A 1,153,433-nucleotide genomic window follows, 5' to 3' on the forward strand; every position below is an offset into this window, starting at 1 on the left:
AGTATGATGGCCCCACATAGTATAGTATGATGGCCCCACATAGTATAGTATGATGGCCCCACATAGTATAGTATGATGGCTCCACATAGTTTAGTATGATGGCTCCACATAGTTTAGTATCATGGCCCAACATAGTATAGTATCATGGCCCCACATTGTATAGTATGATGGTCCCACATAGTATAGTATGATAGCCCCACATAGTATAGTATGATGGCCCCACATAGTATAGTATGATGATCCCACATAGTATAGTATGAAGGCCCCACATAGTATAGTATGCTGGCCCCACATAGCATAGTATGGTCCCACATAGTATATATAGTATGATGGCTCCACATAGTATAGTATGAAGGCCCCACATAGTATAGTATGATGGCCCCACATAGTATAGTATGATGGCCCCACATAGCGTAGTATGGTCCCACATAGTATAGTATGATGGCCCCACATAGTACAGTATGATGGCTCCACATAGTATAGCATGATGGCCCCACATAGTTTAGTATCATGGCCCCACATAGTATAGTATGATGGCTCCACATAGTATAGTATGATGGCTCCACATAGTATAGTATGATGGCCCCACATAGTATAGTATGATGGCCCCACATAGTATAGTATGATGGCCCCACATAGTACAGTATGATGGCCCACATTGTATAGTATGATGGCCCAAATTGTATAGTATGATGGCCCCACATTGTATAGTATGATGGCCCCACATAGTATAGTATGATGGCTCCACATAGTATAGTATGATGGCTCCACATAGTATAGTATGATGGCCCCACATAGTATAGTATGATGGCTCCACATAGTATAGTATGATGGCTCCACATAGTATAGTATGATGGCCCCACATAGTATAGTATGATGGCCCCACATAGTATAGTATATTATGGCCCCACATAGTTTAGTATGATGGCTCCACATAGTATAGTATGATGGCCCCACATAGTATAGTATGATGGCCCACAGAGTATAGTATGATGGCCCCACATAGTATAGTATGATGGTCCCACATAGTATAGTATGATGGTCCCACATAGTATAGTATGATGGTCCCACATAGTATAGTATGATGGTCCCACATAGTATAGTATCATGGCCCAACATAGTATAGTATGATGGCTCCACATAGTATAGTATGATGGCCCCACATAGTATAGTATGATGACCCCACATAGTATAGTATGATGGCCCACAGAGTATAGTATGATGGCCCCACATAGTATAATATGATGACCCCACATAGTATAGTATGATGGCCCCACATAGTATAGTATGATGGCTCCACATAGTTTAGTATCATGGCCCAACATAGTATAGTATGATGACCCCACATAGTATAGTATGATGGCCCCAAATAGTATAGTATGATGGCTCCACATAGTATAGTATGATGGCCCCACATAGTATAGTATGATGGCCCCAAATAGTATAGTATGATGGCTCCACATAGTACAGTATGATGGCCCCACATAGTATAGTATGATGGCCCCACATAGTATAGTATTATGGCCCCACATAGTTTAGTATGATGGCCCCACATAGTTTAGTATGATGGCCCCACATAGTATAGTATGATGGCCCCACATAGTATAGTATGATGGCCCCACATAGTATAGTATGATGGCCCCACATAGTATAGTATGATGATCCCACATAGTATAGTATGATGATCCCACATAGTATAGTATGATGGCCCCACATAGTATAGTATGATGACCCCACATAGTATAGTATGATGGTCCCACATAGTATAGTATGATGGCTCCACATAGTATAGTATGATGGCCCCCTGCATGAGCGTTCCCTGCCCCTGGTGGTGTCAAACCACAAGGGCAGGCAACCGGAAAATTAAAGAGGCCAGCAGCCGTAAAAACTGTCTGTCGGCCCCCCCAAGCAGTGCCACACCGCGGTCCACCGGGAAAGTGCCCGGAAGGGCAGATTAGCAATCCAGGCCTGGTTATCAACTTCCCTTGTAGTAGTGTAATCCAGCACCCGTACAGTAGCGACATCCATTGCCCACTGCCATAGTAGTGACATCTAGCACCCCGACGTAGTGACATCCAGTGCCTGCCTTTCCTTAATAATGACATCCACATCTTCTCTACAGTGTCCCTCCCCGTTATAGGCTGTACACTGATATCCAGGGCTCCCACCTTACCCTCGTGCGGTAATCTCGCTTAAAGTACTCCATCCTCATTACTGAATCCAACCTCAAGCTCAGCCATATTTATCTATTCATCTCTCCTAAGGGACTGGTCCTCTGGGATGGGTAACGGCATGCTAGGCGGGTCTTACAGCAGACGCACCTCTGCTTGAGAATACAAAGAGGATTTTTTATTTTGGACATGGGATACTTACAGTTGCCATCTGAAGCCTTGCGTTTTGTGACTATTTTCCTGACCCCGCACTAATGCCCCGAGCTGGAAGAGAGCCACACAACAGTGACCTGCCAGCCATGCTGGTTGGGGACTGCTGATCTACAGTAGCATCTGTGTAATGTATTTTTATTACATGTATTTGTTATTTTCACTTACTTTTCAGCATTTTTAATTAGTTTTGTTTTGTTTCTTTTTATGTTGTGAACAGGGGTGGATTAAGAGTAGCAAGGGCCCCGGGCAGTTTAGAAGGCGCGGGCCCCCCCCCCACACCTGATTTATCACGTGACATGTCACATGATCCCCTGTGATAGATCATGTGATAGTTCACGGGAAATTAATTTGGCACAATATTAATTGTGCTGCCCCATCTGAGAGCAGCACAATATAGGGGCAGATACCCTGATTCCAGCGATGTGTCACTGTTTCAGCTGCTTGTTGTCATTTTGAGAAAATCACCGTTTTATCTGCTGCAGATCTAGCAGCTCTCTGAATGCTGCGCTCTGTATAGCCCCGCCCACACCACTGATTGGCAGCTTTCTGCCCATGCTCAGTGTACACCGAAATCTACTGATCAGTGATGGGGGTGGGGTCCTACAGAACTTACTAGTCAGTTACCTTCTGACAAATCAATGATTTTATCAAAACAACACTAAGCAGCCCAGTAAGTGACACATTACTGGAATCAGTGCCTCTAACCCTACATTATGCTGCTCTCAGATTAAGTGGCAAAAACCTGATGACAGATTCCCTTTAAAGGAGCTGTAAAGACAAAAAAGTTTGTATTAAAAAAAATACAAGCCATTTGTGAAATTAACTTTTTTTCATTGTTAATTCACATTAGACTGTATCTTCAACACTTTTGTCAGCAGGTCTTATTACAGACTCTGAATAGGGCAGCTCTCTCCCTCTCCCTCAGCAGAAAGTCACAGCATGGTTAAAAAACGGGATCTTTTATGATTTTCTCATAATAAATAAAAAAGGACATGCAAGTCCTCCAAACTATTTTCCATTTCTCTATAGGGGAGGTCCTAAAACTTTCTTGTTCTTTAGTTGATCACATGTCAAAAAGGCAAAGCATTTACTATGAACTCGCCTAAAAAAATATACACTTGGAGAGTAATATCATCATCTGCATGTAAATATTCCTTGACTCTAAGGGCTCGCTCACACTGTCATATAACACGGCCGAATGCTATGTGATGTTTTATCGGATAGGACTCGGCCCTATGTTATACTATGGGACAGTGCAGATCTGCGATTATTGGCATGAGAAAATAATCTCATTCGATATTCGGACCATGTGCACCCATACAAGTCTACGGGTGCACGTAAAACATTGGACTGCACTCGGATGTCATCCAAGTGCAGTCCGATGAACACTCACAGAGACTATGGAGAAGATGGAGAAATTAAGTTCTCCATCTTCTCCATATCTGTGCTGCGAGAGAATCGGATCACACTCCGTTGAAGCTCTGACAGAGTTTGAGCCGAGTGTCATTAGCATAATTGGCCCTATTCTCTTGCATGAGAGAATACATGGCTTAGCGAGTGGACCCTAAAACTGAATAGTTGTGACGGACAGGCACCTCACAAGCGGGATCCATGTAGCTCTCAGATGTCATGTAGGTAGGGCTTCATTCCATGGGGTAGGGCTTAATTTCAAGGTATATAAAAAAAATGGACTTCAAATAAAAATTAAATGAACACAAAAAGCCCTAATTGAATTATTTTTTTTCGTATTTATGTTTGCAGCCCCTTTAAAAACCCTTTGAGGACCAAGGCACATATATGTCCCATAGTTTTAAACTGGAAAAAAATTTGATTGAATAAAATTTAAGGTCCTCGAAGGTTTAAGTAGGTCATAAATTCATATGAATACATGCTCATACAATTGCACATGCCAAAAGATGAAGAAGAACAGAATCAAAAATATGACATTAAGTGGAGCACTTACAGGTATTCAAGGTGAAAGAGACCAGCAAAGGCATCGTCTCGAATGACAGTAAATGAGTTAGAATTCAGCAAGCTGAAAATGAAGACAGCAGGTTAGAAGCGAACCAGACTTTATGGTGCTCAGAATTAGTCAAGCAGAATTTATTGACTGCTGTTGCAAAGCACTGAGACTCCCGCTGTGTATAGATGGTGCCGTGTGGCCTCCCGCTGTGTATAGATGGCGCTGTGTGGCCTCCCGGTGTGTATAGATGGCACCATATAGATGGCTACGTGCGGCCTCCTGCTGAGTATACGTGTATAGATGGCTACGTGCGGCCTCCTGCTGAGTATAGATGCCGCACGGCGCTCCCCCCAGAGACAGCAGGAGGCCGCACAGCACCATCTATACTCAGCGGGAGACCGCACGTAGCCATCTATACACAGCAGGAGGCCACACGGCGACATCTATACTCAGCAGGGGGGCGCACGTAGCCATCTATACTCAGAGGGGGGCGCACGTAGCCATCTATACACAGCGGGGGGCCGCACGGCGCCGTCTATACACAGCGGGGGGCCGCACGTAGCCATCTATACACAGCGGGGGGCTGCATGTAGCCATCTTTACACAGCGGGAAGCCGCACGGCGCCCCCCCCAGAGACATCAGGAGGCCGCACGGCGCCAACTATACTCAGCAGGAGGCCGCATGCAGTCATACACACACACAAACATATACAGACACGCATAAACACATTTGAAACACAAAAATACATACAAACAGACATCACACAATGACATCTGCCCACACACACACACACAAACAGTCAGACATCACACACACACACACTCCTGCCCACACACACACACACACCTGCCCACACACACCTGCCCACACACACATCTGTGTGTGTGTATGTATAGTGTGTGTCTGTGTGTATAATGTGTGTGTATGTATAGTGTGTGTGTATGTATAGTGTGTGTGTGTATAGTGTGTGTGTATGTATAGTGTGTATAATGTGTTTGTATGTATAGTGTGTGTGTATGTATAGTGTGTGTGTGTGTGTGTGCGTGTGTATAATTTGCGTGTGTGTATTTTTTTTTAAGTTAAAAACAAGTAAAATGCATGTGGCATCAATATCAAGACTCCAGATATAAGGGCCTATTCATACTGAATTTTGCAATGCATTCATCTCCTCTTTCCAGGCTTCTATCTAAATCCCTGAAAAATGGCATTCAGATGGGCCTTGACATAGCCATTGATTTGAACAAAGGCAAACCGAGGCTAAAGTCTGAATCTTTAGGCTCCATTTGCTCTGCTTTCAGATGTCTCATTTCAGACAGCACAATCCTGAATTTCAGGGATTCAGTTGTAAGCCTTGTGTAAAGACCTGAATGCAGCGCTGAATGTAGTGTGAATAGGTCCTTACATCCTACACCACCTCAGGGGATTGTTGTTATGGAGTATTGCCCCTGGGTGGCCGCAGTTATGACCACCACCAGGGCTTGTGGTCACCCACCCTAGCTTTGGTATTCTGGGAAGCTGGTATAATGAATATCTGAGAAGAGCCCTAGAGAAGCAAGAACATTGGACAACCAAGATGTGGTGGCCTCAAGTCAGGCATAGTGTTCAACAGGGCAAGACTTTCTAACCTGCCCACACACACACACACACACACACACACATATACACACACCTGCCCCCACACACACACACACCTGCCCACACACACACACACACCTGCCCACACACACACACACACACCTGCCCACACACACACCTGCCCACACACACACACACACACCTGCCCACACACACACACACACACACACATATACACACACACACCTGCCCCCACACACACACACATATACACACACACCTGCCCACACACACACACACACACACACACACCTGCCCACACACACACACACCTGCCCACACACACACACCTACCCACACACACACACACACCTGCCCCCCCCCACACACACACACCTGCCCACACACACACACACACCTGCCCACACACACACACCTGCCCACACACACACACACACCTGCCCACACACACACACACCTGCCCACACACACACACCCACACACCTGCCCACACACACACACCTGCCCACACACACACCTGCCCACACACACACACCTGCCCACACACACACCTGTCCATACACACACACACACCTGCCCACACACACACCTGCCCACACACCTGCCCACACACACACACCTGCCCCCCCCACACACACATATACACACACACACCTGCCCACACACACCAGCCCACACACACACACACGCACACACACACACCTGCCCACAAACACACACACCTGCCCACACACACACACACACACGCACATATACACACACACACACACCTGCCCACAAACACACACACACCTGCCCACACACACACACATATACACACACACACACACACACACACACATATACACACACAAACACACCTGCCCACACACACACCTGCCCACAAACACACACACACACCTGCCCACACACACACACACATATACACACACACACATATACACACAGACACCTGCCCACAAACACACACACACCTGCCCACACACACACCTGCCCACACACACACACACACATATACACACACACACACCTGCCCACACACACCTGCCCACACAGACACCTGCCCACAAACACACACACACCTGCCCACACACACATCTGCCCACACACACACACACTCACCATCCCCCGGCTCCATTCCTCCTGCCTGCTCTGTCTCTTTTCCGGTGCAGCACTGCAGGCTGGGGCGCACTGCGTGACGTCACAGCTAGGAGACACAGCCGCGCACAGGGCCGTGTCTCCTAACAGTGACGCGGCCGGGCCAGCACAGGGAAGTTAACTGCTGCAGTGCTGGCCCGGCCGATGAAGAAGTAGCGGCGGCCGCTGCTGGGGGAGCGGTCCGGGCCCCCCCCCCTCCCGCCACTGCTACCGCTATGTGCCGCGGCGGCACGCACATATAATGAGGGCAATCCGGCATTAGACACCCCGCCTGGAGCCGCGGGCCCCCTGCCGGCTAGGGGCCCCGGGCGGTCGACCGGATTGCCCTCATTATAATCCGCCTATGGTTGTGAGTAGCAAAATGGTCAGTAAGAATTTCACACCAAGCTGCTGTTAACAGATCTTATTATGGATTTATTTTACATCCACAAGCTCAGTTTAGCATCTGAACATTGGGATAGTCTGTTTAACATATGCATATCTAATGCTTTAGTTTGCTATTCATATGATAATGAGCAGAGCTGCAGGGGTTAATGAGTACAGTGGGAAATCATTATATACAGAGCGTACTAAATAGGAACACCTAGTAGAAACAGATCCATCAATAGCAGCTTCTTAATTTTTGTCAACAGCCACAGCAGGTTTGCTTAACACCGCATAGAAGAAAAGAACAAACAAATAAGATGAATCTAAATTATGTATAAATAGCAAAAATATAGTGAAGATGTGTTACAAGATCATAGTGAATAAATAAATGCCTTTCATTTGTTAAACTCCCATATTGCATATGTTATAGAACAAATGGAACCAAACACCTAAATCGTGATAAAAATGACTTTATTAGATAGTAGAGATCTAATGATTAATAATGTTATCAATCCAATGAGCAATTCAGCAAAAATTCAACTCAGGGCAGGTGCACACCACCAAATTTTCCATCTGAGCAGTTGCAGTAGGAGGAAAAGAAGAGGCATGTGATGTGTCATGTGTCATGTTATATACTTCAGACAGGGAGAAATATATATTCAGAGAGGGCAGTGTGGCACCCTGCTGTGCACAGGTACCACAGGACCCAGGGTGCATGGACGGACTTCTCCACAAGAGGCCCTCACTACATACAAATACCTCCACCCTTCCACCTCATACCACCAGAGGGAGCCCGTTAGAGATATATATATGGAGGGTGGAGGAGTTGTTAGTAGTCAGACTGAGAGAGAGTCTGAGAGCGTGCTGATGCTGAGAGCAGCGAGGACGCAGCGCGCCTGCTGCTGAGTTCTGAGGGCCCCTAGTGTAGCTGAAGGCAAGAGGAGAAAGGAGAGAGGAGTTGAGGGGGCAGAGGAGCATCATAGGCTCACCCCAGTATACAAACCGGACACCGGGTCTGCGCCTACAGGGTCCCTTTATACCCAGTAGGGATCACTGGCATTCCAGGAGGACTACAAGTCCCTGGACGACCTGAAGCTAGACCCATTACAGGACTAGGAACCACAAGGCCCCAGTGTCCAGGGAGAGTGGTTACCAGCAGAAGGTCCTACTACCGAGCGACAGGTGAAGGAACAGCACGACACATAAGCTAGGCCCAGTTGCAGGCTGGCCAGGAGCATACAGAGAGGCAGACACGGACCAGGAGGCCTTATTCCCGCTCACTGGGGAGAAGTCCTGAAGTGCACCCATCCTACTGAGTACCCTTGACCGTACCTGACATCCGCACCAGTAAAGGTATTGAAGCGAATCCCCTGTCTCTGTCAATTACTGCTGCTGCGCCATCCTGCCTGCACTACAAGTCCCAGCATCACCACCTATCACCAAACTCCACACTGCCCCGGGGGCCCGCTCCACCTGTGGGGAGCAGAAACACCTCAGCTGCCATCCCATCACCCCCCGGAGGTCTGCAGCAGCGCTGGTAAACCTTACCAGGTACCACAGGTGGCGTCACAAACTATTTAATTTATCTTTATTTTCTATCCAAGTTACAATCCCCCTTTTCGCTTGACCGCCCTGGGCCACGGACCGGGCCAGCCACTGTGACCTATCCCCCTCCAGCATCCATAGGCCCGGCTGCCGAGTACCCCATTGCCCTGGGGGCGTGTCAACTTCTGGCGTCACAAACAGGATTTTGTGCCCGTTGCAACAAACAGGATATCATGCCCGTTGCCACCGGGTACTGTGCGCCTTAAAAGACTATAACACTTACTGTGGTGAAGATTTCCCGCCATTCCCGAGGTTTCCCGCCATTATTCGACATTTTCCTGTCGCCGCGTGGGAAGAAGAGGGGCGTAACCGTGGGAATCGGAGAGGCGTAACCTCTGGAAGCGCGCGAAGCCCAGGCCCCGCCTCGCGCCTTGACGCCGAACCAGGAAGCGTCAGGTCCTAGAAGGAGACCGTTGTCAAGCGCACGCTCTGACGTCAGCCGCGAGGGAGACGCAAGGTCCTGGAAGGAGACCGTCGTCTGCGGAGCTGCGGCCTACCCGATCCAAGTAAAGAAGGTAGGCTACGGCAACCATGGCCGACGACCAGCAAGCCGCCAGAGCACCGGTTAACGCTCCTGATGCCCAACTTGCGCCCGGCGCTGCACAGGCCTGAGCGGCCGCACCACCAGCAGGGGTCGTGGCTCCGTTGATACCCATGGCCCTGCTGTATATCCCTGGAGCGAAATGGCTTCCCCAGTATGATGGCAAACCAGACACCCTGTCTGGGTTCAAGAGAAAAATATGCGGTGTACTGGACATGTATTCTATGACTGGTAAGCCGAGAGCCGCTGTTGTGCTGGGACAATTGACTGGTGCCGCAGAGCGGGAAGTTGAAACCTGGCCAGCCGCAGACCAGGAATCAGTATCCATTATCTTTAAGAGACTGCAAACTGTCTTTGAAAACCACACTGAGACATATCTCCGGATGAGGTTCTACCACTGTGTCCAGAAACCTGAGGACAGTATCCGTGACTACGCCTGGCGCTTACAGGAAGCCCTGTGGGTCCTGAAACAGGTTAGTCCAACTAGCATACAAGATGAGAATAAAATGCTGACGGAACAGTTCATCCGGGGGTTGAGGTCCCAGGAGGAGAGCAGAACTGTACGGTGGTGGGCTTTAGATCATCCAGACGCCACCTTTGACACCCTGAAGGACATGGCTATTAAGGGTCTACAGCCCCTGGAAACATCAGGGACTGCTATCCAGCGTTACCAGGGTGGGGCCACCCCAGTGGCCGCAGCACCCACTGCTCCTTCATTAACGGCTGAAACAAAAATGCAAACAGTGTCCCCTAGCGAGCTGGACAACCGGCACTCTGAAGTGCGTCAGCTGAGTAAAACCCTGGCCACTGTCCTGAGCACCCTGCAGCTACAGGCGGAGCCCGAGCTGTAAGGAAGGATCCTACTCGCACACAGTCCTGAGGATGTCCCCTGGATGATGAGAAGAAGGAGGATGACACCACCCCGTAGAAGGACGACACCACCCCGTGGGAGGACTAACGACCAAAGTCGCCCTCCAGGAGCCTTCATCTGCTACCGCTGCCACAAGGCAGGCCACACCGCGCGGAACTGTCCTTTAAACGGGCAAACCTGGGGCTGAGGGCCGACACCCAGGAGTAAATCAAACAGGCCCATCAAGCTGGTACCATCGGTTCGTCGGAGGAAGGCCTTTCCTGTCCATCGTGCTGGACGGCATACCTACACCTGCGTTACTAGACACCGGCTCACAGGTAACCATCATACCTGATGTCCTCTACAAAAGGTACTGGTCCATAGATGAACTCCACCCGCCAGCCCCGAATCTCTCTGTGTATGCCTCTAACGGCCTTCCTCTTAACCTAGTAGGGGTTAAGGACATGACAGTGAAGGTGGGGAGAGTGGAACTAAAGGACCAAGGACTAATTGTCATAGAATCTAACCCTGGTGATACAGACTTGTATATGATACTTGGTACAAATATTGTTGGTAACTGTTTGGGAGAAGTGTTGTTTTAACTCCAACAGATTGCTGACACTGCCAAACCAGGGCAGAGGAAGGTGCTCCAGAGAGAGATTTGAGCCCTCCTGTACCAGCAACAGGTAAAGCTAACAGGTGGTTAGATTGGTAATGTACGCGTGACAGACCCGATACCCATTGTGATTCCCCCAATGAGTGAGATGCTGATTTGGTGTAGGGCAGCAATAGGTCTCAAGAGACAGAACTACCAGGCGGTAGTAGAGCCCATTAGCTCAGAGCACAGACCTACACTCTTAACTGCTAGAGGGGTAGTTGATGTACGCAATGGGAGGGTACCCATACGTCTCCTAAATTGTGGGAAGGAGGAAGTCAAATTGCAAAGGTATGCCACTGTTGCTAGATTGTATACTGTGAATGATGATGCCATACACACAGTGGAATCCTTGACCCCACCAGATACAGTGGAGGACAATGACTCCGAAGCTCAGCTGGAGGATTGGTGTCAACAGCTCCATGTTGGGACTGACGCCACTCCTGTTCATCACAAACACGGTGTTTACAGAGTGGTTCAGGAATATGAACAAGTGTTTAGTAAACACCCACTTGATTTTGGAAGGGTTAAAGGGGTACAACACCACATACCCACCGGTAACTATCCACCCATTAAGGAGCGTTACCGACCCATACCATCAGCACATTATCAGAAAGCCAATGAAATGTTGCGTAACATGAAAAAGGCAGGGGTAGTAAGGGATAGCTGTAGCCCTTGGGCAGCTCCCCTGGTCCTGGTCAGGAAAAAGGACGGTAGCATGAGGATGTGTGTAGATTATAGACAGATTAATCACATAACACATAAAGATGCATACCCTTTGCCCCATATAGAGGAATCCCTGGCTGCACTAAAATCTGCCAATTACTTCTCTACACTGGATCTCACTAGCGGGTACTGCCAAGTCTCTGTTGCTGAGGAAGACCGGGAGAAGACGGCCTTCACCACCCCGATGGGAATGTGCGAGTTCAACAGTATGCCGTTTGGACTCTGCAATGCACCTGGAACGTTCCAGAGGCTGATGGAGTGTTGCTTGGGACATCGGAACTTCGAGACAGTGCTGCTGTACCTGGATGACGTTATCGTGTACTCGAGGACGTATGAGGACCATCTGAAGCACCTGGCGGAGGTATTTGAAGCATTGTCCCGGTATGGTATGAAACTAAAGCCTTCTAAATGCCACTTGATCAAGCAGAAGGTTCAGTACCTGGGGCACGTAGTCAGCTCGGAGGGAGTAGCACCAGACCCGGAGAAGGTCACAGCCATCCAGAAGTGGCCTGAACCGAGAAGCATCAAAGAAGTACGGCAATTCCTGGGACTGGTCGGGTACTACAGGAGGTTCATAAAGAACTATACCAAAAAGGTAGCACCTCTCCAAGACCTCCTGGTAGGACAGTCCAAAAGAGGAAAGAGTCTCCCATTCCAGTGGGGCAAAGAACAGGCCGAATCCTTTGCAGTAATGAAGAAAATCCTGACTGGTGAAGAAATCCTGGCTTACCCTGACTACAGTCAGCCTTTCCTGCTGTACACCAATGCCAGCAATGAGGGACTGGGAGCTGTGTTGTCCCAGAAGCAAAATGGAAGAGAGAAGGTAATTGTGTATGCCAGCAGGAAGCTACGCCCTACCGAGAGGAACCCGGAAAACTACAGCTCCTTCAAGCTGGAGTTCCTGGCCTTGGTCTGGGCTATCACTGAAAGGTTCAAGCATTACCTAGCCTCAACTAAGTTTACAGCTTTTACTGACAACAATCCCTTGACACACCTGGAGACAGCCAGGTTGGGAGCCATGGAACAGCGTTGGGTGGCCAGACTGTCAAATTATCAGTTCACCATCAAATATCGGGCAGATCACAGGAACACCAATGCTGATGCCCTGTCAAGGATGCCTCACCAGTCAGACACCGAGGATGAAGTGGATGATTTAGAGGAAGTTGAACTACCTGCTTTCCACCGAAGCGGAGTGGTCCATGAGCAACACGTCACCAGAAGACGTCAGGGAAGGACGCTGAATCCTCTACCCCACCACAGTTGGAAGGAGACCCAGGACAGTGACCCTGTTGTCAGCCTTATCAAAAGACTGATCACCCAGGAAGGTTCTCACCTGGAGAAGGATGCTCCTCCACAAGCCAAGCAACTGTGGAATGAAAGAAGCCGGCTGTTCATCTACAGAGAGAAGCTGTGCAGAAGATATGTCAACCCCAAGACCCATGAAATGGTGTGGCAGATTGTTGTACCCAGGACGGATATCAAGATGGTGTTGGAAGCCTACCACGATCAAGCAGGTCACTTTTGCTGGAAGAAGCTGGAAACCCTGCTGAAGGACCGGTTCTACTAGGTTGGAATGCGGAGCTCCATAGAGAGGTGGTGCCGGAATTGTGGGCCCTGTAGCCTCAGAAGAAAAGACTACGGCAGACAGAAAGCCCACTTGCAGTCCATCAAGACAACCCAGCCCCTGGAGATCGTCGCTCTGGATCACGTCAAGCTGTCACCCAGCAGGTCAGGCTATTCCTATGCACTGACCATGGTGGATCACTATTCCCGGTTCCTGGTGGCAGCCCCTGTCAAGGATCTGATAGCAGAAACTGCAGCAAGAACGTTCCAAGCCTACTTCTGCAGACCCCATGGATACCCAGACAAAGTGCTGATGGATCAAGGCCCTGCCTTTGAAGCCGAGCTGTTTAAAGAATTCTGCCACCTGTATGGGTGTAAAAAGATCCGGACCACGTCGTACCACCCTCAGACCAAGTGTTTGTGTCAGAAAATGAACAATGAACATCGTCATAGACCTGCTGAAAACCTTACCCTTGGAAGAAAGAAATCAGTGGCCAGACAAACTACCTGACCTGGTAGATCTGTACAATCACATACCCGTGAGTTCTACAAATTGTACCCCAGGGTATCTCATGAGAGCAAGTTCCGGAAAGTTGCCCATGGACCTGGAACTCGGAGTGGTAGAACCTGAAGCACATATGTCCACTGAAGACTGGGATACAAATCGGCAAGAGCAGTACAGGAGAGTACAGGCCTGTGTCGAAGACAGTCTGAACAGAGGAAGGGAAAGACAGGAAGAACAGTACAATAAACATGCACCAGCAGAACCCTTGGCACCTGGAGAGATAGTGCTAAAGCGGAAGAGAAGAAGTCACAAGCTCGATGACCAGTGGGAAAGAGAGCCCTACGCAGTGCTGAACTCCAGATTTGACAATAGTAAAACTTGCCTGATTAGCAAAGATGGAGGAAAAACAACTGCAACAGTCTCAAGAGACCATCTGAAAGTGTGCCCAAGTCTACTGATGACAACAGAGCAAGAAGTACCTCCTATAGCACCGGAAGAGCCCAAGGAAGAAGTGCTTCACACAGTTTTAGTAGATTTCCCTGCGGACTGGCCTCAACTTGATGGAGCAGTTATAGTACCGGTGATACACTTCTATCAACAACCTGAAGAACCTGTGAGCGCCCTAGAGGAACCTGCTCAGGAACAGGAAGAGTCTCCTGTAAGAGGAGGATCACCCGTTGAAGCAGAGCCTGCAGGCCCCGTGGACAGTGCACTTGCCAGTCCCATAGAGAGATTAAGGCAGTTCTATAATCTACCAGCACGTACACCTGCTAGATTAACAGAAAGGGTACACACAGACACTAGTGACACCCCAGTGATATGAAGGTCCAGCACACAAGGACAGATCCCTACCAGGCTTAGGGAATAAGCACAAAGTGCCTACACTATAAATAGTTACCCAGTGGGTATTGCTACTGTTATTGTTTATTATGTAAACTGACATTAATGTGTGCCTGTAGTTACCCGTCACAGTACAGAGACTTGTAGGCTGAGGACTGTGAGCAGCCAAAAACTTTATTTGTAAATAGTTGCACTTATCAAAGTGCCCTATAAATGACCACAGAACAAAAACCCGTTTGGCGTGGCCGAAGACGTGGTCCAGCACCTGGATCACTTATGCCCTGTAGCCACGCCCAGGGCCTACATTGAGGGTTTTCAGGCGGGTCCCTCATGTTCTTTCATCGGTGAAATGGACACCTGGTTACGGGACTTGCTGTAACTTTATTAATGTTATTATAATCATTATTATTGTTGTTAACCTGTTTTGCAAAAATGCTTCAGTCCAGGAGTACTGAATTGTACTAGGGGGGAATGTGGCACCCTGCTGCGCACAGGTACCACAGAACCCAGGGTGCATGGACGGACTTCTCCACAAGAGGCCCTCACTACATACAAACACCTCCACCCTTCCACCTCATACCATCAGAGGGAGCCCGTTAGGGATATATATGTGGAGGATGGAGCCAGGCAGTCAGGAGTTTGTTAGTAGTCAGACTGAGAGAGAGTCTGAGAGCGTGCTGACGCTGAGAGCAGCGAAGACGCAGCTCGTCTGCTGCTGAGTTCTGAGGGCCCCGAGTGTGGCCGAAGGCAAGAGGAGAAAGGAGAGAGGAGTTGAGGGGGCAGAGGAGCATCATAGGCTCACCCCAGTATACAAACCGGACACCGGGTCTGCGCCTACACGGTCCCTTTATACCCAGTAGGGATCACCAGCATTCCAAGAGGACTACAAGTCCCTGGACGACCTGAAGCTAGACCCATTACAGGACCAGGAACCACAAGGCCCCAGCGTCCAGGGAGAGTGGTTACCAGCAGAAGGTCCTACTACCGAGCGACAGGTGAAGGAACAGCATGACACATAAGCTAGGCCCAGTTGCAGGCTGGCCAGGAGCGTACAGAGAGGCAGACACGGACCAGGAGGCCTTATACCCGCTCACTGGGGAGAAGTCCTGAAGTGCACCCATCCTATTGAGTACCCTGGACCGTACCTGACATCCGCACCAGTAAAGGTATTGAAGCGAATCCCCTGTCTCTGTCAATTACTCCTGCTGCGCCATCCTGCCTGCACTACAAGTCCCAGCATCACCACCCATCACCAAACTCCCCACTGCCCCGGGGGCCCGCTCTACCTGTGGGGAGCAGAAATGACGCACCCCCAGGGCCGTGGGGTACTCGGCAGCCGGGCCTATGGATGCCGGTATGGAGGATATCACGGTGGCTGGCCCGGTCCGTGACCGGCGGTCAATAAAAAATGGAGATTATTTATAGGGGATTTGTGAAGTGTTCGTGAAGCCACCTGTGGAATGCGGCTAAAGAGATCCGCCGCTGCGGAGCAGTCCTCTGAAGCAGATGTTAGGGCAGCTTATGATGGAACGACTCCCCACAGGTGGAGCGGCCTCAGGGCAGCGTGGGGTAATAGATGGTGGTACAGGGGAGAGATGGCCAGGACGGTTCAGGAAGAAATGAAGGACACTCACACGGGGGTTCGCTTCGGTACCTTTACTGGTCTTGATGCAGGTATGGTCCAGGGTACTCTGTGCGCAGGGTGCACTTCTGGACTCTCCCCAGTGAGCGGGTATAGGGCCTCCTGATCCGTTGCTTCCACTTGCTAAGCTTCTGACCTGCCTGGAGCTAGGCCTGGCTTTATTACTGTCTCTCTTTCTCTTTTGCACCTGCTGACCTGGTGGTAGGGCTTTCTCCTGGAGATCACTCTCCCTGGACGCTGGGGCCTCCGTGACTCCTAGCCCTGTTACTGTAGTCAGCGTTGTTTAACCTGGGACTTGTAGTCCTCCAGGTGTCCGGTGGTCCCTACTGGGTGTGAAGGTCCCTGTAGGCGCGGACCCGGTGTCCGGCGTATACTTCGGGGTGAGCCTGGTATGCTCCTCTGCCCCCTCAACTCCTCTCTCCTTTCCTCCTTGCCATCGGCCACACTCAGGGCGCTCACTACGGCAGCAGCAGACGAGCTGCGTCTCCACTCCCAGACTAAACTCTAAACTAGACTAACTGAGCTGCCTGGCTCCACCCTCCATATATATATCCCTATCAGGGCTCCCTCTGCTGGTCTGAGGTGGTAGGGTGGAGGTGTGTGAATGTAATGAGGGCCTCTTGTGGAGAAGTCCATCCATGCACCCTACTGGGTTCTGTGGCACCTATGCGCAGCAGGGCGCCACAGAAACACCTCAGCTGCCATCCCATCACCCCCCGGAGGTCTGCAGCAGCACTGGTAAACCTTACCAGGTACCACAGGTGGCGTCACAAACTATTTACTTTATCTTTATTTTCTATCCAAGTTACAATCCCCCTTTTTGGTTGACCGCCCTGGGCCACGGACCGGGCTAGCCACTGTGACCTATCCCTCACCAGCATCCATAGGCCCAGCTGCCGAGGACCCCATTGCCCTGGGGGCGCGTCAGAAAAGCTAGGAGAATGGTCATGTAACTGCAAGCATGCTAAAGCTTCATACATATTAGACTGAATTTTGACCAGACCTGCTGATAGCAGCAGGATTGGCCAACAGTCCAATGTGTATGGTGGCCTCCTGACTCTCCCTCAACAGATGATGTTGGAAGAAAGAAGGATCTGGCACATTGGAATTCTAATTCTTTGTTTTTTGGGAGATAAATTATCTCCAAAGGAGTCAGGGACCTGCTCTCTCATTGAGACATAAGCTGAGTGATCCTGTATATTATGAGTCAGAAGAGATAGTTGTCAGCTGTCAGGCATTTATCTAATGTGCAAGACCAGAGAAATGAGCTGGAACACATGTTGGTTTAAGTGGCATGTGTAGGTGCATGTTCACACAATGGATATTTATCAGACAGAACCTTGGATACAAACAAATGAGCAAATACCCTGCAGTAAATAAATAAATAATAATACAAGTAAATAACATAGGGGACTCAGTTGACACTATTTTGATCAAAAGAGCATAAAAGCCATCCCACCGCGACAAGGTGTACCCAGTCAGGACGGTCCATAACTCTTGTAGTTCACATTGTCAGGAGACCTCAAAATAGATGGGAGCAGTGCAACCCCGGTCAGACTGTTTTAACATCTGCCCAAGTAAAGGTGTATAAACAAAATGTACACCTCAGTATGTAGAAAGTACATGAAACTAAAGCAAAACCGGAGAAATGAGCTGGCACACACGTTGGTATTTGTGATGGGCGAACATGCTTGCCACTACTCGGTACTCGCCCGAGCATCACTGTGCTTGACAAGCTTGACGATTATTTCCGGCTTGCTCGGGCGGGAGCATGGGTCCCCGCCCTGCATGTTTGGTGCTATTTAGAGAGCCAATGAACATGCAGGGATTGCTTGCCATGCACTGTAATGCTGTAGCCATGTTGGTTGTGACATCACAGTGATTGGCTGGCTGCACAGTGTCATCAGGTCTATTTAAGACCCGGTGACGCTAGGCTCGTCACAGTCTACACCAGAAACAGGCAGAGTAGGGAGAGATGATGCTGCACGAGGGAGAGATTTGCTTGTTTATTAGTTAGTGTAGGTATTCCACAACATATCTACACTGTGTGCAGAATTATAAAACAAGTTGTATTTTAGAGGGTTATTTTTATTATTGATCAACAACTATGTTCTCAATCAACCCAAAAGACTCATAAATATCCAAGCTTAATATTTTTGGAAGTTGGAGTGTTTTTTTTTTTTTAGATTTGGCTATCTTAGGAGGATATCTGTTTGTGCAGGTAACTATTACTGTGCAGAATTATTAGGCAACTTAATAAAAACCAAATATAATCCCATCTCACTTGTTTATTTTCACCAGGTAAACCAATATCAGTGCACAAAATTTAGAAATAAACATTTCTGACATGCAAAAACGAAAACCAAAAAAACTAGTGATGAATATAGCCACCTTTCTTTATGATGACACTCAACAGCCTTCCATCCATAGATTCTGTCAGTTGCTTGATCTGTTTTCGATCAACATTGCGTGCAGCAGCCACCACAGCCTCCCAGACACTGTTCCGAGAGGTGTACTGTTTTCCCTCCCTGTAGATCTCACATGTTATGATGGACCACAGGTTCTCTATGGGGTTCAGATCAGGTGAACAAGGGGGCCATGTCACTATTTTTTCTTCTTTTAGACCTTTACTGACCAGCCACGCTGTGGAGTAGTTGGATGCATGTGATGGAGCATTGTCCTGCATGAAAATCATGTTTTTCTTGAACGATACCGACTTCTTCCTGTACCACTGCTTGAAGAAGTTGTCTTCCAGAAACTGGCAGTAGGTCTGGGAGTTGAGCTTCACTCCATCCTCAACCCGAAAAGGTCCCACAAGTTCATCTTTGATGATACCAGCCCATACCAGTACCCCACCTCCACTTTACTGGCGTCTGAGTCGGAGTGGAGCTCTCTGCCCTTTACTGATTCAGCCTCTGGCCCATCCATCTGGCCCATCAAGACTCACTCTCATTTCATCAGTCCATAAAACTTTTGAAAAATCAGTCTTAAGATATTTCTTGGCCCATTCTTGACGTTTTATCTTATGTTTCTTGTTCAAAGGTGGTCGTTTTTCAGCCTTCCTTACCTTGGCCATGTCCCTGAGTATCGCACACCTTGTGCTTTTTGATACTCCAGTAACGTTGCAGCTCTGAAATATGGCAAAACTGGTGGCGAATGGCATCTTGGCAGCTTCATGCTTGATTTTCCTCAATTCATGGGCAGTTATTTTGTGCCTTTTTTGGCCAACACGCTTCTTGCGACCTTGTTGGCTATTTTCCATGAAACGCTTCAGAGCCTGTCAAATCTCTCTTCTCACCCATTTTGCCAAAGGAAAGGAAGTTACCTAATAATTAAGCACACCTTATATAGGGTGTTGATGTCATTAGTCAACACCCCTCCTCATAACAGAGATGCACATCACCAGATTTACTTAATTGGTAGTTGGCTCTCAAGCCTATGCAGCTTGGAGTAGGACAACATGTATAAAAAGTATCATGTGATCAAAATACTCATTTGCCTAATAATTCTGCACACGGTGTATATATCCATCTGGGCTAACAATCCTTCTGAGGACTAATCCAGCTGAATACATTCAGTGGTGATAGCAGTAGTTAGGCAGGCAGGGTTTGTGGCAGTGTATACAGCACAAGAGGGTTGATAGCATGTTCTGTCTTCTGCTGTTACAGATATTTGCCTGTCATAGCCCCAGATATCAGGGGCCAGGGCTAATTTTTTTTGGATCTTAATCCTCATTATTTTCTTAAAAAGCAATCCAGAGTACACCATTTTTCTGCTCCATTTGCTTGCTAGCACTGCACAATACAGACAGATCTTTTCCATATTACAGCGATAAAAATCCAGAAATTTGTAGTGAACATGGAAAATATTGGCCTCCATTTACAGGTTGTTCCAGTATGTCAGTGAAGCTATTAACACGTGGTCGCTGTGAATAATAGTAAACTACAAGCCCACTATTTAAAACCGTGGTTGTCCGTCAGACGTATCACATATAACTGCAGTCCAAATTCAGCCATTTCTGGCCTCCTTTTACAGTTTGTTGCAGTGTGTCAGTGAAGCTATTCACACGAGGTCACTGTGAAGAATAGTAAACTACAGGGCCACTATTTAAAACCGTGGATGTCCATCAGACGTATCACATATAACTGCGGTCCAAATCCAACCATTTCTGTCCTCCATTTACAATTTGTTGCATTGTGTCAGTGAAGCTATTCACATGAGTTCAATGTGAAGAATAGTAAACTACAGGGCTGCTACTTAAAACCGTGGGTGTCCCTCAGACATATCACATATAACTGCGGTCCAAATTCAGCCATTTCTGTCCTCTATTACAGTTTGTTGCAGTGTGTTAGTGCAGAGGTCCCCAACCTTTTTTGCACCAGGGACCGGCTTTAAGCAAGACCAGTTTTCCATGGCTCGGTGGGGGTGGGGGCGGGGCTTTGGTCATATGGGGGTGGGGTTATGGAGGGGTGGAGCTGTATGGGGAGGATGCTGGTGGGACCTCGGTGTACAGCGCTGCTAAGTAGCAGCATTGTACATTGAGCGTCAGTGTATACAGCGCTGCTGCTTAGCAGCGCTACACACTGAACACCGGTACCGGGAGCCGCGTCACTGAAGCCAGTCTGCTGCCCCAGCACGCCCCACAGAACATGTTCTGCCGGGGGCGTGTCAGTGAGGAGAGCCTGCCGCCCCACCCCGTCAGGAACACACCATGCTGTGCAGGAGGGCCGCGTCACTAAGACCCGCCCCGTGACGTACAACAGGTACCATGCTGTGCTGTGGAGGGCTGCGTCACTAAGACCCGCCCGACACCCCACCCCGTCCTGCATAATGTTCTCTGCCGGGAGCTGCGAGCTGTCACGGCTATGGCAGAAAACATTATAAATCCACACAGAGCGAGTTCTGACCAGGCGCAGGGCCGCGGAGCTAGCTGTCAGCGGCAGGGCCGGCTCCAGGTTTTTCTGGGCCCCGGGCGAAAGAGTCTCAGTGGGCCCCTTTAACACATACCAGGATTCATGATGCAGAGATACGGCGGAGAAATATATATATACAGTGCCTACAAGTAGTATTCAACCCCGTGCAGATTTAGCGGAATTAACTTGGCATTGTGACATTTGTACTGTAGATCAGCCTGGAAGTGGGAAATGCACTGCAGCAACTTTTTTTTTTGTTTTTGTTTTTTTATTTTTTTTAAAACGTTAAAAGTTAATTCAGAGTGTCATTTATTATTCAACCCCTCAAACCACAAGAATTCTGTTTGGTCCCCCTAAAGTATTAAGAAGTAGTTCAAGCACCAAGAATAATGAGCTTCACATGTGTGGATTAAAGATCTCTTTTGCCAGCCTTTTCTGACTATTTAAGACCCTCCCCAAACTTGTGAACAGCACTCAGACATGGTCAACATGGGAAAGACAAAGGAGCATTCCAAGGCCATCAGAGACAAGATCGTGGAGGGTCACAAGGCTGGCAAGGGGTACAAAACCCTTTCCAAGGAGTTGGGCCTACCTGTCTCCTCTGTTGGGAGCATCATCCGTAAGTGGAAGGCTTATGGAACTACTGTTAGCCTTCCACGGCCTGGACAGCCTTTGAAAGTGTCCTCCCGTGCCGAGGCCAGGCTTGTCCGAAGAGTCAAGGCTAACCCAAGGACAACAAGGAAGGAGTGGGGACATTGGTTTCAGTCAATACCATAAGTAACGTACTCCACCGCAATGGTCTCCGTTCCAGACGAGCCCGTAAGGTACCTTTACTTTCAAAGCGTCATGTCAAGGCTCGTCTACAGTTTGCTCATGATCACTTGGAGGACTCTGAGACAGACTGGTTCAAGGTTCTATGGCCTGATGAGACCAAGATCGAGATCTTTGGTGCCAACCACACACGTGACGTTTGGAGACTGGATGGCACTGCATACGACCCCAAGAATACCATCCCTACAGTCAAGTATGGTGGTGGCAGCATCATGCTGTGGGGCTGTTTCTCTGCCAAGGGGCCTGGCCATCTGGTTCGCATCCATGGGAAGATGGATAGCACAGCCTACCTGGAGATTTTGGCCAAGAACCTCCGCTCCTCCATCAAGGATCTTAAGATGGGTCGTAATTTCATCTTCCAACAAGACAACGACCCAAAGCACACAGCCAAGAAAACCAAGGCCTGGTTCAAGAGGGAAAAAGTCAAGGTGTTGGAGTGGCCTAGTCAGTCTCCTGACCTTAACCCAATTGAAAACTTGTGGAAGGAGCTCAAGAATAAAGTCCACATGAGACACCCAAAGAACCTAGATAACTTGGAGAAGATCTGCATGGAGGAGTGGGCCAAGATAACTCCACAGACCTGTGCCGGCCTGATCAGGTCTTATAAAAGACGATTATTAGCTGTAATTGCAAACAAGGGTTATTCCACAAAATATTAAACATAGGGGTTGAATAATAATTGACCCACACTTTTATGTTTAAAATTTAATAAAATTCAACTGAGCAACATAACTTTTTGGTTTGTAAGATTTATGCTTCTGTTCATAAAACCTACTCTCGTTTGCAGTTTGAAGGCTCTAACTTATTTGCATCTTATCAAGCCAGCTAAATCTGCAGGGGGTTGAATACTACTTGTAGGCACTGTATAGTACAATGCAAAGATTTCACTTCATGAGTGATATCTATTGTAAATTCTACAATAGCTCGGAAACCGGTGAATCGCTCCACACAGAATAGTGGCCCCCATATAAGGCTCCATACGGAATACTGGTCCCCATATAACGCCCATACGGAATAATGGCCCCCATATAACGCTTCATACGGAATACTGGCCCCCATATAAGGCCCCATACGGAATACTTGCCCCCATATAAGGCCCCATACGGAATACTGGTCCCCATATAACGCCCATACGGAATACTGGCCCCCATATAACGCTTCATACGGAATACTGGCCCCCATATAAGGCCCCATACGGAATACTGGCCCCCATATAACGCTCCATACAGGATACCGGTCCCCATATAATGCTGCATGCAGGCTGTTACCCCCCACATAATGCCCCATACAGGCTGTCCCCCCCTTATAATGCTCCATGCAGGCTGTTACCCCCCACATAATGCCCCATACAGGCTGTCCCCCCCTTATAATGCTCCATGCAGACTGTTACCCCCCAGATAATGCCCCATACAGGCCCCTCCCTTTTAATGCTCCATGCAGGCTGTTACCCCCACATAATGCCCCATACAGGCTGCTCCCCCCCTTATAATGCTCCATGCAGGCTGTTCCCCCCCACATAATGCCCCATACAGGCCCCCCCCTTTTAATGCTCCATGCAGGCTGTTACCCCCCACATAATGCCCCATACAGGCTGTCCCCCCCTTATAATGCTCCATGCAGGCTGTTACCCCCCACATAATGCCCCATACAGGCTGTCCCCCCCTTATAATGCTCCATGCAGGCTGTTACCCCCCACATAATGCCCCATACAGGCCCCTCCCTTTTAATGCTCCATGCAGGCTGTTACCCCCACATAATGCCCCATACAGGCTGCCCCCCCCCCCTTATAATGCTCCATGCAGGCTGTTCCCCCCCACATAATGCCCCATACAGGCCCCCCCTTTTAATGCTCCATGCAGGCTGTTACCCCCCACATAATGCCCCATACAGGCTGCCCCCCCTCTTTATAATGCCCCATGCAGGCTGTCACCCATTCTCTTTATAATGCCCCAAGCAGGATGCCCCCCCTCCCCTCTTTATAATGCCCCAAGCAGGATGCCCCCCCTCCCCTCTTTATAATGCCCCATGCCTCCATACATTAAAAAAAAAAAAAAATCAAATACTCACCTCCCTTCTCACCTGCTACCTGCTGCCCGCCGCTCGCTGCTCGGCCCCGAACTCCAGCGTTGTCGTTTCTTCCCGCTCAGCGCTCCCTGTGACGGCTCAGGGGAGGGCGCGGTGTAAAGACGTCACCGCGCCCTCTGACCTGAGACGTCACAGGGAGCGCAGAGCAGGAAGACAGCTGATCTGCGGAGGCACGGGGAGAGGTAAGTATCGGGCTGCCGGGGCTCTGAGCAAGCGGCGGAGAAGGGCGGGCGCTGACACCGCTCTCCTCCACCCATAGCCCAGCGGGGTGCGCGACCGCCAGTGGGCCCCTCTGCCTGCTCAGAGCCCCGGCATTTGCCCGGGTGCTGACGCCGGCCCTGGTCAGCGGCGCCGCGGACCGGCTGAAAAACCCCAACGGCCCGGTCCTGGTCCGCGGACCGGCGGTTGGGGACCTATGTGTTAGTGGAGCTATTAACACAAGTTCACTTTGAAGAATAGTAAACTACAGGGCTGCTATTTAAAACCGTGGGTGTCCGTCAGCCATATCACATATAACTGTGGTCCAAACTCAGCCATTTCTGGCCTCCATTTACAGTTTGTTACAGTGTGTCAGTGAAGCTATTCACACGAGGACGCTGTGAAGAATAGTAAACTACAGGGCTGCTATTTAAAACCGTGGGTGTCCGTGAGACGTATCACATATAACTGCATTACAAATCCAGACATTTGTAGTGAATGTGGAAAATATTGTCCTCCTTTTAGAGTTTATAGCAGTGTGTCTGTGTACACGATTTTAATGCTCCATTTGCTTATTCGCAGAATACAGCCTTTTGTTTTTTATTCACATTACTGTTTCGTGGAAGCAGAGAAACTTTTTTCAATGATCAGACATGATCCCATATGACTGCCGCAATAATCCAGCAATTTTTGTGAGTGTTTAAAATATTACACTCCATTTAATGTACTGCAGTTGTGGTTTTAAACCTATTCACAGTTGGTCTCTGACAAATAGCATATCTGTGAACAATGTTGTCAGAATATCAGCCACTTTTACGGACTGAAAAAAAACACTAAAAAAATACTAAAAACAAAAGTTATGGACTGTGGAAAACATTTATGCGACCAGAACAACACTCACCTGGAGCTGATGATACCTCCTAACAGCACCTTTCCCTATTGTAAATGCATCTAACAGTGTTATTGATAGGGCATAGAATAGATTTTAATTTTTTTGGCACACTTGCAGCACGCAGTATAAGACACTAATACCTGGCTGGATCGGTGTAATACGCTATCCATACTGCGATACCTCACCCGTAAACGAATTTCAGATAATCCAGTTAATATTTTAGAATATAGAATCTATTTGAATTGTCCTTCCCATTATTAAGGAGTGGGTGTCCTATACTGTTATTGCATATGAAAACAACAAAAGAGGGAAAAAGGGATATCTAACAGCCCTAATTAGAATACCAACTATAACACCTAATTATTATAAAAGGTATAAATTTTATTAATATATTTTAAAAGTTTTTAGTAACTTAATAATTTGTAGCACATAATATCTGGGCGCAGGTGATTGATAAAGACACAAAGTGTGACAGAACAGAACAAGTCAGCAACACGTTATGGGAACATAGTACTTATGTATATAACTATGTATAAACCCACTAATTTTATATACAATAGTCCCTCCCATCACACTCATAGGAACAAGGCAAAACATCTTTTAGTCCCATAGTATCATAACAATGAAGACCAAGTGTAACCAGTATAATTTAAATTTGAGAGCGAGGTGGGAAACTCTTCAGTGGTACTCAACACCAAATGGTAGAAGGTATATTATGTCTTATCCATGCCGATCTGTACACTGTATCCTAGCCCCCGGGTGTTATTACACATGCAGCAATTTCAAGGGCTGACAAAAATTAGGATGCATTCCAACACACATTTGAAGAGACGTAAAAAAAAAAATAAAACTAAAAACACAGTCGGATCTTTATTGTAAAAACCAGACTCGCCAATGTAACCTCAATATAATAATCACATTGTTCAGCTCCTGCACCTCCTTCTCCTGTTCGGCCTCCATCTCTGAAATGACTACATCAGTCACAAACTGGAAGCACTGCAGCACTGCTTTGGCCAAGCAGCGACAGGCTGTGCTGAAGTTAATATACTTAATGCTTAGGTGACAAACCGCACACCGCTGTAGAGTTGTTGAAAGCTGTAACAGAGCAGGCAGATCTGTGGCTTTCACCGCTGAACATACAGCCAGTCATGGTCGTGTGTGACAATGAGCGGAACCTGGTGGCAGAGAGATGTCAGCCGTAGTAGATACGGTTTCCCTCTATGCCAGTCCTTTCATCTGACCTATAGAATATGGCTGTGTGAAATAGAACTCTCTATGAGAAGCAGCCCTGGCCAATAAAAGTCTATGTGAAGGTTCCCAGACACTCTATGGCTGCTTTTTTTAACTGTGGATTGGACATGCTATGCATGCTACTTCTCAAACTGCATAGCAGATCAGGCCATTGCCCATCTCTGTAGTCATGAAATTCAAGGTGCAAAGAAAGATCTTTGTGTGTTGAAGCACCACGGAGAAGTGTGAGCTGATGTTGGATGGGCTGCCATTGCTTATGCAACAAGCTGTCCTTTCACCGAGCTAAAGAATATGGCTGTTGTGAAATACAAGAAGCAGTGTCAGACTGAAGAACATTGGGCCCACCAGAGGATTAGATTCTGAGGGCCCACCTTTCTCCCCCGCTCAAGAGCCCCATAGCAGCTGAAAGGTTTGCGCTATGAACTCCCCTGAAGAGGAAGCCAGGGCCCACCGGGGGATTCTCCGGTGGACCCGTCCAACCCTGCCAAGAAGCAGCCCTGGCTAAGAAAAGTCTGTGGGAAGGTTCCCGGACACTCAATGGGTAATTTTTTCCTGTGGACTGGATCCAGCAATCTATAAGATTGCAATCTATAAGATCCCTTCACTGGCTCCCCATAGCACAGAGACTCCAGTTCAAAACCCTAACCATGACATGCAAAGCCACCCACAACCTGTCTCCTCCATATATCTGTGACCTCTTCTCCAGGTACATACCTGCATGCCACCTTCGATCCTCACAAGATCTCTTTTTCTACTCCCCTTTTATCTCATCTTCCCACAATCGCATACAAGATTTCTCTCTTGCATCCCCCCTACTCTTGAACTCTGTAGTACCCCAACATATCGGACTCTTACCTACTGTTGAAACCTTTAAAAGGAAGCTGAAGACCCAACTCTTCCGACAAGCCTGCAACCTGCAGTAACCCTCACTCCACTATACCGCTGCACGACCAGTTGTACCCTCACCTACTGTATCCTCACCCATCCCTTATAGACTGTTTGTGTGCCCTCACGGGCAGGGTCCTCTCTCCTCTTGTACTAGTCGGTGACCTCTTTTCACATGTAAAGTGGCCTTGGAATAAATGGCGCTATAATAATAAATAATAATAATTTTACTACTTGTACTTTGGATCAATTGATGGCAGTTTCCTGATGGTTGTCCCTAAATTGTTGTGTTTTGGCAGCTTTTGATCCCGTTTGAAGGTGTTGTGTATGTGTTTGCTTTTGGCCCCCATTGAATCCAATGGTGCTCGGCAATGTTCGGTGAATATTGGACAATTACATTGGCGAATATTGCAAAAACGGCAATCGTAATTCGAAATGAATATTGAAATATTCGCTTATCTCTAATAAGAAACAATCTTAAAAAAATTATGTGGGCATGGCACGATAGTCATATGATTGTGGAGGATGCAGAGAAGGAGGAGGGTGACATAAAATAGAACAATTCCTTAAGCGTATACCCATGTCAGAGTGTGAAAGGGCGCATGGGAATATAGACCCCCAAAAAAGTAACCACTGGATTTGACTTTATGTTCGATGCTTTCATCTAGTGGTGTCGTTGAGAAGTCTGGCCCAATCCAGCCCTTGTTCATTTTGATAAGTCAGCCTGTCAGCCTTTTCAGTTGACAAGCAGATGCGCTTATCAGTTACATCAGTTATAATGCCCCCGGCGGAACAAAAGAACATCTCTGACAAAACACTAGCGGCCAGGACCTCCAAGGTGTAGAGAGACAGTTCATGCCATGTGTCCAGCTTGAATACCCAACAGTTGTAAGACACAGAGAGGAATCATGGAGGACACTGGTACGGTCGCCAAGGTAGTCCTTGAGCATCTTCCAAAATGTTTTCCTCCTTGTGAGAGTACCCCGCACATCAGGGCCTGTGCGCTGGGACGGTCAGAGAAAACTGTCCCAGACATTTGACAGTGTTCCCCTGCCCCTGCTGCATCGTATTTGTGTCTCCCTCGCCTGAACTCCTTGGTCGTCCAAGGAACTGTGACCTCTGCCGCCAGAGTTTTCAGATGGGAATTTTTTTTAATAATTCCGCAACAAGGGCCTTCTGGTACTGCAACATTTTACTAGACCTCTCCGCTGTGGGAAGGAGAGATAGAAAGTTCTCCTTGTAGAGTGGATCTAGAAGTGTGACAATCCAGTAGTGACTGTCACCCAAAATGTGTAAAACGCGAGAGTCACGGGAAAGGCAGTGTAACATTAAGTCAGCCATGTGTGCCAGACTGCTAATAGGCAAGACTTCCGTGTCCTCACCAAGAGGACAACTGACCATGCTCTCCTTCTCATCCTCCTCCTTCTCCTACTCCCTCTCCTCAGGCCATCCATGTTGAACAGAGGTATGACAGTTGTGTGGGTAGTACCGTCTATAACGCAGGAAACTAACTCCTGTTCCTTCTCCTCCTCCCCTTCCTCCTCCTCATTGTCACCCAATCTTCGTTGGGATGAGATGAGGCTGGGCTGTGTGGGATCACCCTGTATGGTTCTTGCTCTATCTCATCATGCTTCGCCTGCAATGCCTCCTCTTTAATTGTGAGCAGCGAGTGTTTCAGTTGGCAGAAGCGGGATGGTGACGCTAATTATGGCATCATCGCCGCTCACCATCTTGGTGGATTCTGCAAAGTTTTGGAGGACGGCACAGATGTCAGACATCCATGCCATTGCCCACTCATCAGCTCTTATGTACGGAGGCTGACCTGAATGCCGACGGGCGTGTTGAAGCTGGTACTCAACAACTGCTCTCTGCTGTTCAAAATCATTCTGCAACATTAATTTCCAATGCGTGGTCACATCGCACACCAGTGGGTGAGCTGGAAATTGCAAATGCTGCTGAAGCCCTGCCAGGGCGTTGGAAGCTGTAGCTGACTTTATGAAATTGGCACACACACAACGTACTTTCACAAGCCACTTTGGCAGATCTGGGTAGGTTTTGAGAAACCGCTGAACCACTAAGTTGAGCACATGGGCCAGACATGGTACATGTGCGAGCTTGCCAAGCTTCAGAGCCGCCACCAGGTTCTCTGTTACAGCTTTCAACAACTCTGCAATGGTGTGTGGTTTCTCGTGTAAGCATACAGTCCTGCTTATTGTTATTGGCACCCACAAAGTTTAAGTACATAATCTGGAATATCTTCTGAAAAAAATGAATCAAGTGATGGAGATGGAGATCGAGGCTGAAGAGGAAGAGGATGAGGAGGTGGTGCAGGAGCTTTAGAATGTGGGGGCAACCCTGATTGATCCAGGACCCACAATCCTCTGCATCGGGAGGACTTATTCCGTCCCAGGGTCCCACTGTGTTCCTGCTTCCACAATATTAACCCAGTGACATGCGTCAGCGAGATGTACCGTCCCTGGCCACATTCGCTTGTTCACGTGTTTGTGGTTAGGCGGTCCTTCACACTTAAGTGCACTGGAGAGGGCATGGGTAATGTTCTGGGACCAGTGCTTGTGGAAGGCGGAGAAATAGTTGCGGCTGGGGACCGAGTATGGACACCCGGCCGCCGCCGCCGCCATGAGGTTGTGGAAACTTCCACCTCCACGAGCCTAAAAGACAACATTTCAAGTGAAAGCAAACAGTCCAGAAATGTAGCAGTTTAGTTTTGCGGCCTGTGGGTGGGTGGCTGGCTGCATACTGGCACTTGCATTCCAAGTAACACAAAGCTAAGGAAATGGATAATCCATCATGAATAATTTGGTTGTTGTCTAGGAGAGCGACCACAATATTAACCCAGTGATGCGTCAGTGATATGTACCATCCCTGACCACATTCAGTTGTCCACGTGTTTGTGGTTAGGTGGTCCTTCCCACTTAAGTGCACTGGGGTGGGCACAGGTAATGTTCTGGGACCCGTGCTTGTGGAAGGCGAAGACGATACCGGGAGAAATAGTTGCGGCTGGGGACCGAGTATGGACGCCCGGCTACCACCGCCATGAGGTTGTGGAAAGATTCTGCCTCCACGAGCCTAAAAGGCAACATTTCAAGTGCAAGCAAGCAGTCCAGAAATGTGGCAGTTTAGTATTGCAGCCTGTGTGTGGGTGGGTGGCTGGCTGCATACTTGCACTTGCATTCCAACGACTGTAGTAGGGACAACTGAACGCTGCAAAGGGACAAGGACGTGGACAGTGATTGTTGCAAGTCTCCAATGACAGGTGCAGGGTGGGAGGCATCTTCACATGCGCCATGGACAGGGGATTGGTGTGCACGCACAACAGCGGAAGAGGCAGTGGTGTCACCCGCAGACACTGTTTCTGGACCTTGGCGTTCGGTTCAGCTAGCTGGGTGCTTTGCTGTCATGTGCCTGAGCAGCAGGCAGTGGTGGTCAGGCTGGTAGTATGATGGCCTGGCAGATGTTGCAAATGGCCTTTTTGGGGTTATCTAAACAACAGTCTTCAAAAAAGAACCAGACTCGAGAAGACATAACAATTGTCCTACCAACTTCCGTCGCGTTGGTGTTCTGGGGAGCCGTTGCCCGCCTTGAGTCTGTGGCCACCACACTGCTTGTTCATGTTGTGGTGCTACGCCTCCCTCTCCCTGTGTGCTGCTGCCCTCGTTCTGCATGTCACCTTGCCAGGTAGGTTCAGTGACTTCATCGTCCACCGCTTTGTCTTCCTCTTCGGCTCCCTGGTCCTCCTCCTGACTTTCTGTCCATTGTGTCTCATCATTATCCACCTCTTGCGACAGTAATTGGACTTTCCCACAGTCACCTTCAGGTGACCATGGCAGCTCAATTCACTACATGCCATCTTCTGTTGCCCTGCTTGAAGCTGGCAGTCCAAGAGGCCCAAATCTATCGATGGAAAAGTGAACAGCTCTTAGGGTAACCCTGGACTCTAATCTCTCCTTCAAACCACATATCCAAACGCTTTCCACTTCCGAGTGGACCGAGCGAGAGGCCAGAATCTATAAATGGAAAAATGAATAAAACAGCTCTTTAGAGTGTCCAAGTGTCTTGTCAGTTGTCTCAGGCCACTCGGAAAGGTGGGAGGAAGGAGGATGGTGAGGAGTATGCCGACTCCAAGTAAAAAAAATCTCCCGGATCCGCGCATTCCTCAACCACGAATCTACAAAAACACAAGTGAACGCCCTCATCATCTCCCGTCTTGATGACTGCAACCTCCTGTTCTGTGGCCTCCCTTCTAACACTCTCGCATTCCTCCAATCTATCCTAAACTCTGTTGCCCTACTAATCCATCTGTCCCCTCGCTATTCTCCTGCCTCTCCTGTCTGTCAATCCCTTCACTGGCTCCCCATTGCCCAGAGACTCCAGTTCAAAACCCCAAACTTGGCATGCAAAGCCATCCACAACCTGTCTCCTCCATACATCTGTGACCTAGTTTCCCGATACTTACCTGCACGCAACCTCTGATCCTCACAAGATCTCCTTCTCTACTCTACTCTCCTCTTATCTCCGCTTCCCACAATTGCATACAAGATTTCTCCAGTGCATCCCCCCTTCTCTAGAACTCTCTACCCCAACATTTCTGACTCTCGCCTACTGTTGAAACCTTCAAAAAGCACCTGTGTCTCACCTCTTCCGACAAGCATTCAACCTGCAGTAACCCTCGCTCCACCATACCGCTGCACGACCAGCTGTACCCTCACCTACTGTATCCTCACCTATCCCTTGTAGACTGTGAGCCCTGGCGGGCAGGGTCCTCTCCTCTTCTGTACCAGTCGCTGTCACATTTTTGTTCAAGATTATTGTAATTGTTTTTGCGAAGTATAACCCATTTTCACATGTAAAATGCCATGGAATAAATGGCGATAAAGTAATAATAATAATGTGGTCCAGACTCATGGCTACTGAGACTGGACCATGTGGAAGACAGGGTGGTGGTGGTGGCAAACTGACTGGAAGCATTATCTGCTATCCAACCAACAACCTTTTCACACTGCTCTGGCTTCAATAGTGGTGTTCCACGGCCCCCTAGAAATTTGGCCAGGAAGGTAGTTCGACATGATGTGGGTGTTTGTTGTGCTCCCTCAGCAGGCACAGTTCCATCTTGCCCATGGCCTCTGCGTGCACTATCACCATCACCATAATGTCTATTTATGTATTCATATATTTTTTATCACATAATTTACCTAAGTAACACAATGAATGGGATTTATCGATTATATCAATATTTAAAAAAAAAAAAGTCCTTTATTACTAGCAGCAGGTAATTTACTAATAATCCATTAGAAAGAATTGCTTTGTTGTATAAACACAACATTTTACATAATTACAAATTCAATATACTGGCTTTTATGACGGCTCGTTGGGTGTTTTCTTTCAGTCATAATTAAAGAAAGAAATAACTAATACTCTAAATAATAGTTAACACAACACATCTATAAAATGCATAGCTATTTCTAATTAATTCCTCAGTTCTTTATCGGATTTATTCATGTTCTAAATTCAATGAAAATTAAATGAGCATGCTCGTATTCACAGCTGTGGCGTGCATTGCCTGTGTCTGTTAGAGATTGCTGACTGGGTGAATTTGGGCACATGAATGCCGTCAGTCATTTCTTTGTTTACTACAAGCTCCATTAAAGCAAAACTTAATCCCAGTCCACTCCATTCCGGCATACATTCCTGAATTCTCATGGTTATTGTGTGGGTAAAGCACCATTATTGGATGTGTCTGCACTAAAGATGAGCAAATATAGTCCAGTGTAATTAAACTGTACATGAGTTTTACAAAAATCCACATTTGCCAAATGCAGATTCTTTGTAATCTCGCTTCCGCGCGGTTCCAGCAAGCTGACGGCAACTGGCCACAATTTTTCTAAATTGTACGAGTATAGGACCATCAAAAGGTTAAAAGTAAAAAAAGTCTCGACCTAGCATGAGAGGGGATTTCAGCGCGAGTGGCAGTGATCCGAAGATGGGGTGAGAACCCGACAGTTGACAGTGATGGATTGATGGGCTTGAGAAGTGTGTGTGTGTGTGTGGGGGGGGGTTAAGGATTTATTTTGTTTTTTACTTCTTATGTTTGTAATGCTTTGGGATCTTGGAGAAATCCCAGAGCATAATAAGGAACATTGAATTCAAAAAGAATAACTTCTATGCAATTTGAATTTCCCAGGAAAATTTGCGTGAACAGGTGCATTCAAATGTTGCCTGATTTGCTTATCTCTAGTCTGCACCATTAGCATCAGTCGGGGTAGAAAAGTTGGATGGTACTAGTGGTTAGGATTGGTGAAAACTCAGATCCTGGATGTTTATTCCTTAAAGCATTATGATCCACATAAAGGAAAAGTGACCATTTGTCATGTTCCCGTCAGCCTCAGCATTGTGAACAGTACTAAGGGTTTAATATACACTGCTCAAAAAAATAAAGGGAATACTTAAACAACAGAATATAACTCCAAGTAAATCAAACTTCTGTGAAATCAAACTGTCCACTTAGGAAGCAACACTGATTAACAATTAATTTCACATGCTGTTGTGCAAATGGAATAGACAATAGATGGAAATTATTGGCAATTATCAAGACACCCTCAATAAAGGAGTGGTTCTGCAGGTGGGGACCACAGACCACATCTCAGTACCAATGCTTTCTGGCTGATGTTTTGGTCACTTTTGAATGTTGGTTGTGCTTTCACACTCGTGGTAGCATGAGACGGACTCTACAACCCACAGAAGTTGCTCAGGTAGTGCAGCTCATCCAGGATGGCACATCAATGCGAGCTGTGGCAAGAAGGTTTGCTGTGTCTGTCAGCGTAGTGTCCAGAGGCTGGAGGCGCTACCAGGAGACAGGCCAGTACACAAGGAAACGTGGAGGGGGCCGTAGGAGGGCAACAACCCAGCAGCAGGACCGCTACCTCCGCCTTTGTGCAAGGAGGAACAGGAGGAGCACTGCCAGAGGCTTGCAAAATGACCTCCAGCAGGCCACAAATGTGCATGTGTCTGCACAAACGGTTAGAAACCGACTCCATGAGGGTGGTATGAGGGCCTGATGTCCACAGATGGGGGTTGTGCTCACAGCCCAACACCATGCAGGATGCTTGGCATTTGCCACAGAACACCAGGATTGGCAATGTCGCCACTGGCGCCCTGTGCTCTTCACAGATGAAAGCAGGTTCACACTGAGCACATGTGACAGGCGTGACAGAGTCTGGAGACGCCGTGGAGAGCAATCTGCTGCCTGCAACATCCTTCAGCATGACCGGTTTGGCAGTGGGTCAGTAATGGTGTGGGGTGGCATTTCTTTGGAGGACTGCACAGCCCTCCATGTGCTCGCCAGAGGTAGCCTGACCGCCATTAGGTTCCGAGATGAGATCCTCAGACCCCTTGTGAGACCATATGCTGATACGGTTGGCCCTCGGTTCCTCCTACTGCAGGACAATGCCAGACCTCATGTGGCTGGAGTGTGTCGGCAGTTCCTGCAAGATGAAGGCATTGAAGCTATGGACTGACCCGCCCGTTCCCCAGATCTGAATCCAATTGAGCACATCATGTCTCGCTCCATCCACCAACGTCACGTTGCAACACAGACTGTCTAGGAGTTGGCGGATGCTTTAGTCCAGGTCTGGGAGAAGATCCCACAGGAGACCATCCGCAACCTCATCAGGAGCATGCCCAGGCGTTGTAGGGAGGTTATACAGGCACGTGGAGGCCACACATAATACTGAGCCTCATTTTGACTTGTTTTAAGGACATTACATCAAAGTTTGATCAGCCTGTAGTGTGTTTTTCCACTTGAATTTTGGGGGTGACTCCAAATCCAGGCCTCCATTGGTTAATAAATTAGATTTCCATTGATGATTTTTGTGTGATTTTGTTGTCAGCACATTCAACTTTGTACAGAACAAAGTATTCAATGAGAATATTTCATTCATTCAGATCTAGGATGTGTTATTTGAGTGTTCCCTTTATTTTTTTGAGCAGTGTAGAAAACTTTAGGCCTTGTAATTGTTCCAAGGACCATTTATCATTAATGTTTTTTAGGGCTAAAACTGTGTGTACAGTTATTTGGCAATTTGCATTTTTGATGATTAATTTTATTATTGAACAATTCCAGTGCTGTCGGTCAATCCAAGAGCTTAATAAACCTGAAATCTGAATATTTAAGAAAGTAAAAGTGAGGTTACATCTTTCTTAGGAGAATATCTGTGCAGAAATATTTTGTAACTAAATTAAAAATGTAAATTTTCCATCTCAATTGTTTATTTTCATCTGTTACAGTGAGAATAATAACCAAACAAAAATACATTTCTGGCATTTTAAAAAATATATCAGTGACCAATAGAGTCACCACTCTTCTCAATAACAGTCATAAGCTCCATCCATGGAGTCTGTCAGTTTCCTATTCTGCTGACGATCAACTTTTTGGGCAACACCAACTACAGGCTCCCAGACACTGTTCAGAGAGAGGACTGTTCTCCTTCATCCTAAATCTTCCATTTAAGAAGGGCCCACAAGTTCTCAATAGGGTTTATGTCAGGTGAAGAAGGGGCTGTGTCATTATTCTTTCATCTTTAATGTCTTTATTGGCAGTCGAGCAGTGGAGACGTTGATCTATGTGATGGAGCATTGTAGAAAAATCATTGGAAACATGGAGACTTTTTCCAGTACCACTGCTTGAAGAAAGTATCTTCTAAAAACTAGCAGTAGGTTTGGGACTTGATTGTGAGTCCATCTTCAAGTCATAAAGGTCCAACTAGCTTATCTTTAATAATACAAGCTCATAGCAGTGCCCAACTCCACATTGCTGGCATCTGAGTCAAAGTGAAGATCTGTGCCCATTACTGATCTAGCAACAAGTCCATCCATCTGGTCCATCCAGAGTCACTCTCATCACATTAGTTCATAAAACATTTGAACGATCTGTCTTCAGATATTTCTTGACGTTTCCACTTCTGTTTCTTGCTCAGTGGTGGTCAGACTTACGCTCCTTATCTGGGCCGTGACTTTGAGCACTTTATACCTTGCACTTCAGGAAGACTGCAGTTCTGGAATATGGCAGCACTGGAGGATAATGTTTTTTTACCTCCCCAATTGCACACGCAAAGTTTCACAATATATAAAGGGAAAAGGGATATTACAGTGGGAGATGCTCCAGATGCATATCACACTGTTTGAGATGGGCTGATGGTAAATCCCAAATCAGGATGGGTAATGCATAGCTACCAACCATCCCAGTTTCCACAGGACCATCCCGTCACAGCTGTTTTTTCAGCTTCCATACTTACCTCTCTCCGATGTTCTCATTGCTCTGTAGCTGCTCATCCTCAGGGGTGGGTCCAATCACCTCTTCTTGCATAAATTGAATTATATATTCACCTCCTCTCACTCTTGTTACCAGTCTTACCCAGAACTCAAACTCACAATCACAGTGTCACAATGCTCACAGGCTGTGTGCTCTAAGCACTGAGCTACCACCCATAATGACCAACATAGGAGATTTTAGTTATCTTGACTCTACACTGCAATGAATCTAGTAGCAGAGTATACAGCTCCATATGAATACATTGTATATATAACAATGTATTTTTTTGGTGGCTGTATACTGAGGTGAAGAAAAATATTTATCTTGTTCCTATAAGGCTATGAGCCCACGATCAGGAATAGCCTGTGCTGCGTCCAAAATGCTGCGTTCTACATTACAAGTGTAGCACCCCGAGGGCTCGGCTGCTACAGGGGTATTGCACCTCAAACCAGAGGTGTGATATTCCACTCCCGGGTAAGGATGGAGTGTGGACTAGGGCTCGTTAGGCTGCATGCACCACACACACCCCATTTCCGAGGGACAGCTCAACGGTGCTCCCACAGAAGTGCAGGCACGACAGCTTCTGTCCCTGGCTGGAGTGGGGCGGGGGAAGGAAAACCCAGTGGTATAGGAGCAGATAGGGATGGGTCTCTGGGCATAGGTAGGAGCCCATTGGTTGCTAGTCACCTGGGCTCACACATAAGGGAGGTATATAAGGTGGGCACCATCTTAGATCAGTGTGCAGTCTGAGGAGAAGTGACAGGGAGCAGAGCTGCTGCATGGGCACTGCTTCACGGGCAGACCTTGTCTGGAGGCCGGGCCTGAGAGAGAGAGAGAGAAGAAGGAACAGAAAGGAAAGTAAGAAAGGAACAAAAACATCAAGAAAGGCCCAGAGACACGAGGACAGAGGGAACCCCAAAGGCCCAGGAGATTGCGGGTGAAGAGTTGGCAGAGCAGGGTACCCGGACCCAAATTGGTGGAGGCAACAGATTCCTCAGCCAAAGACCGGAGGTTGTGACCACATCTTGGTGCGACCCCTCACTACATCCACCAGGAAAGCAAACCACATAGGGTCAGGGAAACCGGAGATAGGTTTCGCCAAGAGAAGGCCCGAGGAAGCTGGACAAAGGTGGGTCACTGGTGAGGACGGCCAGAGAAGGGAAGAGAAGGGAGCCCTGTGCCACGCTCTGGAATTGCTTGGGAGTGGGAGTTGGTCGAGCCCCTTGCCTGGTGAACGCAGCACGGCTCAGGCGGTCCTACCTGCGCACGAGTGACCTGGTGAAGAACTGTGAGTAAAGCATTGGAAACTGCAATTACAAGTCTCTGTGTTTCATCGCCGCACCAGCACCATTAGTACTGGGACGCTCACACCATCACTCCCATAGTAACATAGTTTGTAAAGCCGAATAAAGACTTGCGTCCATCAAGTTCGACCTGTTAGTTCTGTAATTGCTAAAGTTGATCCAGAGGAGGGCAAAAACCCCAAATGATTTAGCCAATCTTCACCTGAGGAAAAATTCCCTCCCGACTCTGAAACCAGCAGTCAGAATAAATCCCTGTATCAACCCACTATTTTATTCTATTTTTAAGTATACGCTGAAATCTGCCTGGTATCTAGAAATGCATCCAGTCCCCGCTTGAACTGGTGTAGTGAATCCGACATTACCGTCTCCTCACTCAGTGAATTCCATATTCTCACTGCTCTTACCGTAAAGAACCCCTTCCTATGCTGGTGCTGAAACCTTTTCTCTTCCAGTCTTAGTGAATGCCCTCTTATTACCGTAATATCCCTCCTTTTGAACAAATCCCGGGCTAGATCTCTATACTGTCCCCTAACATATTTGTACACATTTATTATGTCCCCCCTCAACCTTCTCTTTTCCAGGCTTAATAGTCCTAGTTTTGCCAACCTCTCTGGGTATTGCAGTCCCTCCATTCCCTTTATTAATTTTGTTGCCCTCCTTTGTACCTTTTCAAGCTCATTTATATCCTTTCTATATATTGGGGCCCATAACTGAGCACAGTATTCCAAGTGTGGTCTGACCAGTGCTTTGTACAGTGGAAGAACAATGTTCTCATCCTTTGCAGCTATACCTCTTCTGATACATCCCATTACCCTGTTTGCTCTTACAGCAGCGGCCTGACTTTGGGCACTCCAATTTAGTTTGCTACCAATCAAGATGCCCAAGTCCTTCTCCATCTCTGAATTCCCCAATGATTTCCCATTCAGTGAGTACTGGTGACTTCCATTTTTCCTTCCCATATGTATGACCTTACATTTCTCCTCGTTAAACCTCATTTGCCATTTAATGCTCCACCTACCCAGCTTATCCAAATCCCTCTGTAGGTCTGCACTGTCCTCTTTTGTATTAATTGTTTTACATAACTTTGTGTCATCTGCAAATATTGATATTTTACTATTTATCCCTTTGACTATGTCGTTAATAAAGATATTAAATAACATTGGGCCTAGTACAGACCCCTGTGGTACCCCACTAGTGACGCTTACCCAATCTGAGAATATTCCATTTATAACCACCCTCTGCCTTCTATCCTTTAGCCAGTTAGCTACCCACTTGCAGACATTTTCCCCCAGCCCCATCATTCTCATTTTGTATACCAACCTATTATGTGGCACGCTATCGAACGCTTTTGAGAAGTCGAGATACACGACATCCACTGGTTCCCCCTGATCTACTCGAGAGCTAACCTCCTCGTAGAAGTCAATCAGGTTTGTTTGGCAGGAGCGATTCCTCATGAATCCATGTTGGTACGGGATTAAAAGATTATTAGCATCAAGATGCTCCGTAATTGCCTCTTTAATGAAGCTTTCAAAAATTTTGCCCACAACGGATGTCAGACTCACCGGCCGATAGTTTCCGGTGTCACTTTTCGCTCCCTTTTTGAATATTGGCACTACATTCGCCTGTCGCCAATCAAGTGGCACAGACCCAGTCTCAACAGAGTCCTTAAATATAACATATAACGGTCTGTCTATCACATTACTTAGTTCCCTTAGTACCCGTGGGTGTATGCCATCAGGTCCTAGTGATTTGTTTATTTTAATGTTACTGAGGCGTTTCTGTACCTCAACTTGGGTTAGATTAGTCATACTTAGTGGAGGATTAAGCTTGTCACTTCTCATTTCTCCTGTTAGTTCTATTTCCTTTGTGAAAGTTGTCGAAAAAAAAATTATTTAATAGATTAGCTTTATCCTCATCTTTCTCTATGATTTTGCCTTCCTCACTTTTTATCGGTCCAATATTATCCGATTTAATCCTTTTACTATTTATATACGTAAAGAACAGTTTGGGATTTGATCTACTTTCCCTAGCAATACGTCTCTCTGTTTCCTCCTTCGCTATTTTTATTTGTTTTTTACAGGTTCTCGTTTTTTCCTTGTAACACATTAGTGCCTCCTTACTGATTTCCTGTTTTAATCTCTTGAATGCCTCTTTTTTGCTATTTAACGCCCCTTTTACGTTCTTGTTCAACCATATTGGTTTCCTCTTATTTCTGGCCCTTTTATTCCCATACGGTATATATCTCTCGCACTGAGTATTCAGAATTCTTTTGAAGGTTTCCCATTTACTATTCGTATTCCTTTGATTAAGAACTTTGTCCCGGTCAATAAGTTGAAGGTTTTCTTTCAGCTGATCAAACTTCGCCCTCCTAAAGTTTAATGTTTTTGTTGTTCCCTTATTGATAACCCTACTGAAGGGCATTTTGAAGTCGATAATATTATGGTCGCTATTACCTAGGTGCCCCCCTATCTGTACCTCAGTTATTCTATCAGGCCTATTAGTCAATATTAAGTCCAACACGGCCTTCCCTCTCGTTGGTTCCTGCACTAGTTGGGAGAGATAATTATCCTTAATATTTGTCAAGAACCTTTTTCCTTTCTGAGATCTACAGGTTTCTGTTTCCCAGTCAATATCCGGGTAGTTGAAATCCCCCATTACAATCACTTCATTATGTTTTGCTACTTTGTCTATTTGTCCTAATAGCAGATTCTCATTCTCCTCTGTTATATTGGGTGGCTTATAGCAGACCCCCAGTAATATTTTATTATTATTTTTAGTTCCCTCTATCTCTACCCACATGGACTCGACCCCCTCTTCTCCCTCTCCTATATCTTCCTTTAGTCTGGGTTTTAGACATGACTTTACATATAAGCAGACTCCTCCACCTTTCCCCTGTTTCCGGTCCCTTCTAAATAAACTATAATCTAATAAAGTTACCGCCCAGTCGTAGCTATCGTCTAGCCAAGTCTCTGTTATACCTACAATGTCATACCTCTCCTCCGATATAAGCGCCTGCAGCTCATCCGCCTTATTGGTCAGGCTTCTTGCGTTGGTCAGCATGCAAGATAAAACTTTGGGGTTATTTAGCATCCTATTCTTCTCTAACGATCTAACTGTACTATCCCCACCCCCCTCTCCACCCTCATTATATTCACTTCTCCCCTTCCCCCTTGCTTGCCTCACATCCCACCTATTTCCTTGGTTCCCCCCCCCGTCTCTAGTTTAAAAACTCCTCCAACCTATTAGCCATCTTCTTCCCCAGCACCGCTGCACCCTCCCCATTGAGGTGCAGCCCGTCCCTACGGTAGAGCCTGTAGCCGACCGCGAAGTCGGCCCAGTTCTCCATGAACCCAAACCCTTCTGCCTTGCACCAACTCTTTAGCCACTTATTCACCTCCCTAACTTCCCGTTGGCGCTCCTGTGTGGCTCGCGGGATTGGTAGTATTTCTGAGAAAACTACCTTGGAGGTCCTTGCCCTAAGCTTCCTACCTAGGTCCCTGAAATCATTTTTAAGGACCCTCCATCTACCACTCACTTTGTCATTGGTGCCGATGTGGACCATGACCGCTGGGTCTTCGCCAGCCCAACCCAGTAACCTGTCAACCCGATCCGCGATGTGCCGGACTCGAGCGCCAGGGAGGCAGCACACCGTTCGGCGATCCCGGTCTTTGTGACAGATTGCCCTGTCTGTCCCCCTAATAATAGAGTCACCCACTACCAGAACCTGTCTTGCCTGCCCTACACTTCCCCCCTCCCCCTCATTACTGGAGCATACACTCCCCCGGCGGTCAGAGGATCTGTCGTGCTCCAATAATGCCGGTTCTGAACCAGCCTTCCTATACTTCTTCCCTCTATCCCTCCTAACTGTTATCCAGCTCCCTGCCTGTTCAGCCTGCACTTCCCTTCTATGCTCCACCCCCAGTATTGACCCATTGAGTGTCTGCTCGGTGAGCAGCAAACTCCGTTCCATGTTGTCGATGCTCCTCAGTACCGCTATCTGAGCACTTAGATCCAGAATTTGGGCTTCCAAGTGCACGATATGCTCACATCTCTCGCAGCAGTATGGATCCTCGAGCGGTTGCTCACGGAATGCATACATTGCGCAAGATGTACACTGCATGGCTCCGGCCAAAATGGACGTCATTCTAAATATGGGGATACAGTCAGTATATATATACAAGTACAAAACACAATTATTTATATATAGGTGTATGGACGGGGATCAATTAGGGATGTGCAAGTGTATCAATTAGATATCGGCGGGGGATCAGTAAAGTATGGACGGGGGATCAATTAAGTATCAAGTATGGACGGGGGAATCAGATAAGTAGGTCAGGTGGATTAATTAAGTAAAAAGTAAAGTAAAGAAAGATGAAATACAGTCAGCAATTCAGTCCTAAGTCCTCCCTTCCAAACTCCCTGAATCCAAAGTCACTGAAAAACAAGTCACACACTTACTTTCGTTCGCACTTACGCTCCGGACACACTCAGCTTGTTCACACTCGCAAACTAAGAGATTTAAAGAGTTTTTTTTTTTTTTCCTTTTCCAGCAATGTACCCTTCACCTCAATGCACTTCCAAAGGACTTGATGTCCAACCAGCTGCCCCTTATAAACCCTTAATTATGACCCCTTCCCCTTAATTAACCCCTTGTGAGTAAATCTACACCTCAGGATTTTAGTGCAATGTAGTTAACCCTTAAATACACAGGTAGTAAACTAAGAAACTAAAACTGTAGTGAGAAAATAGGTTTTAAAAAGCCCAATAAATCTAAACAGGTAGAAAAGCACTCAGCAGCTCAGAATGCAGCACTCACCACAATTCACACAGGTATTTTCTGCAGGATTCCCAAATACCTCTTCACTGAAAAACAAGTCACACACTTACTTTCGTTCGCACTTACGCTCCGGACACACGCAGCTCGTTCACACTCGCAAACTAAGAGATTTAAAGAGTTTTTTTTTTTTTTTTTTTTCCTTTTCCAGCAATGTACCCTTCACCTCAATGCACTTCCATCATCCACTCTAGCTGCCCTGAGGCAATACTTCTCCCGTGGGGAGTAATCCCATACTTGGCTGCGCATACAACATCAGCCTCAGCGGACTGCAGCGCAGCGGCGGTCCCCACTGACCGCAATCCACGGGTGGCTTAGTCGGACACTTGTTACAACATTAAGACTGCCACTGGTTTGACCACCCTGAGCCACGGACCGGGTCGCCGCCGCACAGAGACTAACACCCCCAGCATCCCACCAGAGGCCCGGTTCCGGGTTCCCCTGCACAACACAGGCCCAGGGGGCGAGTCAACTTTGGCGTAGTCGGCAGGATTTCGTGCCCGCAACCACCGGGTACTGCGTGCCTGAAAAAGACTTTTGTAATTACCTGTGGCGAAGTTTCCCGCCGTCCGGAGTCGTTTCCCACCATCGGACGCCATCTTGGACTGTTTCCCACCATCTTCATCCGTTTTTCTCGCCCTGGCAGAGCGGACGCCATTATGTGCGCACCAAAAGACAGCAGGAAGCCGCCTCCCATCGTGGGCCAGGTCCCAGAGTGGCTCCAAAGAAGGGGCCTGCCCCCAGCAACTATGAGTGCAGCAGTGGAAATGTCCATCAACGTGGGGGGGCTGCCCCTAAGTGTGATTGTCAGCAGATGCCCCCAAGACCACCCCCCATGGGGGCGGATAGGAAAGAAAACTGTGGGGCCGGGCGCGGCCTGGATCAGTCTGGACCTACTGCACCCGGAGATGGAGGGAGCAGCGAACCCCACCAGCACCCTGGCCCGCAGCCTGCTGCAAGCTGAGCCACCCTGCAGCCTGACAGAGTTGCTGGCCCAGCTGCCTAGAGACCCGGACTGCGCACGAGCTGCGCTAGAGGACCTAAACCAGAGGATGGTCCGGGCGCAGCGAGATGTGTTTGCCGGGTGGAAGGAGGAGTTGGCCCGGCAGCACGAAAACAGTCAGCGGAGGACCCCGCAAGGACCGAGCAGCGCGCCTGCCGCTGAGCGCGGTGAAGAAGGACCGGCGGTGGCAGACGATGCCGCGGAGGAAGCCACGGAGGCCGAGGCAGGTAACGGGGATGTCATTGCCCCAAGCCCTGAGATCACCAACCTGCCCCCACCCTCCGTTGCGGGACCCGAAGCCCCGGGGACTGTACCTGACACCACGCCTCCACCGCCGCCAGCTAGGCCTCAGGCTGCAAGCGTCGCTGACACGCCCCGCACTGTGCCCTCTGAACCCGGGCGCCGTAAAGCAGGAGACGTCACAGGCCGGGACGCAGGGACTAGTACACCCGGGCGCCGCTGCCCCACCAGCGCCCCCTACCGTGACTGTGCTATACCCGGGCGCGACCATCAGACGACCACCGGCCTGGTCGCAAGGCCGAGTGCCCCCGGGCGCTGCTCCCCAAAGGGGGTCCCGTGCCATACCACCCCTGGGCGCGGATCTCTTCGCCCAGCACACGGGCCCGGATGGGATGCCCCTGGTGTGGCCGGCCGAACTGACCAGCGGTCAGCCCTGGAGAGTTCCACCCCCGCGTGAGCCTCTAATACCGGCTCCGGAGCCCGCGGAAGTCACCCAGCCCGCACTACAGGAAGCCCAGCGCGAATGGGACCCCACCGGCGAAGATCTAATGGGGTTCCCCCAAGGAACACGGGCGGACGCAGCCCGTCGCCTGGATCCCTGCCGTCAGCAGCTGGCCACCTTTGAAAGGGAGCGGCGGCAGAGGCGCATCAGGGAGGAGCGACTCCAAGCCCGGAGCGCAGAGCAGAAGAGGAGGGCCCGTCAGGACTCCCAAGCCATCCGCGGTCCCCGAGCCACCGGGACCGTAGTAAAGTTCCAGCTGGAGCACGGCTGGGGCTTCATAAGAGACCCGGAGGCTGACACCGACGTCTTTGTCACTAGAAGGGATGTTGAAAGCCACTTGCCAGAGGGACATCACGGCCGTGACCTGTACCCCGGTGACGTGGTCACTTACACCCAGCACAAGGGCGCAAAGGGACTGTGCGCCCTCCATGTCCACCGTCTAACGGAGGAGGAACGGCGGTACCGCCCAGACATGGACTACCCTGAGGGCCCGGACGGGTCTGAAGATTAAGAGGAAGGAGCATCAGGAGGACACCGTTACTAATGAACGGTAAATGGAACTGTATATAGTTACCCGTAAGGGTATAGAAACTGTTGCTGAGTGGAGTGTGGTCCCCGTTGGGACTAATGTGGACTGTTACCTGTGTGCCCCTAATCCCTAACCAGGCTGAAGACTGTGAGCAGCCATTCCCCTATCCCCACTGACCGAGGACTGAGAGCGGCCAATCCCTTGTAAATAGTTGCGCTTCTTAAAGCGCCCCCTACTGGTTTTATAACAAGACTGTAACGTCTACCTCGGGACCGAGAGTCCCTCCAGCTTACAAGTTTACTGAAGTTTTTGCACTTAAAAAGAAGATCGAGCACCTGGTCACAAGTTGCACCGCGGCCAGGATTCAAGAATGTGTTTTGAGAATGTTTTCCTTGCGAGTGTTTTATAATGAAAAAGTTTTATATGCTGCTAGAGTAATAATGCAAATGTTTTATGTGATGTTTTATATGATAAAAGAGTACCAGTAACGTTAAAAGAGAAAAGTGCCTCCCATAAAGGGATGGGTTAATAGTTATTGTCTTATATGCGAATGCATTCTAAAATTTTTGTATGTTTAAATTGTTTTTATTCTTTTCCAGCCCGAGGACGTGCTGTGGTTTACCAGGGGGGAATGTAGCACCCCGAGGGCTCGGCTGCTACAGGGGTATTGCACCTCAAACCAGAGGTGTGATATTCCACTCCCGGGTAAGGATGGAGTGTGGACTAGGGCTCGTTAGGCTGCATGCACCACACACACCCCATTTCCGAGGGACAGCTCAACGGTGCTCCCACAGAAGTGCAGGCACGACAGCTTCTGTCCCTGGCTGGAGTGGGGCGGGGGAAGGAAAACCCAGTGGTGTAGGAGCAGATAGGGGTGGGTCTCGGGGCATAGGTAGGAGCCCATTGGTTACTAGTCACCTGGGCTCACACATAAGGGAGGTATATAAGGTGGGCACCATCTTAGATCAGTGTGCAGTCTGAGGAGAAGTGACAGGGAGCAGAGCTGCTGCATGGGCTCTGCTCCACGGGCAGACCTTGTCTGGAGGCCGGGCCTGAGAGAGAGAGAGAGAAGAACGAACAGAAAGGAAAGTAAGAAAGGAACAAGAACATCAAGAAAGGCCCAGAGACACGAGGACAGAGGGAACCCCAAAGGCCCAGGAGATTGCGGGTGAAGGGTTGGCAGAGCAGGGTACCGGGACCCAAATTGGTGGAGGCAACAGATTCCTCAGCCAAAGACCGGAGGTTGTGACCACATCTTGGTGCGACCCCTCACTACATCCACCAGGAAAGCAAACCACATAGGGTCAGGGAAACCGGAGATAGGTTTCGCCAAGAGAAGGTCCGAGGAAGCTGGACAAAGGTGGGTCACTGGTGATTACGGCCAGAGAAGGGAAGAGAAGGGAGCCCTGTGCCACGCTCTGGAATTGCCTGGGAGTTGGTCGAGTCCCTTGCCTGGTGAACGCAGCACTGCTCAGGCGGTCCTACCTGCGCACGAGTGACCTGGTGAAGAACTGTGAGTAAAGCATTGGAAACTGCAATTACAAGTCTCTGTGTTTCATCGACGCACCAGCACCATTAGTACTGGGACGCTCACACCATCACTCCCATCATCCACTCTAGCTGCCCTGAGGCAATACTTCTCCCGTGGGGAGTAATCCCATACTTGGCTGCGCATACAACATCAGCCTCAGCGGACTGCAGCGCAGCGGCGGTCCCCACTGACCGCAATCCACGGGTGGCGTAGTCGGACACTTGTTACAACATTAAGACTGCCACTGGTTTGACCACCCTGAGCCACGGACCGGGTCGCCGCCACACGGAGACTACCACCCCCAGCATCCCACCAGAGGCCCGGTTCCGGGTTCCCCTGCACAACACAGGCCCAGGGGGCGAGTCACAAGCACAGTGGATGGATTTATAGAAATCCCACGCCCACTGTGCTTCTATTTGATGCTGCGTAAACTCACCAGTGGCGTGGATTTACAAGCCGCAGCATGTCAGTTTCTGTTGCGGAGATGCTGGTCTCCACTATGAAATTTCCACACTAAAATGCCATTAGATGGTTCAGTGAACACATGCAGATTTACCTGCGTGATTATAACGCAGTGAGACTATACTGCGTCCAAATCGCTGCTGTTCCTGATCGTGGTAATGTAGCCTAAAAGTATTAAAAATAATAAACAATTAAAACATTTTTTTTCTAATGTCTCTACTCAGATCTTGAACTCACAACCTTCATATTACAGAGTGATGGAAGCTTTAGTGTGCTGAGCCACAAGCTTTAGCACTGCATTGAAGAGAATTTCATGTACTTGGTCTGTAGTGCAGAATATGACTAGGCTGATAGAAATACATTGCTGTGTAAAATATATGTATTTTTATTCTACAGGGAGAATCAGGGTAAGTGACCATGATATGCACCATCCTGCAGCCGCGACACTGCAGAATAGCCGGCGGCGGCTTCTGCTCTATATGCAAATGAGCAGTGCCATTTTTTTTTTTTTTCACCTGCAGACTTTCCTCATAGAGGTTAGGTCCCGGAGAAAGGAGAAAGTCCACATGCGGACCCGCAAGAGAAATTGACATGCTGAGATTTGGAAAGACGCGCATGTAATTTTCCGCAGATGATACACAGGTGCCCAGATACGCATAGTGGACATGGGATTTCCGGCTTATTTGATGCAATTTTGGGGAAGATATAAAGCAGGGTTTTGAACGCTTTTTAACAGTACAGAAAAGCTTTGATTCTTATTGTGGAGTTTGGTGCGGATTCTGCAGAAAACAAAAAACACAGTATTTCTGCAACGTGTGAACATGGCCTTAGAGACACAAAAAAGCCAGATGTTGTATAATAAAGCTACATAGAGATGAGAAAGTTCTGGCGGCTCCGACAGTGAATGAGGGAACAAAAAATAATCCACAGGTCCCAACTAGAGTTCAGCAGGATGCACAGATGACGTCACGTTGCCCTAGGTGATCAAAAGCCGCTGGGGAAGCCGGATGGTTAGAGATTCACAGCCTCCTGTCCAGCCGCCAGGTACTGTACCACTGACCTGGACCAGAGACCCGGGCATCCATCCGCTCTTCTCTAGTCCCAATTGTCCCGGATACAGAGGACAGTCCAGGATTTGGATCTACGCCCTGCATCTGCTGAATGCCCCTCATTACCAGTGCCCCTGTGACAAGGCCTCCTGCCAGGGGAGAAAGAAATGGTAAATGGATTGGGGTGTGGCCAGGAGCGTGGCCAAAATTTGATGTGACCCTCTTTCTGTTCTTCAAAAGTTGGATGGTATGGATGGTATGGGTAATGTGGAGAATGACGATCTGTACAGTAGCTGCCTGTTTAACTAGAGGATGAGGGTGGTTTGGCAACTAATTTCCAATCATGAAGAAGCAGTGTTAACTTGAAAAGAGCACTCTCTTTACTAATGATAACGAGGCAAGTAATTATATACAGACAGTAGGTAATTAGTGTTCAGGTTTATACTCACAGTTGAGGATTGACTCGTACATGTGGTCAGGCTGATCTCTGTGGGACACTTGTTTCATTAAATCAGTGTTTTCCTTCCTTAGGGCTGAGCTATGCTTTTGCTCTGAGACAGCTCTTCCTCCTAGAGGTGCAATAGAATTCTTCCTATCATGAAGGCTGTCAGCTCCCCTTCTTATATTGGTTCCTTCTAGACCCAGCAGAAAGGGGGAGAAAACTCCTTCTGCACTCTGACTTCCTCTTCTCACTCCTCTCATTTAATGACTGACCCCTTCTACCCCAATCATTTCTTACTGCCTCACAGCAGTTAGCGCCTCCCACTCTCATGTGACTCTTACAGCAGCAGTCATTCGCTGACTGCCCAGGGGAGTTTGTTCCAGCTTTTTCCAGAAGCTACTTTATATCAAGCAGAACTGGGTCACATGAACTAGCCTCTGTGGGGGGAGATTAACCCTGCCTGTCAGCAGGTCTCACAATATGTTACAACATACAGTTTACACAGAAATCACAGTATTTGCATGGGACACACTACACATCTGGTATCCCATGGAGATGGTCACTTTGTGGGATACCACACAAAAAACTATTGGAATCCCACCAATTTAGAAGTGGATAGCAGATAACTTCTTTACACCAGAACAGCCCTTTAATGTCCTATAATGGAACTAAAAATGTTAAAACAAAAATAAGAAAATAAATTTAAAAAATTCTAAACAGTAGATAACGTAACTTAATTTTCCCCTGCACTTATTTAAAAATAACTTCTATATAATTACACATAATCAATTTTAATATAAATAAAAATTACAAATAAACAAATAACACATCAAACTGTAACATGTATTCTTAAGTATGTAAAAAGTTATGGCAGACAAAATTTGGGATGTAAAAACACAAACAAAAAATCTTTATTACATTAGTTTTCTTCATTTTATTTCTACTAAAAATGTAACATATGGATGCATATTAACCTTCTGCCACACTATGGATTTAGTATTGGCCACTCTGGTGGTCAGCCCCAGCTCCAGAAACATTGACTGCTCTTTACAGATATCACAGGAAGCTGGTGAAGGGCTGCAGCGGTAAGGTGAATGAAACAGCGTTATTTCTGTCACCTGACTGCCGCAGCCAATCACAGACTTCAGTGATCCTGTGACATCCTAATGTATAGTCATTATTTCCAGAACCAGCAAGCACAACTGACGCAGCTTGCACTGGAACCAGGGGGGGGTGACAGAAGGTGAGTATGTATCCATTTGTTATCTTTTAACAGGTCATGCCTAAAAAAATATATATAATGAATCAGTCCTTAAATGGTTATTCCTGTAATTGAAAGTTATTCCCTGTCAACAGGATAGAAGATAACTTATCGATCACTGGGAGTCCGTTTGCTGGGACCTCCACAATCCCTACAATGGAACTCTGAAGAGCCATGTCTTGAATGGAGCAGAAGCTGGAATGCTCAGCCTGCACTCTATATACTTGTCTGTGGGTGTGCGAAAGACAGCCGATTACAACACTTGACTATTTACGACAGTCCAATAGACAATGAATGGAGTGGAGTCAAAGCATGCCTGTGGAGGTTTCATCAATTTAAGATACACTAGGTAACTGCTCTCCTCCAAATTAAAGATGTCCGAATGCATGCAAAGAAGCCAATCAACCAAATTTGCTTATCTGGTAGAAAAACTTCACTCAGAGACTGAACCACGCAAAATAGCATACTTTATTACGTAGACATGGGGTTATATAGTATTCTACTCCTAGGTGGGATTAGTAAAATTCATTGCTCTTTCTGATAACTTGGCACACTGCAATTTGCTCATCCATGTATCTCTTGGCCTCAGTAACACCTTGGGAATTCTGATGGGAGAGGTGAAGTCATCTCTCAGCGCCATCTTTGCCAACTCAACATGACTCTCTCTGTTATCAGCCTTGCACATGCATATGTCATTCCCAGGAAATCATTTAATTGTTCATGCCTACAATAAGAACAGAAGCTGTTAGTTATATATTCATTAACTATTAACATAATCCATGTGCATATACACATTTGCATACATACATACACATAGATTATTCCATCATCTCTATATTAATTCACACTGATTAGGTAATCTATTAAAAGAAACAAATTGATTTTCTATAATATATATATTTTACCTTGACAGACCCCCCTAAAATCAATAATTTGCTTTTAATATCCATATGCTAAAAATCAGAGGGGGAGAAGGAATTGACCCTATGTTAAGACTATTCTGGAACCCTACGATGTGGCGGGCGCCACGTCCCTTTTAAATCTAACTCAAACGGAGACCTACAGGAAAGGGCCACCCCTAACACAGAAATATGGATATTAACTTTACAAACCCATTTACTTCTGGTAATCTCTCTGGTACAACACCTTTGTTCTAAGGGAAACTGTTCATAGGCCTCTTCATTAGATTCTTTGGACAAGACGCTGACAGGTACTGCTGCATCTACTGTTTTGGCAATTAACCTCTTGACACAGGGAATCGCACAGATCAGCAATACACTAATTAGAATTATCACTAGTGATGAGCGAGCACTAAAATGCTCGGGTACTCGTTGCTGGGGTCGAGCAAATTGGAATACTCGGGTGCTCGACCCAAGCAACGAGCCCAATGTAAGTCTATGGGAAACTCAAGCATTTTTCAGGTGGCTCCCCCCGGCGGTCTGCAGAGGGCCTAAAAATTGCCCAAATCGATGGGAACAGTGCATGGCTTTTGCATTGCTTTCAACAAAAACAAATGCATTCACTGGGAAATGTCATTTTAACATTTTACAACCTTATCTGGCCATGTGGTTTATGACACATCATCAGACACATGCATACAGTGCTGAAAAGACATGGGAACAGCATGGGGAAGACCTCTGGAAGCATTTCTGACTCCCAGGTCACTGCCTAAAAGTGTGCCCATCATAAGTGATCCTTGGCGCATGCGAAGATGCCTCCCGCCATGCACCTGTCGTTGCAGACTTGCAACAATCACCGTCCACGTCCTTGTCCCAGTGCAGCGTTTAGTTGTCCCTACCCCACTCGTTGGAATGCAAGCGCAAGTATGTAGCCAGCCACCCACCCTCCCACAGGCTGCAATACTATACTGCCAAATTGTTGACAGCTGCTTCCACTTGAAATGTGGCCTTTTAGGCTCGTGGAGATGGAAGCTGTCCACAATCTAATGGCGGCAGCGACCGGGTATCCATACTCGGTCCCCAGCCGCCACTATTTTTCCCGGTATCGTCTCCGCCTTCCACAAACACGGGTCCCACAACATTACCCATGCCCTCCCCAGTGCACTTACTGGGAAGGAACGCCTAACCACAAACACGTGGACAGGTGAGTGAGGCCAGGGATGGTACGGAACCAGTCCACAGCTTTTTTTGCTGAGTTGTATTTCATCACAGCCATATTCTTCAGCTTGGTGAAAGGACTTGGGAAACCATATCTACCCAGCTGTCATTTCTCCCAGGAAGTCCTCTAAAGCTGCTTTCACTTGAAATGTGGCCTTTTAGGCTCGTGGAGGCGGAAGCTGTCCACAATCTTATGGCGGCGACCGGGTGTCCATACTTGGTCCCCAGCCGCCACTATTTTTCCCGGTATCGTCTCCACCTTCCACAAGCATGGGTCTCACAACATTACCCGTGCCCTCTCCAGTGCACTTACTGGGAAGGACCGCCTAACCACAAACACGTGTTAAGGTGAATATAGCCAGGGACGGTACGGAGCCAGTCCATAGCTTTTATTGCTGAGTTGTATTTAGCTGGGTGAAACGACTGGCATAGAGGGAAACCGTATCTACTCTGGGTGTAATTTCTCCCAGGAAGTCCTCTAATGCAGTTTGTTGCAGAAGCAATGGCAGCCCATCCAACATCAACTCGCACTTGTCGGTGGTTCTTTGACACACACACATCTTTCTTTGCGCATTTAATTTCATGACTACAGAGTTGGGCAATGGCCTGATCTGCAATGCGGTATGAGAAATAACATGCATAAGCATGTCCGATCCACATTAAAAAAGCAGCCATAGTGTCCGGGAACCTTCCCCCACACTTTTCTTAGCCAGGGCTGCTTCTCGGCAGGGATAGACAGACCCACCACAAAACCGGAGACTCCTCTGGTGGGCCCTGGCTTCTCCTTCAGGAGATAGAGTCCACCATCTGCTTAGTTTTCTGTTACTTGGAATGCAAGCGCAAGTATGCAGCCAGCCACCCACCCGCCCACTCACAGGCTGCAATACTAAACTGCCAGATTTCTGGGCAGCTGCTTGCACTTGAAATATGACCTTTTAGGCTTGTGGAGGCGGAAGCTGTCCACAATCTTATGGCGGCGGCGACCGGGTGTCCATACTCGGTCTCCAGCTGCAACTATTTTTCCCGGTATTGTCTCCGCCTTCTTACTGGGAAGGACTGCCTAACCACGAACACATGGACAGGTGAATGTGGCCAGGGACGGTACGGAGCCAGTCCACAGCTTTTTTTGCTGAGAGTTGTACTTAGCTCGGTGAAAGGACTGGCATAGACAGAAACCGTATCTACTCTGGGTGTAATTTCTCCCAGGAAGTCCTCTAATGCAGCTTGTTGCAGAAACAATGGCAGCCCTTCCAACATCAACTCGCACTTGTTGGTGGTGCTTTGACACACACACATATTTCTTTGCACATTTAATTTCATGACTACAGAGTTGGGCAATGGCCTGATCTGCAATGCGGTTTGAGAAATAACATGCATAAGCACGTCCGATCTGCATTAAAAAAACAGCCATAGAGTGTCCGGGAACGTTCCCCCATACTTTTCTTAGCCAGGACTGCTTCTCGGCATGGTTGGACGGTCCCACCAGAGAATCCTCTGGTGTGCCTTGGCTTCTACCTCAGTAGAGTTCATGATAGCGCTAACTTTGCAGCTGCTATGGGGCTCTTGAGTGGAGGAGAAAGGTGAGCCCTCAGAATCAAATCCTCTGGTGGGCACAATGTTTTTCAATCTGAAACAGCTTCTCAGTGGAAGTTGTATTTCACCATAGCCATATTCTTTAGCTCGGTGAAAGGACTGGCATAGAGGGAAACCGTATCTACTCCGGCTCTCATTTCTCTGTCACCAAGTTCCGCCCATTGTCACACATGACCATGCCTGGCTGTATGTTCAGCGGTGAGAGCCACAGATCCGGCTGCTGTGTTACAGCTTTCAACAACTCTGCAGCGCTGCGCGGTTTGTCGCCTAAGCATTAAGCATGTTATCTTCAGCATAGCCTGTTGCTGCTTGGCTAAGGCAGTGCTGCAGTGCTGTCAGCTTATGACTGATGTGGTCATTTCGGAGATGGAGGAGGAGGTGCAGGAGCTGAACAATTTGATTACATTGAGGTTAAATTGGTGATGCTGTTTTTTATACTAAAGAAAGGTCCTATTGTTTTGTTGTTTTTTTTACATTATTTTTTAAGACAAATGCATTCACCGGGAAATGTCATTTTAACATTTTACAACCTTATCTGGCAATGTGGTCTGTGACACATCATCAGATACATCCTGTTTTATTTATGATGGAGGGACTCTGAAAGTCATAAAGCCTATTTTTATAGGGCCATCAGACGGCCCTTACTATTCTTAAAGGCCAGCAGTCGGCCCTCGCTATTGTTAGAGAGCCATCAGCCGGCTATGCTTTGTTGTTCCCATTATTAACAAGTGGGTCTCCTATACTGTTATTGCGTATCCAGTGAATGCAAGGGCTGCCAAAAAATTGGACGCAACCCAATACCCCTTTGAAGAGATATAGAGCAGGGCAACAGTAACAAGTACGACATGTTCCCATTAGAAAGGAGAGGGCCTGCTATACAGTAATAGGGTATGCAGTGTGTCCAACGGCTGACCAATTTTAGGAAAAACCCCACTAAGAATTTAAATACACATAGAGCAGGGCCACAGTAACGACAAATTCCCATTAGAAAGGAGTTTTCTATACAGTTATAGGGTATGCAGTGAGTCCAACGGCTGACCAATTTTAGGAAAAACCGCACTAAGAATTTAAAGACACATATAGCAGGGCCACAGTAACGACAAATTCCCATTAGAAAGGAGAGTATGCTATACAGTTATAGGGTATGCAGTGAGTCCAACGGCTGACAAATTTTAGGAAAAACCCCACTAAAAATGTAAAGACACACAGAGCAGGGCCACAGTAACGACAAATTCCCATTAGAAAGGAGAGAGTCTGCTATACAGTTATAGGATATGCAGTGAGTCCAATGGCTTATCAATTTTAGGAAAAACCCCACTAAGAATTTAAAGACACATAGAGCTGGGCCACAGTAACGAGTACGACATGTTCCCATTAGAAAGGAAAGAGTCTGCTATACATTTATATGGTATGGAGTGAGTCCAACGACTGACCAATTTTAGGAAAAATCCCACTAAGAATTTAAAGACTCATAGAGCAGGGCCACAGTAACGACATATTCCCATTAGAAAGGAGTTTGCTATACAGTTATAGGGTATGCAGTGAGTCCAACGGCTGACCAATTTTAGGAAAAACCCCACTAAAAATTTAAAGGCACATAGAGCAGGGACACAGTACCGCCAAATTCCCATTAGAAAGGAGAGAGTCTGCTATACAGTTATAGCGTATGCAGTGAGTCCAACGGCTGACCAATTTTAGGAAAAACCCCACTAAAAATTTAAAGACACATAGAGCAGGGCCACAGTAACGACAAATTCTCATTAGAAAGGAGAGGGTCTCCCATAGTCTTGGCCTATGCAGTGAATGCAAGGGCTGCCAAAAATTGGGGGGCACTCCAATGCCCCTTGGAAGAGACTTAGAGGGTCTCATAAAAAAAGGTTCCCATTAGAAAGGAGCGGGTCTCCTATACTTGGAATGCCCATGCACTAAGTGTATGGGCTGACAAACATTTACCCCTGGGGGGTATACATGAACATACTGTATAATTTTTTTTTCTATGGGCATGATAAACACCCTTTAAAAAAATTCTGTGGGTGTTGCATCACGGACCACAGTCACTCTGGTGATATGGTGGTGGAGGATGAGGAGAAGGAGGAGGACAAGAGCAAATAGCCAAAATCAGGAAGCGCATACCCATGTGTGGGTGTTAAAAGGTACATGAGAATACACCTCCCAAGAAAAGACACTGGATTTGAGTTTATATTACGCTGCTATCATTCGGTGGTGTTCAGAAGTCTGGCCCAATCCAGCCCTTGTTCATTTTTATAAGAGTCAACTTGTCAGCATTTTCAGTTGACAGGCGGATGCGCTTATCAGTTATAATTCCACCAGCGGCACTAAAAACCCGCTCTGATAAAACGCTGGCGGCAGGGCAGCCCAGGACCTCCAAGGCGTAGAGAGCCAGTTCATTCCACGTATCCAGCTTGGATACCCAATAATTGAAAGGCACAGAGGAATCACGGAGGACATTGGTACGGTCGGCAAGGTACTCTCTCAGCATCTTCCAAAACTTTGCACTCCTTGTGAGAGTACCCCGCACTTCAGGGCCTGTGCGATACCAGTCTGTGAGCCAGAAGCCGCCCTTCTGGCCTTGCTGGACTTCAGTGTTCTTTGACTGTTTTGCTAGCCTTGTGCTTCGGTGCCTATCTCTGTCAGTTTGCTTGGTCCTCTTGGACCTCTAGTACTTTTTGTCAGTTTGTCTTTTGTGTTCTACAACAATTTCTGCTTAGGAGATGTCCCATTTTTGTCCCAGTCCTTAGTTCTTTTAGGGACCCCTCCCTTAATTCTATAGGTCTTTGTTCAGACTAGCCGAGGACGAAGGCGGGTCTGTTCACTAGGAACAGGCAGCCCGCTACATCGTAGGGATTCAGCTTATTCTTACTGTAGGGACAGCTTTCCCCTATCTTTCCTTAGTTCTTGTTGCAGATCATAACAATTGTCACACATGACCATGCCTGGCTGTAGGTTCAGCAGTGTGAGCCACAGATCTGCCCGCTCTTTTAGAGCTGTCCACAACTCTTCAGCATTGTGCGGTTTGTCACCTAAGCATATTAGTTTCAGCACAGCCTGTTGCCGTTTGGCCAAGGCAGTGCTGCAGTGCTTCCAGCTTGTGACTGATGTGGTCATTTCGGAGATGGAGGCTGGAGAGGAGGAGGAGGCTGAGGAGGATGAGGTGCAGGAGCTGTAGACTGTGGGGGCAACCCTGATTGACCTAGGGCCCGCAATCCTTGGCGTCGGCAGGACGTGTTCCGTCTCAAGGTCCGACTGGGTCCCGGCTTCCACTATGTTAACCCAGTGTGCTGTCAGTGAGATGTACCATCCCTGCCCACAAGCACTTGTCCACGTGTCCGTGGTTAGGTGGACTTTCCCGGTAACTTCGTTGTTGAGGGCATGGCTAATGTTTTGGGACACGTGCTTGTGTAATGCAGGGATGGCACACTGGCAGAAATAGTGGCGGCTGGGGACCGAGTATCGAGGGATCTCCGCCGCCATCAGGTTGTGGAATGCTTCCGTCTCCATGAGCCTAAAAGGCAACATTTCGAGCGCAAGCATTCATGAAATGTGGGAATTTAGTACTGTGGCCTGTGGGGCGTTGGCTGCGTATTTGCGCTTGCGTTCCAAGGACTGGGGTATGGACAACTGAACGGAGAAAACACAGTTTTCAATACCTGGCCTGTAGGTAACTATTTTGAACAGCAAACCAGTGTCAAAAACTTTGCTGACACGCTGAAAAAAATGTAATGGAGGCCAGAAATGGCAGTATTTTCTGAAAACGTATATGTGATCCATGTGACAGAGAAAACACGGTTTTAAATAGCTGGATTTTTAGTGCTGTAGTATGGAAAGGACCTGGCTGTATTCTGCAGTGCCAACAAGCAAATGGCGCAGAAAAATGGTGTTCTCTGGATTGCTTTTTAAGCAAATAATGAGGATTAAGATCCAAAAAAAATTATTCCTGGCACCTGAGACCTGGGCCTTTGTATAGAAATATCTAGCAACATCAGAAGGCAGAACTGAAATGGAGCCTCTTGTGCTATGTGCACTGCAGTCTGCTATATACCCTGCCTGCCTGCCTATATACACTGCCTGCCTGATATCTCTGCAAATGGATTAGTCCTCAGAAGGACTGTTTGTTGAGATGGATATGTGTCTCTAATATAGTCTGTACACATACACTAACTAGAATCTAGCGAATCTCTCCCTACCTCAGCAGAACCTCTCCCTACACTGTCTGATTCCGGAGTGACTGTGACGAGCATGGCGGCGCCAGGTCTGATATAGACCTGATGACGCTGTACGGCCAGCCAATCACTGTAATGCCACAACCAACATGGCTATGGCATTACAGTGGTTGGCAGGCAATCTCTGCATGTTCTTTGGCTCTCTAAAGAGCGCCAAACATGCAGAGAGGAGACCCGAGCTCCCGCCGAGCAACCCCGGAAATACTCAGCGAGCACCGAGCAGTAGCGAACATGCTCGCTCATCACTAATTATCACACTTAGTAAAATAATTCCCCCTTGGATTAACCAACTCTTCCAATCTCTCATCCAAGAAAAATATTTATCCCAGGGATCAGTCACACCTGAATTCCTTTCCTGTTCTTCACTTAAATCTGTCAATTTTTTGAGAGTCTTAGTAACTTTCCCCATGGGGCCCTTATTGTCTGGGATATAAGTGCAACAATGCTCACCTATCATTTTGCATACCCCTCCTTTTCCTGCAAATTAAATATCCAGAGCCATTCTGTTTTGTAAGGCCATGGTAGATGTGGGTGCTAGTTGGTCAGCTATCCCTTGTAAGGCATCTTTGGTGTAATTGACAAATCTTTGTTGGTTATAATATATGTAATTTATTGAATCTACTTTCTTGTTAACGGTTATTATGGGTATTATGGTCTCAAATCCCGCCTTCACTTGGTCCGGCCTTGAATTCGTCTGGCACCCCCCTAGGCACTCCGAGAACATCAATATATATATGTGGGTCAAAACTGCCTTTGCGGTTAACTTCTCTCTTGGTCCTGTATGTACCTTCAAACGCATCGTTTATTTTCTCTTTGTATTCCTGGGACTCAGATATAAGGTAAACAGACATTATTGCTTTAGTTAAGGCACATTCCCCAGTCCATTTGCCCTCTAGTCTAGTCCTAATCTTTATGTCACCACAAATCCAGTACACGTCACTCAGAGATTGTTTCTGGTCCTGGGCCTCTGTACTCTCTATAGTACTGTAATTCCCACAGTAACCTTGTGTAAAACTCCCTAAGAAATTCCCACTCCCCCGGGTATTTTGGAAACAAGAGTAATTTCCTGGGTAGATGATTATTCCCTGTCCGGAGCTTGACATTCCGGCGGTAATGAAATATTTCGTTCTCCAGGGGATGCAGACACTGGAATTTGAAGTCCTGTTCGTATTCATATCCAAGAGACATCTGGGAAAATTAGAGGGACTGTACCCAAATGTGGCCTGGCCTTTGAACATACATAACAATCACTAAATTTATGTTGGGTTGCTGTATACTTCATCCATTCTAACCACCAGTTATGATCTGAAAATCCCGTTTCTATGGTTAGGGTATCCTCATAAGTGGGATTGGCTATGGCTACCATACCTTCCATCCTGTGGTGCCGAGGGGCTAATGGGTTTATCTTTGGACCCACTTTATTAGGAATACTGGCCAATTTGAACTTTCCCATACCTTCCATCCTTCCTTCACTCCAGGATCCAAATATATCATTCCTCCATCTTGCTCTGTAGGGTTATCTATGGTGATAGTCAACCCATTACATGTACCTATAACCCTACACCCATGTTTTAATGGTCTTTTTAGTTTGAAACGGTTAAGCAAAGATTTCCTGTTATTATCCTTTTTGTCCTTAGCAGATTGTGGTTTGTATCCCCAGTCGTAGTCACCTGTGTTCCACCCAACAGCACCCCAGTAATCACATTTTTGTCCCCAGTAATTGTCAGTGACACAGATATATTGGTCAGCGTCAACCCACAAATAGTGTTGAGCCACCCCCGTAGTGTTCGAGTTTGTATGTATGTATTTATCCAAATGGTGAAATTGTGAATTGACTGCATTTCTAGCTTCCCAAATTTATCCTTTTTTTTTCCATTAGAAATTCATAAACCCTCAAGCAAATTGTAACAAGGCTGGTTTTATAGAAAAGTAAAGCAGATCCCCTCCTCTTGTAATTTCAAAAGCCATGTAGATGATGTAATACCACTATCTCATGCAGTAATAAAGTATCCTAAATAATACCCCATAATTAGGGATGAATGGACCCGTGAAAGTCCGGGTTCAAGTACCTGACCCAAGCTTTACTCCATCTGTCTTTCTCTTCTCTCTGGACTTCCCCCAGAACTCCAAATTTTGCAATGGACTTCCCCCGGAACGCCGAACCTTGCAATGTACTTCCCCCGGAACTCCAAATTTTGCAATGTACTTCCGCCGGAACTCCAAATCTTGCAATGTACTTCCGCAGGAACTCCAAATTTTGCAATGTACTTCCGCCGGAACTCCAAATTTTGCAATGTACTTCCCCCGGAACTCCAAATTTTGCAATGGACTTCCCCCAGAACTCCAAATTTTGCAATGTACTTCCGCAGGAACTCCAAATTTTGCAATGTACTTCCGCAGGAACTCCAAATTTTGCAATCTACTTCCGCCGGAACTCCGAACTCCGCAATGTACTTCCCCCGGAACTCCAAACTTTGCAATGGACTTCCTCCGGAACTCCAAACTCTGCAATGTATATTCAAATATATTTTTATTAAATTTTCAAGTAGAAAGAAAAAAAAAAAAAATAAATATATATAGATTTCATGCAAACAGTACATATATAGTGAAATTGAGGTACACAAGTAAACAAGGTGAATACCGTCGTAAACCTGAAATTATTCGGTTGGTGATATGATTCATAGCTTTAGATACGTAAGCTGTATGTTATAGGTGCATTTTATAGACGGGTAACTTGGTTGATTCGTTCATAACATAAGTTGCCGAGGTATACAAAGATAACTATTTACATATTTGAAAGTACACAGAAATGTTTCAGGAAAACAAGGGGGAAGGGAAAATCGGATGGTGATATTAAGACACGATATGCCCGCTATGACTATCCTGTAAGTTAGATACAATTAGATGAATGAGGATGATGAGTCGCGTTACATTGAGAATACTAATATAGTCTTAAACAACGCTAAGGTCTCTACGGTGAATGTTTTGGTATCATAATAGAGTTCCAATCCTCCCATTTTCTGAAGTATTTTTTTAAAAGATTGTTTCTAAGGGCGTATGTATATTCATACGTGTTGTAGCATGCAAATTTTTCTATAGTTTTTTCAACAGTTGGGGGAAGAGGGTCTTTCCAAAGGGCGGCAATATTGCTTTTTGCTGTAAGGAGTATATGAGTGATGATAGGTCTGTATCTGCATGGGAGTGTTTCAAGGCCCAAAAGGAGGAGCACCAGTTCTGGTGAAAGATGTATGTTTAAACCTGTGATATTGTTAATTAAGGATTCAATTCCAGACCAGTATGATTTGAGAGCTTTACAGCTCCAAAAGATGTGAGTCAGACTGCCAGTAGCATTACAATTCCTCCAGCAAAGGGGGGAGTTAGTGTTCTGAATTTTATGAAGTTTTAGCAGAGTAAAATACCAGCGTGTGTAGATCTCGTAGTGGGTTTCTACAAGGGATGAGCAGGGAATGTCAGTATAGATAGATTCAAAGACTTTGTGCAGAAGATCGGTCGTAATTTCTATACTTAATTCTTTTTTACATGCTTCTATATTTGTTGTATGTGGAAAGTGAGCATCTTGGTTGAAGTTCTGATATATGTGACCAGTTTTCCAGAAAAGGGGAGTTTGTGGGTATTTGACCATCTGAGCTAGATTTTGAGGGAGAAAAAAAGTTTAGGTTGTGAGTAGTGTTGAGCCACCCCCGTAGTGTTCGAGTTCGGTTCGGTTCGTCGAACACCCGTGTGTTCGCCGAACTGTTCGTCGAACTGTTCGTCGAACACCTTCGAACACCGTTAAAACCAATGGCAGGCAAACAAAAACACATAGAAACACATAGAAAACACCCCCTCTCCCAATACTGGTGCCTGTCCGCTGGTGGGTCGAGCGAGCCCCCCTGTGGTGGAGGCAGCTCTAAGCTTTTTAATTTAAATTGTCTCTCTAATTTGAATGAATACACTTTAAATCCATTTACAAGGATCTATTGGAGGGCAAGTCTCATGCCAGCAGCCGCGGTAATTCCAGCTCCAGTAGCGTCCACTAAAGCTGCTGCAGTTAAAAAGCTTTTATAAGGATCGAGCTCGGCTGTCCACCGCAAGGCATCCTACTGCCAGTCCCAGCCCCTATGCCTTGGGGTGCCTCCTGATGCTCTTCACTAAGTATCCCATGGTCCCGAAGCATTTCCTTTGAAAAAATTAAGTGTCTAAACTACAGGTGGTGTAGCTTGCTTAACAGCCGGGATAATCCGCTGACTAGCAGACACTGCTACTAGGCACAAAGTATTTCCTGGGCTAGATGCAGTTAAAAATTTGTAATTAGATACTCTCGTTGGATGCTGAGAAAGCATTCCATAGAGTCTCCTGGCACGCCATATATGATTCTCTTAAAAAGATTGGGGTAGGGGTCTAGGGGACCCTTTTATAGCCAAAATCACGGCCCTGTATCGCAATACGTCACCTAGGCTGAAGATAAATGGAACTGTAGCACCCTGAGGGCTCGGTTGCTACAGACGTATTGCACCTCACCCAGAGGTGTGATATCTCACTCTCAGGTAAGGATGGAGTGTGGATCAGGACCCGACACCTGCATGCATTACACCACATTGCCGTGGGGCAGGGCGACCAATATGCCCCTGAGATGGGCACGACAGTCCCTGTCCCTGGCTGGAGTGGGGGGAGGGAACACTGAGGAAGGGGAACCCTGTAGTGCAGGAGCAGGGAGGAAGCAGTTCCTGGGTGCATTGAGAAGGGAGTATAAAAGGTGGGCACCATCTTAGTTCAGTGCAGAGAAGTCTGAGCAGAAGTGGCAGGGAGCAGGGGCTCTGCATGAGCTCTGCTCCGGAGGCGGGCCTAGTAACAGAGGCCCAGGCCTGGAAGAGGGAGAAGGAAGGAAGAGGAGTGGAGAAGGCTCCAGGAACGAGGAATGAAGGGATCCCAGGGGTGCGGACGGGCGAGTCGCCACCGCACGCCCGAATCCACCTGCGTGGAGGGGTCAGGCCAAAGGGGGAGACCGGTCCCCGAACTAGTGGAGGCAGGAAACGACCCTCAGCTAGAAACCGGAGGCTCTGACATTTTATGTGGCGCAGCCCCTCGCTACACCCGCTAGGAAGGCACCACATAGGGTCAGGGAAACTGGCGCCAAGTTTACCAAGAGGAGGCCCGAGGCAGCCGGACAGAAGTGTTGGTAAGAAAGGCCAGACAAAGGACACACAAAGGGGGTCCAGTGAAGTGCTCCAAAGTTATCTGGGAGTTGTCTGAGCCCCTCACCTGGTGAGCACAGTACGACGTGGGCAGCCGTTACCTGCAGACGTGGTCTGGATAATAAGAACTGTGAGTAAAGGCCCTGGACTGCATCACTGACTCCGTGTCGTTACTGCTGCTGCCCTGCACCATCACCCCCATCCTCCGCATACACTGCCCTGAGGCTATACTCCTCCCGTGGAGAGTTATGCTACGCTCTGCTGCACCCACAACACCAGCCTCAGCGGTCTGCCCTGTAGCGGCGGTTCACTCTGACCGCAATCCACGGGTGGCCTAGTCGGACATTTAAACATCAAAACCACATAAATAGTTCCGCCACTGGTTTGACTGCCCTGAGCCACGGAACCGGGTCGCCGCCACGAAGACTACAACCACCAGCATCCACCAAAAAGGGTCCGGCTCCGGGTGTCCCAAGGCCCAGGGGGTGCGTCAGAACATTTTCATCACCTTTCACAATCACCAATGGGACAAGGCAGGGATGTCCTCTGTCCCCTCTCTTATACATCCTAGTGACGGAGCACCTGCTCTCATCAATTCGCCATAACCCCAATATTAGGTGGATTGAGGTGGGAGGCACCGAGTACAAGTGCTCTCTATTTGCTGATGATGTCCTAGTATATATCACTCAATCACATATATCCATCCCTGCTGTTATGGCTGAAATAGATCACTTTGTTACATGGTAAAATTTTAAAATCAATGCAGCGAAGTCTGAGGCCCTCGATGTCTCCCTCCCCAAATCCATATAGGATTCCATCCAGTCCAACTTTCCCTTTGCCTGGCCCTCACAGGGTATCAAATACTTAGGAATTCCTATTCATAGAGACCTCTCCCATCTATGTTATCTTAATTTTGGGCCCTTTATTGAACAATTCCATACAGACCACGGTTGGCAAGTTAGAACTGTAAGATTCACTACGTGAACCACTGGTGTTTTGTGGAAAAGCACATGTACACTGCGTTCCAAATTATTATGCAAAAAGTGTTTAGGAGTGATAAGGGAAGAATTTGTTTGTTTGTCAGTTAAACTCATTGATGGTGATGTGTGTCAGGGCTCTTTATATCACTGTAAGCAATTGCAGACACCTGTGCTAATTAGTTTGGCAGGTGTGTCCAATGAAAGGCAAGACTACTTAAGAAGGCTCTCTCACATTATTAAGCAGCCTACATTTTCTGCCAAAATGGGAAAGAAAAAGGATGTGTCGGCTGCTGAGAAGCAACAAATTGTGGAGTGTTTATGTCAAGGCATGACTACAATCAACATTGTGCGATGATCAGGATGAAGTGTCTTGGCAATCAAGAAGTATGTAGCTGATTCACAGTACACACGTGTGCGTGCTGATAAGGGCAAATTGAGGACTCTTTCCTACAGGCAATTACGTCAGGTTGAAAGAGCAGCGGCAAAAAAGCCTTGTCATAGCAGCAGACAAGTTTTTGAAGCTGCTTGTGCCTCCAACGTCCCCCGAACAACAAGATGCAGGGTCCTTCAGAGGTTTGCAGCTGTGCATACGCCATCCTGTCGACCTCCTCTATCCACTTCACACAAGCAGAAACGGCTCCAGTGGGCCAAACATTACATGAAGACTGATTTCAAAACTGTTTTGTTCACGGATGAGTGCCGTGCAGCGCTCGATGGTCCAGATGGATGGAGTGGAGGATGGCTGGTTGATGGACACCCCACGCAAACACGGCTACAGCGCCAACAAGGAGGAGGTGGAGTAATGTTTTGGGCTGGAATCATGGGGAGAGAGATTGTCGGCCCCTTTAGGATCCCTGAAGGCGCTAAAGATGAACTTCATAATGTATGTGGATTTTCTCAAACAGCACTTCCTGCCATGGTTCAAGAAGAAGAACCGTGTATTTCACAGCAAGATCATTTTTCTGCATGATAATGCACCATCTCATGCTGCACATAAAACATCTGCATCTCTGGCTGATATGGGCATAAAAGGGGACAAACTTATGGTGTGACCCCCATGCTCCCCTGACCTCTACCCCATTCAGAACCTTTGGAGCATCATTAAAAGGAGTGTCTATGATGGCGGGAGGCAGTTCACATCTAAGCAACAGCTCTGGGAGGGTATTCTGTCCTCATGCAAAACAATTGAAGCAGAAACCATCCAAAACCTGACAAATTCAATGGACGAGAGAGTTCAGAAGCTCCTTTCGAACAAGGGGTCCTATGTGAAAATGTAACATCACCTAGAATAAAGTTTTGAGTTGAAAACTGTTTGATTTCAGTTTCTAACAACCTGCTAATGCTTATAATTTCAAAAATGACCATTTTTTTGGTCTTTATTAAAATGAAAAGGTTGATCGAAAAGTTTGGGGGATCTAAGAGTGTGGCAACCCAGTAGTCATGATTACTTCGAATTCTGACAATATGAGGGTCATGCTGCAGGTAGTGCAGCAAGAAGGCACTTATGTGTCTTGCGCATCTCGGAGCCCCAAAATTATTTTCCGGGCTAGATGCAGCTAAAAATTATTTTTAATTTTAAATCTGGTGGAGCTTATTATAGATGGCCTAATAGGATCAGTGCTGCACACTGCTACAAAGCCCAAATTATTTTCCAGTCAAGATACAGATAAACATGATTAGTAATTTGAAAGCTTAAAACGGTTGGTAGGGTGATTTTAACCAATCATCAAGCTTTTACTCTCCCCAGGATGACACAGGGGTAGAAAAGTCGTTTCGGATCCATGATTTGTTCATCTTTATGAACGAGAGTCTGTCTACATTATCAGTGGAGAGCCGCGTGCGCTTATCTGTCAGCACACCACCAGCAGCGCTGAACACACGTTCAGACAGAACGCTGGCTGCGGGGCATGACAAGATCTCCAAGGCGTAAGTGGCTAGCTCCGGCCATTTATCCAGATTGGAAGCCCAAAAAGAGCAAGGGTCCAGTGACACAGTCGTGGCTTCAATGTTTACTTGGAGATACTCCTGTACCATCGTCTCTAGGCGTTGACTATGTGTCAGACTTCTTGTCTCCTGTGGCCTTGCAAAGGATGGGCTAAAAAAGTGGTGAAATGATTCCGCAAAATTGATGTTACCAGCAGATACTGTGGTTCTGTTACGGTTTGAGTGCTGAACACTTGACGGTCCCACGGTTGGCAAGTTGGAACTGTGAGATTCACTACGTGCACCACTGGTGTTTTGTGGAAAAGCACATGTAAGATTCTGCAACAGTCTCTGCTGATACTCCTGCATGCGTGCATCCCTTTCTATGGCAGGAATAATTTCGGCAAATTTACTTTTGTACCAGGGATCTAACAGTGTGGCAACCCAGTAGTCAGGATTATTTCTAATTCTCACAATTCGAGGGTCATGTTGCAGGTAGTGCAGCAAGAAGGCACTCGTGTGTTGCGCATCCAGGAGCACCAAGTCCCTGTTGTGTTGGTGGCAAGGTAACAATAATGCTTCCTTCCTCTGTCCTCTCCCCCCAACATCGCACAACAGAAATGTGATCAAGGTCTCCCTCATCTGATGAGTCTTCCATCAGTTCGTCCTCCACTTCTTCCTGGGCTCCTGCACCTTCCTCACTAGTTTGGCTGCTACCATGCGCCCTGGTAAAACCATCTCCCCCACCCTCACATGCCTGCCGCCTTGGTGCTGCCGACCGTCTGGACCTTGCAGATGTTAGCCCTTCCGCATACAACTCCTCCTCCTCTACTTCCTCCACCTCCTCTTGTGCCACCACCTGACTCCGAATTCTGTTTAACATGTGCTCCAGCATGTAAATCACCGGAATAGTCATGCTGATAATGGCATCATCAGCACTAAACATCTTCGTCGCCATTTCAAAACTGTGCAGAAGGGTGCATAGGTCCCTGATCTGAGACCACTCCTCCAGCGTGATTTGCCCCACCTCTGGATCTCGTTGGCCCAGGCTATACGTCAGAACGTATTGCACCAGGGCTTGTCGGTGCTGCCACAGTCGCTGCAACATGTGCAGAGTTGAATTCCACCGGGTAGGCACATCGCATTTTAGCCGGTGAAGTGGCAGGCCCAACGACTTCTGTAGAGATGTAAGTCGCTGAGCTGCGGGATGCGAACGGCGGAAGTGAGCACACAGCGACCGTGCCCTCTGCAGAAGGCCATCTAGTCTGGGATAGTGGGCTAAAAATTGCTGGACAACCAGGTTCAACACGTGAGCCATACAAGGCACGTGTGTGACATTGCCCCGGCGAAGGGCCGCACCCAGGTTTGCAGCATTGTCGCACACGGCCTTCCCTGGTTTCAGGTCCAGTGGAGACAGCCATTCATGAAATTGGTTCTCCAGAGCTGACCACAACTCCTCAGCTGTGTGACTCACATTTCCCAGACATTTCAAAGTAAAAACCGCCTGATGACGTTGAGCCCTACTGCCAGCATAGTAAGGAGGTGTGCAGGATTCCTTCTGCGCAGTTAGAAAGCTTGTGGCATGACGAGACAGGCTTTGGGTGCAGGTGGAAGACCGAGAGGAGGTTGAGGAGGCAGAAGCAGTGGAGGAACTTTGACATAAAGAGGATTGACGCACAACTCGTGGGGACGGCAAGACTTGGACAGCAGCCCCTTGTCCTGCTGTCACCATAGTTACCCAGTGCCCAGTCAGCGACATGTAACGCCCCTGTCCATGCCTACTCGTCCAAGTGTCTGTGGTGAAATGCACCCTGTCACACACAGAGTTTCTCAAAGAAGCGGTGATGTTGTGTGCGACATGCTGGTGGAGCGCAGGCACACCTTTCTTTGAGAAGTAGTGCCGACTGGGCACCTGGTACTGGGGCACTGCGACGGACATAAGGTCTCGAAAATCCTCTGTGTCCACCAGGCGGAAAGGCAGCATTTCTGTAGCCAAGAGCTTGCAGATGGTGAAATTCAACCTCTTAGCTTTCTCATGGCTAGGAGGAAATGGTCTTTTACTTGTCCACATCTAAGGGACCGAGGGCTGGCTATTGTGCTTAGACGGGGTTGATAAGGGTGTCCCCGGCAAACTGCCGGTCTGTGAGGAAGATGCAGGCGGACATGTTAGGTTGCCTTGATCCAAAGGTGGTGCTATCGATGTCGGACAGCGCTCAACACCAGCTGGTGTTACCACCTCCAAAGAAAATGATGACCTGCCAATCACGCTGGCTGTTGCGGGTAAAGAGGTGGCAGGTCTGCGCCCCAAAACAGGTGTGACTGCTGTCCCCCCAGTCACAGAGGATGAAGAGGCCGCGGATGCACAAGATATGGCAGACGGTGGTTGGCCCGGCCGGCTAGGCCGCATTGTAGCACACTGAGCTTCCCACTGCAACTTATGCTTCATGTCCATGTGCCGGTTCATGCATGAAGTACTCAAACTATGTATTTTTTGGCCTCTACTTAGCTTTTGCTGACAAATGTTACAGATAACACGAGTTGGGTCATCTTTATCGATCTGAAAAAATGCCCAGGCTATGCAAGGCTTAGCACCCATGCGACCTGAAGAGCCACCACGACTTGTGGTGAGAGGCAGAGTTGTGTTTGAGGATGCAGTTGTTGACGTGCTTCCAGTACTACGTCTCTGTCCAGGAAGGCGCAACCTGACCTCGTCGTCACTAGCATCTTCCTCCACCTCCTCTGCTGACCTCATCTCTTGGCTGACTGTGGGTTGACAGTAAGTGGGATCTCCAACCTCATCATCATCACCCTGTGTGTTATCACACCCGTCGTCCTCAGAGCCAACCTGTTCCTGCCCTGACAAAAAACTAAAGTTGTCGCTCCAATCAGGTATTTGAGTCTTATCATCGTCTTCCTCATTGTCTCCACCAACAGGAGTTACAGTTTGGGAATGAGGGTCTACATTATGGTCAGAACCTTCTGCGTCTGGTCCTGGATCCGACTCATAAAGATTCTGGTCATCAGTCCAGATCATTTCCTCGTCTGGATTCACAGAAGCGCTGGAGTCGACCTCTGATTCCCAGGCTATAGTATGAGTAAACAGCTCTGCAGACTCAACCATCTGTTCTACCTCATACTCAGACGGGCAGCTGGAGATTTGGGAGCTGTGAGGAAGCAAGTGCGATTTGGGTGACACCTTTGAGGACTGGAGTATTTGTGATGTTGAAGTTGATGTGGAGGAGAGCCCACTTAAAGGAGCATTTGATATCCGTTGAAGCACCTGCTGTTTTTGTGCCTCATCTGGAATTTGTAGCGATTGGCGTGGCCGTAAGAAAGGGATCTTATCACATTGTCCGCTAAAAGAAGTAGATATTTTAGTTTGGCTGGAAGATGGTCTTTCTTCTGCAGATGTTACTGTTGCTTTAACACCTACCCCACGGACACAACCTTTTTTCCCCTTCCCAACACGCCTATTCCCCTTTCCACCAGCAGCAGGCCTTTTTCCACTCATTTTGGTGGTTAACTAATTCACAACTCTGGAGTTGTTTGCACAAAAAAACAATGGATGGTAACCGAGCAGAGCTGAGTGGCCAAACTGTGGTATTAGGCCAAAACTATTGGCTGGGTTAGATGCAGAAAAAAATTATATTCAATTTTCAACCTGATGGAGGTCAGTATAGATGGACTAATACAACAAGTCCCACACACAGCTAGAAGCCCAATATTTTTTCAGAGGTAGATGCAGAAAAAAATATATTCAGTTTGCAACCTGATGGAGGTCAGTATAGATGGACTAATACAACAAGTCCCACACACAGCTAGAAGCCCAATATTTTTTCAGAGGTAGATGCAGAAAAAAATATATTCAGTTTGCAACCTGATGGAGGTCTGTATAGATGGATTAATAGAACAAGTCCCACACACAGCTAGAAGCCCAATATTTTTTCAGAGGTAGATGCAGAAAAAAATATATTCAGTTTGCAACCTGATGGAGGTCAGTATAGATGGACTAATACAACAAGTCCCACACACTGCTAGAAGCCCAATATTTTTTCAGAGGTAGATGCAGAAAAAAATTATATTCAGTTTGCAACCTGATGGAGGTCTGTATAGATGGATTAATAGAACAAGACCCACACACAGCTAGAAGCCCAATATTTTTTCAGAAGTAGATGCAGAAAAAAATATATTCAGTTTGCAACCTGATGGAGGTCAGTATAGATGGACTAATACAACAAGTCCCACACACAGCTAGAAGCCCAATATTTTTTCAGAGGTACTGTAGATGCAGATAAAAATAATTTTTAATTTGCAACCTGATGGAGGTCAGTATAGATGGACTAATAGAGAAAGTCCGACACACTGCTAGAAGGCCAAATATTTTTTCAGAGCTAGATGCAGAAAAAAATTAGATTCAGTTTGCAACCTGATGGAGGTCAGTATAGATGGACTAACAGAGAAAGTCCCCCACACTGCTAGAAGGCCAAATATTTTTTCAGAGCTAGATGCATACACAAAATTATTTTGAATTTGCAACCTGATGGAGGTCAGTATAGGTGGACTAATAGAACAAGTCCCACACACTGCTAGAAGGCCAAATATTTTTTCAGAGCTAGATGCAGAAAAAAATTATATTCAGTTTGCAACCTGATGGAGGTCTGTATAGATGGATTAATAGAACAAGACCCACACACAGCTAGAAGCCCAATATTTTTTCAGAGCTAGATGCAGAAAAAAATATATTCAGTTTGCAACCTGATGGAGGTCAGTATAGATGGACTAATACAACAAGTCCCACACACAGCTAGAAGCCCAATATTTTTTCAGAGGTAAATGCAGAAAAAAATATATTCAGTTTGCAACCTGATGGGGGTCTGTATAGATGGATTAATAGAACAAGTCCCACACACAGCTAGAAGCCCAATATTTTTTCAGAGGTAGATGCAGAAAAAAATATATTCAGTTTGCAACCTGATGGAGGTCAGTATAGATGGACTAATACAACTAGTCCCACACACAGCTTGAAGCCCAATATTTTTTCAGAGGTAGATGCAGAAAAAAATTATATTCAGTTTGCAACCTGATGGAGGTCTGTATAGATGGATTAATAGAACAAGACCCACACACAGCTAGAAGCCCAATATTTTTTCAGAGGTAGATGCAGAAAAAAATATATTCAGTTTGCAACCTGATGGAGGTCAGTATAGATGGACTAATACAACAAGTCCCACACACAGCTAGAAGCCCAAATATTTTTTCAGAGGTACTGTAGGTGCAGATAAAAATTATTTTTAATTTGCAACCTGATGGAGGTCAGTATAGATGGACTAATAGAGAAAGTCTGACACACTGCTAGAAGGCCAAATATTTTTTCAGAGCTAGATGCAGAAAAAAATTAGATTCAGTTTGCAACCTGATGGAGGTCAGTATAGATGGACTAACAGAGAAAGTCCCACACACTGCTAGAAGGCCAAATATTTTTTCAGAGCTAGATGCATACAAAAAATTATTTTGAATTTGCAACCTGATGGAGGTCAGTATAGGTGGACTAATAGAACAAGTCCCACACACTGCTAGAAGGCCAAATATTTTTTCAGAGCTAGATGCAGAAAAAAATTATATTCAGTTTGCAACCTGATGGAGGTCTGTATAGATGGATTAATAGAACAAGACCCACACACAGCTAGAAGCCCAATATTTTTTCAGAGGTATATGCCGAAAAAAATATATTCAGTTTGCAACCTGATGGAGGTCAGTATAGATGGACTAATACAACAAGTCCCACACACAGCTAGAAGCCCAATATTTTTTTCAGAGGTAGATGCAGAAAAAAATATATTCAGTTTGCAACCTGATGGAGGTCAGTATAGATGGACTAATACAACAAGTCCCACACACAGCTAGAAGCCCAAATATTTTTTCAGAGGTACTGTAGATGCAGATAAAAATTATTTTTAATTTGCAACCTGATGGAGGTCAGTATAGATGGACTAATAGAGAAAGTCCGACACACTACTAGAAGGCCAAATATTTTTTCAGAGCTAGATGCAGAAAAAAATTATATTCAGTTTGCAACCTGATGGAGGTCATTATAGATGGATTAATAGAACAAGACCCACACACAGCTAGAAGCCCAATATTTTTTCAGAGGTAGATGCAGAAAAAAATATATTCAGTTTGCAACCTGATGGAGGTCAGTATAGATGGACTAACAGAGAAAGTCCCACACACTACTAGAAGGCCAAATATTTTTTCAGAGCTAGATGCAGAAAAAAATTATATTCAGTTTGCAACCTGATGGAGGTCTGTATAGATGGATTAATAGAACAAGACCCACACACAGCTAGAAGCCCAATATTTTTTCAGAGGTAGATGCAGAAAAAAATATATTCAGTTTGCAACCTGATGGAGGTCAGTATAGATGGACTAATACAACAAGTCCCACACACAGCTAGAAGCCCAATATTTTTTCAGAGGTAGATGCAGAAAAAAATATATTCAGTTTGCAACCTGATGGAGGTCAGTATAGGTGGACTAATAGAACAAGTCCCACACACTGCTAGAAGGCCAAATATTTTTTCAGAGCTAGATGCAGAAAAAAATTAGATTCAGTTTGCAACCTGATGGAGGTCAGTATAGATGGACTAATAGAATGATGCTATGCCCAAAAGATTTTACTTCACTAGGTGCAGTAAAAAAATTGGTATTCTATACACAGGTGGTATATCTTGCAACACAGATAGGCTACTCCACTGACTAACACACTCTGCAATAGGCCAAAAAGGATTAGCTTTGCTAGATTCAGCCAAATGCTGTGACAAAAACTTGCACAGCACTGGCACAGACCTGCCTGGCAAAAACTGATAGGAACTGATGTAACCTAGTCCTGAAAAGGACTCCAATTACAATTAGTCTTTACTCCCACAACCTATCTATTTAAGAGCACAGACCTGCCTGATAAAAGTCGTAGGAAATGCTGTAACCTAGTCCTTAAAAGGACTGCAATCACAACTATTCCCTACTCCCAAGCTATCTGTAGATTTGTGCGAAAATTGGCTTGAAATTAACAAGGTATAGCGCACACAGCAACAGCGGTGCCGTCTAACACGCAGCTGCAGCAGTGAGAAAATGGTGGCGACGGGGATAATGGCTTGGTCTTATAGGGCAAGGACATGTGACATACACTGCCAATGACACATGCCCTTGCTTGTGTGAAAAAAAGCACTTCGCTCCGTGTGTGCGCTGCTGATAGGCTGACAGATTGCACCTCCCCACTGTAAATGCGGGAAAGAGAAAAAAAAATGGAGATCTTCATTGTTCCTGCAGAGATCCATCCCCTGCCCCTCCCCCCACCCCGCTGTACACTCAAACTGCGTATTAACATTAATTTTCATCATTACTGAGAAAAAATCCAGTTATGATTTTGGTGCACGAACAGTTATCGAACATAACCTCGAACAGCCGAATTTTTCTCAAATTGTTCGTGTTCGCCGAACGGCTCGAACACCGCCCAAAACAGCTCGAATTTGAGATTGGCGAACAGTTCGAGTAGAACAACGCTCATCTCTACCCACAAAGCTCTTAACCAGTCACTACTCAATCTCTCATACCCCCTACAAGATACTATCCCACAGTAATCAAATTGGAAAGTCCCCACATTCAAGGAAGTGTTGTACCAGAAAACTGGAGTATCATTCTCTTTAGTAATAATTGCTTGGAATGCATGTGATACCGTAACAAAGGTTTCCCCCATAGCTACCGTCATCAGAAAAAGGAACATCAGGGTTGTGGGTCTGAGACCGCCTTCTTGCAATGGGATACGTAGACCCATGATTTTCGGCCTTCGACCTTCACAGCCGTAGGTGATGTAAGCAACACTTGGTAGGGCCCTTCAAATCTGGCATCCAGTGTGCCTCGCATGTGATTCTTTATCCAGACAAAATCTCCAGGCTGGATGCTGTGAGTACCTGGTTCAAGATCTGAGTCTGGAATAGAAGAGTACACTATAGCATGTGTTAGTTTTAACTCTTTAGCAAGTCTGACAACAAAATTCACAAGCTTATCATTCCATGAACAAAGCTGCTATCGACCCATTCTAAGTGGCCCCCCAAACAAGATCTCATATGGTGTGAGCCCTGTGGGTTGTCTCGGGGTATTTCGGACTGAGTATAGGGCAATAGGCAGCATCTCCGGCCATGGAAGTGACAATTCTTTACGGGCTTTAAGAATAATGTTGTTCAAAGTGCCATTCATCCTTTCAACTTTGCCGCAACTTTGAGGATGATAAGGAGTATGCAGGCCCAAATCCACCCAAATCATCTCTCAGATTGATTTGGTAACTTCTGCAGTGAAGGCGGGTCTTTGATCACTTTCAATCACTTCTGGAATCCCGAATCTGCAGATAAGTTCTGCCAGAAGCCTTTTCACTGTAAGTAACTAACGGTCATGTTGGCTACTGGGTATGCTTCTGTCGAGCCGGAAAACATATCCACCATCACCAGAACATATTCATATCTTCCACTTTTCAGTAATTACATATGACCAATTTGGATTCTCTGGAAAGGATACTGTGACTTTGCTAGTTTCTTCTTTGGCACATGTTTTGTTCTTCCGGGATTACAAGTGTTACAAATCTCACAGCTCTTAGTATAATTTGTAGCAAGAACTGAGATCTCGGGTGCAATATAGAGTTTATTGATAGCTGAAATCATCTGATTCTTCCCTCTATGTACCTTTCCATGAGCCCACTGAACCACTGTAGGATACAGTGCTCTTGGCAGACATATTCTTCTTCCCACTCTCCAGATTCCGTCATTACAAAATGTTCCTCCCCGTCCGATCCATCCTTGTTTTTCTTCTTCTGTTACCGCATTCCGCCGGTCCACTAAAGTCCTGTGTGCTGGATTCTCTTAAAGTATTTGCTCCTCTTCATCTTCCTCCTCTTCTTCCAACCCCAAATTTCTCATTCTTGTTTCTGCCTCATCCCCTCGTTGTCTCTGACTTCTGGTGAGCACAGACACCTCCGTAGCCCCTGACACCTCTGCTTCCTTTGGAAATATTGGTTCCATAGCTGCTGATTTTGCTGTAATGTCAGCCAGATGATTCCCCTTGGCTTCCTCCGAATTCTGTTTCCCATGAACCTTAATTTTGATCACAGCCACTTGCCTAGGTAACTTCAGAGATTCTAGCAGACTTCTCACTGCCGCTGCATTCTGGATTGGAGCTCCACTGGCTTGCTTGTAGCCCCTCAGGGCCCATATCAGACCAAAGTCGAGGTCAATCCTGAATCCGTACCGCGAGTCCGTGTAGATATTGGCCACTCAACTCTCTGCGCACTTGCAGGCTTCGGTCAGAGCATACAGTTCGGCCTCTTGAGCTGACATATAAGATGGCAGTGGCCCAGTAGAAACAACCACACCACAACCACTGCATATCCGGTATGGCAAGTTCCATATTCATCTACGTATCTGGACCCGTCAGTATACAGTATCAGATCCGCTTCAGGCAGGGGCTGTTCAGAGACAGTAGGTAGGTGAGAGGTTTCTGCCTTCATGACCTCAAGGCAATCATGGTCACTCGAATCAGGGTATTCATGGTCTTCTGAGGTCCCCCCTAAGTCTTCAGAGCAGTCCCCCTTGACAGAGGAAGCAGAGTGGAGGGGTTCTAGACAGTACATCACTGAAGAGCTATATTTTCTGGTAAAAGGAGCTCATATTGGATTCTGACACGACGTTGCATAGATGGTTGTGCTGGGTTTGTGCAAGGATTGCTTTCAAATCATGAGGGGCAAGTATAGTTGTAGGATGGCCAAGTACAACATCTGCTGTTCTGTGGAGGAGTTATGTAGCTGCCAGCACTGATTTGAGACATGTTGGAGCTGTTTGAGCCACTGGATCCAATTTACTGGAATAATATCCGATGGGTCCCATGTGGCCTCCATGTTTTTTGTGCTAGAACTCTTGAGGCATGGCCACACGCTTCAGAGACAAATAGAAAGAATGGAAATTCATAGTTGGGAATCCCCAGTGCAGGGGCTGAAATGATGAGTTCTTTCAATTGGTCCATTGCATCCTCAGCTTCTTGGTCAAAATGCAGGTCCAGCTCAGAAGTGTGGACCCGATCATATAGAGGTTGCATGAAAACTGACATGTTAGGGATCCACTGCCTGCAGTATGAGACCATTCCCAGCAAAGCTTGGAGTTGTTTGACAGTTCTCGGGTACGGGATGTCACGGATGGCAGTTTTCCGCTCTTCAGTGAGATGCTTGGTACCTTGGGATATGCAATGACCCAAAAACACAACTTTGGTACAACACCATTGTAGATTTCGCAGAGTAACTTTGCATCCGTTGGTGGCCAGAAATCGGAGAAAAGAATAGCTGAACCTGTGGCAAGTTTGATCATCGGGACAACAATTGTATCAATGTGACTTCAGGGTTCTCACTCTTCCAGGGTTGGAGACAGGTAGTTAAGGCCAGTGTGAAGTGATGAGGGGAGTTCTGAGCTCCTTGAGGCATAACGGTCCAGGTGTACTGTATTCCTCTGTGTGTAAAAGCAAAAAGATTCTGACAATCTGGATGCAGAGGCACACTGAAGAAGGTGTTTGCCAAATCAATTACTGTAAAATGCGTTGCCTCAGTGGGAATTTCACTAAGTAATGTATGTGAATTTGGCACCACTGGCGTCTCCAGGATTGTAACTGCTTTCACAGCTCTCAGATCTTCCACCATCCTAAATTTATCCGGTTCTCCTCTTGCAGTATTCTTCTTCACTGGAAACAATGGAGTATTAGCAGTAGAGATGAGCGTTGTTCGACTCAAACTGTTCGCCAATCTCAAATTCGAGCTGTTTCGGGCGGTGTTCGAGCCGTTCGGCGAACACGAACGATTTGAAAAAAATTCGGCTGTTCGAGGTTATGTTCGATAACTGTTCATGCACCAAAATCATAACTGGATTTTTTCTCAGTAATGCTGAAAATTAATGTTAATACGCAGTTTGAGTGTACAGCGGGGCGGGGGGAGGGGCAGGGGATGGATCTCTGCAGGAATAATGAAGATCTCCATTTTTTTTTTCTCTTTCCCGCATTTACAGTGCGGAGGTGCAATCTGTCAGCCTATCAGCAAAGCACACACGGAGCGAACTGCTTTTTTTCACACAAGCAAGGGCATGTGTCATTGACAGTGTATGTCACATGTCCTTGCCCTATAAGACCCAGCCATTTTCCCCGTCGCCACCATTTTCTCACTGCTGCAGCTGCGTGTTAGACGGCACCGCTGTTGGTGTGTGCGCTATACCTTGTTAATTTCAAGCCAATTTTCGCACAAATCTACAGATAGCTTGGGAGTAGGGAATAGTTGTGATTGCAGTCCTTTTAAGGACTAGGTTACAGCATTTCCTACGACTTTTATCAGGCAGGTCTGTGCTCTTAAATAGATAGGTTGGGAGTAAAGACTAATTGTAATTGCAGTCCTTTTCAGGACTAAGTTACATCAGTTCCTATCAGTTTTTGCCAGGCAGGTCTGTGCCAGTGCTGTGCAAGTTTTTTTCACAGCATTTGGCTAAATCTAGCAAAGCTAATCCTTTTTGGCCTATTGCAGAGTGTGTTAGTCAGTGGAGTAGCCTATCTGTGTTGCAAGCTACACCACCTGTGTATAGAATACCAATTTTTTTACTGCACCTAGTGAAGTAAAACCTTTTGGGCATAGCATAATTCTATTAGTCCATCTATACTGACCTCCATCAGGTTGCAAATTGAATATAATTTTTTTCTGCATCTAGCTCTGAAAAAATATTTGGGCTTCTAGCAGTGTGTGGGACTTGGTCTATTAGTCCATCTATACTGACCTCCATCAGGTTGCAACTTGAATATAATTTTTTTCTGCATCTAGCTCTGAAAAAATATTTGGGCTTCTAGCAGTGTGTGGGACTTGGTCTATTAGTCCATCTATACTGACCTCCATCAGGTTGCAAATTGAATATAATTTTTTTCTGCATCTAGCTCTGAAAAAATATTTGGCCTTCTAGCAGTGTGTGGGACTTGGTCTATTAGTCCATCTATACTGACCTCCATCAGGTTGCAAATTAAAAATAATTTTTATCTGCATCTAGCTCTGAAAAAATATTTGGGCTTCTAGCAGTGTGTGGGACTTGTTCTATTAGTCCATCTATACTGACCTCCATCAGGTTGCAAATTGAATATAATTTTTTTCTGCATCTAGCTCTGAAAAAATATTTGAGCTTCTAGCAGTGTGTGGGACTTGGTCTATTAGTCCATCTATACTGACCTCCATCAGGTTGAAAATTAAAAATAATTTTTATCTGCATCTAGCTCTGAAAAAATATTTGGCCTTCTAGCAGTGTGTGGGACTTGTTCTATTAGTCCATCTATACTGACCTCCATCAGGTTGCAAATTGAATATAATTTTTTTCTGCATCTAGCTCTGAAAAAATATTTGGCCTTCTAGCAGTGTGTGGGACTTGTTCTATTAGTCCATCTATACTGACCTCCATCAGGTTGCAAATTAAAAATAATTTTTATCTGAATCTAGCTCTGAAAAAATATTTGGCCTTCTAGCAGTGTGTGGGATTTGTTCTATTAGTTCATCTATACTGACCTCCATCAGGTTGCAAATTAAAAATAATTTTTTGTCTGCATCTAGCTCTGAAAAAATATTTGCCCTTCTAGCAGTGTGAGGGACTTGTTCTATTAGTCCATCTATACTGACCTCCATCAGGTTGCAAATTAAAAATATTTTTTTGTCTGCATCTAGCTCTGAAAAAATATTTGCCCTTCTAGCAGTGTGTGGGACTTGTTCTATTAGTCCATCTATACTGACCTCCATCAGGTTGTAAATTAAAAATAATTTTTATATGCATCTAGCTCTGAAAAAATATTTGCCCTTCTAGCAGTGTGTGGGACTTGTTCTATTAGTCCATCTATACTGACCTCCATCAGGTTGCAAATTAAAAATAATTTTTATCTGCATCTAGCTCTGAAAAAATATTTGGCCTTCTAGCAGTGTGTGGGACTTGTTCTATTAGTCCATCTATACTGACCTCCATCAGGTTGCAAATTGAATATAATTTTTTTCTGCATCTAACCCAGATGATAGTTTTGGCCTAATACCACAGTTTGGCCACTCAGCTCTGCTTGGTTCCCATCCATTGTTTTTTTGTGCAAACAGCTCCAGAGTAGTGAATTAGTTAAACAACCAAAATGAGTGGAAAAAGGCCTGCTGCTGGTGGAAAGGGGAATAGGCGTGTTGGGAAGAGGAAAAAAGGTTGTGTCCCTGGGGTAGGTGTTAAAGCAACAGTAACATCTGCAGAAGAAAGACCATCTTCCAGCCAAACTAAAATGTCTACTTCTTTTAGCGGACAATGTGATAAGATCCCTTTCTTACGGCCACGCCAATCGCTACAAATTCCAGATGAGGCACAAAAACAGCAGGTGCTTCACCGGATATCAAGTGCTCCTTTAAGTGGGCTCTCCTCCACATCAACTTCAACATCACAAATACTCCAGTCCTCAGAGGTGTCACCCCAATCGCACTTGCTTCCTCACAGCTCCCAAATCTCCAGCTGCCCGTCTGAGTATGAGGTAGAACAGATGGTTGAGTCTGCAGAGCTGTTTACTCAACTATAGCCTGGGAATCAGAGGTCAGCTCCAGCGCTTCTGTGAATCCAGACGAGGAAATGATCTGCACTGATGCCCAGAATCTTTATGAGTCGGATCCAGGACCAGACACAGAAGGTTCTGAACATAATGTAGACCCTCATTCCCAAACTGTAACTCCTGTTGGTGGAGACAATGAGGAAGACGATGATGAGACTCAAATACCTGATTGGAGCGACAACGTTAGTTTTTTGTCAGGGCAGGAACATGTTGGCTCTGAGGACGACGGGTGTGATAACATACAGGGTGATGATGATGAGGTTGGAGATCCCACTTACTGTCAACCCACAGTCAGCCAAGAGATGAGGTCAGCAGAGGAGGTGGAGGAGGATGCTAGTGACGACGAGGTCAGGTTGCGCCTTCCTGGACAGAGACGTAGTACTGGAAGCACGTCAACAACTGCATCCTCAAACACAACTCTGCCTCTGACCACAAGTCGTGGTGGCTCTTCAGGTCGCATGGGTGCTAAGCCTTGCAAAGCCTGGGCATTTTTTCAGATCGATAAAGATGACCCAACTCATGTTATCTGTAACATTTGTCAACAAAAGCTAAGTAGAGGCCAAAAAATACATAGTTTGAGTACTTCATGCAAGAACCGGCACATGGACATGAAGCATAAGTTGCAGTGGGAAGCTCACTGTGCTTTAATGCGGCCTAGCCGGCCGGGCCAACCACCATCTGCCCCATCTTGTGCATCTGCGGCCTCTTCATCCTCTGTGACTGGGGGGACAGCAGTCACACCTGTTTTGGGACGCAGACCTGCCACCTCTTTACCCGCAACAGCCAGCGTGATTGGCAGGTCATCATTTTCTTTGGAGGTGGTAACACCAGCTGGTGTTGAGCGCTGTCCGACATCAATAGCACCACCTTTGGATCAAGGCAACCTAACATGTCCGCCTGCATCTTCCTCACAGACCGGCAGTTTGCCGGGGACACCCTTATCACCCCCGTCTAAGCACAACAGCCAGCCCTCGGTCCCTCAGATGTGGAGAAGTAAAATACCATTTCCTCCTAGCCATGAGAAAGCTAAAAGGTTGAATTTCACCATCTGCAAGCTCTTGGCTACAGAAATGCTGCCTTTCCGCCTGGTGGACACAGAGGATTTTCGAGACCTTATGTCCGTCGCAGTGCCCCAGTACCAGATGCCCAGACGGCACTACTTCTCAAAGTAAGGTGTGCCGGTGCTCCACCAGCATGTCGCACACAACATCACCGCTTCTTTGAGAAACTCTGTGTGTGACAGGGTGCATTTCACCACAGACACTTGGACGAGTAGGCATGGACAGGGGCGTTACATGTCGCTGACTGGGCACTGGGTAACTATGGTGACAGCAGGACAAGGGGCTGCTGTCCAAGTCTTGCCGTCCCCACGAGTTGTGCGTCAATCCTCTTTATGTCAAAGTTCCTCCACTGCTTCTGCCTCCTCAACCTCCTCTCGGTCCTCCACCTGCACCCAAAGCCTGTCTGGTCATGCCACAAGCTTTCTAACTGCGCAGAAGGGATCCTGCACACCTCCTTACTATGCTGGCAGTAGGGCTCAATGTCATCAGGCGGTTTTTACTTTGAAATGTCTGGGAAATGTGAGTCACACAGCTGATAAGTTGTGGTCAGCTCTGGAGAACCAATTTCATGAATGGTTGTCTCCACTGGACCTGAAACCAGGGAAGGCCGTGTGCAACAATGCTGCAAACCTGGGTGCGGCCCTTCGCCGGGGCAATGTCACACACGTGCCTTGTATGGCTCACGTGTTGAACCTGGTTGTCCAGCAATTTTTAGCCCACTATCCCGGACTAGATGGCCTTCTGCAGAGGGCACAGTCGCTGTGTGCTCACTTCCGCCGTTCGCATCCCGCAGCTCAGCGACTTACATCTCTACAGAAGTCGTTGGGCCTGCCACTTCACCGGCTAAAATGTGATGTGCCTACCCGGTGGAATTCAACTCTGCACATGTTGCAGCGACTGAGGCAGCACCAACAAGCCCTGGTGCAATACATTCTGACGTATAGCCTGGGCCAACGAGATCCAGAGTTGGGGCAAATCACGCTGGAGGAATGGTCTCAGATCAGGGACCTATGCACCCTTCTGCACAGTTTTGAAATGGCGACGAAGATGTTTAGTGCTGACGATGCCATTATCAGCATGACTATTCCGGTGATTTACATGCTGGAGCACATGTTAAACAGAATTCGGAGTCAGGTGGTGGCACAAGAGGAGGTGGAGGAAGTAGAGGAGGAGTGGTTGTATGCGGAAGGGCTAACATCTGCAAGGTCCAGACGGTCGGCAGCACCAAGGCGGCAGGCATGTGAGGGTGGGGGAGATGGTTTTACCAGGGCGCATGGTAGCAGCCAAACTAGTGAGGAAGGTGCAGGAGCGCAGGAAGAAGTGGAGGACGAACTGATGGAAGACTCATCAGATGAGGGAGACCTTGATCACATTTCTGTTGTGCGAAGTTGGGGGGAGAGGACAGAGGAAGGAAGCATGATTGTTACCTCGCCACCAACACAACAGGGACTTGGTGCTCCTGGATGCGCAAGACACATGAGTGCCTTCTTGCTGCACTACCTGCAACATGACCCTCGAATTGTGAGAATTAGAAATAATCCTGACTACTGGGTTGCCACACTGTTAGATCCCCGGTACAAAAGTAAATTTGCAGAAATTATTCCTGCCATAGAAAGGGATGCACGCATGCAGGAGTATCAGCAGAGACTGTTGCAGAATCTTACATGTGCTTTTCCACAAAACACCAGTGGTGCACGTAGTAAATCTCACAGTTCCAACTTGCCAACCGTGGGACCGTTGAGTGTTCAGCCCTCAAACCGTAACAGAAACACAGTATTTTCTGGTAACATCAATTTTGCGGAATCATTTCACCACTTTTTTAGCCCATCCTTTGCAAGGCCACAGGAGACAAGAAGTCTGACACATAGTCAACGCCTAGAGGCGATGGTACAGGAGTATCTCCAAGTAAACATTGAAGCCATGACTGTGTCACTGGACCCTTGCTCTTTTTGGGCTTCCAATCTGGATAAATGGCCGGAGCTAGCCACTTACGCCTTGGAGATCTTGTCATGCCCCGCAGCCAGCGTTCTGTCTGAACGTGTGTTCAGCGCTGCTGGTGGTGTGCTGACAGATAAGCGCACGCGGCTCTCCACTGATAATGTAGACAGACTCACGTTCATAAAGATGAACAAATCATGGATCCGAAATGACTTTTCTACCCCTGAGTCATCCTGGGGAGAGTAAAAGCTTGATGATTGGTTAAAATCACCTCACCAACCGTTTTGGAAAATAATTTGGGCTTTGTAGCAGTGTGCAGTACTGATTCTATTAGGCCATCTATACTAAGCTCCACCAGATTTAAAATTAATAATAATTTTTAGCTGCATCTAGCCTGGAAAATAATTTTGGGGCTCCGAGATGCGCAAGACACGTAAGTGCCTTCTTGCTGCACTACCTGCAACATGACCCTCAGATTGTCAGAATTCGAAGTAATCCTGACTACTGGGTTGCCACACTCTTAGATCCTCCACACTCTTCGATCAACCTTTTCATTTTAATAAAGACCAAAAAAATGGTCATTTTTGAAATTATAAGCATTAGCAGGTTATTGGAAACTGAAATCAAACAGTTTTCAACTCAAAACTTTATTCTAGGTGATGTTACATTTGCACATAGGACCCCTTGTACGAAAGGAGCTTCTGAACTCTCTCATCCTTTGAATTTGTTAGGTTTTGGATGGTTTCTGCTTCATTTGTTTTGCATGAGGACAGAATACCCTCCCAGAGCTGTTGCTTAGATGTGAACTGCCTCCCGCCATCATAGACACTCCTTTTGATGATGCTCCAGAGGTTCTGAATGGGGTAGAGGTCAGGGGAGCATGGGGGTCACACCATAAGTTTGTCCCCTTTTATGCCCATATCAGCCAGAGATGCAGATGTGTTATGTGCAGCATGAGACGGTGCATTATCATGCATGAAAATGATGTTGCTGTGGAATACACGGTTCTTCTTCTTGAACCATGGCAGGAAGTGCTGTTTGAGAAACTCCACATACATTATGGATTTCATCTTTACCCCTTCAGGGATCCTAAAGGGGCCGACAATCTCTCTCCCCATGATTCCATCCCAAAACATTACTCCACCTCCTCCTTGTTGGCGCTGTAGCCGTGTTTGCGTGGGGTGTCCATCAACCAGCCATCCTCCACTCCATCCATCTGGACCATCGAGCGTTGCACGGCACTCATCCGTGAACAAAACAGTTTTGAAGTCAGTCAGTGTTTGGCCCACTGGAGCCGTTTCTGCTTGTGTGCATTGGATAGAGGAGGTCGACAGGATGGCGTACGCACAGCTGCAAACCTCTGAAGGACCATGCATCTTGTTGTTCAGGGGACGTTGGAGGCACCAGCAGCTTCAAAAACTTGTCTGCTGCTATGACAAGGCTTTTTTGCCGCTGCTCTTTTAACCTGACGTAACTGCCTGTAGGAAAGAGTCCTCAATTTGCCCTTATCAGCACGCACACGTGTGTACTGTGAATCAGCTGCATACTTCTTAATTGCCAAGACACTTCATCCTGATCATCGCACAATGTTGATTGTAGTCATGCCTTGACCTAAACACTCCACAATTTGTTGCTTCTCAGCAGTCGACACATCCTTTTTCTTTCCCATTTTGGCAGAAAATGTAGGCTGCTTAATAATGTGGGACAGCCTTCTTAAGTAGTCTTGCCGTTCATTGGACACACCTGCCAAACTAATTAGCACAGGTGTCTGCAATTGCTTACAGTGATATAAAGAGCCCTGACACACATCACCATCAATGAGTTTGACTGACAAACAAACAAATTCTTCCCTTATCACTCCTAAACACTTTTTGCATAATAATTTGGAACACAGTGTACATGTGCTTTTCCACAAAACACCAGTGGTTCACGTTGTGAATCTTACAGTTCTAACTTGCCAACCGTGGTCTGTATGGAGTTGTTCAATAAAGGGCCCAAAATTAAGATAACATAGACGAGAGAGGTCTCTATGAATAGGAATTCCTAAGAATTTGATACCCTGTGAGGGCCAGGCAAAGGGAAAGTTGGACTGGATGGAATCCTGTATGGATTTGGGGAGGGAGACATCGAGGGCCTCAGACTTCGCTGTATTGATTTTAAAATTTGACCATGTAACAAAGTGATCTACTTCAGCCATAACAGCAGGGATGGATATATGTGATTGAGTGATATATACTAGGACATCATCAGCAAATAGAGAGCACTTGTACTCGGTGCCTCCCACCTCAATCCACCTAATATTGGGGTTATGGCGAATTGATGAGAGCAGGTGCTCCGTCACTAGGATGTATAAGGGAGGGGACAGAGGACATCCCTGTCTTGTCCCATTGGTGATTATGAAAGGTGATGAAAATGTTCTGACGCACCCCCTGGGCCTTGGGACATCCGGAGCCGGACCCTTTTTGGTGGATGCTGGTGGTTGTAGTCTCCGTGGCGGCGACCCGGTCCCGTGGCTCAGGGCGGTCAAACCAGTGGCGGAACTATTTATGTGGTTTTGATGTTTAAATGTCCGACTACGCCACCCGTGGATTGCGGTCAGAATGAACCGCCGCTGCAGGGCAGACCGCTGAGGCTGGTGTTGTGGATGCAGCAGAGCGTAGCATAACTCCCCACGGGAGGAGTATAGCCTCAGGGCAGTGTATGCGGAGGATGGGGGTGATGGTGCAGGGCAGCAGTAGTAATGACACGGAGTAAGTGATGCAGTCCAGGGCCTTTACTCACAGTTCTTATTATCCAGACCACTTCTGCAGGTAACGGCTGCCCACGTCGTACTGTGCTCACCAGGTGAGGGGCTCAGACAACTCCCAGATAACTTTGGAGCGCTTCACAGGACCCCCTTTGTGTGTCCTTTGTCTTTCCTTTCTTACCAACCCTTCTGTCTGCCTCGGGCCTCCTCTTGGTAAACTTGGCGCCAGTTTCCCTGACCCTATGTGCTGCCCTCCTAGCGGGTGTAGCGAGGGGCTGCGCCACATAAAATGTCACAGCCTCCGGTTTCTAGCTGAGGGTCGTTTCCCGCCTCCACTAGTTTCGGGGACTCGCCCGTCCACACCCCTGGGATCCCTTCGTTCCTCGTTCCTGGAGCCTTCTCCACTCCTCTTCCTTCCTTCTCCCTCTTCCAGGCCTGGGCCTCTGTTACTAGGCCCGCCTCCGGAGCAGAGCTCATGCAGAGCCCCTAGTCCCTGTCACTTCTGCTCAGACTTCTCTGCACTGAACTAAGATGGTGCCCACCTTTTATACTCCCTTCTCAATGCACCCAGGAACTGCTTCCTCCCTAATCCTGCACTACAGGGTTCCCCTTCCTCAGTGTTCCCTCCCCCCACTCCAGCCAGGGAAAAGGACTGTCGTGCCCATCTCAGGGGCATATTGGTCGCCCTGCCCCACGGCAATGTGGTGTAATGTATGCAGGTGTCGGGTCCTGATCCACACTCCATCCTTACCTGAGAGTGAGATATCACACCTCTGGGTGAGGTGCAATACCTCTGTAGCAACCGAGCCCTCGGGGTGCTACAGTTCCATTCATCTTCAGCCTAGGTGACGTATTGCGATACAGGGCCGTGATTTTGGCTATAAAAGGGTCCCCTAGACCCCTACCCCAAGCTTTATAAGAGAATAATATATGGCGTGCCAGGAGACTCTATGGAATGCTTTCTCAGCATCCAACGAGAGTATCTAATTACAAATTTTTAACTGCATTTAGCCCAGGAAATACTTTGTGCCTAGTAGCAGTGTCTGCTAGTCAGCAGATTATCCCGGCTGTTAAGCAAGCTACACCACCTGTAGTTTGGACACTTAATTTTTTCAAAGGAAATGCTTCGGGACCAAGGGATACTCAGTGAAGAGCATCAGGAGGCACCCCAAGGCATAGGGGCTGGGACTGGCGGTAGGACACCTTGCGGTGGACAGCCGAGCTTGATCCTTATAAAAGCTTTTTAACTGCAGCAGCTTTAGTGGACGCTACTGGAGCTGGAATTATGTGCCTGCTGGCATGAGACTTGCCCTTCAATAGATCCTTGTAAAAGGATTTAAAGTGTATTCATTCAAATTAGAGAGACAATTTAAATTAAAAAGCTTAGAGCTGCCTCCACCACAGGGGGGCTCGCTCGACCCACCAGCGGACAGGCACCAGTATTGGGAGAGGGGGGCTGGCCGTCAGGGTCCACCGCGGCTCTGGCACAAACCCGGCGACACGGAGGTGGCACGGGCAGGAACGGACTGGCCGTGTCGGCTTCTCACTTTTTGGATTTTAGAAGGGCATGACATGCCTATATCTGTGTCTCCCCCTCCTTTTACTCCTCCACCTCTTTTCTTTTCGCATGACTATATGTACTTGTCACTTTTCCATGTGTTAGTTATGTCTTCTGAGCAGTTTGTCAGCTTTTGGACACCTTTGAAGGTGTTTTCTATGTGTTTCTATGTGTTTTTGTTTGCCTGCCATTGGTTTTAACGGTATTCGAAGGTGTTCGACGAACAGTTCGACGAACAGTTCGGCGAACACAAAGGTGTTCGACGAACCGAACCGAACTCGAACACTACGGGGGTGGCTCAACACTAATTAGCAGGAGAAACACAGGGAATTAATGCTCCTTTCTTGAGTAATTCTTGGATCTGGGCATCTAATGATGCTTCTTGGGCTGCTTTCAGTGGGTACTGTGGGAGTCTGGGAATCCGTGCAACTTCTTTCAGGAAAACTTGGACTGGCGGGACAGGCAGCCGGCCTATATCATCAGGACCTTGAGACCAGAGTTCAGATGGTATGCAGTCAAGATAATGCTGTGATATGGCGGTTATTGCAAATTGGATGACACGCAATGGGAGGGCATGTACCTTTGTTTGTTCCTCTAATGATAATGGAGTAGAGACATCTAGATGCATTCCATTCTCATCATATTATATCTGAGCATTTAACTTCTGGAATAGATCTGCTCCCAACAAATTAAGCGGGCAGGTGTCTGAAGCGAGTTATCTAGCCAGCAGCTTCTGTTCTTTCCCAATAGGAAATGTTAGTCGGGATGAGTGTGGTTTTCCATCCACTCCCACACATGAAAGGAAATTATCAGATATAAGTGATTCATAGGGTAAATCTCTTGACCGTATTACTGATCTGGCTGCACCCGTGTCTACTAGAAAAGGTAAAGTTCTGTCCCCTACATCTATTTTGACAGTAGAAATCAGTCCAGATTTAGTGGTGACATTTTCAACTGAGGTCAAGGTGATCACGGGTTTGCCACTGTGCTATGCGGGGTAATTCTGGTCTTCCCCCCAAAAACCAGTGTGGTGGGTCCCTGTTATTTTGGTACATCTGTTGCGGTGGCTGGTCTCTGTAATTCTGCACAGATTCTCTTGGCATTGTCTCATACTCTCTCTGTGGTGGCTGCCGTGATGTCTGCCTATACTCTTAGCGAGAGTACAGTGGAATCCCTTGGTAGCGTGGAGAATCTCTTCTTTTAAATTGCGGGTTGTAGGAGAGTGGCATTGAGTCATAGAAAGGATTCCCTCTATTCTCTGGACATCCTCTTCTGAAATGACCTGGTTAGTTACAACGATGACAGATTGGTTCCTTAGTCTTAAACTCAGTCCTCTGTACATTTGTGGAGGACTCATCCATTGTGGGGGTGAGCGGTATAGTTGTTGTGGGTATCCTGGGGGATATGGCAACTGTTCTTGTTGATTATCTGCAGGTTGATAGACTGCTACATCAGCTGGAGCAGGAGCAGGAACAGGAGTCAGGGTAGGTGCTGGAGTAGACTCTGGAGCAGGCCTTGGTACAGTATTCAATTGTTTCTCTATACCTTTAGCAATGAGGAGTACCTTTCGCGGGGACATGTCAACATATTCTGGTCTGGAGTCTAAGCTTCGCTGAGATTTCCTCTATGAGTCCCCTAAAAAATGAAGTGACTAGCACATTCTGTTGGATCCTCTAACCTTCATCGAACCCTTGATCATTGAACAGAGTATGGATTCTGGTGTAAAATTTTTCGACATTCTCCCCTGATTCTTGAGTACAGTCCGATACACTGGTAGATGAGTCTGTGAGCCGCTCCTTGGCCCATTGCTGAAGTTGTTTACAAAATGCTCCTCCTGATTGGTAAGTCTCCTTGTCTGTCACTTGGCTGTCATTCAGAGCTACTTGAATTATTGGCCAGAAGGCATCTCCCGCTCTAATGCGGGAGTTTCATGAAGATCATTCCAAGTGGCTGAATAAGTTTGTTGAATTTGTCTGATTCTTCTGTAGAACGCCATAGGGTGTCTGTCTGGGTCAGGTAGTTGACTAATCACTTGATTAACTTGTGAGGGTGTGAATGCCACATATCTATTATGGTGATCTGGCACTGGAGATTCTGACTGAGAAGATGTTAAAGGAGATACCGGAAACACAGTAATAGGAGGTGGGCTTGTTTGTCCAGGAAATAGTTCATTTGGGTTATCTTCTGAGGTCATCTGGCAGCTGAGTGGGTCTGATCTAGCTGTGGCATTTTCCACAGCTCGGGTGAGAATTTGAGATTTATGATAGTCATTGCTGATTAGTCTTATCTCCTCCAAAGTAGTTAGTCCTCTATACTCCCGTATAGCTTAGACTATTGTTTGGGCACAGGCTTGCATAGGAAATCCATACATTCCAGAACTTATAGCAGGAAGAGCAATAGAAGTAAGGTTCCTTGTTCCAGCATAGTTCAGAATATTGTTGATTGTAGCTCTAAGTTGTGACACACAATGATCATGATGGTCTTCATCATACACTGGACCTACTGCATGAATGATAAGCCTGCATGGTAATCTCCCTGGTATGGTGGTTACCAGGTCTGTTGCCTCGACAGGTCCTGAAGAATGTACAATGCTTCAATGCTTTTACAGTCTTCCTGAATAGAATTACCTCCGGCTTGCACAACAGTCTTAGCCACTCCTCCCCTATGTTGTAATCTAGGGTTTGCTGCATTAACTATAGCATCCACCCGCTGTGTTACCAGATCCCCCAGCCCTGCTGTTAGTACCATTGATGAGTTCCAAATCCTTCTTTCTGTCCATTGTTTCCACACCTGTGGATATTCTTCATCTGAAAGGGTGGCACGGGAATCCTCCAGATCCGGAGAGAATTCTGATATTGATGAACGAAATGTCACATGAGTCGGTTTACCTTCTGGATTGCTTATTGGTGTGGACGCTGATGGTGGTGGTGCTGCCGCCTCTTCATCCCACGGCTGCTCCGGTTCAATAATATTTCTCCTTCGGTTAAGGGCCTGTCGGAACTCCGGACTATTAAATGGAGCCTCGGCACTAGGCAAATGAGGATAGAGAGGGACATAGTCTTTTGGGACATAGTACGCACCATCCGGAGTGACAACCGGACACACTGGTATAGCAGTAAATGTTGCGGTTGATGTTCCGGGTATAGTGTGTTTGCGGCCTGTATTCCGGGTGCGCCAAGATGGCCGCCACCGGAAGGAAGCACGCTACAGGAAGGGTGCTTGCCACTGGGAAGGGAGCACACCCACTGGCATCTGGTCAGAGGCCGGAGGTGATGCAATAGGTGTAGTAACATGGCCGCTGCAGGAAGGGTTGGAACCTTGGGTGGACATAGGTATAACGTATGAGGATAGGGCACTAGGAGTAGCTTGAGTAGTAGTGAGGGGTGGGCCTCCTGGACGGGGCGCGTGACATGCAACACAATAATCGGCTGACAATGGATTCTGCTGGCCACAATTAGAACACACCCAACAATTCATTGCGCTGCCATTATAGGGCGGTGGCGGAGGCATCTCTCTAACATAGAAATAACCAGTTATGTTCCCTTTGTTATCCCTATCCTTAATTTCCACAAACCTTCCTTTCGATAAACTCAGCGCAACCTTTTTCCACATGTATGCACTTTGCAACAACCCATTATCTTCCAGTTTTCCCCTGTTTTCACAAATTACTGCATTCAACATTTCGCACTGTATTCTACCCCCCGGGTACAACCCACACAATGACATTACTTTTTTGGTTTTCTCTACTGTAGAGATCTGAAGTTGTGGGTTGTAAGTAATAACCTAGGCAGGTTAACAATGCCTCAATATTTTATTGATCACAGCCATTGTAATAAAGCAATTCCATGTAAATGGCCAAAATACAGTTCTCTCAGTCCTCAAGTTCCCAATCTGGGTTCAGTAGTTCCTTTGGCTTTGTATAAGGCCATACTCACTGTCTCCCAACTTTTGGTTGGCCCACAGATTTCGTATCTCCAGCCAGTATAGTCTGTAGCCACAGTCCATGATCCTCTAGACGGCAGAAAAAATGATGAAAGCCCAGCTATCCAGTAGCAACAGTCCTTTTAAGAAAGTGTAAATCTAAACGACATAATCCATAATGGTAACATGCTTATCCATTTATCCTTCCATGGTCTCCATCCTCTTCCTTCAATCCTTCAACACAACTCCCAGACTAAAACATGTCTCTCCTCTACTTCGCTGGGGTCAGCCCCCTCCCAGCTCAGAAGTGCTGACACCCTTCCCCTTAAGCATTCACTGTTCGCTAAAACAATGAAGAATATTCTTGAAGCCTTCATCTGAGACTGCCTGTAAGATCCCCTGTTTTGACGCTCCACTGGGTCTCAATCTACACTCACCTAATGAGATTATTGGCTGTTGAAACATTGGACTCCTGAGATAAAGATGAGATTAGTGGAATGCTGGACATTTTACAAGTGAATCTTACATACTGACAAGTAAGCAGAACTATATAAAACATAACAAGTAAATCACTAATAACACACAATAATAATATTGACGAAAATGGTGGTCCATGCTTGAAAAGTATCATAGTCTTTAGTAAGTGGGAAGCTCCTCACATCTACATATTTCCTTCCTTCTCTTCTACCAATTATATCTTTGGGGCCCTGTCGCTCCTGATCGAGAGACCCCTGCGACACAAACAATGTCTTTAGTTTTTCCATGATTTTGGCTCCAGGCGTTCCGTCCCCTTAGACTTATGATCAGACCAGGCAGCTGATACACAAGTAGAATTGTAACAAGTCCCTACACTCCCTACCAAGCACTGAATTGATTCTTTTACGACTTAATGAAGCATTGAACACCCCGCGCACCCGCGTCCTAGTGACGTCTTAATATGCGGCTTAACGATGCCGTTGGCTCCCCACGTATTCCACGTCTTAATAGAGATGTGGTTGACCCCGCATGCCCTCCCCCTAATGGCGTCTTAATACACGACTTATCAGCAATGTCACTCCCCGTGTTCCTGCGTTATAAACAAAGAAATTTTCCTAAATTCTCAAGTGTATACTTGTATGCCCCTGCGTACAAAGATCGTTCTAATGGGACGGAACACCTCAGAAACCACAGAGCAGCAGTTAGCCAGGAGCGATTACACACCAGAGTTTTTGGAATCACACAGCGGGGACCCGCCCAGTCACATCGGGCTGTCCCTAAGGGCTAATCTAGACACCACAAAATCACCAGAGACCGCTCAAAATACGAATAAGCACTACGGATTCATTAAATCTGCAGACTTACCGTATTCAGTGATGAGTAGTGTTGAGCCACCCCCGTAGTGTTCGAGTTCGGTTCGGTTCGTCGAACACCCGTGTGTTCGCCGAACTGTTCGTCGAACTGTTCGTCGAACACCTTCGAACACCGTTAAAACCAATGGCAGGCAAACAAAAACACATAGAAACACATAGAAAACACCTTCAAAGGTGTCCAAAAGCTGACAAACTGCTCAGAAGACATAACTAACACATGGAAAAGTGACAAGTACATATAGTCATGCGAAAAGAAAAGAGGTGGAGGAGTAAATGGAGGGGGAGACACAGATATAGGCATGTCATGCCCTTCTAAAATCCAAAAAGTGAGAAGCCGACACGGCCAGTTCGTTCCTGCCCGTGCCACCTCCGTGTCGCCGGGTTTGTGCCAGAGCCGCGGTGGACCCTGACGGCCAGCCCCCCTCTCCCAATACTGGTGCCTGTCCGCTGGTGGGTCGAGCCCCCCCGCAGTGTGGGGGGGGGTAACATCTGTAGAAGAAAGACCATCTTCCAGCCAAGCTAAGATGTCGACTTCTTTTCGTGGACAATGTGATACGATCCCTTTCTTACGGACACGCCCATCGCTACAAATTCCAGATGAGGCACAAAAACAGCAGGTGCTTCAGCGGATATCAAGTGCTCCTTCAAGTGGGCTCTCCTCCACCTCAATTTCAACATCACAAATATTCCAGTCCTCAGAGGTGTCACCCCAATCGCACTTGCTTCCTCACAGCTCCCAAGTCTCCAGCTGCCCGTCTGAGTATGGGGTAAATCAGATGGTTGAGTCTGCAGAGCTGTTTACTCATACTATAGCCTGGGAAACGTAAGTCTGCTCCAGAGCTTCTGTTAATCCAGACGAGGAAATGATCTGCACTGATGCCCAGAATCTTTATAAGTCGGATCCAGGACCAGATGAAGAAGGTTCTGAGCATAATGTAGACCCTCGTTCCCAAACTGTCACTCCTGTTGGTGGAGACAATGATGAAGACGATGATGAGACTCAAATACCTGATTGGAGCGACAACTTGACTTTTCGGTCAGGGCAGGAAGAGGTTGGCTTTGAGGACTACGGGTGTGATAACACACAGGGTGATGATGACGAGGTTGGAGATCCCACTTACTGTCAACCCACAGTCAGCCAGTCGATGAGGTCAACGGAGGAGGTGGAGGAGGATGTGACTAGCCCAGGGGATGGGGATGACTCGGTACCCGGGCCTTTGCCTGGCCTTGGGGATGTCGTGGTGGTCGGCTCCCTGGCCCGTACCCTGGGGTCACTCTTTAAAAGAGTGGATAATTGTTAATTTTATAAGAGTTTGTGACGCCACCTGTGGTATCTGGTGAGAAGCACCAGCGCTGCAGCAGTCCACTGAGACCCGTGATAAGGCTGCTCGATGGTATAGCTCCCCACAGGTGGAGCTAGGTCTCAGGGCAGCGTATGCAGGGGGAATGCAGGACAGGCGAGACCCAGCTGGGTCAGAGCAAGAATGGGAACGGACACGGTAGTCACTTCAGTACCTTTTACTGGAGGAAATTCAGGCACATCCCGGAGCACTGTAGGGTGAAGGGTGAATATCAGGATCCTCCCCAATGAGCGGGTGTAGGGCCTCCTGTTTCTTGCCTCTGCGTAGTAAGTTTCTGACCTGCCTGGAGCTAGGCCTAACTTTGTCTCTGTCCTGCGCTGGCTGACCTTGTGGTAGGGCCTTCTCTTGGAGTTCACGCTCCCACTATGCGGGGCCTAAGCGTCTCCTGGCTCTGTTACGTATCAGCACCTTAGCCATCCTGGGACTTGTAGTTCTCCAGGGATTCCGGTTATGCCTTACTGAATCTAGTTAGCAGGAGCCTCGTGCTCCACTGCTGAACTATTAACTGAGTTCTCTAGAATAGACTGAGCTCCACTGCAGACTGACCTCTCTTAGGCTTCTCTACTGAAGGAACTCTTCAGAGGAACTGAACTGCCTAGCTCCACCTTCCCTATTTATATCCCTAACGGGCTCCCTCTGCTGGTCTGAGGTGGAAGGTGGAGATGTGTGAATGTTTATGGGGGCCTCTTGTGGAGGATTCCATCAATACACTCTTCTAGGATATGTGATACCAAGCACAGCGGGGCGTCACAGATGCTATTGACGACGAGGTTAGGTTGCGCCTTCCTGGACACAGATGGAGTACTGGAAGCACGTCAACAACTGCATCCTCAACCACAACTCTGCCTCTGACCACAAGTCGTAGTGGCTCTTCAGGTCGCATGGGCTCTAAGCCTTGCATAGCCTGGGCATTTATTCAGAATGATAAGGATGACCCAACTCGTGTTATCTGTAATATTTGTAACCAAAACATAAGTAGAGGCCAAAAAATCCATAGTTTGAGTACTTCATGCATGAACCGGCACATGGATATGAAGCATAAGTTGCAGTGGGAAGCTCACTGTGCTACAATGCGGCCTAGCAGGCTGGGCCAACCACCGTCTGCCCCATCTTGTGCATCCGCGGCCTCTTCATCCTCTGTGACTGGGGGGACAGCAGTCACACATGTTTTTGGACGCAGACCTGCCACCTCTTTACCTGCAACAGCCAGTGTGATTGGCAGGTCATCAGTTCATTGGGAAGTGGAAACACCTGCTGGTGTTGAGCGCTCTCTGACATCGAGAGCACCAGCTTTGGATCAAGGCAATCTAACATGTCCGCCTGCATCTTCCTCACAGACCGGCAGTTTGCCGGGGACATCCTACTCAACCCCGTCTAAGCACAACAGCCAGCCCTCGGTCCCTCAGTGTTATGTTCTGCTACCAGAGCTAAGGAAAGAGAGGAGATCTGTCCCTACGATAGAACTCAGCTTAATCCCTACGATGTAACAGGGAACCTGATTCTGCGATCAGACCTGCTAAAGTCCTAAGCTAGTCTGTACGGAGACCTATAGATGTGAGGAAGGAATCCCTACAAGTAATAAGGACTGGGAGGAATATGGGACACCTCCTAACAGAAATAGTAGCAGACAGACGAACAAACAAAATATATAGAACATAGAGGTCAGTAGACCAAGCAAACTAACAGAGCAAGACACAGAGAACAGGCTAGCTAGAAAGTAGATATACAATGAAGTCCAGCAAAGCCAGAAGGGCGGAGCAAGATTAAATAGGCCAACAAGGTCAAGTGACCAGCAAAGGAAAAAAAACTAAGAGCAAGGTTCTAACAGTACCCCCCCTTCTAAGAGGATCCTCCGGATCCCCTAGGACCAGGCTTATCAGGAAATCTCCTGTGAAACGCTCTGATAAGTCTGGACGCGGAAACATCATCCGACCTCACCCAAGAGTTATCCTCGGGACCGAAACCTTTCCAGGCCACAAGATACTGCAAACTACCTCTATACCGTCTAGAGTTAAGGATGCGAGAAATTTCATATTCCCCGTCCTCCACCACCGGAGGAACAGAGGCAGAGGCGTCACAATCCGATACAACAGATTTTTTCAACAGAGAGACATGAAATACCGGATTAATTCTCCAGGAGGTAGGAACCTCCAACCTAACAGCAGATTGGTTGACAACCTGAAGCACCTTAAAGGGCCCTACAAACTTGGGACCCAATTTCTTTGAAGGAATCCTCAACCGCAGATTCCTAGAGGACAACCAAACCATGTCACCAACAGCGAACAAAACCTCCTGTCGTTTCCTATCAAAGTAGTCTTTAGATTTTCTGTTGGCCTCCTGAAGATTACCACGCACATCCGTCCAAACTCTCTCCAAATCACCGGAAAAATTCTCCTCCTCAGGCACGGCAGATCCCAACTTGGAGAACGACCCAAATGACGGATGTCTCCCAGAACAACAAAAAAAAGGCGAACAACCAGCAGAAGAAGATGTATGATTGTTCAGAGCAAATTCAGCAAGTGGCAGAAACTCAGACCACCCCTCTTGATTGTCTGCCACAAAACAACGCAAGAACTGCTCAACATCCTGGTTTTTCCTTTCTGTCTGGCCATTAGATTCAGGATGATATCCGGACGAGAACGACAAATGAACTCCCAACCTATCACAAAAGGCACGCCAAAAACGAGCCACGAACTGAGGACCCCTATCAGAAACAATGTCAGTAGGAACGCCATGAAGTCTGACAATTTCCTTGACAAAGGCCTTAGCGAGAGTTTTAGCGCAGGGCAGTTTGACGAAAGGAACCAAGTGACACATCTTGCTAAAACGGTCCACGACCACCCAGATGACAGTAAAACCCTCAGAGGGGGGAAGGTCAGTTATAAAGTCCATAGCCAAATGTGTCCAAGGAGCACTGGGAACCTCCAAAGGACAAAGCAACCCCGCAGCAGGAGTATGTGAGGACTTAGATCTAGCACATATAGTACATTGACGCACCCACTTAATGACTTCCTTCTGCCATCCAGGCCACCAAAAACTGCGACCCACCAGTCTCTTGGTCTCAGAGATTCCGGGATGACCTGCCAACCGAGATTCGTGACACTCAACAAACAAATCTCTCCTAAAGGTCCCAGGCACAAACAACCTCCCATGAGGAGTGTTAGAAGGGGCATTCTCCTGTGCTTTAAGAATCTCATTTTCCAAAACGGAGTCCAAAGCAGCTATCACAACACCTTCTTGTAAAATGTTCTCCTCTTTCTCAGCACCGACTATGGGAGAAAAACTGCGAGACAAGGCATCCGCCTTAACATTCTTAGTACCAGGGATGTAAGTAACGGAGAAATTAAACCGCGAGAAAAACAGTGCCCACCTAGCCTGACGGGCATTCAGGCGCTTGGCAGCATCAAGATATATCAGATTTTTATGATCCGTAAGAACCTGAACGGGAAATTCCGCACCTTCCAAGAAGTGGCGCCAGTGTTCAAATGCGAGTTTAATAGCCAATAATTCCCGATTACCAATATCGTAATTCAGTTCAGTCTCCGAAAAATTTTTTGAAAAAAAAGCACAGGGATGTAATCCATCCCCGTTATCCTGAGACAATACTGCGCCAACCCCCACAGAGGAAGCATCAACCTCAACCAAAAACGGCCTAGTAACATCAGGCTGCATAAGGATGGGAGCAGAGGTGAACCTCTCCTTGAGATACACAAAAGCTTCAATGGCCTCAGAAGACCACTGAACCGCATCAGCACCTTTCCTGGTGAGATCAGTCAGAGGTTTGACAATACTAGAAAAATTTTTTATGAATTTTCTATAGTAATTGGCGAAACCCAAAAACCTCTGTATCGATTTCAAACCAATAGGCCTAGGCCATTCCTGCACAGCCTGAACCTTAACCGGATCCATCTCAAAACCTTTGCTGGAGATAATGTAGCCCAAAAAACTAATTCTCTGTACAGCGAACTCACATTTCTCCAGCTTAGCAAAAAGCGAATTGTCCATTAATAACTGTAATACCTCACGCACGCTCCGCCAATGAGACTCCAGATCCGGTGAATAAATCAAAATGTCATCCAAATACACAACCACATTTTTACCGATCAAAGGTCTAAGGATGTCATTAATCAGATTCTGAAAAAATGCAGGAGCATTAGTAAGACCAAAAGGCATAACCAGATTCTCAAAATGACCCACAGGAGTGTTAAAAGCAGTCTTCCATTCGTCACCCTCCTTCATGCGCAACAGATTGTATGCCCCCTTAAGGTCAATTTTAGAGAACCACTTGGCCCCCATTAACTGGTTAAACAGATCAGGAATCAATGGCAGTGGGTAAGGATTGCGTACAGTAATTTTGTTAATCTCACGAAAATCCAGACAAGGACGTAAACCGCCGTCCTTTTTTTTTACAAAAAAAAATCCAACCGCCACAGGAGACTTAGAGGGCCTAATGTGACCGGCGGCCAAACTTGTCTGTATGTATTCCTCCAAAGCCTTCCTCTCAGGAATAGTAAGGTTAAATAAACGACTTTTAGGAAGAGTCGCTCCAGGGACAAATTCAATAGAACAATCATAGTCTCTATGGGGAGGCAAAACCTGCGATTCCTTCTCAGAAAAAACTCTCCAAAAATCCTGAATAGGAACAGGCAATTCTCCCCTATCCAAAGCTGCAATACGCCCGTTACAACACTTGTCATAACATTTATGGCTCCAGGATTTAATTTCACTGGTAGACCAATCCAGTACAGGATTGTGAAATTTTAACCAGGGCAATCCCAATATTACTGGAGAAGGCAAGTTATTCAACACTACCAAATCCAATTTCTCATGGTGAACACCATTAATAGTGAGAGGAAATTCACAGACCTTGAGAGTAATATTCTTCAAAGGGGAACCATCCACAGAAACCACAGCAATGGGGGATGATAAAGGTTCAGGTTTTAAATTGAGTCTTTCCACGAATCCCCCATCAATAACATTCAGAGTAGACCCACAATCGACAAACACCCGAAATTCCATTAATTTTTCCTGAGCAATCGTGGAAGCAGCTAAAAATACACCCTTGGAATTTAAACAGGCAATACGGGCATGACTGACCATTTTTTTTTCTTTCTTCATACGAAGCTCACAGCCTTTAATCAAATGACCAGATTTTCCGCAATAGAAACACAAGCCTTCAAAAAATCGACGGTCTTTTTCTTGAGAGCGAGGTGCCACCGATCCAATCTCCATCGGTTCACCACTGTTAGTACACACATTCTCATAACCAGAAACTGACATAGCAGAGGATTTGCTCTCATTAACCCTTGCACGCAGTCTTCTATCCACCCGTATAGCTAATTGCATAGCCTGTTGCAAATCTTCAGGTGTAGGATAAGCAATTAGCAGGTCTTTAACCCTTTCACTGAGCCCAGCAAGAAATAGACTTTTCAGAGCAGAATCGTTCCACCCTGTTTGAGTAGACCAACGACGGAAATGAGTACAATATTTTTCCACATTACCTGATCCTTGTTTTAAACGTCTCAACTCAGTCTCAGCTGATGCGACACGGTCAGGATCATCATATAATAGTCCCAAAGCAGAAAAAAAACTATCCACTGATCTGAAGCATGTATCACTAGGTTGCAAAGAAAAGGCCCACTCCTGAGGCTCTTTGCGCAAAAGTGACATTATGAACCCTACGCGCTGGGATTCATCCCCAGAGGACTTAGGTCTCAAACGAAAATACAATAAGCAAGCATTTTTGAATGAAAAAAATTCTCGGTGTTCACCAAAAAATAAATCCGGCAAACATACCTTAGGCTCCAAGAAATGTGCTCCAGGACAGTTACTCACGTGCTGACGGAGCTCGGCCACCTCCAGAGAGAGTCCCTGCAGGCGATGAACCAAATCCTGAACCGACACCATGATGGAACAGAAAAATCTTTCCTTAGAGAATTTGCTGGCTGGACTTACTGTTATGTTCTGCTACCAGAGCTAAGGAAAGAGAGGAGATCTGTCCCTACGATAGAACTCAGCTTAATCCCTACGATGTAACAGGGAACCTGATCCTGCGATCAGACCTGCTAAAGTCCTAAGCTAGTCTGTACGGAGACCTATAGATGTGAGGAAGGAATCCCTACAAGTACTAAGGACTGGGAGGAATATGGGACACCTCCTAACAGAAATAGTAGCAGACAGACGAACAAACAAAATATATAGAACATAGAGGTCAGTAGACCAAGCAAACTAACAGAGCAAGACACAGAGCACAGGCTAGCTAGAAGTAGATATACAATGAAGTCCAGCAAAGCCAGAAGGGCGGAGCAAGATTAAATAGGCCAACAAGGTCAAGTGACCAGCAAAGGAAAAAAAACTAAGAGCAAGGTTCTAACACTCAGATGTGGAAAAGTAAAAGACCATTTCCTCCTAGCCATGAGAAAGCTAAGAGGTTGAATTTCACCATCTGCAAGCTCTTGGCTACAGAAATGCTGCCTTTCCGCCTGGAGGACACAGTGGATTTTCGAGACCTTATGTCCGTCTCAGTGCCCCAGTACCAGATGCTCAGTTGGCACTACTTCTCAATGAAAGGTGTGCCTGCGCTCCACCAGCATGTCGCACACAACATCACCGCTTCTTTGAGAAACTCTGTGTGTGACAGGGTGCATTTCACCACAGACACTTGGACGAGTAGGCATGGACAGGGGCGTTACATGTCGCTGACTGGGCACTGGGTAACTATGGTGACAGCAGGACAAGGGGCTGCTGTCCAAGTCTTACCGTCCCCACGAGTTGTGCGTCAATCCTCTTTATCTCGAAGTTCCTCCACTGCTTCTGCCTCCTCAACCTCCGCTCGGTCCTCCACCTGCACCCAAAGCCTGTCTGGTAATGCCACCTGCATTCTAACTGCGCAGAAGGAATCCTGCACACCTCCTTACTATGCTGGCAGCAGGGCTCAAGGCATCAGTGTTTACTTTGAAATGTCTGGGAAATGTGAGTCACACAGCTGAGGAGTTGTGGTCAGCTCTGGAGACCCAGTTTCATGAATGGTTGTCTCCACTGGACCTGCAACCAGGGAAGGCCGTGTGCGACAATGCTGCATCGCCGGGGCAATGTCACACACGTGCCTTGTATGGCTCACGTGTTGAACCTGGTTGTCCATAAATTGTTAGCCCACTATCCCGGACTAGATGGCCTTCTGCAGGGGCATGGTCGCTGTGTGCTCACTTCCGCCGTTCGCATCCCGCAGCTCAATGACTTACATCTCTACAGAAGTCGTTGGGCCTGCCAGTTCACCGGCTGAAATGCGATGTGCCGACACGGTGGAATTCAACTCTGACCATGTTGCAGCGACTGTGGCAGCACCGACAAGCCCTGGTGCAATACGTTCTGACATATAGCCTGGGCCAACGAGATCCAGAGGTGGGGCAAATCACGCTGCAGGAGTGGTCTCAGATCAGGGACCTATGAAGTTGACGAGCCCCCTGGGCCGTGGGGTACCCTGAGCCGGGCCGGTAGACGCTGGGGGTTGTAGTCACTGTGGCGGTGACCCGGTCCGTGATCCAGGGCGGTAAATCCAAGGGTAATTTGTACATATGGGTTTTATAATGTCCGACTACGCCACCTCTGGAGTGGGGCAAAAGGGGCCGCCGCTGCGGAACAGTCCTCTGAAGCTGGTGGTTTTGCAGCAATGGTATTATTACTCACCACAGGAAGAGTGTAGCTTGAGGGCATTGTGGGTGGATGATGGTGGTTGTAGTGCAGGGAGTCAGTAATGAACACAGAGTCCGTGTGATGCAGTCCCAAGATCTTTACTCACAGTTGTTGCAGTCCAGATTACAGGTACCAGAGCAATCTCACCCGTCGTGCTGTGCGTACTCAGTGAGGGGCTCAGTCCACCCCCAGATAGCTCCGGAGTACTTAGCAGGACCCCCTTCTGTGTGTCCTTTCTCTGGCCTTCTACCTGCACCTCACACCCAGAGACACTTCTATCCGGTATCCTCGGGCCTTGGCGGGCGACTTGTGTTCCGTCCCCTGGGTCCTATGTGGCTACCTTCTTAGTGAGACTGGTGTGGACTTTTACCTGCAGTACATGAAATGCTGCAGCCTCCGGTTTCTAGTTGAGCTTTGCTGTTTCTCCGCTAGTTGAGGGACCGGTTCCCCTTATCTGGTCTGACCCCTCTACCTCCTGGTAGCAGCAGGAGTACGGGTGGCCTTCTGCACGGCCCATAGCCCTAGGGTCCCTTCGGTTCCTGGAGCCTTCCTGCTCCCACTCCTCTCTTCTCTCCTTCAGTCCTGGGCCTCCCAGGCTAGGCCCGCCTCTGGAGCAGAGCTCATGCCGAGCCTCTGCTCCTGTCACTTTTCCTCCTCTGACTGGCTTGCTCTTTCTAAGATAGCTTCCTATTTATACTCTCCCTGTCATGTGCTTAGCTAAGCTGCTCCCCTAAGCACCCACTACATAGGACCCTTCCACCAGCTAGGGACCTGGGACTGTGCTCTCCCTTAGGAGCAATCTTGCCCTACCCCCACTGCGGGTATGTGTTGGATGCAGGTGTTAGGGTCCCGAGCCATATGCCTTCCTTACCTGAGGGTGAGATACCACACGTCTGGGTGAGATGCAGTAACTCTGTGGCGACTGAACCCTCAGGGGCGCCAAACACCCTTCTGCACAGTTTTGAAATGGCGACGAAGATGTTTAGTGCTGACGACGATGCCATTATCAGCATGACTATTCCGGTGATTTACATGCTGGAGCACACACTAAACAGAATTCAGAGTCAGGTGGTGGGACAAGAGGAGGTGGAGGAAGTAGAGGAGGAGTCGTATGCGGAAGGGATAACATCTCCAAGGTCCAGACGGTTGGCAGCACCAAGGCGGCAGGCATGGGAGGGTGGGGGAGAGGGATTAACCAGGGCGCATGGTAGCAGCCAAACTGTTGAGGAAGGTGCAGGAGCCAAGGAAGAAGTGGAGGACGAACTGGCGATGGGCATGGAAGACTCATCAGATGAGGGAGACCTTGATCACATTTCTGTTGTGCGAGGTTGAGGGGAGAGGGCAGAGGAAGGAAGCATGATTCTTACCTCGCTACCAACACAACAAGGACTTGGTCCTCCTGGATGCGCAAGACTCATGAGTGCCTTCTTGCTGCACTACCTGCAACATGACCCTCAGATTGTCAGAATTCGAAGTAATCCCGACTACTGGGTTGCCACACTCTTAGATCCCCGGTACAAAAGTAAATTTGCCGAAATAATTCCTGCCATAAAAAGGGATTGACGCATGCAGGAGTATCTGCAGACGCTGTTGCGGAATCTTACATGTGCTTTTCCACAAAACACCAGTGGTGCACGTAGTGAATCTCACAGTTCTAACTTGCCAACCGTGGGACTGTCGAGTCTTCATCACTCAAACCGTAACAGTAACACAGTATCTGCTGGTAACAGCAATTTTGTGGAATCGTTTCACCACTTTTTTAGACCATCCTTTGCAAGGCGACAGGAGACAAGAAGTCTGACACATAGTCAACGCCTAGAGAGGATGGTGCAGGAGTATCTCCAAGTGAACATCGAAGCCATGACTGTGTCACTGGACCCTTGCTCATTTTGGTATTCCAATCTGGAAAAATGGCCGGAGCTCGCCACTCACACCTTGGAGATCTTGTCATGCCCTGCAGCCAGTGTTCTCTCTGAACGTGTGTTCAGCGCTGCTGGTGGTGTGCTGACAGATGAGCGCACGCGTCTGTCCACTGAGAATGTAGACAGACTCACGTTCATAAAGATGAACAAATCATGGATTCGCAAGGACTTTTCTACCCCTGTGTTATCCTTGGGAGACTAAAACCTTGAGGATTTGGTAAAATCACCTCACCAACTGTTTTAAGCAACTGTGGGGCAATTGATGCCACTTAACCCTAGAACGCATGACCATAAAAATCTACACTTTCATATACCTGGGGCCTTTTAGGCTCGTGTGCAAATAACATGGAATAACTCAAACTCAAATGACAAACAACTATATACATGAAGAATACCTAGAGTTTCAAAATTCTAACTAAAGTAATCTTGCAGAAAATAGAAAACAATTAACAGGGCGGGCCTGCGAGGCCCCAGGTATGCGTTCTAGGGTTAAGTGGTGTCTGTGCCACAATTTTGGGAAAAAATGGAGACTCTTTTTGGAGTCCCCTTGCTGTGTCTTACGTGACGTTGGCATCGTCAATTCCAGGTGGGTTGGGTCGCTCCCCCCCCTTTTTAACTGTAAGAAACTAGATACACTATGGCTTGGGGTAACACAGATGGTTGAGTCTGAAGAGCTCAGAGGTCTGCTCCAAATCTTCAGTGTCTGCTAGTCAGCGTAGAATTTTTAACTGCATCTAGCCTAGGCAATACTTTGGGCGTAGTAGCCCAGCTGCGAAGCAAGCTGCACCGCCTGTGTATCTAATAAGAATTTTTAAATGCATCTAGCCTAGGCAGACTGTGGGGACCCCCAACCAAACCCAGACGCTCAGCCCCCCTACCGCCCCCCTTTCCTTGACAATACAATAATGTAACTCTTACAACTGGATGGGTGAGGATCGGTCACAGCTTTATTAACTCTTTATACTCATTCCATTAGAAAGGCATTTTATTTCTAAAATAATTCAGCTTGTTGCAGCATGCCCTGGGTCTCCACTCCGGCAAGTTGGCCAACAAGTGTAACTCTCCAACATGTCCTTTCTATTTCCAGGCCACGGAGGATCCTGCGTACTCGTATGCAGCACTCTGACCCCCACCCATCACTCTTAACGCTTGTTCCACTCCGTCCTGGAGTCCTGACAGGAATATGTCCAGTTCAATATTCATTAAGTGAACAACGTCGGGCCGTATGAGGCCTGCTTTATCTCCTTCCAGTTGTCGGTGTCGTACCACTACACCGCCTCTGTCTCTTCTAAATTTTGCCATCCGAATATTTATTACCCGCCTTGTCCGTTCGATGGCCGTGATGTCTCGCGCACCTTGCCATACCGCTATCGGCACAATCTCTGACCATACTATCGCTAGTTTTGTGAAAAATTCTCTGAAGCGCTCAGTGTCTAGTTTCATTATTGCCACTAGTTATGCACTGTTATGATGACCTAGGTTGTTTCCCCCGGCCTGTATAACTAAGATGACCGGACATCTTGCCTCTCTCCCTACCTTGATTACCTCCATTAGTACCTGTGGCCATAGCAGGCCTCTAATACCTCTCTAGTTGAAATATGTGTTATGAAACTCTAATTTCCTCCCGCCTGGGCAGACTTTCGCCCTTTTTTCTGCCCAATACATATACGAGTGGCCTATCACCCACACTGTTGGCTTAGCGTCACCTGTAAAAGAAACAAACCACGTTAGGATAACAAGTCCGGTCTTATGTATCTTGCCAAACACGTGGATCGCCATCTCCCTATCCTCTGAACTTCCGTTTCTGACAGTCCTGCTCTTGCTGCTTCCGTGGCCGCGCCTATGCGGAATGAGTGTGTCCCGTAATCTTTGGGGTGGTTCCCTGCCGATGTTATGCATTTATTAAATATAGCTTGGAACTGGTATCTTGATAATGGCATTCCATCAATGTGTGATAGGAAGAAATTACTTTGTGATCTGATGGTTAGATATGTTTTTACTATTGTTACCCAACTCAGTGTACCATTTGTGGGTTGTAGAAGTACCCAAGTGCCCCTGCCCGCTGGAACCGTTTTCGATTTGTGTATGCGTAGACGTATTGCATTATTGGCTATGACTACGTCCTGGTGTAATAAGCCTCCACTGGTGGTAATTTTGGATTGAGGGACTAATTCGCTTATGCATAGCGCCCCGAAGAAGGCGATCACAAATGCAGTAGACAGTAGTGTTGCTTCAAATTGTGAGTGTCATGTTAATGGTGTTAGGGATATGATGTGAGAAATCAGTTTTAGTGACACGGGACGGGACGTCTACACTCCTGACTTGGCTGACCACTTTTCCACCCTTTTATGGATTGTCTGATGATGAACCTTTGTCACATCTCCCCAATTCAGTAGTTGGAAGTGAAATGCTACTCCGGTCAGACACCGCTGCGCTGACGCCCCTGATATGCCCCTCATAATTAGCTGGTGGAGAAATTCTATGGTGACTTGTGATCTGGCTTGTTCACATTGGTCAACCCGTCTGCCTGCTACTAGTCGTGTCCACTCTTCCCATGCCTTACCGTATGCTTGCCACGTCGACGGGGCAACTGACGCTCTGATTAATGGCATCAACTATTCGCCACTAGATCCCATAGGGAAGGTGGGCAACTGTTGACCGATGGGTGGGCGTTGTGGAAGAGCTTTGTGAAAATCTGCCAATTGAATTGTTATAAAGCGTTAGCAGCAGCTTTAGACCCCTCAGCATAGTGGCTAGCGCGGACCCATACATTGTGTTTTAGGCACAGGAATGCTAGCCTGGGTAGTAGGCCTAGCACTGGGGGAGACGATGATGCCATCTTATTAATGCAGTGCGCTAGGCTGGTGTTTTTTGTTATGAAGCGTATATTTTTGTAAGCCAGGCGCGCGCCCCATATTTCTATTGCTACCACTATTGAGAAGAAAAATTATTTTCAGGGCTAGATGCAGCTAAAAATTATTATTAATTTAAAAGCTGGTGGAGCTTGGTATAGATGGACTAATACAATGAGTCCCACACACTGCTAGAAGGCCAAATATTTTTTTCAGAGCTAGATGCAGATAAAAATTATTTTTCATTTGCAACCTGATGGAGGTCAATATAGATGAACTAATAGACCAAGTCCCACACACAGCTAGAAGTCCAAATATTTTTTCAGAGCTAGATGCAGATAAAAATTATTTTTAATTTGCAACTTGATGGAGGTCAGTATAGATGGAGTAATAGAGAAAGTCCCACACACTGCTAGAAGGCCAAATATTTTTTCAGAGCTAGATGCAGACAAAAAATTATTTTGAATTTGCAACCTGATGGAGGTCAGTATAGATGGACTAATAGAACAAGTCCCACACACAGCTAGAAGCCCAAATATTTTTTCAGAGGTAGATGCAGAAAAAAATTATATTCAGTTTGCAACCTGATGGAGGTCTGTATAGATGGATTAATAGAACAAGTCCCACACACAGTTAGAAGCCCAATATTTTTTCAGAGGTAGATGCAGAAAAAAAATATATTCAGTTTGCAACCTGATGGAGGTCAGTATAGATGGAGTAATAGAGAAAGTCCCACACACTGCTTGAAGGCCAAATATTTTTTCAGAGGTAGATGCAGATAAAAATTATTTTTAATTTGCAACCTGATGGAGGTCAGTATAGATGGACTAATAGAGAAAGTCCCACACACTGCTAGAAGGCCAAATATTTTTTCAGAGCTAGATGCAGAAAAAAATTATATTCAGTTTGCAACCTGATGGAGGTCAGTATAGATGGACTAATAGACCAAGTCCCACACACAGCTAGAAGTCCAAATATTTTTTCAGAGCTACATGCAGATAAAAATTATTTTTAATTTGCAACCTGATGGAGGTCAGTATAGATGGAGTAATAGAGAAAGTCCCACACACTGCTAGAAGGCCAAATATTTTTTCAGAGCTAGATGCAGCTAAAAATTATTTTGAATTTGCTACCTGATGGAGGTCAGTATAGATGGACTAATAGAGAAAGTCCCACACACTGCTAGAAGGCCAAATATTTTTTCAGAGCTGGATGCAGATAAAAATTATTTTTAATTTGCAACCTGATGGAGGTCAGTATAGATGGACTAATAGAGAAAGTCCCACACACTGCTAGAAGGCCAAATATTTTTTCAGAGCTGGATGCAGATAAAAATTATTTTTAATTTGCAACCTGATGGAGGTCAGTATAGATGGACTAATAGAGAAAGTCCCACACACTGCTAGAAGGCCAAATATTTTTTCAGAGCTAGATGCAGAAAAAAATTATATTCAGTTTGCAACCTGATGGAGGTCAGTATAGATGGACTAATAGAGAAAGTCCCACACACTGCTAGAAGGCCAAATATTTTTTCAGAGCTGGATGCAGATAAAAATTATTTTTAATTTTCAACCTGATGGAGGTCAGTATAGATGGACTAATAGAGAAAGTCCCACACACTGCTAGAAGGCCAAATAATTTTTTCAGAGCTGGATGCAGATAAAAATTATTTTTAATTTGCAACCTGATGGAGGTCAGTATAGATGGACTAATAGAGAAAGTCCCACACACTGCTAGAAGGCCAAATATTTTTTCAGAGCTAGATGCAGAAAAAAATTATATTCAGTTTGCAACCTGATGGAGGTCAGTATAGATGGACTAATAGAACAAGTCCCACACACAGCTAGAAGCCCAAATATTTTTTCAGAGGTAGATGCAGATAAAAATTATTTTTAATTTGCAACCTGATGGAGGTCAGTATAGATGGACTAATAGAGAAAGTCCCACACACTGCTAGAAGGCCAAATATTTTTTCAGAGCTAGATGCAGACAAAAAATTATTTTCAGTTTGCAACCTGATGGAGGTCAGTATACATGGACTAATAGAACAAGTCCCACACACTGCTAGAAGCCCAAATATTTTTTCAGAGGTAGATGCAGAAAAAAATTATATTCAGTTTGCAACCTGATGGAGGTCTGTATAGATGGATTAATAGAACAAGTCCCACACACAGCTAGAAGCCCAATATTTTTTCAGAGGTAGATGCAGAAAAAAAATATATTCAGTTTGCAACCTGATGGAGGTCAGTATAGATGGACTAATAAAGTCCCACACACTGCTAGAAGGCCAAATATTTTTCCAGAGCTAGATGCAGACAAAAAATTATTTTTAATTTGCAACCTGATGGAGGTCAGTATAGATGGACTAATAGAGAAAGTCCCACACACTGCTAGAAGGCCAAATATTTTTTCAGAGCTGGATACAGATAAAAATTATTTTTAATTTGCAACCTGATGGAGGTCAGTATAGATGGACTAATAGAGAAAGTCCCACACACTGCTAGAAGGCCAAATATTTTTTCAGAGCTAGATGCAGCTAAAAATTATTTTTAATTTGCAACCTGATGGAGGTCAGTATAGATGGACTAATAGAGAAAGTCCCACACACTGCTAGAAGGCCAAATATTTTTTCAGAGCTGGATGCAGATAAAAATTATTTTTAATTTGCAACCTGATGGAGGTCAGTATAGATGGACTAATAGAGAAAGTCCCACACACTGCTAGAAGGCCAAATATTTTTTCAGAGCTGGATGCAGATAAAAATTATTTTTAATTTGCAACCTGATGGAGGTCAGTATAGATGGACTAATAGAGAAAGTCCCACACACTGCTAGAAGGCCAAATATTTTTTCAGAGCTAGATGCAGAAAAAAATTATATTCAGTTTGCAACCTGATGGAGGTCAGTATAGATGGACTAATAGAGAAAGTCCCACACACTGCTAGAAGGCCAAATATTTTTTCAGAGCTGGATGCAGATAAAAATTATTTTTAATTTGCAACCTGATGGAGGTCAGTATAGATGGACTAATAGAGAAAGTCCCACACACTGCTAGAAGGCCAAATATTTTTTTCAGAGCTGGATGCAGAAAAAATTTATTTTTAATTTGCAACCTGATAGAGGTCAGTATAGATGGACTAATAGAGAAAGTCCCACACACTGCTAGAAGGCCAAATATTTTTTCAGAGCTAGATGCAGAAAAAAATTATATTCAGTTTGCAACCTGATGGAGGTCAGTATAGATGGACTAATAGAACAAGTCCCACACACAGCTAGAAGCCCAAATATTTTTTCAGAGGTAGATGCAGATAAAAATTATTTTTAATTTGCAACCTGATGGAGGTCAGTATAGATGGACTAATAGAGAAAGTCCCACACACTGCTAGAAGGCCAAATATTTTTTCAGAGCTAGATGCAGACAAAAAATTATTTTCAGTTTGCAACCTGATGGAGGTCAGTATAGATGGACTAATAGAACAAGTCCCACACACTGCTAGAAGCCCAAATATTTTTTCAGAGGTAGATGCAGAAAAAAATTATATTCAGTTTGCAACCTGATGGAGGTCTGTATAGATGGATTAATAGAACAAGTCCCACACACAGCTAGAAGCCCAATATTTTTTCAGAGGTAGATGCAGAAAAAAAATATATTCAGTTTGCAACCTGATGGAGGTCAGTATAGATGGACTAATAGAGAAAGTCCCACACACTGCTAGAAGGCCAAATATTTTTTCAGAGCTACATGCAGACAAAAAATTATTTTTAATTTGCAACCTGATGGAGGTCAGTATAGATGGACTAATAGAGAAAGTCCCACACACAGCTAGAAGCCCAAATATTTTTTCAGAGGTAGATGCAGAAAAAAATTATATTCAGTTTGCAACCTGATGGAGGTCAGTATAGATGGACTAATAGACCAAGTCCCACACACAGCTAGAAATCCAAATATTTTTTCAGAGCTAGATGCAGATAAAAATTATTTTTAATTTGCAACCTGATGGAGGTCAGTATAGATGGAGTAATAGAGAAAGTCCCACACACTGCTAGAAGGCCAAATATTTTTTCAGAGCTAGATGCAGCTAAAAATTATTTTGAATTTGCTACCTGATGGAGGTCAGTATAGATGGACTAATAGAGAAAGTCCCACACACTGCTAGAAGGCCAAATATTTTTTCAGAGCTGGATGCAGATAAAAATTATTTTTAATTTGCAACCTGATGGAGGTCAGTATAGATGGACTAATAGAGAAAGTCCCACACACTGCTAGAAGGCCAAATATTTTTTCAGAGCTGGATGCAGATAAAAATTATTTTTAATTTGCAACCTGATGGAGGTCAGTATAGATGGAATAATAGAGAAAGTCCCACACACTGCTAGAAGGCCAAATATTTTTTCAGAACTAGATGCAGAAAAAAATTATATTCAGTTTGCAACCTGATGGAGGTCAGTATAGATGGACTAATAGAGAAAGTCCCACACACTGCTAGAAGGCCAAATATTTTTTCAGAGCTGGATGCAGATAAAAATTATTTTTAATTTGCAACCTGATGGAGGTCAGTATAGTTGGAATAATAGAGAAAGTCCCACACACTGCTAGAAGGCCAAATATTTTTTCAGAGCTGGATGCAGATAAAAATTATTTTTAATTTGCAACCTGATGGAGGTCAGTATAGATGGACTAATAGAACAAGTCCCACACACAGCTAGAAGCCCAAATATTTTTTCAGAGGTAGATGCAGAAAAAAATTATATTCAGTTTGCAACCTGATGGAGGTCTGTATAGATGGATTAATATAACAAGTCCCACACACAGCTAGAAGTCCAATTTTTTTTCAGAGGTAGATGCAGAAAAAAAATATATTCAGTTTGCAACCTGATGGAGGTCAGTATAGATGGACTAATAGAGAAAGTCCCACACACTGCTAGAAGGCCAAATATTTTTTCAGAGCTAGATGCAGACAAAAAATTATTTTTAATTTGCAACCTGATGGAGGTCAGTATAGATGGACTAATAGAGAAAGTCCCACACACAGCTAGAAGCCCAAATATTTTTTCAGAGGTAGATGCAGAAAAAAATTATATTCAGTTTGCAACCTGATGGAGGTCTGTATAGATGGATTAATAGAACAAGTCCCACACACTGCTAGAAGGCCAAATATTTTTTCAGAGCTAGATGCAGATAAAAATTATTTTTAATTTGCAACCTGATGGAGGTCAGTATAGAAGACTAATAGAACAAGTCCCACACACAGCTAGAAGCCCAAATATTTTTTCAGAGGTAGATGCAGAAAAAAAATATATTCAGTTTGCAACCTGATGGAGGTCTGTATAGATGGATTAATAGAACAAGTCCCACACACAGTTAGAAGCCCAAATATTTTTTCAGAGCTAGATGCAGACAAAAAATTATTTTGAATTTGCAACCTGATGGAGGTCAGTATAGATGGACTAATAGAGAAAGTCCCACACACTGCTAGAAGGCCAAATATTTTTTCAGAGCTGGATGCAGATAAAAATTATTTTTAATTTGCAACCTGATGGAGGTCAGTATAGATGGACTAATAGAGAAAGTCCCACACACTGCTAGAAGGCCAAATATTTTTTCAGAGCTAGATGCAGAAAAAAATTATATTCAGTTTGCAACCTGATGGAGGTCAGTATAGATGGACTAATAGACCAAGTCCCACACACAGCTAGAAGTCCAAATATTTTTCAGAGCTAGATGCAGATAAAAATTATTTTTAATTTGCAACCTGATGGAGGTCAGTATAGATGGAGTAATAGAGAAAGTCCCACACACTGCTAGAAGGCCAAATATTTTTTCAGAGCTAGATGCAGCTAAAAATTATTTTGAATTTGCTACCTGATGGAGATCAGTATAGATGGACTAATAGAGAAAGTCCCACACACTGCTAGAAGGCCAAATATTTTTTCAGAGCTGGATGCAGATAAAAATTATTTTTAATTTGCAACCTGATGGAGGTCAGTATAGATGGACTAATAGAGAAAGTCCCACACACTGCTAGAAGGCCAAATATTTTTTCAGAGCTAGATGCAGCTAAAAATTATTTTTAATTTGCAACCTGATGGAGGTCAGTATAGATGGACTAATAGAGAAAGTCCCACACACTGCTAGAAGGCCAAATATTTTTTCAGAGCTGGATGCAGATAAAAATTATTTTTAATTTGCAACCTGATGGAGGTCAGTATAGATGGAATAATAGAGAAAGTCCCACACACTGCTAGAAGGCCAAATATTTTTTCAGAGCTGGATGCAGATAAAAATTATTTTTAATTTGCAACCTGATGGAGGTCAGTATAGATGGACTAATAGAGAAAGTCCCACACACTGCTAGAAGGCCAAATATTTTTTCAGAGCTAGATGCAGAAAAAAATTATATTCAGTTTGCAACCTGATGGAGGTCAGTATAGATGGACTAATAGACCAAGTCCCACACACAGCTAGAAGTCCAAATATTTTTCAGAGCTAGATGCAGATAAAAATTATTTTTAATTTGCAACCTGATGGAGGTCAGTATAGATGGAGTAATAGAGAAAGTCCCACACACTGCTAGAAGGCCAAATATTTTTTCAGAGCTAGATGCAGCTAAAAATTATTTTGAATTTGCTACCTGATGGAGATCAGTATAGATGGACTAATAGAGAAAGTCCCACACACTGCTAGAAGGCCAAATATTTTTTCAGAGCTGGATGCAGATAAAAATTATTTTTAATTTGCAACCTGATGGAGGTCAGTATAGATGGACTAATAGAGAAAGTCCCACACACTGCTAGAAGGCCAAATATTTTTTCAGAGCTAGATGCAGCTAAAAATTATTTTTAATTTGCAACCTGATGGAGGTCAGTATAGATGGACTAATAGAGAAAGTCCCACACACTGCTAGAAGGCCAAATATTTTTTCAGAGCTGGATGCAGATAAAAATTATTTTTAATTTGCAACCTGATGGAGGTCAGTATAGATGGAATAATAGAGAAAGTCCCACACACTGCTAGAAGGCCAAATATTTTTTCAGAGCTGGATGCAGATAAAAATTATTTTTAATTTGCAACCTGATGGAGGTCAGTATAGATGGACTAATAGAGAAAGTCCCACACACTGCTAGAAGGCCAAATATTTTTTCAGAGCTAGATGCAGAAAAAAATTATATTCAGTTTGCAACCTGATGGAGGTCAGTATAGATGGACTAATAGAACAAGTCCCACACACAGCTAGAAGCCCAAATATTTTTTCAGAGGTAGATGCAGATAAAAATTATTTTTAATTTGCAACCTGATGGAGGTCAGTATAGATGGACTAATTGAGAAAGTCCCACATACTGCTAGAAGGCCAAATATTTTTTCAGAACTAGATGCAGACAAAAAATTATTTTCAGTTTGCAACCTGATGGAGGTCAGTATAGATGGACTAATAGAACAAGTCCCACACACTGCTAGAAGCCCAAATATTTTTTCAGAGGTAGATGCAGAAAAAAATTATATTCAGTTTGCAACCTGATGGAGGTCTGTATAGATGGATTAATATAACAAGTCCCACACACAGCTAGAAGCCCAATATTTTTTCAGAGGTAGATGCAGAAAAAAAATATATTCAGTTTGCAACCTGATGGAGGTCAGTATAGATGGACTAATAGAGAAAGTCCCACACACTGCTAGAAGGCCAAATATTTTTTCAGAGCTAGATGCAGACAAAAAATTATTTTTAATTTGCAACCTGATGGAGGTCAGTATAGATGGACTAATAGAGAAAGTCCCACACACAGCTAGAAGCCCAAATATTTTTTCAGAGGTAGATGCAGAAAAAAATTATATTCAGTTTGCAACCTGATGGAGGTCTGTATAGATGGATTAATAGAACAAGTCCCACACACTGCTAGAAGGCCAAATATTTTTTCAGAGCTAGATGCAGATAAAAATTATTTTTAATTTGCAACCTGATGGAGGTCAGTATAGATGGACTAATAGAACAAGTCCCACACACAGCTAGATGCCCAAATATTTTTTCAGAGGTAGATGCAGAAAAAAATTATATTCAGTTTGCAACCTGATGGAGGTCTGTATAGATGGATTATTAGAACAAGTCCCACCCACAGTTAGAAGCCCAATATTTTTTCAGAGGTAGATGCAGAAAAAAAATATATTCAGTTTGCAACCTGATGGAGGTCAGTATAGATGGAGTAATAGAGAAAGTCCCACACACTGCTAGAAGGCCAAATATTTTTTCAGAGCTAGATGCAGACAAAAAATTATTTTGAATTTGCAACCTGATGGAGGTCAGTATAGATGGACTAATAGAGAAAGTCCCACACACTGCTAGAAGGCCAAATATTTTTTCAGAGCTGGATGCAGATAAAAATTATTTTTAATTTGCAACCTGATGGAGGTCAGAATAGATGGACTAATAGAGAAAGTCCCACACACTGCTAGAAGGCCAAATATTTTTTCAGAGGTAGATGCAGATAAAAATTATTTTTAATTTGCAACCTGATGGAGGTCAGTATAGATGGACTAATAGAGAAAGTCCCACACACTGCTAGAAGGCCAAATATTTTTTCAGAGCTAGATGCAGAAATAAATTATATTCAGTTTGCAACCTGATGGAGGTCAGTATAGATGGAATAATAGACCAAGTCCCACACACAGCTAGAAGTCCAAATATTTTTTCAGAGCTAGATGCAGATAAAAATTATTTTTAATTTGCAACCTGATGGAGGTCAGTATATATGGAGTAATAGAGAAAGTCCCACACACTGCTAGAAGGCCAAATATTTTTTCAGAGCTAGATGCAGCTAAAAATTATTTTGAATTTGCTACCTGATGGAGGTCAGTATAGATGGACTAATAGAGAAAGTCCCACACACTGCTAGAAGGCCAAATATTTTTTCAGAGCTGCATGCAGATAAAAATTATTTTTAATTTGCAACCTGATGGAGGTCAGTATAAATGGACTAATAGAGAAAGTCCCAAACACTGCTAGAAGGCCAAATATTTTTTCAGAGCTAGATGCAGCTAAAAATTATTTTTAATTTGCAACCTGATGGAGGTCAGTATAGATGGACTAATAGAGAAAGTCCCACACACTGCTAGAAGGCCAAATATTTTTTCAGAGCTGGATGCAGATAAAAATTATTTTTAATTTGCAACCTGATGGAGGTCAGTATAGATGGAATAATAGAGAAAGTCCCACACACTGCTAGAAGGCCAAATATTTTTTCAGAGCTGGATGCAGATAAAAATTATTTTTAATTTGCAACCTGATGGAGGTCAGTATAGATGGACTAATAGAGAAAGTCCCACACACTGCTAGAAGGCCAAATATTTTTTCAGAGCTAGATGCAGAAAAAAATTATATTCAGTTTGCAACCTGATGGAGGTCAGTATAGATGGACTAATAGAGAAAGTCCCACACACTGCTAGAAGGCCAAATATTTTTTCAGAGCTGGATGCAGATAAAAATTATTTTTAATTTGCAACCTGATGGAGGTCAGTATAGATGGACTAATAGAGAAAGTCCCACACACTGCTAGAAGGCCAAATATTTTTTTCAGAGCTGGATGCAGATAAAATTATTTTTAATTTGCAACCTGATGGAGGTCAGTATAGATGGACTAATAGAGAAAGTCCCACACACTGCTAGAAGGCCAAATATTTTTTCAGAGCTAGATGCAGAAAAAAATTATATTCAGTTTGCAACCTGATGGAGGTCAGTATAGATGGACTAATAGAACAAGTCCCACACACAGCTAGAAGCCCAAATATTTTTTCAGAGGTAGATGCAGATAAAAATTATTTTTAATTTGCAACCTGATGGAGGTCAGTATAGATGGACTAATAGAGAAAGTCCCACACACTGCTAGAAGGCCAAATATTTTTTCAGAGCTAGATGCAGACAAAAAATTATATTCAGTTTGCAACCTGATGGAGGTCAGTATAGATGGACTAATAGACCAAGTCCCACACACAGCTAGAAGTCCAAATATTTTTCAGAGCTAGATGCAGATAAAAATTATTTTTAATTTGCAACCTGATGGAGGTCAGTATAGATGGAGTAATAGAGAAAGTCCCACACACTGCTAGAAGGCCAAATATTTTTTCAGAGCTAGATGCAGCTAAAAATTATTTTGAATTTGCTACCTGATGGAGATCAGTATAGATGGACTAATAGAGAAAGTCCCACACACTGCTAGAAGGCCAAATATTTTTTCAGAGCTGGATGCAGATAAAAATTATTTTTAATTTGCAACCTGATGGAGGTCAGTATAGATGGACTAATAGAGAAAGTCCCACACACTGCTAGAAGGCCAAATATTTTTTCAGAGCTAGATGCAGCTAAAAATTATTTTTAATTTGCAACCTGATGGAGGTCAGTATAGATGGACTAATAGAGAAAGTCCCACACACTGCTAGAAGGCCAAATATTTTTTCAGAGCTGGATGCAGATAAAAATTATTTTTAATTTGCAACCTGATGGAGGTCAGTATAGATGGAATAATAGAGAAAGTCCCACACACTGCTAGAAGGCCAAATATTTTTTCAGAGCTGGATGCAGATAAAAATTATTTTTAATTTGCAACCTGATGGAGGTCAGTATAGATGGACTAATAGAGAAAGTCCCACACACTGCTAGAAGGCCAAATATTTTTTCAGAGCTAGATGCAGAAAAAAATTATATTCAGTTTGCAACCTGATGGAGGTCAGTATAGATGGACTAATAGAACAAGTCCCACACACAGCTAGAAGCCCAAATATTTTTTCAGAGGTAGATGCAGATAAAAATTATTTTTAATTTGCAACCTGATGGAGGTCAGTATAGATGGACTAATTGAGAAAGTCCCACATACTGCTAGAAGGCCAAATATTTTTTCAGAGCTAGATGCAGACAAAAAATTATTTTCCGTTTGCAACCTGATGGAGGTCAGTATAGATGGACTAATAGAACAAGTCCCACACACTGCTAGAAGCCCAAATATTTTTTCAGAGGTAGATGCAGAAAAAAATTATATTCAGTTTGCAACCTGATGGAGGTCTGTATAGATGGATTAATATAACAAGTCCCACACACAGCTAGAAGCCCAATATTTTTTCAGAGGTAGATGCAGAAAAAAAATATATTCAGTTTGCAACCTGATGGAGGTCAGTATAGATGGACTAATAGAGAAAGTCCCACACACTGCTAGAAGGCCAAATATTTTTTCAGAGCTAGATGCAGACAAAAAATTATTTTTAATTTGCAACCTGATGGAGGTCAGTATAGATGGACTAATAGAGAAAGTCCCACACACAGCTAGAAGCCCAAATATTTTTTCAGAGGTAGATGCAGAAAAAAATTATATTCAGTTTGCAACCTGATGGAGGTCTGTATAGATGGATTAATAGAACAAGTCCCACACACTGCTAGAAGGCCAAATATTTTTTCAGAGCTAGATGCAGATAAAAATTATTTTTAATTTGCAACCTGATGGAGGTCAGTATAGATGGACTAATAGAACAAGTCCCACACACAGCTAGATGCCCAAATATTTTTTCAGAGGTAGATGCAGAAAAAAATTATATTCAGTTTGCAACCTGATGGAGGTCTGTATAGATGGATTATTAGAACAAGTCCCACCCACAGTTAGAAGCCCAATATTTTTTCAGAGGTAGATGCAGAAAAAAAATATATTCAGTTTGCAACCTGATGGAGGTCAGTATAGATGGAGTAATAGAGAAAGTCCCACACACTGCTAGAAGGCCAAATATTTTTTCAGAGCTAGATGCAGACAAAAAATTATGTTGAATTTGCAACCTGATGGAGGTCAGTATAGATGGACTAATAGAGAAAGTCCCACACACAGCTAGAAGTCCAAATATTTTTTCAGAGCTAGATGCAGATAAAAATTATTTTTAATTTGCAACCTGATGGAGGTCAGTATATATGGAGTAATAGAGAAAGTCCCACACACTGCTAGAAGGCCAAATATTTTTTCAGAGCTAGATGCAGCTAAAAATTATTTTGAATTTGCTACCTGATGGAGGTCAGTATAGATGGACTAATAGAGAAAGTCCCACACACTGCTAGAAGGCCAAATATTTTTTCAGAGCTGGATGCAGATAAAAATTATTTTTAATTTGCAACCTGATGGAGGTCAGTATAGATGGACTAATAGAGAAAGTCCCAAACACTGCTAGAAGGCCAAATATTTTTTCAGAGCTAGATGCAGCTAAAAATTATTTTTAATTTGCAACCTGATGGAGGTCAGTATAGATGGACTAATAGAGAAAGTCCCACACACTGCTAGAAGGCCAAATATTTTTTCAGAGCTGGATGCAGATAAAAATTATTTTTAATTTGCAACCTGATGGAGGTCAGTATAGATGGAATAATAGAGAAAGTCCCACACACTGCTAGAAGGCCAAATATTTTTTCAGAGCTGGATGCAGATAAAAATTATTTTTAATTTGCAACCTGATGGAGGTCAGTATAGATGGACTAATAGAGAAAGTCCCACACACTGCTAGAAGGCCAAATATTTTTTCAGAGCTAGATGCAGAAAAAAATTATATTCAGTTTGCAACCTGATGGAGGTCAGTATAGATGGACTAATAGAGAAAGTCCCACACACTGCTAGAAGGCCAAATATTTTTTCAGAGCTGGATGCAGATAAAAATTATTTTTAATTTGCAACCTGAAGGAGGTCAGTATAGATGGACTAATAGAGAAAGTCCCACACACTGCTAGAAGGCCAAATATTTTTTTCAGAGCTTGATGCAGATAAAATTATTTTTAATTTGCAACCTGATGGAGGTCAGTATAGATGGACTAATAGAGAAAGTCCCACACACTGCTAGAAGGCCAAATATTTTTTCAGAGCTAGATGCAGAAAAAAATTATATTCAGTTTGCAACCTGATGGAGGTCAGTATAGATGGACTAATAGAACAAGTCCCACACACAGCTAGAAGCCCAAATATTTTTTCAGAGGTAGATGCAGATAAAAATTATTTTTAATTTGCAACCTGATGGAGGTCAGTATAGATGGACTAATAGAGAAAGTCCCACACACTGCTAGAAGGCCAAATATTTTTTCAGAGCTAGATGCAGACAAAAAATTATTTTCAGTTTGCAACCTGATGGAGGTCAGTATAGATGGACTAATAGAACAAGTCCCACACACTGCTAGAAGCCAAAATATTTTTTCAGAGGTAGATGCAGAAAAAAATTATATTCAGTTTGCAACCTGATGGAGGTCTGTATAGATGGATTAATAGAACAAGTCCCACACACAGCTAGAAGCCCAATATTTTTTCAGAGGTAGATGCAGAAAAAAAAAATATATAGTTTGCAACCTGATGGAGGTCAGTATAGATGGACTAATAGAGAAAGTCCCACACACTGCTAGAAGACCAAATATTTTTTTCAGAGCTAGATGCAGACAAAAAATTATTTTTAATTTGCAACCTGATGGAGGTCAGTTTAGATGGACTAATAGAGAAAGTCCCACACACAGCTAGAAGCCCAAATATTTTTTCAGAGGTAGATGCAGAAAAAAATTATATTCAGTTTGCAACCTGATGGAGGTCAGTATAGATGGACTAATAGACCAAGTCCCACACACAGCTAGAAGTCCAAATATTTTTTCAGAGCTAGATGCAGATAAAAATTATTCTTAATTTGCAACCTGATGGAGGTCAGTATAGATGGAGTAATAGAGAAAGTCCCACACACTGCTAGAAGGCCAAATATTTTTTCAGAGCTAGATGCAGCTAAAAATTATTTTGAATTTGCAACCTGATGGAGGTCAGTATAGATGGACTAATAGAGAAAGTCCCACACACTGCTAGAAGGCCAAATATTTTTTCAGAGCTGGATGCAGATAAAAATTATTTTTAATTTGCAACCTGATGGAGGTCAGTATAGATGGCCTAATAGAGAAAGTCCCACACACTGCTAGAAGGCCAAATATTTTTTCAGAGCTAGATGCAGCTAAAAAATATTTTTAATTTGCAACCTGATGGAGGTCAGTATAGATGGACTAATAGAGAAAGTCCCACACACTGCTAAAAGGCCAAATATTTTTTCAGAGCTGGATGCAGATAAAAATTATTTTTAATTTGCAACCTGATGGAGGTCAGTATAGATGGACTAATAGAGAAAGTCCCACACACTGCTAGAAGGCCAAATATTTTTTCAGAGCTGGATGCAGATAAAAATTATTTTTAATTTGCAACCTGATGGAGGTCAGTATAGATGGAATAATAGAGAAAGTCCCACACACTGCTAGAAGGCCAAATATTTTTTCAGAGCTAGATGCAGAAAAAAATTATATTCAGTTTGCAACCTGATGGAGGTCAGTATAGATGGACTAATAGAGAAAGTCCCACACACTGCTAGAAGGCCAAATATTTTTTAGAGCTGGATGCAGATAAAAATAATTTTTAATTTGCAACCTGATGGAGGTCAGTATAGATGGACTAATAGAGAAAGTCCCACACACTGCTAGAAGGCCAAGTATTTTTTCAGAGCTGGATGCAGATAAAAATTATTTTTAATTTGCAACCTGATGGAGGTCAGTATAGATGGACTAATAGAGAAAGTCCCACACACTGCTAGAAGGCCAAATATTTTTTCAGAGCTAGATGCAGAAAAAAATTATATTCAGTTTGCAACCTGATGGAGGTCAGTATAGATGGACTAATAGAACAAGTCCCACACACAGCTAGAAGCCCAAATATTTTTTCAGAGGTAGATGCAGATAAAAATTATTTTTAATTTGCAACCTGATGGAGGTCAGTATAGATGGACTAATTGAGAAAGTCCCACACACTGCTAGAAGGCCAAATATTTTTTCAGAGCTAGATGCACACAAAAAATTATTTTCAGTTTGCAACCTGATGGAGGTCAGTATAGATGGACTAATAGAACAAGTCCCACACACTGCTAGAAGCCCAAATATTTTTTCAGAGGTAGATGCAGAAAAAAATTATATTCAGTTTGCAACCTGATGGAGGTCTGTATAGATGGATTAATAGAACAAGTCCCACACACAGCTAGAAGCCCAATATTTTTTCAGAGGTAGATGCAGAAAAAAAATATATTCAGTTTGCAACCTGATGGAGGTCAGTATAGATGGACTAATAGAGAAAGTCCCACACACTGCTAGAAGGCCAAATATTTTTTCAGAGCTAGATGCAGACAAAAAATTATTTTTAATTTGCAACCTGATGGAGGTCAGTATAGATGGACTAATAGAGAAAGTCCCACACACAGCTAGAAGCCCAAATATTTTTTCAGAGGTAGATGCAGAAAAAAATTATATTCAGTTTGCAACCTGATGGAGGTCTGTATAGATGGATTAATAGAACAAGTCCCACACACTGCTAGAAGGCCAAATATTTTTTCAGAGCTAGATGCAGATAAAAATTATTTTTAATTTGCAACCTGATGGAGGTCAGTATAGATGGACTAATAGAACAAGTGCCACACACAGCTAGAAGCCCAAATATTTTTTCAGAGGTAGATGCAGAAAAAAATTATATTCAGTTTGCAACCTGATGGAGGTCTGTATAGATGGATTAATAGAACAAGTCCCACACACAGTTAGAAGCCCAATATTTTTTCAGAGGTAGATGCAGAAAAAAAATATATTCAGTTTGCAACCTGATGGAGGTCAGTATAGATGGACTAATAGAGAAAGTCCCACACACTGCTAGAAGGCCAAATATTTTTTCAGAGCTAGATGCAGAAAAAAAATTATATTCAGTTTGCAACCTGATGGAGGTCAGTATAGATGGACTAATAGAACAAGTCCCACACACTGCTAGAAGCCCAAATATTTTTTCAGAGCTAGATGCAGATAAAAATTATATTCAATTTGCAACCTGATGGAGGTCAGTATAGATGGACTAATAGAATGATGCTATGCCCAAAAGATTTTACTTCACTAGGTGCAGTAAAAAAATTGGTATTCTATACACAGGTGGTATATCTTGCAACACAGATAGGCTACTCCACTGACTATCACACTCTGCAATAGGCCAAAAAGGATTAGCTTTGCTAGATTCAGCCAAATGCTGTGAAAAAAACTTGCACAGCAGTGGCACAGACCTGCCTGGCAAAAACTGATAGGAACTGATGTAACCTAGTCCTGAAAAGGACTGCAATTACAATTAGTCTTTACTCCCACAATCTATCTATTTAAGAGCACAGACCTGCCTGATAAAAGTCATAGGAAATGCTGTAACCTGGTCCTTAAAAGGACTGCAATCACAACTATTCCCTACTCCCAAGCTATCTGTAGATTTGTGCGAAAATTGGCTTGAAATTAACAAGGTATAGCGCACACAGCAACAGCGGTGCCGTCTAACACGCAGCTGCAGCAGTGAGAAAATGGTGGCGACGGGGATAATGGCTTGATCTTATAGGGTAAGGACATGTGACATACACTGCCAATGACACATGCCCTTGCTTGTGTGAAAAAAGCACTTCGCTCCGTGTGTGCGCTGCTGATAGGCTGACAGATTGCACCTCCCCACTGTAAATGCGGGAAAGAGAAAAAAAAATGGAGATCTTCATTATTCCTGCAGAGATCCATCCCCTGCCCCTCCCCCCACCCCGCTGTACACTCAATCTGCGTATTAACATTAATTTTCATCATTACTGAGAAAAAATCCAGTTATGATTTTGGTGCACGAACAGTTATCGAACATAACCTCGAACAGCCGAATTTTTCTCAAACCGTTCGTGTTCGCCGAACGGCTCGAACACCGCCCAAAACAGCTCGAATTTGAGATTGGCGAACAGTTCGAGTAGAACAACGCTCATCTCTAGTGATGAGAGTTGATCAGGCTCTCACTTTGAGCTGTCCCAGCTCGTCTGTAGGTGGTCCGGTGATGGGCACCCCAAGACCTAGAGTCCCCTCGAGTGTGATCTGATTCACGGCACCATTTGTGGAGGTTTCACCAATTTAAGATACACTAGGTAATTGTTCTCCTCCAAATTAAAGATGTCCGAGTGCATGCAAAGAAGCTAATCAACCAAGTTTGCTTATCTGGTAGAAAAATTTCGCTCAGAGACTGAACCATGCAAAATGGCATACTTTATTATGTAGACATGGGGTTATATAGTATTCTACTCTTAGGTGGGATTAGTAAAATTCATTGCTCTTTCTGATAACTTGGCACGCTGCAATTTGTTCATCCATGTATCTCTTGGCCTCAGTAACGCCTTAGGAATTCTGATGGGAGGGGTGAAGTCGTCTCTCAGCGCCATCTTTGCCAACTTGACATGAATCTCTCTGTTATCAGCCATGCACATGCATACGTCATTCCCAGGAAATCATTTAGTTGTTCATGCCTACAATAAGAACAGAAACTGTTAGTTATATATTCATTAACTATTAACATAATCCATGTGCATATACACATTTGCATACATACATAAACGTAGATTATTCCATCATCTCTATATTAATTCACATTGATTAGGTAATCTATTAAAAGAAACTAATTGATTTTCTATAATACACTGCTCAAAAAAATAAAGGGAACACTCAAATAACACATTCTAGATCTGAATGAATGAAATATTCTCATTGAATACTTTGTTCTGTACAAAGCTGAATGTGCTGACAACAAAATCACACAAAAATCATCAATGGAAATCAAATTTATTAACCAATGGAGGCCTGGATTTGGAGTCACCCCCAAAATTAAAGTGGAAAAACACACTACAGGCTGATCCAACTTTGACATAATGTCCTTAAAACAAGTCAAAATGAGTCTCAGTATTGTGTGTGACCTCCACGTGCCTGTATGACCTCCCTACAATGCCTGGGCATGCTCCTAATGAGGTTGCAGATGGTCCTGTGGGATCTCCCCCTAGACCTGGACTAAAGCATCCGCCAACTCCTGGACAGTTTGTGGTGCAATGTGACGTTGGTGGATGGAGCGAGACATGATGTCCCAGATATGCTCACTCGGATTCAGGTCTGGGGAACGGGCGGGCCAGTCCATAGTTTCAATGCCTTCATCTTGCAGGAACTGCTGACACACTGCAGCCACATGAGGTCTGGCATTGTCCTGCATTAGGAGGAACCCAGGGCCAACCGCACCAGCATATGGTCTCACAAGGGGTCTGAGAATCTCATCTCGGTACCTAATGGCAGTCAGGCTACCTCTGGCGAGCACATGGAGGGCTGTGCGGCCCTCCAAAGAAAGGCCACCCCACACCATTACTGACCCACTGCCAAATTGGTCATGCTGAAGGATGCTACAGCCAGCAGATCGATCTCCACGGTGTCTCCAGATTCACATATGCTCAGTGTGAACCTGCTTTTATCTGTGAAGAGCACGGGGCGCCAGTGGTGACTTTGCCAATCCTGGTGTTCTGTGGCAAATGCCAAGCGTCCTGCATGGTGTTGGGTTGTGAGTAGTGTTGAGCCACCCCCGTAGTGTTCGAGTTCGGTTCGGTTCGTCGAACACCCGTGTGTTCGCCGAACTGTTCGTCGAACTGTTCGTCGAACACCTTCGAACACCGTTAAAACCAATGGCAGGCAAACAAAAACACATAGAAACACATAGAAAACACCTTCAAAGGTGTCCAAAAGCTGACAAACTGCTCAGAAGACACAACTAACACATGGAAAAGTGACAAGTACATATAGTCATGCAAAAAGAAAAGAGGTGGAGGAGTAAAAGGAGGGGGAGACACAGATATAGGCATTAGTGTTGAGCCACCCCCGTAGTGTTCGAGTTCGGTTCGGTTCGTCGAACACCCGTGTGTTCGCCGAACTGTTCGTCGAACTGTTCGTCGAACACCTTCGAACACCGTTCGAAAAAATTATTTTTAATTTGCAACCTGATGGAGGTCAGTATAGATGGACTAATAGACCAAGTCCCACACACCGCTAGAAGCCCAAATATTTTTTCAGAGCTAGATGCAGAAATTTTTTTTATTCAATTTGCAACCTGATGGAGGTCAGTATAGATGGACTAATAGACCAAGTCCCACACACTGCTAGAAGCCCAAATATTTTTTCAGAGCTAGATGCAGAAAAAAATTATTTTTAATTTGCAACCTGATGGAGGTCAGTATAGATGGACTAATAGACCAAGTCCCACACACTGCTAGAAGCCCAAATATTTTTTCAGAGCTAGATGCAGAAAAAAATTATTTTTAATTTGCAACCTGATGGAGGTCAGTATAGATGGACTAATAGACCAAGTCCCAAACACCGCTAGAAGCCCAAATATTTTTTCAGAGCTAGATGCAGAATTTTTTTTTATTCAATTTGCAACCTGATGGAGGTCAGTATAGATGGACTAATAGACCAAGTCCCACACACTGCTAGAAGCCCAAATATTTTTTCAGAGCTAGATGCAGAAAAAAATTATTTTTAATTTGCAACCTGATGGAGGTCAGTATAGATGGACTAATAGACCAAGTCCCACACACTGCTAGAAGCCCAAATATTTTTTCAGAGCTAGATGCAGAAAAAAATTATTTTTAATTTGCAACCTGATGGAGGTCAGTATAGATGGACTAATAGAACAAGTCCCACACGCTGCTAGAAGCCCAAATATTTTTTCAGAGATAAATGAAGAAAAAAATTATTTTTAATTTGCAACCTGATGGAGGTCAGTATAGATGGACTAATAGACCAAGTCCCACACACTGCTAGAAGCCCAAATATTTTTTCAGAGCTAGATGCAGAAAAAAAATATTTTTAATTTGCAACCTGATGGAGGTCAGTATAGATGGACTAATAGACCAAGTCCCACACACCGCTAGAAGCCCAAATATTTTTTCAGAGCTAGATGCAGAAAAAAATTATATTCAATTTGCAACCTGCTGGAGGTCAGTATAGAAGGACTAATAGAACAAGTCCCACACACTGCTAGAAGCCCAAATATTTTTTCAGAGCTAAATGAAGAAAAAAATTATTTTTAATTTGCAACCTGATGGAGGTCAGTATAGATGGACTAATAGACCAAGTCCCACACACTGCTAGAAGCCCAAATATTTTTTCAGAGCTAGATGCAGAAAAAATTATATTCAGTTTGCAACCTGATGGAGGTCAGTATAGATGGACTAATAGAATGATGCTATGCCCAAAAGATTTTACTTCACTAGGTGCAGTAAAAAAATTGGTATTCTATACACAGGTGGTATATCTTGCAACACAGATAGGCTACTCCACTGACTAACACACTCTGCAATAGGCCAAAAAGGATTAGCTTTGCTAGATTCAGCCAAATGCTGTGAAAAAAACTTGCACAGCACTGGCACAGACCTGCCTGGCAAAAACTGATAGGAACTGATGTAACCTAGTCCTGAAAAGGACTCCAATTACAATTAGTCTTTACTCCCACAATCTATCTATTTAAGAGCACAGACCTGCCTGATAAAAGTCGTAGGAAATGCTGTAACCTAGTCCTTAAAAGGACTGCAATCACAACTATTCCCTACTCCCAAGCTATCTGTATATTTGTGCGAAAATTGGCTTGAAATTAACAAGGTATAGCGCACACAGCAACAGCGGTGCCGTCTAACATGCAGCTGCAGCAGTGAGAAAATGGTGGCGACGGGGAAAATGGCTTGGTCTTATAGGGCAAGGACATGTGACATACACTGCCAATCACACATGCCCTTGCTTGTGTGAAAAAAAGCACTTCGCTCCGTGTGTGCGCTGCTGATAGGCTGACAGATTGCACCTCCCCACTGCAAATGCGGGAAAGAGAAAAAAAAATGGAGATCTTCATTGTTCCTGCAGAGATCCATCCCCTGCCCCTCCCCCCGCCCCGCTGTACACTCAAACTGCGTATTAACATTAATTTTCATCATTACTGAGAAAAAATCCAGTTATGATTTTGGTGCACGAACAGTTATTGAACATAACCTCGAACAGCCGAATTTTTCTCAAATTGTTCGTGTTCGCCGACCGGCTCGAACACCGCCCAAAACAGCTCGAATTTGAGATTGGCGAACAGTTCGAGTAGAACAACGCTCATCTCTAGTTGTGAGCACAAACCCCATCTGTGGACGTCGGGCCCTCATACCACCCTCATGGAGTCAGTTTCTAACCGTTTGTGCAGACACATGCACATTTGTGGCCTGCTGGAGGTCATTTTGCAGGGCTCTGGCAGTGCTCCTCCTGTTCCTCCTTGCACAAAGGTGGAGGTAGCGGTCCTGCTGCTGGATTGTTGCCCTCCTACGGCCGCCTCCACGTCTCCTGGTGTACTAGCCTGTCTCCTGATAGCGCCTCCAGCCTCTGGACACTACGCTGACCAATACAGCAAACCTTCTTGCCTCAGCTCGCATTGATGTGCCATCCTGGATGAGCTGCACTACCTGACCAACTTCTGTGGGTTGTAGAGTCCGTCTCATGCTACCACGAGTGTAAAAAGCACAACCAACATTCAAAAGTGACCAAAACATCAGCCAGAAAGCATTGGTCCTGAGATGTGGTCTGTGGTCCCCACCTGCAGAACCACTCCTTTATTGAGTGTGTCTTGATAATTGCCAATAATTTCCATCTATTGTCTATTTCATTTGCACAACAGCATGTGAAATTGATTGCCAATCAGTGTTGCTTCCTAAGTGGACAGTTTGATTTCACAGAAGTTTGATTCACTTGGAGTTATATTCTGTTAAGTATTCCCTTTATTTTTTTGAGCAGTGTATATATTTTTTACCTTGACATGCCCACCTCCATTCTATTCAAGATGGAACTCAACTTAGCCCAGTTCTCAGAGTCCAGAGCTCTGTTATCAGAATTGCTGAAAGTCCCAGTGGATGGACCCCCAACTATCAGTAAGTTATCAATCATCCTATGGATAGGGGATACGTTTCAATTCTGGCAATACCCTTTTAAAGGATTTAAGATTCAAAATGACATATGTGGCTATAGTTTGACCAGGGTTCCTCAGTAACTAGCTGGGACTTTCCTTATTAATTCTGCTACTATTCACTAGCCAGTAAGTTTTACATTACTTTTTAATCTAATATTGATCAAATGTTTGGAATAAGTGAGAAAATACATCAGTTCAGAAATCTTGGCTACCTGAGAACGAAGAAATGTTCCTGAATTATTTTTACCTGTCAAAACGTTTGACCTCCTGGAGGTTTTTCACCGATTTTTTTTTTGCTTTTCATTTTGTATTGCTTGAGGGGACACTTTGATTCTTTGAAAATAAAATGTTGTTTGTTGTAATATAAGTAATAAACATTTTATGTTCCAAGAATGATCTTAACTCTCTGAGATACTGCTCTCTCCTCGGAGGTCTGAATTTTCCTTATCACTACTACCCATTTTCTTCTCATTACCTCCAACAGAGGCATTGCTATATTTATATGTGACGATTTATAAAGCAAAAGTTTTGTAATGTTCCAGCTTTTCTATAGCCTCTGAAGCACACACAATAGGCTAACATTAATTGTTTTCATCAGCTCACTTATCGGCTTTGCTGTGCAGACTGGACTTGATCAGCAGAGTCACCTCATTATCATTTAGTGACACCCAAACTGTACTGCTAAATAAGGTTAAATTCATCCAGGAAAGAGTTTGTATGCAGCTCTCCTGCCATTTCTTGATCTCTGCACCTTTCTGCATTTTCATACAGGAATAGTTGAATGCATTTTCCTGATATAAGTTTTTCATACCATTTGCTTCCTATTTTGTAGGTTAAATGATTAAATTCAGGTGTTACTCCCCTTGCCCAAGTCCAGCGTTGCCTCTCGAGCAGTGTGTTTCTTTCTGTTGACAGCAGCAGCGACAATTTTTTTACGTCAATGCAGTTGACCGTGGCAGCCAATGACTGAGTTCACTGGCTTCTGCCATATACCTTGACAAAGCAGCTGAGCCCAATGATTGGCTGCAGCGGTCATGTGAGTTCTAGTTGTGACATCTCCAAGCGGAAACTAATAAGGATGAAAAATGTATATTTGGAAAACTTTAATGTCAGTATCCCTGTTGGTCTGGGTCAGGGAATGGGTTAATGTAAGGATTCCTGGAAGTGTAAGACATTCAAATGACCAAATCTAAGATCTTCGGAGAACCATGCTCCAGAAATGTCCTGGTTGTAAATGAAGTCTGAGTATTGATTGTTTCTCCCTCCACTGTATGCTGTAAAAGTCTGAAAGCCTGGCTTTACAGCTCTCTATGATCGAACAGAGCAATTCTGGAGTGATCTTGCCAATAACCAAAGCTGGTTTTAGTCAAAGTGGGGACTTGGGAAAAAGTTAAAAGTGGGGCCTCAACTGGTAACATATTGCACCATCACATAGAAACATTTGCAGGAGCAGAGTTCAGACCTTTAAAAGAGTGTGATCGACTATGTTAAAGTCATCTAGTGCTTGTGTCTTTACACACGCTGACGAAGAATGATGGGGTTGGGACAACCACCAATAGATCATTCTGTCCCCATATATATCATGTTATCGGCAGCACATCTCCTTTTTATAGTGGGCGATGTGCTGCTGAGAACAATGGCTCTGATTCATAACGACTGGCGTTGGGCAGGCCAGTCTTAATGAACGAGACTGCTGGAGTAAGAAGCACCTAATTCATTAAAAGATGAACTTCACTTAATAAATTAGGAATCTTACAAGTATCGTGCACCTCTGACAGAGATTACATGCACATGCATATACACACACTGCACATACATACACATACAAAACCCAAGATAAAAACATAAAAAGCAAATACCCTACAGTAAAAAAAACAGCAATAGTGCATGAAAATAATATAATGTGCTTAGTTAACAGAATTTTGAACAAAAAAAAAAATGTAAAAGCCATCTAACCTCGTCATGGTGACCCTCTTCGGGATGGTCCTAACCTCAAATATTAAAACCTTACCATTTGTCAAGTGACCTACATGTGGACAAGGGCTGAGAAGGACAGAGCCCGCATAATGGAAACCCAGGCATGGGGAACTAAGTGAATGCAATGTCCAGTTCAAAGAAAAGGGAGGCCACACCTTTATTTGCACAGAATGTAAAAATACTGAAACGAAAAACCTGAAGAGATGAACTGAAATACAAGTTGGTGTGCATGCATCATGTAGATGCATGTTCACACTGGCCACTAAACAGACAAAACCAAAGATAAAAACATTATAAGCAAATACCCTGCAGTAAATAAATAAACTGCAATAGTGCATAGAAATAAAATAGGGTACTTGGTTAACATAATTTTGATCAAAAAAATCTAAAAGCCATCCCACAACATCATGGTGACCCTATTTGGGGCTGTCCTAACCTCAATTATTAAAACTTACCATTTGTCAAGTGACGTACACGTGGACAAGGGATGAAAAGGACAGAGCCCGGATAATGGAAACCCAGGCATAGGGAACTACATGGATGTAATGTCCAGCTAAAAAAAAAAGGCAGGCCACACCTTTATTTGCACAGAATGCAAAAACACTGACATACATACACAAGTAACACCCACACACTGCACATACACACACTTAACATACATATACATGCACACATACTGCACATACATACACATGCATACACACACTGCACATACATATACATGTATATATGCACACACACTGCACATACACATATATACACACACACACTGTACATACATACAGTACACATGTGCTAACCCCTGAGCCACAATGCTGCCTATAGTGATTGGTGAGACCCTCCAATGATCAGACATTTGTCACTATCACCTATCCTATTGGTGATAGTGGTAAACGTCTTTAATTCGAAAAGCACTTGAAAGATCCTGGAGCCATATACCCCATGTGACCGACCTGAGGTCCAACCTTGAGCTAAGAACCAATTAGGAGACTCTATTTGGAATCAGATCTGCAATATTCTAGAGGTTCTCTACCTTCATAAGTCAGTTTTTTACATGCCATAAATCCAATCTGGTCCTGTTATTACAAAATTATGAGACTTTGCAGGATATGCTTTTACTAGTGTTGAGCGAGCACTAAAATGCTCGGGTGCTCGAAGCTCGGGCCGAGCTCGCCGTGATACTCGGGTGCTCGACCCGAGCAACGAGCCCAATGTTAGTCTATGGGAGACTCGAGCATTTTTGCGGTGGCACCCCCGGCAGTCTTTTAAAAGCCTAACAAGTGCCCAAAACGATAGTGACAGTGCTCAAATGACATGGGGACAGCATGGGGATCGCCCCAGGAAGCATTTCTGACCCCCAGGTCACTGCTGTCAACAACGTGGTCAGGGGTATTAAGCCACTTTTACAGGCTCACAATAAAACGTTCAAAAACGAAAGTGAAACTTTTTTCCTGTGAAATATGTTAAGGAACATCCTTTCCAGGGTAAAGACTTGTGTATAAGTTAAAATAAATGACCAAAAACAAAAATACTCCTCCACACCTTCGGCTATGTTCACAAGTAGCATTTTTTATGCGTTTTTGCACTTTTGTATTGCTTTCAACTATGACAAATGCATTCACCGTGAAATGTCATTTTAACATTTTACAACCTTATCTGGCCATGTGCTGTGTGACACATGCATAAAGTGCTGAAAAGTCAAGGGAACAGCATGGGGAAGACCCCTGGAAGCATCTCTGACTCCCAGGTCACTGTCTAAACGTGTGCCCATCATAAGTAATCCTTACCGCATCAGAAGATGCAGACTTGCAACTATCCCCATGCAAGTTCTAGTCCCAGGACAGTGTTCAATTGTACCTCCCCCATTCCTTGCAATACAAGCTCAAGTATGCAGCCTGCCACCCACCCACCCCCAGGCTGCAATACCATACTGCTTGCTTGCTTGAACTTGAAATTTGGCCTTTTAGGCATGTGGAGGCGGAATCTGGCCACCACGTCATGGCTGTGTTGGCGGCCTGGAATCCATACTCAGTCCCCTGCCGCCCGGCGGCCGGGTGTCCTTACTCGGTCCCCAGCCGCCCCGCGGCCGGGTGTCCACACACGGTCCCCAGCCGCCTGGGGGCAGCCGGGTGTCCATAAACGGTCCCCAGTCGCCCCTATTTCTCCTTGGAACATCCCCCCACACACTTTTCTTAGCCCGGCCTGCTTTAGGCAGCATTGGATGAGCCCACCAGAGAACCAGACTCCTCCGGTGGGCCCTGACTTCTCCATCGGTGGAGTTGAGAGTGCCAAGGTGAGGAGCATGATGATGATGACAGAAGTTAGCATCTGCTATGTTTTCTTTTAATGCAAGTGTAAGTGTGCAGCCTGCCACCCACCCACCCCCAGACTGCAATTCCATACTGCTAGCATGGCTGTGTCGGCGGCCTGGTATCCATACTCAGTCCCCAGCCGCCTGGTGGCCGGGTGTCCCCGCTTGCTCCCCAGCCTCCAGGGGGTGGCCGGGTGTCCATACTCGGTCCCCAGCCACCCCTATTTGTCCCGGTAACCTTTCCCACACTTTTCTTAGCCTGGCCTGCTTTAGGGCAGCATTGGCCGAGCCCACCGGACTATCAGACTCCTCCGGTGGGCCCTGGCTTCTCCATCAGGGGAGTTGAGAGTGCCAAGGTGAGGAGCATGATGAGGATGATAGAAGTTAGCATCTACTTTGTTTTGTTGTAATGCAAGCGCATGTATGTAGTAGCGGCTAGGCCTGAGGTGGTCAGCGTTTTGGCGCATATCCTACCTCCTCCGAGGATTGCTGGATGCTTTCCTGCTACTATCCAAGTTCTATGACTCCCGTTAAAACAAAGCTTCAGGTGATAAATGATGGATGAGGTAGTGGCAAAGGAGAAAGAGCAGGAGGAACAGGGACCATTCACATCAATATCAGGCCAGTCAACCAGATATGTCTTGTAGGATATGTTTCTGTAACAAAAGGAGCGGTTCGGCTACACAGTTATAGGGCATACAGTGAGTGCAATGCCTACCAAAAATTTCGAGCCCCTTGGAAATAACATGGAGGTCAGAGGGCATTAACTAAACCTTTTTTTCCATTTATAGCAACTGGGTCTCCCGTGCACTGTTGGCCTAAGCAGTGAATGGAAGGCTTTCCAAAAATTATGAGGAACTGCAATGCCCCTTACAATAGCCATGTGTGGCACCCCAGGGGTCTGGTCACCACAGTAATAGAGATATTACGTCGGAGAGCAAGTGGGAGGTTTCCTGGTCAGGATCCCTTAAACATGCAACATCCTCCTGCCCCAATCCTGGGAGGGGAGAATTCTGCCCTTATAAACTGGATCTGGGACGGGGTTGAGTGAGTCAGAGAACAGTCAGTGTCAGAGTGAGAGCAAGGGAAAGTAACAGCAAGGAGCTCTGTAGGAGCTAGGAGCTAAAGACCAGGGGCTGGAAGCTGAGCAGAGCTCGCCCTGGCAGAAGACAATAGGAGCCGGACACAGGAGTCCGAAGCTGTGAGGACTTATATATCCAGCAGCAGAAACCAGCCGGCACGGGATTTCAGGTCCTCTGGCCATAGAAGCCCGGAGGCTCAGTCACAAGCAAGGGACCAGCACCGCCGTCGTGGAGCGGAGGCTAACAGAAGGCCCCAAGTCGCCAGCCATACGGGTGAGCACTACACGGTACACTCAGGGACGTGGGCTACTTCTACCCGCTTACAGCAAGGTAGCCAGGAAGAGTGCAGACAGACGGGGAGGCCTACAACTCCACCTGGCCAGGGGAACTCCTGCTTGCTCACAGACTGACCAGGCCTCTTATGCTAGCCAGTACTCCCGGGAGGGTCTACCTTATAATCATCAGTAAAGACCCTGAACTGCACTGCAAAGACTCTGAGTCATTCCTGCTGCGCTCGTGCACCATCACCCCCATCATCCACACTCACTGCCCTGAGGCTATACTCCTCCCGAGGGGAGTTATCCCATTCTATGCTGCGCACACAACACCAGCCTCAGCGGTCTGCCTCGCAGCGGTGGTACTCCCTGACCGCAATCCACGGGTGGCGCAGTCGGACAATTAACCTCAAAACCTAAGAAAGACTGCCACTGGTTTGACCAGCCTGAGCCACGGGACCGGGTCACCGCCACGGAGACTACAGACCCCAGAGACCCGGCACTGGGTATCCCACACACGTGTACACACGGCCCAGGGGGCGCGTCACATGCAGTACAGCATATTACAAACATAAGTCCCATTATTGGGGAGTGGGTGTCCCATAGTATTTGGTTATGCTTTCCAAGCAAAAGCTGCCAAAAATTAGGACGGAGCAACTTGCAATGCCCCTTACAAGAGCCATGCAGTACAGCATATTACAAACATAAGTCCCATTATTGGGGAGTGGGTGTCCCATAGTATTTGCTTATGCTTTCCCAGCAAAAGCTGCCAAAAATTAGGATGGAGCAACTTGCAATGCCCCTTACAAGAGCCATGCAGTACAGCATATTACAAACATAAGTCCCATTTTTGGGGAGTGGGTGTCCCATGGTATTTGCTTATGCTTTCCCAGCAAAAGCTGCCAAGAATTAGGACGGAGCAACTTGCAATGCCCCTTACAAGAGCAATGCAGTACAGCATATTACAAACATAAGTCCCATTATTGGGGAGTGGGTGTCCCATAGTATTTGCTTATGCTTTCCAAGCAAAAGCTGCCAAAAATTAGGACGGAGCAACTTGCAATGCCCCTTACAAGAGCCATGCAGTACAGCATATTACAAACATAAGTCCCATTATTGGGGAGTGGGTGTCCCATAGTATTTGCTTATGCTTTCCCAGCAAAAGCTGCCAAAAATAAGGACGGAGGAACTTGCAATGCTGGCACCCTGGTGGTATAGTGGTGGTGGAGGCTGAGGATAAGGAGAAGAAGATTAAACAGCCGAAACGAGGAAGCGTATACCCATGTGTGGGTGTGAAGCGGTGCATGTGAATACACCTCCCGAAATAAAACAGTGGATTTGACTTTATGTTACTCTGCTGTCATTTGGTGGTGATGAGAAGTCTGGCCCAATCCAGCCCTTGTTCATTTTGATAAGGGTCAGCTTGTCAGCATTGTTCGTTGACAGGCGAGTGCGCTTATAAGTTATAATTCCCCCAGCGGCACTAAAAACACGCTCCGATAACACGCTAGCGGCAGGGCAGGCCAGGACCTCCAAGGCGTACAGAGCGAGTTCATTCCAAGTGTCCAGCTTGGATACCCAATAATTAAAAGGCACAGAGGAATCACGGAGGACGCTGGTACGATCGGCAAGGTACTCCCTCTCCATCTTTTGAAACTTTCCACTCCTTGTGAGAGTACCCCGCGCCTCAGGGCCTGTAAGCTGGACGGGTGTAAGAAAACTGTCCCAGAACATTGACAGTGTTCCCCTGCCTCTGCTGGATTGGAGTTGCATCTCTCTCGCCTGTACGCCTTGGTTGGGCAACGAACTGTGACCTCTGCCGCTAGCGTGTTCAGATGGGAATTTTTTAAGAGTTCTGCAGCAAGGGCCTTCTGGTATTGCCCCATTTTTGTAGACCTCTCCACCTCAGGAATAAGAGAGTGAAAGTTCTCCTTGTAGCGGGGGTCTACAAGTGTCACCAACCAGTAATGACTGTCACCCAACATTTTGACAACGCGAGGGTCACGGTTAAGGCAGCGTAACATAAAGTCAGCCATGCGTGCCAGACTGGTAACGGGCAAGATTTCCGTGTCCTCACCAAGATGACGACTGACCATGCTCTCCTCCTCCTCCTCCTCTTCCTCCTCCCCCCTGTCCTCAGGCCACCCACGCAGAACCGACGGTATGACACTTGTACAGGTACTACCGTCTACAACGCATGATAGCAGCTCCTGTTCTTCCTCCTCCTCCTCCTCCTCCTCTCCCTCATTGTCCCCCAATGCACATTGGGATGAGATGAGGCTGGGCTGTGTGTAATCGCCCGCTACGGCTTCTTGATCCATCTCATCATACTCTGGCTGCAATGCCTCCTCTTTAATTCTCTGCAGAGAGCGTTGCAAAAGACAGACAAGTGGGATGCTGACACTAATGATGGCGTCATCGCCACTCACCATCTTGGTGGCCTCCTTAAAGTTTGTCAGGATGGTACATATGTCAGACATCCAGGTCCACTCCTGAGGTCTTATGTGTGGAGTCTGACCTGAATATCGACGGCCTTGTTGCAGCTGGTACTCCACAACTGCTCTCTTCTGCTCACAAATCCTTTGCAACATGTGGAGGGTAGAGATCCAACGTGTGGGGACATCACACACCAGTCGGTGTGCCGGAAGCTGCAAACGCTGCTGCAACACAGCGAGGGCGGCGGAAGCTGTAGCCGACTTGCGAAAATGAGCTGACAGGCGGCGTACTTTCACGAGCAGATCTGGCAACTCGGGGTACGATTTAAGAAACCGCTGAACAACGAGGTTAAGCACATGAGCCAGGCATGGTACGTGTGTGATCTCACCTCGCCTCAGAGCCGCCACCAGGTTACGGCCATTGTCACACACGACCATGCCGGGATGTAGGTTCAGCAGTCTCAGCCACAGATCTGCCTGCTCTTTCACAGCTGTCCACAACTCACAAGCAGTGTGAGGTTTATCACCTAAGCTTATGAGTTTCAGCACAGCATGTTGCCGCTTGGCGGAGGCAGTACTGCAATGCTTCCAGCTTGTAACTGATGTGGTGATATCTGAGATGGAGGGCCCGCAATCCTCTGTGTGGGGAGGATGTGTTCCGTCCCAAGGTCTAACTGGGTCCCGGCTTCCACTATGTTTACCCAGTGTGCCTTCAGAGAGATGTACCGTCCCTGGCCACAAGCACTTGTCCACGTGTCCGTTGTCAGGTGGACTCTCCCAGTAACTGCATTGTTGAGGGCACGGTAGATGCTTTGGGACACGTGCTTGTGTAGTGCGGGGATGGCACACCGGGCAAAATAGTGTCGGCTGGGGACCGAGTACCGAGGGACGGCCACCGCCATAAGATTGCGGAAGGATTCCGTCTCCACCAGCCTAAAAGGCAGCATTTCCAATGCAAGCAGTCGTGAAATCTGCGAATTTAGGACTGTGGCCTGTGGGGCGTTAGCTGCGAATTTCCGCTTTCGTTCAAAGGTCTGGGATATGGACAATTGAACGCTGCGGTGGGACGTGGACGTGGACGTTGATGCTGTTTCTTGAGAAACTGCCATAACAAGTGAAGACTGAGAGGAGGGGGCATCTTTACATGCAGTATGGACAGGGGATTGCCTTGCACACACAACAGGGGGTTCTATTGCACGCACAACAGTGGAAGAAGCAGTGGTGACACCCGCTGACACTGGTCGTGGACCTTGGGTTTCGCCCCACAAAGTCGGGTGCTTTGCTGCCATGTGCCTGATCATGCTGGTGGTGGTCAGGCTGGTAGTTTTGTCACCCCTGATGATGCTGGCATGGCAGGTGGAACATATGGCCTTTTTGGGGTTATCAGCAGAGTCTTTAAAAAAATTCCAGACTCTGGAAGACCTACCGCTTGTACTGGCAACGTCCCTCGTGTTGGTGTTACGGGGAACGGTTGCCTGCCTTCTGTCTGCGGCCACCACACTGCTTCTTCCTGCCTGTTGGGGTACTCTGCCTCCCTCCCCCTGTGTGCTGCTGGCCTCACTCTGCATGTCCTCCTTCCACGTTGGGTCAGTTACTAGATCATCCACCACCTCCCCCTCTTCCACTTGCGCACCACGATCCTCCTCCTCACTTCCTGGCAATTGTGTCTCGTCATCGTCCACCTCTTGTGACAGATTGCCAACGTCGACTTCCTGTGGCCGTGGCTGTTCAAATATTTGGGCATTGCAACATGGGATCTCCTCTTCCACCACTTCAAGCGTATCAGGTGAGGGGCCCAAATATGGAAATGGACCAGTGAACAGCTCTTCAGAGTGTCCAAGTGTGGGATCACTTGCTGTCTGACGACACTCGGCATGGTGGGAGGAAGGAGCATCAGGGTGAGGAGGAGTATGCGGTCGAGACTCATGGCTACTAAGAGTTGACCGTGTGGAAGACAGACCGGAGGTAGTGGTGCCCAGGTAACTGGAAGTATTATCTGCTATCCAATTAATAACCTGTTCACACTGATCAGTTCTCAATACTGGTGTTGTTCTGTGCTTCCCTAGTAATTCGGTCAAGAAGTGGGAGCAAGAAGATGTGGCTGTTGGTTGTGGCACATTTTCACCTTGGCCACGGCCCTGTCCTCTGCACGAACCATCACAAGAACATCCACTTCCACGTCCCTTGCCACGCGCCTTGCCCATTGTAAATGAAGTAAAATAGCTTACACTTGCACTATCAATGGAAAAAGGGTAATAAAGAGTAGATTAGAACCGTGGAAGAGGAAAACCACAGTTATTGTTTACTGGGGTATACCACACTTTTTAAATAGAGATATTTGCGGCTGAACAGTGAGCGACACACTCAAACTGCTTTTTTTTTAGATACCAAAGGCCCAAAACTGGATAGTACAGCGATTTGACCCGTGGAACTGCGAAACCACACTGGGATGTCGGGCCTACACAAGACTATTTTCAACAGATATATTTTTGTGTCACAACAGTCAGAAGACACTACTGTTTTTCTTTACGGAAAAAACTACCAAAAGCTGAATAATAGAGATTTTTTACCGTGGGATGGCAAAACCAAAGTTATTGTTTACTGGGGTATACCTCACTTTTTTAAATAGAGATATTTGCGGCTGAACAGTGAGCGACACACTCAAAGTGCTTTTTTTTTTAGATACAAAAGGCCCAAAACTGGATAGTACAGCGATTTGACCCGTGGAACTGCGAAACCACACTGGGATGTCGGGCCTACACAAGACTATTTTCAACAGATATATTTTTGTGTCACAACAGTCAGGAGACACAACTGTTTTTCTTTACGGAAAAAACTACCAAAAGCTGAATAATAGAGATTTTTTACCGTGGGATGGCAAAACCACAGTTATTGTTTACTGGGGAATACCACACTTTTTTAAATAGAGATATTTGCGGCTGAACAGTGAGCGACACACTCAAACTGCTTTTTTTTTTAGATACAAAAGGCCCAAAACTGGATAGTACAGCGATTTGACCCGTGGAACTGCGAAACCACACTGGGATGTCGGGCCTACACAAGACTATTTTCAACAGATATATTTTTGTGTCACAACAGTCAGGAGACACTACTGTTTTTCTTTACGGAAAAAACTACCGAAAGCTGAATAATAGAGATTTTTTACCGTGGGATGGCAAAACCACAGTTATTGTTTACTGGGGTATACCACTTTTTTAAATAGAGATATTTGCGGCTGAACAGTGAGCGACACACTCAAACTGCTTTTTTTTTAGATACCAAAGGCCCAAAACTGGATAGTACAGCAATTTGACCCGTGGAACTGCGATACCACACTGGGATGTCGGGCCTACACAAGACTATTTTCAACAGATATATTTTTGTGTCACAACAGTCAGGAGACACTACTGTTTTTCTTTACGGAAAAAACTACCAAAAGCTGAATAATAGAGATTTTTTACCGTGGGATGGCAAAACCACAGTTATTGTTTACTGGGGTATACCACACTTTTTTAAATAGAGATATTTGTGGCTGAACAGTGAGCGACACACTCAAACTGCTTTTTTTTTAGATACCAAAGGCCCAAAACTGGATAGTACAGCGATTTGACCCATGGAACTGCGAAACCACACTGGGATGTCGGGCCTACACAAGACTATTTTCAACAGATATATTTTTGTGTCACAACAGTCAGGAGACACTACTGTTTTTCTTTACGGAAAAAACTACCAAAAGCTGAATAATAGAGATTTTTTACCGTGGGATGGCAAAACCACAGTTATTGTTTACTGGGGTATACCACACTTTTTTAAATAGAGATATTTGCGGCTGAACATTGAGTAACACACTCAAACTGCTTTTTTTTAGATACCAAGGGCCCAAAACTGGATAGTACAGCGATTTGACCCGTGGAACTGCGAAACCACACATGGATGTCGGACCTACACAAGACTATTTTCAACAGATATATTTTTGTGTCACAACAGTCAGGAGACACTACTGTTTTTCTATACGGAAAAAACTACCAAAAGCTGAATAATAGAGATTTTTTACCGTGGGATGGCAAAACCACAGTTATTGTTTACTGGGGTATACCACACTTTTTTAAATAGAGATATTTGCGGCTGAACAGTGAGCGACACACTCAAACTGCTTTTTTTTAGATACAAAAGGCCCAAAACTGGATAGTACAGCGATTTGACCCGTGGAACTGCGAAACCACACTGGGATGTCGGGCCTACACAAGACTATTTTCAACAGATATATTTTTGTGTCACAACAGTCAGGAGACACTACTGTTTTTCTATATGGAAAAAACTACCAAAAGCTGAATAATAGAGATTTTTTACCGTGGGATGGCAAAACCACAGTTATTGTTTACTGGGGAATACCACACTTTTTTAAACAGAGATATTTGCGGCTGAACAGTGAGCAACACACTCAAACTGCTTTTTTTTTAGATACCAAAGGCCCAAAACTGGATAGTACAGCGATTTGACCCGTGGAACTGCGAAACCACACTGGGATGTCGGGCCTACACAAGACTATTTTCAACAGATATATTTTTGTGTCACAACAGTCAGGAGACACTACTGTTTTTCTTTACAGAAAAAACTACCAAAAGCTGAATAATAGAGATTTTTTACCGTGGGATGGCAAAACCACAGTTATTGTTTACTGGGGTATACCACACTTTTTTAAATAGAGATATTTGCGGCTGAACATTGAGCAACACACTCAAACTGCTTTTTTTTTAGATACCAAGGGCCCAAAACTGGATAGTACAGCGATTTGACCCGTGGAACTGCGAAACCACACATGGATGTCGGGCCTACACAAGACTATTTTCAACAGATATATTTTTGTGTCACAACAGTCAGGAGACACTACTGTTTTTCTATACGGAAAAAACTACCAAAAGCTGAATAATAGAGATTTTTTACCGTGGGATGGCAAAACCACAGTTATTGTTTACTGGGGTATACCACACTTTTTTAAATAGAGATATTTGCGGCTGAACAGTGAGCGACACACTCAAACTGCTTTTTTTTAGATACAAAAGGCCCAAAACTGGATAGTACAGCGATTTGACCCGTGGAACTGCGAAACCACACTGGGATGTCGGGCCTACACAAGACTATTTTCAACAGATATATTTTTGTGTCACAACAGTCAGGAGACACTACTGTTTTTCTATATGGAAAAAACTACCAAAAGCTGAATAATAGAGAATTTTTACCGTGGGATGGCAAAACCACAGTTATTGTTTACTGGGGTATACCACACTTTTTTAAATAGAGATATTTGCGACTGAACAGTGAGCGACACACTCAAACTGCTTTTTATTTAGATACCAAAGGCCCAAAACTGGATAGTACAGCAATTTGAACCGTGGAACTGCGAAACCACACTGGGATGTCGCGTCTACACAAGACTACTTTCAACAAATATATTTTTGTGTCACAACAGTCAGGAGACAGTACTGTTTTTCTTTACGGAAAAAACTACCAGAAGCTGAATAATAGAGATTTTTTACCGTGGGATGGCAAAACCACAGTTATTGTTTACTGGGTATACCACACTTTTTTAAATAGAGATATTTGCGGCTGAACAGTGAGCGACACACTCAAACTGCTTTTTTTTTAAGATACCAAAGGCCCAAAACTGGATAGTACAGCGATTTGACCCGTGGAACTGCGAAACCACACTGGGATGTCGGGCCTACACAAGACTATTTTCAACAGATATATTTTTGCATCACAACAGTCAGGAGACACTACTGTTTTTCTATACGGAAAAAAACTACCAAAAGCTGAATAATAGAGATTTTTTACCGTGGGATGGCAAAACCACAGTTATTGTTTACTGGGGTATACCTCACTTTTTTAAATAGAGATATTTGCGGCTGAACAGTGAGCGACACACTGAAACTGTTTTTTTTTTAGATAGAAAAGGCCCAAAACTGGATAGTACAGCGATTTGACCCGTGGAACTGCGAAACCACACTGGGATGTCGGGCCTACACAAGACTATTTTCAACAGATATATTTTTGTGTCAGGAGACGCTACTGTTTTTCTTTACGGAAAAAACTACCAAAAGCTGAACAATAGAGATTTTTTACCGTGTGATGGCAAAACCACAGTTATTGTTTACTGGGGAATACCAAACTTTTTTAAATAGAGATATTTGCGGCTGAACAGTGAGCAACACACTCAAACTGCTTTTTTTTTAGCCACCAAAGGCCCAAAACTGGATAGTACAGCGATTTGACCTGTGGAACTGCGAAACCACACTGGGAGGTTGGGCCTACACAAGACTATTTTCAACAGATATATTTTTGCGTCACAACAGTCAGGAGACACTACTGTTTTTCTTTACGGAAAAAACTACCAAAAGCTGAATAATAGAGATTTTTTACCGTGGGATGGCAAAACCACAGTTATTGTTTACTGGGGTATGCCACACTTTTTTAAATAGAGATATTTGCGGCTGAACAGTGAGCGACACACTCAAACTGCTTTTTTTTTAGATACCAAAGGCCCAAAACTGGATAGTACAGCGATTTGACCCGTGGAACTGCGAAACCACACTGGGATGTCAGGCCTACACAAGACTATTTTCAACAGATATATTTTTGTGTCACAACAGTCAGGAGACACTACTGTTTTTCTTTACGGAAAAAACTACCAAAAGCTGAATAATGGAGATTTTTTACCGCGGTCTTGCAAAACCGCAGTTATTGTTTAATGGGGTATACCACACTTTTTTAAATAGAGATATTTGTGGCTGAACAGTAAGCGACACACTCAAACTGCTTTTTTTTTAGATACCAAAGGCCCAAAACTGGATAGTACAGCGATTTGACCCGTGGAACTGCGAAACCACACTGGGATGTCGGGGCTACACAAGACTATTTTCAACAGATATATTTTTGTGTCAGGAGATGCTACTGTTTTTCTTTACAGAAAAAACTACCAAAAGCTGAATAATAGAGATTTTTTACCGTGGGATGGCAAAACCACAGTTATTGTTTACTGGGGTATACCACACTTTTTGAAATAGAGATATTTGCGGCTGAATAGTGAGCAACACACTCAAACTGCTTTTTTTTTAGACACCAAAGGCCCAAAACTGGATAGTACAGCGATTTGACCCGTGGAACTGCGAAACCACACTGGGATGTTGGGCCTACACAAGACTATTTTCAACAGATATATTTTTGCGTCACAACAGTCAGGAGACACTACTGTTTTTCTTTACGGAAAAAACTACCAAAAGCTGAATAATAGAGTTTTTTACCGTGGGATGGCAAAACCACAGTTATTGTTTACTGGGGTATGCCACACTTTTTTAAATAGAGATATTTGCGACTGAACAGTGAGCGACACACTCAAACTGCTTTTTTTTTAGATACCAAAGGCCCAAATCTGGATAGTACAGCGATTTGACCCATGGAACTGCGAAACCACACTGGGATGTCGGGCCTACACAAGACTAGTTTCAACAGATATATTTTTGTGTCACAACAGTGAGGACACAGTACTGTTTTTCTTTACGGAAAAAACTACCAAAAGCTGAATAATAGAGATTTTTTACCGTGGGATGGCAAAACCACAGTTATTGTTTACTGGGGTATACCACACTTTTTTAAATAGAGATATTTGCGGCTCAACAGTGAGCAACACACTCAAACTGCTTTTTTTTTAGATACAAAAGGCCCAAAACTGGATAGTACAGCGATTTGACCCGTGGAACTGCGAAACCACACTGGGATGTCGGGCCTACACAAGACTATTTTCAACAGATATATTTTTGTGTCACAACAGTCAGGAGACACTACTGTTTTTCTTTACGGAAAAATCTACCAAAAGCTGAACAATAGAGATTTTTTACCGTGGGATGGCAAAACCACAGTTATTGTTTACTGGGGTATGCCACACTTTTTTAAATAGAGATATTTGCGGCTGAACAGTGAGCGACACACTCAAACTGCTTTTTTTTTAGATACCAAAGGCCCAAAACTGGATAGTACAGCGATTTGACCCGTGGAACTACGAAACCACACTGGGATGTCGGGCCTACACAAGACTATTTTCAACAGATATATTTTTGTGTCACAACAGTCAGGAGACACTACTATTTTTCTATACAGAAAAAACTACCAAAAGCTGAATAATAGAGATTTTTTACCGTGGGATGGCAAAACCACAGTTATTGTTTACTGGGGTATACCACACTTTTTTAAATAGAGATATTTGCAGCTGAACAGTGAGCGACACACTCAAACTGCTTTTTTTTTAGATACCAAAGGCCCAAAACTGGATAGTACAGCGATTTGACCCGTGGAACTGCGAAACCACACTGGGATGTCGGGCCTACACAAGACTATTTTCAACAACAGATATATTTTTGTGTCAGGAGACACTACTGTTTTTCTTTACGGAAAAAACTACCAAAAGCTGAATAATAGAGATTTTTTACCGTGGGATGGCAAAACCACAGTTATTGCTTACTGGAGTATACCACACTTTTTTAAATAGAGATATTTGTGGCTGATCAGTGAGCAACACACTCAAACTGCTTTTTTTTTAGATACCAAAGGCCCAAAACTGGATAGTACAGCGATTTGACCCGTGGAACTGCGAAACCACACTGGGATGTCGGGCCTACACAAGACTATTTTCAACAGATATATTTTTGTGTCACAACAGTCAGGAGACACTACTGTTTTTCTTTACGGAAAAATCTACCAAAAGCTGAACAATAGAGATTTTTTACCGTGGGATGGCAAAACCACAGTTATTGTTTACTGGGGTATGCCACACTTTTTTAAATAGAGATATTTGCGGCTGAACAGTGAGCGACACACTCAAACTGCTTTTTTTTTAGATACCAAAGGCCCAAAACTGGATAGTACAGCGATTTGACCCGTGGAACTACGAAACCACACTGGGATGTCGGGCCTACACAAGACTATTTTCAACAGATATATTTTTGTGTCACAACAGTCAGGAGACACTACTATTTTTCTATACGGAAAAAACTACCAAAAGCTGAATAATAGAGATTTTTTACCGTGGGATGGCAAAACCACAGTTATTGTTTACTGGGGTATACCACACTTTTTTAAATAGAGATATTTGCAGCTGAACAGTGAGCGACACACTCAAACTGCTTTTTTTTTAGATACCAAAGGCCCAAAACTGGATAGTACAGCGATTTGACCCGTGGAACTGCGAAACCACACTGGGATGTCGGGCCTACACAAGACTATTTTCAACAGATATATTTTTGTGTCAGGAGACACTACTGTTTTTCTTTACGGAAAAAACTACCAAAAGCTGAATAATAGAGATTTTTTACCGTGGGATGGCAAAACCACAGTTATTGCTTACTGGAGTATACCACACTTTTTTAAATAGAGATATTTGCGGCTGAACAGTGAGCAACACACTCAAACTGCTTTTTTTTTAGATATCAAAGGCCCAAAACTGGATAGTACAGCGATTTGACCCGTGGAACTGCGAAACCACACTGGGATGTTGGGCCTACACAAGACTATTTTCAACAGATATATTTTTGTGTCAGGAGACACTACTCTTTTTCTTTACGGAAAAAACAACCAAAAGCTGAATAATAGAGATTTTTTACCGTGGGATGGCAAAACCACAGTTATTCTTTACTGGGGTATACCACACTTTTTTAAATAGAGATATTTGCGGCTGAACAGTGAGCGACACACTCAAACTGCTTTTTTTTTAGATACCAAAGGCCCAAAACTGGATAGTACAGCGATTTGACCCGTGGAGCTGCGAAACCACACTGGGATATCGGGCCTACACAAGACTATTTTCAACAGATATATTTTTGTGTCACAACAGTCAGGAGACAGTACTGTTTTTCTTTACGGAAAAAACTACCAAAAGCTGAATAATAGAGATTTTTTACCGTGGGATGGCAAAACCACAGTTATTGTTTGCTGGGGTATACCACACTTTTTTAAATAGAGATATTTGCGGCTGAACAGTGAGCGACACACTCAAACTGCTTTTTTTTTAGATACCAAAGGCCCAAAACTGGATAGAACAGCGATTTGACCCGTGGAACTGCGAAACCACACTGGGATGTCGGGCCTACACAAGACTATTTTCAACAGATATATTTTTGTGTCAGGAGACACTACTGTTTTTCTTTACGGAAAAAACTACCAAAAGCTGAATAATAGAGATTTTTTACCGTGGGATGGCAAAACCACAGTTATTGTTTACTGGGGTATACCACACTTTTTTAAATAGAGATATTTGCGGCTGAACAGTGAGCGACACACTCAAACTGCATTTTTTTTAGATACCAAAGGCCCAAAACTGGATAGTACAGCGATTTGACCCGTGGAACTGCGAAACCACACTGGGATGTCGGGCCTACACAAGACTATTTTCAACAGATATATTTTTGTGTCACAACAGTCAGGAGACACTACTGTTTTTCTTTACGGAAAAAACTACCAAAAGCTGAATAATAGAGATGTTTTACCGTGGGATGGCAAAACCACAGTTATTGTTTACTGGGGTATACCACACTTTTTTAAATAGAGATATTTGCAGCTGAACAGTGAGCTACACACTCAAACTGTTTTTTTTTTAGATACAAATGGCCGAAAGTGGATAATACAGAGGTTTGAAACGTGGAAGTGCAAAACAACATTTCTGTTTCTCTAGCCTACACCAGACTATTTTCAACAGTTATATTTGTGTCTGAAAAATCAGAGACACGCTTTTTTTTTGGGGGGGGGGTACACACCAAAAGGTTAATAAGACGGGTATTTGTACAGTGTGAAGGAGGAAAAAAAAAGGAGGATTTAGATGAAAAAAAAAGGATTTTTCCTGGCCCCCGACACCTGGTGCTAAGTCCAGCAATTTCAGCAACAGGAGCACACAGGACTGTAATGCAGCGTTTGCTGGTATAACCACTGTTTCTCCTATACAGCCTGATGGCCTGGTATCTGGGATGGATATTAGTCCTGAAAAGGACTGTTTGTTTTTTCTGGCAGCCTTTACAGACCCTACACTAACTATTTCGCAGTTTATATCTCTCCCTAAATCAGCAGCGCTGTCCCTACACTGTCTAATCCAGAGCGACTGTGTCCAAGATGGCGGCGCCCCGTTTTAAATACTGGAGGTGACGCTGTGCGGCCAGCCAATCACTGTAATGCCCACAACCAACATGGCTGCAGCATTACAGTGACTGGCTGGCAATCCCTGCATGTTCATTGGCTTTGTAAAGTTCGCTAAACATGCAGGGCGGAGACCCGAGCTCCCGCCCGAGTAACCCGGAAATGCTCGGTGCTCGCCGAACATCCTGAGTAGCGTGATGCTCGGGCGAGTACCTAGCAGTGTCGAGCATGTTCGCTCAACACTAGCTTTTACATATAAGGTATCTGGGTGATTTGGGAATTTATGTTTATCTTTTTCCTCCATGTGGATTTACCATAGGCACTGTAGGATGTAGTTATTTAGTTTGTTTTAGGACATGTTAGCTTCCCTAGGACAAATGTGTGAGATCCTTCTGAGACCACAAAATCCCGCTGGTATAATGAAAACAGAAACTCTTTAGGGCAGAAAGCAGTCGAACGAATCGTAGTCTATCAAACAGCAGTACTGCTCACAGAGGATTTAGGAAGCACTTTTGCCTGTTCTTCCATGCTCTCAATCTGAAGCCTGTGATATACCTTGGTGAGTTTTTCTGAATCCCATGTGTTCAATTTGAGAATGATAGTAGCCTTAGGATCTCTCTCTTTTTTCTTACTAGCTGCTTAGCAAAAACACAATGCTCTTGCCTATAAGAAGAAGCAAAGTCTAGAGAATAACACTATGGGTAGATCATGTTATTTCAATTTTCACTTGGTAATATTAAAAAAAAAGCACTTTTTCACATTTTTTTAAGATCTTAATTTTTCCAGCACAAAAAAGTTTGTGGCTATTATGTTTTCTTTGTGTTAAATAGTAGAACAGTCATCTTCACAATTAAAAGCTTGCCCTTTAATTTTAAGCAAATGGTCTAATGGGTACAGACAGTGGCTCTATAATTTAATCCAGGTATTTTATACTCTGAAACGCAGCAACATTACAAAGAAAACATATATTTAAAAGCAAGCTGGGGACCATGACACTCGGGTGACTAGTCCAAGACAGTTCTAGCGGTTTCTTCCCGCTCTGCTCTCCTTCAGTACAGGTCCCTCTCTATATATGTGTATAAGAAGATACAGACTGCAGACTTGTGGATCCTCACATTGTGTGCACTGTGCGCCGTGAGGATTCTCTGGTGCTACCGGGAGTGGGCAGTCATGTGATGACAAGTATGTGATTTGCATACTTCTGGCCACATTCCTACTAGACATGTCTTGCTCCATACACTTGCATTGAGTGAGACTGTGCACGTCTAGTCGGGACGTGACTGCATGTATGGAAACCACATACTTGAGGTCACACGGCCATCAGAGAATCCTAACAGTGCATGCAATGTAAGGGTTTATAAGTCTCCAGTCACATATAGAGACAACCAATTTAAATTTTGCAGCATTTCAGAGTAAAACATGCCACACCTGAAATGATGGCATCAGTGTTTAATGCACACTTCCCGGAACTATAGACACCATGCTGCAACTGTCAGATACCCCTTAAATATTAAAAAGTTTACATTTAGAGACCCCAATTCATCACTGTCATTTTTTGTAGTGTTTTTCTCTTTTCACCAAATTCATCAAAATGGGCAAGTAATGAAGATTTTAATTAATTTAAAAAGACTGAATTGTGCCTTTTTAAATTAATAAGTTGCACCATCACTCCAATAAGCTTTAAAATGTCAAACTTTAGTCTTCAACTGCACAAAAAACCCCATTAGGCTACGTTTCCTCAATGAGTTTCCACAATGAGTTTTTGGTGAGTATTTTACAAATTTTGAAAAAATGTAAGTAACCTATTTTACTTAATGGGGTGTAGAAATAGTGCAGAAAATCTGCAACATCAAAAACTCACCAAAGCTCATTGTGGGAACGTCAGCTTAGATTTTGTACTCTTGTATTGGAGAACAATTGCACAAAAATTTTGCAACAATTCGAAAAGTTGCAGATGGTAAATTTGGCTAAAACATCTGGATAAGGAAATAATAATTTGCAGCCATAAAAGTTATAAGCAGACGAAAACAAATAAAGTTTACTAAAAAGGTGCAAATAAAATTATGAATAAGTCGCTAATACAAAATTACATATTGGCCCCATTTTTACACCGGAAAAATGTACAAAAGCAATAATGAATCCGCTCCACAGAATTCTTCTATTTTTTTGTTTTAAGTTGCATTTTTACTAAAAGTCATCACTCTCTAGATGTGATTAAAGAAGATTTTACAATGGAAATTGCATACATTGTAAATAGATCTCTTATACCTGATGAGGATCTCTTACAACATAGCATGAAAATCCATACCATAATGTTAATAAAATCCTTTATGGAAATGAGCATTCAATGAGTACAACTAGAGAGTGAGAGAGAGCGAGTACAAGTGTAATCAGTCTCCTCCCAAACAGACTGACAGCTGCAGCTGGTATTGAGCAGTGTGAGATCTCAGCAGCAGGGAAGAAGGATACTGAGGAGCTGTCAATCAAGCTAGGTAGGCAGAGATTCAGCAGCAGCAGGAAGCAGGGACTGTGAGGTTCTGTCAATCAGGCTAGTTGTTACACACCTTTCCTGGGCCCTGCTTCCTTCACCATGGTCCACTGCCTTCTGTTGTGCTCCACGCTGGGTTTTGCAGTTTGTATAAGTCCATTATTGAAATGAGTATTTTATGAGTACAACTAGAGAGTGAGAGAGCTTGAGTCCAAGTGTAATCCGTCTCCTCCCAACCAGATTGACAGCTGCAGCTGGTATTGAGCAGTGTGAGATCTCAGCAGCAGGGAAGAAGGACACTGAGGAGCTGTCAATCAAGCTAGGTAGGCAGAGATTCAGCAGAAGCAGGAAGGAGGGACTGTGAGGATCTGTCAATCAGGCTTGGTGTTACACACCTTTCCCGGGCTCTGCTTCCTTCACCACGGTCCGCTGCCTTCTGTTGTGCTCCATGTTGGGTTTTGCAGGTTTCCCGGCATGGTTTAGTGATGCTACCTTACTAATCCTATTTAAGGACCATTAGGACATACACATCGGTGTTTTAGGATTGAGAATCTAGACCTCTATGTTTGGTGTGCTCAAGCTTCTGTGCATAGTGTGCTTTACTTGCATCCATCGTTGCTGGGTTCCACTTCTCCTGCTGATCCTAAGATTCCTGAAGGTGCCAAGTCCTCGCTTCTCACGTGATGCACGAATACCCGGGGACCATGTGCCCTCCCAGACCTGAGGCTTAGACGATCCACTGAAACAGGTTAGCCTAAAGACTAGGTGGATGGAGATGTGCAGAGACTAAATTTAAACTTAAAAATGATTATACAGCCATTCAGACATGGATTTTCACAATAATTACACCAGCCTCATCAGGTATAAGAGATCTATTTATGTATGGTGAAATATGCTTTATGCTGCAAAAAAAAAACAATGAAGATAAACCATATTTAAGTGTTTAAAGCATATTACAATTTACAAAATAGATATTTATGATAATACAGAGTGCGCACTTTTGTTGCCGCTATTGTAATATTCATTCTCATTCTTAGGACTTACACATCTCTCATTCTTTCCTAATTCTCTGGAAGTTGAGGGATCACAGTTAGTTCTCCACCTATCACCCCTGCGTTACTGCGCCTGAGGACGCTAATAAAAAAGGTCAGTTTTGTTGAGCTTCATTTACTGCCGCAATTGCTTTTCTTATAAAAACCTTTGAGACATTTCATTTAGGTTGGAATCATTACTGCACAATACAATAAAATATATAATTGTATGTTCCGTGCAATAAAAGTGTTGTATTACCTGTGCCTCCATTTATCACCATCAGCTTACAGCATTTCTTTAGAAGTTTATTGCCATGTGGGCTAAGGGGGTCATAAGATTCGGAATCCAGTTTCCATTTCATTCTCTGAAAATAAATTGATTGGCCAATGCCCATATATAAATGAGTTGTTTTGCAAGATTTATTATTGCTTACCTAAACTGGAGTGTGCATTGTATTGGCTTTTTTAAAGACAATTTTAGGGCTTATGCACATGGCAGAACCCTGTGCATGGAGCGTGAATGACAATGAAAGGAGGGCAATCTGCACCTTGTGCTACTATTAAGGCTCTGTTGGGAACAATTAAAAGTAATGCTTCAGAGGAGAACATCCAAAGTCAAGGCCAGAGGTGGTTTTCAAATGAATCCAACAAATTATAAAATAACATTGCATAGCTTTGCATAAAATATTTTATACTTGAAACGTATAGTAGAGGTCCCATGGACCTATGGATGCCCTAACATGTCTATCTGCTGAAAGTATCCATAGTAAAGCCATGGGCACAAGCCCCCAGGCTGCGGCATTCGACCCTTGACTCTACAGCTGTTGAAGATCTGCAACTGGGCATCATTTTAATAAAGAGCATGTAAATAATGCATTATTTTTAAGAAGCTTATTCTTTTATTATGCACCATTACAAGATGCTCCATTATTAACAATTTTCCATTATTTAACAATATAAAATGTATCTAGGAGGGCAAAGAACTTCCGTTTAAGAACCAAAGAAAGTGCACACTGTTATGACTAGTCAACACTTTGGGGGATGCTCATTGTGACATCACGATATATGCCACCACAGTATGGCACCACGGACATTAAAGGCCTTGCGGAAGCTGCAACCAAGAGTGAAGCAGGTCAAAGAAGATGCGCATAATGGGGGAGAGCAAATGAAAATAAGAGACACAGAAGGTGGGATGGTGGGCTGGCGGAATATATGAGTACTGAGGTTTTAATTTTTTTTAACCATTTGCTGGCCGTCTATTGTTCAGCACACTTGTGGCTAGTTGACTGTAATTTTCCTGAATTTGCATGAAACAAATTGCAAAAATCCATATTTTGGAAAATATTATTTTTTTGTAAAATTTGAGCAGAATTCAGTTCTGCTCAAATAGATTTGTTTATCATTAATCCGTTAATGTAATTAAAAAAAGGATAACGGCAACAGAATACCATACAAAGTATTAGTTCTGGAGAAGGGGTCTATGTGTCTTAGCCACTAAAAAGCTCAGCATAATATATGCTACATACATACCCGTATGTTCGCCGAACTGTTCGTTGAACTGTTCGTCGAACACCTTCGAACACCGTTAAAAGCAATGGCAGGCAAACAAAAACACATAGAAACACATAGAAAACACATAGAAAACACTTCAAAGGTGTCCAAAAGCTGACAAACTGCTCAGAAGACACAAATAACACATGGAAAAGTGACAAGTACATATAGTCATGCGAAAAGAAAAGAGGTGGAGGAGTAAAAGGAGGGGGAGACACAGATATAGGCATGTCATGCCCTTCTAAAACCAAAAAAGTGCGAAGCCGACACGGCCAGTCCGTTCCTGCCCGTGCGACCTCCGTGTCGCCGGGTTTGTGCCAGAGTCGCGGTGGACCCTGATGGCCAGCCCCCCTCTCCCAATACTGGTGCCTGTCCGCTGGTGGGTCGAGCGAGCCCCCCTGCGGTGGAGGCAGGTCTAATCTTTTTAATTTAAATTATCTCTCTAATTTGAATGAGTACACTTTAAATCCTTTTACAAGGATCTATTGAAGGGCAAGTCTCATGCCAGCAGCTGCGGTAGCAGGAAGAGGCGGAGCCTGCCATGTGCTGCTGTGTTTGGGGTGCGGAGAGAGCTCCTGGGAAGGGAGGTTTTGTTTTTCCATCTGGGACTTTTTGTCTGCCCCCTTCCCAGGAAAGCAGGCTTGCTCGTGGATTGGCCTCCGGGGCTGGGCCCCAGACTCCTGCCCCCCGGTCCAAGCCGGCGGGGGGCGGGAGGAATACCATCCCGGCCGGGATGACCAGGACCAGGTCCGGAAAAGGCAAGGGGTCCGGCATGAAGACCAGAGGGACCCCCGAGGCCACGGCCGCGGCGGCTCCTGCCCCCGAAGGTAGGCCGATACGAGCAGGGGTGCTGCAGCGGTGCCCCTTGATTGGGGCACCAAGGTGGCGAAGGAGTCCACGGTCAGCTATGGCTCCCGCATCCATGCGCACCTCTGCGAGTATGAGGACGCCTCTAGGAAGCTAAAATCCCTCTGGGGGGAGTTGAGGGTAGCTCAGGAGAGGTCCGAAAGGGCCTCTAGCAGCAAAAAGCCTTAGCTATCTGCCGCGGTCAGGAAGATCAAGGAAATTATTCAGGAGGTGGAGAGCCGGCGGTGTACCATCCTGGTCGGCAGCGGGCCATTCCGGGAAAAACTCGAGAATGATGACCGGTTCAGAGCCATGGCCGGTGGATCTCTGGAGGGGTCACGGGGCTCCAGCCAGGTGGCGGTGGTGGAGGAAGAGGACTGTGAGGAGGAGGTCGCACCCTACCCGCCATCTGGTGGCCTGGTAAGTGATCTCCAGGCATCGCATAGCGGGATAGCCCCTGAGCAGATGGCTCTCCCGTCTGATTCTGGCCCTTCAGAGGGCAGCGGGAGCGAAGGGGAGGATGAGGAGGGCGGTAGTAGCAGCAGTGAGGGGGGTTGCCTCGTCATTAAGCAGATCAGGCAGATTGAGTCCCCGGTACGTTTTAACCAGCTGACGTTCGGGGACGAGATCTGCGAGGACGAGGCAACCGGGAGGGGGACGAAGAGGAAGAAAGTAAAGAAAAAACAAAAAACATCTGTGGCACATAAGATTGTGTATGTCCCCCTCTCTGGGGCCCCCCGGTCCCGTTGTGCGGCACCCGCTACCCACCCCGGCTCGGGCTCTGTTATGGGTCCGCAGCAAGGGAGCAGGGAGAATGTAGGCCATGGCACGCAGAGCGCCGCCTCTGTTTGTAGTAATGAAGGTGGTGTGTCGGATGTGTCTGACATGGAGCATGGCACGGAGGGCGGCCCAGCAGCGGGCAAAACCTGTGGTGGTGCTCAGGCTGGGTCCCCTGTGAGGGAGGGGACTGGCCAGGCACCTGGTGTGCCTGCTGGCGTGCGGGGGGTGGCGAGCATAACTGCCGCTGCCACCCGCACTGCTGGCGGCACACCGGCAGTTGGGGCCGCATCTCCGACGGCGTGTGCTGGGAAGGTGTCTGGGCCCCCCACTCACGGATCCGTTAAAAATACTGGATCACCTTTGGGAACCCAGGCACCTGGTAAGGCATCTGGCAAGGCAAAAGGTGTGTGGCTGGTGACTCCGGCAGAGCAGGCTCATAAAAAGAAGGTGGTGGGGCCTGCTTCCCTGGCGGGGTCCGCGGCGAAGTCGGGGCCCCCGGCGCAGGGGCCCAGTAATGGGTCAGCACCGGGGGCTCCGTCGCCGGTAGACGCCGAGGGGGAGTGGCCTAGCCTGGGGCCGGCCGCTGGAGTTGCTGTGGCCAAGCTCTTTGTGGCCAAGGGAGTGATGGTGGGGGGTGCTGTGCCTCCAGGAATTGGTGCCGCTGGACTGGGGACCCCTGAGAGTAGACCCGGCTCCGGGTCAGCTTTGGTGGTCCCGTCGCGCCCGTTTTCGGGGGGCGTGGCTTCCCTGGAGTCCCCCGCCCATGTGGGAGTGGCCTCAGAGGGCCACACTGTGTGGCCAGGTGCAGAGGGCGTGGCTTTGCAGGCAGGGCCCGCCCATGTAGGAGTAGCTCCAGAGAGCTGTGCTGCCGGGCGCTGGGGACGTGGCTTACCGGGCCGGGTCAGCCCATGTGGGCGTGGCCACGGCTGGTGGGCGGGGCTTAGCACCGGCGGCTGGAGCCGTACGGACCGCAGCTGCGGTCAGCACCAATGTGGGGGCTGCTGCGGGTGCCTGCGTGTCGGGGTCCCCTGTGTCTGGGGGCTTACCTGGGGCAGGGGCTCCAGCAGTGCAGGTGTTCAGGAAAGCTGCAGCAGGGCTGGAAGTTGCAGGGGGAGGAGCTACGCCTGGCTCTCTTCCTGCCAGTAAAGCAGGAAGCTCCAGGAATACTGGGAGCAGTGGTGCTGCACTGCTTAAGGCATGCAGTGTGGTCCTTAAAGGGCCAGCAGCACACTGTGTACAGAACCCCCCGGCAGGGAAGACGCCACCTGCGGGTGGCAATACCAACAGCACTGGTAACGTGGAAGGTGGAAATAAAGCAATGCATAGTAAATGTGCCCAAAAAACAAAGCACATCGACCCCAGTGCGCATGGGAGTGGGAGCGGGGCGAGTGGGGTGATTGTGGATGCTAATGGGGATGGTGTGGGTATGGACGTGCTGGTGGCTGAGGATGCAAATGCAACTAATTGACAACTCTGGAGTTGTTTGCACAAAAAACAATGGATGGGAACCGAGCAGAGCTAAGTGGCCAAACTGTGGTATTAGCCCAAAAGTATTGGCTGGGTTAGATGCAGTAAAACAAGGTGGTGGAGGTTAGTATAGATGGACTAATAGAACAAGTCCCACACGCTGCTACAAGCCGAAATATTTTTTCAGAGCTAGATGCAGATAAAAATTATTTTGAATTTGCAACCTGGTGGAGGTTTGTAAAGATGGACTAATAGAACAAGTCCCACACACTGCTACAAGCCGAATTTTTTTTCAGAGCTAGATGCAGATAAAAATTATTTTGAATTTGCAACCTGGTGGAGCTTAGTATAGATGGACTAATAGAATGATGCTATGCCCAAAAGGTTTTACTTGGCTAGGTGCAGTAAAAAAATTGTATTCTATACACAGGTGGTGTAGCTTGCAACACAGATAGGCTACTCCACTGACTAACACACACTGCAAGAGGCCAAAAAGGATTTGCTTAGCTAGATTTAGCCAAATGCTGTGAAAAAAACTTGCACAGCACTGGCACAGACTTGCCTGGCAAAAAGTGATAGGAACTGATGTAACCTAGCCCTCAAAAGGACTGCAATCACAGTTAGTCTTTACTCCCAACCTATCTATTTAACAGCACAGACCTGCCTGATAAAAGTCGTAGGGAATGATGTAACCTAGTCCTCAAAAGGACTGCAATCACAACTATTCCCTACTCCCAAGCTATGTGTAGATTTGTGCGAAAATTGGCTTGAAATTAACACTCAAAGTATAGCGCACACAGCAACAGCAGTGCCGTCTAACATGCAGCTGCAGCAGTGAGAAAATGGTGGCTACGTGGAAAATGGCTGGGTCTTATAGGGCAAGGACATGTGACATACACTGCTAATGACACATGCCCTTGCTTGTGTGAAAAAAAGCACTTCGCTCCGTGTGTGCGCTGCTTATAGGCTGACAGATTGCACCTCCCCACTGTAAATGCGGGAAAGAGAATAAAAAATGGAGATCTTCATTATTTCTGCAGAGATCCATCCCCTGCCCCTCCTCCTGCCCCGCTGTACACTCAAACTGCGTATTAACATTAATTTTCAGCATTACTGAGAAAAAATCCAGTTATGATTTTGGTGCATGAACAGTTATCGAACATAACCTCGAACAGCCGAATTTTTTTCAAATTGTTCGTGTTCGCCGAACGGCTCAAACACCGCCCAAAACAGCTCGAATTTGAGATTGAAAAACAGTTCGAGTCGAACACCGCTCAGCTCTAGTACTAAGGCAGTAGGCAGGAATCATAGAGAATGCACAGGTCTTCAGAGTGTGAAAGGGTCCAGGCAGGTAGAGGTCAGGATGGACCGTAGATAAAAAGATGTGATTAAGTATCGAAGCTAGTTTGATGCCAAACGGAAAAGGAACAAGCACACCTTAGGAGATTTCAGTAACCAAGTAGATCTTATTACCCAGGCAAGTAGAGATGGAGGAAGGGTTTTTTGACTGAAATCTGAAACAGGAAACATGAACAGGCTCTTTAAGAAGTCAAGAGCTGGTACATGTGCAGTGTGGAGGGAGACCCAATACATTGGGCATGGGTCAGATCTCTGATGTCATCGTTCGTGGCTTTGCCTGGTGCCTGGCACACTGATGCATTTGATTGTGCGGGGGTGATGCCAGGAATACTGTTCCCGCATGGCTGGATGGTCAATGGCATACCTAGTGATGTTGATTGTAGGGAGGAAACAGAGGAGACAGCAATAGACTTGGTGTTGAACATAAGTAAACCTTACTTTCAAGGCAGCAAGTTGATAACAGCAAAATGATGGTACAAAGACTTGATGGTTTCATGTCTCAACATCAAAAAAACAAATTGCCTAAGACAGGTTCCAGTGACAGTAGTTAACAGCAGCAGAAACAGGGAAACTGGGAATAAATGGGAATGCAGTAGAGTTATGTTCCAGGACAGTCCATGGGAGCTGCTGGTTAACCTGGAAGACTAGATTAAATGCCTATTTTCCGGAAAATCTTCCATTCTATACAGGGTTGCTACACCCTGGTGGGACTCCAGATCCCACTACCTTCTATTCATCATTACATGAAGGTTGGTGATCAGCTTCATCACCTGCGTCTCGGTCGTCATTGGCTTCGCCACAGGGTCCTCCCTGAGCAATAGCACACTTGCATCTGTGGACCAGGGCGCTCATCCTATTAAAGGGTGAAACAGGCATATTATACTATATTTCCTTCAGATAGTACCGCTGTATCAGCCTACTGGAACAAGGAGAGAGCTGCTCTCCTACATCCTTGCTGTGGCTGCCTCACTGCTACTACTCTAACTAGCAACCATGGTTGTTGCATTTTATGAACTAAATTCCACCCACATAGATATTTCCTGTCTGGCAGCTAAGTGGTGGGGTGTTATAACTCTTTAGTGTAATTCACAAACGGAGAGAAGAATTACGGCACCACCTCTGCTCTATATGATTTAATTCACCTTCAGTGTGAAAAGCTCCCGGGTAAATTGTGGTGCATAACCGAGTAAATAATCGTAAAATTCAAGAACAGAATAAAGGTAGCACTCACCAATAAGTCCGAAGATATCCATATTTAACATGCACTGTTGGTAACAATAAAGGATATCTTCGGATTTATTGGTGAGTGCTACCTTTATTCTGTTCTTGAATTTTAACTCTTTAGTGTGTGCTGCACACTTCACATCATTAAAACAATGCATCAATTTAAGTATTTAATGTATTCCCCAACTTTTAGGCATTATTCATGCACAGGACACATAAAGTGGTGCTTGAAATTTTTCATAATGTTCCAAATTTTTCTTAAAATCGACCTAAAACATGATCAGTCCTAAAACTGGATGAAGAGAAACAAATAAAAACAAATGAGTGAACAAAATTAGACTATGCCATTTAGGTCAAATTTAATCAGAAGTATGGATAATTCTGAAGGGTTCACAAACTTTCCAGCACCACTGTAGCTTAATGCAACAGCACAGACAACTGGGAGAACAAAACCAGGACCACCACTGCGAATTGTTATACCTGCCTTAATGTGGTCATTTGTGGTTCAAGCTTATACATTTTAAAAGAATTCTCAAAAGTCAGTACTAGTGATGAGAGAGCATGCTCGCTACTGCTCGGTGCTCGCCCGAGCATCTCACTGCTCGAGATGCTCGGCGCTTGCAGAGTATTTCCGGGGTTGATCGGCGGGAGCTCGGGTTCCCTCCCTGCATGTTTGGCGGTCTTTAGAGCGCCAATCAACATGCAGAGTTTGCCTGACACTCACTGTAATGCCGTAGCCATGTTGGTTGTGGCATTACAGTGATTGGCTTGGCGCACAGCGTCATCAGGTCTATATCAGACCTGGCACCGCCATGCTCGTCACAGTCACTCCGGAATCAGACAGAGTAGGGAGAGGTGCTGCTGCGTCAGGGAGAGATTTGCTTGTGTATTAGGTAGTGTAGGGAGAAAAACCGTACATTACACATATCCATCTTAACAAACAGTCATTTTGAGGACTAACTAATCCATCTGCAGAGATATCAGGCAGGCAGGGTATATAGGCAGGCAGGCAGGGTATATAGCAGACTGCAGTGCATATAGAACAAGAGGCTCCATTCCAATTCTGCCTTCTGCTGCTGTTAGATATTTCTATACAAAGGCCCAGGTCTCAGGGGCCAGGAATACTTTTTTTTGGATCTTAATCATCATTATTTGCTTAAAAAGCAATCCAGAGAACACCATTTTTCTGCGCCATTTGCTTGTTGTCACTGCAGAATACAGTCAGGTCCTTTCCATATTACAGCGCTAGAAATCCAGCAATTCAAAACTGAGTTTTCTCCATCAAACAAATCACATATACGTTGTCAGAAAATACTGCCATTTCTGGCCTCCATTAAAAATGTCTTTCAGTGTGTCAGTGAAGCAATTCACAGCAGTTTGCTGTTCAAAATAGTAACCTACAGGCCAGGTATTTAAAACTCTGTTTTCTCCATCACACGGATCACATATAAGTTAGCTCCAAACTCAGTCATTTGTAGTGAGCGTGGAAGATACTGTCCTCCATTTAAAATGGGCAAGGCGCGTGGCATGGGACGGGGAACTCGATGTGATGGTAATGGTGCATGCAGAGGCCGAGGACAAGGCCGTGGGCAAGCTGAAATTGTGCCACAACAAACACCCACATCTTCTCGCCTGACCTTCCTGTCCCAATTCCTAGGGGAGCGCAGCACACCACTATTGAACCCAGAGCAGTGTCAAAAGGTTGCTGGTTGGATAGCGGATAATGCTTCCAGTCACTTAGCCACCACCAACACCACCACCACCCTGTCTTCCACAAGGTCAAGTCTCAGTAGCCGTGAGTGTGGATCGCATATTCTTCACCCTGATCCTCCTTCCTCCCACCATGCCGAGTACCCAGAGACAAATGATCCCACACTTGGACACTGTGAAGTGCTGTTCACTTTTCCATTTATAGATTCGGGCCTCTCGCCCGGTCCACTTGAAGCGGGGCAAGAGGAGATCGCGTGTAGCGATGCCCAAATATTTGAGCAGCCACGGTCACATGAAGGCAATGGTGGGAAAGTGTAACAAGAGGTGGATGATGATGAGACACAATTGCCACAAAGTCAGATGGAGGACCAGGGTGCGGAAGTGGAAGACAAGGTGGTGGATCATATATTAGCTGACCCAACATGGCAGGAGGACATGCAGAGCGAAGACAGCAGCACACAGGGGGAGGGAGGCACAGCACCCCAAAAGGCAGGAAGAATCAGTGTGATGGCCGCAGACAGAAGGCAGGCAACCGTTCCCTGTAACACCAACACAAAGGAAGTTGCCAGTACAACTGTTAGGTCTTCCCGAGTCTGGTTGTTTTTTAAAGACTCTGCCGATAACCCCAAAAAGGCCATTTGCACCAATTGCCAGGCCAGCATCAGCAGGAGTGGCAAAACAACTAGCCTGACCACCTCCAGCATGATCAGGAACATAGCAGCAAAGCACCCGACTTTGTGGGCCGAACCCCAGGGTCCAGGAACAGTGTCTGCAGGTGGCACCATTGCTTCTTCCGCTGTTGTAAATGCAAGCCAATCCCCTGTCCATGGTGCATGCGAAGATGCCTCCTGCACTGGACCTGTCATTGCATACTCTCAAGTAGCAGCATCAGGAAGCACGTCCATGTCCTTGTCCCAGCGCAGCGTTCAGTTGTCCATACCCCAGTCCTTGGAACGCAAGCGCAAATATGCAGCCAATGCCCCACAGGCCACACTACTAAATTCTCACATTTCACGACTGCTTGTGCTCGAAATGTTGCCCTTTAGGCTCGTGGAGACGGAAGCATTCCGCAATCTGATGGTGGTGGCCATCCCTCGGTACTCGGTCCCCAGCCACCACTATTTCTCCCGGTGTGCCGTCCCCGCATTACACAAGCACCTGTCCCAAAACATTAGCCGTGCCCTCAACAACGCAGTTACTGGGAAAGTCCACCTAACCGCGGACACGTGGACAAGTGCTTGTGGGCAGGGACGGTACATCTCGCTGACGGCAGACTGGGTTAACATAGTGGAAGCCGGGACCCATTCGGACCTTGGGACGGAACACGGCCTCCCGACGCCAAGGATTGCGGGCCCTAGGTCAATCAGGGTTGCCCCTGCTGTCTACAGCTCCTGCACTTCATCCTCCTCAGCCTCCCCCTCCTCTTCAGCCTCCATCTCCGAAATGACCACATCAGTCACAAGCTGGAAGCACTGCAGCACTGCCTCGGCCAAGCAGCAACAGGCTGTGCTGAAGCTAATATGCTTAGGTGACAAACCGCACAATGCTGAAGAGTTGTGGACAGCTCTGAAAGAGCAGGCAGATCTGTGGCTCACACCGCTGAACCTACAGCCAGGCATGGTCGTGTGCGACAATGGCCGGAACCTGGTGGCGACTCTGAGGCGGGGTGAGCTCACACACGTACCATGCCTGGCCCATGTGCTACCCGGACCTGCCGGATCTACTTGTTAAAGTACGCCGCCTGAGTGCCCATTTCAGAAAGTCAGCTACAGCTTCCGCCACCCTTGCCGTGTTTTAGAAGCGTTTGCAGCTTCCGGTTCACAGACTGGTGTGTGATGTCCCCACGCGTTGGAACTCTACACTGCAGATGTTGGGAAGGATTTGTGAGCAGAAGAGGGCAGTTGTTGAGTACCAGCATCAACAAGGCCGTCGGTATTCAGTTCAGACGCCACACATAAGACCTCAGAAGTGGACATTAATGTCAGACATATGTATCATCCTCCAAAACTTTGAGGACTCCACCAAGATGGTGAGCGGCGATGACGCCATAATTAGCATTCCCATCCCGCTTCTCTGTCTTCTGAAACGCTCTCTGCTAACAATCAATGAGAATGCATTGCAGGCGGAGCACGATGAGATGGAGCAAGGAACCATACAGGGTGATTATACACAGCCCAGCCTTATCTCATCCCAACGTGGATTGGGTGACAATGAGGAAGAGGAGGAGGAGGAAGGACAGGAGCTAGTTTCATGCGCTATAGACGGCACTACCTGCACAGCTGTCGCACCATCTGTTCAGCGTGGATGGCCAGAGGACAGAGAGGAGGAGGAGGAGGAGGAGGAGGAGAGCATAGTCAGTCATCCTCTTGATGAGGACACGGAAGTCTTGCCTGTTAGCAGTCTGGCACGCATGGCTGAGTTTATGTTACGCTGCCTTTTTGACCCTCACGTTGTCAAAATTTTGGGTGACAGTCATTACTGGTTGGTGACACTTCTAGACCCACGCTACAAGGAGAATTTTATATCTCTTATTCCTGAGGCGGACAGGTCTACAAAAATGGGGCAGTAGCAGAAGGCCCTTGTTGTGGAACTATTAAAAAAATTCCCATCAGAAAACACTGGTAGCAGAGGGCACACTTCGTTGGACAACCAAGGAGTACAGGCGAGAGAGACACAACTTCAATCTAGCAGAGGCAGGGGAACACTGTCAAAGTTCTGGGAGAGTTTTCTCAGACCCTCCCACCGCTCAAGCCGTGAGGCGCAGGGTACTCTCACAAGGAGTGCAAAGTTTGGGAAGATGCTGAGGGAGTACCTTGTCGACCGTACCAACATCCTCCGTGATTCCACTGTGCCTTATAATTATTGGGCATCCAAGCTGGACACGTGGCATGAACTGTCTTTCTACACCTTGGAGGTCCTGGCCGCTAGAGTTTTGTCAGAGATGGTTTTTAGTGCCGTCGGGGGCATTATAACTGATAAAACTGATAGGCTCATCCACCTGTCAACTGAAAATGCTGACAGGCTGACTCTTATAAAAATGAACAAGGGCTGGATTGGGCTAGACTTCTCAACACTACCGAATGATAGCAGCGTAACATAAACTCAAATCCAGTGTCTTTTCTTGGGAGGTCTATTCCCATGCACCTTTTCACACCCACACATGGGTATACGCTTCCTGATTTTGGCTATTTGCTCTTGTCCTCCTCCTTCTCCTCTTCCATCACCACCTTATCACCAGGATGACCATGGTCCGTGATGCAACACCCACATAATTTTTTTAAAGGGTGTTTATGATGCCCGTAAACATTTTTTTTTATACAGTATGTTCATGCATACCTCCCAGGGGTAAATGTTTGTCAGCCCATACACTTAGTGCATAGGCATTACAAGTATAGGAGGCCCACTCCTTTCTAATGGGAACATTGTTTTATGAGGCCCTCCTCCACGTCTCTTCTAAGGGGCATTGAAGTGCCTCCAAATTTTTGCCAGCCCTTGCATTCACTGCATAGGCCAACACTATAGGAGACGCTCTCCTTTCTAATGAGAATTTGTCGTTACTGTGGCCCTGCTCTATGTGTCTTTAAATTCTTAGTGGGGTTTTTCCTAAAATTCGTCAGCCGTTGGACTCACTGCATACCCTATAACTGTATAGCAGACTCTCTCCTTTCTAATGGAAATATGTCGGACCTTGTTACTTTGAACTGCTCTAGGTTTCTTTAAATTCTTAGTGGGGTTTTTCCTAAAATTGGTCAGCTGTTGGACTCACTGCATACCCTATAACTGTATAGCAGACTCTCTCCTTTCTAATGGGAACATGTCGTACTTGTTACTGTGGCCCTGCTCTGTGTGTCTTTAAATTCTTAGTGGGCTTTTTCCTTAAATTGGTCAGCCGTTGGACTCACTGCATACCCTATAACTGTATAGCAGACTCTCTCCTTTCTAAATGGATTTTGTCGTTACTGTTTCCCTGCTCTATGTGTCTTTAATTTCTTAGTGGGGTTTTTCCTAAATTTGGTCAGCCGTTGGACTCAATGCATACCCTATAACTGTATAGCAGACCCTCTCCTTTCTAATGGGAACATGTCGAATATTGTTACTGTCGCCCTGCTCTATGTGTCTTTAATTTCTTAGTGGGGTTTTTCCTAAATTTGGCCAGCCGTTGGACTCACTGCATACCCTATAACTGTATAGTAGACCCTCTCCTTTCTAATGGGAACATGTCGTACCTTATTACTGTGGCCCTGCTCTGTGTGTCTTTAAATTCTTAATGGGGTTTTTCCTAACATTGGTCAGCCGTTGGACTCACTGCATACCCTATAAGTGTATAGCAGACTCTCTCCTTTCTAAATGGAATTTGTCGTTACTGTGTGTTACGGATCCGGGTGGTGGAACCTCTGTGCTGCGGTGCAAGTGTGACGCCCAGCTGCGCTTGGTATCACAGATCCTAGAAGAATGCATTGATGGAATCCTCCACAAGAGGCCCCCATAAACATTCACACATCTCCACCTTCCACCTCAGACCAGCAGAGGAAGCCCATTAGGGATATAAATAGGGAAGGTGGAGCCAGGCAGTTCAGTTCCTGCACAGTGAGACACAGAAACAGGTCAGTCTGCAGTGGAGCTCAGTCTAGTTTAGAGAACTTAGGTAATAGTTCAGCAGTGGAGCACGAGGCTCCTGCCAGCTAGATTCAGGGAGCTCAGTTAGAGCTTAAGGTGTGCCGACGTCATAAGATCGGTGAAGCGCGGCAAGCTGCCGTTAGTGTGAGTAGCCTAGTGAGGGCCCGAGCGTGGCCGAAGGCGAGTGGAAAGTGAGTAGCAGTGGGGGACAGAGGAGCTTACCCAGCTCACCCCGAAACATATACCGGACACCGGGTCCGAGCTTACCGGGATCTCTACGACCCAGTAAGTCATAACCGGAATCCCTGGAGAACTACAGGTCCCAGGTTCACCAGAGAACTGATACGTAACAGACCCAGGAGACACATAGGCCCCGTAAGCTGGGAGCGTGGACTCCAAGAGAAGGCCCTACCACAACGTCAGCCGCTGCAGGACAGAAATAAAGTTAGGCCTAGCTCCAGGCAGGTCAGAAACTTACTACACAGAGGCAAGAAACAGGAGGCCCTACACCCGCTCATTGGGGAGGATCCTGATATGCACCCTTCACCCTACAGTGCTCCGGGATGTTCCTGAATTTCCATCAGTAAAAGGTACTGAAGTGACTACCGTGTCCGTCCCTGTTCTTGCTCTGACCCGGCTGGGTCTCCCCTGTCCTGCATCCCCCTCTCTGTACGCTGCCCTGAGGCCTAGCTCCACCTGTAGGGAGCTATACCATGGAGCTTCCATATCACCGGCCTCAGCGGACTGCGCAGCGCTGGTGATTCTCACCAGAAACCACAGGTGGCGTCACAAACTTTCATAAAATTAACAAATAAGCCCCTTTTTAAAGGGTATGGGCCCGGGAGCCGACCACCACAACATCCCCAAGTGCCAGGCAAAGGCCCGGGTACCGAGTCATCCCCATCCCCTGGGCTTGTCACAATGAGGGACCAGAGGGGCGTAACTAGGTATCAACTCGGACTGACCAAGGTCGCACGGCGGCTCAATCGACTCCGTGAACAAGGGAAGGACCGAGCAGAGGGACCAGGTGCTACTCTGGGCCAGTCCTTGTATGAGAGGCAGGTAACTCCCACGGGTAACTGGCAGGAGCCTCTGGGTAGGCTGGCTGGTAGGCACGGCAGGTAACTGGTAGGAGCCTCCAGGTAGGCTGGCTGGTAGGCACGGCAGGTAAGTGGTACGTTCTCCGAGAAGGCAGGCAAGCCTGGCCCATAGACAGACTGGCGGATTTGGATCGTAGGCAGACCTTCGGGCTGGAGAGTACACTTGGGTGGCGGAGACAGGTAGTCAGGCTGGCAGACTGGACTGGTAGTCAGGCTGGCGGACTGGACTGTTAGTGAGGCTGGCGGACCGGACTGGCAGTCAGACTGGCGGACTGGACTAGTAGTCAGGCTGGCGGACTGGACTGGTAGTCAGACTAGCAGTGGGACCTGAGGGCTGAAGCAGAGTTTAGAACACAAAGCTACAACCTTGCACGGGCACCTCCATTTTGGAGGAGGTGCCTTTTATATGAGAAGTCCTCCTGCCATTGGCCGGGCACTCCTTAGGATGGCGCGCGGCCCCTTTAAGAGGGAGGGCGCCAGCAGCAGCAGGAGAGCCGGAAGACACCGGGCCGGGAGTGCGGCAGTAAGGGGGACGGCGTCTCTGCCTGTCAGGGGGCAGAGACGCCGATGCTACACTGTGACCCTGCTCTATGTGTCTTTAAATTCTTAGTGGAGTTTTTCCCAAATTTTGGCAGCCCTTGCAGTCACAGCTTGGGCATTACCACTATAGGAGACCCTCTCCTTTATAATGGGAACATTTTTTTTACTGAGACCCTCGTCTGTGTCTCTTCAAAGGGCTATTGAGATGCGTCCAAATTCTTGGCAGCCCTTGTAGTCACTGGATACGCAATAACAGTATAGGAGACCCACTTGTTAATAATGGGAACAACAAAGCATAGCCGGCTGGTGGCTCTCTAACAATAGCGAGGGCCGACTGCTGGCCTTTTAAGAATAGTAAGGGCCGTCTGATGGCCCTATAAAAATAGACTTTATGACTTTCAGAGTCCCTCCATCATAAATAAAACAGGATGTGTCTGATGATGTGTCACACACCCCATTGCCAGATAAGGTTGTAAAATGTTAAAATGACATTTCCCGGTGAATGCATTTGTCTTAAAAAAAACCTTAAAAACAAAACAATAGGATCTTTCTTTAGTATGAAAAACAGCGTCACCAATTTATCCTCAATGTAATCACTTTGTTTAGCTCCTGCACCTTCTCCTCCATCTCCGAAATGACCACATCAGTCACAAGCTGACAGCACTGCAGCACTGCCTTGGCCAAGCGGCAACAGGCTGTGATGAAGATAACATGCTTAATGCTTAATTGACAAACCACCCAGCGCTGCAGAGTTGTTGAAAGCTGTAACACAGCAGCCTGATCTGTGTCTCTCGCTGCTGAACATACAGCCAGACAGAGTCGTGTGTGACAATGGGCGGAACCTGGTGACGGAGAAATGACAGCCGGAAGAAGATATGGTTGCCCTCTATGCAAGTCCTTTCACCAAGCTAAATACAACTCTCAGCAAAAAAAGCTGTGAACTGGCTCCGTACTGTCCCTGGCCACATTCACCTGTCCATGTGTTTGTGGCTAGGCGGTCCTTTCCATTAAGTGCACTGGGGAGGGCATGGGTAATGTTGTGGGACCCGTGCTTGTGGAAGGCGGAGACGATACCGGGAGAAATAGTGGCGGCTGGGGACCGAGTATGGACACCCGGACACCGCCGCCATAAGATTGTGGACAGCTTCCGCCGCCACGAGCCTAGAAGGCCACATTTCAAGTGCTAGCAGCTGCCCAGAAATCTGGCAGTTTAGTGTTGCGGCCTGTGGGTGGGTGGGTGACTGGCTGCATGCTTGCGCTTGCATTTCAAGTAACAGACAACTAAGCAGATGGTGGCCTCTATCATCATCATGGCCTCACCTCGGCACTATGAACTCTCTTGAAGGAGAATCCAGGGCCCACTGTAGGAGTCTCCGGTTCTCTGGTGGGCCCGTCCAACCCTGCCGAGACGCAGCCCTGGCTAAGAAAAGTGTGGGGGAAGGTTCCCGGACACTCTATGGCTGTTTTTTAATGTGGATCGGACATGCTTATGTTATTTCTTAAACCGCATTGCAGATCAGGCCATTGTCTAACTCTGTATTCATGAAATTAAATGCGCAAAGAAAGATGTTTGTGTGACAAAGCACCACCGACAAGTGCGTGTTGATGTTGAACGGGCTTCCATTGCTTCTGCAACAAGCTGCATTAGTGGACTTCCTGGGAGAAATGACACCCAGGGTAGATATGGTTTCCCTCTATGCCAGTCCTTTCACCGAGCTAAGTACAACTCTCAGCAAAAAAAGCTGTGGACTGGCTCCGTACTGTCCCTGGCCACATTCACCTGTCCACGTGTTTGTGGTTAGGTGGTACTTCCCAGTAAGTGCACTGGGGAGGGCACGGGTAATGTTGTGGGACCCATGCTTGTGGAAGACGGAGACGATATCGTGAGAAATAGTGGCGGCTGGGGACCGAGTATGGACACCCGGTCGCCGCCAGAATGAGGTTATGAAAAGCTTCCGCCTCCACAAGCCTAAAAGACCACATTTCATCAAAAACGCTACGTGTGAAAATAGCCCAAGGTGTGGAGGAGCATTTTTGTTTTTGGTTATTTATTTTGCCTTATATACAAGTCATTACCCTGAAAAGGATGTTCCTTAACATACAGTATTTCCCAGGAAAATCCACTTTGGTTTCGTTTTTGTATGTTTTATTGTGAGTCCGTAAAAGTGGCGTAATATCTCTGACAACATTGTTGACAGCAGTGATCTGGGAGTCAGAAATACTTCCAGGGGTCTTCCGCATGCTGTTCCCGTGTCATTTGAGCACTGTTCCCATCGATTTGGGCAATTTTTAGGCCCTCTGCAGACCACCTGTGGGAGACGCCTGAAAAATGCACTGGTTTCCCATAGACTTACATTGGGTTCGTTGCTCGGGTCGAGCACCCGAGTGTTCCAATTTGCTCGACCCGAGCAACGAGTACTCGAGCATTTTAGTGCTCGCTCATCACTAGTCATAACAAATACCTCAGTTCAAAGTTCTTCTTGGCCTCCTACTTTTTGTCCAGCTTTACATCAATAGGAAACAAAAAAAATCAGATGAGTTCATCCTGCCCGATCCTCATTTTCATCATCATTTTGAAATCTTTTCAAGGTCTTTCTTGCAATTTAATACATACACATTATAGATTTCTAAACTTGCACAATATATTGACAAAATCTTTGCCTCTTGAAATACCAACCTATTAAGATCTTAGTACCTAATTCAGATTTTTGGAATTATCCAAGCTAAACACATCCTTATTACATGGTCCCATTAAATCATTTAATTTCTAAACTTTTTCCCCCCATGGCGTTTATTTACTCAGTAATGTGCGAGCCAGGAAGTAATGTATCAGCATTACACCATAGAGAGATTACTCCGCACAGAAATACAGTCTAAAAATGTGGTATATCAGAAGAGCAGGCTCCGTGGTTGTTTAGCAATTTGCATATAAAATGCCAAATCCTTTCTGACTTAATTTACTGTGACTATATAAATGAAGAGATAAGTTCATTATCTACGATGAACAGAATGAAGCACTTAACCAATGAACCCCATAACCTAGTTTTGTACGTAGGTACATGCAGGTTTATCTCAGTCAAATATTTTATTTTAGGATTTAAAAATATAATTTATATTATTAGACGATAACGAGGTCATTATTTCTGATGGCAACATCGTAAAAGCAAGAGTGACATGGAGAAGTTACTGGGAAACGGCAAAATCATGTAATAACACGAAGGAGCCATGAATAAAGTTTAAGGAGAAGAATCTTCCTATAATAAGATGATTGCAGGTTGGGACCAGAGATCGACTGCAATCTGTAAAATAATCTGCCCGCAAATGCTCAATTCCTTGGCAATCGAGATGAGTGGATCTGACAAAATTTGAATTTGCCGAATTCCTTGGATTTTCCCAAGCTTGATTTTCAGCATAGTTATTTTCTGTGAATTGAATGTTCCTTATACTGTAATGTCTGAGCCTGAGGCCACAGGCTCAAAAGGCTGCCTCGGACAGGCTTGGCCTAAGCCACTCCATTTGGTAGACTCCAGAGAAATCCCAATACCCTTTAACCCCTGTACAGGGATTTGGTTTTACAAAAGGACCCATTGGAATGCTACCATGGAAGGGCTGCCATCCAGAGATAGGAATGGTTGCCAAGCAGGGTCAGAGCCGAGAGGTCACGTCAAGGACCAAATCAAGATCTGTAAGAATAGTCAGAAACAAGCTGGGGACATAAAAAGAATACGCTAAACAAACCAGGAGGAGAAGACGCACACCTAGCCAGGAAACACTAAGCTATATATGGCAGCTTCCAGCAGTAAGCTGGAACCTTTAGTAGGGTGTGGTGCTCTCAAATTAGCTGGAGCAGGGAGCTGATAACTTCAGCTGGAAGTACACACCCATACTGCCAGACTGGATGGCATTACAGGACCAAGCCACTCTAACCTTAGTGGCTGGACAGTGCCTGCCATCCAGAGCTTCTTGCATTTCTATCGCCAGCCGCTGTTAGAACTCTCCTGTTAGGTTTTTTTTAGTTTGCTGGTCACATGACCATTTTTGCCTATTTTATCCGGCTCCGCCCTCCTGGTCTTGCTGGACTTCATTGTATTTACTACTCTTGAGCTAGCTTGGTGCTCTGTTGCCGTTCTCTGTTAGTTTTGCTAGGTCTTCTGACCTCTATGCTTTTTGTTGTGTGTTTGTCTTTGACTGCTACTATTTCTGCTAGGAGGTGTCCAACTTATCCCAGTCCCTAGTTCTTGTAGGGATCCCTCCCTCACATCTATAGGTCTTCGTACAGACTCGCCGAGGGCTTTAGCGGGTCTGATCGCAGGATCAGGTTCCCCGTTACATCGTAGGGATCTAGTTTAGTTCTATTGTAGGGACAGTTCTCCTGTCTTTCCTTAGTCCCTGTAGCAGATCATAACAGTAAGTCCAGCCCTAAAAGAAAAAAAAAATTTTCTCTAAGGAAAGACCTCCAGTTTTCCATCATGGTCTCGGTTCAAGATTTGGCTCAACGCTTGCAGGGACTCTCTCTGGAGGTGGCCGAGCTCCAACAACACGTGAGTAGCTGTTCTGGAGCGCATTTTGTGGAACCAAAGGTACGTCTGCCTGATCTATTTTTTGGCGAACAACAAGATTTTTTTTCTTTTAAAAATGCTTGTTTATTGTATTTTCGTTTGAGACCCGGATCCTCTGGTGATGAATCACAGCGCATAGGGTTTATAATGTCACTTTTGCGCAAAGATCCTCAGGGATGGGCCTTCTCTCTCCAACCTAGTGATCCGTGCTTTAGATCAGTGGATAGTTTTTTTTCTGCTTTGGGTTTGTTGTATGATGATCCTGATCGTGTCTCATCTGCTGAGTCTGAATTGAGACGTTTGAGGCAGGGATCAGGTAATGTGGAAAAATATTGTTCTCACTTCCGTCGGTGGTCTGCCCAGGTGGGGTGGAACGATTCAGCTTTGAAAAGCTTGTTTCTTGCAGGGCTAGGTGAAAGGGTTAAGGATTTACTGATTGCTTTTCCCACACCTGGAAACTTGCAGGAGGCAATGCAATTAGCTATACGGGTGGACAGGAGACTGCGTGCAAGGGTTAATGAGAGCAAATCCTCTGCTATGTCAGCTCCGAGTCCTGAGAGGGTCTGTGCTGACAATGGAGAGCCGATGGAGATTGGGGCGATGACACCCCGCTCTCAGGAAAAAGACCGCAGGCTTTCTGAAGGCTTGTGCTTCTATTGCGGAAATTCTGGTCATTTTATTAAGAACTGTGTGCTTCGTATGAAGAAAGAAAAAAAAATGGTCAGTTATGCCCGTATTGTCTGTTTAAATTCTAAGGGAGTATTCCTATCTGCCACTACTGCTGCTCAGGATGAATTAATTGAATTTCGGGTATTTGTGGATTGTGGTTCTACTCTGAATGTGATTGATGGGCGATTCTTGGAAAAACTTAGATTAGAACCTAAAACTTTGTCATCCCCTATTGCTGTGGTTTCTGTTGATGGCTCTCCCTTGAAGAGTGTTACTCATAAGGTCTGTGAATTTCCCCTCACTATTAATGGTATTCACCAAGAAAATTTGGATTTGGTGGTATTGGATAATTTGCCTTCTCCAGTAATATTGGGGTTACCCTGGTTAAAATTGCACAATCCTGTACTGGATTGGTCTACCAATGAAATTAAGTCCTGGAGCCCTAAGTGTTATGACAAGTGTTGTAACGGACGTATTGCTGCTGTGGATAAAGGGGAATTGCCTGTACCTATTCAGGATTTTTGGAGAGTTTTTTCTGAGGAGGAGTCACAAATTTTGCCTCCCCATAGAGACTATGATTGTACCATTGAATTTGTCCCTGGAGCGACTCTTCCTAAAAGTCGTTTATTTAATCTTACTATTCCTGAGAGAAAGGCTTTGGAGGAATACATACAGACAAGCTTGGCCACCGGTCACATTAGGCCTTCCAAGTCTCCTGTGGCTGTTGGATTTTTTTTTGTAAAAAAAAAAGATGGCGGTTTACGTCCTTGTCTGGACTTTCGTGAGATTAATAAAATTACTGTACGCAATCCTTACCCACAGCCATTGATTCCTGATTTATTTAACCAGTTAGTGGGGGCCAAGTGGTTCTCTAAAATTGATCTCCGGGGGGCATACAATTTGTTGCGCATGAAGGAGGGTGATGAATGGAAGACTGCTTTTAACACTCCTGTGGGTCATTTTGAGAATCTGGTTATGCCTTTTGGTCTTACCAATGCTCCAGCATTTTTTCAGAATCTTATTAATGACATCCTTTGACCTTTAATCGGCAAAAATGTGGTTGTGTATTTGGATGACATTCTGATTTATTTGCCTGATCTGGAGTCTCATTGGCGGAGCGCACGTGAGGTATTACAGTTATTAATGGACAATTCGCTTTTTGCTAAGCTGGAGAAATGTGAGTTCGCTGTACAGAGAATTAGTTTTTTGGGCTACATTATCTCCAGTGAAGGTTTTGAGATGGACCCGGTTAAAGTTCAAGCTGTGCAGGAATGGCCTAGGCCTATTGGTTTGAAATCGATACAGAGGTTTTTGGGTTTCGCCAATTATTACAGAAAATTAATAAAAAATTTTTCTATTATTGTCAAACCGCTGATCGATCTCACCAGGAAAGGTGCTAATGCGGTTCAGTGGACTTCTGAGGCCATTGAAGCTTTTGTGTTTCTAAAGGAGAGGTTCACCTCTGCTCCCATCCTTATGCAGCCTGATGTGACTGAGCCGTTTTTGGTTGAGGTTGATGCTTCTTCGGTGGGGGTCGGTGCGGTGTTGTCTCAGGAAAACAAGGATGGAGTACATCCCTGTGCCTTTTTTTCAAAAAATTTTTCTGAGACTGAACTTAATTACGATATTGGTAAGCGAGAATTGCTGGCTATTAAACTCGCATTTGAACACTGGCGTCACCTCTTGGAAGGTGCTGAATTTCCCATTCAGGTTTTCACTGATCATAAAAATCTGATCTATCTTGATGCTGCCAAGCGCTTGAATGCCCGTCAGGCTAGGTGGGCACTTTTTTTCTCGCGGTTTAATTTTTCCGTTACTTACATCCCGTTTACCAAGAATGTTAAAGCGGATGCTTTGTCTCGCAGCTTTTCTCCCATGGTCGGTGCTGAGGAGGAAGAGGAGAGCATTTTACAAGAAGGTGTTGTGATTGCTGCTTTGGACTCCGTTTTGGAGGATGAGATTCTTAAAGCTCAGGAGAATGCCCCATCTAACACTCCCCATGGGAGGTTGTTTGTGCCTAGGACCTTTAGGAGAGATTTGTTTGTTGAGTGTCATGAGTCTCGGTTGGCAGGTCATCCAGGAATTTCTGAGACCAAGAGACTTGTGGGTCGCAGTTTTTGGTGGCCTGGATGGCAGAAGGAAGTCATTAAGTGGGTGCGCCAATGTACTGTGTGTGCTAGATCCAAGTCTTCGCATGCTCCTGCTGCGGGGTTGCTTTGCCCTCTGGAGGTTCCTAGTGCACCTTGGACACATCTGGCTATGGACTTTATTACTGACCTTCCCCCCTCTGAAGGTTTCACGGTCATCTGGGTGGTCGTGGACCGTTTTACCAAGATGTGTCACTTGGTTCCCTTCATCAAACTGCCTTGCGCTAAGACACTCGCTAAGGCCTTCGTCAAGGAAATTGTCAGACTACATGGTGTTCAACTGACATTGTTTCTGATAGGGGACCTCAGTTCGTGGCTCGTTTTTGGCGTGCCTTTTGTGACAGGTTGGGAGTTCATTTGTCGTTTTCATCTGGATATCATCCTGAGTCTAATGGCCAGACAGAAAGGAAGAACCAGGATGTTGAGCAGTTCTTGCGTTGTTTTGTGGCAGACAATCAAGAGGGGTGGTCTGAGTTTCTGTCACTTGCTGAATTTGCTCTTAACAACCATACATCCTCTTTTGCTGGGTGTTCGCCTTTTTTTTGTTGTTCTGGGAGACATCCGTCTTTTGGGTCATTCTCCAAATTGGTTTCGGCTGTGCCTGAGGAGGAGAGTTTTTCCGGTGATTTGGAGAGAGTTTGGACGGATGTGTGTGGTAATCTTCAGGAGGCTAACAAAAAATCTAAGAGGTACTTTGATAGGAAACGGCAAGAGGTTTTGTTTGCTGTTGGTGACCTGGTTTGGTTGTCCTCTAAGAATCTGCGATTGAGGATTCCTTCTAAAAAATTGGGTCCCAAGTTCGTAGGGCCCTTTAAGGTGCTTCAGATAGTTAACCAATCTGCTTTTAGGTTGGAGGTTCCTACGTCCTGGAAGATTAACCCGGTGTTTCATGTTTCTCTGTTGAAAAAAGCTGATGTGTCGGATGGTGACGCCTCTGCCACTGTTCCTCCGGTGGTGGAGGACGGGGAATATGAAATTTCCTGCATCCTAAATTCTAGACGGTATAGAGGGAGTTTGCAGTATCTCGTCGCTTGGAAGGGTTTCGGACCTGAGGATAACTCATGGGTGAGGGCGGATGATGTTTCTGCTTCCAGACTGGTCAGAGCGTTTCACAGGAGGTTTCCTGGTAAGCCTGGGCCTAGGGGATCCGGAGGATCCTCTTAGAAGAGGGGGTACTGTTAGAACTCTCCTGTTAGTTTTTTTTTAGTTTGCTGGTCACATGACCATTTTTGCCTATTTTATCCGGCTCCGCCCTCCTGGTCTTGCTGGACTTCATTGTATTTACTACTCTTGAGCTAGCTTGGTGCTCTGTTGCCGTTCTCTGTTAGTTTTGCTAGGTCTTCTGACCTCTATGCTTTTTGTTGTGTGTTTGTCTTTGACTGCTACTATTTCTGCTAGGAGGTGTCCAACTTATCCCAGTCCCTAGTTCTTGTAGGGATCCTTCCCTCACATCTATAGGTCTTCGTACAGACTAGCCGAGGACTTTAGCGGGTCTGATCGCAGGATCAGGTTCCCCGTTACATCGTAGGGATCTAGTTTAGTTCTATTGTAGGGACAGTTCTCCTGTCTTTCCTTAGTCCCTGTAGCAGATCATAACAGCCGCCACTCACAGAGTGAATACGGCGGCGCCTGGTGACCAAAGCAGAAGTCGCAGGAGCAGGATCTGATGGGGATGTGACATACACGTTCCAGAGCTAAATAAACAAAAGATGTAAAAAAACAAACAAAAAAAACCCCTTATACTCACTTCACCAATCACCTGACCAGCGCCTCCACTGCTCACTACCCGCTGCTCTCCATCTGGTCTTCTTCCCGGTGTTGCATTATCTGCGACGTCATGACCCGTAGTGATCTCTGAAACTTGTTTGCGGACAAAAGCCCATGAGCAATGAGGTGAGTAAAATTTTTTTCTTTTTTAAACTTTTGCCTGCTGTGTGGAATTCACTTCCACTCAATAAAAATTGCCCTTCTGTACTTGGCAACGCTAGAGGAAGGCAAAACAAGCAATCTGAATACTTTTGAGTACACTATAAGTTTATTCCATAGGCAAAATTGTAGTATGGTCATATTCATTCATATAGGCAGCACTGTTACCATCGGTTCATGAAGTATTAACATAAAAAGTATTAACTTAAAAACTTAAATTCTGCGCATCTGGAGACAGAGGTGGAAGGTCACAAACCAACCCATCATTATTAGTTTTGAGCGAGCATGCTCGACACTGCTCAGTACTTGCCCGAGCATCTCACTACTCGGGATGTTTGGCGAGCAGCGAGCATTTTCGGGTTACTCGGACGGGAGCTCGGGTCTCCGCCCTGCATGTTTAGCGCTCTTTACAGAGCCAATGAACAATGAACATGCAGGGATTGCCAGACAGTCACTGTAATGCCGCAGTCATGTTGGTTGTGGGCATTACAGTCATTGGCTGGCCGCACAGCGTCACCTCGAGTATTTAAAACCGGGCGCCGCCATCTTGGACACAGTCGCTCCGGATCAGACAGTGTAGGGAGAGTGGTGTTGAGCTAGGGAGAGATTTATACTGCGAAATAGGTAGTGTAGAGTCTCTAAAGCCTGCAAAATCAAACAAACAGTCCTTCTTAGGACTAATATCCATCCCAGAAATCAGGCAGGCAGGCAGGCTGTATAGGAGACGCAGTGGTTATACCAACAAACAATGCATTACAGTCCTGTGTGCTACCGCTGCTCAAATTGCTAGACTTAGCCCTAGGTCTCAGGTGCCAGGAAAAATCCTTTTTTTTCATCTAAATCCTCTTTTTTTTTTTTTTCTCAGTCAGACTGTACAAATACCCGTCTTATTAACCTTTTGGTATTCCCCCCCCCAAAAAAAAAAAATTGAGTGTGTCTGTGAGTGTTCAGACACAAATATATCTGTTTAAAAGAGTCTGGTTTCGGCCAGATAACTAGAACTGTGGTTTTGCAGTTCCACGGTTCAAATCTCTGTATTATCCACTTTTTTGCCATTTTTCCATAAAGAAAAACAGTTTGAGTGTCTCGCTGACTGTTCAGACACAAATATATCTATTCAAAAAAGTCTGGTATATGCCAGTAAATTAGAACTGTGGTTTTCCTCTTCCACGGTTCAAATCTGGGTGTAATCCACCTTTTTGCATAAAAAAAAACAGTTTGAGCGTCTCGCTGACTGTTCAGACACAAATATATCTGTTTAAAAGATTCTGGTGTAGGCCAGAGAACTAGAACTGTGGTTTTCCTCTTCCACGGTTCAAATCTGGGTGTAATCCACCTTTTTGCCTTTTTTACATAAAAAAACCCATTTCAGTGTCTTGCTGACTGTTCAGACACAAATATATCTGTTTAAAAGATTCTGGTGTAGGCCAGAGAACTGGAACTGTGGTTATCTTCTTCCACGGTTCAAATCTGAGTGTAATCCACCTTTTTGCATAAAAAAAAACGTTTCAGTGTCTCGCTGACTGTTCAGACACAAATATATCTGTTTAAAAGATTCTGGTGTAGGGCAGATTACTAGAACTGTGGTTTTCCTCTTCCACGGTTCAAATCTGGGTGTAATCCACCTTTTTGCATAAAAAAAAACGTTTCAGTGTCTCGCTGACTGTTCAGACACAAATATATCTGTTTAAAAGATTCTGGTGTAGGCCAGAGAACTAGAACTCTCGTTTTCCTCTTCCACGGTTCAAATCTGGGTGTAATCCACCTTTTTGCATAAAAAAAACAGTTTGAGTGTCTCGCTGACTGTTCAGACACAAATATATCTGTTTAAAAGATTCTGGTGTAGGCCAGAGAACTAAAACTGTGGTTTTCCTCTTCCACTGTTCAAATCTGGGTGTAATCCACCTTTTTGCCTTTTTTACATAATAAAAAAAAACGTTTCAGTGTCTCGCTGACTGTTCAGACGCAAATATATCTGTTTAAAAGATTCTGGTATAGGCCAGAGAACTAGAACTGTGGTTTTCCTCTTCCACGGTTCTAATCTCCTTTTTATTACCCATTTGCCATTGATAGTGTGAGTGTAAGCTATTTTACTTAATTTACAATGGGCAAGGTGCATGTCAAGGGACGTGGAACTGGACGTTCTGGTGATGGTGCGTGCAGAGGATGGGGCCGTGGCCAAGGTGAAAATGTGCCACAACCAACCGCCACATATTCTCGCTCCCAGTTCTTGACCGAATTACTAGGGAAGCACACAACACCACTATTGCGAACTGATCAGTGTGAACAGGTTATTAATTGGATAGCAGATAATACTTCCAGTTACCTGGGCACCACCACCTCTGGTCTGTCTTCCACATGGTCAAGTGTTAGTAGCCGTGAGTCTTGACCACATACTCCTCCTCACCCTGATGCTCCTTCCTCCCACCATGCCGAGTGTCGTCAGACAGCAACTGATCCCACAGTTGGACACTCTGAAGAGCTGTTCACTGGTCCATTTCCATATTTGTGCCCCTCGCCTGCTCCGCTTGAAGTGGTGGAAGAGGAGATCCCATGTAGCGATGGCCAAATATTTGAACAGCCACGGCCACAGGAAGTCGACGCTGGCAATTTGTCACAAGAGGTGGACGATGACGAGACACAATTGCCACAAAGTGAGGAGGAGGACCGTGGTGCGGAAGTGGAAGAGGAGGAGGTGGTGGATGATCTAGTAACTGACCCAACGTGGCAGGAGGACACGCAGAGCGAGGCCAGCAACACACAGGGGGAGGGAGGCAGAGTACCCCAACAGGCAGGAAGAAGCAGTGTGGTGGCCACAGACAGAAGGCGGGCAACCGTTCCCCGTAACACCAACACGAGAGATGTTGCCAGTACAACCGGTAGGTCTTTCAGAGTCTGGAATTTTTTTAAAGACTCTACTGATAACCCCAAAAAGGCCATTTGTACCACCTGCCAGGCCAGCATCAGCAGGGGTGACAAAACTACCAGCCTGACCACCTCCAGCATGATCAGGCACATGTAAGCAAAGCACCCGACTTTGTGGGGCAAACCCCAGGGTCCACGACCAGTGTCAGCGGGTGTCACCACTGCTTCTTCTGCTGTTGTGCGTGTCCTAAATTCGCACATTTCATAACTGCTTGCGTTGGAAATGTTGCCTTTTAGGCTGGTGGAGACGGAATCCTTCCGCAACCTTATGGCGGTGGCCGTCCCTTGGTACTCGGTCCCCAGCCAACACTATTTTGCTCGGTGTGCCATCCCTGCACTACACAAGCACGTGTCCCAAAACATCTGCCGTGCCCTCAACAACGCAGTTACTGGGAGAGACCACCTGACAATGGACACGTGGATAAGTGCTTGTGGCCAGGGACGATACATTTCCCTGACGGCACACTGGGTAAACATAGTGGAAGCCGGTACCCAGTCGGACCTTGGGACGGAACACATCCTCCCCACACCGAGGATTGCGGGCCCTATGTCAGTCAGAGTTGCCCCCACAGTGTACAGCTCCTGCGCATCATCCTCCTCATGTTCAGCCTCCATCTTAGATATCACCACATCAGTTACAAGCTGGAAGAACTGCAGTACTGCCTCAGCCACGTGGCAACCGGCTGTGCTGAAACTCATAAGCTTAGGTGATAAACCTCACACTGCTTGTGAGTTGTGGACAGCTGTGAAAGAGCAGGCAGATCTCTGGCTGAGACTGCTGAGCCTACATCCAGGCATGGTCGTGTGTGACAATGGCTGTAACCAGGTGGCGGCTCTGAGGCGAGGTGAGATCACACATGTACCATGCCTGGCTCATGTGCTTAACCTCGTGGTTCAGCGGTTTCATAAATCGTACCCCGAGTTGCCAGATCTGATCGTCAAAGTATGCCGCCTGTCAGCTCATTTTCGGAAGTTGGCTACAGCTTCCGCTGCCCTTGCTGTGTTGCAGCAGCGTTTGCAGCTTCCGGCACACCGACTGGTGTGTGATGTCCCCACACGTTGGAACTCTACCCTCCACATGTTGCAAAGGATTTGTGAGCAGAAGAGAGCAGTTGTGGAGTACCAGCTGCAACAAGGGCGTCGATATTCAGGTCAGACTCCACACATAAGCCCTCAGGAGTGAACCTGGATGTCTGACATATGTACCATCCTGACAAACTTTGAGGAGTCCACCAAGATGGTGAGTGGCGATGACGCCATCATTAGTGTCAGCATCCCACTTGTCTGTCTTTTGCAACGCTCTCTGCAGAGAATTAAAGAGGAGGCATTGCAGCCAGAGTATGATGAGATGGATCAAGAAGCCGTAGCGGGCGATTACACACAGCCCAGCCTCATCTCATCCCAAAGTGCATTGGGGGACAATGAGGGAGAGGAGGAGAAGGAGGAGGAGGAGGAAGAACAGGAGCTGGTATCATGCGCTGTAGACGGTAGGACCTGTACAACTGTCATACCGTCGCTTCAGCGTGGGTGGCCTGAGGACAGGGGGGAGGAGGAGGAGGAGGAGGAGGAGAGCATGGTCAGTCGTCATCTTGGTGAGGACACGGAAGTCTTGCCCGTTACCAGTCTGGCACGCATGGCTGACTTTATGTTACGCTGCCTTAACCGTGACCCTCGCGTTGTCAAAATGTTGGGTGACAGTCATTACTGGTTGGTGACACTTTTAGACCCCCGCTACAAGGAGAACTTTCACTCTCTTATTCTTTAGGTGGAGAGGTCTACAAAAATGGGGCAGTACCAAAAGGCCCTTGCTGCAGAACTGTTAAAAAAATTCCCATCTCAACACGCTAGCGTCAGAGGTCACAGTTCGTTGCCCAACCAAGGCTTACAGGCGAGAGAGACGCAACTCTAATCCAGCAGAGGCAGGGGAGCACTGTCAACGTTCTGGGACAGTTTTCTGAGACCCGCCCAGCTTACAGGCCCTGAGGCGCGGGGTACTCTCGCAAGGAGTAGAAAGTTTCAAAAGATGGTGAGGGAGTACCTTGCCGACCGTACCAGCGTCCTCCGTGATTCCTCTGTGCCTTTTAATTATTGGGTATCCAAGCTGGACACTTGGAATGAACTCGCTCTGTACGCCTTGGAGGTCCTGGCCTGCCCTGCCGCTAGCATGTTATCAGAGCGTGTTTTTAGTGCCGCTGGGGGAATTATAACTGATAAGCGCACTCGACTGTCAACTGACAATGCTGACAAGCTGACCCTTATCAAAATGAACAAGGGCTGGATTGGGCCAGACTTCTCATCACCACCAAATGACAGCAGAGTAACATAAAGTCAAATCCACTGTGTTATTTCGGGAGGTGTATTCACATGCACCGCTTCACACCCACACATGGGTATACGCTTCCTCGTTTCGGCTGTTTAATCTTCTTCTCCTTATCCTCAGCCTCCACCACCACTAAACCACCAGGGTGACCGTGGTCCGTGTTGCCAGCATTGCAAGTTCCTCCGTCCTAATTTTTGGCAGCTTTTGCTTGGAAGGCATAAGCAAAGACTATGGGAGACCGACTCCCAAATAATGGGAATAATGTTTTTAATATGCTGTACTGCATGGCTCTTGTAAGGGGCATTGCAAGTAGAGATGAGCGCTGTTCTACTGTTCGCCAATCTCAAATTCGAGCTGTTTTGGGCGGTGTTCGACCTGTTCGGAGAACACGAACAATTTGAGAAAAATTCGGCTGTTCGAGGTTATGTTCGATAACTGTTCGTGCACCAAAATCATAACTGGATTTTTTCTCAGTAATGATGAAAATTAATGTTAATACGCAGTTTGAGTGTACAGCGGGGTGGGGGGAGGGGCAGGGGATGGATCTCTGCAGGAACAATGAAGATCTCCATTTTTTTTTTCTCTTTCCCGCATTTACAGTGGGGAGGTGCAATCTGTCAGCCTATCAGCAGCGCACACACGGAGCGAAGTGCTTTTTTTCACACAAGCAAGGGCATGTGTCATTGGCAGTGTATGTCACATGTCCTTGCCCTATAAGACCAAGCCATTTTCCCCGTCGCCACCATTTTCTCACTGCTGCAGCTGCGTGTTAGACGGCACCGCTGTTGCTGTGTGCGCTATACCTTGTTAATTTCAAGCCAATTTTCGCACAAATCTACAGATAGCTTGGGAGTAGGGAATAGTTGTGATTGCAGTCCTTTTAAGGACTAGGTTACAGCATTTCCTATGACTTTTATCAGGCAGGTCTGTGCTCTTAAATAGATAGGTTGTGGGAGTAAAGACTAATTGTAATTGGAGTCCTTTTCAGGACTAGGTTACATCAGTTCCTATCAGTTTTTGCCAGGCAGGTCTGTGCCAGTGCTGTGCAAGTTTTTTTCACAGCATTTGGCTGAATCTAGCAAAGCTAATCCTTTTTTGGCCTATTGCAGAGTGTGTTAGTCAGTGGAGTAGCCTATCTGTGTTGCAAGATATACCACCTGTGTATAGAATACCAATTTTTTTACTGCACCTAGTGAAGTAAAATCTTTTGGGCATAGCATCATTCTATTAGTCCATCTATACTGACCTCCATCAGGTTGCAAATTGAATATAATTTTTTTCTGCATCTAGCTCTGAAAAAATATTGGGCTTCTAGCTGTGTGTGGGACTTGTTGTATTAGTCCATCTATACTGACCTCCATCAGGTTGCAAACTGAATATATTTTTTTCTGCATCTACCTCTGAAAAAATATTGGGCTTCTAGCTGTGTGTGGGACTTGTTCTATTAATCCATCTATACAGACCTCCATCAGGTTGCAAACTGAATATATTTTTTTCTGCATCTACCTCTGAAAAAATATTGGGCTTCTAGCTGTGTGTGGGACTTGTTGTATTAGTCCATCTATACTGACCTCCATCAGGTTGCAAATTAAAAATAATTTTTATCTGCATCTACAGTACCTCTGAAAAAATATTTGGGCTTCTAGATGTGTGTGGGACTTGTTCTATTAGTCCATCTATACTGACCTCCATCAGGTTGCAAATTGAATATAATTTTTATCTGCATCTAGCTCTGAAAAAATATTTGGCCTTCTAGCAGTGTGTGGGACTTTCTCTATTAGTCCATCTATACTGACCTCCATCAGGTTGCAAATTAAAAATAATTTTTATCTGCATCTACCTCTGAAAAAATATTTGGGCTTCTAGCTGTGTGTGGGACTTGTTCTATTAATCCATCTATACAGACCTCCATCAGGTTGCAAACTGAATATATTTTTTTCTGCATCTACCTCTGAAAAAATATTGGGCTTCTAGCTGTGTGTGGGACTTGTTGTATTAGTCCATCTATACTGACCTCCATCAGGTTGCAAACTGAATATATTTTTTTCTGCATCTACCTCTGAAAAAATATTGGGCTTCTAGCTGTGTGTGGGACTTGTTCTATTAATCCATCTATACAGACCTCCATCAGGTTGCAAACTGAATATATTTTTTTCTGCATCTACCTCTGAAAAAATATGTGGCCTTCTAGCAGTGTGTGGGACTTTCTCTATTAGTCCATCTATACTGACCTCCATCAGGTTGCAAATTCAAAATAATTTTTTGTCTGCATCTAGCTCTGAAAAAATATTGGGCTTCTAGCTGTGTGTGGGACTTGTTGTATTAGTCCATCTATACTGACCTCCATCAGGTTGCAAACTGAATATATTTTTCTGCATCTACCTCTGAAAAAATATTGGGCTTCTAGCTGTGTGTGGGACTTGTTCTATTAATCCATCTATACAGACCTCCATCAGGTTGCAAACTGAATATATTTTTTTCTGCATCTACCTCTGAAAAAATATTGGGCTTCTAGCTGTGTGTGGGACTTGTTCTATTAATCCATCTATACAGACCTCCATCAGGTTGCAAACTGAATATATTTTTTTCTGCATCTACCTCTGAAAAAATATTGGGCTTCTAGCTGTGTGTGGGACTTGTTCTATTAATCCATCTATACAGACCTCCATCAGGTTGCAAACTGAATATATTTTTTTCTGCATCTACCTCTGAAAAAATATTGGGCTTCTAGCTGTGTGTGGGACTTGTTCTATTAATCCATCTATACAGACCTCCATCAGGTTGCAAACTGAATATATTTTTTTCTGCATCTACCTCTGAAAAAATATTGGGCTTCTAGCTGTGTGTGGGACTTGTTGTATTAGTCCATCTATACTGACCTCCATCAGGTTACAAACTGAATATATTTTTTTCTGCATCTACCTCTGAAAAAATATTGGGCCTTCTAGCAGTGTGTGGGACTTTCTCTATTAGTCCATCTATACTGACCTCCATCAGGTTGCAAATTCAAAATATTTTTTTGTCTGCATCTAGCTCTGAAAAAATATTGGGCTTCTAGCTGTGTGTGGGACTTGTTGTATTAGTCCATCTATACTGACCTCCATCAGGTTGCAAATTAAAAATAATTTTTATCTGCATCTACAGTACCTCTGAAAAAATATTTGGGCTTCTAGCTGTGTGTGGGACTTGTTCTATTAGTCCATCTATACTGACCTCCATCAGGTTGCAAATTGAATATAATTTTTATCTGCATCTAGCTCTGAAAAAATATTTGGCCTTCTAGCAGTGTGTGGGACTTTCTCTATTAGTCCATCTATGCTGACCTCCATCAGGTTGCAAATTGAATATAATTTTTATCTGCATCTAGCTCTGAAAAAATATTTGGCCTTCTAGCAGTGTGTGGGACTTTCTCTATTAGTCCATCTATACTGACCTCCATCAGGTTGCAAATTAAAAATAATTTTTATCTGCATCTACCTCTGAAAAAATATTTGGGCTTCTAGCAGTGTGTGGGACTCATTGTATTAGGCCATCTATACCAAGCTCCACCAGCTTTGAAATTAATAATAATTTTTAGCTGCATCTAGCCCTGAAAATAATTTTTCCCAATAGTGGTAGCAATAGAAATATGGGGCGCGCGCCTGGCTAACAAAAATATACGCTTCATAACACAAAACACCAGCCTAGCGCACTGCATTAATAAGATGGCATCATCGTCTCTCCCAGTGCTAGGCCTACTACGCAGGCTAGTATTCCTGTGCCTAAAACACAATGTATGGGTCAGCGCTAGCCACTATGCTGAGGGGTATAAAGCTGCTGCTAACGCTTTATAACAATTCAATTGGCAGATTTTCACAGAGCTCTTCCACAACGCCCACCCATCGGGCAACAGTTGCCCACCCTCCCTATGGGATCTAGTGGCGAATAGTTGATGCCATTAATCAGAGCGTCAGTTGCCCTGTCAACGTGGCAAGCATACGGTAAGGCATGGGAAGAGTGGACACGACTAGTAGCAGGCAGACGGGTTGACCAATGTGAACAAGCCAGATCACAAGTCACCATAGAATTTCTCCACCAGCTAATGATGAGGGGCATATCAGGGGCGTCAGCGCAGCGGTGTCTGACCGGAGTAGCATTTCACTTCCAACTACTGAATTGGGGAGATGTGACAAAGATTCATCATCAGACAATCCATAAAAGGGTGGAAAAGGGGTCAGCCAAGTCAAGAATGTAGACGTCCCGTCCCGTGTCACTAAAACTGATTTCTCACATCTTATCCCTAACACCATTAACATGACACTCACAATTTGAAGCAACACTAATGTCTACTGCATCTGTGATCGCCTTCTTCGGGGCGCTATGTATAAGCGAATTAGTCCCTCAATCCAAAATTACCACCAGTGGACGCTTATTACACCAGGAAGTAGTCATAGCCAATAATGCAATACGTGTACGCATACACCAATCGAAAACGGTTCCAGCGGGCAGGGGTACTTGGGTACTTCTACAACCCACAAACGGTACACTGAGTCGGGTAACAATAGTAAAAACATATCTAACCATCAGATCACAAAGTAATTTCTTCGTATCACACATTGATGGAACGCCATTATCAAGATACCTGTTCCAAGCTATATTTAATAAATGCATAACATCGGCAGGGAACCACCCCATATATTACGGGACACACTCATTCCGCATAGGTGCGGCCACGGAAGCAGCAAGAGCAGGACTGTCAGAAACGGAAGTTTAGAGGATAGGGAGATGGCGATCTACGTGTTTGGCGAGATACATAAGACCGGACTTGTTATCCTAACGTGGTTTGTTTCTTTTGCAGGTGACGCTAAGCCAACAGTGTGAGTGATAGGCCACTCGTATATATATTGGGCACAAAAAAGGGTGAAAGTCCGCCCAGGCGGGAGGAAATTAGAGTTTCATAACACATATTTCAACTGGAGAGGTATTAGAGGCCTGCTATGGCCACAGGTACTAATGGAGGTAATCAAGGTAGGGAGAGAGGCAAGAGGTCCGGTCATCTTAGTTATACAGGCCGGGGGAAACAACCTAGGTCATCACAAGAGCGCAAAACTAATGGCAATAATGAAACTAGACACTGAGCGCTTCAGAGAATTTTTCACAAAATTAGCTATAGTATGGTCAGAGATTGTGCCGATAGTGGTATGGCAAGGTGCGCGAGACATCACGGCCATCGAATGGACAAGGCGGGTAATAAATATTCGGATGGCAAAATTTAGAAGAGACAGAGGCGGTGTAGTGATACGACACCGACAACTGGAAGGAGATAAAGCAGCCTCATACGGCCCGACGGTGTTCACTTAATAGATATTGGACTGGACATATTCCTGTCAGGACTCCAGGACGGAGTGGAACAAGCGTTAAGAGTGATGGGTGGGGGTCAGAGTCCTGCATACGAGTACGCTGGATCCTCCGTGGCCTGGAAATAGAAAGGACATGTTGGAGAGTTACACTTGTTGGCCAACTTGCCGGAGTGGGGACCCAGGGCATGCTGCAACAAGCTGAATTATTTTAGAAATAAAATGCCTTTCTAATGGAATGAGTATAAAGAGTTAATAAAGCTGTGACCGATCCTCACCCATCCAGTTGTAAGAGTTACATTATTGGGTTGTCCATGAAAGGGGGGCGGTAGGGGGGCTGAGCATTTGGGTTTGGTTGGGGGTCCCCACAGTCTGCCTAGGCTAGATTAATTTAAAAATTCTTATTAGATACACAGGCGGTGCAGCTTGCTTCGCAGCTGGGCTACTACGCCCAAAGTATTGCCTAGGCTAGATGCAGTTAAAAATTCTACGCTGACTAGCAGACACTGAAGATTTGGAGCAGACCTCTGAGTAAACAGCTCTTCAGACTCAACCATCTGTGTTACCCCAAGCCATAGTGTATGTAGTTTCTTACAGTTAAAAGGGGGGGGTGCGACCCAACCCACCTGGAATTGACGATGCCAACGTCACGTAAGACACAGCAAGGGGACTCCCAAAATTGTGGCACAGACACCACTTAACCCTAGAACGCATACATGTGGCCTTGCAGGCCCGCCCAGTTAATTGTTTTCTATTTTCTGCAAGATTGCTTTAGTTAGAATTTTGAAACTCTAGGTATTCTTCATGTATATAGTTGTTTGTCATTTGAGTTTGAGTTATTCCATGTTATTTGCACACGGGCCTAAAGGGCCCCAGGTATGTGAAAGTGTAGATTTTTATGGTCATGCGTTCTAGGGTTAAGTGGCATCAATTGCCCCACTGTTGCTTAAAACGGTTGGTGAGGTGATTTTACCAAATCCCCAAGCTTTTAGTCTCCCAAGGATGACACAGGGGTAGAAATGTCCTTGCGAATCCATGATTTGATCATCTTTATGAACGTGAGTCTGTCTACATTCTCAGTGGACAGCCGCGTGCGCTTATCTGTCAGCACACCACCAGCAGCGCTGAACACACGTTCAGAGAGAACGCTGGCTGCATGGCATGACAAGATCTCCAAGGCGTGAGTGGCGAGCTCCGGCGATTTTTCAAGATTGGAATACCAAAATGAGCAAGGGTCCAGTGACACAGTCATGGCTTCGATGTTCACTTGGAGATTCTCCTGTACCATCCTCTCTAGGCATTGACTATGTGTCAGACTTCTTGTCTCCTGTGGCCTTGCAAAGGATGGTCTAAAAAAGTGGTGAAACGATTCCACAAAATTGCTGTTACCAGCAGATACTGTGTTACTGTTACTGTTTGAGTGATGAAGACTCGACAGTCCCACCGTTGGCAAGTTAGAACTGTGAGATTCACTACGTGCACCACTGGTGTTTTGTGGAAAAGCACATGTAAGATTCTGCAACAGATACTCCTGCATTCGTCAATACCTTTTTATGGCAGGAATTATTTCGGCAAATATACTTTTGTACCGGGGATCTAAGAGTGTGGCAACCCAGTAGTCGGGATTACTTCGAATTCTGACAATCCGGAGGACATGTTGCAGGTAGTGCAGCAAGAAGGCACTCATGTGTCTTGCGCATCCAGAAGGACCAAGTCCTTGTTGTGTTGGTAGCGAGGTAAGAATCATGCTTCCTTCCTCTGCCCTCTCCCTCCAACCTCGCACAACAGAAATGTGATCAAGGTCTCCCTCATCTGATGAGTCTTCCATGCCCATTGCCAGTTCGTCCTCCACTTCTTCCTCGGCTCCTGCACCTTCCTCAACAGTTTGGCTGCTACCATGCGCCCTGGTTAATCCCTCTCCCCCACCCTCCCATGCCTGCCGCCTTGGTGCTGCCAACCGTCTGGACCTTGGAGATGTTATCCCTTCCGCATACGACTCCTCCTCTACTTCCTCCACCTCCTCTTGTCCCACCACCTGACTCCGAATTCTGTTTAACATGTGCTCCAGCATGTAAATCACCGTAATAGTCATGCTGATAATGGCATCGTCAGCACTAAACATCTTCGTCGCCATTTCAAGACTGTGCAGAAGGGTGCATAGGTCCCTGATCTGAGACCACTCCTCCAGCGTGATTTGCCCCACCTCTGGATCTCGTTGGCCCAGGCTATACGTCAGAACTTATTGCACCAGGGCTTGTCGGTGCTGCCACAGTCGCTGCAACATGTGCAGAGTTGAATTCCACCGTGTCGGCACATCGCATTTCAGCCGGTGAACTGGCAGGCCCAACGACTTCTGTAGAGATGTAAGTCGTTGAACTGCGGGATGCGAACGGCGGAAGTGAGCACACAGCGACCGTGCACTCTGCAGAAGGCCATCTAGTCCGGGATAGTGGGCTAAAAATTGCTGGACAACCAGGTTCAACACGTGAGCCATACAAGGCACGTGTGTGACATTGCCCCGGCGAAGTGCCGCACCCAGGTTTGCAGCATTGTCGCACATGGCCTTCCCTGGTTGCAGGTCCAGTGGAGACAACCTTTCATGAAACTGGGTCTCCAGAGCTGACCAAAACTCCTCAGCTGTGTGACTCACATTTCCCAGACATTTCAAAGTAAACACTGATGCGTTGAGCCCTGCTGCCAGCATAGTAAGGAGGTGTGCAGGATTCCTTCTGCGCAGTTAGAAAGCAGGTGGCATTACCAGACAGGCTTTGGGTGCAGGTGGAGGACCGAGAGGAGGTTGAGGAGGCAGAAGCAGTGGAGGAAGTTCGAGATAAAGAGGATTAACACACAACTCGTGGGGACGGTAAGACTTGGACAGCAGCCCCTTGTCCTGCTGTCACCATAGTTACCCAGTGCCCAGTCAGCGACATGTAACGCCCCTGTCCATGCCTTCTCGTCCAAGTGTCTGTGGTGAAGTGCACCCTGTCACACACAGAGTTTCTCAAAGAAGCGGTGATGTTGTGTGCGACATGCTAGTGGAGCGCAGGCACACCTTTCTTTGAGAAGTAGTGCCGACTGGGCATCTGGTACTGGGGCACTGTGACGGACATAAGGTCTTGAAAATCCTCTGTGTCCTCAAGGTGGAAAGGCAACATTTCTGTAGCCAACAGCTTGCAGATGGTGAAATTCAACCTCTTAGCTTTCTCATGGCTAGGAGGAAATGGTCTTTTACTTTTCCACATCTGAGGGACCGAGGGCTGGCTGTTGTGCTTAGACGGTGTTGAGTAGGGTGTCCCCGGCAACTGCCGGTCTGTGAGGAAGATGCAGGTGGACATGTTAGGTTGCCTTGATCCAAAGGTGGTGCTCTCGATGTCGGAGAGCGCTCAACACTAGCAGGTGTTTCCACTTCCCAATGAACTGACGACCTGCCAATCACACTGGCTGTTGCGGGTAAAGAGGTGGCAGGTCTGCGTCTAAAAACATGTGTGACTGCTGTCCCCCCAGTCACAGAGGATGAAGAGGCTGCGGATGCACAAGATGGGGCAGACGGTGGTTGGCCCAGCCGGCTAGGTCGCATTGTAGCACAGTGAGCTTTCCACTGCAACTTATGCTTCATATCCATGTGACGGTACATGCATGAAGTACTCAAACTATGTATTTTTTGGCCTCTACTTAGCTTTTGCTGACAAATATTACAGATAACACGAGTTGGGTCATCCTTATCGATCTGAATAAATGCCCAGGCTATGCAAGGCTTAGAGCCCATGTGACCTGAAGAGCCACTACGACTTGTGGTCAGAGGCAGAGTTGTGGTTGAGGATGCAGTTGTTGACGTGCTTCCAGTACTCCGTCTCTGTTCAGGAAGGCGCAACCTAACCTCGTCGTCAATAGCATCTGTGATGCCCCGCTGCGCTTGGTATCACAGATCCTACAAGAGTGCATTGATGGAATCCTCCACAAGAGGCCCCCATAAACATTCACATATCTCCACCTTCCACCTCAGACCAGCAGAGGGAGCCCGTTAGGGATATAAATAGGGAAGGTGGAGCTAGGCAGTTCAGTTCCTCTGAAGAGTTCCTGCAGTAGAGAAGCCTAAGAGAGGTCAGTCTGCAGTGGAGCTCAGTCTAGTCTAGAGAACGCAGTTAATAGTTCAGCAGTGGAGCACGAGACTCCTGCTTGCTAGATTCAGGGAGCCCAGATAGAGCTTAAGGTGTGCTGGTGCCGTAAGGTCAGTGAAGCGCGGCAAGCTGCCGTTAGTGTGTATAGCCTAGTGAGGGCCCGAGTAGGCCGAAGGCGAGTGGCGAGTTAGTACATAAGGGGCAGAGGAGCGTAACCAGCTCACCCCGAAGCATTTACCGGACACAGGATCCGAGCTTACCGGTATCTCTATGACCCAGTAAGGCATAACCGGAATCCCTGGAGAACTACAAGTCCCAGGATCGCTAAGGTGCTGATATGTAACAGAGCCAGGAGACACTTAGGCCCCGCATACTGGGAGCATGAACTCCAAGAGAAGGCCCTACCACAAGGTCAGCCAGCGCAGGACAGAGACAAAGTTAGGCCTAGCTCCAGGCAGGTCAGAAACTTACTACGCAGAGGCAAGAAACAGGAGGCCCTACACCCGCTCATTGGGGAGGATCCTGATATGCACCCTTCACCCTACAGTGCTCCGGGATGTGCCTGAATTTCCACCAGTAAAAGGTACTGAAGTGACTACCGTGTCCGTTCTCGTTCTTGCTCTGACCCAGCTGGGTCTCGCCTGTCCTGCATTCCCCCTGCATACCCTGCCCTGAGACCTAGCTCCACCTGTGGGGAGCTATACCATCGAGCTGCCTTATCACCGGCCTCAGTGGACTGCTGCAGCGCTGGTGCTTGTCACCAGATACCACAGGTGGCGTCATGAACTCTTATAAAATTAACAATTATCCACCCTTTTAAAGAGAGACCCCAGGGTACGGGCCAGGGAGCCGACCACCGCGACATCCCCAAGGCCAGGCAAATGCCCGGGTACCGAGTCATCCCCATCCCCAGGGCTAGTCACATCCTCCTCCACCTCCTCTGCTGACCTCATCGACTGTCTGACTGTGGGTTGACAGTAAGTGGGATCTCCAACCTCGTCATCATCACCCTGTGTGTTATCACACCCGTCGCCCTCAGAGCCAACCTCTTCCTGCCCTGACCGAAAAGTCAAGTTGTCGCTCCAATCAGGTATCTGAGTCTCATCATCGTCTTCATCATTGTCTCCACCAACAGGAGTTACAGTTTGGGAACAAGGGTCTACATTATGCTCAGAACCTTCTTCATCTGGTCCTGGATCCAACTTATAAAGATTCTGGGCATCGGATCAGATCATTTCCTCATCTGGATTAACAGAAGCTCTGGAGCAGACCTCCGTTTCCCAGGCTATAGTATGAGTAAACAGCTGGGCAGACTCAGCCATCTGTGTTACCCCATACTCAGACGGGCAGCTGGAGACTTGGGAGCTGTGAGGAAGCAAGTGCGATTGGGGTGACACCTCTGAGGACTGGAGTATTTGTGATGTTGAAATTGAGGTGATGGAGAGCCCACTTGAAGGAGCACTTGATATCCGTTGAAGCACCTGCTGTTTTTGTGCCTCATCTAGAATTTGTAGCGATGGGCGTGTCCGTAAGAATGGGATCGTATCACATTGTCCACGAAAAGAAGTCGACATCTTAGCTTGGCTGGAAGATGGTCTTTCTTCTGCAGATGTTACTCCCCCCCCCACCGTGGGGGGCCTCGACCCACCGGCGGACAGGCACCAGTATTGGGAGAGGGGGGCTGGCCGTCAGGGTCCACCGCAGCTCTGGCACAAACCCGGCGACACAGAGGTGGCACAGGCAGGAACGGACTGGCCGTGTCGGCTTCTCACTTTTTGGATTTTAGAAGGGCATGACATGCCTATATCTGTGTCTCCCCCTCCTTTTACTCCTCCACCTCTTTTCTTTTCGCATGACTATATGTACTTGTCACTTTTCCATGTGTTAGTTGTGTCTTCTGAGCAGATTGTCAGCTTTTGGACACCTTTGAAGGTGTTTTCTATGTGTTTCTATGTGTTTTTGTTTGCCTGCCATTGGTTTTAACGGTGTTCGAAGGTGTTCGATGAACAGTTCGACGAACAGTTCGGCGAACACACGGGTGTTCGACGAACCGAACCGAACTCGAACACTATGGGGGTGGCTCAACACTAATTGCAAGTTCCTCCATCCTAATTTTTGGCAGCTTTTGTTTGGAAGGCATATGCAAAGACTATGGGAGACCCACTCCCCAATAATGGGAATAATGTTTTTAATATGCTGTACTGCATGGCTCTTGTAAGGGGCATTGCAAGTTCCTCCATCCTAATTTTTGGCAGCTTTTGCTTGGAAGGCATAGGCAAAGACTATGGGAGACCCACTCCCCAATAATGGGAATAATGTTTTTAATATGCTGTACTGCATGGCTCTTGTAAGGGGCATTGCAAGTTCCTCCATCCTAATTTTTGGCAGCTTTTTCTTGGAAGGCATAGGCAAAGACTATGGGAGAGCCACTCCCCAATAATGGGAATAATGTTTTTAATATGTTGTACTGCATGGCTCTTGTAAGGGGCATTGCAAGTTCCTCCGTCCTAATTTTTGGCAGCTTTTGCTTGGAAGGCATAGGCAAAGACTATGGGAGATCCACTCCCCAATAATAGGAATAATGTTTCTAATATGCTGTACTGCATGGATCTTGTAAGGGACATTGCAAGTTCCTCCGTCCTAATTTTTGGCAGCTTTTGCTTGGAAGGCATAGGCAAAGACAATGGGAGACCCACTCCCCAATAATGGGAATGTTTTTAATATGCTGTACTGCATGGCTCTTGTAAGGGGCATTGCAAGTTCCTCCGTCCTAATTTTTGACAGCTTTTGCTTGGAAGGCATAGGCAAAGACTATGGGAGAGCCACTCCCCAATAATGGGAATAATGTTTTTAATATGCTGTACTGCATGGCTCTTGTAAGGGGCATTGCAAGTTCCTCCGTCCTAATTTTTGGCAGCTTTTGCTTGGAAGGCATAGGCAAAGACTATGGGAGACCCACTCCCCAATAATAGGAATAATGTTTCTAATATGCTGTACTGCATGGATCTTGTAAGGGACATTGCAAGTTCCTCCGTCCTAATTTTTGGCAGCTTTTGCTTGGAAGGCATAGGCAAAGACAATGGGAGACCCACTCCCCAATAATGGGAATAATGTTTTTAATATGCTGTACTGCATGGCTCTTGTAAGGGGCATTGCAAGTTCCTCCGTCCTAATTTTTGACAGCTTTTGCTTGGAAGGCATAGGCAAAGACTATGGGAGACCCACTCCCCAATAATGGGAATAATGTTTTTAATATGCTGTACTGCATGACTCTTGTAAGGGGCATTAAAATCGTCTTGTTAAGCTACTGTGACCTCCACGTCTCTTCCAAGGGTCATTGATATTGTCTTTTTATTCCACTGGGACCTCCACGTCTCTTCAAAGGGGCATTAAAACTGTCTTGTTAAGTTACTGTGACCTCCATGCCTCTTCCAAGGGGCATTAAAATCATCTTATTAAGCTACTGTGACCTCCACGTCTCTTCCAAGGGTCATTGATATTGTCTTTTTATTCCACTGGGACCTCCACCACTCTTCCAAGGGGCATTGATATTGTCTTTTTATTCCACTGCGACCTCCACCACTCTTCCAAGGGGCATTGATATTGTCTTTTTATTCCACTGGGACCTCCACCACTCTTCCAAGGGGCATTGATATTGTCTTTTTATTCCACTGGGACCTCCTCGTCTCTTCCAAGGGGCATTAAAACCATCTTGTTAAGCTGCTGTGACTTCCACGTCTCTTCCAAGGGGCATTAAAATTGTCTTGTTAAGCTACTGTGACTTCCACGTCTCTTCCAAGGGTCATTGATATTGTCTTTTTATTCCACTGGGACCTCCACCACTCTTCCAAGGGGCATTGATATTGTCTTTTTATTCCACTGGGACCTCCACCACTCTTCCAAGGGGCATTGATATTGTCTTTTTATTCCAATTCCACTGGGACCTCCATGTCTCTTTCAAGGGGCATTAAAAAAGTCTTGTTAAGCTACTGTCACCTCCACGTCTCTTCCATGGGGCATTAAAACCGTCTTGTTAAACCACTCTGAACTCCACATCTCTTCCAAGGGGCATTAAAACCGTCTTGTTAAGCTACTGTGACCTCCACGTCTCTTCCAAGGGGCATTAAAACAGTCTTGTTAAACCACTCTGAATTCCACAGCTCTTCCAAGGGGCATTGAAATGTTGTTTTTAATTACCTCTAACCTCCACAACTCTTCCAACGGGCATTGCATTTCCTCCTAATTTTAGTCAGCTTTTGCTTTTCAATGCATAGGCGAACACTAAGGGAGACCCACTCCCCAATAATGGGTAGAAGGTTTTTAGTACGCTGTAATCCACGTCTGTTTCAAGGGGCATTGCAGTTCCTCATAATTTTTGGAAAGCCTTCCATTCACTGCTTAGGCCAACAGTGTACAGGAGACCCAGTTGCTATAAATGGAAAAAACAGTTTAGTTAAGGCCCTCTGACCTCCATGTCACTTCCAAGGGGCATTGGATTGCCTCGAAATTTTTGGTAGGCATTACACTCACTGTATGCCCTATAACTGTGTAGCTGAACTGCTCCTTTTGGTACAGAAACATATCCTACAAGACATGTGTGGTTGACTGGCCTGATATTGATGTGAATGGTCCCTGTTCCTCCTGCTCTTTCACCTTTGCCACCACCTCATCCATCATTCATCACCTGAAGCTTTGTTTTAACGTGAGTCATAGAACTGGGATAGTAGCAGGAAAACATCCAGCAATCCTTGGAGGAGGTAAGATATGCGCCAAAACGCTGACCACCTCAGGCCTAGCCGCTACTACATACATGCGCTTGCATTCCAAGGGACAGAAAGCTAAGGAGATGGATGGCCTCATGATCATGAATAATTTACTCGTTGTGTAGGAGGCCAACCACTGCTGCTGTCTACCTTCTGAACTTTGTGTTGAAGCCTGATTGACCCAGGACCCGCAATCCTCTACGTCTGGAGGACGTGTTGCATCCCAGTGTCCAACTGTGTCCCGGCTTCCACAATATTAACCCAGTGTGAAGGCGTCAGTGAGATGGACCATCCCTGGCCACATTCACTTGTCCACGTGTTTGTGGTTAGGCTGTCCTTCCCACTAAATGCACTGGGGAGGGCACAGGTAATGTTTTGGTATGCGCGCTTGTGTATAATGCGCACCGGGACAAATAGGGGCGGCTGGGGACCGAGTATGGACACCCAGCCTCCCCCTGGCGGCTGGGGACCAAACGTGGACACCCGGCCGCCAGGCGGCAGGTGACTGAGTATTTATACCAGGCCGCCGACGCAGCTATAACGTGGTGGCCAGATTCCGCCTCCACATGCCTAAAAGGCCCAATTTCAAGTGCAAGCAAGCAAGCAGTATGGTATTGCAGCCTGGGGGTGGGTGGGTGGCAGGCTGCATACTTGCGCTTGCATTGCAAGGAATGGGGAGGTACAATTGAACACTGCCCTGGGACAAGGACTTGCACGGGGATAGTTGCAAGTCTGCATCTTCTGATGCGGCAAGGATCACTTCTGATGGGCACACTTTTAGGCAGTGACCTGGGTGTCAGAGATGCTTCCAGGGTTCTTCCCCATGCTGTTCCCATGTCTTTTCAGCACTGTATGCATGTGTCACACAGCACATGGCCAGATAAGGTTGTAAAATGTTAAAATGACATTTCCCGGTGAATGCATTTGTCACGGTCGAAAGCAATACAAAAGTGCAAAAACGCATAAAAAATGCTACTTGTGAACATAGCCCAAGGTGTGGAGGAGTATTTTTGTTTTTGGTTATTTATTTTACCTTATACACAAGTCTTTACCCTGGAAAGGATGTTCCTTAACATATTTCACAGGAAAGCAGTTTCAGTTTAGTTTTTGAACGTTTTATTGTGAGCCCGTAAATGTGGCTTAATAACTCTGACCACGTTGTTGAAAGCAGTGACCTGGGGGTCAGAAATGCTTCCTGGGGCAGTCCCCATGCTGTCCCCATGTCATTTGAGCACTGTCACTATCATTTTGGGCACTTTTTAGGCTTTCTACAGACTGCCGGGGGTGCCGCCGCAAAAATACTCGGGTCTCCCATTGACCAACATTGGGCTCGTTGCTCGGGTCGAGCACCCGAGTATCACGGTGAGCTCGGCCCGAGCTTCGAGCACCCGAGCATTTTAGTGCTCGCTCAACACTAATCATTATTTTTTGAGTCGTCAGGGTAATTTTTGGAAAATTTCAACTTTTGATTTTGCACTGGAAATACCATTGCGGAAAAATTGTGCAAGGGCCGGTTATGTATCTGGTTAGTGAACCTATGTGTAACCAAAAGAAAAGGTCCAGTTAGTAGTTTTCAATAGTTTGTCCTGCACAGTGATCATATGTATTACGTACAGTTATTACAAGGATATCTATCAGTTTGGTTGAAATGTATATTTTAGAAATACGACACACCACATTCCTCTACATCCACTGCTTTTTGTATCTCTGGGTCACTTCTCCTATAGGCAAAAGTAATTTTCATACTCTTTCTATGGATCTCTACACAGTCCAATGATCCCATTCTTTAATATACTATTACAAGTGGATTTTTTGTCTCTTTTCGTCCAAGAAGGACACATACCCTACTCTAAGCCTGACGAAGGGCACATTACCTGAAACGATGCTATACTTCCCTTTGCAGTGTAATAACTTTTTTTTGGAAACAAGAGTAGAAAAATAAAAAGCATTAAAAAAATTCCATTTTGTGCCTTTTTTTGGTGCGATATTCCTTTATACACTATTAATTATCTAACGAACTGGAGAAAAATTACTGGCGAGGGATGCATGGAGGCGCACAACACTCGTCAGATGCTCCTGACTCATTAAGAGGCGTGCACTTTTTAATGAATTGGGAGTGGGTGACTCCAATTCATCCTTGATTTTGATAAATTGAGGCTCAAATGATGATGCATTATAGACTTTCCACTGAAAAAAAAATGTGCGTGCTTTGTGGTTGCTTTTTGATCTTACTTATAAATCAGGAATCCTGAAATATAGAATTCCCTAATAAAAAGACCCCTATAATCTTCATTTATCTATTGTTAATAAGCAACTAAAAAAACCGGCAAAATATATATAATCCTAAAATAAAAATAATATGCCTAATAAGACCACGTTTGTAAAATATACATGAAGCGCATAATATGTACTAATATCCGTTTGTCACAATTTGTCCTTACTGTGGGTTAATTTCCCCATTATCGCTTCCTCTATAGATAAGATAAATTGGTCATTAGAAAATGGAATATTTTATTTCCTATGAATTTCTAATTGAAAACAACGTGCATCTGAAAAGACCGGCAAATTGAAAGTCTTGATACAGTGCGATATAAGGTACATACATAATTCGGGATGCAGTTAGCCACAAAGTACATGGAGAGCCGGAGCGCGGTTTAATCTATATCGCTAGAGAAACATTTCAGCTCTGAATTTCAATGAGAATGTTAAAAGGTACGTCTTCAGTGCATCGCATCTCCCATTAACAATAATTGTCTACATTCCCGCAAATGAATCCCTTCTCCCTTATGTCCCCATCAACCAAAATCGCTTACTTCTTCTGTTCTAAAGACACAACAAACAAGGCTACAAACTACCGACTATCTGGGAAAAGCGCGCCCTATTGCTACTAATTAGCCGTTGAAACCTTGTTAAACATTAAAATAATAATTGTGCCATGCAACGACGGTGAGGATTCCAGTACTAAATTATTCTATTCAGGTTATTTAAGCTTCATTTTTAAGAAAAAGGGAGCCGGGGGATAGAAATTGTTTTCCGAAATAATTTGGAATTCACGGCCATACAGCACACGGGAGCCGGAGACGATGATGGGAGCAAGAAAACTGCAGAAACGCCTGATAACTGTGTTAGACTATCAATGCCCTACAGTTACACTAGGCGTCTTATAGAAGGTTAATTATCTTTGTAATTACAGACATGACAAGTTCAACGGTAATTTGATACAGTTTTCGCATTGTTTAAGGCCCGGGGTAATGAATATGGCTGTGGTTGTCAGCAGTGGTTACAGAATTGAAATTGGTGGTAACATCCTATCAACACCAACGAAGGGAGACGAAGAACTGCACTTGAATTCGAGATTAGTTGTGAGTTTTTGAGGCAATGACAGATGCACCGGTTGGTTTTGAATGGGTACGGTAAATGGATTTTTGCATATGGCCTTATTATTCTCATGCGTGAACATGAGGAATAACAGATCCTGGCCATTATATGACTAGTAGACTGCATTATTCCGATGCAAATTCCATCTGTAATTTACAAACAGTGATAGATTTCCTAAAGGAAAAAAAAGTGGCGCTATCTAAGCGTAGTAAGATTTAACCAATTGAAAAGGTGAGTATCTATAGGAAACTGCTTACCTGATGCGGTTGTACAAACAGAGGCACAACTCCCGCTTGAAGTATGGAAGAAAATGCAAAAGACTGCCGCCGACCTGGTGAGGTGGGATTGGACCCTATGACAGGAGTATCCCACAACGTGGATGCCAGAATGAAGAACCAGTAAATGGCGCTGTCTATGCCATGAGTGAGATTAAGGTGCAGGAACTTCAACGTGTTTTGGCTGTTTGCAGCCTTCTTCAGGTGCATATACACCTGAAGAAGGCTGCAAACAGTCGAGACGTGTTGTGTATATAGTTTTTATTTGTTTTATAAAAATTTTACTTATCAACCTGAAGTTCCTGCACCTTGCTCTCGCTCGGTGGCAAAGACAGCGCCATTCCCTTGTTCTCCATTCTGGTATCTGTAATTTACAGTTTTCTTTGAGCTAATGTCTCCCATACAAAGCTCACAGACAAGAAAAGATCCTGATCTCCTGTCAACAACATTGTGTAGGACATTACAATGTTATTAAGCAGTGTTGCTATGAATTTCACACTGGGGTGAGATAAAACACTTACTAGAAAGTGGTATCACCATCTTTGTGTGCCTCTTTGTCTCTTGCTTCTCCTTCTTCCTTCCGTTCTCCATGGCAGTCTATGGACAACAACTGTAACCTGACTTTTTAGAGAGCGGTAAATGTGTCCTGGGAAGTGAATTGAGATTGAATGATCCAAGTAGGAAGCAACATAGACATTTTTCTTTTCTCTATGTTATAATTCCAGTGGGTGCAGACTAACTGCTGTAACGTCATCCAATTCAAAATACACAGAGAAGAAGACATCCTGCTCTCCTATCTCTCTGCTGCACAACAACAACTTATTACGCAGCGTTGCTTTGACTTTCACACTGGGGTGAGATAAAACACTTACTAGAAAGTAGTTTCACCATCTCTGTGTGCCTCTTTGTCTCTAGCTTCTCCTCTATCCCTCCCTACTTCCATGGACAGCAACTGTAACCTGACTTTTCAGTGAGCCGCAAATATGTCCTAGGCTGTGAATTCAGAGTGGATGACCAAGCTGTATCTATTATAATTCCTGTGGGTGCAGACTAGCTGCTATAATGTCTCACATTGAAAGTACACAGAGAAGAGGAAATCCTGTTCTCTGTTGCATAACTTCATTTTGTAGGACATTGCAGAGTTATTAGGCAATGTTGCTATGAATTTGATACTGGGGTGAGATAAAACACTTACTAGAAAATAGTAACACCATCTCGGTGTGCCTTTTTGTCTCTAATTTTTCCCTCCTTCTTCCCCTTCCTTTTTCCATAGACTTCTATGGACAACAGCTGTAATTTGACTTTTCAGTGAGCTGCAAATCTGTCCTGGGCTGTGAACTGAGAGTGAATGATCAAAGTAAGAAGCAAAAGAGGCATTTTTCTTTTCTACTAACATATGTTATAATTGCAATTATTTTACCATATTTTAGATTACAAGTTTACAGGCAAAATGTAAGAAAAACACAAGAAAAGCAAAGTTTGAAAGTGTTTTTTCATCTTTATCGGTCAGAAGGTCTTAGATCCATATTATGTATGGTTCTATCTGTTCTTGCTATGAAACTAATCGACGTGTCAGCGCTCGGGATCATTATGTCTGTAGACTCTGCAGAACATGATGAAGTCTGGTAATATCTAGGATCAATAGTCACATTACCAGCTTTGTTTTGTCAGTTTAGTCCAGAATATTAAGAATTCTTACTTACATGTCAGGAGATGATTATCTCACTGAGCATCAGACAAGAAAATAATACTATTAAGACGTTCTTGAAAATGTCTCCGGCGCTTCTATCATTTTTAGTGTTTTCTTAATTTGTGAGTGAATTTCTGCCGTGGCTGAATGTTCTTGACCTCTATGTCTTGTGAGGCCGAATGTCTTTGAATTATTCTGCATATTTTAGAAATAATCAAGAGCAGATCACCGAGGCTTCCAGCAGTGTTAGGCTCGAACCACCAGAGGAGATGATCCCAAGGGCCTAACATCAATCTGTATAGAACATGTGCACATCATGTTTTATAAAATGTATTGTGATCACTGCACATATAGGATACATGATTCATAAGAGCCAATAGATTATTTCTAAATTGTCCCATAAGAATTAAGGATTAGTGAATGGCGTCAAATCAGCTTTAGATGTGGTTTTCTTCTGTTGAAGTTAAGGGGTCCATCCATTCATTTGTCAAGCACTTGGCCAACTCAAGGACCTTCTGATACTCTACTGGACTAGTCCAACCCAGACCTCCAACCCAAGCTCACCATAGTCATAAGCAAAGTCCTCTACTTGGACAACCTCTTTCTCAATGACCCTTTTCTCAACGTCTACTGAGCAAAATAAAAAAAGATTACACTCACCTCCTCCCGCACAAGTGCCATTCCAGCTATATGGACACTTTGACTTGCGTGTTATCATAAAAAAATTGGTGTGGCTCTCCCTTTTCGAACTAGGCATTTCGTCTATATAGCTTTCCATTGGCAGGTGTCTGAACAGTCGGTTCCGGATCCTGCTCTGCCCCATCGATTTTGAGGTCTGCTGACACATAGAGAGGTTTAATACTAGAGATAGGACCGCTCAGACTGGGTACACCTTGTTGAGGTGGGAAGGTTTTTACTCTTTTTTGATCAAAATTGTGTTAACAAAGTCCCCTATGGCATTTACATGTACTATTACTATCTACTTACCTACTTACTGCAGTATAGTTGCTCATTTTTTTCATATTAGGATTTGTCTGTTAAGTGGCCACAGTATGAACATGCACTTACACCAACATATGGTCTGGCTCATTTCTTTGCCGTGGCTGACTGACTGCAACCTTTACTACTTTGTCAGAGCGCAGGTCCATTCTAACAAAATACTGATGAGCAACCCTGATTTATCAAGACTGGTATTTTGTAGGCCAGATACATATGTTTTCGTATACAAGTTTCACTAAAGCTATTAAAAGACACACATAGTTTCGCCCTAACAAGCTTCCTCAGAGGGCTGGGGCTATATATATATATATATATATATATATATATATATATATATATATATATATATATATATTTATAGCCCCAGCCACCCGAGGAAGCTTATAAGGGCGAAACTTGTTGGGGTGGCTATATGTGTGTCTTTTATTAGCTTTAGTGAAACTTGTATATGAAAACATATGTATTCGGTTGTCGCTACATAGACCCATGGACTTCAGCCATGGTTTAGATAGAATAGCATAGGCTTATTAGTGTCTTAAAGGCTGAATGGAGAAGGTTTTCAGTACTAGGAACCAGGTTAGACAATGGAATAATACAGGTTCACTTTAGTAATTTTAATTCTAGATAACTTTTTAACAAAATTAATAAAAGTCATGTTCTATTTACCTTCTGGGTAATTAAAGTCTTAAAAGTCTCTCACTAATCTGCTGCTTATCTCTTACTAGGCTGCTTGTGACTAGTTTCATAATTTCTGACACAGTTTTTACAATCTCTGATTGCTTTCGGTGGACAGGATTATTCTAGTTTACATTAAAGGAAATCTGTCAGCAGGTTTTTGCTATACCATCTGAGAACAGCACGACGTAAGGTCATAGACCCTGATTCCAGTGATGTATCACTTACTAGGCTGCTTGCTGTAGTTTTTTATAAAATCCCTGTTTTACCTGCTGCTGATGTACCAGTTCTCTGAATGCTGAGCTCTGTATAACCCCACCCACAACACTTTCTGTGTACATTGTGCATAGGCAGGAAGCAGCCAATTAATGGTGGGGGCGGGGTTATCCAAAGTTCAGGAATGTGGAGGACTACATGGCAGCAGGTTCACTAGTATTCTAGTGATAATCTCCTGCTAATTTTATCAAAACTGCAGCAAGCAGCCCAGTAAGTGACACATCACTGGAATCAGGGTCTCTGTCTCTACATTACGCTGCTCTTAGATTAGGTAGCAAAAATTACACAAACTGACCACGGGTCTGCTATGCTCAATATCTACATATGATGCTGCCAAGTTGGGGCCAGTCCATGCATCGCAATCCGAGTATGGACTGCAAAACATGAATGTGTGAAACATGTCTTACGTTAGGAAAAACTTGTGTGAATGTAAATATCAATTGCTGTTTACAAGTTTCTTGCATTGACATTTTAAAAATAAGAAATTTTCAAACTGGGACAGGAACTGCCACGCTTACAACACTATGAAATAAACTGGCAGGCGTACACCTGCAAATTATGCATTTTTCTAATTAAAAAGCAATACAAGAGGATTAGAGTTCTTGCAATCATGGGCCACTGCTTTTTCTAATTTTAAGGCACTGAAAAAAAAACAAACAAACAAAAGCACAAAACGGCGACAGACCAGAGACGAGATTGGCAACAAAATGGCTGGGAGTTTAAACAGGATTAATGTGCTACCAAATCAAAATCACTGGGAAAAAAATTAGTAAGAATCTGCGATTCAGACAAGGTGAAAATGTCAAGCAAAATCTAACAGGAAAAATATAATTGCCACCTGGCTAAACATTAAAAAAAATAAAAACTTGAATTCCAACTGTATGAACTGCGCAAAAGAAAATACATTTGTATATATGCAGTTGAATGGATTGTTCAGGATTAGAAAAACATAGCAGCTTTTTTTGCTGAAACAGCGCCACAACTGATCACAGGTTATGTGTGGTACTGAAGTTTAAAGGGAAATTGTCCTGTTGTACACACAATCCGATCTTTGGACAGTATGATATAGAGAAGGAGAAGCTGAGTAGAATGATACATTGGTTTGTTGGAAAAGATTCAGTGTATCTTGTAGTTTATTGAATTCCCTGGTGTTTGTATGCATAGGAGTCCAGTGAGCAGTCCTACTAGTGATAGACAGCAATCCGAGCATGCATAATCATGCAGGGAATACTGTCAATTATTGAGTAGGTCCACCCACTGGACTCAATCATTGAAACACTAGAGATTTCATTGAATAAAATTTTAATTTTACAGAAACCTTTCCCAATGAAATGTCTATCAATCTGCTCAGCTCCTCCTGCTCTATAACAGTCAGCTTGCAGGTCAGGTATCCTTTCAACATGACAGGTCCACTTTAACTGAACTGACAATACCGCAAACAACTTATAGTCAGTTGTGGTACTATTTTTTCAATGAACACATCAGGCATGTTTTTCTACTTTCAGATGTCCACTTAATCCCTTCACGACCTTTGATGTACCATATTTTTTGGATTATAAGACGCCCTTTTTTCCTCAAAAAATTTGGAAGGAAAAAGGGGGTGCATCTTATAATGCGGACTTATGATATTTTACCTGGGGCGCGGTTTCGGATCGGGGTCCCAGATACAGGAGGTTCGTGGCGGCTGCGGCGGTAGCAGGGCGATGCTGCAGCCCTGTCCTCAGAAGACGTGTCACTGATTCAAGGCGGTGGTGGTGGCGGCGGTAGTGGGGCAATGCTGCGGCCCCGTCCTCAGAAGAAGTGTCGCTGATTCAAGGCAGTGGTGATGGCGGCGGTAGCAGGGCGATGCTGCGGCCCCATCCTCAGAAGTCGGCGGTGAGCGGAGGCGAGATTCCCTATCCCATTCATAGCCCTGCGGTGCGCTTTGGCAAAATCGAGACCCCGCTACCGCAGTCACCACCACCACCACCACCTTGAATCAGCAACACATCTTCTGAGGATGGGGCCGCAGCATCGCCCGACTCCTGCCGCAGCCGCCTCCGCCGCCATTCTCCAGTATGTGTGACCCCCACTCCACCTCCGCTGCCCTCCAGGAAAAAAGGATTATAAGGCATGCCATTTTATTTAAAAAAATATATTTTTTCCTATTTTGCACCCCAAAATTTGGGGCGCGTCTTATAATCGGCAAAATACGGTATATTTACGTCAAAGGTCGTATCCCTGCCTTTGATGTGAACTCACACACCGAGCCCGCATCTTTGCCGGCTCATGACTGATTTAATATCAGCTGTCATGTGTAGGCAGAGATGCGGACTCAGCATCGAAGCCCACATTAAAGGTAGGGACACGACCTTGGCTATACCTATACGTCCAAGGTCATGAAGGGGGTAAAAGCAACCCTCTACCCTGGCACTAAAAAGTGATTATACATTTCTTATTGATAATTACCTTACCTGGTGCCCTCTGTTTGCTTCCTCACCGGAGACCGATTTTGCAGCCCTCTTTCAACCAAAATTTCCGTCCCAGAGGCAAAGAGAGCAACTAAGTCTGAACCACTCTACTGCAGTATAGCAAATGCAGGAGAAATATGGTCCAGACTTACCTGGATGCTGGAGGACCAGAATGTCAGTCTGAGAAAAAGAAGAGTTGCACACCTGTCCCAGGTATCCCAGACTCCCCTCCCTTCTCCTGAGTCTTCTGCCCTATGTTGTGCTCCACGTCGGGTTTTTCAGGTTGCCCAGCATGGATCAATTACATCATCTCCCTAGACCTATTTCAGGCCCATTGACACACACATCTACGTCTTAGGATTGAGACTCTTGTGTTCCTTGTTTGGTTTGCTCCATTATCTGTACTACTGTGTTTCAACTGGCATCCATCTCTGCTGCGTTCCACTCCATCTGTTCATCTGCTCCTGAGATTCCAGTTAGTCCTACTTCCAATGGTTGCATGTGTCCTCTGGAAGCTGCTCCAACGCCTGGGGTCCGTGTGACTTCCTGGACCAGAGGCTTAGTGGATCTTCCTCACCTGGTGAGGAGTCACAAAAAGCAGAGGGGAGGCAAATGGAGGGCACCAGGTATGGTGACTATACATAAGAAAGATATGGTCACTTTTCAGAGCAAGAGTGTGTGAGTGGGGTTCAATTATAGGTCTTGCTTCACAATTACAACTTATAAACTATCCTTAGGTAGGTGATGAAGTGCTTGATCACCCTCAATCATGGGAACAGGAGCCCTGTGCCCACCTTTTTGAAGGGCATGGTAGTTTCCCATGCTTGATGCCACTCTCCTCCATTAATTGTCCATGGGACTCAAGAAGATAGCAGAGCACTGTATTGTACTGAGCTATCTACATCAGTGCTGCAAACAATAAATGAAGCAGCAGCGCGCATGTGAGCCTGGCGCTCTATTCAGTCCGGTGCATACGTGATATAGGGGTTTTAAAGTTTAGCTTATTCTACAGTAAAATCCAATTATTCCGGAAACTAATGGCCTGGAAATCCCAATGATCCAACAAGAAGAAATATTATCCCATGTATATGAACAGCCTGATAGTACGAACATTGGTTGTTGCGCTACAGTTTTGGCAAGTACCAAAAATAAAGACTTTGGGATTTGTCGCAAAACAAAAAATCTATAGTAATTAGGTAAGGGAATATTAGTTTATATGTTTACAAATATTTCCAGTAAAATCCACGTTTCCTTTTGATTTCTCTTGGCTTTCTATTTCTTCCACTTCATATACTGTCGATTCAATGCACTTTGTTCCTGTGTCTTTCACCTCCGGTCACACAGATTAAAGAACATCAACAATATGATGCTCAGACAAACAACCGGTATGCACCAGGGGGGCTTTTTACATTGTCGGAGGTTTAACAGTCCTCCCTGACTGCCTTCAGTGTGTATGAAATGTATTTCTATGGAATTATTACTAGAGAATATTTTACATTTCTAATATTTTTAAACTCTGCGTCTCTGCATGGAAATGTATTTATCCAAATGGTGAAATAGTGAATTGACTGCATTTCTAGCTTCCCAAATTTATCCTTTTTTTTTCCATTAGAAATTCATAAACCCTCAAGCAAATTGTAACAAGGCTGGTTTTATAGAAAAGTAAAGCAGATCCCCTCCTCTTGTAATTTCAAAAGCCATGTAGATGATGTAATACCACTATCTCATGCAGTAATAAAGTATCCTAAATAATACCCCATAATTAGGGATGAATGGACCCGTGAAAGTTCGGGTTCAAGTACCTGACCCAAGCTTTACTCCATCTGTCTTTCTCTTCTCTCTGGACTTCCCCCAGAACTCCAAATTTTGCAATGGACTTCCCCCGGAACGCCGAACCTTGCAATGTACTTCCCCCGGAACTCCAAATTTTGCAATGTACTTCCGCCGGAACTCCAAATTTTGCAACGTACTTCCGCAGGAACTCCAAATTTTGCAATGTACTTCCGCCGGAACTCCAAATTTTGCAATGTACTTCCCCCGGAACTCCAAATTTTGCAATGGACTTCCCCCGGAACTCCAAATTTTGCAATCTACTTCCGCCGGAACTCCGAACTCCGCAATGTACTTCCCCCGGAACTCCAAACTTTGCAATGGACTTCCTCCGGAACTCCAAACTCTGCAATGTATATTCAAATATTTTTTTATTAAATTTTCAAGTAGAAAGAAAAAAAAAAAAAAAAAATATATATATATATATATAGATTTCATGCAAACAGTACATATATAGTGAAATTGAGGTACACAAGTAAACAAGGTGAATACCGTCGTAAACCTGAAATTATTCGGTTGGTGATATGATTCATAGCTTTAGATACGTAAGCTGTATCTTATAGGTGCATTTTATAGACGGGTAACTTGGTTGATTCGTTCATAACATAAGTTGCCGAGGTATACAAAGATAACTATTTACATATTTGAAAGTACACAGAAATGTTTCAGGAAAACAAGGGGGAAGGGAAAATCGGATGGTGATATTAAGACACGATATGCCCGCTATGACTATCCTGTAAGTTAGATACAATTAGATGAATGAGGATGATGAGTCGCGTTACATTGAGAAGACTAATATAGTCTTAAACAACGCTAAGGTCTCTACGGTGAATGTTTTGGTATCATAATAGAGTTCCAATCCTCCCATTTTCTGAAGTATTTTTTTAAAAGATTGTTTCTAAGGGCGTATGTATATTCATACGTGTTGTAGCATGCTAATTTTTCTATAGTTTTTTCAACAGTTGGGGGAAGAGGGTCTTTCCAAAGGGCGGCAATATTGCTTTTTGCTGTAAGGAGTATATGAGTGATGATAGGTCTGTATCTGCATGGGAGTGTTTCAAGGCCCAAAAGGAGGAGCACCAGTTCTGGTGAAAGATGTATGTTTAAACCTGTGATATTGTTAATTAAGGATTCAATTCCAGACCAGTATGATTTGAGAGCTTTACAGCTCCAAAAGATGTGAGTCAGACTGCCAGTAGCATTACAATTCCTCCAGCAAAGGGGGGAGTTAGTGTTCTGAATTTTATGAAGTTTTAGCAGAGTAAAATACCAGCGTGTGTAGATCTTGTAGTGGGTTTCTACAAGGGATGAGCAGGGAATGTCAGTATAGATAGATTCAAAGACTTTGTGCAGAAGATCGGTCGTAATTTCTATACTTAATTCTTTTTTACATGCTTCTATATTTGTTGTATGTGGAAAGTGAGCATCTTGGTTGAAGTTCTGATATATGTGACCAGTTTTCCAGAAAAGGGGAGTTTGTGGGTATTTGACCATCTGAGCTAGATTTTGAGGGAGAAAAAAAGTTTAGGTTGTGAGAGTTGAAGATCTTTTGAATCTTCTTCCATGTCTTTTCTTTTAGAATGTTGAGCTTGAATTTATCTCTAAGAGATTGAAAAGGTATGAGTTGTTTCTTGTCATCCATTATATCTGAGATAAATTTAATGCCTAACTTCTTCCATGAATCTAGTTTGATTCTTGAGGATAACAGTTCAAGAATATCTACAACTATCCAGGTTGGAGAAACAGTGGGGTAGCTTTTGTGAGATAGTTTTAGTAGTAATCTCCAAGAGAGAATTGCAGATTTAACTGTGATTTCTTCTGGAAGTCTCTTAGTTTTGTCGCATAAGTAGGAGAGGGTGATTAGGCTAAGTCTGCCACTGGGTTTCAAAGGTTCTTCTAGGGCTATCCAGGTCAGCTTTTCTTTTTCTGCCCACCAAATCTGGCTAAGTTTGACTAAGGTGGCGTGGTAGTAGTTAAGTTGGGCAAGGCGAGTCCACCTCTTTTTTTGTTCTTTTCTAGGTACCCTAGGTTTCTTTGTAGCCCAGGTAAAGGTGACCAGCTGTGTATGAAATTTTTGTAGCCACGTCTTCGGGATTAATAAAGGGATAGATCTAAAGATGTATAGGAGTTTTGGTAAAAGGCTCATTTTGCAGGCATTAATTTTGCCAAGCCAGGAGACTTCTAGTTTAGCTATATGCATAATGTCGATCTGTATGGTTTTGTAAATATCATTTAAATTTGTGTCTATGATTGATGTTAATGGTTTGGTGAGTTTTATTCCAAGATAGCTGATATTATTATTTTCCCAGGACAGTTCAAACTCCATTTTAAGAGTTTCCAAGATTTGTGGATCAAGGTTTAGGTGGAGGACTTGGGTTTTAGTCAAATTAATTTTGTAATATGAAATTTTGGAGAAACGTTTAATTGTGTCCAGTAGATTTCTAATTGAGTTAAGTGGGTTTGAAAGAGTTATAAGAATATCATCTGCAAACAATGAAATTTTGCATTGTCTCTGATGTATCTGGATACCACTTATTAGGGGATTTGCTCGAATTTTCTCAGCCAGAGGTTCTATATAGAGATCGAAAAGGGTGGGAGAAAGGGGACAATCTTGCCTCGTGCCATTGGTAAGTGCAATTCCATCTGACAGAACATTGTTGGTCAGAATTTTTGCTAAGAGGCAAGAATAGAGAGATGTGATAGCATTTAAGATCTTTCCCTCAAATCCAAATTTTTTTAGAGTTTGAAAGAGGAAGCCCCAGTGGAATCTGTCGAACGCTTTTTCTGCGTCGACAGCGACCACCAGGGCGGGAGTTTTAGTTTTTTCAATATAGGATAGCAGATTAATGGCACATCTAGTAGCATCAGACGTTCCCCTTCCAGGGATAAATCCCACTTGATCTTTTTGAAGAAGCCTAGATTTTTTGAAGTCTTGAGGTAATAGTTTTGGCGATGATTTTTAGGTCTGTATTTAGAAGTGAGATAGGGCGGTAGTTGCTGACATTCTCGGTGTCACCCTTGTTTTTGGATATCACCGTGATTATTGCCTCCTGCATTTCTGCTGGGAAGGCGTCTTGGCATGTAGTGGAGGAGTTGATAAGTTTAGTAAGGAAGGGAGCAAGAGAGTTTTTAAAGTTTAGGTAATATTCATTCTGTGAGGAACCAGGAAGATTCAGCTGAACAAATCTTCTAAAATCCATATTTTATTGGGTCATGCAAAAAATATTTTAAAAGTCCACCTTGGAGAAGAACAGCAAACGTGTTTCGAACTAAAAGTTCTTAATCATTGCAATATTCATTCTGTAGGCCATCTGGGCCGGGAAATTTGCATTTTGCTAATGAATTGATTGTCGCCAAAATTTCTGTTTCAGTAAAGGGGGAATTGAGAAAGTTCAAGTCTTCGTTTGAAAGAGAGGGGAGTTGGATAGAGTCTAGGAATTTGTCTATGTCAGACTTTGAGGGAGAGATTTCTGTTGGCTCTTTTTTCAGATTATAGAGCTTTCTATAGAAACTGGCAAAAACATTCGAGATGTCTTTCGGGTTTTTATGTATTGAGTTTTGCTTATCTTTGATTTTGAGGATTCTAGTTTTATGTCTATGAATCTTAATTTTGTTGGCAAAGAGTTTAGATGGTTTGTCCATGCAGTTGTGGAAATTGCTTTTGATAGTACGGATGTATTTGTCATATTCAGATGTTAGCGGATTCTTTAGTTGAACTCGCAGTTGAAGGATTTCTGTGTGAGTTTTACCATTAGGGGACATTTCTAGTTGGATCTCTAAGTTTTTGATTTTTTTAATAATGTTTTCAGAATTTTTAATGTTGTCGCGTTTTAGACTAGAGTTGAGTTGAATTAGGTGGCCTCTTATTACCGCTTTATGAGCGGCCCAGAGGGTTGAAATTGCGATGTTTTCTAAATCGTTCTCCTGAAAATAAAGATTTATAGAATTTTGTATTGCTTCTCTATATTGTGGGTGGTGGAATAGGTAAGAGTTTGCTCACCAGAGATTTTTTACAGAGTGGGTTGGGCCATGGGTGACTTCGAAAATGATCGGCAAGTGGTCAGACCACGACCTGGAAAGGATATTAACAGATTTAATGTTTTGAAGTGTACGGATATCAGTTAAGAGTAGGTCAATTCGGGCAAATGATTTATGGGTATCAGAGTAGTGGGTGTACTCAATTGAGGAAGAATTAATGCAGCGAAAGGCATCAAAAAGTTCCTCTCTATTTAACCAGGGATCGAGTGAAGTGTTTAAATTCCTATATTTGTTGGAAGAATCCAAGGAAGGGTTAGGTACTGCATTAAAGTCTCCGAATATGAGTAACTGTCCTTTTTGTGATTCATGTATAATTTTGATTAGTCTTTTTAGGAAAGTAATTTGTCCCTTGTTAGGGGCATACACGTCGACTAGGGTGTAGCATGTATCATTTATTTTACAGATGAGAATTAGAAAGCGGCCATCTTCATCTTTAATTAAGTTGATTTTTTCAAATTTAACAGTGTCTTTGACAATGATAGCTACCCCTGCCCTTTTCTTTTTATTAGAAGATAAAAAAATATTTGGGTAGTTTTTGTTCATGAATTGAGGTGGATTATCAATTGAAAACTTAGTTTCCTGTATGCCTGCAATGTCAATATTTAATTTTGTAAGTTCTTTCCATATTAGGAATCGTTTCTGGGGTGAATTTCGACCATTAACGTTGTAGGATAACAATTTGTTAGCCATAGTCTGAGTCAGGTGCTTGGGTAGCAATGTGAAATTTTTGGTAAGATAGAGTGCATAGGGGCATAGGGGTAACATTTTGAGATAGTAATTCTGTGACTTCCATTTTCAAGAGGGGTTAACGGTAAATGAACAGTGAATGAACAACCGGGTTCAGAGGCACCCATAAATTTTAAGGGACTCGTAGGTCACTAAAGAGCTGGTAGAGCGGAAGGGTCAAAGCAAATGTAAAACTTCCGAGGAGACTAAAGTTTTAGCCTTTGTGCCTAGGCTGGACCTTAGTTAGAGAGAAATGGGTTAAATGCTTAGGTGTGATATGAAGCTTCATGTATTGGATATATGGAGATCCTTAAGAGTTTTTAATCCCGCTGTTGTCTCGTCAATTGTAATCATCTTTTGTTTAAAGGAGAAGATGATATTAGTGGTTGGTCGTCCCCATCTGTACGGAATTTTTTTTTCTTGGAGGATATCAGTGATCGGTTTCAGTGCCTTGCATCTAGTCATAGTCTCTTTTGATATGTCTGTGAAGACTTTAATTTTCTCGAATGGAGAGGGCAATGTTTTATTGATCCTTAAGAACTTGGTGATCTGGTCCCTCGTCTGATAAAATGAAAATTTTACTATGACATCTCTAGGGATATCATTGGGTAGATAGGATGGCTTGGGTAGTCTATGTGCTCTTTCTAATGAATATTGGATATCTGATAAGGTGGGAATTGTTGTTTTAATCAGGTCTTTCATGAAGGACATGAGTTCGGGGTTTTTGACCTTTTCCGGAATTCCTCTAAATTTGAGGTTGCTGCGGCGGTCTCGATCCTCTCTATCCGCTAGTTTATCTTTCAGAAACTTTATTTCTTCTCTCATCTGGTCTTGTCCTTTTTTGAATTCTTTACTTTCCTTCTTCAGGTCAAGTACTGCTCTCTCATTGTTTTCTGTTCTGGAGACAACTGTTGCTAGTGAGTATCGCATGTCATCAAACTGTTCTGTGAGGTCTTCCTTTAGAGACTGCTTGAAAGCAGAGAAGAGTTTGTGAAAAAAGTCTCTATCCATAGGTTGACCCACGTTGAAGTTCAGTAAAGGACTGTCGATCTGGGCTTTTGAATTTAGAGTCATCTTCAGAGTCAGTATCGTCTGGAAGACTGTAATTTAGGTGAGGTTTAGTTTGTATTTCTCTTTCTTTAAATTTAGTGATGAGTTGTGTATTTTTGGATGCCATCAAGTCTTCAGGGGATGATCTTTGATTTTCTGGATGAATTTCAATTATTTCTGAGTTGCCTTCAGGTTTTAGGTTTTAGGTCAGTGGAAGTTTGAACCGAAGAGGTTGATTTGAGTTTTTGTTGATCTTTACCTGAATCGGTTGTTTGATCATTATTAGCTGGTTTATTATTAAGATTGGATTTTGTTTTTGGAGGCATTTTATTTGGTTTAGTGATAGTGTTAGGGAGATCTCTTTAATCGGGCTCGATATTTGGAGTTTCAGATCTTGGACCGGAAGCAGTGAGAAACAGTTGAATGATTTAGAAGGAGAACAAGAGTACGTTATGTCTAGTTATAGAAATATGTGTGTAATATTGAGTAGCTTATTACAAGGAGGTAGCGTTAGATGATGGCTAGGTTGTAATATGTAAGATTTTTTGTGTGGGAGGAGGGGAGGAAGGAGAGGTGAAGGTGGACAGTAGTAGGAAGGGTTTGTAATTGTCGTAGCTTATATATGTGAGGTTTTGGGTTTGCGCTGGGTGTCTTGGCTCTGTAGAGGTGGCAGAGCTCTCAGTAGCAGTAATAGGTACTTAACAGTACAGTTTACTTTACAATAATAGTTATTTCAGTAACAATGTAAAGAAGAGGAGCGGCACTTATACAAGTAGTAGTAGTAGTAGAAGTAGGATATACAATCAGCAGATAATACACATAAACATAAAAGTGCAAGTTAAACTTAGTAGCTGGATCAGCTATAAAACACTAGTGAAGCAGACCTGTAAGAGGCAAAGTTACCACCATTAATATAATAAAGGAAATGTTGGGGTGTCCGATGGTCTCTTCTGTCTGCGTAGCTTGGGCACGAAGGAGGCCCGTCAGCCTCACTTCCTAGTAGAGTCGATCTAATCTGGATGTGGGATCAGCTGCTTCATCCAACAGAAACTAAGCCTGTCTGCAGGATCCAGCACTTGTGGTCTTCAATGTTACCCGTGCTTTTGGCCAGCACTGAGGGAGTTAATTGCAGAGTCTGCTCGCTGGGAAACTATTTGAGCTCACCCTGCACTTAGTTAAAATTACTGTGCTCTCCTGCTTGTGTGCTGAAGTGCTACACTGATGATATATGTACAGAGAGCTGAGATCCGGTCTGTGTGGCTTGTATATGGTGCAGACTCCCAGGTCTATTTTCTATGGAAGTTGCTGAAGGAGCTGTTCCATAGAGACCTATGCTGACATCACCAGTGCAGACGTCAGCTAGCTGCAGGACTTATTTGTGGCTGTAGATCCCTCCGCCAGCACTTCTTGTTCAGTGTTTCTGGAGCCGGAAAAATAGTTCCTCAACAGCAGGGGAACAAGGAATATATGAGAAGGAGATGACAGAAATTCTCCTTAAGGTCAGCAATTTATTCTCCCATAAGGGGAAAATAAATAACAGATGGCACTGATCCTCGACTTCAATCTGATCTCCTGCTGTGCTTTGTCACAATGATTTATTGATGCAGGCACTAGTGTTACCAGTTGGAAACCAGAGAATGTACAGTGGGCTCACCTGGATAAGCTTAGGAGTTCCGTGCTTGTAAGAAGTTCTTTTCTGCCTCTCTTGTTAGGGGAAGAGAGGGAGACAGGGAGATGTTGCAGCCAGTAATGGCATCTGTGGGTCTTGTCCCGCAGCAGGCTTGAGCTTCAGAGGAGCTGTTTTGTTCTGAATATCTCTCCAAGATAGTTCAGAAGTGAATCAAAATGATCCCTGAGGTTTCCTAGATCGGTTAAGTAGCTTTGATAGGGTACTTTTGCCTTCAAAAAGGCAATTTCCCCAGTTGCTTGGTATATAGCACAGGAGCACACAAATCTTGTGTCTCTTACATAAGGCTGCAGGCCACGCCTCCCAAACTCTACAATGTACTTCCCCCGGAACTCCGAACTCTGCAATGTACTTCCCCCGGAACTCCAAACTTTGCAATGGACTTCCTCCGGAACTCCAAACTTTGCAATGTACTTCCCCTGGAACCCCAAACTTTGCAATGGACTTCCCCCAGAATTCTCAACTTTGCAATGTACTTCCCCTGGAACTCCAAACTTTGCAATGGACTTCCCCCAGAATTCTGAACTTTGAAATGGACTTCCAGGAGAAGTCTGCGTTCGGCGTTTAGCATCGGACACTAACTTTCCAGTACAAGCCCCGAACTTTTGAGTTTGGGTTTTATCAACTCTACCCATAATAATGACATACAGTATGCTGACCCAAAAATACTGTCTTCCAAAGTCCACACAATACTGTCGTGATACTATATCCACATATCATTCAGTCCACAGTCCATATAATACTGGGACATAGTTTAGTGCAGAAGACGTACTGTAGAGAACTCTATGGCTTCTCTCTGCTCTCTGTAGACTTGCACACTGCTTAGTATAAATAAGCATTGTGGGAGCTATCAGTGCAGGAATGTTTTTCTTTTGAAGCATCTAGGAAATGGGTTTTCAGCAATAGCCCAATTCACAGCTCCTAAAAAAAAGTCATAATGATCGATATGACATCAAGGAAGTTGGTGTTCTAGAGCAATAGTATTACCAAATTTTAACTATGTGTTTCAGAATGTGTGTTCTTATTCATTTTTGAAGAATAATGTTAATCATTCACAATACAAATGTGAAAATTCCTTAAAGGGAATGTCAATAAAATATTACTTATTGTTTAAATCAGTTTTTTTTTTGCATTGCATGTATTTGTTTTAAAAAAAGGGCAATTTTTTGTATTATATCATGATCATCGTTATTAAAAAAAAATCAAAAAATAGTAATCTTGCAATTTTCACACTGGATAATGGAGCAATTTTAAACTCCTACCTTCTATCTTTTCAGGAAGAGTTTGCAGCAATTTCCTTATCCTCAGAGGCAGAATTACAAAAACAGATAACACCTGTTTACACATCTGATAACACAGGATCCACCAATCACAATAGGCAATGTCACCTCTCACCTGCTCCCCCTCCCTTCACAATGAAGTTTGCCTACCCTTATTAGACACTTCAATACAAAAGATAGTGGTTGAGTCTGTTTATTGCTGCTAATATATGTGTAGATTTCTTAAAATAACACAAAGCTGGAGTCTAAAAAAGCCCCCGCGGCCAGTGTAAAAATTGCAATATTCCTATTTTTAATACAAAATTGTGATAAGGAAAAAAATTGCCAAAAATAAAAAAATTAACACAAAAACATGATTTAAACAATAATTCATTTTTTAATTTCACATTCCCTTTAACGCTGAACCAAATGATTCAGAATCCCAGAAATTCCTTGAAATTGCTGTATCGTGACACTTTTTATGATACAGAAACCTGATTGGTATTTATAGGAACTTTCTGATAGAAAAAAAATACTATTTCTTTAAACAAAACAAAGCAAGAAAGAAATCACCATCAAACCATTTTTTTGTTTAATTTTGACGGTATTCTGTCAGCTCAAATTGAGATTATATCCCCCCCTACTCTTGTAGGGAATATAGCCCCTATAAAAAATGCACCTTTAGTGTTCTAGTAGCTGCCTCCATTTTTTTTAAATTAAAGTGTAATCAAATATACTAATTAGGGTGATCGGTGCATCCTGGGTGTGGCCATCAGACTGTCCCACCCATTGGTTTTACATGCCCCACCTGCTTGATTCAGTTTTTAAAGAATCCTCGTTTTCTCTGCTGTAGATGTAGCAGGGGTCAGAGTTAAGCACTGTCTACCCTCCATAACCCTGATTGACGAATTCATGTGTACATTGTCAGCAAGCTGCCAATCAGTGGTGGACATGACGAGGAGTTAAACAGTTTAGCTGGACTGTCTGGCATGAAACACTTGTCCGGCAGTGATAATCTCCTGCGGATAAAACACTGATTGTACTGAAACTACAGCACAGAGTCTAATAAGTGATACATCACTGGAATCAGGCTCTCTGTCCTTACCTTATGCTGCTCTCAGATTAAATAACAAAACCCTGCCGACAGATTCCCTTTAAGTCTGAAGAATAAAAATGATTACTTAAAAATATATTTTTTAAATATTTGTTTATTGTTAGTTTTCCTTGTGGCTGCCAAGTTGTGTTGTCTGTATATGCTGTTCAGAAGGATGTGTTTACTTTGCTCTAACTGTAGAGAATATTAGTGCTAATAGATTAATAGAATCTCCAGAAAGAGATGATCAGGTGGACTTCATTCATGAGCTCTTTCTGTGTATAAAGTGTTCACATCTTGCCTTACCTAGCCTAAAATTGAGCTGTTACTCAATGCCTCTCATTCTAATTGTAATGAGATGACTCTGCTGAGCCTTCCCAGTCTACACAGCAAAGCTATTATACATGAAAAAACAAAAATTTTTTTTTTAATAAAATACATTGCATATATACAAAAATATATTTTTCTATACACTTCCCTATTCCACATTTCTGTATTGTCAATGCAACATCATTTTGATAAAATTTTAAAAGCAACTGTTATAAGCCAGGAGTTTACATAGACAATGACAGGAAATGGAAATGAGTTATGAAGACTTCAGAGAGCCCCCATCTCATTAGCGTGACAGATAGCAGCAGCCAAATTATATTAACCAGATGTTTACCTTGACTTAAGATAATGACACTATTAATGGTCCAGGCGATCTTGAATAGGAGATGCCCATTAGTAGTTTGGGAAACTGATGAGTAGTATTTGTGTGTGATTATCGCCACTTACAGACAGAGGAGTTTGAAATAAACCCATCTCTCACAGAAAATACATCACATTACTAAAACCTTCACAGTATGCAAGAGCATCAATTCTGAAAAATTAAAAAAAAATACATACTCACTAAAGGCTTGTGTCCTGTGCTCACGGCATCAGCTATCACAGACACATAACCAGTCGTAGTGCAAAGAAGTAGTTTCAGTCCAAATTCCAGAATATGGAGAAAACAATGTTTATCTGGACATGCATTGCAAATTGTCTTAGTTTTAGCAATTCATGCATCCATAGAGGATTTAATTTCATGACCATTCCATGAGAAAATAACATACTATTTTACATATATATATAAATATACAAATATATAATGTACATGTGGCACCCCAGGGGTCTGGTTTCCACAGTAATAGCAATATTATGTCTGAGAGCAGGTGGGAGGTCTCTTGGTCAGGAATCCTATGCATGCCACACCTCCTGCCCAGTCCTGGGAGGGGAAGAACTTCCCCTATATAAAATTAGGGCTGAGGCAGGGTTAGAGGGAGAAAGAGCAGAGAACACAGACAGAGACACAGTCTGGTCTGTAGTGGAGCAGCTTTAGGAACAAGAAAGATCAGGAGCTCTGGGGAAGTCGTGCTAAAAGGAATCAGGGGCTGGCAGCTGTAGAGCTCGCCCTGATTGAAGAGTTACCACCGGACCCGGAGTCCGAGGCTGTGGGGACTAATCCTTACCCAGCAGCAGAAACCGACCGGCAGGGGATTTCAGGTCCTCTGGCCAAGAAACCCGAAGGCACGGTCACACGCGTGGGACCAGCACCGCCGTCGTGGAGCGGAAGCCACTAGAAGGCCCCGAGTCACCGGCCATACGGGTGAGCACCACACGGTACACTCAGGGACGTGGGCTACTTTTACCCGCCTCTAGCAAGGTAGCCAGAAGAGTACAATTAGTTGGGGAGGCCTACAACTCCGCCTGGCCAGGGGAAATCCCATCTGCTCAAAGACTGACCAGGCCCCGATCGCTAGCCAGTACTCCGGGAGGGTCTATCTTTATCACCAGTGAAGACCCTGAACTACACCGCATCGTCTCTGAGTGGTTCCTGCTACCCCCATCATCCACGTCGGCTGCCCTGAGGCCATACCCCTCCCGTTGGGGGTTATACCATCCACGCTGCACAATCCTTCCACCGGCCTCAGCGGTCTGCCCTCAAAGCCTAAGAAAGACTGCAACTGGTTTGACCAGCCTGAGCAACGGGACAGGATCACGGCCACGGAGACTACAGACCCCAGAGACCCGGCACCGGGTATCCCACACACATGTACACAGGGCCCAGGGGGCGCGTCACATGCAGTACAGCATATTACAAGCATAAGTCCCATTATTGGGGAGTGGGTGTCCCATAGTGTTTGCTTATGCCTTGCAAGCAAAAGCTGCCAAAAATTAGGACGGAGCAACTTGCAATGCCCCTTACAAGAGCCATGCAGTACAGCATATTACAAACATAAGTCCCAATATTGGGGAGTGGGTCTCCCATAGTATTTGCTTATGCTTTCCAAGCAAAAGCTGCAAAAAATTAGGACGGAGCAACTTGCAATGCCCCTTACAAGAGCCATGCAGTACAGCATATTACAAACATAAGTCCCATTATTGGGGAGTGGGTGTCCCATAGTATTTGCTTATGCTTTCCAAGCAAAAGCTGCCAAAAATTAGGACGGAGCAACTTGCAATGCCCCTTACAAGAGCCATGCAGTACAGCATATTACAAACATAAGTCCCATTATTGGGGAGTGGGTGTCACATAGTATTTGCTTATGCTTTCCAAGCAAAAGCTGCCAAAAATTAGGACGGAGCAACTTGCAATGCCCCTTACAAGAGCCATGCAGTACAGCATATTACAAACATAAGTCTCATTATTGGGGAGTGGGTCTCCCATAGTATTTGCTTATGCCTTGCAAGCAAAAGCTGCCAAAAATTAGGATGGAGCAACTTGCAATGCCCCTTACAAGAGCCATGCAGTACAGCATATTACAAGCATAAGTCCCATTATTGGGGCGTGGGTCGCCCATAGTATTTGCTTATGCCTTGCAAGCAAAAGCTGCCAAAAATTAGGATGGAGCAACTTGCAATGCCCCTTACAAGAGCCATGCAGTACAGCATATTACAAACATAAGTCCCATTATTGGGGAGTGGGTCTCCCATAGTATTTGCTTATGCCTTGCAAGCAAAAGCTGCCCAAAATTAGGACGGAGCAACTTGCAATGCCCCTTACAAGAGCCATGCAGTACAGCATATTACAAACATAAGTCCCATTATTGGGGAGTGGGTGTCCCATAGTATTTGCTTATGCTTTTGAAGCAAAAGCTGCCAAAAATTAGGACGGAGGAACTTGCAATGCCCCTTACAAAAGCCATGCGGTACAGCATATTACAAACATAAGTCCCATTGTTGGGGAGTGGGTCTCCCATAGTATTTGCTTATGCTTTCCAAGCAAAAGCTGCCAAAAATTAGGACGGAGCAACTTGCAATGCCCCTTACAAGAGCCATGCAGTACAGCATATTACAAACATAAGTCCCATTATTGGGGAGTGGGTGTCCCATAGTGTTTGCTTATGCCTTGCAAGCAAAAGCTGCCAAAAATTAGGACGGAGCAACTTGCAATGCCCCTTACAAGAGCCATGCAGTACAGCATATTACAAACATAAGTCCCAATATCGGGGAGTGGGTCTCCCATAGTATTTGCTTATGCTTTCCAAGCAAAAGCTGCCAAAAATTAGGACGGAGCAACTTGCAATGCCCCTTACAAGAGCCAAGCAGTACAGCATATTACAAACATAAGTCCCATTATTGGGGAGTGGGTGTCCCATAGTATTTGCTTATGCTTTCCAAGCAAAAGCTGCCAAAAATTAGGACGGAGCAACTTGCAATGCCCCTTACAAAAGCCATGCAGTACAGCATATTACAAACATAAGTCCCATTATTGGGGAGTGGGTGTCACATAGTATTTGCTTATGCTTTCCAAGCAAAAGCTGCCAAAAATTAGGACGGAGCAACTTGCAATGCCCCTTACAAGAGCCATGCAGTACAGCATATTACAAACATAAGTCTCATTATTGGGGAGTGGGTCTCCCATAGTATTTGCTTATGCCTTGCAAGCAAAAGCTGCCAAAAATTAGGATGGAGCAACTTGCAATGCCCCTTACAAGAGCCATGCAGTACAGCATATTACAAGCATAAGTCCCATTATTGGGGCGTGGGTCGCCCATAGTATTTGCTTATGCCTTGCAAGCAAAAGCTGCCAAAAATTAGGATGGAGCAACTTGCAATGCCCCTTACAAGAGTCATGCAGTACAGCATATTACAAACATAAGTCCCATTATTGGGGAGTGGGTCTCCCATAGTATTTGCTTATGCCTTGCAAGCAAAAGCTGCCCAAAATTAGGACGGAGCAACTTGCAATGCCCCTTACAAGAGCTATGCAGTACAGCATATTACAAACATAAGTCCCATTATTGGGGAGTGGGTGTCCCATAGTATTTGCTTATGCTTTTGAAGCAAAAGCTGCCAAAAATTAGGAAGGAGGAACTTGCAATGCCCCTTACAAAAGCCATGCGGTACAGCATATTACAAACATAAGTCCCATTGTTGGGGAGTGGGTCTCCCATAGTATTTGCTTATGCTTTCCAAGCAAAAGCTGCCAAAAATTAGGACGGAGCAACTTGCAATGCCCCTTACAAGAGCCATGCAGTACAGCATATTACAAACATAAGTCCCATTATTGGGTAGTGGGTGTCCCATAGTATTTGCTTATGCCTTGCAAGCAAAAGCTGCCAAAAACTAGGATGGAGCAACTTGCAATGCCCCTTACAAGAGCCATGCAGTACAGCATATTACAAACATAAGTCCCATTATTGGGGAGTGGGTGTCCCATAGTATTTGCTTATGCCTTGCAAGCAAAAGCTGCCAAAAATAAGGACGGAGGAACTTGCAATGCTGGCACCCTGGTGGTATAGTGGTGGTGGAGGCTGAGGATAAGGAGAAGAAGATAAAACAGCCGAAATGAGGAAGCGTATACCCATGTGTGGGTGTGAAGCGGTGCATGTGAATACACCTCCCGAAATAACACAGTGGATTTGACTTTATGTTACTCTGCTGTCATTTGGTGGTGATGAGAAGTCTGGCCCAATCCAGCCTTTGTTCATTTTGATAAGGGTCAGCTTGTCAGCATTGTCAGTTGACAGGCGAGTGCTCTTATCAGTTATAATTCCCCCAGCGGCACTAAAAACACGCTCCGATAACACGCTAGCGGCAGGGCACGCCAGGACCTCCAAGGCGTACAGAGCGAGTTCATTCCAAGTGTCCAGCTTGGATACCCAATAATTAAAAGGCACAGAGGAATCACGGAGGACGTTGGTACGGTCGGCAAGGTACTCCCTCACCATCTTTTGAAACTTTCCACTCCTTGTGAGAGTACCCCGCGCCTCAGGGCCTGTAAGCTGGGCGGGTGTCAGAAAACTGTCCCAGAACATTGACAGTGTTCCCCTGCCTCTGCTGGATTGGAGTTGCATCTCTCTCGCCTGTACGCCTTGGTTGGGCAACGAACTGTGACCTCTGCCGCTAGCGTGTTCAGATGGGAATTTTTTTAAGAGTTCTGCAGCAAGGGTCTTCTGGTACTGCCCCATTTTTGCAGACCTTTCCACCACAGGAATAAGAGAGTGAAAGTTCTCCTTGTAGCGGGGGTCTACAAGTGTCACCAACCAGTAATGACTGTCACCCAACATTTTGACAACGCGAGGGTCACGGTTAAGGCAGCGTAACATAAAGTCAGCCATGCGTGCCAGACTGGTAATGCACACGATTTCCGTGTCCTCACCAAGATGACGACTGACCATGCTCTCCTCCTCCTCCTCCTCCCTGTCCTTAGGCCACCCAGCTGAACCGACGGTATGAAACTTGTTCAGGTACTACCGTCTACAACGCATGAGAGCAGCTCCTGTTCTTCCTCCTCCTCCTCCTCCTCTCCCTCATTGTCCCCCAATGCACGTTGGGATGAGATGAGGCTGGGCTGTGTGTAATCGCCCGCTACGGCTTCTTGATCCATCTCATCATACTCTGGCTGCAATGCCTCCTCTTTAATTCTCTGCAGAGAGCGTTGCAAAAGACAGACAAGTGGGATGCTGACACTAATGATGGCGTCATCTCCACTCACCATCTTGGTGGCCTCCTCAAAGTTTGTCAGGATGGTACATATGTCAGACATCCAGGTCCACTCCTGAGGTCTTATGTGTGGAGTCTGACCTGAATATCGACGGCCTTGTTGCAGCTGGTACTCCACAACTGCTCTCTTCTGCTCACAAATCCTTTTCAACATGTGGAGGGTAGAGTTCCAACGTGTGGGGACATCACACACCAGTCGGTGTGCCGGAAGCTGCAAACGCTGCTGCAACACAGCAAGGGCGGCGGAAGCTGTAGCCGACTTGCGAAAATGAGCTGACAGGCGGTGTACTTTCACGAGCAGATCTGGCAACTCGGGGTACGATTTAAGAAACCGCTGAACCACAAGGTAAGCACATGAGCCAGGCATGGTACGTGTGTGATCTCACCTCGCCTCAGAGCCGCCACCAGATTACGGCCATTGTCACACACGACCATGCCGGGATGTAGGTTCAGCGGTCTCAGCCACAGATCTGCCTGCTCTTTCACAGCTGTCCACAACTCACAAGCAGTGTGAGGTTTATCACCTAAGCTTATGAGTTTCAGCACAGCCTGTTGCCGCTTGGCGGAAGCAGTACTGCAATGCTTCCAGCTTATAACTGATGTGGTGATATCTGAGATGGAGGCTGAACATGAGGAGGAGGAGGAGGAGGAGGAGGATGCGCAGGAGCTGTACACTGTGGGGGCAACTCTGACTGACATAGGGCCCGCAATCCTCGGTGTGGGGAGGATGTGTTCCGTCCCAAGGTCCGACTGGGTCCCGACTTCCACTATGTTTACCCAGTGTGCCGTCAGAGAGATGTACCGTCCCTGGCCACAAGCACTTGTCCACGTGTCCGTTGTCAGGTGGACTCTCCCAGTAACTGCGTTGAGGGCACGGCAGATACTTTGGGACACGTGCTTGTGTAGTGCGGGGATGGCACACCAGTCAAAATAGTGTCGGCTGGGGACCGAGTACCGAAGGATGGCCACCGCCATAAGATTGCGGAAGGATTCCGTCTCCACCAGCCTAAAAGGCAGCATTTCCAACGCAAGCAGTCATGAAATGTGCGAATTTAGGACTGTGGCCTGTGGGGCGTTAGCTGCGAATTTCCGCTTTCGTTCAAAGGTCTGGGATATGGACAATTGAACGCTGCGGTGGGACGTGGACGTGGACGTTGATGCTGTTTCTTGAGAAACTGCCATAACAAGTGAAGACTGAGAGGAGGGGGCATCTTTACATGCACTATGGACAGGGGATTGCATTGCACACACAACAGGGGGTTCTATTGCACGCACAACAGTGGAAGAAGCAGTGGTGACACCCGCTGACACTGGTCGTGGACCCTGGGTTTCGCCCCACAAAGTCGGGTGCTTTGCTGCCATGTGCCTGATCATGCTGGTGGTGGTCAGGCTGGTAGTTTTGTCACCCCTGCTGATGCTGGCATGGCAGGTGGAACATATGGCCTTTTTGGGGTTATCAGCAGAGTCTTTAAAAAAATTCCAGACTCTGGAATACCTACCGCTTGTACTGGCAACGTCCCTCGTGTTGGTGTTACGGGGAACGGTTGCCTGCCTTCTGTCTGTGGCCACCACATTGCTTCTTCCTGCCTATTGGGGTACTCTGCCTCCCTCCCCCTGTGTGCTGCTGGCCTCATTCTGCATGTCCTCCTTCCACGTTGGGTCAGTTACTAGATCATCCACCACCTCCTCCTCTTCCACTTGTGCACCACGATCCTCCTCCTCACTTCCTGGCAATTGTGTCTCGTCATTGTCCACCTCTTGTGACAGATTGCCAACGTCGACTTCCTGTGGCCGTGGCTGTTCAAATATTTGGGCATCGCAACATGGGAACTCCTCTTCCACCACTTCAAGCGTATCAGGCGAGGGGCCCAAATATGGAAATGGACCAGTGAACAGCTCTTCAGAGTGTCCAAGTGTGGGATCACTTGCTGTCTGACGACACTCGGCATGGTGGGAGGAAGGAGCATCAGAGTGAGGAGGAGTATGCGGTCGAGACTCACGGCTACAAAGAGTTGACCATGTGGAAGACAGACCGGAGGTGGTGGTGCCCAGGTAACTGGAAGTATTATCTGCTATCCAATTAATAACCTGTTCACACTGATCAGTTCTCAATACTGGTGTTGTTCTGTGCTTCCCTAGTAATTCGGTCAAGAAGTGGGAGCGAGAAGATGTGGCGGTTGGTTGTGGCACATTTTCACCTTGGCCACGGCCCCATCCTCTGCACGAACCATCACCAGAACGTCCACTTCCACGTCCCTTGCCACGCGCCTTGCCCATTGTAAATGAAGTAAAATAGCTTACACTTACACTATCAATGGAAAAAGGGTAATAAAGAGTAGATTAGAACCGTGGAAGAGGAAAACCACAGTTAGTGTTTACTGGGGTATATCACACTTTTTTAAATAGAGATATTTGCGGCTGAACAGTGAGCGACACACTCAAACTGCTTTTTTTTTTAGATACCAAAGGCCCAAAACTGGATAGTACAGCGATTTGACCCGTGGAACTGCGAAACCACACTGGGATGTTGGGCCTACACAAGACTATTTTCAACAGATATATTTTTGTGTCACAACAGTCAGGAGACACTACTGTTTTTCTTTACGGAAAAAAATACCAAAAGCTGAATAATAGAGATTTTTTACCGTGGGATGGCAAAACCACAGTTATTGTTTACTGGGGTATACCATACTTTTTTAAATAGAGATATTTGCGGCTGAACAGTGAGCGACACACTCAAACTGCTTTTTTTTTTAGATACCAAAGGCCCAAAACTGGATAGTACAGCGATTTGACCCGTGGAACTGCGAAACCACACTGGGATGTCGGGCCTACACAAGACTATTTTCAACAGATATATTTTTGTGTCACAACAGTCAGAAAACACTACAGTTTTTCTTTACGGAAAAAACTACCAAAAGCTGAATAATAGAGATTTTTTACCGTGGGATGGCAAAACCACAGTTATTGTTTACTGGGGTATACCACACTTTTTTAAATAGAGATATTTGCGGCTGAACAGTGAGCGACACACTCAAACTGCTTTTTTTTTAGATACCAAAGGCCCAAAACTGGATAGTACAGCGATTTGACCCGTGGAACTGCGAAACCACACTGGGATGTCGGGCCTACACAAGAATATTTTCAACAGATATATTTTTGTGTCACAACAGTCAGGAGACACTACTGTTTTTCTTTACGGAAAAAACTACCAAAAGCTGAATAATAGAGATTTTTTACCGTGGGATGGCAAAACCACAGTTATTGTTTACTGGGGTATACCACACTTTTTTAAATAGAGATATTTGCGGCTGAACAGTGAGCGACACACTCAAACTGCTTTTTTTTTAGATACCAAAGGCCCAAAACTGGATAGTACAGCGATTTGACCCATGGAACTGCGAAACCACACTGGGATGTCGGGCCTACACAAGACTATTTTCAACAGATATATTTTTGTGTTACAACAGTCAGGAGACACTACTGTTTTTCTTTACGGAAAAAACTACCAAAAGCTGAATAATAGAGATTTTTTACCGTGTGATGGCAAAACCACAGTTATTGTTTACTGGGGTATACCACACTTTATAAAATAGAGATATTTGCGGCTGAACAGTGAGCGACACACTCAAACTGCTTTTTTTTAGATACCAAAGGCCCAAAACTGGATAGTACAGCGATTTGACCCGTGGAACTGCGAAACCACACTGGGATGTCGGGCCTACACAAGACTATTTTCAACAGATATATTTTTGTGTCACAACAGTCAGGAGACACTACTGTTTTTCTTTACGGAAAAAACTACCAAAAGCTGAATAATAGAGATTTTTTACCGTGGGATGGCAAAACCACAGTTATTGTTTACTGGGGTATACCACACTTTTTTAAATAGAGATATTTGCGGCTGAACAGTGAGCGACACACTCAAACGTTTTTTTTTTTTTAGATACAAATGGCCCAAAATGGATAATACAGAGGTTTGAACCGTGGAAGTGCAAAACAACACTTCTGTTTCTCTAGCCTACACCAGACTATTTTCAACAGTTATATTTGTGTCTGAAAAATCAGAGACACGCTTTTTTTTTGGGGTGGGGGGGACACACCAAAAGGTTAATAAGACGGGTATTTGTACAGTGTGAAGGAGGAAAAAAAAGGAGGATTTAGATGAAAAAAAAAGGATTTTTCCTGGCCCCCGACACCTGGTGCTAAGTCCAGCAATTTCAGCAACTGGAGCACACAGGACTGTAATGCAGCATTTGCTGGTATAACCACTGTGTCTCCTATACAGCCTGCCTGCCTGGTATCTGGGATGGATATTAATCCTGAAATGACTGTTTGTTCTGGCAGCCTTTACAGACCCTACACTAACTATTTCGCAGTTTATATCTCTGCCTAAATCAGCAGCGCTGTCCCTACACTGTCTAATCCGGAGCGATTGTGTCCAAGATGGCGGCGCCCGGTTTTAAATACTCGAGGTGACGCTGTGCGGCCAGCCAATCACTGTAATGCCCACAACCAACATGGCTGCAGCATTCCAGTGACTGGCTGGCAATCCCTGCTTGTTCATTGGCTCTGTAAAGAGTGCCAAACATGCAGGGCGGAGACCCGAGCTCCCGCCCGAGTAACCCGGAAATGCTCGGTGCTCGCCGAACATCCCGAGTAGCGTGATGCTCGGGCGAGTACCGAGCAGTGTCGAGCATGCTCGCTCAACACTATTGACAATCAATTTCACATGCTGTTGTGCAAATGGAATAGACAATAGATGGAAATTATTGGCAATTATCAAGACACCCTCAATAAAGGAGTGGCTCTGCAGGTGGGGACCACAGACCACATCTCAGTACCAATGCTTTCTGGCTGATGTGTTGGTCAGTTTTGAATGTTGGTTGTGCTTTCACACTCGTGGTAGCATGAGATGTACTCTACAACCCACAGAATTTGCTCAGGTAGTGCAGCTCATCCAGGATGGCACATCAATGCAAGATGGGGCAAGAAGGTTTGCTGTGTCTGACAGCATAGTGTCCAGAGGCTGAGGCGCTACCAGGAGACAGGCCAGTACACCAGGAGATGTGGAGGTGGCCGTAGGAGGGCAACAACCCAGCAGCAGGACCTCTACCTCCACCTTTGTGCAAGGAGGAACAGGAGGAGCACTGCCAGAGTCCTGCAAAATGACCTCCAGCTGGCCACAAATGTGCATGTGTCTGTACAAACGGTTAGAAACCGACTCCATGAGGGTGGTATGAGAGCCCGACGTCCACAGATGGGGGTTGTGCTCACAGCCCAACACCGTGCAGGACGCTTGGCATTTGCCACAGAACACCAGGATTGCCAAAGTCGCCGCTGACGCCCTGTGCTCTTCACAGATGAAGGTTCACCCTGAGCACATGTGACAGATGTGTCAGGGTCTGGATACGCCGTGTAGAGCGATCTGCTGCCTGCAACATCCTTCAGCATGACTGGTTTGGCAGTGGGTCGATAATGGTGTGGGGTGGCATTTTTTTGGAGGGCTGCAAAGCCCTCCATGTGCTCGCCAGAGTTGGCCTGCCTGCCATTTGCTACGGAGATGAAATCCTCAGACCCCTTGTGAGACCATATGCTGGTGCAGTTGGCCCTGGGTTCCTCCTAATGCAGGACAATGCCAGACCTCATGTGGCTGGAGTGTGTCAGCAGTTCCTGCAAGATGAAGGAAGGCATTGAAACTATGGACTGGCCCACCCGTTCTCCAGACCTGAATCCGACTGAGCACATCTGGGACATCATGTCTCACTCCATCCACCAACGTCACGTTGCACCACAGACTGTCCAGGAGTTGGCGGATGCTTTAGTCCAGGTCTGGGAGGAGATCCCACTGGAGACCATCCGCAACCTCATCAGGAGCATGCCCAGGCATTGTAAGGAGGTCATACAGGCACGTGGAGGCCACACACAATACTGAGCCTCATTTTAACTTGTTTTAAGGACATTACATCAAAGATGGATCAGCCTGTAGTGTGTTTTTTCCACTTTACTTTTGGGGGTGACTCCAAATCCAGGCCTCCATTTGTTAATAAATTTGATTTTCATTGATGACTTTTGTGTGATTTTGTTGTCAGCACATTCAACTTTGTACAGAACAAAGTATTCAATGAGAATATTTCATTCATTCAGGATGTGTTATTTGAGTGTGCCCTTTATTTTGTTGAGCAGTGTATATATATATATATACACTGTGTGCAGAATTATTAGGCAAGTTGTATTTTAGAGGATTATTTTTATTATTGATCAACAACTACAGCGGTGGCCAAAAGTATTGGCACCCCTGCAATTCTGCCAGATAATACTCAGTTTCTTCCTGAAAATGATTGCAATCACAAATTCTTTGGTATTATTATCTTCATTTAATTTGTCTTCAATGAAAAAACACAAAAAGAATTGTCCTAAAGCCAAATTGGAAATAATTCCACACCAAACCTAAAAAAGGGGGTGGACAAAAGTATTGGCACTGTTTGAAAAATCATGTGATGCTTCTCTAATTCGTGTAATTAACAGCACCTGTAACTTACCTGTGGCACCTAACAGGTGTTGGCAATAACTAAATCACAATTGCAGCCAGTTAACATGGATTAAAGTTGACTCAACCTCTGTCCTGTGTCCTTGTGTGTACCACATTGAGCATGGAGAAAAGAAAGAAGACCAAAGAACTGTCTGAGGACTTGAGAAACCAAATTGTGAGGAAGCATGAGCAATCTCAAGGCTACAAGTCCATCTCCAAAGACCTGAATGTTCCTGTGTCTTCCATGCGCAGTGTCATCAAGAAGTTTAAAGCTCATGGCACTGTGGCTAACCTCCCTAGATGTGGACGGAAAAGAAAAATTGACGAGAGATTTCAACGCAAGATTGTGCGGATGGTGGATAAAGAACCTCGACTAACATCCAAACAAGTTCAAGCTGCCCTGCAGTCCGAGGATACATCAGTGTCAACCCGTACTATCCGTTGGCGTCTGAATGAAAATGGACTGTATGGTAGGATACCCAGGAAGACCCCACTTCTTACCCCGAGACATAAAAAAGGGAGGCTGGAGTTTGCCAAAACTTACCTGAGAAAGCCTAAAACGTTTTGGAAGAATGTTCTCTGGTCAGATGAGACAAAAGTAGAGCTTTTTGGGAAAAAGCATCAACATAGAGTGTACAGGAAAAAAAAGAGGCATTCAAAGAAAAGAACATGGTCCCTACAGTCAAACATGGCGGAGGTTCCCTGATGTTTTGGGGTTGCTTTGCTGCCTCTGGCACTGGACTGCTTGACCGTGTGCATGGCATTATGAAGTCTGAAGACTACCAACAAATTTTGCAGCATAATGTAGGGCCCAGTGTGAGAAAGCTGGGTCTCCCTCAGAGGTCATGGGTCTTCCAGCAGGACAATGACCCAAAACACACTTCCAAAAGCACTATAAAATGGTTTGAGAGAAAGCACTGGAGACTTCTAAGGTGGCCAGCAATGAGTCCAGACCTGAATCCCATAGAACACCTGTGGAGAGATCTCAAAATGGCAGTTTAGAGAAGACACCCTTCAAATATCAGGGACCTGGAGCAGTTTGCCAAAGAAGAATGGTCTACAATTCCAGCAGAGCATTGTAAGAAACTCATTGATGGTTACCGGAAGCGGTTGTTCGCAGTTATTTTGGCTAAAGGTTGTGCAACCAAGTATTAGGCTGAGGGTGCCAATACTTTTGTCTGGCCCACTTTTGGAGTTTTGTGTGAAATGATCAATTATTTGATTTTTGCTTCATTCTCTTTTGTGTTTTTTCCTTGCAAGCAAATTAAATGAAGATAATAATACCAAAGAATTTGTGATTGCAATCATTTTCAGGAAGAAACTGAGTATTATCTGACAGAATAGCAGGGGTGCCAATACTTTTGGCCACCACTGTATGTTCTCAATCAACCGAAAAGACTCATAAATATCCAAGCTTAATATTTTTGGCAGTTGGAATGTTTTTTTTAGATTTGGCTATCTTAGGAGGATATCTGTTTGTGCAGGTAACTATTACTGTGCAGAATTATTAGGCAACTTAATAATAACCAACTATAATCCCATCTCACTTGTTTATTTTCACCAGGTAAACCAATATCAGTGCACAAAAATAAACATTTCTGACATGCAAAAACAAAAACCCAAAAAATTTGTGATCAATATAGCCACCTTTCTTTATGATGACACTCAACAGCCTTCCATCCATAGATTCATATATATATATATATATATATATATATATATATGTATATACACTGTATATGTATATATACATATATATATATATATTCTAAATATATTTTAATGGTTATGGATGGTTAGTATAAAAAAAAATATAATATTATTATTTTTTAGCTGTGCAATAGTGTTGAGCCACCCCCGTAATGTTCGAGTTCGGTTCGGTTCGTCGAACACCCGTATGTTCGCCGAACTGTTCGTCGAACTGTTCGTCGAACACCTTCGAACACCGTTAAAACCAATGGCAGGCAACCAAAAACACATAGAAACACATAGAAAACACCTTCAAAGGTGTCCAAAAGCTGACAAACTGCTCAGAATACACAACTAACACATGGAAAAGTGACAAGTACATATACTCATGCGAAAAGAAAAGAGGTGGAGGAGTAAAAGGAGGGGGAGACACAGATATGGACATGTCATGCCCTTCTAAAACCAAAAAAGTGCGAAGCCGACACGGCCAGTCTGTTCCTGCCCGTGCGACCTCCGTGTCGCCGGGTTTGTGCCAGAGCCACGGTGGACCCTGACGGCCAACCCCCCTCTCCCAATACTGGTGCCTGTCCGCTGGTGGGTCGAGCGAGCCCCCCTGCGGTGAAGGCAGGTCTAATCTTTTTAATTTAAATTGTCTCTCTAATTTGAATGAGTACACTTTAAATCCTTTTACAAGGATCTATTGGAGGGCAAGTCTCATGCCAGCAGCCGCGTAATTCCAGCTCCAGTAGCGTCCACTAAAGCTGCTGCAGTTAAAAAGCTTTTATAAGGATCGAGCTTGGCGGTCCACCGCAAGCCGTCCTACCGCCAGTCCCAGCCCCTGTGCCTTGGGGTGCCTCCCCGATGCTCTTCACTGAGTGTCCCGGGGGCCCGAACCATTTCCTTTGAAAAAATTAAGTGTCCAAGCTACAGGTGGTGTAGTTTGCTTAACAGCTGGGATAATCCGCTGACTAGCAGACACTGCTACTAGGCACAAAGTATTTCCTGGGCTAGATGCAGTTAAAAATTTGTAATTAGATACTCTTGTTGGATGCTGAGAAAGCATTCCATAGAGTCTCCTGGCACGCCATATATTATTCTCTTAAAAAGCTTGGGGTAGGGGTCTAGGGGACCCTTTAATAGGCAAAATCACGGCCCTGTATCACAATACGTCACCTAAGCTGAAGATGAATGAAACTGTAGCACCTCGAGGGCTCGGTTGCTACAGAGGTATTGCACCTCACCCAGAGGTGTGATATCTTACTCTCAGGTAAGGATGGAGTGTGGATCAGGACCCCGACACCTGCATGCATTACACCACATTGCCGTGGGGCAGGGCGACCAATATGCCCCTGAGATGGGCACGACAGTCCCTGTTCCTGGCTGGAGTGGAGGGAGGAAACACCTAGGAAGGGGAACCCTGTAGTGCAGGAGCAGGGAGGAAGCAGTTCCAGGGTGCATTGAGAAGGGAGTATAAATGGTGGGCACCATCTTAGTTCAGTGCAGAGAAGTCTGAGCAGAAGTGACAGGGAGCAGGGGCTCTGCATGAGCTCTGCTCCGGAGGCGGGCCTAGTAACAGAGGCCCAGGCCTGGAAGAGGGAGAAGGAAGAAAGAGGAGCGGAGAAGGCTCCAGGAACGAGGAACGAAGGGATCCCAGGGGTGCAGACGGGCGTGTCGCCACCGCACGCCCGAATCCACCTGCGTGGAGGGGTCAGGCCAAAGGGGGAGACCGGTCCCCGAAACTAGTGGAGGAGGAAACGACCCTCAGCTAGAAACCGGAGGCTGTGACATTTTATGTGGCGCTGCCCCTCTCTACACCCGCTAGGAAGGCACCACATAGGGTCAGGGAAACTGGCGCCAAGTTTACCAAGAGGAGACCTGAGGCAGCTGGACAGAAGCATTGGTAAGAAAGGCCAGACAATGGACACACAAAGGGGGTCCTGTGAAGCACTCCAAAGTTATCTGGGAGTTGTCTGAGCCCCTCACCAGGTGAGCACAGTACGACGTGGGCAGCAGTTACCTGCAGAAGTGGTCTGGATAATAAGAACTGTGAGTAAAGGCCCTGGACTGCATCACTGACTCCATGTCGTTACTGCTGCTTCCCTGCACCATCATCCCCATCCTCCGCATACACTGCCCTGAGGCTATACTCCTCCCGTGGGGAGTTATACTACGCTCTGCTGCACCCACAACACTAGCCTCAGCGGTCTTCCCTGCAGCGGCGGTTCACTCTGAGCGCAATCCACGGGTGGCGTAGTCGGACATTTAAACATCAAAACCACATAAATAGTTCCGCCACTGGTTTGACCGCCCTGAGCCATGGAAACGGGTCGCCGCCACGGAGACTACAACCACCAGCATCCACCAAAAAGGGTCCGGCTCCGAGTGTCCCAAGGCCCAGGGGGTGCGTCAGAGCATTTTCATCACCTTTCATAATCACCAATGGGACAATGCAGGGATGTCCTCTGTCCCCTCTCTTATACATCCTAGTGACGGAGCACCTGCTCTCATCAATTCGCCATAACCCCAATATTAGGTGGATTGAGGTGGGAGGCACCGAGTACAAGTGCTCTGCATTTGCTGATGATGTCCTAGTATATATCACTCAATCACATATATCCATCCCTGCTGTTATGGCTGAAATAGATCACTTTGTTACATGGTCAAATTTTAAAATCAATGCAGCGAAGTCTGAGGCCCTCGATGTCTCCCTCCCCAAATCCATACCGGATTCCATCCAGTCCAACTTTCCCTTTGCCTGGCCCTCACAGGGTATCAAATACTTAGGAATTCCTATTCATAATAAAGACCTCTCCCGTCTATGTTATCTTAATTTTGGGCCCTTTATTGAACAACTCCATACAGACCACGGTTGGCAAATTAGAACTGTAAGATTCACTACGTGAACCACTGGTGTTTTGTGGAAAAGCACATGTACACTGTGTTCCAAATTATTATGCAAAAAGTGTTTAGGAGTGATAAGGTAAGAATTTTTTGTTTGTCAGTTAAACTCATTGATGGTGATGTGTGTCAGGGCTCTTTATATCACTGTAAGCATTTGCAGACACCTGTGCTAATTAGTTTGGCAGGTGTGTCCAATGAAAGGCAAGACTACTTAAGAAGGCTGTCCCACATTATTAAGCAGCCTACATTTTCTGCCAAAATGGGAAAGAAAAAGGATGTGTCGGCTGCTGAGAAGCAACAAATTGTGGAGTGTTTAGGTCAAGGCATGACTACAATCAAAATTGCCAAGACACTTCATCCTGATCATCGCACAATCAAGAAGTATGTAGCTGATTCACAGTACACACGTGTGCGTGCTGATAAGGTAAAATTGAGGACTCTTTCCTACAGGCAATTACGTCAGGTTAAAAGAGCAGCGGCAAAAAAGCCTTGTCATAGCAGCAGACAAGTTATTGAAGCTGCTGGTGCTTCCAACGTCCCCCGAACAACAAGATGCAGAGTCCTTCATAGGTTTGCAGCTGTGCGTAAGCCATCCTGTCGACCTCCTCTATCCACTGCACACAAGGAGAAACTGCTCCAGTGGGCCAAACAATGCATGAAGACTGACTTCAAAACTGTTTTGTTCACCGATGAGTGCCGTGCAACGCTCGATGGTCCAGATGGATGGAGTGGAGGATGGCTGGTTGATGGACACCCCACGCAAACACGGCTACAGCACCAGCAAGGAGGAGGTGGAGTAATGTTTTGTGCTGGAATCATGGGGAGAGAGATTGTCGGCCCCTTTAGGATCCCTGAAGGGGTAAAGATGAACTCCATAATGTATGTGGAGTTTCTCAAACAGCACTTCCTGCCATGGTTCAAGAAGAAGAACCGTGTATTCCACAGCAAGATCATTTTCATGCATGATAATGCACCGTCTCATGCTGCACATAACACATCTGCATCTCTGGCTGATATGGGCATAAAAGCGGACAAACTTATGGTGTGACCCCCATGCTCCCCTGACCTCAACGCCATTCAGAACCTCTGGAGCATCATCAAAAGGAGTGTCTATGATGGCGGGAGGCAGTTCACATCTAAGCAACAGCTCTGGAAGGGTATTCTGTCCTCATGCAAAACAATTGAAGCAGAAACCATCCAAAACCTGACAAATTCAATGGACGAGACAGTTCAGAAGCTCCTTTCTAACAAGGGGTCCTATGTACAAATGTAACATCACCTAGAATAAAGTTTTGAGTTGAAAACTGTTTGATTTCAGTTTCTAATAACCTGCTAATGCTTATAATTTCAAAAATGACCATTTTTTTGTTCTTTATTAAAATGAAAAGGTTGATCGAAGAGTGTGGGTGATCTAAGAGTGTGGCAACCCAGTAGTCAGGATTACTTCGAATTCTGACAATCTGAGGGTCATGTTGCAGGTAGTGCAGCAAGAAGGCACTCATGTGTCTTGCGCATCTAGGAGACCCAAAATTATTTTCCGGGCTAGATGCAGCTAAAAATTATTATTAATTTGAAAGCTGGTGGAGCTTAGTATAGATGGCCTAATAGAATCAGTACTGCACACTGCTACAAAGCCCAAATTATTTTCCAGTCAAGATACAGATAAACATGATTAGTAATTTTAAATCTGGTGGAGCTTAGTATAGATGGCCTAATAGAATCAGTACTGCACACTGCTACAAAGCCCAAATTATTTTCCAGCCAATATACAGATAAACATGATTAGTAATTTTAAAGCTTAAAACGGTTGGTGAGGTGATTTTAACAAATCATCAAGCTTTTACTCTCCCCAGGATGACACAGGGGTAGAAAAGTCGTTTCGGATCCATGATTTGTTCATCTTCGTGAACGTGAGTCTGTCTACATTATCAGTGGAGAGCCATGTGCGCTTATCTGTCAGCACACCACCAGCAGCGCTGAACACACGTTCAGACAGAACGCTGGCTGCAGGGCATGACAAGATCTCCAAGGCGTAAGTGGCGAGCTCCGGCCATTTATCCAGATTGGAAGCCCAAAAAGAGCAAGGGTCCAGTGACACAGTCATGGCTTCAATGTTCACTTGGAGATACTCCTGTACCATCGTCTCTAGGCATTGACTATGTGTCAGACTTCTTGTCTCCTGTGGCCTTGCAAAGGATGGGCTAAAAAAGTGGTGAAATGATTCCGCAAAATTGATGTTACCAGCAGATACTGTGTTTCTGTTACGGTTTGAGTGCTGAACACTCGACGGTCCCACGGTTGGCAAGTTGGAACTGTGAGATTCACTACGTGCACCACTGGTGTTTCGTGGAAAAGCACATGTAAGATTCTACAACAGTCTCTGCTGATACTCCTGCATGCGTGCATCCCTTTCTATGGCAGGAATAATTTCTGCAAATTTACTTTTGTACCGGGGATCTAACAGTGTGGCAACCCAGTAGTCAGGATTATTTCTAATTCTCACAATTCGAGGGTCATGTTGCAGCTGGTGCAGCTAGAAGGCACTCATGTGTCTTGCGCATCCAGGAGCACCAAGTCCCTGTTGTGTTGGTGGCGAGGTAACAATCATGCTTCCTTCCTCTGTCCTCTCCCCCCAACCTCACACAACAGAAATGTGATCAAGGTCTCCCTCATCTGATGAGTCTTCCATCAGTTCGTCCTCCACTTCTTCCTGGGTTCCTGCACCTTCCTCACTAGTTTGATTGCTACCATGCACCCTGGTAAAACCATCTCCCCCACCCTCACATGCCTGCCGCCTTGGTGCTGCCGACCGTCTGGACCTTGCAGATGTTAGCCGTTCCGCATACAACTCCTCCTCCTCTACTTCCTCCACCTCCTCTTGTGCCACCACCTGATTCCGAATTCTGTTTAACATGTGCTCCAGCATGTAAATCACCGGAATAGTCATGCTGATAATGGCATCGTCAGCACTAAACATCTTCGTCGCCATTTCAAAACTGTGCAGAAGGGTGCATAGGTCCCTGATCTGAGACCACTCCTCCAGCGTGATTTGCCCCACCTCTGGATCTCGTTGGCCCAGGCTATACGTCAGAACTAGAGATGAGCGTTGTTCTACTCGAACTGTTCGCCAATCTCAAATTCGAGCTGTTTTGGGCGGTGTTCGAGCCGGTCGGCGAACACGAACAATTTGAGAAAAATTCGGCTGTTCGAGGTTATGTTCGATAACTGTTCGTGCACCAAAATCATAACTGGATTTTTTCTCAGTAATGATGAAAATTAATGTTAATACGCAGTTTGAGTGTACAGCGGGGCGGGGGGAGGGGCAGGGGATGGATCTCTGCAGGAACAATGAAGATCTCCATTTTTTTTTCTCTTTCCCGCATTTGCAGTGGGGAGGTGCAATCTGTCAGCCTATCAGCAGCGCACACACGGAGCGAAGTGCTTTTTTTCACACAAGCAAGGGCATGTGTGATTGACAGTGTATGTCACATGTCCTTGCCCTATAAGACCAAGCCATTTTCCCCGTCGCCACCATTTTCTCACTGCTGCAGCTGCGTGTTAGACGGCACCGCTGTTGCTGTGTGCGCTATACCTTGTTAATTTCAAGCCAATTTTCGCACAAATATACAGATAGCTTGGGAGTAGGGAATAGTTGTGATTGCAGTCCTTTTAAGGACTAGGTTACAGCATTTCCTACGACTTTTATCAAGCAGGTCTGTGCTCTTAAATAGATAGATTGTGGGAGTAAAGACTAATTGTAATTGGAGTCCTTTTCAGGACTAGGTTACATCAGTTCCTATCAGTTTTTGCCAGGCAGGTCTGTGCCAGTGCTGTGCAAGTTTTTTTCACAGCATTTGGCTGAATCTAGCAAAGCTAATCCTTTTTGGCCTATTGCAGAGTCTGTTAGTCAGTGGAGTAGCCTATCTGTGTTGCAAGATATACCACCTGTGTATAGAATACCAATTTTTTTACTGCACCTAGTGAAGTAAAATCTTTTGGGCATAGCATCATTCTATTAGTCCATCTATACTGACCTCCATCAGGTTGCAAACTGAATATAATTTTTTTCTGCATCTAGCTCTGAAAAAATATTTGGGCTTCTAGCAGTGTGTGGGACTTGGTCTATTAGTCCATCTATACTGACCTCCATCAGGTTGCAAATTAAAAATATTTTTTTTCTTCATTTAGCTCTGAAAAAATATTTGGGCTTCTAGCAGTGTGTGGGACTTGTTCTATTAGTCCTTCTATACTGACCTCCAGCAGGTTGCAAATTGAATATAATTTTTTTCTGCATCTAGCTCTGAAAAAATATTTGGGCTTCTAACGGTGTGTGGGACTTGGTCTATTAGTCCATCTATACTGACCTCCATCAGGTTGCAAATTAAAAATAATTTTTTTCTGCATCTAGCTCTGAAAAAATATTTGGGCTTCTAGCAGTGTGTGGGACTTGGTCTATTAGTCCATCTATACTGACCTCCATCAGGTTGCAAATTGAATAAAAAAAATTTCTGCATCTAGCTCTGAAAAAATATTTGGGCTTCTAGTGGTGTGTGGGACTTGGTCTATTAGTCCATCTATACTGACCTCCATCAGGTTGCAAATTAAAAATAATTTTTTTCTGCATCTAACCCAGCCAATAGTTTTGGCCTAATACCACAGTTTGGCCACTCAGCTCTGCTCGGTTACCATCCATTGTTTTTTTGTGCAAACAACTCCAGAGTTGTGAATTAGTTAACCACCAAAATGAGTGGAAAAAGGCCTGCTGCTGGTGGAAAGGGGAATAGGCGTGTTGGGAAGGGGAAAAAAGGTTGTGTCTGTGGGGTAGGTGCAGAAGAAAGACCATCTTCCAGCCAAACTAAAATGTCTACTTCTTTTAGCGGACAATGTGATAAGATCCCTTTCTTACGGCCACGCCAATCGCTACAAATTCCAGATGAGGCACAAAAACAGCAGGTGCTTCAACGGATATCAAGTGCTCTTTTAAGTGGGCTCTCCTCCACATCAACTTCAACATCACAAATACTCCAGTCCTCAAAGGTGTCACCCAAATCGCACTTGCTTCCTCACAGCTCCCAAATCTCCAGCTGCCCGTCTGAGTATGAGGTAGAACAGATGGTTGAGTCTGCAGAGCTGTTTACTCATACTATAGCCTGGGAATCAGAGGTCGACTCCAGCGCTTCTGTGAATCCAGACGAGGAAATGATCTGCACTGATGCCCAGAATCTTTATGAGTCGGATCCAGGACCAGACGCAGAAGGTTCTGACCATAATGTAGACCCTCATTCCCAAACTGTAACTCCTGTTGGTGGAGACAATGAGGAAGACGATGATAAGACTCAAATACCTGATTGGAGCGACAACTTTAGTTTTTTGTCAGGGCAGGAACAGGTTGGCTCTGAGGACGACGGGTGTGATAACGCACAGGGTGATGATGATGAGGTCGGAGATCCCACTTACTGTCAACCCACAGTCAGCCAAGAGATGAGGTCAGCAGAGGAGGTGGAGGAAGATGCTAGTGACGACGAGGTCAGGTTGCGCCTTCCTGGACAGAGACGTAGTACTGGAAGCACGTCAACAACTGCATCCTCAAACACAACTCTGCCTCTCACCACAAGTCGTGGTGGCTCTTCAGGTCGCATGGGTGCTAAGCCTTGCATAGCCTGGGCATTTTTTCAGATCGATAAAGATGACCCAACTCGTGTTATCTGTAACATTTGTCAGCAAAAGCTAAGTAGAGGCCAAAAAATACATAGTTTGAGTACTTCATGCATGAACCGGCACATGGACATGAAGCATAAGTTGCAGTGGGAAGCTCAGTGTGCTACAATGCGGCCTAGCCGGCCGGGCCAACCACCGTCTGCCATATCTTGTGCATCCGCGGCCTCTTCATCCTCTGTGACTGGGGGGACAGCAGTCACACCTGTTTTGGTGCGCAGACCTGCCACCTCTTTACCCGCAACAGCCAGCGTGATTGGCAGGTCATCATTTTCTTTGGAGGTGGTAACACCAGCTGGTCTTGAGCGCTGTCCGACATCGATAGCACCACCTTTGGATCAAGGCAACCTAACATGTCCGCCTGCATCTTCCTCACAGACCGGCAGTTTGCCGGGGACACCCTTATCAACCCCGTCTAAGCACAATAGCCAGCCCTCGGTCCCTCAGATGTGGACAAGTAAAAGACCATTTCCTCCTAGCCATGAGAAAGCTAAGAGGTTGAATTTCACCACCTGCAAGCTCTTGGCTACAGAAATGCTGCCTTTCCGCCTGGTGAACACAGAGGATTTTCGAGACCTTATGTCCGTCGCAGTGCCCCAGTACCAGATGCCCAGTCGGCACTACTTCTCAAAGAAAGGTGTGCCTGCGCTCCACCAGCATGTCGCACACAACATCACCGCTTCTTTGAGAAACTCTGTGTGTGACAGGGTGCATTTCACCACAGACACTTGGATGAGTAGGCATGGACAGGGGCGTTACATGTCGCTGACTGGGCACTGGGTAACTATGGTGACAGCAGGACAAGGGGCTGCTGTCCAAGTCTTGCCGTCCCCACGAGTTGTGCGTCAATCCTCTTTATGTCAAAGTTCCTCCACTGCTTCTGCCTCCTCAACCTCCTCTCGGTCTTCCACCTGCACCCAAAGCCTGTCTGGTCATGCCACAAGCTTTCTAACTGCGCAGAAGGGATCCTGCACACCTCCTTACTATGCTGGCAGTAGGGCTCAACGTCATCAGGCGGTTTTTACATTGAAATGTCTGGGAAATGTGAGTCACACAGCTGAGGAGTTGTGGTCAGCTCTGGAGAACCAATTTCATGAATGGTTGTCTCCACTGGACCTGAAACCAGGGAAGGCCGTGTGCGACAATGCTGCAAACCTGGGTGCGGCCCTTCGCCGGGGCAATGTCACACACGTGCCTTGTATGGCTCACGTGTTGAACCTGGTTGTCCAGAAATTTTTAGCCCACTATCCCAGACTAGATGGCCTTCTGCAGAGGGCACGGTCGCTGTGTGCTCACTTCCGCCGTTCGCATCCCGCAGCTCAGCGACTTACATCTCTACAGAAGTCGTTGGGCCTGCCACTTCACCGGCTAAAATGCGATGTGCCTACTCGGTGGAATTCAACTCTGCACATGTTGCAGCGACTGTGGCAGCACCGACAAGCCCTGGTGCAATACGTTCTGACGTATAGCCTGGGCCAACGAGATTCAGAGGTGGGGCAAATCACGCTGGAGGAGTGGTCTCAGATCAGGGACCTATGCACCCTTCTGCACAGTTTTGAAATGGCGACGAAGATGTTTAGTGCTGACGATGCCATTATCAGCATGACTATTCCGGTGATTTACATGCTGGAGCACATGTTAAACAGAATTCGGAGTCAGGTGGTGGCACAAGAGGAGGTGGAGGAAGTAGAGGAGGAGGAGTTGTATGCGGAAGGGCTAACATCTGCAAGGTCCAGACGGTCGGCAGCACCAAGGCGGCAGGCATGTGAGGGTGGGGGAGATGATTTTACCAGGGTGCATGGTAGCAGCCAAACTAGTGAGCAAGGTGCAGGAGCCCAGGAAGAAGTGGAGGACGAACTGATGGAAGACTCATCAGATGAGGGAGACCTTGATCACATTTCTGTTGTGCGAGGTTGGGGGGAGAGGACAGAGGAAGGAAGCATGATTGTTACCTCGCCACCAACACAACAGGGACTTGGTGCTCCTGGATGCGCAACACACATGAGTGCCTTCTTGCTGCACTACCTGCAACATGACCCTCGAATTGGGAGAATTAGAAATAATCCTGACTACTGGGTTGCCACACTGTTAGATCCCCGGTACAAAAGTAAATTTGCAGAAATTATTCCTGCCATAGAAAGGGATGCACGCATGCAGGAGTATCAGCAGAGACTGTTGCAGAATCTTACATGTGCTTTTCCACAAAATACCAGTGGTGCACGTAGTGAATCTCACAGTTCCAACTTGCCAACCATGGGACCGTCAAGTGTTCAGCACTCAAACCGTAACAGAACCACAGTATCTGCTGGTAACATCAATTTTGCGGAATCATTTCACCACTTTTTTAGCCCATCCTTTGCAAGGCCACAGGAGACAAGAAGTCTGACACATAGTCAACGCCTAGAGACGATGGTACAGGAGTATCTCCAAGTAAACATTGAAGCCACGACTGTGTCACTGGACCCTTGCTCTTTTTGGGCTTCCAATCTGGATAAATGGCCGGAGCTAGCCACTTACGCCTTGGAGATCTTGCATGCCCCGCAGCCAGCGTTCTGTCTGAACGTGTGTTCAGCGCTGCTGGTGGTGTGCTGACAGATAAGCGCACGCGGCTCTCCACTGATAATGTAGACAGACTCATGTTCATAAAGATGAACAAATCATGGATCCGAAACGACTTTTCTACCCCTGTGTCATCCTGGGGAGAGTAAAAGCTTGATGATTGGTTAAAATCACCCTACCAACCGTTTTAAGCTTTCAAATTACTAATCATGTTTATCTGTATCTTGACTGGAAAATAATTTGGGCTTTGTAGCAGTGTGCAGCACTGATCCTATTAGGCCATCTATAATAAGCTTCACCAGATTTAAAATTAAAAATAATTTTTAGCTGCATCTAGCCCGGAAAATAATTTTGGGGCTCCGAGATGCGCAAGACACATAAGTGCCTTCTTGCTGCACTACCTGCAGCATGACCCTCATATTGTCAGAATTCGAAGTAATCATGACTACTGGGTTGCCACACTCTTAGATCCCCCAAACTTTTCGATCAACCTTTTCATTTTAATAAAGACCAAAAAAATGGTCATTTTTGAAATTATAAGCATTAGCAGGTTGTTAGAAACTGAAATCAAACAGTTTTCAACTCAAAACTTTATTCTAGGTGATGTTACATTTTCACATAGGACCCCTTGTTCGAAAGGAGCTTCTGAACTCTCTCGTCCATTGAATTTGTCAGGTTTTGGATGGTTTCTGCTTCAATTGTTTTGCATGAGGACAGAATACCCTCCCAGAGCTGTTGCTTAGATGTGAACTGCCTCCCGCCATCATAGACACTCCTTTTAATGATGCTCCAAAGGTTCTGAATGGGGTAGAGGTCAGGGGAGCATGGGGGTCACACCATAAGTTTGTCCCCTTTTATGCCCATATCAGCCAGAGATGCAGATGTTTTATGTGCAGCATGAGATGGTGCATTATCATGCAGAAAAATGATCTTGCTGTGAAATACACGGTTCTTCTTCTTGAACCATGGCAGGAAGTGCTGTTTGAGAAAATCCACATACATTATGGAGTTCATCTTTAGCGCCTTCAGGGATCCTAAAGGGGCCGACAATCTCTCTCCCCATGATTCCAGCCCAAAACATTACTCCACCTCCTCCTTGTTGGCGCTGTAGCCGTGTTTGCGTGGGGTGTCCATCAACCAGCCATCCTCCACTCCATTCATCTGGACCATCGAGCGCTGCACGGCACTCATCCATGAACAAAACAGTTTTGAAATCAGTCTTCATGTAATGTTTGGCCCACTGGAGCCGTTTCTGCTTGTGTGAAGTGGATAGAGGAGGTCGACAGGATGGCGTATGCACAGCTGCAAACCTCTGAAGGACCCTGCATCTTGTTGTTCGGGGGACGTTGGAGGCACAAGCAGCTTCAAAAACTTGTCTGCTGCTATGACAAGGCTTTTTTGCCGCTGCTCTTTCAACCTGACGTAATTGCCTGTAGGAAAGAGTCCTCAATTTGCCCTTATCAGCACGCACACGTGTGTACTGTGAATCAGCTACATACTTCTTGATTGCCAAGACACTTCATCCTGATCATCGCACAATGTTGATTGTAGTCATGCCTTGACCTAAACACACTCCACAATTTGTTGCTTCTCAGCAGCCGACACATCCTTTTTCTTTCCCATTTTGGCAGAAAATGTAGGCTGCTTAATAATGTGAGAGAGCCTTCTTAAGTAGTCTTGCCTTTCATTGGACACACCTGCCAAACTAATTAGCACAGGTGTCTGCAATTGCTTACAGTGATATAAAGAGCCCTGACACACATCACCATCAATGAGTTTAACTGACAAACAAACAAATTCTTCCCTTATCACTCCTAAACACTTTTTGCATAATAATTTGGAACGCGGTGTACATGTGCTTTTCCACAAAACACCAGTGGTTCACGTAGTGAATCTTACAGTTCTAACTTGCCAACCGTGGTCTGTATGGAATTGTTCAATAAAGGGCCCAAAATTAAGATAACATAGATGGGAGAGGTCTCTATGAATAGGAATTCCTAAGTATTTGATACCCTGTGAGGGCCAGGCAAAGGGAAAGTTGGACTGGATGGAATCCTATATGGATTTAGGGAGAGAGACATCGAGGGCCTCAGACTTCGCTGCATTGATTTTAAAATTTTACCATGTAACAAAGTGATCTATTTCAGCCATAACAGCAGGGATGGATATATGTGATTGAGTGATATATACTAGGACATCATCAGCAAATAGAGAGCACTTGTACTCGGTGCCTCCCACCTCAATCCACCTAATATTGGGGTTATGGCGAATTGATGAGAGCAGGTGCTCCGTCACTAGGATGTATAAGAGAGGGGACAGAGGACATCCCTGCCTTGTCCCATTGGTGATTGTGAAAGGTGATGAAAATGTTCTGACGCACCCCCTGGGCCTTGGGACACCCGGAGCCGGACCCTTTTTGGTGGATGCTGGTGGTTGTAGTCTTCGTGGCGGCGATCCGGTTCCGTGGCTCAGGGCGGTCAAACCAGTGGCGGAACTATTTATGTGGTTTTGATGTTTAAATGTCCGACTACGCCACCCGTGGATTGCGGTCAGAGTGAACCGCCGCTACAGGGCAGACCGCTAAGGCTGGTGTTGTGGGTGCAGCAGAGCGTAGCATAACTCCCCACGGGAGGAGTATAGCCTCAGGCCAGTGTATGCGGAGGATGGGGGTGATGGTGCAGGGCAGCAGCAGTAACGACACGGAGTCAGTGATGCAGTTCAGGGCCTTTACTCACAGTTCTTATTATCCAGACCACGTCTGCAGGTAACGGCTGCCCACGTCGTACTGTGCTCACCAGGTGAGGGGCTCAGACAACTCCCAGATAACTTTGGAGCGCTTCACAGGACCCCCTTTGTGTGTCCTTTGTCTGGCCTTTCTTACCAACACTTCTGTCCGGCTGCCTCGGGCCTCCTCTTGGTAAACTTGGCGCCAGTTTCCCTGACCCTATGTGGTGCCTTCCTAGCGGGTGGAGCAAGGGGCTGCGCCACATAAAATGTCAGAGCCTCCGGTTTCTAGCTGAGGGTCGTTTCCTGCCTCCACTAGTTCGGGGACCGGTCTCCCCCTTTGGCCTGACCCCTCCACGCAGGTGGATTCGGGCGTGCGGTGGCGACTCGCCCGTCCGCACCCCTGGGATCCCTTCATTCCTCGTTCCTGGAGCCTTCTCCGCTCCTCTTCCTTCCTTCTCCCTCTTGCAGGCCTGGGCCTCTGTTACTAGGCCCGCCTCCGGAGCAGAGCTCATGCAGAGCCCCTGCTCCCTGCCACTTCTGCTCAGACTTCTCTGCACTGAACTAAGATGGTGCCCACCTTTTATACTCCCTTCTCAATGCACCCAGGAACTGCTTCCTCCCTGCTCCTGCACTGCAGGGTTCCCCTTCCTCAGTGTTCCCTCCCCCCACTCCAGCCAGGGACAGGGACTGTCGTGCCCATCTCAGGGGCATATTGGTCGCCCTGCCCCACGGCAATGTGGTGTAATGCATGCAGGTGTCGGGTCCTGATCCACACTCCATCCTTATCTGAGAGTGAGATATCACACCTTTGGGTGAGGTGCAATACGTCTGTAGCAACCGAGCCCTCGGTGCTACAGTTCCATTTATCTTCAGCCTAGGTGACGTATTGTGATACAGGGCCGTGATTTTGGCTATAAAAGGGTCCCCTAGACCCCTACCCCAAGCTTTTTAAGAGAATCATATATGGCGTGTAAAGGAGACTCTATGGAATGCTTTCTCAGCATCCAACGAGAGTATCTACTTACAAATTTTTAACTGCATCTAGCCTAGGAAATACTTTGTGCCTAGTAGCAGTGTCTGCTAGTCAGCGGATTATCCCGGCTGTTAAGCAAGCTACACCACCTGTAGTTTGGACACTTAATTTTTTCAAAGGAAATGCTTCGGGACCACGGGATACTCAGTGAAGAGCATCAGGAGGCACCCCAAGGCATAGGGGCTGGGACTGGCACTAGGATGCCTTTCGGTGGACAGCCGAGCTCGATCCTTATAAAAGCTTTTTAACTGCAGCAGCTTTAGTGGACGCTACTGGAGCTGGAATTACGCGGCTGCTGGCATGAGACTTGCCCTCCAATAGATCCTTGTAAATGGATTTAAAGTGTATTCATTCAAATTAGAGGGACAATTTAAATTAAAAAGCTTAGAGCTGCCTCCACCACAGGGGGGCTCTCTCGACCCACCAGCGGACAGGCACCAGTATTGGGAGAGGGGGGCTGGCCGTCAGGGTTCACCGCGGCTCTGGCACAAACCCGGCGACACGGAGGTGGCACGGGCAGGAGCGGACTGGCCGTCTCGGCTTCTCACTTTTTGGATTTTAGAAGGGCATGACATGCCTATATCTGTGTCTCCCCCTCCTTTTACTCCTCCACCTCTTTTCTTTTCGCATGACTATATGTACTTGTCACTTTTCCATGTGTTAGTTGTGTCTTCTGAGCAGTTTGTCAGCTTTTGGACACCTTTGAAGGTGTTTTCTATGTGTTTCTATGTGTTTTTGTTTGCCTGCCATTGGTTTTAACGGTGTTCGAAGGTGTTCGACGAACAGTTCGACGAACAGTTCGGCGAACACACGGGTGTTCGACGAACCGAACCGAACTCGAACACTACGGGGGTGGCTCAACACTAGTCAGAACGTATTGCACCAGGGCTTGTCGGTGCTGCCACAGTCGCTGCAACATGTGCAGAGTTGAATTCCACCGGGTAGGCACATCGCATTTTAGCCGGTGAAGTGGCAGGCCCAACGACTTCTGTAGAGATGTAAGTCGCTGAGCTGCGGGATGCGAACGGCGGAAGTGAGCACACAGCGACCGTGCCCTCTGCAGAAGGCCATCTAGTCCGGGATGGTGGGCTAAAAATTCCTTGACAACCAGGTTCAACACATGAGCCATACAAGGCACGTGTGAGACATTGCCCCGGCGAAGGGCCGCACCCAGGTTTGCAGCATTGTCGCACACGGCCTTCCCTGGTTTCAGGTCCAGTGGAGACAACCATTCATGAAACTGGTTCTCCAGAGCTGACCACAACTCCTCAGCTGTGTGACTCACATTTCCCAGACATTTCAAAGTAAAAACTGACTGGTGACGTTGAGCCCTGCTGCCAGCATAGTAAGGAGATGTGCAGGATCCCTTCTGCGCAGTTAGAAAGCTTGTGGCATGACCAGACAGGCTTTGGGTGCAGGTGGAGGACCGAGAGGAGGTTGAGGAGGCAGAAGCAGTGGAGGAACTTTGAGATAAAGAGGATTGACGCACAACTCGTGGGGACGGCAAGACTTGTACAGCAGCCCCTTGTCCTGCTGTCACCATAGTTACCCAGTGCCCAGTCAGAGACATGTAACGCCCCTGTCCATGCCTACTCGTCCAAGTGTCTGTGGTGAAATGCACCCTGTCACACACAGAGTTTCTGCAAGAAGCGGTGATGTTGTGTGCGACATGCTGGTGGATCGCAGGCACACCTTTCTTTGAGAAGTAGTGCCGACTGGGCATCTGGTACTGGGGCACTGCGACGAACATAAGGTCTCGAAAGTCCTCTGTGTCCACCAGGCGGAAAGGAAGCATTTCTGTAGCCAAGAGCTTGCAGATGGTGAAATTCAACCTCTTAGCTTTCTCATGGCTAGGAGGAAATGGTCTTGTACTTGTCCACATCTGAGGGACCGAGGGCTGGCTGTTGTGCTAAGACGGGGTTGAGAAGGGTGTCCCCGGCAAACTGCCTGTCTGTGAGGAAGATGTAGGTGGACATGTTAGGTTGCCTTGATCCAAAGGTGGTGCTATCGATGTTGGACAGCGCTCAACACCAGCTTGTGTAACCACCTCCAAAGAAAATGATGACCTGCCAATCACGCTGGCTGTTGCGGGTAAAGTGGTGGCTGGTCTGCGTCCCAAAACAGGTGTGAATGCTGTCCCCCCAGTCACAGAGGATGAAGAGGCCGCGGATGCACAAGATGTGGCAGACGGTGGTTGGCCCGCCCGACTAGGCCGCATTGTAGCACAGTGAGCTTCCCACGGCAACTTATGCTTCATGTCCATGTGCCGGTTCATACATGAAGTACTCAAACTATGTATTTTTTGGCCTCTACTTAGCTTTTGTTGACAAATGTTACAGATAACACGAGTTGGGTCATCTTTATCGATCTGAAAAATGCCCAGGCTATGCAAGGCTTAGCACCCATGCGACCTGAAGAGCCACCACGACTTGTGGTCAGAGGCAGAGTTGTGTTTGAGGATGCAGTTGTTGATGTGCTTCCAGTACTACGTCTCTGTCCAGGAAGGCGCAACCTGACCTCGTCGTCACTAGCATCCTCCTCCACCTCCTCTGCTGACCTCATCTCTTGGCTGACTGTCGGTTGACAGTAAGTGGGATCTCTAACCTCATCATCATCACCCTGTGTGTTATCACACCCGTCATCCTCAGAGCCAACCTGTTCCTGTCCTGACAAAAAACTAAAGTTGTTTCTCCAGTCAGGTATTTGAGTCTCATCATCGTCTTCCTCATTGTCTCCACCAACAGGAGTTACAGTTTGGGAACTTGGGTCTACATTATGGTCAGAACCTTCTGCGTCTGGTCCTGGATCCGACTCATAAAGATTCTGGGTATCAGTGCAGATCATTTCCTCGTCTGGATTCACAGAAGCTCTGGAGCCGACCTCTGATTCCCAGGCTATAGTATGAGTAAACAGCTCTGCAGACTCAACCATCTGTTCTACCCCATACTCAGATGGGCAGCTGGAGACTTGGGAGCTGTGAGGAAGCAAGTGCGATTGGGGTGACACCTCTGAGGACTGGAGTATTTGTGATGTTGAAGTTGAGGTGGAGGAGAGCCCACTTAAAGGAGCACTTGATATCCGTTGAAGCACCTGCTGTTTTTGTGCGTCATCTGGAATTTGTAGCGATTGGCATGGCCGTAAGAAAGGGATCTTATCACATTGTCCGCTAAAAGAGGTAGACATTTTAGTTTGGCTGGAAGATGGTCTTTCTTCTGCAGATGTTACTGTTGCTTTAACACCTACCCCACGTACACGACCTTTTTCCCCTTCCCAACACGCCTATTCCCCTTTCCACCGGCAGCAGGCCTTTTTCCACTCATTTTGGTGGTTAACTAATTCACAACTCTGGAGTTGTTTGCACAAAAAAACAATGGATGGGAACCGAGCAGAGCTGAGTGGCCAAACTGTGGTATTAGGCCAAAAGTATTGGCTGGGTTAGATGCAGATAAAACTTATATTGAATTTGCAACCTGATGGAGGTTAGTATAAATGGACTAATAGAACAAGTCCCACACACTGCTAGAAGCCGAAATATTTTTTCAGAGCTAGATGCAGAAAAAAATTAGATTGAATTTGCAACCTGATGAAGGTCAGTATAGATGGACTAATAGAACAAGTCCCACACACTGCTACAAGCTGAAATATTTTTTCAGAGCTAGATGCAGAAAAATATTATATTGAATTTGCAACCTGATGGAGGTCAGTATAGATGGACTAATAGAACAAGTTCCACACACTGGTACAAGCTGAAATATTTTTTCAGAGCTAGATGCAGAAAAAAATTAGATAGAATTTGCAACCTAATGGAGGTCAGTATAGATGGACTAATCGAACAAGTCCCACACACTGCTACAAGCTGAAATATTTTTTCAGAGCTAGACGCAGAAAAAAATTAGATTGAATTTGCAACCTGATGGAGGTTAGTATAGATGAACTAATAGAACAAGTCCCACACACTGCTAGAAGCCAAAATATTTTTCAGAGCTAGATGCAGAAAAAAATTATATTGAATTTGCAACCTGATGGAGGTCAGTATAGATGGACTAATAGAACAAGTCCCACACACTGCTACAAGCTGAAATATTTTTTCAGAGCTAGATGCAGAAAAATATTATATTGAATTTGCAACCTGATGGAGGTCAGTATAGATGGACTAATAGAACAAGTCCCATACACTGCTACAAGCTGAAATAATTTTTCAGAGCTAGATGCAGAAAAAAAATTAGATTGAATTTGCAACCTGATGGAGGTTAGTATAGATGGACTAATAGAACAAGTCCCACACACTGCTAGAAGCCGAAATATTTTTTCAGAGCTAGATGCAGAAAAAAATTATATTGAATTTGCAACCTGATGGAGGTCAGTATATATGGACTAATAGAACAAGTCCCACACACTGCTACAAGCTGAAATATTTTTTCAGAGCTAGATGCAGAAAAAAATTAGATTGAATTTGCAGCCTGATGGAGGTTAGTATAGATGGACTAATATATCAAGTCCCACACACTGCTAGAAGCCGAAATATTTTTTCAGAGCTAGATGCAGAAAAAAATTATATTGAATTTGCAACCTGATGGAGGTCAGTATAGATGGACTAATAGAACAAGTCCCACACACTGCTACAAGCTGAAATATTTTTTCAGAGCTAGATGCAGAAAAATATTAGATTGAATTTGCAACCTGATGGAGGTTAGCATAGATGGACTAATAGAACAAGTCCCACACACTGCTAGAAGCTGAAATATTTTTTCAGAGCTAGATGCAGAAAAAAATTATATTGCATTTGCAACCTGATGGAGGTCAGTATAGATGGACTAATAGAATGATGCTATGCCCAAAAGGTTTTACTTCACTAGGTGCAGTAAAAAAAATTGTATTCTATACACAGGTGGTGTAGCTTGCGACACAGATAGGCTACTCCACTGACTAACACACTCTGCAATAGGCCAAAAAGGATTTGCTTTGCTAGATTTAGCCAAATGCTGTGAAAAAAACTTGCACAGCACTGGCACAGACCTGCCTGGCAAAAAGTGATAGGAAATGATGTAACTTAGTCCTGAAAAGGACTGAAATTACAATTAGTCTTTACTCCCAACCTATCTATTTAAGAGCACAGACCTGCCTGATAAAAGTGATAGGAACTGATGTAACTTAGTCCTGAAAAGGACTGCAATTACAATTAGTCTTTACTCCCAACCTATCTATTTAAGAGCACAGACCAGCCTGATAAAAGTCGTATGAAATGATGTAACCTAGTCCTTAAAAGGACTGCAATCACAACTGTTCCCTACTCCCAAGCTATCTGTAGATTTGTGCGAAAATTGGCTTGAAATTAACACTGAAAGTATAGCGCACACAGCAACAGCGGTGCCGTCTAACACGCAGCTGCAGCAGTAAGAAAATGGTGGCGACGTGGAAAATGGCTGGGTCTTATAGGGCAAGGACATGTGACATACACTGCCAATGACACATGCCCTTGCTTGTGTGAAAAAAAGCACTTCGCTCCGTGTGTGCGCTGCTGATAGACTGACAGATTGCACCTCCCCACTGTAAATGCGGGAAAGAGGAAAAAAAATGGATATCTTCATTATTCCTGCAGAGATCCATCCCCTGCCCCTCCCCCCGCCCCGCTGTACACTCAAACTGCCTATTAACATTAATTTTCAGCATTACTGAGAAAAAATCCAGTTATGATTTTGGTGCACGAACAGTTATCGAACATAACCTCGAACAGCCGAATTTTTTTCAAATCGTTCGTGTTCGCCGAACGGCTCGAGCACCGCCCAAAACAGCTCGAATTTGAGATTGGCGAACAGTTCGAGTTGAACACCGCTCATCTCTACTGTGCAACAGAGCACACATCATGTATTAAAGGGGTTTTGGGGCTTTTTAAAACTAATAACAGTGGCAAGCCACCGGTATAAAAAATAAAATAAGCTATACTTACTAGTGATGAGCGTATCTGCCACATTTTGAATCAAGTTTTACATTTTTTTTACAAAAATCTTTATTCTTTAGAATGAGGAATGTTTGTACTTCTCTCTAAGAGAATTTAGCAAAATGGCACTATTTTGCAGAGCCACAGTGGGCCAGCAAAAGGTTAAAAATTTTTATAAACTAATACCTCTCTTGCTACCTCCACTGCTCGCTCTCCCTTGTAGGTAATTTGCACCTATTTTTACTGCCACTGAAGAGATAGCAGTGATGGGGTGAGGATTGTATTCAGAAATTCAATGTGATGAGGGGGAAGTATCTACAGTATCAGAGAGCGAAGAGAAAGCATGCTGCAGAGAAAGAGGAAAGTTCATGAAGAGGAAATCAGTGAATAAAACAAACTGTGCTGATATAGGAGATATACAGTGGGTACGGAAAGTATTCAGACCCCTTTAAATTTTTCACTCTTTGTTTCATTGCAGCCATTTCGTAAATTCTAAAAAGTTCTTTTTTTTTCTCATTAAAGTACACTCTACAACCCATATGGACTGAAAAAAACAGAAATGTAGAAATTTTTGTAAATTTATTAAAAAAGAAAAACTGAAATATCACATGGTCATAAGTATTCAGACCCTTTGCTCAGACACTCATATTTAAGTCACATGCTGTCCATCTCCTTGTGATCCTCCTTGAGATGATTCTACTCCTTCATTGGGGTCCAGCTGTGTTTAATTAAACTGACAGGACTTGATTTGGAAAGGCACACACCTGTCTATATAAGACCTCACAGCTCACAGTGCATGTCAGACCAAATGAAAATCATGAGCTCAAAGGAACTGCCCAAGGAGCTCAGAGACAGAATTGTTGCAAGGCACAGATCTGAGCAAGGTTACAAAAGAATTTCTGCAGTACTCAAGGTTCCTAAGAGCACAGTGGCCTCCATAATCCTTAAATGGAAGAAGTTTGGGACCACCAAAAGTCTTCCTAGACCTGGCTGTCCAGCCAAACTGAGCAATCGTGGGAGAGGAGCCTTGGTGAGAGAGGTAAAGAAGAACCCCAAGATTACTGTGGCTGAGCTCCAGAGATGCAGTAGGGAGATGGGAGAAAGTTCCACAAAGTCAACTATCACTGCAGCCCTCCACCAGTCGGGCCTTTATGGCATAGTGGCCCGACGGAAGCCTATCCTCAGTGCAAGACATATGAAAGCCCGCATTGCGTTTGCTCAAAAACACATGAAGGACTCCCATACTATGAGAAATAAGTTTCTCTGGTCTGATGAGACGAAGATAGAACTTTTTTGTGATAATTTTAACCGGTATCTTTGCAGAAAACCAGGCACTGCTCATCACCTGCCCAATACAATCCCAATTGTGAAACATGGTGGTGGCAGCATCATGCTATGGGGGTGTTTTTCAGCTGCAGGGAAGGACGACTGGTTGCAATTGAATGAAACATGAATGTGGCCAAGTACAGAGGTATCCTGGATGAAAACCTCTTCCAGAGTGCTATGAATCTCAGACTTGGCCGAAGGTTCACCTTTCAACAAGACGATGACCCTAACCACACAGCTAAAATAACAAAGAAAAAAAAGGAGCATGGACCGTGTGTAGCCCAGGGGATGGGGAGGACTCGGCCCTGGGCCTTGTTGTTGCCTGACCTTGGGGGATGTCATGGTAGTCGTCTCCTGGGGCCGTACCCTGGGCCTCTCTTTTAAAAGGGTGGATAACTATGTATAAGTTCGTGACGCCACCTGTGGTGTCTGGTGAGGATCACCAGCACTGCGGCAGCCCACTGAGGCCGGTGTTAAGGCAGCTTGCGTGGCATAGCTCCCCACAGGTGGAGCTAGGCCTCAGGGCAGCGTGGATGAAGGATGCAGGGACAGATGGGACCCACTTGGGTCAGAGCAAGAACAGGGACAGACACGATAGTCACTTCAGTACCTTTTACTGATGGTATTCAAGGCACAATCCGGAGCACAGTAGGGTGAAGGGTGCATATCAGGATCCTCCCTAGTGAGTGGGTATAGGGCCTCCTGTTTCTTGCCTTTGCGTGGTATGTTTCTGACCTGCCTGGAGCTAGACCTAACTTTGTCTCTGTCCTGCACCGGCTGACTTTGTGGTAGGGCCTTCTCTTGGAGTACGCGCTCCCAGCTCGCGGGGCCTCCGTGACTCCTGGCTCTGTTACGTCCGTAGACGCGGACCCGGTGTCCGGTATATATTTTATGGGGTGAGCTTGGACAGCTCCTCTGCCCCCAATGCTACTCACTCCTCTAGCCTTCGGCCTCGCTCGGGGTCCTTACTAGGCTACACACACTAGCGGCAGCTTGCCGCACTTCACCGCTCTTATGGCGTCGGCACACCTTAAGCTCTAACTGAGCTACAACTGAGTCTGGACTGGACTCCACTGCAGGCTGACCTCCCTCAGGCTTAACTACTGCAGGAACTCTCTCAACAGACTTGACTCTCTGTCTACTCCAGACTAGACTCTGTACTCTAGACTGAGCTCCACTGCAGACTGACCTGTTTCTGTGTCTCACTCTGCAGGAACAAGCTGCCTAGCTCCACCTTCCCAATTTGTATCCCTATCTGGGCGCCCTCTGGTGGTCTGAGGTGGAAGGTGAAGGTGTGTGTCTGTTGTGGGGGCCTCTTGTGGAGGAATCCGTTCATGCACCCCTCTCGGATCTGTGGCACTCTGCGCAACTGGACGCCACATTCCCCCCTAGCAAAGCTCAGCAATCCTGGGCTGAAGTACATTTTGAATAAACATGAACAATAACAATCTTCCATTTATGGGAGGCACATTCTTAAACATTGCATATAACATTAGAAATAACAAATATATACATATAAACCATAAGCAACCTCAGAATTTAAGTCTCTTTTGGTGAGATTCCCCGAAGGGATGTCCATTTCACAGGGCAGAATACTTGGTAGCTTGAGGGACCTGTCCCAAACCCTCAATGTAGGCCCTGGGGTGGCTGCAGGGCATGAAGATCCCGAGTTGGACCTCCATTAGAGCCACTCCAGACAGGTTTTGCTTCTGAGGTCACCTAAAGGGGCACTCCAGGGAGTGCAATTATTTACAAGGAATAGTTTTTGGGCTGCACATAGTCCTCAGCCTCAAAGTTCTGTATGGGTCAAGGGAAGTGTCCGTTTCACTTGAATTGTCCATTAATAAAGACAAAAATATAAGTTAAATGCATATACCAGAAAATACATAATATAATTCAATATAATACAATACAATGCTATATAATACCCCAGTGGCAACTATTTACACTTGTCAGAAGTTTAAATATTTCACTCAGTGTATCTGACAGGAGGTTGACCTTTGGTACTACGTATGGACCTGCGTGGTACTGGGATGCGTGAGGCACTAGTACTTGCACTACCTCCCATTCTGACAGTACTAGGTGTGGAGGGGCTGCTAGACTGTCTTGGCCTCTCTGTGGGACTGGCAAGTATTCCATTAGCTGGGCCTTCTTGCTCTGCTTCTTGCTCCAACCGGGGATCCTTCGTCCGGGAATTCTTCTTGAGCAGGCTCTTCTGGGACACCTACAGGTTCTTCTTGCTGTGGGTAGAAGGTGATTACAGGTATGATTACTGCTCCTCCTAGTTGAGGCCAATCTGCCGGGAAATCTCCCAAGTCAGTGTGTATTACTGCTTCTTTAGGCTCCTCCGGTACGGTGAGAGGCACTTCTCCTTGGGGCTTTAGCAGACCTGGACACAACTTCAGATGGTACCTGGATACTGTTATAGTCGTTCTTCCTCCGTCTGTACTAATTATGCAGGTTTTCTTATTATCAAATCTTGAGTTCAACACAGTGTAGGGTTCTCTCTCCCACTGGTCATCAAGTTTGTGGTTTCTTCTCTTCCTTTTTAACACTACTTCACCAGGTGTGAAGGGTTCTGCTGGCGCACTTTTGTTGTAGTGGGCCTCCTGCTTGTCTCTCACCCGAGTGAGACTGTCTTCGACACAGGCCTGTAGTCTTCTGTACTGCTCCTGTCTGGTTGTGTCCCGGTCCTCAGCGGTCACATCCGCTTCTGGTTCTACAGCACCAAGTTCCAGGTCCATGGGCAGCTTTCCTGGCCTTGCCCGCTTGAGATATGCCGGAGTGCAGTTGGTGGCACTTACTGGTATGTGATTGTACAGATCTACTAGGTCAGGTAGTAGGTCTGGCCACTGGTTTCTCTCCTCTAGTGGTATGGTCTTCAGCAGGTCGATGATGATATTATTCATCTTTTCACAGAGACCGTTGGTTTGTGGGTGGTACGGTGTAGTTCTTATCTTCTTACACCCGTACAAATGGCAGAACTCCTTCAACAACTCAGCATCAAAGGCCGGGCCTTGGTCCGTCAGTACCTTCTCAGGGTATCCGTGGGGTCTACAGAAATACGCTTGGAACGTCTTTGCTGCTGTCTAAGCTGTCAGGTCTTTGACGGGGGCGACCACCAGGAAATGGGAGTAGTGATCCACCATGGTCAGGGCATAGGAGTACCCTGACCTGCTAGACGACAGCTTGACATGGTCCAGGGGCATGATCTCCAGGGGTCGAGTCATCTTGATAGGTTGCAGGGGTGCTTTCTGGCTGCTGTAGTCTTTTCTTCTGAGGCTACAGGGTCCACAGTTTCGGCACCACCGCTCAATGGAGCTGCGCATTCCTACCCAGTAGAATCAACATTTCAACAGGGTCTCTAGCTTCTTCCAGCCAAAGTGCCCCGCCTGATCGTGGTAGGCATCCAACAACATTTGGATGTCTGTCTTGGGGACCACTATCTGCCATACCATCTCATGGGTCTTTGGATTGACGTACCTCCGGCACAGCTTCTCACGGTAGATAAACAGCCGGCTTCTCTCGTTCCACAGCTGCTTTGCTTGGAGAGACGCTTCCTTCTCCAGGGAGGAACCTTCTTCCATTATCAGCTCCTTGATACGGCTGACAACTGGGTCACTGTCCTGGGTCTCTTTCCAGCTGTTGTGAGGCAGGGGATTTAACGTCTTTCCACGCTGTCTCCTGGAGGCTCGTGGAACATCCCATTCCGGTGAAAGGCAGGTAGCTCAATCTCTTCCAGGTCATCCACTTCTTCTTCTGTGTCTGACTGGTGAGGCATCCTGGACAGGGCATCGGCGTTGGCGTTCTTGCGGCCCGCCCGGTACTTAATTGTGAATTGGTAGTTTGACAGCCGAGCCATCAATCGTTGCTCCAGGGCTCCTAACTTGGCTGTTTCAAGATGAGTTAAAGGGTTGTTATCAGTGAAGGCAGTGAACTTACTGGAGGCTAGATAGTGCTTGAACCTTTCAGTGATGGCCCAGACCAAGGCCAGGAACTCTAACTTGAAGCTGCTATAGTTCTCTGGGTTCCTCTCGGTCGGGCGGAGCTTCCTGCTTGCGTATGCGATCACTTTCTCTTGGCCATTCTGCTTCTGACTTAGGACAGCTCCCAGTCCTTCATTGCTGATATCTGTATACAGCAGGAACGGTTGGCTGCAGACAGGGTAGGCTAGGATCTCATCGCCTGTCAGGATCTCCTTCATCTCCTGAAATGACTCGGCTTGCTCCTTACCCCAGTGGAATGGGGGATTTCTGCCTTTGGGGGACTGTCCTACCAGGAGGTCTTGCAGAGGGGCTGCTTCCTTAGTGTAGTCTTTTACAAACCTCCGGTAGTATCCTACTAGTCCCAGGAACTAACGCACCTCCTTGAGGCTCTTCGGCTCCTGCCATTTCTGGATGGCAGAGACCTTCTCCGGGTCTGGTGCTACTCCCTCTGCACTGACAATGTGCCCCAGGTACTGTACCTTTCTCTTGAGCAGGTGGCACTTTGAGGGCTTCAACTTCATCCCATATCGGGACAGTGACTCAAATACCTCCGCCAGGTGCTTCAATTGGTCCTCATACGTTTTGGAGTACACTATCATGTTATCCAGATATAGTAACACAGTCTCGAAGTTGCGGTGTCCTAGGCAGCACTCCATCAATCTCTGGAACGTTCCGGGGGCATTGCAGAGTCCAAACGGTATACTATTGAACTCACAGAGTCCCATCGGGGTGGTGAAGGCGGTCTTCTCCCGATCCTCCTCAGCCACAGCTACCTGCCAGTACCCACTAGTGAGGTCAAGGGTGGAAAAGTAATTTGCAGACTTTAAGGCAGCCAGGGATTCCTCAATACGTGGTAAAGGGTATGCATCTTTATGTGTAATGCGATTTACTTGTCTGTAATCTACACACATTCTCATGCTTCCATCCTTCTTCCTGACTAGAACTAGGGGAGCTGCCCAGGGACTACAACTATCCCTTACTACCCCTGCCTTCTTGATGTCGTGCAACATCTCCTTGGCTTTCTGGTAGTGTGCTGGTGGTATAGGCCTGTAACATTCTTTGATGGGTGGATGGTCACCTGTGGGGATATGGTGTTGAACCCCCTTAATCCTCCCAAAGTCAAGTGGATGCTTACTGAATACCTGCGCGTATTCCTGAACCACCTGGTGTACACTGTAGCATCGGCGTCCCTGCCCTCTGCTAGGCAGGGATGCCGTCCATCTCACCTCCACGCTCCTCACGTGGGTCCCTCCAGCGCTCCTGTCTCTGTCGGTGCAGCGGCATCCCTGCCCCATGTCAGACAGGGACACCGTCTCTCTCGCCCCCCGGCTCCTGGCGCGGCTTCTCCCTGCGCTCCGTTCCCTGCTGTGGCCGGCGCGCGTTCCTCCTCCGGCAGAGTGCTTAGGGCGCGCGCGCGCGCACCCCTTCCTCTTAAAGGGACGGCGCGCGTCTTCCTAAAAAGTCCCCGGCCGATGGCCAGAGGACTTCCCACATTTAAGGCACCTCCTCCAAAATGGAGGTGCCCGAGCAACAGTTGTTGCACTGTGTCTTCACCTCTGCTTCAGCCCTCAGGTCCCTCTGCTAGCCTGACTAGTCCAGCCTGATTCCTGCCTGTCACCTGTCTGCTTCCTGGAAGCACCTGCCAGCTCCCACTGAGTTTATCTACCTGCTTATCCGGAAGCGCCCGCCAGCACCTGCCGCGGCTATCCACCTGCTTACCTGGAAGCATCTGCCAGCTCCCGCTGAGTTTATCTACCTGCTTATCCGGAAGCGCCCGCCAGCACCTGCTGCGGCTATCCACCTGCTTACCCGGAAGCACCTGCCAGTACCTGCCGTGTCTATCTGCCCGCTGGGTGGAAGGTACCTGCCGTCTACCCAGAGACTGTCCCCGTCACTTGCCGTGACCACCTTCCTGGCTACCCAGAGACTGTCCCCGTCACTTGCCGTGACCACCTGCCTGCTTACCCAGAGACTGTCCCCGTCACTTGCCGTGACCGCCTGCCTGCCTACCCCCATCACTTGCCGTGACCACCTGCCTGCTTACCCAGAGACTGTCCCCGTCACTTGCCGTGACCGCCTGCCTGCTTACCCAGAGACTGTCTCCGTCACTTGCCGTGACCACCTGCCTGTCTACCCAGAGACTGTCCCCGTCACTTGCGGTGACTACCTGCTTGCCTTCCCTGGGAGTCACCCGCTTCCTTACAAGGACTTCCCCTTCGTATTGCAGCTCAGAGGTTCCACCTCCCGGACCCGTTACATACACCCTGCTTCTGATGGGTAGGAGTGGTGTTTGTCCCAACATGGAGCTGTTGACACCAATCCTCCACCTGGTCTGGGGAGGTCAAGGACTCCGACGTGTAAATGGAGTTGTTATTTACAGCGTGTAACTTGGCAACAGTGGCATAGCGTGGTAATCTGACCTCATCTTCCCCACAGTTGAGAAGACGGACGGGCACCCTCCCATTGCGTACATCCACTACCCCTCTGGCAGTTAAGAGTGTAGGTCTGTGCTCGGAGTTAAGGGGTTCTACTACCGCCTGGTAGCTCTGTCCTTTAAGACCTGTTGCTGCTCTACAGCAGATAAGCATTTCACTCATTGGGGGAATCACAATGGGTATGGGGTCTGTTACCCGCACATTACCAATCTCACCACCGGATAGCTTTACTTGTTGCTGGTACATGAGGGCTTGGATCTCCTTCTGCAGCGCCCTCCTCTGCCCTGGTCTGGCGGTGTCAGCTATCTGTTGGAGCAAGAACACTAATTCTCCCAAACCGTTACCAACAACATTAGCGTCAAGTACCATATATAAATTGGTATCATCAGGATTAGTCTCTACTACAATTAGTCCCTGGTCCTTCAGTTCCACTCTCCCCACCTTCACTGCCACCTCCTTAACCCCGAGTAGGTTATGGGGGAGGCCATTTGAGGCATAGACGGAAAGATTTGGAGCTGGCAGGCGTAGATCATCCATGGACCAGAACCTTCTGTAGATGACATCAGGCATGATGGTTACCTGAGATCCTGTGTCTAGCAGAGTATGTGTCGGGATGCCGTCCAGCACAATGGACAGGAAAGGTCTTCCTCCCACGAACCTGCTGTACCAATCTGAGGGGCCTGGAGAATTTACTCATGGGTGTCGGCCCTCGGCCCCAGGGTTTTCTTGTTTAAAGGACAGCTCTGGATGGTGTGGCCGGATTTGTGGCAGCTGTGGCAGACAGGGTCCCTCGTTGGACGGCGTTGGTCGCTGATCCTCCCAGGGGGTGGCGTTGTCCTCTTCCTCCTTCTCATCGAGGGGACATCCTCAGGGCTGTCGGCTATCAGGATCCTTCCCTCCTCCTCGGGCTCCGTCCGCAGCTGCAGGGCACTCAGCACAGTGGTCAGTGTTTTTCTCAACTGACGCACCTCAGAGCGCAGGCTGTCCAGCTCACTAGGGGACGTTGCTTGCACCTTGGCTTCAGCAGCCACCAGGGAAAAGGTGGACGCTGCAGGCACTGGGGTGGCCCCACCCTGGTAACATTGGATAGCAGTTGTTTCCAGGGGCTGCAGTCCTTTTATAGCCATGTCCTTAAGGGTGTCAAAGGTGGCATCTGGATGAACCAGGGACCACCAACGCACAGTCCTGCTCTCCTCTTGGGACCTCAGTCCCCGGATAAACTGTTCTTTCAGCATTTTATTTTCATCATTGATGCTGGTTGGACTAACCTGTTTCAGAGCTCGCAGGGCCCCTTGTAGACGCCAGGCATAGTCCCGAACACTGTCCTCCGGCTGCTGAGAGCAGTTGTAGAACCTCATCCGGAGGTCTGTCTCAGTACGATTCTCAAAGACAGTCTGTAACTTTTTAAAGATTGTGGACACTGACTCCTGGTCTGCGGCCGACCAGGCTTCTACTTCTCGCTCCGCAGCACCGGTCAATTGTCCTAATACAACAGCGGCTCTTTGCTTGCCCGTCATAGAGTACATGTCCAGTATACCGCATATTTTCTGTTTAAATCCAGACAGGGTATCTGGTTTGCTGCTGTACTGGGGGAGCCACTTCGCTCCAGGGATGTACGGTAGGGCCATGGGTATGACAGGGGTTACAGCCCCTGCTGGTGGAGCGGCCGCTTCGGCATGCTCGGCGTCGAGCTCGGGTTGAACATCAGGGCCGTTAACCGGTATTCCGGCATTGTGCTGCTCTTCAGACATCTTGGCGCCCCCCTAGCGAACCGTGGCCTACCTTCTTTTCTTTTCTTCCGGTAGGCCGCAGCTGCGCAGGTGACGGTCTTCTTCAGGACCTTGCGTCGCTTGCGTCCTACGTCAGAGCGTTCAGCCACGCTCCTTCCAGGACCTGGCGCTTCCTGGTTCGACGTCGAGGCGTGGGGCGTGTCCGGGGCTTCGCGCGCTTTTGCAGGTATGCCTCTCAGTTTAAGGCAGCTTGCGTGGTATAGCTCCCCACAGGTGGAGCTAGGCCTCAGGGCAGCATGGATGAAGGATGCAGGGACAGATAGGACCCAGCCGGGTCAGAGCAAGCACAGGGACAGACACGATAGTCACTTCAGTACCTTTTACTGATGGTATTCAAGGCACAATCCGGAGCACTGTAGGGTGAAGGATGCATATCATGATCCTCCCCAGTGAGCGGGTATAGGGCCTCCTGTTTATTGCCTTTGCGTGGTAAGTTTCTGACCTACCTGGAGCTAGGCCTAACTTTGTCTCTGTCCTGCACCAGCTGACTTTGTGGTAGGGCCTTCTCGTGGAGTACGCGCTCCCAGCTCGCGGGGCCTCCGTGACTCCTGGCTCTGTTACGTATCAGCTCTTGGGTGATCCTGGGACCTGAAGTCTTCCAGGGGTCTCCTGTTGTCTCTACAGGGGGGTATACGGCCCTGTAGACGCGGACCCGGTGTCCGGTATATATTTTCTGGAGTGAGCTTGGACAGCTCCTCTGCCCCCAATGCTACTCACACCTCTAGCCTTCGGCCTCGCTCGGGCCCTTACTAGGCTACACACACTAGCGGCAGCTTGCCGCACTTCACCGCTCTTATGGCGTCGGCACACCTTAAGCTCTAACTGAGCTACAACTGAGTCTGGACTGGGCTCCACTGCAGGCTGACCTCCCTCAGGCTTAAATACTGCAGGAACTCTCTCAAAAGACTTGACTCTCTGTCTACTCCAGACTAAACTCTGTACTCTAGACTGAGCTCCACTGCAGACTGACCTGTTTCTGTGTATCACTCTGCAGGAACTGGCTGCCTAGCTCCACCGTCCCTATTTATATCCCTCTCCAGGCTCCCTCTGGTGGTCTGAGGTGGAAGGTGAAGGTGTCTGTGTGCTGTGGGGGCCTCTTGTGGAGGAATCCGTTCATGCACCCCTCTAGCATAGCTGGGCGCCACAACCGCACCTCCAAAAAATCATATTTTGATCTAATGCCTCTCGGCAAAAATATATATAACTGAACATGAGGTTCTTAGTTTAACATTCTGATCAGACTGTATGAGTTGGAGTCATGGGGACTAGGTCTTGCAGCATGGGTGCTGTGAGGCACCAGGCCGCCCGCCCTGCAGGTGCATTGTTGCTGCGGTGGTGGTTGGAGCACGGCTCCGCTCCCGTTCAGGCAGGAAATGTTAGGATCCACTAAGAGGTTTGGCGTGGCGTGGCAGTGGGCTTCATACAGTCTGATCAGAATGTGAAACTAAGAACCTCATGTTCAGTTTTATATATTTTTGCCGAGAAGCATTAGATCAACGTATGTTTTTGGAGGTGCGGTCCATTCTCTTTTTCAGCTTAAAATAACACAGGAGTGGATTCAGATCAACTCTGTGACCATTCTTGACTGGCCCAACCTCAGCCCTGACCTAAACCCAATTGAGCATCTCTGGAGAGACCTGAAAATGGCTGTCCACCAACGTTCACCATCCAACCTGACGGAACTGGAGAGAATCTGCAAGGAAGAATGGCAGAGGATCCCCAAATCCAGGTGTGAAAAACTTATTGCCTCATTCCCAAGAAGACTCATGGCTGTACTAGCTCAAAAGGGGGCTTCCACTCAATACTGAGCAAAGGGTCTGAATACTTATGACCATGTGATATTTCAGTTTTTCTTTTTTTTTAATAAATTTGCAAAAGTTTCTACATTTCTGTTTTTATTTCAGTTAAGATGGGGTGCAGAGTGTACTTTAATGAGAAAAAAATGAACTTTTTAGAATTTACCAAATGGCTGCAATGAAACAAAGAGTGAAAAATTTAAAGAGGCCTGAATACTTTCCGTACCCACTGTATGAGTGAAAAATGTATTATTGTGCAGTATGTGTCCAGTATATGTTATAGCAAGAGTCAATCTGCCATTAACAAGGACTAACAAAAATCTCACTGTAAATGAGATTGTCCTGCGTCCAGTAGTCATTTAATTTGACAACCCCTAGTCTTGTGCAGTTAGTGGTACATTGTCTTCTGTGATGTAGGCTCAGTGATCAGCCAAGGAGAAATGCTCTAGCTTTATCTTCTATGCTATGTGGTTTTCCCTAAAAATAAGCAGACACCATTAAGGTAAATCAACACAGAACCGCAGAAAACAAAAAAGGAAAGGTCAAATATTCTTTTTGCCCTATGTTTTATTCAAAGACCAGGGAGAATACAGCCGTTCTGCTGCCTGAGGCTAAAACTGAAACTGCAGCAAAGGTAAAAAAAAAAAAAAGAAGCAAAGCAACTAAATTAATCAAAATATATATATATATCAAAATAATGCAGCAGCACTCCATATGGCGAAGATACGTCTTAACAATGAAAATAATAGATCTAAAAACTGTTTTGCTCAGCAACAAGTACGTACAAAAAACGAGAGTTTTTAGCGCATAAATTAGCCAATTCATGTGTGCCCATCAACGACGGCAAGGTAACCTCCCCCTGATGGGTAACTACTCTGCCTTCCATGCCACTTTTGGGCTACAAGCCTACAACTAAATGGACAAACATGTCTTCTTCTGGGCTAAAAACACCTACATTTAAGGCTGCGTGCCCACTTTGCATTTTTCAAGCGTTTTTACTGTGGAATCTCCACAGTGTAAATGCTTGCAAAACACTTGGTAATCCGTGCCCCATGATCCCCAGTGAAAATCTGCATGTTCTGTGCCCATGCTGCGGAATTTTCCGCAGCGGATTTTCCTTGCGGAAAAATCTGCAGCATGTCCATTATTTGTGCATTTCTGCATGCGGAATTGAGGTCCCAAAGCATTTGAAAAACGCAAGTCAAATCTGCATGTAAAAACGCAAGAACAAGTGTAAAATCCGCAAGCGTTTTTACTGCCAAGAACATGCAGAAACGCTGCAGAAATTTTCTGCTTCAATTCTGCATCGTGGGCACATACCCTAAAGGGCAAACAGAGCTGTTTATACAACACCTGCTGGTTAATGGGAGTAGAGATGAGCGTTGTTCGAATCGAACTGTTCGCCAATCTCAAATTCGAGCTGTTTTGGGCGGTGTTTGAGAAATTTGACGAACCCGAACGATTTGAAAAAAATCCGGCTGTTCGAGGTTATGTTCGATAACTGTTCGTGCACCCAAATCGTAACTGGATTTTTTCACAGTAATGCTGATAATCAATGTTAATACACAGTTTGAGTGTACAGCGGGTCCGGGGGAGGGGCAGGGGATGGACCTCTGCATAAATAATGAAGATCTCCATTTTGTTTTCTCTTTCCCGCATTTACAGTGGGGAGGTGCAGTCTGTCAGCCTATCAGCAGCGCACACACGGAGCGAAGTGCTTTTTTTCACACAAGCAAGGGCATGTGTCATTGGCTGTGTATGTCACATGTCCTTGCCCTATAAGACCCAGCCATTTTCCCCATCACCACTATTTTCTCACTGCTGCAGCTGAGTGTTAGACGGCACTGCTGCAAATGTTAGCGCTATATTGTGTAACTGAATTGCAAGCGAATTTTCTTTTAAATAGACAGAAAGGTTTAGGGAGTAGGGACTAGTTTGTAATTGCAGCCCTTTTGAGGGCTAGGTTACAGCACTTCCTAGCACTTTTAGCAGGCAGGTCTGTGCTCTTAAATCTACAGATAGGTTGGGAGTAGTGACTAGTTGTAATTCCAGCCCTTTTGAGGGCTAAGTTACATCAGTTCCTATCACTTTTTGCCAGGCAGGTCTGTTTTAGTGCTGTGCAAGTGTTTTTCACAGCATTTGGCTAAATCTAGCTAAGCAAATCCTTTTTGGCCTCTTGCAGTGTGTGTTAGTCAGTGGAGTAGCTTATCTGTGTTGCAAGCTACACAACCTGTGTATGTAATACCAATTTTTTACTGCACCTAGCCAAGTAAAACGTTTGGGCCTGTAGCAGTGTGTGGTACTCATTGTATTAGGCCATCTATACCAAGCTCCACCAGCTTTGAAATTAATAATAATTTTTAGCTGCATCTTGCCTGTAAAATAATTTTGGGCATATTAGCAGTGTGTGGTACTTATTCTATTAAGCCATCTATACTAAGCTCCACCAGCTTTCAAATTACTAATAATTTTTAGCTGCATCTTGCCTGGAAAATAATTGTGGGCTTGTAGCAGTGTGTGGGACTTATTCTATTAGTCCATCTATACTAACCTCCACCAGCTTGCAAATTACAAATAATTTTTAGCTGCATCTTGTCTGGAAAATAATTTTGGGCATAGTAGCAGTGTGTGGTACTCATTCTATTATGCCATCTATACTAAGCTCCACCAGCTTGCAAATTACAAATAATTTTTAGCTGCATCTAGCTCGGAACATAATTTTGGGCTTGTAGCAGTGTGTGGGACTTATTCTTTTAGTCCATCTATACTAAGCTCCACCAGCTTGCAAATTACAAATAATTTTTAGCTGCATCTAGCTCGGAAAATAATTTTGGGCATAGTAGCAGTGTGTGGTACTCATTCTATTAGGCCATCTATACTAAGCTCCACCAGCTTTCAAATTACTAATAATTTTTAGCTGCATCTTGCCTGGAAAATAATTTTGGGCATAGTAGCAGTGTGTGGTACTCATTGTATTAGGCCATCTATACCAAGCTCCACCAGCTTTGAAATTAATAATAATTTTTAGCTGCATCTTGCCTGGAAAATAATTTTGGGCATATTAGCAGTGTGTGGTACTCATTGTATTAGGCCATCTATACTAAGCTCCACCAGCTTGCGGATATCAAGTGCTCCTTTAAGTGGGCTCTCCTCCACCTCAACTTCAACATCACAAATACTCCAGTCCTCAGAGGTGTCACCCCAATCGCACTTGCTTCCTCACAGCTCCCAAGTCTCCAGCTGCCCATCTGAGATGGTTGAGTCTGCAGAGCTGTTTACTCATACTATAGCCTGGGAATCAGAGGTCGGCTCCAGAGCTTCTGTGAATCTGGAAATGATCTGCACTGATGCCCAGAATCTTTATGAGTCTGATCCAGGACCAGACGCAAAAGGTTCTGACCATAATGTAGACCCTCATTCCCAAATTGTAACTCCTGTTGGTGGAGACAATGAGGAAGACGATGATGAGACTCAAATACCTGATTGGTGAGAACACACAGGGTGATGATGAAGAGGTTGCAGATCCCACTTACTGTCAACCGACAGTCAGCCAGTCGATGAGGTCAGCAGAGGAGGTGGAGGAGGATGCTAGTGACGACGAGGTCAGGTTGCGCCTTCCTGGACAGAGACGTAGTACTGGAAGCACGTCAACAACTGCATCCTCAAACACAACTCTGCCTCTGACCACAAGTCGTGGTGGCTCTTCAGGTCGCATGGGTGCTAAGCCTTGCATAGCCTGGGCATTTTTTTAGATCGATAAGGATGACCCAACTCGTGTTATCTGTAACATTTGTCAGCAAAAGCTAAGTAGAGGCCAAAAAATACATAGTTTGAGTACTTCATGCATGAACCGTCACATGGATATGAAGCATAAGTTGCAGTGGGAAGCTCACTGTGCTACAATGCGGCCTAGCGGGCCGGGCCAACCACCGTCTGCCCCATCTTGTGCATCCGCGGCCTCTTCATCCTCTGTGACTGGGGGGACAGCAGTCACACCTGTTTTGGGACGCAGACCTGCCACCTCTTTACCCGCAACAGCCAGCGTGATTGGCAGGTCATCATTTTATTTGGAGGTGGAAACACCAGCTGGTGTTGAGCGCTCTCCGACATCGAGAGCACCACCTTTGGATCAAGGCAACCTAACATGTCCTCCTGCATCTTCCTCACAGACCGGCAGTTTGCCGGGGACACCCTTCTCAACCCCGTCTAAGCACAAGAGCCAGCCCTCGGTCCCTCAGATGTGGACAAGTAAAAGACCATTTCCTCCTAGCCATGAGAAAGCTAAGAGGTTGAATTTCACCAGTACCAGATGCCCATTCGGCACTACTTCTCAAAGAAAGGTGTGCCTGCGCTCCACCAGCATGTCACACACAACATCACCGCTTCTTTGAGAAACTCTGTGTGTGGCAGGGTGCATTTCACCAAAGACACTTGGACGAGTAGGCATGGACAGGGGTGTTAAATGTCGCTGACTGGGCACTGGGTAACTATGGTGACAGCAGGACAAGGGGCTGCTGTCCAAGTCTTGCCGTCCCCACGAGTTGTGCGTCAATCCTCTTTATCTCGAAGTTCCTCTACTGCTTCTGCCTCCTCAACCTCCTCTTAGTCCTCCACCTGCACCCAATGCCTGTCTGGTCATGCCACACGCTTTATAACTGCGCAGAAGGGATCCTGCACACCTCTTTACTATGCTGGCAGCAGGGCTCAACGTCATCAGGCGGTTTTTACTTTGAAATGTCTGGGAAATGGGAGTCACACAGCTGAGGAGTTGTGGTCAGCTCTGGAAAACCAGTTTCATGAATGGTTGTCTCCACTGGACCTGAAACCAGGGAAGGCCGTGTGCGACAATGCTGCAAACCTCGGTGCGGCCCTTCGCCGGGGCAATGTCACACACGTGCCTTGTATGGCTCACGTGTTGAACCTGGTTGTCCAGCAATTTTTAGCCCACTATCCCGGACTAGATGGCCTTCTGCAGAGGGTACCCTCGCTGTGTGCTCACTTCCGCCGTTCGCATCCCGCAGCTCAGCGACTTGCATCGCTACAGAAGTCGTTGGGCCTGCCACTTCACCGGCTAAAATGCGATGTGCCTACCCGGTGGAATTCAACTCTGCACATGTTGCAGCGACTGTGGCAGCACCGACAAGCCCTGGTGCAATACGTTCTGATGTATAGCCTGGGCCAACGGGATACAGAGGTGGGGCAAATCACGCTGGAGGAGTGGTCTCAGATCAGGGACCTATGCACCCTTCTGCACAGTTTTGAAATGGCGACGAAGATGTTTAGTGCTGACGATGCCATTATCAGCATGACTATTCTGGTGATTTACATGCTGGAGCACATGTTAAACAGAATTCGAAGTCAGGTGGTGCGACAAGAAGAGGTGAAGGAAGTAGAGGAGGAGGAGTTGTATGCGGAAGGGCTAACATCTGCAAGGTCCAGATGGTCGGCAGCACCAAAGCGGCAGGCATGTGAGGGTGGGGGAGATGGATTTACCAGGGCGCATGGTAGCAATCAAACTAGTGAGAAAGGTGCAGGAGCCCAGGAAGAAGTGGAGGACGAACTGATGGAAGACTCATCAGATGAGGGAGACCTTGATCACATTTCTGTTGTGCGAGGTTGGGGGGAGAGGGCAGAGGAAGGAAGCATGATTGTTACCTCGCCACCAACACAACAGGGACTTGGTGCTCCTGGATGCGCAAGACACATGAGTGCCTTCTTGCTGCACTACCTGCAACATGACCGTCGAATTGTCAGAATTCAAACTAATCCTGACTACTGGGTTGCCACACTCTTAGATCCCCGGTACAAAAGTAAATTTGCCAAAATAATTCCTGCCAGAGAAAGGGATTCATGCATGCAGGAGTATCAGCAGAGACTGTTGCAGAATCTTGCATGTGCTTTTCCACAAAACACCAGTGGTGCACGTAGTGAATCTCACAGTTCTAACTTGCCAACCGTGGGACTGTCGAGTGTTCAGCACTCAAACCGTAACAGAAACACAGTATCTGCTGGTAACAGCAATTTTGCGGAATCATTTCACTGCTTTTTTAGCCCATCCTTTGCAAGGCCACAGGAGACAAGAAGTCTGACACATAGTCAACGCCTAGAGACGATGGTACAGGAGTATCTCCAAGTAAACATCGAAGCCATGACTGTGTCACTGGACCCTTGCTCTTTTTGGGCTTCCAATCTGGATAAATGGCCGGAGCTCGCCACTTACGCCTTGGAGATCTTGTCATGCCCCGCAGCCAGCGTTCTCTCTGAACGTGTGTTCAGCGCTGCTGGTGGTGTGCTGACAGATAAGCGCACGCGGCTGTCCACTGAGAATGTAGACAGACTCACATTCATAAAGATGAACAAATCATGGATCCGCAAGGACTTTTCTACCCCTGTGTCATCCTGGGGAGAGTAAAAGCTTGAGGATTTCGTAAAATCACCTCACCAACCGTTTTAAGCTTTCAAATTACTAATAATTTTTAGCTGCATCTTGTCTGGAAAATATTTTTGGGCCTGTAGCAGTGTGCGGTACTCATTCTATTATGCCATCTATTCTAAGCTCCACCAGCTTGCAAATTACTAATAATTTTTAGCTGCATCTTGTCTGGAAAATAATTTTGGGCCTGTGCAGTGTGCGGTACTCATTCTATTATGCCATCTATACTAAGCTCCACCAGCTTGCAAATTACTAATAATTTTTAGCTGCATCTTGTCTGGAAAATAATTTTGGGCCTGTGCAGTGTGCGGTACTCATTCTATTATGCCATCTATGCTAAGCTCCACCAGCTTGCAAATTACTAATAATTTTTAGCTGCATCTTGTCTGGAAAATAATTTTAGGTCTGTAGCAGTATGCCGTACTCATTCTATTATGCCATCTATACTAAGCTCCCCCAGCTTGCAAATTACTAATAATTTTTAGCTGCATCTTGTCTGGAAAATAATTTTGGGTCCTTAGCAGTGTGCGGTACTCATTCTATTATGCCATCTATACTAAGCTCCACCAGCTTGCAAATTACTAATAATTTTTAGCTGCATCTTGTCTGGAAAATAATTTTGGGCCTGTAGCAGTGTGCAGTAAACATTCTATTATACCATCTATACTAAGCTCCACCAGGTTGCAAATTACTAATAATTTTTAGCTGCATCTTGTCTGGAAAATAATTTTGGGCCTGTAGCAGTGTGCGGTACTCATTCTATTATGCCATCTATACTAAGCTCCACCAGCTTGCAAATTACTAATAATTTTTAGCTGCATCTTGTCTGGAAAATAATTTTGGGCATAGTAGCAGTGTGTGGTACTCATTCTAACCAACCGTTTTAAGCAACTCTGGGGCAATTGATGCCACTTAAGTGATGTCTGTGCCACAAATTTTTGGAAAAAATGGAGACTCTTTTTGGAGTTCCCTTGCTTTGTTTTACGTGACGTTGCCATCGTCAATTAGAGGTGGGTTGGGTCTCCCCCCCCCATTTTAACCGTAAGAAAATACATACACTATGGCTTAGGGTAACACAGATGGTTGAGTCTGAAGAGCTGTTTACTCAGAGGTCTGCTCCAAAGCTTCAGTGTCTGCTAGTCAGCGTAGTAACCCAGCTGCGAAGCAAGCTGCACCGGCTGTGAATCTAATAATGATTTTTAAATGCATCTAGCCTAGGCAGACTGTGGGGACCCCTAATCAAACCCAGACGCTCAGCCCCCCATCGCCCCCCTTTCATCGACAATACAATCATGTAACTCTTACAACTGGATGGGTGAGGATCAGTCACAGCTTTATTAACGGTTTATACTCATTCCATTAGAAATGCATTTTATTTCTAAAATAATTCAGCTTGTTGCAGCATGCCCTGTGTCTCCAGTCTCCACAACGGCAAGTTGGCCAACAAGTGTAACTCTCCAACATGTCCTTTCTATTTCCAGGCCCGGAGGATCCTGCTTACTCGTATGCAGGACTCCGACCCCCATCCATCACTCTTAACGCTTGTTCCACTCCATCCTGGAGTCCTGACAGTAATATGTCCAGTCCAATATCCATTAAGTGAACACCGTCGGGCCGTATGAGGCCTGCTTTATCTCCTTCCAGTTGTCGGTGTCGTATCACTACACAGCCTCTGTCTCTTATAAATTTTGCCATCCGAATATTTATTACCTGCCTTGTCCATTCGATGGCCGTGATGTCTGACGCACCTTGCCATACCGTTCTCGGCACAATCTCTGACCATACTATAGTTAGTTTTGTGAAAAATTTTCTGAAGCGCTCAGTGTCTAGTTTCATTATTGCCATTAGTTAAGCGCTCTTGTGATAAGCTATGTCGTTTCCCCCGGCCTGTATAACTAAGATGACCGGACCTCTTGCCTCTCTCCCTACCTTGATTACCTCCATTAGTACCTGTGGCCATTGCAGGCCTCTAATACCACTCCAGTTCAAATATGTGTTATGAAACTCCAATTTCCTCCCGCCTAGGAGGGACTTTCACCCTTCTTTCTGCACAATATATATATATATATATATATATATATATATATATATACGAGTTCTTAATCATTGCATAGCTAAAAAACAGCAAGGAAGTGGTATTTATATGTCATGTCCTGCTATGCACCTGTTCAAGGCTGAGTTAATCAGAAATTTAAACACACATACCATGTTAAAATCGTATAGCATAGAAACAATGCATATAAATGTAAATAATCAAAAAGAAAAGAAGAAAAAAGGAACATATATATAATAATAATAATCTATAAATGATCACTCATACTGATTAGTGTTGAGCGAGCACTAAAATGCTCGGGTGCTCGAAGCTCGGGCCGAGCTCGCCGTGATACTCGGGTGCTCGACCCGAGCAAGGAGCCCAATGTTAGTCTATGGGAGACCCGAGCATTTTTGCGGTGGCACCCCCGGCAGTCTTTTAAAAGCCTAACAAGTGCCCAAAACGATAGTGACAGTGCTCAAATCAGGTCACTGCTGTCAACAACGTGGTCAGAGGTATTAAGCCACTTTTACGGGCTCACAATAAAATGTTCAAAAACGAAAGTGAAACTTTTTTCCTGTGAAATATGTTAAGGAACATCCTTTCCAGGGAAAAGACTTGTGTATAAGTTAAAATAAATGACCAAAAACAAAAATACTCCTCCACACCTTCGGCTATGTTCACAAGTAGCATTTTTTATGCGTTTTTGCACTTTTGTATTGCTTTCAACTATGACAAATGCATTCACCGGGAAATGTCATTTTAACATTTTACAACCTTATCTGGCCATGTGCTGTGTGACACATGCATAAAGTGCTGAAAAGACATGGGAACAGCATGGGGAAGACCCCTGGAAGCATCTCTGACTCCCAGGTCACTGTCTAAAAGTGTGCCCATCATAAGTGATCCTTGCCGCATCAGAAGATACAGACTTGCAACTATCCCCATGCAAGTTCTAGTCCCAGGGCAGTGTTCAATTGTACCTCCCCCATTCCTTGCAATACAAGCGCAAGTATGCAGCCTGCCACCCACCCACCCCCAGGCTGCAATACCATACTGCTTGCTTGCTTGAACTTGAAATTGGGCCTTTTAGGCATGTGGAGGCGGAATCTGGCCACCACGTCATGGCTGTGTTGGCGGCCTGGAATCCATACTCAGTCCCCAGCCGCCCGGCGGCCGGGTGTCCATACTCGGTCCCCAGCTGCCCCGCGGCCGGGTGTCCATACACGGTCCCCAGCCGCCTGGGGGCAGCCGGGTGTCCATAAACGGTCCCCAGCCGCCCCTATTTCTCCTTGGAACATCCCCCCACACACTTTTCTTATCCCGGCCTGCTTTAGGCAGCATTGGACGAGCCCACCAGAGAACCAGACTCCTCCGATGGGCCCTGACTTCTCCATCGGTGGAGTTGAGAGTGCCAAGGTGAGGAGCATGATGATGATGACAGAAGTTAGCATCTGCTATGTTTTCTTTTAATGCAAGTGTAAGTGTGCAGCCTGCCACCCACCCACCCCCAGACTGCAATTCCATACTGCTAGCTTGCACTTGAAATGGGGCCTTTTAGTTTGGAGGAGGCCGAAGCTGGCCACTACCTCATGGCTGCTTCGGCAGCGAGGTATCCATACTCAGTCCCCAGCTGCCCCTATTTGTCCTGGTGTGCCTTATACATAAGATTAAGCGCGTATACCAAAACATTACCTGTGCCCTCCCCAGTGCATTTAGTGGGAAGGAGAGCCTATTCCGCTGTAGTGTGTGCATGCCAAACCCCTATTCATGGTACATGCGAAGATGCCTCCCACCTTGCACCTGTCGTTGCAGACTTGCAACTATCACCATTCAAGTCCTTGTCCCAGGGCAGTGTTCAATTGTACCTCTCCCATTCCTTGCAATGCAAGCGCAAGTATGCAGCCTGCCACCCACCCACCCCCAGGCTGCAATACCATACTGCTTGCTTGCACTTTAAATTGGGCCTTTTAGGCATGTGGAGGCAGAATCTGGCCACCACGCCATGGCTGTGTCGGCGGCCTGGTATCCATACTCAGTCCCCAGCCGCCTGGTGGCCGGGTGTCTTCGCTTGCTTCCCAGCCTCCAGGGGGTGGCCGGGTGTCCATACTCGGTCCCCAGCCACCCCTATTTGTCCCGGTAACCTTTCCCACACTTTTCTTAGCCTGGCCTGCTTTAGGGCAGCATTGGCCGAGCCCACCGGACTATCAGACTCCTCCGGTGGGCCCTGGCTTCTCCATCAGGGGAGTTTAGAGTGCCAAGGTGAGGAGCATGATGAGGATGATAGAAGTTAGCATCTGCTTTGTTTTGTTGTAATGCAAGCGCATGTATGTATTAGCGACTAGGCCTGAGGTGGTCAGCGTTTTGGCGCATATCCTACCTCCTCCGAGGATTGCTGGATGTTTTCCTGCTACTATCCAAGTTCTATGACTCCCGTTAAAACAAAGCTTCAGGTGATAAATGATGGATGAGGTAGTGGCAAAGGAGAAAGAGCAGGAGGAACAGGGACCATTCACATCAATATCAGGCCAGTCAACCAGATATGTCTTGTAGGATATGTTTCTGTAACAAAAGGAGCGGTTCGGCTACACAGTTATAGGGCATACAGTGAGTGCAATGCCTACCAAAAATGTCGAGGCACTCCAATGTCCCTTGGAAATGACATGGAGGTCAGAGGGGGTTAACTAAACCTTTTTTTCCATTTATACCAACTGGGTCTCCTGTGCACTGTTGGCCTAAGCAGTGAATGGAAGGCTTTCCAAAAATTATGAGGAACTGCAATGCCCCTTACTAGAGCCATGTGTGGCACCCCAGGGGTCTGGTCACCACAGTAATAGAGATATTACGTCGGAGAGCAAGTGGGAGGTTTCCTGGTCAGGATCCCTTAAACATGCAACATCCTCTTGCCCCAGTCCTGGGAGGGGAGAATTCTGCCCTTATAAACTGGATCTGGGGCGGGGTTGAGTGAGTCAGAGAACAGAGAACAGTCAGAGTCAGAGTGAGAGCAAGGGAAAGTAACAGCAAGGAGCTCTGTAGGAGCTAGGAGCTAAAGACCAGGGGCTGGAAGCTGAGCCGAGCTCGCCCTGGCAGAAGACAATAGGAACCGGACACAGGAGTCCGAGGCTGTGAGGACTTATATATCCAGCAGCAGAAACCAGCCGGCAGGGGATTTCAGGTCCTCTGGCCATAGAAGCCCGGAGGCTCAGTCACAAGCAAGGGACCAGCACCGCCGTCGTGGAGCGGAGGCTAACAGAAGGCCCCAAGTCACCAGCCATACGGGTGAGCACTACACGGTACACTCAGGGACGTGGGCTACTTCTACCCGCTTACAGCTAGGTAGCCAGGAAGAGTGCAGACAGACGGGGAGGCCTACAACTCCACCTGGCCAGGGGAACTCCTGCTTGCTCACAGACTGACCAGGCCTCTTATGCTAGCCAGTACTCCCGGGAAGGTCTACCTTATAATCATCAGTAAAGACCCTGAACTGCACTGCAAAGACTCTGAGTCGTTCCTGCGGCGCTCGTGCACCATCACCCCCATCATCCACACTCACTGCCCTGAGGCTATACTCCTCCCGTGGGGAGTTATCCCATTCTCTGCTGCGCACACAACACCAGCCTCAGCGGTCTGCCTCGCAGCGGTGGTACTCCCTGACCGCAATCCACGGGTGGCGCAGTCGGACAATTAACCTCAAAACCTAAGAAAGACTGCCACTGGTTTGACCAGCCTGAGCCACGGGACCGGGTCACCGCCATGGAGACTACAGACCCCAGAGACCCGGCACCGGGTATCCCACACACGTGTACACATGGCCCAGAGGGCGAGTCACATGCAGTACAGCATATTACAAACATAAGTCCCATTATTGGGGAGTGGGTGTCCCATAGTATTTGCTTATGCCTTGCAAGCAAAAGCTGCCAAAAATTAGGACGGAGCAACTTGCAATGCCCCTTACAAGAGCCATGCAGTACAGCATATTGCAAACATAAGTCCCATTATTGGGGAGTGAGTCTCCCATAGTATTTGCTTATGCTTTCCAAGCAAAAGCTGCCAAAAATTAGGACGGAGCAACTTGCAATGCCCCTTACAAGAGCCATGCAGTACAGCATATTACAAACATAAGTCCCATTATTGGGGAGTGGGTGTCCCATAGTATTTGCTTATGCTTTACAAGCAAAAGCTGCCAAAAATTAGGACGGAGCAACTTGCAATGCCCCTTACAAGAGCCATGCAGTACAGCATATTACAAACATAAGTCCCATTATTGGGGAGTGGGTGTCCCATAGTATTTGCTTATGCCTTGCAAGCAAAAGCTGCCAAAAATTAGGACGGAGCAACTTGCAATGCCCCTTACAAGAGCCATGCAGTACAGCATATTACAAACATAAGTCGCATTATTGGGGAGTGGGTCTCCCATAGTATTTGCTTATGCCTTGCAAGCAAAAGCTGCCAAAAATTAGGACGGAGCAACTTGCAATGCCCCTTACAAGAGCCATGCAGTACAGCATATTACAAACATAAGTCCCATTATTGGGGAGTGGGTGTCCCATAGTATTTGCTTATGCTTTACAAGCAAAAGCTGCCAAAAATTAGGACGGAGCAACTTGCAATGCCCCTTACAAGAGCCATGCAGTACAGCATATTACAAACATAAGTCCCATTATTGGGGAGTGGGTGTCCCATAGTATTTGCTTATGCCTTGCAAGCAAAAGCTGCCAAAAATTAGGACGGAGCAACTTGCAATGCCCCTTACAAGAGCCATGCAGTACAGCATATTACAAACATAAGTCCCATTATTGGGGAGTGGGTCTCCCATAGTATTTGCTTATGCCTTGCAAGCAAAAGCTGCCAAAAATTAGGACGGAGCAACTTGCAATGCCCTTTACAAGAGCCATGCAGTACAGCATATTACAAACAAAAGTCCCATTATTGGGGAGTGGGTCTCCCATAGTATTTGATTATGCTTTCCAAGCAAAAGCTGCCAAAAATTAGGACGGAGCAACTTGCAATGCCCCTTACAAGAGCCATGCAGTACAGCATATTACAAACATAAGTCCCATTATTGGGGAGTGGGTGTCCCATAGTATTTTCTTATGCCTTGCAAGCAAAAGCTGGCAAAAATTAGGACGGAGCAACTTGCAATGCCCCTTACAAGAGCCATGCAGTACAGCATATTACAAATATAAGTCCCATTATTGGGGAGTGGGTGTCCCATAGTATTTGCTTATGCCTTGCAAGCAAAAGCTGCCAAAAATAAGGACGGAGGAACTTGCAATGCTGGCACACTGGTGGTATAGTGGTGGTGGAGGCTGAGGATAAGGAGAAGAAGATAAAACAGCCGAAATGAGGAAGTGTATACCCATGTGTGGGTGTGAAGCGGTGCATGTGAATACACCTCCCGAAATAACACAGTGGATGTGACTTTATGTTACTCTGCTGTCATTTGGTGGTGATGAGAAGTCTGGCTCAATCCAGCCCTTGTTCATTTTGATAAGGGTCAGCTTGTCAGCATTGTCAGTTGACAGGCGAGTGCGCTTATCAGTTATAATTCCCCCAGCGGCACTAAAAACACGCTCCGATAACACGCTAGCGGCAGGGCAGGCCAGAACCTCCAAGGCGTACAGAGCGAGTTCATTCCAAGTGTCCAGCTTGGATACCCAATAATTAAAAGGCACAGAGGAATCACGTAGGATGCTGGTACGGTCGGCAAGGTACTCCCTCACCATCTTTTGAAACTTTCCACTCCTTGTGAGAGTACCCCGCGCCTCAGGGCCTGTAAGCTGGGCGGGTGTCAGAAAACTGTCCCAGAACGTTGACCGTGTTCCCCTGCCTCTGCTGGATTGGAGTTGCATCTCTCTCGCCTGTACGCCTTGGTTGGGCAACGAACTGTGACCTCTGCCGCTAGCGTGTTCAGATGGGAATTTTTTTAAGAGTTCTGCAGCAAGGGCCTTCTGGTACTGCCCCATTTTTGTAGACCTCTCCACCTCAGGAATAAGAGAGTGAAAGTTCTCCTTGTAGCGGGGGTCTACAAGTGTCACCAACCAGTAATGACTGTCACCCAACATTTTGACAACGCGAGGGTCACGGTTAAGGCAGAGTAACATAAAGTCAGCCATGCGTGCCAGACTGGTAACGGGCAAGATTTCCGTGTCCTCACCAAGATGATGACTGACCATGCTCTCCTCCTCCTCATCCTCTTCCTCCTCCCCCCTGTCCTCAGGCCACCCACGCTGAACCGACGGTATGACACTTGTACAGGTACTACCGTCTACAACGCATGATAGCAGCTCCTGTTCTTCCTCCTCCTCCTCCTCCTCCTCTCCCTCATTGTCCCCCAATGCACGTTGGGATGAGATGAGGCTGGGCTGTGTGTAATCGCCCGCTACGGCTTCTTGATCCATCTCATCATACTCTGGCTGCAATGCCTCCTCTTTAATTCTCTGCAGAGAGCGTTGCAAAAGACAGACAAGTGGGATGGTGACCCTAATGATGGCGTCATCGCCACTCACCATTTTGGTGGCCTTCTCAAAGTTTGTCAGGATGGTACATATGTCAGACATCCAGGTCCACTCCTGAGGTCTTATGTGTGGAGTCTGACCTGAATATCGACGGCCTTGTTGCAGCTGGTACTCCACAACGGCTCTCTTCTGCTCACAAATCCTTTGCAACATGTGGAGGGTAGAGTTCCAACGTGTGGGGACATCACACACCAGTTGGTGTGTCGGAAGCTGCAAACGCTGCTGCAACACAGCAAGGGCGGTGGAAGCTGTAGCCGACTTGCGAAAATGAGCTGACAGGCGGCGTACTTTCACGAGCAGATCTGGCAACTCAGGGTACGATTTAAGAAACCGCTGAACCACGAGGTTAAGCACATGAGCCAGGCATGGTACGTGTGTGATCTCACCTCGCCTCAGAGCCGCCACCTGGTTACGGCCATTGTCACACACGACCATGCCGGGGTGTAGGTTCAGCGGTCTCAGCCACAGATCTGCCTGCTCTTTCACAGCTGTCTACAACTCACAAGCAGTGTGAGGTTTATCACCTAAGCTTATGAGTTTCAGCACAGCCTGTTGCCGCTTGGTGGAGGCAGTACTGCAATGCTTCCAGCTTGTAACTGATGTTGTGATATCTGAGATGGAGGCTGAACATGAGGAGGAGGAGGAGGAGGATGCGCAGGAGCTGTACACTGTGGGGGCATCTCTGACTGACATAGGGCCCGCAATCCTCGGTGTGGGGAGGATGTGTTCCGTCCCAAGGTCCGACTGGGTCCCGGCTTCCACTATGTTTACCCAGTGTGCCGTCAGAGAGATGTACCGTCCCTGGCCACAAGCACTTGTCCACAAGTCTGTTGTCAGGTGGACTATCCCAGTAACTGCATTGTTGAGGGCACGGCAGATTCTTTGGGACACGTGCTTGTGTAGTGCGGGGATGGCACACCGGGCAAAATAGTGTCGGCTGGGGACCGAGTACCGAGGTACGACGACCGCCGTAAGATTGCGGAATGATTCCGTCTCCACCAGCCTAAAAGGCAGCATTTCCAACGCAAGCAGTCGTGAAATGTGTGAATTTAGGACTGTGGCCTGTGGGGCGTTAGCTGCGAATTTCCGCTTTCGGTCAAAGGTCTGGGATATGGACAATTGAACGCTGCGGTGGGACGTGGACGTGGACGTTGATGCTGTTTCTTGAGAAACTGCCATAACAAGTGAAGACTGAGAAGAGGGGGCATCTTTACATGCGGTATGGACAGGGGATTGCCTTGCACACACAACAGGGGGTTCTATTGCACGCACAACAGTGGAAGAAGCAGTGGTGACACCCGCTGACACTGGTCGTGGACCCTGGGTTTCGCCCCACAAAGTAGGGTGCTTTGCTGCCATGTGCCTGATCATGCTGGTGGTGGTCAGGCTGGTAGTTTTGTCACCCCTGCTGATGCTGGCATGGCAGGTGGAGCATATCGCCTTTTTGGGGTTATCAGCAGAGTCTTTAAAAAAATTCCAGACTCTGGAAGACCTACCGCTTGTACTGGCAACGTCCCTCGTGTTGGTGTTACGGGGAACGGTTGCCTGCCTTCTGTCTGTGACCACCACACTGCTTCTTCCTGCCTGTTGGGGTACTCTGCCTCCCTACCCCTGTGTGCTGCTGGCCTCACTCTGCATGTCCTCCTTCCACGTTGGGTCAGTTACTAGATCATCCACCACCTCCTCCTCTTCCACTTGCGCACCACGATCCTCCTCCTCACTTCCTGGCAATTGTGTCTCGTCATTGTCCACCTCTTGTGACAGATTGCCAACGTCGACTTCCTGTGGCCGTGGCTGTTCAAATATTTGGGCATCGCAACATGGGATCTCCTCTTCCACCACTTCAAGCGTATTAGGCGAAGGGCCCAAATATGGAAATGGACCAGTGAACAGCTCTTCAGAGTGTCCAAGTGTGGGATCACTTGCTGTCTGACGACACTTGGCATGGTGGGAGGAAGGAGCATCAGGGTGAGGAGGAGTATGCGGTCGAGACTCACGGCTACTAAGAGTTGACCGTGTGGAAGACAGACCGGAGGTGGTGGTGCCCAGGTAACTGGAAGTATTGTCTGCTATCCAATTAATAACCTGTTCACACTGATCAGTTCTCAATACTGGTGTTGTTCTGTGCTTCCCTAGTAATTCGGTCAAGTAGTGGGAGCGAGAAGATGTGGCTGTTGGTTGTGGCACATTTTCACCTTGGCCACGGCCCCGTCCTCTGCACGAACCATCACCAGAACGTCCACTTCCACGTCCCTTGCCACGCGCCTTGCCCATTGTAAATGAAGTAAAATAGCTTACACTTGCACTATCAATGGAAAAAGGGTAATAAAGAGTAGATTAGAACCGTGGAAGAGGAAAACCACAATTATTGTTTACTGGGGTATACCACACTTTTTTAAATAGAGATATTTGCGGCTGAACAGTGAGCGACACACTCAAACTGCTTTTTTTTTAGATACCAAAGGCCCAAAACTGGATAGTACAGCGATTTGACCCGTGGAACTGCGAAACCACATTGGGATGTCGGTCCTACACAAGACTATTTTCAACAGATATATTTTTGTGTCACAACAGTCAGGAGACACTACTGTTTTTCTTTACGGAAAAAAACTACCAAAAGCTGAATAATAGAGATTTTTTACCGTGGGATGGCAAAACCACAGTTATTGTTTACTGGGGTACACCACACTTTTTTAAATAGAGATATTTGCGGCTGAACAGTGAGCGACACACTCAAACTGCTTTTTTTTTAGATACCAAAGGCCCAAAACTGGATAGTACAGCGATTTGACCCGTGGAACTGTGAAACCACACTGGGATGTCGGGCCTACACAAGACTATTTTCAACAGATATATTTTTGTGCCACAACAGTCAGGAGACACTACTGTTTTTCTTTACGGAAAAAACTACCAAAAGCTGAATAATAGAGATTTTTTACCGTGGGATGGCAAAACCACAGTTATTGTTTACTGGGGTATAACACACTTTTTTAAATAGAGATATTTGCGGCTGAACAGTGAGCAACATACTCAAACTGCTTTTTTTTTAGACACCAAAGGCCCAAAACTGGATAGTACAGCGATTTGACCCGTGGAACTGCGAAACCACACTGGGATGTCGGGCCTACACAAGACTATTTTCAACAGATATATTTTTGTGTCACAACAGTCAGGAGACACTACTGTTTTTCTTTACGGAAAAAACTACCAAAAGCTGAATAGTAGAGATTTTTTACCGTGGGATGGCAAAACCACAGTTATTGTTTACTGGGGTATACCACATTTTTTTAAATAGAGATATTTGCGGCTGAACAGTGAGCGACACACTCAAACTGCTTTTTTTTTAGATACCAAAGGCCCAAAACTGGATAGTACAGCGATTTGACCCGTGGAACTGCGAAACCACACTGGGATGTCGGGCCTACACAAGACAATTTTCAACAGATATATTTTTGCGCCACAACAGTCAGGAGACACTACTGTTTTTCTTTACGGAAAAAACTACCAAAAGCTGAATAATAGAGATTTTTTACCGTGGGATGGCAAAACCACAGTTATTGTTTACTGGGGTATAACACACTTTTTTAAATAGAGATATTTGCGGCTGAACAGTGAGCGACACACTCAAACTACTTTTTTTTTAGATACCAAATGCCCAAAACTGGATAGTACAGCGATTTGACCCGTGGAACTGCGAAACCACACTGGGATGTCGGGCCTACACAAGACTATTTTCAACAGATATATTTTTGTGTCACAACAGTCAGGAGACACTACTGTTTTTCTTTACGGAAAAAACTACCAAAAGCTGAATAATAGAGATTTTTTACCGTGGGATGGCAAAACCACAGTTATTGTTTACTGGGGTATAACACACTTTTTTAAATAGAGATATTTGCGGCTGAACAGTGAGCGACACACTCAAACTGCTTTTTTTTTAGACACCAAAGGCCCAAAACTGGATAGTACAGCGATTTAACCCGTGGAACTGCGAAACCACACTGGGATGTCGGGCCTACACCAGACTATTTTCAACAGATATATTTTTGTGTCACAACAGTCAGGAGACACTACTGTTTTTCTTTATGGAAAAAGCTACCAAAAGCTGAATAATAGAGATTTTTTACCGTGGGATGGCAAAACCACAGTTATTGTTTACTGGGGTATTCCACACTTTTTTAAATAGAGATATTTGCGGCTGAACAGTGAGCAACACACTCAAACTGCTTTTTTTTTTAGATACCAAAGGCCCAAAACTGGATAGTACAGCGATTTGACCCGTGGAACTGCGAAACCACACTGGGATGTCGGGCCTACACAAGACTATTTTCAACAGATATATTTTTGTGTCACAACAGTCAGGAGACACTACTGTTTTTCTTTACGGAAAAAACTACCAAAAGCTGAATAATAGAGATTTTTTACCGTGGGATGGCAAAACCACAGTTATTGTTTACTGGGGTATACCACACTTTTTTAAATAGAGATATTTGCGGCTGAACAGTGAGCGACACACTCAAACTGCTTTTTTTTTAGATACCAAAGGCCCAAAACTGGATAGTACAGCGATTTGACCCGTGGAACTGCGAAGCCACACTGGGATGTCGGGCCTACACAAGACTATTTTCAACAGATATATTTTTGTGTCACAACAGTCAGGAGACACTACTGTTTTTCTTTACAGAAAAAAGTACCAAAAGCTGAATAATAGAGATTTTTTACCGTGGGATGGCAAAACCACAGTTATTGTTTACTGGGGTATACCACACTTTTTTAAATAGAGATATTTGCAGCTGAACAGTGAGCGACACACTCAATCTGTTTTTTTTTTTAGATACAAATGGCCCAAAATGGATAATACAGAGGTTTGAACATTGGAAGTGCAAAACAACACTTCTGTTTCTCTATCCTACACCAGACTATTTTCAACAGTTATATTTGTGTCTGAAAAATCAGAGACATGCTTTTTTTGGGGGGGGGGGGGGGGACACAAAAAAGGTTAATAAGACGGGTATTTGTACAGTGTGAAGTAGGAAAAAAAAAGGAGGATTTAGATGAAAAATAAAGGATTTTTCCTGGCCCCCGACACCTGATGCTAAGTCCAGCAATTTCAGCAACAGGAGCACACAGGACTGTAATGCAGCGTTTGCTGGTATAACCACTGTGTCTCCTATACAGCCTGCCTGCCTGGTATCTGGGATGGATATTAGTCCTGAAAAGGACTCTTTGCTTGTTCTGGCAGCCTTTACAGATCCTACACTAACTATTTCGCAGTTTATATCTCTCCCTAAATCAGCAGCGGTGTCCCTACACTGTCTAATCCGGAACGACTGTGTCCAAGAAGGCGGCGCCCTGTTTTAAATACTCGAGGTGACGCTGTGCGGCCAGCCAATCACTGTAATGCCCACAACCAACATGGCTACAGCATTACAGTGACTGGCTGGCAATCCCTGCATGTTCATTGGGTCTGTAAAGAGCGCCAAACATGCAGGGCGGAGACCCGAGCTCCCGCCCGAGTAACCCGGAAATGCTCGGTGCTCGCCGAACATCCCGAGTAGCGTCATGCTCGGGCGAGTACCGAGCAGTGTCGAGCATGCTCGCTCAACACTAATACTGATACATCAAATCATGTCTGATGTTTAAACCCGCTGGTACACATGTATTTAAAGTATAAATCCACCAAATTTCTTTATTAAGGAGCTTTCTCCTATAATCATCCACCAAATCTCCTCCAATCGCCACGGCCCACGGAGGGGCCACCACAGTCAATGAATCCTTCCTTACTTAGTATAGAGTCTACCAATACTTTGGGCGTATTAGCCCAGCTGCGAAGCAAGCTGCACCGCCTGTGTATCTAATGAGAATTTTTAACTGCATCTAGCCTAGGCAGACTGTGGGGACCCCCAACCAAACCCAGACGCTCTGCATCTAACTCAGCCAATCATTTGATAGTATTGCTAGTAGCAGAGTCGCATGGGCTCTAAACCTTGCATAGCCTGTGCATTTTTTCAGATTGCTAAGGATGACCGAACTCGTGTTATCTGTAACATTTGTCACCAAAAGCTAAGTAAAGGCCAAAAACTGCATAGTTTGTGTACTTCATGCATGAACCGTCACATGGATATGAAGCATAAGTTGCAGTGCGAAGCTCACTGTGCTACAATGCAGCCTAGCGGACCGGGACAACCACCATCTGCCCCACCTGTGTCATCCTGGGGAGACTAAAAGCTACTGCGTAGTCTTTTCCAAAAATTTGAGGGAATTACCACGGGAATGGTTTGGAAGAGGTATAAGAGTTTAGGTAGGACGTTCATTTTTAGTATACTTATTCTGCCGAACCAGGAAAAATCCTTCACCGTCCAAGAAGTAAGATCTTTATGGAGTTGTTCAATAAAGGGCCTAAAATTAAGATAAAATAGACGGGAGAGGTCTCTATGAATACGAATTCCTAAGTATTTGATACCCTGTGAGGGCCAGGCAAAGGGAAAGTTGGACTGGATGGAATCCTGTATGGATTTTTGGAGGGAGACATCGAGGGCCTCAGACTTCGCTGCATTGATTTTAAAATTTGACCATGTAACAAAGTGATCTATTTCAGCCATAACAGCAGGGATGGATATATGTGATTGAGTGATATATACTAGGACATCATCAGCAAATGCAGAGCACTTGTACTCGGTGCCTCCCACCTCAATCCACCTAATATTGGGTTTATCGCGAATTGATGAGAGCAGGTGCTCCATCACTAGGATGTATAAGAGAGGGGACAGAGGACATCCCTGCCTTGTCCCATTGGTGATTATGAAAGGTGATGAAAATGTTCCATTTATCTTCAGCCTAGCTGACGGATTGCGATACAGGGCCATGATTTTGGCTATAAAAGGGTCCCCTAGACCCCTACCCCAAGCTTTTTAAGAGAATAATATATAGCGTGCCAGGAGACTCTATGGAATGCTTTCTCAGGATCCAACGAGAGTATCTAATTACAAATTTTTAACTGTATCTAGCCCAGGCAATACTTTGGGCCTAGTAGCAGTGTCTGCTAGTCAGCGGAGTAGCCACCGCCTGTAGATCTAATTACAAATTTTTAACTGCATCTAGCCCAGGAAATACTTTGGACCTAGTAGCAGTGTCTGCTAGTCAGCGGATTATCCCAGCTGTTAAGCAAGCTACACCACCTGTAGTTTGGACACTTAATTTTTTCAAAGGAAATGCTTCGGGCTCCCGGGACACTCAGTGAAGAGCATCGGGGAGGCACCCCAAGGCACAAGGGCTGGGACTGGTGGTAGGACGCCTTGCGGTGGACCGCCAAGCTCGATCCTTATAAAAGCTTTTTAACTGCAGCAGCTTTAGTGGACGCTAAGGGAGCTGGAATTCCTGCGGCTGCTGGCATGAGACTTGCCCTCCAATAGATCCTTGTAAAAGGATTTAAAGTGTACTCATTCAAATTACAGAGACAATTTAAATTAAAAAACTTAGACCTGCCTCCACCGCAGGGGGCTCGCTCGACCCACCAGCGGACAGGCACCAGTATTGGGAGAGGGGGGCTGGCCGTCAGGGTCCACCGCAGCTCTGGCACAAACCCGGCGACACGGAGGTCGCACGGGCAGGAACGGACTGGCCGTGTCAGCTTCGCACTTTTTTGGTTTTAGAAGGGCATGACATGCCTATATCTGTGTCTCCCCCTCCTTTTACTCCTCCACCTCTTTTCTTTTCGCATGACTATATGTACTTGTCACTTTTCCATGTGTTAGTTGTGTCTTCTGAGCAGTTTGTCAGCTTTTGGACACCTTTGAAGGTGTTTTCTATGTGTTTCTATGTGTTTTTGTTTGCCTGCCATTGGTTTTAACGGTGTTCGACGGTGTTCGAACATACGGGTGTTCGACGAACCGAACCGAACTCGAACACTACGGGGGTGTCTCAACTCTAAATGGGAGGAGTGCAGAATCAGGCAAGAGGCAGTTACACCCCCTTATAGTAATATAAACCAGAGAAACCTGACCAGCACCTCCTAATGTGAACTGGTGCCAGCTGCTGTAACTATAAATTATATCAAAAGAATGCAGCAGCACTCCATATGGCCAAGATACATCTTAACAATGAAAATATTAGATCTAAACTGTTTTGCTTAGCAACAAGTACTTACAAAAAATGAAAGTTTTTAGCGCATAAATTGGCCAATTCATGTGTGCCCATCAACCATGGCAAGGTATCCTTCCCCTGATGGGTAACTACTCTGCCTTCCATGACACTTTTGGGCTACAAGCCTACAACTAAAGGGACAAACATGTCTTCTTCTGGATTAAAAACACCTACATTTAAAGGGCAAGCAGAGCTGTTTATACAACACCTGCTGGTTAATGAGAGGAATGCAGAATCAGGCAAGAGGCAGTTACACCCCCTTATAGTAATACAAACCATAGAAACCTGACCAGCACCTCCTAGTGTTTAGTTGTAGGCTTGTAGCCCAAAAGTGGCATGGAAGGCAGAGTAGTTACCCATCAGTGGAAGGATGATGGGCACACATGAATTGGCCAACCTTCCTTTTTTGTAAGTACTTGTTGCTAAGCAAAACAGTTTAGATCTAATATTTTCATTTTTAAGACGTATCTTGGCCATATGGAGTGCTGCTGCAATCTTTTGATATATTTTATAGTTACAGCAGCTGTCACCAGTAGTGTTGAGCATTCCGATACTGAAATATCGGGTATCGGCCGATATTCGCGGTATCGGAATTCCGATACTTAATTCCGATACTTTTGCAATATCGTATACCGGAATCGGAAGTTCCCATAATGCAATGAGCCATTTTCATTTTATTCAGCCAATGAGGATCCTAAGAAGTGTGGGCACATCCATTTTGAGCTCACTCTGCTGTGAATTCAGTTAGGGATAGGATGCTGTTGTTCTGAGGGACAGTTTTAGCTACCTATTTGCTCTATACTGCTTTACCCAAGCTACTTTATAAATCGCTATGCCTTGCAGTGCTAGTGCACAGTTCTCTGTGCTGTTCACCGCTGTCTGCAAGGTCTCTGTGTGTGAGTGGAGCTCACCCTGTAGTGTGTGCTTCAGCCACGTCTGGTTATAATGCACTCAGTGTGTGTCACTGCCTCATACATTGTCCTTTTTTGCCAATTCATAATTTTTCCTGATATCTCCTATTAGTGTGGTGGTTCCATCCGTATTCAGCTAAATTTGTTCCAAACACACTATATAGGAGTAGATAGAGAAATTTTTTTGGTCTTGCAGCGCTAGTGCACAGTGCTCTGCATCTGTACTGTTCACCGCTGTCTGCAAGGTCTGGTGTGTGAGTGCAGCTCACCCTGTAGTGTGTGCTTCAACCACGTCTGGTTGTAGTGCACTCAGTGTGTGTCACTGCCTCATACATTGTCCTTTTTTGCCAATTCATAATTTTTCCTGATATCTCCTATTAGTGTGGTGGTTCCATCCGTATTCAGCTAAATTGGTTCCAAACACACTATATAGGAGTAGATAGAGAAATTTTTTTGGTCTTGCAGCGCTAGTGCACAGTGCTCTGCATCTGTACTGTTCACCGCTGTCTGCAAGGTCTGGTGTGTGAGTGCAGCTCACCCTGTAGTGTGTGCTTCAACCACGTCTGGTTGTAGTGCACTCAGTGTGTGTCACTGCCTCATACATTGTCCTTTTTTGCCAATTCATAATTTTTCCTGATTTCTCCTTTTAGTGTGGTGGTTCCATCCGTATTCAGCTAAATTGGTTCCAAACACACTATATAGGAGTAGTTAGAGGAGCCTTTCTGCAGCATTGGGCCCTGCAGCCCCAGCCAGATTAGTATTAGCCTATTTTTTGCAGCCTCATCTATTGCATTGTAGGTTACCTTCCTACATTGTAATAGCTACAAAAAGTTTGTGATACTGTAACGGGTCTGGGAGGCGGAACCTCTGAGCTACTATACAAGGGGGCGGTCCTTGTAAGGGAGCGGGTGGCGACCAGGGTAGATGGGCAGGCAGTCACAGCAGGTGACTGGGACAGTCTCTGAATGAACGGACAGGAGGTCACGGCAAGTGACCGGGGCAGTCTCTGGATGAACGGGCAGGAGGTCACGGCAAGTGACCGGGGCAATCTCTGGATGAACGGGCAGGAGGTCACGGCAAGTGACCGGGGCAGTCTCTGAGTAAAGGATTGGTACGACCTGTGGCGGCAGATGATAGACGTGAGCTCCCAGGTGAGCAGGCGAGAGTCTCTGGATAATCGGGTGGTCACAGCACGTGACGGCAGAGCCTCCTGGTAGGCTAGCAGACAGGCAGCAGATGAGCGCTCCCAGGTGAGCGGGCAGGAGTCTCTGGACAGGCGGGTGGTCACAGCACGTGACGGCAGAGCCTCCTGGTAGACTAGCAGACAGGCAGCAGATGAGCGCTCCCAGGAGAGCGGGCAAGCTGGTCCTTAGACAGACTGACAGGAGTAGGAAGGCAGACCGTCGGACCTCAGGCAAGCAGGCAGGTAGAAGATGTGCGCTCCCAGGTGAGCGGGCAGGCTGGTCCTTAGACAGACTGACAGAAGTTGGAAGGCAGACCGTCGGACCTCAGGCTAGCAGGCAGGTAGCAGGATATCAGGCAGGAATTGGACAGCAGACTGGCAGGAATCTGGCAGGTATCTGGCAGGTAACTGGCAACGGGACCTGAAGGCTGAAGCAGAGTAGTGAACAGTGCTACAACATTGCTCGGGCACCTCCATTTTGGAGGAGGTGCCTTTTATATGGGAGGTCCTCCGGCAATTGGCCGGGGACTCCTTAGGACGGCGCGCGCGGTCCCTTTAAGAGAGGGGGAGCGCGCGCGCGCCCTAAGCACACTGCCGGGGAAGGAGCGCGTGCCGGAAGCAGCGGGGAGAGAAGCGCTGGAGGACGCCGCGCCAGGAGCGGGGAGGTGAGAGGGACGGCGTCTCTGCCTAGAACGGGGCAGAGACGCTGATGCTACAGTACCCCCCCCTTTAGGCCCCCTCTTTTTTTGGTCAGAAAGAAATTTCTCAAGGAGAAGCGGGGCGTTGATGTTCTCCCTGGGTTCCCAAGTTCTCTCCTCAGGACCAAACCCCTTCCAATCTACCAGAAAAAAGGTTTTTCCTCTTACCCTCTTGGAGGCCAGAATACTCTCTACCTCAAAGATGTCAACAGCGGAAACCGGAGCAGGAGGGGCACCTGGATTTTTGGAAAAAAAGTTAAAGACAACGGGTTTGAGGAGAGATACGTGGAAGGAGTTGGGGATCCGTAGGGTGGCCGGGAGTTTTAATTTGTAGGCCACAGGGTTAATTTGCCTGAGGACTTCGAAGGGACCGATGAATCGAGGACCCAACTTGTAGGAGGGTACTTTGAGCCGCACATGTTTGGATGAGAGCCAAACCTTGTCTCCCAGACGGAATTGGGGCGGATCCAGACGTCTGTTATCAGCATATCTCTTCATCCGCTCAGAGGAGAGAAGAAGAGCGGACCTGGTGCTCTCCCAAATAGTAGAAAATTCGCTGACAAGAGACTCCGCAGCAGGGTTGTCCACAGAAACGGAGACAGGAAGTGGAATCCGGGGATGTTGGCCACCAACTATAAAGAACGGGGATTTGGAAGAGGACTCGCTCTCATGGTTGTTATAAGAGAACTCGGCCCATGGTAGGAGATCCACCCAGTCCGAGTGGTGAGCATCAACAAAGTGCCGGAGGTAGCTGGACAAGATCTGATTGATCCGCTCCACTTGACCATTGGACTGAGGGTGGTAAGCGGAGGAGAAATCCAGGGTAATGTCCAGCAGCTTACATGTGGCTCTCCAGAAGCGAGAGGTGAACTGAACCCCACGATCCGACACGATGTGGAGGGGCAGACCATGGAGACGGAAGATGTGGCGGATAAAGTCTTTAGCCAGCTCGGGTGCAGACGGAAGACCAGGCAGGGGAATGAAGTGGGCCATCTTAGAAAAACGGTCAGCGACAACCCAAATGACAGTACAAGCGGCAGAAACTGGAAGGTCGGTGATAAAGTCCATAGCGATGTGTTGCCAAGGAGCAGCAGGTACGGGAAGGGGCAGGAGATGGCCGGCAGGTAGATGTCGGGGAACTTTGTTACGGGCACAGGATGAACAGGCCGCGACGAAGTCTACCACGTCCTTACGCAGGGTAGGCCACCAGTAATGCCGGGTAATAAGTTGGAAGGTCTTCTTTTGGCCAGCATGGCCAGCTAGTTTAGAGAATGTCCCCAGCGAAGAACCCTCTCCCGATCTGGCACAGCTACGAACGTCTTACCGGGTGGAAGACAAGTCAGATCCAAGGGGGCCACATTCATCACCTTGGAGGAGTCGATGATGTGCGTAGTTTCCTCCTCTTGATCGGAGGACAGGAAGGACCGGGACAAGGCATCAGCTTTGACGCTCTTGTCCGCCGGACGGAAATGAAGAATGAAGTCGAAGCGGGCAAAAAACAACGACCACCGGGCCTGGCGAGGATTGAGTCTCTGGGCATTTTGGAGATATGCCAGGTTTTTGTGATCCGTGTAGATAATTACCGGGTAGAGAGCCCCTTCAAGCAGATAGCGCCACTCTCCCAGTGCCAATTTGATGGCTAGCAATTCCCGGTCTCCAATGGAGTAGTTGCGCTCCGATGAGGAGAAGATTTTGGAGAAGAAGCCGCACGTTACCATTCTCCCGGTAGAAGACTTCTGGGTGAGCACCGCTCCGGCTCCGGAGGAGGAGGCATCAACCTCCAGGTAGAATTGTTTATTACAGTCCGGACGGTGCAGGACGGGAGCAGAGGCGAAGGCTTTCTTTAGGGAAAGGAAGGCTTCCTCGGCTTCAGGCAACCATGTCCTGGGGTTAGCCCCCTTACGGGTAAGTGCAGATATGGGAGCAGTCCGAGACGAGAAGTGTGGGATGAAAAGACGATAATAATTAGCGAAGCCCAGGAATCGCTGTATCGCCTTCAAACCTTCAGGACGAGGCCATTTTAGAACGGAAGAGAGCTTCTCGGGATCCATTTGCAGACCTGTTTGGGAGATGACATAGCCCAAGAACGGAAGGGAGGTCTGATCGAAGAGGCACTTCTCGCATTTGGCGTAAAGGTGGTTCTGCCGAAGCCTAAGCAGGACCCGACGAACATCCCTCCGGTGTGTGGGGAGATCCGGAGAGAAGACCAAGATATCGTCCAGGTATACCACTACGCAGGAGTACAGGAGGTCACGGAAGATGTCGTTGACTAGTTCCTGAAAGACCGCGGAAGCATTACAGAGACCAAAGGGCATCACAAGGTACTCGTAGTGACCGTCCCGGGTATTGAATGCCGTCTTCCACTCGTCTCCTTGACGGATACGGACCAGATTATACGCTCCTCGTAGATCCAGCTTGGAGAAGATCCTGGCGCCCTTGAGACGGTCAAACAATTCGGAGATGAGTGGCAGGGGATATTTGTTTTTTACCGTGATGAGATTGAGTCCTCTGTAGTCAATACAGGGACGTAGCGAGCCGTCTTCCTTTTTGACAAAGAAGAATCCGGCTCCAGGCGGGGAGGTAGATTTTCGGATAAATCCCCTAGCCAGATTCTCTTCAATGTACTCAGACATGGCTCGGGTCTCGGCTGCAGACAACGGGTAGATACGCCCACGGGGAGGAGTGGTGCCAGGGACCAGGTCGATCGGGCAATCGTATGGCCTATGGGGTGGCAACGTCTCAGCTTCCTTCTTACCGAAGACGTCCGCATAGGGCCAGTAGGGAGCCGGGAGACCAGGTAAGTTAGCTGGAGTAGGCTGAGGGCGAAGTGGACGGACCGGGACCAGGCAGGTCCTATGGCAGTCAGGACCCCATCGGAGTACTTCACCGGACCGCCAGTTCAATACGGGTTCATGTGTCTGGAGCCAAGGTAGACCTAGCAACAGGGAGTGAGAAAGTCCGGACAGCACATGGAATGAGATCACCTCAGAGTGCAGCATTCCCACCTGCAGAGTTATGGGTTCGGTGACGAGCAGGATGGTCTCCGAGAGAAGTCTTCCATCCACGGAGGCGACTGACAATGGTTCAGCCAGGGACTTGGTGGGAATATGGTATCTCTCTACCAGAGACTGGGAGATGAGGTTTCCAGCAGCTCCAGAATCCAGATGGGCGAGTTCAAAGAGACGGTTTTCTCCCCAAGCAATAGAGACCGGTAAGGTCAGAGACGGAGAGGGCTTACTTTTGTCTAGGATGACCTCTCCGAGTGGTCCTAGACACTGGCGTTTCCCGGCTTTTCCGGGCAGGAACGGATGAAGTGCTTCATACTGCCACAATAGAAACAGCTTCCCTCGGCTCGGCGAGATTCTTGGCGAGAACCGACCATCTTGGTCTGGTCGACCTGCATAGGCTCAGGAGAGACGGAGGGAGTGACGGGTTTCTGAAAAGTAGGAGCTAGACGTGGAAACCTCCTCTCACGGGTGACCTCTTTGGCACGCTCCTGGAACCGCAGGTCAATCCGGGTGGCAAGAGTTATTAGGTCATCGAGAGTGGTAGGAATGTCCCGACCGGTAAGTTCATCTTTAATACGGCCGGACAGACCCTCCCAGAAGACGGAAACCAGAGCGTCATTATCCCAGGCCAGCTCCGAGGCAAGGGTACGGAACCGTATGGCATATTGGCCCACGGTGAGACTTCCCTGACGGAGGCGTAGCAGAGATGATGCGGATGAGGTCTTCCGTCCGGGTTCGTCGAAGACTTTCCGGAAGGCCGTGAGAAACGCAGGCAAGTCGGACACCAGGGGGTCTCCTCTCTCCCATAGAGGATTTAGCCAGGCCAGGGCCTCTCCGGTAAGATGGGACATGATGAAGGCAATTTTGGCCCGGTCGGAGTTAAACTGGTGAGACAGGAGTTCAAAGTGCATGGTGCACTGATTTATGAAGCCCCGAGCCTGGGCGGAGTCGCCTCCGAAACGAGGAGGTGCAGAAAGCCGGGGTCCGGGGTAGGATACTATGTTATTAGTGGGCAGTGGAGCTGCCGGATTGCGAGTCATGGCACTGGCGGTGGTTGCAGGCAGAGCAGTCAGAGTGTCCAGGCGAGAATTGACATTCCGCAGGTGACCCAGGATGGACTCCTGTTGGGACCTCTGACGGGACAGTTCATGACACAGGTCCGAGAGCGAGGGAGCTTGGGTGCCACCGGGTTCCATGGCCCGAGCAAACTGTAACGGGTCTGGGAGGCGGAACCTCTGAGCTACTATACAAGGGGGCGGTCCTTGTAAGGGAGCGGGTGGCGACCAGGGTAGACGGGCAGGCAGTCACAGCAGGTGACTGGGACAGTCTCTGAATGAACGGACAGGAGGTCACGGCAAGTGACCGGGGCAGTCTCTGGATGAACGGGCAGAAGGTCACGGCAAGTGACCGGGGCAGTCTCTGGATGAACGGGCAGGAGGTCACGGCAAGTGACTGGGGCAGTCTCTGGGTAAAGGATTGGCACGACGAGAGTCTCTGGATAATCGGGTGGTCACAGCACGTGACGGCAGAGCCTCCTGGTAGGCTAGCAGACAGGCAGCAGATGAGCGCTCCCAGGTGAGCGGGCAGGAGTCTCTGGACAGGCGGGTGGTCACAGCACGTGACGGCAGAGCCTCCTGGTAGGCTAGCAGACAGGCAGCAGATGAGCGCTCCCAGGTGAGCGGGCAAGCTGGTCCTTAGACAGACTGACAGGAGTAGGAAGGCAGACCGTCGGACCTCAGGCAAGCAGGCAGGTAGAAGATGTGCGCTCCCAGGTGAGCGGGCAGGCTGGTCCTTAGACAGACTGACAGAAGTTGGAAGGCAGACCGTCGGACCTCAGGCTAGCAGGCAGGTAGCAGGATATCAGGCAGGAATTGGACAGCAGACTGGCAGGAATCTGGCAGGTATCTGGCAGGTAACTGGCAACGGGACCTGAGGGCTGAAGCAGAGTAGTGAACAGTGCTACAACATTGCTCGGGCACCTCCATTTTGGAGGAGGTGCCTTTTATATGGGAGGTCCTCCGGCAATTGGCCGTGGACTCCTTAGGACGGCGCGCGCGGTCCCTTTAAGAGAGGGGGAGCGCGCGCGCCCTAAGCACACTACCGGGGAAGGAGCGCGTGCCGGAAGCAGCGGGGAGAGAAGCGCTGGAGGACGCCGCGCCAGGAGCGGGGAGGTGAGAGGGACGGCGTCTCTGCCTAGAACGGGGCAGAGACGCCGATGCTACAGATACTATCGTTATTACATCTTTAGGCACATCCAGTGTCTTTTTGTGACAAAAAAAACCTAAATAAAGTTCACCAAACACTCCACTTTACAGTTGTGTAGGCCACATTAGCTCATATTAAAGTCTAGTCCACACTTTATAAAATTAGTGTTTCTTATACCTGTTAGCAGCTGTTCAGGAATAAGCACACTAAGCCCTTAGTACTTTTCTGCCTATCTTTATCAGTCTACCAAGATGAAGAAGGCAGGGAGTAAGGCATGTGGTCGTGGGCGTGGGCGTGGAGTTTCTGCAGGGAGAGGACGTGAGGATTCTGTGCCTGCAGGGAGAGGACGTGGGGATTCTGTGCCTGCTGCGGGCACCAGTGACTCAGCATCCCCCAGTTTTACCAGGGAACAGTCCTTTATGCGCAGCTTTGTAGGAGCTAGCCGTACCCCACTGCTGCGGGAGGACCAAATTGAAGCCGTTGTCGGATGGATGGCAGCTAACGCATTGCCTTCAATTAGTTCCAGATCCTCTCAGGTCCTGAGCACTGAAGAGCACCCATCTGTCTCTTCACCACCTGCCAAATTGCCCAGGCAGTCAGAGAGCCCTGGACAGGAGCCATCTCTACTTCTGTTCTCTGAATCTCTTGGCTTGGAAAGAGGGGGCCAGCCAAGCAGAATTCGAGAATTTGAAGAAGAGGTAGTATGCAGTGATGCGCAACCGTTTTGTCTCTCTGAATCTGAAGAGGCTGGTGGGCCAGTGCCTATGGTCAGCAGCACACCTCAGTACGCATCTGATGATGAGACTCAGGTGCCACTTTCTGGTGCGTACTGTGCTGTCGAGACTACCCAGGAGAAGCAGTTGTTTGAAGAGGGTGGTGTAGATGATGAGGTCCTTGACCCCTCATGGCGTGAGGGACAGGAAGGTGGTGGGAGCAGCTCTGAGGAAGAGATTCCCCGAACAGCCCAAAAAGGAGGGAGAGGGAGGGGGCAGACTTGGTTGCCTGTAGCCTCCACTTCGGCACCCATTAGGAGCATGGCTCTTCCAAAATCCAAAGCGGGCGCTCCCAAGACTTGCAGTGCCTGGACCTTTTTTGACACAGTTGCAGATGACATTTTCTTTGTCAAATGCAAGCTGTGTAATCAGAAGGTGAAAAGAGGGAAAAGTGTCAGCAACCTCAATACCACAAATATGTGGAAACATGTGCGGACCAAGCACGTGGTGGAGTTACAAAAACACACTGAAGACCTAGGCCAACCTACAGCGCCACCTACCACCTCTTCAGCTCGTATTGTAGCCTCTTCCTCCAGCTCACACACAGCTGGTTCGGCTTCCTCACAGGATCGCCATGGAAGAATCTCTGGCACTGTTGTACAGAGACACAGTGTAATTCCACCCACAGCACCACTTTCCCAGTCATCCTCACACTCCCAGGCCAGTCTACAGCCATCGTTAGCACAGGCATGGGAGAAAAGGCGCCCATACTCGGCAAACCACCCCCGAGCACAGGCTCTGAATGCTGGCATTGCTAAACTACTGGCCCTTGAAATGCTATCATTCAGGCTGGTGGAGACTGACACATTCCGTAACTTTATGGCATTGGCAGTCCCACAATACAACGTGCCCAGCCGATTTTATTTCAGCAGGCAAGGCATCCCTGCCCTGCAACATCATGTGGAGGGAAAAATTAAACATGCGCTACAAAACGCCGTCAGTAGCAAGGTCCACCTGACCACCGATGCGTGGACCAGTAAGCATGGACAGGGACGATACCTTTCCCTTACTGCCCATTGGGTAAATGTTGTGGAGCCGGGTACAGATCTTGAGAGTGGCGCTGTACGTGTTCTGCCAACTCCAAGGATTGCAGGAATCCAGTCTGTACACATTGACTCCTCCTCATACAACAGTTCCTCAGAATCAGCGCTGCAGGAGCCGTCACGGTCTACCTCCACATCGACCCGTGAACGGTTACCTGTTATGGTGACCAATATGAGCACAGCCGTGGCCAAACGTCAACAGGCCGTATTAAAATTAATTTCTTTGGGGAATCGAAGCCACACAGCGCAGGAGCTCTGGAATGCCATCAAGCAGCAGAGCGACGTGTGGTTTGTGCCAGCGAATCTCCAGCCAGGCATGGTAATGTGTGACAATGGCCGAAATCTGGTGGCAGCTCTGGGCCTAGGCAACCTCACTCACATCCCATGTCTGGCACATGTGCTCAACTTGGTCGTGCAGAGTTTTTTGAGGGATTATCCGGATCTTGATGCACTGCTTCACAAGGTCCGCATAGAGTGCGCTCACTTGCGGCGTTCCAGCAATGCAAGATCACGCATTGCAGCTCTGCAGCGCCGATTACGTCTTCCGGAACATCGCATCATATGTGACCTACCCACCAGGTGGAATTCAACGTTACATATGTTGGAGAGGTTGTGTGAGCAGCAGGCAGCAGTAATGGAGTACCAGCTGCAGCAGGCGCAAACAAGTCGCAGTGCGCGCCGTTCACACTTCACCACCACTGAGTGGGCCTCTATGAAGGACATTTGCCACGTTTTGCATGCCTTCGATTATTCCACGCGGATGGCGAGTGCAGATGATGCACTAGTCAGCATGACTATCCCCCTTATCTGCCTGCTTGAAAAAACACTGCAAGCACTAAGGGACGAGGTTTTGGAAGAGGTGGAGGATGAGGAGTCACAAATGCCATCTGCTTCTCTACAGTCTGAGCAACATGGTTCCTCACAAAGGCCTAGGCAGGGGACACTTTGTGAGGAGGATGAGGAGGAGTCAATGGATGAGGAAGACATCTGTCCAGAGGAGGGAGGTACACAATGCTCTAGTAGTCAGTATCTAGAGCGAGGGTGGGGTGATGCAGAGCAGGCAGAGATCACGCCTCAAGCAGGGGACAGCGTTTCTTGGCCAGTTGGCAGTCTGCAGCACATGGTTGATTTCATGCTGCAGTGCCTGAGAAACGACCGCCGCATCGCCCACATTCTCAACTCGGCTGATTATTGGGTGTCCACCCTCCTAGATCCTCGCTACCGGGACAACTTACAAAGCCTCATAACACCGTTGAATCGGGAGCGTAAAATGCGGGAGTACCAAGACGCACTGGTGCATTCCATCATGTTCTCCATTCCAACCGAGAGCAGTGCTGCTAGTGCTTTACAAAGCAGCTCAGTGCGTCGAGGCAGTGGAGGAAGCTCTGCACAAAGAGGGAGCAGAAGCAGCGCCTCAGCACAAGGCAAGACCAGTATGGCCGAAATGTGGCAAAGTTTTGTGTCCCCGCCGCCACAAATGTCTACACCATCACAGACGGCTCCAGTCAGCAGGAGGCAACGTTTGCGTCAGATGGTGACAGACTACATGTCTTGCCCTCTTAGTGTACTCCCAGACGGCTCTTCTCCCTTCAAGTTTTGGGTCTGTAAGCTAGATACATGGCCAGAGCTAAGTCAGTATGCATTGGAGGTGCTAGCTTGCCCTGCTGCTAGAGTATTATCGGAACGCGTCTTTAGTAGTGTTGAGCCACCCCCGTAGTGTTCGAGTTCGGTTCGGTTCGTCGAACACCCGTGTGTTCGCCGAACTGTTCGTCGAACTGTTCGCCGAACACCTTCGAACACCGTTAAAACCAATGGCAGGCAAACAAAAACACATAGAAACACATAGAAAACACCTTCAAAGGTGTCCAAAAGCTGACAAACTGCTCAGAAGACATAACTAACACATGGAAAAGTGACAAGTACATATAGTCATGCGAAAATAAAAGAGGTGGAGGAGTAAAAGGAGGGGGAGACACAGATATAGGCATGTCATGCCCTTCTAAAATCCAAAAAGTGAGAAGTCCGCTCCTGCCCGTGCCACCTCCGTGTCGCCGGGTTTGTGCCAGAGCCGCGGTGAACCCTGACGGCCAGCCCCCCTCTCCCAATACTGGTGCCTGTCCGCTGGTGGGTCGAGCGAGCCCCCCTGTGGTGGAGGCAGCTCTAAGCTTTTTAATTTAAATTGTCTCTCTAATTTGAATGAATACACTTTAAATCTATTTACAAGGATCTATTGGAGGGCAAGTCTCATGCCAGCAGCCGCGGTAATTCCAGCTCCAGTAGCGTCCACTAAAGCTGCTGCAGTTAAAAAGCTTTTATAAGGATCGAGCTCGGCTGTCCACCGCAAGGCATCCTACTGCCAGTCCCAGCCCTTATGCCTTGGGGTGCCTCCTGATGCTCTTCACTAAGTATCCCATGGTCCCGAAGCATTTCCTTTGAAAAAATTAAGTGTCTAAACTACAGGTGGTGTAGCTTGCTTAACAGCCGGAATAATCCGCTGACTAGCAGACACTGCTACTAGGCACAAAGTATTTCCTGGGCTAGATGCAGTTAAAAATTTGTAATTAGATACTCTCGTTGGATGCTGAGAAAGCATTCCATAGAGTCTCCTGGCACGCCATATATGATTCTCTTAAAAAGCTTGGGGTAGGGGTCTAGGGGACCCTTTTATAGCCAAAATCACGGCCCTGTATCACAATACGTCACCTAGGCTGAAGATAAATGGAACTGTAGCACCCTGAGGGCTCGGTTGCTACAGACATATTGCACCTCACCCAGAGGTGTGATATCTCACTCTCAGGTAAGGATGGAGTGTGGATCAGGACCCGACACCTGCATGCATTACACCACATTGCCGTGGGGCAGGGCGACCAATATGCCCCTGAGATGGGCACGACAGTCCCTGTCCCTGGCTGGAGTGGGGGGAGGGAACACTGAGGAAGGGGAACCCTGTAGTGCAGGAGCAGGGAGGAAGCAGTTCCTGGGTGCATTGAGAAGGGAGTATAAAAGGTGGGCACCATCTTAGTTCAGTGCAGAGAAGTCTGAGCAGAAGTGGCAGGGAGCAGGGGCTCTGCATGAGTTCTGCTCCGGAGGCGGGCCTAGTAACAGAGGCCCAGGCCTGGAAGAGGGAGAAGGAAGGAAGAGGAGCGGAGAAGGCTCCAGGAACGAGGAATGAAGGGATCCCAGGGGTGCGGACGGGCGAGTCGCCACCGCACGCCCGAATCCACCTGCGTGGAGGGGTCAGGCCAAAGGGGGAGACCGGTCCCCGAACTAGTGGAGGCAGGAAACGACCCTCAGCTAGAAACCGGAGGCTGTGACATTTTATGTGGCGCAGCCCCTCGCTACACCCGCTAGGAAGGCACCACATAGGGTCAGGGAAACTGGCGCCAAGTTTACCAAGAGGAGGCCCGAGGCAGCCGGACAGAAGTGTTGGTAAGAAAGGCCAGACAAAGGACACACAAAGGGGGTCCTGTGAAGTGCTCCAAAGTTATCTGGGAGTTGTCTGAGCCCCTCACCTGGTGAGCACAGTATGACGTGGGCAGCCGTTACCTGCAGACGTGGTCTGGATAATAAGAACTGTGAGTAAAGGCCCTGAACTGCATCACTGACTCCGTGTCGTTACTGCTGCTGCCCTGCACCATCACCCCCATCCTCCGCATACACTGCCCTGAGGCTATACTCCTCCCGTGGGGAGTTATGCTACGCTCTGCTGCACCCACAACACCAGCCTCAGCAGTCTGCCCTGTAGCGGCGGTTCACTCTGACCGCAATCCACGGGTGGCGTAGTCGGACATTTAAACATCAAAACCACATAAATAGTTCCGCCACTGGTTTGACCGCCCTGAGCCACGGAACCGGGTCGCCGCCACGAAGACTACAACCACCAGCATCCACCAAAAAGGGTCCGGCTCCGGGTGTCCCAAGGCCCAGGGGGTGCGTCAGAACATTTTCATCACCTTTCACAATCACCAATGGGACAAGGCAGTGATGTCCTCTGTCCCCTCTCTTATACATCCTAGTGACGGAGCACCTGCTCTCATCAATTCGCCATAACCCCAATATTAGGTGGATTGAGGTGGGAGGCACCGAGTACAAGTGCTCTCTATTTGCTGATGATGTCCTAGTATATATCACTCAATCACATATATCCATCCATGCTGTTATGGCTGAAATAGATCACTTTGTTACATGGTAAAATTTTAAAATCAATGCAGCGAAGTCTGAGGCCCTCAATGTCTCCCTCCCCAAATCCATATAGGATTCCATCCAGTCCAACTTTCCCTTTGCCTGGCCCTCACAGGGTATCAAATACTTAGGAATTCCTATTCATAGAGACCTCTCCCATCTATGTTATCTTAATTTTGGGCCCTTTATTGAACAACTCCATACAGACCACGGTTGGCAAGTTAGAACTGTAAGATTCACTACGTGAACCACTGGTGTTTTGTGGAAAAGCACATGTACACTGCGTTCCAAATTATTATGCAAAAAGTGTTTAGGAGTGATAAGGGAAGAATTTGTTTGTTTGTCAGTTAAACTCATTGATGGTGATGTGTGTCAGGGCTCTTTATATCACTGTAAGCAATTGCAGACACCTGTGCTAATTAGTTTGGCAGGTGTGTCCAATGAAAGGCAAGACTACTTAAGAAGGCTCTCTCACATTATTAAGCAGCCTACATTTTCTGCCAAAATGGGAAAGAAAAAGGATGTGTCGGCTGCTGAGAAGCAACAAATTGTGGAGTGTTTAGGTCAAGGCATGACTACAATCAACATTGTGCGATGATCAGGATGAAGTGTCTTGGCAATCAAGAAGTATGTAGCTGATTCACAGTACACACGTGTGTGTGCTGATAAGGGCAAATTGAGGACTCTTTCCTACAGGCAATTACGTCAGGTTGAAAGAGCAGCGGCAAAAAAGCCTTGTCATAGCAGCAGACAAGTTTTTGAAGCTGCTTGTGCCTCCAACGTCCCCCGAACAACAAGATGCAGGGTCCTTCAGAGGTTTGCAGCTGTGCATGTGCCATCCTGTCGACCTCCTCTATCCACTTCACACAAGCAGAAACGGCTCCAGTGGGCCAAACATTACATGAAGACTGATTTCAAAACTGTTTTGTTCACGGATGAGTGCCGTGCAGCGCTCGATGGTCCAGATGGATGGAGTGGAGGATGGCTGGTTGATGGACACCCCACGCAAACACGGCTACAGCGCCAACAAGGAGGAGGTGGAGTAATGTTTTGGGCTGGAATCATGGGGAGAGAGATTGTCGGCCCCTTTAGGATCCCTGAAGGCGCTAAAGATGAACTCCATAATGTATGTGGATTTTCTCAAACAGCACTTCCTGCCATGGTTCAAGAAGAAGAACCGTGTATTTCACAGCAAGATCATTTTTCTGCATGATAATGCACCATCTCATGCTGCACATAAAACATCTGCATCTCTGGCTGATATGGGCATAAAAGGGTACAAACTTATGGTGTGACCCCCATGCTCCCCTGACCTCAACCCCATTCAGAACCTTTGGAGCATCATTAAAAGGAGTGTCTATGATGGCGGGAGGCAGTTCACATCTAAGCAACAGCTCTGGGAGGGTATTCTGTCCTCATGCAAAACAATTGAAGCAGAAACCATCCAAAACCTGACAAATTCAATGGACAAGAGAGTTCAGAAGCTCCTTTCGAACAAGGGGTCCTATGTGAAAATGTAACATCACCTAGAATAAAGTTTTGAGTTGAAAACTGTTTGATTTCAGTTTCTAACAACCTGCTAATGCTTATAATTTCAAAAATGACCATTTTTTTGGTCTTTATTAAAATGAAAAGGTTGATCGAAAAGTTTGGGGGATCTAAGAGTGTGGCAACCCAGTAGTCATGATTACTTCGAACTCTGACAATATGAGGGTCATGCTGCAGGTAGTGCAGCAAGAAGGCACTTATGTGCCTTGCGCATCTCGGAGCCCCAAAATTATTTTCCGGGCTAGATGCAGCTAAAAATTATTTTTAATTTTAAATCTGGTGAAGCTTTAGTATAGATGGCCTAATAAGATCAGTGCTGCACACTGCTACAAAGCCCAAATTATTTTCCAGTCAAGATACAGATAAACATGATTAGTAATTTGAAAGCTTAAAACGGTTGGTAGGGTGATTTTAACCAATCATCAAGCTTTTACTCTCCCCAGGATGACACAGGGGTAGAAAAGTCGTTTCGGATCCATGATTTGTTCATCTTTATGAACGTGAGTCTGTCTACATTATCAGTGGAGAGCCGCGTGCGCTTATCTGTCAGCACACCACCAGCAGCGCTGAACACACGTTCAGACAGAACGCTGGCTGCGGGGCATGACAAGATCTCCAAGGCGTAAGTGGCTAGCTCCGGCCATTTATCCAGATTGGAAGCCCAAAAAGAGCAAGGGTCCAGTGACACAGTCGTGGCTTCAATGTTTACTTGGAGATACTCCTGTACCATCGTCTCTAGGCGTTGACTATGTGTCAGACTTCTTGTCTCCTGTGGCCTTGCAAAGGATGGGCTAAAAAAGTGGTGAAATGATTCCGCAAAATTGATGTTACCAGCAGATACTGTGGTTCTGTTACGGTTTGAGTGCTGAACACTTGACGGTCCCACGGTTGGCAAGTTGGAACTGTGAGATTCACTACGTGCACCACTGGTATTTTGTGGAAAAGCACATGTAAGATTCTGCAACAGTCTCTGCTGATACTCCTGCATGCGTGCATCCCTTTCTATGGCAGGAATAATTTCTGCAAATCCAGTAGTCAGGATTATTTCTAATTCTCACAATTCGAGGGTCATGTTGCAGGTAGTGCAGCAAGAAGGCACTCATGTGTGTTGCGCATCCAGGAGCACCAAGTCCCTGTTGTGTTGGTGGCGAGGTAACAATCATGCTTCCTTCCTCTGTCCTCTCCCCCCAACCTCGCACAACAGAAATGTGATCAAGGTCTCCCTCATCTGATGAGTCTTCCATCAGTTCGTCCTCCACTTCTTCCTGGGCTCCTGCACCTTCCTCACTAGTTTGGCTGCTACCATGCGCCCTGGTAAAACCATCTCCCCCACCCTCACATGCCTGCCGCCTTGGTGCTGCCGACCGTCTGGACCTTGCAGATGTTAGCCCTTCCGCATACAACTCCTCCTCCTCTACTTCCTCCACCTCCTCTTGTGCCACCACCTGACTCCGAATTCTGTTTAACATGTGCTCCAGCATGTAAATCACCGGAATAGTCATGCTGATAATGGCATCGTCAGCACTAAACATCTTCGTCGCCATTTCAAAACTGTGCAGAAGGGTGCATAGGTCCCTGATCTGAGACCACTCCTCCAGTGTGATTTGCCCCACCTCTGAATCTCGTTGGCCTAGGCTATACGTCAGAACGTATTGCACCAGGGCTTGTCGGTGCTGCCACAGTCGCTGCAACATGTGCAGAGTTGAATTCCACCAGGTAGGCACATCGCATTTTAGCCGGTGAAGTGGCAGGCCCAACGACTTCTGTAGAGATGTAAGTCGCTGAGCTGCGGGATGCGAACGGCGGAAGTGAGCACACAGCGACCGTGCCCTCTGCAGAAGGCCATCTAGTCTGGGATAGTGGGCTAAAAATTGCTGGACAACCAGGTTCAACACGTGAGCCATACAAGGCACGTGTGTGACATTGCCCCGGCGAAGGGCCGCACCCAGGTTTGCAGCATTGTCGCACACGGCCTTCCCTGGTTTCAGGTCCAGTGGAGACAACCATTCATGAAATTGGTTCTCCAGAGCTGACCACAACTCCTCAGCTGTGTGACTCACATTTCCCAGACATTTCAATGTAAAAACCGCCTGATGACGTTGAGCCCTACTGCCAGCATAGTAAGGAGGTGTGCAGGATCCCTTCTGCGCAGTTAGAAAGCTTGTGGCATGACCAGACAGGCTTTGGGTGCAGGTGGAAGACCGAGAGGAGGTTGAGGAGGCAGAAGCAGTGGAGGAACTTTGACATAAAGAGGATTGACGCACAACTCGTGGGGACGGCAAGACTTTGACAGCAGCCCCTTGTCCTGCTGTCACCATAGTTACCCAGTGCCCAGTCAGCGACATGTAACGCCCCTGTCCATGCCTACTCGTCCAAGTGTCTGTGGTTAAATGCACCCTGTCACACACAGAGTTTCTCAAAGAAGCGGTGATGTTATGTGCGACATGCTGGTGGAGCGCAGGCACACCTTTCTTTGAGAAGTAGTGCCGACTGGGCATCTGGTACTGGGGCACTGCGACGGACATAAGGTCTCGAAAATCCTCTGTGTCCACCAGGCGGAAAGGCAGCATTTCTGTAGCCAAGAGCTTGCAGATGGTGAAATTCAACCTCTTAGCTTTCTCATGGCTAGGAGGAAATGGTCTTTTACTTGTCCACATCTGAGGGACCGAGGGCTGGCTATTGTGCTTAGACGGGGTTGATAAGGGTGTCCCCGGCAAACTGCCGGTCTGTGAGGAAGATGCAGGCGGACATGTTAGGTTGCCTTGATCCAAAGGTGGTGCTATCGATGTCGGACAGCGCTCAACACCAGCTGGTGTTACCACCTCCAAAGAAAATGATGACCTGCCAATCACGCTGGCTGTTGCGGGTAAAGAGGTGGCAGGTCTGCGCCCCAAAACAGGTGTGACTGCTGTCCCCCCAGTCACAGAGGATGAAGAGGCCGCGGATGCACAAGATATGGCAGACGGTGGTTGGCCCGGCCGGCTAGGCCGCATTGTAGCACAGTGAGCTTCCCACTGCAACTTATGCTTCATGTCCATGTGCCGGTTCATGCATGAAGTACTCAAACTATGTATTTTTTGGCCTCTACTTAGCTTTTGCTGACAAATGTTACAGATAACACGAGTTGGGTCATCTTTATCGATCTGAAAAAATGCCCAGGCTATGCAAGGCTTAGCACACATGCGACCTGAAGAGCCACCACGACTTGTGGTGAGAGGCAGAGTTGTGTTTGAGGATGCAGTTGTTGACGTGCTTCCAGTACTACGTCTCTGTCCAGGAAGGCGCAACCTGACCTCGTCGTCACTAGCATCTTCCTCCACCTCCTCTGCTGACCTCATCTCTTGGCTGACTGTGGGTTGACAGTAAGTGGGATCTTCGACCTCATCATCATCACCCTGTGTGTTATCACACCCGTCGTCCTCAGAGCCAACCTGTTCCTGCTCTGACAAAAAACTAAAGTTGTCGCTCCAATCAGGTATTTGAGTCTTATCATCGTCTTCCTCATTGTCTCCACCAACAGGAGTTACAGTTTGGGAATGAGGGTCTACATTATGGTCAGAACCTTCTGCGTCTGGTCCTGGATCCGACTCATAAAGATTCTGGGCATCAGTGCAGATCATTTCCTCGTCTGGATTCACAGAAGCGCTGGAGTCGACCTCTGATTCCCAGGCTATAGTATGAGTAAACAGCTCTGCAGACTCAACCATCTGTTCTACCTCATACTCAGACGGGCAGCTGGAGATTTGGGAGCTGTGAGGAAGCAAGTGCGATTTGGGTGACACCTTTGAGGACTGGAGTATTTGTGATGTTGAAGTTGATGTGGAGGAGAGCCCACTTAAAGGAGCACTTGATATCCGTTGAAGCACCTGCTGTTTTTGTGCCTCATCTGGAATTTGTAGCGATTGGCGTGGCCGTAAGAAAGGGATCTTATCACATTGTCCGCTAAAAGAAGTAGACATTTTAGTTTGGCTGGAAGATGGTCTTTCTTCTGCAGATGTTACTGTTGCTTTAACACCTACCCCACGGACACAACCTTTTTTCCCCTTCCCAACACGCCTATTCCCCTTTCCACCAGCAGCAGGCCTTTTTCCACTCATTTTGGTGGTTAACTAATTCACAACTCTGGAGTTGTTTGCACAAAAAAACAATGGATGGTAACCGAGCAGAGCTGAGTGGCCAAACTGTGGTATTAGGCCAAAACTATTGGCTGGGTTAGATGCAGAAAAAAATTATTGTGAATTTGCAACCTGATGGAGGTCAGTATAGATGGATTAATAGAACAAGACCCACACACAGCTAGAAGCCCAATATTTTTTCAGAGGTAGATGCAGGAAAAAAATATATTCAGTTTGCAACCTGATGGAGGTCAGTATAGATGGACTAATACAACAAGTCCCACACACAGCTAGAAGCCCAAATATTTTTTCAGAGGTACTGTAGATGCAGATAAAAATTAGTTTTAATTTGCAACCTGATGGAGGTCAGTATAGATGGACTAATAGAGAAAGTCCGACACACTACTAGAAGGCCAAATATTTTTTCAGAGGTAGATGCAGAAAAAAATATATTCAGTTTGCAACCTGATGGAGGTCAGTATAGATGGACTAATAGAGAAAGTCCGACACACTACTAGAAGGCCAAATATTTTTTCAGAGCTAGATGCAGAAAAAAATTATATTCAGTTTGCAACCTGATGGAGGTCAGTATAGATGGATTAATAGAACAAGACCCACACACAGCTAGAAGCCCAATATTTTTTCAGAGGTAGATGCAGAAAAAAATATATTCAGTTTGCAACCTGATGGAGGTCAGTATAGATGGACTAATACAACAAGTCCCACACAGAGCTAGAAGCCCAATATTTTTTCAGAGGTAGATGCAGAAAAAAATATATTCAGTTTGCAACCTGATGGAGGTCAGTATAGATGGACTAATACAACAAGTCCCACACACAGCTAGAAGCCCAAATATTTTTTCAGAGGTACTGTAGATGCAGATAAAAATTAGTTTTAATTTGCAACCTGATGGAGGTCAGTATAGATGGACTAATAGAGAAAGTCCGACACACTACTAGAAGGCCAAATATTTTTTCAGAGCTAGATGCAGAAAAAAATTATATTCAGTTTGCAACCTGATGGAGGTCAGTATAGATGGATTAATAGAACAAGACCCACACACAGCTAGAAGCCCAATATTTTTTCAGAGGTAGATGCAGAAAAAAATATATTCAGTTTGCAACCTGATGGAGGTCAGTATAGATGGACTAATACAACAAGTCCCACACACAGCTAGAAGCCCAATATTTTTTCAGAGGTAGATGCAGAAAAAAATATATTCAGTTTGCAACCTGATGGAGGTCAGTATAGATGGACTAATACAACAAGTCCCACACACAGCTAGAAGCCCAAATATTTTTTCAGAGGTACTGTAGATGCAGATAAAAATTAGTTTTAATTTGCAACCTGATGGAGGTCAGTATAGATGGACTAATAGAGAAAGTCCGACACACTACTAGAAGGCCAAATATTTTTTCAGAGCTAGATGCAGAAAAAAATTATATTCAGTTTGCAACCTGATGGAGGTCAGTATAGATGGATTAATAGAACAAGACCCACACACAGCTAGAAGCCCAATATTTTTTCAGAGGTAGATGCAGAAAAAAATTTATTCAGTTTGCAACCTGATGGAGGTCAGTATAGATGGACTAACACAACAAGTCCCACACACAGCTAGAAGCCCAATATTTTTTCAGAGGTAGATGCAGAAAAAAATATATTCAGTTTGCAACCTGATGGAGGTCAGTATAGATGGACTAATACAACAAGTCCCACACACAGCTAGAAGCCCAAATATTTTTTCAGAGGTACTGTAGATGCAGATAAAAATTAGTTTTAATTTGCAACCTGATGGAGGTCAGTATAGATGGACTAATAGAGAAAGTCCGACACACTACTAGAAGGCCAAATATTTTTTCAGAGCTAGATGCAGAAAAAAATTATATTCAGTTTGCAACCTGATGGAGGTCAGTATAGATGGATTAATAGAACAAGACCCACACACAGCTAGAAGCCCAATATTTTTTCAGAGGTAGATGCAGAAAAAAATATATTCAGTTTGCAACCTGATGGAGGTCAGTATAGATGGACTAATACAACAAGTCCCACACACAGCTAGAAGCCCAATATTTTTTCAGAGGTAGATGCAGAAAAAAATATATTCAGTTTGCAACCTGATGGAGGTCAGTATAGATGGACTAATACAACAAGTCCCACACACAGCTAGAAGCCCAAATATTTTTTCAGAGGTACTGTAGATGCAGATAAAAATTAGTTTTAATTTGCAACCTGATGGAGGTCAGTATAGATGGACTAATAGAGGAAGTCCGACACACTACTAGAAGGCCAAATATTTTTTCAGAGCTAGATGCAGAAAAAAATTATATTCAGTTTGCAACCTGATGGAGGTCAGTATAGATGGACTAATAGAGAAAGTCCGACACACTACTAGAAGGCCAAATATTTTTTCAGAGCTAGATGCAGAAAAAAATTATATTCAGTTTGCAACCTGATGGAGGTCAGTATAGATGGATTAATAGAACAAGACCCACACACAGCTAGAAGCCCAATATTTTTTCAGAGGTAGATGCAGGAAAAAAATATATTCAGTTTGCAACCTGATGGAGGTCAGTATAGATGGACTAATACAACAAGTCCCACACACAGGTAGAAGCCCAAATATTTTTTTCAGAGGTACTGTAGATGCAGATAAAAATTAGTTTTAATTTACAACCTCATGGAGGTCAGTATAGATGGACTAATAGAATGATGCTATGCCCAAAAGATTTTACTTCACTAGGTGCAGTAAAAAAATTGGTATTCTATACACAGGTGGTATATCTTGCAACACAGATAGGCTACTCCACTGACTAACACACTCTGCAATAGGCCAAAAAGGATTAGCTTTGCTAGATTCAGCCAAATGCTGTGAAAAAAACTTGCACAGCACTGGCACAGACCTGCCTGGCAAAAACTGATAGGAACTGATGTAACCTAGTCCTGAAAAGGACTCCAATTACAATTAGTCTTTACTCCCACAACCTATCTATTTAAGAGCACAGACCTCCCTGATAAAAGTCGTAGGAAATGCTGTAACCTAGTCCTTAAAAGGACTGCAATCACAACTATTCCCTACTCCCAAGCTATCTGTATATTTGTGCGAAAATTGGCTTGAAATTAACAAGGTATAGCGCACACAGCAACAGCGGTGCCATCTAACACACAGCTGCAGCAGTGAGAAAATGGTGGCGACGGGGAAAATGGCTTGGTCTTATAGGGCAAGGACATGTGACATACACTGCCAATGACACATGCCCTTGCTTGTGTGAAAAAAAGCACTTCGCTCCGTGTGTGCGCTGCTGATAGGCTGACAGATTGCACCTCCCCACTGCAAATGCGGGAAAGAGAAAAAAAAATGGAGATCTTCATTGTTCCTGCAGAGATCCATCCCCTGCCCCTCTCTCCACCCCGCTGTACACTCAAACTGCGTATTAACATTAATTTTCATCATTACTGAGAAAAAATCCAGTTATGATTTTGGTGCACGAACAGTTATCGAACATAACCTCGAACAGCCGAATTTTTCTCAAATTGTTCGTGTACGCCGAACGGCTCGAACACCGCCCAAAACAGCTCGAATTTGAGATTGGCGAACAGTTCGAGTAGAACAACGCTCATCTCTAGTCTTTAGTGCCGCAGGTGGTGTACTAACAGACCGTCGCATGCGACTATCCTCCGATAACGTTGACCGGCTTACTTTTCTCAAAATGAACAAGGCCTGGATCTCTCATGAATTTGCCAGTCCTCTTCCAGAATAAATAATTGTTGGCAAAAGTATGCAGGTCTCCTGTTGTGTTCATGTTTCTACCACCTGAACTGTAATCCCTGAGCTCCAACACCGCCAGTTGGCGCTCGGAAGTGCCGTCTGCACAGTCAACACTTGCTGCCGTGTCATTGGGGTTCAGTAACGTCAGCTGTTCCCCTGCTGTGCGGACGGCAATTTCTCCTGCTCTGTCCACATTCTCACTACTACAGATTTTAAAGTTGCTCCAATTACACCTCTCGCTCCTCTGTTTTCAGTATTATCCCTGAGCTCCAACACCGCCAGTTGGCACTCGGAAGTGCCGTCTGCACAGTCAATACTCGCTGCCATGTCATTGGGGTTCAGTAACGTCAGCTGTTCCCTTGCTGTGCGGATGGCAATTTCTCCTGCTCTGTCCACATTCTCACTACTACAGATTTTAAAGTTGCTCCAATTACACCTCTGGCTCCTCTGTTTTCAGTATTATCCCTGAGCTCCAACACCGCCAGTTGGTGCTCGGAAGTGCCGTCTGCACAGTCAACACTTGCTGCCGTGTCATTGGGGTTCAGTAACGTCAGCTATTCCCCTGCTGTGCGGACGGCAATTTCTCCTGCTCTGTCCACATCCACTGTACTACTGATTTAAAACCTCCTCCAAATACACCTCTGGCTCCTCTGTTTTCAGTATTATCCCTGAGCTCCAACACCGCCAGTTGGCGCTCGGAAGTGCCGTCTGCACAGTCAGCACTTGCTGCCTTGTTATTGGGGTTCGGTAACGTCAGCTGTTCCCCTGCTGTGCGGACGGCAATTTCTCCTGCTCTGTCCACATTCTCACTACTACAGATTTTAAAGTTGCTCCAATTACACCTCTGGCTCCTCTGTTTTCAGTATTATCCCTGAGCTCCAACACCGCCAGTTGGCGCTCGGAAATGCCGTCTGCACAGTCAACACTTGCTGCCATGTCATTGGGGTTCAGTAACGTCAGCTGTTCCCCTGCTGTGCGGACGGCAATTTCTCCTGCTCTGTCCACATTCTCACTACTACAGATTTTAAAGTTGCTCCAATTACACCTCTGGCTCCTCTGTTTTCAGTATTATCCCTGAGCTCCAACACCGCCAGTTGGCGCTCGGAAGTGCCGTCTGCACAGTCAACACTTGCTGCCGTGTTATTGGGGTTCAGTAACGTCAGCTGTTCCCCTGCTGTGCGGACGGCAATTTCTCCTGCTCTGTCCACATTCTCACTACTACTGATTTTAAAGTTGCTCCAATTACACCTCTGGCTCCTCTGTTTTCAGTATTATCCCTGAGCTCCAACACCGCCAGTTGGCGCTCGGAAGTGCCGTCTGCACAGTCAACACTTGCTGCCGTGTCATTGGGGTTCAGTAACGTCAGCTGTTCCCCTGCTGTGCGGACGGCAATTTCTCCTGCTCTGTCCACATCCACTGTACTACTGATTTAAAACCTCCTCCAAATACACCTCTGGCTCCTCTGTTTTCAGTATTATCCCTGAGCTCCAACACCGCCAGTTGGCGCTCGGAAGTGCCGTCTGCACAGTCAACACTTGCTGCCATGTTATTGGGGTTCGGTAACGTCAGCTGTTCCCCTGCTGTGCGGACGGCAATTTCTCCTGCTCTGTCCACATTCTCGCTACTACAGATTTTAAATTTGCTCCAATTACACCTCTGGCTCCTCTGTTTTCAGTATTATCCCTGAGCTCCAACACCGCCAGTTGGCGCTCGGAAGTGCCGTCTGCACAGTCAACACTTGCTGCCGTGTTATTTGGGTTCAGTAACGTCAGCTGTTCCATTGCTGTGCGGATGGCAATTTCTCCTGCTCTGTCCACATTCTCACTACTACAGATTTTAAAGTTGCTCCAATTACACCTCTGGCTCCTCTGTTTTCAGTATTATCCCTGAGCTCCAACACCGCCAGTTGGCGCTCGGAAGTGCCGTCTGCACAGTCAACACTTGCTGCCATGTCATTGGGGTTCAGTAACGTCAGCTGTTCCCCTGCTGTGCGGACGGCAATTTCTCTTGCTCTGTCCACATTCTCACTACTACAGATTTTAAAGTTGCTCCAATTACACCTCTGGCTCCTCTGTTTTCAGTATTATCCCTGAGCTCCAACACCGCCAGTTGGTGCTCGGAAGTGCCGTCTGCACAGTCAACACTTGCTGCCGTGTCATTGGGGTTCAGTAACGTCAGCTATTCCCCTGCTGTGCGGACGGCAATTTCTCCTGCTCTGTCCACATCCACTGTACTACTGATTTAAAACCTCCTCCAAATACACCTCTGGCTCCTCTGTTTTCAGTATTATCCCTGAGCTCCAACACCGCCAGTTGGCGCTCGGAAGTGCCGTCTGCACAGTCAACACTTGCTGCCATGTTATTGGGGTTCGGTAACGTCAGCTGTTCCCCTGCTGTGCGGACGGCAATTTCTCCTGCTCTGTCCACATTCTCACTACTACAGATTTTAAAGTTGCTCCAATTACACCTCTGGCTCCTCTGTTTTCAATATTATCCCTGAGCTCCAACACCGCCAGTTAGCGCTCGGCAGTGCCGTCTGCACAGTCAACACTTGCTGCCATGTCATTGGGGTTCAGTAACGTCAGCTGTTCCCCTGCTGTGCGGACGGCAATTTCTCCTGCTCTGTCCACATTCTCACTACTACAGATTTTAAAGTTGCTCCAATTACACCTCTGGCTCCTCTGTTTTCAGTATTATCCCTGAGCTCCAACACCGCCAGTTGGCGCTCGGAAGTGCCGTCTGCACAGTCAACACTTGCTGCCGTGTTATTGGGGTTCAGTAACGTCAGCTGTTCCCCTGCTGTGCGGACGGCAATTTCTCTTGCTCTGTCCACATTCTCACTACTACAGATTTTAAAGTTGCTCCAATTACACCTCTGGCTCCTCTGTTTTCAGTATTATCCCTGAGCTCCAACACCGCCAGTTGGTGCTCGGAAGTGCCGTCTGCACAGTCAACACTTGCTGCCGTGTCATTGGGGTTCAGTAACGTCAGCTATTCCCCTGCTGTGCGGACGGCAATTTCTCCTGCTCTGTCCACATCCACTGTACTACTGATTTAAAACCTCCTCCAAATACACCTCTGGCTCCTCTGTTTTCAGTATTATCCCTGAGCTCCAACACCGCCAGTTGGCGCTCGGAAGTGCCGTCTGCACAGTCAACACTTGCTGCCATGTTATTGGGGTTCGGTAACGTCAGCTGTTCCCCTGCTGTGCGGACGGCAATTTCTCCTGCTCTGTCCACATTCTCACTACTACAGATTTTAAAGTTGCTCCAATTACACCTCTGGCTCCTCTGTTTTCAGTATTATCCCTGAGCTCCAACACCGCCAGTTAGCGCTCGGAAGTGCCGTCTGCACAGTCAACACTTGCTGCCATGTCATTGGGGTTCAGTAACGTCAGCTGTTCCCCTGCTGTGCGGATGGCAATTTCTCCTGCTCTGTCCACATTCTCACTACTACAGATTTTAAAGTTGCTCCAATTACACCTCTGGCTCCTCTGTTTTCAGTATTATCCCTGAGCTCCAACACCGCCAGTTGGCGCTCGGAAGTGCCGTCTGCACAGTCAACACTTGCTGCCGTGTTATTGGGGTTCAGTAACGTCAGCTGTTCCCCTGCTGTGCGGACGGCAATTTCTCCTGCTCTGTCCACATTCTCACTACTACTGATTTTAAAGTTGCTCCAATTACACCTCTGGCTCCTCTGTTTTCAGTATTATCCCTGAGCACCAACACCGCCAGTTGGCGCTCGGAAGTGCCGTCTGCACAGTCAACACTTGCTGCCGTGTCATTGGGGTTCAGTAACGTCAGCTGTTCCCCTGCTGTGCGGACGGCAATTTCTCCTGCTCTGTCCACATCCACTGTACTACTGATTTAAAACCTCCTCCAAATACACCTCTGGCTCCTCTGTTTTTAGTATTTACCCTGGGCTCCAATACCGCTAGTTGCTGCTCAGAAGTGCCGTCTGCACAGTCAACGCTTGCTCCAGTGTTATTGGGGTTCAGTAACGTCAGCTGTTCCCCTGCTGTGTGTCCGGCAAATTCTCCTGCTTTGTCCACATCCACTGTACTACTGATTTAAAACTTGCTCCAATTACACCTCTGGCTCCACTCTGTTTTTAGTATTCACCCTGGGTTCCAGCACCGCCAGCTGGTTCTCGGTAGTTCCATTTGCTCTTGTACCTTCTACTACCCATCCGGGTTCCAGTACCGTCAGCTGGTTCTCGGCAGTGCCTTTGGATTAGGTGCCTCCTTCTCGGTATCCAAGTTCCACCAACGTCTGCTGGTTCTTGGTAGTGCTTTCTGGCACAGGTACCTCCTGCTTAGTAACCGAGTTCCAGTACCGTCAGCTGGTCTTCGGCAGTTCCATTGGCTCTTGTACCTTCTGCTACCCATCCGGGTTCCAGTACCATCAGCTGGTCCTCGGTAGTTCAATTTGCTCTTGTACCTTCTACTACCAATCCGGGTTCCAGTACCGTCAGCTGGTTCTCGGCAGTGACTTTGGCACGAGTACTCCCTCCTGCCCAGCCTGGTTCCAGCACGCCAGCTGTTTCCGGGTAGTGTCAACGTCACTTTGCCTCCAATGCGTTGTCCTATCGTGTTGCGGTCGGGTTAGCCGACTCTATGGTGCCTGCAGTTTAGGTGACTCCTATGTGGGCTGCGGGATCAGGCAATGAAGGCTGGTTCCATAGTGCCAATAGGACAAGCACCCCCTGTAGGACTGTGGGTTTTGGTAACTGCGGCCGGCTCGCGGCCTTGAACTTTTTTTTACATGGGTACCTTCTGCTACCCATCCGGGTTCCAGTACCGTCAGCTGGTTCTCGGCAGTGCCTTTGGATTAGGTGCCTCCTTCTCGGTATCCAAGTTCCACCAACGTCTGCTGGTCCTTGGTAGTGCTTTCTGGCACAGGTACCTCCTGCTTAGTAACCGAGTTCCAGTACCGTCAGCTGGTCTTCGGCAGTTCCATTGGCTCTTGTACCTTCTACTACCCATCCGGGTTCGAGTACCGTCAGCTGGTTCTCGACAGTGTCTTTGGCACGGGTACTCCCTCCTGCCCAGCCTGGTTCCAGCACGCCAGCTGTTTCCGGGTAGTGTCAACGTCACTTTGCCTCCAATGCGTTGTCCTGTCGTGTTGCGGTCGGGTTAGCCGACTCTATGGTGCCTGCAGTTTAGGTGACTCCTATGTGGGCTGCTGGATCAGGCAATGAAGGCTGGTTCCATAGTGCCAATAGGACAAGCACCCCCTGTAGGACTGTGGGTTTTGGTAACTGCGGCCGGCTCGCGGCCTTGAACTTTCTTTTACATGGGTACCTTCTGCTACCCATCCGGGTTCCAGTACCGTCAGCTGGTTCTCGGCAGTGCCTTTGGATTAGGTGCCTCCATCTCGGTATCCAAGTTCCACCAACGTCTGCTGGTCCTTGGTAGTGCTTTCTGGCACAGGTACCTCCTGCTTAGTAACCGAGTTCCAGTACCGTCAGCTGGTCTTCGGCAGTTCCATTGGCTCTTGTACCTTCTGCTACCCATCCGGGTTCCAGTACCGTAAGCTGGTCCTCGGTAGTTCCATTTGCTCTTGTACCTTCTACTACCCATCCGGGTTCCAGTACCGTCAGCTGGTTCTCGGCAGTGACTTTGGCACGGGTACTCCCTCCTGCCCAGCCTGGTTCCAGCACGCCAGCTGTTTCCGGGTAGTGTCAACGTCACTTTGCCTCCAATGCGTTGTCCTGTCGTGTTGCGGTCGGGTTAGCCGACTCTATGGTGCCTGCAGTTTAGGTGACTCCTATGTGGGCTGCGGGATCAGGCAATGAAGGCTGGTTCCATAGTGCCAATAGGACAAGCACCCCCTGTAGGACTGTGGGTTTTGGTAACTGCGGCCGGCTCGCGGCCTTGAACTTTTTTTTACATGGGTACCTTCTGCTACCCATCCGGGTTCCAGTACCGTCAGCTGGTTCTCGGCAGTGCCTTTGGATTAGGTGCCTCCTTCTCGGTATCCAAGTTCCACCAACGTCTGCTGGTCCTTGGTAGTGCTTTCTGGCACAGGTACCTCCTGCTTAGTAACCGAGTTCCAGTACCGTCAGCTGGTCTTCGGCAGTTCCATTGGCTCTTGTACCTTCTGCTACCCATCCGGGTTCCAGTACCGTCAGCTGGTTCTCGGTAGTTCCTCAGCTTTCTTGTACCTTCTGCTACATTTCCAAGTTCAAGCTTTTTGAAATGGTTCTTGGTAATCACTCTGGATCTCCCTGACGAGGACCCTGAAGACGAGAACCCTGAAGACCAACCCTAAGAAGACGAGGACCCCGAAGACAACGACCCTGAAGACGAGGACCCTGAAGACCACCCTGAAGAAGACGAGGACCCTGAAGACCGCCCCAAAGAAGACGAGGACCCTGAAGACCACCCCGAAGAAGACGAGGACCCTGAAGACCACCCCGAAGAAGACGAGGACCCCGAAGACGAGGACCCAGAAGACCAACCCGAAGAAGACAAGGACCCCGAAGACGAGGACCCCCGAAGACGACGACCCTAAAGACCACCCCGAAGAAGACCAAGAAGATGACCCTGAAGAAGTTGACCAAGAGGACAAAGAAGAGAAGACAACCACCAAGATACAGAAGAACAAGAGACAGAAAACCAAGAAGCAGAAATACAAGAAGCTGCAGAACAAAAAGCGGAAGAACATTAAGCATAAGACTAAAAATCAGAGCAAAAGATAATATCTAAATTATAAGCAGAAGATGACTAAGCAGTGTATGGGGGTGAGTCCGTTCCTCCTTGTGGTGCCCCTGGAAAAGACCTGCTGCTGCCGGCCAAACTGAACGCGGACAAATCCTGTTGTAAATCTTTTGTGACGGGCAGAACGAAAGGTGTAATGTCCAACCTTTTATAGATAACAACTACAGGAATGCCTGTCACAAATAAGAATATGATGAAGAAGAAGAATATGAAGAAGATGAAGAAGTAGAATATGAAGAATTTAAAAAAAAAAGAATAATACGAAGAAGGTGAAGAAGAAGAAGATGAAGAAGGTGAAGAAGAAGAGGATGAAAAAGATGCTGAGGATGAAGAAGGAGAAAGTGTGGGAGAAGTAAAAAAGAAGGTGAAGAGCATGGAAGTAGTGAAACATAAATATCTGACAAAATATAAAAATACTTAACATAGTCAATATTTCCGTAACTCAGAACGTCTTAAAAAAAATATTAATTCCTGCTATTCCATTTGATTGGGCTAAACCTCTATGCCTTTATTGTCTCCCCCACCTCCCCCAATACATTCTACATTATTCTTAGTTGTTTTCCTTCATGTAGAATTAACCTACAAGGAAAGAAAGGGTTTATTTTCATTCCGATATTTCTGTCCCATTGACTTGCATTGGTTTCCGGTATCGGAATCGGCGATATCCGATACTTTTTCGGTATCGGTCCGATCCAATCCGATCCGATATTTCCCGATATCGGAAGGTATCGCTCAACACTAGTCACCAGTTCACACTAGGAGGTGCAGGTCAGGTTTCTCTGGTTTGTATATGCATGTACTGTATATATATATTATTTGTATATATGTATGTATATATCTATAATATAGCGGGAGATACGTGTCTCTGTCTGATACCTTTATAGACTGCGTATGGGTGACACGCAGTCTCGCTCCAGACAGAAGACCGCATCCAGCCGTTACAGGTAAGAGGAGTGTATGGCGCCGGAGATCGCGGTATGCGTAGACACTGAACGCACACCGCGATCTCCGGTGCCATACTTACATACTTACCTGACCAGGAGGAGCGTTGCCGCGGTGCCTCACTTCGTAGGAGACCGGGGCAGGAGTGAGGCGTCGGATCAGCGCATGTGCATAGCGCTATCCGGCGCCATTTTACTGAAGACACATTTGCAGTGTGTCTTCAGGAAAATGGTGCTGGACTGCGTGGTATGGGCACGCGGGTACTCCGGCACCACACTCCTCCCCTGACCTCCGGCAGAACAGGACACCACAGCGCTGGAGCACAGGGAATAAAGGTGTTCTTTTTTTTGCATGTGTGTACAGCGTGAAAGGGATGAGGCGTGCCATACATACCAGGATTGGGGGGTGAGGGGGCCACACATACCAGGATTGGGGGGTGAGGGGTCCACACATACCAGGATTGGGGGGTGAGGGGTCCACACATACCAGGATTGGGGGGATGAGGGGTACCAAGCATACCAGGATTGTGGGGTGAGGGGACCATGCATACCAAGATTGTGGGGTGAGGAGGTACCACACATACCAGGATTGGTGAGTGATGGGACCATGCATACCAGGATTGGGGGGTGAGGGGACCATGCATACTAGGATGAGGGGTACCACACATACCATTATTGGGGGATGAGGGGACCACGCATACCAGGATTAGGGGGGTGAGGGGACCACGCATACCAGGATTGCGGGGTGAGGGGTACCACACATACCAGGATTGGGGGGTGAGGGGACCATGCATACCAGGATTGGGGGGTGGGGGGACCATGCATACCAGGATTGGGGGGTGAGGGGTGCCATGCATACCAGAATAGGGATGAGGGTACCACGCATACCAGGATAAGGATGAGGGGTGCCATGCATACTAGGATGAGGGATTGGGTGCCATGCATACCAGGTTTCTGGGATGAGGAGGCCATACATACCAGAATTTGGATGAGAGGTGCCATGCATACCAGGATGAGGGGTACCCTACATAACAGAATAAGGATGAGGTGTACCATGCATACCAGGATGAAGAATGGGGTGCCATGCATACCAGGATGAGGGGTACCATACATACCAGGATAGGGATGAGGGGTACCATGTATACCAGGATTGGGGATGAGGGATGCCATGCATAACAGGATTGGGGATGAGGGGTGCCATGCATACCAAGATTGGGGATGAGGGGTGCCATGCAGACCAGGATTGGGGATGAGGGAGCCATGCATACCAGGATTGGGGATGAGGGAGCCGTGCATACCAGGATTGGGGATGAGGGAGCCATGCATACCAGGATTGGGGATGAGGGGTGCCATGCATACCGGGATTGGGGGTGACGGGTGTCGTGCATACCAGGATTGGGGGTGGGGTCCACACATACCAGGATTGGGGGGATGAGGGGTACCAAGCATACCAGGATTGTGGGGTGAGGGGACCATGCATACCAGGATTGTGGGGTGAGGGGGTACCACACATACCAGGATTGGGGAGTGAGGGGACCATGCATACCAGGATTGGGGGGTGAGGGGACCATGCATACTAGGATGAGGGGTACCACACATACCATTATTGGGGGATGAGGGGACCACGCATACCAGGATTAGGGGGTGAGGGGACCATGCATACCAGGATTGAGGGGTGGGGGGACCATGCATACCAGGATTGGGGGGTGAGGGGTGCCATGCATACCAGAATAGGGATGAGGGTACCATTCATACCAGGATAAGGATGAGGGGTGCCATGCATACTAGGATGAGGGATTGGGTGCCATGCATACCAGGTTTCTGGGATGAGGAGGCCATACATACCAGAATTGGGATGAGAGGTACCATGCATACCAGGATGAGGGGTACCATACATAACAGAATAAGGATGAGGTGTACCATGCATACCAGGATGAAGGATGGGGTGCCATGCATACCAGGATGAGGGGTACCATACATACCAGGATAGGGATGAGGGGTACCATGTATACCAGGATTGGGGATGAGGGATGCCATGCATAACAGGATTGGGGATGAGGGGTGCCATGCATACCAAGATTGGGGATGAGGGGTGCCATGCATACCATGATTGGGGATGAGGGAGCCATGCATACCAGGATTGGGGATGAGGGAGCCATGCATACCAGGATTGGGGATGAGGGAGCCATGCAAACCAGGATTGGGGATGAGGGGTGCCATGCATACCGGGATTGGGGGTGACGGGTGTCGTGCATACCAGGATTTGGGGTGGCGGGTCCCATGCATACCAGGATTGGGGGTGAGGGGTGCCATGCCTTCCAGGATTGGGGGTGAGGGGTGCCATGCATATTAGGATTGGGGGTGAGGGGTGCCATGCATACCAGGATTGGGGGTGAGGGATGCCATGCATTCCAGGATTGGGGGTGAAGGGTGCCGTGCATTACAGGATAGGAGATGAGGGGTGTCATGCATGCCAGGATAGGGATGAGGGGTGGCATGCATACCAGGATAGGGATGAGGGGTGCTATGCATACCAGGATAGGGATGAGGGGTGCCATGCATGCCAAGATAGGGATGAGGGGTGCCATGCATACCAGGATAGGATGATGGGGGCAGCACAAATACCAGGAGGGGGGCAGCACATACCAGCATGGGAGACCATATACCAATAAAAATGCTCGCCCCCGGGCATAGAACGGGTTCAATAGCTAGTATATATATACTGTATATATATATATATATATATATATATATATATATATATATATACACAACCCCTGGCAAAAATTATGGAATCACGGGGCTCGGAGGATGTTCATTCAGTTGTTTAATGTTGTTGAAAAAAAGCAGATCACAGACATGGCACAAACTACAGTCATTTCAAATGGCAACTTTAGGGCTTTAAAAAACACCAAAAGAAATCAAGATTAAAAATGTGGTACTCAGTAATGGTAATTTTTTTCAGACCAAGCAGAGGGAAAAAAATATGGAATCACTCAATTCTGAGGAAAAAATTATGGAATCACCCTGTAAATTTCATTTCCAAAACTAACACCTGTATCAAATTAGATCTGCTCGTTATTCTGCATCTAAAAAGGAGTGATCACACCTTGGACAGCTGTTGCACCAAGTGAACTGACATGAATCATGGCTCCAACACGAGATATGTCAATTGAAACAAAGGAGAGGATTATCAAACTCTTAAAAGATGGTAAATCATCACGCAATGTTGCAAAAGATGTTGGTTGTTCACAGTCAGCTGTGTCTAAAATCTGGACCAAATACAAACAACATGGGACGGTTGTTAAAGGCAAACATACTGGTAGACCAAGGAAGACATGAAAGCGTCAAGACCGGAAATTTAAAGCCATATGTCTCGAAAACAGGAAATGCACAACAACACAAATGAGGAACGAATGGGAGGAAACTGAAGTCAATATCTGTGACCGAACTGTAAGAAACCGCCTAAAGGAAATGGGATTTACATACAGAAAAGCTAAACATAAGCCATCATTAACACCTAAGCAGAAAAAAACAAGGTTACAATGGGCTAAGCAATCGTGGACTGTGGATGACTGGATGAAAGTGATATTCAGGGAAGAATCGCGAATCTGCATTGGGCAAGGTGATGTTGCTGGAATTTTTGTTTGGTGCAGCTCCAATGAGATTTATAACGATGACTGCATGAAGAGAACATGCAAATTTCCACAGTCATTGATGATATGGGGCTGCATGTCAGGTAAAGGCACTGGGGAGATGGCTGTCATTACATCTTCAATAAATGCCCAAGTTTACATTGATATTTTGGACAGTTTTCTTATCCCATCAATTGAAAGGATGTTTGGGGATGATGACATCATTTTTCAAGATGATAATGCATCCTGCCATAGAGCAAAAACTGTGAAAACATTCCTTGAAAGAAGACACATAAGGTCAATGTCATGGCTTGCAAATAGTCCGGATCTCAATCCAATTGAAAATCTTTGGTGGAAGCTGATCTGGCAACAGCAATCAGAGAAAGTTGGAGCCAGATTGATAAAGAGTACTGTTTGTCACTCATTAAGTCCATGCCTCAAAGACTGCAAGCTGTTATTAAAGCCAGAGGTGGTGCAACAAAATACTAGTGATGTATTGGAGTGTTCTTTTGTGTGTTTGTTTTTCATGATTCCATATTTTTTTCCTCAGAACTGAGTGATTCCATAATTTTTTCCCTCTGCTTGGTCTGAAAAAAATTACCCTTACTGAGCACCACATTTTTAATCTTGATTTCTTTTAGTGTTTCTTAAAGCCCTAAAGTTGCCATTTGAAATTACTTTAGTTTTGTGCCATGTCTGTGATCTGCTTTTTTTCAACAACATTAAACAACTGAATAAACATCCTCCGAGCCTGGTGATTCCATAATTTTTGCCAGGGGTTGTATATATATATATATATATATATATATATATATATATATTACATACATGTATACCGTTTATAGATGCGGCAATAACAAGGTAAGACAGATAAAAAGCAATAACATGCATAAAAAATGCAAACATAAACATACACACTGTAAGCTTACATAAACTTAATGGGGACATCTGGGACTTTAAAAAAAATGTGGCTAAACAATAATATGTGAAGGTGAGGAGACTTTTAAGCCGCAATGTTCCTCTGGGAAATATACAAATTGTCTCTTCAGATAGGAAGAAAACTAGTATTCTAGTGCTATCAATAGGAAGTAGCAATCCTAAAAGCCAATATCAACTCTCTAACGGGCCTTCTCACATGACTTCGGATAATAGCCAAAAGCAAAATCTCAGTTTGCACAGTGTTTCAGGGTACTGTCAGTGCAAATGTGAGAACTGGTTTGGCTAGGTGAGAGGCATCTGACTGGTATCCAAGGGGTAACGTTTCTCCTTTCTGAGAGTGACATGTTAAGCATGCCAAGGTGAGGAGACTTTTAAGCCACAATTCCCCCCTGGGAAATATGTAAATTGTCTCTTCAGAGAGAAAGAGAACACTCTCTGCAAGGGGAAACAATACGCCTTGGATCCCGGTCAGACGCCTCTCAACTAGCCAAACCATATCTCACACTTTGCACTGATGTACTTTGTACTACCCCGAAATACAGTGTCTGCAAATTGAGATTTTGGTTTTGGCCATTATCCTAAGTCATGTGACAAGTCTCGTTATAGAGTCGATATTGACTTTTAGGATTTCTACTTCCTATAGGTGGCACTAGAGTCCTACTTCTCTTTCTCTCTGAAGAGACAATTTAAAGATGTTGTCCACTACTATACATAATGCCCCTATTGATTTAAAGAGTGGAAAGTAGTGTTTTTTTAGCTACCTTGTGCTGTCATTCTTGCCTGTGAGCGGCGCTATCGCTGACTGTTCACTAGGCATCACGTGGCCAGGCTGCAGACATGGCTGACATTTGCTGATGTCACATCAAGTTCTGGCTGCAGCAAGGCGTGACCCAGTGACACGCACCCCCTGATTGTTGGGCTATGGGTGGCATTTCACCGCACTTTGCAGGCCAGCATCCACTTGCATTCATTGGGAAAGTGCGCTCTGGGTGCTGAGCTGTGATGTGCGGTGAAACAGCCCACAGCCTATCACTCAGGGGAAAGCAGGTCAGTTAGTCATGACTGGCCTGGGGGTCACATGATGCCTAGTGAGCTGTCAGCAATAGCGCCGCTCACAGGCAAGAATGACAACACAAGGTTTCTAACAGTGGCAACAACCTGCCTGTTGTATATGGCTCTGGTCATTGACCGCTTCTGCCAGAGATTCAGTTGCTTCTGGTCAACAGAGCAGAGGTTTCTCTTCCTGTTGACAGGGAGGGACTACTGGTATCATGCTGATTGACAGCTGACTTCCCCCAATTAGGCAGCTGGGAGCCGGCTGTCATTCAGCATGTCACCAGTAGTCCTGCCCTGTCAACAGGAAAAGAAACTGTTGTTCTGTTGACATGAGATCAGTGGAAGTCTGTGACTGCTCTGTGCTGGTGGAGAACGGTGCTGGGCACAACAGTCACGTTGGTAGCAACAGCCTTGCCTGTTAGGCACATTTTTTGTTTTTTACAAAGTCCCGGATATATCCTTTAAGAATTTATCCACATACATACACACTTACATTCTATAATTGTGTCTAGTTCAAAAGTTCAGGTCCACCTACTCTTACGTTCCAGCTAAAGTGAAATGTAGCTACAAAGTGCATCTCTTACTTTGGAGGTCCCGATGTAATGCTTTCTTTCCCCTGTGGGGCTGCTGCATGGTAATTCAACACATATTACTGGATTCACCCACACATTGCAGCTAAGTGCTGGTGGATGTACAGGGTGGCGGGATACACAGATTGGGGGACCTTTCGAGCAAAACTGATTCGTGGTGGCCCTATCTTCTTTGCAGTTTTACTGCTGTTTTTTCCTTTTGGGCTGTCAGGGGTTAATGTCAGTTTTCCTTGCCTAGCTTGATGTGTTGATTGTTCAGCTGATATGGGTGTGGCCTCTTGCTCCACCTTATAAATAGTCTCATGCCCCTTTCAGCTGATGTTGTTGTTCAGTTCATTCTGCCTAACTGGGTGTGAGGAGTAGGAGTCTGTCGTCTGGAGAAGTTGGAGGTTTTCCTTGTGATTACTGCTTGCTTTTTGAGTGTTTTCCCATCCTCTGTCCCATTTAGTTTACCTACCTTCTCTTTCCTGGTGTTTACCTTTGTGTCTTCGTGTGTATTTTTGGGGAGTTTGCTTTTCTGTTATCCCTGTGTGTGTTCCCCTGTTCTGTCGGTTCTGTTCCCTTCTTCCTGGGGGTGAGAGGGGGTCACTGACAGGGCTTCAGTAGGAGTCAGGGATACGCTGGAGGCTCGAACCTCAGCACCATTAGCCGTACCTTCGGGATAAGGGAAAGCCAGGGTTCCCCACCAGTTGCAGGGTCAGGTGTGGTCCCCTGTTCGTAGCCAAGTTCCTCGATCGCCGCATCCGACGTAACAAAAACTTTCTTGTACAAGGAGATTGTATTTTTTAGAGTATTTGTTTCCAGCATGCTATTCCTCCACTAATGGCAAAAATGATCTGAACTTCTAGGTATGGCATCAATACTAATTTCTGGCTGCATTTACAACCATTAATAACATTTTTATTAGTCTCAGGAGGGATTGTAGACTAATATGCCTGGATGAGACGTTTTGGCATTTATACATACTGTACATTTATTGCCTGACATGTCTTCTGTCCCCCAGTGGGACTCATTTAAATGATATCAAGTACCGTAAGTAATTTAGGAGGGAAGACCGGTGTAGAATAATCTATCCAGTCTTACTGTTGTTATATGCTCTGGATATTTTACAATTAAATGTATGTTATGCAATACAAAGATGCTAATATGATATATACTTTATTGTGGCTTCTCTAATCTGTAACTTATTTTATTTAGTCTAATAAAAAAATGTCATATATGGATGACTAAGAGTATAGGGACAAAATCTGCGAGCTTACAATGGGAGCTAACAACAAGCAATGTTATTACAGGATGCAAGCCCAAAGGGGTTGTTCAATAGTGAAATACAGTTTTCTTCTTGGATGGTTTTAAAATAATATGCATAGGCGTACTCCCCTTCGAGAACTCCCATGGATCCAGCGCAGACTACTTCAATGGTGGGCACTGCCTCCGGAAGCAGTGTCTGTTCTGCTCGAAAGTCACAGGACAAAAGCATCCTGTGATTGCTGGGGTTAGGTCATTAGCAAAGCACATCTGTGGATGTTTCTTTTATGACATGCTCATTTAGGCTGGGCTCACACAAGCGTATAAAAAATGGGTCCAATTTTCAACCAGAAATTTGGGACAATTTTTTAGCACTTGTCATCCATATACAATCCGTTTTTTTACTCAGCAGTAGTGATGGGCAAGCACTAAATTGCTCGGGTGCTCGATGCTCGGGTCGAGCACATTTGAATACTTGGGTGCTCGACCCAAGCAACGAGCCCAATGTAAGTCTATGGAAAACTCGAGCATTTTTCAGACGGCTCCCCCCGGTGGTCGGCAGAGGGCCTAAAAATTGCCCAAATCGATGGGAACAGTGCTCAAATGACATGGGAACAGCATGGGGAAGCCCCCTGGAAGCATTTCTGACTCCCAGGTCACTGCTGTCAACAATTTTGTCAGAGTATTATGCCACTTTTACGGTCTCACAATAAAACATAGAAAAACTAAACCAAAATGGATTTTCCTGGGAAATATGTTAAGGAACATCCTTTCCAGGGTAATGACTTGTGTATAAAGCAAAATAACCAAAAACAAAAATGCTCATCCACACCTTGGTCTATGTTCACACTTAGCATTTTTGATACGTTTTTGCACTTTTGCATTGCTTTCAACCATGACAAATGCATTCACCAGGAAATTTTAACATTTTACAACCTTATCTGGCCATGTGGTGTGTGAGATATCATCAGACACATCGTGTTTCATTTATGAAAGAGAAACTCTGAAAGTCACAAAGCCTACTTTTATAGGGCCATCAGGCGGCCTTTAATATTCTTAAAGGGCCAGCAGTCGGCCCTCACTATTCTTAGAGAGCCATCAGCTGGCTATGTTTTATTGTTCCCATTACTAAAGAGTGGGTCTCCTATACTGTTATTGCATATGGTGGTGGAGGATGAGGATGAGGAGAAGGAGGAGGACAAGAGCAAATAGCCAAAATCAGGAAGCGTATACCCATGTGTGGGTGTGAAAAGGTACATGGGAATACACCTCCCAAAAAAAGACACTGAATTTGAGTTTATGTTACGCTGCTATCATTCGGTGGTGTTGAGAAGTCTGGCCCAATCCAGCCCTTGTTCATTTTTATAAGAGGCAATCTGTCAGCATTTTCAGTTGACAGGCGGATGTGCTTATCAGTTATAATTCCACCAGCGGCACTAAAAACCCGCTCTAATAAAACACTAGCAGCAGGACAGGCTAGGACCTCCAAGGTGTAGAGAGCCAGTTCATTCCATGTATCCAGCTTGGATACCCAATAATTATAAGGCACAGAGGAATCATGGAGGACATTGATACAGTCGCCAAGGTACTCCCTCAGCATCTTCCCAAACTTTGCACTCCTTGTGAGAGTACCCCGCGAATAAGGGCCTGTGTGATGGGAGGGGCTGAGAAAATTCTCCCAGAACTTTGACAGTGTTCCTCTGCCTCTGCTGGATTGAAGTTGTGTCTCTCTCGCCTGTACTCATTGGTTGTCCAACAAACTGTGACCTCTGCCGACAGCGTTTTAAGATGGTAATTTTTTAAATAGTTCCGCAACAAGGGCCTTCTGGTACTGCCCCATTCTTGTAGACCTGTCCGCCTCAGGAATAAGAGATATAAAGTTCTCCTTGTAGCGTAGGTCTAGAAGTGTCACCAACCAGTAATGACTGTTACCCAAAATTTTGAGAATGCGAGAGTCATGGGAAAGGCAGCATAACATAAACTCAGCCATGCGTGCTAGATTGCTAACAGGCAAGACTTCCGTGTTCTCACCAAGAGGATGACTGACCATGCTCTCCTCCTCCTCCTCTTTGTACTCTGGCCATCCAGGCTGAACAGATGGTATGACAGTTGTGCAGGTAGTACCGTCTATAGTGCATGAAACTAGCTCCTGTTCTTCCTCCTCCTCTTCCTCAATGTCACCCAATCCACGTTGGGATGAGATGAGGCTTGGCTGTGTCTAATCACCCTGTATGGTTCCCTGCTCCATCTCATCGTGCTCCGCCTGCAATGCATCCTCTTTTAATGTGAGCAGAGAGCATTTCAGAAGACAGAAGCGGGATGGGGACGCTAATTATGGCATCATCGCTGCTCACCATCTTGGTGGATTCCTCAAAGTTTTGGAGGATGGTACATATGTCAGACATCCATGTACACTCCTGAGGTCTTATGTGTTGAGTCTGAACTGAAAACTGACAGCCTTGTTGATGCTGGTACTCAACAACTGCCCTCTTCTGCTCATCTGCAGTGTAGAGTTCCAAAGCATGGGGACATCACACACCAGTCTGTGAGCCGGAAGCTGCAAACGCTGCTGAAACACGGCAAGGGCGGCAGAAGCTGTAAGTGACTTTCTAAAATGGGCACACAGGCGGCGTACTTTAACAAAAAGATCCAGCAGCTCCGGGTAGGATTTGAGAAACCGCTGAACCATGAGGTTAAGCACATGGGCCAGACATGTGTGTGAGCTCGCCTCGTCTCAGAGCCACGACCAGGTTCCGGCCATTGTCACACACGACCATGCCTGGCTGTACGTTCAGTGATGTGAGCCACAGATCTGCCTGCTCTTTCAGAGCTGTCCAAAACTCTTCAGCATTGTGCGGTATGTCACCTAAGCATATTAGCTTCAGCACAGCCTGTTGCCGCTTGGCCGAGGCAGTGCTGCAGTGCTTCCAGCTTGTGACTGATGTGGTCATTTCGGAGTTGGAGGCTGAAGAGGAGGAGGTGGCTGAGGAGGATGAAGTGCAGGAGCTGTAGACTGTGGGGGCAACCCTGATTGAACTAGGGCCCGCAATCCTTGACGTCCGGAGGATGTGTTCTGTCCCAAGGTCTGACTGGGTCCCGGCTTCCACTATATTAACCCAGTGTGCCGTCAGTGAGATGTACCGTCCCTGACCACAAGCACTTGTCCACATGTCCGTGGTTAGGTGGACTTTACCGGTAACTGCGTTGCTGAGGGCACGGCTAATGTTTTGGGACACATGCTTGTGTAATGCGGGGACGGCACACCGGGAGAAATAGTGGCGGCTGGGGACCGAGTACCGAAGGACGGCGGCCGCCATCAGGTAGCAGAATTCTTCCGTCTCCACGAGCCTAAAAGGCAACATTTCGAGCGCAAGCAGTTGTGAAATGTTGGAATTTAGTAGTGTGGCCTGTGGGGCGTTGGCTGCATATTTGTGCTTGCGTTCCAAGAACTGGGGTATGGACAACTGAATGCTGCGCTGGGACAAGGATTGGACGTGCTTCCTGATGCTGCTATTTGAGAGTGTGCAATGACAGGTGCAGGGCAGGAGGCATCTTCGCATGCACCATGGACAGGGGATTGACTTGCATGCACAACAGCGGAAGAAGCAGTCGTGCCACCCGCAGACACTGTTCCTGGACCCTGGGGTTCGGCCCACAAAGTCAGGTGCTTTTCTGCCATGTGCCTGATCATGCTGGTGGTGGTCAGGCTGGTAGTTTTGCCACCCCTGCTGATGCTGGCCTGGCAGGTGGTGCATATGGCCTTTTTTGGGTGATCATCAGAGTCTTTAAAAAACAACGAGACTCGGGAAGACCTAACAGTTGTACGGGCAACTTCCTTCGTATTGGTGTTATGGGGAACAGTTGCCTGCCTTCTGTCTGTGGCCACCACACTGCTTCTTCCTGCCTGTTGGGGTGCTCTGCCCCCCCCCCCGTGTGCTGCTGTCCTCGTTCTGCATGTCCTCCTGCCAGGTTGGGTCAGTTACTATATCATCCACCACCTTGTCTTCCACTTCCGCACCCTGGTCCTCCTCCTGACTTTCTGACAGTTGTGTCTCATCATCATCCACTTCTTGTGACACTTTCCCAACTTCGCCTTCGTGTGACCGTGTTAAATATTTATTATGGATATTCATTTTATTCTTAATTCTGAGTTCTGTAGATTGCATCAACCATCGTTTCTAGCCATGCACTATTTGTGTGTATTTTTAGTTCACTACCATATGCAGAATGAACGGCCTATAAAAGCCCATGTTGGAGACAGAGGGGTCGCTCTTGACATTCCACAGGACACAGGACGAGGGTCTGTGTGTAAACCAGCTGCAGATGTAGGCCCAAGGAAACACGTTCTTTACCCGGACACATGTGCTGGATCCCAGGGAAAGATGGGTGAATCTCAACTATTAAGCTAATTATGGACAAATGGACAATTATTATAATTATTTAACCATTGTATGTACCTTCTACAATTATTCTTTTTAATGGACAATCCAAGAATAAATTGATACATTTTTTTATAAGAATATCTTGATATTAATACTTTGAGAAGTCCTCAATAGAGAAAAATAATACAGAGAGGAGTATTTATTTTACAGACCGTGGCTGCTCAAATATTTGGGCATTGCTACATGTGATCTCTTGCCCCGCTTCAAGTGAACCAGGCGAGAGGCCCGAATTTATAAATGGAAAAGTGAACAGCTCTTCGGAGTGTCCAAGTGAGGGATCAGTTGTCTCTGGGCACTCGGCATGGTGGGAAGAAGGAGGATCAGGGTGAGGAATATGCAGTCCAGACTCACGGCTACTGAGACTTGACCGTGTGGAAGACAGGGTGGTGGTGGCGGCAAAGTCACTGGAAGCATTATGCGCTATCCAACCAACAACCTTTTGACACTGCTCTGGGTTCAATAGTGGTGTGCTGCGGTCCCCTAGGAATTGGGATAGGAAGGTCGGGCGAGAAGATGTGGGTGTTTGTTGTGGCACAATTTCAGCTTGCCCCCGGCCTTGTCCTCGGCATGCACCATGAACATCATCATCACGTCCAGTTCCCCTTCCCTTGCCATGTGCCTTGCCCATTTTAAATGGAGGACAGTATCTTCTACGCTTACTACAAATGGCTGAATTTGGAGCGAAGTTATATGTAATCCGTGTGACGGACAAAGCACAGTTTTAAATGCTTGGCCTGTAGGTAACTATTTTGAACAGTAAACTGGTGTCAATGGCTTCACTGACACACTGAAACAAATTTTTAATAGAGGCCAGAAATGACAGCATTTTCTAAAAACGTATATGTGATCCGTGTGACGGACAAACCACAGCTTTGAATAGCTGGATTTTTAGCGCTGTAATATGGAACGGACCTGGCTGTATTCTGCAGTGCCAACAAGCAAATGGCACAGAAAAACTGTGTTCTTTGGATTGCTTTTTAAGCAAATAATGAGGATTAAGATCCAAAAACAAACTATTCCTGGCCCCTGAGACCTGGGCCTATTTCTAGAAATATCTAACAGCAGCAGCAGCAGACAAAACTGGAATGGAGTTCTTGTGCTATATGCTCTGCAGTCTGCTATACACTGCCTGCCTGCATACACTGCCTACCTGATATCTCTGCAGACCGATTAGTCCTCAGAAGGACTGTTTCTTGAGATGGATATGTGTCTCTAATATAGTTTGGTACACCTACACTAACTAGAAACAAGCGAATCTGACCCTAGCTCAGCAGCACCTCTCCCTACGCTGTCTGATTCCGGAGTGACTGATGAGTACGGCGGTGCCAGGTCTGATATAGACCTGATGACCCTGTGCGGCCAGTCAATCACTGTAATGCCACAACCAACATGGCTGTGGCATTACAGTGAGTGTCAGGCAATCCCTCCATGTTCATTGGCTCTGTAAAGAGCGCCAAACATGCAGGGAGGAGACCAGAGCTCCCGCCAAGCAACCCCGGAAATACTCGGCGAGCACCGAGCATCTTGAGTAGTGAGATACTCGGGCGAGCACCGAGCAGTAGCGAGCATGCTCGCTCATGACTACTCAGCAGTTATTAATCATTTAGAAAGACCATCTACAGTTTCCTATGCTACAGAGTTGTAATGTATCTGTAAAAAGCGGATGCCACTCTGATGGTTCATATGACAACCGACTTTTTTCTCAGTCCCATCCAATTTTGGAGTAAAATCTCAGCATGCCGAATACAGCTGAGAAAAAATAAGCAGATCTGCACTGCCTCATTGAATAACATTGTTCCTCGTGCGATTGCGTTTTTTTATCGAATTGCACTTGTCCGAGTTAAACGCTTGTGTGAACAAATTTTTAGTCACTTGACCACTGCAGCCACTCACAGTGCTGTAGCTTAGAAATGGAGCAGGTACCACTTCTGTAATTAGCAGGAATCAACAGAGTACCAGTCTGTGCTGGCTTCATGGCGTGCTGGAAGTTGAGAATGCCTCCATTTATTATTTGAAAACCATCCATGCTTGAAAAAAAAGATTTTACTCTTAGACAACCCCATTAATGTATCAACAGGAAGCAGTAAGAACTCCTAATGCTGGCGGCAGGCAGTCAGAATTTCTAAGCGATGGTTTGGATCTCTATGGAAGCTAAATTTCTTAAGCTACCTGTAGGTGGCACTGGAGAGAAAGTTGCCTACCTTCTGAAGGCAATCTAATTTGCATACCTTTAACCATGAATCTAACTGGAAATGCGAAGGTGCATGTCAATGCTTCTTCCAAGTGTATTGACACGGTCACAGTGCACTTCCAGCCTGATTTGCATAAGGCTTCTACAATAGATTTCTTATGATTGGAACATCGGATGTCTACAAAAAAAGTACAATTTTTATTTATTCTACTCCATTAATTCCACAGCGTTTTACAGTCATCATCATCATTGTCTCCATTGGGGCTCACAATCTAAATTCCTGATCAGTATGTCTTTCAAGAGCAGCATGAACTAGAGGAAATGCACACAAACTTGGAGAGAACATACAAACTCCTTGCAGATGTTGTCCTTGGTGGGATTTGAACCCAAGACCCCAGCCCTGCAAGGCTGCAGTGCTAATCACTGAGCCACAATAGAAATCCTGCAGAGAACTCAAGGGTTAACCGCCTGCTGATTGGATCTATTTTGGGCTAGTTGACAACTGAACCACACCCCACATTCAAAGGGGGTTCAGTGATATTTTGTCCTGATGCAACCCAGTTAGTGGCGAGGATGAAGTATATAGAAATAGGAAAGAACAGTTCACCAACCTAAATTCCATTGCCCCCACAGGGATCTTCTATTAACATGATGCATAGTCTTCAAGAAATGCAGCTTCATTGAGCCCATAGAAAAAAGTTCCAAACTTTATTCCAAGCAATTAACAATATTAAAAGATCAAGATTAGTTGTTTCCTCTCTGTTCTGGTAGAATGTTTGAATTGCTTAGAATAAAGTTTTGGACTTTTTATTAAGCAGTATATGCATTTCTTCAACAGTGGGTGGAGGCTACTGCTGCAGCCAGTTGTCTTACATCCAAGACAGCGAGGAGGAGGTAATAGTATGTGGCTATTCTCCATGGTTACATGGAGACTTTTTTATATACATCTTTTTTTTAATTGTAATTTAACATAAAATTAAGTAGGATCAAAGAAAGGAACTGTTATGCCTGTCAGAGGCCACAAGCTCAAAAAGGCTACCTCGGACAGACTTGGCGTAAGCCACTCCATCTGGTAGATTCCTGAAGAACACCAACCTTCACCCTTTAACCCGTGTACAGGGATCTGGATTTAAAGGGGTTGTCCACTACTAGGATGTTTGTCCTCATTAAAATGAAAACACCTATACTGAATTCCAGTGCAGGTGCCATTCTAGCGGTGTCGGCGCTCATGTTCTTGGGGCTGACGTGAGGTTGTTATTTCACATGAGCCATGTGCCCAATCAACACTTGCATCACAGACACTGTCTACGAATGTATAAGTGATCAAGAGGAAGTGAGCGGTGAGCCGCAGTTCTCACGTCCTGTTGCTTACTTATACATCCGAAGGCTGGGACCTTGATGCCAGCGCTAATTGGGCGCAGGGCTCACATGGCATAACACACTCACATGAGCCCAGGATATGTGAGTGCCAACGCCGCTTGGACACTATTGGCACGGGAGGGGAGTATAGGCGTTTTTTTTTAAATGGGCAAACATTTACAGTGAAAAGTCCTAGTATTGGACAACTCCTTTAACACAAGATCTACTGGATTGCTTCCATGGAAAAGCTGCTATGCAGATGAGCAAACCAGAGCAAGAAAATAGTTGGATAGAATCAGGAGGCCAGTGTAAGGAGAAAATTGTAAAGTAGGAGAATAGTCAAAAAGCGAGCTAAGGTAAAAAAATCAGGACTGTTCAATGGGTGAAAAACAATTCGCAAGTTACATAGGAGCTGGTCAGAATATAACTGGCAGTGGACAACAGGATTTCAGGAGCTTAAATAGTTTGCAGCCCAAACCACACAGCAGTTAATTCTATATCTCCCAGTACATATGGGACTGCAAATCCCAAAGGACTTAAAACTAGAACTGTTGCGGTGCCGCCTTGCGGCAAAAGCAGAGGCAGCAAGGGCAGGCACTGATACTGATGTCGCAGAACGAGATTAGATGAGGGAGTGTCGGGATTATTGTTTTTCTATTTTTCTTTTCATTAGATATGCAGGAGATTATGAGCAAATGCTGATATGTAAATGACATGCAGTCATAGAATAATCCAATAAGTGTTTCACTTAAAGAAAGAAGAAACAGAGCCATGTGCCATTGAAAGCAGGGCTGTTTCCTCTCCGTTCTGATGGAATGTTTGAATTTCTTGGAATAAATTTTTAGACTTTTTAGAAAGTTGTGGAATAGGTTGCATTTTTTGACCACTGGGAGGAGGCTTGTGCTGCAGCTAGTTGTCTCACAATCAGACAAAAGGCAGTGAGGAGAAGGGGATAGGCCATGGCGGATCTCCTGAGAAACGTGGAGATTTCTCATTTTTAATTTTAATGCGAGGCAAAATAGTTGGGTTAAAGAAAGGAAGGAGATTAGATAGGGGAGTGCCGGGATAGTTTTTTCTTTAGTTGTGGGGAGATTCCGAGCAAATGCCGATACAGAAATGACCTGTAATCAAAGGATAATCCAATAAGTGTTCCACTTTAAGAAAGAAGAAATGAAACGATATGCTATTTTCATGCAAATTGAAATGCTAATAAAGCAATCTACCAATACACAGAAAGCTTAGGTGCAAGCATTATTTTGCTGTGTAGAACAAATGTATTTGATAAGATTACCCCGTTCCAATCTATTGTAGCAACTGGGAATTATATTTCTTTAGTGAGCAGAAAAATTTTCAAAGCTCAAGAATTGTATTTTGAGTAGCTTATTAATTGTGATGGGACGTAAACCTCTACACTAGCATGCATTTTAATAATCAGCATCCAATGTGCTATTTACATTATATCCATGGCTCATTGCAAACTGTTGAAACTAAGGTCCATTAATCCACATTCTGCCTCTCCTTTCTCTAGTTATTTGCTTTGAAGACTATATGAATATATTGGCAGCGTTAACATATTCTTAAAGCTAATTTATGATGCGATCGCTTCCTGGGAACAATTGGAAGAAACCGTCTAATATAAAGGCATTTTCACTTAGAAAAAAATAAACTAATATTAACACCTTAAGACACGCAAATGTAAGCACGCCTCTCTCTATATAATTGATTAAATAGTATGATGGCAAATCTTGGATAATTGTTATTGGCTGCGTAGAGCGGCTTCCCTGCATAATAAGTGCAGTTACATACATATTTAGTTTACTAACAGAGTACAAATCCAGAGAGGTCATTATTTTTAGTGTTGTTGTTAGACATGACAAATCGTTCTTATTTGTATTTGTCCATATTTGTTACTTATGTAAAAATATTTAGGGTCTACTTATAAAATTGGATCATTGAAAAATTGAATATGTTTTGGAATGAGAACGTACCATGGTGTTCTCCAATATCTAAGAGTGCATAAAGTGAATGTCCTCCCTTAAAAGAGTTGTCCATTGTGAAGACACGGGGTCATCCGTGGGCGTAATACTACACAGACAACACAGGGTGAAGGTAAAACAGTGTGGCAATATTTTATTGAACCACCAAACGGACAATAAACACATAGAACAGTCCCAGCAAATACCCAAGATGGTACAACATTACACAGTCTGACCCTTCCGCTGTCCCACCTGGGAATAGAATATCTGCGACTTTGGGACTTCCAGGGCCAACTACCTCAACCAGTGGCCCCCCGCTTTTGGCGGGCCACCACGGAGAGGAGATAGCAGCAAGCTTAGGAGACTGACAGTTTATTGGGGTACAAGGTCAGAAGACCCGAGGGTCCCACCCTGGCTTCTCCGAGAGTTTCCATGGGGCCAGATGACTGGCTGGTCCCACATGGTAACCACAAACAACATATTCATGGGGTCAGGTGACTTCATCGTCCCAACCTGGTCTCCCCAAATGTATCCAAGAGTTCTCTGATGGTCACTGGAGCAGATCCGTATCCTTCCAGTCAGGGCCATGTGCCCTTAGGCCGGAATCATGTAGAATCCAAATCTGTGTCTCTCTAGATCGAGCCATGCTACCAAGCTGATGTTCTGATGAGTGTGTCCGATCTTTCATTCTCCTTGTAAAGTCTGCCTGCTACAAAGGCATATGTCCCTTAAAACTACTTACAATTGTCCTTTGATGTACACATTCACAGGTCAAGGATTAGGGAGGGTATTATTCCACAGGGCTCAGGTCTCCTTGCTTGTGCATTTAATCAATTTACATAGTTGGTATAGCAGGGGAGACTCTTTAAATCAACATCTAGCTGGCTTTAGTACAATATGCAATTAGCATAACTTGCTGTCCACTGCCTGTTGTTAAGTATAAACCAACTCTAGCAGCAGAGACAACAAGACAGGCTATTGGAAATGTGGCTAGGTCGGTCTTCATTGCTCTATAGGAAGTGGGGGCAGGTCTTTGTCTCTCTACAGGAAGTGGGTTGCAGTCTTTATCAATACAGGAAGTGGGATGTGAGTGTTCTACAGGAAGTGGTGGCCGGTCTTTGTTTCTCTACAGGAAGTGGGAAGCAAGTCTTTTTCTCTCCACAGGAAGTGGGGGTAGGTCTTTGTCAATCTACAGGAAGAGGGGGCAGGTCATTGTCTCTCTGTTCCTGCTCTCCTTTATGTTAAACTGCTTTAAAGAATAACACAAAAGCAAACTGTAAGTTTAGTGCAGGCAAGCCATTAACAATGGCAGAAGCAAAGAATGCTGGGAAGTAATGGAAAGAAAGCTACAACAGCACTGGTGTAGCATCGGCATCCCTGCCTCCTGCCAGGCAGGGACGCCGTTCCCCTCACCTCTCCGCTCCGTGCCCGGCGGCTTCCTCCCGCTCTGCTGGCAGCGCGCGCTGCTTCCTGGCCTCTGTGCTTAGGGCGCACGCGCGCTCCCCCTCTCTTAAGGGGGCCGCGTGCACCGTCTTAAGGAGTCCCCGGCCAATGGCCGGAGAACCTCACAATATATAAGGCACCTCCTCCAAAATGGAGGTGCCCGAGCAATGTTGTTGCAAAGCTTTTCAACTCTGCTTCAGCCCTCAGGTCCCGTTACCAGATACCTGCCAGTTACCTGCCAGACCTCTGCTTGATACCTACCTGATTCCTGTCTATCTGTTTGCATTCCTGCGGTCCGACAGTCTGCCTTCCAACACCTGTCAGTCTGTCTATGGATCTGCCCGCCCGCTCACCTGGGAGCGCTCACCTGCTACCTGCCTGCTAGCCTACCTGGAGGCTCTGCCGTCACTTGCCGTGACCACCTGCCTGTCCAGAGACTCTTGCCCGCTCACCTGGGAGCGCTCACCTGCTACCTGCCTGCTAGCCTACCTGGAGGCTCTGCCATCACTTGCCGTGACCACCTGCCTGTCCAGAGACTCTTGCCCGCTCACCTGGGAGCACTCACCTGCTACCTGCCTGCTAGCCTACCTGGAGGCTCTGCCATCACTTGCCGTGACCACCTGCCTGTCCAGAGACTCTTGCCCGCTCACCTGGGAGCGCTCACCTGCTACCTGCCTGCTAACCTATCTAGAGACTCTTTCCCTGCTGTCACTTGCCGTGACCACCTGCCTGTCTAGAGACTCTTTCTCTGCTGTCACTTGCCATGACCACCTGCCTGTCTAGAGACTCTTACCCTGCTGTCACTTGCCGTGACCATCCGCCTGTCAAGAGACTGTCCCCGTCACTTGCCGTGACCTCCTGCCCTTCTACCCAGAGACTGTCCCTGTCACTTGCCGTGACTACCTGCCCGCCTTCCCTGGGAGCCACCCGCTTCCTTACAAGGACTGCCCCTTTGTATAGTTGCTCAGAGGTTCCACCTCCCAGACCCGTTACAACTGGCAGCATGTTAATAAAAAGAAACTGCAAACTCACAAAGAATGAATAGCAAATGACAGAGAATGAAACTTGGCATAGTTTCTGAACATATTATACAGACATGTGCACAAGTTTGACATGCTTCAACAATTTTTCTTTAGAATTTGTTAACATGGGTGTCTTGGTTTGATTATATTAGATGCTCATTGGCCCTGACAGGCAGAATAGCATTCAATCCTTTATTAAAAAAATATGGAAATCTGATTATATCATTACCTCTTGGATCTAAAAGATCTTTATTAGAGCCTTTAAATGGGGTGTGTGAGACTATGATATTGATAGAAAAATATTAAGATTTGAGAGTCCTCAGTGGTTTATACCTTTTAATGGCTAACTGAAACATGGTAATAAATTGAAAAACTTTCTCGAGACTACTCAGGGCTCTTCATCAGGCATAGAAGAGACCAGAGTAGTCTAAAAGCTTGCAATTTATTACCATCTTTTGAGTTAGCCATTAACAGGTATCAACCACTGAGGACTCTCAAATCGTAATATTTTTCTATCTACTGTACTAACACGGTACAAAGATATATATTTTTCCTGTATGATATTAATAGTTATCCTTAGATTTGGCCATCAATATTCGATTAGTGTTTGTTCATTCAGGCCCCTTGCTGATCAGCAGAATTAAAGGTTACCTTAAGGAATACATCTTCTTCATTGTTCACAACTGCTTCTTTGTATAAATACATGGGGTTAATATTGCATGTTATGGCTCCCCAGGTGAGGTGGATCCTCTAAGCCTAAGGTCCCTGTAGGCATACGGATCCTGGGTGTCAATGCAGCAAGCAGGAAAGCACATGGTAGGGAGGACTGTAAAGGCTCACCAGAAATCTCAGGATCAGCAGAACAGATGAAATGGAACCCAACAGAGATGAATGCAAACATAAAACACAAACAGCACAGATGGTGGAGCACGCCTAACATAGGACTAAGAGTCTTAACCCCAAGACACAGATGTGTGTGTCAATGGGCCTTAAATAGGTCTAGAGAAATGATGTCATAGATGCCCACTGCGCAACCCACAAAACCCAACGTGGAGCACAACAGAGGGCAGCGGACACAGGAGAAGGAAGCGGAGACTGGGATACTCGGGATAGTTGTGTAACACTGCTGCTCCTAAGGAAACCTTATCCTGATTATTATGCTTATGAGCAGGGATCCATAGGTCAGATTTCCACCAATCAAAGATTTTAAAGATATGCCATCAAGAATAGTATATTAAAATATAAAGATATGTAAAATTAATAAACCAGAATATATATTTTTATACAAAAAAAAATCTTGCAATATTTTTTTCCATTTATTAAAAAAAAATAAAATCCTCTTTCATTGCCCAAAAGCCTCAGTCTTAAAATTACATTTGCTACAGGCTCAAATGCTATCGCAATGCAGTGAAAATCCCATCTGCAATAATGATGACAGAGCTCGTTCCATCACACATGAAACATAGAACAACAATTGTTTTTCCACCTAACGCCATTCACTTAATTAGCGTTGCGGTAAGACTATAAATTTTTGGAAGAGGGAATCCTTGATAGGGCACTACATACACCTATACATCCTGGCCTCCATTTACTCTACAGAAATAATTTAAAAACTTATACTAAGAATGGAATTAGGTATTGATTTTGCACTACATCCTGGCAAATTTATTTTTGTGACCGGCAATAATATTGATGTTACAAAGATGCTGTTTGAGGCAATTATTGCTCATACCCAACTACCGTTCTGATACTGATAAAGTTATTATTGTTGTATTGATAGAAAATACAGCACAATGGTTTGTGCCATAAATAACAGCAATAAAGCTGAAGGTCAGGCATATGTATTAGTTAACAAGTCATCTCCAAGTCTATTAGGCTCAGGGATAATATATCTATGAGGGAAAGATTATAAGGCCAGCCATACGCTGACAGCGGACAAAACAAACTACTATGGCAACTGACTACGGCACTGTTTTTCACGATTTATGTTTTTTTTTATATAATGTCTTTTTTTCCTGCGATTGGTAGTTTAAAGGAAAAGTAAAAATAAAAAGGGAAGAAAATTGAAAAGGTAAAATGATGTGTTTAATCTCATCCTGGCAGTAAAATGCAATTCTGCAAAAAAAATTTCAAAAATATTTTTTTCTACTTCTCCATCCAAAGTTAGCGAGATTATAACAGAAAAACAAATGGAGAGTTGGCTCTTTATACAAATTAAAGCCCTTATACACATTAGACTAATGTCGGCCAAACCCACCGATATCGAGGAGTTTGGCTGACGGTCTAATGTATATGGGGGCACTGGTTGACTGATAATCGAGGGAGATGGCGATTAGTGATGAGCAAGCGTGCTCGTTTGAAGGGTTAAAATTGTTCCTTTTTTTGCAAAGTACCTTAAGTGAGGCTGTTATATATATAATTACCTGAGGACAATATCCTATTCAGCCAGCACCTAATTTTTGAGCTGAGTGCGCATCTTCCCTCGACCTCGCTCATCACTAATGACGATCGCTCATGTCCGATTTTGGACTATTGATTGCATTGTTCTACCAGAGACAAGCCACCAGCCAATGTGTCAGTCAGCGGCTTTCTCATTGAGAACACAGAAGTGCTCGGTCCTGTATATGGGAGAGTCGGCTAAGACAACTGTTGGCCGAACGATTAGCTGAAGCATCATTGGGCTAACAGCCATCTAATGTGTATGGCCAGATTTTGGCTATGTTCACATTGTATTTTAGCCTGCTATCAGTGGCTCCATCTGGGCTTACACCTGAAGCCCTGGAAAATAGGATTCAGACTTTTGTTTTGATGGGACCATTGACTTTAATGATGCAAATAGAATCAGTTTGTGCTCTGTTAGACATAATTTTCATCAATATCTGCCTATTTCACTGGGGCACAAAAACACAGTTTAGCCAAAAATTATGTCCGAAAGACCACACAATGACTCCATCTGTATTACTGGCAAATTCAGCGAAAAATGTCCAAATCCCGTTTTCCAGGTCTTCAGATATAAACCCTGATGGAACCACTGCCAGTAGGCTAAAACGCAAAGTGAGCATAGCTTTAAAGGGAATTAACCCTCCTAGGCCGTCTACATGGGCATGTAGGTCATAGGAAGCTGAATAAAATGATACCTTAATATCTGTGATCTGGTGTTTTATTCCAGAGAAATCCACGTTTTTCTTAATATATAAATGAGCTGTTAAGATCTCTGGGCCGGACATAGATCTCCCTGAGAATCTGCCTCCAGGGATTATTTTAAATGAAAGGGTACGTTACCAGTATGAGACATGTAATGGTTACCAGTGTTAGCAGTGTGAAGTGAGATGGCCTATCTGCTCTCCTAATCTCACTGCAGAGCTGTGTGGTTATGTGGTTATACCTGACACATCTGCCGTTTCCTCTCAGTCTCCATATCACAGATGGTGAGTGTTTCAATATGGTTGCAATACAGCAGAGCTGTGAGAGCTGCAGCAATGTGTTTGCAATGAGACAAAGTTCAGTTTTGTGTTAGTTACATGTCTCACACTGTTAACTCCCCCTTCATGTAAAATAAGCTCTGGAGGCAGATTCTCAGGGAGATCTACAGTACAGACCAAAAGTTTGGACACACCTTCTCATTTAAAGATTTTTCTGTATTTTCATGACTATGAAAATTGTACATTCACACTGAAGGCATCAAAACTATGAATTAACACATGTGGAATTATATGCTTAACAAAAAAGTGTGAAACAACTGAAAATATGTCTTATATTCTAGGTTCTTCAAAGTAGCCACTTTTTGCTTTGATGACTGCTTTGCACCCTCTTGGCATTCTATTGATGAGCTTCAAGAGGTAGTCACCGGAAATGGTTTTCACTTCACAGGTGTGCCCTGTCAGGTTTAATAAGCGGGATTTCTTGCCTTATAAATGGGGTTGGGACCATCAGTTGTGTTGTGCAGAAGTCAGGTGGATACACAGCTGATAGTCCTACTGAATAGACTGTTAGAATTTGTATCATGGCAAGAAAAAAGCAGCTAAGTAAAGAAAAACGAGTGGCCATCATTACTTTAAGAAATGAAGGTCAGTCAATCCGAAAAATTGGGCAAACTTTGAATGTGTCCCCAAGTGCAGTTGCAAAAACCATCAAGCGCTACAAAGAAACTGGCTCACATGAGGACCGCCCCAGGAAAGGAAGACCAAGAGTCACCTCTGCTTCTGAGGATAAGTTTATCCAAGTCACCAGCCTCAGAAATCGCAGGTTAACAGCAGCTCAGATTAGAGACCAGGTCAATGCCACACAGAGTTTTAGCAGCAGACACATCTCTACAACAACTGTTAAGAGGAGACTTTGTGCAGCAGGCCTTCATGGTAAAATAGCTGCTAGGAAACCACTGCTGAGGACAGGCAACAAGCAGAAGAGACTTGTTTGGGCTAAAGAACAAAATTAATGGACATTAGACCAGTGGAAATCTGTGCTTTGGTCTGATGAGTCCAAATTTGAGATCTTTGGTTCCAACCACCGTATCTTTGTGCGACGCAGAAAAGGTGAATGGATGGACTCTACATGCCTGGTTCCCACCGTGAAACATGGAGGAGGAGGTGTGATGGTGTGGGGGTGCTTTGCTGGTGACACTGTTGGGGATTTATTCAAAATTGAAGTCATACTGAACCAGCATGGCTACCACAGCATCTTGCAGCGGCATGCTATTCCATCCGGATTGCGTTTAGTTGGACCATCATTTATTTTTCAACAGGACAATGACCCCAAACACACCTCCAGGCTGTGTAAGGGCTATTTGACCAAGAAGGAGAGTGATGGGGGGCTACGCCAGATGACCTGGCCTCCACAGTCACCAGACCTGAACACAATCGAGATGGTTTGGGGTGAGCTGGATCGCAGAGTGAAGGCAAAAGGGCCAACAAGTGCTAAGCATCTCTGGGAACTCCTTCAAGATTGTTGGAAGACCATTTCCAGTGACTACCTCTTGAAGCTCATCAAGAGAATGCCATGAGTGTGCAAAGCAGTCATCAAAGCAAAAGGTGGCTACTTTGAAGAACCTAGAATATAAGACATATTTTCAGTTGTTTCACACTTTTTTGTTAAGTATATAATTCCACATGTGTTAATTCATAGTTTTGATGCCTTCAGTGTGAATGTACAATTTTCATTGTCATGAAAATACAGAAAAATCTTTAAATGAGAAGGTGTGTCCAAACTTTTGGTCTGTACTGTATGTCTGGCCCATAGTGCGGAACAGCTCATTTACATATAGGAAAAACACAGATTTCTCTGGAATAAGACATTGGATCTCAGATATCAAGGTATCATTTTATTCAGTTTCTTATGACCTGTATGCCCATATAGATGGCTTAGGAGAGTAGATCCCACTGACAGATTCCCTTTAAGGTGGCTTTTTCTTGACAGACAATCTCTAGAAGGGTGAGTTCACACTAACGATATTTTCCTGCTTTTTCAGAGCAGAAACTCTCCGAAAACCACAAGTTTTGACTCCAGGGTCCCACTTTTGATGTATATAGTGCCAAGTACTGCTCATATAAGAGGGTAGTGGTCCACTCTTGCACAGGGGCCCACCGTAGGATTCTCCTGTTCTCCTGTGGGCCAGTCTAAACCTGCAGGTATGGTGTTGTTTTTTTTTTATTTGGTAAAAAATGAGTTATCTGCTGGGAACCACTCCAGTAAATGCTCCTTCTTTAGGGTATGTGCACACAACATCTTCTTTCCGGTAGCCGAGCCACTGAGCTTTTCTGTGCAAAGCCACTTAAGGAAACTGCTCGTTGTCTTTTGAATGAAGTGGCTTTGCTGGTGGGTTTGCCATAAATTTTTACAGTGGTTCAGCCATCGGTGTCTTTTCTATGTACTCTCCATCACAGCAGCCAGTGGCTTCTGCTAGGATGATTTAAATTGCTACTTCAGTTAACCACTTCAAGGTTTCCAAGCCTTGAAGTGGTTAAAAGAAGTAGCAGTTGACTGACCATGTGCACAGCAATGTTGTTATCACATTGACGTGCATTATGTTAATTTTTTGCGGTGCTTTTTCAGACATTGTGCATATACTCTTAGCGTGGTTTTAGGATAGTTTTTTTGCTGCCTGAAGTGGTTTTGAAGACTTTTTCAACCTTATTTGGATAGTTTTTATTCCTGCCATATTTTTTTTTCATCCATTTGATTTGCCAATGACTAGTTTGGAGTGTATTCCATCTTGAGACTTTTCAGAGGAGTGAAAGGCACATTCTTTTCTCCCACCACATGTTTTTCAAAATTTTAAGAAAGAAGAAAGACACTGAAAATACTGAAGGCTCTCGGCAGACCTAGAAAATAGCTTATAGGCTGTAGGGAACTTTAAGAGCTTTGTCTGGGCAGAATCAACCAAGGAAGTTTTCCATTTTGGCCTAGAGAGGGGGAATAAACTGACTAAAAAAAAATTGGGGCAAATTTATTAATACTGGTGTTTTATATGCCAATCCAAAAAAAGATTATCGTAGCAAAATTGTGCCAAATTTATTAAAAACCTTGTGCCTCTCAATAAATTTCTTTCATTTTTGAATGTCCTAATGTTAGCAAATTAAATATAAAACTCCCATGAGTAGGTACAGATTTGTGCCAAAATTTGTTTCAATTTCTTTATAAATGTTTTGACCATGTCCCCTCCTGGAACTCCATGCCCACTTTTTCAATATTTGACAAGTTTGGTGCAATAAACCAAAATTGAGTTTTTCTTCAAATTGCAACTTTTTATGGGGTGTTCAGTTTAATACAAAAACTGGCATAAACTGATTAATAAATGTAGGCCATTGTGTGTAAACCTACTCTTAAGGCAGTTTCTGATGAGCACACAAATGGACGCAGATTATGAATGATGTCCTAATCTGACCATGGATTTGAGGACCCAAACTGACTGATCTATGAAATTTTCAGTTCAGGTCTTCAGAATCACAGTCTGGCCACATTCACATGTTCAGTATTTGGTCAGTATTTTACATCAGTATTTGTCAGTCAAAACAAGGAGTGGAACAATCAGAGGAAAAGTATAAGGCTATGTGCTCACGATCAGGCTATAGCAGCGCTTTGGACTCAGAGCATTTTCGCTGCGTCCAAAGCGCTGCGTCCAATCATGCAGGTAAATCCACACCCTATACATTCTATTGTGGAAATTTCTGAAAATGTGGAAATTGGCATGATGCGGCTCCTAAAGCCGCACCGCCGGTGAGTTTTCACTGCATCAAATAGAAGCACAGTGGGCATGAGATTTCTATAAATCCCATCCACTGTGTTTCTACTTTACAATGCAGCCTTTTGGATGCAGTGCAGGTGAGCTGCGTCCAAACCGCTGCTAATACAGATTATGGGCACATACCCTAATAGAAACACGTCATCACCACTTCAGTATTTGGTCAGTATTTTACATCAGTATTTGTAAGCCAAAACTAGGAGTGGGTGAAAAATACAGAACGTGTGAACGTGGCCTCAGGCTGACACTTAGATCAGTAACAGGGGCATCTAAATGTGCATGTAATATGCTCGTCTTAGGCTGGAATAAAATATGCAATTTTTGTGCCAAAATAAAAAAATGATCTAAAATGAAGAAAAGTATAAATGAAAGATTTGATAATGATAGGTCTCCTCTCTTTTGTATCCGCTTCTGTGTTTGACTAAAAACTGCTGCAAAACTGCAAAAAGAATTTCAACCTAAAGAAGTAGTATGAGATTATAAATCATGTTCTGCTTACTTCTTTTCAAACCGTCACCATTATTATCCATGACATGAATATGGTATTTTAGCTCAGCCCTAAACAAATGACTGCAATATGATGCACAACCTATGAACACAAGAGGCACTATTTCGGCAAATAATGAGTCCATTTTGACTTTAAGGTTAAGACAAGGACTAACACATCATGTCAGACTCAAATTATATTGTTTTCTGGCACCAATTTGAAAGCTATTTTCTTCACATAGCCAACCATTTTGTATATATTTCAAGTGTACTTTAACACAGGAGATCACTTTTTTGTCGGTTGTTAATTAACTGGTTCATTACCTGTTACCATTAGTCTAATTTAGGTTGAAAAGAAATGTGTTAATTAGTCCCATCATTAGAATTCTATTTCACATGAGAACTTTTCCATTGAATTTGCTGTCATGGAAGAAAGAAAGATATTTTCACTCAATGGGTGTATTCACATTATAATGCAGAATGCCCACAGAGAACAATAAGATTTATCAAGATACAGATTCAGAAAATCAATCAACCCAACCACATAAAAATAATATCTCATCTGGTTAATAACTTTGACCAGTTAAGATAATCAGGTGGCTCAGGAAGTCAAGGACGTCTGCTTCACCAATTTAAAATTACTTCAGTTTAATTTTATTGGCATAGACTTAAAGAGGTATTCTCAAGTTTGAAAGTTATCTCCTTTTCATGGGATAGGGGATAAATTTGTGATCATTGGGGGTTTGATCTACATGGTCCCCAGAAATCCCGAGAATTAGGGCTCTTTCCTCAGCCAAATGGGTTCAAGGTTGATCATGCGCACTACCGCTCCTTTCATTCTTGATGGGACCACCGGAGATTGCCAAGCTCTGTGCTTGGCTAATCTTCAGCACTTCCATTAGAATGAATGGAGTGTCAGTGCGAATGATGGACCTCCGTTCCATTTAGTTGGGATCGCTGGAGACTACAGAGGTCAAACCCCCAGCAATCAGCAAGTTATCTCCTCTGGATAGGGCATAACTTTCAAGAATGAGTTTTTTCCTTCAAAAAGGTTGTCCAGGACTATTTTATTTTTATCACTATGGGTCTAAAAACCAATAGCCAGGTAGATGGTAACACAGTCAACTACCTGCCTATTCTATCCAGTGCCAGCTCAGAGTGGTCATCGACCGCTCCTGCAGTCAATTTTGCTGGTCTTTGTCTATAGAGCAGCTCTTCTTCTTCCAAGCTGCTCTGTCAAAAGGGACGTAACTGCTGACGTCATGCTGATTGACGGCCGGCTCAACACAGTAAGGCAATGAGTAGCCGTCTGTCAACCAGCATGACGTAGGCAGTCACGCCCCGTCAACAGAACAGAGCAACTACCTGACTGTTTATTCTTAGGCCTCTAGTAAAAAATAATAACTCCTTTAAGTCTACAGTTATTAGCTGTCAAATGAAAGGCAAGGAAATGTATGGAGTTGCATACCGAAATATGAAATTTCAATATCACATGAAATCTGTAAAGGAAATGAGTAATAAATGTATGAGCACTTTCAACTTAAAAATTGCATAGATCCATGGTTGGACTGGCCTACTCATATACCAGAAGACCCTCCAGTTGGCATAAACTGGCCATAAACAATGGACAGCAGCCTAGTTAATGTTATCTCTCCTGACTGCTGTTCGAGTGAGCATGAATGTATTCTAAATTAGGGATAAAGGCGTATGCAGCTGCCAGACATCTTTGATGTTAGCATAACTCTCCTGAGAACAAAAGGATTGGGCATACTGAAATCTAATTGAAATTTAATTTTTAATAAAAGTAGGTTTAAAAAAAAAATTCAAATTTAATTTATAATAAAAGTAGGTTTAATTAAAAATTATACTCACCTAGACATGGGCCTCAACAGTCTCACCATGGAACTTTGTATCAGTCCTTTCTCTAGTCCAACTCTGTCTTCTCTCATCTTTACCGCATCTGGTCCTAACAAGGTCTCGTAATGTCATGATGAAGGTAGCAAAGATGTCAAAAGACAGAGTCAGACTGAAGACCAGACTGGACTAGGCCTCAAATGACGTCATAATGTGCGTCATCCCTTGAGGTTTATTCAACATTGGAGGTGTCAAAGATGCTGGAAGACAGAGTTGGACTGAAGATCAGAGCAGAGCTGTACAGCCGGACAGGTGAAGACTGGGATGAGATGAGTAATTAAAAAAAAAAATGAGCCCCTTCGATGTTCTTTAGAATCCAACAAAATGTTGCCTGGCCGACTAACATTTTCTGGATTCACAACATTTTTTTTTTAAGTGAATTCAAATTGATTTGTTGATCTCAGTCTAACATCTGTAATCAAAGTTAACTGGAGTTACCCATTTTTATATATCGTACATTAAATGATTGCCTTTTGCAAAGTCCTAAAGTTTCAGAAGACAATCCCATTTAGAGATGAATTAGAAGCCAAAAACTTGTCAATAGAGTCCATTTTGTAATCAGTTGATTAACAAATAACCTGTTACATCTTAGTTTATGTTATTTTTTTTGTTATGCTCTTTCATAGCTTCAGAGCAACAGAAATAATGGCAAATACATGCCAGAACCCCTCTGACTAATATGGGCCCTCTCATTTTCATTGTCTGTTATTTTTCTGGACAAAATAATTTGCAAGGCATTCTTTGTGGAATCTATGACAGAGGCTGCTGTGGAGATGTGAACAAAATCTTTTCAAATAAGAGTGGATGTTTTTATGCTCTGTGGAGAATGGACCTCAAAATCATCACTGATTGACCCTGAACCAATATTTAAGATGAGTTAAAATTGGAATCATCTTTGTGACCCACCATCAAAAACATAACAAACATCTTATATGTTCCCAAAAAAAAAAGGTTCTTTCTATAGCTAATTTAAGAATAGAAAGTTTTCAAGAACTTTTCTTTAAAAAGTTTTGAATTGAATTTGGAATAATACTGTTAGTTTTATCTGTTTCGGACTTAATATTTTTTTCTTATTGTCTCTTTCATCTGACAAGAAACATGAAACTACTCTTTGAAAGTATTTATTTTCTCCTTTGGGAAGTCAAAGGTTTACGATAGATCTTCAACCATGCAAGATTCTGAGCGAGGACATTGATGCCTCTGTCATTCAGTCACCTCCTTATTAAGTTTTCGATGGTTTGGAGAGTCAAAACCTCAATTGTAAATTTAGAAGTAATTGATGCGGCTTTGGGTCTGTGTGTTTGTGTACAGTATAACCTTTTACCAATCTTCATTCTATTGAGTTCTTAACAATGCAATCTTCTATGGCACAGGCCATGTAGTTTAGTTTAGTTTAAAAATTAAAAAAATGTATATTTAACCACTTAATGTATTTGTTTTTGCATAAGGATGTACAATGTAGAATTTCTAATTTATTAATTTTGTAACCTTAATAAATATGTAATTAAATATTACGTAGTTCTCCAATTTGAACAATCAATTGTTTTAGAAATTTGAGTTTGTGTAACAATTTTTTTATGCCATTTGTATTATTAAAGGGACATTTTAGGAAAACGAATATACTGTACGAGGCTTGGAAGCTTGGAGGAGCGAGCATGACAAAAGGATTCTCTTGTTTGTGTGTTTTTTTCTCTGTTTTGTGTTTTTTTTTATGTTTTTAAGTCCATGCAGAAAATCTATGTATAAAATATAGAAAAAAGATACAATTAGAAACGATAAAAGCACTTAAATGAAAAAAATCTATGCAACTTTGGAATCTACGTAATCATATTGACCTGGAAAATCATGTTGACAGATCACTTTTACCACGCAATGAACACCTTAAAAGCAAAACCTAAAAAACAATGGTGGGATTGCATTTTTTTCACCATTGCATCCTACTTGGAATTTATTTCCTCCTTTTCATTACATAGTATGGTAAAATACTAGCAACACCCGATCGTGTAGATACGGAAGTCAGGATTCGGCTGTCAGAGACAGCCAGTATTACCATGAAGAAGGCAGAGATGGTTTATTACCATCTAAAACATAGTGCTAAAGAAGTGTTTTGTACACAGTAATAGGAAGCACTGACGATGCGTCATCCTCCATACACAGCAATCATGTGATCGCTGTATATAGAGAGGGAACAGGAACTGCTGGGTCACAGGACACCTCTGCTATACATCCAGGAGGCTGCATTTCCCTTGTAACTGGGGCTAATGTATTAACCCCAGTTACAAAGGAAATTAAAACAAAAATAAAAATATTTCAATATTTAAATGCCCCTCAAAGGTCCTTTATGACTTCATGGGGGACACAATGTGCCAAATAAATGAGAAATAAATAAATAAAAAATAACAGGTAAAATAAATAAATAAATATGGCACTATTGTTACAGAATGGGGAACATTTACTTTAAATGTATTTTAGTGGTCATAAAAAAAATGGAGAAAATAGATACTTATTTCCCTTATTTTTCCACCGATATCATCTTATATCAGCAAAAAATAGAGAGTATATGACAGTGACGTAAAAATGAAGCCCTGTGTATCATTAAAAAATTGCTTTAATATATCCGTGAGAAGAAAAAAATGATAGGTCTTTAAACCACCTGTTTGAAAAAAAAAATTGTGCATGGTCAGGAATGGGTTAGATTGCCCGGTATTGAACTGGTTAAAGCAGACAAACCCTAATAACACATTTTTTTTTACATTCATGCATAATAAAATATATCCCCAAAAGGCAAGCCGAAGACTTTCCCGTAGCCGTTGGATATTCATCTAAATTCAGTATTTCAATATGTGAAAGAGAGAGAGAAAGACATTTTCAATAAACCGTCGAGCAATTTGTCATGTAGCATATACACAAATGTAATTTCTTCGTGCAGGCAAGGGAAGTAATCCACTGTAATCTACTAACTCGCTGATTTTAATTCTTTTCTATGGTGCCATTGTACACCACTTTGATGAAAGATTAATCAAGGTGTAACCTATATTTGTTGACAGACGAGCACAAAAAATTTCTTTCAAAGAAAAAGCTTCCAGATTTACTAAGGTTCCGTGTGAGATGATATCATGCCTTAAGGCTAGGAAATTACTCTCTTGGTTTATAGATTCCTTTGATTTGACCAATATCATAGAGGAAGATTGATTTATAAATTTTCAGGAAGGAGGTCTGTTGGGGGACTTGTTGATGGAAACTTTGAAGGTAACGTATCAGGGGAAATATTCTGTTTTCAAATTAAATTAGTATAAAATGATAACACAACGTTTTGTATTTGGCAGCACATGGGAGCTGGTCCAAATTTACCTTTGGGCACAGTACGCAAAAAGAAGCCATGGTGTAAGATGGCTGCGGAAATGAAAACTCACACATTAACTTGGCAGCTTAAAGGGGTTGTAAGGATAGAAAGGAATATTTTAAAGTTCTTAGACTGGTATAAAAAAGCAGCGATACTCACAGTGACCAAGATGTACAAGTGAATAAATGAAGAATTTGTAGTCTGTAACAATGGAGACATCTATGGTTTAAATATCTAACCTAAAAAAAGTCTACCATTAAAATTATTTTTTTCCCCTCATTGAAGGTGTTACGGGTGCGGGTTGTGGAATCTCTGTGCTTTGATGCAAGGAGGGACCAGAGGGGCATGACTAAGTGCCTACTTGGACCGACCCAGGTCACACAGCGGCTTATTCGATTCCGTGAACCAAGGAGGGACCGGGCAGGTGAACCAGGTGCCACTCTGGTACCGACCTTGTGTGAGAACAGTTAACTCCCTCGGGTCAGATGACAGGAGCTGACCGGTACAGCGGATGAGCACGGCTGGTAGGCAGGCGGGCAATCCGGGTAAACGAGCAGGTGGGTATGGCAGATAGCCAGACAGGTACTCCGGGTAAACGAGTAGGCAGGTACGGCAGGAAACTGGCAGGTGCTCCGGGTAGGCAGGCAGTCGGGCACAGCGTGTAACTGGCAGGTGCTCCAGGTAGGCAGGCAGGCACAGCGTGTAACTGGCAGGTGCTCCGGGTAGGCTGGCTGGCGGGCACAGCTGATAGACAGACTGGCGGCAGGACTGTTAGACAGACTGGCGGGCAAGACTGTTAGACAGACTGGCGGGCAAGGAACCTGAGAGCTGAGGAGAGTGTTAGCACACAAACAACAACCTTGCACAGGCACTTCCATTTTGGAGGAGGTGCTTAATATAGGGGCAGTCCTCCCGCCATTGGCCGGGGACTCTTTAGGACGGCGCACGCGGCCCCTTTAAGAGGGAGGGTGCGCGCGTGCGAGTGTGCGCCTTGGCAGCAGGGGAACAGGAAGACGCCAGACCGGGACCGCGGCGGTGTGGGGAACGGCGTTTCTGCCCGGCAGGAGGCTGAGACGCCGATGCTACGAAGGATATTGTGTCTATTCCTAATATATCTATAGCAGATTTTAGATATTCATAAAAATAATTTATGAAACTTTACTATAGTAAAAGAACATGAAACGCCTACAAGAGTTTAAGGAGCTATATATTAAGGACCAATATACACCAATATATTCAAGAATACCTATATAGAAATGTGCAAGCCTCAAAATCAATAAAAATATATTCTTTATTACTAGAGATGAGCGTTGTTCGACTCGTACTGTTCGCCAATCTCAAATTCGAGCTGTTTTGGGCGGTGTTCGAGCCGTTCGGCGAACACGAACGATTTGAAAAAAATTCGGCTGTTCGAGGCTATGTTCGATAACTGTTCGTGCACTAAAATCATAACTGGATTTTTTCTCAGTAATGATGAAAATTAATGTTAATACGCAGTTTGAGTGTACAGCGGGGCGGGGGGAGGGGCAGGGGATTGATCTCTGCAGGAATAATGAAGATCTCCATTTTTTTTTTCTCTTTCCCGCATTTACAGTGGGGAGATGCAATCTGTCAGCCTATCAGCAGCGCACACACGGAGCGAAGTGCTTTTTTTCACACAAGCAAGGGCATGTGTCATTGACAGTGTATGTCACATGTCCTTGCCCTATAAGACCCAGCCATTTTCCCCGTCGCCAACATTTTCTCACTGCTGCAGCTGCGTGTTAGACGGCACCGCTGTTGCTGTGTGTGCTATACCTTGTTAATTTCAAGCCAATTTTCGCACAAATCTACAGATAGCTTGGGAGTAGGGAATAGTTGTGATTGCAGTCCTTTTAAGGACTTTTATCAGGCAGGTCTGTGCTCTTAAATAGATAGGTTGTGGGAGTAAAGACTAATTGTAATTGCAGTCCTTTTCAGGACTAAGTTACATCAGTTCCTATCAGTTTTTGCCAGGCAGGTCTGTGCCAGTGCTGTGCAAGTTTTTTTCACAGCATTTGGCTAAATCTAGCAAAGCTAATCCTTTTTGGCCTATTGCAGAGTGTGTTAGTCAGTGGAGTAGCCTATCTGTGTTGCAAGCTACACCACCTGTGTATAGAATACCAATTTTTTTACTGCACTTAGTGAAGTAAAACCTTTTGGGCATAGCATCAATCTATTAGTCCATCTATACTGACCTCCATAAGGTTACAAATTGAATATAATTTTTTTCTGCATCTAGCTCTGAAAAAATATTTGGCCTTCTAGCTGTGTGTGGGACTTGTTCTATTAGTCCATCTATACTGACCTCCATCAGGCTGCAAATTGAATATAATTTTTTTCTGCATCTAGCTCTGAAAAAATATTTGGCCTTCTAGCAGTGTGTGGGACTTGTTCTATTAGTCCATCTATACTGACCTCCATCAGGTTGCAAATTAAAAATTATTTTTATCTGCATCTAGCTCTGAAAAAATATTTGGCCTTCTAGCAGTGTGTGGGACTTGTTCTATTAGTCCATCTATACTGACCTCCATCAGGTTGCAAATTAAAAATAATTTTTATCTGCATCTAGCTCTGAAAAAATATTTGGCCTTCTAGCAGTGTGTGGGACTTGTTCTATTAGTCCATCTATACTGACCTCCATCAGGTTGCAAGCTGAATAAAAAAATTTTCTGCATCTACCTCTGAAAAAATATTTGGGCTTCTAGCTGTGTGTGGGACTTGTTCTATTAGTCCATCTATACTGACCTCCATCAGGTTGCAAATTAAAAATAATTTTTATCTGCATCTAGCTCTGAAAAAATATTTGGCCTTCTAGCAGTGTGTGGGACTTGTTCTATTAGTCCATCTATACTGACCTCCATCAAGTTGCAAACTGAATATAATTTTTTTCTGCATCTACCTCTGAAAAAATATTTAGGCTTCTAGCTGTGTGTGGGACTCATTGTATTAGGCTATCTATACCAAGCTCCACCAGCTTTTAAATTAATAATAATTTTTAGCTGCATCTAGCCCTGAAAATAATTTTTCTTCCCAATAGTGGTAGCAATAGAAATGTGGGGCGCGCTCCTGGCTTACAAAAATATACGCTTCATAACAAAAAACACCAGCATAGCGCACTGCATTAATAAGATGGCATCATCGTCTCTCCCAGTGCTAGGCCTACTACCCAGGCTAGCATTTCTGTGCCTAAAACACAATGTATGGGTCCGCGCTAGCCACTATGCTGAGGGGTCTAAAGCTGCTGCTAACGCTTTATAACAATTCAATTGGCAGATTTTCACTGAGCTCTTCCACAACGCCCACCCATCGGGCAACAGTTGCCCACCTTCCCTATGGGATCTAGTGGCGAATAGTTGATGCCATTAGTCAGAGCGTCAGTTGCCCCGTCGACGTGGCAAGCATACGGTAAGGCATGGGAAGAGTGGACACGACTAGTAGCAGGCAGACAGGTTGACCAATGTGAACAAGTCAGATCACAAGTCACCATAGAATTTCTCCACCAGCTAATGATGAGGGGCATATCAGGGGCGTCAGCGCAGCGGTGTCTGACCGGAGTAGCATTTCACTTCCAACTACTGAATTGGGGAGATGTGACAAAGATTCATCATCAGTAGTGTTGAGCATTCCGATACTGAAATATCGGGTATCGGCCGATATTCGCGGTATCGGAATTCCGATACTTAATTCCGATACTTTTACAATATCGAATACCGGAATCGGAAGTTCCCATAATGCCTGCGCTCTGCAGTGTCTCTGAACGATGACAAGCTGGATGGCAGCGCTCAGCTGAGATCCAGCCTGTCATCAGAATGCCATCCCAGCGTGGGAGAATTCTCCTGATCGTTTAAAAGCCGGCGGGCGGTAAAAAGCCGCCGGCTTTTAAACAATCACACAGCCCCATATTGCTTCCCCACAGCCTACCACCCCGATCCTCCGCTCCTCTCGCCACCTCCCATCCCGATCGTAAGTTAGGACCGGGCGGGGAGCGCAGCACCAAGGAGCGAGGAGCGAAGGACCCGGGCGGGGAAGCCGACAATGAAAAGACTTCACCGCCGGCTTTCCCGTTCTGTGCTGCGCTCTCCCGCCGGTTATTTCAAATGAACAGCTGAGGTATCAGGTGATGCTGATCAGCTGTTCATTTGAAGTCGCCGCGGTGCCCTCAGAGGGTTCACGTGAGTTCATGCTTGACTGCATTGCATGAACTCACATGAACTTTCCTACGGCCGCACAGGTCAGCCTCACCTCCCAGACGATCAGCCCGTCATGATTGGTGTGTGTGGGTGTCTGTGCGCGGTGTCTGCGAGTGTGTGCGGGGTGTCTGTGCGTGTGTCTGCGAGTGTGTGCGGTGTCTGTGCGATGTCTGCGGGTGTGTGCGTGCAGGCAGACATAGGCCGATGTGACACTACTACTCCCATCGGCCTATGTCTGTCCCCCGTCCACTCGTGCCAGCAGGATCAGCTCGATGGGAGCAGTAGTTCCCATCAGCCTGATCCTGCTATTTAAATTGCCCTACTGTGTCCCCAATAAATTTTAAATACATGTCATTGGTGGCCAGTGGTTACCTAAAATAAATTAGTTTATACATTACCTGTCCCCGCCGATCGCCACCTAAAATAAAGTAAAAAATAAAAAACTACACCTATACTCACCTAGACACCTAATTCCCCGAAGCCATCGATCTCCTGTAATAAAATATAAAATAATAAACCACAACCTTATCCTTACCCCTCCGTAGTAGTCCACGAGTGTCCCACGAAGATCTCCAGTTCAGAGCAGCCACATAGAATGTGACCGCTCTGAACCGCCGCCGCCGCTAGAATGACGGGGCCGTAAAGCAGCCCCGTCATTGCATAAGCGGGTTCGCCGGAGTTCAGGCAGCGCTGCTCCGGTTAGCTCCTTTACGGCCCTGCTGTATCGTGAGAAATTCCCACGGTACAGAAGTGCCGTAAAGGAGGTCTCCGGAGCTGCGCTGCCTGAATGCACTCCGGTGACCTCAGTCAGTGGCTCCCGGGACGTGTTCCCGGCAGTGTGAGCTTACAGCAACCATGCACAGCTGTCACCATCTCCAGATGTGACAGCTGTGCATGAGAGATCAGCGCAGGAACGTGGACAGGTAACTATTTTTTTTTAGTAAACTAAGAATTAAATAAAATTGTGTGTTTTATTTCAAATAAATTATTTTTTTCTGGGTGTAGTGTGTTTTTTCTTTTTAACACTTTGTAGGTTAGTAATGGGGGTGTCTTATAGACGCCCATCATTACTAACCTGGGCTTCATGGCAGCTGGCGCTGACATGAACCCCAACCATATTACCCCCTGCCACTGCACCAGGGCAGCGTGGAAGAGCGAGGCTAAGTGCCAGAGTTGGCGCATCCTATGGATGCGCCATTTCTGGGGCGGCTGACGGCTGGTGTTTCTAGCCTGGGAGGGGGCCAATATTCATAGCACCTTTCCTGGGCTATTAATATCAGCCCCCAGCTGTCCGCCTAGCCTTTGCTAGCTATTAAATAGGGGGTACCCCATGTCATTTTTTGGGGGGGGTCCCCCATTTTAATAGCTATTAAAGGCTAGGTATTCAGCTGGGGGCTGATATTAGTAGCCTGGGAAGCTCCGTCGGTATTACCCACTTCCCAGGCTTCAAACATCTGCCCCAGCCGTCTGCTTAACCTCCGCTAGAGCCTAAAATTATGGGGGATCCCACGCCAATTTTTTTTTAAATAAATCCTTTATTTTAACACTAAATGACATTTGAGGAGTTAATAAAGATGCAGTCCCTAAATTATTATTTATTTTTTAATTAATTTTTCCCAAAAATTTTGACGTGGGCTTTGCCATATTTTTGTATGCCAGCCAGGTACAGCATCCAGCTTCTATGAACGCGCCATTTTCCGGGGTGGCTGCGGACTGCAATTTGCACCGGGGGTGGGGGGGGGGCAGAAAGCTTGGGCCTCCCTGCGCTGCAGATTCCATCCCCCAGCTGCCTAGTTGTACCTGGCTGGACACACAAATAGGGAGAAGCCCCACGTATTTTTTTGAATGAGGTGAGGTCATGTCCAATGAACTCAGCTCACCTCATGCACGTCACTGACAGCGTGGGAAAATTCTCACGCTGAAGCGCTGAGTGCAGGAGAATTCTCCCACGCTGTCAGTGACGTGCATGAGGTGAGCTGAGTTCATTGGACATGAACTCGGCTCATCTGGATGCCGTCACAGAGAGACACTGAGGAGCGCAAGCATGCCTGCGCTTCTCAGTGTCTGCGGGATGACAGGCTGGATGGCAGCGTTCTGCTGCGGTCCAGCCTGTCATCTCGATGTAGCAGAGCTGAAGCTGTCCTGGGAACCATGGAAAGGTAAGGATGAGGTTGCTTTATTATTTTTCTTTTATTGCAGGAGTTCGTTGGCTTCAGCTGGAATGGGCGTGATGGTAAGTAGAGTTTAATTTAGAACAATAAAGAATTGCGTGTTTATTTCAATTAAAGGACTTTATTCTGGGTGTTTGTGTTTTTTTTTTAACTTTGACTATGGGGTTAGTAATGGGGGTGTCTTATAGACGCCTCTCCATTACTAACCTGGGCTTGATGTCAGCTGGCATTATAAGCTGACATCAACCCCAGCCCTATTACCCCACTGCCACCGCTACAGGGCAGTGGGAAGAGCGAGGCTAAGTGCCAGAATTGGCGCATCCTATGGATGCGCCATTTCTGGGGCGGCTGACGGCTGGTGTTTCTAGCCTGGGAGGGGGCCAATATTCATGGCACCCTTCCTGGGCTATTAATGTCAGCCCCCAGCTGTCTGCCTAGCCTTTGCTAGCTATTAAATTAGGGGGGACCCCACGTCATTTTTTTGAGGGGGTCCCCCATTTTAATAGCTAGTAAAGGCTAGGTATTCAGCTGGGGGCTCATATTAGTAGCCTGGGAAGCTCCGTGGGTATTACCCCCTTCCCAGGCTTCAAACATCTGCCCCAGCCGTCTGCTTAACCTCCGCTAGAGACTAAAATTAAGGGGAACCCCACGTCAATTTTTTTTTAAATAAATCCTTTATTTTAACACTAAATGACAAGTACAGTAAGCAACACTGTCACTGTACTTCATATATATGTGACTGACATGTTTCTATCTATCTAATCTATGTGTGAAGCTCTATTCTGTCTGTTATAAATGGTCGGGTACCGCTGCTGAATTGCCGGCCGGCTTTTTTAAAGAGACAGTGCATGAAAACACAATTATTTTTTTAAATAAATCCTTTACACTAAATGACAAGTACAGTAATCAACACTGTCACTGTACTTCATATATATGTGACTGACATGTTTCTATTTATCTAATCTATGTGTGAAGCTCTATTCTTTCTGTTCTAAATTGTCGGGTACGGGTGTATGCCGCTGATGAATTGCCGGCTTTTCATGTAATACATTCTACATTATTCTTAGTTGTTTTACTTCATGTAGAATTAACCTACAAGGAAAGAAAGGGTTTATTTTCATTCCGATATTTGTGTCCCATTGACTTGCATTGGTTTCCGGTATCGGAATCGGCGATATCCGATACTTTTTGGGTATCGGTCCGATCTAATCCGATACGATATTTCCTGATATCGGAAGGTATCGCTCAACACTAATCATCAGACAATCCATAAAAGGGTGGAAAAGGGGTCAGCCAAGTCAGGAGTGTAGACGTCCCGTCCCGTGTCACTAAAACTGATTTCTCACATCATATCCCTAACACCATTAACATGACACTCACAATTTGAAGCAACACTACTGTCTACTGCATTTGTGATCGCCTTCTTCGGGGCGCTATGCATAAGCGAATTAGTCCCTCAATCCAAAATTACCACCAGTGGAGGCTTATTACACTTGGACGTAGTCATAGCCAATAATGCAATACGTCTACGCATACACAAATCGAAAACGGTTCCAGCGGGCAGGGGCACTTGGGTACTTCTACAACCCACAAACGGTACACTGAGTCGGGTAACAATAGTAAAAACATATCTAACCATCAGATCACAAAGTAATTTCTTCCTATCACACATTGATGGAACGCCATTATCTAGATACCAGTTGCAAGCTATATTTAATAAATGCATAACATCGGCAGGGAACCACCCCAAAGATTACGGGACACACTCATTCCGCATAGGCGCGGCCACGGAAGCAGCAAGAGCAGGACTGTCAGAAACGGAAGTTCAGAGGATAGGGAGATGGCGATCCACGTGTTTGGCAAGATACATAAGACCGGACTTGTTATCCTAACGTGGTTTGTTTCTTTTACAGGTGACGCTAAGCCAACAGTGTGGGTGATAGGCCACTCGTATATATATTGGGCAGAAAAAAGGGCGAAAGTCCACCCAGGCGGGAGGAAATTAGAGTTTCCTAACACATATTTCAACTGGAGAGGTATTAGAGGCCTGCTATGGCCACAGGTACTAATGGAGGTAATCAAGGTAGGGAGAGAGGCAAGATGTCCGGTCATCTTAGTTATACAGGCCGGGGGAAACAACCTAGGTCATCACAAGAGCGCATAACTAATGGCAATAATGAAACTAGACACTGAGCGCTTCAGAGAATTTTTCACAAAACTAGCTATAGTATGGTCAGAGATTGTGCCGATAGCGGTATGGCAAGGTACGCGAGACATCACGGCCATCGAACGGACAAGGCGGGTAATAAATATTCGGATGGCAAAATTTAGAATAGACAGAGGCGGTGTAGTGGTACGACACCGACAACTGGAAGGAGATAAAGCAGGCCTCATACGGCCCGACAGTGTTCACTTAATGGATATTGGACTGGACATATTCCTGTCAGGACTCCAGGACAGAGTGTAACAAGCGTTAAGAGTGATGGGTGGGGGTCAGAGTCCTGCATACGAGTACGCAGGATACTCCGTGGCCTGGAAATAGAAAGGACATGTTGGAGAGTTACACTTGTTGGCCAAGTTGCCGGAGTGGAGACCCAGGGCATGCTGCAACAAGCTGAATTATTTTAGAAATAAAATGCCTTTCTAATGGAATGAGTATAAAGAGTTAATAAAGCTGTGACCGATCCTCACCCATCCAGTTGTAAGAGTTACATTATTGCATTGTCAAGGAAAGGGGGGCGGTAGGGGGGCTGAGCGTCTGGGTTTGGTTGGGGGTCCCCACAGTCTGCCTAGGCTAGATGCATTTAAAAATTCTTATTAGATACACAGGGGGTGCAGCATGCTTCGCAGCTGGGCTACTACGCCAAAGTATTGCCTAGGCTAGATGCAGTTAAAAATTCTACGCTGACTAGCAGACACTGAAGATTTGGAGCAGACCTCTGAGTAAACAGCTCTTCAGACTCAACCATCTGTGTTACCCCAAGCCATAGTGTATGTAGTTTCTTACAGTTAAAAGGTGGGGGGAGCGACCCAACCCACCTGGAATTGACGATGCCAACGTCACGTAAGACACAGCAAGGGGACTCCAAAAAGAGTCTCCATTTTTTCCCAAAATTGTGGCACAGACACCACTTAACCCTAGAACGCATACCTGGGGCCTCGCAGTCCCGCCCTGTTAATTGTTTTCCATTTTCTGAAAGATTACTTTAGTTAGAATTTTGAAACTCTAGGTATTCTTCATGTATATAGTTGTTTGTCATTTGAGTTTAAGTTATTCCATGTTATTTGCACACGGGCCTAAAAGGCCCCAGGTATATGAAAGTGTAGATTTTTATGGTCATGCGTTCTAGGGTTAAGTGGCATCAATTGCCCCACAGTTGCTTAAAACGGTTGGTGAGGTGATATTACCAAATCCTCAAGCTTTTAGTCTCCCAAGGATAACACAGGGTTAGAAAAGTCCTTGCGAATCCATGATTTGTTCATCATTAAGAACGTAAGTCTGTCTACATTCTCAGTGGACAGCCGCGTGCGCTTATCTGTCAGCACACCATCAGCAGCGCTGAACACACGTTCAGAGAGAACACTGGCTGCAGGGCATGACAAGATCTCCAAGGCGTGAGTGGCGAGCTCCGGCCATTTTTCCAGATTGGAATACCAAAGTGAGAAAGGGTCCAGTGACACAGTCATGGCTTCGATATTCACTTGGAGATACTCCTGCACCATCCTCTCTAGGCATTGACTATGTGTCAGACTTCTTGTCTCCTGTGGCCTTGCAAAGGATGGTCTAAAAAAGTGGTGAAACGATTCCACAAAATTGCTGTTACCAGCAGATACTGTGTTACTGTTACGGTTTGAGTGATGAAGACTCGACAGTCCCACGGTTGGCAAGTTAGAACTGTGAGATTCACTTCGTGCACCACTGGTGTTTTGTGGAAAAGCACATGTAAGATTCTGCAACAGCGTCTGCAGATACTCCTGCATGCGTCAATCCCTTTTTATGGCAGGAATTATTTCGGCAAATTTACTTTTGTACCGGGGATCTAAGAGTGTGGCAACCCAGTAGTCGGGATTACTTTGAAACTCTGCAATCTGAGGGTCATGTTGCAGGTAGTGCAGCAAGAAGGCACTCATGTGTCTTGCGCATCCAGGAGGACCAAGTCCTTGTTGTGTTGGTAGCGAGGTAAGAATCATGCTTCCTTCCTCTGCCCTCTCCCCCCAACCTCGCACAACAGAAATGTGATCAAGGTCTCCCTCATCTGATGAGTCTTCCATGCCCATCGCCAGTTCATCCTCCACTTCTTCCTCGGCTCCTGCACCTTCCTCAACAGTTTGGCTGCTACCATGCGCCCTGGTTAATCCCTCTCCCCCACCCTCCCATGCCTGCCGCCTTGGTGCTGCCAACCGTCTGGACCTTGGAGATGTTATCCCTTCCGCATACGACTCCTCCTCTACTTCCTCCACCTCCTCTTGTCCCACCACCTGACTCTGAATTCTGTTTAATGTGTGCTCCAGCATGTAAATCACCGGAATAGTCATGCTGATAATGGCATCGTCGTCAGCACTAAACATCTTCGTCGCCATTTAAAAACTGTGCAGAAGGGTGTGTGGCGCCCCAGAGGTGTGGTATCTCACCCTCAGGTAAGGAAGGCGTATGGCTCGGGACCCTAACACCTGCATCCAACACATACCCGCAGTGGGGGTAGGGCGAGATTGCTCCTAAGGGAGAGCACAGTCCCGGGTCCCTAGCTGGTGCGAGGGTCCTATGTAGTGGGAGCTTAGGGGAGCAGCTTAAGGGAGCACATGACAGGGAGAGTATAAATAGGAAGCCATCTTAGAAAGAGCAAGCCAGTCAGAGGAGGAAAAGTGACAGGAGCAGAGGCTCGGCATGAGCTCTGCTCCGGAGGCGGGCATAGCCTGGGAGGCCCAGGACTGAAGGAGAGAAGAGAGGAGTGGGAGCAGGAAGGCTCCAGGAACCGAAGGGACCCTAGGGCTACGGGCCGTGCAGAAGGCCACCCGTACTCCCGCTGCTACCAGGAGGTAGAGGGGTCAGGCCAGATAAGGGGAACCGGTCCCTCAACTAGAGGAGAAACAGCAAGGCTCAACTAGAAACCGGAGGCTGCAGCATTTCATGTACTGCAGGCAAAAGTCCACACCAGTCTAACTAAGAAGGTAGCCACATAGGACCCAGGGGACGGAACACAAGTCGCCCGCCAAGGCCCGAGGATACCGGATAGAAGTGTCACTGGGTGTGAGGTGCAGGGAGAAGGCCAGAGAATGGACACACAGAAGGGGGTCCTGCTAAGTACTCCGGAGCTATCTGGGGGTGGACTGAGCCCCTCACTGAGTACGCACAGCACGACGGGTGAGATTGCTCTGGTACCTGTAATCTGGACTGCAACAACTGTGAGTAAAGATCTTGGGACTGCATTACACGGACTCTGTGTTCATTACTGACTCCCTGCACTACAACCACCATCATCCACCCACACTGCCCTGAAGCTACACTCTTTCTGTGGTGAGTAATAATACCATTGCTGCAAAACCACCAGCTTCAGAGGACTGTTCCGCAGCGGCAGCCCCTTTGGCAGCACTCCACAGGTGGCGTAGTCGGACATTATAAAATCCATATATACAAATTACCTCCTTTGGGAGTGCATTGAGGTGAAGGGTACATTGCTGGAAAAGGAAGAAAAAAAAAACAAAAAACTCTTTAAATCTCTTAGTTTGCGAGTGTGAACGAGCTGCTTGTGTCCGGAGCGTAAGTGCGAACGAAAGTAAGTGTGTGACTTGTTTTTCAGTGAAGAGGTATTTGGGAATCCTGCAGAAAATACCTGTGTGAATTGCGGTGAGTGCTGCATTGTGACCTGCTGAGTGCTTTTCTACCTGTTTAGATTTATTGGGCTTTTTAAAACCTATTTTCTCACTACAGTTTTAGTTTCTTAGTTTACTACCTGTGTATTTAAGGGTTAACTACATTGCACTAAAATCCTGAGGTGTAGATTTACTCACAAGGGGTTAATTAAGGGGAAGGGGTCATAATTAAGGGTTATAAGGGGCAGCTGGATGGACATCAAGTCCTTTGGGAGTGCATTGAGGTGAAGGGTACATTGCTGGAAAAGGAAGAAAAAAAAAAAAAAACTCTTTAAATCTCTTAGTTTGCGAGTGTGAACGAGCTGCGTGTGTCCGGAGCGTAAGTGCGAACGAAAGTAAGTGTGTGACTTGTTTTTCAGTGAAGAGGTATTTGGGAATCCTGCAGAAAATACCTGTGTGAATTGCGGTGAGTGCTGCATTGTGACCTGCTGAGTGCTTTTCTACCTGTTTAGATTTATTGGGCTTTTTAAAACCTATTTTCTCACTACAGTTTTAGTTTCTTAGTTTACTACCTGTGTATTTAAGGGTTAACTACATTGCACTAAAATCCTGAGGTGTAGATTTACTCACAAGGGGTTAATTAAGGGGAAGGGGTCATAATTAAGGGTTATAAGGGGCAGCTGGTTGGACATCAAGTCCTTTGGAAGTGCATTGAGGTGAAGGGTACATTGCTGGAAAAGGAAGAAAAAAAACCAAAAAAACTCTTTAAATCTCTTAGTTTGCGAGTGTGAACGAGCTGCGTGTGTCCGGAGCGTAAGTGCGAACGAAAGTAAGTGTGTGACTTGTTTTTCAGTGACTTTGGATTCAGGGAGTTTGGAAGGGAGGACTTAGGACTGAATTGCTGACTGTATTTCATTCTTTCTTTACTTTACTTTTTACTTAATTAATCCACCTGACCTACTTATCTGATTCCCCCGTCCATACTTGATACTTAATTGATCCCCCGTCCATACTTTACTGATCCCCCGCCGATATCTAATTGATACACTTGCACATCCCTAATTGATCCCCGTCCATACACCTATATATAAATAATTGTGTTTTGTACTTGTGTATATATATACTGACTGTATCCCCATATTTAGAATGACGTCCATTTTGGCCGGAGCCGTGCAGTGTACATCTTGCGCAATGTATGCATTCCGTGAGCAACCGCTCGAGGATCCATACTGCTGCGAGAGATGTGAGCATATCGTGCACTTGGAAGCCCAAATTCTGGATCTAAGTGCTCAGATAGCGGTACTGAGGAGCATCGACAACATGGAACGGAGTTTGCTGCTCACCGAGCAGACACTCAATGGGTCAATACTGGGGGTGGAGCATAGAGGGGAAGTGCAGGCTGAACAGGCAGCGAGCTGGATAACAGTTAGGAGGGATAGAGGGAAGAAATATAGGAAGGCTGGTTCAGAACCGGCATTATTGGAGCACGACAGATCCTCTGACCGCCGGGGGAGTGTATGCTCCAGTAATGAGGGGGAGGGGAGAAGTGTAGGGCAGGCAAGACAGGTTCTGGTAGTGGGTGACTCTATTATTAGGGGGACAGACAGGGCAATCTGTCACAAAGACCGGGATCACCGAACGGTGTGCTGCCTCCCTGGCGCTAGAGTCCGGCACATCGCGGATCGGGTTGACAGGTTACTGGGTGGGGCTGGCGAAGACCCAGCAGTAATGGTCCACATCGGCACCAATGACAAAGTGAGTGGTAGATGGAGGGTCCTTAAAAATGATTTCAGGGACCTAGGTAGGAAGCTTAGGGCAAGGACCTCCAAGGTAGTTTTCTCAGAAATACTACCAATCCCGCGAGCCACACAGGAGCGCCAACGGGAAGTTAGGGAGGTGAATAAGTGGCTAAAGAGTTGGTGCAAGGCAGAAGGGTTTGGGTTCATGGAGAACTGGGCCGACTTCGCGGTCGGCTACAGGCTCTACCGTAGGGACGGGCTGCACCTCAATGGGGAGGGTGCAGCGGTGCTGGGGAAGAAGATGGCTAATAGGTTGGAGGAGTTTTTAAACTAGAGACGGGGGGGGGAACCAAGGAAATAGGTGGGATGTGAGGCAAGCAAGGGGGAAGGGGAGAAGTGAATATAATGAGGGTGGAGAGGGGGTTGGGGATAGTACAGTTAGATCATTAGAGAAGAATAGGATGCTAAATAACCCCAAAGTTTTATCTTGCATGCTGACCAACGCAAGAAGCCTGACCAATAAGGCGGATGAGCTGCAGGCGCTTATATCGGAGGAGAGGTATGACATCGTAGGTATAACAGAGACTTGGCTAGACGATAGCTATGACTGGGCGGTAAATTTATTAGATTATAGTTTATTTAGAAGGGATCGGAAACAGGGGAAAGGCGGAGGAGTCTGCTTATATGTAAAGTCATGTCTAAAACCCAGACTAAGGGAAGATATAGGAGAGGGAGAAGAGGGGGTCGAGTCCATGTGGGTAGAGATAGAGGGAACTAAAAATAATAATAAAATATTACTGGGGGTCTGCTATAAGCCACCCAATATAACAGAGGAGAATGAGAATCTGCTATTAGGACAAATAGACAAAGTAGCAAAACATAATGAAGTGATTGCAATGGGGGATTTCAACTACCCGGATATTGACTGGGAAACAGAAACCTGAAGATCTCAGAAAGGAAAAAGGTTCTTGACAAATATTAAGGATAATTATCTCTCCCAACTAGTGCAGGAACCAACGAGAGGGAAGGCAGTGTTGGACTTAATATTGACTAATAGGCCTGATAGAATAACTGAGGTACAGATAGGGGGGCACCTAGGTAATAGCGACCATAATATTATCGACTTCAAAATGCCCTTCAGTAGGGTTATCAATAAGGGAACAACAAAAACATTAAACTTTAGGAGGGCGAAGTTTGATCAGCTGAAAGAAAGCCTTCAACTTATTGACTGGGACAAAGTTCTTAATCAAAGGAATACGAATCGTAAATGGGAAACCTTCAAAAGAATTCTGAATACTCAGTGCGAGAGATATATACCGTATGGGAATAAAAGGGCCAGAAATAAGAGGAAACCAATATGGTTGAACAAGAACGTAAAAGGGGCGTTAAATAGCAAAAAAGAGGCATTCAAGAGATTAAAACAGGAAAACAGTAAGGAGGCACTAATGTGTTACAAGGAAAAAACGAGAACCTGTAAAAAACAAATAAAAATAGCGAAGGAGGAAACAGAGAGACGTATTGCTAGGGAAAGTAGATCAAATCCCAAACTGTTCTTTACGTATATAAATAGTAAAAGGATTAAATCGGATAATATTGGACCGATAAAAAGTGAGGAAGGCAAAATCATAGAGAAAGATGAGGATAAAGCTAATCTATTAAATAATTTTTTTTCGACAACTTTCACAAAGGAAATCGAACTAACAGGAGAAATGAGAAGTGACAAGCTTAATCCTCCACTAAGTATGACAAATCTAACCCAAGCTGGGGTACAGAAACGCCTCAGTAACATTAAAATAAACAAATCACCAGGACCTGATGGCATACACCCACGGGTACTAAGGGAACTAAGTAATGTGATAGACAGACCGTTATATCTTATATTTAAGGACTCTGTTGAGACTGGGTCTGTACCACTTGATTGGCAACAGGCGAATGTAGTGCCAATATTCAAAAAGGGAGCGAAAAGTGACGCCGGAAACTATCGGCCGGTGAGTCTGACGTCCGTTGTGGGCAAAATTTTTGAAAGCTTCATTAAAGAGGCAATTACGGAGCATCTTGATGCTAATAATCTTTTAATCCCGAACCAACATGGATTCATGAGGAATCGCTCCTGCCAAACAAACCTGATTGACTTCTACGAGGAGGTTAGCTCTCGAGTAGATCAGGGGGAACCAGTGGATGTCGTGTATCTCGACTTCTCAAAAGAGTTCGATAGCGTGCCACATAATAGGTTGGTATACAAAATGAGAATGATGGGGCTGGGGGAAAATGTCTGCAAGTGGGTAGCAAACTGGCTAAAGGATAGAAGGCAGAGGGTGGTTATAAATGGAATATACTCAGATTGGGTAAGCGTCACTAGTGGGGTACCACAGGGGTCTGTACTAGGCCCAATGTTATTTAATATCTTTATTAACGACATAGTCAATGGGATAAATAGTAAAATATCAATATTTGCAGATGACACAAAGTTATGTAAAACAATTAATACAAAAGAGGACAGTGCAGACCTACAGAGGGATTTGGATAAGCTGGGTAGGTGGAGTGACGCGCCCGAGGGCCTGTGTCGCGCTGCGGTGCGCACGCGGGAGCTTACCCGGAGCCGGATCCGTGGAGGGTTGTAATCTCGTGGCGGTGACCCGGTCCGTGCCCAGGGAGTCAAACTAGACGGCAGTCTATTAGTAGTAAATAGTTGATGACTACGCCACCCGTTGAGTGCAGCCAGGAAGCTGCTGCTGCAGGGCAGACCGCTGAGGCCGGTGGTAGGATTGTGCAGCGTGATAGTATAACCCCCAACGGGAGGGGTATGGCCTCAGGGCAGCCGACGTGGATGATGGGGGTAGCAGGAACCACTCAGAGACGGTACGGTGTAGTTCAGGGTCTTTACTGGTAACAACGACAGACCCTCCCGGAGTACTTGCTAGCAAACGGGGCCTGGTCAGTCTTTGAGCAGATGGGATCTCCCCTGGCCAGGCGTAGTTGTAGGCCTCCCAAACTGACTGTACTCTTCTGGCTACCTTGCTAGAAGCTGATGTAAGTAGCCCACGTCCCTGAGTGTACCGTGTGGTGCTCACCCGTATGGCCGGTGACTCGGGGCCTTCTAATGGCTTCCGCTCCACGATGGCGGTGCTGGTCCCACGCGTGTGACCGTGCCTTCGGGCTTCTGGGCCAGAGGACCTGAAATCCCCTGCCCGACGGATTCTGCTGCTGGGTAGGAGTTAGTCCCCACAGCCTCGGACTCCGGGTCCGGTAAAGAATCTTCTTAGTCAGGGCGAGCTCTGTAGCTGCCAGCCCCTGACTCCTTGTAACTCTGCTGTTTCCTATGCTGCTTCTCTTCTCCACTCTCCTTGTCTGACTCACCCTGCCTCAGCCCCGGGTTTATACAGGGGAAGTTCTTCCCCTCCCAAGACTGGGCAGGAGGTGTGGCATGCACAGGATCCCTGACCAAAGGACCTCCCACCTGCTCTCAGACATAATATCTCTATCACTGTGGCAACCAGACCCCTGGGGTGTCACATTCCCCCCTAGTGAAATTTAGTACTCCGGGACTAAACACATTTAGAAAAACATAACAAAGTATAACAATAACAATACTATAAGAAAAACACATAAGATGGTTACGGCGTGTCCGCAACCGGATGCAGTCTTTGAAGAAAAGCAAAGGTGTCCATTTCACCAACACAGGGAGACGTAACCAGGTAGGGGTCTGTCCTACCCCGAGTCCTTAACAGTCTCTAGTCCATCCTGGGTTACGCTCCAACTATATACAAGGATTCCCGGTAAATCCACCAAGGTTTCCTAAAAATAACTAGAAACACAAAATTATACACAAGCAACAAGACACAGAAAAACATAAATAAAACAATTTATACACTTTAAATTCTCCAGCGTGCGGGTAACTGGCCTCTAGTGGCCCGAGTGGACCTACGGAGCTGACTGTCTGGCCCTGAACTACAGGGTGTAGGAGCTGTCAAGGGTAAACTGGGCAGCTGTCTACCGGCTCTTTGTCTCACTAGGGGTACGGCAGGCTCACTATAAGCAGAGGGTTGATTCTCCTGTTCTGCTTGTGTGGAGTCTTCTGCCTCCTGGACCGGCTGTTCTTCCAGGGGCAACGTTTTTAGAAGATCCATTACCACCTGGTTCATTTTTTCACAAAGTCCATTAGTCTGCGGATGGTAGGGTGTCGTCCTTATCTTCCGGCAGCCATACAGATTGCAGAATTCCTGAAAGACCTCCGCTTCAAAGGCAGGTCCCTGGTCCGTCAGCACTTGGTCCGGGTACCCGTGTGGACGGCAGAAGTGCTGCTGGAAGGCTCTAGCTGCTGTTTGAGCCGTTAAGTCCTTGACGGGGACGACAACCAAGAACCGGGAGTAATGATCCACGATGGTTAACGCGTAGACGTAGCCACTTCTGCTTGGGGTCAGTTTTACATGATCCAAGGCTACCAGTTCCAACGGTTGCCGGGTGACGATGGACTGCAGGGGAGTCTTCTGGCTGGCTCGGTCCTTCCTTCTCAGGTTGCACGGGCCACAATCTCTGCACCACTTCTCGATGGTTCCCCTCATGCCTACCCAGTGGAACCGCTCGTGCAGCAGGAACTCCAGCTTTTTCCACCCAAAGTGTCCAGCTCCGTCGTGGTATGCCTCCATCACCATGGCTGCGTCTCTTCGTGGCACCACTACTTGCCAGAGTAATTCATGCGTCCGGGAGTTAACCATTCTGCGGCACAACTTCCCTTTGTAAAGGAACAGTCGACTCTTCTCTGCCCATAGTTGTTTGGCTTCCTCCGGAGCGTCTGGTTCAAGGCGAGCCTCCGGCCGAGTCAGCATCTCCTTCACCAGTCGGACGGCAGGGTCGCTGTCTTGCGTTTCCGCCCAGTTGTAGTGGGGTAAGGGGTTCAACGTAGCAGCCTGCTTACTCCTTACCCGGTGGGAATACTGAATAGTCCCATGACGGTGGAACGCAGGGAGTTCAACTTCTTCCAGTCCCTCCGGATCTTCTCCTCCGTCCGGCAGGTTGGGCATCCTGGACAGGGCGTCCGCGTTGGTATTGGAGCGTCCTGCCCGGTATTTAATTGTGAACTCGTAGTTGGACAGACGGGCCATCCACCTCTGCTCCAGGGCACCGAGTCTTGCCGTGTCCAGGTGTGTCAGCGGGTTGTTATCCGTGTACACGGTGAACCGGGAAGAAGCGAGGTAATGCTTAAAGCGCTCAGTGATTGCCCATACTACGGCCAGGAACTCTAACTTAAATGAGCTGTAATTCTCGGGGTTCCTTTCGGTGGGTCGCAGTTTTCGGCTGGCGTAGGCGATTACTCGTTCCTTCCCCTGCTGGATCTGGGACAGTACGGCTCCTAGCCCGATGTTACTGGCGTCGGTGTAGAGGATAAAGGGCTGGCTATAATCCGGGTACGCCAGGATTTCGTCCCCCGTGAGGGCCGTCTTCAGCTGGCGGAAGGACTCTTCTTCCAGCTCTTCCCATTTGAAGGGCGGCTTCTGGTTCTTGGCCTTCCGGGACTGGCCTATCAGGAGGTCCTGCATAGGTGCTGCCTTTTTGGTGAAACCGGGAATAAACCTTCGGTAGTAGCCTACCAACCCGAGGAACTGCCGCACTTCTTTTACGCTGGAGGGGCTTGGCCATCCCTTAATTGCGGTGATCTTATCGGGGTCGGGAGCCACTCCGTCAGCGCTCACCACGTGTCCCAGGTACTGCACCTTTGGTTTCAGGAGGTGACACTTGGAGGGTTTCACCTTTAGGCCGTAACTCGCCAGAGCCTCGAACACTTCCGCCAGGTGTTTCAGGTGGTCCTCATACGTCTTGGAATATACGATGACATCGTCCAGGTACAACAGGACCGTCTCGAAGTTTCTGTGGCCCAGACAACACTCCATTAGGCGTTGGAAGGTTCCTGGTGCGTTGCAGAGTCCGAACGGCATGCAGGTGAACTCGCTAAGTCCCATCGGGGTGGTGAATGCGGTCTTCTCCCGGTCTGCCTCTGCTACAGGAACCTGCCAGTACCCGCTAGTGAGATCCAAGGTAGAGAAGAAGTTAGCAGATCTTAAAGCAGCCAATGACTCCTCTATCCTTGGTAAGGGGTACGCATCCTTGTGTGTGATACGGTTGATTTTCCGGTAATCTACACACATCCTCATGGTGTTGTCTTTCTTTTTGACTAAAACTAATGGGGCTGCCCAGGGGCTACAACTATCCCGGATTACCCCAGCCTCCTTCATATCTCTAAGCATCCCCTTGGCGTGTTGGTAATGTGCAGGGGGTACGGGTCGATACCTCTCTTTTATGGGAGGATGATCTCCCGTGGGGATGCGATGTTCTACCCCCTTGACTCGCCCGAAGTCTAACGGGTGTTTACTAAACACTCTCTCATACTCTTGAACCACCCGATAGACTCCTTGTTTCTGATGTGAGGGAGTGGAGTCAGTACCCAAATGTAGTTGCTGACACCAGTCCTCCATGTCTTTCTTAGAGCCGTTACCTTCCTCCGGGTGAGATGGAGGCAAGGGTTCCACAGATTGTATAGAACTTTGATTAGTGGTATATAATTTGGCTAGCGTGGCATACCGGGGCAGGTACACTTCCCTCTCCCCGATATTTATTATGCGAATGGGCACCCTCCCATGGCGTACATTGACCACCCCCCGTGCTGTCAAAATGGTGGGCCTACTGTCTGAGTAAACTGGTTCTACCATTGCCTGGTAATCTCTACCTCTCAGACCAATAGCTGCCCGGCACCAAATCATCATTTCACTTTTTGGGGGCATGGCAATAGGAAAAGGGTCACACATTCTTACGCTACCAATCTCACCGCCGGAGAGTTCCACTTGTTGCCGTTGCATCAGTGCCCGGATCTCTTTCTGGAGCACCCGCTGCTCGCCGGAGCTGGCATTCTTGGCAACCTGCTGTAAAAGGAAAATCACCTCTGCAAGACAATTTTCAATTACATTAGTTCCTAGAGTTATTTTTGGGTGACTCTCATGTTTATCGATATCTACAATGATCAGTCCCTGTGCGGCCAGTTCGACTCTACCAATTTTGATGGTCACCTCTTTAAATCCGATCTGTGGCACGGGCTGACCATTGCTGGCGATGATACTCAAGTCGTCGTCGGGGTAGCGGGTAATATCCGAGTCATTCCAGTACTGCTTGAAGAGCACGTACGGGATGGTGGTGACCTGTGACCCGGTGTCCAGTAGGGCACTCATGGGAATGCCATCCAGTACCACAGGCAAGACTGGACGTCCTCCCACATATCTGTCGCGCCAGTTCGATGGGCCTGGTGATCTTTTTCCTGGGGGTTGGCCCTCTACCCCAGGTTGTGCCCGTTTAAAGAACAGTACCTTGCCATATGTCCGGGTTGATTGCAGCGGCGGCAGATGGGTCGTCCGTCCTCACTGTATCGGTCACTGGGTCTTCCTCTGGCCGGTGGGGTCCTCCTTGGTCGACGCCACGGGATGTCCTCTGGTCCGGATGCCAGCTGGATCTTCCCTGGGGTGGAAACCTGTAAAGACTGCACAGTTCGGGTTAGCGCAGCAACGCTCTTAGCTAGCTCTTGGACCTGATGGTGTAGGTCTGGAGCCGGGTCATTGTCCAAAGCCTGCGCATCAGCTCCCACAGGCCCTGCTGACAAGGGCGCCGCCTCCTGGTAGTAAGTGGTAGTGGGGCGTCTGTGGGTCACAACGCCACCTGGTGCCGGTTCTCGGAGCACCCGGATGGCTCTGTCCTTGAACTGTGCAAAGTCCAGATGGGGATCCTGTAAGGCCATTGCCCGCAACTGGGTTCGGTGGGCATTGCAATATAAACCCTCTATAAATTGTTCAGTCAACAGCCTGTCCTCGTTTCCCACCCCATCAGGGTCGGTCTGCTTTATGGCCCTCAGGGCCTCTTGTAGGTTTAGTGCATAGTCCCTTATACTCTCATGCGCTCGCTGCTTGCACCCGTAGAATCTAAGCTTAATCTCGGCTGAGGTGCGGGTATCAAAGGTGTCCTTCAGCCGGGTTAGTATCCCTGCGACAGTCTTCCTCCCAGGTGGCCAGGATTTTACTTCCCTTTTGGCTGCCCCGGTTAGTTGGGCCACCAGGATGCTCAATTTTTGCTCTTCTGTGAGGGGGTACACCTGGAAGAGGCTATCCAGCTTTTCTCTAAAGTCATGCAGGGTATGTGACTCCCCTGAGTACTGGGGTAGCCAAGCTGCTCCCGGGATATAGGGCATGGTGAAGGGCATAACTGCAGCAGCGGTAGCGCTGGCGGGGGTTGAGGCAGTGAAGCTCTCCTCCGTATCCGACATCTTCCTCCCCCCTAGTGGACCGTGGCCTACCTTGCGATGATCCTCTTCCGTAGGCCGCGGCTCCGCAGTGGATCGTCAGGGTTGAGGACCTTCCGTCGCGCTCCTGTGACGTCGGCGTCTGCTGGGCTCCTTCCAGGACCTTACGCAACGTCCGGACGTGAGGCGGGGCTTCAGTTCTCGCGCGCTTTCGGAGTCCACGCCCCTCTTCTTCCCGCGCGGCGTCCTCAAGATGGCGTCCAATGGCGGGAAAACTCCACGGATGGCGGGAAGAAGGTCGAAGATGGCGCCGGATGGCGGGAAAACTTCGCGGATGGCGGGAAGAAGGTAGAAGATGGCGCCGGATGGCGGGAAACCTTCACCACTGGTAAGTTTGAACAGTCTTTGCTTTTCAGGCACGCAGTACCCGGTGGTTGCGGGCACGAAATCCTGCCGACTACGCCAAAGTTGACGCGCCCGAGGGCCTGTGTCGCGCTGCGGTGCGCACGCGGGAGCTTACCCGGAGCCGGATCCGTGGAGGGTTGTAATCTCGTGGCGGTGACCCGGTCCGTGCCCAGGGAGTCAAACTAGACGGCAGTCTATTAGTAGTAAATAGTTGATGACTACGCCACCCGTTGAGTGCAGCCAGGAAGCTGCTGCTGCAGGGCAGACCGCTGAGGCCGGTGGTAGGATTGTGCAGCGTGATAGTATAACCCCCAACGGGAGGGGTATGGCCTCAGGGCAGCCGACGTGGATGATGGGGGTAGCAGGAACCACTCAGAGACGGTACGGTGTAGTTCAGGGTCTTTACTGGTAACAACGACAGACCCTCCCGGAGTACTTGCTAGCAAACGGGGCCTGGTCAGTCTTTGAGCAGATGGGATCTCCCCTGGCCAGGCGTAGTTGTAGGCCTCCCAAACTGACTGTACTCTTCTGGCTACCTTGCTAGAAGCTGATGTAAGTAGCCCACGTCCCTGAGTGTACCGTGTGGTGCTCACCCGTATGGCCGGTGACTCGGGGCCTTCTAATGGCTTCCGCTCCACGATGGCGGTGCTGGTCCCACGCGTGTGACCGTGCCTTCGGGCTTCTGGGCCAGAGGACCTGAAATCCCCTGCCCGACGGATTCTGCTGCTGGGTAGGAGTTAGTCCCCACAGCCTCGGACTCCGGGTCCGGTAAAGAATCTTCTTAGTCAGGGTGAGCTCTGTAGCTGCCAGCCCCTGACTCCTTGTAACTCTGCTGTTTCCTATATTGCTTCTCTTCTCCACTCTCCTTGTCTAACTCACCCTGCCTCAGCCCCGGGTTTATACAGGGGAAGTTCTTCCCCTCCCAAGACTGGGCAGGAGGTGTGGCATGCACAGGATCCCTGACCAAAGGACCTCCCACCTGCTCTCAGACATAATATCTCTATCACTGTGGCAACCAGACCCCTGGGGTGTCACAGGAGCATTAAATGGCAAATGAGGTTTAATGAGGAGAAATGTAAGGTCATACATATGGGAAGGAAAAATGGAAGTCACCAGTACTCACTGAATGGGAAATCATTGGGGAATTCAGAGATGGAGAAGGACTTGGACATCTTGATTGATAGCAAACTAAATTATAGTGCCCAAAGTCAGGCTGCTGCTGTAAGGGCAAACAGGGTAATGGGATGTATCAGAAGAGGTATAGCTGCAAAGGATGAGAACATTGTTCTTCCACTGTACAAAGCACTGGTCAGACCACACTTGGAATACTGTGCTCAGTTATGGGCCCCAATATATAGAAAGGATATAAATGAGCTTGAAAAGGTACAAAGGAGGGCAACAAAATTAATAAAGGGAATGGAGGGACTGCAATACCCAGAGAGGTTGGCAAAACTAGAACTATTCAGCTTGGAAAAGAGAAGGTTGAGGGGGGACATAATAAATGTGTACAAATATGTTGGGGGACAGTATAGAGATCTTGCCCGGGATTTGTTCAAAAGGAGGGATATTACGGTAACAAGAGGGCATTCACTAAGACTGGAAGAGAAAAGGTTTCAGTACCAGCATAGGAAGGGGTTCTTTACGGTAAGAGCAGTGAGAATATGGAATTCACTGAGTGAAGAGACGGTAATGTCGGATTCACTACACCAGTTCAAGCGGGGACTGGATGCATTTCTAGATACCAGGCAGATTTCAGCATATACTTAAAAATAAAATAAAATAGTAGGTTGATACAGGGATTTATTCTGACTGCTGGTTTCAGAGTCGGGAGGGAATTTTTCCTCAGGTGAAGATTGGCCAAATCATTTGGGGTTTTTGCCCTCCTCAGGATCAACTTTAGCAATTACAGAACTAACAGGTCGAACTTGATGGACGCAAGTCTTTATTCGGCTTTACAAACTATGTTACTATGTTATCGTTGGATTGACTGCCCTGGGTCACGGACCGGGTCACCGCCACAGTGACTACAACCCCCAGCGTCTACCGGCCCGGCTCAGGGTACCCCACGGCCCAGGGGGCGCGTCAACTTCATAGGTCCCTGATCTGAGACCACTCCTGCAGCGTGATTTGCCCCACCTCTGGATCTCGTTGGCCCAGGCTATACATCAGAACGTATTGCACCAGGGCTTGTCGGTGCTGCCACAGTCGCTGCAACATGTGCAGAGTTGAATTCCACCATGTCGGCACATCGCATTTCAGCCGGTGAACTGGCAGGCCCAACGACTTCTGTAGAGATGTAAGTCGTTGAGCTGCGGGATGCGAACGGCGGAAGTGAGCACACAGTGACCGTGCCCTCTGCAGAAGGCCATCTAGTCCGGGATAGTGGGCTAAAAATTTATGGACAACCAGGTTCAACACGTGAGCCATACAAGGCACGTGTGTGACATTGCCCCGGCGAAGGGCCGCACCCAGGTTTGCAGCATTGTCGCACACGGCCTTCCCTGGTTGCAGGTCCAGTGGAGACAACCATTCATGAAACTGGGTCTCCAGAGCTGACCACAAGTCCTCAGCTGTGTGACTCACATTTCCCAGACATTTCAAAGTAAACACTGATGCCGTTGAGCCCTGCTGCCAGCATAGTAAGGAGGTGTGCAGGATTCCTTCTGCGCAGATAGAAAGCAGGTGGCATTACCAGACAGGCTTTGGGTGCAGGTGGAGGACCGAGAGGAGGTTGAGGAGGCAGAAGCAGTGGAGGAACTTCGAGATAAAGAGGATTGACGCAAAACTCGTGGGGACGGTAAGACTTGGACAGCAGCCCCTTGTCCTGCTGTCACCATAGTTACCCAGTGCCCAGTCAGCGACATGTAACGCCCCTGTCCATGCCTACTCGTCCAAGTGTCAGAGGTGAAATGCACCTTGTCACACACATAGTTTCTCAAAGAAGCGGTGATGTTGTGTGCGACATGCTGGTGGAGCACAGGCACACCTTTCTTTGAGAAGTAGTGCTGACTGGGCATCTGGTACTGGGGCACTGCGACGGACATAAGGTCTCGAAAATCCACTGTGTCCTCCAGGCGGAAAGGCAGCATTTCTGTAGCCAACAGCTTGCAGATGGTGAAATTCAACCTCTTAGCTTTCTCATGGCTAGGAGGAAATGGTCTTTTACTTTTCCACATCTGAGGGACCGAGGGCTGGCTGTTGTGCTTTGACGGGGTTGAGTAGGGTGTCCCCGGCAAACTGCCGGTCTGTGAGGAAGATGCAGGCGGACATGTTAGGTTGCCTTGATCCAAAGGTGGTGCTCTCGATGTCAGAAAGCGCTCAACACCAGCAGGTGTTTCCACTTCCCAATGAACTGACGACCTGCCAATCACGCTGGCTGTTGCAGGTAAAGAGGTGGCAGGTCTGCGTCCAAAAACATGTGTGACTGCTGTCCCCCCAGTCACAGAGGATGAAGAGGCCGCGGATGCACAAGATGGGGCAGACGGTGGTTGGCCCAGCCTGCTAGGCCGCATTGTAGCACAGTGAGCTTCCCACTGCAACTTATGCTTCATATCCATGTGACGGTACATGCATGAAGTACTCAAACTATGGATTTTTTGGCCTCTACTTAGCTTTTGGTGACAAATATTACAGATAACACGAGTTGGGTCATCCTTATCGATCTGAATAAATGCCCAGGCTATGCAAGGCTTAGAGCCCATGCGACCTGAAGAGCCACTACGACTTGTGGTCAGAGGTAGAGTTGTGGTTGAGGATGCAGTTGTTGATGTGCTTCCAGTACTCCGTCTCTGTCCAGGAAGGTGCAACCTAACCTCGTCGTCAATAGCATCTGTGACGCCCCGCTGCGCTTGGTATCACAGATCCTAGAAGAGTGTATTGATGGAATCCTCCACAAGAGGCCCCCATAAACATTCACACATCTCCACCTTCCACCTCAGACCAGCAGAGGGAGCCCGTTAGGGATATAAATAGGGAAGGTGGAGCTAGGCAGTTCAGTTCCTCTGAAGAGTTCCTGCAGTAGAGAGGCCTAAGAGAGGTCAGTCTGCAGTGGAGCTCAGTCTAGTCTAGAGAACTCAGTTAATAGTTCAGCATTGGAGCACGAGGCTCCTGCTAGCTAGATTCAGGGAGCCCAGTTAGAGCTTAAGGTGTGCCGGCGCCATAAGATCGGTGAAGCGCGGCAAGCTGCCGTTAGTGTGTATAGCCTAGTGAGGGCCCGAGTAGGCTGAAGGCGAGTGGCGAGTTAGTACATAAGGGGCAGAGGAGCTTAACCAGCTCACCCCGAAGCATTTACCGGACACCGGATCCGAGCTTACCGGGATCTCTATGACCCAGTAAGGCATAACCGGAATCCCTGGAGAACAACAAGTCCCAGGATCGTTAAGGTGCTGATACGTAACAGAGCCAGGAGACGCTTAGGCCCCGCATACTGGGAGCGTGAACTCCAAGAGAAGGCCCTACCACAAGGTCAGCCAGCGCAGGACAGAGACAAAGTTAGGCCTAGCTCCAGGCAGGTCAGAAACTTACTATGCAGAGGCAAGAAACAGGAGGCCCTACACCCGCTCATTGGGGAGGATCCTGATATGCACCCTTCACCCTACAGTGCTCCGGGATGTGCCTGAATTTCCTCCAGTAAAAGGTACTGAAGTAACTACCGTGTCCATTCCCGTTCTTGCTCTGACCCAGCTGGGTCTCGCCTGTCCTTCATTCCCCCTGCATAAGCTGCCTTGAGACCTAGCTCCACCTGTGGGGAGCTATACCATCGAGCTGCCTTATCACGGGCCTCAGTGGATTGCTGCAGCGCTGGTGCTTCTCACCAGATACCACAGGTGGCGTCACGAACTCTTATAAAATTAACAATTATCCACCCTTTTAAAGAGTGACCCCAGGGTACGGGCCAGGGAGCCGACCACCGCGACATCCCCAAGGCCAGGCAAAGGCCCGGGTGACCTCATCGACTGGCTGACTGTGGGTTGACAGTAAGTGGGATCTCCAACCTTGTCATCATCACCCTGTGTGTTATCACACCCGTCGTCCTCAAAGCCAACCTCTTCCTGCCCTGACCGAAAAGTCAAGTTGTCGCTCCAATCAGGTATTTGAGTCTCATCATCGTCTTCATCATTGTCTCCACCAACAGGAGTTACAGTTTGGGAACGAGGGTCTACATTATGCTCAGAACCTTCTCCTGCTCAAGCGCTGAGCGCAGGAGAATTTTCCCACGCTGTCAGTGACGTGCATGAGGTGAGCCGAGTTCATTGGACATGACCTCGGCTCATCAGGATGCCGTCACAGCGAGACACTGAGGAGCGCAAGCATGCCTGCGCTTCTCAGTGTCTGTGGCGTGGCAAGCTGGATGGCAGCTTTCGGCTGCCATCCAGCCTGTCATGTCAATGTAGCAGAGCTGAAGCTGTCGTGGGAACCATGGAAAGGTAAGGATGAGGTTGCTTTATTATTTTACTTTTATTGCAGGAGATCGTTGGCTTCAGCTGGAATGGGCGTGACGGTAAGTATGGTTTAATTTAGAACATTAATTTAGAACATGAATTTCATGAAATAATTTAAAAAAAATTGCCGTGGGGCTTCGCCCTATTTTTGTGTCCTGCCAGGTACAGCAGGCAGGAACGGGCTGCCCCCAACCACCAGCTGCCTATTTGTACCTGGCCGGACACAACAATATAAGGAAGCCCTTTTTTAAAAAATTATTTCATGAATTTCATGAAATAATTAAAAAAAAAAATACGTGGGGCTTCGCCCTATTTTTGTGTCCAGCCAGGTACAACTAGGCAGCTGGGGGCTGGAATCCGCAGTGCAGGAAGGCCCAAGCTTTCTGGGGCCCCCCGCTGCAAATTGCAGTCCGCAGCCACCCCAGAAAATGGCGCATTCATAGAAGTGCCATCTTCTGGCGCTGTACCCAACTCATCCAGGGCCCTGGTGCGGTGGCTCACTGGGTAATAAAGGGGTTAGGGCCAGCTTGGCATCATCAGCTGGCCCTAAGCCTGAAATTCATGGGGTCACGCCAATATTAGACATGACCGCCATGAATTTCTAGTAAAGTATTTAAAAAAACACAACACCCAGAATAAAGTCCTTTAATTGAAATAAACACACAATTTTTTAATGTTCTAAATTAAACCATACTTACCATCACGCCCATTCCAGCTGAAGCCAACGATCTCCTGCAATAAAAGTAAAATAATAAAGCAACCTCATCCTTACCTTTCCATGGTTCCTACGACAGCTTCTGCTCTGCTACATTGACATGACAGGCTTGATGGCAGCCGAAAGCTGCCATCCAGCTTGCCACGCCACAGACACTGAGAAGCGCAGGCATGCTTACGCTCCTCAGTGTTTCGCTGTGACGGCATCCAGATGAGCCGAGGTCATGTTCAATGAACTAGGCTCACCTCATGCACGTCACTGACAGCGTGGGAAAATTCTCCTGCGCTCAGCGCTTGAGCAGGAGAATTCTCCCACACTGGGATGGCATTGAGATGACAGGCTGGATGGCAGCATGCCATCCTTCATAGACACTGCAGAGCGCAGGCAATTCTCCCACGCTGTCAGTGACGTGCATGAGGTGAGCGTGGGAAAATTCTCCTGCGCTCAGTTCTTCAGCAGGAGAATTCTCTCATTCTGACTGCAAGCGCAGGAGAATTTTCCCACGCTGTCAGTGATGTGCATGAGGTGAGCTCTATGTGTGATGCTCTATTCTTTCTGTTATAAATTGTCGGGTACAGATGCTGAATTGCCGGCCGGCTTTTTTAAAGAGACGGTGCATGAAAACACTATTATTTTTTTTAATAAATCCTTTAACACTAAATGACAAGTACAGTAAGCAACACTGTCACTGTACGTCTTATATATGTGACTGACATGTTTCTATCTATCTAATCTATGTGTGATGCTTTATTCTTTCTGTTCTAAATTGTCGGATACCGGTGTATGCCGCTGCTGAATTGCCGGCCGGCTTTTTTAAAGAGAGTGTCTTCTAAGCAGTTTGTCAGCTTTTGGACACCTTTGAAGGTGTTTTCTATGTGTTTCTATGTATTTTGTTTGCCTGCCATTGGTTTTAACGGTGTTCGACGGTGTTCGATGGTGTTCGACGAACAGTTCCACGAACATCCCGGTGTTCGACGAACCGAACCGAACCCGAACACTATGGGGGTGGCTCAACACTACTAATAAGTAGAGCTAATACACTTGATTTACAATTTGCAGAAAAAGGTATCTAATCATTCATAAAACAAGCTAGCCAAATTAATATTATATAGAAGCAAAAGTAAATTTGTGTACTAGAGTGAGGTTATTTATTTTTGCATGTAGCTGAACAGTGGGCCCCAAGAGTCAATGTTACTCGTGGGCCTTTACCAATCCAATCCAACGCTGCATGTAGTATACTTCACCTATCAAAGAAAATGCATTCGACATGCATTTCGCATCAATCTTTGTCAGGGGGTATAGTAAATGTGTTATGCTTGTTTAGCAACTCACTTGGGAAAATTAGAATATACTAAAAACTGCAACTGACCCTTCGGATTCCTGTACAGACTAGAAATCCTGACCCCGCCGTCCCAAGTGGTTCCTGCGTGAGCCGAGATAGAGTATGTACTGCTAGACAATATTCCACCTACTTCCTGGAAAGCAACAGAATGTCAGAACATTCAAATAAAACTGTTACCAGCACGAGGAAAAAATATAAAGCCGCACCCGCATGGTGATAGGGCAGATAAATATAAACACCTGTGTTATGCTAAACAGACTGCAGCCAGAATAACAGAACTAAAACACCAGGGGAAAAGGTGTGTCTGCAGTGGCTCAATGGACAGAGAAGCCAACAACCAAACAAGCGTTCGTACCCAGGAGCATGACAATATGAATAGTAAAAGAACATGGCCAAACAGTCCAGAAGGCCATTAGGGGTCATGTTGTTTTCTAGAATTATATGTTGATCCCACACAGCTCTTGTTACAATACCAACCCTATTCCAGTTGGTTTTGAGTTTCTGGACTGACCTCAACCCACCAGGAATGACAGGAAATACCTCCTCAGTCAATCAATGATCACATCCAAGACCTGCCTCAGGCAGTATTTGACTGAGTCATCATTTCAGGGATTTTGAGGCAGGTATGATCAGTATAAACCAGTGGAAAGTGGGAGAATTCCAGAATGGGAGCTTCACTAGGGGTTATTATTACTGACTTTACTCTTTTTTACACTAGTCTGAGATTCCTTTTAAAGGGAATCTGTCTCCAGTTTTTTTCTACCCAATTTGAGAGCAGCATGATGTAGGGGTAGGGATCCTGATCTTGATTCCAATGATATATCACTTCCTCGGCTGTTTGTTGTAGTTTTGATAAAATCCCTGTTTTATCTCCTGCAGATCTAGCAAACCTCAGAATGCTGAGCTGTGTATAACCTCGCCCACACCACTGATTGGCAGCTTTCTGTATACATTTTGCATAAGCATAAAGCAGCCAATCAGTGGTGGGGGTGTGGTTAGATTACATGGCACCAGATATACTAGTCCTCCAGTGATAATCTTCTGCTGATAAAACAGTGATTTTATAAAAACTACAGCAAGCAGCCCAGTAGGTGACACATCACTGGAATCAGGGACTATGTATCTATATTATGCTGGTCTCAGATCAGTTTGAAAAAAAACCTGTTGACAGATTCCATTTAAAAATATTTTTTAGCTCCTGAACATCCATGATTTTCATGATAATAAAAACATTGCTATTTTCTTTCAGAAGCCGCACCGCACTTATCAATTTTTTTTAGTATTAAAATACCACTATACAGAAAGGAATAAACTGTAATACCATACATAAGTGGGAGAAAAATATGGTACTGTTTTTGAAAATACAATCAGACTTTTTTTTGTTGGATGGAGTTTAAGGTACGAAACAATCGACTTTAGGGTTCTGTAATTCTGTTACATAAGTTGGTGTTTGTGTAACATCACTCTCGATTCCGTCACATTACGGTTGATTCTGAAAATCCTTATTCTGTGGCAAGGAAATTTAGAAATGGCTGAATCATTAGTGTGAAAGGGATAAGGGATATTTATCATAGAGCTACAAGACGTCATCTAAGAGGCTGAAGGAGAGAACCCACCCTAATCCAGGATTATCCGAATCTCCCACAGCCATTAATGAAGTCAGGTTTTGATTACTCTCTCCAAATGACAGCAACAATGGCCCTGAGCCAATTTTTTGTAAAAAAAAATGTTGAAGAGTGGCTAAGAAGCCCAAAGCCTCCTAAAGACTTGTGAAAGGAAACCAAAAGTCTGTGCCTGTAGGAAAATAGATAGATGATGATGATAGAAAGATAGAAAGATAGATAGATAGATAGATAGATAATAAATAGATGATGGATATATAATAGATAGATAGATAGATAGATAGATAGATAGATAGATTCATATCCTACATTTGCCCAGTCAGTCTAATGAAAACAATCCTCATGTATAAATGTAGAAATAAGAACAAGAGAAAATAACAACACAGATGATTATTATCACTAACATTGTGATAACAGGACTCGCTTTTCAGCCATCAGAGGCCAGTCAACATGACATGTTTGCATATAATATATTGTGTTCTATTCTTTAGGGAGCTTTCATACTACAGCTAAATTGCGATGCCAAAGAATGGTTTACATAGCCATTAATTGGCTGTAGAAATTACAGTCTGGTCCCTATGGGATCCTCGCTACAAATTAAAAAAGAATAAAAAAAAATGTAGCGAGGTAAACTGGCAACATTTTCAATTAAAATACGGAATCTAATCTATTTTAATAAAATAGTATCATTTATAAATACATATTTACTAAAAATATTGATCAGTTTTGAAAAATAATTCTCTGTGTCTTTTATCTTTCTTACGGGAGAAGTTATTTTCTGCACTATGAAGAGAGATGTGAATTGGAATAGTGTATGGAGATTTTCAGGACCTTGGACAGAGAATCCACAATATATCTATATATATAATCGTCTTATCCCGTTTGTCTGTCTTTCTGTCTGTCTGTCTTTCTGTCTGTCTGTCTGTCTCTCTGTCCAGGAAATCCCGCGTCGCTGATTGGTCCGGCCGCGGCCAATCAGCGACGTGGAATTTCAGAAAAAGATGGCGGCCGTTAGAGGCTCATCTGCAGAACGGAGGTCAGCGGCGATGCAGCAGGGAGATGACCGGTGCGAGGCGCTCATCTACCCCCTGCTGGCAGCACAAGTACCCCGACAGGCGGCGCTGCTCACCTCCATGCGGCTAACGTCGGGAGATCAGCGGCTTGGCCCGCTGATCTCCGGAGGGTAAGTGTGAACGGAGGACCGGGGAGCGACGCCGCCGGTCGGGATGCTTCTGCTGCGAGTAGTCGCTCATCTCCTGGCTTTTCGCAGCGGAAGTAGCTGCACAGGCAGCGACGCTCCCCACTCCTCACTAATACAACGCTGATTGGTCGCGGTCGACGCCCGCGACCAATCAGCGATATGGGCGGCAAATTTAAACGCCGCTCTGCTGATTGGTCGCGGTTGCTGGCCGCGACCAATCAGAATTTTTGGCGCCAAATTTAAACTACGCTCTGCTGATTGGTTGCGGTGGCCGGCCGCGACCAATCAGCGATTTTGGTGCCAAATTTAAACACTGCTCTGCTGATTGGTCGCAGCCGCCAGCCGCGTCCAATCAGTTAGATTGGCGCCAAATTTCAGCAACGCTCTGCTGATTGGTCGCGGCCGCCAGCCGACCGCGACCAATCAGCGAGATTGGCACCAAATTTAAACAACGCTCTGCTGATTGGTCGCGGCCGCCAGCCGACTGCGACCAATCAGCGAGATTGGCGCCAAATTTAAACAATGCTCTGCTGATTGGTCGCGGTCGCCAGCCGCGACCAATCAGTGAGATTGGCGCCAAATTGAAACAACGCTCTGCTGATTGGTCACGGCTGCCAGCCGACCGCGACCAATCAGCGAGATTGGCGCCAAATTTAAACAACGCTCTGCCGATTGGTCGCGGCCGCCGGCCGACCGCGACCAATCAGCGAGATTGGCACCAAATTTAAACAACGCTCTGCTGATTGATCGCGGCCGCCGGCCGCGACCAATCAGCATTATTGGCGCCAAATTTAAACACCGCTTTGCTGATTGGTCGCGGTCGCTGGCCGCGACCAATCAGCATTATTGGCGCCAAATTTAAAAAACGCTCTGCTGATTGGTCGCGGTCGCCGGCCGTGACCAATCACCATTATTGGCGCCAAATTTAAACACCGCTCTGCTGATTGTACGCGGTCGCCGGCCGCAACCAATCAGCATTATTGGCGCCAAATTTAAACACCGCTCTGCTGATTAGTCGCGGTCGCCGGCCGCGACCAATCAGCGATATTGCCGCCAAATTTAAACACCCCTCTGCTGATTGGTCGCGGTTGCCGGCCACGACCAATCAGCGATATTGGCGCCAAATTTAAACACCCCTCTGCTGATTGGTCGCGACCGCCAGCTGCGACCAATCAGCGATATTGGCGCCAAATTTAAACACTGCTCTGCTGATTGGTCGCGACCGCCAGCTGCGACAAATCAGTGACATTGGCGCCAAATTTAAACACCCCTCTGCTGATTGGTCGTGGTTGCCGCCCACGACCAATCTGCATTATTGGCGCCAAATTTAAACACCGCTCTGCTGATTGGTCGCGACCGCCAGCTGCGACCAATCAGCGACATTGGCGCCAAATTTAAACACCGCTATACTGATTGGTCGGGGTCGCCGGACGCAACCAATCAGCATTATTGGCGCCAAATTTAAACCCCGCTCTGCTGATTGGTCGCGACCGCTGGCTGCGACTAATCAGCGATATTGCTGCCAAATTTAAACACCCCTCTGCTGATGGGTCGCGGTTGCCGGCCGCGACCAATCAGTGATGTTGGCGCCAAATTTAAACACCCCTCTGCTGCTTGGGCGCGGTTGCCGGCCACGACCAATCAGCGATATTGGCGCCAAATTTAAACACCGTTTTGCTGATTGGTCGTGGTCGCGACTAATCAGCGATTCTATCGCCAAATTTAAACACGCTCTCCGGTCCTCACTAATACAGTTCTCTGATTGGTCGCGGCTGCCACCCGTGACCAATCACCCATATTGCCGCCAAATTTAAACACCGTTTTGCTGCTTGGTCGCGGTTGCCGGCAGCGACCAATCAGCGATTTTGGCGGCAAATTTAAACAGCACTCTGCTGATTGCACCGTGTCGGCCGCATACATATTCTAGAATACCCGATGCGTTAGAATCGGGCCACCATCTAGTTACTGTATAAAGGGTTATACCTCCATAAGTACAAAGGGCAAATGACGCGCCCCCTGGGCCGTGGGGTACTCGGTAGCCGGGCCGGTTGTTGCTAGGGGAGATGTCACAGTGGCGGTGACCCGGTCCGTGACCCAGGGTGGTCGATAAAAGGGGATTTTATAGGAAAGGGAATAAAGTTTTTGTATTTAAAGTTCGTAACGCCACCTGTGGTATGCGGCTAAAGGAAGCTGCCGCTGCGGAGCAGTCCTCTGGAGCTGATGTTAGTGCAGCAGAGTTGGTTTAGCTCTCTACAGGTAGAGCTTAGCTCCAGGGCATTGCAGGGATGTTATAGATGAAGTAGGTGTGTAGAGTTGTGCAGGGGATGATGGCGCAGTAATAATTTGCAGAGACAATGGGGTGCAGTCTTCAGGGTTTTACTCACGATTTTTAGACTCCAAGTCACCAGGGCCAGGGTAACTTCCCACGCCGTCCTGTGTTTACTCAGGGAGGAATTCAGCAAACTCCTAGGTACCTCCGGAGTACATAACGGGACCCCCTTCTGTGTGTTCCTTCTGGCCGTCTCCCTGCACCTCACACCCAGTGTCCCAAGCCAGTGACCGCGGACCTTGTCGGGCGACATTTTCGCTGTCCCCTGAGTCATCGATGGCCTCCTTTTTGGCGATAAGGTGTGGCTGTTGGCTGCAGCACCTGAAATGCTGCACCCTCCGGTTATCTAGTTGAGATTTGAAGAACTCTGCTAGTTTAGGGGCCGGTCCCCTCTCTGCAACCTGATCCTTCCACTCCTGGTGGGTTCGGGCGCACGGGTGGCATCCGCACTGCCCCTGCCCCTGGGATCCTTTCTGTTCTGGAGCCTTCCTTCCTGCTCCTCTCTTCAGTCTGTCCTGGGCCTCTCTCACTAGGTCCTCTTCCCTGAGCAGAGCTCCTGCAGAGCTCCTGCTCCTCCTCTGACTGAACACTCTGACTGGACTGACTGAACTCCTCACTTCTTCTCCACTGACTGACTACACACCCAAGATGGCTTCCCTTTTTATATCCTCCTTCTCAAGTGCTCCCCTGATCTGCATCCTCCACCCACACCCACTACATGGTTCCCCCTCTCTTGGCTCGCCCCACTCCAGCCAGGGTCAGGGCTCAGCAGCTCAGCAATGCATCTTGCCCCTCCTGCTGGTCTGGAGTGGTGTAGTGTTAGATGCAGGTGTTTGGGTCCCGGGCAGTACTCCATCCTTACCTGAGAGTGGGATACCACACCTCTGGGTGAGATGCAGTACCTCTGTGGTGACTGAACCCGCAGGGGTGCCACACAAATCATCTGAATATACCAGAAATGTCTGATCCTCCATACATATTGCCATCACTCAGCACTGCCAAATTGTCTATGGATCTTTTTATTGTCTTGCATAGATAGCTAGATGCAGAGGTGTATCTAGGCTTTCTGGCACCCTGGGCAAGAATTCAGTTTGGCGCCCCCCACAGCACATATGTGATTTACACACTTAGTCACGTGCCGACGAGCTGCTCTTCTTAATTCTCTCAATGTTCAGTGAAAAACAGAAAAGCAGTAAGAGAAACTCATTGTCACGTGACTGTAAGATTGAAAATCACACATGCGTGAAGTGGCCATGTCATGACTGCTGGAACCTGCAAGCAGAGCTGAATCCTAACAGTGAGGATATTACACACTGTTAGGATTGGCTACAGGACTTCATCTTATAATTAAAGGGCTCGCCCAGGTTTGGGATGAAAGTTTGCAGTCTTTATGACTGCAGGCTTCTGAATTCTCACAACGCATGCACAGCACACCTTTAGGATTCTCGCTTGCACAAGTATGTGATTCGTATACTTCTGGCCACATTCCGACTAGACGTGTCCAGCCTCGCACAACTCATTTTCATTGAGTGAGGCCACGCATGTCTAGTCAGCACATGACCGCATATATGCAAATCACCATAACGAGCAAATCCTGACAGCGTGCAGTGCGCACCGTGAGTATTCAGAAGTCTGCAGTCACATAGAATGACTCATCACACACTTGGACAATCTTTTTAATGCTCCCAACATAAATAAAAATATGAGAATTAGTCAGTATCACAAATAACATTTACATCCAGGTACCAATTACACTAAATCTCCCCCACCACTGTAAATACCCCCCACAAACACGCAATAAACATACCCCCCAAGCAGTAAATACACGCCCAGTCAGTAAATACACCCCCTGCAGTAAATTCACCCCCCGCAGTAATTATACCCCCCTGCAGTAAATACACCCCATGCAATGAATACACCCCCCTGCAGTAAATACACCCCCCTGCAGTAATTATATTCCCCTGCAGTAAATACACCCCCTGCAGTAAATACACCCCATGCAGTGTTTTCCCTCCACTGCAGTAAATACATTCCCCTGCAGTAATTATATCTCCCTGCAGTAATTAAACCCCTCTGCAGTAAATACACCCCCAGGCAGTAAATAACCCCCTGCAGTAAATACACCCCCATCTTTGGTTTCTGCAGCTCTGGAGCACAGAGCATTTACCACCATTCACGTCTCTGTCTGCTGCACCGGCGAGTTACGTCAGTAGCGTGATCACATGACCTGATCATGCTCCTGGTGTCGCTCTGACCCGGCAGTCAGAGCTTTAATTGTTATCGAGTCTGAAGAACGCGAGTACAATTGAACACTGGGAGGCGGCGCGCTGTCGCTTCTCTGAGCCGGCTGTCAGCTTGACAGCCGGCTCAGAGAACTGTCGACTCTAAGTCTGGGGGGTGGCAGAACGCAGCCGTCAGGGGAGACACCTCAGATGATCGCATTAGGTGGCCCGACTGGGAGCTGCGCCCAGGGCACATGCCCCAGCTAGATACACCTCTGGCTTGATGGATAGATAGATAGATAGATAGATAGATAGATAGATAGAGAGACAGACAGACAGACAGACAGACAGACAGACAGACAGACAGACAGATAGATAGATAGATAGATAGATAGATAGATAGATAGATAGATAGATGTGGGATAGATAGCTATGGGATAGATAGGTAGATAGATGTGGGATAGATAGATATGGGATATATAGATAGATAGATGTGGGATAGATAGATAGATAGAAGAGATAGATAGATAGCTATATGGATAGACAGATAGATATGGGATAGATAGATAGATATATGGATAGATAGATAAATAGATATGGGATAGATAGATATGGGATAGATAGATAGATAGATAGATAGATAGATAGATAGATAGATAGATAGATAGATAGATAGATAGATACATTTTTGTTGATCTATATGTATAATTTCAGGTCAAGTCTTTAAATAAAACACAAATAATTAAACATTCACAAATTAATGATTTTCCATGTAGTAACATCAATAAAAAGCTACTATAGGATGCCAATATTGGCAGATTTTTGGTCTTTGTCCTTTAAGACATGTCATTACATTGAAGAATCTTTCCTGATCAATACTTACCTTGACTAAGTGTCACATTGCATGATTTTTCTTGACTGCTACATCCTTTGTTGCTAACAATTGAAGCAAAGAGAAAATAAGCCAGTGTTAAACAAACTCGAAATGCAGCTATCACAGCTGCATTGGATCGCTGCAGGGACGAGCTACCCACTGGTTCTCTAAAAATATTGTAATATTTCTTCATACTGGTTTTAGATCACATTCAATTAACTATGATTTTAACTATTCTGGTCTAATTATTGGTGAAATTCTATAGAACTTTGAAAGAGTTGGGTTACAGTTAAATGGGTTGTCCGACTTTAGGCAACAAGTCTACTTGCGCACACTGCATTCTGTAAGGATTCTCCGCTGCTCGCCCTTGAAATGGGCTGCCATGTATGCGATTTGTATACTTACAGCCACATTCTCGACGTGTCTGGCCTTGCTCAATACATTTGCATTGAGCAAAGCCATGCATGTCTAATTGGCATGTGACCACATGAATGCAAATCACATACTTACGGTCACGGGTCTGCCACTCCAAATGCAGGCACCGGAGTATCCTGCCAGCATGCAGTGCACACGAGCATTCACAAGTCTGCAGTCACATAAAGTAACTGCAGATTTGTAGCTTTCTTGAATTAAATGAGCATTTATTGAATAAGAGTGTGGTCCACCATTACCCTCTATTTTATAAGTCAGCCCTTATCTGGAGAATTAGGCTCCTTCTTCTATTATATGAAAAACTCATTGATTTGAGCTAATGGGACCAAAGCTCTTAAAAAATGCTCCTGTGATATGGGTATGGACTGTCCATATAGGATATCTTCTATACCAATTCCCAGTGTAGCCTTGTGCAGCTGTGCCCACTGCCATTGCTGCAAAATGATGTTTCCATTGCTTCCAATAGTGGACTTGACATAAGTAAGAGAAGGGTGCACCACTAAAACCCTAATTCATAAGCCAACATGAGGAGCCATTGCAATATGCATCTCTTCTTCTAGAGCTCTTGGTTATCTCTGTCAGCCATAGAGTCTTTAAATGGAGTAGCAGTGCACATACTTGTCCACCACTTGGATCAAATGGGGGACTTTTAACCCCATTTCTCATAACTAGTGTGTGACCTCTAGCAAGCCTAAAGCTACTTACAATCTTGGTTTAACGCCTGTATCAGTTCTCAGTACTGCTCCACTTTCCCTTATCTGTACAATATAGCTATTTTGCATTTTTTCCTCTTTACAGTAGTGGAGATACCTAGAACTGTGAGCTTGATGTATATTAATACACATTTGCTTGCTATGATGTGACACTTGCCCAGGATATCACTTCAAATGATGTTCAGCCTGAAATATGTGTCATTACCAAGATAATTGCTTACAGATTCTTCGTAATGAACTGTTGAGGGTATATGGTGTTTCTCATGTAATAAAATCAAAACGTAATTTATTTTTAATAAGTGCAATTTCACTGAATCGACCAGGTTCTCGGCGCAGGTCTCAGATATTTATGATGATGTCAGGCAGACTTTACAATGTTCAATGAAGCGGAACACGGATGTTACAATGTAATATCCCAATGATCTACAGCTTTAATATCCTCTTTACACACATCTGTAATGGCGAAGATTACAGCGTCATTGTTGTCATTTATTAGACAAAACTGGGCATTTTCAGATTAAAAAAACGGCGAGCACTGTTTCTTTTCACAATATACTGAGATTCAAAGACACCTGAAAATACATATTCTGATAATCAGGTATTTGTGTTAAAGGGGTTGTCCAGCATTAGAAAAACAGGATTGCTTTTTTTGTTTCCTTCATGAAAACAGTGCCTCGCTTGTCCGCAGATTGCTTATAGAATTGCAGTGCAGTGCAGTTTACCTTAAATAGGTTGTCTGGTCCAAATCGATAGGTCTGCAGTCACTCGTTTGACTACAGACTTATGAATCCCCCCGGTGCACGCACTGTGCGCTGCGGGAATTCACCAGTTTCTGAGCTGGGACCAGAGGGTATGTACAGTGGTGGCCAAAAGTATTGGCACCCCTGCAATTCTGTCAGATAATACTCAGTTTCTTCCTGAAAATGATTGCAATCACAAATTCTTTGGTATTATTGTAGCACCCCGAGGACTCGGCTGCTACAGGGGTATTGTACCTCGAGCCAGAGGTGTGGTATTCCACTCCCGGGTAAGGATGGAATGTGGACCGGGGCTCAGTAAGCTGCATACACTACACTCACCCCATTTCCGGGGGACAGATCAACGGTACTCCCACCAGATAGATGTGCAGGTACGACAGCGTCTGTCCCTGGCTGGAGTGGGAGGGGGGGAGGAATATCTCAGTGGTGTAGGAGCAGACAGGGGAGGGACTCTGGGCATAGGTAGGAGCCCATTGGGTGCTGGTCACCTGGGCTCGGGTGTCAGAAGGGAGTATAAAAGGTGGGCACCATCTTAGATCAAGGTCTGTCTGTCTGTTCAGAGAGGAGCTCAGCCAGAGAGGGCTGACAGGGAGCTGTGGCTCAGTCCGGGCCCAGTTCCAGAACCAGGCCTGAAGTGGAGGCCTGAAGCAGAGAGAGAGAAGTAGGAGGAAGAAGGAACAGAAACACCAGGAAAGGCCCAGAGACGCAAGAAAAGAGGGAACCCTAAGATCCCACGGAATAACGAGTGAAGGGTTGGCAGAACAGGGTACCGGATCCCAAACTGGTGGAGGCCAATTATCCTTAGCCAGGAACCGGAGGTCGTGGTCAAGTCTTGGCGCGACCCCTCACCAAATCCACCAGGAAGGCATACCGTATAGGGTCAGAGAAACCGGGAAAGGTTTCGCCACCAAAAGGCCCGAGGGAGCCGGACAAAGGTGGGTCCCTAGTGGGGACGGCCAGTAGGAAGGAAGAGAGGGGAGCCCTGGACCACGCTCTGGAATTGCCTGGGAGTTGGCCGAGTCCCTGACCTGGTGGACGCAGCATGACTCGGGTGGTCCTTACTGTGCACAAGGGACCCGATAAAGAACTGTGAGTAAAGCTTTGGAAACTGCATTTCAAGCCTCCGTGTTTCATCGCCGCACCTACACCATCAGTACTGGGACACCCGCACCATCACTGCCATCTTCATCTCCACAATAGCTGCCCTGAGGCAATACTCCTCCCGTGGGGAGTCATCCCATTCTCAGCTGCACAAATAACATCAGCCTCAGCGGTCTGCAGTGCAGCGGCGGTCCCCACTGACCGCAATCCACGGGTGGCGTAGTCGAACTCTATAACATCTTACTTTATTCTAAATTCTGCCACTTGGTTTGACACCCTGGGCACGGACCGGGTCACCGCCACGAGGACTACTACCCCTATCAGATCCGGCTCCGGGTATTCCCCGCATGCGCAACGCTGCCCAACATGGCCCAGGGGGCGCGTCAACTTTGGCGTAGTCGGCAGGATTCCGTGCCCGCAACCACCGGGTACTGCGTGCCTGAAGAAAAGTTCACATGTACCGTAAGAAGAAGCCTCCCGCCAATTCCAGAGGATTCCCGCCATCGGGCGCCAGGTCGGGTCGTTTCCCGCCATTTACCCGCCATCTGCAGCCTTTGCCCGCCATCCGCGGAGTTTCCCGCCATCAGGAGACGATTCCCGCCATCTGAGACGGATTCCCGCCCTGGCAGAGCGGACGCCATTATGGGCGTGCCAGAGGGTGGCAAGAGACCACCTCCCATCGTGGGCATGGCCTCAGAATGGCGCCAAAAGCAGAGACCGCCCCCGCCAGTCGAGACTGCAACAATAGAGATGTCCATCAGCGTGGGGGGGCTGCCCCTGAAGCTGACAGTCGCCAAGTTGCCCCGGGGCCACTCCCCATGGGGGCGGATAGAGAACAAAACGGAGGGACTGGGGGCGGCCAAGATCAGTCTGGACAGACCGCACCCGGGGATGGAGGAAGAGTCAAGCAGTACCGACCCCGTGGTCCGGAGCCTGTTGCAGGCCGCCACCCCAGATGGCCTGGTGGAGATCCTGGCACAACTCCCCAGAGATCGGGAGCGCGCACAGGCTGCGCTGGAGGACTTGGCCCGGAAGATGGCCCGAGTACAGCAGGAAGCACTGGCCGAATGGAGAAGGGAGATGGCCCAGCAGGCTGGAACCCGCCAGCAGAGGACGCCACCCGCAACGTGGAGCATGTCTGCCCCTGAGGATGGTGCAGGAGGGACGAAGGCTGAAGACGACGCCGCGGAGGGGGCCGCAGGGATGAAAGCAGGTAATGGGGACGTCATCACCCCGAGCCCCGTAGCCGTAAGCCTGCCCCAGCTCCCCGTCGCAGAGCCCGAAGTCCTACTCACCGCGCCCGTTGCCGCACCGCCACTGCTTCCAACTAGGCCTCAAGCGGCAGGAGCCGCGGTCACGCCCTCTTCCGCGCCACGCCCCTTGACCCTGAGCGCGGCGAAACAGGAAGCGCCACCGGCCTGGACGCAAGGCCGAATACCCCCGGGCGCCGCGGTTCCCACCGCGCCCTCTGCCTCCACAGTGCCACCCCTGGGCGCAGATCTCTTCGCGCAGCATACTAGCCCGGACGGGCTGCCCTTCGTGTGGCCACCGGAGTACGTCAACCCCCGACTCCGGAAGGGACGGCCCCTGTGTGAGCCCCTGATCCCGGCTCCGGCACCCGCCAAAATCGTTCCGCTCCCGTTAGAGGACGCCCAATTTGAATGGGATCCGACCGGTGAGGACCTCATGGGGTTCACCAAGGAGACCCGGGCGGATGCTGCCCGGCGTGAGGAGTGCTGCCGTCAACAGCTGGAGGTCTTTGGGAGAGAACGGCGAGAGAGGCGGATCCGCGAGGAACAGCTGCAGGCCCGAAGCGAGGAACAGAAGCGCAGGGCCCGACAAAACCCCCGTACGGCCCACGGTCCCCGCGCCAACGGGACCGTAATAAAGTTCCAGCTAGGGAATGGCTGGGGCTTTATCCGGGATCACCGAACTCCCGGCGACGTCTTTGTTACCCGCAGGGATGTCGAGAGCCACCTTCCTGAAGGACACCGTGGACGTGATCTCTACCCGGGTGACGTGGTCACCTTCACCCGGCATGAGTGTGCCAAAGGACCGTACGCCCTTCACGTACACCGGATAACAGAGGAGGAGTTGCAGTATGAGGAAAGCCAAGAGGACCCGGACGGGTCTGAAGACTACCCTCAGGAGGGAGCACGGAGAGGACATAGCTATTGAAGGGAAGTAGCGTGAACAAAGAATTGTATATAGTTACCCGTCGGGGTACAAGAACTGTCGTGAAATTGTTGATTGTGTGAACTGTTACCTGTGTGCCCCTAATCCCCAACCAGGCTGAGGACTGTGAGCAGCCATTCCCCTATTCCCACTGGCCGAGGACTGAGAGCGGCCATCCTGTAAATAGTTGCGCTTCCTTAAGCGCCCCTTACTGGTTTTATAAGAACTGTTTTTCTACCTCGGAATTAGTGACTGTTGCACTTTACCTGGTCACAAGTTGCGCCGTGGCCAGAGAACAAGAATGTGTTTGTGAAGAACGTTTTATATGAGAATGTTTTACTTGAAAAAGTTTTATATTGAAAGTTTAAATGCTGCTAGTATAATAATGTAAAAGTTACCTGTGATGTTCTATAATGTGTCATATGCTAAAAGAGTTCCGGTAGTTTTGACCAGTAACGTTAAAGAGAAAAGGACCTCCCATCAGGGGATGATTGAAAAGTTGATATATCTTATATGCAAGTGTACACTTTAAAAATTTTGTATGTCTAAATTGTTTTACTCTTTTCCAGCCCGAGGACGTGCTGTGATTTACCAGGGGGGAATGTAGCACCCCGAGGACTCGGCTGCTACAGGGGTATTGCACCTCGAACCAGAGGTGTGGTATTCCACTCCCGGGTAAGGATGGAATGTGGACCGGGGCTCAGTAAGCTGCATACACTACACTCACCCCATTTCCGGGGGACAGATCAACGGTACTCCCACCAGATAGATGTGCAGGTACGACAGCGTCTGTCCCTGGCTGGAGTGGGAGGGGGGGGGGGAATATCTCAGTGGTGCAGGAGCAGACAGGGGAGGGACTCTGGGCATAGGTAGGAGCCCATTGGGTGCTGGTCACCTGGGCTCGGGTGTCAGAAGGGAGTATAAAAGGTGGGCACCATCTTAGATCAAGGTCTGTCTGTCTGTTCATAGAGGAGCTCAGCCAGAGAGGGCTGACAGGGAGCTGTGGCTCAGTCCGGGCCCAGTTCCAGAACCAGGCCTGAAGTGGAGGCCTGAAGCAGAGAGAGAGAAGTAGGAGGAAGAAGGAACAGAAACACCAGGAAAGGCCCAGAGACGCAAGAAAAGAGGGAACCCTAAGATCCCACGGAATAACGGGTGAAGGGTTGGCAGAACAGGGTACCGGATCCCAAACTGGTGGAGGCCAATTATCCTTAGCCAGGAACCGGAGGTCGTGGTCAAGTCTTGGCGCGACCCCTCACCAAATCCACCAGGAAGGCATACCGTATAGGGTCAGGGAAACCGGGAAAGGTTTCGCCACCAAAAGGCCCGAGGGAGCCGGACAAAGGTGGGTCCCTAGTGGGGACGGCCAGTAGGAAGGAAGAGAGGGGAGCCCTGGACCACGCTCTGGAATTGCCTGGGAGTTGGCCGAGTCCCTGACCTGGTGGACGCAGCATGACTCGGGTGGTCCTTACTGTGCACAAGGGACCCGATAAAGAACTGTGAGTAAAGCTTTGGAAACTGCATTTCAAGCCTCCGTGTTTCATCGCCGCACCTACACCATCAGTACTGGGACACCCGCACCATCACTGCCATCTTCATCTCCACAATAGCTGCCCTGAGGCAATACTCCTCCTGTGGGGAGTCATCCCATTCTCAGCTGCACAAATAACATCAGCCTCAGCGGTCTGCAGTGCAGCGGCGGTCCCCACTGACCGCAATCCACGGGTGGCATAGTCGAACTCTATAACATCTTACTTTATTCTAAATTCTGCCACTTGGTTTGACACCCTGGGCACGGACCGGGTCACCGCCACGAGGACTACTACCCCTATCAGATCTGGCTCCGGGTATTCCCCGCATGCGCAACGCTGCCCAACATGGCCCAGGGGGCGCGTCATTATTATCTTCATTTAATTTGTCTTCAATGAAAAAACACAAAAAGAATTGTCCTAAAGCCAAATTGGATATAATTCCACACCAAACCTAAAAAAGGGGGTGGACAAAAGTATTGGCACTGTTTGAAAAATCATGTGATACTTCTCTAATTCGTGTAATTAACAGCACCTGTAACTTACCTGTGGCACCTAACAGGTGTTGGCAATAACTAAATCACACTTGCAGCCAGTTAACATGGATTAAAGTTGACTCAACCTCTGTCCTGTGTCCTTGTGTGTACCACATTGAGCATGGAGAAAAGAAAGAAGACCAAAGAACTGTCTGAGGACTTGAGAAACCAAATTGTGAGGAAGCATGAGCAATCTCAAGGCTACAAGTCCATCTCCAAAGACTTGAATGTTCCTGTGTCTTCCGTGCGCAGTGTCATCAAGAAGTTTAAAGCCCATGGCACTGTGGCTAACCTCCCTAGATGTGGACGGAAAAGAAAAATTGACGAGAGATTACAACGCAAGATTGTGCGGATGGTGGATAAAGAACCTCGACTAACATCCAAACAAGTTCAAGCTGCCCTGCAGTCCGAGGGTACAACAGTGTCAACCCGTACTATCCGTCGGCGTCTGAATGAAAAGGGACTGTATGGTAGGATACCCAGGAAGACCCCACTTCTTACCCCTAGACATAAAAAAGCCTGGCTGGAGTTTGCCAAAACTTACCTGAGAAAGCCTAAAACGTTTTGGAAGAATTTTCTCTGGTCAGATGAGACAAAAGTAGAGCTTTTTGGCAAAAAGCATCAACATAGAGTGTACAGGAAAAAAAAAGAGGCATTCAAAGAAAAGAACACGGTCCCTACAGTCAAACATGGCGGAGGTTCCCTGATGTTTTGGGGTTGCTTTGCTGCCTCTGGCACTGGACTGCTTGACCGTGTGCATGGCATTATGAAGTCTGAAGACTACCAACAAATTTTGCAGCATAATGTAGGGCCCAGTGTGAGAAAGCTGGGTCTCCCTCAGAGGTCATGGGTCTTCCAGCAGGACAATGACCCAAAACACACTTCCAAAAGCACTATAAAATGGTTTGAGAGAAAGCACTGGAGGCTTCTAAGGTGGCCAGCAATGAGTCCAGACCTAAATCCCATAGAACACCTGTGGAGAGATCTCAAAATGGCAGTTTGGAGAAGGCACCCTTCAAATATCAGGGACCTGGAGCAGTTTGCCAAAGAAGAATGGTCTACAATTCCAGCAGAGGATTGTAAGAAACTCATTGATGGTTACCGGAAGCGGTTGTTCGCAGTTATTTTGGGTAAAGGTTGTGCAACCAAGTATTAGGCTGAGGGTGCCAATACTTTTGTCTGGCCCATTTTTGGAGTTTTGTGTGAAATTATCAATGATTTGATTTTTGCTTCATTCTCTTTTGTGTTTTTTCCTTGCAAGCAAATTAAATGAAGATAGTAATACCAAAGAATTTGTGATTGCAATCATTTTCAGGAAGAAACTGAGTATTATCTGACAGAATTGCAGGGGTGCCAATACTTTTGGCCACCACTGTATGTGTTATACATACTCCCGGCCAGAGCCTGTCTAGTGGGCGCGGCCTCGCTCCATACACGTATTTGGAGCGAGGCCGCACCCTCTAGTCAGCCACGGTCACTGGACGGCCGCATCACTAGTCGGGGCATGGCCTCGCTAGATTACAAGTGTATGGAGCAAGGCCGCGCCCACTGGACGGGTCTGGCGGGTAGTATGTATACCGAGCCCAGACAGGTCTGGGGGGATTCATAAGTCGGCAGCCACACAGATTGACTGCCGACTTATCGAACGGACAATCCCTTTAAAGGGTTTTCCAGGATTAGGGCTCAAGCCTGTAGTTACTCTATGTGACTGGAGACATGTTAATTCTCACAGCGTGCACAGTGCACACTGCCAGGATTTTCCAGTGTCGGCTCCTTGAGCAGGTGAGCGTGTGACCACAAGTATGCAATTTGCATACATGCGGTCATGTGCTGACTAGATCTGTGCAATACAAATGAATTGAGTGAGGCCAGTCACATATTGGAGAATCTTGACAGTGCGCTCTGCACGCACTGTGAGGATTCAAAGGTCTGCAGTCACATAGAGTAACTGCAGACTTGAACCCCAAGCCTGGACAACCCCTTTAAAGGGAATCTGTCCGTAGGATCAACCCTCCTAAAAAGTATATATGGACATGCAGGTCATATGAAGCTGAATAAAATGATACTTTGATATCTGTGAACCGATGTCTTGTTCCAGAGAAATCCGCGTTTTTCTTAATATGTAAATAAGCTGTTAAGATCTATGGGCCGGACATAGATCTACCTGAGAATTTGCCTCCAGAGATTATTTTACATGAAAGGAGGCGTTACCAGTATGAGAGATGTAGATCAGGAGAGTAGACTGTCAGTCATTACATGTCTCACACTGGTATCAACACCTTCCATTTAAAATAAGCTCCGGAAGCAGATTCTTGGGGAGATCTATGTCTGTCCCATAGATCTTCACAGCTCATTTACAGTACACATTAAGAAAAATGTAGATTTCTGTGGACTAAGAAATCGGATCCCAGAAATCAAGGGAGTGGAAACCAACATCCACCCAATGCACAAGGAGAAAAAGCATAAAACACAATATAAAAAGATACTCAAGGAAGATACAGATAAAAAATGTTATGGAAAATAAGAGGATTGAGACAGAATTTAAGACTCCAGGAAAATTGTCCGATACCACAATATCCCATCCAAAAGAAAAAGCAACAACAGGGATGCTAATGTTATCACCATCACCAACATCGAGTAGAACAAATGTAGCCGATTACTCAAAGAAGAATGAAAATCCTTTGACTTACATGACGACAAGGACACTATATGAGACCACAGTTATATTACAATTTTCGATACATGATGCTACAATCAAAGGAACTGTTCCTGAACTGGCAACAATTGATGATCTTATTATAGAGGATAATGTACATGTTGCAACCCAGGAGTCCGGTTGCCGCAGTGGCATTGCCTCCCTCCCAAGAGGTGATGCCATGCCTGGAAGCAAGCAAGGGTCCCCTAGTCAGGTATACTAGCATGCAACACTTTCCTGGCTCCAGACCAGCAAGGGGAGCTCCTCCCCTTAGCAACTGGGATCTGGAGGCGGGGTTAGTTAGAGTTAGTGAGAGGAGTTGAATACAGGACAGAGACGAGGAAAGACCTGGGGAGTGGAGCTGCACGGCAGCTCACCCCAGAGAGGAGCATAGAAGAACCGGACATCGGGGTCCGAGGTTGTGGGGCACTGAAGGCCCAGCAGCAGAAACTGGATGGCAGAAGACTGCAGGTCTCCTGGCCCCATCAGACGCCCGGAGGCTCAGCAGCACATAGGGCCCAGCACCGCCACGTGGGAGCGACACTCCAGGAAGGCCCGAGCTGCCTGCCATACGGGTGAGCACAAAGACGTTTTACTCAGGGACGAGGGCCACAGCACAGCTATAAGCAGCAGGGCCAAAGAGATTAGCGCAAAGGGACGGCATCCAACTTCACCTGGCGAGGTGGATTCCCAACTTGCTTCCAGGCCGCCCGGACCTCTACTACCAGTTAGTACCCGTGCCCCGGTCTGCCTAACCACCGCAAGTAAAGATAAGAGGAAACCGCCATTAAGCTGTGGACTGGTTATTATCTGCGCCATCCCCTGCACTACACTGCACAGCAACATCTATAACATCACCACTTCCTGCCTTGGAGCTAAGCTCTGCCTGTGGAGAGCTGAACCAACTCTGCTGCGTGACCATCAGCTCCAGAGGATCTGCACCACAGCAGCGGCCCCATATAGCTACATACCACAGGTGGCGTCACGAACATTATATATAGAAACTCCATTCCCTTTACTTTAAAACCCCTTTTATTGACCGCCCTGGGTAACGGACCGGGTCACTGCCACTGTGACATCCCCCAGCATCGACCGGCCCGGCTACTGAGTACCCTAGGCCCTTACGGCTGCTGCTACTGGCATCACGAACAAGATTTACGGACCCCGTTAACCGGTTCCTGTGTGCCACAAAGACTGTGTATAACTATATAAACTGCAGCCATTACTGTAGCACATGCGGAGTTAATGATATGTGGGGTGTCCCATCGTGGGCAGAGCCTCAGAAATGGCGTTAAAATAGGCCCCTCCCACTTGCATAGACTGTACCAGAGTTGCCTGTCACTCAGGCTGAAAGGTGCCAGCCTTCCCCTTTGCATCAGACTGAGGGGTGGAGATTGTCGCCTCCCCCTGCAGAGGGCTGTGTGATCCGATCCATACAGCTGCTGCAGCTTTGTCTGTGAGATCTCACCCATCTGACGATCCCAGCTGCTGCAGTTCTGTAAATACAGCACAAGTGTGAGAAGCTGTGCAGCAAGAGTGCAGCTGTACAGTGACCAGCAGCGCAGTCTCAGTGACCAGCTGTGCAAGGAGCGACAGCATAAGCATCCGGAGCGGTGAGTCCTACCCCGGCAAGGGTGAACTAGGAGAGAAAGATGCCCAACTTAGGCGAAGCTCCAACAGCGGAAGCTGCCGCAGCCCCCATAATGCCACTGTCTATGCCATACATCCCAGGAGTGGCCTGGTTACCACAATACTCAGGGGTGTCGCATACCCTTAGCGATTTCAAAGAGAGACTGCATGGCCTGTATGACATTTACCCCTTGGCCAAAGGGCAGAAGGTCAGCATTCTAATCGGTCAGCTAACTGGTGCCACGCAGAGAGAAGTCAAGTCCTGGCCGGACACTGATAAACGGACAGTCAAGCACATCTTAACAAAGCTACAAGACACTTTTGATACCCGCACAGCGGCAGAAATAAAAATGCGGTTCTGTGGCTACAAACAAAGGGTGCAGGACAGTGTGAGAGACTATGCCCTCAACCTACAGGAGGTGCTGCGAGCCATTAAGCAGATTGATCCTGACAGCGTGCAGGAAGAGGACAGGCTATTAACAGAGCAATTTATAGAAGGACTGCTGTCTACCATGCATACGACCCAATTGCGCATAATGTCCTTACAAAACCCTGACATGAAATTTGCTCAATTTAGAGACAGGGCAATCCATGTGCTACGAGAGACGACCCCTAGCGACACCGCGCCCACTAAACGCCCAGCAATACTCTACCACCAGAAGGCAGTGTCTTTGCCCCAGAAACCCATTGAGGCTGATGCCCTGACACTGAGTAACGAACCCTCTGCAGACTTACGCCTACAGGTACAAGAACTAACCAGAAGTATGGCTGTGTTGGCAAGAACAGTGCAGTCTCTGCAAGTGTCTTCCCCTACAGAGAAGATCCAGCTGGCCTCGAGTCCGGATGACCTGCCGCGGCGACGACAGAAGAGGATCCCATCCACCCGCACCAAAGGAAGAGCCACCGACTGCTACGACCTGACCGAGCGGCCCATCTGCCGACGCTGCGACAAGGTGGGTCACATCGCAAGGTGGTGTCCGTTAAGCGAACGACCCCTGGGGCAGAGGGCCAACCCCCAGGAGTAAAGCAACCTGATCCACACAACTAGAGGGACAAGTACATAGGGGGACGGCCGATCCTGCCCTTCGTGATTGACGGCATTCCATTGAACGCTCTCTTGGACACTGGTTCCCAAGTGACCACAATGCCTCATGTCCTTTACAAACGCTATTGGGTGGACACTGACCTTACCCATCGCCCTGATGATGACTGAACGGTCAGCCCTTGCCTCAGGTGGGGTATAAAGAGATGACCATTAAGGTGGGGAGAGTGGAACTTGAATCACAGGGTATGATAATTGTGGATATTGATAAATGTGAATGCCGTGCCATGATCACCCTAGGTACAACATTATTGAAAACTGTCTTGTGAGATAATTGTGTTGTTACAGCAGGTAGCTGAGACCGCCAACTCGGGACAACAGCGAGCTCTGCACAAAGAGATTAGAGCACTCATGCAAAGACAACAGGTAGAGTTGTCCGGTGGAGAGATTGGCAGCATAAGGGTGAGTGACCCATACCCCATTGTGCTACCACCCAAGAATGAAATGATGATATGGTGCAGGGCAGCTATGGGTATCAGAGGCCAAGACTACGAGGCCTTAGTAGAGCTCGTTTACTCTGACAACAGACCCACTATCCTGACAGCTCGAGAGGTGGTGGATGTCAGAAAGGGGAGTGTACTAGCGATGAGCGAGCACTAAAATGCTCGGGTACTCGTTGCTCGGGTCGAGCACATTGGAATACTTGGGTGCTCACCCGAGCAACGAGCCCAATATAAGTCTATGGGAAACTCGAGCATTTTTCAGGCGGCTCCCCCCGGCGGTCTGCAAGGGCCTAAAAATTGCCCAAATCGATGGGAACAGTGCTCAAATGACATGGGAACAGCATGGGGAAGACCCCTGGAAGCATCTCTGATTCCCAGATCACTGCTGTCAGAAACATGGTCAGAGTATTACGCCACTTTTACGGACTCACAATAAAACATACAAAAACAAAACCAAAATGGATTTTTCTGGGAAATATGTTAAGGAACATCCTTTCCAGGGTAATGACTTGTATATAAGGCAAAATAAATAACCAAAAACAAAAATACTCCTCCACAACTTGGGCTATGTTCACACATAGCGTTTTTGATGCGTTTTTGCACTTTTGAATTGCTTTCAACCAAGACAAATGCATTCACCTGAAATGTCATTTTAACATTTTACAACCTTATCTGGCCATGTAGTATGTGACACATCATCAGACACATGCAGACAGTCTTCAGAGGGCCTAAAAAGTGCCCAAATTGATGGGAACAGTGCTGAAAAGACATGGGAACATCATGGGGAAGACCTCTGGAAGCATCTCTGACTCCCAGGTCATTGCCTAAAAGTGTGCCCATCATAAGTGATCCTTGGCGCATGCGAAGATGCCTCCCGCTATGCACCTCTCGTTGCAGACTTGCAACAATCACCGTCCACGTCCCTACCCCTTTCCTTGGAATGCAAGCGCAAGTATGCACACAGCCACCCACCAACCCACAGGCTGCAATACTATACTGCCAAATTTTTGACAGCTGCTTGCACTTGAAATGTGGCCTTTTATGCTCGTGGAGGCGGAAGCTTTTCACAACCTCATGCCGGCGGCGGCCGGGTGTCCATACTTGGTCTCCAGTGCCACTATATTTCCCGGTACCGCCTCCACCTTCCACAAGCACGGGTCCCACAACATTACCAGTGCCCTCCCCAGTGCACTTACTGGGAGGGACCGCCTAACCACAAACACGTGGACAGGTGAATGTTGCCAGGGATGGCACGGAGCCAGTCCACAACTTTTTTTGCTAAGAGTTGTATTTAGCTCGGTGAAAGGACTGGCATAGAGGGAAACTGTATGTACTCTGCGTGTCATTTCTCCCAGGAAGTCCGGTAATTGAGTTTGTTGCAGAAGCAATGGCAGCTCGTCCAACATCAACTCGCACTTCTCGGTGGTGCTTTGACACACACACACATCTTTTTTTGCGCATTTAATTTCTTGAATACAGAGTTGGACAATGGCCTGATCTGTAATGCGTTTTGAGAAATAACATGCATAAGCATGACCGATCCACATTAAAAAAGCAGCCATAGAGTGTCCGGGAACCTTCCCCCACACTTTTCTTAGCCAGGGCTGCTTTTCGGCATGGTTGGACGGGCTCCCCAGAGAACCGGAGACTCCTCCAGTGGGCCCTGGCTTCTCCTTCAGGAGAGTTCATAGTGCCGAGGTGAGGCCATGATGATGATAGAGGCCACCATCTGCTTAATTTTCTCTTACTTGGAATGCAAGTGCAAGTATGCAACCAGCCATCCACCCACCCACAGGCCGCAACACTAAACTGCCAGATTTCTGGGCAGCTCTTTGCACTTGAAATATGGCCTTTTAAGCTCGTGGAGGCGGAAGCTTTTCACAACCTCATGCCGGCGGCGGCCGGGTGTTCATACTCGGTCCCCAGCCGCCACTATATTTCCCGGTATTGCCTCCGCCTTCCAAAAGCACGGGTCCCACAACATTACAAATGCCCTCCCCAGTGCACTTACTGGGAAGGACCGCCTAACCACAAACACATGGACAGGTTAATGTGGCCAGGGATGGTACGGAGCCAGTCCACAACTTTTTTTTGCTGAGAGTTGTATTTAGCTCGGTGAAAGGACTGGCATAGAGGGAAACCGTATCTACCCTGCGTGTCATTTTACCCAGGAAGTCCTCTAAAGCTGCTTGCACTTGAAATGTGGCCTGAACATTACTGCTGGTACTTTTCTGTGGGAATTTGCTTGCCTCCTACCAGCCTGGAATATTTCCAGCAAACTATGGTACGACGCCATGGCATTAGCACTGCCCCCAGTACCAGTAGCGAAGCCATCCCCAATTTCCTTCTCAGGAATTTTATTTGGTAGACTGAGTGGCTGCCCAAATACATTTTCTAACAAAGGAGCTGAAGATAGAGTGGCAGTAGGTGCAAGTTTCTCCAGCCTGTTAGATATTAGAGGGTGAACGGCAGCACATTGGATCAGTGGTTAGCACTGAAGCCTTGCAGCACTGGGATCCTGGGTTCAAATCCCAGCAAGGACAACATCTGCAAGGACTTTGTATGTTCTCCCCGTGTTTGCGTGTGTTTCCTCCTCAGTAAAAAAGCAGCCATAGAGTGTCCGGGAACCTTCCCACACACTTTTCTTAGCCAGGACTGCTTCTTGGCAGGGTTGGACGGTCCCACCAGAGAATCCTCTGGTGTGCCTTGGCTTCTACCTCAGGAGAGTTCATGATAGCGCTAACTTTGCAGCTGCTATGGGGCTCTTGAGCGGGGGAGAAAGGTTAGCCCTCAGAATCAAATCCTCTGGTGGGCACAATGTTTTTCAATCTGAAACAGCTTCTCAGTGGGAGTTGTATTTCACCACAGCCATATTCTTTAGCCCGGTGAAAGGACAGGCATAGAGGGAAACCGTATCTACCCCGGCTGTCATTTCTCCGTCACCAGGTTCCGCCCATTGTCACACACGACCATGCCTGGCTGTATATTCAGTGGTGAGAGCCACAGATCAGGCTGCTGTGTTACAGCTTTCAACAACTCTGCAGCGCTGGGCGGTTTGTCAATTAAGCATTAAGCATGTTATCTTCAGCACAGCCTGTTGCCGCTTGGCCAAGGCAGTGCTGCAGTGCTGTCAGCTTGTGACTGATGTGATCATTTCGGAGATGGAGGAGGAGATGCATGAGCTGAACAATGTGATTACATTGAGGTTAAATTGGTGATGCTGTTTTTTATACTAAAGAAAGATCATATTGTTTTGCTTTTTTTACGTTATTTTTTTAAGACAAATGCATTCACAGGGAAATGTCATTTTAACATTTTACAACCTTATCTGGCAATGTGGTGTGTGACACATCATCAGACACATCCTTTTTTATTTATGATGGAGGGACTCTGAAAGTCATAAAGCCTAATTTTACAGTGACATCAGACGGCCCTTACTATTCTTAAAAGGCCAGCAGTCGGCCCTAGATATTGTTAGAGAGCCATTAGCCGGCTATGCTTTGTTGTTCCCATTATTAACAAGTGGGTCTCCTATACTGTTATTGCATATCCAGTGACTGCAAGGGCTGCCAAAAATTTGGACGCAACCCAACACCCCTTTGAAGAGACATAGAAGAGGGTCTTAATAAAAAAAATGTTCCCATTATAAAGGTACGGGTCTCCTATAGTGCTAATGCCCATGCTGTGACTGCAAGGGCTGCCAAAATTTGGGAAAAACCCCACTAAGAATTTAAAGACACATAGAGCAGGGCCACAGTAACAAGGTACGACATGTTCCCATTAAAAAGGAGAGGGTCTGCTATACAGTTATAGGATATGCAGTGAGTCCAACGGCTGACCAATTTCAGGAAAAACCCCACTAAGAATTCAAAGACACACGGAGCAGGGCCACAGAAACAAGGTACGACATGTTCCCATTAGAAAGGAGAGGATCTGCTATACAGTTATGGGGTATGCAGTGAGTCCAACGGCTGACCAATTTTAGGAAAAACCCTACTAAGAATTTAAAGACACAAAGAGCAGGGCCACAGTAACAAGTACGACATGTTCCCATTAGAAAGGAGAGGGTCAGCTATACAGTTATAGGGTATGCAGTGAGTCCAACGGCTGACCAATTTTAGGAAAAACCCCACTAAGAATTTAAAGACACATAGAGCAGGCAAACAGTAACAAGGTACGACATGTTCCCATTAGAAAGGAGAGGGTCTGCTATACGGTTATAGGGTATGCAGTGAGTCGAACGGCTGACCAATTTTAGGAAAACCCCCACTAAGAATTTAAAGACACATAGAGCAGGGACACAGAAAAGACAAATTCCCATTAGAAAGGAGAGAGTCTCCCATAGTGTTGTCCTATGCAGTGAAAGCAAGGGCTGCCAAAAATTTGGAGGCACTTCAATGCCCCTTGGAAGAGACGTGGAGGAGCGCCTCATAAAAAAATGTTCCCATTAGAAAGGAGCGGGCCTCCTATACTTGTAATGCCCATGCACTAAGTGTATGGGCTGACAACCATTTACCCCTGGGGGGTATACATGAGCATACTGTATAAAAAAAAATTTCACGGGCGTCATAAACACCCTTTCAAAAAATTATGTGGGTGTTGCATCACGGACCACGGTCACCCTGGCGATATGGTGGTGGAGGATGAGGAGAAGGAGGAGGACAAGTGCAAATAGACAAAATCAGGACGCGTATACCCATGTGTGGGTGTGAAAAGGTGCATGGGAATACACCTCCCAAGAAAAGACATTGGATTTGAGTTTATGTTACGCTGCTATCATTCGGTGGTGTTGAGAAGTCTGGTCCAATCCAGCCCTTGTTCATTTTTATAAGAGTCAGCCTGTCAGCATTTTCAGTTGACAGGCGGATGCGCTTATCAGTTATAATTCCACCAGCGGCACTAAAAACCCGCTCTGATAAAACGCTGGCGGCAGGGCAGGCCAGGACCTCCAAGGCATAGAGAGCCAGTTCATTCCACGTATACAGCAAGGATACCCAATAATTATAAGGCACAGAGGAATCACGGAGGACGTTGGTACGGTCGGCAAGGTACTCCCTCAGCATGTTCCCAAACTTTGCACTCCTTGTGAGAGTACCCCGCACCTCAGGGCCTGTGCGATGGGAGGGTCTGAGAAAACTCTCCCAGAACTTTGACAGTGTTCTCCTGCCTCTGCTGGATTGAAGTTGTGTCTCTTTCGCCTCTACTCCTTGGTTGTCCAACGAAGTGTGCCCTCTGCCACCAGCGTTTTCAGATGGGAATTTTTTTAATAGTTCCGCATCAAGGGCCTTCTGGTACTGCCCCATTTTTGTAGACCGGTCCGCCTCAGGAATAAGAGATATAAAGTTCTCCTTGTAGCATGGGTCTAGATGTGTCACCAACCAGTAATGACTGTCACCCAAAATTTTGAGAACGCGAGGGTCATGGGAAAGGCAGCGTAACATAAATTCAGCCATGCGTGCCAGACTACTAACAGGCAAGACTTCCGTGTCCTCACCAAGAGGATGACTGACCATGCTCTCCTTCTCCTCCTCCTCCTCCTCTCTGTCTTCTGGCTATCCATGCTGCACAGACGGTATGACAGCTGTGCAGGTAGTACCATCTATAGTGCATGAAACTAGCTCCTGTCCTTCCTCCTCCTCCTCCTCTTCCTCATTGTCACCCAATCCACATTGGGATGAGATGAGGCTTGGCTGTGTGTAATCACCCTGTATGATTCCTTGCTCCATCTCATCGTGCTCCGCCTGCAATGCATCCTCTTTGATTGTGAGCAGAGAGCGTTTCAGAAGATAGAGAAGCTGGATGGTGACACTAATTATCGAGTGGTGGAGTCCTCAAAGTTTTGGAGGATGGTACATATGTCTGACATCCATGTCCACTTCTGAGGTCTTATTTTGTGGAGTCTGAATTGAATACCGACGGTCTTGTTGATGGTGGTACTCAACAACTGCCCTCTTCTGCTCACAAATCCTTCCCAACATCTGCAGTGTAGAGTTCCAATGCATGGGGACATCACACACCAGTCTGTGAGCCGGAATCTGCAAACGCTGCTGAAACACTACAAGGGCGGCGGAAGCAGTAGCTGACTTTCTAAAATGGGCACTCAGGCGGCGTACTTTAACAAGCAGATCCGGCAGCTCCGGGTAGGATTTGAGAAACCACTGAACCACAAGGTTAAGCACATGGGCCAGGCATGGTACGTGTGTGAGTTCGCCTCGCCTCAGAGCCGCTGCCAGGTTCCGGCCATTGTCACACACGACCATGCCTGGCTGTAGGTTCAGCAGTGTGAGCCACATATCTGCCTGCTCTTTCAGAGCTGTCCATAACTCTTCAGCATTGTGCGGTTTTTCATCTAAGCATATTAGCTTCAGCACAGCCTGTTGCCGCTTGACCGAGGCAGTGCTGCAGTGCTTCCAGCTTGTGACTGATGTGGTCATTTTGGAGATGGAGGCTGAAGAGGAGGAGGAGGCTGAGGAGGATGAGGTGCAGGAGCTGTAGACCATGGGGGCAACCCTGATTGACCTAGGGCCCGCAATCCTTGGCCTCGGGAGGACGTGTTCCGTCCCAAGGTCCGACTGGGTCCCGGCTTCCACTATGTTAACCCAGTGTGCTGTCAGCGAGATGTACCGTCCCTGCCCACAAGCACTTGTCCACGTGTCTGTGGTTAGGTGGACTTTCCCGGTAACTGTGTTGTAGAGAGCACGGCTAATGTTTTTGGACACGTGCTTGTGTAATGCGGGGACGGCACACCGGGAGAAATAGTGGCGGCTGGGGACCGAGTACCAAGGGACGGCCGCCGTCATCTGGTTGTGGAATGCTTCTGTCTCCACGAGCCTAAAAGGCAACATTTCGAGCGCAAGCAGTCGTGAAATGTGAGAATTTAGTAGTGTGGCCTGTGGGGCGTTGGCTGCATATTTGCACTTGCGTTCCAAGGACTGGGGTATGGACAACTGAACACTGCGCTGGGACAAGGACATGGATGTACTTCTTGATGCTGCTACTTTAGAGTGTGCAACGACAGGTGCAGGGCAGGAGGCATCTTCGCATGCACCATGGACAGGGGATTGGCTTGCATGCACAACAGCAGAAGAAGCAATGGTGCCACCCACAGACACAGTTCCTTGACCCTGGGGTTCGGCCCACAAAGTCAGGTGTTTTGCTGCCATGTGCCTGATCATGCTGGTGGTGGTCAGGCTGGTCGTTTTGCCACCTCTGCTGATGCTGGCCTGGCAGGTGGTGCAAATGGCCTTTTTGGGGTTATCGGCAGAGTCTTTAAAAAACAACCAGACTCGGGAAGACCTAACAGTTGTACTGGTAACTTCCTTCATGTTGGTATTACGGGGAACGGTTGCCTGCCTTCTGTCTGCGGCCACCACACAGCTTTTTCCTGCCTGTTGGGGTGCTCTGCCTCCCTCCCCCTGTGTGCTGCTGTTCTCGCTCTGCATGTCCTCCTGCCTGGTTGGGTCAGTTACTATATCATCCACCACCTCGTCTTCCACTTCCATACCCTCGTCCTCCTCCTGACTTTCTGGCAATTGTGTCTCATCATCGTCCACCTCTTGTGACACTTTCCCACAGTCGCCTTCGTGTGACCGTGGCTACTCAAATATTTAGGCATCGCTACACGCGATCTCCTCTTGCCCCGCTTCAAGTGGACCGGGCGAGAGGCCCGAATCTATAAATGGAAAAGTGAACAGCTCTTCAGAGTGTCGAAGTGTGGGATCAATTGTCTCTGGGTACTCGGCATGGTGGAAGGAAGGAGGATCAGGGTGAGGAATATGCGGTCCAGACCCATGGCTACTGAGACTTGACCATGTGGAAGACAGGGTGGTGGTGTTGGCTAAGTGACAGGAAGCATTATCCGCTATCCAACCAACAACCTTTTGACACTGCTCTGGGTTCAATAGTGGTGTGCTGTGGTCCCCTAAAAATTGGGACTGTAAGGTCAGGCGAGAAGATGTGGGTGTTTGTTGTGGCACAATTTCGGCTTGCTCACAGCCTTGTCCTCGGCCTCTGCATGCACCATTACCATCACGTCCAGTTCCCCGTCCCTTGCCACGTGCCTTGCCCATTTTAAATGGAGGACAGTATCTTCCACGCTCACTACAAATGACTGAGTTTGGAGCCAACTTATATGTGATCCGTGTGATAGAGAAAACACAGTTTTAAATACCTGGCCTGTAGGTAAGTAGTTTGAACAGCAAACTGGTGTGAATTGCTTCACTGACACACTGAAGGAAATTTTTAATGGAGGCCAGAAATGGCAGTATTTTCTGACAACGTATATGTGATATGTTTGACGGAGAAAACAGAGTTTTAAATTCCTGGCCTGTAGTTAAGTAGTTTGAACAGCAAACTGCGGTGAATTGCTTTAATGACACACTAAAGGAAATTTTTAATGGAGGCCAGAAATGGCAGTATTTTCTGACAACGTATATGTGATTCGTTTGACGGAGAAAACAGAGTTTTAAATACCTGGCCTGTAGGTAAGTAGTTTGAACAGCAAACTGCGGTGAATTGCTTCAATGACACACTAAAGGAAATTTTTAATGGAGGCCAGAAATGGCAGTATTTTCTGACAATGTATATGTGATCCGTTTGACGGAGAAAACACAGTTTTACATAGCTGGATTTCTAGCGCTCTAATATGGAAAGGACCTGGCTGTATTCTGCAGTACCAACAAGCAAATGGCGCAGAAAAAACGGTGTTCTCTGGATTGCTTTTTAAGCAAATAATGAGGATTAAGATCCAAAGAAAAGTATTCCTGGCCCCTGAGACCTGGGCCTTTGTATAGAAATATCTAACAGCAGCAGAAGGCAGAATTGGAATGGAGCCTCTTGTGCTATATGCACTGCAGTCTGCTATATACACCGCCTGCCTATACACCCTGCCTGCCTGATATCTCTGCAGATTGATTAGTCCTCAGAAGGACTGTTTGTTAAAATGGATATGTGTAATGTACGGTTTTTCTCCCTGCACTACCTAATACACGATCAAATCTCTCCCTGACACAGCAGCAGCTCTCCCTACACTGTCTGATCCGGAGTGACTGTGACGAGCATGGCGGCACCAGGTCTGATATAGACCTGATGATGCTGTGCGGCCAGCCAATCACTATAATGCCCACAACCAACATGGCTACGGCATTACAGTGCATGGCAGGCAATCCCTGCATGTTCATTGGCTCTCTAAAGAGCGCCAAACATGCAGGGAGGGGACCCGAGTTCCCGCCCGAGCAACCTGGAAATACTCGGCGAGCGCCGAACATCTCGAGCTGTGAGATGCTCAGGCAAGCACCGAGCAGTAGCGAGCATGCTCGCTCATCACTAGAGGGTACCCATACGAGTATTAAATTGTGGGGAAAAAGAGGCCAACGTACCCAGGTACGCTACCGTAGCCAAGCTCTTTACTGTTAGTAATAATGCAATCCAGGCAGTTGAACCCTTGGACCCGTCTGAAGCCACGGAGGACAACGGCTCCTCGGGACAGTTGGAGGACTGGTGTCAGAAACTGCACATTGGTACTGACCCCACCCCTTCACATCAGAAAGATGGGGTCTACCAGGTAGTACAGGAATACGAAAGGGTATTCAGTAAGAACCCCCTGGATTTTGGGCAAGTAAAAGGGATCCAACACCATATCCCTACGGGAGACCACCCCCCTATTAAAGAGAGATACCTTCCTGTCCCTCTGGCTCACTACCAGTGTGCCAAGAGCATGTTGCGAGAAATGAAAGAGGTCGGAGTAATAAGGGAGAGTTGTAGCCCCTGGGCAGCCCCCTTGGTTCTAGTCAAAAAGAAGGATGGTACCATGCGTATGTGCGTAGGCAGATCAATCTCATCACCCATAAAGACGCCTATCCCTTGCGGCGTATCGAGGAGTCGCTAGCTGCCCTAAAATCAACTAAATACTTCTCGACCCTAGAACTCACCAGTGGGTACTGGCAGGTTCCCGTTGCAGAGGCAGACAAGGGCAAGACCACATTCACTACACCAATGGGCTTATGGGAGTTCAACTGTATGCCATTCGGGCTGTGCAACGCCCCTGGAACGTTCCAGAGGTTAATGGAGTGTTGCCTAGGACACAAGAACTTTGAAACCGTCCTGCTGTACCTAGATGATGTAATTGTCTACTCAAAGACATATGAAGACCACCTGGAGCACCTGGCCGAGGTGTTTGAAGCCCTATCTGGTTTTGGCCTGAAGGTAAAGCCGTCCAAGTGCCTCCTGTTGAAGCCTAAGGTGCAGTACATAGGTCATGTGGTAAGCGCCAAAGGTATAGCACCAGACCCTGAAAAAGTCACTGTGATCAAGGACTGGCCAAGACCCTCCACTATCAAGGAAGTGCGGCAGTTCTTCGGGCTGGTAGGCTACTACAGGAGATTCATCAAGGGTTTCACCAAGATAGAGATACCCGCTTTCCATCATCACGGGGTGACCCAGTGCTCCCACTGTGTGAGGGACAAGCGCTCCGCCAACAGAGAGGCCACGTTCAACCCATTGCCCCACCATGGATGGGCAGAGAACCAGGATAGTCACCCGGCTGTCCACCTAGTCAAGGAGTTGCTGACAAAAGGTGACTTGCACCCTGATCCAGATGCCCCAGAGGAGACCCAACAGTTGTGGAAGGAGAAGGGCAAACTGTTCATCTACGAGGGAAAGCTGTGCCGAAGAAGTATCAACTCCCGAACACACAAACTGGTCTGGCAGGTGGTCGTCCCGAGGCGGGATGCGCCAATGGTCTTAGAAGCGTACCACGATGGCGCAGGACACTTCGGGTGGAAGAAGTTGGAAGTCCTGCTACGTGAGCATTTCTACTGGGTTGGCATGAGGAAAGCAATCGAGAGATGGTGTCGAGAATGTGGTCCATGCAACCTGAGACGGAAAGACAGCGATAGCCAGAGGGCTGCGCATAATCGCCAAACAACCACTTGAACTGGTAGCCTTGGACCACGTGAAGCTAGTCCCAAGCCGGTCAGGCTATGTCTACGCTCTCACCATAGTAGACCACTACTCCTGGTTCTTGGTAGTGGTGCCAGTGAAAGATCAGACGGCTCAGAGGGCAGCCAAAGCGTTTCAAAAACACTTTTGTCGCCCGCACAGTTACCCTGAATGAGTGCTTACCGACCAAGGTCCAGACTTTGAAGCGGAAGTGTTCCAAGAATTCTGTAACTTGTACGGCTGCAAGAAAATAAGGACGACACCGTATCATCCTCAGACCAACGGGTTGTGCGAGAAGATGAACCAGGTGGTAATAGACCTGTTGAAGACGTTGCCCCTTGAAGAAAGTTGCCTGTGGCCAGAGAAGTTACCAGATTTGGTGGACCTATATAACCACATCCCTGTGAACTTCACCAACTGTACACCTGCTTACCTGATGAGAGCAAGACCTGGTAAGCTACCCATTGACTTAGACATGGGAGTCTTAACACCAGAGACGACATCACCAGATGCGGATTGGGATACCGAGCGGCAGCAACAGTCCCGCAAGGTGCAAGAATGTGTTGAGAGAAGTTTGTCCCAGGCGAGACAGAAGCAGGAGAAAACTTACAATCAGCACGCACCTGCAGTTCCCTTATCACCTGGAGAACAGGTACTCAAGAGATGAGTCCATAAATTAGATGACCAGTGCGAGGTTGAGCCATACACCGTCCTACCCTCGAATTACGATAACACCAAAGTGTGCCTCATCAGTAAAGATGGAGGGGAAACTTCTGCGGCAGTCTCAAGAGACCACCTGAAGATATGCCCTGAACAGTTGAAACACAAAGAAGAAGACCAAGAGAGCCCTCAGCCCACAGAAAAAGTGGAGGAAACGGTCCAGACAGTCCTTGGAGCATTCCACGGTCTTGGACGCAGGTGAATAGAGCAATTGTGGTACCTTTCCTGACTAGTGTTGAGCGATACCTTCCGATATCGGGAAATATCGGATCGGATTGGATCGGACCGATACCCAAAAAATATCGGATATCGCTAATTCCGATACCGGAAACCAATGCAAGTCAATGGGACACAAATATCGGAATGAAAATAAACCCTTTCTTTCCTTGTAGGTTAATTCTACATGAAGGAAAACAACTAAGAATAATGTAGAATGTATTACATGAAAAGCCGGCAATTCAGCAGCGGCATACACCGGTACCCGACAATTTAGAACAGAAAGAATAGAGCATCACACATAGATTAGAAAGATAGAAACATGTCAGTCACATATATAAGAAGTACAGTGACAGTGTTGCTTACTGTACTTGTCATTTAGTGTTAAAGGATTTATTAAAAAAAATAATAGTGATTTCATGCACCTGTCTCTTTAAAAAAGCCGGCCGGCAATTCAGCATCGGTACCCGACAATTTATAACAGAAAGAATAGAGCATCACACATAGATTAGATAGATAGAAACATGTCAGTCACATATATAATAAGTACAGTGATAGTGTTGATTACTGTACTTGTCATTTAGTGTTAAAATAAAGGATTTATTAAAAAAAAAATTGGCGTGGGGTTCCCTGTAATTTTAGTCTCTAGCGGAGGTTAAGCAGACGGCTGGGGCAGATGTTTGAAGCCTGGGAAGGGGGTAATACCCACGGAGCTTACCAGGCTACTAATATCAGCCCCCAGCTGAATACCTAGCCTTTGCTAGCTATTAAAATGGGGAATCCCCCCCAAAAATGACGTGGGGTCCCCCCTATTTTAATAGCTAGCAAAGGCTAGGCAGACAGCTGAGGGCTGATATTAATAGCCCAGGAAGGGAGCCATGAATATTGGTCCCCTCCCAGGCTAGAAACACCAGCCGTCAGTCGCCCCAGAAATGGCGCATCCATAGGATGCGCCAATTCTTGCACTTAGCCTCGCTCTTCCCACTGCCCTGTAGCGGTGGCAGTGGGGTAATAGGGCTGGGGTTGATGTCAGCTTATAATGCCAGCTGACATCAAGCCCAGGTTAGTAATTGAGAGGCGTCTATAAGACATCCCCATTACTAACCCCATAGTCAAAGTTAACGGCTCTAGCTCTTCTACATTGATATGACAGGCTGGATCGCAGCCAAAAGCTGCCATCCTGCTTGCCATGCCGCAGACACTGAGAAGCGCAGGCAAGCTTGCGCTCCTCAGTGCCAGGGACAACTAGGCAGCTGGGGGCTGGAATCCGCAGTGCAGGAAGGCCCAAGCTTCCTGGCCCCCCCCCCCGCTGTAAATTGCAGTCCGCAGCCGCCCCAGAAAATGTTCATAGAAGCGCCATCTTCTGGTGCTGTATCCAACTCATCCAGGGCCCTGGTGCGGTGGCTCACTGGGTAATAAAGGGGTTAGGGCCAGCTTGGTATTATCAGCTGGCCCCAAGCCCGAAATTCATGGGGTCACGCCAATATTAGACATGACCGCCATGAATTTCTAGTAAAGTATTTAAAAAAAACACAACCCCCAGAATAAAGTCCTTTAATTGAAATAAACACACAATTTTTTAATGTTCTAAATTAAACCATACTTACCATCACGCCCATTCCAGCTGAAGCCAATGTCTTCTGCAATAAAAGTAAAATAATAAAGCAACCCCATCCTTACCTTTCCATAGTTCCCAGGACGGCTCCAGCTCTGCTACATTCACATGACAGGCTGGATCGCAGCCGAAAGCTGCCATCCAGCTTGCCATGCCGCAGACACTGAGAAGTGCAGGCATGCTTGCGCTCCTCAGTGTCATGTCCAATGAACTCAGCTCACCTCATGCACGTCACTGACAGCGTGGGAAAATTCTCCTGCGCTTGCCGTGAGCGCAGGAGAATTCTCTCACGCTCAACGCATGCGCAGGAGAATTCTCCCACGCTGTCAGTGACGTGCATGAGGTGAACTGAGTTCATTGGACATGATCTCGGCTCATCTGGATGCCGTCACAGCCAGACAATGAGGAGCTCAAGCATGCCTGCGCTTCCCAGTGTCTGCGGCATGGCAAGCTGGATGGCAGCTTTCGGCTGCGACCCAGCCTGTCATGTCAATGTAGAACAGCTAGAGCCATCCTGGGAACCATGGAAAGGTAAGGATGTTGTTGTTAGAACCCTCCTGTTAGTTTTTGCTATCTTGTGTTTTGCGGTCACGTGACCAGCTGCCTATATATTCCAGCTCTGCCCTTCTGGCTTTTCTGGACTTCAGTGTTGTTTAGACTGTCTCTGTAGCCAGGTGCTTCAGTGCCTATCTCTGTCAGTTCTTGGTCCTCTGGGACCTTTAGTACTTTTTGTCAGTTTGTCCTTTTTGCTCTGCAACAACTTCTGTTTAGGAGGTGTCCCATTTTTGTCCCAGTCCTTAGTTCATTTAGGGACCCCTCCCTTGATTCTATAGGTCTCCGTTCAGACTAGCCGAGGACGAAGGCGGGTCTGTTCACAAGGAACAGGCAGCCCGCTACATCGTAAGGATTCAGCTTAGTCTTACTGTAGGGACAGCTTTCCCCTATCTTTCCTTAGTTTATGTTGCAGATCATAACAGTAAGTCCAGCCCAAAAAAAAACTAAAAGGAAAGAAATTCGGGGATCAGTATGGTTTCCGTCCAGGATTTTGCTCAACGCTTGCAGGGATTGTATCTGGAGGTGGCCGAGCTTCAGCAACACGTGAGTAGCTGTTCTGGAGTGCATTTTGTGGAACCCAAGGTAGGACTGCCTGATGTTTTTTATGGTAAACAGCAAGATTTTTTTTCCTTTAAAAATGCTTGTTTGTTATATTTTCGTTTGAGACCAAGATCCTCTGGGAATGAATCACAGCGCATTGGTTTTATTATGTCACTGTTGCGCAATGAACCACAGAGGTGGGCCTTTTCTCTCCAACCTAATGATCCGTGTTTAAGTTCTGTTGAAGAATTTTTTTCTGCTATGGGGCTATTATATGACGATCCTGATCGAATCTCACCTGCTGAGTCAGAACTTAGACGTTTGAATCAGGGGTCAGATGATGTTGAAATTTATTTCACACACTTCAGAAGATGGGCCTCAGAAGTTAAATGGAATGATTCGGCACTGAAATGTTTATTTCTTGCTGGTTTGAGTGAAAGGGTTAAGGATTTTCTAATTGCATTCACTGCACCTGAGACTCTGCAGGAAGCTATGCAGTTAGCTGTTCGTGTGGACAGGAGACTGAGGTCCAGGGTCAATGATGTAAAAACTCCTGTAACTTCAGGTCCTAGTTCTCAGAAAATCTGCTCTGACAGCGGAGAACTAATGGAGGTTGGGGCGATGTCACTCCGCTCTCAGGAAAGAGATCGGAGATTCGCCAAAGGTTTGTGTCTTTATTGTGGTAAAGATGATCATTTGATTAAGTATTGTGAGCGTCGTTTAAGCAAAGAAAAAAAAAGGTCAGTTACGCCTGTATAGCTTGTGTACGCTCTGCAGGAGTGTTTCTTTCTGGGTGTACTACTCTGCAGGGAGATTTGATTAAATTCCAGGTATTTGTGGATTGTGGTTCAACACTTAATGTGATTGATAAAGGGTTTTTGGGAAAACTTAAATTGAAATCTAAACCTTTGTCATCACCTATTTCTGTGGTTGCAATTGATAACACTCCTTTGAAATGTATTACTCACAAGACTGCTGCATTTCCTATCACTATCAATGGTGTTCACTAGTGTTGAGCCACCCCCGTAGTGTTCGAGTTCGGTTCGGTTCGTCGAACACCCGTGTGTTCGCCGAACTGTTCGTCGAACTGTTCGTCGAACACCTTCGAACACCGTTAAAACCAATGGCAGGCAAACAAAAACACATAGAAACACATAGAAAACACCTTCAAAGGTGTCCAAAAGCTGACAAACTGCTCAGAAGACACAACTAACACATGGAAAAGTGACAAGTACATATAGTCATGCGAAAAGAAAAGAGGTGGAGGAGTAAAAGGAGGGGGAGACACAGATATAGGCATGTCATGCCCTTCTAAAATCCAAAAAGTGAGAAGCCAACACGTTCAGTCCGCTCCTGCCCGTGCCACCTCCGTGTCGCCGGGTTTGTGCCAGAGCCGCGGTGAACCCTGACGGCCAGCCCCCCTCTCCCAATACTGGTGCCTGTCCGCTGGTGGGTCGAGCGAGCCCCCCTGTGGTGGAGGCAGCTCTAAGCTTTTTAATTTAAATTGTCTCTCTAATTTGAATAAATACACTTTAAATCCATTTACAAGGATCTATTGGAGGGCAAGTCTCATGCCAGCAGCCGCGTAATTCCAGCTCCAGTAGCGTCCACTAAAGCTGCTGCAGTTAAAATCTTTTATAAGGATCGAGCTCGGCTGTCCACCGCAAGGCATCCTACTGCCAGTCCGAGCCCCTATGCCTTGGGGTGCCTCCTGATGCTCTTCACTGAGTATCCCGTGGTCCCGAAGCATTTCCTTTGAAAAAATGAAGTGTCCAAACTACAGGTGGTGTAGCTTGCTTAACAGCCAGGATAATCCGCTGACTAGCAGACACTGCTACTAGGCACAAAGTATTTCCTGGGCTAGATGCAGTTAAAAATTTGTAATTAGATATTCTCGTTGGATGCTGAGAAAGCATTCCATAGAGTCTCCTGGCACGCCATATATGATTCTCTTAAAAAGCTTGGGGTAGGGGTCTAGGGGACCCTTTTATAGCCAAAATCATGGCCCTGTATCGCAATACGTCACCTAGGCTGAAGATAAATGGAACTGTAGCACCCTGAGGGCTCGGTTGCTACAGAGGTATTGCACCTCACCCAGAGGTGTGATATCTCACTCTCAGGTAAGGATGTAGTGTGGATCAGGACCCGACACCTGCATGCATTACACCACATTGCCGTGGGGCAGGGCGACCAATATGCCCCTGAGATGGGCACCACAGTCCCTGTCCCTGGCTGGAGTGGGGGGAGGGAACACTGAGGAAGGGGAACCCTGTAGTGCAGGAGCAGGGAGGAAGCAGTTCCTGGGTGCATTGAGAAGGGAGTATAAAAGGTGGGCAGCATCTTAGTTCAGTGCAGAGAAGTCTGAGCAGAAGTGGCAGGGAGCAGGGGCTCTGCATGAGCTCTGCTCCGGAGGCGGGCCTAGTAACAGAGGCCCAGGCCTGGAAGAGGGAGAAGGAAGGAAGAGGAGCGGAGAAGGCTCCAGGAACGAGGAACGAAGGGATCTCAGGGGTGCGGACGGGCGAGTCGCCACCGCACGCCCGAATCCACCTGCGTGGAGGGGTCAGGCCAAAGGGGGAGACCGGTCCCCGAAACTAGTGGAGGCAGGAAACGACCCTCAGCTAGAAACAGGAGGCTGTGACATTTTATGTGGCGCAGCCCCTCGCTACACCCGCTAGGAAGGCACCACATAGGGTCAGGGAAACTGGCGCCAAGTTTACCAAGAGGAGGCCCGAGGCAGCCGGACAGAAGGGTTGGTAAGAAAGGCCAGACAAAGGACACACAAAGGGGGTCCTGTGAAGCACTCCAAAGTTATCTGGGAGTTGTCTGAGCCCCTCACCTGGTGAGCACAGTACGACGTGGGCAGCCGTTACCTGCAGACGTGGTCTGGATAATAAGAACTGTGAGTAAAGGCCCTGGACTGCATCACTGACTCCGTGTCATTACTGCTGCTGCCCTGCACCATCACCCCCATCCTCCGCATACACTGCCCTGAGGCTATACTCCTCCCGTAGGGAGTTATGCTACGCTCTGCTGCACCCACAACACCAGCCTCAGCGGTCTGCCCTGGAGCGGCGGTTCACTCTGACCGCAATCCACGGGTGGCGTAGTCGGACATTTAAACATCAAAACCACATAAATAGTTCCGCCACTGGTTTGACCACCCTGAGCCACGGAACCGGGTCGCCGCCACGGAGACTACAACCACCAGCATCCACCAAAAAGGGTCCGGCTCCGGGTGTCCCAAGGCCCAGGGGGCGCGTCAGAACATTTTCATCACCTTTCACAATCACCAATGGGACAAGGCAGGGATGTTCTCTGTCCCCTCTCTTATACATCCTAGTGACAGAGCACCTGCTCTCATCAATTCGCCATAACCCCAATATTAGGTGGATTGAGGTGGGAGGCACCGAGTACAAGTGCTCTCTATTTGCTGATGATGTCCTAGTATATATCACTCAATCACATATATCCATCCATGCTGTTATGGCTGAAATAGATCACTTTGTTACATGGTCAAATTTTAAAATCAATGCAGCGAAGTCTGAGGCCCTCGATGTCTCCCTCCCCAAATCCATATAGGATTCCATCCAGTCCAACTTTCCCTTTGCCTGGCCCTCACAGGGTATCAAATACTTAGGAATTCCTATTCATAGAGACCTCTCACATCTATGTTATCTTAATTTTGGGCCCTTTATTGAACAACTCCATACAGACCACGGTTGGCAAGTTAGAACTGTAAGATTCACAACGTGAACCACTGGTGTTTTGTGGAAAAGCACATGTACACTGTGTTCCAAATTATTATGCAAAAAGTGTTTAGGAGTGATAAGGGAAGAATTTGTTTGTTTGTCAGTTAAACTCATTGATGGTGATGTGTGTCAGGGCTCTTTATATCACTGTAAGCAATTGCAGACACCTGTGCTAATTAGTTTGGCAGGTGTGTCCAATGAAAGGCAAGACTACTTAAGAAGGCTGTCTCACATTATTAAGCAGCCTACATTTTCTGCCAAAATGGGAAAGAAAAAGGATGTGTCGGCTGCTGAGAAGCAACACATTGTGGAGTGTTTAGGTCACGGCATGACTACAATCAACATTGTGCGATGATCAGGATGAAGTGTCTTGGCAATCAAGAAGTATGTAGATGATTCACAGTACACATGTGTGCGTGCTGATAAGGGCAAATTGAGGACACTTTCCTACAGGCAATTACGTCAGGTTGAAAGAGCAGCGGCAAAAAAGCCTTGTCATAGCTGCAGACAAGTTTTTGAAGCTGCTTGTGCCTCCAACGTCCCCCGAACAACAAGATGCAGGGTTCTTCAGTGGTTTGCAGCTGTGCATACGCCATCCTGTCGACCTCCTCTATCCACTTCACACAAGCAGAAACGGCTCCAGTGGGCCAAACATTACATGAAGACTGATTTCAAAACTGTTTTGTTCACGGATGAGTGCCGTGCAGCGCTCGATGGTCCAGAAGGATGGAGTGGAGGATGGCTGGTTGATGGACACTCCACGCAAACACGGCTACAGCGCCAACAAGGAGGAGGTGGAGTAATGTTTTGGGTTGGAATCATGGGGAGAGAGATTGTCGGCCCCTTTAGGATCCCTGAAGGCGCTAAAGATGAACTCCATAATGTATGTGGATTTTCTCAAACAGCACTTTCTGCCATGGTTCAAGAAGAAGAACCGTGTATTTCACAGCAAGATCATTTTTCTGCATGATAATGCACCATCTCATGCTGCACATAAAACATCTGCACCTCTGGCTGATATGGGCATAAAAGGGGACAAACTTATGGTGTGACCCCCATGCTCCCCTGACCTCTACCCCATTCAGAACCTTTGGAGCATCATTAAAAGGAGTGTCTATGATGGCGGGAGGCAGTTCACATCTAAGCAACAGCTCTGGGAGGGTATTCTGTCCTCATGCAAAACAATTGAAGCAGAAACCATTCAAAACCTGACAAATTCAATGGACGAGAGAGTTCAGAAGCTCCTTTCGAACAAGGGGTCCTATGTGAAAATGTAACATCACCTAGAATAAAGTTTTGAGTTGAAAACTGTTTGATTTCAGTTTCTAACAACCTGCTAATGCTTATAATTTCAAAAATGACCATTTTTTTGGTCTTTATTAAAATGAAAAGGTTGATCGAAAAGTTTGGGGGATCTAAGAGTGTGGCAACCCAGTAGTCATGATTACTTCGAATTCTGACAATATGAGGGTCATGCTGCAGGTAGTGCAGCAAGAAGGCACTTATGTGTCTTGCGCATCTCGGAGCCCCAAAATTATTTTCCAGGCTAGATGCAGCTAAAAATTATTATTAATTTTAAATCTGGTGAAGCTTTAGTATAGATGGCCTAATAGGATCAGTGCTGCACACTGCTACAAAGCCCAAATTATTTTCCAGTCAAGATACAGATAAACATGATTAGTAATTTTAAATCTGGTGGAGCTTATTATAGATGGCCTAATAGAATCAGTGCTGCACACTGCTACAAAGCCCAAATTATTTTCCAGCCAAGATACAGATAAACATGATTAGTAATTTGAAAGCTTAAAACGGTTGGTAGGGTGATTTTAACCAATCATCAAGCTTTTACTCTCCCCAGGATGACACAGGGGTAGAAAAGTCGTTTCGGATCCATGATTTGTTCATCTTTATGAACGTGAGTCTGTCTACATTATCAGTGGAGAGCCGCGTGCGCTTATCTGTCAGCACACCACCAGCAGCGCAGAACACACGTTCAGACAGAACGCTGGCTGCGGGGCATGACAAGATCTCCAAGGCGTAAGTGGCTAGCTCCGGCCATTTATCCAGATTGGAAGCCCAAAAAGAGCAAGGGTCCAGTGACACAGTCGTGGCTTCAATGTTTACTTGGAGATACTCCTGTACCATCGTCTCTAGGCGTTGACTATGTGTCAGACTTCTTGTCTCCTGTGGCCTTGCAAAGGATGGGCTAAAAAAGTGGTGAAATGATTCCGCAAAATTGATGTTACCAGCAGATACTGTGGTTCTGTTACGGTTTGAGTGCTGAACAATTGACGGTCCCACGGTTGGCAAGTTGGAACTGTGAGATTCACTACGTGCACCACTGGTATTTTGTGGAAAAGCACATGTAAGATTCTGCAACAGTCTCTGCTGATACTCCTGCATGCGTGCATCCCTTTCTATGGCAGGAATAATTTCTGCAAATTTACTTTTGTACCGGGGATCTAACAGTGTGGCAACCCAGTAGTCAGGATTATTTCTAATTCTCACAATTCGAGGGTCATGTTGCAGGTAGTGCAGCAAGAAGGCACTCATGTGTGTTGCGCATCCAGGAGCACCAAGTCCCTGTTGTGTTGGTGGCGAGGTAACAATCATGCTTCCTTCCTCTGTCCTCTCCCCCCAACCTCGCACAACAGAAATGTGATCAAGGTCTCCCTCATCTGATGAGTCTTCCATCAGTTCGTCCTCCACTTCTTCCTGGGCTCCTGCACCTTCCTCACTAGTTTGGCTGCTACCATGCGCCCTGGTAAAACCATCTCCCCCACCCTCACATGCCTGCCGCCTTGGTGCTGCCGACCGTCTGGACCTTGCAGATGTTAGCCCTTCCGCATACAACTCCTCCTCCTCTACTTCCTCCACCTCCTCTTGTGCCACCACCTGACTCCGAATTCTGTTTAACATGTGCTCCAGCATGTAAATCACCGGAATAGTCATGCTGATAATGGCATCGTCAGCACTAAACATCTTCGTCGCCATTTCAAAACTGTGCAGAAGGGTGCATAGGTCCCTGATCTGAGACCACTCCTCCAGCGTGATTTGCCCCACCTCTGGATCTCGTTGGCCCAGGCTATACGTCAGAACGTATTGCACCAGGGCTTGTCGGTGCTGCCACAGTCGCTACAACATGTGCAGAGTTGAATTCCACCGGGTAGGCACATCGCATTTTAGCCGGTGAAGTGGCAGGCCCAACGACTTCTGTAGAGATGTAAGTCGCTGAGCTGCGGGATGCGAACGGCGAAAGTGAGCACACAGCGACCGTGCCCTCTGCAGAAGGCCATCTAGTCTGGGATAGTGGGCTAAAAATTGCTGGACAACCAGGTTCAACACGTGAGCCATACAAGGCACGTGTGTGACATTGCCCCGGCGAAGGGCCGCACCCAGGTTTGCAGCATTGTCGCACACGGCCTTCCCTGGTTTCACGTCCAGTGGAGACAACCATTCATGAAATTGGTTCTCCAGAGCTGACCACAACTCCTCAGCTGTGTGACTCACATTTCCCAGACATTTCAATGTAAAAACCGCCTGATGACGTTGAGCCCTACTGCCAGCATAGTAATGAGGTGTGCAGGATCCCTTCTGCGCAGTTAGAAAGCTTGTGGCATGACCAGACAGGCTTTGGGTGCAGGTGGAAGACCGAGAGGAGGTTGAGGAGGCAGAAGCAGTGGAGGAACTTTGACATAAAGAGGATTGACGCACAACTCGTGGGGACGGCAAGACTTGGACAGCAGCCCCTTGTCCTGCTGTCACCATAGTTACCCAGTGCCCAGTCAGTGACATGTAACGCCCCTGTCCATGCCTACTCGTCCAAGTGTCTGTGGTGAAATGCACCCTGTCACACACAGAGTTTCTCAAAGAAGCGGTGATGTTGTGTGCGACATGCTGGTGGAGCGCAGGCACACCTTTCTTTGAGAAGTAGTGCCGACTGGGCATCTGGTACTGGGGCACTGCGACGGACATAAGGTCTCGAAAATCCTCTGTGTCCACCAGGCGGAAAGGCAGCATTTCTGTAGCCAAGAACTTGCAGATGGTGAAATTCAACCTCTTAGCTTTCTCATGGCTAGGAGGAAATGGTCTTTTACTTGTCCACATCTGAGGGACCGAGGGCTGGCTATTGTGCTTAGACGGGGTTGATAAGGGTGTCCCCGGCAAACTGCCGGTCTGTGAGGAAGATGCAGGCGGACATGTTAGGTTGCCTTGATCCAAAGGTGGTGCTATCGATGTCGGACAGCGCTCAACACCAGCTGGTGTTACCACCTCCAAAGAAAATGATGACCTGCCAATCACGCTGGCTGTTGCGGGTAAAGAGGTGGCAGGTCTGCGCCCCAAAACAGGTGTGACTGCTGTCCCCCCAGTCACAGAGGATGAAGAGGCCGCGGATGCACAAGATATGGCAGACGGTGGTTGGCCCGGCCGGCTAGGCCGCATTGTAGCACACTGAGCTTCCCACTGCAACTTATGCTTCATGTCCATGTGCCGGTTCATGCATGAAGTACTCAAACTATGTATTTTTTGGCCTCTACTTAGCTTTTGCTGACAAATGTTACAGATAACACGAGTTGGGTCATCTTTATCAATCTGAAAAAATGCCCAGGCTATGCAAGGCTTAGCACCCATGCGACCTGAAGAGCCACCACGACTTGTGGTGAGAGGCAGAGTTGTGTTTGAGGATGCAGTTGTTGACGTGCTTCCAGTACTACGTCTCTGTCCAGGAAGGCGCAACCTGACCTCGTCGTCACTAGCATCTTCCTCCACCTCCTCTGCTGACCTCATCTCTTGGCTGACTGTGGGTTGACAGTAAGTGGGATCTCCAACCTCATCATCATCACCCTGTGCGTTATCACACCCGTCGTCCTCAGAGCCAACCTGTTCCTGCCCTGACAAAAAACTAAAGTTGTCGCTCCAATCAGGTATTTGAGTCTTATCATCGTCTTCCTCATTGTCTCCACCAACAAAAGTTACAGTTTGGGAATGAGGGTCTACATTATGGTCAGAACCTTCTGCGTCTGGTCCTGGATCCGACTCATAAAGATTCTGGGCATCAGTGCAGATCATTTCCTCGTCTGGATTCACAGAAGCGCTGGAGTCGACCTCTGATTCCCAGGCTATAGTATGAGTAAACAGCTCTGCAGACTCAACCATCTGTTCTACCTCATACTCAGACGGGCAGCTGGAGATTTGGGAGCTGTGAGGAAGCAAGTGCGATTGGGGTGACACCTTTGAGGACTGGAGTATTTGTGATGTTGAAGTTGATGTGGAGGAGAGCCCACTTAAAGGAGCACTTGATATCCGTTGAAGCACCTGCTGTTTTTGTGCCTTATCTGGAATTTGTAGCGATTGGCGTGGCCGTAAGAAAGGGATCTTATCACATTGTCCGCTAAAAGAAGTAGACATTTTAGTTAGGCCAAAACTATTGGCTGGGTTAGATGCAGAAAAAAATTATATTCAATTTGCAACCTGATGGAGGTCAGTATAGATGGACTAATAGAGAAAGTCCCACACACAGCTAGAAGGCCAAATATTTTTTCAGAGCTAGATGCAGAAAAAAATATATTCAGTTTGCAACCTGATGGAGGTCTGTATACATGGATTAATAGAACAAGTCCCACACACAGCTAGAAGCCCAATATTTTTTCAGAGGTAGATGCAGAAAAAAATATATTCAGTTTGCAACCTGATGGAGGTCAGTAGAGATGGACTAATACAACAAGTCCCACACACAGCTAGAAGCCCAATATTTTTTCAGAGGTAGATGCAGAAAAAAATATATTCAGTTTGCAACCTGATGGAGGTCTGTATAGATGGATTAATAGAACAAGTCCAACACACAGCTAGAAGCCCAATATTTTTTCAGAGGTAGATGCAGAAAAAAATATATTCAGTTTGCAACCTGATGGAGGTCTGTATAGATGGATTAATAGAACAAGTCCCACACACAGCTAGAAGCCCAATATTTTTTCAGAGGTAGATGCAGAAAAAAATATATTCAGCTTGCAACCTGATGGAGGTCTGTATAGATGGATTAATAGAACAAGTCCCACACACAGCTAGAAGCCCAATATTTTTTCAGAGGTAGATGAAGAAAAAAATATATGCAGTTTGCAACCTGATGGAGGTCAGTATAGATGGACTAATACAACAAGTCCCACACACAGCTAGAAGCCCAATATTTTTTCAGAGCTAGATGCAGAAAAAAATTATATTCAATTTGCAACCTGATGGAGGTCAGTATAGATGGACTAATAGAATGATGCTATGCCCAAAAGATTTTACTTCACTAGGTGCAGTAAAAAAATTGGTATTCTATACACAGGTGGTATATCTTGCAACACAGATAGGCTACTCCACTGACTAACACACTCTGCAATAGGCCAAAAAGGATTAGCTTTGCTAGATTCAGCCAAATGCTGTGAAAAAAACTTGCACAGCACTGGCACAGACCTGCCTGGCAAAAACTGATAGGAACTGATGTAACCTAGTCCTGAAAAGGACTCCAATTACAATTAGTCTTTACTCCCACAATCTATCTATTTAAGAGCACAGACCTGCCTGATAAAAGTCGTAGGAAATGCTGTAACCTAGTCCTTAAAAGGACTGCAATCACAACTATTCCCTACTCCCAAGCTATCTGTAGATTTGTGCGAAAATTGTCTTGAAATTAACAAGGTATAGCGCACACAGCAACAGCGGTGCCGTCTAACACGCAGCTGCAGCAGTGAGAAAATGGTGGCGACGGGGAAAATGGCTTGGTCTTATAGGGCAAGGACATGTGACATACACTGCCAATGACACATGCCCTTGCTTGTGTGAAAAAAAGCACTTCGCTCCGTGTGTGCGCTGCTGATAGGCTGACAGATTGCACCTCCCCACTGTAAATGCGGGAAAGAGGAAAAAAAATGGAGATCTTCATTGTTCCTGCAGAGATCCATCCCCTGCCCCTCCCCCCACCCCGCTGTACACTCAAACTGCGTATTAACATTAATTTTCATCATTACTGAGAAAAAATCCAGTTATGATTTTGGTGCACGAACAGTTATCGAACATAACCTCGAACAGCCGAATTTTTCTCAAATTGTTCGTGTTCGCCGAACGGCTCGAACACCGCCCAAAACAGCTCGAATTTGAGATTGGCGAACAGTTCGAGTAGAACAACGCTCATCTTTAGTGTTCACCAAGAAATTTTGGACTTAGTTGTTTTGGATAATTTACCCTCTCCAGTTGTTCTAGGATTGCCTTGGTTAAAACTGCACAATCCTTTGTTGGACTGGTTTACTAATGTGATTAAGTCTTGGAGTCCGAAGTGCTATGATAAATGTTGTAATGGTCGCATTGCGGCTGTGGAAAAAGGGGAATTACCAGTACCTATTCAAGATTTTTGGAGGGTTTTTTCGGAGGAGGAGTCGCAAGTTTTACCTCCTCATAGGGATTATGATTGCGCCATTGAGTTTGTTCCGGGTGCTACTCTTCCCAAAAGTCGCTTGTTTAATCTGATTATCCCTGAAAGAAAGGCCTTGGAGGAGTACATACAGACTAGCCTGGCTGCTGGTCACATTAGACCTTCTAAGTCGCCTTTGGCAGTCGGATTCTTCTTTGTTAAAAAAAAGGACGGCGGTTTATGTCCATGTCTGGATTTTGGTGAAATTAATAAGATTGCCGTACGCAATTCCTACCCATTGCCGTTAATTCCTGACATGTTTAACCAGTTATTGGGGGCCAAGTGGTTCTCCAAAATTGATCTCCAGGGGGCATACAATTTGTTACGTGTGAAGGAGGGTTATGAATGGAAAACTGCTTTCAACACTCCGGTAGGTCATTTTGATAATCTGGTGATGCCTTTCGGTCTTACTAATGCACCAGCATTTTTTCAGAACCTTATTAATGACATCCTGAGACCTTTGATTGGTAACAATGTGGTTGTGTATTTGGATGACATTTTGATTTATTCTCCAGATCTAGAGTCCCATTGGCAGAGTGTACGTGAAGTTTTGCAGTTATTGAGTGATAATTCACTCTTTGCTAAGCTGCAGAAATGTGAGTTCGCTGTGCAGAAAATTAGTTTTTTGGGCCTACATTGTCTCCAGCGAGGGCTTTGAGATGGACCCGGTGAAGGTTCAGGCTGTGCAGGAATGGCCTAGGCCTATTGGTTTGAAATCTATACAGAGGTTTTTGGGTTTTGTCAATTATTACAGGAAATTCATTACGAATTTTTCTGTAATTGTTAAACTGGTCCAGTGGACTACTGAAGCCATTGAAGCGTTTGAGTATCTCAAAGAGAGGTTCAGTTCTGCCCCTATCCTTATACAGTCTGATGAGACAAAACCTTTTTTGGTTAAGGTCGATGCTTCATCATTGGGGGTCGGAGCAGTTTTATCTCAAGAGAACAAGGGTGGAGTACATCCTTGTGCCTTCTTTTTGAAAAAAATTTCGGAAACCGAACTGAATTATGATGTTGGAAATCGGGAGTTGCTGGCTATTAAACTTGCGTTTGAACACTGGCGTCATTTTTTGGAAGGCGCTAGATTTCCTATTCAGGTTTTCACTGATCATAAGAATTTGATCTATCTGGATGCTGCCAAGCGCTTGAATGCCCGTCAAGCTAGGTGGGCACTTTTTTTTTCTCGGTTTCATTTTTCTGTTACCTATATCCCTGGTACTAAGAATGTTAAAGCCGATGCTTTATCTCGCAGCTTCTCTCCTACGGTCGGTGCCGAGGAGGAGAGGAGCATTTTGCAGAAAGGAGTTGTGGTGGCGGCATTGGACTCCGATTTGGAGAATGGGATTCTGAATGCTCAAGATGATGCTCCATCTAACACTCCCCATGGGAGGTTGTTCGTGCCTAGAGACTTTAGGAGAGATTTGTTTGTGGAGTGTCATGAGTCGCGGTTGGCAGGTTATCCAGGAGTTTCGGAGACTAAGAGACTTATCAGTCGCAGTTTTTGGTGGCCTGGATGGCAGAAGGAAGTCATCAAGTGGGTGCGTCAGTGTACTGTGTGTGCTAGGTCAAAGGCTTCACATACTCCTGCTGCGGGGTTGCTTTGCCCTCTGGAGGTTCCTAGTGCACCTTGGATGCATCTCACTATGGATTTTATTACTGATCTTCCTGTGTCTGAGGGTTTTACTGTCATCTGGGTGGTCATGGACCGTTTTAGTAAGATGTGTCATTTGGTTCCATTCATTAAGTTGCCCTGTGCCAAGACACTCACTAAGGCATTTGTTAAGGAGATTGTCAAGCTCCATGGCGTTCCCACGGATATTGTTTCTGATAGAGGACCTCAGTTTGTGGCTCGCTTTTGGCGTGCTTTTTGTGACAGGTTGGGAGTTCATTTGTCATTTTCGTCTGGGTATCATCCTGAGTCTAATGGACAGACTGAAAGAAAGTACCCGGATGTTGAACAGTTTTTGCGTTGTTTTGTGGCAGACAATCAAGAGGTGTGGTCTGAGTTTCTGCCTCTCGCAGAATTTGCTCTTAACAATCATACATCCTCCTCTGCTGGATGTTCTCCTTTTTTTTGTTGTACTGGGAGACATCCGTCTTTTGGTTCGTTCTCCAAATTGGGGTCGGCGGTGCCGGAGGAGGAGAATTTTTCCGGTGATTTGGAGAGAGTTTGGACTAATGTACATTGTAACCTGCAAGAGGCTAACAAGAAGTCCAAGAAGTACTTTGACAGGAAACGTAAAGAGATTTTGTTTACTGTGGGTGACATGGTTTGGTTGTCCTCGAAGAACCTGCGGTTGAAGATTCCCTCTAAAAAACTGGGTCCTAAGTTTGTGGGTCCATTTAAAGTGATTCAGGTTGTTAACCTGTCTGCTGTTAGGTTGGATGTCCCTACTTCCTGGAAGATTAATTACTTATAGAGGCAAGGAGGGAGCAATAGATCACGGTAATTTATATATCAGAAAAAGTTTATTTTATCAAAAGTTTTAAAATATGTTATGGTATAAATATTCTCATACATATGGATACAGGACATAAACTTTAGTACAAGAGGTTTATTAGAAGAGACCTATGAGCCAGACCACTATTTTGTTTCTACCCTAGATCTATAGTTCGGAATAGACAATATTTTTTAGTATAGAAAAGTTGTAAATTCCTTCCTTATAGTCTCTATATTAGGTCGAATAGAGATAATACTATTGATAATATAAAGGCAATGCCAAAGTATACAATAAGGAGAGATATATTACCTGTAGACATAGGGATGTGGTCTTGGATGGCTCACTTGTTACCTCGACGCGCGTTTCACGCTGCTGCAGTTTCGTCCTGGAAGATTAATCCTGTGTTTCATGTTTCCTTGTTGAAAAAGGCTGACGTTTCTAATAGGGACGCCACTGTCACAGTTCCTCCTGTGGTGGAAGACGGCGAATATGAAATTTCTCGTATTTTGAATTCAAGATGGCATAGAGGGAAATTACAGTATCTTGTCTCCTGGAAGGGTTTCGGTCCCGAAGACAACTCCTGGGTAAGGACGGATGATGTCTCTGCTCCTAGGCTTGTTAAAGCTTTCCACAGGAGGTTTCCTGATAGGCCTGGGCCTGGAGGATCCGGAGGATCCTAATAGAAGAGGGGGTACTGTTAGAGCCCTCCTGTTAGTTTTTGCTATCTTGTGTTTTGTGGTCACGTGACCAGCTGCCTATATATTCCAGCTCCGCCCTTCTGGCTTTGCTGGACTTCAGTGTTGTTTAGACTGTCTCTCTAGCCAGGTGCCTCGGTGTCTATCTCTGTCAGTTCTTGGTCCTCTGGGACCTTTAGTACTTTTTGTCAGTTTGTCCTTTTTGCTCTGCAACAACTTCTGTTTAGGAGGTGTCCCATTTTTGTCCCAGTCCTTAGTTAATTTAGGGACTCCTCCCTTGATTCTATAGGTCTCCGTTCAGACTAGCCGAGGACAAAGGCGGGTCTGTTCACAAGGAACAGGCAGCCCACTACATCGTAGGGATTCAGCTTAGTCTTACTGTAGGTACAGCTTTCCCCTATCTTTCCTTAGTTTATGTTGCAGATCATAACAGATGTTGGTTTATTATTTTACTTTTATTGCAGAAGACATTGGCTTCAGCTGGAATGGGCGTGATGGTAAGTATGGTTTAATTTAGAACAATAAAGAATTGTGCGTTTATTTCATTTAAAGGACTTTATTCTGGGTGCTGTGGTTTTTTTTTTAACTTTGACTATGGGGTTAGTAATGGGGGTGTCTTATAGACGCCTCTCCATTACTAACCTGGGCTTGATGTCAGCTGGCATTATAAGCTGACATCAACCCCAGCCCTATTACCCCACTGCCACCACTACAGGGCAGTGGGAAGAGCGAGGCCAGAATTGGCGCATCCTATGGATGCGCCATTTCTGGGGCGGCTGACGGCTGGTGTTTCTAGCCTGGGAGGGGGCCAATATTCATGGCACCCTTCCTGGGCTATTAATATCAGCCCTCAGCTGTCTGCCTAGCCTTTGCTAGCTATTAAAATAGGGGGGACCCCACGTCATTTTTTGGGGGGGATCCCCCATTTTAATAGCTAGTAAAGGCTAGGTATTCAGCTGGGGGCTGATATTAGTAGCCTGGGAAGCTCCGTGGGTATTACCCCCTTCCCAGGCTTCAAACATCTGCCCCAGCCGTCTGCTTAACCTCCGCTAGAGACTAAAATTACGGGGAACCCCACGCCAATTTTTTTTTTAATAAATCCTTTATTTTAACACTAAATGACAAGTACAGTAATCAACACTATCACTGTACTTATTATATATGTGACTGACATGTTTCTATCTATCTAATCTATGTGTGATGCTCTATTCTTTCTGTTATAAATTGTCGGGTACCGATGCTGAATTGCCGGCCGGCTTTTTTAAAGAGACAGGTGCATGAAAACACTATTATTTTTTTTAATAAATCCTTTAACACTAAATGACAAGTACAGTAAGCAACACTGTCACTGTACTTCTTATATATGTGACTGACATGTTTCTATCTATTTAATCTATGTGTGATGCTCTATTCTTTCTGTTCTAAATTGTCGGGTACCGGTGTATGCCGCTGCTGAATTGCCGGCTTTTCATGTAATACATTCTACATTATTCTTAGCCATCCAGCTTGTCATCCTTCAGAGACACTGCAGAGCGCAGGTGTGGCACCCCAGGGGTCTGGTTGCCACAGTAATAGAAATATTACGTCTGAGAGCAAGTGGGAGGTTTCTCTGGTCAGGAGCCCTAAGCATGCAACACCTCCCGCCCAGACCTAGGAGGGGAGGAATCTGCCCTTATAAACTGGGTCTGGGGCGGGATTAGTGCAGACAGAGTCTGGGAGTCAGAGCCTGGAGACAGTTCCAGACACAGGGAAAGTGTCAGCAAAGAGCTCTGTAGGAGCTAGGAGCAGAAGACCAGGGGCTGGAAGCTAAGCAGAGATATAGCTCGCCCTGGCAGAAGAATCTGATAACCGGACACCGGAGTCCGAGACTGTGGGGACTGATATCCACCCAGCAGCAGAAACCAGCCGGCAGGGGATTCCAGGTCCTCTGGCCATAGAAGCCCGGAGCCTCAGTCACAAGGAAGGGACCAGCACCGCCATCCAGGAGCGGTGGCTAACAGAAAGCCCCAAGTCACCAGCCATACGGGTGAGCACCACACGGTATACTCAGGGACGTGGGCTACTTCTACCCACTTACAGCAAGGTAGCCAGAAAGAGTGCAGATAGACGGGGAGGCCTAGAACTCCACCTGGCCAGGGGAACTCCTGTTTGCTTGCAGACTGACCAGGCCCCTTATGTTAGCCAGTACTCCCGGGAGGGTCTGCCTTAACATCACCAGTAAAGACCCTGAACTGCACTGCAAAGACTCTAAGTCGTTCCTGCTTCATCACCGCACCAGCACTACTAGTGCTGGGACGCCCACGCACCATCACTCCCATCATCCACATTCCCTGCCCTGAGGCCATACTCCTCCCGTGGGGAGTTATCCCATCTTTTGCTGCGCACACCACACCAGCCTCAGCGGACTGCCTCGCAGCGGCGGTACAGCCTGACCGCAATCCACGGGTGGCGTAGTAAGACAATTAACTTAAAACCCCTAAAAGATTGCCATCGGCCTGACCACCCTGAGCCACGGGACCGGGTCGTCGCTACGGAGACTACAATCCCCAGAGACCCGGCTCCGGGTAACCCACACACGTCCACACTAGGCCCAGGGGGTGAGTCACAGGCATTATTGGAACTTCCGATTCTGGTATTCGATATTCTAAAAGTATCGGAACTCAGTGTCGGAACTCCGATACCGCGAATATCGGTCGATACCCGATATTTCAGTATCGGAATGCTCAACACTAGTCCTGACATTTCTCCAAGCGGCCTCAACAGAAGCTGCAGAGGCTCCAGAACATCTAGAAGACCAGTCGGCCCCAGAGACAGATGCTTCATCAGCAGCAGATCAGGAGAATCTACCCTCTGCTAACAGTGAACCTGTCGTACCCAGGGTGAGTCAAAGAATTGGTAGGAAATTACCCAGCCTACCGGTGTTACCTCAGACTACCTGTAGTGTAGTTCACACTGAACCCACCACACCAGGGGTAGACAATAGGGACTAGGGTAGGTCAGTGACAACAAATGTACTACGTAGATCGACCCGTAGTACTAGAGGTCAGCTCCCTGCCCACTGGAGGAACTAAAGTGTAAGAGAATAAAAATGTAAAGTATATAGATGTTAAACTTATGGACAATTGGACCACATGAGTAGGTGTGGTCAGGACAATATTGAAAATAGTTGGTAAGTGGCCTTGAAAATAAACGGCAGGCGTGGCTGAAGACCAGGCCCAACGACAGCGTGCCCTGAAGCCACGTCCAGGGACGATACACAAAGTGGGTTGATGCGGTTCCCACCAGCCAAATTTCAGTTATCCGGATTGTGGCGTAAAGACTAAGCGCCGCAGTGACTGGTATAAATTTTTGGTTGGGTTTTTTGTCATTTTTGACTTTGTAAACTATTTGTAATATGAATTGTTATTGTTACTTGTTAATTCAAAAAGGTATCCTCAGTCTGGTAGTACTGAATTTAACTAGGGGGGAATGTGGCACCCCAGGAGTCCGGTTGCCACAGTGGCATTGCCTCCGTCACAAGGGGTGATGCCATGCCTGGAAGCAAGCAAGGGTCCCCTAGTCAGGTATACTAGCATGCAACACTTTCCTGGCTCCAGACCAGCAAGGGGAGCTCCTCCCCTTAGCAACTGGGATCTGGAGGCGGGGTTAGTTAGAGTTAGTGAGAGGAGTTGAATACAGGACGGCGGTGAGGAAAGACCTGGGGAGTGGAGCTGCACGGCAGTTCACCCCAGAGAGGAGCATAGAAGAACCGGACACCGGAGTCCGAGGTTGTGGGGCACTGAAGGCCCAGCAGCAGAAACCGGAGGGCAGAAGACTGCAGGTCTCCTGGCCCCATCAGACACCCGGAGGCTCAGCAGCACATAGGGCCCAGCACCGCCACATGGGAGCCACACTCCAGGAAGGCCTGAGCTGCCTGCCATACGGGTGAGCGCAAAGACGTTTTACTCAGGGACGAGGGCCACAGCACAGCTATAAGCAGCAGGGCCAAAGAGATTAGCGCAAAGGGAAGGCCTCCAACTTCACCTGGCGAGGTGGATTCCCAACTTGCTTCCAGGCCGCCCGGACCTCTACTACCAGTTAGTACCCGTGCCCCGATCTGCCTAACCACCGCAAGTAAAGATAAGAGGAAACCGCCATTAAGCTGTGGACTGGTTATTATCTGCGCCATCCCATGCACTACACTGCACAGCAACATCTATAACATCACCATTTCCTGCCGTGGAGCTAAGCTCTGCCTGTGGAGAGCTGAACCAACTCTGCTGCGTCATCATCAGCTCCAGAGCATCTGCACTGCAGCGACGGCTCCATATAGCCACATACCACAGGTATTATATATAGAAACTCTATTCCCTTTTCTTTAAAACCCCTTTTATTGACCGCCCTGGGTGACGGACCGGGTCACCGCCACTGTGACATCCCCCAACATCGACCGGCCCGGCTACCGAGTACCCTAGGCCCTCACGGCCGCTGCATACATGCAGGTCAGGAGGCCATACTTCATTTTTAAGCATCAGTTGATACTTGGACGATATCACAAAAAAAGGAAGAAAAAAAAAATACTTTCCCATAACTGTTCATTTTGCACCGAAGGGAATGAAAAGAAAAAAAAAACAGTACAGAGAAAAGCAGAGAGGCCAAAATGGAGAAAATGATCTACTAACCTAAGTAATACGAGTCCATCACTAACTTGAATTTTTAACCTCACTGCATATAAAAGAAATGTATTTGAACAAAGAATTAAAAATAAAAGGCTTATCCTCATTTACAGACATCACAGAGTGCTGGCAGTCATGCCCCATAGATATATTGCATGGACGACTATTCATCTGATCGGCCACCATTAGATAGTACATTTTCCCTGCAGTGGCTAGCTAACCTTTTGTATAGACATATGGTTAGGGAAGAACTAAGTTTCTTCATAAAGTCGTACTAGTATAATGCTGACATTGCATTGGCATTAATGATGATCAGAATATTGCAACATGAGACGAAACAGGATCAATGTAAAGGATGTGTCAACATGAGACATACTTTCTAAAGGGAAGCTGTAAGTCTGGCTTGAAGGGGTTACCCACAACTCCGACAACCCCTTCTGCAATACTATATTCCCCAGTGGAAAATAAAATTAACTGATACCGCCGCGGAAACGCTTAAAAAACGCTTGGTAGAAGGCCTGCCATGTTCCCCAATGATAATCTGCATGTACGGTGCACATGCTGCGGAAATTTCCGCTGCGGATTATCATTGCGGAAAAATACGCAGCACTACCATTTATTTTGTGGAATCGCGGCGATTTTGCCGCCATAGACTTGCATTGAGCCGCTTCAAATCCACAAATATGTAGAACTACTTGCGGATTTGAAGCAAATTTACTGCGATTTTGTAGCACAAAACCGCAGCAAATGGGAAGTAACCTCATGTGGGGGCGTTCCTGCCATCCCATGAGCATCCCATAAATCCAGGAAGACGAGAATCCCATACCATTCCCGTCTTCCTGAATCATGGCTGAGCACCTGGGGTGGTACAAGAGGATGGACCTGAATGTGCCTTTCATGATTACTGTGGCAAGTGTCTGTGTGTGTCTGTGTGGGGTCTGTGTAGAGTCTGTGTGGGGTCTGTGTGGGGTCTGTGTAGGGTCTGTGTGGTGTATGTGTGGTGTCTGTGTGGTGTCTGTGTGCAGGCAGACATAGGCCGATGTGACACTACTACTCCCATCAGCCTATGTCTGTCCCCCGTCCACTAGTGCCAGCAGGATCAGCTCGATGGGAGCAGTAGTTCTCATCAGCCTGATCCTGCTGTTAAAAGTGCCCCTAATGTGCCCCATAAATTGCCCCCATATGTTTATATTTTTTGCCCACATATGTTTATATTTTTGCCCCCATACATTTATTTTTTTTGCCCCCATATTATTTTTTATTTTTTGTCCACTTAATTTTTTATTCATTTATTGTCCACATTTTTTTCTGGTCCCCAATAAATGAAATAAATAAATTTAATTGGTGGCCAGTGGTTACCTTTAAGTAAAATAGTTTATACATTACCTGTCCCCGCCGATCGCCACCTAAAATAAAATAAAAAATAAAAAAATACACCTATACTTACCTAAACACCTAATTCCCTGAAGCCATCAATCTCCTGTAATAAAAAATAAAATAATAAACCACAACCGTATCCTTACCCTTCCGTAGTAGTCCATGAGTGTCCCACAAAGATCTCCAGTTTAGAGAGGCCACATAAAATGTGACCGCTCTAAACGAGCGCCGCCGATACAATGACGGGGCCATAAAGCGTCCCCGTCATTGCATCATGGAGTTCACCAGAGTTCAATGATCTCATTTACGGCCCCGCTGACCGTGAGAAATTCCCACGGTACAGCACGACCGTAAAGGAGGTCACTGGAGCAGAGCTGAATGAATGCACTCCTGTGACCTCAGGCAGGGGCTCACACTGCCGAGAGCGGACGTGTTCCCGGCAGTGTGAGCTTACAGAAGACATGCACAGCTGTCACATCTCCAGATGTGACAGCTGTGCATGGAAGATCAGCGCAGGAACGTGGACAGGTAATTAATTTTATTTCTTTTTTTGTAAATTAAGAATTTATTAAAATTGTGTGGTTTATTTCAATTAAATTATTTTTTTCGTGGTGTCTGTGTGTTTCTTTTTTTTATTATTTTTTTAAACTCTTTCTAGGTTTAGTAATGGGGGTGTCTTATAGACGCCCCTCATTACTAACCTGGGCTTCATGGCAGCTGGCACTACCATGAACCCCACCGCTATTACCCCCTGCCACCGCACGAGGGCAGCGTGGAAGAGCGAGGCTAAGCGCCAGATTTGGTGCACAAATATGATGCACCAAATCTCGGGCTGCTGAGGGCTGATATTATAGCCTGGGAGGGGGCCTATATCCATGGTCCCTTTCTAGGCTATTAATATCAGGTCGCAGCTGTCCGCCTAGCCTTTGCTGGCTACAATTTATAGGGGGGCCCCATGTCATTTTTTTTTAGGGGTCCCCCTGTAGAATGACCAGTAAAGGCTAAGCTAACTGCTGCTGCCTGGTATTAATAGCAAGGGAAGGGGCCATGATTATTGGCTACTTCCCAGACTATAACATCAGCCCTCAACCGTCTGCTTTCCCTCTGCTGGTTATTAAAAATACGCGGGAACCCACCTAATTTTTTTTTTTAATACATTGAAATGTAAGATTATTGTACAGCTTATGTAGGTTCATTCACTGAAAGCTCCTGCATACGCTGGAAAGGCAGTTTCTCATGTCCGCATATGTACGTTACTGCAGGTATGCGTGACCAAGCATACATTGAAATGGGTCTGTGTGTGTCACCAGTATGTGTGGAAAATGTCATCACCTCTCATACCAGAGATTCTGACGTGTGAAAGAGCCGTAATTGGATATTGGGGGGCGGGGGGTTGTTGTGGCGTGTTTGTGTGTGCCCATGTATACACACATGCGTACATATCTGCATAGCTTTTGCATGTGTATTTGTGTGTGTGAATATATATATACACTGTGTTCCAAATTATTATGCAAATAATATTTTCTCAGATTTTCCCAAATTACCTATATGAATTGCAGTCATTGTAATTTTCCAGTCAAATAACTATTAGAGTACAATTGAAAGGTTTTTGTACAAACTGCCTATGATAACAGTATATTTAAAAAAAAAATAAAAAACTCAAACTGCGCTCAAAATGCATGTTCCAAATTATTATGCACAGCAGAGTTTTCAACCTTTTCATTTTAATAAAGAACAAAAAATGGTCATTTTTGAAATTATAAGCATTAGCAGGTTATTACGAACTGAAATCAAACAGTTTTCAACTCAAAACTTTATTCTAGGTGATGTTACATTTGCACATAGGACCCCTTGTTCGAAAGGAGCTTCTGAACTCTCTCGTCCATTGAATTTGTCAGGTTTTGGATGGTTTCTACTTCAATTGTTTTGCATGAGGACAGAATACCCTCCCAGAACTGTTGCTTAGATGTGAACTGCCTCCCGCCATCATAGACACTCCTTTTGATGATGCTCCAGAGGTTCTCAATGGGGTTGAGGTCAGGGGAGCATGGGTGCCACACCATAGGTTTGTCCCCTTTTATGTCCATAGCAGCCAGAGATGCAGATGTGTTATGTGCAGCATGAGACAGGGCATTATCATGCATGAAATGATTCTCCTGCGCATGCGGTGAGCGCAGGAGAATTCTCCCACGCTGTCAGTGACGTGCATGAGGTGAGCTCATGTCCAATGAACTCAGCTCACTTCATACACGTCATTGACAGCGTGGAAGAATTCTCCTGCGCTCAGCGCTTGAGCAGGAGAATTCTCCCACGCTGGGATGGCAATGAGATGACAGGCTGGATCGCAGCTGAGCGCTGCCATCCAGCATGCCATTCTTCATAGACACTGCAGAGCGCAGGCATGCTTGCCTGCATCCAACACCTGCATCCAACACGTCCACTTCAGCAGGGCAGGGCAAGATTGCTCCTAAGGGAGAGCATAGTCCCTGGTCCCTGGCTGGATTGGAGGGGAACCAAGTGAGGGGGAACCATGTAGTGGGTGTGGGTGGAGGACTTAGATCAGGGGAGCACATGAAAGTAAGCTGTATAAAAAGGGGAGCCATCTTAGAAAGACAAGCCAGTCAGAGGAGGAAAGTGAGGGGAGCAGAGGCTCTGCAGGAGCTCTGCTCCGGAGGCGGGCCTAGTGAGAGGCCCAGGACTGAGAGAGGAGAGGGAGCAGGAGAAAGGCTCCAGGAACAGAAGGGATCCCAGGGGTACGGGAAGTGCTGGAGGCCACCCGTACGCCCGAATCGGCCAGGCGGTGGAGGGATCGAGCCGCAGAGGGGACCGGCCTCTTAACTAGTGGAGAACTACAAGGCTCAGCTAGGAACCGGAGGCTGCTGTACTTACAAGGTGCAGTGGCCACATCCGCAATTATATCGCCGAGAAGGTGGCCACAGAGGGTCCAGGGGACTGCAGGTCGCCCGACAAGACCCGAGGTTACCAGATTGGGACACTGATTGCGAGGCGCAGGGCAGGAGGGTGAGAGCCAGCGCAGGAAGACGACTGAGAAAGGCACACAGAAAGGGGTCCCGTTAAGTCCTCCTGAATTATCTGGGGGATTGCTGAACCCCTGCCTGGTGAACGCAGCACGACGTGGGAGGTTGTGGTCCGGACCCTGTAACCTGAGGAACTTATCAACTGTGAGTAAACTCGGAAGGCTGCACCCCACGGTCTCTGTGATTATTATCTGCGCCTTCACCCCAGCACTACAACGCCCAGCACAACCTATAACATCTACACTGCCCTGGAGCTAAGCTCTACCTGTGGAGAGCCACACCATCCCTACTGCACTCACATCAGCTCCAGAGGATCTGCTCCGTAGCGATGGCTCCCTTAGCCGCATACCACAGGTGGCGTCACGAACTTTATATATAAACTATAAATCCCCTAATAAATAAACCCCTGTTATTGACCGCCCTGGGTCACGGACCGGGTCACCGCCACTGTGACATCCCCCAGTATCTACCGGCCCGGCACCGGGTACCCCACGGCCCAGGGGGCGCGTCAGATGCTGGGTGTGACACGATGGTGGATAACCCCGCCCACAGCCCATCATTCACCGTTTTACGCGTAACAGGAGACCCCTGGCTGCAGCTGCAAATAGTCGTGATGTAAGCGGAAGCAAGAGCCGGCTGCAGCCGGGGGAATTACGTGCTGGCTGTGCGTGGTCAGCGATGTTGTCACAAGCAGTATTGACAACATGACGTAATTACAAAATTCATTAGGGGCCCCAGGGGGATACATTGGGGGTTTAATTTAAAGTAGTGCACAACCCATTTAAACACTGCTTTGCTGATTAGTCGCGCCCGGTCGGCCGCATACATATTCTAGAATACCCGATGCGTTAGAATCGGGCCACCATCTAGTATATATATATATATATTATTATACAAATAAATTAATATTTAAAACATTTGTGTCCATTTTACTTAAAGTAAAATTTAGAGTACTGTATATACTTAATTATAGTATATCTGTTTGGGTGGTGTCATAGAAAATTTTCATCTAAAAAAAATGGGCCCCTGATCTGCGCTGACCTGAGGTATTTTGATAAATACAAGACAAGATTATAATCACACATTTGTAATTACTATGGAAAAAAAAATTATGGACTTATTACAAAATACTATTCCAGCACTGAGTGCACATTTTTTTTTGTTGTTGTTGTTTGGTTGGACATTTGCTAGGTGTTTTTTGTCATTTGTTTGCTGGTGAGTTCACACATATGTAGTCAGTAGTCAATGGCTGTGTTTGCCTCCATTGTTTGCTCTTCAGGTCACACATATCAATTCTATTCAGTGACCTTATCACTATTACCTTGCTATGACCCAGCAAATCTTATGTACACAAAAACATTAGACACAGGGGAGCCCTCACCAGAGGTTGACTAACCAAGGTAAACCTGAAGGGAGGGGTGAGCTGTTGTGCCCATTCATGGGTGGTGGAACTACTGATGAGAGTTTGAAAAGACAAGGAGTGGATAATTGTCTGAAGGACAGATTTTTTATTTATTTATTTTTTTTTAATTTTAAATTTACCAATGTTGGAAGGAATACAACAAATTACATGGTTAATGTTCCTATGTGATTAGTAATATAAAACCGCTCTTTCACACGTCTATTTCTCCGTTACGAGTGGTGACAGTTTCCAGACATACCACAGACAACAGATGTAATGATTGTTATTATTTCATTCTTAATTTTACAGGTGGGGCCACACTACTAACCCCCTCATCATGGTCCCTGCTGGTGCTGATCAAAGCGCCGGCAGAGAACCATGATGAGGGCAGCGTTCAGCAATGACTACAGGGAATAGCGATAATTGTACTGCTGACTCCCAGAAGTCAGTCCATGTGATCCAGGTGCGGCACATGAAACGCACATGACAACAACACGTAAAACACACACGGGCACACGGGGCTAGGATATTTCCGGTACGTACGGTGCTGGGGATATCTGTATGTGTGAAACCAGCCATACAGTCAGTATTCCGTCAGTATTTTTCTTAAAGAGTGTGAGTCAAAACCAGGAGTGGATGATAAATGCAGAATTGGTGACGGGTTTCTATTTAATTTTTCGCATTGTTCCTCACGTGGTTTTGTATCCAAATCCACAGCAAATATACTGTCCAAATACTGAGAAAATACTTTCAGTGGGGACTTGGCAGCATATGTTGATTACGTTAAAAAAAAAAAAAAATATATATATATATATATACATATATGTATACATAAATATTAAAATATTCAACTTACCGCAAGGTGATGAGCAGCCTTTCCTCAGCAGAGATGGCCCTTCTCATTATGGTGTCAGTGTAGTACAGGTCAGGAGAAAGAAGACACAGCAGCCGATCAAAGCCAGCCATGGTAAGCCGACAAAACTGCTGGAATTTTTCGGGATATCTGTAAAAAAGTTCAAAATAAATATTAGTTTCACGGATTAAAATAGAATAAAATATAATTTTTTACAATAGGATAACAACAACTCATTTAAAAAATACTTTAGGTACACACACGACAATATCCTTTTTTCCCATATATCTTACCTCCTTAAATCCTGGTACAGCACATTGCAGTGCCCCTTGTCCACCCGCTCCTGCACGATAGGGTGCACCCACAGCTTTTTGGGTCTTCTCTTCCTCCTCCTAGACCGCTCCTATGGGAGAATAATTGGTTAGTACACACTACATACAATATGACAAATCATCTACTTACATTTATCTTACCTGCTCGCTGTAGTGATTCAGGAGATTTATCGCAGTCAGCAGCAAAAAAAACAAGTATGGTTGACTGAGACGCAGGGGCTGCAGTTCATGTGGCATCCTGAATACTACAAAAATGGTGAATAGGGGTTGGACTAGGAAATGACATCAGTATTGCCCTATTTTTTCTTTTTTTTCACCTAACTTTATTTGTGTTCAAAACCACTTCAAAAACGCATGTAAAAAAACGCATCAAAAATGTGTCAAAAACGCACCTAAAATCCGCATGCGTTTTTCTGGCAAGGAGATGCAGAAATGGTCAGGAAAATTTCTGCTTCATTTCTGCATCGTGGGCACTTAGCCTTACACTGAGAACTTGTGACCCTTACCCATGACTTCCGGTCACCCAGAAGTTGCTGTTAAGACAAGATGGCGGCGCAGGACCGGAGAGGCGCTGGGAACAGCTGAAGATGGTGGCTGGTAAGTATAATACTATGATCAGAAAACTTAGGTTAGTTGTACCACTCCAGTGCTGAAATAAAAGAAAAAATGCTGGAGGAGATGTTTAAGAAGTGGTTGTCTGAGTAGTGGACATCCCAGTTAAATGACGTTTTTAAAGAGTAAGTAAATCTTTATAATTTTTTTCCATATTTGAGTGCAATTATAATTCCAGTCTACGAAGTCTATGCTTTCCATTGAATCCATACTTCAGGTTGTATGTGTGCTCAGATAGGAACTATCTGCTCCTGTTGCCTGAACGTCATGGGAGGCTTTGTAAGCGATCATTGGAGTTTTAGAGCCTGGACCCCATTATTCTGCTTGATAATGGCATTCAAATATGAAAAAAAGCTTATAAAGATTTAATTACTCTTTAATGAAAGAATTGATATATATATTTTAATGTTTCCCCAGTTAGTGGGATTCTCGTCAATAAGCAATGATCCACTCTAATGGAGTCTTATGGACGAGCTGTAAACATAACATCAATAGCAATTATAAACTCTAAAGGGGATCTGTCAGGAGGATTTTACTGCTGAAACTAGTGGTATGTCTGTATGGGCCCTAGTACAATAATTAAAATGTGATCTGTCTTGCAGTAATCCAATGTGTCAACGCTGAGAAATGAAGCCACATCTAAGTTTATTTGGGCATGCTGAAGCACACAGAGAATATCGGCGCGTCCCCAATGCACTTCCAGGCAAATTTGCATGTGCCTTCACAGCTTGATTTATCACATCGGATTACAAGTCAGGTATCCTTTTACCAGTGGCTTAACTAGAGGCCGATATGCCCAGTGCAAAATTTGGACCTGGGCCCTGACCATGTTGGTCAGATGTATGGGCCCTTGCAGAATTCTAGAACCTTTAAAAACATGCATATTCACCCCCCCATGTAATAATGTCCCCCGCCCTGACCCCTTTCTGTAAGCATACTCTTCCCCATCCTATCACAATATCCCCCATCCTATACTTTTTCTTGGTATAATGTCCTTCATCCTGGGCCCTTCATGGTACAATGTTTCCCATCCTGGGCCACTTCCAGGTATAATGTCCCCCATCTAACGCCCCTTCCAGTAATAATGTCCATCTCCTGGCTCCTTACTGTAATAATGCCCCCCACAGCTTTGGCCCCATCCTATAACAATCGTGAGCCTCTTCCTAGTCTAGTTTCCCACATCCTGGGCCCAATCACACAATAACATCCCGCATACTGTACTTCTACAGCACATTCTAAAAATAAACAATTATTCTTCTATTCCCCTGCTCCCATGATGCGCACCATCCTCTTCTGTAGAGGGCGCAGAAGCTGGCAGCATTGGCAGCGCTTAACATCACCGCCACGTGGCGCCCATGGTATGCAAGCCGATGTCAGCTTCTGGCCGCTGGTGGCATGTATTGCGGTGCAGGGGACTGACGGGTCTCTGCACCACAATACATTTCAGCTGAATGTGCACCCGAGGACAAACATCCTGGTGAAATAGGTGCTGATGTCGGCAGACCCCCTCCAGCTCAGGCCTGGTCCCGGTTGCTGAGGGTGCGACCACGATCATTGCGCCCCTAATTTTTATTATTGTATAAGGAGGACTTATACAGCTATTACAGTAGCATCAGTAGTAAAATCATTCTGACAGGTTCACTTTAAAGAATATATTTCAAAAAGACAGCTCATTTCTAAAGAAAAGGCATAGGACCACCTTCCTTTACCCCCAGTGATTAGCTGTTATCAATGAAGGAAGCCACTTTTGGCTACTAATGTAGTATTATATGGTTTCCTACAAAAAAGTGTCTTAGGTCATTATACCTTATCCTGATCAACAGTCCTTTAAGACAGCAGTTAGACTCTTTTTCATGTGGTTGATATAACTCCATGTGTAGAACACACAGCCATAATGGATCAAGACATTGGAGACTCCCCGAGACCCTGATCCACCTCTCCACATGTTCCTCTATGTACCAGAATTTGGATTCAGGGGGGACTTCATTCTGGAAGATCTGATATCCTAAGTGTATAGGAAAGCGATGTGTAAACCAAACTCTACATTTCTCTATTGTTCTTATGAAAATATCACAAGGAAAATGAATGGTGCTTTCATGTCTCCTTTCATGTTTCATTGGGATTTAGCTCGTATTATACAGACCTCTTTGTCCTCACTTATCATATAATCCCTTTAATGGCAATTGAAGTGGATCCATTTAATTGGCATTCAGAAAAGAAAACGGTTCAAGCAAGAAAAAAACAAACAAACGAATATAATTGATGAAGCCACGAAACGCATAAGTGCAGCCTAAGTGTATTTTAATGCCCGGCCGTCATCAGGATAGGTCAAGCAATCGATAATTTTGGAAGTTTATGCAAGTAAAGCTTTCTCATTAGCTGAAGAGCATACGTCTGGATTTGCCTATGTCATGCTCGACATTTGGTAAGTTGGAAGTTTGCTTCGTGTTTTATAGACAAGCTCTTTAGATGCTATACTGATATTATTGTGTGTGACTGAAAAACTACAGAAAAACATAAGATACTTATTTTATATTTATCACAGAAGAGAAAATAGGAGAACATTCAGGCATCATAAAGTTGTATATTTTCATCTACTGTACAAGAATCTGCACCTTTTTGCCACTTTTCCAATACTCTCACCAAAATAAGAGGGCAAGACCGTCGACAAGTTCAAAAACGGTGAAAGTTCTGATTTGTTTCATAATAATTAGTAGAGATGAGCGAATAAATTTGAGTGGAAATTAAATTTACTCAATTTTTTTTAAAAAAAATCCTTATTTGCTAAGATGCACATTTTTTGCGTAATTCACGTCCGCGTGGATCAAGCAAAATGGCGGCCGCATCTTCGGTTTGACTCCGCTGAAGCTGAAATTCCCAGACCTCTCACAATAGTAGCCTGAGACTTTGAGCTTTGATGAGGACCCAGGAGTGTTCTGCACATGCGCAGAACCTTCACGCTTTTATCAAAGCCGGAAGCCCTGGCTCAGCATGAGGGCTGAGGATTTCAGCCTGAGCAGCAGTGATTTGAAGATACGGCAAGGACCGGATGGGTGATGGTGAGGAGTGGAAGGTTGGGAGATGTGAATGGTCAGGTGAGTATAAATATTTTTTTATTTTTTACATATGTTGTTTATCATGCTCTGTGGGTTATCAAGACTGCAGAACATAATATGGGACATTGAATTCAACAAGAATACCTGCTCCCCGAATCAAATTACCCTGGAAAAAACACGCAAACAGGCGAATTCGAATTTTGGCATCCAAGTAAAGTTCCAAATTTCTTCATCAGGACAAACCAAAGCATCTGATGCTCGCGTTTGTCCTGGTGAAGAAGTTTGGAACTTCGAAACATGTTGACTAATAAACCGCATTCCTGGATATCGTTCTCTTCTATTTACACTGGCAGCGTAGAATTAACCCTCATAATCCAAGTAGCTGTTTTTAATAGCAAGTGGGTCTGCAGCTGCCTTGAGCTTTTGAGTAGTTGTGGGTACACAACCACACCAGTTGAGTACCATTGCCTTTGGTCTCCCCTTTGTTATTCTAATAAAAGCCAATTTATGCTATATTGTTATTCCAGATTTTTCTTGATTACAAAAATTAATAAAGGATAGATTGAATCATACAAGTGGGCAATCGAAAACATGAAGGAAAGATACACACTATGATTTAAAGAAATTTGCAAACACAAAAATACCTCTGGAAATACCACATTCCATTAAACATAGCAATATACTCCTGCTTCCTAGAAAGAAAAAAAATGGAAACCTTCAAAATAATTACAAAAAACAGACCTCTAAAAGCAATGTAAAAGCCTATTACTCATCAACAAACCCTTTAAAGAATACACACATAAAAATCATATCTTGGAGGAGGAACCAACATCCACCTAATGCACAAGGATAAAAAGCAAAAACACAATATAAAAAGATACTCAAGGAAGATACAGATAAAAAATCTTATGGAAAATAAGAGGATTAAGACAGAATTTAAGAGTCCAGGAAAATTGTCCGACTCTACAATATCCCATTAAAAAGAAAAAGCAGCAATAGAGATACTAATGTTATCACCATCACCAACATTGAGTAGAACTAATGTAGCCGATTACTCAAAGAAGAATGAAAATATATTGACTTACATGACGACAAGGACACTATTTGAGACCACAGTTATATTACAATTTTTGATACATGATGCTACCATCAAAGGAACTGTTCCTGAACTGGCAACAATTGATGGTCTTATTGTAGAGGATAATGCACATGCAGGTCAGGAGGCCATAATTCTTTTTAAGCATCAGTTAATACTTGAGTGATATCACCAAGAAAGAAAGAAAAAAAATACTCTCCCATAACCGTTCATTTTGCACCGAAGGGAAGGAAAAGAAAAAAAAACGGTACAGAGAAAAGCAAAGAGGCCAAAATGGAGAAAACAGAAAAAGACCTACTAACCTAAGTAGTATGAGACCCTAAGGATCCATCACTAACTTGAATTTTTAACCTCACTACATATAAAAGAAACATACTTGAACAAAGAATTTAAATAAAAAGGCTCATCCTTGTGCCCAACTATATTCATATTAATAACTTGGAATTATTTCTAGATTTGCAAACTTGACCCACTCTGAAATACAAAACACTACTCAACAAATGGAGAAAGCAGCACCCTCGTCAATAAATATATACCACACAGACCTGAAGCCACAATCAAAATTGTATCCAATCGGGGACCAAAGCCACCTACTGAGCAATTTCTGTGATCTTGCGCCATATGAAGTCAAACATATACAAAAATCAAATAATGGCACCAGGAGGAAAACTCTCTCTAGAAGAGAAATTCAAGCTTTAAAATCTCTAAACGACAGTACAGATGTAGCTATCAGACCTGCAGATAAAGGAGGTGGCACTGCGATTCATAAGTATGAAACTTACATAAAGAAAGCGAACAGGTTGTTATCTGATAATGAGCTTTATAGAGCTACAAAAAAGACCCTTTCCTTGAAGTGGAAAAGTCTTTTGCTACACATTCCACAAACAGCAATTTGTCCTAATATATTGAAAAATTTTTGCAGGAACATGTCGTTAAAGTCCCTAGTTGCCTAACGGATTTAGCACAACTGACAAAGGATCTACAGAGTTTGGGTTGGGAGGAGGGTTCCCCTCTAATGACACTAGATGTATCAGCACTGTATACTGACATCAATCACCCACTAGGTCTGCGATGATGGTAGAATTAATGGCAAACATACGTAGAATGTTCCTATTAGAAGTTCTAAAATTCATATTGAAAGAAAAGGGCTACAAACCTAAGTACTACAATGAAAGAGACTAAAAATAAACCACTAACTAAAATGTGTAACCTCTCTATATATCAAGTACATTTTATATCTAATAACATCCCTTACCACCAGAACAATAGGGTTGTGATAACCAATAAAATCTTATCAAGTTTTGCATTCCCATTTATGGCTAAATTCAGGGAGTAGCACATATTCCAGAACCATCACTACCAACTAAAGATGAACAAATTTATTCGAGTGGAATTAAATTCTCCTCAAAACTGAAAAAAAGTTTGGATTCTCCAGTATACAAATTTTCCGAGATTCGCTCCGCATGAATTGAACAAAAATGATGGCCGTCTATGGCCAACATTTAGGTGAACCATAGAGGACCAGGCAAACAAAGAAATAAATAAGTAATACCTCACAGTGTCCAGTTCTCTGCGCCTCTTCTTGTCCTCTTCCCCTGCATTCTATTCAGCTGTTTTACTCCACGTGGTGACTTCTAGTGCAACTTTGACTCTGACGTCACTGAGCATTGTGCTATCACAGCACATGTTGTGGTGTCATGACATTACGGCATGTCACCCAGTGACGGCATAGCGTGCAGTGACATCAGAGGTCAGAAGCCATCGTCTGGAGTGAAGCAACCAAAGAGAATGCTTGCCCTCTCACAGGCTGTGGGGTGGACGAGTGATGAGAAGGGAGAGGAAACTATGGACATCTCCCTGAACTCATCTACTATGAAGAGGATACATACCTGTCTGGATTCAACAGGAACATCTGCAGGACTTTCACTAGAGTCTGAGTTTGAGTTAAGGGTGGAATTTCAGGGATTAGGAATATATTAAAATGTTTGTACTCTGTTGGAAAATGTTCAATAAAAAATTATCTGATTTAAAAAAATAGACTTCTCGTGACAGGGGGGCAAGGGAAAGAAAAGGGGCAAAGGACTGGATGGCAGGCTGCCAAGGTGGCGAATCAGGTGAGCACTGAGCATTATTTTTTTTTTATTTTACATCCTATATTTATTATGCTTTGGTGTCTCTTGACATCCCAAAGCTTAATAAAGAACATTAATTTTCATCAAATAACTTCACTGTAAATCAGTGGACATCAATAGTTATTTGGAATTTGATGGTGAATATTACAATTACATATAATGCTCCATATAGAATGGACCCCATATAATTCTCCATACAGAATGATGGACCCCATATAATGTTCCATACAGAATAATGGACCCCATATAATGCTCCATACAGTATAATGGTCCCATATACAGCTCCATACAGTATAATGGACCCCATATAATATGCCATACAGAATATTGGACCCTATATATTGCTCCATACAGAATAATGGGCCTCATATAATGCTACATACAGAATATTCGACCCCATATAATGTTGCATACAGAATAATGGACCCCATATAATGCTCCATACAGAATAATGGACCCCCATATATTTTTCCATACAGAATAGTGGACCCCATATAGTGCTCTGTACAGAATAATGGACCCCATATAATGCTCCATACAGTATAATGGACCCAATTTAAAGCTAAATAAAGAATAACTGGCCCCATATAATGCTCCATACAGAATAATGGGCCCCAAATAATGATCCATACAGAATGATGGACATCATATAATGCGCCATACAGAATAATGGACCCCATATAATGCTCCATACAGGATAATGGATACCATATGTTGCTCCATACAGAATGGGCTACATATATTGCTCAGTACAGTATGGGTCCCATATATATCTCCATACAGTATTGGCCCCATATATAGCTCCATACAGTGCGGGGCCCAAATATAGCTCTATTCAGTACAGACCCCATATATTGCTCCATTCAGTATGTGCCCCATATATTGCTCCATTCAATATGGGCCCCATATATTGCTCCATTCAGTATGGGCCACATATATAACTCCATTCAGTATGGACCCCATATATTGCTCCATTCAGTATGGGCCCCATATATAGCTCCATTCAGTATGGGCCCCATATATAGACACATACAGCATGGACCCCGTATATATAGCTCCATAGAGTATGGGCACCATATATATATATATATATGTGTATATATATATATATATATATATATATATATATATATATATATATATATATGAAAAAAACAAATACTCACCTCTCCTCACTGGCGGCAGGTCTGGACTCCTCAGTGTCTTCCCACACTCTGCATTGTCAGAGCAGAGGGCGCACTATAGTGACATAAGCAAGCCCTCTGCCCTGACACATCACAGAATCAAGAGATGCAGAAGACATCGGAGCTGCAGAGGATTGAGGAGAGGTAAGTATGGAAAGTGCTAGGGGCCCTGAGGAAGCGGGAGAGAGGGGGCCTCCCCTGCTTCCTTAGGGCCCCGACATTTGCCCGGTTGTGCCGGGTGCTGACACTGGCCCTGTGTCCTAAGACAAGCAGGAAGAAAGGGAGCTGTAGATGTAACCAAAAAAAAATTGTTTTCTGCAAAACGATCTGCTACAACTTCTCAGCCTGTAAGTCAAATAATAACGATGATGTGTTTAACATGGCACAACATTTGGATTGACAGTCAAGATTTGTGATCCATGTAATTTACTGCCAGTGCAGAAAACAATATGTGGAGAGGATGATACAACCGCTGATATAAAGATTCAACAAGCATAGATCAAACATTAAAAACTGATTTATAAATCATGGCCTTTCTCATCATTGTACCCTTGAACATAACAGAGACTTCAAGAACATTATTATTATTCCAATAGTTTGGATTTCTGAAATCATCCTCAATGGATTCAAGACCTTCAAAAAGAGGGAAAAGTTTTGAATTAATCACTTGGAGTCATTAGCATAGACAGTTTAAGAAATATCAGAACATTTGTAAATCTTAATAGGTGAAACCCACTGTAGCGCCAGCGTCTCTGCCTCCTGTCCTCAACCCCGGGCAGAGACGTCCTCTCACCACGCTGACGCTGCCGAGGGTGCACGCACTGCGCAGATCCCCGGCACTGTGCTTAGGGTGCGTGTGCACGCACTCTCCTCCTCTTAAAGGGACCGCGTGCGCTGTCCTTAAAGTGTTTCCAGTTAATGGCTGGAGGATATTAACTGTTTAAGGCACCTCCTCCAATATGGAGGTGCCTGTGCAACTCTGTTAGTTTGTTATTAACACCGTTCAGTTCTCAGGTTCCTAGTACATGTGCCCGCCTGCCTGTCTATCAGCCGTGCCCACCTGCCTATCAGCCATGCCCGCCTGCCTGTCTATCAGCCATGCCTGCCTGCCTGTCTATCAGCCGTGCCAGCCTGCCTGTCCATCAGCTGTACCTACCTGTGCCCACCTCCTGTCCTTGGGGGTCAGCTGCCATCCACCCGAGGTCAGTACCGTAGTAGCACCTGGTCCACTTCCCAGAGCTGTTAAGCCTCCATAGATGTAAGGTCGGATTTGGTGAGGCACCAAGTTACTCCCCTCTAGTCTCTCCTCGCACCACGCCACAGTGGTTCCACCACCTGTCCCGTTACACCCATTATGTAGTATTTTCTTTAGAAGCATTGTATGTTTGACTATTTGTCTGGCAATTCTTATTCATGTATCTATTTCTTTATTTGCCTTTTCTCTGTTTTTTCATCATGTCACTTTTTTTCCACTCATCTGTCTTTTTTACCTCTTTGTTACCATTCTATCCAGTTTAAAGGCCCCTATACACATTAGACTAATGTCGACCAAACCCACCAATATCGATGGGTTTGGCCAATAGTCTAACATGTATAGAGGCACCAATTGACTCATGGTCATGAGAAATGTCGATCGCTCATGTCTGATTTTGGATTGACGATTGCATTGTTCTCCCCAGGATAAGCCGCCAGCCGACATGTCAGTCGGTGGCATTTTTATAGAGAACACAAGGTGCTCAGCTGAGCGAGCGCTCCCTTGTATTACAGCAGGATTCTATCTGCCCATATAAATGTAGTCTACCAACTCAGGAGAGGAATCACATTAGGACATTAGCAAAAGAAGATTGCCTTGTTGTTGGCTGCTAGGCATGCATGGATTGGCTAAGTTATGTGCAAAGTATCTTCTTTTGTTCCTATTTTCTAGAGCAGTAATGCAATTCAAATTTCATATATTTCATGTTTACATGCTATAGCATTACAGAGTACAACTTTATTTGTTAGTTATGTATGGAGTTGGCTACTCTTTGTATGCACCATCAGATCAGTATTTTGTTTGAAAGAGACAATCTGTCTTTTGATATTTGTAAACATAGGCTCTCTGACTGAGCACTCCACCCATCAGCCTGTGGTGGTTTTAATTCAGCAGGATCCTACCTACATAAATTTATGTATAAATTTGTGTGAACATGCATTTACATTTTGCATGCACATCAACTTACGTTTCAGTTCAGACCTTCAGGTTTTTTCTTTGCAGTCAGTATGCTTTAGTGCATATAAAAGGGTGTGGCCGCCCTTTGTCTGGGCTGAGACGCTCATTCTGCCTCGGTTTTATGCTTACACTAGGGATCCAGTCTCTCTGCCCTTATCCATATGTACGTCACTTAATAAATGGTAAGGTTTTTAATATTAGAGTTAGGACTGTCCCAAAAGGGTTGCCGTGAAGTGGTGGGATGGCTTTTACATTATTTTGATCAAAATGATGTTAACTAAATACCCTTTATTATTTATTATTATTTTTACACTGTGCAATCTATACATTTACTTTCAGTTATTTGGGTATTTTTCTTGTCTTTGGTTTCTCCCAGTTTATTGGCCTTTTGTGAACATGCATTTACATTTTGCATGCACATCAACTTACGTTTCAGTTCAGACGTTCAGGTTTTTTCTTTGCAGTCAGAATGCTTTAGTGCATATAAAAGGGTGTGGCTGCCCTTTTATCTGGGCTGAGACGCTAATTCTGCCTCGGTTTTATGCTTACACTAGGGATCCAGTCTCTCTGCCCTTGTCCATATGTATGTCACTTGACAAATGGTAAGGTTTTCAATATTAGAGTTAGGACTGTCCCATAAGGGTTGCCGTGAAGTCGCGGGATGGCTTTTCATTATTTTGATCAAAATTATGTTAACTAAATACCCTTTATTATTTATTATTATTTTTGCACTGTGCGATCTATACATTTACTTTCAGTTATTTGGGTATTTTTCTTGTCTTTGGTTTCTACATAAATTTATGTAGGCTATTAGCCCAGGCGAGGAATCACATTATGATAGGTTCCCAGCAAGAGAAGATCACCTTGTCGATGGTGGCTGGGCATGCATGAATTGGCCAAATTATGTGCTAAGTATCTTTGTTTTTTTTCCTATTTTCTAGAGCAGTAATGCAATTCAAATTTTATACATTTCATGTTTACATGCCTTAGCACTACAGAGTGCAAATGTATTTGTTAGTTATGTATGGAGATGGCTACTCTTAGTATGCACCTGTTCAGACCAGTATGCTGTTTGCAAGTGACGGTCAGTCTTTTGATACCTATGTATGGGAAAGTCGGCTCAAATGGCTGTCAGCCAAACAATCGGCTGAAACATCGTTCAGACGACAGCCAAATAATGTGTATGACTGGCTTAAAGTTTTTTGACTCATCCTTCTCATACACACTATTCTACTCATGTTTCCTTCTATAGGAGGTTGAACCGTGGTAAATGATACCATTTTTTAAGTCCTACATTCCTGCATCATTTCATTGTTCAGTATTGAGTCCAGTCCTTGCATGTTGTTCATTGAGTATCAGCATCTACATACCCAGCTTTCCTAAATATTGAGATCACTCATCTTACCCACTTACCACACGTTGCACCAGTTTTAATGTTGTATGCTTATTAATTATGATGATGTGAATGTATTTTACAACAGTCATTAAAACTTTTTATAATAATAATAAAAATCTTTTTATTTATACAGCGCCAACATTTTTCGCAGCGCTTTACAATTCAGACAATTTACAGACATCATTGGCACTGGGACAGTGCCCCCATTGGGGCACAAAATCTACATTCCCTATCAGTATGTCTTTGGAGTGTGAGAGGAAACTGGAGAACCCGGAGGAAACCCACGCAAACACGGGGAGAACAAACAAACTCCTTGCAGATGTTGTCCTTGGTGGGATTTGAAACCAGGACCCCAGCACTGCAAGGCTGCAGTGCTAACTTTATTAGCGAAGTGTATATATATTTTTAATATTACACCTCCAACTATATAACGTCATCACTAGTTTACATATTTACATAGACATATTTAGCTGTTGTACATGATGTCATAATCCTGACAAAAGGGACAGTCTGAACCCGAAATGCGTTGATTTGAACATTTCAGTCCTCAGCATGCAAATCTTACAACCGAACCTTTTCTCACTAGTAGCTCCACAAAGTTTGTGATTCCTACTTTTTTGGATTAAACTTTGACCACCAGAATTCCTCCCTCCAGTAATAATACCCCCAAAGTGCTGTCTGCAGTAATATTGCCCTGAGATTGCCCCCTTCAGTAATAATGCCCTCAGAAAGCCCTTTTCAGTAAGAGTGCCACCTTAATACACTCTTATGTAATAATGCCCCCAGAGTGCTCCCTCTAGTAATAATGCCTCCTGAGAATCTCATCCAGTAATAATCCCCCCTCAAGTGCCACCTTCAGTAATCATGCTTCCTCAAGTGACACCTTCAGTAATAATGCTCTCTCAAGTGCCACCTTCAGTAATCATGCTCCCTCAAGAGCCGCCTTCAGCAATAATGCTCCGTCAAGTGACACCTTCACTAATTATGCTCCCTATAGTGCCACCTTCAGAAATAATGCTCCCTCAAGTGCCATCTTCAGTAATCATGCTCCCTCAAGCGCCATCTTCACTAAAAATGCTCCCTCAAGTGCCACCTTCAGTAATAATGCTCCCTCAAGTGCCACCTTCAGTAATAATGCTCCCTCAAGTGACACCTTCAGTAATACTGCTCCTTCAAGTGACATCTTCAGTAATCATGCTCCCTCAAGTGCCACCTTCAGTAATAATGCTCCCACAAGTGACACCTTCAATTATCACGCTCCCTCAAGTGCCACCTTCAGTAATAATGCTCCCTCAAGTGACACCTTCAGTAATCATGCCCCCTCAAGTGCCACCTTCAGTAATCATGCCCCTCAAGTGCCACCTTCAATAATAATGCTCCCTCAAGTGACACCTTCAGTAATCATGCTCCTTCCAATAATAATACCCCCAAAGTGCTGTCTGCAGTAATATTGCCCTGAGATTGCCCCCTTCAGTAATAATGCCCTCAGAAAGTCCTTTTCAGCAAGAGTATCCCCTTAATACACTCTTATGTAATAATGCCCCCAGAGTGCTCCCTCTAGTAATAATGCCTCCTGAGAACCCCATCCTGTAATAATTCCCCCTCATGTGCCACCTTCAGTAATAATGTTCCCTCAAGTGCCACCTTCAGTAATCATGCTCCCTCAAGTGACACCTTCAGTAATAATGCCCCCTCAAGTGACACCTTCAGTAATCATGCTCCCTCAAGTGCCACCTTCAGAAATAATGCTCCCTCAACTGACATCTTCAGTAATAATGCTCCCTAAAGTGCCACCTTCAGTAATAATGCTCCCTCAAGTGCCACCTTCAGTAATCATGCTCTCTCAAGTGACACCTTCAGTAATAATGCCCCCTTAAGTGCCACCTTCAGAAATAATGCTCCCTCAAGTGCCACCTTCAGTAATAATGCTCCCTCAAGTGACACCTTCAGTAATCATGCTCCCTCAAGTGCCACCTTCAGTAATAATGCTCCCTCAAGTGCCACCTTCAGTAGTTATGCTCCCTCAAGTGCCACCTTCAGTAATAATGCGCTCTCAAGTGCCACGTTCAGTAATCATGCTCCCTCAAGAGCCGACTTCAGTAATAATGCTCCCTCAAGTGACACCTTCAGTAATAATGCTCCCTCAAGTGACACCTTCAGTAATAATGCTCCCTCAAGTGCCACCTTCAGTAATAATGCTCCCTCAAGTGACACCTTCAGTAATACTGCTCCGTCAAGTGACATCTTCAGTAATCATGCTCCCTCAAGTGCCACCTTCAGTAATAATGCTCCCACAAGTGACACCTTCAATAATCACGCTCCCTCAAGTGCCACCTTCAGTAATAATGCTCCCTCAAGTGACACCTTCAGTAATCATGCCCCCTCAAGTGCCACCTTCAGTAATCATGCCCCTCAAGTGCCACCTTCAATAATAATGCTCCCTCAAGTGACACCTTCAGTAATCATGCTCCTTCCAGTAATAATACCCCCAAAGTGCTGTCTGCAGTAATATTGCCCTGAGATTGCCCCCTTCAGTAATAATGCCCTCAGAAAGTCCTTTTCAGCAAGAGTGTCCCCTTAATACACTCTTATGTAATAATGCCCCCAGAGTGCTCCCTCTAGTAATAATGCCTCCTGAGAACCCCATCCTGTAATAATTCCCCCTCATGTGCCACCTTCAGTAATAATGTTCCCTCAAGTGCCACCTTCAGTAATCATGCTCCCTCAAGTGACACCTTCAGTAATAATGCCCCCTCAAGTGACACCTTCAGTAATCATGCTCCCTCAAGTGCCACCTTCAAAAATAATGCTCCCTCAACTGACATCTTCAGTAATAATGCTCCCTAAAGTGCCACCTTCAGTAATAATGCTCCCTCAAGTGCCACCTTCAGTAATCATGCTCTCTCAAGTGACACCTTCAGTAATAATGCCCCCTTAAGTGCCACCTTCAGAAATAATGCTCCCTCAAGTGCCACCTTCAGTAATAATGCTCCCTCAAGTGACACCTTCAGTAATCATGCTCCCTCAAGTGCCACCTTCAGTAGTTATGCTCCCTCAAGTGCCACCTTCAGTAATAATGCGCTCTCAAAGTGCCACGTTCAGTAATCATGCTCCCTCAAGAGCCGACTTCAGTAATAATGCTCCCTCAAGTGACACCTTCAGTAATAATGCTCCCTCAAGTGACACCTTCAGTAATCACGCTCCCTCAAGTGCAACCTTCAGTAATAATGCTCCCTCAAGTGACCCCTTCAGTAATCATGCTCCCTCAAGTTCCAGCTTCAGTTATCATGCTCCTTCAAGTGCCACCTTCAGTAATAATGCTCCCTCAAGTGACACTTTCAGTAATAATGCCCCCTCAAGTGCCACCTTCAGTAATAATGCTCCCTCAAGTGCCACCTTCAGTAGTTATGCTCCCTCAAGTGCCACCTTCAGTAATAATGCGCTCTCAAGTGCCACGTTCAGTAATCATGCTCCCTCAAGAGCCGACTTCAGTAATAATGCTCCCTCAAGTGACACCTTCAGTAATCATGCTCCCTATAGTGCCACCTTCAGAAATAATGCTCCCTCAAGTGCCATCTTCAGTAATCATGCTCCCTCAAGTGCCACCTTCAGTAATAATGCTCCCTCAAGTGACACCTTCAGTAATAATGCTTCCTCAAGTGACACCTTCAGTAATCACGCTCCCTCATGTGCCACCTTCAGTAATAATGCTGCCTCAAGTGACACCTTCAGTAATCATGCCCCCTCAAGTGCCACCTTCAATAATAATGCTCCCTCAAGTGACACCTTCAGTAATCATGCTCCTTCCAGTAATAATACCCCCAAAGTGCTGTCTGCAGTAATATTGCCCTGAGATTGCCCCCTTCAATAATAATGCCCTCAGAAAGCCCTTTTCAGCAAGAGTGTCCCCTTAATACACTCTTATGTAATAATGCCCCCAGAGTGCTCCCTCTAGTAATAATGCCTCCTGAGAACCCCATCCAGTAATAATTCCCCCTCATGTGCCACCTTCAGTAATAATGTTCCCTCAAGTGCCACTTTCAGTAATAATGCTCCCTCAAGTGACACCTTCAGTAATCATGTTCCCTCAAGTGCCACCTTCAGTATTAAGCCTGCCTCAAGTGCCACCTTCAGTAATCATGCTCCCTCAAGTGCCATCTTCAGTAACAATGCTTCCTCAAGTGCCACCTTCAGTAATTATGTACCCTCTAGTGCCACCTTCAGTAATAATGCCCTCCCAAGTGCCACCTTCAGTAATCATGCTCCCTGAAGTGCCACCTTAAGTAATCATGCTCCCTCAAGTGCCACCTTCAGTAATCATGCTCTCTCAAGTGCCACCTTTAGTACTCATGCTCCCTCAAGTGCCACCTTCAGTATTAATGCCCTCTCAAGTGCCACCTTCAGTAATAATGATCCCTCAAGTGCCACCTTCAGTATTCATGCTCCCTCAAGCGCCACCTTCAGTAATCATGCTCCCTTAAGTGACACCTTCAGTATTCTTGCTCCCTCAAGTGCCACCTTCAGTAATCATACTCCCTCAAGTGCCACCTTCAGTAATACTGCTCCCTCAAGTGCCACCTTCAGTAATACTGCTCCCTCAAGTGCCACCTTCAGTAATAATGCCCCCTCAAATACCACCTTCAGTAATCATGCTCCCTGAAGTGCCACCATAAGTAATCATGCTCCCTCAAGTGCCACCTTCAGTAATCATGCTCTCTCAAGTGCCACCTTTAGTAATCATGCTCCCTCAAGTGCCACCTTCAGTATTAATGCCCTCTCAAGTGCCACCTTCAGTAATAATGCTCCTTCAAGTGCCACCTTCAGTATTAATGCTCCCTAAAGTGCCACCTTTAGTAATAATGTCCTCTCAAGTGCCACCTTCAGTAATAATGATCCCTCAAGTGCCACCTTCAGTATTCATGCTCCCTCAAGTGCCACCTTCAGTAATCATGCTCCCTTAAGTGACACCTTCAGTATTCTTGCTCCCTCAAGTGACACCTTCAGTAATAATGCTCCCTCAAGTGACACTTTAAGTAATAATGGCTCCCGAGTGCTGAAAAATTCTCAAAAACTAAAGGTTTCTCGCCAGAAATCCATAGCCACCGAGACCTCTTCTGCCCTTACACACAACAGCTAAGTGGTTCAATGCAGTAACGTCATTGCACCATCTGCTCCGGGACACTGATATCCCATAGACTTTCGACCTTCAGCAGCCTGCAGCCTCTATGAGAGGATGGTAGGGCAGGAAGACCTAAAGCATTATTAAGATTATGTTGGCAACGATACAGTTCAAAGTTTGCTTGCTGGAGATCCTTGGCTCCTGGCTACAAATTCGGAGCCCTGGATCTTTGGAATTAGCAAGGTCCCATGCTGCCAGCACTATGGGTACTGGAACTTCCTTTCTATTATTTCCTAAAATGCATTGCTCCTGCCATTGTTTTATGGCTTGCTTCCCATAAGGAAAGGCCAGAAAGAGGAGAATAGAAGAAGATAAAACCTGAACCCACTTCCTGTAGTGAGAAATTACACCTTCTTGTAATTCATCTTAGTCTCTGCCGCGAGAGGTGGATTACACTTGATGACAGGTAGCGAACAGAAATTTACACAAAAGGGAGACACTTAGTTGTTGCCACTTTAGAGAGATTTTTTGTTGAATAATTGATTATTTTTAAGTGAAGTGATTTGGATTTTGGTCATTTTATCACATTATCTATCACAGAGGATCCAGTTGTCTGAATGTACAGGGACCATTTAAAGAATTAGAAATTCTAATTAGTAGTAAAAAAAAAGTTTTTGCTCAATTCAACCAAAAGCTTTTTGAGGTTCTATCAGAAATTCCCTTTCAGCAAGTTTTTTTTTTAATTCTCCACTCTCTGTGTTCTGTAATCAGTCTGTAAATGTGGGGAAAGACATTTAAGGAAATGGATTTAATTGGTTAATCACAGACAAAGACAAATCCGAAACTGTTGACATCAATAAAAAGACAACAAGACAACTATATGCCTTTTTATGTGTTGTTTCATTAATTGTAAAGTCATCCATGTGTATAACAGAATGATTTGCATATAAATAGAAATTAAATTCTTAATTGAATATCTTTGCTCAAACCGCTCAACCAAAATGCAAATATATGCATGAAAAAGCACTTACATTTCTATGTAAATTGTTTGTAATGCGTCCATAGAATTTCTAGCCCTCTGCAATTGGCAAAATGAAAACTACCAGACATGACCTTACTTCAGGCTGGAATAAGCGACAATCTGTTCCATTTTATATAGTTTTCTTCCCTAGATATGTCGCATAACCTTACTCTGGGCAGGTTAAAAAAAAAAAAAAAGGAAAAGACAATATGTGCAATTACATAGTTTTCTTCCCTAGATATCATTTATCTTTGCTACTAGTGTACGTAGTTGTATTTGATCACATTACATGAAAAAAAAAATCAATCCAGAGTCAGTAAACGTTGCGCTTCATACGTGAAAGCCTCTGCTCAATGAATTGTTGTAGCAACTAAATAATAAAATACAGGGTAGAATTGGAAAATTACTTTGTTGTATGGAAGGACGGCAAACTCATCTTTAGTGGCCAGTGTCAGGCAGCTGCTGCAAAGGCAAATAAAATCATGGGATTCATTAAAAGAGGGCAGAGATGTTCATGACAAGAACATAGTTTTACCGCTATACAAGTCCTTAGTGCGGCTATGTTTAGATCCTATATACAATTTTGGGCTTCAGTATATGTACGAAAGAAATAGTTGAACTAGAAAGGTTGTAGAGAAGAGCGACCAAGGTTATTAAGGGAATGGGTGGACTGCAATACCAAGACAGGTTATTAAACTTGGGGTTATTCCGTTTGAGAACACAAAGTCATAGGGGTGATCTTCTTAGAATGTACAAATATATGAGGGGACAGTACAAAGACCTTTCTAGCGAAATTTTTACACTTAGGATTGCAACGATAACAAGGTGACATCCTCTACATCCAAAAGAAGGAAGGTGTATTCATCAGCACAGATGGAGATTCTTTACTGTATGAGCAGTGAAAACATGGCTTCTTTACAGTATGAGCGGGTAAGACTTTAAATCCTTTACTAAATGAGCAGTGAGAATGTGGATTCTTTACTGTTCGAACAGTGAGACTATGCAATTTATTACTGTATGAGCAGTGAGAAGTGAGACTATGAATTCTTTACTTTACAAACAGTGAGACTATGAATTCCTTACTTTATGAGCAGTGATAGTATGGATTCTTTACTGTGTTATCAGTGAGACTATAGATTCTTTACTGTACAAGCAGTGAGACTGTGGATTATTTACTGTCAGTGCAATGAAACTATGGATTCGTTACTGGATGAGCAGTAAGACTAAGGTATTTTTTAGTGTATGAGCAAAGAAACTATGGATTATTTACTGTAAAAGTAATGAAGCTATGGATTCTTCACTGTGCAAGCAATGGATTCTTTACTGTATGAACAGTGAGACTATAGATTATTTTCTGTATGACTAGTGAGACTATAGAATTTGTTTACTGTACAAGCAGTGAGACTATGGATTCTTTACTGTATAGGCAGTAAGGATATGGATTCTTTACTGTATGGGCAGTGAGGATATGGATTCTTTACTGTATGAGCAGTGAGACTGGATTCTTTACAGTATTTGCTGTGAGACTATGAATTCTTTACTGTGCAAGCAGTGAGACTATGGGTTATTTACTGTATGAGCAGTGAGACTATGGATTTGTTACTGTATGAGCAGTAAGACTAAGGAATTTTTTTTACTTTATGAGCAGAGAAACTATGGATTCTTTACTGTAAAAGCAGTGAGACTATGAATTCTTCACTGTTCGACCAGTGAGACTATGGATTCTTCACTTTATGAGCAGTGAGACTATTGATTCTTCACTTTATGAGCAGTGAGATTATGGAAATGTTTTAATGTACAAGAAGTGAGGCTATGGATTCTTTACTATACAAGCAGTGAGACTATGGATTCTTTAATGTATGAGCAGTGAGACTATGAGTTCTTTACTCTACAAGCAGTAAGACTATGGATTCTTCACTTTATGAGCAGTGAGACTATTGATTCTTCACTTTATGAGCAGTGAGACTATTGATTCTTCACTTTATGAGCAGTGAGACTATGGTTTCTTTACTGTGTGAGTAGTGAAACTATGGACATTTTTTTACTGTACAGGAAGTAAGGCTATGGATTCTTTACTATACGAGCAATGAGACTATGGGCTCTTTACTGTACAAGCAGTGACACTATGGATTCTTTAATGTATGAGAAGTGAGACTATGAGTTCTTTATTGCATGAGCAGTGAGACTAAGGGTTCTTTACTCTACAAGCAGTGAGATTATGGATTCTTTACTGTATGAACAGTGAGACTATAGATTATTTACTTTATGAGTAGTGAGACTGTGGAATTTTTTACTGTACAAGATGTGAGGCTATGGGTTCTTTAGTGTATGAGTAGCGAGACTATGGGTTCTTTAGTCTACAAGCGGTGAGACTGTGAATTCTCTAGCAGTGAGACCAAGGGGCACTCTGACATAACATGTTGTAATGGTTAATTAACAAAACAAGTTCAAGAAGAGCTTTGTTAAATATGATATTTCAAGTTATGGATACTAGATTTTGTGATGGGACCTCGGATTGCCATACGTGGAGTTGGGAAGGAAATTTTCCCCTAATTTGGGGTGATTAGCATTTGTCTCATTGAGTTTTTTCCCTTCCTCTGGATTGACATGATAAGTTATAGTTTGACCTTGATGGACATACTGTATGTTTCCTGTTCCCTCTTCACAATAACATAATGATAAGTTAAAGGTTTTGCCCATGACTTAGACATTGATGATTTCTTAGGAGAGTCCATTAATATCAGATCTGTGGAAATTTTCAGAATCTGCATCAGCCTGAAGCAACCAGTGTACAGAGCCAGACATCCACAGCTCCACCAACACAGACATGAAGAAACACTATGCAGATGTTGTCGTTGGTCAGGGAACCATCCTATTGACTGTACAATGTTGCTTCCGTAAAAATCAGCAACACCCCAAAGTTTTCTAGGGGAACTCTTCCTGTATATCAATTACAAACTACTCAACTTTGAAGCTTAGTTGTGTAACTTCATGAAACTCAAGACATATTCATGACTATGGATCAGGTCATCTGTTCTGCTGCCATCATTCCATAATTCCTCTGAACGCTCCTCACTTGTAGTCTTTGTAGTGACTTCAAGTTCTACATAATCAAAAGAGCCAAAAAGAAAATGTATCAGGAGGCGAATGCTCTAAAGCTGAGACAATCCTAGAATTTTCTGATGAGCATATTAACCAGTCGAACCACCAGACAGGTGACAATACTGTACGGTGAATATTCTGCCTAGTATCTGTGCGGTGAATGAGTTATTTTTAAGCTCGGTAAATTCGGCACATAACATGTGAGTCTATGTGACCTCTCCTGGGAGCAATTCATATCGCATCCACTTTCTTATTGCCAATCCTAGCAGACTGGTATGTTAATGATGAACACAATGTAGGCGTGAAGGCAGGTTAGTGACACCATGTGTTAACATTCATCAAACTCAGCTTTTCTCCCTGCAGATCAAATTGTGTGTTAAATAAGTAATGGTGGAAAAGTAACTTGTTAAATGTACTGAAAATAATTGAACCTCAATTTGATAGACGTAAAAATCAGACTTTTAGCGCATGACATTCACTTAGTGTAATGTATTAAACACTTGTGATACCTCTGAGAAATATCAGGGCCAATCATGCATTGGACGGTGCCATGTGTGGAACCTTCTCTTAGTGCTTTACAATAGGGTGATTAAGAAAATAATCAATATGGTTATAATAATCCATAATTTGTTGAACCTACAATAATAATTATGTACCCCAATATTTAATCCAAAAAATAAACGTATTAATTACAATATCCATAAAAAGTTCATTTTAGACTATTGAAAAATATGGCAGACCATTCAGATGAAAATCCATAATTTGCAACACCAGACAACAGGAGCAATGGCAGAGACTCAGCAGTGGACCCAGGGATGGTGAGTAAAGCATGGGGACTGGGATTTTCTGAAAGGAAACAACCCCCTTAAGTTTATCTACCAGTCCAGTTGTTGTTTTAAAGGGAGATACAGTGAAGGAAATAATTATTTGATCCCCTGCTGTTTCTGTAAGTTTGCCCACTGACAAAGACATGAACAGTCTATAATTTTAAGGATAGGTTAATTTTAATATTGAGAGATAGAATATCCCCAAAAAATCAAGAAAATCACATTGTATAAATTAGATAAATTTATTTGCATTTTACAGTGTGAAATAAGTATTTGATCCCCTACAAACCATTATGAGTTCTGGCTCCTACAGACCAGTTAGACGCTCCTAATCAGCTGGTTACCTGCATTAAAGACAGCTGTCTTACATAGTCACCTGTATAAAAGACTCCTGTCCACAGACTCAATTAATCAGTCAGACTCTAACCTCTACAACATGGGCAAGACCAAAGAGCTTTCTAAGGATGTCAGGGACAAGATCATAGACCTGCACAAAGCTGGAATGGACTACAAAACCATAAGTAAGATGCTGGGTGAGGAGGAGACAACTGTTGGTGCAATAGTAAGAAAATGGAAGAAATACAAAATGACTGTCAATTGACATCGATCTGGGGCACCATGCAAAACCTCACCTCTTGGGGTATCCTTGATCATGAGGAAGGTGAGAGATCAGTCTAAAACTACATGGGGGGGAACTTGTTAATGATCTCAAGGCAGCTAGGACCACAGTCACCAAGAAAACCATTGGTAACACATTACGCCTTAAAGGTTTAAAATCCTGCAGTGCCCGCAAGGTCCCCCTGCTCAAGAAGGCACATGTGCAGGCCCATCTGAAGTTTTCCAATGAACACCTGGATGATTCTGAGGGTTACTGGGAGAAGGTGCTGTGGTCAGATGAGACAAAAATTGAGCTCTTTGGCAATAACTCAACTCGCCGTGTTTGGAGGAAGAAGAAGGCGGAGTACAACCCTAAGAACATCGTCCCAACCGTGAAGCATGGTGGGGGAAACATTATACTTTGGGGGTGCTTTTCTGAAAAGGGGACATGACGACTGCACCGTACTGAAGGGAAGATGGATGGGGTCATGTATCGCAAGATTTTGGCCAACAACCTCCTTCCCTCAGTAAGAGCATTGAAGATGGGTCGTGGATGGGTCTTCCAGCAAGACAATGACCCAAAACATACAGCCAAGGCAACAAAGGGGAGGCTCAAAAAGAAGCACAGTATGGTCATGGATTGGCCTAGCCAGTCTCTAGACCAGTGTTTCCCAAACCCCATCCTCACGGCCTCCCACAGATCATGTTTTCAGGATCTCCTTAGTATTGCACAGGTGAGAGAATTACTGATGCCTTAATGATACTTCAATCACCTGTGTAATACTAAGGAGATCCTGAAAACATGACCTGTGGGGGGCCGTGAGGATGGGGTTTGGGAAACACTGCTCTAGACCTTAATCCCATAGAAAACTTACGGAGGGAGTTGAAGCTCTGAGTTGCCAAGCGACAGCCTCAAAATCTTAATGATTTAGAGATGATCAAGAAAGAGGAGTGGACCAAAATTCCTCCTAACATGTGCGCAACCCTCATCATCAACTACAAAAAACGTCTGACTGCTGTGCTTGCCAGCAAGTATTAAGTGTTGTTTGCCAGAGGAATCAAATACTTATTTCTCACTGAAAAATGCAAATAAATGTATCTAATTTATACAACGTGATTTTCTTGATTTTTTTGGGGATATTCTATCTCTCAATGTTAAAATGAACCTATCCTTAAAATTATAGACTGTTCATGTCTTTATCAGTGGGCAAACTTACAAAAACAGAAAGGGATCAAATACTTATTTCCTTCACTGTATCTGTTGATAAACTACTTTCAAAGGGTTTTTACCAAGTTTATAAATCATTTCCTATCTTTAAAGGGGTTGTCCGGTCTTAGGCTACAAGTCTGCAGTCTATGCATTAGGAGTGGGTGGTTATGTGACCGCACATGTGAGCGATTTGAATACTTCCGGGCACATTCCAACTAGACATGTCCAGCCTCACTCAATGCAAGTGCAAGTCTAGTCGGCACATGACTGCATGTATGCAAATCACATACTTGTGGTCACGTGCTCGCCACTCCCGGCCTCAGCACTGGAGAATCCTCAGAGCGCACAGTGCGTAGAAGAGAAGATTCACAAGTCTGCAGTCATATAGAGTGACAGCAGACTTGTAGCCTAAGGTCAGAGAACCCCTTTAATTTATTAATCGTTTGCGGTACAACCAGTTGGACCTTTAGCGATCTTTAGAATGAGGTTTTCCAGAATCCCTTCTGAATGAAGAGGAGGGCAAACATATGCACTTCTGCTCTAATCATTCTATAAGGGACTGTCAGAGATAGCCAAGCCCTATCCTTGGGATCAATTTGGATCCTAGATGTTGGACCATCAGCGATCAGTAATTTACCACGTATGAATAAAGCATAACTTATAAACTTGTTACAAACCCTTTATTTATGCAGCAGTGGTGTAGTACCAATGGAGGAAGGCCACAAAAGTGCAAAAGTGTATTTGGACAAATGATCTAAGAAGGTGTTCCCCAATTCCGGTCCTCAAGAGCCACCAACAAGTCATGTCTACAGGATTTCCTTAGTATTGCAAAGGTGATGCAATTCTTGCCTGTCCAGGTGATACAATTATCTCCTGTGCAATACTAAGGAAATCCTGAAAACATGACCTGTTGGTGGCTCTTGAGGACCAGAGTTGGGGAACACTGAAGTGGTACTCGCTTCAAGAAGCTGCTCTTGTCTCCCCATGAATCGGTTGTAGTATAGCTCTTCATCACATATTTTTTCCTCTGGTGCCTACCTCCACCTAAGAGGCTAGCTAGCCCAAGCTTATCATTTTATTTGGACCTCTGATACTACCTACCATCTCATTCATCAATCTTCCTTCTTTTGGTACTCCTTGTGATGCCTGCCTGATGTGTATGTGAGCAAACGGGGGTACTGCAGTGTCTGCAAATTCTTACAGAGACTGAGTGAGTGAGCATGAAGAAAACTTTTTATTTTGGGGAGGGGATGGCAATTGTAACTCATTATTTTCTATGTGAGCTACTATTTTGCAGCAATCAATGTTGTTTTGGAGGAGAGAAAAAAGTCATTAACAAAAGATCCATTAAAAGCACAATATTTGTATACAAAAACAATATAAAGAGCATAGTAAATGTATAAACTGTAGCTATAATAAAAGGAAAATTAGTCCCATCATTTACAGGAATAATATTTATAGAAATGTGTCGCCGTACTCCAGGTTTCTTTCATCTATTGATTATCTGTTGATTAAATGAATTTCAGTGCATTTATGCTAATGTGATGTGACAGTCGTGCTCTATTAAGTGCTCTTGCAAGCTTGAATGATATTTTTTTCATTACATGCTTGCTCCCCAAGGGAGACAGAAATGTGTTGAAAACCCTCAAAAAAAAAAAATCCCATACGCAATCACCGCAATTTGTTTTCGACTACGAGCGTTAAATAGGTTTTATTATGAGAGAAATGTGATATCGTCTCTGGAATTTGAAGATTTCAGAACTGACATTGCAATACTAATAAAAACAAACAAAATGAGTTAAACATCTTCCGTCCTTTCATTCCTGCAATTCGCCGGTTATTCTGCAGAGATTGTGTAAAGCGTGAATGTTGTAAATAGGTTTGTAGATTCTCTACAGACCTCGGAGGAAGAGGAAGCATACCCTTGAAAACTCGAAAGATGAAATTATTCTTACCGTTAAGAGCTTTATATATTAGCTCGTCTTCAACTGAAGAGCATCATTTATCTTTCATTTCCCTAAAGAGCAAGCATCTATAGGGCAGGCAAAGCTTACCTTTACTCCATTGCTTTTATAGGAGTTTTCTATGCTGTCAGTGTTTGAAAACTGTTCTTGTTTCCATTCGGAAACAGCAAACTCTGCACATAGCTTGTCTTGTTTTCAGCTGAAAAGTGGATACAATTGTATTCAGTCCAGACAATGCTCTGTGAGCCAAACATCTCCACTAGAGATGAGCGTTGTTCGACTCGAACTGTTCGCCAATCTCAAATTCGAGCTGTTTTGGGCGGTGTTCGAGCCGTTCGGCGAACACGAACGATTTGAGAAAAATTCGGCTGTTCGAGGTTATGTTCGATAACTGTTCGTGCACCAAAATCATAACTGGGTTTTTTCTCAGTAATGATGAAAATTAATGTTAATACGCAGTTTGAGTGTACAGCGGGGTGGGGGGAGGGGCAGGGGATGGATCTCTGCAGGAATAATGAAGATCTCCATTTTTTTTTCTCTTTCCCGCATTTGCAGTGGGGAGGTGCAATCTGTCAGCCTATGAGCAGCGCACACACGGAGCGAAGTGCTTTTTTTCACACAAGCAAGGGCATGTGTCATTGGCAGTGTATGTCACATGTCCTTGCCCTATAAGACCAAGCCATTTTCCCCCTCGCCACCATTTTCTCACTGCTGCAGCTGCGTGTTAGACGGCACCGCTGTTGCTGTGTGCGCTATACCTTGTTAATTTCAAGCCAATTTTCGCACAAATCTACAGATAGCTTGGGAGTAGGGAATAGTTGTGATTGCAGTCCTTTTAAGGACTAGGTTACAGCATTTCCTACGACTTTTATCAGGCAGGTCTGTGCTCTTAAATAGATAGATTGTGGGAGTAAAGACTAATTGTAATTGCAGTCCTTTTCAGGACTAGGTTACATCAGTTCCTATTAGTTTTTGCCAGGCAGGTCTGTGCCAGTGCTGTGCAAGTTTTTTTCACAGCATTTGGCTGAATCTAGCAAAGCTAATCCTTTTTGGCCTATTGCAGAGTGTGTTAGTCAGTGGAGTAGCCTATCTGTGTTGCAAGATATACCACCTGTGTATAGAATACCAATTTTTTTACTGCACCTAGTGAAGTAAAATCTTTTGGGCATAGCATCATTCTATTAGTCCATCTATACTGACCTCCATCAGGTTGCAAATTGAATATATTTTTTTTCTGCATCTAGCTCTGAAAAAATATTTGGGCTTCTAGCTGTGTGTGGGACTTGTTGTATTAGTCCATCTATACTGACCTCCATCACGCTGCAAATTCAAAATAATTTTTTGTCTGCATCTAGCTCTGAAAAAATATTTGGCCTTCTAGCAGTGTGTGGGACTTGTTCTATTAGTCCATCTATACTGACATCCATCACGCTGCAAATTCAAAATAATTTTTTGTCTGCATCTAGCTCTGAAAAAATATTTGGCCTTCTAGCAGTGTGTGGGACTTTCTCTATTAGTCCATCTATACTGACCTCCATCAGGTTGCAAATTAAAAATAATTTTTATCTGCATCTAGCTCTGAAAAAACATTTGGCCTTCTAGCAGTGTGTGGGACTTTCTCTATTAGTGCATCTATAATGACCTCCATCAGGTTGCAAATTCAAAATAATTTTTTGTCTGCATCTAGCTCTGAAAAAATATTTGGCCTTCTAGCAGTGTGTGGGACTTTCTCTATTAGTCCATCTATACTGACCTCCATCAGGCTGCAAATTAAAAATAATTTTTATCTGCATCTACCTCTGAAAAAATATTTGGCCTTCTAGCTGTGTGTGGGACTTGTTATATTAGTCCATCTATACTGACCTCCATCAGGTTGCAAACTGAATATAATTTTTTTCTGCATCTAGCTCTGAAAAAATATTTGGCCTTCTAGCAGTGTGTGGGACTTTCTCTTTTAGTCCATCTATACTGACCTCCATCAGGTTGCAAATTAAAAATAATTTATATCTGCATCTAGCTCTGAAAAAATATTTGGCCTTCTAGCAGTGTGTGGGACTTTCTCTATTAGTCCATCTATACTGACCTCCATCAGGTTGTAAATTAAAAATAATTTTTTGTCTGCATCTAGCTCTGAAAAAATATTTGGCCTTCTAGCAGTGTGTGGGACTTTCTCTATTAGTCCATCTATACCGACCTCCATCAGGTTGCAAATTAAAAATAATATTTTGTCTGCATCTAGCTCTGAAAAAATATTTGGCCTTCTAGCAGTGTGTGGGACTTTCTCTATTAGTCCATCTATACTGATCTCCATCAGGTTGCAAACTGAATATATTTTTTTTCTGCATCTACCTCTGAAAAAATATTGGGCTTCTAGCTGTGTGTGGGACTTGTTCTATTAATCCATCTATACAGACCTCCATCAAATTGCAAACTGAATATAATTTTTTTCTGCATCTCCCTCTGAAAAAATATTTGGGCTTCTAGCTGTGTGTGGGACTTGTTCTATTAGTCCATCTATACTGACCTCCATCAGGTTGCAAACTGAATATAATTTTTTTCTGCATCTAGCTCTGAAAAAATATTTGGCCTTCTAACAGTGTGTGGGACTTTCTCTATTAGTCCATCTATACTGACCTCCATCAGGTTGCAAATTAAAAATAATTTATATCTGCATCTAGCTCTGAAAAAATATTTGGCCTTCTAGCAGTGTGTGGGACTTTCTCTATTAGTCCATCTATACTGACCTCCATCAGGTTGCAAATTAAAAATATTTTTTTGTCTGCATCTAGCTCTGAAAAAATATTTGGCCTTCTAGCAGTGTGTGGGACTTTCTCTATTAGTCCATCTATACTGACCTCCATCAGGTTGCAAACTGAATATATTTTTTTTCTGCATCTACATCTGAAAAAATATTGGGCTTCTAGCTGTGTGTGGGACTTGTTCTATTAATCCATCTATACAGACCTCCATCAGGTTGCAAACTGAATATAATTTTTTTCTGCATCTACATCTGAAAAAATATTTGGGCTTCTAGCTGTGTGTGGGACTTGTTCTATTAGTCCATCTATACTGACCTCCATCAGGTTGCAAACTGAATATAATTTTTTTATGCATCTAGCTCTGAAAAAATATTTGGCCTTCTAGCAGTGTGTGGGACTTTCTCTATTAGTCCATCTATACTGACCACCATCAGGTTGCAAATTAAAAATAATTTATATCTGCATCTAGCTCTGAAAAAATATTTGGCCTTCTAGCAGTGTGTGGGACTTTCTTTATTAGTCCATCTATACTGACCTCCATCAGGTTGCAAATTAAAAATAATTTTTATCTGCATCTACCTCTGAAAAAATATTTGGGCTTCTAGATGTGTGTGGGACTTGTTCTATTAGTCCATCTATACTGGCCTCCATCAGGTTGCAAACTGAATATAATTTTTTTCTGCATCTAGCTCTGAAAAAATATTTGGCCTTCTAGCAGTGTGTGGGACTTTCTCTATTAGTCCATCTGTACTGACCTCCATCAGGTTGCAAATTAAAAATAATTTTTATCTGCATCTAGCTCTGAAAAAATATTTGGCCTTCTAGCAGTGTGTGGGACTTTCTCTATTAGTCCATCTATACTGACCTCCATCAGGTTGCAAATTAAAAATAATTTTTTGTTTGCATCTAGCTCTGAAAAAATATTTGGCCTTCTAGCAGTGTGTGGGACTTTCTCTATTAGTCCATCTATACTGACCTCCATCAGGTTGCAAATTCAAAATAATTTTTTGTCTGCATCTAGCTCTGAAAAAATATTTGGCCTTCTATCAGTGTGTGGGACTTTCTCTATTAGTCCATCTATACTGACCTCCATCAGGCTGCAAATTAAAAATAATTTTTATCTGCATCTACCTCTGAAAAAATATTTGGCCTTCTAGCTGTGTGTGGGACTTGTTATATTAGTCCATCTATACTGACCTCCATCAGGTTGCAAACTGAATATAATTTTTTTCTGCATCTAGCTCTGAAAAAATATTTGGTCTTCTAGCAGTGTGTGGGACTTTCTCTATTAGTCCATCTATACTGACCTCCATCAGGTTGTAAATTAAAAATAATTTTTTGTCTGCATCTAGCTCTGAAAAAATATTTGGCCTTCTAGCAGTGTGTGGGACTTTCTCTATTAGTCCATCTATACTGACCTCCATCAGGTTGCAAATTAAAAATAATTTTTTGTCTGCATCTAGCTCTGAAAAAATATTTGACCCTCTAGCAGTGTGTGGGACTTTCTCTATTAGTCCATCTATACTGACCTCCATCAGGTTGCAAACTGAATATATTTTTTTTCTGCATCTACCCCTGAAAAAATATTGGGCTTCTAGCTGTGTGTGGGACTTGTTCTATTAATCCATCTATACAGACCTCCATCAGGTTGCAAACTGAATATAATTTTTTTCTGCATCTACCTCTGAAAAAATATTTGGGCTTCTAGCTGTGTGTGGGACTTGTTCTATTAGTCCATCTATACTGACCTCCATCAGGTTGCAAACTGAATATAATTTTTTTCTGCATCTAGCTCTGAAAAAATATTTGGCCTTCTAACAGTGTGTGGGACTTTCTCTATTAGTCCATCTATACTGACCTCCATCAGGTTGCAAATTAAAAATAATTTATATCTGCATCTAGCTCTGAAAAAATATTTGGCCTTCTAGCAGTGTGTGGGACTTTCTCTATTAGTCCATCTATACTGACCTCCATCAGGTTGCAAATTAAAAATATTTTTTTGTCTGCATCTAGCTCTGAAAAAATATTTGGCCTTCTAGCAGTTTGTGGGACTTTCTCTATTAGTCCATCTATACTGACCTCCATCAGGTTGCAAACTGAATATATTTTTTTTCTGCATCTACCTCTGAAAAAATATTGGGCTTCTAGCTGTGTGTGGGACTTGTTCTATTAATCCATCTATACAGACCTCCATCAGGTTGCAAACTGAATATAATTTTTTTCTGCATCTACCTATGAAAAAATATTTGGGCTTCTAGCTGTGTGGGGGACTTGTTCTATTAGTCGTTCTATACAGACCACCATCAGGTTGCAAACTGAATATAATTTTTTTATGCATCTAGCTCTGAAAAAATATTTGGCCTTCTAGAAGTGTGTGGGACTTTCTCTATTAGTCCATCTATACTGACCACCATCAGGTTGCAAATTAAAAATAATTTATATCTGCATCTAGCTCTGAAAAAATATTTGGCCTTCTAGCAGTGTGTGGGACTTTCTCTACTAGTCCATCTATACTGACCTCCATCAGGTTGCAAATTAAAAATAATTTTTTGTCTGCATCTAGCTCTGAAAAAATATTTGGCCTTCTAGCAGTGTGTGGGACTTTCTCTATTAGTCCATCTATACTGACCTCCATCAGGTTGCAAACTGAATATATTTTTTTTCTGCATCTACCTCTGAAAAAATATTGGGCTTCTAGCTGTGTGTGGGACTTGTTCTATTAATCCATCTATACAGACCTCCATCAGTTTGCAAACTGAATATAATTTTTTTCTGCATCTACCTCTGAAAAAATATTTGGGCTTCTAGCTGTGTGTGGGACTTGTTCTATTAATCCATCTATACAGACCTCCATCAGGTTGCAAACTGAATATAATTTTTTTCTGCATCTACCTCTGAAAAAATATTTGGGCTTCTAGCTGTGTGTGGGACTTGTTCTATTAGTCCATCTATACTGACCTCCATCAGGTTGCAAACTGAATATAATTTTTTTCTGCATCTAGCTCTGAAAAAATATTTGGCCTTCCAGCAGTGTGTGGGACTTTCTCTATTAGTCCATCTATACTGACCTCCATCAGGTTGCAAATTGAAAATAATTTATATCTGCATCTAGCTCTGAAAAAATATTTGGCCTTCTAGCAGTGTGTCAGACTTTCTCTATTAGTCCATCTATACTGACCTCCATCAGGTTGCAAACTGAATATATTTTTTTTCTGCATCTACCTCTGAAAAAATAATGGGCTTCTAGCAGTGTGTGGGACTTTCTCTATTAGTCCATCTATACTGACCTCCATCAGGTTGCAAACTGAATATATTTTTTTTCTGCATCTACCTCTGAAAAAATATTGGGCTTCTAGCTGTGTGTGGGACTTGTTCTATTAATCCATCTATACAGACCTCCATCAGGTTGCAAACTGAATATAATTTTTTTCTGCATCTCCCTCTGAAAAAATATTTGGGCTTCTAGCTGTGTGTGGGACTTGTTCTATTAATCCATCTATACAGACCTCCATCAGGTTGCAAACTGAATATGATTTTTTTCTGCATCTACCTCTGAAAAAATATTTGGGCTTCTTGCTGTGTGTGGGACTTGTTCTATTAGTCCATCTATACTGACCTCCATCAGGTTGCAAACTGAATATAATTTTTTTCTGCGTCTAGCTCTGAAAAAATATCTTGGCCTTCTAGCAGTGTGTGGGACTTTCTCTATTAGTCCATCTATACTGACCTCCATCAGGTTGCAAATTAAAAATATTTTTTTGTCTGCATCTAGCTCTGAAAAAACATTTGGCCTTCTAGCAGTGTGTGGGACTTTCTCTATTAGTCCATCTATACTGACCTCCATCAGGTTGCAAACTGAATATATTTTTTTTCTGCATCTACCTCTGAAAAAATATTGGGCTTCTAGCTGTGTGTGGGACTTGTTCTATTAATCCATCTATACAGACCTCCATCAGGTTGCAAACTGAATATAATTTTTTTCTGCATCTACCTCTGAAAAAATATTTGGGCTTCTAGCTGTGTGTGGGACTTGTTCTATTAGTCCATCTATACTGACCTCCATCAGGTTGCAAACTGAATATAATTTTTTTCTGCATCTAGCTCTGAAAAAATATTTGGCCTTCTAACAGTGTGTGGGACTTTCTCTATTAGTCCATCTATACTGACCTCCATCAGGTTGCAAATTAAAAATAATTTATATCTGCATCTAGCTCTGAAAAAATATTTGGCCTTCTAGCAGTGTGTGGGACTTTCTCTATTAGTCCATCTATACTGACCTCCATCAGGTTGCAAATTAAAAATATTTTTTTGTCTGCATCTAGCTCTGAAAAAATATTTGGCCTTCTAGCAGTGTGTGGGACTTTCTCTATTAGTCCATCTATACTGACCTCCATCAGGTTGCAAACTGAATATATTTTTTTTCTGCATCTACCTCTGAAAAAATATTGGGCTTCTAGCTGTGTGTGGGACTTGTTCTATTAATCCATCTATACAGACCTCCATCAGGTTGCAAACTGAATATAATTTTTTTCTGCATCTACCTCTGAAAAAATATTTGGGCTTCTAGCTGTGTGGGGGACTTGTTCTATTAGTCGATCTATACAGACCACCATCAGGTTGCAAACTGAATATAATTTTCTTATGCATCTAGCTCTGAAAAAATATGTGGCCTTCTAGAAGTGTGTGGGACTTTCTCTATTAGTCCATCTATACTGACCACCATCAGGTTGCAAATTAAAAATAATTTATATCTGCATCTAGCTCTGAAAAAATATTTGGCCTTCTAGCAGTGTGTGGGACTTTCTCTATTAGTCCATCTATACTGACCTCCATCAGGTTGCAAATTAAAAATAATTTTTTGTCTGCATCTAGCTCTGAAAAAATATTTGGCCTTCTAGCAGTGTGTGGGACTTTCTCTATTAGTCCATCTATACAGACCTCCATCAGGTTGCAAACTGAATATAATTTTTTTCTGCATCTACCTCTGAAAAAATATTTGGGCTTCTAGCTGTGTGTGGGACTTGTTCTATTAGTCCATCTATACTGACCTCCATCAGGTTGCAAACTGAATATAATTTTTTTATGTATCTAGCTCTGAAAAAATATTTGGCCTTCTAGCAGTGTGTGGGACTTTCTCTATTAGTCCATCTATACTGACCACCATCAGGTTGCAAATTAAAAATAATTTATATCTGCATCTAGCTCTGAAAAAATATTTGGCCTTCTAGCAGTGTGTGGGACTTTCTCTATTAGTCCATCTATACTGACCTCCATCAGGTTGCAAATTAAAAATAATTTTTATCTGCATCTACCTCTGAAAAAATATTTGGGCTTCTAGCTGTGTGTGGGGCTTGTTCTATTAGTCCATCTATACTGACCTCCATCAGGTTGCAAACTGAATATAATTTTTTTCTGCATCTAGCTCTGAAAAAATATTTGGCCTTCTAGCAGTGTGTGGGACTTTCTCTATTAGTCCATCTGTACTGACCTCCATCAGGTTGCAAATTAAAAATAATTTTTATCTGCATCTAGCTCTGAAAAAATATTTGGCCTTCTAGCAGTGTGTGGGACTTTCTCTATTAGTCCATCTATACTGACCTCCATCAGGTTGCAAATTAAAAATAATTTTTTGTCTGCATCTAGCTCTGAAAAAATATTTGGCCTTCTAGCAGTGTGTGGGACTTTCTCTATTAGTCCATCTATACTGACCTCCATCAGGTTGCAAATTCAAAATAATTTTTTGTCTGCATCTAGCTCTGAAAAAATATTTGGCCTTCTAGCAGTGTGTGGGACTTTCTCTATTAGTCCATCTATACTGACCTCCATCAGGCTGCAAATTAAAAATAATTTTTATCTGCATCTACCTCTGAAAAAATATTTGGCCTTCTAGCTGTGTGTGGGACTTGTTATATTAGTCCATCTATACTGACCTCCATCAGGTTGCAAACTGAATATAATTTTTTTCTGCATCTAGCTCTGAAAAAATATTTGGCCTTCTAGCAGTGTGTGGGACTTTCTCTATTAGTCCATCTATACTGACCTCCATCAGGTTGCAAATTAAAAATAATTTATATCTGCATCTAGCTCTGAAAAAATATTTGGCCTTCTAGCAGTGTGTGGGACTTTCTCTATTAGTCCATCTATACTGACCTCCATCAGGTTGTAAATTAAAAATAATTTTTTGTCTGCATCTAGCTCTGAAAAAATATATGGCATTCTAGCAGTGTTTGGGACTTTCTCTATTAGTCCATCTATACTGACCTCCATCAGGTTGCAAATTAAAAATAATTTTTTGTGTGCATCTAGCTCTGAAAAAATATTTGGCCTTCTAGCAGTGTGTGGGACTTTCTCTATTAGTCCATCTATACTGACCTCCATCAGGTTGCAAACTGAATATATTTTTTTTCTGCATCTACCTCTGAAAAAATATTGGGCTTCTAGCTGTGTGTGGGACTTGTTCTATTAATCCATCTATACAGACCTCCATCAGGTTGCAAACTGAATATAATTTTTTTCTGCATCTACCTCTGAAAAAATATTTGGGCTTCTAGCTGTGTGTGGGACTTGTTCTATTAGTCCATCTATACTGACCTCCATCAGGTTGCAAACTGAATATAATTTTTTTCTGCATCTAGCTCTGAAAAAATATTTGGCCTTCTAGCAGTGTGTGGGACTTTCTCTATTAGTCCATCTATACTGACCTCCATCAGGTTGCAAATTAAAAATATTTTTTTGTCTGCATCTAGCTCTGAAAAAATATTTGGCCTTCTAGCAGTGTGTGGGACTTTCTCTATTAGTCCATCTATACTGACCTCCATCAGGTTGCAAACTGAATATATTTTTTTTCTACATCTACCTCTGAAAAAATATTGGGCTTCTAGCTGTGTGTGGGACTTGTTCTATTAATCCATCTATACAGACCTCCATCAGGTTGCAAACTGAATATAATTTTTTTCTGCATCTACCTCTGAAAAAATATTTGGGCTTCTAGCTGTGTGTGGGACTTGTTCTATTAGTCCATCTATACTGACCTCCATCAGGTTGCAAACTGAATATAATTTTTTTATGCATCTAGCTCTGAAAAAATATTTGGCCTTCTAGCAGTGTGTGGGACTTTCTCTATTAGTCCATCTATACTGACCACCATCAGGTTGCAAATTAAAAATAATTTATATCTGCATCTAGCTCTGAAAAAATATTTGGCCTTCTAGCAGTGTGTGGGACTTTCTCTATTAGTCCATCTATACTGACCTCCATCAGGTTGCAAATTAAAAATAATTTTTTGTCTGCATCTAGCTCTGAAAAAATATTTGGCCTTCTAGCAGTGTGTGGGACTTTCTCTATTAGTCCATCTATACTGACCTCCATCAGGTTGCAAACTGAATATATTTTTTTTCTGCATCTACCTCTGAAAAAATATTGGGCTTCTAGCTGTGTGTGGGACTTGTTCTATTAATCCATCTATACAGACCTCCATCAGGTTGCAAACTGAATATAATTTTTTTCTGCATCTACCTCTGAAAAAATATTTGGGCTTCTAGCTGTGTGTGGGACTTGTTCTATTAATCCATCTATACAGACCTCCATCAGGTTGCAAACTGAATATAATTTTTTTCTGCATCTACCTCTGAAAAAATATTTGGGCTTCTAGCTGTGTGTGGGACTTGTTCTATTAGTCCATCTATACTGACCTCCATCAGGTTGCAAACTGAATATAATTTTTTTCTGCATCTAGCTCTGAAAAAATATTTGGCCTTCTAGCAGTGTGTGGGACTTTCTCTATTAGTCCATCTATACTGACCTCCATCAGGTTGCAAATTGAAAATAATTTATATCTGCATCTAGCTCTGAAAAAATATTTGGCCTTCTAGCATTGTGTCAGACTTTCTCTATTAGTCCATCTATACTGACCTCCATCAGGTTGCAAACTGAATATATTTTTTTTCTGCATCTACCTCTGAAAAAATATTGGGCTTCTAGCATTGTGTGGGACTTTCTCTATTAGTCCATCTATACTGACCTCCATCAGGTTGCAAACTGAATATATTTTTTTTCTGCATCTACCTCTGAAAAAATATTGGGCTTCTAGCTGTGTGTGGGACTTGTTCTATTAATCCATCTATACAGACCTCCATCAGGTTGCAAACTGAATATAATTTTTTTCTGCATCTCCCTCTGAAAAAATATTTGGGCTTCTAGCTGTGTGTGGGACTTGTTCTATTAATCCATCTATACAGACCTCCATCAGGTTGCAAACTGAATATGATTTTTTTCTGCATCTACCTCTGAAAAAATATTTGGGCTTCTAGCTGTGTGTGGGACTTGTTCTATTAGTCCATCTATACTGACCTCCATCAGGTTGCAAACTGAATATAATTTTTTTCTGCGTCTAGCTCTGAAAAAATATTTGGCCTTCTAGCAGTGTGTGGGACTTTCTCTATTAGTCCATCTATACTGACCTCCATCAGGTTGCAAATTAAAAATAATTTTTTGTCTGCATCTAGCTCTGAAAAAATATTTGGCCTTCTAGCAGTGTGTGGGACTTTCTCTATTAGTCCATCTATACTGACCTCCATCAGGTTGCAAACTGAATATATTTTTTTTCTGCATCTACCTCTGAAAAAATATTGGGCTTCTAGCTGTGTGTGGGACTTGTTCTATTAATCCATCTATACAGACTTCCATCAGGTTGCAAACTGAATATAATTTTTTTCTGCATCTACCTCTGAAAAAATATTTGGGCTTCTAGCTGTGTGTGGGACTTGTTCTATTAGTCCATCTATACTGACCTCCATCAGGTTGCAAACTGAATATAATTTTTTTCTGCATCTAGCTCTGAAAAAATATTTGGCCTTCTAACAGTGTGAGGGACTTTCTCTATTAGTCCATCTATACTAACCTCCATCAGGTTGCAAATTAAAAATAATTTATATCTGCATCTAGCTCTGAAAAAATATTTGGCCTTCTAGCAGTGTGTGGGACTTTCTCTATTAGTCCATCTATACTGACCTCCATCAGGTTGCAAATTAAAAATATTTTTTTGTCTGCATCTAGCTCTGAAAAAATATTTGGCCTTCCAGCAGTGGTGGGACTTTCTCTATTAGTCCATCTATACTGACCTCCATCAGGTTGCAAACTGAATTTATTTTTTTCTGCATCTACCTCTGAAAAAATATTGGGCTTCTAGCTGTGTGTGGGACTTGTTCTATTAATCCATCTATACAGACCTCCATCAGGTTGCAAACTGAATATAATTTTTTTCTGCATCTACCTCTGAAAAAATATTTGGGCTTCTAGCTGTGTGTGGGACTTGTTCTATTAGTCCATCTATACTGACCTCCATCAGGTTGCAAACTGAATTTATTTTTTTTATGCATCTAGCTCTGAAAAAATATTTGGCCTCCTAGCAGTGTGTGGGACTTTCCCTATTAGTCCATCTATACTGACCACCATCAGGTTGCAAATTAAAAATAATTTATATCTGCATCTAGCTCTGAAAAAATATTTGGCCTTCTAGCAGTGTGTGGGACTTTCTCTATTAGTCCATCTATACTGACCTCCATCAGGTTGCAAATTAAAAATAATTTTTATCTGCATCTACCTCTGAAAAAAATATTTGGGCTTCTAGCTGTGTGTGGGACTTATTCTATTAGTCCATCTATACTGACCTCCATCAGGTTGCAAACTGAATATAATTTTTTTCTGCATCTAGCTCTGAAAAAATATTTGGCCTTCTAGCAGTGTGTGGGACTTTCTCTATTAGTCCATCTGTACTGACCTCCATCAGTTTGCAAATTAAAAATAATTTTTATCTGCATCTAGCTCTGAAAAAATATTTGGCCTTCTAGCAGTGTGTGGGACTTTCTCTATTAGTCCATCTATACTGACCTCCATCAGGTTGCAAATTAAAAATAATTTTTTGTCTGCATCTAGCTCTGAAAAAATATTTGGCCTTCTAGCAGTGTGTGGGACTTTCTCTATTAGTCCATCTATACTGACCTCCATCAGGTTGCAAATTAAAAATAATTTTTTGTCTGCATCTAGCTCTGAAAAAATATTTGGCCTTCTAGCAGTGTGTGGGACTTTCTCTATTAGTCCATCTATACTGACCTCCATCAGGCTGCAAATTAAAAATAATTTTTATCTGCATCTACCTCTGAAAAAATATTTGGCCTTCTAGCTGTGTGTGGGACTTGTTATATTAGTCCATCTATACTGACCTCCATCAGGTTGCAAACTGAATATAATTTTTTTCGGCATCTAGCTCTGAAAAAATATTTGGCCTTCTAGCAGTGTGTGGGACTTTCTCTATTAGTCCATCTATACTGACCTCCATCAGGTTGCAAATTGAAAATAATTTATATCTGCATCTACCTCTGAAAAAATATTGGGCTTCTAGCAGTGTGTGGAACTTTCTCTATTAGTCCATCTATACTGACCTCCATCAGGTTGCAAACTGAATATATTTTTTTTCTGCATCTACCTCTGAAAAAATATTGGGCTTATAGCTGTGTGTGGGACTTGTTCTATTAATCCATCTATACAGACCTCCATCAGGTTGCAAACTGAATATAATTTTTTTCTGCATCTCCCTCTGAAAAAATATTTGGGCTTCTAGCTGTGTGTGGGACTTGTTCTATTAATCCATCTATACAGACCTCCATCAGGTTGCAAACTGAATATGATTTTTTTCTGCATCTACCTCTGAAAAAATATTTGGGCTTCTAGCTGTGTGTGGGACTTGTTCTATTAGTCCATCTATACTGACCTCCATCAGGTTGCAAACTGAATATAATTTTTTTCTGCATCTAGCTCTGAAAAAATATTTGGCCTTCTAGCAGTGTGTGGGACTTTCTCTATTAGTCCATCTGTACTGACCTCCATCAGGTTGCAAATTAAAAATAATTTTTATCTGCATCTAGCTCTGAAAAAATATTTGGCCTTCTAGCAGTGTGTGGGACTTTCTCTATTAGTCCATCTATACTGACCTCCATCAGGTTGCAAATTAAAAATAATTTATATCTGCATCTAGCTCTGAAAAAATATTTGGCCTTCTAGCAGTGTGTGGGACTTTCTCTATTAGTCCATCTATACTGACCTCCATCAGGTTGTAAATTAAAAATAATTTTTTGTCTGCATCTAGCTCTGAAAAAATATTTGGCCTTCTAGCAGTGTGTCAGACTTTCTCTATTAGTCCATCTATACTGACCTCCATCAGGTTGCAAATTAAAAATAATTTTTTGTCTGCATCTAGCTCTGAAAAAATATTTGGCCTTCTACCAGTGTGTGGGACTTTCTCTATTACTCCATCTATACTGACCTCCATCAGGTTGCAAACTGAATATATTTTTTTTCTGCATCTACCTCTGAAAAAATATTGGGCTTCTAGCTGTGTGTGGGACTTGTTCTATAAATCCATCTATACAGACCTCCATCAGGTTGCAAACTGAATATAATTTTTTTCTGCATCTACCTCTGAAAAAATATTTGGGCTTCTAGCTGTGTGTGGGACTTGTTCTATTAATCCATCTATACAGACCTCCATCAGGTTGCAAACTGAATATAATTTTTTTCTGCATCTACCTCTGAAAAAATATTTGGGCTTCTAAGCTGTGTGTGGGACTTGTTCTATTAGTCCATCTATACTGACCTCCATCAGGTTGCAAACTGAATATAATTTTTTTCTGCATCTAGCTCTGAAAAAATATTTGGCCTTCTAGCAGTGTGTGGGACTTTCTCTATTAGTCCATCTATACTGACCTCCATCAGGTTGCAAACTGAATATATTTTTTTTCTGCATCTACCTCTGAAAAAATATTGGGCTTCTAGCTGTGTGTGGGACTTGTTCTATTAATCCATCTATACAGACCTCCATCAGGTTGCAAACTGAATATAATTTTTTTCTGCATCTACCTCTGAAAAAATATTTGGGCTTCAAGCTGTGTGTGGGACTTGTTCTATTAATCCATCTATACAGACCTCCATCAGGTTGCAAACTGAATATAATTTTTTTCTGCATCTACCTCTGAAAAAATATTTGGGCTTCTAGCTGTGTGTGGGACTTGTTCTATTAGTCCATCTATACTGACCTCCATCAGGTTGCAAACTGAATATAATTTTTTTCTGCATCTAGCTCTGAAAAAATATTTGGCCTTCTAGCAGTGTGTGGGACTTTCTCTATTAGTCCATCTATACTGACCTCCATCAGGTTGCAAATTGAAAATAATTTATATCTGCATCTAGCTCTGAAAAAATATTTGGCCTTCTAGCAATGTGTCAGACTTTCTCTATTAGTACATCTATACTGACCTCCATCAGGTTGCAAACTGAATATATTTTTTTTCTGCATCTACCTCTGAAAAAATATTGGGCTTCTAGCAGTGTGTGGGACTTTCTCTATTAGTCCATCTATACTGACCTCCATCAGGTTGCAAACTGAATATATTTTTTTTCTGCATCTACCTCTGAAAAAATATTGGGCTTCTAGCTGTGTGTGGGACTTGTTCTATTAATCCATCTATACAGACCTCCATCAGGTTGCAAACTGAATATAATTTTTTTCTGCATCTCCCTCTGAAAAAATATTTAAGCTTCTAGCTGTGTGTGGGACTTGTTCTATTAATCCATCTATACAGACCTCCATCAGGTTGCAAACTGAATATGATTTTTTTCTGCATCTACCACTGAAAAAATATTTGGGCTTCTAGCTGTGTGTGGGACTTGTTCTATTAGTCCGTCTATACTGACCTCCATCAGGTTGCAAACTGAATATAATTTTTTTCTGCATCTAGCTCTGAAAAAATATTTGGCCTTCTAGCAGTGTGTGGGACTTTCTCTATTAGTCCATCTGTACTGACCTCCATCAGGTTGCAAATTAAAAATAATTTTTATCTGCATCTAGCTCTGAAAAAATATTTGGCCTTCTAGCAGTTTGTGGGACTTTCTCTATTAGTCCATCTATACTGACCTCCATCAGGTTGCAAATTAAAAATAATTTATATCTGCATCTAGCTCTGAAAAAATATTTGGCCTTCTAGCAGTGTGTGGGACTTTCTCTATTAGTCCATCTATACTGACCTCCATCAGGTTGTAAATTAAAAATAATTTTTTGTCTGCATCTAGCTCTGAAAAAATATATGGCCTTCTAGCAGTGTTTGGGACTTTCTCTATTAGTCCATCTATACTGACCTCCATCAGGTTGCAAATTAAAAATAATTTTTTGTCTGCATCTAGCTCTGAAAAAATATTTGGCCTTCTAGCAGTGTGTGGGACTTTCTCTATTAGTCCATCTATACTGACCTCCATCAGGTTGCAAACTGAATATATTTTTTTTCTGCATCTACCTCTGAAAAAATATTGGGCTTCTAGCTGTGTGTGGGACTTGTTCTATTAATCCATCTATACAGACCTCCATCAGGTTGCAAACTGAATATAATTTTTTTCTGCATCTACCTCTGAAAAAATATTTGGGCTTCTAGCTGTGTGTGGGACTTGTTCTATTAGTCCATCTATACTGACCTCCATCAGGTTGCAAACTGAATATAATTTTTTTCTGCATCTAGCTCTGAAAAAATATTTGGCCTTCTAGCAGTGTGTGGGACTTTCTCTATTAGACCATCTATACTGACCTCCATCAGGTTGCAAATTAAAAATATTTTTTGTCTGCATCTAGCTCTGAAAAAATATTTGGACTCATAGCAGTGTGTGGGACTTTCTCTATTAGTCCATCTATACTGACCTCCATCAGGTTGCAAACTGAATATATTTTTTTTCTGCATCTACCTCTGAAAAAATATTGGGCTTCTAGCTGTGTGTGGGACTTGTTCTATTAATCCATCTATACAGACCTCCATCAGGTTGCAAACTGAATATAATTTTTTTCTGCATCTACCTCTGAAAAAATATTTGGGCTTCTAGCTGTGTGTGGGACTTGTTCTATTAGTCCATCTATACTGACCTCCATCAGGTTGCAAACTGAATATAATTTTTTTATGCATCTAGCTCTGAAAAAATATTTGGCCTTCTAGCAGTGTGTGGGACTTTCTCTGTTAGTCCATCTATACTGATCACCATCAGGTTGCAAATTAAAAATAATTTATATCTGCATCTAGCTCTGAAAAAATATTTGGCCTTCTAGCAGTGTGTGCGACTTTCTCTATTAGTCCATCTATACTGACCTCCATCAGGTTGCAAATTAAAAATAATTTTTTGTCTGCATCTAGCTCTGAAAAAATATTTGGCCTTCTAGCAGTGTGTGGGACTTTCTCTATTAGTCCATCTATACTGACCTCCATCAGGTTGCAAACTGAATATATATTTTTTCTGCATCCACCTCTGAAAAAATATTGGGCTTCTAGCTGTGTGTGGGACTTGTTCTATTAATCCATCTATACAGACCTCCATCAGGTTGCAAACTGAATATAATTTTTTTCTGCATCTACCTCTGAAAAAATTTTTGGGCTTCTAGCTGTGTGTGGGACTTGTTCTATTAATCCATCTATACAGACCTCCATCAGGTTGCAAACTGAATATAATTTTTTTCTGCATCTACCTCTGAAAAAATATTTGGGCTTCTAGCTGTGTGTGGGACTTGTTCTATTAGTCCATCTATACTGACCTCCATCAGGTTGCAAACTGAATATAATTTTTTTCTGCATCTAGCTCTGAAAAAATATTTGGCCTTCTAGCAGTGTGTGGGACTTTCTCTATTAGTCCATCTATACTGACCTCCATCAGGTTGCAAACTGAATATATTTTTTTTCTGCATCTACCTCTGAAAAAATATTGGGCTTCTAGCTGTGTGTGGGACTTGTTCTATTAATCCATCTATACAGACCTCCATCAGGTTGCAAACTGAATATAATTTTTTTCTGCATCTACCTCTGAAAAAATATTTGGGCTTCTAGCTGTGTGTGGGACTTGTTCTATTAATCCATCTATACAGACCTCCATCAGGTTGCAAACTGAATATAATTTTTTTCTGCATCTACCTCTGAAAAAATATTTGGGCTTCTAGCTGTGTGTGGGATTTGTTCTATTAGTCCATCTATACTGACCTCCATCAGGTTGCAAACTGAATATAATTTTTTTCTGCATCTAGCTCTGAAAAAATATTTGGCCTTCTAGCAGTGTGTGGGACTTTCTCTATTAGTCCATCTATACTGACCTCCATCAGGTTGCAAATTAAAAATAATTTATATCTGCATCTAGCTCTGAAAAAATATTTGGCCTTCTAGCAGTGTGTGGGACTTTCTCTATTAGTCCATCTATACTGACCTCCATCAGGTTGTAAATTAAAAATAATTTTTTGTCTGCATCTAGCTCTGAAAAAATATATGGCCTTCTAGCAGTGTTTGGGACTTTCTCTATTAGTCCATCTATACTGACCTCCATCAGGTTGCAAATTAAAAATAATTTTTTGTCTGCATCTAGCTCTGAAAAAATATTTGGCCTTCTAGCAGTGTGTGGGACTTTCTCTATTAGTCCATCTATACTGACCTCCATCAGGTTGCAAACTGAATATATTTTTTTTCTGCATCTACCTCTGAAAAAATATTGGGCTTCTAGCTGTGTGTGGGACTTGTTCTATTAATCCATCTATACAGACCTCCATCAGGTTGCAAACTGAATATAATTTTTTTCTGCATCTACCTCTGAAAAAATATTTGGGCTTCTAGCTGTGTGTGGGACTTGTTCTATTAATCCATCTATACAGACCTCCATCAGGTTGCAAACTGAATATAATTTTTTTCTGCATCTACCTCTGAAAAAATATTTGGGCTTCTAGCTGTGTGTGGGACTTTCTCTATTAGTCCATCTATACTGACCTCCATCAGGTTGCAAACTGAATATAATTTTTTTCTGCATCTAGCTCTGAAAAAATATTTGGCCTTCTAGCAGTGTGTGGGACTTTCTCTATTAGTCCATCTATACTGACCTCCATCAGGTTGCAAACTGAATATATTTTTTTTCTGCATCTACCTCTGAAAAAATATTGGGCTTCTAGCTGTGTGTGGGACTTGTTCTATTAATCCATCTATACAGACCTCCATCAGGTTGCAAACTGAATATAATTTTTTTCTGCATCTACCTCTGAAAAAATATTTGGGCTTCTAGCTGTGTGTGGGACTTGTTCTATTAATCCATCTATACAGACCTCCATCAGGTTGCAAACTGAATATAATTTTTTTCTGCATCTACCTCTGAAAAAATATTTGGGCTTCTAGCTGTGTGTGGGATTTGTTCTATTAGTCCATCTATACTGACCTCCATCAGGTTGCAAACTGAATATAATTTTTTTCTGCATCTAGCTCTGAAAAAATATTTGGCCTTCTAGCAGTGTGTGGGACTTTCTCTATTAGTCCATCTATACTGACCTCCATCAGGTTGCAAATTCAAAACAATTTTTTGTCTGCATCTAGCTCTGAAAAAATATTTGGCCTTCTAGCAGTGTGTGGGACTTTCTCTATTAGTCCATCTATACTGACCTCCATCAGGCTGCAAATTAAAAATAATTTTTATCTGCATCTACCTCTGAAAAATTATTTGGCCTTCTAGCTGTGTGTGGGACTTGTTATATTAGTCCATCTATACTGACCTCCATCAGGTTGCAAACTGAATATAATTTTTTTCTGCATCTAGCTCTGAAAAAATATTTGGCCTTCTAGCAGTGTGTGGGACTTTCTCTATTAGTCCATCTATACTGACCTCCATCAGGTTGCAAACTGAATATATTTTTTTTCTGCATCTACCTCTGAAAAAATATTGGGCTTCTAGCTGTGTGTGGACTTGTTCTATTAATCCATCTATACAGACCTCCATCAGGTTGCAAACTGAATATAATTTTTTTCTGCATCTACCTCTGAAAAAATATTTGGGCTTCTAGCTGTGTGTGGGACTTGTTCTATTAGTCCATCTATACTGACCTCCATCAGGTTGCAAACTGAATATAATTTTTTTCTGCATCTAGCTCTGAAAAAATGTTTGGCCTTCTAGCAGTGTGTGGGACTTTCTCTATTAGTCCATCTATACTGACCTCCATCAGGTTGCAAATTAAAAATATTTTTTTGTCTGCATCTAGCTCTGAAAAAATATATGGCCTTCTAGCAGTGTGTGGGACTTTCTCTATTAGTCCATCTATACTGACCTCCATCAGGTTGCAAACTGAATATATTTTTTTTCTGCATCTACCTCTGAAAAAATATTGGCCTTCTAGCTGTGTGTGGGACTTGTTCTATTAATCCATCTATACAGACCTCCATCAGGTTGCAAACTGAATATAATTTTTTTCTGCATCTACCTCTGAAAAAATATTTGGGCTTCTAGCTGTGTGTGGGACTTGTTCTATTAGTCCATCTATACAGACCTCCATCAGGTTGAAAACTGAATATAATTTTTTGTCTGCATCTAGCTCTGAAAAAATATTTGGCCTTCTAACAGTGTGTGGGACTTTCTCTATTAGTCCATCTATACTGACCACCATCAGGTTGCAAATTAAAAATAATTTATATCTGCATCTAGCTCTGAAAAAATATTTGGCCTTCTAGCAGTGTGTAGGACTTTCTCTATTAGTCCATCTATACTGACCTCCATCAGGTTGCAAATTAAAAATAATTTTTTGTCTGCATCTAGCTCTGAAAAAATATTTGGCCTTCTAGCAGTGTGTGGGACTTTCTCTATTAGTCCATCTATACTGACCTCCATCAGGTTGCAAACTGAATATATTTTTTTTCTGCATCTACCTCTGAAAAAATATTGGGCTTTTAGCTGTGTGTGGGACTTGTTCTATTAATCCATCTATACAGACCTCCATCAGGTTGCAAACTGAATATAATTTTTTTCTGCATCTACCTCTGAAAAAATATTTGGGCTTCTAGCTGTGTGTGGGACTTGTTCTATTAATCCATCTATACAGACCTCCATCAGGTTGCAAACTGAATATAATTTTTTTCTGCATCTACCTCTGAAAAAAAATTTGGGCTTCTAGCTGTGTGTGGGACTTGTTCTATTAGTCCATCTATACTGACCTCCATCAGGTTGCAAACTGAATATAATTTTTTTCTGCATCTAGCTCTGAAAAAATATTTGGCCTTCTAGCAGTGTGTGGGACTTTCTCTATTAGTCCATCTATACTGACCTCCATCAGGTTGCAAATTGAAAATAATTTATATCTGCATCTAGCTCTGAAAAAATATTTGGCCTTCTAGCAGTGTGTCAGACTTTCTCTATTAGTCCATCTATACTGACCTCCATCAGGTTGCAAACTGAATATATTTTTTTTCTGCATCTACCTCTGAAAAAATATTTGGCCTTCTAGCAGTGTGTGGGACTTTCTCTATTAGTCCATCTATACTGACCTCCATCAGGTTGCAAACTGAATATATTTTTTTTCTGCATCTACCTCTGAAAAAATATTGGGCTTCTAGCTGTGTGTGGGACTTGTTCTATTAATCCATCTATACAGACCTCCATCAGGTTGCAAACTGAATATAATTTTTTTCTGCATCTCCCTCTGAAAAAATATTTGGGCTTCTAGCTGTGTGTGGGACTTGTTCTATTAATCCATCTATACAGACCTCCATCAGGTTGCAAACTGAATATGATTTTTTTCTGCATCTACCTCTGAAAAAATATTTGGTGTTCTAGCTGTGTGTGGGACTTGTTCTATTAGTCCATCTATACTGACCTCCATCAGGTTGCAAACTGAATATAATTTTTTTCTGCGTCTAGCTCTGAAAAAATATTTGGCCTTCTAGCAGTGTGTGGGACTTTCTCTATTAGTCCATCTATACTGACCTCCATCAGGTTGCAAATTAAAAATAATTTATATCTGCATCTAGCTCTGAAAAAATATTTGGCCTTCTAGCAGTGTGTGGGACTTTCTCTATTAGTCCATCTATACTGACCTCCATCAGGTTGCAAATTAAAAATATTTTTTTGTCTGCATCTAGCTCTGAAAAAATATTTGGCCTTCTAGCAGTGTGTGGGACTTTCTCTATTAGTCCATCTATACTGACCTCCATCAGGTTGCAAACTGAATATATTTTTTTCTGCATCTACCTCTGAAAAAATATTGGGCTTCTAGCTGTGTGTGGGACTTGTTCTATTAATCCATCTATACAGACCTCCATCAGGTTGCAAACTGAATATAATTTTTTTCTGCATCTACCTCTGAAAAAATATTTGGGCTTCTAGCTGTGTGTGGTACTTGTTCTATTAGTCCATCTATACTGACCTCCATCAGGTTGCAAACTGAATATAATTTTTTTATGCATCTAGCTCTGAAAAAATATTTGGCCTTCTAGCAGTGTGTGGGACTTTCTCTATTAATCCATCTATACTGACCACCATCAGGTTGCAAATTAAAAATAATTTATATCTGCATCTAGCTCTGAAAAAATATTTGGCCTTCTAGCAGTGTGTGGGACTTTCTCTATTAGTCCATCTATACAGACCTCCATCAGGTTGCAAATTAAAAATAATTTTTATCTGCATCTACCTCTGAAAAAATATTTGGGCTTCTAGCTGTGTGTGGGACTTGTTCTATTAGTCCATCTATACTGACCTCCATCAGGTTGCAAACTGAATATAATTTTTTTCTGCATCTAGCTCTGAAAAAATATTTGGCCTTCTAGCAGTGTTTGGGACTTTCTCTATTAGTCCATCTGTACTGACCTCCATCAGGTTGCAAATTAAAAATAATTTTTATCTGCATCTAGCTCTGAAAAAATATTTGGCCTTCTAGCAGTGTGTGGGACTTTCTCTATTAGTCCATCTATACTGACCTCCATCAGGTTGCAAATTAAAAATAATTTTTTGTCTGCATCTAGCTCTGAAAAAATATTTGGCCTTCTAGCAGTGTGTGGGACTTTCTCTATTAGTCCATCTATACTGACCTCCATCAGGTTGCAAATTCAAAATAATTTTTTGTCTGCATCTAGCTCTGAAAAAATATTTGGCCTTCTAGCAGTCTGTGGGACTTTCTCTATTAGTCCATCTATACTGACCTCCATCAGGCTGCAAATTAAAAATAATTTTTATCTGCATCTACCTCTGAAAAAATATTTGGCCTTCTAGCTGTGTGTGGGACTTGTTATATTAGTCCATCTATACTGACCTCCATCAGGTTGCAAACTGAATATAATTTTTTTCTGCATCTAGCTCTGAAAAAATATTTGGCCTTCTAGCAGTGTGTGGGACTTTCTCTATTAGTCCATCTATACTGACCTCCATCAGGTTGCAAATTAAAAATAATTTATATCTGCATCTAGCTCTGAAAAAATATTTGGCCTTCTAGCAGTGTGTGGGACTTTCTCTATTAGTCCATCTATACTGACCTCCATCAGGTTGTAAATTAAAAATAATTTTTTGTCTGCATCTAGCTCTGAAAAAATATATGGCCTTCTAGCAGTGTTTGGGACTTTCTCTATTAGTCCATCTATACTGACCTCCATCAGGTTGCAAATTAAAAATATTTTTTTGTCTGCATCTAGCTCTGAAAAAATATTTGGCCTTCTAGCAGTGTGTGGGACTTTCTCTATTAGTCCATCTATACTGACCTCCATCAGGTTGCAAACTGAATATATTTTTTTTCTGCATCTACCTCTGAAAAAATATTGGGCTTCTAGCTGTGTGTGGGACTTGTTCTATTAATCCATCTATACAGACCTCCATCAGGTTGCAAACTGAATATAATTTTTTTCTGCATCTACCTCTGAAAAAATATTTGGGCTTCTAGCTTTGTGTGGGACTTGTTCTATTAGTCCATCTATACTGACCTCCATCAGGTTGCAAACTGAATATAATTTTTTTCTGCATCTAGCTCTGAAAAAATATTTGGCCTTCTAACAGTGTGTGGGACTTTCTCTATTAGTCCATCTATACTGACCTCCATCAGGTTGCAAATTAAAAACAATTTATATCTGCATCTAACGCTGAAAAAATATTTGGCCTTCTAGCAGTGTGTGGGATTTTCTCTATTAGTCCATCTATACTGACCTCCATCAGGTTGCAAATTAAAAATAATTTTTTGTCTGCATCTAGCTCTGAAAAAATATTTGGCCTTCTAGCAGTGTGTGGGACTTTCTCTATTAGTCCATCTATACTGACCTCCATCAGGTTGCAAACTGAATATATTTTTTTTCTGCATCTACCTCTGAAAAAATATTGGGCTTCTAGCTGTGTGTGGGACTTGTTCTATTAATCCATCTATACAGACCTCCATCAGGTTGCAAACTGAATATAATTTTTTTCTGCATCTACCTCTGAAAAAATATTTGGGCTTCTAGCTGTGTGTGGGACTTGTTCTATTAGTCCATCTATACTGACCTCCATCAGGTTGAAAACTGAATATATTTTTTTTCTGCATCTACCTCTGAAAAAATATTGGGCTTCTAGCAGTGTGTGGGACTTTCTCTATTAGTCCATCTATACTGACCTCCATCAGGTTGCAAACTGAATATATTTTTTTTCTGCATCTACCTCTGAAAAAATATTGGGCTTCTAGCTGTGTGTGGGACTTGTTCTATTAATCCATCTATACAGACCTCCATCAGGTTGCAAACTGAATATAATTTTTTTCTGCATCTCCCTCTGAAAAAATATTTGGGCTTCTAGCTGTGTGTGGGACTTGTTCTATTAATCCATCTATACAGACCTCCATCAGGTTGCAAACTGAATATGATTTTTTTCTGCATCTACCTCTGAAAAAATATTTGGGCTTCTAGCTGTGTGTGGGACTTGTTCTATTAGTCCATCTATACTGACCTCCATCAGGTTGCAAACTGAATATAATTTTTTTCTGCGTCTAGCTCTGAAAAAATATTTGGCCTTCTAGCAGTGTGTGGGACTTTCTCTATTAGTCCATCTATACTGACCTCCATCAGGTTGCAAATTAAAAATAATTTTTTGTCTGCATCTAGCTCTGAAAAAATATTTGGCCTTCTAGCAGTGTGTGGGACTTTCTCTATTAGTCCATCTATACTCACCTCCATCAGGTTGCAAATTAAAAATAATTTTTTGTCTGCATCTAGCTCTGAAAAAATATTTGGCCTTCTAGCAGTTTGTGGGACTTTCTCTATTAGTCCATCTATACTGACCTCCATCAGGTTGCAAACTGAATATATTTTTTTTCTGCATCTACCTCTGAAAAAATATTTGGGCTTCTAGCTGTGTGTAGGACTTGTTCTATTAGTCCATCTATACTGACCTCCATCAGGTTGCAAACTGAATACAATTTTTTTCTGCATCTACCTCTGAAAAAATATTTGGGCTTCTAGCTGTGTGTGGGACTTGTTCTATTAGTCCATCTATACTGACCTCCATCAGGTTGCAAATTGAATATAATTTTTTTCTGCATCTAGCCCAGCCAATAGTTTTGGCCTAATACCACAGTTTGGCCACTCAGCTCTGCTCGGTTCCCATCCATTGTTTTTTTGTGCAAACAACTCCAGAGTTGTGAATTAGTTAACCACCAAAATGAGTGGAATAAGGCCTGCTGCTGGTGGAAAGGGGAATAGGCGTGTTGGGAAGGGGAAAAAAGGTTGTGTCCGTGGGGTAGGTGTTAAAGCAACAGTAACATCTGCAGAAGAAAGACCATCTTCCAGCCAAACTAAAATGTCTACTTCTTTTAGCGGACAATGTGATAAGATCCCTTTCTTACGGCCACGCCAATCGCTACAAATTCCAGATGAGGCACAAAAACAGCAGGTGCTTCAACGGATATCAAGTGCTCCTTTAAGTGGGCTCTCCTCCACATCAACTTCAGCATCACAAATACTCCAGTCCTCAAAGGTGTCACCCCAATCGCACTTGCTTCCTCACAGCTCCCAAATCTCCAGCTGCCCGTCTGAGTATGAGGTAGAACAAATGGTTGAGTCTGCAGAGCTGTTTATGACTCGCCCCCTGGGCCGTGGGGCACCCGGATCCGGGCGATAGGAGAACGATGGGGGTAGTAGTGGCGACCCGGTCCGTGGCTCAGGGTGGTCAGACCAGTGGCAGTCCGTTATGTGCTATTGATTATGTCCGACTACGCCACCCGTGGATTGCGGTTATTAGAAACCGCCGCTGCAGGGCAGACCGCTGGGGCTGATGCTGTATGCAGCTGGGATGATGTGACTCCCCACGGGAAGAGTGCGGCCCCAGGGCAGTGTAGTGGATGGTGGGAGTAATGGTGGTGAGAGTCCCAGTACCGGCAGTGCTGGAGGCGCAAAGGAGCACACAGACAACAAGTTACAGTCCAGGGTCTTTACTCACAGTTCATGTGCTCCGGGTCACTTCGGCACCAGTAGTGACCGCCCGAGCCGTGCTGCGTCCACCAGGTGTGGGGCTCGGTCAACTCCCAGGCAGTTCAGAAGTATGGCTCAGGGCCCCCTTTTGTCCTTTCTCTGGCCTGCCTCACCAGTGACCCACTTTTGTCCAGCTGCCGCGGACCTGTGCGGTTAAACGTGGGCCCCGTCCTCCGCTGTCCTATATGGTGCCTTCCTAGCAGGTTTGATGAGGTGTCGCACCAATAAATGATCACGACGACCGGTCTTTGGCTGAAGGTAGTTTCTCCTCCACCAACTTGGGATCCGGTACCCTTAATCTGCCTGACCCTTCACCCTGGATTCTCGTGGGTTCTTAGGGTCCCTTCCACCTTCTTGTTCCTGAGCCCTTCTGTTTCTCTCTCTCTTCTCCTTCTTTCCTGTTCTGTCTTCTCCTCTTTCCCTTGGCCTCTTCTCCAGGCCCACTTCTCCTTCTCCTCTCAGGCTCCGGCCTCTTCTCTAGGCCTGCCTCTGGAGCAGCACTCAGCCTGAGCTGCTGCTCCCTGTCAGCTCTCCTCTCCTCACAGACTGAACACTGTTCTAAGATGGTGCCCACCTTTTATACCTCCCTCTGACCATGAGCCCAGGTGACCAGCAACCAATGAGCTCCTATCTACGCTCAGGAACCAACCCCTATCTGCCCCTACAGCACTGGGTGTTCCACCCCCCTCCCCACTCCAGGCAGGGACATAGTCGGTCGTGCCTGCACTTCTGTCTAGTGGGAGCACCGTTGAGCTGTCCCTCGGAAATGGGGTGTGTGTGCTGTATGCAGCTAACTGAGCCCTGGTCCATACTCCATCCTTACCTGGGAGTGGAATATCACACCTCTGGTCTGAGGTGCAATACCCCTGTAGCGGCCGAACCGTCGGGGTGCTACATTCCCCCCTGGTAAAGCACAGCACGTCCCCGGGCTGGAAAAGAGCAAAAACAGATAATTACAGGACATGCAAAACTTTTTCAATAACTTTTCACATCAGAAAACAGGCAATACGGTTCAATTCCCTTTATGGGAAACACTTTTCTTTTCTTGTCACACTATTATAAAACACATACTAATACTTCTGGAACTCTTTTGTCACTTATCATATAAAACGGTTTCAGGGTTATGCAAAACATTTTCTAGCAGCATATTAAACTTCTTCATATAAAACAATTTTTAAGCAAAACACATTCTTGTTTTCTTGGATCACGGTCGCGGTGCAACTTACGACCAGGTGTTCTTTCTTCTTAAAGGTGCAAAAACTGCAGCAAACTTGTAAACATGAGGGACTCTCTGTCCCGAGGTAGACGCTGCAGTCTTTTTATAAATCCAGTAGGGGGCGCTTTAGGAAGCGCAACTATTTACAAGGGGTGGCCGCTCTCAGTCCTCGGCCAGTTTTGGGGAAGGGGAAATGGCTGCTCACAGTCCTCAGCCTGTTGGGGGATGTAGGGGGTTAACTTGCACACAGTTCCATGACAGTAAACAGTTCTCTGTACCCTGACAGGTAACTATGTACACAGGTACGTGGCTACTTACTAGTAGCGGTGTCCTTCATATGCTCCTTCTTCCTCCTCATATGGTTCTTCAGACCCGTCCGGGTCCTCTTGGCTCTCCTCATAGCCGCAGTATTGTAGCTCCTCCTCGGTGAGCCGATGGACATGTAGGGCGTATGGTCCTTTTGCACCTACGTGTTGGGTGAAGGTGACCACGTCACCAGGGTATAGGTCAGTCCCAAGGTGTGGTGGCTTCAGGACCGGGGGCGCACGTGGTTGGGAGGCGCCTGGGGAGTTCAGGCTTTGCGACCGGGCCGGTGACGCTTCTCTCTTTACGGAACCCGGGGTCAAGGGGCGTGGCGCCGGGCGGGGCGCGGCCACGGCGCTCGCCGCTTGAGGCCTAGCTGGGAGCGGTGACGGCGCGGCAACAGGTGCGGTGAGTGGGGCTTCGGGTTCTGCGGCGGGAGGCTGGGGCAGGCTTGCGGCTGCTGGGCCTGGGGTGGTAACGTCCCCTGTACTTGCCTCGGTCCTCGTGGCTCCCTCCGTGATGCTGTCTTCGGCCTTCACTCCTCCTGCACCGTCCTCAGAGGCAGGCGCGCTGTCGGGTGCTGGCAGTGTCTCTAGCGGCTGGGACACGGCCGGCTGGTTCACCTCCTCCTTCCACCCGGCGATGACGTCCCGCTGTGCCCGGACCATTCTCCGGTCCAGCTCCTCCAGCGCAGTCCGCATGAACTCTGGGTCTTCTTTGGGGAGTTGCGCTAGCAGCTCCGTGAAGCTGCATGGGGATTCGGCCTGCAGCAGGCCATGCGCCAGGGCGCTGGAGCTGGTTCCTGTCTCTATCTTCGGGTGCGGCCTGGCCAGACTGATCCAGACCGCGCCCTGCCCCACAGTTTTCTTCTCTTCCCACCCCCATTGGGGGTGGTCCCGGGGCAACTTGGTGACAATCACTTTCAGGGGCAGCCGCCCCACCTTGATGGACATCTCCACAGCCGTGCTCATGGCTGTTGGGGGCGGGCTCCTTCTTTGGCGCCATTCTGGGACCCGGCCCACGATGGGAGGCGGCCTCCTGTGGTCTTTTGGCGCGCACATTATGGCGCTCGTTCTTCTAGGGCGGGCGCCATTTTTAGCACAGTCAATTTTCAATAAAACAGTCTCTTTCTCTTCAGGCGCGCAGTACCTGTTTTTAGCGGGCATGTAATCCTGCCGACTACGCCAAAGCTGACTCGCCCCCTGGGCCGTGGGGCACGCGGATCCGGGCGATAGGGGAACGATGGGGGTAGTAGTGGCGACCCGGTCCGTAGCTCAGGGTGGTCAGACCAGTGGCAGTCCGTTATGTGCTATTGATTATGTCCGACTACGCCACCCGTGGATTGCGGTTATTAGGAACCGCCGCTGCTGGGCAGACCGCTGGGGCTGATGATGTATGCAACTGGGATGATGTGACTCCCCACGGGAAGAGTGCGGCCCCAGGGCAGTGTAGTGGATGGTGGGAGTAATGGTGGTGAGAGTCCCAGTACCGGCAGTGCTGGAGGCGCAAAGGAGCACACAGACAACAAGTTACAGTCCAGGGTCTTTACTCACAGTTCATGTGCTCCGGGTCACTTCGGCACCAGTAGTGACCGCCCGAGAAGTGCTGCGTCCACCAGGTGTGGGGCTCGGTCAACTCCCAGGCAGTTCAGAAGTATGGCTCAGGACCCCCTTTTGTCCTTTCTCTGGCCTGCCTCACCAGTGACCCACTTTTGTCCAGCTGCCGCGGACCTGTGCGGTTAAACGTGGGCCCCGTCCTCCGCTGTCCTATATGGTGCCTTCCTAGCAGGTTTGATGAGGTGTCGCACCAATAAATGATCACGACGACCGGTCTTTGGCTGAGGGTAGTTTCTCCTCCACCAACTTGGGATCCGGTACCCTTAATCTGCCTGACCCTTCACCCTGGATTCTCGTGGGTTCTTAGGGTCCCTTCCACCTTCTTGTTCCTGAGCCCTTCTGTTTCTCTCTCTCTTCTCCTTCTTTCCTGTTCTGTCTTCTCCTCCTTCCCTTGGCCTCTTCTCCAGGCCCACTTCTCCTTCTCCTCTCAGGCTCCGGCCTCTTCTCTAGGCCTGCCTCTGGAGCAGCACTCAGCCTGAGCTGCTGCTCCCTGTCAGCTCTCCTCTCCTCACAGACTGAACACTGTTCTAAGATGGTGCCCACCTTTTATACCTCCCTCTGACCATGAGCCCAGGTGACCAGCAACCAATGAGCTCCTATCTACGCTCAGGAACCAACCCCTATCTGTCCCTACAGCACTGGGTGTTCCACCCCCCTCCCCACTCCAGGCAGGGACATAGTCGGTCGTGCCTGCACTTCTGTCTAGTGGGAGCACCGTTGAGCTGTCCCTCGGAAATGGGGTGTGTGTGCTGTATGCAGCTAACTGAGCCCTGGTCCATACACCATCCTTACCTGGGAGTGGAATATCACACCTCTGGTCTGAGGTGCAATACCCCTTTAGTGGCCGAACCCTCGGAGCGCTACATTTACTCATACTATAGCCTGGGAATCAGAGGTCGACTCCAGCGCTTCTGTGAATCCAGACGAGGAAATGATCTGCACTGATGCCCAGAATCTTTATGAGACGGATCCGGGACCAGACGCAGAAGGTTCTGACCATAATGTAGACCCTCATTCCCAAACTGTAACTCCTGTTGGTGGAGACAATGAGGAAGACAATGATGAGACTCAAATACCTGATTGGAGCGACAACTTTAGTTTTTTGTCAGGGCAGGAACAGGTTGGCTCTGAGGACGACGGGTGTGATAACGCACAGGGTGATGATGATAAGGTTGGAGATCCCACTTACTGTCAACTCACAGTCAGCCAAGAGATGAGGTCAGCAGAGGAGGTGGAGGAAGATGCTAGTGACGACGAGGTCAGGTTGCGCCTTCCTGGACAGAGACGTAGTACTGGAAGCACGTCAACAACTGCATCCTCAAACACAACTCTGCCTCTCACCACAAGTCGTGGTGGCTCTTCAGGTCGCATGGGTGCTAAGCCTTGCATAGCCTGGGCATTTTTTCAGATCGATAAAGATGACCCAACTCGTGTTATCTGTAACATTTGTCAGCAAAAGCTAAGTAGAGGCCAAAAAATACATAGTTTGAGTACTTCATGCATGAACCGGCACATGGACATGAAGCATAAGTTGCAGTGGGAAGTTCAGTGTGCTACAATGCGGCCTAGCCGGCCGGGCCAACCACCTTCTGCCATATCTTGTGCATCCGCGGCCTTTTCATCCTCTGTGACTGGGGGGGCAGCAGTCACACCTGTTTTGGGGCGCAGACCTGCCACCTCTTTACCCGCAACAGCCAGCTTGATTGGCAGGTCATCATTTTCTTTGGAGGTGGTAACACCAGCTGGTGTTGAGCGCTGTCCGACATTGATAGCACCACCTTTGGATCAAGGCAACCTAACATGTCCGCCTGCATCTTCCTCACAGACCGGCAGTTTGCCGGGGACACCCTTATCAACTCCGTCAAAGCACAATAGCCAGCCCTCGGTCCCTCAGATGTGGACAAGTAAAAGACCATTTCCTCCTAGCCATGAGAAAGCTAAGAGGTTGAATTTCACCATCTGCAAGCTCTTGGCTACAGAAATGCTGCCTTTCCGCCTGGTGGACACAGAGGATTTTCGAGACCTTATGTCCGTCGCAGTGCCCCAGTACCAGATGCCCAGTCGGCACTACTTCTCAAAGAAAGGTGTGCCTGCGCTCCACCAGCATGTCGCACACAACATCACCGCTTCTTTGAGAAACTCTGTGTGTGACAGGGTGCATTTCACCACAGACACTTGGACGAGTAGGCATGGACAGGGGCGTTACATGTCGCTGACTGGGCACTGGGTAACTATGGTGACAGCAGGACAAGGGGCTGCTGTCCAAGTCTTGCCGTCCCCACGAGTTGTGCGTCAATCCTCTTTATGTCAAAGTTCCTCCTCTGCTTCTGCCTCCTCAACCTCCTCTTGGTCCTCCACCTGCACCCAAAGCCTGTCTGGTCATGCCACAAGCTTTCTAACTGCGCAGAAGGGATCCTGCACACCTCCTTACTATGCTGGCAGTAGGGCTCAACGTCATCAGGCGGTTTTTACTTTGAAATGTCTGGGAAATGTGAGTCACACAGCTGAGGAGTTGTGGACAGCTCTGGAGAACCAATTTCATGAATGGTTGTCTCCACTGGACCTGAAACCAGGGAAGGCCGTGTGCGACAATGCTGCAAACCTGGGTGCGGCCCTTCGCCGGGGCAATGTCACACACGTGCCTTGTATGGCTCACGTGTTGAACCTGGTTGTCCAGCAATTTTTAGCCCACTATCCCAGACTAGATGGCCTTCTGCAGAGGGCACGGTCGCTGTGTGCTCATTTCCGCCGTTCGCATCCCGCAGCTCAGCGACTTACATCTCTACAGAAGTCGTTGGGCTTGCCACTTCACCGGCTAAAATGCGATGTGCCTACCCGGTGGAATTCAACTCTGCACATGTTGCAGAGACTGTGGCAGCACCGACAAGCCCTGGTGCAATACGTTCTGACGTATAGCCTGGGCCAACGAGATCCAGAGGTGGGGCAAATCACGCTGGAGGAGTGGTCTCAGATCAGGGACCTATGCACCCTTCTGCACAGTTTTGAAATGGCGACGAAGATGTTTAGTGCTGACAATGCCATTATCAGCATGACTATTCCGGTGATTTACATGCTGGAGCACATGTTAAACAGAATTCGGAGTCAGGTGGTGGCACAAGAGGAGGTGGAGGAAGTAGAGGAGGAGGAGTTGTATGCGGAAGGGCTAACATCTGCAAGGTCCAGACGGTCGGCAGCACCAAGGCGGCAGGCATGTGAGGGTGGGGGAGATGGTTTTACCAGGGCGCATGGTAGCAGCCAAACTAGTGAGGAAGGTGCAGGAGCCCAGGAAGAAGTGGAGGACGAACTGATGGAAGACTCATCAGATGAGGGAGACCTTGATCACATTTCTGTTGTGCGAGGTTGGGGGGAGAGGACAGAGGAAGAAAGCATGATTGTTACCTCGCCACCAACACAACAGGGACTTGGTGCTCCTGGATGCGCAACACACATGAGTGCCTTCTTGCTGCACTACCTGCAACATGACCCTCGAATTGTGAGAATTAGAAATAATCTTGACTACTGGGTTGCCACACTGTTAGATCCCCGGTACAAAAGTAAATTTGCAGAAATTATTCCTGTCATAGAAAGGGATGCACGCATGCAGGAGTATCAGCAGAGACTGTTGCAGAATCTTACATGTGCTTTTTCACAAAACACCAGTGGTGCACGTAGTGAATCTCACAGTTCCAACTTGCCAACCATGGGACCGTCAAGTGTTCAGCACTCAAACCGTAACAGAACCACAGTATCTGCAGGCAACATCAATTTTGCGGAATCATTTCACCACTTTTTTAGCCCATCCTTTGCAAGGACACAGGAGACAAGAAGTCTGACACATAGTCAACGCCTAGAGACGATGGTACAGGAGTATCTCCAAGTAAACATTGAAGCCATGACTGTGTCACTGGACCCTTGCTCTTTTTGGGCTTCCAATCTGGATAAATGGCTGGAGCTAGCCACTTACGCCTTGGAGATCTTGTCATGCCCCGCAGCCAGCGTTCTGTCTGAACGTGTGTTCAGCGCTGCTGGTGGTGTGCTGACAGATAAGCGCACACGGCTCTCCACCGATAATGTAGACAGACTCACGTTCATAAAGATGAACAAATCATGGATCCGAAACGACTTTTCTACCCCTGTGTCATCCTGGGGAGAGTAAAAGCTTGATGATTGGTTAAAATCACCCTACCAACCGTTTTAAGCTTTCAAATTACTAATCATGTTTATCTGTATCTTGGCTGGAAAATAATTTGGGCTTTGTAGCAGTGTGCAGCACTGATTCTATTAGGCCATCTATAATAAGCTCAACCAGATTTAAAATTACTAATCATGTTTATCTGTATCTTGACTGGAAAATAATTTGGGCTTTGTAGCAGTGTGCAGCACTGATCCTATTAGGCCATCTATACTAAGCTCCACCAGATTTAAAATTAATAATAAATTTTAGCTGCATCTAGCCAGGAAAATAATTTTGGGGCTCCGAGATGCGCAAGACACATAAGTGCCTTCTTGCTGCACTACCTGCAACATGACCCTCATATTGTCAGAATTCGAAGTAATCATGACTACTGGGTTGCCACACTCTTAGATCCCCCAAACTTTTCGATCAACCTTTTCATTTTAATAAAGACCAAAAGAATGGTCATTTTTGAAATTATAAGCATTAGCAGGTTATTAGAAACTGAAATCAAACAGTTTTCAACTCAAAACTTTATTCTAGGTGATGTTACATTTTCACATAGGACCCCTTGTTCGAAAGGAGCTTCTGAACTCTCTCGTCCATTGAATTTGTCAGGTTTTGGATGGTTTCTGCTTCAAATGTTTTGCATGAGGACAGAATACCCTCCCAGAGCTGTTGCTTAGATGTGAATGCCTCCCGCCATCATAGACACTCCTTTTGATGATGCTCCAGAGGTTCTGAATGGGGTAGAGGTCAGGGGAGCATGGGGGTCACACCATAAGTTTGTCCCCTTTTATGCCCATATCAGCCAGAGATGCAGATGTTTTATGTGCAGCATGAGATGGTGCATTATCATGCAAAAAAATGATCTTGCTGTGAAATACACGGTTCTTCTTCTTGAACCATGGCAGGAAGTGCTGTTTGAGAAAATCCACATACATTATGGAGTTCATCTTTAGTAGTGTTGAGCCACCCCCGTAGTGTTCGGGTTCGGTTCGGTTCGTCGAACACCGGGATGTTCGAGGAACTGTTCGTCGAACTGTTCGTCGAACACCTTAGAACACCGTCGAACACCGTTAAAACCAATGGCAGGCAAACAAAAACACATAGAAACACATAGAAAACACCTGCAAAGGTGTCCAAAAGCTGACAAACTGCTCAGAAGACACTCTCTTTAAAAAAGCCGGCCGGCAAATTCAGCAGCGGCATACACAGGTACCCGACAATTTAGACAAGAAGGAATAGAGCATCACACATAGATTAGATAGATAGAAACATGTCAGTCACACATATAAGAAGCACAGTGACAGTGTTGGTTACTGCACTTGTCATTTAGTGTAAAGGATTTATTAAAAAAAATATTAGTGTTTTCATGCACCGTCTCTTTAAAAAAGCCGGCCGGCAATTCAGCATCTGTACCCGACAATTTAGAACAGAAAGAATAGAGCTTCACACATAGATTAGATAGATAGAAACATGTCAGTCACATATATAATAAGTACAGTGATAGTGTTGCTTACTGTACTTGTCATTTAGTGTAAAGGATTTATTTAAAAAAATAATAGTGTTTTCATGCACTGTCTCTTTAAAAAAGCCGGCCGGCAATTCAGCAGCGGTACCCGACAATTTAGAACAGAAAGATAGAGCATCACACATAGATTAGATAGATAGAAACATGTCAGTCACATATATATGAAGTACAGTGATAGTGTTGGTTACTGTACTTGTCATTTAGTATTAAAATAAAGGATTTATTATTAAAAAAATTGGCGTGGGGTTCCCCTTAATTTTAGGCTCTAGCGGCGGTTAAGCAGACGGCTGGGGCAGATGTTTGAAGCCTGGGAAGGGGGTAATACCCACGGAGCTTCCCAGGCTACTAATATCAGCCTCCAGCTGAATACATAGCCTTTACTAGCTATTAAAATGGGGGACCCCCCCAAAAAAAATGACGTGGGGTCCCCCCTAATTTAATAGCTAGCAAAGGCTAGGCAGACAGCTGGGGGCTGATATTAATTGCCCAGGAAGGGAGCCATGAATATTGGCCCCCTCCCAGGCTAGAAACACCAGCCGTCAGCCGCCCCAGAAATGGCGCATTCATAGGATGCGCCAATTCTGGCACTTAGCCTCGCTCTTCCACGCTGCCCTGGTGCGGTGGCAGGGGGTAATAGGGTTGGGGTTGATGTCAGCTTATAATGCCAGCTGACATCAAGCCCAGGTTAGTAATGGAGAGGCGTCTATAAGACACCCCCATTACTAACCCCATAGTCAAAGTTAAAAAAAACACAAACACCCAGAATAAAGTCCTTTAATTGAAATAAAGACACAATCCTTTATTGTTCTAAATTAAACCATACTTACCATCACGCCCATTCCAGCTGAAGCCAACGATCTCCTGCAATAAAAGAAAAATAATAAAGCAACCTCATCCTTACCTTTCCATGGTTCCCACGACAGCTTCAGCTCTGCTACATCGAGATGACAGGCTGGACCGCAGCAGAACGCTGCCATCCAGCCTGTCATCCCGCAGACACTGAGAAGCGCAGGCTTGCTTGCGCTGCTCAGCGTCTCTCTGTGACGACATCCAGATGAGCCGAGTTCATGTCCAATGAACTCGGCTCACCTCATGCACGTCACTGACAGCGTGGGAAAATTCTCACGCTGAAGCGCTGATTGCAGGAGAATTTTCCCACGCTGTCAGTGACGTGCAGGAGGTGAGCTGAGTTCATTGGACATGAGCTCACCTCATGCACATCACTGACAGCGTGGGAGTATTCTCCTGCACTCAGCACTTCAGCGTGAGAATTTTCCCACGCTGTCAGTGACGTGCATGAGGTGAGCCGAGTTCATTGGACATGACCTCGGCTCATCTGGATGCCGTCACAGCGAGACAGTGAGGAGCGCAAGCATGCCTGCGCTTCTCAGTGTCTGCGGGATGACAGACTGGATGGCAGCGTTCTGCTGCGGTCCAGCCAGTCATCTCGATGTAGCAGAGCTGAAGCTGTCGTGGGAACCATGGAAAGGTAAGGATGAGGTTGTTTTATTATTTTTCTTTTATTGCAGGAGATCGTTGGCTTCAGCTGGAATGGGTGTGATGGTAAGTATGGTTTAATTTAGAACAATAAAGAATTGTGTCTTTATTTCAATTAAAGGACTTTATTCTGGGTGTTGTGTTTTTTTTAAATACTTTACTAGAAATTCATGGCGGTCATGTCTAATACTGGCGTGACCCCATGAATTTTGGGCTTGGGGCCAGCTGATAATACCAAGCTGGCCCTAACCCCTTTATTACCCAGTGAGCCACCGCACCAGGGCCCTGGATGAGTTGGGTACAGCGCCAGAAGATGGCGCTTCTATGAACGCGCCATTTTCCGGGGTGGCTGCGGACTGCAATTTGTAGCGGGGGGGGGGCCCAGAAAGCTTGGGCCTCCCTGCGCTGCAGATTCCAGCCCCCAGCTGCCTAGTTGTACCTGGCTGGACACAAAAATAGGGCGAAGCCCCACGTACTTTTTTTTTAATTATTTCATGAAATTCATGAAATAATTAAGAAAAAAAGGGCTTCCCTATATTGTTGTGTCCGGCCAGGTACAAATAGGCAGCTGGTGGATGGGGGCAGCCCGTTCCTGCCTGCTGTACCTGGCTGGACACAAATATAGTGCGAAGCCCCACTTCAATTTTTTTTAATTATTTCATGAAATTCATGAAATAATTAAGAAAAAAAGGGCTTCCCTATATTGTTGTGTCCGGCCAGGTACAAATAGGCAGCTGGTGGATGGGGGCAGCCCGTTCCTGCCTGCTGTACCTGGCTGGACACAAATATAGTGCGAAGCCCCACTTCAATTTTTTTAAATTATTTCAGGAAATTCATGAAATAATTTAAAAAAAATTGACGTGGGGCTTCGCACTATATTTGTGTCCAGCCAGGTACAGCAGGCAGGAACGGGCTGCCCCCAACCACCAGCTGCCTATTTGTACCTGGCCGGACACAACAATATAGGGAAGCCCTTTTTTTCTTAATTATTTCATGAAATAATTTAAAGAAAATTGACGTGGGGCTTCGCCCTGTTTTTGTGTCCAGCCAGGTACAACTAGGCAGCTGGGGGCTGGAATCCGCAGCGCAGGGAGGCCCAAGCTTTCTGGGCCACCCCCGCTGCAAATTGCAGTCCGCAGCCACCCCGGAAAATGGCGCGTTCATAGAAGCGCCATCTTCTGGCGCTGTACCCAACTCATCCAGGGCCCTGATGCGGTGGCTCACTGGGTAATAAAGGGGTTAGGGCCAGCTTGGCATTATCAGCTGGCCCTAAGCCCGAAATTCATGGGGTCACGCCAATATTAGACATGACCACCATGAATTTCTAGTAAAGTATTTAAAAAAAACACAACACCCAGAAAAAAGTCCTTTAATTGAAATAAACACACAATTCTTTATTGTTCTAAATTAAACCATACTTACCATCACGCCCATTCCAGCTGAAGCCAACGATCTCCTGAAATAAAAGAAAAATAATAAAGCAACATCATCCTTACCTTTCCATGGTTCCCATGACAGCTTCAGCTCTGCTACATCGAGATGACAGGCTGGACCGCAGCAGAACGCTGCCATCCTGCCTGTCATCCCGCAGACACTGAGAAGCGCAGGCTTGCTTGCGCTCCACAGTGTCTCTCTGTGAGGGCATCCAGATGAGCCGAGTTAATGTCCAATGAACTCGGCTCACCTCATGCACGTCACTGACAGCGTGGGAAAATTCTCCTGCACTCACCGCTTCAGCGTGGGAGAATTCTCACACTGAAGCGCTGAGTGCAGGAGAATTCTCCCACGCTGTCAGTGACGTGCAGGAGGTGAGCTGAGTTCATTGGACATGAGCTCACCTTATGCACGTCACTGACAGCGTGGGAAAATTCTCCTGCACTCAGCGCTTCAGCGGGAGAATTCTCACGCTGAAGTGCTGAGTGCAGGAGAATTTTCCCACGCTGTCAGTGACGTGCATGAGGTGAGCCGAGTTCATTGGACATGAACTCGGCTCATCTGGATGTCGTCACAGAGAGACGCTGAGCAGCGCAAGTAAGCCTGCGCTTCTCAGTGTCTGCGGGATGAGAGGCTGGATGGCAGCGTTCTGCTGCGGTCCAGCCTGTCATCTCGATGTAGCAGAGCTGAAGCTGTCGTGGGAACCATGGAAAGGTAAGGATGAGGTTGCTTTATTATTTTTCTTTTATTGCAGGAGATCGTTGGCTTCAGCTGGAATGGGCGTGACGGTAAGTATGGTTTAATTTAGAACAATAAAGGATTGTGTCTTTATTTCAATTAAAGGACTTTATTCTGGGTGTTTGTGTTTTTTTTAACTTTGACTATGGGGTTAGTAATGGGGGTGTCTTATAGACGCCTCTCCATTACTAACCTGGGCTTGATGTCAGCTGGCATTATAAGCTGACATCAACCCCAACCCTATTACCCCCTGCCACCGCACCAGGGCAGCGTGGAAGAGCGAGGCTAAGTGCCAGAATTGGCGCATCCTATGAATGCGCCATTTCTGGGGCGGCTGACGGCTGGTGTTTCTAGCCTGGGAGGGGGCCAATATTCATGGCTCCCTTCCTGGGCTATTAATATCAGCCCCCAGCTGTCTGCCTAGCCTTTGCTAGCTATTAAATTAGGGGGGACCCCACGTCATTTTTTTGGGGGGGTCCCCCATTTTAATAGCTAGTAAAGGCTATGTATTCAGCTGGGGGCTGATATTAGTAGCCTGGGAAGCTCCGTGGGTATTACCCCCTTCCCAGGCTTCAAACATCTGCCCCAGCCGTCTGCTTAACCTCCGCTAGAGCCTAAAATTAAGGGGAACCCCACGCCAATTTTTTTAATAATAAATCCTTTATTTTAATACTAAATGACAAGTACAGTAACCAACACTATCACTGTACTTCATATATATGTGACTGACATGTTTCTATCTATCTAATCTATGTGTGAAGCTCTATTCTGTCTGTTATAAATTGTCGGGTACCGCTGCTGAATTGCCGGCCGGCTTTTTTAAAGAGACGGTGCATGAAAACACTATTATTTTTTTTGATAAATCCTTTACGCTAAATGACAAGTACAGTAAGCAACACTGTCACTGTACTTCGTATATATGTGGCTGACATGTTTCTATCTATCTAATCTATGTTTGATGCTCTATTCTGTCTGTTATAAATTGTCGGGTACCTCTGCTGAATTGCCGGCCGGCTTTTTTAAAGAGACGGTGCATGAAAACACTATTATTTTTTTTGATAAATCCTTTACGCTAAATGACAAGTACAGTAAGCAACACTATCACTGTACTTCGTATATATGTGGCTGACATGTTTATATCTATCTAATCTATGTGTGAAGCTCTATTCTGTCTGTTATAAATTGTCGGGTACAGATGCTGAATTGCCGGCCGGCTTTTTTAAAGAGACAGTGCATGAAAACACTTTTATTTTTTTTCATAAATCCTTTACGCTAAATGACAAGTACAGTAAGCAACACTGTCACTGTACTTCGTATATATGTGGCTGACATGTTTCTATCTATCTAATCTATGTATGATGCTCTATTCTGTCTGTTATAAATTGTCGGGTACCGCTGCTGAATTGCCGGCCGGCTTTTTTAAAGAGACGGTGCATGAAAACACTATTATTTTTTTTGATAAATCCTTTACGCTAAATGACAAGTACAGTAAGCAGCACTTTCACTGTACTTCGTATATATGTGGCTGACATGTTTATATCTATCTAATCTATGTGTGAAGCTCTATTCTTTCGGTTCTAAATTGTCGGGTACCGGTGTATGCCGCTGCTGAATTGCCGGCTTTTCATGTTTCACTGTTGGCACTGTTCCCATCGATTTGGGCAATCACTGTAATGCCACAACCACCATGGCTGTGGCATTACAGTGAGTGGCAGACAATCCCTGCATGATTGGTGCTCTAAATAGCGCCAGACATGCAGGACACGCTTTTGGTGCACGAACAGTTATCGAACATAACCTCGAACAGCCGAATTTTTTGCAAATCGTTCGGGTTCGTCGAACAACTCGAACACCGCCCAAAACAGCTCGAATTTGAGATTGGCGAACAGTTCTAGTCGAACACCGCTCATCTCTAATCTTTAGCGCCTTCAGGGATCCTAAAGGGGCCGACAATCTCTCTCCCCATGATTCCAGCCCAAAACATTACTCCACCTCCTCCTTGTTGGCGCTGTAGCCGTGTTTGCGTGGGGTGTCCATCAACCAGCCATCCTCCACTCCATCCATCTGGACCATCGAGCGCTGCACGGCACTCATCCATGAACAAAACAGTTTATAAATCAGTCTTCATGTAATGTTTGGCCCACTGGAGCCGTTTCTGCTTGTGTGAAGTGGATAGAGGAGGTCGACAGGATGGCGTATGCACAGCTGCAAACCTCTGAAGGACCCTGCATCTTGTTGTTCGGGGGATGTTGGAGGCACCAGCAGCTTCAAAAACTTGTCTGCTGCTATGACAAGGCTTTTTTGCCGCTGCTCTTTTAACCTGACGTAATTGCCTGTAGGAAAGAGTCCTCAATTTGCCCTTATCAGCACGCACACGTGTATACTGTGAATCAGCTACATACTTCTTGATTGCCAAGACACTTCATCCTGATCATCGCACAATGTTGATTGTAGTCATGCCTTGACCTAAACACTCCACAATTTGTTGCTTCTCAGCAGCCGACACATCCTTTTTCTTTCCCATTTTGGCAGAAAATGTAGGCTGCTTAATAATGTGAGACAGACTTCTTAAGTAGTCTTGCCTTTCATTGGACACACCTGCCAAACTAATTAGCACAGGTGTCTGCAATTGCTTACAGTGATATAAAGAGCCCTGACACACATCACCATCAATGAGTTTAACTGACAAACAAACAAATTCTTCCCTTATCACTCCTAAACACTTTTTGCATAATAATTTGGAACACAGTGTACATGTGCTTTTCCACAAAACACCAGTGGTTCACGTAGTGAATCTTACAGTTCTAAGTTGCCAACCGTGGTCTGTATGGAGTTGTTCAATAAAGGGCCCAAAATTAAGATAACATAGATGGGAGAGGTCTCTATGAATAGGAATTCCTAAGTATTTGATACCCTGTGAGGGCCAGGCAAAGGGAAAGTTGGACTGGATGGAATCCTATATGGATTTGGGGAGGGAGACATCGAGGGCCTCAGACTTCGCTGCATTGATTTTAAAATTTGACCATGTAACAAAGTGATCTATTTCAGCCATAACAGCATGGATGGATATATGTGATTGAGTGATATATACTAGAACATCATCAGCAAATAGAGAGCACTTGTACTCGGTGCCTCCCACCTCAATCCACCTAATATTGGGGTTATGGCGAATTGATGAGAGCAGGTGCTCCGTCACTAGGATGTATAAGAGAGGGGACAGAGGACATCCCTGCCTTGTCCCATTGGTGATTGTGAAAGGTGATGAAAATGTTCTGATGCACCCCCTGGGCCTTGGGACACCCGGAGCCGGACCCTTTTTGGTGGATGCTGGTGGTTGTAGTCTTCGTGTCGGCGACCCGGTTCCGTGGCTCAGGGTGGTCAAACCAGTGGCGGAACTATTTATGTGGTTTTGATGTTTAAATGTCCAACTACGCCACCCGTGGATTGCGGTCAGAGTGAACCGCCGCTGCAGGGCAGACCGCTGAGGCTGGTGTTGTGGGTGCAGCAGAGCGTAGCATAACTCCCCACGGGAGGAGTATAGCCTCAGGGCAGTGTATGCAGAGGATGGGGGTGATGGTGCAGGGCAGCAGCAGTAACGACACGGAGTCAGTGATGCAGTTCAGGGCCCTTACTCACAGTTCTTATTATCCAGACCAAGTCTGCAGGTAACGGCTGCCCACGTCGTACTGTGGTCACCAGGTGAGGGGCTCAGACAACTCCCAGATAACTTTGGAGCGCTTCACAGGACCCCCTTTGTGTGTCCTTTGTCTGGCCTTTCTTACCAACCCTTCTGTCCGGCTGCCTCGGGCCTCCTCTTGGTAAACTTGGCGCCAGTTTCCCTGACCCTATGTGGTGCCTTCCTAGCGGGTGTAGCGAGGGGCTGCGCAACATAAAATGTCACAGCCTCCGGTTTCTAGCTGAGGGTCGTTTCCTGCCTCCACTAGTTTCGGGGACCGGTCTCCCCCTTTGGCCTGACCCCTCCACGCAGGTGGATTCGGGCGTGCGGTGGCGACTCGCCCGTCCGCACCCCTGGGATCCCTTCATTCCTCGTTCCTGGAGCCTTCTCCGCTCCTCTTCCTTCCTTCTCCCTCTTCCAGGCCTGGGCCTCTGTTACTAGGCCCGCCTCCGGAGCAGAGCTCATGCAGAGCCCCTGCTCCCTGCCACTTCTGCTCAGACTTCTCTGCACTGAACTAAGATGGTGCCCACCTTTTATACTCCCTTCTCAATGCACCCAGGAACTGCTTCCTCCCTGCTCCTGCACTACAGGGTTCCCCTTCCTCAGTGTTCCCTCCCCCCACTCCAGCCAGGGACAGGGACTGTCATGCCCATCTCAGGGGCATATTGGTCGCCCTGCCCCACGGCAATGTGGTGTAATGCATGCAGGTGTCGGGTCCTGATCCACACTACATCCTTACCTGAGAGTGAGATATCACACCTCTGGGTGAGGTGCAATACCTCTGTAGCAACCGAGCCCTCAGGGTGCTACAGTTCCATTTATCTTCAGCCTAGGTGACGTATTGCGATACAGGGCCGTGATTTTGGCTATAAAAGGGTCCCCTAGACCCCTACCCCAAGCTTTTTAAGAGAATCATATATGGCGTGCCAGGAGACTCTATGGAATGCTTTCTCAGCATCCAACGAGAGTATCTAATTACAAATTTTTAACTGCATCTAGCCCAGGAAATACTTTGTGCCTAGTAGCAGTGTCTGCTAGTCAGCGGATTATCCCGGCTGTTAAGCAAGCTACACCACCTGTAGTTTGGACACTTAATTTTTTCAAAGGAAATGCTTCGGGACCACGGGATACTCAGTGAAGAGCATCAGGAGGCACCCCAAGGCATAGGGGCTGGGACTGGCAGTAGCATGCCTTGCGGTGGACAGCCGAGCTCGATCCTTATAAAAGCTTTTTAACTGCAGCAGCTTTAGTGGACGCTACTGGAGGTGGAATTACGCGGCTGCTGGCATGAGACTTGCCCTCCAATAGATCCTTGTAAATGGATTTAAAGTGTATTCATTCAAATTAGAGAGACAATTTAAATTAAAAAGCTTAGAGCTGCCTCCACCACAGGGGGGCTCGCTCGACCCACCAGCGGACAGGCACCAGTATTGGGAGAGGGGGGCTGGCCGTCAGGGTTCACCGTGGCTCTGGCACAAACCTGGCGACGCGGAGGTGGCACGGGCAGGAGCGGACTGAACGTGTCGGCTTCTCACTTTTTGGATTTTAGAAGGGCATGACATGCCTATATCTGTGTCTCCCCCTCCTTTTACTCCTCCACCTCTTTTCTTTTCGCATGACTATATGTACTTGTCACTTTTCCATGTGTTAGTTGTGTCTTCTGAGCAGTTTGTCAGCTTTTGGACACCTTTGAAGGTGTTTTCTATGTGTTTCTATGTGTTTTTGTTTGCCTGCCATTGGTTTTAACGGTGTTCGAAGGTGTTCGACGAACAGTTCGACGAACAGTTCGGCGAACACACGGGTGTGCGACGAACCGAACCGAACTCGAACACTACGGGGGTGGCTCAACACTAATCTCCACCTCATGCTAATGAGCAACATTTGTGCAACTGCTGCTTATGTATTTATTGATAAATCATTATGTAGACTGGATACTATGACATTTAAAGGGGTTTTCCAGTTTTCAAAAATGCCTGTTAGCCATCTGCAATTTGTTTAAAAAACAAACTGTAGTTTACTCATTCTCCCTGGGTCCAGAGCTGAGTCTTCCCCACTGCTTCTGGGGTCTATTATTGTCTGCAGAGCTGATGTCACCTTGACAGTGCTGCAGCCAATCAGTGAGCTCAACGGCTCTGCCCAAGTTGATGACACAAGCCGGTCAGTTCTACAGAACTTAATTATTGTTGGCAGCATCATCGATGTAACGTCAATACTGTTAACGATAATAGACATTGGGAGCAGTTACAGAGTGTTAGGAATCACGGTTCTGTGTTTCCACCTTGGAATGGAGAAGGTCCAGTGCTACGCTACTCCAGTCACAGGCGCCACCATTGTCCTGACCCTGGAGGTGGGGCTACGAGTGTACGAAGACTCTCCCAATCTTATGGAGCATCGCGTTCTTTAGGATGTGTGAGGATGCGGGATGCCATGTCTCTAGCTGATTTCCCCAGTTGCCAGGCAACACAAGATGCTGCTTTGTCTGGCACTAAGCAGTGGTGGAATTATATTCATTCTGCTGTGCAATCTAGTAGGGAGTGGCTGTCTGGGGATGATTGGGAGGTATTCAACATCTGATCATTAGGTGGGCTATTTAACCCCTTTACGACCTTGGAAATATGAGTATGTCCAAGGTCGTATTCCTGCACTCCATGCGGGCTCCAGCACTGAGCCCGCATGTTTTCAGGCACATGACAGCTGGTCTGTAGAGCTGACATGTGCCCCTAACTTACAAACGTTAAATGCCGCTGTCAATCTCTGACAGCGGCATTTAACTCGCGCTTACCAGAAGAGCGTCGCTAATCCCGCCCATCGGAGCTATGTCTCATGAAGATAGGGAGAAATGGCTGTCACGACCGTGGTATCCACTGCTGGTGTCTGGCGCGGTGAATAACGCGGTCTTGACAGCCATTTCTCCCTATCATCTGGACCTAAGGGATCACGTGCCTCAGACACTGCATCCTCACCCTCCTTCTCTATTTCATTCCCAGCAAGTGGTACACTGATGAAGGTCATATAGACCGAAACGTTTATTTTTACTGTGGACTGCAATTAAAATTTGATTTGCTAAAATTCATCACCTGAGTGCCGAGGTTTCTCTTATACTATATACGGTTTTGGACCCTACTCGTTCACCCTGGTCCAGTTGTGCTGCGTTTTCTACCACTATTAAATTCATTCAGGACCCTGCTGCAAAAATGAGTACATCCCAATGAAGGTCTTAGGACCAAAGCTAAAGTTTAGACCACAAAATTCAAGTTAACAAGAATTCAACCACAGGTAAGTCTAATTATTCATTACACAGGTATCCAGCAGACATAAGAGGGTTTTACTTAACAAAGAAAATCTCTTCCATTTCATGCTGTCAGCAATGGCACCAGATGAAAGAGAAATGTCACAAGACATGAGAAAGAAAATAATTTATTTTCACAAGAAAGGTGAAGGCTACAAGAAAATCAGCAAAGCTTTACTTATTAGTCAAAATACTGGAGAAAAAGTGATACAAAAATGTAATAAGATGGAATTGCAACCATCTCAAAGACAAGTCCAGTCCGACCACGGAAGTTAACACCTAAACAGGAGCATCTTCTGATGAGATGGGTTGAAAAAAATGGACATGCAATTTCACTGCAGTTAGCTAAAGACATAGAAAGCCAAACCGAGGGGAGTGTTTTCCATGGCACAACACGGCGTACACTGCAGAGGAATGGCATGCATGGGTGTCATTCACAAGGAATCCTTTCCTAAAGCCCATGCACAAAAAGGCCACCTACAATTTGCCAGGGTCTCCATGCTAAAAAATATGAAAACTACTGGGACTCTATACTAAAGAGTGATGAGACCAAGATAAATGTTTTTGGAACTGCCAGCTTCAAAACTGTATGGCGTTACAAAGGTGAGGAGTACAAAGAACAATGCAAGGTGCCTCCAGTGAAATATGGTGGTGATAGGGTCCTTATGTGGGGTTGCATGAGCAGCTGGTGTCGGGGAGCTACATTTTATTGATGGTATCATGAATTAACAGATGTATTGCTTTATATTGAATGAGAAAATACAGCCATCACTCTGCGCCCTTAGTAAACAGGCATTTTTTCAACATAACAATGATCCAAAACACACATCTAAAGCCACTATTGGATTTCTGAAGAAGAACAGGGTGAAAGTGATTCAGTGGCCAAGTGTCTCCTGATCTGACCCCAATCGAACACTTATGAGGTATTCGGAAGAGTCAAGTTGTCATCACTCTCCATCCAGCATCCGAGCTCTAACAGAGGTGGTCTTGAAGAATAGAAAAATATATTCCATGGGTGACATATTACATATTCTAGAAGACTTGGTGACGTCCTTATAAAATCATGGAGGTCATACAAAGTACTAGATGTTATAGTTTTTGATGTGGGATGTACTCATTTCTGTATCAACCAATTTGAGTAAAACTGAATATTTTTTCAATTAAAGTTATATTATTAATAGTGATGAGCGAGCATGCTTGTTACTCGAGATATACAAGCTTGCTCGGGTGGTTTCTGAGTATCTTCAGCGTGCTCGAATGTTATGTTTGAGTCACTCCGCGTGCATGATTTGCTACTGTTTGACAGCTTTAATACATGTGAGGAATTCCTGTTTGTTAGGCATTCCTCACATGTATTAAAGCTGTCAAACAGTCGCAAATCATGCACACAGTGTGACTCAAACATAACATTCGAGCACGCTGAAGATACTCGGAAAACACCCAGCATGCTCGTAAATCTTGAGTAACGAGCATGCTCACTCATCACTAATTATTAACCTTCCTTTCAAATTATAGGATTAAAAAATCTACTTGTATTCATTGAGTTAACCAAACCAGGAGTTTGGTTCTAGAAGTAACATGATGATAAAAAAGGTGGTAATTCACTTTAATCTTACACGCAGTGATTGAAGCTTAAAGGTAGAAAAACAAAAAGGATCATTTAACTTCAACATTTCCCATTAAACAAGCACTCCAATGTTGGATTCATTCAGGCATAGTTTATACAATTGTAAATGTGATATCTGAAGTTTACAGCCTGCAAAGTGATAATTACTAATTATACAATCCAATCTAACTCTGAAAAAAATAATACTTGATTGATCTCTTCTAATTAACGCAAAGTGCATCATTTAATCTTTTTCAAGACTAACGTCATTGCTTCAGGAAGGTATTGAATGGAATTATTGAGTTCTAAGTAAATAATGTAGAAGCAATTTAATTATACATATTATATAGTGGGTCACGTTTGCTAAGCTATTAAAGCCAACCCAAGTGAATAATTCATACAGTAACACGTCAATCACATCTGGAAGCAATAAGCATGTATGTATATATATATTCATCCATTGATTGGACACTAATTTCAGCAATTATAAGCATGCAAGGATGTCGTTATTGGAGGAGTTTTCTTGGATACACACTTTCAAGGTAAAGGATGAAGTAAGGGCATGTTATCACTAGAGATGAGCGTTGTTCTACTCGAACTGTTCGCCAATCTCAAATTCGAGCTGTTTTGGGCGGTGTTCGAGCCGTTCGGCGAACACGAACAATTTGAGAAAAATTCGGCTGTTCGAGGTTATGTTCGATAACTGTTCGTGCACCAAAATCATAACTGGATTTTTTCTCAGTAATGATGAAAATTAATGTTAATACGCAGTTTGAGTGTACAGCGGGGTGGGGGGAGGGGCAGGGGATGGATCTCTGCAGGAACAATGAAGATCTCCATTTTTTTTTTCTCTTTCCCGCATTTACAGTGGGGAGGTGCAATCTGTCAGCCTATCAGCAGCGCACACACGGAGCGAAGTGCTTTTTTTCACACAAGCAAGGGCATGTGTCATTGGCAGTGTATGTCACATGTCCTTGCCCTATAAGACCAAACCATTTTCCCCGTCGCCACCATTTTCTCACTGCTGCAGCTGCGTGTTAGACGGCACCGCTGTTGCTGTGTGCGCTATACCTTGTTAATTTCAAGCCAATTTTCGCACAAATCTACAGATAGCTTGGGAGTAGGGAATAGTTGTGATTGCAGTCCTTTTAAGGACTAGGTTACAGCATTTCCTACGACTTTTATCAGGCAGGTCTGTGCTCTTAAATAGATAGATTGTGGGAGTAAAGACTAATTGTAATTGGAGTCCTTTTCAGGACTAGGTTACATCAGTTCCTATCAGTTTTTGCCAGGCAGGTCTGTGCCAGTGCTGTGCAAGTTTTTTTCACAGCATTTGGCTGAATCTAGCAAAGCTAATCCTTTTTGGCCTATTGCAGAGTGTGTTAGTCAGTGGAGTAGCCTATCTGTGTTGCAAGATATACCACCTGTGTATAGAATACCAATTTTTTTACTGCACCTAGTGAAGTAAAATCTTTTGGGCATAGCATCATTCTATTAGTCCATCTATACTGACCTCCATCAGGTTGCAAATTGAATATAATTTTTTTCTGCATCTAGCTATGAAAAAATATTGGGCTTCTAGCTGTGTGTGGGACTTGTTGTATTAGTCCATCTATACTGACCTCCATCAGGTTGCAAACTGAATATATTTTTTTCTGCATCTACCTCTGAAAAAATATAGGGCTTCTAGCTGTGTGTGGGACTTGTTCTATTAATCCATCTATACAGACCTCCATCAGGTTGCAAACTGAATATATTTTTTTCTGCATCTGACACGCCCCTGGGCCTGTGTCGCGCAGCGTTGTGCGCGCGGGAGCCTACCCGGATCCGGATCAGATAGGAGTAGTAGTCTCGTGGCGGTGACCCGGTCCGTGCCCAGGGAGTCAAACTGAGCGGCAGAGTTTAGCAGAAGATGGTACGGTGTTCGACTACGCCACCCGTTGAATGCGGCTATGAAGCCGCCGCTGCAGGGCAGACCGCTGAGGCCAGTCGTAAGGTTGTGCAGCGTAGCTGGTAGAACCCCCAATGGGAGGGGTATGGCCTCAGGGCAGCCGACGTGTTTGAAGGGGGTAGCAGGAACCACTCAGAGACGGTGCGGTGAAGTTCAGGGTCTTTACTGGTGACAAGATAGACCCTCCCGGAGTACTGGCTAGCGATCGGGGCCTGGTCAGTCCGTGAGCTGATGGGATCTCCCCTGGCCAGGCGGAGTTGTAGGCCTCCCCAACTAATCGTACTCTTCTGGCTACCTTGCTAGAGGCTGATAAAAGTAGCCCACGTCCCTGAGTGTACCGTGTGGTGCTCACCCGTATGGCCGGTGACTCGGGGCCTTTTGGTAACTTCCGCTCCACATCGCGGTGCTGGTCCCTTGCGTGTGACCGTGCCTTCGGGTTTCTTGGCCAGAGGACCTGAAATCCCCTGCCGGGCGGTTTCTGCTGCTGGGTAAGGATTAGTCCCCACAGCCTCGGACCCCGGGTCCGGTAAGAACTCTTCAATCAGGGCGAGCTCTACAGCTTCCAGCCCCTGATCTCTTTTTAGCACAGCTCCCACAGAGCTCCTGATCTTCCTTGTTCCTAAAGCTGCTCCACTACAGACCAGACTGTGTCTCTGTCTGTGTTCTCTCACTCTCCTCACTAACCCTGCCTCAGCCCCAGCTTTATATAGGGGAAGTTCTTCCCCTCCCAGGACTGGGCAGGAGGTGTGGCATGCACAGGATGTCTGACCAGGAAACCTCCCACCTGCTCACAGACGTAATATTGCTATTACTGTGGGAACCAGACCCCTGGGGTGCCACATTCCCCCCTAGTGAAATTTAGTACTCCGGGACTAAACATATTTTTGTAAAACATAACAAGTAAAAACAGAAACAGTACAATAAAGAAAAACACATTAAGATGGTCACGGCATGTCCGCAACCGGGTGCAGTCTTTGAAGAAAACTAAGGTGTCCATTTCGCCATGAGACCGGGAGCCGTAACCAGGTAGGGGTCTGTCCTACCCCGAGTCTTTAACAGTCTTAGTCCTTTCCTGGGTTACGCTCCAACATATGTACAAAGGATTCCGGATAATCCATAAACGACATCTATAAAATAACTAGAAATACACAATTATTTACAAGTAACAGAAAACAGATAAATACAAATAAACAGTCTAAACACTTAGATCCTCCAGCGTACGGGCAACTGGCCTCTAGTGGCTCTAGTGGACCTACGGAGCTGACTGACTGGTCCTGAGCTACCAGGTGTAGGAGCTGTCAAAGGTAAACTGGGCAGCTGTCTACGGGCTCTTTGGCTCACTAGGGGTACGGCAGGTTCACTATAAGCAGAGGGTTGATCCTCCTGGTCTGCTTGTGTGGGGTCTTCTGCCTCCTGGACCGGCTGCTCTTCCAGCTCTACCTGTTTCTCCGTAGGTACTTGAGATGCTGGTTGGAGGAAGGTGAGGACGGGTACCACAACAGCGCCATTGACTTGAGTCCAAGACCGAGGGAAGTCTCCGAGCACAGTACTGACCATATCTTCCCTTTCCTCTGCGGGTCGAGGGTCTTCTTGTTCTTCTTCAGGGTTCCGTAGCTGTTCGGGACACTTCTTCAGGTGATCTCGGGAGACAATGGCTGTGGTTTCTCCTCCGTCCCTACTGATTATGCAGACTTTCGGGTTCTCATGGCTTGAGGGCAGTACGGTGTACGGGTCCTTCTCCCACTGGTCGTCCAACTTGTGGAGGCGTCTCTTCCTCTTCAAGACCTGCTCTCCAGGTACCAGGGGAACAGCGGGAGCATACTGGTTGTAAGTCTTCTCCTGTCTTTCTCTAGCTTGACAGAGACTTCGCTCCACGCTCTCCTGTACTTTCCGGTACTGCTGCTGCCTTTCTGTGTCCCAGTCTGCTTCTGGTGAAGTGTCCTCGGGTGTCAGGACTCCCATCTCCAGATCAACAGGGAGCTTACCAGGTCTTGCTCTCATTAGGTAAGCCGGGGTACAGTTGGTAGAACCTACCGGGATGTGGTTGTATAGGTCCACCAGATCAGGCAGTTTCTCAGGCCACAGACTGCGTTCTTCCAGGGGCAATGTTTTCAGAAGATCTATCACCACCTGGTTCATTTTCTCGCAGAGCCCATTGGTTTGCGGATGATAGGGTGTTGTTCTTATCTTCCGGCAGCCATACAGAGTACAGAACTCCTGGAAGACTTCCGCTTCAAAGGCAGGTCCCTGGTCCGTCAGCACCTGCTCCGGGTATCCGTGTGGACGGCAGAAGTGCTGCTGGAAGGCTCTAGCTGCTGTTTGAGCCGTTAAGTCCTTGACCGGGACCACCACCAGGAACCGGGAGTAATGATCTACGATTGTGAGGGCGTAGACATACCCAGATCTGCTTGGAGCCAGTTTCACATGGTCCAGGGCTACCAGTTCCAGTGGCTGTCGGGTGATGATGGGCTGCAAGGGAGTCTTCTGGCTGGCACGGTCCTTCCTTCTTAGGTGGCACGGTCCACAGTCTCTGCACCACCTCTCGATGGCTCCTCTCATGCCTACCCAGTAGAACCGCTCACGCAATAAGAACTCTTGCTTCTTCCACCCGAAATGTCCTGCTCCGTTGTGGTACGCCTCCAGAATCATAGCCGCGTCTCGTCTGGGGACCACTACCTGCCAGGTCAACTCATGTGTTCGAGAGTTAACCATTCTCCGGCACAACTTCTCCCTGTAGAGGAACAGCCTACTTTTCTCCTTCCACAGTTGCTTAGTCTCCTCCGGAGCGTCTGGGTCAAGGCGGGCATCTGGCTGAGTCAACATCTCCTTCACCAGTCGGACGGCGGGGTCACTGTCTTGCGTTTCCGCCCAGTTGTAATGAGGTAAAGGGTTGAACGTAGCGGATTGCTTACTCCTTACACGGTGGGAATACTGGGTAGTCCCATGCCGGTGGAACGCGGGAAGTTCAACTTCTTCCAGTCCCTCTGGATCTTCCCCCACGTCCGGTAGGTTTGGCATTCTGGACAAGGCATCCGCGTTGGTATTGGAGCGTCCTGCCCGGTATTTGATTGTGAACTCAAAGTTGGACAGGCGGGCCATCCACCTCTGCTCCAGGGCACCGAGTCTTGCTGTGTCCAGATGTGTCAACGGGTTGTTATCCGTGTACACGGTAAACCGGGAAGAGGCGAGGTAGTGCTTAAAGCGTTCGGTGACTGCCCACACCACTGCCAGGAATTCTAGCTTGAATGAGCTGTAATTCTCAGGGTTTCTTTCGGTGGGTCGCAGTTTTCGGCTGGCGTAAGCTATTACCCGTTCTTTCCCCTGCTGGATCTGGGACAGTACGGCTCCTAGCCCGATGTTACTTGCGTCGGTGTAGAGGATAAAGGGCTGGCTGTAATCAGGGTGCGCCAGGATCTCATCCCCCGTGAGGGCCATCTTCAGCTGGCGGAAGGACTCTTCTTCCAACTTCTCCCATCTGAAGGGCGGCTTCTGGTTCTTGGCCTTCCTGGACTGGCCTATCAGGAGGTCCTGCATAGGAGCTGCCTTTTTGGTGAAACCCGGAATGAACCTTCGGTAGTAGCCTACCAACCCGAGGAACTGCCGCACTTCCTTTACGCTGGAGGGGCTTGGCCATTCCTTAATTGCTGTGATCTTATCAGGGTCGGGAGCCACTCCGTCAGCACTCACCACGTGTCCCAGGTACTGCACCTTTGGTTTCAGGAGGTGACACTTGGAGGGTTTCACCTTTAGGCCGTAGTTTGCCAGGGCTTCGAACACTTCTGCCAGGTGTTTCAGGTGGTCCTCGTAGGTCTTGGAGTAGACGATGACATCGTCCAGGTAAAACAGGACCGTCTCGAAGTTTCGGTGTCCCAGACAGCATTCCATCAACCGTTGGAAGGTTCCTGGTGCGTTGCAGAGTCCGAACGGCATGCAGGTAAACTCGCTAAGTCCCATCGGGGTGGTGAATGCGGTCTTCTCCCGGTCCGCCTCTGCTACAGGAACCTGCCAGTACCCGCTAGTGAGATCCAAAGTGGAGAAGAAGTTAGCAGATTTTAAAGCAGCCAAAGACTCCTCTATTCTTGGTAAGGGGTACGCATCTTTGTGTGTGATACGGTTGATTTTCCGGTAATCTACACACATTCTCATGGTGTTGTCTTTCTTTTTAACCAAGACTAGTGGAGCTGCCCAGGGGCTACAGCTATCCCTGATTACCCCAGCCTCCTTCATGTCTCTAAGCATCCCCTTGGCGTGTTGGTAGTGTGCAGGGGGTACGGGTCGGTATCTCTCCTTTATGGGAGGATGGTCTCCCGTGGGGATGTGGTGTTCTACCCCCTTTACTCGCCCGAAGTCTAACGGGTGTTTACTAAACACTCTCTCGTACTCTTGAACCACCCGATAGACTCCTTGTTTCTGGTGTGAGGGAGTGGAGTCAGTACCCAGATGTAGTTGCTGACACCAGTCCTCTATTGTTTTCTTAGAGCCGTTACCTTCCTCTGGTTGAGATGGAGGCAAGGGTTCCACGGCCTGTACAGAATTCTGATTGATGGTATACAATTTGGCTAGCGTAGCATACCGGGGCAGGTACACTTCCCTCTTCCCGATATTTATTATGCGAACGGGCACCCTCCCATGGCGTACATCAACCACCCCCCGTGCTGTCAAAATGGTGGGCCTACTGTCTGAGTAGACAGGTTCTACCATTGCTTGGTAGTCTCTACCTCTTAGACCAATAGCTGCCCGGCACCAAATCATCATTTCACTTTTTGGGGGCATGGCAATAGGGAAAGGGTCACACATTCTCACGCTTCCAATCTCACCACCGGAGAGTTCCACCTGTTGCCGTCGCATCAGTGCCCGGATCTCTTTTTGGAGCACTCGCTGCTGGCCGGAACTGGCGTTCTTGGCAACCTGCTGTAAAATGAAAATCACCTCTGCAAGACAATTTTCAATCACATTAGTTCCTAGAGTTATCTTTGGGTGACTCTCGCGCTTGTCAATGTCTACAATGATCAGTCCCTGTGCTGCCAGTTCGACTCTACCGATTTTAATGGTCATCTCTTTGAATCCGATCTGTGGCACGGGTTGACCATTGCTGGCGATGATACTTAGGTCGTCGTCAGGGTAGCGGGTTATATCCGAGTCATTCCACTACTGCTTGAAGAGCACATACGGGATGGTGGTGACCTGTGACCCGGTGTCAAGTAGGGCACTCATAGGAATGCCATCCAGTACCACAGGCAAGACTGGACGTCCTCCCACATATTTGTCACGCCAGTTCGATGGGCCTGGTGATCTTATTCCTGGGGGTTGGCCCTCTACCCCAGGTTGTGCCAGTTTAAAGGACAGTACCTTGCCATATGTCCAGGTTGATTGCAGCGGCGGCAGATGGGTTGTCCGTCCTCGTTGTATCGGTCACTGGGTCTTCCTCTGGCCGGTGGGGTCCTCCTTGGTCGACGCCACGGGATGTCCTCCGGTCCGGATGCCAGCTGGATCTTCCCTGGAGCAGAAACCTGTAAAGACTGCACAGTTCGGGTTAGCGCAGCTACGCTTTTAGCTAGCTCTTGGACCTGATGGTGCAGGTCTGGAGCCGGGTCACTGTTTAAAGACTGCGCATCAGCTCCCACAGGCCCTGCCGACAAGGGCGCCGCCTCCTGGTGGTAAGCGGTAGTAGGGCGCCTGTGGGTCACAACGCCACCCGGTGCCGGTTCTCGGAGCACCTGGATGGCTCTGTCCTTGAACTGTGCAAAGTCCAGATGAGGATCCTGTAAGGCCATTGCCCGCAACTGGGTTCGGTGGGCATTGCAATATAGTCCCTCTATAAATTGTTCGGTCAACAGCCTGTCCTCGTTTCCCACGCTGTCAGGGTCGGTCTGCTTAATGGCTCTCAGGGCCTCTTGTAGGTTTAGTGCATAGTCCCTTATATTCTCATGTGCTCGCTGTTTGCACCCGTAGAATCTAAGCTTAATCTCGGCTGAGGTGCGGGTATCAAAGGTGTCCTTCAGCCGGGTTAATATCCCTGCGACAGTCCTCCTCCCAGGTGGCCAGGACTTTACCTCCCTTTGGGCTGCCCCGGTTAGTTGGGCCACCAGGATGCTCACTTTTTGTTTTTCTGTGAGGGGGTACACCTGGAAGAGGCTATCCAGCTTTTCTCTAAAGTCATTCAGGGTATGTGACTCCCCTGAGTACTGAGGTAGCCAGGCTGCCCCCGGGATATAGGGCATAGTGAAAGGCATGACCGCAGCAGCGGTGGCGCTGGCGGTGGCTGCGGCAGTGAAGCTCTCCTCCGTATCCGACATCTTCCTCCCCCCTAGTGGACTGTGGCCTACCTTGCGATGATCCTCTTCCGTAGGCCGCGGCTCCGCAGTGGATCGTCAGGGTCGAGGACCTTCCGTCGCGCTCCTGTGACGTCGGCGTCTGCTGGGCTCCTTCCAGGACCTTACGCAACGTCCGGACGTGAGGCGGAGCTTCAGTTCTCGCGCGCTTTGGGAGTCCACGCCCCTCTTCTTCCCGCGCGGCGTCTTCAAGATGGCGTCCAAAGGCGGGAAAACTCCACGGGTGGCGGGAAGAAGGCAGAAGATGGCGTCCAACGGCAGGAAAACTCCACGGATGGCGGGAAGGAGGTAGAAGATGGCGTCGGATGGCGGGAATCTTCACCACAGGTAAGTTTAAAAGTCTCTTTTTCAGGCGCGCAGTACCCGGTGGTTGCGGGCACGAAATCCTGCCGACTACGCCAAAGTTGACGCGCCCCTGGGCCTGTGTCGCGCAGCGTTGTGCGCGCGGGAGCCTACCCGGATCCGGATCAGATAGGAGTAGTAGTCTCGTGGCGGTGACCCGGTCCGTGCCCAGGGAGTCAAACTGAGCGGCAGAGTTTAGCAGAAGATGGTACGGTGTTCGACTACGCCACCCGTTGAATGCGGCTATGAAGCCGCCGCTGCAGGGCAGACCGCTGAGGCCAGTCGTAAGGTTGTGCAGCGTAGCTGGTAGAACCCCCAATGGGAGGGGTATGGCCTCAGGGCAGCCGACGTGTTTGAAGGGGGTAGCAGGAACCACTCAGAGACGGTGCGGTGAAGTTCAGGGTCTTTACTGGTGACAAGATAGACCCTCCCGGAGCACTGGCTAGCGATCGGGGCCTGGTCAGTCCGTGAGCTGATGGGATCTCCCCTGGCCAGGCGGAGTTGTAGGCCTCCCCAACTAATCGTACTCTTCTGGCTACCTTGCTAGAGGCTGATAAAAGTAGCCCACGTCCCTGAGTGTACCGTGTGGTGCTCACCCGTATGGCCGGTGACTCGGGGCCTTTTGGTAACTTCCGCTCCACGTCGCGGTGCTGGTCCCTTGCGTGTGACCGTGCCTTCGGGTTTCTTGGCCAGAGGACCTGAAATCCCCTGCCGGGCGGTTTCTGCTGGTGGGTAAGGATTAGTCCCCACAGCCTCGGACCCCGGGTCCGGTAAGAACTCTTCAATCAGGGCGAGCTCTACAGCTTCCAGCCCCTGATCTCTTTTTAGCACAGCTCCCACAGAGCTCCTGATCTTCCTTGTTCCTAAAGCTGCTCCACTACAGACCAGACTGTGTCTCTGTCTGTGTTCTCTCACTCTCCTCACTAACCCTGCCTCAGCCCCAGCTTTATATAGGGGAAGTTCTTCCCCTCCCAGGACTGGGCAGGAGGTGTGGCATGCACAGGATGTCTGACCAGGAAACCTCCCACCTGCTCACAGACGTAATATTGCTACTGCTGTGGGAACCAGACCCCTGGGGTGCCACACATCTACCTCTGAAAAAATATTGGGCTTCTAGCTATGTGTGGGACTTGTTGTATTAGTCCATCTATACTGACCTCCATCAGGTTGCAAACTGAATATATTTTTTTCTGCATCTACCTCTGAAAAAATATTAGGCTTCTAGCTGTGTGTGGGACTTGTTGTATTAGTCCATCTATACTGACCTCCATCAGGTTGCAAATTAAAAATAATTTTTATCTGCATCTACAGTACCTCTGAAAAAATATTTGGGCTTCTAGCTGTGTGTGGGACTTGTTCTATTAGTCCATCTATACTGACCTCCATCAGGTTGCAAATTGAATATAATTTTTATCTGCATCTAGCTCTGAAAAAATATTTGGCCTTCTAGCAGTGTGTGGGACTTTTTCTATTAGTCCATCTATACTGACCTCCATCAGGTTGCAAATTAAAAATAATTTTTATCTGCATCTAGCTCTGAAAAAATATTTGGCCTTCTAGCAGTGTGTGGGACTTTCTCTATTAGTCCATCTATACTGACCTCCATCAGGTTGCAAATTAAAAATAATTTTTATCTGCATCTACCTCTGAAAAAATATTTGGGCTTCTAGCTGTGTGTGGGACTTGTTCTATTAATCCATCTATACAGACCTCCATCAGGTTGCAAACTGAATATAATTTTTTTCTGCATCTAGCTCTGAAAAAATATTTGGCCTTCTAGCAGTGTGTGGGACTTGTTCTATTAGTCCACCTATACTGACCTCCATCAGGTTGCAAATTCAAAATAATTTTTTGTCTGCATCTAGCTCTGAAAAAATATTTGGCCTTCTAGCAGTGTGTGGGACTTTTTCTATTAGTCCATCTATACTGACCTCCATCAGGTTGCAAATTAAAAATAATTTTTATCTGCATCTAGCTCTGAAAAAATATTTGGCCTTCTAGCAGTGTGTGGGACTTTCTCTATTAGTCCATCTATACTGACCTCCATCAGGTTGCAAATTAAAAATAATTTTTTATCTGCATCTACCTCTGAAAAAATATTTGGGCTTCTAGCTGTGTGTGGGACTTGTTCTATTAATCCATCTATACAGACCTCCATCAGGTTGCAAACTGAATATAATTTTTTTCTGCATCTAGCTCTGAAAAAATATTTGGCCTTCTAGCAGTGTGTGGGACTTGTTCTATTAGTCCACCTATACTGACCTCCATCAGGTTGCAAATTCAAAATAATTTTTTGTCTGCATCTAGCTCTGAAAAAATATTTGGCCTTCTAGCAGTGTGTGGGACTTTCTCTATTAGTCCATCTATACTGACCTCCATCAGGTTGCAAACTGAATATATTTTTTTTCTGCATCTACCTCTGAAAAAATATTGGGCTTGTAGCTGTGTGTGGGACTTGTTCTATTAATCCATCTATACAGACCTCAATCAGGTTGCAAACTGAATAAAAAAATTTTCTGCATCTACCTCTGAAAAAATATTTGGGCTTCTAGCTGTGTGTGGGACTTGTTCTATTAGTCCATCTATACTGACCTCCATCAGGTTGCAAATTGAATATAATTTTTTTCTGCATCTAACCCAGCCAATAGTTTTGGCCTAATACCACAGTTTGGCCACTCAGCTCTGCTCGGTTCCCATCCATTCTTTTTTTGTGCAAACAACTCCAGAGTTGTGAATTAGTTAACCACCAAAATGAGTGGAAAAAGGCCTGCTGCTGGTGGAAAGGGGAATAGGCGTGTTGGGAAGGGGAAAAAAGGTTGTGTCCGTGGGGTAGGTGTTAAAGCAACAGTAACATCTGCAGAAGAAAGACCATCTTCCAGCCAATCTAAAATGTCTACTTCTTTTAGCGGACAATGTGATAAGATCCCTTTCTTACGGCCACGCCAATCGCTACAAATTCCAGATGAGGCACAAAAACATCAGGTGCTTCAACGGATATCAAGTGCTCCTTTAAGTGGGCTCTCCTCCACATCAACTTCAACATCACAAATACTCCAGTCCTCAAAGGTGTCACCAGAATCGCACTTGCTTCCTCACAGCTCCCAAATCTAAAGCTGCCCGTCTGAGTATGAGGTAGAACAGATGGTTGAGTCTGCAGAGCTGTTTACTCATACTATAGCCTGGGAATCAGAGGTCGACTCCAGCGCTTCTGTGAATCCAGGCGAGGAAATGATCTGCACTGATGCCCAGAATCTTTATGAGTCGAATCCAGGACCAGACGCAGAAGGTTCTGACCATAATGTAGACCCTCATTCCCAAACTGTAACTCCTGTTGGTGGAGACAATGAGGAAGACGATGATAAGACTCAAATACCTGATTGGAGCGACAACTTTAGTTTTTTGTCAGGGCAGGAACAGGTTGGCTCTGAGGACGGCGGGTGTGATAACGCACAGGGTGATGATGATGAGGTTGGAGATCCCACTTACTGTCAACCCACAGTCAGCCAAGAGATGAGGTCAGCAGAGGAGGTTGAGGAAGATGCTAGTGACGACGAGGTCAGGTTGCGCCTTCCTGGACAGAGACGTAGTACTGGAAGCACGTCAACAACTGCATCCTCAAACACAACACTGCCTCTCACCACAAGTCGTGGTGGCTCTTCAGGTCGCATGGGTGCTAAGCCTTGCATAGCCTGGGCATTTTTTCAGATCGATAAAGATGACCCAACTCGTGTTATCTGTAACATTTGTCAGCAAAAGCTAAGTAGAGGCCAAAAAATACACAGTTTGAGTACTTCATGCATGAACCGGCACATGGACATGAAGCATAAGTTGCAGTGGGAAGCTTAGTGTGCTACAATGCGGCCTAGCCGGCCGGGGCAACCACCGTCTGCCATATCTTGTGCATCCGCGGCCTCTTCATCCTCTGTGACTGGGGGGACAGCAGTCACACCTGTTTTGGGGCGCAGACCTGCCACCTCTTTACCCGCAGCAGCCAGCGTGATTGGCAGGTCATCATTTTCTTTGGAGGTGGTAACACCAGCTGGTGTTGAGCGCTGTCCGACATCGATAGCACCACCTTTGGATGAAGGCAACCTAACATGTCCGCCTGCATCTTCCTCACAGACCGGCAGTTTGCCGGGGACACCCTTATCAACCCCGTCTAAGCACAATAGCCAGCCCTCGGTCCCTCAGATGTGGACAAGTAAAAGAACATTTCCTCCTAGCCATGAGAAAGCTAAGAGGTTGAATTTCACCATCTGCAAGCTCTTGGCTACAGAAATGCTGTCTTTCCGCCTGGTGGACACAGAGGATTTTCGAGACCTTATGTCCGTCGCAGTGCCCCAGTACCAGTTGCCCAGTCGGCACTACTTCTCAAAGAAAGGTGTGCCTGCGCTCCACCAGCATGTCGCACACAACATCACCGCTTCTTTGAGAAACTCTGTGTGTGACAGGGTGCATTTCACCACAGACACTTGGACGAGTAGGCATGGACAGGGGCGTTACATGTCGCTGACTGGGCACTGGGTAACTATGGTGACAGCAGGACAAGGGGCTGCTGTCCAAGTCTTGCCGTCCCCACGAGTTGTGCGTCAATCCTCTTTATGTCAAAGTTCCTCCACTGCTACTGCCTCCTCAACCTCCTCTCGGTCTTCCACCTGCACCCAAAGCCTGTCTGGTCATGCCACAAGCTTTCTAACTGTGCAGAAGGGATCCTGCACACTTCCTTACTATGCTGGCAGTAGGGCTCAACGTCATCAGGCGGTTTTTACATTGAAATGTCTGGGAAATGTGAGTCACACAGCTGAGGAGTTGTGGTCAGCTCTGGAGAACCATTTTCATGAATGGTTGTCTCCACTGGACCTGAAACCAGGGAAGGCCGTGTGCGACAATGCTGCAAACCTGGGTGCGGCCCTTCGCCGGGGCAATGTCACACATGTGCCTTGTATGGCTCACGTGTTGAACCTGGTTGTCCAGCAATTTTTAGCCCACTATCCCAGACTAGATGGCCTTCTGCAGAGGGCACGGTCGCTGTGTGCTCACTTCCGCCGTTCGCATTCCGCAGCTCAGCGACTTACATCTCTACACAAGTCGTTGGGCCTGCCACTTCACCGGCTAAAATGCGATGTGCCTACCCGGTGGAATTCAACTCTGCACATGTTGCAGCGACTGTGGCAGCACCGACAAGCCCTGGTGCAATACGTTCTGACGTATAGCCTGGGCCAACGAGATCCAGAGGTGGGGCAAATCACGCTGGAGGAGTGGTCTCAGATCAGGGACCTATGCACCCTTCTGCACAGTTTTGAAATGGCGACGAAGATGTTTAGTGCTGACGATGCCATTATCAGCATGACTATTCCGGTGATTTACATGCTGGAGCACATGTTAAACAGAATTCGGAGTCAGGTGGTGGCACAAGAGGAGGTGGAGGAAGTAGAGGAGGAGGAATTCTATGCGGAAGGGCTAACATCTGCAAGGTCCAGACGGTCGGCAGCACCAAGGCGGCAGGCATGTGAGGGTGGGGGAGATGGTTTTACCAGGGCGCATGGTAGCAGCCAAACTAGTGAGGAAGGTGCAGGAGCCCAGGAAGAAGTGGAGGACGAACTGATGGAAGACTCATCAGATGAGGGAGACCTTGATCACATTTCTGTTGTGCGAGGTTGGGGGGAGAGGACAGAGGAAGGAAGCATGATTGTTACCTCACCACCAACACCACAGGGACTTGGTGCTCCTGGATGCGCAACACACATGAGTGCCTTCTTGCTGCACTACCTGCAACATGACCCTCCAATTGTGAGAAATAGAAATAATCCTGACTACTGGGTTGCCACACTGTTAGATCCCCGGTACAAAAGTAAATTTGCCGAAATTATTCCTGCCATAGAAAGGGATGCACGCATGCAGGAGTATCAGCAGAGACTGTTGCAGAATCTTATATGTGCTTTTCCACAAAATACCAGTGGTGCATGTAGTGAATCTCACAGTTCCAACTTGCCAACCGTGGGACCGTCAAGTGTTCAGCACTCAAACCGTAACAGAACCACAGTATCTGCTGGTAACATCAATTTTGCGGAATCATTTCACCACTTTTTTAGCCCATCCTTTGCAAGGCCACAGGAGACAAGAAGTCTGACACATAGTCAACGCCTAGAGACGATGGTACAGGAGTATCTCCAAGTAAACATTGAAGCCATGACTGTGTCACTGGACCCTTGCTCTTTTTGGGCTTCCAATCTGGATAAATGGCCGGAGCTAGCCACTTACGCCTTGGAGATCTTGTCATGCCCCGCAGCCAGCGTTCTGTCTGAACGTGTGTTCAGCGCTGCTGGTGGTGTGCTGACAGATAAGCGCACGCGGCTCTCCACTGATAATGTAGACAGACTCACGTTCATAAAGATGAACAAATCATGGATCCGAAACGACTTTTCTACCCCTGTGTCATCCTGGGGAGAGTAAAAGCTTGATGATTGGTTAAAATCACCCTACCAACCGTTTTAAGCTTTCAAATTACTAATCATGTTTATCTGTATCTTGGCTGGAAAATAATTTGGGCTTTGTAGCAGTGTGCAGCACTGATTCTATTAGGCCATCTATAATAAGCTCCACCAGATTTAAAATTACTAATCATGTTTATCTGTATCTTGACTGGAAAATAATTTGGGCTTTGTAGCAGTGTGCAGCACTGATCCTATTAGGCCATCTATACTAAAGCTTCACCAGATTTAAAATTAATAATAATTTTTAGCTGAATCTAGCCCGGAAAATAATTTTGGGGCTCCGAGATGCGCAAGACACATAAGTGCCTTCTTGCTGCACTACCTGCAGCATGACCCTCATATTGTCAGAATTCGAAGTAATCATTACTACTGGGTTGCCACACTCTTAGATCCCCCAAACTTTTCGATCAACCTTTTCATTTTAATAAAGACCAAAAAAATGGTCATTTTTGAAATTATAAGCATTAGCAGGTTGTTAGAAACTGAAATCAAACAGTTTTCAACTCAAAACTTTATTCTAGGTGATGATACATTTTCACATAGGACCCCTTGTTCGAAAGGAGCTTCTGACCTCTCTCGTCCATTGAATTTGTCAGGTTTTGGATGGTTTCTGCTTCAATTGTTTTGCATGAGGACAGAATACCCTCCCAGAGCTGTTGCTTAGATGTGAACTGCCTCCTGCCATCATAGACACTCCTTTTAATGATGCTCCAAAGGTTCTGAATGGGGTAGAGGTCAGGGGAGCATGGGGGTCACACCATAAGTTTGTCCCCTTTTATGCCCATATCAGCCAGAGATGCAGATGTTTTATGTGCAGCATGAGATGGTGCATTATCATGCAAAAAAATGATCTTGCTGTGAAATACACGGTTCTTCTTCTTGAACCATGGCAGGAAGTGCTGTTTGAGAAAATCCACATACATTATGGAGTTCATCTTTAGCGCCTTCAGGGATCCTAAAGGGGCCGACAATCTCTCTCCCCATGATTCCAGCCAAAACATTACTCCACCTCCTCCTTGTTGGCGCTGTAGCCGTGTTTGCGTGGGGTGTCCATCAACCAGCCATCCTCTACTCCATCCATCTGGACCATCGAGCGCTGCACAGCACTCATCCGTGAACAAAACAGTTTTGAAATCAGTCTTCATGTAATGTTTGGCCCACTGGAGCCGTTTCTGCTTGTGTGAAGTGGATAGAGGAGGTCGTCAGGATGGAGTATGCACAGCTGCAAACCTCTGAAGGACCCTGCATCTTGTTGTTCGGGGGACGTTGGAGGCACCAGCAGCTTCAAAAACTTGTCTGCTGCTATGACAAGGCTTTTTTGCCGCTGCTCTTTCAACCTGACATAATTGCCTGTAGGAAAGAGTCCTCAATTTGCCCTTATCAGCACGCACACGTGTGTACTGTGAATCAGCTACATACTTCTTGATTGCCAAGACACTTCATCCTGATCATCGCACAATGTTGATTGTAGTCATGCCTTGACCTAAACACTCCACAATTTGTTGCTTCTCAGCAGCCGACACATCCTTTTTCTTTCCCATTTTGGCAGAAAATGTAGGCTGCTTAATAATGTGAGATAGCCTTCTTAAGTAGTCTTGCCTTTCATTGGACACACCTGCCAAACTAATTAGCACAGGTGTCTGCAATTGCTTACAGTGATATAAAGAGCCCTGACACACATCACCATCAATGAGTTTAACTGACAAACAAACAAATTCTTCCCTTATCACTCCTAAACACTTTTTGCATAATAATTTGGAACACAGTGTACATGTGCTTTTCCACAAAACACCAGTGGTTCACGTAGTGAATCTTACAGTTCTAACTTGCCAACCGTGGTCTGTATGGAGTTGTTCAATAAAGGGCCCAAAATTAAGATAACATAGATGGGAGAGGTCTCTATGAATAGGAATTCCTAAGTATTTGATACCCTGTGAGGGCCAGGCAAAGGGAAAGTTGGACTGGATGGAATCCTATATGGATTTGGGGAGGGAGACATCGAGGGCCTCAGACTTCGCTGCATTGATTTTAAAATTTGACCATGTAACAAAGTGATCTATTTCAGCCATAACAGCATGGATGGATATATGTGATTGAGTGATATATACTAGGACATCATCAGCAAATAGAGAGCACTTGTACTCGGTGCCTCCCACCTCAATCCACCTAATATTGGGGTTATGGCGAATTGATGAGAGCAGGTGCTCCGTCACTAGGATGTATAAGAGAGGGGACAGAGAACATCCCTGCCTTGTCCCATTGGTGATTGTGAAAGGTGATGAAAATGTTCTGACGCGCCCCCTGGGCCTTGGGACACCCGGAGCCGGACCCTTTTTGGTGGATGCTGGTGGTTGTAGTCTCCGTGGCGGTGACCCGGTTCCGTGGCTCAGGGCGGTCAAACCAGTGGCGGAACTATTTATGTGGTTTTGATGTTTAAATGTCCGACTACGCCACCCGTGGATTGCGGTCAGAGTGAACCGCCGCTCCAGGGCAGACCGCTGAGGCTGGTGTTGTGGGTGCAGCAGAGCGTAGCATAACTCCCCACGGGAGGAGTATAGCCTCAGGGCAGTGTATGCGGAGGATGGGGGTGATGGTGCAGGGCAGCAGCAGTAACGACACGGAGTCAGTGATGCAGTCCAGGGCCTTTACTCACAGTTCTTATTATCCAGACCACGTCTGCAGGTAACGGCTGCCCACGTCGTACTGTGCTCACCAGGTGAGGGGCTCAGACAACTCCCAGATAACTTTGGAGCGTTTCACAGGACCCCCTTTGTGTGTCCTTTGTCTGGCCTTTCTTACCAACCCTTCTGTCCGGCTGCCTCGGGCCTCCTCTTGGTAAACTTGGCGCCAGTTTCCCTGACCCTATGTGGTGCCTTCCTAGCGGGTGTAGCGAGGGGCTGCGCCACATAAAATGTCACAGCCTCCTGTTTCTAGCTGAGGGTCGTTTCCTGCCTCCACTAGTTTCGGGGACCGGTCTCCCCCTTTGGCCTGACCCCTCCACGCAGGTGGATTCGGGCGTGCGGTGGCGACTCGCCCGTCCGCACCCCTGGGATCCCTTCGTTCCTCGTTCCTGGAGCCTTCTCCGCTCCTCTTCCTTCCTTCTCCCTCTTCCAGGCCTGGGCCTCTGTTACTAGGCCCGCCTCCGGAGCAGAGCTCATGCAGAGCCCCTGCTCCCTGCCACTTCTGCTCAGACTTCTCTGCACTGAACTAAGATGGTGCCCACCTTTTATACTCCCTTCTCAATGCACCCAGGAACTGCTTCCTCCCTGCTCCTGCACTACAGGGTTCCCCTTCCTCAGTGTTCCCTCCCCCCACTCTAGCCAGGGACAGGGACTGTCGTGCCCATCTCAGGGGCATATTGGTCGCCCTGCCCCACGGCAATGTGGTGTAATGCATGCAGGTGTCGGGTCCTGATCCACACTACATCCTTACCTGAGAGTGAGATATCACACCTCTGGGTGAGGTGCAATACCTCTGTAGCAACCGAGCCCTCAGGGTGCTGCAGTTCCATTTATCTTCAGCCTAGGTGACGTATTGCGATACAGGGCCGTGATTTTGGCTATAAAAGGGTCCCCTAGACCCCTACCCCAAGCTTTTTAAGAGAATCATATATGGCGTGCCAGGAGACTCTATGGAATGCTTTCTCAGCATCCAACGAGAGTATCTAATTACAAATTTTTAACTGCATCTAGCCCAGGAAATACTTTGTGCCTAGTAGCAGTGTCTGCTAGTCAGCGGATTATCCCGGCTGTTAAGCAAGCTACACCACCTGTAGTTTGGACACTTAATTTTTTCAAAGGAAATGCTTCGGGACCACGGGATACTCAGTGAAGAGCATCAGGAGGCACCCCAAGGCATAGGGGCTGGGACTGGCAGTAGGATGCCTTGCGGTGGACAGCCGAGCTCGATCCTTATAAAAGCTTTTTAACTGCAGCAGCTTTAGTGGACGCTACTGGAGCTGGAATTACGCGGCTGCTGGCATGAGACTTGCCCTCCAATAGATCCTTGTAAATGGATTTAAAGTGTATTCATTCAAATTAGAGAGACAATTTAAATTAAAAAGCTTAGAGCTGCCTCCACCACAGAGGGGCTCGCTCGACCCACCAGCGGACAGGCACCAGTATTGGGAGAGGGGGGCTGGCCGTCAGGGTTCACCGCGGCTCTGGCACAAACCTGGCGACGCGGAGGTGGCACGGGCAGGAGCGGACTGAACGTGTCGGCTTCTCACTTTTTGGATTTTAGAAGGGCATGACATGCCTATATCTGTGTCTCCCCCTCCTATTACTCCTCCACCTCTTTTCTTTTCGCATGACTATATGTACTTGTCACTTTTCCATGTGTTAGTTGTGTCTTCTGAGCAGTTTGTCAGCTTTTGGACACCTTTGAAGGTGTTTTCTATGTGTTTCTATGTGTTTTTGTTTGCCTGCCATTGGTTTTAATGGTGTTCGAAGGTGTTCGACGAACAGTTCGATGAACAGTTCGGCGAACACACGGGTGTTCGACGAACCGAACTCGAACACTACGGGGGTGGCTCAACACTAGTTATCACAAGGCAAATTATACACGCATGCATCTTGCTACTCGATTACCTTCTTTGGGGTTAACAGAAACAACTATACAACGTTCTTTGTTTTTTTCGGAAAGTGCAAAAGACGTTGAATGGAGCAGCTGGGCACATGCATGGTTGATCACCCACTAATTAAACTCCTCCTTTCTGTATGACCGTAGTAAAATTCAATTCATTTCTACGGAGCTAATGGAAACATTCAAGCACAGTACTCTGCTGGTCAGCCCCAAAAATATTGAACTGAACAGTGGAGTGAATGGGTGACCAATTGTTCACTCAAACTCCCTCTCAAAGAAGTCCTGCATTAAGAAATGAAAGCATGGAACCCTGTTTTAATGATCCCTACTAGTCCTAGCGAGTAGATATTTATCCCCTATCCAATACATTAGTTATAGCTAGAGATGAGCAGATCAATATGCAGAGGAGTCAAATTTCCTGAAATTCGCAGTTTCACATGAATTCAAAACATTTTGAGATTAGGTTCGCGGTTAGAAAAAAAAAAAACTTGCTTGGCACCAATTCCCACACTGCTGAAGGATCAGCGAGCCGATTGACATCATTTTGCGTTGCCGCGGGGGCTTCTTTGCAGCTATGACATCATACCTTGTACAGTGATGGTCAGTACTGGGGCCATCACAGATCAGCAATTCCCAGCTGAGCACAGTTTGTATGGCAGAGACTTTTTCCATCTTCAGAGTCACTGGGTAAGCCTCTCTCTCCTGTAGAGTGAAAGCTCTTATGCTCAGCGGGGTCATTTCTCTCTTTCTCTTCTGTAGAGAGTGTAAGCTCTAATGGTCAGCAGGATCCTCTCTCTCCTGTAGAGTGTACGTTTTAATGGTCAGTGAGATCCTCTCTCTCTCTCTGTAGAGTGTAAGCTCTTATGGTCAGCAGGGTCCTCTTTCTCTCTCCTGTAGAGTATAAGCTCTTATGGTCAGCAGGCTCATCTCTCTCCTGTAGAATGTAAGCTCTTATGGTCAGTGGAGTCCTCTCTCTCTCTCCTGTAGAGTGTAAGCTCTTATGGTCAGCGAGGTCCTCTCTTTCCTGTAGAGTGTAAGCTTTTATGGTCGGCAGGCTCCTCTCTCTCGTGTAGAGTGTAAACTCTTATGGTCAGCGGCAGTGGGGTACCGTCAATGGCGGCAGGCCACGCGACTGCTATGGAGTCCTTGAGCTGGGGGGGCCCCATAGCAGTCGCCCCCCTCCTGATTACCGCCGCTGTCCACCGGCACTGTCTTCCGGCATGGCCGCGCGCAGTGCGCTGTGCGGCTGTGTATTGTAGTACTGACACTGCAGGGGCAACACTGGACCTTTAATTGTGCTTGTGTCGCCCCTGCCGTCATTACTAGCAGACACAGCCGCACAGCGCACTGCGCGCGGCCATACCTGAAAACAGTGCCGGGGGGCAGCAGCGGCAATCAAGCAGTAGAGCGGGGAGTACAGGAGGGGGGCCCCGATGAAGAAAGGCTCCTGATGAAGGGAGGCCCTGATGAAGGAAGGCCCCGAGGGGGGCACTGATGAAGGGAGGCCCCGAGGGGGTCCTGACGAAGGGAGGTGATGCGCCCCCAGGGCCGTGGGGTACTCGGTGCCGGCCCTGTAGATGCTGGGGAAGGGATATGTCACAGTGGCGGTGGCCCGGTCTGTGGCCCAGGGCGGTCAACAAAAAGGGGAAGGAAAATATTTATATGGGATTTGTAGTTCTTAGGAAGTGTTTGTGACGCCACCTGTGGTTTATGGTAATAGGTACCAGCGCTGCTTCAGACCTCTGGGGCGGTTGATAGGGCAGCTGGGTTGGAATGGCTCCCCACAGGTGGAGCATGCCCCAGGGCAGTATACACTGTGTTCCAAATTATTATGCAAATAATATTTTCTCAGATTTTCCCAAATTACCTATATGAATTGCAGTCATTGTAATTTTCCAGTCAAATAACTATTAGAGTACAATTGAAAGGTTTTTGTACAAACTGCCTATGATAACAGTATATTTAAAAAAAAAAATAAAACACTCAAACTGCACTCAAAATGCATGTTCCAAATTATTATACACAGCAGAGTTTTCAAACTTTTCATTTTAATAAAGAACAAAAAAATGGTCATTTTTGAAATTATAAGCATTAGCAGGTTATTACAAACTGTAATCAAACAGTTTCCAACTCAAAACTTTATTCTAGGTGATGTTACATTTGCACATAGGACCCCTTGTTCGAAAGGAGCTTCTGAACTCTCTCCTCCATTGAATTTGTCAGGTTTTGGATGGTTTCTGCTTTAATTGTTTTGCATGAGGACAGAATACCCTACTAGAGCTGTTGCTTAGATGTGAACTGCCTCCCGCCATCATAGACACTCCTTTTGATGATGCTCCAGAGGTTCTCAATGGGGTAGAGGTCAGGAGAGCATGGGTGCCACACCATAAGTTTGTCCCCTTTTATGCCCATAGAAGCCAGAGATGCAGATGTGTTATGTGCAGCATGAGTTTTTTATTTTTTAAAAAATATACTGTTATCATAGGCTGTTTGTACAAAAACCTTTCAATTGTACTCTAATAGTTATTTGACTGGAAAATTACAATGACTGCAATTCATATAGGTAATTTGGGAAAATCTGAGAAAATATTATTTGCATAATAATTTGGAACACAGTATAGTATGGATATGGTGGTGCTGGGTCTTGTGGTGCAGGAGAGATGGCGCAGCAGAAATAACTTATGGAGGCAGTGGTGTGCAGTCATCCGAGTTTACTCACAGTTCTGTTCAAGTTCCTCAGGTACACTGTACGGGTGTCAGCCTCCCGCGTCGCACTGCATCTACCAGACAAGCGGTCCAGCACTTTCTCAAGTATATCAGGAGCGCTGGACGGAACCCCGCTTTCTTTATGTTCATTACTAGACCGACTTCTCGCGCCGGGTCTTCTCCCACCTGCCCTGCGCTTCCCCACACACAGTCGCGATTGGGTGCTCTGAAGTCCCTCTGGGCAACCTGGACTTCCCGGACCTACTTGATGCCCTTCACGGTGACTTGGGTGAGACTGTGGCAACTGCACCATGGAAGTGCAGAAGCCTCTGGTTTTCCAGCCGAGACCTGCACTCACCGTACCCCCTGGGATCCCTTATGTTACCGGAGCCTTTCTTCTCTGCTCCCCTCCTGGGCCTCTCTTACTAGGCCCCACTTATGGAGCAGAACTCCTGAAGAGACTCTGCTCCCCTCCTCTCCTCACTGAATCCACACTCACACTCTGTCCTCTTTCTGCCACCCTAAGATGGCTTCCCTTTATATAAACCCATAATGGTGCTCCCCTACTCTACTTCCTCCACCCTCATCCACTACTGGTTCCCCCTCTCTTTGGTTCCCCCCACTCCATCCAGGGACAGGGCTCAGCAGAACACAGTGCATCTTGCCCTTCCAGCCGGCCTGGAGTAGTGTAGCGTTGGATGCGGGTGTTGGGGTTCCGGGCAGCACTCCCTTCTTACCTGAGAGAAGGAGACACCACACCTCTGGGTGAGGTGCAGTACCTCTGTGGCGACTGAACCCTCAGGGGTGCCACAGAGGCCCCGAAGGGGGCCCTGATGAGGGGAGGCCCCGAGGGGGGCCCTGATGATGTGCCGTCAATTAAGCAGCGCCAGTGGAGCAGGAGGGGGGCCCTGATGAAGTGCTGGCAATCAAACACTGCCGGAGGTTCTCCCTGTGGAGATGCTGGGGAAGCAGTGTGGGCCCCAGTGGCGAGTGGGCCCCTCTGATGGTCCAGGGCCTGTGATGGCCATCAGACAAGCCGGCAGCCCTGCACAGCTGGACCGGACACAGGCCAAGGTGCAGGTGAGTGAGGCTTGTCACCAGATTCCCGAATCCCAATATTTAATATATTTCTAATGTGTCTGTTTGTGTATGTGCATATCTGTGTACCATGTGCATGTCTGCTTACCATGTGCGTGCATGTCTGCTTACCGTGTGCGTGCATGTCTGCTTACCAGTGCGTGCATGTCTGCGTACCATATGCGTGCATGTCTGCGTACTGTGTGTGTGTGCATGTCTGCGTACTGTGTGTGTGCGCATGTCTGCGTACTGTGTGTGCGCGCGTGTCTGCGTAATGTGTGTGTGCTCGTGTCTGCGTACTGTGTGTGTGCGCATGTCTGTGTACTGTGTGTGTGCACGTGTCTGCGTACTGTGTGTGCGCGTGTCTGCGTACTGTGTGCGCGCGCGTGTCGGCGTACTGTGTGTGTGTCTGCATACTGTGTGAAAATATCTGCGTACTGTGTGTGTGCGTGTCTGTGTACTATGTGTGTGCGTGTCTGCGTACTGTGTGTGCACGCGTGTCTGCGTACTGTGTGTGTGTCTGCATACTGTGTGAAAATGTCAGCGTACTGTGTGTGTGCGCATGTCTGCGTACTGTGTGTGTGCGCATGTCTGCGTACTGTGTGTGCGCGCGTGTCTGCGTAATGTGTGTGTGCTCGTGTCTGCGTACTGTGTGTGCGCGTGTCTGCATACTGTGTGCGCGCGCGTGTCTGCGTACTGTGTGTATGTCTGCATACTGTGTGAAAATATCTGCGTACTGTGTGTGTGCGTGTCTGTGTACTATGTGTGTGCGTGTCTGCGTACTGTGTGTGCACGCGTGTCTGCGTACTGTGTGTGTGTCTGCATACTGTGTGAAAATGTCAGCGTACTGTGTGTGTGCGTGTCTGCATACTATGTGTGTGCGTGTCTGTGTAATGTGTGTGCGTGTCTGCGCACTGTGTGTGTCTGCATACTGTGTGAAAATGTCTGCATACTGTGTGTGTGCGTGTCTGCGTACTATGTGTGTGCGTGTCTGTGTAATGTGTGTGCGTGTCTGCGTACTATGTGTGTGTGTGTCTGCATACTGTGTGAAAATGTCTGCGTACTGTGTGTGTGTCTGCGTACTATGTGTGTGCGTGTCTGTGTACTGTGTGTGCACGCGTGTCTGCGTACTGTGTGTGTGTGTGTCTGCATACTGTGTGAAAATGTCTGCGTACTGTGTGTGTACATGTCTGCGTACTATGTGTGTGCGTGTCTGTGTAATGTGTGTGCGTGTCTGCGTACTATGTGTGTGTGTGTCTGCATACTGTGTGAAAATGTCTGCGTACCGTGAGTGTGCGTGTCTGCGTACTATGTGTTTGCGTGTCTGTGTAATGTGTGTGCGTGTCTGCGTACTGTGTGTGTGTGACGCGCCCAGGGGATGGGGACGACTCGGCGCCCGGGCCTTGTTGTTGCCTGATCTTGGGGGATGTCGCGGTGGCCAGCTCCCGGGCCCGTACCCTGGGGTTACTCTTAAAAGAAAGGGAGGAAATTGTATGGGATAGGGGAATGTTCGTGACGCCACCCGTGGTGTCTGGTGAGGATCACCAGCGCTGCAACAGTCCTCTGAGGCCGGTGGTCAGGCAGCTTAGTTGGTACAGCTCCCCACAGGTGGAGCGGGGCCTCAGGGCAGCGTAGAGAGGGTGTAGAGTAGAGCGTCGGCGGGTGCAGAGCCGTGGAGAGAAAGAACAGACAGAGGCGGTACTTGAAGTCATCCAAGTCTTTACTCACTTTGGTGAGTAGTCAGCTCAGAGCTTCTCTCTGCTGTCATACGGCGAGCTGCGGCCGCCAGGGTGGGGTTCAGCACACTCCAGGTAGTTCAAGAGCACTTGACAGGACCCCCGCTCCAGTGTGTTCCTCTCTTGTTCAACTTCTCCCGCCTTGTGTCCCCCACTGAGTCCCGTACGGGTACTGCGATGTCCCTTGTGGGTAACGTATAGTTCCCGGACTGACTGGGTGCCCTTTTTGGTGACTAGTGGTGAGAACGTGGCGTAAGGCCGGGTCCCTCTGGATAAACTCAGATTAGGGCATACAGGTGGCGACTCCGCTCCGTCCATATCCCCCTGGGATCCACATAAGCCTCCGGACTTTTCCGACAGAGACGTGAAGTGCAAAGTCAGATAATCGGGGACCGGTACCCCCTCTTGCAGCAGGGTCTCTCTGGCTGGGCCAGAATAAGGTATGCAGGTGGCTACTCCGCTCCGTCTGCACCCCCTGAGATCCTTTCGCCTATGGATCTCCTCTGCTCCCCTCCTGGGCCTTCTTGCTTGGACCCTGACCGGGGACAGAGCCGGTTATAACTCTGCCCCGATCCCCAGTCTCGAGGCCTGAGACTGGGGACCGTAGACCCTCAGCCGGCTGCAGCCTTGTGCCGACTTGCCGTCCCTAGGACCCACGACCAAAGACCTTGTTATTAAAATGGCCTCCAGTTATATAGTACTCTAGTAAAATGCTTAGGTAAATGTTTCCTGCACCCTCACTCACTACGTGGTTCCCCTAAATTTGGTTTCCCCTAACTCCTCCATTCCGGCCTGGGGCAGCACTATGGTGCTTTAGGCCCCCTTCAGAACTGGAGTGGTGTAGTGTTGAGTGTGTGGTTGGGGTCCTGTGAGGTACTCCATCTTTACCTGGGAGTGGAGATACCACACCTCGTTCTAAGGTGCAGTACCCCTGTGGTGACTGAACCCTCAGGGGCGCCACATGTGCATGTCTGCATATATGAAGGATGAGGGGACAGCCTTGGCCCTGTGTACTATACCTATATTTCTCTGCCATATCTGTGCATCATGAATGTTGGTATGTATTAAAGGACCCACTGAGACTCTTTCGCCCGGGGCCCACGAAAACCTGGAGTCGGCCCTGGTTGATAGCAATGATGGAGGAGGGAACGTCATGTGACACTCTCCCATCATTCCTCCTCTACGTCTGACGCAGTGGCGTGATGATGCTCCACGCTCTGTCAGACAGTGGAGCTGCTGAGGTGATGACAGAGATGCACTGCAGAGACTGAAGCAGCGATGAACGAGGAGCGGTAAGTATGCATTTATTTATAAATCAGTGAGTACTGATAAAACTGGAGGATTGGGGGCTGCATTTTACCCTATGGTGGGGGGAAGCTGCATTTTACCCTATGGGGGGCTGCATTATACTGCGCACAGGACCATGGGGTGCATTATACTGTGTTGAGGACCGTTGGGAGTGCATTATACTGCGTGGAGGACCATGGGGAGTGCATTATACTGTGAGGAGGACCAAGGGGAGTTCATTATACTGTGTGGAGGACCATGGCGAATGCATTATACTGCATACAGGACCATGGAGAGAGCATTATACTGCATAGACGACCATGGCGAGTGCATTATACTGCGTGGAAGACCATGGCGAGTGCATTATACTGTATGGAGGACCATGGCGAGTGCATTATACTGCATACAGGACCATGGGGAGAGCATTATACTGCATGGAGGACCATGGGGAGTTTATTATACTGCGTGGAGGACCATGGCGAGTGCATTATACTGCGTGGAGGACCATGGCGAGTGCATCATACTGTGTGGAGGACCATGGCGAGTGTCTTATAGTGTGTTGAGGACCATGGCGAGTGTCTTATACTGTGTGGAGGACCATGGCGAGTGTCTTATACTGTGTGGAGGACCATGGCGAGTGCATTATACTGTGTGGAGGACCATGGCGAGTGCATTATACTGAGTGGAGGACCATGGTGAGTGCATTATACTGAGTGGAGGATCATAGTGGGTGCATTGTACCGTATGGAGGATCATGGCGAGTGGGGGGCGCCCAATTAGAACTTCTGCTATGAGGCCCATGATTCCTATGTACGCCCCCGGTCAGCGGGGTCCTCTTTCTCTCTCCTGTAGAGCATAAGCTCTTATGGTCAGCAGGCTTCTCTCTCCTGTAGAGTGTAAGCTCTGTGGGGTCCTCTGTCTCTCCTGTAGAGTGTAAGCTCTTATGGTTAGTCGGGTCCTCTCTCTCTCTCTGTAGAGTATAAGCTCTTATGGTCAGCGGGGTCCTCTCTCTGTAGAGTATAAGCTCTTATGGTCAGCGGGGTCCTCTCTCTCTCTCTGTAGAGTGTAAGCTCTTATGGTCAGAGGGGTCCTCTCTCTCTCTCTGTAGAGTGTAAGCTCTTATGGTCAGAGGGGTCCTCTCTCTCTCTCTGTAGAGTGTAAGCTCTTATGGTCAGCGGGGTCCTCTCTCTCTGTAGAGTGTAAGCTCTTATGGTCAGCGGGGTCCTCTCTCCTGTAGAATGTAAGCTCTTATACTCAGCAGGGTCCTCTCTCCTGTAGAGTGTAAGCTCTTACGGTCAGTGGGGTCCTCTCTCTGTCTCTCTTCTTGTTTTTTTTTCGACAATATTATTCTTAGATGAAGAAAAAATAATTGTGCGATTTTCATTTAAACCATTTACCAATCACCATGAATAATGTGCTTGCTTTATTGTATGAGTTTGTATGGGTTTTCATGATTACAAAGATGTCACAAAGGTCTATGTTACTGCTGTTTCATTTGTGCAAAACAAATATTAAAAATGTATGCCATTGTCATTATTTTTGTAGTTTTTTTTTAACAATAATTACTTCAATATTTTTTAAATACAATAATGCATTTACATATACTGTAGAACTATCTGTATATGTGTAAAAAAAATAATTTAAGTTTTTAGGCAGAGAAAATCGTAAACCATGTCACAGATAGACACTGCTTTGTTAGAGACCTGGTCAAAAAAGAGGCAATAAAAAATAGATTTTCTGACCACAACAATGTCTTGTGCTTTAAATACAAGATTTAGTTTAAAAACAGGGACCAGCAGAAGACCTTGACTTCTGCCCCGATGATGATTCTGACCTTCAGCACTTCTTTCCTAATTTTTAGATTTAGCTTTCCCCTTCTCTTCTCTGCCCTTCCCATATGTTGACAGGTCTTACTCCAACACGTATACCCCCTATATGTGATTGCACGTTAATTCCACTCCCAACATCACACCTTTTTTACATGTTTGCAAGTTACCTTAATTTATAGTATACTTGCTCCCAACAAAATTTTTCAATATATAAATGTTTAAAGACAACAGTCTGAAACGCGTTTGCAAAATATCCCTATACCGGGGTTACGATCTTTAATACCAAATCATTTCTACTTTTAATACCTAAAAAATTCTCCTTTTCCATTGTTTCTCTTGTGTCACCGCCGGTCTCCATACTCTGGATATTCCTTTTTTTTTGTCAATGTCCATTAAAGTCCTCTCCCATGCTCTCCTTATATACGGTAAGTCTCACCTTCGCTTTGTACCTTATTGCTTCAGTTCACTCACAGTCTGCACTATTTCTGTAAAAGATAAAATAAATGCCAAATAAAATTTCTTCAAAAATTAAGCAAAGGGATAAACTATAACAATAATATAAACAATAAAGGCAGAAACCATAAAGAGACTTCAACAATTTTTCTTTTAGTTGTCAAGATCTGAAAACAATTAGACCAATAAAGTATAAAACTCCCAGTGCATCTCCCCATTGGGGAACTGAGATATGTCAAAAATATAGACAAAGACATTAAACATAGAATAGAATAAAAAAATAATGGCGATTGGTCTATCCCTTTAAAAATTCAGAATGTGAATAAATACAATGTTAACAATGCCTGAAGGAAAGAAACAACCTCCCCCGGACTCGCATACAGGACAAGGCTTTGATGCCGAGTAACTTCTTTTACCACTGAGAGGCTTATGGCGAATAACGCATTAAAACGAAATACATGGTCAACTGTACATTTCTAAGCTGAAACCTAAGAGGCACATTCTCTATGCTGCAAAGACCCCAGAATGTTCTTCCTATAATAAAGACACGGCGCTCAAACTTCTGTTCCAATACATAAATATGCGTCTCCGCTGTGAGTCTACCTGCAGCTATTCTATATATGCTAATTTATCTCCATTGGATTCCATTAAACAAAACATGAAACCAAAACGACTAATTTCTTCATGGTTTTTATTTGCGCTGCATTTGTAGGTGTCGGCAACTTTATTTTTTCGGATGATACAGTGCGTAGGTTGGAGTTTGTGACTGAAACTGCAACAAGACAATTTCATTTAAATTGGACAGATTTAGGCAAAAGCAGGAAGAATAACTAAAGTATGATATGTCTTAAAAGTATTCTCCGGTGAGATATTTGTAGCTAAATTCTCATCACGAATCCAGATTGGAAAATAGCAGGGAGCATCTTACTTGACAAAGTGGAGACGATGAAATATCCAACATCATAGTGAAGTTAAAGCGTATTTCCAAAGAAAAAGAATTTTCCCCAAAAAATTTTAGTTAATAATTTAGAATAAAGCCTAAAATTGCCCAGAATAGAGCAGTATATATTGTACCAAAGGGCAACATTGTAGATGTGATGTAGATTTTTGAAAAGAGTTCGAGCTAATTCTTAAATTTAAAGGGAATCTGTTAGAACTTTTGTCCCCTCAATGTTGCTGACAGGGGTGTATAGCTGAGGGGTAAAGCAGTTAATAGATGGATGGTCATACTAGTTGTATGGCCAAGATAAAGGAGTTTACATCCACCTCACTCTTCAAGTACAAGTGTCCATTGGAAGCTCTCTTCCTTTTGAAGTGTCCAAGGCTCTCTGCACTGAATACTTCACAACTGTTACTACTAATTAGGAGACTGCTAGAGACATCGCTCAAGAGCAGCGTCACAGCTACACTGCACACATTGAATTATGCAAATTCTGTATATGTAAATTAAGTGTCATCCAGGAGAAAGAGTATTATATTTCTAGTGCTAACTATTGGAGGTAGATACCCTAAAAGTCAATATCCATACCTTCAACAAGCCTTGCAACATGTCAGGGGGGCTTAAAGGACTTTTTGGAGGGAGAGGAGGATTGGAACGACGCACAGAAAACTATTGATATGAGTGCTACATGTGTCACAAAAATATTTACAGTTATAGATGAAATCTGATGTATTTGCTATAAAGCCAAAGTTGGATTCATGATAGCTGCACACCTGGAGATCAGAAATACAGTGTACGTTAACTTTAGGTCAGTTTGCATCTCGTAGACCATATTGGAAATAAAACCTGGAGGGTGTCCTCCACATAGAACTTTATCTTAAGTTTTAAAGTGAGGAAATAACTTCTATCAGTAGGAGACTAACCAGAAGAGATAAAAAGCTGTGGTATCAGTGCACACAGCAGAGGTCCATTTTTGTTTGGGAAAAAAAGTGTAAGTCTAGATGCATGCCCTAAGGACTTTCAAGTCAAAAACTTGATTAAAAATAGGCAGAGATTTTATAGTGCTGGTGGTATGCTGTGAAATATCAATGAGTACCTTAGCAGACTATTGTTCCTTGCTGTTTTATGACACTGAGCATATGGAGGTGACCTCTAGCACAGCAATTTTCAGAATATTTATATGATCTAAGTTGTGCTGGGAAACTACAACTTATCTATAGAAAAACTCTATAAACTATTACAGTTTTTATTCTTTTAGATTTATAGTAAAAGGTTTGCCTATTTTTTGCTCAGCTTATACGGTATATAACGCTCATAAATTAAAAAGATATACATAATATTTTTATTAGTTTTATTTTCTGATGGGCAAATTGCCTCTTCATGCCAGAACCGGTGTGTCACTCTCCACAAGGAGAAACATTACCCCTTAGACCATTTTCTGATGCCATATTTTTATATTGTATTTTACATGGTTATGGATGGAGGCAGCCATCTTGCCTTAGGTGCTGCAAAAACGGTTCTAAATATGACATGCAGAAATAGTGCTGTTGCTTCAAAAGCATCCAGCAACTGTAAGAGTTAACACAGTCACAAGAGACAGGAAGTGTTGTGCTTCAGAAGCATCCAGCAACTAGAGGGGCTAACACAGTCACAGGAGACAGAGAGTGTTTAGCAGAGTCCTAGGGGGATTGTGGGGAACTGTCTATTAGTCTGGCTGAAGCCAAAGAGAAAGGTGGTGTGTGATCTGTATCTCACAGAAGGGAAGTGAACAGAATTCAGGTCAGGAGGGAAGCGAAACACGGGTCAGATGGACTTCCTAAACTAACAGTGCAGAGCATTGTTGGGCAGAAAGATAATGACTGGAAGGAATTGTGTCACAGGGATCATCTCCCTCATCAAACTCTCCCCCCTCCATCTCCATGCAGGGTAAAGAATGCTGTGCACTATTGCATCCTTGTGAAGGAAAAACCTGTGGTTGTATATGCATAGAAGTGTGCTGCAAAGAGATCTAATCTGTGCTGAATTATGCTACTGAAGGGACTGACGTTACTGTGCCTGCTTTAATACACTGTACTATGGTGAAGCCTGTTGCTTCAAAGAGTTAAATGGTACTGGCCGTACTTGATTAAACTCCACTGTTCAACGGTTTATGAAGACTCTTGTCAGATGTGTCTAGTCAGCAATTTAATCTATTGTGTGCCTGAGAGAAGCAGCATGCCTATGGTCGCCCTGATTAACGATTCCCCCAGGATTCCAACGAATTCATGAAACTCTTCTTTCCCTATCTGAACCTAGTGGCTTGTGTGTAACAAAAAGATTTGCTTTAATGTTGATACCAGAACATAACTAGGGATGAGCGGACTCGTGGATGTTCAGGTTTGTCAGGTTCGTTCGCACTGTAATCCAAAGTTCAGTTCGGGCACCAGAACTTGACCTGAAGTTGACCCCGAACCCAAACCCCATAGAAGCCAATGGGGACCAAAACTTTGGTGCTGTAAAATGATAGTAGTAAGGGCTATGGGGCTGAAAAAGAAAGCACAATGGGGTAAGAGCCGGACAATTGCCCTGCAAACAAAAGTGGATAGGAAATTACCTAAAATAGCATAGAATAAAAAATAAAATAAAATCAAAAGGCGGAGGTCCAAGTGGACGTGGAGGTTGAGGAGGAGGTGGAGGTGGACATGGTGGTGTAGATGGAAGAAGAAGGTAGCCAACACTATTTTTGTGGGTTTTTTTGTATTTTTTTTAGGGAAATGACTGAAAATAACATAGAATAAAAAAAACACAATTTTTGAACCAGGAGGTGGAGGTCCAAGTGGAGGAGGAGTTTGAGGAGTAGGTGGACGTGGTGATGTAGGTGGAAGAGACGGAAGGAGGAGGTAGCCAACAGTTTTGTTTTTTTTGGTCATTTTTTAGGGAAATGACAGAAAATAAAATGGAATAAAAAAATAACAATCTTGAACCAAGAGGCGGAGGTCCAAGTGGAGGAGGAAGTTGAGGAGTTGGACATGGTGGTGTAGGTGGAAGAGGCACAGGAGGAGGTAGCCAACACTGTTCTTGTTTTTTATTTTTGTTTTAGCATTTTTTTTCTTTGAATTTGGGGAAGCTGAAAACATTGGGAATGGAAAATAGAACGAACAAACTGTAGGGGAATAGAAGAATGGCTGGGTGCAAGTCCTGTGGGATCCACAACAGATTCATTTTAATGAATGTGAGCTCGGCTGTGGACAGGCGGATGCAGAGATCTGTGATCACGCCCCCTGTCATGCTAAACACACGTTCCTTCAGTAGACTTGCAGCATAGCAGGCCAGCACCTCTAAGGCATAAAGCGCAAGCGCAGGCCATGTGTCCAATTTAGAGACACAGAAGTTAAATGTGGCAGACCCATCACTCAGTAAGTAGAGATGTGTTGACTAGTATTGAGCATTCCGATACTGTAATATCGGGTAACGGCCGATATTCGCGGTATCGGAATTCCGATACTGAGTTCCGATATTTTTACAATATCGGATACCGGAATCGGAAGTTCCCATAATGCCTGCGCTCTGCAGTGTCTCTGAAGGATGACAAGCTGGATGGCAGCGCTCAGCTGTGATCCAGCCTGTCATCAGAATGCCATCCCAGCGTGGGAGAATTCTCCTGATTGTTTAAAAGCCGGCGGCTTTTTACCGCCCGCTGGCTTTTTACCGCCCGCCGGCTTTTAAACAATCACTCAGCCCCATACTCGCTTCCCCGCAGCCTCCCACCCCGATCCTCCGCTCTCCTCGCCACCTCCCACCCCGATCATAAGTTAGGACAGGGCGGGGAGCACAGCACCAAGGAGCGGGGAGCAAAGGACCCGGGCGGGGAAGCCGGCAATGAAAAGACTTCACCGCGGCTTTCCCGTTCTGTGCTGCGCTTTTCCGCCGGTTATTTCAAATGAACAGCTGAGGTATCAGGTGATGCTGACCAGTTGTTCATTTGAAGTCGCCGCGGTGACCTCAGAGGGTTCATGTGAGTTCATGCTTGACTGCATTGCATGAACTCAAATGAACTTTCCCACGGCCGCACAGGTCAGCCACACCTCGCAGACCATCAGCCCGTCATGATTGGTGTGTGCGGGTGTCTGTGCGATGTCTGCGGGTGTGTGCGTGCAGGCAGACATAGGCCGATGTGACACTACTACTCCCATCGGCCTATGTCTGTCCCCCGTCCATTCCTGCCAGCAGGATCAGCTCGATGGGAGCAGTAGTTCCCATCAGCCTGATCCTGCTATTTAAATTGCCCTACTGTGTCCCCAATAAATTTTAAATACATTTCATTGGTGGCCAGTGGTTACCTAAAATAAATTAGTTTATACATTACCTGTCCCCGCCGATCGCCACCTAAAATAAAGTAAAAAATAAAAAACTACACCTATACTCACCTAGACACCTAATTCCCCAAAGCCATCGATCTCCTGTAATAAAATATAAAATAATAAACCACAATTTTATCCTTACCCCTCCGTAGTAGTCCACGAGTGTCCCACGAAGATCTCCAGTTTAGAGCAGCCACATAGAATGTGACCACTCTGAACCGCTGCCGCCGCTAGAATGACGGGGCCGTAAAGCAGCCCCGTCATTGCATAAGCGGGTTCGCCGGAGTTCAGGCAGCGCTGCTCCGGTCAGCTCCTTTACGGCCCTGCTGTACCGTGAGAAATTCCCACGGTACAGCAGTGCCGTAAAGGAGGTCTCCGGAGCTGCGCTGACTGAATGCACTCCGGTGACCTCAGTCAGGGGCTCAGGCTGCCGGGAGCGGACGTGTTCCCGGCAGTGTAAGCTTACAGCAGCCATGCACAGCTGTCACCATCTCCAGATGTGACAGCTGTGCATGGGAGATCAGCGCAGGAACGTGGACAGGTAACTATTTTTTTTTAGTAAACTAAGAATTAAATAAAATGGTGTGTTTTATTTCAAATAAATTATTCATGAAATAATTAAAAAAAAATTGATATGGGGCTTCGCCCTATATTTGTGTCCAGCCAGGTACAGCAGGCAGGAACAGGCTGCGCCCAACCACCAGCTGCCTATTTGTACCTGGCCGGACACAACAATATAGGGAAGCCCTTTTTTTCTTAATTGTTTCATGAATTTCATGAAATAATTAAAAAAAAAATACGTGGGGCTTCACCCTATTTTTGTGTCCAGCCAGGTACAACTAGGCAGCTGTTGGCTGGAATCCGCAGCGCAGGGAGGCTCAAGCTTTCTGGCCCCCCCCCCGCTGCAAATTGCAGTCCGCAGCCACCCCAGAAAATGGCGCGTTCATAGAAGCGCCATCTTCTGGCGCTGTACCCAACTCATCCAGGGCCCTGGTGCGGTGGCTCACTGGGTAATAAAGGGGTTAGGGCCAGCTTGGAATTATCAGCTGGCCCTAAGCCCGAAATTCATGGGGTTACGCCAATATTAGACATGACCGCCATGAATTTCTAGTAAAGTATTTAAAAAAAACACAAACACCCAGAATAAAGTCCTTTAATTGAAATAAAGACACAATTCTTTATTGTTCTAAATTAAACCATACTTACCATCACGCCCATTCCAGCTGAAGCCAACGATCTCCTGCAATAAAAGAAAAATAATAAAGCAACATCATCCTTACCTTTCCATGGTTCCCAGAACAGCTTCAGCTCTGCTACATCGAGATGACAGGCTGGACCGCAGCAGAAAGCTGCCATCCAGCCTGTCATCTCGCAGACACTGAGAAGCGCAGGCATGCTTGCGCTCCTCAGCATATCAAAGGGCAGGAATTTTGAAATATTGTCATTCTGGACCATTGCTCATGGGTGGGTAGGGAAGAATTTCATTTCTCTCCAGTGTTTGGGGCATGGACAACTTAACATTTCCATGTGACGGTGTGGAGATTCTCAGTGACACTGCTGGTGGTGGTGGTGTTGTAACAGGTGGCCCTATTGATTGGGAGAAGGAGGAAGAGGCCGAGACAACAGCAGAAGAGGGAGTAGGAGGAACCTCACATCTTCCCTAGTTTTCAGGTGTGTACTCCACTGCAGCTTGTGCTTTCAATTCAGATGCCTCGTCATTCAGATACCTCATCGTGGTGCTCAGGTTCAGAACATTTATGCCTCACTTTAGGCTTCAGCATGAAAACCACCTGTCTCTTGTCATCATCACATTGCCTGAAGAAATGCCACACCAGGGAGCTCCTTTGAGCTGGCTTTGGTGTGCTCAGTTTGGTGGAGCGGTGGGCAGTAGCAGATTATGTACTAGCTAGGGGCCAGTCGCTGTGCCTTTGCACCCTGATCCCTCTTTTGATGTGCAGCTGGAGACAGAGTGGCCACCTTCTCTTCCTCCGAACTGGGCACGTCACACGGATGGCCTTCACTCGATGTGGGGTCTAGGACCTCATCATCCCCCGCATGATCTTCCGCACACTCCTCACTCCTGCCCCCCTTGCCGGCACACTACAGAAAGACACTGCAGTTGGCAACTGTGTTTCGTCATCGTCTGATATGTGCTGCGGTGGTTCACTGACTGTATGCACTAGCCCTCCTACGTACTCATCCTGCAACCTAACAAGTGATTGGGCATAAGTGCACTAAATCTCTTCCACTTGTGGGTCAGAGCCAGATGGATGGGTCCCAGAACACTAGCCAGCAGAGTCATCAAAAAGCAGAAGTGACTGCTGCATGATTTGGGGCTCAGACTGCTTGACTGATTTGCAAAGTGGTGAAGTGGAAGCCCGATGACCATGGTCTGCAGGTACTATCTCTGCACTTTCAGCAAGGGACCGGGTGGAATATAATGTGAAGGAACTGGAGGCACTCTTAGCCATTCAATCTAAAACTCCCTCAAAATGTTCTGGCCTCACCATTCATCCAGCAGTACTCAGGCCTACGAAATTATGCAGCATGTCCTATCACCTGCTTGCACCAGAGGAAGGTGTGTCATTTGGGCACATAGCAGGCATAGAACAAACAGGTCCTCTCTAGTGATGGGCTAACCCGTGAATGTTCGAGTTCAGTTAATTGAGCCAAATGCATAACAGTTTATTAAAAGTTTGGGTTCGGGTACCAGCACAGTACCCGAACCCTGAACCCGAACACAGACCTCATTCATGTGAATGGGGGAGCCGAATATACCTGGTTTCCCACGCTGTAATTTGCGTGAAGGCTCTGATCGGCGGTAGTAGCATTACCGCAGTTAGAGCACTGTGGCATCATGCTGACAGGTGTCAGCATGATCCCACAGCTGTGACAGTGACCCGAGGTAAATAGCAGTCACCGCTGGATGGGAGCAGTAGTCTCTCTTCTGCTGGTGCCTGTGCTGAAAGTAAAAAAAAAAATGTTAAAATTAATAAAAAAAAATCAAATAAAAATAAAACACATTATACACACCGACACCTTGTCGCCAATGTTCTCCGCCCCTGCAAAAAAAAAAAAAAAATGCCATATACTTACCTTACAGCTAATCCCTGAAGCCCATGATCACTTGTAATAAAGGTAAAATAATAAACCAACCTCATCCTCACCTGTCCGCCGCAGTCCAAATATTGAGGTTCCCACGACGATCCCATGAACAGAATGGCCACATTGTAAAATGTGACCGCTCTATTCAGCAGCCGGCAATACACTGAGGCTCAAATGAGGTCAACGCATGTGCGGTGAGTATTTTCCCACTCTTGTGCTGACATCAATGAGTTGAACTGAGTTCATAACATGAACTCAGCTCAGCTTATTGATGGCACTGCGTGTCACTGAAGAGGGCAAGTATGCTAGCGCTCCTCAGTGTCTCTGCAGGATAGCAGGCTGGGCCTCTGCAGGATGGCAGGTTGCTACTATCCAGCCTGCCATCCAGATGTAGCAGAGCTGGACACGTCGTGGGACACATGGATGTCCTCACCTCGGAAAGGTAAGAATGAGGTTGCTTTATTATTTTACTTTCATTGCAGGTGACAATGGCTTCAACTGGAATGGGCGTGATGGTAAGTATAGTTTAATTTAGAACATTAAAATATTTCAAATAAAGTATTTTATTCTGGGTGTGGGTGTCTTTATTTTATATTTCACTTCCACTATGTGGTTAGTAATGGGGGTGTCTTATAGATGCCTCTCCATTACTAACCTGGGCTTGATCTCAGCTGGCATTATAACCTGACATCAACCCCAACCCTATAACCCCACTAACACTGCTACAGGGAAGTAGACAGAGCGAGGCCAAGTGCCAGAATTGGTGCATCATATGGATGCGCCGTTTCTGGGGCAACTGAGGGCTGCTGTTTCTAGCCTCGGAGGCTCGGAATATTGGCCCCTTCCTATGCTATTAATATCAGCCCACAGCTGTCTGCCTAGCCCTTGGTGGCTGTTAAAATAGGGGGACAAAGGGGTGTCTATCCTTAAAGTACCACTCCAGCATTTAGTGTTTCCGTGCTGGAATGGTGCTGCTAATCTAAAGTCCTTGACCCTACTCTTATACTCATCCTCCATCTTCTTCAAATTTTATCCGTGCCTTCTGGTCCCGCGGCACTACTATCTTGTGACCACAACTTCTGACTACTGGAAATCAGATGTAATAACCTCAAGCTTTCAATGCAAGTCTATGAGAGCCAGAACAAGGCTCTTGTAGACTTGCATTGAAAAGTGATCTCTGGCTCACTCCAGCAAACCCTGGAGCAGACGACAAGTCCCAAATTGCCGGAGACCAATGGAAGTGGTGGCGATAGAAGGTCAAGAAGACAGCAGGTAAGTATGAGAGTAGGTTCAGAGAGTTAGATTAGAGGCACCACTCCAGCGGTTAAGTAAAAGAAAATGCTGGAGTGGTGCTTTAAAGGTATATAAACTATCTCCAATGGGCACTGAAAAATGAAAAGTGAAAAGACCCTTCCCGAGCTAATCCGAGTCCCGAAGCTCCACATTTGCTGCTTAGAGTTTGCATGTTCTCTGGATGTTTGTCTAGGTCTCCCCCAGATATTCTGCTTTCTCTCTACGCTCCCTAAACTTACCGATAATTGGATTCCTATGAAATGCAATGATAGCCTGTCCAATAAAGTTAGCATCTGAAGAATTATAGCCGCATGTGTAACTATCTTTATTTTTTCAGTTTTTCTCCTGGTAATACTCTGTAATAAATATTATTAACTAATAGATATCTATTGGTTTCATTTCACATTTACAAGATCTGGTTGTAACAACTACGTCTTTAAAATGACCTCGGGGACATCGGAAAGAGCAGATGAAATGAAAACTACAGATCTCTGGCCTTCAGTGAGCACAAGCCCTTTTCTTTGTGTGCAAGGTAGTCTATTGACTTACTTAGGAAGAGAGACTGTAGAAGTGGAGTGTGTGTGCAATGAAGCAGATAACCATCAGCAAACAGAGGAAATTGTTAGCTAACACAGCCTAGATGGAGCATACTGAATTGACTTTTGCTGTCTGATCAATGCAAAATTTGATAAGCTGCTCCTGCCAATGCATTAAGCTATATCCCCATAAGACTAGCGGGTGATGCCAGGATTGTACTGGATCGGTCTTTGCTGCAGATTATATTCTTCCGTTAAAAATGTTCTAACTGGATTTCGTTTCCCAATTTAGAAGAATTAACATTCAATCTAAAAAAAAAAAAATATGTGTAATTTAATATTTAGGAAGAATTCAGGGCATGAAAAAAATAAAATCCCTCTTTTGCCATTTAACAAATATGCTTAACTCATTCACGACCATGCACATTTTCACAGATGCGGTTTAGAGATCTCTAAAATGTTTTCTTGTTTGTATATTCAGATTGTTGCCTCTTCTTTTTTAAACTACTTTAATCCTCATTTTTAATGTCATTTTTCTGATTATTTTTTTTATTTTTTTGCAGGTATCAGGGAAAATGTAAAAAAAAAAAAAAAGATATGTGACTAAATTATAATTTTTTTTAAAACCACAAATGAAAACGTATTTTAGCAATTACTTACATTTATTTATTTACATTTTTTTTTACAATTTTTTATTTTTTTCACACTGTGCTCATCATAAGGTCATAAAAAACCTTTTGAGGGTCATTTCCATGTTTAAGTACATATATTTTGTTGATTTCCCCCATAACTGGTGATGGCATATTTGCTCCAGTTAGGGCAGGTGCAGACGAGTGTATTTTCGGACAGAGTGCGATCCGACAAAACATCAGATCACACTCGGACCAATGTTATTCTATGGGGTTGTAAACGTTTGATTTTTTCCTTGGATACTGTCTGTCCGAGAAAAAAATCTCTGCCCAACTTTGATCTGATATTTCGATTGCACTCGGCCAAACAAGTCAATGAGTCCATGGAAATCATTGGACTGCACTCGGATGACATCTGAGCTCAGTTCAATTACCGTGGATTCACAGAATGGAGAAGATGGAGACATTGCTTTCTCTATCTTCTCATCCGAGAGAATCAGATCACACTATGATCACACTCTGATCAAGCTGTGATCAATTTGATTTTTGCATAATAGTCCCGATTCTCTTGGATGAGAGAATCTGCAGCCATCTGCATCTGATAGCGGGGAGGAGAAGGAGGAAGCGCTGATTCTGCTTCCTAAACTGCATACATATCGCTCATTCAGTGATGTGTTTACATCAATCAGGAAGGCAGAGATGATAATAAATGATCTCTTCCCTCTTTATGGGGAGTGCGGCTGTGTCTGACAGATAACTTCCCTTTCCTTCAGATGTACGATCTCTGTGCAGCTGATCACTCTGCAATGATGTTCTAAATTGTGGTTGCAGAGTTTTATGTGGACATGCCTGATGTTTTAAGTCATTGAGCGGTCTGCAAACAGTTAAAACAAAACCTGAAGGAGAATTTGATCTTGTTGTCAATCCCCATAAAAAGGAAAAAACTGTTTCCGAACAAATACCAGTCTAATATGTCCAGGAACAGTATCTTATTCTGTAATTGATCGTCTACCTTTTTTCTGTGAGTAGTTCCTCTTTATCTTTATAATTATTCTGCCAGCATTACAGGTGCTAGAACTTTCTTTTCCTTAGTTCTCAGCATGCATTGCTGTTGCCATTGTCCAATAGCTTGCCTGGCCTGAACTAAAACCCTGTGTTATTCCTTTATGCAGTTTGACTGACATGGAAGCTGATGAAGAAAGATGAAGACCACAAACACATCCATCTCAGCATCTCTGCTGATTATAGATTACACTTAACAACAGGCAGTGGACTGCGAATCAGGCAGAAGGGAGACACTAAGTGGTCACACCTCTTTCACACTCTATATGAGCATTTAGGTTTAGTTGAAAATGCCTGAAAACAGCTTTATGGAAGGTTTTGGTGATGCATTAATGAATTTGAAAGAATTGCCAACTCTTCCAGGATGGAAGAACTACCATTTGCATGCAATGCCACTCATTAATAAACAGAACTTTGTGCCTAATCCGGATTTATTTATTATGCATTGCTTATATAGCGCCATCATATTCCTCATACATACATTATCAATGCAGTCACCATTGGGGCTCACAATCTAGATTCCCTATCCGCATGTCTTTGGAGTGTGGGAGGAAACTGGAGAACCCGGAGGAAACCCACACAAGCACGGGGAGAACATGCAAACTCCTTGCAGATGTTGTCCTTGGTGGGATTAGAACTCAGGATCCCAGCCCAGCAATGAAACAGTGCTAACCACTGAGCCACCCTGCTAACCACTTAGCCAACCTGCTAACCACTGAGCCACCATGCTGCCCCAATTACAGCCCACATTGCTGATTTTAACCCATTTTGAGTATACACTCTTTACAACTCTTTCCTTTTCGTCCTTTATCCAATTCTTTACTCATGCACAAATGTTGTCCCCGAGTCCCCACATCTGTAGCTTCAGGACAAGGTTGTGTTTCTGCATCAGATGCTTTTGCAAATGCTAAATATGTCACATACATCTTCTCATCTTTAATAGGAAAACTCAACAGAAGGATGGTCGGAGCTGTGTACACAGAATGGGAAAGGCCAAGGTTGATTCATAATTCTTGTCTGCTGATCAGTACGTTACCGATGAGAACAGATCTATTAAATAGAATCTTCAAGGTTTATCTATGATAAAAAACACATTGCATATTGAACGCACCATCTCTATTTTTCATTGTTATTTCCTCGAGGACTTAATGTGTACGATATTTATATATATTTATAGATATAAGACTCTGGAGTAATGGAGCTGTGACATTGAATGTCAGAAGAAAAATATCTTCATTTGCTTGATGAGTGAAGATAAGTAAGAGAACATGGATGAACCTCTGTTACGAGTCCCAAGGCTGACATTCGACTCCCGGTCTTCAGAACTTAAAAAGGAGATCTTACTATCATTACGGCTTCAGCACGGTTGACACCGTTTTTTATCTGTTCTTAGCCGTCCTAATCTCATCTCGAGTATAAGATTGTAAAGCCATACCGTCATATAGTGATAAATCCATCTGCACACATCGAACAACGTTGCATAGTGCTGAGTGCAAAAAAACCCTCATCTCTTCCACTTGTATTACCTTATAAGATATTCAGTTTCTTAATAAATGATGCATAGAAACATTCGTGTCACGGAAATTTTCTTTTCAGCTTTTCGGACATTTTTAAAATGCCGACTTCTCGTCTCTTTGGCTGCAAATAACATCTGTCCTTGTCCGCAAGGTGATTTTACTTGGATTGTCAGACTTTTTCGATGATGATTTGCAATCTTTGGATGTTATGTTAAAATAGCTAATTTGAGGCTCCGTACGATAAAGCCATTTGTCTTATCGGCATTCCTAAATACAATGGGTGCCTTATTACCACAGTCACCGCTTTATTATGAAATGCATTCTAGGGATTTATTTTTGCTCTATGATGACTGTGGACTTTTAGGAGACCCTATAAAATTAAAGGCTTCACTTTGTCTGGTGCCATAATTTACTGTCTCTCTTTTTCCCCTGCTGTTGCTAGATAATTCTTTTCATCAAAGATTTTGCCTATGATTGACATTTTTTTTTATAATTGTTTACTAATCTGAACATAAGTGATCGGTGATCGAGGGTGCAAAGCAAATCAACAGCAAGAGTTCAGATTCTCTGCAGCGCCATCACTGGAGAAATGAAGCATTACATAGTGAGCATTGAAATCAATGGGATGTGAAATGTGATTGGTCCTCCAAGGAGACAGGTACCATCTTTGCATTTTTGTCAGATTTAGCTAATTGGTCCAGATCGAAGGATTATTCTCATTCACTCAAAATGTCCAAATAATGTTTTCAAAATATATTTTTTTTTTAAACCAGAAAGCATCCTTTAACATTATCATGAAAGTAGATATGAATGCATAGCAATTGAATTATTATTTATAGAGCTCCGATCATTGATTTATTGCTAAAATATTCCACAGTGTTGTACTTAGGATTAAAGGGGTTATCTGGGCTCAGGATACAAGTATGCAGTCACTTTATATGACTGCAGACTTGTGAATCCTCACATCTTTCGCACTGGGCACTGTGAGGATTCTTCAGTACTAATGTTGGGAGCAAGTGGCACTGGTAATGTTTCCAGAAGTATGTGATTTGCAAGCTTCCGGCCACATTCCGACTAGACATGTCCAGCCTCACTTAATACGCTTGCATTGAGTGAGGTTGCGCCCATCTAGTCGGCACGTGACCGCATGTATGCAATCACATAGTTGCAATCATATGACAGCTTCTGTCGCCGACATCAGCGAATCCTCACAGCCTGCAGTGTGCATAATGTAAGGATTCACAAGTCTGCAGTCTCATAGAGTGACTGCACACTTACAGTCTAATTCAGGACAACTCCTTTAACTAACAATAATGTCTGGCGCAATTTAATATTTCTATATCAGACAACAATTACACTTTAAAATCAATTTAAAAGTAAGCAAATAAATCTGTTCATTGGATAGTGAATAGACCAAAATATAAGAATAAAAAAGTAAAAAAATGGAATTTACAGACATTATGCAGATGTTGACCTAATTAGTTTAAATATTATATAATTAGGGTTAAGGGAATCTCCTGAAATTTCATTTTGGCATATTTGCTCAATTCAGGGGAAAAATTCAACTTAAATTAGATGCAAATTGAATTGGTAGGGAAATGGGTTAAAAAAAAGTCCTCGATGGGTTCTTCTATCTTTTTTTCTTATCTTCTATCTTCCATCTATCTGGGTCTTCCCTCCACTGATGCATGCAGTCATGTGGGGTATAACACACATCATTGACATGCATAGGACCTGGTTCATGGAATACCAGGCTGGAAAGAAGAGAGAAGATAGAAGATAGACCAGCTGATTGGAGAACCCGTGATGGTGAGACAGATATGGGCAGGATAGTGGGGCACAGTGTCTCAGTGGTTAGCACTGCAGCTTTGCAGCGGGGGGGTCCTTGGCTCAAATCCCACCAAGGACAACATCTGCAAGGAGTTTGTATGTTTCATAGTGTATTTCTCTTGGATTAACAAATCTAAACGTCTGGCTTATTAATATTATTTAGATTATAGGCTGTATCATCACACCCATGGAACAAGATACAAAAATAAAGCTTACAGATTATATTAGTCCAACTCGAGATCCCACATATTTAGCCCATGTGGGGTCCACATGGGTACATCAGAAACTAGCCCATGTTGGATAATAATAATCTTTTTATTTATATAGTGCCAACATATTCCGCAGCGCTTTACAATTCAGACAATTTACAGACATTATTGGCACTGTCCCCATTGGGGCTCACAATCTACATTCCCTATCAGTATGTTTTTGGAGTGTGGGAGGAAACAGGAGAACCTGGAGGAAACCCACGCAAACACAGGGAGAACATACAAACTTGGCGGGATTTGAACCCAGGATCCCAGTGCTGTAACGCTGCAGTGTTAACCACTGAGCCACAATGATGCCCATTAAACCTATGCAGCAGCCTCCATTCTAGAACCCAACATGAGTTTCTCCTGAAAACTTCCTCAGGGGATGCTTTTGGCTGAAATGGGTGTTGGATTCTGTGATGGAGGCCACAGGCAGCATGAATGATTATATGGTGAGGTTTGGCAGAAGTAATGAATTCTGACAAGAAATAACAGACACAAGTTGTTTGCAAGCCAACAATTTACTTTGGAGAGGGCTCAGGGGGATGGTTGCACTCAATTGAGGAACAATCACTTTAACTGTTCAACCACAAAGAATTCAGTCCACAGTGCTGAAAACTCTCACAAGAGACAGCCTTGCATCTCTCTCTTTTTCCTTGGATGGAATGTCGCTACTGCAGCCAATCAGTGACCACTGCTGATAAAGGAGGCTAGGAGACCGGTGTGGGACATGGTAGCGGTGCAGAAGACCTCCATATAGTAGTTAAACACCCATTTAAAGGAATCTGGCAGTTGATTCATGATGTCCATCCTCAGCACAACACTGGTTGTGTTTTTATAGCGTTTCAGAGGAAAGCTGTCCAGGACTATTTGTCTCAGATGCATTGTCTGAGAACAATCCCTGGCTGCTCATTCATGTCCAGCTTCCCATAATTGACCATTTTTTCCCTATACACACACATGCAGAGAGACCAGTCAGTCAAGGAGAGCAGGATGGGTAGAAGCTACCAGGAGCCGGCCATGGACTGGTCTTCTCAAACTCATCTTCTCCCGCCAGCCTTCCAAAGTATGTTTTCTCTGAAACAACTTAGCGTTTCAGACTAAAACATACGTGGCTGCATTAATGGAGCTGGTATTTAATGCCCGTGGTTTGGGCAACATAGATCTACTGTCAGGTTCCATTTTAAGGCTCCACAACCATGGTAAAGCTGAAGTTTCTCATTTTAGCAGCTACGCCAGTGCTCAGGAGGTACCTGCAGAATTTTGACAGTTGGGGACAGGGCGGGCATTCTGCCTCTGCTTACAAGAACAATTATTTTGACAAAGAAGCCGAATCATCGCATATAACAGTAGATACAGATACAAGACAGCATAAAAAGAAAAACACATATTGATTAAAATTGATAATTCATGATCCAACTGTTGTCGGACTAACTGCAAATCACCTGTTTTAGAGCTAACTCCAGTCCTAATTAGAAGATTACACAGCACTGGAGATGTTCGGCCGCTCACAAATCACAAAATCAATAGGATTCAAAGCAGTATTCTTCTCGCTTAAGATGAGACCTTCTATCTACAAACAGAGAATAGAGGAAATAGTTTATAAACTACTCGGATTTTAACTTAACATCTTCAGTACAAACCTCTGCAACAACAGGTCTTCTCTGTGCTAGACAAAGCACCAATTTATTCCAATGGTGGGAACATAACAAGTTTATTAATGGGGCATGGCTGGGGTTCAATTGTAATTATTTTATATGTAAATCTTCTAATTAATGTAAATAGGACAAATTACCTGTATATCAATATAAAAATAATCCCCATATTAGAAGATGTGCCCTCATTGGAAACATGTAAGAGAACGTAAATGGTTGTTACAACTGGGTGTAGAGATTGCAAAAGTGTCAAACGCAGAATTATGTAAGGCTCTAACTAATGTATATATGCGCTAGCATTTGTTTTACTTAATATAAAAGCACAACAGACAGATCTTTTTTGTACATGAAAAAATTTCTCTAGTTTTCTTTTTTATAACATTGTGGCAATGGTCAACTTGTGCAATCAGATTGTCTGTAGATAGGCATAAGTCAAAACTTTAAAGAGTATGGAAAACTTTGAAATAAAAAAAATATTTTTACACATGTTTTACATTAGTATTTTAATTTAGTTAATTAAATTACACTAAGCATCAGTTTGCAATCTTCATTCCTTTACTCATTGTCATACACAGTCTGCTAATGTGAGTGTCTCTCCCAGCAATGTAGGCTGGATATGAGGTCTATGTGTATGCAGGGTGCTGAGGTTTTCAGTATCTGATATGTCGGCATAGTTTCTCTCCTGCACTAATTTCCTATTCATTTGCTTTCCACCTTTTTGTAGACTGCTTTCTTTGCCCTTCTCTAGACATTTTTCATTCTGTCCATGTTGTGGAGATCTGGGTACAACCCACTCTCCCTTCCTGCTGCTATCTATAACACTGAGGGAAAGGAGGGAGAAAGCACAGAAAGCTGTCAGCTGTGATGGATTTGTCACATTTCTGCAAAGCACTGTAGTAGATTAAAAGGGTTGTCCAGGACTTTAACATTAATGGCCTACCCTATAGGTGCGGATGTGCAGTACCTGGCCGTGGTCACTATATATTTGACGGACCTGTGCTGTGCAGCTCAGTAACTGAGCAGTTCCGGCCGCCTCCAAAACCAGGAACAGTTCATTAGGATGTCGCAGGTGTCGCACCCCCACTGATCAGACATTGATGACCTATCCTTAGGATAGGCCATCTATGTTAAAGTCCCAGACAATCCCTCTAAGGACTCAAAGACACTCTGCAACAGCGAAATAGTAAGAAATTTTAATGAAGATTAGTTAGAAACATTTTAATTTTGCATTTAGAAATCAAATCAACAAAAATCAAAACTTCACTCTGTTCGAAGGTCTACAGGTCTAGGAGGTGTACATCGAGATAATTTCTTGATATATCCCTCATATAATGTTTGGTATAGATGTGAACATAGCCCACATACAAACCACACACAAAATATAAATTAATTGATTTTCCAGAAACTTTCTCTATGAGAACATTTTAAGTCACGTGGTCTGACCATCTGCAGAGTACCCCTTGCAAGCTGTATAGCAAAAAGCTTGTATGCTCACCTTCCTTGCCAAGGAAACCGGGCACCTCTCTCTGATAGACTGACAAGGTGGCCTTAACCTAGGCAATGAGAAATATATTGAATACATCAAATTCTAGGCAACCAGGGTATTTAGCATTAAACCCTTCAGCATGATAAACCAGTGCTTCTGAAACTGTGGCGCCCCCTAGTTGTTGGTGAGGTTAGGCTGGAGAGTTAGTATTCACAGAAGTAATTATAAGATGCATAATCCTGACTTGCACATTTTGACTTTCTCCATCATTTCCCTTTGGGATTGAGATACCATATTATTGATTTTTCTTTTTGTATCTGTACCTTTATGTGTAACATCTGTTAGCAGATGTTTCTCATCATCCCCTATATTATTTGGGTTGATTGTCTTACCTTGATTGTTCTACTTGACCATTGGTTATTTTGGTTGATGAATTGACAGTGTTTTTTCTCTATGGCTGTTATGCACACGCCCGGGCTAAGCGGCGTGTGCGTGTGATTGGTAGTGATTCCACTGGACCGTGCCGGAGAGTGAATGCCTGGAGGGGCGTGACTAAGTATTCACCCGATCCGACCAGGGTCGCACGACGGCATACGACGCCAGTGCACCAAGGAGGAACCGAGCAGAGGGACCAGGTGCTACTCCAGGACAGACCCCGGACACGGCTGTTGACCCACACAGGGGAATACAGGAACAGGCTGGTAGGCTGGCACACAGACTGGTGGGTATAGGCAGGCACGACTGGTATGCAGGCAGGCGGGTATGCAGGCAGGGGGGTAAAGGCAAGCACAGCTAGAGTGCAGACAGGGAGGCACTAGCAGGTAGGAACACAGGCGGGATAGGACCCAGTACACACCGGGACTCAGGAACAATACAGGCAGAGGGTTACAGGCAAGCACTGCTAGAGTGCAGACAAGGCTGAGCAGGGAGGACAGGGCTCTGTTCACACGGAACAGACAGGAAGGGAAAGACAGAGCCAGATACTCACACAGTACTTGCAGAGACAACAAGCAGGAGTTAGGTACGAGTTCAGACTCTGCAGAAAAAGGAAGGGAACGGACATAGAGGCAAAACAGGTAAAGGACAGGAGAGAGTTCAGACTGGAACTGAGTGTACGGAGGAGACCGACACTGCAGAGGGATACAGGAGCGGGTCTGGGAATACGGCCCCCAGAGAGGCGGAACGAACAGGCAAGGAGCGTGTTCAGACAGGACAGACCAGACACAGGAGCGGGTCTAGGAAATCGGCCACTAGAAGGCGGAGCGAACAGGCAAGGAGCGTGTTCAGACAGGACAGACCAGACACAGGAGCGGGTCTAGGAAATCGGCCACTAGAAGGCGAGAGGAACAGGCTAGGAGCGTGTTCAGACAGGTCAGACAAGATACAGGAACGGGTCTAGGTAATCGGCCCCTAGAAGGCAGGAGGAACAGGCTAGGAGCGTGTTCAGACAGGACAGACAAGAGAACACAGAAAGGACTCAGTTCAGACACGGGAACTAATACCGAAAAGCAGGAGACATACAGGACTCAGTTCAGACACGGGAGCTGATACCGCAAAGCAGAAGACATACAGGACTCAGTTCAGACAGGCCTGGAAATACAGCCTCCAGGAAAGGCAGACAAGGAAACAAAGAACGGGACCTGGCACCTTCAGAGTGCAAGCACACACTGAAGGAAACACTATGCTCAGGCAGGGATAGAAGGGAGCTGCTGAGCTATATACCAAGTGACAGACAGCAATAGGCTGAGGACGCACAAGGGGTGTGACCCACAGCAGGTACAAAAGGCAGGAAGTGATCGGGCGCCGCCCTTAAGCAGCAGAAACAGACACAAACAGACAGCATGGAGGGAAGCCAGAGAGACATTCTGGACAGGAGATCAAGTGCGCCCTCTTGCACAGTGGGAGATGGACCACCATGCAAGGACGCCGCCAGGTATGTTACAGTACCTCCCCCCTTACGCCCCCTCTTCTTCAGGCCTGCCAGAATCTTCCGCAGGGAATTCGAGGACCAGTCGTTCACTGGGTTGGAGGGGGACAGAGACTTGAGGGTAATCTCTGCTTCGAGGTACATCTTGTCAAGCTCACAGGAAAAAATAGACGGGTTATCAGGTACATAATGAGGAAAAGTCACTGTCTCTTTGTTATCTGGTGGTATCCCGGAGGATTCAGGAAACAACTGGAGGTCCTCCGCCGGGTCAGAAGAGTGCAGAGGCTCAGAGAAAACAACTGCTTCAGAGTACACTAGGTCAGACTCACTGGAGGAAGCAGGCGAGGTATCGGGTACCGAGTATAGGAAAGTCTCTGTCCATTCACCACCAGGTGGCACCCCGAAGGGTTCTGAACACAACTGGAGGTCCTCCGCCTGGTCGGAGGGGTGTAGAGACTCGGGAGTAACCTCTGCTTCGGAGTACACTAGGTCGGACTCACTGGACGAAGCGAGCGAGGTATCAGGTACAGGATATAGGAAAGTCTCTGTCCATTCACCACCAGGTGGCACCCCGAAGGATTCTGAACACAACTGGAGGTCCTCCGCCTGGTCGGAGGGGTGTAGAGACTCAGGAGTAATCTCTGCTTCGGAGTACACTAGGTTGGACTCACTGGACGAAGCGAGCGAGGTATCAGGTACAGAGTATAGGAAAGTCTCTGTCCATTCACCACCAGGTGGCACCCCGAAGGATTCTGAACACAACTGGAGGTCCTCCGCCTGGTCGGAGGGGTGTAGAGACTCAGGAGTAACCTCTGCTTCGGAGTACACTAGGTTGGACTCACTGGACGAAGCGAGCGAGGTATCAGGTACAGAGTATAGGAGAGTCTCTGTCCTTTCGCTACCAGGTAGCACCCCGAAGGGTTCAGGAGACAACTGGAGATCCTCCGCCTGGTCGGAGGGGTGTAGAGACTCGGAGGTAACTACCACTTTGGGGTACCCATTGTCAGGCTCACAGGACGAAGCGGACAAAGTATTGTGTACCGGGTGTAGAGAAGTCTCTCTCCATTTGTCATCGAGTGGTATCCCGGAGGGTTCAGGAGGCAACAGGGGATCCTCCGCCAGGTAGTAGAGGTGCACAGACTCTGAGGTAACCACAGCTTTGGAGCATCCTTGGACATGCACACCGGTTAAAGAGAGAGAAGCATCTGATGCCGGGTGCAGGAAGTTCTCCTGTGTGGAGTCTGGATGGGCAGAAGTCTCTTCAGCCAGGAGAACTGGTGCACTACCCACGCACATTACCCATTGGGGTTTCTCCGGGATACAGGGAGATGAAGCTTCAGTAGGGACTTCAAGGTTGGGGTCAGGAGGTCTCAGGGAGGACAGACCCTGGCGTGACGGCTTGCCTCTAAGTCTAGCACGTCTGGACTGCCTCTTGAGGTTGAGAGAAGTATTCCGGAAAGCGTAGTCACCCTGTGAGGATTCTGGGTGGGCAGTAGTCTCATTGGGCTGGAGGACTATTGCGCTACCCACACACATTACCCGTCGGGGCTGCTCCGGGATATTGGGAAGTGAAGCTTCAGCAGGGGCTTCAGAGTTAGGGTCCTCGAAGACCATACGAAAGGCCACCAGGAAGGCCTGCAGGTCAAGGATGACAGGATCCCATGCTTCCCATAGGGGGGTGACCCATTTCAAGGCATCACCCGCTAGGTAGTCAATCATAAAGGCCACTTTAGCCCAATCGGAAGGAAAATAGAGAGGGTAGGCCTTAAAGTGTAGCATGCATTGCTCCACAAATGCACGACACTGTCTTGGATCCCCATAGTAACGTGGCGGATCCGCAGGAACGAGAGCTGATAGATCCATCTGGACGGGTGCGTAATTCGCCTGGAACTCAGCTAAAGGGGGAAAAAAAAATTTATTTATTTTATTTTAATGCATGTATTCGCTGGAAAAACTTCTCAAAGAGCGAAGGCCGTGGGGCTCAACGGGAACCATGGCCTGAGCATGCTGTTATGCACACGCCCGGGCTAAGCGGCGTGTGCGTGTGATTGGTAGTGATTCCACTGGACCGTGCCGGAGAGTGAATGCCTGGAGGGGCGTGACTAAGTATTCACCCGATCCGACCAGGGTCGCACGACGGCATACGACGCCAGTGCACCAAGGAGGAACCGAGCAGAGGGACCAGGTGCTACTCCAGGACAGACCCCGGACACGGCTGTTGACCCACACAGGGGAATACAGGAACAGGCTGGTAGGCTGGCACACAGACTGGTGGGTATAGGCAGGCACGACTGGTATGCAGGCAGGCGGGTATGCAGGCAGGGGGGTAAAGGCAAGCACAGCTAGAGTGCAGACAGGGAGGCACTAGCAGGTAGGAACACAGGCGGGATAGGACCCAGTACACACCGGGACTCAGGAACAATACAGGCAGAGGGTTACAGGCAAGCACTGCTAGAGTGCAGACAAGGCTGAGCAGGGAGGACAGGGCTCTGTTCACACGGAACAGACAGGAAGGGAAAGACAGAGCCAGATACTCACACAGTACTTGCAGAGACAACAAGCAGGAGTTAGGTACGAGTTCAGACTCTGCAGAAAAAGGAAGGGAACGGACATAGAGGCAAAACAGGTAAAGGACAGGAGAGAGTTCAGACTGGAACTGAGTGTACGGAGGAGACTGACACTGCAGAGGGATACAGGAGCGGGTCTGGGAATACGGCCCCCAGAGAGGCGGAACGAACAGGCAAGGAGCGTGTTCAGACAGGACAGACCAGACACAGGAGCGGGTCTAGGAAATCGGCCACTAGAAGGCGGAGCGAACAGGCAAGGAGCGTGTTCAGACAGGACAGACCAGACACAGGAGCGGGTCTAGGAAATCGGCCACTAGAAGGCGAGAGGAACAGGCTAGGAGCGTGTTCAGACAGGACAGACAAGAGAACACAGAAAGGACTCAGTTCAGACACGGGAACTAATACCGAAAAGCAGGAGACATACAGGACTCAGTTCAGACACGGGAGCTGATACCGCAAAGCAGAAGACATACAGGACTCAGTTCAGACAGGCCTGGAAATACAGCCTCCAGGAAAGGCAGACAAGGAAACAAAGAACGGGACCTGGCACCTTCAGAGTGCAAGCACACACTGAAGGAAACACTATGCTCAGGCAGGGATAGAAGGGAGCTGCTGAGCTATATACCAAGTGACAGACAGCAATAGGCTGAGGACGCACAAGGGGTGTGACCCACAGCAGGTACAAAAGGCAGGAAGTGATCGGGCGCCGCCCTTAAGCAGCAGAAACAGACACAAACAGACAGCATGGAGGGAAGCCAGAGAGACATTCTGGACAGGAGATCAAGTGCGCCCTCTTGCACAGTGGGAGATGGACCACCATGCAAGGACGCCGCCAGGTATGTTACAATGCCTTATTGACTTATATATATATATATATATATATATATATATATATATATATGTACATATATATATATACATATACAAGGTGGCCCAAAAGTAGGTCAACAGAAAGTGTAATAAGGTTATGAAGGGGGAGATTTATCAAATATGGTGTAAAGTGAAACTGGCTCAGTTGCCCTTAGCAACCAATCAGATTCCACTTTTCATTCCTCACAGACTCTTTGTAAAATGAAAGGTGGAATCTGATTGGTTGCTAAGGGCAACTGAGCCAGTTTCACAGATCTAGTTTTCACAGATAGATCTCCCCCAAATCTGTTTTCTTTTCAGATAATTGAGATAACACATAATGGCAAATAATTTAAATACAGATCAAAGAAAATGGATTTTAACAGAGTATTGGAAATCTCAAAATGCTGAAACCGTTAGAGCAAATTGAGTTGAAACATTTGGTACTCAAGCCCCAAAGAGACAAACCATATACCACATTCGTGACAAATTCAATGCCACTGGCTCAATCCTTAATGCTCCAAAAACTTGTCGACCCAAAACCGTCTGTACAGAAGATAATAAACAACTTGTTGCTGAAACATTTGTTCAGAGTCCAAAAAAGTCCACCAGAAAGAGCCTCTTTGGAATTGGGAATTTCACGAGCTTCTATCATGCAAAACCTGAAATCTATTGGGTGGAAAGCTTATCGTCCACGTCTAATTCATGCTTTATTGGAGGATGATCCAGACAGGCGGCTGCATTTTAGTGTTTGATAAATCTTCCCCTTCATAACCTTATTACACTTTCTGTCCACCTACTTTTGGACCACCCTGTATATATATATATATATATATATATATATATATATATATATTATATATTTTGTGTAGCGCCGGCGTCCCTGCCCTCTGCTAGGCAGGGACGCTGTTCCCCTCACCCCTCTGCTCCGAGCCCGGCGTCCTCCTCCCGCTCTGCTGGCAGCGCGCGCTCCTTCCCGGCCACTGTGCTTAGGGCGCGCGCGCTCCCTCCATCTTAAAGGGGCCGCGCGCGCCTTCCTAAGGAGTCCCCGGCCAATGGCCGGAGGACTTCACCATATATAAGGCACCTCCTCCAAAATGGAGGTGCCTGAGCAATGTTGTTGCACTGTTCACTACTCTGCTTCAGCCCTCAGGTCCCGTTGCCAGTTACCTGCCAGATTCCTGCCAGTTTGCTGTCTGATTCCTGCCTGATATTCCGCTTACCTGCCTGCTAGCCTGAGGTCCGACGGTCTGCCTACCGACTCCTGTCAGTCTGTCTAAGGACCAGCTTGCCCGCTCACCTGGGAGCGCACTTCTGCTACCGGCCTGCTAGCCTGAGGTCCGACGGTCTGCCTACCGACTCCTGTCAGTCTGTCTAAGGACCAGCTTGCCCGCTCACCTGGGAGCGCACTTCTGCTACCTGCCTGCTAGCCTGAGGTCCGACGGTCTGCCCTCCAACTCCTGTCAGTCTGTCTATGGACCAGCTTGCCCGCTCACCCGGGAGCGCACATCTGCTACCTGCCTGCTAGCCTACCTGGAGGCTCCGCCGTCACGCGCTGTGACCACCCGCCTGTCCAGAGACTCCTGCCCGCTCACCTGGGAGCGCTCATATGCTGCCTGTCTGCTAGTCTACCTGGAGGCTCCGCCGTCACATGCTGTGACCACCCGCCTGTCCAGAGACTCCTGCCCGCTCACCTGGGAGTGCTCATCTGCTGCCTGTCTGTTGGTCTACCTGGAGGCTCCGCCGTCACATGCTGTGACCACCCGCTTATCCAGAGACTCTCGCCTGCTCACCTGGGAGCTCACGTCTATCATCTGCCTGCTAGCCTACTTGGAGGCTCAGCCGTCACAGGTCGTACCAACCCTTTACCCAGAGACTGCCCCGGTCACTTGCCGTGACCTCCTGCCCGTTCTTCCAGAGACTGCCCCGGTCACTTGCCGTGACCTCCTGCCCGTTCATCCAGAGACTGCCCCGGTCACTTGCCGTGACCTCCTGTCCGTTCACCCAGAGACTGTCCCGGTCACCTGCTGTGACTGCCTGCCCGTCTTCCCTGGTCGCCACCCGCTCCCTTACATGGACCGCCCCCTTGTATAGTAGCTCAGAGGTTCCGCCTCCCCAGACCCGTTACAGTTTGCTCGGGCCATGGAACCCGGTGGCACCCAAGCTCCCTCACTCTCGGACCTGTGTCATGAACTGTCCTGTCAGAGGTCCCAACAGGAGTCCATCCTGGGTCACCTGCGGAATGTCAATTCTCGCCTGGACACTCTGACTGCTCCACCAGCAACCATCGCCCGTGCCATGACTCGCAATCCGGCAGCTCCGCTGCCCACCAATACTATGGTATCCTACCCCGGACCCCGGCTTTCTGCACCTCCTCGCTTCAGAGGCGACTCCGCTCAGGCTCGGGGCTTTATAAATCAGTGCACCCTGCACTTTGAACTCCTGTCCCACCAGTTTAACTCCGACCGGGCCAAAATTGCCTTCATCATGTCCCATCTCAACGGGGAGGCCCTGGCCTGGCTAAATCCTCTATGGGAGAGAGGAGACCCCCTGGTGTCCGACTTGCCTGCCTTTCTCACGGCTTTCCGGAAAGTCTTCGACGAACCCGGACGGAAGACCTCATCCGCATCATCTCTGCTACGCCTCCGTCAGGGAAGTCTCACCATGGGCCAATATGCCATACGGTTCCGTACCCTTGCCTCGGAGCTGGCCTGGGATAACGACGCTCTGGTATCTGTCTTCTGGGAGGGTCTGTCCGGCCGTATTAAAGATGAACTCGCCGGTCGAGACATTCCTACCACTCTCGATGACCTAATAACTCTTGCCATCCGGATTGACCTACGGTTCCAGGAGCGTGCCAAAGAAGTCACCCGTGAGAGGAGGTTTCCACGTCTAGCTCCTACTTTTCAGAAACCCGTCACTCCCTCCGTTTCTCCCCAGGTACACTCTCCTGAGCCTATGCAGGTCGACCAGACCAAGATGGTCAAAACCCGGCAGGACTTACGCCGTGCCGAGGGGAGCTGCTTCTACTGTGGCAGAAAGGAGCACCAGATCCGTACCTGCCCGGAGAGGTCGGGAAACGCCTGTGTCTAGGTTCGCTCAGAGAGGTTGACCTAGACAAGAATAAATCCTCTCCATCTCTGCTGCTGTCAGTCTCAATTATCTGCGGGGAGAATCGTTATTTCGAACTAGCCCAACTTGACTCTGGAGCGGCCGGGAATCTTATTTCACAGGCCCTGGTAGAAAAATACCGCATTCCCACCAAACCTCTGGCTATACCATTATCTGTCGCTGCTGTGGATGGGGGCCTCTTACCACGTCCCATCCAACTCATCACCGAATCCATAACTCTGCAGGTGGGAATGCTGCATTCTGAGAGCATCTCTTTTCATGTTCTGCCTGGACTCTCTCACGCCCTCTTACTAGGTCTACCTTGGCTCCAGAGACATGCACCCGTGCTTGACTGGCAGACCGGAGAGGTCCTTCGCTGGGGACAGGACTGTCATAAGACTTGTTTGGTTCCTGTTCATCCCGCCCGTCCTTCTCCTACCCCAACTAATCTACCTGGACTTCCGATTCCTTATTGGTCATTTGCTGATGTCTTTAATAAAAAGGAGGCAGAGACATTACCCCCTCATAGACCATACGACTGTCCTATCGACCTGTTACCCGGTACTACGCCTCCCCGTGGGCGTATTTACCCATTGTCCGTGGCTGAGACCCGGTCAATGTCCGAATATATTGAGGAGAATTTGGCCAGGGGATTCATCCGGAAATCTACCTCCCCGGCGGGAGCAGGCTTCTTTTTCGTAAAAAAGAAGGACGGCTCTCTCCGTCCCTGTATAGACTATAGAGGCCTTAACCAGATCACAGTGAAGAATAAGTACCCCCTTCCGCTCATTCCAGAATTATTTGATCGTCTGAGGGGGGCTAGAATCTTCACCAAACTGGACCTCCGTGGGGCGTACAACCTGGTCCATATCCGTCAAGGGGATGAATGGAAGACTGCATTCAACACCCGGGACGGCCACTATGAATATCTGGTAATGGCCTTTGGTCTCTGTAACGCTCCTGCCGTCTTTCAAGAGTTGGTCAATGACATCTTCCGGGACCTTCTCTACTCCTGCGTAGTGGTGTACCTGGACGACATCTTGGTCTTCTCTCCGGATCTCCAGACTCACCAGAGGGATGTTCGTCAGGTCCTGCTCAGGCTCAGGCAGAATCACCTCTTCGCTAAATATGAGAAGTGCCTCTTTGAGCAGACCTCGCTTCCGTTTTTGGGCTACATTATTTCTCAGACCGGCCTACGAATGGATCCAGAGAAACTGTCTGCCATCGAGAAATGGCCCCGACCGGAGGGGTTGAAGGCCATTCAGCGGTTCCTGGGCTTCGCTAACTACTACCGCCTCTTCATACCGCACTTCTCTATCCGGACTGCCCCAATTTCCGCGCTCACCCGTAAGGGCACTAATCCCAGAGAGTGGCCGCCCGAAGCAGAGGAGGCCTTTCTTTCCTTAAAACAGGCCTTCTCTTCCGCCCCGGTGCTGCATCGCCCAGATGGCAACAAGCAGTTCTTCCTGGAGGTTGACGCCTCCTCCTCTGGAGCCGGAGCGGTACTTACCCAAAAATCATCTTCCGGGAGAATGGTAACTTGTGGCTTCTTCTCCAAACTCTTCTCCTCTTCTGAGCGCAACTATTCCATAGGAGATCGAGAGTTATTGGCCATCAAGCTGGCATTGGAGGAGTGGCGTTACCTGCTCGAAGGGGCTCTTCACCCGGTAATAATTTACACTGACCACAAGAACTTGGCTTACCTCCAGCATGCCCAGAGACTTAACCCGCGCCAAGCTCGGTGGTCCTTGTTTTTTGCTCGCTTTGATTTTATTCTTCATTTTCGCCCGGCTGACAAAAACATCAAGGCGGACGCCTTGTCCCGATCCTTTCTGGTGTCTGATCTCGAGGAGGAACCGAAACACATCATCGATCCCGCCAGAGTAATGCAGGTGGCTCCCGTGAGTCTAAATCGTCTCCCTCCCGGTAAGACGTTCGTATCAGTACCTGATCGGGAGAAGATCCTACACTGGGGTCACTCGTCTAAACTAGCTGGCCACGCCGGTCAGAAAAAGACCCTCCAGCTTATTACCCGGCACTACTGGTGGCCTACCCTGCACAAGGACGTAATAGACTTTGTTTCTGCCTGTGTGTCCTGCGCCCGCAACAAGGTTCCGAGACATCTGCCAGCCGGTCGCCTCCTTCCGCTCCCAGTACCTGCTGCCCCCTGGCAGCATATAGCAATGGACTTTATAACTGATCTCCCCGTCTCTGCCGGTTGTACGGTCATTTGGGTGGTCGCTGACCGCTTTTCCAAGATGGCTCATTTCGTTCCCTTGCCAGGCCTCCCGTCTGCACCCGAGCTGGCTAAAGACTTTATCCGCCACATCTTCTGTCTTCATGGACTGCCCCTCCACATAGTGTCGGATCGTGGGGTACAGTTCACCTCACGCTTCTGGAGAGCCACTTGTAAACTGCTAGACGTCACCCTGGACTTCTCCTCCGCTTACCACCCACAGTCTAATGGTCAAGTGGAGCGGATCAATCAGAACCTGACCAGTTACCTCCGGCACTTCGTTAATGCCCACCATTCAGACTGGGTGGATCTCCTGCCATGGGCCGAATTTTCTTACAACAATCACGAGAGCGAATCTTCCTCCAAATCCCCGTTTTTTGTTGTCTTCGGTCAGCATCCTCGGATCCCTTTTCCCGTCTCCACCTCGGTGGACAATCCGGCTGCGGAATCTCTTGTTAACAAATTTTCCTCCATATGGGAGAGCACCCGGTCCGCACTCCTTCTGTCATCCGAGCGTATGAAAAGACATGCTGACAAAAAATGTCTGGATCCTCCTCAATTCCGTCCAGGGGATAAGGTCTGGCTCTCATCCAAGTATGTCCGGCTCAAGATTCCTTCCTATAAGTTAGGGCCTTGGTTCATCGGTCCTCTGGAGGTCATCAGTCAGATCAACCTGGTGGCCTATAAATTGAAACTCCCGGCCAACTTGCGGATCCCTAACTCCTTCCATGTATCTCTCCTCAAACCCGTGGTACTTAACTCTTTTTCCAAGTCTACAGGTACGCCTCCTGCTCCGGTTTCCGCTGAAAACGAATTTGAGGTAGAGAACATTCTGGCCACCAAAAGGGTAAGAGGGAAGACCTTTTTTCTAGTAGATTGGAAGGGGTTTGGTCCTGAAGAGAGAACGTGGGAGCCCCGGGAGAACATCCATGCCCCTCTCATCCTAGCTAAATTTCTCTCTGGCCTAAAAAAGGGGGGGCCTAAAGGGGGGGTACTGTAGCGCCGGCGTCCCTGCCCTCTGCTAGGCAGGGATGCTGTTCCCCTCACCCCTCTGCTCCGAGCCCGGCGTCCTCCTCCCGCTCTGCTGGCAGCGCGCGCTCCTTCCCGGCCACTGTGCTTAGGGCGCGCGCGCGCGCTCCCTCCCTCTTAAAGGGGCCGCGCGCGCCTTCCTAAGGAGTCCCCGGCCAATGGCCGGAGGACTTCACCATATATAAGGCACCTCCTCCAAAATGGAGGTGCCCGAGCAATGTTGTTGCACTGTTCACTACTCTGCTTCAGCCCTCAGGTCCCGTTGCCAGTTACCTGCCAGATTCCTGCCAGTTTGCTGTCTGATTCCTGCCTGATATTCCGCTTACCTGCCTGCTAGCCTGAGGTCCGACGGTCTGCCTACCGACTCCTGTCAGTCTGTCTAAGGACCAGCTTGCCCGCTCACCTGGGAGCGCACTTCTGCTACCGGCCTGCTAGCCTGAGGTCCGACGGTCTGCCTACCGACTCCTGTCAGTCTGTCTAAGGACCAGCTTGCCCGCTCACCTGGGAGCGCACTTCTGCTACCTGCCTGCTAGCCTGAGGTCCGACGGTCTGCCCTCCAACTCCTGTCAGTCTGTCTATGGACCAGCTTGCCCGCTCACCCGGGAGCGCACATCTGCTACCTGCCTGCTAGCCTACCTGGAGGCTCCGCCGTCACATGCTGTGACCACCCGCCTGTCCAGAGACTCCTGCCCGCTCACCTGGGAGCGCTCATCTGCTGCCTGTCTGTTGGTCTACCTGGAGGCTCCGCCGTCACATGCTGTGACCACCCGCTTATCCAGAGACTCTCGCCTGCTCACCTGGGAGCTCACGTCTACCATCTGCCTGCTAGCCTACTTGGAGGCTCAGCCGTCACAGGTCGTACCAACCCTTTACCCAGAGATTGCCCCGGTCACTTGCCGTGACCTCCTGACCGTTCTTCCAGAGACTGCCCCGGTCACTTGCCGTGACCTCCTGCCCGTTCATCCAGAGACTGTCCCGGTCACTTGCCGTGACCTCCTGTCCGTTCACCCAGAGACTGTCCCGGTCACCTGCTGTGACTGCCTGCCCGTCTTCCCTGGTCGCCACCCGCTCCCTTACAAGGACCGCCCCCTTGTATAGTAGCTCAGAGGTTCCGCCTCCCCAGACCCGTTACATTTTGTATGTGGATTATTTTTGAATATTTAATTGTTCCTGCCTTGTAGTTGGGTTTACATCTTTCCCAGTCAACTCTTCTCTTATTCTGAGCTATGAATGGTTTGTTCATATTGTCCTTTGTTTTGGACAGGTATTGGTTATTCAATCACATATTTGTGTGCCTTTGAGAGTATTTAATTTTCTATTGGTCCATCATGTCCGTTTTTTTTTTTTAAATTGTACATCATAATAAAGACCTTTTTCTTTTATTTATCTGGATGTGCAGTCTTTCGTTTATCCATGTACTGTCATGGTTAAAAGTTTTGTGACTGACACAACTTTTGGATTTCACAAAGTCTGATGCTTCAGTGTTTTTAGACCTTCTAGTTGGAAGTTTCTATGCTTCCTGCAGATCAATTCTAAGCATTTCATACATCTTTAAACTTATATTAACAAATACATCAAGTATATGCGAAGACGCAATATTTACAGTGTTGAACCTTATTCTTCAAGTCTGCTCTTTGCCTTGGCATCTGGATATCATCTTTTGGAAATCCTGACGACTGATTGGGACAGAAGCGCACAATAAGGCAATACCACAAGACAAATGAGAGAGGGTGAGAGTGATGATGGTGCTCACCTGGGGTGGTTGTGTATGGACACAACACTAATAAGAGCCTTAGAATCTGTGGCTGCAGCCTCATGGCTGGAGGAAAAATTCTTCCAGATAGCAATTCACTTTACTGGAGAGATCACAGTACCTGGAATACGCTTGCGGAAATGAAGAATCCTCAATGGTATGAAATAAAGGTTTTATTAACAAACGCGTTTCGGCACTGGACTGGAGCCTTTTTCAAGGTAAAAAAAAAACAAATAAATATCAAATGGACTTCTGGAAATCCTGACAGATGACAGCCCGTTCTTGTCTAATCAGTGCTTGGAGTTTATCAAAATTTCTGTGCTTTTTTTTTGTCCTCCCACTTCTTGAGGATTGAACACAGGTTGTCAATGAGATTAAGATCAGTGTGTGTGGGGGGGATTCCTGTCCTTGGACCCAAAATGTCAATGTTTTGTTCACCAAGCAACTTAGTTATCACTTCTGGCTTGTGACATTGTCTCTGTCATGATGGAAAAAGCATTATTCATAACCAAACTCTTCCTGGATCATTGGGAGCAGTTGCTTTTGGAGGATGTTTAAATCTCATTCTTTATTCATGGTGTTACGGATCTGGGTGGTGGAACCTCTGTGCTGCGGGGCAAGGAGGGACTAGAGGGGCGTAACTACGTATCAACTCGGACTGACCAAGGTTGCACGGCGGCTCAATCGACTCCGTGAACCAGGGAAGGGTAGAGCAGAGGGACCAGGTGCTACTCTGGGCCTGTCCTTGTATGAGAGCAGATGACTCCCACTGGTAACTGGCAGGGGCCTCCGGTTAGGCACGGCAGGTAACTGGTAGGAGCCTCCAGGTAGGCTGACTGACAGGCACGGCAGGTAACTGGTAGGAGCCTCCAGGTAGGCTGGCTGATAGGCATGGCAGGTAACTAGTACGTTCTCCTGGTAGGCAGGCAAGCCAGGCCCATAGACAGACTGGCGGGTTTGGATTGTAGGCAGACCGTCGGGCTGGAGAGTACACTTGGCTGGCGGAGACAGGTAGTCAGACTGGCGGACTGGACTGGTAGTCAGGCTGGCGGACTGGACTGGTAGTCAGGCTAGCAGGTAGTCAGGCTAGCAGGGGGACCTGAGGGCTGAAGCAGAGTTTAGGACGCAAAGCTACAACCTTGCACGGGCACCTCCATTTTGGAGGAGGTGCCTTTTATATGAGAGGTCCTCCGGCCATTGGCTGGGGACTCCTTAGGACGGCGCGCGCGGCCCCTTTTAGAGGGAGGGAGCCCGCGCGCCCTAAGCACAATGCCCGGGAAGCTGCACGCGCAGGCAGCAGCGGCAGCAGGAGAGCCGGAAGACGCCGGACCGGGAGCGCGGCGGTAAAAGGGATGGCGTCTCTGCCTGTCAGGGGGCAGAGACGCCGATACTACACATGGCAGTGATCTTAGGCAAAATTGTGAAAGAGCCCCCTCCATGGATGAGAAGCCCCCTCACATGAATGGTCTTGAGATGCTTTACTGTTGGCATGACACAGGACTCATGGTAACACCCATCATTTATTGTCATTTTTCCAGATGTCCCAAACAGTCTGAAGGGGGCTTCATCAGAGAAAATAACTTCTTTGCTATCTTCTTGACACCAGACTAACCTCCAAAAGCCTTCTTCCCACTATGTGTACAGATGCACTGACACTTGCCTGCTGCCATCCCTGAGCAAGCTCTGCGCTGGTGATGAACTGATCTTGTAGCTGACTCCTCTTTAGGAGATGGTCCTGGCACTTGCTGGAATTTCTTGGGTGCCTTGAAGCTTTTTCCAGAGTGATTGATTGAATCTTTTTCTTTCTTTGAATGTTTTTTTTGTGATTTAGTTAACTTTCAATGTAATTTCTTGCAAATTATCTGATCACTCTTTATAGAAATCTATAATTAATGTAAATTGCCGCTTTGACCAAACTTTTGACCATGATTGTATCTTTGTGTCCCTTTTGATTCATTTTGTGCACTCCATTATTTATTTGGTTGTACCTACCCGTTTTGTATTTTTTGTGTATTATCCGTAGGATAGGTTATCAATATCAGATCTTCAGGGTCCAGAAGAGTGTGACTTTCTATATTGTTTTGTGGACACCTTCACTTGAATAGGAGATGGATATATGGATCAGTGCTGTTCCTGGCTTTTTACACTACATCCGGCTGCCATTGAAACAGGAAAAGGCTGTATGGGTGGCGGGTGGGGGGGGTGATGGACCCCCACTGATCTGACATTAATGAGCTATTTCACAGATCATTAAATGTTACAATATACCATATGCTTCAACCTCTTTAACTAAACCACTGTAGATAACCAGAGATGTTATCAATATTCCTTTGCCTAGGTAGTCAACCTGGGAACAAGAGGAAGCAAGGGCCACAAGAGCCTGGGTCTTCTCCTCTGGTTATACTGCATGTGACGCGCCCCCTGAGCCGTGGGGTACTCGACAGCCGGGCCTCTGTAGATGCCAGTGGGGGATATCACGGTGGCTGGCCAGGTCCGTGACCCAGGGGGGTGAGTAAAAGGGGGAGATAATTATAGGGGATTTGGAATAGTGTTCGTGACTAGTGTTGAGCGAACATGCTCGACACTGCTCGGTACTCGCCCGAGCATCACGCTACTCGGGATGTTCGGCGAGCACCGAGCATTTCTGGGTTACTCGGGCGGGAGCTCGGGTCTCCGCCCTGCATGTTTGGCACTCTTTACAGAGCCAATGAACATGAAGGGATTGCCAGCCAGTCACTGTAATGCTGCAGCCATGTTGGTTGTGGGCATTACAGTGATTGGCTGGCCGCACAGCGTCACCTCGAGTATTTAAAACCGGGCGCCGCCATCTTGGACACAGTCGCTCCAGATTAGACAGTGTAGGGACAGCGCTGCTGATTTAGGGAGAGATATAAACTGCGAAATAGTTAGTGTAGGGTCTGTAAAGACTGCCAGAACAAACAAACAGTCCTTTTCAGGACTAATATCCATCCCAGATACCAGGCAGGCAGGCTGTATAGGAGACACAGTGGTTATACCAGCAAATGCTGCATTACAGTCCTGTGTGCTCCTGCTGATGAAATTGCTGGACTTAGCACCAGGTGTCGGGGGCCAGGAAAAATCCTTTTTTTTCATCTAAATCCTCCTTTTTGTCTCCTCCTTCACACTGTACAAATACCCGTCTTATTAACCTTTTGGTGTGTCTCCCCCCCCCCCAAAAAAAAAGTGTGTCTCTGATTTTTCAGACACAAATATAACTGTTGAAAATAGTCTGGTTAGGCTAAAGAAACAGAAGTGTTGTTTTGCACTTCCACGGTTCAAACCTCTGTATTATCCATTTTGGGCCATTTGTATCTAAAAAAAAAATAGTTTGAGCGTGTCGCTCACTGTTCAGCCGCAAATCTATATATTTAAAAAAGTCTGGTATACCCCAGTAAACAATAACTGTGGTTTTGCCATCCCACGGTAAAAAATCTCTATTATTCAGGTTTTGGTATATTTTCCGTAAAGAAAAACAGTAGTGTCTCCTGACTGTTGTGACCCAAAAATATATCTGTTGAAAATAGTCTTGTGTAAGCCCGACATCCCAGTGTGGTTTCGCAGTTCCACGGGTCAAATCGCTGTACTATCCAGTTTTGGGCCTTTGGTATCTAAAAAAAAGCAGTTTGAGTGTGTCGCTCACTGTTCAGTCGCAAATATCTCTATTTAAAAAAGTGTGGTATACCCCAGTAAACAATAACTGTGGTTTTGCCATCCCACGCTAAAAAATCTCTATTATTCAGGTTTTGGTATATTTTCCGTAAAGAAAAACAGTAGTGTCTCCTGACTGTTGTGACCCAAATATATATCTGTTGAAAATATTCTTGTGTAGGCCCGACATCCCAGTGTGGTTTTGCAGCTCCACGGGTCAAATCGCTGTACTATCCAGTTTTGAGCCTTTGGTATCAAAAAAAAAAGCAGTTTGAGTGTGTCGCTCACTGTTCAGCCGCAAATATCTCTATTTAAAAAAGTGTGGTATACCCCAGTGAACAATAACTTTGGTTTTGCCATCCCATGGTAAAAAATCTCTATTATTCAGCTTTTGGTAGTTTTTTCCGTAAAGAAAAACAGTAGTGTCTCCTGACTGTTGTGACACAAAAATATATCAGTTGAAAATAGTCTTGTGTAGGCCCGACATCCCAGTGTGGTTTCGCAGTTCCATGGGTCAAATCGCTGCATTATCCAGTTTTGGGCCTTTGGTATCTAAAAAAAAAGCAGTTTGAGTGTGTCGCTCACTGTTCAGCCGCAAATATCTCTATTTAAAAAAGTGTGGTATACCCCAGTAAACAATAACTGTGGTTTTGCCATCCCACGGTAAAAAATCTCTATTATTCAGCTTTTGGTAGTTTTTTCCGTAAAGAAAAACAGTAGTGTCTCCTGACTGTTGTGACACAAAAATATATCTGTTGAAAATAGTCTTGTGTAGGCCCGACATCCCAGTGTGGTTTCACAGTTCCACAGGTCAAATCGCTGTACTATCCAGTTTTGGGCCTTTGGTATCTAAAAAAAAAGCAGTTTGAGTGTGTCGCTCACTGTTCAGCCGCAAATATCTCTATTTAAAAAGTGTGGTATACCCCAGTAAACAATAACTGTGGTTTTCCTCTTCCACGGTTCTAATCTACTCTTTATTACCCTTTTTCCATTGATAGTGCAAGTGTAAGCTATTTTACTACATTTACAATGGGCAAGGCGCGTGGCAAGAGACGTGGAAGTGGACGTTCTGGTGATGGTTCTTGCAGAGGACGGGGCCGTGGCCAAGGTGAAAATGTGCCACAACCAACAGCCACATCTTCTCGCTCCCACTTCTTGACCGAATTACTAGGGAAGCACAGAACAACACCAGTATTGAGAACTGATCAGTGTGAACAGGTTATTAATAGAGATGAGCGTTGTTCTACTCGAACTGTTCGCCAATCTCAAATTCGAGCTGTTTTGGGCGGTGTTCGAGCCGTTCGGCGAACACGAACAATTTGAGAAAAATTCGGCTGTTCGAGGTTATGTTCGATAACTGTTCGTGCACCAAAATCATAACTGGATTTTTTCTCGGTAATGATGAAAATTAATGTTAATACGCAGTTTGAGTGTACAGCGGGGTGGGGGGGAGGGGCAGGGGATGGATCTCTGCAGGAACAATGAAGATCTCCATTTTTTTTTCTCTTATATATACAGATAGCTTGGGAGTAGGGAATAGTTGTGATTGCAGTCCTTTTAAGGACTAGGTTACAGCATTTCCTACGACTTTTATCAGGGAGGTCTGTGCTCTTAAATAGATAGGTTGTGGGAGTAAAGAATAATTGTAATTGGAGTCCTTTTCAGGACTAGTTTACATCAGTTCCTATCAGTTTTTGCCAGGCAGGTCTGTGCCAGTGCTGTGCAAGTTTTTTTCACAGCATTTGGCTGAATCTAGCAAAGCTAATCCTTTTTGGCCTATTGCAGAGTGTGTTAGTCAGTGGAGTAGCCTATCTGTGTTGCAAGATATACCACCTGTGTATAGAATACCAATTTTTTTACTGCACCTAGTGAAGTAAAATCTTTTGGGCATAGCATCATTCTATTAGTCCATTTATACTGACCTCCATCAGGTTGCAAATTAAAACTAATTTTTATCTGCATCTACAGTACCTCTGAAAAAATATGTGGGCTTCTACCTGTGTGTGGGACTTGTTGTATTAGTCCATCTATACTGACCTCCATCAGGTTGCAAACTGAATATATTTTTTTCCTGCATCTACCTCTGAAAAAATATTGGGCTTCTAGCTGTGTGTGGGTCTTGTTCTATTAATCCATCTATACTGACCTCCATCAGGTTGCAAACTGAATATAATTTTTTTCTGCATCTAGCTCTGAAAAAATATTTGGCCTTCTAGTAGTGTGTCGGACTTTCTCTATTAGTCCATCTATACTGACCTCCATCAGGTTGCAAACTGAATATAATTTTTTTCTGCATCTAGCTCTGAAAAAATATTTGGCCTTCTAGTAGTGTGTCGGACTTTCTCTATTAGTCCATCTATACTGACCTCCATCAGGTTGCAAATTAAAACTAATTTTTATCTGCATCTACAGTACCTCTGAAAAAATATTTGGGCTTCTAGCTGTGTGTGGGACTTGTTGTATTAGTCCATCTATACTGACCTCCCTCAGGTTGCAAACTGAATATATTTTTTTCTGCATCTACCTCTGAAAAAATATTGGGCTTCTAGCTGTGTGTGGGACTTGTTGTATTAGTCCATCTATACTGACCTCCATCAGGTTGCAAACTGAATATATTTTTTTCTGCATCGACCTCTGAAAAAATATTGGGCTTCTAGCTGTGTGTGGGTCTTGTTCTATTAATCCATCTATACTGACCTCCATCAGGTTGCAAACTGAATATAATTTTTTTCTGCATCTAGCTCTGAAAAAATATTTGGCCTTCTAGTAGTGTGTCGGACTTTCTCTATTAGTCCATCTTTACTGACCTCCATCAGGTTGCAAATTAAAACTAATTTTTATCTGCATCTACAGTACCTCTGAAAAAATATTTGGGCTTCTAGCTGTGTGTGGGACTTGTTGTATTAGTCCATCTATACTGACCTCCATCAGGTTGCAAACTGAATATATTTTTTTCTGCATCTACCTCTGAAAAAATATTGGGCTTCTAGCTGTGTGTGGGACTTGTTGTATTAGTCCATCTATACTGACCTCCATCAGGTTGCAAACTGAATATATTTTTTTCTGCATCTACCTCTGAAAAAATATTGGGCTTCTAGCTTTGTGTGGGTCTTGTTCTATTAATCCATCTATACTGACCTCCATCAGGTTGCAAACTGAATATAATTTTTTTCTGCATCTAGCTCTGAAAAAATATTTGGCCTTCTAGTAGTGTGTCGGACTTTCTCTATTAGTCCATCTATACTGACCTCCATCAGGTTGCAAATTAAAACTAATTTTTATCTGCATCTACAGTACCTCTGAAAAAATATTTGGGCTTCTAGCTGTGTGTGGGACTTGTTGTATTAGTCCATCTATACTGACCTCCATCAGGTTGCAAACTGAATATATTTTTTTCTGCATCTACCTCTGAAAAAATATTGGGCTTCTAGCTGTGTGTGGGACTTGTTGTATTAGTCTATCTATACTGACCTCCATCAGGTTGCAAACTGAATATATTTTTTTCTGCATCTACCTCTGAAAAAATATTGGGCTTCTAGCTGTGTGTGGGTCTTGTTCTATTAATCCATCTATACTGACCTCCATCAGGTTGCAAACTGAATATAATTTTTTTCTGCATCTAGCTCTGAAAAAATATTTGGCCTTCTAGTAGTGTGTCGGACTTTCTCTATTAGTCCATCTATACTGACCTCCATCAGGTTGCAAATTAAAACTAATTTTTATCTGCATCTACAGTACCTCTGAAAAAATATTTGGGCTTCTACCTGTGTGTGGGACTTGTTGTATTAGTCCATCTATACTGACCTCCATCAGGTTGCAAACTGAATATATTTTTTTCCTGCATCTACCTCTGAAAAAATATTGGGCTTCTAGCTGTGTGTGGGTCTTGTTCTATTAATCCATCTATACTGACCTCCATCAGGTTGCAAACTGAATATAATTTTTTTCTGCATCTAGCTCTGAAAAAATATTTGGCCTTCTAGTAGTGTGTCGGACTTTCTCTATTAGTCCATCTATACTGACCTCCATCAGGTTGCAAACTGAATATAATTTTTTTCTGCATCTAGCTCTGAAAAAATATTTGGCCTTCTAGTAGTGTGTCGGACTTTCTCTATTAGTCCATCTATACTGACCTCCATCAGGTTGCAAATTAAAACTAATTTTTATCTGCATCTACAGTACCTCTGAAAAAATATTTGGGCTTCTAGCTGTGTGTGGGACTTGTTGTATTAGTCCATCTATACTGACCTCCCTCAGGTTGCAAACTGAATATATTTTTTTCTGCATCTACCTCTGAAAAAATATTGGGCTTCTAGCTGTGTGTGGGACTTGTTGTATTAGTCCATCTATACTGACCTCCATCAGGTTGCAAACTGAATATATTTTTTTCTGCATCTACCTCTGAAAAAATATTGGGCTTCTAGCTGTGTGTGGGTCTTGTTCTATTAATCCATCTATACTGACCTCCATCAGGTTGCAAACTGAATATAATTTTTTTCTGCATCTAGCTCTGAAAAAATATTTGGCCTTCTAGTAGTGTGTCGGACTTTCTCTATTAGTCCATCTATACTGACCTCCATCAGGTTGCAAATTAAAACTAATTTTTATCTGCATCTACAGTACCTCTGAAAAAATATTTGGGCTTCTAGCTGTGTGTGGGACTTGTTGTATTAGTCCATCTATACTGACCTCCATCAGGTTGCAAACTGAATATATTTTTTTCTGCATCTACCTCTGAAAAAATATTGGGCTTCTAGCTGTGTGTGGGACTTGTTGTATTAGTCCATCTATACTGACCTCCATCAGGTTGCAAACTGAATATATTTTTTTCTGCATCTACCTCTGAAAAAATATTGGGCTTCTAGCTTTGTGTGGGTCTTGTTCTATTAATCCATCTATACTGACCTCCATCAGGTTGCAAACTGAATATAATTTTTTTCTGCATCTAGCTCTGAAAAAATATTTGGCCTTCTAGTAGTGTGTCGGACTTTCTCTATTAGTCCATCTATACTGACCTCCATCAGGTTGCAAATTAAAACTAATTTTTATCTGCATCTACAGTACCTCTGAAAAAATATTTGGGCTTCTAGCTGTGTGTGGGACTTGTTGTATTAGTCCATCTATACTGACCTCCATCAGGTTGCAAACTGAATATATTTTTTTCTGCATCTACCTCTGAAAAAATATTGGGCTTCTAGCTGTGTGTGGGACTTGTTGTATTAGTCCATCTATACTGACCTCCATCAGGTTGCAAACTGAATATATTTTTTTCTGCATCTACCTCTGAAAAAATATTGGGCTTCTAGCTGTGTGTGGGTCTTGTTCTATTAATCCATCTATACTGACCTCCATCAGGTTGCAAACTGAATATAATTTTTTTCTGCATCTAGCTCTGAAAAAATATTTGGCCTTCTAGTAGTGTGTCGGACTTTCTCTATTAGTCCATCTATACTGACCTCCATCAGGTTGCAAACTGAATATAATTTTTTTCTGCATCTAGCTCTGAAAAAATATTTGGCCTTATAGTAGTGTGTCGGACTTTATTAGTCCATCTTTACTGACCTCCATCAGGTTGCAAATTAAAACTAATTTTTATCTGCATCTACAGTACCTCTGAAAAAATATTTGGGCTTCTAGCTGTGTGTGGGACTTGTTGTATTAGTCCATCTATACTGACCTCCATCAGGTTGCAAACTGAATATATTTTTTTCTGCATCTACCTCTGAAAAAATATTGGGCTTCTAGCTGTGTGTGGGACTTGTTGTATTAGTCCATCTATACTGACCTCCATCAGGTTGCAAACTGAATATATTTTTTTCTGCATCTACCTCTGAAAAAATATTGGGCTTCTAGCTGTGTGTGGGTCTTGTTCTATTAATCCATCTATACTGACCTCCATCAGGTTGCAAACTGAATATAATTTTTTTCTGCATCTAGCTCTGAAAAAATATTTGGCCTTCTAGTAGTGTGTCGGACTTTCTCTATTAGTCCATCTATACTGACCTCCATCAGGTTGCAAATTAAAACTAATTTTTATCTGCATCTACAGTACCTCTGAAAAAATATTTGGGCTTCTAGCTGTGTGTGGGACTTGTTGTATTAGTCCATCTATACTGACCTCCATCAGGTTGCAAACTGAATATATTTTTTTCTGCATCTACCTCTGAAAAAATATTGGGCTTCTAGCTGTGTGTGGGACTTGTTGTATTAGTCCATCTATACTGACCTCCATCAGGTTGCAAACTGAATATATTTTTTTCTGCATCTACCTCTGAAAAAATATTGGGCTTCTAGCTGTGTGTGGGTCTTGTTCTATTAATCCATCTATACTGACCTCCATCAGGTTGCAAACTGAATATAATTTTTTTCTGCATCTAGCTCTGAAAAAATATTTGGCCTTCTAGTAGTGTGTCGGACTTTCTCTATTAGTCCATCTATACTGACCTCCATCAGGTTGCAAACTGAATATATTTTTTTCTGCATCTACCTCTGAAAAAATATTTGGCCTTCTAGTAGTGTGTCGGACTTTCTCTATTAGTCCATCTATACTGACATCCATCAGGTTGCAAATTAAAACTAATTTTTATCTGCATCTACAGTACCTCTGAAAAAATATTTGGGCTTCTAGCTGTGTGTGGGACTTGTTGTATTAGTCCATCTATACTGACCTCCATCAGGTTGCAAACTGAATATATTTTTTTCCTGCATCTACCTCTGAAAAAATATTGGGCTTCTAGCTGTGTGTGGGTCTTGTTCTATTAATCCATCAATACTGACCTCCATCAGGTTGCAAATTCAAAATAATTTTTTTCTGCATCTAACCCAGCCAATAATTTTGGCCTAATACCACAGTTTGGCCACTCAGCTCTGCTCGGTTACCATCCATTGTTTTTTTGTGCAAACAACTCCAGAGTTGTGAATTAGTTAACCACCAAAATGAGTGGAAAAGGCCTGCTGCTGGTGGAAAGGGGAATAGGCGTGTTGGGAAGGGGAAAAAAGGTTGTGTCCGTGGGGTAGGTGTTAAAGCAACAGTAACATCTGCAGAAGAAAGACCATCTTCCAGCCAAACTAAAATGTCTACTTCTTTTAGCGGACAATGTGATAAGATCCCTTTCTTACGGCCACGCCAATCGCTACAAATTCCAGATGAGGCACAAAAACAGCAGGTGCTTCAACGGATATCAAGTGCTCCTTTAAGTGGGCTCTCCTCCACATCAACTTCAACATCACAAATACTCCAGTCCTCAAAGGTGTCACCCAAATCGCACTTGCTTCCTCACAGCTCCCAAATCTCCAGCTGCCCGTCTGAGTATGAGGTAGAACAGATGGTTGAGTCTGCAGAACTGTTTACTCATACTATAGCCTGGGAATCAGAGGTCGACTCCAGCGCTTCTGTGAATCCAGACGAGGAAATGATCTGCACTGATGCCCAGAATCTTTATGAGTCGGATCCAGAACCAGACGCAGAAGGTTCTGACCATAATGTAGACCCTCATTCCCAAACTGTAACTCCTGTTGGTGGAGACAATGAGGAAGACGATGATAAGACTCAAATACCTGATTGGAGCGACAACTTTAGTTTTTTGTCAGGGCAGGAACAGGTTGGCTCTGAGGACGACGGGTGTGATAACGCACAGGGTGATGATGATGAGGTCGGAGATCCCACTTACTGTCAACCCACAGTCAGCCAAGAGATGAGGTCAGCAGAGGAGGTGGAGGAAGATGCTAGTGACGACGAGGTCAGGTTGCGCCTTCCTGGACAGAGACGTAGTACTGGAAGCACGTCAACAACTGCATCCTCAAACACAACTCTGCCTCTCACCACAAGTCGTGGTGGCTCTTCAGGTCGCATGGGTGCTAAGCCTTGCATAGCCTGGGCATTTTTTCAGATCGATAAAGATGACCCAACTCGTGTTATCTGTAACATTTGTCAGCAAAAGCTAAGTAGAGGCCAAAAAATACATAGTTTGAGTACTTCATGCATGAACCGGCACATGGACATGAAGCATAAGTTGCAGTGGGAAGCTCAGTGTGCTACAATGCGGCCTAGCCGGCCGGGCCAACCACCGTCTGCCATATCTTGTGCATCCGCGGCCTCTTCATCCTCTGTGACTGGGGGGACAGCAGTCACACCTGTTTTGGGGCGCAGACCTGCCACCTCTTTACCCGCAACAGCCAGCGTGATTGGCAGGTCATCATTTTCTTTGGAGGTGGTAACACCAGCTGGTGTTGAGCGCTGTCCGACATCGATAGCACCACCTTTGGATGAAGGCAACCTAACATGTCCGCCTGCATCTTCCTCACAGACCGGCAGTTTGCCGGGGACACCCTTATCAACCCCGTCTAAGCACAATAGCCAGCCCTCGGTCCCTCAGATGTGGACAAGTAAAAGACCATTTCCTCCTAGCCATGAGAAAGCTAAGAGGTTGAATTTCACCATCTGCAAGCTCTTGGCTACAGAAATGCTGCCTTTCCGCCTGGTGGACACAGAGGATTTTCGAGACCTTATGTCCGTCGCAGTGCCCCAGTACCAGATGCCCAGTCGGCACTACTTCTCAAAGAAAGGTGTGCCTGCGCTCCACCAGCATGTTGCACATAACATCAGCGCTTCTTTGAGAAACTCTGTGTGTGACAGGGTGCATTTCACCACAGACACTTGGACGAGTAGGCATGGACAGGGGCGTTACATGTCGCTGACTGGGCACTGGGTAACTATGATGACAGCAGGACAAGGGGCTGCTGTCCAAGTCTTGCCATCCCCACGAGTTGTGCGTCAATCCTCTTTATGTCAAAGTTCCTCCACTGCTTCTGCCTCCTCAACCTCCTCTCGGTCTTCCACCTGCACCCAAAGCCTGTCTGGTCATGCCACAAGCTTTCTAACTGCGCAGAAGGGATCCTGCACACCTCCTTACTATGCTGGCAGTAGGGCTCAACGTCATCAGGCGGTTTTTACATTGAAATGTCTGGGAAATGTGAGTCACACAGCTGAGGAGTTGTGGTCAGCTCTGGAGAACCAATTTCATGAATGGTTGTCTCCACTGGACCTGAAACCAGGGAAGGCCGTGTGCGACAATGCTGCAAACCTGGGTGCGGCCCTTCGCCGGGGCAATGTCACACACGTGCCTTGTATGGCTCACGTGTTGAACCTGGTTGTCCAGCAATTTTTAGCCCACTATCCCAGACTAGATGGCCTTCTGCAGAGGGCACGGTCGCTGTGTGCTCACTTCCGCCGTTCGCATCCCGCAGCTCAGCGACTTACATCTCTACAGAAGTCGTTGGGCCTGCCACTTCACCGGCTAAAATGCGATGTGCCTACCCGGTGGAATTCAACTCTGCACATGTTGCAGCGACTGTGGCAGCACCGACAAGCCCTGGTGCAATACGTTCTGACGTTTAGCCTGGGCCAACGAGATTCAGAGGTGGGGCAAATCACGCTGGAGGAGTGGTCTCAGATCAGGGACCTATGCACCCTTCTGCACAGTTTTGAAATGGCGACGAAGATGTTTAGTGCTGACGATGCCATTATCAGCATGACTATTCCGGTGATTTACATGCTGGAGCACATGTTAAACAGAATTCGGAGTCAGGTGGTGGCACAAGAGGAGGTGGAGGAAGTAGAGGAGGAGGAGTTGTATGCGGAAGGGCTAACATCTGCAAGGTCCAGACGGTCGGCAGCACCAAGGCGGCAGGCATGTGAGGGTGGGGGAGATGGTTTTACCAGGGCACATGGTAGCAGCCAAACTAGTGAGGAAGGTGCAGGAGCCCAGGAAGACGTGGAGGACGAACTGATGGAAGACTCATCAGATGAGGGAGACCTTGATCACATTTCTGTTGTGCGAGGTTGGGGGGAGAGGACAGAGGAAGGAAGCATGATTGTTACCTCGCCACCAACACAACAGGGACTTGGTGCTCCTGGATGCGCAACACACATGAGTGCCTTCTTGCTGCACTACCTGCAACATGACCCTCGAATTGTGAGAATTAGAAATAATCCTGACTACTGGGTTGCCACACTGTTAGATCCCCGGTACAAAAGTAAATTTGCAGAAATTATTCCTGCCATAGAAAGGGATGCACGCATGCAGGAGTATCAGCAGAGACTGTTGCAGAATCTTACATGTGCTTTTCCACAAAATACCAGTGGTGCACGTAGTGAATCTCACAGTTCCAACTTGCCAACCGTGGGACCGTCAAGTGTTCAGCACTCAAACCGTAACAGAACCACAGTATCTGCTGGTAACATCAATTTTGCGGAATCATTTCACCACTTTTTTAGCCCATCCTTTGCAAGGCCACAGGAGACAAGAAGTCTGACACATAGTCAACGCCTAGAGACGATGGTACAGGAGTATCTCCAAGTAAACATTGAAGCCACTACTGTGTCACTGGACCCTTGCTCTTTTTGGGCTTCCAATCTGGATAAATGGCCGGAGCTAGCCACGTACGCCTTGGAGATCTTGTCATGCCCCGCAGCCAGCGTTCTGTCTGAACGTGTGTTCAGCGCTGCTGGTGGTGTGCTGACAGATAAGCGCACGCGGCTCTCCACTGATAATGTAGACAGACTCACGTTCATAAAGATGAACAAATCATGGATCCGAAACGACTTTTCTACCCCTGTGTCATCCTGGGGAGAGTAAAAGCTTGATGATTGGTTAAAATCACCCTACCAACCGTTTTAAGCTTTCAAATTACTAATCATGTTTATCTGTATCTTGACTGGAAAATAATTTGGGCTTTGTAGCAGTGTGCAGCACTGATCCTATTAGGCCATCTATAATAAGCTCCACCAGATTTAAAATTAAAAATAATTTTTAGCTGCATCTAGCCCGGAAAATAATTTTGGGGCTCCGAGATGCGCAAGACACATAAGTGCCTTCTTGCTGCACTACCTGCAGCATGACCCTCATATTGTCAGAATTCGAAGTAATCATGACTACTGGGTTGCCACACTCTTAGATCCCCCAAACTTTTCGATCAACCTTTTCATTTTAATACAGACCAAAAAAATGGTCATTTTTGAAATTATAAGCATTAGCAGGTTGTTAGAAACTGAAATCAAACAGTTTTCAACTGAAAACTTTATTCTAGGTGATGTTACATTTTCACATAGGACCCCTTGTTCGAAAGGAGCTTCTGAACTCTCTCGTCCATTGAATTTGTCAGGTTTTGGATGGTTTCTGCTTCAATTGTTTTGCATGAGGACAGAATACCCTCCCAGAGCTGTTGCTTAGATGTGAACTGCCTCCCGCCATCATAGACACTCCTTTTAATGATGCTCCAAAGGTTCTGAATGGGGTAGAGGTCAGGGGAGCATGGGGGTCACACCATAAGTTTGTCCCCTTTTATGCCCATATCAGCCAGAGATGCAGATGTTTTATGTGCAGCATGAGATGGTGCATTATCATGCAGAAAAATGATCTTGCTGTGAAATACACGGTTCTTCTTCTTGAACCATGGCAGGAAGTGCTGTTTGAGAAAATCCACATACATTATGGAGTTCATCTTTAGCGCCTTCAGGGATCCTAAAGGGGCCGACAATCTCTCTCCCCATGATTCCAGCCCAAAACATTACTCCACCTCCTCCTTGTTGGCGCTGTAGCCGTGTTTGCGTGGGGTGTCCATCAACCAGCCATCCTCCACTCCATCCATCTGGACCATCGAGCGCTGCACGGCACTCATCCGTGAACAAAACAGTTTTGAAATCAGTCTTCATGTAATGTTTGGCCCACTGGAGCCGTTTCTGCTTGTGTGAAGTGGATAGAGGAGGTCGACAGGATGGCGCATGCACAGCTGCAAACCTCTGAAGGACCCTGCATCTTGTTGTTCGGGGGACGTTGGAGGCACAAGCAGCTTCAAAAACTTGTCTGCTGCTATGACAAGGCTTTTTTACCGCTGCTCTTTCAACCTGACGTAATTGCCTGTAGGAAAGAGTCCTCAATTTGCCCTTATCAGCACGCACACGTGTGTACTGTGAATCAGCTACATACTTCTTGATTGCCAAGACACTTCATCCTGATCATCGCACAATGTTGATTGTAGTCATGCCTTGACCTAAACACTCCACAATTTGTTGCTTCTCAGCAGCCGACACATCCTTTTTCTTTCCCATTTTGGCAGAAAATGTAGGCTGCTTAATAATGTGAGAGAGCCTTCTTAAGTAGTCTTGCCTTTCATTGGACACACCTGCCAAACTAATTAGCACAGGTGTCTGCAATTGCTTACAGTGATATAAAGAGCCCTGACACACATCACCATCAATGAGTTTAACTGACAAACAAATTCTTCCCTTATCACTCCTAAACACTTTTTGCATAATAATTTGGAACGCAGTGTACATGTGCTTTTCCACAAAACACCAGTGGTTCACGTAGTGAATCTTACAGTTCTAACTTGCCAACCGTGGTCTGTATGGAGTTGTTCAATAAAGGGCCCAAAATTAAGATAACATAGATGGGAGAGGTCTCTATGAATAGGAATTCCTAAGTATTTGATACCCTGTGAGGGCCAGGCAAAGGGAAAGTTGGACTGGATGGAATCCTATATGGATTTGGGGAGGGAGACATCGAGGGCCTCAGACTTCGCTGCATTGATTTTAAAATTTGACCATGTAACAAAGTGATCTATTTCAGCCATAACAGCATGGATGGATATATGTGATTGAGTGATATATACTAGGACATCATCAGCAAATAGAGAGCACTTGTACTCGGTGCCTCCCACCTCAATCCACCTAATATTGGGGTTATGGCGAATTGATGAGAGCAGGTGCTCCGTCACTAGGATGTATAAGAGAGGGGACAGAGGACATCACTGCCTTGTCCCATTGGTGATTGTGAAAGGTGATGAAAATGTTCTGACGCACCCCCTGGGCCTTGGGACACCCGGAGCCGGACCGTTTTTGGTGGATGCTGGTGGTTGTAGTCTTCGTGGCGGCGACCCGGTTCCGTGGCTCAGGGCGGTCAAACCAGTGGCGGAACTATTTATGTGGTTTTGATGTTTAAATGTCCGACTACGCCACCCGTGGATTGCGGTCAGAGTGAACCGCCGCTACAGGGCAGACCGCTGAGGCTGGTGTTGTGGGTGCAGCAGAGCGTAGCATAACTCCCCACGGGAGGAGTATAGCCTCAGGGCAGTGTATGCGGAGGATGGGGGTGATGGTGCAGGGCAGCAGCAGTAACGACACGGAGTCAGTGATGCAGTCCAGGGCCTTTACTCACAGTTCTTATTATCCAGACCACGTCTGCAGGTAACGGCTGCCCACGTCGCACTGTGCTCACCAGGTGAGGGGCTCAGACAACTCCCAGATAACTTTGGAGCACTTCACAGGACCCCCTTTGTGTGTCCTTTGTCTGGCCTTTCTTACCAACACTTCTGTCCGGCTGCCTCGGGCCTCCTCTTGGTAAACTTGGCGCCAGTTTCCCTGACCCTATTTGGTGCCTTCCTAGCGGGTGTAGCGAGGGGCTGCGCCACATAAAATGTCAGAGCCTCCGGTTTCTAGCTGAGGGTCCTTTCCTGCCTCCACTAGTTCGGGGACCGGTCTCCCCCTTTGGCCTGACCCCTCCACGCAGGTGGATTCGGGCGTGCGGTGGCGACTCGCCCGTCCGCACCCCTGGGATCCCTTCATTCCTCGTTCCTGGAGCCTTCTCCGCTCCTCTTCCTTCCTTCTCCCTCTTCCAGGCCTGGGCCTCTGTTACTAGGCCTGCCTCCAGAGCAGAGCTCATGCAGAGCCCCTGCTCCCTGCCACTTCTGCTCAGACTTCTCTTCACTGAACTAAGATGGTGCCCACCTTTTATACTCCCTTCTCAATGCACCCAGGAACTGCTTCCTCCCTGCTCCTGCACTACAGGGTTCCCCTTCCTCAGTGTTCCCTCCCCCCACTCCAGCCAGGGACAGGGACTGTCGTGCCCATCTCAGGGGCATATTGGTCGCCCTGCCCCACGGAAATGTGGTGTAATGCATGCAGGTGTCGGGTCCTGATCCACACTCCATCCTTACCTGAGAGGGAGATATCACACCTCTGGGTGAGGTGCAATACGTCTGTAGCAACCGAGCCCTCAGGGTGCTACAGTTCCATTTATCTTCAGCCTAGGTGACGTATTGCGATACAGGGCCGTGATTTTGGCTATAAAAGGGTCCCTTAGACCCCTACCCCAAGCTTTTTAAGAGAATCATATATGGCGTGCCAGGAGACTCTATGGAATGCTTTCTCAGCATCCAACGAGAGTATCTAATTACAAATTTTTAACTGCATCTAGCCCAGGAAATACTTTGTGCCTAGTAGCAGTGTCTGCTAGTCAGCGGATTATCCCGGCTGTTAAGCAAGCTGCACCACCTGTAGTTTAGACACTTAATTTTTTCAAAGGAAATGCTTCGGGACCATGGGATACTTAGTGAAGAGCATCAGGAGGCACCCCAAGGCATAGGGGCTGGGACTGGCAGTAGGATGCCTTGCGGTGGACAGCTGAGCTCGATCCTTATAAAAGCTTTTTAACTGCAGCAGCTTTAGTGGACGCTACTGGAGCTGGAATTACCGCGGCTGCTGGCATGAGACTTGCCCTCCAATAGATCCTTGTAAATGGATTTAAAGTGTATTCATTCAAATTAGAGAGACAATTTAAATTAAAAAGCTTAGAGCTGCCTCCACCACAGGGGGGCTCGCTCGACCCACCAGTGGACAGGCACCAGTATTGGGAGAGGGGGGCTGGCCGTCAGGGTTCACCGCGGCTCTGGCACAAACCCGGCGACACGGAGGTGGCACGGGCAGGAGCGGACTGGCCGTGTCGGCTTCTCACTTTTTGGATTTTAGAAGGGCATGACATGCCTATATCTGTGTCTCCCCCTCCTTTTACTCCTCCACCTCTTTTATTTTCGCATGACTATATGTACTTGTCACTTTTCCATGTGTTAGTTATGTCTTCTGCGCAGTTTGTCAGCTTTTGGACACCTTTGAAGGTGTTTTCTATGTGTTTCTATGTGTTTTTGTTTGCCTGCCATTGGTTTTAACGGTGTTCGAAGGTGTTCGACGAACAGTTCGACGAACAGTTCGGCGAACACACGGGTGTTCGACGAACCGAACCGAACTCGAACACTACGGGGGTGGCTCAACACTAGTTATTAATTGGATAGCAGAGAATACTTCCAGTTACCTGGGCACCACCACCTCCGGTCTGTCTTCCACACGGTCAACTCTTAGTAGCCGCGAGTCTCAACCGCATACTCCTCCTCACCCTGATGCTCCTTCCTCCCACCATGCCGAGTGTCATCAGACAGCAACTGATCCCACACTTGGACACTCTGAAGAGCTGTTCACTGGTCCATTTCCATATTTGGGCCACTTGCCTGATACGCTTGAAGTGGTGGAAGAGGAGATCCCATGTTGCGATGCCCAAATATTTGAACAGCCACGGCCACAGGAAGTCGACGTTGGCAATCTGTCACAAGAGGTGGACGATGACGAGACACAATTGCCAGGAAGTGAGGAGGAGAATTGTGGTGCGCAAGTGGAAGAGGAGGAGGTGGTGAATGATCTAGTAACTGACCCAACGTGGAAGGAGGACATGCAGAGTGAGGCCAGCAGCACACAGGGGGAGGGAGGCAGAGTACCCCAACAGGCAGGAAGAAGCAGTGTGGTGGCCGCAGACAGAAGGCAGGCAACCGTTCCTCATAACACCAACACGAGGGACGTTGCCAGAACAAGTGGTAGGTCTTCCAGAGTCTGGAATTTTTTTAAAGACTCTGCTGATAACCCCAAAAAGGCCATATGTTCCACCTGCCATGCCAGCATCAGCAGGGGTGACAAAACTACCAGCCTGACCACCACCAGCATGATCAGGCACATGGCAGCAAAGCACCCGACTTTGTGGGGCAAAACCCAAGGTCCACGACCAGTGTCAGCGGGTGTCACCACTGCTTCTTCCACTGTTGTGCGTGCAATAGAACCCCCTGTTGTGTGTGCAAGGCAATCCCCTGTCCATACTGCATGTAAAGATGCCCCCTCCTCTCAGTCTTCACTTGTTATGGCAGTTTCTCAAGAAACAGCATGAACGTCCACATCCACGTCCCACCACAGCGTTCAATTGTCCATATCCCAGACCTTTGAACGAAAGCGGAAATTCGCAGCTAACGCGCCACTGGCCACAGTCCTAAATTCGCACATTTCACAACTGCTTGCATTGGAAATGCTGCCTTTTAGGCTGGTGGAGATGGAATCCTTCTGCAATCTTTTGGCGACACTATTTTGCCCGGTGTGCCATCCCCGCACTACACAAGCACGTGTCCCAAAGCATCTGCCGTGCCCTCAAAAACGCAGTTACTGGGAGAGTCCACCTGACAACGGACACGTGGACAAGTGCTTGTGGCCAGGGACGGTACATCTCTCTGACGACACACTGGGTAATCATAGTGGAAGCCGGGACCCAGTCGGACCTTTGGACGGAACACATCCTCCCCACACCGAGGATTGCGGGCCTTATGTCAGTCAGAGTTGCCCCCACAGTGTACAGCTCCTGCGCATCCTCCTCCTCCTCCTCATGTTCAGCCTCCATCTCAGATATCACCACATCAGTTACAAGCTGGAAGCATTGCAGTACTGCCTCCGCCAAGCGGCAACAGGCTGTGCTGAAACTCATAATCTTAGGTGAGAAACCTCACACTGCTTGTGAGTTATGGACAGCTGTGAAAGAGCAGGCAGATCTGTGGCTGAGACCGCTGAACCTACATCCCGGAATGGTCGTGGTGAGGTGAGATCACACACGTACCATGCCTGGCTCATGTGCTTAACCTCGTGGTTCAGCGGTTTCTTAAATCGTACCCCGAGTTGCCAGATCTGCTCGTGAAAGTACGCCGCCTGTCAGCTCATTTTCGCAAGTCGGCTACAGCTTCCGCCGCCCTTGCTGTGTTGCAGCAGCGTTTGCAGCTTCCGGCACACCGACTGGTGTGTGATGTCCCCACATGTTGGAACTCTACCCTCCACATGTTGCAAAGGATTTGTGAGCAGAAGAGAGCAGTTGTGGAGTACCAGCTGCAACAAGGCCGTCGATATTCAGGTCAGACTCCACACATAAGACCTCAGGAGTGGACCTGGATGTCTGACATATGTACCATCCTGACAAACTTTGAGGAGGCCACGAAGATGGTGAGTGGCGATGACGCCATCATTAGTGTCAGCATCCCACTTGTCTGTCTTTTGCAACGCTCTCTGCAGAGAATTAAAGAGGAGGCATTGCAGCCAGAGTATGATGAGATGGATCAAGAAGCCGTAGCGGGCGATTACACACAGCCCAGCCTCATCTCATCCCAACGTGCATTGGGGGACAATGAGGGAGAGGAGGAGGAGGAGGAGGAGGAGGAAGAACAGGAGCTGCTATCATGCGTTGTAGACGGTAGTACCTGTACAAGTGTCATACCGTCGGTTCAGCGTGGGTGGCCTGAGGACAGGGGGGAGGAGGAAGAGGAGGAGGAGGAGGAGATCATGGTCAGTCGTCATCTTGGTGAGGACACGGAAATCTTGCCCGTTACCAGTCTGGCACGCATGGCTGACTTTATGTTACGCTGCCTTAACCGTGACCCTCGCATTGTCAAAATGTTGGGTGACAGTCATTACTGGTTGGTGACACTTGTAGACCCCCGCTACAAGGAGAACTTTCACTCTCTTATTCCTGAGGTGGAGAGGTCTACAAAAATGGGGCAGTACCAGAAGACCCTTGCTGCTGAACTCTTAAAAAAATTCCCATCTGAACACGCTAGCGGCAGAGGTCACAGTTCGTTGCCCAACCAAGGCATACAGGCGAGAGAGATGCAACTCCAATCCAGCAGAGGCAGTTTCAAAAGATGGTGAGGGAGTACCTTGATGACCGTACCAGCGTCCTCCGTGATTCCTCTGTGCCTTTTAATTATTGGGTATCCAAGCTGGACACTTGGAATGAACTCGCTCTGTACACCTTAGAGGTCCTGGCCTGCCCTGCCGCTAGCGTGTTATCGGAGCGTGTTTTTAGTGCCGCTGGGGGAATTATAACTGATAAGCGCACTCGCCTGTCAACTGACAATGCTGACAAGCTGACCCTTATCAAAATGAACAAGGGCTGGATTGGGCCAGACTTCTCATCACCACCAAATGACAGCAGAGTAACATAAAGTCAAATCCACTGTGTTATTTCGGGAGGTGTATTCACATGCACCGCTTCACACCCACACATGGGTATACACTTCCTCGTTTCGGCTGTTTTATCTTCTTCTCCTTATCCTCAGCCTCCACCACCACTATACCACCAGGGTGCCAGCATTGCAAGTTCCTCCGTCCTTATTTTTGGCAGCTTTTGCTTGCAAGGCATAAGCAAATACTATGGGACACCCACTCCCCAATAATGGGACTTATGTTTGTAATATGCTGTACTGCATGGCTCTTGTAAGGGGCATTGCAAGTTGCTCCGTCCTAATTTTTGGCAGCTTTTGCTTGGAAAGCATAAGAAAATACTATGGGAGACCCACTCCCCAATAATGGGACTTATGTTTGTAATATGCTGTACTGCATGGCTCTTGTAAGGGACATTGCAAGTTGCTCCGTCCTAATTTTTGGCAGCTTTTGCTTGCAAGGCATAAGCAAATACTATGGGACACCCACTCCCCAATAATGGGACTTATGTTTGTAATATGCTGTACTGCATGGCTCTTGTAAGGGGCATTGCAAGTTGCTCCGTCCTAATTTTCGGCAGCTTTTGCTTGGAAAGCATAAGCAAATACTATGGGAGACCCACTCCCCAATAATGGGACTTATGTTTGTAATATGCTGTACTGCATGGCTCTTGTAAGGGGCATTGCAAGTTGGTCCGTCCTAATTTTTGGCAGCTTTTGCTTGCAAGGCATAAGCAAATACTATGGGAGACGCACTCCCCAATAATGGGACTTATGTTTGTAATATGCTGTACTGCATGGCTCTTGCAAGGGGCATTGCAAGTTGCTCCGTCCTAATTTTTGGCAGCTTTTGCTTGCAAAGCATAAGCAAATACTATGAGAGACCCACTCCCCAATAATGGGACTTATGTTTGTAATATGCTGTACTGCATGTGACGCGCCCCCTGGGCCGTGTGTACACGTGTGTGGGATACCCGGTGCCGGGTCTCTGGGGTCTGTAGTCTACGTGGCGGTGACCCGGTCCCGTGGCTCAGGCTGGTCAAACCAGTGGCAGTCTTTCTTAGGTTTTGAGGTTAATTGTCCGACTGCGCCACCCGTGGATTGCGGTCAGGGAGTACCACCTCTGCGAGGCAGACCGCTGAGGCTGGTGTTGTGTGCGCAGCAGAGAATGGGATAACTCCCCACGGGAGGAGTATAGCCTCAGGGCAGTGAGTGTGGATGATGGGGGTGATGGTGCACGAACGCAGTAGGAAAGACTCAGAGTCTTTGCAGTGCAGTTCAGGGTCTATACTGATGATTATAAGGTAGACCCTCCCGGGAGTACTGGCTAGCATAAGAGGCCTGGTCAGTCTGTGAGCAAGCAGGAGTTCCCCTGGCCAGGTGGAGTTGTAGGCCTCCCCGTCTGTCTGCACTCTTCCTGGCTACCTTGCTGTAAGCGGGTAGAAGTAGCCCATGTCCCTGAGTGTACCGTGTAGTGCTCACCCGTATGGCTGGTGACTTGGGGCCTTCTGTTAGCCTCCGCTCCACGACGGCGGTGCTGGTCCCTTGCTTGTGACTGAGCCTCCGGGCTTCTATGGCCAGAGGACCTGAAATCCCCTGCTGGCTGGTTTCTGCTGCTGGATATATAAGTCCTCACAGCCTCGGACTCCTGTGTCTGGTTCCTATTGTCTTCTGCCAGGGCGAGCTCTGCTCTGCTTCCAGCCCCAGGTCTTTAGCTCCTAGCTCCTACAGAGCTCCTTGCTGTTACTTTCCCTTGCTCTCACTCTGACTCTGACTGTTCTCTGTTCTCTGACTCACTCAACCCCGCCCCAGATCCAGTTTATAAGGGCAGAATTCTCCCCTCCCAGGACTGGGGCAGGAGGATTTTGCATGTTTAAGGGATCCTGACCAGGAAACCTCCCACTTGCTCTCCGACGTAATATCTCTATTACTGTGGTGACCAGACCCCTGGGGTGCCACACATGGCTCTTGTAAGGGGCATTTCAGTTCCTCATAATTTTTGGAAAGCCTTACATTCACTGCTTAGGCCAACAGTGCACAGGAGACCCAGTTGCTATAAATGGAAAAAAGGTTTAGTTAACGCCCTCTGACCTCCATGTCATTTCCAGGGGGCATTGGAGTGCCTCGAAATTTTTGGTAGGCATTGCACTCACTGTATGCCCTATAACTGTGTAGCCGAACCGCTCCTTTTGTTACAGAAACATATCCTACAAGACATATCTGGTTGACTGGCCTGATATTGATGTGAATGGTCCCTGTTCCTCCTGCTCTTTCTCCTTTGCCACTACCTCATCCATCATTTATCACCTGAAGCTTTGTTTTAACGGGAGTCATAGAACTTGGATAGTAGCAGGAAAACATCCAGCAATCCTCAGAGGAGGTAGGATATGCGCCAAAACGCTGACCACCTCAGGCCTAGCCGCTACTACATACATGCGCTTGCATTACAACAAAACAAAGCAGATGCTAACTTCTATCATCCTCATCATGCTCCTCACCTTGGCACTCTCAACTCTCCTGATGGAGAAGCATGGGCCCACCGGAGGAGTCTGATAGTCCGGTGGGCTCGGCCAATGCTGCCCTAAAGCAGGCCAGGCTAAGAAAAGTGTGGGAAAGGTTACCGGGACAAATAGGGGTGGCTGGGGGCCGAGTATGGACACCCAGCCACCCCCTGGAGGCTGGGGAGCAAGCGGGGCCACCCGGCCACCAGGCGGCTTGGGACTGAGTATGGATACCAGGCCGCCGACACAGCCATGGCGTGGTGGCCAGATTCCGCCTCCACATGCCTAAAAGGCCCAATTTAAAGTGTAAGCAAGCAGTATGGTATTGCAGCCTGGGGGTGGGTGGGTGGCAGGCTGCATACTTGCGCTTGCATTGCAAGGAATGGGAGAGGTACAATTGAACACTGCCCTGGGACAAGGACTTGAATGGGGATAGTTGCAAGTCTGCAACGACAGGTGCAAGGTGGGAGGCATCTTCGCATGTACCATGAACAGGGGTTTGGCATGCACACACTACAGCGGAATAGGCTCTCCTTCCCACTAAATGCACTGGGGAGGGCAAAGGTAATGTTTTGGTATACGCGCTTAATCTTATGTATAAGGCACACCAGGACAAATAGGGGCAGCAGGGGACTGAGTATGGATACCTCGCTGCCGAAGCAGCCATGAGGTAGTGGCCAGCTTCGGCCTCCTCCAAACTAAAAGGCCCCATTTCAAGTGAAAGCTAGCAGTATGGAATTGCAGTCTGGGGGTGGGTGGGTGGCAGGCTGCACACTTACACTTGCATTAAAAGAAAACATAGCAGATGCTAACTTCTGTCATCATCATCATGCTCCTCACCTTGGCACTCTCAACTCCACCGATGGAGAAGTCAGGGCCCACCGGAGGAGTCTTGTTCTCTGGTGGGCTCGTCCAATGCTGCCTAAAGCAGGCCGGGCTAAGAAAAGTGTGTGGGGGGATGTTCCAAGGAGAAATAGGGGTGGCTGGGGACCGTTTATGGACACCCGGCTGCCCCCAGGCGGCTGGGGACCGTGTGTGGACACCCGGCCGCGAGGCGGCTGGGGACCAAGTATGGACACCCGGCCGCTGGGCGGCTGGGGACTGAGTATGGATTCCAGGCCGCCAACACAGTCATGACGTGATGGCCAGATTCCGCCTCCACATGCCTAAAAGGCCCAATTTCAAGTTCAAGCAAGCAAGCAGTATGGTATTGCAGCCTGGGGGTGGGTGGGTGGCAGGCTGCATACTTGCGCTTGTATTTCAAGGAATGGGGGAGGTACAATTGAACACTGCCCTGGGACTAGAACTTGCATGGGGATAGTTGCAAGTCTGCATCTTCTGATGCGGCAAGGATCACTTATGATGGGCACACTTTTAGACAGTGACCTGGGAGTCAGAGATGCTTCCAGGGGTCTTCCCCATGCTGTTCCCATGTCTTTTCAGCACTTTATGCATGTGTCACACAGCACATGGCCAGATAAGGTTGTAAAATGTTAAAATGACATTTCCCGGTGAATGCATTTGTCATAGTTGAAAGCAATACAAAAGTGCAAAAACGCATAAAAAATGCTACTTGTGAACATAGCCGAAGGTGTGGAGGAGTATTTTTGTTTTTGGTCATTTATTTTAACTTATACACTAGTCTTTTCCCTGGAAAGGATGTTCCTTAACATATTTCACAGGAAAAAAGTTTCACTTTCGTATTTGAACGTTTTATTGTGAGCTTAATACCTCTGACCACGTTGTTGACAGCAGTGACCTGGGGGTCATAAATGCTTCCATGTCATTTGAGCACTGTCACTATCGTTTTGGGCACTTGTTAGGCTTTTAAAAGACTGCCGGGGGTGCCACCGCAAAAATGCTCGAGTCTCCCATAGACTAACATTGGGCTCGTTGCTCGGGTCGAGCAGCCGAGTATCACGGCGAGCTCGGCCTGAGCTTCGAGCACCCGAGCATTTTAGTGCTCGCTCAACACTATTCGTGACGCCACCTGTAGAATGCAGCTAAGGGGTGCCGCCGCTGCGGAGCAGTCCTCTGGAGCTGGTGTTACGGCAGCAGAGATGGTGTGGCTCTCCATAGGTAGGGCTAGCTCCAGGGCAGCGTGGAGTGTAATGGATGGTAGGGCAGGGGAGAGATGGCACGACGGTCCCGGAAGAAAGACGGACACTGACACAGGGCTAAGCTTCAGTACCTTTACTGGTGATGGTGCAGGCACGGTCCAGGGTACTTCGGATGAAGGGCGCACTTTTGGACTCTCCCCAGAGAGCGGGTATAGGGCCTCCTGATCCGTTGCTTTACTCCCTAAGCTTCTGACCTGCCTGGAGCTAGGCCTAGCTTGGTTACTGTCTCTCTTTGCACCTGCTGACCTGGTGGTAGGGCCTTCTCTTGGAGATCAGTCTCCTTGGACGCTGGGGCCTCCGTGACTCCTAGCCCTGGTACTGTAATCAGCGTTTGGTGAACCTGGGACCTGTAGTCCTCCAGGGTTTCCGGTGGTTCCTACTGGGTGTAAAGGGTCCCTGTAGGCGCGGACCCGGTGTCAGGTATATATATCGGGGTGAGCCTGGTATGCTCCTCTGCCCCCTCGCTACTTCTTCCTTCTCCTCTCGCCTTCGGCCACACTCAGGGCCCTTCATCGTGCTGTAGGCCTTGGCTCGCCTAAGCACAGCAGCCAGCGTGCTGCCTCTTCACTGCTTTCTCAGCGTCAGCACGCTCTCTGCTCAACTCTGAGCTCTGTCCCTCTCTGTGTCTGAGTTGGAACTGTCTGGCTCCACCCTCACTATATATATCCCTAACGGGCTCCCTCCGCTGGTGTGAGGTGGTAGGGTGGAGGTGTGTGAATGTAGTGAGGGCCTCTTGTGGAGAAGTACATCCAGGCACCCTTCTGGGTTCTGTGGCACCAATGCGCCACATCCACCCTAGTAAAACTCAGCACTCCTGGACTGAAGCATTTTTCTCAAAACAGGTTAAGCAATAATAATAATTATAGTAGCAACAACAAATATAATAACTAGGCTGATGCGCCCCCCGGGCTGTGGGTTACCCGGTGCCAGGCCTCTGGATGCCGGTGGGGGATATCACGGTGGCTGGCCTGGTCCATGACCCAGGGCGGTCAGTAAAAAGGGGGATATTATTTATAAGGGATTTGGAAAGTTTGTGACGCCACCTGTGGATTGCAGCCAAAGGGTGCCGCCGCTGCGGAGCAGTCCTCTGGAGCTGGTGTTATGGCACCAGGGATGGTGTGGCTCTCCACAGGTAGAGCTAGCTCCAGGGCAGTGTAGGACGTGTAGGTTGCGCTGGGCGTTGTAGTGCCGTGAGGGAGAGATGGCGCAGATGAAAGAAGGGATGGAGGCAATGCGGTGCAGTCATCCGAGTTTTTACTCACAGTTCTTATGACAGTTCCACTGGTGCATTGTACAGTTGTCAGCCTCCCATGTCGCACTGCGTTCACCAGGCAGGGGTTCAGCACTTCCTCAGGCAGATTGGGAGTACCTGACAGAACCCCACTTTCTTGTGTTCCTAGCTAGACCGTCTTCATGCTGGGTCTTTCTCCCTCCTGCCCTGCGCTTCCCACTCTCAATCCCGCTCGGGTGCTCTGAAGTCCCTCCTGTCTTGTCGGAGTTCCCGGACCTGCTTGACCCTTACGGGGATTAGAATGAGGCTTCAGCAACTGACTATAGAAGCCAGAAGCCTCCGGTTTTCCCAGCCGAGACATAGAGTAGCACGACTGGACCAGAGGCCAGTCCCCTTCTTGCGGCCTACGATCCCTCTGTCTTCTGACAGATGCAGGGAGTACGGGTGCCATCCTGCACTCGCCGTACCCCCTAGGATCCCTTCTTAGAACAGAGCCTACTCCTCTGCTCCCCACCTGGGCCTCTAGGACTGGGCCCTACTTGTGGAGCAGAGCTCCTAAAGAGACTCTGCTCCCTGACTGTTCTCTACTGACTGAACTGCCACCCTAAGATGGCTTCCCTTTATATACCTCACTCTATAGTGCTCCCTCGAACTGCTTCCTCCACCCACACCCACTACTGGTTCCCCCTACCTCTGGGTTCCCCCCACTCCAGCCAGGGTCAGGGCTCAGCAGCAGCTGTTGCCCATCCAGCCGGCCTGGAGCAGTGTAGTGTTGGATGCAGGTGTTGGGGTTCCGGGCAGCACTCCCTCCTTACCTGAGAGAAGGAGACATCACACCTCTGGGAGAGGTGCAGTACCTCTGTGGCGACTGAACCCTCAGGGGCGCCACACATGCTATTGGCCAAATGCAGCCCATTGAATTTTGGCACTGCTCTGCTACAATTTGGCATTATCAATCAGAATAATAATGGAAAGACAATTATAAATTCAATTACACAATAACTTTTATTCTAAATTCAAGACATACTGTATACAGTTGAGTGGCACAAACAACCCCAATATATTGATGGCAACAAGTGTTTGTCTGCTCTCATGACAATGTATTCAAGAAAAGAAAAGGAAAAAAGCAAAAAACAAAAGCGAGAAGGTTTTCTGCTGTAAATCAGTGTGCTGGGTTTTGGCAATAATCGGCCTGAGGGAAACCAAATAACTGCATTTTACCTTCCTCAACCCTTCATAATAAGATCAATTCTGGATGTTGAAGAAGAAACTGCACTCAGCAGGCATAACAATACATTTTATGCATGCAATAAACAAAGCTCACAGCTGACTTACAAGGAAAACAACATTGTGAATCCCCCAGACCAACAATTTATGAGAAAATAGCAGCCTGCTATATCCACAGCCTGTTTCATGCATGTCAATGCACAGCATAAGTATGCTATGGAAAATGTGGACTTGGTACATGTATATTTATGGTAATCAGTCCATGGAATGCAAGATTAGATGCTCCAGATACGAATGAATAAATATTTACTTCTGAAAATAGAAGGCCGTTTACTCTAAAAGAGCAGAGAATACACTCTACATTTAACAGAGGCTAGGTACAGTATATATACACAGTAACTATATATATATAACAATAGATAGATAGATAGATAGATAGATAGATAGATAGATAGATAGATAGATAGATAAAAATGGAGATTAAAGGAGCACCAGTATAAATTTAAGCACAGATCTTCCAGGTGTATCCAGGAAAGAATGCAACATTCCGATGATTGAATTGAACAAATGGGCGACCTTTTAGCTGGAGCCATCAGGGCCTTTCTCAAGTTCTTTGCGTCTACCTGAGTTCCAAAAATTCAAAAACATGCAAAGGGGACTCAATTTGACCTAGATAATGGAGAAATCACCATCATGCAAAATTTTAGGATCTCCCATGGTAGTGAATGGAGCAGCATGTGGTGGTAATTCTTCACTCTAGTACTTAGGAAAAGGTAATTGGAGACCAACACAAGTGCATAATCTACTTTCTCAGCAAATCAAGACAAGACCTTTTTCTCGATCTCCTGTGGATTTGCTGAGCTAAGAATATAATTTTAAAGGGAATTTGTCAGCAGGATTTCCCATCCCAAACTATTTATATGTGCATTTAGCACTATCAAAGAGTCCAGCAATGCCTTTACATGGCCAGTCCGTTCCTCTGTTACTGAGAAATCAGTGTTTGAAGTGATATGTGTGACAGTCACAAGTAGTGCTTTTGCTTTAAAAGCATTCAGCAACTATTAGAAGTAACAGAAGCACATGAGACAGGAAGTGTTGTGCTCCAGAAGCATCCAGCAACTAGAGGGGTTAACACAGTCACAGGAGACAGGGAGGGGTTTAGCAGAGCCCCAGGAGGATTGTGGGCAAGTTGTTTACTGTCTGGCTGGAGCCGAAGAGAAAGGTGGTGTGTGTGTTCTGTATCTCACAGAAGCGCCCCTGCAAGTGAAAAGGATTCAAGTCAGGAGTGAAGCTAAGCACAGGTCAGGTAGAGTTCGCAGTGCAGAGTATTGTCAAGCAGAAAGATAAGGACGGTAAGAAATGGTGTCACAGGGATCATCTCCCTCAGCACACCCTCCCCCCTCCTCCATCTCACTGTGCTGTAAAGAATGCTGTGTTCATTAATGTGACTTTGCATTAGAACTGTGCTGTCCCGGACTACTGTGAAAACTGTGAACTGCTGTGCTGCTAAGGAAACTGTACTGTTTATCACTGGAGCCTGTTGCTGATAAGATTTAACTTGCACTGGCTGTGCAGCTTCTTATTAAATGCTACTGTTCTACCATTTATGAGGACTCTTATGAAGTGTGTCTGGTCAGCAGGTGAAACAACCTACATGTCTGTGCCTGAGAGTCAATACCCCTGTGTGCCTGAGAGAAGCTGCAGCACATGGTCTCTGGTCACCCTGAGTAACGGTTCCCCCAGAATTCCAAAGAATTCATGTAACCTGTCTTGCCCCTATCTGAACCTAGCAGCGTGCATGTAACATATGCAAATAAGGCTGACAAATTATTTGTAGATCTGAAGCCTCTGTCACTCCAGCTCTATTCCCTGCCCAATGCCTTCTTCTCCTGTTTGTACGATGGCTCCTTTTCTCAGCAGTAGTAGGCACGTAGTGCCGTCTCCTCCTGCTTAACTGATGGGAATAAAGGCTTTCAGCTAAGCAGGAGGAGGTGGTGCTGGGCGGGGAATAGAGCTGGCGTGACTGAGACTTCAGATCTACAAACAGTTCTTCTACCTCATTTATATGTCAATTGACATTCTGATTTCTCATTAACAGGCGCCATTTTCCGAGATCCGTAGCGTCTCCATTTTTTAGGATCTAGGGTTGGGTGAGGGCTTATTTTTTGCGCGTCTAGCTGATGTTTTTATTGATACCATTTTGCTGTAGATATGTTTTGATTGCCCGTTATTGCATTATATTGCAATGTTGCGGCGACCAAAACCCAGTAATTCTGGCGTTTTGATTTTTTTTCTCAATACACCGTTTACCAATCAGATTAATTCTTTATATATATTGATAGATCGGACGTTTCTGAACATGGCGATACCAAATATGTGTATTTTTGATTTTTTGCTTATTGTTTTATTTTGAATAAGGAAAAAGGGGGGTGATTTAAACTTTATATTTTTTTAATTTTTAAAAACATTTTTTTCCATTTTTTACTGTCTTCAATAGTCTCTGAGGGGACAGTACAAAGACCTTTCTACTGATCTTTTTACTCTGAGGCCTGAGACGGGGACAAGGGGGCATCTTCTACGTCTGGAGGAAAGAAGGTTTAATCATAATCACAGACGGGGATTCTTTACTGTAAGAGCAGTGAAACTATGGAGCTCTCTGCCGCATGATGTTGTAATGAGTGATTCACTATTAAAATTTAAGAAGGGCATGGATGCCTTTCTTGAAAAGTATAATATTACAGGTTATATATACTAGATTCCTTGATAGGGAACTAGTCTGTTTGTCATATGGAGTCGGGAAGGAATTTTTTTCCCCAATGTGGAGCTTAGTGTTTGCCACATGGTTTTTTTTTTTCCTTCCTCTCGATCAACATGTTAGGCTATGGGTTGAACTAGATGGACTTAGTCTTCCTTCAACCTTAAAAACTATGTTACTATGTTACTATGTTACTAGAAGCTGCGATCATCTGATCGCTTATGCTACACATAGCGGGGCTTCAGCTATTTGGCTGATCTGGACTCATCTAGCAGATCGGCTATGACAATCACAGGGGTGTTCTGCAGGCCCTGGGTTGTCATGCCAGTCCATCGGTGACCCGCGATAATGTGACGGGAGCACTTATGGTCGGTTCTTATAACGCACTTCCGGCGTGGCCATCTTAAATATCACTGTTAGAGATTGACAGCGGCATTTAACATGTTAACAGCCGCGGGTGGAACAAGATTCTACCCGTGGCTGTTAGAGGCACATGACAGCTGATCAGACCAGCTGTCATGTGCAAGGGAAGATGCAGGCTCAGCGCTGGAGCCCACATCAAAGGGAGAGACACAACATGTGCCATATATAAGGCAAATATCGTGAAGGAGTTAATTACTGCACCACACCGACAGGGCATTGAAGCCACTCGGGTATTCAAGACATCATGAGGGATCTTGCTCCATTCCATTTGCAAATCTGCAAACAATTCATCTTTATTGCTGAGGGTACGGGCCTCAACTCGTCACCCTAACTCATCCCAAAGGTGCTCTAAAGGGTGTAGATCAGGTGATTGGCTTGGCCATTGCAAAGACGAACATTTTTCTTTGCTAATCAATTTTTGATTGAATTGGATGTGTGCTTAGGACCTTACTTAGGGCCTACTTTGGTTTTACCATGTGGCAGAATTACATTCTCCAGTATATCCTTGTACATGTTAGCATTCATATTTCCATCATTTTTATGCAGAGGGCCAATGGTAGGTGCAGAAAAGCAGTCCCGAATCATGACATTGCCACCACCATGTTTCACTGTAGGCGTTTGGTACCTTACATCACTACATTTTCTAATTGGGCAGTATAGTGCTTGCCATCACTACCAAACAGATTGAACTTGGATTCATCTGACCATTTTAGACCAATCTGTCTCTTTCTATTGGCTGTGTTTTTTTGGCAAACTCAAGTCCGACCTTTCGGCTTTTTACAGAGATGAAATGCTTCTTGACTGGAACTCATGCATTCAACCCTGCTGCTCTTAGCCATCGCACCACAGTTTGACGGCTCACTTAGATCCCATATTCTTCATTCATTTAGTGTAAAATCTGTACAGCACTTTTATGGACATCAGATACTGACTTTTTCCTAATGTGATCAACACTGGAGGAAGTTTTCCGTGATCGTCCACTTCTAGGTTTGTCAGCTGTTCCATAACCTTCTTTTTCTTTCTTTAAGATACGTGACACTTGACTGAGAACAGTTGAATTCCATAGCCACCTCTTTTTGGCTTTTGCCTGACTTTACTCTCAGAATAAAAAGCTTCCTGACATCTGGTGATAAATTTGGTCTTTGCTATGTTTTAACCTAAAAACACACACAAAAAATAAATAAAAGTTTAGGCAAAATTCGACAACCCATGACAAAATATGCAAAACATTTGATCCAGCAAATGTTGAAAACGAACACACAAAGGGATAAAACAATGTCAAACACAATTTTCGTCCTTATAGCTGACAACAATTTGTTTCCGGTTTACTAAAATCACCAGGAGAATGGCAACCAGGCAGAAGGAATCACACTTTTTAAAAAAATGCTAAACTTTTGGTCGCCACTGTATAGACAGAGGTTTTCCTGGGGTACTACCTCTTATAATACGACAAAACCTCATCACTTTATATTCCACTGTATAGTGATTTGTTTTTTGCTGGTTTTTGCTCCTCTTACAAAACTTATTCTATATATTTCAGTTACATGCTGCTTGCCCTAAATAATACCTCATTATCAGTAATAGCCGAGACACAGTCAGCTCGTTAACTGATTGGCTGCCTTTATCCTGAGTATTCCTTTTCAGCCTCTTTAGAGGAGGTATATTGTGATAAGGGTGACACTGACAGGTCATAAACAACAATTGTATTTATTGCTATTTGTAACGCAGCAGGGAAAGTGTAAATGTTTCTCATTTAATGAAGAATGAGTCACAAAAACAAAACATTGCACCATAAAAAGTAAAAGTGCTTCAGACTTGTAAAAATACCTTTACAAATGTGGCACAGCAATTGTGTCATTATGGATAATTTTCAGCTCGTCTGCAACAATGATATTTTAAGATATGACCCTCCGATTTTTCTTAGTAAAATTCAGTAAAAATATAAAAGAACCACAAACAACGTAGTAGTACAAACTAAAATCGAGTTGGAAAACTTTTCTGAGTTGAATGCGTTGAGTTTACTCTCATGGATATGATGTTGCCCTTTGTGGAGACACATGGAGTCTCAATAGGTCCATATAAAAATATATAAACTACTGGCTCCGAAATGTTTTAAAATTGGGGTGTTTCATGAAAATTGTTCTCTGTCCCAGAGAATCCCCTACTTATAGCCCTACCTTCAAGGCTATGTACATCTTTGCACGTATTTTTTTTTATTATTGTTAATTTGTATTTGTTTATTAACCCCTTTATGACCTACGACGCATAGGTACATCATAGGTCGTGTCCCGGCATTTGTTGCGGGCTCCGGCACTGAGCCCTCATCTTTTTAGGCACATGACAGCTGATCAGATCTGCTGTCATGTGCCTGAAAAGAAGCAAACTCAGCGCCACAAACGCGCATCACAAACCCTACCCATCGGAGCCCCAGTCACATGATCGCAGGGCACCGATGGGTTGGCATGAGACCCCCGTGCTTGTCATTGCCGATCTGGTATGAGCGCCGCCCCGTGGCTGACATTCATATCAGATGATCACTTGTGCTATGTGTAGCACAAGTGATCAGAATATGTCAAGTACAAGTCTCCTAAGGATACTGTTGAAGCAAATAAAAAGTATTAAAAAATGTTTTTAAAAATATTTAAAAAATTAAAAAAATATAAAAGTTCAAATCACCCCCTTTTTGCCCCATTCAAAATATAACAATAAAAAAATAAAAAATCAAAAATACACATATTTGGTATCATGTGTTCATTAATGCCTGATCTATCAAAATCTAAAAACAATTAATCTGATCGGTAAATGGCGTAACGAGAAAAAAAATCAAAATGTGAGAATTACGGTTTTCTGGTCACCGCAACATTGCAAAAAAATGCAATAGCAGGTGATTAAAACATCGGATGTACCCCAAAATGGTATCAATGAAAACATCAGCTTGGCGCAATAAAATAAGCCCTCAATCAGTCACAGGTCCCAAAAAATGGGAACGCTATGGGCCTCAGAAAATGGAGCTATTTTATTTATTATCTTTTTTACAAACTTTGGATTTTTTTTCCCACATTAAATAAAAAAGAACCCAAACATGTTTGGTATCTGTGTACTCATAATGACCTGGAGAATCATAATAGTGGTTCAGTTTTCGCATTTAGTGAACATGGTAAAAAGAAACCAAAAAACAATTGTAGATTTGCACTTTTTTTGCAATTTCACCACACTTGGAATTTTTCTCTCATTTTCCAGTACACTGGTAAAATCAATGGTGTTGTTCAAAATTACAACTTGTTCCGGAAAAAAACAAGCTATTGTACGGCCATATTGACAGAAAAATAAAAAAGTTATGGCTCTGGGAAGAAGGGGAGCAAAAAACGAAAATGCAAAAATGGAAAATCCCAAGGTGGTGAAGGGGTTAAATGCAAAGTTAAGCAACATTCTAAATAGTCTACATAAAAATGTTCTGTTATTTTGCTGATTTTTTACCTGGCTTAGAGATCAAAAAAGATGCAAATTGGTCCAGGTTCTGATCTTTCTTCTGCATCCCCTTCCTTTTCTCAGTACCAGAGATAACAGGAGTGAGGGTTGAACCCAGATCTCTAGTGTAGAAAGTTGAGAAATCATGTACAGTCTCAAGTAGGGCAGAGAATATAAGCTATAGATAAGCAGGGAAGCACATGAAGAAGAAATGAGTGCTGGATAGAAGCTGTGCTGATGCATGAGCTAATAAAAATGAATGTGTAGATACACACAGACCTCACATCCAGCCTGTATTACTGAGAGAGAAACTTCCATAAGAGAAAAATCTAAAACTTGGATCAGGATTCAAATTGCTTATCAGAGGATCTGAAAATGAATGAAAGAATGAATATATCAGTCTAAAACTTAATGGTTACCTTTAGTTAATAGAAGTTACCCTAGGTAAAAATCATTTTTTATGTTAGAGGCATCCAAAGCTTTTAAAGATTTTGATATATGGATGTGCACAAATCTATGTGACTGGCATCCTACGCAAGCTCCATCTATGTGCATGTTTAACACTACACAGCAACCCCCTCCATGAATTAGTAGCTTTGTGAGTGGCTGTTTGTATCAGTATTTTGCACCTGTGCTGCCCCCGCCTTTATCATGGGGGTTTGCTGCATCCTGTTTGTGCATTGGTAATCTGAGCTGGTGTTGGTAAGGCTGTATCCTTTTCTGTTATGCTGCATACACGCAGAACTCACATCCAGCCTATATTACTGAGAGAGAAACTCCCACAAGAGAAAAATCTAACACTTGAATCAGGATTCAAACTGCTTATCAGAGGATCTGAAAATGTATGAAAGAATGAAGATTGCAGCCTAAAACTTAATGGTTACCTTTAGTTAATGAAATATATCCTATGTAAAAATAATATTTCATGGCTGTGACATCCATAGCTTTTAAAGATTCTGATATATGGATGAGCATTTTTTAATTATCAGTTAATCCTTTGTTTGGCATGAGCAATATTAACTTATCTTACTGTCTTATCTTGTCATTCCGTTATAAAAATTACAGGCTTTGAAGCTGTTTTGGAGCATTTGAGTAGGAAACACTGTATGGTTTCTTTATGGGACAGTGTATTCTCATGTAGCATGTAGAAGCCATGCTACTAGAAATTACCTGTATAATCCTGAAATAATGATGAGCTTTTTATGAGTCTAGAAAGCTGTAACACATGAAATTCTTATTTAAATATCAGTATTGTACAGTCAGGCTGATATTAATCTTCAAAGTACAACAGTCTCATCAGCTCTACAAGAGCTATATCCCCTTAGTGACCGGATGAAATTTTTGAAATCTGACCAGTGTCACTTTATGTAGTAATAACTCTGGAACGCTTCAACATATCCCATTGATTTTGAGACTGTTTTTTTGTGACACATAATACTTTATAATAATGGTAAATTTAGGTTGATATGTTTTGCTTTTATTTATAAAAATATCAGAAATTCAACAAAAATGTTTTAAAAATTGCAATTTTCAAACTTTGAATGACTATCCCTTTAATCCCAAACAAAATCGTGTAAACTGCGTGCTAGCAAATGCCAGGAGCCTGACAAACAAGATGGATGAACTGGAAGCAGAAATATCTACAGGTAACTATGACATAGTGGGAATAACGGAGACATGGTTAGATGAAAGCTATGACTGGGCAGTTAACTTACAGGGTTACAGTCTGTTTAGAAGGGATCGAAGAAGTCGGAAAGGGGGTGGAGTCTGTCTATATGTAAAGACGTGTCTAAAGCCTACAATACGGGAGGATGTATGGGAGGGAAATGAGGAGGTCGAGTCCTTATGGGTGGAGATACATGGGGCAAAAAACAATAATAAAATTATCATAGGAGTCTGTTATAAACCACCAAATATAGCAGAAGCCACGGAAAGTCTATTAATGAGACAAATAGACGAAGTAGCAAAAAATAACGAGGTGATTATTATGGGGGACTTCAACTACCCCGATATAGACTGGGAAACCGAAAGCTGTAGATCTCAGAAAGGAAACAGGTTTCTGTCAATTATCAAAGACAATTATTTGTCACAACTTGTGCAGGAACCAACTAGAGGGACGGCCCTTTTAGACTTAATATTAACTAACAGGCTAGACAGAATAACTGAGGTGCAGATCGGGGGGCACCTGGGAAATAGTGACCACAACATTATACAATTCCACATGTGCTTCAGTAGGGTGCCCAGCAAGGGAGTCACAAAAACACTGAACTTCAGGAGGGCAAAGTTTGATCAGCTAAGAGATGCCCTTCACCTTATAGACTGGGATAGTATCTTCAGTAATAGGAGCACGGATAGAAAATGGGAAATTTTCAAAACAGTCCTACATAGTCACTGTAGAAGGTACATACCTTATGGGAATAAAAGGGCTAGAAATAGGAGGAAGCCAATGTGGCTAAATAAGGAAGTCAAGAGGGCAATGAAAAACAAAAAAAGGGCTTTCGGTAAACTTAAACAAGAAGGCAGCGAGGAAGCGCTAATATCTTATAGGGAAAAAAACAAAATCTGTAAGAAACAAATAAGAATAGCAAAAGAGGAGACAGAGAGACTAATTGCCAAGGAAAGTAAAACGAATCCCAAACTGTTCTTTAACTATATAAACAGTAAAAGGATTAAAACTGATGGAGTTGGCCCATTGAAAAATAACCTGGGTAAAATCATAGAGGGCGATGAGGGTAAAGCAAACCTACTCAATAGCTTCTTCTCCACTGTTTTCACAAAAGAAAACAATTTATCAGAGGAAATGCAGAGTGCTAAAGTAAACCCTCCGCTAAATATCACCCACCTAACCCAGGAGGAAGTTCAGAAACGCCTAAATAATATCAAAATAGACAAGTCACCAGGCCCAGATGACATACACCCCCGGGTGCTAAAAGAATTAAGTAATGTGATAGACAGGCCGCTGTATCTTATATTCAAGCACTCTTTATGGACAGGGACTGTCCCACTAGACTGGCGCCAAGCAAATGTGGTACCAATATTCAAAAAGGGGTGTAAAAGTGACCCTGGGAACTATAGACCAGTCAGCTTAACGTCTGTTGTGGGTAAATTGTTTGAAGGATTTCTTAGAGATGCTATTGTAGAATATCTTAATGATAATAACTGTCTAACTCAATATCAACATGGATTCATGAGGGATCGCTCCTGCCAAACAAACCTGATCGCCTTCTGCGAGGAGGTGAGCTCACAGCTGGACCGGGGAGAGTCAGTGGATGTTGTATACCTTGACTTCTCCAAAGCGTTTGATACCGTGCCACACAAAAGGTTGGTATATAAAATGAGAATGCTTGATCTGGGGGATAATGTGTGCAAGTGGGTAAATAGCTGGCTGAGTGATAGAAAGCAGAGGGTGGTTATCAATGGAGTAACCTCAGGGTGTGTCAGGGTTACTAGCGGGGTGCCTCAAGGGTCTGTCTTGGGCCTTATATTATTTAATATATTTATTAATGATCTAGTGGAAGGGTTGCATAGTAAAATAGCAATATTTGCAGATGATACTAAACTTTGTAAAGTAGTTAATACAGATGAGGATAGGGCACAGCTACAGGAGGATTTAGATAAATTGGGGAGTTGGGCCAAAAAATGGCAAATGGGGTTCAATGCCGATAAATGTAAGGTCATGCACATGGGAAAGAAAAACAGCAGTCACCCATACATATTAAATGGGAAACCGTTGGGGAAATCTGACATGGAGAAGGACCTGGGCGTCTTGGTTAATAACAAATTAAATTGGAGCGCCCAGTGTCAGGCAGCAGCTGCGAAGGCAAATAGAGTCATGGCACGCATCAGAAGAGGAATAGGTGCATATGATGAGAGCATTGTTCTTCCTCTGTATAAAGCGCTGGTAAGGCCGCACTTAGAATATTGTGCACAGTTCTGGGCTCCGGTGCTCAGGAAAGACATATTGGAGCTAGAGAGGGTACAAAGGAGGGCGACTAAGGTAATAAAGGGAATGGAGGGACTAGAATACCCAGAGAGGTTGTCAAAATTAGGCCTATTTACATTGGAAAAGAGAAGGCTTAGGGGAGACCTCATAAACATGTATAAATACATCAGGGGGCAGTACAGAGATCTCTCCCATGACCTGTTTATACCAAGGATGGTGACAAAGACGAGAGGGCACACTATGCGTCTGGAGGAAAGGAGGTTCCTGCACCAGCATAGAAGGGGATTCTTTACGGTCAGAGCCGTGAGACTCTGGAACTCTCTGGGAGAGGAAGTGGTGATGTCCAACTCACTTAACGAGTTCAAGAGAGGCCTGGACGCCTTTCTTGAGAACAATAAAATTACATCTTATGCTTAGTTAATTAATCCAGGGATTTAATCTGACTGCCAGATTGGTGTCGGGAAGTGAATTTTTCCTCAATGATGTAAATTGGCCTATACCGCATGTTTTTTTGTTGCCTTCCCCTGGATCAACGCTGCGGAATAGCTGCAGTGCACAAGAAATAGGCTGAACTGGATGGACGATTGTCTTTTTTCGGCCTTATAAACTATGAAATCCCAATAGTCATACCACACAAAAACATTAATAAATAACATTTTCCACATGTCTGCTTTACATCAGCACCATTTGTAAAGTCTTGTTTCATTTTGTTAGCATTTTAGAAGGTTTAAAAATGTAGCAGCAATTTTTCATTTTTTTCAAGGAAATTTACAAAACTTATTTTTATAGGGACCTGTTCTGTTTTGAAGTGACTTTGGGGATCCTACATGTTGGAAACCACCCAAAAGTGATACCATTTTAAAAACTGCACCCCCTGTCACTATCGACAGCAGAATCTAAAGGGGTTAAACGTCCATGGTCGGTGACAACACTGATTGTAGCTGATGCAGCAAGTTGTCAGCTATAGTGTACAGGTGACAGCTACAGGATAGTCACCTGTCGGGGAACGCTAGTCTCTTATATCAGTAAAAAGTAAATAAACGTCTATTGGTCACTAAGGGGATATAACAGTATCTACACCTTGTATTGTGAAATCTGGTGACATTACTGCTTTAAAAAAGACCCGACTCCCTTACGTAATGTTTCTGCTCCAAGTATTAGACAATGTTTAGTCGACAATTAAATGATTTAATAGAATCTGATGGTGTATGCCATGATTTTTTTCTTGATGACTCTCGCATAATTTGTAAAAAAAGATAACGTTTTCCTCTAATTAGCAATACTGCAATGTTATAATGTGCCTCTTAGCTACTTCTTTCAGTTTCTATGTTTCATATATAATATTGCAAATCCTTATTGGTACCATTGTCATCATGTTTTTCTTTCAGATTTTCTTTTCTAATAATTTTAGTAGTAATAACTTGCAGTGATATCAATAATTACATACGTATAACATACAGAATCTAATATAAAAAAAAAATGAGCAAATTCCCTGCAGTAAGTAAATCAATAAATAGTAATAGTACATATAAATAACATAGGAGACATAGTTAACATTGTTTTTATCAAAAAAACGTGAAAGCCATCCCACCAAGATAAGTTGTAGCCCAATCGGGACGGTACCCAACTCTTTTAGTTCTCACTATGTCAGCAGATGTAAAAATAGATGAGAACAGAGTAGGACCAAGACCTGACTGTTCAGACACCTGCCCATGGAAAGCTATATGAACAAAATGAACAGCCCAAAATGGGGAGCCAAGCCCCTGACGAAGCATTTGTGAAACGTGCGTCGGGTGTTTGGTGCGTGAGCTTAGTACAATTGACTATTTTATACTTGTTACCTTGTAATTTCCTGAGGTTCACACTTGTCTTCTTGGTGTTGAAATTCTTGCACAGGTATACGGTTATATACTTTTCAATACTAATTTAAACTTATCTTAACTCCATATCTATCTGCGATCCATTTATTATTATAGCTTGTGCTATTGGGGTTCCCACAGGTGCTCACCCACCAAATTTTAATCCTTGTCTGTATTGCTGGATTTTTCTATATCCTGTTTTTATCAATTGTATTTAATATAATTTTGCCTATTTTAACTATTGGCATGATTTATTTTGTCCTGGCACACATCCCTTCTTTTTTGTTTTTTCTTAAGTTTTGCAGTGCCTTTTTGAGATACTTACATTTCCCAGGATTGCAAGTTTCGGTAGCTTGTTATAATTACTGTAGCTTATAAAGTTTTCTGAAAGAGACAATCCCTTTAAAGCACGTGTCAAACTCTGGCCCACAGGTAGATTATATTTGGCCCGCGACACTAGAACCACCATCCCTATGTGGGGCCATTATTCTGTATGGAGGACTATGTGGCGCCATTATTCTGTATGGAGGACTTTGTGGGGCCATTATACTGTTTGGAGGACTATGTGAGGCCATTATTCTGTATGGAGGACTATGTGGGGCCCATTATTCTGTATGGAGGACTGTGTGGGGCCTATTATCCTGTATACTGGTTGGTCCGTGGCTTTGTCCAACTTTTTCATTTTGGCCCTCTGTGTGTTTGTGTTTGACATCCCTGCTTTAAAGAGATTTTACATTTTCAAAACAATGGCACCCAAGTGATGGTATAGTCGTAAATAGGGATGAGATGAGCGGACAAGTGGAATTTCAGGTTCTGGTACCCGACTCGAACTTTATTCCAGAGTTCAGTTCGGGTACCAGAACTGTACCCGAACTTGAACCGGAACTCGAAAACCATTCAAAATAATGGAGACCCGAACTTTTGAGCTGGTAAATCTTTCTCTTTTTCTCTTTTTCCCCGGAACTCCAAACATTGCAATGGACTTACGGTAGATGCTCGTTTTCGGTGTTCAGCACCAGACACTAAATGTTCGGTACGAACCCCGAACTTTTAAGTCATCTGTAGTCGTAAATCAACAAACACAGATAGTTTCCACCCTACCTGGATCGGAAACTGGATCGGAAACTGGCTCTCCACCACCGCTCTGGTCTCTGTGCGTTGTCTGCAGCAATGATGACTATGTGCTCATCACTGCAGCAGCCAATCACTGAGCTCAATGGCTTGAGCTGTCAACATCAGCAGATCCGCTGCTCTCAGTGACTGGCTGCAGTGATGTTGTGTGCTGTAGTCATAAGGGTTGTTTTACATCTCTGCAATGTTTTGGGCACCACTTTTGTAAAAGCTTAAAACTCCTTTAAATAATAATTTAGCATCCACTGTGGATAATATAAAATCACATATGATGGCATAATGCTTGTGTTCGACGTATATACATATTAATGATACTCTTTACACATGCCAATGAACTGAGCTGCAGGTAACGACATTTTATACAGTACAGGCCAAAAGTTTGGACACACCTTCTCATTTAAAGATTTTTCTGTATTTTCATGACTATGCCAAGAGTGTGCAAAGCAGTCATCAAAGCAAAAGGTGGCTACTTTGAAGAACCTAGAATATAATACATATTTTAAGTTGTTTCACACTTTTTTGTTAAGTATATAATTCCACATGTGTTAATTCATAGTTTTGATGCCTGCATTGTGAATGTACAATTTTCATAGTCATGATAATACAGAAAAATCTTTAAATGAGAAGGTGTGTCCACACTTTTGGTCTGTACTGTATGTGCTTAGCACTTATTCACATGTTACAGTTGTATCCGCAATTTTCACAAAAGTTTTTGTCTTAAAATAATCAACATATATTGCTATGAATTCATTAAGGGAATTCCCCTCTAAGCAGGTCTGTTGGGTGACGCTCATGTGTCTTCATCCAATACAGATGTAAAAGTGCTTTTTTTTCTCCTCTCTTGTGATTAGAGATTGAAAATTGTTCTGTTACTTGTCCGTCATTTGTTGGTCTTTTGTTATGTTCAATTATGTTCTAATTGTTGATCTTTTGTTATGTTTTCTTGTTAAATAAAAAATGTAAATAAAAAGATATATGTATAAAAATAAAATCAACAAGCTGCTGTTGCCAGATCTGTTATTTGTAATTATTGGCCTAAATTTACTATATAATGGGACCTTATTATGTTCATTAACAATAACACCTCAATGTTTCCAGCATTGCTAATTAATATGTGAATGTCTTATCCATGTTGCTTAATCATATAATATGTTATTAAAATTGGATGTTCATGTCAAGAAACTCGAGGCAAAACTGATTCACTTTGATTTGCTTAGTGCTATGCCCAGAATAAGAATACAAGAGAGAGAATCCCTTTGTCAGGTCTGACAAATAACAGATTTACTAATGTATTTGAGTCTAGACTAGAATTGAGCAAATCTCTGGAAATTTGCTAAAATCTCTGGAATTTACAGATTTGCTCAATTCAGCAGGAAAATTTGAGTTACATTGAATAAATTTGATACAAATTGAATCGTCCAGGAAGGTTTCTAAAAAACAAACAAAAATAACGCCTACAATCACGTCTCTTTAGTTGTCTTTTAGCCTGTCCAATTGGCGCTAGTCCTCCTGTCTTCATTCCGGGCCTCTGGCCACTTCCAGTCCGGTTAGTAGACCTTATGTTGTCATGTGAGGCGCGGTGCAAATCATTAATATTCGTTGTGTTGTATGCAGGGCCGATTTTAGACAAAATGGGGCCCTGGGCAAAAGTTTAAAATGGGGCACAAAATGCTGACATATTGCACCATCACACAGAAACTCAATGAATAGGCAGCATTTTGCTTGTTTAGTATAATGCACCCCATAGTCCTCCATATAATATAATGGATACCCAATAGTCCTCCACATAGTATAATGCTCCCCATAGTCCTCCATATAGAATAATGCACACCCCATAGTCCTCCATATAATATAATGCACCCTAAACTCCTCCATATAGTATAATGCACCCCCCATAGTCCTCCATATAGTACAACTCTCCATAGTCCTCCATATAGTATAATGCGCATAGTCCTCCATATTGTATAATACACTCCCCATAGTCCTCCATATAGTACAATGCACTCCCCACAGTATATTGCACCTCATAGTCCTCCATACCATATAATGCACTCCTCATAGTCCTCCATACACTATAATGCAACCCCCATATAGTACACATAGTTTGATTTGCCCTATAGTCATTGATACAGTATAATGCAGCTCCCATATAGCACATACAGTATAATACACAGTCTATAGTCCTTGATAGAGTATAATGCCGCCCCCACTGAGTACAATGCCGCCCCAAACAGTATAGTGCCACCTCCATAGAGTATAATGTAGCCCCCATACAGTATAATGCAGCCCCCATAGAGTATAATGCTGCCTCCAGAGCATAATGCAGCCCCATAGAGTATAATGCAGCCCCCATAGAGAATAATGCAGTCTCCATAGGGTATAATGCAGCCCCCATAGAGTATAATGCAGCCCCCCTAGAGTATAATGCAGCCTCCAGAGTATAATGCAGCCCCATAGAGTATAATGCAGACCCCATAGAGAATAATGCAGTCCCCATAGAGTATAATGAGCCCCTTATTATATAATGCAGCCCCCATAGAGTATAACATAGCCACCAGCTAGTACAATGCAGCCCCATATAATATAATGTAGCCCCATATAGTATAATGTAGCCCGCATATAGTATAATGTAGACCCTAATAGTATAATGTAGACCCATATAGTATAATGCAGTCCCATATAATATATTGTAGCCCCTATATAGTATAATGCAGGCCCATATAATATAATATAGCCCCTATATAGTATAATGCAGGCCCATATAATATCATGTAACCCCCATATAGTATAATGCAGCCCCATATAGTATAATGCAGCCCCCATACAGTATAATGCAGGCCCATATAATATAATGTAGCCCCCATACAGTATAATGCAGCCCCATATAGTATAGTGCAGCCACCATATAATATAATGTAGCCCCCATAAAGTATAATGCAGGTCCATATAATATAATATAGCCCCCATATAGTATAATGCAACCCCCATATACTGTAGTATAATGCAGCCCCATACAGTATAATGCAGCCCCATATAATATAATGTAGCCCCCTTACAGTATAATGCAGCACCATATAGTATAATGCAGCCCCCATAGTGCATAATGCAGCCCCATAGAGTATAATACAGCCCCCATATAGTATAATGCAGCCCCATAGAGTATAATACAGCCCTATACAGTAAAATGCAGCCCCATAGAGCATAATGCAACCCCCATATAGTATAATGCAGGCCCAAATAATATAATGTAGCCCCCATATATTATAATGTAGCCCCATACAGTATAATGCAGCCCCATATAGTAAAATGCAGCCCCATATAATATAATGTAACCCCCATATAGTATAATGCATTCCCAATAGAGTATAATGCAGACCCCCATATACAGTGGGGAAAATATGTATTTGATACACTGCCGATTTTGCAAGTTTCCCACCTACAAAGAATGGAGAGGTCTGTAATTTTTATCGTAAGCACACTTCACCTGTGAGAGACAAAATCTAAAAATAAAACCCAAAAAATTACAATGTATGAATTTTACTTAATTAATTAGCATTTTATTTAATGAAATAAATATTTGATACAATAGAAAAACAGAACTTAATATTTGGTACAGAAACCTTTGTTTGCAATTGCAGAGGTCAGACGTTTCCTGTAGTTCTTGACCAAGTTTGCACACAATGCAGCAGGGATTTTTGCCCACTCCTCCATACAGATATTCTCCAGATCTTTCAGGTTTCGGGGCTGTCGCTGGGCAATATTGAGTTTCAGCTCCCTCCAAAGATTTTCTATTAGGTTCAGGCCCGGGACTGGCTAGGCCACTCCAGGATCTTGAAATGCTTTACAGAGCCACTCCTTAGTTGCCCTGGCTGTGTGTTTCAGGTCATTGTCATGCTGGAAGACCCAGCCATGACCCATCTTCAATGCTCTTATTATGGGAAGAAGGTTGTTGGTCAAAATCTCACGATACTTGACCCATCCATCCTCCCTTTAAAACAGTGCAGTTGTCCAGTCCCCTTTGCTGAAAAGCACCCCCAAAGTATGATGTCCCCCCCCACCATGTTTCACGGTTGGGACGGTGTTCTTGTGGTTATACTCTTCCTTCTTCTTCCTCCAAACACATTAAGTAGAGTTGATACCAAAAAGTTCTATTTTGGTCTCATCTGACCACATGACCTTCTCCTATGCTTCCTCTGGATCATCCAGATGGTCACTGGTGAACTTCAAAAAGGCCTGGAAATGTGCTAGCGTGAGCAGGGAGACGTTGCCTGCCCTGCAGTATTTTAATCCATAACGACGTAGTGTGTTACTAACGGTCATGTTTGAGATTGTGGTCCCAACTCTCTTCAGTCATTGACCAGGTCCTCCCGTGTAGTTCTGGGCTGATTCCTGACCTTTCTTAGAATCATCCTTACCCCTCGAGGTGAGATCTTGCATGGAGCCCCAGACTGAGGAAGATTGACAGTCATCTTGTGTTTCTTCCATTTTCTAATAATTGGGACAACAGTTCGGTTTGATTGCCTTCTCACCAAGCTGCTTGCCTATTGTTCTGTAGCCTATCCCTGCTTTGAGCAAGTCTACAATTTTGTCCTTGGTGTCCTTAGGCAGCTCTTTGGTCTTGGCCATGGAGGAGAGGTTGGAGTGATTGATTGAGTGTGTGGACAGGTGTCTTTTTTACAGGTAACATGTTCACACAGGTGCAATTAATACAGGTAATGAGTGCAGAGTAGAAGGGCTTCTTAAAGCAAAACTAATAGGTCTGTGAGAGCCAGAATTGTTGCTGGCTGGACAGTGATCAAATACTTATTTCATGCCCTAAAATGCAATTTCATTATTTAAAAATTATACAATGTGATTTTCTGTTTTTTATTTTTAAATAATAGTTGAAATGTACCTACGATAAAAATTACACATCTCTACATTCTTTGTAGGTGGGAAAACTTGCAAAATCAGCAGTGTATGAAATATTTATTTTCCCCACTGTAGTATAATGAAGCCCCCATAGAGTATAATACAGGCCCCCATAGAGTATAATACACGTCCATATAATATAATGTAGCCCTCATAGAGTATTATGCAGGCCCATATAATATAATGTAGCCCCCATATAGTATAATGCAGCCCCCCAATACAGTATAATGCAGCCCCATATGCCCCATATAGTATAATGCAGCCCCACATACAGTATAATGCAGCCCCATATAATATAATGCAGCCCCCCATATAGTATAATGCAGCCCCCAATACAGTATAATGCAGCCCCCAATACAGTATAATGCAGCCCCCCAATACAGTATAATGCAGCCCCATATGCCCCCATATAGTATAATGCAGCCCCACATACAGTATAATGCAGCCCCATATAATATAATGCAGCCCCCCATATAGTATAATGCAGCCCCCAATACAGTATAATGCAGCCCCCAATACAGTATAATGCAGCCCCATATGCCCCCATATAGTATAATGCAGACCCCCCCCATACAGTATAATGCAGGCCCCCACCCCATACAGTATAATGCAGACCAACAGCAGACCCACAGTCCTCCAGTATTATGGACATCATTTACTCACTGATGTAAAAAATAAATAAATACATACTTATCTCTCCTTGTTCCTCCGGTCTCTGCAGCGCGTCTCAGCAGCTCCACTGCCCGGCGCGCAATGAAACAACATCATCGCGCTGCTGCGTCAGAGGCAGAGGGGGGATGATGGGAAAGGAAGAGGTACATGATGCTTCCTCCGCCATGATTGCTTTCAACTGTATCAGCATCTGTGATGCTGATACAGTTGAATATGTGATGCGCGGGAGGGGGGACGGCGCTGGTGCCGGCCCCCTCTGACTCATGGGCTCTATAGCGGCCGCGTGGTGTGCTATTTGTGGCACGCCCCTGGGGGGGTCCCTGGGAGAGTAGGGGCCCTAGACAGATGCCTAATCAGACTGCCCCTAACACCGGCCCTGGTTGTATGTGACCGTGATGAGCATGACGCAAGACCTTGATATGCATCTTGCCCCACATGACGACACAGGGTCCAGTAAAAAGCGAGACCAATCTGGAAGTAGTCGGAAGCCCTCAAGATAAAAGACAATTGGAGGCCAGGTAAAGGAATGGTCAAGGAGAGGTGAAGATTTTTTAACCTATTCCCGGTCTCTTGTAATCTAGTCAAATGGTGGTTGGTAGGCTGCCATTCTCCTAAATATTCCCAAAGTAAATCACAAAGATTTGTGTAACACCCCTTTAGGGCTACCACAGTACACGGGGTGTTATGGGGGGTCTCACTTCTCTAAGGCGCAGTGCCTCCACCCGAATCTTGATTGGAGCTCTCTCTCTGGGACTGCAGAAGGACGGTTATCTTCTGCCAGGGGCTGATTTGGGAAGCCCCTGTCACAGCTTAGTACACACTCACAGGGAACAAGAGGAAAACCGTTTAATAGGTTTATTGCTATGCAGCAGAATTGAGGTGGGTTTAAAGGAATAACATACAATACAAGTAACAGTGCTCTATAAAAGTCATATACACATCACAATCTACTTCTACTCCGACCCTGCAAATATAACGTAGCAGGTTTTCCCTTTTTATATTAACACAGTCCAAACGTTGGGGCCCAGTTGCCGCGGATGTTGGCACGCAAATGAGAACCGTTGGTGCACTTAGATGAATATTAATGTCAATAGTCTGGGTTGTAGTGTGCTTACTGTAAAAAGCGCTGGTAGAACCACAAGTCTCAGAAGGGCACTCACTATGTGTCTCAAACGGTCGGATGGTTCTCTGGACACCAGCTGGGGGTGGCAGAATTCAGGCCTTTATACGGTGGGAGTGCCGGTAGAACTCTCCAAGTCTTTGATGTAACTTGCTTCAGAGAGTGACAAGACCGCGCTCTCTCTAGCAGCGCGGGTATCTCAGAGGGGACCGCCACACTCGGCAGCGTAGAGGAATGCAGATCCACACAGCTCCGTACCTCACAGCAAGCTGCCACGTTCTTTTTTCTCTGAACTTTCACTTTCACTTCCTGCCCAGCTCCCTCCCCCAAGTCCTTCCTCATCCAATCCACTCTCTCTCCTTCTATCCTTCCAGGCTGTGTCATCTGACTGAAACAAGGGTCCCTGGGAATTGTAGTCCACTGCAGCTCTATGGGAAAAATGGTTAATGTCTGTAGGTCCCTGTTTAACAGCAGCAGCAAAGCTCTTCTTAGTGTCTGTAAGTTCCAGTATACCAGTAGCTGCCCTGACAATTCCCTGTGCAGGTGTTACATTTGGAATAGCAAATTAAATTTTTTTATAAAATTTGAGGAGCTTTCAATATGTCTTAAATCGATTCACTCTTCTCCAGTCTTGAGCTTGGAACAAAATTGTATATTTTGGACCCCATTTCTGCATTAAATTTTGGACGTATTTATTATGTGTCTTAGCAATTTTTGAGCCTCATTCGCAAGAGGGGGAAGGGAGCAAAAAATATATGACCTAATGAATAGTGCTGCAGCTTTCCATTTGTTTCACTGTGCACCAAATTGTAGGCAGTAAGCCAACAGATAAGGGGTGTGATTTTAGACAAAGTATCTAAAAAGGCCTCAAATTTATCATCCAGCATGAGACCAATGTGATACATTTGGTGCATTTTCAGACTGTCTATTGTAACATACCTGGCGGCGTCCTTGCATAGTGGTCCATCTCCCACTGTGCAAGAGCGCGCACTTGATCTCCAGTCCAGTCTGCTAGCCTGGCTTCCCTCCATACTGTCTGCTTGCCTCTGTTTCTGCTGCTTAAGGGCGGCGCCCGATCACTTCCTGTTTCTTGTACCTGCTGCAGACACACCCCTGATGCGTCCTCAGCCTATTGCTGTCTGTCACCTGGTATTTAACCCAGCTGCTCCCAAGAAACCCTGCCTGAGCATTGTGTTCTGTCAGTTGGCTTCTGTCACTGATATGCCAGGTCCTGTCTATGTTTCCTGCCTTGCTGTATCAGTTCCCGTGTCTGAACTGTGTCCTGTCTGAACTATCTTCTAGCCTGTTGTCTTCTGCCTATCCTGGAGGCTGTATTTCCAGGCCAGTGTGAACACGCTCCTAGCCTGTTCTTTCCGCCTTCTAGGGGCCGCATACCTATACCCGTTCCTGTGTCTTGCCTGTTCCTGTCTGAACACGCTCCTAGCCTTTTCGTTCCGCCTTCTAGGGGCCGCATACCTAGACACGCTACTGTATTTTGCTGCTGTGTCTGTTCTTGTCTGAATTCTCTCCTAGCCTGTTACCTGTTTTTCCCTATGTCTGAACCTTCCCTTTTCCTGCAGAATCTGATCCCGTACCTAACTCCTACTCGTTGTCCCTGTACTCCCGTTTGTGAGTTTGTGGTCCACTCGCAACTTCACTGCAAGTACCCTGAGGGTATCTGGTTCTGCCTTTCCCTTCCTGTCTGTTCCGTGTGAACAGAGCCCTGTCCCCCCTGCTCTGCCTTGCTCACCGCTCCGGCGGTTCTAGCCTGCTCTGCCTTGCTCACCGCTCCGGCGGTTCTAGCCTGCTCTGCCTTTGCTCACCACTCCGGCGGTTCTGGCCTGCTCTGACCCTTTGCTCACTGCTCCGGCAGTCTCGCTCCACTCTGACCCTTTGCTCACTGCTCCAGCGGTCTCGCTCCGCTCTGACCCTTTGCTCACTGCTCCGGCAGTCTCGCTCCGCTCTGACCCTTTGCTCGCTGCTCCGGCAGTCTCGCTCCGCTCTGACCCTTTGCTCACTGCTCCGGCAGTCTCGCTCCGCTCTGACCCTTTGCTCACTGCTCCGGCAGTCTCGCTCCGCTCTGACCCTTTGCTCGCTGCTCCGGCAGTCTCGCTCTGCTCTGACCCTTTGCTCGCTGCTCCGGCAGTCTCGCTCTGCTCTGACCCTTTGCTCGCTGCTCCGGCAGTCTCGCTCTGCTCTGACCCTTTGCTCGCTGCTCCGGCAGTCTCGCTCTGCTCTGACTCCTTTGCTCACTGCTCCGGCAGTCTCGCTCTGCTCTGACTCCTTGCTCACTGCTCCGGCAGTCTCGCTCTGCTCTGACCCTTTGCTCACCGCTCCAGGCGGCCTTGCCCTGCTCTACTCTCGCTCACCGCTACTGGCGGTCTCGTCTTGCTCTGCTCTTGCTCGCCGCTCCGGGCGGTCTCACTCTGCTGTGTTTGTCCGCTGCATCTGCGGTTCTGTTCCTGAGTCCCAGTCTGAACTGGGTCCTATCCACTCTGTGCTCCAACCTGTCATACCAGGCAGTACCTCCCTGCCTGCATACCAGTCGTGCTCGCCAGCATCCACCCGTCTGTATTCCAGCCGTGTCTGCCTATACCCACCAGTCGGTGTGCCAATCTAACCTGCCTGTTCCAGTATTCCCCTGTGTGGGTCAACAGCTGTGTCCGGGGTCTGACCTGGAGTAGCACCTGGTCCCTCTGCCCGGTTCCTCCCTAGTGCACTGGCGTCGTATGCCGTCGTGCGACCTTGGTCGGATCGGGCAGATACTTAGTTACGCCCCTCCAGGCACTCTCCGGTTCATGGCACAGTGGAATCACTAAACACGCACACGCCAGTCAGTCCGGGCGTGTGCATTACATCTATGTTTACACTGTGCAAATATTAGACTTGATCTGTAAATCACCCCCCAGTGCATCAGACTTAGGCTGTGTCCACGATGCATTTTTTAAGCGTTTCTGCAGCGGCAAAAACGCTGCAGAAACGCTTAAAAAATGCATGGTAGAAGGTCTGCCATGTTCCCCAATGATAATCCGCTTGTGCTGTGCACATGCTGCGCTTTTTTTTCCGCTGCGGATTATCATTGCGGAAAAAAAAAGCAGCACTACCAATTATTTTGCGGAAGCGCTGCGTTTTCACCGTCATTGACTTGCATTGAAACGCATGGAATCCGCATCACTGCATCTGTACATGCGGATTCCATGTGTTTCAATGTGCAGATGGTACCCGGGTCTAGAGGACAGGAGACTCTCATCCAGACCCGGGTACCATAGAACCTGTGAAAAAAGAATAAAATAAAAAATAAATATGATACTTACCTTCTGATGGCCCGCTGTGTGCTTGTCTTCACTTGCCGGCAGATCGTGGTGGACTGAAGGACCTGAGCTGATGTCATAGTCATGTGACGGCAGGTCCTTCAGTGTAATGTACCGCGAGCTGCCGGCAAGCCAGGACAGAGCGAATCAAGACTCCGGGGGCCATCGGAAGGTAAGTATAGATTTATTTTTTATTTTTTACCATTCTTTACGGTCACACTATATAAATCCATGCTGTTTGCATGGATTTATATATTGTGACCAAGTTGTCAAGCACTTTCCAAGTGATGCTAAAATCGCTTGGAAAGCGCTTGTCAACCCGCATGCGGAAATGCAAGTGAAGAACGCTTCACATCCGCATGTCCCTGGCAGGAAAAACACATGTACAATCCGCATGTACAATCCGCATGTACAATCCGCATGCATTTTTTTCTGCCAGGGAGATGCAGAAACGCTCAGGAAAAAATCCTGAGCATTTCTGCATCGTGGGCCCGTAGCCTAAGGGGGAAGGTTTAATATCGTATTTACACCAGTTCTCTAGTCTAAATATATTGATAAAAGGGACAGTCTTGGTGAGCAAATTTATGAATCCCTAGTGGAATTTTTCACTGTTTGTGGTCGATGTTGATCAATTTGGTGCACATGTTGATTTCCTCAATTTATCAGTTTTACCTCTTCTTTTTTTTTAAAATATTATTATTAACAGAATCTGATGTTAATAAATTGTTTTATTAGTTGAAAATGTAATGAACAGATTAGAAATCCATATTAAAATTAGAATTTGTACCACGGAAAAACATTAAATCACTGCATTTTAATTCAAGGCAACAGCAGATAGGAAGCCAGCCAGTAAATAACTTCACAAGAGACATTCTGTACTTTCACTGACTTAAGCTTTTTTTCTCTCCCCTTAACTGGTTGCAACAAAATAAGCCATTATGTTGATTTTAAATTATAGTTCTCCATAAGACATGTGCAAGGAGTAAACACATTCTGAGGAGGCATATAATTTCCTCTATAATCAGTTACTGTCTTACATAGGGAAATTGCATTACTAATTTAATGGGAATCACAAGCCTTCTGCAATCTCTAAAACCTATTTTTTTTTGTACAATTTAGGATTAGGTACATAATTGAACGGTAACAGTGCTGGATGCATTCAATGTGTGTTGTCTAGATAAGAAATATTATTGCTCCGGTATGTCTGTCCTTGCAGTTCCTTGTGAATAAAATTTAATTTATTTTATTCAGAGCTAAACAGGATGGGATACTATTTATACGGCGCACCTATATGGGTTATATCTTATTTATACTCTGATGTGTATATTACGTATTCACATGGCCATATTATGGCTTCCTTTAAAATATGTGGGACCATATTGTACACACTAGTGCTTTAAGTTTCACAAGGAAACATGCAACATTTTTTTTTCATGGATTCCAGATACATTTTCACATATTCCATCACATGCAGTGGTTTACCACTAACAGCAGCAGACCACGTGGCCATAATGGGGATTATGGGGCCAGTCAGCCAAGGAGGGGCCCAGTGCTAGTGCAGGCTACCCCCAACTGTCATCATGTTTTCAAATGTGTCTGTATCCCAGATTCAGGAAGCCGGCAGCCCCTTCTCCATCATTTTACTTGTGAGTCTGAGCTATTAGCTCAGCGAGCGTGATGACGTTCCTATATCGCGTCCGCTGTGCTGAGCTTCAGACAACACACTACAGAGATCGGAGCAGAGGAGGAACAAGGAGAGGTGAGTAATTTTTTTTTATCAATGAGTACAATGTTGGGGCCATTATGCTGTTTAGAGGGCTATGTTTAGGTCATTATATGTGTTGGAGTCCATTATACTATTTGGAGGGCTATGTGGGGGCCATTATACTTTTCAGAGGGAGATATTGGGGTATATTATGCTATTTTGAAGGCTATGTGGAAGCTATTTTACTGTGGAGGTCTGTGTGGAGGCCATTATATTGTGTGGAGTTCTGCGGCGGCCAGTATACTGTTTGGAGAGCAATATGAGGGTTATCATTAGTGTTGAGCCACCCCCGTAGTGTTCGAGTTCGGTTCGGTTCGTCGAACACCCGTATGTTCGCAGAACTGTTCGTCGAACTGTTCTTCGAACCCCTTCGAACACAATTAAAACCAATGGCAGGCAAACAAAAACACATAGAAACACATAGAAAACACCTTCAAAGGTGTCCAAAAGCTGACAAACTGCTCAGAAGACATAACTAACACATGGAAAAGTGACAAGTACATATAGTCATGCGAAAAGAAAAGAGGTGGAGGAGTAAAAGGAGGGGGAGACACAGATATAGGCATGTCATGCCCTTCTAAAACCAAAAAAGTGCGAAGCCGACACGGCCAGTCCGTTCCTGCCCGTGCGACCTCCGTGTCGCCGGCTTTGTGCCAGAGCTGCGGTGGATACTGACGGCCAGCCCCCCTCTCCCAATACTGGTGCCTGTCCGCTGGTGAGTCGAGCGAGGCCCCCTGTGGTGGAGGCAGGTCTAAGCTTTTTAATTTAAATTGTCTCTCTAATTTGAATGAATACACCTTAAATCCTTTTACAAGGATCTATTGGAGGGCAAGTCTCATGCCAGCAGTCGCGTAATTCCAGCTCCAGTAGCGTCCTCTAAACTGCTGCAGTTAAAAAGCTTTTATAAGGATCGAGCTCGGCGGTCCACCGCAAGGCGTCCTACCGCCAGTCCCAGCCCCTATGCCTTGGGTGCCTCTTGATGCTCTTCACTGAGTATCCCGGGGTCCCGAAGCATTTCCTTTGAAAAAATTAAGTGTCCAAACTACAGGTGGTGTAGCTTGCTTAACAGCTGGGATAATCCGCTGACTAGCAGACACTGCTACTAGGCACAAAGTATTTCCTGGGCTAGATGCAGTTAAAAATTTGTAATTAGATACTCTCGTTGGATGCTGAGAAAGCATTCCATAGAGTCTCCAGGCACGCCATATATTATTCTCTTAAAAAGCTTGGGTTAGGGGTCTAGGCGACCCTTTTATAGCCAAAATCATGGCCCTGTATCGCAATACGTCACCTAGGCTGAAGATAAATGGAACTGTAGCACCCCGAGGGCTCGGTTGCTACAGAGGTATTGCACCTCACCCAGAGGTGTGATATCTCACTCTCAGGTAAGGATGGAGTGTGGATCAGGACCCCGACACCTGCATGCATTACACCACATTGCCATGGGGCAGGGCGACCAATATGACCCTGAGATGGGCACGACAGTCCCTGTCCCTGGCTGGAGTGGGGGGAGGGAACACCGAGGAAGGGGAACCCTGTAGTGCAGGAGCAGGGAGGAAGCAGTTCCTGGGTGCATTGAGAAGGGAGTATAAGAGGTGGGCACCATCTTAGTTCAGTGCAGAGAAGTCTGAGCAGAAGTGACAGGGAGCAGGGGCTCTGCTCCGGAGGTGGGCCTAGTAACAGAGGCCCAGGCCTGGAAAAGGGAGAAGGAAGGAAGAGGAGCGGAGAAGGCTCCAGGAACGAGGAATGAAGGGATCCCAAGGGTGCGGACGGGCGAGTCGCCACCGCACGCCCGAATCCACCTGCGTGGAGGGGTCAGGTCAAAGGGGGAGACCGGTCCCCGATACTAGTGGAGGAGGGAAACGACCCTCAGCTAGAAACCGGAGGCTGTGACATTTTATGTGGCGCAGCCCCTCGCTACACCCGCTAGGAAGGCACCACATAGGGTCAGGGAAACTGGCGCCCAGTTTACCAAGAGGAGGCCCGAGGCAGCCGGACAGAAGCGCTGGTAAGAAAGGCCAGACAAAGGACACACAAAGGGGGTCCTGTGAAGTGCTCCAAAGTTATCTGGGAGTTGTCTGAGCCCCTCACATGGTGAGCACAGTAAGACGTGGGCAGCCGTTACCTGCAGAAGTGGTCTGGATAATAAGAACTGTGAGTAAAGGCCCTGGACTGCATCACTGACTCCGTGTCGTTACTGCTGCTGCCCTGCACCATCACCCCCATCCTCCGCATACACTGCCCTGAGGCCACACGCCTCCCTTGGGGAGTTATACTACTTTGCTGCACCCACAACACCAGCCTCAGCGGTCTGCCCTGCAGCGGTTCACTCTGACCACAATCCACGGGTGGTGTAGTCGGACATTTAAACATCAAAACGACATAAATAGTTCCGCCACTGGTTTGACCGCCCTGAGCCACAGAACCGGGTCGCCGCCACGGAGACTACAACCACCAGCATCCACCAAAAAGGGTCCAGCTCCGGGTGTCCCAAGGCCCAGGGGGCGCGTCAGAACATTTTCAACACCTTTCATAATCACCAATGGGACAAGGCATAGATGTGTTCTGTCCCCTCTCTTATACATCCTAGTGACGGAGCACCTGCTCTCATCAATTCGCCATAACCCCAATATTAGGTGGATTGAGGTGGGAGGCACCGAGTACAAGTGCTCTGCATTTGCTGATGATGTCCTAGTATATATCACTCAATCACATATATCCATCCCTGCTGTTATGGCTGAAATAGATCACTTTGTTACATGGTCAAATTTTAAAATCTATGCAGCGAAGTCTGAGGCCTTCGATGTCTCCCTCCCCAAATCCATACAGGATTCCATCCAGTCCAACTTTCCCTTTGCCTGGCCCTCACAGGGTATCAAATACTTAGGAATTCCTATTCATAGAGACCTCTCCCATCTATGTTATCTTAATTTTGGGCCCTTTATTGAACAACTCTATACAGACCACGTTTGGCAAGTTAGAACTGTAAGATTCACAACGCGAACCACTGGTGTTTTGTGGAAAAGCACATGTACACTGTGCTCCAAATTATTATGCAAAAAGTGTTTAGGAGTGATAAGGGAAGAATTTGATTGTTTGTCAGTTAAACTCATTGATGGTGATGTGTGTCAGGGTTCTTTATATCACTGTAAGCAATTGCAGACACCTGTGCTAATTAGTTTGGCAGGTGTGTCCAATGAAAGGCAAGACTACTTAAGAAGGCTGTCCCACATTATTAAGCAGCCTACATTTTCTGCCAAAATGGGAAAGAAAAAGGATGTGTCGGCTGCTGAGAAGCAACAAATTGTGGAGTGTTTAGGTCAAGGCATGACTACAATCAACATTGCCAAGACACTTCATCCTGATCATCGCACATTCAAGAAGTATGTGTCTGATTCACAGTACACACGTGTGCGTGCTGATAAGGTAAAATTGAGGACTCTTTCCTACAGGCAACTACGTCAGCTTAAAAGAGCAACGGCAAAAAAGCCTTGTCATAGCAGCAGACAAGTTTTTGAAGCTGCTGGTACCTCCAACGTCCCCTGAACAACAAGATTCAGAATCCTTCAGAGGTTTGCAGCTGTGCGTAAGCCATCCTGTCGACCTCCTCTATCCACTGCACACAAGCAGAAACGGCCCCAGTGGGCCAAACAATACATGAAGACTGACTTCAAAACTGTTTTGTTCACCGATGAGTGCCGTGCAACGCTCGATGGTCCAGATGGATGGAGTTGAGGATGGCTGGTTGATGGACACCCCACGCAAACACGGCTACAGCGCCAACAAGGAGGAGGTGGAGTAATGTTTTGGGCTGGAATCATGGGGAGAGAGATTGTCGGCCCCTTTAGGATCCCTGAAGGGGTAAAGATGAACTCCATAATGTATGTGGATTTTCTCAAATAGCACTTCCAGCCATGGTTCAAGAAGAAGAACCGTGTATTCCACAGCAAGATCATTTTCATGCATGATAATGCACCATCTCATGCTGCACATAACACATCTGCATCTCTGGCTGATGTGGGCATAAAAGGGGACAAACTTATGGTGTGACCTCCATGCTCCCCTGACCTCAACCCCATTCAGAACCTCTGGAGCATCATCAAAAGGAGTGTCTATGATGGCGGGAGGCAGTTCACATCTAAGCAACAGCTCTGGGAGGGTATTCTGTCCTCATGCAAAACACTTGAAGCAGAAACCATCCAAAACCTGACAAATTCAATGGACGAGACAGTTCAGAAGCTCCTTTCGAACAAGGGGTCCTATGTAGAGATGAGCGTTGTTCGACTCGAACTGTTCGCCAATCTCAAATTCGAGCTGTTTTGGGCGGTGTGTGAGCCGTTCGGTGAACACGAACGATTTGAAAAAAATTCGGCTGTTCGAGGTTATGTTCGATAACTGTTCGTGCACCAAAATCATAACTGGATTTTTTCTCAGTAATGATGAAAATTAATGTTAATACGCAGTTTGAGTGTACAGTGGGGCGGGGGGAGAGGCAGGGGATGTATCTCTGCAGGAATAATGCAGATCTCCATTTTTTTTCTCTTTCCCGCATTTACAGTGGGGAGGTGCAATCTGTCAGCCTATCAGCAGCGCACACACGGAGCGAAGTGCTTTTTTTCACACAAGCAAGGGCATGTGTCATTGGCAGTGTATGTCACATGTCCTTGCCCTATAAGACCCAGCCATTTTCCCCGTCGCCACCATTTTCTCACTGCTGCAGCTGCAAGTTAGACGGCACCGCTGTTGCTGTGTGCGCTATACCTTGTTAATTTTAAGCCAATTTTCGCAAAATCTACAGATAGCTTGGGAGTAGGGAATAGTTGTGATTGCAGTCCTTTTAAGGACTAGGTTACAGCATTTCCTACGACTTTTATCAGGCAGGTCTGTGCTTTTAAATAGATAGGTTGTGGGAGTAAAGACTAATTGTAATTGCAGTCCTTTTCAGGACTAAGTTACATCAGTTCCTATCAGTTTTTGCCAGGCTGGTCTGTGCCAGTGCTGTGCAAGTTTTTTTCACAGCATTTGGCTAAATCTAGTAAAGCTAATCCTTTTTGGCCTATTGCAGAGTGTGTTAGTCAGTGGAGTAGCCTATCTGTGTTGTAAGCTACACCACCTGTGTATAGAATACCAATTTTTTACTGCACCTAGTGATGTAAAACCTTTTGGGCATAGCATCATTCTATTAGTCCATCTATACTGACCTCCATAAGGTTGCAAATTGAATATAATTTTTTCTGCATCTAGCTCTGAAAAAATATTTGGCCTTTTAGCTGTGTGTGGGACTTGTTCTATTAGTCCATCTATACTGACCTCCATCAGGTTGCAAACTGAATATAATTTTTTTCTGCATCTACCTCTGAAAACATATTTGGGCTTCTAGCTGTGAGTGGGACTTGTTCTATTAGTCCATCTATACTGACCTCCATCAGGTTGCAAATTGAATATAATATTTTTCTGCATCTAGCTCTGAAAAAAATATTTGGCCTTCTAGCAGTGTGTTGGACTTGTTCTATTAGTCCATCTATACTGACCTCCATCAGGTTGCAAATTAAAAATAAATTTTATCTGCATCTAGCTCTGAAAAAATATTTGGCCTTCTAGCAGTGTGTGGGACTTGTTCTATTAGTCCATCTATACTGACCTCCATCAAGTTGCAAACTGAATATAATTTTTTTCTGCATCTACCTCTGAAAAAATATTTGGGCTTCTAGCTATGTGTGTGACTTGTTCTATTAATCCATCTATACTGACCTCCATCAGGTTGCAAATTAAAAATAAATTTTATCTGCATCTAGCTCTGAAAAAATATTTGGCCTTCTAGCAGTGTGTGGGAATTGTTCTATTATTCCATCTATACTGACCTCTATCAAGTTGCAAACTGAATATTATTTTTTTCTGCATCTACCTCTGAAAAAATATTTGGGCTTCTAGCTGTGTGTGGAACTTGTTTTATTAGTCCATCTATACTGACCTCCATCAGGTTGCAAATTGAATATAATTTTTTTCTGCATCTAGCTCTGAAAAAATATTTTGCCATCTAGCAGTGTGTGGGACTTGTTCTATTAGTCCATCTATACTGACCTCCATCAGGTTGCAAATTCAAAATAATTTTTTGTCTGCATCTAGCTCTGAAAAAATATTTTTCCTTCGAGCAGTGTGTGGGACTTGTTCTATTAGTCCATCTATACTGACCTCCATCAGGTTGCAAATTAAAAATAATTTTTTTCTGTATCTACCTCTGAAAAAATATTTGGGCTTCTAGCTGTGTGTGGGACTTGTTCTATTAGTCCATCTATACTGACCTCCATCAGGTTGCAAATTGAATATAATTTTTTTCTGCATCTAGCTCTGAAAAAATATTTGGCCATCTAGCAGTGTGTGGGACTTGTTCTATTAGTCCATCTATACTGACCTCCATCAGGTTGCAAATTCAAAATAATTTTTGTCTGCATCTAGCTCTGAAAAAATATTTGGCCTTCTAGCAGTGTGTGGGACTTGTTCTATTGGTCCATCTATACTGACCTCCATCAGGTGGCAAATTAGAAATAATTTTTATCTGCATCTAGCTCTGAAAAAATATTTGGCCTTCTAGCAGTGTGTGGGACTTGTTCTATTAGTCCATCTGTACTGACCTCCATCAGGTTGCAAACTGAATATAATTTTTTTCTGCATCTACCTCTGAAAAAATATTTAGCCTTCTAGCTATGTGTGGGACTTGTTCTATTAGTCCATCTATACTGACCTCCATCAGGTTGGAAATTCAAAATAATTTTTATCTGCATTTAGCTCTGAAAAAATATTTGGCCTTCTAGCAGTGTGTGGGACTTGTTCTATTAGTCCATCTATACTGACCTCCATAAGGTTGCAAATTAAAAATAATTTTTATCTGCATCTAGCTCTGAAAAAATATTTGGCCTTCTAGCAGTGTGTGGGACTTGTTCTATTAGTCCATCTATACTGACCTCCATCAGGTTGCAAACTGAATATAATTTTTTTCTGCATCTACCTCTGAAAAAATATTTGGGCTTCTAGCTGTGTGTGGGACTTGTTCTATTAATCCATCTATACTGACCTCCATCAGGTTGCAAATTCAAAATAATTTTTATCTGCATCTAGCTCTGAAAAAATATTTGACCTTCTAGCAGTGTGTGGGACTTGTTCTATTAGTCCATCTATACTGACCTCCATCAGGTTGCAAATTAAAAATAATTTTTATCTGCATCTAGCTCTGAAAAAATATTTGGCCTTCTAGCAGTGTGTGGGACTTGTTCTATTAGTCCATCTATACTGACCTCCATCAGGTTGCAAAAAGATTATAATTTTTTTCTGCATCTACCTCTGAAAAAATATTTAGGCTTCTAGCTGTGTGTGGGACTTGTTCTATTAGTCCATCTATACTGACCTCCATCAGGTTGCAAATTAAAAATAATTTTTATCTGCATCTAGCTCTGAAAAAATATTTGGCCTTCTAGCAGTGTGTGGGACTTGTTCTAATAGTCCATCTATACTGACCTCCATCAGGTTGCAAATTCAAAACAATTTTTATCTGCCTCTAGCTCTGAAAAAATATTTGGCCTTCTAGCAGTGTGTGGGACTTGTTCTATTAGTCCATCTATACTGACCTCCATCAGGTTGCAAACTGAATATATTTTTTTTCTGCATCTACCTCTGAAAAAATATTTGGGCTTCTAGCTGTGTGTGGGACTTGTTCTATTAGTCCATCTATACTGACCTCCATCAGGTTGCAAATTGAATATAATTTTTTTCTGCATCTAGCTCTGAAAAAATATTTGGCCTTCTAGCAGTGTGTGGGACTTGTTCTATTAGTCCATCTATACTGACCTCCATCAGGTTGCAAATTAAAAATAATTTTTATCTGCATCTAGCTCTGAAAAAATATTTGGCCTTCTAGCAGTGTGTGGGACTTGTTTTATTAGTCCATCTATACTGACCTCCATCAGGTTGCAAACTGAATATAATTTTTTTCTGCATCTACCTCTGAAAAAATATTTGGGCTTCTAGCTGTGTGTGGGACTTGTTCTATTAGTCCATGTATACTGACCTCCATCAGGTTGCACATTAAAAACAATTTTTATCTGCATCTACCTCTGAAAAAATCTTTGGCCTCCTAGCTGTGTGTGGGACTTGTTCTATTAGTCCATCTATACTGACCTCCATCAGGTTGCAAATTAAAAATAATTTTTATCTGCATCTAGCTCTGAAAAAATATTTGGCCTTCTAGCAGTGTGTGGGACTTGTTCTATTAGTCCATCTATACTGACCTCCATCAGGTTGCAAATTAAAAATAATTTTTATCTGCATCTAGCTCTGAAAAAATATTTGGGCTTCTAGCTGTGTGTGGGACTTGTTCTATTAGTCCATCTATACTGACCTCCATCAGGTTGCAAATTCAAAATAATTTTTATCTGCATCTAGCTCTGAAAAAATATTTGGCCTTCTAGCTGTGTGTGGGACTTGTTCTATTAGTCCATCTATACTGACCTCCATCAGGTTGCAAACGGAATATAATTTTTTTCTGCATCTACCTCTGAAAAAATATTTGGCCTTCTAGCAGTGTGTGGGACTCATTGTATTAGGCCATCTATACCAAGCTCCACTAGCTTTTAAATTAATAATAATTTTTAGCTGCATCTAGCCCTGAAAATAATTTTTCTTCCCAATAGTGGTAGCAATAGAAATATGGGGCGCGCTCCTGGCTTACAAAAATATACGCTTCATAACAAAAAACACCAGCCTAGCGCACTGCATTAATAAGATGGCATCATCGTCTCTCCCAGTGCTTGGCCTACTACACAGGCTAGCATTCCTGTGCCTAAAACACAATGTATGGGTCCGAGCTAGCCACTATGCTGAGGGGTCTAAAGCTGCTGCTAACGCTTTATAACAATTCAATTGGCAGATTTTCACAGAGCTCTTCCACAACGCCCACCCATCGGGCAACAGTTGCCCACCTTCCCTATGGGATCTAGTGGCGAATAGTTGATGCCATTAATCAGAGCGTCAGTTGCCCCGTCGACGTGGCAAGCATACGGTAAGGCATGGGATGAGTGGACACGACTAGTAGCAGGCAGACGGGTTAACCAATGTGAACAAGCCAGATCACAGGTCACCATAGAATTTCTCCACCAGCTAATGATGAGGGGCATATCAGGGGCGTCAGCGCAGCGGTGTCTGACCGGAGTAGCATTTCACTTCCAACTACTGAATTGGGGAGATGTGACAAAGATTCATCATCAGACAATCCATAAAAGGGTGGAAAAGGGGTCAGCCAAGTCAGGAGTGTAGACGTCCCATCCCGTGTCACTAAAACTGATTTCTCACATCATATCCCTAACACCATTAACATGACACTCACAATTTGAAGCAACACTACTGTCTACTGCATTTGTGATCGCCTTCTTCGGGGCGCTATGCATAAGCGAATTAGTCCCTCACTCCAAAATTACCACCAGTGGAGGCTTATTACACCAGGACGTAGTCATAGCCAATAATGCAATATGTCTATGCATACACAAATCGAAAACGGTTCCAGCGGGCAGGGGCACTTGGGTACTTCTACAACCCACAAAAGGTACACTGAGTCGGGTAACAATAGTAAAAATATATCTAACCATCAGATCACAAAGTAATTTCTTCCTATCACACATTGATGGAACGCCATTATCAAGATACCAGTTCCAAGCTATATTTAATAAATGCATAACATCGGCAGGGAACCACCCCAAAGATTACGGGACAAACTCATTCCGCATAGGCGCGGCCACGGAAGCAGCAAGAGCAGGACTGTCAGAAACAGAAGTTCAGAGGATAGGGAGATGGCAATCCACGTGTTTGGCAAGATACATAAGACCGGACTTGTTATCCTAACGTGATTTGTTTCTTTTACAGGTGACGCTAAGCCAACAGTGTGGGTGATAGGCCACTCGTATATATATTGGGCAGAAAAAAGGGCGAAAGTCCGCACAGGCGGGAGGAAATTAGAGTTTCATAACACATATTTCAACTGGAGAGGTATTAGAGGCCTGCTATGGCCACAGGTACTAATGGAGGTAATCAAGGTAGGGAGAGAGGCAAGATGTCCGGTCATCTTAGTTATACAGGCCGGGGGAAACAACCTAGGTCATCACAAGAGCGCATAACTAATGGCAATAATGAAACTAGACACTGAGCGCTTCAGAGAATTTTTCACAAAACTAGCTATAGTATGGTCAGAGATTGTGCCGATAGCGGTATGGCAAGGTGCGCGAGACATCACGGCCATCGAACGGACAAGGCGGGTAATAAATATTCGGATGGCAAAATTTAGAAGAGACAGAGGCGGTGTAGTGGTACGACACCGACAACTGGAAGGAGATAAAGCAGGCCTCATACGGCCCGACGGTGTTCACTTAATGGATATTGGACTGGACATATTCCTGTCAGGACTCCAGGATGGAGTGGAACAAGCGTTAAGAGTGATGGGTGGGGGTCAGAGTCCTGCATACGAGTACGCAGGATCCTCCGTGGCCTGGAAATAGAAAGGACATGTTGGAGAGTTACACTTGTTGACCAAGTTGCCGGAGTGGAGACCCAGGGCATGCTGCAACAAGCTGAATTATTTTAGAAATAAAATGCCTTTCAAATGGAATGAGTATAAAGAGTTAATAAAGCTGTGACCGATCCTCACCCATCCAGTTGTAAGAGTTACATTATTGTATTGTCAAGGAAAGGGGGGCGGTAGGGGGGCTGAGCGTCTGGGTTTGGTTGGGGGTCCCCACAGTCTGCCTAGGCTAGATGCATTTAAAAATTCTTATTAGATACACAGGCGGTGCAGCTTGCTTCGCAGCTGGGCTGCTACGCCCAAAGTATTGCCTAGGCTAGATACAGTTAAAAATTCTACGCTGACTAGCAGACACTGAAGATTTGGAGCAGACCTCTGAGTAAACAGCTCTTCAGACTCAACCATCTGTGTTACCCCAAGCCATAGTGTATGTAGTTTCTTACAGTTAAAAGGTGGGGGGCGCGACCCAACCCACCTGAAATTGACGATGCCAACGTCACGTAAGACACAGCAAGGGGACTCCAAAAAGAGTCTCCATTTTTTCCCAAAATTGTGGCACAGACACCACTTAACCCTAGAACGCATACCTGGGGCCTCGCAGTCCCGCCCTGTTAATTGTTTTCTATTTTCTGCAAGATTACTTTAGTTAGAATTTTGAAACTCTAGGTATTCTTCATGTATATAGTTGTTTGTCATTTGAGTTTGAGTTATTCCATGTTATTTGCACACGGGCTTAAATGCCCCAGGTATATGAAAGTGTAGATTTTTATGGTCATGCGTTCTAGGGTTAAGTGGCATCAATTGCCCCACAGTTGCTTAAAACGGTTGGTGAGGTGATATTACCAAATCCTCAAGCTTTTAGTCTCCCAAGGATAACACAGGGTTAGAAAAGTCCTTGCGAATCCATGATTTGTTCATCTTTATGAACGTGAGTCTGTCTACATTCTCAGTGGACAGCCGCGTGCGCTTATCTGTCAGCACACCATCAGCAGCGCTAAACACACGTTCAGAGAGAACACTGGCTGCAGGGCTTGACAAGATCTCCAAGGCGTGAGTGGCGAGCTCCGGCCATTTTTCCAGATTGGAATACCAAAATGAGCAAGGGTCCAGTGACACAGTCATGGCTTCGATGTTCACTTGGAGATACTCCTGCACCATCCTCTCTAGGCATTGACTATGTGTCAGACTTCTTGTCTCCTGTGGCCTTGCAAAGGATGGTCTAAAAAAGTGGTGAAACGATTCCACAAAATTGCTGTTACCAGCAGATACTGTGTTACTGTTACGGTTTGAGTGATGAAGCCTCGACAGTCCCACGGTTGGCAAGTTAGAACTGTGAGATTCACTTCGTGCACCACTGGTGTTTTGTGGAAAAGCACATGTAGGATTCTGCAACAGCGTCTGCAGATACTCCTGCATGCGTCAATCCCTTTTTATGGCAGGAATTATTTCGACAAATTTACTTTAGTACCGGGGATCTAAGAGTGTGGCAACCCAGTAGTCGGGATTACTTCGAATTCTGCAATCTGAGGGTCATGTTGCAGGTAGTGCAGCAAGAAGGCACTCATGTGTCTTGCGCATCCGGGAGGATCAAGTCCTTGTTGTGTTGGTAGCGAGGTAAGAATCATGCTTCCTTCCTCTGCCCTCTCCCCCCAACCTCGCACAACAGAAATGTGATCAAGGTCTCCCTCATCTGATGAGTCTTCCATGCCCATCGCCAGTTCATCCTCCACTTCTTCCTCAGCTCCTGCACCTTCCTCAACAGTTTGGCTGCTACCATGCGCCCTGGTTAATCCCTCTCCCCCACCCTCCCATGCCTGCCGCCTTGGTGCTGTCAACCGTCTGGACCTTGGAGATGTTATCCCTTCCGCATACGACTCCTCCTCTACTTCCTCCACCTCCTCTTGTCCCACCACCTGACTCTGAATTGTGTTTAATGTGTGCTCCAGCATGTAAATCACCGGAATAGTCATGCTGATAATGGCATCGTCGTCAGCACTAAACATCTTCGTCGCCATTTCAAAATTGTGCAGAAGGGTGTGTGGCGCCCCTGAGGGTTCAGTCGCCACAGAGTTACTGCATCTCACCCAGAGGTGTGGTATCTCACCCTCAGGTAAGGAAGGCGTATGGCTCGGGACCCTAACACCTGCATCCAACACATACCCGCAGTGGGGGTAGGGCGAGATTGCTCCTAAGGGAGAGCACAGTCCCAGGTCCCTAGCTGGTGGGAGGGTCCTATGTAGTGGGTGCTTAGGGGAGCAGCTTAGGGGAGCACATGACAGGGAGAGTATAAATAGGAAGCCATCTTAGAAAGAGCAAGCCAGTCAGAGGAGGAAAAGTGACAGGAGCAGAGGCTCAGCATGAGCTCTGCTCCGGAGGTGGGCCTAGCCTGGGAGGCCCAGGACTGAAGGAGAGAAGAGAGGAGTGGGAGCAGGAAGGCTCCAGGAACCCAAGGGACCCTAGGGCTACAGGCCGTGCAGAAGGCCACCCGTACTCCCGCTGCTACCAGGAGGTAGAGGGGTCAGGCCAGATAAGGGGAAGTGGTCCCTCAACTAGAGGAGAAACAGCAAGGCTCAACTAGAAACCAGAGGCTGCAGCATTTCATGTACTGCAGGCAAAAGTCCACACCAGTCTCACTAAGAAGGTAGCCACATAGGACCCAGGGGATGGAACACAAGTCGCCCGCCAAGGCCCGAGGATACCGGATAGAAGTGTCACTGGGTGTGAGGTGCAGGGAGAAGGCCAGAGAAAGGACACACAGAAGGGGGTCCTGCTAAGTACTCCGGAGCTATCTGGGGGTGGACTGAGCCCCTCACTGAGTACGCACAGCACGACGGGTGAGATTGCTCTGGTACCTGTAATCTGGACTGCAACAACTGTGAGTAAAGATCTTGGGACTGCATCACACGGACTCTGTGTTCATTACTGACTCCCTGCACTACAACCACCATCATCCACCCACACTGCCCTGAAGCTACACTCTTCCTCTGGTGAGTAATAATACCATTGCTGCAAAACCACCAGCTTCAAAGGACTGTTCCGCAGTGGCGGCCCCTTTGGCCGCACTCCACAGGTGGGGTAGTCGGACATTATAAAATCCATATATACAAATTACCGTTGGATTGACTGCCCTGGGTCACGGACCGGGTCACCGCCACAGTGACTACAACCCCCAGCGTCTACTGGCCCGGCTCAGGGTACCCCACGGCCTAGGCGGCGCGTCAACTTCATAGGTCCCTGATCTGAGACGACTCCTGCAGCGTGATTTTCCCCACCTCTGGATCTCGTTGGCCCAGGCTATACGTCAGAACGTATTGCACCAGGGCTTGTCGGTGCTGCCACAGTCGCTGCAACATGTGCAGAGTTGAATTCCACATCGCATTTCAGCCGGTGAACTGGCAGGCCGAACGACTTCTGTAGAGATGTAAGTCATTGAGCTGCGGGATGCGAACGGCGGAAGTGAGCACACAGCGACCGTGCCCTCTGCAGAAGGCCATCTAGTCCGGAATAGTGGGCTAAAAATTTATGGACAACCAGGTTCAACACGTGAGCCATACAAGACACGTGTGTGACATTGCCGCGGCGAAGGGCCGCACCCAGGTTTGCAGCATTGTCGCACAAGGCCTTCCCTGATTGCAGGCAGGGCCGGCGTCAGCACCTGGTGCACCCGGGCAAATGCCGGGGCCCTGAGCTGGCAGAGGGGCCCACTGGCGGTCGCGCACCGCGCTGGGCTATGGGCGGAGGAGAGCGGTGTCAGTGCCCGCCCTTCTCCGCCACTTGCTCAGGGCCCCGGCAGCTGGATACTTACCTCTCCCCGTGCCTCCGCAGATCCGCTGTCTTCCTGCTCTGCGCTCCCTGTGACGTCTCAGGTCAGAGGGCGCGGTGACGTCTTTTCACCGCGCCCTCCCCTGAGCCGTCACAGGGAGTGCTGAGCGGGAAGACACCGACAACGCTGGAGTTCGGACCCGAGCAGCGGGCAGCGGGCAGCAGGTAGCAGGTGAGGAGTAGTGTTGAGCCACCCCCATAGTGTTCGGGTTCGGTTCGTCGAACACCGGGATGTTCGAGGAACTGTTCGTCGAACTGTTCGTCGAACACCTTAGAACACCGTCGAACACCGTTAAAACCAATGGCAGGCAAACAAAAACACATAGAAAACACCTTCAAAGGTGTCCAAAAGCTGACAAACTGCTCAGAAGACACTCTCTTTAAAAAAGCCGGCCGGCAATTCAGCAGCGGCATACACCGGTACCCGACAATTTAGACAAGAAGGAATAGAGCATCACACATAGATTAGATAGATAGAAACATGTCAGTCACACATATAAGAAGCACAGTGACAGTGTTGGTTACTGCACTTGTCATTTAGTGTAAAGGATTTATTAAAAAAAATATTAGTGTTTTCATGCACCGTCTCTTTAAAAAAGCCGGCCGGCAATTCAGCAGCGGTACCCGACAATTTAGAACAGAAAGAATAGAGCTTGACACATAGATTAGATAGATAGAAACATGTCAGTCACATATATAATAAGTACAGTGACAGTGTTGCTTACTGTACTTGTCATTTAGTGTAAAGGATTTATTTAAAAAAATAATAGTGTTTTCATGCACTGTCTCTTTAAAAAAGCCGGCCGGCAATTCAGCATCTGTACTCGACAATTTAGAACAGAAAGAATAGAGAATCACACATAGATTAGATAGATAGAAACATGTCAGTCAGATATATAATAAGTACAGTGATAGTGTTGGTTACTGTACTTGTCATTTAGTGTTAAAATAAAGGATTTATTAAAAAAAAAATTAGCGTGGGGTTCCCCGTAATTTTAGTCTCTAGCGGAGGTTAAGCAGACGGCTGGGGCAGATGTTTGAAGCCTGGGAAGGGGGTAATACCCACGGAGCTTCCCAGGCTACTAATATCAGCCCCCAGCTGAATACCTAGCCTTTACTAGCTATTAAAATGGGGGACCCCCCAAAAAAATGAGTGGGGTCCCCAGTAATTTAATAGCTAGCAAAGGCTAGGCAGACAGCTGGGGGCTGATATTAATAGCCCAGGAAGGGTGCCATGAATATTGGCCCCCTCCCAGGCTAGAAACACCAGCCGTCAGCCGCCCCAGAAATGGCGCATCCATAGGATGCGCCAATTCTGGCACTTAGCCTCGCTCTTCCCACTGCCCTGTAGCGGTGGCAGTGGGGTAATAGGGTTGGGGTTGATGTCAGCTTATAATGCCAGCTGACATCAAGCCCAGGTTAGTAATGGAGAGGCGTCTATAAGACACCCCCATTACTAACCCCATAGTGAAAGTTAAAAGAAAACACAACACCCAGAATAAAGTCCTTTAATTGAAATAAACACACAATTCTTTATTGTTCTAAATTAAACCATACTTACCATCACGCCCATTCCAGCTGAAGCCAACGATCTCCTGAAATAAAAGAAAAATAATAAAGCAACCTCATCCTTACCTTTCGATGGTTCCCAGGACAGCTCCAGCTCTGCTACATCGAGATGACAGGCTGGACCGCAGCAGAACGCTGCCATCCAGCCTGTCAACCCGCAGACACTGAGAAGAGCAGGCTTGCTATGCTCCTCAGTGTCTCGCTGTGACGGCATCCAGATGAGCCGAGGTCATGTCCAATGAACTCGGCTCACCTCATGCACGTCACTGACAGCGTGGGAAAATTCTCCTGCACTCAGCGCTTCAGCGTGGGAGAATTCTCACGCTGAAGCGCTGAGTGCAGGAGAATTTTCCCACGCTGTCAGTGACGTGCATGAGGTGAGCTGAGATCATTGGACATGAACTCACCTCATGCACGTCACTGACAGCGTGGGAAAATTCTCACGCTGAAGCCCTGAGTGCAGGAGAATTCTCCCACGCTGTCAGTGACGTGCATGAGGTGAGCTCATGTCCAATGAACTCAGCTCACCTCATGCACGTCACTGACAGCGTGGGAAAATTCTCCTGCACTCAGCGCTTCAGCGTGAGAATTTTCCCACGCTGTCAGTGACGTGCATGAGGTGAATTCATGTCCAATGATCTCAGCTCACCTCATGCACGTCACTTACAGCGTGGGAGAATTCTCACGCTGAAGCGCTGAGTGCAGGAGAATTTTCCCACGCTGTCAGTGACGTGCATGAGGTGAGCTGAGTTCATTGGACATGAGCTCACCTCATGCACGTCACTGACAGCGTGGGAGAATTCTCCTGCACTCAGCGCTTCAGCGTGAGAATTTTCCCACGCTGTCAGTGACGTGCATGAGGTGAGCCGAGTTCATTGGACATGACCTCGGCTCATCTGGATGCCGTCACAGCGAGAAACTGAGGAGCGCAAGCATGCCAGCGCTTCTCAGTGCCTGCGGGATGACAGGCTGGATGGCAGCGTTCTGCTGCGGTCCAGCCAGTCATCTCGATGTAGCAGAGCTGAAGCTGTCATGGGAACCATGGAAAGGTAAGGATGATGTTGGTTTATTATTTTTCTTTTATTTCAGGAGATCGTTGGCTTCAGCTGGAATGGGCGTGATGGTAAGTATGGTTTAATTTAGAACAATACAGAATTGTGTGTTTATTTCAATTAAAGGACTTTATTCTGGGTGTTGTGTTTTTTTTAAATACTTTACTAGAAATTCATGGCGGTCATGTCTAATACTGGCGTGACCCCATGAATTTTGGGCTTAGGGCCAGCTGATAATACCAAGCTGGCCCTAACCCCTTTATTACCCAGTGAGCCACCGCACCAGGGCCCTGGATGAGTTGGGTACAGCGCCAGAAGATGGCGCTTCTATGAACGCGCCATTTTCCGGGGTGGCTGCGGACAGCAATTTGCAGTGGGGGTGGGCCCAGAAAGCTTGGGCCTTCCTGCGCTGCAGATTCCAGCCCCCAGCTGCCTAGTTGTACCTGGCTGGACACAAAAATAGGGCGAAGCCCCACGTATTTTTTTTTTAATTATTTCATGAAATTCATGAAATAATTAAGAAAAAAAGGCCTTCTCTATATTGTTGTGTCCGGCCAGGTACAAATAGGCAGCTGGTGGTTGGGGGCAGCCCGTTCCTGCCTGCTGTACCTGGCTGGACACAAATATAGTGCGAAGCCCCACGTCAAATTTTTTTAATTATTTAAGGAAATTCATGAAATAATTAAGAAAAAAAGGCCTTCCCTATATTGTTGTGTCCGGCCAGGTACAAATAGGCAGCTGGTGGTTGGGGGCAGCCCGTTCCTGCCTGCTGTACCTGGCTGGACACAAATATAGTGCGAAGCCCCACTTCAATTTTTTTAAATTATTTAAGGAAATTCATGAAATAATTAAGAAAAAAAGGCCTTCCCTATATTGTTGTGTCCGGCCAGGTACAAATAGGCAGCTGGTGGTTGGGGGCAGCCCGTTCCTGCCTGCTGTACCTGGCTGGACACAAATATAGTGCGAAGCCCCACTTCAATTTTTTTAAATTACTTCAGGAAATTCATGAAATAATTTAAAAAAAAATGACGTGGGGCTTCGCACTATACTTGTGTCCAGTCAGGTGCAGCAGCCAGGAACGGGCTGCCCCCAACCACCAGCTGCCTATTTGTACCTGGCCGGACACAACAATATAGGGAAGACCTTTTTTTTTAATTATTTCATGAAATAATTAAAAAAAAATTGAGGTGGGGCTTCGCACTATATTTGGGTCCAGCCAGGTACAGCAGGCAGGACCGGGCTGCCCCCAACCAACAGCTGCCTATTTGTACCTGGCCGGACACAACAATGTAGGGAAGCCCTTTTTTTCTTAATTATTTCATGAAATAATTTAAAGAAAATTGACGTGGGGCTTCGACCTGTTTTTGTGTCCAGCCAGGTACAACTAGGCAGCTGGGGGCTGGAATCCGCAGCGCAGGGAGAACCAAGCTTTCTGGGCCACCCCCGCTGCAAATTGCAGTCCACAGCCACCCCGGAAAATGGCGCGTTCATAGAAGCGCCATCTTCTGGCGCTGTACCCAACTCATCCAGGGCCCTGGTGCGGTGGCTCACTGGGTAATAAAGGGGTTAGGGCCAGCTTGGCATTATCAGCTGGCCCTAAGCCCGAAATTCATGGGGTCACGCCAATATTAGACATGACCACCATGAATTTCTAGTAAAGTATTTAAAAAAAACACAACACCCAGAATAAAGTCCTTTAATTGAAATAAACACACAATTCTTTATTGTTCTAAATTAAACCATACTTACCGTCACGCCCATTCCAGCTGAAGCCAACGATCTCCTGAAATAAAAGAAAAATAATAAACCAACATCATCCTTACCTTTCCATGGTTCCCATGACAGCGTCAGCTCTGCTACATCGAGATGACAGGCTGTACCGCAGCAGAACGCTGCCATCCAGCCTGTCATCCCGAAGACACTGAGAAGCGCAGGCTTGCTTGCGCTCCACAGTGTCTCTCTGTGAGGGCATCCAGATGAGCCGAGTTAATGTCCAATGAACTCGGCTCACCTCATGCACGTCACTGACAGCGTGGGAAAATTCTCCTGCACTCAGCGCTTCAGCATGGGAGAATTCTCACGCTGAAGCGCTGAGTGCAGGAGAATTTTCCCACGCTGTCAGTGACGTGCATGAGGTGAACTGAGTTCATTGGACATGAGCTCACCTCATGCACGTCACTGACAGCGTGGGAGAATTCTCCTGCACTCAGCGCTTCAGCGTGAGAATTTTCCCACGCTGTCAGTGACGTGCATGAGGTGAGCCGAGTTCATTGGACATGAACTCGGCTCATCTTTATGCCGTCACAGAGAGACACTGAGGAGCGCAAGCAAGCCTGCGCTTCTCAGTGTCTGCGAGATGACAGGCTGGATGGCAGCTTTCTGCTGTGGTCCAGCCTGTCATCTCGATGTAGCAGAGTTGAAGCTGTCGTGGGAACCATGGAAAGGTAAGGATTATGTTGCTTTATTATTTTTCTTTTATTGCAGGGGATCGTTGGCTTCAGCTGGAATGGGCATGATTGTAAGTATGGTTTAATTTAGAACAATAAAGAATTGTGTCTTTATTTCAATTAAAGGACTTTATTCTGGGTGTTTGTGTTTTTTTTTAACTTTGACTACGGGGTTAGTAATGGGGGTGTCTTATACACGCCTCTCCATTACTAACCTGGGCTTGATGTCAGCTGGCATTATAAGCTGACATCAACCCCAGCCCTATTACCCCACTGCCACCGCTACAGGGCAGTGGGAAGAGCGAGGCTAAGTGCCAGAATTGGCGCATCCTATGGATGCGCCATTTCTGGGGCGGCTGACGGCTGGTGTTTCTAGCCTGGGAGGGGGCCAATATTCATGGCACCCTTCCTGGGCTATTAATATCAGCCCCCAGCTGTCTGCCTAGCCTTTGCTAGCTAATAAAATAGGGGGGACCCCACGTCATTTTTTTGGGGGGTCCCCCATTTTAATAGCTAGTAAAGGCTAGGTATTCAGCTGGGGGCTGATATTAGTAGCCTGGGAAGCTCCGTGGGTATTACCCCCTTCCCAGGCTTCAAACATCTGCCCCAGCCGTCTGCTTAACCTCCGCTAGAGCCTAAAATTAAGGGGAACCCCACGCCAATTTTTTTTTTAAATAAATCCTTTATTTTAACACTAAATGACAAGTTCAGTAATCAACACTATCACTGTACTTATTATATATGTGACTGACATGTTTCTATCTATCTAATCTATGTGTGATGCTCTATTCCTTCCATTCTAAATTGTCGGGTACCGCTGCTGAATTGCCGGCCGGCTTTTTTAAAGAGACAGTGCATGAAAACACTATTATTTTTTTAAATAAATCCTTTACACTAAATGACAAGTACAGTAAGCAACACTGTCACTGTACTTCATATATATGTGACTGACATGTTTCTATCTATCTAATCTATGTGTGAAGCTCTATTCTTTCGGTTCTAAATTGTTGGGTACTGGTGTACGCCGCTGCTGAATTGCCGGCTTTTCATGTTTCACTGTGATCACAGTTCCCATCGATTTGGGCAATCACTCTAATGCCACAACCACCATGGCTGTGGCATTACAGTGAGTGGCAGACAATCCCTGCATGATTGGTGCTCTAAATAGCTCCAGACATGCAGGACACGCTTTTGGTGCACGAACAGTTATCGAACATAACCTCGAACAGCCGAATTTTTTGCAAATCGTTCGGGTTCGTCGAACAACTCGAACACCGCCCAAAACAGCTCGAATTTGAGATTGGCGAACAGTTCTAGTCGAACACCGCTCATCTCTAGTGAGGAGAAGGGAGGTGAGTATTTGATTTTTTTTTTTAATGTATGGAGGCATGGGGCAGGATAAAGAGAAGGGGGGGGGGCATCCTGCATGGGGCATTATAATGAGGGGGGGGACATCCTGCATGGGGCATTATATAGAGGGGGAGTGACATCCTGCATGGGGCATTATAAGGTGGGGAACAGCCTGCATGGGGCATTATAAAGGGGGGGGCAGCCTGCATAGTGCATTATGTGGGGGGAACAGCCTGCATGGAGCATTATAAGGGGGGGCAGCCTGTATGGGGCATTATGTGGGGGGTAACAGCCTGCATGTAGCATTATATGGGGTCAGTATCCTGTATGGAGAGTTATCAGGGGACCGGTATCCTGTATGGAGCGCTATAAGGGGACCGGTATCCTGTATGGAGTGTTATATGGGGGCCAGTATCCTGTATGGAGTTTTATAAGGGGACCAGTATCCTGTATGGAGCGTTATATGGGGGCCAGTATCCTGTATGGAGCTTTATAAGGGGACCAGTATCCTGTAGGGAGCGTTATATGGGGGCCAGTATTCTGTATGGAGCCTTATATGGGGGCCAGTATTCCGTATGGAGCCTTATATGGAGGCCAGTATTCCGTATGGAGCCTTATATGGGGGCCAATATTCCGTATGGGGCCTTATATTGGGGCCAGTATTCCGTATGGAGCCTTATATGGGGACCAGTATTCCGTATGGAGCCTTATATGGGGGCCAGTATTCCGTATGGAGCCTTATATGGGGGCCAGTATTCCGTATGGAGCCTTATATGGAGGCCAGTATTCAGTATGGGGCCTTATATGGGGGCCAGTATTCCGTATGGGGCCTTATATGGGGGCCAGTATTCCGTATGGAGCCTTATATGGGGGCCAGTATTCCGTATGGAGCCTTACATGGGGGCCAGTATTCCGTATGGGGCCTTACATGGGGGCCAGTATTCCGTATGGAGCCTTATATGGGGGCCAGTATTCCGTATGGAGCCTTATATGGGGGCCAGTATTCCGTATGGAGCCTTATATGGGGGCCAGTATTCCGTATGGAGCCTTATTTGGGGGCCAGTATTCCGTATGAAGCGTTATATGGGGGCCAGTATTCCGTATGGAACCTTATATGGGGGCCAGTATTCTGTGTGGAGCGATTCACCGGTTCCTGAGCTATTGTGGAATTTACAATAGATATCACTCATGTAATGTAAGAAGTGAAATCTTTGCATTATACTATATATATATATATATATATATATATATATATATATATATATATATATATTTCTCCGCTGTATCTCTGCATCATGAATCATGGTATGTGTTAAAGGGGCCCACTGAGACTCTTTCGCCCGGGGCCCAGAAAAACCTGGAGCCGGCCCTGGTTGCAGGTCCAGTGGAGACAACCATTCATGAAACTGGGTCTCCAGAGCTGACCACAAGTCCTCAGCTGTGTGACTCACATTTCCCAGACATTTCAAAGTAAACACTGATGCCGTTGAGCCCTGCTGCCAGCATAGTAAGGAGGTGTGCAGGATTCATTCTGCGCAGTTAGAAAGCAGGTGGCATTACCAGACAGGCTTTGGGTGCAGGTGGAGGACCGAGAGGAGGTTGAGGAGGCAGAAGCAGTGGAGGAACTTCGAGATAAAGAGGATTGACGCAAAACTCGTGGGGACGGTAAGACTTGGACAGCAGCCCCTTGTCCTGCTGTCACCATAGTTACCCAGTGCCCAGTCAGCGACATGTAACGCCCCTGTCCATGCCTACTCGTCCAAGTGTCTGTGATGAAATGCACCCTGTCACACACAGAGTTTCTCAAAGAAGCGGTGATGTTGTGTGCGACATGCTGGTGGAGCACAGGCACACCTTTCTTTGAGAAGTAGTGCCGACTAGGCATCTGGTACTGGGGCACTGCGAAGGACATAAGGTCTCGAAAATCCACTGTGTCCTCCAGGCGGAAAGGCAGCATTTCTGTAGCCAAGAGCTTGCAGATGGTGAAATTCAACCTCTTAGCTTTCTCATGGCTTGGAGGAAATGGTCTTTTACTTTTCCACATCTGAGGGACCGAGGGCTGGCTGTTGTGCTTTGACGGGGTTGAGTAGGGTGTCCCCGGCAAACTGCCGGTCTGTGAGGAAGATGCAGGCAGACATGTTAGGTTGCCTTGATCCAAAGGTGGTGCTCTCGATGTCAGAGAGCGCTCAACACCAGCAGGTGTTTCCTCTTCCCAATGAACTGACTACCTGCCAATCACACTGGCTGTTGCAGGTAAAGAGGTGGCAGGTCTGCGTCCAAAAACATGTGTGACTGCTGTCCCCCCAGTCACAGAGGATGAAGAGGCCGCGGATGCACAAGATGGGGCAGACGGTGGTTGGCCCAGCCTGCTAGACCGCATTGTAGCACATTGAGCTTCCCACTGCAACTTATGCTTCATGTCCATGTGACGGTACATGCATGAAGTACTCAAACTATGGATTTTTTTGCCTCTACTTAGCTTTTGGTGACAAATATTACAGATAACACGAGTTGGGTCATCCTTATCGATCTGAATAAATGCCCAGGATATGCAAGGCTTAGAGCCCATGCGACCTGAAGAGCCACTACGACTTGTGGTCAGAGGCAGAGTTGTGGTTGAGGATGCAGTTGTTGACATGCTTCCAGTACTCAGTCTCTGTCCAGGAAGGCGCAACCTAACCTCGTCGTCAATAGCATCTGTGACGCCCCGCTGCGCTTAGTATCACAGATCCTAGAAGAGTGTATTGATGGAATCCTCCACAAGAGGCCCCCATAAACATTCACACATCTCCACCTTCCACCTCAGACCAGCAGAGGGAGCCCGTTAGGGATATAAATAGGGAAGGTGGAGTTAGGCAGTTCAGTTCCTCTGAAGAGTTCCTGCAGTAGAGAAGCCTAAGAGAGGTCAGTCTGCAGTGGAGCTCAGTCTAGTCTAGAGAACTCAGTTAATAGTTCAGCAGTGGAGCACAAGGCTCCTGCTAGCTAGATTCAGGGAGCCCAGATAGAGCTTAAGGTGTGCCGGCGCAATAAGATCGGTGAAGCTCGGTAAGCTGCCGTTAGTGTGTATAGCCTAGGGAGGGCCCGAGTAGGCCGAAGGCGAGTGGCGAGTTAGTACATAAGGGGCAGAGGAGCTTAACCAGCTCACCGCGAAGCATTTACCGGACACCGGATCCGAGCTTACCGGGATCTCTATGACCCAGTAAGGCATAACCGGAATCCCTGGAGAACTACAAGTCCCAGGATCGCTAAGGTGCTGATACGTAACAGAGCTAGGAAACGCTTAGGCCCCGCATACTGGGAGCGTGAACTCCAAGAGAAGGCCCTACCACAAGGTCAGCCAGCGCAGGACAGAGACAAAGTTAGGCCTAGCTCCAGCCAGGTCAGAAACTTACTACGCAGAGGCAAGAAACAGGAGGCCCTACACCCGCTCATTGAGGAGGATCCTGATATGCACCCTTCACCCTACAGTGCTCCGGGATGTGCCTGAATTTCCTCCAGTAAAAGGTACTGAAGTGACTACCATGTCTGTTCCCGTTCTTTCTGTGACCCAGCTGGGTCTCGCCTGTCCTGCATTCCCCCTGCATACGCTGCCCTGAGACCTAGCTCCACCTGTGGGGAGCTATACCATCGAGCTGCCTTATCACGGGCCTCAGTGGACTGCTGCAGCGCTGGTGCTTCTCACCAGATACCACAGGTGGCGTCACGAACTCTTATAAAATTAACAATTATCCACCCTTTTAAAGAGTGACCCCAGGGTACGGGCCAGGAAGCCGACCACCGCGACATCACCAAGGCCAGGAAAAGGCCCGGGTGACCTCATCGACTGGCTGACTGTGGGTTGACAGTAAGTGGGCTCTCCAACCATGACATCATCACCCTGTGTGTTATCACACCCGTCGTCCTCAAAGCCAACCTCTTCCTGCCCTGACCGAAAAGTTAAGTTGTCGCTCCAATCAGGTATTTGAGTCTCATCATCGTCTTCATCATTGTCTCCACCAACAGGAGTTACAGTTTGGGAACGAGGGTCTACATTATGCTCAGAACCTTCTTCATCTGGTCCTGGATCCGACTTATAAAGAATCTGGGCATCAGTGCAGATCATTTCCTCATCTGGATTAACAGAAGCTCTGGAGCAGACCTCCGTTTCCCAGGCTATAGTATGAGTAAACAGCTCTGCAGACTCAACCATCTGTGTTACCCCATACTAAGACGGGCAGCTGGAGACTTGGGAGCTGTGAGGAAGCAAGTGCGATTGAGGTGACACCTCTGAGGACTGGAGTATTTGTGATGTTGAAATTGAGGTGGAGGAGAGCCCACTTGAAGGAACACTTGATATCCGCTGAAGCACCTGCTGTTTTTGTGCCTCATCTGGAATTTGTAGTGATGGGCGTGTCCGTAACAAAGGGATCGTATCACATTGTCCACGAAAAGAAGTCGACATGTAAGTTTGGCTGGAAGATGGTCTTTCTTCTGCAGATGTTACTCCCCCCCCACCGCGGGGGGGGGCTCGACCCACCAGCGGACAGGCACCAGTATTGGAAGAGGGGGGCTGGCCGTCAGGGTCCACCGTGGCTCTGGCACAAACCCGGCGACACGGAGGTGGCACGGGCAGGAAAGGACTGGCCGTGTCGGCTTCTCACTTTTTGGATTTTAGAAGGGCATGACATGCCTATATCTGTGTCTCCCCCTCCTTTTACTCCTCCACCTCTTTTTTTTTCGCATGACTATATGTACTTGTCACTTTTCCATGTGTTAGTTATGTCTTCTGAGCAGTTTGTCAGCTTTTGGACACCTTTGAAGGTGTTTTCTATGTGTTTCTATGTGTTTTTGTCTGCCTGCCATTGGTTTTAACGGTGTTCGAAGGTGTTCGACGAACAGTTCGACGAACAGTTCGACGAACGCAAGGGTGTTCGACGAACCGAACCGAACTCGAACACTACGGGGGTGGCTCAACACTAGTCCTATGTGCAAATGTAACATCACCTAGAATAAAGTTTTGAGTTGAAAACTGTTTGATTTCAGTTTCTAATAACCTGCTAATGCTTATAATTTCAAAAATGACCATTTTTTTGTTCTTTATTAAAATGAAAAGGTTGATCGAAGAGTGTGGGGGATCTAAGAGTGTGGCAACCCAGTAGTCAGGATTACTTCGAATTCTGACAATCTGAGGGTCATGTTGCAGGTAGTGCAGCAAGAAGGCACTCATGTGTCTTGCGCACCAAAATTATTTTCGGGGCTAGATGCAGCTAAAAATTATTATTAATTTGAAAACTGGTGGAGCTTAGTATAGATGGCCTAATAGAATCAGTACTGCACACTGCTACAAAGCCCAAATTATTTTCCAGCCAAGATACAGATAAACATGATTTGTAATTTTAAATCTGGTGGAGCTTAGTATAGATGGCCTAATAGAATCAGTACTGCACACTGCGACAAAGCCCAAATTATTTTCCAGCCAAGATACAGATAAACATGATTAGTAATTTTAAATCTGGTGGAGCTTAGTATAGATGGCCTAATAGAATCAGTACTGCACACTGCTACAAAGCCCAAATTATTTTCCAGCCAAGATACAGATAAACATGATTAGTAATTTTAAAGCTTAAAACGGTTGGGGAGGTGATTTTAACAAATCATCAAGCTTTTACTCTCCCTAGGATGACACAGGGGTAGAAAAGTCATTTCGGATCCATGATTTGTTCATCTCTATGAACGTGAGTCTGTCTACATTATCAGTGGAGAGCCGCGTGCGCTTATCTGTCAGCACACCACCAGCAGCGCTGAACACACGTTCAGACAGAACGCTGACTGCGGGGCATGACAAGATCTCCAAGGCGTAAGTGGTGAGATCTGGCCATTTATCCAGATTGGAAGCCCAAAAAGAGCAAGGGTCTAGTGACACAGTCATGGCTTCAATGTTTACTTGGAGATACTCCTGTACCATCGTCTCTAGGCGTTGACTATGTGTCAGACTTCTTGTCTCAAGTGGCCTTGCAAAGGATGGGCTAAAAAAGTGGTGAAATGATTCTGCAAAATTGATGTTACCAGCAGATACTGTGTTTCTGTTATGGTTTAAGTGCTGAACACTCGACGGTCCCACGGTTGGCAAGTTGGAACTGTGAGATTCACTACGTGCACCACTGGTGTTTTGTGGAAAAGCACATGTAAGATTCTGCAACAGTCTCTGCTGATACTCCTGCATGCGTGCATCCCTTTCTATGACAGGAATAATTTCTGCAAATTTACTTTTGTACCGGGGATCTAACAGTGTGGCAACCCAGTAGTCAGGATAATTTCTAATTCTCACAATTCGAGGGTCATGTTGCAGGTAGTGCAGCAAGAAGGCACTCATGTGTCTTGCGCATCCAGGATCAATAAGTCCCTGTTGTGTTGGTGGCGAGGTAACAATCATGCTTCCTTCCTCTGTCCTCTCTCCCCAACCTCGCACAACAGAAATGTGATCAAGGTCTCCCTCATCTAATGAGTCTTCCATCAGTTCCTCCTCCACTTCTTCCTGGGCTCCTGCACCTTCCTCACTAGTTTGGCTGCTACCATGCGCCCTGGTAAAACCATCTCCCCCACCCTCACATGCCTGCCGCCTTGGTGCTGCCGACCGTCTGGACCTTGCAGATGTTAGCCCTTCCGCATACAACTCCTCCTCCTCTACTTCCTCCACCTCCTCTTGTGCCACCACCTGACTCAGAATTCTGTTTAACATGTGCTCCAGCATGTAAATCACCGGAATAGCCATGCTGATAATGGCATCGTCAGCACTAAACATCTTCGTCGCCATTTCAAAACTGTGCAGAAGGGTGCATAGGTCCCTGATCTGAGACCACTCCTCCAGCGTAATTTGCCCCACCTCTGGATCTCTTTGGCCCAGGCTATTGGTCAGAACTAGTGTTGAGCGAGCACTAAAATGCTCGGGTGCTCGAAGCTCAGGCCGAGCTCACTGTGATACTCGGGTGCTCGACCTGAGCAACGAGCCCAATGTTAGTCTATGGGAGACCCGATCATTTTTGCGGCGGCTCCCCCGGCAGACTGTAGAAAGCCTAAAAAGTGCCCAAAACGATAGTGACAGTGCTCAAATGACATGGGGACAGCATGGGGATCGCCCCTGGAAGCATTTCTGACCCCCAGGTCACTGCTGTCAACAACGTGGTCAGAGGTATTAAGCCACTTTTACAGGCTCACAATAAAACGTTCAAAAATGAAAGTGAAAGTGCTTTCCTGTGAAATATGTTAACCCCTTAACGACCATGGGTCTTTCTGTTTTTGTGTTTTCCTTTTTTGCTCCCCTTCTTCCTAGAGCCAGAACTTTTTTAATTTTCGTTCAATATGGCCATGTGAGGGCTTATTTTTTGCGGGACGAGTTTTACTTTTAAACACCATCACTGGTTTTACCATATCGTGTGCTGGAAAATGGGAAAAAAATTCCAAGTGCAGTGAAACTGCAAAAAAATGCAATTCCACAGTTGTTTTTTGGGTCCATTTTTACCACGTTCACAGATTGCTAAAACTGACCTGCCATCATTATTTTCCAGTTCGTTACAAGTTCATAGACACCAAACATGTATAGGTTCTTTTTTATTTAAGTGGTGAAAAAAAAATCCAAAGCTTGCTAAAAAAAACAAAAAAAAATGACGCCATTTTCCGAGACCCTTAGCTTTTCCATTTTTCGGGATCTGGGGCCAGGTGAGGGCTTATTTTTTGCGTGCCGGGCTGACGTTTTTATTGATACCATTTTGGGGTAGATCCGATGTTTTGATCGCCCGTTATTGCATTTTATTGCAAAGTTGTAGCGACCAAAAAAAATTAATTCTGGCGTTTAAAATTTTTTTCTCGTTACGCCGTTTACTGATTGTATTAATTCTTCTTTTAAATTGATAGATCGGGCGATTCTGAGCGCGGCGATACCAAATATGTGTATGTGTTTTTTTTTTAATATATATATATATTTTATTTTGAATGGGGCGAAAGGGGGGTGACTTAAACTTTTATATATTTTTTTTATTTTTTTTTACATTTTTTTTTTACACTTTCTGCATGCTTCTATAGTCTCCAGAGGAGACTAGAAGCAGCAGTTGTCTGATTGCTTCTGCTGCATACAAGCGATGAGCAGATCGCTTGTATGCAGGAGAAATGCTCACTTGCTATGAGCGCTGACCACTAGGTGGCGCTCATAGCAATTGAGACATGACAACCACAGGCGTCTGCTGCAGACCCGGAGTTGTCATGCCCACCCATTGGTGACCCGCGATTACGTGACGGGGTCACTGATGGGCGGGGCTTAGGACTCCCGGAAGCGCGAGTTAAATGCCACTGTCAGAGATTTAACATGTTAACAGCCGCGGGTGGATTGCGATTCCAATAATCAGCTGACATGTGCTCGCTTCAGTGCGGGCTCACCGCCGGAGCCCCCGCTGAACCGGCCTTCCCGACCTGGTGCGTACTATTACTGGCCAGGTCGGAAAGGGGTTAAGGAACATCCTTTCCAGGGTAAAGACTTGTGTATAAGGTAAAATAAATAACCAAAAACAAAAATACTCCTCCACACCTTGGGCTATGTTCACAAGTAGCATTTTTTATGCGTTTTTGCACGTTTGTATTGCTTTCAACCGTGACAAATGCATTCACCGGGAAATGTCATTTTAACATTTTACAACCTTATCTGGCCATGTGCTGTGTGACACATGCATACAGTGCTAAAAAGACATGGGAACAGCATGGGGAAGACCCCTGGAAGCATCTCTGACACCCAGGTCACTGCCTAAAAGTGTGCCCATCAGAAGTGATCCTTGCCGCATCAGAAGATGCAGACTTGCAACTATCCCCGTGCAAGTCCTTGTCCCAGGGCAGTGTTCAATTGTACCTCCCCCATAACTTGCAATACAAGCGCAAGTATGCAGCCTGCCACCCACCCACCCCCAGGCTGCAATACCATACTGCTAGCTTGCTTGCACTTGAAATTGGGCCTTTTAGGCATGTGGAGGTGGAATCTGGCCACCACGTCATGGCTGCGTCGGTAGCCTGGTATTGATACTCAGTCCCCAGCCGCCCGGCGGCCGGGTGTCCACGCTTGGTTCCCAGCCGCCAGGGGGCGGCCGGGCGTCCATACTCAGTCCCCAGCCGCCCCGCGGCCGGGTGCCCACACACAGTCCCCAGCCCCGTGGGGGTGGCAGGTGTCCATAAACGGTCCCCAGCCACCCCTATTTGTCCCGGTGCGCCTTATACACAAGCGCGCATACCAAAACATTACCTGTGCCCTCCCCAGTGCATTTAGTGGGAAGGACAGCCTAACCACAAACACGTGGACAAGTGAATGTGGCCAGGAATGGTCCATCTCACTGACGCCTTCACACTGGGTTAATATTGTGGAAGCCGGGACACAGTTGGACACTGGGATGCAACACGTCCTCCAGACATAGAGGATTGCGGGTCCTGGGTCAATCAGGCTTCAACACAAAGTTCAGAAGGTAGACAGCAGCAGTGGTCGGCCTCCTACACAACGAGTAAATTATTCATGATCATGAGGCCATCCACCTCCTTAGCTTTCTGTTCCTTGGAATGCAAGCGCATGTATGTAGTAGCAGCTAGGCCTGAGGTGGTCAGCGTTTTGGCGCATATTCTACCTCCTTCGAGGATTGCTGGATGTTTTCCTGCTACTATCCCAGTTCTATGACTCCCGTTAAAACAAAGCTTCAGGTGATGAATGATGGATGAGGTGGTGGCAAAGAAGAAAGAGCAGGAGGAACAGGGACTATTCACATCAATATCAGGCCAGCCAACCACACATGTCTTGTAGGATATGTTTCTGTACCAAAAGGAGCGGTTCAGCTACACAGTTATAAGGCATACAGTGAATGCAATGCCTACCAAAAATTTCGAGGCACTCCAATGCCCCTTGGAAGTGACATGGAGGTCAGAGGGCCTTAACTAAACCGCTTTTTCCATTTATAGCAACTGGGTCTCCTGTACACTGTTGGCCTAAGCAGGGAATGGAAGGCTTTCCAAAAATTATTAGGCACTGCAATGCCCCTTGAAACAGATGTGGATTACAGCGTATTAAAAACCTTCTACCCATTATTGGGGAGTGAGTCTCCCTTAGTGTTCGCCTATGCATTGAAAAGCAAAAGCTGACAAAAATTAGGAGGAAATGCAATGCCCATTGCAAGAGACGTGGAGGTTAGAGGTAATTAAAAACAACATGTCAATGCCCCTTGGAAGAGCTGTGGAGTTCAGAGTGGTTTAACAAGACGGTTTTAATGCCCCTTAGAAGAGACGTGGAGTTCAGAGTGGTTTAACAAGACAGTTTTAATGCCCCTTGGAAGAGATGTGGAGGTCACAGTAGCTTAACAAGATGGTTTTAATGCCCCTTGGAAGAGACGTGGAGTTCAGAGTGGTTTAACAAGACAGTTTTAATGCTCCTTGGAAAAGTGGTGGAGGTTACAGTGCAATAAAAAGACAATATCAATGCCCCGTGGAAGAGACGTGGAGGTCACAGTAGCTTAACAAGACGGTTTTAATGCCCCTTGGAAGAGTGGTGGAGGTCGCAGTGGAATAAAAAGACAATATCAATGCCCCTTGGAAGAGTGGTGGAGGTCGCAGTGGAATAAAAAGACAATATTAACGACCCTTGGAAGAGAAGTGGAGGTCACAGTAGCTTAACAAGACGATTTTAATGCCCCTTACAAGAGCCATGCAGTACAGCATATTAAAAACATTATTCCCATTATTGGGGAGTGGGTCTCCCATAGTCTTTGCCTATGCCTTCCAAGCAAAAGCTGCCAAAAATTAGGAAGGGGAAACTTGCAATGTCCCTTACAAGAGCCATGCAGTACAGCATATTAAAAACATTATTCCCATTATTGGGGAGTGGGTCTCCCATAGTCTTTGCCTATGCCTTCCAAGCAAAAGCTGCCAAAAATTAGGACAGAGGAACTTGCAATGCTGGCAACATGGACCACGGTCACCCTGGTGGTATAGTGGTCGTGGAGGCTGAGGATAAGGAGAAGAGCAAAAAACAGCCGAAATGAGGAAGCGTATACCCATGTGTGGGTGTGAAGCGATGCATGGGAATACACCTCCCGAAATAACACAGTGGATTTGACTTTATGTTACTCTGCTGTCATTTGGTGGTGATGAGAAGTCTGGCCCAATCCAGCCCTTGTTCATTTTGATAAGGGTCAGCTTGTCAGCATTGTCAGTTGACAGACGAGTGCGCTTATCAGTTATAATTCCCCCAGCGGCACTAAAAACACGCTCCGATAACACGCTAGCGGCAGGGCAGGCCAGGACCTCCAAGGCATACAGATTGAGTTCATTCCAAGTGTCCAGCTTGGATACCCAATAATTAAAAGGCACAGAGGAATCACGGAGGACGCTGGTACGATTGGCAAGGTACTCCCTCACCATCTTTTGAAACTTTTCACTCCTTGTGAGAGTACCCCGCGCCTCAGGGCCTGTAAGCTGGGCGGGTGTCAGAAAACTGTCCCAGAACGTTGACAGTGTTCCCCTGCCTCTACTGGATTGGAGTTGCTTCTCTCTCACCTGTACGCCTTGGTTGGGCAACGAACTGTGACCTCTGCCGCTAGCGTGTTCAGATGGGAATTTTTTTAAGAGTTCTGCAGCAAGGGCCTTCTGGTATTGCCCCATTTTTGTAGACCTCTCCACCTCAGGAATAAGAGAGTGAAAGTTCTCCTTGTAGCGGGGGTCTACAAGTGTCACCAACCAGTAATGACTGTCACCCAACATTTTGACAACGCGAGGGTCACGGTTAAGGCAGCGTAACATAAAGTCAGCCATGCGTGCCAGACTGGTAACGGGCAAGATTTCCGTGTCCGACTCCTCACCAAGATGACGACTGACCATGCTCTTCTCCTCCTCCTCCTCTTCCTCCTCCCCCCTGTCCTCAGGCCACCCACGCTGAACCGACGGTATGACACTTGTACAGGTACTACCGTCTACAACGCATGATAGCAGCTCCTGTTCTTCCTCCTCCTCCTCCTCCTCCTCCTCTCCCTCATTGTCCCCCAATGCACGTTGGGATGAGATGAGGCTGGGCTGTGTGTAATCGCCCGCTACGGCTTCTTGATCCATCTCATCATACTCTGGCTGCAATGCCTCCTCTTTAATTCTCTGCAGAGAGCGTTGCAAAAGACAGACAAGTGGGATGCTGACACTAATGATGGCGTCATCGCCACTCACCATCTTGGTGGCCTCCTCAAAGTTTGTCAGGATGGTACATATGTCAGACATCCAGGTCCACTCCTGAGGTCTTATGTGTGGAGTCTGAACTGAATATCGACGGCCTTGTTGCTGCTGGTACTCCACAACTGCTCTCTTCTGCTCACAAATCCTTTGGAACATGTGGAGGGTAGAGTTCCAACGTGTGGGGACATCACACACCAGTCGGTGTGCCGGAAGCTGCAAACGCTGCTGCAACACAGCAAGGGCGGCGGAAGCTGTAGCCGACTTGCGAAAATGAGCTGACAGGCGGCGTACTTTCACGAGCAGATCTGGCAACTAGAGATGAGCGTTGTTCTACTCGAACTGTTCGCCAATCTCAAATTCGAGCTGTTTTGTGCGGTGTTCGAGCCATTCGGCGAACACGAACGATTTGAGAAAAATTCGGCTGTTCGAGGTTATGTTCGATAACTGTTCGTGCACCAAAATCATAACTGGATTTTTTCTCAGTAATGATGAAAATTAATGTTAATACGCAGTTGAGTGTACAGCGGGGTGGGGGGAGGGGCAGGGGATGGATCTCTGCAGGAATAATGAAGATCTCCATTTTTTTTTCTCTTTCCCGCATTTGCAGTGGGGAGGTGCAGTCTGTCAGCCTATCAGCAGCGCACACACGGAGCGAACTGCTGTTTTTCACACAAGCAAGGGCATGTGTTATTGGCAGTGTATGTCACATGTCCTTGCCCTATAAGACCAAGCCATTTTCCCCGTCGCCACCATTTTCTCACTGCTGCAGCTGCGTGTTAGACGGCACCGCTGTTGCTGTGTGTGCTATACCATGTTAATTTCAAGCCAATTTTCGCACAAATCTACAGATAGCTTGGGAGTAGGGAATAGTTGTGATTGCAGTCCTTTTAAGGACTAGGTTACAGCATTTCCTACGACTTTTATCAGGCAGGTCTGTGCTCTTAAATAGATAGATTGTGGGAGTAAAGACTAATTGTAATTGCAGTCCTTTTCAGGACTAGGTTACATCAGTTCCTATCAGTTTTTGCCAGGCAGGTCTGTGCCAGTGCTGTGCAAGTTTTTTTCACAGCATTTGGCTGAATCTAGCAAAGCTAATCCTTTTTGGCCTATTGCAGAGTGTGTTAGTCAGTGGAGTAGCTTATCTGTGTTGCAAGATATACCACCTGTGTATAGAATACCAATTTTTTTACTGCACCTAGTGAAGTAAAATCTTTTGGGCATAGCATCATTCTATTAGTCCATCTATACTGACCTCCATCAGGTTGCAAACTGAATATATTTTTTTTCTGCATCTACCTCTGAAAAAATATTGGGCTTCTAGCTGTGTGTGGGACTTGTTCTATTAATCCATCTATACAGACCTCCATCAGGTTGCAAACTGAATATATATTTTTTCTGCATCTACCTCTGAAAAAATATTGGGCTTCTAGCTGTGAGTGGGACTTGTTCTATTAATCCATCTATACAGACCTCCATCAGGTTGCAAACTGAATATAATTTTTTTCTGCATCTAGCTCTGAAAAAATATTTGGCCTTCTAGCAGTGTGTGGGACTTTCTCAATTAGTCCATCTATACTGACCTCCATCAGGTTGCAAATTAAAAATAATTTTTTTTCTGCATCTACCTCTGAAAAAATATTGGGCTTCTAGCTGTGTGTGGGACTTGTTCTATTAATCCATCTATACAGACCTCCATCAGGTTGCAAACTGAATATAATTTTTTTCTGCATCTAGCTCTGAAAAAATATTTGGCCTTCTAGCAGTGTGTGGGACTTTCTCTATTAGTCCATCTATACTGACCTCCATCAGATTGCAAATTAAAAATAATTTTTATCTGCATCTAGCTCTGAAAAAATATTTGGCCTTCTAGCAGTGTGTGGGACTTTCTCTATTAGTCCATCTATACTGACCTCCATCAGGTTGCAAATTAAAAATAATTTTTATCTGCATCTAGCTCTGAAAAAATATTTGGGCTTCTAGCTGTGTGTGGGACTTGTTCTATTAGTCCATCTATACTGACCTCCATCAGGTTGCAAACTGAATATAATTTTTTTCTGCATCTAGCTCTGAAAAAATATTTGGCCTTCTAACAGTGTGTGGGACTTTCTCTATTAGTCCATCTATACTGACCTCCATCAGGTTGCAAATTAAAAATAATTTTTATCTGCATCTAGCTCTGAAAAAATATTTGGCCTTCTAGCAGTGTGTGGGACTTTCTCTATTAGTCCATCTAAACTGACCTCCATCAAGTTGCAAATTAAAAATAATTTTTATCTGCATCTACCTCTGAAAAAATATTTCGGCTTCTAGCTGTGTGTGGGACTTGTTCTATTAGTTCATCTATACTGACCTCCATCAGGTTGCAAACTGAATATAATTTTTTTCTGCATCTAGCTCTGAAAAATTATTTGGCCTTCTAGCAGTGTGTGGGACTTTCTCTATTAGTCCATCTATACTGACCTCCATCAGGTTGCAAATTAAAAATAATTTTTTTTCTGCATCTACCTCTGAAAAAATATTGGGCTTCTAGCTGTGTGTGGGACTTGTTCTATTAATCCATCTATACAGACCTCCATCAGGTTGCAAACTGAATATAATTTTTTTCTGCATCTAGCTCTGAAAAAATATTTGGCCTTCTAGCAGTGTGTGGGACTTTCTCTATTAGTCCATCTATACTGACCTCCATCAGGTTGCAAATTAAAAATAATTTTTATCTGCATCTACCTCTGAAAAAATATTTGGGCTTCTAGCTGTGTGTGGGACTTGTTCTATTAGTCCATCTATACTGACCTCCATCAGGTTGCAAATCGAATATAATTTTTTTCTGCATCTAACCCAGCCAATAGTTTTGACCTAATACCACAGTTTGGCCACTCAGCTCTGCTCTGTTCCCATCCATTGTTTTTTTGTGCAAACAACTCCAGAGTTGTGAATTAGTTAACCACCAAAATGAGTGGAAAAAGGCCTGCTGCTGGTGGAAAGGGGAATAGGCGTGTTGGGAAGGGGAAAAAAGGTTGTGTCCGTGGGGTAGGTGTTAAAGCAACAGTAACATCTGCAGAAGAAAGACCATTTCCAGCCAAACTAAAATGTCTACTTCTTTTAGCGGACAATGTGATAAGATCCCTTTCTTACGGCCACGCCAATCGCTACAAATTCCAGATGAGGCACAAAAACAGCAGGTGCTTCAACGGATATCAAGTGCTCCTTTAAGTGGGCTCTCCTCCACATCAACTTCAACATCACAAATACTCCAGTCCTCAAAGGTGTCACCCCAATCGCACTTGCTTCCTCACAGCTCCCAAATCTCCAGCTGCCCGTCTGAGTATGAGGTAGAACAGATGGTTGAGTCTGCAGAGCTGTTTACTCATACTATAGCCTGGGAATCAGAGGTCGACTCCAGCGCTTCTGTGAATCCAGACGAGGAAATGATCTGCACTGATGCCCAGAATCTTTATGAGTCGGATCCAGGACCAGACGCAGAAGGTTCTGACCATAATGTAGACCCTCATTCCCAAACTGTAACTCCTGTTGGTGGAGACAATGAGGAAGACGATGATGAGACTCAAATACCTGATTGGAGCGACAACTTTAGTTTTTTGTCAGGGCAGGAACAGGTTGGCTCTGAGGACGACGGGTGTGATAACGCACAGGGTGATGATGATGAGGTTGGAGATCCCACTTACTGTCAACCCACAGTCAGCCAAGAGATGAGGTCAGCAGAGGAGGTGGAGGAAGATGCTAGTGACGACGAGGTCAGGTTGCTCCTTCCTGGACAGAGACGTAGTACTGGAAGCACGTCAACAACTGCATCCTCAAATACAACTCTGCCTCTCACCACAAGTCGTGGTGGCTCTTCAGGTCGCATGGGTGCTAAGCCTTGCATAGCCTGGGCATTTTTTCAGATCGATAAAGATGACCCAACTCGTGTTATCTGTAACATTTGTCAGCAAAAGCTAAGTAGAGGCCAAAAAATACATAGTTTGAGTACTTCATGCATGAACCGGCACATGGACATGAAGCATAAGTTGCAGTGGGAAGCTCAGTGTGCTACAATGCGGCCTAGCCGGCCGGGCCAACCACCGTCTGCCATATCTTGTGCATCCGCGGCCTCTTCATCCTCTGTGACTGGGGGGACAGCAGTCACACCTGTTTTGGGGCGCAGACCTGCCACCTCTTTACCCGCAACAGCCAGCGTGATTGGCAGGTCATCATTTTCTTTGGAGGTGGTAACACCAGCTGGTGTTGAGCGCTGTCCGACATCGATAGCACCACCTTTGGATCAAGGCAACCTAACATGTCCGCCTGCATCTTCCTCACAGACCGGCAGTTTGCTGGGGACACCCTTATCAACCCCGTCAAAGCACAATAGCCAGCCCTCGGTCCCTCAGATGTGGACAAGTAAAAGACCATTTCCTCCTAGCCATGAGAAAGCTAAGAGGTTGAATTTCACCATCTGCAAGCTCTTGGCTACAGAAATGCTGCCTTTCCGCCTGGTGGACACAGAGGATTTTCGAGACCTTATGTCCATCGCAGTGCCCCAGTACCAGATGCCCAGTCGGCACTACTTCTCAAAGAAAGGTGTGCCTGCGCTCCACCAGCATGTCGCACACAACATCACCGCTTCTTTGAGAAACTCTGTGTGTGACAGGGTGCATTTCACCACAGACACTTGCACGAGTAGGCATGGACAGGGGCGTTACATGTCGCTGACTGGGCACTGGGTAACTATGGTGACAGCAGGACAAGGGGCTGCTGTCCAAGTCTTGCCGTTCCCACGAGTTGTGCGTCAATCCTCTTTATGTCAAAGTTCCTCCACTGCTTCTGCCTCCTCAACCTCCTCTCGGTCTTCCACCTGCACCCAAAGCCTGTCTGGTCATGCCACAAGCTTTCTAACTGCGCAGAAGGGATCCTGCACACCTCCTTACTATGCTGGCAGTAGGGCTCAACGTCATCAGGCGGTTTTTACTTTGAAATGTCTGGGAAATGTGAGTCACACAGCTGAGGAGTTGTGGTCAGCTCTGGAGAACCAATTTCATGAATGGTTGTCTCCGCTGGACCTGAAACCAGGGAAGGCCGTGTGCGACAATGCTGCAAACCTGGGTGCGGCCCTTCGCCGGGGCAATGTCACACACGTGCCTTGTATGGCTCACGTGTTGAACCTGGTTGTCCAGCAATTTTTAGCCCACTATCCCAGACTAGATGGCCTTCTGCAGAGGGCACGGTCGCTGTGTGCTCACTTCCGCCGTTCGCATCCCGCAGCTCAGCGACTTACATCTCTACAGAAGTCGTTGGGCCTGCCACTTCACCGGCTAAAATGCGATGTGCCTACCCGGTGGAATTCAACTTTGCACATGTTGCAGCGACTGTGGCAGCACCGACAAGCCCTGGTGCAATACGTTCTGACGTATAGCCTGGGCCAACGAGATCCAGAGGTGGAGCAAATCACGCTGGAGGAGTGGTCTCAGATCAGGGACCTATGCACCCTTCTGCACAGTTTTGAAATGGCGACGAAGATGTTTAGTGCTGACGATGCCATTATCAGCATGACTTTTCCGGTGATTTACATGCTGGAGCACATGTTAAACAGAATTCGGAGTCAGGTGGTGGCACAAGAGGAGGTGGAGGAAGTAGAGGAGGAGGAGTTGTATGCGGAAGGGCTAACATCTGCAAGGTCCAGACGGTCGGCAGCACCAAGGCGGCAGGCATGTGAGGGTGGGGGAGATGGTTTTACCAGGGCGCATGGTAGCAGCCAAACTAGTGAGGAAGGTGCAGGAGCCCAGGAAGAAGTGGAGGACGAACTGATGGAAGACTCATCAGATGAGGGAGACCTTGATCACATTTCTGTTGTGCGAGGTTGGGGGGAGAGGACAGAGGAAGGAAGCATGATTGTTACCTCGCCACCAACACAACAGGGACTTGGTGCTCCTGGATGCGCAACACACATGAGTGCCTTCTTGCTGCACTACCTGCAACATGACCCTCGAATTGTGAGAATTAGAAATAATCCTGACTACTGGGTTGCCACACTGTTAGATCCCCGGTACAAAAGTAAATTTGCCGAAATTATTCCTGCCATAGAAAGGGATGCACGCATGCAGGAGTATCAGCAGAGACTGCTGCAGAATCTTACATGTGCTTTTCCACAAAACACCAGTGGTGCACGTAGTGAATCTCACAGTTCCAACTTGCCAACCGTGGGACCGTCAAGTGTTCAGCACTCAAACCGTAACAGAACCACAGTATCTGCTGGTAACATCAATTTTGCGGAATCATGTCACCACTTTTTTAGCCCATCCTTTGCAAGGCCACAGGAGACAAGAAGTCTGACACATAGTCAACGCCTAGAGACGATGGTACAGGAGAATCTCCAAGTAAACATTGAAGCCATGACTGTGTCACTGGACCCTTGCTCTTTTTGGGCTTCCAATCTGGATAAATGGCCGGAGCTAGCCACTTACGCCTTGGAGATCTTGTCATGCCCCGCAGCCATGACAAGATCATAAAGATGAACAAATCATGGATCCGAAACGACTTTTCTACCCCTGTGTCATCCTGGGGAGAGTAAAAGCTTGATGATTGGTTAAAATCACCTCCTCAACCGTTTTAAGCTTTCAAATTACTAATCATGTTTATCTGTATCTTGGCTGGAAAATAATTCGGGCTTTGTAGCAGTGTGCAGCACTGATCCTATTAGGCCATCTATACTAAGCTCCACCAGATTTAAAATTAATAATAATTTTTAGCTGCATCTAGCCCGGAAAATAATTTTGGGGCTCCGAGATGCGCAAGACACATAAGTGCCTTCTTGCTGCACTACCTGCAACATGACCCTCATATTGTCAGAATTCGAAGTAATCATGACTACTGGGTTTCCACACTCTTAGATCCCCCAAACTTTTCGATCAACCTTTTCATTTTAATAAAGACCAAAAAAATTGTCATTTTTGAAATTATAAGCATTAGCAGGTTATTAGAAACTGAAATCAAACAGTTTTCAACTCAAAACTTTATTCTAGGTGATGTTACATTTTCACATAGGACCCCTTGTTCGAAAGGAGCTTCTGAACTCTCTCGTCCATTGAATTTGTCAGGTTTTGGATGGTTTCTGCTTCAATTGTTTTGCATGAGGACAGAATACCCTCCCAGAGCTGTTGCTTAGATGTGAACTGCCTCCCGCCATCATAGACACTCCTTTTGATGATGCTCCAGAGGTTCTGAATGGGGTAGAGGTCAGGGGAGCATGGGGGTCACACCATAAGTTTGTCCCCTTTTATGCCCATATCAGCCAGAGATGCTGATGTTTTATGTGCAGCATGAGATGGTGCATTATCATGCAAAAAAATGATCTTGCTGTGAAATACACGGTTCTTCTTCTTGAACCATGGCAGGAAGTGCTGTTTGAGAAAATCCACATACATTATGGAGTTCATCTTTAGCGCCTTCAGGGATCCTAAAGGGGCCGACAATCTCTCTCCCCATGATTCCAGCCCAAAACATTACTCCACCTCCTCCTTGTTGGCGCTGTAGCCATGTTTGCGTGGGGTGTCCATCAACCAGCCATCCTCCACTCCATCCATCTGGACCATCGAGCGCTGCACGGCACTCATCCGTGAACAAAACAGTTTTGAAATCAGTCTTCATGTAATGTTTAGCCCACTGGAGCCGTTTCTGCTTGTGTGAAGTGGATAGAGGAGGTTGACAGGATGGCGTATGCACAGCTGCAAACCTCTGAAGGACCCTGCATCTTGTTGTTCGGGGGACGTTGGAGGCACCAGCAGCTTCAAAAACTTGTCTGCTGCTTTGACAAGGCTTTTTTGCCGCTGCTCTTTTAACCTGACGTAATTGCCTGTAGGAAAGAGTCCTCAATTTGCCCTTATCAGCACGCACACGTGTGTACTGTGAATCAGCTACATACTTTTTGATTGCCAAGACACTTCATCCTGATCATCGCACAATGTTGATTGTAGTCATGCCTTGACCTAAACACTCCACAATTTGTTGCTTCTCAGCAGCCGACACATCCTTTTTCTTTCCCATTTTGGCAGAAAATGTAGGCTGCTTAATAATGTGAGACAGCCTTCTTAAGTAGTCTTGCCTTTCATTGGACACACCTGCCAAACTAATTAGCACAGGTGTCTGCAATTGCTTACAGTGATATAAAGAGCCCTGACACACATCACCATCAATGAGTTTAACTGACAAACAAACAAATTCTTCCCTTATCACTCCTAAACACTTTTTGCATAATAATTTGGAACACAGTGTACATGTGCTTTTCCACAAAACACCAGTGGTTCACGTAGTGAATCTTACAGTTCTAACTTGCCAACCGTGGTCTGTATGGAGTTGTTCAATAAAGGGCGCAAAATTAAGATAACATAGATGGGAGAGGTCTCTATGAATAGGAATTCCTAAGTATTTGATATCCTGTGAGGGCCAGGCAAAGGGAAAGTTGGACTGGATGGAATCCTATATGGATTTGGGGAGGGAGACATCGAGGGCCTCAGACTTCGCTGCATTGATTTTAAAATTTGACCATGTAACAAAGTGATCTATTTCAGCCATAACAGCATGGATGGATATATGTGATTGAGTGATATATACTAGGACATCATCAGCAAATAGAGAGCACTTGTACTCGGTGCCTCCCACCTCAATCCACCTAATATTGGGGTTATGGCGAATTGATGAGAGCAGGTGCTCCGTCACTAGGATGTATAAGAGAGGGGACAGAGGACATCCCTGCCTTGTCCCATTGGTGATTGTGAAAGGTGATGAAAATGTTCTGATGCACCCCCTGGGCCTTGGGACACCCGGAGCAGGACCCTTTTTGGTGGATGCTGGTGGTTGTAGTCTTCGTGGCGGCGACCCGGTTCCGTGGCTTAGGGCGGTCAAACCAGTGGCGGAACTATTTATGTGGTTTTGATGTTTAAATGTCCGACTACGCCACCCGTGGATTGCGGTCAGAGTGAAGCGCCGCTGCAGGGCAGACCGCTGAGGCTGGTGTTGTGGGTGCAGCAGAGCGTAGCATAACTCCCCACGGGAGGAGTATAGCCTCAGGGCAGTGTATGCGGAGGATGGGGGTGATGGTGCAGGGCAGCAGCAGTAATGACACGGAGTCAGTGATGCAGTCCAGGGCCTTTACTCACACTTCTTATTATCCAGACCACGTCTGCAGGTAACGGCTGCCCACGTCGTACTGTGCTCACCAGGTGAGGGGCTCAGACAACTCCCAGATAACTTTGGAGCACTTCACAGGACCCCCTTTGTGTGTCCTTTGTCTGACCTTTCTTACCAACCCTTCTGTCCGGCTGCCTCGGGCCTCCTCTTGGTAAACTTGGTGCCAGTTTCCCTGACCCTATGTGGTGCCTTACTAGCGGGTGTAGCGAGGGGCTGCGCCACATAAAATGTCACAGCCTCCGGTTTCTAGCTGAGGGTCGTTTCCTGCCTCCACTAGTTTCGGGGACCGGTCTCCCCCTTTGGCCTGACCCCTCCACGCAGGTGGATTCGGGTGTGCGGTGGCGACTCGCCCGTCCGCACCCCTGGGATCCCTTCATTCCTCGTTCCTGGAGCCTTTTCCGCTCCTCTTCCTTCCTTCTCCCTCTTCCAGGCTTGGGCCTCTGCTACTAGGCCCACCTCCGGAGCACAGCTCATGCAGAGCCCCTGCTCCCTGCCACTTCTGCTCAGACTTCTCTGCACTGAACTAAGATGGTGCCCACCTTTTATACTCCCTTCTCAATGCACCCAGGAACTGCTTCCTCCCTGCTCCTGCATTACAGGGTTCCCCTTCCTCAGTGTTCCCTCCCCCCACTCCAGCCAGGGACAGGGACTGTCGTGCCCATCTCAGAGGCATATTGGTCGCCCTGCCCCACGGCAATGTGGTGTAATGCATGCAGGTGTCGGGTCCTGATCCACACTCCATCCTTACCTGAGAGTGAGATATCACACCTCTGGGTGAGGTGCAATACCTCTGTAGCAACCGAGCCCTCAGGGTGCTACAGTTCCATTTATCTTCAGCCTAGGTGACGTATTGTGATACAGGGCCGTGATTTTGGCTATAAAAGGGTCCCCTAGGCCCCTACCCCAAGCTTTTTAAGAGAATCATATATGGCGTGCCAGGAGACTCTATGGAATGCTTTCTCAGCATTCAACGAGAGTATCTAATTACAAATTTTTAACTGCATCTAGCCCAGGAAATACTTTGTGCCTAGTAGCAGTGTCTGCTAGTCAGCGGATTATCCCGGCTGTTAAGCAAGCTACACCACCTGTAGTTTGGACACTTAATTTTTTCAAAGGAAATGCTTCGGGACCACGGGATACTCAGTGAAGAGCATCAGGAGGCACCCCAAGGCATAGGGGCTGGGACTGGCAGTAGGATGCCTTGCGGTGGACAGCCGAGCTCGATCCTTATAAAAGCTTTTTAACTGCAGCAGCTTTAGTGGACGCTACTGGAGCTGGAATTACGCGGCTGCTGGCATGAGACTTGCCCTCCAATAGATCCTTGTAAATGGATTTAAAGTGTATTCATTCAAATTAGAGAGACAATTTAAATTAAAAAGCTTAGAGCTGCCTCCACCACAGGGGGGCTCGCTCGACCCACCAGCGGACAGGCACCGGTATTGGGAGAGGGAGGCTGGCCGTCAGGGTTCACCGCGGCTCTGGCACAAACCCGGCGACACGGAGGTGGCACGGGCAGGAGCGGACTGGCCGTGTCGGCTTCTCACTTTTTGGATTTTAGAAGGGCATGACATGCCTATATCTGTGTCTCCCCCTCCTTTTACTCCTCCACCTCTTTTCTTTTCGCATGACTATATGTACTTGTCACTTTTCCATGTGTTAGTTGTGTCTTCTGAGCAGTTTGTCAGCTTTTGGACACCTTTGAAGGTGTTTTCTATGTGTTTCTATGTGTTTTTTTTTGCCTGCCATTGGTTTTAACGGTGTTCGAAGGTGTTCGACGAACAGTTCGACGAACAGTTCGGCGAACACATGGGTGTTCGACGAACCGAACTCGAACACTACGGGGGTGGCTCAACACTACTGGCAACTCGGGGTACGATTTAAGAAACCGCTGAACCACGAAGTTAAGCACATGAGCCAGGCATGGTAAGTGTGTGATCTCACCTCGCCTCAGAGCCTCCACCAGGTTACGGCCATTGTCACACACGACCATGCCGGGATGTAGGTTCAGCGGTCTCAGCCACAGATCTGCCTGCTCTTTCACAGCTGTCCACAACTCACAAGCAGTGTGAGGTTTCTCACCTAAGCTTATGAGTTTCAGCACAGCCTGTTGCCGCTTGGTGGAGGCAGTACTGCAATGCTTCCAGCTTGTAACTGATGTGGTGATATCTGAGATGGAGGCTGAACATGAGGAGGAGGAGGAGGAGGATGCGCAGGAGCTGTACACTGTGGGGGCAACTCTGACTGACATAGGGCCCGCAATCCTCGGTGTGGGGAGGATGTGTTTCATCCCAAGGTCCGACTGGGTCCCGGCTTCCACTATGTTTACCCAGTGTGCTGTCAGAGAGATGTACCATCCCTGGCCACAAGCACTTGTCCACGTGTCCGTTGTCAGGTGGACTCTCCCAGTAACTGCGTTGTTGAGGGCACGACAGATGCTTTGGGACACATGCTTGTGTAGTGCGGGGATGGCACACCGGGCAAAATAGTGTCGGCTGGGGACCGAGTACCGAGGGACGGCCACCGCCATAAGATTGCGGAAGGATTCCGTCTCCACCAGCCTAAAAGGCAGCATTTTCAATGCAAGCAGTCGTGAAATGTGCGAATTTAGGACAGTGGCCTGTGGGACGTTAGCTGCGAATTTCCGCTTTCGTTCAAAGGTCTGGGATATGGACAATTGAATGCTGCGGTGGGACGTGGACATGGACGTTGATGCTGTTTCTTGAGAAACTGCCATAACAAGTGAAGACTGAGAGGAGGGGGCATCTTTACATGCAGTATGGACAGGGGATTGCCTTGCACACACAACAGGGGGTTCTATTGCACGCACAGCAGTGGAAGAAGCAGTGATGACACCCGCTGACACTGGTCGTGGACCCTGGCTTTCGCCCCACAAAGTCGGGTGCTTTGCTGCCATGTGCCTGATCATGCTGGTGGTGGTCAGGCTGGTAGATTTGTCACCCCTGCTGATGCTGGCATGGCAGGTGGAACATATGGCCTTTTTGGGGTTATCAGCAGAGTCTTAAAAAAAATTCCAGACTCTGGAAGACCTACCGCTTGTACTGGCAACGTCCCTCGTGTTGGTGTTACGGGGAGCGGTTGACTGCCTTCTGTCTGCGGCCACCACACTGCTTCTTCCTGCCTGTTGGGGTACTCTGACTCCCTCCCCCTGTGTGCTGCTGGCCTCACTCTGCATGTCCTCCTTCCACGTTGGGTCAGTTACTAGATCATCCACCACCTCCTCCTCTTCCCCTTGCGCACCACGATCCTCCTCCTCACTTCCTGGCACTTGTGTCTCGTCATCGTCCACCTCTTGTGACAGATTGCCAACGTCGACTTCCTGTGGCCGTGGCTGTTCAAATATTTGGGCATCGCAACATGGGATCTCCTCTTCCACCACTTCAAGCGTATCAGGCGAGGGGCCCAAATATGGAAATGGACCAGTGAACAGCTCTTCAGAGTGTCCAAGTGTGGGATCACTTGCTGTCTGACGACACTCGGCATGGTGGGAGGAAGGAGCATCAGGGTGAGGAGGAGTATGGGGTCGAGACTCACGGCTACTAAGAGTTGACCGTGTGGAAGACAGACCGGAGGTGGTGGTGCCCAGGTAACTGGAAGTATTATCTGCTATCCAATTAATAACCTGTTCACACTGATCAGTTCTCAATACTGGTGTTATTCTGTGCTTCCCTAGTAATTCGGTCAAGAAGTGGGAGCGAGAAGATGTGGCTGTTGGTTGTGGCACATTTTCACCTTGGCCACGGCCCCGTCCTCTGCACGAACCATCACCAGAACGTCCACTTCCACGTCCCTTGCGACGCGCCTTGCCCATTGTAAATGAAGTAAAATAGCTTACACTTGCACTATCAATGGAAAAAGGGTAATAAAGAGTAGATTAGAACCGTGGAAGAGGAAAACCACAGTTATTGTTTACTGGGGTATACCACACTTTTTTAAATAGAGATATTTGCGGCTGAACAGTGAGCGACACACTCAAACTGCTTTTTTTTTAGATACCAAAGGCCCAAAACTGGATAGTACAGCGATTTGACCCGTGGTACTGCGAAACCACACTGGGATGTCGGGCCTACACAAGACTATTTTCAACAGATATATTTTTGTGTCACAACAGTCAGGAGACACTACTGTTTTTCTTTACGGAAAAAACTACCAAAACCTGAATAATAGAGATTTTTTACCGTGGAACAGCAAAACCACAGTTATAATTTACTGGTGTATACCAGGCTTTTTAAAATATATATATATTTGCGGCTGAATAGTGAGCGACACACTCAAACTGTTTTTTTTAGATACAAATGGCCCAAAAGTGGATAATACATAGGTTTGTACCGTGGAACTGCAAAACCACACTTGTATTTCTCGGGCCTACACCAGACTATTTTCAACAGATATATTTGTGTCTGAAAAATCAGTGAGACACTATTTTTTATTTTTTTTACAGCAAAAAATGCAAAAAGCAGGATAATAGAGATTTTTTACCGTGGAACAGCAAAAGCACACTTCTGTCTCTCTGGCCTACACCAGACTATTTTCAACAGATATATTTGTGTCTGAAAAATCAGGGAGACACTATTATTATTTTTATACAGCAAAAAATGCCAAAAACAGGATAATAGAGATGTTTTACCGTGGAACATCAAAACCACAGTAATAATTTACTGGTGTATACAGGCTTTTTAAAATATATATATATTTGCGGCTGAACAGTGAGCGACACACTCAAACTGTTTTTTTTAGATACAAATGGCCCATAGAACTGCAAAACCACACTTCTATTTCTCTGGCCTACACCAGACTATTTTCAACAGATATATTTATGTCTGAAAAATCAGAGGCACACTTTTTTTTTTTTTGGGGGGGGCACCAAAAGGTTAATAAGATGGGTATTTGTACATTGTGAAGGAGGAAAAAAAAAGAGGATTTAGATAAAAAAAAAAGGATTTTTCCTGGCCTCCGGGACCTGGAGCTAAGTCCAGCAATTTCAGCAACGGGAGCAGCACACAGGACTGTAATGCAGCGTTTGCTGGTATACAGCCTGCCTGCCTGCCTGCCTGATATACCTGGGATGGATATTAGTCCTGAGAAGGACTGTTTGTTTGATCTGGCAGCCTTTACAGACCCTACACTAACTATTTTGCAGGATATATCTCTCCCTAAATCAGCAGCGCTGTCCCTACACTGTCTGATCCAGAGCGACTGTGTCCAAGATGGCGGCGCCCTGTTTTAAATACTCGAGGTGACGCTGTGCGGCCAGCCAATCACTGTAATGCCCACAAACAACATGGCTGCGGCATTACAGTGACTGGCTGGCAATCCCTGCATGTTCATTGGCTCTGTAAAGAGCGCCAAACATGCAGGGCGGAGACCCGAGCTCCCGCCCGAGTAACCCGGAAATGCTCGGTGCTCGCCGAACATCCCGAGTAGTGTGATGCTCGGGCGAGTACCGAGCAGTGTCGAGCATGTTCGCTCAACACTAGTCAGAACGTATTGCACCAGGGCTTGTCGGTGCTGCCACAGTAGCTGCAACATGTGCAGAGTTGAATTCCACCGGGTAGGCACATCGCATTTTAGCCGGTGAAGTGGCAGGCCCAACGACTTCTGTAGAGATGTAAGTCGCTGAGCTGCGGGATGCGAACGGCGGAAGTGAGCACACAGCGACCGTGCCCTCTGCAGAAGGCCATCTAGTCTGGGATAGTGGGCTAAAATTTGCTGGACAACCAGGTTCAACACATGAGCCATACAAGGCACGTGTGTGACATTGCCCCGGCGAAGAGCCGCACCCAGGTTTGCAGCATTGTCGCACACGGCCTTCCCTGGTTTCAGGTCCAGTGGAGACAACCATTCATGAAACTGGTTCTCCAGAGCTGACCACAACTCCTCAGCTGTGTGACTTACATTTCCCAGACATTTCAAAGTAAAAACCGCCTGATGACATTGAGCCTTGCTGCCAGCATAGTAAGGAGGTGTGCAGGATCCCTTCTGCGCAGTTAGAAAGCTTGTGGCATGACTAGATAGGCTTTGGGTGCAGGTGGAGGACCGAGAGGAGGTTGAGGAGGCAGAAGCAGTGGAGGAACTTTGAGGTAAAGAGGATTGACGTACAACTCGTGGGGACGGCAAGACTTGGACAGCAGCCCCTTGTCCTGCTGTCACCATAGTTACCCAGTGCCCAGTCAGCGACATGTAACGCCCCTGTCCATGCCTACTCGTCCAAGTGTCTGTGGTGAAATGCACCCTGTCACACACAGAGTTTCTCAAAGAAGCGGTGATGTTGTGTGCGACATGCTGGTGGAGCACAGGCACACCTTTCTTTGAGAAGTAGTGCCGACTGGGCATCTGGTACTGGGGCACTGCGACGGACATAAGGTCTCGAAAATCCTCTGTGTCCACCAGGCGGAAAGGCAGCATTTCTGTAGCCAAGAGCTTGCAGATGGTGAAATTCAACCTCTTAGCTTTCTCATGGCTAGGAGGAAATGGTCTTTTACTTGTCCACATCTGAGGGACCGAGGGCTGGCTGTTGTGCTTAGACGGGGTTGAGAAGGGTGTCCCCAGCAAACTGCCAGTCTGTGAGGAAGATGCAGGCGGACATGTTAGGTTGCCTTGATCCAAAAGGGGTGCTATCAATGTCGGACAGCGCTCAACACCACCTCCAAAGAAATTGATGACCTGCCAATCACGCTGGCTGTTGCGGGTAAAGAGGTGGCAGGTCTGCGTCCCAAAACAGGTGTGACTGATGTCCCCCCAGTCACAGAGGATGAAGAGGCCGCAGATGCACAAGATGTGGCAGACGGTGGTTGGCCCGGCCGGCTAGGTCGCATTGTAGCACAGTGGTGAGCTTCCCACTGCAACTTATGCTTCATGTCCATGTGCCGGTTCATGCATGAAGTACTCAAACTATGTATTTTTTGACCTTTACTTAGCTTTTGCTGACAAATGTTACAGATAACACGAGTTGGGTCATCTTTATCGATCTTAAAAAATGCCTAGGCTATGCAAGGCTTAGCACCCATACGACCTGAAGAGCCACCACGACTTGTGGTGAGAGGCAGAGTTGTGTTTGAGGATGCAGTTGTTGACGTGCTTCCAGCACTACGTCTCTGTCCAGGAAGGCACAACCTGACCTCATCGTCACTAGCATCCTCCTCCACCTCCTCTGCTGACCTCATCTCTTGGCTGACTGTGGGTTGACAGTAAGTGGGATCTCTAACCTCATCATCATCACCCTGTGTGTTATCACACCCGTCGTCCTCAGAGCCAACCTGTTCCTGCCCTGACAAAAAACTAAAGTTGTCGCTCCAATCAAGTATTTGAGTCTCATCATCGTCTTCCTCATTGTCTCCACCAACAGGAGTTACAGTTTGGCAACGAGGGTCTACATTATGGTCAGAACCTTCTGCGTCTGGTCCTGGATCCGACTCATAAAGATTCTGGGCATCAGTGCAGATCATTTCCTCGTCTGGATTCACAGAAGCTCTGGAGCCGACCTCTGATTTCCAGGCTATAGTATGAGTAAACAGCTCTGCAGACTCAACCATCTGTTCTACCCCATACTCAGATGGGCAGCTGGAGACTTGGAACCTGTGAGGAATCAAGTGCGATTGGGATGACACCTCTGAGGACTGGAGTATTTGTGATGTTGAAGTTGAGGTGGAGGAGAGCCCACTTAAAGGAGCACTTGATATCCATTGAAGCACCTGCTGTTTTTGTGCCTCATCAGGAATTTGTAGCGATTGCCGTAAGAAAGGGATCTTATCACATTGTCCGCTAAAAGAAGTAGACATTTTAGTTTGGCTGGAAGATGGTCTTTCTTCTGCAGATGTTACTGTTGCTTTAACACCTACCCCACGGACACAACCTTTTTTCCCCTTCCCAACACGCCTATTCCCCTTTCCACCAGCAGCAGGCCTTTTTCCACTCATTTTGGTGGTTAACTAATTCACAAATCTGGAGTTGTTTGCACAAGAAAACAATGGATGGGAACCGAGCAGAGCTGAGTGGCCAAACTGTGGTATTAGGCCAAAAGTATTGGCTGGGTTAGATGCAGATAAAAATTATATTGAATTTGCAACCTGATGGAGGTCAGTATAGATGGACAAATAGAACAAGTCCCACACACTGCTACAAGCTGAAATATTTTTTCAGAGCTAGATACAGAAAAAAATTATATTGAATTTGCAACCTGATGGAGGTTAGTATAGATGGACTAATAGAACAAGTCCCACACACTGCTACAAGCTGAAATATTTTTTCAGAGCTAGATGCAGAAAAAAATTATATTGAATTTGCAACCTGATGGAGGTTAGTATTGATGGACTAATAGAACAAGTCCCACACACTGCTAGAAGCCGAAATATTTTTTCAGAGCTAGATGCAGAGAAAATTTATATTGAATTTGCAACCTGATGGAGGTCAGTATAGATGGACTAATAGAAAAAGTCCCACACACTGCTACAAGCTGAAATATTTTTTCAGAGCTACATGCAGAAAAAAATTATATTGAATTTGCAACCTGATGGAGGTTAGTATAGATGGACTAATAGAACAAGTCCCACACACTGCTAGAAGCCTAAATATTTTTTCAGAGCTAGACGCAGAAAAAAATTATATTGAATTTGCAACCTGATGGAGGTTAGTATAGATGGACTAATAGAACAAGTCCCTCACACTGCTAGATGCCTAAATATTTTTTCAGAGCTAGATGCAGAAAAAAATTATATTGAATTTGCAACCTGATGGAGGTCAGTATAGATGGACTAATAGAACAAATCCCACACACTGCTACAAGCTGAAATATTTTTTCAGAGCTAGATGCAGAAAAAAATTATATTGAATTTGCAATCTGATGGAGGTTAGTATAGATGGACTAAGAGAACAAGTCCCACTCACTGCTACAAGCTGAAATATTTTTTCAGAGCTAGATGCAGAAAAAAATTATATTGAATTTGCAACCTGATGAAGGTTAGTATAGATGGACTAATAGAATGATGCTATGCCCAAAAGGTTTTACTTCACTAGGTGCAGTAAAAAAATTTGTATTCTATACACAGGTGGTGTAGCTTGCAACACAGATAGGCTACTCCACTGACTAACACACTCTGCAATAGGCCAAAAAGGATTTGCTTTGCTAGATTTAGCCAAATGCTGTGAAAAAAACTTGCACAGCACTGGCACAGACCTGCCTGGCAAAAAGTGATAGGAACTGATGTAACCTAGCCCTGAAAAGGACTGCAATTACAATTAGTCTTTACTCCCAACCTATCTTTTTAAGAGCACAGACCCGCCTGATAAAAGTCGTATGAAATGATGTAACCTAGTCCTTAAAAGGACTGCAATCACAACTCTTCCCTACTCCCAAGCTATCTGTAGATTTGTGCGAAAATTGGCTTGAAATTAACAAATTATAGCGCACACAGCAACAGCGGTGCCGTCTAACACGCAGCTGCAGCAGTGAGAAAATGGTGGCAATGGGGAAAATGGCTGGGTCTTATAGGGCAAGGACATGTGACATACACTGCCAATGACACATGCCCTTGCTTGTGTGAAAAAAAGCACTTCGCTCCGTGTGTGCGCTGCTGATAGGCTGACAGACTGCACCTCCCCACTGTAAATGCGGGAAAGAGAAAAAAAAATGGAGATCTTCATTATTCCTGCAGAGATCCATCCCCTGCCCCTCCCCCCGCCCCGCTGTACACTCAAATTGCGTATTAACATTAATTTTCATCATTACTGAGAAAAAATCCAGTTATGATTTTGGTGCATGAACAGTTATCGAACATAACCTCGAACAGCCGAATTTTTTTCAAATCGTTCGTGTTTGCCGAACGGCTCGAACACAGCCCAAAACAGCTCGAGTTTGAGATTGGCGAACAGTTCGAGTCGGACACCGCTCATCTCTAGTTATTATACTGTTTGGAGGGCTGTGTGAGAACCAATTATGCTGTTTGCAGGGCTATATGGGGCCAATTATACTGTATGGAGGGCTATATGGGGCCAATTATACTGCTAGGAGGGCTATGTGGGGAGTAATTATGCTCTTTGGAGGGCTATGTATGGGGTCATTACACTGATTGGAAGGCTAATGGGGGTCATTACACTGCGTGCAGACTATTATAATGTGTGGAGAGCTGTGGTGGATGGTAAACAAATAGGCAATGCAAGACACAGTTGAAGCCACAGAACTAGGAGGGCAGATGTAGGAAAAATGGCAGGTCTGTAGCATGCACACAGGTGTCGTTAATGTGTATAGACTGCAATAACAGTTCAAAATGTTCAAAGCAGTAAATTGCAGTAGGATATATGCTCATTTGTTTTCTTTTTCCTTTGTTTTGTCTATGAAATGAACAGTGTTAATGTTGAACGTGCTCTTACATCTTACACTTATACCACCTCAAAGTCCGGCTCATTTATTTGGTTTTGCATTAACTTATTGTACTTTGAGCAAAAAAAGGGTTTGCCCAACCCTTTCTGAGCTTAGTATTTCATCTGTGTAGCTTCCCGTGGATGGGTGTCTCAGTCAGGGCCCTAGCTGGCTCTGTCGTTATTCATATTGACGTCGTAGGAGACAAGGTAAGGTTTTAATATTAGACAGGCTAGCACTGTCCCTGATGGCTACACCTTGTCATGGGGGAATGGCTTTTATGCTTTTTTGATCAAAATAAAATTAACTAAGTACTCAGTTATTTACATGTACTATTACTATTTACTTATTTACGTGCTGTAGGGTATGTGCTCATTTTCTTTTTTTCCTTGAGTTTTATCTGTGAAATGACCACAGAGTGAACGTGCTCTTACATTTTAAACGTATACCAGCTTATAGTCAGGTTCATTTATTTGGTTTTGCAGACTCCAATAACAGTTCAAGATTTTCAAAGCTGTCAATGGTTTAAATGGCAGCAGATGCAGGAAATGCAAACAGACTTCAATAATAGGTCAAGAAGCTTACAGAAAAGGGATGACTTAACCAGCTGGTGTTGTGCAGAGTTCACAGATGTCTGAAGAGATTACAGGAACTGAGGACTTGGATATAGTCAGAGTACAAAACACATGTCTATTGGTCACAATTTTCTGGCTTAACGCTCTGTTCAGGGTCGGTCCAAATAGGTCTTTTAAAGCCTAGGGAGATGATGCCAACCCAATGTGGAGCACTGCAAAGGGCAGCAGCCATAGAGGAAGGGAAGGAGCCCTGCTCAGCTGAGACAGGTACATACAGTGGCTTGTGAAAATATTCACCACCTTGGCATTTTTCGTGTTTTGCGGCCTCACAACCTGGAATTTAACTGTTTTGTTTTTGATGGTTTGCATCAGTTCATGTAAAGAACATGCCTACAACTGTGAACATTTGATTTTCTTTTTATTGTGAAGCAAACAACAAATAGAACAAAATAACTGAAAACTTCAGTGTGCATAACTATTCACCCCCCTAAAGTCAGTATTTTGTAGAGCCTCCTTTTGCTGCAATTATTGCTGCATATCACTTTTGATAAGTCTCTATGAGCTTTCCACATCTGGCTACTGGGATTTTTGCCCATTCCTCAAGGTAAAACTGCTCCAGCTCCTTCAAGTTAAATGATTTTCTCTGGTGAAGAGTAGAGATTAGCGTTGCTCGACTCGAACTGTTCGCCAATCTCAAATTCGAGCGGTTTTGGGCGGTGTTCGAGCCATTCGGCGAACACGAACGATTTGAGAAAAATTCGGCTGTTCGAGGTTATGTTCGATAACTGTTCGTGCACCAAAATCATAACTGGATTTTTTCTCAGTAATGATGAAAATTAATGTTAATACGCATTTTGAGTGTACAGCGGGGCGGGGGGAGGGGCAGGGGATGGATCTCTGCAGGAATAATGAAGATCTCCATTTTTTTTTCTCTTTCCCGCATTTACAGTGGGGAGGTTCAATCTGTCAGCTTATCAGCAGCGCACACACGGAGCGAAGTGCTTTTTTTCACACAAGCAAGGGTATATGTCATTGGCAGTGTATGTCACATGTCCTTGCCCTATAAGTCCAAGCCATTTTCCCCGTCGCCACCATATTCTCACTGCTGCAGCTGCGTGTTAGACGGCACCGCTGTTGCTGTGTGCGCTATACCTTGTTAATTTCAAGCCAATTTTCGCACAAATCTACAGATAGCTTGGGAGTAGGGAATAGTTATGATTGCAGTCCTTTTAAGGACTAGGTTACAGCATTTCCTACGACTTTTATCAGGCAGGTCTGTGCTCTTAAATAGATAGGTTGTGGGAGTAAAGACTAATTGTAATTGCAGTCCTTTTCAGGACTAGGTTACATCAGTTCCTATCAGTTTTTGCCAGGCAGGTCTGTGCCAGTGCTGTGCAAGTTTTTTTCACAGCATTTGGCTGAATCTAGCAAAGCTAATCCTTTTTGGCCTATTGCAGAGTGTGTTAGTCAGTGGAGTAGCCTATCTGTGTTGCAAGCAACACCACCTGTGTATAGAATACCAATTTTTTTACTGCACCTAGTGAAGTAAAATCTTTTGGGCATAGCATCATTCTATTAGCCCATCTATACTGACCTCCATCAGGTTGCAAATTGAATATAATTTTTTTCTGCATCTAGCTCTGAAAAAATATTTGGGCTTCTAGCAGTGTGTGGGACTTGTTCTATTAGTCCATCTATACTGACCTCCATCAGGTTGCAAACTGAATATAATTTTTTTCTGCATCTAGCTCTGAAAAAATATTTGGCCTTGTAGCAGTGTGTGGGACTTGTTCTATTAGTCCATCTATACTGACCTCCATCACGTTGCAAATTCAAAATAATTTTTTGTCTGCATCTAGCTCTGAAAAAATATTTGGCCTTCTAGCAGTGTGTGGGACTTGTTCTATTAGTCCATCTATACTGACCTCCATCAGGTTGCAAACTGAATATAATATTTTTCTGCATCTAGCTCTGAAAAAATATTTGGCCTTCTAGCAGTGTGTGGGACTTTCTCTATTAGTCCATCTATACTGACCTCCATCAGGTTGCAAACTGAATACAATTTTTTTCTGCATCTACCTCTGAAAAAATATTTGGGCTTCTAGCTGTGTGTGGGACTTGTTCTATTAGTCCATCTATACTGACCTACATCAGGTTGCAAATTGAATATAATTTTTTTCTGCATCTAACCCAGCCAATAGTTTTGGCCTAATACTACAGTTTGGCCACTCAGCTCTGCTCGGTTCCCATCCATTGTTTTTTTGTGCAAACAACTCCAGAGTTGTGAATTAGTTAACCACCAAAATGAGTGGAAAAAGGCCTGCTGCTGGTGGAAAGGGGAATAGGCGTGTTGGGAAGGGGAAAAAAGGTTGTGTCCGTGGGGTAGGTGTTAAAGCAACAGTAACATCTGCAGAAGAAAGACCATCTTCCAGCCAAACTAAAATGTCTACTTCTTTTAGCGGACAATGTGATAAGATCCCTTTCTTACGGCCACGCCAATCGCTACAAATTCCAGATGAGGCACAAAAACAGCAGGTGCTTCAACGGATATCAAGTGTTCCTTTAAGTGGGCTCTCCTCCACATCAACTTCAACATCACAAATACTCCAGTCCTCAAAGGTGTCACCCCAATCGCACTTGCTTCCTCACAGCTCCCAAATCTCCAGCTGCCCGTCTGAGCATGAGGTAGAACAGATGGTTGAGTCTGCAGAGCTGTTTACTCATACTATAGCCTGGGAATCAGAGGTCGACTCCAGCGCTTCTGTGAATCCAGACGAGGAAATGATCTGCACTGATGCCCAGAATCTTTATGAGTCGGATCCAGGACCAGACGCAGAAGGTTCTGACCATAATGTAGACCCTCATTCGAAAAACTGTAACTCCTGTTGGTGGCGACAATGAGGAAGACGATGATGAGACTCAAATACCTGATTGGAGCGACAACTTTAGTTTTTTGTCAGGACAGGAACAGGTTGGCTCTGAGGACGACGGGTGTGATAACGCACAGGGTGATGATGATGAGGTTGGAGATCCCACTTACTGTCAACCCACAGTCAGCCAAGAGATGAGATCAGCAGAGGAGGTGGAGGAGGATGCTAGTGACGACAAGGTCAGGTTGCGCCTTCCTGGACAGAGACGTAGTACTGGAAGCACGTCAACAACTGCATCCTCAAACACAACTCTGCCTCTCACCACAAGTCGTGGTGGCTCTTCAGGTCACATGGGTGCTAAGCCTTGCATAGCCTGGGCATTTTTTCAGATCGATAAAGATGACCCATCTCGTGTTATCTGTAACATTTGTCAGCAAAAGCTAAGTAGAGGCCAAAAAATACATAGTTTGAGTACTTCATGCATGAACCGGCACATGGACATGAAGCATAAGTTGCAGCTTGGGAAGCTCACTGTGCTACAATGCGGCCTAGCCGGCCGGGCCAACCACAGTCTGCCATATCTTGTGCATCCGCGGCCTCTTCATCCTCTGTGACTGGGGGGACAGCAGTCACACCTGTTTTGGGACGCAGACCTACCACCTCTTTACCCGCAACAGCCAGCGTGATTGGCAGGTCATCATTTTCTTTGGAGGTGGTAACACCAGCTGGTGTTGAGCGCTGTCCGACATTGATAGCACCACCTTTGGATCAAGGCAACCTAACATGTCCGCCTGCATCTTCCTCACAGACCGGCAGCTTGCCGGGGACACCCTTATCAACCCCGTCTAAGCACAATAGCCAGCCCTCGGTCCCTCAGATGTGGACAAGTAAAAGACCATTTCCTCCTAGCCATGAGAAAGCTAAGAGGTTGAATTTAACCATCTGCAAGCTGTTGGCTACAGAAATGCTGCCTTTCCGCCTGGTGGACACAGGATTTTCGAGACCTTATGTCCATCGCAGTGCACCAGTACCATATGCCCAGTAGGCACTACTTCTCAAAGAAAGGTGTGCCTGCGCTCCACCAGCATGTTGCACACAACATCACCGCTTCTTTGAGAAACTCTGTGTGTGACAGGGTGCATTTCACCACAGACACTTGGACGAGTAGGCATGGACAGGGGCGTTACATGTCGCTGACTGGGCACTGGGTAACTATGGTGACAGCAGGTGAAGGGGCTGCTGTCCAAGTCTTGCCGTCCCCACGAGTTGTGCGTCAATCCTCTTTATCTCAAAGTTCCTCCACTGCTTCTGCCTCCTCAACCTCCTCTCGGTCCTCCACCTGCACCCAAAGCCTGTCTGGTCATGCCACAAGCTTTCTAACTTTGCAGAAGGGATCCTGCACACCTCCTTACTATGCTGGCAGTAGGGCTCAACGTCATCACGCGGTTTTTACTTTGAAATGTCTGGGAAATGTGAGTCACACAGCTGAGGAGTTGTGGTCAGCTCTGGAGAACCAATTTCATGAATGGTTGTCTCCACTGGACCTGAAACCAGGGAAGGCTGTGTGCGACAATGCTGCAAACCTGGGTGCGGCCCTTGGCCGGGGCAATGTCACACACGTGCCTTGTATGGCTCACGTTTTGAACCTGGTTGTCCAGCAATTTTTAGCCCACTATCCTGGACTAGATGGCCTTCTGCAGAGGGCACGGTCACTGTGTGCTCACTTCCGCCGTTCGCAAACCGCAGCTCAGCGACTTACATCTCTACAGAAGTCGTTGGGCCTGCCACTTCACCGGCTAAAATGCGATGTGCCTACCCGCTGTGATTCAACTCTGCACATGTTGCAGCGATTGTGGCAGCACCGACAAGCCCTGGTGCAATACGTTCTGACGTATAGCCTGGGCCAACGAGATCCAGTGGTGGGGCAAATCACGCTGGAGGAGTGGTCTCAGATCAGGGACCTATGCACCCTTCTGCACAGTTTTGAAATGGGGACGAAGATGTTTAGTGCTGACGATGCCATTATCAGCATGACTATTCTGGTGATTTACATGCTGGAGCACATGTTAAACAGAATTCAGGTGGTGGCACAAGAGGAGGTGGAGGAAGTAGAGGAGGAGGAGTTGTATGCGGAAGGGCTAACATCTGCAAGGTCCAGACGGTCGGCAGCACCAAGGCGGCAGGCATGTGAGGGTGGGGGAGATGGTTTTACCAGGGCGCATGGTAGCAGCCAAACTAGTGAGGAAGGTGTAGGAGCCCAGGAAGAAGTGGAGGACGAACTGATGGAAGACTCATCAGATGAGGGAGACCTTGATCACATTTCTGTTGTGCGAGGTTGGAGGGAGAGGACAGAGGAAGGAAGCATGATTTTTACCTCGCCACCAACACAACAGGGACTTGGTGCTCCTGGATGCGCAACACACATGAGTGCCTTCTTGCTGCACTACCTGCAACATGACCCTCGAATTGTGAGAATTAGAAATAATCCTGACTACTGGGTTGCCACACTGTTAGATCGTAGTGAATCTCACAGTTCCAAATTGCCAACCGTGCGACCGTCGAGTGTTCAGCACTCAAACCGTAACAGAACCACAGTATCTGCTGGTAACATCAATTTTGCGGAATCATTTCACCACTTTTTTAGCCCATCTTTTGCAAGGCCACAGGAGACAAGAAGTCTGACACATAGTCAACGCCTAGAGACGATGGTACAGGAGTATCTCCAAGAAAACATTGAAGCCATGACTGTGTCACTGGACCCTTGCTCTTTTTGGGCTTCCAATCTGGATAAATGGCCGGAGCTAGCCACTTACGCCTTGGAGATCTTGTCATGCCCCGCAGCCAGCATTCTGTCTGAACGTGTGTTCAGCGCTGCTGGTGGTGTGCTGACAGAAAAGCGCACGCGGCTCTCCACTGATAATGTAGACAGACTCACGTTCATAAAGATGAACAAATCATGGATCCGAAACAACTTTTCTACTCCTGTGTCATCCTGGGGAGAGTAAAAGCTTGATGATTGGTTAAAATCACCTCACCAACCGTTTTAAGCTTTCAAATTACTAATCATGTTTATCTGTATCTTGGCTGGAAAATAATTTGGGCTTTGTAGCAGTGTGCAGAACTGATTCTATTAGGCCATCTATAATAAGCTCCACCAGATTTAAAATTACTAATCATGTTTATCTGTACCTTGGCTGGAAAATAATTTGGGCTTTGTAGCAGTGTACAGCACTGATTCTATTAGGCCATCTATACTAAGCTCCACCAGATTTAAAATGAATAATAATTTTTAGCTGCATCTAGCCCGGAAAATAATTTTGGGGCTCCGAGATGCGCAAGACACATAAGTGCCTTCTTGCTGCACTACCTGCAACATGACCCTCATATTGTCAGAATTCGAAGTAATCCTGACTACTGGGTTGCCACACTCTTAGATCCCCCAAACTTTTCGATCAACCTTTTCATTTTAATAAAGACCAAAAAAATGGTCATTTTTGAAATTATAAGCATTAGCAGGTTATTAGAAACTGAAATCAAACAGTTTTCAACTCAAAACTTTATTCTAGGTGATGTTACATTTTCACATAGGACCACTTGTTCGAAAGGAGCTTCTGAACTCTCTCGTCCATTGAATTTGTCAGGCTTTGGATGGTTTCTGCTTCAATTGTTTTGCGTGAGGACAGAATACCCTCCCAGAGCTGTTGCTTAGATGTGAACTGCCTCCCGCCATCATAGACACTCCTTTTGATGATGCTCCAGAGGTTCTGAATGGGGTAGAGGTCAGGGGAGCATGGGGGTCACACCATAAGTTTGTCCCCTTTTATGCCCATATCAGCCAGAGATGCAGATGTTTTATGTGCAGCATGAGATGGTGCATTATCATGCATAAAAATGATCTTGCTGTGGAATACACGGTTCTTCTTCCTGAACCATGGCAGGAAGTGCTGTTTCAGAAACTCCACATACATTATGGAGTTCATCTTTACCCCTTCAGGGATCCTAAAGGGGCCGACAATCTCTCTCCCCATGATTCCAGCCCAAAACATTACTCCACCTCCTCCTTGTTGGCGCTGTAGCCGTGTTTGCGTGGGGTGTCCATCAACCAGCCATCCTCCACTCCATCCATCTGGACCATCGAGCGTTGCACGGCACTCATCCGTGATCAAAACAGTTTTGAAATCAGTCTTCATGTAATGTTTGGCCCACTGGAGCCATTTCTGCTTGTGTGAAGTGGATAGAGGAGGTCGACAGGATGGCGTATGCACAGCTGCAAACCTCTGAAGGACCCTGCATCTTGTTGTTCGGGGGATGTTGGAGGCACCAGCAGCTTCAAAAACTTGTCTGCTGCTATGACAAGGCTTTTTTGCCGCTGCTCTTTTAACCTGACGTAATTGCCTGTAGGAAAGAGTCCTCAATTTGCCCTTATCAGCACGCACACGTGTGTACTGTGAATCAGCTACGTACTTCTTGATTGCCAAGACACTTCATCCTGATCATCGCACAATGTTGATTGTAGTCATGCCTTGACCTAAACACTCCACAATTTGTTGCTTCTCAGCAGCCGACACATCCTTTTTCTTTCCCATTTTGGCAGAAAATGTAGGCTGCTTAATAATGTGGGACAGCCTTCTTAAGTAGTCTTGCCTTTCATTGGACACACCTGCCAAACTAATTAGCACAGGTGTCTGCAATTGCTTACAGTGATATAAAGAGCCCTGACACACATCACCATCAATGAGTTTAACTGACAAACAAACAAATTCTTCCCTTATCACTCCTAAACACTTTTTGCATAATAATTTGGAACACAGTGTATATGTGCTTTTCCACAAAACACCAGTGGTTCACGTAGTGAATCTTACAGTTCTAACTTGCCAACCGTGGTCTGTATGGAGTTGTTCAATAAAGGGACCAAAATTAAGATAACATAGATGGGACAGGTCTCTATGAATAGGAATTCCTCAGTATTCGATACCCTGTGAGGGCCAGGCAAAGGGAAAGTTGGACTGGATGGAATCCTGTATGGATTTGGGGAGGGAGACATCGAGGGCCTCAGACTTCGCTGCATTGATTTTAAAATTTGACCATGTAACAAAGTGATATATTTCAGCCATAACAGCATGGATGGATATATGTGATTGAGTGATATATACTAGGACATCATCAGCAAATAGAGAGCACTTGTACTCGGTGCCTCCCACCTCAATCCACCTAATATTGGGGTTATGGCGAATTGATTAGAGCAGGTGCTCCGTCACTAGGATGTATAACAGACGGGACAGAGGACATCCCTGCCTTGTCCCATTGGTGATTGTGAAAGGTGATGAAAATGTTCTGATGCACCCCCTGGGCCTTGGGACACCCGGAGCCGGACCCTTTTTGGTGGATGCTGGTGGTTGTAGTCTCCGTGGCGGCGACCCGGTTCCGTGGCTCAGGGCGGTCAAACCAGTGGCGGAACTATTTATGTGGTTTTGATGTTTAAAAGTCCGACTACGCCACCCGTGGATTGCGGTCAGAGTGAAGCGCCGCTGCAGGGCAGACCGCTGAGGCTGGTGTTGTGGGTGCAGCAGAGCATAGCATAACTCCCCACGGGAGGAGTATAGCCTCAGGGCAGTGTATGCGGAGGATGGAGGTGATGGTGCAGGGCAGCAGCAGTAACGACACGGAGTCAGTGATGCAGTCCAGGGCCTTTACTCACAGTTCTTATTATCCAGACCACGTCTGTAGGTAACAGCTGCCCACGTCGTACTGTGCTCACCAGGTGAGGGGCTCAGACAACTCCCAGATAATTTTGGAGCGCTTCACAGGACCCCCTTTGTGTGTCCTTTGTCTGGCCTTTCTTACCAACCCTTCTGTCCGGCTGCCTCGGGCCTCCTCTTGGTAAACTTGGTGCCACTTTCTCTGACCCTATGTGGTGCCTTCCTAGCGGGTGTAGCGAGGGGCTGCGCCACATAAAATGTCACAGCCTCCGGTTTCTAGCTGAGGGTCATTTCCTGCCTCCACTAGTTTCGGGGACCGGTCTCCCCCTTTGGCCTGACCCCTCCACGCAGGTGGATTCGTGCGTGCGGTGGCGACTCGCCCGTCCGCACCCCTGGGATCCCTTCATTTCTCGTTCCTGGAGCCTTCTCCGCTCCTCTTCCTTCCTTCTCCCTCTTCCAGGCCTGGGCCTCTGTTACTAGGCTCGCCTCCGGAGCAGAGCTCATGCAGAGCCCCTGCTCCCTGTCACTTCTGCTCAGACTTCTCTGCACTGAACTAAGATGGTGCCCACCTTTTATACTCCCTTCTCAATGCACCCAGGAACTGCTTCCTCCCTGCTCCTGCACTACAGGGTTCCCCTTCCTCAGTGTTCCCTCCCCCCACTCCAGCCAGGGACAGGGACTGTCGTGCCCATCTCAGGGGCATATTGGTCGCCCTGCCCCACGGCAATGTGGTGTAATGCATGCAGGTGTCGTGTTCTGATCCACACTCCATCCTTACCTGAGAGTGAGATATCACACCTCTGGGTGAGGTGCAATACCTCTGTAGCAACCGAGCCCTCAGGGTGCTACAGTTCCATTTATCTTCAGCCTAGGTGACGTATTGCGATACAGGGCCGTGATTTTGGCTATAAAAGGGTCCCCTAGACCCCTACCCCAAGCTTTTTAAGAGAATCATATGTGGCGTTCCAGGAGACTCTATGGAATGCTTTCTCAGCATCCAACGAGAGTATCTAATTACAAATTTTTAACTGCATCTAGCCCAGGAAATACTTTGTGCCTAGTAGCAGTGTCTGCTAGTCAGCGGATTATCCCGGCTGTTAAGCAAGCTACACCACCTGTAGTTTGGACACTTAATTTTTTCAAAGGAAATGCTTCGGGACAACGGGATACTCAGTGAAGAGCATCAGGAGGCACCCCAAGGCATAGAGGCTGGGACTGGCAGTAGGATGCCTTGCGGTGGACAGCCGAGCTCAATCATTATAAAAGCTTTTTAACTGCAGCAGCTTTAGTGGACGCTACTGGAGCTGGAATTACGCGGCTGCTGGCATGAGACTTGCCCTCCAATAGATCCTTGTAAATGGATTTAAAGTGTATTTATTCAAATTAGAGAGACAATTTAAATTAAAAAGCTTAGAGCTGCCTCCACCACAGGGGGGCTCGCTCGACCCACCAGCGGACAGGCACCAGTATTGGGAGAGGGGGGCTGGCCGTCAGGGTTCACCACGGCTCTGGCACAAACCCGGCGACACGGAGGTGGCACGGGCAGGAGCGGACTGGCCGTGTCGGCTTCTCACTTTTTGGATTTTAGAAGGGCATGACATGCCTATATCTGTGTCTCCCCCTCCTTTTACTCCTCCACCTCTTTTCTTTTCGCATGACTATATGTACTTGTCACTTTTCCATCTGTTAGTTGTGTCTTCTGAGCAGTTTGTCAGCTTTTGGACACCTTTGAAGGTGTTTTCTATGTGTTTCTATGTGTTTTTGTTTGCCTGCCTTAGGTTTTAACGGTGTTCGAAGGTGTTCGACGAACAGTTCGACGAACAGTTCGGCGAACACACGGGTGTTCGACGAACCGAACCGAACTCGAACACTACGGGGGTGGCTCAACACTAGTGAAGAGCAATCTTCAAATCCAACCACAGATTATATTAAAGTTTAGGCTTTGACTAGGCCACTCTAAAACATTTACACATTTCCTCTTATACCACTCGAGTGTTGCTTTAGCAGTATGTCTTGTTGGAAGGTGAACCTCCGTTCCAGTCTCAAATCACTGACAGACTTAAACAGGTTTTCTCCAGAATACCCCTGTATTTCACACCATCCATCTTGACTCAGACAATTTTTCTTGTCCCAGCTGCCGAAAAACATCCCCACAGCATGATGCTGCCACCACTGTGTTTCACTGTGAGGATGGTGTTCTTGGGGTGATGAGCTGTGTTGGTTTAGTGCCAGACATAATGTTTAACTTGGTGGCCAAAAAAAAAAATTTTGGTCTCATCACCACAGCACCTTCCTCCATACATTTTTTCCCCAATGTGGAGCTTAGTGTTTGCCACATGTTTTTTTTTCCTTCCTCTGGATCAACAAGTTAGGCTATGGGTTGAACTAGATGGACTTAGTCTTCCTTCAACCTTAAAAACGATGTTACTATGTTACTATGTATGTTACAAGTCTTTTGGCAAACTCAAAAAAAAGCCTTACAATTTTTGTGTATAAGTAAAAGCTTTCTTGGCACCCTATTCCATAAAGGTCACCTTTTTATGCTTTATTGTGGTTGTGTTGACAGATACTCCAGTCTCTGTTTGTGAACTCTGCGGTTCCTTCAGCATTGCCTTTGGTCTCTGAGCTGCCTCTCTGACTGATGCCGTCCTTGCCCGGGCTGAGAGTTTTGGTGGGCGGACCTCTCTTGGCAGGTTTGTTGTGGTACCATGTTCTTTGCATTTGATAATAATGGATTTGATGGTGCTCTGGGGGATCATCAGAGATTGGGATATTTTTTTTTATTCCCCAACCCTGACTAGCACTTCTTAACAACTTTGTCCCTGACTTATTTGGAGATCTCATTGGTCTTCATGGTGTTTTGTTAGTGATGCCTCTTGCTTAATGGTGTTGCAGCCTCTGTGGCCTTTCAGAAAAGGTGTGTGTATAATGACAGACATGTGACACTTAGATTGCACACAGGAGAACTTCTTTTCACTAAGCATGTGACTTATGAAGGTAATTGCTTGCACCAGAAATTTTTAGAGGCTTCAACGCAAAAGGGCACATTCCAATTTTTAGTTATTTGATCACATCAATTTAATTTATGCCTATATTTTTCTCACTTCACCAACTTAGACTATTTAGTGCTGATTAGTGTTGAGCGATACCTTCCAATATCGGGAATATCGGGATATCGCCGATTCCGATACCGGAAACCAATGCAAGTCAATGGGACACAAATATCGGAATGAAAATAAACCCTTTCTTTCCTTGTAAGTTAATTCTACATGAAGGAAAACAACTAAGAATAATATAGAATGTATTGGGGGAGGTGGAGGAGACATTAAAGGCATAGAGGTTTAGCCCAATCAAATGGAATAGCAGGAATTAATATTTTTTTTAAGACGTTCGGAGTTACAAAGATATTGACTATGTTAATTTTTTTTATATTTTGTCAGATATTTATGTTTCACTACTTCCATGCTCTTCACCTTCTTTTTTACTTCTCCCACACTTTCTCCTTCATCATCCTCAGCAGCAGCATCTTTTTCATCAACTTCTACTTCACCTTATTCATCTTCTTCTTCTTCACCTTCTTCCTATTATTCTTTGTTTTTACATTCTTCATATTCTTCTTATTCAACTATTATTCTTCTTCATAGTCTACTTCTTCATCTTCTTCATATTCTTCTTCTTCATCATATTCTTATTTGTGACAGGCATTCCTGTAGTTGTTATCTATAAAAGTTTGAAGATTACACCTTCCATTCTGCCTGTCACAAAAGATTTACAACAGGATTTGTCCGTGTTCAATTTGGCCTGCAGCAGCAGGTCTTTTCTAGGGGCACCACGAGGAGGAACGGACTCACCCCCATACACTGCTTAGTCTTCTTCTGCTTATAATTTAGATAATATCTTTTGCTCTGATTTTTAGTCTTATGCTTAATGTTCTTCTGCTTTTTGTTCTGCAGCTTCTTGTTCTTCTGCTTCTTGGTCTTCTGTCTCTTGTTCTTCTGTATCTTGGTGTTTGTCTTCTTGTTCTTAGTCCTCTTGGTCATCTTCTTCAGGGTCATCTTCTTGGTCTTCTTTGGGGTGGTCTTCAGGGTCATTGTCTTCAGGGTCGTCGTCTTCTTCGGGGTGGTATTCAGGGTCGTCGTCTTCGGGGTCCTCGTCTTCTTCGGGGTGGTCTTCAGGGTCGTCGTCTGCAGGGTCCTCGTCTTCGGGGTCCTCGTCTTCTTTTGGGTGGTCTTCAGGGTCATCGTCTTCAGGGTCGTCGTCTTCAGGGTCGTCGTCTTCTTCGGGGTGGTCTTCAGGGTCATCGTCTTCGGGGTCCTCGTCTTCTTCGGGGTGGTCTTCAGGGTCGTCATCTTCAGGGTCATCATCTTCGGGGTCCTCGTCTTCATCGGGGTGGTCTTCAGGGTCGTCGTCTTCGGGGTCCTCGTCTTCTTCCGGGTGGTCTTCAGGATCGTCGTCTTCAGGATCGTCATCTTCGGGGTCCTCGTCTTCATCGGGGTGGTCTTCAGGGTCATCGTCTTCGGGGTCCTCGTCTTCTTCGGGGTGTTCTTCAGGGTCGTCGTCTTCAGGGTCGTCGTCTTCGGGGTCGTCGTCTTCTTCGGGGTGGTCTTCAGGGTTCGTCTTCAGGGTCGTCGTCAGGGAGATCCAGAGAGATTACCAAAAACCATTTCAAAAAGCTTGAACTTGGAAATGTAGCAGAAGGTACAAGAAGGCTGAGGAACTGCCGAGAACCAGCTGACGGTGCTGGAACCCGGATGGGTAGCAGAAGGTACAAGAGCCAATGGAACTACCGAGGACCAGCTGATGGTACTGGAACCCGGTTACTAAGCAGGAGGTACCTGTGCCAGAAAGCACTACCAAGGACCAGCAGACGTTGGTGGAACTCGTATACTGAGAAGGAGGCACCTAAGCCAAAGGCACTGCCTGGAACCAGCTGATGTTACTGGAACCCAGGGGGACATATTCAAGATTGACTTCCAAAGAACCAGCTAATGGTGCTGGAACTCAGATAGGCAGCAGAAGGTACACATGAAAAAAAAAGTTACAAGGCCGCGAGCCAGCCGGAGTTACCGAAACCCACAGTCCTACAGGGGGTGCTTGTCCTATTGCCACTATGGAACCAGCCTTCATTGCCAGATCCCGCAGCCCACATAGGAGTCACCTAAACTGCAGGCACCATAGAGTTGGCTAACCCGACCGCAACACGGCAGTACAGCGTATTGGAGGCAAAGTGACGTTGACACTACCCGGAAACAGCTGGCGTGCTGGAACCAGGCTGGGCAGGAGGGAGTACCCGTGCCAAAGACACTGCTGGAAACCAGCTGGCGATGCTGGAACCCAGGGTAAATACTAAAAACAGAGTGGAGCCAGAGGCCTAATTGGAGCAAGTTTAAAATCAGTAGTAGTAGGACAGAGCAGGAGAATTACCGGACACACAGCAGGGGATCAGCTGACATTACTGAACCCCAATAACACTGGAGCAAGTGTTGACTGTGCAGACGGCACTTCTGAGCAGCAACTTGCGGTGTTGGAGCCCAGGGTAAATACTGAAAACAGAGAGGAGCCAGAGGCCTAATTGGAGCAAGTTTAAAATCAGTAGTAGTGTCAATGTGGACAGAGCAGGAGAAATTGCCGGACACACAGCAGGGGATCAGCTGACATTACTGAACCCCAATAACGCTGGAGCAAGTGTTGACTGTGCAGATGGCACTTCTGAGCAGCAAGTAGCGGTGTTGGAGCCCAGGGTAAATATTGAAAAGTGAAAACAGAGTGGAGCCAGAGGCCTAATTGGAGCAAGTTTAAAATCAGTAGTAGTGTCAATGTGGACAGAGCAGGAGAAATTGCTGGGCACACAGCAGGGGATCAGCTGACATTACTGAACCCCAATAACACTGGAGCAAGTGTTGACTGTGCAGACGGCACTTCTGATCAGCAACTGGCGGTGTTGGAGCCCAGGGATTACAGTTCAGGTGGTAGAAAAATGAAAACAACAGGAGACCTGGATACTGTTGCCAACCAATTATTTAATCTGGAAGAGGACTGGCAAATTCATGCAAGATCCAGGCCTTGTTCATTTTCAGAAAAGTAAGCCGGTCAACGTTATCGGAGGATAGTCGGATGCGATGGTCTGTTAGTACACCACCTGCGGTACTAAAGACGCGTTCCGATAATACACTAGCAGCAGGGCAAGCCAGCACCTCCAATGCATACTGGCTAAACTCTGGCCATGTATCCAGCTTAGAGACCCAAAACTTGAACTGGGAAGAGCCGTCTGTGAGTACACTGAGAGGGCAAGACATGTAGTCTGTCACCATCTGACGGAAACGTTGCCTCCTGCTGACTGGAGCCGTCTGTGATGGTGTAGACATTTGTGGCGGGGACACATTTGGGCCATACTGGTCTTGCCTTGTGCTGAGGCGCTGCTTCTGCTCCCTCTTTGTGCTGAGCTTCCTCCACTGCCTCGACACACTGAGCTGCTTTGTAAAGCACTAGCAGCACTGCTCTCAGGTGGAATGGAGAACATGATGGAATGCATCAGTGTGTCTTGGTACTCCCGCATTTTACGCTCCCGGTTCAACGGTGTTATGAGGCTTTGTAATTTCTCCCAGTAGCGAGGATCTAGGAGGGTGGACACCCAATAATCAGACGTGTTGAGAATGTGGGCGATGTGGCGGTCGTTTCTCAGGCACTGCAGCATGAAATCAACCATGTGCTGCAGACTGCCAACTGGCCAAGAAACGCTGTCCCCTGCTCCACCCTCGCTCTAGATACTGACTACTAGAGCATTGTGTACCTCTCTCCTCTGGACAGATGTCTTCCTCCTTCACTGACTCCTCCTCATCCTCCTCACAAAGTGTCCCCTGCCTAGGCCTTTGTGAGGAACCACGTTGCGCAGACTGTACAGAAGCAGATGGCATTTGTGACTCCTCATCCTCCACCTCTTTCAAAACCTCCTCCCTTAGTGCTTGCAGGGTTTTTTCAAGCAGGCAGATAAGGGGGATAGTCATGCTGACTAGTGCATCATCTGCACTCGCCATCCGTGTGGAATAATCGAAGGCACGCAAAACGTGGCAGATGTCCTTTATAGAGGCCCACTCAGTGGTGGTGAAGTGTGAACGGCGCGCAGTGCGACTTGTTTGCGCCTGCTGCAGCTGGTACTCCATTACTGCTGCCTGCTGCTCACACAACCTCTCAACATATGTAACGTTGAATTTCACCTGGTGGGTAGGTCACATATGATGCGATGTTCCGGAAGGCGTGATCGGCGCTGCAGAGCTGCAATGAGCGATCTTGCGATGCTGAAACTCGGCAAGTGAGCGCACTCTATGCGGACCTTGTGCAGCAGTGCATCAAGATCCAGATAGTCCCTCAAAAAACTCTGCACGACCAAGTTGAGCACATGTGCCAGACATGGGATGTGAGTGAGGTTGCCTGGGCCCAGAGCTGCCACCAGATTTCAGCCATTGTCACACACTACCACGTCGCTCTGCTGCTTGATGGCATTCCAGAGCTCCTGCGCTGTGTGGCTTCGATTCCCCAAATAAATTAATTTCAATACGGCCTGTTGACGTTTGGCCATGGCTGTGCTCATATCGGTCGTAACAGGTAACCGTTCACGGTTCGATGTGGAGGTAGACCGTGACGGCTCCTGCAGCGCTGATTCAGAGGAACTAGAGTATGAGGAGGACTCAATGTGTACAGACTGGATTCCTGCAATCCTTAGAGTTGGCAGAACACGTACAGCGCCACTCTCAAGATCTGTACCCGGCTCCACATTTACCCAATGGGCAGTGAGGGAAAGGTATCGTCCCTGTCCATGCTTACTGGTCCACGCATCGGTGGTCAGGTGGACCTTGCTACTGATGGCGTTTTGTAGCGCATGTTTAATTTTTCCCTCCACATGCTGTTGCAGGGCAGGGATGGCTTGCCTGCTGAAATAAAAGCGGCTGGGCACGTTGTATTGTGGGACTACCAATGCCATCAAGTTACGGAATGTGTCAGTCTCCACCAGCCTGAATGATAGCATTTCAAGGGACAGTAGTTTTGCCATGCCAGCATTCAGAGCCTGTGCTCGGGGGTGGTTGCCGAGTATGGGCACCTTTTCTCCCATGCCTGTGCTAACGATGGCTGTAGACTGGCCTGGGAGTGTGAGGATGACAGGGAACGTGGTGCTGTGGGTGGAATTACACTGTGTCTCTGTACAACAGTGCCAGAGGTTCTTCCATGGCGATCCTGTGAGGAAGCCGAACCAGCTGTGTGTGAGCTGGAGGAAGAGGCTACAACATGAGCTGAAGAGGTGGTAGGTGGCGCTGTAGGTTGGCCTAGGTCTTCAGTGTGTCTTTGTAACTCCACCACGTGCTTGGTCCGCACATGTTTCCACATATTTGTGGTATTAAGCTTGCTGACATTTTTCCCTCTTTTCACTTTCTGATTACACAGCTTGCATTTGACAAAGCAAATGTCATCTGCAACTGTGTCAAAAAAGGACCAGGCACTGCAAGTCTTGGGAGCGCCCGTTTTGGGTTTTGGAAGATGCATGCTCCTAATGGGTGCCGAAGTGGAGGCTACAGGCAACCAAGTCTGCCCCCTCCCTCTCCCCCCTTTTTGGGCCGTTCGGGGAATCTCTTCCTCAGAGCTGCTCCCACCACCTTCCTGTACCTCACGCCATGATGGGTCAAGAACCTCATCATCTACACTACCCTCTTCAAACAACTGCTTCTCCTGGGTAGTCTCGAGAGCACAGTACGCACCAGAAAGTGGCACCTGAGTCTCATCATCAGATGCGTACTGAGGTGTGCTGACCATAGGCACTAGCCCACCCGCCTCTTCAGATTCAGAGAGACAAAGCGATTGCGCATCACTGCATACTACCTCTTCTTCAAATTCTAGAATTCTGCTTGGCTGGCCCCCTCTTTCCAAGCCAAGAGATTCAGAGAACAGAAGTAGAGATGGCTCCTGTCCAGGGCTCTCTTACTTCCTGGGCAATTTGGCAGGTGGTGAAGAGACAGATGGGTGCTCTTCAGTGCTCAGGACCTGAGAGGATCTGGAACTAATTGAAGTCGATGCGTTAGCTGCCATCCATCCGACAACGGCTTCAATTTGGTCCTCCCGCAGCAGTGGGGTATGGCGAGCTCCTACAAAGCTGCGCATAAAGGACTGTTCCCTGGTAAAACTGGGGGATGCTAAGTCACTGGTGCCCGCAGCAGGCACAGAATCCCCACGTCCTCTCCCTGCAGAAACTCCACGCCCACGCCCACGCCCACATGCCTTACTCCCTGCCTTCTTCATCTTGGTAGACTGATAAAGATAGGCAGAAAAGTACTAAGGGCTTAGTGTGCTTATTCCTGAACAGCTGCTAACAGGTATAAGAAGCACTAATTTTATAAAGTGTGGACTAGACTTTAATATGAGCTAATGTGGCCTACACAACTGTAAAGTGGAGTGTTTGGTGAACTTTATTTACGTCTTTTTTTTTCACAAAAAGGCACTGGATGTGCCCAAAGATGTAAAACCGATAGTATCACAAACTTTTTGTAGCTATTACAATGCAGGAAGGTAACGTACAATGCAATAGATGAGGCTACAAAAAATAGGCTAATACTAATCTGGCTGGGGCTGCAGGGCACAAGGCTGCAGAAAGGCTCCTCTATCTACTCCTATATAGTGTGTTTGCAAGCAATCTAGCTGGATATGGATGGAACCACACTAATAGGAGAAATCAGGAAAAAATGAGCAGCACTAATGCAAAAAAAGACAATGTATGAGGCAGTGACGCATGCTGAGTGGACTACAACCGGACGTGGCTGAATAACACACTACAGCATGAGCTGCACTCACACACAGAGACCTCGCAGACAGCTGTGAACAGTGCAGAGAACTGTGCACTAGCGCTGCAAGGCAAAAGAAATCTTCTCTATCTACTCCTATATAGTGTGTTTGGAAGCAATCTAGCTGGATACGGATGGAACCACACTAATAGGAGAAATCAGGAAAAATGAGCAGCACTAATGCAAAAAAGGACAATGTATGAGGCAGTGACGCACGCTGAGCGGACTACAACTGGACGTGGCTGCAGAACACACTACAGCATGAGCTGCACTCACACACAGAGACCTCGCAGACAGCCGTGAACAGTGCAGAGCACTGTGCACTAGCGCTGCAAGGCAAAAGAAAGCTTCTCTATCTACTCCTATATAGTGTGTTTGGAAGCAATCTAGCTGGATACGGATGGAACCACAACACTAATAGGAGAAATCAGGAAAAATGAGCAGCACTAATGCAAAAAAGACAATGTATGAGGCAGTGACGCACGCTGAGCGGACTACAACTGGACGTGGCTGCAGAACACACTACAGCATGAGCTGCACTCACACACAGAGACCTCGCAGACAGCCGTGAACAGTGCAGAGCACTGTGCACTAGCGCTGCAAGGCAAAAGAAATCTTCTCTATCTACTCCTATATAGTGTGTTTGGAAGCAATCTAGCTGGATACGGATGGAACCACACTAATAGGAGAAATCAGGAAAAATGAGCAGCACTAATGCAAAAAAGGACAATGTATGAGGCAGTGACGCACGCTGAGTGGACTACAACCAGACGTGGCTGCAGAACACACTACAGCATGAGCTGCACTCACACACAGAGACCTCGCAGACAGCCGTGAACAGTGCAGAGAACTGTGCACTAGCGCTGCAAGGCACAGCGGTTTATAAAGTAGCCTGGGTAAAGCACAATAAAGCAAATCGCTAGCTCAAACTGTCCCTCAGAACAGCAGCGTCCTGTCCCTAACTGAATTCACAGCAGAGTGAACCCAAAATGGTGGCGGCGGCTTTTACAGTGTATCATGACATCATTTCAGCAGCCAATCACAGCCATGCCATTAGTTAACATGCCTAACAGGATGTGCCCACACTTCTTAGGATCCTCATTGGCTGAATAAAATCAAACTGGCTCATTGCATTATGGGAACTTCCGATTCTGGTATTCGATATTCTAAAAGTACCGGAACTCAGTATCGGAACTCTGATACAGCAAATATCGGTCGATACCCGATATTTCAGTATCGGAATGCTCAACACTAGTGCTGATTAGAGATGAGCGTTGTTCTACTCGAACTGTTCGCCAATCTCAAATTCGAGCTGTTTTGGGCGGTGTTCGAGCCGTTCGGCGAACACGAACAATTTGAGAAAAATTCGGCTGTTCGAGGTTATGTTCGATAACTGTTCGTGCACCAAAATCATAACTGGATTTTTTCTCAGTAATGATGAAAATTAATGTTAATACGCAGTTTGAGTGTACAGCGGGGTGGGGGGAGGGGCAGGGGATGGATCTCTGCAGGAACAATGAAGATCTCCATTTTTTTTTCTCTTTCCCGCATTTACAGTGGGGAGGTGCAATCTGTCAGCCTATCAGCAGCGCACACACGGAGCGAAGTGCTTTTTTTCACACAAGCAAGGGCATGTGTCATTGGCAGTGTATGTCACATGTCCTTGCCCTATAAGACCAAGCCATTTTCCCCGTCGCCACCATTTTCTCACTGCTGCAGCTGCGTGTTAGACGGCACCGCTGTTGCTGTGTGCGCTATACCTTGTTAATTTCAAGCAAATTTTCGCACAAATATACAGATAGCTTGGGAGTAGGGAATAGTTGTGATTGCAGTCCTTTTAAGGACTAGGTTACAGCATTTCCTACGACTTTTATGAGGGAGGTCTGTGCTCTTAAATCGATCAGTTGTGGGAGTAAAGACTAATTGTAATTGCAGTCCTTTTCAGGACTAGGTTACATCAGTTCCTATCAGTTTTTGCCAGGCAGGTCTGTGCCAGTGCTGTGCAAGTTTTTTTCACAGCATTTGGCTGAATCTAGCAAAGCTAATCCTTTTTGGCCTATTGCAGAGTGTGTTAGTCAGTGGAGTAGCCTATCTGTGTTGCAAGATATACCACCTGTGTATAGAATACCAATTTTTTTACTGCACCTAGTGAAGTAAAATCTTTTGGGCATAGCATCATTCTATTAGTCCATCTATACTGACCTCCATCAGGTTGCAAATTAAAACTAATTTTTATCTGCATCTACAGTACCTCTGAAAAAATATTTGGGCTTCTAGCAGTGTGTGGGACTTGTTCTATTAGTCCATCTATACTGACCTCCATCAGGTTGCAAACTGAATATATTTTTTTCTGCATCTACCTCTGAAAAAATATTTGGCCTTCTAGTAGTGTGTCGGACTTTCTCTATTAGTCCATCTATACTGACCTCCATCAGGTTGCAAACTGAATATAATTTTTTTCTGCATCTAGCTCTGAAAAAATATTTGGCCTTCTAGTAGTGTGTCGGACTTTCTCTATTAGTCCATCTATACTGACCTCCATCAGGTTGCAAATTAAAACTAATTTTTATCTGCATCTACAGTACCTCTGAAAAAATATTTGGGCTTCTAGCAGTGTGTGGGACTTGTTCTATTAGTCCATCTATACTGACCTCCATCAGGTTGCAAACTGAATATAGTTTTTTCTGCATCTACCTCTGAAAAAATATTGGGCTTCTAGCTGTGTGTGGGTCTTGTTCTATTAATCCATCTATACTGACCTCCATCAGGTTGCAAACTGAATATATTTTTTTCTGCATCTACCTCTGAAAAAATATTTGGCCTTCTAGTAGTGTGTCGGACTTTCTCTATTAGTCCATCTATACTGACCTCCATCAGGTTGCAAACTGAATATAATTTTTTTCTGCATCTAGCTCTGAAAAAATATTTGGCCTTCTAGTAGTGTGTCGGACTTTCTCTATTAGTCCATCTATACTGACCTCCATCAGGTTGCAAATTAAAACTAATTTTTATCTGCATCTACAGTACCTCTGAAAAAATATTTGGGCTTCTATCAGTGTGTGGGACTTGTTCTATTAGTCCATCTATACTGACCTCCATCAGGTTGCAAACTGAATATATTTTTTTCGGCATCTACCTCTGAAAAAATATTGGGCTTCTAGCTGTGTGTAGGTCTTGTTCTATTAATCCATCTATACTGACCTCCATCAGGTTGCAAACTGAATATAATTTTTTTCTGCATCTAGCTCTGAAAAAATATTTGGCCTTCTAGTAGTGTGTCGGACTTTCTCTATTAGTCCATCTATACTGACCTCCATCAGGTTGCAAATTAAAACTAATTTTTATCTGCATCTACAGTACCTCTGAAAAAATATTTGGGCTTATAGCTGTGTGTGGGACTTGTTGTATTAGTCCATCTATACTGACCTCCATCAGGTTGCAAACTGAATATATTTTTTTCTGCATCTACCTCTGAAAAAATATTTGGCCTTCTAGTAGTGTGTCGGACTTTCTCTATTAGTCCATCTATACTGACCTCCATAAGGTTGCAAACTGAATATAGTTTTTTCTGCATCTACCTCTGAAAAAATATTGGGCTTCTAGCTGTGTGTGGGTCTTGTTCTATTAATCCATCTATACTGACCTCCATCAGGTTGCAAACTGAATATATTTTTTTCTGCATCTACCTCTGAAAAAATATTTGGCCTTCTAGTAGTGTGTCGGACTTTCTCTATTAGTCCATCTATACTGACCTCCATCAGGTTGCAAATTAAAACTAATTTTTATCTGCATCTACAGTACCTCTGAAAAAATATTTGGGCTTCTAGCTGTGTGCGGGACTTGTTGTATTAGTCGATCTATACTGACCTCCATCAGGTTGCAAACTGAATATATTTTTTTCTGCATCTACCTCTGAAAAAATATTTGGCCTTCTAGTAGTGTGTCGGACTTTCTCTATTAGTCCATCTATACTGACCTTCATCAGGTTGCAAATTAAAACTAATTTTTATCTGCATCTACAGTACCTCTGAAAAAATATTTGGGCTTCTAGCAGTGTGTGGGACTTGTTCTATTAGTCCATCTATACTGACCTCCATCAGGTTGCAAACTGAATATATTTTTTTCTGCATCTACCTCTGAAAAAATATTTGGCCTTCTAGTAGTGTGTCGGACTTTCTCTATTAGTCCATCTATACTGACCTCCATCAGGTTGCAAATTCAAAATAATTTTTTTCTGCATCTAACCCAGCCAATAGTTTTGGCCTAATACCACAGTTTGGCCACTCAGCTCTGCTCGGTTACCATCCATTGTTTTTTTGTGCAAACAACTCCAGAGTTGTGAATTAGTTAACCACCAAAATGAGTGGAAAAAGGCCTGCTGCTGGTGGAAAGGGGAATAGGCGTGTTGGGAAGGGGAAAAAAGGTTGTGTCCGTGGGGTAGGTGTTAAAGCAACAGTAACATCTGCAGAAGAAAGACCATCTTCCAGCCAAACTAAAATGTCTACTTCTTTTAGCGGACAATGTGATAAGATCCCTTTCTTACGGCCACGCCAATCGCTACAAATTCCAGATGAGGCACAAAAACAGCAGGTGCTTCAACAGATATCAAGTGCTCCTTTAAGTGGGCTCTCCTCCACATCAACTTCAACATCACAAATACTCCAGTCCTCAAAGGTGTCACCCAAATCGCACTTGCTTCCTCACAGCTCCCAAATCTCCAGCTGCCCGTCTGAGTATGAGGTAGAACAGATGGTTGAGTCTGCAGAGCTGTTTACTCATACTATAGCCTGGGAATCAGAGGTCGACTCCAGCGCTTCTGTGAATCCAGACGAGGAAATGATCTGCACTGATGCCCAGAATCTTTATGAGTCGGATCCAGGACCAGACGCAGAAGGTTCTGACCATAATGTAGACCCTCATTCCCAAACTGTAACTCCTGTTGGTGGAGACAATGAGGAAGACGATGATAAGACTCAAATACCTGATTGGAGCGACATCTTTAGTTTTTTGTCAGGGCAGGAACAGGTTGGCTCTGAGGACGACGGGTGTGATAACGCACAGGGTGATGATGATGAGGTCGGAGATCCCACTTACTGTCAACCCACATTCAGCCAAGAGATGAGGTCAGCAGAGGAGGTGGAGGAAGATGCTAGTGACGACGAGGTCAGGTTGCGCCTTCCTGGACAGAGACGTAGTACTGGAAGCACGTCAACAACTGCATCCTCAAACACAACTCTGCCTCTCACCACAAGTCGTGGTGGCTCTTCAGGTCGCATGGGTGCTAAGCCTTGCATAGCCTGGGCATTTTTTCAGATCGATAAAGATGACCCAACTCGTGTTATCTGTAACATTTGTCAGCAAAAGCTAAGTAGAGGCCAAAAAATACATAGTTTGAGTACTTCATGCATGAACCGGCACATGGACATGAAGCATAAGTTGCAGTGGGAAGCTCAGTGTGCTACAATGCGGCCTAGCCGGCCGGGCCAACCACCGTCTGCCATATCTTGTGCATCCGCGGCCTCTTCATCCTCTGTGACTGGGGGGACAGCAGTCACACCTGTTTTGGGGCGCAGACCTGCCACCTCTTTACCCGCAACAGCCAGCGTGATTGGCAGGTCATCATTTTCTTTGGAGGTGGTAACACCAGCTGGTGTTGAGCGCTGTCCGACATCGATAGCACCACCTTTGGATGAAGGCAACCTAACATGTCCGCCTGCATCTCCCTCACAGACCGGCAGTTTGCCGGGGACACCCTTATCAACCCCGTCTAAGCACAATAGCCAGCCCTCGGTCCCTCAGATGTGGACAAGTAAAAGACCATTTCCTCCTAGCCATGAGAAAGCTAAGAGGTTGAATTTCACCATCTGCAAGCTCTTGGCTACAGAAATGCTGCCTTTCCGCCTGGTGGACACAGAGGATTTTCGAGACCTTATGTCCGTCGCAGTGCCCCAGTACCAGATGCTCAGTCGGCACTACTTCTCAAAGAAAGGTGTGCCTGCGCTCCACCAGCATGTCGCACACAACATCACCGCTTCTTTGAGAAACTCTGTGTGTGACAGGGTGCATTTCACCACAGACACTTGGACGAGTAGGCATGGACAGGGGCGTTACATGTCGCTGACTGGGCACTGGGTAACTATGGTGACAGCAGGACAAGGGGCTGCTGTCCAAGTCTTGCCATCCCCACGAGTTGTGCGTCAATCCTCTTTATGTCAAAGTTCCTCCACTGCTTCTGCCTCCTCAACCTCCTCTCGGTCTTCCACCTGCACCCAAAGCCTGTCTGGTCATGCCACAAGCTTTCTAACTGCGCAGAAGGGATCCTGCATACCTCCTTACTATGCTGGCAGTAGGGCTCAACGTCATCAGGTGGTTTTTACATTGAAATGTCTGGGAAATGTGAGTCACACAGCTGAGGAGTTGTGGTCAGCTCTGGAGAACCAATTTCATGAATGGTTGTCTCCACTGGACCTGAAACCAGGGAAGGCCGTGTGCGACAATGCTGCAAACCTGGGTGCGGCCCTTCGCCGGGGCAATGTCACACACGTGCCTTGTATGGCTCACGTGTTGAACCTGGTTGTCCAGCAATTTTTAGCCCACTATCCCAGACTAGATGGCCTTCTGCAGAGGGCACGGTCGCTGTGGGCTCACTTCCGCCGTTCGCATCCCGCAGCTCAGCGACTTACATCTCTACAGAAGTCGTTGGGCCTGCCACTTCACCGGCTAAAATGCGATGTGCCTACCCGGTGGAATTCAACTCTGCACATGTTGCAGCGACTGTGGCATCACCGACAAGCCCTGGTGCAATACGTTCTGACGTATAGCCTGGGCCAGCGAGATTCAGAGGTGGGGCAAATCACGCTGGAGGAGTGGTCTCAGATCAGGGACCTATGCACCCTTCTGCACAGTTTTGAAATGGCGACGAAGATGTTTAGTGCTGACGATGCCATTATCAGCATGACTATTCCGGTGATTTACATGCTGGAGCACATGTTAAACAGAATTCGGAGTCAGGTGGTGGCACAAGAGGAGGTGGAGGAAGTAGAGGAGGAGGAGTTGTATGCGGAAGGGCTAACATCTGCAAGGTCCAGAAGGTCGGCAGCACCAAGGCGGCAGGCATGTGAGGGTGGGGGAGATGGTTTTACCAGGGCGCATGGTAGCAGCCAAACTAGTGAGGAAGGTGCAGGAGCCCAGGAAGAAGTGGAGGACGAACTGATGGAAGACTCATCAGATGAGGGAGACCTTGATCACATTTCTGTTGTGCGAGGTTGGGGGGAGAGGACAGAGGAAGGAAGAATGATTGTTACCTCGCCACCAACACAACAGGGACTTGGTGCTCCTGGATGCGCAACACACATGAGTGCCTTCTTGCTGCACTACCTGCAACATGACCCTCGAATTGTGAGAATTAGAAATAATCCTGACTACTGGGTTGCCACACTGTTAGATCCCCGGTACAAAAGTAAATTTGCAGAAATTATTCCTGCTATAGAAAGGGATGCACGCATGCAGGAGTATCAGCAGAGACTGTTGCAGAATCTTACATGTGCTTTTCCACAAAATACCAGTGGTGCACGTAGTGAATCTCACAGTTCCAACTTGCCAACTGTGGGATCGTCAAGTGTTCAGCACTCAAACCGTAACAGAACCACAGTATCTGCTGGTAACATCAATTTTGCGGAATCATTTCACCACTTTTTTAGCCCATCCTTTGCAAGGCCACAGGAGACAAGAAGTCTGACACATAGTCAACGCCTAGAGACGATGGTACAGGAGTATCTCCAAGTAAACATTGAAGCCACGACTGTGTCACTGGACCCTTGCTCTTTTTGGGCTTCCAATCTGGATAAATGGCCGGAGCTAGCCACTTACGCCTTGGAGATCTTGTCATGCCCCGCAGCCAGCGTTCTGTCTGAACGTGTGTTCAGCGCTGCTGGTGGTGTGCTGACAGATAAGCGCACGCGGCTCTCCACTGATAATGTAGACAGACTCACGTTCATAAAGATGAACAAATCATGGATCCGAAACGACTTTTCTACCCCTGTGTCATCCTGGGGAGAGTAAAAGCTTGATGATTGGTTAAAATCACCCTACCAAACGTTTTAAGCTTTCAAATTACTAATCATGTTTATCTGTATCTTGACTGGAAAATAATTTGGGCTTTGTAGCAGTGTGCAGCACTGATCCTATTAGGCCATCTATAATAAGCTCCACCAGATTTAAAATTAAAAATAATTTTTAGCTGCATCTAGCCCGGAAAATAATTTTGGGGCTCCGAGATGCGCAAGACACATAAGTGCCTTCTTGCTGCACTACCTGCAGCATGACCCTCATATTGTCAGAATTCGAAGTAATCATGACTACTGGGTTGCCACACTCTTAGATCCCCCAAACTTTTCGATCAACCTTTTCATTTTAATAAAGACCAAAAAAATGGTCATTTTTGAAATTATAAGCATTAGCAGGTTGTTAGAAACTGAAATCAAACAGTTTTCAACTCAAAACTTTATTCTAGGTGATGTTACATTTTCACATAGGACCCCTTGTTCGAAAGGAGCTTCTGAACTCTCTCGTCCATTGAATTTGTCAGGTTTTGGATGGTTTCTGCTTCAATTGTTTTGCATGAGGACAGAATACCCTCCCAGAGCTGTTGCTTAGATGTGAACTGCCTCCCGCCATCATAGACACTCCTTTTAATGATGCTCCAAAGGTTCTGAATGGGGTAGAGGTCAGGGGAGCATGGGGGTCACACCATAAGTTTGTCCCCTTTTATGCTCATATCAGCCAGAGATGCAGATGTTTTATGTGCAGCATGAGATGGTGCATTATCATGCAGAAAAATGATCTTGCTGTGAAATACACGGTTCTTCTTCTTGAACCATGGCAGGAAGTGCTGTTTGAGAAAATCCACATACATTATGGAGTTCATCTTTAGCGCCTTCAGGGATCCTAAAGGGGCCGACAATCTCTCTCCCCATGATTCCAGCCCAAAACATTACTCCACCTCGTCCTTGTTGGCGCTGTAGCCGTTTTTGCGTGGGGTGTCCATCAACCAGCCATCCTCCACTCCATCCATCTGGACCATCGAGCGCTGCACGGCACTCATCCGTGAACAAAACAGTTTTGAAATCAGTCTTCATGTAATGTTTGGCCCACTGGAGCCGTTTCTGCTTGTGTGAAGTGGATAGAGGAGGTCGACAGGATGGCGTATGCACAGCTGCAAACCTCTGAAGGACCCTGCATCTTGTTGTTCGGGGGACGTTGGAGGCACAAGCAGCTTCAAAAACTTGTCTGCTGCTATGACAAGGCTTTTTTGCCGCTGCTCTTTCAACCTGACGTAATTGCCTGTAGGAAAGAGTCCTCAATTTGCCCTTATCAGCACGCACACGTGTGTACTGTGAATCAGCTACATACTTCTTGATTGCCAAGACAATTCATCCTGATCATCGCACAATGTTGATTGTAGTCATGCCTTGACCTAAACACTCCACAATTTGTTGCTTCTCAGCAGCCGACACATCCTTTTTCTTTCCCATTTTGGCAGAAAATGTAGGCTGCTTAATAATGTGAGAGAGCCTTCTTAAGTAGTCTTGCCTTTCATTGGACACACCTGCCAAACTAATTAGCACAGGTGTCTGCAATTGCTTACAGTGATATAAAGAGCCCTGACACACATCACCATCAATGAGTTTAACTGACAAACAAACAAATTCTTCCCTTATCACTCCTAAACACTTTTTGCATAATAATTTGGAACGCGGTGTACATGTGCTTTTCCACAAAACACCAGCGGTTCACGTAGTGAATCTTACAGTTCTAACTTGCCAACCGTGGTCTGTATGGAATTGTTCAATAAAGGGCCCAAAATTAAGATAACATAGATGGGAGAGGTCTCTATGAATAGGAATTCCTAAGTATTTGATACCCTGTGAGGGCCAGGCAAAGGGAAAGTTGGACTGGATGGAATCCTATATGGATTTGGGGAGGGAGACATCGAGGGCCTCAGACTTCGCTGCATTGATTTTAAAATTTTACCATGTAACAAAGTGATCTATTTCAGCCATAACAGCATGGATGGATATATGTGATTGAGTGATATATACTAGGACATCATCAGCAAATAGAGAGCACTTGTACTCGGTGCCTCCCACCTCAATCCACCTAATATTGGGGTTATGGCGAATTGATGAGAGCAGGTGCTCCGTCACTAGGATGTATAAGAGAGGGGACAGAGGACATCCCTGCCTTGTCCCATTGGTGATTGTGAAAGGTGATGAAAATGTTCTGACGCACCCCCTGGGCCTTGGGACACCCGGAGCCGGACCCTTTTTGGTGGATGCTGGTGGTTGTAGTCTTCGTGGCGGCGACCCGGTTCCGTGGCTCAGGGCGGTCAAACCAGTGGCGGAACTATTTATGTGGTTTTGATGTTTAAATGTCCGACTACGCCACCCGTGGATTGCGGTCAGAGTGAACCGCCGCTACAGGGCAGACCGCTGAGGCTGGTGTTGTGGGTGCAGCAGAGCGTAGCATAACTCCCCACGGGAGGAGTATAGCCTCAGGGCAGTGTATGCGGAGGATGGGGGTGATGGTGCAGGGCAGCAGCAGTAACGACACGGAGTCAGTGATGCAGTCCAGGGCCTTTACTCAGAGTTCTTTTTATCCAGAACACATCTGCAGGTAACGGCTGCCCACGTCGTACTGTGCTCACCAGGTGAGGGGCTCAGACAACTCCCAGATAACTTTGGAGCACTTCACAGGACCCCCTTTGTGTGTCCTTTGTCTGGCCTTTCTTACCAACACTTCTGTCCGGCTGCCTCGGGCCTCCTCTTGGTAAACTTGACGCCAGTTTCCCTGACCCTATGTGGTGCCTTCCTAGCGGGTGTAGCGAGGGGCTGCGCCACATAAAATGTCAGAGCCTCCGGTTTCTAGCTGAGGGTCGTTTCCTGCCTCCACTAGTTCGGGGACCGGTCTCCCCCTTTGGCCTGACCCCTCCACGCAGGTGGATTCGGGCGTGCGGTGGCGACTCGCCCGTCCGCACCCCTGGGATCCCTTCGTTCCTCGTTCCTGGAGCCTTCTCCGCTCCTCTTCCTTCCTTCTCCCTCTTCCAGGCCTGGGCCTCTGTTACTAGGCCCGCCTCCGGAGCAGAGCTCATGCAGAGCCCCTGCTCCCTGCCACTTCTGCTCAGACTTCTCTGCACTGAACTAAGATGGTGCCCACCTTTTATACTCCCTTCTCAATGCACCCAGGAACTGCTTCCTCCCTGCTCCTGCACTACAGGGTTCCCCTTCCTCAGTGTTCCCTCCCCCCACTCCAGCCAGGGACAGGGACTGTCGTGCCCATCTCAGGGGCATATTGGTCGCCCTGCCCCACGGCAATGTGGTGTAATGCATGCAGGTGTCGGGTCCTGATCCACACTCCATCCTTACCTGAGAGTGAGATATCACACCTCTGGGTGAGGTGCAATACGTCTGTAGCAACCGAGCCCTCAGGGTGCTACAGTTCCATTCATCTTCAGCCTAGGTGACGTATTGCGATACAGGGCCGTGATTTTGGCTATAAAAGGGTCCCCTAGACCCCTACCCCAAGCTTTTTAAGAGAATCATATATGGCGTGCCAGGAGACTCTATGGAATGCTTTCTCAGCATCCAACAAGAGTATCTAATTACAAATTTTTAACTGCATCTAGCCCAGGAAATACTTTGTGCCTAGTAGCAGTGTCTGCTAGTCAGCGGATTATCCCGGCTGTTAAGCAAGCTACACCACTTGTAGTTTAGACACTTAATTTTTTCAAAGGAAATGCTTCGGGACCATGGGATACTCAGTGAAGAGCATCAGGAGGCACCCCAAGGCATAGGGGCTGGGACTGGCAGTAGGATGCCTTGCAGTGGACAGCCGAGCTCGATCCTTATAAAAGCTTTTTAACTGCAGCAGCTTTAGTGGACGCTACTGGAGCTGGAATTACGCGGCTGCTGGCATGAGACTTGCCCTCCAATAGATCCTTGTAAATGGATTTAAAGTGTATTCATTCAAATTAGAGAGACAATTTAAATTAAAAAGCTTAGAGCTGCCTCCACCACAGGGGGGCTCGCTCGACCCACCAGCGGACAGGCACCAGTATTGGGAGAGGGGGGCTGGCCATCAGGGTTCACCGCGGCTCTGGCACAAACCCGGCGACACGGAGGTGGCACGGGCAGGAGCGGACTGGCCGTGTCGGCTTCTCACTTTTTGGATTTTAGAAGGGCATGACATGCCTATATCTGTGTCTCCCCCTCCTTTTACTCCTCCACCTCTTTTCTTTTCGCATGACTATATGTACTTGTCACTTTTCCATGTGTTAGTTGTGTCTTCTGAGCAGTTTGTCAGCTTTTGGACACCTTTGAAGGTGTTTTCTATGTGTTTCTATGTGTTTTTGTTTGCCTGCCATTGGTTTTAACGGTGTTCGAAGGTGTTCGACGAACAGTTCGGCGAACACACGGGTGTTCGACGAACCGAACCGAACTCGAACACTACGGGGGTGGCTCAACACTAGTGCTGATGCTTCACACACAAATCAGATTACACAAATATTTAAACACAGGTTGTAATGTAACAAAAGAGGTTAAAAGTCAAAGGGGTGAATACTTTTATAAGCCACTTAAACAACTGTTTTTGGTACTTTTTTTTATCTTGTTGCTTTTAATTTTTAAAAACTTTTATAGGGGCAGTTATATTATGTTGAACACACAATTCCTTCTTGTATTGCCTGTAGAGACTGAGCAGCAGAGCTTGCAGTTTATGACAGCTGCAATGAATGAGATTTGATAGTCGGTCTTTAGGAGAATATGGAGTACAGGCCTACCTCCAGAACTAAGGCCCAGGCAGAGCAGGTGCATAATGAACCCTATATGAATGTAGTGTTGCAATCTTGTCTTATCTAAGCCTCTTGTTATACATTAGATCTGTTATCTGTCAATAAATCACCTACTAGATAATGAGATAACTCTGCAGACTGTACTCTAGTCTGTACAGCAAAGCTTTGTTTTTATAATTATTCTGTTTACTGGCACAGACTACGTGAAAAAAAAATCTAACGAGTGATACTGATGATGCATAAATTCTCTAAAAATAGTGGCCTTTGCAAGAGCTGTACTCATAGAATCTATTTAATAATGTATTCAGCTTATATTGTGAAAATTGGTGACAGATCCTCTTTCATCCTAACAGGACAAAGTCAATTGTGGGTGAAGCTGTTAAACCTCACTGTTGATATGCAGCACCAATGATCCAGTTAAAAATTCTTGTTAGGCTTTGTTGAAATATCCACATAGAAATTATTCAGATGAAGACACAGGTTCAGTAAATGATGCATTTCAGATCAATTACGATCCTTATTTAAGAATCTTAATTGATCCGAAATGTGTCGGTTACTGAACCTGTGTCTTCGTCTGGATTATTTCTATGTGAACAATTCAATAAAGCCTAAGAAGAAATTTTAACTGGATCGTTGGTGATGGATATTCCTTTTTCATTCTGCTTTGTTACATTGTCTCATAGTCCGTGCACCTTTCAGTTTGGTGAGTGAGCTAGACTTTCTGTGCAATATATTAAAGGTTTGTGTGGTTATATATTGGTACTAAAAAAAATAAAGCTTCGACTAGTAATTAGTGCAACACCTATGGAGATTGAACAAAGATTTTTCAGTAGCCTTGACAGCCTAATTTAATATGGACAGCATAGGGTCGAACATCTAACAAGAACGGTGATAGGTGAGAACTTTCAATGTTGGGAATAATGTATTTCTGCCAAAATGTAAAAAAAAACAATAAACTAAAGAAATTTGGTCCTATAGATAAAAAATGGGTTGGTCCTTTACAGAAGCACTTCCATCAAAGTTTTTATCCTTTAATATATTGCAGTCATCATATTATATAGCACTGTGTTCTTACAATTGCTCATTTTGCCTTTCAACCCAGCTAATTCTTCTCTTTTCTATTAGATCTTGACATCACGTGATTAAAAACAGACTAGCTAAATATTTCTAAGCTCTATGTAGAAACAGGAAGTGTTTTTTTCCATGCATGAATCATCATTAGAACTACAATTCTACATCCCTGCAAAGTCCCTGGCAGGGGGGAGGAACAAAGCCGCTGGGTCAGGAGTTGAAGAGGAGGTGAATCTGGGCTGACCGGGACTTTGCAGTGATGTAGAATTGTATTTTTAATGGTGACTCATGCAGGTAAGAGATGCTTCCTGTTTCTACATAGAGGTTAGATTCAGCTAGTCAGTTTTTAAACATGTGATGTCATAGACGTAATGGGAAACAGAAGAAGTAATTAGGTAGAAGGGAAAAACGAGCAATTGTAAGTGCACAGTGCCATATAATATGATGATTGCAATATATTAAGAGGATAAAATATAAACACTTTGATGGGAGTGCTTCTTTAAATGTTGTATTAGTTTTGTGATCAGGGCTCATTATAAGAGTATCTGGGCCCTTGGGCAACAAAGTTGTAGAGGGTCCCATTGATACATACTGTAACTCTTGTTGAGACCACCAACATTGAACATGTTTACCTAGAGCACATGGACCTGTCATGAAGTGTACTTTGGGATCTGGCTAGATTTGCTTGGCTCTGACACCAACCCTGTTTCTAAAAATTTTAAATAGTGTAAAAAAAAGTGGAAGAGGAGAATCACATTAGCTGCAATGGCTTAAAAACTATTTTTTTTATGTATTGTTTGATCAAAAAATACATTTTATTCCAAAATTCAAAAAAAGTTTTCAGTCAATTGAGCCTTAGTTGCACCATTGAAGTAAGACAACAGAGCGTTATTACAGAACTATACAAAGTACATTATTGGAACCTTCTAAAGATTAATACCAAATTCTAAAAATCACATACGACTCTGACCTATGCAATTGTTTTGGAAAACATCTCTGCTCCAGATAAACGCGTTATGAAAATCTAGCGCACTCGCAAAGGTGACAGGTCAGATATCATGAAACTCAGAATTTTTTCTGCTCCATTTGCTCTCGCATTGCTTTGAAGAAAAGGCATTAGTAATATCACATTTGGAAAAATAATACGTCGTTATTGAAGTTGACAAGCTGCAGAAATATGTTCTAGCGTGTCAAGGGTTTCACTGTAATAATACAAAGTTGCGAGAACAACTGCATTATAGAAAGCAAAATTATCCCCAATGGAGAGGAAACAGTTTGCTGAGAATGCAGGCTGTTGGCTTACAATAAATACTATGACTTGTTATTTCCATTTCTTGAGGAATATACACTTCTGTGTGGTCACTGGATTGTAAATTTGCTATTTGCAAAGAAATAAGATAACATAACGTATTTTCCGGATTATAAGACGCATGCGCAGATTGAGATCTCGGCTCCCGGGACGAGATCTTAATCTGCGCATGCCCATTTTCCCGACGCCCACCGCCCGGAAATCAATGGGAAAGTGCGGGGACTCCGCTCAACGCCAACATTTTCTGATAGCCCAGGGCCCGCAGCCTTGCAGCATCGGGACACCCCCTCCTTCAAGCCCGGGGCCTGCAGCATCACCCCACTCTTGCCACAAGCTTCCTGCAGCAACAACCCTGCCTCCTGTGGGACATCGTGATCCAAAAGATAGAATGACACACTCAGTTAAGGCAGCGCGCAGTATCCAATGTATTATAACAATTTAGCCATCATTCTACAGAAATGTATCATGCAATACTTGATTATCATACAGTGTGGACCTTATCCTAAAGACAAGTTCTTGGAGCAGACCATCTTTTAATCCAAACTAAATTTCCTGAATCAAGTTCTTGGATCCATTATATATTTTACATACAGGTCATCTCCTTTGGGAAAACTGTCCATCTGGAAAACCATTTAATAATATAATCTAGGTTGGTCTTGTTATGGTATGTGGACATGATGTCCTTTTCAGGCAGGCAAACACGCGAGATTTTCAAGAGGAAGACCTTCAGGAAATAACCATTTTGTTTTCCTAAAAAGTGTTTTTCATTTCCTGAGGACTTTTTTTTGCCTTTTTTTTATAGTATTTAACATGTCTTTTTCACTGACATTTTCCAAACATATTTTTTTCAACTTCATTTAACAATGGAAAAAAATGTTAATGAGTTTTGATGCAAAAATGGCTACAAAATGCTCAAAAAGATGTTTGGGTGTTTTGAGCCTTCCCATTGACTTGTATTGTAAAGCATAGAGCATCTTCAAAGCAGAAAACACCTTCAAATGGACTGGTCACTTTCTTTAACCACTTACCCTCTTTAAAAACCTTAATTGGTTAAAGCACCACTCCAACATTTTTTTTATTGCACTGCTGGAGTGGTGCTTTAAATGTAAGTCTCATGCTCCCTGTTTGATACTCACTTTCCAGTGTTTTCATCTGTTGTCGCCACTGCTCCCGTCGGAGAAGCTACTGTCACAAGATGGTGCCGCGGAGCTGGAGAGACGCCGAAAACCGATTAAGACGCTGGAGGGTGAGTATATGATTGGGGGCAGTGGGCTTACATTTAAAGCACCACTCCAAAGCTGAAAAGAATGCTGGAGTGGTGCTTTAAAAGACACTCAAATGTCTAAACAGATGAACATTTGTTTTTATATAGACTTGAATATATTCATTTTTTTTCAGTGTTTAGTTAGTATCTTATCCAGTGGTTTGACCCATTTGCAAAGATGCATTTGCATCTTTTTTAAAGTCATTTTCCTTTTTTTGTCTTGTAGTACTAGTTTCTGATTTTAGCGCCAAATTCATCAAAAAGGCGCATGTGATTCACGAGTTTGGCACTAAGTAAAAAATTGCGTTTGGTCTTATTTTGAACTGTGTTTGTGACTTTTGGCGCCAAAAGTAGCAAACACGGGATTTTATTAGGACTCAAGTTTTCGTTAGCAAGAAAAAAAAAGTATAATGTATTCTAGCGATGGAAAATTGAAAGAACTAGATTACAAGACATCCAAGAACACAATTTATCGTGTGATAAGTCCTCTATCAGCACTTACTAATCATTGTGTCATCTCATCACGCTTCATGAAATCATTTCTCACATATGAGAGAAAACTAATAAAAACTTCTTTAAGTTTCAGTTCTTCAAGATGAGTCACAAACGACGAGCAGAACATTTTCCGACTCAGTTAATATTGATCATTATCATTTGTAGCCTGCTGTATAATAAGGGGGGTCGTACATGTATTTTCTATAGTAACTGATAATCAATGGTGGCTTTCCATTTCAATCATCCAGATGTCATGCTGGGCTCTGCTGAAATACTGAAGCAATGATCTAATCAAGGCCACAGGGATCCAGTCATACACTGTACTTAGTACTAGGACACTTCCACCCTGTGGAGCCGAGTAACATTAGGATATAATATACCAGTGGCATGTCCTAAAACAAGAAAATCAGGAAAGTCTTTTTTTTTCTGTTTAGTTTCAAAAATACATGTTCAAATATTCTAATAGTTAAAGGGGTTGTCTGGTCACACCATATCGCCGGCTACTGCAGAACAGAATCAGAATCAGACAGTAGCTGTTCTGCAGTATCCAACAATGGCTGGTACACGTCGAATGTAGCTGCACTCTATATTTATATTAATCCACCACCAGAGCTGCTTTGAGCTGATCGGTGGTAGTGCCAAGTGACCGATACCCACTCATATTGATGACCTACCCCATGGATATCTAAAAACAGCTCTGATCGTGGATGGATGTAAATATATGGGATGGATCTGTACAGGACCACTCTATTTAATGTGGAAAGACCACTGCAGGGTACCGCAGAACAGCTACTATTCTTTGGAATAGGATATGTTCTATTGTATGCGGCAGCGGTCTCTACTCATTGGTTCTCCATTTCATGTGTTTACAACTGTCTATCACTGGAGCTGTTCTTAACTGATCAGATGAAGGAGTGCTGGGTAGAGATGAGCGTTGTTCTACTCGAACTGTTCGCCAATCTCAAATTCGAGCTGTTTTGGGCGGTGTTTGAGACGTTCGGCGAACACGAACGATTTGAGAAAAATTCGGCTGTTCGAGGTTATGTTCGATAACTGTTCGTGCACCAAAATCATAACTGGATTTTTTCTCAGTAATGATGAAAATTAATGTTAATACGCAGTTTGAGTGTACAGCGGGGTGGGGGGAGGGGCAGGGGATGGATCTCTGCAGGAATAATGAAGATCTCCATTTTTTTTTCTCTTTCCCGCATTTGCAGTGGGGAGGTGCAGTCTGTCAGCCTATCAGCAGCGCACACACGGAGCGAACTGCTGTTTTTCACACAAGCAAGGGCATGTGTCATTGGCAGTGTATGTCACATGTCCTTGCCCTATAAGACCAAGCCATTTTCCCCGTCGCCACCATTTTCTCACTGCTGCAGCTGCGTGTTAGACGGCACCGCTGTTGCTGTGTGTGCTATACCATGTTAATTTCAAGCCAATTTTCGCACAAATCTACAGATAGCTTGGGAGTAGGGAAGAGTTGTGATTGCAGTCCTTTTAAGGACTAGGTTACAGCATTTCCTACGACTTTTATCAGGCAGGTCTGTGCTCTTAAATAGATAGATTGTGGGAGTAAAGACTAATTGTAATTGCAGTCCTTTTCAGGACTAGGTTACATCAGTTCCTATCAGTTTTTGCCAGGCAGGTCTGTGCCAGTGCTGTGCAAGTTTTTTTCACAGCATTTGGCTGAATCTAGCAAAGCTAATCCTTTTTGGCCTATTGGAGAGTGTGTTAGTCAGTGGAGTAGCCTATCTGTGTTGCAAGATATACCACCTGTGTATAGAATACCAATTTTTTTACTGCACCTAGTGAAGTAAAATCTTTTAGGCATAGCATCATTCTATTAGTCCATCTATACTGACCTCCATCAGGTTGCAAATTGAATATAATTTTTTTCTGCATCTAGCTCTGAAAAAATATTTGGCCTTCTAGTAGTGTGTGGGACTTTCTCTATTAGTCCATCTATACTGACCTCCATCAGGTTGCAAATTAAAAATATTTTTTATCTGCATCTAGCTCTGAAAAAATATTTGGCCTTCTAGCAGTGTGTGGGACTTTCTCTATTAGTCCATCTATACTGACCTCCATCAGGTTGCAAATTAAAAATAATTTTTATCTGCATCTACCTCTGAAAAAATATTTGGGCTTCTAGCTGTGTGTGGGACTTGTTCTAATAGTCCATCTATACTGAGCTCCATCAGGTTGCAAACTGAATATAATTTTTTTCTGCATCTAGCTCTGAAAAAATATTTGGCCTTCTAGCAGTGTGTGGGACTTTCTCTATAAGTCCATCTATACTGACCTCCATCAGGTTGCAAATTAAAAATATTTTTTATCTGCATCAAGCTCTGAAAAAATATTTGGCCTTCTAGCAGTGTGTGGGACTTTCTCTATTAGTCCATCTATACTGACCTCCATCAGGTTGCAAATTAAAAATAATTTTTATCTGCATCTACCTCTGAAAAAATATTTGGGCTTCTAGCTGTGTGTGGGACTTGTTCTAATAGTCCATCTATACTGAGCTCCATCAGGTTGCAAACTGAATATAATTTTTTTCTGCATCTAGCTCTGAAAAAATATTTGGCCTTCTAGCAGTGTGTGGGACTTTCTCTATAAGTCCATCTATACTGACCTCCATCAGGTTGCAAATTAAAAATATTTTTTATCTGCATCTAGCTCTGAAAAAATATTTGGCCTTCTAGCAGTGTGTGGGACTTTCTCTATTAGTCCATCTATACTGACCTCCATCAGGTTGCAAATTAAAAATAATTTTTATCTGCATCTACCTCTGAAAAAATATTTGGGCTTCTAGCTGTGTGTGGGACTTGTTCTAATAGTCCATCTATACTGAGCTCCATCAGGTTGCAAACTGAATATAATTTTTTTCTGCATCTAGCTCTGAAAAAATATTTGGCCTTCTAGCAGTGTGTGGGACTTTCTCTATAAGTCCATCTATACTGACCTCCATCAGGTTGCAAATTAAAAATAATTTTTATCTGCATCTAGCTCTGAAAAAATATTTGGCCTTCTAGCAGTGTGTGGGACATTCTCTATTAGTCCATCTATACTGACCTCCATCAGGTTGCAAATTAAAAATAATTTTCATCTGCATCTACCTCTGAAAAAATATTTGGGCTTCTAGCTGTGTGTGGGACTTGTTCTATTAGTCCATCTATACTGACCTCCATCAGGTTGCAAACTGAATATAATTTTTTTCTGCATCTAGCTCTGAAAAAATATTTGGCCTTCTAGCAGTGTGTGGGACTTTCTCTATTAGTCCATCTATACTGACCTCCATCAGGTTGCAAATTAAAAATAATTTTATCTGCATCTACCTCTGAAAATATATTTGGGCTTCTAGCTGTGTGTGGGACTTGTTCTATTAGTCCATCTATACTGACCTCCATCAGGTTGCAAACTGAATATAATTTTTTTCTGAATCTAGCTCTGAAAAAATATTTGGCCTTCTAGCAGTGTGTGGGACTTTCTCTATTAGTCCATCTATACTGACCTCCATCAGGTTGCAAATTAAAAATATTTTTTTTTCTGCATCTACCTCTGAAAAAATATTGGGCTTCTAGCTTTGTGTGGGACTTGTTCTATTAATCCATCTATACAGACCTCCATCAGGTTGCAAACTGAATATAATTTTTTTCTGCATCTAGCTCTGAAAAAATATTTGGCCTTCTAGCAGTGTGTGGGACTTTCTCTATTAGTCCATCAATACTGACCTCCATCAGGTTGCCAATTAAAAATAATTTTTATCTGCATCTACCTCTGAAAAAATATTTGGGCTTCTAGCTGTGTGTGGAACTTGTTCTATTAGTCCATCTATACTGACCTCCATCAGGTTGCAAACTGAATATAATTTTTTTCTGCATCTAGCTCTGAAAAAATATTTGGCCTTCTAGCAGTGTGTGGGACTTTCTCTATTAGTCCATCTATACTGACCTCCAACAGGTTGCAAACTGAATATATTTTTTTTCTGCATCTACCTCTGAAAAAATATTTGGGCTTCTAGCTGTGTGTGGGACTTGTTCTATTAGTCCATCTATACTGACCTCCATCAGGTTGCAAATCTAGTATAATTTTTTTCTGCATCTAACCCAGCCAATAGTTTTGGCCTAATACCACAGTTTGGCCACTCAGCTCTGCTCGGTTCCCATCCATTGTTTTTTTGTGCAAACAACTCCAGAGTTGTGAATTAGTTAACCACCAAAATGAGTGGAAAAAGGCCTGCTGCTGGTGGAAAGGGGAATAGGCGTGTTGGGAAGGGGAAAAAAGGTTGTGTCCGTGGGGTAGGTGTTAAAGCAACAGTAACATCTGCAGAAGAAAGACCATCTTCCAGCCAAACTAAAATGTCTACTTCTTTTAGCGGACAATGTGATAAGATCCCTTTCTTACGGCCACGCCAATCGCTACAAATTCCAGATGAGGCACAAAAACAGCAGGTGCTTCAACGGATATCAAGTGCTCCTTTAAGTGGGCTCTCCTCCACATCAACTTCAACATCACAAATACTCCAGTCCTCAAAGGTGTCACCCCAATCGCACTTGCTTCCTCACAGCTCCCAAATCTCCAGCTGCCCGTCTGAGTATGAGGTAGAACAGATGGTTGAGTCTGCAGAGCTGTTTACTCATACTATAGCCTGGGAATCAGAGGTCGACTCCAGCGCTTCTGTGAATCCAGACGAGGAAATGATCTGCACTGATGCCCAGAATCTTTATGAGTCGGATCCAGGACCAGACGCAGAAGGTTCTGACCATAATGTAGACCCTCATTCCCAAACTGTAACTCCTGTTGGTGGAGACAATGAGGAAGACGATGATGAGACTCAATACCTGATTGGAGCGACAACTTTAGTTTTTTGTCAGGGCAGGAACAGGTTGGCTCTGAGGACGACGGGTGTGATAACGCACAGGGTGATGATGATGAGGTTGGAGATCCCACTTACTGTCAACCCACAGTCAGCCAAGAGATGAGGTCAGCAGAGGAGGTGGAGGAAGATGCTAGTGACGACGAGGTCAGGTTGCGCCTTCCTGGACAGAGACGTAGTACTGGAAGCACGTCAACAACTGCATCCTCAAACACAACTCTGCCTCTCACCACAAGTCGTGGTGGCTCTTCAGGTCGCATGGGTGCTAAGCCTTGCATAGCCTGGGCATTTTTTCAGATCGATAAAGATGACCCAACTCGTGTTATCTGTAACATTTGTCAGCAAAAGCTAAGTAGAGGCCAAAAAATACATAGTTTGAGTACTTCATGCATGAACCGGCACATGGACATGAAGCATAAGTTGCAGTGGGCAGCTCAGTGTGCTACAATTCGGCCTAGCCGGCCGGGCCAACCACCGTCTGCCATATCTTGTGCATCCGCGGCCTCTTCATCCTCTGTGACTGGGGGGACAACAGTCACACCTGTTTTGGGGCGCAGACCTGCCACCTCTTTACCCGCAACAGCCAGCGTGATTGGCAGGTCATCATTTTCTTTGGAGGTGGTAACACCAGCTGGTGTTGAGCGCTGTCCGACATCGATAGCACCACCTTTGGATCAAGGCAACCTAACATGTCCGCCTGCATCTTCCTCACAGACCGGCAGTTTGCCGGGGACACCCTTATCAACCCCGTCTAAGCACAATAGCCAGCCCTCGGTCCCTCAGATGTGGACAAGTAAAAGACCATTTCCTCCTAGCCATGAGAAAGCTAAGAGGTTGAATTTCACCATCTGCAAGCTCTTGGCTACAGAAATGCTGCCTTTCCACCTGGTGGACACAGAGGATTTTCGAGACCTTATGTCCGTCGCAGTGCCCCAGTACCAGATGCCCAGTCGGCACTACTTCTCAAAGAAAGGTGTGCCTGCGCTCCACCAGCATGTCGCACACAACATCACCACTTATTTGAGAAACTCTGTGTGTGACAGGGTGCATTTCACCACAGACACTTGGACGAGTAGGCATGGACAGGGGCGTTACATGTCGCTGACTGGGCACTGGGTAACTATGGTGACAGCAGGACAAGGGGCTGCTGTCCAAGTCTTGCCGTCCCCACGAGTTGTGCGTCAATCCTCTTTATGTCAAAGTTCCTCCACTGCTTCTGCCTCCTCAACCTCCTCTTGGTCCTCCACCTGCACCCAAAGCCTGTCTGGTCATGCCACAAGCTTTCTAACTGCGCAGAAGGGATCCTGCACACCTCCTTACTATGCTGGCAGTAGGGCTCAACGTCATCAGGCGGTTTTTACTTTGAAATGTCTGGGAAATGTGAGTCACACAGCTGAGGAGCTGTGGTCAGCTCTGGAGAACCAATTTCATGAATGGTTGTCTCCACTGGACCTGAAACCAGGGAAGGCCGTGTGCGACAATGCTGCAAACCTGGGTGCGGCCCTTCGCCGGGGCAATGTCACACACGTGCCTTGTATGGATAACGTGTTGAACCTGGTTGTCCATTAATTTTTAGCCCACTATCCCAGACTAGATGGCCTTCTGCAGAGGGCACGGTCGCTGTGTGCTCACTTCCGCCGTTCGCATCCCGCAGCTCAGCGACTTACATCTCTACAGAAGTCGTTGGGCCTGCCACTTCACCGGCTAAAATGCGATGTGCCTACCCGGTGGAATTCAACTCTGCACATGTTGCAGCGACTGTGGCAGCACCGACAAGCCCTGGTGCAATACGTTCTGACGTATAGCCTGGGCCAACGAGATCCAGAGGTGGGGCAAATCACGCTGGAGGAGTGGTCTCAGATCAGGGACCTATGCACCCTTCTGCACAGTTTTGAAATGGCGACGAAGATGTTTAGTGCTGACGATGCCATTATCAGCATGACTATTCCGGTGATTTACATGCTGGAGCACATGTTAAACAGAATTCGGAGTCAGGTGGTGGCACAAGAGGAGGTGGAGGAAGTAGAGGAGGAGGAGTTGTATGCAGAAGGGCTAACATCTGCAAGGTCCAGACGGTCGGCAGCACCAAGGCGGCAGGCATGTGAGGGTGGGGGAGATGGTTTTACCAGGGCGCATGGTAGCAGCCAAACTAGTGAGGAAGGTGCAGGAGCCCAGGAAGAAGTGGAGGACGAACTGATGGAAGACTCATCAGATGAGGGAGACCTTGATCACATTTCTGTTGTGCGAGGTTGGGGGGAGAGGACAGAGGAAGGAAGCATGATTGTTACCTCGCCACCAACACAACAGGGACTTGGTACTCCTGGATGCGCAACACACATGAGTGCCTTCTTGCTGCACTACCTGCAACATGACCCTCGAATTGTGAGAATTCGAAATAATCCTGACTACTGGGTTGCCACACTGTTAGATCCCCGGTACAAAAGTAAATTTGTCGAAATTATTCCTGCCATAGAAAGGGATGCACGCATGCAGGAGTATCAGCAGAGACTGTTGCAGAATCTTACCTGTGCTTTTCCACAAAACACCAGTGGTGCACGTAGTGAATCTCACAGTTCCAACTTGCCAACCGTGGGACCGTCAAGTGTTCAGCACTCAAACCGTAACAGAACCACAGTGTCTGCTGGTAACATCAATTTTGCGGAATCATTTCACCACTTTTTTAGTCCATCCTTTGCAAGGCCACAGGAGACAAGAAGTTTGACACATAGTCAACGCCTAGAGACGATGGTACAGGAATATCTCCAAGTAAACATTGAAGCCATGACTGTGTCACTGGACCCTTACTCTTTTTGGGCTTCCAATCTGGATAAATGGCCGGAGCTAGCCACTTACGCCTTGGAGATCTTGTCATGCCCCGCAGCCAGCGTTCTGTCTGAACGTGTGTTCAGCGCTGCTGGTGGTGTGCCGACAGATAAGCGCACGCGGCTCTCCACTGATAATGTAGACAGACTCACGTTCATAAAGATGAACAAATCATGGATCCGAAACGACTTTTCTACCCCTGTGTCATCCTGGGGAGAGTAAAAGCTTGATGATTGGTTAAAATCACCCTACCAACCGTTTTAAGCTTTCAAATTACTAATCATGTTTATCTGTATCTTGGCTGGAAAATAATTTGGGCTTTGTAGCAGTGTGCAGCACTGATTCTATTAGGCCATCTATAATAAGCTCCACCAGATTTAAAATTACTAATCATGTTTATCTGTATCTTGGCTGGAAAATAATTTGGGCTTTGTAGCAGTGTGCAGCACTGATCCTATTAGGCCATCTATACTAAGCTCCACCAGATTTAAAATTAATAATAATTTTTAGCTGCATCTAGCCCGGAAAATAATTTTGGGGCTCCGAGATACGCAAGACACATAAGTGCCTTCTTGCTGCACTACCTGCAACATGACCCTCATATTGTCAGAATTCGAAGTAATCATGACTACTGGGTTGCCACACTCTTAGATCCCCCAAACTTTTCGATCAACCTTTTCATTTTAATAAAGACCAAAAAAATTGTCATTTTTGAAATTATAAGCATTAGCAGGTTATTAGAAACTGAAATCAAGCAGTTTTCAACTCAAAACTTTATTCTAGGTGATGTTACATTTTCACATAGGATCCCTTGTTCGAAAGGAGCTTCTGAACTCTCTCGTCCATTGAATTTGTCAGGTTTTGGATGGTTTCTGCTTCAATTGTTTTGCATGAGGACAGAATACCCTCCCAGAGCTGTTGCTTAGATGTGAACTGCCTCCCGCCATCATAGACACTCCTTTTGATGATGCTCCAGAGGTTCTGAATGGGGTAGAGGTCAGGGGAGCATGGGGGTCACACCATAAGTTTGTCCCCTTTTATGCCCATATCAGCCAGAGATGCAGATGTTTTATGTGCAGCATGAGATGGTGCATTATCATGCAAAAAAATGATCTTGCTGTGAAATACACGGTTCTTCTTCTTGAACCATGGCAGGAAGTGCTGTTTGAGAAAATCCACATACATTATGGAGTTCATCTTTAGCGCCTTCAGGGATCCTAAAGGGGCCGACAATCTCTCTCCCCATGATTCCAGTCCAAAACATTACCCAACCTCCTCCTTGTTGGCGCTGTAGCCGTGTTTGCGTGGGGTGTCCATCAACCAGTCATCCTCCACTCCATCCATCTGGACCATCGAGCGCTGCACGACACTCATCCGTGAACAAAACAGTTTTGAAATCAGTCTTCATGTAATGTTTAGCCCACTGGAGCCGTTTCTGCTTGTGTGAAGTGGATAGAGGAGGTCGACAGGATGGCGTATGCACAGCTGCAAACCTCTGAAGGACCCTGCATCTTGTTGTTCGGGGGGACGTTGGAGGCACCAGCAGCTTCAAAAACTTGTCTGCTGTTATGACAAGGCTTTTTTTGCCGCTGCTCTTTTAACCTGACGTAATTGCCTGTAGGAAAGAGTCCTCAATTTGCCCTTATCAGCACGCACACGTGTGTACTGTGAATCAGCTACATACTTCTTGATTGCCAAGACACTTCATCCTGATCATCGCACAATGTTGATTGTAGTCATGCCTTGACCTAAACACTCCACAATTTGTTGATTCTCAGCAGCCGACACATCCTTTTTCTTTCCCATTTTGGCAGAAAATGTAGGCTGCTTAATAATGTGAGACAGCCTTCTTAAGTAGTCTTGCCTTTCATTGGACACACCTGCCAAACTAATTAGCACAGGTGTCTGCAATTGCTTACAGTGATATAAAGAGCCCTGACACACATCACCATCAATGAGTTTAACTGACAAACAAACAAATTCTTCCCTCATCACTCCTAAACACTTTTTGCATAATAATTTGGAACACAGTGTACATGTGCTTTTCCACAAAACACCAGTGGTTCACGTAGTGAATCTTACAGTTCTAACTTGCCAACCGTGGTCTGTATGGAGTTGTTCAATAAAGGGCCCAAAATTAAGATAACATAGATGGGAGAGGTCTCTATGAATAGGAATTCCTAAGTATTTGATACCCTGTGAGGGCCAGGCAAAGGGAAAGTTGGACTGGATGGAATCCTATATGGATTTGGGGAGGGAGACATCGAGGGCCTCAGACTTCGCTGCATTGATTTTAAAATTTGACCATGTAACAAAGTGATCTATTTCAGCCATAACAGCATGGATGGATATATGTGATTGAGTGATATATACTAGGACATCATCAGCAAATAGATAGCACTTGTACTCGGTGCCTCCCACCTCAATCCACCTAATATTGGGGTTATGGCGAATTGATGAGAGCAGGTGCTCCGTCACTAGGATGTATAAGAGAGGGGACAGAGGACATCCCTGCCTTGTCCCATTGGTGATTGTGAAAGGTGATGAAAATGTTCTGATGCACCCCCTGGGCCTTGGGACACCCGGAGCCGGACCCTTTTTGGTGGATGCTGGTGGTTGTAGTCTTCGTGGCGGCGACCCGGTTCCGTGGCTCAGGGTGGTCAAACCAGTGGCGGAACTATTTATGTGGTTTTGATGTTTAAATGTCCGACTACGCCACCCGTGGATTGCGGTCAGAGTGAACCGCCGCTGCAGGGCAGACCGCTGAGGCTGGTGTTGTGGGTGCAGCAGAGCGTAGCATAACTCCCCACGGGAAGAGTATAGCCTCAGGGCAGTGTATGCGGAGGATAGGGGTGATGGTGCAGGGCAGCAGCAGTAACGACACGGAGTCAGTGATGCAGTCCAGGGCCTTTACTCACAGTTCTTATTATCCAGACCACGTCTGCAGGTAACGGCTGCCCACGTCGTACTGTGCTCACCAGGTGAGGAGCTCAGACAACTCCCAGATAACTTTGGAGCGCTTCACAGGAACCCTTTGTGTGTCCTTTGTCTGGCCTTTCTTACCAACCCTTCTGTCCGGCTGCCTCGGGCCTCCTCTTGGTAAACTTGGCGCCAGTTTCCCTGACCCTATGTGGTGCCTTCCTAGCGGGTGTAGCGAGGGGCTGCGCCACATAAAATGTCACAGCCTCCGGTTTCTAGCTGAGGGTCGTTTCCTGCCTCCACTAGTTTCGAGGACCGGTCTCCCCCTTTGGCCTGACCCCTCCACGCAGGTGTATTCGGGCGTGCGGTGGCGACTCGCCCGTCCACACCCCTTGGATCCCTTCATTCCTCAATCCTGGAGCCTTCTCCGCTCCTCTTCCTTCCTTCTCCCTCTTCCAGGCCTGGGCCTCTGTTACTAGGCCCGCCTCCGGAGCAGAGCTCATGCAGAGCCCCTGCTCCCTGCCACTTCTGCTCAGACTTCTCTGCACTGAAATAAAATGGTGCCCACCTTTTATACTCCCTTCTCAATGCACCCAGGAACTGCTTCCTCCCTGCTCCTGCACTACAGGGTTCCCCTTCCTCAGTGTTCCCTCCCCCCACTCCAGCCAGGGACAGGGACTGTCGTGCCCATCTCAGAGGCATATTGGTCGCCCTGCCCCACGGCAATGTGGTGTAATGCATGCAGGTGTCGGGTCCTGATCCACACTCCATCCTTACCTGAGAGTGAGATATCACACCTCTGGGTGAGGTGCAATACCTCTGTAGCAACCGAGCCCTCAGGGTGCTACAGTTCCATTTATCTTCAGCCTAGGTGACGTATTGTGATACAGGGCTGTGATTTTGGCTAAAAAAGGGTCCCCTAGACCCCTACCCCAAGCTTTTTAAGAGAATCATATATGGCGTGCCAGGAGACTCTATGGAATGCTTTCTCAGCATCCAACGAGAGTATCTAATTACAAATTTTTAACTGCATCTAGCCCAGGAAATACTTTGTGCCTAGTAGCAGTGTCTGCTAGTCAGCGGATTATCCCGGCTGTTAAGCAAGCTACACCACCTGTAGTTTGGACACTTAATTTTTTCAAAGGAAATGCTTCGGGACCACGGGATACTCAGTGAAGAGCATCAGGAGGCACCCCAAGGCATAGGGGCTGGGACTGGCAGTAGGATGCCTTGCGGTGGACAGCCGAGCTCGATCCTTATAAAAGCTTTTTAACTGCAGCAGTTTTAGTGGACGCTACTGGAGCTGGAATTACGTGGCTGCTGGCATGAGACTTGCCCTCCAATAGATCCTTGTAAATGGATTTAAAGTGTATTTATTCAAATTAGAGAGACAATTTAAATTAAAAAGCTTAGAGCTGCCTCCACCACAGGGGGGCTCGCTCGACCCACCAGCGGACAGGCACCAGTATTGGGAGAGGGGGGCTGGCCGTCAGGGTTCACCGCGGCTCTGGCACAAACCCGGCGACACGGAGGTGGCACGGGCAGGAGCGGACTGAACGTGTCGGCTTCTCACTTTTTGGATTTTAGAAGGGCATGACATGCCTATATCTGTGTCTCCCCCTCCTTTTACTCCTCCACCTCTTTTCTTTTCGCATGACTATATGTACTTGTCACTTTTCCATGTGTTAGTTGTGTCTTCTGAGCAGTTTGTCAGCTTTTGGACACCTTTGAAGGTGTTTTCTATGTGTTTCTATGTGTTTTTGTTTGCCTGCCATTGGTTTTAACGGTGTTCGAAGGTGTTCGACGAACAGTTCGACGAACAGTTCGGCGAACACACGGGTGTTCGACGAACCGAACCGAACTCGAACACTACGGGGGTGGCTAAACACTACTCTTTATATCACTGTAAGCAATTGCAGACACCTGTGCTAATTAGTTTGGCAGGTGTGTCCAATGAAAGGCAAGACTACTTAAGAAGGCTGTTTCACATTATTAAGCAGCCTACATTTTCTGCCAAAATGGGAAAGAAAAAGGATGTGTCGGTTGCTGAGAAGCAACAAATTGTGGAGTGTTTAGGTCAAGGCATGACTACAATCAACATTGTGCGATGATCAGGATGAAGTGTCTTGGCAATCAAGAAGTATGTATCTGATTCACAGTACACACGTGTGCGTGCTGATAACGGCAAATTGAGGACTCTTTCCTACAGGCAATTACGTCAGGTTAAAAGAGCAGCGCCAAAAAAGCCTTGTCATAGCAGCAGACAAGTTTTTGAAGCTGCTGGTGCCTCCAACGTCCCCCGAACAACAAGATGCAGGGTCCTTCAGAGGTTTGCAGCTGTGCATACGCCATCCTGTCGACCTCCTTTATCCACTTCACACAAGCAGAAACGGCTCCAGTGGGCCAAACATTACATGAAGACTGATTTCAAAACTGTTTTGTTCACGGATGAGTGCCATGCAGCGCTCGATGGTCCAGATGGATGGAGTGGAGGATGGCTGGTTGATGGACACCCCACGCAAACACGGCTACAGCGCCAACAAGGAGGAGGTGGAGTAATGTTTTGGGCTGGAATCATGGGGAGAGAGATTGTCGGCCCCTTTAGGATCCCTGAAGGCGCTAAAGATGAACTCCATAATGTATGTGGATTTTCTCAAACAGCACTTCCTGCCATGGTTCAAGAAGAAGAACCGTGTATTTCACAGCAAGATCATTTTTTTGCATGATAATGCACCATCTCATGCTGCACATAAAACATCTGCATCTCTGGCTGATATGGGCATAAAAGGGGACAAACTTATGGTGTGACCCCCATGCTCCCCTGACCTCTACCCCATTCAGAACCTCTGGAGCATCATCAAAAGGAGTGTCTATGATGGCGGGAGGCAGTTCACATCTAAGCAACAGCTCTGGGAGGGTATTCTGTCCTCATGCAAAACAATTGAAGCAGAAACCATCCAAAACCTGACAAATTCAATGGACGAGAGAGTTCAGAAGCTCCTTTCGAACAAGGGATCCTATGTGAAAATGTAACATCACCTAGAATAAAGTTTTGAGTTGAAAACTGCTTGATTTCAGTTTCTAATAACCTGCTAATGCTTATAATTTCAAAAATGACAATTTTTTTGGTCTTTATTAAAATGAAAAGGTTGATCGAAATGTTTGGGGGATCTAAGAGTGTGGCAACCCAGTAGTCATGATTACTTCGAATTCTGACAATATGAGGGTCATGTTGCAGGTAGTGCAGCAAGAAGGCACTTATGTGTCTTGCGCATCTCGGAGCCCCAAAATTATTTTCCGGGCTAGATGCAGCTAAAAATTATTATTAATTTTAAATCTGGTGGAGCTTAGTATAGATGGCCTAATAGGATCAGTGCTGCACACTGCTACAAAGCCCAAATTATTTTCCAGCCAAGACACAGATAAACATGATTAGTAATTTTAAATCTGGTGGAGCTTATTATAGATGGCCTAATAGAATCACTGCTGCACACTGCTACAAAGCCCAAATTATTTTCCAGCCAAGATACAGATAAACATGATTAGTAATTTGAAAGCTTAAAACGGTTGGCAGGGTGATTTTAACCAATCATCAAGCTTTTACTCTCCCCAGGATGACACAGGGGTAGAAAAGTCGTTTCGGATCCATGATTTGTTCATCTTTATGAACGTGAGTCTGTCTACATTATCAGTGGAGAGGCGCGTGCGCTTATCTGTCAGCACACCACCAGCAGCGCTGAACACACGTTCAGACAGAACGCTGGCTGCGGGGCATGACAAGATCTCCAAGGCGTAAGTGGCTAGCTCCGGCCATTTATCCAGATTGGAAGCCCAAAAAGAGCAAGGGTCCAGTGACACAGTCATGGCTTCAATGTTTACTTGGAGATACTCCTGTACCATCGTCTCTAGGCGTTGACTATGTGTCAGACTTCTTGTCTCCTGTGGCCTTGCAAAGGATGGGCTAAAAAAGTGGTGAAATGATTCCGCAAAATTGATGTTACCAGCAGACACTGTGGTTCTGTTACGGTTTGAGTGCTGAACACTTGACGGTCCCACGGTTGGCAAGTTGGAACTGTGAGATTCACTACGTGCACCACTGGTGTTTTGTGGAAAAGCACATGTAAGATTCTGCAACAGTCTCTGCTGATACTCCTGCATGCGTGCATCCCTTTCTATGGCAGGAATAATTTCGGCAAATTTACTTTTGTACCGGGGATCTAACAGTGTGGCAACCCAGTAGTAGTCAGGATTATTTCTAATTCTCACAATTCGAGGGTCATGTTGCAGGTAGTGCAGCAAGAAGGCACTCATGTGTGTTGCGCATCCAGGAGCACCAAGTCCCTGTTGTGTTGGTGGCGAGGTAACAATCATGCTTCCTTCCTCTGTCCTCTCCCCCCAACCTCGCACAACAGAAATGTGATCAAGGTCTCCCTCATCTGATGAGTCTTCCATCAGTTCGTCCTCCACTTCTTCCTGGGCTCCTGCACCTTCCTCACTAGTTTGGCTGCTACCATGCGCCCTGGTAAAACCATCTCCCCCACCCTCACATGCCTGCCGCCTTGGTGCTGCCGACCGTCTGGACCTTGCAGATGTTAGCCCTTCCGCATACAACTCCTCCTCCTCTACTTCCTCCACCTCCTCTTGTGCCACCACCTGACTCCGAATTCTGTTTAACATGTGCTCCAGCATGTAAATCACCGGAATAGTCATGCTGATAATGGCATCGTCAGCACTAAACATCTTCGTCGCCATTTCAAAACTGTGCAGAAGGGTGCATAGGTCCCTGATCTGAGACCACTCCTCCAGCGTGATTTGCCCCACCTCTGAATCTCGTTGGCCCAGGCTATACGTCAGAACGTATTGCACCAGGGCTTGTCGGTGCTGCCACAGTCGCTGCAACATGTGCAGAGTTGAATTCCACCGGGTAGGCACATCGCATTTTAGCCGGTGAAGTGGCAGGCCCAACGACTTCTGTAGAGATGTAAGTCGCTGAGCTGCGGGATGCGAACGGCGGAAGTGAGCACACAGCGAAGGCCATCTAGTCTGGGATAGTGGGCTAAAAATTGCTGGACAACCAGGTTCAACACGTGAGCCATACAAGGCACGTGTGTGACATTGCGCCGGCGAAGGGCCGCACCCAGGTTTGCAGCATTGTCGCACACGGCCTTCCCTGGTTTCAGGTCCAGTGGAGACAACCATTCATGAAATTGGTTCTCCAGAGCTGACCATAACTCCTCAGCTGTGTGACTCACATTTTCCAGACATTTCAAAGTAAAAACCGCCTGATGACGTTGAGCCCTACTGCCAGCATAGTAAGGAGGTGTGCAGGATCCCTTCTGCGCAGTTAGAAAGCTTGTGGCATGACCAGACAGGCTTTGGGTGCAGGTGGAAGACCGAGAGGAGGTTGAGGAGGCAGAAGCAGTGGAGGAACTTTGACATAAAGAGGATTGACGCACAACTCGTGGGGACGGCAAGACTTGGACAGCAGCCCCTTGTCCTGCTGTCACCATAGTTACCCAGTGCCCAGTCAGCGACATGTAACGCCCCTGTCCATGCCTACTCGTCCAAGTGTCTGTGGTGAAATGCACCCTGTCACACACAGAGTTTCTCAAAGAAGCGGTGATGTTGTGTGCGACATGCTGGTGGAGCGCAGGCACACCTTTCTTTGAGAAGTAGTGCCAACTGGGCATCTGGTGCTGGGGCACTGCGACGGACATAAGGTCTCGAAAATCCTCTGTGTCCACCAGGCGGAAAGGCAGCGATTCTGTAGCCAAGAGCTTGCAGATGGTGAAATTCAACCTCTTAGCTTTCTCATGGCTAGGAGGAAATGGTCTTTTACTTGTCCACATCTGAGGGACCGAGGGCTGGCTATTGTGCTTAGACGGGGTTGATAAGGGTGTCCCCGGCAAACTGCCGGTCTGTGAGGAAGATGCAGGCGGACATGTTAGGTTGCCTTGATCCAAAGGTGGTGCTATCGATGTCGGACAGCGCTCAACACCAGCTGGTGTTACCACCTCCAAAGAAAATGATGACCTGCCAATCACGCTGACTGTTGCGGGTAAAGAGGTGGCAGGTCTGCGCCCCAAAACAGGTGTGACTGCTGTCCCCCCAGTCACAGAGGATGAAGAGGCCGCGGATGCACAAGATATGGCAGACGGTGGTTGGCCCGGCTGGCTAGGCCGCATTGTAGCACACTGAGCTTCACACTGCAACTTATGCTTCATGTCCATGTGACGGTTCATGCATGAAGTACTCAAACTATGTATTTTTTGGCCTCTACTTAGCTTTTGCTGACAAATGTTACCGATAACACGAGTTGGGTCATCTTTATCGATCTGAAAAAATGCCCAGGCTATGCAAGGCTTAGCACCCATGCGACCTGAAGAGCCACCACGACTTGTGGTGAGAGGCAGAGTTGTGTTTGAGGATGCAGTTGTTGACGTGCTTCCAGTACTACGTCTCTGTCCAGGAAGGCGCAACCTGACCTCGTCGTCACTAGCATCTTCCTCCACCTCCTCTGCTGACCTCATCTCTTGGCTGACTGTGGGTTGACAGTAAGTGGGATCTCCAACCTCATCATCATCATCCTGTGCGTTATCACACCCGTCGTCCTCAGAGCCAACCTGTTCCTGTCCTGACAAAAAACTAAAGTTGTCGCTCCAATCAGGTATTTGAGTCTCATCATCGTCTTCCTCATTGTCTCCACCAACAGGAGTTGCAGTTTGGGAATGAGGGTCTACATTATGGTCAGAACCTTCTGCGTCTGGTCCTGGATCCGACTCATAAAGATTCTGGGCATCAGTGCAGATCATTTCCTCGTCTGGATTCACAGAAGCGCTGGAGTCGACCTCTGATTCCCAGGCTATAGTATGAGTAAACAGCTCTGCAGACTCAACCATCTGTTCTACCTCATACTCAGACGGGCAGCTGGAGATTTGGGAGCTGTGAGGAAGCAAGTGCGATTGGGGTGACACCTTTGAGGACTGGAGTATTTGTGATGTTGAAGTTGATGTGGAGGAGAGCCCACTTAAAGGAGCACTTGATATCCGTTGAAGCACCTGCTGTTTTTGTGCCTCATCTGGAATTTGTAGCGATTGGCGTGGCCGTAAGAAAGGGATCTTATCACATTGTCCGCTAAAAGAAGTAGGCATTTTAGTTTGGCTGGAAGATGGTCTTTCTTCTGCAGATGTTACTGTTGCTTTAACACCTACCCCACGGACACAACCTTTTTTCCCCTTCCCAACACACCTATTCCCCTTTCCACCAGCAGCAGGCCTTTTTCCACTCATTTTGGTGGTTAACTAATTCACAACTCTGGAGTTGTTTGCACAAAAAAACAATGGATGGGAACCGAGCAGAGCTGAGTGGCCAAACTGTGGTATTAGGCCAAAACTATTGGCTGGGTTAGATGCAGAAAAAAATTATATTCGATTTGCAACCTGATGGAGGTCAGTATAGATGGAATAATAGAACAAGTCCCACACACAGCTAGAAGCCCAAATATTTTTTCAGAGCTAGATGCAGATAAAAATTATTTTTAATTTGCAACCTGATGGAGGTCAGTATAGATGGACTAATAGAGAAAGTCCCACACACTGCTAGAAGGCCAAATATTTTTTCAGAGCTAGATGCAGAAAAAAATTATATTCAGTTTGCAACCTGATGGAGGTCTGTATAGATGGATTAATAGAACAAGTCCCACACACAGCTAGAAGCCCAATATTTTTTCAGAGGTAGATGTAGAAAAAAAATTATTTTTAATTTGCAACTGATGGAGGTCAGTATAGATGGATTAATAGAGAAAGTCCCACACACTGCTAGAAGGCCAAATATTTTTTCAGAGCTAGATGCAGATAAAAATTATTTTTAATTTGCAACCTGATGGAGGTCAGTATAGATGGACTAATAGAGAAAGTCCCACACACTGCTAGAAGGCCAAATATTTTTCCAGAGCTAGATGCAGAAAAAAATTATATTCAATTTGCAACCTGATGGAGGTCAGTATAGATGGACTAATAGAATGATGCTATGCCCAAAAGATTTTACTTCACTAGGTGCAGTAAAAAAATTGGTATTCTATACACAGGTGGTATATCTTGCAACACAGATAGGCTACTCCACTGACTAACACACTCTGCAATAGGCCAAAAAGGATTAGCTTTGCTAGATTCAGCCAAATGCTGTGAAAAAAACTTGCACAGCACTGGCCAGACCTGCCTGGCAAAAACTGATAGGAACTGATGTAACCTAGTCCTGAAAAGGACTGCAATTACAATTAGTCTTTACTCCCACAATCTATCTATTTAAGACCACAGACCTGCCTGATAAAAGTCGTAGGAAATGCTGTAACCTAGTCCTTAAAAGGACTGCAATCACAACTATTCCCTACTCCCAAGCTATCTGTAGATTTGTGCGAAAATTGGCTTGAAATTAACAAGGTATAGCGCACACAGCAACAGCGGTGCCGTCTAACACGCAGCTGCAGCAGTGAGAAAATGGTGGCGACGGGGAAAATGGCTTGGTCTTATAGGGCAAGGACATGTGACATTCCTTTTAAAGGAATAGAAGAATCCAAGTTATCTGTAAACAGAAAGATTGTGAGGGAATATTTAGCTAACATAAATGAGTTCAAGTCTCCAGGTCCAGATGAATTACACCCCAGAGTACTGAAGGAGATCGTAGAAGAAATTTTAGAACCACTCTCCATAATCTTTGAAAATTCTTGGAGAAAAGGAGAAGTCCCAGAAGACTGGAGAAGAGCAAATGTTGTTCCTATCTTCAAAAATGGGAAGAAGGTGGACCCAGGGAACTATAGGCCGGTGAGTCTGACTTCTATACCAGGAAAGATCTTTGAACAAATTATTAAACATCATGTATGTAAGTACCTGGATAAGAATGAAGTGATTAACCAGAGTCAGCATGGGTTTGTAACTAACAAGTCATGTCAGACTAACTTAATTTCCTTCTATGACAGAATCACTGACTGGGTGGATCAGGGAAATGCTGTAGATATAGTATATCTTGACTTCAGCAAAGCATTTGACAAAGTATCTCACACCATCCTTATTGAAAAAATGACCAAGTATGCAATGGACCAGGCAACTGTTAGGTGGATTCATAACTGGCTTAGTGATCGGACTCAAAGGGTGGTTGTAAATGGCTTCACATCCAGCTGGATGAATGTCTCAAGTGGGGTACCACAGGGCTCTGTCCTGGGACCTGTATTGTTCAACATCTTCATCAATGATTTAGATGAAGGAATTGAGGGTAAACTGATTAAATTTGCTGATGACACAAAGCTAGGAGGGATAGCTAATACTAGAGAAGAGAGAGAGAGGATTCAAAAAGACCTAAATAAACTGGAGCAGTGGGCAGCAACCAACAGAATGGTTTTTAACAGGGAAAAATGCAAAGTACAACATCTGGGCAATAAAAATGAAAAAAGCATATACAGAATGGGAGGAATAGAGCTAAGCAACAGTACATGTGAAAAAGACTTAGGTATACTAATAGATCATAGACTGAACATGAGTCAACAGTGTGATGCAGCAGCAAAAAAGGCAAATACAATTCTGGGATGTATTAACAGAAGCATACAGTCTAGATCACGTGAAGTCATTATCGGTCTTTACTCCTCTTTGGTCAGACCTCATCTGGAATACTGTGTACAGTTTTGGGCACCACATTTTAAAAAAGACATAGACAAACTGGAACAAGTTCAGAGAAGAGCGACCAGAATGGTGACTGGTCTGCAAACCATGTCCTATGAGGAACGGTTGCAGGATTTGGGAATGTTTAGCTTGCAAAAAAGAAGACTGAGAGGAGACTTAATAGCTGTCTACAAATATGTCAAGGGCTGTCACATTGTAGAAGGATCATCTTTATTCTCATTTGCACAGGGAAACACTAGAAGCAACGGGATGAAACTAAATGGGAGGAGACACATATTAGATATTAGAAAAAACTTTTTGACAGTTAGGGTGATTAATGAGTGGAACAGGCTGCCACGAGAGGTGGTGAGTTCTCCTTCACTGGACGTCTTCAAACAGAGGCTGGACAGACATCTGTCTGAGATGATTTAGTGAATCCTGCTTTGAGCAGGGGGTTGGACCAGATGACCCAGGAGGTCCCTTCCAACTCTACCATTCTATGATTCTATGATTCTATGATTCTATGACATACACTGCCAATGACACATGCCCTTGCTTGTGTGAAAAACAGCAGTTCGCTCCGTGTGTGCGCTGCTGATAGGCTGACAGACTGCACCTCCCCACTGCAAATGCGGGAAAGAGAAAAAAAAATGGAGATCTTCATTATTCCTGCAGAGATCCATCCCCTGCCCCTCCCCTCACCCCGCTGTACACTCAAACTGCGTATTAACATTAATTTTCATCATTACTGAGAAAAAATCCAGTTATGATTTTGGTGCACGAACAGTTATCGAACATAACCTCGAACAGCCGAATTTTTCTCAAATCGTTCGTGTTCGCCGAACGGCTCGAACACCGCCCAAAACAGCTCGAATTTGAGATTGGCGAACAGTTCGAGTAGAACAACGCTCATCTCTAATAAAGAGCCCTGACACACATCACCATCAATGAGTTTAACTGATAAACAAACAAATTCTTCCCTTATCACTCCTAAGGGAAAGTTGGACTGGATGGAATCCTATATGGATTTGGGGAGGGAGACATCGAGGGCCTCAGACTTCGCTGCATTGATTTTAAAATTTGACCATGTAACAAAGTGATCTATTTCAGCCATAACAGCATGGATGGATATATGTGATTGAGTGATATATACTAGGACATCATCAGCAAATAGAGAGCACTTGTACTCGGTGCCTCCCACCTCAATCCACCTAATATTGGGGTTATGGCGAATTGATGAGAGCAGGTGCTCCGTCACTAGGATGTATAAGAGAGGGGACAGAGGACATCCCTGCCTTGTCCCATTGGTGATTGTGAAAGGTGATGAAAATGTTCTGACGCACCCCCTGGGCCTTGGGACACCCGGAGCCGGACCCTTTTTGGTGGATGCTGGTGGTTGTAGTCTTCGTGGCGGCGACTCGGTTCCGTGGCTCAGGGTGGTCAAACCAGTGGCGGAACTATTTATGTGGTTTTGATGTTTAAATGTCCGACTACGCCACCCGTGGATTGCGGTCAGAGTGAACCGCCGCTGCAGGGCAGACCGCTGAGGCTGGTGTTGTGGGTGCAGCAGAGCGTAGCATAACTCCCCACGGGAGGAGTATAGCCTCAGGGCAGTGTATGCGGAGGATGGGGGTGATGGTGCAGGGCAGCAGCAGTAACGACACGGAGTCAGTGATGCAGTCCAGGGCCTTTACTCAGAGTTCTTATTATCCAGACCACGTCTGCAGGTAACGGCTGCCCACGTCGTACTGTGCTCACCAGGTGAGGGGCTCAGACAACTCCCAGATAACTTTGGAGCGCTTCACAGGACCCCCTTTGTGTGTCCTTTGTCTGGCCTTTCTTACCAACGCTTCTGTCCGGCTGCCTCGGGCCTCCTCTTGGTAAACTTGGCACCAGTTTCCCTGACCCTATGTGGTGCCTTCCTAGCGGGTGTAGCGAGGGGCTGCGCCATATAAAATGTCACAGCCTCCGGTTTCTAGCTGAGGGTCGTTTCCCGCCTCCACTAGTTTCAGGGACCGGTCTCCCCCTTTGGCCTGACCCCCCTACGCAGGTGGATTCGGGCGTGCGGTGGCGACTCGCCCGTCCGCAACCCTGGGATCCCTTCGTTCCTCGTTCCTGGAGCCTTCTCCTCTCCTCTTCCTTCCTTCTCCCTCTTCCAAGCCTGGGCCTGTGTTACTAGGCCCGCCTCCGGAGCAGAGCTCATGCAGAGCCCCTGCTCCCTGTCACTTCTGCTCAGACCTCTCTGCACTGAACTAATATGGTGCCCACCTTTTATACTCCCTTATCAATGCACCCAGGAACTGCTTCCTCCCTGCTCCTGCACTACAGGGTTCCCCTTCCTCGGTGTTCCCTCCCCCCACTCCAGCCAGGGACAGTGACTGTCGTGCCCATCTCAGGGGCATATTGGTCGCCCTGCCCCACGGCAATGTGGTGTAATGCATGCAGGTGTCGGGGTCCTGATCCACACTCCATCCTTACCTGAGAGTGAGATATCACACCTCTGGGTGAGGTGCAATACCTCTGTAGCAACCGAGCCCTCAGGGTGCTGCAGTTCCATTTATCTTCAGCCTAGGTGACATATTGTGATACAGGGCTGTGATTTTGGCTATAAAAGGGTCCCCTAGACCCCTACCCCAAGCTTTTTAAGAGAATCATATATGGCGTGCCAGGAGACTCTATGGAATGCTTTCTCAGCATCCAACGAGAGTATCTAATTACAAATTTTTAACTGCATCTAGCCCAGGAAATACTTTGTGCCTAGTAGCAGTGTCTGCTAGTCAGCGGATTATCCCGGCTGTTAAGCAAGCTACACCACCTGTAGTTTGGACACTTAATTTTTTCAAAGGAAATGCTTCGGGACCACGGGATACTCAGTGAAGAGCATCAGGAGGCACCCCAAGGCATAGGGGCTGGGACTGGCAGTAGGATGCCTTGCGGTGGACAGCCGAGCTCGATCCTTATAAAAGCTTTTTAACTGCAGCAGCTTTAGTGGACGCTACTGGAGCAGGAATTACGCGGCTGCTGGCATGAGACTTGCCCTCCAATAGATCCTTGTAAATGGATTTAAAGTGTATTCATTCAAATTAGACAGACAATTTAAATTAAAAAGCTTAGAGCTGCCTCCACCACAGGGGGGCTCGCTCGACCCACCAGCAGACAGGCACCAGTATTGGGAGAGGGGGGCTGGCCGTCAGGGTTCACCGCGGCTCTGGCACAAACCCGGCGACACGGAGGTGGCACGGGCGGGAGCGGACTGAACGTGTCGGCTTCTCACTTTTTGGATTTTAGAAGGGCATGACATGCCTATATCTGTGTCTCCCCCTCCTTTTACTCCTCCACCTCTTTTCTTTTCGCATGACTATATGTACTTGTCACTTTTCCATGTGTTAGTTATGTCTTCTGAGCAGTTTGTCAGCTTTTGGACACCTTTGAAGGTGTTTTCTATGTGTTTCTATGTGTTTTTGTTTGCCTGCCATTGGTTTTAACGGTGTTCGAAGGTGTTCGACGAACAGTTCGACGAACAGTTCGGCGAACACACGGGTGTTCGACGAACCGAACCGAACTCGAACACTACGGGGGTGGCTCAACACTAGTGCTGGGTGTCAGATCCACACCGATCTCTTATCAATGACTAATTCTATGGATAGGTCATCAATATGGTGTGACCTGACAATCCCTTTAATAATGGGTGATCCCCCATTTAGGACCTTTTGTAAAGCAAAGAAGCAAGTGACATAGAGTGTTCCCTCTCTCTCTTGAGGACCCAACACATGAGCGAATTGAACCATTGATGGCTAAAGGCCCTATTTATGGCCCCTTGACCTTCATGTATTCCATCATTTAGCCTGTGTGATACTATAGGAGAATTAAATACTTGGTGCTAGGTTCTTCTGCAAATTATAGCAGATCAACGATGGAATCGATGTCTAAGGTGCAATGCAATCAGCTCTTACAGGCTCCTGAAAGACAATCTGATGGTAAATATGTAGGGTGACTGGAGCTGAGAATGCAGGATACTTTGAGATGCACACAAATAATAACAAAGACTCCACAGACTAAACTTTTAAACTTCTTTACTTTCTGGTCATAGGTAAGCCTAACCTAACATATCTTGGTTGAGAGGCATAGTCACATGAAAAACGCAGCTTCAACATCAGAATTTTATCAGGCCATTGACACTGGTGGGTCCTGGGTATTTACAGAAACCCTCTTACTGAATTTCCTAGTTTCCCTGCTTTAGTGTTACCTGGACCATAGCATAAGCAGCACATCCTCAAGGCTTACACTACGCCACCATGGTCCTCCCCAGAGGACTCGGTCTCTGTCAGGCAATGCACCAGACTGGTTAGACTGAACACTCCACAACACATCATAGCTCGTTCACGACCTCATGGCTAACTCAGTGGCACCACACTTACTGCCTTTCCAGTGCTGCCCCAGACACAGTTAGCCTATTATCCCTTTAATTCATGACTAACTCAACCCATTTATGCCATCAACGTATTCCCAGTTTACAAGGATTACATCTAAGGGGTAACATTTCTCCTTATGGAGAGTGAAACATCAGCTCTGGCACGTCAAGGTAAGGAGGCTTTTTCGCCGTGCAATGCTCCTCTGGGAAATTTAATATGCATATTGCCTCTTCAGAGAAAAAGAGGACTTGTACTCTATAGCGCCACCTATTGGAAGCAGCAATCCTACAAGTCACAATCAACCCTTTAACGAGTCGTGCAATATGATAAAAGCCAAACCAGTTCTCATACTTTGCACCGACGAGGGCCAACAGCCCGAAACACCGTGTCTGCAAATTGAGATTCTGATTTGGCTTTTATCCTAAGTCATATTGCACAACTCGTTAAAGGGTTGATTGTGACTTGTAGGATTGCTGCTTCCAATAGGTGGCGTTATAGAGTACAAGTCCTCTTTTTCTCTGAAGAGGCAATTTGCATATTACAAGGATTATATTAAAGTTACATAAGGTAGAGAAAATACATCATAACATGATGACCTTTTTCAATTACTTAGATATATGGAGTATCTAATTTTTGGTATCCTTACTAGTGGTGAGTGAGCACTAAAGTGCTCTGGTACTCGTTGTTCGAGTCAAGCAAATTGGAATGCTCGAGTGCTCGGTCCGAGTAACGAGCCCAATGTAAGTCTATGGGAAACTTGAGCATTTTTCCGGCGGTCTGCAGAGGGCCTAAAAAGTGCCCAAATCGATGGGAACAGTGCTAAAATGGCATGGGAACAGCATGGGTAAGAACCATGGAAGCATTTCTGACTCCCAGGTCACTTCTTTCAACAATGTTGTCAGAGGTATTATGCCACTTTTATGGACTCACAATAAAACATACAAAAACGAAACCAAAATGGATTTTCCTGGGAAATATATTAAGGAACAGCCTTTCCAGGGTAATGACTTGTATATGACTCGCCCCCTGGGCCGTGGGGCACTCGGATCCGGGCAATAGGGAGCGATGGGAGTAGTAGTGGCAACCCGGTTCCGTGGCTCAGGGTGGTCAGGCCAGTGGTAGTCCGTTATATTGATTATGTCCGACTACGCCACCCGTGGATTGCGGTTATTAGGAACCGCCGCTGCTTGCAGACCGCTGGGGCTGATGAGGTGTGCAGCTAGGGTAGTGTGACTCCCCACGGGAAGAGTGCGGCCCCAGGGCAGTATAGTGAATGGTGGGAGTGATGGTAGTGAGAGTCCCAGTGATGATAGTGCTGGAGGAGCAAGGAGCACACAGACAACAGGTTGCAGTCCAGGGTCTTTACTGAAACAGGCAAACTGACCCATAAACAGTCCCAGCTAGGAGGGGACCTGGATGTCTGAGAGCAACGGGGAAATTGGCCCTGGTCAGGGTGAGGGTGTAGGCCTACCGTGCTTTCTGCGCTCCTTCTGACTATCTCCTCCTGATAGGATAACAGCCCACGTTTCCGAGCTTTCCGTGCTTTCTCGCCTGTATGGCCTGCGACGTGGGTTCCTTTCTGCTCCCAGCCTTGTACGGCTTTACTGGTCCCTTCGGTTGTGGCAGAGCCTCCAGGCTTCTTAGGCCAAGGAATGTACAGTCCCTTGCGGACTGGTTCTCTGCTGGGGGATGTGGAATCCTTCCAGCCTCAGACACCAAAGTCTGGTAAAATGAAGTCTTTTCTCTGCCAAGACAGGCTCACTTCACCTCTTGTCTCTGGCTTGTGGCTCTCTCCTACTGCCACACTTCCTCTTAGGTGCAGTCAACTTTCTGTCCCTGCTCCACTCTGGGACACGTCTCAAAGCTGAGACAGGCAATCCAGTTCTCCCTAACCCTGCTCTCAGCACCAGCTTTTATAGGGGCAGCCAGCTCCCCCTACTGGCCTGAGACAGGAGGCATTGCATGCTAATGTTCCCCTAACCAGAGAACCTCCCCCTTGCTCTCAGACACAGCTTTATTACACTTGTGGCATCCAGGTAGGGTGACACATATATAAGGCAAAATAAATATACAAAAACAAAAATGCTCCTCCACATTTTGGGCTATGTTCATATGTAGCGCTTTTGATGCATTTTTGCACTTTTGCATTGCTTTCAACCAAGACAAATGCATTCACTGGGAAATGTCATTTTAACATTTTACAACCTTATCTGGACATGTGGTGTGTGACACATCATAAGACACATCCTGTTTCATTTATGATGGAGGGACTCTGAAAGTCACAAAGCCTACTTTTACAGAGCCATCAGGCAGCCTTTTCTATCCTTAAAGGGCCAGCAGTCGGCCCTCGCTATTGTTAGAGAGCCATCAGCCGGCTATGCTTTGTTGTTCCCATTATTAATGAGTGGGTCTCCTATACTGTTATTGCATATACAGTGACTGCAAGGGCTGCCCAAAATTTGGACGCAACCCAATATCCCTTTGAAGAGACATAGAGTAGGGTCTCAGTAAAAAAATGTACAAATTATAAAGGAGCGGGTCTCCTATAGTGGTAATGCCCATGCTGTGACTGCAAGGGCTGCCAAAATTTGGGAAAAACCCCACAACAATTTAAAGACACATAGAGCAGGGCCACAGTAACATCATGTTCCCATTAGAAAGGAGAGGGTCTGCTATACAGTTATAGGGTATGCAGTGAGTCTAACGGCTGCCAAAATTTAGGACAAACCCCACTAACAATTTAAACACACACAGAGCTAGTCCAAAGAAACGACATGTTCCCATTAGAAACGAGAGTGTCTGCTATACAGTTATAGGTTATGCAGTGAGTCCAACGGCTGCCAAAATTTAAGAAAAACCCCACTAACAATTTAAAGACACATAGAGCTGGGCCACAGTAATGACATATTCCAATTAGAAAAGAGGGGGTCTGCTATACAGTTATACGGTATGCAGTGAGTCCAACTGCTGCCAAAATTTAGGAAAAACCCCACTAACAATTTAAACACACATAGAGCTCAAACAAAGGAACTACACGTTCCCATTAGAAACGAGAGTGTCTGCTATACAGTTATAGGTTATGCAGTGAGTCCAATGGCTGCCAAAATTTAAGAAAAACCCCACTAACAATTTAAAGATACATAGAGCTGGGCCACAGTAATGACATATTCCAATTAGAAAAGAGGGGGTCTGCTATACAGTTATAGGGTATGCAGTGAGTCCAACTGCTGCCAAAATTTAGGAAAAACCCCACTAACAATTTAAACACACATAGAGCTCAAACAAAGGTACGACATGTTCCCATTAGAAAAAAGAGGGTCTGCTATACAGTTATAGGGTATGCAGTGAGTCAAATGGCTGCGAAAATTTAGAAAAACCCCACTAACAATTTAAACACACATAGAGCTGGGCCAAAGTAACGACATGTTCCCATTTGAAAGGAGAGGGTCTGCTATACAGTTATAGGGTATGCAGTGAGTCCAACGGCTGCCAAAATTTAGGCTAAAGCCACTAACAATTTAAAGACACATAGAGCTGGGCCACAGTAACAAGTATGACATGTTACCATTAGAAAGGAGAGGGTCCGCTATTCAGTTATAGGTTATGCAGTGAGTCCAACGGCTGCCAAAATTTAAGAAAAACCCCACTAAAAATTTAAAGACACATAGAGCTGGGCCACAGTAACAAGTATGACATGTTACCATTAGAAAGGAGAGGGTCTGCTATTCAGTTATAGGGTATGCAGTGAGTCCAACGGCTGCCAAAATTTAGGAAAAACCCAAATAACAATTTAAAGACTCTTAGAGTTGATCCTCGGTAACGACATATTCCCATTAGAAAGGAGCTGTTCTCCCATACTGTTTGCCTATGCAGTGACTGCAATGGTTGTCAAAAATTCAGACGCAACCCAATACCCCTTTGAAGAGACATAGAGGAGGGTCTCAGTAATAAAAAAAATGTTCAAATTATAAAGGAGCGGGTCTCCTATAGTGGTAATGCCCATGCTGTGACTGCAAGGGTTGCCAAAATTTGGGAAAACTACCACTACCAATTTAAAGACACATAAAGCTGGGCCACAGTAATGACATGTTCCCACTAGAAAGGAGAGGATCTGCTATACAGTTATAGGGTCGGCAGTAAGTCCAATAGCTGCGAAAATTTAGGAAAAAACCCCACTAACAATTTAAACACACATAGAGCTAGGCCAAAGTAGCGACATGTTCCAATTAGAAAGGAGAGGGTCTGCCATACAGTTATAGGGTATGTGACTCGCCCAGGGGGATATATGGGGAGATTCGGTACCCGGGCCTTTACTTCCTTGGGATGTCACGGCAGTTGGCTCCCGGGCCCGTCCTCTGGGGTCACTCTTTAAAAGGGGTTTTGTTAACAGTTTGTCTTGTGATGCCACCTGTGGTTTCTGGTAATAGGTACCAGCGCTTCTGCAGACCTCTCGTGGTCATGGGATGGCAGCTGGGATGTTTCGGCTCCCCTCAGGCGGAGCGGGCCCCTGGAGCAGAGTTGATAGAAGGGATGCAGGTGAGAGATGGCCCGGTCGGGTCAGGGGGAATGACGGACAAGCACACAGGGGATTCGCTTCAGTACCTTTACTGGTGTAATGGCAGGTAGGGTCCAGGGTACTTAATAGGAAGGGTGCACTTCAGGACTCTCCCCAGTGAGCAGGTTGTAGGCCTCCTAGTCCGTTTATTCCTCTCTCTAAGCTTCCGGCCAGCCTGGAACTTGGCCCAGCTTCTATGTTGTTTTGCTCTCTCACCTGACTGCTTGGTAGTAGGACTTTTCTCTGGCAACCATTATCCCTGGACACTGGGGCCTTCGTGGTTCCTAGTCCTGTAATTGACGGCAGCTTCAGGATGACCACAGGTCTGGAAGCCTCCTGGTATTCCGGTTGTCCCTACTGGGTGTAGAGAACCCTGTAGGTGCGGACCCGGTGTCCGGCTTGTGACCTGGGGTGAGCTTCAGATGCTCCTCTGCCCCCTTAACTCCTCTCTTCTCTCTCAGACTCTGACTAACTAACTAACTAACTAACTCCACCCTCCAGTATATATCTCCCTAACAGGGCTCCCTCTGGTGGTATGAGGTAGAAGGGTGGAGGTGTCTGTTTGTAGTGAGAGCCTCTTTTGGAGAAGTCCGTCCATGCACCCTTTTGGGTCCTGTGGTACCTGTAGTAGCAGGGTGCCACATTCCCCCCTAGTACAATTCAGTACTCCTGGACTGAAGCATTTTAAACAGCTAACAAAAAGTAACAATGTTACAGTAAGTCCCGTCACCAGGTGTCCATTTCACTGATGAAGGTGTAACATGAGCAGCATGAGGGACCCGCCTGAAAACCCTCAACGTAGGCCCTGGGCGTGGCTACAGGGCATAAGTGATTCAGGTGTTGGACCACGTCTTCGGCCACGCCAAACGGGCTTTTGTTCCGTGGTCTTCTTTTAATATGAAACAAATAATGGGGCACTTTGATAAGTGCAACTATTTACAATGGACAGTTTTTGACTGCTCACAGTCCTCAGCCTACAAGTCTTTATACCCTTACGGGTAACTAAATGAACACATTATTTTCAGTTCACACAATAAATAACAGTAGGCAATACCCAACTGGGTAACTATTTACAATGTAGGCACTTTGTACTTATTCCCTATACCTGGCAGGGATTTGGCCTTGTGTGCTGCATGTGGACCTTCGTAGCACTGGGGTGATACTGGTGTCTGTGCATGCACTCTCTGTTAGCCTGTCAGATCTACGTGCGGGTAAATTATAAAACTGCCTTAATCTCTCTATGGGACTGGCAAGTACACTGTTTACTGGGCCTTCAGGCTCTGCTTCAACTGGTGATCCTCCTCATACTGGGGACTCTTCCTGTTCCTGAGCAGGTTCTTCTAGGGCGCTCACAGGTTCTTCTTGTGGTGGAGGCTCTTCTGGTGGTTGACAGAAGTGTATCACTGGTATGATAACTGCTCCGTTGAGTTGAGGCCAGTCCGCAGGGAAGTCTCCTAGAACTGTATGAACTACATCTTCCTTGGGTTTCTCCGGTACTACAAGAGGTGCTTCTTCCTCCTGTGTCTTCAGTAGACCTGGGCACAATTTCAAGTGGTCTCTTGAGACTTTTGCGGTTGTCCTACCTCCATCCTTGCTGATCAGGCAGGTTTTGGTGTTGTCAAATTTGGAATTTAACACTGTGTAGGGCTCTCTTTCCCACTGGTCATCGAGCTTGTGACCTCTTCTTTTCCGCTTTAGCACTATTTCTCCTGGTGCCAAGGGTTCTGCTGGTGCATGTTTGTTATACTGATCTTCTTGTCATTCCCTCACCTTGTTTAGACTGTCTTCGACACAGGCCTGTACTTTCCTGTACTGCTCTTGCTGACTTGTGTCCCAATCTTCAGTGGACGTATCTGCAGCAGGTTCTACCACTCCGAGTTCCAGGTCCATGGGCAATTTTCCAGGTCTTGCTCTCATGAGGTACGCTGGGATACAATTAGTAGAACTCACGTGTATGTGGTTATTAGAGTTGAGCCACCCCTGTAGTGTTCGGGTTCGGTTCGGTTCGTCGAACACCGGGATGTTCGTGGAACTGTTCGTCGAACACCTTAGAACACCGTCGAACACTGTTAAAACCAATGGCATGCAAACAAAAACACATAAAAACACATAGAAAACACCTTCAAATGTGTCCCAAAGCTGACAAACTGCTCAGAAGACACTCTCTTTAAAAAAGCCAGCCGGCAATTCAGCAGCGGCATAAACCGGTACCCGACAATTTAGACAAGAAGGAATAGAGCATCACACATAGATTAGATAGATAGAAACATGTCAGTCACATATATAAGAAGTACAGTGACAGTATTGCTTACTGTACTTGTCATTTAGTGTTAAAGGATTTATTTAAAAAAATATTAGTGTTTTCATGAACCGTCTCTTTAAAAAAGCCGGCCGGCAATTCAGCATCGGTACCTGACAATTTATAACAGAAAGAATAGAGCATCATAAATAGATTAGATAGATAGAAACATGTCAGTCACATATATAATAAATACAGTGATAGTGTTGATTACTGTACTTGTCATTTAGTGTTAAAATAAAGGATTTATTAAAAAAAAAATTGGCGTGGGGTTCCCTGTAATTTTAGTCTCTAGCGGAGGTTAAGCAGATGGCTGGGGCAGATGTTTGAAGCCTGGGAAGGGGGTAATACCCATGGAGCTTCCCAGGCTACTAATATCAGCCCCCAGCTGAATACCTAGCCTTTACTAGCTATTAAAATGGGGGACCCCCAAAAAAATGACGTGGGGTCCCCCCTATTTTAATAGCTAGCAAAGTCTAGCAGACAGCTGGGGGCTGATATTAATAGCCCAGGAAGGGTGCCATGAATATTGGCCCCCTCCCAGGCTAGAAACACCAGCTGTCAGCCGCCCCAGAAATGGTAAGGTAAGGATGTGGTTGCTTTATTATGGCTGTGGCATTACAGTGATTGGCAGACAATCCCTGCATGATTGGTGCTCTAAATAGCGCCAGACATGCAGGACACGCTTTTGGTGCACGAACAGTTATCGAACATAACCTCGAACAGCCAAATTTTTTGCAAATCGTTCGCGTTCGTCGAACGACTCGAACACCGCCCAAAACAGATCGAATTTGAGATTGGCGAACAGTTCTAGTTGAACACCGCTCATCTCTAGTGGTTATACAGGTCCATTAGGTCAGGTAGTTTGTCTGGCCACTGGTTCCTCTCTTCCAAAGGTAGGGTTTTTAACAGGTCAATGACAATGTTATTCATTTTCTCGCACATACCATTGCTTTGAGGATGATGTGGTGTAGTCCGGATCTTCTTGCATTCTTACAGGTGACAGAATTCTTTTAACATCTCAGCTTCAAAGGCAGGACCTTGATCTGTTAGCACCTTGTCAGGGTATCCATGGGGCCTGCAGAAGTATGTTTGGAATGTTCTTGCTGCAGTTTCTGCTGTCAGATCCTTGACAGGGGCTACCACCAGGAACCGGGAATAGTGATCCACCATGGTCAGGTCATAGGAATAGCCTGATCTGCTGGGCGACAGTTTAACGTGATCCAGAGCAACAGTCTCCAGGGGTTGGGTTGTTTTGATGGACTGCAAGGGTGCGTTCTGACTTCCGTAGTCTTTCCTTCTGAGACTACAGGGCCCACAATTCCGGCACCACCTTTCTCCGTATTCCAACCCAGTAGAACCGGTCCTTCAGCAGGGTTTCCAGCTTCTTCCAACAAAATGAGCTGCTTGGTCATGGTAGGCCTCTAGCACCATCTGGATATCTGTCCTGGGTACAACAATCTGCCACACCATTTCATGGGTTCTGGGGTTGACATACCTTCTGCACAGCTTTTCTCTGTAGATGAACAGCCGGCTTCTCTCATTCCACAGGTGTTTGGCTTGTGGAGGAGCATCCTTCTCCAGGTGTGAACCTTCTTGGGTTATCAGTCTTTTGATGAGGCTGACAACCGGGTCACTGTCCTGGGTCTCCTTCCAACTGTGATGAGGTAAAGGATTTAGCGTCTTACCATGACGTCTTCTGGAGGCGTGTTGCTCGTGGACCATTCCGCTTCTGTGGAAAGCAGGTAATTCAATTTCTTCTAGGTCATCCACTTCATCCTCGGTGTCCGACTGGTGGGGCATTCTTGACAGGGCATCAGAATTGGTGTTCTTGTGACCTGCCCGGTACTTGATTGTGAACTGATAATTCGACAACCTGGCTACCCAACGCTGTTCCAAAACCTCTCAACCTGGCTGTCTCCAGGTGTGTCATGGGGTTATTGTCGGTAAAGGCTGTAAATTTAGTTGAGGCTAGGTAATGCTTGAATCTTTCATTGATAGCCCAGACCAAAGCCAGGAACTCCAGCTTGAAGGAACTGTAATTCTCTGGGTTCCTCTCAGTAGGGCGAAGCGTCCTACTGGCATAGGCAATTACCTTTTCTCTGCCGTTTTGCTTCTGGGACAACACAGCTCCCAGTCCCTCATTACTGGCGTCGGTGTACAACAGGAAAGGTTGGCTGTAGTCGGGGTAAGCCAGGATTTCCTCACCGGTTAGGACTTCCTTCATTGATGCAAAGGACTCAGTCTGCTCTTTGGCCCACTGGAATGGGGGACTTTTACCTCTTTTGGATTGTCCTATCAGGAGATCTTGTAGAGGTGCTGCCTTTTTGGTATAGTCCTTAATGAACCTCCTGTAGTACCCGACCAGTCCCAGAAATTGACGTACCTCCTTGATGTTCCTTGGTTCAGGCCACTTCTGGATGGCAGTGACCTTTTCCGGGTCTGGTGCTACTCCCACTGAGCTGACTACGTGTCCCAGGTACTGAACCTTCTGTTTGAGCAGGTGGCACTTAGAAGGTTTTAGTTTCATTCCATACTGGGACAACGCCTCAAATACCTCCGCCAGGTGCTTTAGATGGTCTTCATACGTCCTCGAGTACACGATAATGTCATCCAGGTATATCAGCACTGTCTCAAAGTTCCGATGTCCCAAGCAACACTCCATCAACCTCTGGAACGTTCCGGGTGCGTTGCGGAGTCCAAATGGCATGCTGTTGAATTCACATAATCCCATTGGGGTGGTGAAGGCTGTCTTCTCCCGGTCTTCCTCAGCAACTTGCCAGTACCCACTAGTGAGATCCAATGTGGAGAAGTAATTGGCAGATTTTAGGGCAGCCTGGGATTCCTCTATACGGGGCAAAGGGTATGCATCTTTATGTGTTGTTCGATTAATTTGTCTGTAATCTACACACATCCTCATGCTACCGTCCTTCTTTCTGACCAGGACCAGGGGAGCTGCCCAGGGGCTACAGCTATCCCTTACTACCCCTGCCTTTTTCATGTCATGCAACATTTCTTTGGCTTTTTGGTAATGTGCTGGTGGTATGGGTCTGTAACGCTCCTTAATGGGTGGATGGTTACAGGTGGGTAAGTGGTGTTGTAGCCCTTTAACCCTTCCAAAATAAAGTGGGTGTTTACTAAACACCTGTTCAAATTCCTGAACCACTCTGTAAACACCGTGTTTCTGATGGACAGGAGTGGCATCAGTCCCAACATGGAGCTGTTGACACCATTCCTCCAGCTGAGCTTCGGATTCAATGTCCTCCACTGTATCCGGTGGGGTCAAGGATTCCACTGTGTGTATGGCATCATTATTCACAGTATACAGTCAGGCAACAGTGGCGTATCGTGGCAATTTAACTTCCTCCTCCCCCCAATTTAGGAGACGTACGGGTACCCTCCCATTGCGCACATCAACTACCCCTCTAGCAGTTAGGAGTGTAGGTCTGTGTTCTGAGTTGATGGGCTCTACTACCGCTTAGTAGTCCTGTCTAGAGATGAGCGTTGTTCGACTCGAACTGTTCGCCAATCTCAAATTCGAGCTGTTTTGGGCGGTGTTAGAGCCATTCGGCGAACACGAACGATTTGAGAAAAATTCGGCTGTTCGAGGTTATGTTCGATAACTGTTCGTGCACCAAAATCATAACTGGATTTTTTCTCAGTAATGATGAAAATTAATGTTAATACGCAGTTTGAGTGTACAGCGGGGTGGGGGGAGGGGCAGGGGATGGATCTCTGCAGGATTAATGAAGATCTCCATTTTTTTTTCTCTTTCCCGCATTTACAGTGGGGAGGTGCAATCTGTCAGCCTATCAGCAGTGCACACACGGAGCGAAGTGCTTTTTTTCACACAAGCAAGGGCATGTGTCATTGGCAGTGTATGTCACATGTCCTTGCCCTATAAGACCAAGCCATTTTCCCAGTCGCCACCATTTTCTCACTGCTGCAGCTGCATGTTAGACGGCACCGCTGTTGCGGTGTGCGCTATACCTTGTTAATTTCAAGCCAATTTTCGCACAAATCTACAGATAGCTTGGGAGTAGGGAATAGTTGTGATTGCAGTCCATTTAAAGGACTAGGTTACAGCATTTCCTACGACTTTTATCAGGCAGGTCTGTGCTCTTAAATAGATAGATTGTGGGAGTAAAGACTAATTGTAATTGCAGTCCTTTTCAGGACTAGGTTACATCAGTTCCTATCAGTTTTTGCCAGGCAGGTCTGTGCCAGTGCTGTGCAAGTTTTTTTCACAGCATTTGGCTGAATCTAGCAAAGCTAATCCTTTTTGGCCTATTGCAGAGTGTGTTAGTCAGTGGAGTAGCCTATCTGTGTTGCAAGATATACCACCTGTGTATAGAATACCAATTTTTTTACTGCACCTAGTGAAGTAAAATCTTTTGGGCATAGCATCATTCTATTAGTCGATCTATACTGACCTCCATCAGGTTGCAAATTGAATATAATTTTTTTCTGCATCTAGCTCTGAAAAAATATTTGGGCTTCTAGCAGTGTGTGGGACTTGTTCTATTAGTCCATCTATACTGACCTCCATCAGGTTGCAAACTGAATATATTTTTTTCTGCATCTACCTCTGAAAAAATATTGGGCTTGTAGCTGTGTGTGGGACTTGTTCTATTAATCCATCTATACAGACCTCCATCAGGTTGCAAACTGAATATATTTTTTTCTGCATCTAGCTCTGAAAAAATATTTGGCCTTCTAGCAGTGTGTGGGACTTTCTCTATTAGTCCATCTATACTGACCTCCATCAGGTTGCAAATTAAAAATATTTTTTTGTCTGCATCTAGCTCTGAAAAAATATTTGGCCTTCTAGCAGTGTGTGGGACTTTCTCTATTAGTCCATCTATACTGACCTCCATCAGGTTGCAAATTCAAAATAATTTTTTGTCTGCATCTAGCTCTGAAAAAATATTTGGCCTTCTAGCAGTGTGTGGGACTTTCTCTATTAGTCCATCTATACTGACCTCCATCAGGCTGCAAATTAAAAATAATTTTTATCTGCATCTACCTCTGAAAAAATATTTGGCCTTCTAGCTGTGTGTGGGACTTGTTCTATTAGTCCATCTATACTGACCTCCATCAGTTTGCAAACTGAATATAAATTTTTTCTGCATCTAGCTCTGAAAAAATATTTGGCCTTCTAGCAGCGTGTGGGACTTTCTCTATTAGTCCATCTATACTGACCTCCATCAGGTTGCAAATTAAAAATAATTTATATCTGCATCTAGCTCTGAAAAAATATTTGGCCTTCTAGCAGTGTGTGGGACTTTCTCTATTAGTCCATCTATACTGACCTCCATCAGGTTGCAAATTAAAAATAATTTTTTATCTGCATCTAGCTCTGAAAAAATATTTGGCCTTCTAGCAGTGTGTGGGACTTTCTCTATTAGTCCATCTATACTGACCTCCATCAGGTTGCAAACTGAATATTTTTTTTTTCTGCATCTACCTCTGAAAAAATATTGGGCTTCTAGCTGTGTGTGGGACTTGTTCTATTAATCCATCTATACAGACCTCCATCAGGTTGCAAACTGAATATAATTTTTTTCTGCATCTACCTCTGAAAAAATATTTGGGCTTCTAGCTGTGTGTGGGACTTGTTCTATTAGTCCATCTATACTGACCTCCATCAGGTTGCAAACTGAATATAATTTTTTTCTGCATCTAGCTCTGAAAAAATATTTGGCCTTCTAGCAGTGTGTGGGACTTTCTCTATTAGTCCATCTATACTGACCTCCATCAGGTTGCAAATTAAAAATAATTTATATCTGCATCTAGCTCTGAAAAAATATTTGGCCTTCTAGCAGTGTGTGGGAGTTTCTCTATTAGTCCATCTATACTGACCTCCATCAGGTTGCAAATTAAAAATAATTTTTTATCTGCATCTAGCTCTGAAAAAATATTTGGCCTTCTAGCAGTGTGTGGGACTTTCTCTATTAGTCCATCTATGCTGACATCCATCAGGTTGCAAACTGAATATATTTTTTTTCTGCATCTACCTCTGAAAAAATATTGGGCTTCTAGCTGTGTGTGGGACTTGTTCTATTAATCCATCTATACAGACCTCCATCAGGTTGCAAACTGAATATAATTTTTTTCTGCATCTACCTCTGAAAAAATATTTGGGCTTCTAGCTGTGTGTGGGACTTGTTCTATTAGTCCATCTATACTGACCTCCATCAGGTTGCAAACTGAATATAATTTTTTTCTGCATCTAGCTCTGAAAAAATATTTGGCCTTCTAGCAGTGTGTGGGACTTTCTCTATTAGTCCATCTATACTGACCTCCATCAGGTTGCAAATTAAAAATAATTTTTATCTGCATCTAGCTCTGAAAAAATATTTGGCCTTCCAGCAGTGTGTGGGACTTTCTCTATTAGTCCATCTATACTGACCTCCATCAGGTTGCAAATTGAATATAATTTTTTTCTGCATCTAACCCAGCCAATACTTTTGGCCTAATACCACAGTTTGGCCACTCAGCTCTGCTGGGTTCCCATCCATTGTTTTTTTGTGAAAACGACTCCAGAGTTGTGAATTAGTTAACCACCAAAATGAGTGGAAAAAGGCCTGCTGCTGGTGGAAAGGAGAATAGGCGTGTTGGGAAGGGGAAAAAAGGTTGTGTTCGTGGGGTAGGTGTTAAAGCAACAGTAACATCTGCAGAAGAAAGACCATCTTCCAGCCAAACTAAAATGTCTACTTCTTTTAGTGGACAATGTGATAAGATCCCTTTCTTACGGTCACGCCAATCGCTACAAATTTTAGATGAGGCACAAAAACAGCAGGTGCTTCAACGGATATCAAGTGCTTCTTTAAGTGGGCTCTCCTCCACATCAACTTCAACATCACAAATACTCCAGTCCTCAAAGGTGTCACCCCAATCGCACTTGCTTCCTCACAGCTCCCAAATCTCCAGCTGCCCGTCTGAGTATGAGGTAGAACAGATGGTTGAGTCTGCAGAGCTGTTTACTCATACTATAGCCTGGGAATCAGAGGTCGACTCCAGCGCTTCTGTGAATCCAGACGAGGAAATGATCTGCACTGATGCCCAGAATCTTTATGAGTCGGATCCAGGACCAGTCGCAGAACGTTCTGACCATAATGTAGACCCTCATTCCCAAACTGTAACTCCTGTTGGTAGAGACAATGAGGAAGACAATGATGAGACTCAAATACCTGATTGGAGCGACAACTTTAGTTTTTTGTCAGGGCAGGAACAGGTTGGCTCTGAGGACGACGGGTGTGATAACGCACAGGGTGATGATGATGAGGTTGGAGATCAAACTTACTGTCAACCCACAGTCAGCCAAGAGATGAGGTCAGCAGAGGAGGTGGAGGAAGATGCTAGTGACGACGAGGTCAGGTTGCGCCTTCCTGGACAGAGACGTAGTACTGGAAGCACGTCAACAACTGCATCCTCAAACACAACTCTGCCTCTCACCACAAGTCGTGGTGGCTCTTCAGGTCGCATGGGTGCTAAGCCTTGCATAGCCTGGGCATTTTTTCAGATCGATAAAGATGACCCAACTCGTGTTATCTGTAACATTTGTCAGCAAAAGCTAAGTAGAGGCCAAAAAACACATAGTTTGAGTACTTCATGCATGAACCGGCACATGGACATGAAGCATAAGTTGCAGTGGGAAGCTCAGTGTGCTACAATGCGCCCTAGCCGGCCGGGCCAACCACCGTCTGCCATATCTTGTGCATCCGCGGCCTCTTCATCCTCTGTGACTGGGGGGACAGCAGTCACACCTGTTTTGGGCCGCAGACCTGCCACCTCTTTACCCGCAACAGCCAGCGTGATTGGCAGGTCATCATTTTCTTTGGAGGTGGTAACACCAGCTGGTGTTGAGCGCTGTCCGACATCGATAGCACCACCTTTGGATCAAGGCAACCTAACATGTCCGCCTGCATCTTCCTCACAGACCGGCAGTTTTCCGGGGACACCCTTATCAACCCCGTCTAAGCACAATAGCCAGCCCTCGGTCCCTCAGATGTGGACAAGTAAAAGACCATTTCCTCCTAGCCATGAGAAAGCTAAGAGGTTGAATTTCACCATCTGCAAGCTCTTGGCTACAGAAATGCTGCCTTTCCGCCTGGTGGACACAGAGGATTTTCGAGACCTTATGTCCGTCACAGTGCCCCAGTACCAGATGCCCAGTTGGCACTACTTCTCAAAGAAAGGTGTGCCTGCGCTCCACCAGCATGTCGCACACAACATCACCGCTTCTTTGAGAAACTCTGTGTGTGACAGGGTACATTTCACCACAGACACTTGGACGAGTAGGCATGGACAGGGGCGTTACATGTCGCTGACTGGGCACTGGGTAACTATGGTGACAGCAGGACAAGGGGCTGCTGTCCAAGTCTTACCGTCCCCACGAGTTGTGCGTCAATCCTCTTTATGTCGAAGTTCCTCCACTGCTTCTGCCTCCTCAACCTCCTCTCGGTCTTCCACCTGCACCCAAAGCCTGTCTGGTCATGCCACAAGCTTTCTAACTGCGCAGAAGGGATCCTGCACACCTCCTTACTATGCTGGCAGTAGGGCTCAACGTCATCAGGCAGTATTTACTTTGAAATGTCTGGGAAATGTGAGTCACACAACTGAGGAGTTGTGGTCAGCTCTGGAGAACCAATTTCATGAATGGTTGTCTCCACTGCACCTGAAACCAGGGAAGGCCCTGTGCGACAATGCTGCAAACCTGGGTGCGGCCCTTCGACGGGGCAATGTCACACATGTGCCTTGTATGGCTCACGTGTTGAACCTGGTTGTCCAGCAATTTTTAGCCCACTATCCCAGACTAGATGGCCTTCTGCAGAGGGCACGGTCGCTGTGTGCTCACTTCCGCCGTTCGCATCCCGCAGCTCAGCTACTTACATATCTACAGAAGTCGTTGGGCCTGCCACTTCACCGGCTAAAATGCGATGTGCCTACCCGGTGGAATTCAACTCTGCACATGTTGCAGCGACTGTGGCAGCACCGACAAGCCCTGGTGCAATACGTTCTGACGTATAGCCTGGGCCAACGAGATCCAGAGGTGGGGCAAATCACACTGGAGGAGTGGTCTCAGATCAGGGACCTATGCACCCTTCTGCACAGTTTTGAAATGGCGACGAAGATGTTTAGTGCTGACGATGCCATTATCAGCATGACTATTCCGGTGATTTACATGCTGGAGCACATGTTAAACAGAATTCGGAGTCAGGTGGTGGCACAAGAGGAGGTGGAAGAAGTAGAGGAGGAGGAGTTGTATGCGGAAGGGCTAACATCTGCAAGGTCCAGACGGTCGGCAGCACCAAGGCGGCAGGCATGTGAGGGTGGGGGAGATGGTTTTACCAGGGCGCATGGTAGCAGCCAAACTAGTGAGGAAGGTGCAGGAGCCCAGGAAGAAGTGGAGGACGAACTGATGGAAGTCTCATCAGATGAGGGAGACCTTGATCACATTTCTGTTGTGCGAGGTTGGGGGGAGAGGACAGAGGAAGGAAGCATGATTGTTACCTCGCCACCAACACAACAGGGACTTGGTGCTCCTGGATGCGCAACACACATGAGTGCCTTCTTGCTGCACTACCTGCAACATGACCCTCGAATTGTGAGAATTAGAAATAATCCTGACTACTGGGTTGCCACACTGTTAGATCCCCGGTACAAAAGTAAATTTGCAGAAATTATTCCTGCCATAGAAAGGGATGCACGCATGCAGGAGTATCAGCAGAGACTGTTGCAGAATCTTACATGTGCTTTTCCACAAAACACCAGTGGTGCACGTAGTGAATCTCACAGTTCCAACTTGCCAACCGTGGGACCGTCAAGTGTTCAGCACTCAAACCGTAACAGAACCACAGTATCTGCTGGTAACATCAATTTTGCGGAATCATTTCACCACTTTTTTAGCCCATCCTTTGCAAGGCCACAGGAGACAAGAAGTCTGACACATAGTCAACGCCTAGAGACGATGGTACAGGAGTATCTCCAAGTAAACATTGAAGCCATGACTGTGTCACTGGACCCTTGCTCTTTTTGGGCTTCCAATCTGGATAAATGGCCGGAGCTAGCCACTTACGCCTTGGAGTTCTTGTCATGCCCCGCAGCCAGCGTTCTGTCTGAACGTGTGTTCAGCGCTGCTGGTGGTGTGCTGACAGATAAGCGCACGCAGCTCTCCACTGATAATGTAGACAGACTCACGTTCATAAAGATGAACAAATCATGGATCCGAAACGACTTTTCTACCCCTGTGTCATCCTGGGGAGAGTAAAAGCTTGATGATTGGTTAAAATCACCCTACCAACCGTTTTAAGCTTTCAAATTACTAATCATGTTTATCTGTATCTTGGCTGGAAAATAATTTGGGCTTTGTAGCAGTGTGCAGCACTGATCCTATTAGGTCATCTATAATAAGCTCCACCAGATTTAAAATGACTAATCATGTTTATCTGTATCTTGACTGGAAAATAATTTGGGCTTTGTAGCAGTGTGCAGCACTGATCCTATTAGGTCATCTATACTAAGCTCCACCAGATTTAAAATTAATAATAATTTTTAGCTGCATCTAGCCCGGAAAATAATTTTGGGGCTCCGAGATGCGCAAGACACATAAGTGCCTTCTTGCTGCACTACCTGCAACATGACCCTCATATTGTCAGAATTCGAAGTAATCATGACTACTGGGTTGCCACACTCTTAGATCCCCCAAACTTTTCGATCAACCTTTTCATTTTAATAAAGACCAAAAAATGGTCATTTTTGAAATTATAAGCATTAGCAGGTTATTAGAAACTGAAATCAAACAGTTTTCAACTCAAAACTTTATTCTAGGTGATGTTACATTTTCACATAGGACCCCTTGTTCGAAAGGAGCTTCTGAACTCTCTCGTCCATTGAATTTGTCAGGTTTTGGATGGTTTCTGCTTCAATTGTTTTGCATGAGGACAGAATACCCTCCCAGAGCTGTTGCTTAGATGTGAACTGCCTCCCGCCATCATAGACACTCCTTTTGATGATGCTCCAGAGGTTCTGAATGGGGTAGAGGTCAGGGGAGCATGGGGGTCACACCATAAGTTTGTCCCCTTTTATGCCCATATCAGCCAGAGATGCAGATGTTTTATGTGCAGCATGAGATGGTGCATTATCATGCAAAAAAATGATCTTGCTGTGAAATACACGGTTCTTCTTCTTGAACCATGGCAGGAAGTGCTGTTTGAGAATATCCACATACATTATGGAGTTCATCTTTAGCGCCTTCAGGGATCCTGAAGGGGCCGACAATCTCTCTCCCCATGATTCCAGCCCCAAACATTACTCCACCTCCTCCTTGTTGGCGCTGTAGCCGTGTTTGCGTGGGGTGTCCATCAACCAGCCATCCTCCACTCCATCCATCTGGACCATCGAGCGCTGCACGGCACTCATCCGTGAACAAAACAGTTTTGAAATCAGTCTTCATGTAATGTTTGGCCCACTGGAGCCGTTTCTGCTTGTGTGAAGTGGATAGAGGAGGTCGACAGGATGGCGTATGCACAGCTGCAAACCTCTGAAGGACCCTGCATCTTGTTGTTCGGGGGACATTGGAGGCACCAGCAGCTTCAAAAACTTGTCTGCTGCTATGATAAGGCTTTTTTGCCACTGCTCTTTTAACCTGACGTAATTGCCTGTAGGAAAGAGTCCTCAATTTGCCCTTATCAGCACGCACACGTGTGTACTGTGAATCAGCTACATACTTCTTGATTGCCAAGACACTTCATCCTGATCATCGCACAATGTTGATTGTAGTCATGCCTTGACCTAAACACTCCACAATTTGTTGCTTCTCAGCAGCCGACACATCCTTTTTCTTTCCCATTTTGGCAGAAAATGTAGGCTGCTTAATAATGTGAGACAGCCTTCTTAAGTAGTCTTGCCTTTCATTGGACACACCTGCCAAACTAATTAGCACAGGTGTCTGCAATTGCTTACAGTGATATAAAGAGCCCTGACACACATCACCATCAATGAGTTTAACTGACAAACAAACAAATTCTTCCCTCATCACTCCTAAACACTTTTTGCTTAATAATTTGGAACACAGTGTACATGTGCTTTTCCACAAAACACCAGTGGTTCACGTAGTGAATCTTACAGTTCTAACTTGCCAACCGTGGTCTGTATGGAGTTGTTCAATAAAGGGCCCAAAATTAAGATAACATAGATGGGAGAGGTCTCTATGAATAGGAATTCCTAAGTATTTGATACCCTGTGAGGGCCAGGCAAAGGGAAAGTTGGACTGGATGGAATCCTATATGGATTTGGGGAGGGAGACATCGAGGGCCTCAGACTTCGCTGCATTGATTTTAAAATTTGACCATGTAACAAAGTGATCTATTTCAGCCATAACAGCATGGATGGATATATGTGATTGAGTGATATATACTAGGACATCATCAGCAAATAGAGAGCACTTGTACTCGGTGCCTCCCACCTCAATATTGGGGTTATGGCGAATTGATGAGAGCAGGTGCTCCGTCACTAGGATGTATAAGAGAGGGGACAGAGGACATCCCTGCCTTGTCCCATTGGTGATTGTGAAAGGTGATGAAAATGTTCTGATGCACCCCCTGGGCCTTGGGACACCCGGAGCCGGACCCTTTTTGGTGGATGCTGGTGGTTGTAGTCTTCGTGGCGGTGACCCGGTTCCGTGGCTCAGGGTGGTCAAACCAGTGGCGGAACTATTTATGTGGTTTTGATGTTTAAATGTCCGACTACGCCACCCATGGATTGCGGTCAGAGTGAACCGCCACTGCAGGGCAGACCGCTGAGGCTGGTGTTGTGGGTGCAGCAGAGCGTAGCATAACTCCCCACGGGAGGAGCATAGCCTCAGGGCAGTGTATGCGGAGGATGGGGGTGATGGTGCAGGGCAGCAGCAGTAACGACACGGAGTCAGTGATGTAGTCCAGGGCCTTTACTCACAGTTCTTATTATCCAGACCACGTCTGCAGGTAACAGCTGCCCACGTCGTACTGTGCTCCCCAGGTGAGGGGCTTAGACAACTCCCAGATAACTTTGGAGCGCTTCACAGGACCCCCTTTGTGTGTCCTTTGTCTGGCCTTTCTTACCAACCCTTCTGTCCGGCTGCCTCGGGCCTCCTCTTGGTAAACTTGGCGCCAGTTTCCCTGACCCTATGTGGTGCCTTCCTAGCGGGTGTAGCGAGGGGCTGCGCCACATAAAATATCACAGCCTCCGGTTTCTAGCTGAGGGTCGTTTCCTGCCTCCACTAGTTTCGGGGACCGGTCTCCCCCTTTGGCCTGACCCCTCCACGCAGTTGGATTCAGGCGTGCGGTGGCGACTCGCCCGTCCGCACCCCTGGGATCCCTTCATTCCTCGTTCCTGGAGCCTTCTCCGCTCCTCTTCCTTCCTTCTCCCTCTTCCAGGCCTGGGCCTCTGTTACCAGGCCCGCCTCCGGAGCAGAGCTCATGCAGAGCCCCTGCTCCCTGCCACTTCTGCACTGAACTAAGATGGTGCCCACCTTTTATACTCCCTTCTCAATGCACCCAGGAACTGCTTCCTCCCTGCTCCTGCACTACAGGGTTCCCCTTCCTCAGTGTTCCCTCCCCCCACTCCAGCCAGGGACAGGGACTGTCGTGCCCATCTCAGAGGCATATTGGTCGCCCTGCCCCACGTCAATGTGGTGTAATGCATGCAGGTGTCGGGTCCTGATCCACATTCCATCCTTACCTGAGAGTGAGATATCACACCTCTGGGTGAGGTGCAATACCTCTGTAGCAACCGAGCCCTCAGGGTGCTACAGTTCCATTTATCTTCAGCCTAGGTGACGTATTGTGATACAGGGCCGTGATTTTGGCTATAAAAGGGTCCCCTAGACCCCTACCCCAAGCTTTTTAAGAGAATCATATATGGCGTGCCAGGAGACTCTATGGAATGCTTTCTCAGCATCCAACGAGAGTATCTAATTACAAATTTTTAACTGCATCTAGCCCAGGAAATACTTTGTGCCTAGTAGCAGTGTCTGCTAGTCAGCGGATTATCCCGGCTGTTAAGCAAGCTACACCACCTGTAGTTTGGACACTTAATTTTTTCAAAGGAAATGCTTCGGGACCACGGGATACTCAGTGAAGAGCATCAGGAGGCACCCCAAGGCATAGGGGCTGGGACTGGCAGTAGGATGCCTTGCGGTGGACAGCCGAGCTCGATCCTTATAAAAGCTTTTTAACTGCAGCAGCTTTAGTGGACGCTACTGGAGCTGGAATTACGCGGCTGCTGGCATGAGACTTGCCCTCCAATAGATCCTTGTAAATGGATTTAAAGTGTATTCATTCAAATTAGAGAGACAATTTAAATTAAAAAGCTTAGAGCTGCCTCCACCACAGGGGGGCTCGCTCGACCCACCAGCGGACAGGCACCAGTATTGGGAGAGGGGGGCTGGCCGTCAGGGTTCACCGCGGCTCTGGCACAAACCCGGCGACACGGAGGTGGCACGGGCAGGAGCGGACTGAACGTGTCGGCTTCTCACTTTTTGGATTTTAGAAGGGCATGACATGCCTATATCTGTGTCTCCCCCTCCTTTTACTCCTCCACCTCTTTTCTTTTTGCATGACTATATGTACTTGTCACTTTTCCATGTGTTAGTTGTGTCTTCTGAGCAGTTTGTCAGCTTTTGGACACCTTTGAAGGTGTTTTCTATGTGTTTCTATGTGTTTTTGTTTGCCTGCCATTGGTTTTAACGGTGTTCGAAGGTGTTCGACGAACAGTTCGACGAACAGTTCGGCGAACACACGGGGGTTCGACGAACCGAACCAAACTCGAACACTACGGGGGTGGCTCAACACTAGTCCTGTCCCTTGAGACCTATTGCTGCCCTATACCAAATCAGCATTTCACTCATTGGGGGAATCACAATGGGTATCGGGTCTGTCACCCGTACATTACCAATCTCACCAGCTGTTAGTTTTACCTGTTGCTGGTACAGGAGGGCGCGAATTTCCTTCTGGAGCACCTTCCTCTGCCCTGGTTTGGCAATATCAGCAATCTGTTGGAGTAAGAGCAACACCTCTCCCAAACAGTTACCAACAACATTTGTACCAAGTATCATATATGGATTTATATCACCAGGGTTAGACTCTATAACAATCAGTCCTTGGTCCTTTAGTTCCACTCTCCCCACCTTCACTGTCACGTCCTTAACCCCTATTAGGTTAAGAGGAAGGCTATTGGAGGCATACACAGAGAGGTTTGGGGCTGGCGGATGGAGTTCATCTATGGACCAGTACCTTTTGTAAAGGACATCAGGTATGATGGTTAACTGTGAGCCGGAGTCCAGTAGTGCAGGTGTTGCTATGCCGTCCAGCACGATGGACAGGAAAGGCCTTCCTCCTACAAACCGGTCGTACCAGCTTGATGGGTCTGGTTGTTAGAACTCTCCTGTTAGGTTTTTTCTATCTTGTTGGTCACATGATCTTGTTTGCCTATTTAATCCTGCTCCGCCCTCCTGGCCTTGCTGGACTTCATTGTAATTTCTACTCTTAAGTTAGCCTGGTGCTTAGTTACCTTTCTCAGTCTGTTTAGCTTGGTCTTCGGACCTTTATGTTCTATGTTGTGTGTTTGTCTTTTACTGCTACAATTTCTGCTAGGAAGTGCCCAACTTTATCCCAGTCCCTAGTTCTTGTAGGCATCCCTCCCTTGCATCTATAGGTCTTCGTACAGACTAGCCGAGGACTTTAGCGGGTCTGATCGCAGGATCAGGTTCCCCGTTACATCGTAGGGATCTAGCTTAGTTCTATTGTAGGGACAGATCTCCTTTCTTTCCTTAGTGCTTGTAGCAGATCATAACAGTAAGTCCAGCCCAAAAATATCTCTAAGGAAAGACTTCCAGTTTCCATCATGGTGTCGGTTCAGGATTTGGCTCAATGCCTGTAGGGACTCTCTCTGGAGGTGGCCGAGCTCCAACAACACGTGAGTAGCTGCTCTGGAGCGCATTTTGTGGAGCCAAAAGTACGTTTGCCTGATTTATTCTTTGGTGATCAACAGGAATTTTTTTCCTTTAAAAATGCTTGTTTATTGTATTTTCGTTAGAGACCCAGATCCTCTGGTGATGAATCACAGCGCATAGGGTTCATAATGTCACTTTTGCGCAAAGAACCTCAGGGATGGGCCTTTTCTCTCCAACCTAGTGATTCTTGCTTTAGATCAGTGGATAGTTTTTTTTCTGCTTTGGGTTTGTTGCATGATGATTCTGATCGTGTCTCATCAGCTGAGACTGAATTAAGACATTTGAGGCAGGGATCAGGTAATGTGGAAAAATATTGTTCTCACTTACGTCGGTGGTCTGCCCAGGTGGGGTGGAACGATTCAGCTTTGAAAAGTTTGTTTCTTGCGGGGCTAGGTGAAAGGGTTAAGGATTTGCTGATTGCTTATCCCACACCTGGAAACTTGCAGGAGGCTATGCAATTAGCTATACGGGTGGACAGGAGACTGCGTGCAAGGGTTAATGAAAGTAAATCCTCTGCCATATCAGCTTCGAGTCTTGAGAGGGTCTGTACTGACACTGGAGAGCCAATGGAGATCGGGGCGATGGCACCCCGCTCTCAGGAAAAAGACCGCAGATCTTCTGAAGGTTTGTGCTTTTATTGCGGAAAATCTGATCATTTTATTAAGAACAGTGTACTTCGTATGAACAAAGAAAAAAAAAGGTCAGTTACGCCCGTATTGCCTGTTTAAATTCTAAGGGGGTATTTCTTTCTGCTACTACCACTGCTCAGGAAGAATTAATTGAATTTCGGATATTTGTGGATTGTGGTTCTACTCTGAATGTGATTGATGGGGGATTATTGGAAAAACTTAAATTAAAACCCAAACCTTTGTCATCCCCTATTGCTGTGGTTTCTGTCGATGGCTCCCCCTTGAAGAGTGTTACTCACAAGGTCTGTGAATTTCCCCTCACTATTAATGGTGTTCATCAAGAAAATTTGGATTTGGTGGTATTAAATAATTTGCCTTCTCCAGTAATTTTGGGGTTACCCTGGTTAAAATTGCACAATCCTGTACTGGATTGGTCTACCAATGAAATTAAGTCCTGGAGTCCTAAGTGTTATGACAAGTGTTGTAACGGACGTATTGCTGCGGTGGAAAAAGGGGAATTACCTGTATCTATTCAGGATTTTTGGAGAGTTTTTTCTGAGGAGGAGTCACAAATATTGCCTCCCCATAGAGATTATGATTGTACCATTGAATTTGTCCCTGGAGCGACTCTTCCTAAAAGTCGTTTATTTAATCTTACTATTCCTGAGAGAAAGGCTTTGGAGGAATACATACAGACAAGCTTGGCCGCCGGTCACATTAGGCCTTCCAAGTCTCCTGTGGTTGTTGGATTTTTTTTTGTTAAAAAAAAGGACGGCGGTTTACGTCCTTGTCTGGACTTTCGTGAGATTAATAAAATTACTGTACGCAATCCTTACCCACTGCCATTGATTCCTGATTTGTTTAACCAGTTAGTGGGGGCCAAGTGGTTCTCTAAAATTGATCTCCGGGGGGCATACAATTTGTTGCGCATGAAGGAGGGTGATGAATGGAAGATTGCTTTTAACACTCCTGTGGGTCATTTTGAGAACCTGGCTATGCCTTTTGGTCTTACCAATGCTCCAGCATTTTTTCAGAATCTTATTAATGACATCCTTAGACCTTTGATCGCCAAAAATGTGGTTGTGTATTTGGATGACATTTTGATTTATTCGCCTGATCTGGAGTCTCATTGGCGGAGCGTACGTGAGGTATTACAGTTATTAATTGACAATTCGCTTTTTGCTAAGCTGGAGAAATGTGAGTTTGCTGTACAGAGAATTAGTTTTTTGGGCTACATTATCTCCAGCGAAGGCTTTGAGATGGACCCTGTGAAGGTTCATGCGGTTCAGGAATGGCCTAGGCCTATTGGTTTGAAATCGATACAGAGGTTTTTGGGTTTCGCCAATTATTACAGAAAATTCATTAAAAATTTTTCTATTATTGTCAAACCACTGACCGATCTCACCAGGAAAGGTGCTAATGCGGTTCAGTGGACTACTGAGGCCATTGAAGCTTTTGTGTTTCTAAAGGAGAGGTTCAGCTCTGCTCCTATCCTTAGCAGCCTAATGAGACGAAGCCGTTTTTGGTTGAGGTTGATGCTTCTTCGGTGGGGGTCGGTGCGGTGTTGTCTCAGGAAATCAAGGATGGAGTACATCCCTGTGTTTTTTTTTCAAAAAAATTTTCTGAGACTGAACTTAATTACGATATTGGTAATCGGGAATTGCTGGCTATTAAACTCGCATTTGAACACTGGCGTCATCTCTTGGAAGGTGCTGAATTTCCCATTCAGGTTTTCACTGATCATTAAAATCTGATCTATCTTGATGCTGCCAAGCGCTTGAATGCCCGTCAGGCTAGGTGGGCACTTTTTTTCTCGCGGTTTAATTTTTCCGTTACTTACATCCCGGGTACCAAGAATGTTAAAGCAGATGCTTTGTCTCGCAGCTTTTCTCCCATGGTCGGTCTTGAGGAGGAAGAGGAGACCATTTTACAAGAAGGTGTTGTGATTGCTGCATTGGACTCCGTTTTGGAAGATGAGATTCTTAAAGCACAGGAGAATGCCCCATCTAACACTCCCCATGGGAGGTTGTTTGTGCCTAGGAACTTTAGGAGAGATTTGTTTGTTGAGTGTCATGAGTCTCGGTTGGCAGGTCATCCAGGAATTTCTGAGACCAAGAGACTTGTGGGTCGCAGTTTTTGGTGGCCTGGATGGCAGAAGGAAGTCATTAAGTGGGTGCGTCAATGTACGGTGTGTGCTAGATCTAAGTCTTCACATACTCCTGCAGCGGGGTTGCTTTGCCCTCTGGAGGTTTCTAGTGCACCTTGGACACATCTGGCTATGGACTTTATTACTGACCTTCCCCCCTCTGAGGGTTTCACAGTCATCTGGGTGGTCGTGGACCGTTTTAGCAAGATGTGTCACTTGGTTCCTTTCATCAAACTGCCCTGCGCTAAGACACTCGCTAAGGCCTTCGTCAAGGAAATTGTCAGACTACATGGTGTTCCTACTGACATTGTTTCGGATAGGGGACCTCAGTTCGTGGCTCGTTTTTGGCGTGCTTTTTGTGACAGGTTGGGAGTTCATTTGTCGTTTTCATCCGGATATCATCCTGAGTCTAATGGCCAGACAGAAAGGAAGAATCAGGATGTTGAGCAGTTCTTGCGTTGTTTTGTGGCAGACAATCAGTAGGGGTGGTCTGAGTTTCTGCCACTTGCTGAGTTTGCTCTTAACAACCATACATCCTCTTCTGCTGGTTGTTCGCCTTTTTTTTGTTGTTCTGGGAGACATCCGTCTTTTGGGTCATTCTCCAAATTGGTATCGGCTGTGCCTGAGGAGGAGAGTTTTTCCGGTGACTTGGAGAGAGTTTGGACGGATGTGCGTGGTAATCTTGAGGAGGCTAACAAAAAATCTAAGAGGTACTTTGATAGGAAACGGCAAGAGGTTTTGTTTGCTATTGGTGACATGGTTTGGTTGTCCTCTAAGAATCTGCGGTTGAGGATTCCTTCTAAAAAATTGGGTCCCAAGTTTGTAGGGCCCTTTAAGGTGCTTCAGGTAGTTAACCAATCTGCTGTTAGGTTGGAGGTTCCTACCTCCTGGAAGATTAATCCGGTGTTTCATGTTTCTCTGTTGAAAAGAGCTTGTGTGTCGGATGGAGACGTCTCTGCCACTGTTCCTCCGGTGGTGGAGGATGGGGAATATGAAATTTCCCGCATCCTAAATTCTAGATGGTATAGAGGGAGTTTGCAGTATCTCGTCGCTTGGAAAGGTTTCGGACCCGAGGATAACTCATGGGTGAGGGCGGATGATGTTTCTGCTTCCAGACTTGTCAGAGCGTTTCACAAGAGGTTTCCTGATAAGCCTGGGCCTAGGGGATCCAGAGGATCCTCATAGAAGAGGGGGTACTGTTAGAACTCTCCTGATAGAAAAAAACTATCTTGTTGGTCACATGACCTTGTTTGCCTATTTAATCCTTCTCCGCCCTCCTGGCCTTGCTGGACTTCATTGTAATTTCTACTCTTAAGTTAGCCTGGTGCTTAGTTACCTTTCTCAGTCTGTTTAGCTTGGTCTTCGGACCTTTATGTTCTATGTTGTGTGTTTGTCTTTTACTGCTACAATTTCTGCTAGGAGGTGCCCAACTTTATCCCAGTCCCTAGTTCTTGTAGGGATCCCTCCCTTGCATCTATAGGTCTTCGTACAGACTAGCCGAGGACTTTAGCGGGTCTGATCGCAGGATCAGGTTCCCCGTTACATCGTAGGGATCTAGCTTAGTTCTATTGTAGGGACAGATCTCCTTTCTTTCCTTAGTGCTTGTAGCAGATCATAACACTGGTTGATCTACTCCTGGGTGTCGGCCCCTGGCCCCAGGGTTTGCCCGTTTAAAGGACAGATCCGTGCGGTGTGGCCTGCCTTGTGGCAACAGTAGCAGATGAGTTCTCTTAGAGGGCGGCGTTGTCGTTGGTCCTTCCACGGGGTGGCGTTGTCCTCCTTCTTCTCCTCATCCAGGGGACATCCTCAGGACTGTCAGTGAGTAGGATCCTTCCATCCGGCTTGGGCTCCGTCTGTAGCTGCAGGGCGCTCAGGACAGTGGTCAGGTTTTTACTTAGCTGACGCACTTCAGAGCGCAGGCTGTCCAGCTCACTAGGGGGCGCTGTTTGCACTTTTGTCTCAGCCGCTAATGAAGGGGCAGTGAGTGCTGTGGCCATTGGGGTGGCCCCACCCTGGTAAAGCTGTTTAGCAGTATCTGATGTTTCCAGGGACTGAAGGCCCTTAATAGCCATGTCCTACAGGGTGTCAAAGGTGGCATTTGGATGATCTAAGGCCCACCACCGTACAGTTCTGCTCTCCTCCTGGGACCTCAACCCCCGGATGAATTGTTCTGTCAGCATTTTGTCCTTATCATGTATGCTGGCTGGACTAACCTGTTTCAGGGCCTGCAGTGCCTCTTGTAGATGCCAGGCATAGTCCCGGATACTGTCCTCAGGTTTCTGGGTACAGTAGTAGAACGTCATCCGAAGATCTGTCTCAGTGCGGTTTTCAAAGACAGTTTGCAGGCTCTTAAATATAATTGATACTGATTCCTGGTCTGTGGCTGGCCAGGTTTCAACTTCCCACTCTGCGGCACCAGTCAACTGTCCCAAAACAACAGCGGCTCTCTGTTTACCAGTCATTGAGTAAATGTCCAATACACCGCATATTTTCCTCTTGAATCCAGACAGGGTGTCTGGTTTGCCGTCATACTGGGGAAGCCATTTTGCTCCGGGGATATAGGGCAGGGCCATGTGTATGAATGGAGTCATGACCCCTCTGGTGGGGCGGCCGCTCCAGCCTGAGCAGCGCTGGGCGCGAGTTGAACATCAAGAGCGTTACTCGGTGCTCCGGTTTCTTGCTGGTCGTCGGCCATGGTTGCGCCCCCCCTAGTAAACCGTAGCCTACCTTCTTTTTCGGGTAGGCCGCAGCTCCGCAGACGACGGTCTCCTTCCAGGACCTGACGCTTCCTGGTGCTGAGTCAGAGCGCAAGGCGGGGCTTGAGCTTCGCGCGCTACCAACGGTCATGCCTCTCTGGTTCCCGCAGTTACACCCCTCTTCTTCCCGTGCGGCGATGCGGTAATGGCGGCGATGTTCACCACAGTACAAACACAGTTCAATTACGGCACACAGTACCCGGTGGCAGCGGGCACGAAATCCTGTTCGTGACGACAGGAAGAGTATGACTCGCCCAGGGGGATATATGGGGAGACTCGGTACCTGGGCCTTTACCTCCTTGGGATGTCACGGCAGTCAGCTCCCGGGCCCGTCCTCTTGGGTCACTCTTTAAAAGGGGTTTTGTTAACAGTTTGTCACGTGATGCCATCTGTGGTTTCTGGTAATAGGTAAGGCTGCAGACCTCTGGTGGACATGGGATGGCAGCTGGGATGTTTCGGCTCCCCTCAGGTGGAGCGGGCCCCCGGGGCAGGATTGATAGAAGGGATGCAGGTGAGAGATGGCCCGGTCGGGTCAGGGGGAATGACGGACATGCACACAGGGGATTCGCTTCAGTACTTTTACTGGTGTAATGGCAGGTAGGGTCCAGGGTACTTAATAGAAGGGCGCACTTCAGGACTCTCCACAGTGAGCGGGTTGTAGGCCTCCTGGTCTGTTTCTTCCACTCTCTAAGCTTCCGGCCAGCCTGGAACTTGGCCCAGCTTCTATGCTGTTTTGCTCTCTCACCTGACTGCTTGGTAGTAGGACTTTTCTCTGACAACCACTATGCCTGGACGCTGGGGCCCTTGTGGTTCATAGTCCTGTAATTGACAGCAGCTTCAGGATGACCAGGGGTCTGGAAGCCTCCTGGTATGCCGGTTGTCCCTACTGGGTGTAGAGAACCCTGTAGGAGCGGACCCAGTGTCCGGCTTGTGACCTGGGGTGAGCTTCAGATGCTCCTCTGCCCCCTTAACTCCTCTCTTCTCTCTCAGACTCTGACTAACTAACTAACTAACTCCACCCTCCAGTATATATCTCCCTAACAGGGTTCACTCTGGTGGTATGAGGTAGAAGGGTGGAGGTGTCTGTTTGTAGTGAGGGCCTATTGTGGAGAAGTCAGTCCATGCACCCTTTTGGGTCCTGTGGTACCTGTAGTAGCAGGGTGCCACATATGCAGTGAATCCAACGGCTGCCAAAATTTAGAAAAAAAAACACTAACAATTTAAACACACATAGAGCTGGGCCATAGTAACGAGTACGAAGTGTTCCAATTAGAAAAGAGAGGGTCTGCTATACAGTTATAGGGTATCCAGTGAGTCCAACAGCTTCCAAAATTTAGGAAAAACCCCATTAACAATTTAACACACACATAGAGCTGGGCCACAGTAACGACATGCTCCCATTAGAAAGGAGAGGGTCTACTATACAGTTATAGGGTATGCAGTTGAAACTGGGGTCAGGGTGGCAGTCGGTCGCGAGTGGCATGTCAGTTTCAGTGATTAAATCCTCACCCTGACCCTCTACAGAAAAAGGGAACTCAGAGAATCCCTGGGTGTGTTTGTGTTGAGATGCTTCCATGGAGGAGACCTCCATACTCACTTCTGACCCGCCGTCCCGGGTGTTGAGTCTTTTAACCTTCAGAAGGAGTAACCCAGACCAGCTTAAACACGTAAAAAATTCTTTACTTGCAGCCACAGTCACATACAGGGAGTAACAAGTGATACAGTCTCTTTGTGATCTCTTCACATACTGCGGCACTTTACCAGCGATTAAAGTCATGGACACCGATTTGGACATGAAGATTAACGCCGAATGCGCCAGCGTTAATGCTCCATTCTTTGTCCCACTGCCTGACCTGCTTAGATCCACCTCCCTGATGAGGCTGTCCTGTCTTGGCACGTAAGGTGAAGTTCCCACATTGACCTCTCCATGTACATCTGTTCCTGTTGTCCCCGCTGACTAGACTGTTCTGATTCACCTTCCAGATAAGGTTGTCCAAAAACTCCCAGACTGTGACACACATTCTCCTGTGTCCTCCTGACAGGTCCTCACTAGTCACTGTCACTCAATCAACTCACTCTCTGCCAACAGGAAGTGTCTCAGTTCTTCACTGAACCTGCTCCTCCCACACTGGAGCAGCTCCAAAACCCCTTAACTTTTTCCTAACTTATAACTGCATACTCTGTATGCTATAGTGCACACCTCTGCACTAATCTTCTATTAATCTATACTGACCCTGTAAGTAACCCATCAGGCATTAGGTCATATAGATATAAATGCTCATACATAAACATAGAATACAACATTATGTGCATTAAGAGGGAAGAGGCGCACCCGGTCACCCTCTTACACAGTGAGTCCAATGGCTTCCAAAATTTAAGAAAAAACCCCACTAACAATTTAAACACACATAGAGCTGGGCCACAATAACGACATGTTCCCATTAGAAAGGAGAGGGTCTGCTATACAGTTATAGGGTATGCAGTGAGTCTAACGGCTGGCAAAATTTAGGAAAAACCCCAGTAACAATTTAAACACACGTAGAGCTGGGGCACAGTAATGACATGTTCCCATTAGAAAGGAGAGGGTCTGCTGTACAGTTATAGGGTATGCAGTGAGTCCAACGGCTGCCAACATTTAGGAAAAACCCCACTAACAATTTAAACATACATAGAGCTGGGCCAAAGTAACAACATGTTCTCATTAGGAAGGAGAGGGTCTGCTATACATCTCTAGGGTATGCAGTGAGTCCAACGGCTGCCAAAATTTAGGAAAAACCCCACTAACAATTTAAAGACACATAGAGCTGGGCCACAGTAACAAGTACAACATGTTCCCATTAGAAAGGAAAGGGTCTGCCATTCAGTTATAGGGTATGCAGTGAGTACAACGGCTGCCAAAATTGAGTAAAAACCCCGCTAACAATTTAAGGACACATAGAGGTGGGCCTAAGTAACGACATACAGTGCCTACAAGTAGTATTCAACCCCCTGCAGATTTAGCTGGTTTGATAAGATGCAAATAAGTTAGAGCCTTCAAACTGCAAACGAGAGTAGGTTTTATGAACAGAAGCATAAATCTTACAAACCAAAAAGTTATGCTGCTCAGTTGAATTTTATTAAATTTTAAACATAAAAGTGTGGGTCAATTATTATACAACCCCTATGTTTAATATTTTGTGGAATAACCCTTGTTTGCAATTACAGCTGATAATCGTCTTTTATAAGACCTGATCAGGCCGGCACAGGTCTGTGGAGTTACCTTGGCCCACTCCTCCATGCAGATCTTCTCCAAGTTATCTAGGTTCTTTGGGTGTCTCATGTGGACTTTATTCTTGAGCTCCTTCCACAAGTTTTCAATTGGGTTAAGGTCAGGAGACTGACTAGGCCACTCCAACACCTTGACTTTTTCCCTCTTGAACCAGGCCTTGGTTTTCTTGGCTGTGTGCTTTGGGTCGTTGTCTTGTTGGAAGATGAAATTACGACCCATCTTAAGATCCTTGATGGAGGAGCGGAGGTTCTTGGCCAAAATCTCCAGGTAGGCTGTGCTATCCATCTTCCCATGGATGCGGACCAGATGGCCAGGCCCCTTGGCTGAGAAACAGCCCCACAGCATGATGCTGCCACCACCATGCTTGACTGTAGGGATGGTATTCTTGGGGTCGTATGCAGTGCCATCCAGTCTCCAAACGTCACGTGTGTGGTTGGCACCAAAGATCTCGATCTTGGTCTCATCAGATCATAGAACCTTGAACCAGTCTGTCTCAGAGTCCTCCAAGTGATCATGAGCAAACTGTAGACGAGCCTTGACATGACGCTTTGAAAGTAAAGGTACCATACAGGCTCGTCTGGAACGGAGACCATTGCGGTGGAGTACGTTACTTATGGTATTGACTGAAACCAATGTCCCCACTGCCATGAGATCTTCCCGGAGCTCCTTCCTTGTTGGCCTTGGGTTAGCCTTGACTCTTCGGACAAGCCTGGCCTCGGCACGGGAGGACACTTTCAAAGGCTGTACAGGCCGTGGAAGGCTAACAGTAGTTCCATAAGCCTTCCACTTACGGATGATGCTCCCAACAGTGGAGACAGGTAGGCCCAACTCCTTGGAAAGGGTTTTGTACCCCTTGCCAGCCTTGTGACCCTCCACGATCTTGTCTCTGATGGCCTTGGAATGCTCCTTTGTCTTTCCCATGTTGACCATGTCTGAGTGCTGTTCACAAGTTTGGGGAGGGTCTTAAATTGTCAGAAAAGGCTGGCAAAAGAGATCTTTAATCCACACATGTGAAGCTCATTATTCTTGGTGCCTGAACTACTTCTTAATACTTTAGGGGGACCAAACAGAATTCTTGTGGTTTGAGGGGTTGAATAATAAATGACACTCTGAATTAACTTTTAACGTTTAAAAAAAAAACAAAGAACAAAACAAAACCAAAATTTGCTGCAGTGCATTTCCCACTTCCAGGCTGATCTACAGTACAAATGTCACTATGCCAAGTTAATTCCGCATGTGTCAACCAGCTAAATCTGCAGGGGGTTGAATACTATTTGTAGGCACTGTATTCCAATTAAAAAAAAGTTGTTCTCCCATACTGTTTGCCCCTTGCAAGAGACAGAGGTTGGAGGGCCTCCTGAAAAAATGCTCCCATTATTAGGAACTGGGTCTCCTCTACTGTTTGCCTATGCAGTGAATGCAGCGGCTGCCAAAAATTTGGAGGAACTCCAATGTCCCTTGCAAAAGATGTAAATATGTTCATATGGTACATATGGTGGTGATATGGTGGTGGAGGATGAGGATGCGGAGAAGGAGAAGGAGGGGGACAAGAGCAAATAGACAAAATCAGGAAGCGTATACCCATGTCTGGATGTGAAGACAGAGGTGCATTGGAATAGAGTTAGACCTCCCAAAAAAAGATACTGTATTTAAGTTTATGTGATGTTGCTATCATTCGGTGCTGTTTAGAAGTCTGGCCCAATCCATCCCTTGTTGATTTTTATGAGTCAGCCTGTCGGCATTTTCAGTTGACAGGCGGATGCGCTTATCGGTTATAATTCCACCAGCGGCACTAAAAACCCGCTCTGACAAAAAGCTTGCCGAAGTGCAGGCCAGGACCTCCAAGAAGAGAGCCAGTTCATGCCATGTGTCCAGCTTGGATATCCAATAATTATAAGGTACAGAGGAATCACGGAGGACATTGGTACGATCGGCAAGGTAGTCCCTCATCATCTTCCCAAACTTTTCCCTCCTTGGGAGATTACCCTGCACCTAAGGGCTTGTGCGATGGGAGGATCTGAGAAAACAGTTCCAGAACTTTGACAGTGTTCCCCTGCTCTGCTGGATTACATTTGTGTCTCTCTCGCCTGTACTCCTTTGTTGTCCAAAGAACTGTGACCTCTGCCGCCAGCGTTTTCAGATGGGAACTTTTTATATAATTCCGCAACAAGGGCCTTCTCGTACTGCCCCATTTTATTAGGCCTGTCCTGCTCAGCAATAAGAGACAGAAAGTTCTCCTTATAGCGTGGATCTATAAGTGTCACCAACCAATAATGACTGTCACCCAAAATTTGGACAATGCAAGGGTCACGGGAAAAGCAGCGTAACATAAACTCAGCCATGTGTGCCAGACTGCAAAGAGGCAAGACTTCTGTGTCATCACCAACAGGATGACTGACCATGCTCTCCTCCTCATCCTCCTCCTCTTCATCCTCCTCCCTATCCTCAGGCCATCCATGCTGAACAGACGGTATGACAGTTGTGCAGGTAGTACCGTCTATAGCGCAGGAAACTAGCTCCTGTTCTTCCTCCTCCTCCGCCTACTCATTGTCACCCAATCCACATTGGGATGAGATGAGGCTGGGCTGTGTGGAATCACCCTGTATGGTTCCTTGCTACATCTCATCATGCTCCACCTGCAATGCATCCTCTTTAATTGTGAGCAGAGAGAGTTTCAGAAGACACAGAATCGGGATGGTGACGCTAATTATGGCGTCAATACCGCTCACCATCTTGGTGGAGTCCTCAAAGTTTTGGAGGACGGTACATATGTCTGACATCCATGTTCACTCCTGAGGTCTCATGTCTGAATACCGATGGCCTTGTTGATGCTGGTAGTCAACAGTTGTCCTCTTCTGCTCATAAATCCTTCCCAACATCTGCAATGTAGAGTTCCAATGTGTGGGGACATCGCAGATCAGTTGGTGAGCTGGAAGCTGCAAATGCTGCTGAAGCACGGCAAGGGCGTCGAAAGCTGTAGCTGACTTTCAAAATGGGCAACCTGGCAGCGTACTTTGACAAGCAGATCTGACAGATCCGGGTAGGTTTTGAGAAACCGCTGAATCATGAGGTTAAGCACATGGGCCAGGCATGGTATGTGTGTAAGCTCTCCTCACCTCAGAGCCACCACCAGGTTCCATCCATTGTCCCACACGACCATGCCTAGCTGTAAGGTCAGCGGTGTCAGCCACAGATCTTCCTGCTCTTTCGGAGCTGTCCACAACTCTTCATCGTTGTGCGGTTTATCACCTAAGCATACTAGCTTCAGCACAGCGTGTTGCCGCTTGGCCGAGGCAGTGCCGCAGTGCTTCCAGCTTGAGACTGATGTGGTCATTTCGGAAAGAGAGGCTGAAGAGGAGGAGGAGGTACAGGAGATGTGGGGGCAACCCTGATTGACACAGAGCTCGCCATCCTCGGCATTGGGAGGACGTGTTCCGTCTCAAGGGCCGACTGGGTTCCGGTTTCCACTATATTAACCCAGTGTGCATTCAGAGAAATGTACCGTCCCTGCCCACAAGCACTTGTCCACGTGGTCGTGGTTAGGTGGACTTTCCCAGTAACTGGGTTGTTGAGGGCACGGATAATGTTGTGGGACACGTGCTTGTGTAATGCGGATACGGCACACCGGGAGAAATAGTGGCGGCTGGTGACCGAGTACCAAGAAACGGCCTCTACCATCAGGTTGCGGTAAGCTTCCATCTCCTCGAGCCTAAAAGGCAACAGTTCGAGTGCAAGCATTCGCGAAATGTGTGAATTTAGTGATGTGGCCTTTTGGGTGTTGGCTGCGTATTTGCGCTTGCGTTCCAAGGACTGGGATAGGGATAACTGAACACTGCACTGAGACAAGGACATGGACGTGCTTGCTGATGGTGCTACTTGAGAGTGTGCAATGACATGTGCAGGGCGCGAGGCATCTTCACATGCGCCATGGACAGGGGATTGGCATGCACGCACAACAGTGGATGAAGCAGTGGGGTCACCCGCTGACACTGTTGCTGGACCCTGGGGTTCAGCCCACTTAGTCGGGTGCTTTGCTGCCATGTGCCTGATCATGCTGGTGGTGGTAAGGATGCTAGTTTTGATACCCCTGCTGATGCTGGCCTGGCAGGTGGTGCAAATGGCCTTTTTGGAGTTATCTTCAGAATCTTTAAAAAATAACCAGACTCGGGAAGGCCTAACATTTGTACTGGAAACTTCCGTCGTGTTCATGTTACGAGGAACACTTTACCACACTGCTTCTTCCTGCCTGTTGTGGTTCTATGCCTCCCTCCCCCTGTATGCTTCTGTCCTCATTCTGTATGTCCCCCTGCCAGTTTGGGTCAGTTACTATATCATCCACCACCTCATCTTCCACTTCCGCACCCTAGTCCTCCTCCAGACTTTCTGGCAATTGGGTCTCATCATCATCATCGACCTCTTGCAACAGTAATTGCACTGTACCACCATCGCCTTCGTGTGAGCATGGCGGCTCCAATATTTGGGCATCACTACATGCGTTCTCCTCTTGACTCGCTCGAAGCTGGCCAGGTGAGAGGCCCGAATCTACAAATGGAAAAGTTAACAGCTCTTCTGAGTGTCCAAGTGTGGGATCAGTTGTCTCTGGGCACTCGGCATGGTGGGAGGAAGGAGGATCAGGGTGAGGAATATGCGGTCCATACCCACAGCTACTGAGACTTGACCATGTGGAAGACAGGGTGGTGGTACAGATGGCAAAGTGACTGGAAGCATTATCTGCTATCCAACCAACAACCTTTTGACACGGCTTTGGGTTCAATAGAGGTGTACTGCGGTACTCTAGTAATTGGGACAGGAAGGTCGAGCGAAAAGATGTGGGTATTAGTTGTGGCACAATTTCAGCTTGCCCACAGCCATGTCCTCGTCCCTTGCCACGCACCTTGCATGCACAATCACCATCAATTCCACTTCCCCGTCCCTTGCCACTCACCTTGCCCATTTTAAATGGAGGACAATATTTTCCACGTTCACAAGAAATATAACGCAGTTATATGTGATACGTCTGACAGGGAACCACATTTTTAAATAGCAGGCCTGTAATTTACTAATATTATTCTACATAGCGACCTAGTGTGAATAGCTTGACCGACACACTGCAACAAAATGAAAATGGAATAAATGGCTGATTTTGGAACACTCTCATAGGTGATATGTCTGACAGAGAACCACGGTTTTAAATAGCAGGCCTGTAATTTACTAATATTATTCTACACAGAGACCTAGTGTGAATAGCTTGACCGACACACTGCAACAGAATTAAAATGGAATAAATGGCTGATTTTGGAACGGTCTTATAGGTGATATGTCTGACAGAGAACCACGGTTTTAAATAGCAGGCCTGTAATTTACTAATACTATTCTTCACAGACACTTAGTGTGAATAGCTTGACCGACACACTGCAACAAAATGGAAAAAGAGGCCAATATTTTCCACATTCAGTTCATATTTCTGGATTTTTACAGCTGAAATATGGAACAGATCTGTCTTTATTCTGCAGTGCTACCAACCAAATGGAGCAGAAAAATGGTGTACTCTGGATTGATTTTTAAGCAAATAACCAGGATTAAGCTAAAAAAAAATTTGCCCTGGCCCCTGATATCTGAGGCTATGTCTACAAATATCTGTAATTATTACTGCAGCAGCAGACAGGACGTTCAATGGACCCTCTTGTGCTGTATCATACACTGCAGTCTGCCACATGCTCTGCCTGCCTGCCTAGCACAGATTATAAGCAACTGGATTAGTCCTCAGAAGGACTGTTAATTCAGATGGATATATATATATATATATGTTGTGTAATACCTTTACTAACAAGATGTTCAAAGGACCCTCTAGTGCTGTATCATGCACTACCGTCTGCCACATACCCTGCCTGCCTACCTAACTCCTGCTATCACCACTGAATATATGCTGCTGGATTAGTCCTCAGAAGGACTGTTAGTTCAGATGGATATATATATATATATATATATATATGTTGTGGAATACCTATACTAACTATAAAGAAACAAATCTCTCCCTGACTCAGCAGCACCTCTCCCTGCACTGCCTATTTCCAGGGTAGACTGGGATGAGCATAGTGGCGCCAGGTCTTATATAGACCTGATGATGCTGTGCGACCAGCCAATCACTGTAATGCCCACAACCAACATGGCTATGGCATTACAGTGCATGCCAGGCAATCCCTGCATGTTCATTGGCTCTCTAAAGAGCGCCAAACATGCAGGGAGAGGACCCGAGTTCCCGCCCGAGCAACCCGGAAATACGCGCCGAGCTTGTCGAGCACAGTGATGCTCGGGTGAGTACCGAGCAGTGGCGAGCACGTTCGCTCATCACTAATCCTCACCTATCGGGAAATTCAAACTCTCTTGACCATGATTCCACTACCTTTTTGGGGCAATGTGGTTAAAAGGTGGTTGCTCGTGTACAAAGAATATATTGTTTGTGGATAAAAGTCCAAACTTCACAGATCCTGGTGCAGAGTGAACGAGAATCTCCTTTATTGAAAGACACAACGTGTTTCAGGGCTCAGGTTCTCCTCTTTGAAGTGAAAGAGATACATACATAGGTACAGTATAATATATTCTTTAAATTATTGCCTCCCAACTCCATCTGGCACACGCGGACATGGGACAAAGACAGTGTCTCTCTCTGCTTCAGTCCTTCGACCCCCCATCACTAACTGTCGGTTACAAACGCCGAACTTTCAAGTTCGGGTTCGCTCTTCTCTACTTATTATTGCTGTTACTTATTCACTCTATGTGTGCCTTATTTCAGTTTTTTTCATTGGATTATTGCCTCCCAACTCCATCTGGCACACACGGACATAGGACAAAGACAGTGTCTTTCTCTCCTTCTGTCCTTTGACCCCCCCATCATTAACTGTCCGTTACAAACGCCGAACTTTCAAGTTCGGGTTCGCTCTTCTCTAATTATTATTGCTGTTACTTACTCACTCTATGTGTGCCTTATTTCAGTTTTTTCCATGCCCATCGCCTATTTATTTGCTTGACTTTGACAGTCCGTTGCTCATGTACGTGACTCTCAAGTCACTGGGAGTTATAGAAAGAGTTTGCCATTTATTTGTACTTGATGCTTTGTTACACTAAGTCTCCTCTAGAATTAATGTATATTTTATTAATGTATCATTAATACAGCTATTATTAGTGTTGAGCGAGCATGTTCGACACTGCTCGGTACTTGCCCGAGCATCTCACTACTCGGGATGTTCGGCGAGCACCGAGCATTTCCGGGTTACTCGGGCGGGAGCTCGGGTCTCCGCCCTGCACGTTTGGCGCTCTTTACAGAGCCAATGAACATGCAGGGATTGCCAGCCAGTCACTGTAATGCCGCAGCCATGTTGTTTGTGGGCATTACAGTGATTGGCTGGCCGCACAGCGTCACCTCGAATATTTAAAACCGGGCGCCGTCATCTTGGACACAGTCGCTCCAGATCAGACAGTGTAGGGAGAGTGCTGCTGAGTTAGGGAGAGATATATAGTGTGAAATAGGTAGTGTAGGGTCTCTAAAGCCTGCCAAATCAAACAAACAGTCCTTCTCAGGACTAATATCCATCCCAGATATCAGGCAGGCAGGCAGGCTGTATAGGAGACGCAGTGGTTATACCAGCAAACGCTGCATTACAGTCCTGTGTGCTCCTGTTGGTCAAATTGCTAGACTTATCCCCCGGTCTCAGGGGCCAGGAAAAATCCTTTTTTTTTGCATCTTATTCCTGTATTTCTTTTTTTCCTCATGCAGACTGTACAAATATGCGTCTTATTAATCTTTTGGTATTTCCTCCACCCCCCAAAAAAATTGAGTGTGTCTGTGAGTGTTCAGACACCAATATATCTGTTTAAAAGAGTCTGATATAGGCTAGTTAACTAGAACTGTGGTTTTGCAGTTCCACAGTTCAAATCTCTGTATTATCCTGCTTTTGGCATTTTTTCCGTAAAAAAAACAGTAACAGTGTCTCCCTGACTATTCAGACACAAATATATCTGTTTAAAAGAGACTGGTGTAGGCCAGAGAAATAGAACTGAGGTTTTGCAGTTCCACGGGTCAAATCTCTGTATTATCCTGCTTTTGGCATTTTTTCCGTAAAAAAAAACAGTTATAGTGTCTCCCTGACTGTTCAGACACAAATATATCTGTTTAGAAGAGTCTAGAGTAGGCCAGAGAAATATAACTGTGGTTTTGCAGTTCCACGGGTCAAATCTCTGTATTATCCTGCTTTTGGCATTTTTTCCGTAAAAAAGAACTGTAATAGTGTCTCCCTGACTGATCAGACACAAATATATCTGTTTAAAAGAGTCTAGGGCAGAGAAATAGAACTGTGGTTTTGCAGTTCCACGGGTCAAATCTCTGTATTATCCTGCTTTTTGCATTTTTTTCCGTAAAAAAACAAACAGTAATAGTGTTTCCCTGACAGTACAGACACCAATATATCTGTTTAAAAGAGTCTGTTGTAGGCCAGATAACTAGAACTGTGGTTTTGCAGTTCCACAGGTCAAATCTCTGTATTATCCTGCTTTTGACATTTTTTCCGTAAAAAAAAACAGTAATAGTGTCTCCCTGACTGTTCAGACACAAATATATCTGTTTGAAAGAGTCTGGTGTAGGCCAGATAACTAGAACTGAGGTTTTGCAGTTCCACAGGTCAAATCTCTGTATTATCCTGCTTTTGACATTTTTTCCATAAAAAAAACAGTAATAGTGTCTCCCTGACTTTTCCAGACACAAATATATCTGTTTAAAAGAGTCTGGTGTAGGCTAGATAACTAGAACTGTGGTTTTGCAGTTCCACGGGTCAAATATCTGTATTATCCTGCTTTTGGCATTTTTTCCGTAAAAAAAAACAGTAATAGTGTCTCCCTGACTGTTCAGACACAAATATATCTGTTTAAAAGAGTCTGGTGTAGGCCAGAGAAATAGAACTGTGGTTTTGCAGTTCCACAGGTCAAATCTCTGTATTTATCCTGCTTCTGCCATTTTTTCCGTAAAATAAAATAGTAATAGTGTTTACCTGACTGTTCAGGTACAAATATATCTGTTTAGAAGAGTATGGTGTTGGCCAGAGAAATAGAACTATGGTTTTCCTCTTCCACGGTTCTAATCTCCTTTTTGTTACCCTTTTTCCACTGATAGTGCGAGTGTAAGCTATTTTACTTCATTTACGATAGGCAAGGCGCGTGGCAATGGTCGTGGAACTGGACGTTCTGGTGATGGTGCGTGTAGAGGACGGGGCCGTGGCCAAAGTGAAAATGTGCCACAACCAACAGCCACATCTTCTCACTCCCACTTCTTGACCGAATTATTAGGGAAGCACACTACAACACCAGTATTGCGAACTGATCAGTGTGAACAGGTTATTAATTGGATAGCAGAAAATACTTCCAGTTACTTGGGTACCACCACCTCCGGTCTGTCTTCCACACGGTCAAGTTTTAGTAGCCGTGAGTCTCGACCGTAAGCTCCTGCTCACCCTGATGCTCCTTCCTCCCACCATGCCGAGTGTCGTCAGACAGCAACTGATCCCACAGTTGGACACTCTGAAGAGCTGTTCACTGGTCCATTTCAATATTTGTGCCCCTCGCCTGCTCCGCTGGAAGTGGTGGAAGAGGAGATCCCATGTAGCGATGCCCAAATATTTGAACAGCCACGGCCAGAGGAAGTCGACGCTGGCAATTTGTCACAAGAGGTGGACGAAGACGAGACACAATTGCCACGAAGTGAGGAGGAGGATCGTGGTGCACAAGTGGAAGAGGAGGTTGTGGATGATCTAGTAACTGACCCAACGTGGCAGGAGGACTCACAGAGAGAGGCCAGAAGCACAAAGGGGGAGGAAGGCAGAGTACCCCAACAGGCAGGAAGAAGCAGTGTGGTGGCCGCACACAGAAGGCGGGCAACAGTTCCCCGTAACACCAACACGAGGGACGTTGCCAGTACAACCGGTAGATCTTCCAGAGTCTGGAATTTTTTTAAAGACTCTGCTGATAACCCCAAAAAGGCCATTTGTACCACCTGCCATGCCAGCATCACCAGGGGTGACAAAAATACCAGCCTGACCACCACCAGCATGATTAGGAAAGTGGCAGCAAAGCACCTGACTTTGTGGGGCGAACCCCAGGGTCCACGACCAGTGTCAGCGGGTCTCCCCACTGCTTCTTACGCTGTTGTTCGTGTAATAGAACCCCCTGTTGTGCGTGCAAGGCAATCCCCTGTCCATACTGCATGCAAAAATGCCCCCTCCTCTCAGTCTTCACTTGTTATGGCAGTTTCTCAAGAAACAGCATCAACGTCCACGTCCACGTCCCACCGCAGAGTTCAATTTTCCATATCCCAGAGCTTTGAATGAAAGCGCAAATTCGCAGCCAAGGCCCCACAGGCCACAGTCCTAAATTCGCACATTTGACGACTGCTTGCGTTGGAAATTCTGCCTTTTAGACTGGTGGAGACTGAATCCTTCCGCAACCTTATGGCGGTGGCCTCCCTCGGAGCTCGGTCCCAGTCTACACTATTTTGCCTGGTGTGTCTTCCCCGCACTACACAAGCACGTGTCCCAAAATATCTGCCATGCCCTTAACAACGAAGTTACTGGGAGAGTCCACCTGACAACGGACACGTGGACAAGTGCTTGTGGCCAGGGATGGTACATCTCCCTGACGGCACACTGGGTAAACAGTGGAAGCCGGGACCCAGTCAGACCTTGGGATGGAACACATCCTCCCCACACTGAGGATTGCGGGCACTATGTCAGTCAGAGTTGCCCCCACAGTGTACAGCTCCTGCGCATCATCCTCCTCCTCCTCATGTTCAGCCTTCATTTCAGATATCACCACATCAGTTACAAGCTGGAAGCACTGCAGTACTGCATCAGCCAAGCGGCAACAGGCTGTGCTGAAACTCATAAGCTTAGGTGATAAACCTCACACTGCTTGTGAGTTGTGGACAGCTGTGAAAGAGCAGGCAGATCTGTGGCTGAGACCGCTGAACCTACATCCAGGCATGGTCATGTGTGACAATGGCTGTAACCTGGTGGCGGCTCTGAGGCGAGGCGAGATCACACACGTACCATGCGTGGCTCATGTGCTTAACCTCATGGTTCAGCGGTTTCTTAAATCGTACTCCGAGTTGCCATATCTGCTTGTCAAAGTACGCCGCCTGTCAGCTCATTTTCGGAAGTCAGCTACAGCTTCCGCCGCCCTTGCTGTGTTGCAGCAGCGTTTGCAGCTTCCGGCACACCGACTGGTGTGTGATGTCCCCACACGTTGGAACTCTAGCCTCCAAATGTTGCAAAGGTTTTGTGAGCAGAAGAGAGCAGTTGTGGAGTACCAGCTGCAACAAGGCCGTCAATATTCAGGTCAGACTCCACACATAAGACCTCAGGAGTGGACCTGGATGTCTGACATATGTACCATCCGGACAAACTCTGAGGAGTCCACCAAGATAGTGAGTGGCGATGACGCCATCATTAGCGTCAGCATCCCCCTTGTCTGTCTTTTGCAACGCTCTCTGCAGAGAATTAAAGAGGAGGCATTGCAGCCAAAGTATGATGAGATGGATCAAGAAGCCGTAATGGGCGATTACACACAGCCCAGCCTCATCTCATCCCAACGTGCATTGGGGGACAATGAGAGAGAGGAGGAGGAGGAAGAACAGGAGCTAGTTTCAAGCGCTGTAGACGGTAGTACCTGTACAACTGCCATACAGTTGGTTCAGCGTGGGTGGCATGAGGACAGGGGGGAGGAGGAGGAGGAGAGCATGGTCAGTTGTCATCTTGGTGAGGACACGGAAGTCTTGCCCGTTACCAGTCTGGCACACATGGCTGACTTTATGCTACGCTGCCGTAACCGTGACCCTCGTGTTGTCAAAATGTTGGGTGACAGTCATTACTGGTTGGTGACACTTTTAGACACCCGCTACAAGGAGAACTTTCACTCTCTTATTCCTGAGGTGGAGAGGTCTACAAAAATGTGGCAGTACCAGAAGGCCCTTGCTGCAGAACTGTTAAAAAAATTCCCATCTCAACACGCTAGCGGTAGAGGTCACAGTTCATTGACCAACCAAGGCGTACAGGCGAGAGAGACGCAGCTCCAATCCAGCAGAGGCAGGGGAGCACTGTCTACATTCTGGGACAGTTTTCTGAGACACGCCCAGCTTACAGGCCCTGAGACGCGGGGTACTCTCACAAGGAGTGGAAAGTTTCAAAAGATGTTGAGGGAGTACCTTGCCGACTGTACCAGCATCCTCCGTGATTCCTCTATGCCTTTTAATTATTGGGTATCCAAGCTGGACACTTGGAATGAACTCGCTCTGTACGCCTTGGAGGTCCTGGCCTGCCTTGCCGCTAGCGTGTTATCGGAGCGTGTTTTTAGTGCCGCTGGGGGAATTATAACTGATAAGCGCACTCGCCTGTGAACTGACAATGCTGACAAGCTGACCCTTATCAAAATGAACAAGGGCTGGATTGGGCCAGACTTCTCATCATCACTAAATGACAGCAGAGTAACATAAAGTCAAATCCACTGTGTTATTTCGGGAGGTGTATTCCCATGCACCGCTTCACACCCACACATGGGTATATGCTTCCTCATTTCAGCTGTATTTTGCTCTTCTCCTTATCCTCAGCCTCCAACACCACTATACCACCAGGGTGACCGTGGTCCGTGTTGCCAGCATTGCAAGTTCCTCCGTCCTAATTTTTGGCAGCTTTTGCTTGGAAGGCATAGGCAAAGACCATGGGAGACCCACTCCCCAATAACGGGAATAATGTTTTGAATATGCTGTACTGCATGGCTCTTGTTTCCGAGCATTGCAAGTTCCTCCATCCTAATTTTTGGCAGCTTTTGCTTGGAAGGCATAGGCAAGGACTATGGGAGACCCACTCCCCAATAATGGGAATAATGTTTTTAATATGCTGTACTGCATGGCTCTTGTAAGTGGCATGAAAACCATCTTGTTAAGCTACTGCAACCTCCACCGCTTCTCCAAAGTGCATTAGAACCATCTTGTTAAGCTACTGTGACCTCCACCACTTTTCCAAGGGGCATTGATATTGTCTTTTTATTCCACTGCGACCTCCACCATTTTTCCAAGGGTCATTAAAACCATCTTGTTAAGCTACTGCGACCTCCACCACTTTTCCAAGGGGCATTAAAACCATCTTGTTAAGCTACTGTGACCTCCACCACTTTTCCAAGGGGCATTTATATTGTTTTTTTATTCCACTGCGACCTCCACCATTCTTCCAAGGGTCATTAAAACCGTCTTGTTAAGCTCCTGCGACCTCCACGTCTCTTCCAAGGGGCATTAAAACCGTCTTGTTAAGCTACTGTGACCTCCACCACTTTTCCAAGGGGCATTGATATTGTCTTTTTATTCCACTGCGACCTCCACCATTCTTCCAAGGGGCATTAAAACCGTCTTGTTAAGCTACTGCAACCTCCACGTCTCTTCCAAGGGGCATTTAAACCGTCTTGTTAAGCTACTGTGACCTCCACCACTTTTCTAAGGGGCATTGATATTGTCTTTTTATTCCACTGCGACCTCCACCATTCTTCCAAGGGGCATTAAAACCATCTTGTTAAGCTACTGCGACCGCCACCACTTTTCCAATGGGCATTAAAACCGTCTTGTTAAGCTACTGCAACCTCCACCACTTTTCCAAGGGGCATTGATATTGTCTTTTTATTCCACGGCGACCTCCACCATTCTTCCAAGGGGCATTAAAACTGTCTTGTTAAGCTACTGCGACCTCCACGTCTCTTCCAAGGGGCATTAAAACCGTCTTGTTAAGCTACTGCGACCTCCACCACTTTTGCAAGGGGCATTAAAACCGTTTTGCTAAGCTACTGCGACCTCCACCACTTTTCCAAGGGGCATTGATATTGTCTTTTTATTCCACTGCGACCTCCACCATTCTTCCAAGGGGCATTAAAACCGTCTTGTTAAGCTACTGCGACCTCCACCACTTTTCCAAGGGGCATTGATATTTTCTTTTTATTCCACTATGACCTCCACCATTCTTCCAAGTGGCATTAAAACTGTCTTTCTAAGCTGCTGCGACCTTCACCACTTTTCCAAGGGGCATTGATATTGTCTTTTTATTCCACTGCGACCTCCACCATTCTTCCAAGGGGCATTAAAACCATCTTGTTAAGCTATTGCGACCTCCACAACTTTTCCAATGGGCATTAAAACCGTCTTGTTAATCTACTGCAACCTCCACCACTTTTCCAAGGGGCATTGATATTGTCTTTTTATTCCATGGCGACCTCCACCATTCTTCCAAGGGGCATTAAAACCGTCTTGTTAAGCTACTGCGACCTCCACGTCTCTTCCAAGGGACATTAAAACCGTCTTGTTAAGCTACTGCGACCTCCACCACTTTTCCAAGGGCATTGATATTGTCTTTTTATTCCACTGCGACCTCCACCATTCTTCCAAGGGGCATTAAAACCGTCTTGTTAAGCTACTGCAACCTCCACGTCTCTTCCAAGGGGCATTAAAACCATCTTGTTAAGCTACTGCGACCTCCACCACTTTTCCAATGGGCATTAAAACTGTCTTGTTAAGATACTGCAACCTCCACCACTTTTCCAAGGGGCATTGATATTGTCTTTTTATTCCACGGCTACCTCCACCATTCTTCCAAGGGGCATTAAAACCGTTTTAAGCTACTGCGACCTCCACCACTTTTCCAAGGGGCATTGATATTGTCTTTTTATTCCACTGCGACCTCCACCATTCTTCCAAGGGGCATTAAAACCGTCTTGTTAAGCTACTGCGACCTCCACCACTTTTCCAAGGGGCATTGATATTGTCTTTTTATTCCACTACGACCTCCACCATTCTTCCAAGTGGCATTAAAACTGTCTTTCCAAGCTGCTGCGACCTCCACCACTTTTCCAAGGGGCATTGATATTGTCTTTTTATTCCACTGCGACCTCCACCATTCTTCCAAGGGGCATTAAAACCGTCTTGTTAAGCTACTGCAACCTCCACGTCTCTTCCAAGGGGCATTTAAACCGTCTTGTTAAGCTACTGCGACCTCCACCACTTTTCCAAGGGGCATTGATATTGTCTTTTTATTCCACTGCGACCTCCACCATTCTTCCAAGGGGCATTAAAACCATCTTGTTAAGCTACTGCGACCTCCACCACTTTTCCAATGGGCAGTAAAACCGTCTTGTTAAGCTACTGCAACCTCCACCACTTTTCCAAGGGGCATTGATATTGTCTTTTTATTCCACTGCGACCTCCACCATTCTTCCAAGGTGCATTAAAACCGTCTTGTTAAGCTCCTGCGACTTCCACCACTTTACCAAGGGGCATTAAAACCGTTTTGTTAAGCTACTGCGACCTCCACCACTTTTCCAAGGGGCATTGATATTGTCTTTTTATTCCACTGCGACCTCCACCATTCTTCCAAGGGGCATTAAAACAGTCTAGTTAAGCTACTACGACCTCCACGTCTCTTCCAAGGGGCATTAAAACCATCTTGTTAAGCAACTGCGACCTCCACCATTCTTCCAAGGGGCATTAAAACCGTCTGGTTAAGCTACTGCGACCTCCACCACTTCTCCAAGGGGCATTGATATTTTCTTTTTATTCCACTATGACCTCCACCATTCTTCCAAGTGGCATTAAAACTGTCTTTCTAAGCTGCTGCGACCTCCACCACTTTTCCAAGGGGCATTGATATTGTCTTTTTATTCCACTGCGACCTCCACCATTCTTCCAAGGGGCATTAAAACCATCTTGTTAAGCTATTGCGACCTCCACCACTTTTCCAAGGGGCATTAAAACCGTCTTGTTAATCTACTGCAACCTCCACCACTTTTCCAAGGGGCATTGATATTGTCTTTTTATTCCACTGCGACCTCCACCATTCTTCCAAGGGGCATTAAAACCATCTTGTTAAGCTACTGCGACCTCCACCACTTTTCCAATGGGCAGTAAAACCGTCTTGTTAAGCTACTGCAACCTCCACCACTTTTCCAAGGGGCATTGATATTCTCTTTTTATTCCATGGCGACCTCCACCATTCTTCTAAGGGGCATTAAAACCGTCTTGTTAAGCTACTGCGACCTCCACGTCTCTTCCAAGGGGCATTAAAACCATCTTGTTAAGCTACTGCGACCTCCACCACTTTTCCAAGGGGCATTGATATTGTTTTTTTATTCGACTGCGACCTCCACCATTCTTCCAAGGGGCATTAAAACCATCTTGTTAAGCTACTGCGACCTCCACCACTTTTTCAAGGGGCATTGATATTGTCTTTTTATTCCACTGCGACCTCCACCATTCTTCCAAGGGGCATTAAAACCGTCTTGTTAAGCTACTGCGACCTCCACGTCTCTTCCAAGGGGCATTAAAACAGTTTTGTTAAGCTACTGCGACCTCCACCACTTTTCCAAGGGCATTGATATTGTCTTTTTATTCCACTGCGACCTCCACCATTCTTCCAAGGGGCATTAAAACCGTCTTGTTAAGCTACTGCGACCTCCACGTCTCTTCCAAGGGACATTAAAACCGTCTTGTTAAGCTACTGCGACCTCCACCACTTTTCCAAGGGGCATTGATATTGTCTTTTTATTCCACTGCGACCTCCACCATTCTTCCAAGGGGCATTAAAACCGTCTTGTTAAGCTACTGCAACCTCCACGTCTCTTCCAAGGGGCATTAAAACCATCTTGTTAAGCTACTGCGACCTCCACCACTTTTCCAATGGGCTATAAAACTGTCTTGTTAAGCTACTGCAACCTCCACCACTTTTCCAAGGGGCATTGATATTGTCTTTTTATTCCACGGCTACCTCCACCATTCTTCCAAGGGGCATTAAAACCGTTTTAAGCTACTGCGACCTCCACCACTTTTCCAAGGGGCATTGATATTGTCTTTTTATTCCACTGCGACCTCCACCATTCTTCCAAGGGGCATTAAAACCGTCTTGTTAAGCTACTGCGACCTCCACCACTTTTCCAAGGGGCATTGATATTGTCTTTTTATTCCACTACGACCTCCACCATTCTTCCAAGTGGCATTAAAACTGTCTTTCCAAGCTGCTGCGACCTCCACCACTTTTCCAAGGGGCATTGATATTGTCTTTTTATTCCACTGCGACCTCCACCATTCTTCCAAGGGGCATTAAAACCGTCTTGTTAAGCTACTGCAACCTCCACGTCTCTTCCAAGGGGCATTTAAACCGTCTTGTTAAGCTACTGCGACCTCCACCACTTTTCCAAGGGGCATTGATATTGTCTTTTTATTCCACTGCGACCTCCACCATTCTTCCAAGGGGCATTAAAACCATCTTGTTAAGCTACTGCGACCTCCACCACTTTTCCAATGGGCAGTAAAACCATCTTGTTAAGCTACTGCAACCTCCACCACTTTTCCAAGGGGCATTGATATTGTCTTTTTATTCCATGGCGACCTCCACCATTCTTCCAAGGGGCATTAAAACCGTCTTGTTAAGCTACTGCGACCTCCACGTCTCTTCCAAGGGGCATTAAAACTGTCTTGTTAAGCTACTGCGACCTCCACCACTTTTCCAAGGGGCATTGATATTGTTTTTTTATTCGACTGCGACCTCCACCATTCTTCCAAGGGGCATTAAAACCATCTTGTTAAGCTACTGCGACCTCCACCACTTTTCCAAGGGGCATTGATATTGTCTTTTTATTCCACTGCGACCTCCACCATTCTTCCAAGGGGCATTAAAACCGTCTTGTTAAGCTACTGCGACCTCCACGTCTCTTCCAAGGGGCATTAAAACAGTTTTGTTAAGCTACTGCGACCTCCACCACTTTTCCAATGGGCATTGATATTGTCTTTTTATTCCACTGCGACCTCCACCATTCTTCCAAGGGGCATTAAAACCGTCTTGTTAAGCTACTGCGACCTCCACCACTTTTCCAAGGGGCATTGATATTGTTTTTTTATTCGACTGCGACCTCCACCATTCTTCCAAGGGGCATTAAAACCATCTTGTTAAGCTACTGCGACCTCCACCACTTTTCCAAGGGGCATTGATATTGTCTTTTTATTCCACTGCGACCTCCACCATTCTTCCAAGGGGCATTAAAACCGTCTTGTTAAGCTACTGCGACCTCCACGTCTCTTCCAAGGGGCATTAAAACAGTTTTGTTAAGCTACTGCGACCTCCACCACTTTTCCAATGGGCATTGATATTGTCTTTTTATTCCACTGCGACCTCCACCATTCTTCCAAGGGGCATTAAAACCGTCTTGTTAAGCTACTGCGACCTCCACGTCTCTTCCAAGGGACATTAAAACCGTCTTGTTAAGCTACTGCGACCTCCACCACTTTTCCAAGGGGCATTGATATTGTCTTTTTATTCCACTGCGACCTCCACCATTCTTCCAAGGGGCATTAAAACCGTCTTGTTAAGCTACTGCAACCTCCACGTCTCTTCCAAGGGGCATTAAAACCATCTTGTTAAGCTACTGCGACCTCCACCACTTTTCCAATGGGCATTAAAACTGTCTTGTTAAGCTACTGCAACCTCCACCACTTTTCCAAGGGGCATTGATATTGTCTTTTTATTCCACGGCTACCTCCACCATTCTTCCAAGGGGCATTAAAACCGTTTTAAGCTACTGCGACCTCCACCACTTTTCCAAGGGGCATTGATATTGTCTTTTTATTCCACTGCGACCTCCACCATTCTTCCAAGGGGCATTAAAACCGTCTTGTTAAGCTACTGCGACCTCCACCACTTTTCCAAGGGGCATTGATATTGTCTTTTTATTCCACTACGACCTCCACCATTCTTCCAATGGCATTAAAACTGTCTTTCCAAGCTGCTGCGACCTCCACCACTTTTCCAAGGGGCATTGATATTGTCTTTTTATTCCACTGCGACCTCCACCATTCTTCCAAGGGGCATTAAAACCGTCTTGTTAAGCTACTGCAACCTCCACGTCTCTTCCAAGGGGCATTTAAACCGTCTTGTTAAGCTACTGCGACCTCCACCACTTTTCCAAGGGGCATTGATATTGTCTTTTTATTCCACTGCGACCTCCACCATTCTTCCAAGGGGCATTAAAACCATCTTGTTAAGCTACTGCGACCTCCACCACTTTTCCAATGGGCAGTAAAACCGTCTTGTTAAGCTACTGCAACCTCCACCACTTTTCCAAGGGGCATTGATATTGTCTTTTTATTCCATGGCGACCTCCACCATTCTTCCAAGGGGCATTAAAACCGTCTTGTTAAGCTACTGCGACCTCCACGTCTCTTCCAAGGGGCATTAAAACTGTCTTGTTAAGCTACTGCGACCTCCACCACTTTTCCAAGGGGCATTGATATTGTTTTTTTATTCGACTGCGACCTCCACCATTCTTCCAAGGGGCATTAAAACCATCTTGTTAAGCTACTGCGACCTCCACCACTTTTCCAAGGGGCATTGATATTGTCTTTTTATTCCACTGCGACCTCCACCATTCTTCCAAGGGGCATTAAAACCGTCTTGTTAAGCTACTGCGACCTCCACGTCTCTTCCAAGGGGCATTAAAACAGTTTTGTTTAGCTACTGCGACCTCCACCACTTTTCCAATGGGCATTGATATTGTCTTTTTATTCCACTGCGACCTCCACCATTCTTCCAAGGGGCATTAAAACCGTCTTGTTAAGCTACTGCGACCTCCACCACTTTTCCAAGGGGCATTGATATTGTCTTTTTATTCCACAGCGACCTCCACCATTCTTCCAAGTGGCATTAAAACTGTGTTGCTAAGCTGCTGCGACCTCCACCACTTTTCCAATGGGCATTGATATTGTCTTTTTATTCCACTGCGACCTCCACCATTCTTCCAAGGGGCATTAAAACCGTCTTGTTAAGCTACTGCGACCTCCACGTCTCTTCCAAGGGACATTAAAACCGTCTTGTTAAGCTACTGCGACCTCCACCACTTTTCCAAGGGGCATTGATATTGTCTTTTTATTCCACTGCGACCTCCACCATTCTTCCAAGGGGCATTAAAACCGTCTTGTTAAGCTACTGCAACCTCCACGTCTCTTCCAAGGGGCATTAAAACCATCTTGTTAAGCTACTGCGACCTCCACCACTTTTCCAATGGGCATTAAAACTGTCTTGTTAAGCTACTGCAACCTCCACCACTTTTCCAAGGGGCATTGATATTGTCTTTTTATTCCACGGCTACCTCCACCATTCTTCCAAGGGGCATTAAAACCGTTTTAAGCTACTGCGACCTCCACCACTTTTCCAAGGGGCATTGATATTGTCTTTTTATTCCACTGCGACCTCCACCATTCTTCCAAGGGGCATTAAAACCGTCTTGTTAAGCTACTGCGACCTCCACCACTTTTCCAAGGGGCATTGATATTGTCTTTTTATTCCACTACGACCTCCACCATTCTTCCAATGGAATTAAAACTGTCTTTCCAAGCTGCTGCGACCTCCACCACTTTTCCAAGGGGCATTGATATTGTCTTTTTATTCCACTGCGACCTCCACCATTCTTCCAAGGGGCATTAAAACCGTCTTGTTAAGCTACTGCAACCTCCACGTCTCTTCCAAGGGGCATTTAAACCGTCTTGTTAAGCTACTGCGACCTCCACCACTTTTCCAAGGGGCATTGATATTGTCTTTTTATTCCACTGCGACCTCCACCATTCTTCCAAGGGGCATTAAAACCATCTTGTTAAGCTACTGCGACCTCCACCACTTTTCCAATGGGCAGTAAAACCGTCTTGTTAAGCTACTGCAACCTCCACCACTTTTCCAAGGGGCATTGATATTGTCTTTTTATTCCATGGCGACCTCCACCATTCTTCCAAGGGGCATTAAAACCGTCTTGTTAAGCTACTGCGACCTCCACGTCTCTTCCAAGGGGCATTAAAACTGTCTTGTTAAGCTACTGCGACCTCCACCACTTTTCCAAGGGGCATTGATATTGTTTTTTTATTCGACTGCGACCTCCACCATTCTTCCAAGGGGCATTAAAACCATCTTGTTAAGCTACTGCGACCTCCACCACTTTTCCAAGGGGCATTGATATTGTCTTTTTATTCCACTGCGACCTCCACCATTCTTCCAAGGGGCATTAAAACCGTCTTGTTAAGCTACTGCGACCTCCACGTCTCTTCCAAGGGGCATTAAAACAGTTTTGTTTAGCTACTGCGACCTCCACCACTTTTCCAATGGGCATTGATATTGTCTTTTTATTCCACTGCGACCTCCACCATTCTTCCAAGGGGCATTAAAACCGTCTTGTTAAGCTACTGCGACCTCCACCACTTTTCCAAGGGGCATTGATATTGTCTTTTTATTCCACAGCGACCTCCACCATTCTTCCAAGTGGCATTAAAACTGTGTTGCTAAGCTGCTGCGACCTCCACCACTTTTCCAAGGGGCATTGATATTGTCTTTTTATTCCACTGCGACCTCCACCATTCTTCCAAGGTGCATTAAAACCGTCTTGTTAAGCTCCTGCGACTTCCACCACTTTACCAAGGGGCATTAAAACCGTTTTGTTAAGCTACTGCGACCTCCACCACTTTTCCAAGGGGCATTGATATTGTCTTTTTATTCCACTGCGACCTCCACCATTCTTCCAAGGGGCATTAAAACAGTCTAGTTAAGCTACTACGACCTCCACGTCTCTTCCAAGGGGCATTAAAACCATCTTGTTAAGCAACTGCGACCTCCACCATTCTTCCAAGGGGCATTAAAACCGTCTGGTTAAGCTACTGCGACCTCCACCACTTTTCCAAGGGGCATTGATATTGTCTTTTTATTCCACTGCGACCTCCACCATTCTTCCAAGGGGCATTAAAACCATCTTGTTAAGCTATTGCGACCTCCACCACTTTTCCAATGGGCATTAAAACCGTCTTGTTAATCTACTGCAACCTCCACCACTTTTCCAAGGGGCATTGATATTGTCTTTTTATTCCACTGCGACCTCCACCATTCTTCCAAGGGGCATTAAAACCATCTTGTTAAGCTACTGCGACCTCCACCACTTTTCCAATGGGCAGTAAAACCGTCTTGTTAAGCTACTGCAACCTCCACCACTTTTCCAAGGGGCATTGATATTGTCTTTTTATTCCATGGCGACCTCCACCATTCTTCCAAGGGGCATTAAAACCGTCTTGTTAAGCTACTGCGACCTCCACGTCTCTTCCAAGGGGCATTAAAACCGTCTTGTTAAGCTACTGCGACCTCCACCACTTCTCCAAGGGGCATTGATATTGTTTTTATATTCGACTGCGACCTCCACCATTCTTCCAAGGGGCATTAAAACCATCTTGTTAAGCTACTGCGACCTCCACCACTTTTCCAAGGGGCATTGATATTGTCTTTTTATTCCACTGCGACCTCCACCATTCTTCCAAGGGGCATTAAAACCATCTTGTTAAGCTACTGCGACCTCCACGTCTCTTCCAAGGGGCATTAAAACTGTCTTGTTAAGCTACTGCGACCTCCACCACTTTTCCAAGGGGCATTGATATTGTTTTTTTATTCGACTGCGACCTCCACCATTCTTCCAAGGGGCATTAAAACCATCTTGTTAAGCTACTGCGACCTCCACCACTTTTCCAAGGGGCATTGATATTGTCTTTTTATTCCACTGCGACCTCCACCATTCTTCCAAGGGGCATTAAAACCGTCTTGTTAAGCTACTGCGACCTCCACGTCTCTTCCAAGGGGCATTAAAACAGTTTTGTTAAGCTACTGCGACCTCCACCACTTTTCCAATGGGCATTGATATTGTCTTTTTATTCCACTGCGACCTCCACCATTCTTCCAAGGGGCATTAAAACCGTCTTGTTAAGCTACTGCGACCTCCACCACTTTTCCAAGGGGCATTGATATTGTCTTTTTATTCCACAGCGACCTCCACCATTCTTCCAAGTGGCATTAAAACTGTGTTGCTAAGCTGCTGCGACCTCCACCACTTTTCCAAGGGGCATTGATATTGTCTTTTTATTCCACTGCGACCTCCACCATTCTTCCAAGGTGCATTAAAACCGTCTTGTTAAGCTCCTGCGACTTCCACCACTTTACCAAGGGGCATTAAAACCATTTTGTTAAGCTACTGCGACCTCCACCACTTTTCCAAGGGGCATTGATATTGTCTTTTTATTCCACTGCGACCTCCACCATTCTTCCAAGGGGCATTAAAACAGTCTAGTTAAACTACTACGACCTCCACGTCTCTTCCAAGGGGCATTAAAACCATCTTGTTAAGCAACTGCGACCTCCACCATTCTTCCAAGGGGCATTAAAACCGTCTGGTTAAGCTACTGCGACCTCCACCACTTTTCCAAGGGGCATTGATATTTTCTTTTTATTCCACTATGACCTCCACCATTCTTCCAAGTGGCATTAAAACTGTCTTTCTAAGCTGCTGCGACCTCCACCACTTTTCCAAGGGGCATTGATATTGTCTTTTTATTCCACTGCGACCTCCACCATTCTTCCAAGGGGCATTAAAACCATCTTGTTAAGCTATTGCGACCTCCACCACTTTTCCAATAGGCATTAAAACCGTCTTGTTAATATACTGCAACCTCCACCACTTTTCCAAGGGGCATTGATATTGTCTTTTTATTCCATGGCGACCTCCACCATTCTTCCAAGGGGCATTAAAACCGTCTTGTTAAGCTACTGCGACCTCCACGTCTCTTTCAAGGGACATTAAAACTGTCTTGTTAAGCTACTGCGACCTCCACCACTTTTCCAAGGGGCATTGATATTGTCTTTTTATTCCACTGCGACCTCCACCATTCTTCCAAGGGGCATTAAAACCGTCTTGTTAAGCTACTGCAACCTCCACGTCTCTTCCAAGGGGCATTAAAACCATCTTGTTAAGCTACTGCGACCTCCACCACTTTTCCAATGGGCATTAAAACTGTCTTGTTAAGCTACTGCAACCTCCACCACTTTTCCAAGGGGCATTGATATTGTCTTTTTATTCCACGGCTACCTCCACCATTCTTCTAAGGGGCATTAAAACCGTTTTAAGCTACTGCGACCTCCACCACTTTTCCAAGGGGCATTGATATTGTCTTTTTATTCCACTGCGACCTCCACCATTCTTCCAAGGTGCATTAAAACCGTCTTGTTAAGCTACTGCGACCTCCACCACTTTTCCAAGGTGCATTGATATTGTCTTTTTATTCCACTACGACCTCCACCATTCTTCCAAGTGGCATTAAAACTGTCTTTCCAAGCTGCTGCGACCTCCACCACTTTTCCAAGGGGCATTGATATTGTCTTTTTATTCCACTGCGACCTCCACCATTCTTCCAAGGGGCATTAAAACCGTCTTGTTAAGCTACTGCAACCTCCACGTCTCTTCCAAGGGGCATTTAAACCGTCTTGTTAAGCTACTGCGACCTCCACCACTTTTCCAAGGGGCATTGATATTGTCTTTTTATTCCACTGCGACCTCCACCATTCTTCCAAGGGGCATTAAAACCATCTTGTTAAGCTACTGCGACCTCCACCACTTTTCCAATGGGCAGTAAAACCGTCTTGTTAAGCTACTGCAACCTCCACCACTTTTCCAAGGGGCATTGATATTGTCTTTTTATTCCATGGCGACCTCCACCATTCTTCCAAGGGGCATTAAAACCGTCTTGTTAAGCTACTGCGACCTCCCCGTCTCTTCCAAGGGGCATTAAAACCGTCTTGTTAAGCTACTGCGACCTCCACCACTTTTCCAAGGGGCATTGATATTGTTTTTTTATTCGACTGCGACTTCCACCATTCTTCCAAGGGGCATTAAAACCATCTTGTTAAGCTACTGCGACCTCCACCACTTTTCCAAGGGGCATTGATATTGTCTTTTTATTCCACTGCGACCTCCACCATTCTTCCAAGGGGCATTAAAACCGTCTTGTTAAGCTACTGCGACCTCCACGTCTCTTCCAAGGGGCATTAAAACAGTTTTGTTAAGCTACTGCGACCTCCACCACTTTTCCAATGGGCATTGATATTGTCTTTTTATTCCACTGCGACCTCCACCATTCTTCCAAGGGGCATTAAAACCGTCTTGTTAAGCTACTGCGACCTCCACCACTTTTCCAAGGGGCATTGATATTGTCTTTTTATTCCACTGCGACCTCCACCATTCTTCCAAGTGGCATTAAAACTGTGTTGCTAAGCTGCTGCTAACTCCACCACTTTTCCAAGGGGCATTGATATTGTCTTTTTATTCCACTGCGACCTCCACCATTCTTCCAAGGTGCATTAAAACCATCTTGTTAAGCTCCTGCGACTTCCACCACTTTACCAAGGGGCATTAAAACCGTTTTGTTAAGCTACTGCGACCTCCACCACTTTTCCAAGGGGCATTGATATTGTCTTTTTATTCCACTGCGACCTCCACCATTCTTCCAAGGGGCATTAAAACCGTCTTGTTAAGCTACTGCGACCTGCACCACTTTTCCAAGGGGCATTGATATTGTCTTTTTATTCCACTATGACCTCCACCATTTTTCCAAGGGGCATTAAAACCATCTTGTTAAGCTGCTGCGACGTCCACCACTTTTCCAAGGGGGATTGATATTGTCTTTTTATTCCACTGCGACCTCCACCATTCTTCCAAGGGGCATTAAAACAGTCTAGTTAAGCTACTACGACCTCCACGTCTCTTCCAAGGGGCATTAAAACCATCTTGTTAAGCTACTGCGACCTCCACCACTTTTCCAAGGGGCATTGATATTTTCTTTTTATTCCACTATGACCTCCACCATTCTTCCAAGTGGCATTAAAACTGTCTTTCTAAGCTGCTGCGACCTCCACCACTTTTCCAAGGGGCATTGATATTGTCTTTTTATTCCACTGCGACCTCCACCATTCTTCCAAGGGGCATTAAAACCATCTTGTTAAGCTATTGCGATCTCCACCACTTTTCCAATGGGCATTAAAACCGTCTTGTTAATCTACTGCAACCTCCACCACTTTTCCAAGGGGCATTGATATTGTCTTTTTATTCCATGGCGACCTCCACCATTCTTCCAAGGGGCATTAAAACCGTCTTGTTAAGCTACTGCGACCTCCACGTCTCTTCCAAGGGACATTAAAACCGTCTTGTTAAGCTACTGCGACCTCCACCACTTTTCCAAGGGGCATTGATATTGTCTTTTTATTCCACTGCGACCTCCACCATTCTTCCAAGGGGCATTAAAACCGTCTTGTTAAGCTACTGCAACCTCCACGTCTCTTCCAAGGGGCATTAAAACCATCTTGTTAAGCTACTGCGACCTCCACCACTTTTCCAATGGGCATTAAAACTGTCTTGTTAAGCTACTGCAACCTCCACCACTTTTCCAAGGGGCATTGATATTGTCTTTTTATTCCACGGCTACCTCCACCATTCTTCCAAGGGGCATTAAAACCGTTTTAAGCTACTGCGACCTCCACCACTTTTCCAAGGGGCATTGATATTGTCTTTTTATTCCACTGCGACCTCCACCATTCTTCCAAGGGGCATTAAAACCGTCTTGTTAAGCTACTGCGACCTCCACCACTTTTCCAAGGGGCATTGATATTGTCTTTTTATTCCACTACGACTTCCACCATTCTTCCAAGTGGCATTAAAACTGTCTTTCCAAGCTGCTGCGACCTCCACCACTTTTCCAAGGGGCATTGATATTGTCTTTTTATTCCACTGCGACCTCCACCATTCTTCCAAGGGGCATTAAAACCGTCTTGTTAAGCTACTGCAACCTCCACGTCTCTTCCAAGGGGCATTTAAACCGTCTTGTTAAGCTACTGCGACCTCCACCACTTTTCCAAGGGGCATTGATATTGTCTTTTTATTCCACTGCAACCTCCACCATTCTTCCAAGGGGCATTAAAACCATCTTGTTAAGCTACTGCGACCTCCACCACTTTTCCAATGGGCAGTAAAACCGTCTTGTTAAGCTACTGCAACCTCCACCACTTTTCCAAGGGGCATTGATATTGTCTTTTTATTCCATGGCGACCTCCACCATTCTTCCGTGGGGCATTAAAACCGTCTTGTTAAGCTACTGCGACCTCCACGTCTCTTCCAAGGGGCATTAAAACCGTCTTGTTAAGCTACTGCGACCTCCACCACTTTTCCAAGGGGCATTGATATTGTTTTTTTATTCGACTGCGACCTCCACCATTCTTCCAAGGGGGCATTAAAACCATCTTGTTAAGCTACTGCGACCTCCACCACTTTTCCAAGGGGCATTGATATTGTCTTTTTATTCCACTGCGACCTCCACCATTGTTCCAAGGGGCATTAAAACCGTCTTGTTAAGCTACTGCGACCTCCACGTCTCTTCCAAGGGGCATTAAAACAGTTTTGTTAAGCTACTGCGACCTCCACCACTTTTCCAATGGGCATTGATATTGTCTTTTTATTCCACTGCGACCTCCACCATTCTTCCAAGGGGCATTAAAACCGTCTTGTTAAGCTACTGCGACCTCCACGTCTCTTCCAAGGGACATTAAAACCGTCTTGTTAAGCTACTGCGACCTCCACCACTTTTCCAAAGGGCATTGATATTGTCTTTTTATTCCACTGCGACCTCCACCATTCTTCCAAGGGGCATTAAAACCGTCTTGTTAAGCTACTGCAACCTCCACGTCTCTTCCAAGGGGCATTAAAACCATCTTGTTAAGCTACTGCGACCTCCACCACTTTTCCAATGGGCATTAAAACTGTCTTGTTAAGCTACTGCAACCTCCACCACTTTTCCAAGGGGCATTGATATTGTCTTTTTATTCCACGGCTACCTCCACCATTCTTCCAAGGGGCATTAAAACCGTTTTAAGCTACTGCGACCTCCACCACTTTTCCAAGGGGCATTGATATTGTCTTTTTATTCCACTGCGACCTCCACCATTCTTCCAAGGGGCATTAAAACCGTCTTGTTAAGCTACTGCGACCTCCACCACTTTTCCAAGGGGCATTGATATTGTCTTTTTATTCCACTACGACCTCCACCATTCTTCCAAGTGGCATTAAAACTGTCTTTCCAAGCTGCTGCGACCTCCACCACTTTTCCAAGGGGCATTGATATTGTCTTTTTATTCCACTGCGACCTCCACCATTCTTCCAAGGGGCATTAAAACTGTCTTGTTAAGCTACTGCAACCTCCACGTCTCTTCCAAGGGGCATTTAAACCGTCTTGTTAAGCTACTGCGACCTCCACCACTTTTCCAAGGGGCATTGATATTGTCTTTTTATTCCACTGCGACCTCCACCATTCTTCCAAGGGGCATTAAAACCATCTTGTTAAGCTACTGCGACCTCCACCACTTTTCCAATGGGCAGTAAAACCGTCTTGTTAAGCTACTGCAACCTCCACCACTTTTGCAAGGGGCATTGATATTGTCTTTTTATTCCATGGCGACCTCCACCATTCTTCCAAGGGGCATTAAAACCGTCTTGTTAAGCTACTGCGACCTCCACGTCTCTTCCAAGGGGCATTAAAACCGTCTTGTTAAGCTACTGCGACCTCCACCACTTTTCCAAGGGGCATTGATATTGTTTTTTTATTCGACTGCGACCTCCACCATTCTTCCAAGGGGCATTAAAACCATCTTGTTAAGCTACTGCGACCTCCACCACTTTTCCAAGGGGCATTGATATTGTCTTTTTATTCCACTGCGACCTCCACCATTCTTCCAAGGGGCATTAAAACCGTCTTGTTAAGCTACTGCGACCTCCACGTCTCTTCCAAGGGGCATTAAAACAGTTTTGTTAAGCTACTGCGACCTCCACCACTTTTCCAATGGGCATTGATATTGTCTTTTTATTCCACTGCGACCTCCACCATTCTTCCAAGGGGCATTAAAACCGTCTTGTTAAGCTACTGCGACCTCCACCACTTTTCCAAGGGGCATTGATATTGTCTTTTTATTCCACAGCGACCTCCACCATTCTTCCAAGTGGCATTAAAACTGTGTTGCTAAGCTGCTGCGACCTCCACCACTTTTCCAAGGGGCATTGATATTGTCTTTTTATTCCACTGCGACCTCCACCATTCTTCCAAGGTGCATTAAAACCGTCTTGTTAAGCTCCTGCGACTTCCACCACTTTACCAAGGGGCATTAAAACCGTTTTGTTAAGCTACTGCGACCTCCACCACTTTTCCAAGGGGCATTGATATTGTCTTTTTATTCCACTGCGACCTCCACCAATCTTCCAAGGGGCATTAAAACCGTCTTGTTAAGCTACTGCGACCTCCACCCCTTTTCCAAGGGGCATTGATATTGTCTTTTTCTTCCACTGCGACCTCCACCATTCTTCCAAGGGGCATTAAAACCATCTTGTTAAGCTATTGCGACCTCCACCATTTTTCCAATGGGCATTAAAACCGTCTTGTTAATCTACTGCAACCTCCACCACTTTTCCAAGGGGCATTGATATTGTCTTTTTATTCCATGGCGACCTCCACTATTCTTCCAAGGGGCATAAAAACCGTCTTGTTAAGCTACTGCGACCTCCACGTCTCTTCCAAGGGACATTAAAACCGTCTTGTTAAGCTACTGCGACCTCCACCACTTTTCCAAGGGGCATTGATATTGTCTTTTTATTCCACTGCGACCTCCACCATTCTTCCAAGGGGCATTAAAACCGTCTTGTTAAGCTACTGCAACCTCCACGTCTCTTCCAAGGAGCATTAAAACCATCTTGTTAAGCTACTGCGACCTCCACCACTTTTCCAATGGGCATTAAAACTGTCTTGTTAAGCTACTGCAACCTCCACCACTTTTCCAAGGGGCATTGATATTGTCTTTTTATTCCACGGCTACCTCCACCATTCTTCCAAGGGGCATTAAAACCGTTTTAAGCTACTGCGACCTCCACCACTTTTCCAAGGGGCATTGATATTGTCTTTTTATTCCACTGCGACCTCCACCATTCTTCCAAGGGGCATTAAAACGGTCTTTCCAAGCTGCTGCGACCTCCACCACTTTTCCAAGGGGCATTGATATTGTCTTTTTATTCCACTGCGACCTCCACCATTCTTCCAAGGGGCATTAAAACCGTCTTGTTAAGCTACTGCAACCTCCACGTCTCTTCCAAGGGGCATTTAAACCGTCTTGTTAAGCTACTGCGACCTCCACCACTTTTCCAAGGGGCATTGATATTGTCTTTTTATTCCACTGCGACCTCCACCATTCTTCCAAGGGGCATTAAAACCATCTTGTTAAGCTACTGCGACCTCCACCACTTTTCCAATGGGCAGTAAAACCGTCTTGTTAAGCTACTGCAACCTCCACCACTTTTCCAAGGGGCATTGATATTGTCTTTTTATTCCATGGCGACCTCCACCATTCTTCCAAGGGGCATTAAAACCGTCTTGTTAAGCTACTGCGACCTCCACGTCTCTTCCAAGGGGCATTAAAACCGTCTTGTTAAGCTACTGCGACCTCCACCACTTTTCCAAGGGGCATTGATATTGTTTTTTTATTCGACTGCGACCTCCACCATTCTTCCAAGGGGCATTAAAACCATCTTGTTAAGCTACTGCGACCTCCACCACTTTTCCAAGGGGCATTGATATTGTCTTTTTATTCCACTGCGACCTCCACCATTCTTCCAAGGGGCATTAAAACCGTCTTGTTAAGCTACTGCGACCTCCACGTCTCTTCCAAGGGGCATTAAAACAGTTTTGTTAAGCTACTGCGACCTCCACCACTTTTCCAATGGGCATTGATATTGTCTTTTTATTCCACTGCGACCTCCACCATTCTTCCAAGGGGCATTAAAACCGTCTTGTTAAGCTACTGCGACCTCCACGTCTCTTCCAAGGGACATTAAAACCGTCTTGTTAAGCTACTGCGACCTCCACCACTTTTCCAAGGGGCATTGATATTGTCTTTTTATTCCACTGCGACCTCCACCATTCTTCCAAGGGGCATTAAAACCGTCTTGTTAAGCTACTGCAACCTCCACCACTTTTCCAAGGGGCATTGATATTGTCTTTTTATTCCACGGCTACCTCCACCATTCTTCCAATGGGCATTAAAACCGTTTTAAGCTACTGCGACCTCCACCACTTTTCCAAGGGGCATTGATATTGTCTTTTTATTCCACTGCGACCTCCACCATTCTTCCAAGGGGCATTAAAACCGTCTTGTTAAGCTACTGCGACCTCCACCACTTTTCCAAGGGGCATTGATATTGTCTTTTTATTCCACTACGACCTCCACCATTCTTCCAAGTGGCATTAAAACTGTCTTTCCAAGCTGCTGCGACCTCCACCACTTTTCCAAGGGGCATTGATATTGTCTTTTTATTCCATTGCGACCTCCACCATTCTTCCAAGGGGCATTAAAACCGTCTTGTTAAGCTACTGCAACCTCCACGTCTCTTCCAAGGGGCATTTAAACCGTCTTGTTAAGCTACTGCGACCTCCACCACTTTTCCAAGGGGCATTGATATTGTCTTTTTATTCCACTGCGACCTCCACCATTCTTCCAAGGGGCATTAAAACCATCTTGTTAAGCTACTGCGACCTCCACCACTTTTCCAATGGGCAGTAAAACCGTCTTGTTAAGCTACTGCAACCTCCACCACTTTTCCAAGGGGCATTGATATTGTCTTTTTATTCCATGGCGACCTCCACCATTTTTCCAAGGGGCATTAAAACCGTCTTGTTAAGCTACTGCGACCTCCACGTCTCTTCCAAGGGGCATTAAAACCGTCTTGTTAAGCTACTGCGACCTCCACCACTTTTCCAAGGGGTATTGATATTGTTTTTTTATTCGACTGCGACCTCCACCATTCTTCCAAGGGGCATTAAAACCATCTTGTTAAGCTACTGCGACCTCCACCACTTTTCCAAGGGGCATTGATATTGTCTTTTTATTCCACTGCGACCTCCACCATTCTTCCAAGGGGCATTAAAACCGTCTTGTTAAGCTACTGCGACCTCCACGTCTCTTCCAAGGGGCATTAAAACAGTTTTGTTAAGCTACTGCGACCTCCACCACTTTTCCAATGGGCATTGATATTGTCTTTTTATTCCACTGCGACCTCCACCATTCTTCCAAGGGGCATTAAAACCGTCTTGTTAAGCTACTGCGACCTCCACCACTTTTCCAAGGGGCATTGATATTGTCTTTTTATTCCACAGCGACCTCCACCATTCTTCCAAGTGGCATTAAAACTGTGTTGCTAAGCTGCTGCGACCTCCACCACTTTTCCAAGGGGCATTGATATTGTCTTTTTATTCCACTGCGACCTCCACCATTCTTCCAAGGTGCATTAAAACCGTCTTGTTAAGCTCCTGCGACTTCCACCACTTTACCAAGGGGCATTAAAACCGTTTTGTTAAGCTACTGCGACCTCCACCACTTTTCCAAGGGGCATTGATATTGTCTTTTTATTCCACTGCGACCTCCACCATTCTTCCAAGGGGCATTAAAACCGTCTTGTTAAGCTACTGCGACCTCCACCACTTTTCCAAGGGGCATTGATATTGTCTTTTTATTCCACTGCGACCTCCACCATTCTTCCAAGGGGCATTAAAACCATCTTGTTAAGCTGCTGCGACCTCCACCACTTTTCCAACGGGCATTGATATTGTCTTTTTATTCCACTGCGACCTCCACCATTCTTCCAAGGGGCATTAAAACAGTCTAGTTAAGCTACTACGACCTCCACGTCTCTTCCAAGGGGCATTAAAACCATCTTGTTAAGCAACTGCGACCTCCACCATTCTTCCAAGGGGCATTAAAACCATCTTGTTAAGCTACTGCGACCTCCACGTCTCTTCCAAGGGGCATTAAAAGCGCCTTGTTAAACCACTCTGAACGCTACAGCTTTTCTAAGGGGCATTGAAATGTTGTTTTGAATTAACTCTAACCTCCACGACTCTTCCAACGGGCATTGCATTTCCTCCTTATTTTAGTCAGCTTTTGCTTTTCAATGCATAGGCGAACACTAAGTGAGACCCACTCCCCAATAATGGGTAGAAGGTTTTCAGTATGCTGTAATCCACGTCTGTTTCAAGGGGCATTGCAGTTCCTCATAATTTTTGGAAAGCCTTACATTCACTGCTTAGGCCAATAGTGTACAGGAGACCCAGTTGCTATAAATGGAAAAAACGGTTTAGTTAAGGCCCTCTGACCTCCATGTCACTTTCAAGGGGCATTGGAGTGCCTCAAAATTTTTGGTAGGTATTGCACTCACTGTATGCCCTATAACTGTGTAGCCGAACCGCTCCTTTTCGTACAGAAACATATCCTACAAGACATGTGTGGTTGACTGGCCTGATATTGATGTGAATGGTCCCTGTTCCTCCTGCTCTTTCTCCTTTGCCACCACCTCATCCATCATTCATCACCTGAAGCTTTGTTTTAATGGGAGTCATAGAACTGGGATAGTAGCAGGAAAACATCCAGTAATCCTCGGAGGAGGTAGGATATGCGCCAAAACGCTGACCACCTCAGGCCTAGCCACTACTACATACATGCGCTTGCATTCCAAGGAACAGAAAGCTAAGGAGATGGATGGCCTCATGAATAATTTACTCGCTGTGTAGGAGGCTGACCACTGCTGCTGTCTACCTTCTGAACTTTGTGTTGAAGCCTGATTGACCCAGGACCCGCAATCCTCTATGTCTGGAGGACGTGTTACATCCCAGTGTCCAACTGTGTCCTGGCTTCCACAATATTAACCCAGTGTGAAGGTGTGAGTCAGATGGACCATCCCTGGCCACATTCACTTGTCCACGTGTTTGTGATTAGGCTGTCCTTCAAATAGGGGCGGCTGGGGACCGTTTATGGACACCCGGCTGCCCCCAGGCGGCTGGGGACCGTGTGTGGGCACCCGGCCGCGGGGCGGCTGGGGACCGAGTATGGACACTCGGCCGCCCCCTGGCGGATGATGACCGAGAATGGACACCCGGCTGCCGGGCGGCTGGGGATTGAGTATGGATACCAGGCCACCGATGCAGCCATGACATGTTGGCCGGTGTCTGCCTCCACATGCCTAAAAGGCCCAATTTCAAGTGCAAGCAAGCTAGCAGTATGGTATGGCAGCCTGGAGGTGGGTGGGTGTCAGGTTGCACATATACGCTTGCATTCCAACAAAACAAAGCAGATGCTGACTTCTATCATCATCATCATGCTCCTCACCTTGGCACTCTCAACTCCCCTGATGGAGAAGCCAGGGCCCACCGGAGGAGTCTGGTTCTCTGGTGGGCTCGTCCAATGCTGCCCTAAAGCAGGCCAGGCTAAGAAAAGTGTGGGGGAATTTCCCAGGAGAAATAGGGGCGGCTGGGGACCGTTTATGGACACCCGGCCGCCCCCAGGCGGCTGGGGACCGTTTGTGGGCACCCGGCCGCCCCCAGGTGGCTGGGGACCGAGCGTGGACACCCGGCCGCCGGGCGGCTGGGGACTGAGTATGGATGCCAGCCATGACATGATGGCTGGCGTCTGCCTCCACATGCCTAAAAGGCTCAATTTCAAGTGCAAGCAAGCTAGCAGTATGGTATTGCAGTCTGGGGTTGAGTGGATGGCAGGCTGCATACTTGCGCTTGCATTGCAAGGAATGGGGGAGGTACAATTGAACACTGCCCTGGGACAAGGACTTGCATGGGGATAGTTGCAAGTCTGCATCTTCTGATGCGGCAAGGATCACTTCTGATGTGCATACTTTTAGGCAGTGACCTGGGTGTCAGAGATGCTGCCAGGGGTCTTCCCCATGCTGTTCCCATGCCTTTTTAGCACTGTATGCATGTGTCACACACCACATGGCTAGATAAGATTGCAAAATGTTAAAATGACATTTCCCGGTGAATACATTTGTCACGGTTGAAAACAATACAAAAGTGTAAAAACGCATAAAAAATGCTACTTGTGAACATAGCCCAAGGTGTGGAGGAGTATTTTTGTTTTTGATTATTTATTTTACCTTATACACAAGTGTTTACACTGGAAAGGAAGTTCCTTAACATATTTCACAGGAAAACCGTTTCAGTTTCGTTTTTGAACATTTTCTTATGAGCCCGTAAAACTGGTTTAATACCTCTGACCACGTTGTTGACAGCTGTGACCTGGGGCTCAGAAATGCTTCCTGGGGCGATCCCCATGCTGTCCCCATGTCATTTGAACACTGTCACTATCGTTTTGGGCACTTTTTAGGCTTTCTACAGACTGCCATGGGTGCTGCCGCAAAAATGCTAGGGTCTCCCATAGACTAACATTGGGCTCGTTGCTCGGGTCGGCCCGAGCTTCGAGCACCCGAGCATTTTAGTGCTCACTCAACACTAGTTATTATTCTATTCTTATCCACCAAACTCAATAGTCAAATTTCCGAGCAACCATCCAGCTCAGAACTAGCTTTGCCCCCAATAATTTGAGCAACCCTCCAGCTCAGGACTAAGTTTGCCCACAATACAAGTTCTCCTCGTAAGATCTGCAGCATTTCTCTTATGTCTCTCTTTAGATCTTTATTCCTGACAAAGTTCTATATTCCGGCTGCATTCCTGTTCTATTGCTGCTCCCTGCTAATAATGAACAAAATGTCACTCTTTCCTTCCAGGCTTTACTTCACCTCGTCATTGTCATTGCAGGTGGTAGAACAGAAAACGGAAAAATGAAGCGTTCGTGTAGCATGTATTGGAAGAATAGAGGTTCATAAATATTCTATGCATCAACTTTATATGTGCAAAAGTTCAAAACTTCCTCCTGTTGACAATTCCATCATTCATTGATGAGAGTGCTGGGAATTTTTCAATTTTTAGTGAATTATGCTCCATCTACTTTCTCTGTAGGATATTATACGGTAACTTCTGAATTCATCATCGCCTCTTGTACTTCGCTTGTGCTTTTTTTTTGGTTGTTTATTTTCATTAAAGGTCTATAACATATTTCTTTCTGATACTTGACACAATAAAATTATTGTAGCAGTTGTTATTGTACTAGATTTCTCCAGCTACGCTTCAAGGGGGGTAAATTATGCAAGTGGGTCAGAGCATGTGATGTATTGGCAATATGTTTCATATAAGTCGTCGTATGATATAGGAAGAAGTTAAAGCAGATCTGTCAACAGATTTCACAGTACAAACTGCGTGCCTTACTTAGAACTGATGAGGCCGGTGTACCAATTTTAAAAATACATTTCAGAATGGATGCAAAATTCTGTTTGGAAGTTTGATCTTAAAGGGAACCTCTCATGTCCCCAAAGCCTATTAACCTGCAGATATGGGGTTAATCTGTACTTTAAAAGCCTTACAATGCATTCCAGATTCCTTACTGAAAGTGCAGCTAAAGGAAGAAATTGAACTTTAATCCTCCCGGGAGCCGCCGGCTTTCAGTCATAGATGCAAGCACAGAGTGGTTATAGTCACTACTCAGTATACAGTGAGTGGCAACTGTAAGTGCACCCCGGAACTTTGATTGACAGCTTGCTTTGCAGCGTGTGTAGGAAGAGCAAACTGTCAATCAAAGTGCTGGTATGTGCTTATAGTTGCCGCAACTCTATGCGTAGCAGTAACTACAACTTCTCCTGGCATGCCAAAATGACTGAAAGCTGTTGGCTCCCCGGAGGAACAAAGTTTATTTTCTCTCAGTAACTGCACTTTCAGTAAGGTACAGTATTGGGTTTTGACAGCTATCTAAGTTATATGGGCATCTTTACTTTACTGACTCTAATATGTGAATAGGAGATAGAGATGAGATGAATCGATTTGTAATTAACGAATTGTGTTACAAAATTCCTGAAAAATTAAGATTTGCCTGAAGCCAAATTTTTAAGGATTTGATACTCACAAATCAAGGAAAAGGGTGACTAGGACGATGCCATTTTGCTGGATTTTTATAGGAACGGAAAGGGGTTATAAAGTAATAAAAGATTATCCTCACCTATACTAGGTCTTGCCCTCACCTTTCCTGCTGCTGCAGCTCCTCACTTGGGACTCCATTCCCTACAGATCGTTGTCCTATCTGGTTATCTGGATCAGTTATTCGCTCCACTCTAGCAGGAGGTGACAATAAACAAAGAAAGCTGATTATTGGCTGAGATCCTGCTGTGACTTTCATGCTTTGCCTTAGGGCGTGGTCACATGAGCGTAAGGCAAAGCTTAGATTCTCTGATCCGAGTTTTAGCAGAGTATCAGCTTAGTGTGATCCAATTCTCTAGGAATCGGATGAGGGACATGTAACGCAGGTGAGGAAAAGATGGAGAACAACATTTCTCAATCTTCTCCATTGTGAGAGTCCCTGGAAATCTGACTGCACTCAGATGTCATCCGAGTGCAGCCCGATGTTTTCTACGCAGTGGAACCGATTTATGCTTCCGAATCAGCATGAGAAAAATATGTTGATGAGCACTGCCCCATTACATATCATTGGTCCGAGTGCTATCTGATAAAACATCGGATAGCACTTGTCGGATGTATATGCTTATGTGAGCGAGCCCATAGAGATACTCTCTTTGCATAGGGGGTTGATCTGCGATACCCCAGAGCGGCCACTAAACAGTGTGATAGATCTGTGGTGTTGCACTCCATACACTGTTTACATTTGCCACTGCCAGAGGTTATAAAACGGATTGGCGGGGGTGCAAAAGGAGTTGAACTGTACATAGGGTTCGGTGGCCATAGGTTCTAAGACGTTGATCCTAATTGGAGTACTAATTCTCCATAGCTGAAATGTACTGGTCTCCCTTTGCTCAATTTTTCTATGCATGAAAGACATTGTGTTTTCTCTCCCTTTCACACAGTGTTTGGCACTAGAGAAAATTTATGTTCATACAACTGCAATTAGTTACAAATTAGGTATATGAGCAAAAGTCACAATGTTTTGATGTTTGCAAAAAAAAACAACAATCAAGTGAGAATAATTTAAATTGCTCAGCACAACTAATATAACAAGCAGTCTCTCCAAATTTAGCCCAAAATGCCACTTTTAATGACTACTGCAGTGTCAGAAAAATGTTTTCCTGTGTGACAACTGTCTTTCTTTAGTTTTTAGCAGAGACTCTTTGGTTGTTATGACTTGCTCCAAATGTGATACATAGCCAAATATCAGAGTTCCAGAAGAAGCTTAGCCCCTTCCTCATGGGCAATGGCCTCCAGTTCATTCATATTCTTGGGTTGTCAAGAGAGGTCCAAAATGTTAGGAGGTTAAGAGAAGAAATCATTGTCTTATACAAACAAGAAAACTTATACAAAAATACACAGCAAAGACAATGAATACTGCTAGATATACATTTGAAAATATATTCTAGTTTGCAAGTTCAAAGATAAAGTAAAATTGAATACACAACTAGAGATGAGCGTTGTTTGACTCGAACTGTTCGCCAATCTCAAATTCGAGCTGTTTTGGGCGGTGTTCGAGCCGTTCGGCGAACGCGAACAATTTGAAAAAAATTCGGCTGTTCGAGGTTATGTTCGATAACTGTTTGTGCACCAAAATCATAACTGGATTTTTTCTCAGTAATGCTGAAAATTAATGTTAATACGCAGTTTAAGTGTACAGCGGGGTGGGGGGAGGGGCAGGGGATGGATCTCTGCAGAAATAATGAAGATCTCCATTTTTTTTTCTCTTTCTCATTTACAGTGGGGAGGTGCAATCTGTCAGCCTATCAGCAGCGCACACACGGAGCGAAGTGCTTTTTTTCACACAAGCAAGGGCATGTGTCATTGGCAGTGTATGTCACATGTCCTTGCCCTATAAGACCAAGCCATTTTCCCCGTCGCCACCATTTTCTCACTGCTGCAGCTGCGTGTTAGACGGCACCGCTGTTGCTGTGTGCGATATAATTTGTTAATTTCAAGCCAATTTCAGCACAAATCTACATATAGCTTGGGAGTAGGGAATAGTTGTGATTGCAGTCCTTTTAAGGACTAGGTTACATCATTTCCTACGACTTTTATCAGGCAGGTCTGTGCTCTTAAATAGATAGGTTGGGAGTAAAGACTAATTGTAATTGCAGTCCTTTTCAGGGCTAGGTTACATCAGTTCCTATCACTTTTTGCCAGGCAGGTCTGTGCCAGTGCTGTGCAAGTTTTTTTCACATCATTTGGATAAATCTAGCAAAGCAAATCCTTTTTGGCCTCTTGCAGTGTGTGTTAGTCAGTGAAGAAGCCTATCTGTGTTGCAAGCTACACCACCTGTGTATAGAATACAATTTTTTTAACTGCACCTAGTGAAGTAAAACCTTTTGGGCATAGCATCATTCTATCAGTCCATCTATACTAACCTCCACCAGGTTGCAAATTCAATATAATTTTTATCTGCATCTAGCTCTGAAAAAATATTTCGGCTTGTAGCAGTGTGTGGGACTTGTTCTATTAGTCCATCTATACTAACCTCCACCAGGTTGCAAATTCAATATAATTTTTTTCTGCATCTAGCTCTGAAAAAATATTTTGGCTTGTAGCAGTGTGTGGGACTTGTTCTATTAGTCCATCTATACTAACCTCCACCAAGTTGCAAATTCAATATAATTTTTATCTGCATCTAACCCAGCCAATACTTTTGGGCTAATACCACAGTTTGGCCACTCAGCTCTGCTAGGTTCCCATCCATTGTTTTTTGTGCAAACAATTCCAGAGTTGTGAATTAGTTAACCACCAAAATGAGTGGAAAAAGGCCTGCTGCTGGTGGAAAGGGGAATAGGCGTGTTGGGAAGGGAAAAAAAGGTTGTGTCCGTGGGGTAGGTGTTAAAGCAACAGTAACATCTGCAGAAGAAAGACCATCTTCCAGCCAAACTAAGATGTCTACTTCTTTTAGCGGACAATGTGATAAGATCCCTTTCTTACGGCCACGCCAATCGCTACAAATTCCAGATGAGGCACAAAAACAGCAGGTGCTTCAACGAATATCAAGTGCTCCTTTAAGTGGGCTCTCCTCCACCTCAACTTCAGCATCACAAATACTCCAGTCCTCAGAGGTGTCACCCCAATCACACTTGCTTCCTCACAGCTCCCAAGTCTCCAGCTGCCCATCTGAGTATGGGTAGAACAGATGGTTGAGTCTGCAGAGCTGTTTACTCATACTATAGCCTGGGAATCAGAGGTAGGCTCCAGAGCTTCTGTGAATCCAGACGAGGAAATGATCTGCACTGATGCCCAGAATCTTTATGAGTCGGATCCAGGACCAGACGCAGAAGGTTCTGATGATATTATAGACCCTCGTTCCCAAACTGTAACTCCTGTTGGTGGAGACAATGAGGAAGACGATGATGAGACTCAAATACCTGATTGGAGCGACAACTTTAGTTTTTTTTCAGGGCAGGAAGAGGTTGGCACTGAGGACGACGGGTGTGATAACACACAGGGTGATGATGACGAGGTTGGAGATCCCACTTACTGTCAACCCACAGTCAGCCAAGAGATGAAGTCATCAGAGGAGGTGGAGGAGGATGCTAGTGACGACGAGGTCAGGTTGCGCCTTCCTGGACAGAGACGTAGTACTGGAAGCACGTCAACAACTGCATCATCAAACACAACTCTGCCTCTGACCACAAGTCGTGGTGGCTCTTCAGGTCGCATGGGTGCTAAGCCTTGCATAGCCTGGGCATTTTTTCAGATCGATAAAGATGACCCAACTCGTGTTTGAGTACTTCATGCATGAAACGGCACATGGACATGAAGCATAAGTTGCAGTGGGAAGCTCACTGTGCTACAATGCGGCCTAGCCGGCCAGGCCAGCCACCGTCTGCCACATCTTGTGCATCCGCGGCCTCTTCATCCTCTGTGACTGGGGGGACAGCAGTCACACCTGTTTTGGGACGCAGACCTACCACCTCTTTACCCGCAACAGCCAGCGTGATTGGCAGGTCACCATTTTCTTTGGAGGTGGAAACACCAGCTGGTGTTCAGCGCTGTCCGACATCGATAACACCACCTTTGGATCAAGGCAACCTAACAAGTTCGCCTGCATCTTCCTCACAGTCCAGCAGTTTGCCTGGGACACCCTTCTCAACCCCATCTAAGCACAACAGCTAGCCCTCGGTCTCTCAGATGTGGACAAGTAAAAGACCATTTCCTCCTAGCCATGAGAAAGCTAAGAGGTTGAATTTCACCATCTGCAAGCTATTGGCTACAGAAATGCTGCCTTTCTGCCTGGTGGACACAGAGGATTTTTGAGACCTTATGTCCGTCACAGTGCCCCAGTACCAGATGCCCAGTCGGCACTACTTCTCAAAGAAAGGTGTGCCTGCGCTCCACCAGCATGTCGCACACAACATCACCGCTTCTTTGAGAAACTCTGTGAGTGACAGGATGCATTTCACCACAGATACTTGGACGAGTAGGCATGGACAGGGGCGTTACATGTCGCTGACTGGGAACTGGGTAACTATGGTGACAGCAGGACAAGGGGCTGCTGTCCAAGTCTTGCCGTCCCCACGAGTTGTTCATCAATCCTCTTTATCTCAAAGTTCCTCCACTGCTTCTGCCTCCTCAACCTCCTCTCGGTCCTCCACCTGCACCCAAAGCCTGTCTGGTCATGCCACAAGCTTTCTAACTGCGCAGAAGGGATCCTGCACACCTCCTTACTATGCTGGCAGCAGGGCTCAACGTCATCAGGCGGTTTTTACTTTGAAATGTCTGGGAAATGTGAGTCACACAACTGAGGAGTTGTGGTCAGCTCTGGAGAACCAGTTTCATGAATGGTTGTCTCCACTGGACCTGAAACCAGGGAAGGCCATGTGCGACAATGCTGCAAACCTCGGTGCGGCCCTTCGCCGGGGCAATGTCACACACGTGCCTTGTATGGCTCACGTGTTGAACCTGGTTGTCCAGCAATTTTTAACCCACTATCCCGAATTAGATGGCCTTCTGCAGAGGGCATGGTCGCTGTGTGCTCACTTCCGCCGTTCGCATCCCGCAGCTCAGCGACTTACATATCTACAGAAGTCGTTGGGCCTGCCACTTCACCGGCTAAAATGCGATCTGCCTACCCGGTGGAATTCAACTCTGCACATGTTGCAGCGACTGTGGCAGCACCGACAAGCCCTGGTGCAATACGTTCTGATGTATAGCCTGGGCCAACGAGATCCAGAGGTGGGGGAAATCACGCTGGAGGAGTGGTCTCAGATCAGGGACCTATGCACCCTTCTGCACAGTTTTGAAATGGCGACGATGTTTAGTGCTGACGATGCCAATATCAGCATGACTATTCCGGTGATTTACATGCTGGAGCACATGTTAAACAGATTTCGGAGTCAGGAGGTGGCACAAGAGGAGGTGGAGGAAGTAGAGGAGGAGGAGTTGTATGCGGAAGGGCTAACATCTGCAAGGTCCAGAAGGTCGGCAGCACCAAGGTGGCAGGCATGTGAGGGTGGGGGTGATGGTTTTACCAGGGTGCATGGTAGCAGCCAAACTAGTCAGGAAGGTGCAGGAACCCAGGAAGAAGTGGAGGACGAACTGATGGAAGACTCATCAGATGAGGGAGACCTTGATCACATTTCTGTTGTGCGAGGTTGGGGGGAGAGGGCAGAGGAAGGAAGCATGATTGTTACCTCGCCACCAACACAACAGGGACTTGGTGCTCCTGGATGCGCAAGACACATGAGTGCCTTCTTGCTGCACTACCTGCAACATGACCCTCGAATTGTGAGAATTAGAACTAATCCTGACTACTGGGTTGCCACACTGTTAGATCCCCGGTACAAAAGTAAATTTGCAGAAATTATTCCTGCCATAGAAAGAGATGCATGCATGCAGGAGTATCAGCAGAGATTGTTGCAGAATCTTACATGTGCTTTTCCCCAAAACACTAGTGGTGCACGTAGTGAATCTCACAGTTCAAACTTGCCAACCGTGGGACCGTCGAGTGTTCAGCACTCAAAACGTAACAGAAATACAGTATCTGCTGGTAACATCAATTTTGCGGAATCATTTCACCACTTTTTTAGCCCATCCTTTGCAAGGCCACAGGAGACAAGAAGTCTGACACATAGTCAATGCCTAGAGACGATGGTAGTCGCCCCTCCAGTGAGAGTGAGTGAGGGCGATTGTTCATTAGCATTTTGCACCTGTGTTACCTCCTTCTAACAAAAGGGGGCCGGCCGTGTCCTGGTGTGCATTTTTTCTTGAAACCTTGGCTGGTGAGTACCATTGCCTTTTGCTATTTTCTAAAAATTCTGTCTATTGTTCTGGCTATGCTGTCTGTTTTTAATATTAGAGTAGGGACTCGCAAAACCATGAGGACCCTTGACGATGGGTTGCGAGCTTACGTATTTTGGCCAAAATATCAACTAATACCTCATATGATATTTTTTGCACTTTTTTTTTTATCTGCCAGGGCACGGCCAGGCCCAGTAATGGTGACCTTGTGAGTGGGGGCTTCACAACTCTGCGATGCACGGATAGGATGCCGGGCATCCCGCCTAGTCGAATAGTAGGGGCGTGTAATAGGATGCTGGCTAGGCACGGTGCCGCGAGTGTGTGAATTGCACCCTACTGCAAGTTTCATCTGTGTGCAGTTTTAGTGCTGGGTAGTCGCCCCTCCAGTGAGAGTGAGTGAGGGCAATTGTTTATTAGCATTCTGCACCTGTGTTACCTCCTTCTAACAAAAGGGGGCCGGCCGTGTCCTGGTGTGCATTTTTTCTTGAAACCTTGGCTGGTGAGTACCATTGCCTTTTGCTATTTTCTAAAAATTCTGTCTATTGTTCTGGCTATGCTGTCTGTTTTACAGGAGTATCTCCAAGTAAACATTGAAGCCATGACTGTGTCACTGGACCCTTGCTCTTTTTGGGCTCCCAATCTGGATAAATGGCCGGAGCTCGCCACTTACGCCTTGGAGATCTTGTCATGCCCCGCAGCCAGCGTTCTGTCTGAACGTGTGTTCAGTGCTGCTGGTGGTGTGCTGACAGATAAGCGCACGCGGCTCTCCACTGATAATTTAGACAGACTCACGTTCATAAATATGAACAAATCATGGATCCAAAACGACTTTTTTACCCCTGAGTCATCCTGGGGAGAGTAAAAGCTTGATGATTTGTTAAAATCACCTCACCAACTGTTTTAAGCTTTCAAATTACTAATCATGTTTATCTGTATCTTGGCTGGAAAATAATTTGGGCCTTGTAGCAGTGTGCAGTACTGATTCTATTAGGCCATCTATACTAAACTCCACCAGATTTAAAATTACTAATCATGTTTATCTGTATCTTGGCTGGAAAATAATTTGGGCCTTGTAGCATTGTGCAGTACTGATTCTATTAGGCCATCTATACTAAACTCCACCAGATTTAAAATTACTAATCATGTTTATCTGTGTCTTGGCTGGAAAATAATTTGGGCTTTGTAGCAGTTTGCAGTACTGATTCTATTAGGCCATCTAAACTAAGCTCCACCAGCTTTCAAATTAATAATAACATTTAGCTGCATCTAGCCCGGAAAATAATTTTGGGGATCCTAGATGCGCAAGACACATGAGTGCCTATTTGCTGCACTACCTGCAATATGACCCTCAGATTGTCAGAATTCGAAATAATCCTGACTACTGGGTTGCCACACTCTTAGATCCCCCACACTCTTCGATCAACCTTTTCATTTTAATAAAGAAAAAAAAAATGGTCATTTTTCAAATTATAAGCATTAGCAGGTTATTACAAACTGAAATCAAACAGTTTTCAACTCAAAACTTTATTCTAGGTGATGTTACATTTGCACATAGGACCCCTTGTTCGAAAGGAGCTTCTGAACTCTCTCGTCCATTGAATTTGTCAGGCTTTGGATGGTTTCTTCTTCAACTGTTTTGCATAAGGACAGAATACCCTCCCAGAGCTGTTGCTTAGATGTGAACTGCCTCCCGCCATCATAGACACTCCTTTTGATGATGCTCCAGAGGTTCTCAATGGGGTTGAGGTCAGGGGAGCATGGGGGTCACACCATAAGTTTGTCCCCTTTTATGCCCATATCAGCCAGAGATGCAGATGTGTTATGTGCAGCATGAGATGGTGCATTATCATGCATGAAAATGAACTTGCTGCGGAATACACAGTCCTTCTTTTTGAACCATGGCAAGAAGTGCTGTTTGAGAAACTCCACATACATTATGGAGTTCATCTTTACCACTTCAGTGATCCTAAAGGGGCCGACAATCTCTCTCCCCATGATTCCAGCCCAAAACATTACTCCACCTCCGCCTTGTTGTCGCCGTAGCCGTGTTTGCGTGGGGTGTCCATCAACCAGCCATCCTCCACTCCATCCATCTGGACCATCGAGCGTTGCACGGCACTCATCGGTGAACAAAACAGTTTTGAAGTCAGTCTTCATGTATTGTTTGGCCCACTGGAGCCGTTTCTGCTTGTGTACAGTGGATAGAGGAGGTCGACAGGATGGCTTCCGCACAGCTGCAAACCTCTGAAGGACCCTGCATCTTGTTGTTCGGGGGACGTTGGAGGCACCAGCAGCTTCAAAAACTTGTCTGCTGCTATGACAAGGCTTTTTTGCCGCTACTCTTTTAACCTGACGTAATTGCCTGTAGGAAAGAGTCATCAATTTTCCCTTATCAGCACGCACACGTGTGTACTGTGAATCAGCTACATACTTCTTGATTGTGCGATGATCAGGATGAAGTGTCTTGGCAATGTTGATTGTAGTCATGCCTTGACCTAAACACTCCACAATTTGTTGCTTCTCAACAGCCGACACATCCTTTTTCTTTCCCATTTTGGCAGAAAATGTAGGCTGCTTAATAATGTGGGACTGCCTTCTTAAGTAGTCTTGCCTTTCATTGGACACACCTGCCAAACTAATTAGCACAGGTGTCTGCAATTGCTTACAGTGATATAAAGAGCCCTGACACACATCACCATCAATGAGTTTAACTGACAAACAAAAAAATTCTTACCTTATCACTACTAAACACTTTTTGCATAATAATTTGGAACACAGTGTACATGTGCTTTTCCACAAAACACCAGTGGTTCATGTAGTGAATCTTACAGTTCTAACTTGCCAACCGTGGTGTGTATGGAGTTGTTCAATAAAGGGCCCAAAATTAAGATAACATAGATGGGAGAGGTCTCTATGAATAGGAATTCCTAAGGATTTGATACCTTGTGAGGGCCAGGCAAAGGGAAAGTTGGACTGGATGGAATCCTGTATGGATTTGGGGAGGGAGACATCGAGGGCCTCACACTTCGCTGCATTGATTTTGAAATTTGACCATGTAACAAAGTGATCTATTTCAGCCATAACAGCAGGGATGGATATATGTGATTGAGTGATATATACTAGGACATCATCAGCAAATGCAGATCACTTGTACTCGATGCCTCCCACCTCAATCCACCTAATATTGGGGTTATGGCGAATTGATGAGAGCAGGTGCTCCGTCACTAGGATGTATAAGAGAGGGGACAGAGGACATCCCTGCCTTGTCCCATTGGTGATTATGAAAGGTGATGAAAATGTTCCATTTATCTTCAGCCTAGGTGACGTATTGCGATACAGGGCCGTGATTTTGGCAATAAAAGGGTCCCCTAGACCCGTACCCCAAGGTTTTTAAGAGAATAATATATGGCGTGCCAGGAGACTCTATGGAATGCTTTCTCAGCATCCAACGAGAGTATCTATTTACAAATTTTTAACTGCATCTAGCCCAGGAAATACTTTGTGCCTAGTAGCAGTGTCTGCTAGTCAGCAGATTATCCCAGCTGTTAAGCAAGCTACACCACCTGTAGTTTGGACACTTAATTTTTTCAAAGGAAATGCTTCGGGCCCCCAGGACACTCAGTGAAGAGCATCGGGAGGCACCCCAAGGCACAGGGGCTGGGACTGGCGGTAGGACGCCTTGCGGTGGACCGCCAAGCTCGATCCTTATAAAAGCTTTTTAACTGCAGCAGCTTTAGTGGACGCTACTGGAGTTGGAATTTCCGCAGCTGTTGGAAAAAATGAAGTGTCCAAACTACAGGTGGTGTAGCTTGCTTAACAGCCGGGATAATCCGCTGACTAGCAGACCCTGCTACTAGGCACAAAGTATTTCCTGGGCTAGATGCAGTTAAAAATTTGTAATTAGATACTCTCGTTGGATGCTGAGAAAGCATTCCATAGAGTCTCCTGGCACGCCATATATGATTCTCTTAAAAAGCTTGGGGTAGGGGTCTAGGGGACCCTTTTGTAGCCAAAATCACGGCCCTGTATCGCAATACGTCACCTAGCCTGAAGATAAATGGAACTGTAGCACCCTGAGGGCTCGGTTGCTACAGAGGTATTGCACCTCACCCAGAGGTGTGATATCTCACTCTCAGGTAAGGATGTAGTGTGGATCAGGACCCGACACCTGCATGCATTACACCACATTGCCGTGGGGCAGGGCGACCAATATGCCCCTGAGATGGGCACGACAGTCCCTGTCCCTGGCTGGAGTGGGGGGAGGGAACGCTGAGGAAGGGGAACCCTGTAGTGCAGGAGCAGGGAGGAAGCAGTTCCTGGGTGCATTGAGAAGGGAGTATAAAAGGTGGGCACCATCTTAGTTCAGTGCAGAGAAGTCTGAGCAGAAGTGGCAGGGAGCAGGGGCTCTGCATGAGCTCTGCTCCGGAGGCGGGCCTAGTAACAGAGGCCCAGGCCTGGAAGAGGGAGAAGGAAGGAAGAGGAGCGGAGAAGGCTCCAGGAATGAGGAACGAAGGGATCTCAGGGGTGCGGACGGGCGAGTCGAAACCGCACGCCAGAATCCACCTGCGTGGAGGGGTCAGGCCAAAGGGAGAGACCGGTCCCCGAAACTAGTGGAGGCAGGAAACGACCCTCAGCTAGAAACAGGAGGCTGTGACATTTTATGTGGCGCAGCCCCTCGCTACACCCGCTAGGAAGGCACCACATAGGGTCAGGGAAACTGGCTCCAAGTTTACCAAGAGGAGGCCCGAGGCAGCCGGACAGAAGGGTTGGTAAGAAAGGCCAGACAAAGGACACACAAAGGGGGTCCTGTGAAGCGCTCCAAAGTTATCTGGGAGTTGTCTGAGCCCCTCACCTGGTGAGCACAGTACGACGTGGGCAGCCGTTACCTGCAGACGTGGTCTGGATAATAAGAACTGTGAGTAAAGGCCCTGGACTGCATCACTGACTCCGTGTCATTACTGCTGCTGCCCTGCACCATCACCCCCATCCTCCGCATACACTGCCCTGAGGCTATACTCCTCCCGTGGGGAGTTATGCTACGCTCTGCTGCACCCACAACACCAGCCTCAGCGCTCTGCCCTGGAGCGGCGGTTCACTCTGACCGCAAACCACGGGTGGCGTAGTCGGACATTTAAACATCAAAACCACATAAATAGTTCCGCCACTGGTTTGACCGCCCTGAGCCACGGAACCGGGTTGCCGCCACGGAGACTACAACCACCAGCATCCACCAAAAAGGGTCCGGCTCCCGGTGTCCCAAGGCCCAGGGGGCGCGTCAGAACATTTTCATCACCTTTCACAATCACCAATGGGACAAGGCAGGGATGTTCTCTGTCCCCTCTCTTATACATCCTAGTGACGGAGCACCTGCTCTCATCAATTCGCCATAACCCCAATATTAGGTGGATTGAGGTGGGAGGCACCGAGTACAAGTGCTCTCTATTTGCTGATGATGTCCTAGTATATATCACTCAATCACATATATCCATCCATGCTGTTATGGCTGAAATAGATCACTTTGTTACATGGTCAAATTTTAAAATCAATGCAGCGAAGTCTGAGGCCCTCGATGTCTCCCTCCCCAAATCCATATAGGATTCCATCCAGTCCAACTTTCCCTTTGCCTGGCCCTCACAGGGTATCAAATACTTAGGAATTCCTATTCATAGAGACCTCTCCCATCTATGTTATCTTAATTTTGGGCCCTTTATTGAACAAAATTAAGTATCTCACACCATCCTTATTGAAAAAATGACCAAGTATGCAATGGACCAGGCAACTGTTAGGTGGATTCATAACTGGCTTAGTGATCGGACTCAAAGGGTGGTTGTAAATGGCTTCACATCCAGCTGGATGAATGTCTCAAGTGGGGTACCACAGGGCTCCGTCCTGGGACCTGTATTGTTCAACATCTTTATCAATGATTTAGATGAAGGAATTGAGGGTAAACTGATTAAATTTGCTGATGACACAAAGCTAGGAGGGATAGCTAATACTAGAGAAGAGAGAGAGAGGATTCAAAAAGACCTAAATAAACTGGAGCAGTGGGCAGCAACCAACAGAATTGTTTTTAACAGGGAAAAATGCAAAGTACTACATCTGGGCAATAAAAATGAAAAAAGCATATACAGAATGGGAGGAATAGAGCTAAGCAACAGTACATGTGAAAAAGACTTAGGTATACTAATAGATCATAGACTGAACATGAGTCAACAGTGTGATGCAGCAGCAAAAAAGGCAAATACAATTCTGGGATGTATTAACAGAAGCATACAGTCTAGATCACGTGAAGTCATTATCGGTCTTTACTCCTCTTTGGTCAGACCTCATCTGGAATACTGTGTACAGTTTTGGGCACCACATTTTAAAAAAGACATAGACAAACTGGAGCAAGTTCAGAGAAGAGCGACCAGAATAGTGACTGGTCTGCAAACCATGTCCTATGAGGAACGGTTGCAGGATTTGGGAATGTTTAGCTTGCAAAAAAGAAGACTGAGAGGAGACTTAATAGCTGTCTACAAATATGTCAAGGGCTGTCACATTGTAGAAGGATCATCTTTATTCTCATTTGCACAAGGAAAGACTAGAAGCAATGGGATGAAACTAAATGGGAGGAGACACAGATTAGATATTAGAAAAAACTTTTTGACAGTTAGGGTGATTAATGAGTGGAACAGGCTGCCACGAGAGGTGGTGAGTTCCCCTTCAATGGACGTCTTCAAACAGAGGCTGGACAGACATCTGTCTGAGATGATCTAGTGAATCCTGCTTTGAGCAGGGGGTTGGACCAGATGACCCAGGAGGTCCCTTCCAACTCTACCATTCTATGATTCTATGATTCTATGATAACTCCATACAGACCACGGTTGGCAAGTTAGAACTGTAAGATTCACTACGTGAACCACTGGTGTTTTGTGGAAAAGCACATGTACACTGTGTTCCAAATTATTATGCAAAAAGTGTTTAGGAGTGATAAGGGAAGAATTTGTTTGTTTGTCAGTTAAACTCATTGATGGTGATGTGTGTCAGGGCTCTTTATATCACTGTAAGCAATTGCAGACACCAGTGCTAATTAGTTTGGCAGGTGTGTCCAATGAAAGGCAAGACTACTTAAGAAGGCTCTCTCACATTATTCAGCAGCCTACATTTTCTGCCAAAATGGGAAAGAAAAAGGATGTGTCGGCTGCTGAGAAGCAACAAATTGTGGAGTGTTTAGGTCAAGGCATGACTACAATCAACATTGTGCGATGATCAGGATGAAGTGTCTTGGCAATCAAGAAGTATGTAGCTGATTCACAGTACACACGTGTGCGTGCTGATAAGGGCAAATTGAGGACTCTTTCCTACAGGCAATTACGTCAGGTTGAAAGAGCAGCGGCAAAAAAGCCTTGTCATAGCAGCAGACAAGTTTTTGAAGCTGCTGGTGCCTCCAACGTCCCCCGAACAACAAGATGCAGGGTCCTTCAGAGGTTTGCAGCTGTGCATACGCCATCCTGTCGACCTCCTCTATCCACTTCACACAAGCAGAAACGGCTCCAGTGGGCCAAACATTACATGAAGACTGATTTCAAAACTGTTTTGTTCACGGATGAGTGCCGTGCAGCGCTCGATGGTCCAGATGGATGGAGTGGAGGATGGCTGGTTGATGGACACCCCACGCAAACACGGCTACAGCGCCAACAAGGAGGAGGTGGAGTAATGTTTTGGGCTGGAATCATGGGGAGAGAGATTGTCGGCCCCTTTAGGATCCCTGAAGGCGCTAAAGATGAACTCCATAATGTATGTGGATTTTCTCAAACAGCACTTCCTGCCATGGTTCAAGAAGAAGAACCGTGTATTTCACAGCAAGATCATTTTTCTGCATGATAATGCACCATCTCATGCTGCACATAAAACATCTGCATCTCTGGGTGATACGGGCATAAAAGTGGACAAACTTATGGTGTGACTCCTATGCTCCCCTGACCTCTACCCCATTCAGAACCTTTGGAGCATCATTAAAAGGAGTGTCTATGATGGCGGGAGGCAGTTCACATCTAAGCAACAGCTCTGGGAGGGTATTCTGTCCTCATGCAAAACAATTGAAGCAGAAACCATCCAAAACCTGACAAATTCAATGGACGAGAGAGTTCAGAAGCTCCTTTCGAACAAGGGGTCCTATGTGAAAATGTAACATCACCTAGAATAAAGTTTTGAGTTGAAAACTGTTTGATTTCAGTTTCTAACAACCTGCTAATGCTTATAATTTCAAAAATGACCATTTTTTTGGTCTTTATTAAAATGAAAAGGTTGATCGAAAAGTTTGGGGGATCTAAGAGTGTGGCAACCCAGTAGTCATGATTACTTCGAATTCTGACAATATGAGGGTCATGCTGCAGGTAGTGCAGCAAGAAGGCACTTATGTGTCTTGCGCATCTCGGAGCCCCAAAATTATTTTCCGGGCTAGATGCAGCTAAAAATTATTTTTAATTTTAAATCTGGTGGAGCTTATTATAGATGGCCTAATAGGATCAGTGCTGCACACTGCTACAAAGCCCAAATTATTTTCCAGTCAAGATACAGATAAACATGATTAGTAATTTGAAAGCTTAAAACGGTTGGTAGGGTGATTTTAAACAATCATCAAGCTTTTACTCTCCCCAGGATGACACAGGGGTAGAAAAGTCGTTTCGGATCCATGATTTGTTCATCTTTATGAACGTGAGTCTGTCTACATTATCAGTGGAGAGCCGCGTGCGCTTATCTGTCAGCACACCACCAGCAGCGCTGAACACACGTTCAGACAGAACGCTGGCTGCGGGGCATGACAAGATCTCCAAGGCGTAAGTTGCTAGCTCTGGCCATTTATCCAGATTGGAAGCCCAAAAAGAGCAAGGATCCAGTGACACAGTCGTGGCTTCAATGTTTACTTGGAGATACTCCTGTACCATCGTCTCTAGGCGTTGACTATGTGTCAGACTTCTTGTCTCCTGTGGCCTTGCAAAGGATGGGCTAAAAAAATGGTGAAATGATTCCGCAAAATTGATGTTACCACCAGATACTGTGGTTCTGTTACGGTATGAGTGCTGAACACTTGACGGTCCCACGGTTGGCAAGTTGGAACTGTGAGATTCACTACGTGCACCACTGGTATTTTGTGGAAAAAGCACATGTAAGATTCTGCAACAGTCTCTGCTGATACTCCTGCATGCGTGCATCCCTTTCTATGGCAGGAATAATTTCTGCAAATTTACTTTTGTACCGGGGATCTAACAGTGTGGCAACCCAGTAGTCAGGATTATTTCTAATTCTCACAATTCGAGGGTCATGTTGCAGGTAGTGCAGCAAGAAGGCACTCATGTGTGTTGCGCATCCAGGAGCACCAAGTCCCTGTTGTGTTGGTGGCGAGGTAACAATCATGCTTCCTTCCTCTGTCCTCTCCCCCCAACCTCGCACAACAGAAATGTGATCAAGGTCTCCCTCATCTGATGAGTCTTCCATCAGTTCGTCCTCCACTTCTTCCTGGGCTCCTGCACCTTCCTCACTAGTTTGGCTGCTACCATGCGCCCTGGTAAAACCATCTCCCCCACCCTCACATGCCTGCCGCCTTGGTGCTGCCGACCGTCTGGACCTTGCAGATGTTAGCCCTTCCGCATACAACTCCTCCTCCTCTACTTCCTCCACCTCCTCTTGTGCCACCACCTGACTCCGAATTCTGTTTAACATGTGCTCCAGCATGTAAATCACCGGAATAGTCATGCTGATAATGGCATCGTCAGCACTAAACATCTTCGTCGCCATTTCAAAACTGTGCAGAAGGGTGCATAGGTCCCTGATCTGAGACCACTCCTCCAGCGTGATTTGCCCCACCTCTGAATCTCGTTGGCCCAGGCTATACGTCAGAACGTATTGCACCAGGGCTTGTCGGTGCTGCCACAGTCGCTGCAACATGTGCAGAGTTGAATTCCACCGGGTAGGCACATTGCATTTTAGCCGGTGAAGTAGCAGGCCCAACGACTTCTGTAGAGATGTAAGTCGCTGAGCTGCGGGATGCGAACGGCGGAAGTGAGCACACAGCGACCGTGCCCTCTGCAGAAGGCCATCTAGTCTGGGATAGTGGGCCAAAAATTGCTGGACAACCAGGTTCAACACGTGAGCCATACAAGGCACGTGTGTGACATTGCCCCGGCGAAGGGCCGCACCCATATTTGCAGCATTGTCGCACACGGCCTTCCCTGGTTTCAGGTCCAGTGGAGACAACCATTCATGAAATTGGTTCTCCAGAGCTGACCACAACTCCTCAGCTGTGTGACTCACATTTCCCAGACATTTCAATGTAAAAACCGCCTGATGACGTTGAGCCCTACTGCCAGCATAGTAAGGAGGTGTGCAGGATCCCTTCTGCGCAGTTAGAAAGCTTGTGGCATGACCAGACAGGCTTTGGGTGCAGGTGGAAGACCGAGAGGAGGTTGAGGAGGCAGAAGCAGTGGAGGAACTTTGACATAAAGAGGATTGACGCACAACTCGTGGGGACGGCCCCTTGTCCTGCTGTCACCATAGTTACCCAGTGCCCAGTCAGCGACATGTAACGCCCCTGTCCATGCCTACTCGTCCAAGTGTCTGTGGTGAAATGCACCCTGTCACACACAGAGTTTCTCAAAGAAGCGGTGATGTTGTGTGCGACATGCTGGTGGAGCGCAGGCACACCTTTCTTTGAGAAGTAGTGCCGACTGGGCATCTGGTACTGGGGCACTGCGACGGACATAAGGTCTCGAAAATCCTCTGTGTCCACCAGGCGGAAAGGCAGCATTTCTGTAGCCAAGAGCTTGCAGATGGTGAAATTCAACCTCTTAGCTTTCTCATGGCTAGGAGGAAATGGTCTTTTACTTGTCCACATCTGAGGGACCGAGGGCTGGCTATTGTGCTTAGACGGGGTTGATAAGGGTGTCCCCGGCAAACTGCCGGTCTGTGAGGAAGATGCAGGCAGACATGTTAGGTTGTCTTGATCCAAAGGTGGTGCTATCGATGTCGGACAGCGCTCAACACCAGCTGCTGTTACCACCTCCAAAGAAAATGATGACCTGCCAATCACGCTGGCTGTTGCGGGTAAAGAGGTGGCAGGTCTGCGCACCAAAACAGGTGTGACTGCTGTCCCCCCAGTCACAGAGGATGAAGAGGCCGCGGATGCACAAGATATGGCAGACGGTGGTTGGCCCGGCCGGCTAGGCCGCATTGTAGCACACTGAGCTTCCCACTGCAACTTATGCTTCATGTCCATGTGCCGGTTCATGCATGAAGTACTCACACTATGTATTTTTTGGCCTCTACTTAGCTTTTGCTGACAAATGTTACAGATAACACGAGTTGGGTCATCTTTATCGATCTGAAAAAATGCCCAGGCTATGCAAGGCTTAGCACCCATGTGACCTGAAGAGCCACCACGACTTGTGGTGAGAGGCAGAGTTGTGTTTGAGGATGCAGTTGTTGACGTGCTTCCAGTACTACGTCTCTGTCCAGGAAGGCGCAACCTGACCTCGTCGTCACTAGCATCTTCCTCCACCTCCTCTGCTGACCTCATCTCTTGGCTGACTGTGGGTTGACAGTAAGTGGGATCTCCAACCTCATCATCATCACCCTGTGTGTTATCACACCCGTCGTCCTCAGAGCCAACCTGTTCCTGCCCTGACAAAAAACTAAAGTTGTCGCTCCAATCAGGTATTTGAGTCTTATCATCGTCTTCCTCATTGTTTCCACCAGCAGGAGTTACAGTTTGGGAATGAGGGTCTACATTATGGTCAGAACCTTCTGCGTCTGGTCCTGGATCCGACTCATAAAGATTCTGGGCATCAGTGCAGATCATTTCCTCGTCTGGATTCACAGAAGCGCTGGAGTCGACCTCTGATTCCCAGGCTATAGTATGAGTAAACAGCTCTGCAGACTCAACCATCTGTTCTACCTCATACTCAGACGGGCAGCTGGAGATTTGGGAGCTGTGAGGAAGCAAGTGCGATTTGGGTGACACCTTTGAGGACTGGAGTATTTGTGATGTTGAAGTTGATGTGGAGGAGAGCCCACTTAAAGGAGCACTTGATATCCGTTGAAGCACCTGCTGTTTTTGTGCCTCATCTGGAATTTGTAGCGATTGGCGTGGCCGTAAGAAAGGGATCTTATCACATTGTCCGCTAAAAGAAGTAGACATTTTAGTTTGGCTGGAAGATGGTCTTTCTTCTGGAGATGTTACTGTTGCTTTAACACCTACCCCACGGACACAACCTTTTTTCCCCTTCCCAACACGCCTATTCCCCTTTCCACCAGCAGCAGGCCTTTTTCCACTCATTTTGGTGGTTAACTAATTCACAACTCTGGAGTTGTTTGCACAAAAAAACAATGGATGGTAACCGAGCAGAGCTGAGTGGCCAAACTGTGGTATTAGGCCAAAACTATTGGCTGGGTTAGATGCAGAAAAAATATATTCAGTTTGCAACCTGATGAAGGTCAGTATAGATGGACTAATAGAGAAAGTCCGACACACTGCTACAAGGCCAAATATTTTTTCAGAGGTAGATGCAGAAAAAAATTATATTCAGTTTGCAACCTGATGGAGGTCTGTATAGATGGATTAATAGAACAAGACCCACACACAGCTAGAAGCCCAATATTTTTTCAGAGGTAGATGCAGAAAAAAATATATTCAGTTTGCAACCTGATGGAGGTCAGTATAGATGGACTAATACAACAAGTCCCACACACAGCTAGAAGCCCAAATATTTTTTCAGAGGTACTGTAGATGCAGATAAAAATTATTTTTAATTTGCAACCTGATGGAGGTCAGTATAGATGGACTAATACAACAAGTCCCACACACAGCTAGAAGCCCAAATATTTTTTCAGAGGTACTGTAGATGCAGATAAAAATTATTTTTAATTTGCAACCTGATGGAGGTCAGTATAGATGGACTAACAGAGAAAGTCCGACACACTGCTAGAAGGCCAAATATTTTTTCAAAGCTAGATGCAGAAAAAAATTATATTCAGTTTGCAACCTGATGGAGGTCAGTATAGATGGATTAATAGAACAAGACCCACACACAGCTAGAAGCCCAATATTTTTTCAGAGGTAGATGCAGAAAAAAATATATTCAGTTTGCAACCTGATGGAGGTCAGTATAGATGGACTAATAGAATGATGCTATGCCCAAAAGATTTTACTTCACTAGGTGCAGTAAAAAAATTGGTATTCTATACACAGGTGGTATATCTTGCAGCACAGATAGGCTACTCCACTGACTAACACACTCTGCAATAGGCCAAAAAGGATTAGCTTTGCTAGATTCAGCCAAATGCTGTGAAAAAAACTTGCACAGCACTGGCACAGACCTGCCTGGCAAAAACTGATAGGAACTGATGTAACCTAGTCCTGAAAAGGACTCCAATTACAATTAGTCTTTACTCCCACAACCTATCTATTTAAGAGCCCAGACCTCCCTGATAAAAGTCGTAGGAAATGCTGTAACCTAGTCCTTAAAAGGACTGCAATCACAACTATTCCCTACTCCCAAGCTATCTGTATATTTGTGCGAAAATTGGCTTGAAATTAACAAGGTATAGCGCACACAGCAACAGCGGTGCCGTCTAACACGCAGCTGCAGCAGTGAGAAAATGGTGGCGACGGGGAAAATGGCTTGGTCTTATAGGGCAAGGACATGTGACATACACCGCCAATGACACATGCCCTTGCTTGTGTGAAAAAAAGCACTTCGCTCCGTGTGTGCGCTGCTGATAGGCTGACAGATTGCACCTCCCCACTGCAAATGCGGGAAAGAGAAAAAAAAATGGAGATCTTCATTGTTCCTGCAGAGATCCATCCCCTACCCCTCCCCCCACCCCGCTGTACACTCAAACTGCGTATTAACATTAATTTTCATCATTACTGAGAAAAAATCCAGTTATGATTTTGGTGCACGAACAGTTATCGAACATAACCTCAACAGCCGAATTTTTATCAAATTGTTCGTGTTCGCCGAACGGCTCGAACACCGCCCAAAACAGCTCGAATTTGAGATTGGCGAACAGTTCGAGTAGAACAACGCTCATCTCTAGTCACCAGATTTCTAAGGGGACAGATGAAAAAAACCTTTGTTTGAGCATAAAAGCACATACTAAATGCTGAAGGTCTCCATGTCATGATTGCAAGATGTACACCTCTATTTACCCTAAAGTTGGCTTTGAAATCCTCAAAACCATATAAATAAACCACAAAAGTGTGGAAGACAAGATGGATTCAATCAAATATCAAGAAATCATAAAAGTAAACCATTTTTAGAAATTTAAATCGCACTCCTACATAAAAGTGCACAACAGATGTTGTGCCACACAAGAAGACACCAGTATCTTAAATGGTACATAGTAGGTACCCTGTTGCAGATTTTGCCCATGGACCCTTCATTTCCGGTTCTGAAAATCCCTTAAAACAACTGATATTATCTATTTTACAACTTGCACTATAAAGTGTATTGACCCTTGTAAATTTGAAAAATATATATTTTTGGAAAAATATTGCAAGCAGCAGAAAGTCTATTTAATGTCTATAAGTTGCACTAAAGCAAATAAATGATTTATAGCATTATGCATCCTTGCTGTTCACACTATAGGGAAACGCCACATTCATTCCTATTAATAAGGACTCACAGCGTTAGAACGACTTTAATACTCTTTATCATGTCTGTCATGCTGTGAGCTTGGAAAACAATATACTGCAGCTCCCATTACACTTATGGGTAAATATCTACAGTAAATTATCTTAAAAATATTCCATAGTCTAATTCAACCAGGGGGGACCTGAGAGCACAGGAATGTCGCTATATGGCCATAAAATTCCTTCTGTCAAATAACAAGGGGTCAATATTATAAATGGCAGAGGGTATGTGTGGGAATGGTGACAGAATGTGCATTGGCTCCCAAAAGCTTCAAATTGCATTTCTGCCGGTGTAAATAGTATATGCATCTATCAGAAGCTAGGGAACTACATGGTGGGGCCCTTGAGAGCCACATGACTCCAAACCAATGGTTTTGGAACAGTGTAACACTATCATCTACCCTTTGAAATAACAGCTCTGTGATTTGATATTCCCAAATAAATCTGAACAAAAACGCCAGAGAACCCGGTTGCAAGGACATTTTTGATGTAGCAATGGCCCCCATTATGTGATGATACACTTGTCAAGGCCAGGATACAGTAGAAGGAACAATTTGGTCTAGCCATGCTCCTTTTCGTGCTCCTGTCCATACCCCGCCTGTACACCCTATGTTTCCCATTTCACTATAACCTGTTACCCAGTTCTGCACACCCGGTTCCCTGAATCACCATGCGATGACATACAGCGCTGCACAGCCGTTTCCTTATCTCCCTGGATGAAGAATCTTTCTGGAATCGCTGGACTTTTTAAGACTTTTTGACTTTCTCCATGGATCTTGTAGGTTTTTCTTTATTTTGCAAACCTTCCAGGAATTCAGTAAAAAGTACCTACTGCTTCCCTGTAGAGAGGTGCTTGTTTAGCATAAGATATTTCTCTTTTGCTAAATATTCATTGAAGAATTACAAAATGTGCAGTATAAAAAGCAAAAGTTGAGTAAGTGAAAGGACCATTTATATATACTGTATATGTTCTTACATTCCTGGAATTTAACCGTGATGTGCTTATGTCGCTTTTTATGTAATCAGCAGAAGGAATTTTGCTGTAAGCATTTTCAGCACAAGCTGTAATTGCATTTACTCAAATGCTTCCGAGCAGTGTCTTCATGTAAAAGTGATTGCATTTATATATAAAATATTAAAGTTTAACATTCTGTCAGCATTAAAAATGACATAACAAGGTCAATAATGAAGGAAAGGTATGTGGCTCATAAGGGTAATTGTACTCTCAAGTAACTTTTCAGAATAAGGTGTCCTGTGTGTATTCATACACTATATCTGGCCATCATATGTTTTGTATTCTGCATTTCCACTAGTTCCAGTTGAATCCTCTACCTCTTAATTTGTAACTAACCCTGAGCTCTTGGGATAAGACTAGCTGCTGGAATGTATACTATATACAGCAAAGAGATGTGAGGAATTTCTGTTCTTCATGCCTTTTTTAGTATGTGTAACACGGGTAATTTAGATGCAGTGACACAGAAACACAGAGCAGCCAATACAGTGTTAACAAACAGGGGAAGTTTATGATAACAGGGTCAATATACACACAGGGAGTAACAGTGGAAAATATGGGGAAAAACAAGGAAAGTAGCAGGTAAAAGTCTATAACTGACAGTTCACAGTTTAACTAGATGTAGCAGAGTCGAACCGGTTGTAATCAGCAGTTTTACACTTAGCTGACTCTTATCCTCCACAAGGCAGTTGCCAGCTGATGCCGGTGTTGTTTTCTTCAGGCTTCCCCGCCCAAACAATGCTCCGTCTTCTGGCGGCAGCGGGCGGTCTCCGGTTTTACCCGCTGAGCCCCTAGTCCATAACATGGCACCTCACGTGCTCGGTTCCATGGAACCTGCATCTCCCTCTAGTCGGCTTGACTCCTCTGGTCCACTGCACTCTGATCTTGCTCCAAGTACTGGAGCCAGGAGCCTGGACCCTCTCACACTGCTCTCCTGAGCGGGACTCCCCTGCCGCTTTCCCAACAAAAGTCCTCGTCTCTCTCTATCTCTCTAGCTACGCCACCAGTTTCCCGGTCACCTGACCTCCCATCTCTCACTCTGGACACGCTCCCAACTTCCCAGTCACCTGACTCCTGTGCTCGCAGTCTGTCTTCCCCCTGCAACCAGAGGTACAGCCCCGGCAGTTCCGGATCCCTTGTTCTGAAAGTACTTACACCCCTGTCTTCCCCCTTACATATGCAGAAGGAAGCAGCAGCCTGGAGAACAAAATACCGCAGTACTGAGAAGTGTAGATGTGAATCCAGCTTTGAGTTGTGATAAAAGATTCGTAAAAGACTCTTGGATGAGGAAAAATACTTCTTAGAAAGTTTTGCACAATATTTCTGTGTCTCTCTCGGCCTGTTTTTTCACTCTGTTCCTCACTCCTCTTCCTCCTCCCCTCTCCATAGAGTATAAAAAGAAGTGTATTCTGACACCTCACTGTGCTGTCAGTCCATTTTGTCTTTAGCAAGAGGGAGTTGAGCTGGAGGGGGCCACCAACCACCTCTAAAGCAGCAAGCAGATTCCTTTAAGGACTACAAAGGGTCCATATACTATTCATGCACTGGAGCCTTCTTCTGTCTGTGTCCGCCCATGAGAACAGTGGTCTCAAACTGGCGGCTATGAAACTGTTGAGAAACTGCAACTCCGAGCAGTGGTCTTCATCCTATTACTCTTCATCTCGAGTGCAACTACAATTTTCGACATCTCCTGCAGAAAAGGTCCCCAACTGGTGGCTCTCCAGGTATTGTGAAATTACCACTCCTATCATCCCATGAATACCTTACAGCAGTGATCTCTAGCCAGTGACTCCCAAACTCATGTGAACAACTCTCAACATTTCTTACAGAAGTAATCTCCAAACTATCAATCTCTAGCTGTTGTCTGTATGCCCTACAGCTGTGATAACCAGTCTACTGTATTGTTCTCCAACTCATGTGTAACAACAATGTCCAGCATCCTATACAGCAGTGGTGGCCTCAAAGCTATGGTCCCAACTCAACAAAAACTATAATTCTTTTTACTCGCAGCATCCCGGCATGCCCTGCAGCAGTGTTCTCCAACGTGTGTTTCTCCAGCCGAAACTAAAGCTTGCTAGGTCTTGGCGGGAGATGTTGTTTTACACATACTTATAAATCACAGCTAAAGGATATAAATCCAAAAAACATCACAGAAATAAGCAGCCAAACTTACCAATAATTGGCCACATTATGAATGCACTGCAAGATGCAGCAACCTCCATGATAAAGGCTGAAACTGCGCAGGGTCAAAATACTGATGAACAACTGCTCACACATCGACCATCCATGGTTGGGTGGATGTTAGTAATAGAAATGCACATGGATAAGGCTAGAAAAATGCTATTAGATCTGGTGGGCTGCCCAGCAATATATAATGGTATTCTACAAGGACAACCACCCTAATTACCCACACCAAACGTACAGGGCCTGGTTACATCCTACAAAGTTGAAAAAAGTGATGTATTAGTTAATATTTTGGCCAAAATAGGCAAGATCACAACCCATGTCAAGGGTCCTCATTGTCTTGTGAGTCCCTATACCAAAATTAAAAGCAAATCACAGAAAAAGGACATAGATCCAAAAAAAATCACAGAAAAATTAGCCATACTTACCAATACTTGGTTACATTACTAATGCACTGCACGATGTAGCAGGCTCTCATTTTATCATGTGTGGGGAAAGTTGGGAACCTTCATACACAGAGTGTCTATCAAACCCATCAATATCGTCAGGATCAATCGTCTTTAGTCTAATATATATGGGGGCCTTAAAGGGGTTGTCCGGCCTTAGGCTACAAGCATGCAATCACTCTATGTGACTGCAGAGTTATGAATCCTGAAATCACTCTGCGCCGTGAGGATTTTCTGGTGCCGGCGGTGGCTGTGGGCAGTCATGTGACCGCAAGTATGCGATTTGCGTACTTCTGGCCAAATTCCGACTAGACTTTGTCCTGAATGTATATTAAGCAAGGCCATGCCCGACTAGTTGGCATGTGACCACATATATGCAAATCACATACTTGTTGTCACTCATCCCCCTGCTCCCAGAGCCAGCTCCGGAGAATGCTCACAGCGCACAGTGTGTGTAATGTGAGGATTCACAAGTCTCCAGTCACATAGAGTGACCAAACAGAGAGACTGAGCACCTGCGGCTGAAACTCTGACCACCGCAATGGCCTATGGCAGCATGATATTAAAACAAACTAGTGCAGCCATTGACCATTATAGTTGTGTGAAGCTTCTGCCCCTTGGTCAATTGCGAGGTTGATCTCATCATGAAGGTTTCTTCAGAACCCCAAAAGCTATATGAGTTTCTTAACTTTAGAACAGGACTTCTTGATGTTGACTTGATACTTCTTGATGCTGAACATTTCTTAAAATTTGCCATATTCTAAATTAAATATGAATTTGAAAATATTTCGCATGAGACGAGACCACCCGGAGTTCCCCACCATTGATCTCAGCAGCAAACGCTTAGTATTTGTTATATTTTGCATTCAATTACTGATGCTTGTTCTACATGTGCCAGAAAGTTGGTTCTGCAGAAGAAAATTAAGAGTTTGCTAAAGGGAACATTTCGCTTCATGTATAATTATGCTTCCTGAGCTCTCTGATTTATATTACAGGCTTTTTTTTGTTGTTGGCTGTTAATTATGTAGGATGTTTATACAGTGAACAGTTTGCAAGCAAAGCCAAAGCAGGTGTGATCACTTGGTAGACAGTGCTGCCAAGGAATTTAAAGGAATGCCTCTTATATTATTCAGTACGTGGCATATTATGATTAGAAATTGCGTATGACATATTTTATTATCCATTATAAAATATAGGAATTTTAGAAGGCCTTTTCCATTTAAGGATTATACAGAATTTAGGCCACAGGTAATGCAAATAGTTTTTTGGAAGAGGACGCCTAAGAATCACAATGAACAGCACAATAAGGAGCTACATGTTCGGTGTGTATTAAATTACTACCAAATTGTACCTTTGTTATAGAAAGCCAATTTAGGTGCCCTTTACTCTTAGCAATGGGCAGCAAGGTTGACCTGCTTAAGCACAATGGCCCTCTAGTTATGGTCTGAAGACCCCTCCAATTACACCTTATTAGTATTTGTCATAGCTGTCCCGATCTTGTAAGTTATCACTTCATACAGACTGGGTGATCGTTAGGGGTCTGACCCCAATCCTGAAAAAAGGGCTCTGAAATGTCCCAATAGAATGAAGCCACGGCCTCTAATGTACACCACTTCTCCATCCATTGTCTATGACTATCTGAGATAACTGAGTACAGCGTGACTATTATTCCATTGTAACAGGGTAATTCAGGAACATTGGGAATTCCACCCTCTGGATAGAGTTGAAACAACCTTATTATCAGCCAAAATGCCCCTGAATGTCAGCCTCAGCCCTGCAAGCCCTACTCAAATTGCCCCAAAGTGCCAGTCACAATGTTCTGTCATTGATAGCCATAGTCTGAGCTGTGCAATCCTAATAATCATTGTCCCCAAGAACACTATAATTTTAATTTACATCATGGTGTGCAGACATGCATGGGGGCATAGGTAAGAAGGAATCTGAATGTATTTTCTTTTACATTTTCCATTGGTTGTATCACAGTCCCTTCTCAGCAGGACTCTGTGCCTACTACTTCATATCAACCTCACTCAACTCTTTTTAAAAAAGAACCTGTCACAAGGGCAAAAATCTGAAGGTTTTGCTTATTTAACTTATTTGTCCTTTTTTTTCTTTAAAATCCACCATACAATTCCAGAGATATGGGCCTCATATTTCTGATCTTTATCAAGGGGACGTTGCTTAGAGGGTAATAATAAAAAAAAAAAAAAAAAAAAAAAAAAGACACTCCCCTGAGGATCCTATGAGACACGCCTCTTTGAAGAAGACCATAACATTAGCAACAAATAAAAAGACATATATCTCTTAAAACCGTATGGTGGATTTTGAAAAAAACAAAAGTAAAAAAATTAAAAACAAAAACAGAATACACAGGGCAGCAGCAGGAATAATATTAGAGCAATAAATGGTCTCTTGTGATCAAGTTCCCTTTAAAAGGCAAAACTTCTATAGCAAACAAGGAAAAAAAACAATTGCAGCCACTAAAATTATTGCTATGTGCCCTTCAATGACCAATCACAATAGAAATAAGAAAAGAAATAACACCTACTGAGTGCTCTTAAACTGACTGACTGGTAAAAATATGGTCATGGTCACCTGTGAAGAAAAGCTCTCTGCAGCATTTTCATCTCCAAACATTGTAAAGATTAAACAAGCTTCAAAAAGCAAAACACTACAATTGCGGCTTTCATTCTCAATCTTGCTGCACAAAGCGGCGTTACAGTCCATAAGTCAACGGTTGCATACAAAAGACCCTCACATTTCATCCTGCCAGCTGTTGTTGGCAATCTGCAGTGGATATACGTCTTTTGGTCTTTTTATACTGTACATGAAATACAATGATGTGAAGTGAAAAAATACTTCTATCAGAATAAATATAAGAAGAAGCCGTAGATCAAATCACTTGGCTATGCTCTTATGTTTTGGGTCAAAACTTGGAAATACATTCCCGTCAATCAAACTCAAACTAGATATAAAAACAACTCCGTACTTGTGAAAATGTCATTTGAATGCAATATTATGTAAATGCATTTTTGTGTTTATATATACAGTACAGACCAAAAGTTTGGACACACCTTCTCATTTAAAGATTTTTCTGTATTTTCATGACTATGAAAATTGTATATTCACACTGAAGGCATCAAAACTATGAATTAACACATGTGGAATTATATACTTAACAAAAAAAGTGTGAAACAGCTGAAAATATGTCTTATATTCTAGGTTCTTCAAAGTAGCCACCTTTTGCTTTGATGACTGCTTTGCACACTCTTGGCATTCTCTTGATGAGCTTCAAGAGGTAGTACGTGCGTGCCCATACCACGCTGTTTGGAGCCATTTTGCTGAAGACACACTGCAAATGAGTCTTCAGTAAAATGGCACCGGATAGCGCTATGCGCATGCGCCGATTCCTACGCCTTCCCTCCGCCACCAGTCTCCGGTGAGAAGAGAGGCGCCGCGGCAATGCTTCTCCCGGTCAGGTAAGTATGGCGCCGGAGATCGCGGTATGCGCATACCGTGATCTCCGGTGCCATACACTCCTCTTATCTGTAAAAGCTCCATGCGTTCTTCTGTCTGGAGCCAGACTGCGCGTCGCGCATGCACAGTCTATAAAGGCTTCAGAGAGAGACACGCATCCCCAGTTATATTATAGATATACAAACGTGGTCAAAATTGTTGGTACCCCTCGTTTAATGAAAACAAAACCCACAATGGTCAAAGAAATAACTTGAATCTGACAAAAGTAATAATAAATTAAAAATCTATGAAAATGAACAAATGAAAGTCAGTCATTGCTTTTCCACCCTGCTTCCACAGAATTTTAAAAAAATGAAACTCCTGATATAGGCCTGAACAGAAATGATGGTGCTCTTAACTTAATATTTTGTTGAACAAGCTTTTGAGGCAATCATTGCAATCAAACGATTCCTGTAGCTGTCAATGAGATTTCGGCACCTCTCGACAGGTATTTTGGCCCACTCCTCATGAGCAAACTGCTCCAGTTGTCTCGTGTTTGAAGGTTGCCTTTTCCAGACGGCATGTTTCAGATCTTTCCAAAGATGCTCAATAGGATTTAGGTCAGGGCTCATAGAAGGCCACTTCAGAATAGTCCAATGTTTTCCTCTTAGCCATTCTTGGGTGTTTTTAGCTGTGTGTTTTGGGTCATTATCCTGTTGCAAGACCCATGACCTGCGACTGGACCAAGCTTTCTGACACTGGGCAGCACATTTCTCTCTAGAATCCAGATAGTCTTGAGATTTCATTGTACCCTGCACAGATTCAAGACATCCTGTGCCAGATGCAGCAAAGCAGCCCCAGAACACAACAGAGCTTCCTCCATGTTTCACAGTAGGGATAGTGTTGTTTTCTTGATATGCTTCATTTTTCCATCTGTGTACATAGAGCTGATGTGCCTTGCCAAAAATTTCCATTTTTGTCTCATCTGTCCATAGGACATTCTCCCAGAACCTTTGTGGCTTGTCAACATGTAGTTTGGCAAATTCCAGTCTGGCTTTTTTATGATTTTTTTTTCAACAATGGTGTTCTCCTTGGTCGTTTCCCATGAAGTCCACTTTGAATCAAACAATGACGGATGGTGCGATCTGACACTGATGTTCCTTGAGATTGAAGTTCACCTTTAATCTCTTTAGAAGTTATCCTGGGCTCTTTTGTTGCCATTTTTATTATCCATCTCTTTGATTTGTCATCAATTTTCCTCCACGGAGGTTGGCTACAGTCCCATGGATCTTAAATTTTTGAATAATATGTGCAACTATAGTCACAGGAACATCAAGCTGCTTGGAGATGGTCTTATAACCTTTACCTTTAACATGCTTGTCTATAATTTTCTTTCTAATCTCCTGAGACAACTCTTTCCTTTGCTTCCTCTGGTCCTTGTTGAGTGTGGTACACACCATGTCACCAAACAGCCCAGTGAGTGTTTGTAGCCCTATATACAGGCCCACTGACTGATTACAAGATTGTAGACACCTGTGATGCTAATTAGTGGACACAACTTGATTAAACATGTCCCTTTTGTCACATTATTTTCAGGGGTGCCATCATTTCTGTCCAGGCCTATTTCATGAGTTTAATTTTTTAAAAATTTCTATGGAAGCAGGGTTGAAAAGCAATGTCTGACTTTCATTTGTTAATTTTCAAAGATTTTTAATTTATTATTACTTTTGTCAGATTCAAGTTATTTCTGTGACCATTGTGGGTTTTTCTTTCATTAAACGAAGGGTACCAACAATTTTGATAATGTGTGTATATACATACATACAGTATATAAGAATTCGATAGCTTTACATATCAGGACATAATGAAAAAAAACTTCTGGATCTTAGAATGTCATGAAATTAGGTAAATAAAACCTTGTATGAACAATGGCACATGACAAATGACATTGTGTCATTGGTTATTTACCAAAAATCAAGCCAAAATGCAGAAGCAGTGTGTGAAAAATTAAGTACACCACATGAATCAATAGCAGTAATTATTTTTATGTATGACTATCAGTCTCTCATATCGTTCTGAAGGAATTTTGGTCCTTTATATTTACAACAACAATGATCAAATTCATTAAAGGGAACCAGTCATGTTGGATAACACTGTTAATCCAAAGATATGGGGTTCATCTGCAAGTTAATAGCATTAGAAGGGTGCTCAGCCGCCAAATTGAAAGCACGGGTCCCAATAGAAAATTAACTTCAATCCTCCTGGAAGCCGCCAGCTTTCAGCTTTGAGCCAATGTGGCTACTGTAACTGTTCAGTATACCATGAGTGAAGGCTGCAAGCACGCTCCAACAGTTTGATTGACAGCCAGCTCTGCTGATGCCCTGTAGAGCTGACTATCAATCAAAGTGTCTGGGTGTGCTTACAGCACTCACAGTGCAATGAGTGGTGACTGTAGCTGCGCTGTCACACCTGTATGACTGAAAGCCGGTGGTTTCCGGGGGAGTAAAATTTGTTTTCTCCTGGGAGCCGCACATTCAGTATAATGCAGGACACCTTTCTAAGGCTATGTTCACATGTCCCGTAATTATCCGTTAAAAAATAGATACAGCAGCAATTTGTTGGCAAAAAAGTTGTGTAGACACAACTTTTTTTGTGTGTTTTTAAAAAACGAATTTCAGCTGTATTGCTTTTAACATTGAAGTCTATTGATAACGGATCAGTTAATTAGCCATCTGTTATCTTACATCTGAAAATGGATCTATTTCAATTAAAAGAAAAACACAACTGTTTGTGGCACATTAGTATATGGGAGGGGGAAAACTTTTCCAGATGGGTTGTGACCATGGCGGACATTTTGAAGTTGGACATTTTGGATCCAACATTATTTTTTTCAATGGTAAGAGGGTCATGTGACACATCAAACTTATTGAGAATTTCATAAGAAAAACAATGATGTGCTTGGTTTTAACGTAACTTTATTCTTTCATGAGTTTTTTACAAGTTTATGACCACTTATAAAATGTGTTCAAAGTGCTGCCCATTGTGTTGGATTGTCAATGCAACCCTTTTCTCCCACTCTTGACACACTGATAGCAACACCACAGAAGAAATGCTAGCACAGGCTTCCAGTATCCGTTGTTTCAGATGCTGCACAATGAATGAATACATTGTTAATGCGGTAAATGACTATTCTAGCTGCAATCGTCTTGTTTTTATTGCAATATCTACATAGGTGTATAGAGGCCCATTTCCAACAACCACCACTCCAGTGTTTTAATGGTACATTGTGTTTGCTAACTGTGTAAGAAGGCTAATGGATGTTTAGAAAACCCTAGAAAACCTTTGCACAAGTATGTTAGCCCAGTTTAAAACGGTTTGGCTGAAGTGAGAAGCTATAAAATTGACCTTCCTTTGAGCTATTTGAGAATCTGGAGCATTACATTTGTTTGTTCTATGAAACTCTCAAAATGGCCAGAAAAAGAGAACTTTCATGTGAAACATAACAGTCTATTCTTGTTCTTAGAAATGAAGTCTCTTCCATGTGAGAAATTGCTAAGAAACTGAAGATTTTCTACAACGGTGTGTACTACTCCCTTCAGAGGAGAGCACAAACAGGCTCTAATCAGAGTAGAAAATGAAGTGGGAGGCCCCGCTGCACAACTGAGCAACAAGACAAGTACATTAGAGTCTCTAGTTTGAGAAATCGATGCCTCACATCTCCTCAACTGGCAGCTTCATTAAATAGTACACGCAAAACGCCAGTGTCAACGTCTACAGTGAAGAAGCAACTCCGGGGTGCTGGCCTTCAGGGCAAAGTGGCAAAGAAAAAGCCATATCTGAGACTGGCTAATAAAAGGAAAAGATTAATATGGGCAAAAGAAGACATTGGACAGAGGAAGATTGGAAAAAAGTTTTATGGACAGACGAATCAAAGTTTGAGGTGTTTGGATCACACAGAAGAACATTTGTGAGACGCAGAACAACTGAAAAGATGCTGGAAGAGTGCCTGACACCATCTGTCAAGCATGGTGGAGGTAATGTGATGGTCTGGGGTTGCTTTGGTGCTGGTAAAGTGGGAGATTTGTACAAGGTAAATGGGATTTTGAATAAGGAAGGCTATCACTCTATTTTGCAATGCCATGCCATACCCTGTGGACAGCGCGTGATTGGAGCCACTTTCATCCTACAACAGGACAATGACCCAAAACACATCTACAAATTATGCATGAACTATTTAGGGAGGAAGCAGGCAGCTGGTATTCTATCAGTAATGGAGTGGCCAGCGCAGTCACCAGATTTCAACCCTATTGAGCTGTTGTGGGAGCAGCTTGACCGTATGGTACGCAAAAAGTGCCCATCAAGCCAATCCAACTTGTGGGAGGGGCTTCAGGAAGCATGGGGGGAAATTTCTCAAGATTACCTCAGCAAATTAACAGCTAGAATGCCAAAAGTCTGCAATGCTGTAATTGCTGCAAAGGGAGCATTCTTTGACGAAAGCAAAGTTTGAAGGAGAAATTATTCTTTCAAATAAAAATCATTATTTCTAACCTTGTCAATGTCTGGACTATATTTTCTATTCATTTTGCAACTCATTTGATAAATAAAAGTATGAGTTTTCATGGAAAACACAAAATTGTCTGGGTGACCCCAAACTTTTGGGTAGTGTATCTCCCTAATCTCCCGTTGCCTTTCTGGCGTGATATGTGGTAAAGGCAGTATTTCAGAGAATACCACCTTGGAGGTCCTTGTTTTAAGCTTACAGCCTAACTCCCTGAAATCATCTTTAAGGACCTTCCACCTACCACTAACTTTGTCATTTGTGCCAATGTGCACCATGACCTCTGGGTCCTCACCAGCTCCTCCCAGTAATCTGTCAACCCGATCAGCGATGTGCTGGCCTTGAGTGCCAAGTAGGCAATGCACTGTTCGACGATCCCTGTCTTTGTAACAGATTACCCTATCTGTTCCCCTAATAATTGAGTCCCCCACTACCAGCACCTGCCTGGCCTGCTCTGCTCTCCTATTTTTCCCCTTACTGGAGCTGACACTCCTCTGGCTTTCAGAGGACATGCCTTGCTGCAACAGTGCTACCCATGTACTGACACCCCCCCCTCATCTGCCAACTTTGCAAACTTATTGGGGTGTGCCAGATCAGGACTAGCCTCCCTGGCACTCTTCCCTCTACCCCCCCTTCTGTCACCCAGCTAGCTGCCTCACTCTCCTGCAGCTCCCTACTAGCAGCTTCCCCCACATCTACCCCAGTGAGCACCTGCTCAGTGAGCAGCAGACTCCTTTCCATATTGTCTATGGATCTCAGTGTCGCCAGCTGCTCATTTAGATCCAGTACCTGGGCTTCCAAATTCACAACATGCTCACATCTCGCACAGCAGTATGCACCCACGACCGGCTGTTCAAGGATTGCATACATGTGGCAAGATGTACACTGGATAGCATTGTCAATAATGGAGCTCATTTCCTAATGGGGATTACACTAGACAGAAATGTTAAGTAAAAATAAATGTAAAGAATTAATAAAATACAGACAGCAATTCAGTCCAAATTCCTCCCTTCCAAAGTCACTGAATCACAAGTCACACACTTACTTCCGTTTACACTTACGCTCTGTTCACACTCAGCTCGCTCACACTCGCTAAGGAAGAAGATTTAAAGAGTTTTTTTTTATTCTTCCCTTTAGCAGCAATCCAACCTACAGCTCAATGCACTTCCAAAGGAATAACGATGCACCATATGTAAATATGTATCAAAAATCTAATGAAGATAAATCATACTCTACTGGCAAAATTCACAGTATAAATTCTTTCATAAATTAGAACTATAGATGAGCGGATTTATCCATGGAGAATTGAGTTCAAGTGGGATTTCCGAAAATTAGCAGTTTCACAAACATTTTGAGATTTGATTCATGATTTGCAAAAAACTCACACTGCTGAAGCATCAGAAACAAACTAAAGTCATTGTTTGTTGCCACGCATGCCTCCACATAATGCCCTGCAACTATGATATCTTATTAATTGAGATCACTGGCTCCCAATGGAGCACAGTCATTTTCCATCTCCAGATTCTCTGGATAAATTTCTCTCTCTCCTGTAGAGTGTAAGCTCTTATGATTAACAGGGTCTTCTCTTTCTTTCTCCTGTAGAGTGTAAGCTCTTATGGTCAGCTGGTTCCTCTCTCTCTTTTTCTCTCTCTTGTAGAGTGTAAACTCTTATGGTCAATATGGTCCTTCTCTCTTTACTGAAGAGTGTAAGCTCTTATGGTTAGTCTTCTCTCTAATGCTTCAGCGGTGTGGGAAAAGGTGCAGAGCTAGTCTTTTTTTGAAGAACCGCAAATCGAATCTCAATATTCCTCGTGACTGCTCGTGAAACTGCGAATTTCGACTTGAACTCGATCCTCCATGAACTGATCCCCTTATCTCAAGTACTTATTAATGTGACACATTCTGTTTGAGTCACAGTTAACACTGGAGAATGACAGGCGTCAGTATTGGGCCCTCTTCTTTTTAATATAATTATTAATAACATTATTGAGGACTTGCAGCGTAGAATTTCAATATTTTCAAATGATACTAAGCTTTATAAGGTAAACAACACCAAGGAGGATAATTATTATTAAAGAGAGATTTATGTAATCATGCAGAGTATCCTTTGGACATGCCCCTAGAGAATCTTGTGAGCAACGCACTAAATAAAAAGGCCCATATCTCTAAAATTATGTAGTGATTAGTGATGAGCAAGTATGTTTGGTTAACCCTTTCGCCGAGTATACTCGGCTGAGCACCGAGTATTTATAGAATGCTTGGGCTTTAAGTTTTCGTCGCTCCGTGAACATGATTTGCAACTGTTTGACAGATTTAATACATGTGAGGAATGCTGGAAAAACAGGCATTCCTCACATGTATTAAAATTGTCAAACAGTCGCAAATCATGTTCACGGCGACGAAAACTTTAAAGCCCAAGCATTCTATAAATACTCGGTGCTCGGCCGAGTATACTCGGCGAAAGGGTTAACCGAACATACTTGCTCATCACTAGTAGTGATATAAAATATGTAAATAAAAAAATAAATCAAGAGAGCAGGAATAAAATAAGAGCATAATCTGGCCACTTTTGACCTGGTGTCAGGTCCTCTTTATGGAGAAACTACCTCTTTATCTAATGTTGAGAGGAGACGTGATCAGTTCTGGAGGCTTTCACCCATCCACTCATGCAGTGCTGCTGCTTATTCTTTTTTTTTTTTTAGGAATTACAATTGATGATATTTTATGCTATTATTAAATAGTTTCCTTTATATAATGATTTTTGTTTGTTAATTTTATTAAATATTTTATAACAGGTAACTTTTTTATTACTTTTTAAACTGTTATTTCATATTATATTATCGTCTATTCTGTTTTATAGTTTCTGAAGCAGAACTATTGCTACAATGGGATTTGGAAATGACAAACTACTAGACGAAGATACGAGACACAGATACAAGATGTAAGATCACTTTGAAGTGCTGGAGAGCTTGTCAGCTGATAAATCCCTCTGACATAGCATTCTATCTGTAATACAATGTGAAATGGACAAACCTAAGTAGCAATTGTGGATAGTAAATTACCAAATGTGTTTTTTTTTCTGATAGAGACACGCGCCTCAGATATGAAATATAAGACCGCCTCCTACCTAAAATATCAAAGAGTTAAGGTATTTGAACAACTGAAGATTTTGTAATGGTGAATTTATGACTAAGCTATTTTCTGAACCCCCATAGAAGTGAATGGAGAAAGCTGTGCATGCAAGGCCACCTCTCTAATGACAGCGGCATAAGATAAGATGCTGCATTGTTCTTTTCTTTAAAGAAGCACTCCTCCTCCCATCAGTTTTTTTTCTTCTAAATATATTCCAATCATCATATTATACAGCACTGTGTACTTACAATTGTTCATTTTGTCTTTCTACCCAGATAATTCTTCTCTTTTCTATTAGGTCTATGACATCATCTGATTAAAAACAGACTAGCTGAATCCTTCTAAGCTCTATGTGAAAATAGGAGGTCAATTTTCACTGTCTGAATTATAAGTCACTGCAAAAGTCCCTGACAGGAGAGGCGGGAGCAGCTGAGTCAGGAGTAGTGTAGAGCCACCCCCGTAGTGTTCGAGTTCGGTTCGGTTCGTCGAACACCCGTGTGTTCGCCGAACTGTTCGTCGAACTGTTCGTCGAACACCTTCGAACACCGTTAAAACCAATGGCAGGCAAACAAAAACACATAGAAACACATAGAAAACACCTTCAAAGGTGTCCAAAAGCTGACAAACTGCTCAGAAGACACAACTAACACATGGAAAAGTGACAAGTACATATAGTCATGAGAAAAGAAAAGAGGTGGAGGAGTAAAAGGAGGGGAGACACAGATATAGGCATGTCATGCCCTTCTAAAATCCAAAAAGTGAGAAGCCGACACGTTCAGTCCGCTCCTGCCCGTGCCACCTCCGTGTCGCCGGGTTTGTGCCAGAGCCGCGGTGAACCCTGACGGCCAGCCCCCCTCTCCCAATACTGGTGCCTGTCCGCTGGTGGGTCGAGCGAGCCTCCCTGTGGTGGAGGCAGCTCTAAGCTTTTTAATTTAAATTGTCTCTCTAATTTGAATGAATACACTTTAAATCCATTTACAAGGATCTATTGGAGGGCAAGTCTCATGCCAGCAGCCGCGTAATTCCAGCTCCAGTAGCGTCCACTAAAGCTGCTGCAGTTAAAAAGCTTTTATAAGGATCGAGCTCGGCTGTCCACCGCAAGGCATCCTACTGCCAGTCCCAGCCCCTATGCCTTGGGGTGCCTCCTGATGCTCTTCACTGAGTATCCCGTGGTCCCGAAGCATTTCCTTTGAAAAAATTAAGTGTCCAAACTACAGGTGGTGTAGCTTGCTTAACAGCCAGGATAATCCGCTGACTAGCAGACACTGCTACTAGGCACAAAGTATTTCCTGGGCTAGATGCAGTTAAAAATTTGTAATTAGATACTCTCATTGGATGCTGAGAAAGCATTCCATAGAGTCTCCTGGCACGCCATATATGATTCTCTTAAAAAGCTTGGGGTAGGGGTCTAGGGGACCCTTTTACAGCCAAAATCACGGCCCTGTATCGCAATACGTCACCTAGGCTGAAGATAAATGGAACAGTAGCACCCTGAGGGCTCGGTTGCTACAGAGGTATTGCACCTCACCCAGAGGTGTGATATCTCACTCTCAGGTAAGGATGGAGTGTGGATCAGGACCCGACACCTGCATGCATTACACCACGTTGCCGTGGGGCAGGGCGACCAATATGCCCCTGAGATGGGCACGACAGTCCCTGTCCCTGGCTGGAGTGGGGGGAGGGAACACTGAGGAAGGGGAACCCTGTAGTGCAGGAGCAGGGAGGAAGCAGTTCCTGGGTGCATTGAGAAGGGAGTATAAAAGGTGGGCACCATCTTAGTTCAGTGCAGAGAAGTCTGAGCAGAGGTGGTAGGGAGCAGGGACTCTGCATGGGCTCTGCTCCGGAGGCGGGCCTAGTAAAAGAGGCCCAGGCCTGGAAGAGGGAGAAGGAAGGAAGAGGAGCGGAGAAGGCTCCAGGAACGAGGAACGAAGGGATCCCAGGGGTGCGGACGGGCGAGTCGCCACCGCACGCCCGAATCCAGCTGCATGGAGGGGTCAGGCCAAAGGGGGAGACCGGTCCCCGAAACTAGTGGAGGCAGGAAACGACCCTCAGCTAGAAACCGGAGGCTGTGACATTTTATGTGGCGCAGCCCCTCGCTACACCCGCTAGGAGGGCAGCACATAGGGTCAGGGAAACTGGCGCCAAGTTTACCAAGAGGAGGCCCGAGGCAGCCGAACAGAAGGGTTGGTAAGAAAGACCAGACAAAGGACACACAAAGGGGGTCCTGTGAAGCGCTCCAAAGTTATTTGGGAGTTGTCTGAGCCCCTCACCTGGTGAGCACAGTACGACGTGGGCAGCCGTTACCTGCAGACGTGGTCTGGATAATAAGAACTGTGAGTAAAGGCCCTGGACTGCATCACTGACTCCGTGTCGTTACTGCTGCTGCCCTGCACCATCACCCCCATCCTCCGCATACACTGCCCTGAGGCTATACTCCTCCCGTGGGGAGTTATGCTACTGTAGCGCCGGCGTCCCTGCCCTCTGCTAGGCAGGGACGCTGTTCCCCTCACCTCCCTGCTCCGTGCCCGGCGTCCTCCTCCCGCTCTGCTGGCAGCACGCGCTCCTTCCCGGCCACTGTGCTTAGGGCGCGCGCGCTCTCCCTCCCTCTTAAAGGGGCCGCGCGCGCCGTCCTAAGGAGTCCCCGGCCAATGGCCGGAGGACTTCACCATATATAAGGCACCTCCTCCAAAATGGAGGTGCCCGAGCAATGTTGTTGCACTGTTCTACTCTGCTTCAGCCCTCAGGTCCCGTTGCCAGTTACCTGCCAGTTACCTGCCTGATTCCTGCCAGAGTCCTGCCAGTTTGCTGTCTGTTTCCTGCCTGTTATTCCTGCTACCTGCTTGCTAGCCTGAGGTCCGACGGTCTGCCTTACAACTCCTGTCAGTCTGTCTAAGGACCAGCTTGCCCGCTCACCTGGGAGCGCTCCTCCGCTACCTGCCTGCTTGCCTGCCCGGAGGCTCCGCCGTCACGTGCTGTGACCACCAGCTATTCCAGAGACTCTTGCCCGCTCACCTGGGAGCGCTTCTCCGCTACCTGCCTGCTTGCCTGCCCGAAGGCTCCGCCGTCACGTGCTGTGACCACCAGCTATTCCAGAGACTCTTGCCCGCTCACCTGGGAGCGCTTCTCCGCTACCTGCCTGCTTGCCTGCCCGGAGGCTCCGCCGTCACGTGCTGTGACCACCAGCTATTCCAGAGACTCTTGCCCGCTCACCTGGGAGCGCTTCTCCGCTACCTGCCTGCTTGCCTACCTGGAGGCCTCGCCGTCACGTGCTGTGACCACCTGCTATTCCAGAGACTCTCGCTTGCTCACCTGGGAGCACACATCCTCCATCTGCCTTGCTAGCCTACCTGGAGGTACAGCCATCACAGGTCGTACCTACCCTTTACCTAGAGACTGCCCCGGTCACTTGCCGTGACCTCCAGCCCGTTCACCCAGAGACTGCCCCGGTCACTTGCCGTGACCTCCAGCCCGTTCACCCAGAGACTGCCCCGGTCACTTGCCGTGACCTCCAGCCCGTTCACCCAGAGACTGTCCCGGTCACTTGCCGTGACCTCCAGCCCGTTCTTCCAGAGACTGTCCCGGTCACTTGCCGTGACCTCCTGCCCGTACACCCAGAGACTGTCCCGGTCACCAGCTGTGACTGCCTGCCTGGTCGCCACCCGCTCCCTTACAAGGACCGCCCCCTTGTATAGTAGCTCAGAGGTTCCGCCTCCCAGACCCGTTACAGTTTGCTCGGGCCATGGAACCCGGTGGCACCCAAGCTCCCTCGCTCTCGGACCTCTGTCATGAACTGTCCCGTCAGAGGTCCCAACAGGAGTCCATCCTGGGTCACCTGCGGAATGTCAATTCTCGCCTGGATACTCTGCTCCACCAGCAACCACTGCCAATGCCATGACTCGCAACCCGGCAGCTCCGCTGCCCACCAATACCATGGTATCCTACCCCGGACCCCGGCTTTCTGCACCTCCTCGCTTCGGAGGCGACTCCGCCCAGGCTCGGGGCTTCATAAATCAGTGCACCCTGCACTTTGAACTATTGTCCCACCAGTTTAACTCCGACCGGGCCAAAATTGCCTTCATCATGTCCCATCTCACCGGGGAGGCCCTGGCCTGGCTAAATCCTCTATGGGAGAGAGGAGACCCCCTGGTGTCCGACTTGCCTGCCTTCCTCACGGCTTTCCGGAAAGTCTTCGACGAACCCGGACGGAAGACCTCATCCGCATCATCTCTGCTTCGCCTCCGTCAGGGAAGTCTCACCGTGGGCCAATATGCCATACGGTTCCGTACCCTTGCCTCGGAGCTGGCCTGGGATAACGACGCTCTGGTATCCGTCTTCTGGGAGGGTCTGTCCGGCCGTATTAAAGATGAACTTGCCGGTCGGGACATTCCTACCACTCTCGATGACCTAATAACTCTTGCCACCCGGATTGACCTACGGTTCCAGGAGCGTGCCAAAGAGGTCACCCGTGAGAGGAGGTTTCCACGTCTAGCTCCTACCTTTCAGAAACCCGTCACTCCCTCCGTCTCTCCCCAGGTACACTCTCCTGAGTCTATGCAGGTCGACCAGACCAAGATGGTCAAAACCCGTCAGGACTTACGCCGTGCCGAGGGGAGCTGCTTCTACTGTGGCAGTAAGGAGCACCGGATCCGTGCCTGCCCAGAGAGGTCGGGAAACGCCTGTGTCTAGGTTCGCTCAGAGAGGTCGACCTAGACAAGAATAAATCCTCTCCATCTCTGCTGCTGTCAGTTTCAATCGTCTGCGGGGAGAACCGTTATTTCGAACTAGCCCAACTGGACTCTGGAGCAGCCGGGAATCTTATTTCACAGTCCCTGGTAGAGAAATACCGCATCCCCACCAAACCTCTGGCTGTACCCTTGTCTGTTGCTGCCGTGGATGGGGGTCTCTTACCACGCCCCATCCAACTCATCACCGAGTCCATTACTCTACAGGTGGGAATGCTGCATTCTGAGAGTATCTCCTTTCATGTTCTGCCTGGACTCTCTCACGCCCTCTTGCTAGGTCTACCTTGGCTCCAGAGACATGCACCCGTGCTTGACTGGCAGACCGGAGAAGTCCTTCGCTGGGGACAGGACTGCCATAAGACCTGTCTGGTTCCCGTCCATCCCGTCCGTCCTTCTCCTACCCCAGCTAATCTACCTGGACTTCCGATTCCTTATTGGTCTTATGCTGATGTCTTTAATAAAAAGGAAGCAGAGACACTTCCCCCTCATAGACCATACGACTGCCCTATCGACCTGTTACCCGGTACTACTCCTCCCCGTGGGCGTATTTATCCATTATCCGCTGCTGAGACCCGGTCGATGTCCGAATATATTGAGGAGAATCTGGCCAGGGGATTCATCCGGAAATCTACCTCCCCGGCGGGAGCAGGCTTCTTCTTCGTAAAAAAGAAGGACGGCTCTCTCCGTCCCTGTATAGACTATAGAGGCCTTAACCAAATCACGGTGAAGAATAAGTACCCCCTTCCGCTCATTCCGGAGTTATTTGATCGTCTGAGAGGGGCTAAAATCTTCACCAAACTGGACCTCCGTGGGGCGTACAACCTGGTTCGTATCCGTCAGGGGGATGAATGGAAGACGGCATTCAACACCCGGGACGGCCACTATGAATATCTGGTATGCCCTTTGGTCTCTGTAACGCTCCTGCCGTCTTTCAAGAGTTGGTCAATGACATCTTCCGGGACCTTCTCTACTCTTGCGTAGTGGTGTACCTGGACGACATCTTGGTCTTCTCTCCGGATCTCCAGACTCACCGGAGGGACGTTCGTCAGGTCCTGCTCAGGCTCAGGCAGAATCACCTCTTCGCTAAATACGAGAAGTGCCTCTTTGAGCAGACCTCGCTTCCGTTTTTGGGCTACATTATTTCTCAGACCGGCCTACGAATGGATCCAGAGAAACTGTCTGCCATCGAGAAATGGCCTCGACCGGAGGGGTTGAAGGCCATTCAGCGGTTCCTGGGCTTCGCCAACTACTATTGCCTCTTCATACCACACTTCTCTTCCCGGACTGCCCCAATTTTCGCGCTCACCCGTAAGGGTACTAATCCCAAAGAGTGGCCGCCCGAAGCAGAGGAGGCCTTTCTTTCCTTAAAACAGGCCTTCTCTTCCGCCCCGGTGCTGCATCGCCCGGACGGCAACAAGCAGTTCTTCCTGGAAGTTGACGCCTCCTCCTCTGGAGCCGGAGCGGTACTTACTCAAAAATCATCTTCCGGGAGGATGGTAACTTGCGGCTTCTTCTCTAAACTCTTCTCCTCCTCAGAACGCAATTATTCCATAGAAGACCGAGAGTTATTGGCCATCAAACTGGCATTGGAGGAGTGGCGTTACCTGCTCGAGGGGGCTCTTCACCCGGTAATAATTTACACTGACCACAAGAACTTGGCTTACCTCCAGCATGCCCAGAGACTTAACCCGCGCCAAGCCCGGTGGTCCTTGTTTTTTGCTCGCTTTGATTTTGTTCTTCATTTTCGCCCGGCTGACAAAAACGTCAAGGCGGACGCCTTGTCTCGATCCTTTCCGGTGTCTGATCTCGAGGAAGATCCGAAACACATCATCGATCCCGCCAGAGTAATGCAGGTGGCTCCCGTGAGTCTAAATCGTCTCCCTCCCGGAAAGACGTTCGTATCAGTACCTGATCGGGAGAAGATCCTTCACTGGGGTCACTCGTCTAAACTGGCTGGCCATGCCGGTCAGAAAAAGACCCTCCAGCTTATTACCCGGCACTACTGGTGGCCTACCCTGCACAAGGACGTAATGGACTTTGTTTCTGCCTGTGTGTCCTGCGCCTGCAACAAGGTTCCGAGACATCTGCCAGCCGGTCGCCTCCTTCCGCTCCCAGTACCTGCTTCCCCCTGGCAGCATATAGCAATGGACTTTATAACAGACCTCCCATTCTCTGCCGGTTGTACGGTCATTTGGGTGGTCGCTGACCGCTTCTCCAAGATGGCTCATTTCGTTCCCCTGCCAGGCCTCCCGTCTGCACCCGAGCTAGCTAAAGACTTTATTCGTCACATCTTCCGTCTTCATGGCCTGCCCCTCCACATCGTGTCGGATCGTGGGGTACAGTTCACCTCACGCTTCTGGAGAGCCACTTGTAAACTGCTAGACGTCACCCTGGACTTCTCTTCCGCTTACCACCCACAGTCCAATGGTCAAGTGGAGCGGATCAATCAGAACCTGACCAGTTACCTCCGGCACTTCGTTAATGCCCATCATTCAGACTGGGTGGATCTCCTTCCATGGGCCGAGTTCTCTTATAACAATCACGAGAGCGAATCCTCCTCCAAATCCCCGTTTTTTGTAGTCTTCGGTCAGCATCCTCAGATTCCTTTTCCTGTCTCCACCTCTGTGGACAACCCGGCTGCGGAATCTCTCGTTGGCAAATTTTCCTCCATTTGGGAGAGTACCCGATCCGCACTCCTTCAGTCGTCCGAACGGATGAAAAGACACGCTGACAAAAAACGCCTGGATCCTCCACAATTTCGTCCCGGAGATAAAGTCTGACTCTCATCTAAATATGTCCGACTCAAGATACCTTCTTACAAGTTAGGGCCTCGGTTCATCGGCCCCCTGGAGGTCATCAGTCAGATCAACCCGTGGCCTATAAATTGAAACTCCCGGCCAACTTACGGATCCCTAACTCCTTCCATGTATCTCTCCTCAAACCTGTGGTACTTAACTCTTTTTCCAAGTCTACAGGTACGCCTCCCGCTCCGGTTTCTGCTGAGGACGAGTTTGAGGTAGGGAACATTCTTGCCACCAAAAGGGTAAGAGGAAAGACCTTTTTTCTAGTAGATTGGAAGGGGTTTGGTCCTGAGGAGAGAACGTGGGAGCCCCGGGAGAACATCCATGCCCCTCTTATCCTTGCTAAATTTCTGTCTGGCCTAAAAAAGGGGGGGCCTAAAGGGGGGGGTACTGTAGCGCCGGCGTCCCTGCCCTCTGCTAGGCAGGGACGCTGTTCCCCTCACCTCCCTGCTCCGTGCCCGGCGTCCTCCTCCCGCTCTGCTGGCAGCGCGCGCTCCTTCCCGGCCACTGTGCTTAGGGCGCACGCGCGCGCTCTCCCTCCCTCTTAAAGGGGCCGCGCGCGCCGTCCTAAGGAGTCCCCGGCCAATGGCCGGAGGACTTCACCATATATAAGGCACCTCCTCCAAAATGGAGGTGCCCGAGCAATGTTGTTCCACTGTTCTACTCTGCTTCAGCCCTCAGGTCCCGTTGCCAGTTACCTGCCAGTTACCTGCCTGATTCCTGCCAGAGTCCTGCCAGTTTGCTGTCTGTTTCCTGCCTGTTATTCCTGCTACCTGCTTGCTAGCCTGAGGTCCGACGGTCTGCCTTACAACTCCTGTCAGTCTGTCTAAGGACCAGCTTGCCCGCTCACCTGGGAGCGCTCCTCCGCTACCTGCCTGCTTGCCTGCCCGGAGGCTCCGCCGTCACGTGCTGTGACCACCAGCTATTCCAGAGACTCTTGCCCGCTCACCTGGGAGCGCTTCTCCGCTACCTGCCTGCTTGCCTGCCCGGAGGCTCCGCCGTCACGTGCTGTGACCACCAGCTATTCCAGAGACTCTTGCCCGCTCACCTGGGAGCGCTTCTCCGCTACCTGCCTGCTTGCCTACCTGGAGGCCTCGCCGTCACGTGCTGTGACCACCTGCTATTCCAGAGACTCTCGCTTGCTCACATGGGAGCACACATCCTCCATCTGCCTTGCTAGCCTACCTGGAGGTTCAGCCATCACAGGTCGTACCTACCCTTTACCTAGAGACTGCCCCGGTCACTTGCCGTGACCTCCAGCCCGTTCACCCAGAGACTGCCCCGGTCACTTGCCGTGACCTCCAGCCCGTTCACCCAGAGACTGCCCCGGTCACTTGCCGTGACCTCCAGCCCGTTCACCCAGAGACTGTCCCGGTCACTTGCCGTGACCTCCAGCCCGTTCTTCCAGAGACTGTCCCGGTCACTTGCCGTGACCTCCTGCCCGTATACCCAGAGACTGTCCCGGTCACCAGCTGTGACTGCCTGCCTGGTCGCCACCCACTCCCTTACAAGGACCGCCCCCTTGTATAGTAGCTCAGAGGTTCCGCCTCCCAGACCCGTTACAGCTACGCTCTGCTGCACCCACAACACCAGCCTCAGCGGTCTGCCCTGCAGCGGCGGTTCACTCTGACCGCAATCCACGGGTGGCGTAGTCGGACATTTAAACATCAAAACCACATAAATAGTTCCGCCACTGGTTTGACCACCCTGAGCCACGGAACCGGGTCGCCGCCACGAAGACTACAACCACCAGCATCCACCAAAAAGGGTCCGGCTCCGGGTGTCCCAAGGCCCAGGGGGTGCATCAGAACATTTTCATCACCTTTCACAATCACCAATTGGACAAGGCAGGGATGTCCTCTGTCCCCTCTCTTATACATCCTAGTGACGGAGCACCTGCTCTCATCAATTCGCCATAACCCCAATATTAGGTGGATTGAGGTGGGAGGCACCGAGTACAAGTGATCTCTATTTGCTGATGATGTACTAGTATATATCACTCAATCACATATATCCATCCATGCTGTTATGGCTGAAATAGATCACTTTGTTACATGGTCAAATTTTAAAATCAATGCAGCGAAGTCTGAGGCCCTCGATGTCTCCCTCCCCAAATCCATATAGGATTCCATCCAGTCCAACTTTCCCTTTGCCTGGCCCTCACAGGGTATCAAATACCTAGGAATTCCTATTCATAGAGACCTCTCCCATCTATGTTATCTTAATTTTGGGCCCTTTATTGAACAACTCCATACAGACCACGGTTGGCAAGTTAGAACTGTAAGATTCACTACGTGAACCACTGGTGTTTTGTGGAAAAGCACATGTACACTGTGTTCCAAATTATTATGCAAAAAGTGTTTAGGAGTGATAAGGGAAGAATTTGTTTGTTTGTCAGTTAAACTCATTGATGGTGATGTGTGTCAGGGCTCTTTATATCACTGTAAGCAATTGCAGACACCTGTGCTAATTAGTTTGGCAGGTGTGTCCAATGAAAGGCAAGACTACTTAAGAAGGCTGTCTCACATTATTAAGCAGCCTACATTTTCTGCCAAAATGGGAAAGAAAAAGGATGTGTCGGCTGCTGAGAAGCAACAAATTGTGGAGTGTTTAGGTCAAGGCATGACTACAATCAACATTGTGCAATGATCAGGATGAAGTGTCTTGGCAATCAAGAAGTATGTAGCTGATTCACAGTACACACGTGTGCGTGCTAAGGGCAAATTGAGGACTCTTTCATACAGGCAATTACGTCAGGTTAAAAGAGCAGCGGCAATAAAGCCTTGTCATAGCAGCAGACAAGTTTTTGAAGCTGCTGGTGCCTCCAACGTCCCCCGAACAGCAAGATGCAGGGTCCTTCAGAGGTTTGCAGCTGTGCATATGCCATCCTGTCGACCTCCTCTATCCACTTCACACAAGCAGAAACGGCTCCAGTGGGTTAAACATTACATGAAGACTGATTTCAAAACTGTTTTGTTCACGGATGAGTGCCGTGCAGCACTCGATGGTCCAGATGGATGGAGTGGAGGATGGCTGGTTGATGGACACCCCACGCAAACACGGCTACAGCGCCAACAAGGAGGAGGTGGAGTAATGTTTTGGGCTGGAATCATGGGGAGAGAGATTGTCGGCCCCTTTAGGATCCCTGAAGGCGCTAAAGATGAATTCCATAATGTATGTGGATTTTCTCAAACAGCACTTCCTGCCATGGTTCAAGAAGAAGAACCGTGTATTTCACAGCAAGATCATTTTTTTGCATGATAATGCACCATCTCATGCTGCACATAAAACATCTGCATCTCTGGCTGATATGGGCATAAAAGGGGACAAACTTATGGTGTGACCCCCATGCTCCCCTGACCTCTACCCCATTCAGAACCTCTGGAGCATCATCAAAAGGAGTGTCTATGATGGTGGGAGGCAGTTCACATCTAAGCAACAGCTCTGGGAGGGTATTCTGTCCTCATGCAAAACAATTGAAGCAGAAACCATCCAAAACCTGACAAATTCAATGGACGAGAGAGTTCAGAAGCTCCTTCGAACAAGGGGTCGTATGTGAAAATGTAACATCACCTAGAATAAAGTTTTGAGTTGAAAACTGTTTGATTTCAGTTTCTAATAACCTGCTAATGCTTATAATTTCAAAAATGACCATTTTTTTGGTCTTTATTAAAATGAAAAGGTTGATCGAAAAGTTTGGGGGATCTAAGAGTGTGGCAACCCAGTAGTCATGATTACTTCGAATTCTGACAATATGAGGGTCATGTTGCAGGTAGTGCAGCAAGATGGCACTTATGTGTCTTGCGCATCTCGGAGCCCCAAAATTATTTTCCGGGCTAGATGCAGCTACAAATTATTATTAATTTTAAATCTGGTGAAGCTTTAGTATAGATGGCCTAATAGGATCAGTGCTGCACACTGCTACAAAGCCCAAATTATTTTCCAGTTAAGATACAGATAAACATGATTAGTAATTTGAAAGCTTAAAACGGTTGGTAGGGTGATTTTAACCAATCATCAAGCTTTTACTCTCCCCAGGATGACACAGGGGTAGAAAAGTCGTTTCGGATCCATGATTTGTTCATCTTTATGAACGTGAGTCTGTCTACATTATCAGTGGAGAGCCGCGTGCGCTTATCTGTCAGCACACCACCAGCAGCGCTGAACACACGTTCAGACAGAACGCTGGCTGCGGGGCATGACAAGATCTCCAAGGCGTAAGTGGCTAGCTCCGGCCATTTATCCAGATTGGAAGCCCAAAAAGAGCAATGGTCCAGTGACACAGTCATGGCTTCAATGTTTACTTGGAGATACTCCTGTACCATCGTCTCTAGGCGTTGACTATGTGTCAGACTTCTTGTCTCCTGTGGCCTTGCAAAGGATGGGCTAAAAAAGTGGTGAAATGATTCCGCAAAATTGATGTTACCAGCAGATACTGTGGTTCTGTTATGGTTTGAGTGCTGAACACTTGACGGTCCCACGGTTGGCAAGTTGGAACTGTGAGATTCACTACGTGCACCACTGGTGTTTTGTGGAAAAGCACATGTAAGATTCTGCAACAGTCTCTGCTGATACTCCTGCATGCGTGCATCCCTTTCTATGGCAGGAATAATTTCTGCAAATTTACTTTTGTACCGGGGATCTAACAGTGTGGCAACCCAGTAGTCAGGATTATTTCTAATTCTCACAATTCGAGGGTCATGTTGCAGGTAGTGCAGCAAGAAGGCACTCATGAGTGTTGCGCATCCAGGAGCACCAAGTCCCTGTTGTGTTGGTGGCGAGGTAACAATCATGCTTCCTTCCTCTGTCCTCTCCCCCCAACCTCGCACAACAGAAATGTGATCAAGGTCTCCCTCATCTGATGAGTCTTCCATCAGTTCGTCCTTCACTTCTTCCTGGGCTCCTGCACCTTCCTCACTAGTTTGGCTGCTACCATGCGCCCTGGTAAAACCATCTCCCCCACCCTCACATGCCTGCCGCCTTGGTGCTGCCGACCGTCTGGACCTTGCAGATGTTAGCCCTTCCGCATACAACTCCTCCTCCTCTACTTCCTCCACCTCCTCTTGTGCCACCACCTGACTCCGAATTCTGTTTAACATGTGCTCCAGCATGTAAATCACCGGAATAGTCATGCTGATAATGACATCGTCAGCACTAAACATCTTCGTCGCCATTTCAAAACTGTGCAGAAGGGTGCATAGGTCCCTGATCTGAGACCACTCCTCCAGCGTGATTTGCCCCACCTCTGGATCTCGTTGGCCCAGCCTATACGTCAGAACGTATTGCACCAGGGCTTGTCGGTGCTGCCACAGTCGCTGCAACATGTGCAGAGTTGAATTCCACCGGGTAGGCACATCGCATTTTAGCCGGTGAAGTGGCAGGCCCAACGACTTCTGTAGAGATGTAAGACACTGAGCTGCGGGATGTGAACGGCGGAAGTGAGCACACAGCGACCGTGCCCTCTGCAGAAGGCCATCTAGTCTGGGATAGTGGGCTAAAAATTGCTGGACAACCAGGTTCAACACGTGAGCCATACAAGGCACGTGTGTGACATTGCCCCGGCGAAGGGCCGCACCCAGGTTTGCAGCATTGTCGCACACGGCCTTCCCTGGTTTCAGGTCCAGTGGAGACAACCATTCATGAAATTGGTTCTCCAGAGCTGACCACAACTCCTCAGCTGTGTGACTCACATTTCCCAGACATTTCAAAGTAAAAACCGCCTGATGACGTTGAGCCCTACTGCCAGCATAGTAAGGAGGTGTGCAGGATCCCTTCTGCGCAGTTAGAAAGCTTGTGGCATGACCAGACAGGCTTTGGGTGCAGGTGGAAGACCGAGAGGAGGTTGAGGAGGCAGAAGCAGTGGAGGAACTTTGACATAAAGAGGATTGACGCACAACTCGTGGGGACGGCAAGACTTGGACAGCAGCCCCTTGTCCTGCTGTCACCATAGTTACCCAGTGCCCAGTCAGCGACATGTAACGCCCCTGTCCATGCCTACTCGTCCAAGTGTCTGTGGTGAAATGCACCCTGTCACACACAGAGTTTCTCAAAGAAGCGGTGATGTTGTGTGCGACATGCTGGTGGAGGGCAGGCACATCTTTCTTTGAGAAGTAGTGCCAATTGGGCATCTGGTACTGGGGCACTGCGACGGACATAAGGTCTCGAAAATCCTCTGTGTCCACCAGGCGGAAAGGCAGCATTTCTGTAGCCAAGAGCTTGCAGATGGTGAAATTCAACCTCTTAGCTTTCTCATGGCTAGGAGGAAATGGTCTTTTACTTGTCCACATCTGAGGGACCGAGGGCTGGCTATTGTGCTTAGACGGGGTTGATAAGGGTGTCCCCGGCAAACTGCTGGTCTGTGAGGAAGATGCAGGCGGACATGTTAGGTTGCCTTGATCCAAAGGTGGTGCTATCGATGTCGGACAGCGCTAAACACCAGCTGGTGTTACCACCTCTAAAGAAAATGATGACCTGCCAATCACGCTGGCTGTTGCGGGTAAAGAGGTGGCAGGTCTGCGCCCCAAAACAGGTGTGACTGCTGACCCCCAGTCACAGAGGATGAAGAGGCCGCGGATGCACAAGATATGGCAGACGGTGGTTGGCCCGGCCGGCTAGGCCGCATTGTAGCACACTGAGCTTCCCACTGCAACTTATGCTTCATGTCCATGTGCCGGTTCATGCATGAAGTACTCAAACTATGTATTTTTTGGCCTCTAGTTAGCTTTTGCTGACAAATGTTACAGATAACACGAGTTGGGTCATCTTTATCGATCTGAAAAAATGCCCAGGCTATGCAAGGCTTAGCACCCATGCGACCTGAAGAGCCACCACGACTTGTGGTGAGAGGCAGAGTTGTATTTCAGGATGCAGTTGTTGACGTCCTTCCAGTACTACGTCTCTGTCCAGGAAGGCGCAACCTGACCTCGTCGTCACTAGCATCTTCCTCCACCTCCTCTGCTGACCTCATCTCTTGGCTGACTGTGGATTGACAGTAAGTGGGATCTCCAACCTCATCATCATCACCCTGTGCGTTATCACACCCGTCGTCCTCAGAGCCAACCTGTTCCTGCCCTGACAAAAAACTAAAGTTGTCGCTCCAATTAGGTATTTGAGTCTCATCATCGTCTTCCTCATTGTCTCCACCAACAGGAGTTACAGTTTGGGAATGAGGGTCTACATTATGGTCAGAACCTTCTGCGTCTGGTCCTGGATCCGATTCATAAAGATTCTGGGCATCAGTGCAGATCATTTCCTCGTCTGGATTCACAGAAGCGCTGGAGTCGACCTCTGATTCCCAGGCTATAGTATGAGTAAACAGCTCTGCAGATTCAACCATCTGTTCTACCTCATACTCAGACCGGCAGCTGGAGATTTGGGAGCTGTGAGGAAGCAAGTGCGATTGGGGTGACACCTTTGAGGACTGGAGTATTTGTGATGTTGAAGTTGATGTGGAGGAGAGCCCACTTAAAGGAGCACTTGATATCCGTTGAAGCACCTGCTGTTTTTGTGCCTCATCTGGAATTTGTAGCGATTGGCGTGGCCGTAAGAAAGGGATCTTATCACATTGTCCGCTAAAAGAAGTAGACATTTTAGTTTGGCTGGAAGATGGTCTTTCTTCTGCAGATGTTACTGTTGCTTTAACACCTACCCCACGGACACAACCTTTTTTCCCCTTCCCAACACGCCTATTCCCTTTTCCACCAGCAGCAGGCCTTTTTCCACTCATTTTGGTGGTTAACTAATTCACAACTCTGGAGTTGTTTGCACAAAAAAACAATGGATGGGAACCGAGCAGAGCTGAGTGGCCAAACTGTGGTATTAGGCCAAAACTATTGGCTGGGTTAGATGCAGAAAAAAATTATACTCAATTTGCAACCTGATGGAGGTCAGTATAGATGGACTAATAGAGAAAGTCCCACACACAGCTAGAAGCCCAAATATTTTTTCAGAGGTAGATGCAGAAAAAAAATATATTCAGTTTGCAACCTGATGCAGGTCAGTATAGATGGACTAATAGAGAAAGTCCCACACAATGCTAGAAGGCCAAATATTTTTTCAGAGGTAGATGCAGAAAAAAATTATATTCAGTTTGCAACCTGATGGAGGTCAGTATAGATGGACTAATAGAGAAAGTCCCACACACTGCTAGAAGGCCAAATATTTTTTCAGAGCTAGATGCAGACAAAAAATTATTTTCAGTTTGCAACCTGATGGAGGTCAGTATAGATGGACTAATAGAACAAGTCCCACACACAGCTAGAAGCCCAAATATTTTTTCAGAGGTGGATGCAGAAAAAAATTATATTCAGTTTGCAACCTGATGGAGGTCTGTATAGATGGATTAATAGAACAAGTCCCACACACAGCTAGAAGCCCAATATTTTTTCAGAGGTAGATGCAGAAAAAAAATATATTCAGTTTGCAACCTGATGGAGGTCAGTATAGATGGACTAATAGACAAAGTCCCACACACTGCTAGAAGGCCAAATATTTTTTCAGAGGTAGATGCAGAAAAAAAATATATTCAGTTTGCAACCCGATGGAGGTCAGTATAGATGGACTAATAGAGAAAGTCCCACACACTGCTAGAAGGCCAAATATTTTTTCAGAGTTAGATGCAGATAAAAATTATTTTTAATTTGCAACCTGATGGAGGTCAGCATAGATGGACTAATAGACAAAGTCCCACACACAGCTAGAAGCCCAAATATTTTTTCAGAGCTAGATGCAGAAAAAAATTATATTCAGTTTGCAACCTGATGGAGGTCAGTATAGATGGACTAATAGAACAAGTCCCACACACAGCTAGAAGCCCAAATATTTTTTCAGAGGTAGATGCAGAAAAAAATTATATTCAGTTTGCAACCTGATGGAGGTCTGTATAGATGGATTAATAGAACAAGTCCCACACACAGCTAGAAGCCGAATATTTTTTCAGAGGTAGATGCAGAAAAAAAATATATTCAGTTTGCAACCTGATGGAGGTCAGTATAGATGGACTAATAGAGAAAGTCCCACACATTGCTAGAAGGCCAAATATTTTTTCAGAGCTAGATGCAGACAAAAAATTATTTTTAATTTGCAACCTGATGGAGGTCAGTATAGATGGACTAATAGAGAAAGTCCCACACACTGCTAGAAGGCCAAATATTTTTTCAGAGCTAGATGCAGAAAAAAATTATATTCAGTTTGCAACCTGATGGAGGTCAGTATAGATGGACTAATAGAACAAGTCCCACACACAGCTAGAAGCCCAAATATTTTTTCAGAGGTAGATGCAGATAAAAATTATTTTTAATTTGCAACCTGATGGAGGTCAGTATAGATGGACTAATAGAACAAGTCCCACACACAGCTAGAAGTCCAAATATTTTTTCAGAGGTATATGCAGAAAAAAATTATATTCAGTTTGCAACCTGTTGGAGGTCTGTATAGATGGATTAATAGAACAAGTCCCACACACAGCTAGAAGCCCAATCTTTTTTCAGAGGTAGATGCAGAAAAAAAATATATTCAGTTTGCAACCTGATGGAGGTCAGTATAGATGGACCAATAGAGAATGTCCCACACACTGCTAGAAGCCCAAATATTTTTTCAGAACTAGATGCAGAAAAAAATTATATTCAATTTGCAACCTGATAGAGGTCAGTATAGATGGACTAATAGAATGATGCTATGCCCAAAAGATTTTACTTCACTAGGTGCAGTAAAAAAATTGGTATTCTATACACAGGTGGTATATCTTGCAACACAGATAGGCTACTCCACTGACTAACACACTCTGCAATAGGCCAAAAAGGATTAGCTTTGCTAGATTCAGCCAAATGCTGTGAAAAAAACTTGCACAGCACTGGCACAGACCTGCCTGGCAAAAACTGATAGGAACTGATGTAACCTAGTCCTGAAAAGGACTGCAATTACAATTAGTCTTTACTCCCACAATCTATCTATTAAAGAGCACAGACCTGCCTGATAAAAGTCGTAGGAAATGCTGTAACCTAGTCCTTAAAAGGACTGCAATCACAACTATTCCCTACTCCCAAGCTATCTGTAGATTTGTGCGAAAATTGGCTTGAAATTAAGAAGGTATAGCGCACACAGCAACAGCGGTGCCGTCTAACACGCAGCTGCAGCAGTGAGAAAATGGTGGCGACGGGGAAAATGGCTTGGTCTTATAGGACAAGGACATGTGACATACACTGCCAATGACACATGCTCTTGCTTGTGTGAAAAAAGCACTTCGCTCCGTGTGTGCGCTGCTGATAGGCTGACAGATTGCACCTCCCCACTGTAAATGCGGGAAAGAGAAAAAAAAAATGGAGATCTTCATTATTCCTGCAGAGATCCATCCCCTGCCCCTCCCCCCACCCCGCTGTACACTCAAACTGCGTATTAACATTAATTTTCATCATTACTGAGAAAAAATCCAGTTATGATTTTGGTGCACGAACAGTTATCGAACATAACCTCGAACAGCCGAATTTTTCTCAAATCGTTCGTGTTCGCCGAACGGCTCGAACACCGCCCAAAACAGCTCGAATTTGAGATTGGCAAACAGTTCGAGTAGAACAACGCTCATCTCTAGTCAGGAGTAGAGATGAGCGTTGTTCTACTCGAACTGTTCACCAATCTCAAATTCGAGCTGTTTTGGGCGGTGTTCGAGTTTGGGCAGAAAAAAGGGCGAAAGTCTGCCCAGGCGGGAGGAAATTAGAGTTTCATAACACATATTTCAACTAGAGAGGTATTAGAGGCCTGCACAGGTACTAATGGAGGTAATCAAGGTAGGGAGAGAGGCAAGATGTCCGGTCATCTTAGTTATACAGGCCGGGGGAAACAACCTAGGTCATCATAACAGCGCATAACTAATGGCAATAATGAAACTAGACACTGAGCGCTTCAGAGAATTTTTCACAAAACTAGCGATAGTATGGTCAGAGATTGTGCCGATAGCGGTATGGCAAGGTGCGCGAGACATCACGGCCATCGAACGGACAAGGCGGGTAATAAATATTCGGATGGCAAAATTTAGAAGAGACAGAGGCGGTGTAGTGGTACGACACCGACAACTGGAAGGAGATAAAGCAGGCCTCATACGGCCCGACGTTGTTCACTTAATGAATATTGAACTGGACATATTCCTGTCAGGACTCCAGGACGGAGTGGAACAAGCGTTAAGAGTGATGGGTGGGGGTCAGAGTCCTGCATACGAGTACGCAGGATCCTCCGTGGCCTGGAAATAGAAAGGACATGTTGGAGAGTTACACTTGTTGGCCAACTTGCCGGAGTGGAGACCCAGGGCATGCTGCAACAAGCTGAATTATTTTAGAAATAAAATGCCTTTCTAATGGAATGAGTATAAAGAGTTAATAAAGCTGTGACCGATCCTCACCCATCCAGTTGTAAGAGTTACATTATTGTATTGTCAAGGAAAGGGGGGCGGTAGGGGGGCTGAGCGTCTGGGTTTGGTTTGGGGTCCCCACAGTCTGCCTAGGCTAGATGCATTTAAAAATTCTTATTAGATACACAGGCGGTGCAGTTTGCTTCGCAGCTGGGCTACTACGCCCAAAGTATTGCCTAGGCTAGATGCAGTTAAAAATTCTACGCTGACTAGCAGACACTGAAGATTTTGAGCAGACCTCTGAGCTCTTCAGACTCAACCATCTGTGTTACCCCAAGCCATAGTGTATCTAGTTTCTTACAGTTAAAAAGGGGGGGGAGCGACCCAACCCACCTGGAATTGACGATGCCAACGTCACGTAAGACACAGCAAGGGGACTCCAAAAAGAGTCTCCATTTTTTCCCAAAATTGTGGCACAGACACCACTTAACCCTAGAACGCATACCTGGGGCCTCGCAGGCCCGCCGTGTTAATTGTTTTCTATTTTCTGCAAGATTACTTTAGTTAGAATTTTGAAACTCTAGGTATTCTTCATGTATATAGTTGTTTGTCATTTGAGTTTGAGTTATTCCATGTTATTTGCACACGAGCCTAAAAGGCCCCAGGTATATGAAAGTGTAGATTTTTATGGTCATGCGTTCTAGGGTTAAGTGGCATCAATTGCCCCACCGTTGCTTAAAACGGTTGGTGAGGTGATTTTACCAAATCCTCAAGGTTTTAGTCTACCAAGGATAACACAGGGGTAGAAAAGTCCTTGCGAATCCATGATTTGTTCATCTTTATGAACGTGAGTCTGTCTACATTCTCAGTGGACAGACGCGTGCGCTTATCTGTCAGCACACCACCAGCAGCGCTGAACACACGTTCAGAGAGAACACTGGCTGCAGGGCATGACAAGATCTCCAAGGCGTGAGTGGCGAGCTCCAGCCATTTTTCCAGATTGGAATACCAAAATGAGCAAGGGTCCAGTGACACAGTCATGGCTTCGATGTTCACTTGGAGATACTCCTGCACCATCCTCTCTAGGCGTTGACTATGTGTCAGACTTCTTGTCTCCTGTGGCCTTGCAAAGGATGGTCTAAAAAAGTGGTGAAACGATTCCACAAAATTGCTGTTACCAGCAGATACTGTGTTACTGTTACGGTTTGAGTGATGAAGACTCGACAGTCCCACGGTTGGCAAGTTAGAACTGTGAGATTCACTACGTGCACCACTGGTGTTTTGTGGAAAAGCACATTTAAGATTCTGCAACAGCGTCTGCAGATACTCCTGCATGCGTCAATCCCTTTTTATGGCAGGAATTATTTCGGCAAATTTACTTTTGTACCGGGGATCTAAGAGTGTGACAACCCAGTAGTCGGGATTACTTCGAATTCTGACAATCTGAGGGTCATGTTGCAGGTAGTGCAGCAAGAAGGCACTCATGAGTCTTGCGCATCCAGGAGGACCAAGTCCTTGTTGTGTTGGTAGCGAGGTAAGAATCATGCTTCCTTCCTCTGCCCTCTCCCCTCAACCTCGCACAACAGAAATGTGATCAAGTTCTCCCTCATCTGATGAGTCTTCCATGCCCATCGCCAGTTCGTCCTCCACTTCTTCCTCGGCTCCTGCACCTTCCTCAACAGTTTGGCTGCTACCATGCGCCCTGGTTAATCCCTCTCCCCCACCCTCCCATGCCTGCCGCCTTGGTGCTGCCAACCGTCTGGACCTTGGAGATGTTATCCCTTCCGCATACGACTCCTCCTCTACTTCCTCCACCTCCTCTTGTCCCACCACCTGACTCTGAATTCTGTTTAGTGTGTGCTCCAGCATGTAAATCACCGGAATAGTCATGCTGATAATGGCATCGTCGTCAGCACTAAACATCTTCGTCGCCATTTCAAAACTGTGCAGAAGGGTGTGTGGCGCCCCTGAGGGTTCAGTCGCCACAGAGTTACTGCATCTCACCCAGAGGTGTGGTATCTCACTCTCAGGTAAGGAAGGCATATGGCTCGGGACCCTAACACCTGCATCCAACACATACCCGCAGTGGGGGTAGGGCAAGATTGCTCCTAAGGGAGAGCACAGTCCCAGGTCCCTAGCTGGTGGAAGGGTCCTATGTAGTGGGTGCTTAGGGGAGCAGCTTAGCGGAGCACATGACAGGGAGAGTATAAATAGGAAGCTATCTTAGAAAGAGCAAGCCAGTCAGAGGAGGAAAAGTGACAGGAGCAGAGGCTCGGCATGAGCTCTGCTCCAGAGGCGGGCCTAGCCTGGGAGGCCCAGGACTGAAGGAGAGAAGAGAGGAGTGGGAGCAGGAAGGCTCCAGGAACCGAAGGGACCCTAGGGCTATGGGCCGTGCAGAAGGCCACCCGTACTCCTGCTGCTACCAGGAGGTAGAGGGGTCAGACCAGATAAGGGGAACCGGTCCCTCAACTAGCGGAGAAACAGCAAGGCTCAACTAGAAACCGGAGGCTGCAGCATTTCATGTACTTCAGGTAAAAGTCCACACCAATCTCACTAAGAAGGTAGCCACATAGGACCCAGGGGACGGAGCACAAGTCGCCCGCCAAGGCCCGAGGGTACCGGATAGAAGTGTCACTGGGTGTGAGGTGCAGGTAGAAGGCCAGAGAAAGGACACACAGAAGGGGGTCCTGCTAAGTACTCCGGAGCTATCTGGGGGTGGACTGAGCCCCTCACTGAGTACGCACAGCACGACGGGTGTGATTGCTCTGGTACCTGTAATCTGGACTGCAACAACTGTGAGTAAAGATCTTGGGACTGCATCACACGGACTCTGTGTTCATTACTGACTCCCTGCACTACAACCACCATCATCCACCCACACTGCCCTCAAGCTACACTCTTCCTGTGGTGAGTAATAATACCATTGCTGCAAAACCACCAGCTTCAGAGGACTGTTCCGCAGCGGCGGACCCTTTTGCCCCACTCCAGAGGTGGCGTAGTCGGACATTATAAAACCCATATATACAAATTACCCTTGGATTGACCGCCCTGGATCACGGACCGGGTCACCGCCACAGTGACTACAACCCCCAGCGTCTACCGGCCCGGCTCAGGGTACCCCACGGCCCAGGGGGCGCGTCAACTTCATAGGTCCCTGATCTGAGACCACTCCTGCAGCGTGATTTGCCCCACCTCTAGATCTCGTTGGCCCAGGCTATACGTCAGAACGTATTGCACCAGGGCTTGTCGGTGCTGCCACAGTCGCTGCAACATGGTCAGAGTTGAATTCCACCGTGTCGGCACATCGCATTTCAGCCGGTGATCTGGCAGGCCCAACTACTTCTGTAGTGATGTAAGTCATTGAGCTGCGGGATGCGAACGGCGGAAGTGAGCACACAGCGACCGTGCCCCCTGCAGAAGGCCATCTAGTCCGGGATAGTGGGCTAACAATTTATGGACAACCAGGTTCAACACGTGAGCCATACAAGGCACGTGTGTGACATTGCCCCGGCGATGCAGCATTGTCACACACGGCCTTCCCTGGTTGCAGGTCCAGTGGAGACAACCATTCATGAAACTGGGTCTCCAGAGCTGACCACAACTCCTCAGCTGTGTGACTCACATTTCCCAGACATTTCAAAGTAAACACTGATGCCTTGAGCCCTGCTGCCAGCATAGTAAGGAGGTGTGCAGGATTCCTTCTGCGCAGTTAGAATGCAGGTGGCATTACCAGACAGGCTTTGGGTGCAGGTGGAGGACCGATAGGAGGTTGAGGAGGCAGAAGCAGTGGAGGAACTTCGAGATAAAGAGGATTGACTCACAACTCGTGGGGACGGTAAGACTTGGACAGCAGCCCCTTGTCCTGCTGTCACCATAGTTACCCAGTGCCCAGTCAGCGACATGTAACGCCCCTGTCCATGCCTACTCGTCCAAGTGTCTGTGGTGAAATGCACCCTGTCACACACAGAGTTTCTCAAAGAAGCGGTGATGTTGTGTGCGACATGCTGGTGGAGCGCAGGCACACCTTTCTTTGAGAAGTAGTGCCGACTGAGCATATGGTACTGGGGCACTGAGACGGACATAAGGTCTCGAAAATCCACTGTGTCCTCCAGGCGGAAAGGCAGCATTTCTGTAGCCAAGAGCTTGCAGATGGTGAAATTCAACCTCTTAGCTTTCTCATGGCTAAGAGGAAATGGTCTTTTACTTTTCCACATCTGAGGGACCGAGGGCTGGCTGTTGTGCTTAGAAGGGGTTGAGTAGGATGTCCCCGGCAAACTGCCGGTCTGTGAGGAAGATGCAGGCGGACATGTTAGATTGCCTTGATCCAAAGCTGGTGCTCTCGATGTCAGAGAGCGCTCAACACCAGCAGGTGTTTCCACTTCCCAATGAACTGATGACCTGCCAATCACACTGGCTGTTGCAGGTAAAGAGGTGGCAGGTCTGCGTCCAAAAACATGTGTGACTGCTGTCCCCCCAGTCACAGAGGATGAAGAGGCCGCGGATGCACAAGATGGCGCAGACGGTGGTTGGCCCAGCCTGCTAGGCCGCATTGTAGCACAGTGAGCTTCCCACTGCAACTTATGCTTCATATCCATGTGCTGGTTCATGATTGAAGTACTCAAACTATGGATTTTTTGGCCTCTACATATGTTTTGGTTACAAATATTACAGATAACACGAGTTGGGTCATCCTTATCATTCTGAATAAATGCCCAGGCTATGCAAGGCTTAGAGCCCATGCGACCTGAAGAGCCACTACGACTTGTGGTCAGAGGCAGAGTTGTGGTTGAGGATGCAGTTGTTGACGTGCTTCCAGTACTCCATCTGTGTCCAGGAAGGCGCAACCTAACCTCGTCGTCAATAGCATCTGTGACGCCCCGCTGTGCTTGGTATCACATATCCTAGAAGAGTGTATTGATGGAATCCTCCACAAGAGGCCCCCATAAACATTCACACATCTCCACCTTCCACCTCAGACCAGCAGAGGGAGCCCGTTAGGGATATAAATAGGGAAGGTGGAGCTAGGCAGTTCAGTTCCTCTGAAGAGTTCCTGCAGTAGAGAAGCCTAAGAGAGGTCAGTCTGCAGTGGAGCTCAGTCTAGTCTAGAGAACTCAGTTAATAGTTCAGCAGTGGAGCACGAGGCTCCTGCTAACTAGATTCAGTAAGGCATAACCGGAATCCCTGGAGAACTACAAGTCCCAGGATGGCTAAGGTGCTGATACGTAACAGATCCAGGAGACGCTTAGGCCGCGCATAGTGGGAGCGTGAACTCCAAGAGAAGGCCCTACCACAAGGTCAGCCAGCGCAGGACAGAGACAAAGTTAGGCCTAGCTCCAGGCAGGACAGAAACTTACTACGCAGAAGCAAGAAACAGGAGGCCCTACACCCGCTCATTGGGGAGGATCCTGATATTCACCCTTCACCCTACAGTGCTCCGGGATGTGCCTGAATTTCCTCCAGTAAAAGGTACTGAAATGACTACCGTGTCCGTTCCCGTTCTTGCTCTGACCCAGCTGGGTCTCGCCTGTCCTGCATTCCCCCTGCATACGCTGCCCTGAGACCTAGCTCCACCTGTGGGGAGCTATACCATCGAGCAGCCTAATCACGGGTCTCAGTGGACTGCTGCAGCGCTGGTGCTTCTCACCAGATACCACAGGTGGCGTCACAAACTCTTATAAAATTAACAATTATCCACTCTTTTAAAGAGTGACCCCAGGGTACGGGCCAGGGAGCCGACCACCGCGACATCCCCAAGGCCAGGCAAAGGCCCGGGTACCGAGTCATCCCCATCCTCTGGGCTAGTCACATCCTCCTCCACCTCCTCCGTTGACCTCATCGACTGGCTGACTGTGGGTTGACAGTAAGTGGGATCTCCTACCTCGTCATCATCACCCTGTGTGTTATCACACCCGTCGTCCTCAAAGCCAACCTCTTCCTGCCCTGACCGAAAAGTCAAGTTGTCGCTCCAATCAGGTATTTGAGTCTCATCATCGTCTTCATCATTGTCTCCACCAACAGGAGTGACAGTTTGGGAACGAGGGTCTACATTATGCTCAGAACCTTCTTCATCTGGTCCTGGATCCGACTCATAAAGATTCTGGGCATCAGTGCAGATCATTTCCTCATCTGGATTAACAGAAGCTCTGGAGCAGACTTACGTTTCCCAGGCTATAGTATGAGTAAACAGCTCTGCAGACTCAACCATCTGTGTTACCCCATACTCAGACGGGCAGCTGGAGACTTGGGAGCTGTGAGGAAGCAAGTGCGATTGGGGTGACACCTCTGAGGACTGGAATATTTGTGATGTTGAAATTGAGGTGGAGGAGAGCCCACTTGAAGGAGCACTTGATATCCGCTGAAGCACCTGCTGTTTTTGTGCCTCATCTGGAATTTGTAGCGATGGGCGTGTCCGTAAGAAAGGGATCGTATCACATTGTCCACGAAAAGAAGTCGACATCTTAGCTTGGCTGGAAGATGGTCTTTCTTCTGCAGATGTTACCCCCCCCCCCACTGCGGGGGGGCTCGACCCACCAGCGGACAGGCACCAGTATTGGGAGAGGGGGGCTGGCCGTCAGGGTCCACCGCGGCTCTGGCACAAACCCGGCGACACGGAGGTGGCACGGGCAGGAACGAACTGGCCGTGTCGGCTTCTCACTTTTTGGATTTTAGAAGGGCATGACATGCCTATATCTGTGTCTCCCCCTCCTTTTACTCCTCCACCTCTTTTCTTTTTGCATGACTATATGTACTTGTCACTTTTCCATGTGTTAGTTATGTCTTCTGAGCAGTTTGTCAGCTTTTGGACACCTTTGAAGGTGTTTTCTATGTGTTTCTATGTGTTTTTGTTTGCCTGCCATTGGTTTTAACGGTGTTCGAAGGTGTTCGATGAACAGTTCGACGAACCGAACCGAACTCGAACACTACGGGGGTGGCTCAACACTAGTCAGGAGTTGATTTCTGCAGAGACAAGAGACTTCCTGATTCTACGTAGAGCAGAGAAAAGAGAAGAATTATCTGCGTAGAAAGGCAAAATAAGCAATTGTAAGTGCACAGTGCTTTATAATGTAATGACTGCAATATATTAAGAAGGTAAAAACTTTGATGGGCGTACTTATTTAATGCATGAGATGGGAAAAAAGTTAGAGGCTGTAATTTTCCCCAGTGCCTATTATTTATTTATTTATTTATTTTACTCATTTAAATAGCACCATTAATTCCACAGCGCTTTACAGACATTCTCAGCACTGTCCCCATTGGGGCTCACAATCTAATTTCCCTATCAGTATGTCTTTGGAGTGTGGGAGGAAACTGGAGAACCCGGAGGAAACTCACGTGAACATGGGGAGAACATAGAAACTCCTTGCAGATGTTGTCCTTGGTATTAGAAAGACTACTTCCATATGACAGCATAATCATGGAACAATGCACAATCTTTTTTTCTAATTTAAATGGGAGGCATATAGAACTTCCTGAAGTGGGAAACATGAGGAATTTCCCTGTTCTGCACCCTTTCTTCCAAGGTTGCATACACTAGAATAATACAGTATTAAAGTCAGGAACGTAGAAAGGGTCTTTAACGGCATAGCAGTCAGGTTGCAACAAGCCTGAACATGAATAGTAGACGTAGATGTAAGTCAGGCCAGCAATCGATACCTGGTGTGGAACCTCAAGAAAAAGGTAACAAATCAAAGGGGTGAGACAATAGCATCAAGAACAATGTTAAGAACAGACAGCACCTGGATTGCACACTGATGGCCTCTGTGTGCTGTCCGTGATTTCATGGACTCATAGACCTATATGGGTGATTTTGATTCATGACTCGTATTAAAAACTAACTTTTTTCCTGAGTTCTTTTTGCAAGCACACAGGTGACCTGGACCTGTGGAAGCACTTGATTCAGCATGAAACAGCTGTCATTCGTCCTCCTCCTCCCAGCATTCCTTGCACGCCATTATTTTTATATGGATATGAAATAAAGGATTACTTCTTTTAATGGTACGGTGAGTGCTGCTTTTCTTTTTTTTCTCCATTGTCTTGCTATTTTCTATTTTCCAAAGCATTGCACCACCATAACCATATTTGCAGGTTTGTGTCTAAATTACGGGTTGTGTGTTCCTCCTGCTATATAGGTGGTGCAGGTATTCTTTCTCTTGTTGTACCTCTCATCATAGGTCTTGTTCACCTCTCCCCAAATGAAACGTTTATGGTTGTGGCCAAAAAGTTAAATTTTGGTCTCATCACTCCAAATTACCTTGTTCCAGAAGTTTTGAGGCTTGTCTCTGTGCTGTTTGGCGTAATTGTAGGCGAGATACTTTGTGGCATTTGCACAGTAATGGCTTTCTTCTGACAACTTGACCTTGTAGCCCATTTTTCTTCAAGTGCCTCCTTATTGTGCATCTTGAAACAGCCACACCGCTAGTTTTCAGAGTCCTGAATATCAGCTGATGTTATTTGTGAGTTTTTCTTTGCATCCCAAACAATTTTCCTGGCAGTTGTGGCTGAAATTTTTGTTGGTCTACCTGCCCGTGGTTTGGTTTTTACAGAGCCCCTGATTTTCCATTTGTTAATCACAGTTTGAACGCTGCTGACTGGCATTATCAATTCCTTGGATATATTTTTGTATCCCTTTCCTGTGTTGTACACTTCAACTACCATTTCCCGTAGATCTGTTGACAATTATTTTGCTTTCCCCATGACTCACAATCCAGATACGTCAGTGGCTGGATGAAAGATGAAAGAGTCTGTCTTGATCCCAGAAACTCACTCAGCTTTTATGCACACACACTGATTACAAGCAAACAGGATGTTACATTTAGTAGCCATTCAAACCCATTTGTGTCAAATTCTGTGCATGTTATCAGGCTAAAATCACCAGGGTATGTGAACTTTTGATCAGGGTCATTTGGATGTTTTTGGTTGTCATTAAGATTTAAAAAGAGAAAACACAGTAGTTTGACAATAAATGGCTTCACCCAACCAATGATCATGAGTGGTGAAAAAGTATTTTTGTTATCATCCACATTCTCTGAAACAAGGCCAAGGAAGGAAAAATTCTGCCGGGGTATGTAAACTTTTGAGCACAGCTGTATACTACAAAGTTTCTTATTTTCACATGTACTATTGATTTACGCAAAAAAATAAATAAAATGAAGGTTATTCTTTAAATGAATAAAGAATTTGTTTCTAGTATGTAACCATGGTAATACATAGGTCTGAATAGAAACTGTTCAGAAAATGGCAGAACAATTTTTATATTTTAACCTATATTGTATGTTGTATTATTTCCATTCTTTTGTAATTAAGATGCACTAAAACAGGTAAAATTCATAACTTTTAAAGATTTGTTCTAGGGGTAATCATTAGTGATGAGCGAGCACTAAAATGCTCGGGTGCTCGAAGCTCGGGTCGAGCACATTGGAATACTCGGGTGCTCGACCCGAGCAACAATCCCAATGTAAGTCTATGGGAAACTCGAGCATTTTTCTGGCGGACCCCCTCGGCGGTCTGCAGAAAGTCAAAAATTGCCCAAATCAATGGGAACAGTGCTCAATGAAACATGTCAGGCAGGCAGAATATATAGGCAGACAGGCAGGCAGGGTATATAGGAGGGTGCATGAAAGACATAGCAGGACACTCGGAACACACTAGTGCCCTCCGATTTTCACGCACCCGTCTCTTTAAAAAAGCCGGCAATTCAGCAGCCGCATACAGTTATAACATCGGTATCCGACAATTTAGAACAGAAAGAATAGAGCATCACACATAGATTAGATAGATAGAAACATGTCAGTCACATATATAATAAGTACAGTGACAGTGTTGGTTACTGAACTTGTCATTTAGTTTTAAAATAAAGGATTTATAAAAAAAAAATTGGTGTGGTGTCCACCGTAATTCTAGTCTCTAGCGGAGGTTAAGCAGATGGTTGGGGCAGATGTTTGAAGCCTAGAAAGGGGGTAATACCCACGGAGCTTCCCAGGCTACTAATATCAGTCCCCAGCTGAATACCTAGCCTTTACTGGCTATTAAAATGGGGGACCCCAAAAAAAATGATGTGGGGTCCCCCTATTTTAATAGCTAGCAAAGGCTAGGCAGACAGCTGGGGGCTGATATTAATAGCCCAGGAAGGGTGCCATGAATATTGGCCCCCTCCCAGGCTAGAAACACCAGCCCTCAGCCGCCCCAGAAATGGCGCATCCATAGGATGAGCCAATTCTGGCACTTAGCCTCGCTCTTCCCACTGCCCTGTAGCGGTGGCAGTGGGGTAATAGGGCTGGGGTTGATGTCAGCTTATAATGCCAGCTGACATCAAGCCCATGTTAGTAATGGGGAGGCGTCTATAGTGAAGGTGAAATGTAAAATAAAAACACCAACACCCAAAATAAAATCTTTTAATTGAAAGAAAGAGAAAATACTTTAATATTCTAAATTAAACTCTACTTACCGTATCGCCCATTCCAGCTGAATCCCATGTATCCTGCAATAAAAGTAAAATAATGAACCAACCTCATCCTTACCTTTCCATGGTTCCCACGACGGCTCCAGCTCTGCTACATTGAGGGGTATACACTGTATTCCAAATTATTATGCAAATAATATTTTCTCAGATTTTCCCAATTACCTATATGAATTGCAGTCATTGTAATTTTCCAGTCAAATAACTATTAGAGTACAATTGAAAGCTTTTTGTACAAACTGCCTATGATAACAGTATATTTTAAAAAAAATAAAAAACTCAAACTGCACTCAAAATGCATGTTCCAAATTATCATGCACAGCAGAGTTTTCAACCTTTTCATTTTAATAAAGAACAAAAAAATGGTAATTTTTGAAATTATAAGCATTAGCAGGTTATTAGAAACTGAAATCAAACAGTTTTCAACTCAAAACTTTATTCTAGGTGATGTTACATTTGCACATAGGACCCCTTGTTCGAAAGGAGCTCCTGAACTCTCTCGTCCATTGAATTTGTCAGGTTTTGGATGGTTTCTGCTTCAATTGTTTTGCATGAGGACAGAATACCCTCCCAGAGCTGTTGCTTAGATGTGAACTGCCTCCCGCCATCATAGACACTCCTTTTGATGATGCTCCAGAGGTTCTCAATGGGGTTGAGGTCAGGGGAGCATGGGTGCCACACCATAAGTTTGTCCCCTTTTATGCCCATAGCAGCCAGAGATGCAGATGTGTTATGTGCAGCATGAGACATTTTTTTTGTTCTTTATTAAAATGAAAAGGTTGAAAACTCTGCTGTGCATAATAATTTGGAACATGCATTATGAGTGCAGTTTGAGTTTTATATTTTTTTAAAAATATACTGTTATCATAGGCAGTTTGTACAAAAACCTTTCAATTGTACTCTAATAGTTAATTGACTGGAAAATTACAATGACTGCAATTCATATAGGTAATTTGGGAAAATCTGAGGAAATATTATTTGCATAATAATTTGGAACACAGTGTAATTACCAAGCACTCATCGGGCCACATAGCATTTGGAATAACAGCAACAACTCAGTTCAGGACATTAAAATCTTATGATTAATTTGGTTTCCATGTTATGAAACTGTATTATTCATATTCCCTCACTGGCATATATCACTGCTCCTTCTATTAGCCAGACATCCATCATTAGGGTGTGCTGAAGTAGCCGTGGCACCAAAAAACACTCGCCACATCAGAAGACACTAGCATTATAAACGGCACATGCTAGGTGTTTGCATGTTACCAATATCGTCTTATGTTTCAAGAGCATTAATGTACGCCTTCATAGTTAAAAAAGGTTGACTTTCCTTGGCCTTTGAGCCCTATAGTAGCTGTAGTAGTTCCTACAAATGTATTCTTTTCCAACTTTTCTCTTGGCCTGATGTCACGGTTGCACTGTTCATAGAAACCTTGCAGCTGTTAACTCCTTTAAAGCCCAAGACATACTAATATGTATCTGTGCCTTGGGACTTAAGAGCCTGATACGTGTTAGTACGTCATGGCAATCGTGCCCGCACACAGTCTGTGCCGGCGCAATTGTAGCAGCCCGAGGGCTCGGTTGCTACAGAGGTATTGCACCTCACCCAGAGGTGTGATATCCCACTTCCAGGTATCCCCCCTGGAAGTGGGATATCACACGTCTGGATGAGGTGCAATACCTCTGTAGCAACCGAGCCCTCAGGGCGCTCCACAATCACCGCCGGGTGTCAGCTGATTGTCATAGCTGACACCCGATGCTATGTGCTGGGAGCAGTCCCGCACCACTCCCGGGACATTAACTCCCGCAATGCTGCAATCGAAGTTGATCGCAGCATTCCGGTGGCAAGGGGAGGTGATCGGGATAATCACCTCCCCTGCCTGCGTCCAACGCTGTCTGCCTTGTCGTCATGACAACATCCGGGTCACCAGACAGCAGGAAGATATTTTGGTCATGCGCAGTGCATGACCAAAGTATCTTCTGCATCTGCAGCGCTGACAGCCTGTATAGCAAAGGGATGGTGCTCCATCCCTATGCTATACAGGCGATCAGAATAAAAAAAGTGAAAGTCCCATAGTGGGACAAAGAATAAAAGTAAAAAAAAGTGTTTAAAAATGAAAAAAAAAAAAAAAAATTGTAAAATAAAAAAAAAAATAATCAATCAAAAATAAAAATATAATGTACCCATCAAAAAATTTTATTATGAAAAAAAGCAAAACAAAATAATAAAAGTACACATATTTAGCATTGCAGCGACCGGAACGACCTGACCTATAAAACTGTCTGGCTAGTTAACCTCTTTAGTGAACACGGTAAAAAAAATAAATAAAAAAGGAAGCAAAAAACAATGCTTTATCATCATACTGCCAAACAAATAATGGAATAATAAGCGATCAAAAAGACAAATATAAATATAAATGGTATCGCTGAAAATGTCATCTTGTCCCGCAAAAAAACAAGCAGCCATACAGCTCCATCAGCCGAAAAATAAAAAAGCTATAGGTCTCAGAATAAAGCGATGCAAAAAAATATTTTTTTCTATAAAATAGCTTTTATTGTGTAAAAGTACCAAAACATAGAAAAACAATATAAATGTAGTATCACTGTAAATGTACTGACCCGAAGAATAACGCTGCTTTATCAATTTTACCACACGCGGAACAGCATAAAAATATTTAAAAAAAAACCAATTCCTGCATTGTTTGTTTTTGTTTATTCTGCCTCTCAAAAATCGGAATAGAAAGCAATCAAAAAATGTAACGTGCCTGAAAATGGTACAATAAAAACGTCAACTCATCCCGCAAAAAACAAGCCGTCACATGACTCTGTCGGCCAAAATATGGACAAATTATAGCTCTCAAAATATGGCGATGCAAAAAACTAGATTTTACAAAAAATGCATCTTTTAGTGAATCATAGAATCATAGAATCATAGAATGGTAGAGTTGGAAGGGACCTCCTGGGTCATCTGGTCCAACCCCCTGCTCAAAGCAGGATTCACTAGATCATCTCAGACAGATGTCTGTCCAGCCTCTGTGACAGCTGTCAATCATAAAAACCCGATATGATTCTGATATCACTGTAATCGCACCGACCCGAAGAATAAAGTTGTCTAATCACTTATACCACACGAGGAACGGTGTAAAAAATAAATTCTAGTGTTAGGGTTAGGGTTGTGCTACAGTTAGGGCTGGGGTTAGGGTTAGGATTGGGCTAGGGTTAGGGTTGGGCTAGGGTTAGGGTTGGAGTTGGGGTTAGGGTTGGGCTATGGTTAGGGTTGGGGTTAGGGTTAGTTTTGGGCTAGGTTTAGGGTTGGGCTAGGGTTAGGGTTGGGCTAGGGTTAGGGTTGGGGTTAGGGTTAGGGTTGGGGTTGGGGATAGGGTTGGGGTTGGGGATAGGGTTGGGGTTGGGGATAGGGTTGGGGTTGGAGATAGGGTTGGGCTAGGGTTAGGGTTGGGCTAGGGTTGGGGTTGGGGTTAGGGTTGGGGATAAGGTTGAGCTAGGGTTAGGGTTGGGTTTTTCTTTCAAAAGTAAAAAAAAAAAAAGATGACGATATGGCGACTAGTGTTGAGCGCAAGTGCTCACTACTTGAGTTTGCATCGGGTGCTCGGGTATGCACTGAGCATCGCGGGTGCTCAAGTGACATGTTTGAGTCTCCACCCCATATGCTTCGCGGCCAAAAAAACTTGTGGGGATTGCCTGCCATGCACGAGCGATACCCGCATGTTTTTTTTGGGTGTCTAATAACCATGAAACATGTGGGCAGGGACTCGAGCATGTCACTCGAGCACCCGCGATACATGGTGCATACCTGAGAACCCGCTGCAAACTCAAGTAGCGAGCACTGAAGACTAATGACAACTTATTCAATATGATGACCTAATGTCATCAAATTCTGTGTCGTACCTCTGGGTTCAAAATGTTCACTATACCCCTTGAAAAAAACCTTGAGGGGTGTTATTTACAAAATGGGGTCACTTTTGGGGGGTTTCCACTATTTAGGCACATCAGGGACTCTCCAAACGAGACATGGCGTCCGCTCTCGATTCCAGCCAATTTTGCGTTCAAAAAGTCACACAGTGCTCCTTCCCTTCTGCGTCCAAACACTGTATTTTCCCCCATATATGGGGTATTGGCGTACTCAGGAAAAATTGCACAACAGTTTTTGGGGTCCATTTTCTCCTCTTACCCTTGTGAAAATAAAAAAATTGGGGCTAAAACATAATTTTTGTGGAAAAAGTTTGATTTTTTTATTTTTACGGCTCAATGTTATAAACTTCTGTGAAGCACCTGGGGGTTCAAGGTGCTCACCGCACATCTAGATAAGTTCCCTAAGGGGTCTAGTTTCCAAATGGTGTCACTTGTAGGGGGTTTCCTCTGTTTAGGAACATCAGGGGCTCTCCAAATGCAACATGGCATCCACTAATTATTCAAGCAAATTTTACAATCAAAAAGTCAAATGGCTCTCCTTCCCTTCCGAACCCTGCCGTGTGCCCAAACAATGGTTTTCCCCCACATATGGGGTATCCTCTTACTCAGGAGAAATTGCACAACAAACTGCATGGTGCAATTTCTCCTGTTATCCTTATGAAAATGCAAAATTGGGAGCTGAAAAATATTTTTGTGGGAAAAAATGTGAAAATTTTATTTTTACGGCTCAATGTTACAAACTTCTGTGAAGCACCTGGGGGCTAAAGGTGCTCACCACACATCTAGATAAGTTCCCTGAGAGGTCTATTTCCAAGATGGTGTCAATTGTGGGGGGTTTCCACTGTTTAGGCACATTAGGTGCTCCCCAAACGCAACATGGCGTCCGCTAATTATTTGAGCAAATTTTACATTCAAAATGTCAAATGGCGCTCCTTCCCTTCCGAACCCTGCCGTGCACCCAAACAGTGCTTTTTTCCCCACATATGGGGTATCTTCGTGCTCAGGTGAAATTTTGGGGTCCATTTTTTCCTGTTACCCCTGCGAAAATAAAAAAATTGGGTCTAAATAACATTTTTGTGAAAAAAATTACATGTTAATTTTTTTCTTCTACATTCCCAAAAATTCCTGTGAAGCACCTTAAGGGTTAATAAAGTTCTTAATTGTGGTTTTCAGCACCTTGAGGGGGGCAGTTTTTAGAGTGGTGCCACTTTTGGGTATTTTCTGTCATAAAGACCCCTCAAAGTGACTTCAAATGTGATGTGATCCCTAAAAAAATTGTTTTGTAAATTTTGTTGGAAAAATGAGAAATCGCTGGTCACCTTTTAACCCTTATAGCTCCCTAATAAAAAAAAATTTGGTTCAAAAAATTGGCTGATGTAAAGTAGACATGTGGGAAATGTTATTTATTAACTATTTTGTGTGACATACAGAACAGACCAAAAGTTTGGACACACCTTCTCATTTAAAGATTTTTCTGTATTTTCATGACTATGAAAATTGTACATTCACACTGAAGTCATCAAAACTATGAATTAACACATGTGGAATTATATACTTAGCAAAAAAGTGTGAAACAACTGAAAATATGTCTTATATCCTAGGCTCTTCAAAGTAGCCACCTTTTGTTTTGATGACTGCTTTGCACACTCTCTGCATTCTCTTGATGAGCTTCAAGAGGTAGTCACCGGAAATGGTCTTCCAATAATCTTGAAGGAGCTCCCAGAGATGCTTAGCACTTGTTGGCCCTTTTGCCTTCACTCTGCGGTCCAGCTCACCCCAAACCATCTCGATTGGGTTCAGGTCTGGTTACTGTGGAGGCCAGGTCATCTGGCGCAGCACCCCATCACTCTCCTTCTTGGTCAAATAGCCCCTACACAGCCTGGAGGTGTGTTTGGGGTCATTGTCCTGTTGAAAAATAAATGATGGTCCAACTAAACGCAAACCGGATGGAATAGCATGCCGCTGCAAGATGCTGTGGTAGCCATGCTGGTTCAGTATGCCTTCAATTTTGAATAAATCCCCAACAGTGTCACCAGCAAAGCACCCCCACACCATCACACCTCCTCCTCCATGCTTCACGGTGGGAACCAGGCATCCGTTCACCTTTTCTGCATTGCACAAAGACACGGTGGTTGGAACCAAAGATCTCAAATTTGGACTCATCAGACCAAAGCACAGATTTCCACTGGTCTAATGTCCATTCCTTGTGTTCTTTAGTCCAAACAAATCTCTTCTGCTTGTTGACTGTCCATAGTAGTGGTTTCCTAGAAGCTATTTTACCATGAAGGCCAGCTGCACAAAGTCTCCTCTTAACAGTTGTTGTAGAGATGTGTCTGCTGCTAGAACTCTGTGTGGCATTGACCTGGTCTCTAATCTGAGCTGCTGTTAACCTGAGATTTCTGAGGCTGGTGACTCGGATAAACTTATCCTCAGAAGCAGAGGTGACTCTTGGTCTTCCTTTCCTGGGGCGGTCCTCATGTGAGCCAGTTTCTTTGTAGCGCTTGATGGTGTTTGCAACTGCACTTGGGGACACTTTCAAAGTTTGCCCAAGTTTTCGGACTGAGTGACCTTCATTTCTTAAAGTAATGATGGCCATTCATTTTTCTTTACTTAGCTGCTTTTTTCTTGCCATAATACAAATTCTAACGGTCTATTCAGTAGGACTATCAGCTGTGTATCCACCTGACTTCTGCACAACACAACTGATGGTCCCAACCCCATTGATAAGGCAAGAAATCCCACTTATTAAACCTGACAGGGCACACCTGTGAAGTGAAAACCATTTCCGGTGATTACCTCTTGAATAGTGTTGAGCATTCCGATACTGAAATATCGGGTATCGGCCGATATTCGCGGTATCGGAATTCCGATACTTAATTCCGATACTTTTAGAATATCGTATACCGGAATTGGAAGTTCCCATAATGCAATGAGCCAGTTTCATTTTATTCAGCCAATGAGGATCCTAAGAAGTGTGGGCACATCCTGTTAGGCATGTAGGCATGTTAACTAATGGCATGGCTGTGATTATTTTAGCAGCCAATGTCATGATGCACTATAAAAGCCGCCACCACCATTTTGAGCTCACTCTGCTGTGAATTCAGTTAGCGATAGGACGCTGTTGTTCTGAGGGACAGTTTTAGCTACCTATTTGCTCTATTCTGCTTTACCCAAGCTACTTTATAAATTGCTGTGCCTTGCAGCGCTAGTGCACAGTTCTCTGTGCTGTTCACCGCTGTCTGCAAAGTCTCTGTGTGTGAGTGCAGCTCACGCTGTAGTGTGTGCTTCAGCCAAGTCTGGTTGTAGTGCACTCAGCGTGCGTCACTGCCTCATACATTGTCCTTTTTTGCTAATTGATAATTTTTCCTGATTTCTCCTATTAGTGTGGTGGTTCCATCCGTATTCAGCTAAGTTGGCTCCAAACACACTATATAGGAGTAGATAGAGAATTTTTTTTTGTCTTGCAGCGCTAGTGCACAGTGCTCTGCATCTGCACTGTTCACGCCTGTCTGCAAGGTCTCTGTGTGTGAGTGCAGCTCACGCTGTAGTGTGTGCTTCAGAAGACGAGGACCCCGAAGACGACAGCCCTGAAGATGAGGACCCTGAAGACCACCCCGAAGAAGACGAGGACCCCGAAGACGAGGACCCTGAAGATAAGGACCCTGAAGACCACCCTGAAGAAGACGAGGACCCCGAAGACGACGACCCTGAAGACGACAACGCTGAAGACCACCCTGAAGAAGACGAGAACCCCGAAGACGAGGACCCTGAAGACGAGGACCCTGAATATGACGACCCTGAAGACCACCCCGAAGAAGACGAGGACCCCGAACACGAGGACCCTGAAGACGAGGACCCTGAAGACCACCCCGAAGAAGACGAGGACCCCGAAGACGACGACCCTGAAGACGACGACCCTGAAGACCACCCCGAAGAAGACCAAGAAGATGACCCTGAAGAAGATGACCAAGAGGACAAAGAACAAGACGACAACCACCAAGATACAGAAGAACAAGAGACGGAAAACCAAGAAGCAGAAGTACAAGAGGCTGCATAACATAAAGCAGAAGAACATTAAGCATAAGACTAAAAATCAGAGCAAAATATATTATCTAAATTATAAGCAGAAGATGACTAAGCAGTGTATGGGGGTGAGTCTGTTCCTCCTCATGGTGCCCCTGGAAAAGACCTGCTGCTGCAGGCCAAACAGAACGCGGACAAATCCTGTTGTAAATCTTTTGTGACGGGCAGGACGAAAGGTGTAATGTTCAAACTTTTATAGATAACAACTGCAGGAATGCCTGTCACAAATAAGAATATGATGAAGAAGAAGAATATGAAGAAGATGAAGAAGTAGAATATGAAGAAGAATAATAGTTGAATAAGAAGAATATGAAGAATGTAGAAAAAAAGAATAATACGAAGAAGGTGAAGAAGAAGAAGATGAAGAAGGTGAAGAAGATGTTGATGATAAAGATGCTGATGCTGAGGATGATGAAGGAGAAAGTGTGGGAGAAGTAAAAAAGAAGGTGAAGAGCATGGAAGTAGTGAAAGATAAATATCTGACAAAATATAAAAAAAATTAACATAGTCAATATTTCCGTAACTCCGAACGTCTCAAAAAAAATATTAATTCCTGCTATTCCATTTGATTGGGCTCAACCTCTATGCCTTTGTTGTCTCCCCCACCTCCCCCAATACATTCTACATTATTCTTAGTTGTTTTCCTTCATGTTGAATTAACCTACAAGGAAAGAAAGGGTTTATTTTTATTCCGATATTTGTGTCCCATTGACTTGCATTGGGTTCCGGTATCGGAATCGGCGATATCCGATACTTTTTGGGTATCGGTCCGATCCAATCCGATCCGATATTTCCCGATATCGGAAGGTATTGCTCAACACTACTCTTGAAGCTCATCAAGAGAATGCCAAAAGTGTGCAAAGCAGTCATCAAAGCAAAAGGTGGCTACTTTGAAGAACCTAGAATATAAGACATATTTTCAGTTGTTTCACACTTTTTTTGTTAAGTATATAATTCCACATGTGTTAATTCATAGTTTTGATGCCTTCAGTGTGAATGTACAATTTTCATAGTCATGAAAATACAGAAAAATCTTTAAATGAGAAGGTGTGTCCAAACTTTTGGTCTGTACTGTATCTCTCTGATTTAAGGGCATAAAAATTAATATTTTGAAAATTGCAAAATTTTCAAAATTTTTGCCAAATTTCCATTTTTTTTCACAAATAAACGCAAGTGATATCGAAGAAATTTTAACACAATCATGAAGTACAATATGTCATGATAAAGCTGTCTCAGAATCAGGGGGATCCATTGAAGCATTCCAGAGTAATTACCTCATAAAGTGACAGTGGTCAGAATTGTAAAAATTGGCCTGGTCATTAACTTGCAAACCACCTTGGATTTTAAAGGGGTTAATAGAGTTTCCATGGACAGGCTTAGCATAAGCCACTCCATTTACCAAATCCCAGGGGTTGCACTTGCCTTCACATTTTAACCCTTATACAGGGATGTGGACTTATAAAGGAAACCCTGAGCTGGGGTCACAGAGTCAGCTGCTGACCGATGGAGCAAGCTGGCGGTAAGAAAGATTGTCATGCACGCTCAATACAGATCGTGTACAAAACTATGTTTAATATGTATTGGAAGAAATTTTAATTCCTATAGAGAATCTTAAAAAAATTATATGACACCTTATAATATTTTCTGTATAGTCTTAGAAATTACTCCTGTTCCTGCCATTTCTTCAGCTGATTTAATAAAGTTTAACTAAGCTCTGTCTGATTGTTATTGGATTTGTGTGAATAGATTATCTTAGGGCACCTATCCGTTCTGAGAAATGGTAAGATGTTTCTCAAATACAGTAAATATAAATTGTCAATTAGATTAGTCTCATCAGTATTTCACAGACACAGGTTTTACTTTTATTTTAGAAGAGTAAGCCCAAAGTTTGGAAAGACTCTTCTGTGGGAGGTACCACCTGTGTTGGGTAACTTTTTCTTTACAATGGCAATGGAGTTTTTTTCCAAATTGGCAAAATTTAGGGTGAACAGATTAATTTGCCTGTTTCACTGTTTAGTCGATTCACTGCCCCATAAAATAAAATGAAAGAATCAATTCACGTATTCTTCTTACAAATTTGCCAAAATTAAAGTACAAACAAAGAGAATTGATCAACGTATCAAAAATGGGCAGCAAGTCACCCAGGTAAATATTGTCCTTACCTCCCACCAGGAGCTTCAACATTACTACATGCAGAATATTTTGGATTCATCACATACAGTATATAATACAAAGCACATGTGTATTAAGCAGACTAGATAAGGAAGGAGGGCACAGCTGCTTCTAAAAGGTTAATCTGTTAGAGGATGACATAGCTGTATCTAAAGGATTAGTCAGCAAAAAGATGAAATAGCTTTCTGTTAAAGGGGTTTTCCCAAAATAGTCAGTTATCCACTAACCACAAGATGGAGAATAACCTAATGTTTCCTTTTGGTTCCAACTGCTGGAACCCCAGCAATTCCCAGAACGACCACTGAAACTCTGTACACTGGGCTTTACATCTGTTAAAGGGCTCGGATGCCGCATACAGCACGCAGAGAGTATGGCAGAGGTTTAATTCAAGATTTGGTTTCTCCACGCAGGAAGTGTAAATTTAAGTAACACAACAATAAAACAGTAAAATCGGACAATAAACGATTGTGGTTTAACTATAACACGGAAAGGATGAACAATACGGCGCAGTCCCAAAAGTTCAGGCTGAATAAGAGAAGGTAGATTACTGGGGGCTTCCACTTATCTGTCCTTTAGTGATAACTATGTCCGTCTTCAGACACTCACTCCGGAGGGTGTCCGTCTTCTGGCGGCAGTGGGCGGTCTCGATTCTCATCCACTGGGCCCCCAGTCCTTTTGACCACATGACAGCGGTCACGATTCCTTTAAGAGCCATAGCAAGCTCCTCCGGCGTACAACAAACTGCGTTAGGATCACTAATCCCGGTTGCGTCCTCACCCGTAGGTCACCGTCAGATGTCTGGAAAACTGTGGTGATGCAGGTAACTGAACGATCACTTTCTGTAGCCCGGTACAGACTGCACGCCCCTTGTTTTGGGGCAAGCTGTGTCACCCATTCGTCCGTCACCGCAGACATGTCAGCACGTCTCTATTTCACCGAGGACAGGGCAGCACGTCTCTCTCTCGTTGTCGGCAGGACAGACTGTTTCTCCCCAACTGCAGGTCAGCTATCCATAACCAACTGTCTCTTTCGCACTAGCCCAGGCACCTGACTTCCTCTCTTCTGTCCCTCTCCTCTGTCCCCCAGCACTGTCCAGGAAGTCCCCCATGCACTCTTAATCCCGTCCCCTGGCAACACTGGGCAGGACCCTGGCAGTTCCGGCGCCGGAGCTCCGCACCTGTCCTTAGGCAAGTCTTCCTTCTTACACATCTATTGCTGCTTCTCTTAGCGTTCTCCTCCTCATACCCCTGATGCTCCAAAATACATAAAAATTCATTTTATATTGCTACGTAAATAACATCATCCAGCAAAAAGTAAGATAACAGCACAGATCTCCTCCCCATGTGTTTATATGGTGCACACCACACTGCTGTCTCCCTCCTTGCAGTCCTATCTCGGAAGTAGGAAGTCTTAGACATCTGTCAAAGTAGTGAAACAGCAGAAAGCCCAACTTCAGCAGACACTATTCTTCCTTCACCATTTTCTCCATTTCTTCAAGTGTCAAAACTTATGTCACTAAATTAGACACAATTTTTTTTATTTCCCCCATCTCTATATCTTTGAAAAATTGATTGATGTGTTCAGGATCTAAACTGTTGAGAACAATTATCATTATAAAATGCATGTGCTTATATTGTTAATTAATAACTCCACACATTCCAACTGAGGAGATGTATAAATGTGTGTAGATCTTCATTTAATCTCCAGGCACCCGAGGAAGGCTGTTAGCAGCCGAAACACGTTGTGTTTTTATCTCTTTTTGTAAATACATTTTTTTAAAAATTTTAGAGATATTTTTTGGTATCTCTCCATTTTTGCCATTTCCCCTTGATGGGAGCGCCATTCACCTGTATCTTTTACTGCAAGAATGCATTGCCGGAACTCCTCTGGAGGAACTTCCTACAACACACCAGGTCAGCTTCACCCATTTGTATCTTGTGTATACTACTCCTAGAGTTGTGCCTCAGTTAGCAAAACCCATTCAGGTGAGCACACACCCCGTCTCTCACCTAATCCTTTATACTATACAGGTCAATCTCTGGCCCGTGGGCCAAATCTGTCCCACAGGGTGATTATATTTGGCCCTTGACACCAGAACCGCCACCCCTATGTGGGGCCATTATTCTGTATGGAGGACTATGTGGGACCCATTTTTCTGTATGGAGAACTACAGTTAGGTCCATATATATTTGGACAGAGACAACATTTTTCTAATTTTGGTTCTAGACATTACCACAATGAATTTTAAACAAAACAATTCAGATGCAGTTGAAGTTCAGACTTTCAGCTTTCATTTGAGGGTATCCACATTAAAATTAGATGAAGGGTTTAGGAGTTTCAGCACCTTAACATGTGCCACCCTGTTTTTAAAGGGACCAAAAGTAATTGGACAATTGACTCCAAGGCTATTTCATGGACAAGTGTGGGCAATCCCTTCGTTATGTCATTCTCAATTAAGCAGATAAAAGGCCTGGAGTTGAGTTGAGGTGTGGTGGAAGGTTTTGCTGTGAAGTAAACATGCGGTCAAAGGAGCTCTCCATGCAGATGAAACAAGCCATCCTTAAGCTGCAAAAACAGAAAAAACCCATCAGAGAAATTGCTACAATATTAGGAGTAGCAAAATCTACAGTTTGGTACATCCTGAGAAAGAAAGAAAGCACTGGTGAACTCATCATTGCAAAAAGACCTGGGCGCCCACGGAAGACAACAGTGGTGGATGATCGCAGAATAATCTCCATGGTGAAGAGAAACCCTTTCACAACAGCCAACCAAGTGAACAACACTCTACCATAAAGAGAAGACTGCATGAAAGTAAATACAGAGGGTTCACTGCACGGTGCAAGCCACTCATAAGTAGTGTTGAGCCACCCCCGTAGTGTTCAAGTTCGGTTCGGTTCGTCGAACACCCGTGTGTTCGCCGAACTGTTCATCGATCTGTTCGACGAACACCTTCGAACACCGTTAAAACCAATGTCAGGAAAACAAAAACACATAGAAACACATAGAAAACACCTTCAAAGGTGTCCAAAAGCTGACAAACTGCTCAGAAGACATAATTAACACATGGAAAAGTGACAAGTACATATAGTCATGCGAAAAGAAAAGAGGTGGAGGAGAAAAAGGAGGGGGAGACACAGATATAGGCATGTCATGCCCTTCTAAAATCCAAAAAGTGAGAAGCCGACACGGCCAGTCCATTCCTGCCCGTGCCACCTCCGTGTCGCCGGGTTTGTGCTAGAGCCGCGGTGGACCCTGACGGCCAGCCCCCCTCTCCCAATACTGGTGCCTGTCCGCTGGTGGGTCGAGCGAGCCCCCCTGTGGTGGAGGCAGCTCTAAGCTTTATAATTTAAATTGTCTCTCTAATTTGAATGAATACACTTTAAATCCTTTTACAAGGATCTATTGAAGGGCAAGTCTCATGCCAGCAGCCGCGTAATTCCAGCTCCAGTAGCGTCCACTAAAGCTGCTGCAGTTAAAAAGCTTTTATAAGGATCGAGCTCGGCTGTCCACCGCAAGGCGTCCTACCGCCAGTCCCAGCCCCTATGCCTTGGGGTGCCTCCTGATGCTCTTCACTGAGTATCCCATGGTCCCGAAGCATTTCCTTTGAAAAAATTAAGTGTCCAAACTACAGGTGGTGTAGTTTGCTTAACAGCCAGGATAATCCGCTGACTAGCAGACACTGCTACTAGGCACAAAGTATTTCCTGGGCTAGATGCAGTTAAAAATTTGTAATTAGATACTCTCGTTGGATGCTGAGAAAGCATTCCATAGAGTCTCCTGGCACACCATATATTATTCTCTTAAAAAGCTTGGGGTAGGGGTCTAGGGGACCCTTTTATAGCCAAAATCACGGCCCTGTATCGCAATGCGTCACCTAGGCTGAAGATAAACGGAACTGTATCACCCTGAGGGCTCGGTTGCTGCAGAGGTATTGCACCTCACCCAGAGGTGTGATATCTCACTCTCAGGTAAGGATGGAGTGTGGATCAGGACCCCGACACCTGCATGCATTACACCACATTGCCGTGGGGCAGGGCGACCAATATGCCCCTGAGATGGGCACGACAGTCCCTGTCCCTGGCTGGAGTGGGGGGAGGGAACACTGAGGAAGGGGAACCCTGTAGTGCAGGAGCAGGGAGGAAGCAGTTCCTGGGTGCATTGAGAAGGGATTATAAAAGGTGGGCACCATCTTAGTTCAGTGCAGAGAAGTCTGAGCAGAAGTGACAGGGAGCAGGGGCTCTGCATGAGCTCTGCTCCAGAGGCGGGCCTAGTAACAGAGGCCCAGGCCTGGAAGAGGGAGAAGGAAGGAAGAGGAGTGGAGAAGGCTCCAGGAACGAAGAACGAAGTGATCCCAGGGGTGTGGACGGGCGAGTCGCCACTGCACGCCCGAATCCACCTGCGTGGAGGGGTCAGGCAAAAGGGGGAGACCGGTCCCCGAAACTAGTGGAGGCAGGAAACGACCCTCAGCTAGAAACCGGAGGCTGTGACATTTTATGTGGCGCAGCCCCTCGCTACACCCGCTAGGAGGGCAGCACATAGGGTCAGGGAAACTGGCGCCAAGTTTACCAAGAGGAGGCCACGAGGCAGCCGGATAGAAGGGTTGGTAAGAAAGGCCAGACAAAGGACACACAAAGGGGGTCCTGTGAAGCGCTCCAAAGTTATCTGGGAGTTGTCTGAGCCCCTCACCTGGTGAGCACAGTACGACGTGGGCAGCCGTTACCTGCAGAAGTGGTCTGGATAATAAGAACTGTGAGTAAAGGCCCTGAACTGCATCACTGACTCCGTGTCGTTACTGCTGCTGCCCTGCACCATCACCCCCATCCTCCGCATACACTACCCTGAGGCTATACTCCTCCCATGGGGAGTTATGCTACGCTCTGCTGCACCCACAACCTGCCTCAGCGGTCAGCCCTGCAGCGGCGGTTCACTCTGACCGCAATCCACGGGTGGCGTATTCGGACATTTAAACATCAAAACCACATAAATAGTTCCGCCAATGGTTTGACCGCCCTGAGCCACGGAAACGGGTCGCCGCCACGGAGACTACAACCACCAGCATCCACCAAAAAGGGTCCGGCTCCGGATGTCCCAAGGCCCAGGGGGTGCATCAGAACATTTTCATCACCTTTCATAATCACCAATGGGACAAGGCAGGGATGTCCTCTGTCCCCTCTCTTATACATCCTAGTGATGGAGCACCTGCTCTCATCAATTCGCCATAACCCCAATATTAGGTGGATTGAGGTGGGAGGCACCGAGTACAAGTGCTCTCTATTTGCTGATGATGTTCTAGTATATATCACTCAATCACATATATCCATCCCTGCTGTTATGGCTGAAATAGATTACTTTGTTACATGGTCAAATTTTAAAATCAATACAGCGAAGTCTGAGGCCCTCGATGTCTCCCTCCCCAAATCCATACAGGATTCCATCCAGTCCAACTTTCCCTTTGCCTGGCCCTCACAGGGTATCAAATTCTTAGGAATTCATATTCATAGAGACCTCTCCCGTCTATGTTATCTTAATTTTGGGCCCTTTATTGAACAACTCCATACAGACCACGGTTGGCAAGTTAGAACTGTAAGATTCACTACGTGAACCACTGGCGTTTTGTGGAAAAGCACATGTACACTGTGTTCCAAATTATTATGCAAAAAGTGTTTAGGAGTGATAAGGGAAGAATTTGTTTGTTTGTCAGTTAAACCCATTGATGGTGATGTGTGTCAGGGCTCTTTATATCACTGTAAGCAATTGCAGACACCTGTGCTAATTAGTTTGGCAGGTGTGTCCAATGAACGGCAAGACTACTTAAGAAGGCTGTCCCACATTATTAAGCAGCCTACATTTTCTGCCAAAATGGGAAAGAAAAAGAAGCAACAAATTGTGGAGTGTTTAGGTCAAGGCATGACTACAATCAACATTGTGCGATGATCAGGATGAAGTGTCTTGGCAATCAAGAAGTATGTAGCTGATTCACAGTACACACGTGTGCGTGCTGATAAGGGCAAATTGAGGACTCTTTACTACAGGCAATTACGTCAGGTTGAAAGAGTAGCGGCAAAAAAGCCTTGTCATAGCAGCAGACAAGTTTTTGAAGCTGCTGGTGCCTCCAACGTCCCCCGAACAACAAGATGCCGGGTCCTTCAGAGGTTTGCAGCTGTGCGTACGCCATCCTGTCGACCTCCTCTATCCACTGCACACAAGCAAAAACGGCTCCAGTGGGCCAAACAATACATGAAGACTGACTTCAAAACTGTTTTGTTCACGGATGAGTGCCGTGCAACGCTCAATGGTCCAGATGGGTGGAGTGGAGGATGGCTGGTTGATGGACACCCCACGCAAACACGGCTACAGCGCCAACAAGGAGGAGGTGGAGTAATGTTTTGGGCTGGAATCATGGGGAGAGAGATTGTCGGCTCTTTTAGGATCCCTGAAGGGGTAAAGATGAACTCCATAATGTATGTGGAGTTTCTCAAACAGCACTTCCTGCCATGGTTCAAGAAGAAGAACTGTGTATTCCACAGCAACATCATTTTCATGCATGATAATGCACCGTCTCATGCTGCACATAACACATCTGCATCTCTGGCTGATATGGTCATAAAAGGGGACAAACTTATGGTGTGACCCCCATGCTCCCCTGACCTCTACCCCATTCAGAACCTCTGGAGCATCATCAAAAGGAGTGTCTATGATGGCGGGAGGCAGTTCACATCTAAGCAACAGCTCTGGGAGGGTATTCTGTCCTCATGCAAAACAATTGAAGCAGAAACCATCCAAAACCTGACAAATTCAATGGATGAGAGAGTTCAGAAGCTCCTTTCGAACAAGGGGTTCTATGTGCAAATGTAACATAACCTAGAATAAAGTTTTGAGTTGAAAACTGTTTGATTTCAGTTTCTAATAACCTGCTAATGCTTATAATTTCAAAAATGACCATTTTTTTGGTCTTTATTAAAATGAAAAGGTTGATCGAAGAGTGTGGGGGATCTATGAGTGTGGCAACCCAGTAGTCAGGATTACTTCGAATTCTGACAATCTGAGGGTCATGTTGCAGGTAGTGCAGCAAGAAGGCACTTATGTGTCTTGCGCATCTCGGAGCCCCAAAATTATTTTCCAGGCTAGATGCAGCTAAAAATTATTATTAATTTTAAATCTGGTGGAGCTTAGTATAGATGGCCTAATAGAATCAGTACTGCACACTGCTACAAAGCCCAAATTATTTTCCAGCCAAGATAAAGATAAACATGATTAGTAATTTGAAAGCTTAAAACGGTTGGTGAGGTGATTTTACCAATCATCAAGCTTTTACTCTCCCCAGGATGACACAGGGGTAGAAAAGTCGTTTCGGATCCATGATTTGTTCATCTTTATGAACGTGAGTCTGTCTACATTATCAGTGGAGAGCCGCGTGCGCTTATCTGTCAGCACACCACCAGCAGCGCTGAACACACGTTCAGACAGAAAGCTGGCTGCAGGGCATGACAAGATCTCCAAGGCGTAAGTGGCGAGCTCCGGCCATTTATCCAGATTTGAAGCCCAAAAAGAGCAAGGGTCCAGTGACACAGTCATGGCTTCAATGTTTACTTGGAGATACTCCTGTACCATCGTCTCTAGGCGTTGACTATGTGTCAGACTTCTTGTCTCCTGTGGCCTTCCAAAGGATGGGCTAAAAAAGTGGTGAAATGATTCCGCAAAATTGATGTTACCAGCAGATACTGTGTTTCTGTTACGGTTTGAGTGCTGAACACTCGACGGTCACACGGTTGGCAAGTTGGAACTGTGAGAATCACTACGTGCACCACTGGTGTTTTGTGGAAAAGCACATGTAAGATTCTGCAAAAGTCTCTGCTGATACTCCTGCATGCGTGCATCCCTTTCTATGGCAGGAATAATTTCTGCAAATTTACTTTTGTACCGGGGATCTAACAGTGTGGCAACCCAGTAGTGAGGATTATTTCTAATTCTCACAATTCGAGGGTCATGTTGCAGGTAGTGCAGCAAGAAGGCACTCATGTGTCTGGCGCATCCAGGAGCACCAAGTCCCTGTTGTGTTGGTGGCGAGGTAACAATCATGCTTCCTTCCTCTGTCCTCTCCCCCCAACCTCGCACAACAGAAATGTGATCAAGGTCTCCCTCATCTGATGAGTCTTCCATCAGTTCGTCCTCCACTTCTTCCTGGGCTCCTGCACCTTCCTCACTAGTTTGGCTGCTACCATGCGCCCTGGTAAAACCATCTCCCCCACCCTCACATGCCTGCCGCCTTGGTGCTGCCGACTGTCTGGACCTTGCAGATGTTAGCCCTTCCGCATACAACTCCTCCTCCTCTACTTCCTCCACCTCCTCTTGTGCCACCACCTGACTCCGAATTCTGTTTAACATGTGCTCCAGCATGTAAATCACCGGAAAAGTCATGCTGATAATGGCATCGTCAGCACTAAACATCTTCGTCGCCATTTCAAAACTGTGCAGAAGGGTGCATAGGTCCCTGATCTGAGACCAATCCTCCAGTGTGATTTGCCCCACCTCTGGATCTCGTTGGCCCAGGCTATACGTCAGAACGTATTGCACCAGGGCTTGTCAGTGCTGCCACAGTCGCTGCAACATGTGCAGAGTTGAATTCCACCGGGTAGGCACATCGCATTTTAGCCGGTGAAGTGGCAGGCCCAACGACTTCTGTAGAGATGTAAGTCGCTGAGCTGCGGGATGCGAACGGCGGAAGTGAGCACACAGCGATCGTGCCCTCTGCAGAAGGCCATCTAATCCGGGATAGTGGGCTAAAAATGTCTGGACAACCAGGTTCAACACGTGAGCCATACAAGGCACGTGTGTGACATTGCCCCGGCGAAGGGCCGCACCCAGGTTTGCAAAATTGTCGAACACGGCCTTCCCTGGTTTCAGGTCCAGTGGAGACAATCATTCATGAAATTGGTTCTCCAGAGCTGACCACAACTCCTCAGCTGTGTGACTCACATTTCCCAGATATTTCTAAGTAAAAACGGCCTGATGACGTTGAGCCCTACTGCCAGCATAGTAAGGAGGTGTGCAGGATCCCTTCTGCGCAGTTAGAAAGCTTGTGGCATGACCAGACAGGATTTGGGTGCAGGTGGAGGACCTAGAGGAGGTTGAGGAGGCAGAAGCAGTGGAGGAACTTTGAGATAAAGAGGATTGACGCACAACTCGTGGGGACGGCAAGACTTGGACAGCAGCCCCTTGTCCTGCTGTCACCATAGTTAGCCAATGCCCAGTCAGCGACATGTAATGCCCCTGTCCATGCCTACTCGTCCAAGTGTCTGTGGTGAAATGCACCCTGTCACACACAGAGTTTCTCAAAGAAGCGGTGATGTTGTGTGCGACATGCTGGTGGAGCGCAGGCACACCTTTCTTTGAGAAGTAGTGCCGACTGGGCATCTGGTACTGGGGCACTGCGACGGACATAAGGTCTTGAAAATCCTCTGTTTCCACCAGGCGGAAAGGCAGCATTTCTGTAGCCAAGAGCTTGCCGATGGTGAAATTCAAACTCTTAGCTTTCTCATGGCTAGGAGGAAATGGTCTTTTACTTGTCCACATCTGAGGGACTGAGGGCTGGCTGTTGTGCTTAGACGGGGTTGATAAGGGTGTCCCCGGCAAACTGCCGGTCTGTGAGGAAGATGCAGTCGGACATGTTAGGTTGCCTTGATCCAAAGGTGGTGCTATCGATGTCGGACAGCGCTCAACACCAGCTGGTGTTACCACCTCCAAAGAAAATGATGACCTGCCAATCACGCTGGCTGTTGCGGGTAAAGAGGTGGCAGGTCTGCGTCCCAAAACAGGTGTGACTGCTGTCCCCCCAGTCACAGAGGATGAAGAGGCCGCGGATGCTCAAGATGTGGGAGACGGTGGTTGGCCCGGCCGGCTAGGCCGCATTGTAGCACAGTGAGCTTCCCACTGCAACTTATGCTTCATATCCATGTGCCGGTTCATGCATGAAGTACTCAAACTATGTATTTTTTGGCTCTACTTAGCTTTTGTTGACAAATGTTACAGATAACACGAGTTGCGTCATCGTTATCGATATGAAAAAATGCCCAGGCTATGCAAGGCTTAGCATCCATGCGACCTGAAGAGCCACCACGACTTGTGGTCAGAGGCAGAGTTGTGTTTGAGGATGCAGTTGTTGACGTGCTTCCAGTACTACGTCTCTGTCCAGGAAGGCGCAACCTGACCTCGTCGTTACTAGCATCCTCCTCCACCTCCTCTGCTGACCTCATCTCTTGGCTGACTGTGGGTTGACAGTAAGTGGGATCTCCAACCTCATCATCATCACCCTGTGTGTTATCACACCCGTCGTCCTCAGAGCCAACCTGTTCCTGCCCTGACAAAAAACTTAAGTTGTCGCTCCAATCAGGTATTTGAGTCTCATCATCGTCTTCCTCATTGTCTCCACCAACAGGAGTTACAGTTTGGGAATGAGGGTCTACATTATGTTCGGAACCTTATGCGTCTGGTCCTGGATCCGACTCAAAGATTCTGGGCATCAGTGCAGATCATTTCCTCGTCTGGATTCACAGAAGAGCTGGAGCCGACCTCTGATTCCCAGGCTATAGTATGAGTAAACAGCTCTGCAGACTCAACCATCTGTTCTACCTCATACTCAGACGGGCAGCTGGAGATTTGGGAGCTGTGAGGAAGCAAGTGCGATTGGGGTGACACCTCTGAGGACTGGAGTATTTGTGATGTTGAAGTTGATGTGGAGGAGAGCCCACTTAAAGGAGCACTTGATATCCGTTGAAGCACCTGCTGTTTTTGTGCCTCATCTGGAATTTGTAGCGATTGGCGTGGCCGTAAGAAAGGGATCTTATAACATTGTCCGCCAAAAGAAGTAGACATTTTAGTTTGGCTGGAAGATGGTCTTTCTTCTGCAGATGTTACTGTTGCTTTAACACCTACCCCACGGACACTACCTTTTTTCCCCTTCCCAACACGCCTATTCCCCTTTCCACCAGCAGCAGGCTGAGTGGCCAAACTGTGGTATTAGGCCAAAACTATCGTCTGGGTTAGATGCAGAAAAAAATTATATTCAATTTGCAACCTGATGGAGGTCAGTATAGATGGACTAATAGAACAAGTCCCACACACTGCTAGAAGGCCAAATATTTTTTCAGAGCTAGATGCAGACAAAAAATTATTTTGAATTTGCAACCTGATGGAGGTCAGTATAGATGGACTAATAGAACAAGTCCCACACACTGCTAGAAGCCCAAATATTTTTTCAGAGCTAGATGCAGAAAAAAATTATATTCAATTTGCAACCTGATGGAGGTCAGTATAGATGGATTAATAGAACAAGTCCCACACACTGCTAGAAGCCCAAATATTTTTTCAGAGTTAGATGCAGAAAAAAATTATATTCAATTTGCAAACTGATGGAGGTCAGTATAGATGGACTAATAGAATGATGCTATGCCCAAAAGGTTTTACTTCACTAGGTGCAGTAAAAAAAATTGTATTCTATACACAGGTGGTGTAGCTTGCAACACAGATAGGCTACTCCACTGACTAACACACTCTGCAATAGGCCAAAAAGGATTAGCTTTGCTAGATTTAGCCAAATGCTGTGAAAAAAACTTGCACAGCACTGGCACAGACCTGCCTTGCAGAAACTGATAGGAACTGATGTAACTTAGTCCTGAAAAGGACTGCAATTACAATTAGTCTTTACTCCCAACCTATCTATTTAAGAGCACAGACCTGCCTGATATAAGTCGTAGGAAATGCTGTAACCTAGTCCTTAAAAGGACTGCAATCACAACTATTCCCTACTCCCAAGCTATCTGTAGATTTGTGCGAAAATTGGCTTGAAATTAACAAGGTATAGCGCACACAGCAACAGCGGTGCCGTTTAACACGCAGCTGCAGCAGTGAGAAAATGGTGGCGACGGGGAAAATGGCTGGGTCTTATAGGGCAAGGACATGTGACATACACTGCCAATGACACATGCCCTTGATTGTGTGAAAAAAGCACTTCGCTCTGTGTGTGCTCTGCTGATAGGCATACAGATTGCACCTCCCCACTGTAAATGCGGGAAAGAGAAAAAAAAAAATGGAGATCTTCATTATTCCTGCAGAGATCCATCCCCTGCCCCTCCCCCCGCCCCGCTGTACACTCAAACTGCGTATTAACATTAATTTTCATCATTACTGAGAAAAAATCCAGTTATGATTTTGGTGCACGAACAGTTATCGAACATAACCTCGAACAGCCGAATTTTTTCAAATCGTTCGTGTTCGCCGAACGGCTCGAACACCGCCCAAAACAGCTCGAATTTGAGATTGGCGAACAGTTTGAGTCTCATCTCTACTCATAATCAAGAATAAAAAGGCTAGACTGGACTTTGCTAAAAAACATCTAAAAAAGCCAGCACAGTTCTGGAAGAACATTCTTTAGACAGATGAAACCAAGATCAACCTCTACCAGAATGATGGAAAGAGAAAAGTATGGCGAAGGCATGGTACAGCTCATGATCCAAAGCATACCACATCATCTGTAAAACACGGCGGAGGGAGTGTGATGGCTTGGGCATGCATGGCTGCCAGTGGCACTCGGTCACTAGTGTTTATTGATGATGTGACACAGGACAGAAGCAGCCGAATGAATTCTGATGTATTCAGAGCCATACTGTGTGCTCAGATCCAGCCAAATGCAGCCAAACTGATTGGTCATCGTTTCATACTACAGATGGACAATGGCCCAAAACAAAGCCAAAGCAACCCAGGAGTTTATTAAAGCAAAGAAGTGGAATATTCTTGAATGGCCAAGTCAGTCACCTGATCTCAACCCAATTGAGCATGCATTCACTTGTTAAAGACTAAACATCAGACAGAAAGGCCCACAAACAAACAGCAACTGAAAACCACCGCAGTGAAGGCCTGGCAGAGCATCCAAAAGGAGGAAACACAGCGTCTGGTGATGTCCATGAGTTCAAGACTTCAGGCAGTCATTGCCAACAAAGGGTTTTCAACCAAGTACTAGAAATGAACATTTTATTTACAATTATTTAATCTGTCCAATTACTTTTGGTCCCTTTAAAAACAGGGTGGCACATGTTAAGGAGCTGAAACTCCTAAACCCTTCATCCAATTTTAATGTGGATACCCTCAAATGAAAGCTGAAAGTCTGAACTTCAACTGCATCTGAATTGTGGTAATGTCTAGAACCAAAATTAGAAAAATGTTGTCTCTGTCCAAATATATATGGACCTAACTGTATGTGGGACCCATTATTCTGTATGGGGGAGTATGTGGGGCCCATTATACTGTATGGAGGACTATGTGGTGTCCATTATTCTGTATGGAAGACTACGTGGGACCCATTATTCTGAATGTAGGTCTATGTGGGGCCCATTATTCTGCATGGAGCACTATGTAGAGCCCATTATTCTGTATGGAGGACTATGTGGGATCCATTATTCTGCATGGAGCACTATGTGGAGCCCATTATTCTGTATGGAGGACTATGTGGGACCCATTATTCTGTATAGAGGACTATATGGGACCAATTATTCTGTATGGAGGAGTATGTGGGCCTATTATACTGTATGGAGGACTATGCAAGGTTCATTTTTATGTATAGAAGACTATGTGTGGCCCATTATTCTGTATGGAGGACTATGTGGGGCCCATTATTCTCTATGGAGGAATATGTGGGGCCCATTATACTGTATACTGGTTGAACCGAGACTTTGTTCAAGTTTTTCATTTGACCCTCTGTCTATTTGATTTTGACATCCCTGCTTTATACTAATCCACTACGCTTAGATAGCGCCACATTTTTCTCTCCTTTTCACCAAAGGAATACCATTACTTTTGTATATGTTTGGAAAAGATTTTATAGATTGGTTTCCTTTTAGTGAAGTGTCCCTGGAGAAGATAGATTCTCTTTAGTGAAATTTGCAGAAATGTAAAAGGTGGATGCATCTGTATGTCTGCTACAGTGTTAATGGTACCTATAATATTAAACCTATAATATACTGTAGCACATGAAAAACTTTTATATTTGAGGCCCATTGACATCCCTGTATTTATAATATTTCAAATAAAAGCCTGAACATCCCGTCTTTCATGTACATCCTCCATCTTCTTTATGATGGTAAATTCTGACTTGAGAGGTTATAACTGAAAGTTTTCTGCACATTGTAGATAGGGAGCATAGCTTTACCCCAGACAAAAGGCCATTTTGAGATTGCCAGTGCGTGTCTAGAGCCTGGGCGAATATTAAACCTAGATATTTCATGTTGTGATGAGGTAGATGAGAAGTAGTGATTTTAGAGCAGAGGACTTCACTCGTTTTATGAAGCTTTACATAGCTTTGAGCAGAGGTCATTACTTTGCAGTACAGGATGTAAAAACACAGCAGAAAAATCAGATGGATAAAACTACGGTATTAAGGCAAAGTCTCCCTGGAGGGCGAATGGTTTCACTTCACATCACATCGACAGTCAGTGAATTGGTAATTGGTCACTGATACAAAGATCCTGGCTTGAATTTATTAGCTTACAGTTACTTTTTTCTTCTTCTTTTTTTTTTTTTTTTTACTTTTTTATGTTACATGCCCTCAGTATGCCGAAAATTCACACAATAGGCATGAGAAGAATTTCATTCCGCACAATGGCTACAGGAGCTATAAAAATGGTAATCAACATCTGTTCAATATCATTTGTTTGCATATTCAAGGATCCCGATCTTGAGGATTATACCTGAGTCACTTAAGATGCTCATTTTATGCACTTTCATTCTTATGTACTGTCTTGAGGAGAATACTTAGTTGGTCTACATTTACAATTTATTCTTCACTAATTCACAAGGATGGGCAGTATTCTCCACACTGCTTTCTACATATTTACCTTGTTGGATAATTATTCTCTTTTACAGTGATCATCTTATAATAAGATTATATGTTGAAAATGCTGATGTCCAGGATCTGATGAATACTCACAATTTCTCTCTTACTACTTTCTTCTGCTTTGCCAAACCTTTAGCTCTTTTATAGATTTACTTAAAGGGAGTCTGTCCCCAGGTATCATCCATATAAATTACAGCCAGCACCTATAAGCCCTTTTTCACAGCATTCTATTATGATGTATGTCTGTCCCCAATCCCCTCTGTAAGGCACAAAAAAGACCTTTTATTTTATTCACAGACAGCATGGTCCAGAAAGATGGGTGTCACTAGTCTTGATCCGGTGCCTACTTTCTTCCTAAAATCGCCATCCTTCTTCATGTGGATGACACTTCCTATGTCATACACACAGTGTCCTCTATTGCGGTCCTGTGCAGGTGTACTTCTATCTGCCCTGCCAAGGGCAGAAAAAATTACTGAAGTGTGCATGCACTGAGAAAGGACAAAGAGCACCGATGACAGCCAGGTAAAGCCGACGCATGCTCACTACAGTGCTTTATTCTGCAATCGGCAGGGCAGATAGAAGTGCGCCTGCACAGAAGCGCGGTGAGGGACACTGTGTAGATGACGTAAGACACATCATCCACATGAAGCAGGGAAGGAGGACAGTGATCGTAAGGAGAGAGGAGGCGCCGGATCAAGACCAGAGCCACCCATGGGACTGTGAGTATAATAAAAGGTATTTTTTTGAGCCTTGCATAGGGGATTGGGGACTTAACATTTAGTATTCTAATATGCTGTAAAAGATGGCTTAAAGATACTTGCTGTACTATATATCGGGAAAACCTAGTGACAGATTCCCATTATTGGAATTGTCTGTCTGCTTTAGGGAATAGTTTTTTTGTTAGAAGTTTTCCCCAAAAATAGGCTGTTTACGTTTTGTCTTGCTGATAAAATGCAAAGTAAATAGCTGTAGTCTGTGGGGGGAGCCTGGCTTCACGGGTCTACTTGTCCTAGAATCCCACCACAGACAGAATGGAGTGTTGCTTAGTATTAGTGATGGGCGAATAAAGTAAAAGAGAGCCTTTCTAAGGCCTCATTTGGTTCTGTACTGGAACTCTTCTATCAACTGGAACTCTTCTATCAGTCACTTAATTTAACTATAGAAATTGGTCTTCCAATGCACCAGATATTCCCCAAATATTTTATTTATTGCATCATCTTTAAATAGTTATAAAAATGGTAACATTTCGGCCACAAACGTCATGTTTCAATCCTTATTTTTTAAATACATGCATTGCGTAAACCACTATCGGACACCGACAGAAGAGTGCCCCTGTGTAAGAACAATACATTGACCTTTGTAGTCCAATGGCTCATCATAATGCACAATTCCACCTATTTTGGAGGTAGAAATGGGCCTATTTAATTTGATGTATGTCAAAGATAAATGAGTGGATCAGGTAAAATTTTAATTTTCCTGCTCTCTCCAGACCCCAGAACACAATAAACGTAAGATGTAAAAATAATAAAAAAAAAACACATACTCACCTCTCTGCTCACCTCTTTGGCCCCTCTGCTCCTCACTGTCAGCTTGTAAGAAGGTGAAAGACTTATATAGCTGAATGCACAATGCAGCGTAAGCAAACAAATACTGCCATCTAGTGACCAGAGAGTATAAGAATGGTAACAAAAACAGATCAAGCAGGAACTAGAAAGTGTGTGTGTGTTGCCTGTTAGGAAGCAAAAGCAAGAGGCACAAGGTCATGTAACAAGCTGTCGCAGTTAGAAAATATAAAAAGCCCCTGATATCAGGGCAGAGGAGGAGTCATCGCCTGCACCTGCTTTAGGTCAGATGTGCAGTGCTAGCTGAACTGGATTACAGCCACATTTAGGAGACGAGAGCACATCGGGACAAGATCCTTTGTGCAGATCAAGAAGCCTGAGTAACCAAGTGGAGAACCACTCAGGTGATGCAGCAGGGCGGGGTTATCCAAAGAATGGTTAAAGGGATACGGACAATCCAATTAGCGGTTAAAGGAACACAGAGAATCCAGTGAGAGGTTAAAGTGATATGGACAATTCAGTGAGTGGTTAAAGGTGTATGGACAATCCAGTGAGCGGTTAAAGGGGTATGGACAATCCAGTGAGAGGTTTAAGGGATACAGACAATTCAGTGAGCAGTTAAAGAGATATGGAGAATCCAGTGAGTGGTTAAAGGTGTATGGAAAATTGAGTGAGCGGTTGAAGATTCAGAGACCTGAGCAACAATACGGAGAGGACCCAGGCTATGCTCTAAAAGACGGAGGCAGCCGGAACAGCACGTTGGTAAAGTGAGAAGTCAGTATACTACGGCAATAGACTTGGCCAGACCAAGAAGCCTAAGTAACCAAGTGGAGAACCACTCAGATGATGCAGTAGGGCGGGGTTATCCAAAGAACGGTTAAAGGAATACGGACAATCCAGTTAGAGGTTAAAAGAATACAGACAATCCAGTGAGAGGTTAAAGTTATACTAACAATTCAGTGAGTGGTTAAAGGAGTATGGACAATCCAGTGAGTGATTAAAGGAGTATGGACAATCCAGTAAGAGGTTAAAGGGGTATGGACAATCCAGTGAGTGGTTAAAGGGATGCAGACAATCCAGTGAGCGGTTAAGGAGATATGGAGAATCCAGTGAGTGGTTAAAGGGGAATGGACAATCCAGTGAGTGGTTAAAGGGGAATGGACAATCCAGTGAGTGGTTAAAGGGGAATGGACAATCCAGTGAGTGATTAAAGGGGAATAGATAATCCAGTGAGTGGTTAAAGGGGAATGGAAAATTGAATGAGCGGTTGAAGATTCGGAGACCTGAGCAACAATACGGAGAGGACCCGGGCTACGCTCTAGAAGACGGAGGCGGCCGGAACAGCATGTTGGTGAAGTGAGTAGTCAGTATACTACGGCAATAGACTTGCGGTGTAAGAACTAGAGCTGACTCCTGTTGAGGCCTGCTGCAGTGACTACCACAGACTATATGTTTAGGTAACGACAGTGATGCCTGCCACACGGACTTTGAAATACAAAGGTGCCAGTAGAAATATTGTTTGATATATTAGTTAGTTAACTTTGTGATTCAAAATTGTGTTGTTAAACAAAGATACTCTTTATCTACCGAAATTAATAACTCCCAGTATTGTGAACTAGTTTAACATTTTTTGCAAATCGCTAAACTGTTAGACATTTCATTTCTGTTCAGCTAAATTGTTAGTAGTAAATAAATAATCAATTAGTTTAAGTTACCACTGAGACTTCACCTTCTGTGCTGTTGAATCGTACCTATTTAGAACCTGTCTGGTCCTTGCCACATCTTTAGCCATGCGCTGTGACATCATTACGTTGTAACTAGTGTTGAGCGAGCACTAAAATGCTCGGGTGCTCGAAGCTCGGGCCGAGCTCACTGTGATACTCGGGTGCTCGACCCGAGCAACGAGCCCAATGTTAGTCTATGGGAGACCCGAACATTTTTGCGGCGGCACCCCCGGCAGTCTGTAGAAAGCCTAAAAAGTGCCCAAAACGATAGTGACAGTGCTCAAATGACATGGGGACAGCATGGGGATCGCCCCTGGAAGCATTTCTGACTCCCAGGTCACTGCTGTCAACAACGTGGTCAGAGGTATTAAGCCACTTTTACAAGCTCACAATAAAACGTTCAAACACGAAAGTGAAAGTGCTTTCCTGTGAAATATGTTAACCCCTTAACGACCATGGGTCTTTCTGTTTTTGCGTTTTCCTTTTTTGCTCCCCTTCTTCCCAGAGCCAGAACTTTTTTAATTTTCGTTCAATATGGCCATGTGAGGGCTTATTTTTTGCGGGATGAGTTGTACTTTTAAACACCATCACTGGTTTTACCATATCATGTGCTGGAAAATGGGAAAAAAATTCCAAGTGCAGTGAAACTGCAAAAAAAATGCAATTCCACAGTTGTTTTTATGTCCTTTTTTTACCACGTTCACAGATTGCTAAAACTGACCTGCCATCATTATTTTCCAGGTCGTTACAAGTTCATAGACACCAAACATGTATAGGTTCTTTATTATTTAAGTGGTGAAAAAAAAATCCAAAGCTTGCTAAAAAAAAAAAAAAAAATGGCGCCATTTTCCGAGATCCTTAGCTTCTCCATTTTTCGGGATCTGGGGCCAGGTGAGGGCTTATTTTTTGCGTGCCGGGCTGTCGTTTTTATTGATACCATTTTGGGGTAGATCCGATGTTTTGATCGCCCGTTATTGCATTTTATTGCAAAGTTGTAGCAACCAAAAAAACTTAATTCTGGCGTTTAAATTTTTTTTCTCGTTACGCCGTTTACTGATTGTATTAATTCTTCTTTTATATTGATAGATCGGGCGATTCTGAACGCGGCGATACCAAATATGTGTATGTGGGTTTTTTTTTATATATATATATATTTTATTTTGAATGGGGCGAAAGGGGGGTGATTTAAACTTTTATATATATTTTTTTTTTTTCATTTTTTTAAAAACTTTTTTTTTACACTTTCTGCTTGCTTCTATAGTCTCCAGAGGAGACTAGAAGCAGCAGTTGTCTGATTGCTTCTGCTGCATACAAGCGATGAGCAGATCACTTGTATGCAGGAGAAATGCTCACTTGCTATGAGCGCTGACCACTAGGTGGCGCTCATAGCAATTGAGACATGACAACCACAGGCGTCTGCTGCAGACCCTGAGTTGTCATGCCCACCCATTGGTGACCTGCGATCACGTGACGGGGTCACTGATGGGCGGGGCTTAGGACTCCCGGAAGCGCTAGTTAAATGCCACTGTCAGAGATTTAACATGTTAACAGCCGCGGGTGGATTGCGATTTCAATAATCAGCTGACATGTGCTCGCTTCAGTGCGGGCTTACCGCCGGAGCCCCCGCTGAACCGTCCTTCCCGACCTGGTGCGTACTATTACTGACCAGGTCGGAAAGGGGTTAAGGAACATCCTTTCCAGGGTAAAGACTTGTGTATAAGGTAAAATAAATGACCAAAAACAAAAATACTCCTCCACACCTTGGGCTATGTTCACAAGTAGCATTTTTTATGTGTTTTTGCACGTTTGTATTGCTTTCAACCGTGACAAATGCATTCACCGGGAAATGTCATTTTAACATTTTACAACCTTATCTGGCCATGTGCTGTGTGACACATGCATACAGTGCTAAAAAGACATGGGAACAGCATGGGGAAGAACCCTGGAAGCATCTCTGACACCCAGGTCACTGCCTAAAAGTGTGCCCATCATAAGTGATCCTTGCCGCATCAGAAGATGCAGACTTGCAACTATCCCCGTGCAAGTCCTTGTCCCAGGGCAGTGTTCAATTGTACCTCCCCCATAACTTGCAATACAAGCGCAAGCATGCAGCCTGCCACCCACCCACCCCCAGGCTGCAATACCATACTGCTAGCTTGCTTGCACTTGAAATTGGGCCTTTTAGGCATGTGGAGGTGGAATCTGGCCACCACGTCATGGCTGCGTCGGTAGCCTGGTATTTATACTCAGTCCCCAGCCGCCCGGCGGCCGGGTGTCCACGCTTGGTCCCCAGCCGCCAGGGGGCGGCCGGGTGTCCATACTCAGTCCCCAGCCAACCCGCGGCCGGGTGCCCACACACAGTCCCCAGCCGCGTGGGGGTGGCCGGGTGTCCATTAACGGTCCCCAGCCTCCCCTATTTGTCCCGGTGCGCCTTATACACAAGCGTGCATACCAAAACATTACCTGTGCCCTCCCCAGTGCATTTAGTGGGAAGGACAGCCTAACCACAAACACGTGGAGAAGTGAATGTGGCCAGGAATGGTCCATCTCACTGATGCCTTCACACTGGGTTAATATTGTGGAAGCCGGGACACAGTTGGACACTGGGATGCAACACGTCCTCCAGACATAGAGGACTGCGGGTCCTCGGTCAATCAGGCTTCAACACAAAGTTCAGAAGGTAGACAGCAGCAGTGGTCGGCCTCCTACACAACGAGTAAATTATTCATGATCATGAGGCCATCCACCTCCTTAGCTTTCTGTTCCTTGGAATGCAAGCACATGTATGTAGTAGCAGTTAGGCCTGAGGTGGTCAGCGTTTTGGCGCATATTCTTCCTCCTTCGAGGATTGCTGGATGTTTTCCTGCTACTATCCCAGTTCTATGACTCCCGTTAAAACAAAGCTTCAGGTGATGAATGATGGATGAGGTGGTGGCAAAGGAGAAAGAGCAGGAGGAACAGGGACCATTCACATCAATATCAGGCCAGCCAACCACACATGTCTTGTAGGATATGTTTCTGTACCAAAAGGAGCGGTTCAGCTACACAGTTATAGGGCATACAGTGAATGCAATGCCTACCAAAAATTTCGATGCACTCCAATGCCCCTTGGAAGTGACATGGAGGTCAGAGGGCCTTAACTAAACCGTTTTTTCCATTTATAGCAACTGGGTCTCCTGTACACTGTTGGCCTAAGCAGTGAATGGAAGGCTTTCCAAAAATTATTAGGCACTGCAATGCCCCTTGAAACAGACGTGGATTACAGCGTATTAAAAACCTTCTACCCATTATTGGGGAGTGGGTCTCCCTTAGTGTTCGCCTATGCATTGAAAAGCAAACGCTGACAAAAATTAGGAGGAAATGCAATGCCCGTTGCAAGAGTCGTGGAGGTTAGAGGTAATTAAAAACAACATGTCAATGCCCCTTGGAAGAGCTGTGGAGTTCAGAGTGGTTTAACAAGACAGTTTTAATGCCCCTTGGAAGAGACGTGGAAGTCACAGTAGCTTAACAAGACGGTTTTAATGCCCCTTGGAAGAGTGGTGGAGGTCGCAGTGGAATAAAAAGACAATATCAATGCCCTGTGGCAGAGACTGGAGGTCACAGTAGCTTAACAAGACGCTTTTAATGCCCCTTGGAAGAGTGGTGGAGGTCGCAGTGGAATAAAAAGACAATATTAACGACCCTTGTAAGAGACGTGGAGGTCACAGTAGCTTAACAAGACGATTTTAATGCCCCTTACAAGAGCCATGCAGTACAGCATATTAAAAACATTATTCCCATTATTGGGGAGTGGGTCTCCCATCGTCTTTGCCTATGCCTTCCAAGCAAAAGCTGCCAAAAATTAGGAAGGGGGAACTTGCAATGTCCCTTGCAAGAGCCATGCAGTACAGCATATTAAAAACATTATTCCCATTATTGGGGAGTGGGTCTCCCATAGTCTTTGCCTATGCCTTCCAAGCAAAAGCTGCCAAAAATTAAGACAGAGGAACTTGCAATGCTGGCAACATGGACCATGGTCACCCTGGTGGTATAGTGGTCGTGGAGGCTGAGGATAGAGAGAAGAGCAAAAAACAGCCGAAATGAGGATGGTGTGAAATGTGTGGGTGTGAAGCGATGCATGGGAATACACCTCCCGAAATAACACAGTGGATTTGACTTTATGTTACTCTGCTGTCATTTGGTGGTGATGAGAAGTCTGGCCCAATCCAGCCCTTGTTCATTTTGATAAGGGTCAGCTTGTCAGCATTGTCAGTTGACAGGCGAGTGCGCTTATCAGTTATAATTCCCCCAGCGGCACTAAAAACACGCTCCAATAACACGCTAGCGGCAGGGCAGGCCAGGACCTCCAAGGCATACAGAGTGAGTTCATTCCAAGTGTCCAGCTTGGATACCCAATAATTAAAAGGCACAGAGGAATCACGGAGGACGCTGGTACTCCCTCACCATCTTTTGAAACTTTCCACTCCTTGTGAGAGTACCCTGCGCCTCAGGGCCTGTAAGCTGGGCAGGTCTCAGAAAACTGTCCTAGAACATTGACAGTGTTCCCCTGCCTCTGCTGGATTGGAGTTGCGTCTCTCTCGCCTGTATGCCTTAGTTGGGCAGCGAACTGTGACCTCTGCCGCTACCGTGTTCAGATGGGAATTTTTTTAATAGTTCTGCAGCAAGGGCCTTCTGGTATTGCCCCATTTTTGTAGACCTCTCCAACTCAGGAATAAGAGAGTGAAAGTTCTCCTTGTAGAGGGGGTCTAAAAGTGTCATCAACCAGTAATGACTGTCACCCAACATTTTGACAATGCGAGGGTCACGGTTAAGGCAGCGTAACATAAAGTCAGCCATGGGTGCCAGACTGGTAATGGGCAAGATTTCCGTGTCCTCACCAAGATGACGACTGATAGTGTTGAGCGATCACTAAAATGCTCGGGTGCTCGAAGCTCGGGCCGAGCTTACCGTGATACTCGGGTGCTCGACCCGAGCAACGAGCCCAATGTTAGTCTATGAGAGACCCGAGCATTTTTGCGGCAGCACCCCCGGCTGTCTGTAGAAAGTCTAAAAAGTGCCCAAAACGATAGTGACAGTGCTCAAAAGACATGGGGGCAGCATGGGGATCGCCCCTGGAAGCATTTCTGACCCCCAGGTCACTGCTGTCAACAACGTGGTCAGAGGTATTAAGCCACTTTTGCGGGCTCACAGTAAAACGTTCAAAAACGAAACTGAAACGGTTTTCCTGTGAAATATGTTAAGGAATTTCCTTTCCAGGGTAAAAACTTGTGTATATGGTAAAATAAATAACCAAAAACAAAAATACTCCTCCACACCTTGGGCTATGTTCACAAGTAGCATTTTTCATGCGTTTTTGCACTTTTGTATTGCTTTCAACCGTGACAAATGTGTTCACCGGGAAATGTCATTTTAACATTTTACAACCTTATCTGGCCATGTGCTGGGTGACACATGCATACAGTGCTGAAAAGACAAGGGATCAGCATGGGGAAGACCCCTGGAAGCATCTCTGACCCCCAGGTCACTGTCTAAAAGTGTGCCCATCAGATGTGATCCTTGCCGCATCAGAAGATGCAGACTTGCAACTATCCCCGTGCAAGTCCTTGTCCCAGGGCAGTGTTCAATTGTACCTCCCCCATTCCTTGCAATGCAAGCGAAAATATGCAGCCAACCACCCACCCACCCGCAGGCTGCAATACCATACTGCTAGCTTTCACTTGAAATGGGGCCTTTTAATTTGGAGGAGGCCAAAGCTGGCCACTACCTCATGGCCGCTTCGGCAGCGAGGTATCCATACTCTGTCCCCAGCCGCCCGGCGGCCGGGTGTCCACGCTCGGTCCCCAGCCGCCAGGTGGCGGCCAGGTGTCCATACTCAGTCCCCAGCCGCCCTGATTTCTCCTGTCACCTTCCCCCACACTTTTCTTAGCCTGGCCTGCTTTAGGGCAGCATTGGACGAGCCCACCAGACTCCTCCGGTGGGCCCTGTCTTCTCCATCAGGGGAGTTGAGAGTGCCTAGGAGAGGAGCATGATGATGATGATAGAAGTTAGCATCTGCTTTGTTTTCTTGGAATGCAAGCGCATGTATGTAGTAGCGGCTAGGCCTGAGGTGGTCCGCGTTTTGGCGCATATCCTACCTCCTCCGAGGATTGCTGGATGTTTTCCTGCTACTATCCCAGTTCTATGACTCCCGTTAAAACAAAGCTTCTGGTGATAAATCAAGGATGAGGTGGTGGCAAAGGAGAAAGAGCAGGAGGAACAGGGACCATTCACATCAATATCAGGCCAGTCAACCAGATATGTCTTGTAGGATATGTTTCTGTAACAAAAGGAGCGGTTCGGCTACACAGTTATAGGGCATACAGTGAGTGCAATGCCTAGCAAAATTTTCGAGCCACTCCAATGCCCCTTGGAAATCACATGGAGGTCAGAGGGCGTTAACTAAACCTTTTTTTCGATTTATAGCAACTGGGTCTCCCGTGCACTGTTGGTCTAAGCAGTGAATGGAAGGCTTTCCAAAAATTATGAGGAACTGCAATGCCCCTTACAAGAGCCATGTGTGGCACCCCAGGGGTCTGGTGACCACAGTAATAGAGATATTACGTCGGAAAGCAAGTGGGAGGTTTCCTGGTCAGGATTAGAGATGAGCGGTGTTCGACTAGAACTGTTCGCCAATCTCAAATTCGAGCTGTTTTGGGCGGTGTTCGAGTTGTTCGACGAACCCGAACGATTTGCAAAAAATTCGGCTGTTCGAGGTTATGTTCGATAACTGTTCGTGCACCAAAAGCGTGTCCTGCATGTCTGGCGCTATTTAGAGCACCAATCATGCAGGGATTGTCTGCCACTCACTGTAATGCCACAGCCATGGTGGTTGTGGCATTACAGTGATTGCCCAAATCGATGGGAACAGTGCCAACAGTGAAACATGAAAAGCCGGCAATTCAGCAGCGGCATACACCGGTACCCGACAATTTAGAACCGAAAGAATAGAGCTTCACACATAGATTAGATAGATAGAAACATGTCAGCCACATATATACGAAGTACAGTGAAAGTGCTGCTTACTGTACTTGTCATTTAGCGTAAAGGATTTATCAAAAAAAATAATAGTGTTTTCATGCACCGTCTCTTTAAAAAAGCCGGCGGCAATTCAGCAGCGGTACCCGACAATTTATAACAGACAGAATAGAGCTTCACACATAGATTAGATAGATAGAAACATGTCAGTCACATATATATGAAGTACAGTGACATTGTTGCTTACTGTACTTGTCATTTAGCGTAAAGGATTTATCAAAAAAAATAATAGTGTTTTCATGCACCGTCTCTTTAAAAAAGCCGGCCGGCAATTCAGCATCTGTACCCGACAATTTATAACAGACAGAATAGAGCTTCACACATAGATTAGATAGATAGAAACATGTCAGTCACATATATATGAAGTACAGTGATAGTGTTGGTTACTGTACTTGTCATTTAGTATTAAAATAAAGGATTTATTATTAAAAAAATTGGCGTGGGGTTCCCCTTAATTTTAGGCTCTAGCGGAGGTTAAGCAGACGGCTGGGGCAGATGTTTGAAGCCTGGGAAGGGGGTAATACCCACGGAGCTTCCCAGGCTACTAATATCAGCCCCAGCTGAATACATAGCCTTTACTAGCTATTAAAATGGGGGACCCCCCAAAAAAAATGACGTGGGGTCCCCCCTAATTTAATAGCTAGCAAAGGCTAGGCAGACAGCTGGGGGCTGATATTAATAGCCCAGGAAGGGAGCCATGAATATTGCCCCCCTCCCAGGCTAGAAACACCAGCCGTCAGCCGCCCCAGAAATGGCGCATTCATAGGATGCGCCAATTCTGGCACTTAGCCTCGCTCTTCCACGCTGCCCTGGTGCGGTGGCAGGGGGTAATAGGGTTGGGGTTGATGTCAGCTTATAATGCCAGCTGACATCAAGCCCAGGTTAGTAATGGAGAGGCGTCTATAAGACACCCCCATTACTAACCCCATAGTCAAAGTTAAAAAAAACACAAACACCCAGAATAAAGTCCTTTAATTGAAATAAACACACAATTCTTTATTGTTCTAAATTAAACCATACTTACCGTCACGCCCATTCCAGCTGAAGCCAACGATCTCCTGCAATAAAAGAAAAATAATAAAGCAACCTCATCCTTACCTTTCCATGGTTCCCACGACAGCTTCAGCTCTGCTACATCGAGATGACAGGCTGGACCGCAGCAGAACGCTGCCATCCAGCCTCTAATCCCGCAGACACTGAGAAGCGCAGGCTTGCTTGCGCTGCTCAGCGTCTCTCTGTGACGACATCCAGATGAGCCGAGTTCATGTCCAATGAACTCGGCTCACCTCATGCACGTCACTGACAGCGTGGGAAAATTCTCACGCTGAAGCGGTGAGTGCAGGAGAATTCTCCCACGCTGTCAGTGACGTGCATAAGGTGAGCTCATGTCCAATGAACTCAGCTCACCTCCTGCACGTCACTGACAGCGTGGGAGAAATCTCCTGCACTCAGCGCTTCAGCGTGAGAATTCTCCCACGCTGAAGCGCTGAGTGCAGGAGAATTTTCCCACGCTGTCAGTGACGTGCATAAGGTGAGCTCATGTCCAATGAACTCAGCTCACCTCCTGCACGTCACTGACAGCGTGGGAGAATTCTCCTGCACTCAGCGCTTCAGTGTGAGAATTCTCCCACGCTGTCAGTGACGTGCATGAGGTGAGCCGAGTTCATTGGACATTAACTCGGCTCATCTGGATGCCCTCACAGAGAGACACTGTGGAGCGCAAGCAAGCCTGCGCTTCTCAGTGTCTGCGGGATGACAGGCTGGATGGCAGCGTTCTGCTGCGGTCCAGCCTGTCATCTCGATGTAGCAGAGCTGAAGCTGTCATGGGAACCATGGAAAGGTAAGGATGATGTTGCTTTATTATTTTTCTTTTATTTCAGGAGATCGTTGGCTTCAGCTGGAATGGGCGTGATGGTAAGTATGGTTTAATTTAGAACAATAAAGAATTGTGTGTTTATTTCAATTAAAGGACTTTTTTCTGGGTGTTGTGTTTTTTTTAAATACTTTACTAGAAATTCATGGTGGTCATGTCTAATATTGGCGTGACCCCATGAATTTTGGGCTTAGGGCCAGCTGATAATGCCAAGCTGGCCCTAACCCCTTTATTACCCAGTGAGCCACCGCATCAGGGCCCTGGATGAGTTGGGTACAGCGCCAGAAGATGGCGCTTCTATGAACGCGCCATTTTCCGGGGTGGCTGCGGACTGCAATTTGCAGCGGGGGTGGCCCAGAAAGCTTGGGCCTCCCTGCGCTGCGGATTCCAGCCCCCAGCTGCCTAGTTGTACCTGGCTGGACACAAAAACAGGGCGAAGCCCCACGTCAATTTTCTTTAAATTATTTCATGAAATAATTAAGAAAAAAAGGGCTTCCCTATATTGTTGTGTCCGGCCAGGTACAAATAGGCAGCTGGTGGTTGGGGGCAGCCCGTTCCTGCCTGCTGTACCTGGCTGGACACAAATATAGTGCGAAGCCCCACGTCAATTTTTTTTAAATTATTTCATGAATTTCCTGAAATAATTTAAAAAAATTGAAGTGGGGCTTCGCACTATATTTGTGTCCAGCCAGGTACAGCAGGCAGGAACGGGCTGCCCCCATCCACCAGCTGCCTATTTGTACCTGGCCGGACACAACAATATAGGGAAGCCCTTTTTTTCTTAATTATTTCATGAATTTCATGAAATAATTAAAAAAAAAGTACGTGGGCTTCGCCCTATTTTTGTGTCCAGCCAGGTACAACTAGGCAGCTGGGGGCTGGAATCTGCAGCGCAGGGAGGCCCAAGCTTTCTGGGCCCCCCCCCACTACAAATTGCAGTCCGCAGCCACCCCGGAAAATGGCGCGTTCATAGAAGCGCCATCTTCTGGCGCTGTACCCAACTCATCCAGGGCCCTGGTGCGGTGGCTCACTGGGTAATAAAGGGGTTAGGGCCAGCTTGGTATTATCAGCTGGCCACAAGCCCAAAATTCATGGGGTCACGCCAGTATTAGACATGACCACCATGAATTTCTAGTAAAGTATTTAAAAAAAACACAACACCCAGAATAAAGTCCTTTAATTGAAATAAAGACACAATTCTTTATTGTTCTAAATTAAACCATACTTACCATCACACCCATTCCAGCTGAAGCCAACGATCTCCTGCAATAAAAGAAAAATAATAAACCAACCTCATCCTTACCTTTCCATGGTTCCCACGACAGCTTCAGCTCTGCTACATCGAGATGACTGGCTGGACCGCAGCAGAACGCTGCCATCCAGTCTGTCATCCCGCAGACACTGAGAAGCGCAGGCATGCTTGCGCTCCTCACTGTCTCGCTGTGACGGCATCCAGATGAGCCGAGGTCATGTCCAATGAACTCGGCTCACCTCATGCACTTCACTGACAGCGTGGGAAAATTCTCACGCTGAAGTGCTGAGTGCAGGAGAATTCTCCCACGCTGTCAGTGATGTGCATGAGGTGAGCTCATGTCCAATGAACTCAGCTCACCTCCTGCACGTCACTGACAGCGTGGGAAAATTCTCCTGCAATCAGCGCTTCAGCGTGAGAATTTTCCCACGCTGTCAGTGACGTGCATGAGGTGAGCCGAGTTCATTGGACATGAACTCGGCTCATCTGGATGTCGTCACAGAGAGACGCTGAGCAGCGCAAGCAAGCCTGCGCTTCTCAGTGTCTGCGGGATGACAGGCTGGATGGCAGCGTTCTGCTGCGGTCCAGCCTGTTATCTCGATGTAGCAGAGCTGAAGCTGTCGTGGGAACCATGGAAAGGTAAGGATGAGGTTGCTTTATTATTTTTCTTTTATTGCAGGAGATCGTTGGCTTCAGCTGGAATGGGCGTGATGGTAAGTATGGTTTAATTTAGAACAATAAAGAATTGTGTCTTTATTTCAATTAAAGGACTTTATTCTGGGTGTTTGTGTTTTTTTTAACTTTGACTATGGGGTTAGTAATGGGGGTGTCTTATAGACGCCTCTCCATTACTAACCTGGGCTTGATGTCAGCTGGCATTATAAGCTGACATCAACCCCAACCCTATTACCCCCTGCCACCGCACCAGGGCAGCGTGGAAGAGCGAGGCTAAGTGCCAGAATTGGCGCATCCTATGAATGCGCCATTTCTGGGGCGGCTGACGGCTGGTGTTTCTAGCCTGGGAGGGGGCCAATATTCATGGCTCCCTTCCTGGGCTATTAATATCAGTCCCCAGCTGTCTGCCTAGCCTTTGCTAGCTATTAAATTAGGGGGGACCCCACGTCATTTTTTTGGGGGGGTCCCACATTTTAATAGCTAGTAAAGGCTAGGTATTCAGCTGGGGGCTGATATTAGTAGCCTGGGAAGCTCCGTGGGTATTACCACCTTCCCAGGCTTCAAACATCTGCCCCAGCCGTCTGCTTAACCTCCGCTAGAGCCTAAAATTAAGGGGAACCCCACGCCAATTTTTTTAATAATAAATCCTTTATTTTAATACTAAATGACAAGTACAGTAACCAACACTATCACTGTACTTCATATATATGTGACTGACATGTTTCTATCTATCTAATCTATGTGTGAAGCTCTATTCTGTCTGTTATAAATTGTCGGGTACCGCTGCTGAATTGCCGGCCGGCTTTTTTAAAGAGACAGTGCATGAAAACACTATTATTTTTTTAAATAAATCCTTTACACTAAATGACAAGTACAGTAAGCAACACTATCACTGTACTTATTATATATGTGACTGACATGTTTCTATCTATCTAATCTATGTGTGAAGCTCTATTCTTTCTGTTCTAAATTGTCGGGTACAGATGCTGAATTGCCGGCCGGCTTTTTTAAAGAGACGGTGCATGAAAACACTAATATTTTTTTTAATAAATCCTTTACACTAAATGACAAGTGCAGTAACCAACACTGTCACTGTGCTTCTTATATGTGTGACTGACATGTTTCTATCTATCTAATCTATGTGTGATGCTCTATTCCTTCTTGTCTAAATTGTCGGGTACCGGTGTATGCCGCAGCTGAATTTGCCGGCCGGCTTTTTTAAAGAGAGTGTCTTCTGAGCAGTTTGTCAGCTTTTGGACACCTTTGCAGGTGTTTTCTATGTGTTTCTATGTGTTTTTTGTTTGCCTGCCATTGGTTTTAACGGTGTTCGACGGTGTTCTATGGTGTTCGACGAACAGTTCGACGAACAGTTCCTCGAACATCCCGGTGTTCGACGAACCGAACCGAACCCGAACACTACGGGGGTGGCTCAACACTAGTCAGGATCCCTTAAACATGCAACATCCTCCTGCCCCAGTCCTGGGAGGGGAGAATTCTGCCCTTATAAACTGGATCTGGGGTGGGGTTGAGTGAGTCAGAGAACAGTCAGAGTCAGAGTGAGAGCAAGGGAAAGTAACAGCAAGGAGCTTTGTAGGAGCTAGGAGCTAAAGACCAGGGGCTGGTAGCTGAGCAGAGCTCGCCCTGGCAGAAGACAATAGGAACCGGACACAGGAGTCCGAAGCTGTGAGGACTTATATATCCAGCAGCAGAAACCAGCCGGCAGGGGATTTCAGGTCCTCTGGCCATAGAAGCCCGGAGGCTCAGTCACAAGCAAGGGACCAGCACTGCCGTCGTGGAGTGGAGGCTAACAGAAGGCCCCAAGTCACCAGCCATACGGGTGAGCACTACACGGTACACTCAGCGACGTGGGCTACTTCTACCCGCTTACAGCTAGGTAGCCAGGAAGAGTGCAGACAGATGGGGAGGCCTATAAATCCACCTGGCCAGGGGAACTCCTGCTTGCTCACAGACTGACCAGGCCTCTTATGCTAGCCAGTACTCCCGGGAGGGTCTACCTTATAATCATCAGTAAAGACCCTGAACTGCACTGCAAAGACTCTGAGTCGTTCCTGCTGCGCTCGTGCACCATCACCCCCATCATCCACACTCACTGCCCTGAGGCTATACTCCTCCCGAGGGGAGTTATCCCATTCTATGCTGCGCACACAACACCAGCCTCAGCGGTCTGCCTCTCAGCGGTGGTACTCCCTGACCGCAATCCACGGGTGGCGCAGTCGGACAATTAACCTCAAAACCTAAGAAAGACTGCCACTGGTTTGACCAGCCTGAGCCATGGGACCGGGTCACCGCCACGGAGACTACAGACCCCAGAGACCCGGCACCGGGTATCCCACACACGTGTACACACGGCCCAGGGGGCGCGTCACATGCAGTACAGCATATTACAAACATAAGTCCCATTATTGGGAAGTGGGTCTCCCATAGTATTTGCTTATGCTTTCCCAGCAAAAGCTGCCAAAAATTAGAACGGAGCAACTTGCAATGCCCCTTACAAGAGCCATGCAGTACAGCATATTACAAACATAAGTCCCATTATTGGGGAGTGGGTGTCCCATGATATTTGCTTATGCTTTCCAAGCAAAAGCTGCCAAAAATTAGGACGGAGCACCTTGCAATGCCCCTTACAAGAGCCATGCAGTACAGCATATTACAAACATAAGTCCCATTAATGGGGAGTGGGTGTCCCATAGTATTTGCTTATGCCTTGCAAGCAAAAGCTGCCAAAAATTAGGACGGAGCAACTTGCAATGCCCCTTACAAGAGCCATGCAGTACAGCATATTACAAACATAAGTCTCATTATTGGGGAGTGGGTCTCCCATAGTATTTGCTTATGCTTTCCCAGCAAAAGCTGCCAAAAATTAGGACGGAGCAACTTGCAATGCCCCTTACAAGAGCCATGCAGTACAGTATACTACAAACATAAGTCCTATTATTGGGGAGTGGGTGTCCCATGGTATTTGCTTATGCTTTCCCAGCAAAAGCTGCCAAAAATTAGGACGGAGGAACTTGCAATGCTGGCACCCTGGTGGTATAGTGGTGGTGGAGGCTGAGGATAAGGAGGAGAAGATTAAACAGCCGAAATGAGGAAGCGTATACCCATGTGTGGGTGTGAAGCGGTGCATGTGAATACACCTCCCGAAATAATACAGTGGATTTGACTTTATGTTACTCTGCTGTCATTTGGTGGTGATGAGAAGTCTGGCCCAATCCAGCCCTTGTTCATTTTGATAAGGGTCAGCTTGTCAGCATTGTCAGTTGACAGGCGAGTGCGCTTATCAGTTATAATTCCCCCAGCGGCACTAAAAACACGCTCCGATAACACGCTAGCGGCAGGGCAGGCCAGGACCTCCAAGGCGTACAGAGCGAGTTCATTCCAAGTGTCCAGCTTGGATACCCAATAATTAAAAGGCACAGAGGAATCACGGAGGACGCTGGTACGATCGGCAAGGTACTCCCTCACCATCTTTTGAAACTTTCCACTCCTTGTGAGAGTACCCCACGCCTCAGGGCCTGTAAGCTGGGCGGGTCTCAGAAAACTGTCCCAGAACGTTGACAGTGTTCCCCTGCCTCTGCTGGATTGGAGTTGCATCTCTCTCGCCTGTACGCCTTGGTTGGGCAACGAACTGTGACCTCTGCCACTAGCGTGTTCAGATGGGAATTTTTTTAAGAGTTCTGCAGCAAGGGCCTTCTGGTATTGCCCCATTTTTGTAGACCTCTCCACCTCAGGAATAAGAGAGTGAAAGTTCTCCTTGTAGCGGGGGTCTACAAGTGTCACCAACCAGTAATGACTGTCAACCAACATTTTGACAACGCGCGGGTCACGGTTAAGGCAGCGTAACATAAAGTCAGCCATGCGTGCCAGACTGGTAACGGGCAAGATTTCCGTGTCCTCACCAAGATGACGACTGACCATGCTCTCCTCCTCCTCCTCCTCTTCCTCCTCCCCCCTGTCCTCAGGCCACCCACGCTGAACCGACGGTATGACACTTGTACAGGTACTACCGTCTACAACGCATGATAGCAGCTCCTGTTCTTCCTCCTCCTCCTCCTCCTCCTCTCCCTCATTGTCCCCCAATGCACGTTGGGATGAGATGAGGCTGGGCTGTGTGTAATCGCCCGCTACGGCTTCTTGATCCATCTCATCATACTCTGGCTGCAATGCCTCCTCTTTAATTCTCTGCAGAGAGCGTTGCAAAAGACAGACAAGTGGGATGCTGACACTAATGATGGCGTCATCGCCACTCACCATCTTGGTGGCCTCCTCAAAGTTTGTCAGGATGGTACATATGTCAGACATCCAGGTCCACTCCTGAGGACTTTTGTGTGGAGTCTGACCTGAATATCGACGGCCTTGTTGCAGCTGGTACTACACAACTGTTCTCTTCTGCTCACAAATCCTTTGCAACATGTGGAGGGTAGAGTTCCATCGTGTGGGGACATCACACACCAGTCGGTGTGCCGGAAGCTGCAAACGCTGCTGCAACACAGCAAGGGCGGCGTAAGCTGTAGCCGGCTTGCGAAAATGAGCTGACAGGCGGCGTACTTTCACGAGCAGATCTGGCAACTCGGGGTACGATTTAAGAAACCGCTGAACCACGAGATTAAGCACATGAGCCAGGCATGGTACGTGTGTGATCTCACCTCGCCTCAGAGCCGCCACCAGGTTACGGCCATTGTCACACACGACCATGCCGGGATGTAGGTTCAGCGGTCTCAGCCACAGATCTGCCTGCTCTTTCACAGCTGTCCACAACTCACAAGCAGTGTGAGGTTTATCACCTAAGCTTATGAGTTTCAGCACAGCCTGTTGCCGCTTGGCGGAGGCAGTACTGCAATGCTTCCAGCTTGTAACTGATGTGGTGATATCTGAGATGGAGGCTGAACATGAGGAGGAGGAGGAGGAGGAGGATGCGCAGGAGCTGTACACTGTGGGGGCAACTCTGACTGACATAGGGCCCGCAATCCTCTGTGTGGGGAGGATGTGTTCCGTCCCAAAGTCCGACTGGGTCCCGGCTTCCACTATGTTTACCCAGTGTGCTGTCAGGGAGATGTACTGTCCCTGGCCACAAGCACTTGTCCACGTGTCCGTTGTCAGGTGGACTCTCCCAGTAACTGCGTTGTTGAGGGCACGGCAGATGCTTTGGGACACGTGCTTGTGTAGTGCGGGGATGGCACACCGGGCAAAATAGTGTCGGCTGGGGACCGAGTACCGAGGGACGGCCACCGCCATAAGATTGCGGAAGCATTCCGTCTCCACCAGCCTAAAAGGCAGCATTTCCAATGCAAGCAGTCGTGAAATGTGCGAATTTAGGACTGTGGCCTGTGGGGCGTTAGCTGCGAATTTCGTTCAAAGGTCTGGGATATGGACAATTGAACGCTGCGGTGGGACGTGGACGTGGACGTTGATGCTGTTTCTTGAGAAACTGCCATAACAAATGAAGACTGAGAGGAGGGGGCATCTTTACATGCAGTATGGACAGGGGATTGCCTTGCACACACAACAGGGGGTTCTATTGCACGCACAACAGTGGAAGAAGCGGTGGTGAGACCCGCTGACACTGGACCCTGGGTTTCGCCCCACAAAGTCGGGTGCTTTGCTGCCATGTGCCTGATCATGCTGGTGGTGGTCAGGCTGGTAGTTTTGTCACCCCTGCTGATGCTGGCATGGCAGGTGGAACATATGGCCTTTTTGGGGTTATCAGCAGAGTCTTTAAAAAAATTCCAGACTCTGGAAGACCTACCGCTTGTACTGGCAACGACCCTCGTGTTGGTGTTACGGGGAACAGTTGCGCGCCTTCTGTCTGCGGCCACCACACTTCTTCTTTCTGCCTGTTGGGGTACTCTGCCTCCCTCCCCCTGTGTGCTGCTGGCTTCACTCTGCATGTCCTCCTTCCACGTTGGGTCAGTTACTAGATCATCCACCACCTCCTCCTCTTCCACTTGTGCACCACGATCCTCCTCCTCACTTCCTGGCAATTGTGTCTCGTCATCGTCCACCTCTTGTGACAGATTGCCAACGTCGACTTCCTGTGGCTGTGGCTGTTCAAATATTTGGGCATTGCAACATGGGATCTCCTCTTCCACCACTTCAAGCCTATCAGGCGAGGGGCCCAAATATGGAAATGGACCAGTGAACAGCTCTTCAGAGTGTCCAAGTGTGGGATCACTTGCTGTCTGACGACACTCGGCATTGTGGGAGGAAGGAGCATCAGGGTGAGGAGGAGTATGCGGTCGAGACTCATGGCTACTAAGAGTTGATCGTGTGGAAGACAGACCTGAGGTGGTGGTGCCCAGGTAACTGGAAGTATTGTCTGCTATCCAATTAATAACCTGTTCACACTGATCAGTTCTCAATACTGGTGTTGTTCTGTGCTTCCCTAGTAATTCGGTCAAGAAGTGGGAGCGAGAAGATGTGGCTGTTGGTTGTGGCACATTTTCACCTTGGCCACGGCACCGTCCTGTGCACGAACCATCACCAGAACGTCCACTTCCACGTCCCTTGCCACGCGCCTTGCCCATTGTAAATGAAGTAAAATAGCTTACACTTGCACTATCAATGGAAAAAGGGTAATAAAGAGTAGATTAGAACCGTGGAAGAGGAAAACCACAGTTATTGTTTACTGGGGTATACCACACTTTTTTAAATAGAGATATTTGCGGCTGAACAGTGAGCGACACACTCAAACTGCTTTTTTTTTAGATACCAAAGGCCCAAAACTGGACAGTACAGCAATTTGACCCGTGGAACTGCGAAACCACACTGGGATGTCGGGCCTACACAAGACTATTTTCAACAGATATATTTTTGTGTCACAACAGTCAGGAGACACTACTGTTTTTCTTTACGGAAAAAACTACCAAAACCTGAATAATAGAGATTTTTACCGTGGAACAGCAAAACCACAGTTATAATTTACTGGTGTATACCAGGCTTTTTAAAATATATATATATTTGCGGCTGAACAGTGAGCGACACACTCAAACTGTTTTTTTTAGGTACAAATGGCCCAAAAGTGGATAATACAGAGGTTTGTACCGTGGATCTGCAAAACCACACTTGTATTTCTCGGGTCTACACCAGACTATTTTCAACAGATATATTTGTGTCTGAAAAATCAGGGAGACACTTTTTTTTTTTTTTTTACAGCAAAAAATGCAAAAAGCAGGATAATAGAGATTTTTTACCGTGGAACAGCAAAAGCACACTTCTGTCTCTCTGGCCTACACCACACTATTTTCAACAGATATATTTGTGTCTGAAAAATCAGGGAGACACTTATTATTTTTATATAGCAAAAAATGACAAAAACAGGATAATAGAGATGTTTTACAGTGGAACATCAAAACCACAGTAATAATTTACTGGTGTATACCAGGCTTTTTAAAATATATATATATTTGCGGCTGAACAGTGAGCGACACACTCAAACTGTTTTTTTTAGATACAAATGGCCCATAGAACTGCAAAACCACACTTCTATTTCTCTGGCCTACACCAGAATATTTTCAACAGATATATTTGTGTCTGAAAAATCAGAGGCACACTTTTTTTCTTTTGGGGGGGGGGGGGGGGGGGGCACCAAAAGGTTAATAAGATGGGTATTTGTACATTGTGAAGGAGGAAAAAAAAAGAGGATTTAGATAAAAAAAAGGATTTTTCCTGGCCCCGGGAACCTGGAGCTAAGTCCAGCAATTTCAGCAACAGGAGCAGCACACAGGACTGTAATGCAGCGTTTGCTGGTATAACCACTGCATCTCCTATACAGCCTGCCTGCCTGCCTGATATACCTGGGATGGATATTAGTCCTGAGAAGGACTGTTTGTTTGATCTGGCAGCCTTTACAGACCCTACACTAACTATTTTTCAGGATATATCTCTCCCTAAATCAGCAGCGCTGTCCCTACACTGTCTGATCCGGAGAAACAGTGTACAAGATGGCGGCGCCCGGTTTTAAATACTCGAGGTGACGCTGTGCGGCCAGCCAATCACTGTAATGCCCACAAACAACATGGCTGCGGCATTACAGTGACTGGCTGGCAATCCCTGCATGCTCATTGGCTCTGTAAAGAGCGCCAAACATGCAGGGCGGAGACCCGAGCTCCCGCCCGAGTAACCCGGAAATGCTCGGTGCTCGCCGAACATCCCGAGTAGCGTGAAGCTCGGGCGAGTACCGAGCAGTGTCGAGCATGTTCGCTCAACACTAGTTGTAACTAGTGTTGAGCGAGCACTAAAATGCTCGGGGGCTCGAAGTTCGGGCCGAGCTCGCCGTGATACTCGGGTGCTCAACCCGAGCAACGAGCCCAATGTTAGTCTATGGGAGACACGAGCATTTTTGAGGCGGCACCCCCGGCAGTCTGTAGAAAGCCTAAAAAGTGCCCAAAACGATAGTGACAGTGCTCGAAAGACATGGGGACAGCATGGGGATCGCCCCAGGAAGCATTTCTGACCCCCAGGTCACTGCTGTCAACAATGTGGTCAGAGGTATTAAGCCACTTTTACGGGCTCACAATAAAACGTTCAAAAACGAAACTGAAATGTTTTTCCTGTGAAATATGTTAAGGAGTTCCTTTCCAGGGTAAAGACTTGTGTATAAGAGTCATTTTAACATTTTACATTTTACAATCTTATCTGGCCATGTGCTGTGTGACACATGCATACAGTGCTGAAAAGACATGGGAACAGCATCGGGAAGACCCCTGGAAGCATCTCTGACACCCAGGTCACTGCCTAAAAGTGTGCCCATCAGAAGTAATCCTTTCCGCATCAGAAGATGCAGACTTGCAACTATCGCCGTGCAAGTCCTTGTCTCAGGGCAGTGTTCAATTGTACCTCCCCAAATCCTTGCAATGCAAGCTCAAATATGCAGCCTGCCACCCACCCACCCCCAGGCTGCAATACCATACTGCTAGCTTGCTTGCACTTGAAATTGGGCCTTTTAATTTGGAGGAGGCCGAAGTTGGCCAATACCTCATGGCTGCTTCGGCAGTGAGGTATACACACTCAGTCACCAGCCGCCCGGCGGCCGGGTGTCCACGCTCGGTCCCCAGCTGCCAGGGGGCGGCCGGGTGTCCATACTCGGTCACCAGCCGCCCCATGGCCGGGTGTCCGCACATGCTCCCCAGCCGCCTGGGGCGGCCGGGTGTCCATAAACGGTCCCCAGCCGCCCCCATTTTTCCTTGGAAAATCCCCCCACACACTTTTCTTAACACGGCCTGCTTTAGGGCAGCATTGGACTCCTCCGGTGGGCCCTGGCTTCTCCATCAGGGAAGTTGAGAGTGCCAAGGTGAGGAGCATGATGATGATGATAGAAGTTAGCATCTGCTTTGTTTTCTTGGTATGCAAGAGTAAGTGTGCAACCAAACTCCCACCCACCCCAAGGCTGCAATACCACACTGCTAGCTTGCTTGCACTTGAAATTGGACCTTTTAGGCATGTGGAGGCAGATGCCGGCCACCATGTCATGGCTGCATCGGCGGCCTGGTATCCATAATCAGTCACCATCCGCCCGGCGGCCGGGTGTCCACCCTCGGTCCCCAGCAACCAGGGGGCGCCCGGGTGTCCATACTCTGTCCCCAGCCGCCCCGCAGCCGGGTGTCCACACATGCTCCCCAGCGGCCTGGGGGCAGGCGGGTGTCCATAAATGGTCCCCAGCCGCCCCTATTTCTCCTTGGAACATCCCCATACACACTTTTCTTAGCCTGGCCTTCTTTAGGGCAGCATTGGATGAGCCCACCAGAGAACCAGACTCCTCCGGTGGGCCCTGGCTTCTCCATCAGGGGAGGTGAGAGTGCCAAGATGAGGAGCATGATGATGATGATAGAAGTTAGCATCTGCTTTGTTTTCTTGGAATGAAAGCGCATGTATGTAGTAGCGGCTAGGACTGAGGTGGTCAGTGTTTTGGCGCATATCCTACCTCCTCCGAGGATTGCTGGATGTTTTACTGCTAGTATCCCAGTTCTATGACTCCCATTAAAACAAAGCTTCAGGTGATGAATGATGGATGAGGTGGTGGCAAAGGAGAAAGAGCAGGAGGAACAGGGACCATTCACATCAATATCAGGCCAGTCAACCACACATGTCTTGTAGGATATGTTTCTGTACCAAAAGGAGCGGTTCGGCTACACAGTTAAAGGGCATGCAGTGAGTGCAATGCCTAACAAAAATTTCGAGGCACTCCAATGCCCCTTGGAAGTGACATGGAGGTCAGAGGGCCTTAACTAAACCATTTTTTCCATTTATAGCAACTGGGTCTCCTGTGCGCTGTTGGCCTAAGCAGTGAATGGAAGGCTTTCCAAAAATTATGAGGAAATGCAATGCCCCTTGAAACAGACGTGGATTACAGCAAGCTAAAAACCTGATACCCATTATTGGGGAGTGGGTCTCACTTAGTGTTTGCCTATGCATTGAAAAGCAAAAGCTGACTAAAATTAGGAGGAAATGCAGTGCCCGTTGGAAGAATGGTGGAGGTCGCAGTGGAATAAAAACACAATATCAATGCCCCTTGGAAAAGTGGTGGAGGTCGCAGTGGCTTAACAAGACGGTTTAAATGCCCCTGAGGAAAGTGGGGGAGGTTGCAGTAGCTTAACAAGACAGTTTTAATGCCCCTGAGGAAAGTGGTGGAGGTCGCAGTAGCTTAACAAGACGGTTTTAATGCCCCTTGGAAGAAACGTGGAGGTCGCAGTGGAATAAAAAGACAATATCAATGCCCCTGGGAAAAGTGGTGGAGGTCGCAGTAGCTTAACAAGACGGTTTTAATGCCCCTTGGAAGAATGGTGGAGGTCGCAGTAGCTTAACAAGAAGGTTTTAATGCCCCTGAGGAAAGTGGTGGAGGTCGCAGTAGCTTAACAAGACGGTTTTTATGCCCCTTGGAAGAGACGTGGAGGTTGCAGTAGCTTAACAAGACAGTTTTAATGCCCCTTGGTAGAGACGTGGAGGTTGCAGTAGCTTAACAAGATGGTTTTAATGCCCCTTGGAAGAGATGTGGAGGTCGCAGTGGAATAAAAAGACAATATCAATGTCCCTGGGAAAAGAGGTGGAGGTCGCAGTAGCTTAACAAGACGGTTTTAATGCCCCCTGGAAGAATGGTGGAGGTCGCAGTTAGTGTTGAGCCACCCCCGTAGTGTTCGAGTTCGGTTCGGTTCGTCGAACACCCGTGTGTTCGCCGAACTGTTCGTCGAACTGTTCGTCGAACACCTTCGAACACCGTTAAAACCAATGGCAGGCAAACAAAAACACATAGAAACACATAGAAAACACCTTCAAAGGTGTCCAAAAGCTGACAAACTGCTCAGAAGACATAACTAACACATGGAAAAGTGACAAGTACATATAGTCATGCGAAAATAAAAGAGGTGGAGGAGTAAAAGGAGGGGGAGACACAGATATAGGCATGTCATGCCCTTCTAAAATCCAAAAAGTGAGAAGCCGACACGGCCAGTCCGCTCCTGCCCGTGCCACCTCCGTGTCGCCGGGTTTGTGCCAGAGCCGCGGTGAACCCTGACGGCCAGCCCCCCTCTCCCAATACTGGTGCCTGTCCGCTGGTGGGTCGAGCGAGCCCCCCTGTGGTGGAGGCAGCTCTAAGCTTTTTAATTTAAATTGTCTCTCTAATTTGAATGAATACACTTTAAATCCATTTACAAGGATCTATTGGAGGGCAAGTCTCATGCCAGCAGCCGCGGTAATTCCAGCTCCAGTAGCGTCCACTAAAGCTGCTGCAGTTAAAAAGCTTTTATAAGGATCGAGCTCGGCTGTCCACCGCAAGGCATCCTACTGCCAGTCCCAGCCCCTATGCCTTGGGGTGCCTCCTGATGCTCTTCACTAAGTATCCCATGGTCCCGAAGCATTTCCTTTGAAAAAATTAAGTGTCTAAACTACAGGTGGTGCAGCTTGCTTAACAGCCGGGATAATCCGCTCACTAGCAGACACTGCTACTAGGCACAAAGTATTTCCTGGGCTAGATGCAGTTAAAAATTTGTAATTAGATACTCTCGTTGGATGCTGAGAAAGCATTCCATAGAGTCTCCTGGCACGCCATATATGATTCTCTTAAAAAGCTTGGGGTAGGGGTCTAGGGGACCCTTTTATAGCCAAAATCACGGCCCTGTATCGCAATACGTCACCTAGGCTGAAGATAAATGGAACTGTAGCACCCTGAGGGCTCGGTTGCTACAGACGTATTGCACCTCACCCAGAGGTGTGATATCTCACTCTCAGGTAAGGATGGAGTGTGGATCAGGACCCGACACCTGCATGCATTACACCACATTGCCGTGGGGCAGGGCGACCAATATGCCCCTGAGATGGGCACGACAGTCCCTGTCCCTGGCTGGAGTGGAGGGAGGGAACACTGAGGAAGGGGAACCCTGTAGTGCAGGAGCAGGGAGGAAGCAGTTCCTGGGTGCATTGAGAAGGGAGTATAAAAGGTGGGCACCATCTTAGTTCAGTGCAGAGAAGTCTGAGCAGAAGTGGCAGGGAGCAGGGGCTCTACATGAGCTCTGCTCCGGAGGCGGGCCTAGTAACAGAGGCCCAGGCCTGGAAGAGGGAGAAGGAAGGAAGAGGAGCGGAGAAGGCTCCAGGAACGAGGAATGAAGGGATCCCAGGGGTGCAGACGGGCGAGTCGCCACCGCACGCCCGAATCCACCTGCGTGGAGGGGTCAGGCCAAAGGGGGAGACCGGTCCCCGAACTAGTGGAGGCAGGAAACGACCCTCAGCTAGAAACCGGAGGCTGTGACATTTTATGTGGCGCAGCCCCTCGCTACACCCGCTAGGAAGGCACCACATAGGGTCAGGGAAACTGGCGCCAAGTTTACCAAGAGGAGGCCCGAGGCAGCCGGACAGAAGTGTTGGTAAGAAAGGCCAGACAAAGGACACACAAAGGGGGTCCTGTGAAGTGCTCCAAAGTTATCTGGGAGTTGTCTGAGCCCCTCACCTGGTGAGCACAGTACGACGTGGGCAGCCGTTACCTGCAGACGTGGTCTGGATAATAAGAACTGTGAGTAAAGGCCCTGAACTGCATCACTGACTCCGTGTCGTTACTGCTGCTGCCCTGCACCATCACCCCCATCCTCCGCATACACTGCCCTGAGGCTATACTCCTCCCGTGGGGAGTTATGCTATGCTCTGCTGCACCCACAACACCAGCCTCAGTGGTCTGCCCTGTAGCGGCGGTTCACTCTGACCGCAATCCACGGGTGGCGTAGTCGGACATTTAAACATCAAAACCACATAAATAGTTCCGCCACTGGTTTGACCGCCCTGAGCCACGGAACTGGGTCACCGCCACGAAGACTACAACCACCAGCATCCACCAAAAAGGGTCCGGGTGTCCCAAGGCCCAGGGGGTGCTTCAGAACATTTTCATCACCTTTCACAATCACCAATGGGACAAGGCAGTGATGTCCTCTGTCCCCTCTCTTATACATCCTAGTGACGGAGCACCTGCTCTCATCAATTGGCCATAACCCCAATATTAGGTGGATTGAGGTGGGAGACACCGAGTACAAGTGCTCTCTATTTGCTGATGATGTCCTAGTATATATCACTCAATCACATATATCCATCCATGCTGTTATGGCTGAAATAGATCACTTTGTTACATGGTAAAATTTTAAAATCAATGCAGCGAAGTCTGAGGCCCTCGATGTCTCCCTCCCCAAATCCATATAGGATTCCATCCAGTCCAACTTTCCCTTTGCCTGGCCCTCACAGGGTATCAAATACTTAGGAATTCCTATTCATAGAGACCTCTCCCATCTATGTTATCTTAATTTTGGGCCCTTTATTGAACAATTCCATACAGACCACGGTTGGCAAGTTAGAACTGTAAGATTCACTACGTGAACCACTGGTGTTTTGTGGAAAAGCACATGTACACTGCGTTCCAAATTATTATACAAAAAGTGTTTAGGAGTGATAAGGGAAGAATTTGTTTGTTTGTCAGTTAAACTCATTGATGGTGATGTGTGTCAGGGCTCTTTATATCACTGTAAGCAATTGCAGACACCTGTGCTAATTAGTTTGGCAGGTGTGTCCAATGAAAGGCAAGACTACTTAAGAAGGCTCTCTCACATTATTAAGCAGCCTACATTTTCTGCCAAAATGGGAAAGAAAAAGGATGTGTCGGCTGCTGAGAAGCAACAAATTGTGGAGTGTTTAGGTCAAGGCATGACTACAATCAACATTGTGCGATGATCAGGATGAAGTGTCTTGGCAATCAAGAAGTATGTAGCTGATTCACAGTACACACGTGTGCGTGCTGATAAGGGCAAATTGAGGACTCTTTCCTACAGGCAATTACGTCAGGTTGAAAGAGCAGCGGCAAAAAAGCCTTGTCATAGCAGCAGACAAGTTTTTGAAGCTGCTTGTGCCTCCAACGTCCCCCGAACAACAAGATGCAGGGTCCTTCAGAGGTTTGCAGCTGTGCATGCGCCATCCTGTCGACCTCCTCTATCCACTTCACACAAGCAGAAACGGCTCCAGTGGGCCAAACATTACATGAAGACTGATTTCAAAACTGTTTTGTTCACGGATGAGTGCCGTGCAGCGCTCGATGGTCCAGATGGATGGAGTGGAGGATGGCTGGTTGATGGACACCCCACTCAAACACGGCTACAGCGCCAACAAGGAGGAGGTGGAGTAATGTTTTGGGCTGGAATCATGGGGAGAGAGATTGTCGGCCCCTTTAGGATCCCTGAAGGCGATAAAGATGAACTCCATAATGTATGTGGATTTTCTCAAACAGCACTTCCTGCCATGGTTCAAGAAGAAGAACCGTGTATTTCACAGCAAGATCATTTTTCTGCATGATAATGCACCATCTCATGCTGCACATAAAACATCTGCATCTCTGGCTGATATGGGCATAAAAGGGGACAAACTTATGGTGTGACCCCCATGCTCCCCTGACCTCTACCCCATTCAGAACCTTTGGAGCATCATTAAAAGGAGTTTCTATGATGGCGGGAGGCAGTTCACATCTAAGCAACAGCTCTGGGAGGGTATTCTGTCCTCATGCAAAACAATTGAAGCAGAAACCATCCAAAACCTGACAAATTCAATGGACGAGAGAGTTCAGAAGCTCCTTTCGAACAAGGGGTCCTATGTGAAAATGTAACATCACCTAGAATAAAGTTTTGAGTTGAAAACTGTTTGATTTCAGTTTCTAACAACCTGCTAATGCTTATAATTTCAAAAATGACCATTTTTTTGGTCTTTATTAAAATGAAAAGGTTGATCGAAAAGTTTGGGGGATCTAAGAGTGTGGCAACCCAGTAGTCATGATTACTTCGAATTCTGACAATATGAGGGTCATGCTGCAGGTAGTGCAGCAAGAAGGCACTTATGTGCCTTGCGCATCTCCGAGCCCCAAAATTATTTTCCGGGCTAGATGCAGCTAAAAATTATTTTTAATTTTAAATCTGGTGAAGCTTTAGTATAGATGGCCTAATAGGATCAGTGCTGCACACTGCTACAAAGCCCAAATTATTTTCCAGTCAAGATACAGATAAACATGATTAGTAATTTGAAAGCTTAAAATGGTTGGTAGGGTGATTTTAACCAATCATCAAGCTTTTACTCTCCCCAGGATGACACAGGGGTAGAAAAGTCGTTTCGGAAGTGGCTAGCTCCGGCCATTTATCCAGATTGGAAGCCCAAAAAGAGCAAGGGTCCAGTGACACAGTCGTGGCTTCAATGTTTACTTGGAGATACTCCTGTACCATCGTCTCTAGGCGTTGACTATGTGTCAGACTTCTTGTCTCCTGTGGCCTTGCAAAGGATGGGCTAAAAAAGTGGTGAAATGATTCCGCAAAATTGATGTTACCAGCAGATACTGTGGTTCTGTTACGGTTTGAGTGCTGAACACTTGACGGTCCCACGGTTGGCAAGTTGGAACTGTGAGATTCACTACGTGCACCACTGGTATTTTGTGGAAAAGCACATGTAAGATTCTGCAACAGTCTCTGCTGATACTCCTGCATGCGTGCATCCCTTTCTATGGCAGGAATAATTTCTGCAAATTTACTTTTGTACCGGGGATCTAACAGTGTGGCAACCCAACCTCGCACAACAGAAATGTGATCAAGGTCTCCCTCATCTGATGAGTCTTCCATCAGTTCGTCCTCCACTTCTTCCTGGGCTCCTGCACCTTCCTCACTAGTTTGGCTGCTACCATGCGCCCTGGTAAAACCATCTCCCCCACCCTCACATGCCTGCCGCCTTGGTGCTGCCGACCGTCTGGACCTTGCAGATGTTAGCCCTTCCGCATACAACTCCTCCTCCTCTACTTCCTCCACCTCCTCTTGTGCCACCACCTGACTCCGAATTCTGTTTAACATGTGCTCCAGCATGTAAATCACCGGAATAGTCATGCTGATAATGGCATCGTCAGCACTAAACATCTTCGTCGCCATTTCAAAACTGTGCAGAAGGGTGCATAGGTCCCTGATCTGAGACCACTCCTCCAGCGTGATTTGCCCCACCTCTGAATCTCGTTGGCCCAGGCTATACGTCAGAACGTATTGCACCAGGGCTTGTCGGTGCTGCCACAGTCGCTGCAACATGTGTACAGTTGAATTCCACCGGGTAGGCACATCGCATTTTAGCCGGTGAAGTGGCAGGCCCAACGACTTCTGTAGAGATGTAAGTCGCTGAGCTGCGGGATGCGAACGGCGGAAGTGAGCACACAGCGACCGTGCACTCTGCAGAAGGCCATCTAGTCTGGGATAGTGGGCTAAAAATTGCTGGACAACCAGGTTCAACACGTGAGCCATACAAGGCACGTGTGTGACATTGCCCCGGCGAAGGGCCGCACCCAGGTTTGCAGCATTGTCGCACACGGCCTTCCCTGGTTTCAGGTCCAGTGGAGACAACCATTCATGAAATTGGTTCTCCAGAGCTGACCACAACTCCTCAGCTGTGTGACTCACATTTCCCAGACATTTCAATGTAAAAACCGCCTGATGACGTTGAGCCCTACTGCCAGCATAGTAAGGAGGTGTGCAGGATCCCTTCTGCGCAGTTAGAAAGCTTGTGGCATGACCAGACAGGCTTTGGGTGCAGGTGGAAGACCGAGAGGAGGTTGAGGAGGCAGAAGCAGTGGAGGAACTTTGACATAAAGAGGATTGACGCACAACTCGTGGGGACGGCAAGACTTGGACAGCAGCCACTTGTCCTGCTGTCACCATAGTTACCCAGTGCCCAGTCAGCGACATGTAACGCCCCTGTCCATGCCTACTCGTCCAAGTGTCTGTGGTGAAATGCACCCTGTCACACACAGAGTTTCTCAAAGAAGCGGTGATGTTGTGTGCGACATGCTGGTGGAGCGCAGGCACACCTTTCTTTGAGAAGTAGTGCCGACTGGGCATCTGGTACTGGGGCACTGCGACGGACATAAGGTCTCGAAAATCCTCTGTGTCCACCAGGCGGAAAGGCAGCATTTCTGTAGCTAAGAGCTTGCAGATGGTGAAATTCAACCTCTTAGCTTTCTCATGGCTAGGAGGAAATGGTCTTTTACTTGTCCACATCTGAGGGCTGGCTATTGTGCTTAGACGGGGTTGATAAGGGTGTCCCCGGCAAACTGCCGGTCTGTGAGGAAGATGCAGGCGGACATGTTAGGTTTCCTTGATCCAAAGGTGGTGCTATCGATGTCGGACAGCGCTCAACACCAGCTGGTGTTACCACCTCCAAAGAAAATGATGACCTGCCAATCACGCTGGCTGTTGCGGGTAAAGAGGTGGCAGGTCTGCGCCCCAAAACAGGTGTGACTGCTGCCCCCCAGTCACAGAGGATGAAGAGGCCGCGGATGCACAAGATATGGCAGACGGTGATTGGCCCGGCCGGCTAGGCCGCATTGTAGCACACTGAGCTTCCCACTGCAACTTATGCTTCATGTCCATGTGCCGGTTCATGCATGAAGTACTCAAACTATGTATTTTTTGGCCTCTACTTAGCTTTTGCTGACAAATGTTACAGATAACACGAGTTGGGTCATCTTTATCGATCTGAAAAAATGCCCAGGCTATGCAAGGCTTAGCACCCATGCGACCTGAAGAGCCACCACGACTTGTGGTGAGAGGCAGAGTTGTGTTTGAGGATGCAGTTGTTGACGTGCTTCCAGTACTACTTCTCTGTCCAGGAAGTCGCAACCTGACCTCGTCGTCACTAGCATCTTCCTCCACCTCCTCTGCTGACCTCATCTCTTGGCTGACTGTGGGTTGACAGTAAGTGGGATCTCCGACCTCATCATCATCACCCTGTGCGTTATCACACCCGTCGTCCTCAGAGCCAACCTGTTCCTGCCCTGACAAAAAACTAAAGTTGTCGCTCCAATCAGGTATTTGAGTCTTATCATCGTCTTCCTCATTGTCTCCACCAACAGGAGTTTCAGTTTGGGAATGAGGGTCTACATTATGGTCAGAACCTTCTGCGTCTGGTCCTGGATCCGACTCATAAAGATTCTGGGCATCAGTGCAGATCATTTCCTCGTCTGGATTCACAGAAGCGCTGGAGTCGACCTCTGATTCCTAGGCTATAGTATGAGTAAACAGCTCTGCAGACTCAACCATCTGTTCTACCTCATACTCAGACGGGCAGCTGGAGATTTGGGAGCTGTGAGGAAGCAAGTGCGATTTGGGTGACACCTTTGAGGACTGGAGTATTTGTGATGTTGAAGTTGATGTGGAGGAGAGCCCACTTAAAGGAGCACTTGATATCCGTTGAAGCACCTGCTGTTTTTGTGCCTCATCTGGAATTTGTAGCGATTGGCGTGGCCGTAAGAAAGGGATCTTATCACATTGTCCGCTAAAAGAAGTAGACATTTTAGTTTGGCTGGAAGATGGTCTTTCTTCTGCAGATGTTACTGTTGCTTTAACACCTACCCCACGGACACAACCTTTTTTCCCCTTCCCAACACGCCTATTCCCCTTTCCACCAGCAGCAGGCCTTTTTCCACTCATTTTGGTGGTTAACTAATTCACAACTCTGGAGTTGTTTGCACAAAAAAACAATGGATGGTAACCGAGCAGAGCTGAGTGGCCAAACTGTGGTATTAGGCCAAAACTATTGGCTGGGTTAGATGCAGAAAAAAATTATTTTGAATTTGCAACCTGATGGAGGTCAGTATAGATGGACTAATACAAATAGTCCCACACACTGCTAGAAGCCCAAATATTTTTTCAGAGGTACTGTAGATGCAGATAAAAATTATTTTTAATTTGCAACCTGATGGAGGTCAGTATAGATGGACTAATAGACCAAGTCCCACACACTGCTAGAAGCCCAAATATTTTTTCAGAGCTAGATGCAGAAAAAAATTATTTTTAATTTGCAACCTGATGGAGGTCAGTATAGATGGACTAATAGACCAAGTCCCACACACCGCTAGAAGCCCAACTATTTTTTCAGAGCTAGATGCAGAAAAAAATTATATTCAATTTGCAACCTGCTGGAGGTCAGTATAGAAGGACTAATAGAACAAGTCCCACACACTGCTAGAAGCCCAAATATTTTTTCAGAGCTAAATGAAGAAAAAAATTATTTTTTATTTGCAACCTGATGGAGGTCAGTATAGATGGACTAATAGACCAAGTGCCACACACTGCTAGAAGCCCAAATATTTTTTCAGAGCTAGATGCAGAAAAAAATTATTTTTAATTTGCAACCTGATGGAGGTCAGTATAGATGGACTAATAGACCAAGTCCCACACACCGCTAGAAGCCCAAATATTTTTTCAGAGCTAGATGCAGAAAAAAAATATTTTTAATTTGCAACCTGATGGAGGTCAGTATAGATGGACTAATAGACCAAGTCCCACACACTGCTAGAAGCCCAAATATTTTTTCAGAGCTAGATGCAGAAAAAAATTATTTTTAATTTGCAACCTGATGGAGGTCAGTATAGATGGACTAATAGACCAAGTCCCACACACCGCTAGAAGCCCAAATATTTTTTCAGAGCTAGATGCAGAAAAAAATTATTTTTAATTTGCAACCTGATGGAGGTCAGTATAGATGGACTAATAGACCAAGTCCCACACACTGCTAGAAGCCCAAATATTTTTTCAGAGCTAGATGCAGAAAAAAATTATTTTTAATTTGCAACCTGATGGAGGTCAGTATAGATGGACTAATAGACCAAGTCCCACACACCGCTAGAAGCCCAACTATTTTTTCAGAGCTAGATGCAGAAAAAAATTATATTCAATTTGCAACCTGCTGGAGGTCAGTATAGAAGGACTAATAGAACAAGTCCCACACACTGCTAGAAGCCCAAATATTTTTTCAGAGCTAAATGTAGAAAAAAATTATTTTTAATTTGCAACCTGATGGAGGTCAGTATAGATGGACTAATAGACCAAGTCCCACACACTGCTAGAAGCCCAAATATTTTTTCAGAGCTAGATGCAGAAAAAAATTATTTTTAATTTGCAACCTGATGGAGGTCAGTATAGATGGACTAATAGATCAAGTCCCACACACCGCTAGAATCCCCAAATATTTTTTCAGAGCTAGATGCAGAAAAAAATTATTTTTAATTTGCAACCTGATGGAGGTCAGTATAGATGGACTAATAGACCAAGTCCCACACACTGCTAGAAGCCCAAATATTTTTTCAGAGCTAGATGCAGAAAAAAATTATTTTTAATTTGCAACCTGATGGAGGTCAGTATAGGGGGACTAATAGACCAAGTCCCACACACCGCTAGAAGCCCAACTATTTTTTCAGAGCTAGATGCAGAAAAAAATTATATTCAATTTGCAACCTGCTGGAGGTCAGTATAGAAGGACTAATAGAACAAGTCCCACACACTGCTAGAAGCCCAAATATTTTTTCAGAGCTAAATGAAGAAAAAAATTATTTTTAATTTGCAACCTGATGGAGGTCAGTATAGATGGACTAATAGACCAAGTCCCACACACTGCTAGAAGCCCAAATATTTTTTCAGAGCTAGATGCAGAAAAAAATTATTTTTAATTTGCAACCTGATGGAGGTCAGTATAGATGGACTAATAGACCAAGTCCCACACACTGCTAGAAGCCCAAATATTTTTTCAGAGCTAGATGCAGAAAAAAATTATTTTTAATTTGCAACCTGATGTAGGTCAGTATAGATGGACTAATAGACCAAGTCCCACACACTGCTAGAATCCCAAATATTTTTTCAGAGCTAGATGTAGAAAAAAATTATTTTTAATTTGCAATCTGATGGAGGTCAGTATAGATGGACTAATAGACCAAGTCCCACACACCGCTAGAAGCCCAACTATTTTTTCAGAGCTAGATGCAGAAAAAAATTATATTCAATTTGCAACCTGCTGGAGGTCAGTATAGAATGACTAATAGAACAAGTCCCACACACTGCTAGAAGCCCAAATATTTTTTCAGAGCTAAATGAAGAAAAAAATTATTTTTAATTTGCAACCTGATGGAGGTCAGTATAGATGGACTAATAGACCAAGTCCCACACACTGCTAGAAGCCCAAATATTTTTTCAGAGCTAGATACAGAAAAAAATTATATTCAGTTTGCAACCTGGTGGAGGTCAGTATAGATGGACTAATAGAATGATGCTATGCCCAAAAGATTTTACTTCACTAGGTGCAGTAAAAAAATTGGTATTCTATACACAGGTGTTATATCTTGCAACACAGATAGGCTACTCCACTGACTAACACACTCTGCAATAGGCCAAAAAGGATTAGCTTTGCTAGATTCAGCCAAATGCTGTGAAAAAAACTTGCACAGCACTGGCACAGACCTGCCTGGCAAAAACTGATAGGAACTCATGTAACCTAGTCCTGAAAAGGACTCCAATTACAATTAGTCTTTACTCCCACAACCTATCTATTTAAGAGCACAGACCTCCCTGATAAAAGTCGTAGGAAATGCTGTAACCTAGTCCTTAAAAGGACTGCAATCACAACTATTCCCTACTCCCAAGCTATCTGTATATTTGTGCGAAAATTGGCTTGAAATTAACAAGGTATAGCGCACACAGCAACAGCGGTGCCGTCTAACACGCAGCTGCAGCAGTGAGAAAATGGTGGCGACGGGGAAAATGGCTTGGTCTTATAGGGCAAGGACATGTGACATACACTGCCAATGACACATGCCCTTGCTTGTGTGAAAAAAAGCACTTCGCTCCGTGTGTGCGCTGCTGATAGGCTGACAGATTGCACCTCCCCACTGCAAATGCGGGAAAGAGAAAAAAAAATGGAGATCTTCATTGTTCCTGCAGAGATCCATCCCCTGCCACTCCCCCCACCCCGCTGTACACTCAAACTGCGTATTAACATTAATTTTCATCATTACTGAGAAAAAATCCAGTTATGATTTTGGTGCACGAACAGTTATCGAACATAACCTCGAACAGCCGAATTTTTCTCAAATTGTTCGTGTTCGCCGAACGGCTCGAACACCGCCCAAAACAGCTCGAATTTGAGATTGGCGAACAGTTCGAGTAGAACAACGCTCATCTCTAGTCGCAGTAGCTTAACAAGACGGTTTTAATGCCCCTGAGGAAAGTGGTGGAGGTCGCAGTAGCTTAACAAGATGGTTTTTATGCCCCTTGGAAGAGACGTGGAGGTTGCAGTAGCTTAACAAGAAGATTTTAATGCCCCTTGGAAGAGACGTGGAGGTCGCAGTGGAATAAAAAGACAATATCAATGCCCCTGGGAAAAGTGGTGGAGGTCGCAGTAGCTTAACAAGATGGTTTTAATGCCCCTTGGAAGAAAGGTGGAGGTCGCAGTAGCTTAACAAGACGATTTTAATGCCCCTTGGAAGAACGGTGGAGGTCGCAGTAGCTTAACAAGACGGTTTTAATGCCCCTTGGAAGAGACGTGGAGGTCGCTGTAGCTTAACAAGACTGTTTCAATTCCCCTTGGAAGAGACGTGGAGGTCGCAGCGGAATAAAAAGACAATATCAATGCCCCTGGGAAAAGTGGTGGAGGTTGCAGTAGCTTAACAAGACGGTATTAATGCCCCTTGGAAAAGTGGTGGAGGTCGCTGTAGCTTAACAAGACCATTTTAATGCCCCTTGGAGAAATGGTGGAGGTCGCAGTAGCTTAACAAGAAGCTTTTAATTCCCCTTGGAAGAGACGTGGAGGTTGCAGTAGCTTAACAAGACGGTTTTAATGCCCCTTGGAAGAGACCTGGAGGTCACAGTGGAATAAAAAGACAATATCAATGCCCCTGGAAAAAGTGGTGGAGGTCGCAGTAGCTTAACAAGACAGTTTTAATTCCCCTGAGGAAAGTGGTGGAGGTCGCAGTAGCTTAACAAGACGGGTTTAATGCCCCTTGGAGAAGTGGTGGAAGTCGCAGTAGCTTAACAAGACGGTTTTAATGTTCCTTGGAAGAGATGTGGAGGTTGCAGTAGCTTAGCAAGACGGTTTAAATGCCCCTTGGAAGAGCCATGCAGTACAGCATCTTAAAAACATTATTCCCATAATTGGGGAGTGGGTCTCCCATAGCCTTTGCCCATGCCTTCCAAGCAAAAGCTGACAAAAATTAGGAGGGAGGAATTAGCAATGCTGGGAACATGGACCAAGGTCACCCTGTTGGTATAGTGGTGGTGGAGGCTGAGGATAAGTAGAAGAGCAAAATACAGCCGAAATGAGGAAGCGTATACCCATGTGTGGGTGTGAAGCGGTGCATGGGAATACACCTCCCGAAATAACACAGTGGATTTGACTTTATGTTACTCTGCTGTCATTTGGTGGTGATGAGAAGTCTGGCCCAATCCAGTCCTTGTTCATTTTGATAAGGGTCAGCTTGTCAGCATTGTTAGTTGACAGTCGAGTGCGCTTATCTGTTATAATTCCCCCAGCGGCACTATAAACACGCTCCGATAACACGCTAGCGGCAGGGCAGGTGAGGACCTCCAAGGAATACAGAGCAAGTTCATTCCAAGTGTCCAGCTTGGATACCCAATAATTAAAAGGCACAGAGCAATCACGGAGGATGCTGGTACGGTCATCAAGGTACTCCCTCACCATCTTTTGAAACTTTCCACTCCTTGTGAGAGTACCCCGCGCCTCAGGGTCTGTAAGCTTGGCGGGTCTCAGAAAACTGTCCCAGAACGTTGACAGTGTTCCCCTGCCTCTGCTGGTTGGAGTTGCTTCTCTCTCGCCTGTACGCCTTGGTTGGGCAACGAACTGTGACCTCTGCTGCTAGAGTGCTCAGATTGGAATTTTTTTAACAGTTCTGCAGCAAGGGCCTTCTGGTACTGCCTCTTTTTTGTAGACCTCTCCACCTCAGGAATAAGAGAGTGAAAGTTCTCCTTGTAGCGAGGGTCTAAAAGTGTCACCAACTCATAATGACTGTCACCCAACATTTTGACAACGCGAGGGTCAAGGTTAAAGCAGCTTAACATAAAGTCAGCCATGCGTGCCAGACTGGTAACGGGCAAGACTCCCGTGTCCTCACCAAGATGACGACTGACCATGCTCTCCTCCTCCTCCTCCCCCCTTTCCTCAGACCACCCATGCTGAACCGACGGTATGACAGTTGTACAGGTACTACCTTCTACAGCGCATGATTCCAGCTCCTATTCTTCCTCCACCTCCTCCACTCCCTTATTGTCCCCCAATGCACGTTGGGATGAGATGAAGCTGGGCTGTGTGTAATCGCCCGCTACGGCTTCTTGATCCATCTCATCACACTCTGGCCGCAATGCCTCCTCTCTAATTCTCTGCTGAGAACGTTGCAAAAGACAGACAAGTGGGATGCTGACACTAATGATGGCATCATTGCCACTCACCATCTTGGTGGACTCCTCAAAGTTTGTCAGGGTGGTACATATGTCAGACATCCAGGTCCACTCCTGAGGTCTTTTGTGTGGAGTCTGAACTGAATATCGACGGCCTTGTTGCAGCTGGTACTCCACAGCTGCTCTCTTCTGCTCACAAATCCTTTGCAACATGTGGAGGGTAGAATTCCAACGTGTGGGGACATCACACACCAGTCGGTGTGCCGGAAGCTGAAAACACTGCTGCAACACAGCAGGGGCGGCGGAAGCTGTAGCCGACTTGCGAAAATGAGCTGACAGGCGGCGTACTTTGACGAGCAGATCTGGCAACTCGGGGTATGGTTTAAGAAACCACTGAACCACGAGGTTAAGCACATGAGCCAGGCATGGTACGTGTGTGATCTCGCCTCGCCTCAGAGCTTCCACCAGGTTACGGCCATTGTCACACACAACCATGCCTGGATGTAGGTTCAGCGGTCTCAGCCACAGATCTGCCTGCTCTTTCACAGCTGTCCACAACTCACAAGCAGTGTGAGGTTTATCACCTAAGCTTATGAGTTTCAGCACAGCCTGTTGCCGCTTGGCTGAGGCAGTACTGCAGTGCTTCCAGCTTGTAACTGATGTGGTGATATCTGAGATGGAGGCTGAACATGAGGAGGAGGAGGAAGATGATGCGCAGGAGCTGTACTCTGTGGGGCAACTCTGACTGAAATAGGGCCCGCAATCCTCGGTGTGGGGAGAATATGTTCCGTCCCAAGGTCCGACTGGGTCCCGGCTTCCACTATGTTTACCCAGTGTGCCGTCAGGGAGATGTACCGTCCCTGGCCACAAGCACTTGTCCACGTGTCCGTTGTCAGGTGGACTCTCCCAGTAACTGTGTTGTTGAGGGCACGGCAGATGTTTTGGGACACGTGCTTGTGTAGTGCGGAGATGGCACACATGGCAAAACAGTGTCGGCTGGGGACCGAGTACCGAGGGACGGCCACCGCCATAAGGTTGCGGAAGGATTCCATTTCCACCAGCCTAAAAGGCAGCATTTCCAACGCAAGCCGTCGTGAAATGTGCGAATTTAGGACTGTGGCCTGTGGGGCGTTGGCTGCGAATTTGCGCTTTTGTTCAAAGCTCTGGGATATGGATAATTGAACGCTGCGGTGGGACGTGGAAGTGGAGGTTGATGCTGTTTCTTGAGAAACTGCCATAACAAGTGAAGACTGAGAAGAGGGAGCATCTTTGCATGCAGTATGGACAGGGGATTGCCTTGCACGCACAACAGGGGGTTCTATCACACGCACAACAGCGGAAGAAGCAGTGGTGACTAGTGTTGAGCCACCCACGTAGTGTTCGAGTTCAGTTTGTCGAACACCCATATGTTCGCCGAACTGTTCGTCGAACACCCATATGTTCGCCGAACTGTTCGTCGAACTGTTCGTCGAACACCTTCGAACACCGTTAAAACCAATGGCAGGCAAACAAAAACACATAGAAACACATAGAAAACACCTTCAAAGGTGTCCAAAAGCTGACAAACTGCTCAGAAGACACAACTAACACATGGAAAAGTGACAAGTACATATAGTCATGCGAAAATAAAAGAGGTGGAGGGGGAGACACAGATATAGGCACGTCATGCCCTTCTAAAACCAAAAACGTGCGAAGCCAACACGGCCAGTCCGCTCCTGCTCGTGCGACCTCCGTGTCGCCGGCTTTGTGCCAGAGCTGCGGTGGACCCTGACGGCCAGCCCTCCTCTGACAATACTGGTGCCTGTCCGCTGGTGGGTCGAGCGAGCCCCCCTGTGGTGGAGGCAGGTCTAAGCTTTTTAATTTAAATTGTCTCTCTAATTTGAATGAATACACTTTAAATCCTTTTACAAGGATCTATTGGAGGGCAAGTCTAATGCCAGCAGCCACGTAATTCCAGCTCCAGTAGCGTCCACTAAAGCTGCTGCAGTTAAAAAGCTTTTATTAGGATAGAGATCGGCGGTCCACCGCAAGGCGTCCTACCGCCAGTCCCAGCCCTTATGCCTTGGGGTGCCTCCTGATGCTCTTCACTGAGTATCCCGGGGCCCGAACCATTTCCTTTGAAAAAATTAAGTGTCCAAACTACAGGCGGTGTAACTTGCTTAACAGCTGGGATAATCCGCTGACTAGCAGACACTGCTACTAGGCACAAAGTATTTCCTGGGATAGATGCAGTTAAAAATTTGTAATTAGATACTCTCGTTGGATGCTGAGAAAGCATTCCATAGAGTCTCCTGGCACGCCATATATTATTCTCTTAAAAAGCTTGGGGTAGGGGTCTAGGGGACCCTTTTATAGCCAAAATCACGGCCCTGTATCGCAATACGTCACCTAGGCTGAAGATAAATGGAACTGTAGCACTTCGAGGGCTCGGTTGCTACAGAGGTATTGCACCTCACCCAGAGGTGTGATATCTCACTCTCAGGTAAGGATGGAGTGTGGATCAGGACCCCGACACCTGCATGCATTACACCACATTGCCGGGGGGCAGGGTGACCAATAAGCCCCTGAGATGGGCACGACAGTCCCTGTCCCTGGCTGGAGTGGGGGGAGGTAACACCGAGGAAGGGGAACCCTGTAGTGCAGGAGCAGGGAGAAAGCAGTTCCTAGGTGCATTGAGAAGGGAGTATAAAAGGTGGGCACCATCTTAGTTCAGTGCAGAGAAGTCTGAACAGAAGTGACAGGGAGCAGGGGCTCTGCATGAGCTCTGCTCCAGAGGCAGGACTAGTAACAGAGGCCCAGGCCTGGAAGAGGGAGAAGGAAGGAAGAGGAGCGGAGAAGGCTCCAGGAACGAGGAACGAAGGGATCCCAGGGGTGCGGCCGGGCGAGTCACCACCGCACGACCGAATCCACCAGCGTGGAGGGGTCAGGCCAAAGGGGAAGACCGGTCCCCGAAACTAGTGGAGGCGGGAAACGACCCTCAGCTAGAAACCGGAGGCTGTGACATTTTATATGGCGCAGCCCCTCGCTACACCCGCTAGGAAGGCACCACATAGGGTCAGGGAAACTGGCGCCAAGTTTACCAAGAGGAGGCCCGAGGCAGCCGGACAGAAGTGTTGGTAAGAAAAGCCAGACAAAGGACACACAAAGGGGGTCCTGTGAAGCGCTCCAAAGTTATCTGGGAGTTGTCTGAGCCCCTCACCTGGTGAACACAGTACGACGTGGGCAGCCGTTACCTGCAGAAGTGGTCTGGATAATAAGAACTGTGAGTAAAGGCCCTGGACTGCATCACTGACTCCGTGTCGTTACTGCTGCTGCCCTGCACCATCACCCCCATCCTCCGCATACACTGCCCTGAGGCTATACTCCTCCCGTGGGGAATTATACTACGCTCTGCTGCACCCACAACACCAGCCTCAGCGGTCTGCCCTGCAGCGGCGGTTCACTCTGACAGCAATCCACTGGTGGCGTAGTCGCACATTTAAACATCAAAACCACATAAATAGTTCCGCCACTGGTTTGACCTCCCTGAGCTACGGAACCGGGTCGCCGCCACGGAGACTACAACCACCAGCATCCACCAAAAAGGGTCCGGCTCCGGATGTCCCAAGGCCCAGGGGGCGCGTCAGAACATTTTCATCAACTTTCATAATCACCAATGGGACAAGGCAGGGATGTCCTCTGTCCCCTCTATTATACATCCTAGTGACGGAGCACCTGCTCTCATCAATTCGTCATAACCCCAATATTAGGTGGATTGAGGTGGGAGGCACAGAGTACAAGTGTTCTGCATTTGCTGATGATGTCCTAGTATATATCACTCAATCACATATATCCATCCCTGCTGTTATGGCTGAAATAGATCACTTTGTTACATGGTCAAATTTTAAAATCAATGCAGCGAAGTCTGAGGCCCTTGATGTCTCCCTTCCCAAATCCATAGAGGATTCCATCCAGTCCAACTTTCCCTTTGCCTGGCCCTCACAGGGTATCAAATACTTAGGAATTCCTATTCATAGAGACCTCTCCCGTCTATGTTATCTTAATTTTGGGCCCTTTATTGATCAACTCCATACAGACCACGGTTGGCAAGTTAGAACTGTAAGATTCACTACGTGAACCACTGGTGTTTTGTGGAAAAGCACATGTACACTGTGTTCCAAATTATTATGCTAAAAGTGTTTAGGAGTGATAAGGGAAGAATTTGTTTGTTTGTCAGTTAAACTCATTGATGGTGATGTGTGTCAGGGCTCTTTATATCACTGTAAGCAATTGCAGACACCTGTGCTAATTAGTTTGGCAGGTGTGTCCAATGAAAGGCAAGACTACTTAAGAAGGCTGTCCCACATTATTAAGCAGCCTACATTTTCTGCCAAAATGGGAAAGAAAAAGAATGTGTCGGCTGCTGAGAAGCAACAAATTGTGGAGTGTTTAGGTCAAGGCATGACTACAATCAACATTGCCAAGACACTTCATCCTGATCATCGCACAATCAAGAAGTATGTATCTGACTCACAGTACACGCGTGTGCGTGCTGATAAGGGAAAATTGAGGACTCTTTCCTACAGACAATTACGTCAGGTTAAAAGAGCAGCGGCAAAAAAGCCTCGTCATAGCAGCAGACAAGTTTTTGAAGCTGCTGGTGCCTCCAACGTCCCCCGAACAACAAGATCCAGAGTCCTTCAGAGGTTTGCAGCTGTGCGTAAGTCATCCTGTCGATCTTCCTCTATCCACTGCACACAAGCAGAAACGGCTCCAGTGGGCCAAACAATACATGAAGACTGACTTCAAAACTGTTTTGTTCACGGATGAGTGCCGTGCAACGCTCGATGGTCTAGATGGATGGAGTGGAGGATGGCTGGTTGATGGACACCCCATGCAAACACGGCTACAGTACCAAAAAGGAGGAGGTGGAGTAATGTTTTGGGCTGGAATCATGGGGAGAGAGATTGTCGGCCCCTTTAGGATCCCTGAAGGCGCTAAAGATGAACTCCATAATGTATGTGGATTTTCTCAAACAGCACTTCCTGCCAAGGTTCAAGAAGAAGAACCGTGTATTCCACAGCAACATCATTTTCATGCATGATAATGCACCATCTCATGCTGCACATAAAACATCTGCATCTCTGGCTGATATGGGCATAAAAGGGGACAAACTTATGGTGTGACCCCCATGCTCCCCTGACCTCTACCCCATTCAGAACCTCTGGAGCATCATCAAAAGGAGTGTCTATGATGGCGGGAGGCAGTTCGCATCTAAGCAACAGCTCTGGGAGGGTATTCTGTCCTCATGCAAAACAATTGAAGCAGAAACCATCCAAAACCTGACAAATTCAATGGACGAGAGAGTTCAGAAGCTCCTTTCGAACAAGGGGTCCTATGTGAAAATGTAACATCACCTAGAATAAAGTTTTGAGTTGAAAACTGTTTGATTTCAGTTTCTAATAACCTGCTAATGCTTATAATTTCAAAAATGACCATTTTTTTGGTCTTTATTAAAATGAAAAAGTTGATCGAAAAGTTTGGGGGATCTAAGAGTGTGGCAACCCAGTAGTCATGATTACTTCGAATTCTGACAATATGAGGGTCATGTTGCAGGTAGTGCAGCAAGAAGGCACTTATGTGTCTTGCGCATCTCGGAGCCCCAAAATTATTTTCCGGGCTAGATGCAGCTAAAAATTATTATTAATTTTAAATCTGGTGGAGCTTAGTATAGATGGCCTAATAGGATCAGTGCTGCACACTGCTACAAAGCCCAAATTATTTTCCAGCCAAGATACAGATAAACATGATTAGTAATTTTAAAGCTTAAAATGGTTGGTGAGGTGATTTTAACAAATCATCAAGCTTTTACTCTCCCCAGGATGACACAGGGGTAGAAAAGTCGTTTCGGATCCATGATTTGTTCATCTTTATGAACGTGAGTCTGTCTACATTATCAGTGGAGAGCCGCGTGCGCTTATCTGTCAGCACACCACCAGCAGCGCTGAACACACGTTCAGACAGAACGCTGGCTGCGGGGCATGACAAGATCTCCAAGGCGTAAGTGGCTAGCTCCGGTCATTTATCCAGATTGGAAGCCCAAAAAGAGCAAGGGTCCAGTGACACAGTCATGTCTTCAATGTTTACTTGGAGATACTCCTGTACCATCGTCTCTAGGCGTTGACTATGTGTCAGACTTCTTGTCTCCTGTGGCCTTGCAAAGGATGGGCTAAAAAAGTGGTGAAATGATTCTGCAAAATTGATGTTACCAGCAGATACTGTGTTTCTGTTACGGTTTGAGTGCTGAACACTCGACGGTCCCACGGTTGGCAAGTTGGAACTGTGAGATTCACTACGTGCACCACTGGTGTTTTGTGGAAAAGCACATGTAAGATTCTGCAACAGTCTCTGCTGATACTCCTGCATGCGTGCATCCCTTTCTATGGCAGGAATAATTTCTGCAAATTTACTTTTGTACCGGGGATCTAACAGTGTGGCAACCCAGTAGTCAGGATTATTTCTAATTCTCACAATTCGAGGGTCATGTTGCAGGTAGTGCAGCAAGAAGGCACTCATGTGTCTTGCGCATCTAGGAGCACCAAGTCACTGTTGTGTTGGTGGCGAGGTAACAATCATGCTTCCTTCCTCTGTCCTCTCCCCCCAACCTCGCACAACAGAAATGTGATCAAGGTCTCCCTCATCTGATGAGTCTTCCATCAGTTCGTCCTCCACTTCTTCCTGGGCTCCTGCACCTTCCTCACTAGTTTGGCTGCTACCATGCGCCCTGGTAAAACCATCTCCCCCACCCTCACATGCCTGCCGCCTTGGTGCTGCCGACCATCTGGACCTTGCAGATGTTAGCCCTTCCGCATACAACTCCTCCTCCTCTACTTCCTCCACCTCCTCTTGTGCCACCACCTGACTCCGAATTCTGTTTAACATGTGCTCCAGCATGTAAATCACCGGAATAGTCATGCTGACAATGGCATCGTCAGCACTAAACATCTTCGTCGCCATTTCAAAACTGTGCGGAAGGGTGCATAGGTCCCTGATCTGAGACCACTCCTCCAGCGTGATTTGCCCCACCTCTGGATCTCGTTGGCCCAGGCTATACGTCAGAACGTATTGCACCAGGGCTTGTCGGTGCTGCCACAGTCGCTGCAACATGTGCAGAGTTGAATTCCACCGGGTAGGCACATCGCATTTTAGCCGGTGAAGTGGCAGGCCCAACGACTTCTGTAGAGATGTAAGTCGCTGAGCTGCGGGATGCGAACGGCGGAAGTGAGCACACAGCGACCGTGCCCTCTGCAGAAGGCCATCTAGTCTGGGATAGTGGGCTAAAAATTGCTGGACAACCAGGTTCAACACGTGAGCCATACAAGGCACGTGTGTGACATTGCCCCGGCGAAGGGCCGCACCCAGGTTTGCAGCATTGTCGCACACGGCCTTCCCTGGTGTCAGGTCCAGTGGAGACAACCATTCATGAAATTGGTTCTCCAGAGCTGACCACAACTCCTCAGCTGTGTGACTCACATTTCCCAGACATTTCAAAGTAAAAACCGCCTGATGACGTTGAGCCCTACTGCCAGCAAAGTAAGGAGGTGTGCAGGATCCCTTCTGCGCAGTTAGAAAGCTTGTGGCATGACCAGACAGGCTTTGGGTGCAGGTGGAGGACCGAGAGGAGGTTGAGGAGGCAGAAGCAGTGGAGGAACTTTGACATAAAGAGGATTGATGCACAACTCGTGGGGACAGCAAGACTTGGACAGCAGCCCCTTGTCCTGCTGTCACCATAGTTACCCAGTGCCCAGTCAGCGACATGTAACGCCCCTGTCCATGCCTACTCGTCCAAGTGTCTGTGGTGAAATGCACCCTGTCACACACAGAGTTTCTCAAAGAAGCGGTGATGTTGTGTGCGACATGCTGGTGGAGCGCAGGCACACCTTTCTTTGAGAAGTAGTGCCGACTGGGCATCTGGTACTGGGGCACTGCGACGGACATAAGGTCTCGAAAATCCTCTGTGTCCACCAGGCGGAAAGGCAGCATTTCTGTAGCCAAGAGCTTGCAGATGGTGAAATTCAACCTCTTAGCTTTCTCATGGCTAGGAGGAAATGGTCTTTTAATTGTCCACATCTGAGGGACCGAGGGCTGGCTATTGTGCTTAGACGGGGTTGATAAGGGTGTCCCCGGCAAACTGCCGGTCTGTGAGGAAGATGCAGGCGGACATGTTAGATTGCCTTGATCCAAAGGTGGTGCTATCGATGTCGGACAGCGCTCAACACCAGCTGGTGTTACCACCTCCAAAGAAAATGATGACCTGCCAATCACGCTGGCTGTTGCGGGTAAAGAGGTGGCAGGTCTGCGCCCCAAAACAGGTGTGACTGCTGTCCCCCCAGTCACAGAGGATGAAGAGGCCGCGGATGCACAAGATATGGCAGACGGTGGTTGGCCCGGCCGGCTAGGCCGCATTGTAGCACACTGAGCTTCCCACTGCAACTTATGCTTCATGTCCATGTGCCGGTTCATGCATGAAGTACTCAAACTATGTATTTTTTGGCCTCTACTTAGCTTTTTGCTGACAAATGTTACAGATAACACGAGTTGGGTCATCTTTATCGATCTGAAAAAATGCCCAGGCTATGCAAGGCTTAGCACCCATGCGACCTGAAGAGCCACCATGACTTGTGGTGAGAGGCAGAGTTGTGTTTGAGGATGCAGTTGTTGACGTGCTTCCAGTACTAGGTCTCTGTCCAGGAAGGCGCAACCTGACCTCGTCGTCACTAGCATCTTCCTCCACCTCCTCTGCTGACCTCATCTCTTGGCTGACTGTGGGTTGACAGTAAGTGGGATCTCCAACCTCATCATCATCACCCTGTGTGTTATCACACCTGTCGTCCTCAGAGCCAACCTGTTCCTGCCCTGACAAAAAACTAAAGTTGTCGCTCCAATCAGGTATTTGAGTCTCATCATCGTCTTCCTCATTGTCTCCACCAACAGGAGTTACAGTTTGGGAATGAGGGTCTAGATTATGGTCAGAACCTTCAGCGTCTGGTCCTGGATCCGACTCATAAAGATTCTGGGCATCAGAGCAGATCATTTCCTCGTCTGGATTCACAGAAGCGCTGGAGTCGACCTCTGATTCCCAGGCTATAGTATGAGTAAACAGCTCTGCAGACTCAACCATCTGTTCTACCTCATACTCAGACGGGCAGCTGGAGATTTGGGAGCTGTGAGGAAGCAAGTGCGATTGGGGTGACACCTTTGAGGACTGGAGTATTTGTGATGTTGAAGTTGATGTGGAGGAGAGCCCACTTAAAGGAGCACTTGATATCCGTTGAAGCACCTGCTGTTTTTGTGCCTCATCTGGAATTTGTAGCGATTGGCGTGGCTGTAAGAAAGGGATCTTATCACATTGTCCGCTAAAAGAAGTAGACATTTTAGTTTGGCTGGAAGATGGTCTTTCTTCTGCAGATGTTACTGTTGCTTTAACACCTACCCCACGGACACAACCTTTTTTCCCCTTCCCAACACGCCTATTCCCCTTTCCACCAGCAGCAGGCCTTTTTCTACTCATTTTGGTGGTTAATTCACAACTCTGGAGTTGTTTGCACAAAAAAACAATGGATGGGAACCGAGCAGAGCTGAGTGGCCAAACTATGGTACTAGGCCAAAAGTATTGGCTGGCTTAGATGCAGATAAAAATTATATTGAATTTGCAAACTGATGGAGATCAGTTTGGATGGACTAATAGAACAAGTCCCACACACTGCTAGAAGCCGAAATATTTTTTCAGAGATAGATGCAGAAAAAAATTATATTGAATTTGCAACCTGATGGAGGTCAGTATAGATGGACTAATAGAACAAGTCCCACACATTGCTAGAAGCCTAAATATTTTTTCAGAGTTAGATGCATAAAAAAATTATATTGAATTTGCAATCTGATGGAGGTTAGTATAGATGGACTAATAGAACAAGTCCCACACACTGCTACAAGCTGAAATATTTTTTCAGAGCTAGATGCAGAAAAAAATTATATTGAATTTGCAACCTGATGGAGGTCAGTATAGATGGACTTATAGAACAAGTCCCACACACTGCTAGAAGCCTAAATATTTTTTCAGAGCTAGATGCAGAAAAAAATTATATTGAATTTGCATTTGGTGGAGGTTAGTATAGATGGACTAATAGAATGATGCTATGCCCAAAAGGTTTTACTTCACCAGGTGGTGTAGCTTGCAACGCAGATAGGCTACTCCACTGACTAACACACTCTGCAATAGGCCAAAAAGGATTTGCTTTGCTAGATTTAGCCAAATGCTGTGAAAAAAACTTGCACAGCACTGGCACAGACCTGCCTGGCAAAAAGTGATAGGAACTGATGTAACCTAGCCCTGAAAAGGACTGCAATTACAATTAGTCTTTACTCCCATCCTATCTATTTAAGAGCACAGACCTGCCTGATAAAAGTCGGATGAAATGATGTAACCTAGTCATTAAAAGGACTGCAATCACAACTCTTCCCTACTCCCAAGCTATCTGTAGATTTGTGCGAAAATTGGCTTGAAATTAACAAAGTATAGCGCACACAGCAACAGCGGTGCCGTCTAACACGCAGCTGCAGCAGTGAGAAAATGGTGGCGACGGGGAAAATGCCTGGGACTTATAGGGTAAGGACATGTGACATACACTGCCAATGACACATGCCCTTGCTTGTGTGAAAAAAAGCAGTTCGCTCCGTGTGTGCGCAGCTGATAGGCTGACAGACTGCACCTCCCCACTGTATATGCTTGAAAGAGAAAAAAAAATGGAGATCTTCATTATTCCTGCAGAGATCCATCCCCTGGCCCTCCCCCCGCCTCGCTGTACACTCAAGCTGCGTTTTAACATTAATTTTCAGCATTACTGAGAAAAAATCCAGTTCTGATTTTGGTGCACGAACAGTTATCGAACATAACCTCGAACAGCCGAATTTTTTTCAAATCGTTCGTGTTCGCCGAACGGCTCGAACACCGCCCAAAACAGCTCGAATTTGAGATTGTCGAACAGTTTGAGTCGAACACTGCTCATCTCTAGTGGTGACACCCGCTGACACTGGTCGTGGACCCTGGGGTTCGCCCTACAAAGTCGGGTGCTTTGCTGACATGTGCCTGATCATGCTGGTGGTGGTCAGGCTGGTAGTTTTGTCACCCCTGCTGATGCTGGCATGGCAGGTGGTACAAATGGCCTTTTTGGGGTTATCAGTAGTGTTGAGCCACCCCCGTAGTGTTCGAGTTCGGTTCGGTTCGTCGAACACCCGTGTGTTCGCCGAACTGTTCGTCGAACTGTTCGTCGAACACCTTCTAACACCGTTAAAACCAATGGCAGGCAAACAAAAACACATAGAAACACATAGAAAACACCTTCAAAGGTGTCCAAAAGCTGACAAACTGCTCAGAAGACACAACTAACACATGGAAAAGTGACAAGTACATATAGTCATGCGAAAATAAAAGAGGCGGAGGAGTAAAAGGAGGGGGAGACACAGATATAGGCATGTCATGCCCTTCTAAAATCCAAAAAGTGAGAAGCCGACACGGCCAGTCCGCTCCTGCCCGTGCCACTTCCGTGTCGCCGGGTTTGTGCCAGAGCCGCGGTGAACCCTGATGGCCAGCCCCCCTCTCCCAATACTGGTGCCTGTCCGCTGGTGGGTCGAGCGAGCCCCCCTGTGGTGGAGGCAGCTCTAAGCTTTTAAATTTAAATTGTCTCTCTAATTTGAATGAATACACTTTAAATCCATTTACAAGGATCTATTGGAGGGCAAGTCTCATGCCAGCAGCCGCGTAATTCCAGCTCCAGTAGCGTCCACTAAAGCTGCTGCAGTTAAAAAGCTTTTATAAGGATCGAGCTCGGCTGTCCACCGCAAGGCATCCTACTGCCAGTCCCAGCCCCTATGCCTTGGGGTGCCTCCTGATGCTCTTCACTGAGTATCCCATGGTCCCGAAGCATTTCCTTTGAAAAAATTAAGTGTCTAAACTACAGGTGGTGTAGCTTGCTTAACAGCCGGGATAATCCGCTGACTAGCAGACACTGCTACTAGGCACAAAGTATTTCCTGGGCTAGATGCAGTTAAAAATTTGTAATTAGATACTCTCGTTGGATGCTGAGAAAGCATTCCATAGAGTCTCCTGGCACGCCATATATGATTCTCTTAAAAAGTTTGGGGTAGGGGTCTAGTGGACACTTTTATAGCCAAAATCACGGCCCTGTATCGCAATACGTCACCTAGGCTGAAGATAAATGGAACTGTAGCACCCTGAGGGCTCGGTTGCTACAGACGTATTGCACCTCACCCAGAGGTGTGATATCTCACTCTCAGGTAAGGATGGAGTGTGGATCAGGACCCGACACCTGCATGCATTACACCACATTGCCGTGGGGCAGGGCGACCAATATGCCCCTGAGATGGGCACGACAGTCCCTGTCCCTGGCTGGAGTGGGGGGAGGGAACACTGAGGAAGGGGAACCCTGTAGAGCAGGAGCAGGGAGGAAGCAGTTCCTGGGTGCATTGAGAAGGGAGTATAAAAGGTGGGCACCATCTTAGTTCAGTGCAGAGAAGTCTGAGCAGAAGTGTCAGGGAGCAGGGGCTCTGCATGAGCTCTGCTCCGGAGGCGGGCCTAGTAACAGAGGCCCAGGCCTGGAAGAGGGAGAAGGAAGGAAGAGGAGCGGAGAAGGCTCCAGGAACGAGGAATGAAGGGATCCCAGGGGTGCGGACGGGCGAGTCGCCACCGCACGCCCGAATCCACCTGCGTGGAGGGGTCAGGCCAAAGGGGGAGACCGGTCCCCGAACTAGTGGAGGCAGGAAACGACCCTCAGCTAGAAACCGGAGGCTCTGACATTTTATGTGGCGCAGCCCCTCGCTACACCCGCTAGGAAGGCACCACATAGGGTCAGGGAAACTGGCGCCAAGTTTACCAAGAGGAGGCCCGAGGCAGCCGGACAGAAGTGTTGGTAAGAAAGGCCAGACAAAGGACACACAAAGGGGGTCCTGTGAAGTGCTCCAAAGTTATCTGGGAGTTGTCTGAGCCCCTCACCTGGTGAGCACAGTACGACGTGGGCAGCCGTTACCTGCAGACGTGGTCTGGATAATAAGAACTGTGAGTAAAGGCCCTGGACTGCATCACTGACTCCGTGTCGTTACTGCTGCTGCCCTGCACCATCACCCCCATCCTCCGCATACACTGCCCTGAGGCTATACTCCTCCCGTGGGGAGTTATGCTACGCTCTGCTGCACCCACAACACCAGCCTCAGCGGTCTGCCCTATAGCGGCGGTTCACTCTGACCGCAATCCACGGGTGGCGTAGTCGGACATTTAAACATCAAAACCACATAAATAGTTCCGCCACTGGTTTGACCGCCCTGAGCCACGGAACCGGGTCGCCGCAACGAAGACTACAACCACCAGCATCCACCAAAAAGGGTCCGGCTCCAGGTGTCCCAAGGCCCAGGGGGTGCGTCAGAACATTTTCATCACCTTTCACAATCACCAATGGGACAAGGCAGGGATGTCCTCTGTCCCCTCTCTTATACATCCTAGTGACGGAGCACCTGCTCTCATCAATTCGCCATAACCCCAATATTAGGTGGATTGAGGTGGGAGGCACCGAGTACAAGTGCTCTCTATTTGCTGATGATGTCCTAGTATATATCACTCAATCACATATATCCATCCATGCTGCTATGGCTGAAATAGATCACTTTGTTACATGGTAAAATTTTAAAATCAATGCAGCGAAGTCTGAGGCCCTCGATGTCTCCCTCCCCAAATCCATATAGGATTCCATCCAGTCCAACTTTCCCTTTGCCTGGCCCTCACAGGGTATCAAATACTTAGGAATTCCTATTCATAGAGACCTCTCCCATCTATGTTATCTTAATTTTGGGCCCTTTATTGAACAATTCCATACAGACCACGGTTGGCAAGTTAGAACTGTAAGATTCACTACGTGAACCGCTGGTGTTTTGTGGAAAAGCACATGTACACCGCGTTCCAAATTATTATGGAAAAAGTGTTTAGGAGTGATAAGGGAAGAATTTGTTTGTTTGTCAGTTAAACTCATTGATGGTGATGTGTGTCAGGGCTCTTTATATCACTGTAAGCAATTGCAGACACCTGTGCTAATTAGTTTGGCAGGTGTGTCCAATGAAAGGCAAGACTACTTAAGAAGGCTCTCTCACATTATTAAGCAGCCTACATTTTCTGCCAAAATGGGAAAGAAAAAGGATGTGTCGGCTGCTGAGAAGCAACAAATTGTGGAGTGTTTAGGTCAAGGCATGACTACAATCAACATTGTGCGATGATCAGGATGAAGTGTCTTGGCAATCAAGAAGTATGTAGCTGATTCACAGTACACACGTGTGCGTGCTGATAAGGGCAAATTGAGGACTCTTTCCTACAGGCAATTACGTCAGGTTGAAAGAGCAGCGGCAAAAAAGCCTTGTCATAGCAGCAGACAAGTTTTGAAGCTGCTTGTGCCTCCATCGTCCCCCGAACAACAAGATGCAGGGTCCTTCAGAGGTTTGCAGCTGTGCATATGCCATCCTGTCGACCTCCTCTATCCACTTCACACAAGCAGAAACGGCTCCAGTGGGCCAAACATTACATGAAGACTGATTTCAAAACTGTTTTGTTCACGGATGAGTGCCGTGCAGCGCTCGATGGTCCAGATGGATGGAGTGGAGGATGGCTGGTTGATGGACACCCCACGCAAACACGGCTACAGCGCCAACAAGGAGGAGGTGGAGTAATGTTTTGGGCTGGAATCATGGGGAGAGAGATTGTCGGCCCCTTTAGGATCCCTGAAGGCGCTAAAGATGAACTCCATAATGTATGTGGATTTTCTCAAACAGCACTTCCTGCCATGGTTCAAGATGAAGAACCGTGTATTTCACAGCAAGATCATTTTTCTGCATGATAATGCACCATCTCATGCTGCACATAAAACATCTGCATCTCTGGCTGATATGGGCATAAAAGGGGACAAACTTATGGTGTGACCCCCATGCTCCCCTGACCTCTACCCCATTCAGAACCTTTGGAGCATCATTAAAAGGAGTGTCTATGATGGCGGGAGGCAGTTCACATCTAAGCAACAGCTCTGGGAGGGTATTCTGTCCTCATGCAAAACAATTGAAGCAGAAACCATCCAAAACCTGACAAATTCAATGGACGAGAGAGTTCAGAAGCTCCTTTCGAACAAGGGGTCCTATGTGAAAATGTAACATCACCTAGAATAAAGTTTTGAGTTGAAAACTGTTTGATTTCAGTTTCTAACAACCTGCTAATGCTTATAATTTCAAAAATGACCATTTTTTTGGTCTTTATTAAAATGAAAAGGTTGATCGAAAAGTTTGGGGGATCTAAGAGTGTGGCAACCCAGTAGTCATGATTACTTCGAATTCTGACAATATGAGGGTCATGCTGCAGGTAGTGCAGCAAGAAGGCACTTATGTGTCTTGCGCATCTCGGAGCCCCAAAATTATTTTCCGGGCTAGATGCAGCTAAAAATTATTTTTAATTTTAAATCTGGTGGAGCTTATTATAGATGGCCTAATAGGATCAGTGCTGCACACTGCTACAAAGCTCAAATTATTTTCCAGTCAAGATACAGATAAACATGATTAGTAATTTGAAAGCTTAAAACGTTTGGTAGGGTGATTTTAACCAAACATCAAGCTTTTACTCTCCCCAGGATGACACAGGGGTAGAAAAGTCGTTTCGGATCCATGATTTGTTCATCTTTATGAACGTGAGTCTGTCTACATTATCAGTGGAGAGCCGCGTGCGCTTATCTGTCAGCACACCACCAGCAGCGCTGAACACACGTTCAGACAGAACGCTGGCTGCGGGGCATGACAAGATCTCCAAGGCGTAAGTGGCTAGCTCCGGCCATTTATCCAGATTGGAAGCCCAAAAAGAGCAAGGGTCCAGTGACACAGTCGTGGCTTCAATGTTTACTTGGAGATACTCCTGTACCATCGTCTCTAGGCGTTGACTATGTGTCAGACTTCTTGTCTCCTGTGGCCTTGCAAAGGATGGGCTAAAAAAGTGGTGAAATGATTCCGCAAAATTGATGTTACCAGCAGATACTGTGGTTCTGTTACGGTTTGAGTGCTGAACACTTGACGGTCCCACGGTTGGCAAGTTGGAACTGTGAGATTCACTACGTGCACCACTGGTGTTTTGTGGAAAAGCACATGTAAGATTCTGCAACAGTCTCTGCTGATACTCCTGCATGCGTGCATCCCTTTCTATGGCAGGAATAATTTCTGCAAATTTACTTTTGTACCGGGGATCTAACAGTGTGGCAACCCAGTAGTCAGGATTATTTCTAATTCTCACAATTCGAGGGTCATGTTGCAGGTAGTGCAGCAAGAAGGCACTCATGTGTGTTGCGCATCCAGGAGCACCAAGTCCCTGTTGTGTTGGTGGCGAGGTAACAATCATGCTTCCTTCCTCTGTCCTCTCCCCCCAACCTCGCACAACAGAAATGTGATCAAGGTCTCCCTCATCTGATGAGTCTTCCATCAGTTCGTCCTCCACTTCTTCCTGGGCTCCTGCACCTTCCTCACTAGTTTGGCTGCTACCATGCGCCCTGGTAAAACCATCTCCCCCACCCTCACATGCCTGCCGCCTTGGTGCTGCCGACCTTCTGGACCTTGCAGATGTTAGCCCTTCCGCATACAACTCCTCCTCCTCTACTTCCTCCACCTCCTCTTGTGCCACCACCTGACTCCGAATTCTGTTTAACATGTGCTCCAGCATGTAAATCACCGGAATAGTCATGCTGATAATGGCATCGTCAGCACTAAACATCTTCGTCGCCATTTCAAAACTGTGAAGAAGGGTGCATAGGTCCCTGATCTGAGACCACTCCTCCAGCGTGATTTGCCCCACCTCTGAATCTCGTTGGCCCAGGCTATACGTCAGAACGTATTGCACCAGGGCTTGTCGGTGCTGCCACAGTCGCTGCAACATGTGCAGAGTTGAATTCCACCGGGTAGGCACATCGCATTTTAGCCGGTGAAGTGGCAGGCCCAACGACTTCTGTAGAGATGTAAGTCGCTGAGCTGCGGGATGCGAACGGCGGAAGTGAGCACACAGCGACCGTGCCCTCTGCAGAAGGCCATCTAGTCTGGGATAGTGGGCTAAAAATTGCTGGACAACCAGGTTCAACACGTGAGCCATACAAGGCACGTGTGTGACATTGCCCCGGCGAAGGGCCGCACCCAGGTTTGCAGCATTGTCGCACACGGCCTTCCCTGGTTTCAGGTCCAGTGGAGACAACCATTCATGAAATTGGTTCTCCAGAGCTGACCACAACTCCTCAGCTGTGTGACTCACATTTCCCAGACATTTCAATGTAAAAACCGCCTGATGACGTTGAGCCCTACTGCCAGCATAGTAAGGAGGTGTGCAGGATCCCTTCTGCGCAGTTAGAAAGCTTGTGGCATGACCAGACAGGCTTTGGGTGCAGGTGGAAGACCGAGAGGAGGTTGAGGAGGCAGAAGCAGTGGAGGAACTTTGACATAAAGAGGATTGACGCACAACTCGTGGGGACGGCAAGACTTGGACAGCAGCCCCTTGTCCTGCTGTCACCATAGTTACCCAGTGCCCAGTCAGCGACATGTAACGCCCCTGTCCATGCCTACTCGTCCAAGTGTCTGTGGTGAAATGCACCCTGTCACACACAGAGTTTCTCAAAGAAGCGGTGATGTTGTGTGCGACATGCTGGTGGAGCGCAGGCACACCTTTCTTTGAGAAGTAGTGCCGACTGGGCATCTGGTACTGGGGCACTGCGACGGACATAAGGTCTCGAAAATCCTCTGTGACCACCAGGCGGAAAGGCAGCATTTCTGTAGCCAAGAGCTTGCAGATGGTGAAATTCAACCTCTTAGCTTTCTCATGGCTAGGAGGAAATGGTCTTTTACTTGTCCACATCTGAGGGCTGGCTATTGTGCTTAGACGGGGTTGATAAGGGTGTCCCCGGCAAACTGCCGGTCTGTGAGGAAGATGCAGGCGGACATGTTAGGTTGCCTTGATCCAAAGGTGGTGCTATCGATGTCGGACAGCGCTCAACACCAGCTGGTGTTACCACCTCCAAAGAAAATGATGACCTGCCAATCACGCTGGCTGTTGCGGGTAAAGAGGTGGCAGGTCTGCGCCCCAAAACAGGTGTGACTGCTGTCCCCCCAGTCACAGAGGATGAAGAGGCCGCGGATGCACAAGATATGGCAGACGGTGGTTGGCCCGGCCGGCTAAGCCGCATTGTAGCACACTGAGCTTCCCACTGCAACTTATGCTTCATGTCCATGTGCCGGTTCATGCATGACGTACTCAAACTATGTATTTTTTGGCCTCTACTTAGCTTTTGCTGACAAATGTTACAGATAACACGAGTTGGGTCATCTTTATCGATCTGAAAAAATGCCCAGGCTATGCAAGGCTTAGCACCCATGCGACCTGAAGAGCCACCACGACTTGTGGTGAGAGGCAGAGTTGTGTTTGAGGATGCAGTTGTTGACGTGCTTCCAGTACTACGTCTCTGTCCAGGAAGGCGCAACCTGACCTCGTCGTCACTAGCATCTTCCTCCACCTCCTCTGCTGACCTCATCTCTTGGCTGACTGTGGGTTGACAGTAAGTGGGATCTCCGACCTCATCATCATCACCCTGTGCGTTATCACACCCGTCGTCCTCAGAGCCAACCTGTTCCTGCCCTGACAAAAAACTAAAGTTGTCGCTCCAATCAGGTATTTGAGTCTTATCATCGTCTTCCTCATTGTCTCCACCAACAGGAGTTACAGTTTGGGAATGAGGGTCTACATTATGGTCAGAACCTTCTGCGTCTGGTCCTGGATCCGACTCATAAAGATTCTGGGCATCAGTGCAGATCATTTCCTCGTCTGGATTCACAGAAGCGCTGGAGTCGACCTCTGATTCCCAGGCTATAGTATGAGTAAACAGCTCTGCAGACTCAGCCATCTGTTCTACCTCATACTCAGACGGGCAGCTGGAGATTTGGGAGCTGTGAGGAAGCAAGTGCGATTGGGGTGACACCTTTGAGGACTGGAGTATTTGTGATGTTGAAGTTGATGTGGAGGAGAGCCCACTTAAAGGAGCACTTGATATCCGTTGAAGCACCTGCTGTTTTTGTGCCTCATCTGGAATTTGTAGCGATTGGCGTGGCCGTAAGAAAGGGATCTTATCACATTGTCCGCTAAAAGAAGTAGACATTTTAGTTTGGCTGGAAGATGGTCTTTCTTCTGCAGATGTTACTGTTGCTTTAACACCTACCCCACGGACACAACCTTTTTTCCCCTTCCCAACACGCCTATTCCCCTTTCCACCAGCAGCAGGCCTTTTTCCACTCATTTTGGTGGGTAACTAATTCACAACTCTGGAGTTGTTTGCACAAAAAAACAATGGATGGTAACCGAGCAGAGCTGAGTGGCCAAACTGTGGTATTAGGCCAAAACTATTGGCTGGGTTAGATGCAGAAAAAAATTATTTTGAATTTGCAACCTGATGGAGGTCAGTATAGATGGACTAATAGAGAATGTCCGACACACTACTAGAAGGCCAAATATTTTTTCAGAGGTAGATGCAGAAAAAAATATATTCAGTTTGCAACCTGATGGAGGTCAGTATAGATGGATTAATAGAACAAGACCCACACACAGCTAGAAGCCCAATATTTTTTCAGAGGTAGATGCAGAAAAAACTATATTCAGTTTGCAACCTGATGGAGGTCAGTATAGATGGACTAATAGAACAAGTCCCACACACTGCTAGAAGCCCAAATATTTTTTCAGAGGTACTGTAGATGCAGATAAAAATTAGTTTTAATTTGCAACCTGATGGAGGTCAGTATAGATGGACTAATAGAGAAAGTCCGACACACTACTAGAAGGCCAAATATTTTTTCAGAGGTAGATGCAGAAAAAAATATATTCAGTTTGCAACCTGATGGAGGTCAGTATAGATGGATTAATAGAACAAGACCCACACACAGCTAGAAGCCCAATATTTTTTCAGAGGTAGATGCAGAAAAAAATATATTCAGTTTGCAACCTGATGGAGGTCAGTATAGATGGACTAATAGAACAAGTCCCACACACTGCTAGAAGCCCAAATATTTTTTCAGAGGTACTGTAGATGCAGATAAAAATTAGTTTTAATTTGCAACCTGATGGAGGTCAGTATAGATGGACTAATAGAGAAAGTCCGACACACTACTAGAAGGCCAAATATTTTTTCAGAGCTAGATGCAGAAAAAAATTATATTCAGTTTGCAACCTGATGGAGGTCAGTATAGATGGACTAATAGAGAAAGTCCGACACACTACTAGAAGGCCAAATATTTTTTCAGAGGTAGATGCAGAAAAAAATATATTCAGTTTGCAACCTGATGGAGGTCAGTATAGATGGATTAATAGAACAAGACCCACACACAGCTAGAAGCCCAATATTTTTTCAGAGGTAGATGCAGAAAAAACTATATTCAGTTTGCAACCTGATGGAGGTCAGTATAGATGGACTAATAGAACAAGTCCCACACACTGTTAGAAGCCCAAATATTTTTTCAGAGGTACTGTAGATGCAGATAAAAATTAGTTTTAATTTGCAACCTGATGGAGGTCAGTATAGATGGACTAATAGAGAAAGTCCGACACACTACTAGAAGGCCAAATATTTTTTCAGAGGTAGATGCAGAAAAAAATATATTCAGTTTGCAACCTGATGGAGGTCAGTATAGATGGATTAATAGAACAAGACCCACACACAGCTAGAAGCCCAATATTTTTTCAGAGGTAGATGCAGAAAAAAATATATTCAGTTTGCAACCTGATGGAGGTCAGTATAGATGGACTAATAGAACAAGTCCCACACACTGCTAGAAGCCCAAATATTTTTTCAGAGGTACTGTAGATGCAGATAAAAATTAGTTTTAATTTGCAACCTGATGGAGGTCAGTATAGATGGACTAATAGAGAAAGTCCGACACACTACTAGAAGGCCAAATATTTTTTCAGAGGTAGATGCAGAAAAAAATATATTCAGTTTGCAACCTGATGGAGGTCAGTATAGATGGACTAATACAACAAGTCCCGCACACAGCTAGAAGCCCAAATATTTTTTCAGAGGTACTGTAGATGCAGATAAAAATTATTTTTAATTTGCAACCTGATGGAGGTCAGTATAGATGGACTAATAGAGAAAGTCCGACACACTACTAGAAGGCCAAATATTTTTTCAGAGGAAGATGCAGAAAAAAATATATTCAGTTTGCAACCTGATGGAGGTCAGTATAGATGGACTAATACAACAAGTCCCACACACAGCTAGAAGCCCAAATATTTTTTCAGAGGTACTGTAGTTGCAGATAAAAATTAGTTTTAATTTGCAACCTGATGGAGGTCAGTATAGATGGACTAATAGAGAAAGTCCGACACACTACTAGAAGGCCAAATATTTTTTCAGAGCTAGATGCAGAAAAAAATTATATTCAGTTTGCAACCTGATGGAGGTCAGTATAGATGGATTAATAGAACAAGACCCACACACAGCTAGAAGCCCAATATTTTTTCAGAGGTAGATGCAGAAAAAAATATATTCAGTTTGCAACCTGATGGAGGTCAGTATAGATGGACTAATAGAACAAGTCCCACACACTGCTAGAAGCCCAAATATTTTTTCAGAGGTACTGTAGATGCAGATAAAAATTAGTTTTAATTTGCAAACTGATGGAGGTCAGTATAGATGGACTAATAGAGAAAGTCCGACACACTACTAGAAGGCCAAATATTTTTTCAGAGCTAGATGCAGAAAAAAATTATATTCAGTTTGCAACCTGATGGAGGTCAGTATAGATGGACTAATAGAGAAAGTCCGACACACTACTAGAAGGCCAAATATTTTTTCAGAGGTAGATGCAGAAAAAAATATATTCAGTTTGCAATCTGATGGAGGTCAGTATAGATGGATTAATAGAACGAGACCCACACACAGCTAGAAGCCCAATATTTTTTCAGAGGTAGATGCAGAAAAAACTATATTCAGCTTGCAACCTGATGGAGGTCAGTATAGATGGACTAATAGAACAAGTCCCACACACTGCTAGAAGCCCAAATATTTTTTCAGAGGTACTGTAGATGCAGATAAAAATTAGTTTTAATTTGCAACCTGATGGAGGTCAGTATAGATGGACTAATAGAGAAAGTCCGACACACTACTAGAAGGCCAAATATTTTTTCAGAGGTAGATTCAGAAAAAAATATATTCAGTTTGCAACCTGATGGAGGTCAGTATAGATGGATTAATAGAACAAGACCCACACACAGCTAGAAGCCCAATATTTTTTCAGAGGTAGATGCAGAAAAAAATATATTCAGTTTGCAACCTGATGGAGGTCAGTATAGATGGACTAATAGAACAAGTCCCACACACTGCTAGAAGCCCAAATATTTTTTCAGAGGTACTGTAGATGCAGATAAAAATTAATTTTAATTTGCAACCTGATGGAGGTCAGTATAGATGGACTAATAGAATAATGCTATGCCCAAAAGATTTTACTTCACTAGGTGCAGTAAAAAAATTGGTATTCTATACACAGGTGGTATATCTTGCAACACAGATAGGCTACTCCACTGACTAACACACTCTGCAATAGGCCAAAAAGGATTAGCTTTGCTAGATTCAGCCAAATGCTGTGAAAAAAACTTGCACAGCACTGGCACAGACCTGCCTGGCAAAAACTGATAGGAACTCATGTAACCTAGTCCTGAAAAGGACTGCAATTACAATTAGTCTTTACTCCCACAACCGATCTATTTAAGAGCACAGACCTCCCTGATAAAAGTCGTAGGAAATGCTGTAACCTAGTCCTTTAAAGGACTGCAATCACAACTATTCCCTACTCCCAAGCTATCTGTATATTTGTGCGAAAATTGGCTTGAAATGAACAAGGTATAGCGCACACTGCAACAGCGGTGCCGTCTAACACGCAGCTGCAGCAGTGAGAAAATGGTGGCGACGGGGAAAATGGCTTGGTCTTATAGGGCAAGGACATGTGACATACACTGCCAATGACACATGCCCTTGCTTGTGTGAAAAAAAGCACTTCGCTCCGTGTGTGCGCTGCTGATAGGCTGACAGATTGCACCTCCCCACTGTAAATGCGGGAAAGAGAAAAAAAAATGGAGATCTTCATTGTTCCTGCAGAGATCCATCCCCTGCCCCTCCCCCCACCCCGCTGTACACTCAAACTGCGTATTAACATTAATTTTCATCATTACTGAGAAAAAATCCAGTTATGATTTTGATGCACGAACAGTTATCGAACATAACCTCGAACAGCCGAATTTTTCTCAAATTGTTCGTGTTCGCCGAACGGCTCGAACACCGCCCAAAACAGCTCGAATTTGAGATTGGCGAACAGTTCGAGTAGAACAACGCTCATCTCTAGTTATCAGCAGAGTCTTTAAAAAAATTCCAGACTCTGGAAGACCTACCGGTTGTACTGGCAATGTCCCCCGTGTTGGTGTTACAGGGAACTGTTGCCCGCCTTCTGTGTGCGGCCACCACACTGCTTCTTCCTGCCTGTTGGGGTACTCTGCCTCCCTCCCCCTGTGTGCTGCTGGCCTCGCTCTGCGTGTTCTCCTGCCACGTTGGGTCAGTTACTAGATCATCCACCACCTCCTCCTCTTCCACTTGCGCACCAGGATCCTCCTCCTCACTTCGTGGCAATTGTGTCTCGTCATCGTCCACCTCTTGTGACAAATTGCCAACGTCGACTTCCTGTGGCCGTGGCTGTTCAAATATTTGGGCATCACTACATGGAATCTCCTCTTCCACCACTTCAAGCGGAGCAGGCGAGGGGCAAAAATATGGAAATGGACCAGTGAGCAGCTCTTCAGTGTGTCCAAGTGTGGGATCAGTTGCTGTCTGACGACACTCAGCATGGTGGGACGAAGGAGCATCAGGGTGAGGAGGAGTATGCGGTCAATACTCACGGCTACTAAAACTTGACCGTGTGGAAGACAAACCGGAGGTAGTGGTGCCCAGGTAACTGAAAGTATTTTCTGCTATCCAATTAATAACCTGTTCACACTGATCAGTTCGCAATACTGGTGTTGTAGTGTGCTTCCCTAGTAATTCGGTCAAGAAGTGGGAGCGAGAAGATGTGGCTGTTGGTTGTGGAACATTTTCACCTTGGCCACGGCCCCGTCCTCTGCACGCACCATCACCAGAACGTCGAGTTCCACGTCCCTTGCCACGCACATTGCCCATTGTAAATTAAGTAAAATAGCTTACTCTCACTATCAATGGAAAAAGGTTAATAAAAAGGAGATTAGAACCGTGGAAGAGGAAAACCACAGTTCTATTTCTCTGGCCTACACCAGAATCTTTTAAACAAATATATTTGTGACTGAACAGACAGGGGGACACTATTTTTTTTTTTTTTGACGTAAAACAGGCCAAAAGCTGGATAATACAGAGATTTGAACCGTGGAACTGCAAAACCACAATTCTAATTTACTGGCGTATACCAGACTTTTTTAAATAGATATATTTGGGGCTGAACAGTCAGCGACACACTCAAACTGTTTTTTTCATGTAAAAAGGCACAAAAGTGGATAATAGAGAGATTTGACCCGTGGAACTGCAAAACCACAGTTATAGTTATGTGGCGTACACCAGACTCTATTAAACAGATATATTGGTGTCTGACGAGTCAGGGAGACACTATTACTGTTTTTTTTTTAAGGCAAAAAATGCCAAAAACAGGACAATACAGAGATTTGACCCGTGGAACTGCAAAACCACAGTTATATTTTTCTGGTCTACACCAGACTCTTTTAAACAGATATATTGGTGTCTGACCAGTCAGGGAGACACTATTACTGTTTTTTTTATGGCAAAAAATGCCAAAAACAGGATAATACAGAGATTTGACCCGTTGATCTGCAAAACCACAGTTACATTTTTCTGGTCTACACCAGACTCTTATAAACAGATATATTGGTGTCTGACCAGTCAGGGAGACACTATTACTGTTTTTTTTACGGCAAAAAAATGCCAAAAACAGGATAATACAGAGATTTGACCCATGGAACTGCAAAACCACAGTTATAGTTATGTGGCGTACACCAGACTCTTTTAAAGAGATATATTGGTGTCTGAACAGTCAGGGAGACACTGTTACTGTTTTTTTTTACAGCAAAAAATGCCAAAAACAGGATAATACAGAGATTTCACCCGTGGAACTGCAAAACCACAGTTATAGTTCTGTGGCGTACACCAGACTCTTTTAAACAGATATATTGGTGTCTGACCAGTCAGGGAGACACTATTACTGGGTATTTTTTACGGCAAAAATGCCAAAAAAAGGATAATACAGAGATTTGACCCGTGGAACTGCAAAACCACAGTTATATTTTTCTGGTCTACACCAGACTCTTTTAAACAGATATATTGGTGTCTGACCAGTCAGGGAGACACTATTACTGTTTTTTTTATGGCAAAAAATGCCAAAAACAGGATAATACAGAGATTTGACCCGTTGAACTGCAAAACCACAGTTATATTTTTCTGGTCTACACCAGACTCTTATAAACAGATATACTGGTGTCTGACCAGTCAGGGAGACAGTATTACTGTTTTTTTTATGGCAAAAAAATGCCAAAAACAGGATAATACAGAGATTTGACCCATGGAACCACAAAACCACAGTTATAGTTATGTGGCGTACACCAGACTCTTTTAAAGAGATATATTGGTGTCTGAACAGTCAGGGAGACACTGTTACTGTTTTTTTTTACAGCAAAAAATGCCAAAAACAGGATAATACAGAGATTTGACCCGTGGAACTGCAAAACCACAGTTATAGTTCTTTGGCGTACACCAGACTCTTTTAAACAGATATATTGGTGTCTGACCAGTCAGGGAGACACTATTACTGTTTTTTTTTTACGGCAAAAATACCAAAAAAAGGATAATACAGAGATTTGACCCGTGGAACTGCAAAACCACAGTTCTAGTTATGTGGCATACACCAAACTCTTTTAAACAGATATACTGGTGTCTGATCAGTCAGGGAGACACTATTACTGTTTTTTTTACGTCAAAAAATGCCAAAAACAGTATAATACAGAGATTTGACCCGTGGAACTGCAAAACCACAGTTATATTTTTCTGGCCTACACCAGACTCTTTTAAACAGATATATTCATGTCTGACCAGTCAGGGAGACACTATTACTGTTTTTTTTACGTCAAAAAAGCCAAAAACAGGATAATACAGAGATTTGACCCGTGGAACTGCAAAAACCACAGTTATAGTTATGTGGCGTACCCAGACTCTTTTAAAGAGATATATTGGTGTCTGAACAGTCAGGGAGACACTATTACAGGTTTTTTTTACAGCAAAAAATGCCAAAAACAGGATAATACAGAGATTTGACCCGTGGAACTGCAAAACCACAGTTATAGTTATGTGGCGTACACCAGACTCTTTTAAACAGATATATTGGTGTCTGACCAGTCAGGGAGACACTATTACTGTTTTTTCTTAAGGCAAAAAATGCCAAAAACAGGATAATACAGAGATTTGACCCGTGGAACTGGAAAACCACAGTTATATTTTTCTGGTCTACACCAGACTCTTTTAAACAGATATATTGGTGTCTGACCAGTCAGGGAGACACTATTACTGTTTTTTTTATGGCAAAAAATGCCAAAAACAGGATAATACAGAGATTTGACCCGTTGATCTGCAAAACCACAGTTACATTTTTCTGGTCTACACCAGACTCTTATAAACAGATATATTGGTGTCTGACCAGTCAGGGAGACACTATTACTGTTTTTTTTACGGCAAAAAAATGCCAAAAACAGGATAATACAGAGATTTGACCCATGGAACTGCAAAACCACAGTTATAGTTATGTGGCGTACACCAGACTCTTTTAAAGAGATATATTGGTGTCTGAACAGTCAGGGAGACACTGTTACTGTTTTTTTTTACAGCAAAAAATGCCAAAAACAGGATAATACAGAGATTTCACCCGTGGAACTGCAAAACCACAGTTATAGTTCTGTGGCGTACACCAGACTCTTTTAAACAGATATATTGGTGTCTGACCAGTCAGGGAGACACTATTACTGGGTATTTTTTACGGCAAAAATGCCAAAAAAAGGATAATACAGAGATTTGACCCGTGGAACTGCAAAACCACAGTTATATTTTTCTGGTCTACACCAGACTCTTTTAAACAGATATATTGGTGTCTGACCAGTCAGGGAGACACTATTACTGTTTTTTTTATGGCAAAAAATGCCAAAAACAGGATAATACAGAGATTTGACCCGTTGAACTGCAAAACCACAGTTATATTTTTCTGGTCTACACCAGACTCTTATAAACAGATATACTGGTGTCTGACCAGTCAGGGAGACAGTATTACTGTTTTTTTTATGGCAAAAAAATGCCAAAAACAGGATAATACAGAGATTTGACCCATGGAACCACAAAACCACAGTTATAGTTATGTGGCGTACACCAGACTCTTTTAAAGAGATATATTGGTGTCTGAACAGTCAGGGAGACACTGTTACTGTTTTTTTTTACAGCAAAAAATGCCAAAAACAGGATAATACAGAGATTTGACCCGTGGAACTGCAAAACCACAGTTATAGTTCTTTGGCGTACACCAGACTCTTTTAAACAGATATATTGGTGTCTGACCAGTCAGGGAGACACTATTACTGTTTTTTTTTTACGGCAAAAATACCAAAAAAAGGATAATACAGAGATTTGACCCGTGGAACTGCAAAACCACAGTTCTAGTTATGTGGCATACACCAAACTCTTTTAAACAGATATACTGGTGTCTGATCAGTCAGGGAGACACTATTACTGTTTTTTTTACGTCAAAAAATGCCAAAAACAGTATAATACAGAGATTTGACCCGTGGAACTGCAAAACCACAGTTATATTTTTCTGGCCTACACCAGACTCTTTTAAACAGATATATTCATGTCTGACCAGTCAGGGAGACACTATTACTGTTTTTTTTACGTCAAAAAAGCCAAAAACAGGATAATACAGAGATTTGACCCGTGGAACTGCAAAAACCACAGTTATAGTTATGTGGCGTACCCAGACTCTTTTAAAGAGATATATTGGTGTCTGAACAGTCAGGGAGACACTATTACAGGTTTTTTTTACAGCAAAAAATGCCAAAAACAGGATAATACAGAGATTTGACCCGTGGAACTGCAAAACCACAGTTATAGTTATGTGGCGTACACCAGACTCTTTTAAACAGATATATTGGTGTCTGACCAGTCAGGGAGACACTATTACTGTTTTTTCTTAAGGCAAAAAATGCCAAAAACAGGATAATACAGAGATTTGACCCGTGGAACTGGAAAACCACAGTTATATTTTTCTGGTCTACACCAGACTCTTTTAAACAGATATATTAGTGTCTGACCAGTCAGGGAGACACTATTACTGTTTTTTTACGGCAAAAAATGCCAAAAACAGGAAAATACAGAGATTTGACCCGTGGAACTGCAAAACCACAGTTATATTTTTCTGGCCTACACCAGACTCTTTTAAACAGATATATTGGTGTCTGAACAGTCAGGGAGACACTATTACAGTTTTTTTTTACGGCAAAAAATGCCAAAAACAGGAAAATACAGAGATTTGACCCGTGGAACTGCAAAACCACAGTTATATTTTTCTGGCCTACACCAGACTCTTTTAAACAGATATATTCATGTCTGACCAGTCAGGGAGACACTATTACTGTTTTTTTAACGTCAAAAAATGCCAAAAACAGGATAATACAGAGATTTGACCCGTGGAACTGCAAAAACCACAGTTATAGTTATGTGGCGTACCCAGACTCTTTTAAAGAGGTAAATTGGTGTCTGAACAGTCAGGGAGACAGTATTACAGTTTTTTTTTCGGCAAAAAATGCCCAAAACAGGATAATACAGAGATTTGACCCGTGGAACTGCAAAAACCACAGTTATAGTTATGTGGCGTACCCAGACTCTTTTAAAGAGGTAAATTGGTGTCTGACCAGTCAGGGAGACACTATTACAGTTTTTTTATGGCAAAAAATGCCAAAAACAGGATAATACAGAGATTTGACCCGTGGAACTGCAAAACCACAGTTATATTTTTCTGGCCTACACCAGACTCTTTTAAACAGATATATTGGTGTCTGAGCAGTCACAGATTTTTCCTGGCCCCTGAGACCGGGGTGATAAGTCTAGCAATTTGACCAACAGGAGCACACAGGACTGTAATGCAGCGTTTGCTGGTATAACCACTGCGTCTCCTATACAGCCTGCCTGATATCTGGGATGGATATTAGTCCTGAGAAGGACTGTTTGTTTGATTTGGCAGGCTTTAGAGACCCTACACTAACTATTTTGGAGTATAAATCTCTCCCTAGCTCAGCAGCACTGACCCTACACTGGCTGATCTGGAGCGACTGTGTCCAAGATGGCGGCGCCCGGTTTTAAATACTCGAGGTGACGCTGTGCGGCCAGCCAATCACTGTAATGCCCACAAACAACATGGCTGCGGCATTACAGTGACTGGCTTGCAATCCCCGCATGTTCATTGGCTCTGTAAAGAGCGCCAAACTTGCAGGGCAGAGACCCGAGCTCCCGCCCGAGTAACCCGGAAATGCTTGGTGCTCTCCAAGCATCCTGAGTAGTGAGATGCTCGGGCGAGTACCGAGCAGTGTCGAGCATGCTTGCTCAACACTAGTTGGAACCTTTTGCACCCTTGTGGAGATTTCAGCATGATTTCAAAATAATGTGAAGATGCAGCGAGGACTACATGGATGAAAAAAGAGGGAGCGGAGAGGTGAGCAATAACATAAGTATAAGTGTTTTTTTTTTTATCTGAATTTACGTGGAAGCGAATTACAAAAAAAAAAAATACAAACTTTAGCGAATGCAGATTCTAGTAATATTCAAGTAGAATTCAATTCCATTTTAATTTATCTCAAATGCCAAGTAATACTCCATTCTGTCTGTGGCGGCATTGCAGGAGAAGAAAACACTTGAAGCCAGGTTCCCCCACAGATTACAACTGTTTTCTGAGAATTTTATCATCGACACAAAATATTTACAGCCTATTTTGAGGGAACCCTTCTAAAAAATATATATTCCCTACAGTAGACAATTTCTTTAAGTAATCCTATAAAAATATGTTTAATGCATTACCTATTAGAGAGAAACTTTGCTGCAAGTTGCATTCTCCGTGCAATGAACGGCATATTTTAGCTCTTACTGTCATCATAACTCAGTATCTACGAGAACCACACTCCTTGTTCAATGAAAAGACCAGTAAGGTGACTGATGCTGATACAGTTGAGGAAACCGTAAATGGAATTACATTTCATCTTCCTTAAAAAGGACTGTCACTGGTCTGACACTGATCTATATGAACAATGCCCAGGATGAGAAATCACTCTCAATATCATCGCTGTCCTAAAATGTTTTAAGCACTGACGCATTCACTATAAAACTATTGATTTTAGTCACTTGCTGGAAATTTCAAACTCTAATATTAATTCCAAAGAGGAAAACATTCTATTGATTTCGATGATTGTAGATATCTATCAATACAGATGTAGCATTTTTTTTTAGCATGGCGCATATACTAAGATGTAGCAAGATATCGTGGTGCAAAAATCTGTAACTCAACAATTATCTTGACACGTTCAGTGGCTACTGTTAAGTGTCAAGTTAGAGTTTTCTGCATCAAGATATTTTTCTGGACCGCGGTATTGTTGAAGGGTTATTCCGTATCCTATGGAAAGATCATAACTTACTGATCCTTGGATGTTTGACCATTGGGAACCTATACAATCTCAGGATTGTGAATCCGGGACCCGGGAACTAGGCTCTACAGAGCTTTGTCTTGGATAGAGCGGGGTGCACATGCTCCACCTCTGCTTCATTCACTGACTATACAACTGCCACAGAAAGCTTATCAGTAGTTTTTTTCACTGAAAAGATGGTCTGGTGTAAATGCCAGCCACAGGCTGGTCTTCACAGGGTTACCATAATGTCAGGCTGCCTTAGCAACCTTTCAGTACCCCATGATTGTATCCCCTTGGGGCGGATGGGCGTGTGGAATGGAACAACCCCTTGACCGGGTGCATTACATGCAACTACCAGAAATTGACAACGGCATTTAAGAGCTTGTCTTCAGCTGTTGCTGTTAGAGGCAGATGATGGCTGAATAACACTGCCATCATCTGTCAGGAATGATGCCAGAGAATGCATTAAAGAAGGGGACCAAACATATGATGTAAATGAAGGGGTTAAAAGATGGATGCACATCATTGATAACTTGGGATGGCTTCAGCTGTCTGTTGGCCAATCAGTGGCCTCTAATGAGCTGCAGTTTTCACACTTCCCTTGGAAGGTGTGTGCGAAGCAGTCAGTCATTGATTGTAGCGCTCACATGGAATAAAAATGCTACACGAACACCGTGAGACACAGCTCTAACATCACTGTAATGGCGCCCATGTGGGAGGTGATTATTTATTTTTATTTTTCAGTGGGAATACAGTATTTAAAGGGAATCTGTCATCATGTTCTTGGTGCCCCTTCTGAGAGAAGCATGATGTAGGGTCAGGGACACTAATTCCAGCAATGTGTCACTTTCTGGGCTGCTTGCTGCAGTTTTGACAAAATCAGTTTTAACGGCTGCAGATCTACCAGTTTTCTGAATGCTGAGATTTGAATATCCCCACCCACACCACTGATTGGTAGGCTTCTGCCTATGCACAGTTTATACAGAAAGCTGCCAATCAGTTGTGGGGGCGGGATTATACAGAGCTCATGATTATGAAGGACTACATGGCAGCAGGATTAATAGTCATCTAGTAATAATCACCTGCTAATAAAACTGTAATTTTATCGAATTACAGAAAGTCACCCAATAATTGACACATTGCTGGAATCTGGATTTCTGGCCCTATATCATGCTTCTCTCAGATTAGGTGTAAAATACCCGGTGACAGATTTTCTCTAAGAAGAGGTTGTCCAAGTAGTGGATAAAGGGGTTGTCCCCTACTTGGACAACCCCTTCTCATATCCTATGTCTCTCTCTTGTTAAATAATAACACCTATTCTTATCCTGTGCCGGTGCCGTTCCAGAGAGCCAGTGCTGGCACCGCTGGAACGGCACCGACACCAAAGGTGAGTTAGGTGCTATTATTTTACAAGGGGGAGGATAGAGATTAAGAAGAAGTTATCCAAGTAGTGGACAACCCAACTGACCTAGTGTTTCTTTAGGGCGATATTCTACTTTCTTGCAGTCCAGCATAACTATCTGTTTCAGTCTTGTACACAGCATCACTGTCAATCCTGAGAGGTTAATGATGTCTGTATGAGAATTGCTCTTTTTCCTGTCAAAAATGTAATTTACAAGAGATGGATTAAAATGTGCAGAGCCTAAAAACTTTGTATTGTTCCCTCAAGCATGCATGCACATCATTTTAATATAATTTGCTTTACGGATTCTTCAAATGCTTTACTGTACGTCACATGTACACAAGTTACCATTCCCATATGTATGTTTAGATATCTAGCACGACTATGATATTTGCACAGTGTACTGCTCAATCAGTGTACAGTAAGGATGGCAGCTGTGACATCTTTTAAAGTTAAGTGAAAGTTTGAGTAACAATTAAGAACTATTCAAATAGAAGTTGAACTAAAGGATTTATTGGTCACTTATTACATTTTATCTGAACTAATTGTCCAAGAAAAAAATGGCCAGGCCCATGTAGGAGGGGAGCCCGCTGACATCAGCTTCACCTGGATGTGTAATACATCCTGCCATAAGGTAACAAATGTTGTTTGCTTTTTTTAAAAAATGTGCTGGAGAAGAACAGAGGGGCCAAGGATGGGGCATTGTAATAGTAAGGGGCCCCGGATGGGGGCATTGTATGAGGATGGGGGACGTTATACCAGGAAGGAGACCCAGATGTGGACATTGTTATAGCATGGGACTCAGGATGGAGGGCATTATTACTGGAAGGGCCAAGGACAGGAGACATTATTACTAGAAGAGATCAGGATGGGCCATTATTACTGGGAGGGACCATGAAGGGGAACATTATCACAGGAAGGGTCCAGGATGGAGGACATTATTACAGGATGGGGAACATTATTACAGAAAGGGGCTAGGACAGGGTATAATATTACAGGATGGGGCCATGGCGTTGGACATTATTACATGGGGGGCAAACATGCATGTCTTTATAGGATGTAGAATGCTACAAGGACCCATACATTTGACCAACATGCAGATGGGGGCGTAGGTCCAAATTTGGCATCAGGGCCAATTGAATTCTAGTTATACCATTGTCCTTTAACACTGCAATATTATTGTGAACAAGCTTGTTTCATTATAATCATACTTAAACAGGCTCTCAATAACCCGATGAACAAGCAAACTGCTCATTTGTTGGGTGAACGGATCTTCTGGGTTGCACAAAAGATCATCGTTCTTGGTAGCGCATCTTCCTTTGTAATAGAGCAAGCCTGTGGAGTAAGAAAAACTTCTTGTCAAGGCACAATATTGTGGATCACCACTAGAGGGAGCTGAATGTATTCCATTTATGCATTGAGCGCAATAATAAAATATCACAGAGTGGTCTACCATGCCCTCTCTATTGGTTGAAGTAGACTGTTGGATTATAACGGTTTTTAACTTTTCAGAGTTTTGCATCAGAAAAATAGGGTTAAAACTATTATAAAGATATGTTAAAGTTGATCATTCACAATACAACCTACATATCGTTAATGGGACCCTGTAGTCCAATTTATGCTGCGCAAACCACAGGCAACATTATCTAGAGAAAGGTTGCTTGATTGCAGCCAAGTATGTTTTTCTCTGCAATGCTCCAGGAGAAAATATAGTTAGAAGATCCCAGCTGCCTTTCAAGTGATCGACAGGTTTCTTTCAAAGCCAGAGATGTGTCAATCACTCCTAGCAGTGCTGGGAAGATCCGGCTGGCGGGAAAGTCTGGCTAGTATCATCTCCGGGTATGGTCTCTAGTCGGATCTTCTAACTGTTTCAGAGAAAATACCATGTCATGCAACCAGGATCTGATTCATGCCTCTGTAGTTTGGGCAACATGAAACTGACAAAAGGATCCCTTTAAATTGATCTCCAAGACCACATTACTTTAATAATCCATGTCAGAATGCCTTTATTATCCCATTTGAAATGTTATATTAAATCTCCACCCATCTTGCCTGATTGACAGCTTCACAGTGTCCTTCCTCACTGTTGATCCTAAGATCTCACACTGCTCAGTACAAGCTGCAGATGTCAGTCGGGCTGGGTGGGGAAATATTGAAAACACTTGGACTCCTGAGTTATCTCATTTTTTAGTACGACTCATGCATTCTGACTTGGATTTTCACAGTAAGTACACAAGGTTCATCAGGCCTAAGAGCTGTGTTTAGTAATATAATTGTCTGTATTATGAAATCTGGTGATAGATCCACTTTGTACTCGATATTAAAATAGTTTGCCATGAGCTCCTTCTGGTGGTGACTGTAGGTAGCCAGAATGTTATATACGGTAAATAATAATCAATGCTGGGGTACTAGAGCTCTATATCTGTATAATGGCAGGATAATCACTATGTAGATATTTTAATAAATTAATCAACACAAAATGTTTGATCTAAATATGGCATAAAAATAAAAGGTGGAGACTCACTAGCGTTGTTCTGATGGCAAATACAGGTAATAGCCTGCAAGGTTGGACTAAATACAGTCAGCGCTGAATTTATAATGTCTTCTTTCCTGACAATCCATTTATGTGCTTCATTGGAGTGTTGGTGTCTAATGTGCGCTTCTCGCTTGAATATATTTAGAAAAAAATAAATAAAGATTTCAAGAGGGGAAATTAGAGAATAGAACTTGGACATGCTTTTTGTTCATTGGACCGTAGAAAGCCTGAGGCATCCTGCAAAAAAGAGAGGAATCCACAAAGTTTGTTGCAAATCAACATGTCACTTTTAATCTACCGCAAAATATTTTATGCCTGGAAGTTTTCAGCCTTTGTCATAAAACGAAAAATAAGTTACTTGTTCAAAAACAATCACAGCATAGAAAGATCAAGTGATGTGAGAAAGAGGATATCCTGACTGTCACTGTAGAAGAACTTATCTTGATATTCTACCATAGTATGTTAATTGAGATTTTGAATGGCATTTTAGGCAAATCTGTCACTTGGATTCATTACAAGAAACCTGTCACATTGTACATACAGTCCAATCTGTGGGCGGCATGGTAAAGAGAAGAAAAAGCTGAGCAGAACAAGGGTTTTTGGAAAACAATCAGTATAACTTGTATTTTATTAAAGGGAATCTATTAGTAATGAGCGAGCATGTTCGCAACTGCTCAGTACTCACCCGAGCATCTCACTGTTCAAGATGCACGGTGAGTATTTTCTGGATGCTCGGCGGGAGCTCAAGTCCCTGCCCCGCATGTTTGGCGCTGTTTAGACAGCGAATAAACATGCAGGGATTGCCTGCCAGTCACTGTAATGCCGCAGTCATGTTGGTTGTGGCATTACAGTGATTGGCTATCCGCATAGCATCATCAGGTCTATATAAGACCTGGTGACCCTATGCTCGTCACAGTCTACCCTTCAGACAGGCAGAGTAGGGAGAGCTGCAGCTGAGTGAGGGAGAGAATTGGTGGGTGATTTAGTCAGGTAGTCCACAGCAATATACATATAAACTAACAGTCCTTCGAAGGACTAATTCAGATGCATATCAATCCTGGTGATATCAGGACTTAGGTAGGCTTAGTTTGTGGAGTGTTTATACAACAGAATAGGGTACATTGCACGTTCTGTCTGCTGCTGTTACTGATAGCCATAGTCCTAGATATCAGGACTAGTGATGAGGGAGCATACTCGCAAGTACTCGGTACTCGCCCGAGCATCTCAGTACTCGAGATGCTTGGAGCTCGCCGAGTATTTCCGGGGTTGCTCGGCGGGAGCTCGGGTCCCCTCCCTGCATGTTTGGCGCTCTTTAGAGAGCCAATCAACATGCAGGGATTGCCTGCCACTCATTGTAATGCCGCAGCCATGGTGGTTGTGGCATTACAGTGATTGGCTGGCCGCACAGCGTCATCAGGTCTATATCAGACCTGGCGCTGCTGTGCTCGTCACAGTCACTCCGGAATCAGACAGTGTAGGGAGAGGTGTGCTGCTGCGACAGGAGGGGTTTGCTTATGTATTAGGTAGTGTAGGGAGAAAAAACGTAAATTACACATATCCATCTTAACAAACAGTCCTTCTGAGGACTAATCCATCTGCAGAGATATCAGGCAGGCAGGGTATATAGGCAGGCAGTCAGGGTATATAGCAGACGGCAGTGCACATAGCTCAAGAGGCTCCATTCCAATTCTGCCTTCTGCTGCCGTTAGATATTTCTATACAAAGGCCCAGGTCTCAGGGGCCAGGAATACTTTTTTTTGGTTCTTAATCCCCATTATTTGCTTAAAAGCAATCCAGAGAACACCGTTTTTCTGTGCCATTTGCTTGTTGGCACTGCAGAATACAGCCAGATCCTTTCCATATTACAGCGCTAGAAATCCAGCTATTTAAAACTGTGCTTTCTCCGTCACACGGATCACATATACGTTTTCAGAAAATACTGCCATTTTTGGCCTCCATTCCAATTTTTTTCACTGCCAGCTAAGTTTTTGACACCGGTTTGCTGTTCAAACTAGTTACCTACAGGCCAGGTATTTAAAACTCTGTTTTCTCTGTCACACGGATCACATATACATTGTCAGAAAATACTGCCATTTCTAGCCTCCATTAAAAATTTCTTTCTGTGTGTCAGTGAAGCAATTCACACCAGTTTGCTGTTCAAACTAGCTACCTACAGGCAAGATATTTAAAACTCTGTTTTCTCCATCACACAGATCACATATAAGTTCGCTCCAAACTCAGTCATTTGTAGTGAGCATGGAAGATACCGTCCTCCATTTAAAATGGGCAAGGCACGTGGCAAGGGACGGGGAACTGGATGTGATGGTGATGGTGCATGCAGAGGCTGAGGACAAGGCCGTGGGTAAGCTGAAATTGTGCCACAACAAACACCTACATCTTCTCGCCCGACCTTCCTGTCCCAATTCCTAGGGGGCCGCAGCACACCACTATTGAACCCAGAGCAGTGCCAAAGGTTGTTGGTTGGATAGCGGATAATGTTACCAGTCACCTAGCTACCACCACCACCCTGTCTTCCACACGGTCAAGTCTCAGTAGCCGTGAGTCTGGACCGCATATTCCTCACCCTGATCCTCCTTCCTCCCACCATGCCGAGTCCCCGGAGACAACTGATCCCACACTTGGACACTCTGAAGAGCTGTTTACGTTTCCATTTATAGATTTGGGCCTCTCGCCCGGTCCACTTGAAGTGAGGCAAGAGGAGATTGCATGTAGCGATGCCCAAATATTTGAGCAGCCACGGTCACACGAAGGCGACGGTGAGAAAGTGTCAAAAGAGATGGACGATGATGAGACACAATTGCCAGAAAGTCAGGAGGAGGACCAGGGTGCGGAAGTGGAAGACGAGATGGTGGATGATATAGTGACAGACCCAACCTGGCAGGAGGACATGCAGAGCGAGGAGAGCAGCATACAGGGGGAGAGAGGCAGAGCACCCCAACAGGCAGAAAGAAGTAGTGTGGTGGCCGCAGACAGAAGGAAGGCAACCGTTCCCCGCAGCACCAGTAAAGGTGCCAGTACAACTATTAGGTCTTCCCGAGTCTGGTTGTTTTTAAAAGACTCTGCCGATAACCCCAAAAAGGCCATTTGCACCACCTGCCAGGCCAGCATCAGCAGGAGTGGCAAAATGACCAGCTTGATCACCACCAGCATGATCAGGCACATGGCAGCAAAGCACCCAACTTTATGGGCCAAACCCAGAGTCCAGGAACAGTGTCTGCGGGTGGCACCATTGCTTCTTCCGCTGTCGTGCATGCAAACCAATGGTGCATGCGAAGATGCCTCCTGCTCTGCACCTGTCATTGCACAGTCTCGAGTAGCAGCATCAGGAAGCATGTCCACGTCCTTGACCCAGTGCAGTGTTCAGTTGTCCATACCACAGTCCTTGGAATGCAATCGCAAATACGCAGCCAACGCCCCACAGGCCACACTATTAAATTCTCACATTTCAGGACTGCTTGTGCTCGAAATGTTGCCTTTTAGGTTCATGGAGATGGAAGCATTCCGCAACCTGATGGCGGCGGCCGTCCCTCGGTACTCGGTCCCCAGCCGCCACTATTTCTCCCGGTGTGCCGTCCCTGCATTACACAAGCATGTGTCCCTAAACATTAGCCGTGCCCTCAACAGCGCAGTTACCGGGAAAGTCCACCTAACCACGGACACGTGGACAAGTGCTTGTGGGCAGGGACAGTACATCTCGTTGACGGCACACTGGGTTAACATAGTGGAAGCCGGGACCCAGTCGGACCTTGGGACGGAACACGTTCTCCCGATGTCAAGGATTGCGGGCCCTAGGTCAATCAGTATTGCCTCCACGGTCTACATCTCCTGCACCTCATCCTCCTCAGCCTCCTCCTCCTCTTCAGCCTCCATCTCCGAAATGACCACATCAGTCACAAGCTGGAAGCACTGCAGCACTGCCTCGGTCAAGCAGCAACAGGCTGTGCTGAAGCTAATATGCTTAGGTGACAAACCGCACAATGCTGAAGAGTTGTGGACAGCTCTGAAAGAGCAGGCAGATCTGTGGCTCACACTGCTGAACCTACAGCCAGGCATGGTCATGTGTGACAATTGCCGGAGCCTGGTGGCGGCTCTGAGGGGAGGCGAGCTCACACACATACCATGCCTGGCCCATGTGCTTCACCTCGTATTTCAGCGGTTTCTCAAATCCTACCCGGAGCTGCCGGATCTGCTTGTTAAAATACGCCGCCTGTGTCCTCATTTTAGAAAGTCACCTACAGCTTCCGCTGCCCCTGCCGTTTTTAAGCAGCGTTTGCTGCTTCCGGCTTACTGACTGGTGTGTGATGTCCCCATGCATTGGAACTCTACACTGCAGATGTTGGAAAGTATTTTTGAGCAGAAGAGGGCAGTTGTTGAGTACCAGCATCAATAAGGCCGTCGGTATTCAGTTCAGACTCCACACATAAGACCTCAGGAGTGGACATGGATGTCAGACATATATACCATCCTCCAAAACTTTGAGGACTCCACCAAGATGGTGAGCGGCGATGACACCATAGTTAGCATCACCATCCTGCTTCTCTGTCTTCTGAAACGCTCTCTGCTCACAATCAAAGAGGATGCATTGCAGGCGGAGCACGATGAGATGGAGCAAGGAACTATACAGGGTGATTACACACAGCCCAGCCTCATCTCATCCCAACATTGATTGGGTGACAATGAGGAAGAGGAGGAGGAGGAGGAAGGACAGGAGCTAGTTTCATGCGCTATAGATGGTACTACCTGCACAGCTGTCATACCCTCTGTTCAGCATGGATGGCCAGAGGACAGAGAGGAGGAGAGCATGGTCAGTCATCCTCTTGGTGAGGACACGGAAGTCTTGCCTGTTAGTAGTCTGGCACACATGGTTGAGTTTATGTTACGATGCCTTTCCCATGACCCTCGCGTTCTCAAAATTTTGGGTGACAGTCATTACTGGTTGGTGACATTTCTAGACCCACGCTACAAGGAGAACTTTATATCTCTTATTCCTGAGGCGGACAGGTCTACAAAAATGGGGCTGTACCAGAAGGCCCTTGTTGCGGAACTATAAAAAAAATTCCCATTTGAAAACACTGGCGGCAGAGGGCTCACTTCGTTGGACAACAAAGGAGTACAGGCAAGAGAGACACAACTTCAATCCAGCAGAGGTAGGGGAACACTGTCAAAGTTCTGGGAGAGTTTTCTCAGACCCTCCCATTGCACAGGCCCTGAGGCGCGGGGTACTCTCACAAGGAGTGCAAAGTTTTGGAAGATGCTGAGGGAGTACCTTGCCGACCGTACCAACGTCCTCCTTGATTCCTCTGTGCCTTATAATTATTGGGTATCCAAGCTGGATACGTGGAATGAACTGGCTCTCTATGCCTTGGAGGTCCTGGCCTGCCCTGCCCCCAGCATTTTATCAGAGCGGGTTTTTAGTGCCGCTGGTGGAATTATAACTGATAAGCGCATCCGCCTGTCAACTGAAAATGCTGACAGGCTGACTCTTATAAAAATGAGCAAGGGTTGGATTGGGCCAGACTTCTCAACACCACCAAATGATAGCAGCGTAACATAAACTCAAATCCAGTGTCTTTTCTTGGGAGGTGTATTCCCATGCACCTTTTCACACCCAGACATGTGTATATGCTTCCTGATTTGGGCTATTTGCTCTTGTCCTCCTCCTTCTCCTCATCCTCCACCACCATATCACTAGGGTGACCGTGGTCCATGATGCAACACCCACATAATTTTTTTAAAGGGTGTTTATGAAGTCCGTAAAAATAAAAATTATACAGTATGTTCATGTATACTCCCCAGGGGTAAATCTTTGGCAGCCCATACACTTAGTGCATGGGCATTGCAAGTATAGGAGGCCCGCTTCTTTTCTAATGGCAACTTTTTTTTATGAGGCCCTCCTCCACCTCTCTTCCATGAGGCCCTCTATGTCTCTTCCAAGGGGCATTGGAGTGGCTCCAAATTTTTGGCAACCCTTGCATTCATTGCATAGGCAAACACAATGGGAGACCCACTTCCTAATAATGGGAACATTGTTTTAAGGAGGCCCTCTGACCTCCACGTCTCTTCCAAGAGGCATTGGAGTGCCTCCAAATTTTTGGCAACCCTTGCATTCACTGCATAGGCAAACACAATGGGAGACCTACTTCCTAATAATGGGAATATTGTTTTTAGGAGTCCCTCCTCTAAGTCTCTTCAAAGGGGTATTGGGGTGCATCCAAATTATCAAAGTGGTATTGGGGTGCGTCCAAATTTTGGGCAGCCCTGGCACTCACTGCGTGCGCAATGACAGTATAGGAGACCCACTCTTTAGTAATGGGAACAATAAAACATAGCCGGCTCTAAGAATAGTGAGGGCCGACTGCTCGCCCTTTAAGAATAGCAAAGGCCGCCTGATGGCCCTATAAAAATAGGCTTTGTGACTCTCAAAATCTCTCCTTCATAAATGAAACACGGTGTGTCTGATGATATCTCACACACCACATGGCCAGATAAGGCTGTAAAATGTTAAAATATAATTTCCTGGTGAATGCATTTGTCACGGTTGAAAGCAATGCAAAAGTGAGAAAACGCATCAAAAATGCTACGTGTGAACATAGCCCAAGTTGTGGAGGAGCATTTTTGTTTTTGGCTATTTGTTTTGCTTTATATACTAGTCATTACCCAGGAAAGGATGCTCCTTAACATATTTTCCAGGAAATTCCATTTTGGTTTCATTTTGGTATGTTTTTTTGTGAGTCCATAAAAGTGGCGTAATACCTCTGACCTGGGAGTCAGAAATGCTCTCAGGGGTTTTCCCCATGCTGTTCCCATGTCATTTGAGCACTGTTCCCATCGATTTGGGCAATTTTTAGGCCCCCTGCAGACAGCCGGGGGGAGCCGCCTGAAAAATCCTCGCGTTTCCCATAGACTTACATTGGGCTTTTTGCTCGGGTCGACCACCCGAGTATTCCAATGTGCTCGACCCGAGCATCGAGCACCCGAGCATTTTAGTTCTCACACATCACTAATCAGGACTAATATTCTTTTTGCTCTTAATCCTGATTATTTGCTTGAAAAGCAATATTATACACCATTTTACTGCTCCATTTGCTTGTTTGCAGCATACAGCCAGGTTTGTTTGACTTTAATAGCATTGCTGTATTGTGGAAGCAGATAAACTTGTCCATCATCAGACGTGATCTGATATTTCTGCGGTAATATTTCTGACATTTTTGGGAACGTGACAAATATTATGCTCCATTTAAAGTCTGCCAGTTGTGTGTTGTTCAAACCTATTCACACTTGGTCAGTGACCAATACCATACTATTAGGCTACTGCCTAAAACCGTGGTCATCAGATATCATCCAATATTACTGCGGTAATAATCCTGACATTTTTGGGAACGTGATAAATATTATACTCCATTTAAAATGGGCAAGACGCGTGGCAAGGAAAGGGGAAGTGGACGTGATGGTGATGGTGCACGCAGAGGCTGACGCCATGGGTAAGCTGAAATTGTGCCTGCTGAGGGAGCATAACAAGCACCCACATCATGTCACCCTACCTTCCTGTCGCACTTTGTAGGGGGCTGTGGAACACCACTATTGAAGCCAGAGCAGTGTGCAAAGGTTGTTGGTTGAATAGCAGATAATGCTTCCAGTCAGTTTGCCACCACTACCCTGTCTCCCACGCAGTACAGTCTCAGTAGCCGTGAGTCTGGACCACATATTCCTCCCCCTGATACTTCTTCCTCCCACTATGCCGAGTGCCCGGAGACGAGTGATCCCACACTTGGACACTCTTAAGAGCTGTTTACTTTTCCATTTATAGATTTGGGCCTCTCGCCTGGCCTGCTTCAAGCAAGGCAAGAGGAGAATGCATGTTGCGATGCACAAATATTTGAGCAGGCACAGTCACACGAAGATGACAGTGGGAAAGTGCAATTACTGTCACAAGAGGAGCATGATGATGATACATAATTGCCAGCAAGTCAGGAGGAGGCCCAGGGTGCGTACATGGAAGACGAGATGGTGGACTATGAAGGCACTAACCCAACCTGGCAAGGTGACTGTCGCAGAGTGCATCTTCTTACAGTCACCACTGTACTTGCGAGAGCTTCAATCAGCAAGATATCTTGAGTAAACAGTATTTACTTCATACTGGTTAAACATGAGATACAATTCAGTGTCACACAGTCCGTGTGCTGCTAACATAACACATTCAGGAAAGAGAAAAGAAAACACACAGGAGGTAAAAACAACCAACAATTGAGAGCTTTCCTCCCACACATTACAGCAAGCATATACAGTAACTTTACACACTATCGCCATCTGCTGTCTGGTTAGTGTAAAGTCCTCCTTTCACTTATAATAAGTCCTAATCTGTTGTATATGCCAATACCCTTTCTCAACAGTAAGGACTTATTGAATCAAAACCCAACTTTTTTTATTAGTCTCTGGTGTTTATCAGCATTCAACGCCTTCATGAAGATGTCTGCTGTCATTTCTTCAGTAGGACAATACTCTAACTTCAAGACTCCTTGTTCCTGATGATCTCTCAAGAAATGATATTTCACATCAATATGTTTGGTTCTTGGATTGACTCTTTCCATCTGAGCAAGAACAAGGCAGCCTTAACTGTCCTCTTTCAGTTTTGTTGGTTCCAACTGTGGTTGTCCTAATTCTGTCAACAATTGTCTTAACCACAGTACTTCTTGACTCACATGTGCTGCGGTAACATATTCTACTTCTGTTGAAGACAGTGTCACAATTGACTGTTTCTTATTTGTCCAACTTATTGGTCCACCTGAGAGAAAAAAAATATGTCCACTGGTAGATCTTTTGTCAGTTGGATCTCCAGCCCAATCTGCATCAACATATCCTGTTAAAATGCAATTATCACTTGTGGGTAATTTCACTTTAACATTGCTAGTTCCTTTCAAATAACGCATTACTCTCTTCACGGAATTCCAATCAGCTTTTTTTGGTTTTGACACATTTCTACTCAGGATTCCTACTGCTGCTGCGATGTCTGGTCTTGTAACGGTCGCTAGATACAGTAGTTTTCCTATTGCTGTTCTGTATTCTTCATTATTTGGTAGAATATTTTTTTCACTGTTCATCTCTTTGAGATAATTAGTTTCCATTGGAGATTTTACTGTTTTTGCATCCTTTAATCCAAATTTTTCTGTTATGTCTTGAATCATGTGATTTTGATTCAGTAGGAAACTTCCGTCTGCTTCTCTTTCTACCTGTATTCCTAGGTACTGTTTTACATTTCCCAAGTCTTTGATTTTGAAATATTGCTACAGGATTTTTAGAATGTTTTCTTTATCCCTTTCTTGTTTAAAACAAATCAAAATGTCGTCTACATATATGAGTACATAAATTCATCTATTAATCAGCCTTTTTGTGAATAAGCATGGATCAGCTTTGCTTCTTTGAAATTTTTCATTTGTAAGTACTTCCGTGATTTTGTCATTCCATGCTTTAGCTGCTTGCTTTAAACCATATATGCTTTTCTGTAGTTTGCAAACTTTGTTTGGATTTCTTTCATCTTTGATTCCTGGAGGTTGTTCCATGTAAATGTCTTCTGTTAAATCTCCATTCAGAAAAGCTGTCTTTACATCCAGATGTCTCAGTTCCATCTGTTTCATTGCTGCAACTGTAAGTAAAGTTCTTATTGTAGTGTGTTTGACAACTGGAGCAAATGTCTCATCATAGTCTTTTCCATATTTTTGAGAATACCCTTTAGCTATGAGTCTTGCTCGGTATCTTTCAACTGTGCTATCTGTTTGGTATTTTGCTTTAAAAATCCATTTACATCCTATGGCTTTTCTTCCTTCTGGCAAATCTGTTAGTGTGAATCATGCATGGATTTCATTTCTGTTTCTGTTGCTTCTATCCATTTATTAGCTTCTTCTTCAGGAAGTTTAGATATGTCTTCCCAAGAGGTAGGCTCATAGATTTTTCTTATGCTTGTCTTGTATGAGAGACGTTTTGGTGGTTTTCCTTTGTTCTCTCTCATTGAACATCTTGGTTCTGTGTCTGTTTGTAGTTGTGGTTCTTCATTTTCAGTATTTTGTTCTTCAGAGGTGGTAGAGGATAGGATTAAGAAGAAGTGCAGAGCTATAATGGGCAACAACACACACCCGCTTTATGAACTGTTTGCGAAACAGAAGAGCACATTCAGCAATCGCCTAATACAACTAAGGTGTAAAAAGGAAAAATACAGGAGATCATTTGTTCCAACAGCTATGGGGGTGTTTAACAAATGTCTGAAAAGCAATGTCTAAAGCATTCCAAATGTTATGTTATCATATGTGTCATGTTCGAGATCTGTGTTCTGCTGCTGTGATACCGCAATTTCCTCCGGGATAAATAAAGTATATCTTATCTCATCTTATCTTATCTTATTAATTTCTACTTCTTTCTTATCAGATATTTCTTCAGTTATGTCACTATTGTTTTTCTCATTTTTTGTTTCAACTGAAATCATTATGTCTTCATTTAAATCTTCAATGAATGTCACACTGTTACTCACCGTAACTCTGTCTGTTTTGGGATCTAGGATTCTATATCCTTTGCAATTTTCATTATATCCAATGAATATTCCTTCAATGGATCTGTTTTGAAGTTTGGAACGTTTTTCTGTTGGAATGAATATAAAAATTTTACATCCAAAACTTTTAAATGATTGACACTTGGTTTCATACCTTGCCACAGTTCATATGGAGTTTTCGTCAGTTTTCTGGAAAAAAGTCGGTTCTGTAGATATGTAGCTGTTATTGCTGCCTCACCCCAATATTTCTCTGGTAGTTTGGAATCCGTCAGCATATATCTTATCATTTCTGTTAGAGTTCTGTTTTTCCTTTCTGCTACTCCATTTTGTTCAGGTGTGTATGGAACAGTTTTCTGGTGTTCTATTCCATTTTGTCTTAAGTAGTCTTCTATTCTGTGACCTGTAAATTCACCTCCATTATCACTTCTGATGACAATTGGCTTCCTTTGAAATTTGTTACTTGAACTTGTTACATAGTCTACAAGTTTATCAAAAACTTCACTTTTGTTCTTAATTAAGTATGTGACTGTGTATCTTGAGTAGTCGTTTATAAAAGTCAACATGTATCTATTGCCTCCTGATGTAGTCACTTTCATGGGTCCACATACGTCAGTATGCACCAAATCAAGTGGTCTTTCGCTTTTTATCTCACTTTCTTTTGGAATAGATATCCTTGTGGCTTTGGATTTTATACAACATTCACATCTTATGGTAATTGAGCAATCTGATATCTATAAATCTTTTGTCAATTCTTTTCTCTGTAGTTCCCTTATACTGTCAGGGTGTCTATGTCCTAGACATCTATGCCACATGTGAATACAGTTTTTGTGATCATGTGTACATACCTTCATCTGTTCCTTTGGTGTGTCAAAATGATATAATTGTTCATCTGCCTTGACTTTGGTTATCACCTTGTTTCCTGCAATAATTGCACACTCATTGTCTTTGAATTTTACTGTAAGTCCTTTTGCTGTTAAACGTTTCACAGATAATAATCCGCCTTCCAATTTTGGAACATACAACACATCCTGTACAAGTATCTTTGAATCTTGTCCGAACTTGTTTGAATAATTTAGCATACCTTGTCCGATACCTTCTGCGGTTATTTTGCTTCCATCTGCAAGATAAATGGCTTCTTTCTTATCTAAATCAAGATCAGTAAAGAAATTCTTGTCACTTGTCATATGACTCGTTGCTCCTGAATCAATAAACCAACCAAGTGATGATTTCTTGTCTGTTACTTTAAATGTGCCATTCCAATTATTCTCACATGAATCGGAAATTGTGTTTTTTACTTTCTGTGTATGCTTTTTATGTTGTAATTTTTGTTGTTCTGCTTTCCATATGGTACTGTCTTTCTTTAAATGACCTTTTTTCTTACATCTGAAGCATTCTCTTGTCTCTTTATTATAGGGTGTTTTAAATTCTGTAGCTTTAAGAGCATTTTCACTGTCCTTTTCAGTAGAAGAATCATTTCTTTGTTCTTTTCTTCTCTGATATTCATCTATTTGTCTTGTTTTCACAAAATCTAATGTAATGTCAGTTTCTGGTCTCATCTCAAAGGCATTTATCAAGGCTGTATACGAATCTGGTAAACTGCACAATAATATAGCTGCTACATGACTAACTTTAATGTCTTCACCAATAGATCTTAGCTGTGATATCACTTCCATCATTGAGAATATGTGCTTCTGCATTTCGTCATTTGCACTCAATCTCATACTGTAAAGCTTTCTTAATAAAAATAACTTGTGAATCAAGCTAGGTCTTTCATACAGTTTTCTTAATTCTTCCCACATTCCTTTAGCTGTTTCTTCATTTCTTATATGTATTAATTGAGCATCACCCACTAATAAGCTAATGGTGGCTCTCGCTTGTCTATTCTTCTTATCCCATGTCTGATTATCTTGATCTGGTCTTTCTGTAACAATTACTTCCCATAAATCATCCTTAGATAACAACATCTCTACTTTGAATTTCCCTAACTGATAATTTTCACTATTCAGTTTAGCTACTGTGAATTTCAGTTCTGTGTTACTCATCATCTTTATATAGTCTTACTTGTTTAGAGAGTTGTACTGAAGATATTCTCATGTTTTTTCTTGCTGATAGTTCCTGTATGTCCTGTCTGTGTTGAATTCTCTCTAATTATATCCAGCTCTTGGGATCATGAATTCCTTTGTCACTCTGTATCTGGATTTATTTCCTTCTGTTTACAGAGCTTATCTGTGTGATCCATTATCTGGGGTTATAAACCAGGATCCTCTTGTAGTGCAGGCCTGTAGTGTCTGGGTTTTAGTGTCTGGGCTCCGGCCTGGGCCCATAACCTGTCGCAGAGTGCATCTTCTTACAGTCACCACTGTACTTACGAGAGCTTCAATCAGCAAGATATCTTGAGTAAACAGTATTTACTTTTTACTGGTTAAACATGAGATACAATTCAGTGTCACACAGTCCGTGTGCTGCTGACATAACACATTCAGGAATGAGAAAAGAAAACACACAGGAAGTAAAAACAACCAACAATTGAGAGCTTTCCTCCCACACATTACAGCAAGCATATAACTTTACACACTATCGCCATCTGCTGTCTGGTTAGTATAAAGTCCTCCTTTCACTTATAATAAGTCCTAATCTGTTGTATATGCCAACAGTGACATGCATAGCAATGCCAGCAGCACAGAAGAGGAGGGAGGCATAGCACCACAAAAGGCAATAACAAGCAGTTGGGTGGACACAGACACAAGGCGGCCAACTGTTCTCCAAAACACCAACACGAGGGAAGTTGCCAGTCCAACTGCTAGGTCTTTCCTAGTCTGACTCTTTTTAAAGACTGTCAAGTTAACCCCAAAAAGGCCATTTGCAACATCTGTCATGCCAGCATCAGCAGGGGCAGCAAAACTTCTAGCCTGAACACCACTAGCATGCTCAGGCACATGACAGCAAAGCACTTAACTAGTTGAGTTGGGCCGAATGCCAGGGTCCAGAAACAGTGTCTGTGGGTGACACCACTGCCTGTTCCGCTGATGTGAATGCACACCAATCTCCTGTCCATGGCACAGGTGAAGATGCCTCCCGCCCTGCACCTCTCATTGTACACTTGCAACTACAACCATCAGCGACCATGTCAACGTCCTTGTCCCAGCACAGCGTTCAGTTGTCCCTACTCCAGTCCTTTGAACACAAGTGCAAATACGCAAACAATGACCCACAGGCCATAATACTAAACTGCCACATTTCTCGAATGCTTATACTTGAAATGTTGCCTTTTAGGCTTGTGGAGACGGAATCTTTAAACCAACCTCATGGCAGCAGCGGTCCCTCGGTACTCGGTCCGCAACTGTCACTATTTCTCCCGGTGTGCCATCCCCGCCTTACCCAAGCACGTGTCTCAGAACTTTAGCGATGCCCTCACCAACGCAGTTACTGGGAAGGACCACCTAACCACGGACACGTGGACAAGTGCTTGTGGCTAGGTGTAAAAAATTCTTCTGTCTGTATTTTTTCTCTATCGAGGACTTCTCAAAGTATCAATATCAAGATATTCTTTTAAAATATGTATCTATTTATTCTCGGGTTGTCCATTAAAAAAAATGATTGCAGAAGGTACATACAATAATTAGTTACAAAGTGATTGTCCATTTGTCCATAATTAGCTTAATTGTTGAGATTTACCCATTTTTTCCTGGACGGTAGATTGCGTCTGTCTGTGTCCAGCACGTGTGTCCGGATGACACCATGTGTCCGGGTAAAGAACGTGTTTCATTGGGCCTACATCAGCAGCTGGTTTACACACAGACCCTCATCCTGTGTCCTGTGGAATGGCAAGAGAAATCCCCCCCCCGTCTCTAACATGGGCTTTTATAGGCATATGGCACCTGTTCTTCTAATTATGGTGCTGAACTAAAAATTGACAAATAGTGCATGTCATCTAGAAACAATGGCTGATGCAATCTTATGTAATGTATTGTACAGAATTCAGAATTAAGAATAAAATGAATATCCATAATTAATATTTAACAATTCCCCCTTTTCGAGGATGACAGACATCAACTGAAATCCTCAAAGTAGATAGGTTCATCATTAGGATAACAGGATCATTTTTCTTTCCTTCTTCCTTGGCAATATCATTTAATTTCCATAATAATAATAATAATAATAATAATATCAGTATCGGATTATTGTTATATAATGATTAGTGTTGAGCGAGCATGCTCGACACTACTCGGTACTAGCCCGAGCATCTGACTCCTCGGGATGTTCGGCGAGCACCGAGCATTTTCGGGTTACTCGGTTACTGCCCTGCATGTTTGGCGCTCTTTACAGAGTCAATGAACATGCAGGGATTGCCAGTCAGTCACTATAATGCCGCAGCCATGTTGGTTGTGGGCATTACAGTGATTGGCTGGCCGCACAGCGTCACCTCGAGTATTTAAAACCGGGTGCCGCCATCTTGGACACAGTCACTCCGGATCAGACAGTGTAGGGAGAAGGTATCCTCGAGCTCCTTGAATTTGTCCTCTGCCATAACTATTTTCTGTTCAAGGATAGGGTGTACCTCCAGATACGCGGCACGGCAATGGGGGTGGCCTGCGCCCCCTCGTACGCCAATCTCTTCCTCGGTGCGTGGGAGAGGGAGATTTTTGGGGATGAGGGGACGCTGGGCGCGGACCATGTCGTGTCGTGGATGAGGTACATAGATGATATTTTATTCTTCTGGCAGGGGACGGTCGAGGAGCTGGAGGAGATTATGGTACAACTGAATTCTAATGATCGTGCGGTGAGGTTATCATATTCATATAGTCCTAAGAAGATCGATTTTTTGGACATTACATTGGAGGTGGATGCTGAATGTCATGTCCAAACTGATCTGTTTAGGAAGCCCACCACTATGAACTCTCTCATCCACGCTACATCTGCACATGATTTTTCTACCATCAAAGCCATCCCGATCGGACAATTTCTCAGGGTGAGGCGGATCTGCTCGACCAACTCTAAGTTTGAGACACGTGCTTCGGATTTGGCCGAACGATTCAAGCATAGGGGATATAGTAATCGATGTATCGGCCGTGGCTATAGAAGAGCTCGGAACACTCCCCGTGATCACCTCATCCATCCCCTTCCCGGATGTAAACAGAAAAGTCCGGACAGGATTCGCTTTATCTCCACATTTAACTCCGAGTGGTGTGGGGTGCGGCGTATCCTTTCCCGACATTTGGATATATTGGGTACGGAGCCCTCCCTGAGGGAATATATTGGCGAATCTCCGTGCATGACACCTCGACGTTCCAATACCCTAGCAGACATTTTGGTTTCCAGTCATTATGTTCCTCTCGAGAGAAACCCCTTTGGTTCCAGTGGCCCCACCTTGGGGACCTTTCCATGCGGTTATTGTGCCGCCTGCGCCAATGTCCTACGTACCACTACGTTCACGAACTCTGACGGTTCCCGCAATTTTAACATCCGTCATCATATCTCTTGTAGCACCACATATGTGATCTATCATGCTACATGTGGATGTGGACTTATCTATGTAGGTCTTACATCTAGGAAGTTGCGGGTCAGAGTCCGTGAGCATGTGAGGGACATTGGCGCGGCGGGGGCGATCCTTGATCCTCGGGAGCTCAAGACTCTACCACGGCATTTTAAATCTGCCCATAACTGTGATCCTCGATCACTGAAGGTTTGTGGCATTGATGTGGTACACTTGGGCTCCCGGGGAGGGAATGCCAAACGCCTCCTGGTGCAAAAGGAGGCCAGGTGGATCGTCAGTCTTGATACTCTTTTGCCACTGGGACTTAATGAACATCTTGGCTTCTCCTCGTTCTTATGATTTCCCTCTAGGAATGAGTTTTCATCTATATATTTACACATTTCCCATGGAGATGATTAGCTTTGATGGTATTATTATTGTTATTATTATTATTATTATTTTCATCTTTTTATTTGTTGGATAATTTTTTTCTTTTTTGGTTTCCACATGTGAGCTCCAGCGTCTGATCTCATATTGGGGCTTGCTTCTCTCCTGGTGCCCTCAGGGGTCTCCCCTAGATGTTTCTCCTAGGGGTTAGACATCCACTTTTTATTATTTTTTATGGTCTTTTTTAATTTGTTGCGTGTTCTGATATTCATATTTGTTTATTTTTTGTCTAGTGCCCTTTATCACATTTCCCCTTGCACGTCCTATCTTAACATTTGGATCAGTGGCCTGTCTTATCCCGTCTATATGATGACCAAGCTGGAAATAGGAACACCTGCCCTAGAGCTTTCTTCTAGCAAGATCACCTCGTGCTACTTGTCTGTTTCTTATTAATTTTTATTTTTGTACACTTTTACTGTTGTTTCTTAATTTTGTATTATTGGCTTTTGTTGCATTAATTATTTTTTTTTTTTTATTATTATTTGTATTTTTTGTCTCCTATTTTGTTCTCTGCCATTATCCCCCTCTATTTCCTATGCGGTTCCTATTTCTTTCTGACATTTGACATTGTGCCACTCTACTCATCATATTTACTGTTATCCTCCATGGGACACACTATGGTCTGCTGCGATGGCCTGTGGAGCGCATGCGCTGGGCTATTGGCGATCCGGCACCCGCGCGCGTCTGTTTCTATGGCAATGACGCGCTCCCGGATATTGTCATTGGACACTTCCGGGATACGCGCCTGCCATGACGGATGGCGCGCGGCTGCTGGGGTTGCCATGACCCCGGTGCATGCGCCCGATTGGGTGGCCCCCGCGGCAGCAATGATGTGGCGATCACATGATCGCCCATGTGATCAACCAAGGTCCTATTTATCTAGGTCCTTGGTCATTATCAACATGTGCCTCTTGATAAAGCCGACGCGAAACGCGCGTCGAGGCCCTCCGTGGATGGAAATTATCTGCCTCCCTGTGCCCCCTACATCATAGAGACTGCACCAACTATCTGGGTGAGTTCCCTAAATCACTGATTATTACAGTTTTCTACTTGAGATAATGGGTATCTCACCCTGGTTGGATTGATACTTTGCACTCTTTCTATGTCTCTTTCTTTCCAGCGGCTTCTTGTCCTTTTTTTCCCCCTCTTTTCTTTTTATCTTACCTTTCTGTGGATTGGGCCTATATCCATTATGTATAAGAATATATATCCATGAGGGGTCTCAAGATGTAGCGGGATTTTTCAATATCCAATGATCACCCATTGTCATTGTGTGTATTCCTTTCGTGTCACTATTTATATATTTATATTTGAATAATAAAAATATTGCTTCTGAATGCCGTTTTAACTCGCTTTTCGCTTTTTCTATCTTGCTTCCCGAGTAGACATGTTGTCTTGCGATTATGGGTGGTGAGCAGGTTTTTCTTGTCACCACCTTTCCGTGAGTTGGTAATATGCTGGCCATAGTGTTTCTTATTAGAGTGGGGAGAGTGCCGCTGAGCTAGGGAGAGATTTATACTGCAAAATAGGTAGTGTAGGGTCTCTAAAGCCTGCAAAATCAAGCAAACAGTCCTTCTGAGGACTAATATCCATCCCAGATATCAGGCAGGCAGGTTGGCAGGCAGTATAGGAGACACAGTGGTTATACCAACAAACACTGCATTACAGTCCTGTGTGCTGCTGTTGCTCAAATTGCTAGACTTAGCCCCAGGGGCCAGGAAAAATCCTTTTTTTTCATCTAAATCCTCTTTTTTTTTTTTCCTCAGTCAGACTGTACAAACACCCGTCTTATTAACCTTTTGGTCCCCCCCCCCCACCCAAAAAAAAATTGAGTGTGTCTGTCAGTGTTCAGACACAAATATATCTGTTTAAAAGAGTCTGGTTTAGGCCAGATAACTACAACTGTAGTTTTGCAGTTCCACGGTTCAAATTTCAGTATTATCCACTTTTTTTGCCTTTTTTCCATAAAATAAACAGTTTGAGTGTGTCGCTGACTGTTCAGACACAAATATATCTATTTAAAAAAGTCTGGTATACACCAGGAAATTAGAACTGTGGTTTTTATCTTCCACGGTTCAAATCTGGGTGTTATCCACCTTTTTGCCTTTTTTCCATAAAAAAAACAGTTTGAGTGTCTCGGTGACTGTTCAGACACAAATATATCTATTTAAAAAAGTCTGGTATACGCCAGGAAATTAGAACAAATATATCTATTTAAAAAAGTCTGGTATACGCCAGGAAATTAGAACTGTGGTTTTCCTCTTCCACGGTTCAAATCAGGGTGTTATCCACTTTTTTGCCTTATTTCCATAAAAAAACAGTTTGAGTGTCTCGCTGACTGTTCAGACACAAATATATCTGTTTAAAAGATTCTGGTGTAGGCCAGAGAACTAGAACTGTGGTTTTCCTCTTCCACGGTTCAAATCTGGTTGCAATCCACCTTTTTGCCTTTTTTACATTAAAAAAAAAACAGTTTAAGTGTCTTGCTGACTGTTCAGACACAAATATATCTGTTTAAAAGATTCTGGTGTAGGCCAGAGAACTAGAACTGTGGTTTATCTCCTCCACGGTTCTAATCTCCTTTCTATTACCCTTTTGCCATTGATTTACAATGGGCAAGGCGCATGGCAAGGGATGTGGAACTGGACGTTCTGGTGATGGTGCGTGCAGAGGACGGGGCCGTGGCCAAGGTAAAAATGTGCCACAACCAACAGCCACATCTTCTCGCTCCCAGTTCTTGACCGAATCACTAGGGAAGCACACAACAACACCTCTATTGCGAACTGATCAGTGTGAACAGGTTATTAATTGGATAGCAGATAATACTTCCAGTCACCTGGGCACCACCACCTCCGGTCTGTCTTCCACACGGTCAAGTCTTAGTAGCCGTGAGTCTCGACCACATACTCCTCCTCACCCTGATGCTCCTTCCTCCCACCATGCCGAGTGTCGTCAGACACCAACTGATCCCACAGTTGGACACTCTGAAGAGCTGTTCACTGGTCCATTTCCCTATTTGGGACCCTCGGCTGCTCTGCTTGAAGTAGTGGAAGTGGAGATCCCAGGTAGAGATGGCCAAATTTTTGAACAGCCACGGCCACAGGAAGACGACGCTGGCAATTTGTCACAAGAGGTGGATGATGATGAGACACAATTGCCACGAAGTGAGGAGGAGGACCGTGGTGCGGAAGTGGAAGAGGAGGACATGGTGGATGATCTAGTAACTGATAAAACGTGGCAGGAGGACACGCAGAGCGAGGCCAGCAGCACACAGGGGTAGGGAGGCAGAGTACCCCAACAGGCAGGAAGAAGAAGTGTGGTGGCCGCAGACAGAAGGCGCGCAACTGTTCCCCGTAACACCAACACGAGGGTGGTTGCCAGTACAACCGGTAGGTCTTCCAGAGTCTGGATTTTTTTAAAGACTCTGCTGATAACCCCAAAAAGGCCATTTGTAACACCTGCCAGGCCAGCATCAACAGGGGTGAAAAAACTACCAGACTGACCACCACCAACATGATCAGGCACATGTCAGCAAAGCACCCGACTTTGTGGGGCGAACCCCAGGGTCCACGACCAGTGTCAGCGGGTGTCACCACTGCTTCTTCCGCTGTTGTGTATGTTAGAGTACTGCATGCAAAGATGCCCCCTCCTCTCAGTCTTCACTTGTTATGGCAGTTTCTCAAGAAACAGCATCAACGTCCACGTCCCACCGCAGCGTTCAATTGTCCATATCCCAGACCTTTGAACGAAAGCGCAAATTAGCAGCCAACGCCCCACAGGCCACAGTAATAAATTCACACATTTCACGACTGCTTGCATTGGAAATGCTGCCTTTTAGGCTGGTGGAGACGGAATCCTTCCGCAACCTTATGGCGGTGGCCGTCCCTCGGTACTCAGTCCCCAGCTGACACTATTTTGCCCGGTGTGCCATCCCCGCACTACACAAGCACGTGTCCCAAAGCATCTGCCGTGCCCTCAACATCGCAGTTACAGGGAGAGTCCACCTGACAACTGACACGTGGACAAGTGCTTGTGGCCAGGGACGGTACATCTCCCTGACGGCACACTGGGTAAACATAGTGGAAGCCAGGACCCAGTCAGACCTTGGGACGGTACACATCCTCCCCACACCGAGGATTGCGGGCCCTATGTCAGTCAGAGTTGCCCCCACAGAGTACAGCTCCTGCGCATCATCCTCCTCCTCTTCCTCATGTTCAGCCTCCATCTCAGATATCACCACATCAGCTACAAGCTGGAATCACTGCAGTACTGCCTCAGCCAAGAGGCAACAGGCTGTGCTGGAACTCATAAGCTTAGGTGATAAACCTCACACTGCTTGTGAGTTGTGGACAGCTGTGAAAGAGCAGGCAGATCTGTAGCTGAGACCACTGAACCTACATCCAGGCATGGTCGTGTGTGACAATGGCCGTAACCTGGTGGCAGCTCTGAGGTGAGGCGAGATCACACACGTATCATGCCTGGCTCATGTTCTTAACCTCGTGGTTCAGCAGTTTCTTAAATCGTACCCCGAGTTGCCAGATCTGCTCGTCAAAGTACGCCGCCTGTCAGCTCATTTTCGGAAGTTGGCTACAGCTTCCACCGCCCTTGCTGTGTTGTAGCAGCGTTTGCAGCTTCTGGCACACCGACTGGAGTGTGATGCCCCTACACTTTGGAACTCTACCCTTCACATGTTGCAAAGGATTTGTGAGCAGAAGAGAGCAGTTGTGGAGTACCAGCATCAACAAGGCCGTCGGTATTCAGTTCAGACTCCACACATAAGACCTCAGGAGAGGAGCTGGATGTCTGACATATGTACCATTCTGACAAACTTTGAGGAGTCCACCAAGATGGTGAGTGGCAATGACGCCATCATTAGCATCAGCATCCCACTTGTCTGTCTTTTGCAATGCTCTCTGCAGAGAATTAAAGAGGAGGCATTGCAGCCAGAGTATGATGAGATGGATCAAGAAGCCGTAGAGGGCAATCACACAGCCCAGCCTCATCTCATCCCAACGTGCATTGCGGGACAATGAGTGAGAGGAGGAGGAGGAGGAGGAAGAACAGGAGCTGGTATCATGCGCTGTAGACGGTAGTACCTGTACAACTGTCAACTGTCGGTTTAGCGTAGATGGCCTGAGGACAGGGGGGAGGAGGAGTAGGAGGAGAAGGGGAGCATGGTCAGTCGTCATCTTAGTGAGGACCCCGAAGTCTTGCCCGTTACCAGTCTGGCACGCATGGCTGACTTTATGTTACGCTGCCTTAACCGTGACCCTCGCATTGTCAAAATGTTGGGTGACAGTCTTTACTGGTTGGTGACACTTTTAGACACCCGCTACAAGGAGAACTTTCACTCTCTTATTCCTGAGGTGGAGAGGTCTACAAAAATGGGGCAGTACCAGAAGGCCCTTGCTGCAGAACTGATAAAAAAATTCCCATCTGAACACGCTAGCGGCTGAGGTCACAGTTCGTTGCCCAACCAAGGCGTACATGCGAGAGAGACGCAACTCCAATCCAGCAGAGGCAGGGGAACACTGTCAACATTCTGGGACAGTTTTCTCAGACCCTCCCTTCGGACAGACTCTGAGGCGCGGGGTACTCTCTCAATGAGTGGAAAGTTTCAAAATATGGTGAGGGAGTACCTTGCCGACCGTACCAGCGTCCTCCGTGATTCCTCTGTGCCTTTTAATTATTGTGTATCCAAGCTGGACACTTGGAATGAACTCGCTCTGTACGCCTTGGAGGTCCTGGTCTGCCCTGCCGCTAGCGTGTTATTGGAGCATGTTTTTAGTGCCGCTGGGGGAGTTATAACTGATAAGCGCATTCGCCTGTCAACTGACAATGCTGACAAGCTGACCCTTATCAGAATTAACAAGGGCTGGATTGGGCCAGACTTCTCATCACCACCAAATGACAGCAGAGTAACATAAAGTCAAATCCACTGTGTTATTTCGGGAGGTGTATTCACATGCACTGCTTCACACCCAGACATCGGTATACGCTTCCTCATTTCGGCTGTTATATGTTCTTCTCCTTATCCTCAGCCTTCACCACCACAATACCACCAGGGTGACCGTGGTCCGTGTTGCAATTATTGCAAGTTCCTCCGTCCTTATTTTTGTCAGCTTTTGCTTGGAAGGCATAATCAAAGACTGTGGGAGACCCACTCCCCAATAATGTGAATAATATTTTTAAGATGCTGCACTTTATGGCTCTTGTAGGGGGCATTAAAACCACCTTGTTATGCTACTGCGACCTCCACCACTTTTCCAAGGGGCATTAACACCATCTTGTTAAGCTACTGCGACCTCCACAACTTTTCCAAGGGGCATTAAAACCGTCTTGTTAAGCTACAGCGATCTCCACGTCTCTTCCGTGGGGCATTAAAACCATCTTGTTAAGCTACTGTGACCTCCACCACTTTTCCAAGTGGGATTAAAACCATCTTGTTAAGCTACTGTGATCTCCACCACTTTACCAAGGGGCATTAAAACAATCTTGTTAATCTACTGCGACCTCCACCACTTTTCCAAGGGGCATTAAAACCATTTTGTTAAGCTACTGCGACCTCCACGTCTCTTCCAAGGGGCATTAAAACCATCTTGTTAAGCTACTGTGACCTCCACCCCTTATCCAAGGGGCATTAAAAATAACTTCTTAAGCTACTGTGACCTCCACCACTTTTCCAAGGGGCATTAAAACTGTCTTTTTAAGCTACTGCGACCTCCACCACTTTGCCAAGGGGCATTAAAACCGTCTTCTTAAGGTACTGTGACCTCCACCACTTTTCCAAGGGGCATTAAAACCATCTTGTTAAGCTACTGCGACCTCCACGTCTCTTCCGTGGGGCATTAAAACCGTCTTGTTAAGCTACTGGGACCTCCATGTCTCTTCCGAGGGGCATTAAAACCGTCTTGTTAAGCTACTGCCACCTCCACCACTTTTCCAAGGGGCATTAAAACTGTCTTGTTAAGCTACTGCGACCTGCACGCCTCTTCCCTGGGGCATTAAAACTGTCTTGTTTAGCTACTGGGACTTCCACGTCTCTTCCGAGGGGCATTAAAACCGTCTTGTTAAGCTACTGTGACCTCCACCACTTTTCCAAGGGGCATTAAAACCGTCTTTTTAAGCTACTGCGACCTCCACCACTTTGCCAAGGGGCATTAAAACCGTCTTCTTAAGCTACTGTGACCTCCACCACTTTTCCAAGTGGCATTAAAACCGTCTTGTTAAGCTTTTGCAGCCTCCACGTCTCTTCCCTCGGGCATTAAAACCGTCTTGTTAAGCTACTGGGACCTCCACGTCTCTTCCGTGGGGTATTAAAACCGTCTTGCTAAGCTACTGGGACCTCCACGTCTCTTCCGAGGGGCATTAAAACCGTCTTGTTAAGCTACTGCGACCTCCACCACTTTTCCAAGGGGCATTAAAATCATCTTGTTAAGCTTCTGGGACCTCCACGTCTTTTCCGAGGGGCATTAAAACCGTCTTGTTAAGCTACTGCGACCACCTCTTTTCCAAGGGGCATTAAAACCGTCTTGTTAAGCTACTGCGACCTCCACGTCTCATCCGTGGGGCATTAAAACTGTCTTGTTAAGCTACTGGGACCTACACATCTCTTCCATGGGGCATTAAAACCGTCTTGTTAAGTTACTGCGTCCTACACCACTTTTCCAAGGGGCATTAAAACCATCTTGTTAAGCTACTGTGACCTCCACCACTTTTCCATGGGGCAGTAAAACCGTCTTGTTAAACTACTGCAACCTCCACCACTTTTCCAAGGGGCATTAAAACCGTCTTGTTAAGGTTTTGCAACCTCCACGTCTCTTCCCTGGGGCATTAAAACAGTCTTGTTAAGCTACTGGGACCTCCACAACTTTTCCAAGGGGTATTAAAACCATCTTGTTAAGCTACTGCGACCTCCACGTCTCTTCCGAGGGGCATTAAAACCGTCTTGTTAAGCTACTGGGACCTCCACGTCTCTTCCGAGGGGCATTAAAACCGTCTTGTTAAGCTACTGCGACCTCCACCACTTTTCCAAGGGGCAATAAGACTGTCTTGTTAAGCTACTGCGACCTCCACGCCTCTTCGGTGGGGCATTAAAACCATCTTGTTAACCCTAGAACGCATACCTGGGGCCTCGCAGGCCCGCCCTGTTAATTGTTTTCTATTTTCTGCAAGATTACTTTAGACAGAATTTTGAAACTCTAGGTATTCCTCAGGAATATAGTTGTTTGTCATTTTTGATTGAGTTATTCCATGTTATTTGCACACGGGCCTAAAAGGCCCCAGGTATGTGAAAAAGTAGATTTTTATGGTCATGCGTTCTAGGGTTAAGCTACTGGGACCTCCACGTCTCTTCCAAGGGGCATTAAAACCATCTTGTTAAGCTACTGTGACCTCCACCACTTTTCCATGGGGCATTAAAATCGTCTTGTTAAGCTACTGCGACCTCCACCACTTTTCCAAGGGGCATTAAATCCGTCTTGTTAAGCTACTGCGACCTCCACGTCTCTTGCGAGGGGCATTAAAACCGTCTTATTAAGCTTCTGGGACCTCCATGTCTCTTCCGAGGGGCATTAAAACCATCTTGTTAAGCTACTGTGACCTCCACCACTTTTCCAAGGGGCATTAATACCGTCTTGTTAAGCTACTGCGACCTCCACGTCTCTTCCAAGGGGCATTAAAATTGTCTTGTTAAGCTACTGGGACTTCCACCTCTCTTCCGAGGGGCATTAAAACCATCTTCTTATGCTACTGCGACCTCCAAGTCTCTTCCGTGGGGCATTAAAACTGTCTTGTTAAGCTACTGTGACCTCCACCACTTTTCCAAGGGGCATTAAAACCATCTTGTTAAGCTACTGTGACCTCCATGTCTCTTCCGTGGGGCATAAAAACTGTCTTGTTAAGCTACTGGGACCTCCACATCTCTTTCGAGGGGCATTAAAACAGTCTTGTTAAGCTACTGCGACCTCCACCACTTTTCCAAGGGGCATTAAAACCATCTTGTTAAGCTTCTGTGACCTCCACCACTTTTCCAAGGGGCATTAAAACCGTCTTGTTAAGTTACTGCGACTTCCACGTCTCTTCCAAGGGGCATTAAAACCGTCTTGTTAAGCTACTGGGACCTCCACGTCTCATCCGAGGGGCATTAAAAGCATCTTGTTAAACCACTCTGAACTCCACAGCTCTTCCAAGGGGCATTGAAATTTTGTTTTTAATTAACTCTAACCTCCACGACTCTTCGAACGGGCATTACATTTCCTCCTAATTTTTGGCAGCTTTTACTTGGAAGGCATAGGCAAAGACTATGGGAGACCCACTCCCCAATAATGAGAATAATGTTTGCAATATGCTGTACTGCATGGCTCTTGTAAGGGGCATTTCAAGTTCCTCCGTCTTAATTTTTGGCAGCTTTTGCTTGGAAGGCATAGGCTAAGACTATGGGAGACCCACTCCTCAATAATGGGAATAATGTTTGTAATATGCTGTACTGCATGGCTCTTGTAAGGGGCATTGCAAGTTCCTCCATCCTAATTTTTGGAAGCTTTTACTTGGAAGGCATAGGCAAAGACTATGGGAGACCCACTCCCCAATAATTGGAATAATGTTTTTAAGATGCTGTACTGTATGGCTCTTGTAAGGGGCATTAAAACCGTCTTGTTAAGTTACTGTGACCTCCACCACTTTTCCAAGGGGGAATTAAAACTGTCTTGTTAAGCTACTGCGACCTACACGTCTCTTCCAAGGGGCATTAAAACCATCTTGTTAAGCTACTGCGACCTCCACGACTCTTCCAACGAGCATTGCATTTCCTCCTAATTTTAGTCAGCTTTTGCTTTTCAATGCATAGTCGAACACTAAGGGAGACCCACTCCCCAATAATGGGCAGAAGGCTTTTAGTACACTGCAATCCACATCTGTTTCAAGGGGCATTGCAGTTCCTCAGAATTTTTGGAAAGCCTTCCATTCACTACTTAGGCCAACAGTGCACAGGAGACCCAGTTGCTATAAATGGAAAAAATGGTTTAGTTAAGGCCCTCTGACCTCCATATCACTTCCAAGGGACCTTCGAGTGCCTCTAAATTTTTGCTAGGCATTGCAATCACTGTATTTCCTATAACTGTGTAGCCGAACAGCTCCTTTTGGTACAGAAACATATCCTACAAGACATGTGTGGTTGACTGGCCTGATATTGATGTGAATGGTCCCTGTTCCTCCTGCTCTTTCTCCTTTGCCACCACCTCATCCATCATTTATCACCTGAAGCTTTGTTTTAACGGGAGTCATAGAACTGGGATAGTAGCAGGAAAACATCCAGCAAACCTCGTAGGAGGGAGGATATGCGCCAAAACGCTGACCACCTCAGACCTAGCCGCTACTACATACATGCGCTTGCATTCCAAGAAAACAAAGCAGATGCTAACTTCTATCATCATCATGCTCCTCACCTTGGCACTCTCAACTCCCCTGATGGAGAAGCCATGGCCCACCAGAGGAGTCTGGTTCTCTGATCGGCTCGTCCAATGCTGCCCTACAGCAGGCCAGGCTAAGAGAAGTGTGTGGGAAGGTAACAGGAGAAATAGGGACGGCTGGGGACCGTTTATGGCCACCCGGGCACCCCTAGGCGGCTGGGGACCTAGTAAGGACACTCGGTCGCCCCTGGCGGCTGGGTACCGAGCTTGGACACCCGGCCGCCGGGCGGCTGGGGACTGAGTATGGATACCTCGCTGCCGAAGAAGCCATGAGGTAGTGGCCAGCTTCGGCCTCCTCCAAACTAAAAGGTCCCATTTCAAGTGAAAGCTAGCAGTATGGTATTGCAGCCTGCGGGTGGGTGGGTGTTTGGTTGGCTGCATATTTGAGCTTGCATTGCAAGGAATGGGGGAGGTACGATTGAACACTGCCCTGGGACAAGGACTTGCATGGGGATAGTTGCAAGTCTGCATCTTCTGATGCGGCAAGGATCACTTCTGATGGGCACACTTTTAGGCAGTGACCTGGGTGTCATAGATGCTTTGAGGGGTCTTCCCTATGCTGTTCCCATGTCTTTTCAGCACTGTATGCATGTGTCACACAGCACATAGCTATATAAGATTGTATAATGTTAAAATGACATTTCCTGGTGAATGCATTTGTCACGGTTGAAAGCAATACAAAAGTGCAAAAACGCATAAAAGATGCTACATGTGAATATAGCCCAAGGTGTGGAGGAGTATTTTTTTGGGGTGTTATTTATTTTACCTTATACACAAGTCTTTACCCTGGAAAGGATCTTCCTTAACATATTTCACAGGAAAGGAGTTTCAGTTTAGTTTTTGAACGTTTTATTGTGAGCCCTTAAAAGTGGCTTAATACCTCTGACCACGTTGTTGACAGCAGTGACCTGGGGGGTCAGAAATGCTTCCTGGAGTGATCCCCATGCTGTCCCCATGTCATTTGAGCACTGTCACTATCGTTTTGGGCACTTGTTAGGCTTTTAAAAGACTGCCGGGGGTGCCGCCGCAAAAATGCTCGTGTCTCCCATAGACTAACATTGGCCTCATTGCTCGGGTCGAGCACCTGAGTATCACGGTGAGCTCGGTCCGAGCTTCGAGCACCTGAGCATTTTAGTGCTTGCTCAACATTAGTTTTTAATGAATACCAATAAAGATATTTTTAGTAGTATATAATAAGTGAATATATATATGTGCAATAATATACACTATTTACATTTATTAATTTTGAGATCGCAGGCTGAGGCGGCAGCAGTGGGCAGGCTGAGGCAGCGGCGGTAGACAGGCTGAGGCGGTGAGCAGGCTGAGGCGGCCAATAGATTCTTCTTGACTGGGCGACAGGCGCGGCGGTGCCACTGTCTGTGTGAGTAGCTAACTTATGTCCATGTATTAATTGTCCACCATTTCAGTACGTATGATACAATCATTCCCTCCCCCGCCCCATTACAACATCTAACCAACAGGATCCTCCAGTAGCTTATACATTTTGTTTGGGGATTGGAAGGGGGAGGGGAGGGAATAATTGATATATATGATTGGGAAACATCTTTATTATTATGGCAGTGTAATTATTGGAAGGGGAAAATCGGACTGCATTCGACTGCAGTGCATGGACTAGGTGGCGATCTCCTGACCCACATCCTCATATATGCTGTGAGGCTGAGTTCAGGTCAGGAGACCCGCAGCCAGTCCATGCACTGTGGTCCGAATGCTGACCGATATTTCCCGATGGCTGAATGAGCCTTAAAGGGGTTGTCTGGTTTAAATCCACAAGCCTGAAGTCCCTCTGCATCACTGATTGCAAACTTGTGATTCCTCACTAGTGTTGAGCCACCCCCGTAGTGTTCGAGTTCGGTTCGCTTCGTCGAACACCCGTGTGTTCGCCGAACTGTTCGTCAAACTGTTCGTCGAACACCGTCGAACACCGTTAAAACCAATGGCAGGCAAACAAAAACACATAGAAACACATAGAAAACACCTTCAAAGGTGTCCAAAAGCTGACAAACTGCTCAGAAGACGCAACTAACACATGGAAAAGTGACAAGTAAATATAGTCATGCGAAAAGAAAAGAGGTGGAGGAGTAAAAGGAGGGGGAGACACAGATATAGGCATGTCATGCCCTTCTAAAATCCAAAAAGTGAGAAGCCGACACGTTCAGTCCGCTCCTGCCCGTGCCACCTCCGTGTCGCCGGGTTTGTGCCAGAGCCGCGGTGAACCCTGACGGCCAGCCCCCCTCTCCCAATACTGGTGCCTGTCCGCTGGTGGGTCGAGCGAGCCCCCCTGTGGTGGAGGCAGCTCTAAGCTTTTTAATTTAAATTGTCTCTCTAATTTGAATGAATACACTTTAAATCCATATACAAGGATCTATTGGAGGGCAAGTCTCATGCCAGCAGCCGCGTAATTCCAGCTCCAGTAGCGTCCACTAAAGCTGCTGCAGTTAAAAAGCTTTTATAAGGATCGAGCTCGGCTGTCCACCGCAAGGCATCCTACTGCCAGTCCCAGCCCCTATGCCTTGGGGTGCCTCCTGATGCTCTTCACTGAGTATCCCGTGGTCCCGAAGCATTTCCTTTGAAAAAATTAAGTGTCCAAACTACAGGTGGTGTAGCTTGCTTAACAGCCGGGATAATCCGCTGACTAGCAGACACTGCTACTAGGCACAAAGTATTTCCTGGGATAGATGCAGTTAAAAATTTCTAATTAGATACTCTTGTTGGATGCTGAGAAAGCATTCCATAGAGTCTCCTGGCACGCCATATATGATTCTCTTAAAAAGCTTGGGGTAGGAGTCTAGGGGACCCTTTTATAGCCAAAATCACGGCCTTGTATCACAATACGTCACCTAGGCTGAAGATAAATGGAACTGTAGCACCCTGAGGGCTCGGTTGCTACAGAGGTATTGCACCTCACCCAGAGGTGTGATATCTCACTCTCAGGTAAGAATGGAGTGTGGATCAGGACCACCTGCATGCATTACACCACATTGCCGTGGGGCAGGGCGACCAATATGCCCCTGAGATGGGCACAACAGTCACTGACCCTGGCTCGAGTGGGGGGAGGGAACACTGAGGAAGGGGAACCCTGTAGTGCAGGAGCAGGGAGGGAGCAGTTCCTGGGTGCATTGATAAGGGAGTACAAAAGGTGGGCACCATATTAGTTCAGTGCAGAGAAGTCTGAGCAGAACTGACAGGGAGCAGGGGCTCTGCATGAGCTCTGCTCCAAAGGCGGGTCTAGTAACAGAGGCCCAGGCCTGGAAGAGGGAGAAGGAAGGAAGAGGAGCGGAGAAGGTACCAGGAACGAGGAACGAAGGGATCCCAGGGTTGCGGAGGGGCGAGTCGCCACCGCACGCCCGAATCCACCTGCGTAGAGGGGTCAGGCCAAAGGGGGAGACCGGTCCCTGAAATTAGTGGAGGCGGGAAACGACCCTCAGCTAGAAACCAGAGGCTGTGACATTTTATGTGGCGCAGCCCCTCGCTACTAGTGTTGAGCCACCCCCGTAGTGTTCGGGTTCGGTTCGTCGAACACCGGGATGTTCGAGGAACTGTTCGTCGAACACCTTAGAACACCATCGAACACCGTTAAAACCAATGGCAGGCAAACAAAAACACATAGAAACACATAGAAAACACCTTCAAAGGTGTCCAAAAGCTGACAAACTGCTCAGAAGACGCTTTCTTTAAAAAAGCCGGCCGGCAATTCAGCAGCGGCATACACCGGTACCCGACAATTTAGACATGAAGGAATAGAGCATCACACATAGATTAGATAGATAGAAACATGTCAGTCACATATATATGAAGTACAGTGACAGTGTTGCTTACTGTACTTGTAATTTAGTGTAAAGGATTTATTAAAAAATATAATAGTGTTTTCATGCACTGTCTCTTTAAAAAAGCCAGCCGGCAATTCAGCAGCGGTACCCGACAATTTATAACAGACAGAATAGAGAATCACACATAGATTAGATAGATAGAAACATGTCAGTCACATATATATGAAGTACAGTGACAATGTTGCTTACTGTACTTGTCATTTAGTGTAAAGGATTTATTAAAAAAAATAATAGTGTTTTCATGCACCGTCTCTTTAAGAAAGCCAGCCGGCAATTCAGCATCGGTACCCGACAATTTATAACAGACAGAATAGAGCTTCACACATAGATTAGATAGATAGAAACATGTCAGTCACATATATAATAAGTACAGTGATAGTGTTGGTTACTGTACTTGTCATTTAGTATTAAAATAAAGGATTTATTATTAAAAAAAATTGGCGTGGGGTTCCCCTTAATTTTAGTCTCTAGCGGAGGTTAAGCAGACAGCTGGGGCAGATGTTTGAAGCCTGGGAAGGGGGTAATACCCACGGAGCTTCCCAGGCTACTAATATGAGCCCCCAGCTGAATACATAGCCTTTACTAGCTATTAAAATGGGGGACCCCCCAAAAAAATGAAGTGGGGTCCCCCCTAATTTAATAGCTAGCAAAGGCTAGGCAGACAGCTGGGGGCTGATATTAATAGCCCAGGAAGGGAGCCATGAATATTGGCCCCCTCCCAGGCTAGAAACACCAGCCGTCAGCCGCCCCAGAAATGGCGCATTCATAGGATGCGCCAATTCTGGCACTTAGCCTCGCTCTTCCACGCTGCCCTGTAGCGGTGGCAGGGGGTAATAGGGCTGAGGTTGATGTCAGCTCATAATGCCAGCTGACATCAAGCCCAGGTTAGTAATGGAGAGGCGTTTATAAGACACCCCCATTACTAACCCCATAGTCAAAGTTAAAAGAAAACACAAACACCCAGAATAAAGTCCTTTAATTGAAATAAACACACAATCCTTTATTGTTCTAAATTAAACCATACTTACCGTCACGCCCATTCCAGCTGAAGCCAACGATCTCCTGCAATAAAAGAAAAATAATAAAGCAACCTCATCCTTACCTTTCCATGGTTCCCACGACAGCTTCAGCTCTGCTACATCGAGATAACAGGCTGGACCGCAGCAGAACGCTGCCATCCAGCCTGTCATCCCGCAGACACTGAGAAGCGCAGGCTTGCTTGCGCTCTGCAGTGTCTGGCTGTGACGGCATAAAGATGAGACGAGTTCATGTCCAATGAACTCGGCTCACCTCATGCACGTCACTGACAGCGTGGGAAAATTCTCACGCTGAAGCGCTGAGTGCAGGAGAATTCTCCCACGCTGTCAGTGACGTGCATAAGGTGAGCTCATGTCCAATGAACTCAGCTCACCTCCTGCACGTCACTGACAGCGTGGGAGAATTCTCCTGCACTCAGCGCTTCAGCGTGAGAATTCTCCCACGCTGAAGCGCTGAGTGCAGGAGAATTTTCCCACGCTGTTGACGCGCCCCCTGGGCCATATTCTTTAGGGGGAATATCCGGAGCCGGATCAGATGGGAGTTGTAGTCTTCCGAGTGGCTGTGACCCGGTCCGTGCCCAGGGTGTCAAGCTCCGTGTTATGTGGCAGTCCTACAGATGTTATTAAGAGTTCTTTTGTGTCGACTACGCCACCCGTTGGGATGCGGTCACTGTGGCCGCCGCTGCAGCAGGGTCCGCTGAGGCTGATGGTGGGTGCGCAGCTTGGTGGGATAACCCCCAACGGGAGGGGTATAGCCTCAGAGGGGACAGGCGCAGAGGATGGGGGTTGTGGTGGTGTAGTGCAGACGGCAGTGAAGACAGAGTCGGGTTGTGCAGTTAAGGGTGTTTACTTACTGCAGATGTTGTACTGGTCACTCCAGCTGCTAGTGACCACCCGAGCCGTGCTGCGTCCACCAGGTCCTGGATCCAGCCAACCCCCAAACAAGTCCGGAGCGTGGCCCTGAGCTCTCTTTCTGTCCCGTTCTCTGGCCGTCCCCACCAGTAATCCACCTAGGTCCAGCTCCCTCGGGCCTTCTGTTGGGACACCCTTGGCCCTGGGTTCCCTGACCCTTCATGTGGTGTGCCTTCGGGGTGGATGTGATGGGTGACCGTGGCAAACGCTGCCCACGGTCTCCGGTCTCTGGCTGGGGAATGTTTTTACCCCCACCAGCTTGGGTTCCGGTACCCTGATGCCGACTCTTCACCCGGTGCTTTTAGTTGGGATCTCAGAGTCCTTCTCTGCTGTGCTCTGGGTCTCTCCCTTTTCTCCTCTCTCACTCTGGGTCTTGGTCTTTCTTCTCTCCTCTGCTCCTGACTTGTTCTCTGCAGCTGACTCTCTGCATCTGATCCTCTGCATCTGACTCTGATCTTTGTTGGTGCCCACCTTATATACACCCTCTATGTGTGAGCTCAGGTGACCAGCACCCAATGAGCTCCTATCTTTACCCAGGCTGCTCCCCCTATCTGCCCCTACACTACTTGGGATGTACCACCCCCCCTCCCACTCCAGCCAGGAACAGACTCGGTCGTACCTGCACATTTCTAAGTGGGAGTACCGTTGGTCTGTTCCTCGGAAATGGGATGTGTGTAGTGCATGCAGCCTCCCGAGCTCAGTTCCACTCTCCATCCTTGCCCGGGAGTGGAATATCACACCTCTGGGTTGAGGTGCAATACCCCTGTAGCAGCCGAATCCTCAGGGTGCTACATTCCCCCCTGGTAAATCACAGCACGTCCTCGGGCTGTAAGACATAAATAACACCAAAAACATACATTTTTTTTTTTTTTTCCATAAACATATAAAACATATAAAATATTATATATATAAAACTTTTTATATAAACATTCTCGTCGTCTCTTGTTTCAGGTTCCTCCTCCGGACACTGTGCAACGTGTGTCCGGGAAAAGTGCGACAGTCTCTTAGAAAAACTGGTTTTCCTATAAAACCGGTAGGGGGCGCTTTAGGAAGCGCAACTATATACAGGGGAAGTTGGCCGCTCTCAGTCCTCGGCCAGTTAAGGAGGGAAAGGGGATGGCTGCTCACAGTCCTCAGCCTGTGGGATGAAGGGGTTAACGGGTAAACAGTTCACCCAGCTGGTCCCAACGGGGACTATATATATGTATCAACAGTTTCTTTGGTACCCGGTCGGGTAACTATTTACATCACTTCTCTGCCGCACTCAATGGCGTCTTCCTCCTGCTCTTTGCTTACAGCTGGTTGTTACTTCAGACCCGTCCGGGTCCTCTTGCTCCTCCTCCTCGCACTGCAACTCCTCCTCCGTCAGGCGGTGTATGTGGAGGGCATAAGATCCTTTGGCACACTTGTGCCGGGTAAAGGTGACCTCGTCTCCGATGTATAGGTCACGACCTCTGTGCCCCTCCGGCAGATGGGACTCCACGTCTCTGCGCGTGACAAAGACGTCGCCGGGGGTGTTGTTGTCTCTGATGAAGCCCCACCCGTGCTGCTGGTTAAACTTTATTACAGTCCCGGTGGTACGGGGACTGTGCGCTGCACGGGGGTCCCTCCTGGTCCGGCTCTTCTGCTCGGCGCTCCTTATTTGGGCCTGTTGTTCCCGGACCCGCCTCTCTCTCCGCTCCCTCGCAAACTCCTCGAGCTGTTGGCGGCAGCACTCAGCACGCTCCGCTGCAGCTGCCCTGGTTTCCTGAGTGAACCCCATTAGGTCTTCTCCGGTGGGGTCCCACTCAAACTGCGCTTCCGCTAGCGGGGGCGAGATCCTTATTACGGGCTTCGGAGCCGGAATCAGGGGTGCACACATGGCCCCAACCCTCCTCTGGTGCTCCAGTTCGTAATACTTCTGGGGCCAGATGAAAGGCTGCCCGTCCGGCCACGTGTGCTGGGCAAACAAGTCCTCTCCCAGACGCGGCACCCTTGGTTTTACGGGTGCGGGCGCGGTGGTGGTGGCGCCCGGGTTGCCCAGGCCTTGCGGCCAGGCCTGGGGCACCTGGAAGGTGAAGGGCACCGTTAATACGGCGGCGCCCTGGGCTACCTGGCCTTGCGACCAGGCTGGAGGCTCCGCGGAGGTAGGGGGCGCTGTTGGTGATGCGACGCCCGGGAATTCTAGGCCCTGCGACCAGGCTGGTGGTACTTCCTGCTTGGTCACGCTCGGGGTCGAGGCGTGTGACGTCACAGGGGTCGCGGCGGCGGCTTCCGGTTGGGGCCTAGTCTGCGTCGGTGACATGGCGTTTTCGGGCACAGCAGGGGGACTTTCGGGCTCTGCGACGGGGAGCTGGGGCAGGTAAGCGGTGTCACGACTTGGGGTATAGGCGTCCCCTTTACCTGCCTCCATGCGTTCGGCTCCCTCCTCGGCGCCGTCTCCGGCCTTGGGTCCTCCCGCGCCATCCTCAGAGGCGGTCTGTCTCCTCGTCTCGGGTGGCGTGCTCCGCTGACGAGTTCTTGTCTGCTGGGCCATCTCTCGGCTCCACTCCGCCAACGTCTCTCGTTGCACCCGGGCCATCCTCCTTGCGAGGCCCTCCAGCGCAGTCTGCGCACACTCCCGATCTCGGGGGAGCTGTGCCAAGACCTCCACTAGGCCTAGTGGGGTCGTTGCTTCTAGCAGGCTCCTGACCAACGGGTCGGTGCTGCTCTGCTCTCCTTCTGTTGTCTCCAGCAGGCTCCTGGCCAGCGGGCCGGTGCTGCTCTGCTCTTCTTCCATCTCCGGGTAAGCTTCTTCTGGACTCAGCTCTAGGCTTCTTGTCTCCGGGTGCGCTCTCTCCAGACTGCTCCAGGCGACACCCATCTTTGCTCTCTTCTTCTCAGTCCTCCCACTTCGAGGGCGGTCCCGGGACCACTTGGTGATTGTCAGCTCCAGGGGCAGTTCTTTCACGCTGACAGACACCTCTAGCATCACAGTCTCTGTTGGTGGGGGCGGTTTCCACTTTTGGCGCCATTTTCGGTCCTGGCCCACGATGGGAGGCGGCCTCTTGCCACCCTCTGGCACGCCCATAATGGCGTCCGCTTTTCCAAGGCGGGAAACCTTTGGAAATGGCGGGAATCGTCTCCCAGTGGCGGGAAACTCTGCAGATGGCGGGAAAAAGCTGTTAATGGCGGACAACCGGCGGGAATCGATCTGTGATGGAGTCCGATGGCGGGGACCCTCCGGAACCGGCAGGAGACTTCCCTTTGAGGTAAACTTGTTCTTTTCTTCAGGCACGCAGTACCCGGGTGTTGCGGGCACGTAATCCTGCCGACTACGCCAAAGTTGACGCGCCCCCTGGGCCATATTCTTTAGGGGGAATATCCGGAGCCGGATCAGATGGGAGTTGTAGTCTTCCGAGTGGCTGTGACCCGGTCCGTGCCCAGGGTGTCAAGCTCCGTGTTATGTGGCAGTCCTACAGATGTTATTAAGAGTTCTTTTGTGTCGACTACGCCACCCGTTGGGATGCGGTCACTGTGGCCGCCGCTGCAGCAGGGTCCGCTGAGGCTGATGGTGGGTGCGCAGCTTGGTGGGATAACCCCCAACGGGAGGGGTATAGCCTCAGAGGGGACAGGCGCAGAGGATGGGGGTTGTGGTGGTGTAGTGCAGACGGCAGTGAAGACAGAGTCGGGTTGTGCAGTTAAGGGTGTTTACTTACTGCAGATGTTGTACTGGTCACTCCAGCTGCTAGTGACCACCCGAGCCGTGCTGCGTCCACCAGGTCCTGGATCCAGCCAACCCCCAAACAAGTCCGGAGCGTGGCCCTGAGCTCTCTTTCTGTCCCGTTCTCTGGCCGTCCCCACCAGTAATCCACCTAGGTCCAGCTCCCTCGGGCCTTCTGTTGGGACACCCTTGGCCCTGGGTTCCCTGACCCTTCATGTGGTGTGCCTTCGGGGTGGATGTGATGGGTGACCGTGGCAAACGCTGCCCACGGTCTCCGGTCTCTGGCTGGGGAATGTTTTTACCCCCACCAGCTTGGGTTCCGGTACCCTGATGCCGACTCTTCACCCGGTGCTTTTAGTTGGGATCTCAGAGTCCTTCTCTGCTGTGCTCTGGGTCTCTCCCTTTTCTCCTCTCTCACTCTGGGTCTTGGTCTTTCTTCTCTCCTCTGCTCCTGACTTGTTCTCTGCAGCTGACTCTCTGCATCTGATCCTCTGCATCTGACTCTGATCTTTGTTGGTGCCCACCTTATATACACCCTCTATGTGTGAGCTCAGGTGACCAGCACCCAATGAGCTCCTATCTTTACCCAGGCTGCTCCCCCTATCTGCCCCTACACTACTTGGGATGTACCACCCCCCCTCCCACTCCAGCCAGGAACAGACTCGGTCGTACCTGCACATTTCTAAGTGGGAGTACCGTTGGTCTGTTCCTCGGAAATGGGATGTGTGTAGTGCATGCAGCCTCCCGAGCTCAGTTCCACTCTCCATCCTTGCCCGGGAGTGGAATATCACACCTCTGGGTTGAGGTGCAATACCCCTGTAGCAGCCGAATCCTCAGGGTGCTACACTGTCAGTGACGTGCATGAAGTGAGCCGAGTTCATTGGACATTAACTCGGCTCATCTGGATGCCCTCACAGAGAGACACTGTGGAGCGCAAGCAAGCCTGCGCTTCTCAGTGTCTGCGGGATGACAGGCTGGATGGCAGCGTTCTGCTGCGGTCCAGCCTGTCATCTCGATGTAGCAGAGCTGAAGCTGTCATGGGAACCATGGAAAGGTAAGGATGATGTTGCTTTATTATTTTTCTTTTATTTCAGGAGATTGTTGGCTTCAGCTGGAATGGGCGTGACGGTAAGTATGGTTTAATTTAGAACAATAAAGAATTGTGTGTTTATTTCAATTAAAGGACTTTTTTCTGGGTGTTGTGTTTTTTTTAAATACTTTACTAGAAATTCATGGCGGTCATGTCTAATATTGGCGTGACCCCATGAATTTTGGGCTTAGGGCCAGCTGATAATGCCAAGCTGGCCCTAACCCCTTTATTACCCAGTGAGCCACCGCATCAGGGCCCTGGATGAGTTGGGTACAGCGCCAGAAGATGGCGCTTCTATGAACGCGCCATTTTCCGGGGTGGCTGCGGACTGCAATTTGCAGCGGGGGTGGCCCAGAAAGCTTGGGCCTCCCTGCGCTGTGGATTCCAGCCCCCAGCTGTCTAGTTGTACCTGGCTGGACACAAAAACAGGGCGAAGCCCCACGTCAATTTTCTTTAAATTATTTCATGAAATAATTAAGAAAAAAAGGGCTTCCCTATATTGATGTGTCCGGCCAGGTACAAATAGGCAGCTGGTGGTTGGGGGCAGCCCGTTCCTGCCTGCTGCACCTGACTGGACACAAATATAGTGCGAAGCCCCACGTCAATTTTTTTTTAATTATTTCATGAATTTCCTGAAATAATTTTAAAAAATTGAAGTGGGGCTTCGCACTATATTTGTGTCCAGCCAGGTACCGCAGGCAGGAACGGGCTGCCCCCAACCACCAGCTGACTATTTGTACCTGGCCGGACACAACAATATAGGGAAGGCCTTTTTTTCTTAATTATTTCATGAATTTCATGAAATAATTAAAAAAAAAATATGTGGGGCTTCGCACTATATTTGTGTCCAGCCAGGTACAACTAGGCAGCTGGGGGCTGGAATCTGCAGCGCAGGGAGGCCCAAGCTTTCTGGGCCCCCCCCCCGCTGCAAATTGCAGTCCGCAGCCACCCCGGAAAATGGCGCGTTCATAGAAGCGCCATCTTCTGGCGCTGTACCCAACTCATCCAGGGCCCTGGTGCGGTGGCTCACTGGGTAATAAAGGGGCTAGGGCCAGCTTGGTATTATCAGCTGGCCCCAAGCCCAAAATTCATGGGGTCACGCCAGTATTAGACATGACCGCCATGAATTTCTAGTAAAGTATTTAAAAAAAACACAACACCCAGAATAAAGTCCTTTAATTGAAATAAACACACAATTCTTTATTGTTCTAAATTAAACTATACTTACCATCACGCCCATTCCAGCTGAAGCCAACGATCTCCTGCAATAAAAGAAAAATAATAAACCAACCTCATCCTTACCTTTCCATGGTTCCCACGACAGCTTCAGCTCTGCTACATCGAGATGACAGGCTGGACCGCAGCAGAACGCTGCCATCCAGCCTGTCATCCCGCAGACACTGAGAAGCGCAGGCTTGCTTGCGCTCCTCAGTGTCTCGCTGTGACGGCATCCAGATGAGCCGAGGTCATGTCCAATGAACTCGGCTCACCTCATGCACGTCACTGACAGCGTGGGAAAATTCTCACGCTGAAGTGCTGAGTGCAGGAGAATTCTCCCACGCTGTCAGTGACGTGCATGAGGTGAGCTCATGTCCAATGAACTCAGCTCACCTCATGCACCTCACTGACAGCGTGGGAAAATTCTCCTGCACTCAGCGCTTCAGCGTGAGAATTCTCCCACGATGTAAGTGACGTGCATGAGGTGAGCCGAGTTCATTGGACATGACCTCGGCTCATCTTTATGCCGTCACAGAGAGACAATGTGGAGCGCAAGCAAGCCTGCTCTTCTCAGTCTCTGCGGGATGACAGGCTGGATGGCGGCGTTCTGCTGCGGTCCAGCCTGTCATCTCGATGTAGCAGAGCTGAAGCTGTCGTGGGAACCATGGAAAGGTAAGGATGAGGTTGCTTTATTATTTTATTTTTATTACAGGAGATCGTTGGCTTCAGCTGGAATGGGCGTGACGGTAAGTATGGTTTAATTTAGAACAATAAAGAATTGTGTCTTTATTTCAATTAAAGGACTTTATTCTGGGTGTTTGTGTTTTTTTTAACTTTGACTATGGGGTTAGTAATGGGGGTGTCTTATAGACGCCTCTCCATTACTAACCTGGGCTTGATGTCAGCTGGCATTATAAGCTGATATCAACCCCAGCCCTATTACCCCCTGCCTCCGCACCAGGGCAGCGTGGAAGAGCGAGGCTAAGTGCTAGAATTGGCGCATCCTATGAATGCGCCATTTCTGGGGCGGCTGACGGCTGGTGTTTCTAGCCTGGGAGGGGGCCAATATTCATGGCTCCCTTCCTGGGCTATTAATATCAGCCCCCAGCTGTCTGCCTAGCCTTTGCTAGCTATTAAATTAGGGGGGACCCCACGTCATTTTTTGGGGGGGTCCCCCATTTTAATAGCTAGTAAAGGCTATGTATTCAGCTGGGGGCTGATATTAGTAGCCTGGGAAGCTCCGTGGGTATTACCCCCTTCCCAGGCTTCAAACATCTGCCCCAGCTGTCTGCTTAACCTCCGCTAGAGCCTAAAATTAAGGGGAACCCCACGCCAATTTTTTTAATAATAAATCCTTTATTTTAATACTAAATGACAAGTACAGTAACCAACACTATCACTGTACTTCATATATATGTGACTGACATGTTTCTATCTATCTAATCTATGTGTGAAGCTCTATTCTGTCTGTTATAAATTGTCGGGTACAGATGCTGAAATGCCGGCCGGCTTTCTTAAAGAGACGGTGCATGAAAACACTATTATTTTTTTTAATAAATCCTTTACACTAAATGACAAGTACAGTAAGCAACACTGTCACAGTACTTCATATATATGTGACTGACATGTTTCTATCTATCTAATCTATGTGTGATTCTCTATTCTTTCTATTCTAAATTGTTGGGTACAGATGCTGAATTGCCGGCCGGCTTTTTTAAAGAGACGGTGCATGAATACACTATTATTTTTTTTGATAAATCCTTTACGCTAAATGACAAGTACAGTAAGCAGCACTTTCACTGTACTTCGTATATATGTGGCTGACATGTTTATATCTATCTAATCTATGTGTGAAGCTCTATTCTTTCGGTTCTAAATTGTCGGGTACCGGTGTATGCCGCTGCTGAATTGCCGGCTTTTCATGTTTCACTGTTGGCACTGTTCCCATCGATTTGGGCAATCACTGTAATGCCACAACCACCATGGCTGTGGCATTACAGTGAGTGGCAGACAATCCCTGCATGATTGGTGCTCTAAATAGCGCCAGACATGCAGGACACGCTTTTGGTGCACGAACAGTTATCGAACATAACCTCGAACAGCCGAATTTTTTGCAAATCGCTCGGGTTCGTCGAACAACTCGAACACCGCCCAAAACAGCTCGAATTTGAGATTGGCGAACAGTTCTAGTCGAACACCGCTCATCTCTACTCGCTACACCCGCTAGGAAGGCACCACATAGGGTCAGGGAAACTGGTGCCAAGTTTACCAAGAGGAGGCCCGAGGCAGCCGGACAGAAGTGTTGGTAAGAAAGGCCAGACAAAGGACACACAAAGGGGGTCCTGTGAAGTGCTCCAAAGTTATCTGGGAGTTGTCTGAGCCCCTCACCTGGTGAGCACAGTACGACGTGGGCAGCCGTTACCTGCAGACGTGGTCTGGATAATAAGAACTGTGAGTAAAAGCCCTGGACTGCATCACTGACTCCGTGTCGTTACTGCTGCTGCCCTGCACCATCACCCCCATCCTCCGCATACACTGCCCTGAGGGTATACTCCTCCCGTGGGGAGTTATGCTACGCTCTGCTGCACCCACAACACCAGCCTCAGCGGTCTGCCCTGCAGCGGCGGTTCACTCTGACCGCAATCCACGGGTGGCGTAGTCGGACATTTAAACATCAAAACCACATAAATAGTTCCGCCACTGGTTTGACCACCCTGAGCCACGGAACCGGGTCGCCGCCACGAAGACTACAACCACCAGCATCCACCAAAAAGGGTCCGGCTCCGGGTGTCCCAAGGCCCAGGGGGTGCATCAGAACATTTTCATCACCTTTCACAATCACCAATGGGACAAGGCAGGGATGTCCTCTGTCCCCTCTCTTATACATCCTAGTGACGGAGCACCTGCTCTCATCAATTCGCCATAACCCCAATATTAGGTGGATTGAGGTGGGAGGCACCGAGTACAAGTGCTTTCTATTTGCTGATGATGTCCTAGTATATATCACTCTATCACATATATCCATCCATGCTGTTATGGCTGAAATAGATCACTTTGTTACATGGTCAAATTTTAAAATCAATGCAGCGAAGTCTGAGGCCCTCGATGTCTCCCTCCCCAAATCCATATAGGATTCCATCCAGTCCAACTTTCCCTTTGCCTGGCCCTCACAGGCTATCAAATACTTAGGAATTCCTATTCATAGAGACCTCTCCCATCTTGGTGTTATCTTAATTTTGGGCCCTTTATTGAACAACTCCATACAGACCATGGTTGGCAAGTTAGAACTGTAAGATTCACTACGTGAACCACTGGTGTTTTGTGGAAAAGCACATGTACACTGTGTTCCAAATTATTATGCAAAAAGTGTTTAGGAGTGATAAGGGAAGAATTTGTTTGTTTGTCAGTTAAACTCATTGATGGTGATGTGTGTCAGGGCTCTTTATATCACTGTAAGCAATTGCAGACACCTGTGCTAATTAGTTTGGCAGGTGTGTCCAATGAAATGCAAGACTACTTAAGAAGGCTGTCTCACATTATTAAGCAGCCTACATTTTCTGCCAAAATGGGAAAGAAAAAGGATGTGTCGGCTGCTGAGAAGCAACAAATTGTGGAGTGTTTAGGTCAAGGCATGACTACAATCAACATTGTGCGATGATCAGGATGAAGTGTCTTGGCAATCAAGAAGTATGTAGCTGATTCACAGTACACACGTGTGCGTGCTGATAAGGGCAAATTGAGGACTCTTTCCTACAGGCAATTACGTCAGGTTGAAAGAGCAGCGGCAAAAAAGCCTTGTCATAGCAGCAGACAAGTTTTTGAAGCTGCTGGTGCCTCCAACGTCCCCCGAACAACAAGATGCAGGGTCCTTCAGAGGTTTGCAGCTGTGCATACGCCATCCTGTCGACCTCCTCTATCCACTTCACACAAGCAGAAATGGCTCCAGTGGGCCAAACATTACATGAAGACTGATTTCAAAACTGTTTTGTTCACGGATGAGTGCCGTGCAGCGCTCGATGGTCCAGATGGATGGAGTGGAGGATGGCTGGTTGATGGACACCCCACGCAAACACGGCTACAGCGCCAACAAGGAGGAGGTGGAGTAATGTTTTGGGCTGGAATCATGGGGAGAGAGATTGTCGGCCCCTTTAGGATCCCTGAAAGCGCTAAAGATGAACTCCATAATGTATGTGGATTTTCTGTAACAGCACTTCCTGCCATGGTTCAAGAAGAAGAACCGTGTATTTCACAGCAAGATCATTTTTTGCATGATAATGCACCATCTCATGCTGCACATAAAACATCTGCATCTCTGGCTGATATGGGCATAAAAGGGGACAAACTTATGGTGTGACCCCCATGCTCCCCTGACCTCTACCCCATTCAGAACCTCTGGAGCATCATCAAAAGGAGTGTCTATGATGGCGGGAGGCAGTTCACATCTAAGCAACAGCTCTGGGAGGGTATTCTGTCCTCATGCAAAACAATTGAAGCAGAAACCATCCAAAACCTGACAAATTCAATGGACGAGAGAGTTCAGAAGCTCCTTTCGAAAAAGGGGTCCTATGTGAAAATGTAACATCACCTAGAATAAAGTTTTGAGTTGAAAACTGTTTGATTTCAGTTTCTAATAACCTGCTAATGCTTATAATTTCAAAAATGACCATTTTTTTGGTCTTTATTAAAATGAAAAGGTTGATCGAAAAGTTTGGGGGATCTAAGAGTGTGGCAACCCAGTAGTCATGATTACTTCGAATTCTGACAATATGAGGGTCATGTTGCAGGTAGTGCAGCAAGAAGGCACTTATGTGGAGAGATGAGCGTTGTTCTACTCGAACTGTTCGCCAATCTCAAATTCGAGCTGTTTTGGGCGGTGTTCGAGCCGTTCGGCGAACACGAACAATTTGAGAAAAATTCGGCTGTTCGAGGTTATGTTCAATAACTGTTCGTGCACCAAAATCATAACTGGATTTTTTCTCAGTAATGATGAAAATTAATTTTAATACGCAGTTTGAGTGTACAGCGGGGTGGGGGGAGGGGCAGGGGATGGATCTCTGCAGGAACAATGATGATCTCCATTTTTTTTTTCTCTTTCCCGCATTTACAGTGGGGAGGTGCAATCTGTCAGCCTATCAGCAGCGCACACACGGAGCGAAGTGCTTTTTTTCACACAAGCAAGGGCATGTGTCATTGGCAGTGTATGTCACATGTCCTTGCCCTATAAGACCAAGCCATTTTCCCCGTCGCCACCATTTTCTCACTGCTGCAGCTGCGTGTTAGACGGCACCGCTGTTGCTGTGTGCGCTATACCTTGTTAATTTCAAGCCAATTTTCGCACAAATCTACAGATAGCTTGGGAGTAGGGAATAGTTGTGATTGCAGTCCTTTTAAGGACTAGGTTACAGCATTTCCTACGACTTTTATCAGGCAGGTCTGTGCTCTTAAATAGATAGATTGTGGGAGCAAAGACTAATTGTAATTGGAGTCCTTTTCAGGACTAGGTTACATCAGTTCCTATCAGTTTTTGCCAGGCAGGTCTCTGCCAGTGCTGTGCAAGTTTTTTTCACAGCATTTGGCTGAATCTAGCAAAGCTAATCCTTTTTGGCCTATTGCAGAGTGTGTTAGTCAGTGGAGTAGCCTATCTGTGTTGCAAGATATACCACCTGTGTATAGAATACCAATTTTTTTACTGCACCTAGTGAAGTAAAATCTTTTGGGCATAGCATCATTCTATTAGTCCATCTATACTGACCTCCATCAGGTTGCAAATTGAATATAATTTTTTTCTGCATCTAGCTCTGAAAAAATATTGGGCTTCTAGCTGTGTGTGGGACTTGTTGTATTAGTCCATCTATACTGACCTCCATCAGGTTGCAAACTGAATATATTTTTTTCTGCATCTAGCTCTGAAAAAATATTGGGCTTCTAGCTGTGTGTGGGACTTGTTGTATTAGTCCATCTATACTGACCTCCATCAGGTTGCAAACTGAATATATTTTTTTCTGCATCTACCTCTGAAAAAATATTGGGCTTCTAGCTGTGTGTGGGACTTGTTCTATTAATCCATCTATACAGACCTCCATCAGGTTGCAAACTGAATACAATTTTTTTCTGCATCTACCTCTGAAAAAAAAATATGTGGCCTTCTAGCAGTGTGTGGGACTTTCTCTATTAGTCCATCTATACTGACCTCCATCAGGTTGCAAACTGAATATAATTTTTTTCTGCATCTAGCTCTGAAAAAATATTTGGCCTTCTAGCAGTGTGTGGGACTTTCTCTATTAGTCCATCTATACTGACCTCCATCAGGTTGCAAATTAAAAATAATTTTTATCTGCATCTACAGTACCTCTAAAAAAATATTTGGGCTTCTAGCTGTGTGTGGGACTTGTTCTATTAGTCCATCTATACTGACCTCCATCAGGTTGCAAATTGAATATCATTTTTATCTGCATCTAGCTCTGAAAAAATATTTGGCCTTCAAGCAGTGTGTGGGACTTTCTCTATTAGTCCATCTATACTGACCTCCATCAGGTTGCAAATTGAATATAATTTTTATCTGCATCTAGCTTTGAAAAAATATTTGGCCTTCTAGCAGTGTGTGGGACTTTCTCTATTAGTCCATCTATACTGACCTCCATCAGGTTGCAAATTAAAAATAATTTTTATCTGCATCTACCTCTGAAAAAATATTTGGGCTTCTAGCTGTGTGTGGGACTTGTTCTATTACTCCATCTATACTGACCTCCATCAGGTTGCAAACTGAATATATTTTTTTCTACATCTACCTCTGAAAAAATATTGGGCTTCTAGCTGTGTGTGGGACTTGTTTTATTAGTCCATCTATACTGACCTCCATCAGGTTGCAAATTAAAAATAATTTTTATCTGCATTTACAGTACCTCTGAAAAAATATTTGGGCTTCTAGCTGTGTGTGGGACTTGTTCTATTAGTCCATCTATACTGACCTCCATCAGGTTGCAAATTTAATATAATTTTTATCTGCATCTAGCTCTGAAAAAATATTTGGCCTTCTAGCAGTGTGTGGGACTTTCTCTATTAGTCCATCTATACTGACCTCCATCAGGTTGCAAATTAAAAATAATTTTTATCTGCATCTAGCTCTGAAAAAATATTTGGCCTTCTAGCAGTGTGTGGGACTTTCTCTATTAGTCCATCTATACTGACCTCCATCAGGTTGCAAATTAAAAATAATTTTTATCTAAATCTACCTCTGAAAAAATATTTGGGCTTCTAGCTGTGTGTGGGACTTGTTCTATTAATCCATCTATACAGACCTCCATCAGGTTGCAAATTGAATATAATTTTTTTCTGCATCTAGCTCTGAAAAAATATTTTCTAGTAGTGTGTGGGACTTTCTCTATTAGTCCATCTATACTGACCTCCATCAGGTTGCAAACTGAATAAAAATTTTTTCTGCATCTACCTCTGAAAAAATATTTGGGCTTCTAGCTGTGTGTGGGACTTGTTCTATTAGTCCATCTATACTGACCTCCATCAGGTTGCAAATTGAATATAATTTTTTTCTGCATCTAACCCAGCCAATAGTTTTGGCCTATACCACAGTTTGGCCACTCAGCTCTGCTCCGTTCCCATCCATTGTTTTTTTGTGCAAACAACTCCAGAGTTGTGAATTAGTTAACCACCAAAATGAGTGGAAAAAGGCCTGCTGCTGGTGGAAAGGGGAATAGGCGTGTTGGGAAGGGGAAAAAAGGTTGTGTCCTTGGGGTAGGTGTTAAAGCAACAGTAACATCTGCAGAAGAAAGACTATCTTCCAGCCAAACTAAAATGTCTACTTCTTTTAGCGGACAATGTGATAAGATCCCTTTCTTACGGCCACGCCAATCGCTACAAATTCCAGATGAGGCACAAAAACAGCAGGTGCTTCAACGGATATCAAGTGCTCCTTTAAGTGGGCTCTCCTCCACATCAACTTCAACATCACAAATACTCCAGTCCTCAAAGGTGTCACCCCAATCGCACTTGCTTCCTCACAGCTCCCAAATCTCCAGCTGCCCGTCTGAGTATGAGGTAGAACAGATGGTTGAGTCTGCAGAGCTGTTTACTCATACTATAGCCTGGGAATCAGAGGTCGACTCCAGCGCTTTTGTGAATCCAGACGAGGAAATGATCTGCACTGATGCCCAGAATCTTTATGAGTCGGATCCAGGACCAGACGCAGAAGGTTCTGACCATAATGTAGACCCTCATTCCAAAACTGTAAATCCTGTTGGTGGAGACAATGAGGAAGACGATGATAAGACTCAAATACCTGATTGGAGCGACAACTTTAGTTTTTTGTCAGGGCAGGAACAGGTTGGCTCTGAGGACGACGGGTGTGATAACGCACAGGGTGATGATGATGAGGTCGGAGATCCCACTTACTGTCAACCCACAGTCAGCCAAGAGATGAGGTCAGCAGAGGAGGTGGAGGAAGATGCTAGTGACGACGAGGTCAGGTTGCGCCTTCCTGGACAGAGACGTAGTACTGGAAGCACGTCAACAACTGCATCCTCAAACACAACTCTGCCTCTCACCACAAGTCGTGGTGGCTCTTCAGGTCGCATGGGTGCTAAGCCTTGCATAGCCTGGGCATTTTTTCAGATCGATAAAGATGACCCAACTCATGTTATCTGTAACATTTGTCAGCAAAAGCTAAGTAGAGGACAAAAAATACATAGTTTGAGTACTTCATGCATGAACCGGCACATGGACATGAAGCATAAGTTGCAGTGGGAAGCTCAGTGTGCTACAATGCGGCCTAGCCGGCCGGGCCAACCACCGTCTGCCATATCTTGTGCATCCGCGGCCTCTTCATCCTCTGTGACTGGGGGGACAGCAGTCACACCTGTTTTGGGGCGCAGACCTGCCACCTCTTTACCCGCAACAGCCAGAGTGATTGGCAGGTCATCATTTTCTTTGGAGGTGGTAACACCGGCTGGTGTTGAGCGCTATCCGACATCGATAGCACCACCTTTGGAACAAGGCAACCTAACATGTCCGCCTGCATCTTCCTCACAGACCGGCAGTTTGCCAGGGACACCCTTATCAGCCCCGTCTAAGCACAATAGCCAGCCCTCGGTCCCTCAGATGTGGACAAGTAAAAGACCATTTCCTCCTAGCCATGAGAAAGCTAAGAGGTTGAATTTCACCATCTGCAAGCTCTTGGCTACAGAAATGCTGCCTTTCCGCCTGGTGGACACAGAGGATTTTCGAGACCTTATGTCCGTCGCAGTGCCCCAGTACCAGATGAACAGTCGGCACTACTTCTCAAAGAAAGGTGTGCCTGCGCTCCACCAGCATGTCGCACACAACATCACCGTTTCTTTGAGAAACTCTGTGTGTGACAGGGTGCATTTCACCACAGACACTTGGACGAGTAGGCATGGACAGGGGCGTTACATGTCGCTGACTGGGCACTGGGTAACTATGGTGACAGCAGGACAAGGGGCTGCTGTCCAAGTCTTGCCGTCCCCACGAGTTGTGCGTCAATCCTCTTTATGGCAAAGTTCCTCCACTGCTTCTGCCTCCTCAACCTCCTCTCGGTCTTCCACCTGCACCCAAAGCCTGTCTGGTCATGCCACAAGCTTTCTAACTGCGCAGAATGGATCCTGCACACCTCCTTACTATGCTGGCAGTAGGGCTCAACGTCATCAGGTGGTTTTTACATTGAAATGTCTGGGAAATGTGAGTCACACAGCTGAGGAGTTGTGGTCAGCTCTGGAGAACCAATTTCATGAATGGTTGTCTCCACTGGACCTGAAACCAGGGAAGGCCGTGTGCGACAATGCTGCAAACCTGGGTGCGGCCCTTCGCCGGGGCAATGTCACACACGTGCCTTGTATGGCTCACGTGTTGAACCTGGTTGTCCAGCAATTTTTAGCCCACTATCCCAGACTAGATGGCCTTCTGCAGAGGGCACGGTCGCAGTGTGCTCACTTCCGCCGTTCGCATCCCGCAGCTCAGCGACTTACATCTCTACAGAAGTCGTTGGGCCTGCCACTTCACCGGCTAAAATGCGATGTGCCTACCCGGTGGAATTCAACTCTGCACATGTTGCAGCGACTGTGGCAGCACCAACAAGCCCTGGTGCAATACGTTCTGACGTATAGCCTGGGCCAACGAGATCCAGAGGTGGGGCAAATCACGCTGGAGGAGTGGTCTCAGATCAGGGACCTATGCACCCTTCTGCACAGTTTTGAAATGGCGACGAAGATGTTTAGTGCTGACGATGCCATTATCAGCATGACTATTCCGGTGATTTACATGCTGGAGCACATGTTAAACAGAATTCGGAGTCAGGTGGTGGCACAAGAGGAGGTGGAGGAAGTAGAGGAGGAGGAGTTGTATGCGGAAGGGCTAACATCTGCAAGGTCCAGACGGTCGGCAGCACCAAGGCGGCTGGCATGTGAGGGTGGGGGAGATGGTTTTACCAGGGCGCATGGTAGCAGCCAAACTAGTGAGGAAGGTGCAGGAGCCCAGGAAGAAGTGGAGGACGAACTGATGGAAGACTCATCAGATGAGGGAGACCTTGATCACATTTCTGTTGTGCGAGGTTGGGGGGAGAGGACAGAGGAAGGAAGCATGATTGTTACCTTGCCTCCAACACAACAGGGACTTGGTGCTCCTGGATGCGCAACACACATGAGTGCCTTCTTGCTGCACTACCTGCAACATGACCCTCGAATTGTGAGAATTAGAAATAATCCTGACTACTGGGTTGCCACACTGTTAGATCCCCGGTACAAAAGTAAATTTGCAGAAATTATTCCTGCCATAGAAAGGGATGCACGCATGCAGGAGTATCAGCAGAGACTGTTGCAGAATCTTACATGTGCTTTTCCACAAAATACCAGTGGTGCACGTAGTGAATCTCACAGTTCCAACTTGCCAACCGTGGGACCGTCAAGTGTTCAGCACTCAAACCGTAACAGAACCACAGTATCTGCTGGTAACATCAATTTTGCGGAATCATTTCACCACTTTTTTAGCCCATCCTTTGCAAGGCCACAGGAGACAAGAAGTCTGACACATAGTCAACGCCTAGAGACGATGGTACAGGAGTTTCTCCAAGTAAACATTGAAGCCATGACTGTGTCACTGGACCCTTGCTCTTTTTGGGCTTCCAATCTGGATAAATGGCCGGAGCTAGCCACTTACGCCTTGGAGATCTTGTCATGCCCCGCAGCCAGCATTCTGTCTGAACGTGTGTTCAGCGCTGCTGGTGGTGTGCTGACAGATAAGCGCACGCGGCTCTCCACTGATAATGTAGACAGACTCACGTTCATAAAGATGAACAAATCCGAAACGACTTTTCTACCCCTGTGTCATCCTGGGGAGAGTAAAAGCTTGATGATTGGTTAAAATCACCCTACCAACCGTTTTAAGCTTTCAAATTACTAATCATGTTTTTCTGGAAAATAATTTGGGCTTTGTAGCAGTGTGCAGCACTGATTCTATTAGGCCATCTATAATAAGCTCCACCAGATTTAAAATTACTAATCATGTTTATCTGTATCTTGACTGGAAAATAATTTGGGCTTTGTAGCAGTGTGCAACACTGCTCCTATTAGGCCATCAATACTAAAGCTTCACCAGATTTAAAATTAATAATAATTTTTAGCTGCATCTAGCCCGGAAAATAATTTTGGGGCTCCGAGATGCGCAAGACACATAAGTGCCTTCTTGCTGCACTACCTGCAGCATGACCCTCATATTGTCAGAATTCGAAGTAACCATGACTACTGGGTTGCCACACTCTTAGATCCCCCAAACTTTTCGATCAACCTTTTCATTTTAATAAAGACCAAAAAAATGGTCATTTTTGAAATTATAAGCATTAGCAGGTTGTTAGAAACTGAAATCAAACAGTTTTCAACTCAAAACTTTATTCTAGGTGATGTTACATTTTCACATAGGACCCCTTGTTCGAAAGGAGCTTCTGAACTCTCTCGTCCATTGAATTTGTCAGGTTTTGGATGGTTTCTGCTTCAATTGTTTTGCATGAGGACAGAATACCCTCCCAGAGCTGTTGCTTAGATGTGAACTGCCTCCCGCCATCATAGACACTCCTTTTAATGATGCTCCAAAGGTTCTGAATGGGGTAGAGGTCAGGGGAGCATGGGGGTCACACCATAAGTTTGTCCCCTTTTATGCCCATATCAGCCAGAGATGCAGATGTTTTATGTGCAGCATGAGATGGTGCATTATCATGCAAAAAAATGATCTTGCTGTGAAATACACGGTTCTTCTTCTTGAACCATGGCAGGAAGTGCTGTTTGAGAAAATCCACATACATTATGGAGTTCATCTTTAGCGCCTTCAGGGATCCTAAAGGGGCAGACAATGTCTCTCCCCATGATTCCAGCCCAAAACATTACTCCACCTCCTCCTTGTTGGCGCTGTAGCCGTGTTTGCGTGGGGTGTCCATCAACCAGCCATCCTCCACTCCATCCATCTGGACCATCGAGCGCTGCACGGCACTCATCCGTGAACAAAACAGTTTTGAAATCAGTCTTCATGTAATGTTTGGCCCACTGGAGCCATTTCTGCTTGTGTGAAGTGGATAGAGGAGGTCGACAGGATGGCGTATGCACAGCTGCAAACCTCTGAAGGACCCTGCATCTTGTTGTTCGGGGGACGTTGGAGGCACCAGCAGCTTCAAAAACTTGTCTGCTGCTATGACAAGGCTTTTTTGCCGCTGCTCTTTCAACCTGACGTAATTGCCTGTAGGAAAGAGTCCTCAATTTGCCCTTATCAGCACGCACACGTGTGTACTGTGAATCAGCTACATACTTCTTGATTGCCAAGACACTTCATCCTGATCATCGCACAATGTTGATTGTAGTCATGCCTTGACCTAAACACTCCACAATTTGTTGCTTCTCAGCAGTCGACACATCCTTTTTCTTTCCCATTTTGGCAGAAAATGTAGGCTGCTTAATAATGTGAGACAGCCTTCTTAAGTAGTCTTGCCTTTCATTGGACACACCTGCCAAACTAATTAGCACAGGTGTCTGCAAGTGCTTACAGTGATATAAAGAGCCCTGACACACATCACCATCAATGAGTTTAACTGACAAACAAACAAATTCTTCCCTTATCACTCCTAAACACTTTTTGCATAATAATTTGGAACACAGTGTACATGTGCTTTTCCACAAAACACCAGTGGTTCACGTAGTCAATCTTACAGTTCTAACTTGCCAACCGTGGTCTGTATGGAGTTGTTCAATAAAGGGCCCAAAATTAAGATAACATAGATGGGAGAGGTCTCTATGAATAGGAATTCCTAAGTATTTGATACCCTGTGAGGGACAGGCAAAGGGAAAGTTGGACTGGATGGAATCCTATATGGATTTGGGGAGGGAGACATCGAGGGCCTCAGACTTCGCTGCATTGATTTTAAAATTTGACCATGTAACAAAGTGATCTATTTCAGCCATAACAGCAGGGATGGATATATGTGATTGAGTGATATATACTAGGACATCATCAGCAAATAGAGAGCACTTGTACTCGGTGCCTCCCACCTCAATCCACCTAATATTGGGGTTATGGCGAATTGATGAGAGCAGGTGCTCCATCACTAGGATGTATAAGAGAGGGGACAGAGAACATCCCTGCCTTGTCCCATTGGTGATTGTGAAAGGTGATGAAAATGTTCTGATGCACCCCCTGGGCCTTGGGACACCCGGAGCCGGACCCTTTTTGGTGGATGCTGGTGGTTGTAGCCTCCGTGGCGGCGACCCGGTTCCGTGGCTCAGGGCGGTCAAACCAGTGGCGGAACTATTTATGTGGTTTTGATGTTTAAATGTCCGACTACGCCACCCGTGGATTGCGGTCAGAGTGAACCGCTGCTCCAGGGCAGACCGCTGAGGCTGGTGTTGTGGGTGCAGCAGAGCGTAGCATAACTCCCCACGGGAGGAGTATAGCCTCAGGGCAGTGTATGCGGAGGATGGGGGTGATGGTGCAGGGCAGCAGCAGTAACGACACGGAGTCAGTGATGCAGTCCAGGGCCTTTACTCACAGTTCTTATTATCCAGACCACGTCTGCAGGTAACAGCTGCCCACGTCGTACTGTGCTCACCAGGTGAGGTGCTCAGACAACTCCCAGATAACTTTGGAGCGCTTCACAGGACCCCCTTTGTGTGTCCTTTGTCTGGCCTTTCTTACCAACCCTTCTGTCCTGCTGCCTCGGGCCTCCTCTTGGTAAACTTGGCGCCAGTTTCCCTGACCCTATGTGGTGCCTTCCTAGCTGGTGTAGCGAGGGGCTGCGCCACATAAAATGTCACAGCCTCCTGTTTCTAGCTGAGGGTCGTTTCCTGCCTCCACTAGTTTCGGGGACCGGTCTCCCTCTTTGGCCTGACCCCTCCGCGCAGGTGGATTCGGGCGTGCGGTGGCGACACGCCCGTACACACCCCTGGGATCACTTCGTTCCTCGTTCCTGGAGCGTGCTCCGCTCCTCTTCCTTCCTTATCCCTCTTCCAGGCCTGGGCCTCTGTTACTAGGCCCGCCTCCGGAGCAGAGCTCATGCAGAGCCCCTGCTCCCTGCCACTTCTGCTCAGACTTCTCTGCACTGAACTAAGATGGTGCCCACCTTTTATACTCCCTTCTCAATGCACCCAGGAACTGCTTCCTCCCTGCTCCTGCACTACAGGGTTCCCCTTCCTCAGTGTTCCCTCCCCCCACTCCAGCCAGGGACAGGGACTGTCGTGCCCATCTCAGGGGCATATTGGTCGCCCTGCCCCACGGCAATGTGGTGTAATGCATGCAGGTGTCGGGTCCTGATCCACACTACATCCTTACCTGAGAGTGAGATATCACACCTCTGGGTGAGGTGCAATACCTCTGTAGCAAAAGAGCCCTCAGGGTGCTACAGTTCCATTTATCTTCAGCCTAGGTGACGTATTGCGATACAGGGCCGTGATTTTGGCTATAAAAGGGTCCCCTAGACCCCTACCCCAAGCTTTTTAAGAGAATCATATATGGCGTGCCAGGAGACTCTATGGAATGCTTTCTCAGCATCCAACGAGAGTATCTAATTACAAATTTTTAACTGCATCTAGCCCAGGAAATACTTTGTGCCTAGTAGCAGTGTCTGCTAGTCAGCGGATTATCCCGGCTGTTAAGCAAGCTACACCACCTGTAGTTTGGACACTTAATTTTTTCAAAGGAAATGCTTCGGGACCACGGGATACTCAGTGAAGAGCATCAGGAGGCACCCCAAGGCATAGGGGCTGGGACTGGCAGTAGGATGCCTTGCGGTGGACAGCCGAGCTCGATCCTTATAAAAGCTTTTTAACTGCAGCAGGTTTAGTGGACGCTACTGGAACTGGAATTACGCGGCTGCTGGCATGAGACTTGCCCTCCAATAGATCCTTGTAAATGGATTTAAAGTGTATTCATTCAAATTAGAGAGACAATTTAAATTAAAAAGCTTAGAGCTGCCTCCACCACAGGGGGGCTCGCTCGACCCACCAGCGGACAGGCACCAGTATTGGGAGAGGGGGGCTGACCGTCAGGGTTCACCGCGGCTCTGGCACAAACCCGGCGACGCGGAGGTGGCACGGGCAGGAGCGGACTGAACGTGTCGGCTTCTCACTTTTTGAATTTTAGAAGGGCATGACATGCCTATATCTGTGTCTCCCCCTCCTTTTACTCCTCCACCTCTTTTCTTTTCGCATGACTATATGTACTTGTCACTTTTCCATGTGTTAGTTGTGTCTTCTGAGCAGTTTGTCAGCTTTTGGACACCTTTGAAGGTGTTTTCTATGTGTTTCTATGTGTTTTTGTTTGCCTGCCATTGGTTTTAACGGTGTTCGAAGGTGTTCGACGAACAGTTCAACGAACACACGGGTGTTCGACGAACCGAACCGAACTCGAACACTACGGGGGTGGCTCAACACTACTTATGTGTCTTGCGCATCTCGGAGCCCCAAAATTATTTTCCGGTCTAGATGCAGCTAAAAATTATTATTAATTTTATATCTGGTGGAGCTTAGTATAGATGGCCTAATAGGATCAGTGCTGCACACTGCTACAAAGCCCAAATTATTTTCCACTCAAGATACAGATAAACATGATTAGTAATTTTAAATCTGGTGGAGCTTATTATAGATGGCCTAATAGAATCATTGCTGCACACTACTACAAAGCCCAAATTATTTTCCAGCCAAGATACAGATAAACATGATTAGTAATTTGAAAGCTTAAAACGGTTGGTAGGGTGATTTTAACCAATCATCAAGCTTTTACTCTCCCCAGGATGACACAGGGGTAGAAAAGTCGTTTCGGATCCATGATTTGTTCATCTTTATGAACGTGAGTCTGTCTACATTATCAGTGGAGAGCCGCATGCGCTTATCTGTCAGCACACCACCAGCAGCGCTGAACACACGTTCAGACAGAACGCTGGCTGCGGGGCATGACAAGATCTCCAAGGCGTAAGTGGCTAGCTCCGGCCATTTATCCAGATTGGAAGCCCAAAAAGAGCAAGGGTCCAGTGACACAGTCATGGCTTCAATGTTTACTTGGAGATACTCCTGTACCATCGTCTCTAGGCGTTGACTATGTGTCAGACTTCTTGTCTCCTGTGGCCTTGCAAAGGATGGGCTAAAAAAGTGGTGAAATGATTCCGCAAAATTGATGTTACCAGCAGATACTGTGGTTCTGTTACGGTTTGAGTGCTGAACACTTGACGGTCCCACGGTTGGCAAGTTGGAACTGTGAGATTCACTACGTGCACCACTGGTGTTTTGTGGAAAAGCACATGTAAGATTCTGCAACAGTCTCTGCTGATACTCCTGCATGCGTGCATCCCTTTCTATGGCAGGAATAATTTCTGCAAATTTACTTTTGTACCGGGGATCTAACAGTGTGGCAACCCAGTAGTCAGGATTATTTCTAATTCTCACAATTCGAGGGTCATGTTGCAGGTAGTGCAGCAAGAAGGCACTCATGTGTGTTGCGCATCCAGGAGCACCAAGTCCCTGTTGTGTTGGTGGCGAGGTAGCAATCATGCTTCCTACCTCTGTCCTCTCCCCCCAACCTCACACAACAGAAATGTGATCAAGGTCTCCCTCATCTGATGAGTCTTCCATCAGTTCGTCCTCCACTTCTTCCTGGGCTCCTGCACCTTCCTCACTAGTTTGGCTGCTACCATGCGCCCTGGTAAAACCATCTCCCCCACCCTCACATGCCTGCCGCCTTGGTGCTGCCGACCGTCTGGACCTTGCAGATGTTAGCCCTTCCGCATACAACTCCTCCTCCTCTACTTCCTCCACCTCCTCTTGTGCCACCACCTGACTCCGAATTCTGTTTAACATGTGCTCCAGCATGTAAATCACCGGAATAGTCATGCTGATAATGGCATCGTCAGCACTAAACATCTTCGTCGCCATTTCAAAACTGTGCAGAAGGGTGCATAGGTCCCTGATCTGAGACCACTCCTCCAGCGTGATTTGCCCCACCTCTGGATCTCGTTGGCCCAGGCTATACGTCAGAACGTATTGCACCAGGGCTTGTCGGTGCTGCCACAGTCGCTGCAACATGTGCAGAGTTGAATTCCACCGGGTAGGCACATCGCATTTTAGCCGGTGAAGTGGCAGGCCCAACGACTTCTGTAGAGATGTAAGTCGCTGAGCTGCGGGATGCGAACGGCGGAAGTGAGCACACAGCGACCGTGCCCTCTGCAGAAGGCCATCTAGTCTGGGATAGTGGGCTAAAAATTGCTGGACAACCAGGTTCAACATGTGAGCCATACAAGGCACGTGTGTGACATTGCCCCGGCGAAGGGCCGCACCCAGGTTTGCAGCATTGTCGCACGCGGCCTTCCCTGGTTTCAGGTCCAGTGGAGACAACCATTCATGAAATTGGTTCTCCAGAGCTGACCACAACTCCTCAGCTGTGTGACTCACATTTCCCAGACATTTCAAAGTAAAAACCGCCTGATCACGTTGAGGCCTACTGCCAGCATAGTAAGGAGGTGTGCAGGATCCCTTCTGCGCAGATAGAAAGCTTGTGGCATGACCAGACAGGCTTTGGGTGCAGGTGGAAGACCGAGAGGAGGTTGAGGAGGCAGAAGCAGTGGAGGAACTTTGCCATAAAGAGGATTGACGCACAACTCGTGGGACGGCAAGACTTGGACAGCAGCCCCTTGTCCTGCTGTCACCATAGTTACCCAGTGCCCAGTCAGCGACATGTAACGCCCCTGTCCATGCCTACTCGTCCAAGTGTCTGTGGTGAAATGCACCCTGTCACACACAGAGTTTCTCAAAGAAGCGGTGATGTTGTGTGCGACATGCTGGTGGAGCGCAGGCACACCTTTCTTTGAGAAGTAGTGCCGACTGGGCATCTGGTACTGGGGCACTGCGACGGACATAAGGTCTCGAAAATCCTCTGTGTCCACCAGGCGGAAAGGCAGCATTTCTGTAGCCAACAGCTTGCAGATGGTGAAATTCAACCTCTTAGCTTTCTCATGGCTCGGAGGAAATGGTCTTTTACTTGTCCACATCTGAGGGACCGAGGGCTGGCTATTATGCTTAGACGGGGTTGATAAGGGTGTCCCCGGCAAACTGCCGGTCTGTGAGGAAGATGCAAGCGGACATGTTAGGTTGCCTTGATCCAAAGGTGGTGCTATCGATGTCGGACAGCGCTCAACACCAGCTGGTGTTACCACCTCCAAAGAAAATGATGACCTGCCAATCACGCTGGCTGTTGCGGGTAAAGAGGTGGCAGGTCTGCGCCCCAAAACAGGTGTGACTGCTGTCCCCCCAGTCACAGAGGATGAAGAGGCCGCGGATGCACAAGATATGGCAGACGGTGGTTGGCCCGGCCGGCTAGGCCGCATTGTAGCACACTGAGCTTCCCACTGCAACTTATGCTTCATGTCCATGTGCCGGTTCATGCATGAAGTTCTCAAACTATGTATTTTTTGGCCTCTACTTAGCTTTTGCTGACAAATATTACAGAAAACACGAGTTGGGTCATCTTTATCGATCTGAAAAAATGCCCAGGCTATGCAAGGCTTAGCACCCATGCGACCTGAAGAGCCACCATGACTTATGGTGAGAGGCAGAGTTGTGTTTGAGGATGCAGTTGTTGACGTGCTTCCAGTACTACGTCTCTGTCCAGGAAGGCGCAACCTGACCTCGTCGTCACTAGCATTTTCCTCCACCTCCTCTGCTGACCTCATCTCTTGGCTGACTGTAGGTTGACAGTAAGTGGGATCTCCAGCCTCATCATCATCACCCTGTGCGTTATGACACCCGTCGTCCTCAGAGCCAACCTGTTCCTGCCCTGACAAAAAACTAAAGTTGTCGCTCCAATCAGGTATTTGAGTCTCATCATCGTCTTCCTCATTGTCTCCACCAACAGCAGTTACAGTTTGGGAATGAGGGTCTACATTATGGTCAGAACTAGTGTTGAGCCACCCCCGTAGTGTTCGAGTTCGGTTCGGTTCGTCGAACACCCGTGTGTTCGCCGAACTGTTCGTCGAACTGTTCGTCGAACACCTTCGGACACCGTTAAAACCAATGGCAGGCAAACAAAAACACATAGAAACACATAGAAAACACCTTCAAAGGTGTCCAAAAGCTGACAAACTGCTCAGAAGACACAACTAACACATGGAAAAGTGACAAGTACATATAGTCATGCGAAAAGAAAAGAGGTGGAGGAGTAAAAGGAGGGGGAGACACAGATATAGGCATGTCATGCCCTTCTAAAATCCAAAAAGTGAGAAGCCGAGACGGCCAGTCCGCTCCTGCCCGTGCCACCTCCGTTTCGCCGGGATTGTGCCAGAGCCGCGGTGAACCCTGACGGCCAGCCCCCCTCTCCCAATACTGGTGCCTGTCCGCTGGTGGGTTGAGAGAGCCCCCCTGTGGTGGAGGCAGCTCTAAGCTTTTTAATTTAAATTGTCCCTCTAATTTGAATGAATACACTTTAAATCCATTTACAAGGATCTATTGGAGGGCAAGTCTCATGCCAGCAGCCGCGTAATTCCACCTCCAGTAGAGTCCACTAAAGCTGCTGCAGTTAAAAATCTTTTATAAGGATCGAGCTCGGCTTTCCACCGCAAGGCATCCTAGTGCCAGTCCCAGCCCCTATGCCTTGGGGTGCCTCCTGATGCTCTTCACTAAGTATCCCGTGGTCCCGAAGCATTTCCTTTGAAAAAATTAAGTGTCCAAACTACAGGTGGTGTAGCTTGCTTAACAGCCGGGATAATCCGCTGACTAGCAGACACTGCTACTAGGCACAAAGTATTTCCTGGGCTAGATACAGTTAAAAATTTGTAAGTAGATACTCTCGTTGGATGCTGAGAAAGCATTCCATAGAGTCTCCTGGCACGCCATATATGATTCTCTTAAAAAGCTTTGGGTACGGGTCTAGGGGACCCTTTTATAGCCAAAATCACGGCCCTGTATCACAATACGTCACCTAGGCTGAAGATAAATGGAACTGTAGCACCGAGGGCTCGGTTGCTACAGACGTATTGCACCTCACCCAGAGGTGTGATATCTCACTCTCAGATAAGGATGGAGTGTGGATCAGGACCCGACACCTGCATGCATTACACCACATTGCCGTGGGGCAGGGCGACCAATATGCCCCTGAGATGGGCACGACAATCCCTGTCCCTGGCTGGAGTGGGGGGAGGGAACACTGAGGAAGGGGAACCCTGCAGTGCAGGAGCAGGGAGGAAGCAGTTCCTGGGTGCATTGAGAAGGGAGTATAAAAGGTGGGCACCATCTTAGTTCAGTGCAGAGAAGTCTGAGCAGAAGTGGCAGGGAGCAGGGGCTCTGCATGAGCTCTGCTCCGGAGGCGGGCCTAGTAACAGAGGCCCAGGCCTGCAAGAGGGAGAAGGAACGAAGAGGAGCGGAGAAGGCTCCAGGAACGAGGAATGAAGGGATCCCAGGGGTGCGGACGGGCGAGTCGCCACCGCACGCCCGAATCCACCTGCGTGGAGGGGTCAGGCCAAAGGGGGAGACCGGTCCCCGAACTAGTGGAGGCAGGAAACGACCCTCAGCTAGAAACCGGAGGCTCTGACATTTTATGTGGCGCAGCCCCTTGCTCCACCCGCTAGGAAGGCACCACATAGGGTCAGGGAAACTGGCGCCAAGTTTACCAAGAGGAGGCCCGAGGCAGCCGGACAGAAGTGTTGGTAAGAAAGGCCAGACAAAGGACACACAAAGGGGGTCCTGTGAAGCGCTCCAAAGTTATCTGGGAGTTGTCTGAGCCCCTCACCTGGTGAGCACAGTACGACGTGGGCAGCCGTTACCTGCAGACGTGGTCTGGATAATAAGAACTGTGAGTAAAGGCCCTGAACTGCATCACTGACTCCGTGTCGTTACTGCTGCTGCCCTGCACCATCACCCCCATCCTCCGCATACACTGCCCTGAGGCTATACTCCTCCCGTGGGGAGTTATGCTACGCTCTGCTGCACCCACAGCACCAGCCTTAGCGGTCTGCCCTGTAGCGGCGGTTCACTCTGACCGCAATCCACGGGTGGCGTAGTCGGACATTTAAACATCAAAACCACATAAATAGTTCCGCCACTGGTTTGACCGCCCTGAGCCACGGAACCGGATCGCCGCCACGAAGACTACAACCACCAGCATCCACCAAAAAGGGTCCGGCTCCGGGTGTCCCAAGGCCCAGGGGGTGCGTCAGAACATTTTCATCACCTTTCACAATCACCAATGGGACAAGGCAGGGATGTCCTCTGTCCCCTCTCTTATACATCCTAGTGACGGAGCACCTGCTCTCATCAATTCGTCATAACCCCAATATTAGGTGGATTGAGGTGGGAGGCACCGAGTACAAGTGCTCTCTATTTGCTGATGATGTCCTAGTATATATCACTCAATCACATATATCCATCCCTGCTGTTATGGCTGAAATAGATCACTTTGTTACATGGTAAAATTTTAAAATCAATGCAGCGAAGTCTGAGGCCCTCGATGTCTCCCTCCCTAAATCCATATAGGATTCCATCCAGTCCAACTTTCCCTTTGCCTGGCCCTCACAGGGTATCAAATACTTAGGAATTCCTATTCATAGAGACCTCTCCCATCTATGTTATCTTAATTTTGGGCCCTTTATTGAACAATTCCATACAGACCACGGTTGGCAAGTTAGAACTGTAAGATTCACTACGTGAACCACTGGTGTTTTGTGGAAAAGCACATGTACACCGCGTTCCAAAATATTATGCAAAAAGTGTTTAGGAGTGATAAGGGAAGAATTTGTTTGTTTGTCAGTTAAACTCATTGATGGTGATGTGTGTCAGGGCTCTTTATATCACTGTAAGCAATTGCAGACACCTGTGCTAATTAGTTTGGCAGGTGTGTCCAATGAAAGGCAAGACTACTTAAGAAGGCTCTCTCACATTATTAAGCAGCCTACATTTTCTGCCAAAATGGGAAAGAAAAAGGATGTGTCGGCTGCTGAGAAGCAACAAATTGTGGAGTGTTTAGGTCAAGGCATGACTACAATCAACATTGTGCGATGATCAGGATGAAGTGTCTTGGCAATCAAGAAGTATGTAGCTGATTCACAGTACACACGTGTGCATGCTGATAAGGGCAAATTGAGGACTCTTTCCTACAGGCAATTACGTCAGGTTGAAAGAGCAGCGGCAAAAAAGCCTTGTCATAGCAGCAGACAAGTTTTTGAAGCTGCTTGTGCCTCCAACGTCCCCGGAACAACAAGATGCAGGGTCCTTCAGAGGTTTGCAGCTGTGCATACGCCATCCTGTCGACCTCCTCTATCCACTTCACACAAGCAGAAACGGCTCCAGTGGGCCAAACATTACATGAAGACTGATTTCAAAACTGTTTTACTCACGGATGAGTGCCGTGCAGCGCTCGATGGTCCAGATGAATGGAGTGGAGGATGGCTGGTTGATGGACACCCCACGCAAACACGGCTACAGCGCCAACAAGGAGGAGGTGGAGTAATGTTTTGGGCTGGAATCATGGGGAGAGAGATTGTCGGCCCCTTTAGGATCCCTGAAGGCGCTAAAGATGAACTCCATAATGTATGTGGATTTTCTCAAACAGCACTTCCTGCCATGGTTCAAGAAGAAGAACCGTGTATTTCACAGCAAGATAATTTTTCTGCATGATAATGCACCATCTCATGCTGCACATAAAACATCTGCATCTCTGGCTGATATGGGCATAAAAGGGGACAAACTTATGGTGTGACCCCCATGCTCCCCTGACCTCTACCCCATTCAGAACCTTTGGAGCATCATTAAAAGGAGTGTCTATGATGGCGGGAGGCAGTTCACATCTAAGCAACAGCTCTGGGAGGGTATTCTGTCCTCATGCAAAACAATTGAAGCAGAAACCATCCAAAACCTGACAAATTCAATGGACGAGAGAGTTCAGAAGCTCCTTTCGAACAAGGGGTCCTATGTGAAAATGTAACATCACCTAGAATAAAGTTTTGAGTTGAAAACTGTTTGATTTCAGTTTCTAACAACCTGCTAATGCTTATAATTTCAAAAATGACCATTTTTTTGGTCTTTATTAAAATGAAAAGGTTGATCGAAAAGTTTGGGGGATCTAAGAGTGTGGCAACCCAGTAGTCATGATTACTTCGAATTCTGACAATATGAGGGTCATGCTGCAGGTAGTGCAGCAAGAAGGCACTTATGTGTCTTGCGCATCTCGGAGCCCCAAAATTATTTTCCGGGCTAGATGCAGCTAAAAATTATTTTTAATTTTAAATCTGGTGAAGCTTATTATAGATGGCCTAATAGGATCAGTGCTGCACACTGCTACAAAGCCCAAATTATTTTCCAGTCAAGATACAGATAAACATGATTAGTAATTTGAAAGCTTAAAACGGTTGGTAGGGTGATTTTAACCAATCATCAAGCTTTTACTCTCCCCAGGATGACACAGGGGTAGAAAAGTCGTTTCGGATCCATGATTTGTTCATCTTTATGAACGTGAGTCTGTCTACATTATCAGTGGAGAGCCGCGTGCGCTTATCTGTCAGCACACCACCAGCAGCGCTGAACACACGTTCAGACAGAACGCTGGCTGCGGGGCATGACAAGATCTCCAAGGCGTAAGTGGCTAGCTCCGGCCATTTATCCAGATTGGAAGCCCAAAAAGAGCAAGGGTCCAGTGACACAGTCGTGGCTTCAATGTTTACTTGGAGATACTCCTGTACCATCGTCTCTAGGCGTTGACTATGTGTCAGACTTCTTGTCTCCTGTGGCCTTGCAAAGGATGGGCTAAAAAAGTGGTGAAATGATTCCGCAAAATTGATGTTACCAGCAGATACTGTGGTTCTGTTACGGTTTGAGTGCTGAACACTTGACGGTCCCACGGTTGGCAAGTTGGAACTGTGAGATTCACTACGTGCACCACTGGTATTTTGTGGAAAAGCACATGTAAGATTCTGCAACAGTCTCTGCTGATACTCCTGCATGCGTGCATCCCTTTCTATGGCAGGAATAATTTCTGCAAATTTAATTTTGTACCGGGGATCTAACAGTGTGGCAACCCAGTAGTCAGGATTATTTCTAATTCTCACAATTCGAGGGTCATGTTGCAGGTAGTGCAGCAAGAAGGCACTCATGTGTGTTGCGCATCCAGGAGCACCAAGTCCCTGTTGTGTTGGTGGCGAGGTAACAATCATGCTTCCTTCCTCTGTCCTCTCCCCCCAACCTCGCACAACAGAAATGTGATCAAGGTCTCCCTCATCTGATGAGTCTTCCATCAGTTCGTCCTCCACTTCTTCCTGGGCTCCTGCACCTTCCTCACTAGTTTGGCTGCTACCATGCGCCCTGGTAAAATCATCTCCCCCACCCTCACATGCCTGCCGCCCTGGTGCTGCCGACCGTCTGGACCTTGCAGATGTTAGCCCTTCCGCATACAACTCCTCCTCCTCTACTTCCTCCACCTCCTCTTGTGCCACCACCTGACTCCGAATTCTGTTTAACATGTGCTCCAGCATGTAAATCACCGGAATAGTTATGCTGATAATGGCATCGTCAGCACTAAACATCTTCGTCGCCATTTCAAAACTGTGCAGAAGGGTGCATAGGTCCCTGATCTGAGACCACTCCTCCAGCGTGATTTGCCCCACCTCTGAATCTCGTTGGCCCAGGCTATACGTCAGAACGTATTGCACCAGGGCTTGTCGGTGCTGCCACAGTCGCTGCAACATGTGCAGAGTTGAATTCCACCGGGTAGGCACATCGCATTTTAGCCGGTGAAGTGGCAGGCCCAACGACTTCTGTAGAGATGTAAGTCGCTGAGCTGCGGGATGCGAACGGCGGAAGTGAGCACACAGCGACCGTGCCCTCTGCAGAAGGCCATCTAGTCTGGGATAGTGGGCTAAAAATTGCTGGACAACCAGGTTCAACACGTGAGCCATACAAGGCACGTGTGTGACATTGCCCCGGCGAAGGGCCGCACCCAGGTTTGCAGCATTGTCGCACACGGCCTTCCCTGGTTTCAGGTCCAGTGGAGACAACCATTCATGAAATTGGTTCTCCAGAGCTGACCACAACTCCTCAGCTGTGTGACTCACATTTCCCAGACATTTCAATGTAAAAACCGCCTGATGACGTTGAGCCCTACTGCCAGCATAGTAAGGAGGTGTGCAGGATCCCTTCTGCACAGTTAGAATGCTTGTGGCATGACCAGACAGGCTTTGAGTGCAGGTGGAAGACCGAGAGGAGGTTGAGGAGGCAGAAGCAGTGGAGGAAAAATGACATAAAGAGGATTGACGCACAACTCGTGGGGACGGCAAGACTTGGACAGCAGCCCCTTGTCCTGCTGTCACCATAGTTACCCAGTGCCCAGTCAGCGACATGTAACGCCCCTGTCCATGCCTACTCGTCCAAGTGTCTGTGGTGAAATGCACCCTGTCACACACAGAGTTTCTCAAAGAAGCGGTGATGTTGTGTGCGACATGCTGGTGGAGCGCAGGCACACCTTTCTTTGAGAAGTAGTGCCGACTGGGCATCTGGTACTGGGGCACTGCGACGGACATAAGGTCTCGAAAATCCTCTGTGTCCACCAGGCGGAAAGGCAGCATTTCTGTAGCCAAGAGCTTGCAGATGGTGAAATTCAACCTCTTAGCTTTCTCATGGCTAGGAGGAAATGGTCTTTTACTTGTCCACATCTGAGGGACCGAGGGCTGGCTATTGTGCTTAGACGGGGTTGATAAGGGTGTCCCCGGCAAACTGCCGGTCTGTGAGGAAGATGCAGGCGGACATGTTAGGTTGCCTTGATCCAAAGGTGGTGCTATCGATGTCGGACAGCGCTCAAGACCAGCTGGTGTTACCACCTCCAAAGAAAATGATGACCTGCCAATCACGCTGGCTGTTGCGGGTAAAGAGGTGGCAGGTCTGCGCCCCAAAACAGGTGTGACTGCTGTCCCCCCAGTCACAGAGGATGAAGAGGCCGCGGATGCACAAGATATGGCAGACGGTGGTTGGCCCGGCCGGCTAGACCGCATTGTAGCACACTGAGCTTCCCACTGCAACTTATGCTTCATGTCCATGTGCCGGTTCATGCATGAAGTACTCAAACTATGTATTTTTTGGCCTCTACTTAGCTTTTGCTGACAAATGTTACAGATAACACGAGTTGGGTCATCTTTATCGATCTGAAAAAATGCCCAGGCTATGCAAGGCTTAGCACCCATGCGACCTGAAGAGCCACCACGACTTGTGGTGAGAGGCAGAGTTGTGTTTGAGGATGCAGTTGTTGACGTGCTTCCAGTACTACGTCTCTGTCCAGGAAGGCGCAACCTGACCTCGTCGTCACTAGCATCTTCCTCCACCTCCTCTGCTGACCTCATCTCTTGGCTGACTGTGGGTTGACAGTAAGTGGGATCTCCGACCTCATCATCATCACCCTGTGCGTTATCACACCCGTCGTCCTCAGAGCCAACCTGTTCCTGCCCTGACAAAAAACTAAAGTTGTCGCTCCAATCAGGTATTTGAGTCTTATCATCGTCTTCCTCATTGTCTCCACCAACAGGAGTTACAGTTTGGGAATGAGGGTCTACATTATGGTCAGAACCTTCTGCGTCTGGTCCTGGATCCGACTCATAAAGATTCTGGGCATCAGTGCAGATCATTTCCTCGTCTGGATTCACAGAAGCGCTGGAGTCGACCTCTGATTCCCAGGCTATAGTATGAGTAAACAGCTCTGCAGACTCAACCATCTGTTCTACCTCATACTCAGACGGGCAGCTGGAGATTTGGGAGCTGTGAGGAAGCAAGTGCGATTTGGGTGACACCTTTGAGGACTGGAGTATTTGTGATGTTGAAGTTGATGTGGAGGAGAGCCCACTTAAAGGAGCACTTGATATCCGTTGAAGCACCTGCTGTTTTTGTGCCTCATCTGGAATTTGTAGCGATTGGCGTGGCCGTAAGAAAGGGTTCTTATCACATTGTCCGCTAAAAGAAGTAGACATTTTAGTTTGGCTGGAAGATGGTCTTTCTTCTGCAGATGTTACTGTTGCTTTAACACCTACCCCACGGACACAACCTTTTTTCCCCTTCCCAACACGCCTATTCCCCTTTCCACCAGCAGCAGGCCTTTTTCCACTCATTTTGGTGGTTAACTAATTCACAACTCTGGAGTTGTTTGCACAAAAAAACAATGGATGGTAACCGAGCAGAGCTGAGTGGCCAAACTGTGGTATTAGGCCAAAACTATTGGCTGGGTTAGATGCAGAAAAAAATTATTTTGAATTTGCAACCTGATGGAGGTCAGTATAGATGGACTAATACAAATAGTCCCACACACTGCTAGAAGCCCAAATATTTTTTCAGAGGTACTGTAGATGCAGATAAAAATTATTTTTAATTTGCAACCTGATGGAGGTCAGTATAGATGGACTAATAGACCAAGTCCCAAACACTGCTAGAAGCCCAAATATTTTTTCAGAGCTAGATGCAGAAAAAAAATATTTTTAATTTGCAACCTGATGGAGGTCAGTATAGATGGACTAATAGACCAAGTCCCACACACCGCTAGAAGCCCAAATATTTTTTCAGAGCTAGATGCAGAAAAAAATTATTTTTAATTTGCAACCTGATGGAGGTCAGTATAGATGGACTAATAGACCAAGTCCCACACACTGCTAGAAGCCCAAATATTTTTTCAGAGCTAGATGCAGAAAAAAATTATTTTTAATTTGCAACCTGATGGAGGTCATTATAGATGGACTAATAGACCAAGTCCCACACACCGCTAGAAGCCCAAATATTTTTTCAGAGCTAGATGCAGAAAAAAATTATTTTTAATTTGCAACCTGATGGAGGTCAGTATAGATGGACTAATAGACCAAGTCCCACACACTGCTAGAAGCCCAAATATTTTTTCAGAGCTAGATGCAGAAAAAAATTATTTTTAATTTGCAACCTGATGGAGGTCAGTATAGATGGACTAATAGACCAAGTCCCACACACCGCTAGAAGCCCAAATATTTTTTCAGAGCTAAATGAAGAAAAAAATTATTTTTAATTTGCAACCTGATGGAGGTCAGTATAGATGGACTAATAGAATGATGCTATGCCCAAAAGATTTTACTTCACTAGGTGCAGTAAAAAAATTGGTATTCTATACACAGGTGGTATATCTTGCAACACAGATAGGCTACTCCACTGACTAACACACTCTGCAATAGGCCAAAAAGGATTAGCTTTGCTAGATTCAGCCAAATGCTGTGAAAAAAACTTGCACAGCACTGGCACAGACCTGCCTGGCAAAAACTGATAGGAACTGATGTAACCTAGTCCTGAAAAGGACTCCAATTACAATTAGTCTTTACTCCCACAATCTATCTATTTAAGAGCACAGACCTGCCTGATAAAAGTCGTAGGAAATGCTGTAACCTAGTCCTTAAAAGGACTGCAATCACAACTATTCCCTACTCCCAAGCTATCTGTATATTTGTGCGAAAATTGGCTTGAAATTAACAAGGTATAGCGCACACAGCAACAGCGGTGCCGTCTAACACGCAGCTGCAGCAGTGAGAAAATGGTGGCGACGGGGAAAATGGCTTGGTCTTATAGGGCAAGGACATGTGACATACACTGCCAATCACACATGCCCTTGCTTGTGTGAAAAAAAGCACTTCGCTCCGTGTGTGCGCTGCTGATAGGCTGACAGATTGCACCTCCCCACTGCAAATGCGGGAAAGAGAAAAAAAAATGGAGATCTTCATTGTTCCTGCAGAGATCCATCCCCTGCCCCTCCCCCCGCCCCGCTGTACACTCAAACTGCGTATTAACATTAATTTTCATCATTACTGAGAAAAAATCCAGTTATGATTTTGGTGCACGAACAGTTATCGAACATAACCTCGAACAGCCGAATTTTTCTCAAATTGTTCGTGTTCGCCGACCGGCTCGAACACCGCCCAAAACAGCTCGAATTTGAGATTGGCGAACAGTTCGAGTAGAACAACGCTCATCTCTAGTCAGAACCTTCTGCGTCTGGTCCTGGATCCGACTCATAAAGATTCTGGGCATCAGTGCAGATCATTTCCTCGTCTGGATTCACAGAAGCGCTGGAGTCGACCTCTGATTCCCAGGCTATAGTATGAGTAAACAGCTCTGCAGACTCAACCATCTGTTCTACCTCATACTCAGACGGCCAGCTGGAGATTTGGGAGCTGTGAGGAAGCAAGTGCGATTGGGGTGACACCTTTGAGGACTGGAGTATTTGTGATGTTGAAGTTGATGTGGAGGACAGCCCACTTAAAGGAGCACTTGATATCCGTTGAAGCACCTGCTGTTTTTGTGCCTCATCTGGAATTTGTAGCGATTGGCGTGGCCGTAAGAAAGGGATCTTATCACATTGTCCGCTAAAAGAAGTAGACATTTTAGTTTGGCTGGAAGATGGTCTTTCTTCTGCAGATGTTACTGTTGCTTTAACACCTACCCCACGGACACAACCTTTTTTCCCCTTCCCAACACGCCTATTCCCCTTTCCACCAGCAGCAGGCCTTTTTCCACTCATTTTGATGGTTAACTAATTCACAACTCTGGAGTTGTTTGCACAAAAAAACAATGGATGGTAACCGAGCAGAGCTGAGTGGCCAAACTGTGGTATTAGGCCAAAACTATTGGCTGGGTTAGATGCCGAAAAAAATTATATTCAATTTGCAACCTGATGGAGGTCAGTATAGATGGACTAATAGAACAAGTCCCACACACAGCTAGAAGCCCAAATATTTTTTCAGAGGTAGATGCAGAAAAAAATTGTATTCAGTTTGCAACCTGATGGAGGTCAGTATAGATGGACTAATAGAACAAGTCCTACACACAGCTAGAAGCCCAAATATTTTTTCAGAGGTAGATGCAGAAAAAAAATATATTCAGTTTGCAACCTGATGGAGGTCAGTATAGATGGACTAATAGAGAAAGTCCCACACACTGCTAGAAGGCCAAATATTTTTTCAGAGCTAGATGCAGATATAAATTATTTTTAATTTGCAACCTGATGGAGGTCAGTATAGATGGACTAATAGAGAAAGTCCCACACACTGCTAGAAGGCCAAATATTTTTTCAGAGCTAGATGCAGAAAAAAATTATATTCAGTTTGCAACCTGATGGAGGTCAGTATAGATGGACTAATAGAACAAGTCCTACACACAGCTAGAAGCCCAAATATTTTTTCAGAGGTAGATGCAGAAAAAATATATATTCAGTTTGCAACCTGATGGAGGTCAGTATAGATGGACTAATAGAGAAAGTCCCACACACTGCTGGAAGGCCAAATATTTTTTCAGAGCTAGATGCAGATATAAATTATTTTTAATTTGCAACCTGATGGAGGTCAGTATAGATGGACTAATAGAGAAAGTCCCACACACAGCTAGAAGGCCAAATATTTTTTCAGAGCTAGATGCAGACAAAAAAATATTTTTAATTTGCAACCTGATGGAGGTCAGTATAGATGGACTAATAGAGAAAGTCCCACACACTGCTAGAAGGCCAAATATTTTTTCAGAGCTAGATGCAGATATAAATTATTTTTAATTTGCAACCTGATGGAGGTCAGTATAGATGGACTAATAGAACAAGTCCCACACACAGCTAGAAGCCCAAATATTTTTTCAGAGGTAGATGCAGAAAAAAATTGTATTCAGTTTGCAACCTGATGGAGGTCAGTATAGATTGACTAATAGAACAAGTCTTACACACAGCTAGAAGCCCAAATATTTTTTCAGAGGTAGATGCAGAAAAAAAATATATTCAGTTTGCAACCTGATGGAGGTCAGTATAGATGGACTAATAGAGAAAGTCCCACACACTGCTAGAAGGCCAAATATTTTTTCAGAGCTAGATGCAGATATAAATAATTTTTAATTTGCAACCTGATGGAGGTCAGTATAGATGGACTAATAGAGAAAGTCCCACACACTGCTAGATTCCAAATACTTTTTCAGAGCTAGATGCAGATATAAATTATTTTTAATTTGCAACCTGATGGAGGTCAGTATAGATCGACTAATAGAGAAAGTCCCACACACTGCTAGAAGGCCAAATATTTTTTCAGAGCTAGATGCAGAAAAAAATTATATTCAGTATGCAACCTGATGGAGGTCAGTATAGATGGACTAATAGAACAAGTCCCACACACAGCTAAAAGGCCAAATATTTTTTCAGAGGTAGATGCATATAAAAATTATTTTTAATTTGCAGCTTGATGGAGGTCAGTATAGATGGACTAATAGAGAAAGTCCCAAACATTGCTAGAAGGCCAAATATTTTTTCAGAGCTAGATGCAGAAAAAAATTATATTCAGTTTGCAACCTGATGGAGGTCAGTATAGATGGACTAATAGAACAAGTCCCACACACAGCTAGAAGCCCAAATATTTTTTCAGAGGTAGATGCAGAAAAAAATTATATTCAGTTTGCAACCCGATGGAGGTCTGTATAGATGGATTATTAGAACAAGTCCCACACACAGCTAGAAGCCCAAATATTTTTTCAGAGGTAGATGCAGAAAAAAATTATATTCAGTTTGCAACCTGATGGAGGTCTGTATAGATGGATTAATAGAACAAGTCCCACACACAGCTAGAAGCCCAATATTTTTTCAGAGGTAGATGCAGAAAAAAAATATATTCAGTTTGCAACCTGATGGAGGTCAGTATAGATGGACTAATAGAGAAAGTCCCACACACTGCTAGAAGGCCAAATATTTTTTCAGAGCTAGATGCAGACAAAAAATTATTTTTAATTTGCAACCTGATGGAGGTCAGTATAGATGGACTAATAGAGAAAGTCCCACAAACTGATAGAAGCCCAAATATTTTTTCAGAGCTAGATGCAGATATAAATTATTTTTAATTTGCAACCTGATGGAGGTCAGCATAGATGGACTAATAGAGAAAGTCCCACACACTGCTAGAAGGCCAAATATTTTTTCAGAGCTAGATGCAGACAAAAAAATATTTTTAATTTGCAACCTGATGGAGGTCAGTATAGATGGACTAATAGAGAAAGTCCCACACACTGCTAGAAGGCCAAATATTTTTTCAGAGCTAGATGCAGATATAAATTATTTTTAATTTGCAACCTGATGGAGGTCAGTATAGATGGACTAATAGAGAAAGTCCCACACACTGCTAGAAGGCCAAATATTTTTTCAGAGGTAGATGCAGAAAAAAATTATATTCAGTTTGCAACCTGATGGAGGTCAGTATAGATGGACTAATAGAGAAAGTCCCACACACTGCTAGAAGGCCAAATATTTTTTCAGAGCTAGATGCAGACAAAAAATTATTTTGAATTTGCAACCTGATGGAGGTCAGTATAGATGGACTAATAGAGAAAGTCCCACACACTGCTAGAAGGCCAAATATTTTTTCAGAGCTAGATGCAGACAAAAAATTATTTTTAATTTGCAACCTGATGGAGGTCAGTATAGATGGACTAATAGAGAAAGTCCCACACACTGCTAGAAGGCCAAATATTTTTTCAGAGCTAGATGCAGAAAAAAATTATATTCAATTTGCAACCTGATGGAGGTCAGTATAGATGGACTAATAGAATAATGCTATGCCCAAAAGATTTTACTTCACTAGGTGCAGTAAAAAAATTGGTATTCTATACACAGGTGGTATATCTTGCAACACAGATAGGCTACTTTACTGACTAACACACTCTGCAATAGGCCAAAAAGGATTAGCTTTGCTAGATTCAGCCAAATACTGTGAAAAAAACTTGCACAGCACTAGCACAGACCTGCCTGGCAAAAACTGATAGGAACTGATGTAACCTAGTCCTGAAAAGGACTGCAATTACAATTAGTCTTTACTCCCACAATCTATCTATTTAAGAGCACAGACCTGCCTGATAAAAGTCGTAGGAAATGCTGTAACCTAGTCCTTAAAAGGACTGCAATCACAACTATTCCCTACTCCCAAGCTATCTGTAGATTTGTGCGAAAATTGGCTTGAAATTAACAAGGTATAGCGCACACAGCAACAGCGGTGCCGTCTAACACGCAGCTGCAGCAGTGAGAAAATGGTGGCGACGGGGAAAATGGCTTGGTCTTATAGGGCAAGGACATGTGACATACACTGCCAATGACACATGCCCTTGCTTGTGTGAAAAAAAGCACTTCGCTCCGTGTGTGCGCTGCTGATAGGCTGACAGATTGCACCTCCCCACTGTAAATGCGGGAAAGAGAAAAAAAATGGAGATCTTCATTATTCCTGCAGAGATCCATCCACTGCCCCTCCCCCCACCCCGCTGTACACTCAAACTGCGTATTAACATTAATTTTCATCATTACTGAGAAAAAATCCAGTTATGATTTTGGTGCACGAACAGTTATCGAACATAACCTCGAACAGCCGAATTTTTCTCAAATCGTTCGTGTTCGCCGAACGGCTCGAACACCGCCAAAAACAGCTCGAATTTGAGATTGGCGAACAGTTCGAGTTGAACAACGCTCATCTCTATTCCTCACATCATACGCACTGTGAGGAATCGCCAGTTTCTGAGCCGGGAACGGCGGTCATGAGGCTGCAGACTCCCATCCAGAATCCAACTATATGGGAGCAGACTCAATATACTTGCATTGAGCGAGGCCATGCTCCTATAGTCGGATTCTGGCCCGGAGATTGCATTTCACATCCTTTCAGCCACGTTACCGCCATTCGCGGCTCTGATACTCTGATACTGGCGAATCCTCACAATGTGAGGATTCATAAGTCTGCAGTCAGTGACTGCAGGCTTGCGGATTTCGACCGGAAAACCTCTTTAAGGCTCTTTGAGCAGTGATTTACCTAGTCGTGGTGGCTGATGGATATGTATCTGATATGGTTTTAGATGGGTACTGTTAATGTGTGATTGGTGAGGACGTGGTGCAGAAAGTACACTGTGTGCAGAATTATTAGGCAAATGAGTATTTTGATCACATGATATTTTTTATACATATTGTCCTACTCCAAGCTGCATAGGCTTGAGAGCCAACTACCAATTAAGTAAATCTGATGATGTGCATCTCTGTAATGAGGAGGGGTGTTGACTAATGACATCAATACCCTATATAAGGTGTGCTTAATTATTAGGTAACTTCCTTTCCTTTGGCAAAATGAGTCAGAAGAGAGATTTGACAGGCTCTGAAAAGTCCAAAATTGTGAGATATCTTGCAGAGGGATGCCGCAGTCTTTAAATTTCCAAACTTTTGAAGCGTGATCACCGAACAGTCAAGCGTTTCATGCCTAATAATTCTGCACAGTAATAGTTACCTGCACAAACAGATATCCTCCTGAGATAGCCAAATCTAAAAAAAAAACACTCCAACTTCCAAAAATATTAAGCTTGGCTATTTATGAGTCTTTTGGGTTGATTGAGAACATAGTTGTTGATCAATAGTAAAAATAATCCTCTAAAATACAACTTGCCTAATAATTCTGCACACAGTGTAGAGTTTTTCCAAGAATTGGCGGTGGGACTGTGAAAGGTTCAGGGGGTGGAGGTGAAGCTGGGTAGAGGTGGAGCTGGGGTGGAGCTTGGGCGGAGTCTGAAAGGGGCCCAAAAATTTTGCCAGTATGGGACCCCAAAATTCCTGGTGGCAGCCCTGTTGGCAAATATTAAACATTATGGTAATCCTAATTGACCTAAAACGGGAAAGGTTTATTTTGATTTCATGTCAGATATTGAGAAAAACATGCATATGTGTCTTTTTATATAGTGTATGTAAACTTCTGGTTTCAACTGTACATGCTCATATACTGTAGACGGCTTAGGAGGGTTGATATTACTGATATAGTCCCTTTAAATTTCATGTCCAATGGGCGGTCCTACTGAGTGATTGACAGCTATGTCTACATTAAGTCATAAAGGGAAAACAGTCAGTCATTGAATAGAGCCACCCACTGGATATACGCAAACAAACATCAGGGATTTCAATGAAGAATATGCAAGTTTTACTGAAAATTTTCCCGCAAAAAATGTATATCAGTGTGACCAGCTGCTCCTGCCCTATAACATATTGCCTGCACATCAGATACCTTTTTCAACATGACAGGCTCACAAATGATGAGAATAAGGGTTCTATATTCCCTCTTTAAATTGAGTGGAAGTCATGCATAGTATTTGCTGCCCCATTTTAAAGTTTATGGTACTGAAGAAGATGCTCGAGCTCTTAGAACATGAAGAGGATGTCTCATGTCACAACATTTACCCCTAACCACATGCCCGTCCTATGCCCTCATCATGTAGGAGGAAATGTGTGCCTAGATATGGCCTTCCTATACAATCACAACTATCAAAACAAATGTGATTGAATAATTAATTTAATTAATTAATTTCTGCCTCAAAATTAACTTTTTTGGACTTTTGCTAGCCATATTAGCTGGTGACTCTTCGTTGTTAAAATAATAAAACAAAAAAAAAACATTGTTTCATTTCAGAAAAATGCTCGATATTTTTGTGTGTGGTTCAGTATAAATGGATTTTTTTCAGGTGACAGCTGCTAGCAGTGGCAATACATTATGAAAGCAAGACAGCAAATAAAAATGCTTTATCTTTTATGGTGAAATTGGAAACATTCTTAACTGTGGAGCCATAAAGAACGATCAATGACAAAGCGGGAAGAATATCATAGAATTGGAAGCTAATTAGTATATATGTATTGAATGAAGGCTTTCTGGAAGCCAAAGCTTCATTTTATGCCTTGGCACTGCAGCCTTATAAACAGACTATAATCTTCCCAATTACCTAATATTAGTTTAAAACGCTCTACACACTTCTAGAAATTGATTTTGATAGGCGCAAGCGATACATCATGTCATTTCAATATGCTCAGGGATATTCTATACTTTGGAAAGGTTTACTTAGGGTGAAATTGTATGAACAGAGAATTTCTCAAAATTCCCAAAAAGACACATAAAAATTGATTTCAATGGAGTTATTACACAATTTCTAACTTTTATCACCATACTTTTAAATGTAAAATTGCAATTTCTGTATAAAAGTTTAGTCTATTTCACCATTCAGAATCACAACTTTCTCTTAGAAATAAGATTTCACATGATGACCCCTATATTAATTTTTTTTGTAAATTATATTGATTTAGTTACTGATAAAATTTTTGCTTAACAAAAACGTAATAAAATATAGCATAAAAAATGTAAATGAGTTAACATTTCTGTTGTTGACTTTTTGATGGACACAAGTCCATCAAATTCAACCTACAACCCAACATGTTGATCCAGAGGAAGGGAAAACCCCATAAGAGAGATTCTGATTGCCCCATATTAGGAGAAAAAAAATTGTACTTTACTACAATATTATGTATGGAGACTTTGTCCCTTCTTGTAGTTCCATTTTAGAATTTTTAGTATCTTGTCGGCTTCAGTACTTACAGGTTACTTAGTTATTGCTAATAATAGATGGATAATGGAAAAGGCCAAAGAATACAACAAGGAGATCAACTCCTCAACTGTGTTGGTCATCACCAGAAATGTTGGACCGCCATGAAGGATATGAGTCTGCCGATCCATCTGATCAGCCTCATTAGGAACCTTTACATCGACCAAGAAGCAACAGTCCAAACGAAACACGGTGATACGGCATGGTTCAAAGTAGAGTGAGGAGTCAGACAAGGCTGCATCCTGTCACCATTCCTCTTCATTTTATGTACAAAAACTATTTTCAGGAAGGCTGGGCTGCCGATAAAGAAGAAGGAATCAAAATTGCTAGACGAATCATCAACAATCTTAAGTAGGCAGACGATACAACATTGATAGCAACAAGTGTAGATGAAATGAAGAACTTATTATGGAGTATCAAGATGGAAAGCTCGAACGTGAGACTGCTACTCAATACAAAGAAGATAAAGATATTGACTACAGCCAGGTACGACCAGGACACATTTGAGATGGATGGCGACAAACTGGAAGTTGTAAATGACTTCAACCTAGATCAGCAGCTTGATGGCTTGATACTATCAAAATAATGGTGGAGAAGACCGAGGTGGACATATCTAGGCTTGCACAGATCATTCATCCATCAAGTCGCCATGGCTCAAGATTGAGCCGAAGGCCATTGAAAAAAAAAAAGTACTTAGCAGACATTATACCTGCTGTACAATATACTGCCTCTTCTGCTACACTGACTTGTTTTAGTTTCCTCTTTATCTGGAAGTAGAAAGCATGGAAAGTAAACATGTGCAAGGGTGTCCGCCTCCAGTAGATGTACATGCTTGAAAATGATGCACAGCAGAGCTCACATTGGCTCTGCCGGCACCATTACAATCTATGGGCCCATCGTATGAATCTTGTTTTGCTAGGGGCTCAGACGTAAGCCCCTACGGGGCCACTGAACGGGTGCCTAAACCAAAGTGAAAACACACTAAGATGCAGGCAATAGTACCTTGGATCAAGTATTTTTATATAGTTAAAATAACATAATCTCTGACTTGTATATGCAAGCTTAGGAAATGAACAATATCTCAAATGCAGAAAGGTCAAAAATAGGTCTCACGTATTGAGTATTAGAAACAAGCAAATAAAGTGAGAAGTCTAATACATAACTTTTATTAATGTTTTTTTTTTAAAAGGCTATGCTCATAGAAAAACATATATAAAATAAATTTATATGGGTAGTTTTTAGTGATGAGCGAGCATACTCGCAAGTACTCGGTACTCGCCCGAGCATCTCAGTACTCGAGATGCTTGGAGCTCGCCGAGTACTTGCGAGATGCTCGGGCGGATGCTCGGGTCCCCTCTCTGCATGTTTGGCGCTCTTTAGAGCGCCAATCAACATGCAGGGATTGACTACCACTCATTGTAATGCCGCAGCCATGGTGATTGTGGCATTACAGTGATTGGCTGGTCGCACAGAGTCATCAGGTCTATATCAGACCTGGCGCCACCATGCTCGTCACAGTCACTCCAGATCAGACAATGTAGGGAAAGGTGCTGCTGAGCTTGTGAGAGATTCACTTGTTTCTAGTTAGTGTAGGTGTACCAAATTATATTAGAGACACATATCCATCTCAACAAGCAGTCCTTCTGAGGACTGACTAATCCATCTGCAGAGATATCTGGCAGGCAGTGTATATAGGCAGGCAGGCAGTGTATATAGCAGACTGCAGTGCATATAGCACAAGAGGCTCCATTCCAGTTCTGCCTTCTGCTGCTGTTAGATATTTCTATACAAAGGCCCAGGTCTCAGGGGCCAGGAATACTTTTTTTTGGATCTTAATCCTCATTATTTACTTAAAAAGCAATCCAGAGAACACCGTTTTTCTGCGCCATTTGCTTGTTGGCACTGCAGAATACAGCCAGGTCCTTTCCATATTACAGCGCTAAAAATCCAGCTATTTAAAACTGTGTTTTCTCTGTCACACAGATCACATATACGTTTTCAGAAAATGCTGCCATTTCTGGCCTCCATTAAAAATTTGTTTCAGTGTGTCAGTGAAGCAATTCACACCAGTTTGCTGTTCAAAATAGTTACCTACAGGCCAGCTATTTAAAACTGTGGTTTCTCCATCACACGGATCACATATACGTTTTCAGAAAATGCTGCCATTTCTAACCTCCATTAAAAATTTGTTTCAGTGTGTCAGTGAAGCAACTGACACCAGTTTGCTGTTCAAAATAGTTACCTACAGGCCAGCTATTTAAAACTGTGGTTTCTCCATCACACGGATCACATATAAATTCGCTCCAAATTTAGTCTTTGTAGTGAGCGTGGAAGATATTGTCCTCCATTTAAAATGGGCAAGGCAAGTGGCAAGGGACAAGGAACTGGACGTGATGGTGATGGTGCATGCAGAGGCTGAGGACAAGGCCGTGGGCAAGCTGAAATTGTGCCACAACAAACACCCACATCTTCTCGTCCGACCTTCCTGTCCCAATTCCTAAGGGACCGCAGCACACCACTATTGAACCCAGAGCAGTGTCAAAAGGTTGTTGGTTGGATAGCGGATAATGCTTCCACTCACTTAGCCACCACCCTGTCTACCACACGGTAAAGTCTCAGTAGCCGTGAGTCTGGACCGCATATTTCTCACCCTGATCCTCCTTCCTCCCACCATGCCGAGTGGCCGGAGACAAATGATTCCACACTTGGACACTCTGAAGAGCTGTTCTCTTCTCCATTTATAGATTCGGGCCTCTCACCCAGTTTACTTGAAGCTGGGCAAGAGGAGATCGCATGTAGCAATGCCCAAAAACTTGAACAGCCACGGTCACACAAAGGCGACGGTGGGAAAGTTTCACAAGAGGTGGACGATGATGAGACACAATTGCCAGAAAGTCAGGAGGAGGACCAGGGTGTGGAAGTGGAAGACGAGGTGGTGGATGATATAGTAACTGACCCAACCTGGCAGGAGGACATGCAGAGCAAGTACAGCAGCACACAGGGGGAAGGAGGCAGAGCACCCCAACAGGCAGGAAATAGAAGTGTCGTGGCCGCAGACAGAAGGCAGGCAACCGTTCCCCATAACACCAACACGAAGGAAGTTGCCAGTACAACTGTTAGGTCTTCTCGAGTCTGGTTGTTTTTTAAAGACTCTGCTGATAACCCCAAATAGGCCATTTGCACCACTTGCCAGGCCAGCATCAGCAGGGGTGGCAAAGCGACTAGCCTGACCACCACCAGCATGATCAGGCACATGGCAGCAAAGCACCCAACTTTGTGGGCCGAACCCCAGAGAACAGGAAGTGTCTGCGGGTGGCACCATTGCTTCTACCGCTGTTGTGCATGCAAGCCAATCCCCTGTCAATGGTGCATGCAAAGATGCCTCCTGCTCTGCACCTGTCATTGCACAGTCTCAAGTAGCAGCATCAGGAAGCATGTCCACGTTCTTGTCCCAGCGCAGCATTCAGTTGTCCATACCCCAGTCCTTGGAGCGCAAGCGCAAATATGCAGCCAACGCCCCACAGGCCACACTACTAAATTCTCACATTTCACGACTGCTTGTGCTCGAAATGTAGCCTTTTAGGCTAGTGGAAACGGAAGCATTTCACAACCTGTGGCTCACACCGCTGAATCTACAGCCAGGCATGGTCATGTGTGACAATGGCCGGAACTGGTGGCGACTCTGAGGCGAGGCGAGCTCACACACGTACCATGCCTGGCCCATGTGTCTAACCTCGTGGTTCAACGGTTTCTCAAATCCTACCCAGGGCTGCCAGATCTGCTTGTTAAAGTATGACGCCTGTGTGCCCATTTTAGAAAGTCACCTACAGCTTCCGCCGCCCTTGCCGTGTTTCAGCAGCGTTTGCAGCTTCCCGCTCACAGACTGGTGTGTGATGTCCCCACACTGCAGATGTTGGGAAGGATTTGTGAGCAGAATAGGGCAGTTGTTGAGTACCAGCATCAACAAGGCCGTCGGTATTCAGTTCAGACTCCACACATAAGACCTCAGGAGTGGACATGGATGTCAGACATATGTACCATCCTCCAAAACTTTGAGGACTCCACCAAGATGGTGAGCGGCGATGACGCCATAATTAGGGTCACCATCCCACTTCTCTGTCTTCTGAAATGCTCTCTGATCACAATCAAAGAAGATGCATTGTAGGCGGAGCATGATGAGATGGAGCAAGGAACCATACAGGGTGATTACACACAGCCCAGCCTCATCTCATCCCAACATTGATTGGGGGACAATGAGGAAGAGGAGGAGGAGGAAGAACAGGAGCTAGTTTCATGAGCTATAGACGGTACTACCTGCACAGCTGTCATATCGTCTGTTCAGCGTGGATGGCCAGAGGACAGAGAGGAGGAGGTGGAGGAGAGCATGGTCAGTCATCCACTTGGTGAGGACATGGATGTCTTGCCTGTTAGTAGTCTAGCACGCATGGTTGAGTTTATGTTACGCTGCCTTTCTCATGACCCTCGCGTTCTCAATATTTTGGTGACACTTCTAGACCCACGCTACAAGGAGAACTTTATATCTCTTATTCCTGAGGTGGACAGGTCTGCAAAAATGGGGCTGTACCAGAAGGCACTTGTTGCGGGACTATTAAAAAAATTCTCATCTGAAAACACTGGCGGCAGAGGTCACACTTCGTTGGACAACCAAGGAGTACAGACGAGATAGACACAACTTCAATCCAGCAGAGGCAGGGGAACACTGTCAAAATTCTGGGAAAATTTTCTCAGCCCCTCCCATCGCACAAGCGCTGAGGCGCGGGGTACTCTCACAAGGAGTGCAAAGTTTGGGAAGATGCTGAGGGAGTTCCTTGCTGATCGTACCAACATCCTCCGTGATTCCTCTGTGCCTTTTAATTATTGGGTATCCAAGCAGGATGCGTAGAATGAACTGGCTCTCTATGCCTTGGAGGTCCTGGCCTGCCCTGCTGCTAGCGATTTATCAGAGCGTGTTCTTAGTGCCGCTGGTGGAATTATAACTGATAAGTGCATCTGCCTGTCAACTGAAAATGCTCACAGGCTGAACAAGGGCTGGATTGGGCCAGACTTCTCAACACCACCGAATGATAGCAGCGTAATATAAACTCAAATCCAGTGTCGTTTCTTGGGAGGTGTATTCCCATGCACCTTTTCACACCCAGACATGGGTATACGCTTCCTGATTTTGGCTATTTGCTCTTGTCCTCCTCCTTCTCCTCATCCTTATCCTCCACCACCATATCACCAGGGTGACCGTGGTCCATGATGCAACACCCACTTAATTCTTTTAAAGAGTGTTTATGATTACCGTAAAAAAAATTTTTTATACAGTATGTTCATGTATATCCCCCAGGGGTAAATGTTTGTCAGCCCATACACTTAGTGCATGGGCATTACAAGTATAGGAGGCCCGCTCCTTTATAATGGCAACATTTTTTTATGAGGCCCTCCTCCACGTCTCTTCCAAGGGGCTTTGGAGTGCCTCCCAATTTTTGGCAGCCCTTGCATTCACTGCATAGGTCAACACTATGGGAGACCCACTTCCTAATATTGAGAACATTTTTTTATGAGGCCCTCTATGTCTCTTCCAAGGGGCATTGGAGCGCCTCCAAATTTTTGGCAACCCTTGCATTCGCTGCATAGGCAAGCACAATTGGAGACCCACTTCCTAATAATGGGAACATTTTTTTATAAGGCCCTCCTCCACGTCTCTTTCAAGGGGCTTTGGAGTGCCTCCCAATTTTTGGCAGCCCTTGCATTCACTGCATAGGTCAACACTATGGGAGACCCACTTCCTAATATTGAGAACATTTTTTTATGAGGCCCTCTACGTCTCTTCCAAGGGGCATTGGAGCGCCTCCAAATTTTGGCAACCCTTGCATTCACTGCATAGGCAAATACAATGGGAGACACACTTCCTAATAATGGGAAAAAAAAATATGAGGCTCTCCTCCACTTCTCTTCCAAGGGGCATTGGAGTGCATCCCAATTTTTGGCAGCCCATGCATTCACTGCATAGGCAAACACAATGAGAGACCCACTTCCTAATAATGGGAAAATTGTTTTGAGGAGGCACTATGACCTCCACATCTCTTCCAAGGGGCATTGGAGTGCCTCCAAATTTTTGGCAACCCTTGAATTCACTGCATAGGCCAGCACTCTGGGAGACCCACTTCCTAATAATGGGAACATAGTTTGGAGGAGGCCCTCTGACCTCCATGTCTCTTCCAAGGGGCATTGGAGTGCCTCCAAATTTTTGGCAACCCTTACATTCACTGCATATGCAAACACAATGGGAGACCCACTTCCTAATAATGGTAACATTGTTTTCTGGAGGCCCTCTGACCTCCACGTCTCTCCCAAGGGGCATTGGAGTGCCTCCAAATTTTTGGCAACCCTTGCATTCACTGCATAGGCAAACACAATGGGAGACCCACTTCCTAATAATGGGAACATTGTTTTCAGGAGGCCCTCCTCTAAGTCTCTTCAATGGGGTATTGGGGTGCATACAAATTTTCAAAGTGGTATTGGGTGCGTCCAAATTTTGGGCAGCCCTGACACTCACTGCATACGCAATAACAGTATAGGAGACCCACTCTGCAGTAATGACAACAATAAAACATAGCCTGCTGATGGCTCTCTAAGAATAGTGAGGGCCGACTGCTGGCGCTATAAAAATAGGCTTTCTGACTTTCAGAGTCCCTCCTTCATAAATGAAACACGATGTGTCTGATGATATCTCACATACCACATGGCCAGATAAGGTTGTAAAATGTTAAAATGACATTTCCTGGTGAATGCATTTATCTTGGTTGAAAGCAATGCAAAAGTGAAAAAATGCATCAAAAACACTACGTGTGAACATAGCCCAAGGTGTGGAGGAGCATTTTTGTTTTAGGTTATTCATTTTGCTTTATATACAAGTCATTACCCTGGAAAGGATGTTCCTTAACATATTTCCGAGGAAAATCCATTTTGGTTTTGTTTTGGTATGTTTTATTGTGAGTCCGTAAAAGTGGCATAATACACTGACAACATTGTTGACAGAAGTGACCTGGAAGTCAGAAATGCTTCCAGGGGTCTTCCCCATGCTGTTCCTATGTCATTTGAGTACTGTTCCCATCGATTTGGGCAATTTATAGGCCCTCTGCAGACCGCCGGGGGGAGCAGCCTGAAAAATGCTCGAGTTTCCCATACACTTACATTGGGTTCGTTGCTTGGGTCGAGCACCCGAGTATTCCAATGTGCTCGACCCGAGCATCAAGCACCTGAGCATTTTAGTGCTCGCTCATCACTAGTAGTGTTCCCAAATAAGATCCCAGCAATTATTTGAAGTGTAATACTATACAAGTGTCAAAGAAGCATACTAAATGTAAAGTTCTCCCTTATCTAATGTAGGCTTTATTCTCTATCATCCAGTGATGAAAAACCTTAGGATTGTCTCTAATGGTCTTTACGTGATGCAACAAGAGAGCTATACTTAGAAGGAGGAGGAGATTTCCTCTGGATTAAACCAATACCAATACCCGGTACCTCACCAATAGCACTCAACCATCCATGTTGGTATGTGAGGAAATATAAATTTCTAACACATTTCTTCAATTAGGATTCATCAAGAGAATCAGTATATAATTGGATTTATAGCCAGAGTGGTGGCTGGAGAAGGGACCAAGTGATTGATTCTCCTAAAGAACCTCCTCCCATTCCTAAGTATAGCTCTCCCTTGTATCACCTGAGGACCATTGGTTGACAATTAGTGTTGAGCGAACATGCTCGACACTGCTCGGTACTCGCCCGAGCATCACGCTACTCGGGATGTTCGGCGAGCACCGAGCATTTCCGGGTTACTCGGGCGGGAGCTCAGGTCTCCGCCCTGCATGTTTGGCGCTCTTTACAGAGCCAATGAACATGCAGGGATTGCCAGCCAGTCACTGTAATGCTGCAGCCATGTTGGTTGTGGGCATTACAGTGATTGGCTGGCCGCACAGCGTCACCTCGAGTATTTAAAACGGGGCGCCGCCATCTTGGACACAGTCGCTCCGGATTAGACAGTGTAGGGACAGCGCTGCTGATTTAGGGAGAGATATAAACTGCGAAATAGTTAGTGTAGGGTCTGTAAAGGCTGCCAGAACAAACAAACAGTCCTTTTCAGGACAAATATCCATCCCAGATACCAGGCAGGCAGGCTGTATAGGAGACACAGTGGTTATACCAGCAAACGCTGCATTACTGTCCTGTGTGCTATTGTTGCTGAAATTGCTGGACTTAGCACCAGGTGTCGGGGGCCAGGAAAAATCCTTTTTTTTTCATCTAAATCCTCCTTTTTTTTTCCTCCTTCACACTGTACAAATACCCGTCTTATTAACCTTTTGGTGTGTCCCCTCCCCCCCCCAAAAAAAAGCGTGTCTCTGATTTTTCAGACACAAATATAACTGTTGAAAATAGTCTGGTGTAGGCTAGAGAAACAGAAGTGTTGTTTTGCACTTTCACGGTTCAAACCTCTGTATTATCCATTTTGGGCCATTTGTATCTGAAAAAAAAAACAGTTTGAGTTTGTCGCTCACTGTTCAGCCGCAAATATCTCTATTTAAAAAAGTGTGGTATACCCCAGTAAACAATAACTGTGGTTTTGCCATCCCAAGGTAAAAAATCTCTATTATTCAGGTTTTGGTAGTTTTTTCCGTAAAGAAAAACAGTAGTGTCTCCTGACTGTTGTGACACAAAAATATATCTGTTGAAAATAGTCTTGTGTAGGCCTGACATCCCAGTGTGGTTTCGCAGTTCCACGGGTCAAATCGCTGTACTATCCAGTTTTGGGCCTTTGGTATCTAAAAAAAAAGCAGTTTGAGTGTGTCGCTCACTGTTCAGCCGCAAATATCTCTATTTAAAAAAGTGTGGTATACCCCAGTAAACAATAACTGTGGTTTTGCCATCCCACGGTAAAAAATCTCTATTATTCAGCTTTTGGTAGTTTTTTCCGTAAAGAAAAACAGTAGTGTCTCCTGACTGTTGTGACACAAAAATATATCTGTTGAAAATAGTCTTGTGTAGGCCCGACATCCCAGTGTGGTTTCGCAGTTCCACGGGTCAAATCGCTGTACTATCCAGTTTTGGGCCTTTGGTATCTAAAAAAAAAGCAGTTTGAGTGTGTCGCTCACTGTTCAGCCGCAAATATCTCTATTTAAAAAAGTGTGGTATACCCCAGTAAACAATAACTGTGGTTTTGCCATCCCACGGTAAAAAATCTCTATTATTCAGCTTTTGGTAGTTTTTTCCGTAAAGAAAAACAGTAGTGTCTCCTGACTGTTGTGGCACAAAAATATATCTGTTGAAAATAGTCTTGTGTAGGACCGACATCCCAGTGTGGTTTCGCAGTTCCACGGGTCAAATCGCTGTACTATCCAGTTTTGGGCCTTTGGTATCTAAAAAAAAAGCAGTTTGAGTGTGTCGCTCACTGTTCAGCCGCAAATATCTCTATTTAAAAAAGTGTGGTAAACAGTAAACAATAACTGTGGTTTTCCTCTTCCACGGTTCTAATCTACTCTTTATTACTAGTGTTGAGCCACCCCCGTAGTGTTCGAGTTCGGTTCGGTTCGTCGAACACCCGTGTGTTCGCCGAACTGTTCGTCGAACTGTTCGTCGAACACCTTCGAACACCGTTAAAAACAATGGCAGGCAAACAAAAACACATAGAAACACATAGAAAACACCTTCAAAGGTGTCCAAAAGCTGACAAACTGCTCAGAAGACATAACTAACACATGGAAAAGTGACAAGTACATATAGTCATGCGAAAATAAAAGAGGTGGAGGAGTAAAAGGAGGGGGAGACACAGATATAGGCATGTCATGCCCTTCTAAAATCCAAAAAGTGAGAAGCCGACACGGCCAGTCCGCTCCTGCCCGTGCCACCTCCGTGTCGCCGGGTGTGTGCCAGAGCCGCGGTGAACCCTGACGGCCAGCCCCCCTCTCCCAATACTGGTGCCTGTCCGCTGGTGGGTCGAGCGAGCCCCCCTGTGGTGGAGGCAGCTCTAAGCTTTTTAATTTAAATTGTCTCTCTAATTTGAATGAATACACTTTAAATCCATTTACAAGGATCTATTGGAGGGCAAGTCTCATGCCAGCAGCCGCGTAATTCCAGCTCCAGTAGCGTCCACTAAAGCTGCTGCAGTTAAAAAGCTTTTATAAGGATCGAGCTCGGCTGTCCACCGCAAGGCATCCTAATGCCAGTCCCAGCCCCTATGCCTTGGGGTGCCTCCTGATGCTCTTCACTAAGTATCCCATGGTCCCGAATCATTTCCTTTGAAAAAATTAAGTGTCTAAACTACAGGTGGTGTAGCTTGCTTAACAGCCGGGATAATCCGCTGACTAGCAGACACTGCTACTAGGCACAAAGTATTTCCTGGGCTAGATGCAGTTAAAAATTTGTAATTAGATACTCTCGTTGGATGCTGAGAAAGCATTCCATAGAGTCTCCTGGCACGCCATATATGATTCTCTTAAAAAGCTTGGGGTAGGGGTCTAGGGGACCCTTTTATAGCCAAAATCACGGTCCTGTATCGCAATACGTCACCTAGGCTGAAGATAAATGGAACTGTAGCACCCTGAGGGCTCGGTTGCTACAGACGTATTGCACCTCACCCAGAGGTGTGATATCTCACTCTCAGGTAAGGATGGAGTGTGGATCAGGACCCGACACCTGCATGCATTACACCACATTGCCGTGGGGTAGGGCGACCAATATGCCCCTGAGATGGGCACGACAGTCCCTGTCCCTGGCTGGAGTGGGGGGAGGGAACACTGAGGAAGGGGAACCCTGTAGTGCAGGAGCAGGGAGGAAGCAGTTCCTGGGTGCATTGAGAAGGGAGTATAAAAGGTGGGCACCATCTTAGTACAGTGCAGAGAAGTCTGAGCAGAAGTGGCAGGGAGCAGGGGCTCTGCATGAGCTCTGCTCCGGAGGCGGGCCTAGTAACAGAGGCCCAGGCCTGGAAGAGGGAGAAGGAAGGAAGAGGAGCGGAGAAGGCTCCAGGAACGAGGAATGAAGGGATCCCAGGGGTGCGGACGGGCGAGTCGCCACCGCACGCCCGAATCCACCTGCGTGGAGGGGTCAGGCCAAAGGGGGAGACCGGTCCCCGAACTAGTGGAGGCAGGAAACGACCCTCAGCTAGAAACCGGAGGCTCTGACATTTTATGTGGCGCAGCCCCTCGCTACACCCGCTAGGAAGGCACCACATAGGGTCAGGGAAACTGGCGCCAAGTTTACCAAGAGGAGGCCCGAGGCAGCCGGACAGAAGTGTTGGTAAGAAAGGCCAGACAAAGGACACACAAAGGGGGTCCTGTGAAGTGCTCCAAAGTTATCTGGGAGTTGTCTGAGCCCCTCACCTGGTGAGCACAGTACGACGTGGGCAGCCGTTACCTGCAGACGTGGTCTGGATAATAAGAACTGTGAGTAAAGGCCCTGGACTGCATCACTGACTCCGTGTCGTTACTGCTGCTGCCCTGCACCATCACCCCCATCCTCCGTATACACTGCCCTGAGGCTATACTCCTCCCGTGGGGAGTTATGCTACGCTCTGCTGCACCCATAACACCAGCCTCAGCGGTCTGCCCTGGAGCGGCGGTTCACTCTGACCGCAATCCACGGGTGGCGTAGTCAGACATTTAAACATCAAAACCACATAAATAGTTCCGCCACTGGTTTGACCGCCCTGAGCCACGGAACCGGGTTGCCGCCACGGAGACTACAACCACCAGCATCCACCAAAAAGGGTCCGGCTCCGGGTGTCCCAAGGCCCAGGGGGCGCATCAGAACATTTTCATCACCTTTCACAATCACCAATGGGACAAGGCAGGGATGTTCTCTGTCCCCTCTCTTATACATCCTAGTGACGGAGCACCTGCTCTCATCAATTCGCCATAACCCCAATATTAGGTGGATTGAGGTGGGAGGCACCGAGTACAAGTGCTCTCTATTTGCTGATGATGTCCTAGTATATATCACTCAATCACATATATCCATCCCTGCTGTTATGGCTGAAATAGATCACTTTGTTACATGGTCAAATTTTAAAATCAATGCAGCGAAGTCTGAGGCCCTCGATGTCTCCCTCCCCAAATCCATATAGGATTCCATCCAGTCCAACTTTCCCTTTGCCTGTCCCTCACAGGGTATCAAATACTTAGGAATTCCTATTCATAGAGACCTCTCCCATATATGTTATCTTAATTTTGGGCCCTTTATTGAACAACTCCATACAGACCACGGTTGGCAAGTTAGAACTGTAAGATTCACTACGTGAACCGCTGGTGTTTTGTGGAAAAGCACATGTACACTGCGTTCCAAATTATTATGCAAAAAGTGTTTAGGAGTGATAAGGTAAGAATTTGTTTGTTTGTCAGTTAAACTCATTGATGGTGATGTGTGTCAGGGCTCTTTATATCACTGTAAGCAATTGCAGACACCTGTGCTAATTAGTTTGGCAGGTGTGTCCAATGAAAGGCAAGACTACTTAAGAAGGCTCTCTCACATTATTAAGCAGCCTACATTTTCTGCCAAAATGGGAAAGAAAAAGGATGTGTCGGCTGCTGAGAAGCAACAAATTGTGGAGTGTTTAGGTCAAGGCATGACTACAATCAACATTGTGCGATGATCAGGATGAAGTGTCTTGGCAATCAAGAAGTATGTAGCTGATTCACAGTACACACGTGTGCGTGCTGATAAGGGCAAATTGAGGACTCTTTCCTACAGGCAATTACGTCAGGTTGAAAGAGCAGCGGCCAAAAAGCCTTGTCATAGCAGCAGACAAGTTTTTGAAGCTGCTTGTGCCTCCAACGTCCCCCGAACAACAAGATGCAGGGTCCTTCAGAGGTTTGCAGCTGTGCATACGCCATCCTGTTGACCTCCTCTATCCACTTCACACAAGCAGAAACGGCTCCAGTGGGCCAAACATTACATGAAGACTGATTTCAAAACAGTTTTGTTCACGGATGAGTGCCGTGCAGCGCTCGATGGTCCAGATGGATGGAGTGGAGGATGGCTGGTTGATGGACACCCCACGCAAACACGGCTACAGCGCCAACAAGGAGGAGGTGGAGTAATGTTTTGGGCTGGAATCATGGGGAGAGAGATTGTCAGCCCCTTTAGGATCCCTGAAGGCGCTAAAGATGAACTCCATAATGTATGTGGATTTTCTCAAACAGCACTTCCTGCCATGGTTCAAGAAGAAGAACCGTGTATTTCACAGCAAGATCATTTTTCTGCATGATAATGCACCATCTCATGCTGCACATAAATCATCTGCATCTCTGGCTGATATGGGCATAAAAGGGGACAAACTTATGGTGTGACCCCCATGCTCCCCTGACCTCTACCCCATTCAGAACCTTTGGAGCATCATTAAAAGGAGTGTCTATGATGGCGGGAGGCAGTTCACATCTAAGCAACAGCTCTGGGAGGGTATTCTGTCCTCATGCAAAACAATTGAAGCAGAAACCATCCAAAACCTGACAAATTCAATGGACGAGAGAGTTCAGAAGCTCCTTTCGAACAAGGGGTCCTATGTGAAAATGTAACATCACCTAGAATAAAGTTTTGAGTTGAAAACTGTTTGATTTCAGTTTCTAACAACCTGCTAATGCTTATAATTTCAAAAATGACCATTTTTTTGGTCTTTATTAAAATGAAAAGGTTGATCGAAAAGTTTGGGGGATCTAAGAGTGTGGCAACCCAGTAGTCATGATTACTTCGAATTCTGACAATATGAGGGTCATGCTGCAGGTAGTGCAGCAAGAAGGCACTTATGTGTCTTGCGCATCTCGGAGCCCCAAAATTATTTTCCGGGCTAGATGCAGCTAAAAATTATTTAAAATTTTAAATCTGGTGAAGCTTTAGTATAGATGGCCTAATAGGATCAGTGCTGCACACTGCTACAAAGCCCAAATTATTTTCCAGTCAAGATACAGATAAACATGATTAGTAATTTGAAAGCTTAAAACGGTTGGTAGGGTGATTTTAACCAATCATCAAGCTTTTACTCTCCCCAGGATGACACAGGGGTAGAAAAGTCGTTTCGGATCCATGATTTGTTCATCTTTATGAACGTGAGTCTGTCTACATTATCAGTGGAGAGCCGCGTGCGCTTATCTGTCAGCACACCACCAGCAGCGCTGAACACACGTTCAGACAGAACGCTGGCTGCGGGGCATGACAAGATCTCCAAGGCGTAAGTGGCTAGCTCCGGCCATTTATCCAGATTGGAAGCCCAAAAAGAGCAAGGGTCCAGTGACACAGTCGTGGCTTCAATGTTTACTTGGAGATACTCCTGTACCATCGTCTCTAGGCGTTGACTATGTGTCAGACTTCTTGTCTCCTGTGGCCTTGCAAAGGATGGGCTAAAAAAGTGGTGAAATGATTCCGCAAAATTGATGTTACCAGCAGATACTGTGGTTCTGTTACGGTTTGAGTGCTGAACACTTGACGGTCCCACGGTTGGCAAGTTGGAACTGTGAGATTCACTACGTGCACCACTGGTATTTTGTGGAAAAGCACATGTAAGATTCTGCAACAGTCTCTGCTGATACTCCTGCATGCGTGCATCCCTTTCTATGGCAGGAATAATTTCTGCAAATTTACTTTTGTACCGGGGATCTAACAGTGTGGCAACCCAGTAGTCAGGATTATTTCTAATTCTCACAATTCGAGGGTCATGTTGCAGGTAGTGCAGCAAGAAGCACTCATGTGTGTTGCGCATCCAGGAGCACCAAGTCCCTGTTGTGTTGGTGGCGAGGTAACAATCATGCTTCCTTCCTCTGTCCTCTCCCCCCAACCTCGCACAACAGAAATGTGATCAAGGTCTCCCTCATCTGATGAGTCTTCCATCAGTTTGTCCTCCACTTCTTCCTGGGCTCCTGCACCTTCCTCACTAGTTTGGCTGCTACCATGCGCCCTGGTAAAACCATCTCCCCCACCCTCACATGCCTGCCGCCTTGGTGCTGCCGACCGTCTGGACCTTGCAGATGTTAGCCCTTCCGCATACAACTCCTCCTCCTCTACTTCCTCCACCTCCTCTTGTGCCACCACCTGACTCCGAATTCTGTTTAACATGTGCTCCAGCATGTAAATCACCGGAATAGTCATGCTGATAATGGCATCGTCAACACTAAACATCTTCGTCGCCATTTCAAAACTGTGCAGAAGGGTGCATAGGTCCCTGATCTGAGACCACTCCTCCAGCGTGATTTGCCCCACCTCTGAATCTCATTGGCCCAGGCTATACGTCAGAACGTATTGCACCAGGGCTTGTCGGTGCTGCCACAGTCGCTGCAACATGTGCAGAGTTGAATTCCACCGGGTAGGCACATCGCATTTTAGCCGGTGAAGTGGCAGGCCCAACGACTTCTGTAGAGATGTAAGTCGCTGAGCTGCGGGATGCGAACGGCGGAAGTGAGCACACAGCGACCGTGCCCTCTGCAGAAGGCCATCTAGTCTGGGATAGTGGGCTAAAAATTGCTGGACAACCAGGTTCAACACGTGAGCCATACAAGGCACGTGTGTGACATTGCCCCGGCGAAGGGCCGCACCCAGGTTTGCAGCATTGTCGCACACGGCCTTCCCTGGTTTCAGGTCCAGTGGAGACAACCATTCATGAAATTGGTTCTCCAGAGCTGACCACAACTCCTCAGCTGTGTGACTCACATTTCCCAGACATTTCAATGTAAAAACCGCCTGAAGACGTTGAGCCCTACTGCCAGCATAGTAAGGAGGTGTGCAGGATCCCTTCTGCGCAGTTAGAAAGCTTGTGGCATGACCAGACAGGCTTTGGGTGCAGGTGGAAGACTGAGAGAAGGTTGAGGAGGCAGAAGCAGTGGAGGAACTTTGACATAAAGAGGATTGACGCACAACTCGTGGGGACGGCAAGACTTGGACAGCAGCCCCTTGTCCTGCTGTCACCATAGTTAACCAGTGCCCAGTCAGCGACATGTAACGCCCCTGTCCATGCCTACTCGTCCAAGTGTCTGTGGTGAAATGCACCCTGTCACACACAGAGTTTCTCAAAGAAGCGGTGATGTTGTGTGCGACATGCTGGTGGAGCGCAGGCACACCTTTCTTTGAGAAGTAGTGCCGACTGGGCATCTGGTACTGGGGCACTGCGACGGACATAAGGTCTCGAAAATCCTCTGTGTCCACCAGGCGGAAAGGCAGCATTTCTGTAGCCAAGAGCTTGCAGATGGTGAAATTCAACCTCTTAGCTTTCTCATGGCTAGGAGGAAATGGTCTTTTACTTGTCCACATCTGAGGGACCGAGGGCTGGCTATTGTGCTTAGACGGGGTTGATAAGGGTGTCCCCGGCAAACTGCCGGTCTGTGAGGAAGATGCAGGCGGACATGTTAGGTTGCCTTGATCCAAAGGTGGTGCTATCGATGTCGGACAGCGCTCAACACCAGCTGGTGTTCCCACCTCCAAAGAAAATGATGACCTGCCAATCACGCTGGCTGTTGCGGGTAAAGAGGTGGCAGGTCTGCGCCCCAAAACAGGTGTGACTGCTGTCCCCCCAGTCACAGAGGATGAAGAGGCCGCGGATGCACAAGATATGGCAGACGGTGGTTGGCCCGGCCGGCTAGGCCGCATTGTAGCACACTGAGCTTCCCACTGCAACTTATGCTTCATGTCCATGTGCCGGTTCATGCATGAAGTACTCAAACTATGTATTTTTTGGCCTCTACTTAGCTTTTGCTGACAAATGTTACAGATAACACGAGTTGGGTCATCTTTATCGATCTGAAAAAATGCCCAGGCTATGCAAGGCTTAGCACCCATGCGACCTGAAGAGCCACCACGACTTGTGGTGAGAGTCAGAGTTGTGTTTGAGGATGCAGTTGTTGACGTGCTTCCAGTACTACGTCTCTGTCCAGGAAGGCGCAACCTGACCTCGTCGTCACTAGCATCTTCCTCCACCTCCTCTGCTGACCTCATCTCTTGGCTGACTGTGGGTTGACAGTAAGTGGGATCTCCAACCTCATCATCATCACCCTGTGTGTTATCACACCCGTCGTCCTCAGAGCCAACCTGTTCCTGCCCTGACAAAAAACTAAAGTTGTCGCTCCAATCAGGTATTTGAGTCTTATCATCATCTTCCTCATTGTCTCCACCAACAGGAGTTACAGTTTGGGAATGAGGGTCTACATTATGGTCAGAACCTTCTGCGTCTGGTCCTGGATCCGACTCATAAAGATTCTGGGCATCAGTGCAGATCATTTCCTCGTCTGGATTCACAGAAGCGCTGGAGTCGACCTCTGATTCCCAGGCTATAGTATGAGTAAACAGCTCTGCAGACTCAACCATCTGTTCTACCTCATACTCAGACGGGCAGCTGGAGATTTGGGAGCTGTGAGGAAGCAAGTGCGATTTGGGTGACACCTTTGAGGACTGGAGTATTTGTGATGTTGAAGTTGATGTGGAGGAGAGCCCACTTAAAGGAGCACTTGATATCCGTTGAAGCACCTGCTGTTTTTGTGCCTCATCTGGAATTTGTAGCGATTGGCGTGGCCGTAAGAAAGGGATCTTATCACATTGTCCGCTAAAAGAAGTAGACATTTTAGTTTGGCTGGAAGATGGTCTTTCTTCTGCAGATGTTACTGTTGCTTTAACACCTACCCCACGGACACAACCTTTTTTCCCCTTCCCAACATGCCTATTCCCCTTTCCACCAGCAGCAGGCCTTTTTCCACTCATTTTGGTGGTTAACTAATTCACAACTCTGGAGTTGTTTGCACAAAAAAACAATGGATGGTAACCGAGCAGAGCTGAGTGGCCAAACTGTGGTATTATGCCAAAACTATTGTCTGGGTTAGATGCAGAAAAAAATTATATTCACTTTGCAACCTGATGGAGGTCAGTATAGATGGACTAATACAACAAGTCCCACACACAGCTAGAAGCCCAATATTTTTTCAGAGGTAGATGCAGAAAAAAATATATTCAGTTTGCAACCTGATGGAGGTCAGTATAGATGGACTAATACAACAAGTCCCACACACAGCTAGAAGCCCAACATTTTTTCAGAGGTAGATGCAGAAAAAAATATATTCAGTTTGCAACCTGATGGAGGTCAGTATAGGTGGACTAATAGAACAAGTCCCACAAACAGCTAGAAGGCCAAATATTTTTTCAGAGCTAGATGCAGAAAAAAATTATATTCAGTTTGCAACCTGATGGAGGTCAGTATAGATGGATTAATAGAACAAGACCCACACACAGCTAGAAGCCCAATATTTTTTCAGAGGTAGATGCAGAAAAAATATATTCAGTTTGCAACCTGATGGAGGTCAGTATAGATGGACTAATACAACAAGTCCCACACACAGCTAGAAGCCCAATATTTTTTCAGAGCTAGATGCAGAAAAAAATTATATTCAGTTTGCAACCTGATGGAGGTCAGTATAGATGGATTAATAGAACAAGACCCACACACAGCTAGAAGCCCAATATTTTTTCAGAGCTAGATGCAGAAAAAAATTATATTCAGTTTGCAACCTGATGGAGGTCAGTATAGATGGATTAATAGAACAAGACCCACACACAGCTAGAAGCCCAATATTTTTTCAGAGGTAGATGCAAAAAAAAATATATTCAGTTTGCAACCTGATGGAGGTCAGTATAGATGGACTAATACAACAAGTCCCACACACAGCTAGAAGCCCAATATTTTTTCAGAGGTAGATGCAGAAAAAAATATATTCAGTTTGCAACTTGATGGAGGTCAGTATAGGTGGACTAATAGAACAAGTCCCACACACTGCTAGAAGGCCAAATATTTTTTCAGAGGTAGATGCAGAAAATTTTTTTATTCAGTTTGCAACCTGATGGAGGTCAGTATAGATGGATTAATAGAACAAGACCCACGCACAGCTAGAAGCCCAATATTTTTTCAGAGCTAGATGCAGAAAAAAATTATATTCAGTTTGCAACCTGATGGAGGTCAGTATAGATGGTTAATAGAACAAGACCCACACACAGCTAGAAGCCCAATATTTTTTCAGAGGTAGATGCAGAAAAAAATATATTCAGTTTGCAACCTGATGGAGGTCAGTATAGATGGATTAATAGAACAAGACCCACACACAGCTAGAAGCCCAATATTTTTTCAGAGCTAGATGCAGAAAAAAATTATATTCAGTTTGCAACCTGATGGAGGTCAGTATAGATGGATTAATAGAACAAGACCCACACACAGCTAGAAGCCCAATATTTTTTCAGAGGTAGATGCAGAAAAAAATATATTCAGTTTGCAACCTGATGGAGGTCAGTATAGATGGACTAATACAACAAGTCCCACACACAGCTAGAAGCCCAATATTTTTTCAGAGCTAGATGCAGAAAAAAATTATATTCAGTTTGCAACCTGATGGAGGTCAGTATAGATGGATTAATAGAACAAGACCCACACACAGCTAGAAGCCCAATATTTTTTCAGAGGTAGATGCAAAAAAAAATATATTCAGTTTGCAACCTGATGGAGGTCAGTATAGATGGACTAATACAACAAGTCCCACACACAGCTAGAAGCCCAATATTTTTTCAGAGGTAGATGCAGAAAAAAATATATTCAGTTTGCAACTTGATGGAGGTCAGTATAGGTGGACTAATAGAACAAGTCCCACACACTGCTAGAAGGCCAAATATTTTTTCAGAGGTAGATGCAGAAAATTTTTTTATTCAGTTTGCAACCTGATGGAGGTCAGTATAGATGGATTAATAGAACAAGACCCACGCACAGCTAGAAGCCCAATATTTTTTCAGAGCTAGATGCAGAAAAAAATTATATTCAGTTTGCAACCTGATGGAGGTCAGTATAGATGGATTAATAGAACAAGACCCACACACAGCTAGAAGCCCAATATTTTTTCAGAGGTAGATGCAGAAAAAAATATATTCAGTTTGCAACCTGATGGAGGTCAGTATAGATGGATTAATAGAACAAGACCCACACACAGCTAGAAGCCCAATATTTTTTCAGAGCTAGATACAGAAAAAAATTATATTCAGTTTGCAACCTGATGGAGGTCAGTATAGATGGATTAATAGAACAAGACCCACACACAGCTAGAAGCCCAATATTTTTTCAGAGGTAGATGCAGAAAAAAATATATTCAGTTTGCAACCTGATGGAGGTCAGTATAGATGGACTAATACAACAAGTCCCACACACAGCTAGAAGCCCAATATTTTTTCAGAGGTAGATGCAGAAAAATATATATTCAGTTTGCAACCTGATGGAGGTCAGTATAGGTGGACTAATAGAACAAGTCCCACACACTGCTAGAAGGCCAAATATTTTTTCAGAGCTAGATGCAGAAAAAAATTTTATTCAGTTTGCAACCTGATGGAGGTCAGTATAGATGGATTAATAGAACAAGTCCCACACACAGCTAGAAGCCCAATATTTTTTCAGAGCTAGATGCAGAAAAAAATTATATTCAGTTTGCAACCTGATGGAGGTCAGTATAGATGGATTAATAGAACAAGACCCACACACAGCTAGAAGTCCAATATTTTTTCAGAGCTAGATGCAGAAAAAATTAGATTCAGTTTGCAACCTGATGGAGGTCAGTATAGATGGACTAATAGAATGATGCTATGCCCAAAATATTTTACTTCACTAGGTGCAGTAAAAAAATTGGTATTCTATACACAGGTGGTATATCTTGCAACACAGATAGGCTACTCCACTGATTAACACACTCTGCAATAGGCCAAAAAGGATTAGCTTTGCTAGATTCAGCCAAATGCTGTGAAAAAAACTTGCACAGCACTGGCACAGACCTGCCTGGCAAAAACTGATAGGAACTGATGTAACCTAGTCCTGAAAAGGACTCCAATTACAATTAGTCTTTACTCCCACAACCTATCTATTTAAGAGCACAGACCTCCCTGATAAAAGTCGTAGGAAATGCTGTAACCTAGTCCTTAAAAGGACTGCAATCACAACTATTCCCTACTCCCAAGCTATCTGTATATTTGTGCGAAAATTGGCTTGAAATTAACAAGGTATAGCGCACACAGCAACAGCGGTGCCATCTAACACGCAGCTGCAGCAGTGAGAAAATGGTGGCGACGGGGAAAATGGCTTGGTCTTATAGGGCAAGGACATGTGACATACACTGCCAATGACACATGCCCTTGCTTGTGTGAAAAAAAGCACTTCGCTCCGTGTGTGCGCTGCTGATAGGCTGACAGATTGCACCTCCCCACTGTAAATGCGGGAAAGAGAAAAAAAAATGGAGATCTTCATTGTTACTGCAGAGATCCATCCCCTGCCCCTCCCCCAACCCCGCTGTACACTCAAACTGCGTATTAACATTAATTTTCATCATTATTGAGAAAAAATCCAGTTATGATTTTCGTGCACGAACAGTTATCGAACATAACCTCGAACAGCCGAATTTTTCTCAAATTGTTCGTGTTCGCCGAACGGCTCGAACACCGCCCAAAACAGCTCGAATTTGAGATTGGCGAACAGTTCGAGTAGAACAACGCTCATCTCTATTTATTACCCTTTTTCCATTGATAGTGTAAGTGTAAGCTATTTTACTTCATTTACAATGGGCAAGGCGCGTGGCAAGGGACGTGGAAGTGGATGTTCTGGTGATGGTTCGTGCAGAGGACGGGGCCGTGGCCAAGGTGAAAATGTGCCACAACCAACAGCCACATCTTCTCGCTCCCACTTCTTGACCGAATTACTAGGGAAGCACAGAACAACACCAGTATTGAGAACTGATCAGTGTGAACAGGTTATTAATTGGATAGCAGATAATACTTCCAGTTACCTGGGCACCACCACCTCCGGTCTGTCTTCCACACGGTCAACTCTTAGTAGCCGTGAGTCTCGACCGCATACTCCTCCTCACCCTGATGCTCCTTCCTCCCACCATGCCGAGTGTCGTCAGACAGCAAGTGATCCCACACTTGGACACTCTGAAGAGCTGTTCACTGGTCCATTTCCACATTTGGGCCCCTCGCCTGATACGCTTGAAGTGGTGGAAGAGGAGATCCCATGTTGCGATGCCCAAATATTTGAACAGCCACGGCCACAGGAAGTCGACGTTGGCAATCTGTCACAAGAGGTGGACGATGATGAGACACAATTGCCAGGAAGTGAGGAGGAGGATCGTGGTGCACAAGTGGAAGAGGAGGAGGTGGTGGATGATCTAGTAACTGACCCAACGTGGAAGGAGGACATGCAGAGTGAGGCCAGCAGCACACAGGGGGAGGGAGGCAGAGTACCCCAACAGGCAGGAAGAAGCAGTGTGGTGGCTGCAGACAGAAGGCAGGCAACCGTTCCCCGTAACATCAACACGAGGGACGTTGCCAGTACAAGCGGTAGGTCTTCCAGAGTCTGGAATTTTTTAAAGACTCTGCTGATAACCCCTAAAAGGCCATATGTTCCACCTGCCATGCCAGCATCAGCAGGGGTGACAAAACTACCAGCCTGACCACAACCAGCATGATCAGGCACATGGCAGCAAAGCACCCGACTTTGTGAGGCGAAACCCAGGGTCCACGACCAGTGTCAGCGGGTGTCACCACCGCTTCTTCCACTTTTGTGCGTGCAATAGAACCCCCTGTTGTGTGTGCAAGGCAATCCCCTGTCCATACTGCATGTAAAGATGCCCCCTCCTCTCAGTCTTCACTTGTTATGGCAGTTTCTCATGAAACAGCATCAACGTCCACGTCCACGTCCCACCGCAGCGTTCAATTTTCCATATCCCAGACCTTTGACCGAAAGCGGAAATTTGCACCTAACGCCCCACAGGCCACAGTCCAAAATTCGCACATTTCACGACTGCTTGCATTGGAAATGCTGCCTTTTAGGCTGGTGGAGACGGAATCCTTCCGCAATCTTATGGCGGTGGCCGTCCCTCGGTACTCGGTCCCCAGCCGACACTATTTTGCCCGGTGTGCCATCCCCGCACTACACAAGCACGTGTCCCAAAGCATCTGCCGTGCCCTCAAAAACGCAGTTACTGGGAGAGTCCACCTGACAACGGACACATGGACAAGTGCTTGTGGCCAGGGACGGTACATCTCTCTGACGGCACACTGGGTAAACATAGTGGAAGCCGGGACCCAGTCGGACCTTGGGACGGAACACATTCTCCCCACACCGAGGATTACGGGCCCTATGTCAGTCAGAGTTGCCCCCACAGTGTACAGCTCCTGCGCATCCTCCTCCTCCTCCTCCTCATGTTCAGCCTCCATCTCAGATATCACCACATCAGTTACAAGCTGGAAGCATTGCAGTACTGCCTCTGCCAAGCGGCAACAGGCTGTGCTGAAACTCATAAGCTTAGGTGATAAACCTCACACTGCTTGTGAGTTGTGGACAGCTATGAAAGAGCAGGCAGATCTGTGGCTGAAACCGCTGAACCTACATCCCGGCATGGTCGTGTGTGACAATGGCCGTAACCTGGTGGCGGCTCTGAGGCGAGGTGAGATCACACACGTATCATGCCTGGCTCATGTTCTTAACCTCGTGGTTCAGCAGTTTCTTAAATCGTACCCCGAGTTGCCAGATCTGCTCGTCAAAGTACGCCGCCTGTCAGCTCATTTTCGGAAGTTGGCTACAGCTTCCACCGCCCTTGCTGTGTTGTAGCAGCGTTTGCAGCTTCTGGCACACCGACTGGAGTGTGATGCCCCTACACTTTGGAACTCTACCCTTCACATGTTGCAAAGGATTTGTGAGCAGAAGAGAGCAGTTGTGGAGTACCAGCTGCAACAAGGCTGTCGATATTCAGGTCAGACTCCACACATAAGACCTCAGGAGTGGACCTGGATGTCTGACATATGTACCATCCTGACAAACTTTGAGGAGGCCACCAAGATGGTGAGTGGCGATGACGCCATCAATAGTGTCAGCATCCCACTTGTCTGTCTTTTGCAACGCTCTCTGCAGAGAATTAAAGAGGAGGCATTGCAGCCAGAGTATGATGAGATGGATCAAGAAGCCGTAGCGGGCGATTACACACAGCCCAGCCTCATCTCATCCCAACGTGCATTGGGGGACAATGAGGAAGAGGAGGAGGAGGAGGAGGAAGAACAGGAGCTGCTATCATGCGTTGTAGACGGTAGTACCTGTACAAGTGTCATACCGTCGGTTCAGCGTGGGTGGCCTGAGGACAGGGGGGAGGAGGAAGAGGAGGAGGAGGAGGAGGAGGAGAGCATGGTCAGTCGTCATCTTGGTGAGGACACGGAAATCTTGCCCGTTACCAGTCTGGCACGCATGGCTGACTTTATGTTTCGCTGCCTTAACCATGACCCTCGCGTTGTCAAAATGTTGGGTGACAGTCATTACTGGTTGGTGACACTTGTAGACCCCCGCTACCCGAGCATTTTAGTGCTCGCTCAACACTATTGACAATCTTAAGGTTTTCATCACTGCATGAAAGAGGATAGAGCTTACATTACATAGGTGAGAACTTTCCATCTAGTATGATTCTCTGACCTTTATATAGTATTACACCTCAAATTATTGCTGGGAACACTGCCCATACATGTTTTTCTATGCGCATAACCTTTTTAAAAAACATTAGTAAAAGTTACATTTTAGACTTCTTACAATCGCTGAATTCGGTAAGGAAAAACACAACTATGATTCTGTATATTTTTTTATGACTGAGGAGTCTGTAGTAAGGATAGGAATAGAGGAACTTCGTACTGTAAGATCACTGAAACGACCTTAAATAATATAATCTTAAAGAATAATATAAATGAATGTATTTGATATTTTGAGCTAAATAGTAATACAATATATAATAGTTGGTATTTTAAAGATATATACACATTTACTTTCCAACTATATAACTGCATAGTTTATTTTAATTAAAAATATTAAATCAAGTACATGCCAAGATTGTATAAAGGTAAAAAAAAATTCTAAAAATTACAATATTATGGCCTTAGATTCTTGATTGTCTTTGAGCCTTTTTTCTGTAGGAAAAATGATTCTAACAATGATTTTCATTATTTAAGGGTATGTGCACACGATGCAGAAATGAAGCAGAAAATTTCTGCATCATTTCTGCATCTCCCTGGCAGAAAAAACGCATGCAGATTGTGCATGCGTTTTTCCTGCAGAATACATGCGGATCCACATGCAGATTCACATGCGTTTCCGCATGCAGATTGACAAGCGCTTTCCAGGCGATGTTAGCATCACCTGGAAAGTGCTTGATAACTAGGTCACACTATATAAATCCATGCAAACAGCATGGATTTATACAGTGTGAACCGAGAGAGTGTATATACTTACCTCCGATGGCCCGCGCTGTCCTGCTCACTCCGTTCTCCCGGCTGCCGGCAACTTTGAATTGAAAGACCTGCCGACGTCAGCGTCACGTGACCCGTCACATGACTCTGACGTCACCGCAGGTCCTACAACTCACTGCAAGTGCCGGGAACCAAGCGGGAGCGCTGCGCGGGCCGACAGAAGGTAAGAATACATTATTTTTTATTTTATTCTTCTTTTTACAGCTTTTTTAATGGTACCTGGGTGTGGATGAGACTCTCCTCTCCTCCACACCCGGGTACCATCCGCACATTAGAACGCACCAATTACGCAAGTACAGATGCAGTCTTGCGGAATTGGCGCGTTCTAATGCAAGTCAATGGCGGCGAAATCGCCGCGTTTCCGCAAAATTAATTGACATGCTGCGGATTTTTGACCGCAGCGTTAACGCTGCGGAAAAATCCGCATCATGGGCACAGCACATGCGGATTTCCATTGGGGAACATTGCTGCCCTTCTACCATGCATTTTTCATGCGTTTCCGCGGCGTTTACGCAACTGCAAAAACGCCACGGAAACGCATGAAATACGCATCGTGTGAACACAGCCTAATTAGTGCTTTTTTTAAAGTTAACCTTAAATATTTTTGTCATTGTTTTTTGTTTTGTTTGACAATATGAATATAGTTTTCCTTATCTAGATGTTTTAGCCTAATTCATCATTTGCAACTTTTTGAAATGTTGCAAGATATTTTTATGCAGTTGTGCTCCAGCTGGGGTACAAAATCTGCCTAAGGCCAAATTCGAACATTCAGTATTTGGTCAGTATTTTACATCAGTATTTGTAAGTCAAAACTAGGAGTGGTTGAAAAATACAGAAGTGGTGACATGTTTCTATTATACTTTTAGTCTGAATGTTCCACTCCTGATTTTGGCTTACAAATACTGATGTAAAATACTGAGCAAATACTGAATGTGTGAACATGGCCTAATGCCCCCTTCACACGTCCATGTAATATCGGTACCGGAAAAAACAGTACCGATGTCATAAGTGTTTTGGATCAGTGTGCCATCCATGTGCCATTCAATTTTTTATGGTATAGCCTAAGAAAAATCATTTCCAAAGCTTCTCCTATACTTTGCAATATTAAACAAGTACAGCACACGGATGGCAGATGAATGACACTGATGCCATCCGTGTGCTGTATGTGTTTTATGTGTTTTAAATGGTCCCATAGAGTTGTATTGGCCCTTGTCATCTGTGCTGTTGGTAAAAAAAGGGTAACGTTTATCCTTGCAGAGAGTGACATGTTAAGCCTGACATGCCAAGGTGAGGAGACTTCCAAGCCTTGCAATTCACCTACTTAGGATAAAAGCCAAACCAGAATCTCAATTTACAGACACAGTTTTTCAGGGTACTGCCCCTTGTCAGTGCAAAGTGTGAGATCTGGTTTGTTTAGGTGAGATGCGTCTGACTGGAGTCCAAGAGGGAAAATAACACAGTGTCTGTAAATTAAGATTCATGGTTTGGCTTTTATCTTAGGTCACATAGCCAGGCTTGTTGGAAGGTCGATATTGACTTTTAGGGTTGCTACTTCCAATAGGTGACACTAGAAATCTAATCCTCTTCCTCTCTGAAGAGACAATTTGCTGGTAAAAAATGGACATGTCACACATACTGCAAACACGGACATGTGAAGGGGGCCTAATATTGTTTAATACAGTTGAAGACTAATGTGCAACATATTATAAAAATTGTGCGAATTTTTATTCTAAAAAGGCTAGAAAAGGTAAAAAACAAGAAAAAGAGCATCTTTGATCTTGCACAAAATTCATTAACCTGCAGGAACCATTTTGAAATTTTTTTTCCTAAAAAATACTAATGAAAACTACAAGACAAAAAATAAAAGAAAAGTCACTTAGAACCCCACAAATGATGGCATAAAATAAGTAGGACTGTTCCATCTTTGCAAAACCAGGGAATAATGTTCTAAGCAGTGCGATTTATCCGATGTAACATTTCTCTACAGACTATGTTTCCATCATTAAGGCTTCAATGATAATTAAACTAATTAGACAAATGTAGCAAGCTAGAGAACAAAGCTCAGCGCAATTTCCTTTCATATTACTCGGAAAGGAAAAGTGAATTTTTATTAAAATGATCACAAAAGAGGGAATTAAAATAAACTAATATTCTATTAGCAATAATGATTACCATGCCTTGTATGATAAGCAAAATGCGCAAAGCATAAACATGGCAAAGTTACGTTTTATAGCCACGTCTCTATGGGGCACGTAATTAGGGAATGGATTAGTGCATTAAAGGGAAGAAGAAAAAAAAAACAACTAATGATGCTAATGACATTTTTATGGAGTCATTTACAGTAATCCAAGAGTATAAGGAGACTAATGGAAATATATATTTTCCCTTCTCATAATATATGGCAAGCTTAAATATAACCATTGGAGCTGCCAATGGCTTAAATGTTTAGTGGCTCTTTAAGGGTCATTTAACCAACATCTAAAATGAGGTTATATTGAGCTTGTCCAATTTCAAAAGGTTAAACTATCAGAGAGACATGACCAGTAAAAGGTTAAGTCCACCGGGAAAAATGTGGAAGGATGGTCCCAAAATGTCAGAATCAGTCAATAGCCAAGTTGAACTTTGGCACGCTGCAATGAATGTCATATTATGGACGAATTAATTTATTGGCAAATACAATACTTTATAAAAGGATTAAATCATTTTCTGAAAAAAATAAAGTATAGCGTTTGGGAACCTGTCATTAAATATAAAAAACACTAACATGTTTATTTCAAATAGAAACTGAGCAGATTGATATAGAAGTATTTAGGAAAAATTAGCATTTTTTTTATTAAATTCATCTTCTGTCAATGCTTAAGAGTCCGGTAGGCGGTCCTACGTCATAATTAAATATTTAATATAGATGTCAATCAAAGATTAGAACCACTTACTAAACTCCTAAAAAGTGAAAGGAATTTTATAAACTACACAAGTTATGCTTAATCTTTTTCACAAACCTGTATATTTATTTCAAAACCAAAGAAGTGAGCTGGAGCATAAATTGTTATACATGCAATGTGAAGAAGCACGTTCACACTATGGCCATGTTGCAGACAAAAACTAGGGGAAAAAAAACACAACATGAGCATATACCTTGTAGTAAGTAAATAAGTAAATAGCAATAGTACATGTAAATAATATAGGGTACTTAGTTAACACTATTTTGAACAAAAAAGCATAAAAGCCATCCCACCACGACAAGGTGACCCGATCAGGATGGTCCTATCTGATCTCTAGTATTAAAACCCTACCTTGTGTCAGCCGACCTCAATATAGATAATGGCAGAGCAAGATACAGATCTTACTTTTCAGACACCTGTCCTAGCTCAAAAAGGGAAGCCATGCCCCTGTTTGTACAGAGTACAACAAACTACAGCAAAACAAAAAGAAATTAGCCGGAAGTGTACCGATTGGGTACACCTTGTCGAGGTGGGATGGCTTTTACTCTTTTTTTAATCAAAATAGTGTTAACTAGTGTTGAGCGAGCATGCTCGACACTGCTCGGTACTCGCCTGAGCATCTCACTCCTCAAGATGTTCGGCGAGCACCGAGCATTTCCGGGTTACTCGGGCGGGAGCTCGGGTCTCCGCCTTCCATGTTTGGCGCTCTTTACAGAGCCAGTGAACATGCAGGGATTGCCAGCCAGTCACTGTAATGCCGCAGCCATGTTGTTTGTGGGCATTACAGTGATTGGCTGGCCGCACAGCGTCACCTCGAGAATTTAAAACTGGGCGCCGCCATCTTGGACGCAGTCGCTCCTGATCAGACAGATTAGGGTCAGTGCTGCCGAGCTAGGGAGAGCTTTATACTGCAAAATAGGTAGTGTAGGGTCTCTAAAGCCTGCCAAATCAAACAGTCATTCTCAGGACTAATATCCATCCCAGGTATCAGGTAGGCTGGCAGGCAGGCTGTATCGAAGACGCAGCGGTTATACCAACAAACACTGCTTTACAGTCCTGTGTGATCCTGCTGGTCAAATTGCTAGACTTATCCCCAGGTCTCAGGGGCCAGGAAAAATCATTTTTTTTATCTGAATCCTGTTTTGTTTTGTTTTTTCCTCAGTCAGACTGTACAAATACCCATCTTATTAACCTTTTGGTATTTCCCCCCCCCCCCCCAAAAAAAAAAATTGAGTGTGTCCGTGAGTGTTCAGACACAAATATATCTGTTTAAAAGATTCTGGTGTAGGCCAGAGAATAAGAATTATGTTTTTCCTCTTCCACTGTTAAAATCTGGGTGTTATCAACCTGCTTGCCTTTTTTCCATAAAAAAAACAGTTTGAGTGTGTCGCTGACTGTTCAGACACAAATATATTTATTTTAACAAGTCTGATATACAGTACAAACCAAAATTTTGGACACACCTTCTCATTTAAAGATTTTTCTTTATTTTCATGACTATGAAAATTGTACATTCACATTGAAGGCATCAAAATTATGAATTAACACATGTGGAATTATATACTTAACAAAAAAGTGTAAAACAATTGAAAATATGTCTAATATTCTAGGTTCTTCAAAGTAGCTACCTTTTGCTTTGATGACTGCTTTGCACACTCTTGGCATTCACTTGAAGAGCTCCAAGAGGTAGTCATCGGAAATGGTCTTCCAACAATCTTGAAGGAGTTCCCAGAGATGCTTAGCACTTGTTGGCCCTTTTGCCTTCACTCTGCGGTCCAGCTCACACCAAACCATCTCGATTGGGTTCAGGTCTGGTGACTGTGGAGGCCAAGTCATCTGGCGTAGCACCCCATCACTCTCCTTCTTGGTCAAATAGCCCTTACACAGCCTGGAGGTGTGTTTGGGGTCATTATCCTGTTGAAAAATAAATGATGGTCCAACTAAACGCAAACCGGATGGAATAGCATGCCTCTGCAAGATGCTGTGGTAGCCATGCTGGTTCAGTGTGCCTTCAATTTCAATAAATCCCCAACAGTGTCACCAGCAAAGCACCCCCACACCATCACACCTCCTCCTCCATGCTTCACGGTGGGAACCAGGCATGTAGAGTCCATCCGTTCACCTTTTCTGCGTCGCACAAAGACACTGTGGTTGGAATCAAAGATCTCAAATTTGGACTCATCAGACCAAAGCACAGATTTCCACTTGTCTAATGTCCATTCATTGTGTTCTTTAGCCCAAACAAGTCTCTTCTGCTTGTTGCCTGTCCTTAGCAGTGGTTTCCTAGCAGCTATTTTACCATGAAGGCCTGCTGCACAAAGTCTCCTCTTAACAGTTGTTGTAGAGATGTGTCTGCTGCTAGAACTCTGTGTGGCATTGACCTGGTCTCTAATCTGAGCCTCTGTTAATTAACCTGCGATTTCTGAGGCTGGTGACTCGGATAAACTTATCATCAGAAGCAGAGGTGACTCTTGGTCTTCCTTTCTTGGGGCGGTTCTCATGTGAGCCAGTTTCTTTGTAGCGCTTGATGGTTTTTGCAACTGCACTTGGGGACACTTTCAAAGTTTTCACAATTTTTCGCACTGACTGACCTTCATTTCTTAAAGTAATGATGGCCACTCGTTTTTCTTTACTTAGCTGCTTTTTTCTTGCCATATTACAAATTCTAACAGTCTATTCAGTAGGACTATCAGCTGTGTATCCACCAGACTTCTGCACAACACAACTGATGGTCCCAACCCCATTTATAAGGCATGAAATCCTACTTATTAAACCCGACAGGGCACACCTGTGAAGTGAAAACCATTTCTGGTGACTACCTCTTGAAGCTCATCAAGAGAATGCCAAGAGTGTGCAAAGCAGTCATCAAAGCAAAAGGTGGCTACTTTGAAGAACCTAGAATATAAGACATATTTTCAGTTGTTTCACACTTTTTTGTTAAGTATATAATTCCACATGTGTTAATTCATAATTTTGATGCCTTCAGTGTGAATGTACAATTTTCAGAGTAATGAAAATACAGAAAAATCTTTAAATGAGAAGGTGTGTCCAAACTTTTGGTCTATACTGAATATCTATTTTAACAAGTCTGATATACACCAGGAAAATATAACTGTGGTTTTGCAGTTCCACGGTTCAAATCTTTGTATTATCCACTTTTTTGTCTTTTTTCCATAAAAAAAAATCATTTTCAGTCTCTCGCTAACTGTTCAGACACCAATATATCTGTTTAAAAGAGTCTGGTGTAGGCCAGAGAACTAGAACAGTGTTTTTCCTCTTCCACAGTTCAAATCTGGGTGTTATCAACCTGCTTGCCTTTTTTCCATAAAAAAAAACAGTTTGAGTGTGTCGCTGACTGTTCAGACACAAATATATCTGTTTAAAAGATTCTGGTGTAGGCCAGAGAAATAGAACTGTGTTTCTCCTCTTCCTCGGTTCAAATTTGGGTGTTATCAACCTGCTTGCCTTTTTTCCATAAAAAAAACAGTTTGAGTGTTTTGCTGACTGTTCAGGCACAAATATATCTGTTTAAAAGATTCTGGTATAGGCCAGAGAACTAGAACTGTGTTTTTCCTCTTCCACGGTTCAAATCTGGGTGTTATCAACCTGCTTGCCTTTTTTTCCATAAAAAAAAAAGTTTGAGTGTGTTGCTGACTGTTCAGATGTAACATTCCTGGTGGTGTGCTTGTATAGTGCACCACCTCCCACTATGCAAGACCGCAATCTTACCAGTCAGTCCAGCCTGCAAACCTTGCTCCAGTTCATGCTGTGTGCATGTCTCTTGTCTGATTGCTTAAGGCGGCGGCCCAGTTACTTCCTGATTCTTATAGCTGCTATGGGCGCACTCCTAATGCGTCCCCAGCCTATTGCTGGGAGTCATTGGATATTTAAACCCCCTCCACCCAGAAGGAGGTGCCTGAGCAACACTAACTTTTAGTGTGCTCCTTGCCTCTGAGTTGCCAGGTCTTGTCTTGTATCTTGTCTGTTTCTGCCACCCTGGGGGCTACATACCCAGGCCTGTTATCTTGTCTGTTTCTGCCACCCTGGGGGTTGCATACCCAGGCCTGTTATCTCTGACTTCTAGTTTGTTTCCGCCACTCTGGGGGCTGCATACCCAGGCCTGTTATCTCTGACTTCTAGTCTGTTCCGCCACCCTGGGGGCTGCATACCCAGGCCTGTTATCTTGTCTGTTTCTGCCACCCTGGGGGCTGCATACCCAGGCCTGTTATCACTGACTTCTAGTTTGTTTCCGCCACTCTGAAGGCTGCATACCCAGGCCTGTTATCTCTGACTTCTAGTCTGTTTCCACCACTCTGGGGGCTGTATACCCAGGCTCGTTCTTGTATCTTGTTGCAGTAGCAGTTCCTGTCTGAACTGTATCCTAGCCTGTTACCTGTTTGTCTCTATGTCCGTACCTTCCCTTTTCCTGCAGTATCTGAACCTGCACCTAACTCCAACTCGTTGTCTCTGTACTTCTGTTTGTGAGTTTTGTGTCCACTCGCTACTTCATAGTAAGTACCTCGTGTGTATCTGGTTCTGCTTGTCCCTTTTCCCTTCCTCCGTATCTACCTCCTGTGTTCTAGCCATCTTCCTGCATTTTCCAGTCTGTTCCATGTGAACAGAGCCCTGTCCTCTCTGCCTGCACCTTCAGCCCTGTTCTGCTCTGCCTTGTCCACCACACCTGCGGTTTCGCTCCGCTCTGCTTGCTCACCGCATTAGCGATTTCTCTCTGCTCTGTCTTGCCCACCACTCCGGTGGTTCCTCTCTGCTCTGCCTTGCCCACTGCTCCGGCGGTTCCTCTCTGCTCTGCCTTGTCCACCGCACCTGTGGTTTCACTCTGCTCTGCTTGCTTACCGCACCGGCGGTTTCGCTCTGCTCTGCCTTGTCCACCGCACATGCGGTTTCGCTTCGCTCTGCTTGCTCACCGTACCAGCGGTTCCTCTCTGCTCCGCCTTGTTCACCGCTCCTGCGGTTTTGCTCTGCCCTGCCTTGTCCACCGCAACTGCTGTTTCGCTCTGCTCTGCCTTGTCCACTGCTCCGGCGGTTCCTCTCTGCTGTGCCTTGTCAACCGCTCCGGCAGTTTCGCTCTGCTCTGCCTTGTCCACTGCACCTGCGGTTTCATTCTGCTCTGCCTTGCTCACCGCACCGGCGGTTCCTCTCTGCTCTGCCTTGTCCTCCGCTCTGGCAGTTTCGCTTTGCCCTGCTTGTCTACCGCATCTGTGGCTCTGTTCCTGTCCCCCAGTCTGTACTGGACCCTATCCAGCCTGCGCTCCAACCTGCTAGTACCTCCCTGTCTGCACTCCAGCCATGCTTTCCAGTATCTCCCTGTCTGCACTCCAGCCGTGCTTGCCAGTGCCCACCTGTCTGCATACCAGTCGTGCTTGCCAGTACCCACCTGTCTGCATACCAGCCGTACTTGCCAGTACCCACCAGACTGCATACCAGCCGTGCTTACCTGTATCCACCTGTCTGCATACCAACCGTGCTTGCCAATACCCACCTGCCTGTATGCCAGTCTAACCTGCCTGTTCCTGCATTCCCCAGTGTGGGTCAACAGTTGTGACCGAGGTCTGACCTGGAGTAGCACCTGGTCCCTCTTCTCGGTTCCTCCTTGGTTCACGGAGTTGACTGAGCCGCCGTGCGACCTTGTTCGGATCGGGCTGATACTTAGTTACGCCCCTCCAGGTACTCCTCAGTTCATGGTACAGTGGGCTCACTAATCACGCTCACGCCAGTCAGTATGGGTGCGAGCGTAACATCAGACACAAATTTATCTGTTTAAAAGATTTTGATGTAGGCCAGAGAAATAGAACTGTGTTTTTCCTCTTCCACGGTTCAAATCTGGGTGTTATCAACCTGCTTGCCTTTTTTCCATAAAAAAAAAACAGTTTGAGTGTGTCGCTGACTGTTCAGACACAAATATATCTGTTTAAAAGATTCTGATGTAGGCCAGAGAAATAGAAATGTGTTTTTCCTCTTCCACGGTTCAAATCTGGGTGTTATCAACCTGCTTGCATTTTTTCCAAAAAAAAATACAGTTTGAGTGTGTCGCTGATGTTCAGACACAAATATATCTATTTTAACAAGTCTGGTATACACCAGGAAATTATAACTGTGGTTTTGCAGTTCCACGGTTCAAATCTCTGTATTATCCACTTTTTTGTCTTTTCTCCATAAAAAAAAAACATTTTCAGTGTCTCACTGACTGTTCAGACACCAATATATCTGTTTAAAAGAGACTGGTGTAGGCCAGAGATCAAGAACTGTGTTTTTCCTCCTCCACGGTTCAAATCTGGGTGTTATCAACCTGCTTGCCTTTTTTCCATAAAAAAAAACATTTTCAGTGTCTCGCTGACTGTTCAGACACCAATATATCCGTTTAAAAGATTCTGGTGTAGGCCAGAGAAATAGAACAGTGGTTTTCCTCTTCCACGGTTCTAATCTCCTTTTTATTACCCTTTTGCCATTGATAGTGCGAGGGTAAGCTATTTTACTTCATTTACAATGGTCAAGGTGCGTGGAAAGAGACGTGGAACTGGACGTTCTGGTGATGGTGCGTGCCGAGGACGGGGCCGTGGCCAAGGTGAAAATGTGCCACAACCAACAGCCACATCTTCTCGCTCCCAGTATTTTGACCGAATTACTAGGAAAGCACACAACAAGACCACTATTGCGAACTGATCAGTGTGAACAGGTTATTAATTGGATAGCAGATGATACTTCCAGTCTCCTGGGCACCACCACCTCCGGTCTGTCTTCCACACGGTCAAGTGTTAGTAGCCGTGAGTCTCAACCGCATAATCCTCCTCACCCTGATGCTCCTTCCTCCCACCATGCCGAGTGTCGTCAGACAGCATCTGATCCCACAGTTGGACACTCTGAAGAGCTGTTCACTGGTCCATTTCCATATTTGGGCCCCTCGCCTGCTCAGCTTGAAGTGGTAGAAGAGGAGATCCCATGTAGCGATGGCCAAATATTTGAACAGCCGCGGCCACAGGAAGGCGATGCTGGCAATTTGTCACAAGAGGTGGACGATGACGAGACACAATTGCCACAAAGTGAGGAGGAGAACCGTGGTGCGGAAGTAGAAGAGAAGGAGGTGGTGAATGGTCTAGTAACTGACCCAACGTGGCAGGAGGACACGCAGAGCGAGGCCAGCAGCACACAGGGGGAGGGAGGCAGAGTACCCCAACAGGCAGGAAGAAGCAGTGTGGTGGTCGCAGACAGAAGGCGAGCAACCGTTCCTCGTAACACCAACACGAGGAACGTTGCCAGTACAACCGGTAGGTCTTCCAGAGTCTGGAATTTTTTTAAAGACTCTGCTGATAACCCCAAATAGGCCATTTGTACCACCTGCCAGGCCAGCATCAGCAGAGGTGACAAAACTACCAGCCTGACCACCACCAGCATGATCAGGCACATGGCAGCAAAGCACCCGACTTTGTAGGGTGAACCCCAGGGTCCACGACCAGTGTCAGCGGGTGTCACCACTGCTTCTTCCGCTGTTGTGCATGTTAGAGAACTTGTGCGTGCAAGGCAATCCCCTGTCCATACTGCATGCAAAGATGCCCCCTCCTCTCAGTCTTCACTTGTTATTGCAGTTTCTCAAGAAACAGCATCAAGGTCCACGTCCACGTCAATTGACCATATCCCAGAGCTTTGAACGAAAGTGCAAATTCGCAGCCAACGCTCCACAGGCCACAGTCCTAAATTCGCACATTTCACAATTGCTTGCGATGGAAATGCTGCCTTTTAGGCTGGTGGAGACGGAATCCTCCCACAACCTTATGGCGGTGGACGTCCCTCGGTACTCGGTCCCCAGCCGACACTATTTTGCCCGGTGTGCCATCCCCTCACTACACAAGCACATGTCCCAAAACATCTGCCATGCTCTCAACAACGCAGTTACTGGGAGAGTCGACCTTACAACGGACATGTGGACAAGTGCTTGTGGACAGGGACGGTACATCTCCCTGACGGCACACTGGGTAAACGTAGTGGAATCCGGGACCCAGTCGGACCTTGGGTCGGAACACATCCTCCCCACACCGAGGATTGCAGGCCCTATGTCAGTCAGAGTTGCCCCCACAGTGTACAGCTCCTGTGCATCATCCTCCTCCTCCTCATGTTTAACCTCCATCTCAGATATCACCACATCAGTTATAAGCTGGTAGCACTGCAGTACTGCCTCAGCCAAGCGGCAACAGGCTGTGCTGAAACTCATAAGCTTAGGTGAGAAACCTCACACTGCTTGTGAGTTTTGGACAGTTGTGAAAGAGCAGGCAGATCTGTGGCTGAGACCGCTGCACCTACATCCAGGCATGGTCGTGTGTGACAATGGCTGTAACCTGGTGGCGGCTCTGAGGCGAGGCGAGATCACACACGTACCATGCCTGGCTCATGTGCTTAACCTTGTGGTTCAGCGGTTTCTTAAATCGTACCCCGAGTTGCCAGATCTGCTCGTCAAAGTACGCCGCCTGTCAGTTCATTTTCAGAAGTCTGCTACAGCTTCCGCCGCCCTTGCTGTGTTGCAGAAGCGTTTGCAGCTTCTGGCAAACCGACTGGTGTGTGATGTCCCCACACGTTGAGACTCTACCCTGCACATGTTGCAAAGGATTTGTGAGCAGAAGAGAGCAGTTGTGGAGTACCAACTGCAACAAGGCCGTCGATATTCAGGTCAGACTCCACACATAAGACCTCAGGAGTGGACCTGGATATCTGACATATGTACCATCCTGACAAACTTTGAGGAATCCACCAAGATGGTGAGAGGCGATGACGCCGTCATTAGCGTCAGCATCCCACTTCTCTGTCTTTTGCAACACTCTTTGCAGAGAATTAAAGAGGAGGCATTGCAGCCAGAGTATGATGAGATGGATCAAGAAGCCGTAGCGGGCGATTACACACAACCCAGCCTCATCTCATCCCAACGTGCATTGGGGGACAATGAGGAAGAGGAGGAGGAGGAGGAAGAACAGGAGCTGGTATCATGCGCTGTAGACGGTAGTACCTGTACAACTGTCATACCGTCGGCTCAGCGTGGGTAGCCTGGGGACAGGGGGGAGGAGGAGGAAGAGGAGGAGGGTATGGTCAGTCATCATCTTGGTGAGGACATGGAAGTCTGGCCCGTTACCAGTCTGACATGCATGGCTGACTTTATGCTACGCTGCCTTAACCGTGACCCTTGCGTTGTCAAAATGTTGGGTGACAGTCATTACTGGTTGGTGACACTTTTAGACCCCCGCTACAAGGAGAACTTTCACTCTCTTAATCCTGAGGTGGAGAGGTCTACAAAAATGGGGCAGTACCAGAAGGCCCTTGCTGCAGAACTGTTAAAAAAATTCCCATCTGAACACGCTAGCGGCAGAGGTCACCGTTTGTTGACCAACCAAGGCGTAAAGGCGAGAGAGACGCAACTCCAATCCAGAAGAGGCAGGGGAACACTGTCAATGTTGTGGGACAGTTTTCTGAGACCCGCCCAGCTTACAGGCCCTGAGGCGCGGGGTACTCTCACAAGGAGTGGAAAGTTTCAAAAGATGGTGAGGGAGTACCTTGCCAACCGTACCAGAGTCCTCCGTGATTCCTCTGTGCCTTTTAATTATTGGGTTTCCAAGCTGGACACTTGAAATGAACTCGCTCTGTATGCCTTGGAGGTCCTGGCCTTGCCTGCCACTAGCGTGTTATCGGAGCATGTTTTTAGTGCCACTGGGGGAATTATAACTGATAAGTGCACTTGCCTGTCAACTGACAATACTGACAAGCTGACCCTTATCAAAATGAACAAGGGCTGGATTGGGCCAGACTTCTCATGACCACCAAATGACAGCAGAGTAACATAAAGTCAAATCCACTGTGTTGTTTTGGGAGGTGTATTCCCATGCACCGCTTCACACCCACACATGGGTATATGCTTTCTCATTTCAGATGTTTTTTGCTCTTCTCCTTATCCTCATCCTCCACCACCACTATACCACCAGGGTGACCGTGGTCGGAGTTGCCAGCATTGCAAGTTCCTCCGTCCTAATTTTTGGCAGCTTTTGCTTGGAAGGCATAGGCAAAGACTATGGGAGACCCACTCCCCCATAATGGGAATAATGTTTTTAATATGCTGTACTGCATGGCTCTTGTAAAGGGCATTAAAATCACCCTGTTAAGCTACTGTGACCTCCACGTCTCTCCCACGGGGCATTGATATTGTCTTTTTATTCCACTGTGACCTCCATCACTCTTCCAAGGGGCATTAAAATCGTCTTGTTAAGCTACTGTGACCTCCACGTCTCTTCCACGGGGCATTTATGTTGTCTTTTTATTCCACTGCAACCTCCACCACTCTTCCAAGGGGCATTGATATTGTTTTTTATTCCACTGCGACCTCCACCACTCTTCCAAGGGGCATTAAAACCATCTTGTTAAGCTACTGTGACCTCCACGTCTCTACCACAGGGCATTGATATTGTCTTTTTATTCCACTGCGACCCCCACCACTCTTCCAAGAGGCATTGATTTTGTCTTTTTATTCCACTGCGACCTCCACCACTCTTCCAAGGGGCATTAAAACAGTTGTTAAGCTACTGTGACCTCCACGTCTCTTCCAAGGGGCATTAAAATTGTCTTGAAAAGCTAGTGTGACCTCCACGTCTCTTCCAAGGTGCATTAAAACTGTCTTGTTAAGCTACTGTGACCTCCAAGTCTCTTCCAAGGGGCATTGATATTGTCTTTTTATTCCACTGCGACCTCCACCACTCTTCCAAGGGGCATTGATATTGTCTTTTTATTCCACTGCGACCTCCACCACTCTTTCAAGGGGCATTAAAACCGTCTTGTTAAGCTACTGTGACCTCCACGTCTTTTCCACAGGGCACTGATATTGTCTTTTTATTCCACTGCGACCCCCACCACTCTTCCAAGGGGCATTAATTTTGTCTTTTTATTCCACTGCGACCTCCACCACTCTTCCAAGGGGCATTAAAACAGTTGTTAAGCTACTGTGACCTCCACGTCTCTTCCAAGGGGCATTAAAATTGTCTTGAAAAGCTACTGTGACCTCCACATCTCTTCCAAGGCGCATTAAAACTGTCTTGTTAAGCTACTGTGACCTCCAAGTCTCTTCCAAGGGGCATTGATATTGTCTTTTTATTCCACTGCGACCTCCACCACTCTTCCAAGGGGCATTGATATTGTCTTTTTATTCCACTGCGACCTCCACCACTCTTTCAAGGGGCATTAAAACCGTCTTGTTAAGCTACTGTGTCCTCCGCGTCTTTTCCACGGGGCATTGATATTGTCTTTTTATTCCACTGCGACCTCCACCACTCTTCCAAGGGGCATTGATATTGTCTTTTTATTTCACTGCAACCTCCACCACTTTACCAAGGGGCATTGATATCGTCTTTTTACTCCACTGCGACCTCCACCACTCTTCCAAGGGGCATTAAAAAGGTCTTGTTAAGCTACTGTGACCTCCACATCTCTTCCAAGGGGCATTAAAACTGTCTTGTTAAAACCACTCTGAGCTCCACAGCTCTTCCAAGGGGCATTGAAATGTTGTTTTTAATTACCTCTAACCTCCATGACTCTACCAACGGGCATTGAATTTCCTCCTAATTTTAGTCAACTTTTTCTATTCAATGCATAGGCGAACACTAAGTTAGACCCACTCCCCAATAATGGGAAGAAGGTTTTTAGTACACTGTAATCCACGTCTGTTTCAAGGGGCATTGCAGTTCCTCATAATTTTTGGAAAGCCTTCCATTCACTGCTTAGGCCAACAGTGTACTGGAGACCCAGTTGCTATAAATGGAAAAAACAGTTTAGTTAAGGCCCTCTAACCTCCATGTTACTTCGAAATTGTTGGTAGGCATTGCACTCATTGAATGCCCTATAACTGTGTAGCCGTACCACTCCTTTTGGTACAGATATATATCCTACAAGACATGTATGGTTGACTGGCCTGATATTGATGTGAATGGTCCCTGTTCCTCCTGCTCTTTCTCCTTTGCCACCACCTCATCCATCATTCATCACCTGAAGCTTTGTTTTAACGGGAGTCATAAAACTGGGATAGTAGCAGGAAAACATCCAGCATTCCTCGGAGGAGGTAGGATATGCGCCAAAACGCTGACCACCTCAGGCCTAGTCGCTACAACATACATGCGCTTGCATTCCAAGGAACAGAAAGCTAAGGAGATGGATGGCCTCGTGATCATGAATAATTTACTCATTGTGTAGGAGGCCGACCACTGCTGCTGTCTACTTTCTGAACTTTGTGTTGAAGCATGATTGACCCAGGACCTGCAATCCTCTAAGTCTGGAGGACGTGTTGCATCCCAGTGTCCAACTGTGTCCTGGCTTCCACAATATTAACCCAGTGTGAAGGTGTCAGTGAGATGGACCATCCCTGGCCTCATTCACTTGTCCACATGTTTGTGGTTTGGCTGTCCTTCCCACTAAATGCACTGGGGAGTAGAGCTGAGCGGTGTTGGAATCGAACTGTTCGCCAATCTCAAATTCGAGCTGTTTTGGGCGGTGTTCGAGCCGTTTGACGAACCCGAACGATTTGAAATAAATCCGGCTGTTCGAGGTTATGTTCGATAACTGTTCGTGCACCAAAATCGTAACTGGATTTTTTCACAGTAATGCTGATAATCAATGTTAATACACAGTTCAAGTGTATAGCGGGGAGGGGGGAGGGGCATCGGATGGATCTCTGCAGAAATAATGAAAATCTCCATTTTTTTTTCTCTTTCCTGCATTTACAGTGGTGAGGTGCAGTCTGTCAGCCTATCAGCAGCGCACACACGGAGCAAAGTGCTTTTTTTCACACAAGCAAGGGCATGTGTCATTGGCTGTGTATGTCACATGTCCTTGCCCTATAAGACCCAGACATTTTCCCCATCGCCACCATTTTCTCACTGCTGCAGCTGAGTGTTAGATGGCACTGCTGCTGCTGTTAGCGCTATATTATGTAACTGAATTGCAAGCGAATTTTCTCTTAAATAGACAGAAAGGTTTAGGGAGTAGGGACTAGTTTGTAATTCCAGCCCTTTTGAGGGCTAGGTTACAGCAGTTCCTAGCACTTTTAGCAGGCAGGTCGGTGCTCTTAAATCGACAGATAGGTTGGGAGTAGTGACTAATTGTAATTCCAGCCCTTTTGAGGGCTAGGTTACATCAGTTCCTATCACTTTTTGCCAGGCAGGTCTGTTTTAGTGCTGTGCAAGTGTTTTTCACAGCATTTGGCTAAATTTAGCTAAGCAAATCCTTTTTGGCCTCTTGCAGTGTGTGTTAGTCAGTGGAGTAGCCTATCTGTGTTGCAAGCTACACCACCTGTGTATGTAATACAAATTTTTTACTGCATCTAGCCAAGTAAAACCTTTTGGGCCTGTAGCAGTGTGTGGTACTCAATCTATTAGGCCATCTATACCAAGCTCTACCAGCTTTGAAATTAATAATAATTTTTAGCTGCATCTTGCCTGTAAAATAATTTTGGGCATATTAGCAGTGTGTGGTACTCATTGTATTAGGCCATCTATACCAAGCTCTTCCAGCTTTGAAATTAATAATAACTTTTAGCTGCATCTTGCCTGTAAAATAATTTTGGGCATATTAGCAGTGTGTGGTACTCATTCTATTAGGCCATCTATACTAAGCTCCACCAGCTTTCAAATTACTAATAATTTTTAGCTGCATCTTGCCTGGAAAATAATTTTGGGCATAGTAGCAGTGTGTAGTACTCATTGTATTAGGCCATCTATACCAAACTCCACCAGTTTTGAAATTAATAATAATTTTTAGCTGCATCTAGCCCGGAAAATAATTTTTCTTCCCAATAGTGGTAGCAATAGAAATATGGGGCGCGCGCCTGGTTAACAAAAATATACGTTTCATAGCAAAAAACACCAGCCAAGCGCACTGCATTAATAAGATGGCATCATCGTCTCTCCCAGTGCTAGGCCTACTAGCATTCCTGTGCCTAAAACACAATGTATGGGTCCGCGCTAGCCACTATGCTGAGGGGTCTAAAGCTGCTGCTAACGCTTTATCACAATTCAATTGGCAGATTTTCACAGAGCTCCTCCCCAACTCCCACCCATCGAGCAACAGTTGCCCACCCTCCCTTTGGGATCTAGTGGCGAGTAGTTGATGCCATTAATCAGAGCGTCAGTTGCCCCGTCGACGTGGCAAGCATACGGTAAGGCATGGGAAGAGTGGACACGACTAGTAGCAGGCAGACGGGTTGACCAATGTTAACAAGCCAGATTACAAGTCACCATAGAATTTCTCCACCAGCTAATGATGAGGGGCATATCAGGGGCGTCACCGCAGCGGTGGCTGACCGGAGTAGCATTTCACTTCCAACTACTGAATTGGGGACATGTGACAAAGAGATTCATCATCAGACAATCCATAAAAGGGTGGAAAAGGGGTCAGCCAAGTCTGGAGTGTAGACTTCCCGTCCCGTGTCACTAAAACTGATTTCTCACATCATATCCCTAACACCATTAACATGATACTCACAATTCGAAGCAACACTACTGTCTACTGTATTAGCGATCGCCTTCTTCGGGGCGCTATGCATAAGCGAATTAGTCCCTCAATCCAAAATTAACATCAGTGGAGGCTTATTACACCAGGACGTAGTCATAGCCAATAATGCAATACGTCTTCGCATACGCAAATCGAAAACGGTTCCAGCGGGCAGGGGCACTTGGGTACTTCTACAACCCACAAATGGTACGCTGATTCGGGTAACAATAGTAAAAACATATATAACCATCAAATCACAAAGTAATTTCTTCCTATCACACATTGATGGAACGCCATTATAAAGATACCAGTTCCAAGCTATATTTAATAAATGCCTAACATCGGCAGGGAACCACCCCAAAGATTATGGGACACACTCATTCCACATAGGCGCGGCCACGCCAGCAGCAAGAGCAGGACTGTCACAAACGGAAGTTCAGAGGATAGGGAGATGACGATCCAAGTGTTTGGCGACATACATAAGACCGGACTTGTTATCCTAACATGGTTTGTTTCTTTTACAGGTGACGATAAGCCAACAGTGTGGGTGATAGGCCACTCGTATATATATTGGGCAGAAAAATCGGCAAAAGTCCACCCAGGCGGGAGGAAATTAGAAGTTCATAACACATATTTCAACTGGAGAGGTATTAGAGGCCTGCTATGGCCACTGGTACTAATGGAGGTAATGAAGATAGGGAGAGAGGCAAGAGGTCCGGTCATCTTAGTTATACAGGCCGGGGGAAATGACCTAGGTCATCACAAGAGCGCATAACTAATGGCAATAATGAAACTAGACACTGAGCGCTTCAGAGAATTTTTCACAAAACTAACTATAGTATGGTCATAGTTTGTGCCGATAGCGGTATGGCAAGGCGCGCGAGACATCACGGCCATCGAACGGACAAGGCGGGTAATAAATATTCGGATGGCAAAATTTAGAAGAGACAGAGGTGGTGTAGTGATACAACACCGACAACTGGAAGGAGATAAAGCAGGCCTCATACGGCCTGACGGTGTTCACTTAATGGATATTGGATTGGATATATTCCTGTCAGGACTCCAGGACGGTGTGGAACAAGCGTTAAGAGTGATGTATGGGGGTCAGAGTCCTGCATACGAGTACGCAGGATCCTCCGTGGCCTGGAAATAGAAAGGACATGTTAGAGAGTTACACTTGAAGGCCAACTTGCCGGTGTGGAGACCCAGGGCATGCTGCAACAAGATGAATTATTTTAGAAATAAAATGCCTTTCTAATGGAATGAGTATAAGGAGTTAATAAAGCTGTGACCGATCCTCACCCATCCAGTTGTAAGAGTTACATTATTGTATTGTCAAGGAAAGGGGGGTGGTTGGGGGCTGATCGTCTGGGTTTGGTTGGGGGTCCCCACAGTCTGCCTAGGCTAGATGCATTTAAAAATTCTTATAAGATACACAGGCAGTGCAGCTTGCTTCGCAGCTGGGGTACTACGTCCAAAGCATTGCCTAGGCTAGATGCAGTTAAAAATTCTACGCTGACTAGCAGACACTGAAGCTTTGGAGCAGACCTCTGAGTAAACAGCTCTTCAGACTCAACCATCAGTGTTACCTCAAGCCATAGTGTATGTAGTTTCTTACAGTTAAAAGGGGGGGGCGACACAACCCACCTGGAATTGACGATGCCAACATCACATAAAACACAGCAAGGGGACTCCAAAAAGAGTCTCCATTTATTCCAAAAATTGTGTCACAGACACCACTTAAGTGGCATCAATTGCCCCAGAGTTGCTTAAAATGGTTTGTGAGGTGATTTTACCAAATCCTCAAGCTTTTAGTCTCCCCAGGATGACACAGGGGTAGAAAAGTCCTTGCAGATCCATGATTTGATCATTTTTATGAATGTGAGTCTGTCTACATTCTCAGTGGATAGCCGCGTGCGCTTATCTGTCAGCACACCACCAGCAGCGCTGAACACACATTCAGAGAGAACGCTGGCAGCAGGGCATGACAAGATCTCCAAGGCGTGAGTGGCGAGCTCCGGACATTTTTCCTGATTGGAATCCCAAAATGAGCAAGGGTCCAGTGACACAGTCATGGCTTCGATGTTCACTTGGAGATACTCCTGTACCATCCTCTCTAGGCGTTGACTATGTGTCAGACTTCTTGTCTCCTGTGGCCTTGCAAAGGATGGTCTAAAAAAGTGGTGAAACGATTCCACAAAATTGCTGTTACCAGCAGATACTGTGTTACTGTTACGGTTTGAGTGATGAAGACTCGACAGTCCCACGGTTTGCAAGTTAGAACTGTGAGATTCACTGCGTGCACCACTGGTGTTTCGTGGAAAAGCACATGTAAGATTCTGCAACAGCCTCTGCTGATACTCCTGCATGCGTGAATCCCTTTCTATGGCAGGAATTATTTTGCCAAATTTAATTTTGTACCGGGGATCTAAGAGTGTGGCAACCCAGTAGTCGGGATTACTTCGAATTCTGACAATCCAAGGGTCATGTTGCAGGTAGTGCAGCAAGAAGGCACTCATGAGTCTTGCGCATCCAGGAGCACCAAGTCCTTGCTGTGTTGGTAGCGAGGTAAGAATCATGCTTCCTTCCTCTGCCTTCTCCCCCCCAACCTCACACAACAGAAATGTGATCAAGGTCTCCCTCATCTGATGAGTCTTACATGCCCATCGCCAATTCGTCCTCCACTTCTTCCTTGGCTCCTGCACCTTCCTCAACAGTTTGGCTGCTGCCATGCGCCCTGGTTAATCCCTCTCCCCCACCCTCCCATGCCTGCCGCCTTGGTGCTGCCGACCGTCTGGACCTTGGAGATGTTATCCCTTCCGCATACGACTCCTCCTCTACTTCCTCCACCTCCTCTTGTCCCACCATCTGACTCTGAATTCTGTTTAATGTGTGCTCCAGCATGTAAATCACCGGAATAGTCATGCTGATCATGGCATCGTCAGCACTAAACATCTTCGTCGCCATTTCAAAACTGTGCAGAAGGGTGTGTGGCACCCCTGAGGGTTCAGTCGCCACAGAGGTACTGCATCTCACCCAGAGGTGTGGTATCTCACCCTCAGGTAAGGAAGGATTATGGCTCGGGACCCTAACTCCTGCATTCAACACATACCCGCAGTGGGGGTAGGGCGAGATTGCTCCTAAGGGAGAGCACAGTCCCAGGTCCCTAGCTGGCGGGAGGGTCCTATGTAGTGGGTGTGGGTGGAGAAAGCAGCTTAGAGGAGCACATGACAGGGAGAGTATAAATAGGAAGCCATCTTAGAAAGAGCAAGTCAGTCAGAGGAGGAGAAGTGACAGGAGCAGAGGCTCTGCATGAGCTCTGCTCCGGAGGCGGGCCTAGCCTGGGAGGCCCAGGACTGAAGGAGAGAAGAGAGGAGTTGGAGCAGGAAGGCTCTTGGAACCGAATGGACCCTAGGGGTACAGGCCATGCAGAAGGCCACCCGTATGCCCGCTGCTACCAGAAAGTAGAGGGTCAGGCCAGATAAGGGGAACCGGTCCCTCAACTAGCGGAGAAACAGCAAGGCTCAACTAGAAACCGGAGGCTGCAGCATTTCATGTACTGCAGGCCAAAGTCCACACCAGTCTCACTAAGAAGGTAGCCACATAGGACCCAGGTGACGGAACACACGTCGCCCGCCAAGGCCCGAGGATACCGGATAGAAGAGTCACTGGGTGTGAGGTGCAGGGAGAAGGCCAGAGAAATGACACACAGAAGGGGGTCCTGCTAAGTAATCCAAAGCTATCTGGGGGTGGACTGAGCCCCTCACTGAGTACGCACAGCACGACGGGAGAGATTGCTCTTGTACCTGTAATCTGGACTGCAACAACTGTGAGTAAAGATCTTGGAACTGCATCACACGGACTCTGTGTTCATTTCTGACTCCCTGCACTACAACCACCATCATCCACCCACACTGCCCTGAAGCTATACTCTTCCTGTGGGGAGTAATAATACCATTGCTGCAAAACCACCAGCTTCAGAGGACTGTTCAGCAGTGGCGGCCCCTTTGGCTGCACTCCACAGGTGGCGTAGTCGGACGTTATAAAACCCATATATACAAATTACCCTTGCATTGACCGCCCTGGGCCACGGACCGTGTCACCGACACAGTGACTACATCCTCCAGCGTCTACCTGCCTGACTCCGGGTACCCCACGGCCCAGGGGGCGCGTCAACTTCATAGGTCCCTGATCTGAGACCACTCCTGCAGCGTGATTTGCCCCACCTCTGGATCTCGTTGGCCCAGGCTATACGTCAGAACGTATTGCACCAGGGCTTGTCGGTGCTGCCACAGTCGCTGCAACATGTGCAGAGTTGAATTCCACCGTGTCGGCACATCGCATTTCAGCCGGTGAACTGGCAGGCCCAACGACTTCTATAGAGATGTAAGTCAGAAGTGAGCACACAGCGACCGTGCCCTCTGCAGAAGGCCATCTAGTCCGGGATAGTGGGCTCAAAATTGCTGGACAACCAGACAAAAAGGAAAAGGAAGAAAAAATAAAAATAAAAAAAAAATAAACTCTTTAAATCTCTTAGTTTGCGAGTGTGAACGAGCTGCGTGTGTCCGGAGCGTAAGTGCGAACGAAAGTAAGTGTGTGACTTGTTTTTCAGTGAAGAGGTATTTGGGAATCCTGCACAAAATACCTGTGTGAATTGCGGTGAGTGCTGCATTGTGACCTGCTGAGTGCTTTTCTACCTGTTTAGATTTATTGGGCTTTTTAAAACCTATTTTCTCACTACAGTTTTAGTTTCTTAGTTTACTACCTGTGTATTTAAGGGTTAACTACATTGCAATAAAATCCTGAGGTGTAGATTTACTCACAAGGGGATAATTAAGGGGAAGGGGTCATAATTAAGGGTTTATAAGGGGCAGCTGGTTGGACATCAAGTCCTTTGGAAGTGCATTGAGGTGAAGGGTACATTGCTGGAAAAGGAAGAAAAAAAAAAAAAAAAAAACTCTTTAAATCTCTTAGTTTGCGAGTGTGAACGAGCTGCGTGTGTCCGGAGCGTAAGTGCGAACGAAATTAAGTGTGTGACTTGTTTTTCAGTGACTTTGGATTCAGGGAGTTTGGAAGGGAGGACTTAGGACTGAATTGCTGACTGTGTTTCATTCTTTCTTTACTTTACTTTTTACTTAATTAATCCACCTGACCTACTTATCTGATTCCCCCGTCCATACTTGATACTTAACTGATCCCCCGCCGATATCTAATTGATACACTTGCACATCCCTAATTGATCCCCGTCCATACACCTATATATAAATAATTGTGTTTTGTACTTGTATATATATATACTGACTGTATCCCCATATTTAGAATGACGTCCATGTTGGCCGGAGCCGTGCAGTGTACATCTTGCGCAATGTATGCATTCCGTGAGCAACCGCTCGAGGATCCATACTGCTGCGAGAGATGTGAGCATATCGTGCACTTGGAAGCCCAAATTCTGGATCTAGGTGCTCAGATAGCGGTACTGAGGAGCATCAACAACATGGAACGGAGTTTGCTGCTCACCGAGCAGACACTCAATGGGTCAATACTGGGGGTGGAGCATAGAGGGGAAGTGCAGGCTGAACAGGCAGGGAGCTGGATAACAGTTAGGAGGGATAGAGGGAAGAAGTATAGGAAGGCTGGTTCAGAACCGGCATTATTGGAGCACGACAGATCCTCTGACCGCCGGGGGAGTGTATGCTCCAGTAATGAGGGGGAGGGGGGAAGTGTAGGGCAGGCAAGACAGGTTCTGGTAGTGGGTGACTCTATTATTAGGGGGACAGACAGGGCAATCTGTCACAAAGACCGGGATCGCCGAACGGTGTGCTGCCTCCCTGGCGCTCGAGTCCGGCACATCGCGGATCGGGTTGACAGGTTACTGGGTGGGGCTGGTGAAGACCCAGCGGTCATGGTCCACATTGGCACCAATGACAAAGTGAGTGGTAGATGGAGGGTCCTTAAAAATGATTTCAGGGACCTAGGTAGGAAGCTTAGGGCAAGGACCTCCAAGGTAGTTTTCTCAGAAATACTACCAATCCCGCGAGCCACACAGGAGCGCCAACGGGAAGTTAGGGAGGTGAATAAGTGGCTAAAGAGTTGGTGCAAGGCAGAAGGGTTTGGGTTCATGGAGAACTGGGCCGACTTCGCGGTCGGCTACAGGCTCTACCGTAGGGACGGGCTGCACCTCAATGGGGAGGGTGCAGCGGTGCTGGGGAAGAAGATGGCTAATAGGTTGGAGGAGTTTTTAAACTAGAGACGGGGGGGGGAAACCAAGGAAATAGGTGGGATGTGAGGCAAGCAAGGGGGAAGGGGAGAAGTGAATATAATGAGGGTGGAGACGGGGGTGGGGATAGTACAGTTAGATCGTTAGAGAAGAATAGGATGCTAAATAACCCCAAAGTTTTATCTTGCATGCTGACCAACGCAAGAAGCCTGACCAATAAGGCGGATGAGCTGCAGGCGCTTATATCGGAGGAGAGGTATGACATCGTAGGTATAACAGAGACTTGGCTAGACGATAGCTACGACTGGGCGGTAAATTTATTAGATTATAGTTTATTTAGAAGGGACCGGAAACAGGGGAAAGGCGGAGGAGTCTGCTTATATGTAAAGTCATGTCTAAAACCCAGACTAAGGGAAGATATAGGAGAGGGAGAAGAGGGGGTCGAGTCCATGTGGGTAGAGATAGAGGGAACTAAAAATAATAATAAAATATTACTGGGGGTCTGCTATAAGCCACCAAATATAACAGAGGAGAATGAGAATCTGCTATTAGGACAAATAGACAAAGTAGCAAAACATAATGAAGTGATTGTAATGGGGAATTTCAACTACCCGGATATTGACTGGGAAACAGAAACCTGTAGATATCAGAAAGGTAAAAGGTTCTTGACAAATATTAAGGATAATTATCTCTCCCAACTAGTGCAGGAACCAACGAGAGGGAAGGCCATGTTGGACTTAATATTGACTAATAGGCCTGATAGAATAACTGAGGTACAGATAGGGGGGCACCTAGGTAATAGCGACCATAATATTATCGACTTCAAAATGCCCTTCAGTAGGGTTATCAATAAGGGAACAACAAAAACATTAAACTTTAGGAGGGCGAAGTTTGATCAGCTGAAAGAAAGCCTTCAACTTATTGACTGGGACAAAGTTCTTAATCAAAGGAATACGAATAGTAAATGGGAAACCTTCAAAAGAATTTTGAATACTCAGTGCGAGAGATATATACCATATGGGAATAAAAGGGCCAGAAATAAGAGGAAACCAATATGGTTGAACAAGAACGTAAAAGGGGCGTTAAATAGCAAAAAAGAGGCATTCAAGAGATTAAAACAGGAAAACAGTAAGGAAGCACTAATGAGTTACAAGGAAAAAACGAGAACCTGTAAAAAACAAATAAAAATAGCGAAGGAGGAAACAGAGAGACGTATTGCTAGGGAAAGTAAATCAAATCCCAAACTGTTCTTTACGTATATAAATAGTAAAAGGATTAAATCGGATAATATTGGACCGATAAAAAGTGAGGAAGGCAAAATCATAGAGAAAGATGAGGATAAAGCTAATCTATTAAATAATTTTTTTTCGACAACTTTCACAAAGGAAATCGAACTAACAGGAGAAATGAGAAGTGACAAACTTAATCCTCCACTAAGTATGACAAATCTAACCCAAGCTGGGGTACAGAAACGCCTCAGTAACATTAAAATAAACAAATCACCAGGACCTGATGGCATACACCCACGGGTACTAAGGGAACTAAGTAATGTGATAGACAGACCGTTATATCTTATATTTAAGGACTCTGTTGAGACTAGGTCTGTGCCACTTGATTGGCGACAGGCGAATGTAGTGCCAATATTCAAAAAGGGAGCGAAAAGTGACGCCGGAAACTATCGGCCGGTGAGTCTGACGTCCGTTGTGGGCAAAATTTTTGAAAGCTTCATTAAAGAGGCAATTACGGAGCATCTTGATGCTAATAATCTTTTAATCCCGAACCAACATGGATTCATGAGGAATCGCTCCTGCCAAACAAACCTGATTGACTTCTACGAGGAGGTTAGCTCTCGAGTAGATCAGGGGGAACCAGTGGATGTCGTGTATCTCGACTTCTCAAAAGCGTTCGATAGCGTGCCACATAATAGGTTGGTATACAAAATGAGAATGATGGGGCTGGGGGAAAATGTCTGCAAGTGGGTAGCTAACTGGCTAAAGGATAGATGGCAGAGGGTGGTTATAAATGGAATATACTCAGATTGGGTAAGCGTCACTAGTGGGGTACCACAGGGGTCTGTACTAGGCCCAATGTTATTTAATATCTTTATTAACGACATAGTCAACGGGATAAATAGTAAAATATCAATATTTGCAGATGACACAAAGTTATGTAAAACAATTAATACAAAAGAGGACAGTGCAGACCTACAGAGGGATTTGGATAAGCTGGGTAGGTGGAGCATTAAATGGCAAATGAGGTTTAACGAGGAGAATTGTAAGGTCATACATATGGGAAGGAAAAATGGAAGTCACCAGTACTCACTGAATGGGAAATCATTGGGGAATTCAGAGATGGAGAAGGACTTGGGCATCTTGATTGATAGCAAACTAAATTGGAGTGCCCAAAGTCAGGCCGCTGCTGTAAGGGTAAACAGGGTAATGGGATGTATCAGAAGAGGTATAGCTGCAAAGGATGAGAACATTGTTCTTCCACTGTACAAAGCACTGGTCAGACCACACTTGGAATACTGTGCTCAGTTATGGGCCCCAATATATAGAAAGGATATAAATGAGCTTGAAAAGGTACAAAGGAGGGCAACAAAATTAATAAAGGGAATGGAGGGACTGCAATACCCAGAGAGGTTGGCAAAACTAGGACTATTCAGCCTGGAAAAGAGAAGGTTGAGGGGGGACATAATAAATGTGTACAAATATGTTAGGGGACAGTATAGAGATCTTGCCCGAGATTTGTTCAAAAGGAGGGATATTACGGTAACAAGAGGGCACTCACTAAGACTGGAAGAGAAAAGGTTTCAGCACCAGCATAGGAAGGGGTTCTTTACGGTAAGAGCAGTGAGAATATGGAATTCACTGAGTGAGGAGACGGTAATGTCGGATTCACTACACCAGTTCAAGCGGGGACTGGATGCATTCCTAGATACCAGGCAGATTTCAGCATATACTTAAAAATAAAATAAAATAGTAGGTTGATACAGGGATTTATTCTGACTGCTGGTTTCAGAGTCGGGAGGGAATTTTTCCTCAGGTGAAGATTGGCCAAATCATTTGGGGTTTTTGCCCTCCTCTGGATCAACTTTAGCAATTACAGAACTAACAGGTCGAACTTGATGGACGCAAGTCTTTATTCGGCTTTACAAACTATGTTACTATGTTACTATGTTACAACACGTGAGCCATACAAGGCACGTGTGTGACATTGCCCCGGCGAAGGGCCGCACCCAGGTTTGCAGCATTGTCGCACACGGCTTTCCCTGGTTGCAGGTCCAGTGGAGACAACCATTCATGAAACTGGGTCTCCAGAACTGACCACAACTCCTCAGCTGTGTGACTCACATTTCCCACACATTTCAAAGTAAACACCACCTGATGCCGTTGAGCCCTGCTGCCAGCATAGTAAGGAGGTGTGCAGGATTCCTTCTGCTTAGTTAGAAAGCGGGTGGCATTACCAGACAGGCTTTGGGTGCAGGTGGAGGACCGAGAGGAGGTTGAGGAGGCAGAAGCAGTGGAGGAACTTCTTGATAAAGAGAATTGACGTACAACTCGTGGGGACGGCAAGACTTGGACAGCAGCCCCTTGTCCTGCTGTCACCATAGTTACCCAGTGCCCAGTCAGTGACATGTAACGCCCCTGTCCATGCCTACTCGTCCAAGTGTCTGTGGTGAAATGCACCCTGTCACACACAGAGTTTCTCAAAGAAGCGGTGATGTTGTGTGCGATATGCTGGTGTAGCGCAGGCACACCTTTCTTTGAGAAGTAGTGCCGACTGGGCTTCTGGTACTGGGGCACTGCGACGGACATAAGGTCTTGAAAATCCTCTGTGTCCACCAGGCAGAAAGGCAGCATTTCTGTAGCCAACAGCTTGCAGATGGTGAAATTCAACCTCTTAGCTTTGTCATGGCTAGGAGGAAATGGTATTTTACTTGTCCACATCTGAGGGACCGAGGGCTGGCTGTTGTGCTTAGACGGGGTTGAGTAGGGTGTCCCCGGCAAACTGCCAGTCTGTGAGGAAGATGCAGTCGGAAAACTTAGGTCGCCTTGATCCAAAGGTGGTGCTCTCGATGTCGGAGAGCGCTCAACACCAGCTGGTGTTTCCACTTCCAAATGAAATGATGACCTGCCAATCACACTGGCTGTTGCGGGTAAAGAGGTGGCAGGTCTGCGTCCAAAAACATGTGTGACTGCTATCCCCCCAGTCACAGAAGATGAAGAGGCTGCGGATGCACAAGATGGGGCAGACGGTGGTTGGCCCGGCCCGCTAGGCCGTATTGTAGCACAGTGAGCTTCCCACTGCAACTTATGCTTCATATCCATGTGACGGTTCATGCATGAAGTACTAAAACTATGGATTTTTGGTCCTCTACTTAGCTTTTGGTGACAAATATTACAGACAACACAAGTTGGGTCATCCTTATCGATCTGAAAAAATGACCTGGCTATGCAAGGCTTAAAGCCCATGCGACCTGAAGAGCCACTACAACTTGTGGTCAGAGGCAGAGTTGTGTTTGAGGATGCAGTTGTTGACGTGCTTCCAGTACTCCGTCTCTGTCCAGGAAGGCGCAATCTAACCTCTTCGTCAATAGCATCTGTGACGCCCAGCTGCGCTTGGTATCACAGATCCTTGAAGTGTGCATTGATGGAATCCTCCACAAGAGGCCCCCATAAGCATTCACACATCTCCACCTTCCACCTCAGACCAGCAGAGGGAGCCCGTTAGGGATATAAATAGGGAAGGTGGAGCTAGGCAGTTCAGTTCCTCTGAAGAGTTCCTGCAGTAGAGAAGCCTAAGAGAGGTCAGTCTGCAGTGGAGCTCAGTCTAGTCTAGAGAACTCAGTTAATAGTTCAGCAGTGGAGCACGAGGCTCCTGCTAGCTAGATTCAGGTAGCTCAGTTAGAGCTTAAGGTGTGCCGGCGCCATAAGATCGGTGAAGCGCGGCAAGCTGCCGTTAGTGTGTATAGCCTAGTGAGGGCCCGAGTAGGCCGAAGGCGAGTGGAGAGTTAGTACATAGGGGGCAGAGGAGCTTAACCAGCTCACCCCGAAGCATTTACCGGACACTGGATCCAAGCTTACCGGCATCTCTATGACCCAGTAAGGCATAACTGGAATCCCTGGAGAACTACAAGTCCCAGGATCGCTAAGGTGCTGATATGTAACAGAGCCAGGAGACGCTTAGGCTCCGCATACTGGGAGCGTGAACTCCAAGACAAGGCCCTACCACAAGGTCAGCCAGCGCAGGACAGAGACAAAGTTAGGCCTAGCTCCAGGCAGGTCAGAAACTTACTACGCAGAGGCAAGAAACAGGAGGCCCTACACCCGCTCATTGGGGAGGATCCTGATATGCACCCTTCACCCTACAGTGCTCCGTGATGTGCCTGAATTTCCACCAGTAAAAGGTACTGAAGTGACTACCGTGTCCGTTCCCATTCTTGCTCTGACCCAGCTGGGTCTCGCCTGTCCTGCATTCCCCCTGCATATGCTTTTCTGAGGCCTAGCTCCACCTGTGGGGAGCTATACCATCGAGCTGCCTTATCACCGGCCTCAGTGGACTGCTGCAGCGCTGGTGCTTCTCACCAGATACCACAGGTGGCGTCACGAACTCTTATAAAATTAACAATTATCCACCCTTTTAAAGAGTGACCCCAGGGTACGGGCCCAGGAGCCGACCACCGCGACTTCCCCAAGGCCAGGCAAAGGCCCGGGTACTGAGTCATCCCCATCCCCTGGGCTAGTCACATCCTCCTCCACCTCCTCTGCTGACCTCATTGACTGGCTGACTGTGGGTTGACAGTTAGTGGGATCTCCAACCTCATCATCATCACCCTGTGTGTTCTCACACCCGTCGTCCTCAGAGCCAACCTCTTCCTGCCCTGACTGAAAACTAAAGTTGTCGCTCCAATCAGGTATTTGAGTTTCATAATCGTCTTCCTCATTGTCTCCACCAACAGGAGTTACAGTTTGGGAACGAGGGTCTACATTATGGTCAGATCCTACTGCGTCTGGTCCTGGATCCGACTCATAAAGATTCTGGGCATCAGTGCAGATCATTTCCTCGTCTGGATTAACAGAAGCTCTGGAGCAGACCTCCGTTTCCCAGGCTATAGTATGAGTAAACAGCTGTGCAGACTCAACCATCTGTGTTACCCCATACTCAGACGGGCAGCTGGAGTCTTGGGAGCTGTGAGGAAGCAAGTGCGATTGGGGTGACACCTCTGAGGACTGGAGTATTTGTGATGTTGAAGTTGAGGAGAGCCCACTTGAAGGAGCACTTGATATCCATTGAAGCACCTGCTGTTTTTGTGCCTCATCTGGAATTTGTAGCGATGGGCATGTCCGTAAGAAAGGGATCGTATCACATTGTCCACGAAAAGAAGTAGACATCTTAGTTTGGCTGGAAGCTGGTCTTTCTTCTGCAGATGTCACTCCCCCCCCACTGTGGGGGGGCTCGACCCACCAGCGGACAGGCACCAGTATTGGGAGAGGGGGGCTGGCCGTCAGGGTCCACCGCAGCTCTGGCACAAACCCGGTGACACGGAGGTCGCACGGGCAGGAACGGACTGGCCGTGTCGGCTTCGCACTCCAGCGTAGTCCCTCTGCCCGCTCTCGCCCGTTACCTCAAAGGGATGCGCAAGCGGCTTTTCTTCCCAGGGCTGATCCCCGCCCAGCAGGAACGTGGGGGAGCTCAGTTCGGCCTTCCACTGTACTCCCTTACCTCCCTCGCCCTCTTTCCTTCTTCCGTTCTCCATCTAACCCCTCGGCTCTGTGGTGTCCGCTCTCCCTCCAGCTCTCTCCTTCTCACAGGTGGACTACCGCGTGTATTCACACTGTGGCGAATCTTTTGAGCCCAGGCATAAGAAGTTTTCGAGGTAATGGATAATATGTGCCCCCTTAGAAATGTCCATTACAACCCATTTGAGGAAGCAACTAAACGCCTCAAATAGTGAGCAGGATCTGGACCACCCCATGGGCAAACAGCGATCTATATTGTATGCTCCTTCCCTGAAGCAGCCCAGTAGGTGGACACTATTTGGAGGCACAGGTAGTAAGTAACCGGAACGCCGCATCAATGTCTGTTTTGGCCATTATGGTGAGCCTTCCCAACTTCTTGATCCGCCTGAGTGCCTTGTCAAAGGATGTACAGTATATACTACTGTACTTGGTTCCGCGTCGATGTTGTCATTTATGGACCTGCCCCTTGGATATGACAAATGGTGGATTAGTCCAAATGTATTGGGTTCCGATTTTGGCACAACTCACAACGGGGATACACTACGTCTTGTAAGGAAAGTGTTCTGAATGGAACCGCCATTCTACCTAAAGATATTTCCTTTTTTAATTTTCTTGTCACGACGTCTGGGTGTTGGTAGGCTGATTTTAGATTTTTACTCCAGCGTTTCATGATTTTAGAAGGGCATGATGTAACGGGTCTGGGAGGCGGAACCTCTGAGCTACTATACAAGGGGGCAGTCCTTGTAAGGGAGCGGGTGGCGACCAGGGAAGACGGGCAGGCAGTCACAGCAGGTGACCGGGACAGTCTCTGAGTGAACGGGCTGGAGGTCACGGCAAGTGACCGGGGCAGTCTCTGGATGAACGGGCAGGAGGTCACGGCAAGTGACCGGGGCAGTCTCTGGATGAACGGGCAGGAGGTCACGGCAAGTGACCGGGGCAGTCTCTGGATGAACGGGCAGGAGGTCACGGCAAGTGACCGGGGCAGTCTCTGGATGAACGGGCAGGAGGTCACGGCAAGTGACCGGGGCAGTCTCTGGGTAAAGGGTAGGTACGACCTGTGGCGGCTGATGATAGACGTGAGCTCCCAGGTGAGCAGGCGAGAGTCTCTGGATGAACGGGTGGTCACAGCATGTGACGGCGGAGCCTCCAGGAAGACCAACAGACAGACGGCAGATGAGCGCTCCCAGGTGAGCGGGCAGAAGTCTCTGGACAGGCGGGTGGTCACAGCACGTGACGGCAGAACCTCCAGGTAGGCTAGCAGACAGGCAGCAGATGAGCGCTCCCAGGTGAGCGGGCAGGAGTCACTGGACAGGCAGGTGGTCACAGCACGTGACGGCAGAGCCTCCAGGTAGGCTAGCAGGCAGGTAGCAGATGTGTGCTTCCAGGTGAGCAGGCAAGCTGGTCCATAGACAGACTGACAGGAGTTGGAAGGCAGACCGTCGGACCTCAGGCAAGCAGGCAGGTGGCTGAAGTGCGCTCCCAGGTGAGCGGACAGGCTGGTCCTTAGACAGACTGACAGGAGTAGTAAGGCAGACCGTCGGACCTCAGACTAGCAGGCAGGTAGCAGATAATCAGGCAGGAATAAGACAGCAAGCTGGCAGGAATCTGGCAGGTATCTGGCAGGTAACTGGCAACGGGACCTGAGGGCTGAAGCAGAGTAGTGAACAGTGCAACAACATTGCTCAGGCACCTCCATTTTGGAGGAGGTGCCTTATATATGATGAAGTCCTCCGGCCATTGGCCGGGAACTCCTTAGGACGGCGCGCGCGGCCCCTTTAAGAGGGAGGGAGCGCGCGCGCCCTAAGCACAGTGTCTGGGAAGGAGCGCGCGCTGCCAGCAGAGCGGGAGGAGGACGCCGGGCTCGGAGCAGAGGGGTGAGGGGAACAGCGTCCCTGCCTAGCAGAGGGCAGGGACGCCGGCGCTACAGTACCCCCCCCTTTAGGCCCCCCCTTTTTTAGGCCAGAGAGAAATTTAGCTAGGATGAGAGGGGCATGGATGTTCTCCCGGGGCTCCCACGTTCTCTCTTCAGGACCAAACCCCTTCCAATCTACTAGAAAAAGGTCTTCCCTCTTACCCTTTTGGTGGCCAGAATGTTCTCTACCTCAAATTCGTTTTCAGCGGAAACCGGAGCAGGAGGCGTACCTGTAGACTTGGAAAAAGAGTTAAGTACCACAGGTTTGAGGAGAGATACATGGAAGGAGTTAGGGATCCGCAAGTTGGCCGGGAGTTTCAATTTATAGGCCACCGGGTTGATCTGACTGATGACCTCCAGAGGACCGATGAACCGAGGCCCTAACTTATAGGAAGGAATCTTGAGCCGGACATACTTGGACGAGAGCCAGACCTTATCCCCTGGACGGAATTGAGGAGGATCCAGACGTTTTTTGTCAGCATGTCTTTTCATACGCTCGGATGACAGAAGGAGTGCGGATCGGGTACTCTCCCATATGGAGGAAAATTTGTTAACAAGAGATTCCGCAGCCGGATTGTCCACCGAGGTGGAGACGGGAAATGGGATCCGAGGATGCTGACCGAAGACAACAAAAAACGGGGATTTGGAGGAAGATTCGCTCTCGTGATTGTTGTAAGAAAATTCGGCCCATGGCAGGAGATCCACCCAGTCTGAATGGTGGGCATTAACGAAGTGCCGGAGGTAACTGGTCAGGTTCTGATTGATCCGCTCCACTTGACCATTAGACTGTGGGTGGTAAGCGGAGGAGAAGTCCAGGGTGACGTCTAGCAGTTTACAAGTGGCTCTCCAGAAGCGTGAAGTGAACTGTACCCCACGATCCGACACGATGTGGAGGGGCAGGCCATGAAGACGGAACTTGTGGCGGATAAAGTCTTTAGCCAGCTCGGGTGCAGACGGGAGGCCTGGCAGGGGAACGAAATGAGCCATCTTGGAGAAGCGGTCAGCGACCACCCAAATGACCGTACAACCGGCAGAGACTGGGAGGTCAGTTATAAAGTCCATTGCTATATGCTGCCAGGGGGCAGCAGGTACTGGGAGCGGAAGGAGGCGACCGGCTGGCAGGTGTCTCGGAACCTAGTTGCGGGCGCAGGACACACAGGCAGAAACAAAGTCTATTACGTCCTTGTGCAGGGTAGGCCACCAGCAGTGCCGGGAAATAAGCTGGAGGGTCTTTTTCTGACCGGCGTGGCCAGCTAGTTTAGACGAGTGACCCCAGTGTAGGATCTTCTCCCGATCAGGTACTGATACGAACGTCTTACCGGGAGGGAGACGATTTAGACTCACGGGAGCCACCTGCATTACTCTGGCGGGATCGATGATGTGTTTCGGTTCCTCCTCGAGATCAGACACCAGAAAGGATCGGGACAAGGCGTCCGCCTTGATGTTTTTGTCAGCCGGGCGAAAATGAAGAATAAAATCAAAGCGAGCAAAAAATAAGGACCACCGAGCTTAGCGCGGGTTAAGTCTCTGGGCATGCTGGAGGTAAGCCAAGTTCTTGTGGTCAGTGTAAATTATTACCGGGTGAAGAGCCCCTTCGAGCAGGTAACGCCACTCCTCCAATGCCAGCTTGATGGCCAATAACTCTCGATCTCCTATGGAATAGTTGCGCTCAGAAGAGGAGAAGAGTTTGGAGAAGAAGCCGCAAGTTACCATCCTCCCGGAAGATGATTTTTGAGTAAGTACCGCTCCGGCTCCAGAGGAGGAGGCGTCAACCTCCAGGAAGAACTGCTTGTTGCCATGTGGGCGATGCAGCACCGGGGCGGAAGAGAAGGCCTGTTTTAAGGAAAGAAAGGCCTCCTCTGCTTCGGGCGGCCACTCTCTGGGATTAGTGCCCTTACGGGTGAGCGCGGAAATTGGGGCAGTCCGGGAAGAGAAGTGCGGAATGAAGAGGCGGTAGTAGTTGGCGAAGCCCAGGAACCGCTGAATGGCATTCAACCCCTCCGGTCGGGGCCATTTCTCGATGGCAGACAGTTTCTCTGGATCCATTCGAAGGCCGGTCTGAGAAATAATGTAGCCCAAAAACGGAAGCGAGGTCTGCTCAAAGAGGCACTTCTCATATTTAGCGAAGAGGTGATTCTGCCTGAGCCTGAGCAGGACCTGACGAACGTCTCTCCGGTGAGTCTGGAGATCCGGAGAGAAGACCAAGATGTCGTCTAGGTACACCACTACGCAGGAGTAGAGAAGGTCCCGGAAGATGTCATTGACCAACTCTTGAAAGACGGCAGGAGCGTTACAGAGACCAAAGGGCATTACCAGATATTCATAGTGGCCGTCCCGGGTGTTGAATGCAGTCTTCCATTCATCCCCTTGACGGATACGGACCAGGTTGTACGCCCCACGGAGGTCCAGTTTGGTGAAGATTCTAGCCCCCCTCAGACGATCAAATAATTCTGGAATGAGCGGAAGGGGGTACTTATTCTTTACCGTGATCTGGTTAAGGCCTCTATAGTCTATACAGGGACGTAGAGAGCCGTCCCTCTTTTTTACGAAAAAGAACCCTGCTCCCGCCGGGGAGGTAGATTTCCGGATGAATCCTCTGGCCAAATTCTCCTCAATATATTCGGACATCGACCGGGTCTCAGCAGCGGACAATGGGTAAATACGCCCACGGGGAGGCGTAGTACCGGGTAACAGGTCGATAGGACAGTCGTATGGTCTATGAGGGGGTAATGTCTCTGCCTCCTTTTTATTAAAGACATCAGCAAATGACCAATAGGGAATCGGAAGTCCAGGTAGATTAGTTGGGGAAGGAGAAGGACGGGCGGGATGAACAGGAACCAAACAAGTCTTATGACAGTCCTGTCCCCAGCGAAGGACTTCTCCGGTCTGCCAGTCAAGCATGGGTGCATGTCTCTGGAGCCAAGGTAGACCTAGTAAGAGGGCGTGAGAGAGTCCAGGCAGAACATGAAAAGAGATGCTCTCAGAATGCAGCATTCCCACCTGCAGAGTTACGGATTCGGTGATGAGTTGGATGGGACGTGGTAAGAGGCCCCCATCCACAGCAGCGACAGATAATGGTATAACCAGAGGTTTGGTGGGAATGCGGTATTTTTCTACCAGAGCCTGTGAAATAAGATTCCCGGCCGCTCCAGAGTCAAGTTGGGCTAGTTCGAAATAACGATTCTCCCCGCAGATAATTGAGACTGACAGCAGCAGAGATGGAGAGGATTTATTCTTGTCTAGGTCGACCTCTCTGAGCGAACCTAGACACAGGCGTTTCCCGACCTCTCCGGACAGGTACGGATCCGGTGCTCCTTACTGCCACAGTAGAAGCAGCTCCCCTCGGCACGGCGTAAGTCCTGACGGGTTTTGACCATCTTGGTCTGGTCGACCTGCGTAGGCTCAGGAGAGTGTACCTGGGGAGAGACGGAGGGAGTGACGGGTTTCTGAAGAGTAGGAGCTAGACGTGGAAACCTCCTCTCACGGGTGACCTCTTTGGAACGCTCCTGGAACCGTAAGTCAATCCGGGTGGCAAGAGTTATTAGGTCATCGAGAGTGGTAAGAATGTCCCGACCGGCAAGTTCATCTTTAATACGGCCGGACAGACCCTCCCAGAAGACGGATACCAGAGCGTCGTTATCCCAGGCCAGCTCCGAGGCAAGGGTACGGAACCGTATGGCATATTGGCCCACGGTGAGATTTCCCTGACGGAGGCGTAGCAGAGATGATGCGGATGAGGTCTTCCGTCCGGGTTCGTCGAAGACTTTCCGGAAAGCCGTGAGAAAGGCAGGCAAGTCGGACACCAGGGGGTCTCCTCTCTCCCATAGAGGATTTAGCCAGGCCAGGGCCTCCCCGGTGAGATGGGACATGATGAAGGCAATTTTGGCCCGGTCGGAGTTAAACTGGTGGGACAATAGTTCAAAGTGCAGGGTGCACTGGTTTATGAAGCCCCTAGCTTGAGCGGGGTCGCCTCCGAAGCGTGGAGGTGTAGAAAGCCGGGGTCCGGGGCAGGATGCCATGGTATTGGTGGGCAGCGGCGCTGCCGGGCTGCGAGTCATGACACTAGCGGTGGTTGCTGGTGGAGCAGTCAGAGTGTCCAGGAAAGAGTTGACATTCCGCAGATGACTCAGGATGGACTCCTGTTGGGACCTCTGACGGGACAGTTCTTGACGTAGGTCCGAAAGCGAGGGAGCTTGGGTGCCACCGGGTTCCATGGCCCGAGCAAACTGTAACGGGTCTGGGAGGCGGAACCTCTGAGCTACTATACAAGGGGGCGGTCCTTGTAAGGGAGCGGGTGGCGACCAGGGAAGACGGGCAGGCAGTCACAGCAGGTGACCGGGACAGTCTCTGAGTGAACGGGCTGGAGGTCACGGCAAGTGACCGGGGCAGTCTCTGGATGAACGGGCAGGAGGTCACGGCAAGTGACCGGGGCAGTCTCTGGATGAACGGGCAGGAGGTCACGGCAAGTGACCGGGGCAGTCTCTGGATGAACGGGCAGGAGGTCACGGCAAGTGACCGGGGCAGTCTCTGGGTAAAGGGTAGGTACGACCTGTGGCGGCTGATGATAGACGTGAGCTCCCAGGTGAGCAGGCGAGAGTCTCTGGATGAACGGGTGGTCACAGCATGTGACGGCGGAGCCTCCAGGAAGACCAACAGACAGACGGCAGATGAGCGCTCCCAGGTGAGCGGGCAGAAGTCTCTGGACAGGCGGGTGGTCACAGCACGTGACGGCAGAACCTCCAGGTAGGCTAGCAGACAGGCAGCAGATGAGCGCTCCCAGGTGAGCGGGCAGGAGTCACTGGACAGGCAGGTGGTCACAGCACGTGACGGCGGAGCCTCCAGGTAGGCTAGCAGGCAGGTAGCAGATGTGTGCTCCCAGGTGAGCAGGCAAGCTGGTCCATAGACAGACTGACAGGAGTTGGAAGGCAGACCGTCGGACCTCAAGCAAGCAGGCAGGTGGCTGAAGTGCGCTCCCAGGTGAGCGGACAGGCTGGTCCTTAGACAGACTGACAGGAGTAGTAAGGCAGACCGTCGGACCTCAGACTAGCAGGCAGGTAGCAGATAATCAGGCAGGAATAAGACAGCAAGCTGGCAGGAATCTGGCAGGTATCTGGCAGGTAACTGGCAACGGGACCTGAGGGCTGAAGCAGAGTAGTGAACAGTGCAACAACATTGCTCGGGCACCTCCATTTTGGAGGAGGTGCCTTATATATGATGAAGTCCTCCGGCCATTGGCCGGGAACTCCTTAGGACGGCGCGCGCGGCCCCTTTAAGAGGGAGGGAGCGCGCGCGCGCGCGCCCTAAGCACAGTGGCCGGGAAGGAGCGCGCGCTGCCAGCAGAGCGGGAGTAGGACGCCGGGCTCGGAGCAGAGGGGTGAGGGGAACAGCGTCCCTGCCTAGCAGAGGGCAGGGACGCCGGCGCTACACATGACATGCCTATACCTGTGTCTCCCCCTCCTTTTACTCCTCCACCTCTTTTCTTTTCACATGACTATATGTACTTGTCACTTTTCCATGTGTTAGTTGTGTCTTCTGAGCAGTTTTTTGGGTTTTGGACACCTTTGAAGTGTTTTCTATGTGTTTTCTATGTGTTTCTATGTGTTTTTGTTTGCCTGCCATTGGTTTTAACGGTGTTCGAAGGTGTTCGACGAACAGTTCGACGAACAGTTCGGCGAACATACGGGTGTTCGACGAACCGAACTCGAACACTACGGGGGTGGCTCAACACTACTGGGGAGTAGAGATGAGCGTTGTTCTACTCGAACTGTTCGCCAATCTCAAATTCGAGCTGTTTTGGGCGGTGTTCGAGCCGTTCGGCGAACACGAACAATTTGATAAAAATTCGGCTGTTCGAGGTTATGTTCGATAACTGTTCGTGCACCAAAATCATAACTGGATTTTTTCTCAGTAATGATGAAAATTAATGTTAATACGCAGTTTGAGTGTACAGCGGGGTGAGGGGAGGGGCAGGGGATGGATCTCTGCAGGAACAATGAAGATCTCCATTTTTTTTTCTCTTTCCCGCATTTGCAGTGGGGAGGTGCAATCTGTCAGCCTATCAGCAGCGTACACACGGAGCGAAGTGCTTTTTTTCACACACGCAAGGGCATGTGTCATTGGCAGTGTATGTCACATGTCCTTGCCCTATAAGACCAAGCCATTTTCCCCGTCGCCACCATTTTCTCACTGCTGCAGCTGCGTGTTAGACGGCACCGCTGTTGCTGTGTGCGCTATACCTTGTTAATTTCAAGCCAATTTTCGCACAAATATACAGATAGCTTGGGAGTAGGGAATAGTTGTGATTGCAGTCCTTTTAGGACTAGGTTACAGCATTTCCTGCGACTTTTATCAGGGAGGTCTGTGCTCTTAAATAGATAGGTTGTGGGAGTAAAGACTAATTGCAATTGGAGTCCTTTTCAGGACTAGGTTACATCAGTTCCTATCAGTTTTTGCCAGGCAGGTCTGTGCCAGTGCTGTGCAAGTTTTTTTCACCGCATTTGGCTGAATCTAGCAAAGCTAATCCTTTTTGGCCTATTGCAGAGTGTGTTAGTCAGTGGAGTAGCCTATCTGTGCTGCAAGATATACCACCTGTGTATAGAATACCAATTTTTTTACTGCACCTAGTGAAGTAAAATCTTTTGGGCATAGCATCATTCTATTAGTCCATCTATACTGACCTCCATCAGGTTGCAAATTAAAACTAATTTTTATCTGCATCTACAGTACCTCTGAAAAAATATTTGGGCTTCTAGCTGTGTGTGGGACTTGTTGTATTAGTCCATCTATACTGACCTCCATCAGGTTGCAAACTGAATATATTTTTTTCTGCATCTACCTCTGAAAAAATATTTGGGCTTCTAGCTGTGTGTGGGTCTTGTTCTATTAATCCATCTATACTGACCTCCATCAGGTTGCAAACTGAATATAATTTTTTTCTGCATCTAGCTCTGAAAAAATATTTGGCCTTCTAGCAGTGTGTCGGACTTTCTCTATTAGTCCATCTATACTGACCTCCATCAGGTTGCAAATTAAAAATAATTTTTATCTGCATCTACAGTACCTCTGAAAAAATATTTGGGCTTCTAGCTGTGTGTGGGACTTGTTGTATTAGTCCATCTATACTGACCTCCATCAGGTTGCAAATTAAAAATAATTTGTATCTGCATCTACAGTACCTCTGAAAAAATATTTGGGCTTCTAGCTGTGTGTGGGACTTGTTGTATTAGTCCATCTATACTGACCTCCATCAGGTTGCAAATTAAAAATAATTTGTATCTGCATCTACAGTACCTCTGAAAAAATATTTGGGCTTCTAGCTGTGTGTGGGGCTTGTTGTATTAGTCCATCTATACTGACCTCCATCAGGTTGCAAATTAAAAATAATTTTTATCTGCATCTACAGTACCTCTGAAAAAATATTTGGGCTTCTAGCTGTGTGTGGGGCTTGTTGTATTAGTCCATCTATACTGACCTCCATCAGGTTGCAAATTAAAAATAATTTTTATCTGCATCTACAGTACCTCTGAAAAAATATTTGGGCTTCTAGCTGTGTGTGGGACTTGTTGTATTAGTCCATCTATACTGACCTCCATCAGTTTGCAAACTGAATATATTTTTTTCTGCATCTAACCCAGCCAATAGTTTTGGCCTAATACCACAGTTTGGCCACTCAGCTTAGGCGTGTTGGGAAGGGGAAAAAAGGTTGTGTCCGTGGGGTAGGTGTTAAAGCAACAGTAACATCTGCAGAAGAAAGACCATCTTCCAGCCAAACTAAAATGTCTACTTCTTTTAGCGGACAATGTGATAAGATCCCTTTCTTACGGCCACGCCAATCGCTACAAATTCCAGATGAGGCATAAAAACAGCAGGTGCTTCAACGGATATCAAGTGCTCCTTTAAGTGGGCTCTCCTCCACATCAACTTCAACATCACAAATACTCCAGTCCTCAAAGGTGTCACCCAAATCGCACTTGCTTCCTCACAGCTCCCAAATCTCCAGCTGCCCGTCTGAGTATGAGGTAGAACAGATGGTTGAGTCTGCAGAGCTGTTTACTCATACTATAGCCTGGGAATCAGAGGTCGACTCCAGCGCTTCTGTGAATCCAGACGAGGAAATGATCTGCACTGATGCCCAGAATCTTTATGAGTCGGATCCAGGACCAGACGCAGAAGGTTCTGACCATAATGTAGACCCTCATTCCCAAACTGTAACTCCTGTTGGTGGAGACAATGAGGAAGACGATGATAAGACTCAAATACCTGATTGGAGCGACAACTTTAGTTTTTTGTCAGGGCAGGAACAGGTTGGCTCTGAGGACGACGGGTGTGATAACACACAGGGTGATGATGATGAGGTTGGAGATCCCACTTACTGTCAACCCACAGTCAGCCAAGAGATGAGGTCAGCAGAGGAGGTGGAGGAAGATGCTAGTGACGACGAGGTCAGGTTGCGCCTTCCTGGACAGAGACGTAGTACTGGAAGCACGTCAACAACTGCATCCTCAAACACAACTCTGCCTCTCACCACAAGTCGTGGTGGCTCTTCAGGTCGCATGGGTGCTAAGCCTTGCATAGCCTGGGCATTTTTTCAGATCGATAAAGATGACCCAACTCGTGTTATCTGTAACATTTGTCAGCAAAAGCTAAGTAGAGGCCAAAAAATACATAGTTTGAGTACTTCATGCATGAACCGGCACATGGACATGAAGCATAAGTTGCAGTGGGAAGCTCAGTGTGCTACAATGCGGCCTAGCCGGCCGGGCTAACCACCGTCTGCCATATCTTGTGCATCCGCGGCCTCTTCATCCTCTGTGACTGGGGGGACAGCAGTCACACCTGTTTTGGGGCGCAGACCTGCCACCTCTTTACCCGCAACAGCCAGCGTGATTGGCAGGTCATCATTTTCTTTGGAGGTGGTAACAGCAGTTGGTGTTGAGCGCTGTCCGACATCGATAGCACCACCTTTGGATCAAGGCAACCTAACATGTCCGCCTGCATCTTCCTCACAGACCGGCAGTTTGCCGGGGACACCCTTATCAACCCCGTCTAAGCACAATAGCCAGCCCTCGGTCCCTCAGATGTGGACAAGTAAAAGACCATTTCCTCCTAGCCATGAGAAAGCTAAGAGGTTGAATTTCACCATCTGCAAGCTCTTGGCTACAGAAATGCTGCCTTTCCGCCAGGTGGACACAGAGGATTTTCAAGACCTTATGTCCGTCGCAGTGCCCCAGTACCAGATGCCCAGTCGGCACTACTTCTCAAAGAAAGGTGTGTCTGCGCTCCACCAGCATGTCGCACACAACATCACCGCTTCTTTGAGAAACTCTGTGTGTGACAGGGTGCATTTCACCACAGACACTTGGACGAGTAGGCATGGACAGGGGCGTTACATGTCGCTGACTGGGCAGTGGGTAACTATGGTGACAGCAGGACAAGGGGCTGCTGTCCAAGTCTTGCCGTCCCCACGAGTTGTGCGTCAATCCTCTTTATGTCAAAGTTCCTCCACTGCTTCTGCCTCCTCAACCTCCTCTCGGTCTTCCACCTGCACCCAAAGCCTGTCTGGTCATGCCACAAGCTTTCTAACTGCGCAGAAGGGATCCTGCACACCTCCTTACTATGCTGGCAGTAGGGCTCAACGTCATCAGGCGGTTTTTACATTGAAATGTCTGGGAAATGTGAGTCACACAGCTGAGGAGTTGTGGTCAGCTCTGGAGAACCAATTTCATGAATGGTTGTCTCCACTGGACCTGAAACCAGGGAAGGCCGTGTGCGACAATGCTGCAAACCTGGGTGCGGCCCTTCGCCGGGGCAATGTCACACACGTGCCTTGTATGGCTCACGTGTTGAACCTGGTTGTCCAGCAATTTTTAGCCCACTATCCCAGACTAGATGGCCTTCTGCAGAGGGCACGGTCGCTGTGTGCTCACTTCCGCCGTTCGCATCCCGCAGCTCAGCGACTTACATCTCTACAGAAGGCGTTGGGCCTGCCACTTCACCGGCTAAAATGCGATGTGCCTACCCGGTGGAATTCAACTCTGCACATGTTGCAGCGACTGTGGCAGCACCGACAAGCCCTGGTGCAATACGTTCTGACGTATAGCCTGGGCCAACGAGATTCAGAGGTGGGGCAAATCACGCTGGAGGAGTGGTCTCAGATCAGGGACCTATGCACCCTTCTGCACAGTTTTGAAATGGCGACGAAGATGTTTAGTGCTGACGATGCCATTATCAGCATGACTATTCCGGTGATTTACATGCTGGAGCACATGTTAAACAGAATTCGGAGTCAGGTGGTGGCACAAGAGGAGGTGGAGGAAGTAGAGGAGGAGGAGTTGTATGCGGAAGGGCTAACATCTGCAAGGTCCAGATGGTCGGCAGCACCAAGGCGGCAGGCATGTGAGGGTGGGGGAGATGGTTTTACCAGGGCGCATGGTAGCAGCCAAACTAGTGAGGAAGGTGCAGGAGCCAGGAAGAAGTGGAGGACGAACTGATGGAAGACTCATCAGATGAGGGAGACCTTGATCACATTTCTGTTGTGCGAGGTTGGGGGGAGAGGACAGAGGAAGGAAGCATGATTGTTACCTCGCCACCAACACAACAGGGACTTGGTGCTCCTGGATGCGCAACACACATGAGTGCCTTCTTGCTGCACTACCTGCAACATGACCCTCGAATTGTGAGAATTAGAAATAATCCTGACTACTGGGTTGCCACACTGTTAGATCCCCGGTACAAAAGTAAATTTGCAGAAATTATTCCTGCCATAGAAAGGGATGCACGCATGCAGGAGTATCAGCAGAGACTGTTGCAGAATCTTACATGTGCTTTTCCACAAAATACCAGTGGTGCACGTAGTGAATCTCACAGTTCCAACTTGCCAACCGTGGGACCGTCAAGTGTTCAGCACTCAAACCGTAACAGAACCACAGTATCTGGTGGTAACATCAATTTTGCGGAATCATTTCACCACTTTTTTAGCCCATCCTTTGCAAGGCCACAGGAGACAAGAAGTCTGACACATAGTCAACGCCTAGAGACGATGGTACAGGAGTATCTCCAAGTAAACATTGAAGCCACGACTGTGTCACTGGACCCTTGCTCTTTTTGGGCTTCCAATCTGGATAAATGGCCGGAGCTAGCCACTTACGCCTTGGAGATCTTGTCATGCCCCGCAGCCAGCGTTCTGTCTGAACGTGTGTTCAGCGCTGCTGGTGGTGTGCTGACAGATAAGCGCACGCGGCTCTCCACTGATAATGTAGACAGACTCACGTTCATAAAGATGAACAAATCATGGATCCGAAACAACTTTTCTACCCCTGTGTCATCCTGGGGAGAGTAAAAGCTTGATGATTGTTTAAAATCACCCTACCAACCGTTTTAAGCTTTCAAATTACTAATCATGTTTATCTGTATCTTGACTGGAAAATAATTTGGGCTTTGTAGCAGTGTGCAGCACTGATCCTATTAGGCCATCTGTAATAAGCTCCACCAGATTTAAAATTAAAAATAATTTTTAGCTGCATCTAGCCCGGAAAATAATTTTGGGGCTCCGAGATGCGCAAGACACATAAGTGCCTTCTTGCTGCACTACCTGCAGCATGACCCTCATATTGTCAGAATTCGAAGTAATCATGACTACTGGGTTGCCACACTCTTAGATCCCCCAAACTTTTCGATCAACCTTTTCATTTTAATAAAGACCAAAAAAATGGTCATTTTTGAAATTATAAGCATTAGCAGGTTGTTAGAAACTGAAATCAAACAGTTTTCAACTCAAAACTTTATTCTAGGTGATGTTACATTTTCACATAGGACCCCTTGTTCGAAAGGAGCTTCTGAACTCTCTCGTCCATTGAATTTGTCAGGTTTTGGATGGTTTCTGCTTCAATTGTTTTGCATGAGGACAGAATACCCTCCCAGAGCTGTTGCTTAGATGTGAACTGCCTCCCGCCATCATAGACACTCCTTTTAATGATGCTCCAAAGGTTCTGAATGGGGTAGAGGTCAGGGGAGCATGGGGGTCACACCATAAGTTTGTCCCCTTTTATGCCCATATCAGCCAGAGATGCAGATGTTTTATGTGCAGCATGAGATGGTGCATTATCATGCAGAAAAATGATCTTGCTGTGAAATACACGGTTCTTCTTCTTGAACCATGGCAGGAAGTGCTGTTTGAGAAAATCCACATACATTATGGAGTTCATCTTTAGCGCCTTCAGGGATCCTAAAGGGGCCGACAATCTCTCTCCCCATGATTCCAGCCCAAAACATTACTCCACCTCCTCCTTGTTGGCGCTGTAGCCGTGTTTGCGTGGGGTGTCCATCAACCAGCCATCCTCCACTCCATCCATCTGGACCATCGAGCGCTGCACGGCACTCATCCGTGAACAAAACAGTTTTGAAATCAGTCTTCATGTAATGTTTGGCCCACTGGAGCCGTTTCTGCTTGTGTGAAGTGGATAGAGGAGGTCGACAGGATGGCGTATGCACAGCTGCAAACCTCTGAAGGACCCTGCATCTTGTTGTTCGGGGGACATTGGAGGCACAAGCAGCTTCAAAAACTTGTCTGCTGCTATGACAAGGCTTTTTTGCCGCTGCTCTTTCAACCTGACGTAATTGCCTGTAGGAAAGAGTCCTCAATTTGCCCTTATCAGCACGCACACGTGTGTACTGTGAATCAGCTACATACTTCTTGATTGCCAAGACACTTCATCCTGATCATCGCACAATGTTGATTGTAGTCATGCCTTGACCTAAACACTCCACAATTTGTTGCTTCTCAGCAGCCGACACATCCTTTTTCTTTCCCATTTTGGCAGAAAATGTAGGCTGCTGAATAATGTGAGAGAGCCTTCTTAAGTATTCTTGCCTTTCATTGGACACACCTGACAAACTAATTAGCACTGGTGTCTGCAATTGCTTACAGTGATATAAAGAGCCCTGACACACATCACCATCAATGAGTTTAACTGACAAACAAACAAATTCTTCCCTTATCACTCCTAAACACTTTTTGCATAATAATTTGGAACACAGTGTACATGTGCTTTTCCACAAAACACCAGTGGTTCACGTAGTGAATCTTACAGTTCTAACTTGCCAACCGTGGTCTGTATGGAGTTGTTCAGTAAAGGGCCCAAAATTAAGATAACATAGATGGGAGAGGTCTCTATGAATAGGAATTCCTAAGTATTTGATACCCTGTGAGGGCCAGGCAAAGGGAAAGTTGGACTGGATGGAATCCTATATGGATTTGGGGAGGGAGACATCGAGGGCCTCAGACTTCGCTGCATTGATTTTAAAATTTTACCATGTAACAAAGTGATCTATTTCAGCCATAACAGCATGGATGGATATATGTGATTGAGTGATATATACTAGGACATCATCAGCAAATAGAGAGCACTTGTACTCGGTGCCTCCCACCTCAATCCACCTAATATTGGGGTTATGGCGAATTGATGAGAGCAGGTGCTCCGTCACTAGGATGTATAAGAGAGGGGACAGAGAACATCCCTGCCTTGTCCCATTGGTGATTGTGAAAGGTGATGAAAATGTTCTGACGCACCCCCTGGGCCTTGGGACACCCGGAGCCGGACCCTTTTTGGTGGATGCTGGTGGTTGTAGTCTCCGTGGCGGCAACCCGGTTCCGTGGCTCAGGGCGGTCAAACCAGTGGCGGAACTATTTATGTGGTTTTGATGTTTAAATGTCCGACTACGCCACCCGTGGATTGCGGTCAGAGTGAACCACCGCTCCAGGGCAGACCGCTGAGGCTGGTGTTGTGGGTGCAGCAGAGCGTAGCATAACTCCCCACGGGAGGAGTATAGCCTCAGGGCAGTGTATGCGGAGGATGGGGGTGATGGTGCAGGGCAGCAGCAGTAATGACACGGAGTCAGTGATGCAGTCCAGGGCCTTTACTCACAGTTCTTATTATCCAGACCAAGTCTGCAGGTAACGGCTGCCCACGTTGTTCTGTGCTCACCAGGTGAGGGGCTCAGACAACTCCCAGATAACTTTGGAGCGCTTCACAGGACCCCCTTTGTGTGTCCTTTGTCTGGCCTTTCTTACCAACCCTTCTGTCCGGCTGCCTCGGGCCTCCTCTTGGTAAACTTGGCGCCAGTTTCCCTGACCCTATGTGGTGCCTTCCTAGCGGGTGTAGCGAGGGGCTGCGCCACATAAAATGTCACAGCCTCCTGTTTCTAGCTGAGGGTCGTTTCCTGCCTCCACTAGTTTCGGGGACCAGTCTCCCCCTTTGGCCTGACCCCTCCACGCAGGTGGATTCTGGCGTGCGGTGGCGACTCGCCCGTCCGCACCCCTGAGATCCCTTCGTTCCTCGTTCCTGGAGCCTTCTCCGCTCCTCTTCCTTCCTTCTCCCTCTTCCAGGCCTGGGCCTCTGTTACTAGGCCCGCCTCCGGAGCAGAGCTCATGCAGAGCCCCTGCTCCCTGCCACTTCTGCTCAGACTTCTCTGCACTGAACTAAGATGATGCCCACCTTTTATACTCCCTTCTCAATGCACCCAGGAACTGCTTCCTCCCTGCTCCTGCACTACAGGGTTCCCCTTCCTCAGTGTTCCCTCCCCCCACTCCAGCCAGGGACAGGGACTGTCGTGCCCATCTCAGGGGCATATTGGTCGCCCTGCCCCACGGCAATGTGGTGTAATGCATGCAGGTGTCGGGTCCTGATCCACACTACATCCTTACCTGAGAGTGAGATATCACACCTCTGGGTGAGGTGCAATACCTCTGTAGCAACCGAGCCCTCAGGGTGCTACAGTTCCATTTATCTTCAGCCTAGGTGACGTATTGCGATACAGGGCCGTGATTTTGGCTATAAAAGGGTCCCCTAGACCCCTACCCCAAGCTTTTTAAGAGAATCATATATGGCGTGCCAGGAGACTCTATGGAATGCTTTCTCAGCATCCAACGAGAGTATCTAATTACAAATTTTTAACTGCATCTAGCCCAGGAAATACTTTGTGCCTAGTAGCAGGGTCTGCTAGTCAGCGGATTATCCCGGCTGTTAAGCAAGCTACACCACCTGTAGTTTGGACACTTCATTTTTTCAAAGGAAATGCTTCGGGACCACGGGATACTCAGTGAAGAGCATCAGGAGGCACCCCAAGGCATAGGGGCTGGGACTGGCAGTAGGATGCCTTGCGGTGGACAGCCGAGCTCGATCCTTATAAAAGCTTTTTAACTGCAGCAGCTTTAGTGGACGCTACTGGAGCTGGAATTACGCGGCTGCTGGCATGAGACTTGCCCTCCAATAGATCCTTGTAAATGGATTTAAAGTGTATTCATTCAAATTAGAGAGACAATTTAAATTAAAAAGCTTAGAGCTGCCTCCACCACAGGGGGGCTCGCTCGACCCACCAGCGGACAGGCACCAGTATTGGGAGAGGGGGGCTGGCATCAGGGTTCACCGCGGCTCTGGCACAAACCCGGCGACACGGAGGTGGCACGGGCAGGAGCGGACTGGCCGTGTCGGCTTCTCACTTTTTGGATTTTAGAAGGGCATGACATGCCTATATCTGTGTCTCCCCCTCCTTTTACTCCTCCACCTCTTTTATTTTCGCATGACTATATGTACTTGTCACTTTTCCATGTGTTAGTTATGTTTTCTGAGCAGTTTGTCAGCTTTTGGACACCTTTGAAGGTGTTTTCTATGTGTTTCTATGTGTTTTTGTTTGCCTGCCATTGGTTTTAATGGTGTTCGACGAACAGTTCGACGAACAGTTCGGCGAACACACGGGTGTTCGACGAACCGAACCGAACTCGAACACTACGGACGTGGCTCAACACTACTGGGGAGGGCACAGGTAATGTTTTGGTATGCGCGCTTGTGTATAAGGGGCGAACCGGGACAAATAGGGGCGGCTGGGGACCGAGTATGGACACCTGGCCGCCCCCTGGCGGCTGGGGACCGAGTGTGGACACCCGGCCGCCGGGCGGCTGGGGATTGAGTATGGATACTAGGCCGCCGACGCAGCATGACTTGGTGGCCAGCGTCTGCCTCTACAAGCCTAAAAGGCTTCATTTCAAGTGCAAGCAAGCTAGCAGTATGGTATTGCAGCTTGGGGGTGGGTGAGTGGCAGGCTGCACACTTACGCTTGCATTCCAAGAATACAAAGCAGATGCTAACTTCTATCATCATCATCATGCTCCTCACCTTGGCACTCTCAACTCCCCTGATGGAGAAGCCAGGGCCCACGGGAGGAGTCTGGTTGTCTGCCCTAATGCAGGCCAGGATAAGAAAAGTGTGGGGAAGGTTACCGGGAAAAATAGGGGCAGCTGGGGACCGTTTATGGACACCCGGCTGCCCCCAGGTGGCTGGGGACCGTGTGTGGGCAGTCGGCCGTGGGGTGGCTCAGGACCGAGTATGGATACCAGGCCGCCGACGCAGTCATGACGTGGTGGCCAGATTCCGCCTCCACATGCCTAAAAGGCCCAATTTCAAGTGCAAGCAAGCAGTATGGCATTGCAGCCTGGGCGTGGGTGGGTGGCAGGCTGCATACTTGCGCTTGCATTGCAAGGAATGGGGGAGGTACAATTGAACACTGCCCTGAGACAAGGACTTGCACGGGGATAGTTGCAAGTCTGCATCTTCTGATGTGGCAAGGATCACTTCTGATGGGCACACTTTTAGGCAGTGACCTGGGTGTTAGAGATGCTTCCAGGGGTCTTCCCCATGCTGTTCCCATATCTTTTCAGCACTGTATGCATGTGTCACACAGCACATGGCTAGATAAGGTTGTAAAATGTTAAAATTACATTTCCCGGTGAATGCATTTATCACGGTTGAAAGCAATACAAAAGTGCAAAAACACATAAAAAATGCTACTTATGAACATAGCCCAAGGTGTGGAGGAGTATTTTTGTTTTTGGTTATTTATTTTACCTTATACACAAGTCTTTACCCTGGAAAGGATGTTCCTTAACATATGTCACAGGAAAGCAGTTTCAGTTTTGTTTTTGAACGTTTTATTGTGAGCCCGTAAAAGTGACTTAAACCTCTGACCACATTGTGGACAGCAGTGACCTGGGGGTCAGAAATGCTTCCTGGGGTGATCCCCATGCTGTTCCCATGTCATTTGATCACTGTCACTATCGTTTTGGGCACTTTTTAGGCTTTCTACAGACTGCCGGGGGAGCCGCCACAAAAATGCTCGGGTCTCCCATAGACTAACATTGGGCTCGTTGCTCGGGTCGAGCACCCGAGTATCACGGCGAGCTCGGCCCGAGCTTCGAGCACCCGAGCATTTTAGTGCTCGCTCAACATTAGTGTTAACTAAATACTCTGTGTGTTAGAACCATCCTGTTTGTTTATTCCATCTTGTGTTTTGCGGTCACGTGACCATCTGCCTTTATATTCCAGCTCCACCCTTTTGGCTTTGCTGGACTTCAGTGTTGTTTGACTGTTTTGCTAGCCAGGTGCTTCTGTGCCTTTCTCTGTCAGTTCGCTTGGTCCTTCTGCGACCTCTAGCACCTTTTTGTCAGTTTATCTTTTTGTGTTCTGCAACAACTTTCTCTGTTCAGGAGGTGTCCCATTTTTGTTCCAGTCCTTAGTTCTTTTAGGGACCCCTTCCCTTTATGCTACAGGTTTTCGTTTAGACTAGCCGAGGACTATGGTGGGTCTGTTCGCAAGGAACAGGCAGCCCGCTACATCGTAGGGATTCAGCTTAGTCTTACTGTAGGGATAGCTTTCCCCTTCTTTCCTTAGTACTTGTTGCAGTTCATAACACTGTGTTATTTACATGTACTATTTACTTATTTACTTACTACAGAGTATATACTCATTTTGTGTTCTTTTTATTTGGGCTTTGTCTGTATTTTTTTCGGTTTACCTCCTCCTGCTCAACAGGTTATCCATTAGTAAGATAATTGGGACCTCACATCTTCATCTCAGTATACAGCTACAGCATACAATAACTTGCCTTTGTCTTAAAACTGCTTACTACTAACACATTACTTTCTTGTTCCGTTCCTCCCTTGTGTAGCTTGCTTTATATCCTGAAGCTGTGTGAACCATTCTTCTGATTTTCCTAGTTTCTATGTTCCAATAAGTGGGTATACAACATTCCTGTTGAGGCAGTAGATTGTACAGCTCATCATAGTGGTCTCGATAGTACTTGGAGCTACTTACAGCCATATGCTTATTATTACTCTACCTTAGAAGTTACAGACTATGTGACTTGAGTAGAATCTAACATATTATTAAACTCCTGCCTGTAGTATCTGCATAGCAGTTTTTTCGGGAGACCATTCATTTGGTTTCTGATCATCTCCTGATTCTTAAGTCCACCATACACATTAGACTAACGTATGCCGAACCTGACGATTTGGTCAACAATCCAATGTACATGGGGGCCAAAAATATAAGATTGTATAGGGACTTAACCATCCGGTATTTCCTATTTCTCCCTGCAGATTCTTTTGCTGTCCTTGTCGAAAGTCGCAGTTAGAGATGTCTAGCAGCCACTCTCATACAGAGCACAAAAGCGCTCGGCAGAGTGAGCACTCCTTTGTGTAGGAGAAATGGCTGAGACAGCTGCTGTCAAAATGATTGGCTGAAGTATCATTCAGCCAACTGGTGTGTGGGGGGGCTTCATATCCGAGTATCACTTTGACCTCCATGACTGATCTTGATCCTGTCCCGTGGTCATTCTTTACCTAATAATATGCTACTATATTGATTATTGTCATCTGAAATCCAGTGTTACCAGGGAGTAGAACTAGCCATGATTAGCAAGTTTAGTAGTAACTGGGCAACACGTTTTTCGGCACCCGGGAACATCTGGTGAACTCTAGACAATATCACCAGCATTATATTCTACGTTCTACGGTTTCTTCATTCTCATTATCATAGTGGGCCCAAGAAGTTGAATCCCCTCAATCAAAAAATGATGCCATTTCTCAGCAATATGCTCTCCATTTACAAGATGAGAATACCTTTAACTTGGCCTTTTTTGTCTTTGTGTCCTTTCAATTACCTCTGATGATCTGTCCCTAATTTATAACTATGTTTCTGTCATGTCTGTTAGAAACCACAGGCTCTAAAAGGCTACTGTGGACAGCCTTTGAATAATCCACTCCATCTGGCAGATTGCAGTGAAACACCGACCTTCACCCTTTAACAGGGATATGGTTTTACAATGGGGTCCCCTGGATTGCTTTGACGGAAGGGCTGCTGTACGAAGGAGTGAACTAGTGGAGTGTTACCAAGCACAGTCAAAATCAAGAGTTCACATCAGAAACAGAAAGGATGGTCAAAATGCTCACAAAGGTCAGAAAACAAGGAATCAGGTAACAAGCAGAAGCAAGAGCTAGAGCACAAGTCAGGTAGCAGAACTAAATTGACTGGCAGTGAAAGTCAGAGACCCAGGGGTTTAAATAGCTGGCTGCCCCACCCAGGGCTCTCTGAAAGGTGTAATCAAAACCAGACATTTTATCCCATAGCTCCCTGATCTAGTGGAACCAAAAGTCCAAGTAATAAAACACGACTGATGCTGTCACGCATCACCCGCAACAAAGGTGTGTACCATCTATCGGCCAAAGCAGAAACAGAAGAGACAGGAACTGGTAGAGATGTTATAGTTTCCACCTTTACTAAAGTCTCAATGACAAGAAGCAGCAGGAAATAGACAGAGCGCACGTCTTTTATATTAGGATCAATGTTACTCTGTTGGTCAACGGCTGAATTTGAAACTTTAATTGAGTTTTCTCATCTAATCCCTTTTCATGTGGAAGCGTTAGTTTTTAGCTTCTGAAGTCCCACAGTAAAAAGCTGTAGTAGAAGTGTAGTATTAACATGGTGGCCATTCAGAGTCTACCAATGTAAGATCTGTCAGTAGTGGCACTGGTTCAATCTGGCGCATGGTGCTGTTAAGGTCAGCCTTTTCTCACTTTTTGAAGTTTTCATGCATATAGAACAATGGGCATACAGACATGAGTTGACATACAAGCCTTTGATAGAATGAGTTAAAATTTTGAAGCGTTTATTCAGGGATAAAGTTTAATAGTTGAAAGCACTAATATTAGTCTAGACTTTAGACTTGTATCATAACCTTCCATTGTGCTAATGAGAGGGGGTCAAAGTTGCTGGTCGATACTCAGTACTTCCCTTTCATCCTTTTCAAGTCTGGTGTCACTGAACCTATTATAATAGATTTGTTCTGTCCGTATCATGTCATTTCTTGCCATTGATTATCACACCAACCCAACCTAAGTGTTTCTGGGATAAGCGGCGGTGTCTGCCAACATTTCTCTTCATTATTACAAGCCCTGGATGAGTTCAGTATCAAGTGAGCGCCTCATATATGGGTTGATATTTTCTTACACTGCCAGTCCCTTATATTATCTTAAAAAATGTGTCATATTTCTTACTTTCTTCTAAAATAATGTCTTATATATGGTGAACTTGCTTCTACGTTCCCCTTGTTAGCATTCATAGTCCGCCACACGCCACCAGTGATAGCTGTAAATCATTGCTACTGTATTTTTATAGGGAAGAAGCTGTGTGTGCACTCAGATTAAATGATTTCTTAGTAAACTGATTGATTTTGGAGGCAGACATCCTATGGATCCTTGATAAAAGAGAACAAGCAATATTTATTTAGCTGTCTGATTCAGCCTTCTCATCAATAAAAAAAAAGAAATGGTTAACTAGACGATCACACTGATCTGGTTCCGCGCTTTATGTGTTTAGCGTAACTCATCGTAATTCAATAATAATAAAATATTAGAATTAGAGATAAGTGTATCCATTCATAATAAATTGAATTAATTACAGATTTCCCAAAAATTTCAGATTTGATTCACAATAAATTTAGTTTGCCGAGAAGTTAAAGGGGTTGTACACTACCTGGACAACAGCTTTATAAATGAAGTAGTTCGCCTTGCAAATTAACAATAACAGATACTTCCTGCACTGGCACCAGCTAGGTCGGAGACTGATCTCCTATGGCTGGCGTGACATTGTTATGCAATCAAAGGCCGCTATTGAGCGGATTCTCTTATACTTCCATCAAAGAAAACCTTGAACAAGCGTAAGAAGTGAGAGTGCAGTAGGACAATAGCAAACTCTGATTGCCTGCAGGGCTCACGTGGCATAAGACTGTCACTCCAGCACTGGGAGTCCTAGTATCAACATCATTGCAATGGTGCCGGTGGGGGAGGTGAGATTCTGTTATTTTTATTTTATAATGAAAACTGCTTCATTTAAAAAGGAGTTGTTCAGGTAATAGACAACCCTTTAGAAAAAATAGATCTTATTACTGCTCCTCGGCCCTCCCAAAACCCCTCCCAATGCCAATGTCAGCTCCAATGTTTTTTCTCTTCTATCTTATTCGCCTCCATTGTTGTTCTTCACTAGGTCACACACTGCCCTATGGGGTGTAGCAGTCTGGGAGGTATACAAAATCCTCAGTAGAGGTGAGTATCAGAGGTTCTTTTAACTTCACTCTTGCAGATTTGATTCACACTAAATTTCCCTGCAAAAGTCAAGTGACTCTCCAGAATTTGAATATTCAAGTAAAGCTCACACTATCTCTAAATATAAAATAATTGTAATAATAATACTACTAATAATAATAATTACTGTTAGTTTGTCAAACCTTTCAAGAGATTTACTAAATTAAATGCACCAGAATTCAGGCTCAATTTGTGGCAAAAAATGGAATTTGTGTGAATGCATCAAAAAAGGAGCAAGCTGTCCACCATTTATTGAATTAATACTGGATGGAAAGAGGTTACAAATCAATAAAAAAAATCATACTCACTTAGCCACTCACCTGTCCATGCAGCTCCCCACCTCCATTGACTTCCTAGACCAAAGATTTGCTTAAATACCCGTCTCTGCTTCACTTTTCGCAGTGCTTCCGGCTCCTGTTAGGCAGGAGCGTAACGATCGCTATCGCAGAGGTCAAGGCCTATTCAATTGAATGGGAGGCAGATCTGCAGTACACCGTGGCGGCCACCACCACTTTATGGCAGAGCCTCGCAGGTGAGCACTTCCGGCGGAGGGCCGCCGCCGCTAGCACCAATAACAGCTGATCGGCAGGAGTGCGGCATGCGGGACCCCGGCCGATCATACATTGATGCCCTATCCTACGGCTAGGGCATCAGTGTAAAAGTAGTGGACAACCCCTTTAGGCTGAAGCATAATGCTGTGCAGAGACCCATCGGGTCTGTATGCTGCAATACACACTGCCAGCCAATCAGAGGCCAGCAGTGACGTCATGCGCTCCCATCGCTTGCACGCTGAAGTCAGCTGCCGGCTTCAGAAGAGGATGCTATGCGGTGGGGGAGCAGAGGGAAGGTCAGTAGAATCATTTATTTTTTTCTATGCATTAAATAACAGCAATAGAATGGTGCACATATACCAAGAATTTGAGATATATAGAGCCAGGATAAGGGACATATATACCAGTATGGGAGATATATACCAGGATTGGGAACATATACACCATGATGGAGGACATATATACAATATATAGATATGGATATACTAGGATGGGGCCAGGATGCGGGACATATATACCAGGATGGAAGACATATATTTATATATATATATATATATATATATATATATATATATATATATATATATATATATGCCAGGATCTGGCCAGGGTGAGAGACATACATACCAGGTTAGAGGAAATATATACCATGAAGGAGCCCAAGATAGAGGATATTACTACATAATGGGGGAGGAGTGCAACTCGAATGTCCTTATAGGATTTAGAACGCCCATACATCTGACCAGCATGTGGGGGAAACCCAGGTCCAAATTTTGCACCAGGTCCCATCGAACTCGAGGTGCGTCACTGCTGTTCGGCCTTCATGCACTTCAAAACATCATGAAGTACACTGCCATATGTGACTAATTGGAGGCAATAAAAGGTCTGACTGGAGACAATGCCTAGCCAGTCCCGAAAGTACCAATGATGAGTGAAGAGGAGTTTGTCATTGGATCAGAAGATGGTCCTAGCAAGCCAGCTGAGGTCCAGCATAGAGCAAAAGTGATAGGGATAGATGAGGGACTAGGTGAGTTTTTTTTTTTTTATTGTTTTAAAACCCCTTCTTGGCTCATCCATCTATTTTGTTTTGGAGTTGGGAGACCTCAGAGCAAGTTTAACAGCATTGTTTTAAGCCAATCAGGACTCATTCAATTTGCATCCAATATATTTGATGCAAATCAAATTTCCCAGTCATTTTTGAGAGATTCTGCTGCATTGGAGTTTTGGTAGATTCGGTCACCTCTAATATTTGCTAAATAGAACACATTGATGAAGGGTTAGTAAGTTTTCATTTAAAATGTTATGACTTTAGAAAAAAATCCCTTTAAAAAATAACTTTTCATGACTTTTGTATGTGGCTTTTTCTTGCCAGCACAAAAATACCTCAAAAACTGTATCCCTTGCCACCAAGTGATTTATGACAGAGGTGTATAACCCTAATGGAAGTATTACTCTTATAGAGGAGCTGTCTGATGTACTCAGCGGAAAACATACAATGTACACAGACCAGAGATAATCGCTTTAAAGACGAGTTCAACATTCGGGAACAACTGAAGTGTGATGACCCGAGGAAAGATACGGGAAAGATAATTAGGGATCATCTAGCAGATGATATATTATGCATTACAGATTGTGCTATACATTTTGCTGTTTTATAAAGTATTATTTGTGTAAAAAAAGAAATGGTGGATATTAATAGTACAGTAATAGTATGGGCCAGATCTAGAGAAAATACATTTGAATTATGAGTAAATTGATTCAAGGCAATTTCATTCCCTTCAAATTTAACAAAGATTTAATTTTTCTGGATTCTTTGTATGGCTTTGAAGCCAGTAAAAGAATGACAAAACATTGGACTGATCCTCCACTGGCTCCCTCTCACGTTCTCTGGTCTTCTTCTCTCCGGTCTTCTTCACTTGTCAGTGTGACATCATGACATTCACCTCCCCACACGCCATAAGCCCTAATCAGTACTGTTGTCGCCGAAGAGTGAAGACTTAGAAGAAGAAGGATGGAGCTAGAAGGAAGGAGCCAGCAAAGAACCCAATGGGAAACTGCAATGGCTGGAAGTGAGGGGCAGTGTGAATATGATACTTTATTTTTTTTCTTCTGTTTATTATGATTTGGCATCTGGAGCGATCTCAGAGCATAATAATCATCTTTCACAGGCAATCAGTACACATTCAATTTGATGAAAATCGAATTTCATGGCTGAATTCAAGCAAATCAGACAAAGTCCATGTTCACACGTTCAGTATTTGATCAGTATGTTACATCAATATTTTTAAGCTCAAATCAGAACTGGAACAATCAGAGAAAAAGTATAATAGATACCTGTCTCCACTTCTGCATTTATCACCCACTCCTGGTATTGGCTTACAAATACTGATGTAAAATACTGACCAAATAGTGAACGTGTCCAAATTCTAACTTTTGCAAATTTGCTTCTCTCTAATCATGAGATAACTAGTGTTTGAGGGTCTACGAAACTGAAAATGATTACATTTAAGCCACATATGGAGGAGGACAATGGTTTTAAAATGTAACCTTAAAATAACACCTATTATAGACTTTATATTATATTTAAAGATATCATACATGTTTGGTTATACATATACAGTACAGACCAAAAGTTTGGACACACCTTCTCATTTAAAGATTTTCTGTATTTTCATGACTATGAAAATTGTACATTCACACTGAAGGCATCAAAACTATGAATTAACACATGTGGAATTATATACTTAACAAAAAAGTGTGAAACTACTGAAAATATGTCTTATATTCTAGATTCTTCAAAGTAGCCACCTTCTGCTTTGATGACTGCTTTGCAGACTCTTGGCATTCTCTTGATGAGCTTCAAGAGGTAGTCATCGGAATTGGTTTTCACTTCACAGGTGTGCCCTGTCAGGTTTAATAAGTGGGATTTCTTGCCTTATAAATGGGGTTGGGACCATTAGTTGTGTTGTGCAGAAGTCAGGTGGATACACAGCTGATAGTCCTACTGAATAGACTGTTAGAATTTGTATTATGGCAAGAAAAAAGCAGCTAAGTAAAGAAAAACGAGTGGCCGTCATTACTAGAGATGAGCGTTGTTCGACTCGAACTGTTCGCCAATCTCAAATTCGAGCTGTTTTGGGCGGTGTTCGAGCCGTTCGGCGAACACGAACGATTTGAGAAAAATTCGGCTGTTCGAGGTTATGTTCGATAACTGTTCGTGCACCAAAATCATAACTGGATTTTTTCTCAGTAATGATGAAAATTAATGTTAATACGCAGTTTGAGTGTACAGCGGGGCGGGGGGAGGGGCAGGGGATGGATCTCTGCAGGAATAATGAACATCTCCATTTTTTTTCTCTTTCCCGCATTTACAGTGGGGAGGTGCAATCTGTCAGCCTATCAGCAGCGCACACACGGAGCGAAGTGCTTTTTTTCGCACAAGCAAGGGCATGTGTCATTGGCAGTGTATGTCACATGTCCTTGCCCTATAAGACCAAGCCATTTTCCCCGTCGCCACCATTTTCTCACTGCTGCAGCTGCGTGTTAGACGGCACCGCTGTTGCTGTGTGCGCTATATCTTGTTAATTTCAAGCCAATTTTTCCACAAATCTACAGATAGCTTGGGAGTAGGGAATAGTTGTGATTGCAGTCCTTTTAAGGACTAGGTTACAGCATTTCCTACGACTTTTATCAGGCAGGTCTGTGCTCTTAAATAGATAGGTTGTGGGAGTAAAGACTAATTGTAATTGCAGTCCTTTTCAGGACTAAGTTACATCAGTTCCTATCAGTTTTTGCCAGGCAGGTCTGTGCCAGTGCTGTGCAAGTTTTTTTCACAGCATTTGGCTGAATCTAGCAAAGCTAATCCTTTTTGGCCTATTGCAGAGTGTGTTAGTCAGTGGAGTAGCCTATCTGTGTTGCAAGATACACCACCTGTGTATAGAATACCAATTTTTTTACTGCACCTAGTGAAGTAAAACCTTTTGGGCATAGCATCATTCTATTAGTCCATCTATACTGACCTCCATAAGGTTGCAAATTGAATATAATTTTTTTCTGCATCTAGGTCTGAAAAAATATTTGTCCTTCTACCAGTGTGTGGGACTTTCTCTATTAGTCCATCTATACTGACCTCCATCAGGTTGCAAATTCAAAATAATTTTTTGTCTGCATCTAGCTCTGAAAAAATATTTGGGCTTCTAGCAGTGTGTGGGACTTGTTCTATTAGTCCATCTATACTGACCTCCATCAGGTTGCAAATATAAAATAATTTTTTGTCTGCATCTAGATCTGAAAAAATATTTGTCCTTCTAGCAGTGTGTGGGACTTGTTGTACTAGTCCATCTATACTGACCTCCATCAGGTTGCAAATTAAAAATAATTTTTTGTCTGCATCTAGCTCTGAAAAAATATTTGGCCTTCTAGCAGTGTGTGGGACTTGTTCTATTAGTCCATCTATACTGACCTCCATCAGGTTGCAAATTGAATATAATTTTTTTCTGCATCTAGCTCTGAAAAAATATTTGTCCTTCTAGCAGTGTGTGGGACTTGTTCTACTAGTCCATCTATACTGACCTCCATCAGGTTGCAAATTCAAAATAATTTTTTTTCTCCATCTAGCTCTGAAAAAATATTTGTCCTTCTAGCAGTGTGTGGGACTTGTTCTACTAGTCCATCTATACTGACCTCCATCAGGTTGCAAATTAAAAATAATTTTTATCTGCATCTAGCTCTGAAAAAATATTTGTCCTTCTAGCAGTGTGTGGGACTTGTTCTACTAGTCCATCTATACTGACCTCCATCAGGTTGCAAACTGAATATAATTTTTTTCTGCATCTACCTCTGAAAAAATATTTGGGCTTCTAGCAGTGTGTGGGACTTGTTTTATTAGTCCATCTATACTGACCTCCATCAGGTTGCAAATTAAAAATAATTTTTATCTGCATCTAGCTCTGAAAAAATATTTGGCCTTCTAGCAGTATGTGGGACTTGGTCTATCAGTCCATCTATACTGACCTCCATCAGGTTGCAAATTGAATATAATTTTTTTCTGCATCTAGCTCTGAAAAAATATTTGTCCGTCTAGCAGTGTGTGGGACTTGTTCTACTAGTCCATATATACTGACCTCCATCAGGTTGCAAACTGAATATAATTTTTTTCTGCATCTACCTCTGAAAAAATATTTGGGCTTCTAGCTGTGTGTGGGACTTGTTCTATTAGTCCATCTATACTGACCTCCATCAGGTTGCAAATTGAATATAATTTTTTTTTGCATCTAGCTCTGAAAAAATATTTGGGCTTCTAGCAGTGTGTGGGACTTGGTCTATTAGTCCATCTATACTGACCTCCATCAGGTTGCAAATTGAATATAATATTTTTCGGCATCTAGCTCTGAAAAAATATTTGGCCTTCTAGCAGTGTGTGGGACTTGTTCTATTAGTCCATCTATACTGACCTCCATCAGGTTGCAAACTGAATATAATTTTTTTCTGCATCTACCTCTGAAAAAATATTTGGGCTTCTAGCTGTGTGTGGGACTTGTTCTATTAGTCCATCTATACTGACCTCCATCAGGTTGCAAATTGAGCATAATTTTTTTCTGCATCTAACCCAGCCAATAGTTTTGGCCTAATACCACAGTTTGGCCACTCAGCTCTGCTCGGTTCCCATCCATTGTTTTTTTGTGCAAACAACTCCAGAGTTGTGAATTAGTTAACCACCAAAATGAGTGGAAAAAGGCCTCCTGCTGGTGGAAAGGGGAATAGGCGTGTTGGGAAGGGGAAAAAAGGTTGTGTCCGTGGGGTAGGTGTTAAAGCAACAGTAACATCTGCAGAAGAAAGACGATCTTCCAGCCAAACTAAAATGTCTACTTCTTTTAGTGGACAATGTGATAAGATCCCTTTCTTACGGCCACGCCAATCGCTACAAATTCCAGATGAGGCACAAAAACAGCAGGTGCTTCAACGGATATCAAGTGCTCCTTTAAGTGGGCTCTCCTCCAAATCAACTTCAACATCACAAATACTCCAGTCCTCAGAAGTGTCACCCCAATTGCACTTGCTTCCTCACAGCTCCCAAATCTCCAGCTGCCCGTCTGAGTATGAGGTAGAACAGATGGTTGAGTCTGCACAGCTGTTTACTCATACTATAGCCTGGGAATCAGAGGTCGGCTCCAGCGCTTCTGTGAATCCAGACGAGGAAATGATCTGCACTGATGCCCAGAATCTTTATGAGTCGGATCCAGGACCAGACGCTGAAGGTTCTGACCATAATGTAGACCCTCATTCCCAAACTGTAACTCCTGTTGGTGGAGACAATGAGGAAGACGATGATGAGACTCAAATACCAGATTGGAGCGACAACTTTAGTTTTTTGTCAGGGCAGGAACAGTTTGGCTGTGAGGACGACGGGTGTGATAACACACAGGGTGATGATGATGAGGTTGGAGATCCCACTTACTGTCAACCCACAGTCAGCCAAGAGATGAGGTCAGCAGAGGAGGTGGAGGAGAATGCTAGTGACGACGAGGTCAGGTTGCGCCTTCCTGGACAGAGACGTAGTACTGGAAGCACGTCAACAACTGCATCCTCAAACACAACTCTGCCTCTCACCACAAGTCGTGGTGGCTCTTCAGTTCGCATGGGTGCTAAGCCTTGCATAGGCTGGGCATTTTTTCAGATCGATAAAGATGACCCAACTCGTGTTATCTGTAACATTTGTCAGCAAAAGCTAAGTAGAGGCCAAAAAATACATAGTTTGAGTACTTCATGCATGAACCGGCACATGGACATGAAGCATAAGTTGCAGTGGGAAGCTCACTGTGCTACAATGCGGCCTAGCCGGCCGGGCCAACCACCGTCTGCCATATCTTGTGCATCCGCGGCCTCTTCATCCTCTGTGACTGGGGGGACAGCAGTCACACCTGTTTTGGGGAGCAGACCTGCCACCTCTTTACCCGCAACAGTCAGCGTGATTGGCAGGTCATCATTTTCTTTGGAGGTGGTAACACCAGCTGGTGTTGAGCGCTGTCCGACATCGATAGCACCACCTTTGGATCAAGGCAACCTAACATGTCCGCCTGAATCTTCCTCACAGACGGGCAGTTTGCCGGGGACACCCTTATCAACCCCGTCAAAGCACAATAGCCAGCCCTCGGTCCCTCAGATGTGGACAAGTAAAAGACCATTTCCTCCTAGCCATGAGAAAGCTAAGAGGTTGAATTTCACCATCTGTAAGCTCTTGGCTACAGAAATGCTGCCTTTCCGCCTGGTGGACACAGAGGATTTTCGAGACTTTATGTCCGTCGCAGTGCCCCAGTACCAGATGCCCAGTCGGCACTACTTCTCAAAGAAAGGTGTGCCTGCGCTCCACCAGCATGTCGCACACAACATCACCTCTTCTTTGAGAAACTCTGTGTGTGACAGGGTGCATTTCACCACAGACAGTTGGAGGAGTAGGCATGGACAGGGGCGTTACATGTCGCTGACTGGGCACTGGGTAACTATGGTGACAGCAGGACAAGGGGCTGCTGTCCAAGTCTTGCCGTCCCCATGAGTTGTGCGTCAATCCTCTTTATGTCAAAGCTCCTCCACTGCTTCTGCCTCCTCAACCTCCTCTCGGTCCTCCACCTGCACCCAAAGCCTGTCTGGTCATGCCACAAGCTTTCTAACTGCGCAGAAGGGATCCTGCACACCTACTTACTATGCTGGCAGTAGGGCTCAACGTCATCAGGCGGTTTTTACTTTGAAATGTCTGGGAAATGTGAGTCACACAGCTGAGGAGTTGTGGTCAGCTCTGGAGAACCAATTTCATGAATGGTTGTCTCCACTGGACCTGAAACCAGGGAAGGCCGTGTGCGACAAAGCTACAAACCTGGGTGCGGCCCTTCGCCGGGGCAATGTCACACACGTGCCTTGTATGGCTCACGTGTTGAACCTGGTTGTCCAGCAATTTTTAGCCCACTATCCCGGACTAGATGGCCTTCTGCAGAGGGCACGGTCGCTGTGTGCTCACTTCCGCCGTTCGCATCCCGCAGCTCAGCGACTTACATCTCTACAGAAGTCGTTGGGCCTGCCACTTCACCGGCTAAAATGCGATGTGCCTACCCGGTGGAATTCAACTCTGCACATGTTGCAGCGACTGTGGCAGCACTGACAAGCCCTGGTGCAATACGTTCTGACGTATAGCCTGGGCCAACGAGATCCAGAGGTGAGGCAAATCACGCTGGAGGAGTGGTCTCAGATCAGGGACCTATGCACCCTTCTGCACAGTTTTGAAATGGCGACGAAGATGTTTAGTGCCGACGATGCCATTATCAGCATGACTATTCCGGTGATTTACATGCTGGAGCACATGTTAAACAGAATTCGGAGTCAGGTGGTGGCACAAGAGGAGGTGGAGGAAGTAGAGGAGGAGGAGTTGTATGCGGAAGGGCTAACATTTGCAAGGTCCAGACGGTCGGCAGCACCAAGGCGGCAGGCATGTGAGGGTGGGGGAGATGGTTTTACCAGGGCGCATGGTAGCAGCCAAACTAGTGAGGAAGGTGCAGGAGCCCAGGAAGAAGTGGAGGATGAACTGATGGAAGACTCATCAGATGAGGGAGACCTTGATCACATTTCTGTTGTGCGAGGTTGGGGGGAGAGGACAGAGGAAGAAAGCATGATTGTTACCTCGCCACCAACACAACAGGGACTTGGTGCTCCTGGATGCGCAACACACATGAGTGCCTTCTTGCTGCACTACCTGCAACATGACCCTCGAATTGTGAGAATTAGAAATAATCCTGACTACTGGGTTGCCACACTGTTAGATCCCCGGTACAAAAGTAAATTTGCAGAAATTTTTCCTGCCATAGAAAGGGATGCACGCATGCAGGAGTATTAGCAGAGACTGTTGCAGAATCTTCATTTGCTTTTCCACAAAACACCTAGTGGTGCACGTACTGAATCTCACAGTTCCAACTTGCCAACCGTGGGACCGTCGAGTGTTCAGCACTCAAACCGTAACAGAAACACAGTATCTGCTGGTAACATCAATTTTGCGGAATCATTTCACCACTTTTTTAGCCCATCCTTTGCAAGGCCACAGGAGACAAGAAGTCTGACACATAGTCAACGCCAAGAGACGATGGTACAGGAGTATCTCCAAGTAAACATTGAAGCCATGACTGTGTCACTGGACCCTTGCTCTTTTTGGGCTTCCAATCTGGATAAATGGCCGGAGCTAGCCACTTACGCCTTGGAGATCTTGTCATGCCCCGCAGCCAGCGTTCTGTCTGAACGTGTGTTCAGCGCTGCTGGTGGTGTGCTGACAGATAAGCGCACGCGGCTCTCCACTGATAATGTAGACAGACTCACGTTTATAAAGATGAACAAATCATGGATCCGAAACGACTTTTCTACCCCTGTGTCATCCTGGGGAGAGTAAAAGCTTGATGATTGGTTAAAATCACCTCACCAACCATTTTAAGCTTTCAAATTACTAATCATGTTTATCTGTATCTTGGCTGGAAAATTATTTGGGCTTTGTAGCAGTGTGCAGTACTGATTCTATTAGGCCATCTATACTAAGCTCCACCAGATTTAAAATTACTAATCATGTTTATCTGTATCTTGGCTGGAAAATAATTTGGGCTTTGTAGCAGTGTGTAGTACTGATTCTATTAGGCCATCTATACTAAGCTCCACCAGATTTAAAATTAATAATAATTTTTAGCTGCATCTAGCCCGGAAAATAATTTTGGCTCCGAGATGCGCAAGACACATAAGTGCCTTCTTGCAGCACTACCTGCAACATGACCCTCATATTGTCAGAATTTGAAGTAATCCTGACTACTGGGTTGCCACACTCTTAGATCCCCCACACTCTTCGATCAACCTTTTCATTTTAATAAAGACAAAAAAAATGGTCATTTTTGAAATTATAAGCATTAGCAGGTTATTAGGAACTGAAATCAAACAGTTTTCAACTCAAAACTTTATTCTAGGTGATGTTACATTTGCACATAGGACCCCTTGTTCGAAAGGTGCTTCTGAACTCTCTCGTCCATTGAATTTGTCAGGTTTTGGATGGTTTCTGCCTCAATTGTTTTGCATGAGGACAGAATACCCTCCCAGAGCTGTTGCTTAGATGTGAACTGCCTCCCGCCATCATAGACACTCCTTTTGATGATGCTCCAGAGGTTATGAATGGGGTTGAGGTCAGGGGAGCATGGGGGTCACACCATAAGTTTGTCCCCTTTCATGCCCATATCAGCCAGAGATGCAGATGTGTTATGTGCAGCATGAGACGGTGCATTATCATGCATAAAAATGATCTTGCTGTGGAATACACGGTTCTTCTTCTTGAACCATGGCAGGAAGTGCTGTTTGAGAAACTCCACATACATTATGGAGTTCATCTTTACCCCTTCAGGGATCCTAAAGGGGCCGACAGTCTCTCTCCCCATGATTCCAGCCCAAAACATTACTCCACCTCCTCCTTGTTGGCGCTGTAGCCGTGTTTGCGTGGGGTGTCCATCAACCAGCCATCCTCCACTCCATCCATCTGGACCATCGAGCGTTGCACGGCACTCATCCGTGAACAAAACAGTCTTCATGTAATGTTTGGCCCACTGGAGCCGTTTCTGCTTGTGTGAAGTGGATAGAGGAGGTCGACAGGATGGCGTATGCACAGCTGCAAACCTCTGAAGGACCCTGCATCTTGTTGTTCGGGGGACGTTGGAGGCAACAGCAGCTTCAAAAACTTGTCTGCTGCTATGACAAGGCTTTTTTGCCGCTGCTCTTTTAACCTGACATAATTGCCTGTAGGAAAGAGTCCTCAATTTGCCCTTATCAGCACGCACACGTGTGTACTGTGAATCAGCTACATACTTCTTGATTGCCAAGACACTTCATCCTGATCATCGCACAATGTTGATTGTAGTCATGCCTTGACCTAAACACTCCACAATTTGTTGCATCTCAGCAGCCGACACATCCTTTTTCTTTCCCATTTTGGCAGAAAATGTAGGCTGCTTAATAATGTGAGAGAGCCTTCTTAAGTAGTCTTGACTTTCATTGGACACACCTGCCAAACTAATTAGCACAGGTGTCTGCAATTGCTTACAGTGATATAAAGAGCCCTGACACACATCACCATCAATGAGTTTAACTGACAAACAAACAAATTCTTCCCTTATCACTCCTAAACACTTTTTGCATAATAATTTGGAACACAGTGTACATGTGCTTTTCCACAAAACACCAGTGGTTCACGTAGTGAATCTTACAGTTCTAACTTGCCAACCGTGGTCTGTATGGAGTTGTTCAATAAAGGGCCCAAAATTAATATAACATAGATGGGAGAGGTCTCTATGAATAGGAATTCCTAAGTATTTGATACCCTGTGAGGGCCAGGCAAAGGGAAAGTTGGACTGGATTGAATCCTGTATGGATTTGGGGAGGGAGACATCGAGGGCCTCAGACTTCGCTGCATTGATTTTAAAATTTGACCATGTAACAAAGTGATCTATTTCAGCCATAGCAGCAGGGATGGATATATGTGATTGAGTGATATATACTAGGACATCATCAGCAAATAGAGAGCACTTGTACTCGGTGCCTCCCACCTCAATCCACCTAATATTGGGGTTATGGCGAATTGATGAGAGCAGGTGCTCCGTCACTAGGATGTATAAGAGAGGGGACAGAGGACATCCCTGCCTTGTCCCATTGGTGATTATGAAAGGTGATGAAAATGTTCTGACGCGCCCCCTGGGCCTTGGGACACCAGGAGCCGGACCCTTTTTGGTGGATGCTGGTTGTTGTAGTCTCCGTGGCGGCGACCTGGTTCCGTGGCTCAGGGCGGTCAAACCAGTGGCGGAACTATTTATGTGGTTTTGATGTTTAAATGTCCGACTACGCCACCCGTGGATTGCGGTCAGAGTGAAACGTCGCTGCAGGGCAGACCGCTGAGGCTGGTGTTGTGGGTGCAGCAGAGCGTAGCATAACTCCCCACGGGAGGAGTATAGCCTCAGGGCAGTGTATGCGGAGGATGGGGGTGATGGTGCAGGGCAGCAGCAGTAACGACACGGAGTCAGTGATGCAGTCCAGGGCCTATACTCACAGTTCTTATTATCCAGACCACGTCTGCAGGTAACGACTGCCCACGTCGTACTGTGCTCACCAGGTGAGGGGCTCAGACAATTCCCAGATAACTTTGGAGCGCTTCACAGGACCCCCTTTGTGTGTCCTTTGTCTGGCCTTTCTTACCAACCCTTCTGTCCGGCTGCCTCGCGCCTCCTCTTGGTAAACTTGGCGCCAGTTTCCCTGACCCTATGTGGTGCCTTCCTAGCGGGTGTAGCGAGGGGCTGCGCCACATAAAATGTCACAGCCTCCGGTTTCTAGCTGAGGGTCGTTTCCCGCCTCCACTAGTTTCGGGGACCGGTCTCCCCCTTTGGCCTGACCCCTCCACGCAGGTGGATTCGGGCGTGCGGTGGGATCCCTTCGTTTCTCGTTCCTGGAGCCTTCTCCACTTCTCTTCCTTCCTTCTCCCTCTTCCAGGCCTGGGCCTCTCTTACTAGGCCCACCTCCGGAGCAGAGCTCATGCAGAGCCCCTGCTCCCCGTCACTTCTGCTCAGACTTCTCTGCACTGAACTAAGATGGTGCCAACCTTTTATACTCCCTCCTCAATGCACCCAGGAACTGCTTCCTCCCTGCTCCTGCACTACAGGGTTCCCCTTCCTCAGTGTTCCCTCCCCCCACTCCAGCCAGGGACAGGGACTGTCGTGCCCATCTCAGGGGCATATTGGTCGCCCTGCCCCACGGCAATGTGGTGTAATGCATGCAGGTGTCGGGTCCTGATCCACACTCCATCCTTACCTGAGAGTGAGATATCACACCTCTGGGAGAGGTGCAATACCTCTGTAGCAACCGAGCCCTCAGGGTGCTACAGTTCCATATATCTTCAGCCTAGGTCATGTATTGCGATACAGGGCCGTGATTTTGGCTATAAAAGGCTCTCCTAGACCCCTACCCTAAACTTTTTAAGAGAATAATATATGGCGTGCCAGGAGACTTTATGGAATGCTTTCTCAGCATCCAACGAGAGTATCTAATTATAAATTTTTAACTGCATCTAGCCCAGGAAATACTTTGTGCCTAGTAGCAGGGTCTGTTAGTCAGCGGATTATCCCGGCTGTTAAGCAAGCTACACCACCTGTAGTTTGGACACTTAATTTTTTCAAAGGAAATGCTTCGTGACCACGGGATACTCAGTGAAGAGCATCAGGAGGCACCCCAAGGCATAGGGGCTGGGACTGGCAGTAGGATGCCTTGCGGTGGACAGCCGAGCTCGATCCTTATAAAAGCTTTTTAACTGCAGCAGCTTTAGTGGAAGCTACTGGAGCTGGAATTACGCGGCTGCTGGCATGAGACTTGCCCTCCAATAGATCCTTGTAAATGGATTTAAAGTGTATTCATTCAAATTAGAGAGACAATTTAAATTAAAAAGCTTAGAGCTGCCTCCACCACATGGGGGCTCGCTCGACCCACCAGCGGACAGGCACCAGTATTGGGAGAGGGGGGCTGGCTGTCAGGGTTCACCGCGGCTCTGGCACAAACCCGGCGACACGGAGGTGGCACGGGCAGGAGCGGACTGGCCGTGTCGGCTTCTCACTTTTTGGATTTTAGAAGGGCATGACATGCCTATATCTGTGTCTCCCCCTCCTTTTACTCCTCCACCTCTTTTCTTTTCGCATGACTATATGTACTTGTCACTTTTCCATGTGTTAGTTATGTCTTCTGAGCAGTTTGTCAGCTTTTGGACACCTTTGAATGTGTTTTCTATGTGTTTCTATGTGCTTCTGTTTGCCTGCCATTGGTTTTAACGGTGTTCGAAGGTGTTCGACGAACAGTTCGACGAACAGTTCGGCGAACACACGGGTGTTCGACGAACCGAACAGAACTCGAACACTACGGGGGTGGCTCAACACTAGTCATTACTTTAAAAAATGAAGGTCAGTCAGTGCGAAAAATTGGGAAAACTTTGAAAGTGTCCCCAAGGGCAGCTGCAAAAACCATCAAGCGCTACAAAGAAACTGGCTCACATAAGGACCGCCCCAGGAAAGGAAGACCAAGAGTCACCTCTGCTTCTGAGGATAAGTTTATCCGAGTCACCAGCCTCAGAAATCGCAGGTTAACAGCAGCTCAGATTAGAGACCAGGTCAATGCCACACAGAGTTCTAGCAGCAGACACATCTCTACAATAACTGTTAAGAGGAGACTTTGTGCAGCAGGCCTTCATGGTAAAATAGCTGCTAGGAAACCACTGCTAAGGACAGGCAACAAGCAGAATAGACTTGTTTGGGCTAAAGAACACAAGGAATGGACATTAGACCAGTGAAAATCTGTGCTTTGGTCTGATGAGTCCAAATTTGAGATCTTTGCTTCCAACCACCGTGTCTTTGTGCGATGCAGAAAAGGTGAACGGATGGACTCTACATGCCTGGTTCCCACCGTGAAGCATGGAGGAGGAGGTGTTATGGTGTGGGGGTGCTTTGCTGGTGACACTGTTGGGGATTTATTCAAAATTGAAAGCATACTGAACCAGCATGGCTACCACAGCATCTTGCAGCGGCATGCTATTCCATCCGGTTTGCGTTTAGTTGGACCATCATTTATTTTTCAACAGGACAATGACCCCAAACACACCTCTAGGCTGTGTAAAGGCTATTTGACCAAGAAGGAGAGTGATGGGGTGCTACACCAGATGAACTGGCCTCACCGGTCACCAGACCTGAACCCAATCGAGATGGTTTGGGGTGAGCTGGACCGCAGAGTGAAGGCAAAAGGGCCAATAAGTGCTAAGCATCTCTGGGAATTCCTTCAAGATTGTTGGAAGACCATTTCCGGTGACTACCTCTTGAAGCTCATCAAGAGAATGTCAAGAGTGTGCAAAACAGTCATCAAAGCAAAAGGTGGCTACTTGAAGAACCTAGAACATAAGACATATTTTGAGTTGTTTCACACTTTTTTGTTAAGTATATAATTCCACATGTGTTAATTCATAGTTTTGATGCCTTCAGTGTGAATGTACAATTTTCATAGTCAAGAAAATACAGAAAAATCTTTAAATGAGAAGTTGTGCCCAAACTTTTGGTCTGTACTGTATATGTATATGTATAGCTAGCCAATAAACCTCAGAGGAATCATGTCTATCACACGAAATGGTTGTCAGCCCTTTGTTTCCACATTCTTTGTTTTGGAACCACAATAAAGCAACTTTTTAAATGTGCAGTGTGTTGAGTGCCCAATTCTCCTTCTATATGGTTATGAATTATCTTAACAAGATTTGTAAATCCAATATTTGTATCTTAGATCTACTTATCTGAATTGTATCTGTCAGGTTCAAAGAGGGAACCTGTCACTAGCTGAACTACAGGAAGCATAAATCAGAGCCTGGCTGCACAACTCCAGCCAAGTATGTTTTACTAAGAAATGCTGAGGAGTTTCAGAAAACCTAGTTTGAAAAGCCGTTTGGGGACTATTGGAAGAGACAAGACTAGTCTGGTGCAGTACCCGACTGGCTACTTCCTGCCTTGCTCCAGTTGATTGATGGGTCTCTCCCTATGAACAAGGCAGGGAGAAGCTGGCTGAGTGTCGTACCAGACCAGTGAGGTCTCTCACCAAAGCCCCCGGGTTTACAAACTTTTTGAACTAGGTTTTCTCTAGAAGTAAAGCATACCTGGCTTCAATCATGCAGCCAGGCCAGGATTCATGCTGCCTGTGGCTTGGGCAGCATGAATCAAGCTACAGATCCTTTTTTGTGGAACAGATCTTTGCTTATGTCTTTTCCAAAGTGTACACTGCTTTTTGTAAACCAGGCAAATACAAATTCTCAAGGATGCATATCTGCGGTAATGAATACATCTTATGACTTGACATTCCATTCAGCAAACAGATTGCGATCTTCTAGCACCATCAGACTTGGCACCAGCAGAAAGGAATCTGTAAGTAACAGTAACCTCAGGACATTTTTTTTATTAGACGTTTACACATCAAATTACTTAATTACTATGCCATAAAATGTGCCTAAACTGTTTGTATCTAGAAAACAGCTGGGAATGTACATCGCTGGTACTGCAGGAAAACATTATGTGCCGACAGTTCGCGGCAGCCAATGCCATACATATGTCTCTTAGCGTAATGTGCCTGAAGATAACATTAAGATAATTGACTCCTATTATGTAAAACATTCAGGGCCATATTTAACATTCAATTAAATGGGCTGTAAGGTTTCTTACGGCTCTATAATGTCTCCTGTCTAAGCAATACTTTGCAAGTATGGTCATCAACCATTAACAGTACCGTTAGGCTACTCTAAAAAATGTTACGATATCTGGAATGCTAACGACGGCTCTTAAAGGGAAAAAAGAAATCATGGCATGAAAGATTACAGAAAGATTGTATGTATGGTCTATGTATTTTTTTATGTTGAGTTACAAAGTAAGCGGGAAATGAATTTGTAAAATTCGATTTTGCTTTGTAATCTGCGCGGCGCTTTTGGAATTGGATGGGAGGTTGGCTGCTCGAAGCCATGCGGTAATGATAGGGATCAAAGCATGCATCTGTATAATGGAACGAGCGCCTTTAATGCAATCCACTGGGACTGTATTGACATTAAGCTCTTCATACAAAACCTCCAATAATAAGATTCATACATAGAGTAGTGGGAAGAATGAAGCCAATTCATTTTATTATTATTATTTTTTTTTTACTAAGATGGAGAAAACCATTCTACACATTCACTTTAAAATTTCACATTAATCTTTAGACCCATCAGATTTGCCCATTGGGTGCATTTGCAGCTACACTGACAATGAATGGGAAAAGAAGATGGATCTTCACTGCGGATGCCGTCGGATCGAAAATTCCAACAGTTATTTTTATGTTCCATTATGATAACTTTATGTAGCTTGAAGATAAAGCGACGTTGAGGTTTACATTAATAACACAAAATCCATCATGCATGCCTGAAAATATGGATTGAATTTGCATTATTGAGAGAGGCAATCATAATGATACTATGTACGTTACACTATAGAGAGAACTGAATGCCGGATGTGAAGATTGAGCAGTGAGATGTGAGTAATTATATTTGTGAATAGGAGGATTTTATGAACTGCCGCATTTGTGGGCATGCGGAGGACTTCATTAAAGAGAGTGTAGTACTCTACAGAAGTGCCCATCCTCCTCCATCTAATGCACCATAGCTTTAGGAAATCTATTAACAGAGACAAAAAGAACTTCTTAATCAATATTAATCATTATTAAAAGGGATTTTTTGTAATTTAACATGCATGGCTTTTCCCTAAGATACGTAATTCATGTAATATTCACTTGGTTAGTACCCCAACCCACATGACTCCAACCAATCCAATAAATGCTGTTTTTTCCCGTTTACAAATAGGTCTTTTTTTTCTGAATCTTCTTTTTTATATGTTTAGAGGAAATAGGATTTATAGTTTTTCTTTAATTTAGAGCCTTCACATTGGTGCCAGGTCAGATTTCAACTAGTTCTTCTAAGGGCGGAATCAGACAGCTGAATAAATCAGAGCAAGATCGGAACAAAGTGGACTGGTCAGCGGTAGTGTTGAGTGAATTTGTTCGGCATTTCAAATTCGGGTTCGTGTTCGGGATTCCGGCTTGTTCGCACCAAAAAATCCTACACGCCCTACAGGTGTTTTGAATGATTATGAACATTTGTTGATCAGTTTGATTCACCAAACTTCCAACGATTGTTCATTAAATTCAAAATCTGCCATGTAATTAGATTATTATCCAATGTATATGGGTTCAATAAAGGGGATCTGTCTGTAGTTTTTTGCTATGGAATTAGAGAGCAACAGGGAGCTTGAATCTAGTGATGTATCACTTATTGGAGTGCTTGGTGCAGTTTTGATGAAATTCCTGTTTTCTCTGCAGTACTATGAATGCTGAGCTGTGCAGAACTTCGCCCACACCCCTGATTGGCAGCTTCCTGTGTACATTTTACATTGTCAGAAAGATGCCAATCAGTGATGGGGGCGGGGTTACACATATTAGCCTGACTTCCTGGAATGAAACACCTAGTCCTGCAGTGATAATCTCCTGCTTATAAAACACTGATTGCATTGAAACTACAGTGAGCTACTGAGCAAGTGACACGTCACTGGAATCAGGCTCTCTGCTCCTACATTATGCTGCTCTCAGATTAAATAGCAAAATCCTGCTGACAGATTCACTTTAACTTAGTCTCCAGGAAGGGACAATGTATAGCCAGGGAACTGCATACAGTGGCTCATATGTGTGTAAACCATTCAGTATTACTACAGTATTCTGCTTTAATTAGGCCTCCGGTAGCGCCATAAAACTACTTTTTGTGAAAGAGAAAGAGGCTCAAGAGCTTCACAACGCGTTGTACCTGTTAATATATCGATAAAGACTTTGAATCTACCATTTATATCATCACATTGTTCATCTGTGTCAAATCAAGTGTCCTTCCCATCATACAGAAGCTATATTCATTCCCCAGTAAACTTTGGCACACCCGACTGAGCTTCCTTGAAACTTGCAGCGACTTCCTCCGGATTTGTACCCCTAACATGCCTTCATTGGAGTTTTGCCCACAAAGCAACTTTTTTTTACAGTAAACTGTAAGAAAATCCCTTGGCATACTCACCCAACGATTGGCTTTTTTCCGCGGCCCCATAGTGAACGAATGAGTGACAGTTTGTGCATTGGGCTTGTTCATTGTCTCTCAAATCTAACAGGAATAAAAGTGCTTTGTTGGGGATATCCCCATTCTGCCAATCAGTGTGAGTCCCAGTGGTCAAACACCCAGCGATCAATCTACTATATAATTGTCTTATCTCGTCTGTCTGTCTGTCTTTCTGTCTGTCTGTCTCTCTGTCTGTCTGTCCTGTAAATCCCGGGTCGCTGATTGGTCCGGCCGCGACCAATCAGCGATGCGGCATTTCTGAAAAACATGGCGGCCGTTAGCGGCTCATGTGCGGCATGGAGGTCAGCGGCGATGCAGCTGGGACATGCAGCCGGCTACTCGCAGCATAAGTCCCCCGACCGCAGACGCCGCTGACCTACATGCGGCTATCGTCGGGAGATCAGCGGCTACGGCCGCTTATCTCCCGAGGACAAGTGTGACGCCCCTCCCCTCCCCTCCTCTCCCCTCCACTCCCCTCCTCTCCCCTCCCCTCTCCTCCTGTCCCTCCCCCCGCTCGATCAGGACCCCGGCACCCGGCGTCACACTTACCCCTCCCCTCCTCTCCCCTCCCCTCTCCTCTCCTCCCGTCCCTCCCCTCTCCTCCCGTCCCTCCCCCCGCTCGATCAGGACCCCGGCGTCATACTTACCCCTCCCCGTGCCTCCGCAGCAGCTCCTGTGTCTTCCGCTGATGCTCTGTGACGTCTCAGGTCAGAGGGCACGGTGACGTCTTTACACTGCGCTCTCTCCTGACCGGTCACAGCACACAGCGTCAACATGCCGGCTACGCTGGAGTCCAGAAAAGCAGCTGAGAAGAGAGGTGAGTATTGGATTTTTTTTTTTTTGTATGGGGCCATAGGGGACCTGCATGGGGCACTATGGGAGGATGGATATACAGGGGATATGACTTCCTGCATGGGGCATTATATGGGGGGGAGAGGTGACATCCTACATGGGGCATTATATGGGGGAGAGGTGACATCCTGCATGGGGCATTATATGGGGGGAGAGGTGACATCCTACATGGGGCATTATATGGGGGAGAGGTGACATCCTGCATGGGGCATTATATGGGGGGAGAGATCACATCCTACATGGGGCATTATATGGGGGGGAGAGGTGACTTCCTGCATGGGGCATTATATGGGAGGAGAGGTGACATCCTACATGGGGCATTATATGGGGGGAGAGGTCACATCCTGCATGGGGCATTATATGGGGGAGAGGTGACATCCTACATGGGGCATTATATGGGGGAGAGGTGACATCCTGCATGGGGCATTATATGGGGGAAGAGGTCACATCCTGCATGGGGCATTATATGGGGGAGAGGTGACATCCTGCATGGGACATTATATGGGGGGAGAGGTCACATCCTGCATGGGGCATTATATGGGGGGAGAGGTCACATCCTACATGGGGCATTATATGGGGGAGAGGTGATGTCCTGCATGGGGCATTATATGCGGGGGATGTGACATCCTGCATGGGGCATTATATGCGGGGGATGTGACATCCTGCATTGGGTATTATATGCGGGGGATGTGACTTTCTGCATGGGGCATTATAAAGGAGGGTCGGGAGACATATGCTAGAATACCCGATGCGTTAGAATCGGGCCACCATCTAGTAAGTAATAATCACCTATCCCAAAGTGGTGATTACTTGTTTTTACTAGACAACCACTTTAAGCCCCTCCCTGCCAGTAATTATAATGAGCTAACTGCACTCACCCCAAGCTCTGATGATAATGAGAAAACTATATTGACTCTGCCAAAGTCTACACAGTAAAGCTGAAAAGGGAGCTACATGGATCACTACTGAAAACTCTACAAAGTATATTTCTGGATTTTTTAAATACAGAAAATGACATGCAAAAATCTTATTTTTTAATCAGGAAGAAAAGAATATAACCAGTAGCAGCAGCAGAGGTGAATAAACCACATTATCTTCCCTGCATGGAGATGAAAAACATTTCTTTCATTTCTTTTATACACGTTCTGTTTGTAATAGTCTTAAAAATCATCATGGGTCAGAGATTTCCACTAAGGCAGAAAAATATTATCATCCTGAGAAATTGTATTTGCACCTTCTTATGTGAATAAAGGAATAATTTCCAATAATTTATAATATTCATATAATACGATTCTGGTAATGTGCGTAGGATTGGGTTGACATAAACCGGCAGTGACATGAATAATGCATTCTCTTATTTGTATCCAATATCATTTACATTTCCTGATGTATCACATTAAAGCACATCCTCATATTACGATGTGTGATAGTCTATATGATTACAATAGGAATGTCATCACAATCAGCCCAAACTGATCCTATGGATTTTCACACTTCCATGCTGACAACTACTTGTATAGGAACTGCAGAGAAATTCATTATTAATGGCATTTACATTAACGCCATTATCCCACAAGACAATATGTACGATCAGAGCTGCTCTCACCTCACAACTCAAACGTTCTTTGTGAGACTCTAATCATTGCAACATGCCAAAATAAACTCAATAAGATAGAATATTAACGTTTTCGATGGCCTCCTGTACACAGTATAGCCCAATTCAAAAAGCATAGCATGGTGCCATTATAATTCCATATTATGTATCCATAGGTACTCTATGTCTGGTGCTTCGGTAATACTGCAAGAAGAACCATGGTCAAGGCAGAGAGGCTTTTTGGTGCCTCCTGCACATGCATCATCAGCCCCTACTATTTATGCCCCAATGTTAGACATATGCTGTTATATGAAAAGCAGAGACATGGATGTATAATATAGGCAAATGTATGCACCACTACATGGGCCACAACTGGGCAAATGTAGCATTACAAGCTAGCGATAGAGATGAATACTCATTTATGTAACACATGGATGCACCTCGTCAAGGAGGTTTCTATCCATAGAAAATCATTTATTGATGTATATGGAAGCCAAACATCAGGTCACATATTGCTCATGCTATTATGGCCAGCAGCATCTTCAGACTTGTTTCTCATCGAGCACATCTGGGACTTCATTGGTTGGTATGATCTTGTTGGAGCTATTCCGGTCGAAGATGGACTGAAAATCAACCACCAAACCTATTGCCAATTTATTTAAGATACTTTCTTCAAGCAGTGGTAGAAGAAAAAGTCTACATCATTCAAAATAACCATGATTTTTCTGCAGGACAATGTCCCATCACAGCATCGACGTCTCCACTGCTCGACTGCCAGTAAAGGCATAAAAATAAAAAATAAAGACATGGCCCCTTTCTCACCTGACTTAAACCCTGTTGAGAACTTGTGGGTCCTTCTTAAATAAAAGATTTATTGGTGAAAGAAAACAGTCACCTCTCTGATCAGTGTCTGGAGGCTGTGGTTGGTGTTGCCCAAAAAGTTGATCTTGAACAGATTAAGAAACTAACAAACTCCATGGATGGAAAGATTATGACTGTTAGTGATAAGAAAAGCATCTGTATTGGTCACTGAGATAGAAATTGAAATGTCAGAATTGTATTTTTGTACATCTTGAGTTGTTTCGTTATTATTCGTACTTTAACAGATGAAAATAAACAATTAAATTGAAAAATTTACATATTTCATTTACACACTAATAGTTGCCCAATAATTCTAGAAACATAGATATTTTCTTAAGAAAGACAAAACCTCACTTCTACCTTTAACATTTTGGATTTACCGACAGCACTGGAGTTTTTCAATAATGAAAGTAATCATTAAGAACACAAATCGTCTCATAATTGTGCACACCGTGTAGTGTGCCTGTGCAATTCACTATGTGACATGTTTTACAGCATGAGTATATATAAAATGGTGGCACTGGACCATTACATTGCTTAATGTTAATACCCTGAAGAGTCTATGCTGAGATTGCTACACCTAGGGATGATATGAGACTAGACATGTCACAGAGGTTAATACAACTGGAACTGAGCATAGATAATGATAAGGAAGCATGATTAGAAGAACACAAAGAGAGGCTATCTTCTATGACAATCACTGATGTTATTACATAACGTGTCACAGTAGATTAAATACTAGGACGATTCCTGGAAGATAGTCAAGTAGATCAAAAGAACACAAAATCATGAGCAGTGAAGGTCTTCACTATCTACTTATAACGTACTACAGAGTCTAGTTGACTTTTAGGATAAATTATAGGACCACAAGGTCAAGATGGTAGAAACAACAATAGAAGGTTATTACTATATTGAGCAAACTTGTATTGTAAAGCGACCAACATGTCATGTACCAATTGACGGCTAGTTTTTATTCAAACCATGCCTAATGTTACTAAATAAATTGTTGTGTTCATGCTTGAGCGGTAACACTATTTTTGAGAAATATGTGCTGCATTGTTCATCAGTTTTCCCCTCTGTGGGCTTTATCTCTAATTTTGAGTTGTCTGTGAGATAGGGGTGGAGATTAGTATCTATCCCATACACATCACACAGAGACTAGA

The sequence above is a fragment of the Phyllobates terribilis genome, unplaced genomic scaffold, assembly GCF_046119375.1.
Source record: "Phyllobates terribilis strain yellow unplaced genomic scaffold, ASM4611937v1 Scaffold_5__5_contigs__length_657084704, whole genome shotgun sequence".
In the NCBI taxonomy this organism is placed as follows: domain Eukaryota; kingdom Metazoa; phylum Chordata; class Amphibia; order Anura; family Dendrobatidae; genus Phyllobates; species Phyllobates terribilis.